General features: G+C 37.9%; 9 protein-coding genes, 1 non-coding gene and 3 pseudogenes across 14 annotated transcripts; 8 read left to right on the top strand and 5 right to left on the bottom strand.

Annotated features, from left to right (window-relative positions):
• Positions 1 to 56,818: 56,818 nt before the first annotated feature.
• Positions 56,819 to 58,055, top strand: SMIM30 (small integral membrane protein 30). The gene is made up of 2 exons (XM_069462183.1): positions 56,819 to 56,909; positions 57,381 to 58,055. The coding sequence occupies exon 2, from the start codon at positions 57,410 to 57,412 to the stop codon at positions 57,587 to 57,589; it is 180 nt and encodes a 59-aa protein (XP_069318284.1). The 5' UTR covers positions 56,819 to 56,909; positions 57,381 to 57,409; the 3' UTR covers positions 57,590 to 58,055.
• Positions 58,056 to 79,637: 21,582 nt separating this feature from the next.
• On the top strand, positions 79,638 to 84,966 carry GPR85 (G protein-coupled receptor 85). Of its 2 annotated transcripts, none has more exons than XM_069462193.1 (3): positions 79,638 to 79,906; positions 81,125 to 81,238; positions 82,347 to 84,966. In XM_069462193.1, the coding sequence occupies exon 3, from the start codon at positions 82,517 to 82,519 to the stop codon at positions 83,627 to 83,629; it is 1,113 nt and encodes a 370-aa protein (XP_069318294.1). In that variant the 5' UTR covers positions 79,638 to 79,906; positions 81,125 to 81,238; positions 82,347 to 82,516; the 3' UTR covers positions 83,630 to 84,966. The 2 variants fall into 2 exon arrangements, with proteins under 2 accessions (XP_069318294.1, XP_069318293.1); XM_069462192.1 differs by having other exon boundaries at positions 81,122 to 81,238.
• A 112,691-nt stretch (positions 84,967 to 197,657) lies between these two features.
• On the top strand, positions 197,658 to 287,960 carry SAMTOR (S-adenosylmethionine sensor upstream of mTORC1). The gene is made up of 5 exons (XM_069461918.1): positions 197,658 to 197,948; positions 217,659 to 217,800; positions 230,825 to 230,995; positions 277,474 to 277,588; positions 284,728 to 287,960. The coding sequence occupies exons 1-5, from the start codon at positions 197,789 to 197,791 to the stop codon at positions 285,355 to 285,357; spliced, it is 1,218 nt and encodes a 405-aa protein (XP_069318019.1). The 5' UTR covers positions 197,658 to 197,788; the 3' UTR covers positions 285,358 to 287,960.
• Positions 287,961 to 316,253: 28,293 nt separating this feature from the next.
• Positions 316,254 to 337,271, top strand: TMEM168 (transmembrane protein 168). Its single transcript, XM_069461884.1, has 4 exons — positions 316,254 to 317,381; positions 328,216 to 328,358; positions 330,204 to 330,478; positions 335,990 to 337,271. The coding sequence occupies exons 1-4, from the start codon at positions 316,254 to 316,256 to the stop codon at positions 336,535 to 336,537; spliced, it is 2,094 nt and encodes a 697-aa protein (XP_069317985.1). The 3' UTR covers positions 336,538 to 337,271.
• Positions 337,272 to 410,282: 73,011 nt separating this feature from the next.
• LOC138377707 (U7 small nuclear RNA) lies at positions 410,283 to 410,344 on the top strand. The gene has a single exon (XR_011231863.1). It is a non-coding gene; the product is annotated as a U7 small nuclear RNA (small nuclear RNA).
• Positions 410,345 to 508,713: 98,369 nt separating this feature from the next.
• LOC138376996 (heterogeneous nuclear ribonucleoprotein A1-like) lies at positions 508,714 to 509,765 on the top strand (annotated as a pseudogene).
• A 9,434-nt stretch (positions 509,766 to 519,199) lies between these two features.
• Positions 519,200 to 522,900, bottom strand: LSMEM1 (leucine rich single-pass membrane protein 1). Its single transcript, XM_069461459.1, has 3 exons — positions 522,774 to 522,900; positions 520,852 to 520,980; positions 519,200 to 519,330 (listed from the first exon to the last, which is right to left on the bottom strand). The coding sequence occupies exons 1-3, from the start codon at positions 522,898 to 522,900 to the stop codon at positions 519,200 to 519,202; spliced, it is 387 nt and encodes a 128-aa protein (XP_069317560.1).
• A 7,460-nt stretch (positions 522,901 to 530,360) lies between these two features.
• IFRD1 (interferon related developmental regulator 1) lies at positions 530,361 to 555,739 on the bottom strand. Of its 2 annotated transcripts, none has more exons than XM_069461623.1 (12): positions 555,592 to 555,739; positions 550,561 to 550,665; positions 550,327 to 550,411; positions 549,594 to 549,718; positions 548,296 to 548,453; positions 545,205 to 545,255; positions 544,942 to 545,120; positions 544,743 to 544,851; positions 538,404 to 538,538; positions 533,797 to 533,925; positions 533,280 to 533,375; positions 530,361 to 531,106 (listed from the first exon to the last, which is right to left on the bottom strand). In XM_069461623.1, exons 1-12 carry the CDS (start codon positions 555,683 to 555,685, stop codon positions 531,017 to 531,019), a joined length of 1,356 nt encoding a protein of 451 aa, XP_069317724.1. In that variant the 5' UTR covers positions 555,686 to 555,739; the 3' UTR covers positions 530,361 to 531,016. The 2 variants fall into 2 exon arrangements, with proteins under 2 accessions (XP_069317724.1, XP_069317725.1); XM_069461624.1 differs by lacking the exon at positions 555,592 to 555,739 and adding an exon at positions 554,046 to 554,064.
• LOC138377479 (large ribosomal subunit protein eL42-like) lies at positions 534,819 to 535,461 on the top strand (annotated as a pseudogene).
• LOC138376949 (uncharacterized) lies at positions 555,729 to 555,888 on the bottom strand. The gene has a single exon (XM_069461625.1). It carries the CDS (start codon positions 555,885 to 555,887, stop codon positions 555,729 to 555,731), a length of 159 nt encoding a protein of 52 aa, XP_069317726.1. The 5' UTR covers position 555,888.
• A 90,110-nt stretch (positions 555,889 to 645,998) lies between these two features.
• Positions 645,999 to 739,830, bottom strand: ZNF277 (zinc finger protein 277). The gene is made up of 12 exons (XM_069461861.1): positions 739,740 to 739,830; positions 690,897 to 691,098; positions 682,107 to 682,195; positions 681,758 to 681,840; positions 663,958 to 664,049; positions 661,577 to 661,687; positions 658,856 to 658,988; positions 652,262 to 652,329; positions 650,572 to 650,668; positions 648,781 to 648,823; positions 647,743 to 647,917; positions 645,999 to 646,305 (listed from the first exon to the last, which is right to left on the bottom strand). The coding sequence occupies exons 1-12, from the start codon at positions 739,828 to 739,830 to the stop codon at positions 646,119 to 646,121; spliced, it is 1,371 nt and encodes a 456-aa protein (XP_069317962.1). The 3' UTR covers positions 645,999 to 646,118.
• LOC138377477 (small ribosomal subunit protein uS2-like) lies at positions 687,225 to 690,304 on the bottom strand (annotated as a pseudogene).
• Positions 739,831 to 740,134: 304 nt separating the features above from the next.
• Positions 740,135 to 1,153,135, top strand: DOCK4 (dedicator of cytokinesis 4). 3 transcript variants are annotated; one of them, XM_069462528.1, is made up of 53 exons: positions 740,135 to 740,465; positions 920,914 to 920,997; positions 923,926 to 923,966; positions 925,999 to 926,054; positions 929,977 to 930,073; positions 934,922 to 935,070; positions 940,035 to 940,119; positions 946,955 to 947,106; positions 968,303 to 968,384; positions 969,197 to 969,257; positions 973,984 to 974,116; positions 978,017 to 978,105; positions 994,572 to 994,697; positions 1,006,076 to 1,006,200; positions 1,007,069 to 1,007,231; positions 1,014,782 to 1,014,888; positions 1,028,101 to 1,028,257; positions 1,032,859 to 1,032,956; positions 1,033,067 to 1,033,150; positions 1,033,321 to 1,033,421; positions 1,035,419 to 1,035,500; positions 1,036,558 to 1,036,728; positions 1,041,276 to 1,041,468; positions 1,053,674 to 1,053,801; positions 1,056,001 to 1,056,135; positions 1,062,831 to 1,062,929; positions 1,069,878 to 1,069,972; positions 1,079,788 to 1,079,863; positions 1,081,663 to 1,081,763; positions 1,082,179 to 1,082,237; positions 1,092,267 to 1,092,415; positions 1,094,105 to 1,094,190; positions 1,098,701 to 1,098,727; positions 1,098,872 to 1,098,967; positions 1,099,861 to 1,099,921; positions 1,103,839 to 1,103,932; positions 1,111,081 to 1,111,229; positions 1,113,397 to 1,113,483; positions 1,115,634 to 1,115,738; positions 1,120,068 to 1,120,209; positions 1,121,576 to 1,121,742; positions 1,124,491 to 1,124,577; positions 1,133,344 to 1,133,520; positions 1,134,235 to 1,134,318; positions 1,137,643 to 1,137,762; positions 1,138,092 to 1,138,213; positions 1,138,552 to 1,138,672; positions 1,139,688 to 1,139,769; positions 1,139,943 to 1,140,052; positions 1,141,948 to 1,142,020; positions 1,143,771 to 1,143,884; positions 1,146,954 to 1,147,015; positions 1,150,515 to 1,153,135. In XM_069462528.1, exons 1-53 carry the CDS (start codon positions 740,429 to 740,431, stop codon positions 1,150,944 to 1,150,946), a joined length of 5,913 nt encoding a protein of 1,970 aa, XP_069318629.1. In that variant the 5' UTR covers positions 740,135 to 740,428; the 3' UTR covers positions 1,150,947 to 1,153,135. The 3 variants fall into 3 exon arrangements, with proteins under 3 accessions (XP_069318629.1, XP_069318630.1, XP_069318627.1); XM_069462526.1 differs by having other exon boundaries at positions 740,420 to 740,465; positions 1,150,512 to 1,151,132; XM_069462529.1 differs by lacking the exon at positions 1,098,701 to 1,098,727.
• Positions 1,153,136 to 1,153,433: the final 298 nt, after the last annotated feature.

The raw sequence follows: 1,153,433 nt of genomic DNA, 5'->3' as shown, positions 1-1,153,433 counted from the left end.
TACTCTGACCCCTGAAGACTTGCTTTTTTAGAAAAGGCTGATTTTTAAAAAACAATAATTATATGAGGAAATCTATTTTTTTGTAAACCAGATATAAGGATTATAATAATTATGTTTATTCCATGCTCCTCATACAAAATTTCTTGTGATAAACTTTTCTCAGAATGCCCTAAAATAAAAGTTGTTTCTTCTAATTAAACGTATGCCTATTGCCACAACCCAATGAAAGCTATGAAATCCTGTTTACCTACTGGCCCAGGTGTGTACTCAGTTCTCAGCTGAATTAGTGTTTCTCACCAGTTGTGTTGGTGTTTGTGTCTCCTGCTCTCCCTTTAATTCACGGTTACTATTTTTAACTTCTTATTCATGGAATCAAAAATATTTACTGTAAATCTATGATAAGCCAAGCACTCTTTGAGGTGTTAGGTATAAATAGGGGAAAAAATAGACAAAAATTCCTGATATTGTGAAATTTGCATTCTAGTAAGGAGAATACTGAAGATAAATATGTAAGATATATGAGACATATATACATGTATGAGATGGTGGTAAGTGCTATGGGGAAAAATAAAAGCAGGAAAGGAGGACTGAACCAATCTTTATTGAACCAAGTTTAAGCATGGTAGTCAACTAGAAGGTAACAGTAGGAAAAGGTCCCTGTGGCAAGTGTGGAGGGACAAGGTGGGGAGAAGACAGAGATAAAGGAGGCCAGATCACATGAGGTCTTTTACTCTGAAATGAGAAGCCAATGGTGGGATGTGTTGAACAGAGAAGTCACGTGGTTAAGACGTGAGTTTTAAAAGAATCTTCCTGGCTACTGTGTTGAAAACAATCAGAGGCCGAAGGGGAGAAATCAGTCAGGTGGCTACTGAAAATCAAGATTGGTTTGGGTCACATAGAAGGATAAGATCAAGAGGAAAGCTGGGTAAAATAAAAAATAATTACTGAAAATGAATAGAAAATTTAAGGATGAGTAAGACTTGAGGGAAGAAAAAATATCAGAGAATCAAAAAGGCATTAGATTTCTCTACAACACTGGATGCTAGAAGAAAATGGAGGAATGCCTTCAGAATTCTGGAGGGTTTGTTTTTTCAAATGAATATCCTAAACCCAATCTGAAAGTAGAATAACAATAACAGATCTTTACTATGTCAGAACTACCATACAAGCTCTCCTGTACAGCAACTAGAAAATGTGCTCTAGCAAAACAAGAGAGCAAACCTAGAAAGTAGACGGCATGGGATCCAGGAAATGATGACTGGAACCGGAAGACAGATAAAGAAAACTCAGCTTGACAGTAGCATAGTACCCAGAAGCAACAAGTCCAAATTCAAGCAGGAGCTCTCCAAAGGCAAGTTTGCAGGAAAAACACAGACTTGATAGATATATGATAGATAATATGGTGGAGTATATGGAAAAATAAGGGCATCTATATAAAATAAATTAGGCAAATAAAAACAGGGCAGTTATGTACTGCAACTACACTCCTTAACTAACAGTATTTATGTTGTCGTAATGATGTAAACATAGATTATCTATTTAACTAAAAATAGTGCTAGAATTACATTAAGAGGTTGGGATGACAACACTTAAAATATACTCTCAGCAATTTTCAAGTATACAATAAATACTTGTATTTATTGTTATTAGCTATAGTCACCATGTTGTACAATAGATCTCTTGAACTTATTCCACAAAAAATAAGTATGTGAGGTAATATATAATTATTAATACCTTAATTTAGCCATCCCACAATGTAGACATATTTCAAAATATCATGTTGTACACCATAAATATATACAATTTTTATTTGACAATTAAAAAATCAAAATTTTAAAAAAGAGAATGGGGAAAGGGAGTGGAAATACAAAGGAACTAATATACGTACAGATCATAAAATATACTCAATATATGACAAATATTTAATAAAACTAATTAGTAAAAAAAGAAGTTAAAATATACTATATAGGATAACATGAAAATCATAGGAACAAAGAATTAAAATCTGTTGACCTTGGAGACTGAATTGAGTGGGAGTCAGTGAACACACTGTTTTTCGTTATAATCACTTTTTGTATTATTTTATTTTGTTAAAAACCATGTGCACACATTAATAAAACTTCTATCAATTAGTTCAGAAATCAAACCTCTCATATTTATTAAACCAGAATCCTATTTGGCATGAGAAGTATTCTGTACTAAAAATAAATACACTCTCACACACACACTCTTTAGGTGTGCTACTTACGTGTGTTCATAGGGGTGGCTATTAGTGTAATTGTTCGCATCTTATGGGGAGGGGTACAATTATTTCCCCTATATGCATAGTACAAACTGAACAAATATATTTGACTCAGATTATCCCCAGGCAACCATGTCTTCACAAGAAAATAATAGTATTTTCCTAAAAACCTGTAAGCTATTTTTAAATCTCCATATGAATTTCTATTACCCTAGTATGAAATATTTAGAGTGGGAGATTATTATAGGAATGCTATATGACTTTCTGCTATCCAGCAGTGATTAGATATTTCAGAATGATTTTTGAAAAAAAAAGATATTACACTTAGGTCAGCAAACTAAGTCATCCATTGAATGCAAATGCAACTAAAAGCCTTGTATTTTCTGTTTATTCTAGGAGAGCAAACATTCAGCAAGCCTCTGTAAAACATCTTAATATCATCAAAAGCAGACTTGAAAAATCTTTCCTTTCCTCTAGAAAATTAATCCCTTCCAAATAGATCCTTTGGGTTTTCACACTGTGGTTTCGTGACTGTTAGAACAGCACGTCTAAAAGCAATAAAAAATCTAAAAACGACAAGAATAGCAACATTAAACTGACTTAAACAGTAAGAAAATAGATTGGTTCACCTCACTGAAAGCCCAAAGATTAGCAAACTTCAGGGTCAAGTTAATATATGACTCTATTTTATTATCTTGCAATTTTCCTACGTCTACTCATTTCCTTGTCTCAGCTTCATCCTCAGGGTGGTAGCAAGTTTGTAGCATCAGTTCCAAGCCTCACATCTCCAAAGGGAAACAACAAGGGAACACTTCCACAGCTGTCCCAGAAGCTCAGATGCCTTGTCCTTGCATTAACCATGTCTTTCTGATGCACTGACATTTTAGGACTTTGCTGATTCTGGAGAGACTGCCCCTCTCAGAGATGCCAATTCCTAGAGATCTTAAAGGACTCTCCTTCGAGTGCTCCTTTAATATGCAAACCAACCAGTCCACAGTCCATACCCACAACTACCTCCTATATCAAGCTCTTAAACTCCAGGCCACTTTCCACCTGCCCTATAACCTCAGGGCCAGGTATCAGACAACTAGGAACCCTATGCCCCAGAGCCTGCTGAAATTATTCAAACCTAGGCAATCCTAACACTTTTTAGCCTGCCTTGTCTGGAGCTTCCTATGGAAACCCCAACAAAGGCTCTTGCCCACGTTTTCCCCTGGTTCCTTCTGTCTCTTGACCAAAAGCTGGTCCTTCCTTATATGGCCCTCATGGAGTGGCATACCCCTTCTCTTGGGATCTGTGAGAATAAACAACTATCCTTTCAATGGCACTTGTCTTCTGATCTGTTGATCTCACTATACCCAAAAAACAAAATCTACATTTTAAAACATTATTCCTGCCTTAATTGCCAAAATTAGAACACACATCTACTCCTGAATCAATCATTGGCAAAGAGGATAAAATTACACTTAGACATGAGTTTTCCAAAACTGTGTGAAAGGATGCTCTTGGGTGCCACAGTAAACTCACAAGGATGCTGTGGTATATTTTATTTTTGAGGAAAATACAATGAAAACATCTGTAGGACACGGTACAAACTGTTAGCTCAAGGTCATTCACAATTTCACATTAGATCCCACTACATTCCTTCCTTTCAATGATGCCATTCCTTTGAGAAGCTGGGTTTTCAATAGTTACTGTGATAAGAAGCAGGAATTGCACAAAAATCAATGAGGTTGACATGATGAGGGTTGTGATTTACAATCTGAGTCCAGGTTTGAGAAATCATGTTTGGAACTGCTAGATGTTTCTTTTGACCTAGAGATGTCATGAAGAAATTACTTACATACTAAGGGCATGAAGAACCAAGAAATTTGGGAATCTCTGACAGAAAAATCAGACTCAAATACTGCTAGGGATGAAATCAGATTCCTCTCAGGAACCTGGGCTTCACGGTGGATGTCTGAAGAAAAGTGTGGCTCTGTTAGGAAGGACGAAGAAGTCAATGCCTACAGCTGTGTTTCCTCTATGGGGTTGCTATTATTTTTCTTCAAATCATCGGGTCCATTTCTTCTACTTAATTGTTATTTTAAAAAACACATACTTTATCCCCATCTTTTAGATTGTCTCAAACCAGTCTAAAAACTTTTCGGTAGGTCAAAAATACATTGTTTATCTTTTATTGTATGCCAATTATACATAGATGTTTTACATTACTTCTAATTCCAACAATAATTACAAGAAGTAGATTTTATTATCACCATTTTACAGATAAGTAAACTGAGCCCAGTAAGCTAGTAAATGTTGGTGCAAGTCTGTCTGTTTATAAATATGACTTAATGCCTTCCCATCCTAATTTTTACATTTTTGAAGTAATAGTTCACTTTTTTGCTTCACGTTTTACCAAATCTTCTGTGAAATGCTCTCCTCCCTTATCCTATGTGACACCAAACTATTCTGATTGATTATCCCATTTAGCCCGTTTTATACTTTCAATTTTAATCTGTTAGATTAAAAATATCCCCTTTACCTATTTTATCTTCCTCCTTCCCAAATTAAGATTTTCCTTAAAACTCATCCCTCATCGTTTTGCTCTCAGCACTTTCTGTCATTTCTGTGCATGTGATTCTCTTATCTCTAACGTCCATCCTAGTATATCCCATACTTCCTATTGGACATTTCCACTTGGATATCTTGCTTTTGCATCAAAATCACCATGTCTGAACTTATCCCATTTACCCTCAGTCCCATACCAGCACTTGTCTCCAAACTCCCCCTTGATGGCAATGCTTGCCCTAGTTATCTAGACTTGAAACCTCAGAACTGGTTGCCTTTTCCTGGCCTTTCTCCCTCCCCTGGCTCATCCTCACTATGAGTTGACTCAGTCTCCCCTTAGAATCAACTGTTTTTTGCTTTATGTTCTTTGTTTATAGTTTTTGCTTATCTTAATTCTATTGTTAATTTCGCTGTAAATTATGGATTGTTTAATGTATAGTTGTTTAAGTCTTTCTTCTATTTTTCTCACTTATTAACAGAAAAAAGGTTAACACTTTCTACCTACTTGTAGGGTTCGTAACATTCAGGAATAATTGTGTCATAACTCCCCAAACAAGTAATAATCCCTATATTGGCATGTAAAGCAGTTTAATTTCCTTAAAAATTATAGTAAACTTTTTCATAGATATATATACATGATATAAATATAGATATAGATGATATAGATATAGATAGATGTAGACGGTACTCAATCGTATCTGTTAAAAGAGTAGCAGAATTCATTTACAATATTTCCTTTTTTCTTTCAAGTTCCTTCAACTCTCTGAACTACTATATTCTAGTATTCTTCTCTATTTCCTTTTCCAGCATTATTTTAATAAATATTAATGCAGTGTTCCAGCTGTGATTTTAAATTACATACAGAAAAAGTTTAGCGATAGTCTACCTCTGCCTAAATTGATAAGATTTTCTTTTATCAAAATAGTTTCTGCATCATATTCCTCTTTTTAAACTGTCAGCATTTTAACATTCTCCCCGTGATTAAATATCTATTAGATTACATCCCTACAGAAATAGAAATTTGGTTTTCCTACTTCACACTTACTGTTAACTAGGTGAACAGATGCTGGGCACTATACTAGGAAGCAGAGTTGATCATTTGGTTTTTACAAGTCTCCAACAATGCACCTCATTCTGGTTATGGCTTGGTAGAGTCTCCCCTCAGTGCTATCATTAACATGATAAATAAAATAATTAAATGTTATCAATTGTTTTTGCTGTACAAAAATAGGCAATACCCAACTTCAAAGGGCCCATGCCTCCTAACTTCCTAGTGAAGTAGGGCACTTTTTAATGCTAACAACATTTGTGGAAGGAAGGTGCTGGAGGAGGGCCCCATTTCAAGCTCTAACAACGCCTATTAAGCGAAATAAGATTTAATGTCATTTTATTAATTATACATAATTCATATTTTAAAATTCTAATATAAAGACAGATAATCTTTCAAAGAGGTCAAATATTATCAACTTGCCCTTTAACATTATCTGTGCCCTTTTTAATGAATTACATCTTTAAAATTTTGACTTCTAAAACTAACATGATTCTTTCAGAATTCTTCTGTACCAATCAGGGAATTATGTTTTGGATTTTCTGTAATGTAAAAAGAAATAAAATGGACTTTGAGGTCAAAAAGACCATATTTTTCTCCTATCCTTTTCATTTAACAAGGTGCTAATTAATTAACCTCTATGAACTACAATTTCTTCATACGTAAAAGCGTGGATAATACATACCTTCAAGTATTTGTGTAAGTATTAAATAAAACATTCATGACACAGAAAAGCACCTAGCATTTTCTGGCATTCAGTAGGCATACTATATGTATATCATGCTTGAATAGATTACTGGCACAAAATGTGAAATGAGGTTTTGACATAGAACTTTTGTAAAGACCACAAAAGAGTATAAAGCCTAAGTTAAACTTTTGTCTGTCTTTATCTATGCATTTAATTTAGTCAAAAATTACTTACTGAGTCCCTTCTGTATGTAAGTGTAGGTGTTAAGAACCCAAAGACACCTAATTTGCTGATCTCAAGGGGAATAAATGTAATTGTAGGAACAAATGCGTGAGAACAAAATCGTAAGAAAATTCAGTAAGAATCTTTTAATCTAGTGACTTCATCAAATTGATCAGATATTTTGGTATTATGTGGACATAGCCATGGTCATCTTTCTAATTCAAAAAATCACTTAATCTATGTGTAGATTAGGCAGACTGTTGGTTTTCAAACTGGGCTCCTAAATCAGTATCACTCTAGGGGATGAGGAAAAGGATGAGCAGATGGGAATCTGGTTCCTCCCTCCTCACCCCATTCCAATGCAAGCAAAGTAGTCCTGATTTTATTGTTTTTACATAAAGGAGTTAGAGTCAATATCTTATTGATAGGAAAAGTTGTCCAGAGAAAAGAAACAAAGCTTGAAAGTCACTGATAAGAATAATTATTTCACTAAAGCAAATTATCCAAGTCAAAATATCATATAATATACACATATAATCTCCAAATTTTAGTAAGGGTGTTGTGGCAAGTTCTCTCTGCACAGGGGACTTTTGAGCTAAGACCTGGAGAATGAAAAGAGTTCAGGGAATAGCATTCTAGACAAAAGGAATAATCCATGCAGAAGCTCAGAGTTGGTAAAGGGCAGAAGATAATTTCAAGGAAGAAAAAAGGCAGCCAGTGTGGCTGAAGTATTGTAGACAGAAAGTAAAGCATAACAAGATGATACTGGAGAGGTAGGTAGGTTTGAAATTATTCAGAGCCTAGTAGGCCATGATAAAGAGTTTGGATTTTGTTCTACGTGCAACGGAAAGTTACTAAAGGATACGATCAAAGGAGTCTTCTTGAAAAATTACTGTGGTTTCTGTATGATAATGGATTTGAAGGAAGTAAGAAGTGAGATGAAACAACTTTAAAGGTATTAGTACAGTGAAAGGGAGAGATCATGGTGTCTTTTTTATTTTTTTTTATTTCAGCCTATTATGAGGATACAAATGTTTAGTGTCTTGGATTAAGGTGATGGCAATGGAGTTGTGGAGACATCAATATATTTTGAAGGTAGAATCTTCACAGACTTGGCTGGTGGATTGGATGTGGTAGATTAGGAAAAGAGAGAAATTGAAGATTATCTCTCTAATTTCATGAGCAACAGGTAGTGTCCTTTACTGAGATGGTGTCCTTTACTGAGATGGTGAAGACTGGAGGGGAGACAAGTCCGGGGAAGAAAATCAAGGGTTCTGTTTGGACACATAAAGCTTGAGATGCCTGTTTGACAACCCAGTACGTCAAGTAGGTAGCTAGATATTGCAATAATAGCTAAGAATCATTGAGCAGTTTTACTGCACATGAGGTACTATTCAAAGTTCTTTACATGTATTAAATAATTTACCCCTCAAAACAAGTTATGAAGTAAGTACCATTAGTATTATCCTTATTTTATAAAAGGGGAAACTTAGGCACAGAGACAGTATGTAACTGGGTCAAACAACATGTAAATGGTGAAGCCAGGAACCACATCCAGCTGGTCAGGCCCCTGAGCCCATCATCTTAACTTCTACACCCCATGGCTTCTAGGACTCTGGGGCCCAGGAGAGCAGTCTCCATTGTAAATACATATTTATAAATATTCATTAATTTATAAACTTTTTTATTCAAAATATACTTATTGAGCACCTGCTATGTGCCCTCGGGAAGCTCACAATGCATCAATGCATCACATGATAATAAATGTTATGAAGAAAATGAAAATAGTATGAGGAAAGTAAGAGTGCCTAGAGTTGGATTGAGTATTATTTTATAGCAAAGGGGATGGTCTCTCTGAGAAGGTGACATTTGAGCAAAACAATAAAGGAAATGAAGGTGCAAGCTATGTATATATCTAATAGGTAGAAGTGTCACAGACATAGAACCGTAAGTTCAAAGGCCCTGTGGTAGAAGTATGCTTGGCACGCTTAAATATGAGCAAGGAAACCAGGGTGACCAGAGTAGAATAAGCTAGGGGAAATATTAGAGTGAGGCCAAAGAGATACTAAGTCATCAGAGTAGAATAGGTACTATTTATAAAGCCATCTGACTAGATGACATCATCTCTGGAGAGAGTTTAGAAAAAGAAAACCTAGCCCTGAAGCATTTATGATTTAGAAGTCAGATAAAGGAAGAGAAAGTTACAAAGAAGACTCAGAAGGAAAAGTCAGCAAGCAAGAGGCGAAACAGAAGAGTGTGATACCAGAAATGCTAACAGCAGGAAGTATTTTAAGGAAGTGGTAAACTGTTCAACACTGCTGACAAGCCATGGAAAATGTGGACAGAGTCAGGCCATTGGATTTGGCAACATAGGGGTTGGTGATCTTGACGAGAGTAGGTCCACTGGAATGGTAGAATCAAGATGGACTTTGCTACCAGTCACACTAAACCCTACATTCTTTCTTTACCACTCATAATTTCATGCACCTTTGACAGGTTCCCTAACTTGAGTCTATTTTTGTCATCTATAAAGTGGGACTAAAAGCATCCCTTTTATAGAATTATGATGATTAGTGACAATGTATATAAAACATCAAGCCCTACTCTGATCTTAGCCTTTTTACAGCAGCCTAAGTAACTGAGCTTCTGCTTGTTTTCAAGGTCCAATTCTCAACTTGGGTTCTGTTGAAATAGCAGGGGTGCTTTTAAGGAGTGAAAATATGATGGCATAGGATTAACGACTCAGAAATACCTGAAAATTGCCATTAGCCAGAATTCTCTCCTGGCCAGGTCATGGAGGAAGGCATGATAGAGTATCTCATGAGCTTCATCTCGTAAGATGCTCAGAGGCCACACAACTCAGATGGAGATGTATAGGAGCAAGAGCCAGACATTCCCCCTGTGCCTCCCCAGAGCTGAATGGGGCAGCAGTTCCCAAGAGAGAGTCAGGTCCAGGCCTGTGGGAGAAGAAAAGTATCTAAAGAAAGAAAAATGGAGATAGCTACTGTGAAGGAGCCCATGTCTTATCCTTCAGGAAGGAAGAAACAAGAGAATCCAGGCCCATCTGTGTTCTTTTTATAATCCTTTGGAAAGTTTCACCTGCTAGTACTGTGACATAAAGAGGGCCTTTGAATTTTATCTACCCCCAACAGCATTCCTTCCTAAGGCTGAAATATGCACGTATGGGAGCAGGAAGTGCAGGGGGTTATAGAAAGCACAAGAATAGAAAAGAGCTGTGGGCTCCCCTAGCGGTCTGAATGCTCTAGTTTGCTTAACCAGGTTTCTGCCTTGTTCTATGACTAAATAGATACTCTAATAATACTCTTAGAATTAGAAACCTGCCACATTCTTTCTATCCTTTTCTCTTTCCACCAACCTAGATTAAACTTTCCCCCACAATCCAGCTCTGAAACTATGCCTTGCTCACCTTAAGATTTACTAGCAAACTCCTTGGATGCCTGCCTGCGATTACTGATGCTGAATTATTTCTCATTGTATATTCTCACTGATTAACATTTTAGATGCTCCAGAAAGGACTGTCTGCTTACTTATTTACAGAGATTCTGGATATTAATTTTGCCTCTAAGGCTGAATTTCCTCCCAACATCTGCTCCAATCTAATTTCAGATTTCTAAAATTCAATCTAATTTCAGATATCTGTTCTTCTTAGCACTGTCCTACTGCAGTGGACAGGCAAAAATTGGCCATATCTGAATCTGTATCTGTGCCTATTCTTGAAATTTATATGACAATGTTATTTACTATTAACAAAAAGGTAAATCAATTATTACTTTAGACTGTGAGACTCTGGAGAGCAGTGTTATGTCTCAACTGCCTTTAATCTCTAGGACTAGTCTACCACCTGGCAAATAGTAGATGCTCAGTAAATGTTTTTGGAGAAACAAAATAAATGAATTACACTTTCAGACATTTACAAACTAAGCTCAGTGCCATAGGGATAATAGCACAGTTGTGCCCTGCTGACTTTACTTTAAGTGGTATATATTAGACCAACAATTTTTCTAAATTTTCAGCAATCAAGCTGACTTACTATAGGCTTTTGCTAGTGCCCTTTCTAAAAGAAAGGCAAGAGCAGCCAACATATAATTTAGAGGTTCAAGGACAGTCACTAACGCCCTCTGAGGATGTGTCATGAGTCATGAGGTGGAAGGAAATAAAAGTGGACCTTGGGATAACAAATTGTCTTCTTTCTAGGGAAAATGGAGGTTTTCTCTAGTGTGACAGTGCTTTAGTGACATTCCTCAGGCACTTAAATGATCATTTCTCTGTGCCAAGGGTTTCTCAAGAGGAATAAAATAGGTCAATAACAGAGCTCTGTCCATTTGATAATAATTTGCTTCTAATTCCATATGGATGTTTGCATTTAAAATGTAATGGTTTTAAAAATGACAATTTATGAGGACGAATGGGAGTTCCCAATAGAAAAGTAGTTGGATGTATTTAGATGATTTACAACTTAATATGACAAATTATGGGGAGAAATATCTGAAGGTATTTCTAAAACTAAAACTGGCAAAAAATAGCAAAAATGCATCTACCTAAGAATTACTGCAGGCCTAAAACATCATATTGCTTGTATGACATCAGCTACTGATGTTGAAAAGTCATTAAAAGAATGAGTTGCTATATTTTTTAACAAAAGACTACTGGTTTGCCTAGTTTTCTTTTTACTGCACTTATCCATCAATCATTATTGAGAGGCAGCTATTTAACAAATGCTTTGCTAATCACTAATATAATAATATAAAGGGGACACTGCCCCTAACCTCAAGAGTCCTCATTCCAGTTATGTAAAAAACATTATAAATTGTGATTATTACCTTGTGTTTAACTAAATTAGTCAAACTGACCAGCTAGTTTGATGTTAGATAGACACAATCAAATTGACTATTCAAAAATTTGTTGTACAACATATGGATTATCTATAGAGTATATTTCTCCATTTTAGTCTTGCTGCTCAACTTTGTTATTCTACTACTTAGTAATATAATCATGAGACAATGGAATGAGGAAACTATAAGAGGTTGGATAAATTATTCTTTAATTGACAGATTAGGAAGAAAGACTGGCATGTTTAATGGATAAATATAAATATATAAAATGCTTTTGTATACGCATAAGGGCAATAGTCCAAAAGAAATATGAAGAAAAGATATTATATAAACCAATAATTCACAAAAGATGTTCAGCCTCATTAATAGTTACATCTCTTTTAGTAATGCAAACAGTAACATGCCATGGGTCACCTGTTGCTCTGACAACATTTTTCAAGATTGGTAATGTCCAGAGAGTGAAAATGTGGCAAGAACAGGGTCTCATACACTATTGTAGGAACAAACAATTAGGATAATGTTTTAGGAAGAAATTTGGACAATATTCATTAAAATTTTAAATGGACCTATCTTTTACCCATTAATTCACCTTCTAGAAATCCACACTGTAGAAATATTTACACCCGCTCTCAGAGTAGGAGGGTGTTCATTTGTGCTTTGTTTCTAATAACAAAACTGGTAATAACCTGAATTGTGATTTTTAAAAAGGGGGGTGGGAGTGACAAAAAAAATTATTTCACATATCATATAATACTATGTAGCAATTAAAAGGAATGAGGTCTAGGGATGAGGAACCTGTGGCCTTGGAGCCATATGTGGCCTTCTGGATCCCTGAGTATGGCCTTTTGACTAAATCCAAACTTCACAGAACAAATCCTTTTAATAAAGGGGTTTGTTCTGTGAAGTTTGGATTCGGTAGAAGGGTCGCACTTGGGGATCCGGAGGGCCATATGTAGCCTTGAGGCTTCAGGTTAAGTCATATGTACTGATATGGAACGATACCCATTATGTAGCTTTAATTAAATGGAAAATAAGTTGCAAATGTGCAGCATGATTCCATTTTGGCTATAAAAAGAAACCAACAAGGCTATAGGAATGTGTTTGTTTATGTTTAGAAAAAGTCTAGAAAGAGATTCATGACAATTTAACATAGGCCTTCTGAAGAATGAGACCGTGGGGTGAGAGTAGAGGAACAGCACATGTTTGTATTGTTTGATTTTTTTACAAATACATATTTAATTTTTTAAAATGTTTTAAATACTCTTTTCCTCTCCTTCATTAGCAGCTCTGAAAAAAAATTTCAGAGTTTGGATTTGGAGTTCATATCCCAACTTGGCATCTTCTAGATATGAAGCTACAGCCACAGGCTAAAAAGTACTGGCCATAATCTTCAGAGTCCACACCTGCATTAACACATACTTATGAAGCCCCTGTCCTAAGAACCCATGCTTTGAGACCTGAAGCAGAAAGAGTCTACCCTACCAGTGAATGCTGTTTGTTGTTGTTATTGTTCCTTTCATTCTTTGGTGAGCTGCAAGGCATTTCTCAACCTGATAGAAACAAATGAACTAACAGTACTGCCACAAACTTCCTGTGGGTGCAGCATAGCAGACAGGCAGGTAGGAAACTAGAGAGAAGGAAAACTTCTGAAAACATCCTGAAATAGTGTCTCTCTGTATAAGTAAAAGCATTAACTTATTCACAAATGCTAGGCTACATTTAACCATGAGAATTAATAAATGAACAATCCATGGACTTATAATGTATGAGTAGAACTCATTTCCATATAGGAGCAAATATACACAAACAATAATAAAAAAACTGGCTTTAAATCTCCATTACTGTTCCTTTCTTCAGTTATATTAAGCTTTTTGACAGAAACTGAGCTACACACTTTCATCCAGATAAATCTCTGCTGAACAGAAATCTAAAGGAAAGGTAATTGTCCTTTGAACCTTAACATTTAGATTTACTTTAACCTAGTTAAGAATTTTTTTCTTAATTACATTGTAGATATCTTTTTTTTCAGTCCTAACCAATCTATATTATGGTGTTCATTGCTTCACCTACAATTCTCTTGTTTTTAGTGAGAAACAAAAGTGATTAAGCAAGAAAACTCTAGGAATCAAAAGATTAGAATTCAAATCCTGACTCAGTGTCTTCTAGTTGTTTGTATTGGACAACATACTTTTAAGTCTCAGCTTCCTCATCTGTTACTTAGTTAATAATGTGCCTCCTTTATCTAGTTGCTGTAAGGATTCCCTGAGATAATACAGGTAAAGGACCTGGGTACTAAAGGTTTACTAAAGTTATGTTATAACATCCTCCTTAACCAGATAATGAATTGACACAGAATGTTAGTTATTCTTTATCTTGCATAGGGAATGCAAAACATACTACACTAGTATGAGTTGTTTTTAAAAAGTTTAAATTAGATAATTATGTGAATGCTTTAAAATATCTGAAAAAAATAAACCTGAATACTTGCCTCTAAAACTTTTCATGGTGGCAAGAGACACAGAGATGAATGGCTGTCTCTGAAGAGGGTATAGAGCATCCCCTTTCATCCCGATGATTTACTATGAAACAGACTTTTGATATTTCCACCTCTCCCCACTGACCCCCAAACTTATTCTCAGTGAAACTAGATTATAGAGAAACAAATAAGACAGGCAAATGTAAACTAAATTAGTTAACAGGATTTATTTCCATCTCCCAAATCTAGAAATAGCTGGATACCTTGTTCATTTTCTTCTTCACAAGCAACTTTGCCCCACAGAAATTGGAGTTTCCCTCTAGCACTTGGCCCAGCTGCATTCCCCAAGATCTGCTATTTCATTCTTTGTGAGGTATGTGGTGAAATGTTATACCATAAGAAGGGGAGACTACAGCCGGAAAGCTCCATTGGCCAATTTAATGCTATCAGAGGCTCAGTAAGTAGAACAGCAAGGCTCTTGCAACCTAATCTTTCTGAAGCATATTTGAGGACTCTGTACATAAACGCATTATTGAACTTTGGGATTCTCCTTTTAAGGTTATAACAAAATTGCTTCTGTGGACTGGGCACAGTGGCACATGCCTATAGTTCCAACTACTCAGGAGGCTGAGGTGAGAAGATCGTTTGAGCCTAAGGTTATGTTGAGCTATGATCATACCACTGCACTCCAAGAGTGAGACCCTGTCTCGCAAAAACAAAAATAAAAATAAAAAAATGTGTCTGTGAAGTATTCTGTAGGCTGCTAGGTATTTTTGTCTGAAAAAAAGTTCCTTGTAAAATCTTAAGATAGGCAAATTCTACAAAAATTCTTCCATTAGCATATTTCAAAAAGTCACATTTCTCTTATCAAATTCATAAATTGACAGGCATTTTGTTAAGTTAAATGACATTAGCTTCAATAATTTTCTTCTTTGTCAGGCATGAGGGGATTATCATTCTACATTTACCTTCTTTCTGAGAGCAAAATAAAGGATCAGTACTGTTAGAGTAGAAGATTAGGGGACAGAGCTGAGGCCAGATGCAGGAGCTTCAAGACCAGGTGCAGGTGTTAAAATAAACAAATTTTAAGCAGAAGTTAACTAGAGAGGCTGACAACCACAGATAAGAACCAGCCCCAGCTTGTCAGCTATCTCTGCCACTTTACATGAACTTTGGCTAATTACAATGTCATTTACATTGTGGTTTTAAAATTTCTCTGCCTTTGAAATCACCATGACAGTTCCAAGACAACCATACAAAATATGAAAATGGAAGGGAACCCAATTCTAGGAATTACTATCCAAAATTTTAGTAAAAAGCCAAACCCTTGCCCTTGAATATTCCTCCTTTCAATTAGTAAGACTACAAAAGATCTAAGACCACTTCCTCTCAGTGCAACTGCTCTTTTTGAGCCTGCCCACACTCCTCCCTAAGAGTGTACTTTCGCTTCCAATAAAACTTTCACTTGCTTGGCTTACATGGTGTGTGTCCTGAAATTCTCTTTTGTGATGAACATCAAGAACTTGGAAAAACCAATATCTTTTAATTCTCTCTGTGCCCCTGTGTGTCCATCGATTAGTTGGAACTTACTAGAGAGTACACGTGGTGTTTGTTTTTCCATTCCTGAGATACTTCACTTAGGAAATCAAAAGGGGGGAGAGAGAAGGAGGAGGGGGTAAAAACCTACCTAACAGGTACGATGAACACTGTTTGGGTAATGGGCACACTAATAGCCCTGACTTTAGCATTATAAAATCTATCCATGTAACAGAAACATTTGTACCCCCTTAATATTAAAAAAAAAACTTGGAGAAACCTCCACTTGGAGGCTAGTTGTCACTAGTACCACATATCTCTTGTCCAGAAAAGTTTAATGTCTTCCAGGATTTTCTTGGATATTCTATAATAATTATAATGATAATACTTATAAATCTCACATTTATTGTGAGATTATTGAATACCAAACACTATTCTAGGTGCTTTACGTAAATTAACTTATTTAAGCCTCACAGCAAACCTATCAAGTAGTTAGTATTATAGTCCCATTTTACAGAGACAGGAAATAAAGCACAGAGAGGTTTAATAACTTCTCACAGTTATATAGCTGGTAACTGGAGGAGCCAGAATTCAAACCCCAGGAATTTGGCTTCACAGTCTGCACTCCTGATTTCTAGGCTATGTTGCCAAGCTATCCACAAACAAGAGGCACATGTGATCATGATTTGTGAAGCCAGGGTCTGATGAAATTAAGTACATAGTGTTGGTACTTGGTATATCACAAGCTATGCTCACCCCCACCTCCACACGCTTCACCCCCAGAAATTAACACAGAAAAATTAAAAGCTCATTGCACATATGCTCATTTAAAAACTCACTTTTCTGAATGGTACATGGTTTTATCATCTTGATGTACATTTCTACTTCCTAAAAATATACCAAATATACATTCCCTGAAAAACAAAATTACTCTGAATTATATAAAAGTCCAAAATATGATTACCTGATGTACTTTGAAACCATAAAATAACAGTAGTGTTTAAGATCAGTTATTCTAATTCACACTACAGCTTCTAGGACCTCAGCTCAGGCTCAGCATACATCCTTCCTAACATTACAGGAAACCTTTGACTCTATTCTCTAAACCACAGGTTGTTGGCTCACAAGCCTATAGAGTCCAGGAAGGTAAGTTTAACATACAAATCCTGTGAAGCATTATATAATCAGAGTGGGGAAACTTGGAGTTAACAGAATAGGACACACTCCACCTAAGAACGTGCAAATTCAATTTTTTAACACTCTGCCAGTCACATAAAACATGGCAAAGAATATCTGCTCTGACCAGAATAGCATAGCAATGTGCTTCTTGGCCAGTCCAGTCCAACCAGTTTATTTCATTTTCTGGAGCATTCTATCACTGTTCTGACTCTCCTTCTGGTCTCACCTTATTGCCCATCTCCCAACAAATCTTCCCTGACACCCAGCAAATTGGATTAGGTAACTATGATATGATGTACTTTCTATTATAATTTTGATTCTTTAACATAATTCTTCCATTATGTCTTGTTTATAAGCTTTTTTATTAACTATCAATCCCCAGAATATAAATTCCCTGAAGGCAGGAACAGAGTCTATGTCTTTCACCCTTATATTCATTCAGTCATTAAAAAAATAGTCATAACACTCCTACTAAATATTAAGTGCTTTTATTCTAGAAACTAGAAACACAGCAGCGAGAAGAAAAAAGGCCAATTCTCTGCACTTAGGCCTCATTAAACTTATTTTAGGGGTTAAATATGGAATGAGTAAAATAATTATTTAGTAAATAAAACTAGACTACTAGATGGTGATAAGCAATGTGGATTATAAAGTGGTTAGGGCAGACGGTGTGCAGGGTGAGACGGAAGGTTACTATTATATAAAGGGTAGCAGAGAAGATCTCTCCAAGGTGGTGATATTTGGGCAAAGACACAAAAATGGTGACTGATCTAGGTAGATACCTGGGAGAGAGCTTTTCAGATAAAAGGAATACTGGGCACACAGGTTCTTAAGCAGGGAAATGCTTTGCCTGACTGAGGAACAGCAAAGAGAATTAGCCTTTGGAATGTGCTTAATAAACGCTTGATAAATAAATGAAGTAATTAATGTGTTCTCAAAGGCAAAGCTATTGAAAGCAAAATAAAATAATTTTGCTTTTTCCTTCTCTTCCTTTCCTTATGGTAGAAATCTCAATGAAGAATAAAATGGCAGAAAAATAAGAGAAGGGGGCAGAAGGGAACTAGATACTATAATACACAATTAAGTAAGGACTGATTGCATGATTAATTCTTTCACATTTGCTCATTTACATAGAAGCCTAAAGCTTGGCATGGTCAAATGATGTGTGCAACAGAGTGCAGATTTATTTAGCACCAGTACATGCACCATTCACCCATGTCCAACCACAACTGTTGGACTGTTTTGTTCACTTTTGAAAAATTTTGCTTCACAATTTTCTAAATGTTTGAGGCATAACTTCAAATATTTATATATTAATTGGAGTTATATATTACTAATTGATCTTTTCTACTCTTCACATCTCTTATCATTTAAAATGCATTAGTTACTATGGAAACAATGTCATGAAGTAAGGGCAAATCTTGGTGACATCCACAAGTGAAATATGAAATCAATTACTATAATGGCTGTGCAATTTATGGTAGTTACTTAAAAAAGGTTTAGCTGATCTAATGTGAAATAAATATCATAGAATGAGGGGGAGGGTGTGGTCATCCATCAGCGTTTTTGTCCTCTCACAAACTCACGAGAGTTCTGTTCCCAGCCACTCTCGAAAAATTTATATCTTATTTTGGATACATTTTGCCACATAAATCATTTTGGAATGGTTCATAGATTCAGTATCCTGAGAAAAGAGGGGAAATGAAACAAAGCAATCCATAACCTGTTCACTGTTCTTCCGTTCCTGGGTCCTTGCCTCCTTCCAGCTGCCCCTACACTGAAGTGCTGATTTCTCCATCCAGTGACTCCTTTGCAGGGTATGAGTCTATCTCAGCTCAGGATAAGCCACAAAGTAGACAGTTATTCAGGTGGTGAGATTTTAGGGCACTAAGAAAATATCTATATAAAAACACTACCTCTCACCTATGACCTCTCGTGCATGAGTCTACCATTTATTTCTGTTTGTTGAGCATTATTTTCCCTAGAAGACCCCTTTTAAACTGCAAATGTGAAAAACAGAAATTTGAGACCAGAACACATCTCAGAGTTCCTCATACTTTATAGCTGAGGAAACTTGAACTCCTCAATGAGGAAGTGGCTTATTATTATTTTTTTTTAACCAAAACAGTGCTTATCTCAGTGAAATAGCAGAAACCACAGAATACAAACTATGTTGGTAGAATTCGTGAGTCTTTTAATTTTTTATTTTACTGTCTTATAGTAAGAGTGCAGAGTAAAGACAGGGATGGATGGGATAAGGGAAAGGAAGAAGAGAAAAGTATCTTTCAAGTTTCAAGTCAAACATCAAGTAAGGAACAGAGCTACATGAGGGAATTCCTGTCTCCAAACTCTCAGTAATAAACCTGGTAGACCAAGGGGCCTAGAAGAGGGATGTGGAGAAAGAAGGAGAAATGGGTACCCATGGTTTATTTGGGATGTGATCAAAGTGAAGAGGGACTGAGGAACCAGGGAGAGTAAAAGAGAGAAGGGAAAGCCAATTAAGAATCCTTAGTGAATAATTACATGTGGAATACTACACAATGGTGAAAAAGAACAGTGAAAAAGAAAAGAAGATAGGTGAACTCTCCAGCATAATACTGAGTACCAGAAATCAGGCCCCAAACAAGATATACAGTATGAATCTATTTACATGAAATTCAAAATCAAAGGGGGCACAAGGTAAACTTCCTTGGTGCTCAAAATATTCTGTATCTTTTTTTCCAGTTTTTCCTGTTTTTCCACATAACATTTTATTATAAATATTTTTCCATATCATTACAAGCTATTCAAAATTTTAGTGACTGTACAATGTCCCCATCTTTGTGTAAGTGGATACCCCAGGTATCTGCACCATGGACTCAAAGAAGCCCCAAAGCAGAAAGCAAGAGATGCATAATTCATGCTTATGAAGAGGCTCTGGCAACATAAAGATGGAATTCTGCTCAGAACTCGTCTCCATGACTGTGGCTGCAATCAGAGGTAAGGCTAAGAAGATGTGAAGCAATGATCAAGATATGTCTGACCCACGTGGACTTCCTCCACATGCCAGGGACATTATGCTCCAGGCAAAGTATTAATATAAATGTCAAGTCCTGATAAGTGTGAAAAGAGTGACCTTAGTGAAAACAATGAAAAAAAAAGGGATTAGGCAACATAACTATATCTCAAACAAAATATATCCTACTTGGTCTTGTGATGCTTTAAATTCAGTGATCCCCATAAGAAAAAGCATTGTTTGTGTACAGGGAACGGTTACAGATGGTTGGAAGGGGTTTTACTGCATTCCCCACAGGTTTCTCTTTCCACAAGGAGACACTGGTAGGTCCATAAATCAATGGAGCAAGATCATTATCAATGGAGATACATCGGCCAGTGAGGAGATGTTTTTAATGATAAAGTTAAAGAGCTGAGAAAGAGTTCTGGATTAAGGTGAAGATCTCCTAATAATCAAATACTCTGCAATGCAGACCCCGAAACTTCATTAACTACTTAGGAAAGTTCTCTTTGCAGTAAATAACTTTGAGTACTTTGTAACCTCCTTTAGAGAAGGGAGAATGACTGAGAAATGTGGTCCTTAGCAATAAAATCAAGTACATTTATACTCATATACATTAGTCTCTCTAAGTGATCCCAATTATATCACTGATTTGACTCTCTATCAGGATTGAGCTGGTAGAATATCTTAAATTCCCTACAGCAAAATTTACAATGGGGAGAGAAAGTAACCAAGGCTGTGTTAATCATACAGACCAATGATATAGGTTCTGTTGTTGCCAACCTTCATATACTCCTTCCTCCTTTCTTTCAGACGGCCCTTCCAAAACCAGTGTAAGTAACTCAGTCCTGGAGTGATTCTGAGTGACAACTGACTTTAAAGTAAAAGAGAATTTTTTCTGCCTTCTTCCTAAGAGCCTTTCACTCAAAAATTTTTTTAGTGTTGTTAAACTGAAGTGGAATAAAAACCAAAAAGCCTCTTATTGGTAAGTCATGTTATAACGTTTGTATTTAGAACTCTCTAGGCTTTTAAATGTGTGTGTGAGAGAGACAGAGAACTGCTGTAGTCCCTATGTACTGAAATTGTTTTCAAGTGGACACTAGTTATCTGTTTAAAATATTTAACAAAACCACTAGCTTTCATATATTTTTATCATGAATCAAAATCTGGTCTTTACCTTCTTCCTCTGACTCCTTAAATTCCTAACTATGCTTTGACATTTTGGGAGAAAAGCAATTCTTGATGTTTTCAGGAGCCCACAAGTCCATCCCTCACTTTGTATATCTTTCCATGTTATGATTTAATCTTTTTATTTTATGTAAAGTTATAAAGGAAATATTTTAAAGTAGGTTTTTAACAATAAATATTTCCTTTGTCAATAGCAAGCTTATCTTTTACTTTTTAAAAATTACTCAACACAACATGTCTATTCTGCACATTCCAAGAAAAGTATTTTGTACTGTTATGAGTCTTCATTGCTTTTATGTGGAAAAAAATTAAATTCCTAAAATAAATGAACATGTCAGTCATTTCTTCTGTTTTCAACCAATTGTGTAAAATTGCTGAGTGTGATTGAAAAGCTAGATTGACTTTAAAATAAATACTAATCTCACTTTAGAGTTTCATTTAGGAAGATTTCCATTCTGACTTCTCAGAGAAAACATAAGCCACAATTATAGTTAGGATAGACTAAGTTATGGTGCACTAACAAGCAATGCTAAAATCTCTGTGGCTCAAAAAAAATCAAGGTTCATTTTTCACTCATGCTGCATGTCCATTGTTGATCACCTGGGTCTGCTCTGTCCTGTTCTCACTCAAGATCCTGGCTAATCAAGCAGCCACTATTTGGCAAAAGAAAAAGGAGAGAGTGTGGCAAATCACATCTGTTCCCATAACTTCAATTATCATCTACATGCTGATGATTCCCAAATCAGACTACAAAGATATGATACAATTTCAATCATCCTGCCTAGAACACTACCCTTTCAATCTTTGCCTGTGTCCACGTAGTTCATTATCACCTAGTTTCTAGATACACCAGATTTCATTTATGAGAAAACAATTTTCTTTGAAGTCAAAATCAAAAAGAAAAAATTGAAATATAATCTATTATTAGCACTTACCTAAATTATAATAAAATAAACACTAATCTATGTGTTTATTTGCTTAATATCTCTCTCCCCCGGGTTATAGGGTAGGGTAGAGATACCGCCTTATTTGCCAGTGTATCTCCAGAGCCTGGCACAGTAGGTTCTCAATAAATAGTTGTTAAATATTGTTGCAATTGTGCTTGGTACCTCTCACATAAGAGTTACCATTTTTGAGCATCCTTTCTGGGGTCTGGTATACATGATTATATGTAGGTGCACAGGAATACAGGACCTTCTAAAAGATGCCCTGTCCCATCAAACAAGACAATATGTTGCTGCTCAACTCAGAGAAAAGGCAAGCCACTATTATTAATCTGAATAGACTGGGTTGTGCTGCATTAACAAGCAATCCTAAAATCTCAGTGTCTCAAAAATATCATGTTTATTTTTTTGCTCATGCTACATTTCTATTGATGTTTTCCACCAACAGAAGCTACATAAGAAGTGTTATGGCCTGAATTGTGTCCTCCAAAATTCATATGTTGAAGTCCTAACACCCAATGTGACTGAATTTAGAGATAGGGCCTTTAAAGATGTATTAATAATTAAGGATAAATGAGGTCATGAGGTGGGGCCTAATCCAAGAGGACTAGTGTCCTTATAAGAGGAGGAAGAGATAAGGTGCTCACACACAAAGAAAAGGCCATGTGAGGACACAGTGAGAAGCCAGCCATCAGCAGATGAAGGCGGCAGACTTCAGGAGAAACCAAACCTGCGGGCACCTTGATCTTGGATGACTTCCAGCCTCCAGAACTGTGAGAAAATAAATGTCTGTTGTTTAAGCTTTGTAGTCCCCAACCTCTGGGCCGCGCAGATTGGTACTGGTCCCATGGCCTGTTAGGAACCAGGCTGCACTGCAGGAGGTGAGTGGTGGGCAAGTAAGCAAAGCTTCATCTGTACTTATAGCCGCTCCCCATTGCTTACATCACCGCCTGAGTTCTACCTCCTGTCAGATTAGTCACTGTCTCCCATCACCCCAAGATGAGACTGTCAGGTTGAAGGAAAACAAGCTCAGGACTCCCACCGATTCTGCATTTATGGTGAGTTGTATAATGATTTCATTATATATTACAATGCCATAATAATAGAAATAAAGTGCACAATAAATGTAATGCACTTTAGTCATCCCAAAACAACCCCCTGTGCCCCTCTCTCCCTGGGTCCATGGAAAAATTGTCTTCCATGAAACCAGTCCCTGGTGCCAAAAAGGCTGGGGACCACTGGTTTAAGCCACCCAGTCATGATATTTTGTTATGGCAGTCCTAACAAACTAAAGATAAGAAGTAAAAAATGAGGAAGTTCCTGATACCAATAATCCTATTCTAGGATGCTGTCCTCTCCTGTGAAGTTTCAAGGATAAATCAGAGGAGAAATTTTCATCCACTGCCAATTAGCAAGAATGTGCTGAAGTGTGTAGTAGATGGTCTCACTTTCCAGATGAGTGACACCTTTCACTAAGACCAGTCTTCTCCTAGGGAGAGCATTGAACATAACTGAGCAATTCAACAGAATGCAAACAGGACCCAGAAGCACGATCAAGCAGATCTTTAGGGAGAAGGTAGCCATGGTGAATCCAGACATTCCTCTCCTTAGGAAGAGTCTTGAAATACTGCATTTCCACAGTAATAGGAATAACACAAGCGCTTGGCCCTTGGCAGCAGCCCGTCCACCCCTCTCCTGGTCTATCTCCTCCTTACTGGGCTCCCTCACGTTTCCCCTGACTCTACAGGCTCTGCACTGAGACACACTCCAAGAGTGTAAACTGGGGAAATTTCCTTATCTGTCTTACTGACCTCTTCCCACTCTGAATTAGTGAGTTAGTTTCTTTTTTAAATATGCTAGACCTAGCAAATCACAACTCCAACATAGGACCAAGAAAATGAATTCTGTCATTTAAAAACCAGTAAGTTTTCACAGGGTCCCATATATATTCTGTCACTGCATTTGTACCAAAAATATGACAATTTTGTACTTTTGTATATTTTTACACAAGGCAGAAATATGATTTTAATAATGCTACCACACAGAACACTATTGATACACTGTCTTTAATAAGGTAGGCTACATTGAGCAACAAGAAACAAATGCTCTGACAAATCTTTTTTTTAAATCCTGCTGTATAATGGCAATGAGTTTATCATTTATAATAACAAAAAAATGAAATATGCAATTATGATTTCCATTTCTCAGTATGATAGGAAAAGAATCCCAATCTAAATTCTGTCTAAATGGAGCCCAGACATAGAGTGTGAACAAGAGTAGTTACCATGGGGACTGTTTAGAGTCAGCTTCCACTTGGCCCTGGTGAAGTCTCCAGTCAACCTATTAATAAAAGGTATTATTGCCTTCCAAGACAGACTCAAGAAACTCCTGGACCAAAGAAGCTACAGTTTTTTATGTGATGGATGCTCTGGGGATGGGTTACCAGGAGAAGCTCCAAGCTGCCCTGATGAAAAAACAAAATTTATCTTCAGGCTATTGTTGGCACATCTCTACCCTTTGGGAAATTATCTTACAATTGCCTCCAATCCCAGTGGCTGCTGCCTCCCTCACCCCTCCTACTTCCTATTTGCCTTTCCATATGGATCCTGTGACTAGATCACTGAATGCCCCAATCTCCAGCCTATTTCTTTACGCTTTTCTGGACTTTCTGTTCCCAAAAAGTTGTCCGGTATGTCGTCTTTGTCTCGTAAATGGCTCAGGTAGTGTCCAACCACTTGCACTGAGTCTAGTTCGCTCCAAAGTCAGTGCAGCTGCCATCTTTCTACAGCATCCTCACCACAGTGTCTTAGGCAGCAGCCATCCATCTCCCACCGCCACCCCAGCCCTTCTGTGAGCCAGCAGAGAGAAAGAGAAAGAGTATGCTTTGTTATGATTGTGCTTAGTTTGGTTCTGTGGGTTTCTATCCCCAGCCCTCAGCTCAGTAAGGGAGTGGTTTCAGACATCTTTCCCTCATCCCAGTCAGAGCAACAATTCCTGGTTCACACCCTACCTCCACTGGCTCAGCAACAACCACAGAACACTGTCAGGCAGTGCCCTCCCTCCTCCTTCTGCCAAAAAGCTTAGCCACTCCTACTCCAACTCTTTCGGTAAAATTAGCATAAGACTCATTTTTCCTTTTGAACTTTGCTTATATCAGTGTCTTTCATTTAAGGGTTTCTAAACTCTCTTGCACTTAAACCCATGTTGTAATGTAAGTCATTAAAGGAAAGCAAAACAAACAAACAAACAAAACAGCTTCAGGGTACTGCTTTTTAAAATCCTAAAGGATGAAGGCAAAAACCAGAGTTTCTGGAGTGGCTCTTTGGTAAGGATCTGACATCTCAAAGCATATACACACAGTTACCCTACCTCAGAGAGAAGCATCCCATAATAGCTCCTCTCTCTGCAGCAGTTGCCTCCCCTGCAAGGCTGTCTTCTGCCTTGCTTCTGCACGACCTTAGAGGAGGTCTCTGCCCCTTCCCTTGAAGGCACCCACTTCAGGTTGCCATCTCACAGTGGCTGAGGTATTCGACTGTCAGTCATTCACTCCATGCATCCAGGAGTGTGATCATGTCTTTGCAGCTCTCTCTTTGAATAAATAATGTAGATCTGCCGGTTTCTGAATTTACCCCAAGGAGGTCAGTTCCAGAAACACCTTTTACTCTCCCTACAAAGTTTCTTTCCTCTGTTGTGTGCAAACAACCACTGCTTATTATCCCTCCTAGTGAAGGAAGGAAACAAAAAAAAAAAGAAGAAGAAATAATACATATATTTATCACAAATTTGAAGCCAAGCAGTGTGTTATGTGTTTGCAAAATCTGTGTCTCTGATTTGAGCACAGTGTGATTCCAAAATCCAGATCCTTCCCAATACATCCTGCTGCCATGCACCACACACAGCTGGTGTCCTTTTAAGAAGTAAGAGAAGAGAAAGTATGGGATGAGTGGCTGCTAAAGAATTGTGCTAAAAAGAATTGTCTGTGACTTCTGTATAGCTGTTCCAGTCCCTCACTGACCTTGTCTCACCAAGTCTCTTATTCATATTTACCTATATCATATGACACGAGGGACCAAAAATGTCCCTTTCACCTTTTGATGACAATGCCTGAAACTTTAGCCTTGCTCCCCTCCGCCCTTTTGAATAAAGGATTTGTACTCTTTTAAGAATTCTTTTTGTTGCTGCTGTTGTTTTTGCAGAGAGGAACTTTTTATTGGAGCTGTTAAGTAAGTAGACATTGTTTTGTACAGTGAAACAATTGCATATTAGTCAAATTGGGCTGCGATAACAAAATGCCATTAACTAGGTGGTTTAACAACAAAAATTTTTTACTCACAGTTCTGAAGGTTTGTGAGTCCAAGATCAAAGTGCTGGCAGATTCAGTGTCTGGTGAGGGCCCGTTTGGTTGTTCCTAGATGGCCATCTCCTCACTGAGTCCCCACATGGCCAAGGGGTAAGGGGGCTCTCTGCAGCCTTTTTTATATTGGCTCCTAATCACCTCCCAAAAGTCCCATTTCCTAATACCATCATTTTAGGAGTTGGGCTTTCAACATATGTATTTTGGGGGGAGACAAACATTCAGACCATAGCAAATTGGTAATACTGTTGTCTGCAGTAACTTGGAAGAGGAAAAATGTACCTCATTTAGGTACAACTTATAGCTGTGGCTAAGATATCTAGAAAGAATGCTGAAAATATCAATTGGCTTCCTTTAGCTGCATATAAGACACACAGTATACATGATAAGAGAGATGAACTAGAAGGAACTCTTCAGTTTGCAAGTAGAATTTAGAGGAAATCTGAGTGCCTAGCATGTACTGGGTTGTAAAATAAAATTATTTATCATCCTCAATCACTCTAGACAGCAAAAAATTCTCAAAGTAAGAAATGCTAAGGATGAAATCAAGGTGTGGCGCAGTAAACTCCTTTATCAAGACCTCAGAAAGATTTCAGGCACTACTTAGTAGACCCTATTAGCTAGACAAATGGGCTTCTAAGAATCCTAATGGTGGAGACCCACTATTTAAAACAAAATTACTATACGGATGCCTCAATATAGTTGCTGATAATAGATAGGAACACTTATTAGAAGAGTTAACTGAACAATTATTTGGTTTCCTAGTTGAAAGAGTGAATCTCAGTAATAGGGCATTGGATGGCTTCATTTTGGTGAGGAGGAAGAAAAGAAGTCTCCTTCTAAGGCCCCAGGCACTAACAAAGAGTGGTCAGCTTGGAGAGGGCAGTCAAAGAGAAGCACAACCCAACCCAACTAGTAAATCAAGAGCAGAGGTGACACCCTGCTCTTGAGGTGCCAGGAAGAAGAGGTAGGAAGAGAAAAGTACAAGGGTACCAAACCCAATGTTGGCCTAAGGGGCAACTCCACCTAAACTGACTGGAGAAGAAGAGCTAGAATGAATGATGAGAAACTAGTAAAAAGGAAGAGAAATTGTCCACAATGGCATCCTGAGCTTACTCTGTTATAGAACATGGACCATTCTCTGTTGAAATTGTCTGTTTACTTGCCTGCACCCTCCTTTATTTATTTATTTATTTATTTTTTGGAAATGGGGTCTCGCTATTTTGCCCAGGCTTGCCTAGAACTCCTGGGCTCAAGTGATCCTCCTGCCTCATCCTCTGGAGTAGCTGGAACTACAGGTGCACATCAACATCACCACCATGCACCCTCCTTTTAATCATGAGTTTTTAGAGGACAAGGATGTTGTGTCTATCTTATTTGTGTAGGAACAGAGACTAGTACACTGTCTGGCATATAGCAGAGGCTTAATTCATGTTTAATGGATTAATGAATGAAATCAGTTCCCTTTCTTTTCTACTTCCCATACATAAAATCTTTGCTATGAAGAAATGGATGTACTGCATATATGATGGCACTTCAGTGGTGTACCCAGGATTCTTAGAGGTTCTAGGGCCTTTGAGAAGTATAAACTGTGTCATTTACAGAAATGTAAATATTTTTACTCAGAACTGTGGCAAACATGTCCAACATCTAACAAATACTGTTTTGGTTAAAAAAAAGTTGTTATTTATAATAGGCATTGTATTTATTTTCAGGGGTCTTTATTTATGCTTAAGTATGCTTCTTTACATAATCTATTTTTATATAAATCATTGACATCAAACTCTATCCAGATTTCTATTACATTATACTTCAATATATGTAAGACAAATTTAGATGAAATATAGCTAATGATTCCAAAATAGTTTCTCTAGACATGCTATATATTTTAAACTTAATTTAATTTCCTTCTTATGTACCAGGGAAAAATGTATGAGGGGTTTTTTTCCAAGCATCTCTGTTTCCTCATTATCAAAGTATTCATACTGAATTATTTTTAAAAGGCAGCATTTAGTATTCAATCAAATAATAAGGAGAACGTGTTCCTTCCCAGTGGTTTAATAATAATTCTTGCATCACCAACCCTGAATATTCATGTTATGGAAATGTGCCCTACTTCTATAGATTTCATCACTGTCAGCTGGTGCCACAGCAGAACATGGGGACAGTTAGTCAGTCTTAATACATTCAAGATTTCAGCAATTACCAAAATGTCTTCCCTGACTTACCATCAATAATTCAACTTTTGAGGAATATAATACTGAGACACAAGAGGCTAACCAATAAATATTCTGCTATTCTTTGGAAAACAGGGACCTAACTACATAAAATTGTGATATCACTTGATTAAAGTCTTACTTCAGCAGTGCCTGCATGACATGGGACAACTGGCCTATTTAGTGGAAGAAGCACATCAATCAAGCTTGACATTTTTGTCTTTGGGTAAACCAATTTATAGAATATTTATTTTCCCCTCATTTTGCTGTTAGAACACAGCTTGTCAGTGGTCTGATATTCATTGTCCTCGTTCCTCAAAACATGTATTAATCATACTTTAACCTCAATTCTGTTCACAGTGTGGCCTTGGTCTAGTCACTTGATCTTTCTAGGATTCAGTTTCTTCATCTGCAAAATGAGGAAGCAGTATTAGGTTTGGGTCAACAAACTTTTCCTATAAAGGGACAGATAACAAGTATTTTAGGCTTTACAGATAGGATCTCTGTCCCAACTACTCAATTCTGACATTTTAATGCAAAAGCAGTCATAGATAACATATAAACAAATGAGCATTTCTGTGTTCCAATAAAACATTATTTACAAAAACAGATGGGCAGAAAGATTTGGCTGCATGCAGTAGCTTGCTATCCTCTCTAAAGTTTTTTTCAAATCTATGATTCCATATGTTAGATACATAAAAAGCACCTGAAGACCACAAGAAAAAATGAATGCATCAAGTTCTGCAATTGCCTAAAATTAAAGGGGCACAGAAACTTCCCACTACAGAATAATTCCTCTGAAAAAATTAACTAGGCCTAAGTAAACCCAGCTGGTAAACAGATTAACAAAGGTCATTCAATTCTGGTCAGTCAGTGCCCATTTTATTAGTGGCCCTACAGTACACAGATGCTATAACAATCGAGGCCAAATCTCCAAGCTGTATCTGAATGAGGGGAGAATATGTACTTCAGATTGTAAGAATGACAGAACTTCACACCAGGTTTTGTTGCTTTGAGAGCACTGAAGAAACTAATCTGCATTAAAAACAATATATTATTAAGTCACATTGCAGTTTCCAGCTTGGAGAAAAAAAAAATGAGAACCATTCTGCACCTCTATGTAAAGTACCTATTTCATTAAGTGGCTCAGATGATGAAAGCCCTGAAAGTGAAGGTCATATGTTAATCCTTTGTGAAGGTCTCTGAAGGTCTGCAGTTTCATTCTGTTCTGCTACTATGAACTACACACACACACACACACACACACACACACACACAAAGAGGGGCCACAGCTAGAAAATGTTAATCTGTGGCCACCTAATTGATAACTGGGTGCTGAAAGATGATTCTGCTACATTCAAAACATTAAAATGTTTATGGAGTATTACAACTGCCAAAGAAACATATCCACACACATCCACAGTGACAAAGAATTCCAGGGTTAAAAAAAAAAGAATGGCAGAGTACACTTGGTTTATAGCAGGGTTTCTCAAGCTCAACACTATTGATATTTGGGCTAGATAATTCTTTGATGTGGGGACCCCTATGCATTGCAGAGTATCTGGCAGCATCACTGGCCTCTGCCCACTATATGGAATAACAGTAACTCCCTCTCGCTCTCCCCCAGTCATGACAAATGAAAATGTCTCCTGACATTGCCAGATGTCCTGGGTTGGGGGAGAGGGAGGAAAAAATTAGAGTTAGTTGAGAACCTCTGAATTATAGAAACTTAAGATATTTAATTGGCCATAAATCATTATCGATGCCTCAGGAGTCAAATAAAATTCCAGTCCAAACCCAATACTCACAAATATTTTATTACAATGACTTCCCAAGCCCCTTCCAACTAATTCCAACTAATCACTAAACAACAAGAAGAAGAAAAGTAGAGGAGACATTATCTGGAGAAAGAATATTGCTGTTTTAGTCCTTTGTCCTAAGCAGTTTCTAACTTTTGCTTAATATCAATGTTACGATTTCTAAATTTCACACACAGGGAAATCAGACCCGAATCACTATGTATCCCACTAAACTCCTGAATTATTGTTCATTATTCCTCGTCTTAGTTACTGATGAAAAGATCTGGAGCCTTAGGCTGTAGCTCTATGTCCTAGCACTGAGTCAGCCTCCATGAACTTGAGCTCTTAAGTTCCTGATCTCAAAGTGTTCTTCCATGACCTGGGTCTCTTTTTATTCTTACCTTAGCTAGACTCCTGGCTGGCTTCCCCAGTTTTCTTAGAGAGTACTGTCTGTACTCCAGACTCACTGCTGGGCCCCTACTATCTGCTGCACACTTCCCAGCAGGCCATATTCTATTTGTTGAGACTTCATTGGGTCATTTCCTGCTGGTATCTTCCCCCCTGTGCCCACATCTCTGTGTTCCAATTATCCCTGTTCTGTGGGGCCTCATTGTTGAGTTCTGGTCATAAAATCTGTCACCTACTTATTCTTTTAAAGGAATAGTAATCATAGAGGAGAAAGGAGAGAAGCAACTGTGTAGCTACTTCAAAGGCATCACACCTTGAAAAGCTTCCTAGTATAGCCTGACAACGAGAACTCTGATTATTAAAAGAAAAATCATCACAGGATATGCTGGTATATTGTGTTACCATGATATAGGGCTTTCAACATTCTGAGTCATGCAGAAATTTCTACTGTTCTCCGATATTCTAGATAGAGAGAGCAAAACTGGAAAGATGTCAGTCAGGTGATACGACTCATGAATGGTTCTTCTCTACATGTAAAAAAAAAATTTTAGAGACAATAACAAGTTGAAACTAAACATAAGATTATTTGAAATATTGCATAAAATCATGTTTGACTTCAATTTGAGGGCAAATAATATTAAGTCATGTTTAATTACAAATATGGCTATATATATTAATATACCCCTCTTTTGATAGTCGTATACACAGAGAAAGTTTATTTATGCATAAACATGATCAGAAAAAGTTAACTTAAATCACAAAAGTGATTTGTATTTCACCTCTGAGGTAAGGTCAAAGAGAAAGTCCGTTTACTTGGCTTGTGCTGCATATAATGAGTACCAACGAAAAATGACTGAATTATAAACATCCCAAACTGTTCAGCCTTAACCATGAGACATATAGGAACTCCAAAGGCTGGCAGAGAGATGGGCCAGGATCCTGGGTGGGGTTGAGGGTTGGTGCAGAGACAGGGCCAGTTCACCCAGCTGAAAGAGCAAAGCAGGAGAGGTTGGCTGTCATGCAAATCCAGATGACAGACGCCCACCCCAATGCTAGGGTTGAGGTTGCTTCTACAGAGACATATAGGGTGGGGCCCAGCAACAGGCAGAGAACACAGTAACACCATGCTTCAAGGAGGGCCCATCTGGTTGGGAGCATATTCCAATCCCGAGCCAACAGCTCAAAGGGTATAGCCAGTGAATGAGACAAGAAGTGTGGGGTTGACAAGTTCTAGAATAGCTATAAGGCTTCAGGCAAACATACTGGGTTTCAGATCAAGGCTTGAATCCCAGATGGTAACATAAGTACAAATCAGGAATAAGGCCAGAAGTCCAGAAAGTCAGTTTCCAGAATCTATCCACTGGATTCCTGAACCTTGCTCATTCATTCATTTATTCATCTAATCCTTTGTTCAACAGACGCATACTAAACATCTACTAGGCACTGCTAGACACTGTTCCTGGCCCTGTAGATTCAATGGGGAAAAAATAAACATGTCCTTATAAAGAGCTTTGCTGCAATTACTTCGGGGCTTAATTAGTACTTAATATATAGGTTAAAAAACTTCATCGAAACAGAGCTTATAGACACTACCAATGTTAGCAAGATTGAGCTGCCTATGCTTCTGAAAAATTGTGCTCCAGCCCCCAGGTAGCCAGATTGGTATCAAGGAAGAACATAGCAGATGTGTTTTCCACCCACATCTACTATGAGAAATGTGGTTCTTCTACCTTATAAACATATACTAAATATTATAATAAAGGGAGGCCAGGATGATGATAATAATGATGACCAGTAGTAATAGTTTTATAATTATTTCAGGATCCAGCCAAGAGACATAAATCATGGAGGTTAAGAAATTTATATAAAAAAATTATTGAGGCCAGGCACAGTGGCACCTGCTTGTAATCCTAGCACTCTAGGAGACCGAGGCAGGAGGATTGCTTGAGCTCAGGAGTTCGAGACCAGAATGAACAAGAGTGAGACACCGTGTCTCCCAAAAATAGAAAATATTAGCTAGGTGTGGTTGCACATACCTGAAGTCCCAACTACTTAAGAGGCTGAGGCAGGAGGATCCTTTGAGCCCAGGAGTTTGAGGTTGCAGTGAGCTACAACGATGCCACTGTACTCTACCAGGCAACAGAGTGAGACTCTATTTAAAAAAAAAAAAGGAAGAATTGTTGATTCAGTGAAAGTTGTTAACTAGAGTCTGAAAAAGCAAAAAACAAACTCTAAGATATCACAGAAGTAGCAACTGTAAGACACAACTACCATCCCTAGAACTGGAGAAACAAAGGGAAGACATTAGAAGCCTGGAACACAGGCTGGGTGCAGTGGCTCACACCTGTAACCCTAGCACTCTGGGAGGCGGAGGTGAGCAGATGGTTTGAGCTCAGGAGTTCGAGACCAGCCTGAGCAAGACAGAGTCCCTGTCTCTACTAAAAAATTGAAAAGAAATTAGCTGGACAACTAAATATATATATATATACATGTATATAAAAATTAGCTGGGCATGGTGGCGCATGCCTGTAGTCTCAGCTACTCAGGAGGCTGAGGCAGTAGGATTGCTTGAGCCCAGGAGTTTGAGGTTGCTGTGAGCTAGGCTGAAGCCACGGCACTCTAGCCCGGGCAACAGAGCGAGACTCTGTCTCAAAAAAAAAAAAAAAAAAAAGAAGCCTGGAACACAGACTCCACAGAACTGAAGCTCAGACTTCTGAGGAGGAGCTGATAATCCGGTGGTGCCGGGTCCCTGAGCTCCAAGGGAGGAGGCCTCCCATGGGGCTGGGTCCCAGACCTCTGAAGAGGGGGAACTAGCAACTGGTGGCTGTCTCTGTGACTGTTGGGAAAAATGACAAATTGGACTGTACTGCTGCAATTGGAATAAACTGTTGCTTCAGGGAGAAAGAGGCATTGCTGGGGCAGTGCTTACACGAAAAGAAAGCCAGGAGAAACAACACCCAAAAGGAAGCAGCACGTTCCATGTATTTAATACATCCTCCTGCTCTCAGTCTGTTCTAGTGCCCCCCCACTGCCAGAGTTTAACCAACTGATACAATGTGGTTTGCAGATGCCCAGCCCTGGTATCAAAAAGCAATATGTAGTTGGGTGGGTTTGAAGCTGAGAGATGGTAGTTTAATAACCAACCCAATAACCTAGGGCAAATTTTTTACCTTTATGAGACACAATTTGTAAAATAAAGACAACAATGCCTTCAACAAAAAGATGTTTTGAGAATTAGACGACATGCATATAAAGCATCTTACATAGAGTTTGACAAATAAAATGCATTATTTCACAATTACTAATGGTTTCTGCTCCCAATTCATCCTGCCAAATACATCTGCCACTTCAGTGCCTTCCTGAAACAACTACTTTGTAGAACTCCTTGTGTGGCCTAATCTATTGCCAGAATATATCTCAGGAGGAAAAAAAAGCTATTTATAAGGCTTCAGCCAATGAGGAGCTCCTCTAGGTTAGGGACCCTATGTGTATCTTGTATTTTCACTTCCACTCATCCCTGTCATATTATAAATACAACACAAAGTTATTACCTAGGTCCTTCCTTGCACTTGCCACCATCAACCCAATAGACCAGCTTTCCTGGTCCATGAAGACACACTCACATTCCTTCTTTCCTTCCCATGAACAGTTCTAGCAAGATTTCAAACTTGATCCAACTTCCCTCATTCTAAAGAATAATCCTTGATATCATGTGGCCTGGGAGGGTTGTATACCCAAAAAGTGGATGTAGAAACCCACCAGCATTTTAACATTCTCAATCCAGCAGCCATTTTCCCTCAGCACCATTCCAGACATCAGAGACCTTAGTCATAGGAAAAAGAATTACTAAAAGTAGAGCAGTATCAGGCGCTATATGGCACGTTTTAGATAAAAGAACTACCGTGTCCATGAAGGCCCATAAAGCCAACTCCTGCAAAAAAGCAAAATGTAGCTCTTTGCTATCTTGCCTGAAATTATGGGCTCCTTAATAGTTTATTCCTTTTCTGATCCATGGCTCATTGGTTATATGTTTATTAATTATAAGACCTTGGAAAATTTTCTTAGCCTCTAAGCCTCATTTAATTCCTTATGAAATGGCATTCCTAGTACTATCCCACAGGTTTGTTATAGCGATTAGATGAAAGAACACATGTTTGGGGGTGGGGGACATGGGAGTTGTTGTTTGATGTATAGAATTTCAGTTTTACACAATGAAAAATTTCTGGAGCTTTGTTACACAACAATGTGAATATACTCAACACTCCTGAACTGTACTCTTAAAAGTGGTTAATATGATAAATTTTATTCTGTTTTTTAACAACAGTTTCAGGAAATATTTATTGAATGAATGAATGAATGAATGAGTAAAAAGTTCCCAGCATATGTATACAAACACAGACACACACACACACACACACACACACACGAGAACATGTTCATCACTCATCACAATGCCTGGCACATCATAAGCATTCAAATACTTATGAGGTTCTCTTTTTCCTTCGAGTCTCCCAACAATCTCCTGACTTTAGCCTCAACTGCATTAATTTCTCTTCCTCTGAACACTGTGGGGGCTTAATCACATTCCGTTCAGTACTGCTCTTAACAGTTCTGTATGGGTATGCTTCATCTTACCAAATAGATTGTCAGCTCTTGCTTAAATTTCCTTTATGTTCCCCTTGATGTCTAGTGCAATCTTTGCATTAACTGTTGACTGGGATTCTACTTCAAATGTCATGGACTCTTCCAGAGCCACAGCATTCCAGCTGCCACTGCCTGCTCTTGGGCCCCATCAATCATCATCAATCAACATTTATTTATTGATCTATTAATTCATACAGAGATCTCAATTAGGAAGAAGGGGCAATATATGGAGAATGCAGGAAGAGAATAAAGATATTTAAGACATGATTACTGTGCTCAAAATACTTACAGTCTATTTGCCCAAAGTAAACATAAAGAGTTTGATAAAACTACAAAAAAAAAAAATTCTAAGTGCTGAGTGTTACAGTCAATGTAGGAGTTCAGGAAGCCATGAATACTTCCTGAAGAGGGAATTCAACAAGAGTTTATCATTAGAAAAACACAAACACTAGACTATATTTTCTTTAGAGTTAAAATGGTTCTTCAGGGGAAAAAAATGCATCTGCTTACTATTACAAATTTTTTCAAGATAATAATAACAACATTTCAGGCACTACAGTAGACTTTACACAGTATCACTAATCCTAGAAAAAAGGGAATTATCCCTATTTAAGATAAAGAAATAGTCTCAAAGAAATTAAGTTACTTACTTCCAGATACAAAGCCAGTAAGTATTCAATTTGAACACAGATCTGACTCCAAAGCATGGATTCTTCCCACTATACCACTTATTCATTCATCAAACATTTATTGAGCATTTACTGTGAGCAAGTATTGTGCTGGAGATATAAAACTAAATAAGGCATGATTTCTTCATTCATATGGCTCACAGTCTGGTAAGGAGACAATTCCATAAAGAGAAAATTCCAACAAAATTTTGAATTTTGTTCCCCTTGGTGTCCAGTGCAATCTTTTGTCCAAGAATCAAGATCTGCAACAGAAATTATAGAGCACATAGAAGGGAAACCTAATCCACTCTTGGAAGTCCTGAAAGGTTTCTTGGGGGAGTAGAAGTCTGCAAAGTATTAAGGAATAAACAATAATAGCTTACATGTATGGTGGTTAATGTTGAGCATCAACTTGACTGGATTAAGGGATATCTATTGATAGCTGGTAAATTATCATTGCTGGGTGTGTTTATGAGGGTGTTCCTGAAGGAGATTGTTATGTGAGTCAGTGGACTGAGTGAGGAAGAGCCACCCTCAATGTGAGTGGGTACTAACCAATCAGCTGGGGGTGTACACAGAATAAAAACGCAGAGAAAGATTAATTCCCACTTTCCATCTCTCTCTCTCTCTCTCTCTCCTAGAACTTGGACATCCTTCTTGTCCTACCCTCGGACATCAGATCTCCAGGCCTTTGGACTCCAGGACTTGTATTGGCAGCCTTCTGGGTGCTCAGGCCTTTGGCCTCAGACCAAGAGTCACATCATCAGCTTCCCTGGTTTTGAGGCTTTTGGACTTGAATTGAGCCACACTACTTGTATTCCTGGGTCTCCAGCTTGCAGACAGCCTATAGTGGGACTTCTCAGCCTCCACAGTCACATGAGCCAATTCCCCTAATAAATCCCCTCTCATATATCTACATATCCACATCACTATCTATCTATCTTATTGGTTCTGTCTCTCTGGAGAACCCTGACTAACACAATGTATGTACTTACTATTATTAGCCCTGATTTACAGATGAGAAAATTGAGACAGAGAGAGGTGAACAACTTGCACAAGATTAAAAAGTAAGTGGTAAAGCCAGGATATGAGCGTGTTCTTCTCAATTTCTGCCCACACAGAGGAGTTTGCCAGAAAAAATATGGACTGAAGAGGGGCATTTTTTGCAACAGGAAAATTCAGAACAAGGCACAAGACAAAAAATTGCACTGTATGAGACCATATAAGAAGCCCAGTATGATTGAAGCAGGAAATAACAAGAGCTGAAATTGGACAATTCAGGGCCATATCATGAAAGATCTTGCACACCATGCTAAGGATCTTGGAATTTATCCCATAAGCTTTGGAGCGATATCTTCAGATTTGCACATTAATAAATGATTATGCCACCTCCCTAGAAGACGAATGTGAGGGTTAAGCCTAAAGGGAAAAGAGCCCAGTAGGAGGCAGTTCTAGTAGCACAACAGAGAGAAGATAAGCACCTGAATTCTGGTAGAGAGAGCAGGATGGAGAGCTTGGAAATAAGACATGTCTAGATAGCAAAATAGGAAGAACTTGGTGATGAACTGGATGTACTTACTTCCCTGCCTATCAGACTTTCCTGTTTTAAATTTGTTCAGGAAAAGAGAACATGCATTTGTCATTTTGGAAGTGGTTAGGCACGATGCTAGGCACAGAAGCATTAAGAATAAATGAGACACAATTCCCATCCTAGAAAGACCTACAATCTGGAGCAGTGGTGGAGAACAAGGACAAGTGCAACGAAGGGTTCCATGGTTATGAAAGAAACAGATCCAACAGGCACAGGGGCCCAAGGCAAGAGTGGTTGGCTGTAACAGGGGAAGATCAGAGAGAAGGGTTAGAGAAGAGATAACTCAAATTAAATCTGAAGAAATGAGCACGTACTTTCAAGTGGATCATGAATTATTTGAGCTGGATATTTCTCCAGTGGAGAGTGTCAGGAATACAGCAGAACAAATAGTTTCAATGAATTATGCAGAGGAGTGGGGGGAGGATGAGTGTGAGGACCCCTGAAGGCATCCAAAATAGAGCAGGAATTTGTTAGCTGCTAGTTCCTCTATTAAAAGACCTACGTGCAAGAGGGAAATTGAGGTCACAGAAGGATGAAGGTAGGAGACAAGATAGTGATCTGCAATAAAACTGCAAGAAGTGCTGGGGTTTGATAGCACTGCCTGTGGCCACACCGTAACACTCCATCTAGCCCCACCTTGAGACACAGAGTTGTGCTCAGTATGCTTGAGAAGTGTGTAAGACTATTAGTTCTACCCTAAACCCTAGCATTTCTTATAATTGTAGGATGTCATCTTGAGAGTCACAGTTAGGGGTCTGTGTATCAGGCAATCCCTACTGCTTTTCTAAAGGATTTTAAATTACCTCATAATAACTTATGTTCAAAAGCCTCACCACTTCAGTCACAAATATTGATCTTTATGAACAAAAGTTCCTTTTTTTGATAAATGTGTTTACACAGACATTATTTTTTTCTAAATGCAATGCAAAAAGAACAATCTTATTTATGAATATAAACTTTCAGACTTGAAAAAGAACACCTTTGTTTAACCTGTTTAATATACAACACCTATGCAAACAATTTCTAAATCTCAGGCATCGTCCTGGGAATGGTTATTTATTTACTACTAAATTCAAATTCCTACTGCTATCTCTAACAATCAAATAAGAAAAAGGGAAATTCAATTACTGAAACTGATCACAGACTTACTAGATGGTTTGGTCACTAAATGTACTGTCTTCAACACAGTAGCATAGGCGAAAACCCTAGGTGTTTTTTTTTTATTTATTTTGAATAATCTCAATATTCTTTGTGGGGAGGTTTAAAACTATTTTTCCTTAATAAAAATAAAATAATTTATTTAGTGGAAAAAATGTTTAATAAAGTCATTTTCATTAAATGTACACATTAATCATGAAATTGTGCAGAAAAATTATTGTCGCACTTCTCCACCAATCATAATGAAACTTGTAATAAGAATGGCTAGAATATAATAAACATAAGAGAAAATATGAAGGTCAGTGTTATTTGGGGTAATTACAGCAAGACTTAGTAAAGACTGAATCTCTCAGGATAAAACCTATTATTTTATTCTCTATAAAAATCCATTATTTTGTTCTCATTATATAAAGGTGGCAACCTAGAACTGGGAATCAAAAACTCTTTATCTCTCACTATCAGCCATGTCTAGTCCAATCCCCACGTCGAGAAATATCAAAATCTCTGATCACATTCCAAACTGAAGATACATGATCATAGAGTTTTCACATATTCAATATCTTCAATAAAATAAACTAGAATGGTGATATAGAATCTCTTATGTTCTCCTGGATAGAGTTGGAACCCATTCTACTTAAGTGAAGTATCCCATGAATGGAAAAGTGAGCACCACATGTACTCACCATTAAATTGGTTTCCCTGATCATCACCTAAGTTAACATTTGGGAATAACACTAATCGGGTGTTGGGCAGATGTGGGGAGGGGAGGGGATGGGTGCATACTTACATGATGAGTGCGATGTACACTGTCTGGGGAATGGACTCGCTTGAAGCTCTGACTCCGGGGGGAGGGGGCAAGGGCAATATACATAACCTAAACTTTTGTACCCTCATAATATGCTGAAATAAAAAAAAACAATAAAATAAAATAAACTAGAGTTGTTATGTCAGAAAATAGTAAGCTAAAGGCTAGGGTGAGTCCTGCCTTTTCACACACAATAACATGTTTATTCACCCAACTGTACTTCATAAGTTGTCCAGAAGGAAAATAAAGTGTTAAACTTTCAACTGGGAAAGATAACTTACCCTGAAACTTTTCCAGCAGTTTAGGAAGGTTTACAAGGCTTGTGGATTGCTACTTGTATCTGGTGTGCTGGGCAGTCAGGATGAAATGAAGCAAAAGTGGAAAATTTGATAAAGTGGAAAATAAGTGAGTCTACAGCAGTCATATATTAAAATGACAATGTGTGTATCATAAACCTTTACACAAACATTTTATCATATGGTCTACATGTTTCAAGTAATGAAAATGCAAAAGAAAAGGCTTTTTTAGTAGCAACCGACCAGCTTCAAACTCGGAAAAATACAAATTAACAGAAAAGAAATTTGAAGGGAAATTAATGGATCCCACAAATGTCTCAAGGGCAAAAATATTGCTTTCTACTCAACATAGAAAAGAAAACTTATTTCTAGCAATAAATTCTACCAGATAATATTTTAGTGACAGTGTACTTTTGACTGCTTTTAAGTGTATTTTTAATTGTCCTATATATTTCCTTAAGCATACAAAAAAAAAAATCAAAGATACCCCTTATCATAGAATATCTCCTAAAACAGGCAATACTATTTCCATTGCTAAAAGTATTTGAAATACATCCCAGCATATCCAACAAGTCAACTGTTCTCCACAATGTCCTCTTACCAAATTGAGGTGTTTTCACAAACAACATGATTCAAAATAAAGAGAAGTTAAGACTGCTTTCGCAGGTTCTCAGAGCATGATCTACAGAGGAACTTTCCCTCTCTGTACCATGCAAGCTGACTGCTGCTGGTAGCAATAATAGTGGGATAATATCGCCTACATTTACTTAACGTTATTTAAATACCTCCAACTAGTATCTAATAAAATTAAGACACCTTTTTTTTCCTGTTAATTTTAATCAAGTCCCTTTCCTTTCTTTCCTTTCTCCCTCACTCTCTCCCTTTCTCCATCTTCCCAGATTGTCTTTTGTCTAATCATAAAAAAAAAAAAAAAAGAGTGAGTGCTAGTAGGGTAGATGGCCTGTGTGTGCCTCAATCCCTAACTCTGTCTGCATTCAAAGGCCAATGGACTGTCGTACAGACTAAACCTGTCACCTCACCACACTGCCCACCCCCACAGGGGAAAAAAAAAAACTTCTCTATCTCTTATCAATCTTGGTGCCTATATAAAAAGCACAGGCAGTGATTTCTGCTACTGAAAGGTTAATTAGAACTGTGCTTACCACACCTGTTACCTCTGGACCATCAGGGTATGCCATCACCCTGCCATCACCCTGCCTCCAATGAGTTGCCAAGACCTAGTATTGACTTAACATTCTTGCTAAAGGCCTCCCAAATCTGTTCACTTTCTACCATCCTCACTGTCTCCACCTTAATCTGGGGCCCCACCACCTTTTCCTTGTCTGCTCCCTAGTCCTGAAGCCTCCCTTGTGGGCCCTCCTATTGCTGTCCACACTGGTCTCCAAATGCAAATCTGGTCAACAGATCACATATAACATACATGTTTATTCAATATGCATGCATTAGGACCACCTTCATAAATATTCATAGCTCTCCTTATAACCTATTAAATATATATATTAATACTTGGCCAACCCATTCAACATAAGTTTCTGTCTTACCCCTCTTTCCCACAAAGTGCCTGTTTCTGGGCTCCACTGGAGGCTATATTTCCCAGCTTGTTAAAATGGCCACCTTGTAGGCTATAACCCTTTATAAAAAATAAATCTCTCCTTTATAAATTGTGTATAAGTTAACACTATGAACTACAGACAAGCTTTCACTCTGAGGCTTTTGCACTCATTGTCCCTCTTACCAGAAAACCCTCCTTGCCATACTCTGCCTTTAATAGGGCTGATTCTTGCTCAACTTAAAGGATTCAGCTGAGATATTAACTCTTCCAGGATGCCTTCTACCCTACTGCCTTGATACTCCCATAGCAATTGACTATCATCACTTCTCTGTTCACCTTTAGTTTCCCCAACACATCAGTGGGTATTTGCTGAAGAAAATGAGAAAACCCAAATCATTTTATTTCATGACTGGTTTGGTTGTACCCCTTGTGGGTAAAGGTCCAAGATATTAATAGCAAATCAAGCCACTCTGCTTTGCATCCCACATTTAAATACTTGGACACACATACACCCAGGCCATTTTAATTCTATACTGTCAAGAGTTGATGGGGCCCTGATATCATCAAAGCCAAGTACTATTAATAGAAAAATTGGTTTGTATTTTCCAGAAAGCCAAGGCCTGATTTTGCCAAGGAGCTCTCTAGTTTTATTAATATAAAAATTGGCCTTATTTGTTTCAGGGTCGTCCCAGTGACATGACTTTGGCTGAAGCGTGACCAACTACTTCCTTCTCAGAGTGGTTAGTTAACTGCCTGCTGAACAGAGAGTGGAACATTACACAGCTCTAAGATACTTGGTGTTACCTAAATCTAAACAAGTATGATAACTGGAAGCAAATTCAGTCAAAATAAACATTATCACGTTCTCAAATGATTAATACAAAACCAGTGATCTAACAAAAAAATATTCTTAGAACTCATTTAAGGTGACTCAAAACTTACAATTTCATAATGTTAAAGCTTAATTAAAAGCCAGTTGACATCAAGATAAACTCTATATATGTTCAATTTAGAAGAATCTCTTCAGTAAGCAATCTAAAGTTCCACTCTCAAACATAACATCTAAGCTATAGTTTTGACTGTGACAGGAGGAACAAAAGGTAAGTGTGAATATTCTCTGCTTACCCTGATGGTCCAGAGGTAACAGGTATGATAGTAAGCATAATTATAATTAACCTTTCAGTAGCATAAACCATAATCCACAAGATGTCACCCTCTCTGCCAACCTGCTATGCTATGTCTTATGTGGTTGAGTGCAGAAAGCTGTCCTACCTTACCAAACATGTTTGGTACTGTGATGATCCCCTAAGATTCCCTCTTCAGGGATAAAGCATCCTTCCCCCAACTTTTGGGAATACCATTTGTTAACAGCTCACAGTTTTATACCTCACAGAGAAATGCTCTAGGCCACAAGCAACATCTTACTTAAGGTTAAGCTCCTTCCCAGGGTAAAACCACAGTCAATGACCAACTCATGCCGAGGAACAAAGGCCCCCTTGCTTCATTTTGGAATAACTCTAACAGGACATCTCAGTTCCAGAGCTTTCTATAGGCTCCACTGAGGCCTTGACTGCATTGTAAGTCAGCTTCTCCCCCTACCCAATCTTCCTTTTCTAATTTCCTTATAGGTGCATTTCTGGAGAGCATTTCTCAGAAAACCTTTACATGCAACTCTTTATCTCAGTCCTATTTTCAAGCAACCTAATCTAAAAACTCAAGCCAATAATAGTATAAGGCAAATATAGTAGCAAACAGTAGTTTTGTTGATTTTATCAGTAACTAGTCTTAGTATCAGTCTTGGTCTTTCATTAGAGATGTGAACCTATTCACTGAGGCAGAGACAAGATCTATGACATAATCCATCACTACTTGGCTCCAGTTCCATTTAATTGCAACAAAATTTAGGAACCAACATGAGATTAAAATTTATCTAATTTTATCATTACCCAATTATAAGAGAGATAATATTCCAGATGTAATTCTCACTGAAAAAGAAGAAAAAAGAAAATAAAGATGATTTGTCCGTAATAGATCACCATGTTCTCAAAGATTTGGGAAATGTATTTTGTTGGACTTATAAAGACCCAGTTAGGCCTTTTCTGATGAAAATAAAAAGAATGATTACAATAGCATCTATTTTTCATTTTCTCAATTAATCTCTTAAAATCTCTTTTGGAAATTAATGAAAGGTTGCCATGGAATCAATGAATTCTTTTATTCCATTCACAAGGTATGAAAGAATTCTAGGTTTGAAGGTTTTTTGGTTTTTTGTTTTTTGGTGTTTTGTTTTGTTTTGTTTTGTTTTAGTAGCACCACTTTGAAGAGTAGAAAGACCACCTGACTGTGGTCTCATTAGTCCAAGTTGATGGAAACCTAAGCTTCTTTTCTAGAACATATGGACACAAAACTCTTAAATAGATCAGGAAACAGCAATGAAAAAAATGGTGATGTGCCTCCCTTTAAAAATATATAATTTTTATATATAGGTAGAAGTTGCCACACAGGAAAAAAAAAAAAAAAAAAGGAGCCTTGCCCACAAAAATAAATCTTCTGTTTTAAGTAGAAAGTTCTGTCAAGTACAGATAAATCACTAACTTGACCGTGGTTTTCTATAACTGAATGGCAGAGCCCTACTCTTACTGGGGAAAGGGGCAGATGCAAATGGGGCCACAGATCCATTCTTTTATGTTTTCTGGGAGCCTGGTACTCTATTGCTGAATCACAAGTTAGCTTAAAAAGTAGCTCGATCTTGAACTCTAACTAGATCTGAGCTTGTCATGCTAAGTCTGCTTGGGACACACTCCCAGCAGAGGGAGAAGCCTATAGATCTTCTCTTCTTAGCTTCCTAAGCCCACTAGTAGCTCCAGGACCAGACATTGATAAGCAGGATTCACTGATCATGGAGCCACAGCACCCCACCTTCTTCCAAAGTTCTTGGGAGGCCCAACACAGCAAGGCAGAGGGGCATGGAGGGCTCCCCATTTCCCATTACAACTCATAGGGTTCCAGTAGCTGGCAGCCCCAAGGAAGAGACAGATGCTTTCTGGAAGGGTTCTGCTGGGAAAGTGCCTAGACCTCGTGCAGCACCTCCTTCCACTAGGTGCTGCTAGCCCTGGGTTTGAATTAGGCCTCAGGCATGGTGAGGCATCTGACATCTTAGAAAAGTAGAGCCAACTTTGAAAAGTGGGTTGGAAAGTTATCATTATTAATATTAAAGGTTTGATTCACCACAGCCTGGTCCAGGACTGGCTGCATGAGCATGTGAGCTTGCAGTCACGCAGGGCCCTGCTCTTAGAATAGTACCATGCCTGGCTTAATGCTCTACCATCCTATCTAGAAATTCTTTGTTTTGGTTTTTTTTTTTTTTCTTTTGATGCAGAGTCTCGCTCTGTTGCCCAGGCTAGAGTGCTGTGGTGTCAGCCTAGCTCACAGCAACCTCAAACTCCTGGGCTCAAGCAATCCTTCTGCCTCAGCCTCCAGGGTAGCTGGGACTACAGGCATGTGCCACTATGCCCGGCTAATTTTTTCTATATATTTTTAGCTTTCCAGATCATTTCTTTCTATTTTTAGTAGAGACGAGGTCTCGCTCTTGCTCAGGCTGGGAAATTCTTTGTTTTTGAACAAGAGACCCCACATATTCATTTTGTATTGGGCCTAGCAAAGTATGTACCCAGTTCTGGCCTGCCTTTTATTAAGAACTTGTCTGAACAAAGTAATTGCCAACTTAACAAAAGGACTAAATGGCTCTGTGCATTTGTGCACACACATGCATGTGTGCTTAGAGAGAGTAAAAGAATTTTAGGGGGTTTTGCTTTGTTTTTAAGCACAAAGTTCCTTTTAAAATTATGAACTACTGAATCAAGATTACAGGATAGGAAATTTTAACACTAACATTCCATGTCTAACACCCACTTAAAGATCAAAAAAAGCTATCTTTGAATATGTAGTGTAAATCAAGAGAAAGTATTACATGTTTTACAGGTAATCTATAAAACATAGAGTTTTATGGGGTCGCCTGTCTACCATAGACAATGTATCCCAACACTCTTTTCTCTGGGCAATAATTGCACTTTTACTTACTAACATAAGCACCCAAGCCACACAGCACTCCTCATTATCATAAGACAAATAATCCATGAATGTTCCATAATAGTGGGGGAAAGTGGCTAAAGCTGAAAACGTTCAGGATTTTGGAAGAACACTTACATGGTGAAATCTACAGCCTAATTCTGGTGATATGCAATTGTGTAACTGAGGGCCTGACAAGATCCTGTGGGTATAGCTTCATATGGGAGTACAAGATTGTGGCTAGAATATTCTACTTAATCTCAACTGAAAATAAAAAATGTTTGACACTTAGGGACAAACAGGATATGACTGAGAAGAGTAAAAGTAGCACTCCTCCCACTGCTTTGTTGCAAAGAGAAGGACACAACAATTGTCTGCTCTTTTCTGAACTTTCGTAGTCACTGCAATCTTTCCTGCCTACTGATAATTGAGCATTTCATTTACAAATGAAAAAAATTTCCTGCAATTCAACACTGATCACATATTTAATCTCTGACTTTGTCTTTTTTCAGGTTTTGCTTATCTGATTATCTGAGCACCCAGATAATGTGATAAGCAGTGTCAACGTGCTTCCAGATCTTTACACATATTTTGGTACTCACATGCTCAAAAAGCCAAATATACTTTGATGCTCAATGTTTAAGGGATTTACTCACTTAGAAATTAAATCAAAACAGCTCATATCCCAGAAAAATACAATTTGAAATTCAGAATAAGAAGAAATATGAAAACCTACTTTGGTCTAAGATTTAACCATCAGAAATGGTATAATAACTTGATAGCCACAAGTCTGTTAGGATCATTCTGACTCATGGCAGAAAGCATTTTGTAGGTATTCCATCAGAAATCCATTTTCAGGACACATCACATTTGAAAGCTTGATCAACCTTATCTCTTGATCCTCAGATTATAAACCTTTTTGGGTCTAAATAAAATACACAGAATCCATCTTTTTATCTGTTCACTTTAGCCTATGTGATACTTTATGAAATAATATCAGTTACACAGGCTGATGGTAAAATATGAACAATATTAACAACCTATCATATATTTACGCATATTTAACTATTGACAAAATATTAACCAAAGTTTTCTTTTTGGCAATAGGAAAAAAAGTCCATTTTTACTCCCAGTTTCAGATAAAGAAAGATGGAAATTCTTAAATACCAAGAATAAAGCCTTCGGAAAGATAAATAAGTGTCTCAGAGACTCTTGAAACAAGCCCTTATAATGAGCACCAGACAGCTAACATAGGACTTGGGAGGTGGGTGGGAGGAGGAGATAAGAGAATCAGAGAATTTCAGGTTCAGAAGGAAGCTTTAAGGACATATAATGCAAGCATCCTTTTGAAGTCTGAATCCTTTCTACAACATCTTGCCCTAGCGTTCATTAAGTCACCCTTCTGACTGATCAAGACTTCACTGCTCACCAAAGCGCCAATTCCCTCTTAGAATATTAGAAAGCTTTTCCTTATATTCAGCTAAAACATAACCTATTACTTTCACCTACCAGCTATCTAGACCAAGTTCAATTCCTCTCCTTTATGGGATGAGCCATTGAAAAATGTAGACGGTCTCACTGAGTCTTCTCACTTACATCCCACAGTCTTTCAACTATGTTTTTCAACTAATGATTTTAGTCTCATCACACTACTTATGAATATTTAATTTGTTAATGTTTCTCTTAAAATGGGGAACCCATAAAACAACACCATACTGCTGGGCATGGCCCACACTGGACAGAACAAGGCAAACCTTTCCCTCCCTGCTCTAGATACTGAACATCAATTCCTTCAGCCCAAGATAACACTCACTCAAAACACTCATTGTTTTAGTGGCTATGTCATACATGTTGATTCAAACTGAGTCTATCTTAAAGTCACAGTTTTTAATTTACTCAATAAGTATTTATGGAATGCCGCTACATGAGTATTATAATATTAAGAACAGTATGAGAAATTAGTGTGATATAACCAAAAAAGCAGGACCCTGGGCACAAGCCCCACTTTATCCAGCTATAGCTGTGTGGCTTGTTAGAGCTACTCAATTTTTATAATAGGATAACTATCTCGCTACTTGCTGGTCTCAGTTCCAAAGCATATGGACGGGCCTTCAGCCAGCAATTTAGAACACTGGCACTCCAGGTTATCCAGCTCCCTTCCAAAAACCTACTGAGAGAAGAAATGTTTAGGGAAGATAGGTCCAAGGCCTTATATATTCAATCTTTGGTTCATGTTGTCACCAGAAATGTACATGTTGAGAATCCACAACACAACACTTTTCTGATCACCTTCACTGAGTCTCATTTAATGCTTTGTTCTAATCTTTGACAAAAGGTTGTTATAAGACATAACCATATGAAATTCATGACTACATTGTTATTTTTTAAAACTGAGAACATTGTCCATTTTGTAACTCAGTCCTTTTCAGTGCTAGGAAAAGCTTTGTTTTCCCTGAGGAATTAGATGTTTCTACATTTCTAATGACAGAAATCATTATAATGGTTTTATACATTTAAAAAATTAAGTTTAAAGAGAAAAATGAAAGGCTATAAGAAATAATAAGAAAAAATGCCATTTGATATGTGTACAAATAGCAAGAAATATTTGGTTTTTTTTTTTTTATTATATGTATTTTTTTTTTTTACAATGAAGGGAAACAATTCATCATAGGCAATACTGTACCTTCGTCTCCAGGGTGACAAAAATCTGTTCCTTTACATTTTAAAATGGGTTGTTTAGAAACTGAACAGAAATGTCGAGCAAACCTAAAATGGTGAGCCTCCACAAAGATTAAAACATTCCAACAATTCTTTTTTTTTTTTATGGGAAATATTCATGATAAATTATTAAGTGAACAGTGCAAGTTAAAAACAATAGTTTCATATTTTTTCCCCACCCCCCCTTTCCCGAGTCAGCAGCAAGAAATATTTGTATTTTGCACCTCATCAATAACTGAAAAGCGATCTATGAGAGCAAAATGGATAATTCTAATTGGGTCTTATTAAATAATCATTGCTATTTAAGTTTAACATTATTGTGTTGTTAATCAATAATGTTGTACTCTTCCCACATAATCAGTTCAAATGAAATGGCAAAGCTTCTAAGATCAGATGAACCTAAAAACTACCAGAATTTGTTTTAAAGTTTTGCATTTTTAAACAAACTCCCCATGTAATTGGGATACAAATGAACTACAGAATTTGTGCACTGAGTAACAAAATGGAGACTATTCTCAGTTTTAAAAAATAACAATGCAGTCAAGAATTTCACATATGGTTATTTCCTGTAACAACCTTCTGTCAAAGATTACAACAAACCACACTGAGAATGCTATGCCAGGACCAGTTTTGGATAACATGAATAAATTTTGCCATTATTCCCTGGATCCTATACTGTCTCTATAGGTCCCTTTTAGAGCCTAGTGACCAAAGGTAGGTAGAGTATTCTACAAAGGGTTTTTATGGACGAAGAGCAGATGAAAGGATTATTTCCCTGCTCATATAGCACACCACATTCACTTTAATACATTCACTAGTGTTGATAGGCATGCACACAAAAGCAGTGCTTCATTCTGACTGTCAGATTGAGGTCAACTACTTATTTTGACTCTCCTGAGAAAAGAGTGCTTAAAATGCATTAAAATGGGTCCAAATCACAATCAGATGAAACTGTGCATAGTGTTATACAGTACGTTTTCCATCAATTGAACCAGTGCAATCATTTTTTAATATCACCTATTCTACCTTTAAAATAAAGAATTTTACTTTAAATGGAAAATCTGGTAACCTCCCCAAGTAAAATTATTCTTCCAGAAAGTGATATCTTTTGGCCATATTCTTTTAATTATTTATGAAGATTTTTTAAAATTCAAACAACACCACTTTTAGAATACCTACAGACAAGTAGTCTGTTGTCAAATGGGTCCAGGGAATAGATTTATAAACAATCAAAATATTACAGGCAAGAGTAAAGAAACTTTACTGTTGCTCTCCAGCTCACCACTTCATTGATAAATAAATCATTTCATGACACAGAAACTGAAGTTTACACCATAGAGTTCTCTACCCAGGCCATCTACGTGATTTAGCAAAGGAAATAAATTTAGAAAATAAAAGTGACTGATCACTTACAATATGTCAACTGAAAATTCACAATAAAAGTCTAAATAAAAGGTTCAGGTACTCATTCAAGTTTCCAAGATCAATTTAAAAGTCACCACTTGCCAGATATTGCTTACCAATCACAACTCTAGCCCTATCTATATACATTCCAACATGTCTAAATTAAATCTAGATAAAAGGTGCTATCATATGAACAAAGTGAGATATTTAAAGTGTTAATTCAGAGTCTCAAAAATGATTGATTTTACTCAGAGGATGGCCATATAGAAATTTGACAAGTCTTTAGATTCATGGGAATCAAGCTAAGACCAGTTGGGACATGATTCATTCTCCTATGCTATTTGCATTTTCTATGTGGTATGTCTTTAATTTTATAAATTTCATGCTGTCCATCTCCATGGTTACCAGCTCTTAATCATAATGAGCACCTGGTCTATACAGAGGAATTAATATTTCCTTGTGAAATGCACACACTAAATTGTTAATACATTTTTGCAGTGACTAGTTTAAGATCTTGACTTCTGATACAGATTTGCAAAGGATATTTTTTACTTTCTTTTTGAATTTTGTATATACATTAGATGAACTTCAGTGATTTCACGAAAGTTAAAATTTGCCAACATATTACAATCTATGTTCTCTAACACGTTTAACATCTGTGCCAATCACCAATCTGGCTGGATCAGAGATACCTAAATTTTTAAAAAACACTTTTTTGGTACATATTTATTAAATCTAAATCTAAATTAATTGATAAGTGAATACTGACATTCACTTATTTACCAAACTAAGGCCTAGAGGGAAGTACACAAACACCAACAATTCCTCAATGAGTCACCATGAGTAAGCTTCCTTAGTGACACTAGAGCACTTTATTTCAAAGAAAATTAAAATGGTGTGATTGAAAGTATAGATTTTTTTTTCAGATTTCCTAGATTCATATTCAGACTCTGCCACTCAGTAAGTAGTTATGTGACCTTGGATAAATTACTTAACTATGCCTCAATTTCCTGTTCTGTAAATAGTATTTACCTCACAGGATTATTTTAGGGAGTGAGGGGGTTTATATTTGTTAATATATAAAATAGATCCTGGTACATATGAGCCATTATTTTAGGTGTTTGTTAAATATGTCAATCACCCAATCTTACCCTATGTAGCATGAAAACATGTTTTTTAAGAGTATCTTTTATCCATAATACATATTTGTTCATCCTCCCATGAGGTAAGCTAATTCTGACTTCAAATTTCCTTGTGCAGTACTTAATAAATATTATTTAATCAGCTACTCCTATGTCTCTGAAAGTTCTGGCCTGTTGCTAATAATACCACTTACACTGAACTTACTAAGACATTTTACATGTCATCTATTTTATCTGCACTGGCAATCCTATGAAGATTGGTGATTTCCTCATTACAGATAAGAAAGCTCAAGTTTCAAGAAGTTAGATAATTTGCACAAGTTTGCAAAGTTAATAAGTGGCAGAAGTGAATTTTGGGTCCACCACTGATGATCTCCAATGACTGTTCTCGATTAGTCCATTACCATTATAATGAGATAATGTCACAACTTTTCAAAACTATGAATATGTCCCATCCAGGAATTCTTAACCTTCTCCTGGAAGTCCAGCAACATAAGTAAAATTTGAATCTGCTGCTTCTGTGGGTGAGGTTCCTCTACCTCCCTGGACACCACAGGCTTATGTGAATGATTGATTCTCACAGATAACTGAGGTTCATTGGTGGAAGTCAGGACAACATACCTAATGGGCTCTAGATGGTGCCTGAAACCATGCCAAAAATGACTTTTTGTACCTCTCCAACATACCTCTGTAAAATGCTGGCACAAGAGGTATTTAGTCTCAGTGGGTGTTTTTTTCTCCAGCAGTTGGATAGCTCTGAAAAGTATGGTTTAAGCCCATCCTTTTATCCTCATGATTATAGTTAGCTCTAACATAACGTTCTCAGTGATGAATGACGAATGTCGTATTTATGACAGGAAATAACTGACTAGCTCTAGGTTGGCCTTTATTAATCGTGAAGCTCCAATAAAATGTTTCCACTCACTTGGCTTAGTCGAGTTGCTAATGACACACACCAGTTACAGCAAAATCCTGATATTGGCCTATCCTGCCTCCTTTGATGGATCCTGGAGGTGCCTTCCTTTAGGGCCTACTAATGACTCACTTCTAACACTTATAAAATGAGCAGAATCTACTTCTCTATTTTTCTCTGAAACTATTTCTTGGTAATAACTAACTTGGGAAAATTTTTATTCCACTGCTCAGATAAGTGACTAAAGTAATGTTTTTTGTCTCTAAGTATCATTGGCTACCAGTGATCTCTATTTTAGTGAAGGATGGTGTAGCCTCAGATTTTCTTGAATTGAAAGACTAAATTCTGGATCCAACAGTCCTAGATACTTAATGCCGAAAGAACAACTGCATAGAAGCCCGCAGAAGCATTCACACAACTCGGGGAAAAAATGGAATGTGACATTACTTCAGAAGATTTGTGGTTTGCATTGCTACCAGAGACGTTCACAGGCATAACTTATAGCTGGCAGATGCTAGGCATAGAAGAAGCTGCTAGTCTATTATTGCTAAGGAAATACTTACCTTTTTAAAAAGAGAGATCACACATGTACAACATGGCAGTTATTGTCCTGGTCAATGATCTAGACAGATACCTAATCTTGGTTACAACTAAGAAATAATAGTTCATAAAGATGGAGTACAGGTATATTAAAAACAAAACATCAGGTTCAGGTCAAAGGAGTGAAGGAGATTATCATATTCATTTCATTCCAGAAATCAATCCCTGCATCTACATCAGTTATACTAGTAACCCCTGGGTGGACATTTTCAAATACAATATATATCACATCTAATGAAAACCATTTACATGACCCTTGACTTATAAGTCAAAGAAAAACTTTAAAAAGAAACAAATATGATTTTTTATGAAGCTATTTGGCAAAACAGATGAAGTTCCTTCATCTGTGGAACACAAGGAAATGAGTTCTAAGTAAGGCTTGTAAGAAGGACAATGTTTATCCTCTTCAGATAGTAGACATGACTGAAACCAAGAAGCCAAGGTAGAAATCTTCTTCAATATTGTGGGGAGTGTCATCTTTCAAGGGAAATACAAAAGTATATCCTTCTGTCCTTCAGGCTTTGCAATTAACTACCTTACAATAGTCTATCAAGAGTGATACATGCCTTTGAGTCCATAAGTCTCAATTATTATAATTCCCTTTTAGCAAAGCTTCTGACATTGCCTTTTCCTTTGCTGCAATTTATGGAAAGAGCACTACAGAGTCATAGATTATCTCCTGTAATTAGAGAATTCAAAAAGAATTAAGAGTATTTGTTTGTCAGGTTTTGTTTAGGTGGCTTTAGAGATCACTCCAGATGAATGATTTCTTGATGCTATTCACACATATCTAGCCCCATTCAACCATATGTTCAAAACTTCTCGGACCTAATATGGTAAACAAATAATATGACACTAGCTGAATGGAGAATATATTTTCAGTATAAATGTAACCTCCAGCAAGTATGAAAGGATGATTTTTCTACCACAGCAACCATAGGGTTTAGAGGAACAGAAAAGTGTTTTCCTGTCAGCCCTCAACCCAAAGTCTAGGACTCCTAAAATGCATCTTCATCCAAGGCTTCCACAGCATTTTCTGTTTACCACGTGTGGTGGCAGAAGAGCACATTCACAGTCAGGAGGAACCACACCCTGGAGACCCTACATTTCATGCATTTAAGTAAAAGGAGCAATAGTTAATATTTAATAAGGGCTTACTACAAAGCCAGCCACTACTCTCATGAATTAACTCATTTAATCCTCATGAAACACATATAAAGTAAGTGCTATTGTACCCCATTTCATAATAAAGATAAACCAAGGCTTAGAAAACTTTTGTAGTGTGTTTACTCTCACACAGCTAGTAAATAGCAAAGCCAAGATTTTAACCCTAAGTCTTAACCATTAACTAGGGGAACAGAAATATAATTCAAAGGGGAAATGAGCTCCAGTCACTTTTTCAGGCACTTTAGAAATACTTCATTTAACCCTCACATGACACATTTTGTAAAAGGAAATGAGACTCAGAGAGATTACGTTAGCAACCAAATCCACAAAGCCAGCAAGGGACAAAGATAATATGCTTTATACTATATCACACCACCTCCCTACAGCTTAAAGACCTGACTGAATGGCAGATACAGAAGCAGAAATCTATATTGGTACTGTTATAACAAAGTGACTGGTAGAACCTGTCTGGCAGGGACCCTGATAGGACATAGTAGAGAATCTGTATACAACATAAAACCAGCATAACCAAAGAGGAAGAGGGCCTTTGGGGTGAGGAACCTGTGGCCTTGGGGCCACATGTGGCCTTCTGGATTTGTTCTGTAAAATTTGGATTCAGTCAAAAGGCCACACTTGGGGATCTGGAGGGCCACATGTGGCCCCAAAGCTGCAAGCTCCCCACCCCTGGTAGGTGTGTGCATGTGTGTACCTGTGCACACACACGTGTGGAAGCTGGTTCATTCTAGTATTTTCAACTACTATTCTTATTTTCTTCATGAAATTTTGAGTTAAGCTTACAGTGGTTCTCAACTAGAAGTATCCTTCGCTAGAAGATATTAAGAAATGAATGAGAGCAGTTTATTATCCTCATGACTAGAGGATGCTATTGGCATTTAGTGGCCATGGGGTAGGGATGCTAGATGCCCTGCAGTGTTGTGTCTGCACAACAAAGCACTATCCCACCAAAAATGCCAGTGCTGCTCCTCCAATATTAGGAGACACTCAAAGGAAACCTTTTAGGCAGTGTTAAAAAAATAAAATACACCATCCCAGTGAACTCAATCAACATTTGTTATCAAGATCATGGTGCCCAAGTGGGCAGAGGAATTAAGTAGGGACCATTGTAGACAGGTTCTTGACCAAAGTGCATTCCTGTTTTAGATGCTACTGAATCTTATATATACATAGATGTAAAGTCTTGTTATTAACAATATTAAGAAAAAAATATGTGAGACTCAAATTTTGAATGAAAACTAATTTGAAAACTAGTACTGTAATGAGGCACACAAAAGGATATACAGCACTACCTTTGTTAAATTGCCTGATTAGTGTGGATGCCACTTAGGAAAATTTAACCAGTTTTACTTAAAAGTACTGGGGCCAAAAACATGCCTGCACAAACTTCTGCCACTCTTTTTCAGATGGGCCAAGTCATTAATTGATCTCTTAATAAAATAATTTAAAGAAAAAACATTTTCCATCTACAAACTCTCTAAACTTAAAACTAAACCATCATCTTTAACGGTAACATACCTAGAAACAAGTCTGTAATAACACTGATTTTAGCTAACTGAAATAAACATATAGGAAAAAATAAAATACCAATAATGTTCATCCTAGAATACAAGAAAATATTTTGGAAGGCATAAAAAAAAAAAAACTCCTATTCCAAACATAATTGATTAGAAAGGTACAAAACTAAAAGTAGCTCAGAAAAAATGAGGCAATTGGCAAAAACTTGTTAATCGAGTCTACAAAGCAATACTGACATTATTGTGCAATTATCCTCGGATTTCCAATTTGCCAGTCACCTTGGTTTAGTTTATTTGGCACCTCTTGACTCTCATAAAATCTTGTTGGCACATTTACATAATCAAATTATTATTATTATTATTAGCCAGCGTTACTGAGCACCTGCTGGGTGTGTGTGAGGAGCCAGGAATATAAATCTTTGCTATCAGTCTGCAGAGACTAGAGATGTGTAAGAAAAATAATAATAAACAATACAAGAATACATGCTAATTATGGACATTGAACTCAATGCCCTGTGGTATCTGATAGACTGAACCAGAGGGACTTTCAGACAGGGTAGGTGACTTTACCCCTAACCTTCATCATCAACAATTTATAAAGTGAGGGTACCAAATAAATTACCAAGTCAGTAAATATGAGAGTTCGGAAGACTAGATGTCTAAGAAAAGTTAGTAAGGATTTCAGTTATTAGACTTCAAGAAAGCCTTTCAGAAAAGGCTGGCTTACATATGCAAACAATTATTGCTTTATGGTTTAAAAGTAATAGTTTTACATAGTTTAATATTTGGGAACATTTTGGGAGGATCTCACAAAAACAAGACTGAGAAGGAATCACCTAAGTGCACTGCTAAAAAACTCAGAACTCTAGAACTTGAATCATACATAAGAGATCTTTTTCAGCAAGGCTTAAACCATTTTTCTTAAACTTTGATTTGCACTACGAATGGTTTTCAACATTTTCCAAAACGCCTTATTAAACGTGCTTTATCCCTCACTGGTTAAAAAAATTAACAAATGTCATAAGGCATATCTGGAAGATGGTGACAGGGATTTCCCAGCTTAGGAAATGTTGGAAGCCGCTGATTTAAAAGCATCCACAACAGATGGCTCCACTCGGGTTCTCTATCCCCGCTGTTATGTCTTCATCTCAAGTGAAAAAAAAGACATAATTACTTGCACGTCTTGACACCCTAGTCAGGGTAGAAAACACTGGCTGTCATTTCTTTATCTTATTTTTAAGTGAGTTTTATACAAATGCACTAACCCATCCACTTAACAGTAAAACACTGGGCCGTGTCAGAAAGCCCCGCGATTTCACTCCTCTTCCTCTCAGATCCAGCGTGACCGCCACTCCCTCAGCAGTCCGGGGGCGGAGGCCTCGCCGGTGCATCCTGGGAGTCGCCGGCAGCGAGAATTGTGGGAAATGTAGTTTGGCGGTTCCGCCCTCCTCGCCATTCCTGTAATGGCTGCTCCCTGGAAGGTAATGTACGAACTCGTCTCCAAAGGATACTTAGCCCCAGTATATTTGTAAAACAAGGGCAAATTTGTACCTTGCCGGACCAAAGTAGGGATTAGTTTTTAAATATTAATGTCAAGGACTGGAATGAACTTGTCTCAGTTCGGTTTGTTTTTGGCTTTTCTTGTGTGGGTGAACTGACCAACTTTAAGTCTAGTTCCCGCTTGGACAAACTGTTTTCTGTACTCATTACCTATTCTTCTCCCTTCCGTACAGTCTCTTCACTTTGTACTGACCCAAGCTACCTCTTTAAAATAATGATAATAATAATAGTAATAGTTAATTTTTAAATATTTCTCTCCCCCCTCTGATAATAGGCTGTGTCACGTGGAACCTCTTAATCTAATATCCGGAGCTCCAGGAAGGGAAAAATTTCAATTCAGATAGAATTACATATACACCATTTTTCTTGGTAAGTCTTCTTAATTCTCCACAACTTCACAGAGTTAAATGTTATGTGACTTTTGCTAGATTTATCTACATTTCCTGAATGGGAAAAACCCTAAGAAGATGTGATTTTTTACTAGCTAGGATATTTTAAGTTGACAAGCGAGTTTCTTGTGTGTTTTTCTTTTTCTGTGTGTTCTTCATTATGTATTTCTGTCAAATTTCAGTTTGGTTGATGCATATGGTGTTGGCATTACTGTGGAAAAAATTGCTGGGGTTAAGGTGTTATCATGAAATGATTAGCCTCAAATGACTGTCTTTAAGTACTTTTTACTTCCCTCAGTTTTTTCCTCTGTAAAATGAGGAGATAGATCTGAAATGATTCATAAAATCTCTAAAAGATTGAGTGAATTGTTATTTATCTTGCATTTATATTGTCATTTGAAAATGTAGAAATTTTTAATCGTTCCTTTTTGTTTCCATGTTTGATTTCTAGGAGCCTTCAGTCCTCCAGATCCCAACATCATGACTTCAGTTTCAACACAGTTGCTGTTAGTCCTCATTTCACTGCTTTTGGTGCTGCCTGTTGTTGAAGCAGTGGAAGCTGGAGATGCAATTGCTCTCTTGTTAGGTGTGGTTCTCAGCATTACAGGCATTTGTGCTTGCTTGGGGGTATATGCACGGAAGAGAAATGGACAGGTGTGACTTTGAAGAACATCCTGAATCAAACCTTGCCCTAAAAACCTTTGTGCTGTTAAGGCTAAACCTGAGCTTTGATGTCTGAAAGTTTCCAAGAAACAGTAAATAGGGGAGTTTCATATTCTTTGTTGTTTCCCTTATAATGGGAACAAGTTGATATATAAATGAGAAAATGTGTTTTCTTTACAAGTAATGCACTAAAAAATGCAACCAATAATTTGTATTTGCTGGTTAGAAAAGGGTCAAAGAAGTAAGATGGCTGAAATTTACATAAGTGCTATTTCAAAATTTTAGAATTTTTAAAGCACGTGAAATAGGAAGAAGGAAACTTTTACCCAGAATCCTAGGAAATCACTACTGTTAAGTTACAATCACCGCCTCCTGAATTGTTGAGGAGTCTTTTCTCCATATTTTAATTAGATTTTTGTTTTATCTCCCAAGTTAATATTGTATTTAGATATCACATAGCCAAAAATTGAAACATTTATCTCTGGGTAAAAAACATTTAGAAAAATGTATTCCGTATATCTAAGATTGAAATGTAAAAAAAGATTTAATGTAAAGAAAAAAACCTTTATATGAACACTGAAGTAGAAATCTAATGTAAAAAAAAAAATTTTATATTAACTAACATCCTCATTGTGAGAAGTACTGTATTAAATATAAACCCATTATGTTGTAAGTTAATGTGTGGTGTTCATTTCTGCGTATTTGGGATTATTTTTATGTGTAGACTTTTATGTAAGCAAAGTAGAGGTGCCTTACCTTAACTGATCATACTAGCTTGAAGAGACAATCAGTGAAAAATGAGAACTGGGCAGTTTTGAGATACCTTGGTAGAAAATCTGTAGATTCTGAAGAAAAATGTAATACTGCTTTGCACAACACAGCCAAATAAGACACACCCTTTCCAAAACGAGCTATCTAAAGTGTCCTCTAGCTAGCAACATCACCTGAGGGCTTATTAGATATGCAGGATCTCAGGCCTCACCCAAACTATTTGAATCAGAATCTGCATTTCTTTTCAAAGCCTAAGATGATTTCTGTGCACTTTATAAGTTTAAAAGGACTACTTTAACTTGCCTGTGCCTAAGAATCATTTCAGGCACTTGATAAAACTTTTAAATTCCCAGGTCCCTCTCCTGGTTGTTTAGTTGTTGGTTGGAGCCTGAAACTCTGCGTTTAACAAGGGTCCTCCATGATTCATTTGATTCTGAAATTTCAGACAGCATAAAGTAATCTGAGTAAATCAAACTACTTAAGAGTTTCACTGGAAGTAGGCAGTCAAATTTTTTCCTAAAATTCATTTTCTAATCTTTATCTCTTGAGATGACATTGAGAGCCTCAATTTCATCAGAAGACAGGCAGCAGCAATCTAAAATCCTGGTTACAGTGTATTTCTCCAAGTGTGAGCTGACCTGGCTTCCATGAAAGAGCTGGTAAAAAGTATAAGGAGTGAAGAAGGGGCACATTATAAAGACATGGAAACCGAATGGACTTGTTTTTGTCATGGCCATTTGTTTTTTTCGCTAGAGAAAGCACTAACATTCTTTATTCAAATAAATTGACAGTTGCACATTATGTAATTAATAGAGCTCGATTGTGCTCTATTTTTTTTTTTTTTTGAAAAGGAAAAAGTAATACAGATTGTAGGACAGTTGTCATCTCTTATAAACCAGCCCAATGATGCTAATGTAGAGAGACTGCTGTTTCTTCTTTGCTAGCCTGAACTTTTCCATTAGAATGGGAGAAATCAACCTAAAGTACATTTTAAAATCACAGTGCAGTAGTCATTTAGTCGGCTCCAGGTACTATTTTTAAAATATTCAAAATAAGACTACAGTCAAACATACTTTAGAGAACAAGTATTCCAGAAGTGCCTAGGAGGAATTAGAAAACTACTATTTTCTTATATTCTCCTTAAAAGCAGAGAATTCTCCCAAGGTGGCATGCGGGAATTTTGATAGATATAATGGGGAACACCTCCTCTAAAAATAGTCTCATTTCTCATCTATCTAGGTTGGATTATATGGTTTTGCCTGAAAAGAATAGAAACCTTCATAGTGGCTCTTAAGCACAGGTTCCTTTGAGAATCTGATGAAAGCTATTGTCCTTTTCCCTACCAAAATGCTGGCATTTTTAGATTAATTTCAGGGAGTTTTCAGAGCCGAAGCCCATCCAGGATCCTAATTATAGAATTCCTCAATTTGCTATGAGGGATAACACTTGCTGTGCAACAATTAGAGCAAGAATGAGATTGACAGATGTCCTCCAAGTGCCCAGTATAATTTGTAAGTGCCTGTGTATGTTAGCTCAGTTGAGTTCAGTTAAAAAGGTGGCAGACATAGTTGAAACCAACAAGTGAAGAATTTAAGGTCTTTGTCAACACTTATATTTCTATTTTCTATAATTTTATGGTTACCAGCCTGTTTCCCTAAGGCTAAAAAATCAGTACCTTTCCTGCATTATTTCTCTCTGACTGCTTTCATGACTTTTCTTTGTTTTTAGTTTTCAGAAGTTTGTGATGTATCTTGGCATGGATATCTTCCGGTTTATCCTGTTTGGGTTTCACTCAGTGTCTTGAATTTGCAGGTTTATGTCTTTTCTCAAATTTAGGAAATGTTCAGCCATTGTTACTTTAAAATTTTTTTCAGCCCCATCCACCTCTTTTCTTCTAGGACTCCAGTCACCCAGTGTTAGAACTTTTCTTGTAGTATCTTCTGCTTCTTTGCTAAGACTTTCTGTTTTTTCATTTGTTTGAAGCATGTTTGTGATTGTTCATTGAAACAACTTTCTGATGGCTGCTTCAACATCCTTGTCAGTTAATTCTGTGTAATTTTAGTGTTAAGTGTATGTTGATTGTCTCTTCTCATTCAAGTTGAGATCTTCCTGGTTCTTGTTATGAAGAGTGATTTGCAATTGACATCTGCACATTTGGGGTATTATATTAAAAAGGCTGTGAATCTTATTTAAATCTTGTATTTTAGCAGGCCTCCTCTGACACCACTCCCTCAGGGGAAGAGAGGATGCCTCCTCACTCTCAGGTGGACTTAGAAGTCTAGGGGGGCATTTCATTACTGTTCTCCATGTGTCCTCCACTGAAACTAGGGGATGGGGTATCTTGTTACCCTGGGTGGGAGTGGAAGTTCAGCTACCCAACCTGGTCTCCACTGGCACCAGGTTGGGGAGGGGACTTCTGACTACCAGCTGGTGAGTATGAAAGTGCCAGCTCCCCACCTGGCCATCTTTGACACCACCCCAGAGGGGAGCTTGGGACATCTCTTACAGCCTGGTGAAAGTGGAGGTCTTAATGCTCCATTCAGCTTTTGCTGATGGTGGGGGTGGGACCTAATTCTTTCTGTGGTGTTTGTTTGGAGTAGAGCAGTTATTGTCTGAAAGTTTTTTGTTTTGCTAATCTCCTTTTCTGGTCCTTCAACTAGAGAAAATAGTCTTTTCTTGGTGTGTTTTGTTGTTGTTCTTATCTAAGCCCAATGGTGTTTCTGAGCTACCAGCTTCTCTACTACACAGGAGGAAAAAGAAATCCAGCAAATTCACCACATGGTGTCCCTTTGAGGTACCTACCTGGTGTGCCTTCTTTCCACCTTTCAGAATCGTATATTTGTTTTATACATAATACAGGGTTTTTAGCTGTACTTAGTGGGAGGAATAGGAAAATGGATGTTTATTCCATCTTCCTGGAAGCATAAGTCTCGTCAGTACATATTTAAAAGAGTGAATTTTCTTAAGTACTCCTGGGTAGTAAAAAAAAACAGGGAAATGATCAAGGTACTTCGCTCACAGACTTCTGTTTTGTGATCTCCTACATCTACCCTCCCCTCTTAACCCATCCAACATCTTGTTTATTCCTATCTTTACCCAATAAGCTCAACTAGGGAGTATGACTTAATAATGAAGAATGCAGGGGTATAGAAGAAGTTCAAGAAAATGGGTTATCTCCATGTTGTGTCTCAGCGTTGAGAGTACAGGTGGCAGCTTCTTGAAAAATTGGTGTGATATCAAATGTACCAGCTAGCCAGGCCTAGGAAATCTCTGAAGCTACACATCACATGCACCATCATCCTGTTGGGCTTTCTAGGCTCTGTAGAAACTTATCAAAAACCTTACCAACCTTGAATATAGGAAAGGTGGTGTAGCTAAATAGCTTGCATCACATAATGAAGGGAGGAGAATTCTCTGCATATGACCCATTTCCAAACCAGAGGTTCACATATCAGTCTCTTTGGTGTTATTGTTATAGGGGTTAAGTGCCCAGGCTCAGGAATCCAACAGGCCTCTGACACTTAAAATGTGATCTTGCCCTAGTCACTTAATTTCCTTTGAATTTCTGTCTCCCTGTCTGTTAAGTGGGGATAATAATAGTATCTACCTCATAGGTAAATGAGGAATATATGAGGTAATGTATGTGAAGGGGTTGGCATGGTGGATGTTATTATTATTGGTATTTGGAGATATTTTCCAGATTGGGGAGGAGGGGACTTTACTAGCATCAATTTGGGCACCTTTAGAAAAGTCCTATACCAAAGTGTTCTTTATATTTTAACTTTGGCTTTTCCAAAGTTCTAAGAGACCCTCAAAGGCAATACTCAGTCTTTGTTTTCCTTATTATAGTCCCCCCTCCCAGAATTACAGTTTAGAAATTGATGAAACTCACAGACATATGTGAAGAACAGAAAATTTAACTACCCTAAAATTTTCCCAAGTCATCTTGTACCTCATGCTCTAAGGAAATAAGGAAAGAAAATAATTGTTTCTCTTTCAATAATCCTTGATGTATTCAACCATAGGTCTTTCCTATGTAGCATAACAAAAGCTTAGCAGCAACTACTCAAATCATTTAAGGAGATGCAAGAAATTTGGTTTTGCCTATTCAGGAAAATAGCAGATCTGATCCATATTCTAGCAAGAAAGACACTCTGCCACATTTGATCTTAGCCAAAAGGCAGAGAAGCGATTAAAAAAAAAAAAAAAGAAAAACTACTCTGACAAATCTCATCTCATTAGAAGTCACAAAAATATAAACAACATAAAACTTGTTTAATGTTTGTTTGCTATGGTGGAGAGTACAGAGGAAGCTCCTATCTCAATTTACTAATCCCAGACATGATTTTCACTCTAATGTGAAAATAGGGCCAAACAATAAATGTTTGCAGAATAGCATACTTAAATTTTTTTCTAATTTTTAGTAGCTTCATTTTTCTAAATATTTTCTGTGATTGAATAATACAGATCTAACATCTAAATCCAAAAGTCAGAACGTGATTGCTGCAAAAAAGAAAATGTTTAATTTCTCATTGATTTATAGTGTCAGAACTACAATACTCTTCTCACACATTTTCACTGAATCCATTTTATATGGATGATTAAAATTTTGAAAATATTAGTTGGCACTTCATAATATGAAATGAAATTATGAAATTTTATGTACAAGAGGGTTAATTATTTTTAAAGGACTAATCATGTAGCATTTTGTTAAACATAGGAATTATAAATACCATATTTCTCAATATTAATCAAGATAATTATGCTCTGGATAAACGTGCATAAATCACTTAACAAAGAATTTAGAAGCAGGCATGATCACCAAGAGCAGAAACTATACCGTTTTCTATTTCAGATGATTTATCACCACAATCCTTTCATTTTGCCACAAAAATTACCAGGGCATTTTGATACCAACATTTGTCCTGTGATGACATGTGCTAACTTTCACTTTTTTAATCAACAGTTTTCAAGACATTACTAGTACTCTTTAGAAAGAAAAAAAATTACCAACTATCAGGCACATGACCTTGAGCCTATAACTTAACCTCCACAATTTTTTCATCTGTAAAATGTACTGTCGGTAATCTCTAGGAGGTTTCCTAGTGATAGAATTTTGTGGCTTCATAAGAAGAGTTTTCTAATTTCAAAAATAATAAGGTCTAATGTGTTAAAAATATTGTAATTATTCATTTTCAGTTGGCAGCAATGAGGAGCTGATTTCCTCTTCGAACTCCTCAGTGAAAACTGTAGTCTAGTCATTTGGTACATTTTTGTATTTCAAATCAGTGAAGCGGGGGCAGCTCATTTTCTGTACTGAACAAGTATGATTAGGGATTGTCTCAAGAAGAAAGAATAAAAACAAACCGTAGCCCTGCCACTCCCACTCACAGCAAACAGCCCACACACTAATTGATGTTGCCCTGGCAGTATTTAGGAATAAGCAACCTTGCAGTATTATAGGCTGTCTTTTCTGGCACCGCCAGTGAGACTCAGCTCATAGACACTATGTTCCAGAGACCAAGAGAGACACTTGAGAAGATGTGTGGCACCTTTCTCACTCTACCTCCAATTCATCTCTATGTGCTATGGAATCCACCTCCAAATTATCCCTAGGATCTACCCACTTCTCTCCATCCCCACGACTTCTACCCAAGTAGACGTCATGAGGATGTGGAGGACATCCATAGCAGCTCCCAGCTGGTCTCTTGACCTCCCATCTTACCCCCTGCAGTCTTTTCTAAACACAACCACCACGGTGAACTTCCTAAAACATAAATCTGATCCTGTTGCATCCCAGCTCAAAACCCTTTAAAGGATTTCCTGTTTTTATGAATGCTTTAACAAACCCTAAGAAGAAAGCACTATTTGATCTGCCCTTATTTCCTTCCCTTATTTTTTCAGTCTCATTATGTCCTTGCATTAAACTTTAAAACTTTTTTAACTTCCTACAGAGTATCATGTGGCTTCTTTCTTTCTCTCTCCTTCACTCCTACCTTTCTTCCATCTCCTTTCTTTTCCCTTCCTTTCCTTCTTCCTCCCTCTCTCTCTCTCTTATTCTTCCCACTTTCCCTCTCCCTGGGTCTGCCTGGTTCTTCCTCTACCTGCACTAGTTTTCTATAACAAAATGACCCATACCTTACCTGCCCTCAGGAAAACTATTTTCACTATTGCATGCTACCTTCCACAGGCATAAATTTGATGAAACTTCATTAGAATGTATATACCATTTTGTCTTCCAGTTTTATTTATTTAACATGTAAGTGTTTCATGGATATTTTAACAACCAAATAATATTCCATCCTGTGCATTTACTATCACTTATTTAAAAACCATTCCTTTAATAATGCTGGATATGTTGTGGTTTCTAACATCTTTCATTACTGATAACACTATCCTATATTAAGCAAAACAGGTAATTTTTACCAAGTTTCAAAAAGATATTCATATCCTTTGAATCTGTGAGACCAGCCTAGAAATTGGCTTTTAGATATTAATTTTTAAATTATAATTCAGCAGATGCAAATATGTACATAAATATATTTCTAAAGTGTCTATTGTCCTGATCTTCTAAAGAAACACTTTCGAAAATAGAGGATAATTGTGTCTTGAGCCTGTAGTCCCAGCTATTTGAGAGGCTGAGGCAGGAAGATCGTTTGAGTCCAGGAGTCTGAGGTTGCCACTGCACTCTAGCATGAGCAACAGAGAGAAACCCTGTCTCAAAATCAAAACAAAACAAAACAAAACCAAATGGAGGACAGTTGAGGTGACTATATAGTACTGTATCAGAAATGCTAGAGGTCTGGCTTTACGAGAGACAGTCTAAATTCTAGGTGTGGAAAGAAAGGTTTTCATCTAGGGAGAGAAGGTAACAAATCTCTTATTAGAGAAAAGACCTGGACTCACTGTGCACTTTTATAATAGGCAGTTTCTGAGAGGAGCCAAAAAAAGACTCAGCACATTAAGTGAAAGAAGTATGATCATATGTTCTTGAATATTCATTTTCAAGATTGTTATGGTTTTCATAATTGAAATTCAGCATTATTTGTCCAGTGATTCCTATATTTTTTTGTTAGTGGTCAGTAGTAATGATAGCTATCAAGAAATATCATTAATCTGATTGCTATTACAATAATAAGCACCAGACCACACAGAGAAGTGTTTCTTTCTTCAGTGGTGTTGCTAAGTGACAGAAGTTTATGGCTAAGAAAGGCGGAGTGATATAATGAAAAGAGCCTAAACAAGGACTCAAGGAGATAAGGGTCCTAGCTATGGCAATACAGCAAATAGGCTCTAGGGCACTGGGCAAATCACTTAGAAGTTATTGCTGGCCTCATTTTCTTAAAGAAAAATATAAATGAGTAGAATTTGTCTACCCAAAACACTTATTCATGGCTGGGCACTTAAAACAAGAATTCGTCTTTGAAGGGGGATGTGCAGGGTGAAGGAAGGCTTTGGCAAATAGGTCGCCCAGAAGTGAGGCCAGCCTTGAAAAACTGCAGAAACAGTTATTTGACAGATGACATGATTTAAAGAAAGCTGACAGGAAATGCTCCAAACCCAAATGCCTATATTCTATATACTCTTCAGTACCTTTGTGACACCTGCAATTCCATCATTAATAGTGCCTCTTCTGGGCCTTGCAGGCCTACAAGTCTTGTGGCTCCCACTATCGAATGCTAAAATGACTTTGAGGTCTACACCTTAAATTAAAAACAAAAACTTCCAAATGGAGCTCCTAATTGGGATCACACTCCTGAGATTGGGGCCAGGGAGGAGCATGAAGGCTAAGATCACCAGAAGTCGGGAGAGAGGAACCTGGACATCAATTAATGCACTGAAAATACACAGACAGTTATATCATGTGACTGAAGGTTGGCCCTGCTTAAAAGAAGTTTTGCTTCCATAAAGTTTTGCTTTAAAGACCATTAAATTAATAGTATTGGCCAATATCAATAGTCTTAAAAACAGGAAACTTATCTTTTTTGTTTTGCATTGTTCCTGAACACCTAAGATAAAGCATTTAAAACACAGGCATTCAATAAACATTTGTAGTCTGACTCGGTCCACAGAAAAGCCCAAGTGGTTTAGATGACAAAACAAAGAATTTCACAGGGAAAAATACAATCTACTTTGGCAGTCTGACAAAAACCAAGTAGAATCAAAGTAAAGTTCAGCTTAGTAGCATTACCATAAAAATATAAAATGAGAGCAAGGAAAGAGCACTCATGATTTTGTATTAAGATGGCTGTCTCTGATTTGTTTATATGTTTTATTTTTCTATATAATGCTGGCACAGAATGGTTTCTATAGTTTGTGTTTGTTTGTTTGTTTTTAAGTAAATGGTAGCACTCCTACTCCTAAGAAGAGATTCCTCTCCCCCTTTGGACCTCAGTGTACTCAAGCGACATGACTAAAAAATAAAGGAAGGAAGAAAGGAAGATCTTTTACTGTTAATACAACAAAGAATTATATAGATAAAATTATTTTCACCTGTGTTCTTCTTTGTGGTTAGAGCAAGAAAAAAAAAAATACATACTTTGTCCAGTTTAAATTCATTCTACCTTTGATGCTTTTCAGCTGTTATGCAATCCCTTTTTATTTATCCGGCACATCCTCTCTGAGATTAAAACTTTTCCCTCTCTCTTCAATATCTGAACTCCCATTCCTAGTAAATCAATTCATTTAAATAAGTATTTGTTGAGCAAGATATGGCTTTACCAAAATTAACTTACCAGCTAAGGGGCTCTTGGGAAGAGAGGTAGAGGGTCAGAATGGGGAGAAAAAATGCACGGGTAAAGACGATCTCATACCCCTATCTGCTCAAAAAGGCAGAGGTGCTGCCTGACTTTGGTGCTGTCTACCTCTGCCCTTGTGCCTACCGCTCCTGTTGCCCTCCCCTCCTCAGCAGTCTATTCTCTCCCCTGTCTTTGACCCGGCTGTGGACTGAATGTTTGTGTTCCCCCAAAGTTCATATGTTGAAATCCTAATCCCCAATGTGATGGTATTAGAAGGTGGCCCTTATGACGTGTTTAGGGAGAGCTTCACCCTCCCATTGTTGTGAATGGGATTGATTAGTACCCTTATAAAAAGAGGAGAGAAAGGGATTTCTCTCTTTTCCCCTCTCTCTCCCCCTCACTCCTCTGGGATCTGCTGGCACCTTGATCTCGGACTTACCAGGCTACAGATCTGTGAGAAATGAAATTCTGTTGTTTAAGCCACCCAGGCTATGGTATTCTGTTATAGCAGCCCCAACCAATTAAGACAGCTTAATCTGTTATGTATCATTTAGGACTTTGTCCCATACAGCCCCCCTGAATTCACCACCCCAACATACACACACACACACACACACACACACATTCACACACACTTTTTCCTGGTTTTGTAACAATAATAATGGTACCTAACATTTATTGATCATTTATGTGTGCTGGATATTTTACATAATTGCCTTCTTCAATCCTTATGATAAACACATGAGTTAGATACTACTTTATCATGAATTAGATACTACTTTACCTGCATATTACCCATGAAAAACTCAGGCACAGAGAGGGTGTAATTTCCCCCAACTTCACACCTAGTAAGTGGCGGAGATAAAATTTTAAAGGAGCTGTCTCCAGAGCTTGTGGCTCTTTCTCTTTCTCATATGCATAAGCTTGAGTGAGGGAAGGGAATCTTTCCCTAATTCCACCATCCAGTTAAGATATTTTCCAATTTTCTTTCTTTTAACTAGTCTAGACTCACTATTTATACATTTACTATTTGTCTCTTCTCCCTCTTTTTAATTCATTCATCTTGTTATTCATTCATTAATCTGTGTTAATGTACCAGATGCTGGGCAGACAAAGACAGAAAAGCTACAATATAGGTTTTCAAGTTACTTACCACATAGAGGAATTTACAAATATTACCAAAGCATGATACATCACATGCCATAAAAGAGGTATATAAACATGCTTATGGAAAGACTGAGAAGCAAAAACCAACTAGTGCTTACAAATGATGCCATGTGAATGGCCAGCTGCTACCTCAGGTTCATTTGCTAAAATTGAACTCATCTTCCTGTCAAAACCGAATGCCTTGTCTGATTTCGTTGTGTGAGCGTGTGTATGTGTGTGTGGCCATCAATCTCCTAGCCAGTCAAGCTTGAACTTGTTCTACCCCCACACCCTGAGCAAATTTTTATAAGATCAAATACTTTAGAAGTGTAACTCTTTGGCTATCATCAGCCTGGCAAGGAGAAAAAAACAAATGGAGGGAGGAGAGTGGAATAAATCAGTGTTTTTCAACTGTGCTAATCAGACGCCTAGGTTCCACAGGGCTGCCTTGGCAGCTGCCAGAAACAAACAGCAAAAGACCAACAGACAGTGGCTTCCACTCCCAGCTCCAGCCCTGCTTCACTCAGAGCGGCTCAGTCATTACCTGTTTTATATATGAGTTCCAAGTATGATCACATCCAGAAAAAAAATTTGCACCACTAACCTAAGGGGAAAAAGTTCAAAAACCACTCTTAGGTGACTTTTTAAGGTCCTTCTTAGCTATAAGTTTCAAATCCTATAGACTCTAGAGATATCATTATGAAAACAATATTAGAGAAAAGAAATTCCTGATTTAGGCCTTCTTATTATATGCATTTTTAGATCAATTCTGGCCCGGTAACTTGAACAGTTGTGAATGCATCCAAGGTTAAAAAAAAAAAAAAAAAAATACAGGATTCATTGAGGGTTTCCCAGTCATCCCCAAGAAGACAGTGTAATAAACCTATAAAAGTCTAGAGTATTTGTCATGAAGTTGGAATCACCTCTAAGACAACACATCTTTCTGAAGTCCGTAGGTTCCCAGCCTTTTCCCCAAACTGAAGCACATTATGATGACTTGCTTTCTACAATCCATCTGCATTTAAATGAGGAGTGGGAGTTTGCAGGCTCCTATGTTCCAGAGCATTTGAACGTTTTTGGCTTTTTCTTTATGTTCATGCAACTTTGCAAAGGTAAATAAATAAATAGCATTTAACATGTATTCCACTAGAGAGTAAAACCAGCTGGTCTGGCCTTTGTGGTTTGGGAGATGGAATGCAGTTGAAAGGGTTCTGGTTAATTAGGCGTAGGTGTGACCCGCTGCCGAGAGAAACTATGGAGGAAGAGTGCCTTAGAGCCTCACCTCACTCACGCAGTAGGGAAGCTGAGACTCCACCAAGGTTCGGGTCTTGGCAAGTGATTTTTCTCTTCAAGTCTGATCATGAACTTGACTTGTTTGCACCTGATTAACTCTGTGACTATGGGACTCACTTCTCTAGGCCTTATTATTTTCACATATACAGAAAGATTTCAAGCCTGATGGCTTAGAGCTGCTTTGAGCATTGGAAATGTAGCTAGTCTGAATTAAAATGCCCTGTAAGTGTTGTAAAATACACATTGGATTTTGAAGACTTAGTGAGAAAAGAATATACAAAATATCTCTTGAATACTTTTGTATTGATTATATAGTGACATGAGGTAATATTTTGGATGTATTATTTTAAATAAAATATATTATTAAATTTAATTTTACATGTTTCTTTTTATTTTGGCTACTAGAAAATTTAAAATTACATATGTGGCTCATATTAAATATCTACAGATAGTACTGGTCTAGACTGTAGAGGCACTGCGGCATATTGAAAGCATATAACATTTAGTGTCAGAAAAACCTACATCAAGTTTCTGGTTTTACCACTTCTTTAGGTAAGTCACTTAGCACAAATGCCAACTTTTCCATTGACCTTGGCAAGTTATTATGTCTCTCTGTGCCTCAAGTAAAATAGATTTCTTCATCAGTAAAATGGAATCATGAAAGCTACCTTATAAGGTTTTGTGAAAATGAAGTAAGTTAATAAATGCAAAGAACAAAACCTGTCACAATGTAAGCACCGTATAAATATTAATTATTCACATCTCTTAATTTGGCTTTTATTATATTGAAAGGAGAATGATACTTGCCTCAAAGGATGAGTTAGAATCCCATGAAATAATGTATTTAAAATTAATTTATAAATCATAAAAACTAGGCAAATATCAGTAACTGTTCGGCTCTAAAAGTCAATAAATCTAGGCAATCCTGATGGTTGTTAAAAAGTTCAGGTCCTGCCAGAGTAACTTTAAGTTTGGTTTTCATACTCTTTCACCCTACTATATTAGTAGATTGGTCCACTGTATATATTTTTATCCTATTACAGACTATGTTCAAAGTGACATTTTAGTAAAAGTCAAAAAAGCTCAGGATTGAGGCTAACCTCACCCTCAAACTTGTATTTATACACATATACTGCGCATTTAACTTGCTCTCTCAGTAATTTTGATACTACATAGTTTTTAGGTTCACTTGGGGCTTTCTATAACACATTATACTTTATAGAAGTATTTGGACATATTGTGTGAAAAAGACTTCAGTCCTAATATATGGTACAGCTCCTGAGGACAGAGAAGAGAGTATTCTTTATTTTCAAAGTTCCATATATGCTTGAAGATTTATTAGAAGAAATAGATGCAAAGGAAGAGTCATTTAATTTTTAATTTGTGATAATTTTTTAAATGGAAACATTTATTAATTTATTCCACTAATAAATTCTAAGTACCTACAATATGCCAGGCACTATTCTAGGCATCAAGGACACAAAGACAATCAACATAGATAGAGATCTTGTCTTCATAGAGCTATGCAGTATCAAAATTACTCAGAGAGCAAGTTAAATATGGAGCATATGTGTATATACAAGTTTGAGGGTGATGTTGGCATGCATCAATCCAACTCCCTTGACGTTGTACTAAAACATTACTTTGAACATAGCCTGTGAGTGGGATCAAAAATTCAGTCCATCTCTTCACCAAATGTCAATTTATGTATGTTCTTGTAAGACTTATCATGAAACCCCAGCAAGAATCTCACCTATTTGATGCCAGATGGCACAAAAAACAAACCATTTATAGAGTGGATTACAAGTAGGCTATACACAAAAGTGCTGTCTCTGAACGATTCCTAGTCTTTCAACCAAGTGCCAAGGATTTATGTGCTTAACTCCCATTGGAATTTACAGAAATTAACAGTGCATGAACAGAAAAAAATAATCCTTAACTGGAAAGCGAAGTCTTAAAGAGCTCTAATGTAAAAGTGTGCATTTTACACATATTTTTGATAAGGGTCTCTTTTAAATTGACAAATAGTAATTGTGTATATTTATGGGGTACAATGTGATGTTTTGATCTATGTATACATTATAGAAAGATTCAATCAAGATAATTAACATAGGCATCATCTCATCAATTTATCTTTTTTTGTAATGAAATGTTAAAAATCTATTTTAGTAATTTTGAAATATACAATATATTGGTCACCATGGTGTGCAATAGATCATTAAAATTTATCACTCCAGTCTAACTGAAACTTTGTTCCCTTTCATCAACATCTTCCCTTGCCCCACACCTCTCCCTTCCCCTTCCAACCTCTTGTAACCACCGTTCTATTCTCTGTTTCTGTGAGATTGACTTTTTTTTTTTTTGAGAAAGAATCTCACTCTGTTACCCAGGCTGGAGTGCAGTGGTATGACCATAGCTCACTGCACTCTCAAGCTCCTGGGCTCAAACAATTCTGCCTCAGCCTCCAGAGTAGATGGGACTACAGGCACATATCACCATGCCCAGCTAATTTTCTATTTTTTTGTAGAGACGGTCTTGCTCTTGCTCAAGCTGGTCTTGAACTCCTGACCTCAAGTGATCCTCCGTTTTCAGCCTCCCAAAGTGCTAGGATTACAGGCATGAGCAACCATGCCGGGCCAAGATTGACTTTTTCAGATACCTCAAATGAGTGAGATCATCCAGTATTTGTCTTTCTGTGACTGGCTTATTTCACTTAGCATAATGTCCTCCAGTTGCATCCATGTTGTCATAAATGACAGAATCTCCTTTTTAAGGTTGTATATATACCACATTTTCTTTACCTATTCATCCATTGGTGGACACGTGGATTGCTTCCATACCTTGGCTATTGTGAATAATGTTGAAATAAGCATAAGAATGCAGATATCTCTTTGACATACTGATTTCAATTCCTTTGGATATATACCCAGAAGTGGTATTGCTGGATCATACGGTAATTCTATTCTTGGGTTTTTGAGAAACCTCCATACTATTTTCCAAAATGGCTGTACTAATTTACATTCCCACCAACAGTGTACAAGGGCTCCCTTTTCCCCTCCACATCCTTTCCAATATTTGTTATCATTCATCTTTTATGATAGCCATTCTAAGGGTCTTTTAAAATTAAATTTTAGAACTGTTAAGATTGTGAGGGGGGACCAGATCAGGCAATGTTCTGACCTTGCTTCATGGGGGCTGAATGTTAAAGAGACTGCATGGTATAGTGGAGAACACTCTCTGGGCTGGAGTCTACAGGTCAGTCAGCTGGGTTTGTTCCTTGACTCAAGCACTCATTAATATAAATTTTTTGCATGCAGATGAACAAATGTATGTGAAAGTGTTTTATGTAATGCTAAACAGTATATACACCTGTACCTATATACAGGGCATACCTGAACTAGTGAATACCTAATTGAGAGAGACTTATAAATTTTATATTATGGGTCAGGCATGGTGACTCACACTTGTAATCCTAGTACTTTGGGAAAATAAGGCAGTAAGATAGTTTGAGGGCAGGAGTTTGAGACCGGCCTGGGCAACATAGCAAGACACTGTCTCTACCAAAAAAGTTTTTTTTTTAATTTTTTTAAATAAAAAAATAATAATATTATATGATGGAGTTGTTTTTAATTAACTGACCACATCTACTATCACAGAAATTGCCACAGACCCATAGTTTCCTTAGAAGAAAGCTGCTTGAAAAGATTTGGAGCTTACAAAGACCTGTGGTTGTCAAAAAATTTAATACAAGTAAAACAAAATGATAGCAATCCTGGAGCTGCACATCACAACCCAATAGTGATCAGAGGAGACAACAGACTAACTGAAACTGCCAGAAATTCTCACATTCAGAATTCTAACTGGAAGACAAATCATCTACCTGGATATCTAACACTGGTCTGTAGCCCTCCAACTTACCTAGCCAATTGTGTGCCCAAATATCTAGCAACCTGTTCTGAAAATGTTAGAACTGTAGCTCTATTCTACAGTTGTAATTGCGATTAAGTGATGTGAAATTCCCCATCAAAAAATACTTCAAATATTGGAAGCCTAGGCATAGGACCATTCCTACCTCCACCTCTTAAGCCTGTTCATGTGCCCACCCCATGCAGTACAGTGACATCAGAGAGATGATGGCTAACAGCTGGAAGATTATAGAGTTTGCAGATGTAAGGCATTTGGTATTTTGAATTTCTATAAACAAGATACATTTTCATAATGCAGGCATGCAACAGTATTCCTTATACCCCATGGAAATGATTAATGGCCGATTAACTACAGCCATTCCAGAAAACAAGTTCTATAAATCACATATCAACTGCCAATACAGGATGCTGTGATTTTAGATCAGATAAAAGAGAAAGGCAATACCAACCAAACTCTGTGTGGTGAAATTGTATACACCCACCCCTAGTCATTACCGCCTTCTCAAGGTGAGCTGCCACCCTATTTTGAGTTGTTGGAAGTATTGTTGTATGCTTCCTTGTTCCAGAGATTATTAACTCTATTATCAGTTCTGGACAGTGTTCAAGCTAAGAGGACTCAAAGAGTGATTTGGCTGGTAGCTTTTTTATTATATTCAATTAGTAAGATGAATCAGCACTATTTTATATAAGAACTTCTTATATTCAGCTCTTATTTATGCCTGGTAAAAAAGAGAAAGTAATATGTTCTAAAAGGAAGACAAAGAAAATGCAAGAAAAGATAATCCTGATTTTTACTTAAGAGTAATATCATCCTTGTAAAGCTGTTTTCTGAGTAGCTACATGACCAGTTTGTTTCAATCCCTTTGCTTTCTGTCATATAGGTAATTATGAATAATCCACAGGCAAAATTAGAGCAGAAAGAATCTATCATTTAAAATTTTCTTTTTATATTATTGAGCTTTTTATTTCTGTACTGATAAATCAGGTTGGGTTTTTTTTCCCCAGGGTAAGCTACCCTTTGGGCAATTAAAAAATTAATGATCATAAGTCCAAAGCTAATAAAAGCTACAGGTATTTTGTCATGTATTTGAAAACCAGGTTAGGAGCTCAAAGCATAAAATATCTGCTCTTGGCTCATAATCTGCCTAAGAGACATTAAGTTATTAGAAAATGGTTAGAAATTACTGAGTAGTAAAGCAAATAAGAAATCATGTAAATGCTAATGTAATAAGACTTAAAAGGCAAATAAAATTCCCCCAAATCCAGAGTAAATTCTTGGCCAAAAAAACTTTCTGCCCATCATGTGAATAATTATCCGAAACTTATTAAATTAAGAAAAACACACAGTCCAATTGGAGCCTGTGTCACTGTCTTTTTTCTTCTTCTTCCTTTATAACCTCCCCACAGTGCCTAGTACAGCACCTTTTGTATAGTAGGCTCATAATCACCCATTCAACAAAAATGTGCTGTGTGCACTCTCTGTGCCAGGTTCTATTTGGGCATCAGGGAAGTATAATGACAAAATAATAGGGCTCATATTCTAGGGCATTTGTTGAATGAATGAAATACTGTTGCCCCCAGGACTTAATAAAGTTTTTTTAAATGTAAATTTAGGCAGATGATAGCACACTTCCATTTTAACCAAGTGTTAACCAAGTTAAAGTAGTAATCATATTTATGAGGGGTGGGAATTTTGGTTTTGTCTTTGTTTTTATGTTATAGGCTTATTACTCTGTAAAGAGAAAAATTTTTAAATTTAAAAAATTAAGAGAAATGAAAGTGGAAAGGCTAATCAGAATGCAGGTCTGGACAGTCAACATGGGAAACTCTTAAATTAGAGTCTAAGGTAACATTCTTTACTTTCAGCCATGTTTTAATTATGCCCATTTGTCAAAAAGCTAAATACCACAAAGGCTTACATAACCATAATCTGCTCATATGATCATATAACAGGTGCTCATAATAATGGCCTTAATGCACTGTATGATTGAGATAACCTCGGTCTGAATAATCAGAGGAAAAAATACCTTATATTCTGGAGTTTTAAAAATTATATTGCATTTTTATTCCTTGAAAATTTACAATGCATGTAAGATATGTGTGACTCTCCATTAACTGGAGTATTAAATTAATTTCCCATTTCTTAGTCATTTTGCCAACACTTGTTTCTTCTCCCCAGCTACCCTCCCAACATATACGTATGTACACACACACAAACTCACACCACACCCACGTTGGGGGTCACTCATTTTTCATAGTTGAGACTAACTGCATCTAAAAAAGAAAAAGGCAAAGGTGAATGAGACAACTTAGAATATTTTAACAGACCAAGAGCTGTTTCTCTAAGCTCTAAAGTTTTGCCAGGCATTAGTAGGGAAACTTGCATTTGCTCTCCCCATTCACAGGACCACGTTTAAATAATGTGTAATAGAATACTGTGTAATGTGTAATAGAAGAAGAGTTTTAAAGACTTCCAGAAGAAGAAGGAATGCTATATTTATTTAAATATAATAACTAGCACCTTGTTCATAAAACATCAAGAGAATTCATTAACAGCATAATAATTTCTTAGCCTGACCTTATAAGCCTTTAAGCCTATGTCCCTCTCTTGTTAATCCCTTGCAATTTGACTTGCTCTTCTGAAACTGCTTTCTCAAAGATTGCTAATGATTTTCCTCATTTTGAGATCCAATAATATCTTCTCATCTGTCATCCTCCTAAATCTTCTAGTCACAACTTACATTGATGACCACTCCCTTCTTAAAATTCTCTCCTCCCTTGGAGTCTATGACATTGATGTTCCTCTTTTTCCTTTCAGTTTGTTCTATCTCTTGTTCTTCGATGATCCTTCCTGTTTCTTAAACGTAGGCATTCCCTTAGTTTTTTGGTTTGTCCAGATGGAAGGGAATGGGCATGTTTGTACCTTTGTTTAACCTCAACCTTCTCTCTCAACAATATTGGCAATGCCACCCAACAGTTCCCCTTGCTCCAACTGCACCTGTAAGTACTTCCTGAATTTGGCCTCTCACTTTCAACTGCACATAACACATCAATATTTGACTATTCCACCAGCATTTCACATTCAGTATGTCTAAAATTAACTCATTATTTTCCTTACCAAACCAGCTCCTTCTTTTTAAACTTCTGTTACCCCTCAGATTAATAGTGACTTCTCCCTCCCATTTCCCCAAGCTCCAAAGCTGAGAGTTAATTCTTACTCCTCAATCTTCTGTGCTTCCCTTATCTAATCACTTGATAAGAAATATGGCTCCTCTCACCAAGCAGATCCATCCCCTTGTTTCTGTTCATTCCTCTCCCTCCACTTTCACCAGTTTAAACTTTCCCTGCACTGACGCAACCATCTGTAAATTGGTCCCAACTCTTTATTTTTTTATTTCTTGCAAAATCATACACAGTGGGAGTGGGAGCTCAACAAATGTTTGTTAAATAAATTAAATAAGGGAACAAGTCTTAAAATTCTCAGAGAGGAGGAAATTGTCAACATAAAGGTAAGAGAAGGTAAATCACTGAGCTTTCAAAAGCCTTGTTGTTAAATTGAGAAGGAAGGTCTTAGAGATGCTAGCTTTGAAATTAAGAATGAATTATATTAACACTTTGGAACCTGTTTTGTGGCAGAGAGGAGAGAAAAATCTTATAAATGAACCTTTTAGTATTTTGGAAAGAAACATGCCAGATTCTTAATCTTTTTAAAAGTCATTAAAATTCTGAAGAAATCTCACTGCTAGGGATGTTCACAATTATGGCTATTCCCAACTCCTGAGGCACTTTTTTTTTTCTTTAAATCTTGTGGTAGTTCTCTAGGTCTAGCGTATCCTCTCACTATTCTGCTCCTCAAGTAGATAAGTACAATGCCGAGAAACCTTCAGTTACTTAGCTATCACTATGAAAAAAGTCACTTTTTGCTGCAACTAGGATGTAAACCAAAGATACATGTTTTATGATTTACTTAACTTCATTGATAATAAAATGAGAATACCTATACCGTAGGGTCTTGGTGCCTAATATATGGTAAATACTTTATATGGTAGCTGTCAAAATTTTCTGAAGAACTCTGAAATCTCTTTCCAACAAATTTACAATCCACAGGGTACAATCTTGATAATTTTGATGACTTAGATGCAGTGCCTATATTTGAGCAGCTTTGTTTTGCTCAGTTTCAGAGTGCTTATCCTAGGATGAAATTCAGCCTATCCTGGATGTTCTAGTTATCTGTTGCTGCATAAAAAGCTGCCAAAAACTTAGTGGCATAAATAGCTATTTATCTATGTTTACAAATTCTATGGGTCAGGATTTTGACCAGGCACAGCAAAGATGGCTTATCACTGCTTCATGATGTCTAGAGCTTCCATCAAAGAAAGACTCCAGGGGCTGGAATTATCTGTAGGTTTCTTGACTTATGCCCAGAATTAGGGCTGGGTTGACTTGAAGACTTGCTTAGCTGAGGCTGCCAGCTAAGCACTTGTTGTGGCCCTCTCCGTGTATCTTGAACAATATGGTAGCTGGGAGCTACCAAGAGATTGAGATTTCCAAGAGTAGAAGAAATGGCATTTTTAACGAATTATTAAATATCTTTTCTTAGAATGTTTTATTCTAACCTATCATTCTCTGCATTTATCAAGGGTTATTTCCTGACACACATTTTCACATAAACAATGCATAGAACAAAAACACCGTGTTTGCCCATCATGAGATTGTGTGTTGCGGCAAAAATCTGAAATATTATAGATTAATTTTGAAAGGAAGGTAATTGCTTTTTTAAATAAAATTGTATATATTTATTATAAGAACCCAATTAAGCAAATTCTATCAGTCTTCCTAATATGATCAGGAGAGTAAATGTAATATACCAACAGCTTAAAAACCTTTAGACTCTTTTAACCTCAAGGATTAGGGTGTATAGTTGTGTTGGGTTTGCATTGTTCCTTTACTCTTAACCTGAAAATCAATTTTTCTAGTTTTGGTGATAAAAGGAATCAAAAAGGAAATTAGCCAAGATCAAATAAGCCTATGATCTCAATAATTTGAAGCACTAGCTTTACATTTGAGAACTTGTAGATGATATGAAACTTTTGTCAGCTATTAAACATATTTTCAAAATCCCTGTTGATGGAAGATTCAGATTCCAATGGTTCCTCCAGTAGAGTTAATGAGCCGGATGGAAAATAACTCATTAATTTCTTGAGCCCCCTTGTGAGGCAAGAAAATGACATTCTCATCTAACAGCTGGAAAAACTGAAGAACTAGTGAATGTGTCTGTGCTCATTTACAAAGGAAAAAAATAGCTCTAATATACCCTGAGATATGGACATGAAGGAATATTGCATACACACATACCCCCACCCTTATTTTAAAGGAATCAATATCTACTTCTTAAAGCATAAGGCAGTTAAACCTTTGGATCTTTGCCCTATACCTTTTGGCAGAGTAAATTATTGCCTCATGACCTGGCAGTGCAGTCACCCTTTTAATTTACTTTTAAATAGCTTTTCCCTAATCCATACAACCTAACATCTGCCTAATCATGAATCTGCAAAGCAAACTTATTTGTCTTTTATTCTATAGATTTTTTTTTTTTAGCTGTAAAAATTCAGGAAATAACTCTTCGAAAAGTACATAGAAACATTCATTGGGAAGTAAAAAAGAACAAATTGAATTGATTTGTATTTCTATAAAAATGAATTTGACATTTTACTTAGAAGTTGCATACTACCAAATAGTTTTGAGTTCTTCGGAATTAATTTGTTTTGCAAAAAGTGGAATGTTTTACTTGAATGGAAATGCCCTGGAGTTACTTCCAACATTGCTGTAGGATTGATTTTTCTAGGTTAAAGGAATGCCAAAGTTAAGTGCCTTGCATGTATTTGGGGAAAAAAAACCCAAATTATTATCCATTTTTTAATGGACTTAGGAATCCAAAAACAAATTAGGGAAATTTAACATCCTTTCAGTATTACCAACATAGGGCTTTGTGTAACCACTGTGACATCAAGCTTCAAACAGAGAAAGCTTTACCTCGGCGTGTCCAATAGAAATACAATATGTAAATTAACCCATATTATCTGTATGCTGATTGGCTTGAGTTCCCCCGAATGTCACAATCTCACCACCCAGCAATGAGGTATTTTACTGCTGTCTGGAGATCAGATTATTACTGTAGAGGAGATTTTTATTTTTTCTGTTTCATTAACAGATTATTATAAAACAATAAGCATGGAGGAAGAGAAGCAGACGTTTAACATTGGGAATTAATGAAAGTATGTCTGGTTGGTTTTTAGGGGGCTAAGGGGTTGTTTAAAACCTTATGCCACCCCCACAAACAAAACTCTTCGGAAATGGTAAAATAAGAAAATGCATGATTCTAGAGGCATCCCTAAACACCCACGTGTCAGCCTATGTGGTGTCGGACCTTTTGGACTGGTGTAAGTTTTATGTATTCGTTTCATTCCTAGTATTTTTCATCCGTAATAACAAAGGGGGAAAAGGAAACTCATACACACAACTGCTTTGACATCACCAATCTACTGGTCAGCCGAACTTGCAAGAAGGGAAAAGAAAGGCTGTTGCTCAGTGGGATGGAATAGCCATTTAAATTTTTTGTAAGCCTTCAGTCATATCCCTTAAGGTAGACTGGATGTAAATCATTTCGTAGTTGTCCTCTGAACTTAGCGTCCCCCTACTTATACGCATGTTTGCGTGCATTCGCGAATAGATGACTAACAAAGACAGGGCTGTCCTAACCTGCTTCCCTTCTTCCCCATGGACAATGTTTTTGACTGTGCATTTTAAAAATTTCTCTTCTTTCTTTCTCTTTTCCCCCATTCTTTCTCTGCCTCTCTCTCCTTTTTTTGTTTTTCTTTTCTTCCAGCTAATCTGCAAATTCAAAGGTCAGCTGGGGAAATCATTTAAGAAGAAATCTAAAAGAAGCTTCCAATGCTTTGGACCACCCTAAAAGAAAAAGGAAGAAAATGTTTGGGGAAGGCGAGGGTTCCGGGAAGCTGGGGAGGGGGCGGACGTCCCGGGCGCGGTGGCTTCCTCGTGCGCTGCCGTAGGGAAGAGGATGGGCCTGAGGTCCTGAACGAGCCTTTCCAAGCCCCCGTTTCAAATGCGGGGAGGGAAAAGTTCAGCAGCTGCCGTAAGGGACAAAGCTTAATTTTGTCAGCTGAAGTGGACGGGGCATTGTATAAACCCAGCCAGCTCTGGAGACGGGTAGGGGTTCCTGTTGGCTCCACAGAGGCTGAAGCAGCCCCTGCCGCCGCCCTCGCCGCCGCCGCCGCCGCCGCCGCCGCCGCGGCCCCTGCGTTACTGGGGGAGAGACGGTGCCGCTGCGACAGGGGAGGACGCGGCTGGAGCTCAAGGAGGCTCCAGCGCGCAGGCGCCGCCGAGCCCTGCCTGGATGCTCAGTCAAGGCACTAAGGAAAAAAAAAAAAATCAGCAATTTATAGAAAGAAGAAGCTATAGTCTGTCGGGATATCCAACACCAACAGGTAGGAGGATATACTCTCGGTTAAGTTTGGGGGTAGGGGGGTTGCACAGTGTTGATGAAACTGCAGGTTCACCGGGAAAGAGCCCTCCCTGAGGTTTTTTTTTGACAATAAACTGCATAATGGAAGTACATTCAGACAATGCATCTTCAGTAGGGCTTACTGAGAGCTCCATTTCTGTAAAGCGTTGCAAGACTGAGGAATATCAGACTGAGAATCACCGGAACGGTTCCCTTGCAGCACAGAAGCAATCTCTCTCCCCATCTTCGCGTATGTAATGCATGTCTCTCTCCCTCTCCCCCTCCTCCACTCCCCCCCCCCCCATTATAAATCCAGGGGTGGCGGATTTCAGGTTTCGTAATGTTGCATGATGCGATCTGTATTTACCCGGGGAGGTACCGGTGGGGAAATTAAAATCATCGAACGCAGTTTTGCCTGGGCTTCCATCAGCATATTTCGGGCAAGTGAGAAGTGGCAAAGGAAACACGCTTCGTGGGAATAACAGAGGAATCCGATTTCCCTGGTGTTGCTCCCAGACACCTAGGAGACAATGTGCATTTTGCTTTTAAAATGAAGCCACTTGTGAGCAACAAAGATTATCGGTGTAAATGGGAAAGGCTTAATTGCCCAAGAAATACAGGTTCATGTTATATTCATTTGAATACAGGCATCCAAGATTTACAAATGGAAGTGCATTATTCCTTTGGGTGTGTTTCCCTGGCCAATATTTACATTAACCATTTTTAATAATCATGTGGTTAAAGAGAAAAGATTTGCCAAAAATGGGGGGTGGGGTGGGAAAGGAAAGACAAAAGATTAAATCACATCAAATCTTGGGACAAGTTCCTATTAATTTTGAAATCTAATGTTGAAATTTTGCTTTAAGATGAATCAACAAATACTCTTATGCAGCATGAATAGTGGCACTTGAGTTAAAAGACATATATTTTGCACGGGTTCTTTGGATCCATATCAGCAGAGAAGCTGCCTGTGAAACACTGACAGATACTAACAGATCTTAAATAAATGTAGGTAGTCTCCTCTCTGTCTCTTATTAGCAATCTTGTAGATTGCATTGCAATTCTAGTGATTAATTCCTGGACTGGCATATTTTACAACTGTGGAACATTTTATTCCTTCTCTCCTAAAGGTACCCAATCAAATGTATGTTCACCAAAATAGGGACATTTTTTAATTCACCTAGCTGAGAAAACTAAGCAAGCCAATTCTCTGAAATCTCAAGCAAAAATACTTACCAAAGCAAATAATAGTATTCAAAATTAAAACTTTATTTGCTTCCCCATAAATGAACAGCTTTATGTTAGCACTGACATCATTGCTTGTTAACTTAAGAACTGATAGCTCATTTTTTTTCCAGATATTCTGATGGCAAATCAAACGGAAGAAAAGAGGAAGCATGACTGCAGATCGGATCAGTTCTCTTTGTGGATTACATTTTTAGTAAAATGTATGGATCTATCTTTTCCTTGTTCTTATATCTAGATCATGAGACTTGACTGAGGCTGTATCCTTATCCTCCATCCATCTATGGCGAACTATAGCCATGCAGCTGACAACATTTTGCAAAATCTCTCACCTCTAACAGCCTTTCTGAAACTGACTTCCTTGGGTTTCATAATAGGAGTCAGCGTGGTGGGCAACCTCCTGATCTCCATTTTGCTAGTGAAAGATAAGACCTTGCATAGAGCACCTTACTACTTCCTGTTGGATCTTTGCTGTTCAGATATCCTCAGATCTGCAATTTGTTTCCCATTTGTATTCAACTCGGTCAAAAATGGCTCATCCTGGACTTATGGGACTCTGACTTGCAAAGTGATTGCCTTTCTGGGGGTTTTGTCCTGTTTCCACACTGCTTTCATGCTCTTCTGCATCAGTGTCACCAGATACTTAGCTATCGCCCATCACCGCTTCTATACAAAGAGGCTGACCTTTTGGACGTGTCTGGCTGTGATCTGTATGGTGTGGACTCTGTCTGTGGCCATGGCATTCCCCCCAGTTTTAGATGTGGGCACTTACTCATTCATTAGGGAGGAAGATCAATGCACCTTCCAACACCGCTCCTTCAGGGCTAATGATTCCTTAGGATTTATGCTGCTCCTTGCTCTCATCCTCCTAGCCACACAGCTTGTCTACCTCAAGCTGATATTTTTTGTCCACGATCGAAGGAAAATGAAGCCAGTCCAGTTTGTAGCAGCAGTCAGCCAGAACTGGACTTTCCATGGTCCTGGAGCCAGTGGCCAGGCAGCTGCCAATTGGCTAGCAGGATTTGGAAGGGGTCCCACACCACCCACCTTGCTGGGCATCAGGCAAAATGCAAACACCACAGGCAGAAGAAGGCTATTGGTCTTAGATGAGTTCAAAATGGAGAAAAGAATCAGCAGAATGTTCTATATAATGACTTTTCTCTTTCTAACCTTGTGGGGCCCCTACCTGGTGGCTTGTTATTGGAGAGTTTTTGCAAGAGGGCCTGTAGTACCAGGGGGATTTTTAACAGCCGCTGTCTGGATGAGTTTTGCCCAAGCAGGAATCAATCCTTTTGTCTGCATTTTCTCCAACAGGGAGCTGAGGCGCTGTTTCAGCACAACCCTTCTTTACTGCAGAAAATCCAGGTTACCAAGGGAACCTTACTGTGTTATATGAGGGAGCATCTGTAAATCTTTAGCCTTGTGAAACACTAACCTTCTCTGCTGAGCAAGTGTGGCCCATAGCCATATCTTGAGAAGAAATTCAAGAATGGAATCAGCAGTTATAAGGATTTGGGCAACATTCTGCAATCTTTGCAATAGTTCACCTATAATCCTATTTTAAATCTCAGAGTGATCCTGCTGACTGCCGGCGAAGGTTTGTAATTAAGAAAGGACTGAACCACTGCCCTAAGTTTCTTTATGTGGTCAAAAACTAGAAAATGAAAGTAGCAGGTGCTAAGTATCAGTGCTAAATGCTGTGTATATCACTACTTATGAAAAAACATCAAAAAAAAAAGAACAATTAGCATTGGACATCTTAATAAATTAAGTCGACATGAGGTAAATGTGTTGATAAAAACTAATTTTAGAAGTTTGAGGACTTTAAAACATTTCATACTGTTATTGTTTTGCAAAGACTAAAATATTTGGGAACTTAAAGTACTGTAATCCACTAAAGACGTGCCATGATTTACTGGAATATCACACTTTAAAAACCGCCTTGTAAGTTTTGGGGAGCATTCCAAAGCAGTATATTGGTTCCAATTAGAGTTTCCTTTTTTTTTTTTTGTATTAATACATCACTATTTCTAAATACCACTTTCCTTATCTACTAGTGAAATTGCTAGCATTGAACTGTATTATGTGATTTTTGTTGATTTGGTATAAAGTTTTTCCAATTCATTTATATTTTACAAATGCTAGATATTGAACTGGGAGGCAACATTAATGGTACCAGCTGGTCATAATCGAACAGTTCTAATAATGCAGAATAAACACATGTTGCCTTAAAGGGTTATCTAGTATCCTTCATCTTATTTAGCATTGGAGCAAATAGTCAAGGGAAATTGGATCAGTAACTGGTCATGGTCATGCATCTGGAAGTGCATGGAAGATCATTTACTATTCCTTTTCCTTTTCCTCACATAGTTTGAAAATTAAGGTGCACATCATTGAAATAATGAGATTTTCTTCTGAGGTGTGCTACCCATTCTAGAGTGTTCGAGGAAGCAGACAGTTGATATATGTTTATATTTTAAGTCAGCTGTCAAGGGGAGACCACAGCCTTAGTATGACATCCTGCACAATTTGTGAAGCATTTATTCTACCGAAGGCACAGTCTTGTTTATACTTTCTGCACATTCAGTGTATTGGTCGTTTAAATTATTTCAGTTTAACTTGTGAAAGCTTATAATATGATTTCTGGTATTTTAGAAATACATTAGAGTCTGTGAGTCTCATTCTTTAAGATACAAATGTGTGAACTTCAATATAAAGTTGCATTTGCCAAAATTTACCCGTGTAGCCTGTTAATTTTCTTGGAATAAATTTTACATTTTTGGCATATAACAATTTTTCTTAAAATCTGGGAGGCAAGCACAAACTAAGAAAACTAGCTTTATTATAATTTCATTTTTGATTTTTGATTTTTGTAGCTACTATATTCTGGAACTGGAAATGTATGAATGATAGTGAACATAAAGCTGATAAACTGACATCATATCTGTATAAGCATTATTTGGTAGCTTATCATCATCATCCCTCTATTTATTCTTACATGCCAGTAGTATTTAGAAATGTATACCTCTTTGGTTGGTTCAGAATTTTAATATAAATATTACATTTTAATTTGGAGCATAGTACTATAGAAATTTGGGCCCTAAATATATAACTTGTAAGAAGAATGGTTTATAATATTATGACAAAACTAGAAAAAGTTGTTATTTTTGTTTGCTTTCTGTTGTTTCATTTGTTTGTTTTATTTTGTTTTGTGTGGGCTTTCTTTGGTATTTGAAAAGTAAGAATAGGAATCTAATCCAACAGAATTCCTTATTGCTATAGTACTTCTGTAAAGAGAATATCAATATAAATATAAATAAGGAAAAATAAATTAATGAAATGTTTCAATGATACATGCAACTATTCAGTTTTGCTCATATAATGACAGCTGAAGCCATGATTTAATGAGCACTCTGACCTCATTTTTACTCTATGCCAAAGCTGAGTGGCTCTAAGATAAAGTTTAATGCACAACAGTGAATTGGATCTAGCAATAAAAGTCTCCCTGTTGCTACTAAAATTATTATCTGAAGTACAATAAAAGAAATGTTATCAAAAGATGTTCTGATAACATTATGTTTCCAACTCAAAAAAACTTACAATAGAGACATAACTGCAGTGATTATACTTATGGAGAACTTTGCTTACAGGTTCAAATATCACCAGCAATCAGTAGAATATTCAGCAATAATTTTGAAGCCAGAGAGAAAAAGTTTTACCAACACTAGCCTCCACTGCATAGATGAGAAAACTCAGGCATGGATTAAGGAGTGAGGAATTGAGGAGTCAAGAGGAAGAGCCAATTAAAGCTGCCTGACTCCACTTAGCTACGTAGAATAACTTTTGTAAGTCAACTGCCCCAGTGATCTGTGAGTAAGGCTGGATTGTAGTGACTTTCATTTAAGCCTACTCCTGACTAATGTGGCATTTGCAGGTCAAGGAGGAAGCAGTGGACAAGACCCATCCCCAGTAAAACAGTGCCATTTGTACATCAATGAGTAATAGTAGTAATCATACAAAGAAAAGGATGCTTTTATGTCTTAATGACCAAATTACAATATCTATTTTGGCACCCATTCCAATATTTAATGTTACTAATCTTCAACCCCAAAAAATACATTTCCCCTGGGTGTGTGTGTCGGTGGGGGGGGGGGGGGAGTTCAACTTCCCTGTGGAGAAAACGTTTATCAATAATAATGTGTCCCTCTTGGACTAATTACACATCTGAGCTGAACAGTCTTTAAATTGTTTTCCATAACAATGGTGATTTGTTGGCATGGATGCATGTGTCTCTATCTCATTGGGTTCCTTTTGTGCACAGTGAATTTATTTGTGAGATGCCTGGCTGAAGCTAGGTATTCAGTCTGTGGCTGTGGAATCCTACGCAGATATTAACGAAGGCAGAAGGAGGTGAGAAACCTGCCAAGTTCACCACAGAGGCCCCATTTAAATAACACAAAATTACCCATAGTGATTAGATGAAAAAAATCATTTGTAGATAGGACAACCTATTGACTGAATTATCATTTTCAGATATTAGTTGGTTGGATTTCCACTCTGGCATTTTCCATAGAAGTCATTTTCCAATGACTGATTTGTCATTGTTCACACGTGGATATGGCCATTTCTCCATTGCTTCTACTTCCACAAATGCTACCTGAATTTTTCATTCATTTATTTATTTGTTCAACAAATATGTGTTGGGCACTGGGCTTGGTGCTGGGGGAATAGTGGAAAACAAGGTAGAAGAGTCTCTCATTGAGATTTCTTAATCTATTGAGAAAGAAACAATAAACTTATAGTATTAAAGAGTTATGAGTATTAATATAGTCAACATTCCTAAGACATACTTATGGCCCTAAAGTGACTGTTCTCTATTTTCACTTCAGTGCCTTATCTCCTGTCCTTGCCCATTGTTCCTTGGGATCTCTTATATATAACAATTTAAAGCTGTTCAATTTAGAATAACATCTCCTCTCCCCCATTCTACTCAAAAGGAGTATCAGGAACCTTTCACCCAAATTTAGAAGAATCACCATGTTGTATTTTGAAACCAGTTCCCATGTTGTTAATCCTGTCTACAAAATAACAATAAAACCTAAATGCTAAAGTTTCCTTCATGTCCTGACTGTACACTTCCACAAAAGACATATTTCAAATTTTTTTAAGAGGCGAGTCTTTTGCACCATACTCATACATACCTTCCTTCAAGTTAGCATGAGAATGCCTGGGTAAAATACAATCAAAGGAAGGACTTGTTTGTGTGCACCTTAGTGATGACTCCCAGGGGGCCTGTCATGGTGCCCAAGCAAAGATGAGATGGGAATAACTTGTGAAACAGGATGCATATCTTTTATTATTGGAGCATGCCAGCCCTTCAACGTTTTTATTGCTCCTTATTGGAAATAGAAGAAAACTCCCTAATCCCTATCAGCTGAAAAGTTGGTTTGGTCTCCAAAATTTACTTCTATTGTAAATACAATGAAACATATTTATAATTATGTATACATACATCTTTCAGCTAAGCCATGTGATAATGAGTTGTGTTGCAACCGGGATTACTATAGGACAATTGTAAACAGAAACAACTCTTCATTTGTGTGTATTCACCATTAGATAAATTTATTTGATTTCATTCTTTGTTTTATGCCATGTGTAGCATAGACTGTATTGTTATTAAAATGAAAAAAAAAAGCTTACATTAATTTCATATTAAAAAGGAAAGAAAGAAGCTAAGTCATGATAAATGGTGATGTCTCAAATACTGGCTAAAGACATTAATCAAGGAAGATGGTTACCAGAGTTGTGAGTTATGATTCCAAAATCTTGTGAGCTTGTTTCCCTATGCAAAAATATATCATTCTCATGATTGTTAATATTCTCTTATAAATGTTTTGAATGGAAATTGCAGGATCTACTAAGATAATTGGTTATTGCTGATTTTTGTTTTGTCATTGTCAACTGTGGGCATGTCAGTGTTCTGTGACTTTCCCAATCCTCTCAGAAACTTTTTTGACACTACATTAAAATTATAGAATAGCTCAATTTTTAGGCGCAAATTCATAAGTAGTCTGTATAGTAGTTAAAAGGAAAATATCATTTGCAAATTACTGGATTATTTTTTGCCATCAGTCAAAACAGTCAAATTAGTTAAAAGTGTATTGGAAACCAGAGCAATGTAGGAAAGGGAAGGGTTTTTTTTTTTTTTGTTTTGTATTTTTGAACTGTTTTTGCTTTATGCTTCAATGTAACAAACGGCTCTAAAAAATATATTGAAACCAAAAAGATTTAACTTTATCAAAAGATTATATAAATAAGTCCTGGTTTTTGAAAGGACGAAGGAGCTTTACATCATCTCCTTTTGCCAAAAGGATGATGTCCATTAGCTGTTCAAACCCTTTGGGTTAAAAGGCTTTTAAAGCTCAGTTTTCCTCTCAACATACCAGACAGTTAATATAAGGGCTGGCTCCCTGAAAGGCCCCCAGAGGAAAGCAAGGAGAATGTGTTTCCCTTTGAGTGTTTGGCAAAAAGGCCTCAAAGAAGCCACAGGTGATTTGGGTTTTGGAATTATTCACATTCATAGCCAGCTCCCTGGCTGCTTCTGAAATGACAACGACATTCTCAGGAAGACATAGGTCTCCAAGTTTGGCATGGAGGCAGAAAATAGTTCCTTTTTCTTCTCTCTCTGTTTGGAAAATAATAGATTCTTGACACAAATATTAAAAATAATACTGTAATGCATGTTCTAGTTGATGGGGCTTTGAATAGATGATAAAATAACATTTAACTTGTATGGGCATTCAAGATTATGAGATGAGGAAGCAAGTCATTTATTATACTACAGTATAGGGGAAAGTGATTATGATATAAAATTGTTTTAGGCTGAATTGATGATTGAGCTTGAACTAGCTAGAGTTAATTAGTTGTTTCTTTTCATAGCTTTAAGGATGACAAAAATCTGACTAAATACATGAAATAGGAGTTTGTTCTTTTCTCCTCCATCAAAAAAAAATTGTTCAATCAAAAGTTCATTTTCTTCAATGAAGAAAGGAATTTTTGATCATTTTTAGTAAGCATTTTTACTTAAACATAATTCAATAATCATTTGTTATGTGCCTACTGCATGTACGATCTTGGACAAATTACTTAAACTTTCTATGTCTCATCAATAAAAAGGTGACTAGAATAGTACATATAACCTAGGATTATTGAGAGGATTGGGTGAGTGCATTCCTGTGAGGCCCTTCACAGAGAGAGTCTGGCATCTTAAATAAATTTTACTTTTTACTGTGTGTGAGGGACTGGCTGTTTCATAGCTCACCATCTAGCAGCAGAGATATAAACAAATTATGAGACAATGTGATAAGTGCTGTAAGAGAGATATGTGAGATAAGTGTTAAAGGAACACAGACAAGCAATTAACTCTGTGAAAGTGGGAGAAAGAGGGTGAGACAGAAAAGGTGGCAATTGAACTAAGTCTTGAAGGATAATTTTAATTTTATCTGCTTGACAAAGTTAGGAAAACCATTTCAGATAGAGGCAATAACAAGATGAGCAAAAGGGGAAGAGATGTGAAATCTCATGATGTGTTTAACACAGGGATCCACTAATCAGAGACGTTTATGTGGTGTGGCTGGAGCTTAGATACTGAAATCGGAGGGCCAGCATGTTATTGTGATTAAAAAGCATGAGATTTGGAGGTTTAAGTCCTTATTCTGTCCCTTACTAGCTCTATGGTCTTGAACAAGTTAGCTAAACTCTTTGAGTCTCAATTTGCTTATTTGCAAATTGAGGAATAAATAGTACTAACTACTTCTAAAGATTGGCTGTGAAGATGAAATGAGATAATAAATAATAATAATTTTTACTAAGTACTTACTATGTTTGAAGCACTGTTCTAAATACTTTATGTGTATGTATACATATATATATATAAACTCATTTGATTGTCACAAGAAGATGCTATTATTATCTATACTTTACACATGAAGAAACTGAAGCACAGAGAATTTGGATAACTTGCAGAATTTAGCAGTAGGCAAAGCATGGATAGAAAGCCTCCAATATAGTAACCAGCCCAGAGTAAGCATTCAGTAAATGTTGGCCATTGTTGCTGGGCTGCTGCTGTTAATTTTAACAAAGTAGCTGAACAAGATTAGAGACCAGTAAGAGCGGAAGTGACTGAGCAAAGACAGAGCCCCAAGCCTTCAGAATTCAGCTCCATTCCTCAGAGTTCAGTGGGGCAAAAAAAAAGAAAAAAAGAATTCAGCTCCACCTTGCTGTTCTCCCTCCCTTTCCCACTGAGACTCTGAAGGAAGCAAAGAACAGTAGTAGTACTAATACCCCTCTCCACTTTCATATAGGATCCTATTACCGCAGACACAGGAGAATCCGTCTGATTTTTCAAATAACTTTTTAGAAGAACACTGCTCAGATTTTAAAAGTGGGTTACACAACTCACACCAGGTGGAGAGTTTTACCTAGATCTGGCTCATATGCTTCAGTACTAAATCGGATCTGTCACATTCTGTGTAAAGTGGAGATTTAAAATGGATGGTTATTGTAAGCCAGATAAAATCCTTTCATGGAGTGTGTCAAGTCTCCCTTTAAAGGTCCACCTTTCGGGACCGCTATTCCTAGTCCATGTCCCAAGTAATTACACTTCTTTCCCTATTCTGAAATCACTCCATAGCCTTGTGTAACGTGAGTGTTTGTAACTATATATCGTAAAGGGATTCATGGAGAATGTGACGGCAGAATTACCCCGTAAGTACTATTTGCTTGGTATTCGTGCATCCGCATGGTCCTCTGACTTTTCCAGCTATTGACTCATGGTCAGTTGTTTACACACCTGGCTATCCTTCACTGCATTTTTGTAAGCTGTTGTTTTGCCCATTTAAACCCCCTGCTTTCATCCCGGTTGGGCTTTATTCTTTTTATTTGATCTCACACTTTACCAGCAGTTGTATCAAGGTGATTTCATCTTCTAAAGTAATAGCTGCTGTCATCCCCTCATGCCAGCTTGGTGGTGTCTGTGGTCTCAGTAAACATAATTTCTATGTAATTTTCCTGTGCAGTTAGAAAAAGAGTGTCAGCTTAGATATTAGGAAGAGGGCTGCCAACCAGCAACCTGCTATAGGTCATGGTCAATTCACTTGACCTCTTAGTTCCTTCAACTGTATGATAAAGGGGTTGATCTCTAAAATTCCTCTGGCTTGGAAAAATCTATGGTTTGCCCATCTGGGTCACTGATGTTCCCAAGACATTGATGACATGACCAACCAACATAGCTTGCCACAACTGACACTGGACCACTGAAAGTCACTTCCCATGTACTTTCAATTATTAGGTTTCTACCTAAGCAGCTGTAGGCCCAAGATGATCCCAGCTTGTTGATATGAACACTGGAGAATATCTATAGCACATTAAATACTCTTTCACTGGGCCTCTGTTTTATTCATGTGCTAACTTCATAATAGCACTTTTAATTTTAATAAGACAGATTTGCTGCTCTGCTTCCATTTCAAATGATCAAATTATGGATATCTGTGCCCTGTTATTCCTTTTTTATTTTATTTTATTCCTTCTATTTCCTTTTTATGTTCTATCCTAAAGTATAAATAATTCATGGATTTCTTTTAGAAGTCACCAAACCTGTTTCAAGTTCCTGTTTCAAACTTATGAAACATAAAATTTAGGAAGATGTTTTAGTACCTCCACAGTTTGCAATTACATAATGATCCACCTTTGAATGGCTACTTAATAAGTACCTACTATGTACAAGGAGTTCTACAGGGAGCTTAATAAATCCTTTAATTGAATCTGGCATTGGCTTAGGTTTTAGTCTTAAAGGCTTGTAAAATGAACATAAAACCAGTTTTCTTTTTGTAGTTATTTTTGCTATGCCTTACATGAATGAAAACATTGGCTTTTAAATTTAACCCAGTGCAGAAGTGTTTTTCTATTACTTTTAATTACACCCAAGGCTTAGATTTAAATGTCTATAATTAATGGTACTTTTTTTATTTATAGCAACAAAATTATTTAATTATCATAAAACATCCTTTTGAGTATTTTGAGTCTGGTGGCTTGTTGACTTTTAGGAGAATGAACTAGAAAAGGTATTATTCTTATAATGGTAGTAACTTTTTACCTACTAATAAAGAATTTGGTAGGTAGCATGGGAAAATAGTCATGCATGCTGGAATCCATAATTTGAGGAAACAAATGTTTCTATTTTTAGATGGGTCCTTATATACCCACAGTGCACTGGAAATTCTGTAAAATTATTGCCATCAATGCTTCTAGCGATGATACCATTCAGTTCCTCAAGGCAGAAAGAACCTGTGTTCTTTTCTGTGATGTTTTTGTTTGTTATGCCTGGGAGGTCTTAAGCATTTTTTGCCATGCGTGAGCTCCAGGGCTCCATATTTCCATCCTGGGCATGAAAACTGTTATTTTCAGGAAGAAAAACTAAGGAAAGAGAAAGACATTTTCTACTGTATTGAGTATTGCTGAGGAAGATTTTGTCCCTGTTATAATTTTAAGACCAACTTAAATTGTATCTACATGACAAAATAGACTCTCATAAATATTCAACCAAGAACCATTCTATTTTCAACCAACTAAAATTATACTTACATTGATAACCATGATCAGTGATAGTGTGTTCATCATGAAGAACAGAGGAGAAACATAAAGGAAATGGAGACCCAGCTTCCTGCCTTAGATGATTTTCCATGGCAGAAGACAGAAAAACATAGTTAAATATATTTCACGATTAGCAGCAGAAACCAGGATGTAGCACGTACATAATCACCACAGAGAAGCTACATAAAAAATAAAAGAGAATGGTAGGGTTGTTCCAGTGATGGGAACCAGTGACACTTGAAAAAAAATGTTCATGAGTAGAAGAGTTTGAAAAGTTTAAAAGTAATTAGAGAGAACAAGAAAAAAAAGCTTGGGACCAATTTTTTAAGTGGTTTAAAATTTGACCCCACTGTTTAAGAACCTTCTATGTCTCTCTGTTTTATACCTGTGACCAAATTCAAAGCCCATTATTAAGAACTTTTATGACATAGCCCTGTTTTCATCTATCCAGTTTCCTCTCTCATTCTTTCCTATTTTCCATTCTTTATCACCACCCCATAAACACACACACCCACACAGACACACCCCCTGAATCCCCCAACAAACAGGCACACACTTCTCTTTCTCCCTTAAAGCTATCCAGCTCAATCCATAGGCCCATTTGAGTTTTATCTTTGATCACTTTGAGCTACATTAATTTCTCAGCCTTCTGTCTGCCTAGGTTACATGTCATCTGTGTGTGGTTTTGCATGATGTGGTGGTATTCTCTCATTGCTTCAGACTTCTCTAGCTCATGGGCCACCCTATCTTCTCCCTAGTTCTATCCCCACAAAGTACCCTAGCTCAGTAGTAGGCAATAAATACATGCTTTATAAGTAGAAATGTTATTTACATATAAGGACAGGAGAGCAAAAATGTTAATTTTAGAAATTTTGTTCACCTTTTACCTTTTTTACTAGCACTTTCTTTGCCCTTGTCCCAGTTGAGATGTTAGCTCAAATATTATTTCCAAAACAGGTGGGGGACGTTGGAGGGGAGAGAAAAAGAGAGAGAGAGAGTGAATCTGTCATCACAATCTGAACAATCCCAGCCTTTCCTTTTGTAAATGAATATTCTACTTGTAATGGGAAATGGGCTTTAAAGTTTTCTTTAATGGTGTTGGATTTTGAACTATTTACACTTTTTCACTTGGCTGCCTTGTTTCAGACAAATGGCTTATGTAATCAGAAAGGCTAGATGACATTTTATTTATAACTGCAATTTTCATATAAACACACTAAGCAATATTGAAGCAATATGTTCAAATTTTTAAAGTACATATATTTTTATTTTGGAACATTCTTCACATTGAACAATATTCACAGATGGGGCGCATCATATTAATCAAGGATATCTCTTAATCTATGCTTCAATAAGTACCTAAATTAGACTCTTTAATAGATTACTCATCACGACTTCAAAAATGCCATCACTTAGAAATCACTTAAGCTGTAGTAGAATTTTTTCTTAAAGGCAAACTAACACATTGAGATCACTGAGAACAAAATCAAGAACAAGAGTTAGGTTTATCAAGTATAAACAAATATTGTCTTGACATTGGCATATTTTCCCTAATAATTAAAATAAATTTATAAAATATATCCTAGAGTAATTTTTTATCAGATGGTTCAAATGTAGGAATTGAAAACTTCGTCTGAAACATCATTAAGAATATGACCCCATAATTTCATATTCCATTTTTATGTGTTAAGAATGTTAACCTAATAGCCACTGGATTTTTAAAGTATATTTAAGTATACTTTAGAATAATTTTGTTTCATTTCAAATAGATTATAGGCTATTAACAACAGAACTGCTGTTGAATTTGGTGTATAAGGGCACTTATTATTTTATTAAATTATTGTTCTCATGATCATAGTTATTTTAAATCAAAATAAATGGGGATAATTTGGGTGTCAGTTGAACATACAAGTAAGAAAGGCATATCATCTTAGTTTGTCAGAAAAATGAACACTTTGGGTATTTATTGGTGGTAAATAAAAGTGGATAGTTGAATTTCTTGATTTTACAACTTTTTTTTTTTTAAAGAAAATGTTGGGGGCTTTTGCGTAGACATAAGCCCATTTTTACAGCTAAAATTTTCTTTTCTTTTTACTAAAACCTTCAGTTTAAAGTTCTCCTGAGAATTAAATAATAGTACGAGTCAGGGACAAATAATTACAACCCTTTATTTTGTTAATTCAGGAAAACTCAAAAGTAACGTCTTTCTCTGTTCAGCTAACTGAGCTTTGGTTTGATTCTGAAGGAAGGATCATAAAGCAGATTGTTTAATTGTTATAAAGCACTTTTCATTCATTCATTTGTTCAACTAATATTTATGCACCACCTACATATGTACCTTACATCGTAACGTTTCATCACATTCAGCACAATGAGGCAGTAGTGAGTAAATACAGATACAGTATCTGATTCTTATAGACTATTTTTATAAATATGGAAGGACTATTATTCATATTTTATTAATCTGGATAGCTGATTATCTCAACCCCAAAGAAATTTTTACCACTTAAAAAGTGTTGCCATAACTAATGTTCTCACCCTCACTTTTAGATTTTAAACACTAAAGAAGATAAAAATCATCCCACAGAGTCATACCTGAAACAGTTTGTTGCCCAAATCAGGAAAGCAAATGCTCCATCCTATCAAAAATGATTGAATTCTGGACATCTTACCTTGAGTAAAAGACCAGCTGGATCATAAAAACTACATTTTACAGATGAGGCACTGCTGGAGGCACGAGACCATTAGCTTCTTCCCTCTGCCACCCCAACAGGGTGGGGATGTGGTTTTGTGCAGTGATTTAGTTAAGTCATTTTGCTGGCCAGCTCCTCCAGCTTCCCTGTAAAAGTCGTTTTAGCAACATAGCAAGAGTAATTTATCTAGCAGGACTGTGTTGTTTGGTACGTTCTATATTTGGTAAGAAGGAGATTAATTATTATTGATTTGATTGGCATTGGTTTTTAAATCACGAGGTGCCAAAAAATGAAGGACAGCATGGATTTCCTTTTTAGCGTAGAAATGTCTACCCTGAGGCCACCTTTTCCCTAAATACAGGCAGTGTTGGGCAAGCGTATGAGAGGAACAGACTTGTGGCTGGAACGGATTCTTGTGCTGGTCTCTGAGCACAGGACAACACTATGGATCCGGGAGGATGGAGAGTGACCCACTGGTAGCATGAATCCCATTCAAGAGTCAAGTAAGTTTTAATTTTTGAAACTTTAACAAGCCGACGCTGAAGTGGAGGTAAGATGAGGGACAAACTGGGCTCTTTGGAAAGCAGAAGAAATTTTAAAACACCTGCTATTTCTCTGGGGCTAACTCTGCCATTCCACTATGCAGTGCACCTGCCGTCCTTTTATAAAAGGGCTAAAGGCTAATACCAGCCTGGTGGCTCTATCATGTCAATGTTAAAGAGAGCAACAATAATAGGAACATTCTTTTTCGGGTCAAGAGATTCAAATGAATGTTTTGAGTGACCATTGCCAATACAAGCATTTCTCTACTGATTTTCCTTGTTTAAAGAAGCTGCTTCTATTTTGCACAAGTTTATATTGCTTTCACTTTGAATTTCTTTATTTTTCCAAACTTTCAGTGAACATTATTTTTAAGAAATTCAGATCCAATTGCACTCCATTCATTTTAAAAGAAGGCAAATGAAAAATGCAGTTTTTCTATTTCTCTTTTATCATCATGACCAACCAGACTTGAAATTGTTAGGTGCCTCTTCTTTGTAAGGGATGCACCATAAAATTAAGATTTTCAAGGATAGTGCGGTATTAGGGATTTAACTAAACCCATGTGTGAATGGATGCCCACAAAATGGCAAGCGAGGGGCCACAAAACCAAGGCTGCCCACCCTGCATTGTCCTTGGGAACTCGATGACTCAGTCTCACATACCCAACCAAAGCGACAGAAGAAAAAACACAGAACAAAGGTCATGATTCTGTTGATGAAATAAATGGCACCGTGGGATGAATAATACAAACAGCTGTTTTAAGTCTATGGAAATAAAAAGACATTTCTAAGGCGTAAATGCCACATCAGGGATGAGTTAATAGAAAAATGGAGTCTGAAAGGCTCTGAGGAGAATAGACCTAATCACACCTAAGCTTATGAGTCTGATGAATATTCCTATGCAATAATATCTTAACAGATTGAATTCTTATTATAGCACATCACATTGTTTCAGCGAAATAAAAGGAATTACAAAATCATTGGATAGAGTGAAATTTCAGGGGAGCAGGAAGTGTTTTATTGGACATCCTGAAAGCCTTCTCTGAAAGTATTTATGTCTCCCAGTATCTATATGTTACTAATTAACAACAAGTTACGTTCGTTTGTTTATTAACATAGAACAAAAAATTTCTATGGGAAAAAATGTTATTTAACCTGTTCATGGGTATCATGTGGCCAAAAATGTATGTGTTTTTTTTTTATATTTTTTTGCTTTTAAATGGATTATACCGGCAAATTTTAGAAATATATCTTTCTATTTTTCACAGTATGGCAAAGAATGCAGTTCTAGACAAGGGTCAGGAGACCTGAATTCTAATTCTGATCTGCTGCTAGCCTACTGAGTCACCCAGCCAATGTCTTCTCATTTTTCTTGGTCTCAGTTTGATTGTTCTTAAAACAATCTCTGAGAAAAACTTTCTGTTCTGATACTCATCCAGTTTTTTCCATTGTTTCAACTATGCTTTTTAAATCTATGACTGTCAATAATGAAATTTTCATTTATATTCACTGCACTGTTTCTTTTAACTAGAATTTTAAAAAAATAGACCTATACAATAACAATACACCCTACTTTCATAAATAGTACCCAAATGGTCTGAAAGAAATTATGAAGATTCCAAGTAATGGGGAAGGGGCCTAGCTTATGCACAGAAAGCCTTCAGTGTATGGAAAAGAATGTTAAACAAGTTTGGATACATATACATATATATATTTGTGTGTGTATGTGTGTATATTTATATATGTTTTTATGTCTTAAAAATTACATAAGCTATAAAATGAAAGAGGAGAAAATATTTTTGATGCTGGGAAGAAAGATAATGAATTATGTCATTTCGATGCTTGTCAGAAGATAGGTATAGAATGACTGAAATAACAAATGACATGGAGGGAACATGTGACACATTCAGATTCAGATCCTTGGGAAGAAGCCACTTATTATTTTATTTATGATTTTAGGAACCAAATACCTATAGTGGCAGGAACTAACAGCATACAATGAAAGCACAAGAAAACTTTGATAACATAGATATAATTACAGCTTTATAAGGGACTTGCAGCTTAAAATCAATCATCTGTAACAAAAAGATACGTTACTGATCTAGTCATAGAGGGTAGAACAATTGCAGATAAGGGGTCAGCTTGTAATATAAACAACTGCTAGTTAAGGTTAACCTTACAAAGAGTAGATGACCACCCACAGTGTATTACTTGAAGGGCCACATGATTCTTTTCCCCCAAATATTTTTTACCATTTACCTGGCTTGAAATTCCTGGCCTGCAAAAAGTGTCACCTCCAGAAGGACACTGTTGAATTGTACAAGTGTAACGTTGGAGATTCAAGGAGGTCCCACATTCCATCCCATCCTCTCCCAAACCGCAACAGAGGCTTTGTTCTATCAAGTACCCCTGCTCCACTCCTGAAACATTCTGCTGCTGGCTTTTGCTTTCTTATATTCAGCATTTAAATATGTTCATGAGGCTGGGCACAATGGCTCATGCCTGTAATCCCAGCACTTTGAGAGGACAAGGCAGGAGGATCGCTTGAGATCAGGAGTTCAAGACCAGCCTGGGAAACATAGTGAAACTCCCCATCTCTACAAAAAAATAAAAATAATTAGCAGGGCTGGGTGGCACATACCTGTAGTCCCAGCTACTGGGGAGGCTGAGGCAGGAGAATCATTTGAGCCCAGGAATTCCGGTTACAGTGAGCTATGATTGGGTCACTACACTCCAGTCTCAGGGAGAGTGACACCCTATCTCTAAAAAAAAAAAAAAAAAAAAAAAGTTCATAACTGTCTTGTCTCAAATAAAGGAGGAAAAATCCTCAATGCTGTGTTTCCCTCAGCTACCTTATCTTTTTTCCTCTTCACAGAAAAGCATCATTTTCTATTCATCTCTCTATCCGTGGCAGCCTGGTTTCCTCCACCACTTCTATTCTCAAGGGCACCAAGAACGTGCCCGCTGGTAAATCCAATGACATTTCTTAGTCCTTGGGTTGCCTGACTTCTCAGCACCATCTGGCACAGTTTACCACTCTGTCCCTCTTGTCATGCTCTCTTTCCTTGTCCTCCATGATACTAAGAGCGTCTGGTTTTCCTCCTATTTCTCTGGCCAGGTCCTTTCGGTCTCCTTTGCAGGTTCCACCTCTTCCTCAAACGTTGTTGTTGATCCTTAAGGTGCTATCCTAGGCCATTCACACCTCTCTTTTGTTGCTCTCTCCTTGGGAAATCTCATGCAATTTATATAGCACTGATAATCAATTGTATTAGGGCCCCTATTAACTATTTCAGCACCTTTTTAAAAACCAGGAAAAGATATCCCTTCCTTACTGAACATCTGCCAGATAGCTGTTATAACAAATCTACCACATCTATGATGTTAATGGTAACCTTAGTTGTGGCACTTTCATGTAGTGCCCAATTCACACCAATTTATGGGTATGATTACCAAATATGCACCTCTATAGCTTCAGCTATAACAGTAGCTAACACTTATCTAAGACTTACTATGTGTCAGGCACTATTCTAAGCACTTAACATATATACTATTAGGTCCTTTAATCTCATATCAACCTTGTAAAATAGGTACTATTATTATCCCCACTGTACAGATGAGAAAACTGAGGTACAAGAACTTTAAGTAATTTGTCCAAGATAATGGAGCTGATAAGTACAGGAGTCAGTATTTGAACCTAGGCAGTCTTCACACAGAGCCCAGGTCTCTAGCCATTATATTAATACATTCTGCCTACTGAGGAATTCTCATCTGACATCTCTTGGGAACTCAAACTCAACATGTACAAAACTGAGCTCATCATTCCCTACCAAGCCTGCTCCTTCTCCTGAATTCTCTGGACATTAGTGTTGCTTTCATCTTTCTCACTGTTGTCGATCTATCTCATAACTTCTCTCTATTACCATCTCCTATCCTGGCTTCCTACTGATACTCATGAATCAGAAGACCAGAAAGGAAGCTTGCCACTAGAATGCAAGCTCTATAACCTAAGGAATTTGTCTTTTTCACTGCTGTATCCTCCATGCCAAGAAGAGTTCTTGGCACACAATAGTGTTAATAAATATTTGTGGAATAACTGGATTCAGATATGAGCTTGCCTTTTATTTCTCTCACTTGCCTTTCAATTGACCTCTCCAAGTCCCAGATAGATGCCTGCCCTGTGGGACCTCAGCACATGGTCCAAGCATTTATTACAACCACTCAGAATCTTCTACTAGGCTGGGACCCTGTCTTTTCCATTCACCATTTTAGCCCTAAAACCCAGCACAGTGCCTGGCACAAAGTCAATATATATTTTTTGAGAGAATAGGTAAATGGATGCATGAATGATTGCAGATTTCTGCCTCGTCCCTGGCTCAAGCCATTTTGTCGCTCACCTGGATCGCTGCAAAGGCTTCCTAACTGGATGGACTGTGTCCAGTATTGTCCAGTGTTGCCCTCTTTCCAAACCATTTTCTGTACTTCCACCAAAATGAGCTTACTAAAACCAAACCTGATGATGTCTCTGCCTTATGTGAGACCTTGAATGGCTCCTTAAGGCTCTTAGGATAAAATCTAAACTCTTTGATGTTGTTTATAAAACCACTTGTAACTTGGGCCCTGTATATGTCTATCACCTAATCTATTTTAATCCCTGTTTATGTTCAGTTCTCCAGCCACACTGAATGTTTCACATTACCATGAACAAGTCATGCCCTCTCTTCACTCAGAGCTTTTGTACTTGCTTTGCCCTGGAACACTGATTTCCAACCACTCCTTTCTCTTGGTTAAGGCATTGCTCCTTCCAAGAAACCATCCCTGACCCCTCAATTCTTGATTAGCTGCACATCCTATGTTCTTCCTTTGCCACAGAAATTATCAGCACACAGTGTTTTAATAATTTCTTTATTTCCACATCTTCCCGTCTTGACTGTAAGATCTATGGAGACAAGTACTGCACCCATTTAATTCACCATTGATTTCCACAAAACCTACAGTGCCTGGCAACTGGTAAGTCCTCAGAATCTATTGGTTGGCTGAATAATATTCTCTAACATTTTCCCATCAGCTTCCAATAGTTTATCAGATTAGTTCATTGTCATATTGGATGGCACAAGAACCTGTACCTGAAAGATGAAAATAAGGGAGAAATAATTGGTGGGGGGGGGGGGGGGCGGGGAGTGAGCACTAGTTTAAAGGCAAAAACTCCTGAGTTAAAAATTAGTCAACTAACTACAGGTGGAGAGGACATGCCCAGGGGGTCAGTGGCCTTAGGATATGAGCCCAGTAACCATAGCAGGACAGGGAAGACTGAAAGTTGCAGGGAATTTTAAATTAAGCTTGCCCAGGGAGAGGTAGGAGACTCTGCAGACAGGTCCAGCTGTCCATTCTGAAAGTCCAACACATAGAGATCAAAGAAAGGATGGCAATAGTGAATAATATAGATTTGCTGCATAAATAAATGGATGGGTGACTGAGTGCAGATTTCTTCCAGTTCTTCAATTATACACTTAGCTTCTGAGAGACCCTCAAGAGAGTGGCCCAGGCTTCATGGCAATGCAGTCCATAATAGTGAAGAATCCAGAGGGAGGCAATATAGTGTAGCGTGAGCTCACTTTCTTGCATCCTTTCTTCAAATATACCATAAAGTGCCAAGTGATTTAAAGCTATTATCTCACTAAACCCTCTGTAAAAAAAAAGGCCCTATTGACTGCAAACTAGTGCAACCTCTGTGGAAAGCAATATGAAGATACCTTAAATGGATACAAGTAGACCTACCATTTGATCCAGCGATCCCATTATTGGGCATCTACCCAAAAGAACAAAAGACATTCTATCACAAAGACATCTGCACCCGAATGTTTATAGCAGCACAGTTCACAATCGCAAAGATGTGGAAACAACCCAAATGCCCATCAGTACACGAGTGGATTAGTAAAATGTGGTATATGTATACCATGGAGTATTACTCAGCTATAAGAAATAACGGTGATATAGAATCTCTTATGTTCTCCTGGAAAGAGTTGGAATCCATTCTACTAAGTGAAGTATCCCAAGAATGGAAAAATAAGCACCACATGTACTCACCAGCAAATTGGTTTCCCTGATCATCACCTAAGTGCCCATTTGGGAATAACACCAACTGGGTGTCGGGCAGATATGGGGGGTGGAGGGAGGGGATGGGTGCATACCTACATAATGAGTGCGATGCGCACTGTCTGGGGAATGGACATGCTTGAAGCTCTGACTTGGGGGGGTGGGGTGGCTTGGGCAATATACATAACCTAAACTTTTGTACCCCCATAATAAGCTGAAATAAAAATAAATAAATAAATAAAAACATAAAAATAAAAAAAGGCCCTATTATTAATCTCATTTTGCAGATGCGAAAACTGAGGCTCTGAGAAGAAAATAGCTTGTGATGGATGGTGTTGGGATTCAAACATACGTCTGCCCGCCTCCCAAGCCCAAGCTCCTATTGTACACACTCTCCTGCCTCACACCATAAACACCACATATTGATGCTTAATCTCTGCTGGATTAACTGCATTATTTATCTAATTTAGGCATCTTCTTACTCTAAGAGGTATACACTGAGATTTAGAAAGTATTTTGCCTGATGTCAAAGAGGTAGTAAGAATTGGAGTTGGATTTTAAAACTAGGTCTGCCTGTCTCCAAAGCCCAAATGCTTATCTTCTGTATTGTAATCCCTGTTCTGAAAAATTAATCTTTATTAGAAGAGGAGTCTTGGGTTAGGGCTACATAATTAACAAGGGTGAGCTGGGATAAGTTTTCCAGTACTGACTTAAAAGAGAAGGGCTTGAATTCTTCCTGTAGCCAGCTGTGGCCGTGACTGATCCCAGCAGGGCCCAGCTGGGCTAGGAGGAGAGATGTGGGGAAGAGAGAGAGACTTAGACAGAGAAGGGAAGGGAGGTACAAGCAGTCTGGATAGAGCCTGTCCAGAGGACTAAATGGTTCCAGAAATGCAGAACTGAGAACCAGTCAGGCCAGATATCAAGCCAAGAATAGGTGGCTGTTGATAGAAATAATACGAGGAATTGAATAATACGAGGAATTGAATAATACGAGGAATTGTTGATAGAAATAATACAATGTGAAGAAAGCAATACAAAATCATCTTAACCACTTAAAGTTTGTTTAGCAAAAGTTCTGGCTGTAGACCAAGACACATTTCCACACTTATCCATGTTTCCCTTTGCATTCATTTTACATCCTATAACTTGGTCTTTCTGCAATGTTCCAATGAGACTGAATTTTTACTGCTATAATAATTTGATACAGAGCATTTCTTTTAGGTTATGTGGACACAACCATATACCATACAACTTGGATGAGGAGACTGGGAGAATGATCTTTTTTTGTGATCCAGGAAAGTATCCACAATATGGAATGATCCAGAAGAGATCAGCAGTGGGCTGATTGTGGCAGGTTTTCCCTCTCTCAGCTTGCCTTAATTGTTTTCTCCAGTGTTTGTAATACAATCAGATTATATTAAAAGTAATTATAACTGTTAATTAGAAGATTTAAATAATGCTGCAAATATTTTTGCTTTCTAATATGCTAATTGTCAAAGAAGAAAGTCTACATAGAAACTCCAGCAGAGGATCTGCCAATTAGATAGAGCTGCTCAGATGCAAAAGTGCCAACAGGCAGCAAATTCCTTTGTTTGTTTGTTTGTTTGTTTGTTTGTTTCTCAAGTTCATACTTGGGGGTGGGAGATTAACAGATGATTTTCTTAGCTTTACCCTTGTTAAGAATTTGACAATATAATATGATGGCAATGGTGATAGATTCAATCAAGAATTGAGAGTCACTGATTAACCATGTGACTGTGGGCAAATCTCCTCCCTTCTCTAGGCTTCTTTTGTTTCATCTGTAAAAAATAAGGTGTTGGGATACGAGATTGTAAGATCCCTTTCAGTTAAACACTTAAAGTTTGTTTAGCAAAAGTTCTGGCTGTAGACCAAGACACATTTCCACACTTATCCATGTTTCCCTTTCCCTTCATTTTACATTCTAAAATGTAAAATTACTTACAATAATGCTAAATGAATTGACTCTAATAGCCTTAATACATTAGGTAGTTGAGTATCGAATCCTGATTGTGAGCCTAACTACACCACAGCAGCAGTTAATGGTAGTAATTCATATCACAAGAATTCCCAACTTGTAACCATTTACTCCTTTTCTTCAACCCTTAGTCCTTAGATGTTTCAAAACAAAGAATAATGCTAGAATGGAAATGGAAGCCAAATTCCCCCCAGCACTCTGTGAGTAGTCCTGTAGCACCTGCTTCTCTATTCTGTTGATTAAAATAAAAAATAAAATCTCCTATGTCCATCTGGCCTCATTCAAAGGTTGCCAACCTGGCATCATTCATGAGTACTAAATTCACTGACTCTTATCTAAAAGAAATTTTATCATTTCTGTTCACAGGCTCAGTGTGAATGGAATCAGCAGATTTTGCTCTAACTAGTTAGCGACATTTAATTCCAATAAGCAAACCACTAACTCCATGTAACTAATTTTTCTCTGTGCACTTTGAAACAGGTTACAGAAATAGCAATTTAAATTTTTGGAAAAAAATAAGACAATCCTACCAGTGCTTAGAGTTTATTTTAAAATGACTAATAATTTCAAATCTAAATTCATATTAAATGACTGTTAGAAAATAGATAAACCTTCAAAAACAAAAATTGAAATTATTGTTCACTTGGATACACATAAATATAAATTATAAACTATCAGATCTATAAAATAATGGCAATTAACTTTTTAAAATAAAAAGTAGCTGTGGCTATATATGCAACCTCAGAAAAGTTCATCATTAAAGAGGCAATAAGGAAATAGGAAAACACTGAATATTCATTTTAATAAAAATAGTACCATAAGTGTACATAATCAACTTAATGAGCTTATGAGATTTTTCTATAACTATTATAGCACAAAAATGAAAATTTCTGTTCATTATTAAAACATTATTAAATACCCATTTTGGCTCTTTTCTATAATATTTTTCTGAATAGTAAAAGTAAAAAAAAAATCACTAAATCTTTTGATGCTTAATGGTAAATTTATGAGGGTGAAAACTGTGAATAGTTAGCCAATTGGGCCCAAAATAAATTTTGGTCCTTTGCTGTTTCCCTTTCTAATTTATGTACATTATTATTCCAGGATCCATAAATATTCGAAGACCATAAAGGTATGTCATATTCCTTAGCCAAGGACAAGACACTTTAATAGCAATTTTTATATTGATCTTTCCTAATACTGTAAGAAATTTCAAAGCCAAAAAAGGTGTTATCATACTTCATTTGGACCAATTGCTTGAGCTTAATTTCCACTTTGTCACATAGGGATTCTTGAATCCTTAATTCTTTATACAATTAAGTGAGCGTAATAATCACAGCAAAATAGGAGAAAGGATGAACAGCTACTAAGTGTAAGAAGGTGACAGAAATTTGGAGAGACCTGAGACTGTTGACACTAAATGGTATGATGCACTGGCACAGAGAGCCTCAGGTAAAATGAGGGAAAACATGTGGTCTGGGTTCTAGTCTTAGCTTCAGTTCACCTCCAATGAGGCGCAAAGCCTGTTGAAGACATTTGGACTCTCTTAAGCCCAGCTTCAGTGATCCGTCTGGCTCCCTGCCCTTCACCTCCCCATCTACAGCTCTCTCTTCCCCACTACTGAGCCCCCTGCACACTCATCGGCAGCCTCGGCTTCTGAGGGCCCTCTTATTGGGTGATTTGGCATTAATACAACCCAGCACAGTGGTTCTCAATATCAGCTGCATTTTAGAAACTCCTGGGTAAGCCCATGCCCAGCTCACACCCCAGACCAATCAAATCCAAAGCTAGGGCAGGAATCTGGAATCACAGTTTCAAAGCTCCCCACATAATTCCAATTTGCATCCAAGGCTAGGAATGTAGTGCCTACCTCCTTATCATGACCACACTTTTTTTATCCTGATGATAAATTTGTGTCAGTAACAGAGTTTCTGACATTTCTAAAGACTAACTCTGGCCATCTGTACTCTGGTTGCAGCGACTGGTCGTATGCCTTACCCTTCAGGCTAGAGTTCCTGATTTAATATTCTGCCCAGTCACTCAGCTCTTCTAAGACAGCACCGCAAACCTGGATGCCAGCCCACCGTCACCTGTCACCACAGCTGCAACAAAACATCTGACGTTTCAGAAGCCTCTCCTTGTACCTCACTCTCCACAAAACTATTCATAACCTTTCTATTTAAAAAATATATTTTTATTATTATAGAAGTGGTACTTATCTATTGTTTAAGAAAATCCTTTCATAAGTTACTTAGAGAACATGAGGTTTGAGTCTAGGTCGATCCTACCTAAAAATTTTTTTAAAAAAGAGAGAGAGAGAGAGATAAACTGTTCTGCCTTAGGAGGGTAAAAAAAGGATTTTTAAATCAAAAGTGAGTAAACCTCAAAGGAGAAGAGTGAGAAAGAAACCAGAGTGACAGATGAAGCAAAAGTATTATATGGTTTGAAATATCCCACAGGTTGGGGTAATTAAAGACTTCAAAGAACAGGAAAGTATAGTGCAGATTATGTTTGCTTTGCATTTATTTACATTTTAGACCATATATATGAAATTTCCATAAACTAGTATGTACCTGAATGTGCATATATATAAGGACAAAGTAAAAATTCAAAAAGTGCAAGAGTTTAAAATAAAAAGTAAAATTCCCTTTCTCAACCAAACCCCAATGGAAACCATTCTTAACAGTTTCTTGGCTATACTTCCAAATATTTTCTATGCATATATAAGAATATATATGGATAGTATTTATTTTTAAAATTACTAATTCTACATAGGATCAAATACAGTGGTTTTTAAAAAGCACTATTTAAATTAAGATAACCCTATGATCTGATAAATTTGATACATTTTATGGTATTTATCCAGTGCCTGGTAAGGACGTGGAACCCAACCTTGCCTGTCACCTTCTTCTTATGATGTGATGAGGTTTGGTAGCCAGGTCGTCTTCCTATACAATGTGACAGGAAATTTTATCAAGAAGCTGTGTTTTTAAAATTCTGTCACAAAATCATCCCCATTTGAGATGTGTTTGGAACATGGCAGGTGCAGCCAGTGTGACCAGAAGGCCCAGAAGAGAATAAAGACGTTTTTTAATTTGATTTACCCCCATCCTGGGTAATTTGAAATTATACCCGTTATCCTCCCAATTTTTCAAATTGTTCTCAATTCCTCTGTATCTGTAGTCACAAAACATTTTGCAAGGTGAGATTTTAAGCCTTCAAATTCTGACTTTTAATCTGTGTAAAATTCTATAGTGTTCCCCTTATGTGAGCTGAAGTTTAGGTGTCCTGCACAAACTTTATTTCTTGCAAACGAAAAGGGAAATCTCTTCAAAATGATATCGCATCAATCACCTGGAAAAACAGGTTAGGGTGCCTAAAAAGATTTTTCTGGAGAGAGTCCTAAGTAGTTTCTCTCCTCTCCTAAGGCGGTAAATCCATGATGATGTCTAATCCTGGGTGGAACCAAGACCTTGGTGTGTAAGAAGTTACGTTGTTCTTTGTCTAAACTTCACAGCAGACGTTGTTCCTGTGTTTGGCCCTAAAGATGGTTTCTTTCTCCGCAGTCACCCTGGGGAGATAAAAGACAAAAAGACAATGGAATGTGGGCAAGTCATGTAAGAATTGCATAGAAGAGACAGCATTTTTGTCCCCTTCCTACTCTACTGGCACCGGTCTTGAAACTCAGGCGCACGTCTGCATCTTCCCAAGGAAAGCGCCTTCCAAAAGTAAGTTGGAGTTGGAGGGAATAGTGGTGCAAGTGACATGCGCTAAACTTGATTAGTAATGATGAATCCTTAGCATTACAAAAAGAGAACTGATGGTCAATGAAACGTGTGGCATTTAAATGAAAGTTATCATATGTTTCCCTAAGCAGAAACAGAATAATACCCACCATTTATTAAGCACCAACTATGTGTCAGACACTGTGCCATATGCTTTACATACATGATTTCATTGAAAACTCCCAACAACCCCGCAAAATAAATGCTATTATCTCCTCTTTGAATATAGGAAAATTGAGGCTGAGAGAGGTTAAGCAATTTGTTCAAAGTCACTGGGGACAAATGGTAGAACTGGAATTCAAACTTAGATTTATGCAATTCAAAAGCACATGCTTTATTTGTTTAACAACAAAAAGCCTATCAAGTCAATGATATATGATTCAAGACTACAAAAAAAAAAATAAAATGTTAAGTGTTACAACTCAAACAAACTCCTTTGTAGGCCCTCTGGTTCCATCTTTCAATTCAGGTAGCAAGAATAAGAGAGCATTAAACCATATTAATAAGCATGTAATAAGAACATATTAAAGCATGAATAAGAGAGATTTAAAAACATAAGGAGAGTTATGATTACGTGGGGAAAGGTACACCAGCAATTCCCAGGCATAGCTCAGAAAAGATGAGTAATGCACTAAAGCATAGATACAGCAACGGCACTGTGTTTAAAAAAAAAAAAAAAAGTAGAACAGAATGTTTGGCATGAATCTCTTTTTGTGTTCCCAAGTCACAGTGTTTTATGCACTGTTGCGTTTTTGAGGTTACAGAACAGAGAAGTCCAGAATTTATCCTCCTGGTTTTGTATTTGCATTTCTCAGAATTATGTTAGCGTATCTTGATGCAGACAGAATAAAGGGAAGGAATGCCTACACTGAAAATCCTCTGGGAAACAATAAACAGTGTTCAGAGTAAATCTATAAAATGTATCACAGACATGCATGTCAAAAGGGTCACACTTTTGACAGCTTCTTACATCTTTACTACCGAAAAAGAAACAGACCTGTTTTCTCATTTATCCTCAAAATTTCCCTTTGAATTAGGAAGTATTAATAATTTACAGTAAGGAAAACTAAAACACACTGGTTATAAAAAGTTGAACTTCATGTGTTAGATTCCTTAATTTTTTTTTTTTTTTTGTGCTTCCCTGGTTTGGTTTTGGTTTTGGTTTGTTTTGAAAGATTATTCTATCATCTCTAAAAAAATGAGATTTCAATGCTGAGATTACTATGCTTAAATATCTCTAGATATCTGGGTAAATAATTAAGCATGTGCCTAGTTATATGGTTATAATTATTCAATAGTTCATTTTAAACTATTTAACCCTAGTTATTTTATAACTATTATATGCAGGCAACATATGAGATAGAAAGATTAAGAAGATTGCATGCCTGCTATAAAAAAAGCTTAGAATCTATTAACATAGAAAAGGTGAATGCATACTTTATAATAATAAAATAATTGCCATAATAGTTTTAGAATCTATGTCATAAAAGGGAAAAAAATCACTACCAGCTTGATGAAGAGGTAGCATTTGAGATGGGTTTTGAAAGGTGAAAATTGTTTGATATAGAAGGGCTGTCCGGAAAGTATCCTGCTATGTAATCATTCTTTTTATAGTAACAATGGCTGGATTGCTTTCCTGACAGCCCTCATAGACAAGACAGGGAATGAAAAATAGAAGCATTCATAAGCATGAAATATTAACAGAGGCATGAAGTTGGGAGAATTTAAAACATATTTGGGGTATGGCACATATTGTACTTAAACTATAGTACAAGATATATATTGCAAATATTCCCAGAAAAGTAAATTTGTGTTCAAAGTTGAAGGCTTGCAATGGCTGACTGCATAGATACTTATGAGGAATACAAAGAATAGAGCTTTTTGTGGAAGGAATGCAATGAACTCCATCTTTACACACTAAGGACACTATGTTGTATATGCTCAACTTCTCCCAAGCGGAAGACAAGAGGAAGCAGAAGACCTGAACCATATTGGAGGGGAGAGGAGAACAGAACAGAATAAAAATGCCATAATGGCTAGACAATAGCAAGGGCCCAGCTGAGATTAGACAGCATGCGTGGATATAGGACCCAACAGTGCTATTAATATTTTGTCACTGTATGCAACAAAATTGGAACAGAAAAATAGGCAATGTGATTATCGTTAATTATAGACATGTCAGAAAGTCTAGACAGAGAATTTTAGGATGCCACTGAAGATACACACCAAAAAGTCTGGCCTGGGTAAGAAGGCAAGTGAATACACAGGGTCATGTGACACAGTCACATGAATCACATGAATGGCACATGAAAGGCCTGCAGAATATTGATGAGTCCATGACTTGAGGACTATGAAGGGGAGGAACAGAAACAGTAGGCACGAGGAGGAGAAAAGAATAGAGGAAGAATCAAAGACATGATATTGGCCATGGAACATTATTTCGTGCTGAAGGATTTCAATGTATGTTTGTGCCAATAGTTAGGATTAAAAACCATCAGTGTTTATTTAAAATGAAAAAGCAAAAGAAATACTCAGAGAAGATGAAAGGGCTTTTGCAAGGCATAATCCAAGAAACTAGTAGAGAATGAGGAAGGGAAGCAGTTAGATAGAGCAGGTGTGAAAAAAGCTGGAAGGGAATAAATATATATTCCATAAGAGGAAGAGCAAGAGGAGGAAGGAGGTACTGAGAGTAACAGAGGGAAGCCGGAAGTTCCCAGCAGGGAGCTGCGATGTAGGTGAAACTTGCTTAATTAGGGGGCTTGGAGACTTGACTAGCCCTGATGGACCAACTGAAATGAGGGCCACTAAAACATGGCCATAACAAAGGACCACAAACTGGGTGGCTGAAATGACAGAAATGTATTATCTCACTGTTCTAGAGGCTACAAGTCTGAGATCAAGGTGTCTGCCAGTTTGGTTCCTTCCGAAGACAGTGAGGAAGGAACTGTTTCATGCTTCTTGCCTAGCTTCTGGTGGTGTATTAACAATCTTTGGCATTCTTTGGCCTGTAAAAACATTGTCCTGTCTCTGCCTTCATCTTCACATGGCGTTCTCCGTGTGTGTGAGTGTGTGTGTGTGTGTGTCTGTGTCCAAATTTCCCCATTTTATATGGACACCAGTCAGATTAGGAGCCCAGTCTACATGCCAAGATCTAAAATCAACTGAAGACAAATGATCCTTCACTGAAGATGTTTCTCAAAGATAGAATAAGAGCCTACTCCAGCATGGCCTCATTTTAACTAATTATATCTGCAATGACCCTTTTTCCAAATAATGTCATATTCTGGAGTACTGGGGTTAGGACTTCAACATATGAATCTTGGGAGAATACAGTTCAACCCTGTAACAGGGGGCTTAGCAAACTGTTGGTGGAATAGAAGCTGTGAGATCTGGTCTCCCTAGGGACTAAGTTTGGTCTTGATGGCTTCTCACGGTTTCAAACACAGGGCAGTAAGCAGGTAAAGGTGAACTTCTGCATGTTTGGCCTCATGCAGACAAAGCCTTTGAATAATTGACTGCAGTTTTTGTATTTTGTCTGGATGCTTAGACATTCATATATTCATAAATACAACATGTGTGCATATAACTGCTAAAATGACTGTATACAAGTCATTCAAGTGCAAAATTTAGAAGTGGGAATAATGGAAAGGAAGACAAATTCGTAATATGATAATCCACAAGAGAAGCATTACCATTCTGTGCTGAATTCCTGTGATGTTTTCTTTGCAAGGTTGAAAGAGGAGTTCAGCTTCAGGCAATAAAACAATCAATAGAAGGTTGATGAACCACAATTAAAACATGTCAAGACCTAAAAGCTATTGAAGACAAATGATCCTGCATCGAAGATGTTTCTCAAAGATAGAATAAATGATAGTCCTAGGAGACCAAAAGTCAGTTCTAGAAAAATCTTAGCCTAATAATCCTTCAGGAAAAGCTGACAACATTCAAAATGCCAAGGTTTCTGGCAATCCAGGAAAATAGTCACCATTTATTTCACCTTTGGTTTTCCAAGGAATTCCTCAAAAGTAAGATCTAAGAATTTAATAAGATTTGCCCTTTAGCATTCCAAAAAAATAATAGTAAAAGGTTAAAGTGAAAACTATACACAAAATGTCATGACCTTTGAAACTACTGTTGCAAGTGTAATGGAGGATGACATGAAAGACTTTTACTTTAATTTTTTTATTTTCATTTTTTAAATGATTCCTCATTTTGTCATCTTTATGGTAATTTTAAAGGTGCCCATTACATTTGAAATTTAGCATTTAGAAAAAGATTAAGTCAAAGCACAATGAGCTTAAAATATTCTACCTCTCACTTCTCACCTGCTTACCTTCAGGTTTGAGCTGACTTCCCATAAGACCACATTTACCCCCAATTTAAGCAAAGTTACTTGAGCTTTTATAATATTAGAGTTTGACTTGCATATATATTTGTGAAAATTGTTTAATACCTACTTCTCTCCACTAGATTCTAAACTTCAGCAAAGTAGGGAAATGTCTTTTATGCTCACCACTGTATCCCCAGCCCAAACAGGTATTCCACAAATATTTGTTAAATGAAAGAATGAAGACTTACAGGCTGAAGGATTAAACAGTAAACTATATTTTCTCTAAGTTGCTTTACTATTTCTGATAAGGAAGGGAATGCACACCTTACTTTGTAATATTCTGTATAGGTCTACTTTTTCCTGTATCTCCCATCATTTCCAGGCCTTTGATTCTCCCCAAGGAATGGAGAAGTCCATACTAGAGTTTCAAAGGAGAACTTTGTGGCCCCCTAACCACTCCCTCAGTAGGATTCAAGGATCCCACTCAAGCAGCCAATTGCAGAGTTTCCACACAACCCCAAAATGTCACAATCCCCCATTAGAGGAACAAAGCAGGAAAATAAGTCTTTTTTCCCAGATCTTAGTACCTAACTGTATAAAAATAGGCTGCCTACTTATTCTAGAAAGAGCACAGACAGTGTTCACCAACAGGTAAAATAATGGAAAACAAGATTTTACACCACTATTTAGGAATATTAACTAGAAAAATGATCTCTTAACAGATTCCTGAAATTCTTGTCTGGATAGGTTTTTGATTAATAAAATACCTGTCTCTGTAATTGAAATGAATTTTTCATTTACTATGGAAACATCATACATTTCAGTTTGCATACACAGTGAATTTCAAAAATTAATTTCCCCTAGAGAGAGAGATTTCATATTTATATGCACACACTTTTTTCCCCCTGTGCAATGAAGTTTGGAAACCTGGGAAAATATTTTTCTGCATCATGGTTCTGCTCTAATCTCTCCCTGTGCACTAGGAAAACCACTTTCCCAGTGGTTTATTCCTGAGGAGAAAAGCAAATTCTTAAGGGAAGTATCTGGCCTAGAGTGAGCAGTCTTCATGCTATGGAGGCATATAGGATCTTTGTAATGCAAGTTCACTAATCTATGGTGATTGTGGAAGGGAGTGGGAAAATGGGAGAGAATGATCTAATATGTAAAATGAAACCATATTAACCAAATACTCATAGCAATATTTGTATTCAAACAATGAACAAGTTAGTTGAAATTATGAGTCATATTTGATAAAGTATTTGTAAGATTATGACATTTTAAAGTATCATTTATAATTTATACTCCATTTAATTGTCAAAAGATTTAAGATAGCTTACAATAAAAGTAGATCATAAGTATACAGGTCATTAAATATGAAAATAGAGATCACAAACCATGAAAAGGAAAGATATTTGCAGAATAGTGGTTGAAATATAAGATCCGTACTAAAAATTGAGCACTGAATTTGACTCTGAGTGTCCTCATAGACAATGCAAAAATGGAAACTTAATTGGTTATCTAGCTCTCCTTGATTAAAAATCTCAAGTCAATTGCACTAGGGAAAAAGAAAACCTTCTTTCTTATCCTAAGTTCTAGAAGAAATTTTCTACATGCCTTCTTACATAAAAGGGGTATTGAATAATAACATAATGGACCCTTCCAAAGTAATTCTGAAAAATGTAAAAATTTTTTTCATTAACAATTTTTTATTTCACACCTTATATAAACAAGATATTAAAACATAATTCATTAAAGGTATTTCTAAGACTAGCTAAGCTAACACAGTCCAAATACGTACTTTTGAGTGATCTAAATTACTGTAAGGGATAAAATTTATAGACCATAGAAAACTGTCATGCAAGCTGTTTTAAACAAGCAGAAACTGTTCCTGCTTACTGAGAAGCTAGACATGTAAAACATAAAAGTACAGCCACTCTGGCTGAAGAAAGGACAGAGGAAGCCTGAGATCACACCTTTCAGTTTCCCTCTATACTTCACTCCCCCACCCCTGTCTCTGGTCAGCTCCAAAGATCCAGTAGACCTTCTCAGAGCACTTTTCTAAAACCACTGCCCTAGAAAAAAAGGTTGGTTAACTGGTCCTTTGGCTACCTCTCTGAGTTCACATCAACTATCCTTTAGCAGATTCTGAATAGCAGTCAATTTAAGCTTAGGCTCCTTGGCAAAAGTCTGGAGTATAGATGCACTGTGTTGTTGCAAAAGAGAAATTCACGTGCATGATACATATGATAAGAGTGCAGAATGTTCCATTGGAAGTTATTACCAACAGGCTGTCAAAGAGAAGTGTGTTTCTGAAGAGTCCCTTACCTAGAACAAAATAAATCAGAATCAAAGTAATTTCCATACTAGTTCTCATGAGTTTGAGATAGAGTTTTGAAAAATTTACTTTTTATTTCTTTTTCTTTTTTTTTTTTAACAACATTTCATTTCAAAAGCTGTCCTGAGAGGAAAACTCATAGCCTTAAATGCCCACATTCAAAAGACAAAAAGATTACAAATCCATGAACTAATGAATTGTCTCAAAGAACTGGAAAAGGAAGAGCAAACCAATCCCAAACCTAGCAGAATAAAAGAAATAACTAAGATCAGAGCAAAACTAAATGAAATTGAGAATAAAAAAAACTATACAGAAGATTAATGAAAGAAAAAGTTGGGTCTTTGAAAAGATAAACAAAATTGACAGGCCTCTTGCTAGATTGACCAGAAGTAGAAAGGAGTTTAATAAGCTCAATTAGAAATGAAAAAGAAGTCACAACTGATATCATGGAAATACACAACATCATCTCTGAATACTATAGAAATCCCCATGCCCCAAAATTTGAAAATGTGGAGGACTTGGACAAATTCCTAGAAACACACAACCTCCCTAGGCTTAATCAGGAAGAAATAGAATTCCTGAACAGACCAATATCAAGCACCAAGATTGAAGCAGCAATAAAAATTTTCTAATAAAAAAAGCCCCAGACCAGATGGGTTCACACCTGAATTTTACCAAACCTACAAAGAAGAACTGGTACCTATACTGCATAAATTATTCCACAGCATTGAGAAGGATGGAATCCTTCCCAACTCATTCTGTGAAACCAATATCACCTTAATACCAATGCCAGGAAAGGACACAAGAAAAAAAGAAAACTACAGACTAATATCCCTTATGAATATACATGCAAAAATTCTCAATAAAATCTTAGCAAACTGAATTCAACTGCACATCAAAAAAATAATTCATCATGACCAGGTGGGCTTCATCCTAGAGATAAAATTTACTTTTTAAAAAATAAAATATACATGCTTTTTCCCTAAATTTATAAGATACTTCTGATTATTGCAGAAAACCTATAGACCACAAATAAAAATATTATATAAAACCACTTCTCAGAGAAAACCAATGTTTTCTTGTTTATATGCACTGATACGTACTTTGAAAAAAAAGAGATTATGTTGAATATACTTTTTAGAAACCTGTTATTTTTACATACTATATTTTTCTACTTTATTAAATATTCTGCCACAGTATCATTTTTCACAACCTCATGATAATTGCATGGTTGAAACAATTTTGCCAGTATCCACAGGTGGCCACTGTAGGTTGTCTATACAGTTTCTGTATCATCAATTATGCTGTAATAAACATCCTGAAGATATATCCTCGCTCACATTCATGACTAAGTTTTTAGAAATGGAATTTCTGAATCAAATGGCAAGCTATATTTAAGTCTTTTGATACTCATAACCAGTTTGCCCTCAAAACAAAACAAAACAAGTTATAGAAATTACAATTGTAGCAGGTTTGATTCCCTAGGCAACAAATTCTGAAATGGAGATTGGTGTACTGGATGTTTATTAATGAGAGCTCTCAAAATCAACTTCTGTGGAAGGGAAAGGGATTGGGCAGAGGCAGCAGTGGACCTGAAATGAAGGCCCAACAGTATTTCTCAGCTGATTCCACTGGGAGCTTTGGGGCTAGAACAGCTCTTCGGAATTGTCCTGAGTTGGGCTGAAATGACCAAGGATTTATACTTCTACAGTGATCAACCACTGGATGTGGGCCACCAAGGAAGGGATGTGTCTTTGTATGAAACTTTTCCACTGAGGCAATCCCTGAATCCCTGCAGATAAGAGGCCCCAGCAGCTAGATCAGTAGGTGCTCCATTAGAGGAGGACATGAGCCACAGAATGCAAAGTCCACCACGCGAACATCACCAGTGCTCTCACTGTATGAGAGTGTCTGGTTCCCTTCACTTTGACACCTTTTATTTCATCTCTGTCATTTGAAAGGTGAATAATGGTGTCTTATTTGTTGACAATCAGTATTTTTTATTAGTCACTTATTCATGACATTTGCTTATTTTCCTATTAGGGTAATTTGCCAGAGGGGAGATTGATTTTTTCTTTTTTAAAAAGCTATTTGTATACTAAGAATATTAACCCTCTTATAAACAATGCAATATTCTCTCTGCGTCTGTAATATTTATATTCAAAATTTTTATGATATTTGATAGCAGAAAATTTTAGTTTATATGGTCAAATCTTTTTTTATGATTCTTGACTTGGAAATCATGAGACTCCTGCTTAGGAAGGTCTTCTTTACCCCAAGGTTATGTCAATATTGATCTCTGTTTTTATTTTTATATGATATTTAATTTGTCAGGAAACTCTTGGCACATGTAAGATAAGGAAATAATCTTTTCCCAAATAGTCAATTATCCCAACACCATTTATTGAATTATCTATTTTTCCCTGATATTTTGAAATATCATTTTTTTCATGTCCTAAATTCTTATTATACTAACATCTAGTAGATGTTTTGTCCATTTTCAGGGTCCCTATTGGAAAATGATTCATGAATAATATACTCCAATGTGTCACACTGCCCAGGATGATGCTGTGTAGAAACATTTTAGCCAAATTTTCCTCTTATTTCTCAAAAAAGAATAATTTGATATAAAGGAATTAAGGTAAATATTAAATATGAACATAATTTCCAATTTTGAATGATGACTTTTAATTGTGTCCAGCAACTACTTTATCTATAGAATACCAATATTACTTAGAAACCTTCTAAACCACTTAGGTACCTTTTGTTTAAATAGCCAAAATGATTCTCTCTATTACTCTAAACCCAGGAGATTTAGTCCTATTAAAAGTAATACACATTAGCATCATTAAGAAGATAATCCTATTTGGCCTACATACAGTTCGCTTGCTTTCTTTTTTTCCCTTTTTTTCTAAACATTACAACTTAGCTGTGTGTTTCTTTTGGGCTAATCTAGGCAAGGTTGTCTCTATGGCTCTTCCTGTGTTTACACCAATCATTCCAAAGCATGATTCTCATCGCAGCCAATCGCTACACAATACATTGATAATAAAATAGCAGGTGGCCATCATTAGTAAAATCATTTAGTTGCTAAAATTCTACCTATGAGGAGCAACACACTATGTCTTTTACCTAAATAAAGACACTCAGTCTTCTTGTACATTGAAACGCTTCAGCTCAAAGGAAAAATTAGTCTAGTTTAACTTCAGGCCGTGGGTCACCTGGAGGAGCCCGAGGAGTGTCACCAATCTCTTAAATGTTTCATGGTTCATCAGTGAAAAGAAAAATTACTCTGACCTAATCTACTAAAATATTAACTCTTTAGTTGGTTCAATGTTAGTACTCTTTCCTCGAACAAAACTTAATTTCCAGTGCAATAAATTCTTCAAAATAAAATTAAAAAGATGTTTCAGGTATGCTGGCTTAATACATTTCCTTCCATGAAAATGTGCAGAATAATCATGTCCATATTTCCCTGTATATTACACCATCTTCCTGATTACATCATTGGACGCTAAGATTACGTAACAAAAATCATGGCAAAATCCCCACAAAAGATACTGTAGCGATCCAGTGGGGGGGATGAGGAGGAGAAAAATCTAATCACTTACTTTCCAATAAACTGAAATGTCTTGACTCCCATCATAGAAATATAGTGCTGGTAAAGACACAAGATAAAATTATTAAGCCTGAACAAAGGCATCTTTCTCTTCCCATTCATACTCCCTCAAAATGTACCTCCACCACACACATCCTTGTTTTCTTTGCTTCTATATCAAAATGAAGATGCCTTCTCCTACAAAAGCCTGTCCCTTCCCTGCATTCTCTGTGATGACCCAGCATGAAACCTTGCTCCAACCATTAGTCTCACTTTCCCTTTACCTTTCCCTCCCCTTGGGCTCCCTGCTTTTTGGAGCACCCACACCCCACTTTACAAAGCTATCTTGTTTCTTTCTTCCTGTTTATTTCTCTACCTCAAACTTCTAGAAAGAGTTGTCTGTATTCTGACTTCATTTTCTCACCTACTTTTCCTTCAATTTACAAAAATCTGTCTCGCTCTAGCACGCCACTGAAACTGTTCTTGTTAAAGATCTAAAACCAAGTCCTATAAATTACTTTCAGCCTTTGTATTATCTGATCTCTCTGTAACATTTCACACTGTTAACTACACACTTCCTGACACTTTCACCAATCTGTTAGCAATGGCTCTCATCCCTGATTCTTTGACTTCACTCCTCACTCAGCTGCTTCAGATAACTCCTCTTCTCCCACCTGCCAATCATACAGTGGTGTCTCTAAGATCTACACCAGGCACTATTTTTTTCCTACACTCTTTCCTGGGAGGTCCCATCTATCTATTCCATGACTTTGTGCAAGTATGTACTTATGGATTCCAAATCTCAATGTTTAATCTAAATCTGCCCCCTAAGCCTCAAACTACCAAATAGCTCCACTCAGATGTCTTATCATTTCCAAATATATCCATGAAAGAACTGATTACCTGATCCTTTAAAGCTACACAAAGATGTAGCAAACTTTCTCTCCTCATTAGCATCCATTTTTATCAACCTTCAACTGACAACTCCCAAATTTTCTTTGGGTTAATTCTATCCCTTCTAGAACTGCCTTCAGTGTAGTGAGACATCTCAGACCACATCCAAGAGGAACATTATGTGGTAAAGGAAGAGCATATAGAATCCCTAATGTAAATTCTTCATTAGCTCTTGACTTGCGCATAACTCCATCCTATTTTTCTTGCCCTTTATTCAGCTCGTAGTTTAAGGGGGTTGTTTGTTTGTTCATTTTCATATCAATGTGCATACAAGAATCACCTGGAAATCTAATACAAATGTGGATTCCTGGAATTCATCCCCAAGATGTTCTGATTCAGGTTTGATGGAAGGGGACGTCCAGGAATTTGCTCTTTAACAAGTACCTCAGGTAATTACATTGTAAGTATTAATAGTCCATGGTTCATTTTGATTCTTCAGATTTTTTTTTTGCCTTCTGCAGTCCTACTAGTTTGACATGACAACTAATTTATTTCTCTTATTCTTGACTGTCCCTTTATTGAGAGCTTGTGGTAGATATTTAAAAATGGTAGCGTATATAAAGAGATCAGTAAAACCTTCAAAAGTGTAATTTTTTCCAAAAACTGAAGCCAAATTACAGGGCTTTAATCAATGATGGGGGAGAGGGGATTGCAAACTCTAAGATATTGCTTCTTGTCATTCAATCTGTCTGGCAAAAATAAAGAAAATAATCACAATGACACTTTTTGGAGGCAGTGAGATTTTTAAGAAGAAGGATGGGGGGCTGGGCGCGGTGGCTCACGCCTGTAATCCTAGCACTCTGGGAGGCCGAGGCGGGTGGATCGCTCAAGGTCAGGAGTTCGAGACCAGCCTGAGCAAGAGCGAGACCCCGTCTCTACTAAAAATAGAAAAAAATTATATGGACAACTAAAAATATATATAGAAAAATTAGCCGGGCATGGTGGCGCATGCCTGTAGTCCCAGCTACTCGGGAGGCTGAGGCAGGAGGATCGCTTGAGCCCAGGAGTTTGAGGTTGCTGTGAGCTAGGCTGATGCCACGGCACTCACTCTAGCCTGGGCAACAAAGTGAGACTCTGTCTCAAAAAAAAAAAAAAAGAAGAAGGATGGGGACAAAGAAAGTGGGGCATGCCACATGGATAGCATAACTTGGAAATGCTAGAGAGAAGGAGGGATAATTGAGAGAACACAATCTTCAAGTGGGATGAAGCACAGGCAAAGAAGTTTTATGATACTCACCCCCTCCTCCTAAATGTCATCAGTTCCACAAACATTGGATTCCAATCAAAGGTTCTCAGTACATTTTTCCACACACATGGGTAAATGAGTGTAATAGTCATTAATGGCTTTGACTATCCAACATTTCTCTTCCATTATTCTGGAAATAGTGGCCCATGCCTCCCTCTGGGAGCTATCCTTCTTCCTGCAGTTCCTGCCCTAACATATGCTCCAAAAAGGAGCTGTGCTATTTTTACATAGCCCCCTTCTGTGCCCTATCACAGGTGGGTACCTTGCCAGAGATGAGCCATTCAGGATTCTTCTCCTAGGTTTTTCTAATCAGAATAAGGAGAAATTCTTTTCTGGGATAAAACATGTACGATATGAAGCCAAGAGAGGTAAACATCTATGGATCCTGCCTTCTGCAAGATGTCAAATTCTGACAAGAGAACATGAGATGGAAAGATAGAGAAACAACAGAAGCAACACATGACTCCCTTTGTGTCTCAGGTTCTATTCATTTATCCACAAAGCCTTTCACAGTTTGGTTTTCATAAATAATAAATTCTCTATTTGTGCTTACGCTACAACAATTCTGATTTTATTGCTTGAAATAAAAAATTTCTGACCAATGAAATTACCCCTGCCCTTGGTTCTGAACAAGGGACAAAGGAGGAAGTTAAAGAATGTTAGGTTTAGAGGAGATGGGGCAAAGTCATAGAGAACCCTGGAGGCCATGATAAGGAGTTTGAAATTAGTAATGGGAAGCAAATTTGGAGGATTTGACCAGGGATGATACGATATAATTTGCACTTTGAAAGATGAATCTTATTGCTGTGTGAAAAACAGATTATAGATGAGTGGGAAGGTGGGAGAAGTATGAAATACTTGAGACTCCTTAGCAAGCTCTTATAGTAGTGCTGGTGAGAGAGGCTGGCAGCTTACACTACCAATGTGAGAGGAGTGAAGATGGTGAGAAGTGGTTGGAATCTGGAGTTAGTTATTTTGGCAGTAAAGCAAACAGGACTGTTAAAAGAGGGAACTATTTCCTTAGGATACATTGCTAGGAGTGATGATATTGGGTCGGAAGATATGAATATCTTTCTTATGTCTTCTTAAAAGCGAGTATAACAGTTTGTGAATCCTGCATTAGAAAGGGCTCATTTCACCCCATCTTTAACAACAGTGGATATTTTCATGTTTTAAAAAATCTTTGCTAATTAGATAATCAAGCAAAAAATAATGTCTCATTATTGCCTTCATTACACCTGTAGTATTGAAAAAAGTATATATGGATTATTTCCTTTGTGGTAAAATTATCAGTTCTTATCTTTTGCCACCTACCTATTGAGGTCTTTGTGTATTTCTTGTTGGTTTATATGAGATCAGATAAATATCTTGTTAAAGATACATCAACTTTTTGTCATACTTGGTGTAATTTTTTTACTTATGTTATTATTTGCCTTGTGATTTTGGTTATATCCTTTTTTTCGTAACTTGTAGAGTTTCAATTACTAATGAACCCTCATCTATCCAAATTCTATTCATTGATTTCTTCTTGACTGATTACCTTTAAGCTTAGAAAATTCACATACCTAATCAGAAAATTTAATAAACATCCATGCTTTTGGTGGAAGTAGTGGTAATTTTCAGTTGAACTTTTTTCTTTTTTTTACATTTAACTTACTGAATTCTTCTGAATTTTATTTTGTTTATGCTGTGAGGTAAGGATCAAATTTCTCTGTTTCCCAATTGTCCCAAGCCATGTATTAGATAATCAGAGAAATAGTTTCAAAAGAATAACAAAAAGTATGCAGACATGCAAAATAATAAAATTGTAGTATTTGGTAACCACTTCAGGGTAGGGAAAGAAATAGTGTTGAGAGTTCATACTCTAAAGTGACATTTCCTAATTGGTGTGCCTCAGAACATCAGTTCTATCAGATAGTTCCTGAAATAGGGGTATTAATTAAATAAGTTTGAGGTGCCCTACATATTATGTCCCCCTCCCATATGGAGAAATCTCAGGTCACATTAGTATATCAAAAACTGAAAAAGTCTTGCTGCAATTTGTTTAACTCTGTCAAACCTAGTGTTCCCCAAACCATTTTGATCAAATCCTTACTTCAAAAAGCACTGCTATAGATTGAATGTTTGTGTCACCCCTGAAATTTATATGTTGAAAACCTAACCTCCAATGTGAGGGTATTTGAAGATGGGGCCTTCAGGAGGTAGGTAGGTCAACAAGGTGAAGCCTTCGTGAGTGAGATTAGTGCCCTTATAAAAAGGCACTGAAGAGATGGCTTCTCTGCTCTCTTCCACGTGAGGCTACAACGAGAAGACGGCCATTTGCAGACCAGGAAGAGGGCCCTCACTAGAATCCAACCATGCTGGCACCTTGATCTCAGATTTCCCAGCCTCCAGAATTATGAGAAATGTATGTCTGTTGTTTAAGCCACCCAGTGTATGGTACTTTGCTATAGCAGCCTGAACTGACAAAGACAAACACTATATGCAATCAAAGGCCTCAGTGCTCCCTGGAACACATGGGATAATAATTATAATAACTTCAAGATGCATTCAGACTAGTGCTCCACCTTCTGCAAATATTCATCATGGTTTATTGTGTTTGGATTCAATTTCTATTTGCATGTTATACCAAATATGTAGCTGTTTGCATACAAGATCATACCTAATCCTTGTAATGTGTGTTTTTAAAAACTCTTCGCAGTTTTAACTCCATAATGTACAGGATTCAAAATAAATGCATATAATTCATGTTCTTTAACTCATAATGCTAATGTATATATTGCTATAACTAGAAAAAATGCTTCACATACTCTGAAGCAGAGATTTTTATTTTTTAACTCCATCTAACATCATTTCAGTTAAGGAAAATGGAACATAAGAAACAACTGGTGAAGTGAGATAATACATAAAATTTAATAATTCAAGACAATTTTCTTCCAGATGCATTAGATAGGAACTTGCATTTGCATATTTTTCTATTGCTATTTTCACCTTTCTTAAATTGGTAGGGTCACCTACACTATCCTTGATAATAACACAATATATCTTTAATGTATGTGAGCATAAATGTTTGAACTGATAAAAATGTGACCAAAAGACCAGAATCTGTCTTATAGATAACATGGCTTGAGATGACTTCATTCTCTAAAAATAACCACACACAATAGAATTTGCTGCAACAAAAATTTACATACAACGTCCACAAATATATAATACAGGAGTCTAGGATGTTGACTGTGTTTTCTTGGTATAAATGAAAGCTGAGTGAGTAATTTCTAGGCAGCATTATTTAAGTCAAACAGAAAATGGTTCTAGCAGGAAGATACTGGAAGCAATCAAGTTAAAAAAAAATGCACATTTTGAATGGGGGCATTATTCTCAGGGAATCAATTCAAACGTGCTTACTTTGACTACATAATTATTATGATATTTTCTACTAGAACCTCACTGTAATATTATCTGCTGTCATATGTCAGCAAATATTAGTGGCCCTTCCTTCAAAATATATGCAGAATCCAACGCTTCCTCCACTACCACCTTAGAATAAGCCACAATAATTTTTCTCTGACCTAGCTTACTAGATGATTTTCCTGTTTGCATCCTTGCCACTCCTACAGTATGTTCTCCACACAGCTGCCAGAGTATCTTTGGAAAACATAAAGTCATGTCACTCTTCTGCTCAAAACTTTCACTTAGGAGAAAAAGATCTTACAACAAACTACCAGAGTCGACACAATCTGTTCCCCCCACACCCCTGCCCTGTGTCATCTCCTGGGCCTCATCTCCTCCTCTCCTGTAGTGACATCCCTGCATCCCAGCCTCATTCTTCTCTGCCATTCCTGCAACACACCAAGGACGTGTTCTCTTAAGAGTCTTGGCTTTGCCTAGAAGGCTCTTTCCCCAAATATAGCTAAATCATCTTTATATTTCCTACATCTCTCTGCAATCCAATGTTCAAATCCCAGCACCACCCACCACCACTGCCACAGTTATCTATTCCTTCTTCTTCCCCAGTCTCTTCTATAGAAATGGAAATATTACCACATACTCAGGCCTTTGTTCCTGGTGTTCTCTTTGCCCAATAACCACTACCCTGAGATTTCTGCTTGGGTCTATCTCATTTCCTTCAGGTCTTTGCTTATATTGTCTTCTTACCAGAAACCTTCTCTAACCACCCCACGTAAAATAGCACACACACCACCACTCTGTACTTCATCTCCCTTTACCCTGCTTTATTCTTCTACAGAATGGTTTTCACCACCTACTATAGTATATATTTACTCATTTGTTTATTGTCTGTCTTCCCTCACTAAAAGAAAAGTTCCCCAATCTCAGCCTCCCGGAGTGTTGGGATTACAGGCATGAGCCACCATGTCCCAGCCTCCATGGATTTCAATGTGATCCAAGTTTTGCCTGTATCACACGATATATATGTGGAGAATGGTAGCTGTTAGTTCAGCATGTTTTATACCGTGTATGCTCACAAGGTAAACCAGGGATGTGGCAAAATCAACACCAATCCAGATAATTCTGGCCGTCAGGGTAATTACAGAGTGGTTCAGAAATACACATTTTAATCATCTACAGTAACAACATTATCTAACAACCTTTCAAAACCTCTATTCCCCCTGTGGGCATGAACAGTTTGGGGTATTAAAGCCAAATTGAAGAATCTCTGATCTGATTATAAAAGTCAGTCAGGTGTGCATGGTTCTGCATTTGTTGACTCAAGGACTAAAATACCAGAGTTCCCATGCTAAGACCAGTTTAATTTCCTGTCAGTAGGACTACCTGTTGTTTTCCATAAAGAAGCCCTAAGAGGTTGCATATCTATAAGTAACAGATTCATTTTAATGAACTCTTTTCCATATTTAAAATGATTCTATGACATGTGTTTGCAACAAAGAGCCACATGAAATTTAATCATCTCCAAGATTATTTGCAAATTTTTATGTTGGAGATTCTATTTTATGTCAGAAATATATCCTTCTTTGAATTAGAAGACAAAACCTAAGACCTCTCTTTCTCTAGAGACTATTTCCTTGGCTAAAACGATATGTATTCCCTAGCTGCTTTCTCTAGCAGCCAATCTATAAAGCTCAGATTAAATAGCATAAAAAGGGCCAACTTTATTAGATTGTTAAAATAGATAACTTCAAAAATAGATTTTTCTGAGAAAATGCTAAACATCCTTTAATATTCAAAATAGACACCTTGGAGATTAGCCAAATCTATTAACTAATATACATTAAATTTTTGCCACCTTATTTTTTTCTATTCAGTGTAATAACTCACATTTACTGAGCACATACCATGTGCCAGGTCTAAGATGCTTGTCATGTCATAATTCAATTAATCATCATTATAATCCCTTGAGGCAGGAATTATTTTTATTTCCATTCTTCAGTTGGGGAAACTGAGGTATAGAGGGCCTATATAATTTTTCACCTAACTTAGCTAGTTCAGATCAGAGCTGCATTACAAATGCAGACAATCTGACTCCCAAGCCAACACTTTCAATCAGCCCACCTCATTCTTCAACACTATGTTACCTTCCACATGATTAATTTTTTAAATAAATAACTTTAATTGGTGATTTTCTTCTGATAACAAAAGTGAATCATGTTCATTGTAAGACATTTTTGCAATCAAAATAATAAAAGCATATTTAAAAAGAAGGAATATAGACCTCAACAGTACAAATTATAACAGTGAGGCAATAGAATTAACTCTTGAACTTTGAGACCCACAAAAAAAGAGTAGACCTCACTATCAATTTGTGAGTCACGTTCTATTCTATAGATGATACTCTTCTTGATGGAAAACAGCCACTACCTCTACCATCTGATATTTTACAGATAGGCCCAGCTCTAACATCAAAAAACAGAGCATCAGTGGTCAGAAATAGTTATTGCTCTCTGCTATGATTCACAAGACAATAAGTGCTTGACATAATGGAGGACATTTTTGTGCCAGCAAGGCATGTAATGACTTTTTCTGGTAGGTTTCTTAATTGCTTCATTTTGTTTAAGGAAAACATGGAAAAATTTTGAAGAAAGCTCAAAGTTTTTTCTGTATTTTTGGAGAAAATATACCTTTTTATACATATCTTGGATGGAATGAATAAAAAATCACTGATGTGATGACTGATGACTAAGAAAAAGGTATTGGATGTTCTAATTACATCTTTATCTTTTTTTATTAGCATATATTGTATATCAGAACCATGTAAGAATGTCTCAACTTTTGCTATGAGTTTTTCATGTATTGATCTTACATGAAATGTGGATCCACCCTAGAATGCTATTTCCATGAAGCACTAGAAAATTAAAAAAGCAAAGTATTAAAATCCTAAAATACTTCATATTCACCATGTAATTTACATTATAATTTCAACAGTGTGTTCATAGTGAACTCAATAAGTTAGGCAAGTATCTCTGAAAAAAATTATAGAAGATATATGTGTGTGTTATGTATGTTTTAAAATACTAAAATAGAAAAATATGTGCTTATATATTTATACATCTAACAATACACAGTTAGCCCTCTGTAGGCTCCACATTCGCATTCATGGATTTAACCAATAGCAGATGGAAAACATTTGGGAAAAAAATCTCACAAAGTTGTGAAAAGCAAAACTTGAGTTTGCCACACACTGAGTACTGTGTTGAATACATGCAAATGAAGTGATGCATAAGCACTGTATTCAGTACTATAAATAATCTAGATATGATTTAAAGTATACATGAGGATGTGCATAGGTTATATGCAAATATCACTCCATTTTATATCAGGGTCTTGAGCATTTGTGAATTTTGGTATTGGGGGACACGTGGATCCTGGAACCAGTCCCCCAGGGATACCACCGAGGGATGACTATAATGTTGAAGGCAATGACAACCAGCCTATTAACATTTAGCATGTTTTAGGAGCAAGTAAAATATACATTCAAAGTAGATTTTCTAAAAGCAACACTTTCATTATTATTTATAACAAAGGTTAAAATAAGACAACAGAAATTGGCATGTGTGATATTTTCAATAATCTGAAATAGATTAGAATTCATTGAATACATCTAAATGACGATTTAGTTTGGCTCTGTTTCCAAACTAAATTAGGATGAAATCTACATCTAAATCTATTTAACAAATCCTAAATTAGAAATGACACAGTGGACATGTGATAAATCTTGTTAGTATTTCTAGGTCCTATTTTTTTTTTTTTTTTTTTTTTTTTTGAGACAGAGTCTCACTCTGTTGCCCGGGCGAGAGTGAGTGCCGTGGCGTCAGTCTAGCTCACAGCAACCTCAAACTCCTGGGCTTAAGCGATCCTACTGCCTCAGCCTCCCGAGTAGCTGGGACTACAGGCATGCGCCACTATGCCCGGCTAATTTTTTGTATATATATATTTTTAGTTGTCCATATAATTTCTTTCTATTTTTAGTAGAGACGGGGTCTCACTCTTGCTCAGGCTGGTCTCGAACTCCTGACCTCGAGCGATCCACCCGCCTCGGCCTCCCAGAGTGCTAGGATTACAGGCGTGAGCCACCGCGCCCGGCCCTGGGTCCTATTTTTTAAAAAACAAAGTTTAAGTACACCCTTTTATAAGAATCAAAGTGGATTGGAAGTCATGTGTGATGGGTTTTGGCTATCAGTCATAATTAGAGCTATCAGAATATTTATCAAGGAAAAATTTTCATATACTAACACAATAATCCTATGTAAGTTTTGTTGGTATCTTTTGATTTATCTGAAATCAATGCAATAAGCTTTATCAATTATATTTCTGTGCCAAAGTAATTAATTGCAGAATATGTCTCATCTTCAGAGAGCCTGCCACTTAATTTTATCAACCTTACCACATCCATGATGGCAAATTTAATTCTAGTTGTATCCAAAAATAGTTTTTTTTTGTTTTTTTTTGTTTTTTTTTTTTTTTTGAGACAGAGTCTCACTTTGTTGCCCAGGCTAGAGTGAGTGCCGTGGCGTCAGCCTAGCTCACAGCAACCTCAAACTCCTGGGCTCAAGCGATTCTCCTGCCTCAGCCTCCCGAGTAGCTGGGACTACAGGCATGCGCCACTATGCCCGGCTAATTTTTCTATATATATATTTTTAGTTGTCCATATAATTTCTTTCTATTTTTAGTAGAGACGGGGTCTCGCTCTTGCTCAGGCTGGTCTCGAACTCCTGACCTTGAGCGATCCACCCGCCTCGGCCTCCCAGAGTGCTAGGATTACAGGCGTGAGCCACCGCGCCCGGCCCAAAAATAGTTATAAAGAAATATTTTATCATTTTCTATCTTCACCTTTGGATGTATTATAAACTGGTGCCAACATACACAAAACTATATGCTATTTCTGAGCTTTTCCTGCTTATGTTTTCTGGATTTCATGTAAAATGAGCTCTTAATCTTTTAGGAATCATTAATCCATTTAGAATCTGATGATTGTTATGACATTTTCCTTTAAAAAAGTATACATAATCACAATTTGTACCCAATTTCAGGGCATCTATGGATCCCAGGTTAAAAACTTGTGTTCTATAATGAATACTTTCTTTTTCCAGAAAGGAAAACACTGAAAATGTATGAAAATGTGTGAAAATGCATTGGACTTCTCAAAAGAAAAATAAATCAGTAAGTTTATTGATTGGCAGCTTAGAAGATTTCAGGGGGTGATTACATATGGCATTGGGAGAGAAGTTCATCTGTCTATTGAGAAACATATTTCATTTCCATAGGTGAATGCTTTTATAGCGACAACAGGGCCTCCACTGGCCTATGCATCTCTTGGATAGATGTCTTCTCCAGGTCTCCCATAATTGCCAATTCAAGTAGCTCAGTGTTGCCAGTGCAAGTAAAATGGTTCTCCCCCACATTCATTAATTCATTAAACAGGTATTTATTGAGCATCTGCCTTATGTTAGCATCCTTCCTAAAACAATAGGCTTTGACGATACAGGCACAAACAAGAGATATAAGGCCTCCATACTCATTGAGTTTGCATTCTAGTGAAAAGGGAGAGAAAGAGACAATAAGCAAATAAACAAATAACCAAGATACTTTCAGATAGTACTGGTGCCATGAAAACTATAAAAGAAAACCATCTGCTGAGTGATTCATGCAGGGGCAAAGACTCTATAGAATGTGATATTGATCTGAAATCTCAAAGGACGAGAAAGAGCCAGCCGTAGAAAGATTTGGGCAAGGAGTATGTAGGAGAGGTAACATCAAGTGAAAGGTTATGGGATGAAAGCATGCTTGGCATGTTCAAGGAACATAAACATGACTGGCATGGCTAGAGTATACAAGGGTAAGACGAAGTCTGATAGGTAAACTGGGTGCAGATTATGTAGGACCTTATGTGTCATGAAAAGGAGTTTGGATTTTATTCTAAATATGACAAGAAGCCATGAGAGAGTTTTAATCATGGAAGTCGGTGGTACAACCAAATGTATATTTTTAAAAGATTATTTTGTCTGCTGTGACCTTAGACCCAATGGTAGCCACGACAGAAGATGCAGCAACTTCCATTCACAGCAAATATATGGACATTTCTACTGCTGATACTCAACAAACCAAATTATAGTTTGTAAATAAGAAGTATATTATGACTAATAACATAGTTTTTAATAATTTGCTGTTAACAATTTTTATAATAATGTGAAATTTCAAAAATTTCTGATTCTATTTATATCTACGAAAGCTCTAAACTCTTCACTCAATAAACTCTTCATTCAATAAATAATTATTGAACAACATCCCACATTAAATGTCTATTCACACACTTTGAAAATAGCAATTTCTCATATTAAATGCCTATGCACACACTTTGAACAAACACCAATATATCAATATTTAATGTTTTTAGTGCAATAAATGAGCTTGCATCTTGCTCGTTAAACCATCTAATCAAGGTTGGATTGACAGCAATGTTACTTGCATGGGATAATGTATTTCTACACAGTTTCTGTTTTGTTTTAATAACACTCAAGTAGATACACCAGTTTCATGGAGCAATAGTGATGGAAATAAAGATATTTCAAAGCAGTTTTAGCAAGTTCATCTCAGGATATTAATTTTTAACTTTTCTACAAAGTGAGGCAAGTGATATATTTTCAAAATTCATCTTCAATCCTTTATCATAGCCATGTCTAACAAATCCTATAAAAGTATTGCAAAACCCAAACTGGGCTATTCCTGTTCAGTGATTATAGGCCACAGGTATAAACCAATCGTGACTTCACTGATCATGAGCATGGATGCCATAGCAATGTCAAATTGTTATGATAGCTTCTAAATCCTCGCTACAATTTCAGCACATTTATCATCACAGAACAGTTACAAACACTTCTTAGACTCACACCAATTTGTAAACTATAGTTTTAATAGCACTTTTCTAAACTACCCTTTCTATGAACAAAATAAAATTATATTTTTTCTATTCATCACCACTGTAGATAGCAAATATTAGAAAGAGCAGCAATTTATAAAACTCAGCGTTAATCTAGAAGGATTTCTGTCCAGATGAAAAAGGAGTTTGGGGTAAGTTATGTCTCTGACTACCTGGCACTATTTCTGTTATCTGAGATTTATTCTAACACAGAGTTTTCTACAATGGTTATCTTTTTATAAGTACTCAGATCATTTTCTTAGGTCATGCCTCTCAAAACAAAAAATTTAAAAAAATATTAAAGTAATTTAGTGTATAGCAAAATCTAATAGGATTGTTTTAAAAACTTCACTTAATCTTAAAATTTCATCTTTTATTAGGTCAAATAACTATTTATATAAATGTGATTATAACCAGTGATGGGCTGGAGCTGGCTTAATGTGGTCCAAGTGAACCAATTGTGTTCATCCCTTCCTTCTCAGCATTCAGTGATTTTAGGTTGATAGTTGAAATCATCCTAGAAAGAGGTATTTAAACCATGGAAATCAGCAAATACTAATAATCAAACCTTTCATTTTTTTCAGAGAGCTCATTATTAAACATTTACTACTATATCATTGATTGTAATTAATGTTACTTTCAAATTTCTTTAGAGTAAGAAGAATTGACAAAATGGCATTATAAAATTTGAAACATTTTAGGTACTATTTTCAAGACTGTCTCATTTACCATCTTTTAGCACTAGGCTAGGAACAAGAAAATCTCTTCCTGAATTACATGAGAAAATCTATCATTCAGTATAAATTTATATCATTTTTTCTATGTTTGTCCACATAGACACACTTGTACCAAATCACAAGTAGGAGTAGCCAGAGTGTAATAGGTATATAAGAAGAAGAATATATGTACATGTGTGCAAAATTTTTTTCAAATGTGATTTAATAATTATCTTTCTATTGGCCACAATATACTAGTAAAACTCCACTAATTTCTTCTGGGCAACAGCAAAACTAAAGCTGGTGAAAATTTGTTGGAAACAGTAAGAGAAACAAAAGATCACTGTCCCAGTGAAAAGATAACAATATTGGAAGTAGAGCCCATGGCTTTCATCTATAAACAAACAACAGAGCACACTAAAACAAATTAAATCCATCACTGAGAAATTATATTATTTAAAAAAATTATTTTTGAAGAAAATGGAAAGAGGATAAATGTAAGGATCTAGTAAATGATGGATGAATGGGTAGATAAATGGCTACCAAATGAACATTGAAAGAAATGAACAAGTTGCTTTGCTGGTGAGAGTGCAATTTCAAGGAATTTAAGAGTCATGTTAAATCACTCTAATCGGTGATCCTGGACTGAATACTTAGTCTTACAGTTGGTCTTAAAATATATGCCTATGGACACAGAAGAAAGCCAACAAATTCAATGACTTGACCATCACAGACATCCCAGCTTTTGATACCAGGGGTTTCATAAATCAGTAACATCTATTTCATCTATATTCATTTATTCTCCTAATCAAGTAAAAGTGCAGTAAAAACCAAATTGGAAATAAGAGTAATTCCAAACCTCAGGATAAACTGTTTTTCAAATATTGTGAAATATGTTTACAGCAGAAAATGTTTAGCACATTAGCTTCATCTCCACCTTGCAACATTACCTGTTCAAAAGAAATCTTCTTAAGGATTGCTATAGTTTTCTTTGAATAGTTATCTTTTTTATGCTATTTGAATCTGAGCTGATTTTCAGAGCACAGGAAAAAATAGGATCTTAGGGAGAGATAAATGCTACTTAAAATAATGAAATACAAAATTAAGGAGATATTTTTATCATAATATAGCCACCCTTCCCATTTTGCATGGATTTTCTTACACTGAAAGACATCTTTAGTAACTAGGAACCAAAAGTCCTCTGCTTTTTAAATTATGAAGGGATAATCTCTCTATTCTCTGTTTCTTGCTTTCTTTTTGTGTTAAAAGAGGAACAAAAGCCACAGCACAGCAGTGCTCACAAGCTACTTAATATTCTTCTTTTCTTAAGCTAACTGTTGATTCCCTGACAGCCCTTTAATCACTCTCAGTGATAGCTTAGGACCCTATGGTTTTACCAACTATATATATAAATACATATACACACAAATATATGTATACAGATAGATATAGACATATAGATACATTTCTTTCAAAGAAAAAATAAGGTTTATGTCAATATTAACTTCAACAATAGTTTAGCAGCTACAAAAATATCTTTCTTAAAATGTAAACAATGTGCCAAAATTCTAACCAATGTAAAAGTACAAGAAAAACAAGATACCCTTTCCATTTCCTGATCTTTCCCTTATTGATTCATAAATTTTAATAATTAACAATTATAATGACAAATACAATGTTTTGGGGATTTTCAAAAGGCTTCGTAATTGTAGTCAGTAAGACAATAACCTCTTTATTTGAGATGATTTTGTTGTCACAGGATTTGCACACACTTGTCACTAAATAATAGTGATAAATAAGATAAAAGATGAATTAAAATCCTTTGTGTTCAAGTTTTAAGAGGCATGCTCCCAGGCATAATTATATATTCACAAGTCATAAACTTAACTTCATCTATTTCTTTACATTTGAGGAGACAACAAAAGAAATCGCAGCACGTTTAATTTAAAAATAGTTGTATTTTTCCTGCATTGTCACATAAAATCCTGACATAAGGAATGAACTATTGTTGTTCCCACTTCGTGAATAAAGCAATGGGAGCAAAGGACAAAGGAAATTAAACTATCCTTGTCTGACACCACCTAGCTTACACATGGCAGAGATGCAAATCAAACCTGACTTAACACTCATGTTCTTCGTCACCAGGTTGTATTGCCTCTTTTAGATAACTGGCAAAAAGGTTTGAAACTTTCTCTTGGATGCTTGTAAAAAAAAAAAAAAAAGAATCAATTCAAACATACAAACACAATGTTTCTGAAATTCATAAAAAATTATCATAGCTCATATGAATAATGATAATTTATGCGAATATAATCATTTAAAAAACTTTCTTGCATGCTTTTTATTTTGAACATCATTGTATGAAATTCTGAGTTGCCAGCTTGTGTGTTTTTTTAAAAGTTCCTGAAAGATAACACACCCAGAACAATGTTCACGTTAAATTCTACAGAGCAAGTCAATGGTTTCTCACTGGGAAACTATGCTGCCCCAACAATATGCCCTTCACATAACTCCAACCAGTGACCATACACGATCATGAGCATAGTCTTAAAAGACTAATAAGGGCCGGGCGCGGTGGCTCACGCCTGTAATCCTAGCACTCTGGGAGGCCGAGGTGGGCGGATCGTTTGAGCTCAGGAGTTCGAGACCAGCCTGAGCAAGAGCGAGACCCCATCTCTACTAAAAATAGAAAGAAATTATATGGACAGCTAAAAATATATATAGAAAAAATTAGCCGGGCATGGTGGTGCATGCCTGTAGTCCCAGCTACTCGGGAGGCTGAGACAGGAGGATCCCTTGAGCTCAGGAGTTTGAGGTTGCTGTGAGCTGATGCCACGGCACTCACTCTAGCCTGGGCAACAGAGTGAGACTCTGTCTCCAAAAAAAAAAAAAAAAAAAAAAAAAAAAAAAAAAAAAAAGACTAATAAGCAGCTTCCAATTTTGAGCCCCGAAAAGATGAGATGAGTTGTAGAAAGTTTATTGTGACTTCATTCTTCACCTTCTAAGATTTCAGGAATTTGACTATAGACAGATAATTTCCAGTCCAATATTTTGCTTTCTGTTACAGGAATTTGGCCATTTTAAGAACAGGAAGAAAACCCAAAAACTCTAATTATTTCCTCCAGAAGAGTCAGGTAAGTTCAGACATTCATCCACCTATCCGATCTGCAACAGATGTGTATGTAACCTTACTTTTCCTGGCAAATGGGGAAAGAATCAGTCTTACCATTATCCTTTGTATCCAAGGAGAGGCAAATAATTAGAGGGTTTAGTTTGATGTGTTAATCTAAATGGAAGGACATCAACCAAATCTTTACTACTGTATTTTCTTTGTGTGCTTATTATTTTGTGCCCTATATGTAATAATACTGTAACAAAATTATCCAAGTCAATTTCTAAGGTCATTCTAAATGATCAGTTAAATCAATGGCATGCATGCAGGTCAATCGAAAGAATTAATTGGGCCAACTATTTATAATCTCATTGCATTGTGCTTGGCTAACTATATCTGAAATAATCAATGTGATACAAAATATTCGTATCAGCTGTTCAGTACTTATTGGGTAAACCAAAGTAAAAACCAGGTTTATTTTACATCACATTCAAGTTACTTGCTTGCAACTAGACTTTTAAACATAATTTTAAAATACTTTTTATTTACTAGAAGTATATTTTCTATTATAAAGTATGCATACATCTTATAAAAAAAATCAGACAATAAAAAAGTACATAGAGTATAAAGTTAAGGACATCTTATAATATTAACCTTGTTTCTCATTTTCTAGGCAAATCTTACTTTGCCCTTGTAAAGTTTGCTTTTTTAAAGCATCTTATTTAAAAGTTTTTGAACAACCATATAATCTCAAAATTATAAATGTAACAATCAGTGAATCTTGAGTATAAGCAATGCTTGTGGAAAGAGAAAAAAACTAGAAATTTCCCTCTCCTTTAACAGAAAGTGCATATTGTTTACTCTTGCTTCTTTAATACTGTTTATTATTTCTAAATTCAATTACTTTATGACTATTTGATATTACAAAGGTTGTGATTTTTAACCATTCCTTACCATGATCATCCATTCAATTTTTGTAAATTTTAAAAATTTACTCATAAGAAAATAACTACTGTAATAAAATACAGAAAGCACATGCTCTGATTTGCATAAGTTGCTGGACTTGTTAAAGTAAAGAACCCTCAAGCAGAAGCTAATTAGAAGGGCTGATATCACAGGCAAGAACTGGCTTCAACCAGCTTGTCAGCTATCTCTGCCACCTTATATGAACTTCAGCTAATTACAATATCATTTACATTGTGGTTTTAAAATTTCTCTGCTCTTGAAATCACCATGACAGTTCCGGGACAACCATATAAAGTATAAAAATAGAAAGGAACCCAATGTTAGGAATTACTACCCAAATTTTTGGTAAAAGCCAACCCCTTGGCCTTGAATATTCTTCCCCTCAATTAGTAAGACTACAAAAGATCTAAAATCACTTCCTTTCAGTGCAGCTGCTCCCTTTTGAGCCTGCCCACTCTTCTCCCTGAGAAAGTACTTTCACTTTCAAAGAAGCTGTTCTTTGCTTGGCTTACATGGTGCATCCTGAATTTTTTTCCCCTGATGAACACCAAGAACTTGGAAAAACCTCCACTTGGAGGCCAGTAATAGACTTAGTTTCAAGAGACTATCAGCGGTTTTCAAACTTTAAGTATGCATCAGAATCACACAGAGAGTTTGTCAAAACACAAATTGCTGGGCTCCACCCCTAGACTTTCTGAATCAGTAGGTCTGGACTGAGACTTACGAATTTATACTTTGAACAAGTTACCAGATAATCATGGTGGGACTGGTCTAGGGACCACATTTTGAGAACCACTATATAAAAAGTATAAATATCATTTCAGAACTCATCTTTCTAAGACTGTCACTGGATCTTGATTTTAATGGACAATTTAGTGCTGTGGCGGCCTGCCCCAAAATTCTAGCTGCAAGGCAGCCCACAGACCCTACAAGACAGCTTGCCTAGAACCTCTGAATGGGATGACTGGTGAAGGGCTTACCCTGCCAAAGCCAGTCTATAAGGACTATAAGAGGTGCCTACTTGTTCAAATTTTCAGACACTAACATATGGCCAAAAGGATCACCAATAATCTGGAAAACATGACACCACCAAAGCTTATTTATTTATTTTTGTTTTTTTAACATAGATAAAATTATATGTATTTGTTATGTACAACATGATGTTTTGAAGTATATATACATTCAATAAATGCTATTGAGTGATCAGTTCTAAAATTAGATATAAAATAGATTATAAACCTAGCAGTTACTAAACAATCCATCTTTTGCCCTTGTTTATCAATTGAGAAATTCTTGTCCTGGGTTTCAGAGAGCATAGTACAAAAAATTGCCTTTGGTAATGGAATCTTGCTACCTATTGTTTCTTTTCAGAGCACTTTTATTTTATTTGCTGATAATAGCAATCCCAGTCATCCTTGTACAGGCATTATAATGGTAAAATAAAATATGCTTAATGAAACAATGAAATTATTGATTCCAGAACTTATTTAAACAGTGTTTTGATAATAGTAGATAACTTTTGGAACTAAAAAGATCACAGCTTGATTTTTTAGTTTTATTATAACATTAAACTCATGTTGCTTTAGTTTGTTTTGACATTTATATTTCAGCCTGCATTACTAATTTAAGCAACATGTTTCTTCTGTTTTTAAACCTATGTTATGATTAATTTAATTAATTAATTAAAGTGAGATGTTTAAGTCCTTTCCTTTAGTTGCACCAGTTCTACCAAATTCTGAATTCTGGTTGAAACATCAATGGAACTGAAAGAAAATAGTTAATGATTATTTTTTTCCTTTGATAGTATGTTATGGTATTCATATGACTCCCTCTGGTGGCAAATGTAGCATGGAATGTTAATCTTTTTAAAGGAATATACATATATACATTTCTCTTCATACAAAACCAATGATTCTGTCCCTCCTGTTTGAAGTTGTCTTCTCTCTCTTACATAATGCAACCCTCAATCTGATGTGACCATTAGAAAGCATGAAAAATGCTGATTCATTCAATATGGAGATGGACCAAATCTCTTTTTCAAAAGTTAGCCTGGAAAATTATGTCAAATAGTTTATGTGGTCTTTTAACAATAAAACCAGGATAAAAGCAATACTAAAACAATTAATTTAAAAAATGACTCCCCAAAACCCAATAAAACCCCCTAACCATAGTCTATTCATAGTCACACATAAACTTAGTCTAAGAAAACCTAAGTGTCTGCATCAAAAAATATCCTCCAAGTTTCATACAAATAAAACACAGAGTCATTCAGAGATTAATTTGAATTTTACCTCTGCCAGCTGGTGGATGAGTAACCTAAGTCAAATTACCTAACCTCTGTGAGATATGATTTTCATACCCATAAAATGGGATAATCACTGCTTTGTGAGCTTATTATAAAGGTTAAGCAAGACAATGTATTTAAAAGCCTAACATTATGTTTGACATTTAGTGAAACACTCACTATTATAGTATTATAGTTATTCCTTTTAATTAACAAGTTGAGCAATGGGAACTAGGAAATTTAGACCTCCCAGCCTCCCCCAAGCACCAGGCCAGCCCCCATGAACCCAGGCTTCAGGCCAGCTCCCACAGAAATAGGCTCCACGCCCACCCTCACAGACCCACTCAGTAGAACCCCAATGGACCCCAGCACCAGGCCAGGTACCACAGACCCAGGATCCAGACTTGTCCCAGTAAACACAAGCTCCAGTCCCAACCCAGCAGACCCAGGCTCCAGGCCTGACTCCACAGACCCCTAGCATCAGGCTTGTTCCTATCAACCCAGGCTCCAGGTCTATCCACCCGCTGATCCAGGCACCAGATCAGCCTGCCTAAAAACTCCAGCTCCAAGTCTGCCCACAGACCTACAAGACAGTCTGCCTAGAACCTCTGGACAGGATGACTGGTGAAGGGCTTAACCTGCGAAAGCCAGTCTGTAAAGACTGGAAGAGGTGCCTACTTGTTCAAATGTGCAGACACCAAACATATGGCCAAAAGGATCATGAATAATCTGGGAAACATGATACCACTAAAGTAGAAAATTAAAGCATCAGCAACCTACCCTTAAGAAATACAGCTCTGTGAGCTGCCTAACACAAAATTCAAAATAATTACTTTAAAGAAGCTCAGTGAGCTATAAGAGAACACAGTTAAACAATTAAATGAAGTCGGAAAAATAATACATAAACAAAATAAGTTCAACAAAGAGATAGAAACCATAAAAAAGAACCAAACAGAAACTCTGAAGCTAAAGAACACAATGACTAAACTGATACATTCCATAGAGAGCTTCAACAGCAGACTCGGCCGGGCGCGGTGGCTCACGCCTGTAATCCCAGCACTCTGGGAGGCCGAGGTGGGCGGATCGTTTGAGCTCAGGAGTTCGAGACCAGCCTGAGCAAGAGCGAGACCCCATCTCTACTAAAAATAGAAAGAAATTATATGGACAGCTAAAAATATATATAGAAAAAAATTAGCCGGGCATGGTGGCACATGCCTGTAGTCCCAGCTACTCGGGAGGCTGAGACAGGAGGATTGCTTGAGCTCAGGAGTTTGAGGTTGCTGTGAGCTAGGCTGATGCCACGGCACTCACTCTAGCCTGGGCAACAGAGTGAGACTCTGTCTCAAAAAAAAAAAAAAAAAAAAAAAAAAAAATTCTAAAAAAACAGCAGACTCAATTAGGCAGAAAAATCAGTGATCTTGGAGACAGGTCACTTGAAATTGCCCAGAAAGGGGAAAAAAGAATGAAAAAAGAGTGAGAAAAGCCTTCAGAACTTATGGGATACCATCGAGAAAAACAATGTGTGTATTATGGATACCCTAAAAGGAGCAGGGAAAGAGGGGCAAAAGCTTATTTATTTATTTTTATTTTTTTAACATATAGATAAAGTTGTATGTATTTATTATGTACAACATGATGTTTTAAAGTATATATACATTGTGGAATGACTAAATCTAGCTAATTAACATTATGCATTACCTCACAGAGTTATCATTTGTGGTAAGAACACTTTTCAATCACTCTCAACATTTTTTAAGAATACAATATATTATCAACTATAGTCACCATGTCATACAATAGATCTCTTGAACTTATTTCTCCTATCTAATTGGAATTTTGTATCCTTTGACCAACATCTCCTAAACCTCATCTCCCAACCACCCAAGCCTCTGGTACCCACCATTCTACTCTCTACTTCAATGAGATCAACTGTTTTAGATTCCATATGTGAGTGAAATGATGTGGTATTTGTCTTCTGTCCATGGCTAATTTCACTTAACATAATGTCCTCCAGGTTTGTTCATGCTGTTGCAAATGATAGGATTTCTTTCTTTTGTAAGGCTGAATAGCATTCCATTGTGTATATATACCACACTTTCTTTATCCATTCATTTGCCAATGGACACTTACATTGATTCCACATCTTGTCTATTGAGAATAATGTTGCAATAAGCATAGGAGTCCAGGTATGTATTTGAGAGACTAATTTCATCTTCTTTGGATATATACCCAGAAGTGAGATTGCTAGATTATACAGTAGTTCTGTTTTTAATTTTTTGAGGAAACTTCCTATTGTTTCCACAATGGCTATACTAATTTACATCCCCACCAACAGTATACAAGGGTTCCCTTTTCTTCATATCTTCATCAACACTTTTTTTTTGTCTTTTTGATATAATCATTTTAACAGATGTGAGGTGATATCTCACTGTGGTTTTCATTTGCATGTCCCTGATGATTAATGATATTGAGTATTTTCTCATACATCTGTTGGCCATTTTTTATGTCTTCTTTTGAGAAATATCTATTCAGGTCTTTTGACCATTTTTAAATCAGGTTATCTGTGCTTTTGCTATTGCATTGAGTTCCTTATATATTTGGATATTAACCCCTATCAGATGTACACTTTGCCAATATCCTTCCATTCTGTAGATTGTCTCTTCACTCTGTTGATTCCTTTGCTGTGCAGAAGCTTTTTAGCTTGGTGTAATTATCTCATTTGTCTGTTTTGACTTTCATTGCCTGTGCTTTTGAGATCATAACCAAAAAGTCACTGACCATGCCAATGTCATGGGGGTTTTACCCTAGGTTTTCTTTTAGTAATTTTATAGTTTCAGGTCTTACATTTAAGTTTTTAATCAATCTTGAGTTGAATTTTGTATTTGGTGTGAGATGAGTGTCTAATTTTATTCTTTGGCATGTGGATATCCAGTTTTCCCAACACCGTTTACACTACAAATATATACAATTTTTATCAATGAATAAATAAAATTTTCAGCAAAAAGAAAGAAAGAAGAAAGAAAAGAAAATTCAAACCTCTGCCTGATTTTTATTTGAACTTTTCAGAGCAACTATTTCATAGGAGGTGAAAGGTGAAGTTCAGGTCAGACCAAACTCACAAAAGTGTGGAATGGCATTCTTGACTCAACTTTCCCAAGTGATAGTCAAGCAAAAAGCATAAACTTCAGAAATGAAGCTACTTTGCTATGTAAATTTGTGGTGTTTTTTATTAACAAAGCAAATCTAACTGTAGCAATGGAATATCAGAGATCTTCCCTTTCATTCAACTTGCCTATATTTCTATGGTTCAAGTCAATATGCCAGTGCTTGTTTCTGAGCCATGAGATAATGATTGATTGATTTTTGACTGACTTTTTACTGACCAATTATCATGTCTGTCTGCACATGTGTGTTAACATTTTTGATTGGTCAGTCAAAACAAGTTATTTGACCTCATTCTTCTGACTGTAGTTTTGTGGGTTGTGTTGTTAATGTTGTGAATGAATTAATTGTACATATACATAGCCACAGATGTGTATGTTTAAGAATTTTTTAGTTGTTACAAACTTCATTTGTGATTCACTATTGAAACAGTTACTTTCTTTAACTATGGTACAAGGCCACCCTTAGGTCTGCTTAGCTGAATAAATTAATCACAGTGTGGAGAGATTATCCACCTTGCCAAACTGCTAGGGAGAAAGTGCAGAGCAGGACCAAGAGCAAATGTTCCACTCACTAGGCTGCACTAACCTGGGAGATCTAGAAACCTGGGAGATCGCCCATCACCTCAGACAGCCAGCAGGAATCGGTGACAGCGCCCCAGCTGTCCAGGATAGAGACCCAATGGGGCATCTGCAGCTGAAAACTATAGAGGTCAGTGATGTGGCCTCTCAGGAAAGCTAGCACTCCATTTCAGTAGAATTATGAGGCTTAATTGATTAGTGCTGCTAGAGTGTGTACCATCTAGTCGCAGAGTATGTAGTCTGAGCTTCATAGAATTGAGTTAATTTCCTCCCAAGGGAAGCATTTGCAATCTTCTTAAGTGATAGATTTAACCTAATACCCTCAGTGGTTAAAATCTTGATAGTTAAAAATTAAAAGTTAATGGATTTCTAACAAGCTATTCCCAGCATCTGCATAATTTGTTTTCCTTACCATGAATAGTCTCAGGCTGAGGGTGAATTGGATGAAATACAAGAAATATAAACCTTTTCTTCAGATTTGGTTTGTTTAGACAATTATCAAGCACCAGAAAAGGGAAATTTCCATTTTCACTAAAAACAAGGCCATTTCCATTTTCATTGGAAAAATGCTGCATTTTCTAATTGTAAGGATTAACAGTACTTCATTAAAATTCTGTCACTTATTAGCTATGTAAACTTGAACAAGTTACTTAATTTCCCTAAGTATCAGTTTCCTCACCTGTAAAATAGGGATAATAATAATTGTTGTGACTATTAAATGAGATAATGGAGGAATGAAGTTTATCACTTTTTTGACAGACAAATATATTCTACCCATTTTTATTATTATTAAAGGTTTTAAGAATTGGTTTACCCTTCAATTAAATAAATATACATATGGATATTTAATTAGAAGCCCAAGCTTGAACTCCAAAGCTTGAGTAAAGACAACTATTTTAAAGGACTGGTAAAGTTATTTTTTGTTACCTCTCTGTGTCAAATCTGAGTCTAATTTACTTGACAGAAGACACCCTAAAATAAAGTGATTATTGTCCTGACAATTCCAATTATCCAATCTTTTAAAGATCCTAATATGCATATATTATTCATTGTAATCTTTTAATTTTTCAAGGTTATCAATTAGTTAAAGGATGGTTGTTTGGTAAGATACTTCTTTGCCTATATTTGCAGAAGGAAATTGCACATGCTATTGTGCTGTTTTATTGATCGAAATAACCTGTGTCAAATCCTTATGTTACTGCTAGGATAGTTTTAAAAGACAATTATATATTCAACTTCAGTGTGTAGCCAGTATGCATTCTCCTGCTATGTGCAGGGCACTGAGGATACAATAATTAGTCACTAAGAAACAAGAGAAGCAGCTGCATTTCCTGTACAGATTGTGCCAGAAGCTGATAGAGCTTGAGAGAAAGCACTTTTAACAATTAAGAGAGATTTCTCAATCTCTATTATAGAGGAAGGACAGTAAACGAGTGAATATATATTGAGAACGCACCACCAGATAAATCCAAATTTACATTTAAGGTTAACAATAAATATTTTAAGGATGTAAAATGTGAGTCTTATTTGTGTTTTTAACCTTAAAGTTGCATTAGGCTCTACCTTTGACTACACCTAACTAGGACTCAGCCATCCTCTGCTACAAACATCAGGAAATGCAGACCAACATGCTGCTCAGCAACAGGGTCAATTCAAAAGAGCTGATGGTAGAAGAGATGGTTGTGTTTGTCCTTTGGGCCACTGAGCAAATTTGGAATCACAGAACCTACTTTTTTCCTACAAATACTTAGGCCAGGGAAAACAAAAACAAAAAACAGCACTTAAAATGGTAGAAATGTATATATGAAACTTTGAGTATTATCATGAAAACAATATTTAAATAGCATAAAAATTGACATTCACAGTTAATCTCCAACCTCTCTTTACCAATTTTATCTTTTTTGCAAAAAACATCTTGTTACTTATGCTAAATGATTTAGTATACTTACCAGCAGACTTGCATCCATAAAGAAATAGGTGATATATTAATAACTTTTATTAATTAGGCTCTGATACATACATAGATCAGAATCATAATCAAAATGCACTGCTTCATTAAAAAGCAGTAAGTTAACTTGCAAGTTAACAAGTTAGCCTGACACACTTTCATGGGTACTTACAGAAAACAAGCTTTCTGAGTTAGAGACAAAGGACAATTTATTACTCGGAGCACTAGCAATAGCCAAAGCATCAGCACTTGTATTTATACCCAGAGCCCCAATTCCCATATGCTTGGGTTATAAGAGAGGAACCTTGAGCTCTGTTGACCCAAATCTTTTGTAAAGGGTAGTAAGAGTGCCTGCCCATTCCTTGGGAGAGAGATACCATCTCTATGTTCCAAGGCTATAAGCAACCCTACATTTTTCTCTGGAGGGGGACAACATCTTTATCTTCCACATCTTTTTTCTTTTCTTTTTTTTTTTTTCCTTTTCCGTTTTGGTGTTTATTGTTTTAAAGTTTGATTATTTGATAATTTTATTTTACAAAAGGGTATAAATCAGAAAGTAAAAGCAGTCATAATCAAGACCACCAAGCATAACAAAACAACACTTTTTTTCTTTTCTGTCTTTTTATTTTCTCTCTTTTCAGAGTTTTGTTGGTATATTAGGAGCATTTCCTGTCACTATTGTTCTAATAATATAGTTTTAAATAATCTTATTGTACAAATAGTAAGTGTTCGTTCCAGAAAAATTGCCAATAGTTATGATAACTATTTTTTAGCATTTATAAAATGTTATTCTGCCATACTTGTTATACTTATATATATTTAATGTGAGCTTATTTGTTTAAAATTATATTTAATATTTAATAGCACACTATTCAAATCATCATTCTAGAATTTTTAAAATTAGGCAAATATAGTAATTTAGAACTTAAACATAAAAATTGCTTGGTAAAAACTGGACAAAAGCCAAAGTCCAAAATTTCTTTTTTTTTTTTAATTTCATCTTGTTATGGGGGATACAGAATTGCAGGTTACATACGTTGCTCCTGTACCGCCTTTCTCCCCAAGTCAGAGCTCCAGGCGTGTCTGTTCCCCAGATAGTGCACGTTGCACCCATCATGTAGGTATATATCCCTCCCTTCCCCACCCCCCCCTTCCCGAGTCAGCACCTTCAAGCGTTACCATTCCCCAAAGGGTGCGCAATGCACTCATTGGTAGGCATACCCCCATCCCCTCCCCCCCACCTCAGTCTGATATGCAATTGGTGTTGTTCCCAGATTTGTATTTAGGTGATGATCAGGGAAACCAATTTTCTGGTGAGTACATGTGATGCTTGTTTTTCCATTCTTGGGATACTTCTCTTAATATAATGGGTTCCAACTCTCTCCAGGAGAACCATAGAGATGTCGATCTTCATCATTCCTTATAGCTGAGTAATATTCCATGGTATACATATACCACAGCTTACTAATCCAATCATGTATTGATGGGCATTTGGGTTGTTTCCACATCTTTGCTATTGTGAATTGTGCTGCTATAAACATTCGGGTACATGTGTCTTTGTTACAGAATGACCTTTGTTCCTTTGGGTATATGCCCAGTAATGGGATTGCTGGATCAAATGGCAGGTCTACTTGAATCTGTTTAAGATACCTCCATAATGCTTTCCACAGGGGTTGCACTAGTTTGCAGTCCCACCAGCAGTGTATGAGTGTTCCTGTCTCTCCACACCCACGCCAACATGTGTTGTTTTGGGTTTTTTTGATAAAGGCCATTCTCATTGGGGTTAAGTGATATCTCATTGTGGTTTTGATTTGCATTTCTCTGATGATTAGGGATGTTGAGCATTTTTTCATATGTTTGTTAGCCCACATCTTTTTTCTTTACAAACATCCTTGAAAAGATAGTGAGAGCAAAGAGCAGTCAGTGCCTTGCTTTGCAAGATATGCAGAAATGCAAGAGACCATAGAGAAGTGTCTCTCAACGATACTAAGCAATGATTTCTGGGAAAAGAGTTTGGAGGAAGAGAGAGAGAATCCTCACCAGGTGACTTTTCTGGCATGGAGGGAGAAGAGGCCTCTTCACAGAGTTTGGTCTGGGGTGGGTTTCCACTGTCACCTGTGGCCTGACAAGAAGAAACTTCCATCTCCTGTTCTTCCTTTTTCTCTGTCCCAATCTCCCAATTTCCTGGGACATGTTATAGTTGAGGTCTTAGCATCCTGAGCCCTGACTTGAAAATCAATTACCTTAAAAATAATTTATAATGGGAGTCAGATTCCCTGACTATACCTCTCTCTGCCTCCAAACTCAGTCTCCCCAAAGGCCCTATTAACCCGTAATGTCTCTGATTTATAGAACATTCAGTTTCAACTGCATTGTAAATTAAATAAACTTGGCAGGCTAGCTGGAGACCATACCACCACTTATGGAGTCTCTAGTGTGAGAAAATGTGTTTTACTAATTAATCTATTTAACAAATGGCTTTCTGGACTATGCCTCTTATTAGATTACATGTTTTTATTTAGTAATCAGGTTTTTAGAATGTTACTAGAGGAAGTTTACTTTTACAACTGTCGATGAAAGATGGCACTATTTTCTGTGGCAGCAAAAAAGTTATTCCAAGCCAAAAGCCTGGGGAAAAAGTAGACTTAGTCTCTAAAAGGGGATTAAAGTTAAGGGGGGGTGTGAGCCAACATGCTCTTTCCGATGATCATGTTCTCTCCCTAGAGAAGTATGATGGCCAGAAAACAGGTAGTATAATAAAAGAAAAAATATTAATGATATTTCACAAAACTCTGAAAAATAAGTTTGCTTAGTAATATGTCAGGGAATAAAAACACAAGGAATTATCTCCCTCTCACTGATAAAAGATTGTAGTTTTGGGAACCTCTCTGAGTATTCCCAGTTTACATTCAAATTCTCTTATGTAATGGGGCTTTTGTTATACAACAGGACATTACCATTTGTCATCAAAATGTTCTCTGATATTCCACTTTCAAGTTTGTTTTTGCTTAATTTCACCCCATTACACATAGCTGTAAAATATTTTACTCTGTCTTTTCTTATCTGTATTCCCATTTAGAACTCATCAAACATTTTTAGCATTTTTATATCAGTCTGTACATGATTATTTTCAGAATTTATGCTCTTCCTTTTTTTTTTTTTTTTTTTGCTCGTTGAAAATTATCCAGTTAGTTATATTTTTCCCATATGGAAAGACAGAAATCAGACTAGCAAAGCCATGTGTAATCTTTCCATGTTATAGTGAGAGGGGCAATCACTATTTCTATGCTCTAACAGATTGCTGGCATTTTTTGTTTACCAAAGTGAGATTTTTTGTAACTTTTCCACCTTTAACTGTCCTTTACTTTTGCTGTTTTCATAGGATCTTATTTCATGTTGGCTTGGGGAGAAAAATATCTCTTTGTTCTTTTGCAATTATGATTCTCTATCTCTTATTTATCTTTTTGTTGAATTTGTGACTTATTTTTCATATTTCTAGCACATATTCTTGAAATTTTATAAAATATTGTTACTACAAAATGTCAAGATACTAAACTACTCTATCAAGTGATTTTGAATGTTATAGAAAAGCTCATAGTAATTAACACCCCAAACTTAAAAATCAAAAATGAGTATTATTTCCTTCAACATAACTGCCTTAAGAATTTCTACTTTTATCCATCAATATTGCTATTGTTTAAAAACAATTTTGGAGACTCTTTGTAGATATGTAGTAGTAGTAAATCCTCATCCTTTAAGTACAGACTTTAATTTTGGGATAGAGATAATTGTCATCAACAGTCTGGTAAATAGGTTGGTGATCAAACTGGAAGACTATTTGGAAGAAAAAGTGTCTGTCTATAAGGAATCAGGATAGTGTTCTAGTCTGACTGAACTTTTTCTGAAGACAACTTCAGAAAGAACTTCCAGGGTATTTTGAGCTTTCTCAGGGGCAACTGGCTGCCCATATGCCTTTGGCTTCTTCATAGACCCCTGGTTCAGCCAGTGGCAGTGATGTATCACATAGGTCCTTGCTTGCCATTGTCCTGAACTCACGTACTAGGCCATTTTACCCTAAAGGAAATAGAAAATCATTAGAGAGTTGTGAGCAGATGAGTGACATAAAATGACATGTTTTGAAAGAATCACCGTGGAAGCCATCTTGGGAATACACTGAAAAAGGTAAGAGTAGAAGATGAGGTAGACAGCAGGAGTCTAATTAGGAACCTGTTGCAATAATCTAGGCAAGAGATGACGGCTTGAAAAAAAGAGAAAATGGGAGTGGTGAGAGGAGGGTGGATTCTGAACATAGTTCAAAGATGCAGCCAACAGGATTTCCCAATCTAGATCTAGACTGGATCTCAACTAGAGACAATTTTAACCCTCCAGGGGCATTCAGCAATGTCTGGAGATATTTTTGATTGTCAGAACTGGAGGCATGCTGTCGGCATCTGGTGGATAGAGACCAGACTCGCTGCTAAGAATCCTAAATTGCACATGACAATCTCCCAAAACAAAAAATATTTGGTACAAAATGTCAACTGCGCTGAGATTGAGAAACTGTGCTCAGATGCACTTTGAGCATCAATCACACGGTGACCTTCTTTACTATATGTTTATGAGAGCTCACAATAAGAGTTTTTCTCTGTACATTTCTGCTTTTTTTTCTGTTTTGTTTTTCTTTAACTGACAAAAATCATACATATTTATGGTTTACAACATGTTTTGAAATATGTACACATTGTGGAATGGCTAAATCAAGCTAATTACCATATGTGTCGACTCACATACTTATCATTTTTTTGTGGTGAGAACATTTAAGATCTACTCTTTCAGAAATTTTCAAGTATACAGTATATTATTATTAAGTATAATGTTCAACATGATCTACAGAACTTTTTGTTCTAACTAAAACTTTGGATCCTTTGGCCAATATATCCCCATTCCCACATCACCACCACCCCCTCCAGACCCTGGCATCCATCATTCTATTCTCTGCCTCTATGAGTTCAACATTTTAAGATTTTATATAAAAGTGAGATCATGCAGTACTTGTCTTTCTGTGCCTGGCTTACTTTACTTAACATAATGTCTTCCAGGTTCACCCATGTTATCACAAATATCAGGATTTCCTTCTTTTTAAGGCTGGATAGTATTATGTATATATATCACACTCTCTTTATCCATTTATCCATCAATGGACACACATGTTGATTCCATATCTTGGCTATTGTGAATAATACTATAATGGACATGAGAGTGCAGATATCGCTGCACCATACTGATTTCATTTTCCTTGGAGATATACCCGCAATTGGGATTTTTAGATTATACAGTAGTTCTATTTTTAATATTTTGAAGAACTACCATACTGATTTTCAAAATGGTGTACTAATTTACATTTCCACTAATAGTGTACAAGAGTTCCCTTTCCTCCACATTTTCTTTCTTTTTTTATTTTATAATAGACATTCTAACATGTGTGAGGTGATATTTCTTTGTGGATTCTATTTGAATTTCTCTGTTGATAGTAACATTGAGCATTTTGTATGTACCTGTTGGTCATTTGTATGTCTTCTTTTGAAAGATGTCTGTTCAGATCCTTTGCCCATTTTTTAATTGGATTATTTGTATTCTTGCTATTTAGTTATTTGAGTTCCTTATATAGTTTGGACATTAACCCTTTATAAGATGTATTGCTTGCAAATATTTTCTCCCATTCCATAAGTTGTTTCTTCACTCTGTTCATTGTTTTCTTTGCTATGCAGAAGGTTTTTAGTATGGTGAAATCCCATTTGTCTATTTTTGCTTTTGTTGCCTGTGCTTCTAGGGCCGTATCCAAAAAATCATTGCCTAGACCAATGTCATGTAGTTTTCCCTCTATGTTTTCTTCTAGTAGTTTTACAGTTTCAGGTCTTCCATTTAAGCCTTTAATTTATTTTGAATTTATTTTTGTATATGGTATCAGATAAGGGTCCAATTTTATTCTTCTGCATGTATTTATCTAGTTTTCCAACACTATCTATTGAAGAGATTATTCTTTCCCCATTGTGTATTCTTGGCACCTTTATCAAAAATCAGTTGATCATAAATGGATGTATTTATTTCTTAGCTCTCTATTCTATTAGTCTGTATGTCTGTTTTCTTGCTAGCACAAAGATGTTTTGATTACTATAGTTTTGTATTATATTTTGAAATCAGGCAGTATAATGCCTCTGCCTTTGTTCTTTCTGTTCAAGATTGCCTTGGCTATTCAGGATGTTTTATGATTTCATATGAACTTTAGGGTTTTTTTTCTGTTTCTATGAACAATGTCATTGGAATTTTGGTAGAGGTTTCATTAAATCTGTAGATTACTTTGGGTATTATGGACATTGTAACAATATTAATTCTTCCAATCCATAAACACAGGATATATTTTCATTTATTTGTGTCTTCCTCAATTTCACTCATTAATGTTTTATAGTTTTCAGTGTACAGATCTTTCCTTTCCTTGGTTAAATTTATTCCTAAGTATTTTATTTTTTATTTATGTTTATAGCTATTATAATTGAAATTGTTTTTTTTAATTTCTTTGTTGGATAGTTTTTTGTTAGTATATAGAAACACTAGTGGTTTTTGTATGTTGATTTTTCATCCTGCACCTTTACAGGATGAAAATGTTTCATTAGAACATTTATTACTTCTAACAGGTTTTTGGTGGCATCTTTAGGGTTTTCTGTATGTAAGATCATGCCAGCTGCAAACAGAAACAATTGAACTTCTTCCTTTCCAATTTGGATGCCTTTTTTTTTTCTTGCCTACTTGCTCTGGATAGGCTTTCCTACTATATGTTTTAGGAAAACTCAGTATAATAATTTTGATACTAAGCTAGAACTATTGTTCAAATGTCCACAGAAGAAGATAGACTCTAGCAAAATTCATTCTGCCACTGGTCTCAAAGCCTTAATTAGAAAGAAGCCTCCTCAATAGACCTGCTGTAGGAATAATGAGTAAGTCCGCCTAGAGGTGGCTTTATACAACAATGCATCCAGAATGAGGGCAACTGAAGTCAGGACTTTTGCTTAGATACCCAGTATCCAGCCTCCACATTAGCCACTGAAGTGTACATCCATGCAAGTTCCTCCTGATTTTCCAGACTCAGAAGGTGCAACCAATACAGATGAATCTTTACATTTTGAGCCCAGGTGGAGCATGCCCTACCAAGTGTTCCAGTCTCAGTATTCCAGAAGAGGAAATCTATTGTTCATCTTAGCAGGGCAACCTCTGGACAGATTTGCCATCTTAAGTATTCATCTACTTAGGGTTCCTGACACCCTGCAGATGTATCAAGCTGTACGATATTTGCCAAACTACGATATTGCTCCAAACTACAACTTGGAGCACTACTTGTGGATATAGGCATCCTTTAATCTTTTTAAAAACATTTGGTTTGAGAAAAGAATCATCCAGTCTCTAAATCCCAATTCTAAGAGACAGAGCTACTGGTGGGGGCCAATATCAAAGTATTGTGGGTGTTTCTATTGCCAATAACACATTACAAAGGGCAAAGCCTTAAGACTCTTAAGACTCTTGTCCTGTCTCAATAGACAATAAAATTACACAGGGTTTCCTTGTTGTCCATATATTTATTATTCAAGTTCTCAAACTTATAAGGTTTCACAGGCAAGCAAATATATTATAACATAAAAATATATGCTAAAGAACTGACCACACATAAAATTAGTGCATACTCAAAAATCTCTTCCTGCTTCATACTAGCTTTTATCCTATGCATCATTTTCATGTTTGCCATTTTCTTAGAAAAATTGTGGCATGTTATAATTATCAGTGAAATTGAAAATCTCGCAAAAGGTGCAGGCTTTCATGAAGTCCATAAAAGTGAAATTGGAAAACAGCTCAAGCCATTGAGAATTAAGGCCTGATGACAAAGTAAATCCTTCAAAAGATGCTTTGAAAAAGCCCTTGAATATTTTACAACGATAACCATCTTTATAAGCATGCTACAAAAAGCCAAGTGAAAAGTGAAGGATGCCCTATTGTACTATTGTATAATTTTGTTAGAAAAATCAACCCCTCTAAATGCCTTTGTTTTATTGTTTGTGTATACTAAGAATTAGCACAATTACGTGCAAACTCTAACCTAGATGTTATTAGGAAATAAAATAAGCTTCCTTTTATAATTTATAGACTAAACAAAAATTCTAGCTTTTTTCTTCAATATAAAAATATTAGCTGGCCATGGTGGTATGTGCCTGTAGGCCTAGCTACTTGGGAGGCTAAGGCAGGAGGATTGCTTGAGCTCAGGCGTTTGAGGCTGCAGTGAGCCATGATCATGCCATGCACTACAAAGCTAGTCTGCACTACAAAGCAAGACCCTGTCTTGAGAAAAATATATTTTAAAATAAATAAATAATTTACCCCAAATTCCCTTGTCATTCCCAACACTTACATTGTAAACTCTGTCTTCTCTTAAAACTACAGTTGGCCTCTGTCTGTTTATTAGAGTCTGACACGTATCCTTCACCCTAAGGCTAGGACAACTTCCTTTTCTGCTCAGTGATAAACACTGGCTGGATTACTTGTTTCCAGTAGTTGGTCTCTTAACTCCAATGAGCCACAGACACACCTGGCCCAACCTCAGAGTATCACAAGAAGCTCCAGAACCCATTGATATGTCCTACTAGGTTAGGTCTGTTTGATAAATTTGCTACCTAAACAAATGGATGGTCCTTTCAGAAGGCCAGAGGGCCCTGAGTCCAGAGAAGCTCCCAAAATGGCAAAACAGTTTGAGAGTGAACATTCCATCTAAATATGTCTAAGTTTTAGATAATTTTAGCTTGGACATTTCTTCTGTCATTTTCAGAGCCAAACAAAACGCCTGTTGTGCTCCAGAAGAGATTGTTCCTTTTTTGAACTTTACCAATTGGCCTGGCTCCAGAGTGACTTTATCTCAATATTCTGACTTGCTCATTGATTCAGACCAAGCTCCTGTGAATTCCCATTTTTCAGTGGGGGAACACAGGCTTAGAAGGATTAAGTGTTGCTCAAGGTCATGAACCTAATAAATGGCAGAGCTGATATTTGAACCATGGCAGCTTGACTCCAGAGCCTATCCATGGTATCATTCACACACAGTATTGACTCTATTGGTATAAGAGTATCAAGCAGGAAAGAAGGCTAGTACTCTAGCATGCCACTAAGAGAGAGATTTAATAATAATGACAGTTTTGTGGTGAAACTTGGATCATACCAGAAGCAATTGCCTATAGCTCCTATACATGAGGATGGGCTCACCTCTACAGGAATTAACAAACTTAAATCCCTGGAAGTTCCTTCCAAAACAAAGGCTGCTAGAAATCTTTTACTATAAAGAAAAGAATGTTGTCTGGTGTTTAAAGCTAGACTAATATGTAAAACAAATAAACCAACAAAACCTACTCTACTGATCCTAATTCTTGCACTAAGTATCAATCCTTGAGAGAGTCATAAAATCTCTTTGCCTCTGTGTGCTCATCTTAAACATACAGCAACACAAGTAATAATGCCTGGCTACTCCCCCTCAATGATATTGTTAGTGCAAATTAATGAGTTTTAAATGTCGATATTCTTTGAGACCATCAGAAGAAGGGTATCAGATAAATCCAAGATGACTCATCTTTTGCTTACTTTTAGCCACCACTGCTATTTCTACAGTCATTTGTATTACACTCTAATCTTTCTTGCTTGATCACTGCAAGTCATTGCTTGTACTTTGTACCATGCACGTGAAGAATTACATAAAGAAGCATATTGTGTCGTTACTCACTTACCATTAAATTGGTTTTATCATTAAACAACTGAAAAGATTCCATCAAGAATCAATCCACAGAAAACTAGATCATTTTTATTAAAATCAGATACAACTGCTGTTGTATGATATCAGAGACACGTCAATTATTTTGTCCTCTTATATAATATTTTTAATGTAACAAAATAACCATAAACTTTTTCCATCTTTTATTATTGCTGCAACATTTGTGCAGCCTCATTCATTTTTAGATTTTTTTTTTTTTGCACATAATTCAATTTGAAGTGTTTTCTTCACTGAATAGTTTTATTTGTGTCTCATTTTCCTTAGCAGGTGTTTCTTTTGCTGGAAGTACACTAAGTATCATTCATAATCTCCAAAATGGTTTCATCTAGTCCCATTTCTTTATTTTTATTTGTGTGGCAGGGGTGAAACATAATTATTCTATTCATTTGAATTTCTCTTTTAGGGACTACGTTAATTAGACAGCCTCAATTGACTGTCTAAAGCCTCAACATTTTTTTTACATTTAAGCAAGCAATGCTTTTTACACGTTAAGATTTCTAAGAATTAGGCTCTTCTTTTGTTGCTACAAAAGTTCCATTATAACAGTGGTTCTGAAAGTGTGGACCCCAGAGGACTGACAACCTCTGGGAACATTTTAGAAATTTGTACTCTCCTGCCCCATGCCCAATAAATCAGAAAGTATAGGGGTGGGGTCTAGCAACCTGTGCTTTAAAACTGCAGTCCCCAGCCCCTGAGCGTGGATTGGTACTGGTCCACTGGTCCGTGGCCTGTTAGGAACTGGGCTGCACAGCAGGAGGTGAGCAGCAAGCCAGTGAAGCTTCATCTGTATATACAGCCACTCCCCATGGCTCACATCACTGCACAAGCTCTGCCTTCTGTCAAATCAGCAGTGCATTAGATTCTCAGAGGAGCGTGAACCCTACCATAAACTGCACATGCAAGGGATGTAGGTTGCATGCTCCTTATGGGAATCTAACGCCTGATGATCTGAGGTGGAGCCGAAGCAGTGATGTTAGCGCTGGGGAGCAGCTGCAAATACAGATTATCATTAGCAGAGAGGTTTGACTGCACAATAAATGTAATGCATTGAATCATCCCTAAATTATCCCCCCACTCCCAGTCCATGGAAAAACTGTCTTCCATGAAACCAGTCCCTGGTGCCAAAAAGGTTGGGGACCACTGCTTTAAAAAGCCCTCCACATGATTCTGATGTATGCCAAAGTTTGAAAGCTATTGCATCATAGAGATTATTTTTTACATCCTTGAAAGCATGAATGATGTCTTTTTGTCTTTGTATTACTCCCATGAGTGTCCATGGGCACTGGCACATTAGAGGTGCTTATTAAATAGCCTTGGTGATCAGTTACTCATTTCTAGGATTAGTCTGGCATTGTTCTATCCTGATTGCTGTTTTCTTCGCATTTGTCACCCACAAAATTGAGGTAATTCTATGAAAAGGCATTATGTTTGAACAAACATGACCCTCAATAGGCTCTTTGCTGAATTCTCAGCACGATACTCTCACAGTGCCCAGTATTACTTTTAAGTTCTCCACGATCAGTGGTTTTTCAAGACACTTAGAAGTAACTTGCATACCAAGCAGCAAGAGCACAAAGAAACTGCAGGATATTGAACTCTGCAGAGCTCTACATTACGCTTATATCCTCACATCATCTTATTTCCCTCCACAATGTGAGAGAGGAAGCCTATCATCAGATAAGCATTTAGCTTAAACAGTTTCTACCACATTATTCCCAAAATATAAAACCAAGAAGATTAACCATGATATCTGAAACTGTAGGTATAATGCTATGCTCCAGAAGTAGTATTTGCCTGACCTGAGAATTATGTAAGAAACGTAGTTTTTTTTTTCTCTTCAGAGAAAAAAGTATCTTTTTAAAGCTTTATGAAAAAATGCTGTATGCATTTCTGTATTTCATGAAATATTTATGGATAATGACAGATTTGCCAAAATTATATAATCAGCCATTTCTAAATTGGTGCTGTTATAATTAATGTTTATTTGAAAATCCTCAGAGAGGAACAGAAGATACATCTCCAGTTTTGTAATGATCTGAGGTTATTCTCCCGGCTGCTCTTCCAAACACCTGGGCTAACACCTATGTAAATTAGGTAATGCTAATGTGTGCATATTAATGAAGGTCAAGCTTTACTGTTCCCATAGCTAATTTTTTTAAGAAACTAATTTCCTCCTTGGGACAGTATTATTATCACCAGATTTTTATCCTTGAAGATCCAAACAACACAAAAGAATAGAAACCTCCCCCGTCATGCTTCTAACGCCTCATCACCCTTATTTTAAGATCCTCTTGATTGCTGTTTCTGATAGTTTTGTCTGATGTGTTGTGAAAAACCTGCTGTAGTAGAAAGAGTCTTGTACTTGGATTTTGAAAACCTGGATTTCAATCCTTCAGCTACCGTTAAAAGCAATCATTTCTCCTTTGAACTCCAATTTCCACATTAGTAAAGGAAAGATGATAGCTTGCTGAAAGTGATCTTTAAAAAGTCAGTTACTATGGCTGCTATAAAGAATAAAAGCCCAGAAAATAACAAGTGCTGGTGAGGATGTAGAGAAATTGGAACTCTGGTACACTGTTAGTAGGAATGCAAAATGGTGCAGTCACTATGGAAAACAGTATGGCAGTTCCTTAAAAAAATAAAAGTAGAATTATCATATGATCCAGCAATTTCACTTCTGGGTATATACCCAAAAGAATTGAAAGCAGGGTTTTGAAAGATATTTGTACACCCATATTCACAGCAGCATTATTCACAATAGCCAAAAGGTGGAAGCAACCCAAGCGTCCATTGACGGATAAATGGATAAGCAAAAATGTGATTTATACGTACAATTGAATATTATTCAGCCTTTAAAAGGAAGGAAATCCTGACACAGGCAATATTATAGATAAACCTTGAGGACATTATGCTAATTAAAATACGCCAGTCACAAAAATACAAATACTGTCTGGTTTCATGTATATGGGGTATCAGAGTAATCTAACTCATAGAAATAGCAAGTGGCATGGTGGTTGCTAGGAGCTGGGGAAAGGGGGAATGGAGAGTTGTTGCTTAATGAGTACAGAGATTCAGTTTTGCAAGATTAAAAAGTTCTGGAGATTGGTTGCACAATAATGTGAATATACTTAGCATTGCTGAACTGTACATTTAAAAATGGTTACGACGGTAAATTTTATGTTTGTGTACTTTATCAAAATTAAAAATAAAATCAGTTGATATACAAAATTTAAGTTCTTAAAGGATTTTGTATTTTGTTTGGCTTTTAGTTTTATTATTTGTTATTACCCCTTAGTGTTATTACCCAAAAAAGTATAATTTCACAAAGTGTAATAAAAGTAGTCTATGTAGAGTTCATGTATACGGACAGTACAGTGCAGTGTTAGAAATCTTACAAATCTGCTTCCATTTAAATTGACTCCAATCCCGCACTGGAGACATGAAAGAATGGAGTATTTCTATGAAGGGCGAAAATTTCCACAATGGGAGAGGAGGGCTCTTTGTCTGCTCACTAACATAGCCATTTCTTTTTCAGTCTGCAGGAGAACACATCAGTCTGCCAAACACATCCGGCTATGAAAACCACTGAGGACAAGGTGGAGGGCAGTTGGAAGGGTTGTGATTATTTACCACAGCACTCTTCTCCTCCTCTTCCCTTTGCTTCTTATAATTCCCTTCTTTTTTTCTTAAAATTCTGGAGTGAAAGTCTCCTGAATGCAAAAAGCAAGACAAGGAAGGCTTATTCTTAAGTCCCCAAAGGCAACTGCTGTGGCAGCCAAGCCATTCTCTGGAGAATTCAGCAGAAAGCCAGTTGGAAGTAATGTTTTTTTATTTGTGTCTCCTTTTTCACTCTTCTGGCTATAGAGAGAAAACCAAGGTTGTAAGTCAAGGTAATTTCTCTTTCCTTCACAGGTCAGCTAAATTATAAAGGTGGTCAAACTTCTCCCCCTTTCAGCTCTACGCCACCATCTCTTGTTGGCCCCCATTTTCAGAGACAGTCTCCATCCCCTGGCCTAGGCCTGTCTTCACTGCCCCATACTTTGAATACAAACACTCCAGGTTCTGAACCTTCCCACCTCTATACCCCATCTCTCTTCTCTAAGAACCAAAGCTTTTTCTGTACTAAATCTCTCAGATTGGTGACAAATAAGCTAAACTGCTTCACTGGTTTACGTTAGGTTTTGATTGTTGATTATGGTCTACTCCCAGAATAATTTCTATTTTAGAAGACCATTCAATGCCCAAATCTAAAGTATTCATAAACCTAAGGTGAGAATCCCAGGCACTGTATTCTATCCGCTATGTTAAGGAACCAAGCAGTCTTTGTAGTGCCTTTCAAATCAGGCCAAGTAATCAGCTGCCTGCTCTGTTCTACAAAGAGCTATCCGTCCCCTTTAAACTTTGCTCATGCAGTTGTTCATTCAGTAACTACTTACTAAGCCAGTGCTATATACAGGGTAGTGAGTTTTCCTTCAGCACCCCTACGGGCAGCCTTTCCCTACCTCTCACTAAAATACCCATAAAAACACAGAAAGAAGAAAGGAACTCACTGCAACCGCAGTAGTCAAGATAGAAGCCAGACTACATCTAGAATGTGGGAAAGATTAACGCTAATTCTAAAGGAGAGAGGGATGTCTCCTCAAAGAAAAGCACACAGCATTTCCCACCTTCAATCTATGAAAAAGAGTCCTGAGAGAAAGGGGAGGAGGAGTAATAAATAGCATGTTGGCATGGATCCTAACGCAGTTTGGAGTACAGTCAAGAAAATTTTATACCAGTAGTCATGGCTCATGACAGAAAGTGTTTTTTCCCTTTTTAATGTTGCTTTTGTCTCCACATGGGCCTGGTTCTCCAGCCTTCTGCAGAGTTCACATATCTCTGGGTTTCAAATACAGTGCTATAATTTAACAAGCTTCAATTTCTCCACTTTAAAGTTATATTGCATATGTAACCTTTTAAAATAAAATGATAATAAATTCAATATATTGTTGCCAAATTTGCATAGGTAATTGCCTCATATACACATTTTCTTTTTTGATAACAGCATTTCATGCCTGACTTATGTTGAGTTGAAAGTATACTAACACTCCCAGAGCTTACACAGTTATTTTTCCAATATTACCATTGAATATTCTACTCCTGTTACTGATTTCAATTGGCTTCTTCCAGTCCTAGATTTTTTAAATAGTATCTGAAGTGTAGAGCAGTTGCATAATCAATATAATTCAAGTGAAATTATTTTTAAAAGGAGAGTATCTCAAGCACATGGTGTAAATAAAAAGCAAAAATTGACCTCTGTTTTCAAAAAAAAACTCCATACAAAAAAAAATTGCCTATATCTAATTGTATTTAAAACACATTAACAACTACTGGAGATGACAGTAAATTGGCATGAAAAAAATACTTGAATTATTCCATCTGGAGAAAAGAACACTGAAGAAAGACAAAAATAGTTTTAATATATAATGGATTATTCTAAAATGAATGCTGAGTAACAAATTTGTCCAAAAATTTATTCCTGTTTATAGATGAGGAAACTGAAGTGTTAATTAATATTAATAACTAATATAGGGAGAGGAATAGAAAACTTTCTGAATTTGAAGATGTGTTTGTTTTGATCTTATGCTCTAACCAGTTCCTGTCAATACTTTTCCATCTCTCAAGTGTATCTTCAAATAAACAGAATGCAGAGAAAAAGGACATGAAGAGAAACCTCAAGCTTAAAATGGCATACAAACAAAAGAGGAATATATAAATTAGTAACATAGGCAGAACTGTGTCTATAAGCAAACATTTTGTAGATTATAAATTATTACACGGGTACAAAGAGCTAAAATTGTAATAATGTTCAATAGCTGACTCTCTTTAAAATAACATTATGGGAAACTCTCATTTTTACAGCACCTATTTCCTTTATTGAATATTACATGCCATGGTGCCTATGTAAATCTGACCTACCTTTTTGCACAAGATAGCCCATGAGAATGCGAGAGAAGCTAAATGTGAGGATTATGCAAAGCCAGAATTAGCAGAGCATGGATAAAAGTCTGAAAAGATACGCTGCAAATTGTTATCAGTAGTTGCCTTTATAGAATGGAATTAGAGCTTGGGAAATAGGACAATTATTGCTTTTATGTCATGTGTTTTATTTACAATTTTTGTTTAAATTGGTTATAATGGTCACATATTACTTATATAATTAAAAAATCAGTCATTGAAATTCTGAGCACATGCCAAATAATGCTCAAGCAATTTCTGACTTAGAAAAACAGCATTTACTAACAATTTGTAAGTTTAATTCCCTGACTCCTGTTTGTACCTACTTTCCCTTCACCTGGACTCCTCTCCACAGCCACAGAACAGTGTGGGAACTATTGCTCGCTGAACTACGGTAAGATGAAGAGGGGGGATACAGGTAAATGGAATCGTTTCAGATACTCTGTGCATTCAAGAGTGAGTCGCGTAAGAAGTTGTGGAGAGGATGAACAGACTCTGAATCCAGATTCCCAAACAGGACTTCTGGCCTAAATAAAATGTTTCCTGAATTTTTTTTTTTCACTTCAGTTGTTACATCCCATAAAATTCTACCAAAAAAGATCATCCTTTTGGTTTACATCTCTCCTTAAAATGAAGATACCTCTGGAAACGGTGAAGTGCTATCCACTATACACAAATTAGTAAATGCTAGTTTAATGTTGTGTCCTCATAACAGCAGCTGAAGTTAGCCTTGCTGAGGGCAGAAAAGGCCAACCGTGTGCAACCTTAGAATTGGCGGCGGGGGCCTGGCTGCTGAACTGAAGAGGATTTGGGGCGGCAGAGAGCATGCCAGCCTGGGAACAACGGAAAAGGGTCCTGGAATTATAAAGGAAGGTGATCCAGAAAGGAAGGCGGCAGATACCGAAAGTTCTGGGCTACTTAAAGAAGGACCCAGTGAGAAAAAATAAACTCCTTTTGCTCCTTTTACTTTCTTTTCTTCTTTTCTCTCCTCCCTTTTCTTTTACTTCAAATGCTAAAGCAAGTATTAGTACTACAATTGAGTTATACCTGAAGGCCTAAATAAACTTTAGTTGAAGTGTTCCTCTCTCAGCCCACTGCCCACCCTGTAGGACTCCTCGCCACCCTCACAGCCTGAACGCGCAATCACCTGTCCACCGCCCAGGACAAGGTTTGAGGAACAGCTTATGGAAGCCTGTCAGCCAGAAATACATTTTGTCAGTGCTATGAAATCTACATTGCGGAGGATGAAATGACACCCCAGAGGGGCACATCTGGCAAATAATAGATAGCTGATTGTTTTGCCAAGATGGAAATGCAAGCCAAGGGGAGGAAGAGAATTGCTGGGGCTAGCTGAGGGGAATTGAAGGGGCTGGCTGGGTGGGTGGCCAGAAGAGACAAGAGACACTGGGCAGGAGAGAGGAACATTGAAGTAGGGGAGGGTGTGGAGAGGCCCAATGGGAAGTGTTCAGTTTCTGCTGTGTGCTGTGCAATCTGAGTCCTGTTCCCCTATTCCCTATTAAATCCTTAGGAAAATATCCATTTCTCCTTACTGTAGTTCTCTCTATTTTTGCAGGTAGATTAAAGAGTTGAGTGAGGTAAGTGTAGGGTGAAACAAAGACTTCCTCTTAGGGGCCAGTGACACTCCATTTACAGGCATAAAAGTATGCTGGTGACAAAATAGAAAGAATTTTGTGAGAGTGGTGACAATCCAAACTATTTTTTTCGTTCCCATTGTTATTAAAATGTTTTACAATACATAATTTTTTTTTCCAGGAAAGAACATGGAACTCAACTATGTCCACACTTGCCCAGGGAGGGGAGCTTCTATTTAATTGCAAGGTCTTCTCTGCAGCCTGGCCTGAGTCACATCTCCTCTGCCCTGGACGCACATTATGCTTCCCTACAAGATTACAGCTCTTTGTAACTCCCAAACAGGCTGGTGTGTTCCTAGACAAGCTTCTGTGCCTCTCAAAGACAAAGCAAGCCAGCCAGGAACAGAAATGGCTGTGCCTTGTAAAAACCACGGCTATGAAATTCAAGCAGGAAAGCCAGGGATAGAGAATTCACTATACGCACCATCAAAAATGGTCAATAAAGTGAGCGAAATAAAAAAGTGACAGTTACGAGAGGTGGTTTTTTGGGTTTCCCAGTGTTGTTTCTCAACAGAGGAGTGAGAGTCACTAATGCTTTCAATGAGGACTGTGAGGATAAGTGAGATGACATGTAAACTGTTTGCAGCACTCCACGTAACGCCGTGTCTGCTGGGGGGAGCTGGGAAATATTGAAAGCAGTGAGACATACATAAATACAACTTTTAAAAGTAGATTTCAAAAATAATTTAAACAATTTTTTGACCACCAACTTACATTTACCCCACTCATACTTATCCTTTCCCAGCTGTTCACCTCTTTATTCTTCTTAGTATCAAATCAGTAAAAGCACACACAGCCTGCTGGAGCAAAAGCAGTACGAGCATTGTCACAGGCAGTGGCTTCTGGGATAACCAAATTCAAACAACTTAGAGAGGAGAAGTAGAGTTTATATAGCTTCTTGGGGGAACACATTGGTTTCCCTTGCAGCCTATCTGATTCTAGCCTCAATCTTTTTCATTTAATTAATGCTATTATTTGGCAATTTTCCTGTCTATCTAGCCTATTCACATGATGGGAGGACTATAACTTGAGTCCCCCAATAGAAGAAGATGAAAATGTTTGAAGATCACAAGAATTGTAGAATAATGGTTAACCTAGAACCAGACTGTCCACATTCAAATCCCACCTCTTCCTCTGTGTGACTGTGGACAAGTTACTTAACCTCTCTGTGCCTCAGTCTCCTCATTTGTAAAGGGAGGATGATAAGTACCTGCTTCACAGGGTTGGATAAATTGAATAAATGCATATAAAGTGCTTAGGACATTGCCTAGTATACAGTAAACCCTCAACAAATTTGACAGTTAATATTGAAAGGATCAAACTAACTTTTGTGACACTTTTCAAACTCTTATAGTGTGGTTTATTTGTGGCTGTCACCACAAGGTAAGAAGGTAAGAAATGAGGCTACAGAAAAAAAGTCATCTTTACTCCCATGACCCTTTTGGGGACAGTTCAGCTTGTGAATGGAAGACTATCAAGATTTCCTAATAATAATAATAATTTCATAATAATGCACAAAAATTTTACTTTACTTACAAGTCAATGAGATTAAATCATTAGTGTGAAAACTAGAGGAAAAGAACAAAAAAAATTTATTTCCTGTTAATCAAATTAATTTTAGTGCTATACTGTATTAATTACTGAGATTATTTCCCACTTGTTTGCATAACTATAGCAAGGTCAGCATAAACTTTGAAAGATTTTGGTCCTGCATAACTTTAGGATCAACCATACCTAAAGGAGACTGAAATAGGAATAAATGTAGATACATGAAAACTGTGCAATGACAAAAGAACAATTTTTATCACTAGAAAATCACTCATTTTACCTGACAATTTAATACCTTATGTAAAAGTGAGATAGAACCTAACACTTGCAGGTAAGATGGAAGGAGGATGGGGAGAAACTGATATTGCATAATTGCTATGTAATGAAACTTGGCAAATAAAAAAACAAAGAATGAGTGTCAATGTTCCATAGGTGGTAAGTTGATATTGCAGTAGGAGGAAAACAAAATTGGATAGGAAAAATCAGGAGGCATGTGAGCAATTGCCGAAAGAAAGCTATGGGTAGGAATATGAAGTTGCTTTTAAGAAGCATCAGAAATTTTCCCAACAACCTGGATTCCCAAGCATTGCTTAACAACAATTTTGGATGGAATAGTATTGTTATTTTTAGTGTTACCTAGGGGATAGAAAAATAATCTGCCTGTGGCTGAACAATAAATCACAACAAATGGAATGTCTGAAGATAGCATTTAGAGTGAGTCAATCTCTTAATAAAACAGACTGTTTTCAATGGCTGAGTCTCACGGGATGTCATAAAGAGTTAATGATAAAGATTTAAATAGCACATAACATCATCCCAGTTGAATCCATCAGGGTGTCGTGATGTTGGGTATAATAAATATCCACTGTGCCTATAACCCAGGTTGGCTTCTGTGCTGGCCTTGTTTGTCGACATTGACCTCAGTACTGTGCATACTGCCTCTGCCCCTCTCTCATCCTCAGGAATCTTCTCCCCACCAATATGGCAGGAAAGAGGTATAGTCTCTGCAACTTCAAGCTTTCTTGCTGTCCCCAAAAACAAACATAAAGGACTTCTGGCTTTAAAAGGATGACAAAACCAAAATGCATAGGGAAATTACAAAATTTAGTAATTTTATGATGTTTTTATGTCTATGTTCCCTGATCTATGGTTGCTGACTTCTGAGTGGTCATGGAAAGAATCACTGAACTTCTGTTCTTTAAGATTTATTCTTGAATATGAATTCATCAGCTTTCCCTTGCCCACACCATCTCCAGCCCAGGTCTCTCGGGATAATGAAAAACAACCATTTAAGAAGAATCCTTATGCAGGCCTGAGGACCCGATTAGTAAAGACCAAGTGTCTGCCTTTCCTCACAATGACTAACAACCAATTCAATATTGGGATGGAGTCCCCACCACTCATAAGAATGTTTACTTTGGATCATTTCCTTAGCAGGAGTCCCATTTGCATTTCATCGCCACTTTAAAAGAGGACATCAGACTGAGGTGGGGGGTGGGGGAGGGGATGGGGGTATGCCTACACAATGAGTGCATTGCGCACCGTTTGGGGAGTGGTAACACTTGAAGGTGCTGACTCGGGAAAGGGGGGGGTGGGGAAAAAATATGAAACTATTGTTTTTAACTTGCACTGTTCACTTAATAATTTATCATGAATATTTCCCATATTATTTCATATCATTGTACAAGAAATAATGTATACATTATGAGGCCATACTGTATCTAACAAGATATACTGTTAGACTCTTTGATTCTGTAAAATTAAATTGAAAGAAAAAAAAACAACTCAAAAAAACAAAAAAAAAATAATAAAATAAAAATAAAAGAGACATATTACAGCATATGCAATTGCAAGTTTTGTTGGTAATTTTTTAAAAACACAAAATGATGAAGTCCAAATAGCCTAAACTATGCTTCAAACCCCAAATTAAACTGAATTAAATTTCATTTTTTATTAAATTAAATTAATTTAATTTAATTAAATTCTTATGCTGCTAGAGTTTGAAATAGGAATTACAAGTGCAGTATTACAATAGTGTGACTTTTAGGTAAAATATCTATGAGAAAGTCTAAAAGTTAAAATTAACCAAAATAACAAAAACATCTAACTACCAGAGTAGTCTTCTCTTTAGTTTAATCCAATATTTATGTTTTAAATGTACATAATGCATTTTTTCTGAACTACTCAACACTTCTTTTGTCTTTGTTTGATTTTTACTTTGTTTACTCTTTTTAACTTAAAATTTTTTAAAGGTAGTATTTTAGAACTTAAATCTTTTCACTTTCACATTTTTGCTATTCTTTTCACCTGTGCTTGGAGTTATGGCGCCCTCAAAAATGTTTTCACACCTTGAATGGGTAGCATTAACCTTATTCACAAGGGTTTTTACTCTGAGATAATTAATAGCAAAATTATATTTATGATGAGTCAAGACTCAAAGTGCCAGATGAGTAAATTTGCATTTTCTGTGGTTCATTATAGAGTTTAGGAAGACATATAAAAATTTTCTCTAAGAGAGTGGTTAAAATAAGTTGAATGAATGACTAATGATAGTATAGGTTCATTTTATCCTATGGTTCATAACTTTATTCTGAACCAACTGTTTCGAATTTGGGAACTTTTATAATTAATGTAATTTCATCTAAATGAAATTCATCAATCATCAAATTAAGATATCAATATGACAAGAAATTTTAATAATCAGTTTTTGGTTCATTGTTGCCATTGAATCATTTATCCATGAATAATTTAGAACAATTCCAAAGAACCATATCTTTCAGCTATACATTTCTCAAATATGTTTGTTCAGAAATATCTGTAATTATTCAATATTCTACTAATATTATTTTCTATTAATGTAGACTTTACATCAAATTGTCATTCATTTTTATTCTTTTACCCTTTTCATCAAAAAAAGGATCAATGTGTACTTTTAGTCGCCTGAACTCATAGCCAGATTTTTGTAATAGACCAGTTAATTGAAGGGTCTGTGTGTTACTTGAGATCATGATCAATTCCTTTTTGTTAAGCAGTTACCTCATCAATGTGTTTACAGCAGATGATAGTTTGCCAAAATAATCAGGCTTCTTGGGGGCAGATTTCATGGTTAATGCTTCCTTTTATCCCTAGGAAAAAAATAAATACTACATGCAGAGCAATCACTTAAATGGTAATTGCTTAAAGAACAAGAAAATCTAAAGATAAAGTGTTTAAAATCCTACTAAGAAGTAGCACAAAATTTTAAAACATATGAATAGCATGTGTCCTTTTATGAGAAAGTTCTGCTAGACATCTATCCCATCCCAAGACTTGGTATTTTAAAGGTTGGGCCCCTCCCAAAGCTATGAAGCCAATAAGCTTTCATCTCTGAATATATGAACAAATTATATCCATGGAACTTAGGTCAGAGAATATTAATGTGTATTAGATGGGGATGGACGACTCAAGGTACAATTTTTAAGGCAGTTATGATCAGTGCGGTCTGGTCCTGAGGGTATGGAAGGAAGAGGAGGTTGCCAGGGGCACAAAACTAACTGGGCACATATGGCTCTCGGATGCTTTATGATACCACTGAGTGCATGAGGGCACACACAGAGAAGCATACACAGAGGGTGCAGTGAGGTATGTGCAAGAGCTCATTGGCTGTTGCCATGGAGGCAGCCAGTAATGGAGTATAGGGAACAAACAGAAGGACATAAAAAGAGATGACTCTGCCACATATACTGAGAAAGAAACCTGTGAAATCCTGTCCTCTTATTGGCCATCACTATGGAGACAGCCTTTGAAAGCCCATAGGAGATGGAAATTAGATTCTAGTTTAAACCTACACTCACACACACACCCCTCATAGAGATGAGTATCAGCATGAAAAATATTTAAGGTCAATTTCATTAGCTGTTTGCAGGAGCCATTAATAACATATAGCAAGCATAATCCCCCTAGACACACAGAAAATATTGGCATTATTTAATAATGATGAAGAGTACCTTTATTCTTACCCTGGTATTCATTTTTAAAAATTACCCAGTTCATTCAATTTTATCTCTAGGTTGTATGTCAAACTCCAATAGCACTGGATCCTGTTAACAGGTCACCCTTTCAAATAGTGAATACAGCCCTCTGCTGCACAGAAAGTGCTCAAAGACCTTGAAGCCCTGTTGTTTGGCAGGTAGATACTTTTCAAGTTTTATCAGTTGTGTATACCTTGGATAAATGTTTTTCAGTGATGCATTATTAACAAGGTTCCCCAGTATCCCATTATGAAAAAAAAAAAAAAAAAATCAGTTGAGCTTTAACCTAACACTTATGAGGCATAACGGAAATGGTCATTTCCTAAATTTTCTTCTACTTCTTTTAACATTTTAGTAGTTTTCACCAACTCTCTTACTAGTATGACCATCATTTCTTGAATGCTTTTCTGTTTTGCATTTGCTCTAACATCCTGCTATCAGTAGTAGCTAAGCAATGTAAAGGTTAAGTTTATCCTGGTTCCAAAATAATTCATACAGATAAGCAACTTGATTTAAGGAAAATGTATATTGTAGGAAAACCATATAAAAACAATGCCTTCTGAGAATATGGAAATTAATTACCACTTTTTATTTACTAAGAAAAGACCCAGCAAATAAAAGAGTTGAATAGCTCATTATTATATGGAATAAAGTAAAGGATTTTTTTCTTTCTTTTGTGACATAAATTTGTTAGGTAATAAAACAGGAAACAGCATGTGTTTGAACTATCTTGATGCTACATATTGAGGTAAAATTTCCCCTGTGGCTGAACTCTTTAGGAGGTATGAAACAGGTACCATAAAGTGCACATTTGAAGTGACTTAAAGGTGGGAAGTGTGGGTCATTATTACTCTTTGCAAAGACCATTCTAGCCATGGAAAGGGGCTTGAGAGAGAGGGAAGAGACAGTCACAGATAGCAAAACTCCCTAACTTACTCCTGGAAATTTACTCTTAAAGAGTAAATAAGAAATTCTACAACCAAGGGAAGCACACACTTTTTTTACAAAAGACTAACCATCAGTTGGGAATATAAATTGCTGCAGAATCACTCCTCTGAATCACTCCTCGAGCTGGGGGGAAGGATTATGTCTTCTGCCTGAGAAAGAGAGAGCTAGAGACCAAAAGTAAAGGTAGACTGCCCACCACCCCAATGCAACCAAACATTTAACGTAACAGTCTGCCCTGCAAAGGTCAGAGCCAAGCAAGCTACAGTCTATTGGAACTTAACTGAGTTTTCATTGTTAGTTAGGATGCCCTAGAATTACATATTTTCTGGGCTGGGGATAGGCCTGTATTTGGAAACGGTAAAGTTCTATCTGTGAACTTCGTGTCAGAAGCAATGCTGAACCCAGTGTACCTTAACATTTACGGAATACATCTGCCACAAGCTGCCTACACAATAGTGTGACAGATAAAAGAAACACCAGAGCTATGAAGAGGATGGACTGGATCTTATCAGTTAGCCTCAAAGATGTGCTTTCAGGGACTCTAAAATGTTCTACAGCATCTAACTTTATTTCTTTGATACCTAAAAACTGGAGTTCAGCCTTCAAGCCTGACTGATTTGGTATTTTTAAGCAGAGGGGAAAATCTGGTAATGTACATATAAAGTATAATTGTTTACATAGGTCTTTTATATTAGGATTTGACCTGAAATCTTACTAAGTTGCAGAATGGGTTGTGAAGTGCAATATTTCATTCCTTTGATTTTAGACACTATCCCGAGAAATTTCATTTTAATAGTGAGTTTCATTTTCAAAGAACTTACTGTAAGTAATAATAATAATAATAACATTGACTTATTTCAATCCACCATAAAGGTATAAGAAAAATCTTAGAGAATTATTTAATTTTCCTGGGAGTCTAATGCTCTTATTTTAGGTTATTACACACAGAAATTATTAATATTTTTTCTTTTAAGTTAATTGTCTTTTCATGCTGTAAGTTTAGATGCCACTGTACAGATTTTCAATTGCAAGAAAAGCCCTCCGGAAGCTATTTCCTCTTCATTATAAACCTGAAATTTTTATAATTGCCAACCAGTGAGTGGAAATACTTGGGCTATCGCCTCTAGATCCAAGCAGTCTGACTTTCCCTTGGCACAGTTACTATGTGATAAATATATTACATATAAATAAATATAACGTTTATGTATACTCAATTGTTATTTATATAAAATATATACTCATTTAGGATATTTCAACAGTAAAAATAAAGTTTCAACATTCCTACAAATGTGATTATCAAATCAGTAAAATAGACGTAAAATCCACAATAGATAGTTGAGAATGAATTTGAATGAATCAACAGGTCACATAAGGTGATGACTAAAAAATGTGCAACATCACCAAAATTCAATACATAAAATAAAATGAAATAATATTTTAGCACATTATAGTTAAACTGCCCTAAATAAATATCTTTTAATGATTATAAAGTTTAGAGCAAATGATAAAGTGAAAATAATATATTTATATATTTTAATGGTGTTCAATCCTTTGAGTCAATGATATATTTTAAAGATTACATAACTTTGAGAACATTCAAAAGAGTACAAATACTTGGGTAACGTTTGAGAATATCTTCATTAACCTGTAACAATTATGAATCTTACTCCAATTCTTTTATTTCTTGCAGACTTAAACAGAGTGTTTTTTTCTTAAGTTTTGAAAGTCCAGAGTTCTTCAATTGTTAAGAGTTAAAATGTTACTGAACCGTTTCTCATTTTAATAGTTACCTATGATCTCAGCTTACCTTTAATTTAGCTAGTGAAGTAATTCCCCAGAGGGTTAACTCTCTTTTCTTCAGAGTTCTAAGTGTTCCTTTCTTATGAGATTTGACAGAAAGAGACCATGGTTGAATATGTCCTATATTTCCCAGTGTAACTTTCATGTGAGAGAATTTTTCAAATCAGCAGAAAAATTTCCTCTTCTGACCATCTTTCTTTATTATGCCCATTCTTCTCCCTTTTTGAAGCCAGGGCTATTTAAATCTAGATTTCCTGTACACTTGGGCTCACATTGCATTTTCTCTTGATAATGGGTATAGCAGGCTTTAGCTCACTTAGAAATCTACTTGTTTAAGAAGACATAGCATTTTCATTTTAAAACAAACATTGAAACAGATACATGAAACTGTTTCTTTCTCTATATCAACTACCCTGTCCTCACAGTTGCTTAAAAGCACAGATTTAATCTATTACAACATTTTCCTAATTCAGTGCTCCTAGAGAGCAAATTATAATATTCAGAAATTTCATCATTTCTTAATGATATTAATTTAAACTTTTGATAAGACAATGATGTTACATATTTAGAAACAGATAAAATAAAATATTTGTGATCCCATGCTAGCTTATAAGAAACTTTCAGGGATTAAAAATAAATTCTCTGTATTTTTAGTATTTTTTTAAAATTCCTATTATTTTAGATATCACCTAACAGTAAAATTAAAGATTCTAAAAATAATAAATAAACATGATATATATTCTTCTTTATTTTTTGGTTAAAGCATTTTTATTTCTATAGTTTCCTTATTAATCAGGAATAAAATTCTAATTTTGTGATAATAGAAAAAAAATTACTTCTCCAGCCTATTTTCCTATTGATCTTTTCCTGTCCACTACTATATCCATCTGCCTGAAATGCTCTTTTTGCAAAATTTGACATTGCCCAGCAAAGAGCTTAAAGTGTAGACACCCAGTCATCATTAATTGAGGAGTCTTCCAAGATTTTTTTTGTTCAGCTTGGATTTTCCAATCCTTGGAATTTTCTGATGTCTCATGAAGACACTATTTTCTGGAGCTCCAAATAAAATAACAGGCTTTTATAATATATTGGCCATAAGATCTACAGAAGATAAGTTATTTTTTATTATTATTAGTTTTTTATTTTCAAGACTGAGTGGGTCTGTGGAACAGAAGATAAGTTCTTTTTAAAAGCCCTAATTCATTTTCGTTGGAGTCGTCCTTGAGTCCTTGATCTTCTTTCTCTAACAGCCCATATTCAAATCTCTTAGAAAATCCTGATGACTCTGCCTTCAAAATCTATCCAGAATCAGACCACTCCTCCCTCCCCACCCACCCAGTGCTACCACGGGTCTAGGCTTGCATGACTTACAACATCCTGAATTACTACAATTACCTCCCAACTGGTCTGTTTCTATCCTTTCTCTCCTATAGTCAACACAGAAGCCAAAGAGATCATGTTAAAACATTAGTATCCTCTCCTCTGTTCTAAATCCTATAGTGGCTCCCTACTTCCGAGTGACAGCCAAGGCCCTTACAGTGGCCCACAAGGACCCACATGTCCTACTCCCCGACCCCACCCCCTGCATTACCTCTCTGGCCTCTTTCCCCGGCTCACTGCACATGATCCACACAGGCCTCCTTGTTCTTCCTCAAATTTATCAGGCACTTGGCCATTTAGGACGTACACATTTATTGTATCATCCATCTACAATTATCCTTTACCTCCTTCAAGTCTATTTTCAAAATCAGCTCTTCAGTGAAGCAACCACTCTCATTTAAAATGGCACACATGACCTACATACATACATACATACATGACCACACTATTTAAAATTACAACTTTATACTTTCCCTGGCACTATTGATCTCCTTTATCCTGCTGTATCTTCTCTTTCCCATAACACTTATCATCTTCTAATAAACTAAGGAATTAGTTTATTTATTACATTTATTATTTATAGTTTGTCTACCATCTGTAATATAAGCTCCTTAAGAGCAGGTATCTTTGTTTGTGTAATGATATATTCTAACCACCTAGAACAGTACCTGGCACATAGCAAGTATTTATTAAATATTTACTGAATGAAAGGATGAATGAATCGCTAATAGGAAAATATTCCCATTATCAGATGAACCAATTAGGGATTTTGAGTTCATTTACATGTAACAGAAACGTTGAGTACTGTGGTTTATTTAGGAGTTACTTCTCATGTAGACAGTCCCAGTTAGTTCTATATTTCTTGTGTCTTTCCACCCTATCACCCTTAGCATGGGGTTCCTTCCTTGGGTCCTCATGAAGGCAGCTTCGCTTTCAGACACTGTTCACTGCTCAGTCAGTGCCTCATCTGGATTCCTTGTTCAAGGATGTCTGATTACATACCATTGGCCAGAACTGGAGCAATGGCTATTCATAGCTGTAAAGAAAATTGTGAAGTCTTCATATTTTTTAGTGAACAGGTTGCAGCCCATACCCCAAAATTAGCGTTAACACATGTAAACACTTAGAACAATGCACAGCATAGAATAAACAGGGCACGTACATGATAGCCATTACTGTTGTCTTTGTCTCTTATTTTTTTAATTCTGAAAGTGTTCTGTGAATACTTAGCCAATGAGGAAATTAATATATTATAATAATGACTATATTGAATTAACATAATTAATATAGTAAAGCTTTTAAATTATAGATAAAAGAATGATTAAAGTAGTTTAAATTCATTTGCTTTAAAGAATGCAATTATCAATAAGATCTTGGAGCTTAAGTATACATAAAATCTACACATTAAATTACTTTGCTCTGAATCAGGTTAAGTTCATACAAAGTCATACTTATGTATGTTTTCTCAAATATTGCTGGTTCATTTATGTATAAATGCCTATGATGTGTCAAGCATTTTTCTAGGTACTATTCTATATCCTGTAGACAAAATAATAACTGAGCAAAAATGTCTTTCCACAGTTTACATTATAATCATGATTATGGCATGGAGTTTGTAGCATAAAAAATAAATCTATCTATAATCCCAACTGTCCAAATGTCTTTCTAAATTAATTTACTCAATACCTAAATATTAGAAAATATTCTAATTTAAATAAGGTAAAAATTTAAATAAGGTAAAAATACCTTATTTAAAAATATGTTTCTCTGTATCATAAATCTTAGGGAAGAATATCATGCAAAGTACATTTTCTTCTTCACTTTACAATATAAGCAGACTATTTTTTCCAAATTTTTTAAATAATTGGACTTTTTTGTATTTGCATAGTATATTTGCACCTTTATGCTCATTCTTCAGTAAGTTATAGTGTTTTATTTTTAGCTTTGGTGTGTTGTTCCTAACATAAATTTGTTTTATTTCATTTATATCTGTAAATATTTTCAGTGTAAAAGAACCTATTGATCTAGACCTAGAGAAAGCATTTATTTGTAAAATTATTTTGTGGAGTCACAAATACTAAGTAAAATTCCTTTAAGTTATTCACAGACACATAGGATGAGTTTATCAAATGGGGAGAAAATTGAAAAAGCTAATTATATTTTAAAAAGCCATCACTTGGAATTATCTATTATCTGAAACTGATCTGAAGCCATTTAATATCTTATGTTAGGTCAGGTCTCCAAAACAGAAAGCAAACATTTAGAAAGGAAGTACGACACAACTCAGAAATCCTATGAGAAAACTTTCAAAAAATATTTATTTCAAAATGTTGTATTTCTATATTTGGGTGGGAAATCATCTTTACCAAGGTCTACTCTCTTATTGTCAGGGACTCGGGCTCACTTCCCAGCCCCTACTCTACGCTTCCCGTGTACCACTCCCAACACAATAGCCTCCACCTTGGGCACAGTCACTTCAGGTCTGAAAATTGCTGCTCCCCATCATAGACCTATCTGGCAGAGATAGAAGGAGCTATCTTTGCCCTCTTTTCAGTTATTGACTAGGTTTGCAGTTTTTGCTATTATTTTTTTCCCCTTTGCTCATGGTAGAAGCAAAGAGGTCAAAAAAAAAAAAAAAAAGGCTCAATAAAAAACCTAGAATAAAGCTAGTGGCCCAATTAGGTTATGTTGTCAGACTTAAATCTTGAACTAATATGTCAGAAAGTCTGAAGAATTGGTTAACCTATTACCTTTTCCCCAAACTGTCCACAAAATTGCAGTGTTTCAATCACAGTTATAAATCCTGGGCCTTTCACACAAAGAGCTCAGTCGCAGTAACAGTGCTGTAAATAACCACAATTCTTTTTCTCTTTTATCCCAGACAGTCATTGCCTAAATAACATATATGTATCTAGTATGTTTGTTCTGCTTGAGGTGAAAATAAACTTTCCCAAGATACTTTACCCTTTCGGCACTGAATTTTGTGGAGATTCAGTAGGTAACACATATGTCCCTATCTCTACTGACCATTTCCAATCAGGACAATCCATTGCACCTTCTTGTGTGAAAGGCTTTTTAATAACCTTTTTGGTTTTTATTTCTGCTAAAATAAATTAGTGTGTGTGTGTATTTAAGGTTAACTGAATGCCATTAGAAATAATAAAAAAATTCATAAGTCCATGGGTTACACAATTAACATTAAAAATCAATAACTTTCTGGTAGTCCATCAATAACCAGATAGAAAACATAATGGAAGAATAATCTCATTTATGAAAAAAAAAGATAAAATATCTAGCTATAAACTTACAGGAGATATACAACACCGTTATGCCTAAAACTTTCAAACTATACTGAGGAATATTAAAAATAATTTAAAGAAATCGTAATACATACTATGTAGTTGTACATGATGGAGATAATATTGTAAAGATGTCATTTCTCCCCTAAATTACTCTGTAAGTTAAATGTAATCACAATTAAAATCCAAAAGGATTTCTTTTTCAACTAGACAAAATTATAGTAAGGATCACCTAGAAAAATAAACATTCAAGGATAGTCAAGAAAACTCTAAAAGTGAATAGTGAAAGGGGCTACCCTTACTAGCTCTTAAGACACCAGGTAGCTTCAATAAGCAGTTTGGTACTTGAGAGGAAACAGATTGATGGAACAGAATAAAGTCAAGAAACAGAGCAAAATACATACAGAGATCTCTTTTATGTCAAAGTTGTGTCTCAAATCAATGTGGAAAAACTTCTATATGATGAAAACTAAAATTATAACCATAAACAGAGCCAAACAACATACAAGGAAAAAAATATTTTTGACATGTAAAAAATGATTAATTTCCTTAATTTACAAAGAACTCATATAAATCAATACAAAAAGATTAAAAAATCAAAGCAGAAAAGGGAAAACACATACTTGAGTATTTTGGTAGAAAAGAAATACAAATTATTAATTATCAAATAAAAATTTCAACCTCAAAATAATTACTTATGAAATGCAAATCTAAACAATGTTTTACAAATAAGATTGACAAAAATATAGTAGTGCAATGATATCCAATGCTGATCAAGATGTGAGAAAACGGCTCTCTTACATATTAACTGTAAATGTACAAATTGATTCATGCTTTCAGGGTGGAATTTGACAGTATCTATTCAAATTTTAAAAAGCCCTGTACTCCTTAGCCCAGAAAATTCTCTGCTAGGAATTTACCCAATGAGGTGTTGACAAAAGTGCAACAAGATACATGTGCTAGAATCTCTGTGGGAGGTTGGTTTGAAATATTATGCTACAACCATATAATGAAACACGTAGTCACTTATAAAGAATGATGGGGATTTATTTATGCTTATAAGGATACAATTCTAAAATATAAAATTCTCAAGTGAATTTTTAGGTGAGGAATTATATATGTTTGTGTATATGATATATATTTATAAATATGTTGTGAGAGAGAAAGAAAGAGGGAGAAATCTGAATTTTTCTTTCTGAAAGAAAGCAAGAAAATGGTGTCTATGGTTACTTAGACCAAAAAAAAAAAACCACTGAGTTGTAAGTGAAGGTGTTTGGAAGGAGATGGGAAAGAGAGGCTTTTCTCTTTTAGTTTGCGTGTTTCTATACGGCATGGATTTTTCAAATCACATCAAAGTATTTATTTACTTAACATGTCAATGTATTACCTGGGTAATGAAATTTTAGGCCAATGTTTACTTTCATTATTTTATTTATCTACATTATTTTAAAAACAAAACCCAAATTATTGTTATTTTGACATTTTAAAGAAATTGCTCTATATTGTCTACAATTTACTCTAAAATACTTCAGGATAGACAATGCCATAGATGAGTTTCAGTTCAGTCTTTCCCTAGGGGCAGGCAATTATCATTTAAATACCCTAATCAGGAACATCTGCCTCCAGAGTGATTAGTTAGCATTGAATAGCTCTAACCAAAACCTACAATCCAGAGCCTGCTACACCAGCCTTTCAAGTACAGAATCTTTATCGCCAATCAACACCAGAGGCTTTGTTAGACCTTAGAAGTGATTTTTCACTAGTGAAATGAATGGTGTTCAAGAATCTTTTGACTGAATCCACATTTTACAGATTAAGGGATTTGTTCTGTGAAGTTGGATTAGGTCAAGCCGCTGCACTTGGGCATCTGGAGAGCCACATGTGGCCTTGGGGCCACAGGTTCCCCACCCCTGAATGATTTGGCTACCTGATGGAGGATTTTTGCCACCTGACTCCAACTAAAAGATTAGTTATATGTGACACTAAAATATGCATTCTCCTCTATCGAAGCTTGTATGCAAGTTTCTGTCAGAGTGCCTAAAATGATACAGTTTACAGAACAGATTTTATGAGTTTTTTCCAATAAATTTTGCTATGAAATCCTTGTATGTGCAGCAAATTCAGTCTGAGACTAGATTTTATTGAACATATCACCTTATGGTGAAGTTATGGCGGAGAAGAGCTACAGCCCTCACCTACCTTGAATACCCCAAGAAGACAAATTATTGTGAGTGACCAAATTGTTTTAGGTCAGTGTGCAACGAATTCATAATAGGAGCCTTAGGGGCGGGAGCTATGAGAAAAGAGCTTGGAAACAATCTCAGAATGGTATCCTCCCTCCCAATTATTATACCCAGTGTCTAGACATATATACAAAGAATTAAAAATTTAAGATTTAAGCATAGCATTGACGTGGGTCTTTACATTTCTTTATTAAGCACACAGGTTTGTCTATTCTCCTCTTTCCTCTACTGTCTGAGATCGCCATAATATTCCCAATTCTCCACACCAGTGAGCCTCTTTGCCTGGAATGTTATCAGCTTTTCCCTGCAGGTTTAAAGTATTCTCCTGGTTTCTCAATATGCAATATCCAAGAGCTTGTTTAGAGGCTTTGATCATCCTGTTAAAAACCCTGAGAAAATCTGCTGACTGCAAAAAATTTTGAATTAGCAGTCAAAAGAGTCCTTTATAATGTAAATTTCTCTGTTTTCATTCCAGTTGTCTTCATTTAGCTTCGCCAGAGTACCTGCATTACCGGCAATATTAGTTTCACTTTTAGACAAAGTTTATTTTTTCACCAGTTTTACTCTTTGGGCATGTGTCACTTTTTAATTCGCTGAACAAAAATTTAAATCATATCATCCTTTGTATCATTTATTAATTAACTCTTGGCATTTCATCACATTTAGTTCGTTTAAAAAGATGTTTATTCTTTACATCTAATATAGTTCTCAAGAATAGCTCTCATAAATTTGAATATCCTGCCTTTGCAAATCAGAATCTTCTGTGCATTTGATGGATAGTTTCAGTCTTGGTATACCACTCTGGCATTATAAATTTAAGTTATATTTAGAGTTTTTAAGTCTCATGTGACCCTTCCTTTTTTTGTCCCTTAACAAAACTCTCACTCAGAATATTAATCACAAATTCTTTAATCCTCAAACAAGATACCACCATTTACATTGTGAATTAACTCATTGGTTGGAAAAAATTATGTGAGACTATTTTATTCTTTGCATCTGGAAATAGTTTACTACACATCTTGCCGTGAATTGTACACTACACCCTTAGATTTCTTGATATCCGTGAAAACAGAGTTCTAAGTACCAGAAACACAAAATCTGCCAAGGATCTCAGAGATAATCCGATTCAGTGCCCTTATGTTATTTTAGAAGTAAATTGTGTTTTCAGAAAGGTTTAGCAGGTTTCTCATAGTCATCTAGCAAGTTAATGACAAAGTCGAAACCAGAATCTAAATTTCCTGACTCTACCCTGAGATCCCCACAAGTGGCCCCGGGCCTCGGACCACTTGTTAGGAGCCAGGCTGCATAGCTCTGCCACCATCCCCTGCCCGCACTCTTACCCCCAAACTCCCCACGCCCCACCCCACGCTCCCTGTCTGTGGAAAAATTGTCTTCCATGAAACCGGTCTCTGGTGCCAAAAAGGTTGGGGACCACTGCTCTAGACCATTTCCTCCAAGGATACCACACCACTTTCTTCTTCAATTATCTGATTCACTACGGTTTTTTCTCTCAACAGTCTGAAAAAGCTAACATTTCAGCAGTAGAGAGTATGGTGAAACTGAAATAAAATCTACATAGAAATTCCACACGCTGTTGCTTAGCTCTAAACAGATATCCCAAGGAATAGCAACCCTAGTTCTTTGTTGCTTTTTTTCCCCTAGAATATGACAGGGGTACAAACATTTTGGTTATATAAATTGCTTTTGTATGTTTTGAATCAAACTTACAAGTGTGACCATCACCCAGATAGTGTGCATTGTACCCGTTGGGTGTGAATTTACCCATCTCCTCCTCCCCTCTCCCACCCGCTCGATTTCTGATCAATGCTATTTCCATATGTGCACATAAGTGTTGATTGATTAGTTCCAATTTAATGGAAACAAACCAAGTGCCCATCAATACATGAGTGGATTAATAAAATGCGGTATGGGTATACCATGGAGTAGTATTCAGCCATAAAAAATGGTGAATTAATACCTCTTGTATTAACCTGGGTGGAACTGAAGACCATTTTTGTAAGTGAAGTATCACAAGAATGGAAAAACAAACATTGCATGTATTCACCATTAAATTTGTTGCTTTTTAATAACAAAAATCCTATCTCTTCTGTGCTTTCTCCTTTCTATTCCCAGATTATTAGAGCTGAGGAATTGGTGATTTTTTTCCTTTTTGATCTCTTTGGGGCCATCACATAAAATTAGGAACCCTTAAAATCTTGCTCTGATTAGAGCTACTCTTGAAGCATCCTTTTCACATTCCATTCTTTGTGTAATAATTTTGTTTCTAACCCTAAAACTGTCAACTTCCTTCCCTGTCCTTTCTTCAACCTTGAATTGAAGGATGAAAAAAGAGGTTCATAAACAGATGAAACTATAAAGTGGGTTCTTCCACCCTGAAGCCAAGATAATTTTTCAATTACATACATTTAATACTTTCTGGTTATTGGCAAAGGACCTGAATGGTACTGCATCCAAAGTAATAACTGACTCCATAGCATCAGAAAGTAGGGAAATAAGGGTATGCTACCCAGAAAAAGCAAGGATCTTGTATCTACCAAACTATATACAAAATCTAACATCTACTAGAGCCACTCAAGGTATGGTTTAAAAGTTTTTAAAAAATTAACTTAGTTAAGATGTACAGTACCTTAGAAATGCCTAAATATTGTTGAATGTTGCCAATTAGATTTTTAAAATTTAGTGTGTCACTTTCTTGTGTTCTTTGACCATATGTTTTATACTGAGTTTTTTAGTACTCTTCTTTAAAGAACTCAAGCTAACTTTTGTGCTATTATCAATGCAATCTCATTTCTCATTCTGTAGTTCTCCTTTCTCATTCTCATGATGAGAATTCTCATTCTCTCTTTTATTTTCAGATGCCAGAAATAAACATTTAACATTTGCAAACAGAAAGCTCTGTGATTCTACATGCATGTGACATGATACACTTGGAGAAGTGACTGTTGAAGAAGCATGTTTATAACAACAGAATTTTATTTTCTCACAGAAGTCCTTGATCAAGATGCCAATAAATTCAGTTTCTGGTGAGGGCTCTCTTCTTGGCTTGCGGATGGCCATGATCTCAATGTGTTTTTACACGGCCTTTCCTCTGAGCACATGCATAGAGAGAAAAAGAGTTCTAGTATCTCTTTGTCTTTTTATAAGGACATCAGTCCTATTGGATTAGCACTTCACCAGTATGAACTCATTTAACTTTAATTACCTCCTTAAAGGCTCTTCTCCAAATGGTTACATTGGGCATTAGGGTATCACCATATGAATTTGGAGGAGGGAAGGATACAATTAAATTCATAACACTTAGTATTTATTGGAATAACCCCCCAAATTGGCTTCTCTACTTTAGGTCAAACTAGCAATAATTGTTATAATATGTTTACTAATTGTGACAATCTCCAAAGAAAGTTTACTTTTTAATTAGCAAGAACATCTCAGCATTCTTATATTATTAAAATTTTACCCTTTACCCCCAGGAAAAATAACCCAGAAGTATTTTAACACAATCTAGTTGGCAAATTTATGTTGAAATAAGAATGCATGTACTCCCTTCTTTAAATAAGTCCAGTTTCCTCCATTGGGACTATGCCTTCCATAATTCTTGATGTGTTTAAAGAGAAATTACTAGAAGGGGGCATATATAGGGAAATTTCTCCTTATAATAATGATAACAGTACTGGAGTAGCAGAATAGCTAGTATCAGACTAAACCTCTTGTCAACATTAATTACAAACTTTGGGAAAAATACAAACACACAACTGTATGTAGGCACTATAGAGTGATCAAAAACGGGCAGGAACTGAAGAGGAATTCAATCCTTGAAAAAAGGAAACTTCACTCAATTAGATTCATATTTACACATCTTTTCCCCTTGCGCCATAGAGCAATTAAAACATAAGCAGAAAGCCATGGCCTTATTGGCTTAAGTATCAGAAGACAGAATTCAGGGATGCCAAAGTAACCAGAAATTAGCAAGTAAATCCAGAAAGGAGAAGGCCATAGAGAAGGAAGCCCCAAAATCTTGATATAGACTACTTTCAAATCCTTGGATAACTCCAAGCTGCACATGTCAAGGCAAGATTTCAAGGAGGCCAGGGAAAAACAACTGAAGAAATGTTTTAAAATCTGGGCAAGGAAGATTTTGCTACCTCAGAGATAATAGAGCTTGAAGTTTGACTCCTGTTCAGTTGAAGGCGGTTAGTAAATACCATGAGCTTTCCACTGAAATCCCAGAACAATCATGATTGTTGATAAAAGGAAAACAGACTACTTTCCAAGATTAAATCATATATCCTAAGACTAAGGGCAAAATTAAACCCTAAGATTGTAAGTAAAACCTTTCATAACAAAGTATAAAAACCAACCCTCAATGAGCCAGTAAATGAACTGCCTGGTCACACAAAAATCAACACTTCTCAGAGAAATATTTAAAAATCTAGAGTCTGTACAATGCGTCATCCATAATATCTAGTGTGCAATCAAAAAGTACTAGACATGTCAAAAAACAAAAGAGTATAACCCCTAGTCAAAAGAAAAAAGAAGCAATAGAAAGAGATCTCAAATTGACCTAGATGTTAAAATTAGTGTGAAAAGACTTTAAAAGAAATAATTATAAAGATGTTCATGACTTAAAGGAAAAGATGATCAAAATGAGCAAACTGACAGGCAAATCTCAGCCGAGAAATAAAATTACTACATATGAAAGAACCAAGTGAAAATTCTATGACTTCATTAGTCATCAGAGAAATGCAATTATAAACACAATGAAATTCCATTTCACAATCTTAGAATAGCTACAATGTAAAAGGTGGCAATGCAAAATGTTGACAAGCATGTAGAACAACTGGAACTTTCATACATTGCCAGGAGGAGTATAAGATGATAAAGCCACTTTGGAAAAAAGTTTGGGCACTTTCTTATAAAGTAAAGCACACACCTACCCTAGGAAATCCAACATTTACACTCCTAGGTATTTATTCAAGAGAAATGAAAATATGTGTCCACACAAATATTGTAAACAAATGTTAATAGCAGAAACAACTCAAATGTCTATCAGTAGGTGATCAGATCAACTAATTGTAATCTACTTAGACAATGGAATACTATTCATATACAGGAAAAGAATGTACTATTATGTAGAACAGAAATGAATATGAAAGACTGAAAGATATTATGTTGTTTGAAAGAAGCCAGACACAGAGGAGCACACACTGTATGATTCCTTTTATAAGACACTCAAGAACAGGCAAAATATTCCTATAAAGATACAATCAGAACATCGATTGCATATAGGGATTGGAGATTGACTGGAAGGGGCACGATGTGACTTCCTGAAGTGATAAAAATGTTCCAGATCATGTTGAAACTGATCTTTACATGGCTGTAGTCATCTCTGGAAACTCACCAAATTTTATGTGTATTTTACTTTAATAAAAGCAGTATCAGAAAACATCTATAGACTCTACATTCACTTATAAATTTTAAATTCTTCAAGACTATTAGAGAATATGAACTCATTGCATATAATTATTCTCCACAAAAAGTCATCACTGTATATAGTTCTCCATGCAATCAAATATAAATACTAAATATAGAAAGCAATGAGAATACAAAAAAAGAAAAAGGAACAAAAAATTTTCCAATCTTACAAAATAGTGCTTACTTGGGAAAGGGAAACTACAGAGATATTTTCTGTTCCTTGTTAAAATTCTTTTTTGCCTTCAGAATTTACATTATAAGTGGGAGAGAATTTAAATTGGTCCACTCTGTTGGAATGGATTTTGTATCTAGCTAAGTAGAGTAAATCATTATAACAGCATATTATATTGCATATTCATTTATCCTAAAATCTTATAACTTAAAAAGCAAATAATGACATGTAGAAAGTTAACTCACATTCTGAATTAAAAAAAATATTATCACTAGAGGTTTATGGTTTGACAAAAAAGGTAACAAGGAGTGTGTCATCCTAAAGCAACTAGTCTCCCTAGCTGTACATAAAAATCATCTAGTCAGATTTTGAATACTATATACCAAGGCTTGAGCCCCATTAATTAAAGCAGAATCTTTGTGGTGTTAATCTTATTAAATATAAACTTCATGAAGGAAGGTTTTTTTTTTTCCTATTTTGTTTATTGTTGGATCCCCAGGGCTTAGAACAGTGCCTGGCACATAGTAGGCTCAACGAATATTTGATAAATGAATGAATGAATTAATTAATAAGGGATAAGCAAGTTATTGAAAGCCTAGAAATCATTTTGGTCTTGCACACAATGGCATAATTCCTCTAGATGGTGCAGGATACAGCAGTGCCAAGCAGTTATTTTACAAAAATGTTTGATGATTTGAATTCAATGTAGTTGAAAGGCACTAAGCTTTTATTGATAATTTCCTATGGATCAGCTATTGTGCTCCAAGCAAGGTTTATAAATGTAAATAAGACATCGTTCTATATTTGAGAAGTTTCCAGTCTATTAGGTATTAGTGGTAAAGAGAAAGTATAGCACATAAACATTTATCTATTTATTGATTAATTTAGCACTTATTTATTAAACACGTACTATGTACCATGCACGTATATACCAGGATATACTGTGACAAGATAAATGATACTGTCCTCAAGGAGTTTACTGTCTAGTGAAGGAGAATGATAACAAACTAGGAAACAAATAACTATAATTTGCAATAAATTTGATAAAGGAAATGATTATAATGTTGTTATATAGAATTTTGATCAGGTGGAGGGAAGTATTTTATAATGGATGATCAGGAAATACATCTCTAGAAAGGAAACATTTGTGTTGAGACTTTAATGATGAAAAGAAGCCAGCAAAGCAAATTTATGGGCAGAGAAGGTTTCTAGCGGAGGGAATAACATGTTCAAAATACTTCAGGTGGAATAGAACTAGGCACGTTCAAGAACCTGAGAGACCCAATAGCTGGAGTATGAATGGGAAGTAGAACAAGTTGAAAGTGGAATGATAGGTAAGGTTATAAAATTCACAGCATGGGCCATGGTAAAGACTTTGGATTTTATTTTAAGTGCAAAATGAGTCTATTAAATGCTTTTAAGCAAAGAAATGGCATTGTGCAATTTGTGTATTTAAAATATTGTTCCTTTTATCCAAATGTACAATAGATTCAAAGGTGGACAAAAGTGGAAGCTTGGAGACTAGTTAGGAACCTCTTTCAGAAGTCCAGGTGAGAGATGATAGAAGCAGCACATTAGTGCAATTACAGTGGTGATGGGGAAAAGTGGGCAGCTATAAATATATTTGGGAAAAGTTGATAGGACTTGATGAGGGATTGAATGTGAATGAAGGAGAGGGAAGAATCAACAATGATCCCTACAGTTCTGGCTTACAAGAATGGAAGGATTGTGGAGATATCTACATAGGTGGTGGAAAATAGGTCAGCTCCAAATTTAAAGTTTGGATAGAAGAGGAACCAAGGAGGATGCGTAGGAGTAACCAGAGAGGGAGGAGAAAACTTTAGAGCACGAGGAATTTCAGAATCTAAAAATCTCCCTTAAAAAGGAAAGTATTTCAAGAAGGAAGAAGTGATCAAATTTGCTCAATGATGGTAAGTGGCAAATATAAAGGCAGAAAAGTATGCCATTGAAAATGGCAAAATGAAGGTTGTTGGTGATCTTATTTAAAACAATTTCAGCCGAGTGATTGAAATAACTCCAGATAGGAGTGGGCTGACGAGTGAATGGGAAATAAGGCAGTTGAAGAAGCAGAAGTATTAATAGAAAATTCTTTCAATTTTACTTTTGAAGGGAAGCAGAAAAATGGAATGAGAGCTGGAGGAAATTATTAGATTAAAAGGAGATATCAGAGCATATTTGTACATTGACGGGAATACTCTAGCATAGACAAAGAGATTGATGATTTGGGGAAAGAGAGAGTATTCATAAAGATGTCCGAGAAAGGTGCAAGGTAAATGAGGGTGTTCTCAAGAGAACGATCGCAAATGGAATCTAAGCTAGAGAAGCAAGGGAGAGGATATAGCAGGGAATTACAGCTTAATGAAAGCTAAACAGAATGATGAATAGAGAAAGCTAGAAAGAGCAATGACTAATTGAGCTTCTGAGGAGGAAGCATACTTGAGAAAGGAAGGGGATTATCCAAGGGAGACACAATGTCCAGAGAATACTGTGTTGGCTTTTTAGGCTATAACAGAGAGCGGAGGCAGTGAAGAAAAGTGAAACTTGAAGGCTGAAAGCTAGTTTTTGAGGGGTATTCCATACCCTGCCAAAGAGTTTGAACTTAATTTGTTGACAATAATAATTACTAAGACTTTTTGACTTGGAAATAACAGAAATCTACCTGGGCAAACTTAACAACAACTAAACAAATAATAAAATGAAGGGGGTTGTTTAATAAAAGGGTCATATAATTCAGGAGTGGCAATGCAGTGGCAGCCTGGGAAGGGGCTAGAATATTGTCAGTAGTTTGTCCCTCGTTTCTCCTTTTCTTTCCTAGTCTGCTTCCTTCTTCTCCATTCCACATATTAAAACATGGTGACTCCATAGTTCATAAGGGTATTTTTTATAGAAGAAAGAATGACTCAGTTTAGGTGGCCACGCCTGTTTCAATCCACTGTGGCTGAACAGTGGGGAGTCATTTATAATAAATATTGCTTCTGGAGGCCCATTTCTGTGTATTAGCAGCTGAATTCATAGACGATAATACTGTTAGAAGCTAGGCAGGCAGTTCTCAAACCATAAAGACATAGAAATGTTTTTTAAGCATGGCATGGAAGTAACATGCTCAAATCCATCATTTAAAAAAGATAACTCCAGCACCAATACTAAGAATGGATTGGAACAGAGATTAACCAGATTCAGAGAGGTAAGAAAACCACTAAGAAAAACTCCAAGCAAAAAATAACAAGAATTTATATTGGGATTGTAATAGTAGCAATGGAAAGGCATAGACAGATACTAGACACAGACACATTTCAGAGATTGAATGGACCACACTTCAATATAAGTAGTGAGGAAAGGTGTGCAAGAAAAGATTACTTCAAGATTCTTTTTTTGGCAATAAGATAAATAGGATTGCTGATAGGTGAGACAGGGAAAAGAAGAAAATAGAAGGTTTGAGGGGACAACCTTGAGCCTGAAGAATTACAGTACATCCAATGTCAGATCCAAAGCTCCACAGAGTTGAGAAATCAATATTTGAGAGATACATATAGGTAATAGTTGGAGCATTAGGATTGCATGAGATTATTCAGGAAGATTATGTAAAGAAAAGAGTGGAGCTGTCTTGGAAAATTCCAGTGGAAGAGATGGAACTAGAAGAAAGATGAAGAGCAGACAGAGACATACAGAAAGAATAAAAAAATAGCTGTGTCTTAGAAACCAAGAAAGAACTTTAAGAGGAAGGAAATGATCAACAATGTCAAATTCTGCTGGGAAGAAAAATAAGGATGAGAGCTGAAAAGAGGCTAATGTATTTGACAATCACATCATTACTGACCTTTCTCAGAGCAATTTCAGTAGAGTGGCGGGGGTGGAAGCCAGATTGCAGTGGGTTGAGAAGAGACTGAGAGAAAAGGAAGTGGAAGCAGTGCCTATGACCTGCTCTTTTTGAAATTTGTGTATAAACTAGAGTATGTATTTCTATAAAATGGTTTATTCTATTAAAACTTATTTTATCACTATATTGGTTGGACTAAAACTAAATCATTGACAAATTTCTAATTGAACTATGGACTTCTGACTCTGAAATTTCTATACGTCATTTTACCTTTAGGCAACTTAATTCCCTTTTGTAGAGGTAGTGCCAACGATATTATATCTCACTTTATTTTTACTGGGTTTCATGGCATGGTCTTTAATGATTTCTCCCACCATCATTCCTCTTTACTCCACCTCAGCTCTCAGACACATAACCTTTTTGCCAATTTCATTAAAGCTTGTGCTCATTTTCTCAAGTTTCCTATCAATCGGGGTAATTGCTTCCCACACAAAACCCAGTTTGCTATTAACTGGCTCATTACCTTGAGTTAAAAGTTCAGAAACTTCTTCAAACTGAAATCACTGCAGTGTCCTGAAAAGAAACTACTTTTGAAGATGCTGACACATGTGTAAGCCAAGACATTTTTTGGATTGGATTCAAAGATTTACAAACCCAACCTATTCCTTGTCATGTTCCTATTAGCACTAGTCTTCCTGCTTCACTGTAACGGTATTACTCTCCTGGTCATACTAGTGGACTTATAGTATAGTACAGGACAAAAATTGGTTAATATGTTGATCGCAGCTCTATCTATGTTGATATAGCTAATGTGGTTCAGAAAAGAAATACTATTAAAGTTCCTCTAGTTTTCTCTCCAGCTAAAGATAGTTAAGTTAATGAACATTTCTACTCAATCTTTCCATGCTAGCTAGTTTTATCTTTGCATTTTCTAGGCTTACCTCACTAATGCTGAACATCCTAAAAAGCTTTTGCTTCTTTGGATCAATGAAAAGGACCAAGAGATATGAAGTAAATTTTAAAAAAAGGATTTTAAAAATGTGATAAAATAAATGATCTGAACTCATTATAACTAATGAGCAATTTAAATTCTTCATTGGTAGTCCAGGTAAACATCTTCTCAACTAGATTTTTAAAAGCACCTATAGAAGTTCAAAACATATATCACTTCAAGTGGAATAACATCTCCTAAAATGAACTAAAATACCCCAGTGTACAACTAACTGCCCTTGCTATCACTTATTTAGCACATATTACATGGCGGGCACCATGACATAGATATGGACTTTGGTTTGCGTCCTCAAGGACCATACAGTGGGTTGGGGAGACGGGATACACTACCCATAGGAAAGTAAATAATAATGTGAGACAGAGTATTTTCAATGAGAAATGAGTAGTACAGAGAATAAGAACCACCCGATTTCAAAAGGAAAGAGCTATCACACCAATGCAGAATAATTAGAAAAGTTTCCATGAAGGAAGTGCTCCTTGTGCTGGATCTTAGAGACACTATAGAATGTAGCAAAAAGGCATGGGGCATGCACTACAGGTAGGGGAGACAACTTAAGCAATGATTCAGAGGAGGTGTAAAATTGCTCAAGGTATATTATACTAATTTTGCCTGAAAAGGTCTAGAAATGTCCTTTTTTGTGCTCCGTGGGAAGTTAGCCACCAAGTAAAAAGTCTAACTACCCTGAGTCTACCATGCTGTGAGAAGCCCAACCTATCCATGTGGAAAGGTCATTTAGAGAACTGAGGCCACTGGCCCTGAGCTCCCAGTTGAACCAGACAACATCATCATGTCAGCAGTGTGTGTGAGACCACCTTGGAAGTGGGTCCTCCAAGGGTCATCTAGAGTCATCCAACTGATCCCTGCCTAAATTTCAGCATTTTTAGCAAATAAATGATTTATACTATTTTAAATCACTGTATTTTGGGGCAAATCACTGACATTTTTATTGATTAAAAATAGGCTTAAATTGTGAGATAAGCTAAATTTATCTGTGAGGGCCTCTTATTGCACTATAATTCACTTTCTTAGCTTTAAGTCTTCTCTTCCACTTACCAAAAGTGTTTATCCCTAAAAGCCATGTCATATGATGACTGGTTAATTAATTAATTTTTTTAAGTCTAAAGTGTTCCTTCTAATATTATTTATCTTTTAACAAAGGAAGACAGAGATATCTTCAAGATTCAACTACTAAAAAGAGTGGGGGTGGGGTAAAGGTATGTAATAAAGTAGAAAGAAAAGGAAATGTGTAAAATCACCATGTAGGAGCCCAAAACATCCCATGTAAGCTATATGGCTTCAGGTTATCTAGCTTATATTTTTTGTTTGCTTAATCTCTCTACTTAGAAATACCATGTCACCGTGGTAGGTTTTTTTTAACTGGAAAAAGTTAATTACTATTTTTCATAAACCTCATATGCCAATGTTATATGTAGGCTAAAATCAACTTGACAGATAGTTATTTTTAAATGACTACAAACAAAAGGCATTCCCCACCTGACGCTTTTCCTAAAACATGCAACATGAATCAGAGATAAAATTTTAAAAAGTATTATGTTTCTCTTCAACTAGTTAACCACTACTTCTTTTTACCTGGTTTGATACTACCATGGGAAATTGCTCTTAAAAAACATATTCTTCTAAAACTAAGTAGCACATATTTTAATTCAACACAAACTCTTATTAATAATATGTTTAGTCCCTATCACTATCAACTATTTAGAATTAGATTAAGAATTAAAACTTTGCCTATCATTTTCTATAATATTTTAAAGTCATGGGCATTGGTAAGGGACTAATATCCACAAATTATTTGATGTCTCTCTCTTTCATTTTCACTTATCTTGTCAGTTAATAGATATGCCAAGCTCTTGCTATTTTCACATTAAACTTACTGATTATCAATCTAGGTAGCACAAAAGATAACTAATCTATATCAAGTTTCTACTTATATTATTTTATAAATAGTAAGTAAGAATTTCTCTGGTCTGCATCCTCTTACTAGGAACTACAAACTTTATGAAAATACAATTTTTGTTTTATTTTGTTTTGATTTGTTTTTTGTCACTAAAGTCACAATGCCTACCAGAATATTTGTCATATAATATGTGCTGAAATCATTATTTTTAACAGCTTTAATATTGAGATATGTAAATATGCAATAAAGCACACACATTTAAAGTCTATAATTTGATGAATTTTGACATATGTACTAGGCTTGTAAAACCCTCAGAAACTCAAGATAATAGACATATTCATTATCTGCAAAAGTTTCCTCATGACCCTTTGTAACCCCTCCCATCTAACTCCTCCCCACCCCATCCTCATATAACCGCTGGTATATTTTCTGTCCCTATAGATTAGTTTGTATTTTCTTGAATTTTGTATAAGTGAAATCAAACAGTATGCATTGTTTTATCTGGCTTCTTTTGAGATTCATTTGTGATGTGTGAAACAATAGTTTATTTATTTATTTTTTATTGATGACTAGTATTCTATTGTATGGCTATACCACAGTTCGTTTATCCATTCATCTGTTGATGAACATTTGAGCTGTTCCCCATTTGGGGCTTTTACTGATTCAGCTGCTATGAAGATTCATGTATAAGTCTTTGTATAGACATGTTTTCATTTTTCTTGGGTAATACTTTAGAGCATTAGGATGGCTGGATGATATGCCAGGTGTATGTGTTTGACTTTTTAAGAGACTGCCAAGCAGTTTTCCAAAGCAGTTGTATTATTTAACATTATCACCTACATTGTATAAACAGTACTCTTTCCTCTCCATTCTATTTAATACTTGGAATGGCCAGTCTTTTGAATTTTAGCCATTCTGATAGGAGTATCTCATTGTGGTTTTGCTTTTCCCTGATGTTTAATGATGCTGAACACTTTTTCATGTACTTTTTGCCATCTGTACATCATCTTTAGTAAAGTATCTTCTTATCTTTTCCCCATTTGGTATGGGAAGGAAATTGTTTGTTTTCATACTGAACTGTGAGAGTTCTTTGTATATTCTGGATACAAGTCCATTATGAGACACATGATTCAAATATTTTCTCCCACTCAGTGGCTTATCTTTTCACTCCCTTAACAATGTCTTTCAAAGAGCAGAAGTTTTTAATTTTGCTGAAGTCCAAGTTACCAATATTTTCTTTTATGGAGTGTATTCTGCATCACATCTAAAAAAATTTGCCTGACCCAGGGTCATAAAGATTTTCTCCCATGTTTTCTTCTAGCAGTGTTATACTTTTAAATTTTACATTTAGGTCTGTGTTCCATTTTGAGTTAATTTGTGTGTATGGCATGAGGCATGAATTAACATTTTTTTTTTTTTTTTTTTTTTTGCATGTGCATGTCCAATTGTTCCAGGATTATTTGTTGAAAAGACTATTCTTTCTCCACTGAATTGCCTTTGCACCTTTGTGGAAAAATCAGTTGTTTATACAAGTGTGGATCCATGTCTGAACTTCCTCTCCTGTTCCATTGATCTATTTGTTTATCTTAATGCCAGTATCACACTGTCTTGATTACTGTGGCTATATTCTAAATCTTGAAATTTCCAATCTTGCTCTGTTTTTTCAAAATTGTTTTGGATCTTCTAGTTTCTTTGTATTCCCATATGAATTTTAGAATCAGCTTGTCAATTTCCATAAAAAATCTTGCTAGAATTTTGACCAAGACTTTCTTGAATCTTTAGGTCAATTTGGGGAAAACTGATGACAATATTGAGTCTTCTGTCCCATGGCTCAATATATTTTTATTGAATGAAAGAATTATTGGAATTTTGGTTTTGGAATAAAGAGTTTTCAGAAGCTCTAAGCATACTGGAAATACTATGTTTATTAAAATATTGTGCTAGTAAATTTTGATCTGGCTTTTCAAAAAACATTTATTTTCATTATCTTACAAAAAATTTTGGGAGAGGTGACAGCCAACTTTAGGATATGTATGATTACTTCATACTTCAACATATAATATAAAACTGTGTAATTTCAGAGCTAATATGACATTTTTGGAGCATGTTTTAACAGCACGTGCGGAGGCTGGCGGTGTGCGGAGCCCAGGCAGTGGCCGTCTACTCAGGGCCACACCTCCCACGGGTGCCGCGGGGCCCAGAGGCCAGGCTAACTGTCTGCCCAGGGACTCGGGGCACCACAGGCCTTCATCATCAGCACTTGCACCTGGAGGCAGGGGCAGGTTTGCCCAGGGAAAACGCCAGCAGGCAGCTCGCCTTTCAGTCGTAGGGGGCGACAGGCAGGGCCTGGGGTAACAGTATCATCCAGGTGGCCGTGATCCTGCCAGAGGGACAGCATGACCTCCCCAGCCTGCCAGGCAGAGGTCATTGACACCCCATCTGTAGGGACCCACATGCCAGGCTGGTGGTGCCCCCTGCCCTGCAGCGCTGGTGTCCCCAGTAGGGAAGGAGACTTTGGAGATGCCCCGGAATCCTTGAGTCCTGTGTTTGTAACAGCAAAACTGAAAGCAACGAGTCTATTATGTTTTCCAGGAATGGGTTTGGGTTTGCCTAGTTGTTTCTTTAAAAAACGAATTTTTTAAAAAACATTTTCCTTCCTCAAAAAAAAAAAAAAAAGAAAAAAGAAAAAGAAAAAATGGTGAGCCAACGACAAACTATTAAAATCTAAAGGGAGACTGATGTACATTTGTTAATAATAAGAGAAATTGTAAATTTAGCTTCCTGCATCCAGGAGAATTTCACTTTTTCAGGCCCCTTAGAAACAAATAACACCTATCCCTTTCATTCACTTTTGTAATTTTTTTTAACTTTTCAAGGCACTTCCAGTCCATGATTTCTTCTTACTCATACAACAATTTTGTGAGGTAGGAATGGTAAGTCATCAGCATCTGACAGTTGAGGAAACCGAGGAACCCAGCAGCTAATAGATCATCTCAAGTCACAGTGAAAGCTAGTGAAACTGCTCCAGGTCACCTAATTCTCTTCCAAAATGTCTGGCCACTAGACAATTCTGTGCAGAAAACAGAACTCACTCTAGCTAGCTCAAATAGAAAAGGCATTTATTAATGAATGTTAGGTGGCCCCAAATCTCCAGAAGGACCAGAGAGGCAGACTTGGAGACTACCTACCCCAGATCACCACCTAAGTCAGACCCAGCAACTGCTCTGGGGAAGATATATGGCCCCTGTCATTCAGCTTACAGAGCAAATGTTGGACATTGGAAGATAGAACCTCAGTCACTGTAATCCTAAAAGATCTACACCTCCACGCTCTCTCTTAACAGACCAAAAGTTTCCCTAGAGCTTCTGCTTCATCATTTTGCTTTCTTCCAAATAAACACTTCACTCAGAGACTATGATTAGTGAAGCCTAAGTCACTTATCTGAGACTGCATTCAGGATGTAGGAAATCCCCCAAACATAAAAATGATGTCCAAAAGGCACTGAGTAGCCTCAACTTGGCAAGGTACATCTCACAAAGCTTTCTTAAAATCAGTGTGAGTCACAGAATTACTGTGGTTTGGAGACTGAATGGAATCTTTCAAGTTGCCAGTATTTTCTAAATTTTAGTTCATGGTTCATCAGAAGGCCATAAATCAATGTAGTGTGCTCTACAGTTTTAAAAACTAAAATAGAGTTAAAATACCACCATGCATTGCACTTAATGAAGGTAAGTAGTTTGGTGAAACTTTTGACCTCATCATATATGTGTGTATAGATTTATATGTATATGTATAATATATGTCTAAGAGTCCTGAGACCCAATGTAAAATGTACTTCTTACTTGACACATAGCGAAAAAAAAAATTGCAAAACAACAGTCAAATCCAACTTCTTCATTTTACATTTGACAGAGGAAAAAAATAAGGCTCAGAGAAATCAAATACCTTGCTGTGGTTGTTAATGCAAAGCTGGAATCCAGAAACTCACAAAAAAATCTGAGTCCTACACTTCATTATAAGGACATAATCTATTATCTAGAAGAATACTTCATTTTTTATGTAAATCAATTCCTACATTAGCTCTACATAATTCCTACATTATGATTATTAAATGTTCCATTAATTAGTATATCATGAAAACAGCAGAAATTTTGTAGTCATATTAGAAGTTAGGCATTAATTGATGGTTGTCACTTGCTGTAGTTAATTCTAGTTTTAACACTATTCTGTATATTAGCTCTGGAAAGACTGCTAATCATATGTTCTTTTAAAATATTTTTCACATTGGCAAATGTATTAAGAATTGCAAAGGAGACATTGGAATAGTGGTTAAAAACATAAGTCTTCAAAGAAAATAATCTTATTTATTTCATTTTTTTTTTTTTTTTTTTTTAGAGACAGGGTATCACTCTGCTGCCCAGGCTGGATGGAATACAGAGGCATGATCATGGCTCATTGTAACCTCAAACTCCTGGGCTCAAGAGAACCTTTCCCCCTCAGCCTCCCAAATAGCTGGGGCTAGAGGTGTGTACCACCATGCCCCGCTTATTCATTCATTCATGACAGAGTCAGAGTTTCACTATGTTATCCAGCCTGGTCTCAAACTCCTGGCCTCAACTGATCCTCCTGCCTCGGCCTCTCACAATGCTGAGATTACAGGCATGAACCACCACACCCAGCCAATAATCCTATTTTTAATAAATAGAAGGGTTTTAAAGTTGTAATCTGCCATAATATGTAAAAATATATAACTAAAAATTTCTTTTCTTGTTAGTTCTCCACTGTTTGTTTCTAACAAAACATTAAATGCATTTTCCAAAGAAAGCTTGTATGATTTGAAATAAAATATGAAAAATAAAAGGCTTTTTAACAGTTTCTGTATAATATTCCCAATTAATGATGTGTTTACATTTTAAAATTTTGAATTAATAGAACAAAGTAATTGAATTTGATGGGTATTTTTATATTCATGGGTAAGAACTATACAAATAATAGGTATTTTCAAAATAATATAGATTTTACTTTTCCAGAACTCATTTTAATTGAATTTCTAAAAAATTCTATTTCTAAATATTTGTCCAGCTTGGACTATAGCTCTATCTTCCATAATAAGGAGGTTGATCAAGTCTTTTTACACTATTGATGTATACCATTGTTTTATACATAAATTTAATATTTTTATGTTTTATAAACATAAGTTAAAAATTAATACTTCTATTAAACAATATTAAAACCTAATTGTTTTTAGCATATTGATGAGACGGCCAAAGTAAAATAATATCAAAAATGAATGAAGAATGAAAATAAATAAGTAATGCTTTAGGTAATTCAAAGAACCTCAATTTCTATTATATAGTCTTTTTTCTTCCACAGAAATATTCAATAAAGACAGAATGAACTGTACAACACTTTTGTAATGTGCATCCAGAACCTATTGGTTAACTCAGTGCTACAGCCCAGATTTTGATATGGATTTTAAAAGTTTACTTTTTACCAGCAATTAAAATATTTTAAACTCCCACTGAGAATAGAACATATTTTATTATTACAATATGTTGACGCTTTACATTGTCTGTGAGAATGTGTTTTCCTCTTAAAGAGTATAACTGTAAGCAAAGACAAGAAGATACTTTTCTCAACAAAAACCCTTTTCCCAAACTGAATGGTTCTTTGACACAGGAAGCTTGGTATGACACACCACATGTGAATGAGGGAGGCTGCAAAAGCTGGTCAGGTAAGGCAAAGAATAAGGATGAGAAATTTACTTATCAGGAGTTTAGAGCAGTCAGTAGAAATTGCCTCTTCTTCCCAGACTGGTTTGTCCTGCTCAGTGAATAGTGTTTTATTCCAACATCCTCTTTCCCTAATAGGCATTTAAAATAATAATGAGAGAATTAAAAAAAAACAATATATTTACAGTAAATAAAAACCTGTAACATGAGGGGCAAGGTTCTGATGTTTTCCTGGGCACAGGATATGCTCTTGAATCTGGTATCAAACCTACTGCCTTCAGTGAATCCATTTTACCAGCAATTAGGACAGTTATCTCCCTTAAATGGAAAATTTCATTACCATTCCTCTGCAACCTTGAAAGACAGAACACTTTTTCCAATATTATTAATCACAATGGAGGAAAGTTGTTAGAAACTTCCTTTTATGTTGTGGTCTATGGCCAGTTGGAAAAATCCTCTTAGGAAAACTTAGTATTGGTGTTTCTCAGGACATGTTGACCTATGTCCCATTTGAATTTATATAAATTTAGAATAAAATCTGGCTGTCTAATTTCTATTCCTTGAGTTGCTTCTCAAGAAAGTGAAAAGGCAAAAAAAAAAAAAAAAAAAATTAAAAATGTAGGCCTCTTTGATTTGCTTGAAAGATGACAACTAGTCTTAACTAAGTTCCTTTTATTTATCATTATATTAATATTTTAAGTTAAATATTATACCAACCAGAATAATTAAGAAACAGCAGTACATTCACACATATTTCTTAAAAATTGAAATCTTTTAAACAACCTTATTAATGATTTTGTAAATTATAATACCTATATTTGGTAAGGGTACAGTGAAATAAACATAGACTCTTTGATTCAGGAATTTAACTTTTAGGAATTTAGCCTGATGAAATGTATAATTAAATGGACTAACACATGTGTATAAATGTGTTTGTCACAGCATTATTTGTAATACAGAAAAGCTGGAGACAATGTAAATATAAAATTAACAGTTAACAGTTAACAGTTGTTATCTTTCAGTGGTGGGTTTCCAGGTGATTTATTTTCTTTACTCCTTTCTGTATTTTCCAAATTTCCTTCAGTGAATATCTTTACCTCAAAAGAGGATTTAATTCATTTCTAATAATGTGGAGGAAAGTCCTTTTAAAATGCTCATCAACACATGAGTGGATTAATAAAATGGGGTATATGTATACCATGAAGTATTTTGCAGCTATAAAAAATGGTGAACTGATACCCTTTGTAACAACCTGGATGGAACTAGAGATCATTATTCTAAGCAAAGTATTGCAAGAATGGAAAAACAAACACCACACGTACCCACTATTAAATTGGAACTAATCCATCAACACCCATGTGTACATATGGTAGTAAAACTCAGCAGAAACCAAGTAGGTGGGAGCGGGGAGGAGGGGCTGGGTAAATTTACACCTAATGGGTACAATGCATGCTACTTTGGTGAGGAGCACACTTATAACTTTGATTCAAACTGTACAAAAGCAAATCATGTAATCAAAATGTTTGTACCCCCGTAACATTCTGAAATTTAAAAGAAAAATAGCTACAGTTCAGCAAAAATGAAATTCAATGCTCTCTTTACTAACATTGCATCTTCCAATTACTTGCATCTTTATTTGCCTTCCATATAATATTAAAATATGGCAAGAGCCAAAAGAGGTATTTCAAGTTCCCCTTTCTTCCCAAATGAAATTCCCCCAAAATAAGACCACCATATCCTCAATTTATGCACTTCTGTGTAATTTCTCTTCCTAATTATAATTAGTTCTTTTGAAGTTTATATGTCCCTGTCACTGTGTTTGTCTTTTCAATGTGCTGATAGGGACACATTTTCTGCCTTCAAATTCCACCAATCTTCTCTCTTCACCGCCTCCCTCCTTCTCTTCCTGTGTTATGGAGTGTGTATAATTCCTTGCTCTTCAAGGACTTCATTATTCAGCAGGTAGCATATGAAGCAGTTACATAATGCAAGTTTTATTCCTATTTGTAAAATAATTGATCAAAAAAGTTCTCATTGCAACAATTTCCATACAATGTCATGTAACCAACTGCAATGTGGAGGTAGGCCACAATCCAACATAACTAAGGGCTCTCAGCCTGTTGAATCTGACACTCCAGCAGCCTCAGTACTACTCCAGGAGCTAATGCAGAGCCTACATCTCTATGGAGAGTAGTGTTCCAGCTTTCTGAGACAGAAGGCAACGATCACATTTCCCAAGAGCTTCTAAAGAGAAGGAAAAGGAGTAGAGGAGGGCGAACAGGTTACCAAATCCACTTGAGCACACTCTGCATAAACTAACCCACCAAATTAAAGGGCGAGAGGTCACCTGAGCAGGCTTTAGCTTTTAAAGCCCTCAGAGTTCTGATGCCCATTACATCAGGGCAGGCCACCTATAACACCGTGGTAACTACAAAAATTCTTGAGGGCATCTGTTGTGGGTTTTCCATCTTTCAATGTCTGTCCTTCTGAACCTTCTATTGCCTTTCTTGGCCCTCTCCTTTCCCCATTTTCTATGTCCTTTGTCCAGCAGCAGCAGCACTACAGGCATGAAACCTTGTTGGCCCAAGAATTAAATCACCATTTGGTGGCCAGGACACTCTTTGCACCACAATGAAAGCACGCACCTATACTTGGGTTCCTCGAAGTGTTAAAATTCCTGTGCTGTCAAGTCTATCTCAAGGCGCAAGTAGCTAAAGGGAACCTACATGTGACAAGATGCAGCGGACGCTCAGGGAGAAGGCCCTGGCTGCATCGCACGAGATTGTAAAGAGTACGGCGTAGAATCGCTAGACTTGAGAAAGCTGGGTGGTAAATGAAGCCCAAACTAAGCAAACTCACACGCGCAAGCGCGTCGCTCACAGCGGCGCTCCGAGGCCGCACCACGGCTCATGCGCATAGAATAGGGGCGGGCGGGGGAAAGGAGAGGAGCACTCGGGCCTACAGCTCCCAACGCCTCAGCCCCCTCGGCCCGCAAGCCCCGCCTCCTCCAGCTGCTCTCCTTCCCAAACAACCTGGTGCGCCGCCGGTGCTCTCAGTCCATTGGCTCTTAGCCTTTTCCGTTTCCGCCCAGCCCTCCAAAGTTCACCAATCAGCTTGTGCGTTTGGGTGAGGGGCCACCTCCGAGGCTGTCTCTCGCGCTCCTCTGCCTCCTCCGGCTGCTGCCTCCGCTGCTGCCTCCTCCTTCCCCACCTCCTCCGTCAGGGGAGCGTCTGCGGGGGCCTGAGGGGCGGCGGCGGCGGCGGCGGCGGCGGCTGCGATATGGAGCCGGGGGCCGGCGGCCGAAGCGCCGCTCGTGGTCAGGGGGCTGGGCATCCGAGCACTCCGCCGCCCCGGGAGCAGGAACGGAAGCTGGAGCAGGAGAAGCTCTCCGGAGTGGTGAAGAGCGTCCACCGGCGGCTCCGCAAGAAGTACCGAGAAGGTAAACAGCGAGCTCAGGCAGGGGGAGGGGAGGCCTCGTCGCCCCCAACCCCTTGTCACCTTTTCCCTCCCCCAAAGAGGCCACCATTAAAACCTAAAGGATCTGCACGTCACCCCCAGCAATTGCCGCTCTCCCAGGCCCGGTCCCAGTCCCCGGTCAGCGTCAGGAGCGCTCCTTCCGCCCCCTTTTCTTCGAGGGCCCTTCAGGAGAGTTCCGGGCCTGTGGGGGAACTGAGTCCCCACCCCCTCCAAGCCCCTGTCCCCTGCTGGGGTGCTGAGATTGTTGTCACCACACAAACACATACTAGCTCACGGGGGGGGGGGGCATTCGTTACGACAGACGCGAAGGTAAAACGCGGAGACAGGTAAAATCCGTTTGTAAAAGACGGAAGAAGCCTGAGTTGCCCCTGTCTCCCTTGCGCTTGACCAGCCTGTTGTTCCATTTGCTTCCGCGTCAGGCCCCCTTCCTACTACTTCATTCCTACGGCCATGCCGAAGCTTCCTCGCATTGGCTTCCAGGGCTGCGAAGTCAGCAGGCCTTTTAGCTGACTGGACTTCACCTTGTCAAAAGGGGGATGGACTACACCCAGGGCCTCCACCGCCCATTCTTCAAATACTTGATCTTAGTGTTCATTTAGGCGGATGAGGAAGAGATCTGGGGCACAATTTTCAAAATACTGTTTAGTTTTGAAGCCTCCTAGAGCCACAGATGCTGATGAAGCCGGCCATCGGTGGGAACCCTCTCCGTGGAGAACCATAAGCAAGGGAAGAAGAAGCCTTAGTAGCTTTTGCTTGTGCCTGAGGAGTGTTACAGTTGTAGGCAACAGTTACCCTTGGTATTTTTAAATATAAGCTTTTGTACAGAGCTGTTTTATAAGATTTCAACAGTGAAAATTCTCAAGTGTTTTCTTATCGTCAGGAGAGAGTTCTCCTAAGTATCTAAATGGGGGATAACTTTCAGCTGGCTTTCCTTTTAGCTTAATTGCGGACTGAAAAGTAAGCAGCCTTTTAATGTTAGTCTTATACTTAGTTAATAATTTAGGATTAGAAGCAAAATTATGGCAGTGAAGTAACAGACACATGTAAGATCATGTTACTTTTGATTTATACCCCTTTTCAGTTACTGTAGAAAGTTAAAACTAAATGTCCTTTGTTTTGAATTTAGTTGATGTGTTTCATTTTTCAAACTTCAAAGGTTTCTTTCCTTTGCAACTCAGGCTTAGCTTTTCATAGAGGCTACTTAAATAGTCATCCCCAAAGGTGATTTATAGTTATTGTTTAATAGGTAGCAATAGAGAGAGACTTATCAGACATAGTTAAAATGCTGAAATTTATTTTTTAAAAGAATAAACCCCAACCCACAATTTAGTCAATAAAATGAGTAGTTACCATAGCAACAGTTGCATCATTCCTGATATTCAAAGAATGCACTTACATAATGGCATTCACTGTAGATTTTATGTTGTTTGGAGAAATGAGGACATACTTCACTGCAATTTATTGTGCTATTTTGTACAAATTGAACTAAATGCATCTTTTTAAAGAGAAAAACGACTAGCAAATAATTCAGTTAATTTTTACCTTTTAATAATTTCGTTCTTCATTCTTTATTCATAAATGAATAGGTTCCACTTAAATTAGCACACTACTAATGTGTCATCATCTCTTGAAGTGCTGTTTATCCTTGCTTAGTTCCCACATGTTTAAACATGTCTTTAAGCCCACATATTAACCAGAAACACTTGTTTCTAACGAGAATTGGTAGTTGGAAGTTGCTAGGGATAGATACATGCAGTTCATAAGTGAATGATCTAGTATGCTTCTGGTTAAGTAAAGTCCTGGCAGTCTAAAACATTTGAATGAGACTGTTCTTTAGGCATTTTAATACCCTAAATTCCACCAATGATCTAGACTTCTCTAGGCTTTGCTCCAGTGATATACAAAGCCCTGTCAGTGAACTAGCAAAATAAATGATCCTAATGAGCATGCTCTTTCTACCTTTATTTCTGTTATATAGACCAAATATTAGTTGTAAAAAATCCATCTGTGAATAAATCTGTGCACATAGTAATCCCAAAGGAATAATTTTTAGTATTTTATTTTGAGACTTAGTATTGTAATACTGATAGTTTCCAGTCTGTAAATATATTTTATAAGTTCATTTTCAAATCAGCTGTTATAATAGAAATGGTGCTTAGGTGCTAGACCAGCCTGCAAAGCCCCATTTAATCAGTAACATACCTAAACAATAGTACTAATTACTATGGAAACTATACTCCTTGTATGACAGTTTTCCTGCCAGAAAATGCAGTGAAAATTCCAGCTTAGAATCTTGGAATATTAGACTAGAGGGAATCATTTAGCAAAGATTCCCAAACATGGCTGATCAGCAGACTCATCTGTGTGCCTTTTAGAAAATTCTTGCATTCCACCTCAGATCTACAGTTTTAGATCCCTATCATTAGGACCTGGAAATTTGTCAGCCAGATTTTGGAGTGGTGATCTAATAGCTCCTTCATTTTATAGGTGAGTGGGTCCCCCCAACATTAAACTAACTTGCTTGAAGTTTAAGCAGTTCATTGTTAACACTGTACATATTTGATGAGAATAATAGATTCCCCCCATTCCAAACCTAATATTGGTGACTCCAAATGTTAGAATAGAAGGGAAAATGAGAAGCAGGAAGTGGCCCTAGGACTTGCATTAGGGAAAAGGATATAAATTGATAGGAATGGATTATATATTGGATGGGAGTGATTAGCTGAGTTGGCGCTATGTGAGGTGTGGTTTTTTGGGAAGAGATGGCAGAGAAGGAAATAAAACAATGGTGATATAACACCTCTTGTATTCTCCTGTATAGAGCTGGAACCCATTCTACTAAGTGAAGTATCACAAGAATGGAAAAACAAGCACCACATGTACTCACCATCAAATTGGTTTTAACTGATCAACACTTAAGTGCACATATAGGAATAACATTCATCAGGTGTTGGGCAGATGCTGGGGCGGAGGAAGGGGATGGGTATATTCACACCTAATGGGTGCGGTGTGCACCCTCTGGGGGATGGATACGCTTGAAGCTCTGACTTGGGTGGGGCAAAGGCAATGTACGTAACCTAAACATTTGTGCCCCCATAATATGCTGAAATTAAAAAAAAAAAAAAAGGCAAAACAGGTCATTGACAATAAGGACCAGGCTGAGAACTAGATAATGAGTGCAGGGTTGGAGAATAGAGTTTTCCCTTCTCTTATCTTTGGTAGTGGAATTGGAAACAAGGATAATAATGAAAATAAGATTTTTCTGCATTGGTAGGGAAAAATTTGTCTTCACTGTTCCCCAATCTGTTTGTCCAACTGATGCTTGTTGATGGTGATGAGCAGGCTTAGATGTAGGGGGTGGTGGTTAGGGTTGCAAAGACTAGCAGTTAAGTTTAATGCACCCTTTTTGTTAACTACTACTTTTTGCCTCTCCATTTTACTGACTGTCCTGTGTTACCACTTAAGAGATTCTGTGCCAATTTATATAAGGGTAAAGAATTGGAGATAAAGGTCAGTGTTCCAGACAGTACTGGTATCTGAAGTAGTTACTGAAAGGAAATGGTGGGGAGGTGCCTAGTATTGATGATGAGAAGGGGTATTTCTGGCATCAGCCATTTATAGTTAAGAGAGTTTTAAATTGAGGTTATATAAATGGAAATATGCTAGCACATATAGGTGTTTTCTGTTTTTGCTATACAGAATTTTAAAAATTTGACCTCCACATAAACCAGAAATATTGTAAATATATCATAAGACTTGTAGACAGCTTTTTAATGAGAAACAGCTAGTTTTGCTTTTCAAACAAGGACTTCATTGTTTAATCAGATGTGCCTGATAAATACATATCAAATTGAGAATTGAAGTAGAGCCATGTGTATTTTCAGTTCTCTTTGTGTGATTTTCTTTCCATAATTCTATTCACATGAACCCATTCCTATAATGATTGCTTTTATGCCTGGCATTTCTTTTTCCAAACTTATTCATGTAAAATTCCAAGAAAATGTAAAAGGCTGCAGCTGTCAGGAGTAAAAGCACAATCTTCTTTCCATTTAGTAGTGATTTTTTAACCTATCTTATTAATATTTTTACTTTAGGAAACTCATCAGTTTATTCAATCTCTGAATTTACTTATTATACATGCCAAAACAGATTAGAACAGTTTGTCACATAAACCCATGCAATTTATAAACCAATCACAGAAAAATAAAAATACATACTAAACTGTTAACTGTATTCTCAAGCTCGTGGAATTATGGGTGATCTTTATTATAATTTTCTACATTAAAAAATCAATATTAGTAGCAGTAATAATATTTTTTTAGCCAGTCAAATTTAGCAGGGGGGGTTGAATACCAATTTTGGTGACACTAATAAGTTGTGATAACCCACTACCATCGGACCAGCTAATAATATTTTAAAAGTAGTTAAAATAAACAAGACAGATTACTGATACTGAAAATGAAGAGGAGAACACAGGATAGGATGGTTCTTTACACTATGTCCAGAAAAAAAATGGTGTTACAAAGGTTAACAGTTGTGAGTAGCCATTAGCATCCAGTTTGGAAATACATATTTGGGTAGGGGTGGGGGCAAGAACAGGGTGGACAAGCAGGTTGACTTGTTGTAGGGATGGTGATAATGCTTTAGTTTGGAATATATCCTATGGAAGATTAGGATTGGAAGCCCTCTATATGGAGGTTGAAGCTTTGAGGGCAGGTGAACTGCCAGTGGAGTTATGGTAATATATAACAGAGGACAGGTTCTTGGAAGACACCATTAGGCAGGGGTTCAAGGAGAAAGTGGAGCCATTACAGAGCATAAGGAATACTCCCAGGGCCTGAGCATCTGTGCTGGGTGCTAACATAGTAGTGGAACTACATCTGCTGCCATTTGTGCTTCATTTACAGTAGAGCGAAGGTGTTCATAGAGACAACCTAAAATCCTCAACAAAAGATAAAGTTATATTTATTGTAATATTTAAGAAAGTATTGATTTGCTTTGATTTTGAAGGATTCCCAGTCTCTGTTGGCTTAGGTGCAGTATTTTTGTTTTAATATATATATCATGTTTGCAGTTTTAAAGCATCCAAGGCAGTGGTTCTTAAACTTTAGTGTGCTCCATAATCTTCTGATGAACTTTTAAAAATGCGGATTCTTAGGCCACTAGCAAGCAGTTCAGTGGTTCTGAGATGGAGGCCCAGGAATCTGCATATTTAATCATCATCTATGTGATTCTAATGCAGGTGATTTTTGGACCACTTTTTGAAAAAACACTGAGCTCAAGCAGAGAAAAGCTGGGTACTTTGATGCTAAAGAGTGTACTTGTCTTGGGAGTTCTAATTGTTTTTCATACTCAGTCCTTACTCATATGTACCTATGAAATGCTGTATTTCTATAAAAATAAAGTACAGTATATAGAAGTGAAGCATCAGTTGAGATAACTAAGTTAATGGTTTTTCAATAGTAAGTATTCTTTCTACACCAGTGTGTAAAGTTACTTGTTTTAAGGCACAACATGAGTATGAGAAGTTTTCTTTAAATTTCTCCATTGATATTTTTGATCCATATTATTTTTTATGTTAGATTTATATTTATTTTGTTGCCATTTCTATAAAGGAAATAGTGTATCTAGATTACTATGTAAATCAGATTTGTCTTATAGTCCCTGCTATAATCACTTCTTGCAATATTTTGTTAATTTTGAAAAATCCAGTGCTTGGAAACACCTGTCATAGATCTAAAGATTATTTGCCATATATAATTAAAATAAATTAGGGTCATACAGCTCTATGTACAAGAGCGATCTACATTGCTTAAGTTTTAGTAATTGACAGTTGAGAATTTCCTATTTTATGATCAAATAGTACTTTTGGCGTTCCTGTTTTTATTAGTCCTTGCTAATTACCAAAGCAGCAGGATTCCTATCTTCTTTGAGTAACATAAATAACAGTAGTGGTGTTAGCTGTAGCTATTCTGTCTTTATGTCTTCAAGGAGCATTAAGGATTGGATGGCTCCTGGACACCATTCTACATTCACCCCTACTAATTCAAGCAAAATTTTCTAAATTGTTCATCTTTACTTTAGAAGTAGTGATATACAGGAAGTTCACTAGCATAATGATTTTGATAATTTAAAATTTAGATTATCAAGTATTATGGCTTAGAGTCAGAGATCTTTAGGCCTCCTTTGAAATAACCATTTAGGCCAGTTTATTAGAATGTAAATTCCTGAAACAAAGGTCCAGGTTTTATTCATCATCACAATCCCCACCCCACAAACACAGTTGCATACAAAACCTAGCACAGAATCTTGCATAAGTGCCACTTTTACCTTATGTTTCTATAGCACAAGTGTGCTGACCTTTATAGTATTTATCGCTTACTAGTTCACTTGCAGTCTTTCCTACTAAACTTAGTTCCTTAGGTAAAACTCTGTCTTTTATCTTTGTATCCTTTGTACCTACCACCATGCCTTGTAGATTTAAGGCACACACAAAAAAGAAGATAATATAAATAATTTCAGATAGTTGAGTTTAACCTTTTTATATTCTTTTCAATTTTAACTTTTAGTTACAAATCTTTTCTAATAAATTTATGCTGTCTTCTTAAATTGAGTATATTAGATTAATTTTACCCTTTTTAAAATGATCCAAGTTATTGTGAACATCATTCTGTTTTTCTATAAGTAAAACTGTAAATAGTGGAGAATATAAATACTGTACAATACCTTGTCCTTAACTAACATTGGATAAATGTTTATTGAATCAACTTGCCTTCTTTTACTGTATACAGTGCATTCTATTTCTCCTCCTCTTATCTGTTACTCTCCCCCTTACCAATGCATAGGTTCCTACATATTAGCCCAAGATTTTTTTTTAAAGTTTTGTCTACAGAAAAGTAAGAACTAATAAGAGAATTAAAATGAACTAAAAATGAGAACTAATATTTTAGAGGATGTAATGTGTGTCTCTGTGTGTGTTGGTATTAAAAGATGGTAATAGTTTTATGTATTTGTGTATATTTACTTATATACTCTAACTTCAAAGATAAAAATTGTGCAACCCCAATATCAGCCTCTTAAATTTGGGAGGTGAGATTTGTGTTGGTTGCAAAAATCTAACATCTGAGAACCACTGTTCTAAACTATACGGATTCATTGTGCCTTAAGGGCAGATATAATAATGCCCATTCTTAAGGTTATTTTATAATATATGGCTAATCCCTATACCTTTAGAGGGGCATCTGAGTGTTCCCTATTCCCATTTATATAGAAATTTCTCTACTTACGAAGTTGTAAGTTACGAACTTATGAAGTTCCAGAAGACTTTTCCTAAGTCCTTTTGTTTGAAAATTCAAAGTTACACTAATCAAGTGATCTACTATACATACATCTATAAAGTTAACTTTCACAACAGAATAACAGATGTTGACATTGGTTCTGACTTTTCTCGATTCTTTCCATCTTTATTACAGTATGTATTCAAAGACTTTTGCATTTTGGATTAAGTATTTTTTATCATAAACATGTTTATAATAAGAGGCTGCTCCAACAACAGAAGATACACCATGAGCCACGTTATTTTTAGATATTAAGTTTAATCCACACATTTTGTTTTTTGGTTAAGTTGTACTCTTCAGGTTGTCCCAAGCCTTACAATGTATTATTCACCAGGTATTGGCATTTACAACCTTGCCATAGACCACTGGTTTTGAGCCATAGCTGCACAGTGGATTCTTTTGGGAAGTGTTAAAATAAATGACCATTTGCCACTCCAGGCCAATTAAATGAAACTTCCGGGTGATTCCAATGTGCAGCCAGATTTGGCAGCCAGAGTTGGGAACCACTGCCAGAAATCTAACAAATAATGCAGTTGCAGAGACTAAATAACTGCATTTGACCAACAAAAGGCTATTTGTTTGTGGTTAGTAGAGTTGATGTACTTTCCTCTAGTGCAAAGTTTTTTATCATATCCATAAAAATGCATGAATTAACTCATGAAGAGAGGCAAGTTAGTGGTTAAGAGCATGACTTTGACATTTGACTGCCAGGTTTGTGGTGTAACCTTGGAAAAGTTACTTAATTTGTCTCCTTCAACTTCCTTCTCTACAAAGTAAAAGATGTGCCTCAATGGGTATTAGAATTAAATGAGTTAATATTTGTAAAGTACCTAAAACAACATGAGGTACATGGGAAGCACTAATTTTGTTAAATATATAAATTAAAAAATAATAGAGTTGTAGCTGTAGCTATTATACTGCCTTGATGCATTTAAGGACTATAACATTGGATGGCTCCTAGAACACACACTGTTTTATAGTCTTCTTTTTCTTCTCTAGTATTAGAATAACTGTTCCTTTGGGGGGGGGGCATTTTGCTGCTTATGTTTCTAAGTTTTTAATATGAAAAGTCCAACCTTTTTAGCACATTAGAATATTGGGGTTTCCTTCCTCATTAGAGAAGTGACTATTCACAAAATGTTGGGTGTAAGATCCAGGTTTTCAAATTTTTTGTTTTCAAAAGGTTACCTGTTTTGGTTCTCAGGAACTGCTTCATCACCAAACACCTTGGTTGTCTTTTATCCCACTTGTAGGTGTGTCAGGATCAGGTGCTCAAGAATGCTGAGTAGAGTAGTCTGTGGTTTAACTATGTGAGACAATCTGATCCTGAACATTTTGTTTTAACATCGTAGAAAGCCAGCTGAACTTGTTTCTACTTAGGAATTTCTCTACTTACTTCAAGTTAGAGGAAATGACTTTTAAATGTTCTTCAGACTTGAATTTGATAATCCGGTCATTTATAGATAATGCATCTAGCCCATGTTTGGCAATGTGCCTAACTCAAAATCAAATAAGTTGTTCCTAATTTCTAAAAGTTCAAGACTTGTTTGTAGTGCTCAAATCTTTTTTTTTTTTTAGAGCCTTTGATGGCCCTCAGATTTAATGAAATATAATCATTATCTTGTAACACATAGTATGCTCATTTTTAAAAATTAAATTTATTGAGGTATTATCCATTTAAAGTGTATAATTACATGTATTTTGACAGATGTATGTACCTATAATTACCATAATAAGGTACAGAATATTGCTATCACCCGCAAAATTTCCTCATACTCCTTTGCTGTCAGTCTCTCTCTCTACTCTCAGTCCCACTGATCTCTTGTCACTATAGATTCATCTCCGTTTTTACAGTTTTATATATATAGAACAATATGATATATTTTCTTTTACATTATACAGCGGAACCAAAATAGTGCTTTGTTAATCTTTGATATCGTAACTCACAGGCTAAACTGTCAAAAATTATGGACAAGATGGCTGAACCAGCTGCTAGATTGTCTCAGAAAGAAGGAAAAGTTTTAGATGAAAAAGAAAAAAAGAAACAATCATAGATCGGGTGTACTTCCAAGGGAAAAGTGCCAGAACCTGCAAGAGATTTCTGTGGGAAGAAGTTGAGGAGCAGAACAAGAAAAGGAGCAAGGTATCAGCAGAGGTCAACCCGTGAGAGGCTTGGAGTCCAGTGAAAAGGGTAGATGGAGTGGTTTGTTTCTCCCTCCCTTACATCTCTGGCAGTCAGCAGGCTCCCGAGCTGCTGGAGAGAGAGCCTTTCTACCCTCACGAGTCCAAAAGCTGCTGCCACCAGTGAACTGGGAGCTTCTTAAGGACAAAACACCAGGCTATCAGGCTGTCCCCTCACCACAGACCTGAGCTGAGACAGCAGGCACTATATCGCTTCTCCACCACTCTGCATCTTTGTCTTCCCTACAGGGATTCAGCCCCTCAGTTTTCGTCTTGCTCATTCCCACAGAAACATTTCCCAACTCTGGCCCAGAGTACAGGAGCCACAGAGTACCAGTGGGTCCTGGGCAATCTGCATGACCCCAGAGCCTGGACATTCTGGGCAGGCTGCCTTCTGGAGAGAGGGATAGAGATGACCAGAGTGCTAGCTTTCCTCTATTCAGACTCTTTTTTCTCCCATTTCCCTTCCCTGTGACGGCTGTCAAGATAGACAATTGAACCAGGGCTCTCAGAAGCTGCTGCTTCCCCTCTACTGGGACTCCACAGAGAGGGGGCTCAAACCTTTCCTCTTAAAGACCTGCAGAGGACTAAGGGGTATCTGGACTGTGAGCTCCCTGCTCACCAGCCCTCCCTGGTGCTGCTTGCCCAGTTGCTCCACCAGAGTATGGTATACCCCAGAGCAGAGGGACATCAAACCTGCTTGAGCACCCCAGGCTACTCGGGACCAGCATGCTTCTCCCTGCCACACACAAGGATTGATCTTCGGGGACCCAGGGACAGGCCTGGGTCTGCATACCCCCAGGACTTGATCGTATTGCTTGGGGACACAGAGGGGAGATTTGTGAAATAATCCCAGGAGGTGAGGCAGCCTGCGTAGACAAAACTCAAAAGAGAGCACAGTATGGGTCCAAACCACGGTGCACTCGGGGAGCACCCCTCTTCCCATAGGAAAACCGTGCTCTCAGCCCAAGTCAGGATCCTGGATGGGGAAGCTCTCAGCCTGCAGCACCATTGCTGGGGAGCTCAGCTAGTTTGAGCTCCTGCCTGCCGGCAAACACCAGAGGGTGGGAGAAGAGTGAAACCTGCTCCAGACAGCCAGATTATGGATCTCAGACATCCCGTACCTCCCCAAGCAGAGTTTCTGGCTAGGTGGGACCATCTTAGCCCCTCCCTGATGGCTTTCTTGAGAAGGCTGGATGCAGACCTTTGACCATTACTGAAACAGCTACCTTACCAGCTTTTGTGGAGCCTCAGGGCAGGGTCACCCAACCCAGACCCACCCAGCCTCGCTTCTCAACTCCACTCTGCTGTGGTGAATTCACCTGGAAGTTCCAGGGCTCCACCCACCAAAAACAACACTGCAACTTGTTTCTTCTGGCAAGCGTGACTTACTGACAGGGAAGTCAATTTACACAATCCTTTACTGACTCAATCATTCAAGGTATGGTTGATTCTTACCCAGAAGTACCACCTACTCTCTCAGTGATTAAACTGGGCATGCCAGTATACTTCTCTAACTAATAAGAAGACCACAAGGCTATGGAAAGAGAAAGGATCTCAAAGAGCTCCATCCTCCCTGATCAAAGAGAGACAGGGAATCTGTCCACACACATAGTTGACGACGGCTACAGCCTACAAGCAGCTAGAAACCTTGAAAACCACCACACTAACGGAATCTATGGCCAAGGCATCCTAGACCCCTATCAAAGCACCCACAAGCAAATCCAAAGGTTCTTTCCCAACATATGCTACAGACATTCTCTTATGATTGAGGAGAGAAGAGGGAAAAAAAAAGCCCCATCTAAGCAAAAGAAAATGCAAAAATAAGAAGTGACTGCTGCCCCAGATGAGAAAGAATCAGCAAAAGAATTCTGGAGTATAAAAAATCAGTGAATTGACACCCCCAAAAGGGGACACCAGTTCTCTAGCAATGGACACCAACCAAAATGAAAACATTGAATGACAGATAAAGAATTCCATGTACGGATTGTAAGGAGGCTCAGTGAAATCCAAGAGAAAATAGAAAACCAACTGAAAGGAACCAGAAAAACAACTCAGGAAATGAATGAAAAATTCACAAAAGAGATCAACATATTAACAAAAAACCAAATGGAATTTCTAGAAATGAAAAATTAATTAAGGAAATATAAAACACAGTGGAAAGTTTTAAGAATAAACTACCCCAGGGAGAAAAAAGAATCTCAGAGCTTGAAGACAACACTTTTGAATTAACTCAGTCAAAAATGAAGAACAGAATTAAGAGGAATGAACAAAGCCTACAAGAAAAATGGGATTATGTAAGGTGGCCAACACTGCAGCTTGGGAATAATTGAGGAGAACTTCCCTGATCTTGCTAGAGATTTAAAAATCCAGGTTCAAGAAGCTCAACAAAACACACGGGAGATTCATTGCAAAAAGGCAATCTCCAAGACACATAGTCATCAGAAGTCCTGGGAGCCATGAAGTGAAAACATCAAGTAACCTACAGAAGAAAACCCATCAGGTTAACTGCAGACTTCTCAACTGAGATTTTACAAGCCAGAAGGGATTGGAGCTTCACCTTCAGTCTTCTTAAACAGAACAACTGCCAGCCTAGAATTCTGTATCCTACAAAACTATGTTTCATATATGAAGGAGAAATAAAGACTTTTCCAGACAACCAAACATTGAGGAAATTTGTCCAGACCAGATGTGCTCAGCAGGCAATACTCAGAACTGCCTTATACGTGGATCAGCACAGTAGACACCTACCAGTGTGAAGCTACCCATTGGAGCCAAGAGCTCTTAAAAAACAGTAGCATAAGAGGTGAAACAGGGCAATAAGATTTTCCCCAACAGGATGAACAGAACAGCAGCTCACATATCAAGTCTGTCAATCAAGGTCAACAGTCTAAATGCTCCACTCAAGAGACACAGGCTGGCTGAATGGATGGAAAAAAACCCAAGTGTCTGCTGTCTCCAGGAAACACATCTAACCCACAAGGACTCGTACAAACTCAAGGTGAAGAGATAGAAAAAAATATTTCATGTGATTGGAAACCTAAATGAAGCAGATATAACCATTCTTATATCAGATAAAATTGACTTCAAATCAATAGTAGTAAAGAAAAACAAGGTCATTATATAATGATAAAGGGAACAATGCTGCAATGAGCATAGGATTCAACAAGAAGACATAACAATCCTTAATATTTATGCACCTAACACAGGAACTCCCAGATTGATAAGGCAAACTCTACTGCATCTAAGTGAAGAGATAAACAGCAGCATCTTAATTGCCAGAGACTTCAGCACGCTACTGACACAACTGGACAGATCATCCAAGGAGAAAATAAACAAGAATCTACAACAAATTGGTCTAACAGACATTTACAGAACATTTAACCCCAGAACTATCGAATATACATTCTTCTCATCAGCACATGGAACATTCTCCAAGATTGATCATATCTTAAGCCACAAAACATGTCTCAGCAAAATCAAAATAGAAATCATACCATGTATCTTCTCAGACCACAGTGGAATAGCTAGAAATCAACTCCAGGGTAAACACTCAATTCTACACAAAGTCATGAAAATTAAACAACTTGCTGCTGAATGATAATTGGGCCGATAATGAAATTAAGATGGAAATCAAAAGATTTCTCAAACTGAACAATTAAGAGGGACACAAGCTACCAAAATCTGTGGAATTCAGGAAAAGCAGTCCTAAGGTGAAAATGTGTAGCCTTAAATGTCTACATCAAAAAGATCACAAATTAACAATCTAATGACACATCTCAAGGAACCAGAAAAGGAAGAGCAAACCAAACCCAAAGCCAGTAGAAGAAAAGAGATACTAGGGTCAGAGCAGAGGTAAATGAGATGGAAAACAACAACAAAAAATATATACAAAGGATCAATGAAACAAAAAGTTGTTTCTTTGAAAAGATAAAATTGATAGGCCTCTTGCTAGATTAACCAGGAATAGAAGAGAAAGGACCCAAATAAGCTCAAACAGAAATGAAAAAGGAGATATTACAACTGATAACACATTTTAAATAATTTTTTTTCCTTTCATCCCTTGACAGCCACTTAGTTTGTTTCCATTTCTTAGCTATTGTGACTAATACTGCAATGAGCATGGGATTGCAGATTTCTCTCTGATACACTGTTCATTTCCTTTAGATACATACCCACAAGTGGGATTGCTGAATCATATGGTAGTTCTATTAATGGTTTAACTTTTTGAGGAACCTCATTCTCATTTCCATAATGGCTTTACTAATTTACATACCCAGCAACAGTGTACAAGGGTTCCCTTTTCTTCTCATCCTCTCCAGCACCTGTTATCTCTGATCTTTTTGATAATAGCCATCCTAACAGGTGTGAGGTGATATCTCACTGTATTTCCCTGATTAGTGATGTTGAATACCTTTTTATATAACTGTTGGCCATTTGTATGTCATCATTGGGAAAACATCTAATCAGATCATTGCCTATTTTTTAATCAGTATTTGTTTTCTTGCTATTGAGTTGTATCAATTCCTTTTTTGATATTAACCCCTTGTTAGATATATGGTATATAAATATAATTAAATTGGCATCAGATTTATACTTAATCTCTTCTGTGCTTTGTATCTTTCAAAAACGAAAATTAGGATAGAGTTATGACAAAAATATATGTGCTTCTAAACATCAAATGATCCTGGCATGTAAAAATGCATGAACTTTAGTGCCACCTATTTATTTTTTTCACATACAAATTATTCCTTATCTGTTTATTGTTGTTACCAATAATTTCTCCTTGAGCTTACAGATTTCCCAAAAAGATCTATGTACTGTTATCAAAAAAGTTAGTGGGAGTGATTGGACTTCCAGCTGTAAGATTTTCTTTTGAAAATAAGGAAAAGTGAAAAAAAAATTTTAATAAGTTTGAAAAGTGAATTTCTAGAAAAATGCCTTTGAATCTATTACTTTTCTAAACTTTGTAACTGTTTTAGCTGAGTATGGTTGCATATTCCTGTAGTCCTAGCTATTTGGAAGGCTGAGGTGGGAGGATCAGAAGTTCAAGGTTACAGTGGGCAATCATCAGGCCACTGCTCTACAGCTTGGGTGAAACAGGGAGACCCTATCTCTTAAAAAAAAGAAAAAAAAGAAAAACAACAGCAAAAAATACCTTGTTAACTCTTATTTTGAGAAGAGTAACAATTTGGAAGTATTCAAAATCTGCTTTTGAATCACTACTACCCATTGACAGGTATCAACTGTGGTTGATAGCTTTAGTTTAGCAACTAATTTGATTTGTTTACAATGTTGGTGTTTTCTGTATTTTTTGAGCATGGTTACAATTTAAATATTGTATCTGCCATTAGCTAGGCACCATGATTAACTTCTGTAATTCATACAAGTTATAAATCAAAAGTAGTCTTTACCTTTCAATTTATACTTTCTAATGGGAACATCACACCTGGTTACAATATGTATAAATAAGTGACAAAGTACCATAAAGATGGCAAATTCATATATAGGAGAGTTTTAAGATGATTGATGGGAGATTGATAAACCCTCTTGAAGAAAATATGTATTCATTTATGTTTTGAAGGAAAGAAAATTTGCTATTCTTTATAGCAAGAGAGAGGTTAATTCATAGAGAAAGAGTAGTATCAACTCTAAAGAGATAGTTTATGAGTTCCATTGGTTTACTTGAGTTTGGAACTGTTAACAATCCTGTTCTTGAGGATATTAAGTAACAGCAAAAATGGATGACTCATTAACTCATTTCGTTATACTTGTTTTTTATGAAGACAGTTGCAATCAAAGTAATAATATCTTTATCACGAAATTATTAAGAATGGAACTCTGTCTTTTTAAATTAATAAACCTAATAATTGTCATTGTCTTATAAGCAGCAGCTCTTATTACTTGTGATATATGTTTGTGAAGGTGAGTCTAGTCAATGCAGTAATTATGGTATTGATATGAGACCAAGATTCAGTATGAAACCAAGATTCAGAATAATTTGGTTCATTGATTTCCATATTGAACTTTAAGTTGGCAACATTCATGTTTAAAATTATGAATTAGTTTTTCTAAATGAGTGTTTTAAAAATTTGAATATAAAGAGAATACAATAAATAGAAATCATGTTAATGTGAGCTTTTGTAAGATAAATGACTTTATATTTTGGACTAGGCAGAGCTTTAAGTTGGTTTTATAATTGTGTATTTGAACAAATGATTACTAATTCTTTCTCACTTCTTTTAGGTTGACCATAAAATGTTTATTAACTATTAACTTCAAATTAGGCTACAAGACATATATTTCTTAATTGTGCTTTACAAAAATATTTGAATTCTCTGTAGTTGGGCAAAGTGAAATGTGTATACTTACTGGATATTTTCTTCTCTATTCTTCTCTTCCCCCCTTGCATGCATGTGCCTCCCTTGCCTCCTCTCCACTTTTACTTGAAGACATGTTCATTATTTTCTAGAATGTTTGTAAGAATTGGGTAGGAAAATGTGGTATTAATCACAATGATTTTGAGTCATTCACAAGTGCCATTATGTGAAAATAAATCATAAGGCTAATTATTTATTGACAGTTCTGATTGAACTTGTATACTTAAACATTACTTATACTGTATTAACTAGACCTTTGGTACAGACCTCAGGAAGTTCTAGTTCTTGGTTTGTTTGTTTTTTTTTAATTTCAAAATATGACAGGGATATGTATGTTTTTGGTTACATGGATTGCTTTTGTTATGCTTGAGTCAAAGTTTTATAAGTGTGCTCATCACCCAGGTAGTGTTCATTGTACCTGTTAGGTAGGTTTTCACCCACTGATTTGTCTTTTGATAATGATAAAGTATTGTCCTTTTAAATAAGACAATCTTTTAAATATTGATTGACCTAGTTACTAAGTGATAACAAAAAATCTTTAGAATCATGTTCTAACATATTTTTTGTGTATGTAGTTTGACCAAGTTAGCAAAGGAGTTTTGAATATGTTTACTGAGCACTGGTCAACCTTAACATTTTTTGACTTTTAGAACCCAAAATCATAGATTATTTTGAAAAGTTTTACTTAAAGTTTAAATAACGTTATTTTGAATATCATAAAAACAAATAATGGGCTACAGTGAAAATAATTTTTGTTATCCTCTTTGTTTAATAATTTTATTTTTTAAAACACTTTAAGTTTTCAAGAGTATTCCAAAAAGTGGAATATTTTCATAGCTAGGCTAGCTATGTTTTTTGTTCAATTTTATAAACACCAGCCGTTTAACATAAGGTATACCTAGTAGTCAGAGTGTGATACATTTTTATTGAATAAATACTGGAATTTTATAAGCTTTGGGTTCAGGTTGCCTTACAATAGAACATAGGGAACATAACAGTTTCATATCGCTATTATAGCATCTACCACATTTTATTTACATGTCTTCTCCCTTTTCTTTGATGCCAGTGCCTGATTATTAACTTTGTTATTCTTTGTAGTGTTTAATGTGGAATATTTTTTCAGCAAATCTGTTGAAAGAATGAAAAGTTTATATGATTGCATTATTTATTAATATTTAAGTGTGCTAAACTTTACCAGTCACACATCAATTTTCAGTGTCAACACACTTTGAGTCTGCAGACTCTTTAATGTTAATGAAAACATTAAATTGAAGTTGTCTGCAATTAGTTTGAGTTGAGTGAACCTACAGAGAAATTTGAATGCTTCCTCAAAACTTCAGTGGAGCACTTCATTAGAAAGTATTTAAAGAGAAAACTAGAGGTCTTCTAAAAAGCTGTAGGGCAATACGTTTCTGTATATTTACAGTTACTTACATCTTATAGCTAGTAGAGTAATTATAGAGTAAATTGAGTTTCAGAGTATACAATGACATAGTAAAGACTCTAAGAATTTATAATAGATGCCTTTGGTGTGCTACATAACATACCTTTTGTCCTCAGTTGTTGTAGTCAGACACTGAGCTCAGTCACCAGCCCTGACTTTAAATGTGTGCTATTTTCTTTCCTATGTTCCGCCTTTCTCCCCCACTGCTGGAGCCCAGTGGGATTATCCCATTATTCAGTGCCTAAATGCAGATTTAGAAGTGTGAATTGTTAACATTTCTCAATTAACTGGGGATAGGAACTTGTAGATAAATGCTCCAGGCTCCTATCCTTTATGTGCACAATCTGGAAGCATTCTGTATGCTTCCCAGTTGCCCACAGCAGCAACCTCAGTAATGCATCTTTGTATTAGCTTTTTCTCTTTCCTTGTTTTTCTCCTCACTTCTTTACTCCTGTTTCCTAGGATCCTCTCCCAAATAAACTACTTGTACCCAGGTCTTTGTCTTAAGTTGTGCCTTCTGTAGAATCTAAACTAAGAAGTCTTACAGAAAAGAAATCTGTTTGTATTAAACATAGCTTTTCCCAGATTTATCGTAGAACTTTTGTTTGAATGACTCCTATTAATAACATCTAATACATTTATGTATTTATAATATGTACATTATATAAAAGAGTGAAACTTACAAGTTCAAACAAAGGGCCTCCTAGAGTTGAAGATACCGATCTCAACAAAAGATAAAGCACCTTTAAAAGTACACTATACCTTAATGAACCATTTAGTATCAAATCTAATAGGTAAAGTCAGAAATAGTGTTATGAACCATCATAGCTTTATGAATAAAGTATCATTAATCAAAATACTGTTTCAAAGACTTTCTGTAGTTCTTTTTAGAGACCAGGTAAATAACTAGATCTGAAAGATGTTGCTAAAATGAGGAATTTTTATTTAATAATTTAGAAAAATTTTGTTTGCTTGCTGGTTTTTAGTGAACAGTTATTGCCAACCTGAGATATAACATATTGAGAGCCCTGTCACTACACAAATATTAGTGATTAATGGAAATATTGGTATATAAGGACATAACCACCTCAAAATTAAACTTTCCATTCCTTTCAGGTTTGAAATCAGTATTCAGTTTTAGACTGAGACTGATACATGGGAACCTTAACTACTGAACAATGTATATAATACTTGTGAGGGTGTTCGTGTATTTATTTCTCTTTCTTGGTCAAACTAGAGGCCTAATAGTTTGATTTTCAACTCAGTACTTACTACACTGTGACCTTACCAATAAATGGAATTATTTGGAAGTTTTCAAATTTGAATAGATGTGTTGGTGGTTACGTTTGAAAAAGAATTTTAGTTTAATTATTACTCCCAAATTTTGCTGCTCTGTTTATATTTTTAAGTTTATGCTGTCATCAAATAATTGCCTACATTTCAATATGGGCCAAAAGAACCTAATTCTTATGTCTAAGGACATTGAATGAAACTACTCTGATAATTTTTGTTTACTTTTTTACCATTACAATTGTGTTTCTGTTCTTTATTTGATCATAGCATTGTCTTACCTTTCTTTATTATTCATCACAGTGATGTTTCAGATTTCATATTAAATGTGATGACTTAATTTTTTTAAAAAGATAGTAGCTGGCCAGATAATGTAAGCTTATGATTTTTATTCAGAACATATAAAGGCTTAAAACTTTGAAGAGGCTTCCAAATTAATTTCTTTTAAGGGAACATTTTTGCCCTAGGATTACAATTTTTTAAAGTACAGCATGCCTAGAGGAAGTCCAAGTATGTAAATAAAAGTTTACTTTCTTGCTAATTTATATTATCATCTCACCTACCAACCCCTTTTTACTATAGGGACTGATAGGATAAATGTGTAGAAATGCAAGAAAATAATAGGCAAGAAGCAGGCTTACATGTTTTCACTCTGCTCCTACAAGGTTATATTGCCCAATGGTAGCAGGAAAATTAATGTTTGAATGCCCAGGCATAATTGTCCCATACCAGCATGTCTTTGGTTTATGAACTAATAACTTGTATGTACAGTATCTGCTTGTATTTTACCAATTTTTTTCAGCTTCATACATGTATCTTTTTTAAATGGTAAAATTTATTTGATTATTAAGTGATCACAATTAAAATGATGCATCCCTTTATAAAAAGGAGCTTTTGAATATATTTAAAACTTCATGAAGTTTATGTCATGATTTTGCTCATACTCATCTTTAAATAATTTTAGATTATGGCAAAACTTTCAAGAGCCTGACACGTTTTAAAGTAAAGTTAACTTAATTCATTTATTTACTTGTTTTTAGTGGGAGATTTTGATAAGATCTGGCGAGAACACTGCGAGGATGAGGAAACGCTTTGTGAATATGCTGTGGCAATGAAAAATTTGGCAGATAATCATTGGGCAAAAACTTGTGAGGGTGAAGGTCGTATCGAATGGTGTTGTAGGTGAGTGTTTTTATGAACTAACATTTTTGGTTTTTAATGTATTGTTGAAACTCTTAAATCTAAGTAATGCTGTGTATAATTCATTGTACCAACATAGAAAAGTAGAAATATTATAAAACAGATGATGTCTTTCAAACAACTTTTCTCCCTCTTACATCACTTTCCCCAGGTTTATTTCGTTCATCTTTTTTCATCAGAATGTTTTTCTTTGAAACAACTTTTAATTTTCTGTTTTAACTTTTTAAAACTATGGCTTTAAATGCATTTAAACACTAACACATTTAAAATATAAAAGATTTAACACTTGACTCATCATTAATAAGTTATAGAAATTTCTTTAGATAATTATCTATATTTGGATTCAAGTAAAAGTATTTTTCTATAATTTAAAATTTTAAAACATATTTAAAGTTTTAAAATCCTGATTTTTTGATGGGCAATTCAAGGTATTGCAGTATGTATATTGACTTTGGATAATATTCCAGTATTTATATTGATTTTGGATCATGTTTATTTTCTCGTAGTGTAGATTCTAATGTTAAAAACATCTGAAAATGAAACACTGCTGATAGCAGTTATCTCAGTTATCCCAAGGTGGTATACTATAAATTGTGAGAAAAGATATGTATATTGACTGAATTTAAACATGAATTCCCTAAAACAAAGCATTATCTTTCTGCATGAACAGTAAGTTTATAACTTCTAGTTTATATTTTCTTTCAATTACTTTTTATTGAAAATTTTTGTTTTAATCTCATTTTTAAAGTTTGTAATAATGGATGTTTCATTCATTCAAAATATAATCCAGAGAAAATAAGTATTTAGCATGATTCTTTTATTTATTCATTTAATAAACAATATTTAGTAATAATCTACTTTGTAACAGTTACATTATGGGTACTAGGAATCAAAATTAACCAAACTCACAAAATTCATGCTCTTGTGGAACTTACATGGGGATGAGAGGCAAGAAACAATATATTAATTAAATCTATACTAGGTCAGATAATGGTAAGTGAGTGTTAAGAGAAAAATAAAGTAAGGGAAAATAAAACAATTTTAAGTAAGGTAGGGAGAGAAGGTCTTACTCTAGTGATAGGTACAAAAGACATGAAGGAAGTGAGAGGGCAAGCCAGCCATAACAAGTCTATAGGACTTGAGGCAGAAGCATGTTGTCATATTTCAGAAACAGCAAGGAAACCAGTGTGGCTAAAGCAGAATGAGAAGGGGAGAGTGGTAGAAAATAAGACAATAAACAGCTAGCTAGATTTTGTAGGATCCTGTGGACCATTGTAAAGACAATGCTTTTTATTCTGAGTGTGATGGGAAGTCATTGGGTGTTTTGACATAAGGAGTGACAGGATTTTATTAACTTTATACAATGTGTCAAGAATTCATAAGAATTATTAATAATTGCTGTGTTAGCCAGGCTTTGTGGCTCATGCCTGTAGTCCCAGCTACTTAGGAAGCTGAGGTGGGAGGATCGCTTGAGCTCAGGAGTTGGAGGCCAGCCTGGACAATATAGTGAGATCCTGTCTCTAAAAAAGAAAAGAAAAAATTAATTGCTGTGTTAAGAATAAACTATAGGAAGGGCAAGAGTGTGAGTAAGGAGAACCCAGTTAGGAGACTACTGTAATAATCATAGCACAAAATTATAGTTACACAGTTTTCTTGGTGAGTAAGTTGGTAGACAGGACAGTCTACTAGGATTAATGTTTAACTAAGTATAATGATTCAAGAGAGAAGTCAGGGAGATGGCAGTGTGTTATGGTGATTTGATGATATATAAGAAGGGAGTTGAAAATACGTGGTAGGCAAGAGTAGTGAGAAGGTGGTAACATCAGTAGCTTGTGGAGTCAAAGAATTGTAGAGTTCGAGAACTAAATGAAGGTGCTAGAACAATAGGAAATGGATTGCGTGGAATTAAATGTTTGGTTTTAGTTGCTTGTTGCTAGAGGAAGATGGTTATAGATCTGACTGTTCTTCAGAATATACACTTTCTTCCTCAAGCTAAGAAACACAAAATGAAGTGCACTACTGAACCGAATATTTCCCTTGTAACAGAAAGTAATAATGTAATTCATTCAGGAAATCAGCACTATCACTGTTTAAGATCATCAGTCTTGGCTTTTTGCAGTACTGCTTTTAAATTAATATTCCAATACAGGCAAGCCCTAAAATTTTATTTCTTAAATGTACTTTGATATGTGGTATTCTCATAAGAGTTTTTGCTTGTTTCTACTTGAACAATGAATCTGCCTTGTACTTCACTTTTCTTTTTCCTTTGATTCGTGTTTTATCAATAGTTATTAATATTTTATCTGTGAGATTTTAAGTCAAACTGCTGGACAAAATTAATAAGAATTTAGGTCAAACTGCTAAAGAACAGTGGCAGAATATGGTAAAAAAAAAAAAAGAAGTTTTTTTTTTTTTGACTATGGGAAGTAATCCTAAGAGAAGTTGTATAATATCTTTACTTAAAATTAGGTTGGAGAAAAAGGCTTTGAAACAATATTAAATTTTGAAACTTGAGTCATATACAATTCTAATTTGGGTTATATATATAATTCCTTTCTCATTTGATAATTGTAAAAAAGCAATGTCACTTTGAAAGCTAAAGTGGGTTTAAAAAAGGGTTGGACAAAAGTTTATTTCCAATTAGTTATACTTAAAACTTTATGTGAATGTGGTATGTCAGTAAGGTAGAACTTACAGACATTACCCTGCTAAGATTGTATTGACTATTTATTTAGCTGGAAGAATTCAGTGTAGATTTTCCTTAAACAGAATGATAAAATTTTATATGTAATGTGTGAAGTATTAAAAATCAGGAAAAAATACATTATAACAGTATAGCTGTACTTTCACTAAAGGAATTTGCCTTTTTTAACTCTTTACACACAGAGAAATAGATAATAAACACAAATCCGCAACTATTGGAAAATAAATTGCAGTTAACATAACAGTTCATCCCTAAATCTATCAGCACACATCTCCTAAGAATAAGGAAATTCTTCTATATAACCACAACACCATCATCACATTAAGATAATTTTCTAATTTTCTAAAATATCTAGTTTGCAAATTCAGATTTTTCTGTCTCCAAATATATTTTGTAGTATATAATTTTTTTTTCTAAATCCAGTCATGGCTCCTACATTGCGTTTGTTGGTTACATCTCTCTAGGTTCTTGTTTTTGTTCTTTATAACATTGAGTTTTTGAACAAATGTCAGTTGATGTGTAGAATATCCCACATTCTGTATTTTGTGATTGTTGATTCAAATGTTCTATATATCTTTACTGATTTTTCCTTGTTGGCTTTTTAATTCTTTCAGTTACCAAAATAAATGTTTTTAAGATTTCCATTTCTTAATTTTTCTATAATAATTATTTGGCACTTTAGAGATTTAACTTTTCCGTTGAAGTTCTATTTTCATCTATTTGATTTGTCTTTTTCTCTATTTTCAGAAAACAGATTTATAATAGTTACTTTAAAGTCCTTGTTTGCTTATTCTAGTATGTTTTATCTGTGGATCTGTTTCTTTGGCTGTTTTTTATTTTGGTTATGGATCATTTTTTCCTGCTTTATTGTATGTGTGGTAAATCTTTTTTTTTTTTTTTCTTAAACTTGGCATTGCTTTTAGAAGAGATTGAGATAAATATTATTTTTACAAGGAGGGCATGTCTTTTTCTCTGGCAGGTAGCTTGGATGAAAGACTGCACACTTTGATCCCATCGGGAGTTGAGCTGGATTGGAGCTGGATTACCTTTTTAGTTTCAATTCACTTCCTGTTTTAAATGCTTTGAGAGTGGATGAATCCTGTTCTGTGTATAGCACAGGTGCAGCCCTCTTGCAGAACTTGGGACCTAAGCCTAATCTTTTCTCCTTTTTAGTCCCATTCCCAGCCTCCAAGACTGTTGCTTACCTTTACATACTTGTAAAATAGACCTGTGAGGGAATCAAGAAGAGAATGGGGAAAACTATCTCTGCATTTGGGTTTTGTAAAGATTCCAATCTGTCATACCAGCTAACAAGCTGTTAGAAACTCTGCTGCTTTCCTTTAATCCAGCAGAGTCCTTCTACCCTGGAAGACTTGATCTGCTGCTGCTCAATGCACCTGTGGCCATGATCCCTTCTTATTTCAGAAGCGCTTGTTCTTGCAATTTAGTTCCTTTAGACCACTTTGCATCCTCAGCTTTCATGATTTCTTTTTAATATATTACTTTTTAGATTGTACAGTATTTTTTTTTTCTATTTACAGCAAAACCAGGGAGCTGTTCTGATTGTCTATATCCTAATTCCAAACTAGCTTTGTGTCCTGCATTCAGGATTTATCTGATTGTTTTCTCATGGTGCCATTTATTTAACTATTTCCTCAATCTTATTTACTTCTTGTAAGCTGAAAGTTGGACTAAAGGTTTCATTCAGGTCAAATATTTTTGCAAAAATGTCTATTAGGTGAAGTTTTGTACTTCATATTGTATTATATTAGTAGGTTCTTATTGTGAAGTGTTCTACCATTCGAGGTGCTAAATATTGTCATTTGGTAAGGTGGTACCTACTGGACACTTCATTGGAAACTTATGTTATCCCTTAAAACTAACAAGTAATGTGTGGAGTGACATTTTGGCTTGTGAATCAGTTTATTAACTAATATTTCATTTGGAGTTACAAAATAATGATTTTTAAAATCGTATCGTTCCTTGGCATTTATTAGCTAGCATTCTTTTGTCAATAAGAGCTGTCCTTTATGAACAGGGGATGATTGCATACTTCAGAAAGGCGGAGTAAAAATATACATATATATGTCATTCTTTGTTTAGTTATGAATTTTCACAATAAGTAATTGGTATAATAGTTATGATTATGACAAGTGAGTTTATTTTTAGAATATCACTATAACCTCATGAATTTTTATTTATTCTATTTTTCTGTCAGTCATCGATTTTTGCTTGTGTGTGTTCAAATAATACTGTATCAGGCAGTGGGAGCCTGGTCAAAGATAGCTTTTGTGTTCTAACATCACCTTTGAGTATTTTCTTGTTATCTGGTACAAGATGAATCTTTACTTCCCTGCCCAAGACCTAGAATCAAACTGTTTCTTCAGAGAGTCCTAGTTTTTCTTAGTGGGAAATGGCATTTAGAAAGTAAAATCTGGGCACTAGATGTGCTGCTGGGTGTGCTTTCTGCTGTATCTTTTTGGGGAAAAGAATTAGAAAAAACAAATATATATATTATATATCTTAAATATATATTATATATAATAAATAGTCTTATGTGTCAATAGTTTTAAATTCATAATTAATATTTTCCATTCAAATTTAACATTAACAGATTTTTGCTTAACTTCTTTGTTTTATATTTGTATCTCTTCTGTTACACTGAAGGACTTAGTTCTGAACAACATTAACACATTTTCCTTTTCCCACTGTTTACATAAAATGGCTTCAGAATTTCAGTAATTTTACTTCTGCAAATAAAATAACTAAATGAAATTTAAGATTTCACCGCAGTTCTTTTGTCTTCAGAACATATCCCACCAAGGGTCAGAATATTGTGTTAAAAGTTGCCTGAAACAGTTATTTTCTGTGTGGTTGTATTACTAATTTACTATATAGTTGATTTCACTTTATTTTCAGTTTTATGGAGTTTTTCTCTTATTTTAATTTTGAGGAATATAAACATTTGCATGGTTCAAAAGTCAAAACTTTATAAAAAGTGTATCAAAAGGGGCTCCCTTTCATTTTCTTCATCCACCCCACCTCCTGTGGGTAACCATTTTCATTGGATTCTTGTTTATCATACTAGTGTTGCTTTTTGCAAAAATACTCAAATTCATACACACCCCTACATGCACATATGTACATATACTCCTTCTTATCTCTGTAGGTGGTATCATGTTATATACTCTGCTCTTTACCTTTCTTTTTTACTTAATATATCATGGAGATCACTCCATTTGTTGTTGTATTGGTTAGGAATCTCCAGAGAAACAGAAGAAATAGGGTAGGTATATGTATACGTGTGTATGTGTCTGTGTGCATAGTAAGAGATTTATTATAAAGAATTGTTGCATACAATTATGAAGTCTGGCAAGTCCCAAGAGCTTCAGGGTGAGTGGGCAAGGTGAAAACCCAGGAGAACCAATGGTATAGTTCTAAAGGCCAGCAGACTCTAGACTTGGGAATAGCTGATGTTTCAGTTTAAGTCTGAAGGCAGGAAAAAGCTGATGTCCCAGTTCAAAGACAGTTAGGCAGGCAGGAAGAATTCTGTTTAAATGTTCAGGGGAGGGTTAGCCTTTTTGTTCTATTCAGACCTTTAACTGATTAGATGAGGCCCACTCACATTAGGGAGGGCAGTCTGCTTTACTCAGTCTACCAATTTAAATGTTAATCTCATACAAAACACCCTCAAACACTCAAGATAATGTTTGATCAATTATCTAGAAACCCAGTGGCTTAGTCCAGATAATAAAATTAACCATCACAGGTATATATTAATAGATATCTTCCTCATTTTCATGAGTTGTTTACAAACTCTTGCTGTTACAAATAGTGCTGTAATGAATAACCTTGTGCATGTTCATTTTGTATTTCTGGCATTGTATCTTTGTAGATTCCTAGGTGTGGAATTGCAGGGTAAAAGAATAAATGCCTATATGATTTTGTTAGATATTGTCCAATTGCCCTCCATGGAGGTGGTATCATTTTATAATTCCACCAGCAAAAAAAGAGAGAGAGAAAAGGTATATCTGTTTCTCTATAACTTCAACGGAATATATGTCCCACCTGTTGAATTTTTGCCAGTCTGATGGGAACTGGTATCTCTGTGTGGGTTTATCTTACATTTCTCTTGTGAATGAGTTTGAACACCTTTTCACATATTTAGGAATCATTTGCTTTTGTTTTCTTCTGTGAATAATGTGATCATGCTTTTGATTCTTTTTTCTCTATTGATTTTTGATCCGTTTTTTTCTTGATTTTTTTCAGGGCTCTTATATAATTTAAAGATACATGCTCTTTGTCTTTAATTTTGTTTATATCTTTTGCCATGCAAATTTTTGTTTTGCCATGCAGAAAGAAAGTTTTTGTTTTTACATAGCCAGATATATCAGTCTTTTATTACTTTTAGATAATTGTCTTAGAAAAGCTTTCCTGAGTCTCAGACTATAGGAATTACTATTTGTTATTCATTCATATTTTCTCCTAGTATTTGTATGATTTCATTTATTACATTTAGATCTCTGACCTATTTGGAATTAAGATCTGGTGTTTGTTGTGAAATATTGATGTACCTTTTTCCCCCAAATAGCTATCCACTTGCCAACATCATTTATGAAAAAGCTCACCTTTTCTCTAGGGATTTGACTTGTCACTTACATGATATACCAAGTTTCCCCACATAGTTCTGTTTAGGCTTTCTGTTATGTTCCATTGTATATAGAATTTATCCATGCCTAATACCACTATGTTGATCATAAAGACTTAAAATTGTAATGCTGTTCTATAGCATCTGCCCCCCACCTCTGCCCCACACCATTCTTCTTTCTGAGTTTTCATGGTTTTTCTTGCCTTTTTTCCCCCCATATATATTAGAATCACCTGGTCCAACTAAATTTTAAAAATTACTTTTATTAGGATTACATTAATTTTTTATAAGTTGGAAAGAATTAACATCTTTATAATGTTAAATCATCCTATCCGTCAAAAAAAGGTATGTTTTACCATTTGTTCTAGTCTACTTTTGAGTCAGTAGTGTTTTAAGGTTTTTTAGTATAGTGGTTATGCCCATTTCTTGTGTTTATTCATAGGTATTTTATCATTTTTATTGCTGTTGTAAATGTGATTTTCCATTCCATTATGCATTTAGGTGCTGCATAATGACATTTTGTCAATGATAGAAATAATATAGACCATAGGATGGTGGTCCCATAAGACTATAGTACCATATTTTTACTGTACCTTTTCTATGTTTAGATATAGAAAGACTTACCATTGTGTTACAGTTGTCTATGGTATTCAGTATGTTAACATGCTGTCAAGGTTTGTAGCCTAGGAGCAATAGGCTATAGCCTACGTGTGTAGTAGGCTATACCATTTAGATTTGTGTAAGTACACTCTGTTATGTTCCCACAACAATGAAATTGCTTAATGACACATTTCTCAGAATGTAGCCCCATTGTTAAGCAATGCATGACTATATATTCTAACAGACTATTGTTTGTGTATATGTGTATACATATATATATATAGAGAGAGAGAGAGATGCTTTTGATTTTGTTTGTACATCCTACTATTTTACAGAATTTTCTTACTGTTTATATTAGTTAATGATTGATTTTCTTGGGTTATTTAGATATCCATTATATCACCTATGAATACAGAAAATATTATTTTTTCATCTCCCATCTATTTGACTAAATCTTTTTCTTTTTTCTGTTACATAGCTGTGCTTTATTCATTTCACAATAATGTATGTGGTATGTCCCCATTCAATAAGTTGCTGGCTGGCTGCTACATGAGGGCTGTCTGGAAAAGTCTCCAGCCATGTAGTATGTTCTCATTATATTCACAATGGCTGGATACTTTCTGGACAACCCTTTTGTGTGTGTGTGTGTGTGTGTGTGTGTGTGTGTAGTGTTAAGAAAGTATTCACCAATTTGTATTTTATTGAGTGTTTTATTAAGAGTGGGTGTTGAATATTGTTAAATGACCTTTCAGCATCTATGGAGATGAATAAATGAGTTTTTTCCTTAGATTTATGAATATAGTGAATTATATTAATGGATTTTCTTATGCTGAACAATCCTTGCATTCCTGAAATACACACCAATTGGTTGTGCTGGATTCTGTTTGCTAAAATTTTATTCCATATTTTTACATTGCTATTTAGAAGTGATATTGGTCTGTATTTCTTTGTGTAGTCTTTATCAGATTTAAGTATCATTGTTATTTTGCTCCCTGAAAATGAATTTGGAAAATTTTCCTTTGTTTCTATGATTTTGAACAATTTAAGTAGTTGGGGATTTTCTCATTTGTATCCATGGGATTTTAATTTATAGAGGTGACTACATGACAACACAAAGAGGTCAATGCCATTGAAAGAATTATTTATTACTTATATTTCCTGAGAAAAGGGGGCACACCACACCTTATAGGTCTACAGAGGAAGCACCAAATTTGGTCAGGAGGCAAAAGCAGGAGCTAAAAGAGAGCCTAAACCAGAGCCTTTATTGGAGTTTTCACAGGAAAGGAAAGGCAGGGTAGAGTAAGCAGTTTAGATTGACTAGGTTGAATAATTTTGGTGGGCTTTGTAGCATGGGAGCTATCCCTTGTTGTCTGATACATGGTCCTGGGTTGATTTAAAGTGGGGGAATTACTGACTTGATGTGCAAAAAAATCGTTTTATGATTGGCTTGCATACAAGAAGTGTGCTCCCAAGTAAGTTTACCACCTTTGGAAATCAGCTGGCCCTGGGAGAGGCAGTCTCTCTCTGGATCTGTAAGCGTGTCCTCCCAATTGCCTCCAAAGATAGCAAAACATCCTAAGATGCAGAAAATAAAAAACATGATTAATACAGGAGTTATCTGGTTTTTGAAGGTGTGGCAGAATTAATCATTGGACTGGTGCTTTTTGGTGAGATACCTATGATAACTTTCTCTATTTTGTCTGTAGATTTTGGGTTTTTTTAAGCTTTTTATTCCTACTAGAGTCAAATTTAATACATTTTCATATATTACTATAATTCTATGTTTAGTATATTTTCCTAGAAAAAAGTTATGAAAATTAAATAACTTGTTTTTGTATTTGTTGGTCCTCTTTTTTCCTAACTCATTAATACATCTCTTCCTTTCTTTTGTTTTACTTTCTTTTCCTAATCCTTTGAGTTGGTTGGTTGTTTAATTTTATTCTTTTTGTTTATATTGATATAAATACTAAAGGATCTGAATTTTCCAATTGCTATTTTAGCTGCATTCCTTAGATTCCGACTTGTTGTGCTTTCATTTTTTTAAAGAAATTCTGTGATTTTATTAGTATTTCCCCTGTGACCCAAGAGTTGTTTTCTTTTTTTTTTAAATTTATCGGTGAAATGGACTTTTTGTTTTAGTTAATTCTAGTTTTATTGCATTGTGATTGTATAATTTTATCTATTTTCCTTTATGGCTCTTTTCTTCATGACTTAATACATGTGTTACTGAACAATCAATAGTGTCACTGCCCAATGTGTATAGGAGCCAATATCATGCATGACCTTTGAGAAAAGAAAAGCTTTATTGCAAGTTGACTGGCCAGAAGATGGGAGGAAATGCTCAAATCTGTCTCCCCAAGTTGGGGGCTGGGTCAGGTTTTATAAGCATAGGGTAATGAGGTGTGATCTGATTGGATCTTATAGTGAGGTGATGCCAGGAGGCATGTTCAGACTGGATCATGCCAAGAGGTGATGCCATGGCTCGATCTGTTTGGATCCTGGATCCCACCATGTAGTGTCCACTTTTTAATTCAGTCCTTGCTCCTGGGTCCAAGCACTTAGGTACTACCAGTGGTTGCATGCGTGGTTCATCTGGGCATGCTCTGGTTACATGACCTTCATCCTGGGGTCCATGGCAACTGAAGAACAGCTCACCACTTTAGTCTGGTGCAGTTACATGTGTATGTGATAATTTTTATGAATATTTCATTTGCACTTGAAAAGCAGCTGTACTTTCTATTATGCAAAGTTCATCTTTAAGGTAAACCTTACGTTCTTTAGGGCATCCGTAACCTTACTTTTCATTCATTTAATTGAGAGTGGGGTGTTAAAGTTCCCTGTTGTTAGTTGTGTCTGTTTCTCCATACATCTTATGGAATTTCTACTTTGAAGATGGCTACTCTGTTAAATAGTACATAAATATTCATAACAGTTATGTCTTCATTGAGAATTGTGGCCTTTAGCATTTTAAGGTATCCCTTTTTATTGATTTAATTCTTTTTATTTACTCTCAGCCTCTTCACCAACATTTTCCAATCATCTCATATATGAAGTTCACCTTCCAATAGATTCTTTAAAAACAGCTTGCAATTATGATTCCCTGAGTTCTTGCGTATTAAAAACTGGCTTTCTATAGTTTTGTTATAAAGTACACAGCTTGATTAGATTTAAAATCCTTGACTCACACCTTCTTTCCTTCAGTTTCTGAAAAGATGTTACTCTACTTAGTCTTATATTGTATCCTGCTCCCCTCTCTCCTCCCCCACCCATTTCCCTTTGCTCTCTGCTAAACTGAGTCAGTTGTAAAAATCACAAGACTCTACCTCAATGTGTATCACCTAAGAACATTCTTCCACATAACCACAAAACAACTATCACACTCAAGAAATAAAACATCAATATAATGCTATTAATATGTAGTCCATAATCAAATTTCCCCAATTTTCACAGTAATGTCTTTTATAAGCTAGATTTCGGTTTTTGTCCAGCATTACATCGGGGATAACTCATTGCACTTAGTTGTTAAGCCTTTTTGGTTTCCTTTAATCTAGAAATACTCTACACCTTTTTCTTAGTTTCTTTTCGTATTTTATGACATGGCCACTTTTTTAAAGTCAAAGTTTTATAACTGTCTTTCAATTTGGATCAGTATAGTTTTCTTTTATGATTAGATTCATGTTAAGCATATCATTAGTAACGGTATTACATAGGTGATGTGTCCTCAGTGTAATACATCAGGAGATACTTAAGTATGTGGTCTTAAAATAATACATGTTGACAAATCTGCATTTAAATTGTGTAAGAATTAGGATAGGTAGGAATGATGTCCTGATGAATAGGAACAATTTCCAAGTGTTAAAAAAAACCACTGTAATGATCAAACTTTTCTTCTCTTTGAACTTATATCTTCATGGTGTGATACCATTTTTACCTGAACTAGATTTGTATGCCCTTCTTTCAGAGCAAATAAAAAGAAAACTGAACTCTTAATATGTTTACAACCTGACTTTGTTATTAAACTGAGAGGGACTACAAAAACAACTGTTGAGTTTTCTGTCTACTACCAGCAAAGCTGGCTCAAAGTTAACTATGACTACTCTTCTTTCTGGATGCTGTCACTGAATAGTGGAGTTATCGAAGCTTCACCGGAGGAACTTACATTTTATTATAGTTAAGAATGAAGTTCATTATAATATATATAAGCATGTCCATACTCCTGTCAGATTCGAGGTTGTATCGTGTTCCCTGGTTCTTGGTTCCCAGTACTGAAGAATGGTTACTGGTACAGAATGGACAGAATGAATGAGCGAGCCAAACGGGAATAAGCAAGCCAAATGGCAAGATTTATTAAAGCATAGTATGTTCCAGAGTAGGAATGTGTCTATCTCTGCAAGTAGGGAAGACCCTGGGTTTTTAACACATTTCTACTTTTATGTCTACATCTTATGGTATGCTAAATGGCAGGCAGAATATTCATTTTGATTCAGGCAAGAGGGGTGGAGATTTACTAGAACCGGGGACCCTCCCTTAACTTGTCCTTATAGGGTAACTTCCAGGAGCTGCCATGACATTTGTAAACTGTCATGGCATTTGTGGGTGTGATTTTTACTATGTTAATGAGGGTAGTTCACCTAACGTCGCTGCCAGCTCATCTGTGAGCATGCCACAAGGTGTTTTTTTCTGCAGTTGGGCCATTTCTTGGATTTGTGGTTTTCTTACCCTCTGCTAATTGGCCAGCAACAGTGTTTCTACCAAATTCCTGGGGCTTGCCTCCACACCTGTTTCCCCTTCCTCCTGGTCCCTAACTAACAACTCCTGAAAAACATGTTTTCTATCTGCTAAACATAAACTTATGATCATTCTTCATTGTATAGTAATTTTTAAAAATTTGAAAGTGCTACAGAGTATTCAAACTTCCCTCTATTTGACATTTTCACAATAAGAATTTTAATTTGAAAGTTCCCCATGTTGATTAATAAAAGCTAATGTTTTTCCATTTTATTTTATATTCATACACACAGTATTTTAAAATACAACTTTATTTTGACTTATAGTGTTTGCAGAGAATATTTCCAAAATGGTGGGAAGAGAAAAGCACTTGAGAAAGATGAAAAAAGAGCTGTACTCGCCACTAAGACCACTCCAGCCTTAAATATGCATGAGTCTTCTAAACTTGAAGGTCATTTAACCAACCTCAGCTTTACAAACCCTGAATTTATAACTGAGTAAGTATATTTCTTCTACTCTGATTATTAACATTATCTTGGCTACCTATGTTAATATTAAATAGTGTAATGGTTTCTACCAAGTAATGGGCAGTTTCCTTGTTCCTCCGGTAGTATGACAGGCTGAGAAATGCAGATTTGTAATATTATTAGGGAGAAAACTAACAAAATTTTAAGAGCTATGTGGAAAATGAGTGGTTCTGTAGCATGTGTTCTCTCACTAAAAATGAGAAAGAATAGTTTATTAAATGTTATAATTAGAGGCCGGGCATGGTGGCTCACGCCTGTAATCTTAGCACTCTGGGAGGCCGAGGCGGGTGGATAGCTCGAGGTCAGGAGTTCGAGACCAGCCTGAGCAAGAGCAAGACCCTGTCTCTACTAAAAATAGAAAGAAATTATATGGACAACTAAAATATATATAGAAAAAATTAGCCGGGCATGGTGGCACATGCCTGTAGTCCCAGCTACCCGGGAGGCTGAGGCAGGAGGATCGCTTAAGCCCAGGAGTTTGAGGTTGCCATGAGCTAGGCTGACGCCATGGCACTCACTCTAGCCCGGGCAACAGAGCGAGACTGTGTCTCAAAAAAAAAAAAAAAAAAAAGAAAAGAAAAATGTTATGATTATATAATAATTATATATTATGTTATATGATAGTTACCTGTCATATAACATAACATATAATTATGTAATAATTGTCAACAAAAAGAATCAAAATAATAAAATCTAATTAAACTGTTTAAAGTAGCTATCCACTAATAAATTACAAATAAGGAGAAAAACAGAAGATTATTAATAGAACCAATTGCCATTATTATGCAAATCTGCCTGCTAGTAAAAGATTGTGCATATAGGCACAAATTTTATAAGTATATGAGTATTTTAATCCAATTAATTTTTAGTGTAGGCATGCCTTGTTTTATTGTGCTTCATAGATACTGTGTTTTTTACACATTGAAGATTTGTGGTTAACCCTGCATCAAAAATGTCTCTCAGTGCCATTTTTCCAGCAGCATGTACTCACTTTGTGTCTGTCACATTTTGGTAGTTCCTGCAATATTTCAGACTTTCATTCTCTTTGTATCTGTTATGGTGATCTGTGATGAGTCATCTTTGATGTTACTATTATAATGGTTTGGGGGTGCCACAATCCCCATTCATATAAGGCAGTGAACTTAATAAATGAGTGTCTGACTGTTCCACTGACCTTCTGTTCCGCCATCTCTCTCCTTTTCCCCTTGGGCCTCCTTATTTTCTGAGACCATAATGTTGAAACTGGGCCAATTAATAACTCTGCAATGGCCTGTAAGTGTTCAAATAAAAAGAAGAATTGCACATGTCTCACTTTAAATCAAAAGGTAGGAGTGATTAAGCTTTGTGAGGAGACATGCTGAAAGCCAAGATAGGCCAAAAGCTAGGCCTCTAGCACCAAATGATTAGACACGTTGTACATGCAGAGGAAAAGTTCTTGAAGAAAATTAAAACTGCTACTCCAGTGAACATACAAGTGATAAGAAAGCAAAACAGCTTTATTGCTGATATGGAGAAAGTTATAGTGGGCTGGATAAAAGATCAGATAACTACATCATTCCCTTAAGCCAAAGCCCAATTCAGAGCAAGGCCCTACTTCTCTTCTACTCTATGAAGGCCAAAAGAGGTGAGGAAGCTGCAGAAGAAAAGTTTGAAACTAGCAGAGGTTAGTTCATGAGGTTTAAGGAAAGAAGTCATAACGTAAAAGCGCAAGGTAAAGCAGCAAGTACTGATGGAGAAGCTGTAAGTTATCCAGAAGAACTAGCTAACATCATTCATGAAGGTAGCTACAGTAAACAACAGATTTTCAGTATGGGCAAAACAGCCTTTTATTGGAAGAAGATGTCATGTAGGATTTTCATGGCTAGAAGGAGAAGTCCGTGCCTGGCTTCAAAGGTCAGGTTTCTTCTCTTGTTAGGGGCTAATGCAGCCGGTGACTTATAGTTGAAGCCAATGCTCATTTACCATTCTAAAAATCTTAGAGCCCTTAAGAGTTACGCTAAATCTGTGCCTGTGCTGTATGAATGAAACAACAAAACCTGGGTCAGCATATCCTGTTTCACAGCATAATTTGCTGAATATTTTAATCCCTCTATTGAGACCTACTGCTCAAAAAGAGATTTCTTTAGAAATATTACTGCTCATTGACAATGTGCCTGGTCACCCAAGAGCTCCGATGATGGAGATGTACAAGGAGATTAATTTTGTTTTTGTGCCTACTAACACAATATCCATTCTGCAGCCCATGGATTAAAAAGAAATACAATTCATAAGACTATAACTACCATAGATAGTGATGACTCTGATGGATCCAGGCAAAGTCAACTGAAAAGGATTCACCATTCTAGATGCCATGAAGAACATTCATGATTCATGGGAGGAGGTCACAATATCAACATGAGCAGGAGTTTGAGTGGAATTGATTCCAAGCCTCTTGGATGCCTTTGAGGAATTCAAGACTTCAGTGGAGAACTGCACATGTGGTAGAAATAGCAAGAGAACTATAATAGAATTAGAACTGGAGCCTGAAGTTGTGATTGAATTGCTGCAATCTCATGCTAAAATTGGAAAGGATGAGGAGTTGTTTCTTAGGGAGGAGTACAGACAGTGGTTCCCTGACATGGAATCTATTCCTGGTGAAGATGGCTGTGACCATTATTGAAATGACAACAAAGGATTTAGAATATTTCATAAACTTAGTCGATAAAGCAGTGGCAGGTTTGAGAGGATTGACTCCAATTTTGAAAGAAGTTCTGTGAGTTAAATGTTATCAAACAGCATCATATGCTGCAGAGAAATCTTTCATGATAGGTAGAGTCAACAGATGCAGGAAAACTTTATTGTTGTCTTATTTTAAGAAATTCCCACAGCCACCCCAGACTATACACCACCCTGATGAGTCAGCAGCCATCAGTGTTGAGGCAAGACTACCAGCAAAAAGATCATGATTTGCTGAAGGCTTACATGATTACTAGCATTTTTTAGCAATAAAGTATTTTTAAATTATGATATATTCCCTTTTTTAGACATAATGCTATTGCACATTTAATAGACTATAGTGTAAACATAACTTTCGTATGCACAGGGAAACCAAAAAAATTTATGTGACTCACTTTTTTGCGATACTCACTTTCTTGCAATACTCACTTTATTGTGGTGGCCTGGAACCAAACCTGTAATTCCGTAAGGTATGTCTGTAGTTTTAAAATTATTTCTACATCATTGTACCAGAATGGATTTGTGGTATCAAGTAATATTTTATTAAATACTTGAAAATGATAAACTTGGATTATTTTAGAAACATTTTTGATAAACACAGAAAGTAACCGTGAAAATAAAACTCTTAAGCAATTCCAAAACTGCATCAATGTAGCATTACCTTTGGTTATTCTGATTTTATACCATGTTCAAAATATTATCTAGTTACAAGCAATTACATTTAAAAATGAATTAACATATCTTTGATTAGTTCAATAGGAAAGGATAAAGCATCTTTACCTTTATTCAAGGATTACTGCAAAGCTTATAAAGCATAATGACTTACTAAACATCCTGTAACTCAGATATTATGGACATTCTTATTTTTTTAAATGTTAGCCAATTTAAGAAATTGCATAATTATACTTCTATCAAAAACAATTACATATGGAAAGTGTCAACTCTAGATTTCTATATGATTCTTTTTTTATAGTCTCTATTTCATTGTTGATATTCCCTTATTTATTGAATCATTTTTATTATTATATTTTCCTTTGATTCTTTTCCCATGGTTTCTTTAAATTCTTTGAACATTTTTATAATCACTGTCTTGAAGTTTTTGTCTGCTGAATCCAACATTTGGGGTCACCCAGGGTAGATTTCTATTTATTGCTTTTTTTTGCTCTGAGTATGGACTACACTTTTCTGTTTTTCTTTATATGCCTCATAATTTTTTGTTGAGAACTGGACAGTTTTGATAATAGATGATAGAAACTTTCATTATGGATTTTTCCCCCAAAAAAGGGTAAGTGGTGGTGGCAGTGATTTTTCAGTAATTTGCCTGGACTTAATCTGTGGAATGTGTCTCTTTTATAGTTTGTACATGTAGATGTCTATGCTCAGTTTTTTGTTGTTGTTGTTGTTTTTTAAATTGTTACTTTCATTTTTTAGGCTAATTTCCTAGGGTTTATACCTTTATCTGCCTAGCTTAATGGTCAAACAATGATAGATCAGAGGTTATACTCAGACACCTCAATTGACCCAGGAAGGCTTCCATCCTCTGCTGGTAGAGTGTGTCTTGGCTGAGAAGTTCCTTTAAAATTCAGTCAGTTTTCAAATGTGCCTCACCTTTTACTTTCTGCCAGGCCTTCTTGGGTCTCCTCTGCATGTGCACATAGCCTCCCCACCAGCCTGGTTATGTGGGATGCTTATCTAGCCTCTCTATACCTATCTCATTTCCAGGATCTTTCTGTTAAATTTCTGACTAGTCCTCCAATCTGCAGCTCAGCCCAACCAGGACTGCAGTCTGAGACTAGGATATCTACTGACTTTGCATGCTTGTTGCTACCAAGTTTGCTACTTTTACAATGCTCTGTTTAGGTTTTTCACCCTTTGTTCCAAATCAAGTTGGCCCCCTCCAGCAGTGAAGCTACTGTTTTTCACAGCCAGCTCTTCCTGGAAGAACTTTCATACCAACTCAGCAGGGGGTGAAGGTGATGAGAGCAGCTCCAGGCAAGGACACCATAGTTCCTTACTGTGTTTTTTAACCTAGGTGTAGCAGGTTTTCATGAATAAACACTTTTCAACTTATTTGCTCCTATTGGAGCACTAAAATGGTTGTTTTTGATGATTTTGTCCAGTTTTATAGTTGTTGTCTTGACAGTGGATTTGCCAACCTTTTTGTCTGCTGTAGTCAGAAATACCAGTCTCCCGTTTAGTTTCAAAGGAGAAAAATTAGTTTGGTTTTGGATATTTAAAGGGAAGTATCCAAATACGATTGTTATAGGTCAGGTTTAACTTAGTATTGAAATTTAGTATTGAATGACGTAGCCTAGGATGGCTGAGTTTAGATTTTCTTCCTTCTAAAAACTCTGAACTCCTTAATATAGCATCTGGCTTCAGCATGTGTATGTATCCTTATTCTTTCTGCTCTTCCCACCATTCTCGCAGCCTGTATTCTGGTTATATGGAACTGTTTTAAATTTCCCTAGCATGGTACATGTTTGTTCTCACTTTCTGGCAGTTGAAAATGGGATATATCCTCTTTCTGATAATAGTTGTTATATTATATTAGAAGCATCTTTGCTTCTAGAACTTTCGTTGAACTTTCCCAAAGAATTGATACTCTTTGATACCAATATTTAACCTTTTTTATACCTCTCTTGTAATACTTACATTGTATTAAAATTCACTCATACACGTTTTTTCTGACTGTAAATGAAATTGAGGTATGAAAAATTTGTGTACAGAGAAGATATTAAAGATATAGAAAGTAGATTACTCAATCCTGGTTACATTTAGGTACATTTCTTTCCAGTCTTTTTACTAGACATTGTTTTTTACACAGAGACCATGTCACATAAAGAATTTTGTAAACTCCCCATGTAATTAGAACATTTGTTTTGCATATAGTTCATCATAAAAATCTACCACTTTATGTGTCTAAATAAAGTGATCCTGAATACAAAATAATATGCAATTTTCCATAAATCTCTCTCTCGTGCATGTGCATACACACCTCTTCTAGAGATGTAGATGAAATAAAAGTCAGCTCTTGATTTAGTTACAAATATCCTATAGGATGATAGATAGCATATTTAAATATTAGCAAGGGTTATCTCTTTCCTACTCTTAAAATATCTGTTCAAGTTATTTTGACTTCTGGGTCCAGATTGCAAGGGTTCAAATAGTAAAGATATATTTTTTTTTGCACACACATTTCATGAAAACCAAATTAAAAATCAAATGTTTGTTACTACTGGAGTCATTTTTATGTCATCTATATCTCAAAATTGAGATATAGCACTTTTTGTATCTGTATATAATGTGATTGCTAGAAATTTTATCCCAAACCCCAATTACCCATTCCCCTAACATCAGAACAGCTGTGTCCACTCCTTCATCGTGTGTGTGTGTGTGTGTGTGTGTGTATTTGTAATTGTCACGAAATAACTATTTGCTTCCTTTTTAAAAGTATATTTTTTCAAAACAGTCACCAAATAAACTATCATATTTGGCCACAAAACACATCTTAACATATTTAAAAAGACAGATCATCATACAAAGTATGCTCTCATACTACAATGGAATTAAGCTAGAATTTAATACTAGCAACAGAGCTGGAAAATCCCAAAATATCTGTAGATTTAATAACACAAGAGTCAGAGAAGAAGTCTCAAAAGAATTTAAAAATATTTGTGAACTAAATGGAAATGAAAATACAACTCAGCGAATTTGTGGTATGTAGTGAAAGCAGTATTTAAAAGGAAATGTGTAGTATTAAATGCATATATTAGAAAACAAAAAAGATGTAATTAATATAAGTTTCTATCTTTGGAAATTAGAAAAATTAGAGCAAATTAAATTGAGCAGAATAAAAGAAAAATGGTATAAATTAAAACAGAAATCAATGAAATTGCAACAGAGAGCAAATGACCCACAAAGACTGAAATATTTACTGTCTAGCTCTTTATAGAAAAATTTACTGAACCCTGCTCTGGGGTATTCTAGAGAAATTTTTGCTCCTTCACAAATTCTTATTCTTTAAATTGATTCCTCTCATCTAATTTCATTAGCTAATTCCCTAGTACAGTGTTGAATAGTAGTAGAAATAGTGAGTCTTTTTGCCTTGTTCCTGATTTGAGTGGAAATGCCTCTAGTGTCTCCCTTAAAGTAAAATGATGGTTTTAGGTCTAAAGTATGTTTTATATTTTTTATTAAAAAGTATCTCCCAATTTCTTTTTTAAAAGTGTTTATCAGAAATAGTACTCAACTCTGCCACTGTAGCATAAATGCAGCCAAAGACAACATATAAAAGAATGAGTGTGACTATGTCCTATTAAAACTTTATTTACAAAAATAAGATATGGCCTATGGGGGCCATAGTTAGTCAAACATTGCCCTGGAAAATTAACAATAAAGTGAACTCAATGAGAGAATTACATAAGGTAGCAGGATATAGAATTGACATACAGAATTCAGTGGTGTTCATGAAAACAAATAAATCAGTTGAAGGACATAATGATAGGGGAAAAAATACACCATCAACAAAGATTAAAAACTTAGGAATAAAGTGAACAAAATGAACAAAATCCATATGAGGAAAACTTTAAAATACTCTTCAAAGTCAAAAAACCAGACTTGAACCATGGTAGGTTTTTGTAATTTTACTATGGTTATGTAAGCTGTTAGGATTATGGGAAGCTGGGTGAAGGGCATATGGGAACTCCATTCTCTGTACTCTCTGCTTTTACAACTTTTTGTAAGTCTAATGTTATTTCAAAGTAAAAGTTAAAAAAAAAAAATCTTAAAGAAAAAATAAAGATCCTGAGGTGTGGAAAATAAAAAAAAAAAAAAGAAATCAATGAAATTGAAAGCAGGAAAACATTAGAGAAAATCAGTGAAATCAAAAGGGGTTCTTTGAAAAGATCAGTGAAATTGATAAACTTCTAAACAAGCTAATCAAGTAAAAGAGAGAAGGCAGAAATTGCTAATATCAGAAATGGAAGCGGGCCCATCATTACTGATCTCATTGACAGTAAAAGGATAATAAAGGAAAATTATGAACAGTTCTGTGACCACAAATTTGATAACTTGAATCAGACCAATACAATTAGTCAGTGTGAGAGAAGAAACTCGCCTACCATTTATGTCCATTACCCTTGCTATAAATCGAAATATAATTTTGACTTTAAGCTTCTTAGCAGCTAAGGCAGAGCTGTGAAAAGAATCATTTCTTTCCTTTTTTTATTTTTAAGAATTGTCTGTTTATGTCATTTGCCATTGAAGTATTGGGATCTTAAGTGTTTATCAATTTGTATGATACTCAGGATATTACTTGATATCTATAGTTACTGGAGTAGGGGCTTCATGCGTGCTTTGCAGGTAGAAGAAAGGAAGGATAGATGGAAGGAAGGACACAGGATAGCAGAATCATGTTATTATAATTATCTACTTGAGATTGTTAATTGATGGAGAAAAGGAAGAGGGAAAGAGTGGTGGCAGTAAGCCAAAGGAAAGATTATGAAGAATATTAGTGCCAATCCAAGAGTCTTATCACCATTCTGCCTTAGAATATTAGACATATTCTTAAAGGATTGTGAGAGAAAGAGGTAAAATATCATGATAGGTAATGTGTCATAAGGAGGACTTAACAGTTGAAAAGTTATTTTGAATACCTTTTTTAAATTTTTTACTTGTACAAATTTATGGGGTACATGTGAAATTTTGTTACATGTATATAACCCTAGTGATCAAGTCAGTGTATTTAGGGTGTCCATCACCCGAGTGCAAAACATTTTTTTCCTCTTAGTCCACTATCAAACATTGAATTTATTCCTTCTATCTTACTGTATGTTTATACCCTTTAACCCTCTTCTCTTTATCCTCCCTCTGCCCCTCCAATCATCCTTCTCAGTCTCTGTTATCTTTCTACTCTACCTCCATGTGATCAAATTTTTTAAGCTCTCACATTTAAGTGAGAACATGCAATATTTGTCTTTTCGTGCCCAAATTTATTGCACTTAAGATAGTGCATTTATTGCTGCAAAAATGATTTGAATTTATTCTTTTTTATGGCCAAATAGTATTCTATTGTGTATATACAACATTTTCTTTGTGCACTTATCTGTTGATGGACATTTAGATTGATTCCATATCTTTGGTATTATGAATAGTGCTGTAATACACATGGCAAGTGTAAGTATTCCTTTGATATATTTATTTCTTTTCCTATGGGTAGATACTCAGTAGTGGGATTGCTGGATCAAATGGTAATTCTACTTTTGTTTTGAGAAACCTTCATACTATTTTTCCATAGTGGCTATACTAGTTTACATTCCCACCAACAATATTTGAGAGTTCCCTGTCAACGTCTGTTATTTTTTCTTTTTAATAACCATTCTGACTTGGGTAAGATGGTATGTCATTGTGATTTTGATTTGCATTTCCCTGATGATCAGTCATGTTGAGCATTTTTTCATATATCTGTTGATCATTTGTATGTCTTCTTTTGAGAAATATCTATTCATGTTTTTTTGCCCACTTTTTAATGGGATTATTTGTTTTTTTCTGAGAAGTTGTTTAACTTCCTTGTAGATTCTAGGTATTCTTTTGTCAGATGTATAGTTTACAAATGTTTTCTCCCATTCAACAGGTTGTCTCTTCACTATGTTATTTCTTTTGCTGTACAGAAACTTTCTAGTTTAATTAACTCCCACTTGTGTATTTTTTATTTTGTTGTCTTCGTATTTGAGGTCTTAGTCGTAAATTCTTTGCCTAGACCAATGTCCAGGAGAATTTTACCCCCTAAGTTTTCTTCTAGTATTTTTATAGTTTCGTGTCTTGTATTTAAGTCTTCAATTGATTTTGAGTTGAGTTTTATTTATGGTGAGAGATGGTCGTTCAGTTTCATTCTTCTGCATGTAGCTATACAGTTTTCCCAACACTGGTTATTAAAGAGGGTGTCATTTCCCCAATGTAAGTTCTTGTTGGCTTTGTTGAAGATCACTTGGCTGGAAATATGTGGCTTTATTTCTGGATTCTCTATTCTGTTCCATTGGTCTATGTACCTGGTAATATATTTTGAAGTGAGTTAATGTGATGCCTTCAGATTTGTTCTTTTTGCTCAGGACTGCTTTGGCTATTTGGGTTCTTTTTGTTTCCATACAAATTTTAGAATTAGTTTTACTAATTCTGTGAAGAATGATATTGGTATTTTGATAGGGATTGCATTGAATGTATAGATCGCTTTTGGCATTGTGGTTATTTTAATGATGTTAATTCTTTGGATCTATAAGCATAGGATGTTTTTCCATTTGATTGTGTCAGTTTCAGTTTCTTTCATAAATGTTTTGGAGTTTCCTTGTAGAGATCTTTTACCTGCTTGGTCAAATTTATTCCTAGGGTTCCCCCCCCCTCCCACACACACACACACAGCTTTTGTAAATGGGATTGCATCCTTCTTTTCTTTCTCAGCTACCTCATTATTGGTGTATGGAAACACTACTGTTTTTTCTACTTTGATTTTATATCCTGCAATTTTACTGAATTTATTATCTAAGAGTTTCTTGTTGAAGTGTTTTTTTGTTTGTTTGTTTGTTTGTTTTTTTAGGTATTTGATCATCTCAATACCAAAGAGGTTTTTGGTTTTTTTGTTTGTTTGTTTTTGTTTTTTTGAGACAGAGTCTCACTCTGTTGCCCGGGCTAGAGTGCCGTGGCATCAGCCTAGCTCACAGCAACCTCAAACTCCTGAGCTTAAGCGATCCTACTGCCTCAGCCTCCTGAGTAGCTGGGACTACAGGCATGTGCCACCATGCCCGGCTAATTTTTTCTATATATATTTTTAGTTGTCCAGCTAATTTCTTTCTCTTTTTAGTAGAGACGGGGTCTTGCTCTTGCTCAGGCTGGTCTCGAACTCCTGACCTCAAGCAATCCACCCACCTCGGCCTCCCAGAGTGCTAGGATTACAGGCGTGAGCCACCATGCCCGGCCTACCAAAGAGGTTTGACTTCCTCTTTTCCAACTTGGATGCCTTTCATTTCTTTCTCTTGCCTGATTGCTCTGGCTAGGACTTCCAGCACTATGTTGAATAGGAGTGGCAAAAGTGGGCATCCTTGTATTGTTCCAGTTCTTCCAGAAAAGGCTTTCATCTTTTCCCCATTCAGTCTGATGTTAGCTATGGGTTTGTCATATATGGCCTTTGTTATTTTGAAGTATATTCCTTCTACATCTAGTTTGTTTAGAGTTTTTATCCTGAAAACATGTTGAATTTTTATCAAATGCTTTTTCTGAGTCTATTGAGATGATCATATGGTTTTTGTCATTCTGTTGATGTAGGGTATCACATTTTTTGATTTGTGTTTGTTGAATCATTCTTGCATCGCTGGTATAAATTCTACCTGAATGTGGTTTATTATCTTTTTGGTGTGCTCTTGAATTTGGTTTGCTACTATTTTGTTGACAATTTTTGTATATTATGTTCATGAGGGATGTTGGCCTGAGTTTTTGTTGCTGTTGTTGTTATGTTCTTATCTAGTTTTGGTTTTGGAGTGATGCTGGCCTTATAGAATAAGTTTAGGGAAAATTCCCTTCTCTTCAGTTTTTGGAATAGTTTCAGGAGGATGGGTATTAGTTTTTTGTATGTTTGGTGGAATTCAGCTGTCAATCCATTCAGTCCTGAGCTTTTCTTTATTGGGAGACTTTTTATTACTGATTCAGTCTTGCTGCTCATTATTGGTCTGTTCAGGTTTTCTATTTCTTGCTGATTGGATCTTGGTAGGTTGTATGTTTTCAGAAATTTATCTGTTTCCTCTCAGTTTTCCAGTTTGCCAATGTATAGTTGTTCATAATAATCCCTGATGATCTTTGGTATTTCTGTAGTGTCAGTTGTCATGTCTCTTTTTTATTTCTGATTATGTTTATTTGGATCTTCTTTCTTCTTTTTTTGGTTAGACTAGCCAGCAGTTTTCAATTGTGTTTATTTTTTCAAAAAAATAACTTTTTGTTCCATTGAGAGAGAGTGCGTGTGTGTGTGTGTGTGTGTGTGTGTGTTGGGTGTCTCTGTTTCATTTAGTTCTACTCTGATCTTTATTATTTCTTCTGCTAATTTTGAGTTTGGTTTGTTCTTTTATAGTTCCTTACGGTACATTGTTAGATTATTAATCTGTAATCTTTCTAGATTTTTGACGTAAGCATGTATTGCTATAAACTTCCCTTTTAACACTGCTTCTGCTGTATCCCACAAGTTTTGCTATGTTGTTTCCATTTTCATTTGTTTCAAGAAAATTTTGTATTTCCATCTCAATTTTGTTGACCCAGTGGTCATTCAGGAGCATGTTGTTTAATTTCCATGTATTGTATAGTTTTCAAAGTTCCTCATAATATTGATTTCTAGTTTTATTCTATTGTGGTCTCAGAAGATACGTGATATGTTTTAAATTTTTTGAAATTTGTTGACACTTGTGGCCTAACATGTGATCTGTCCTCAAGAATGTTCCATGTGCTGATGAAAAGAATGTATGTTCTATAATTTTTGGATAGAATGTTCTGTAAATATCTATAATAATAGATTCATTTGATCCTAAAGCCTAGTTTAAGTCCATGTTTTTTTGGTGATTTTCTGTCTAGATGATTTGTCTAATGTTGAGAGTAGTGTGTTGAAGTCCCTCATTATTACTGTATTGCAGTCTATCTCATTCTTTCAATATTGGAATATTTGCTTTATGAATCTGGGTGCTGTAGTGTTGGATGCATTATATTTAGAATTGTTCTACCTCTTGTTGTATTGATCTCTATCATTATATAATAACCTTCTTTGTCTTTTTTTACTGTTTTGATTTAAAGTCTATTTTGTATACCTACTCCTGCTCACTTTCATTTTTGGTTTCTCTGTGTTTAGTATCTTTTTCTGTCCCTTTACTTTTAGTCTATACATTTCTTTATTAGTAAGGTCAGTTTCTTGTTAGCACCATGTAGTTGGATCATGTGTTCTGTTTTTTTGTTTTGTTTTTGTCTATTTAGCCATATCTTTTAAGTGGAGAATTTAATCTTCACTTAAAATATATGTGGCCTTGTTCCTATCATATTGTTGTTTTCTGGTTGTTTTATATATTCTTTATTTCTATTATTGTTTGTCATTGTGGTTTGGTGTATTTCTTCAGTGGTACTATTTGAGTCCTTTCTCTTTCTCCTTTGTGTGATTGCTTTACTATTGATTTTTATATTTTCATGTGTTTTCATGATAGTAAATATCCTTCTGTCTCCAGGTTTGGGACTCCCTTGAGCAATATTTTTAGGGCTGGTCTGATAATGAATTTCCTCAGTATTTGCTTGTCTGGAAAAGACTTTATTTCTCCTTTATATATGAAGAATAATTTTGTTGGATATAGTATTTATGACTGGCAGTTTTTTTCTTTCAGCACTTTGAATATGTCATCCCATTCTCTTCTAGCCTATAAGATTTCTGCTGAGAAATCCACTGTTAGTCTGATGGGGTTTCCTCTGTAGGTGTCCAGATGATTTTCTCTTGCTCCTTTTAGGATTTACTCTTTATCTTTGACTTTTAGATAGTCTGATTATAATGTGCCAAGGAGAAGACTTTTTTGCATTGTATCTGCATGGAGATTGTTTAGCTTCCTGTATCTGAATGTCTAAATCTCTTGCTAGGCTTGGGATGTTTTCACCTATTATTTAATTAAATAGGTTATGTAATTCTTCATTTTCTCTTCACTCTCTGATACCAGTGCTTTGTATATACAGTCACTTTCTGTTGTCCCAAATGTCACAAGGACTTTGCTCATTCTTTTTCTTCTTTTTTCTTTTTTTCTGACTGGGTTATTTCAAAAGACCTGTCTTCAAGTTCTGAGAGTGTTTCTTCTGCCTGATTTAGTCTATTGTTGAAGCTTTCAAATATATTTTGTATTTCCTTCAACGAATTCTTCAGTTCCAGAATTTCTATTTGATTCTTTTTAAAAATATACATCTGGTAAATTTCTTATTCATATCCTGAATTGTTTTTCTGATTTCATTGTGTTCTTTTTCAGAATTCTTTTATATCTCACTGAGCTTCTTTAAAATCAGTACTTTGAATTCTTTATCTGGAATTTCAAAGATTTATTTTTAAGACCTATTGCTGGAGAATTACTGTATTCCTTTAGAGGTGTCATATTTCCTTGTGTTTTCATGTTTACCATGTCCTTACATTGATATCTACACATCTGATATAACAGTTGCTTCTTTCTATTTGACTCTTGTAAGGGAGGACCCTTCCCTGAAGATGTATCTATGGTGTTGTTTGGGTAGGGTACTTTCACTTTGATTCTGGGTTCATGAAGGTAGTATAGTCTCCGATTTATTTGGCTGTAAACAACATTAGTCCTTTCTGTGATTTCCTCAGAGGTTTAGAATGTAGTCATTAGTGAAGGCTGTGGTGAAGTTGTGTTGGGGCCTGGGAAGCCAAGTGGGGCAGTCTTCAGGCCCCATTAGTGGCAACAGTGAGTTGAGTGTGCCTATCTTCATGCCCCAGGGCGGTGTATGCTGGCATCTGCTTTGGCAGTTACCAGTGGGCAGAATCTTGGGCCTCTAGGTGGTTTGTTCAGATGCCAGTAGTGGCAGTGGTAGGTTAGGCAGGAGATCAGGTTCTTGGCTCCCTAGACAGCTGGCATGGTGTGGGCGATGGCAATAGCCAGATGAGCCACTGAGTCCTGAGCAGTGCAGACTTTTGTTGGTGGTGGCTACCCCCGCCAGCACTAGACATGCTGTTCTCTGGCTCTCTGCAGCAGCAGTGCTGCAGTGGAGGGTGGGGAACCCTGCCTTTGTGTGCAGGCATGGAGGCTACACTGCCAGTAAGGTCATCGTCACCACTCCCTGCCACAGACAGGTAGCCTTTGGCTCGTCCACCTAAGCCTCCAGCAGCAGTAGGTCTGCCTACAGTGGTGTATGGAGGGGGAAGGAAGGGTCCTGTTATCTAAAGGAGAGCAAGAGCACAGAGGCAGCTCTGCCAGTGGGAGGGGATTTCACTCTTGGCTTGCAAAGCGGAGCACAGAATTTGTGCTCCTGCTGGGGGTGGGGTCACTTCTCACAGCCTCAGACAGGGAGCTCTCAAGCTCTGGAAAGTACAGTTTGGTTTCCTTTGTCCCAGGGGTTGCCTTTTTTTGTATTGCACCATCTTTTCCCCATGGAGTAGTACCCGCTGTGAGCTAGGGTACTGGGGACTCTGCAGCACCTTTGGGTCCAGCCAGCGCTGTGCCACTGCAGCCCTACATGTGAACACTAGATGATGTCAGCGGAAGCTCCCAGAATGTGAAGATACAGAGGCTGTGTCTGTTCCCAGGGCAGGACACAGTCCCATGACAGCTGTGCTCCCAAAATGGCCTCTGCTGCAGCCACTGAGGTCTCAGGGGGGTTGGTGAGTGACCTAGAGCAAGTTCCCTATCTGGTGCAGTGCCTTCACATGGTCTCCAAATCACCCCCCACACTAGTGTCAGGGTTCACGTGGCTAGAGAATCTCTCCTGCAGTTCAGATCTCAGCAGTTTGCAGCAGGGATGTGGACAGTGGAAGCTCTCACCCTTTTGAGGCAATACCAAGCCCCTCGGGACTCCCAGCTGGTCTCTGCTGAGCTGGCCACTCACTTCCTTCTCCTTCCATGCCTCAAGTATTTCCCATGAGTTGTGGGACTCTAGTGTTCTCTCCTAGATGTTCTATTCAAGGTATGATTGTCTGTTCATAATTTTTGTTCCTCTTTCTGGACAGGACTGGTATCTGATGTCCTCATTCAGCCATCTTGAACTAGAGTCTGCATATCTTTTTTAATGTTCTTTAGCTTTGGAGGATTTTTTTTTTTTTTTTTAAGCTTTAGTCAACAGTTTATTTCTGTTCAGTTTTAGCATTCTATTTATTTTCCTGGGCTTTTTAATATTGCAGGTTATCCTAGTGAGCAAAAGATACTACAGGGGTTAAGGAGGAAGTTAAATGTCTTTTAAACATAATATATAAATCAAAAATTTTAAGTGTTTCAATAATAGTTTTTAAGAGTGTTTTGCTTCTAGTTTGAAATGCATTACATATTAATCAAAATACATATACAAATAAATTTGAACCTGAAAGTAAAATTCATTTCTTTTGCTGAAGTGTTAATAGAATAAGTTTACAATTACACATACCATATCTAAATACTTAGTAATATTATCAAGATACAGCTTGGCATGGTGGCTCATGCCTGTAATCCTTGCATTTGGAGAGGCTGAGGAAGGCGGATCGCTTGAAGCTAGGAGTTTGAGGTTGGAGTGAGCTATGATGATGCCATTGCACTCTAGTTCAGGCAACAGAACAAGACCCTGTCTCAAAAAAAAAAAAAAAATTTCATGAAAAACAATGCATGATGTAGTTTTCTAAAGCTATTTCTGCAGAAACAATGCTTATTACCAATATCAAAATTGTGAAGTTTTCCTTCGTGGGTTTTCTTGGCTTAAAAAATTTATATTGATGTGTATGAAAAAGCTGAATGCACACAATCTATACTTCCAGTTGCTCCTTTCTTAAAAGTTAGGAAGACAATTTTTCCCCAATTTTAGCAGTGGCTCAGGGAATAACCTTGGGAAAGCATCTAACATTTTGATTCTCCTTTTCTTCTATAAAAAAAAAAAAAGACTGTATAAGCTATTTTAAAAAAATGGGAAGAACCATGTATAAAACCCTAAAACTCTGAGCTTTCTGTTAGTGAAAACTCTGAGCTTTCTGTTAGTGACTCAAAACTCTAGATGTTGAGAATGAAAGTAGTGATGATTATATGAGTTCAAATCATCATTTGGGTAACAGCTCAACTGGCAAATCTTCATGAGAAGAATACATGACTTAGACTCCTATAGTGTGACTGTATGTAAAGGAAAATGATGACTGCAGACTATTTTCTAACCGAGAGAAATCTTTATAAAGTAAATTTGTTTCTCTAGTAAGAATTAAAACATTCAAACAAAAAAATTCATTCCATTAACCTCAGTTAATAAGATTCTTAAATGTATTTCTGTGTATTATGCCCCTGGCTCATGAAGATTTACTATCTAAAACAATTTATAATGTTATTTTAGTAACTGGAATTGAATCTCATTTGATCTAATGCTCTAACTAAAAAAGTTAGATTTATATGCAAAATTATACAAAGATAATTTAGGAAATGGAGTCTTCAGTGTTTCATTTTAGCTAACAAACTACTATTTTCAAATAGGTTACATAAAATCTGAAACCCCTCCTGGAACAAATATCCAAGAACGTTATTCATTTTATGGGGGTTGCAGAGGCACATTCTACAGGTTGAGCATCCCAAATCCAAAACTTCAAAATCGAAATGCTCCAAAATCTGAAACTTTTTGAGCACTGTTGTGACATTCGAAGGACATGTTCACTGGAACATTACGGATAATTACAATGCAAATATTCCAAAATCCAAAACACTTCCAGTCCCAGGCATTTTGAGCAAGGGCTACTCAACCTGTATTACCTTATTTTATGGGGCTAATGGTAATTAATTGGTTATTGACAATCAACTTCTTCCATATTCTCCTTATCACTACACTGTTATCTTTCAAAAAAAAAATAAATCCTCATTTTAATTCCTGTACTGTAAAAGCCTTTTCCAAGTCCATTTACTTGTTCTTTCATAATAACCATATATACGCTTTCTCTGCTTCTCTTAATTGTTGGCCCCAGATTCTCTACTCTTCTTCACACTCAACATATGGCAACTGCACACGGCAGCTTAATTAACTCCCACAGCTTTGTTTCCACATATATGCTAATGATTCCAAATCTGTATCTCCAGTTCAGACCTCTGCCCCAACTGCCATATATCTAGATGCCTACAAGGCCTCTCTATTTACATTTGTGCCTGTGAGATATCCTCATATGAGTGACCTAATTTTTCCCATCTTCGTACCTCTTGAACCACCCAAATCTATTCCTCTTCCAGTATTCTCTCTTTCTTTAAATCTGTTTATATGCCCAAGCCAGAAACTCTGAGATTTACTTTTGACTCCTTCCTCTATCTCGCTTCCCACATCCAGTTAATCACTAAGTCCTGCTATAAATTCTAAGTTTTCAATATTGCTTCTATCTCATCTCTCACAAAGGCTATTACAGTAGTCTCTTTTTTTTTTTCAGTTTTACCCTAGTTCATGATCCACAGTTCAACTTGAGATTTTTTTTTTTGAAACACAAAACTGATAATGCCAACTCTTTCACTGAAACTTTTAGTGATGTCTTTGCTATTGAAATAAATTCCAAGTTCCTTAACATAAAAAGTCCTTCATGATAGACCTTTACCTCCCTCATTTCGCAGTACCTTTTTTTTTTTTTTTAAACTATATGCCTCAGTAATATTGATCTTTGTTTTATTTCCTGCAAAATTCCAGCTCAAGTCTGGTATTTATCTGTCTGCCCAGAACATTCTCTCATGACCCATTACTTACTCCTTTCCCTTCCTGTCCATCCTTAGATCTGGTCTTACACGTTAAACTTTCTCAGGAAGAACCTACCTTACTCCAATAGCTGGTATCATCAACAGGCTACATACTCCCCTAATGGAGCAAATCTCAAAGTGTGGTTTATGGATTTGTAAGAGTCTTTGAGGCCCTTTCATGGAGAGGGGGAAGAGGAGAATGGTTTGTGAATTCGAAGTATTTCCATGTTAATACTAAGAAGTTATTTGCCTTTTTTACTGTGGTGCCATTTGTACTGTTAATTCAAAAGTAATGGTGGATAAAACTGCTGGCACCTTGGCACAAATCAAGGCAGTGGCACCAGACTATATTAATAGTCTCATTCTTCACCGTACACTCTCAATTATTTTTAAAGAAAAGGCCAGTTACACTTAATGTCATGGATGAAGCAGTAAAAATTATTAATTTTATTAAACTAAACTCAAAGAGTAATTGTCTTTTTAACATACTATGTGGCGAAATGGGTAGAACATAAAAAGTCCTTCTGCTGCATGCTAAAACATGACGATTATCTGGCTATTTTCTATTTAGCCAGACAGAGATTTACGAAGATTGTAAATGCCATTCTTCTCACTAAATTATTTGTTTTGGAAAACATAGTTCTTTTGCAAAAAAAAGTTACTTATGTTAGCATATAATGATTTTATTATTGTTACTTTTGATGAGTTAATAAATTTTTTAAAAAATCTCTCTGATAATTATAATACAGTAAATATCAATAGATATAACCCATATCAAAAGCTCTAGCTCTTTAGGGTCTTTGGTAGTTTTTTTAAGAGTACAAAATGTGAGTCTGGAGCTAAGAAACAAGTTCAGGGGTTTTGAAAACCCCTGTTCTAACATACTGTATTTTCCTTATTCTAACTTTTATCATACTTTACTATAATTATTTGCTTATGATCTATCTCTCGTTTCAGAACACATTATAAACTCTATAAAGGTAAGGTCCACATCTGCCTTGTGCATAAATCAGCTCCTAGACCTTCACATACTAGACCCTCAATAAATAGTTGTTAAGTTTAATGAATTCAACAAACATGTGCTATTAGCATAGGTGAGTCATGAAGAATTACAAAGAAAAATAGAGCATGTTTTTTAACTCTTTTGCTTACTCTTACATTTGCAATCATCTTATAGTCCAGTGGCCCATGCTTTTTTGCAACTAGCAAGAAACTGTTAATAATAGGATTAAAAGGGATATTCTGTGAAAGAAGAGTTAATCATCACTTTTACAGGAAGATTTAACGAATTTTTTATAGAGCTAATATTTGAGTTGAGTCTTGGAAAGAAAAGAGGGTTTAATAGTGAGAAGGAAAAAATTAACAAAGATGCTTAAGTATATTGTGTTTTCAGAAAACAGTGACTAGTACAGTTGATTGAGTCTTAGATGATAAAGAGCCTTGAACATCATGCCAACCAATATATGCTGTGTTTTCTATAGAATATTTTAGGGGCAAGTCTCTATGTCCATACACCATATTGGTTGGAAGATACTCTAACAAAGAGACCAATTGCAAGAAGTGATAGATAAGACTGGTTTCAGAGTAGAGCCAGAAAGAAGATGAATACTCGAGACATTACAAAGTTGTAGTACCTGGTTGAGGGAGGGAGATAAAAAGCTTCTACTGAGCTTAGCATTATCTCACAGAGTAGATGTTTTATGGGGTACAACATGAGAAAAACAATGTTAAGGGGCAAAAAGGTAATTAGTACAGTTTTGGATAAATTGAATTTGAAAGCATTTCTAGAACTTCGGTACCAAAATATTTGCATATTGTTGAAAATGTGAGTCTGAAGCTGAGAAACAAGTTCAAAAATCAGAAAATAGATATAGAAGCCTCGGCTGTATTTGAGGTTATTTTGATTGGTGAAACTGCATGACATCATGGGGAATAGCACCTGAATTAGTCTGGAGAAAGAGGATAGAATAAAAAGAAAGAAACCTCGATTATGGAGCTTTAGGCAATGTTTGCATGTAACAGGGATAAAGAGGAAGCCACGGCGTACAAAGAGTTCAGAAGGATAATCATCAGTAGCTTACAGATTAAGAGCATGTTCTTGGATTTAATGATTAAGAAGTCATTGACCTTGAGAGGATTTATGCAGTGTTAAAGGTGACAGCCAAATTTCAGTGATTTGAAGTTCAAGTGGGAGGTTTATAAAGTAATGATACTCTAAAGAGTGTGATAGTGTGTGGAAAGGTTAAGAGAGGATAATGTCTTCAGTGATATTCAGATCAGGAATTCTACCTAACTGACTATAAGTACACATTTTATTTTATACAAATAAGTATATAAAGTAAATTTTTTATATCTTAAAACACTTAAATAAGATAAATTCATTTTTAATGCTAACACACAATATTAACAAAATTAGGGGATAGAGAGAGCTCAGAGGAGGAAGCAAATAGAAAAGGTAGAGACTAATAGAATTGAACAAGAGATAGATATTCACCCTGAAGAGCTGTAATTGAAAAGCAGAAAAACCCATGACCAGTGTGTAAAGTATCAAGTAGCCTCAACAGGATACATTTTCAGTCATTCAAAAAAAAATTGCTGAGTGCTACTATATTTCTAGCTTTCTGTGCTAGGTAACATGGAAATAGAAGGGTAAGATTTTATTTTTTTTTAACATAGCATAAGATTAAGAGATAACTGTGTAAAGTTATAGGTGGCTTAGTTTGTATTTACTTCTTCAGCTTCATTTCTGTATGAGGCAGCTCTTGGTTGCTTAATGGTTAACACAGTAGATTGCAAGTTTAAGTATTCTAGAGCAAAGTCATAATTTTCTGTTTTGTTTTTAAATATTAACTATATTTAGTAGACAAACTGATGCATTTGCATTTTAATTTTTATTTAAATGCAGTTCTTTTCTGCTCAGTGTAGAAAAAGATCTTGTGCTTTTCAGAATTATTATTCCATGTTTTATAATTTACCCATCCATGAATATTACTCAAAAAAATGATACATGCAAAATTCTATTCCTGTAGTAAGAAAAAAAGAACAGATTAATCTCAGTGTACTAAGTGTCACTGGACCTATAGACACCATAACCTCTTTGTGTATAGGTAGTTTCATTTCATAAAGAATTTCCTGGAAAATGTTTTTATAAGAGCTATATGAAATAATATGAAAGTTGGGCAGTTATAAGAGGGCTTTTTATACCATTCGCTAAAAAAATAGAAGAAAATTCTTAATTGTACCTCATGCTTTCAGCAGAATTAGTAACAATATATTTGCAGTATGTTGTACATATTCTTTAATATTTGTAAAATTGAATACACAGTTAAATTTTTAGCTTTTCAATTATACATCCAGTGATGAAATTGAGAGGTTGAAAATTCACTGCTTTAAGCAGACTTAATGAGTGTTATCTTTGTCTCAGTAACATTAAGACAACTAATCTCCTTATCACTGGCGTTATTTTAATTGTCTAGTTATTTGTATGAAATGATGGACAGTGCAAAAAAATGTAATTGACAATGGCATATGTGGGGGAAAACATAAACCCCAATTTTTATATTTTTGGTTAGAGATGGGGTCTTGCTATCTTTCTTGGACTGATCTCAAACTACTGGGCTCAAGCAATTGTCCCAATTAACTGGTATTACAGGCACATGCCCCTGTGCCAGGATCCCAGTTTTTAAATACCTTCAGTCTGGTATTTAATGTTTTCTCCACTTTGCTTACAATCTCATTCTTTTGAGAACGTATATTGATAACATTGTTTGAAAGCATGTTGAAAACAAGAAAAAAAAAAGTAAGAATAGCATAGATTGGCAGGTTGTGGTAGCTCATTCATGGAATCCCAGCACTTTGAGAGGCTGAGGCAAGAGAATCACTTGATGCCACGAGTTCAAGACCAGCCCGGCAACTTAATGAGACCTTGTCTCTACAAAAAAATATTTTAAAATTAGCTAGGCTTGCTGCTGTGCCCCTGTAGTCCTAGCTACTGGGGAGACTGAGGCAGGAGGATCTCTTGAGCCCGGGAGTTAGAGCTCACAGTGTGCTATGATCGCACCACTGCACTCCAGCCTGGGCAACAGATTGAGACCCTGTCTGAAAAACAGAAAATAAAGCATGGATTAATATGAAGACTGCTGCTAATTGTAAAACAAAGAAAGGAAATATAAAATACTTTCCCGATCTAGCACTCAGACCTGGACAGGATCTATGTTTGGGACCTATAGTGGAGAATGGAGTTTGAGTCTTTTGGTTTTCTAACCCTTCTACCATGAAGCTTGTGGGGCAGCTGCTATTTAAAGAGATAAAATAGGAGCTGAAACTGTATAATCTATAAATTGCCTCTTCTTGGGTTTCAGCCCACTCCCTTCGTTGACCTCTTTTGTTTCACCAAGCAGCAGCTGTTATAGCCTCAGGCAGTTGGCCACTGAAGCTTATTCCCTTCCTTCCCCGGCTCTCTCCTTTTCTCCATGCTTCACTTGGCTCAGGGAGACTACCTAGCTGTGGATCTGCCAAAGTTAGAGCTGGCTTCTTTAGTCACAGAGTTGCACATAATTCTGAGATGTTTCCCTGCGCCAAATTTTATAATACATTCTGTACTAAGTTTATTCATATTATGTTGATAATAGCCAAATTCCCAGTATTGAGTAACTGTATATGGAGGAATATAGAGATATTTAATCTCAAGTCATATTCTTAACAATTTTTTTGAAATTATACTCCTTGTAGTACTATACACTTGTTATATTGTTTCCTTTTCTCCCTCAGTTCACCTCTCTAGATAGAAAAGCATGTAAAAATGATTCAGAAAGCAATTTATTGGTAATAAATATAAATAATATTTAGGTATATAGCAGTTACCTAAATTATATTTTCTGCTGTGTAAATTTAAGAATATCTTTGTCTTGTTTATCACTGTATTGTACAAACCCTGTGGAATGCCTGGCACAGAAGTACTCAGTATGTCTTTGAATAAATGAAAGAAAAAAAATATGGACACAGTTGAATAATCTAATATGAAATGTTTGAGGGCAATTGCTTTATTTCTGGAGAATACACAGAATGCCATGTTTTAAAATTAACACTATGGCCTTAAGCATTTAGCCAAAGATGAAATGTGAGCCTCAGGTGGACGCTGTCTTTGAAATATATAGATTGTTGAAGAACCGTAGTTATCTGGAGTTTTTCCACCTCAGTTCTCCAAAGCAGTAGTTTTGGACTTCAAAGAAATATTGTTACCTGTGTTAATTTTTATCTAGGCCAGCAGTGATGTTGGTCACAGCTCAAAACTTTTAACCTGTAAATATGAGTGTTTGAATAATCAAGTACTTAGAATTAGGTTGTCTACCTCACTCAATCTCTATCAGTCTCTAAGCCTTTAAGCAATGTTACTTGTCTTAAGGACGATTTGAGAGGAAAAGCCTATTCCTCCGAAGATCTTTGTAGTGCTATGGATTAACTCTAGGTTGAATACATATTCAGAAAGGTAGAAGCAATTTTGAAAATCTGGGAATGTCTGTGTTTAACAGAATTTATAATATTCTAAGTAAGTTTATCCACTCTATCATAAAACCACAGGAGAATCTGCATGTAAGTGCCACATTTTCATTAGGCGCATTAAGTGGTTGAGAGCTTGAAGGGTTAGAGAATTCTAAAACTGTTAGTTCTTCACGTAGTAACTGGCCCAAGGGACATTATAATCTTCCTAACCATTACAATTTTTCATACCATTGTACTAGATTGTAAAATTCCATGAGGACAAATGTTAGAACCTTATTATTTTCTGCTATATTCCCAAGACCTAGCACTACTAGTAACCTTGCATATAAAGGAATACAGTAATTCAATGAATGAATGAATTCCTTGTGAGAAGGGACCTTAGAATTAATTTTAATCCAAATTCCCAATAGTGCCAATCTCATGGATTAAGTGAACTCTGATTTTATGACATGGACATGACAAGTTAGGTTAGAAACAGGAAAAAATTTATAGTACTGTTTCCTTTGTTTTCTTTTTACCCTTAGAATATCTTTTCAGTTCTAGATACCATTGAGTAAACTGTTGTGTAGGATAGAGCTACAAACATAACAGGTGAAAACATTATGGATGATTTCAAGGAGAAAAACAAAGGATTAATATGTTAGGGAACAGACTACTCAGGAAAAGGCTTTATTTAAAAAGGGGGGCTTTATAGCTTCAGAAAACATTGGTGAGCTAATATCTCTGTCTACTGTTTGTCTCCTTACCCTACTTAATATAAGACAGTAAATCCAGTTTCAGCTGACTTGTATTTTTAATCACCCTAAGCAAAAAGAGATCAGTTCAGGTGATTACCGTGGAACTGAGGCCTTCAAACACAAAAATGAAGAGGAGAAAAAAGGGAAGGGGAGGGAGAATTTTTCAAGCATAGCAGATTAGAAGCTCAAGTAAGAAGACAGAAGGATCATATTCATTAATAACAACAAAATGTTACAGTAAGAGAAGAGACTAACCATGTTAGAGAAAAGCAGTAAGTAATTCCAAAAACATAGGCATATTTACTGTAGGGACAGAGTCCTATACGTCTATAAAAATTACTAACGGTCATGATGAATACCGCCATTGTCAAGGAATTATGTTTGTTAGGTCAAGCACTAGATACCTGTTTTTTGTGGTAGGGTGTGATTCTTTAGCAAAATTGAATTGTTAAAAACTACTGCAATATAGGTTGCCCACAAGTTGGTCATGTCATAAATAATAATAGATGAGATAATTGAAATAAACAGTATTTTAAAATATTAATTATGATAGCTCCCAGTGTTGTTAACCAGTATCTCAAGACATAATCATAATCACTTAGGGCAAGATCATAAATGAATGTACATCTGCATTTCAGTCAGCCTTTTTTTATAATTTTGAATTTTTTCCAGCTTCTTGTCAGATCTGATTTAGTCATTTTTTGCCTCAGTGTAGCAAAAAGTGTTTTTACGAGGAAGCAAAATGTCAGATGGGTTGTGGCTTTTTTTTGCCGGTAGTTCCTTGGCATTTGCATTAGTTTCTTTGTGAGGAATCTTGATAAGCTACTTTTTTGTGAGGCTTATTTTAATTAAAACTAATGCTTCCCTATATTCATTTCTGGGAGCAAGGAAACTCAATAGAGTTGCAGGGAACAAATAGTCAAGATGCCCCTGACATTCCTCCTTATTTTGAAACTCCCTTTTCTCTCTCAAGTAACCCTATATAACAAATGGGAAGGTTAACCATCACACATAGGGACTCCATGTATTAGTTAGGGTTCTCCAGAAGGAACAGAATAAAATGTGTATACATACACAGTCATGCATTACTTAACAGTGGAGATATGTTCTGAGAAATGTGGTGTTAGTCAATTTCATCATCATGCAAATACCATAGAATATTTTTATACAAACTTAGATGATATAGCCTATTGCTTGTAGGCTACAAACCTTTAGTGTATTACTGTACTGAATACTGTAGGCAATTGTAACCCAGTAGTAAATATTTGTGTCTCTAAACATATCTAAATGTAAAAAGGGTACAAAAAAATATGGTATAAAATTTTTTTTTAAATGATACATCTATATAGTGCGCTTACCATGAATAGAGCTTGCAGGACTGGAAGTTGCTTTGGGTAAGTCAGTGAGTGAGTGGTGAATGAATGTGAAGTCCTAGGACATTACTGTAGACTACTGTAGACTTTATAAACACTACACTTAAGCTATACTAAAGTTTTTTTTTAATTTTTAATAAATTAACCTTAGCTCACTATAACTTTTTTACTTTATAAACTTTTTATTTTTTAAACTTTTTGCCTCCTTTGTAATAACACTTAGCTTAAAACGCAAATTGTACAGCTATACAAAAATATTTTCTTTTTTGATACCCTTATTCTATAAGCTTTTTTCTATTTTTAATTTTTTCTTTTACTTTTTAAACTGTTTTGTTAAAAACTAGTATACAAACACATGCATTAGCCTAGGCTTATACAGGGTCAGGATCATGAGTATCACTGTCTTCCACCTCCACATTTTGTCCCACTGGTTGGTCTTTAGGGGTAACAACACACATGGAGCTGTCATCTCTTATGATAACAGTGCTTCTTCTGGAATACCTCCTGAAGGACCTGCCTCAGCATGTTTTACAGTTAACTTTTTAAAAAATTAAGTAGAAGGAGTACACTCTATAACAATAAAAAGTGTAGTGTAGTAGATACATAACCAATAACAATAATTTATTCTCATTATCAAGTATTGTGCACTGTACATAATTGTATTTGCCATATTTATATGACTGGCAGCATAGTAGGTTTGTTTACATCAACATCATCGTAAACACATGAGTAATGCGTTCTACTACAATGTTAGGATGGCTATGACATCACTAGGCAATGGGAAATTTTCACCTCCATTATAATCTTATGTGACCACCATTATATATGCAGTCCATCATTGACTGAAAATGTCATTATAAATCTCATGACTATATAGATTTATTGTAAGGAATTGATTCACATGATTGTGGGGGCTGGCAGGTCCAAAATCTGCATGGAAGGCTAGCAGACCAGAGACCCAGGGAAGAGTTGATATTGCAGCTTGAGTTTGGAGGTAGAATTCCATCTTTCTGGAGCAACCTCAGTCTTTTTCTATTAAGGCCTTCAACTGATTGGATGAGGCCCACCCACATTGTAGATGGTAATGTGCATTACTCAAAGTCTACTGATTTAAATGTCAATCTCATCTAAAAGAAACATACCTTCACAGCAATATCTAGACTGGTGTTTGATCAAATATCTGGATACTGTGGCCTGGTCATATTGTCCTTAAGATAAAATTTGTAGTGGCATTGCAGGACAAAGAGTATGAATATTTTGGGGTTCTTCCTAAATATTTCCATTTTTCTTTAAAAAAGAGTTACTAAAGGTTGCCACAAATAGTATTCACATTGTGCACTATACAAGTTAGGTACATTCAAGAAGGAAGCTATTCACCTGGCAGATATATATACTAATTTAAATAAGAATGAGTGGTGATCTTGCCTCCTTGGCCTAGCCCCAGAGCAGCAAGAGAGACCACCTTCGTTCATAAATCACTACCCACATATTCAACATTGCCTCCTCTTTCCCAACCATACTAGGCTTCTCAGGTAACACCTCCCTCACCTATTTGCTGCTCTTGGAGGCCCAGTGTTTGCTTACCTCCCACCGTGACCCTGATGAACTCATCTCACTGGGGGTGTCAGGTTATTGGCAGTGTATGTATTTCAGGGTTTGGGATATGCGTGATCCACACATTTGAACATCCAGGTTGCTTCTCATGGGCTCTGGAAAGCCTCTTGGGGCAAAGTCAGGCAGGTCCACTGCAAGTACTTGTTTAGTTTGTGCAGTAATATACTAACCTAACATTTCTTTTATTTGAAGAAGGTGGGTGGGTACCTTTTCTTCTAAATCTCAAAGACACAATATAGACCAGCACAGCTCTGAAATTTTATCATTTTTTTCTTTGGTGGAATGGCTATGTATATAAATTTTACCTTGACCTCAGTAAGTACAAAATATTTTATAATTTTTGCAATTTCCAACTTTAGGTATATGTTTGTTTATATTTGTTTTTGTGATTGCTAATGTGGGTTGATATTAATGGTTTTTAGTTTGCTTTTCTAGCATTTCCCTCATTATCTCTTTATATCATTTTTCCACTGTTAAGATCTTGACTTTTTGCTCTTAAATTAATATTCCAATGTTGTAAAATGTTATGACATTTTCTTCAGACTGTTATTGACCTTTATTTTCTCATTGCATTTTTTTACATTTTTATTCAAATTATTGATATATTTGTGAATTTATTCTTGTGCTTTAAAGGTTAAAAAAAACAAAAAATAAGTTTATTGCTGACTTGATATTTTATTTTCAGGGTTTTTTTTTTTTTTAGGATAAACTCTGGATCTGACATACCTCGGGTTCAGGTTATATATGACTCAATACCAATTTCTCTGAGGTTTGTGGATGATTTAGGGAATGGAACTAGTGTCAGATAAGTTTATATATGTAGCTGAAGCTATTCTATATTCTGTCACTTTGTTCTTAGTTCAGTTTTTTTTGTTGTTGTTGTGTTTTGTTTTTTGAGAGACGGTCTCACTCTGTCACCCAGACTGGAGTGCAGTGGCCTCGTCATAGCACACTTCAACCTCAGACTTCTGAGCTCAGGCGATCCTCCTGCCTCAGCCTCTCAAGTAGCTGGCACTTAGTTCAGTTTTTATTTACATATATAGTTTTAATTGTTTAGTTGCTGTTTTCTCTTCATTATTCCTTTCATTGTTTCTTCTAGTTCAAAAGAATTGTTTTGGGGGATATTGATTGCAATTGAATTAAAATATGTAAATGAATTTGGACAATAAACATTTTTACATTGCTTAGATTTGTTTATGTACAGGAACATTATTTGCGATATTTATAATTAAGTTTTTTGCTTTCTTTTGTCAAGTTTTGTGTCCTTAGTAATGGGATATTTTATATTTTATATCAGTTATTTGCAAAAACTATTAAATACTTTGAAACTATAACAAAAAATGTATTATTGTTGGGTATGAAGAGGCCAGTACTGCTAGGCTGGTATTTGCTTCTTTATGTCCTTAAAGAAGTAAATAATAAAATAATAAAGAAGCAAATAACAAATAAGGTAAATAAAAATGATAAACTATTTTTTTAAAGTCTGTAATTCAGGTATTATCAGTTTCTGTTGCCATTGTGATTTTTCTTCATTTTTTTAACAGTGTAATCAAAATGGCATTCATTTTAACTGAATTTCCAAGTTAGTTGTATATTTGTTTATATTTATGGCTTCAGAGAAACAGTATAGGATTCAGAATTCTTTATTAGCAAATATGTGCACATATACACACGTGATGAAACACATGAGTCTCAGTCCTTTTTCTCACATCTAACCACACAAGTAAATATTTTTTGAATATATTTCTAAAATTATTAGTGGCTGCTGGAAGGTAAAGGGTTTTTCTTCAAGTATTGTATAAGGTAAGCAAAATTCAGAAGTTTCTTTCCTCTTCCAAAATTTTCACCCTTTGTTTGTTCAAACACTAATCTAGGTACTGCTCTAAAGGGATTTTGCAGATATAATTAAGGTTACTAATCAATTGACTTAAGATAGGGAGGATTATCTACGTAGGCCTAATCTAATCACACGAGCCCTTAAAAGCAGAGAACTTTGTTCAGATTTGTCAGAAGAGGAGAAGAGAGGATGCCAGGGAGATTTGAAGTATAAGAATTCGACATGCTATTGTTGGCTTTGAAAATGGAGGGGCAGTGATCCAAAGAATATGAATGGCCTAGTCTAGAAGCTGAGAGTTCCTTCCAGCCAGCAAGGAAACAGGGACCTCAGTACTACATCCACACAGATCTGAATTCTGCCAGCAACCTGAATGAGGCTCCATTCTCCTGATTCTCCTCCACATAGTCCCCAGAATAAGAGCGCACGCCAGCTGACATCTTGATTTCAGCTTTATTAAACCCTAGAGTACCAGCCAAACCTGCCCAGGCTTTCAACCTATACAGTTAGGTGTTGTTTTAAAGTTTATGGTAGCTTGTTATACAGCAACAGAAAACTAATACATATGGTGAACTTTTTTTCAAAATGAAGAACTACATTTATACTATGTATTTCCATAGTATGTTTATCTCATCCATGGACAACTGTTGATGTATCCAAACTGCCATTTCCTTCTGTATTAGATATAGGAAGTATAATTGTTAAAAGCTCAGTCTGCTAAATTAAGCTTTAATTTGATCCCGTCTGAAATCACATACTAGCTGTATAACTTTTCGTATATTAACTTTCCCAAGCCTCAGTCTCCTCATCTATAAAATGAGAGTAATAATACCTACTCATAAGAACTTTACATTGCTGCTGCAGTGGCCATTGTCATTGTTACATAGTAATGATAATCGTGATGATGACAACACAAAAAATGTTTTAAATAAGAGTAGGAATATGAAGCAAGCCATGGCCAAGATCTTTTCACTTAATTCTTTATACCTCTCATATCTGTATATGGAGTTTCTGGGTTATCCTTTTGGTTTTTTCAGATGTTTTGCTTATAGATATCCTTGCCTTTCTTAGGAAGTCTCTAGTCCCTTATCTCTGATCTTGGAGTTTCTCAGAGAAGTTTTGTGAGGTAGTGTAATATGTTCTCAAAAAGGAAGTTTGTCAGCACAATGTATCTGGGAAAACATTGAACTAAAAAAATAGTTTGTTAACTATACAGCTGTCATAGGGTTAAAACATTCTTTGTGTAGCTCTTCAAAAAGAGAATACATTTCAGACATTCATTGACCCATTCATTGACTAGAGTGCTTTTTGCAAGAGCATGAAATGCTCTTTGGGAAAAACTGTCTTTTCAAATATAAATCATTAATTCCATGAGCCAACACCTGTCTTCTCTTTTCGTTTTTAAAGCTTTTCAAGTATGGTAGTCAGAATTTTCTTCATCTACTTAGTGCAGATTATTTAGCCCATAAGTAACCTTTGATCATCACATTTAATCTCTTGCCAGTACATTTTTTGTTCTTTACTACTAAAATACAGAGAGGAAGTTATTGTCTGGCTGTTAACATTGCAATCAAAACCAATAATCTTTAACCTGTCAGAATTTCAGGGATTTTTGATACATACAGAAATGAAATAAATAATATAAAAAGTACTAAGAATGAGTCACTAAATAAATGAGAATAAGCCAAGTCTCATCCAGAGTCAGGAGTTTTTTTATTTGAACTATTTTTTTCTGCTGTTCCTTAAAGAAATAAGAGAGACAAAGGGACAGGTGAAACTAATGATTTTTATGTGATCCCAGGTATCTAGTAATAAATATTACCCACTTACTTGTCATCTATCAGCCCTAAAAGTTTATAGAAGAATTTCTCATGTATATGACTGTCATGAATCCAAGGGGTGACAGTACTGTTTACGTGCTGACTCTCAAAATCCATTTCCTTTTTATTTTTTTTTCCAAAAAAGATATGAAGTAGAAACCTATTATCCCCCTTCTCCTACTTCAAAGCAGCAGATATAGTAAATAAGGCCTACGTCATTGATTTAAAAGTATTTTAACCATAGAACCTTTTTCTTCAGAGGAAACATTTTATGGAAGCCCACCGTATGAAGCAAATACATTGCTATTCTAGTTGAAGGATTTGAAAGTTATAGCTTCCCACGATCTCCCATTATCTGCCCTTGCTGGTCCTTGAACAGACTCTAAAGAATACTTCCAGCTCTGTAGAGAGCACTTTGAAAAAAACACTACTGTAAACTACATATGTGGATAAATATTGCCAGGTTTTCTTATGTAATAAGCAAAAACATTTACAGCTCCCATTTAACATCTTGAGTAGTTTGAGATGCTGTTGTCGACATTGGCAACATGCCAGACAGAAAATTGTATAGGAAATAAAATCCTGCATTTCCTTATTAAACTACTTAACCAGCAGGGTAAGAATTGAGGGGGAGAGAGTAAAGAAATATGATCTTGTACTATAACTAGTTTGGAAAAGAGAACAAAAGATAATATAATGAGTTAAATACAGCATAGGAAATTTAAGTAGAAAGTTATAATTTGAACAATTCACATCCTTATGTATACTGAGATTTTGTTCCTTAACCCTTTTCCACTGTGTAAAGGAAAAGTTGTCAAATGAAATTAGAAGGACTATGAATTCTTAAGTTACATAAATATTTTTAAATAATGCAGTTTTAAGATTCTCTGCATAAACTTGTCTAAAACTAAAAGTGAAATTATACTGAGGAATATAAATGAACATTTTCAAGAGGCATTAAAATGTAGAGACAGCATAACAGAAATAAACTTTTTCACCAAGCTTTGTTTTCCAATCATCGTGTTTCATCGCTTTACAGAATGTAAATGAAGAAAGGTAGAGCAGATATGCTGAAAATAGAAACCATTTTAACAGGCTTTTTGTTGTCCTTCATAGAGTTTTTTGCTCCTAACTAATCAGCCTCTCAACCTGTTATATAGATTTTCCTTATTATAACTGATTTTTCCAAATATTTGCTTTACCAGCTTTCACGTAGGGTCAGACATGTTTAGTAAATTCAGCCATTCCTTTTTGTTAGTTTGTTTTTTTGCTGAAGTACAACACATTTTTTACTTTGATAGTTTTAGAGGGTACAAGTGTTCTTTGTTACATGGATGAATGTATAGTGGTGAAGTCTGGGCTTTTTAGTGTACCTGTCACCCAAATAGCATACACACATTGTACCCAATAGGTAATTTTTGATCCTTCATCCCTCTTACCACCCTCCCCTTTTTCCAGTTTCCATTATTCCACTTTGTACAACCATATGTGCCCACCAATTTGCTCCCACTTATAAGTGAGAACATGTGGTATTTGTTTTTGCATTCCTGAGGTACTTTACTAAGGATAATGGCCTCTGATTCCAACCAAATTGCTGCAAAAGATATTTTCATTATTTTTTATGGCTGAGTGGTACTCCATGGTGTTTGTGTGTGTGTGTGTGTGTGTGTGTATATATATATATATATATACATATGTACATATACACACACCACGTTTTCCTTATCCACTCATCAGTTGATGGGCACTTAGGTTGATTCCATATCCTTGCAATTGTGAATTGTGCTGCGATAAGTATTTTGGTACAGATATTTGTTTAATATAATGACTTCTTTTCCTTTGGGGAAGTAGTGGGATTGCTGGATGGAATGGTAGGTCTGCTTTCAGTTCTTTGAGAAATCTCCATAATGTTTTCCATAGAGGTACTAATCTGCATGCCACCAACAATGTATAAGCATTTCCTTTTCACTGTATCCATGCCAACATTCCTTATTTTTTGACTTTTTAATAATGGCCATTCTGACAGGTGCAAGGTGATATCTTACTGTGTTTTAATTTGCATTTCTCTGATGATTAGTGATATCGAGTATTTTTTCATGTTGATTGGCCATTTGTATATCTTTTGGAAAAGAACCTGTTCATGTCTTTTGCCCACTTTTTAATGGGGTTATTGTTTTTTTCTTGTTGATTTGTTTGTGTTCCTTGTAGATTCTGTATATTAGTCCTTTATCAGATGTATAGTTTGTGCATATTTTCTCCCATTCTGTATGTTGTCTATTTAATCTGTTGTGCAGAAACTTTTTAGTTTAATTAGGTACATTTATTTTAGTTGTTGCTGTATTTGCTTTTGAGGTGTTAGTTATACATTCTTTGCCTTGGCCAATGTCCAGAAGAGTTTCTCCTACATTTTCTTTTAGAATTTTTATGGTTTCAGGTCTTGCATTTGAGTCTTTAATCCATCTTGAGTTAATTTTTTAATATGGTGAGAGACAGGGATCCAGTTTCATTCTACGGCATATGTCCATCCAATTTTCCCAGCACCATTTATTGAATAGGGTATTCTTTATCCAGTGTATGTTTTTGTCTGCTTTGTCAAAAATCAATTGGTTACAGGTATATGGTTTTATTTCTGAGTTCTTTATTCTGTTCCATTGATCTATGTGTCTATTTTTATGCCAGTACCATGCTGTTTTGGTTACTATAGCCTTGTAGTATAATTTGAAGTCAGATAATGTGATGTCTCCAGCTTTGTTCTTTTTGCTTAGAATTGCTTTGACTATTTGGGCTCTTTTTTTATTCCATTTCTAATTTCTGGTTGTTTTTTCTAATTCTGTGAAAAATGATGTTGGTATTTTGATAGGAATTGCATTGTATCTGTAAATCACTTTAGGCAATATAGACATTTTAACAATATTGATGCTTCCAATCCATGAGCATGGGATATTTTTCCATTTATTTGTGTCATGTATGATTTCTTTCATCAGCGTTTTATGGTTCTTCTTGTAGAGATCTTTCACCTCCTTGGTTAAGTATATTCCTAGGTATTTTATTTTCCTTGCAGCTTTTATAAATGCTATGGAGTCCTTGATTTGATTCTCAGCCTGACTGTTGTTAATATATGGAAATGCTACAGATTTGGTACATTAATTTTGTAACCTAAAACTTTACTGCATTTGTTTATCAATTCTAGGAGTCTTGGAAAAGTCTTTGGGGTTTTCAGTATAAGATCATATCATTGGCAAACAGGGATAGTCTGACTTCCTCTTTTCTTATTTGGATGCCCCTATTTCTTTCTCTTGCCTGATTGCTCTGGCTAGGACTTCCAGTACTATATTAAATAGAAGTGGTAAAAGTGGGCATCCTTGTTTTTTCCCAGTTCTTAGGGGGAATGCTTTCAACTTTTCCCCATTTAATATGATGTTGGCTGTAGGTTTGTCATACATGGCTTTTATAATTTGAGGTATATTCCATCTATGCCTGGTTTGTTGGGGATTTTATCATGAAGGGGTGGTGGATTTTACCAGATGCTTTTTCTGCATCTATTAAGATGATCATATGGTTTTTGTTTTTAATTCTGTTTATGTGGTAAATCACATTTATTGATTTGCATATGTTGAACCATCTTGCATCCCTGGAGTAAAACCTACTTGATCGTGGTGAACTATCTTTTTGATGTGCTGTTGAATTCAGTTTGCTAGTATTTTGTTGAGGATTTTTGCATCAGTGTTCATGAGGGATATTGGTCTGTAGTTTTCTTTTTGTGTTTTGCCCTTTCCTGGCTTTGGTATCTAAGTGATACTGGCTTCATAGAATGAGTTATGGAGGGTTCTCAGTAGGGTAGGTGCCATTTCTTTATAGGTTTGGTAGAATTTGTGAATCCGTCTGGTCTTACACTTGCTACTTGTTCGTGGTCTGTCAGGAGTTCTGTTTCTTCCTGATTCAAGCTTGGGAAGTTGTGACTTTCCAAAAATTTATCCTTTTCATCTAGATTTTGTAGTTGTTTCCACAGTTGTCTTAGATGATATTTTGTATTTCTGTGGTATCAATTGTAATGTCTCCTTTTTCATTTCTAACTGAGCTTATTTGAATCCTTTCTCTTCTACAGATTTCTATGACTCAGTCTTTTCAGAATCACATTTTGCATCTCAAAAAGTGGCTTTCAAATATAGCACTTACATACATAACAGCCTAGTATACATTTAGAAAAACATGCTCAAATGCCCCATTGAGAGTAATCTCCAGAGAACACAAACACGTACTGCAATAGTGCTACCGTAGACAACAAAATTGTTTGAAACTGTTTAATGAAGTTACTTATAATGCCTGTAGCACTTTCCTTTTAAACATTCTTAATGGCAGTACTTGTTTATTGTGGTGGGTTTGATGTTACTTTTTGGAGAAATGTTTCAGTAGAAAATCATATGGCTATGATAAGGTCTAGGTTGCTGTGAGAAGAGGGACGAAGCATGAAAAGTGTAACCTGAGAGGGATATCTGAGGGTTATATCTGTCTAGGAAGGGAAGTTAAAGAGTACATGTGGTAGAAAACTTCATGCAAAAGCCCCTGCATCTGAGGTAACAGTCTCTTTCTACTTTGGTTCCATGATGAAGAAACTGAGACCCAAAAAGGATAAGTAAAATTTCTAAAGTCACATAGTAGTAATGTGTGGGTAAAGATAGAGTTCTGTTAATTATCTATTAGAGCCTTTTTTACTGTACCAAACTTTTGATAATTATTTCTTTACTCCTTGTCCCCATCTATGATGTGTAGTTAACTCATTTAATCTTTATACAAACTATGAGGGAGGTGCTATTATTATTCCCATTTTATAATAGTAACTATATCTATTTCTTTGTGAAGAAATTACCACCATATGTATATGTGTGTTTATTTGTGATTGTACAATTGGATTTACAAATCTTGGATAAATCATGAAAAGAGTCATTTAAGGTATTTTCTTTTCTCTTTTTAAAAATTTTTAAAAATTAATAAAGTTTTAAAGCAATATTAAGGGCAGAAAGAACAAAAATTGGGGAATTTAAAAAAGGAACTAAAATATAGTGAAACCAGACTACATAACATTTCAAAAGGAACTTTTAATGAGTTTCAGAGATTCTATGGAAAGTCTACACCTACTGAGAAACATATACTTTTGCACTTAACTATGCTTTTTGACTGGAATGATAGTCACCCACCCCTACAATCCTTTTTATTCCCTAGTCTCCCCTCCTCATTTCTCCTGGGAAAAGCCTACTTGTCCTGCAGGCCCCAGAATTCTGGGGTTCCCTTGTCTTCCACCAGTGTTCTACTCTCATAACATTTTATACACTCCTCTACTTAATGTAAGCATTGCGTTGTTTACATGTGTGTCTCCTTCAGTGGACTGAATTCCTTCAGTATCAAAATTCTTACTCAACTTTCTGTCTCAAGCTCTGAAAAAGGCTAACAGGTACAATAGGTATTCAGTAAATGTTGTCAAATTATAAGTATGTATACATTTAAAGCTTTTTTAAAAATGATACTAAAGGTACTTGAATTTTTTGTAGGAGATTTGAAATACTTTTTAAATTTCAAATGAAAATAATGATTTCTAAACTGGGATTAAAAAGTTTTAATAGCTGTATATTTATAATAGTTATTTAATATAAGCTTCCATTTTTTATTACTTTTCAAAATATATCCTTATTTCTGTTTTTAGCACTTGAGCTTCCAGGTTAATTGACAGCCCCAATAGTTGTAGTAATATTTTACACATCAAAAATTAGAATTTATGACCTGACAAAGGCCTTTTGGTTTTGTTTTGGGGATTTTGTATTCTGTGAATGAAAGATAATCTGAAATATTATTTGGATGCCAAGATACTGGCAATTGCAGGACGTTTAACTGCAATGAGAAAGAGTAATTCAATTGGTACTATTTAGAAAAATCAAGATCCTGTTGTATTGTTTGAGTATTTTTGTTAAGTGATTTATTCTTACTTTGCTAAGGCAAATTTTTTGAAATCCACGTATTTATTGACCACATTAATTACCATTTAACTCAAATAAAAGGGGTTTTTCTACTAAGTAAATTTGTATTACAAGAACTTACATGAGTACAAGTAATATTTTTTGTTGAATTTTGAAGTATTTGGTGCTTCCATTACAGAAGTATTGGTGCCAGAATTTAGTCTTTGTCAGTGATTGTTGATGCCATATATAAAATCATCCTGATGTGAAAGCAGGTACATAAAAATTATCCCCATGTGAAAGTAGTTCTTATAAGGTTGATTTTATTTTTGACTATGTGATTACAAATCCCATAAGACCTTACCCAGGGAAATAAATCTAAGAGACACCAGGATAGCTCTACAAAAAAAGAATTGTTTTTCTCTTGCAGAAAAAATTTAAGCAGTGATTAAAATGGGAAAATTGGATAATTCAGTTTTAGTCATATCTATATTAGATGTTGTAACCATTTTGTTTGCAGAAAATTTCTACAATGCTCATTTTCAAAAAAGGATAGAAATGGCTTATTAAAAAGATACAATTTCTAAAATGTGAAAAACTATTGTGACTAAGGAAAATAAAATGTATGAATAATAATATGGAACCAGAGGTGAGATTAATATAAACAATACCTACAGCGGATTCTGGTATACTTATTATAAGTGAGCCACAAATTTAGCTCATAATCACCATGAGTTCCCTAGAAAGGAAGTGCTCCATTCCTTCAAAATAATTTTCAATTTGACATCCTTTATTACGTGAAGTGAACCTGTCCAGGTTTAGTTCATCTGACATTAAAAACCCTTTTTGGGGTCCATGAACAAGAAGAAAAAAAACTTTGTTTTTGCCACTTCTAATTAAAATTTAGCATTTTCTTCTTTTATGAATTTAGGCAGCAAAACTAGTGTCGGTGACTTAGTCACTTACAGAAATTACAAGTATTTATGTATAATATTGTAGTTATTATGTATATATCCCAGAATATTATTCTCACCACTACTTTGAAATTATGGTAGTTATTCACTACTGGATCCACATTATTTAATGTGTTACTAAAGAAACACGTCATGATATTATAACTTTGTTTTCTCGTTTGATAATTGTATCTCAGGATAACTAGTTTCCTTTACAATTTGGTGTATTCATTTAAAAGCATTTTGAAAAGGGATCTGTTACTTCACCAGACTGCTAAAGGGGTTGATAGTCCAAATATATTTAAAAATCTTTGACTGAGAGGAAGAAAGTGCACATGGTTGTATGATGTAGTCTTCTTTCAGAATTCAAACATTCATTCAATAATTAGATCATTTGAATATTGTCTGCTGAAATTCAACAATTTTGATGAATAACTTTTTTGCAAGAAGTTTGTATTTGTTCAAAAACATTATTTAAGCAACAATGAACATGCATTTCTAGGTAGTTTTGCTTATCTTGTGTTATTTTACAATAAGCACTTCTGTGTAGTTTGTAGTTTTTTAATAATTTAATGAGGAATTGATTCTAAAGTTAGATTCCCATGTTATATAGAATATATTACACATAATTAATGTGGAAGTAAAGTCTATCAGTTAAAGATCACTTAAGATCAGCTCTCTAGCCTTTTTTGATGATGAAATTTCAAAGTCATTTGATAGATTATTCAGTCTATTTTTGCCCTTAGCATACCTTAATGTATGCACATAATACAGTACTTTCATATCAATAAACAATGACAAAACAGTACTAGTGTTTATGTAAGTATCCTTTTATAACTATGGCTGTGTTGGCACAAACTGCTTTTATGCTGACCACTTAGACTAAGTTAATTTTATCGATCTGTTTATTCTGCTTTAAAAGTTAAGCTGGAATATAACTAGCTGAATATTCTAACCAATCTCTCAAACTTAAAATGCTGGATAAAACTGAAAAACATCAAAGAACTGATAAGGCCAAAATCCTAATGATGGCAGGAAACCAAAAATGTAAGCAAAGCACAAAGCTTCTTTTGTCTTGAGAGCATTTGTCCAAACTGGCAAACTTGAGCTTTGGCTTTTGTACTCCCCTGATAGAGTTGAATCTCCAGAGAGCTACTTTCTCAATTTGGTGAATCAGAAGTAAATCTATGCCATTCACCCAAAGCAGACAGATCCTGATAGGTTGAAACCACAGCAGACATCCCAAGCACAAATTCATAGTCCAAATTCACATCACCAGAGTGGGTTCACAAAACTTCAAACCCTGAATTTATTTAGTTCAAAGTGGTCCGACATTGGTGGTACTCCAGGTTGCCTGACTCAAGCAAAATGAATTCTTTTGCTGAAAGAATTTTCATAAAAAAATTTTCAAGAAAAATAAATAGCTCACAGTAAAAAATCATTACTAAGCAGGTATAGAAACAAGGTAACCTGACCTAAAGTCAGCAGAAACAACAAGAACAGACTTAAAACAGCTTTAGATATTAGAATTATGAGTCACAGTTTATAAAATAGACCATTTTAAAGAAAGAAAAGAATTGCTTAAACATTTTCTGCAGGGAATCGAAACTTCAAAGGCTAATTAGCCATTTGGAAAGCCAAAATTAAAATGATTAAAATTTAAAACTCAGCATATGGAATAAGCTGAAGAGGAAATTATTGAACTAGGAGACGTTATTATCCAGAATGCTGCACACAGACAATAAAAAGTAATATACAAAAAATAAAATGGTTGAAGACAGAAGATAGAATGAGGTCTAAATGACATCTTATTGGAGTTATAGAATGAAGTCTAAATGACATCTTATTGGAGTTATAAAAGAAGAGAGAATAGGAGAGCAAAACCTTACTGAAAAAAAATTCTAAAGACATAGTTTAGGCAGAAGGAAAACGATCCCAGATGGAAAGTCTGAGATGAAAGAAAGAATAAAGAACCAAAAATAATGGTAAATATGTTGGTAAATTTAAACTGACCTACAACAGTAGTAATAATATCTTGAGAGGGCACAAAATAGAATTAAAATATACAAAAAGACTAAGTTGTGTGGTTAACAGAATTTTAAGTATTCTCAAGCTTTTATATGGTCTGGGTGAAGACTAAGATCATAAGTATTTTACATTTTCCCACTGTAACCACTAAAAGAATAGAAACAATGTAAAATGTTCAAATTAACAAAATGAAAAAAACATGAAATTATTAAAATTTAAAATGGAAAAATTAGAAACCACTGCTCAACTTCAGCTACACAATACATTCACCAAGGGAGCTTTTAAAAATTCTAATGCCCAGACTCCATCCTACCCCAATTAAATCAGAATCTCTGGGTGATTTTAAATCTCCCAGGATGATTCTAAAGGAAAGTATAGAGTGTGAGAAAATAAACATAGAACAGCTGGAGCAGATAGAAATTAAAATGTCAGTAAATTCCATTAAAAGTAAATGATCAAAATACTCCAATTAAAAGGCAGATTATCAGACTGGACTTAAAAATTCAATTTATGCTCTTGTGAGAGACATGTCCAAAACATAAGACTTTATAATAAATATCATTGCTAGACATAAAGGACACATTTTTCATAATGATGAAAGGTGTGATTTAATAGGAAAATAATAATTTTTAATTTGTGCCTAATATAGCATTCATATATATGAAGCAAATGTTGAATAAATGAAATTTATTATTTCTCATATATATAATGAAAATTGACAGACAAATCTACAGTTGTTTTGAGAGATCTGTTTTCCCAATGCTATAATTTGATAAATTTCAAATCTCTAGGAAAATTATAAGAGAAGTACAACTATTACCATTATATTCATTACCTAAGATTTACTGATAGTTAATATTTTGCAACATTTGCTTTCTATCCCCCAAATATATGTGTAGATATGTATTTTTCTTTTTTTTCCTGAACCATTTGAGAGTTAAAGATGTCATGAAACTTCACCCCTTCAATAGTATGTATCACCAAAGATTAAGGATGTTTGCCTACATAGCCACAATACAGTGTTAACACACTTAGAAAATTTAACACATTGATACACTGTAATTACGTAATATACTATTCATAATTGAATTTTCCAGATTGTCATAGAATGTTCTTTATAACTGTGGGCTGGTTGTTTGATCTAAGATCCATCAAAGATTACATCTGGTATTTAGTTGAATATCTCTTAGGCTGCATTAATCTAAAAAATTCCCTGTGTTTCATGTGAAACATTTCTGGTGAGCATACTATATAGGTGATACTGTTGTTCACGGTACATCATGGGGGCATTTGTCTCATTATCAGTGATGTTAAGTTTGATCTTTTGACTAAGGACGGTGTCCACCAGAGTTTGCCATTGTACAAGTAGTCTGTGGAACTATATACAAAGATCAAGTGAAGTTTCTGTTTTCACCAATGGCTTTAGCATCCATTAATGGTCTCACCTAAATCAAGTTGTTTTTATTACAATGGTTGCAAAATGGTGATTTTTCTGTTTCTATCTTAAATATATATTGGTTGGCATTCTTCTGTAAAGAAGAGCTTTCTCTTATCTCCCCTTCTAATTTTTTAAGCACCTGTGGACTCAGATTTTTTAAATTAAATATGTTATACTTCATTATAATAGTGAAATCATCCCAAATGAGGCCAATGGAAGCTACTGTAAATTAATTCCTATTACCTTTCTATATGTATGTCTCCATTAGTTGTAGAGTAATACCTTACTTTCTTATACAATAAGATCATCCAGGCTCACCTTATATTTTCTCTGCTTCAACCCTGGAATAAGCCATTCCTTGAAGTATAGATTCCTTTTAGTGAGAGAATAGTATTTGGAAACCAAATTCTGGGTAATTAAGTATGCTTCTACATCCTCTAATATGAAACCTCTAATTCCTATCCATCACTACAGGGTTCTTTCCCTCCTTTCCCCCATTCTGAATTTGTGTCTCCCAAGAACTGTAGTTCATTTGCCCAGCCCTTCAATATGCACAAAATACATAATTTCAAACTGTCTGAGCCAGTATAACAACAACAACAAATTCAGGATTTCTTTGCAGTTCTTATTTATCCTTAGAATACTACCGATTGAGATTATTATAGTCAGAATAACTTGCTTGGAAGTTATTGAATTCATGTTTTCCTTCTGTGTTGTCCATTAGTTACTCTTTTTATTGTGTTGTGCTTTTTCCCCATCCTAGTGATTTTATGTCTTGAATATGTAAAATATTAACAACTTTCAAAAGTCAAAGCTACAAGGAAAGGTGTGCTCAGACGGTCCCATTCCTTATTTAAAGGATTCACCTTGTTTTCAAATCTTCTGAGGTTTTATGAGTTTCTGGTTTATCTTTCCATGGTTTCTTTTTAAAAAGCTAAACATATATATGAAAATAACAAAATCTCTTCAAATCAGTTTACAGAGATCATTCTTACTCCGTTTTTTAAATATTGGAAGATTTTTAACAAAATTTTCTCAATGATTGAGAAAAGAGCATTCAAAAAGTAGGTAAGAGACCATTGTTTTAAGTGAAGTATTGCAAGAATGGAAAAACAAACACCACGTGTACTCAACACTAAACTGGAACTAAGTGATCAACACTTAGGTGCACATATGAAAGTAAAACTCAACAGAAATCAAGTAGGTGGGATGGGTAAATTCACACCTGACAGGTACAGTGCACACTATCTGGGTGAAGGGCACACTTATAACTTTGACTTAAACTGTACAAAAGCAAATTATATAACCAAAATGTGTATACCCCTCTAGTATTCTGAAATTAAAAAATCTGTATATAAAAAATGTAGGTGAGACTATGTACAGTATTTGAACAACGTGATTAACAAACCTGCCCACTCATGAACGTAGATGCAAAAAATCCCCACCTGATGGGTACGGAGGGCACACTTGTAACTTTGACTTAAACTGTACAAAAGCAAATTATATAATACTATATATAGAGAGTATTTGACCAACATGATGTAAACAAACCTGTCCACTCATGAACATAGATGCAAAAATCCTAAAAATATACATACACAGTCAATCTCACTCACAGATTCCGTATCTGTGAATTCACCTACTTACTAAAATGTATTTGCAACCCCAAAATCAGTACTTGTGGCATTTTCACAGTCATTCATAGACACGCACTGTGTGGCAAAAAATTTGAGTCACATACATTTCCAGCTGACATTGGACAAGATGAGCTCTGCCTTCTTGTCTCAGCTCTCATACATAAACATATGTCCTTTTCACAGTCTGTTTGGTGTCATATTTTTTGCATTTTTGTGCTTTTTGTCAGTGATTTTGCTTTTAAAATGGCCCCCAAGCATGGTGTCGAGTTTTAGTGTTCCCAAGCACAAGAAGGCTATGTTGTACATAGAAAAGACAGGTGTTATATAAGCTTCCTTCAGACATGAGTTACACTGCTATTAGCCATGAGTTCAGTGTTAATACACCAACAGTGTACATTAAATAAAGTGTCTTTGAACAGAAACACACATAAATCCAGAGTATGTATTGATGAAAATGTTGTGACCAGAGGCCTATAACTGTATTTTCCCTAGGGGCCATGGTTCAGTATTCACTAATTCAGCATTCATTATGGAACATAACTACCACAAGTAGCAAAAATTGACTATACATACATGTAAATTCTTCAAATTAGGAAAAGGATAATATATCAAAACCAAATTAAATTCTTCCAAGAATGCAAGGTTAATCTAACACTATAAAATTAATGTACTCTACCACGTAAACAGATTAAAGTCATATCTGCACAGATGCATAGAATGCATTTGATAAAATTCAGCATGGATTTGGGTTAAAACTAAAAAAAACCCAAGCTAAGCATAAAAGGAATTTCTTCAACTTTATCGAGGATAGTATGCAAAGCCCACAGCCATCATTATATTTAATGGTGAAACACTAGAATGTTCTCTCTAAGATTGGGTTAGTGGTGCCCACTTCTGCTTAGTACTGTATTAGAAGTCACAGTCAGAGCGATGAGGGGGGAAATGGATATGTAGGTAGGTGGATAGATAGATAGGAAAGGGAGAAATACAAATATCATTTTTCACAGATTACTTATGTACCTAGATTAGAATACCCAAAATAATATGCAGGTAAGCAATTAAGATCAAGGAATTCAGTAAAGTTACTAGATACAAAAAATGTAGGTAGTAGTCTCCCCATATTCTCAGGAGATATTTGCCAAGACCTCCAGTGGATGCCTGAAACTGCAGACATTATTGAACCTTACATGTACTGTTTTTTTTCTATACATGCATACTCATGATAAAGTTTAATTTATAAATTTGGCACCATAAAAAAATAATAAAATAGCACAATTATGTGAATGTAGTCTCTCCCTCAAAATATACTATACTCACCCTTCTTGTAATGATATGAAATGATAACATAACTATGTGAGGAGATGAAGTGAGGTGAATGATGTAGGCATTGTGACCTAATATTATTAGGCTACTATTGACCTTCTGACCATACATCAGGAGGAAGATCACCTGCTTTCAGTAATCCTGAATCATCAAGCCATGCTTGTGTTGGTGGTTGGATGTCAGGAGCAGAAAATGTTGATGACTAATGGGCGGTTACCTTATACAGTGTGGGTATGTTGGACAAAGGGATAATTCATGTCCTGGGCAGGACAGCATGCAATTTTATCACACTACTCAGAACGTTGCACAATTTAAAACTTAAGAATTGGTTATTTCTGGAATTTTCCATTGAATGTTTTCAGATCGTGGTTGACCAAAGGTAACTGAAACCATAGAATATGAAACTGGACATAAGGGGGGACTACTGTATCCAAAAATCAATTGAATTTCTGTAAATAATGATAAAAAATGAAATTTAAAAAGTAACAGTAAAGATTAGCCATGGGAAAAAAGGTAGCATTAGTAATAGCATCAAAAATTATGAGATACCAAGGAATATAAATCCAACAAATTATATGTGAGACCTTTTTAGACAAAATAATATTTGGAGACAAAAAACCTAAATAAATGGATAACTATTCTGTGTCCATGGATTTAAAGACTCAATATTATAAAGATGTTCATTCTCCCAAATAATCTTTACCCTTAATGCCACACTAATCAAAGTCCTAATGGGATGTATTGTTTAAGTGTAGTACTACACAGCAATGAAAGTGAGTTATAGAAAGCACAGACAACTCCCATAAACATAATATTAAGTGGAAGAAGTAAGTCACAAGAGCGTAAGTGTAGTGTGAAACATAATACTATATTATGTAAGTATTCAGTTATAGGTAAAGACTATAAAAGGAAATCAAGGGAATGGCTATCCTTAAAATAAAGGGTAGTGGCTGCCATTATGAAAAGCTGTGGGTGATATCAACAGGAATAGTCAATGCCCAGGTGCAGGCATTGTTTTATTGACCTGGGTGGTAATTACATGGATGTTCACTGTGTGACTATTCTTTAAACTGAACATCTATTCATGTTTTATGCAAATTAAAAAATTAAGCCGCTGAACCGAAGAATTTGAAATGGATTCAGTGCATTACTGAAAATTGATCAATTATTAAGCTAATCCATGATATGGTTAAGTTATTGGTGATCATAATAATGTTGAATTAACTTGAGTGATTTGGAATACTTCATCCAGATATAAAATTCAATTTGTAAGATACATATATTTTTTTTAAAGACTATCAGAAATTTGTTGCTACTCAGTTTACTAGAATCTATGCTATAGGATTTAGTATGAGGTAAATTTCTGCTTTTACCATACTCAAGAATATCACAAAAATGTCATGTGTAACATGACAATAGTGGACAACAGTATTTGCCACTTTTTTAAGTGCAGGTACCAGAATATTATACCCATATTACACATTCCGGGACAGAATCAGGTTTTGATCTTAGTCACTCTGACACTGGAACACTTGTTCTTAATCGTAGCCCAAGTAAGGATTAGAATGACTATCCAATAGTATATATAGTATTATATATCATTATAGATTCTCATTTTTTTACTCTCTTTTGTGAGTGTAGAGTGGAGTATTCTAGAGACTACATAACATGTAATATTGCAACAGCCTGAATGCAAAAGCGGGTATTAGAATTTGTTGTTCTATTAAGCTAGACATTAAAGAGATCTAAATATATATACAAAACAAAGCTTCCCTTTTTACCTTTTATGTTTGCTATTTTTTATCTAAAAGTTATTTCTGTTACATACTGTAGGTTTAGTGTTCTATAAATGAATAAATATTTTTTCTAACTTCAAATATGATAATTGTTAATGGATATAACCCACATAAATGAAAGCTCCTTTTACATGTAAACCATATAAATGAAAGCTCTTAGGGGCTTTTAATAATTTTTAAATGTTTAAAGGGATCACAAGACCAAAAAGTTAAAGAACCAATAATGTACATAATTTTTTATTCTCAAATATTTGAATTTTTTCAGTTTGCCTTTTATAATACAAAATACCTGTTTTTAGGTTGCTACAAGCCTCAGGAAAGATCAGATTACTTGATGTTGGCAGCTGCTTTAACCCCTTTCTGAAGTTTGAAGAATTTCTAACTGTTGGCATAGACATCGTACCTGCTGTAGAGGTATGCGTAGTTTTATTTGTTTTCAGACGTGAATATTTTAAATGTACATTTGCCAAGGAAAATCACTGTCTTTGCATTCCTAAAATAGCAAATTCCTAAAATATATTTCCTGTGCACCAGTTATTTCTATTCAAAACTAAATATATATCTTGTGAAAATTTGAGCATTTAGTTAACCAGTATTGATGTGACCAGTACCATATTTGTCTTTATTTTCTTTGTTTTGTTCCTTGTTTATCATCTAAAGAGCCATAATCTTTTAGAACTACACTATAGTGAAATCATTGCAATCAAGAAACTTTAGTAGATTACAAAGATTTCCACATAGCTGCAGTGTTTGGGCTTTGTGTTTTATTTGGTTTATTGGTTTTTAATGGATCTCTGTGTCTAAATGTACTGTGTAGTAGAGCCATTGTGGAATGGTAGAAAGAAGCAAGGACTTTGGAGTCAGCCAAAACTTTATTAAATCTAGCTTATTTGTACTTGAGAAGGTGAAACTACTTAACTTTACATAAACTATTTCCTTTACCTTTATAAAAGTTATGAGAATAAGCATCCAACTAACACTTGGCCTGGTACATTATAGGTCCATATCTATAAATGATAGATATTACCCTTCCATTTGAGAACATTCCAGTGAGTCAGTTATTGTGACAGTGTCACTTCAGTTCAATGAAACAGGATCACCTTTTACAAGCTTACATTTTCTTTTATCTTATATGATGCCAGAAGTTTATGTTAAAGGTATGTTTTGAAGGTAGATGACTGTAGGTGGGCACATTTCTTACTTGTATCAGAAAAAATTAGATATTTTTTTCTGAATAAGATAGCATATAATGTTTGCCGTTTACTCTTGATATAACTGAAGATACAAAAGAAATTTATAAATTGCATTTTTAATGTTATAAAGAGAATATGGATTAGAGTATAACCTAGAAGAGTACCTGGTATATTAAATACTATTTTAATAAAAGAGTGGAATCTTACTTTCAACTTGGGTTTAAATTTCTTCATCACCTTCTGCTAGTCTCTGATCCTCAGGTTTCTCATTTGTATAATGGAGTTTGTAATGGACCACATTTCATAGGATGTTGTAATGTTTTGTTGGAAAAAGTATTGAAAACACCTAGCATATAAGTGCTGTTATTACTGAAAAGCCCTGCATGAAGATTCACCATTCATACAAATCTTATTTAATTATGTATCATTTTGATGAACACGACTGTCTAGATTGAGTCTGTATGAGTAACATTGAGGAATAAGAAAATGCTAAAACCATTACTGTTACCTCTACTTCCTAAAGATGGGCAAATATTTGCCATTCTTACCTTATCACGGAAGAGAATGTCTGTGCCAGCAGGAGCTGTAGTTTTAAGTGCAAGGGGCTTCATGCCTGGATTCTCTCCCCTTCCTTCTTCAAGACATACATTAAAGATGTTCTTCAGGGACTGCTGAGACATGTCAGATACTTAAAAATACCAAATCTAATTTTCAGAGATGGATACTACAATGTGTGATATGAAACATATACTAGATGGGGTTAACGCATATTAGATCTTGCAGAAGAAAAGTTAAATTGAATGTGTGGCAGTAGAAACTACCCAAAGTGAAACAGAAAAGAAAATTTTTAAAGTAGAAGAGCATTAGTGATACAAATTTCAAGCAGCTAAATATAATTAGAGTCCCCCCAAAAGGGGAGCAATTTGAAGAAATAAGGTCCAAAAATTTTCCAAATTTGATGAAAGCTATAAACCCACAAATCTAAGAAGCTCAACAAACTCCACACACAAGAAACATGAAGAAAATTATACCAACGAACATCACAATCAAACTTCTAAAACCCCAGTGGTAAAGTCTTAAAATCAGCCAGAAATTTTAAAAAGACATGTTAAAATACTGAAAGAAAAGAATTTGTCACCTAGAATTCCATACCCAGCAAAAATATCTTTTAAAAAACAAAGATTTTTTTCAGATACACAAAAGCTGAAAGAATTCAGTATTAGCAAACTTGGATTTTAAGAAATGTTAAGGAAGAAGTGCTTTAGCCAGGTGGAAATATAGATCTACACAAAGAAATGAAGAGTAATGGACATGATAACTACACAGGTAAAAATATACATATATAAAAGATTTTCTCTTGTTCTTTAAACTATTTAAAAGAATTGACCATTGTTATGAGATGAATTGTGTCACCCCATAAAAGGATACATTGGAGTCCTAACCCCCAGTTTGTGACTTTATTGGAGGGTAGGAGCTTTACACAGAGGTATTCCAGTGAGATCATTAAGGTGGGCCATAATCCAATATGACTGTGGTGTCCTTATAAAAAGGAGAAATTTGGATTTAGAAACATACAGGGAGGATGTCATGTGAAGATAAAACCAAAGATTGGGGTGATGGATCTACAAGCCAAGGAATACCAAAGATTTTCCCTCAGAAGAAAGCAACCCTCACACCATCTTGATCTCAGACTTCTAGCCTCCAGAACTGGGAGGAAATAAGCCACCTAATTCATGATACTTTGTTACAGCAATCCTAGCAAACTAATACAACCATTTAAAACTAAAATATATGACAACAGTAGTATATAGGATGAGATGAGAGAATTGGAAATACAGTTGGCCCTCCATATCTGTGCGAATTCAATCAACCACAGGTCAAAAATAAATAAAAAATAATAGAAATAATACAATGTAAATGCTGTGCATAGTTATATTGTATTAGATATTATAAGTGATCTAGAAATGATTTAAAATATATGAAAGGATGTATGTAGGTTATATGCAAATACTATGCCATTTTACACAAGGGACTTGTGCATCTACAGATTTTGTTATCCGTGAGGGTTCCTGGAACCAATTCCCCATACTGTTTCAAGGTTCTTATACATTCATTAAGTGGTATAATATCACTTGAAGGTAGACTATGATAAATTAAAGATATGTGCTGTAAATCCTAAAGCAGCCACCAAAATAAAAGCATTATACCTAATAAGCCAACAAAGGAGATAAAATGTAATCATGAAAAACTAAATCCAAAAGATGGTAAGAAAGTGGTGAAAGAGAACAGTGATCAGGTGGGACAAGTAAAAAATAAATAGCAAGATTATAAATTTAAGACTTAAGGATATCCATAATCACATTAAATAGAAATGATCTAAAAACTCCAACTAAAAGGCAGAGATTGTCAGATGAGGCGGGACAGGAAGCAAGACCCAAATATATGTTGCCTATAAGAAGTGTACTTCAATTATAAAAATATAGTGTGAAAGCAAGAAGATGGAGAAAAGAAAATTTGTGTGGCTATATTAAAATCAGAAAAAGTATATTTCAGAGCAAAGAACATTACCAGGCATAAAGATGGTCATTCCATAATGATAAAAGGGTCAGTTCATAACAATCCTAAACATTTATGCACCTAATAACAGAGCTTCCAAATACATAAAACCATCTTAGTTTTGCCCTGCAAAGTAAAAAAAACTTTATGCCAATAAATTCCACAACTTAAGTGGACAAATTCCTTGAAAGACACATAGCACCAAAGCTCATTCATGAAGAAATAAAGAAGATGAATGAATGATTTCTATTTAAAGATATTTGAATTGGCAGTTCCACAAAGAAAATCCCAGGTACAGATTGCTTCACTGTTGAAACCTATAAATAGTTAAGGAAGAAATACCAATTTTATATATATATATATATATATATATATATATGTGCTGTTCTATAATAGTGGAATGGCTAGAGTACTGTTTCCCAACTCATTCTATAAAGGCCATTTCCCTGGTATAAAAACCAAAGACATTACAAAACAAGAAAATGACAGAGCAATATCCCTCATGAAAATAAGATGTTCTATACAAAATTTTAGCAAATTGAATCTAACAATGTCTTTTAAAATGATAATACATCATGGCCAAGTTGGGTTTATCCCAGATATGCAAGTTTGGTTTGATGTTCAAAAAAAAAAGCCACGTGATCATTTCAGTACACACAGAAAAAGCATTTGATAAAATCCAACATCCTTTCCTGATTAAAAAAAAACTCTCAGGAGAAATTAAAGGGAATTTCTTCAACCTAATAAAGGGTATATGAAAAACTTCCAGCTAACATGATACTTAATGGTGAAAGAAAAGTGCTTTCCATGAAAACCAGAATAAGGATGTCTTCACTTACCACTTCAATTCAGCATTGTACTAGATTTCTAGCCAATTCGGTAAAGCAAGAAAAAAACAATAAAAGGCATCCAGATTGGAAAGACAGAAGTAAAACTTTTATCCATAGGTAACATTGCTCTTCTGTTATTCCATGGACTCTACAAAGAAGCTACAAGAACTAACAAGTGAGTTTAGCAAGGTTGCAAGTACAAGATCAATATAAAAATCAATTGTTTAAATATATACTACAGCAATCAATCAGAAATTGAAATTAAAAACAGTACCATTTACAAAAGCATCAAAAACATACAATATTTCATGTATGAAATATATATCAAATCTGACAAAAGTAGAAAATCTGCTGAAACCACAAATTGAGAGAAATTAAAGGTGATTTAAATAAATGGAGACATATACCATGTTTATTGATAGGGAGACTCTATATTGTTAATATGTCAGTTTTCCCCCAAATTCTTATACCAAGTCAATGCAATCCTGATCAAAATCCTAGTGGGCTTTTTTGTAAAAATTGAAAAACTCAATTAATTTTTTTGAAAGGACCTAACTCAATTTTGGAAAAGGTCAGTGGTAGAGAAGTAACACTACCTGATTTTAACATTGACTATAAAGCTACAGTATTCAAGACAGTGTGATATTGATGTCAGGATTATTAATGAAATAATAGAAGATCCACAAATAGGCCCAAACTTACAGATGACTGATTTTCATCTTTCAAGTCCAAAGACTTGAACAAGAATATTCACGGCAGATTTAATTGTACTAGCCCAAAACTAGAAACAACCCAGATATCCACAGATGTATGGATAAACCAACTGTGGTATATCCGTTACAATAGGATATCATTCAGCGATTAAAGGAATAAACTATTAATACCTGCCCAAAAAAAGATGACTCTCAAAATGCTTATTCCAGGTGAAAGAAGCCAGGTAGAATAAGGGTACATTCTGTATTATTTCATTTATATAAAATTCTAGGAAATACAAACTAGTCTATAGTGATGGAAATCACATCAGTGGTTACCTGGTGGTAGGGGAAGAGCAAGGAGAGTAAGAGCAAGGGATTATAAAGGCGCATGGGGAAATTCTGGGATCGTTGGATCTATTCATTAACTTCATTGTGGCTGGTTTCATAAGTGTGCATGTTAAAACTTAGAGTATACACTTTAAATGTGCTTTTGTGTCAGTTATATTTCAATAAAACTGTCTTTAAAAAAAAAAAGCAAAAGGAAGAAGAAAAATAAGAATCTTTTTCCCGGTAATAGAACATTACCTGTCATTTTTTCTAAAAGACAGTCCAAATGATTATGTGACCAGCTTGTCTACTCACTAACAAGAATGAGGGGCTATTAGCTCATATCTTTGTTAATTAATAACTATTGCTTTATGATAAGGGTAGCTCATTTTTATCTAATTTTAAAACTACTTTCTTATTCTGGATCATTTCCATAGAATTTTAATATTTGCCAATTTATGTAATGTTTATACCTTTAGTTCTAGTGTTTCCCAGGGTCATTTGTCTAAATTAGTTTGTTTCAAACCAGGAATTAACTTTTTTTTTTTTTTTTTTTTTTTTTTTTTGAGACAGAGTCTCACTCTGTTGCCCAGGCTAGAGTGAGTGCCGTGGCGTCAGCCTAGCTCACAGCAACCTCAAACTCCTGGGCTCAAGCGATCCTCCTGTCTCAGCCTCCCGAGTAGCTGGGACTACAGGCATGCACCACCATGCCCGGCTAATTTTTTCTATATATATTTTTAGCTGTCCATATAATTTCTTTCTATTTTTAGAGGTGGGGTCTCGCTCTTGCTCAGGCTGGTCTCGAACTCCTGAGCTCAAACGATCCGCCCACCTCGGCCTCCCAGAGAGCTAGGATTACAGGCGTGAGCCACCGCGCCCGGCCAGGAATTAACTTTTTAATAGAATAAAAGTAATGTTAAGGCCCTCTTGTTACAACGGGGGGGGGGGGGGGGTGTCCATTCATTATCTGTGGCTAACGTATCTCGTTCTTGTTCTGTAAATCTATCTTGTCCTTCCTCAATAAACTTCATTTCACGCTTTAAAAAAGTAATATTAAAATTACTTTTTGGCCAGGCACGGTGGCTCACACCTGTAATCCTAGCACTCTGGGAGGCCGAGGCGGGAGGATCACTCGAGGTCAGGAGTTCGAGACCAGCTTGAGCAAGAGCGAGACCCCGTCTCTACTAAAAAATAGAAATTAACTGGACAACTAAAAATATATAGAAAAAAATTAGCCAGGCATGGTGGCGCATGCCTGTAGTCCCAGCTACTCGGGAGGCTGAGGCAGTAGGATCGCTTAAGCCCAGGAGTTTGAGGTTGCTGTGAGCTAGACTGACGCCACGGCACTCACTCTAGCCCGGGCAACAGAGTGAGACTCTGTCTCAAAAAAAAAAAAATTATTTTTAAAATGGTTAAAGTTAATGATTTTACTGACCTTTATCAAAGTTTTGGCATGATTCTGTTTATATAAATTTTATCATGCCTCTTTGTTACCCTCTTTGACTTTGATTCATCTTTATTTCATAGTATTTCTTAAAGTTTTTATATTAGCTTGCTTTTGGTAGCTGCAAATATTAAAATGAATGTAAATAAGAGTAAGCTTAGAAATAAGTCATTCCTATAAAGTCTTACCCGAATTAAAATTCATATAAACTCTTAATGATTTTTTAAAATATATACCTAAGAATTATTAATATTTCTAATTTCAAGTTGTTAGGCAGAAGTATATATTTTTTTAATTGATAACTAGAAATGCTCTGGTTTTAATTACTTAGATTTTTGTGAGAAGGTTTTGGTTGGATAAGTCTGTGCAAGCCTAATTTAGAAGGAAAAGATGCATAATCAGAGCTGGAATTATATAAAAATGCTGTGAAATAATTAGCTGTAAAATATATGTATTAAAGTAGAAGTAATCTTGAAATTTTTAATGTGCCTTGTTTTTCTTTCTGCAGAGTGTATATAAATGTGACTTCCTGAATTTACAGCTTCAGCAGCCACTCCAGCTTGCACAGGATGCTATCGATGCTTTTTTGAAGCAGCTGAAAAACCCTATTGATTCTCTTCCTGGAGAACTTTTCCATGTGGTTGTTTTCTCTCTCCTCCTTTCTTATTTTCCATCACCTTACCAGCGATGGATTTGCTGCAAGAAGGCCCATGAACTGTTAGTGTTAAATGGTTTATTACTTATCATCACACCTGATTCCTCCCATCAGAACCGTCATGCTATGATGATGAAAAGCTGGAAGATTGCTATAGAGTCCCTGGGCTTTAAACGCTTCAAGTATTCAAAATTCTCACATATGCATCTGATGGCATTTAGGAAAATTTCCCTAAAAACCACAAGTGACTTGGTTAGTAGGAACTACCCAGGGATGTTATATATTCCTCAAGATTTCAACAGTATAGAAGATGAGGAATATGCTAACCCTTCCTGCTATGTTCGATCAGATATGGAAGATGAACAACTAGCATACGGTTTCACAGAGCTCCCTGATGCTCCATATGACTCAGATTCTGGAGAAAGTCAAGCCAGCTCTATTCCTTTCTATGAGCTAGAGGATCCCATATTACTTTTAAGTTAATATAAAAGCAAAAGGCCCTTTTAGTCCAGGCTCCTCAACTGATTGCTTACACTAATCGGAAATACTAACATGAACTCAGTACTTAAAACCTGGTTTGCATAGAAGAAGGGCAAAGGTTTACAGAGTTTGCTATTTTTTTCTACTTCTCAATTTTAAAATTTATTCTTATATAGAAAGCTTAAAGTTTCATGCAGAGTGACTCCTGTCATAGCAGAAACCACTCTTACTTTAGCTTTTAGCACTAAGATATCATAGAAAGGTACCTTTTTCTCTTTAGTCCTATTGTGAAAAATGAAGCATAATTTGCGATACATTTTCCTTTTCAATGTTGACTTTAAACCATTGCAATGGAACTTTAAGGTATGTAGAGAGCTGTAGATTGCACTTTGATGACTCACAAGTTAAATGTGACACAGAAATAGATTGGTTTAGTTGTATGGTGATGCACTTATCTTTTTCTTATTTCTAACTAAATTGTTATGTTACAGAAAGCCATTTTCTGTTCAGTTTTGTCTGATGATCCAATATTTCCTGAACTTTTTGGAATTGGTGATAATTCTTTTTCCTTCTTTCTTGTATTAAAAGGTCATTTGACAGCATCAGACACTGGGGGAGAGATTTCCCCCAGAGTATGTATTCTAATTTCATTAGCCCTATCCAGTAAACACCATTGCCAAAGTAGTATTTTCATAACTTTCTTGTTGATTTGGCCTTGGTGTTAAGTATATTTATCTGTGAGAGTTCACTTTTACTTTTTTTTTTAATTTAGGTTTCATTAACAAAATTTTTTATTTAAGCAAGGAACAATATAATACTCAATACTAACCTAAAACACCTTTGTGAAAGGGTTTGCACTTGGAAGAGAGTTTATGTTCTATCAAAACCAACTTTGATAGGGTCCTCGCCTTTCCGTTAAGGAGGTGCTGCACTACAAGTTTGGGATTATATGGAAAAATCTAAAATTAACCCTCTGCTGGTAATCTCATAACATGGTTTTGACCTTTTGGTATCTTAATTTCTATCTAAGCCCTAGCAGAAAATTTTCTTTGAGTATATCAACCATTAGTTGGCTGTGGGAATTTTCCCTTTCCACATTAATAAATGCCTTTCTGTGTTTCTGAATCAGAAGCAAATGATTAAGGAGAAATACATGTCCAAACAAGACAAGATTAGTCTAAACAGCTAAGAACATTTAGTCCACATTGTCTTGTCAGCCAGCAATTGTCATGTAAACTATCATTTTTAAGAGTGCCACTGTGTGGATTTTTTTTCAAGTGGTTATTACATTAAAATTACCTCATACTGAGGTTTTTGCACTGAAATATCACAGTTTCAGATTTCATGGTTAATGTTGTGTGTATGTGCGTGTGTGTGTGTTTTTAAAGGAAACTTGCATTTTCAATAGTTGATCCTAAATTTCATAAACTGTACTTCTTTACTCTGGTAAAGCTGATGTTTTTGTGCTTATTGTGAATTGCTGTAGTTAACTTTGAATGTCAAACTTTATTTAGAATACAAACCTTATCCTTTACAATATAAATGGTTAAGTATATATACCCAGTATTTCAAATTAAATTTCACATGCTCAATTAATGAAAGTAACAAGATTGTAATTCACGTTTAAAAAAGTCAGTTGACTAAATGCAATAAATATTGGTTGCTCAAATATGCCAGAAGTAACTTGAAATTTTTCACTTACTTTCAATAGCATAAGATTCCTTAATAATTAGGATTGACTTTTCCTTCCACTTAAGCCCTACAGGATTATGTCTTGTAGCTCCCTCAAGAGAGAGAGAAAGAGAAGACTGTTGAGGATAATACAGAACTCTTTTGGTAGTCCCTCTTTTACCATACTGTTTGTTTTTTGATTTAGCTAAATATGATCTTAAGAGCAAAGAAAACAGTACACCAAATGAAAGTGCTTTGAAAGTAAATGAAAACAGTGCTTTTGAAAGGCTGGTGTAAGTATGACCTTGGAGTTAGCCTTTGTGTCACAGCTAAAATGTTGGTGCTATAAATTCTTCTGATTGTTTACAGATGTTGATTTTGCTTATGCTCCAAAGTGTGCATGATGTATTTTAAGTAGTACTTTAAAGAAAAGTCTCTCTATAAAACCTACTACCACTTAGTGTAAATTTGTTTGAATTTATATCATTTGTTACTGTAAATTCAGCTTATTCAAATTAGGTTGGCACCAGATTTAAACCAATACACATTCCACCAAAGCCAATTTCAGTGTATAAGTGTTGAAGTATAAGCAGTCATTGCAGCTTGGTGCCAGATCATATATGTAATGACAAGAGATGTTAATAAGACCTTCTAATACTGTATGGGTACTCTTAAGAATGATTTCATTTGGCTATAAAGAAGTGAAGGGGCCTCATGTCACACTCTCAGCAGGTTCTCCGAAATAATTTGATGTTTCAAAAACAAATGATAATCATTTGGTTGGAATCTTCAGGATCATGACTAGATCATGTGGTTTTACCATAGTTGCCAAGTGGTGGGAGGTAGCTTATCTGAAAATGTACGTTTGTGTTTGTTGTATTTTTTCACATTTTGTGAACAAAGCACATTTATTAAAAATTTTAAATTTTCTAATATTCTTTGTCTGTTACTTGTAAACCGAAAGTTTTGTGGTCTTTAATGTATCCCTCGCTAAGTGATTTCAGAATTGAGAAGCAACTTAGAACTTGGATGACTTAGAATTTTCTAACTGGGCTTCATCTGGTCATATCCCTTAATGTCCTGAATTCATTCATTGAGATCCAGGCAACTCAAGTCACTTCCCCATTGTCATGCTGTTTATGGCAGACCCTGAACATCAACATAAGTTTTAGTTTGTTGTATATCAACCATATGATACTCTACTTTCTTGGAAAGTAAATTATATAAGAGATAATTAAGTGTATCAGTTCTTTTAGGGCAGGAGATAGCTTTCTCATGATATGGAAGTTTAATTCATTGAACAAATGTTTGAGTTCTACCATCTGCAGTATGCTGGGGAAGCAGCAGGATTGGAGTGATCACAGTCCCTTGTTTTCATGGAGCTTAATTCTATATGTACTTAATCTGTATCTAGGAATGATTACCTACAGATCCTACAGCTTTGCCCCTGCTTAAAATCCCATAATTTGTTTCCCAAAAGTAGAATAGGAAATAAAAGCTTTAAACACAAAAACTATTTAGTAAATTACACATTGTGAATAAGAGAGATGTACTGTTCATCCTGCTAGAAAAGTGCAAGCTAAATATAAACTCTGAGACTGTAATAGGGAAAAAAATGAAATCAAGCTTTTGCTCCATTTTCCCACACCTTTCTGAGCACAGCTGCAAAAGTCCACACACTAGGTCAGCAGAAATGTATTTAAGATTTGGTTCCTTCTCAGTGTTGCAAATTGTTAGATGACAGCAAAGGTGGAAAATAAATTCTTATGTTACTACAAAAAAGTAATACAAATATTTACTGCAAGGAATGTGTTACACTAATTTTATTCTTCCAAAAAAAAAAAAAAAAAAAAAAAACTACAGTAACTTCCATGTAGTTCCTGATAAACAATTAATATCCACAAGCCACTTTGAACACAAAGCTCCCCAAGAGTATTAGTGGAAGTCTGTATATACTATACAATATGCAATGAACAATCATGTCACAATAGCTAAAAACTTCATTAATTTTAAAGATCTCTGTTATAAAAGGAGAGAAATACTGGTTTTTCTAAGCCCTATTTTTGGCTTATTAGAGAAATACAAACTTCAACACTTGGAAAACCTATCTTAGTTTACCTTAAACTTTAGTTTTAATGTATGCTTTATTCTACATTTGTTTCAGAATATCAGTTTTAGTACACATCTATTTTTTCAAATAAGAATCTTGTTACATATGGCACTACTGAGCAGTAACTTTTGGTAAATATAAGCAAACAGTGTTCAACTTATTTTGAATCTTGTTTTCAACCATAACACCTTTGCTAAGTTGTTAGAAAGCTATTCTGCTTTTGTGATAATATAAAGCACTTATTAATGTCAGTGAGTGCTTATTTTTAGTAATCAAAAATGATAGATAAAACTATTTTACAACATAACATTTTAATACCTATTCTGTTTTTTAAGTTAAAGGACAATACAAAAAATTAGGTCACAGGCACTAACTATAAAATTGATTCTTGAATTCGGCATTAGTAATTAGCTGTAAAACATAAACGTGTTAATATTAGTGGGTTGGAATGTTCATGTAAACCACAACAATGATAAGAAGCATTGCTCCAAAAACAAAACATTGCCTGACTCTATCTCCTAGATGCCAGCCTATTAGCAACTCTTTAGGGAGAAAAGCCAGGAAGATATAGTTGAATCATTGTATACATGTCATGTATCTATTGAAGTCAGTCACAACCAAGTAACTCATTCATTAGTATCCTGATGACAATTTTTTTTTTTTTTTTTTTTTTTTTTGAGACAGAGTCTCACTCTGTTGCCCGGACTAGAGTGAGTGCCATGGCGTCAGCCTAGCTCACAGTAACCTCAAACTCCTGGGCTCAAGCGATCCTACTGCCTCAGCCTCCCGAGTAGCTGGGACTACAGGCATGCACCACCATGCCCGGCTAATTTTTTCTATATATATATTTTAGTTGGCCAGATAATTTCTTTCTATTTTTAGTAGAGACGGGGTCTCTTGCTCAGGCTGGTCTCGAACTCCTGACCTCGAGTGATCCACCCGCCTGGGCCTCCCAGAGTGCTAGGATTACAGGCATGAGCCACAGCGCCCGCCCCTGATGACAATATTTTTTCTATACCCCTTCAAGCTAGTGTGGAGAAATCACCTATTGAGAATATGATTTGTGCTCACAGATATTCTATATGAAACTAGTATAGAATCTACATTTAATCATTTCTTTAACAGCTAACTCATGCCACGCTAGCTATGTCCATTGTCCTCTACCAAGGAAAAAAGAACACAAACATGACCATGGCCAGTATTAATTGAGTTCTCCCTCAAACTCCTGTTCTATAATACATCTCTGGATGAAAGTTTGCAGAGACAGTCTAAAATATGCATGAACAATAAAATCAGCAAAAACCAATCATGGTTTCCAAATTGCCACAGGCCTTATCACTAGGAATAGATAACATGTTTTCCAAAACCAGGTATGGATGAAATACTCCCTAGAAATACAGTAGATAGGTGACTACTAGAAAGAGAGAAAAAAAAATCCTTGGAGCCCATCTCTACAAAGGAAATGCTTAGGAAAGAGACCTGAGACAGAAAGAGGACCTAAATGGCTTCACTGTAAAAAGAGCTTTATATTCTCTGACCCCACTGAACAATTAGCACAGTTTAAAGTAGCAGAGTGCAGGTTGGTGTGGAAAGAGGATAGTGACCTGGGAATTTGAAAATAAGAACATACATTTTGATAAAGAGGAAAGGTGATGGTCTGGAACTTGTGTAACCAGAAGTATCAAAGTACAGGTTGGGGGTCCCTGTGGGCCCAGAGAATGGTGTCAGTTGGAATGAAGAGATACAGAATGGGAGTTAAAATGTCACAACTGTCTCTTTAGTCTTGCTTATGGTTAGATACACACTGAACTGCTAACATCAATTTAGACCTCAAATAGTTCAAACAAGTCTTTTATAATAAAACGAAGAACAAATGCTTTCCTCCCTAAAACTTTTCAAGTGTAAAAAAGCAACATTCCAACATCACTGGTATAGAACTAGTATTATAGGTAAATTTAGGTGGATAGTAATACTTCTGTGAATTAATGTCACTTCCCGTAAAATGTGAAACATGAAATTCAAAAGAAAGCAAGCACAAGTCTTGTGGCAGATCATTTTAGATGTAGCGGTCCTCAACCTTTTTGGCACGAGGGACCGGTTCATGGAAGACAACTTTTCCATGGACTGCGAGGGGTGGGGGTGGAGAGATGGAACATACACAGCGATGCAAGTGATGGGGAGCAACGTCTGCAAATACAGATGAAGTGCTACCATTCACCTCCTGCTGTGCAGCTGGGTTCCTAAGTTTCATGGAAGACAATTTTTACACAGAACGGGGGGGGGGGGGCAGGGAGGACGTTGAGGGTTGGCGGAGCTCCGGCGATGATACACAGCCCGGTTCCTAACAAGCCATGGACCAGTACCAGGCCTCGGCCTGGGGTTTGGCGACCACAGATACAGGACATCACATACATGGAGTTGTTTGTGAATAATGATGAATTTTCACCGATTCATCATTGTGCCTTGTGGTTCCCTTTTTATAACTTTGTGGGATAGCTAGCTCAAATTAGGGATATAGGCTGTGGCTATTAAATAAAACACAGTTAACTAGTCTACACCATTCAATCAATATTGATTCACTAACTGAGGCTTAATTACTGCAGTATTACACTGGATTAGATACAATAAGAAGCAGATGTTTGTTCCACTCTTTAGATACTAACAATGTAACTTAAAAAAGATAACATTAGCATTAATACAAGGCAATAAATAAAAACTAACATTACAGAAAACATTGTTGCACTGCAGTATTCGGGTAATACCTATCAATGAAATCTGTTCACTAGACCCTTTTGACACAATGGTTCATAACCCATCTAGATGCAATTCACTTTAATATGGATACCCTTCAGCATGAAAGGCCAAATGTAAATGATGTGGCCCCTCCCTACCTCTCCAGTCCAACTTCCCACTACTCTCTCCTTCATTTTCTATGTTAGAGTCCTAGGGAGAGACACACACACACGCGCGCACACACACACACAAAAGGTGCCCTTTGCACTAGCTGGTCCCTCTGCCTAGACTTTCTTATATTTGATTTGCATGGCTACTTCATTTTTGTTATTCATATCTCATTTTAAATGTCACATCCTCACAGAGACCTTCCTAGTCCACATAATCTGAAGTCTTCACATCACTATAAAGTTTCTGCATATCTCTAATTATCTATTTCTCTTTTTCCATGTTTGTCTATATATATATATATATATATATATATACACACATATATATAGGCAAGGCCCTCATCTACCTCCTATTCTGTATCTTCAACCCAGGAAAGTACCTTACACAAGAGGAAAAAAAAAGGGGGGGGCATCCAAATTGGAAAAGAGGAAGTAAAATTATCCGTGTTCACTGATTACATAATATTATACACAGAACACCCTAAAGAGGCCACAAAAGAGCTCTTAGATTTGATAAATGAATTCAGTAAAGTTTCAGAATCAAAATCAACATACAGAAATTAATAGTGTTTCCATACACCAATAATGATCTGGTCAAGAACCAATTCAATAGTGACAAAAGATGAAATATATTGAACCAAGGAGGCGAAAGATCTCTACAAGGAAAACTATAAAACACTGACGAAAGAAATTGTAGATGACACAAACAAATGGAAAAACATCCCATGATCATGGACCCAAAGAATTAACATTGTTAAAATGACCATAATGCCCAAAGCAATCTATTGGTTCAATACAATCTCTATCAAAATATCAACATCAGTTTTCACAGAATTAGAAAAAAATAATTCTAAAGTTCATATGAAACCAAAAAAGAGCCCAAATAGCCAAAGCAATCCTACAGAAAAAGAACAAAGCTGGAGGCAATCTTGCCTGACTTCAGATTATACTACAAGGATATAGTGAGCAAAACAGCATGGTACTGGTATAAAAATAGACACATCAATCAATGGAACAGAATAGAGAATCCAGAAATAAAGCCACAGACTTACAGCCAGCTGATCTTTGACAAAGTTGACAAGAACATATACTGGGGAAGGGACACCCTTTTCAATAAATGGTGCTGAGAAATCGGATAGCCATACACAGAAGAATGAAACTAGACCCATATCTCTCCCCATATTTAAAAATCAACTCAAGATGGATAAAAGACTTAAATGGCAGACCTAAAACTATTAAAATGCTAGAAGAAAACCTAGGGAAAACTATCCTGGACATTGGTCGAGGCAAAGAATTCATGACTAAGACCTCAAAAGCACAGACAGCAAAAACAAAAACACAAATGGGACTTAATTAAACTAAAAAGCTTCTGCACAACAAAAGAAATAATCAAGAGTGAACAATCTGCAGAATGGAAAAAAATGTTTTCAAAGTATTAGTCTCTATCTAACAAGGTACTAATATCGAGCATTTACAAGGAATTCAAACAACTCAACAACAGCAGCCAAAAACCCCAAATAACCCCATTAAAAAGTGGGCAAAGGACATGAATAGACATTTTTCAAAAGAAGACAAATGGCAACTGAGATAATGCAGGACCACTGCTATTTATGAATCTTTTCAGGTGGTCTGGTTCTGTTGTGTATTAATTAGTGTGTTACCTAATGCATTCTCAGAATTAGGATATAGCTCAATTTATACTTTAGAAATGTCTGAATTGGTTTGTATAAAATGAAGCTTAGATGACTACTAAGTGACTTGGAGCCATATAATTTCTGAACTCTGCTTACCCCTACCTGTTAAAATGAATTGTGGCTTAACCTAAGATCCTCCTTTCTTACAGGTCTGTCAATACTATCCAATCCTCAACTCTTTCTCTTTACCAATAAAAGAATGTAAGTTTGAAAACCATCATTAGCTTTTATATCCTCAAAACGAATATTTAGCTAATTAACCTGTTCCACTGTTCTAGCAGTTTCTTAACTCATGTAAGGAAAGCATTATTCTAACTACTTTCCACTGGCTTTGTATCCAGGCAGCTTTCCACCACTAAAACATTATGAAAAATTTGCTTGGGCAAATTTCTTCTCAGGACCTTTTTCTTAATCCACAAAACTCACATTGCAAAGTTACTGATAGGTTTAAAAAAAACCAATTTCTGTAAATTTAGTAACACCATCTTGTCACAAAGTAAGAATACAACAAATAACTATTTTTATTTCAGCAAAGCATCTTTAATAGCCCTATTCCTTTTCAGTCCTGCCTGTTCTGTGCCTCCCACACCTATTTGTGGTTTCATCTCCACCATCAGCACCCAATTCAAAATCTGATATCAACTCCTTAGAACCATACTGAGCAGCTTAATCAGTATTAAATTTTCTTATCTTTGATTTTTCTCCCCCATGAATTCCAAGAAAATGGTATAAATGATACCCAGTTTACTACAACCTACCCTGCAAGGTTTTGATGGAAATGGCAAAACAAATCTCACCACAAGATTGTCTTGTCTATTTCAAATATGAATTCATAAAGACAGGTGACCACTTCTTCAGTGTGTTTGATTCAACTATCTATTAAGCCTGAGGGAGATTCCATAAATACAAAGGATAGCAGTTAATATGAACTAGGAGAATCACTAGTTTTGTTTGAGTGGGATGGAATTAGGGACATTATGGCATTAAATAGGAAGAAAACATCTGAAACATAGTTCAATATCTATACTTCTCAAGCTCTATAAAACACCTCTAGTGTTGCTTCTATCATATTCCAAGTTACTCAGATGTACTGTTATCCATAGCGAATACTTGTCTGATGAAGCCACCAACTAAAGTTATTTATGACACTACTATGTACACAAGAACAGGTTGGAGACTTAGTATCCCCTTTTGACACAACAAGAGCCTGGAAAATTACAAAGTAGTAACAGAAAAAAACATTTCTGTAAAATACCATTCAGGTCTAAATAGAGTCCTTTTAATAGTCTTGATAACTTAATAGCAAGTGTCATTTACTAAGCAGCTATTATGTATCACATATCGTGCCAAGCACTCTACAAACATTGCCTCACGTTTATCCTCAAGATGTCTATAAAGTAAGCCCATTATTATCATCATTTTACTAGTAAGGAAAGTGAATCTTTGAGATGTTAATCAACTGCCAGAAGTTATGGAATTTAAAAAAAAAAAAAAAAAAAGGCTCATCCAGGATTTAACTCAGGCCTGACTTCAAAGCTCATGTTCATTCACCGCATTACCTGAGTTATGTAATCAATGGAGCTGTCAAAATGACTATATATTTTTGAAATTATTTTCATAAACACTAGACATTGTATACAGTGCTGTAAGGATGCAAAATTGAATAAGATTGCCATACGATAAATGTTTGTATTGCAGTGCGCAAGGGATTATTTTAGGTTACTGAGTTGGAATCCATGATAAATCAGATTATGCCCTCAAGGAGCTTCTAGTTTAGTAGGGGAGACAAAATGCATACATAAAAATTATAATAATACAAGCTAGAAAAAGGGATGTCACAGAAGAAATTGTAAAAAGCATCAAATATCTCCTTCTTTTAAAAGGCACGAGAACCAGACAGTTTTACAGGTGAATTTTATCAAACTTCTATGAATGATTTTTTTTCTAACATCTGTTTTAAAGCATTGGAAAAGAAGGAAACTTTTTCAGCTGTGGTTCTGTTTCCAAACTTGGAGAGCACATAGATAAAATTATAGGCGTGTTAATTTTCTATTGCTGCTATAACAAACTCAGTGGCTTAAAACAACACACAAATTTATTATCTTACAGTTCTGTATGTCAGAAGTCCGACATGAGTCTCACTGGGCTACAAACAAGCTATTAGCCAAGTTGCATTCTTTTCTGAATGCTCTAGGGAATAATCCATTTCCTTGTCTTTTCCTGCTAGAGACTGCCTGAATTTATTGGCTCAGGACCCACCTTCTGTATCTTCAAAACGAGCAATGTCACAAATGTCTCAAATCACATCTCTCTGAACCTTCCTCTGTCATTGCATCTCTCTCTCTCTCTCTCTCTCTCCACCTGGAAAAGGTTTTCCCTTTTTAAGTACTTATGTGATTAGATTGGGCCAATGTGAATACTCCAGAATAATCTCTTTATTGCAAACTTTTTAACCCAAATCACATGTGTAAAGTCTCTTTTGCCATGTAAAGTGGACTATTCACAGGTTCCATGAATTAGGATATCTCTGGGAGGCCATTAGGCTGCCTACCCACAAGTCAATTTCACTTATAACCATTAATGCAAAACACTAAATAAAATACTAGAAAAAAAAAAAAAAGTGGATGTAATGTGACACAATTCATTACCACCAGAAAGGATTCTTTTTCTTCTAAGAATAAATTCGGGTTAGCAATAATGTAAGTCACTATATACACAGATTAAAGATAAAAACCCCTATGATCATCTAGATGCTGGAAAAAGCATTTATTTAATCTAACAACTTTCATATATAAGCCCTTACTCAGATTAATAGAAAAAAAAATCCTCTTTAACATGACCAAAGGAATCTACAGAAACCTAAAGAAAACCTCATAATTTAATGAACAAACATTTGAGGCTTTGCATTAAAAGCAGGAGGAAGAACCATGATGCCCAATCTCACTACAACTATTCAGTGTTGAACCAGCAGACTCACCCCATTTAGTAAGATGAGATAAATAAATGAGGTATAATAACTGGAAAGGAATAGATAAAAATTCATTATCTATAGATGGTATCATTGATACCTTATTTTACTGCATTGCCTTTTGTCCCTTCTTGGTAGATAATAGCCTGAGTAGAATTTAGTACCTGTAAGATTACACTGAGGAATTCTTCCAAAAATCAGCACAAAGAAATAGAGGCAAAAAAAAAAAAAAGAAAGAAACAAAGTTTAGATAAATTTTCAGAAATATGTTAGAAATAGGAGTTCCAGATAACATAAGAGAGAAAATGGAACAAAGGAAATACTGGAAAAAATTATGGCCAGTATTTTTCCAGAATTTAAGAATGATTAAAATCCTTCAATACAAAAGAACTGCCAAATAAAACTGCTAAATAAAAATATAGAGTTTTCTTCAACATAATGAAATTTCAGAACTTTTATGATAAAGATAATTTTCTAAAAGCTAAGAGAGAGAAAGGACAGATTACTTGCAAAAGAATACAAATCAAATTGATAGCAGACTTTTCATCAACATCTTTAGATTGCAAGAAGACAGTAATGCATTACTTTCAAAATGTTGAAGAAAAATTAGCAAAAAATTTAAAAAGACAAAATTTCTGCTGCCAAAAATGTAATTCACTTACAGTAGAAGTACAAAATAATTCCTTTCTGGAAAGGAATCAGCAATATGAATTAAGAGTCGGCTAACAAACATATGAAAAAATGCTCAACATCCCTAATCATCAGAGAAATGCAAATCAAAACCACAATGAGATATCACTTAACTCCAATGAGAATGGCCTTTATCAAAAAAACCCAAAACAACACATGTTGGCGTGGGTGTGGAGAGACAGGAACACTAATACATTGCTGGTGGGACTGCAAACTAGTGCAACCCCTGTGGAAAGCATTATGGAGGTATCTTAAACAGATTCAAGTAGACCTGCCATTTGACCCAGCAATCCCATTACTGGGCATATACCCAAAGGAAAAAAGGTCATTCTTTAACAAAGACACATGTACCCGAATGTTTATAGCAGCACAATTCACAATAGCAAAGATGTGGAAACAACCCAAGTGCCCATCAATACATGATTGGATTAGTAAGCTGTGGTATATGTATACCATGGAATATTACTCAGCTATAAGGAATGATGAAGATACGACATCTCTGTGGTTCTCCTGGAGAGAGTTGGAACCCATTATATTAAGTGAAGTATCCCAAGAATGGAAAAACAAGCATCACATGTACTCACCAGAAAATTGGTTTCCCTGATCATCACCTAAATACAAATCTGGGAACGACACCAATTGGATATCAGACTGAGGTGGGGGGTGGGGGAGGGGATGGGGGTATGCCTACACAATGAGTGCATTGCGCACCGTTTGGGGAGTGGTAACACTTGAAGGTGCTGACTCGGGAAGGGGGGTGGGGAAGGGAGGGATATATACCTACACGATGGGTGCAACGCGCACCACCTGGGGAACAGACACGCCTGGAGCTCTGACTTGGGGGGAAAGGCGGTACAGGAGCAACATATGTAACCTGCAATTCTGTATCCCCCATAACAAGATGAAATAAAAAAAAATAAATAAAAATAAAAATAAAAATAAAAATAAAAATGGGATTAGAGCTCTTGCAAAAAGGGCTTGAGGGGAACCAGTTAGCTCCTTTTGCCTTCTACCATGTAAGGACACAGTAACGAGATGCCATCTTGGGAGCAGAGAGCAGCTCTCACTTGATGCTAAATTTTCCAGCACCTTGATGTTGGACTTTCTAGCCTCCAGAGCTATGGGAAATAAAGGTCTGTTGTTTATAAAAAAAAAAAAAAAAAAATGTTCTATTCTTTAACCTATCTAGGAATTTATATTCCAAAGTGATAATCAGATATGCAACACATCACAAATGTGCCTAAATACAGTATTTTTGATAGCAAAAATTGAAACATTCTAAATATTCAAAATTAGGGAAAGAATTAACTAAACATGCTTCAGCCATATGAAGAAATATTTGTCATCATTTATTCAGTGGAAAGGCTACTGAAATGAGATGCATCACTAAGAATAGTAGACCAAAAGTGTTCAAACAGTAATGATGCTTATTATCTCACTTAAGAATTTGGGAAGAGAGGAGGCAGAGAAAGATGGCCAAATAAAACCCTCCAGTGATTATCCCCCAACAGGAACACCAAAATGAACAATTATCCACACAAGAAGCACCTTTATAAGAACCAAAAATCAGCTGAGCAATCACAGTACATGGTTTTAACATTATATCAAGGAAAGAGGCACTGAAGAGGGTAGAAAGACAGTCTGGGAGGGATTGTGGGACTTTTCATTGGAACTCAGGACTGCCCTTTCACAGGGAAACATAAGATAGTGGAGATTTCTGCCAGGTCCACTAAGGGAGCATTTAGATCAGGCCAGGCCAGAGGAGCAGTACGAACCTGAGTTCTGGCTGGCTCCGCCACTGGCTGATGAAAGCAGCCTGGGATCTGGAATAAATTTGAAAGGCAGTCAGCTAAAAGGATTGCAGTCCTTGGGCAAGTCTTGCAGCTCTGCTGGGCTTGGAGCCAATGGATGTGGGGTGCATGTGACCCAGTAAGACATCAGCAGTAGTGGCCAAGGAAGTGTCTGCATCACTCCTCCCCCAACTCCAGGCAGTACACCTCGGGGAGAGACTCCTTCTGCTTGGGGAAAGGAAAGGGAAGAGTACAGAGGACTTAGTCTTGCAACTTTGGTACCAGCTCAGCTACAGTAAAATCAAGTACCAAGCAGATTCCTAAAGCCCCTGATTTCAGCCATTAGCTCCTAGAGGGCATTTTTAGACCCACTCTGGGCCAGAAGAACCCAGTCCTGGCAAGATTGCCTACCTGCTGACTAAAGCTCCCTTGGGCCTTGAATAAACATCAACAGTAACCAAGCAACAGTCATTACGGGCCTTGGGTGAGACTGTGTTGGCTTCTGGTGTGACCTGGCACAATCCCAGCTGTGGTATCCATGGAGGAGTGCTCTTGTCAGCACGTCCCAAACTCCAGGCAGCCCAGCCCAGACAGCAAGACTCCTTTTGGGGAAAAGTGAGAGTAAAGAGTGAGAGACTTTACCTGGCAATCCAGGGACTTTTCCTGTATTTTACACAAGTCCACCAAGGTGGTACCACCACGAGTCAGCAAGAGTCACAGCATTACTGGGCTTAGGGCACCCCTAGTGCTAACATGGCTGCAATGGCCAAAGACTTAGATCACAACACTCAATTCCCTTTTAATATCTGGAAAGCCTTCTCAAGAAAGATGGGTTCAAACAAGCCCAGAGGGTGAATATTAAAATAAACACCTACCTCTTCAATGCCAAGACATTTGATGAACATCCACAAACATCAAGAACATCCAGGAAAACATGAAATCCAATGAACTAAATAAGACACCAGTGACCAATCCTGAAGTGATGGTGATATGCAACCTTTCAGATAGAGAATTTGAAATAGCTGTTCTGAAGTAGCTCAATGAACTTCAAGACAACACAGAGAAGGAATTCAAAAGCCTATCAGAGAAATTTAATGAAGAGATTGAAATAATAAAAAAAAAATCAAACAGAAACCCTAGAGCTGAAAAATTCAATTGACAAACTGAAAAATGCTATCTCTCACCAGCATAATTGATCAAGCAGAAAAAAGTATTAGTGAGCTTAGAATTAATGAAGCATGCCTACAAGACCTACAAAATAACCTCAAATGGAAAAATCGAAGAGTTATAGGACTTAAAGAGAAGGTAGAGAGAGATTGGGGTAGAAAGCTTATTCAAGGAAATAATAACAGAGAAATTTCCAAACCTAGAGAAAGATATCAACATGCAAGTACAAGAAGGTCATAGAACACCAAGCAGATTTAAACCAAAAAAGACTACCTTGAGGCATTTAATAATCAAACTCCTAAAGGCATTTAATAATCAAACTCCTAAAGGTAGAGAGAGATTGGGGTAGAAAGCTTACTCAAGGAAATAATAACAGAGAAATTTCCAAACCTAGAGAAAGATATCAACATGCAAGTACAAGAAGGTCATAGAACACCAAGCAGATGTAAACCAAAAAAGACTACCTTGAGGCATTTAATAATCAAACTCCTAAAGGTCACAGATAAAAAAGGGTTCTAAGGGAAGCAAGAAAAAAAAAGCAGCATATAAAGGAGCTCTAATACTTAGTGAAACATTACAAAGGCCAGGAGAAAGTGGCATCACATATTCAAAGTGCTGAAGGAAAAAAATCTTAATTCTATAATATTATATCCTGCAAAAATATCCTTCAAACATGAAGAAGAAATAGACTTTCCCAGACAAACAAAAGCTGAGGGATTTCATCAACACCAGACATGCCCTACAAGACATGCTGGGGGGGGGGGGTTCCTCAATCTAAAATAAAAGAATGTTAATAAACAATAAGAAATCATCTGAAGGTATAAAACTCACTGGTAACAATAAGTAGAGAGACAAATAGAGAACACTATTGTTCTAATGGAGGTATGTAAATCATTTATATCTTGAGTAGGAAGACTAAAAGACAAACCTATCAAAAATAACTGCAAAAACTTTTTAAGAGATAGTATAAAAAGATATAAATAGAAACAACAAAAAGTCAAAAATTGGGGAGTGTAGGGAGTTAAATTACAGAATTTCTTTTAGCTTCCTTTTTGCTTGTTTGTTTTTTTGTAAGCAGAGTTGTCATTAGTTTAAAATAATTGGTTATAAGATGTTTTTTGCAAGCCTCATGGTAACCTCAAATCAAAAAACCTACAACAGATACACAAAAAATGAAAAGAAAGAAATTAAAGCACACCAGAAAAAATCACTTTTACAAAAAAGAAAACAGGAAAACAGGAAGGAAGGAAGGAAGGAAGAAAGGAAGGACCATAAAACAACCAAAAATCACATAACAACATGGCAGTAGTAAGTTCTTACCTATCAATAATAACATTGAATGTAAATGGACTAAACTCTCCAATCAAAAGACATAGAGTGGCTGAATGAATTAAAAAAATAAGAACTAACTATATGCTGCCTATAAGTAACTCACTTCACCTATAAAGACACATATAGACTGAAAATAAAGGGATGGAAAAAGATATTCCATGCAAATGGATACTAAAAAAGAGCAGGAATAGCCATACTTATATTAGACAAGATAGAATTCAAGACAAAAACTGTAAAAAGAGACAAAGAAGATCATTATATAACAATAAATGGGTCAGTTCACCAAGAAGATATAACAATTATAAATATATAAGTACCTAACACTGGAGCACCCAGATATACAAAGCAAGTATTATTAGAGCTAGAGAGAGAGATAAACCCCAAGACAATAATAGCTGGAGTCCTCAACACCCCATGGTCAGCATTGGACAGATCATCCAGACAGAAAATCAAGAGAAATGTTAGACTTAATCTGCACTGTAGAACAAATGGACCTGGCAGATAATTACAAAACATTTCATCCAACAGCTGAAGAATACACATTCTCCTCCTCAGCACATTGGTCATTCTCAACAATAGACCATATGTTAGAGCACAAAATACATCTCAAAAAATTCAAAAAACCTGAAGTCATATCAAGTATTTTCTCTGACTACAATGGAATAAAACTAAAAATCAATAACAAGAGGAACTTTGGAAATGATATAAGCACATGAAAATTAAACACTATGCTCCTGAATAACCAGTGGGTGAATGAGGAGATTAAGAAGGAAATTTAAAAAATTTTTGAAACAACGAAAATGAAAATATAACATACCAAAATCTTACGGGATACAGTTAAAGTGGTACTAAATTTATAGCAACAAGTGCCTACATCAAAATAGTTGAGAAACTTCAACTAAATAACCTAATGATACATCTTAAATAACTAGGAAAACAAGAGCAAACCAAACCCAAAATTAGTAGAAGAAATAATACAGATGGGAACATAAATAAATGAAATTGAAACATAAAAATACAAAGGATCAACAAAATGAAAAGTTGTTTTATGAAAAGATAAACAAAATTGACACACTTTTAGCCACCCTAAGAAAAAAAGAGAGAAGACCCAAATAAATAAAATCAGAGATGAAAAAGGAGACATTACAACAGATACAGCAGGAGTCCAAAGAACATTAGATTTCTATGTGCAACTATATGCCAATAAATTGGAAAACCTAGAAGAAATGGATAAATTCCTAGACACATACAACCTATAAAGATTGAACCAGGAAGATATCCAAAACCTGAATAAATCAATAAAAAGTAACAAGATAAAAGCAGTAATAAAAAGTCTCCCATCAAAGAAAAGCCCACGACATAATCCTTCACTGCTGAATTCTACCAAGCATTCAGAGAACTGATACCAATCCTACTTAAACTGTTCCAAAAAAATGAGGAGGGAATATCCCCAAACTCATTCTATAAGGCCTGTATCACTCTGATACCAAAACCAGACAAAGCACAACAAAAAAAGAAACTATAGACCAGTATCTCTCATGAGCATAGATACAAAAATTCTTAATAAAATACTAGCAAAGTTGAATTCAACAACACATTAAAAAGATTACTCATCATCATTAAGTGGGATTTATCCTATGGACACTAGTATGGTTCAACATACACAAATCAATCAATGCGATACATCGTATCAACAGAATGGAGGGTAAAAACTATTTGATCATTTCAATTGATCCTGGAGAAGCATTCGATAAAATTCAACACCCTTTCATGAGAAAAACTCTCAAGAAACTGGGTACAGAAGGAACATACCTCAACACAATAAAAACCATATGTGACAGAACCACAGCTAGTATCATACTGAATGGGGAAAAAATGTAAGCCTTTCCTGTAAGATCTGGAAAAATACAAGGATGCCCACCTTCACTACTGTTATTCAACCTAGTACTGGGAGTTCTAACTGAGCAATCAGACAAGAGAAAGAAATAAAGGGCATCCAAATTGAAAAGGAAGAAGTCAAATTATCCTTGTCTGCAGATGATATGATTTTATATTTAGGGAAACCTAAAGATTCCACCCAAAAACTACTAGAACTGATAAACAAATTAGTAAAGTTGCAGAATACAAAGTAAATGTACAAAAACCAGTAGCATTTCTATATGCTGATAGTGAAAAATCTGAAAAAGAAACCAAGAAGGTAATCCCATTTACAATAGCTACCAATAAAATAAAATACTTAGGAATAAGCTAAACCAAAGAAGTAAAAGATCTCTACAATGAAAACTATAAAACATTGATATGAGAAATTGAAAAGGACAAAAAAGTGGGAAAATATTCCATTGTCATGAATTGGAAGAATCAATATTGTTAAAATGTCCATGCTACCAAAAGCAATCTACAGATTTAATGCGATCCCCATCAAAATACTAATGAAATTCTTCACATAAATAGAAAAAATAACTCTAAAATTTATATAGAACCACAAAAGACCTAGAATAGCCATTCTGAGCAAAAAGAACAAAACTGAAGGAATCACATTATCTGATTTCACATTATACTACAGAGCTGTGGTAACCAAAACAGCATGGTACTAACATAAAAACAGACATACAGACCAATGGAAGAGAATAAAGACCCAGAAGTAAATCCACACATCTATAGTGAACTCGTTTTTAACAAAGTTGTCAAGAACATATAGTGAGGAAAGGACAGTCTTTTCAATAAATGGTGCTGGGAAAACTGGATATCCATATGCAGAAGAATGAAACTAGATCCCTATCTCTAGCCATACATTATACAAATATCAAATCAAAATGGATTAAGGACTTAAATCTATGACCTGAAACTATGAAACTACTAAAAGAAAACAATGAGGAAATGCTCCAGGACATTGGTCTGGGCAAAAAATTCTTGAGTTAGACCTCAAAAGCACAAACAACAAAAGCAAAAATGCACAAATGGGATCAAATCAAGGTAAAAGCCTTCTGCACAGCAAAGGGAACAACCAAAACAGTGAAGAGACAACCACCAAATAGCAGAAAATATTTGTAAACTATATATCTGACAAAGGGTTAATAACTGGAACATAGAAGGAACTCCAACAACTCGATAGGAAAAATAAAATAATCTGATTAAAAAATAGGTAAAGGACCTGAATAGACATTTCTCAAAAGAAGGCATACAAATCACCAACAGTTATATGAAAAAATGCTCAACATTATTAGTCATCAGAGAAATGCAAATCAAAACTATTTAGGTTATTGACTATGAAACATCCAATTTCCATAAGTACTAAGTTTGACAGTTGATATCTCTGACAGTTCACTTCGACATTTCTTGTTTTATTTTTATTGTGAAGGTACATCCTCAGTCTTTCAAACACACATTTTGGCTTGTGATTATCTTTCAAATTTTTTTAGAGCAATTTTTGTGAAACCATGGATGAGTCAAAAATTCAGGTATTTTCCAATATGAGTTCCATCGTGAAACCAACATGCAGCACAAACAGCTTGAAATATCAATGAAATGTTAGGGAAGGATGTGGCTAAATAATGCACAGTATATCAATGGTTTGAGAAGTTTCGTTCTGGTGGTTTTAATCTTGAAATGAGCTGCACTGGCAACCTGAGACCAAGGTGGATAATGATGAGCTGAAAGCTGTAGTGACAGCAAATCCATCTCAACCTATGCATGAATGAGCAGCAAGGTTTGACATTACTATTCCAACAATATTGGACCATTTGAAACAAATGGGCAAGGTAAAGAAGCTAGATAGATGGGTTCTGCATGAATTAAATGAGTGTCAGAAGAGAAATCATCTTGAAGTTTGCCTTTCTTTGCTGTCACGACATAAAGGTGAACCATTTTTATACCATATTGTTACATATGGTGAAAAATGGATTCTTTTTGACAACCACAAGCATTTGGCACAATGGTTGGATAGAGATGAACTGCTGAAACACAGTCTAAAACTGAATATTCATCAAAAAAAGCTAATGGTGTCTGTTTGGTGGTCCAGCACTGGTATTATGCACCACAGCTTCATGAAACCCAGTCATTCGATTACAGCGGATGTCTACTGCAACCCATGGGATGAAATGATGAGGATGCTTGTGATTAAGCAGCTGAGATGGTCAACAGACAGGCCAATCCTATTGCAAGATAACGCTTGACCACATGTTGCACAAACAACACTGTTCAAACTACAGAACCTGGACTTAGAAACTCTGTCATCCACCTTATTCACCAGACCTTTCATCAGCTGACTACCACTTCTTCCAGGCTTTGGACCACTTCTGGCAAGGAAAAATATTCAATTCTCAACAGGCTGTGGAAAATGCCTTTCGCAATTTCATGGCCGCTCGCTCTCCAGGCTTCTTCACTGCTAGCGTAAACAAGCTACTGGCAAGATAGCAAAAATTTGGCAATAGTTTAGGCACATATTTTGATTAATTGTACTGCTTCTTGTTTGATATATAATAAACTATACGCTTGATTCAAAATTGGAAATTTCATATTTAATAGCCTAATATAATGCAATATCATCTCAGCCCAGTTAAAATGGCTTTTATCAAAAAGACAGGCAATAATGAATACTGGCAAGGGTGTGGAAAAATGGGAACCCTCATATACTGTGGTTGGGAATGTAAATTATCGTAATTACCATGGAAAACAGTATGAAGGTTCCTCGAAAAACTAAAAATATGACCCAGCAATCCCACTGCTATGTATATATCCAAAGGATAGGAATTCAGCATATCCAAAAGATATCTGCCCTCCCATGTTTATTGCAGCACTATTGACAATAGCCAAGATATGGAATCAACCTAAGTGTCCATTAACGGATGAACGGAGAGAGAAACTGTGGAACATATTCACAATGGAATATTACATAGCCACAAAAAAGAATGAAATCCTGCCATCTGAAACAACATGGATGGAACTGGAGAACATTATGTTAAGTGAAATAAGCCAAGCACAGAAAGACAGATCTCACATGTTCTCACACATATGTTGGACCTAAATATTAAAAAACAATTGATCTCATGGAGACAGAGAATGATGGTTACCAGAGGCTGGGAAGGGTACTGCAGGGCAGCGGGGGAAGTGAGGAGGTTTAATGGGTACAAAAATATAGTTAGATGGCATGAAAAATATTTGATAGCACAACAAAGTGACTATAATCAACAATAAGTCAGGGTATACTTTAAAATAACTAGAAGAGTGGAACTGGCATGTCCCTATCACAAAGAAATGATAAATGCCTGAGGTGATGGATGCCCCAACTACCCTGGTTTGATGATTACACAGTGTATACCTGTATCAAAACATCACATGTACCCCATAAATATGTACAATTAGTATGTACCCATAATTAAAAATTACAAATAAAAAAGTAAAAAATAAAAATTTGGGATGTAGGGAAAAGGCAAAGTTAACTTTGACAAAGACTGCTTGTTGCCATCCAATATTTATTCTCCTCCTTTCTTTGAAAGAGAACTCTGATTTTTAGATGGGCCCATGGCCACCCCCCAAATTACCACCTTTCCCAGACTCTATAAATATTAAATACTGGTCAATGTGATATAAGCTGTTGTGTCACATTTCACTTCCAAGAAGTGTCATTAAAGAGTGTGTGTTGGGGAGAATGCATGCCCCTGTTCCTGAATGGAATTCAGAAATAACAGCTGGAGATTGGGCAGCCATCTTGGGCTATGAGGAAGAAGCCGCCCCGAGAATGGCAGGGTTACATGAAAGAAGTCAGGATCTCTGACAACAAAGAGGAACACATCTGCTCTAGAACATCTACTTCAAGATTGCTTTTACATGAGAAAGAAATAAACTTCTGTTAAGACACTTATTTTGAGTCTTCTGATATACACATCTGAACTTAATCCTAAAATCTAGGATCTACCCTTAGAGTTTCTGATTCAGCAGATCTGGAAGTAAGGTCTGATAATTTGCATTTCTAACTAGGTCCCAGGTGAGGTTGATGGAGCTGACCTGGGGGCCACACCTAGAGAACCACTGAACTAATGAAGGTAATAACTTAGTGGTTCTCAACACTTGCTTTACATTAGATTCACTTGAGGTGGGAGGGGGAGGAAAGGGAGGCTTTAAAGCACACACACACCACCACCACCACCACCACCACCACCACCACCACCAATCCCACCCCCCACCCGCCAGGCTCATTCCAGAGACTCTAATTTAATTGGGCTGGGCCGGGCCTGGTGTGGTAGATCATCCAGATAATTCTAAGAGATAGCCAAGACTGAACTCTGTAAACTTTTTCCTGCTTACTGTGAACAACAGTAATGAGAAGGAAATACTTCTTTTCCCACAGAGAGGAGATGGTATTTAGAAAGCTATGCTTGATGGCCCAGAACTTAAAGCAAGAAGACTGAGGTTTAAGTCCCTGCTTCTAGACAGTTATGAGGACCTGGAACAACGTAGTACGTCTCTCTGGACCTTAGTTACTTTATTTGTAAAATGGTGATGAAAATATTTGTATCATTGGGTTTTTGTGAAGATTAAATTATATGATAAAGGTGAAAGTGCTTTGTAAACTCAGTTGTTACATAGAAATAACGAGCGAGTAAGCACAGCAGATTGTCTATGTAGAAACTGTTAGTTTAGCTCTGGGACTGAATTGAAGAAATGAAAGGGGTAGGAGGAAAGCAAAAGAGAACATGTAGGACTCATCTGTGACTGCCACAAAGGACTCGAATAGGGTCAGCCATTATGCCTGTGATGGGTGCCGCTTCCTCTTCCTTTTACTGATTTTTTATTATCATGATATTTTCAACAGGTGTTTCTAGCCTGAAATAACTTCTCTGGGTGAGATTCCTGGCCTGGATCCACAGACTTTGCATGCATAGGAGCAGGTGTTGAAGAATGGATGTTCCAGTTAATAAGATAATTACACTGTCATCATAACCACAGCCTGGAATCTCCTGTCACTGAAATGGTTCCCAGGTGGCTGTATTATATCCAGGTGTTTGGCTGTGGACATCCCAGATGTCAGGAACTGACCCTGACACTTCTAATTTCAGGATAAATAGCACGAGACAATGGGGGATGTAGATCAGGTCCTGGAGGGCCTCGGGTATTACACTGAGTTTGCACTTTATTGTGTAGCCTGTAGAAGTGACTGGTTTTAATCTCAGTGACAAAGAGTGGTGCTCTGAGAATATCAGCCAAAGGCCAGTATGATGGATTAGACTGGGGCGAGGTCAAGATGACCAGCATCATAGAGGTTACTGAAGTAATTCAGGTGTTAAGACCTCAACTGGAGCAGAGGCAATAGAAGTTTATAGGAAATGATAAATGCAAGAAATATAGTGGATGAAAATGAACAACAGTTGATCTTAAATAATTGTCATATTCTTTTGGTAAATACTGGTAGCCTTCAATAACTACAGACTGATGAGTGCAAGCTGTCTCCTCCCTTGCTACCAGGCAGTGTCCTACAATGAAAGCAAGTCTCAGACTGAACACTGCTGCACATTTCATCATCAAGCAGGCACAAAAACACTACATTAACAGTACTTTTTGGCAAAGTATTATATAGCAGTCTAGACTCAGGGAGCCATGCTGAAAAGTGCTGGTCTGCTAGACTCAGCTGTTTTTTACACACTTATGCAAGGGAAGAGGTACCTGTACAATATTCTAGATAGCCATCTAAAAGTTTAAGTTTTTCTTTTTTTTTTTTTTTTAACATATATCATCTCATTTAGTCCATACAACCACCCTGTAAAGTTGGTGTCATCAGCATTCCACTTACAGAAGAGGAAACCGAGGCTCGGAGATTATTTGACCTGAGAGCTCCAAGCAGTAGAAAATGATAGTGGGGACAGAAAGCAAGCAGGGAGGACTTCTTGGAAGGGGAGGAGGAACTCACACTTTTCGAGGGCCTATGTATACCAGAAAAAATATTGTTTCATTGAATATTCACAACAACCTCACAAACGTTTATTCAGTGTGTTCGGAGTACAGTCTGAAGAGCCCTCAGGATGTGAGACGGGAGAGGTTTAAGGGCCAGGGATGAAGAGGGGAAATGAAACAGGCCAGGCCGGGGAGAGATAAGAGTGTCGGTGGACTAATGGCAGATTTAATTAGAAAAGCAGGCTGGGGCCTGACGAGAAGGGCTTTGAAGGCGGGCCTAAGGAGCTTAAGCTTTGGCAGGTCAGTGGACACAAAGCCGTATATTATGCCATATATATTAAAGAGCAGCGACACCTCCCACAGTATTTACAGTCCACGCATGGCCGTCCCGCCCCAGTTTCGGTCCAGCTTGAGGCGGTGGCCTAGATGCTTAATGGGCACAGTCAGCCTGATCCTTGGTGGTCCTCCCGCTCCCTGTTCTCCGCCGCCGGGGACTCTACATCCCGAGAGACGACGTTCGCTCCAGCTAGGGTGGCGCCTTAGGTGGGGCTGCTGGTGCTCGCGCAGAGGCGGGTGCACCTGCATTGGCGGCGGGTTTGGGCGGGGAGGGGGCCGGGCCTCGCGAAGGACGTGCGCCGCGCGGTTTGGCCTCGGCGGCGTTCCGTACCGTCGCGGATTCGGCGGCGGAAACATGGCGGCCGCGGCGGGGCCGGCAAAGGAGAAAGTTTCTACCGAGACTGGCCTGTACTAGTGCGCATGGCCTCGGGCCCTTGCTCCCTCTGGCGTGCCACCTTCCCGATCTGAATCACAGGCTCAGCCCTAACCTCACCAGCCCCCTTTTACCGTGTTAGCCTCGGAACAGACTCCGAGGATTGAGAGCGCGTTGGTGACGACGGCCGAGTCAGGTAGGGGGGCCATGGGTGGATGGCGGGGCGGCGAGATCTGGGCACAAACACCGCCCAGGGCTCCGCGTGGTCCGGACCCCAAGCTCCGCCCAGCCGGCTTCCCAGGGCTAGAGTAGGATACCTGCCCGTGCAGGAGATGAGGGTGGCGGGTGGAGAATGGAAGGTGTAGGGGCGCCCCTCGGTATCCTTCAACGGTTCCCCTTGGACTGGACTCCACATTGTGGTCGCGTTCTCCCGAAGTAGTGGGCTGGTGGAGAACAGCCAGTCTCCTCATCCGGCCTCCCACATCTCTCTAGGAGGCTGAATGGGAAAGAAGTTACTGTTGCTGCCCTATTGCTGAGGAGTTTAATATTCGAGGTGCCATTTTATAAGATGGGCCCAAAGAGTTATCTTGAACTCGTAGAACCTAGCCCTGGAATTACCCGGCCCTGGCTTCTCTGTGTGGTTCTTTCAGCTTTTGACACTCCTCAATGGGACAGAGATAGTTTCTGAGTGAAAGATGATGCAAGTGATACAAAGTGTCTTGAAGCCATTCCCTAGAGCTAGGACATGGAGAGACAATTTACCGGTTTGGAGGAATTTGGGTGAATCAAGTGAAGGTTGGCCTAAGGCCGAGAGAGAAACAAACATTTATGGAATCTTCCTGAGCTCGACTACTTATCAGCTGTAGGATATTAGACAAACTATTTATTCTCTTTGTGCATTAAGGCAGCTACTATTAAGTGTAGTTATGTCTATATTGGTCTTTAATTTTTCAACAAGTATTTGTCGAATACCTACTTGGTGTTAGGCTTTCTGCTAGACAGTGGACATAAAGTTTTGAAGACAAGCCCTCAGAGACGTTGTGATCTAGTGGGAAATGCAGACACTAAATAAGTGATGATGAATATTTTTCTAACATAGAGGAAGTACAGGGATCATATAATGGGGTCAGGCGAAATTGCTCTGAGAAAAGGATATAAGCTGAGACCTGAGAAGTAGGAGTAAACCAGGTGTGAAGGCTGTGGAGGGGCCAGGAGGAAGGAAAGGAGTGTGTGCTTGGAGAGGGAATAGCATTTGTACAGTTTAGAATTGAAAGATCAGTAGGGCTGGAATACAAAGTGTGCAAGGAGCAGTAGTAACAGATGAGGCAGAAGAGTTATTCAGGTCCAACGTGGAGCACTTTATGAGGCATTGTAAGAGTTTAGACTTTATTGCTAAGGGTGATGGGAAGCTATTGGAACGTCTTACATAGTAGAGTGACTTGATAAATTTTGGTTTTAAAAAGGACACTTCTTAGAGAAGGGCAAGAGCAGATACAGGGAAATATTCAACATAAGACGATGGTGGCCAAAATTAGGATGGTGATCTTGGGGATGATAAGAAGTAGAAACATTTAAAAGATGTTCAGGAAGGGGAGTAGATGGTTTGGTGAGGATTAATGTAGGTGATGAAGAGAGGAGAGCTAGAGTACTATATGGAGTTGTATAAAATAGTCAGACTCGCAGTGATTAGTTAACTTTTCCCATATGTTGATTGACTCTTCTGTGCTCCATCTTTATCTGTCTCTGGAGTAATTTTCCATTGAATCATTAATGATGGCAGTAGTTGCAAAGTATTGTAATGCTTTTTTTTGTGCTGCCCTCTGATTCAGGCTGTTTGTTGAATGAGGTGAGAATGGGGAAAGACTTTTATAAATTAGCTATTTAAAAACAATTATTTGCCATCCTGTTTTTTTTGCCCATAAGAAGGTAACTGCATATATTGCATGCTGTGTACTGTACTTTAAGTTTTTCACATGTTTACATTTTTGTTTCCAGGTTTTTACCTCTGTTGACAGTGTAAAACAGAGCTGGTGCTTCTATTTCTATAGATAAATATATTGTGCATTCAGATAGAGAGATAATAATTGAAGACATGGAAATAAATGAGATTGCTCAGAGACAGTGTATAGTGAAAGAAAAGCCTAGGCTTGGGATTAAACATCCAAAGGATGCGTTGAAAATGAAGAGCCTTCAAGGAGACTGAGGAAGAGAAACCAGTGAGTTACGAAGAAAATCTGGAAACTTAGTTTTGGGATGCCAAGGAAAGGAAAGCGTTCAGAAGATGAGTCCTTGCCAATGTGAAAATGAAAATTACCCGTTGGATTTAGGAATTTACAAGCCATTTTAGAACTTGGCAGAGCAGTTGTGTGGTGAGAACCACCATTTAGTGGTTTGAACAGTGAGTGGGTAAGAAGGGAAGCGACTAAGTATTAGCTGTCAAAAGGAGGACAGAAGATTTGAACTTGGTAGAGGAGATAGGAGATTGGAGATGAGCAAGGATAATTTGTTTTATTTGTTTCTTTATTCTTTTTGTATTTTAAAAAACAGATTTACAAAGGTTTAAGTGTTAATGGGTAAAAGTGGGAATTTAAAGAGAGAGGAAGGAATGTGATGTTCTGGAAGAGGCAGAAAGAGATACACAGTATGGCCAAAAGATTTAGCCTTAGGTAGGGAAGGGACACCTTTCTTTGCCTATGTCCAGACATATAGGTAGAGGTAGGTTGGTAGTGTTGGAAACTCAAGTGAGCTCCCTTCTGATGACTCTGTAAAAGACAGAGTCATCTGGTGAGAATGTAGTGGAAAGTGGGTATCAGAGATTTGAGGAGAGGAAAGAGAGATTTGAATAGTCACAGAGAATGGGAAAGAGTGTTGGTCAGGGAAACACAGAAGGATGTCTCATGAATTTATGGTGGCACCATTTAGCCTAGTGTGTGATTTTTTTTTTTTTCCTCTCCAGCAGTGTTCAGTAGTCTGAGCCTAGACTATATCATCAACCCTTTGAAGATACATATTCTAACATGTTTGTTGAATGATTGTATAACATATAACAGTGATGTTAAAAAAAAAAAACCCTCAAAGCATTGCAGATTTTATCGGTTTCTCACACTTAAACCAAAATATACCAAAGGAAGACATCTTCTTTAACATTGTGTGGTATATAAAATAAATGATTGAATAAAAATGTAATTGAGGAAAATTAGAATACTTAATTAGATTTAGTTGTAAAAAAAATATGCTTGTTGCACACATAGAAGTAGAATTATTCGTATTGGCTTGTGTGCAAAAAAGAAAAAAAATAATATAGAAATAGAGTTCGTACTAGTTGGAATCTCTAAGAGACCCTAAGGTTGCTTTATTGACGTTCTTCTCCATCCAAATGGGTACTAAGGCTTAATTTCAGGTTATCCCATGTTTTTGTTGGGTCTTTTAGTGTACTGCTATTAAGAAAGTATAAGTAAACTGATCACAGAGCAGTTACTTTTTGAATATTTGATTTGAGTTCTCCTTAAATATTGAGTGTAACGAAGAGCCATTGCAATAGATTAGTTCTTCTGAAACAGTATACTAGAAAATTTTGAAGAATTATCCAATAGATGGTTAAATCATTTTTTGACCACTGTCATGTTTTAGGTGCAACTTGTGGGGGCTTTAAGGTTGAAATAACAAATAATTTTAACTCTACCAAATAATTGTTCATAGAATTTAAAAGTCCTTAATTTACTTTACAATGACTGTTGGTTAGCATTCCAGTTTTTCAATTTTGACTAGGAAGTTCAAGAATTGGTTTGCTACAGAGAATGTGTTTAGATTTGGAAAGTTAGATAAAGTAATTTAGTAGAGGTGAAAGTACAGGGAGAATTATGGCTCAACTTTAGGGACTGAGTAACTTTAAAACAGTTAAACTTTACTTCTAGTAAGTTTATTAGTTAAACAATGTAAAGACTAAGATCTTATAACATTTTAGAGCTTCCTTATAAAAAAGACATGGGGCATTTTTGACAGATAGTAATGGTTGCTATTACTATATACTGGTGCTTTTCAAATTAGAGGTAATGGTGAAGTCCCTCCTTACTTTTAAGAGCTTAGTAGCTTTTCATTGTGGCAAAACCATCTGCTGCAATCTAAGCGAATCTAACATCTTATATTTTGCATGTTGAAAAACTAGATATTGGAATAAGAATGGATTAGGTGAATTTTTTACCATCTCTGGAAGAACAGTTCAGTTGATGGTGATTGAGTTATGTAGCCTTAGTTATGATGAGTAGAAAGCACAGCTAATATCTAAGGAGCTCCAACAACTCGATAGAATAAACAAAATAATCCGATTACAAAATGGGCAAAGGATCTGAATACGTATTTCTCAAAATAAGACATACAAATGGCCAACAGATATATGAAAAAATGTTCAACATTATAAGTCATCAGAGAAATGCAAATCAAAACTACAATGAGGTATCCTCTCTGCTCGGTTAAAACGACTTTTATCAAAAAGAGAGGCAATAATGAATACTGACAAGCATGTGGAAAAAGGGTATACTCATATACTGTGGGTAGGAATGTAAATTAGCATAACCACCATGGAAAACAGTATGAAGGTTCCTCAAAAACCTAAAAATATGACCCAGCAATCCCACTACTGTGTATATATCCAAAGGGTAGGAATTCAGTATATCCAAAAGATATCTGCCCTCCCATGTTTATTGCAGCACTATTGACGATAACCAAGATGTGGAATCAACCTAATTGTCCATTAACAGATGAATGGATAAAGAAATTGTGGTCCATATTCACAATGGAACGTTATATGGGCACAAAAAATGAAATCCTGACATTTGAAACAACATGGATAGAAATGGAGAACATTACGTTAACTGAAACAAGATAGGCACTGAAAGACAAATCTAGCATGTTTTCACTCATGTGGGAGCTAAATATTAAAAACAATTGATCTCATGGAGACAGAGAGTAGAATGATGGTCAACAGAGGATGCAAAGGGTAGTAGGGAGTGGGGATAAATTAGGGATGGTAAATGGGTGCAAAAATATAGTTAGTATGAACAATATTTGATAGCACAACAAAGTGATTATAATCAACAATAAGTTAGGGTATACTTTAACTAAAAGAGTGGAATTGGAATGTTCCTAACACAAAAAAAATGTTAAATGCCTGAGGTGATAGATAGCCCAATTATCCTGATTTCATTAATTCACAGTGTATGCCTGTATCAAAACATCACATGTAGGCCGGGCGCGGTGGCTCACGCCTGTAATCCTAGCACTCTGGGAGGCCGAGGCGGGTGGATTGCTCAAGGTCAGGAGTTCGAGACCAGCCTGAGCGAGACCCCGTCTCTACTAAAAATAGAAAGACATTATATGGACACCTAAAAATCTATATAGAAAAAATTAGCCGGGCATAGTGGCGCATGCCTGTAGTCCCAGCTACTCGGGAGGCTGAGGCAGTAGGATCGCTTGAGCCCAGGAGTTTGAGGTTGCTGTGAGCTAAGCTGACACCACGGCACTCACTCTAGCCTGGGCAACAAAGTGAGACTCTGTCTCAACAACAAAAAAAAAAAAAAAAAAAAAAAAAAAAAAATCACATGTACCCTATAAAGATATACAACTATTATGTACCCATAATAATTTAAAATAAAAAAAATTTTAAACAAAGCACAGCCATTTTCTTTTGGATAAACTGCCAAGTTTTTAATCTAGAAACGGTAACTATTAAGGTATGTGCAAATCAGTTTTTAAACTGGATTTGAGAAGAACCTTTGTTTTTCAGTTATTATTTTATATAAACAAGATGCACATAAATGACAAAAAGTTAACACTGAAATATTTTTTCTTCTTTTTAGATCACTATAAACAAAATTTCCACCTGAGAAGATGTTGAAATAGGAGTTACGGATACATTGGATTTGCTGAATGAATACCAGCAGTTTTTGTAACGTGGGGGGAAAGGCCTAAATTGCGATTACATGTGTAAATCACTGCGTTATTGCTTTAGTCATTGTCTCTATTTAGCAATGACAAGACTGGAAGAAGTAAATAGAGAAGTGAACATGCATTCTTCAGTGAGATATCTTGGCTATTTAGCCAGAATCAACTTACTGGTTGCTATATGCTTAGGTCTGTACATAAGATGGGAAAAAACCGCAAATTCCTTAATTTTGGTAATTTTTATTCTTGGCCTTTTTGTTCTTGGAATTGCCAGCATACTCTATTATTATTTTTCAATGGAAGCAGCAAGTTTAAGCCTCTCCAATCTTTGGTTTGGATTCTTGCTTGGCCTCTTATGTTTTCTTGATAATTCATCTTTTAAAAATGATGTGAAAGAAGAATCAACCAAGTATTTGCTTTTAACTTCCATAGTATTAAGGATATTGTGCTCTCTGGTGGAGAGAATTTCTGGTTATGTCCGTCATCGACCCACTTTACTAACTACAGTTGAATTTCTGGAACTTGTTGGATTTGCTATTGCCAGCACAACTATGTTGGTGGAAAAGTCTCTGAGTGTCATTTTACTTGTTGTAGCCTTGGCCATGCTGATTATTGACCTGAGAATGAAGTCTTTCCTAGCTATTCCAAACTTAGTTATTTTTGCAGTCTTGTTATTTTTTTCCTCATTGGAGACTCCCAAAAATCCAATTGCTTTTGCATGTTTTTTTATTTGCCTGATAACTGATCCTTTCCTTGACATTTATTTTAGTGGACTTTCAGTAACTGAAAGGTGGAAACCCTTTTTGTACCGTGGAAGAATTTGCAGAAGATTTTCAGTTGTTTTTACTGGAATGATTGAGCTTACGTTTTTTATTCTTTCAGCATTTAAACTTAGAGACACTCATCTCTGGTATTTTGTAATACCAGGCTTTTCCATTTTTGGAATTTTCTGGATGATTTGCCATATTATTTTTCTTTTAACTCTTTGGGGATTCCATACCAAATTAAATGACTGCCATAAAGTATATTTTACCCACAGGGCAGATAACAATAGCCTTGATAGAATAATGGCATCCAAAGGGATGCGTCATTTTTGTTTAATTTCAGAGCAGTTGGTTTTTTTCAGTCTTCTTGCAACAGCGATTTTGGGAGCAGTTTCCTGGCAGGTAAGCTTATGGTTTGTCTATTATGTCAATGCCTATATGTGATAAAATCCTACTTTAAGAATTGAAATTAGAATTGTAAGATCAAGTTCCTTATTTGCAAAAGAGATTCCTTTTTGGCTGTTATCTAATTTTGTTCATGGACTTGAAGCACTGACTGCATTTTGACATAATAATTTAGTTTGATATCTAGCAAAGAGGTACCAAAATGTTAGGAATACTCAGCATGCGACATGCTTCCCACTTCTTTATTATTCATTAGTGAAACACTTATAGATTAAAGATCCTTAGAATACTGGCCTTTGGAGAATATTTAGAGATTGTACTTTGATGCTTTCATTTTACCATGAGGAAACTGTGAGCCAGGGAAGACACATCCAGAGTCACTGGTACTAGTAAGAACAAGAGCACCTAACTTCTATCTAGTCCCTGGTCTCCTGGCTACGGCACCTTTCTTTTATGTAGTAATTTCCCTGAAGATTTTATATAAAAGGTGATTAGGTATATAACAACATTATCAGGTTCCTAATTATAGAGACTCTCCTAAGAAAGAAAAATGGATTTTACAGTATATTTGCTGTGTACAAATGTTTAAAAAAAGGTTCTTGTAGACAAAGAGTTTCAGATTGTACAGTGGGAGTTTGTATCTACAGTATTCACAAACCCAGTCTTCCATTTACTGGATACTTATTGACCATGTACTGTGTGCCAGGCACTGTGCTGGGTGCTGAAGATCTCAACATGTCTCTGTTCTTAAAGAAGGCACAGTCTCTCATGGGACAGGGAAGAGGCTGGATTGTAAACATGAAATTATGATTACAGTCTGACAAATGCTATGATCTGCATACATAAGGCTGGAATGTGGGACATAAAGGAAGGTCACCTCTGCTTGGTGTAGTTCTCTGCTTTGCACCAGTTTGTTGCTATGAAGTGATTTCTAGAAGCGTTTGAACTTGGAGTTGTGGAGACTTGCCTGGGCATGATGCTTTCTAGTCACTGTAGGCTGTGGCTGGCAGCCTTTGTGGGAGTCAAGCAGATGATGATAACATTTGGGGTGTTGCCTGAGGATATTGCCCTCACTTTGCTCTAGTTGCCAGTGCTAGGGACTATCAGAATGATGATGATAACATCACAAACTGTAACGAGAGTTCTCCCTCTTCCTTGCCTCTCCTCTTCCTGCTAGCTCCTTTCCCAGGCCTAACTACTTTTTTTTTTCCAAGTCATCCTCATTCATGTCGATTGCCATTCCAGGCCAAATTCTGTTAAACAAATATTTTCTTTGTCACCAAATTCTTTTTTTCTTATACCATTGGTCTTCAAGTACAGTATGTATACCACGGGAGGTACACAAAAGCTTTCCAAGGAGTATATCAGCAAAGACAATTTTAAAAGAATCAATTTCTAGATTCTCACCTTCTATTCTTTTTCCTAAAGTTGATCCCTCAATTTAGGTGTGGAGTAGTATCTCATTGTGTTTTTAATTTGCATGTCTCCAATGACTAATGGTGTTGAACATTTTTCATGTGTGAGCCATTTACTTTTTTGTTGTTGATCTATTAATATTTAAATCTTTTGGTCATTTTCAAATTTGGTCATTTGTCTTGAGTTTTAAAAGTTCTGTATATATTCTGGATACAAGCTCTTTATCACTTCATCAGATAAAGGATTTGGAGATGTTTTCTCCCAGTCTGTGGCTTATCTTTTTTATTTATTTATTTATTTATTTTATTTTTTTAAGACAGGGTCTCACTTTGTTGCCCAGTCTAGAGTGCAGTGGCATCATTATAGCTCACTACATCCTCCAACTTCTGTGCGCAAGCAATCCTGCCTTAGCCTCCCAAGTAGCTGGGACCATAGGTACGCACCACCACGCCCGGCTAATATTTTTATTTTTTGTAGAGACAGGGTCTCGCTATTACCCAGGCTGGTCTTGAACTCCTGGCCTCAAGCAATCCTCTTACCATTGGCTCCTTGAAGTGCTAGAATTACAGGCATGAGCCACCACACCTGCCTGTAATTCCACCGCAATGATGCTTTTTTGAAGAGTAAAAGTTTTTAATTTTACAAAGTCCAATTTATCAACTTTTTCTTTTATGGACTTTGCTTAGCTAAGAAATCTTTGTTCAACACTAGGTCACAATTCCTTCATAAGCTTTATCGTTTTTTACATGTAGGTATAGATGTATGATCCATTTTGAGTTAATGGTATGAGGAAAGGATTTTTTTTTTTTTTTTGTATATGGATATCTAATTGTTCCAGCACCATTTATAGAAAAGACTAATCTTTTCTCCCATTGAATTGCCTTGGCACCTTTGTAAATTATGCTTTATTTTTTAGCTATTTTGTTATATTGATCTGTATGTCTATCCTCATGTCAGTACTATGCCATTACACCAGATATTTTCTAATTTCCCTTGAAATTTCTTCTTTGACCCATGGGTTATAAATTTTTTGTGTGATAGCCTAATACTTGGGGATTTCCCACATGTTTTTCTGTTGTTGACTTCTAATTTAATTCTGTGGTTAGAGAAGTAGCTTGTATGATTTTAGCCTTTTAGTAAGACTTGTTTTGTGGCCTGATGTATGTTTTATTCCACATTCACTTGAAAAGAATGAGTGCTCTGTTGTTGGGTACAGTGTATATAAATATCAGTGAGGTCAAGTCAGTTGATAGTGTTGTTCATAAATCTATATCCTTGCTGATTTTCTGTCTAGGTCTATAATACAGAGGTTAAAATCTCCATTATAACTGCTGAATTGTCAATTTCCTCTTTCAATTCTGTCATTTTTTTTTTTTTTACCTTATGTGTTTTGCAACTCTGTTTGTAGTTGTATATGCATCTTTGCTATATCTTCTTACTATACTGACTCTTATCAGTATGGTAAACAGCATAATTGAATAGTTATAACAGAGACTGTGTGGCCCATAAAGCTTAAAATATTAACTATCTGGCCCTTTTAAGAAAAAGTTTACTCATCTTTGTTCTAGACCAGTGCTTCTTAAACTTTAATATGCCTATGAATCAGGTGGGGGATCTTGTTCAAATTCTGAAGATTGAAATTCAGTAATTTGGGGAAAAAGTGTGAGACTTTGCATATCTAAAAATCTTCTAGGTGATGTAGGAACTCCTGGTCAGCAGTGCACCCATTGAGTGGCAAGGTGTTCATTTGGCTCTTCAAGACCAGTGAATCATCCTGAGTTGTGTCTGCATTCCCCAATTTAGTTGCTATTTGGTAACTGCTGCTGGTGGTGTAGGTTTTGTGCCTAGGAGGCAATTAAACATTTCTAACTTAATTTTGATTTAACTATTCTTCTGTAGAAAGATTTCAAACTCTGCCCAGTGTTCTGTGAGATATTAGTGAGTATGCTCAGAGAAAAGATGTTCAAAATACAGAAAGAGAAACATTTCAAAAGTTACTTGACCATGAAATCCTTGCCTCTACCCCTCAACTACTCCCATTACCCACCCCTCCCCAAAAACCTTTTAACGTCTATGTCAAGTGCAATTTAGGAAGCATCTACAGGATTTATACATGTCCCAATCCTTTTGAATGATGAAAGAATCAGAAAATTTTATAGTGAAAGGCAAGCAATTAATAGCTTTGTTAGGACAAGACTGTTTTGGGGATAATAACATCATTAAGTAAAGTATAAGGGCCAGCTCAAATTCTTTAAATTGGTTTTTAGTTAACTATTACTCAAATCCTAAAATGATATTAATACTGTTTAACTTTTTAGTGTAATCTAATCCCATTCATCACATTTCTGTGAGAGTAATACTAAAATGCTAAACTGTTTTTTTTCACTATTCAATTAAAATATCCTTCAGTGGATTTCCACTGGAAAAACCGTGCCACTGGTTAGGTGTGGGCAGACCCAATGTGGCAAGATACAGAATTAAAGAAGCCTTTTGAGTAGATCAATTTGTCAGCCATGGACAGGATCGACAAAAGAGATAGATGGAAATCGAGAAGGCTACCTAGGAGCAAGAGATAAGGACCTGGACTAAGGTGATAGGAAAATGTTCTATGACAAGGATGAGACTAAGAGTACTGTCAAAGGAAAAACTAATAGATCTTGTTGAGAAGTAAAATTTAAGGGGAATTTGATGTTACTTGATGAAATGTAGCATTGAGTGTTCTGACATGGTGGATGGTCAAAGAGAAAATGTTGAAAAGATGTTGACAAGCTGAAGGGAGCCTATGGGAATGTAGGGTAAGAGAAAGTGTAATTTTGGATTTCATTGGGTTAGTGACCTAGCAGCTGGCATTGGCAAATTATAAAACATCTTACAATGGATTTACTTATCTTTTAAAGTATACTTTTAGGGGGTCAAATGTATTCTCCTTTTACTACTAGAAAAGTAAAACAAAACACATGAGATTAACATGCCTAATGGAGCACAATTGTAATTTAGACCTTAATTCCCCAAAATGGGCTTTGCCACTTTCTCCAAAGCTTTTACATATGAAAAGTTTGGGGTTTTGTTAGTTTTACTTAGCTTAACGTAAAAAAAAAAAAAAATTATTAAGGAAAAATTTGCATACAGGAACATACACCCTTTTTAGTAATTCTGCAATTTTGACAAACACATGTAGTTGTGTGACCACCACTACCACAGTCAACATGTAGAGTAGTTCCATCACCCCCAGAATTCCCCCCTACTCCTTTGTAGTCAGTCCTTCTCCCCACCTTTGGCATTTGGCAACCCCAAATTTGTTTTCTTTCTTCTAGACATTTTCTTTTTCCAGAATGTAATATACATAAAATCACATAATATGTAGCTTTTTGAGTCTGACTTCTTTGACTTAGCATAAATCATTTGAGATTCATCCATGTTGCTGTGCATATCAATAATTTATTCCTTTTCATTGCTGAGCAGTTTTCTATTGTATGGATATACTATAGTTTATCTATGCAGATTATTCAATTGAGAGACATTGAAATTATTTATAGTTTTTTGGTAATTATGAATAAAGCTACTATAAACATTTGTAGCTGGGAACAGTGGGTCACACCTGTAAACCCAGCACTTTGGGAGGCTGAAGCAGGAGGGATTGCTTGAGGCCAGGAGTTTGAGACCAGCCTGGGCAACACAGGGAGACCCTGCCTCTAAGAAAAAAAAAAAATTAGCCAGGCATGATGGTGCGCACCTGTAGTCCCAGCTACTGGGGAGGCTGAGGTGGAAGGATTACTTGAGCCCAAGAGCTTGAGGCTGCAGTGAGCTATGATGCCGCCACTGCCCTCTGTCTGGTCAACAGAGCAAGACCCTGTATCTAAAAAAATGAAAAATAAATAAAAATATTCAAGAGACCTGAACAGATACTTTACCAAAGAAGACATACAGATGGCAAGTAAGCACATGAAAAGATTCTTAATGTCAAGTTAAGACTTAATTTCAAGTTATGGTCAAAATACTCAACATTTTATATCCTAAAATTTTTCAGGTAACAAGAACAAAATCTCTATGCAACAAACATACAGATACCAATGTCACAATTTCATTTAAAAAATCTGGCATTTATATAAGAAACATATAATTCTTGTTTGCTTGTTTAGAAGTATTTTTGTATGAGTACCTGAGATAAGCCAGGTGAAAACTAAAGAAAATGAAGCCCAACTTAGAAATAGAAATACGAATGTATGTTAAAAAGCAATATATAAATGGAGATACTATGCTGTTCAGTGTGAGAAACCTAGATTTAAGAAACCACAGGCAACTTTCAAAACTTTGCTTAGTTCAGGAAATTTAAGAATATTATGAAAGCCACTTTATAGTTTTAAAGTCAAGTGATTTCTTTATGTGGAGGCAGTTGGGTATAGTGGAAAGCACCTAAGCTTTGTAGTTAGACTTTGGTTCAGTCCTAGCTCAGCCACTTATTTTCTGTGTGTATGTGAACAAGTTAATTAACCTTTTGAGTCTTGATTTCCTGAATCTGTAAAAAGGGGATAATATTTAGGTTATGAGCTTATTCTAAATATTAGAAATACACAAAATATGTCTAGCACAATAAATGGTAGCTGTAGTGTGCAATGAAGCATTTTTAAGTTGAAATGAGGTCATTATGAGCAAAATGAAATCTAAACAACTATTACTTTTTAATCAAAATGACTGTTGCTATTTGGGAGATCTTGGTATGTAGTTGTTAAGGCCCCAGTAGATGCATTAGGAATCTATTTTTTGGCTGAGTAGCCTCAAAAAACATAAAAATAGAAATTTTTTAAGAGTACAATCCTAATAAAGGTGAAACAACTCAGGTCTGGGAATCAAATTCAGGCAGTCTACTGAATCTTACTTTTCCCCATGGGCAAAATGAAAAGATTAAATAATCGCTGGGCTCATTTCCCACTCTAAAATTACACAAAACTAAGTAAAGTGGTTAAGTAAGAGTAAAGCCTATGAAGGCAGACTGCCTGGATTCATACCAGCTGTGTTGAGAAAGTTTTCTGATCTCTCTCTCTCAAGCACATTTCTCATCTACAAACTGGGAACAGTAATGGTACCTATCTATAGTGTCATGAGAATTAAACAAATTAATAAATAAAAAATAAGAGTGGTGGTGAAGTGGTTAGCACGTAGAAAATAGTTAAGGTAGATCCTGTTATTACTAAAATGGAAAAAAATTGATATCTATAGTCATTTAAAAAAAGGTTTTAATGTTTTAAGTTGGAAAACCAGTTAAAGAGAAGAAGAAATATCATGTTCCTTATCATGAAGAAAACAATATACAGAACACTGTTATTGGTATTTTAGGAGGGAAAAAAATCTGTTTCATAGTGTTCTGGCAGAAGTGATAAAACATGAAATTAAAAGAGGCTCTCTGTATCTTCCAGATAGAAATCAGTCTTCATTCTCATATAGAATAAAATAGCTCAAAACTTTAGGAGGAGAAATAAAATAAAACAAAAGTTATGAAAAATGAGCATTTCTAATTTTGGCAGCAGATTTGAAAACTCCCTGCTCCCCATGCCAAGTGAGGTACTATAGCTGTTCCTGCCATCTTGCTAGAAATGAAACAGCGCGTCATCTGTGGATCTCATCTCTCTCTCTTGGCTATGAGGCTGATCTTAAGACATCTGTCATACACAGTGACTGCCATCACTTCCCCTCCAGAGAAATCAACTGTGATTGGAGTTTTTTTGGTTTGGGTCAAAAGGGCTTCTACAAAAAGCTGTCTCAAACCCCCATGAAATTTGTAAATGACAGTGGTTGGCAAGAAAAGGCATATAAAATCTCCTGTGAACAATTTCAGAGAGAATCTCAATATAAGAATGCTTTAGGGTATGTTTCCTTAGGTATCTAGGCACTCTTCCCCCGTTTTATCCTTCTGTGGATTATAATTTATCATAGTTTTAGAAAAGTCTATAGATGAGCAATAAAACTAACACCAAATGCTATGGCACTGTGTCTGATTGACTTATTTAAGGAAAAAAGTATAAAAGGAAAGCAAATAGGGCATTCAGTGAACATAATACAAATTGCGGGAAACAACAGCTGCAGTGTTGCATTTTAAAGATGAAATGAGATTATGAACAAAACACAACAGAAGTTAATGGTAAAATTTTAGCTTCTTAATGTAAATGACTTGGAATGATCCTATTGACTCATTCTGAAAATATTAAGCTCAGTAAAACTAACAAAAAAACAAAACCAAAGCTATTTATAGAGGTTAGGCAAAGATTCTATTCAAGTGAGGTCAGGTAAAGATTCTCACATATGACATCAAAAGATTATTTATAAAAAATAAATAAATAAATTGGACTATACCAAAATTAAGAATATCTACTCTTCAGAAAACATAAAATGAGAAGACCAGCCTGGGCAATGTAGCAAGACCCCATCTCCACAAAAAATTTAAAAATTAGCAGGGCATGATGGAGGATGCCTACTCAGGAAGCTGAGGCAGGAGGATTTGCTTGAACCCAGCACTTCAAGGTTGCAATGAGCTATGATTAAGCCACTACACTCCAGCCCGGACAACAGAGTGAGACCCCATCTCTAAAAATAATATATACATAAATTGGAGGAGGAATAGTCAACTGTATTAGGCTACAAAGAAGTATTACATTAGGACTCAGATGAAGGTTCCTGGAGACCTATATGTGGAATGATAGATACAAAAGCATGAATAGAATTGATTATAAGAGAATGGGAGATCAACTTTTTAGAGACCCTGTCTCTAAAAAACAAAAAAAAAAGAAGAAAGAAAGAAATATCCTATAAAACAAAACTCCTGAAAGCTATAAAAGAAGACTTGAATGGAAAAACATACCATACTATCTGGGACAGGAAGATGGAGCTCTATGCCCTGCAGACATTTGTTATTAATAAATGTAAAGGGAATCATTTTCAAAGCTGAGCTGTACTTCTAGTCCCCTCAGGAGGAGCAAAAATCAAAGCCAGGGCCTCTAGAAGTGAAATCTCTGGTAAATGACTTCCATTTTAAGCTGACACACTGAAGGAAAAGGTGGAGCTATGTATATTACAGTTCTCTCATGAACTTGCATCCTGCCTGGCCTTGTGTCCTATTAGTGGTCCAACCTGGATTAAGTGGTCAAACCTAGATTAAGATATGTAGACTGGTAATGCCCCCACCTCTCTGGAAAAAAACAAAAATCCTCTCTTGGAGAAGATATTTTCCTAGGCTTAAAATAAATCACAATTTTTTTTACATACATATAAGTATCATAAATAAAACCAGGTATGTACACACACGGCACCAACAGCAAAAAGCAGCAGATCCAACAGACAGCAGAAAAAAGTACTGAGATATTGAAATTATCAAACAGAGCAAACCATCTTTCTTACTAAGTTGAAAAACTAAAAGCAAAGATCAGAACATAATGGTAGGAGACTGGAAACTATAAAAAATGTTAAGGTTTGAAAAGGACTAAATAGATATTTTAGACTCAGAAAATGAAACACCTGAAGTTATTTCAGTGTGCAAGCTTAAAAGTAGATTAGACAAAGCTGAAGTAAGCGTTAATGAACTGGAAGATAGCGCTCAGAAGTTATGCAAGAAGGAGCACAGAAGAGGAAAAATTACAGAAAATAATGTATTGAAGAAAAGGGTAAAACTCAAAGAGGATACTACAGTGAAAAAATTTCACCTGTGTTTGATTCGAGTCCCAGAAAGAAAAGGAGTAAACAAAGGCCAAAGGATATATGTGAAAAGTTAGTCAAATAAACCAGTAGAACAGAAAAGAGTCCCAAAACAGATCCATGAATACTGGATTTATGACAAACATGGCACTGTAGAATAATGTGGAATGGTTGATGTTTTGTGTAATTGGTACTTGGACAACTGGGTGTTCCTACGGAATAAAAAAATGAAATTGGGCCATTATCACAAACAATCAATTACATTTGGATTAAAGACCTAAATGTGAAGGGCGAAACAATAACACCTTTAAAGAATAATGTAAAATATCTTCTTAACATTTGAGTAGAGCAAGATTTCTTTAATGTGATACAAAATGACCAGATTACAATTAAGAACTTATGTTAAGCAAAAAACAGCATTAAGGGAGTCACAGAAGGGAAAAGGTATTTGCACTACAACCTACAAAAGACTTTTATCTAAAATGTTAACAATTCTGTCAGTCAATGAGAAAAAGACCAGCCCCATAGAAAGTGGGCAGAATATTTAACACTTCACCAAAGATGAAACCCAGATGATCAAAGGTATTTAACCTCATTAATAATCAGAGAACTTGTTATTTATTCCAGTTTTGTTGTAATGGCAAATTTTGTAAGCAATCTAAATACTAACAGTAGGGAATCAGCTAAAAGTTAGTAGTTGTGTATGGGTGATGGTACTTGGAATGATTTTAATCACCTATTTTTTTTACTTATTTGTGTTTTTCAGTGAGCATATACTTTGTCATATAATTGATAAAATAGGATGTACATAGGACATTATATCCATCGTCCATTATAGGAGTAAATTCTCTACTTTTTATTAAAATTTTTGATAGATGAACCACTCAGTGTTAAGAATGTGTGTTCATGCACACAGGTATGTAATATGTGCAGTAACAATTTATAAAGAATGTGGAATAGTATCAGTATTCTACAGATACAGTTCAGGACTAAGTGACTATCATCCTTCCATTTTCTTTTCATTTAAATGGTCCTTTAATTTTTTCTGCTTTTTTTATTTCAATTAATACCTAATTGCTGCCTCCTTTTAATATTTCTTCTGCCTCTCTACTTTCCGTTCTGCTTTTAGGATGCTTAAATATCCTTAATATTTTTTTTCTTTTTTGTTAACATTTTGAATTTAGATGTGTAGGGAGTTCAGTGCTTTTCAAAGATAAACTGTATTATAAGAATGAAATTCATTTTGATATCTTTAGGGTCTTACCTTAAGATTTTATTCCAATTTTTGGACCTTTTTCACAGAAAAAGATGAGCTCTTTCTAAAATACCCTAGTAAATGAACGTTTTATTTGAAAAATCACATAAGGCATGTGAGTTTTAATAAGAGTTTTGTTTTCTGGCTTTTTCTATGTCATATTAAACAGTGGGTATGTTTTTTTTATTTTGGATAGGATGTTTTTTGACAAATTTTTAAAAATGTGAGGTGCTGTGTTTTGCACCACAGCCTCCAAGAAGCTTAGAGATAAATTTAGGATTCTCTGTGCTAGTTAGCTCATCCATGTGTACTTGTCTGTTTTAACTTACAATTGTCTTTAGATCATTATTTTCCTTTTTATCCTTTTTGAAAGCAGAGATAAAAATGTGAATTGATATGCATGTATATCAATATATATGCACATACACATAAATATATCCACACATACTGTGTAAACATGTTTTGAATTTCTTGTAGCCAACAAATGGAATCTTCTTGAGCATGTTTCTAATTGTTTTGCCATTGGAATCCATGGCTCATGGGCTCTTCCATGAATTGGGTAACTGTTTAGGAGGAACGTCTGTTGGATATGCTATTGTGATTCCCACCAACTTCTGCAGGTACAGTAATCTAGTATAGTTAATAATTACTTGATTCATAACATTTTCTTAATATTTATATGAACATAGATGTAAAATAACTTTTCAAAACCTAACTGTTGTATTTCTTTATTCCAAATTTTTAGAAATCTACTCCAAGTGATAATATAATATTCAGGGTTCAATTTAAATATTTTAATAAATATGATTGAGTTATATGTTAGCTAGAAATCAGAAAATATGAGTAAGTTTTCTAAGGAAAGGTCCTACCCTAAAGGGAGAATCTTATTTAAGAAAATGTTCTGTGAAACAACATATTGAAATATAATAGAATGTGCACTGGGCCTGAGATGCCAGAATTCTGTGTTACCTTAGGCAAAAACTCTGAACCTCAGTGTCTTTATCTAAAATGTACATGGTAATACCTATTCTGCTCATCTCAGGAATTTTATGAAGAGCTAATAAAAATATGAGTGTAAAAACATTCTGCACACTGAACAATGCCATACAAATACCAGGAATTCGAAAAATTGGCAGAAGTTTAATAAATATTTGATTGTAGATTTATTCCAAAATAATTTTTACCCCCAAATGTGTGAGACATCTCTATAAATCTATAAATATTGCTACATATTTATTTTTCTTTTGTAGCTAAATACCTTTAAAATAGAAAAAAAAATAGGTCTTTGCTGTTAATGAATTTTGATAACTAAGTTTTCATCATACTTTCTTTTGGGGGTGGAACTTCAATATCAAAAATTTTTATCTGATTTCAAATATTTGACATAAAACCCCAAAATAGAATATTTGTAGGAAATATTTTCCTCCATGTTAAAGGTTTGATTAAGTCAAAAGTCCTCATGAGAAGTGAAAGAAACAGATTTGGAAGGGTTACATAAAGTCAGATGTGACAACTCTACAGAAAGAATGTGTGGAAATAGCAATATTCAGTTAGATTTTTACTCCATTATGGCTTTTTTATGTATTGCTTGTTCTTTTACTTTTTTGTGATTGTTAAATGTTACAAGTATAGAACAAAATATTTTAATGAAAACCACCAAAGTTTTATTAGAATAGTATTAATGATACATGAAGCAAAATCTAAAGTTTTCAAAATTCCTGATGGAAATCCCTTTTCTAGGTAGGAGTTATGATTTTTTCCCCCTCAATATTGATGGTATTTTGTTAATTATAAGACTTGGTTTATTGTCTTTACCATTTTACATTTGTCCCAGGATCAGATCTAGGTCTTCAATTAGTGTTGGATAGTGTAAGGCAATGGACCTAAATTTTAATAATTGTTTTTAAATGTCATTAATTTCTTCTATCATTTCTTCTATGAAACTTGAAGTATCATTTACCTCAAGTTAGTAAAACTTGAACCCAACTTTATAACAACCCTGTATTTTTCAATACATAAATTAAATATATAATTAAAATATTACTTTCATATTTTGTATGTTAAAATTTTTTCCTCAGGAATAAAAAGGTCTTTCTTTATAGTCCCACCCAGATGTTCTTTAAACTGTATAATCCTACTTCTACTTTTAGAAGTCTTGTCCATTATCTGTCATTTAGTACGAAAATATGTAAGAATAGAGCTGTCTCTACATTTGGATGTATTCTCCCAGATTTTAGTTTGGTTATTGTTTTAATGATAGGAAATACAATTTTAAGGAACCAGGTCTTGGTTTTCCAAGCTTAATTTTTAGCACTATAGGAATTTTAGAAAAGATGATTTTTAAAAATTCTGCCATTTAGTTAGCAACAACTGTTGTGATTCTTAATTATAAATGATAGATGAGAATGTGACATAGAATGAATACTTCTTGCACACCAAAATAATTGTTTTTTCTCCTACTTCAGTCCGGATGGTCAGCCAACATTGCTTCCACCAGAACATGTACAAGAGTTAAATTTGAGGTCTACTGGCATGCTCAACGCTATCCAAAGATTTTTTGCATATCATATGATTGAGACCTATGGATGTGACTATTCCACAAGTGGACTGTCTTTTGATACTCTACATTCCAAACTGAAAGCTTTCCTTGAACTTCGGACTGTGGATGGACCGAGACATGACACATATGTTTTGTATTACAGCGGACACACCCATGGTACAGGAGAGTGGGCTCTAGCAGGTAAATTCACCTTTGGCAGTTTCACTGTTGTGAAAATACACATATTCATGGAAATCTCTTATCCACACAGAGACATTAAATTTCTAGGATTCTTAATTTTTTCTATTTCACAGTTTACCAACTATACATGACTCTTAAGTTTTTCTTTTCTTTAGCATACCTGCTTAGCATAATTTTAGTAATCTCTAATAAGGTTTTGAGAATTATGTCTTGTAGATATAATTAGAAAAATAATTTTGATTTCAGACTTATCAGTTTCCCTTTAAAGTGTTTTCAGAATTATGAAATATATGTTTCAGAAGCTGATAAACTATTTTGACCAGTATTTTTTGTCTTTAAATGTTATGAATGCCGATTTCAGTAGTCCTTCACATGTGTAGTTTTATTTATGTTAGAAAGCTCAATATTTTTAACAGCAGGCAATGTGATAATGGAGTAGTACTTAGGTCAGGAGACCTTGGTTCTGGACCTAATTTGCTGCAACAGTGTTATTTTAGATAAGTGACTGAACTTCTATTGGCTTCAATTTTCTCATCTGTAAAATGAGGCAATAATATGAAATGGTCATTGAGTTTTATTCTAAGATATAAAAATCTGTAAGGGGTTTTTTTTTTTTTGCATTTTTTGGAAGCTTTTAGGCTGTTAAAAAAAACATAATTTTGGTTTACATGCATATGGGGAAAAATGCTTTCTTTCTCAAAAGTTACTGCCAACAGAGAAATGAGATCTCTCTATATAATATGTAAATTTGTCAGTCTTCTCAGCTATAATACAGACCCCATAAGTCTAGGGCTTTGTTTTATAAATTGTTATTTGCTTAGGACCTATAACACACGTAGTAGGGGATCCTTAGGTAACTGATAGGTGGATGAAGTCATTGAATGAATCATGAAAAAACAAAGTAATTTTTCTTATTTTAGATTGAAGTAGTTCTTTTAGATTTAACTATACCCTGCTTTTTTTCCAGGAAAGATATTAGATGTTTTAAACCAAGAACACATACAATAATGTCATAAAGTATAATTGGAAATATAGATTCAGGTCAAAGAAAAAGATAAACAGAAGTAGTATAGAAAAACAGAAGCAAAGCTGTTACTACAAGAACTCTAGGAGGAAACAAACTCAAGGTTAAAGTAGAGATGATTTGAAACCAGCGTGATCTCACAAATTTCATGCCAGATTTATAACTGAGGTTTTATCATAAAGAAAAATAATTTTTTGAAATATTTCACTTTTGCAAATAAATATTGACTATCTCAGTGACTGTCTAGAAAGGGTGAAGGTGAACTAACATTTATTGGGCATATTTTAAGCATTAAGCTATTGTGCTTAGTACTTTACACATGTTGTTATTGATAGATAGAATCTTCATGTGAAATCCTTTGAGATAGATACCGTCACTCTGTTACCTTCATTTTTCAAAGGATGAAATGGAAGCTGAAGGTGGTTATGTAACTTATCTGTGGTCATACACTAAGTGATAGAACCATGATTCAAGCCCCCCCTGTGCACAACTCCTAAAGTGTGTTTTTCCCCCATGTTGTCTCCAAGGGTGAAAGCCAGGATCGTAGAGAAATGGCCTGTTCTGGTTAAGTAGATATTTTTGTTAGCATGGATCACTCATTTTCTAAAAATTAGAATTACAGAAAGGTACTCAACACTAAAACTACTCAAACATAGTTTATAAAACTATTTACTTGACCTGTAACTTTTTAATCACAGTGTAGAAAATGACTTTTTAACCTTTATGCCTACTTTAATTCCATATAAAGTATAGCATTCTGTGTATACTAACTCTCAGAGCACAAGAGAAGAAGTTTTAGTCAATTCAAAAAGGTTCACAGAAATAGAATTTCAGACCTAAAAGCAGGAATTGATTATGGAAACTTACTACAGTGCTTAAAACAACAACTCTCCCTAGATCAAATGAGGAAAAAAGGATACTTTTGGTAGACATGAATATATCCCTTGTTATTTTTAACTATTATAAGGAATTAATTTTAAGAGGAAGCTTTTTGTGTTTTTACATGAAGGATTTATTACCTAATGTAAACATTTTTCAAGAAGTTTGCATTTTTCTTGTTAAATATTTTAAAATTTATTTTAAGTATTTTTTAAAGATGGCTTTGGAAATAAATTCTAGATGTTCAGTTTACTAATATATCACCTTTCTCTTTTTCTAGGAAAAGTAAGACACTAAGATAAACAGTATATAAATCAGTGTTCTTAAATTTTTATTCATCACGAGTTAGGAATAATTTTTGAAGACCTAACTCTGTTATATTTTAGGTAAATGTTTAACATATACATTCTGGAATGATATCTTTGTAATTTTTTTTAAGTATGCTACCAATAAATTGACCATATAGAATTTCTCTGTTAGCCAAGATTTATTCCTGTGTAACTTTCTTTGTCAGAGATTTTATTATAAAAAGTAAAAAAAAAAAAAAAAAAGGAATAATGGAGAAAGCATAGCTACACACTGCCCTCCCCTTCCTGAGAAGTAGTAGGTTTTATCTCGTAATTCAGCAATTGTGTACTGTCCTGGCCTGAGGCATCTGGCTCACTTGCAGGTAACCAAGTTGAACCAGGACCAGAAGGCTTCTTTTCAGTTAGTTCGAAGTCTGGCCTGCCTCAGACATAGCGCTTGAAGGCTGATTCTATCTCAGAAATAGTATTGAACACCCTGCTCTGAGGAAAATGCTTTAATCTATTCCAAATGAAGTGACTGAGAGCTTTAAGCTCTGCATATTTATTAATAGTCATCTTTCTACCAACCTTTGAAATAGGAAACGTCATGACTGGGTTTTACTTGGGTTAGCAAGTTAAAAACAGGTCCAGAACTAAGTATCACTGTGGGAAAGAGAATCTATATTTGCCCTCTATCCCATACCTTTACTCATAGTACTTCTTAGAATATGTAGTCTTCTTACATTTATTGGGTTTCATAATATGGAACCTGATATTTTTCCTCTTTGCTTGAGGGTAAAAAACAATTATGGTAATTACAAGAGAGACAGAAATAAATGAGAAAAATGTAGATAATCTGTAAAGCAGTTTATCACAGATAAAGCCTTTAAAAAGCAGTCTCAGTTACTTGAAATGCATCAGATGGCTGTTATCTGAGATAAATGTAAGCACTTTGCATCTGGGCCAAAAGCCAAATGCAGCATAGAACCTATTCATGGGAGAAGGCAGAGCAAAACAAGAGAAGAGAAATAGTTTAAAAGACTTTAATGCTGCTTTAAGTCTTGTTGATTTCTAAAGAGCATTTATATAAGAGAATTAGGGTAGAATGTGCTAAAGAATATTTATGGAAATAGTTATGGATGGCATGTTGGGTAATGATGTTTTGTGGCAGATGGAATTTGTATAATGGCTCTTATAATCTGTGTCATCCTCTGATCTGCAGAGAAATTTAATATAGCTGGTAATAATGAGACGCTGACATTTGGCCATTTTTGAAAAAGTAGTATCTTCTGGAGGTTAAGTGAAGCAATACATTAGTAGTATGTGGAGACCATATATTGAAATAGTGTCTCTGAAATGATATGCATGCATGTTAGAGCAATTCATAAAACAAGGTGTTCATTTTCAGGGTTTTAAGATATAGTAGGCTGATGAGTGAAAGAATATTAATTAAGTACACATAAAGAATGTGATATATCCTGGCTTTAGAGGTCATATTACTAATCAAATCCAATAGATTCTCTATCTGGTGATATCATTTTGCTGATTTAACAAAGAGGATAGTTGCTCCTGGTAGATATGTACATCCTCAAGTTAAGTTGTTGGATCTTGTGCTAGTAAATTGTAGCATATTAAAACTTTTTCTAATTATAAATATAATATGTCTAATGTAAAAATTTTAGAAAAATATAGAAAAGTATTTTAAAAACCACCTGAAAATCAGACACCCAACAATAGCTACTGCTATAATTTTTGTAGATAATACTTTTATGTCATGCTTTTTCTCTTAATATAGACATTTTCTTATCATTAAAATTTTCTTTTTGTTTTTTTCTTTGAGATAGGATCTCACTGTGTCATCCAGGCTGGAGTGCAGTAGTGTGATCATAGTTCACTGCAACCTCCAACTCCTAGGCTCAAGCAGTCCTCCCCACACCAATTTCCCCAGTAGCTAGGACTATAAGTGCCTGCCACCACACCTGTTTGGCTTATTTTTTAATTTTTTTGTAGAGTCAGGGTCTCGCTATGTTGCTCCGGCTGGTCTCGAACTCCTGGTCTCCGGCAATCCTCCCACTTCAGCCTCCCAAAATGCTGGGATTATAGACATGAGCCACCACGCCTGGCCTAAAATTTCTTTGTAAATATTGTATTATAAAATTCCCCCCTAAGGTTTTATGCCATGATTTATTTTTACTTCCCCTGTTTCAGATTTTACTCTACCTTAGATAGCAGTGGGAAGATCTTTATATGTAATTTTTTGTTCCTACTTCTATGTTTTCCTTAGGACAGATTCCTAGAATTGGAATGATTGCATCAACGTACCATTGATACAGGGAAGGGCTAGGGTGAGGTGAGGGTGGCAATTCCCTCAGGCATAAAACTTAAGGGAGTGCCAAAAAACTCAATAATCAAGATAAATAATATTTTAATGTAGCATACTTAAAAGTCAAAATTAATGCAAAAGAAATTCACAATGAACCAAATGTAAAACCTATTAACTAGTTGTAAGATAGATTTCTAGGTCAGAAATTTACTTAGACCTTTTGGGGTATATTTTTAAAACTTCTTTGGTGTTCTTCAGGTATAAAACTGATTTAAATATAAATCCATTCTTAAACTTATTCTTGTACAGGTAGGAAGAGTGCTTCATTTGGTAGGTACCTACATAGGAGGAGGTTAAGGAAACATTGATTTATCAAAGGTATAGGACAGGGGTCAACAAACTTTTTCTGTACCAGGCCAGATATTTTTGGCTTTTGGGCCATAAGATCCCTGTTGCAGTTATTCAGCTCTGCCATTGTAGAGTGAAAGCAGTCATAGACAGAATGTGAAGGAATGAGTGTGGTTGTGTTCCAATAAAATGTTATTTGTGGAAATAATTACATGATATTTAAACTTCGTGTGATTTCACACATCACAAAATATTACTCTTATGATTTTCTTTCAACCATTTGAAAATATAAAGTCAATTCTTAGCTTTTAGGTCATACATAAACAGGTGGCAGGCAGGGTTTGACCCAAGAGCCATGATTTGCTGCCCCTGCCGTAGAATGTTAGCTTTCCTGTGTAATAATTTTCACTAAATTTAAAATGTAAAGCCATTTAATTTATAATGGCATATCCCTTTAAGTAAGGAGGATTTTTTTTTTTTTTTTTTTACCTCAGGTTGAAAATCTGTTTTTTAAAATATCTTCTGAAAAGATACTTTGAAAGGATCTTTTAAACACTTTTTTTTTTTTTGGCTTATTCTAAGAATTTAAAGAAAATATACTTAAGAGAGGCTTCAGAAATTATTGCTCTTGAATTTTCTCTTGTTCACAGGTGGAGACATACTACGCCTTGACACACTTCTAGAATGGTGGAGAGAAAAGAATGGTTCCTTCTGTTCCCGGCTTATCATCGTACTAGACAGTGAGAATTCAACCCCTTGGGTGAAAGAAGTGAGAAAAATTAATGACCAGTATATTGCAGTGCAAGGAGCGGAGATGGTAAAGACAGTAGATGTTGAAGAAGCTGACCCACCGCAGCTGGGTGACTTTACAAAAGACTGGGTAGAATATAACTGCAATTCCAGTAATAACATCTGCTGGACTGAAAAGGGACGCACAGTGAAAGCAGTATATGGTGTTTCAAAACGCTGGAGTGACTACACTCTGCATTTGCCAACAGGAAGCGATGTGGCCAAGCACTGGATGTTACACTTTCCTCGTATTACATACCCTGTGGTGCATTTGGCAAATTGGTTATGTGGGTTGAACCTTTTTTGGATCTGCAAAACTTGTTTTAGGTGCCTGAAAAGATTAAAGATGAGTTGGTTTCTTCCTACCGTGCTGGACACAGGACAAGGCTTCAAACTTGTCAAATCTTAATTTGGACCCCAAAGCGGGACATTATTAAGAGTTCACACTACCAGTTATCACTAACTTGCCATTTTTTGTATGCTGTATTTTTATTTGTGGAATATATCTTGTTACTTCTGTAGCTACTCTCACTTTGTCTTTTGTCAAGTAATTACGGTATATGTAAGGTGTTGGGAATAACCATTATTTTATACTAAAAGTATATAAGGAGTCATAAATGCTGACTCTGTAAATACATAAGAGATGTTAAAAATAACAATGCACTTTCAGGAATGTTTGCATATGCCTGTGATTAGAAAGAAAACAGTTGTCTGTGCTCTACGGTGGCCAATGAAGAATGACTAATGCCTTATTTTCTAGGCAGAGATTACAGAATGTAGACCAGACAAATTTGTTTACTATTTTAAGAGAAGATTCTTTTTTCTGAACAGGTTTGATCCAAGACTCTTTGAAGAACTACAGACTCTTTCTCCTTAGAAAAGAAAGAGGCCTACCGAAAATGAATGCAAAATTTGCTTATACTCCATCACATTCAGATACCTTGGTTGTGACCGGTTAACCAATGTAGCAGAGAAGCCCCAATTACTTTTTAGATCCAAACATTATTTAGGTAATTATGAAAGGCTAGGACCTACACGTTGCTCCTTCGTGAATTGGAGGGGGCTCCTGAAAACACTGATAGTTTTAAAAGTCTTTCTCAGGGCAACTTAATGTTTTTGTAATGAACAATGTTTCCAGCTACAAATTCCTTCCAAGCAAATTGTCTTCCTCTTCAAAAAGTACTCTTATAAAAGAAATTTAGCAATTTCCCATGGACTGATTCAGTCTATTTTAAGTATTCAGAAAAGATTTTGGTCTCTAGAGCTAATATTCTGCCATGAAAATTATTTTTCAGATCCTCAGTGATAACATTTTTTTCTACTGAAAGTCAAAGAATAGGAAACAGGTCTTTTTTTTTCATGTACACATGTAATGTATTATGTAAAAAGGTATTCATGTTGGCAATTTTAGTTAAGCATAATGGTGTGGTTGTAATTTTTAAAACTGAAATTCAGTGCTTTGATTAAAGCAGGCACTGATCAGGTTCTCTCTTAAGAGGTAATTCACTTTTTATTCCCTTCTAATAATCATTACATTCTAAATTTTCATCTTTGAAAAATAACAAGAGGGGAATAGAATTAACTTTGGGAGTAATTTAATCTTTGTTGTTTAAATGCTTTGACTTTTCACCATTGAAGCCATTTTTCCAGCCTCAGAGAGAGAAAATAATGCCTCTACCATTTTCTACCAGGTGACTTGAAAATTGAAGTTTGAGGTTAGAAAGAAGTCACTTAGAGTCAGGGAACTCGTATACCACTATCTATGCAGCATTGTTATGGTGTGGTTATTTCTATGTTTTGAATATTATTCTCCTAATGCTTTGAATAAAATTTTGTTAAAAATTAATTTTTCCATTTAATGTGCAAACTATTATTGAATAGTTAGTATATTAAAAGTGGTAGTCATTAAACATGCCCACGTTTTAAGAGTTCGTTTGATGGCAGATTGATCTGAAAATTTCCAGTATTTTAAGTATTTATATTAGCATCCAAATGAAATAGTATAGTGTTTCATTACTGTTCTTCTCTTCAGAAACAGTATATTAGAAAAGACAATGTTAAAATTATGAGCTAATAGGTTCAAAAAACAGTTAATGTTAAATAAAATCACCTTTTAAATTTTTCAGCCACTAGTGAGCAAATTAGCTTTAACTAAAGCATATCTCTTCAGTCTGACAAAGCCAAATATAAAAGTATATTTTGCATTCTTTATAAAGTAATATTAAGATGGTACTAAAAATTACATTAAAAATGACAATCTTACAACTACAAACCTAACTTTTTGCTATATATATCTTGTGAAAGTACAAACAAAAAAGTCTTTGGACTAAAAATGTGATTTGAGCTAATTTGTTACCCAAAAAGTTATAGAATATTCACTTTGATGAATTCTCCTACCCAAACAAACAAAAAGCTATAAATGACCCTTTGGAATGGTATCCTAAATTAAAGCTACCTTTTTTGAAACATTAACTCACAGATAGTGTGGAAAAAGAACTATTACAAGAAAGGTAAGATGATTGGTCACTTTTACCTGAAGATTAAAAAATAAATCTGACAATTAATGAGACTAATTTACCTATGGCTTTTATTTCACATGTTATATGTAGGAAGGAGTTAGTTGGAATGAAAGAGATTATTTTAGGGCAAAATTTTACCATTCCACTAAAAACAAAGAGGTAACATGGAGATATTGTTCAATATAATTTGACTTAAAATTTGTTTCTTTATATGATACTTTGCTAAAACTACAAAATTGCTAGCCCCTAAAAACAGTTTTACAAAGTGTATACTGTTAGATTAAGGAGCCAAGTTCTTTCTCTCCCACATGAGTTTTCAGTTATGCTATAATTTCTTTCAAAAATTTTGTTTTAGTTTGCTCTGATCTAAACTCTTACTCCCTAGGAAACTTGGATATATCTTTCCATAGAATTCTATCTTGCACTTAATAAATTCAAAATTCTATATAAAAAACCTTTTTTACAAGATCATTTTTATGACTAGTATTTTCATGTTCCATGCTTTAAAAAATTACATTGTTAATTAAAATTAAAAATTAATACATTTATATTTAATGTATTACTAGGTAGATTTTTGTTTTGAGTAAAGTCTTTATTAGAATCTATTTGTAACTATGTTTTGTTTGGCTTAAATATATTTGCTGTTTTGGGTACTGCCTTTTTATATGTATTCTTTCACATTTAGAGCTTAGTCTCTTTAAATAATTGTTCTCCATTACCTTTCTGCAGGTGATGTTGTAGTTAATATTATGTATGCCAGAAGAAAATGGTTTAATTTTAAGAATGTGATTAGATATATTTGACAGTAAATGCCCAAAGGAGTAATATCTGTCAGTACTTTTGAATGTCTCCTCTATTGGAAATGACTGTCATCTTTTTTTAGGCAGAGGATTACACATCTTGGTATTTTTCATATGCAATTACCCAGAAGAGTGCCTTGCCCATAATAAGAGGCATTTAATAAATATTTTTGACCGAGTGAATGCATTTTGAATCCTAAGGAGAAATTGGAATAACTTGATTATAAGTTATATTTTCTTTATAATTTTACTTAATGAATATTATTTCAAGATCCTCACTAAGTAATTTAGTAAAAACTATTACAGAGTAATACGTGTTAAGATTAGGGAAGGAAGACTTGTTTCAGGACTGGTTTGAAAGAAAACATAGCTGATGTCGCCAAAAAATGGCCTTTTGTGGGCTGAGTCCATTTCTATCATGACTCCAATGTGATTAAGATTGAATCATTCATTCATTTCTCATTCTGTCTAGACATTGGAAATTTATCACAAATGGAAATTGTTAATAGTCTGCCTGATGAAGGAATTTGGCTTACGTATCAGTGAATAAGTTGTAAGTTCAGAAAAATAGGCCTATAAACATAAGCAGGTTAAGGACAAGCTAGGGAAACTACGTATCTCATTTTTAGAGTATCTTCCCTAGTTACTAGTTAACAGTACATAGAAATAAAATATAAAACAATGAAATTTAAGCAGTAATTGTTTTGAGTAATTGTATTCTGCTGATATTTATATTTGTTAGGAAATAGTCATTATTATTACAATTATTGCTTAGACCAAAGCTGATTCAAAATTGAAAACTGGGCTAATCAGTAAAGTGTTCTTTTTTTTAACATCCAATACATAAAAGTCATTTTGATTAACTAAAAAAATCAAATTGACTAGTCATCTTGTGTGATGGATGACCTCATGATATTTTTAATTTGAATTTAAAATAATTAGAAGAAGTAGGCAATTTTAGTAAACTTGTTGTTATTTGGTATAACCTAAAAGACATTGATTTTTTCCAAATCAAAGATTTTTATTAGTGTGCCAGAGATAAGTAAGGAACATGGCATATCTTCTTAGACAAGCAGTGTTTATTCAGTGCTAATAAAAATATTTTTTCTAAGTTCAAAAATGTTTTTATATTAAAACATACCAATGTATTGATGAGAAGACTTTTCATTAATTTTTAATCTTCATAGCAATTTTCATTTTGCAGTGTGTCATTTGATTTATCCTCGTCACCCCAGAACACTGATGATTCTTTGGACACAATATTGGATAAGGGCATTCTATATAGAATGTTTTTTAAAAAGAAATTCTTTGTCTTAGGACTTTGAATGCAAATAGCACAATGAATTTTCACTAAACCATTTATTTGTATGTATATGGAATTTCAGATGGATGCCATTTTAATGCAATTTTATAATAGATATTTCTAGGTTCTTCAGAATCTTTATAACGACTTCTTGTTCTATACAACTAGGTATTGGTAAGGAAAATACAAGGGTGGGGATTTTAATTTGTAATCCACATCTATGTGCATTGATTACCCATTCTCTCCTATTTCTCTCCTACCTAATTAGAAGAGGTGTTCTTCTTTCTAATACCTAACTTTGGATTCATTTCCACATAACATAGTCTATCAGTAACAATAAAAATGACAATGGCTATCACCTATTGAATGTTTACTATTAATATTTTTCTAGGCACTGTGGTAAACACTTCTATATACATGATTCCATTGAATCCTCCCAGCTACCTTTTTGGTAGATACACTTATGAATGTGGAAACTGAGACAATGAACTTAAGTAACTTTTCTAAAATGACAAAGCCATTCTAAGAAACTGGGTCTCAAACTCAGCTCTGATTTTAAACCCTTAACTACCTTCTAATCCTATAAATTTTGTATCTTTAATGTCTCTACTGGCACTTTTTCCCTCAGAATACAATATGAACATTCTCAAGGCTTTTTGGTGTAAAGAAATGCTCCCTCAATCCTACATCAGATTTTTTTGCTTATATTCAGGTTACTTGAAAGAGTGAGCATTCTATACTTAGCCTTCAATTTCTCAGCTTCCATTATATCTTGTATCCATGGCAATCTGAGTTGCACAGAGCACTTCACTGACAATGTTCTAACTAAATCACCAATGACTTCCATGTTGTCAAATAAAGAGACATTGTCTTACTTGATCTCTACAGCATTTATTAACTAATTCCTATATTTTGGGTTTTCCCATACTCCTCTGCTCATTCCATCACCTGCTTTTCAATAACCTCCTCCATATCTGGGATTTCAACTATAGTACCTTCCACTGTTTACCCTCAAATGTCTGTCTTCAACCTAGACATCTCTGGCACTCCAGGCACTTGTACTCAGTCATGCACTGAACATCTCATTTCACAGCTCCTCAAGCTCAACAAGTCCAAATCAGAGCCCCACCTTACCTTCCATATTGCTTACTCCCCTCATATACATGTGAATGGCACCACTGCTACTTTATTACTCAAACATTTGGACTTTCCCCTTGACTTTCCCTCTTCCTCATCACCCACATCCCATTGGTCTCCAAGTGCTACCAATTCTACTTCCTATTTATTGAGCCATCCCCTCATCTCTATTCCCACTCCCTTTGCCTTATAAAGGCCTTCACCATTTCCCCCCCCCCCCCTGTTGCTGTTATAACCTCTTTTTCCCTCCTTGTCTCAAGTCTCATTTTGTTCCAATATAACCTCCATATTTTTGTCAGAACAATCTGTATACTCCCTATAGCTTTCACCATAAAGGATAAATTCCTTGTGTTGGCATATCAGGCCTTCCTATGTGATTTGTCAGTTTCCAACATCTCTAGCCATTCCTCTTCCCAATCATCCTCTCTCATTATTTAGAACTATTTGTAAATCTCTGAAAATGACATTTTATATTTAAAAACAGTTCCACATGGGTTAAAAACATGCTGGTCTCAAAACACATTAGTCACAGGTGAAGCAGGGCTTGGCAGGGTGAATAGACAGTGCCGGTGGCATAAATCTGGCATGAAAAGGGTTTTCCTATATTATGTATGAATCACAGATTTGCATCCATGAGATGTGCTCAAGTAGAGCAGAAGCATGGGCAATGATTAATGGACATAACAGCTTGAATGAACTGTCATTGGTCCCCATGACATGTTGGGGACGGGAAGGCCTTAGGTCTGGTGGAGAACTGGGTCTAGAGGGCTAAGCGTGGTCCACAAAGCTATGCAACATCACTAAGTGGCACGTGCCACTCTGAGCTTTACTGGAACATAGAATAATGCTTATTACCCAGGAGGTGCAAAATAGATCAGGAGCTATTGAAGTCCAGAGGTGAAATAAGCAGTTCCCTTGCAAACCATTCACCACCTTGTTGGTGATATTTCTTTTCTTTGACCACTTGTAGGCAGTGATGTTTCAGCAGACTGGAAGGGAAGCAGCACACCCAACCTCTGTGAGGCACCAAGAGCATCCCCCATGTGGCCTGTCCTCAAAGCAAGCCTGATCAATTCAGAAAGACTAGGCATTCAGGAGCTGTGCTAGTTACCATGCAGGACTCCTCTCACGCTATGCTATTCAGTAACTATCCCAAAGACTAGATAGTTTTGATTCATTAAAAAATGATAGAATTTCACAGTGAGGGGACCATCCACTGCTCACACTTAAGAACTGTACCCACAGGTATGGGTGGTTTCCCTCAAAGTCTTGAAAAATGATCCAAACTCCACAATGAAGGGAACCATGCCCTACTCCTACCTTTCAGATGGAATCATGGGCCAGCTCTTTCCCAGCAGAACCACCAGACCTGAAGCTCAGTCCTGCCAGGAGGCTTAGGAAACTTTTTTTGAGACAGAAGACACCTTTTTCGCATCTTCTGCCAGACTTCAGACTGTAAATGCCTTGTATTCTGCTGCCACCGTGAATGTGATGCCTAATATATCTATAACTTCTGAATCAGAATGCTTTGCAGGGTCCCAAGCTTCCTGGTGTATTGTTCCTGAGAGGCAGGCTCAGTAGCTTTGGAAGAGTAAGAGCCGTTGTTTGCCCCAGACCAGAGCTCAGATCTCAGCTCTGAAAGATAGGAGCCAAAACACCTATCTTGGAAGTCACTTTTCAGTCCTGAGAAGCAGTCAGGGATGAGGTTCTGGCACTCAAAGGTCCATATTGAAGTTTAGAAGTGACTGCTGAAATTGGAGGTGCAGGCAAGCTCTAAGATGGGCTATGGGGTGAAGGCCCTGGCTGATCTGATCACAAAAGGAGAATAAAACTCAGCTGTGGAACCATGAAATATATCAGGTTGTCTGGTGCAGTCACAGTTTCACAATCAGAAAAAATCTAAAATCTCCAAAGAACTAGAGGGTTAGGTAATTATACCCTTCCCCTACTCCTAGACAGTGAGAAGGGTCTCACATTGGGATATGGTGTCCCAGGAGCTCAGCTGATCAGGTGTGTGGAACCTAAAGGAGCAAAGAGCCAAGACTCAGCCCCTTTGGAACGAAATAAGTGAAAACCAAGCAAACTTAAATTGGATACACTCAGGAGTCTGGTGGAGTGAAGGAATTCAGTTCTGAGTCAGCAGGACAAAAACCAGATGAGAGCAACTAGGGATTTAGAAATGATAGGAAAGGAAGAGCACAGAAGTTGCAAGAGCAGGGGAGAATATGTGCAGACATTTTTTATAAGTTTCCTGGAGTAGTATAACTGGTACAGTGAATAATCAGGACTTAAGAAGTAACTATTTCCCACTGTTCCTTTAAATTACTCTAGCTTGTAGCCAGGTGTTTAGGGGAGAAGGGCAATTGGTCAACCTAAAGACTTTTAATTATTAATTGCACAAATACGAGCCCCACTTCTTACCCCCTCTCCCTCAATTTACTAGCAATCTCTGAGGCTAGAGACTCACTCTGGGGCTGTGCTGAACTGGTCGATGCTCTTCCTTAGAAGGATCTTCAAGGCCACTAGGCCTCTCTGCCACACCAGTTTGTACTCTTCTGTTCTTTACTCTTTTCTGAATATGTATTGAAATCTTTGGCCTGATGATAGATCCTCCCATTCCCTACATCTTGATGGTCCGACTGGACCTCATTTATTCCTTCACTATTAATTTAATGGGAAGTGCAGAAGACATAGGGCATATATGTTCAGTCTCCTGAACTAAAAGCCAATGTAAATTTCATTAAAAAAAAAAACAAGATTAACTTCTACTTCTAGTTAGGATATAAAATGCAAAAGAACATTGCTCTAGTGGAAACACTAGAAAAATTCCAGATAAAATAAATATACTCTTTAATGGCACTACCTGCAGAGTAGTGTACACAAGCAAGTCCAGATAAAATAAATCTCAGAGAGGGATGAGTTCTTCATAGGTGAGCAGAGACTGCAGTAGCTTCCATACCTGGGGCTAGTGCCTGTTTGGGTGCTGGTGGGTGAGGAGTGGAGCTGCCATAGACCAGGAGATTTTGCAGGGAAGAAGAAACTGGCTGAGCTTTTGAAAACATTGTGGGCTGGTGAAATAGGTCTCCAAGGGCAATAAATGCTTGGCACAACAATTCTCCTGTCCCTTCTCTGTGGAAAATTGGCAAGAAAGTGGTAGCAGAGAAGGGCTTAGTAAGCAAAGAGAAATTCATGCAGCTTTGTACATCCTCATGGCGTTTGGATTCTAGTGCTTGAATTTCTGGAGTTGAAACTAAATTTGAGTCAAAACTGTCTAAACATGAGTAACAACTCTCTTCCAGGTCAACACTAAAAAGATCAAATTGTTCAGTCTCTTGGCAGTGAGGCATGGGAGGTTGGGGACTGGGCTAACTGTGGAGGTGAACTCATCCAATTAAAGCTGCAGCCCAGCTCCAGCTCAGCTGGACCTGCAGGAAGTTCTGAGAGATAAATACTTCGCCCAAACCACCGCAGAATGAAAGCCATGTGCTTCTGGACACACAGAGGTACACACATAAAATTACATTTTATTCTACATTGCTCTTTTATGCACAATAAAAAATACAATTTAAAAATTATGAGACATGTGATAAAGGAGAGGAACTGGACCCATCATCAAGAGTAAGGGGTCAATAGAGACTCATAGATTACTAGATAAGAATGTTTTTCAAAACTATATTGAGAAATTTATAGGAAAAGATGGATATAATGAGCAAAAAGACAAGAAATTTGGACCCAAATGAAAATTTTAGGACTGGTAAATTATCAGAAATTTTAAAAAATAAAATCACTGGATGGCACTCATTGGGTGTTGGGGGAGGAAGGGTGCCTGGCATGAAACGTCAGACTGCAACAGGGATCCACAGAGAAGATGGGTCTGGCATGGGCTGAGGAGGACATGCACACCAGAGATAGGGGTGGGATGATGATGGGAGATCGATTAAATAAAAGAGATTTATCAAATTAGACAAGATACTGGCAGCAGCTTCTTTTGTTGAAGAAAGAAACCACAAACATGGAAATGGAGAAAACTAGAATGATCCCTAAGGTGTTAGATCAAAAGATGAAGTATCAGATAGACAGAAATGAATATAGATGTAAATATGTGTAGTCATATGTGTGTGTGATTGTAGACATATATTCCCTAGCTCTGTCTAACTAAAAGGGTTTGAGATTACCAGTGTCTCGTACCAATGAACATACTTAGATCCCAGGTCTTGGCTTCTGAATATTATTCTCCACTGAAAGGAGCGAGAGCTCCTTGGAGAAATAACTGATAACTTCTGATTACTTTTGCTGAGGCAGCAGTAAAAGATGAGCTTGGAATATCTTAGTTCCGAAAAGCAAAAAGTGTTCAAAGAATGATAACAAGTCAAAATGATACAGAGGTCATCTTGACACAACTCTCAATGGCCAGAGCTGAGACAATTTGATATCAAAACAAATAATTATAGTAATGGAGTATAGCCCCTGGAGTAACATAGGAAACATGTCCCCATATTGATAAAAATGAATACATTAAAACTTTGATGAAGAACAGGATATTTACATTAGAACATAAAATGAGAATAAAAAAATCAATAGAAGAGCAAATAAAATACTAAAAAAATACTGGTTTGATAAAATAGAAGGCAAGAAAGGAAGTGTCAAGGAACAAAGAACCAATAGAACAAATAGAAAGCACATACAAAGATGCTAGATTTTTTTAAAAAAAAAAAATCAACCGTATTGATATTAAATGAAAGTAGACTAATGACTTCAATTCAAAGTCAGAGATTGTTAAACTAGATCAGAGTTTCTCAATCTCAGCACTGTTGACATTTTGGGCCAGATAATTCTTTGATGTGAGAAGCCATCCTGTGCGTGGCAGGATATTTAACAGCATCCCTGACCTCTACCCATCAAATACCAGTAGCAATACTCCGCCTCCCTCCAGTTGTGCTAACCCAAATTATTTCCAGATATTGCCAAATGTCGCATGGTGGGGGAATTCATCCCTGATTGAGAACCACTTGACTAGATAAAAACCAAGATCCAACAATATGTTGTTTATAAGAAATACAGGTTAAGTGTCAGTATACTGAAAGTTTTAAAGGAAAAGGATGAAAAAAGATATTCTGTACAAATATTAGTCATAAAAAGGTGATAGGGATATATTAATATCAGACAAAGCATATTTGAAGACAAGGAGCATTAACAGAGAAAGATAGATTCTAGTATCATGAAATATCTTTATCAAAAGGATTTAAGTATGCAAGCACAAAGTACATGAAGAATAAATTGGCAGAGGAAAGAAATACAGAAAACCATAGTCATATTTGAAGATTTAAACAGTGCTCCTTTAGTAATTGCTGGAAAAATTGAAAATCAGTAAGGCCATAGAATATTTGAACAATGTTATCAACCACTTGACCTAAACAATATATTCACAATATTATATTCAACAATTGCAGAGTTAATATTATTTTCAAAGTCATCCAGAATGTTCAACAAGATAGGCCATATATGCTAGGGCAAAAACCAAGTCTTACTCAATTTACAAATGACTGCAACCAAGCAAAATATTTTTTCTGACTACAACAGAAATAAATGTGGAATAAAGCCAATAGAATTTGAGGCTGCAGTAAGCTATGATCTAGGCTGGGTAACAGAGTGAGACTCCATCTCTAAAAAATCAATAATGAAAAGATATCTGGAAAAATCCACAAATATTTGAAAGTAACATACTTCTAAAGAAAGAATATTTTTCTAGGTCAAAGACTTTTTTTGGACCCCTAGGATTTTCTTTGGATCGAATAATCACAAGAAAAATTTTTAAATATTTTTTAATTAGATGTCAAAGTTCTTCAGAATAATTTATTTTTATACCTCTGCTTTGCTGGTACTTTAAGCAAGTGCTAGAGTAAAGCCAGAACTGATACAGGATTATTTTCCTGCCGGTACATAGGATATAGAAATTCATTTTTTACTATACATACAAGTTAAATAATATCTGGAAGGAGTTTGTCAATTAATATACATGTAAAGGCATATTTTAGATAATAAGCAAACCATAACATTTCATCAAGGATTGACATACAGTCATGCATTGCTTAATAACAGGGATATATCCGGAGAAATGCATGCTTAGGTGATTTCCTTGTTGTGTGATCATACAGTGTCCTTACATATACCAAGATGATATAGGCTACTAAATACCTAAGCTATGTGGTATAGCTACCAACATCTATGTGGTCTGTCCTTTACTGAAACATTGTCACATGATGTGTGACTGTATAAGAAACCTGAGGTCACTTTTCAAAACCAGGGGTCCTGAGGTCCCCTTTGTGAAAGATTATAGAGATATGGAGGATAAAACATCCTGTATGAACCCACACCTTCCTCACATGAAACCATTCTCTCTACTTATTGACAGAGTACAATGTTTCAACTAAATACTTAAGTCTGACTCTAGAAAGTGATTTTTCCCCTTGGATACAGTCACGGAAGTTCCTTGCCCAAGAAGACTATTTACCATGGAGATACAGCTTAGCTTATTCTGACACTTAAAAATTAGACATTCCTACCTAGGCTAGGAATGACAGTTTTGCACAGGCTAGACTAAAAGACTTCCAGATACAAAACATCACCAAAATCCATGACTGCCTCTGAGTATCCCTGAAGCAGCTAAAGTCCTCACTCAATTCTTTTTGTCTGGCCTATGCAAATCACTGCCTGGATTCCCAAACAGGGATCCTTCTGGATTTAATGCACTTATTCAATCATTTAACCCTGGGATCATACTTTCCTACTCTTTGCTTGGTCATACGTGCTGTAATAGATTGAAAAACCCTTTCTCAGGCTCAACTGGCTTGATATGATCAAAGAAAGTGTTCATTATAACCATTTAATTGATTTCCTTGTATCTTTGGGCAGTCACTTACCCGTCCTTCATTTTTAACTTCACACCTATAGGAATGGAAAGCCAAAGATTATAAATATCATATTCATATTTAGTTACTCAGAACTGAGGTAGAAATAAATAATTCAGTATGATAAGTCCAGAAATTATTGTTTTGTGAGCATAGTTTGTGTTGGGATTATAGAAAATCATAGTCATAACTCATTTTTTTTTTTTTGCAAATAAGACATTTCCAACTAGGAGTGAGCTTATAACTTCTAGCTATGAAATGAAAAGGAATAAATTTGGTGATGAATTCTGACCAGGATAAGATTTTTAGAAGTCTACATCTAGATATATCACAGTGAAACTGCAGAAAAGACAAAGAAAAATCTAAATCAAATAGATTTTTTAGATTGTCTTCACTGAAGCAATATTATATAGATAGCTCTGACTTATCAACAGCAACAAGAAAAATCAAGGGACAACAGAATTAAATAATCAATATACTGAAAGAAAATAATACGTAACGGAGAATTCTATACAGAGCAAAAATATCCTTCAGCAATGAAAATGAAATAAAGATATTGGCAGTCAAAAATTGAGAGAATTTGCTACCAGTAGACTTTCAGGAAGGAAAAAATGTGTTCTTTGGGCAGAAGAAAAATGATACCCTAAGGAAGGTTAGCAATGAAAGCAGAAAAGAATACCAAAGAGAGTCATAAATAAATGGGTAAATCTAAATGAACATTGACTATGTAGAATAATAAAGTTTTGTGGAGATTAAAAATATAGAGAATTAAAATAAAGAACCTATGTTAAATAACAGCATATTAGTTGTATTTTCGTTTTGGAGGATTAAAGTACTCATTAACTTGTTACTTCCCAGGTTAAAAAAATGTGCAGTTTTCAGACTAACAGGAAAAAAATGGAATTAAAAAATCACTTCATAAGAAAGCAAAAAAAAGAACAGAAAAACAGAACATAGAACTGGCAAGATAAGTAGAAATCATAGTAAGAAGGTAGAATTAAATCCACATTTACCATTTCAAGACTTTTGAGGAAAGTATATGGGAGTATGATAGAAAAAGTATACCTGATTTAGTCAATCCAATTTGTCATGTTCTAAATAGCCTTTTAATAAGTTCCCATGAAGGGAAGTTTAAAAATTGTTTCATCTTGGATATTTTAGAAATCAAGAGAAGACAGCAAGGATTCTGCTTCCTTCATATGTCTTAATCCTCACGATGAACCTTCAAATTTTGTTTTGTGTCTCCAATTTAAAGGTGAAGATTGCCTGAGGTCACTCAGTAACAAAAACAGAATTCAAATCAGATCTAACTAATAATCCTAACCCTAGCACGTATTCCACTATGACAATTATGCATTTAGTGACATAGTTTAGTCATGATGTTCAAATATATCCCAAGTTCTTAATTATCCAGAAGAAACAGATGGACAAACATTTGTAACAAACCCACCTTCTTTAAAATCATTCCTGAGATTTCTCAAGTTACAAAATAGATCTTCAAAACAAATGTACTAAACTTAGCCTATAATCCCGTATACAGCTACACATATTCTCAAACCAAGAATTTATGGAGGTGCTACGCATCCTGTATTTTTCCCATATTGTGGCCCACACTGCATATGCATTTTGGGTTCTGCTTAGATCTCCATTTAATTCTGCTAAGAACATGCATTCGGTTTCTTGTTAAAAGTAGAGTTTTCATTTCTGAAATGACTTATAATAGAAGACAATGTAATTACATTATAAGACATTTTAATTTGCAAATTCATTTCCAGGTAAGATTTGTGCAAAATTAAATCTAATTTATGCTAAAGAATATCAAACCTGCTAATCAATTCTCTTTTAATGATTTCCCAGGAAGAAACTGATGTTGGCTATAATTCTTCACACCGCACAGTTATCTTCCAACCATATTGCTTTCTAAAAGTAGCCAATCTGTTTTTATGTTCTTTCAGAAATCAGGATCATATTATCTATTTACTATAAAATGAGAACATTGCTGCCCAAACTATAATATAGGAGAGCTTTGATTGTTTTCCTTCAGGTTATTTATTTCTAGGTACATTCACTTTTACTTCCTTCACTTTCTTACTGCTTGAATCTTCATGCCTTCTATACTGATTTGTTACTTGTATTCTAATTTTTTTTCATGAAACAATTATTGGGTTTTTTTTTTATTTTCTTCATCATGCCCTTGTTCCTATACATGAAACAATTATTAATAGCTTGAATTTATTGAGTGTGTGCTAAATGTCAGGCACTTTATGTGTATTACCTCTTTCCCAGGTACCTTACACAAGTACATTAATTATACCCATTTTACAGATGAGGAATTAAGATTCAGGAAGATTTAGTCATTAGCCAAGGTTTAACAGGTAATAAATAAATCCAGGTTGTCTGGCTCTAAAAATCAAACTCCATTATGGCACTGCCTTTAGCTAGCCCCCAAAATTTTGCGGGTAAAATGAAAAAAAATTTTTTTGAAGCCCTATTGGTGATCCTAGGAGGACCCTATTTGAGAACGCTGCTATCTACTGCAGTGGTTAATAGCAATGCAATATAAGGCTGAAGTGACTGTAGCTTGTCCCAAGACTATAGTAAGAGAATAAGTTGGAGAAAGAAAAATTGTCACTAGAAAAGGTAAATGGATGACATATTGGCCCTTAAATCCTGTTTCTAATGGAAAACTCCCATGCAAAAGATGAAAATTACCAGAAAACATGAACCGCCTCATTAACTTTATGCCCAAGTTCTACCAGCAATTGATTTTTAATGCCTATGTTCATCATTTATGAGCTCTTAGAATTCTTTATATACATTTTAAATTAAGCTTTATAAAATGAACTAAATTGTGACGCATACTGCATATCTATAGAAAGAATCTCAAAGAGTAATTCACAATAGAGAAACAGAAAGCTGATGAGCCAGTGTTGTTTTGTGATGCAAATTATTATTAAATGTCAAATGTGGCAGCTATAATTGCCACTCTATTTGAAATTACCTTAAAAAACTGTCAACATATTATGAAGTATACTTTTGAAAAAAAATCAAGATTTTATTGCTTTCTTTTATTGTATTGCTGTGGTATCTTTCAGCCAAGTTTCCTAGCAATATCAGAGGGAGGCCATCTGCATCACAATATATTTATTGTTGACAGAAAGATATGAATTTGGAAATTGCGGCATGTCAAGGCAAAGCAAATTAAAGTGAGCCAAACACAATAGTTTTCAAAGTGGGTTCTAGAAATGACAATTCCAAAGACATAGGAAACAACCCATTGAGATTTGTAGAACTGTCTGGAATAACTAATTCTTTTTTTATAAGTCATTTAAAAAAATGCAGAAAATAAAGTTTTAAACAAGGTTTAATAAGCTACGTATACTCAGTGGTGGGGCAAAACTGTTAAAGCTAGCTTTGTATTAGAACTAAGTTAAGAATAAATGGCCAGAAGGTAGGTTGATTCGAGAGATGATTTTGAATTTACCTAGAGAATAGGTAACGTTGACTAACATAACCAACCTCTGTTGTAAGCCCTTGACATATGTTAACACATTTAATGCTTTTAATTTTTTGAAGAAGGTGCTATTATTATCCCTATATTAGGATGAGAAAATGAGACAGAGAAGTAAAATGAGGTAAAAATAACTTAGAGATCACTCACTAGGAAAGGAAGGAATCCAGCCTGGGTGGTCTGGCTCCGAAACCTGATTCTAACCACTATGGCAAGCTGTCTCTATTCAACTGGGTGTTTGAATTGATTGTCAGTGTTTTCTTTCATTAAAGGCACAGAAGAATATTTGGAGCAATTCTAGTATATGCAGGAGGCCTTGAAGAATCTTCAAAATTGAGCCAATCATTAATTGGATTATTGGACTTTCGTTAGATTCTTTCTAACAAAAACACTCACCCCGACCTGCAAACTTTCAGCCCTTGGCATTTAAATTCTTGCTCAGTGTTCTGTTTTCTCATTTAATCCTTGTAACAACCCTACTGACCAAAAGAGATTGCATTATCTCCATTTCAATTAGCACATGACATGGACTTTTGCAAAATGAGGGCAGAGGACACCATAAATATTAATTCTGAAAATACCAAGAGATTAATATATTTCTACATCCCTTTTATGTAAAGTTATGCCTTAGAAACCTGAGATCACAAATATCCATAGAGAGTTATTGTGGTACTTTGTTCTTCAATAGCAGAGTTTTTCTAACATAGATAAGTTAATATAAGAGATATATGAGGTAATGATGTTCAGATAATGTGGAAACTGGGTTGGTTTATAGACTATTTGTCTAAGTCAAGGGGATCTGAAATTGCAGAAACAGGATTACAAACCTCAGCAGAAAAGAAAAAGGCCTCAGCTGGGACTGGTAACCAGGCAGCATTGGCCTTTTTAGCGGTATTTTAGGGAAATTAGAAACGAGAGCCCATACTCAGGGCTCCCTCTCCAGAGAAGTATCCGGCCTGCAGCAGCTTGACGTGAAGCAGGTTCTACTACCTCCTGTGCCCATCTTGAGGGAAGCCACACAGGCTCTAATCTCCATGTCCTAATCTTCCGAGGGAGGATGTGACTGTCTTGTTTCAATAATTCCGTGGGCTGGCAGGGAACTGAAACCCACTACTCAGAAATAAGCAGGAACTGCACCTGGTCTGTTTTCTAAGGAGAGGTTTTTGGCTATGAAACCTCCCTCAGCCATGGGAACAGAGTGGAGAGGGAAATTTGTGGTTATGCCATTTCAAGACCTTCCAATTTTGCCAGATGTCAAGGCAGCATATAATTTCGAGCCTTGGCCGGGCGCGGTGGCTCACGCCTGTAATCCTAGCACTCTGGGAGGCCGAGGCGGGTGGATCGCTCGAGGTCAGGAGTTCAAGACCAGCCTGAACAAGAGTGAGACCCCGTCTCTACTAAAAATAGAAAGAAATTATATGGACAACTAAAATATATATATACAAAAAATTAGCCGGGCATGGTGGCGCATGCCTGTAGTCCCAGCTACTCGGGAGGCTGAGGCAGTAGGATCGCTTAAGCCCAGGAGTTTGAGGTTGCTGTGAGCTAGACTGACGCCACGGCACTCACTCTAGCCCGGGCAACAGAGTGAGACTCTGTCTCAAAAAAAAAAAAATTAAAAAAAAAATAATTTCGAGCCTTAATTTTAGGCTTTATACCACAAAAAAAGGCAAACAAAAATAACAACAATACACATACCACTAATACAGGTGAAAGAATGAATGCTTTCCCCCTCAGATCAGGAAAAAAGCAAAGATGTTCACCCTACCACTTCCATCAACATTCTACCAGAGGTTTATGCAGCACAATAAGGAAGGTTGAGAAATTAAAGTTATGCAGATTAGAAAGACATAGCCTGTTTAATTAGCAGATGACATGGTATTATTTTTAGAGAATCCTAAAGAATCTACAAAAAGCTACTAAAACTAATAAACCAGGTTAGCAAGCTTTAAAGATATAATATTAATACACAAAAATCAGTTATATTTCTATATACTAGCAATGAAAAATTTGAAAACAAAATTAAGAAAATGATTTCATTCACAACAGCATCAAAAAAATATTCAGGAGTTTCTAATAAAATAAATTTCTAGCAAAAGAGGCACAGACCTATACTCTCAAATATTGCTAAAAGAAACTAAAGAAGTCCTAAATAAATGGAGAAATATAACATGTTCATGGATTGGAAGATTCAATATTGTTAAGATAGCAATTCTTCCCAAATTGACCTAGAGAGCCAATATCATCCCTATCAAAGTCTTAGCAAGTTTTGTACAAATGGGCAAGTCAATCCTAAACTTTACATGAAAATACAAAGAATCTGAAATAGTTAAAAGAATTATATAATAAATTTATTATATATATTATATAAGAATAAATACATAGATCAATGTAGCAGAAGAGTGAGTCTAGAAATAAACCTTTACATTTATGGTTAACTGATTTTTGACAAAGTTTTGCTAAGCAATTCAATGGAGAGAAGAAAGTCTTTTCTGCAAATGATGCTAAGACAATTGGCTATCCATACACACACACACACAAAAAAAACTTAGACCCTTACTTCATACTAGACAGAAAAGTCAACTCAAAATGGACCATAGACCTCATTGTAAGAGCTGAAACTATAAAACTTCTAGAAGAAAACAAGAGAAAATCTGTGACATTGAGTTAGAAAAGATTTCTTAACATGAAACCAAAAGTATGATGCATTAAAAAAAAAAAAGCTGGTAAGTTGGACTTCTAAAATTAAAAACTTTTGTTCTTTAAAAAGCATCATTAGCAAAAAGATAAGCCATAGCCTAGAAGAAAACACTTGCAAATCATTTATTTGATAAAGGGATATTCTTATATCCAAAATACATAAAGAACTCTTAAAAATTATAAGAATACAAGTAATCCAAGTAATTTCAATACAAGTAATTGAAAAATGAGCAAAAGGTTTGAACAGACATTTCTCTATAAAAATATACGAATGGCTAATATGCATAAGATACTCAACATCATTAGTCATTAGAGATGCAAATTAAAAACACAGTGAGATACATATCCATCAAAATGGCTATGAAGAAAAAGACAACACCAAATGTTAGCAAGTATGTGAAGAATCTGAAACCCACATACATTGCTGATGAAAATGTAAAATAGTGCAGCCACTCACGAAAACATTTTGACAATAACTTCAAAAGTTAAACATTAACTTACTATTATATTACCATAGTTAACTTATTAACTAGTAATTTCACTCCTAGGGATCTACCAAAGAAAATGAAAACATATGTCCATATAAAGACTTGTACATGAATACTCACAATAGCATTATTCATACTGGTCATAAAACTGGAAACAATCCAAATGTTCATCAGCTAGTGAATGGATAAACAAAGGTATAGAATATTTTCATCACAAGGATCCTTATGTTGCCCTTTTACAACTACACACATCTCTCGTCCCCACTTCATCCTCCCAACCCTGGAAACCACTAATCTGCTCTCCACTTTTATAATCTTGTCATTTCAGGGATGTTATATAATGTTGTCATATACTGGCTTTTTTTACTCAGCATAACTAACTCCTTGGAGATTCATACAAATTGTGGCTTGTATCAATAATCCATTTTATTTTATTACTGAGTAGCGTTCCATGGTATGTACCTCACGTACCACAGTTTGTTGAACCCTGCACCCATTGAAGAACATATAGGTTGTTTGGCTATGACAAATAAAACTGCTATGGACATGTATGTACATCATGTAAGGATAAGTTGTCATTTCTCTGGGATAAATGCCCAAGAGTGCAACTGCTGGGTCGTATGGTAGTTGCATGTTTAGTTTAAGAAACTGCCAAATTATTTTCCAGAGTGGCTGGGGATTATCTTTTAAAAGGTAGTTCTGTTTATTGTTAACACTGACCAGACAAGAGAAAGAAAAAGAAAATATATTTTTATTTAAGATCCTTTATAGAAATAGGAAACTAGAAATATATTCAGACTCCTTTATCATAGTTTAATTAATGAGACATGACAGTGCATTATGATCAAGATATCTTTGAAAAAAGCAATTTACTAATAAAAGCAACTTAAAAGTTTGCTAATAATTTTAATGTTGACCTATAAGCTCAACAACAGTAGTACTGAGCAGGCTCTGAATGTTTTACTCAATGTTTTGGGATTAAAATACAAGAAACATATTCCACATATAGAAGCCTAGTTATCTTGGTTTATTTTTATTAAAGAACAAGCCCTCAGAAACATAGACACTCTCTTCTAAAACAAGACAAACCCTGTCCTTCAAGATTGAAAAATAAAAATTTCAAAAGATTTTTGAATAATTTAGAAGGTTCTACACCTTGAGTCATAATATTCCCATTATGAAATCATTACTGCACAGCAAGTAATTTTGGGCCAGCCTGTTTCCTTGAAATCTGAAATCAACAGGAGTTAAGTGCAAAAGACATTCATGTTCTGCCTGTATGGGGCCACACCCAACCATAAACTTCTCAGTTCGTTAAATATATATTCATCCTAAACCAGACTTAAAAGCCATCACAGGCATCGACCTGCATGCAAATTAGGCAGGGTTTTCTTTCTCTATTTACCAGCTGCCCGCGTTCCTGCCCATTCCAGTTTAGCATTTTATGCTATTCTCTATACAATTCTACTCAACCACATCTGCGTATCTGTCTGGAAGGAGATAATAGATCCAAAGACATCTGGTGCAGAACAAGTCACTAGAAATCCTACTTACAACCACCATGAGGTCTGCTGGTTCCTTTTTGTATAAGAGAACATTTGCATCATCACCCTTTCCAGGTTGGAGCTGCTACAGTATGTCTTTGTTGGTATTACTCTTGTTTATTGTCAACATTCATATCTCCCTACTACATATGTATTAATTCACTATTATCATCCAGACAATATTTATTTATTTTTTCTAATTAGTCAATGAGTACTCCTTCCTTTCCCATAACAACACCCTTAATGATTTTTTATTTATTACTAGTGTAATACTGGCTTCCTTGATGGAGTTATAACCTTTCCTAATATTCAACTATAACACATATTCATTTTCCACTGTCATATCACTGGAGATTCTGTGGTGCAAAAGATGGATATAGTTCCTGCCCTAATGGTGGAGACAGACATTAAGCAGAGATCACCACACAAGTAATTAATTACCATGTTATTTAATAGAAAGCGTAAGTATATATGTGTGTATATTAATATATATGGTGGGAATGTGTGAATAAAGGGAGTCAATATAATATGGCAAGAATTATAGGCTAAAGTGACGTTCATGCTGAGGTCTGACAATGATTTGGAGTTAACATTTCAACAGAAGATGCATCACTAGAGCGAGAATTCTGGTATAGTTAAGAACCCACTGAATGTCACTGTGGCTGGAACTTAGAGATAAGTGAGGGAGGTAGGGCTGGTAGGCAGGAGCTAGATCATGCCGGATGTAGTGGCTCTAAATTTTATTCAAGTTGTATTTGAAGACTTTTTAAGCAGGGTATTGTTATAATCCGATTAGCATTTAAAAAAAAAAAAACTCTTGGAAAATGAAATAAAGTAATCATTCTGGCTTAGATTAGAGAATATGAAGGGAGGGCAATTAAGAGTCTTTTATAGAAGTTCAGGAGAGAAATGATGGATTTCTTGGACTAAAGAACAAGAAAAATACTTTAGAGATAAATCTAAGTAGATGTCATTTCCAGCTAGAGCAACTGAATAGATAGGGCATATTTAGGGAATATGAACTCAGTTTGGGCCATACTGAGTGTGATCCTCCAATGTGAGTTCTACAAGGACAATTTTTGCCTGTTTTGTTCACTGCTGCAGCCCAGTACCTCAGGAGACATTCAAATAGAGATGTTGAATAAGCTGTGAGATTATACAGATTCATAACTGGGAAGAGAGGTTTGGGCTTGAATTAAAAACGGGGAAGTCAGCTGTTTACCGATGCCATCAAAAGCCGGAGAATGACAAGCTCATCAGGGGAGACTAAAGACTGGGAAAAGACAAGAGCCGGGACAGGTGCCCAGCTCACTTGCTAACAGCTCTCTGTAACACCAAGTGCGATGGGAAAGCACTTAGTTATCCTTCTCATAGTGCTCTGCGAGACCCGGTGCAGTTCGTGCCATGAAGGGGTCTTGAGTACTCAAGAGTGTTCATGTCCCAGTGTCTACTTACAGCATTCAATATGGATCTACCCTACTGAAATACGAAGCCCTTCATCCCTACCTTATTAGCTCTCTCTCCCTACTCCTTCATTCAAAAGAAATGAATAGAAGGAAATTAAGAAAACAGATTGCAGCCTAAAATGCAACATGGTACTGAAAGGTCAATGGAAGATATAGATTTAATGCTTTGTCCTGTCCAGCTATTATACCCAAGTCAGATGCGTAGGGATACATTTTTAGAAAGGAAGGCAGTTCCATGCTCTTTATGACTCAGCTGCTTTTTCTACCTCTTTCCAGAAGGACTGGAAGATGTTTTTTCCTCCTAGTTTTCACTCTTCCTTAATGCACCCAAAGCAGAAAGATCTGTCAATCTCCGGTATACACTTTACTTATCAGTGAACTAAATTTATTGTGAAAGAAAGAATTGCCTATATACATTATGTTATTCTTTTTACGTGAACCTGAGTGTCACCAGCATCCTTGATGTATTACTGATTTAATGAGCTTTGAATCTATACATTTCACACTTAATTTCTCCTTAATGAGATTTAATAAAATGAGATCTTTTCATAGTATGACAGTTGCTAAAGACATAAATGTGTGAATAAAACTGAATTATCTTTATAAGGACTCTAAAATGCAATTTATTTATTCTACCTGTCTTAATTTCACTTTCTAGGGAAATGTACTTACAAGAATATAAACTGTCCTAACTGACCAATACAAATTGCCACCAAAACAGAAATCAGGAGTCACTGAGAGTTATGTTTAAAACAAAGAACCACCCCCCAGAACACTGTTTTGTGCGTCTACAATATTATTTCTCTCATAATCAAGAAAAATGATTTATTTTCAGAAGATGGAAATTACAAATATATTCTGCTTAAGATCCTCTTGTTAGTACATGATCCCCCCAAAACTCCAGGTGATGAAGTTCACTGAATAAATATACTATCACAACTGATTTTATTTCATTAGTTGAAGTGATTTTAAATTTTTTCTAAATATTATTGACATACTTGCTACATGACTTTAAAAAAAAAAAAAAAACCCATTAACTCAATGAAAACATGGTTGGCCCAGTGAAATACAAACAGGTCATCCTATAAAATGGGACTAATGATGCCTGCCTCATAAGAGGCAGAATTAAATGAGTTACCGCTTGGAGAGCATTCAGAACAATCTGACACACAGCAAGCCAAATTTGCTTTGGCTGCTGCTGTTGCTACTAACAAACATAATTCCTGTTTATCTGCCTTAGAGATTCTCGTCAGGGTGGGGATCGCAGCTCTGCTGGAATTACAATCATTTTTTAAAATATATGATACGTTGGTTACTAAGCAGGAATTGTGTGTCTAAATCAAATAATTTCTAAGGCACTAGAAGAGCCACTATTCAAAAGACTTCCTTCAGTACATAATGGCTTTTGCAGGAATGCCAAAGATGCCCATAAGAAAATAAATGTCCCTTCTGCCACCACATTTTCTTAGCAGGTGTTCCAGTTTGCCTCTGCCATGGCCTGAGAACTGGTCCCAGCCTGGGCGGGACGGAGTATGTTACAAGAGCTGAGATGGGAATGGCCTTGGCTGATAAATCTTTCACAGTCTGAAAATCATTTATTTACTTTTCCCATTGTCAGTCATTCTTACCTTTCCTGATAAGGCCACGTGCCGGTTCTCCACCTCCTTCCCCACTCCTTATGATCCTCCGTGCCCGCTCAAGGCTGTCCCGCTGACCCTCAGCCATGTTTGTCCTGGCCCTGCCCAGTGGTTCCTGGATATCAGATGAGGCTGAGCCCTGGGCTCTGTCTAGGGACCACTCTGATCTGCTCTCTTAACTCCACACTCTACATTTAAACCCTGTGGCAGGGTCTTTGGTCCTGGTTTCCCTCCTTTCTGCAGGCCTGTCGCTGGCAGCACCCTAGCATGACGGATAGTTAAGGAAATTGCTGTGGACCTACAGGTTTCTGTATGTTTGGAAGAATTATGAGTGCTCCTGAACTCTTCTCTTGCCTCCTATTCTGTATCTCCATACTCTCTCACCCCTCCACCCCATAAGAAATCCAAAAAATGATGAGTACACTCGTGAGGAGATAGTGATACATCGCTGTTATCTATTTCAAGGCTGTTTTCTTCCCCTGCTCCGCACCCCACCCTGCCAACACACACACATACTACAGCCTTCAGCAAAGAGCTGGGTTAGTTTCCTTCTGGGCTCCTATGATGAGGTTGGGAGGGACTCAGGCCTGGCCACAGTGGACTGAGCACGCTTTTACACCTTGCTTTTTCAGAATAAATCAAGAAGAAAATCCAGCCTGTGAGGCATAGTTCCCCAACAAGGCCACCAATGGGAACACGCTGGAGCATAGCATATTGGCCAGATTCTCTGCTTCACTTTAGACACAAACCAGGACCAGTTAGAGCCACAGTTCCATTTCCAGTAAGACCTCTACTCACTCCAAGGCTCAACCCAGACTTGCCGGACTGAAGGATTACCTACACTTCTGAATTCAAACAGACCTGTGACCATCGAGGCCAATCTCAAGAAGCGAGTGGAGGTCTTTTCCACGCTTCCACTGCTCTCCAGCCTGCGAAGTTGCTGGAGCCCATTCAACGGGAGAGGACCTACCACTAACTTTCTAAAATATGACAATAGAACTACATCCCATAATAAAAAGGAATGAGTTACTTATACATGTAACAACATGGACGAATCTCAAAATAATTACCCTGAGCTAAAGAAACCAGACAAAATAAGAATACATACTGAGTGATTTTGCTAATATAAAATTCTAGAAAATTGCAACCTAATCTATAGTGACAGAAAGTTTATCAGTGGTTACATGAGGATGGAGAGGGACCCACAAGAAGAAAAAGGAGGGAGAGATTACAAAATAACACAAGGGAACTTTGGGAGGTGATGGATATATTCATTATCTTGACTTTGGTGCTGGCTTCATGGGTATTCACCTGTCAAAACTCACTAAATTGTCCACTTTAAATGTGTTTTTTATAGAGTATGTCTCAATAAAGCTATTTAAAAAGTATATACCCATCTCCAACTATTAATATAGTATATGCTACTAATAAATTTCCTAATGTTAAACCAATTCTGCATTCCATAATCTCACTTGGTCATGATTTATTATTTTCTCAATGTGGTATTGGATTCTACTTGCTAATATTTTATTACTTTTGCATTCTAGATCTTTTTTATTTTAACTTTCTTTAGTTATTTTCTATTCACTATTGGGAAATTCCATTATCTGAATTCCATATGGTCTAAATCTATTGTCTGTTGTATTTGCTGACTTTCAGTCATCATGGTTTTTTTTTTTTTTTTATGTTTGGTAATTTTTCATTGGAAATTTGTGTTTGTTTTAATCTGTGAGAATCGTGAAGGGCTTGGGTAGGAAACACTTTCTCCAGGATTTGTATCTGCTTATACCAGGTGGCAGGAAATATTACCAAGTTGGTACTATTTTATTTTCTCCAGTTTGGGATTTTCTTGGTTCAATGGACAGTATAAATTCAAACTCCAAAATCACAAGAAAGTAGATAAGATTAAAGATTCTTAGAGGGGACAAATATTGTTTTTTATTGTTAGTGTTTTTCACCCAGTGCTGCAGCCCAGACAGATTTCTTCTTAGCTGCCTTTTGCCGTTTTGTCAGATTTTTTTTAAACACATTATTTCATGGGGGTCAAAGCCTTCTCAACAGGTCCAGACTTTATATTTGCATCCCAGGCCCCATTTCCTTGTCTTTAATTTCCATAGCAAGTGTAAATCCCAACACTGTAGACTCCAGCTATGAGCACCTCCCCTAGCATAGGCCAGGCTTCTACATTTGCTTGCAGTCCTGATTTCAGCTCACAGTTTTGTCTCTTGGCTCTTGGGAATTTTCCTTACTTTCTTGCAAATGTAGCCATTTTAAAATATATATATTTGTTGCTCAGGATCTATGTGTATTTCAGCAGAATGGCTTTTCAGAATATCTGGTCCATAGTACTACTAAAAGTGGATCCCCACTCTGTCTTCAGTATGAAACCTTTCTCTTCATTAAACTGCACTGCCATGCAACATATAATCTGGTCAGAAAGCAATCAGTAGATAAGCAGAAAACTTATTCACATTTCTTAGGCTATGCCCTTGGGCTTTTTAAGACCCTAAGGACCTTTAGAAATTTATACATACTCTTTCCGTGATTTTCTAAGCAGGTAATTGTGGCCAGTGTAGATGGTAGACAAAAATTCCAAATGTTAATAATGCTCCAGCTTGGTACCAAGAATGAGAGATGTGAGTTTCTCACTTGTATGCTTCTCCCCAGTAGTCTCTGAATGGAGACCTCCTGCTCAGACAGCCGCTGGTCATTAGGATTTGCACACTCTATTAGCTACTCATTTGCTGCATCATTACCAGTGGCCATAATCACTACACCACTGCAACAAGGAACTCTATCTCAGAGGACCAATGAAGTCCAGCTGGCTTTCCCACAGCAAAACGTGACCTTTGTTTTAGCACCAGTACTACGCAATGAAACCTGAAATATCCCTGGGAGGCTGAGCCAGATCAATCAAACCAAGCTGAATAGTTCTAATCAACCTGCCACACAACAGGTGAAGATCACATGTGGGCAGCAATCTAACTGGTTCACACACCAATCCAGATATTCCACCAGTGATGGGAAATCTGAGCCAGAAAGATGGCCAAGACCAGCCCTGCTGCTTGGGATGGTGCTGTCACCAGGTACAATTATTGAGAGCCACACCTGTTCTTAGTTGCTAAGTCTTGATTTATTTTAATTTATTTTATTTTATTTTTTTTGCCATTTCCAATTACCTTGTGTGTTTCCAGACTAATCCAGCCAGAGATGGAACAATCCCACTTGGAAAAGAGAGGCATAAAAACAAGTAGAGAGTGCATGGTACTTAGTTGGTGACAATCACCTAACTGTGATGTTGCCAACCCTCTCTGGTTGTTTCTGACCTGTTCTCCCCTCCTTTTCAGCCCCGTCATCTAATGGTTCTCAAATTGTTGTATGCAGCGAAATTACAGGGGCATTTGTTAAAAATGTTAAAACAAAGGTGCTCATTCTTTTTTTTTTTTTTTTTAAGAGACATGGTCTTGCTCTGTTGCCCAGGCTAGAGTGCAGTGGTGTCATCATAGCTCACTGTAGCTTCAAGCTCCTGGGCTCAAGCAGTTCGCCCACCTAAGCCTCCCAAGTAGCTAGGACTACAGGTATGTGCCACTACACCTGGCTAATTTTTTATAGAGTTGGGATCTCACTATGTTGCCCAGGCAGTTCTCAAACTCCTGGCCTCAAGCGATCCTCCTGCCTTGCCCTCCCAAAGTGTGGGGATTACAAGCATGAGCCACCATAGGTGGTCCTATGGTTCCATTTAAAAACTAGCAAGTGAGAAACCTGAGCATGGGGCTGGGTGGTTCCTACACTTCACCCTGAGAAATACTGAAAGTACTTACACAAACCAGGGTAGTACAGCCTACTACACACCTAGGCTATTGCTCCTAGGCTACAAACCTGTATAGCATGTTACTATACTAAATATTGTGGGCAATTATAACAATGATAAGTATTTGCATCTCTAAACATAGCTAAACATAGAAAAGATGCAGTCGAAATACAGTATGAAAGATTAAAAAATGGTACATCTTTATAGGGCACTTGCCACGAATGGAGCTTGCAGAACTGGAAGTTGTTCTGGGTGAGTCAGTGTGTGAGTGGTGAGTGAATGTGAAGGCCTAGGACATTACTGTACACTACTGTAGACTTTATAAACACTGTACACTTAGGCTACACTAAATTTATAAAAAATATTTTTCTATCTTTGTTAATAAATTAACCTTAGCTTATTGTAACTTTTTACTTTATAAACTTAAATTTTTAAAAACTTTTTGACTCTTCTGTACTAACATAGCTTAAAACAACACACTGTACAGCTATCCAAAAATTTTCTTTATATTCTTATTCTATAAGATTTTTCTATTTAAAAAGGTTTTTAAACTTTTTTGTGAAAACTAAGACACAGACATACACATTATCCTAGGCCTACACAGGGTCAGGACATCAATATCACTGTCTTCCACCTCCACGTCTTGTCCCATTGGAAGATCGTCAGGGGCAATAACAGGCAGGGAGCTGTCTGTCATCTCCTGTGATAACTATGCATTCTTCTGTAACAGCTCTTGAAGGATCTGAGGCTGTTTTACAGCTAACTTTTTAAAAAAGGTAAGTACCAAGAATACACTCTAAAATAATGATGAAAAGTATACTAAATACAAAAACCAGTAACACAGTCATTTATTAACATTATCATCAAGCATTATGGACTGTACATGGTTGTATGCCCTAGAATTTTATATGACTGGCAGCACGGGTTTGTTTACACCAGCATCACCACAAACACGTGAGCAACGTATTGCACTATGATGTTATGACAGCTGCGATGTCATTAGGTGACAGGAATTTTCAGTTCCATTATAATCTTACGGGACCACTGCCATATATGTGGTCTGTTGTTGACCAAAACAACGTTATGTGATGCATGACTATATTATTTTACTCCAAGCAAACCTCCCTACTCTGGGTCCATAAAGCTCCAGGAGCCTTTTGTTCAGGGCTCCCTCAACACTGAGGCAATTCACCTGACCATCAACCAGCATAGCATCGCATTCCATGAGGGAAAAGTAGAGCAGGGTTAGTGGGAGCTTTCTCCCATCTTAGCTTCTTGCTTACACTATCACATTATGTGATTAAAGGCTTCACTGTCACTTGTTTGGGCTTGTTGCTTTAATCAGCTACTCTGACGCCTCTTGTTCTCCAGCTTAGCTGAGCTCCCGACAGTCGTGAGAGATGCTGAACTAAGACTGTTTATTTTCAGAAACTGTGTGAGAGAAATATTTGCTATTTGAAGCTGCTAAGTTTTGGGGTTATTTGTTACACAGCACTAGATAGCTAATATTGTATCTCACTTATTTTCTTATGTACATCTGGACTGCCAAGCATTTCAAAGTGTTCACATCTCTTATCCCGCTTCTTCCTAAAAACAGCTAACATTTATAGAAAACTTACTTTGTGCTAGGCACTATATGACATACTTAACCTACAATATAGGAGCAAATTCTCCAACAACTCTCTGAGGTGAGTCCTTTTATTACCTCTGCTTTACAGGTAAGGAGACTGAGACATTAGACGTTAATAACTTGTCAAAATTACATCAATAGCAGGAATTGGAGTGAGGATTAATCCTACCACAAGAAAACAGAGCTCAGAGCACTCAGGCTATTTGCTTAAGTCTGCACAGCTGACCAGCAGCGGCAGCAAAACCAGAATTCAGCTCTCCTGCCTCCCCAGCCAGCATTCTGAGATAACTTCTGGGATATACGAACAAACTTGAGAAACCATTCTTAGCTGCTGCTGCTGGCTGAGGGCCTCGCCCAAGGTTTGTTGGCAGGAAACCTACTCAGGTCAAAGTCCGATGCAGCCTGTACCTTTATCTGTACCCTGGGGAAAATAATCTGACCAAATGTAGAGTCCTTACATTCTGATGACCTGGATCAAGGCTTTTTCTCACATTTCAACTACAGTGGACAAAACTCACTCCAGCAGGACAGGAAAGATAGTGGAGAATAAGGTACACACGATAGGAATAGAGCAGGCATCATCACAAGGACACTGTTTCTGTGGAAAAAATGTGCCCCAAGGGCCTATGGTGGGATTGTAGTGGTATAGAATGAATTTAGGGAGAGGTTTTCTGGAATTAAAGATTCCTTAATTCAGACTTATTCAACTGGAATTCATGATAATTCTGGGAAGCACTGAGCTAAAGGTGCACATTATGGCTTAACAAGGAGCTGTATTTATTCATGTGTTTAAACCATGCTGTTGGAAGAGAGGGTGCTTAACCTATTTGAGAGAACAAAGACATCAAATTCTTAAATTCTTTGGAGCACTTAAAATGCTCTCTGTGGAATAAATCAGACAGGGCTGTAAAGTGGAGTGCAATCATCAATGTCGGTGGCCCCCTGGGGGAGCTTGCAGAAGATGCAGATTCCTTTGACCACCTGTGGCCCTAGAAGGCTAGATCTTAAAGCACCACCAGGTGATTCTGATGCAATTGATTCATGCCAATTCATGCACATCTGCTGATGCGCTAATCACACAATCACGCATCTTCTCTATTTATTACAACAGAGCCCCTGAGGACTTTCAGTCCCATAATAATTGGTATTTAGAAATGCTCTCAGAAACGCTTTATGAAATTCGCAATTACTAGTTGTTCACACTGGAACTTTTTGTCATTTATTGATTGATTTATCACCACTGCAATCATACTGAACTAGTAAAATTTCTTTTGCAACTTTCTTTTGCTCATTCCCCACAGACCTTATCACAGGAAAATGTACCTGAAACCAAAGACTCAGCCCTACTCCAGGCTCTCAAAGCAGAATTCAAGAAACAAATGACTTCACAACTTACCTCACATCTGGACGTCCTAAAAATGGTCCATGTACCAAGCTTTGGCCTGAGGTCCAGTTCCAGCAGCAGAATTTTGTACCTTAGTCCCAGCACGAGGGGCTTCCCTGGCTCCTTTTCAATTTCATCAGTGTCCTTGTGGATCTCAAGAGCTGAAACTCCACCCCCAAGCCAGCAATGTGCCTTTTGAGCTTCCTGGCTTGACCTCTGACCTTTGCCTGCTACAGGATTCCCCTGATGGTCCACCTGTCCACACTGATTACTTTCTATCACCCCTCGGGAGAACTTCCATCACCTGCCACGCTTTGCTGGATCTAGCTATTCTCTGTGGTCCGCCCCCAACCCAGGTCAACTTCTGATGGGATTGTGTTTCTTACAGCCTTGGAAATTTCCAAGCATACGGGTTTTCTGAGACAATCTTTCTGGCATATTTAAGATATGTTAAGTCTCTTTGGTTGTAATCACATAAAAGTCACTTATAAAAAAAAAAAACACTTCTGAAACAACTTAAAAAAATAACATGAGCTACTAAAATCAAAACCCTCCCATTTTTAAGAGAATTTTAATTTTCTGATTTCTCAGGAGAGCCCTTTGTATTTTATTCAAATGCATGAATAATGGATGTCATTTCTTTTAAGATGTCTCATTATGTTTGCAGCATACAAATATAAAGTTTCTTAAAATGGCCTCCTGTCAAATACATATGATTTCTATTTGTCTACTGTTAATGTAATTGACTAAACACTCGATTCTACTGATTATGCTTTCCCTTGTAAACCACTTACTTTATAGGCATAAGCAGCTGTGTTTATGCTTCTGTGATTTTTGGATTTCATTATGAAGTTTTCAGCATGAGATTTGAGAGCAATAGGCAGTCTAAGCACCCAGGCACCAGCTGGCAAGTTCTTTACCGATAAAGGCAATATTCCATCAACATTTGTATATGTCATATAGAAGGATACATGCATGCACATAGAAAACCTCTGCAACCACATGAACAAGAAGAAAACAACTTTAGGAAATAATTGATCAACAAAGACCTGAATTTAGCCAAGGGTACAAGTGCTTTCTCTTCCCCTCCTGCCCCTCCCTCAAACTGAGAACTAAAGGATTTTGTGTTTTCACTTGGGAGTTTGGTATAAATATTCAGAGAGGATGGAGTTAAGAGAGACAGGCACACAGAAGGGAAAGGGAGAAAGGCTGACAGAGATAGCAGCTATCAAGAGGATAAAGAGGAAATCCATGCAGAAAATAGCAGGAAAAGAAAAAGGGAAGCAAATTGAGGGGAACTGGGGTTCAGAAGAAATACAGAGTAGCAAAGAGGCTCAGTAGTCACCCAGGAGGTGTTTATCATCAAAGTCTCTGTAACACTGTATTAAACAACAATCCCTTATCCCCCTCCCCCACCCCCAACCACTGCTCTAAGGTCTACTTGGATATCTTTGACTAGTTCAATGGGTATAAAGTTACAGTTACACAAGATGAGTAAGTCCCAGAGATCTGCTGTACAACATAGTGTCCTATGGGTAACAATGGGATATTGTGTACTTGAAAATTTGTCAGGAGGGTAGATCTCATGTTAAGAGTTCTTACCACAAAACAACAACAACAACAACAAAACAAAACAAAAAAACCCACAAAGGGAACTTTTAGAGGTGATGGATATGTTTATTAACTAGATTGTGGTAATGGCAACATAAGTGTACATATATGTCCAAACTTACTAAATTGTGTGCATTAATTATGTACAATTTGCATATCTCCATAAAGTTGGAAGAAAATAATTAGGCATATACCCTAAAAAACCCACTTTATTGTACTTATTTATTTCCATAGCTTCATGAAAAAGAATGCTGGAGAAAGAGTTGGTTTAAAATCTCGTTCTGAGCCAGGCGTGGTGGCTCAAGTCTGTAATCCAAGCACTCTGGGAGGCCGAGGTGGGAGGATTACTTGAGCTCAGGAGTTCGAGACCAGCCTGAGCAAGAGCAAGACCCCGACTCTACTAAAAAATAGAAAAATTAGCTGGGCGTGATGGCATGTGTCGATAGTCTCAGCTACTCAGGCAGCTGAGGCAGGAGGATTGCTTGAGCCCAGGAGTTTGAGGTTGCTGTGAGCTATGATGACGTCACTGCACTCTACCCAGGGCGACAGAGTGAGACTCTGTTTCAAAAAAAATAAATAAATAAATAAAATGAAAAAAATAAAATAAAATCTGATTCTGTTGTCTACCATTGGCAAGACCATACACCACTTCCATGACCACTTGAGGTTTCAGTTTCCTCATATTTTAAATAATAATGGGTAGTACTCGACCAGGTTTTGGTAAGGATGAAATGAGATAAAGCACTACTGATAGCAAGGCACAGTGAGTTTGAATCTCGCCTTCTAGGAGGGCGACCATAAGCAACTTACTAACCATTCTGTGCTTTGTTTCTTATCTTCAGAACAGGGGTAATAAAAACAATGCCTGTGCTCATAGGGCTGCTGTGAGGATTCACTAGAATTACATACTGTAAAACATAAAGAACAGTGCCTGGCACTTGTTATTACTCAATAAACGTGGGCTCCTAGAAATGAAAGAAGGTGCTTGAAGTATTGATGATAGCATCTCCTTCACAGGAGCACAGACACCATTTTTGTTTTTGTTTTTTATCCTTGCTGTCTTGCTAGCACACTGTAAGCACTTAATAAAAGTGTATGATGATATCAGAAATGATAGAAAACTTGTATCTCATACCATTATTTATTTTGTGCACTCCTGTATTAACAACACTTATCTTTGCCTTGTGTAATGCTGCTTAGATGGTTATCCAGACTTTTGACTGTGCTTTTCCTTGAAAAAATGTTTTTTAATTGCCCAAGAAATATATGAATATCTTCTCTGAGTTAAAAAAAGTTTTTAAGGTTAAAATCTACTTCTAAGTTCAAACTCTACCCCAGATCCTTCCTCAAGGGCAACCATTATATTGATTTTGATAATTATTCTTTCATACCTTATATTTTACATATATGTATGAATTTACATGTATGTATCTATATCATTTAGGGGTGCACCAGAGAAACAGAATCTTTAAATGTCCATGTAATAATCAGTAGTGATGGCCCCTCTTTCATTTCTGATATTGGTAATTTGTGTTTTCTCTCTTTTTTTCTTAGTTTCTGGCTAGAGGTTTATCAATTTCATTGATCTTTTCAAAGAACCAGCTTTTGGTTTTGTTGATTTTCTCTTCTGATTTCCTCTTTTCAACTAATTGATTTCTGCTCTAATTTTTACATTTCTTTTCTTCTACTTACTTTAGGTTTATATTGTTCTTCTTTCTCTAGTTTCCTAAAGTAGAAGCTTAGATTATTGATTATAGATTGTTCTTATTGTCTAATACATGCATTCAATGCTAAAATTTTCCCTTAAAGCCCTGCTTTCACTATATCTCACAAATTTTGATGAGTGTATTTTCATTTTTATTCACTTCAAAGTTTTAAAAATTTTTCTTAAGCCTCCTTAAATTTATGTTATTTAGAAGTCTATTGTTTAATCTCCAAATATTTTGGGATTTTTAGCTGTTATCAACTTCTAGTTTATTCTATTGTGTTCTAAGACTATACTTTGAATTATTTCTATTCTTTGAAATTTGTTGAGGTGTGTTTTATAGCCCACAAATTGATCTACCTTGGTAAATGTTCTATGTAAATGTAAGAAGAATATGTGTCCTGCTGTTGTTGAATGAAATAGTCTATATATGTCAATTAGATCTAGTTGATTGATGGTGCTGTTCAATTCAACTATGTCCTTACTGCTTTTCTGCCTGCTGGATCTGTCCATTTCTGATAGAGGTGAGAGATCAACCTTAGTGTTGATCAATTAGTACCAGTTTGATGGCGAGTACATGTGGTGCATGTTTTTCCATCCTTGTGATACCTCCCTTCAAAGGATGGGCTCAATTCAGGATAATATAAGAGGTGCTGGATCACCATTGTTTTTTGTAGTTGAGTAGTATTCCACGGTATACATATACCACATTTTATGGATCCACTCACGTATTGATGGGCATTTGTGTTGTTTCCACATCTTTGCAATTGTAAATTGTGCTGCTATAAACATTCGAGTGCAAATTTCTTTATTACAGAATGTCTTTTTTTCCTTTAGATAGATGCCTAGTAGTGGGATTGCTGGATCAAATGGTATTTCTATTTTTAGTTCTTTGAGGTATCTCCAAATTAGTTTCCACAGGGGTTGTACTAATTCGCAGTCCCACCAGCAGTGTAAGAATGTTCCAACCTCTCCACATCCATGCCAGCATTTGTTATTTTGGGACTTTTTGATAGAAGCCATTCTCACTGGATTTTGGTGATATCTCATTGTAGTTTTGATTTGCATTTCCCTAATGATTAGAGATGTTGAGCACTTTTTTATATGTTTGCTGGCCATTATTCTGTCTTTTTTTGAAAAGTTTCTGCTCATGTCCTTTGCCCATTTATTGATAGGGTTGTTTGATTTTTTCTTGTTGATTTTCTTAAGTTCTTTATAGATTCTTGTTAGCAGCCCTTTATTGGATGTGTAGAAAACAAATATTTTCTCCCATTCTGTAGGTTGTTTATTCGCTCTAAGGACAGTTTCCTTGGCTGTACAGAAGCTTTTTAATTTGATCAGGTCCTATTTGTTTATTTTTGTTGATGCTTTTGTGATTGCTTTGGGGATCTTCTTCATAAATTCTTTACCTAGGCCAATGTCTAAAAGAGTCTTCCCCATATTTTCTTCCAGAATTCTTAAGGTTTCACACCCTAGGTTTAAGTCTGTTATCCAACGTGAGTTGATTTTTGTGAGAGGTGAGAGTTGGGAATCCAATTTCAATCTTCTACATCTGGATATACAAATTTCTGAACTATATAATTTTTCTTCTTTCTGAAGAACTTCTGTTAACATTTCTTGCCAGGTGGGTCTACTGGCAACAGATTTCCTCTATCTGAAATTTTCCATATAATTTCACTGGATACAGCATTTTATGTTGGTAGGAGCTTTGACCTCCCCACCCCCCACCTTTAAAATTTCACACCACTCTCTTCTTGTTTGCATGGTTTCTAAAGATAAGTCTGATATAATTCTGTCTTTTTTCCTCTATGGATAAGGTGTTTTTCCCTCTCTGGCTCCTTTCAAAATTTTCCCTTTGTCTTTGATATTCTGTAGTTTCAATACTGTATGCCTAGGTATAGTTTTGTTTTGGTTTAATTTTTGGTTTTTGTTTGGCATTTATCCTGCTTTGTATTCTTTAAGCTTCCTAGATCTATGGTTTGGTGTCTGCCATTAATTTTAGAAAATTCTCAGCCATGATTACCTCAAATATTTCTATTTTTTTCTCTTCTATTCTTTTGTACTTTCAAAGCATATTTTCACTGAATACAGAATTCTGTTTTGACAATTAATCTGGGGAAGGAAAAAAGAGGGGAAGTGGGAAGAGAGAATCTGAGAGTATTTTCAAGACAGTGACTAGATGACAGTGTGCTCAAGTAAATTAAAAGTTTTAGTGTGCTACCTGGCTCTTTAATAAAGTCAGAAGACTCAAGAGCTAGGCTTCATATGTTTTTTGAAAAAAAATTCAATAATGGCTTAGTTCTCTATTTGTCAATATAATACATATTGAAAAGTCTGAGCCAAGATTTCTGGTTTGAAATTCAACATACATCATGCAATAAATAACCTAGTTCCAAAGCAAATCAAAGAATATATAAATTTTATATATTCTGATTTATAGTAATTATTAGATTTCAATGTTTTATTGATGTATATTCTTGAATTGCTAACAACTGATAGGTTTATGACAGATTTTGAAATTTTTTAAGTTTTGAGGAAATCCATTTTTAAGAATTTTTAAAAACTTTTCTCCATACCTCAGAATATGTTTTGGGGCATTTAAATCAATCAACCAATTTAATTAATTTTATTAATATACATTTATTGTTACTGTGTGACAAAGTAATCAATTTGACTTTCAGAAACAAATTTTAGAAGAATTTAACCAATCTTGTAATTATATTTATCCATTTATACTGTAATGTATACTTAGCTGAGACTTGTATGCACAAATGAAGCTATGAATTTTCTATTAAAAACCATTTTTCATCAAGATAATTAATATTATATAAGGCAGTTATCTGTTTAACAGGTGGGGTTTCTAGAGGGTACAGTTAATTTAAATAAAAGCCATGTCATTCTATATGGATCTAATATTATTTCTGAATTAAGAAGCTCTCATTTGTTTTTTAATTTGAAAATATTACTGTCTTGATAATATTTTCTGAAAAGAAAATAAACATATATCTCACAGAAACATTTTAAATATGATATTGTTATAGAAGGGAATGGGCAGGATAACTTTTCTTAAATTCAAACATAATTTAGTAGACTGTATTTAAGGGTGACAAAAATATTTCTAATGTAGACAATACTTTATAATGGAGGAAATAAGATAAAGAAAACGAGAAAAGTAAAAAGAGAATTGCAGATAAGAAATCAGAACAGAAGGATAAGCACCTGACTTGACTTTAGCAGTCTCTAATTACTCCCCTATTATAAAGTTTTGTGGCCTGGGTAGTAGGAGAATTTAAGTCAAAAAATGTTTTTGTCTTGAAAAACATTCTATTTCCAAGTAAAGATTGAAGAAGATGAGGAAAGTAATCTTGAGGTGGTCCTGAAGGAAATAACCAAAATTACTAAATTATTAAAATTGAACTTTAAGGAAAGAGCACATGAAAGGAAATAATAATCTGAAGAGAAGGTTGAATAGAATGTTCCACATCCTTCAAAGGTACGTACTTGTGTTAGAAAGATCCAAAAGATCCTAAGTGCACAGAGACCGAGCAATAGGGTGGAAATGCCTGGCCTGGAGATCAGATGTTTCATAAATTTTTAAGTTTTGAGATTGAATATGTTTAAAAATTGTTATGATATTTTGATTGTGTTGATTGATTTTTATTTTTTGGTAGTGTTAGTATTTGTAGATTAAAAATAGGTAAAGAATAAGAATAATTAAAATTTTGACATTAGTTTTTATGTTATTAAGGAAAGATTTTAAAGGAGTTAAAGGATTAGTTTGTGACAGGTTATTTGTTAAATTTTGAAAGAAATTTTGTTTATTAAATTTTGGTAAATTTTTTTGGAATGTATTGGTTATTTTTTGTTTTAAATTTTGTAAATTAGTTGTCAGGTTATGTTTTTTAGTTAGTAGTTGGTGTAGAATTTGTTAATGTTTGTTATTGTTAAAAGGGATAGGTGTAATATAAAATTTGGAAGAATTTTAATTATAATGTAAAAATGACTGAGTGGTTAGGACTTGAATTTGATTTTTTAGTTATTGGACAGTATTTTGTAAGTGTAAAATTTTTTTTTAAATGACTATTAATTTTTTGTTGTTGTCATAGTTGGTGGGAGTTTTTATGTTATTTATGGATGAAGTTAGTGGTCTGAATAGATTGTTGTAATGTTATTTTTGTTGTAGTAGTTGTGGTAGTTATAGATATTAATTTTGTTATAATGGTAATTATAAGGCTGATAGTTTCTTTAATTTTGTGGTTTAAAGAAGTTATTTTGTTTAAAAAGGCATAAATCTCACAGCACTGGCAAACTTACTGAAACTGACACTTACTCTTTTGCTTGATAATATAACAAAAGCACAATAACAAGATGTTTATTTAAAGGAGCTGAAATGGTGGGTAGGCTGACACACAACAAAGAAAAACTAACTATGATACAAGCAAGGAGTCCATGTGTCAGAGATATTTAAACCTTCTCAGCTTAATTCTTTAACCAAAGATGTCAGACACCAATATCATAGAACACAGTATTTCTAATAGCATGGCTGTCATAATATAATTTGCCAAATGGAAATACCAGCTGAATTTAACTGTTTTTCAAGGAAAATATTGTTGTAGGAAAAAACACACGAATGGCTCTCTTTTGGCATGCTACACACATGGTGGCCTTTCGTTTCTCCTCATTCTGTTTCTTATTCTTTTCTCTTTTGCTTGGTACTGCTCGTTAGAGCCTCCAAAAGGAAGAAAATGAAAGAGAAAAATATTTATTTTTACAGCCTATGGAAGTCTGTGTAGTGTGTAGTCTGTTTATTATACAACAAAATTTAATAAGAATATTAACAGGTTATATATGGGAAGAAAAGTTATAGTGATTTCTATTCTCTTCTTTATTCTTTCTTAAATTTCCAAAATTTTCTCCAGTGATCATATAGTACCTCTATAATCATAAGCAAACAAATGAATTTAAAGGAACTCATGCATATATTTATTTCATTCCAGTTAGGCAATTTTATGGCTTTACTACACTTTGATAAAGGTTCCCTTGATCATCATACCCTTATAAAAATTTGCTATTAGTTTAACAATTGTTTAGGGGACTCTAAGTAAATTGCTTGGTTTAATGACTCATTATAATCTGAGCACTTTTGGCAAATTGAGGCTTAAACACAGGTTTTGGGGGAGGGAAGAATGAGGGCAAAGTTTCATGCCACAGAGGGATAGTTGGGAAGATTTTCAAAAAAAATTTAAGAATTCCAAAAACTTCTGGCAAAGAAGAGCAAGAAAACTGAGTTTAGAAAAATTCTGAGTGGAGTTGAAACAAACTCAGGTTACCCACTGGATTTGTAATTCCAATACAGAATACCTGTTGAGATTGCAAGACTGTACATAGGATGTTAGCTTCCAAGAAGTTAAGATCAATTCGATCTTGATAAATTAATACAAGATGGAGGACAAAGCTAAGTTGAAAATGAATTTTTCCAGTTTTACTACTATAAATAGCAAAGCAATAAAGTTAAATGTGTGTATATGTACATATACATACACATATTAACTTATATTTATATACTTTGTTATTTTTACCTGAAAGACTTGAGAATAATTTTGTCATTGGTGAGTCATGAAAGTCTCATTATTAGATAAAGAAGAAGAAAGTACTGGAGTTCTTTCTGTTGTCTTTGAAAGCTTGCTGTCTAAAAAATCAATAAAAATTTTCTATATCATATATTTTTCACACTTCAATGTTTAAAAATGTCCAATTTTAAATTGTGAGTGTTCTTCCTTTAGTAACTGAAATAGTTATTCAGTAAGTATTTTGTACTTATGTTAAACAACTATTTGGACAAAAGTTTTCTCAGAGGCTAATAATTTTTTTGAATAGTCTAAATTAACATCCCAATATGAGCATAATATTTTAACTAATTGGGTAGCAAATGTGAGTGTATATACACAAACATTTATTGTTGATGATATTGCTGCTATATCTCAGGTTAGCCCTGCTTATTAATTCAATGAGACATAGAGTTTCCCCTTTTAATAGAAATACTATATTTACATCAATGAACTATCACTAAATACAAAAATATAAATATTATAAAATACCTTTTCATCAGACCAGTACTTTCTTAACAAGAAGACTTTTTTTTACAAGTACTATTAACTATGCACTAATTTACTGATGCTTGACCTAATTGTGATACATACATAGGGATAATATTTTTGTTTACTCTTTCCCTGACACTTTGTCTACTGATGCCTAGAAAGCTTCACAAATCTAGGTTTTTCCAATTCAGATATCAGACTCAGGGAAGTTCCAAAGTGTTTAAGGAAAGCTCAGAACTAATGGACTAGGATTTTCTGTGGGTAAAGGCCTATATAAGTCCTATTTCACATACAAGTTACGTTAAATAGACTTTGAGATTTTAAAATTGAATATGAATATTCCACTTAAATGTTAGACAAATGACATTTGGGCATAAGAACTGTGATAGTCTTTAGGGCTCTTCACAAATATTCCTGTTCTCTCTACTTCTGGGCAAATGGTGATAATATACTTCTCCATCTTCTTGAACTCAGGTGTGATCCCGTGACTTGTTCTGGCTAATAAAATGAGATTTTCATATGTTGAACCATCCTTGCATCACTGGGATGAGACTCACTTGATCATAGTGAATAATTTTTTGATGTGCTATTGGATTCAGTTTGTTAGTATTTTGTTGAGGAGATTTACATCTATGTTCATGGGGGATATTGGTCTGTAGTTTTCTTTTTTCATTGTATCTTTTCTTGGATTTGGTATCAGGGTGATATTGGCTTCCTAGAATAAATTAGGGAGGATTCCTTCCTCCTGGATTTTATGGAACACTTTCAGTAGTATTGGTAACAGTTCTCCTTTGTATGTCTGGTAGAATCTGGCTGTGAATCCATCTGGTCTTATGCTTTGTTTTGTTGGAATATTTTTTCTTACAATTCAGTCTTACTATTCTTCCCAAGAGAAGACTGCTGGGGCTAGAGTGATAGTTTCAGAGACACTTCAAGTTCAGGGTCAAAGGATACAAGGAAGGAAAGGATATCATCATGGGGCACATTTTAGGGTGTTCAAGTGGGCAGTCAGAGCACTGCCCCCTCTCCTGCTTGCTCTTCTTGAGCAAATGTGTCTTTGAGCTGCGGGACTCTTTTTGTTTTCTGAGGGTGGTTGGAGGGGGAGCTAGCTGATGAGTGGTATCTTCTTACAGGCTAAACTAGAACTAGCCTCCAGTATCAGTAAGGAAAGTTTCCCAGTAAGTTTTATTGTTTTATTGCTAGTTTTACCACCCCTCCAAGAAATGAGTCCCACACCCAGAAGATAAATCATGGCACGCCCTTTTCAGCATTATGTCTTGTTTTTCCCCTACAATTACCAGATGCTGCCTAAATGGCCGGATTGTCAGATTGAAAGAAGTGAGGAAGCAGCGCTTATTCTGTGTGGAGTTACTTTGGCTAGACTAACACACCTGGCCTCCTCTATGCCACACACACTTTTTCCATGGCTTAGTCTATTCATTTCATGTTTGTCCGAGAATTAGGCATTCCTATTTGTTTCTTGTTAATAGTATCCCTGTGAAGCTTTTAAAACAGAAGAAAGGGATGTCAATGTAAATTGAAGTCAGACCCAGACAAGCACAGCATAAAGATGTTGAGAATAGCAGAGAGTTAAGCAATAGTTGATTTTTGTCTCCTTTTAAAATAAGTTTGCTCAGAGAACATACAAACCTAGATTGTTCCCAGTCTCTATAACCATATCCAAGGGCCATATCTGTCTGTCTATCTGTTATTCTTTACATATTCACCAAATCTGTATAATTTGCTTTGACCTAAGCTCCTGATCCACATTTCCAATTGCCTCCTGGGCAGTTTCACCTGAGTGTTCAAAGGGAACCTCCAACACACCATGAGCAACAGCAAATTAATCATTTCACCCCAATCCCTACACATTTTCAACAATTAAATTACAATTTTTAAAAAGTGGGAGAGAAATAGAAGGGAAACCTACAGATTGAAATAGATTGAAGAGACACATCAACCTTGAAAATTTTATGTTTGACCTGATCTAAATAAGTTGGAAAAAATTACAATGCAATCAGGGAAATTTGAACACTGACTGGGTATTTGACACTCATGGAATTATAGTTAAATTTATTTAGGTGCAATAATGGTATTATGGTTATATTTTTAAAAAGTCCTTTTTTGGAGATACATGTTAAAATATTTATGGATGAAATTATATTATATCTGAGTTTTTTCTTTAAATTAATCTGGCAGGAAAGTGAGTGGTATTATAGGTGAATTAAGACTAGACATGAGGCTGGTGGTGCTTATCTAGAGGTTCATGCAAATACTTATCTCTACTTCAGTATTTGTTTCAGGTTTTCCATGATAAAAAGTAATAAAAAGGTTTAAAAAAAATCAAGAAAAGGTCAAAATATACAATTAAATTTCAAAATCTACACCTCCTTCCCACTCCCCTAATTTTACCCACAGATCCTTCTTCCTTCACCCAGTCATTTCGCTATTCTTTGCCTTCTCCTCCCCAACCCCAAACACATGGGAAATGTGTTAAGCCCAGTTTGTTTTCCTTCAAAGGCACACTTGGTTTCCTTCCTCCCCTTTTTGTTTTTTCTAATCACCACCTGGGTGCACAGGCCCTCAGTTTCTTTCATCTGTGATAACTTCCTGTCTCCCCATCCCTGGTTGTTTTAAGAACATGGTTTATTCTAACTAGAATAAATATTATTGTAACCAGAATAAAATAATAGTCGTATTCTTAGACCATTCTCTACAACAGACTTATTCTGGAAAAACAGAACAACCTGTGGGAGGGCTCAATACCCAGAATGAATCATGAAAGGACTCTGGCCTTGAGGTGGTGAACAGGAAAGTGGAGAAGGGGGTTTGGGACTTGATTTGCCTTTTGCATTTCAAACTTGGGTTATATTTTTCTAATAATTGTTAACAAGGCAGAGACAACTGAGTGCACTGGTTAAGAGCCAAACAGCTTCCCAGCTCCACGCCTCAGATCTCTCCTAAGTAAAATGAGAAAATAATTGTATTTACCCCATAAGATCATTATGAGAATTAAATGAGATAATATTTATAAAGTGCTTAAAACAGTACCTGGCACATAGGAAATGCTATATGAAGTTGGCAAACTATAACTCTTTTGATGAGTTAACAAATCCTGTTAACAAAAACTGCCATGCGTCATTGGTTTTTAAAATATTCTGTTTTTAAAATAACCCCTGGGGCCGGGCGCGGTGGCTCACGCCTGTAATCCTAGCACTCTGGGAGGCCGAGGCGGGTGGATCGCTTGAGGTCAGGAGTTCAAGACCAGCCTGAGCAAGAGCGAGACCCCGTCTCTACTAAAAATAGAAATTATATGGCCAACTAAAAATATATATAGAAAAAATTAGCCGGGCATGGTGGCGCATGCCTGTAGTCCCAGCTACTCGGGAGGCTGAGGCAGTAGGATTGCTTAAGCCCAGGAGTTTGAGGTTGCTGTGAGCTAGGCTGACGCCACGGCACTCATTCTAGCCAGGACAACAAAGCGACACTCTGTCTCAAAAAAAAAAAAAAAAAAAAATAACCCCTGGATAGTGAGGTTTTTCCTAGGTCTCCAAAGATGGGTGCATCCTCAGGGGATGCATAAGACAATCTTTTGCGGGGGGCAAAAGAAAATTAGGACTTCTCTTCACATTTTTCTTTTAAAAAGTAATACGTTAGGCTGTAATTTTGTTGGCTATTCAGAGAGACACGGGAGCCCTCATTCTTTCCACATGTGAGTCTATCAATATGGTAGGAAGGTGTCTTAAAGGAAGAGTAAGTGTTCCAAAATGTGGTGGGAGTAATGGGGTGTGACGGTGGTATTCATCCTCATTCATTAACTTTCAATGTGTTACAACATATTACAGCTATGTGTGCTGGGAAAGGGAGTTTATAGATTGTATTCTCTAATTTTAATAAAACTAACCTTCACAAAATTAACAAACAGCTTTAAAAGATTTCTGCAAAGAAAGCAGGAAATAAAGATAGAACTATTATAATAATGCAAATACATGCAAACAGTAAGAAAATGTAAGATCTGATACTTCTATTTCTAGCATAAGCTCTTGGCAGCTACATTGCAAGGTAAAAATAATGATGATCAAATTAGATCTGACAAGAAGTACTATGGACTGAATTGTATTCCTCCAAAATTCTTCTCTTGAAGCCCTAAACCCCAATGTGATGGCACTGGAAATGGGGCCTTTGGGAAGTAATTAGGTTTAGATGATGTCATGAGGGTGAGGCTCTCATGTTGGGATTAGCACCCTTATAAGAAAAGACCCAGAGAGCCAGCTTCCTCTTCCTGTCTGCCATGCGAGGACACAGTGAGAAGGTGAACATCTGCACGTCAGGAAGAGAGCCTTCACACAACTGGCTGGCACCTCGATCTTGGATGTCCCAGACTGTGAAATTTTTCAGAACTGTGAAAAACAAATTCCTGCCATCCAGTCTATGATATTTTGTTATGTCAGCCCAAGTTGACTAGTACAAGAAACTAGAAGAAAAGAAAAGAAAAGAAAAGAAGAGAAGACAAGAGAGGAGAGGAGAGGAGAGGAGAAGAAAAAGAAAAGAAAGGAAAGAAAGAAAACCAAAAATACTGCTTACTTGAAGTATGGGTATATATATCAACAATTATTAAAGATGAAGCTCTAGATCCAGAAACACATAGAGTTTCTGTTTCATGTCAATGATAATAATAATAAGCTTTGTCAGGAAACTATGCTAGTTGGAGCTACTACTTTGGAATATTTTTGTTAGAAATGATTCTAGGTCAATATCACAAGCACGGTATTACAGCAAAGTATTGAAGCCAGAAGTGAACAAAATGCTGAACCATTTCAGCAATGTAATTAATTATATAAAAATAAGACAATGAAAATATAGTATAATCCCAGTACTTTGTAAAGAGATGAGCAGTTGATGGTGAATTTTTTTTTCAGTAAGAGGGTCACTGGTTATTTCACACTTACAGGAGCTATCAGATTTAAACATGGTGGGCATTTCTCTTTTACAGAGACAAATTTGCTGACTACCTCTGTGATAACAGGTGGCAGTAAGTAGCATGCCACCCAGAAAATGTTTTCAAGCACATAAACACACAGGGCTTCCTTTCCCGGCAGCTCCCAGTTACAGGCTATCATCACAGAAGGGTCAGGATAGTCAGCATTTCTCCCTCTGCCCCCAGCCACCTGTTGCTAAGGCTAAGGTCCAGGTGAGTGGAGCTGAGAGGTGGGGGCTCCCTTCTTTGGCTCAGAACCCACTGATGGGATGACGGCTTTACCTTGAGTGTATGATGCTCAAAACACTGGGCCCAGATCCCTCTTGCCTTGGCTCATTCATAGTTCATAAATTAAAGGTTTCAAGTGGATATGTAAGCCAAAAAATCCTGAAGTTACTCCCACCAGTATCATTCAGAAAGAAGAACAACGCTGTCCTTCCTACCTCCCCAGCTCAAGCTCTGGCTTGAAGATTTTGCTCAGAAGAAGCAGCCAGCCATGAAGTAGAGAGCTCCAAATCTCCTTCTAAAGTAACCAACTTAACTTGTAGTAGACTGTAGACGAGTTAAAATCTAAGGGTGCTCTCAAAAACAATGAAGGTTGTTGTGAAAGGCAACTGGGAGGAGATTGATAGATCCATTGGAGATAGAAGCTGGACTAGATAGGTCAGCTAGTTGTCACTGAGAACCACAATAAGAGACAGCAAGGAGGAGCTCTCCTGGGGTCAGAAAAAAAAAAATCTCAGAAACTGAAGACTTGAACTACTCCTTCAAAGGAATGTGAATTTGATTGTATCAGACTATGAAGCAATTTATGCCCTAGGGCATTGTTGAAAACAACAGAGCAATCATTTGGCAGTTAGTGGAGTTTAATGGATGGATATGGTCAGAGCAAAGACAGTCAAGACGACCCTGCCAAAAACCAAGGTGAATGTGAGTCTACCCAAGGCTGCACCTCCGGAGGAGCAACAGCAGAGGCTTCATACTGCAGAAAGGAAGTAGACTTCACTAAAACAAAAGCCAATCACTAAACAAGTAAACAAACAAATAACACTAACAAGCCCTGGGATGGGGTGGGGAGACAAGTACCCAGAGTTGCTACAATGTAAAATGTCCAGTTTCTAATAAAAAATGATAAGACATGCAAAGAATCAGGAAAGTATGACTAACACTGGAAGACAAGTGCATGCAACAAAACTGCCTGTGAGAATGACCAGATATTGGTCTTTGGATTTAACAAAGACTTCAAAGTAGCCATTATAAATATGTTCAAAAACTAAAGGAAATTATGATTAAAAAAGTAAAAAAAATGTATGCTGACAAGATTGCATCTGATAAAAAATATCAATAGAAAAATTATATATATCTCAACAGTATATTTGAACTGGCAGAAAAAAGAATTATCAACAGAAGATTGATTGATAGATATTATGCAATCTAAAAAACAGAGAGAAAAAATATTGGTCATTATATTAAGTGAAATAAGCCAAATACAGGAAGACAAATTTCACATGTTCTCACTCATATGTGTGAGCTAAAAAAGGTGATCTTATGGAGGTAGAGAGTAGAATGATAGATATCAGAGGCTGGGAAAGATGTGTGGGCACAGCGGGGAGATGAAGAGAAGTTGGCCAACTTTTATCATGTTGGTGGGAATGTAAATTGGTACAGCTATTATGGAAAACATTATGGAAGTGCCTCAAAAATTTAAAAATAGTATTACCATATGTTACAGCAATCCAAATACTGAGTATATAACTAAAGGAAATAAAATCAGTATCTCAAAGAGATATCTGCATCCCTATATTCATTGCAGCATTATTCACAACAGCCAAGATATGGAAACAACCTAGGTGTCCGCTGACAGAAGAATGGATAAAGAAATTGTGGTGTATACTATAGAATATTATTCAGCCTTTAAAAAGAAGGAAATCCTGCCATTTGTGACAATGTGACTGGACCTGGAGAGTATTATGTTAAGTGAAATAAGCCAGGCAGAGAAAGACAAATACTGTATGATCTCACTTCTATGTGAAATCTAAAACAGTCAAACTGTTTGAAGCAGAGAGTACAGTGGTATCTGCCAGGGGCTAGGAGGAGGGGGAAATGGGTGTGTGTGAAAAAAAATAGTGCTGCTATGAATGTGTAGAAAGTTTTATGTGGACATATGTTGTCATTTCTTTTGGGCATGTACCTAAGAGTAGAATTTCTGGGTCATATGGTAATTTTATGCACAACTGTTTGAGGATCTATCAAAATGTATTCCATAGTGGCTGCACCATTTTGCATTCCAATGAGCAGTGTACGAGGGTTCAATTTCTCTACATTCTCACCAATTGTTATTATCTGACTTTTTGATTATAGCCATCCTCGTGAGTGGGAAATGGAATCTTATTGTGGTTTGCCTGGCCATACTCTATGTCTCTGATTAGAGAATTTAATACATTTACATTTAAAGTAATTATTGATAGGTAAGCATTTATTATTGCTATTTTGTTAATTGTTTTTTGACATTTTATAGTGCTTTTGTTCTTTTCTTCCTCTCTTGATGTCTTCTTTTGTGATTTGATTTGTTCGTAGTGCTATGCTTTGATTCCTTTATTTTTGTCTTTTGTGTGTCTACTACTGCAGCACTATTTACAATAGCCGCAAGTTGGAGACAACACAAACGTCCCTCAATTGATGAAGGAATACAGAAAATGTGGCATATTTTTGTCATAAAATATTATTCAGCCATGAAAAGGAATGAAGTATTGATATATACTATACCATGTATGGATCTTTTTTCTTTTCTTTTCTTTTTTTTTTTTTTGAGACAGAGTCACACTCTGTTGCCTGGGCTAGAGTGCTGTGGCATCAGCCTTGCTCACAGCAACCTCAAACTCCTGGGCTCAAGCAATCCTTCTGCCTCAGCCTCCCAAGTAGCTGGGACTACAGGCATGCGCCACCATACCTGGCTAATTTTTTCTATATATATCTATTTTTTTTTTTAGTTGGCCAGATCATTTCTTTCTATTTTTAGTAGAGGAAGGGTCTCACTCTTGCTCAGGCTGGTCATGTATGGATCTTGAAGACATTATGCTAAGTGAAAGAAGCTAGTAACATAAATCCACATATTCTACAATGCCATTTATACACAATGTCCAGAATAGGCAAATGTATACACATAAAATGTATGTAAGTAGTTGCTTAGGACTGTGGAAATGGGAGAACAGGAGAATGATAATTAAATTACTAATTAAGGGGGTTTTATGTTAAGGTGATGAAAATGTTCTAAAATTGACTGTGATGGTGATTGCTAATTTCTGTGAATATAATAAAAGTAAAGAAAACTTTGGGTGAATTATATCTCAATGAAGCTAATTTTTAAAAAAAAAACTAGTGGGAATTATGTTTTGTAAATTTTGTTGTTGATGATGCACAATCAAAAAATTTTGAGACCACTTAGATGTTTTTGATGGACAGATATATTAAAAATATATCCTAATTCTTGACATTTGTATCATTCTTTACAAGTTATAAAGTCACCTCACCTATAACTTGTTTATGAATCAGCACAAGTTCTGGGAAAAAGAGTGAAACTCCGCAGATCAAACCAGTTCTAATCTTGTTACATACAAAAAATAAACTCTTCAGATATAGTCTAAACAATATAATGCCTATTCACTTTCACTCTTTAATTTTCTTCACTAAATTCCAATCTTCTTAGTCAAGTATTTGTAGCCCAATAAGGCAGACTTGTCAGCCATCCAATTTATTTATTTTATATCAATTAATAGTTGGTCTTTTTTTGTCTTTTCCTTGAATGACATGCATAGTTTGTGAACAAGACTATCTTAGAACAGGAGTCGGTAAACTTTTTCTGTAAAGAGCCAAATAGTAAGTATTTTAGGCTTTGCATCCATATCTCTCTGTCTCAACTACTCAACGCTGCTGGTATAGCACAAAAGCAGCCACCGACGATCTGTTACTGAGTAAGTATGACCAAGTTCCAATAAGCTTTAATATGAACCCTGAAATTTGAATTTCACATAATTTTCAAATTAAAATTACTCAGGATAACTTTATTCTTTTTTTTTGTTTTCAACCACTTAAAAACATAAAAGCATTCTTAGATTGTGACCTCATGAAAACAGGTAGCTGTCTGGATTCGACCCATGGCCCTTAATTTGCTGGTCCCATCTTTGACTATGACTGAATAGAGATATTACTAAGGAAAAATTCTAAATAATCATTATCCTTTAAAAGCATATTTCTGTTTGTCAAGTATAGGGCTCATGGTGGGAATGGGGAGGTGGTGAAAGCTCAGAAAGTTACCAAAAGCTTTGCACTTGTGGTTTTAACACTTAAAACCTCTCAAATCTAATTACGTACAATTAAAATTAATTCTATCATTGACTAAGAACATAAATACAAACAAACAAACAATCCCCTAAGCTGTTTAGTAATCTGCTTGGCAAGCTTATAAATTAAAAATTGATTTTCATTCTCTTCACCTGAGTAAATTTTAGAGTCACCGTAATCTTAAAAACTAGATAACGGGGGAGAAATCACCCAACCATTCCCAGGGGCCTAGATGAGAAACTTTCTTCCTTTCCTTCCTTCCTTCCTTTCTCTCTCTCTCTTTTATTGATCATTTATAACCTTACACTTGTAATCACTGTGTTAATTTCCAGTACACAGGCTGTGGCTAACATAAAAATAACCTGGTAGTTTTGCTTCTTTATTTAGTCATATGTTTTGATGGCTTAAAAATCAACACAGATTTTCTAATTAACATCTATCCCCAGCTTTAAGTGTACAAACCTAGATCAGATGCTGAAAGGTGAAATATGCCTTTCTGATAGTTTTACCACTGTGATCGTGTGAGGGATATCCAGAGACCATGAGAATCTAGAGGAAAAACTTTTTTAATAAACCAAATATAACTATTTCCTTCACTGTTTTGGTTATTTTAAGTAAGATACAAACTCCATATGCTTTTATTTAACACAAAAGGAGTAGATGCCACTCACAATAGGAAAAAATATTAAAACTAGAAGAAATTTGTACCTTTTCCAAACAGAATTCAATATAGCAACAAGAAGGCAAACCACACTGACACAACTGGGCAGAAATTGGGTTATGAAAAATACCCTATTTGCTTCTACTGAGGGACCCAAATACACTTGCATTCATTTCAGTGAGAATACCTATGCCTCTTCTCCATAGATTTACTGAAGCATATTTTCACTTTTCTGGTATCATTATCCTTTTCTATCTTTCCTAATTTTTTCTCTAGGCCGTTTGGACAAATTTAGAACAGAATGTGTTGTAACCATGGTGAGTCAGGGGTATAATCAACATAAAATGAGTTATCAGGATGATTTAAAAAATGTTTGTGATAATCCCTTCAGTGTATTGTGATATCTTTATGAGAATGGTTAACGAGATTTTAAAGCTAAATGACCCTGGTGGGGAAAAATGCAAAATAAACGTTTTATGGGTACAAGTATATGAATTAGACTCAAGCTTTTCTGGGCTTTAGAAAAGCTAACAGCAAATATTGAATTATGAATTTCTTCCCTAGGCAAGAAAAGCTCTAATTTTAGGAATTTCTATAAGAAAACCATAATTTTGCATTATTTTCAGTCTGAAGTCAAAATATTCTTCTGAATGTTGGCTTAAAAGCTTATATAATGTTCCCAAAGTCACCAGATACCAAGCTCAGGGATGTTGCATACATTTAACGTAGATACATCATAAGTTCTCCAACACTGGCAAAGATGCAAATAGGCATACATTTAAGAAGTTAATTGAAACAGGATCTCCAACTGTTTTCTAGAGAGCCAGAATATAAGAAGAAAAAAAAACAAAAACAAAAACACCAGTCTTTGAGTTATGGACATCTAATACAGAAATGCTTGGGTAATGATGTCCTATATGTGTTCTCTCTCAACCCATGTGTTTGAGTCTTTTAGAGTTGATAGCTCTGGTATGTACTTCAAAGTTCTATTAGTAACTCAAGGGAAATATAACCATTTCATGATGGTCTAAAATCATCATCGAGAGTTCTCAAACTTTTCTTAAAGCAGGAAACTCTACTTTCAAACAAAATTATGTGTGGAATTCCCAGAATAGAAAGTAGATTTTTAAAAATAAGAGTTTACTTAATCAAACACACAAGCAAGCAAGATAGATTCTCTAAATCAGAGGTCTCAGGAGTTCAAGGCTACAGTGAGCTCTGACGGAGCCATTGCACTCCAGGCCGGGGACCCTGTTTCTAAAAATAAATAAATCAGAGGTCACCCATTGAGGCCAAAGTACCAAAACTGTGTTCAGACAACCCATGAGTTAAGCACAGTTTTTATATTTTTAACTTGATAACTATCAAAAGAAGAATATTCTTTTTCACACGAAAAGAATGTAAAATTCAGAATGCAGTGTCCAGAAATAAAGTTTTATTGAAACACAGCCATGGTCATTTGTTTACCTATTGTCTATGGCTGTTTTGGCATAGGCCATCTGGCAAACCTGAGTAGTTGTAACAAGATAGTATGCTCCATGAAGCCAAAAATATTTACTATCTGGCCTTTGCAGAAAGAATTTGCCAACTTCTGCTGTAAATTATAATATATGTTTTACAACAATTTACTTTCCTCTTACATTTGGGTATTCTATCTATCTCTGCCAATTGTAAATATCCCTGAGTATTATTCATCATATCTACTTAAAGGCAAGTTTCATTAACGGTCAGTTGGGTACAAGCTTGTCCAGCTCTGTGGTTGGCCCTGTGGAAAACCAAATGAATGTAAGTTGTAACCTCTGCCCTCAAATAGCCTAAAAATCTATCTCAAGAGAAAACAACGTTCTGTTATGCATTGAATCAAATGTGGAACTCAATTAATTTCTGTGATTTCTAATAGGAAACATCCACACCAGACGTGTGTAGAGAGCAAATCAAAGTGAAGTTTGGGAAAAATGGAGGAGAGAGTTTCCATCACAGCAAAGAAAATCATCTCAAAGTGACTGCTGAACATTCCTGTTCTTAGACCATTCCACTTTGTGGCTTGGCCCTCCCTTTTACTCTCCTCTGCTCTCTCTCATTCCCAATTCTCTCCATCTCGGAAGCAGAGGACTTCACTATTTCTTTTCTGCCTTAGCTGCACGTCCCACCTCTCATTCCAAGTACATCTTATCAAAGTTTGGTTTTCACTTGTTCCCTAAACAAACATGATTCTCTCCCTAAAAGAAACTTGGATGCCACCTGTTAAGATAATACTTAAAAAACAAAAAAGCAAAAAAAAAAAAATGCATTTCAACTGAGTAGGGGACGGGAGAAGGAAAGCAACCACGGTGAGAGAAATAGAAGCAAAGTTTTGGAGACAGAAGCATGGAGCAGTGAGGGAACAAGCTAAACAAGAGTGGAGTTTCAATAATAGAAGTTAAAAGGAAATAAGGCCAGAGAAGCAAACAAGGTATGGCCAAAGGGCCAGGCAATGAAGATAAATAAAAGAAAAAATAGAAAATCATTGTAAGTTTTTGAACATAGGAATGGCATAATGAAAGTGTCACTTATTGACCGTGGATACTGGAGCTGGATTTAAGGGGACATAGTTAAGGCCAAGAGGTCAGATAGGAGAATGTCATGTAATCTAGGTGTCATATGGTGACATCTTGGACTACAGTGGGAGCAATGGGGATGGAGGGAAAAAATGACTATAGAAATATTCTAGAGAAAAAAAATAGATGTGACATAGTTTTCAGGAATGAATGGAAAGAAAAAGAGAGGATTATACAGTATGAGCCTGGATGACTTGAAAAATGGTAGAGACATTATCAAACGTATTACTATACTATCTTTTAAAAAATGTATAATCTATACCTTTCCTGTTTTCAAAAAAACTTGATCTTATAGAAAAGGCAGGCACATACTCATATAGAGAGGAAAATAAAATTAAGACAGAGCTCTAATTTAATATAGGAAAAGGAAACTGAAGGTGATGTAATCCACTGCCTAAGTATTAAGCTTAGATCTGAAGTTCTTTGCAGGTGAGGCAGGTGACTTCATAGCTATAACTATCTATGCTAATTTTTCCAGGGACCATCACCTGCCTAGCAGTAAATTCTGGAACAAATCACATTGATCTTTACTATGCTGGGTAATGTAATAGATATGGTCTTAGGGGTTCCTTAAAGATAGAGAAGATAATCATTATATGTCTGATCCATTGATCAACACTTGAGAAACCTGGGGGAATGGTGTGAAGTCATAGTCCTGTGAAGGTTTTCTAAAGTAAATGAGGCTGATATGGATCAACAGGGTGAGAACTGCGCCTGGGTGTTTAAATTCATAATAATTAATTCTCTAAGATTTTGTCCTACTAATTTTAAGTGGGGTTATATTAACACCAGAGAATATTTGATATTAACAATAATATCAAATATTTTTTTCTCTCCAATCCTCTTCTTCTTCTTCTACTCTGTAGCTCTTCCCAAAGCCACAAAAATTCCCATTTCATGGAAATACCTACTACTTCCTTGCCTTCATTATAAAGAAAATTAATGATAATGTGGCATTTATTGAATGTTACCATGTGCCAGCTTCTGTTCTAAACAACTCATAAATACAAAGTCATTTAAAATTCTCACCAACCCTATGAGGTAGGTAGTTATTATCTCCATTTACAAAAGAAGACAGAGAGATACAGAATGATTTAAAAAGGTGCCCAAGTTCCAGGGCTGTGCAGATTGTGCACTGCACAATGCCAGAGGGCACCATTCTCTTTTTGTTTCAAAATATTAAGAGGGTACAAATGTTTTTGTTACACGGATAGCTTGTATAATGCCTTGTACCTTGTATAAGTCAAGGCTTTTGATATGCCTGTCACCAAAATGGTGTTCACTGTACCCAGTAGGTACAGTTTTGTCCCTCACCCCCCATCTTCCTCCCTTGTTGGTTTCCAATGCCCATTATGTCTGTTTGTACTTATGTCTACCTATTGTTTAGCTCTCACTTATTAGTGAGAACACATGGTGTTTGTTTTTCCATTCCTGAAATACTTCACTTAGGATAATGGTCTCCAGTTCCATCCAAGTTGCTGCCAAAAACATTATTTCATTCCTATCTATGGCTGAGTAGTACTCCATGGTGGGTGTGTGTGTGTGTGTGTGTGTGTGTGTACATTTTCTTTATCCACTCATGAATTGATGGGCACTTAGGTTGATTCCACATCTTTGCGATTGTGAATTGTGCTGCAATAAACATTTGAGTGGTGTCTTTTTGATAAAATGACTTTTTTTCCTTTGCAATGATGCCCAGCAGTGGGATTGCTGGATTGAATAGTAGGTCTACATTTATTTCTTTGAGGAATCTTCATGCTGTTTTCCATACAGTTTGTACTAATTTGCAGTTCTACCAAAAGTGTATAAGCATTCATTTCTCTTTACATTTACACTACCATCTATTGTTTTTTGACTTTTCAGTAATAGCCATTCTGATATAGGTACAGTAATATCTCATTGTAGTTTTAATTTGCATTCCAGTGATAATTAGTGATATTAAGCATTTTTTCATGTTTCTTAGCCATGTGTCTCTCTTTTGAAAAACTTCTGTTCATGTCTTTTGCCCATTTTTTGATGGAGTTGTTTTCTTATTGCTGATTTGATTTCTTTGTAGATTCTGGATATTAGTCCTTTCTCAGATGTACAGCTTGCACATATTTTCTCCCATTCGGTAGGTTGACTATTCACTCTGTTGATTATTTCTTTTGCTGTGCAGAAGCCTTTTAATTTAATTAAGTCCCATTTATTTTTGTCATTGCTGGATTTGCCTTTGAAGTCTTGGTCATAAATTTTTTGCCTAGGCTTATGGCTAGAAGAGTTTTTCCTGTGTTTTCTTCTAGATTTTTTTATGGTTTCATGCCTTAAATTTAATTCTTTTATCCATCTTGAATTAATTTTTATATATGGCAAGAGAGAGGGGTCCTATTTCATTCTTCTGCTTGTGGCTATCCAATTTTCCCAACACCATTTATTTATTTATTTATTTATTTTTGAGACAGAGTCTCACTCTGTTGCCCAGGCTAGAGTGAGTGCCGTGGCGTCAGCCTAGCTCACAGCAACCTCAAACTCCTGAGCTCAAGGGATCCTCCTGTCTCAGCCTCCCGAGTAGCTGGGACTACAGGCATGCACCACCATGCCCGGCTAATTTTTTCTATATATATTTTTAGCTGTCCATATAATTTCTTTCTATTTTTTTTAGTAGAGATGGGGTCTCGCTCTTGCTCAGGCTGGTCTCGAACTGCTGAGCTCAAACGATCCGCCCACCTCGGCCTCCCAGAGTGCTAGGATTACAGGCGTGAGCCACCGCGCCCGGCCCAACACCATTTATTGAATAGTGCTTCTTTCCCCAGTACATGTTGATGTCTGGTTTGCCAAAGATCAGTTGGTCATAACTATATGGTTTTATTTCTGAGTTCTCCACTCTGTTCCATTGCTCTGTCATTACTTTTATACCAGTACCATGTTGTCTTGTTTATTACAGCTTTCAATATAATTTGAAATCAAGTAATGGGATGCCTTTAGATTTGTTCTTTTTGCTTGGGATGGCTTTGGCTATTCAGGCTCTTTTTTGGTTCCAAATGAAGCTTAGGATTACTTTTTTCTAGATCTCTGAAATATGATGTTGGTATTTTGATGGGGATTGCATTAAAGCTGTAAATCATTTTGGGCAAATGGACATTTTAACAACGTTAATTCTACCAATCCATGAGCAAGGGATGTTTTTCCATTTGTTTGTATCATTTCTAATTTCTTTCATTAGTATTTTGCAGTTCTTTTTGTAGAGAGCTTTCACCTCCTTGGTTAAGTATATTCCTAGGTATTTTATTTTCTTTGTAGCAATTGTGAATGGTGTTGAGTCCTTGATTTGACTCTCAGCCTGACTGTTATTAGTATATAGAAATGCTACTGACTTGTGTACATTGATTTTATTACCTGAGACTTTACCAAATTTATTTATCAATTCTAAGAGTCTTTTAATGAAGTCTTTATTTTTTTCCAAATACAAGATCATATCAGCAGCAAACAGTGGTGGTTTGACATCCTCTTTCCTGATTTGGATGCCCTTTGTTCTTTCTCTTGCCTGACTGTTCTGGCTAGGACTTCCAATACTATGTTGAATACAAGTGGTGACACTGGGCACCATTGTCTTGTTTCAATTCTTAGGGGGAATGCTTTCAACTTTTCCCTATTCAGTATGATGTTGGCTGTGGGTTTGTCATGTATGGCTTTTATAGTTTTAGGGTATGTTCTCTGCCTAGTTTGTTGAGGGTTTTTATCATGAAAGGGTGCTCAACTCATGTTGAGACTTAATATCCCGATTGTGACAGTATTAAGCGGGTAGAAAATCTGACTATGGTATGAGAGAGGTGGAACCATTGGGAGGTAATAGGATTAGATAAGTCATGAGGGTGGGGCATTAGTGGTTTTATAAGAGGAGGAAGAGAGACCTGAGCTAGCACACACAGCTCCCTTGCCATGTGATGCCCTGCGCCACTTCAGGACTCTGCAGAGAGTCCTCAATAGCAAGAAAGCCCTCACCATATGTACTCCCACAACCTTGGACCTCCCAGCCTCCAGAACTGTATGCAATAAATTCCTTTTCTTTATAAATTATCCAGTCTCAAGCTTTCAGTTATAGCAACAAAAAATGGATGGAGACACCCACTGAATCAGGATCTGTATTTGAACACGTTCTCCAGGTGATTCATACATGCGTTAAGTTTGAGAAGGGCTGCTCCAGTCTGTGTATTAAAAGCAAGGCAATTCTGAAACTATGTGTAGAGGGAAAGAACAGGATTCCAGAAAACTCAGAGAAGAAGAGACCGACAAGGAACTAGAGAAAGAGTGAGGGGAAGAAATTTTTTAAGGCAGGGTGGCTGAAGACCTCTGGAAAAATCATGCTTAATAGTCAATTAAATTGTGTACTATGCTGTGATGCAATCCCTACTATGTCTTCCACGTCCCCAAACCTACACTACTACACTGCTATACACAAGTGCCTTATGTTCCCATTACTTTGTGGGATTGAAGAAAAGCGGCTGTTCCATATTTGTGTTGGTGTGGAGCTGACACAAGAGACCGGCTGCAGGGTGCAAGACATAAATGAGATCAGGAGTTCAGTGGAAGCAGGAATTTAAAGTACGAGATGATAGGAGAAACATGGGCCCCCCCAATCTCTAATAATATGGGAAGGCGTGGGGTGAAGGCTGGAGAATGAAAGATGCTGGTTCTGTATGTGGAATGGGGACTACAGCTATTTTCATGTTAAAGGAAGAACTACTCTTCTCTCCTTCCTTGTTAAAGGAATAAAACCCCACACAGCAGGAGAGGGAGGCTGGGCACAGTCATCTGTCACTTTGCATCCAACTCTCTACGTGTCCTACAGTGTGTCAAACGTCATTACTTACGATTTCTAAGTAAATGTGCATATACTTACAGACATAAATCTTTTTCGTAGGTCCTTGGTTTCAATTAATCTGTATTTATAACTAAATAACCTGTATATATAACTAAATTCTCCATATAATGAAAAGCCTAACATGGATGTTTTAGTAATGATCTCTCCCTTAACCTCAGTCTAAACAAAGGAAGATGCAGGGTAATTGACAGACGTATTTGTACTACAGCCATGCAATGAAATGGATGCCTCAGATGAATAATGAGATTATATTTGGCACACTCACTCAAAATCATTTGAAAAAAAATCTACTAGGGCAAACTCTAGGATGTCAATCAAAAGTTCTAAAACATGTATTAACTCAATCAAGACTAATTTTCATTAATTAGTGTGAACAATATCCCTACTCCCCACAACCCTGCCCCCGAAATCAACTGTTTCAAACAGTGCAAGTTAAATTTCACTTTGAGGAAATGGTTGTTTTGTAATCAGCTTGATTTCCATTTTGGAAAAAAGTTTGAGATTTTTTTAAAAAGTTATATGATCCAACCATCTTACTCCTTAGGTATCCCGAGATAATTGAAAGCTAGAGCCATACAAAGTCTTGTACATAAATGTTCACAGCAGCTTTACTTGTAATGAGCTACAAATGAGAGAAAAACCAAATGTCTATCAGCAGGTGGATGGATAAATTGTAGGTTATCCATATAATGGACACTACTCAGCAATATAAAGAAAATAACTATACACATTAACAACATGGATGAATTTCAAATTAATTGTGCTGAATGAAGGAATCTAGACAAAGAGTATATACTGTATTATTCTATTTATATAAAATTCTAGAAAATGCAAAGCATTCTGTAGAAAGCAGATGGGGAGTGGGGGAATGGGAAGTATTAATAAATTGCACAGAGGCATTGAGAAAACTTTGGGGGGTGATGGCTATGTCATTATCTCGATTGTGGTGATGGTTTCATGAGTGTACATGTATATCAAACTCATCAAATTGGTACACTGTAAATATGTACCATTTATTAATTAGCCTTCAGTAAAGCTGTAAGAAAAGCATTAGACTAAATACTGTTTTTAAATGATTATTAGCCATAAATTAATCACAAAAAAGGAATAAATGTGCTAAATATATTTAACATTCTTACAGCAAAAATGACTTGCACTTTCCTACTTTATGAGACTCTTTCTAATTAATCTTAATCAGCAGTGGAGCTTGTTTTACTTTCCGGTAGCTCAGTGGGTAGAGCACTGTAATTTTGGATATTAGACTGCTTTCTTCGTGTTTCATGTTAATTAAATCTATTCATGTTGCAACTGATATTTGTCTACTTGAATTTTTCATTGAAATAGGCCTTGGAATAGAAGCCAGTTATCTATGGCTGTGAGAAAAGAGATACCTACCCTCACTTAAATATGGCATTGTGTTTGCCAAAAGAGCAGTTTGGATGCATGCTGCACTCATTTGCATGCCCATTTATCAAATGTGATAAATCTGTGAGAGCACTTTGCAAATTGTAAAATACCGGAGAGGTGGAAATTGTTACTGCTACTGCTCTGCTATTAATTAATTAGGGTGGTAATGGGTGATTGTTAATTCATTTGATCAATATAATTAGCTAATTTAAAAGGCCCTAATTCCAAAGTCAACCAATACCCTAATAATAAAGCTAACATGAAGCTCTATATGAGTAAATGAAGTATGTTCTCCACAGGAACACCCCCAAGATGGGTGCAAACAGCACTGCTTTTTTCTGCTCTCACAGAATTGTAATCTTTATATATACACACAGGTGTATGTATGTGCACATTTGGCAGCCCCAGGGATTATTAAGATTGTAAATAAATAATAAAATTTTAGGTGCATGCTAGGGATTTTGCATGTCAAATAAAACTCTGGTCAATGAGTATTATAAGCACTTAACATGAGGTCCAATAAATCTCTATGAAATAACCCCTCTCCCACTTTTCCACATGTTAGAATTATCTTGAAACAAAGATAGCTCACAATCTTCTCTTCTGCAGAATCCGCTGTTAGCTTCTTTTTTTACCACCTATATTTTACCTTCTTCTTTGTTTTGTTCCCTAACCTCCTTTCTTTAATTCCCTTTGGTCTGCTCTGTTCTTGTACTGCCAATAACAAAAGTTCAATTTTCTCTTCCTCATTCTCTTCCCAAGATTTTTCTTTCCTGTCAGTGATAATTGATGTCAATCAAATCCTTATAAAACTCCTTCTTTCCAATATTTTTTTTCAGAGCAATGCCACAGTGAAGGGCTTGCTAGGATTTGCAGTTTTTCTTGCTCAGCTTGAGCACATCACAGACACAAGCATCTTTGAGTGTTTGTATGATAGATTCTACTTCACACGTTCCAAAGGATTTGAAATGAAACAGTATTTTTCTATCTCTCAGCTGGGACCTTAAAAACCTGCAACATCATTGACTCAAGCCTGTCTTTCATTTCCGAGGCTGGAGAAGGTCTGGGATTATCTCTCTTGGGCCTGGATTTCTAATCTCAATGCACCATATAATGGATTTTTTAAAAAGATGGTCACTAGAATACAAATTTAACTAATAGAAGCCTATAGACCCAAATTTGTAAACAATGCATATATTAGAGTTCTCCAGGGAATCAGAACCAATAGAAGATACATGCTCCTGGCTCACGTGATTATGGAGACTGAGAAAGCCCACAATCTGCTTTCTACAAGCTGGAGACCCAGGAAAGCTGGCGTTGTAGCTCCAAGGTCTGAGAGCCACAGAGGCAATGGTACAGATTCCAGTCCGGGTCTAAAGGCTTGAGAACAAGGAGCACCAAAGGCAGGAGAAGATCAATGTCCCAGCTCAAGCAGTCAGGCAGAGTTAATGAAACCTTCCTCAGCCTTTTTGTTCTATCCAGGCCCTCAGTGGATTGGATGAGGCCCACCCACATGGGGAGGGCCATGTGCTTTACTTGGTCTGTCCATTCAAAGCTAATTTCTTTTAGAAACATCCTCATGGGCACACCAAGAAATAATGTTTAACCAGCAATCTGGGCATCTTATGACCCAGTCAAGCTGACAAATAAAATGAACCATCATGATGTCATATGGTGATATAAGTGCTGGTTTGGATTTTAAATAGCATGAATGTTGGGATGGAACAAAGAGTATAATAACTGGGTCACACAGTAGCAACTAGTAAGAACCACAATTCCCTGTTAGCCTCATAAAAAGGGGCACCTTCTGCCATAACCTATTTGGATCAGCAATAGGCTCTTTGGCCAGTGATGGATGCTAATCTGTCTGCTAACTAAAGGGGTCACTCTGACTGAAAAAAGTATAACCCAGGATCCTGGGGACCTCCAGGCTGCTTAACATAGACCAAATACCCCCAGCTAGAGATACTGCAGGATACCTCTCCTGCTGAGGAACTCTTCCACCCCGTCCTGCGGATGTAGGAGGAAATAACAAAACATGTTTGCAATTATGTATATGACTGCTCTTAGTTGTAAGATACAGTCAAAAGGCAAAACATCCAAAGGGATAGCCCACGGCCACCATCAATACTGTCCCTAAACCAATCCATATCCTTCTGATTTTCCTTCAAAATATTTATTTCATTAATTCTTATTAGTGGTATCCAGCTCAAGCCTTGGTTTTGTCTTGTGTAGATTCTACAGTTATCACATCTTGAAGGCCTGCCACATGACAGGCACATGTCACCTACATTATTATTAATGCTCACAGCAACATTGCAACTCAATAATAAAGCTATTTGCTGGGTGAGGAATGTAGTAGAAAGCTATTGGTTGTTTTTGGCTGGCACACCTTCCTTTCCCTCATCTTCTTTTGGGACATTCCTCTTTCCCCACCTCATTCCTATTATACCAACCATGATGTCCTTATTCCTCCTCCCAGATGTATTTAGGTCAACCTCCAGCCACAGTGATGTCCCAGCAGTGACATTACACCAACAATCACACAACAACAACAGCAGCAGCTTTGTGCTGGCAACAATTCCAAACACTTTAAATATTTTATGTCATTTAATCCTTACAACAAGTCTATGACTTAAGTCCTGTTATTTTTCCCATTTATCAGATGAGGAGACAGAGGCACAGAGAGGTTAAGGAACTTGCCTGACATTATAAGACACTCAGAACTTCAGCTGTGGAAAGAGCCCTTGTCTCTCTGATGACAAAGGTAGGAAGAGGTGAGCACAAAGTTACCAGTAGTCACGTCCCTTACTCCACCATGAAAACTGCCACCACCTTCCTCAAAGAAGAAAAGACAATTCTGGCAGGTTTTAAATCTCTTGTTCAATGTCTTGAGTTCCCCCAGCTGTCTGTGTTCATGTTTTCCCGAGGCTTGGTTGTTCAGCTTTTCTTCAGCTTTGTGAGCCAATGGAGTAATTAGAAAAGAAATTTCTTATTTTCTTTTAAAATCTAGACTGAGTTGAGAGATTCAATCACTTGATGGCAAAAGATTTCTGGCCAATACAAGGAAAAGGAGGCTCAGAGAGGCTAGATGGTAGAAGTGGGAGTTATTGCCGGGCTTTTCTGATTCCAAAGGGCCTCTGTGTTCCACTTAACCACACCCCTTCCTCAGCGGCCTCCTCTGTCACCATTAGAGAATCTTGCCCTTCAGTTCCTTCTGTTTGTCCCTGCGCAGTTAGATTCTCAGCACTCTCAGTTTCTCCGATGGTTTTCCACATTTCCTGAGGCAAACCCAAACTTCTCTGCCTACTTTTCAACACCCTCCAAACCAGGCCTCACTTAAATTTGAAAACTTCCCCACCAACCCCCACCCAACATGAACCTAGACCAATTCATGTCATTCATACCTCTGTGATGTCATTACTCAAGTCCTTTCAAATGACTAAAACCTGATCCATTCAAGACTCAGGTCAGCAGATTCTGACTACTCTAATCATCATTCATTTCTTTAAGAGTATTGGAACTACTTTGTTCGGAAACCAATTTACTAAGACTAGTGGAACTAGAATATTTATCTTCACATCTCCATATACTTTCATTTCATTTGTTACCTATTTCATAAAAGTATTGCTAATTGGGAAGTGTAAAATAGAGGTTGTAGGGGGGAAAAAAGGAACCAAATTGTCAAATAGATTCCATTTTAAGTAATTATGAAGCTGATTTCCTTTTATACTTTTGTCTGTTAGTTAAATGCCTCATGTTTGTTAGTGACAAGCACACCAGAATTCAGATAACAATCTGTCTGAATGGGAAAAAACAAGGACTATGATTAACTCCAAGCATATCTTTCCTAGCTGAGCTATAATCCCTTTCCTGCAAGGAGTTCAAAGCCCTTCCTCTGTGTGAAATCTGCAGCTCCCCAGTGGTGGTCGTCAGAGAGGCTGGGCTTGTATTCCTCCCTTGCAAAGCCATTCACCCTTTAGCACACTCTGGAATACTGTAATCCTATTAAGTGGAAAATCACAAAGCCCACTGACGCCCCTGTTGTTCCTGAAAATGCTGTTTGTATCTCATTTTTTCTGGAACCTTGGAAGATACGTTATAATTTTTGGTTTAAGTAAAAGCTGTTTGAGCCCTTGACTTGGAGATCTTTATATGGAACTTAAAGATCCTCCACTTTTACTAGTTAATACTCCTACAAGCCTTGTTTAGCTTGTTCTGTAATTACCATCATGTCTAAATGTGATTTATAAAAGGTAAACCAATAAAACATTTAGGAGACAATGCAGGAAATATTTTCATGCCTTCAGGATAAGAAACTGACTTTAACAGACACAAAAAGTGCTAACAATAAAGAAAAAAATTGACAACTTTGACTTTATTAATATTAAAAACTTATGTTTATCAAATGACACAGTTTAGACAATAAAGAAGTGAGCACAACTGGGAGGAGATATTTGTACATATATAACTACAAATAAGAAAAAAATAATTTTTAAAAAATGATGAGCAAAAACCTTGAACCAGCATTTCACAAAAGAGGAAATCCAAATGAACAGCAGAATTTGTGAAAAGTGATGAATTTCATTAGTAATCAAGGAAATGCAAATAAAAACACAATAAGATACCACTACTTTCCTACCAAAATAGTTAAAATTCAAGACTCAACATACTATGTTTGTAGAACTAGAACTCTCATACATCACTGATGAAAGCATAAATTGCTATCACTGTCAGGTTTTGGGGTCTGAAATGTCAGTTCTTTTTAAAAAAATATTGGCACTGGCAATTAGAAAATCATTAGATTTCTCAGAACATTTTCAATAGGGTAATTTGGCTAAAAGGCAGATTTAAAGTTTTTATGTAAGATGGAAGTGAAAAAGAAATGCAGGCAGTTGGTGTGTAAGTGTTGAAAACATTGCAGCAACTAGTAAGAGTTCACCCAGATATAAACTATAAAGCATATTTGTTTATGTGCACACTAGACTTGCTGATTCCTCAATCTTTAATTTAGCTTTAGTGCAAATCTTTACAAAGATGCTCTCGTTTCTATTTTTTAAATTAACCATAGTAACCCATAAATTCAATGAACATCCATACCCCACCCTATCTACAGAATTGAGAAGCATTTTCAGTTTTGAGATATAAATGGCCAATCATAGAGAAAAAATAGTTTTGACTTGAATTAATAGTATATTTGGCTTGAAAATTTGTTTTTAAAATAATAAACATTGAAAGGTGAGTTTTAATTATCAATGCACCATTTATCTCAAGTTCTAATAGCAATATATCTTCTGCATTCCTATTCTATTTTTCACATTCTGAATAAGATGATTCAGCAATACCTACTGTAATTAAAAACTTAATATAAATAGGAAGTATACTCCATTATAAAAATTAATGCAGAGGCAAATGGTATAAAATAAATTTTCATTCAAGAAAGTAATTAATAAGAACTTTACTGTCTATGTTCATAAGTCTGATTTTCTCATTAGAATAACTATCCGGTCTTCTTCCATTTTGGAACTTGCTTACTTTCTTTTTATATAACACAAAGCCATTATCATTTAATTAAAACCATTCCATTAAATAGCTGACCTTTCGCTTCATAAGACTTGGTACTAAGTTTGATTCAAATTCCAAGTCACAATCATTCTCCACTGAAGGCAAAAGAATATTCAGGGAGAGGCTCTAAACCACTCTCTGCATGAAGGTTCCCTGCCTAAATCAGTCCCTGGGACTTTGCATATCATTAGAAATGGTGCTCCCTGGGAGGGATTACTGCAACTCGAACTCACAAATTTGATGAAGACTGTTAAGTCCCATGGTCATAAAGCCATTAAAGAAATATTTTGAAATATTAAGTTTTGAATTCCACAGAATCATAATTTATGAAAGTATTCTCAAAATAAAAGTCAAAGTTAAATGTACAGAAAAGGTGAATTAAGATAAGACCCCAGACAGAGAAGGGTAAACAAGTACTATTTGACCATGAGATTCCATTTCCCTGATGGCCTGGCTAAGTATGGATGAAGGGACTTGCAGAGTATGTCCTCAAAGAAACCAGTATCTCTGATCTAGACATGTAAGAGAGGAGATAAAATAAAACCTTACAAAAAAACAAATCATTGAGAGTTTGGATTGTCTAAACATGAAAGAGATTGGGGCATTCCTTGAGAACCAAAAGTAGTTTAAAGATGAAAAAATAAATTAGTGTTTTATAGGGTAGGTACTAAAAGAGTGTAATTTGTCATCTCAAAAAGAATAAGATTTCAGACCAAGCAAAGCAAACAGTACAGCAGAAGTCTTTGTTAGAGAAATAATTAATAGATTTTTCTGTTTTCTCAGTTAAATTAACCTTTTCATCTTCCATTTGGGAATTTATTTATTTTTGTACACACACAGAATTGTCATCATTTATTTGAAAGTAAAAATAGTTTTGACTACATGGTTTTTTTGTTGGTTTTTTTGTTGTTGTTGTTTTTGTCACTGATTTAAAGCTCATAGGCTTGACTATGTTTGGACGATAGTAAAAAGTAAAAATAAGTTGGAATATTTATGGCCGTTAAGCCCATAAGGAATCTAGGGACTTTTGGGCGTGTCACCTCACCCTAACTTCCTTTCTCCATGCCAGCCCCTTCTTAGCACCCTTCAGTGGCCTCCCACTCCTCTTGTAATAAAATCCCAAATTCCACAAGACCCCGATGTATCTGCCTCTCTGAGATCACATCACACCATATTCTGCCTGACCCTTTGCTCTTCAGCCATGTGCCTTCTTTCAGTTCCTCAAATCATCCTGCTGAGCACAGCATCTTTGCACATACTCCCCCCGACTCCCCGCTGCAAACATCCTCCTTCCTACCCCACAATCTTCCTTCCTCAAATTAATTCAGCACAAACATTGCTCCTCTGGGAAGCCTTAACCACCCCAGAAAGCAGGTCGGGTTCCTTTGGTCCTCACCTTCATAGCACTGTGCTCACTCAGGCCATAAATGTGCATTTATTTGTGTATCTATTTGACTCATGGTCTCTTCTACTAGATTTTAAGCTACAAGAGAGCAGGAATTACATCTGGTTTGACTTACCAGTTTATCCCCTGCAACTAAGATAGTGCCTGGCAGATCCTAGGCACATAAAAATTACTTGATAAATTAAGAAAAGAACCAATTCCTTTGGTGTCAATGTCAAAGGCAGAATCCTAGGCTGGAGACCAGAAGTTTAAGCTTCTTGCACTTGCAAATTTTTCCTGATATCCAGATACAGGGCTGAAAGAAATCTGAGCAGGGCTACCTTCTGCAGGTTTGCATTTCTGCAAAGATCTACCAGTCCTGATAAATGCGTACGTAGCCTTCTATACAACTCCTTCTCCTCACGTTTGTAGGTGCACCCAGATTGTTTGCCTGGTAACATGTGGCTGACCTTGGATTACTGTTCCTCTCCTCTCAAAGATAACACAGAGAGATGCTGCCCACAAATGACACATGCTTTGAATCTTTCTCTAGTGGTACTGAAAGAAGGCAGGTAATGAGAAAGTAATGTTTTTGCGTGTTTCTGTTTTCTAATTTCATTATACCTCAGATTGTGCATCTAAAAACATGGGTACAGAGCTTGGTTCCAAGCAAGCAACAGAGAAGAAAGACCACCATCAATATAAAGATGAATCAGTACTTTGTTTTTCACAGGAAAAGGGATTAGCAGCCTGTTTGAATGAAAAATGGAATATAATGGAAGTGAAATGGAAATGTGCTTGTTTTAAAAACAATATGCAGAATTTTAATTTTCTATTGCAAAAATCTTGACAAGACATTAGGAATAGAGTCCTGAAAAGATATTAGGTTAAAATAAACATAGCATCTTTTCCTGGTTTAGTAAATAAAATATCATAGTTAACTTTCTTCCATGAAACAGCTTTTTGGGTAAAATGTGTTTTAACAATTCCAGCTTGTACCATTTATGCCTACATTTTAGCACATATACCTAGTAATTTGTAAATACAACATTCATTTTCAAAGAGCAAGGGGAAAATAAACTAGTTGCTAAAAAGCAGAAAAGACAACTATTGAATCTGGTGAGAATTTTCCACTTGAATAGTTGGTGTGACTCTATTACTTTAAGTGCATACTAAGGAGACATTAAAACTTTTCTAACCAAACAACAATAGAGACTTAGGTTGCCAAATACTTTTTTCTCTCTGGAGCCCAGAAATTTTATGCAAAATTTTCATTTGAATTTCAGGCAAAATTTCAAAACATTTTGTTTAAAAAAAAAAAAAACAATCACTAATCTGTCCCTTCATTCTGTAGGCAAATAAAATGTAAAGACTTCTCTGAGCTTCTGTCTCTATTATCAATAATCGCTGTATCCTTCAAAATGTATCTGCTATAGTTTGGATGTTCATCCCCCAAACCTGTTGTTGAAATTTTATCCCTAGTGTTGAAGGTGGAGCCTAATGGGAGGTGTTTGGGTCATGGGGGCAGATCCCTTATGAATAGCTTGGTGCCCTCCTCTGGGTAATGAGTTCTCATTCTATTAGTTCCTGGGAGAGCTGGTTGTTAAAATGAGCCTGGCACCTCCCTCCTCTCTCTCTTGCTTCCTGTCCATCTCCATGTTATCTTTAAACACGCTGACTTCCCTTCACGGTCCATCACGAATAGAAGGAAACTGAAGCCCTCACCAGAAGCAGATGCTGGTGCCATGCTTCTTGTACAGCCTGCAGAACCACGAGCCAAATAAACCTCTTTTCTTTATAAATTACCCAGTCTCAGGTATTCCTTTATAGCAACACTAAACAGACTAATAGAGTATCCAAAATTTTGTCACCCAGTTCATCAAATCAGGTTGTAGATATACATAATTTGTATTTACTGTCTTCTCTCACTAGACCATATGCCCTCTAAGAGCAGGGATTATTTTACTCATGATTGTATTACTATATTCAAGACCGGGCACATAGCACATAGCACACAGGCACTATACCTTTTTGTTTAGTCGATGCACACACAAGTTGTTCATAGAGAAAAAAATATTATGTGATATAGGAAAATTTTTTTCTATATCTTCTGGAGAGGAACCATATATAAGTATTTAATATTTAGTAGTATTCCTTTGGCATCAAACCAAGTGTATAAAATTCTTCCCTTGCAATTCTGGAGATTAAAAAATTAGCCCTCCTAAAATATGGGCATAGGAAGATGTGCTTCTGATCTCCCTGAGTCTTTGAGAAAACTGCTGAGACCTGACAGCTCCCAGAGAATCCACTTTCCATACAAAGATTGTTCTGCGTGCCCAAATTAACTCTATCACACATGCACAGTGACGCAGACCTAATGTCTCTCATATTACAACACACACTAATTTATTCTACCTGAGACATACCTCAATGCATGAAAAGTGATAGATAAGATTTAATCTAGTTTTTATTTCTCCCAACAAGGTTTGTAAACATTAACCACTCACCTCCCAAAATAAAATACTTCCAAATAGATGCTTTTCCAAGTTTTTTATGAACTGTTAAGACTCAATTAGCAAAATTATATAAATAATAAGCACATATGCTAATGTCAATACAACAGCTACATATATATATATATATATATATATATATATATATCAAGCAATTAATGGGCCTTCACTTCCAGGGGTGGAAAATGTGGCCAATACCTCTATCTGAAAAGGGAGGCAAGGGATGCTAGGATGAGTTTCAGGAGGAACTGGTGACCGCAGAAGGCAGTGAATTCAGACTCTACACAAAGGTTGTAATAGTGCACCAAATTCCTGGAAGGTCTCAGAGACGAGATTCTGGCAAGAAGAGCTAAAACCAAACCCCTCCTTCTAGCCTCTGAACAGAGACCTCAGTGTAAGATTGAGGCATGTTACAGGTTCTACCTTTACGTCTTGCCAGTGCTGAATGTCCTATTAAACTGGAATCAGAAAGGTGAGAAGTGGGATATCTGGAGCAGACCTTGTGTGAATGGCTTCAAATGCACAATTCCCCGTCGCTCTGTCAACTTCCACAGAGCGTGGCCTCCGGAAGCAACATTTATGCCTGTGTCATGATGGAGTAAGCCTCCTTTTGAAGACCTAGTTCCAGAAGTTTTCAAGGGCTAACTGGGGGTTTACTAACTAGGCCCTTTTTAATACCTCTTCTAAACTCTGGCTCTTCGCTGAAGGGAGAAGGGAAGTGTTTCACCTCTTCACAGAACAGAGGCTGGCATGACCCTATCTTCAGGAGGAGGTCATGGCACAGTTAGAAATACTGGGAAGCTTTATGGAATAGTCCAGATCCAGAGGGTTCAATTGGTTGACCAGCTCAAGCCCTTTGTGGGGACAAGGAAAGAGTAAGACATATCTATAAGGTTTCAGCTGGGAAATGTACTATAAGAACACTGCTGTCACCTCCTTCCTTTGTCCCATGGTGCTTGACTGAGATTTGACGGTACTCAGTGGCAGCCTTCAGTGGGGAGCTGGATGGGCAGGTGAGATCATGGCTCAGAAAAAGGGTCCATTCACCTGGATGAGGAGCTGTAGGTTGTAATGAAAACATCCATTCCCTGATACTTTTACTCTAGTATATCCACACGCTCAACTGAATATAGTTTCCAAAGACCAGAATGATTCAACACATCACATTCAATATACACCTAAAACCGTTGTTAAAGAGTCATTCATTATTCAAAAATAGTCTGGTACTGGGCAGAGAGCAGATTATAAAACAAAATTCCTGTCCTTGGGGAGCGTATGGCCTGGTAATTGGTAGTTTGGTACAGACTTGAAGGAGCCCGTCCCCCAAGCTGGATGAAAAAAAACAACAAAAATAGCAAAGAACTCAGCATTACCAATAGGAAAGGGTCCAAAACTCAAACATTATGCTTTGAGAAATATTTATCTGAAACCACAACAATTTGGAACAAAGTAAAGAAAAATGCCAAGAATACACATACTATAGCCTAGTGGAGTTGACAAAGGAAAACAGAATTCTTTTTTCCCCAGCTTTAATGGGGTGTAATTGACAAATACAACTGTATATACTTAAGGTACACAGTGTGATATACATATACACAAAGAAATGATTATCACAATTAATTTACACATCCGTCACCTCACATAGTTAACTCTGTGTGTGTGTGTGTGTGTGTGTGTGTGTGGTGAGAACTCTTAAGATTTGCTCTCAGAATAAATTTCAGTATACAATACAGTATTATTAACTTTAGTCACCATGCTGTGCCTTAGATTCCCAGAACTTATCCATCTTATAACTGAAAGTTTGTACCCTTTTACCAACATCTTCCATTTCCCCCACCCCACTGACCCAGGTGACTACCATTCTAATCTCTGTTTCTGTAAGTTGAACTATTTTAGATTCCACGTATAAGTGAAATCATGCAGTATTTGTCTTTCTCTGCCTGGCTTATTTCATTTAGCGTAATATCTTCCAGGTCCATCCATTTTGTTGCAAATGACAGAATTTCCCTTTTTATTAAGGCTGAGGAATATTTCACTTCACATATATACACCATATGTTCTTTACCCATTCATCCATCAATGGACACTTAGGGTGTTTCCAATGTCTTGGCTATTGTGAATAGTGCTACAATGAACATGGGAGTGCAGATATCTCTTCCAGATACTAATTTCATTTCCTTCAGATATATATATCCAGGAATGGGATTGCTGGATGAAATGGTAGTTCTATTTCTAATTTTTTAAGGAACCTTTATATTGTTTTCCATAATGGCTGTACCAACTTAACGTTCTCACCAAGAGTGTGCAAGAGTTCTTTTTTCTCCACATCCTTGCCAACTTTTTTTATTTCTTGCCATTTCAATAATAGCTATCCTAAGGGTATGAGGGGATATCTCATTGCGGTTTTGATTTGCATTTCCCTGATAATTAGTGATGCTGAACATCTTTTCATATAGCTATTGGCCATTTGTATGTCTTCTTTGGAGCAATGTCTACTCAGGTTCTCTGCCCATTTTTAAATCAGATTATTTTTTTGTTTTCTCTGTTGAGTTGCATGACATGTTCTTTATATATTTTGGATATTAACCCCTTGTCAGATATATGGTTTACAAATATTTTCTTCTATTCCCTAGGACTATTTCCTTTGCTGAACAGAGCTATTTAATTTGATGTAGACCAACTTGTTTATTTTTCCTTTTGTGTCCTGTGCTTTTGGTGTCATATCAAAAAAATCATTGCCAAGACCAATGACAAAGAGTTTTTCCCTGTATTTTCTTCTAGAGGTTTTTTGATTTCAGGTCTTACATTTAGGTCTTTAAATCCATTCAAGTTAATTTTTGTGTGTAGCAAAAGATAGGGTTTCAATTTCATTCTTTTGTATGTAGATATCCAGTTTTCACCATTTATTGGAGAGATTATTCTTTCCCCACTGTATATTCTTGGTACCCTTGTCAAATATCAGTTGATTGTATATTCATGGATTTATTTATGGGCTCTCTATTCTGTTCCATTGGACTATGTTTCTGATTTTATGCCAAAACCATACCATTTTGATTACTACAGCTTTGTGATATAATTTGAAATCAGAAAGTGTGATGCCTCCATTTGCTCTTCTTTTTCAAGATTTCTTTGGCTATTCAGGGTATTTTGTGGTTCTATAGGAGTTTTAGGATAGTTTTTTTCTATTTCTTTAAAAAATGGCATTGGAATTTTGATGAGGATTGCATTGAATCTATAGACTACTTTGTGTGATTGTTTTAGCAATATTAATTCTTCCAAAGCCTTGAACAAGGGATATCTTTCCATTTATTTGTGTCATCTTCAATTTATGTCATCAGTGTCATATAGTTTTCAATATATAGATCATTCATGCCCTTGGTTGAATTTATTCGTAAGCATTTGTTGTTTGTAATGTTATTGTAGATGAGATAGTTTTCTCTATCTCTTTTTCAGATAGTTAGGGTATAAAAATACAACTGATTTTTATATGTTGATTTTGTACCCTGCAACTTTATTGAATATGTTTACTGTTTCTACTGTTCTTTGGTGGAGTCATTAGGGTTTTCTATATATAAGATCATGTCATCCACAAACAGAGATGATTTTACTTTTTTCTTTCTCATTAGGATGCCTTTTATTCTTTTTCTTGCCTGTTGCAGTGGCTAGGACTTCCATGTTTAATAGAGTGGCAAGGGTGGGCACTCTTGTCTTCCTCCCAATCTTAGAGGAAAACTTTCAGCTTTTCACCACTGAGTATGATGTTATTTCTGGGTTTGTCATATACGGCCTTTATCATGTTGTTTTTTGTTATCACATTCTTCTATACTCAATTTTTAAAGATTTTTATAATTAAAGAATGTTGAATTTTATCAAATGCATTTTCCGCACCTATTAAAATTATCATATGATTTTTATCCACTATTTTTTAAAGTGGTATATTACATTTATTGATTTGGTATGTTGAACCATCCTTATATCCCTGGACTAAATCCCACTTGATCATCGTGTATGAACATTTTAATAGATTATTAAATTCAGTTTGCCACTATCTTGTCACGAATTTTTGCATCTATTCTCATCAGCGGTACTGGCCTGTAATTTCCTTTTCTTGCTCTGTCCATGTCTGGCTTTGGTATCAGGGTAATGCTGGCCTCATTAAATGAGTTTGGAAGTATTCCCTCCTCTTCAATTTTTTGGAAGAATCTGAGAATAATTTGCATTAATTCTTCATTAAATGTTTGGTAGAATTTACCAGGGAAGCCATCTGGTCCTGGGTTTTTCTTTGTTGGGTGGTTTTTGATTACTCATTCAATCTCCTTATTCATTATCGGTCTGTTCAGATTTTCTATTTCTTCATCATTCAGTCTTGATAGGTTGAATATTTCTAGGAATTTATCTATTTCTTCTAGGTTATCCAATTTGTTGGTGTATAATTGTTCATAGTAATCTCATCTGACCCTTTGTATATGGGTGGTATCAGTTGTAATGTCTCCTCTCTGATTTATAATTTGGTTCGTGTGAGTCTTTTCTGTTTTTACCTTGGTTAGTCTAGCTAAAGGTTTGTAAATTTTGTCTTTTCAAAAAATGAAGTCTTAGTTTTGTTGATCTTTTCTTTTGTTTTTCTAGTCTCAATTTCATTTATTTTTGCTCTAATCTTTATTATTTCCTTTCTTATGCTAAGTTTGAAATTATTGGTTTTTCTTTTTCTATTTCCTTGAGGTTTAAAGTTAGGTTGTTTATTTGAGATCTTCCTTTTTTATTAATAAAAGGCATTTATTGCTGTATTAAGAACTGCTTTTGCTGCATCCTGTAAGTTTTGATACATTGTGTTTCCATTTTCATTCGTCTCAAGATATTTTTTTAATTTCCCTTATGATTTCTTCATTTACCCATTGGTTCAGAAATGTGTTACTTAATTTACACATATTTGTGAGTTTTCCATTTTTCTTCTTGTCATTGATTTCTAATTTGATATCATTGTGGTCAGAAAAGATATTTGTTATAATTTCAATCTTCTCAAATTTTTTAAGACTTGTTTTATGACCTAATGTATGATCTTTATTCTGGAGAATGTGTATTCTGCTGCTATTGGATGGAAGGTTCTGTGTATGTCTGTTAGATCCACTTGGTCTATAGCATTGTTCAAGTCCTCTCTTTTCTTATTGATTTGCTCTCTGGATGATCTATCCATTGCTGAAAGTGAGGTATTGAAGTCTCCCACTAATATTGTATTACTGTTTATTTCTCACTTCAGTTCTATTAATATATGCTTTATATATTTAGGTGCTTCAGTATTGGGTACATATATATTTACAATTATTACATTGTCTGGATGAAATGAACCCCCTTGTCATTATATAATGACTTTTGGCTCTTGTAACAGATGTTGACTTAAAGTCTATTTGTGCCTGATATAAGTACAGCTATTCAAACTCTCTTTTGGTTACCATTTGCATGGAAAATCTTTTTCCACCCATTTACTTTCAGCCTATGTGTGCCTCAAAGCTAAAGTGAGTTTCCTATACACAACATATAGTTGGATCTTGCTTCATTATCCATTCAGCCACTTTGTCTCTTGATTGATGAACTTAATCCCAGTGTTACAGCTCTCTTAGAATTTGTCTAGCAGGTTTTCCAGTCCTCACTGGAAGATCCCACCCTAGAATTTATTTAAAAAAAGAAGAATTTAATCCATTTAATTATTGATAGGTAAGTACTTATTATTGCCATTTTGTTCATTGTTTTCTGACTGCTTTATAGTTCCTCTATTATTTTCTTCTTGTCTTTAGGAAGCTTCCTTGTATGTGATGAGTTTCTTTGCTCTTGCTGCATTCAAAATTCTCTCTTTATCTTTGAATTTTGACAATTATAATATGTTTTGGGATATATCTCTTTGAGATCAACCTATTTGGGAATGTTTGGACCTCATGAATTCAGATATCCATTTCTCTCCCCAAATTTGGGAAGTTTTTAGCCATTATTTCTTTAAATAGACTTTCTACCGCTTTCTCTCTCTCTTTCTAGGACTCTTATTATATATATATTGTTTTGCTTACGGTATCCCATAAATCCTGTAGGCTTTCTTCATCACTTTTTTATTTTTATTTTTTGCTTCTCTGACTGGATAATTTCAAATAATCTGTCTTTGAGTTCACTGATTCTTCCTTCTGCTTGATTGAGTTTGCTGTTGAAGCTCTGTTTTGAACTTTTCAGTTCAAGTATTGCATTCTTCAGCTCTGGGGGACTTCTGTTTTATTTTGTTTTTTAAATGGTTTCTATTTCTTTGTTTAACATCTCATTTTGTCCATGTATTATTTTCCTAATTTTGTTTAGTTGCCTATATGTGTTTCCTTGTAGTTCACTAAACTTCCTTACTAAGATTTTTCTGAATTCTTAGTCAGTCAGCTCATAGACATCCATTTCTTTAGTTACTTATTGGAGCTTTATTAGCTTCTTTTGGTGGTGTCATGTTCCTTTGATTCTTCATGTATCCTTGCATTGGTGTCTGTGCACTTGAGGAAGGGGTCTCCTCTTGCAGCCTTTACAGGCTTACTTTGCCAGGGTAAAACCTTCATGGGTCATTCAAACCTGGAATCCTGTATAGGCCAGCTGGTAGTGTGCATGGACAGGTAAGGTTTGCTGCCAGAGTCTCTGATCAGGCAGGGCCAATGCCTGTGTTCTAAGGTCAGATGGGGGCCATTGGCTGAGCTCTATGGTCAGGTGACTCTACTGGCTATGCTCTATGATCAGGCAGGGCCACTAGCTGGGCTATGCAATTGGGCATGACTACAGTATGTGCCTTACAGTTGGGCAGGGTCACTGGCTGTGTTCCTTGCCTAGGCAGGACTGTGTTCCATGGCAGAGTAGGATCGCCGGCCATGCTTCCTTGTCAGGGCTGCAGGTTGTATTGTGCTATTGGATGGGGTCATAGCCTGGGCTCTGCAGCCAGCCCAGACCACTAGCTGGTAACCCTGGCTGGGCAGAACTTCTGACCTTGCTGTTTGGCTAGTTTGGGCAGCTGGCTGAGTTCTGTAGGTGGGCAGAGCCAGTGGCTGGACTCTTTGGTCAGTCAAGGCTGCTAGTAGGGATGCAGTGCCAGCACCAAAATTTGTGTGCTGATAGCTGTGAGCCCTGTCCTCTTCTTTGTACCTAACTCACTCTTCATGGTCTAGCTCTGCCAATTCCTCCACACTGTTCTCTATGTGGTAAGACAGAAGTGGGCCTACCAGGAAGCACCCTGAAATGCTAGGGAAGCTGATGGCTGCAGGCTCTCTTTTCCCCACTGGAGAAACCAGAAGCCCTTGGAGTGGCACCATGCTAGCCCCGGGGAGGGGCAACATAGTCAAAATGAAACCACTTCTCTCTCCCTTGTAATGTAGCTTTTTCAGTTTTTTGTTTGTTTGTTTGTTTGTTTCAAGGGGGTGCTCAGCCTCCCTCCTCTCTCAGATTCTGGGATTTTCACAAAGGCATTCTTGTCTGTGGACAGTTGCTAATCAGTATTTCTGTGAGGAGAACTAAAGCCGGGGATCTCCTATTCTGCAATCATGTTGACACAGACAAAATTCTGAAAAAACCATTAACCTCAGTGTGGTAGGAATAGCCTGGGTATGTGGCAATCTGTGAGAAAAGCAAAGAACACTCTAACAGGAGCTCTTCTTCCCTAATTATCAGTGGACAAAGACTGCCTGAGCTGAAAGAATCACAGAGATCCTGCTCTTTAAAAGTTTCTACCAGCAGAAGGTAGGTAGAAAGGGTGAAAGGATAAGTACTTTGAGGATAGTGATCTTGACAATGCACACGAGCTTGACCAGATGGAGAGAGGAAAAACAGGAGCAAGCCAAAGCCTGAAGCCACAGAAGCCTGTGCATCAGATCAGAAACAAGAATCCTTCTAGGGACAATATAGGCTCTAATTCAAAGTAGCCCTTGTGTGGATTTGGAACATAATTTCAGGTTAAAAGAACACAGATGTGATATAGCTGTCCAGGCCTGAGTCCCCCAGGCTCTCAGGTAGACTCTCAGGCTTTGGTGCATGTTTATATTAACAGAATAAAACACATTAAGCCTATTTCACTGTTTCACTATAACAATGAATTTTTTTTTTTTTTTTTTTTTTTTTTTTGAGACAGAGTCTCACTCTGTTGCCCAGGCTAGAGTGAGTGCCGTGGCGTCGGCCTAGCTCACAGCAACCTCAAACTCCTGGGCTCAAGCGATCCTACTGCCTCAGCCTCCCAAGTAGCTGGGACTACAGGCATGCGCCACCATGCCCGGCTAATTTTTTCTATATATATTTTTAGCTGTCCATATAATTTCTTTCTATTTTTAGTAGAGGTGGGGTCTCGCTCTTGCTCAGGCTGGTCTCGAACTCCTGAGCTCAAACGATCCGCCCACCTCGGCCTCCCAGAGTGCTAGGATTACAGGCGTGAGCCACCGCGCCCGGCCAACAATGAATTTTTTAAAGTAGTTTAAAATCTTCTCATCTGTCTAGCACTTACTTGTCATAGAAATCAGCCATTTGAGAACTACTGAAGTGTGTAACATCCGCGGAATGCTTATTAATTGGACATATTTTACAAACCTATTAAAAAAAAGAGATGACATCTCAACTGAGTAATATGAGTTGCTAACACTTCATGCATGATGCTTAAATGCATTGATCACTAAATGAACAAAAGTATGAGAATTTTTTATCTCAAAAGTCATTGTTGTTTTATGACATGTGTTTGTTTATGGTGACTAATTATATGCTTATATTATTCAAAGTCTATTTGTGTGGTATCACAAGCAATCTAACAAATGAATCTGAATAGTTTAATGGTAATGTAGGCATCCAATCATTAGGCTTTTTACAAGGCTGATTGCTTCACTGCAGTAAGAAACATAATTGTTCAGACATATAGACATAGAGAAGAAATTGTTTAGATCTGTGATTACTAACTTGTTCAGAAAAGAGCAGGTGGAATTTTTCTACTTATAACTCAATTAAAACCAAAATAAGCTGTGTTATTTACTTAATTGGAGCAAGGATTCTAGCAGCCAGAGTTTATTATTGGATGGTTTTGATAACTCCACATTCCACTGTATTGTCAGAGGTCATTTATTTAACTCTATTACTTTTGAATGTATGAAAACTACATAAGAAAACTTTTTTCTTGTTTTTCTACATTTCTCTCTTCTTGAGATTGAAAAGAACATTGTTGCTGGTTTTCTATTAATATAATTCTCTGTTTTGGCAATTATTAAACCTCGAAGTGAGGGTCAAATCTGATGCTTTAAGTACTCATTAACTCAAACTGGAATATTTCATGTTTGAGTATCTTTAAAGAATATGAATCCCCTTGTATAAACTGCCTGCTTACACCTTCCCGAAGGATGTATCTCCCGGAAGGATACACCAGAAACTGCTACTACTAGAAATCCAGAGTAAGAAAAAGGATTGACCTTTCATTACATATACCCGACACCCAATCTCTATTTCTTCCTGCTTCCCTGTCTGCTCTTTCTCCTTTCACTATGTTCAAATCCTAAATATTGATATACCAGTTCAAAATGTCAGCAGTGCTGAGACTGAGCAACTCTGGGCAAAGGTCTTCAGCAAAGATCAGATTGAGTTTACCTTCCTACCTGGTAACACAAGTGAAAGAACTATGTCCAAAAAAGAGTTTTGAGTAAGATTCCTGACCATAGATGCAACTGAAACAAAAGGACCAGAAATATAAACTTTCTAAGGTTTTTTTTTTTTTTTTTTTCAAGCCCAAAAGCATTCCACAAGATTACTTCAGATTGCTCATGGGATTGTTTCTTCCATAATGCCAAAGGGTAGCTTCAGATTCTGCAAAGTGATTCTTTTGGCAAAAGTAAAAGAAGTGTTTGCAACTCATCTCATGCTTAATTGATGGACAGGTGCCATCAATGTGATACTGACATAACAGGTATAAAAATAGCTTCTTTCAAATATATTTAAAAGACACAAAGATCTAAATATCTTCTTTCAAAGATTATTTAAAATTCTAAAAGCATATGTTAGCATGTTATACTTTGAAAGCTTATGGGATAAACCTACACGTCACTCATATACACAAAGTCTCCTTATTCTATATTTTAATTTATTTTGGACCAGCTTAATGTTATCATAATGCAATGATTTCTAAATTTCTCCCTCCAAATTTATAATTGCTAATTTAGTGCTTTTCACACCACATTTCTCATTAGAGTTAAAACTTTAGGTAATAGAAGGAACACGTGTTAACTTAAAATTCTTTATGTTGAAAGCTATTTGAAAACTGCTGTACTTACCTTCTCATGATCTTGATTCTCCTCAAACTGCTCATTTTCATTTGTAATAGACTTGATGATTTCCCCTCTTAATATTAAGGTACAAATGTGAGCTGGATTTAGCCTGAGGCCATAGCTCAAATCATAAATGGCTCTTCTGGTTTCTTTGCATGAATTCCACACAAGACTTCTAACACAGTACACATCCTGGAAAACACAAAATCATCCAAAAAGGTGGTTAATCTTTAGGCTTTTAAAAAATGGAATCAAAATACACAAAAAGACACAAGGCAGGCTAGAGTAGCATAGTAAGAAGAGCCCCAGTTTAGGGAGATCTAGATTTTTTTGCCCCAGGAATTCCATTAACTGTCAGGGTTGCACTAATTGTCCAGCCATGCAGGTTACGCACGGGAAACCCACAGGAGCCATTCCCATGATCTCAGCTTAGACACAACTTTAACCTGTCAATTCCTCAGATCTCAGTTTCTTCATCCGCAAAATGAGACAGTTGGAACAGGCATCTTTCAGGCTTCTCCAGCTAGAGATGGACAATCATCTTCTCCACACATTTACATTCATTAACTCTACTTATCATTTCAGAAAACTGCACAAACCATTTGATGGCAAACTGTTAATAATATTAATGCCATATTTTATCAATCTATTGAAAGCAAAGTCTTTTTAAGGCACATTTTATGGAGATGATATGCAAAAGTGAATTGGCTATTAAAGTTATTGCTTACAAAAAATTTTTTAACTTAAGTCTTCCTAAATTGCATTCTTATATCCCAAGATACACAGCTTCTACTGACTTAAAAGCTAGTTAAGGAGATACACAGTGGCACAGACATACATAAAAATAGAGACAAGTGATCACAATATGTAAAAAATAGCAAGCCTAGATGATAAGGAAAAGAATCATAGGAATAGTACATTATTATTTGTCATTTATTATATTATTAAAATTTACCAAACCTACTGAGTTCAGATTGTCCAAAGAAATAGCTTTGCTAGCATGCTTTATTGCTTCTCTCATCTGTCCTAAATCAACGTAGAGAATGTTTAGAGTCAGTAGATTTTTCCATAATTTCTATTTTTATTTTTTTCAGGGTAAACTGGGTAATAGACACATATCATATTCTGATTAATATTCGCTTGTGTGGCTCAGAGGTAGCTGGAATTCACTGAAAAGGTATCACAGACTTACAAAGGGAGAAATGGGTTTTAAAAATGAAAATGAGCTACTGGGGTGGTCTAAAAGCAATGGATAGTAGTAGTGAGGGCCCGTGCACCTCAGACAAGACCAGGAGAGTTTGGACACAGCTTACATTTGCAGTAATCATCAGCAGATAAAAAAGGGCTAGAGAAAAAAGAAAGTAGACAATTAATCTGAGTGGAAAACTGGCCTTAATAATTCTTTACTTCTTTGAAGTAATAGAAAATTAATAAAATACTTGATAGGCCTTTGACAAAGCTTAATATGTAATTGTCTCCATCTTGAAACTTAATATTTTAACTATTTGCACAGACTGGCGATGATAGTGGAGATTATCAGGGGCTTTTGCTTCCTATGCTACTGTATTAGTCATCTATCTATTGCTGAGTAACAAATTACTAACAGTACAAAGACCCTGGCCAAGGTTAGGTTCTCATTTGGAGGCTTAACTAGCGGAAAGGATCCATTTCCCCACTCAAGTTGTTGCAAAGCAAGCATTCATTTTCACTTCCTTGTAGCTACAGGGAATTTGCTTGTTTAAAAACAACAAAAAGGAAGAGAGAAAGAGAAGGTGAGAAGGAGAGAGGAAAAGAGGGGGAGAAGCACAGAGAGAGAGTATGCCAGCAAGACAAATATAATATAATGTAATCACAGGAACGACATACCATCACCTTTGCCCTATTTTATTAGTTAGAATCAAGTCACAGACCCTGCCTGCACTCAAGGGGAGATGATTACACCAGGGAACAGGGATCAAGAGGGTTACTTCTTTCGTATGCAAAATACATTTTCCCCCTCCTAAGAGTCCCTAGAGTCTCACACCTTTATAGTATCAACTCAAAGTCCAGACTCTCATCAACTAAATCAGGTCCAGGTACAGATAAGCCTTCTGGGTGCAATCTGTTAACTACAGCTCCCTGGAAACAATTCTTCTCCATGTGTGGAGCTGTGAGACTGGAGAGACAAGTTTCCTGTCCCAATATACTCAACATACAATGGTGGGATGTGTGTAGGACAATTATAGACACCTCACTTCATAAAGAGGGGAAAATGGAAGGTGAAAAAAGTTATTGGTCCATAGCAGTTCAGCAATCAATCCAGCCAGGCAAAAGTTGGGAAGCCTTTATTCAGTTTCAAAGGCTGAAAATAATTCTTCATGGCTGCCAGCCCCACCTTCTGGGCTCTTGGTTCTGCCTCTGAGTCACCCTTCCTTTTTCATAAATGGTAGCACGTGTGTTCAGCCTAGTCATTTTACCACCTGCTTCCTTCCAGGAAAATGTTGGGAGTCCAACCACCTCCTTTCACTTGGTTCTCTGTTCTTTTCCATCCAAACTGGAATTGTTTCTGCTGAAATAATTTTCTCAACAACGTTGTGGGTCTCCCATGGATTGCAATTTTATTTTATTAGACAAAAGCCACATCCACAAATCTTTTCTAATTTTTTTTCTTTCTTTTTTGTCTTTGGCTCCTGTTGAAATGGTGAAGAACAATAAACGTAAGCTTCCTACATTCCCTGTGATTTGATTGAGAGGGTCTGTGAGGGACACCTTTAATCGCTTTAAAGGGCCCTTCTTTGAACTTTTGATATTCTGAAGTTTTAACAAAAGTTTGCACAGTCACATCACCAGCTTTTTCTCTAGATCACATTGTCTTAATTTTAGCATCCTTTGTCATCTGGAGACGCAGAGAATTTTCAAATTCATCAAGTCCTAATTCCTTTTTGTTTAACAGTTCTTTCCTCAACAGATCTCTTTCATCTCACATTTTTCTGTAAGCACCTTCAACATTTTGCTTGGAAATAGCTTTAGCTGTAGTTCCTGCCTTCCACATACCTTCTTGAAGCAATTTCTCTAACTTATTATTATATAACAAGAATCTCCCTTCCTCCATTTTCCAATAACATGCTCTCCACTTCTTCTTGAACTTTCTGACAGGGCCCTTAAAGTCCATCTTCCCATCAAATGAAAGTATTGAAAATCCCTCAAACATCCTATCTTCTCACCAAATGAAAGTATTGAAAATCCATCAAACATTGTACACACTTTCCTATCTCTGAGCCTTTGTAGGTTCTGTTTCTTCTAACTGGAATGTCATTTGATCTACTTCCAGCTGTCAATGCTTGTATATGTTGTTAAGTTTCTACTAACAGTCTGTCTGAAGCAATTTAGGGCTTCTCTATCAGGATCCCCATTTCTTTAGCTTCCACCCACTGCCTGGTTTCAAAGCCATTCTGGCATTTTTAGGTATTTGTTATAGCACCCTGCTTCCAGGTACTGAAATCTGTATTTATTTGCTTGCTATTGCTGCATACCAAGTCACCACAAATTTAGTGGCTTAAAACAAAACACATTTATTATCTCACTGTTTCTATGAGTCAGTAGTTTGGGCATGACTTAACTGGGTCCTCTTCTTAGAGTCTCATGAGGCTGTAATCAAGGTGTTGACCACAGCTGCTTTCTTATCGGGAAGCTCAGTTGTGAGATTTGGCAGCATTCAGTTTCTTGTGGCTATAGAATGCGTGGCAACTTACTTCCTCAAAACTCAAAACCAGCCAGGGCAAAGAGGGGGAGGGAAGTCTACTAGCAAAATAGAGTATTACAGAATGCAATGTAACCATGGGAGTAATATCTCATCACCTGCCCATATTCTATTGGTTAGAATCAAGTCACAGTTTCTGCCCACACTGAAGGGGAGAGGATTACATGTGAACACCAAGAGACAGGGACCATGGGGGTCACCTTGGATCTTTCTCCCTTTCCCAGAGGTTACTAATCCTCTTCTCTTCTCTTGCTGCCTCACATCTTATCTTCCCACCAATGAAAGTATTGAAAATCCCTCAGACATGGCTTGATATACTTTCATATCTCTGAGTCTTTGTGGGTTCTGCTTCTTCTAACTGGAATGTCATTTGGTGCACTTCCAGCTGTCAATGCATGTATATGTTGGTTAAGTTTGTTAATACTCAAGAGCAGAAGTTAGCCCTGTGCTCAACTCAACTGCCTATCAAAATACTTGGTTCTACTCCTATCAATACTATAGATTCTGTCTACTTCACATTCTTAGCAGAAAATATAACTTTGACTCATCTGCTGCAAGAAAAGCTATCTATGGGAAGCTCTAGGAAATATGATACAGGATCTATGTTCTTCCAATTATATTTAATTTAATTTTTGACTCAATCTATACCTTTGGTTCCTTGAATGCAGTTCCCACCACATTTCCTGTGTGGCTCCCTTCTCCCTAGCTTTAGAATTGCTTGTGAACATTCAGAGCCCTGGGCCAGCTCTGTGGACTCTCCCCTTTCCAGCATCTCCCCTCCCAAAGTCCCCACCTGTGAAAACCAAAGAGTCATCTCTTTGGAGGGTCATGTTAACTTCATCTGTACTCTACACCATGGGATTCATTAAATCGCTCATACACTCAACTAACGTATCCTGAGGTCTTACCCTCTGTTAGCTGCCTGGTATACGGTGATGAACAAGACATGGTCCCTGTGCTGAGTGACTGACAACCTAGTAAGGGAAGCAGATATGAGCAGATAATGGTCATGCGTTTGTAACGTACTACAGAAAAGATATGCAAGCGATTCTGGACTTGAGAAACTGAAAACAATTTGCTGTATCTAACTTAGGTATGAAGTGCATAAGGAAGAAGCGAAAAATAGAGCTACAAGAGTCAAAGGCAGGTGATCAGTTACCAGTTTTTAATTTTCAAATTAAATGCAATTTGGACTTTATCCTGCTGGCGGTGAAGAGCCAACCAAATATTGTTTAACATGACAGTAAAACAACTCTTTAAATATTGTTTAAGGAAGATAACTATGACAGAAGCCTATCAAACAGTGAATACAATATTCCAGGTGTAGAAATAAAGAGGAACTCAACTCAAGAGGCATTTTAGAGGTTCAGTTGAAAGAATCTGACAGTTTCTGAATGAAAGAGCGAGAAGAGCCTAAAATAACACCAAGGTGTTTCTCTTAGGAAAATGCCTGTAAGACAGAAACATGGATCAAGATGGGGGACAGAGAAAGAGATGTAGGCTTAAGAAGGAAGGCTCAGAAAGGTGGAAACCTGTATAAAATTGAATGCTGGGTCAATGTTTGAGCTCAAGCTATTTGCATCATTCTCTGCTTAATCCACAGACGTAGATGTTTCTCCAAGTTAGGTTTTAGAAAATCTAGAAGGTAAAGGATAGAAAGTGATTTTCATTTATCCTCTGAGATACGAAAGCCTTAAATTTAAGTACATCTCTCTTGGCACACATAGCCTGGCTTTCCTAAGGGGTGAAAAATTGGTGACTTTTCTCATAAACAGTAGTTCTGTGTTTGAATCTCCAGGTTCAAGGGTCTCCCAGGCATGTGAAGATGTTGTTGCAATGCATTTTTAAGATCCCAATGCTTTAATCAGGCAGATTGCCTATGAGTTTTGAATGTATAAAAATATCTGAGTATGGGAAACATTTGCCATTTCAATGGCTCTTTGTTAACTACTGCTTTTGTGCAGTAAGAATAAGGTGTCTGGTGGAAACTTACTTTCATGGAGGAAACAAGTTTGTTAGTTTGAAAATTAATATCAGCCCAATTCAAAGAGAACTGATGCATCTTTACTACATACTGCATGTGAAAATGCCATTCTTGGAAATATTGGCATGTGAAAGAAAGTTTCATATTTACTGCCAACATTATAGCCGTTCTGGAAATAAGGAAATGGCATTAATATACTATCAATTGCATTTTTATTCTTAAAGTGTTATTACCACATTGCAGAATATTTGGAAAGTAAAAAAGAAAATCTGTAATCTATTACTCTTGAATAACTTACAAACCATTTTAAATATTCCCTTTCAGTCTTCTCTACATAATTGTATATAGCTCTAATAGCCTGCATTCTATTTCATTTTTTTTTCTTTTCTTTTCTTTTCTTTTTTTTTTTTTTTTTGAGATGGTGTCTTGCTCTGTCACCTGGGCTAGAGTGCCGTGGTGTCAGCCTAGCTCACAGCAACCTCAAACTCCTGGGCTCAAGCGATTCGCCTGCCTCAGCCTCCCCAGTAGCTAAGATTACAGGCACATGCCACTACACCCGGCTACTTTTTTCTATTTTTAGTAGAGATGGGGTCTCACTCTTGTTCAGGCTGGTCTCAAACTCCTGACCTCAAGCAATCTTCCCGCCTCGGCCTCCCAGAGTGCTAGGATTACAGACACGAGCCACTGTGCCTGGCCCTGCATTCTATTTCATGTACTCATTTTTCACTTAAGATTCTAATTAAGGCATTTCTATGTTGGTATGTGATGTTCATTATTATCATTTCTATGAGTTGCACAATATTTTACCATGTAGATCCACTATAATTTACCTAACATGATTTTATTATTTTATTGTTAGATTTTTTTCTTCCAATATTTTTCCTGTTGTAGATAATATTGCAAAAAACATTTTCCCCACCAAGGTTTTCACCTTATTTTAGTTTACCTTTTTAGGGTACATTTTTATAAATTGACTTACTAATTAAAATACTATAAATCTTTTATTGGCTCTTGATTCATATTGCCAGATTACTTTTCAAGAGGATTGCATCAATTGGTCTTCCCACTTGGAGGATATAAAAGTACCATTTTCATGATATCCTCTCAATAAAATTCTTTAGCTAATTTAAGTGGAAAAATAACTTATTTTGTCTTAATTTGCATTCTATAATTACTGGTAACTACATTTTTGCCATTTCCATAATAGTTCTAATTCTTATTCGTTGAAGGAATTGCATTTATGTGTTTGCCAATTATATTGGAATACTACTTTTTGCCTTATAACTAAATGTACTCTTCATATATAATCCTTAGTTCTGATATACTAAAATATTTTTCAGTGTCATTTCCTTGCTGTTATATTTTTAAAGATAAATTTAATGATTAACTAGAATTGCTATATATAAAAATCCCTCACAAGAAATATAACAATATTTTTATATCATAATGGCATTTACACAATTGGTTCTTTATTCTAAATCACCACCTTTATTTGTCATGACAGGACTCTACAAGAGTACTCCAAGGACTTTTGTTGTTCGTTTAGGGCTGACTTATGCTATCATTCCAAATGTGTTTCCTGCAATTGCATTCGGTTCTTAAAAACAACATGAAGACCCAAGAGGCTATAAAAGGAGCTGTAACATTAACTATACATTAATATAAATGAATTCACATCCTTAGAGATTATAATTTTTTAAATACATTTGATAGACACACAATTACAGTTAACAGTAAATATACTCTCAAAACACACATGCATCACACAGAAAACTTTATAAAAATGAAAAATAAGCATTTATTTTAGGTTCATCCACAAGGGAATAGTATCTTCAATGTCCGTTCATTTGTACAGTACCCACGGGAAACAACACAACTGCAAGGCAAAATGGGAAGATCACAGATCCGAGAATCGGAAAACCTAAATTCAATTCCTGGCTCTGCTAATTAGCAGCAACGGAGTGAACTTAACCTCATTCGGCCGGATCTGTTTTCTCATCTATAAAATGTAATAACAGCTTCATCAGTGCTCAGCACAAAGAGCTTTGCATACTTTATCTCAGATTCTTACATCATCACTGTAAGACAGGAATTAGAGCTTCCATTTTACAGGGAGATCTCCTCTGACCTCTCTATTTAAACAATCACCTTCCCCTGTATTCTACACTTTCTTTCTCTCTTTACCCTCCTGCTTTATTCTCCATAGCAGGTCTTGCCATATGATACACTATTTATCAACTGGTTTGTATGTTTACGGCCTGTGTGCCCCCACTAGAAAGCGGACTTCTAGAAAGCAGGAATTTTCCTCTTGTGCCCTGCTTTATCTCCAGCACCTAGAAAAGTATATTCAGATATTTATTGGATGAATAAACTATAACACTGCTGTTAATGTAGGTTTCTCATAACATTTTTCTAAGCTGCTTAAAATTTCTTTAAAAATTATTTTTATGGACAAAAATCTCTAAGTGATATGAGAAACCTGTTTATTTTTTCATTTGTTATTTAACTGATAAATCAAAAGAACATTTTTGACTGGGAAAACTTTAGCAATATGCTTGAATTCCTCCTACACATTTTTAGAATGCTATCTCTTTTAAGCTGTAGTGTCAAATCTATTCTTTCTGATTTATTTTGAATTGAGACTAAACATTAAAATATCAAGACATGAGATGATGCATTCAATGTAGTGTTTATGCATCATGCTGAATCTCTGGTGGAATTCCCCAAGCTGGGCATTAAAGTTCAGGTCAGCATAAATCTACAGATTCATTTATTCACTGAAAAAGCCTTCAAATCTAAATTGTGCATTATCCCGTACGACTTTACAAAATGGACAACAAATTGTGATCTTATAAATCCACGTGGGGAAAGGAGATGTAAAAAAAATTTTCCCATGTGGTCAAGCAGAAAAGACAGCTTTGGAAATAGGGAAAGCCAAGTCTTCTTCCTAGTTTCACCACTTATCAGCTGTGCAACTTTTAATAAAATATTTAATCCCCCTAAACCTACATTTCCGCATTTGCAAGTGGCAATCATGTTATTCACCTTGTGAGGTTGTGAGGGTTGAATAAGATCAGCACAGGGAGTATCCAGCATGACTTCCGTATTGGAGAAGCTGATATGTTATCTCCTTCCCTCCATTCCTTCCACAGTTCAGGCTGTGTAATGATTTCAGAGGGCTGGGTTTGAATCCTAGTGCCCACATCCCCAGCTGCGTGACCTTTAGCACGTTATATGAGCACTCTGTGCTTCCACTAAATGATCTGTAATAAGTTACTGGACATAGTGCCAGTCTCCTAGGTTTCTTGTAAGGACTAATGAGGTAATTTATGTGCAGTACTTAGCATTCTGCTTGACACATGCTAAGTGCTCAGAGAGAAAGTTTATTATTAGCAGTAATAATAACATCAATGTAAGTAAAATGACATTGAAGAACAGTCAGAAGGGCTAATTTCTCCCTAAGCTCGCTGTTAGACACAAATTTAATGGAAAAGAAAAGAAAGAAAAAAATCTGTTTTTATCAAAAGTCTCTTTCATTTACATATTTGAGAGTGATATCATAGCTTTAGGAAATACAGAAAATAGTATGGGTGGTGGGATTTGTACTTTCTTTGTTTTCCGTATTTTCAATGAGAATTTATGATTTCTATAATTAAAAAAAAAGCACAAAGCAATAAAAAATATTTGGAAAAAATGGTTTATGGTATGCCTGATATGAACTAAGCAATGTGTTGTGTTTTCCGGGCTGGAATATTTCATGTATTTTACATGATGTATGTATGTCATATACTGCTCCTAGAACCATCCTACAACTTCTCCATTTTTTTCCTTTGGTTTACCTTTGGTACAGAGGCAGTCTTTACAGCATTTGTTAATTGCTGTATGGCTTTCTTGTGGAGATTTCAGATTTTGGCGAGCTACTCCCAAATGAAAATGACTCTCATAGAGCAGAAAGATAAAAATGATGTCAAAGTATTTAAGGTTTTTTATTTTTTTTTAAGTAGCAAGCTTTTAGCTAAGTTTAAACTATAAATAAAAGTTTTTCTGACACTTTAGTAATGTCACTAATGAAGCCAAGTATGTTGCCTCATCTCCCAATGCCATTGAGAACAGACCAGTCCAAAGACACAGACTCTATGATCTCTGTGTGCACAATTCTATGACCATACTCTCTACAGGTCCTATATGGGACAGCCCCAAACTCTCACTCGCCTAGGAGCTGAGTAGCTTGAAATGGCAGGCACATCATTGTGTACTACAAACTAGCTCACAGTTCTCCCTGGAAATGATGGTACACACTTCCTACAGGTTCTAGAATACCGTGAAATTTTTTGTGGGTCAGCTTACATTCCTAAACATGCAAGAGAAAATCTGGCTGCCAAATAAAAAGATGCATTAACAGCCAAAAGGACAGACAGCGTAGGTAGAAAAATCACAGATGTGACTCCAGCAGCCTGTCCTATGGGGATGTGCTAAACGGCACAAAATTATGCAGAAACTCGCTCTTAAAATCTCAACCGCTATTATTGTCAATAATGTTACAAGATATATGTCACACTTTTAAAGACTTTAAAGAGATATACAGTTCCAGAAATAGTACATATTTTATTCTGACACTACTGATCCTAAATATGCCTCATTACATTTAAAAAAGGCATCAAGGCGCCTAAAAGCATTGGGCCAAACAAACCCGACACAGCTCAATTTTCTGATGCAACAAAGAAGGATTTTTAAAAATCTCTTCACCAAGTCTAGGGTATCTCTCCATGATGCGGCGTTGGATCCTCGAGTTGAGATACATGGAAGAAGAGCATGTAAGGCTTTGAGCTGACTCTCCCTGTTGTTTCAAAGCAGCCTAGAGATACCTCAGAAAGAGCAGGGGCTTGTTCCGGTCAGACCTCCTGGCCCATCTCAAGAGCCTTCTGCAGTGGGAGTCACTTAACCACTCTGAGCCTCAGTTTCCCCATAAATAAAACAAAATGGACCAGACGAATTCTCGAGATCCTCCTCATTTCTAACATTCTGTGGTTCTCTGACTGTTGTTGCCTAAGTTTTCTAGAAAGATTTCTGGGGTTTGCCCCAGAAATACTTGAAGAAGCAATAATAATTTACTCCATCTATCTACCAAAAACAAATAAACAATAAGACACCAGAAATAAAATGAAATTAAATTATAAAACAAGACAAAATAGAATATAATATTATCTCCTGCTATTTATACTTTATAATAGTTTGGTAGAGGTCACCAATAACCACTGTTTGCCCAAATCTATTTGTTCTCACTCACTACCCTCCTCCATTTCTCTGAAAGATTTAACCCTCTTTATTCTGTGCTCATCATTTGAGAAAAAGTCTTTCCTAGTGGAGGGTTCTTTGTCCCTGGACTTGCATCACCGTTGTAGCCATTATGCTACACGTGAGACCATGTGATCAAAAAGGGTTATTTTTCACTAATTAAATCTATTTAGGTGGTGGGGAAAAAAAAATTAAGAGCATTTAAAGTCTCCTAATCCACACTGACAGCTTTTCAGAAAGCTTATATCAATTTTCCTCCCCCTTCACCAGCACTAAATATGATCTTTGTCATCCTGATTGACAAAAATGTTACCCTAGTATCTCAGGCAACTGTATGAAACGATTTGTACTGTGGAAGTATAAATGGTGTTGCCACATAAATGAAACCAAGGGACTCCCAAATGCAGAATTGTGTTTAAACTGAGACCGTGTAGAAAACATATAGTAAATACCCAATAAACTATCTGAATTAAGTTGAAATCAAAACATGGTCATTTGTTTTCAGGGAGTAGAAGTTTCTAAAGGGCAAAGGTAAGGTTCTCATATCTGCTTCCTCAGCTGTGGTGAGGTTCCCAATACTGCTCAGCTGATTAGCTCAGGCACAGCCCCTTCAGAAGTCTCTCTGCCAGCAGGGACTTCCAGGGTGCAGCTCAATAATGACTTTTGTTGTTGTTGTTGTTTGTTTTTATCTGGGAATTTCAAACTCATTTAATTAACATTTTTAACACTGCTTGGAAAATGGGCAAACAATGTCTAACACATTTTTTGGTCAACCAATTAGTATAAATTCATATATAAATTTATTGATATGCACTATTTGTGGTTAGTTACCTCAAGAATAAAGCATCGCACTACTGAATTATCATGATTAAGTTCAAAGTTCAAAGCCTTTGGACTTCACTGTCTTAATATGACTAGATCAGGGTTCATTGCAACTGCTCCTTCTGATATAAATGCCCATAATTAATTTTCCTAAAAGAGAACTGCAATATCTTGTAATGTATTTATATTTTTAACTGAGTCCATTTGACATATAAGCTGAAAGAACGTTTTTTACACACACTTTTAACATTGGTTCCTGTTCTGTTTATTACCTGCAAATCCTGTTATTTCCTGCTCCCCACCACTTCCCTCGAAAGGTAACAAGTATCTTCTACAGAAATTAAAGAACTCCCAATTTTTACTCAGTCAAGCCAGTTGATTTGGCCTGCTATGAACTTGTCTCAGTATTTGTCTTGAAATGTTGCTTTAAGTTTGTACCTTCAAGTTACACACTTGCTTCTACTTGCTTTCTTTGGAGAGTAGGTAAGGACTTGGCCTGCAGAGGTGAACTGCTAGGGCTTGAATCCCAGCATCACCCCTTACAGCTCACACCATCCCGAGGAGAAGTTTATTTAACCTCTCAGGTATCTCCGTGATACCAATAGTACCTAGCTGATACAGGCAATTTATGCACTGTGTCACGATCATTTTGCCTGGTTATTTTTGCTATTGCTGTCGTTAACTGATTTTTGTTTGGGTACACACATCAGTAAACACGTGAATCTGGGCACATAGAATTCTGTTCTCTTCCCTTCCCCCAACAGCACAAATAGCCAAGCCATAGAATCATAACCCTCTCCCCTTCCCCTCCTTCCCCCTCCCTCCCTTTCTCTCTCCTTATCTTTTTAGTGAAGAAGGGAGAATGAATTCGGGAGCCAGCCAGAGGCTGGGAGACCAGTTGGAAAACTTGGCGCAAACCAGCCCTGAGTATTTGTGAGCGGAGGGAGTATGGAGTATGGAAATGGGAAATGATGTATTCTCAGCAGCGAGAAGCATGAACAGTCCATTTTACATGTTTTTAATGCACCTTTTTAAAATCACACAGGACGTTGGGAGCGGGGACCGGGCTATGATTTCCAGATTCAAAGGGCAGGGGGGCTTTGGAGGCACTGGAATGGTCGGGCCTGCGACTCACACCGCCTGGGAGCTGGGTCTTCCAGCGCAGGTTACCTTTGTCCAGGACCGCGCTCGCTGACCAGGGCCCCCAGCGCAACGCCACCGAGGCCACAACCTGCAGCTGGCAGCGCCAGGATCGCCTCGTCCACCACCTGGAGCCCCAGGACCTCCTGGGCAAGGACATCTGACTCCCCCGGGTTGAGCTCCTGGGCTCCGAGGGTGGGCGAGTGGGGAGAGACTTAGCTTGGAGTGGAGAGGACCGGAGTTGGTGGTGAGAGGTCATTGTCATATCCCCCTCCTGGGCGCTTTCATCAGCATCACAAAGGGACCCGGCTCAGCTGGGGAGGCGCAGTGCCCTTCTAGCTGGTCACCTGGGCCCGAAAGGCAGGGCCTGCAGCTGCCGCCCTCGAGTCTTAAACAGGCAAACAAAACCTCTTCTCTGTAAGCACATCAGTACCAATATTTCCTCTGATAAGCCTCACCGCTGCCCCTCCCATCTATTAATAATAAAGATAAACCATTGTCTTTGACTTGCTGTTTTCCCTCACACTCTCTTGTGTTTCCCCCACTGGTGTCCCAGGGCAGTGCAGTGCACCCGCAGGGCAGGTCGCGGCATGTTAGTGAAAGCCTCCCTCCTCTTCATCGCTCCCGCCCGGTCTCGTCCGGATCCCTCCTTCGTTGCCAAGCCGCCCGGCTCACACCTTGTGAACCTGTTCCAAAGTCTCGCAGTTTCCAGCCAGAATCCTGACTGATCCACCCATATGTAGTCTGAACTTCACCTACTAGTAATAAGCCTCCTATTTAAAGTGCAGATACTGCTGCACGGATAGGCAGTCTTTCTACCCAAAGTAGAATTGTTCAATCATGCTGTGGTTTCTTAAAAACCTAGAACGGCGGTTTCAGAGGGAAGGGGGCATAGTGGATCTGGAACCGTGGACGGTAGGGTACTCGCTGCAGACAGCGCGGGCATCGCAGGCACCAGGGCAACGGGAAGGAGTCCCAGGCTCCCAGGATCCCTCTCCTACCTTACCAGGTCTGCTTTGGGCAGAGTGTGAGTATTTGGCTTGTAAAGTCGGGAATGGAATTACCTTAGCGATTCAAACACTAAAATGTTGCAATCAAAGATTTTGACCAAAAATACGAATTAGAAAGCTAATTAAGTCTTTACCAACATCTCCTGCAAGACACTGCGGGAAGAATGCCTTCATAATGTACAGTAAAATTTAATCTCTACTCCCATCGGCCCCTGTCTCTATCTCACACTCACACCCCCATGGAACAGTTGCCCTCCAGATCCTTCTTTCATCCACTTCACACTCCCCAAAACTTTCCCCCACAATCCAAACAGGACAGGTCTTCTTTTGGTTTCTCAAATCTGTATTCTCTGATCTGTTGGAACTAAAGAAAAAATATTGGTTCTCACTGTAATTTATCCTAGACGTCTAAAGTTCCTTGATAAACTTTTGTCTAAATTGTCAATAAATAAATGTGTCACTAGAGGAAACAGGGGAAAAAGAAAGCAGACTTTATTTTTTAATAAGACAAGGGAGTTGATCATCTTGTCTTCCTAATTGGTTATTTCTTTATGGTTAGCTGCTTTGCACTTTTTGTAAGACGCAAGACACATAATCCAACCTCCTTCATATGAGAGCAGTGTCCACTAGTATTTTGAGAATTACACAGTGTTTGATTTTTACATTCCATGACACTAGTGATTTCATAAGCATCTTCAGTTCCTAAAAACAAACAAAAACTGAATGTATTTATTTGTGAATATATTTACAAAGTTCTACTAAAACTTCGAATATAAAGCTTTATGGGAAAATATGGATGAGAATGGCCCAACCAGAATAGTTTTTAATCAGATTTTAAAACATATTTTAGAAGGGACCAACAGAACCTGCAGGTGCACCTGACTTAGCATAGAAGACTACATGACCTCCCTTTGTACTGCATAAAGCATTATTGGACAATCCTTGGAGGAAAGCCAATGCTGAACATCATGCCATGGTGGATGTCCTGCCAGCACAGCTTCTCAGGCGGTAACCACTAGCCACTCCATTCCTAATGGAACCCACATTAAGGACTTCCTCTACCCTCCACTCTCAGGTACCTTGCCTGAGGCCATTTTGGAATATAACATCATTACTCTTCCAAATTTTCTCTAAGCTGATTTGTCTCTGCTTGAATCTTCTTACTAATTATTTAGCTTTTTTAAAAAATCCCTCATTGTATGCAATTTGTAAGCACCCTTATATGTTCTGGAACAAGAGGGAAAAAAGAAAGAAAGGTGGAGGGAAAAAGAGGGGGGAGGAGGAGGAGGAGGAGGGGGAAGGGGAGGTAAAAGGAAGAAAAGAGAATGGTGGTGTTCCGTGTTGCCCTTGTCCTCCTCTAATACAGGCACTTCTCACTACCGTGTGCAGAACATGCTCAAGAGAAAGAGGAAGGACAGAGGGACAATTATCCTTGAGGTGGTAATCTAGTCAAGTAACTTCACTGCCATGCTTCTTTGGAAGTTCCCACAATGTTTGTCTTCAGCCACAAGCTTTCTCTTAGTCTCATATCTCCACTAGATTATTTCCACTTGGATTTCTCACTGTCACTTCAAAGTAACCATTTCTAAAATCACTTTCCCTGGCTTCATCCCCAAATCAGCTCCCTTTCCCTGCATTCGCATTTCTATTAATGGCACCGCAACGTTCTAAATCATTTACAAACCCCTCTGTGCCATCGTTGATGACTCCTCCCTCTTCTCTCCTTCATACCATCTGTGTTTCATCTTCCTGACATTGTCCCTCCTCCATCCCTTCACTTCCATTCTCCACCCTATCAGGCCTGTATTTATGAGCACCGGCAGTATTAAAGATAAACTCCAATAACTTTACAATTTTTTCCAGACCCATCCTGCTTGAGGATATTCTGAGCTGAAAAAAGAAGATACAGACAGGGATAAACTAAAAAAGAAGTATAAATAGTGATAATGATAATAACAAGAGCTAACATTTCTTGAGCACTTACTGTTTGTCAGGTACTTCTTAAAAGCCCTCAACATGAATTAACACATTTAAGGTTTACAACAAAACTCTACTCAAAATGGACTTAGATTGGCAGAGAAACATGAGAGTGGAAATAAAATTTACATGGTGTACTGGGAGTTAGAGGACTTGGACTAAAGTTCTCAAAATCATTATTTGTAAAATGAGGGGGCCAAGGATATAATCTCTAAATTCCCTTTCTTGGAAATAATCTAGAATTCTACCCTATAGTTGAGAAGAGAAATTAAGTATGAAATAGAAAGAGAATCCTGGAATTCTCCAAATTCTATTCTCATTCTCAAGGCATCACTTCTAAAGAAACAAATTCATCCAACAAGTGTTCACTGAGCACCTACTCAGTGACACAGTTGATAGATGGTTTAGATACAGGCTTCTCATTTGCTTCAACTCTTCCCTCACTCTGACTAAAGTCTCACCTGAGGTGGACGGCAGGCCCAGGAAAAGAATTAAGAAAAGGTAATGAATCTTCATGGTGAGATAGCTCTGCAACAACAAAGCATCTCAAAAGGATAAAACAATATAAACAGAGATGATGTTAGAATCCAAACTCCTGTATTTAGAGACTTCCGTGGACGAGCAGGACCTTACATGCCTTAGTGTCTCGCAGATTTGTGGGGAGCCAGCTCCCCCAACCCCTGTATACTTCCTATTTGTTTAGATCACATTATGACATGTGCAAGCGCTTATTACATCTTCACAACACTTCTTGCTCATCCATTTCCCTCCACACTGTCTCAGTGACCCACCAACAGGGCTTAACCCTGGGACCTCTTGTCACTTAAAAGATGTCTCACTCAATGGCCCCCATGAAGATGGCACCTCTTTACCTGACACCGATTCCTCTCCCTCCACATCGGAGCGGCACTTGTCCTTACTTGACACACCTCCTTTTTCTGACTGGTCGTGCTGTTCACCGAGATCAATGCTTCCCTGAATATTTCCACGAGCTTATTAGCAAACCTGAATCTTCACAGTCCCCCAAACCGACTTCGTGTGCTATTCTAAGTCCAACAAGCATCGTTGAAGGTCCACATGTGACTATGCTAATGTTTTGCTTTTATCTGCTTTCCACCTGCCCTGTGCTGTGCAGCTGCTCCCCGACTCAGTACGATTTCCAGGAGGAAAGAGACTGTATCTTCTCTGATCCTGGACCTTCACTGGTCCAGTGCCTTAACATGGTAAATTTTCAACAAAGTTTCGGGAGCTGTTGAACTGACCTTCTCCCTTCTCGCCACTTTGTTATTTTGTTGCTGTTGTTATACTTTTATTAACACCTGTCTCTCCAAGGTGGCTGTTTATATCAGAACTAACCGGTCCCTTTTTCACATGGTTCACTTAAAATCCTCTCCTTAACTTTTTTGTTTCTTGAGAATATTGGGCCATCCCTTGTAGATTCCTTCACCTCACCTTCTATTTCCATTAAAATGCCTCTGTCTTTACCTCCATCCTTTCTTATCTTTTGTTTCACAAGAGATATCCCTTCCTCCTTCAAAAACTGTCACCTTTCCTGGGCATGCTCTCTGATTCTTTCCTACCGTTTCCCTGCATCCCAGACTTCACAATCTCATTTCTCTTTCCAAGATAATATGTTTCATCATTAGTACTCACTGTTGTTGGGCAAAGAAAAACAAAAACAAATGAAACAGAAAACTTCCCTTGACCCTGCCTCCCCTCTAGGTTCAGTCCGATTTCATTCCCATCTTTTACTGACAAGCGATGAGCATCAATGGTCTCTACTGCATCGCATTGCCCACTACCTATTCTCTCCTAACCCCTGCTGTCTGGGATCCTGTTCTCTCATTCTATCAAATTACTCTCAGGATTCACCAGTGAGTAAACGAAACTGAGAAGTTTACAGTTTTCATGCCCATTGATCAAGAAGTCTGTTGTTACTTTTGACACTAGTGAGCATGCACCTTTAGAACTGCGGCTCTGCCCTAGTTTCCTCCTGCCCTTTATCTCAAGCTCCTTTTCCACCTCTTTCTCTTCCCAGGGAGGATGAAATTCACACTCAATGGGCACTCAACAGGCAGACCCCACTGCTTGCAGATTGATATCACTTTGGATCACAATTTCTGCAGATGATAGAGAAGTTATGTTTCATGTTGGACATAGATGGTTAAGGCAACACCTAACACAACATGAGAGTCCATCTTATACAGGAAATTAATGATGCATCCTTCAAATTGTGATTATATATTAATATTTTATCATAAATCCTTCTTTAAAAAAGGCAGCTTGTTTCATAGACACACAAGAGGTTAAAAATAAACAGCTTATAAAATTGGGGTGGGAAAAATAAGATGATCACAGGTAAGCTAGGAATAGGCCACAAATTTTGGTTGAGTTTCTTACAGTAAAAACAAGAAAGGAGAATTAATAGTTAACAGAAGTCACAGAGACATAGCATAAAAATATATCCATTACCAAGGACAAATATAGCATTTTATTTTCCTGGCACAGAGATCTAAGGGAAATTTCTCTCATGGGTACTCCTAAAAAGGTCAATGAGTGATGTGGGGACAATGTATTTGCTTATAACAAATATGATAGCATGTTTAATGCAGCTATTTATTATGATGTTCCTCAATGTAAACAGATGGTATAATGTCAAAAAGCAATTTTATAAAAGAAGGCTGCATGATATCAAATAATATGGTCCATGTTTGCAGCTCACTGAGTATTTGGCCTAATCAAGATCCAAAACATGGAAAACATTTGGCCTTTCATAGTTATGAAATCTCTTGGAGACTTTAATGAAATTGTAGGCTTTCCACTGAGAAAAAAAAGAAATGCACCCATGCATATGTCCACAAAAGTTGATGTACGACGTAACAAGGTTTTACAGACTCCCTCCATCTGAAACAAATGCCTCAAGGATACGTGGATCCCAGGTTGAGGATCTCTGCTGTAGCGGGAACCAGATACAGGAGCAAGTGAAAAATCTAAGGGATGAAAGGCCCAAGCTGGGGAGTCAGAGCCCAGGGTAGCAAGCTGGAGACTGAGGAGTCAGGATCCAGGAGATGAAGTAAAACTGAAGGATAAGGCATGGCCATCAGTTTTTCTTCAGGACATCAGTTCAGACATGCTATTGTCACAACAGAAATAAAACTCCAAAGGGAAAGGAGTCACAAAGTCCCCCTACCTCCCGACCCCCACTTTCTCCAAATAGACTATACAACAGTCACAGGACACCAATAACTAATCTCCCTTAATAATTCAAGAACCTTCCTATCCTATTCAAAATGCTCTTATACTTCTGGCTCAGGCATGAGCCAATTCCATAGCATGAGCACTGAGGCCCTGGACGCCGGTCAGTGGACTGTGCTGAGAGGTCTATGGGAAGTTCAGTCAGAAGGACCAGTGGTGGGGGGCGGGGTGGGGAAATGAGGGCAGATACATGGATAAGTACAGCCATCGGGATAGGGCTGGCGAGATTTAAGTTGTGTCTGTGTTTGTTAGGATTAGGGTTAGCAACAAGAAATAAAAATTTAAAATAACAGTGACTTAAACATGTTGGAATTTTATTTTCTCTCAGAAAGCCTGGAGGTACACGCTCTAGGGCTGCATGGTAGCTCCATGACACCATTCTCCTTTTGTCCTGTTGCTTCATCATGAGCACCACGTGGGTACCACCCCAGGGGTCAAGGTGGCTGCTCAAGCTCCAGCTATCTGTTTGCATTCCAGCCAACAGGAAGGAAGAAGTGTGAGGAAGGACATGTTCCTTCTTTTTAAGGAAGCTTCCTGAGGTTGCACATAATACTTCCACTTATGGTATATAATTTTGACTTGGAAACATTGCAGAATGCTTTTAATGAAAGATTCTGTGCCATGATGCAGGCAAACCATCTAGCTTAGGTCAACCCTGTAGAATGGGGCTTCTGTGAAACAATATGCAAAAGTGCCAATTTCAAGGCTTTATCATGGTTTCAAATGCCTTAAATCAGATGAGGAGACACCCCGTTTTTAAATTGATGTTTCTAACCTAAATAAAAATTCATTAAAAAGCAATTTTAATACTAAAGAGGAAATAAAAGTATTCTACATTAAAATTTACAACAGGGAACACCAAGCTATTCAAAATTTTAGTTCTTTACTGTGTTTACATAGAGTATAACAGATGAGAGAAAGAGAAAAAGAAAATCTAAGAAAAAAGGTAAATGAAAATTCAGTATTCATCGTATTTTGAAAGGACAAGAGTTAAGCGGATTTACCAGTATGACTTTAAGTCATTCCTAAATTCAGAAAATCCAACTGTTTTTGAAATGATTTTTAGTGTCCTAATTTTAAACTAGAAAAAGAAATAGGCTTTACAAAATTTATGGCTGTTGAATGAAAAGCAAAGGTTAATAACATTAATCACATTATCTAAATGGTTTCCACTTGGGTGCCATAAGAAAATTCTGAATACACTTAGCAAAGAAATTGCAAAGATAACAATTTCCAAACCGGATGGCAAATGCAGTCCTGCCTGCACTCGGTGGCAGTGTCTGAACCCTCATTATCACCTTTCTGCAGTTGCCCTTCTGCTCCTTTTAGGGTTATCCCAGGTAAAGCTTTTTTTCCTCAGACTCATCAACATGATATTGTTTAAATACGTTGTGACTCATTCAACAAAGGAAGCTATGAAGTAGCTAAAATTTACAAACTAGAACTTCATGTATTTTCACGGGGAGATCTTAAACACATAATGTGTTAAGCAAACAACAAAAGCAATTTGCAAAAGGATATGAAGAGTATGATCTAACTATATAAAGTTTTAAAACCTCATATAAACTCTATATTGCCTGTGGGCACATATAAATGTACTAAATATAAAAACATGATGAATACCTAACTTACGATAGTAGTTATCTCTAGTGAAAGATACTTCAGGGACTTAATATCTGAAATATTTTATTTCTTAAACAAATGAAGCAAATTTGGCAACTAGGACTTGTCCAAGTTATGTGGAGACTACAGATATATCCTTTTCTTTACTTCTCTGCTTTATATAATTTATAATTTTAAGTAAAAAAATGAATAAATAAATTGTTCTGACCAAGTAGCTAAAAAATCTAATCAAATAACTTCAGAGAAAGGAGAAAAGGGATTTATAAAGATTAAAAAGAATGAAATAGGAAATATAAAGGTGTAAAACTGGTTGATAAAATCAAAAGATGGCACTTCGAAAAATCACATAAAATAGATAATGATTTTGAACCTTTTATCTAGAATAAAAGAGAAAAACAACACCTGTAATGGGAAAAGAGATATGTCTACAGATACAGAGGGGATTGTTTAAACTATAAGAGACTGATAAACTTTCTAACACCAATTAATTTAAAAATATAGGTGAAATGATTTTTTTAAAAATATAGATTATCAAATTGAACCAGGTAAAGGAAAAAAGCAAGAATAAAACAAGAATTGTAAAAGTAATTGTAAGAGTTGTCAAAGCTCTACCCCAAAAATAGGCCCCAGTCACAGATGGTTTTATAAATAAGTTGCACTAAACCTAAAAAGGACAGGTAAATACAATATTAGGTAAACTCTTTCAGAGCATAGAAAACATGCAAATCTTCCCATATCATTCTGTAAGAATAGCATAAGTTTATATCAAAAGTAAATAAAGACAGCTTAAAAACAAGACAGTAGGCACCAGGGACTGGTTTCATGGAAGACAATTTTCCATGGATTTGGGGCGGGGGTGGAGGGGGAAAGCGGAGCTCAGGCAATCGTGCTAACTGAACAATGGCGGGGGGCGGGGGGGCGACTGTAAATACAGATGAAACTTCCCCCCCTCATCGCTTCTCACCTTCTGCTGTGCGCCCCCCTCTTCCTAAGTTTCATGGAAGACAATTTTTCTACCAAAGGAGGGGGAAGGCCAGAGCTCTGCAGCTGGTTCCCAACAGGCTGTAGACTGGTACTATAATGTAAAAAATGATGTGAAAAATCCTGAATAAAATATTATGAAACTGAATCCATCAGTTTATTTTTAAAATAACATCAGAACAATCAAGGACATCAGTCATTCATTTGGGCTATTTAGTATCTGACAATATTTCCTTTGTTTAGGGAATTCCCAAATTCCCATCAAAGAAGCTACCCATGCCCCATATTTTCTTTCTCCACTTCCCTTGGAGCTAAAACAAGAGATACGTGACCCAGGCTTTGCCCATCAGATACCACCATGCCAGACTTCGAATTAGAAGCAACTGACACGAAGGAGCTGGGAGTGCTCAGAATCTACTTTATTGGGTGGTGGAGGCTACACCCAAGTACAAAGGTGGTGGGGCCAAGGGGAATACCACTGTCCCGCTTAGGGGACAGAAGTTGTGGTGTCCGTGCTGGGCAGTTTCTGCAGGGAGTCTGCACCGTGCCAATTCTATGAAATAATGCCAGGCTTTGTTCTGGACTGCATAGCCTACAAGCCCGATTTTTGTGACCTCCCCTGAATTCCAAGAGTTCTCTGACGGTTTTTTATAATGCTTTTCTGCTTACCTTAGCATGAGTTGGTTTGTTGTTTGCAACTACAAACAGGGACTAGTATGCTGCCACATAAAGTTTATCCCAGTAATCAGGGATAATTTAATATTCGTATATCAATTTATGTGATTCACCCCATGAACAGATTTAAAAAGGAGGCCCATAGCTTATGCAGCCCAAGACCATTTGATGAAGTTCAATACATCTTACTGACTTAAAACAGTACAACACAAAAGCTTGAGAACAAGCTCAGAAGAGTAGGAAGTTTTCTTAATTCATACAGGATAGCTACCAGAGAGTAAACATCATACTCAACGTGAAAACATTGACACTGACACCATGAACAGGACAAAGATGCCCACTCCTGCCAGGACTATTCAGTTCATGGACCTGACATCCCGTCCAAAGCAATTGAGTAGTTGAATAAATGAGATAAATTTTGGAATAGTGATAAAATTGCCATTATTTGAAGAGAAATATGATAATTGTCCACATAGAAAACCAAAAAAAACAACTGAAAAACTCAGAATATTTATGGGGTTTAGCTTCATAAACAGATATAATGTCAGTGTATAAAAATATCCACAGCATTGTGATATATTAGTAATAATAAATTTTTTAGTATAGTAAAAAAAAACTACCATTTATAACAGCAAAAGAAACATAAAATATATAGGAATACACCTATCAAAAATGTTCAAAATGTATTTGAAGAAGATAACAAAACTTAACTGAAGGACATAAAATTAGATTTGAATAAATAGAGAGACCCACCCTGTTCTTTGATGGTTTTCTCCAAATTAACATAGTTATGTAATATAATCTCACTGGAAATCCCAATAAGATTTTTATTGCATATGTAATTTAACAAACTGATTCTAAACTTCATCTGAAAGAAAAAAATACTCAACAATATCCAAAAATGTTTGAAAAAGAAAAAAATAGAGGACTTACTCTAACATTTATTCAAAAATACTATAGACTTCAATAATAAAAACAAAGTTGAATTGGAACTGAGATAAATAAAAGCAGATCAATGAAATAGACTAGAGGGCCTAGAAATTGTTCTGCATATATATGCAAATATAATACTTGAAGTTGATGATTAATATCTGTATGAAAATGATGAACTTTTCTAAAAATAGTGTAACAACTGGGTATATCTTAGAGTGGGGAAGAATTAAACTTTGTCTTCCCACAAAACATAAAATTAAATATCTATACATAAAATAATCTGAAAAAAATGAAAAAAAGTTTTTAAATTTTGGGAATGGTTAAGCAAGACACAAAACCCAGAAACTATAAAGAAAAAGGTTGAGAAATTAGACTACACCAAAACTTAAAGCTTCTATATAGTAAAAGAATACCACAAAGAAAGAAGAAAGGGAGGACAGTATAGCAGAAAAAATTTAACAATATGTAGCAGACAAGGTCTGTATCCATGATACATAACTAGCATGTGCTCATAGAAGGAAACTTTCACTCTTTGACTTATTACTCCGTATACTTCTTTATTGTTTGACTATTTAACAGGAATTTCCTCATACATAGACATACCTTGGAGATATTGTGGACTTGGTTCCTGATCACTGCAATAAAATGAATATCATAATAAGGCTAGTCACACAAATTTTTTTGGTTTCCCGGTGCATATAAAAGTTATGCTATCACTATACTGTAGTATTAAGTGTGCAATAGCATTATGTTTTTTTTAAAAAAAGCACATACTTTAATTTAAAAATACTTCATTGCTAAAAAATGCTAACAATTATCTGAGTCTTCAGCAAGTTATAATCTTTTTGCTCGTGGAGGGTCTTGCCTTCATCTTCACGGTTGCTGACTGATTAGGGTGGTGGTTCCTGAACACTGGGGTGGCTGTTAAACTAAGACAACAAGGAAATTTGCCATATCAATTGACTCTTCCTTTCGTGAAAGATTTCTCTGTAGCATGTAGTGCTGTTCGATAGCATGTGACCCACAGTACAATTTCTATCAAAATTGGAGTCAATCCTCTCAAACCCTGCCACTGTTTTATCAACTAAGTTTGTGTAATATTCTAAATTCTTTGTTGTTATTTCAATAATATTTGCGGGGAGTTAGCTACTCTCCCAGCAAAGAATCGGGTCCCTCAGGCAGGAGTCGTCTCAAAGGATGAAAAAATAATAGAAAAGAGAAATAAAACCATACACAGAGGCAAAAATATAGTTTATAAAGAATAGATTTAAGAATACAGAAAAAGTGAGGTGCTTGGGGGACTCCCGTGAATTTTGAGGCCAAGACTGAAGTTTTACATCAGTATTTATAGCTACAGTGATTGGTTGCCAGGGGTAACAGATTCACATAGTAACAGGTAGTGCGTTTTAGATTCAAAGTCTCCCAAAACTCTTCTATAGTCCCTTAATTAACTCTATCTATGTGAACAAATGGTTACGAAATCTTTTTAGGACAAACTTCTAAGTTTTAAGATAAAACTATCACTTTTAATGCCTACACAATCAGTGCATTGCACACCGTTTGGGGAATAGTAACACTTGAAGGTGCTGACTCGGGAAGGGGGGGTGGGGGGGGAGGGACATATACCTACCTGATGGGTGCAATGCGCACTACCTGGGGAACGGACACACCTGGAGCTCTGACTTGGGGGGAAAGGCTGTACATGGGCAACGTATGTAACCTGCAATTCTGTATCCCCCATAACAATAAGATGAAATAAAAAAAAAAAAACTATCACTTTTAGCAGAAAAGTGAAACAGAGACATAGTGGCTCCATATTTTTATCTAGTTATTGTGTATTGATACAGATTCTTCAGAAGTCAAGCAAAAGCTGTCCCTTAGGCTAAATGCTCTTAGCCACAGATGTCTGTCTCAGGCAGCACTTCCCGTGGCTCCATGTCCCGTGGCTCCATGCAAAACTGCTTTGTCGTTCAAAGGCAGGCGAGAACCACAGGCTTGAGACTGCAGCCTCACCTTGGAAAGCAGCTGCTACTGACCATTGAGACGCCCTCCTGAGGCGAGGCAGCTTTTGATATGCAAACTAACACATTCACATATTCCTTCAGGGCAAAGCCTTGCAAAACCCCTGAAATCATTTCTGTCTCTAATATATTAATAATAATCTAGCTGCTGAGAAATATTCACAGCATCTTCACCAAAAATCAATTCCATCTCAAAAAAAGCACTATCTTCTGTTCAAGTTTTATCACGAGATTGCAGCAATTCAGTCATATCTTCAAGCTGTACTTCCAATTCTAGTTCTGTTGCTATTTCCACCCCATGTGAAGCTACTTCCTCCACTCAAAGTTACCAATGAGAGTTGGAATCAACTTCTTCCAAACTCCTGTTCATGTAAATAGTTTGACCTCCTCCTATGAATCACAAATGTTTTTAATGGCATCTAGAATGGTGAATCCTTCCCAGAAGGTTTTCAATTGACTTTTGCCCAGCTCCATCAGAGGTGTCACTGTCTGTGATAGCTACAGCCTTATGAAATGTATTTATTACATAAGACTTGAAAGTCAAAATTCATCCTTGATCCATGGGCTGCAGAATGGATGTTGTGTTAGTGGCTTGAAAACAACATTAATTTCCTTGTACATCTCTATCAGAGCTTTTGGGTGACCAGGTACATTGTCAATGAGTAATAATATTTGGAAAGGAATCCTTTTCTGAGCACCAGGTCTCAACAGTGGGCTTAAAATATTCAGTAAACCAGGCTGTAAATAGATGTGCTGTCATCCAGGCTTTGTCATTCCATTTACAGAGCACAGGCAGAGTAGATTTAGCAAAATTCTTAAGGGCCCTAGGATTTTTGAAATTGTAAATAAGCATTGCTTTGACTTAAAGTCACCAGCTACATTAGCTCCTAACAAGAGAGGAAGCCTGACTTTTGAAGCTTTGAAGCCAGGCATAGACTTCACCTCTCTAGCTATGGCAATCCTAGATGACATCTTCTTCCAATAGAAGGTTGCTTTGTCCATATGGAAAATCTGTTGTTTACCATAGCTTCCTTCATGAATATCTTAGCTAGATACTCTGGATAATTTGCTATTTCACCTTGTACTTTTATGTTACAGAGATGGCTTCTTTCCTTAAACTTCATGAACCAACCTCTGCTAGCTTCAAACTTTTCTTCTACAGCTCTTACCTCTCTCAGCCTTCATAGAATTGAAGAGAGTTAGTGCCTTGCTCTGGATTAGGCTTTGGCATAAGAGAATGTTGGGGTTGGTTTGATCTTTTATTCAGATCACTAAAGCTCTCTACATACCAACAATAAGGCTGTTTTGCTGTGTTATTCCTGTATTCACTGGAGTAGCACTTTTAATTTTCTTCAAGAATTTTTTGTTTGCATTTACAACTTGGTTAACTGTTTGGCAGGAGAGGCCTAGCTTTCAGCCTACCTCAGCTTTCAACATGCCTTCCTCACTAAGCTGAATCATTTCTAGCTTTTGATTTAAAGTGAGAGACAGGCAACACTTCCTTTCACTTGAACATTTACAGGCCATTATTGGATTATTAATTGGCCTAATTTCAATACTATTGTATCTCAGGAATAAAGAGGCCCAAGAAGAAGGAGAGAGATGGGGAATGGCCAGTCAGCACAGCACTCAGAACACACTTATTTATTGAATAAGTTCACTGTCTTACACGAGTGTGTTGTGTGGTACCCCAAAACAACTACAATGATAACACCAAAGATTACTGATCACAGATCATCGTAACAGATATAATAATGAGAAAGTTTTAAATATTGTGAGAATTACCAAAATGTGACCCTGAGACAGGAAGTAAGCGCATACTGTTAGAAAAAATGGCACCGGTAGGCTCGCTTGACACAAGGTAGCCACAAACCTTCAATTTGTTTTTTTTAAAAAAAAAGCATTATCTGTGACGTGCAATAAAGCAAAATAAAATGAAGTATACCTGTATTATTCTCGTAATTTAAAAGAATTTTCAATGTAGGAGATAACATCACTCTTCATCGAGATTGTCTACATCAGCTTTTCTATTTAAAAATATCTCACAAGACTTCAGTGTCTATAAAAAGTATTGCTCTATCTACTCAGTTACTGAAGTTTAAAATAATTTTAAAATGAGGAAATTCTGAATTACATGTCTGTTCCTTAGAATAGGAAACTGTGCATTATACATGTCTGTTCCCTGTTGTAGCATTAACAAAGGAAAATAGCATTGCTATTACTTCCTGTCAAGTTGAATTTGCAACTTGGGCTGCTTTAATATTCCTAAAATTCGAAAGTGCTAATAAACGGTTTGTAAAAACTGGTGCTATGAAAGGTATATCACCAAAATAACTTGGGAAATAAATTAGTGGCTGTTTCTTTATGACTGCTTACCTACCACAAAGATCATTTTGGCAAGAGGCATGACTTACATTTCTTCACTCTTGGAGCTGACAAGGTGAGTGGTAGTTACTAACTTTGGGTCACAGATCTGGATGTGAACTCGTGCTCTACTTAATCAGTCTTGGTGACTTAGTTTCCTCTGTAGAACTGGCTGTTCTGAGCATTGAAATTACTCTGTCAAATGTAAAGCACATACAGATGCAAAGGATAACCTACAGGTCACATTTGACAGCCTTCCAAATTAACCAGCTGGGGAAGGTCTTATGATTCATGGCTACATTCTGTCCCTGAGTAAATAATCTTACTGTGAGTCCCTCAAATCTTAGCATGAGTTCCTGAAACTATTGATGTACTGATTAATACGTAACCTGCTGACATTGAAAGGGACACTGATTTGTTTCTGAATTATGAAGTTTTACTGATTGTCTTGCATGTCAAACACTTTATAATCATCTGTAGCCAATGATTCTAACCTCGTATTGTACCCTCCAATGAAAAAAGACAACTGCAATACAAGGAGTTCCCCTCCCTTGTCTTAAACTTTTTTATAAAAGCATTCCCACTTGTAACAGACTTTGGAACATGCCCAACTTTGTTGGTGTCTTTTCCTGGGTTGATCCTCACATTTGACTTTCCACAAACCATTATCAAATTATTTCTGCCTCAACAGCCTTAATTTCAGTCAACACAACCTAACAATATTAACTGGTATATTGCTACATTTTAGCAGCTCAGCATTGACCACCTCTGGCCTACTTTCCCTAATTTTCATGGGATCAACATAGGTGCAGGAACCAAGAGTCATGCCCTACTCCAAGCAAACTTCTTGGTTACTTTGAAAAGTCTTTGTTCTCTGGGGCCTTTCTCTTCTAAGTAGAAAATTAGGCTGGGCATGGTGGCTCACGCCTGTAATCCTAGCACTTTGGGAGGCCGAGGCGGGTGGATCGCTCAAGGTCAGGAGTTCGAGACCAGCCTGAGCAAGAGCGAGACCTCGTCTCTACCAAAAATAGAAAGAAATTATCTGGCCAGCTAAAATATATATAGAAAAAATTAGCCGGGCATGGTGGCGCATGCCTGTAGTCCCAGCTACTCGGGAGGCTGAGGCGGTAGGATTGCTTAAGCCCAGGAGTCTGAGGTTGCTGTGAGCTAGAATGATGCCACGGCACTCACTCTAGCCCGGGCAACAAAGCAAGACTCTGTCTCAAAAAAAAAAAAAAAGAAAGAAAGGAAAGAAAATTAAGGATATTTCACATTTGTTTATTCAGACACACCCCTTAATGAATGCAGCAATTAGTTCACAGGACAATCTTCCCCAAACCTGTTGCCAGGATATGTGATTCAGATAAAAATCCAGCATCAAAATTGCAACTGTTTGAATCTGGCTGGCATGTTCTAACTACTATACCAAACAAGCGAAGATTGGTTTTAATTGTTTGTGACTAAAGTTAATAAAATTGTATTGTATTAGAAATTTCTGTTAAATAAGGACATTTTAGCCGCTCTTGTCACAAAAACTTAACTATGTGATCTGATAGGTATGCTAAAGTGTTTCACTGTAGTAACCACCGTACCATCTACATGCATCTGTGTATCTATATGTATTCCATAACATCATGTTGTAAACTTCAAATACAATTGTCCCTCAGTGCCTTTGGTTCTAGGACCCCTGAGGATACCAAAATCTGCAGATGCTCAAGTCTCTTTTATAAGATGGTGTAGTATTTGCATATAACCTTCATACGTTCTTCTGTATACTTTAAATCATCTCCAGATTGCTCATATTACCTAATAAAATGTAAATGGTATGCAATGAGTTGTTTTACTATTTTTTATTTATATTATTTATTATTGGTTTATTGCTATTTTATATTCTTATAATATTTTCAATCCATGGTTGGTTGAATCCACAGATGCGGAACCCACGGGTATGGAGGGCCAAATGTCTACACGAGAAAACTGACTTTTAAAAAAACAAGTTTAAGGACTGGTTTGGGGGTATGACAGAGTTGAGGAAACAAGAATGACCTATAGAATAACTGAGGCCCCAGAGCACTGCCCAGGGCCTGAGTCACAAATCAAGGATGTCATAGAGCTGAATAAGGTCTGGGTTTCTTATGGAAGTTAGAAGATAGAACTGGGATCAAAATCAAACAGAATCATGTACCAGATCAGCACCCAGAAACAACACAGGAGGTAGCTGACCAACCCCAAGTGCATCTGGTCTGCTGGCTCCCCCAGCGATGGAGCCAATAAAAGACTGGCCCTCTGAGAGGGTCAATCTCATAATACAGGGCTTGGCTTGCCCTGGAGGATTGGGAAGAAAGAAGGTATTTGCAGAAGATCACTTCTAAAAGATCAGAAAAATAAATTGCTTAAATTATTATTTAGAAGTTGATTATTTTGAGATTTTTTTCCTATGTCATTGGATATAAAAAATAATGAGTGTCAATGATAGCCAAAAGCCACTACTTTCAACACTTTGTAAGGTCATAAGCAAGTTTTCCAAATTAATAAGTCAGAAAAATATGCATGTTTCCATCAAGAGTTAAATGCGCAGCTTGGGGTGAGAATGAGGAGCCATGAGATGTATAATCACAAAAATATTTTTGTGAGTGTGAGGATTCACTTTTGGTTTTGAAATGCAAAATTTGGCATTTTTATTATTTTTAGTCTATTCTGTGTCCTTACATGACTAATGAGTTTACATGCACAAGCAGTTACCAGGGTGGCCCAGAGACCTCCCTTTCTAAGTAGATGAAACGTGAGTAGTAATGTTTTAGACCCATTGTTTTCAATTCAGTTCCTTCTGTATGTCTTGCCCATTAATATTACAGCATACCGATGATCCACAACACACTTAAACTCTTTCCTTTGAATATCAAGATGACTCAGCCACCCTGTCCTGTAAATAATAAGGTTTTAACATTTACAGATTACTCCTGTCAAATAAAAAGTGGTTAAAGTGAAAATTACCCAGTCCTGGCAGACATTCATGTGACCTAAGGTTTGGGTTTTTTCTTAGGATTTATAACCTTGACAGTTAATTTTGCAGGCCTCTTTTAAAGCCTGTCATTTAGCACAAAATGACATTTAAGCAGCTTTCTAAAGCTCTATTATAAAAATGTTAAAACAGCCTGGATTTTTTCCTATTAAAATCACCTATTATTTATTATTATAGTCAGGGAAGTGAATCATCAATTTTCTCCTTTCAACATTTTCTTAGGAATTGGAGGCAGTGGAGAAGACATCTTTAGTCAATTTTATTTTCTTCTTTAAAAGAAAAAATAAACTCCTTAGATTAACATTAAATTTTTTTGTACAACAACAAAAAACACTACAAAATGAAGACAAGCTATCTGCTAAGAGTTGTAATGCGTTTAACAACAAAGGGTCAGTGCCCAGCATATAGATATGTTAATATATAGAACCACAAATTATTAAGAAAAAGGTAAACACCCAATGGGAAAATGAGAAGGGATACGAACTAACAATTTGCAAAAGAGAAAGTTTGACTGGCCATATAAAAAGATGTTCAATCTTACTAGTAACTAAAAGAAGTCAAAATAACACAATGAAAAACCATTTCATCCTAAGACTGGCAAAAATGTAAACTGAGAGAGAAGTATGGTGGTTTGGAACTGGTCTCTGTGCACTCAATATTTGCTGGGCCCCACTTTCAATCCAACTGTGACACTACTCTCCAGCCATATGGTTCCTGAGCTTGAAGAATGTGAGCTCTGGCCAGTTCTGAAGGAAAGACGTGAACCCACAGAGCACCTGGGAACCCCAGGAAAGAGTCCTGGGAGGAAGAGCAGACCAATAGCTAAGAGTTCTAGAGAAAGCTTGGCCTGTCGTCCCTGGGTGATGACTGATGTTCTTTCTGTCCCCTGGGGAACTGCAAGGGAACCAGGCTGGTGCCCAAATCTTCCCTGTCCTAAAATATGGGAGAATGACACCCTTTGCTAGCAGTTTGGTTTTTGTTTTGTTTTGTTTACAGCTTATATTAATTCTGCTTTTAAACTCTAAGGGCATAGAGTTTAGTTAATCTGAAGGGATGCACATTTATTACAAAGGGCCCCAGAGGAACACCACAGAGGGACTGCGATCACATCAGCACAGAACCCCTACAAAGAAAACAAATAAGACTCAGGTTTGAAGGAGCTCAGGAAATTTCACCCCAAAATATGACTCCTTGGTGTGAAGAATATTTTGAATTGCTGGCCCCTGGAGATCAATAAAACATTGGAGGGGGCTTTCCCTCTATCTGCATACATTGGACAGACCTGATCAAAAGACCAAAGAGGGAAATGACTTCCCTTCCTCTCCATGTTATCTCAATATATGGCAGAATGCAACCAGACCTGGCCCAAGTGGTTTAAAACATAATACCTCTCAGGTTAATTTACAAGTCAATCTGTTTCCCCCATCCTTTCACCTTCCCTAGCAACCGTCGAGCGCCTAAACAGAATTACCTATACTCCTCATCTTCCCCTCACCCCTTGAAAAGGTGTGTGTAAAAATATCTGAACTTCATTAGCATATTGGGTAATCGTTCTGTGATTCTCCCCATGTGCATGGTAAATAAACCTTTCTCTTATTAATCTGCCTTAAAGGTGAGTTGATCTTTCAGCAAACTTTCACAGGAAAGGGCAAGTTTCCCCTGACCCTTACAGTTTGACAAATAGTGGGGAAGTAGAAAGGAACTCACTACCCATCGTTCAGCCTATCCATAGTCATAAACCAAATCATCATCAAAGCTGGGATACTGGTCTTCCCAACACTGTCGTCACTCAGGAGAATGGGTGTCTTGAAATACAGAATCGCTTGGGTAAAAAATACATTCACAAAGTTTGGATAAGGTCAGACCATGACTTGTTCAGTGTCTGAAGCCCAGAAAGATGAGTTAATTCTTGAAGGAAACAACTTTAAACTTGTACTGAATTCAGCTGCTTCAGTTCAATAAGCCTTGATAGTTAAAACAAGGATATCTATCAGAAAGGTTTGAAATGGCATCTGACTCTGATAAAAGAACAGTTCAGCAGGCAGATGAATAGCATCTGGGAGCTGCTCTCAGCTAAGGAAACAATGAGATGTTGAATGGTACTGAAGACCCATTTTTGATATTTAAGAACATAATTGAATTCATCTATTGAAAAACAGATGTGAGGGTAAAATAAAAGCATTTTGACATATTTAAAATCATTTTTCTAAGTAATTCTTGGGCTAAAGAGAAATCAGATCTGAAATTACTGATAAAACGAACATCAGTGAGAGGACTACACTTCCCATCTATGGCATGGGGCCAAAGCAATACTCAGCAGAAATGCACAGTCTTAAGTGCTTTAATTAGGAAAAAAAAAGACGGAACTGAATGCGTTAAGCTTTCAACTCATGAATAAAAAGAACAAAACAAAAATTATAAAGAAAGGAATTTTAAAAGACAAAAACAGAAACATGTGGCTGGCAATATACGTAACCTAAACTTTTGTACCCCCACAATATGCTGAAATAAGAATTAAAAAAAAAAAAAACAGAAACAGATTAAATAGAAAATAACTCCCAAAAGGCAGACTAGACTAATTAAGGTAAAGTGAGTTCTTTCTAGAGCCCAATAAAATACAGAAGCCTCTGGCAATTCTCTTCTCTGAAAGAGAAAGACAGAAACTCGAGAAATAAGAATGAAAACATAGCCAAAGATACAGATAATACTTGTGAAATCATAAAAGAATTTTAATACCCATACCAATATTAAAATTTTAGAGGAAAGAATTGTTAGGGATGCATAGATTATCAAAATAATATCAGAGAAAATATAAAACTGAATAGACAAATAGCAGAGAAAAAAACTGAAAATGTAATTTTAAAAATCTACCCTATAAAAAAGATATTAGTCCCAGACCATTGTATGAGTGAGTTATACAAAACATTTAAAGGACAGATTTTTTTTTATAAAATGTTTTATTTAAATTGTGCCAGGAGATAGAATAGATATAAAACACCCTTACTTGTTCTATAAGGCTAACATAATATCAAATTGAACCAAAACTACCCAAAATAAGTTTTTCTAAATCTCACATAACATTATAAAAGTAAAAATCTTTTTTAAAAATTACAAATCAAATCTAGCACCATATTACAAGAATAATATATAAAGACCAAGCAGTACTTTCTATTAGAAGGGTGATAAATGATTAAACAATGGGAAATGTATTCATTTAATTTCTTTTTTGATAGAAAAAGAGAAAATCTATATGATTCATGCAATCAATATATGCTGAAACAAGAATGGATAAAATCCCAAACCCACTCCTGAGATCAACTCAGTAATCTAGGAGTAGCATGAGAATAGGGTGCTCTATAAGAAATTAATGTGACTTTTGTTCCCACTCCTTCAGATTCACTAGTTAGAAATAAAAGAGGTTTCTCTTTTCCCAAGAGAATAGCCAAGCTATGGCTTCGGTCCTCCTTACTCTTAGCTGCCGTGGAGTTTTTGTGTTTCCAGGCTAATAAAGGAGAAGTTAGCACCACACACTGACTGCCCTGGAGATAATCAGGCTCTGTGATCAGAAGGTCTGGTTACCCGAAGGAATTTAAGCTGGACTGTCCAAGAGAAGCCAGAAAAGAGATTTGACTTGGTGGAATTTGAAAAGAATGAACACCCCAACTGAGAACTCAAATGAAGAACACACTACAGTTTTTATAGAAGGTCGTGACTTGAAGGGTTGGGGATGATCTGAGCTGACTGGGGCGATGCTCTGGCTCTGGGGTGGCAGGGATCCTATCCTCAGAGGGACAGCTTCTTTTACCCCAGTGAATGAAAAGGTTGATTAAATTACAGCCAAATATTAATGGCTGCTCCAAGCTTTGAATTTTTATGGAGAGTGAACCGGGGAGGAGGCAAGTGCCCTGTTCAGTAGCCTGCTCTCCCCTTATTTGCTTTCCTCATACGGTATATTCTGATAAGATGAGGAGAAGGAATTCCTTATATTTTATCATAGAACTGAGTTAAGTGGTTAATTAATAACCTGGACAGAGGCTTTAAACCACTTCCTTCACCTCCTAATGAAGAATAAGATGTCTCAAGAGTTCCTTTCTATTCCTGGCAGCAGAGTCCTGAAGAGATGAACAACCGGAGCTGGGAACATAGATCACTCCTGAGGGGATGAACTGCCTGACCTTATGGGGAACCGTTTACACTTGTATAACACAACACTGAAACTCGAGGAGCTCAAAACTCTTGGGGGGGGGGTTATTGTGCATATACAATCTTTAAGCATTTCATCTTGTCACTACTTAAGAGAGGAAATAGACACAAAGAGTTATAAATATACTTTCCTGGACCTACATACCCCAGCAGGGAGAGATCAAAGAAAGCCCCAGTCTTCTCACATCCTAGTTCTACCCATTCCTCTGTCTCATCTCTTCCCTTTATCACCTGGGCTTTCTTGGTGGCCAAAGTGCTCTGGGGCAACAATTGTTGCCTGTTCATCTCCGCCCACATACACATAAATCCTGTTTCTCAGAAAATGGCACGACCGTCCACCTATTGCTCAGGCCTAAATCCAAGGAATCATCCTGGATTTTTCTCTTTCCCTCCCCACCCTGCCCCCAAGTCCCACCTCCAATGCCTACATGTCAAACCCTACCATTGCCTGCCACCTCCACTGTCGCCCTCTCTTCCCCACCACTAGCATCTCTCATCGGGACCCCACAGGAGCTACCTACGGGGGCTCTGCTCCTTGCCTTGCCCCCTCCATTCCACTCCTTACAGAAGAGTCTGAATCATCTTCTAAAATATAAATCAGATTTTATGACGATTGTGCTTCAAACCCTCCAGCAACTTCTGACTATAATTAGAATAAATTTCAAGTTCCTACCATGGTCTGTAAGGCCCTGGCTATCTCTTCATCCTTTGTGTTCTACTTGTCCACCCCTTTCAGACTCTCCACCTTCACTGGTCCTCTGGTTCTTTTGGTCCTTCAAATACACTGGGCTTGTTATCTTCTTCGAGCCCTTTCCTGGAAACCTCGTCCTCCAGATCCTTGCGTGGCAGGCACTTCACATCATGCAGGTCTCAGCTTATGTGTCATCCCTCCAGAGAAGAATTGTCTGAAATCCCCCCCAACCCCCATCTACTCTTGCTACCCTGGCTCAACCACTTCATAATTTTATTCTTTTAATTTTTGTTTGGATTACTTATCATACCTGAAATTTTCTTCTTTATTAAATATCTGTCACAACAGCAAGGATATGGAATCAACCTAAGTGTCTATCAGTGAATGAATGTGTAAAGAAAATGTGGTATCTATACACAATGGAATACTATTCAGCTTTGAAAAAGGACGTCCTGTCATTTGTGACAACATGGATGAAGAACCTGAAGAACATTACATTAAGTGAAAGAAACCAGACACAGAAAGACAAATCCTGCATAACCTCACCTACATGTGGAATCTAAAAATGTCAAACTCACAGAAGCAGGGAGTGGAATGGTGGTTGCCGGGAGCTGGGGTGGCGGGGGAGGGGAGGATTGGGGAGATGCTGGTCGAAGGGTATGAAAGTTCAGTCAGACAGGAGGAATGAGTTCAGGAGATTATTGTACAACATGGTGACTATAGTTAATATAGTAACAATGTATTGTATACTTAAAAATCACTAAGAAAATAGATTTTAAGTGTTCTTACCACAAAAAGTTGATAAATTTGTATGGTAATATATATATTAATTTACTCATTTACTCTAAATTTACTCATTCCATAATGCACACATATTTCAAAACATCATGTTGTATACCATAAATATATACAATTTTCATGTAATTATATAAAATTTTCTTAATTTATATAAATAAATAAATAAATATATATCTGTCTCCCCATACTGAACTGTAAGCTCCATGAAAGCAGGAGCCTTAGTGTCACATCCCTTAATTCCTAGAACCTAGAGCAGGGACACGCATAGAATGGTGCTTGATAGCTATCTGTCGAATTATCGAATAAATGAAAAAAATTTTCTGATTAAACCTTCTCTATAGAAGTTTCCATCAATATATGTAATGCTAAGAAAAGTCAATTCAACAAGTATTTTTGTGTCTACCAAAAGCCAGGCATCATTCTAGGCATGTCACCGGCGTTGGCCTGTATTGTTTGACTTATGTTGACAAGGGTGTGGTTTTGATCACCAGAATATGCCTGTCAAACACTCCCTGAAGACAAGCCCCACTTCAGACGTACGGGCCATGCCACTCACTCTTAACCTGGCTGCTACTACATGGGCTCCCTAGACCACCACTGGAAAGCACCGTCTTATCATCGCTTCTGGAAAAACAAGTTACAGAGACCTTTCCGAAGACAGTGGAACAGAAGTGGCATCTTCAGATATGCAAGAGGAAGGGTCAAGTCCTGGGTCCACCCTTCACAATGTGCGTAACCTCGGACAAGTTACTTTATCCCTCTGGGCCTCAGGTGTACATCACTTAAAAATAAGAATATTAATATCTCTCCTGCATACCTCAGAGTTATAGCCGGTGAAGAAATACTGCAGCTGAGAACACTGCATCCTGAATACTTATGTCGTTTAATGTAAACATACACATGTGCACACACAGAATGGGCAACAGTAAATAATTTATGGATTATATTTACCATTTATAACCAATTATTTCATGTTCAATGCAAATGATTCCTCTCACTAGAAGAATAGTTAGATCTTTCTAAACCTATTTGTTGACATGGGATTTCGCAAACACAGTCTCCCACCCATTTCCATAGTCCCCTCCTTGGATCAGTCTGTGTACATGAGTCCCCTACCTAACGAGGAGTCCCAAATATTTGGGATGTCCATAGGTAGTAGCAATGTCTCCTTCCTAAGGAGAAACTAAACTGGAAACACGACCAACCTTCAGTTAGGGCTATGATGACATACTTAGTGGCCCCAAATTCCCCAAACTATTCCTTTCTGTATCCACAATGGTGACACCAGTCAGGGAAAATAACTGATACACACGTGGATCCCAAGTGTGAACATAACATGTGCACAGGCCAGGTTGGTTTGCTCTGATGGAACAGTCTGCGTGGATAATTCTCAGGACTCTCTGGAGGCAGCATAGATACTCATAACCAATGAATTTCTCAACCCACTTAGTTTTTCCAGCTGTAGATTTGACAAAGTGTAGAAGAGAAAGTGACATTTTAGAACTCTAGTAACTTTTTTTTTTTACAAATATTCATAGGCAAAACCCAAATGGTATTTTTAAAATGCTTTCTCTTGACTATCTTGCCTTGGAGGCTAAAGCTGCTGTTGCCCCAAGTTTCTGGCTCAAAGTCATTTGTATTTCATCAGTGATTATGCAGCTATTTTCATTTCATTATTTCTTGAGGCTCCTTCTTAGTCATTTCACTGTGTAGAAATATAAATGTATAAGCTTGTGTGAACGTCCAGCTTAAACAGTAAGCCTGTCAACAATTTTCTCAGATGGACAGGTTTAGGAATTGTACCATAAAGGTGCCAGAAGTATATAAGAAGAACAAAAATTTTTAAAGGACAAAAATACAAGGTAGTTCTATTTTAACCCACTAAATTTGCTTGAGAATACAATCTAGATATCAGAAATCAGCCTCCTTTCTGCCTTACATGCCTAAGTGCCTCCTCTTGAAACTCATTGCTTCTAGACCATGTACAATCACACCGTGAGACTGGCGTCTGAGTGGCCAGAATACATGGAGACATTCTTGGTGGAAGAAGAGGGTGACTCCACAGTCAAGGGTCTTGGTGCCCGCTGCTGACTGCTGTCCTGTTATGGTTCTGTAAGCTGTTTAGAGCTGGTGTCTGAATTCTAGAATTTGAGTGCTTGCTGATCCAAACATCTGCATGGAATTCCAATCCCTATATGGTCCAGAGTCAAATCCAAAACGTTAATTGTGGTTTTGTGTGCGGTGGAAGGAGGGCAATAGATTTTATTAGAAGAACCACTGATTTCCATTGCCTGTGCTCTCCTGGTTCCTGCATTCTTTCTAGTTTAACCTTGCTTCAACCCAGGCTTCAGGGTTCACTCAGATTTAGAAACACAACCTCACTCTGACCAGTTTGGACAGCTCATCTTGTTCCAGCTCTTAACTGACCTTAGCCATCAGCCCTGGGCCCGTTCCTCATCCCACTCCTCTCCTGTGTCTCCTTTCTTCTTTTTACACCTTGCTAAAGCTTTTATTTGTGGTCTTGATGTCAATATGCAAATTCCTACTTCAACCAGATGTGGTGATCTTTGACCCAGTTCTTATGATCCTACTTGTAAAAACTATTTTCTGTCACTGTTTTTAAGCACATTATCCTAAATGGATCCCATTCACTTACCACTCAATGCTACTGAAGAAAATATATGTGTGTACGTGTGTGTACGCGAGTGTTTAATAAGAACTTTAAGTACTTTAATACAATGTACTTATTGACCAGTGGAATTGTTCAGAAAAAGGACTTCTTTTCACTAAATGTTTATGGTTTTAAACATAACATAAACTAATCAGGAAGGAGATTTTGTAACTGCTGTCATGGTCTATAAATGAATTCTTGACACTGGGCAACAGATTTAGGAAAGAATGGCACCCACGTAACTACTGGGAAAGTCCTAGTGGATTTCAGTGTTTGAGTAAGCATTTAGACGATCTGAAGGTCCTATCTATAAAGAGGTTCAAAATTCAAGAGAAAGTAAATTCAGTAAAGGTCATATACACATAATGATTTCTAGCTTATGTATAATGCACAAATGATATTCTATGTTTCTACAACTATTATAGTGTTTTTCTCAAAGATAGCAGCCATATTATCAGCAGATTAAAATTAAATATACTACAGGTGGTTTATTTGTTCTGTTGATTATTTGCTTAGCTGTACAGAAGTGTTTTAATTTAGTCAAGTCCCATTTATTTATTTTTGTTGTTGCAGGATTTGCCTTGGGGTCTTAAGTCATAAATTCTTTGCCTAGACCAATATCTAGAAGGATTTTCCCTACATTTTCTTCTAAAATTCTTATGGTTTCATGCCTTACATTTAAGTCTTTTATCCATCTTGAATTAATTTTTGTGAGTGGTAAGAGATATGGATCCTGTTTCATTTCTTCTGCATGTGGGTATCCAATTTTTCCAATATCATTTATTGAATAGCGCTTCTTTTCTCTAGACATTCTTTTTCCCAACATTGTGGTCTAGGGACTTTTTTCACAGATCAGTGGGCTGTAGGTAGATGGTTTTGTATCTGGGTTCTCTATTCTGTTCCATTGGTCTATGTCTCTATTTTTGTACAAATACCATGCTGTTTTGTTTACTATAGCCCGGTAGTATAGTTTGAAATCTGGTAATATGATGCCTCCAGCTTTGTTCTTTTTGCTTAGGATTGGTTGGGTTATTCCAGCTCTTTTCTGGTTCCAAATTAAGTATAGAATTTTTTCTTCTAGATCTGTGAAATACGCCATTGGTATTTTGATGGGGATTGCATTGAATCTGTAAATCACTTTGGGTAGTGTGGACACTTTAATAATGTTGATTCTACCAATCCTTGAGCATGATATGCTTTTCTATTTGCTTTCATCATTTACAATTTCTTTCCTCAGTGTTTCATAGGTCTCCTTATAGAGATCTTTCATTTCCTTCATTAAGTATATTCCTAGGTATTTTCTTTTCTTTGTAGCTACTGTGAATGGTATTGAGTCTTTGATTTGACTCTCAGCTTGACTGTTACTGGCATATAGAAATTGCAAAGATCTGGAATCAACCCAAGTGCCCATCAATCATGAGTAGATTAACAAAATGTGATATATGTATACCATGGAGTACTACAGCCATAAAAGAAGATGAATTAATGCCTTTTACAGCAATTTGGAAGGAACTGGAGACCATTATCCTAAGCAAAGTATCTCAAGAATAGAAAAATAAATACCACATGTACTTCGTAATAAATTGGAACTAACTGATGGGCACACAAGTGCACGAAGGGAAGTAAAAGTCACGGGAAATCAAGCAAGGGGGAGGAAGGAGGAGGGGACGGGCAAAAACCCACCTAACAGGTACAGTGAACACTGTTCAGGTGATGGACACATTAATAGCCCTGACTCAAGCCATGTAACAAAAACATCTGTACCCCCTTAATATTTTGAAATAAGAAATAATAAATTACATTAAATTGAATATACTATAATTACATATATTCACAAATTATAATTGTCTTACCATTTTAAATAATGTCCCTATCTGTTTTAGACAGAATTCTAAGATGGACCCCCAAGATTTCTATCCCCTAGTTATTAAATCAAATACTATCTAGGTGCTACTGTAAGGGGGATTTTGAAGATCTAAAGTCCTAAATTGGTTGACCTTAAGATACAGAGAATCACATGAGCCCTTTAAAAGCAGCATTTTCTCTGGCTCGTAGCAGAGGATAAAGTTAGAGTGATTTGAAGTATGAAAAAAATCTGATGCATGATTGCTGCTTTGAAAATGGGGGGGGGGGGCATCACACAAAAGAACCAATGAACAACCTCTAAGAGCTAAGAGAGACTCCCAGTCAACAGCCAGCAAGGAAGTGGTGACCTCAGCCTCACAACCACAAGGAACTAAATTCCACTAACAACCAGAATGAGCCTCCCAAGGCCAATGCATTGATTTCCACCTTGTGAGACTCTAAGCAGAGAACTCAACCAAGCCGTGCCAAACTTCTGACCTACAGAACTGTGAGCTAATAAATAAGTATTGTTTAACCCACTAACTTTGTGGTAATTTATATACAGCAATAACTAATACACTACCCTGATGTGTTCTTGCTTCCTTTGTATCTAATATTTTCATGCAGTTTTGTACAAAGATTTTAAATCTGACTCACAAAGAGAAACCTGACTTGCTAGAAACAGTGAGGCCACCAGGTGACCATCAGATGAGCTCCGTTGACTATTCTAAAGATCGTTTGTTGAGTTACAATGATCTGTTATAGGAAAAGTGACTCATTCAGCTTTAATAGCAAGCCTAAATAGAAGACTCAGTAGAACCATCTAGACAAAATGACTAACAATTATTTTCTAGATTGGGATATATATTAGGAAGTTTTAGCAGAGGTCTCTGATGAAGTTAAATGCTTAATTTTATAGCAAGCATTTTCTCAGGAAAACAAGAGATCGTGAAAACAAAGAGGCAGAACTACATGGGATGATTCCATGGAAACACACAAGTGAATTCATACCTCCTGGCAAGCAAAAGTAGGCTTTTAGCACCCTGCCACCTCACACATCTCAATATTGCTCAGCTGTGTGTACTTTCCCCCAACTTTCTATCTCCCTCTCAACAGAATGTATGTAATTGGAGGATGAAGAAATTGGTGGTCCTAGGGGACTACAGAGAAAGTATATTAATGAGAATTCCACTGGGAAAGCAGTACAGAGCTGCCTCCACTCATAGTCTGGAAATAGCTCAGCATGATTCTCCAATTAAAAATTAATCAAGTGAATAAGACCCTGCAAAACAAAACAGCAAAAGAAAATTAAACATCTCCCCAGGGGAAAACCTACAAGTCATAAAAAATTAAAACATAAAATGGTGACTATTTACAAATATCATTTACAAACTTATGGTTGTTGATGACTCATCCCCACAGCAAGATCATAAGTCCCTAGGGAGCTGCAAGACCTTTTCAGAGTTGAGTAAATCTTATCCTGTTTGAGTGTGCACCAGAACCACCACCTAGGGGATGGAGGGGCAGACAATAAAACACAGACTCTCAGAACCTGTCCCCAGAGGTGCTGACTCAAAAGGCCTGAGACTCAGAAGGTCTGATTTTGGTAATTAGGACAAGTAACTTGAAGAGATTCTGATGGCCATCTAATATGGAAAGCTTCCTCACAATTGTCTAGCAAGTCAGGTGCTCTCAACATGCATCCCATTGTCTATTGTCCTGCTGAACTTGCATTTGTGAATTATTCAGATACTTTCCAGGTTTTTTTACCCAGTTACAAATGAGATCATCCTAAGCAGAACTAACTTTAGGAAAAACACTGGTGAATAAAACTTTTCCTGTTTCTATTTCCTTCATTCCTTAATAATTCAACAGACGATGAGAAGCTATTATGTACTAGGTACTGGACAAGGTCCTGAGGGTTCAATGACAAAGAAGTAAGAAATACCCAGCTCTTGTGGTATTCACAGCCTAGTGTCATAAACAAGCAAATATAACGCAATATGATGAATGGCAGGATGGGAAAAATACAAGGACATAGAGTATTCCTGGCAGGGGCAACATATGGAACCTAGAGTTAAGAAGGAAGCTTAGTATGGTGGAGGAGTGTGTCCATTTGTGGGTGTATGTATGTGTGTGTACAAGTGCACAAAGGTGGCAAGGAGAATAGTGGAAGATGAGATCAGAGAGGAAAGCAGAGGCCAAATTATGCCCTCTTAAAGGTAATCTCATCATGGCAAAGTGTGTAGGTAAACTTGCCAGAGCCGTTATCCAAAGAGCTCTGTTCACATCAAGACAAAGATAATAAAAACTGGAACTGTTACAAGGTGTGTTTTAAAGACATTGATGTCTTCTAACAGCTTAACACTTCCTGATAAAGCAATTCCTGTGTAAATTCAAAAAGATACATGATTTTTTTTCCTTTTCTCATATAACATGAAAGAACTCATTTGTCTGACAGTTTTCAGGAGAGATTGGTACAGCAGATTGTGATCCATAGAGACAACTACTGTATACCTTGGTACACTGTCAATGTTGTCAGACTTCCAGCTCACAAGATTCATATACTTCAGCAGTCATGGTTCAACTGTTCACCTAGTGCAACAATGTCTTGTAAGTTTTACATATTGTTTTGGGAGGCAGAATCAGATAGAACTTCAACTTCCTATTGACTGGCTTGCCCCAAATTTAGCAAACCAAGCTCATCTGGTTTAAGATAAAGCTTTTCTGGACTACATGTAAGATTTGAGCTATAGTTCTAGAAATAAATAATTTTCAATGAGGAAAAAGAGGTGGAAGAGATCATGCAATATATACAATAGAAAGAAGGGAAAATGTGAGGGTGAAAGAAACATTTGATTTGGCAATACGGAACTAATTGGTGGCATTCAAGAGAAGAAGTGATGCTAATATCTGGACCAATAAAAGTTAACTAACCCCTAGTGCATTGGAGGGTTATATATATACCAGGCTTAGCCTGTGTGCTGGATATATTTCCCTTGCTCCTCCACAACAACTTTACTCTCCCTGCTCTGTGCCCAGATATTGGCTTATGTGAATAGCACTGTGGGTTGTGTTGTCCTCTGGCTTCCAGTTGGGTTTAGCCAATGGGAAACACCAGTAGATTAGGATGAAGGAGAGGAGAGTGAGACTAGGACATGTTTTTCTTTGGCTGTGGTTTGACTCTTTCCCTCTTCCGAAGGCCACCACCTCCTGTCAGGACAACTCCACTGCATCCTGTCTGTCTCTCTCTCCTGCTTCCAAGTGAGGAGGGTAATGATGCCCTACTATCATAGCTCTACAGTGTTTCATCATTCCTTGCTCGTTTCCTTTAACCTTGCCTACCCTGGCTACACCTTTGTAAATGGCCATTTCATTAAACTCTCCTCTATTACTTGGTTTAAGTGAGCCATTTATTTCTTGTCTGGATCCAGACTGATACAGCCTGCCATGAACTGCATGCTTCTCACATTAGCGATGGAGAGTTAACCTGACCTTCAGAGGTAGTTAAAACAATAACTGTTGTTATTAACAGTTAGATAGAAATTACAGCTCACTAAATGTTTTCACATATATATATCATTTCTTATTCTTTATCCATGACTATTAAAACTCAGATCATGACCTACTCTATTAGAATAATAATTATACATAATGCATGTAAATGTGGATATTTACTATCATATCATATTCTTAAGAATTCAAGAGCACAAATTTAAAGCTGAATGAATTTGAACCACATTATATAAATTGGCTCTATTTCCTTCATCCAGATTCCAGATTCTTCAAATTAGCTGATAATCATTTTTAAAACTTCATTGCTATTAGCAAATTTCTAAAGGCAAACTGTCAGAAAAGGTGAGGTTATGAGTCAGAAATTAATTATGAGCAGGCAGATATCTAAGACCATATTTTATAATGATAATTGCATCAATTAAGAGTAGAAATCTGCCAAACCAATTTTTTAGCAGCATATAGATAGATCAACCACCATAGTGACTGTTTTCCCTTTTTTTAACCGCTCATTTCTTCTTTCTGTGGACATGACCCAAATCTCTTTATCGTGTCAGTAAGCAAAACATGGAATAATGTTTTAAAATGTAAACTTTTGTAATTCTAAACAGAAGGGCAAAGAAAAAATATTTCTATAACAAGCTTGATAACCAATTTCACAGGACATTCAATTCCCCAAAATAAGTAACTCCACGATGAGTGTACATAAAACAGAGTTGAGGAATATATGGAAATGTAACCAAATATCTGAGCAGACAATTTGTGCCTCTATAGCAAGGATGTTGTTGCTGAGGGCCCTGAAGAAAGAGTCCTGTGTTAAAATCCAGGGAGTTTAGCGGTTTTCCTTTTAAGGTAAAAGAAGGTAGATCTGAAAAATTTAGAATTCAACTTAGATTACTTCTGACAAAGTGGGTTTGTCCCCCTTATACTCTGAAAGCCAAAGGGCGTGAACCATTGAACATCAAAAAATAAGATAGTCAGTGATTAAGGGAGAAAATCCAGGTCTTCTTCTGATATGTGTATTAAACATAAAATAATTACCCCAAATAAATTACACACAATGAAGACTGTATATCCTTTCAGGAGAGGAACCATCATTATTGGATGTAAAAGAATGAAATCTATTACCTACAGATATAATAACATCAGATAGAACCTCAACTTCCCACTGAGTAGCTTGCCCCAAATTTAGCTACCTCATCCATTTCAAGATAAAGCTTTTCTAACCAAGATCATCCAGTTTCAGAAGAAGCTTTTCTTAACTAGAAGGAAGATTTGAGGTATGGTTCTAGAAAGAAATAATTTGAGAGTTGGAAAAAGAGGTGGAGAAGATCATCCAATATATACAGTACAACAGAAAAAAAGTGTGAGGGAAAAAGAAACATTTGATTCATCAATAAGGAAGAAACTGGTGACAGTCAAGGGTGTAGGCTTAGTAGGGGGAAGGTGTGTACCAAATTGTCACAATGAGAGGACAGAAAGGAAATGAAGATAGCAATCCCAGAAAACAGAAAGAAAAAAATAAGCGGTTGAAAAGAGGGAAAACAGTCATCATGGTCCGGCACATTGCTACTCTTAACTGACTCAATTATCATCATAAAATAGGGTCTTAGATATCTACCTGCTCATAATTAGTTTCCAATCATTCAGAAAGCATGCTTTTGAAAAGGAAAAAACAAAAAACAAAAAAAAAACCTATTTCATGCTCCTCTGTAATCCTAGGACCAGGCAGTTAAAGCCTGGCAAATGGGTGCTCAGACTTTGTCTGTCCAGTCACTAATTCAGCCAATGACAGAAAGTGCTTGAGACCAGGGGAAGGTTTTCATGTGAGGGAAGAGCTGTGTACGTTTGAAGGCAAAGAGGATGGAGCCAAGGGAAAGGAGGAATTGATCATATTAAAAGATAGACCTAGGCCAGGCGCGGTGGCTCACGCCTGTAATCCTAGCACTCTGGGAGGCCGAGGCAGGAGGATCGCTTGAGGCCAGGAGTTCGAGACCAGCTCTGAGCAAGAGCAAGACCCCGTCTTTACTAAAAATAGAAAGAAATGATCTGGACAGCTGGAATTATATATAGAGAAAAAAATTAGCCGGGCATAGTGGCGCATGCCTGTAGTCCCAGCTACTCAAGAGGCTGAGGCAGAAGGATCGCTTAAGCCCAGGAGTTTGAGGTTGCTGTGAGCTTGACGCCACGGCATTCTAGCCTGGTCAACAGAGTGAGACTCTGTCTCAAAAAAAAAAAAAAAAAAAAAAAAGAAAGAAAGAAAGAAAAGAAAGACCTTGATTGAAAGAGAGAAATGGGGAAAAGTTCCCAGAAACAGTGGTCAAAGATGGAGCAGGAACCCTCCAAGGTCCTCTGCCCACTGCTTCTAGGAGTCGTTTCCATGCCTCCCTTTCCTCATTCCCATCAATATGACTTTCCCCCGACTTTGCAGTCCTTTCTTTTCATTTCTCCTTTCCATTTCCTCTTTCTCTCACTTCACTTCTCTCCCTCCTACCAAGCCATAATGTAGACATGAAATATCCAATGTTAACTTTTGTAAAATTACATTAAGTTTTATGACTGTTCTTAAGCTAAAAGCAGGTGAACTGAATATATATACGTATCTCTAACTTTTTTTAATGTAGCTCTAGAGTAAATATTTTTCCTTTGGGTGAAAGGCAATATTTTTAAAATCTCACCCCAATTTAGACTATTGGGAAAAGAATTTGTGTTTTGGTATAAAAGGGAGTAATTTGTGGCAGGAAGCATTATGATATGCTCATAGTTTAAAAGTATGGGCTCCGGAGTCAAGACGACCCGAGCTGAAATCACAAATCTACCATTTACCGGGTGAGGGACTTTGGCAAGTTTCCTCATCTCTGAAATGGTGCTATTACCTTCCTCTAGAGAGTGGTTCTAAGTTTTAAATGAGGGAATGGTAGCGTTTTAAGCCTAGTACCCTGCACAAAGTAAACACTCAAGAAAAGGTAGTCATTGCCATTAATTAGCTGCTTTACACATCCTGAACTCCCTGAACAGATAAATTAAGCCAAGAAAATATTCTTTTAGGTATTTAGTTTTTAATGGCCTCAGTTTGCATTGGTAAATTTACCATTACTTCATTGTCCTCATCTAGTATGAAAAAAAGAGAAGAACGAAATGAAATCAAACCCACACACAGAGTTAACTACTGATTGCAGCCAACTGCCCCCAAGATGTAGCAGTGCTGAAAAACCAAAGGCGCATGTGTTGATTTGACAGTTCAAGAGATAAATAAGCATATCGATTTTAATTTAACTTCCCAAGCACTCGAGCTGTCACTCAAGATCATTGTTATGCCAATTATCTGGCATTAAATATTGTTATGATTTCTGACATCAAATTCATAGTAGAACATTGTTTTAGAGTGACAGTTCAGTGGAAAATTCCCAGTACGTTCCCCCTGGCAATCTGGGCTGGTAAGATTTAATTAAAACAGCCAAATTACAAGCTGCCTCAGAAGATTTTATAATGAAATTGCTGGCTGGCCTTTAGTGATAATGGTGCTACAGACCATTGCTTATTGTCACATGAGCTTACTTGGATATGGAAGGATTGGTCATTGATTCAGGAATAGAAGCCAAGACTTTTTATTGCTGTCATTTCTGCTGCTTTTACTGGCAAGGAAAGTAGGAGATTTAAAGTTTCGGTTGTCCTCATAAATATGCCCCATCGTGGAAAAGCAAGGGGAAAGACTGACACTTCAAAGGTCATCCATTTGAAAATCTACTGAAAGCTAAATAATGTAAAATCCTAAGGACTTCAGATTATATTCCAAACACTAACGGAAAAAGACAGTTTGATCTGGGCTCAGGCAAGTCATCTTGGAGCCCCCTGTCCCTGGCTGACAGCCAGCTCTGTCCCAACTGCTTATAGCAGAGGGCAAGAGGCCAGCCAGGGTTTCGTTTCTATTCGCGAGTGAGGATGTAAATAGGGCACAAGGCTTTTTGCTTCAGCAACCATTTGCTCCCCAGGGCGTGCTCTGAAATTTTAGAGCTGGAAAAGCCTATCTAAGGATCTGATTACGCCTCTCATCCTAGTGACATTAGCTCAAAACCTTACTAATGTAATATATGTTCTTCAGCACCTACCTATACTCTCTTTCACACACTGCTATTTAAGTCCTTGGAGGCTTCAAAATACTTTTTCAAAACAGTCTCAGTTCTCTCTTCTCTCCTAATCTGCTCCTATTGTTTACTTAGACATCAACCAAATAGTCCAACTCCGCCCTTCATTTCTCTAGTCATAACACTAATATCTTATTATAGCTTTGAAACTATATATCTTTATAGATTATATAAGTAAGAAATCTCAGATTCAGGTCAGAGTATGAAAAACAAGCAAATAATCAGATTTCCTTGTATTAATATTATAGTAAATGGATTTAATGTAACTCCTTTGAAAATATATCTGAAAACTACTTCTCCCATTAGATACAGTGTCTTAGATATAGTGTCTAAGATGGCACTATATCTTTAATTTATTCTTTATTGGGGTCTCCTCTTTTTTAAAACCTTAGAATTAAACTGTGAAAGAAAAATACATAGAATATATTATCATACTTCTTGTTTTTAAAAAGGTAATCATGACAGTGAGAATTGTCACAGTGGTCTATACAGAGAAAATTTAGTCTGAGAACCTTATCTACCATTGCAAACTTTTCCTAAACGTCTAGTGAGAGTCAATTCTTGAAAAGCAATACATTTCGTAAGCAATGTGAAAAGATCTTTGATTAGCAACGGACACTAAGTTACTATAAAACTTTTACCGATTAGTAAAACATTGTCCCATTTGGAATTCCATCATCTAAGCTTATTCCTATTTCCCTTTCTCCCTTGGTCACAGATACATCACAGAGACAGCTCTGGAGATGTATTTGCCTGGTTTTGAACCCATCAACTCTTGTTAACTGTGTGACTATGAATAAGAGGCTCTCTGACCATCAGATTATGCCAAATTAGGATGGGTAAAAATAGCACCTACTAGACTATGAAGATTAACCTTATGAAGATTAAACAAGTTAATATGTGTGTTGGACTAGAACTGTGCCTGGCACCAAGTAAGCACTGCATCATGGCTAGCTCACACTCTAGAATGTGAGTGCCACGAAAGCAGGAACTTGGTCTCCACTGTGTCTGTCATATCCACAGTCCTGGGACAGAACCTAGCACAGAATACATGCTCAGTAAATATTTGCTAAATGAATGAACCAGAACACTGAAGTAGAAAAAGGGGTCACAAAATCATTTTTCTTCATCATTTTTTATTTGTCTACGTAATATTTATTAATTGCATATTGTGAGCATTTTCCAAATACATTTCTGTTAATGGAATCTATCCAAACAAGGAAAAGAAGTTGTGAGACTATGAACTCTACCAACATTGGCAAATGGAATAAATTGAAATTCTGCCAGCATCTATTAATTCTGTAAGAAAATTTGGTCTTTAAATTGCCTATGGCTCCAAGTTGCAGACCTAGCTAACCCAAATAAAAAGAAAAAATGTTTTTAAGGTTTTCATTCCTAATAACTAATGCCTGAATGCATTTCCCTTTTATTTTTCCTTGAAATAAACTTGTAATAGATTATTTCTATCTTTCACAAGATTTTTTGGACATAAAATCCAGTCGGTGTGCCATGATTTGCTTCACCATTTGGTGTTTCTGTATCTATATGTAAATAAGTAAATGATTGTTATGGTATTTACTGATCACATACAGTTGGGTCAGAAAATGCACACCAATCTGAAAGCACTCTAATCCTATATACAAGTTAATTTAAATATGCATCTTTAACTGTGTAGTTTGAGCTACAAAAAAAATGACTTTTAACCATGTTTCTCCAAACTGTCAATGTTTCCCATTCATCAGAAACAGGTCAGTTATTTGTTATATTTTATTCATCCACTACAGGAAATATTAGTTGAGCACCCACAATAGCCAGGCTCCATGCTAGGTATTGGTATAGACAGATATGGCCCCTGCTGTCATGCAATTTACTATCTAGCTCACATTATAGAGGTAGTTTCATATTTGTATTATTTGGACTTACTATAAGTTTATTTACTTTCTATTGTTCTAGGAATGGAAAAAGTAAACCTTATCTTAAAAATTCAATTCATTCAACCACATTTAATCATTTACAGTCATCTGAAATTATCACAAACTGAAGGAAATTATTAGTTTCCATAACAACTCACAAGCCTCAATACCTGTGTGAAAATAGTCTCTTACAATAGAATTCCTGCCTATTGTGATATCTATGGACTTGAGAGGAAAGAAAAACCTATTGGATTCACTGTAATAATTTATGCTAACTGGAGGGAGGGCAAGTCTGGGGCTCCCAGCATGCTCACTTGTCACATCGCTGGCTGGCAGGAGAGCAAGGAAGGGCTGAAGTTCTTTGAAAATGTTCATGAGTGAATAAATAGGGGAAAAAAAGGAAATTTTCTTGAGTTCTTCAATAAGTAAATAATCATTTGTCCTTAAGATATTCACTGGTATTACTCAAATACTGTAAGTGTGGTTTTCCAAATGCTTGAAAATAATTTACTGGACTAAGGGACTTCATTCAAATAAGCTATCCACTTCCCTTATTTACATGATTAATATTTATATCGAACACATTTTTCTTAATGCAAACATAAACCCGTTTTGTAGTTCAGAATTATTACCAATTCCAATGAAGTCTGTTAATGAGGTGTGTGTTTGTTTGTTTTATAGAGTTCTATTCAAAGCAGTAATACACATCCCATGTAGTTCATAATGACTTTTTTTATTATGCAATCAAGAGTATTCACAGGGACAGCATACCCTTGTCTGTTTACCATGTCCCTTTGTTTATTACTCACCAATTTATGAAGGACAATACATGGCAAAGGCTCTCTTAGTAATTACAGAAAATTACTAAGGTCCCTGTGTATAGTATTTATCATACTATAAAGAGTTCACAGAGAACTCAATTATGTAAACTAAAGATTAAGTTTTGTGTCCAAGTGATAACAAAAAGCTCAGTAAATCCAGCACAAATTTCAATTAATTCACGAAAAAGAGAAACTCACCCAATGTTTGATTTATTAGGTAGACCAGTGATAAGTAATCTTTTAGGATCAAAGACCACTTTGAGAATTTGATGAAAATTATCCATTCTCTCTCTAGAAAACCAGAACCAGGTGAAGAACTTCTGGTGGAGAAAAAACAGTGAATTTTCACTTATCAACCAGTTGCCATGCATCATTAGATAGTCTCCAACTGCCAATGCCTTGTCTGCCTCTGACCTCAACTGTTTCTAGAAGTACATTAAACAAGGCCCACCTGAACTACAAGTTCATAGTTATACCTTAAATACAGGTTCAGACCCCAAAGACTAGCTTTATTCCTCTTACCAAAATCCTCCACAATTCTGATGTTCAGAAAAGTGAGACTGCTAAGATGCCTTATCACTGAGGAAAGTGTTCTGAGACCCTCTTGGCCCTCTCAGGTGGACACCTTATATTTGTGATTCTATCCCTCACCTTCTAAAAGTCTGAAGCTCTTCCATGGACATCAGTTTTCCCCACTCTATCTGGTACATCCCTAAATCTGACCCAGCATTCCACACCCCACCTTCCCTTCCAAATGTCCATCTTGCATTCTCTAAAATTCCTGCTCAGTAAATTCCACTGTCTCTTTAATAGTTTCTCCAAACATTCCCTTCTCTCCTTTACCTTAAAGGAAACTGGACTACCTATAAGGACAATTGCTTCCCCTGCAACCTCCTTGAGTAGAGGCTTTCCCTCCATGTTAGAAGTCAATTACCTCCATGCTTCCCATTGCAACCTCAAATCGCCCTGCCTTTCTACAGAGCTTCCCTCTATAGCTCTGAGACTCACACTTGCCAGCTATGCTAGCTGCTCTGCCTCCTCAATGCTATCATCTTCTTCTCTCCAAGTTACTCTCCTTCTTTCTTTAAGAAGATTAGATCCTAGGTCAGAGTCTTCCATATCACCCCCACTTCCATCATCATTTTTAGTCAGGACAACACCCACATGGGTGACCCATAATACATCCCAGTGTCTCAATTTCTTAACCACCTCAATTCCAGGGCCTGTTTCTTCCACACCATCTCAGCCAGCCATTCCCATAACCAGATTGTGGGTCCTGTCAGTAGCACTTCCATAATCTGGGTTTCAAACATCCCATTTCCAGCCACCACCTTCCATTTCTTTGAGCTCACCTGTTCTATTAACAACCTCCTCCACTGCTACAATTTTCCATCCAGACCTCCTATCTATTGCTAACACACCCAAGTCCTGTCCACACTTATCTCTTTTCCAACCTCCAATGCTGTGGTCCATCATTACTCTCACTCCCTTGATGCTCTCTGCTCCAAGTGTACTATCCTAACAAAACCCCGTTGAACTTGAACACCCACTTTTCTTGTGTCTTGAATAATGCTAAGGAAAATAATTTTAAACCCATGAATACAAATCTCAAATGGGCACACAATACTTCCTGGAATGCCTACTATGTTTCCCTAATAAACTTACTTTCCTACTGTCTATGACAATTATTTCATACCTCCCCCTCTCCAGAAACCTCCTATACTCGCCTCCCTTTTCACTCTCAATTGATGATCTTGACTCATACTTCCTAAGAAGAGAGACACCATTAGATGGGAATACCCTCACCCTCTCACTTCCACATATAAAACCTACTTGTGTCCATACATGTTTCATCTTTCCTCCTGTCACAGTGGAAGAAGTGTCCCTCCTCCCCTCAAAGGCTAATACTCCCATTAGACTCTAGATTCTATCACAACCTTCTTTTGATTGTGCAAGGTGGCCTCTCACAGAACTTAACACTGGGGAGGAAGCCAACAGGCTCATAATCCTAAATGCCAGAAGAGGCACTGCTCTGTCTAAACTCCAATGTAATCCAAGCCCACTCCACTTCCCTGAAGTATCACGTCTGGCTGTTAGTTTGGAGCTACCCAAAGACATGATCCACATGTACCGGCCATGTGGTAAGTCTGGAATCCTTGTGGTAGTTTCCTCACTTTCCCACCGCTGGCCAGTTATAGGACAAGATAAATGGCCCAATATCTCCTGTGACTTGGGGGCTGAAGGAGCAATTTTTCCTCTTTGAAAGTGCACAGAAAGATTTGGACTAACCTCTACAATATTCGATCCTTACTTTATGGAGTGCCATGGCCTGAATGTCTGTGTCCCCCCAAAATTCAAATGTTGAAACCTAATCCCCAATGTGACAGTATTAGGAGGTGGGGCCTTTCAGAGGTGACTAGGTCATAGGGTAGAGCCCTCATGAATGGGATTGGTGACCTTATAAAGGGGCCCAAGGCAGCTTGTTTGTCCTTTCTGCCATGTGAGGACATAATGAGAAGGTGCCATCTATGAAACAGGCCCTCGCCAGACACAGAACCTGCTGATACTTTGATCTTGGACTTCCCAGCCTCTAGAACTGTGAGGATAAATTACTGTTGCTTATGAGCCACCCAGTTTATGGTACTTTGTTGTAGCAGCCCAAAGAAACTAAGACAGGGAGAAAATTTGTCCATGTACTTTCTAAATTGTTCCAACATTTATTGGAATCAAGAATTTTAGAGTCAATGAGGACATTAGAGATTATGTATTCAACCTCCATTTTAAAGGCTCAGCAGCGTGACTAAACCAAAGTCACAGGTTAGATAGTGAACACAGTATGAATCACAATCTCTAAGATATTATTAGATGTTATTTCCACTGTGCTATTTGTAATTATGAGTTCCTTGGAGTAATATTTATAATACCCTAAAAGTATTATGAAGTGAGCATCTGACCAAAAGGCTATGGGTTCTCCTAGTAGGTTGCCTATGGATACTCAAAAGACATCCGCAATATCAGACTAGAAACCACTCACCAATGTGAAAAAGTAACAACATTCCAGGAGTACAGGAACTCATTAGCTATTTGGTATATTACTTCTCCTGAACAGTCCCCTCTATCATGGCCTTATTGTCAAAGGACACTGAATTCTGAAAGAGTCTGGCCTTAGACAGCTGGAGATTAGTCAGCCTCAGTCTCTTGTGTTTATGCAAACCCAGAGAATTTTAAAAATTAATTGTATTTTATAATTCATCAACCAGCCACCAATTAAACAAACACATACTGAGCACCTGCTATTGTCAGGAAGCGTGCTAGATGTGGGGTTTGCAGAGACAAATATGTTATAACTCCAGCTCTCAGGAACTCACGATCTGGCATAGAAGCCTTCACGACACATTGGTGTGGCGCAGCAACCATGGAGGACTAGTGCAACTAATTTGCTATTAATAAAAGTACTGAAGTTAGTGAAATATGCACTTTAAATTGTTATCCTCCTAATAAATTTGTACTCATTTCCTGGAATTGTGACATACACTGAGTAAGAATAAAAGGAGTGGAGTTATAAATCATAAACTACAAATAATCCACACCCTATCTTGTCTTTGCTGCAGCCCATCATCCAGGTAAATCCATGGGGGTGTGTCAGCAAGGAAAAATCATCTGACGTGTGTCAAAGTAGAAAAAGACACTGACAAGCTCTAGCCTAGGAGAGAGGGAGATACTCAGGTAGGCAATGATCACAGGATGGTCTGTTAAGTGCCATAATAAGCATCTAGTGTATGCACAGAAAGCTGTGAGCATGCAAAGAGTATCAAATAAAGTCTTAAATGGAAAAGGGTCAAAGGAAACTGTGCAAGAAGTAACTAACATAGGCTAAGGCTGATCAGGATGGGCAGAACCAGGACTTGAATTGGGAGAGCTTAAGCAGAGCACAGGTTAGGGATCCTGGTCCCAGGGATCTCAGAGCAAAGCAGAATTCAGAGTGTAGGCTCTCGAGTTAATGTAGAGAGACCTGGCGAGGTTCACAGTCCAGCACACAGGTTGCCATCAACTCCCAGAGGTGTAAGTCCAGCAGGGGCCAGGCAGGGTGCATAGCCCGGCCCAAAGCATGGTAGCAAGTTTTGGGTTCGGCATTTGGACAGATAATCTGGAAAGAGAGCCTCTGCTACCCTCAGAACACACAGGACCACAGAGCATCAGGGAAAGTATGTGAGTGTGAGACCCAGAATGGCCTGTCTGATCTCTGCTCCTGTCATTAGCTCTGATTTTGGTACGCAGCAGGTAAGGGCTAGCAGGTATGTGCAACTCCAGAGTTGAGCAAGAAGATATAGAAGAAAAAGACAATGATATCCCCGCCACTGAAAAGCTCAGTCTAACAAGGGAGAAAGAAACAGGTAAGCAAACAAGCTCCAGCAATGCTGTGGTAGAGCTTGCATAAGGTGAGAAGAGAGAGAAAAAGAGGGAGTTGTCAACTCAGCCTGGGGAGGTTGGCTAAAGGTTTTGCAGTGAAGGAGACCAGTGAACAGACCTGGGAGATGAGTAGGTGTTTGCCTGGCAGACCTAGGAAGGAGGGGGCTATTGGGAAAGACATTCTGAGCAAAGGAAGCCACAGCATGAGCAAAAGTCAATTGCACACATGGAACAGTCTGGAACGTCAAGGACAGCCTGTGGACAAAATATTAAGTCAGAACCGATTACATAATTGCAGAGTAGGGACGAGGTATTTCTGAACAGGGAGCCATGAAGCATCAGTCCTGCTCAGAGGGCAGAGGGGGGTGTGATGAGTTTAGACTGTATTGTGTAAGTCACTAAAGGTTTTTAAATTTTCATTTAACAGCTTTATCAAGATATAATTCACATACCATATAATTCATCCATTTCAAGTATACAATCATTGGTTTTTGGTATTAATATATTCACACGTATGTGCAATCATCACCACAGTCTATTTTAGAACATTTTCATCATATCAAAAAGAAACCCATACCCTATGCCTTCCACTAGCCCTAAGCAATCACTAATCTATATTCCGTATGGATTTCCCTATTCTAGACATTTCACAGGAATGGAATCATGTAACATGTGGTCTTCTGTGACTAGCTTCTTTTACTTAGCATAATGATTTCAAGGTTCACCATGTTGTAGCATGTATCAGTATTTCAGTTTTATTCCCAATATTATATTTTTTTGGATATGCCATATTTTGTTTATTCATTTGTCCATTGATGGACACTTAGTTTGCTTCCATGTTATGGCTATTATGACAGATGCTGCCATAAATGTTTCTGTACCAGTTTCTTTGTAAACATATGTTTTCACTTCTCTCAGGCATATACCTAGGAGTGGAATTGCTAGGTCATGTGGTAACTACATTTATCATTTCAGGATCTGCTACCAGACTATTTTCTAAAATGAATGCTCCATTTTACATTCCTACTAGCAGTGTATAAGAGTTCCAATTTTTCACAACCTCACTAACTCTTGTTATTATCAGACTTTTTGATTCTAGCCATTCTAGTGGGTATCAAGTGATATCACTAAAGATTTTTAAGCAGGTAATAAATACAAACTTTAGTTTCAGAAGGATGACTCTGACATCAAGAGGGGGAAATCATTTAAATAATTCCATAAGATTCTAATTTAAATAAAGCCATAAGATTCTAACAAAGAGATTCCAATAAAGTTGATAATATATCGTATAATTGAAATTTGCTAAGATAGTAGATCTTAAATATTCTCATCATCAAAAACAAGGTAACTATGTGAGACTGCGGAGCAGGGAGAGAATGAATTTATGGCATGATCTATATCTGTGTCAGTGGCTACTTAGGAAAGATAACAAGTAAAAAAGGCTCATCATTCTAACTGCTTCCTCTATAATATCAGGGTCTTGACTTCACATTGTTTCCTCTAAGAATTTTTTATCATAATCTTAACAACTAGTAATAAAAATGGGGATCACATTTTGAGACCGTGCCAAAGGGAACCACCCCTTCCCTTGCTACCGAGTTTTTCATCTGTTCTTCCCACCTCCATCTACCCCAGGGATGTTTCTGGGGACAAACTAGAGGGAATCCAGTTTAAAATGCATTACCAAGCGTCAGGCTCTAGAAGGCAGGAAACAAGAGTAACTCCTTGTTTCTGGCTGGGGTGATGGTAAAATAGAAGTTCCTGTACTAAGATACATAAAGAGGATCCAGTGAGTGTAGTTAAAGAAAAAGGAAGCATTTGAATTTAAGCACATTGACCTTGGGGTGTCTGGAGGTCATCCAGGGGAAGAGGCTGGGCAGGTAGCTGGACAGAAGTCCCCGGTTAGCACTTCAAATTGTCTGCTTCAAATGCTTAAATGACATACATGCAGAGGAGCTTAGTATTTGCTAATTTAAATGTCTAGAATGTGCCATCCACCCTGCCCTTTGCCATGGTAAATAAAGTTTGAAATTAGGAAATTGGCCTGGGTACTCAGTTAAAAGAAATTTGGGGCAAGCGTCTCAGCAAAAGGTAAATAACAGCTATGCATTTCCCCAGTTCTCTTCTGTTCCTTGCTGGTGATATGTGCCACATTTCAAAATCTAAAACCAGTCACAAACCTCCCGTTACCAGAATTTATTCGTTCAGCCAGTCATTCAACAGAGATGTACCAAGTGTCAGGTACTGTTTGGGTGCTCAAGATGCACTTTGTTAAACAAAACAGGCATGGCCTCTGCCTACCTCCTTCCCCCATGAAGCTGCCTTTATGGTTTTTCTCACTCAGAGCTGTTTATTTGTCTGGGAACAACAATCATCTAGCATTTGGGAGTTGAATGAGATAGGAAGATTATATTTTATTCACCAAATAGTTTTTAATAATTGTTTAAACCACCTTAGAAAAACACTTCTAAATGGTTGGCAGTTCTCCTAGGATATTAAGCTTCATGAACAGCATTGAAAAAAGGGCTACAAAAGTGTTTAAATCTCCAAAGAATACATTTTTAATTTTCTAAAGCAAGATAAGAGTTGAAAAACCTAGTTTAAAAATGGAAACTCAGAATAAATGTTAAACATAAGACTGTAAACACGGCAGCACTGCTTGCCTCTGGCACAAAAAGCAAAAATAAAAAAAAAAGAGGAGTGCATTGATATTTGCAAGATTTCTCTTTTATTTAATGGTGCAATTTCAATGCTAAAACTTGCTAAAACCCTAGACTAACCTGTTTAATCAAACAAAAGAGCAATAATACTTTGCTAAATTTTTATTGAAGTGTAATTTACACATAACAAAATTCACTAATTCTGAATGTACAATTTGATGAGTTTTGGCAAATGTGTACAGAGATATACCCATCAATACAATAAAGATTCAGAGCAGTGTTGTCCAATAGAACTTCTGGTGATGATGGAAATGTTCCATGTATCTGCTAGCCAGGGACCACATATAGGCTATTGAGCACCTGAAATACAGCATGGGGACTGAGGAAACTGAATTAACTTTTTAAATGTTTAATTTAAATAGTAATTTAAATAGCTACGTGTGGTGAGTAGCTTCTGTATCAGTGCGTAGTATTTACTTCACTCCAAAAAGTCCTGTTGCCATCATTTTGCAGTGTTACTCCACTGCCCTCTACTGACGAAGCTTAGCATTCCACTAGCTGACAAAGAAATGTTTACACGATGCAGCTCCACTAATACAAAGCAGGGACTAGAAGGGTAGATTTGGAGCTGAGAGGAAATAGACGACTGCTAGATGTATGATTAATCTTGATGAATTTCAATTGGTCAGTTTTTTTCTCCATTCTTTTTTTCTTGCCTTAGAAATACTTGACTAATGGAAGATCACAAATATTCTCTTATGTTTTCTTTTAGAAGTTTTATAGTTTTAACTCTTACATTCAACTTGTGTTAAAATTTTATATGATGTAAGGTAAGGATATTTTTCATATGGATATTTAATAGTGCCAGCATTTGTTGAATAAAACGCCTTTTCTTTCCCCATTGGATTACATGAGCACCTTTGTCAAAAATCACATGACCATATACAGATAGGTCTATTTCTGGACTCTGGTTTGTATGTCTATTCTTGTACTAACTAAAGTGCCTTGATTATGGTAGCTTTATTAGTAAATCTTGAAATTGGTTAATGTGAGTCTTCTAACTTTGTTCTTTATCAAAATTGTTTTGGCTTGTCTAGGTAATTTACACTTCAATATACATTTTAGAATCAGTTTGTCAATTTCTATTTAAGAGAATACCTACTGGGATATTTGGTTAGGATGTTATTAAATTTATAAATCAATTTGAGGTTAATTGACATTTTAATTATACTACGTCTTCCAATCCATGAATGCAGTATATTTCCCCATTTATTTAAATTTTATAAAATTTCTCTCAGCTGTATTTTGTAATTTTCCTCAGTTGTTATTCTGGGGATTGGAAAAACTCACAACTGTTACCCCTTCTGGTTCAGAAATTAAACATTAATCTGCCTTTCATCTGCTTTTAAATATTTTCCAGTATCTATAAAGAATTTTTAAAAATTACTTAACAAGTACTTATAATTACGTTCTTAGAATCTGTGGGACTGCTTTACTTCTCCATTATTACCAAAAGCAACTCCTTAAAAATGTTAGCAATTTGAAAGCGAGAGCTCTACTTTGCTAAGTTCCAAGTACGGATCAACATTTTCAGGGTTTTCGCTGTTGAATTTTACATAGTCAGGTCATAGTGTTTGCGCTTTGATAACCTCTTAATTTCAGTAAGCAATAGCCTGAAATGGGAAGAACAAAATAGACAAAGCAAACCCAGTTTCTATCAAGGTTCTTATCTTTGTGAATTACCCAGATCAGAACAGATTCACTGATCAGGAACCCCAAAGTGCAGTCATTCTCTTGAGATACTAGGTTATAAAGCATGGAAACGTGCTCAGTGGGAGGTGAGGTAGTAAGAAGAGTACCAGCAACTATTTCAAAGCACTATCCGATGTGTTTTATTTCTCCCTCCCAGGAATTCCTCGAGCCCTGCAACTCCTCTCCCCGCTTCCTCCATTCTCACTGCTTCGGGTTTGTGTCGTGACAGCAGAAATGAGGCTGGAAAGAAATTAGTTAATACTCAGCACCCGAGGTACAAATTAAACTTGAATATTCTGGCAGAAAAAAAATACTTATTTAATTGTTTCGTTGTGTTGAAAAAATATTTGACTAGGTGATACATGTACATAGTCCAACATTCATAAGGTAGAAAAAGAATCTCCAGTGAAAAAGTTTCCTTCACTCACTTTCCCCCATCAAGTCCCTTTCCATGTTTTTATCTATAACTTTTAATTTTATTTTTACCTTAAAATACTTAATTCGGGCAAAAGAGATTTTTGTGTAAAATGTGAAATATGGGTCCAACTTTGTTTTATTTTTTCCATATGTCTACTCAGTTATACCAATACCATTTGCTAAATAATCCTATTTCCCCTTGCTGATATGAAATGTTACTTTCATCATCCAGATACTGAGAGTTTTAAAGCTTTAATAAAGCTATTCCATTCCAGACTACATATACCTCTCTTTCCCTTTTTTATATCTATTGCTTAACTTCATGTTGTTTTTGGCTTTGTGTGATGAGCAAAGGGAAATTTTAACTTAGAAAAAATTATTTTCATAAAATATTCTAAACTATTCTTCAGTTTCCTTAATCAGCATTTATGGAATACCTACTATATAACAAGGAACACATTCATTGAGTGTTAGGGAAATGGAGGTGCTTATTTTGATAAAACCTTTGCTCAAAACATATTCTGCGATAGATTATATGAAAATATAATAAACCATTAACAGGTTTGCCTCTTAAACAACTTAATTTTTATTGCATACTCATTTTTCACTTTTTGAATTTTACATCCTATGTTTGTATATTACTTATTCAAAAAGTTTGGTTTCTAAAATCCTATGTATTCCATAAGTCCTCTAGAAAATTTGTAACATGTAATTGGTTTTTATATCTCATTAATAGTCATTCCATATTGTAGCCAGTTAACAAATTCTAACAAACTTTACTGTTTATTCATCTTAATTTTTTTTTAAAAGAACAGAGCCTGTTGTTTAACTCAATTTGCCAACCAGCATAGATTATTGTTGGTTATGGAGGATCGGATGACCCTTCACCTGTTCTTAATTAACTACCAGAGCTCCACAGGCAAGATTCTAGTGTGTTGCATTCATCTCTACTCGAAAATCAGTCTATTTGCGCTTGGCACCAGCTTCACCAACGCTCTCCTGTGACTCCTCGCTGAGTCCTACTTCCCGTGTAAATGTAGCATCTCAATCCCTGTGTCGATAGAGATTAGGAGACCATTTTTCATCTAATTCCCTTGCCCCACAGCACTCCTGCCAATGAGTGTGTATCTGGGAGGAACTTAGCAAGGGGCAGAGGAAAGCTGAAATGCAACCTCTGTGAATACTAAATATATTGATGCTAAGCACCGAAAGACACCTGATTAGCTGTCATTTCAGTTGCTTAAGGTGAATTAAAGTTTTTATCACGTTCAGGTTCTAGGGGAAAAGAGAAGATGGGTAAAATATTACACAAGACATTTGCTTTGAGGTTGTCCAAAGAAATAGTGTGACACAGAGGGACAAATGCCAAAGGCTGGCTTGGTTTGTGGTCAGTCTCCAAGAAGCATTTCTATCATGCTGCAGCGTGCGGAGGATTGAAAGAGGCCAAGATTGGAGCAGAGAGACCCTTTAGGAGACTGGATGAAGGCAGTAAGGGTGGGATAGAAAGGACAGGACACATTAAGGCAGAACATCTAAAATATGACAACCAGGTGAAATCGGTAGGACCTGAGGACTGACTGGCAGTTAAAGTAGGGACATTTAGAGCAGAACTCTGGAGCCAGTGACTCCTGGTTCTGTATTATCAATAATTCTGGCTTTAGTAACACTAACAGAAATAACAGCTATTTGAATTGTTAGTAATACTGGATGGAAACAGTGAGAGAGAGAGATGGCTCCCAGGTTTCTGGATTGCATAACTAGTAAATAGAGGTACCTTTCTTTGGTAAATATAGGAAAAAACGGGTTTGGGTGGGAGGAAAAAAAGAAAAAGATGCTGAGTTAGAGGAACTTAGGGAGCACCCAGTTAGAAGCACGCCACAGGCAGGTGCATATGTGAAAACCGCAGTCAGGAGAGGAGTTGAAACCTAGAAATCCAGAGCTGTGAGTGGCCCCACATGTTGGTAGTTGACACCACCACAGTAAATGAGAAGAGAGAGAACCAGAAGAAACATGTAGAACACAGGAAAGGGAGAGCAAGGTGAGAACGAAGACCAGACAACTAGCAGGGAAACAAGGATGGCACCATGACACAGAAGCAAAAGACCTCATCAAACACTCCTTCCTCACCAGATCAACCCAAGCAAAGTTGTGTCCAGGAAGGCCTAAGGTTTGAGGTCTTCTCTAGGACTTCAGGCCCAAGTCTCCAGGAGTGTCCCCTGGGGTGCACCTAGAACCACCCTCCAGGCTTCCTGGAAGCCTCCCCGGCAGCCATGGCCAGGACAGAGCAGGCCTCCCCTCCACACTCATGTGACTCCTACGAAGCAGAGAGAAGAGTTTACTTGGGTCACTGTTTGGCAGCTGACCCATGTCACCTTCACATCAGCTGGAAAAGTTTTAAAACTCATGGAATCATGGAAGGGTGACTAAATGACCTGCCTGGCAATAAGTAAGTTAGAGATTATAGTTCTATGTCAGAAATATAAAGTTGGCACTCTCAGATTCCTCTATACTGTAGTGGTAGAGTAATGCCCTCTTTGGGTAAGTAAATTTCTAGACAAAGTTTACAACTTTAGAAACTAAATCTTTAATTTTAGCCATATTTTTACATAAATCTCAACAAAATTTCCCTGCATTCCCAATACATGATACACTGGATATAATATTGTCTTGCTTGCAAACTCAAGCGATCATTATTTATTATGGTAAAGGTAAAGGAAGGAAAGGATGAGAAGAAGTAACATTTATTGCTCACCTACTATGTGCCTGATGTATAACACTTAACTCTCTCAATGGCCCTATAATTAGGCACCATTATCTCCATTCTACAGATAAAGACACTAAGGTTTGGAAAGATTAATTTGTTCAAAGTCAAACATATTTAGGCTGGGCGAGGTGGCTCACGCTTGTAATCCTAGCACCCTGGGAGGCTGAGGCGGGTGGATCGCTCAAGGTCAGGAGTTCGACACCAGCCTAAGCAAGAGCGAGACCCCATCTCTACTAAAAATAGAAAGAAATTAGCTGGACAACTAAAATATATATAGAGAAAAAATTAGCCGGGCATGGTGGCACATGCCTGTAGTCCCAGCTACTCAGGAGGCTGAGGCATGAGGATCGCTTGAGCCCAGGAGTTTGAGGTTGCTGTGAGCTAGGCTGACGCCACAGCACTCACTCTAGCCCGGGCAACAGACCAAGACTTTGTCTCAAAAAAAAAAAAAAAGTCAAGCATATTTAGCCAGAATTTGTATCTAGTTATGTCTTTCTATTCTTCTTCCCACAACTTCTTTAACTTTACCCAACAACCTTTTAAAGTTGTTTTTTATATATCATTTCTTGCTGGGAGGGCCCTCAAGAACCATTTACCCCCAACACCAAATTTCCCAGGTTGCTGAGTTTTTATTAGATGTTTTATCTCCCTCCTCTCTTGCTGCCCATAATCACTTTCACTATATCAGCTTCAGCAGTAACCCCTCCCTGTTCCTAATATCTTTTTTTCTAAAATCTAGGCAATTTGCCAGGGAAAACCAAATTACTTGTTTTATTAAATGAATAACATAACTTAACCCAATTTTTGAAAGAGAAATTAATATCTCTTCTGTAAATACTTTTTTGGTCCTTTCTTAGAGATCTTTTCTTGCTGTCAGATTTATGGCTGGGTTCAAGAACGTTAAAGCTCCTCAAAGTCTAAGTGTTAGATAAATTGTTCTCTGAGTTTGCCGCGCAAGTCTTCCCCCAATCACAGGACCATATGTGGACTATAGCGATTGGTCCAGAGGTGGGCAGGCAGCCAATCAAGCAATCAGAGGCTTTCCTGAGCATTTTTCTGGCTGGAGCTAGCAGGAAAGAGGTGGAGACAGCCCACTGTTGTTGTAGAGAATGACTCCCACTCACAGACAGAAACAAGACAGAAAGAAGATCCAGATAGACTTGGTCTCCGGATCCTGTTATTCCTAGCTTTGTAACCACCATGATGTTGTAAGCCTGTAAATCCCTTCTCCTGTATATTTTTCTTAAGCTAGTTATACTTGTGTTTCTGTCACCTGTCATTGATATACTCTTCACCAATAAATGTGAACATTAATCAAGAAAAGTAGTTTTCCATTTTGCCTGCACATTAGTGTCATTTGGGGAGTTTTTAAAAGTCCCAGTGCCCAGGCTGCATCCCAAACCAATTAACTCAGAATTTCTGGAGGAGGGAACCAGGCATCAGTATTTTTATAAAGCTCCCCAGGGGAGTCCAATGTGCATACAGGATAAAAATAACTGCTCTGGAACAGCTTTTACAGTTCCAGTGGAAACTCTGGAAACATTCTTATTGGGAAGTAAAAACCAAAAGAACAATTGCCACTATTCCCTGCACTACTCAAGGGATACTGAGAGTCACAGCTGATGCAATAACATTAAAAATGTTGTATAAAGTTTAAATATGGAAATTCTCTCCAAATAAATATGTGCAATCTATACAGACTTAACAGGACTTCTTACAGAACTTGACCAGTTCATCCCAATATTCGCTTAGAAAAACAAGGGATCAATAATAGCCAAAACAATTTTAGAATGAAACAAGTAGAGGACTTGTCATGCCGGATATAAAGTTTCACTCTCTCTTCTAAATTATATGTTACACACACACATACTTATACCGTGTATATATACTCATATCCCAGAGATTAAAACAGTATGTTACCAATGTAGTGAAAAATAAACAGATCAATAGAAAAGAATAGAAAGCTCATAAACAAACTGAGACATGTCTAAAAAGTTGTACAACAGAGATAGAATTACAAATCAGTGAGGGGAAAAAATGAATTATTCAATAAATGGCACTTTATATGAGGAAAAAAGATTCCTACTATTACAAAAGATAAATTCCAGATGAATTGTAGACCTAAATTTAGAAGTAAAAATTTAAAAATTTTTAGAACAAATGAAGAGTGTTTTTATGACCTTAGGATAGGGAAGCATTTCTTAAACAAGATTAAAAAGTACAAACTACAAAGAAACCCAGTGATAAATATGACAACATTTAAGTTTAAAACTTCTACAATAAAACATAACAGCATAAAGAGAGGTTAGTCACAAACTGGGAGGAAATATGTGTATTATAGAAAGCCAACAAAAAATTAGTGTCCAGGCTATATAAAGAACTCCTGTAAATAAAGAAACCTAATAGAAAAACAGGCTAAGATTGGTGGGAATGGGCAAATCACAGATGAAACCCCATCAATAAAATATGAAAAATATAAATTTAAAGTGAGATATATTTTATGCTCAAATTAACAAAAATTAATAACATGCAAATCACAAATTTGGGGAAAGGTATGGGAAAAAGAAACTCTCATAAGCAAGCGGGAGCATAAGTGTCCACAACATTTCAGAACCATTTGAACTTATCCTAAGATCCAGTAATTCTACGTGGAATACGTGCTAGAGATACTATAGTCCATACAGAATAGGAGTCATGTGCAAGTGTATTCACTGCACCATCATTGGTAACAGCAAAAAAAAAAAAAAAAAAAATGAAAGAGAGAAAAAAATTTAACTTCAATAAATTATGGTACATTTATATTGGACCTATACAACTGTTCAAATGAATGACTAGAACTGCATGCACCAATATAGATAAAACTCAAAAGCATAGTATTCACTCATAATAACAACACTCAACAAACTAGGAAGAGGAGGGAACTACCTCAACCTGATAAAGGGCATTTATGAAAAACCGACAACTAACCTTGTACTTAGCGGTGATCAACTTGACGCCTTCCCCCTAAGTTCAGGAACAAGACAAGGATGTCCACTCTACCATTTCTCTTCAATATTGTACTATAGGTTCTAGCCAGAGAAATTAGGCAAGCAAAAGAAATGAAAGGCATCTGCACTGGAATGAAGAAGTAAAACTCTAATTGCAGATAGCATGAACTTGTATGCAGAAAATCCTAAGGAATTTACTAAAAACCAATTAAACAAGTTCAGAAAAAATCACAGAATATACCAAAAAAATAGTTTTTCCATGTACTTTCCCTGAACAATCCAAAAATTAAATTAATAATTCCATCTACAGTAGCACTGAAAATAATAAAACACTAAGAAGTAAACTTCAAGAAACAAGTACAAGGCTTATAATCTGAAAACTATAAAACACTGTTGAAAGAAATTAAAGAAGATCTAAATAATTGGGAAAATGTTCATGGACTCAAAGACTTAACATTTTTAAGATGGCAATACTCCAAAATTGATCTGCAGATTCAATACTTATCAGAATCCCAGATGACTTCTACATAGAAATTGGCAAGCTGATTCTCAAATTCATACAGAATTGCAAAGGATCCAGGCTAGCCAAAACACTCTTGAAAAAGAAGAAAGTAGGAAGACTCATATTTCCCAATTTGAAAACTTAGTACAAAGCAATGATAATCAAGATGGCATGGACTGGCACAAGGATAAACCTACAGATCAATGGATTAGAACCCAGAGTCCAGAAATAAACCGATATATCTATGACTAACTGATTTTTAGCAAGGGTGACAAGATTATTCAATGGGAAAAAAATAGTCTTTCCAAAAAATACTGGAATAACTGGATGGCAACATGCACAAGAATGAAGTTGGACCCTTATACCTCACTCCATACACAAAAATTAACTCAAAATGGATCAAAGATGTAAATATAAGAGCTAAACCACAAAACTTAGAACACAGAAGTAAATTTTCATAACCTTGGATTATGAAATGGATTCTTAAATATGACATCAAAAGCATGAGAAATGAGAAAAATAGATAAATTGGACTTCATCAAAATTAAAAATGTTGTGCTTCAAAGGATATCAAGAAAGTGAAAAGACAATCTATAGAATGGAAGAAAATCTTTGCAAATCATATATCTAATAACAGACTTGCATCAAGAATAATAAAAAAACACTTACAATTTAATAAAAAGTCAAATAACCCAATTTAAAAGTAGACAAAGGATCTGAATAGACATTTCTCCAAGGAAGATATAAAAACAGCCAACATGCACATGAAAAGATGCTCAACACTATCAGTCATCAGGAAAATGCAAATCAAAACCACAATAAAATACCACTTCACAGCCACTAGGATTAAAAATTGAAAAGTCAGATAATTGCAAGCGTAGACAGGGATGTGGAGAAATCGGTACCTTCATACACAATTGATGGGACTGTAAAATGGCACAGCTGCTTTGGAAATAGTCCAGCAGTTCCTGCAATGATGTTGGTATATACCCAAGGGAATGGAAACATATGTCCACACACAAACTTGTTCATGAATGTTTATAACATTATTCATATTAGCCAATGGTAGAAACAACCCAAATGTCTACCAACAAAAAAATGGATAAACAAAATGTGGTATATACACACAATGAAATGTTTGGCCATAAAAAGGAATGAAATACTGATATATGCTACAACATGTATGAACTTTGAAAACATTATGCTAAACATATGCTAAGTGAAAGAGTCAGTCACGAAAGACCGCATATTATATTATTTCATTCCTATGAAAAACCCATAACAGGGAACTCTAAAAGACATAAAGGAGATTAGTGGTTACTTAGGACTGGGCAGGGCAGAGGTGGAGAAATAAGACGACAATAGCTAAGGAGCATGGGTTTTCTTTTTTAGACAATGAAAATATTCATGTTCTAAAAATTGTGGTGATAGTTGCACATATCTATGAATATATAAAAAAAACTAAATTGTACACTTTCATTGAGCAAATAGTGTGGTGCATGAATTGTATCTCAATAAAGCCACTAATAAAAGCTGCCATTGAGTTAAATAATTTATAGTATGATATTTATGCCATAATCCCATTTATTTAAAGTTTATAAACACAGAATATTTTTAATGTTTATGAATGCAAATACAGTATATGTCTTAAATTGGGCAGGAAGCAACCATTTCGAAACAATGCTTGAGAAAGATAAAAAAGAGGTGAATAAGATTGGAGACGGTACAAAGGGAGCTTCAACCACATCTGTAATATTGTATCAAAATATTAAATCAAAAGAATCATGTAAAGGCATGGTGGTTTTCTTTAAAATGTTTAATTAATCTTTCTTGTTGGCTTTTGCAAGGGCCAATTGACACAAGCAGCAATTATCCTAATTGCTAAGTCAATATCACCGAAGTTTATCTTAAGAGAAACATAAAGTCTTTGAGATCCCTCTACTTGGTACATGTTGAACAGAAATAAGGACCTGGGTCTACAGTTAATGAGGACTTGCTGTACTTTGCATCTTTTAATCTTTTTAGTCTCTTTTCCAAACTCTTTTCAGTTTCTACCCTATTTTACTAAAGTGCTTTGACTGAAAATAGATGTAATATAATTTAACAAGTGTCTGACCAATGGAGGAATTTTGAACATTATTTTCTTTAAATACCATCTAGATTCCAACATTTTCCCCCCACAAATGACCTGGTTATAGGCTTGGTCTCAATCTGTGTTGTTGTTGAGCCACAGGTAACAACCATGAGTAACCAGCATGCAAAGCATCCTGACCTAGCAACTGCATGATCAAGGATTTGCTTTGCTAGGTATCTTGGTCCCTCAATATGGGAGTAACAAACTCTTCCAGAGTGTTTGAAATGACTCTTGCAAACATAGAGTTAAAATCCACTCTAGATTTCCTGTCCCCTCTCCCTCTCCCCACCAACCGTTGTTCTCATGGTTGATTTATCAGCTTTTGATCATGTGTGTCTGTCACCTTCCTGCCACAATCAGTAAGGATTTAGCACACACCATTACCCACCTTTCCCTCCTCTTGCCTTCTCATTTTTGATATTAAGGTGACTATCTCTAATTCATCTATTGATTATTCCTTGTAACTTTGAATAAACTGTACTAATTAATTCAACTCTACCTCTTCACTCCAGTTTGTAAAATGAGACTATTACCACCCCTCCCTACCCTCCATCTCACCACCCCTTTCCACCTCCCATCTAATGACAGCTACCTCTTTGCTTTCCCCTTTTCAAAACTGATACCATTTATAGTCTGCTCTGTGTTCATAATTGTGTGTTCCATAACTTTTAAATGTAGGTTTCTCAACTCAAGTGGTTTCCAAAGCAGGACATTATGACAGGGTCCATTTGCAATTGTTTTGGCTTAGAGGAACATTTTGATGTCACCCTTTTTAAACAGCTTCATCAAAATGTAAAATTTCTCTATTGTTTAGAACCATAGAAATGTACGCAGTAGACTTCCTTATGCCTCACCCCACACCTGAGCATGGGAGAGGTTGGGAATGGGATGAGGTATTTATGACACACATTGCCTGATCTTAAAAAAAAATGCTTAAAGATTTGCACATTAGGCCTCCTCAAAATGTCATGTACCTTCTCTCTCCTACTTGTTTTTTCAAGGCATATATCTGGAGGAAAATATTGGAAAATTCAATCATCTCCTGAATGTGGGGCAGGCTAGAGAGCCAATCTAAATGAGCATAATAGCAAAACCTTACAAGAGAATATGTCTACCAATGTAAATAGCCCTACAGGGAAATGTAGTAAAATTACAAAGAGAAATGCTTTATAAAATGAAATCTTGTCTGAAAATGCCAGTGCTAAATCTCTTCAATAAAATATAAACTTAAAACACCATAATCCCTAGTTCATATCTGGTCTTCTGAGAAGGCTGTAAAAGAGCCATTGTTCTTTTTACACGCAGCAGCCCACTCACAAGTGAAGCGACTTCCCTGAAGCCATAATAAGGGTGCTGGTGGGTTGCTACTACAGCCCAGTCCCATAAAGCTTGAGAATTGCTACAAGGCAAAAATCAGTCTTGGATCCTGTACCACAGATTTTAATTCTCAAAAACATCACTTCATGATACTTTAATGAATCCATAAGCCTGTAACACAACTCCTAAAGTCTGTTTTATGCTGAGGCTTTGGAGTCTTTGACAATTCATTCAACTGTCCTCCCACAATGTTCAGCACTCTGTTAGATAAGAGTTTAGCTTCCCTTCAGTCATGAAGGAGTGTGGGTACTCCCTTGTGAAGATATCCATCTGCATATGTGTTGCCAGGGTGTTTTTGAAAGAAAGAAGAAAAAGACTTGGGGAAAAAAAGTGCAATATTTGTAAAAAAAAAAAAAAAAAAAAAAAATTGTTTCAATTGGGATTGACTTTCAGGTTAACATTTGAGGCTATAAATTTGCCTAAGACCTCTCAAATAGAGCTCACTGTTGCTTCTGCTTAATCTTAAAAACAAAAATTCCCGCCCAAATCTCAAGCAAATTAAGAATACTCTTGGCCAGCCAAGTCAGCATGGCAGCAAAATCAACTGGGCTTTAGCTATTATGTCAAGCAAGAATTGCTTAGCAAGCAACCTTCATGACACATCTAGATCTGACATTTAATACAGAACTCCAGTGGGAGACTGGAGGAGGAGGATGATATGGGAAACTCCAGAAATTTCTGCTCTGTTCCAGTAGACCAGAAATTCACACATGCAACAAATGGTATGTTTCCAGATCAGAAAGGCAGAAATGAAAATAAAGAGGAAATTGCTTTGGAGAAACTAAGATTTCAGAGTGAGTTGATGCACTGACACTGGTTGCCATCTAGATGCTGAGTTGAGAACAGAAACATTGCAAACGTGAGGATGTCGTTCCTTTTTGCTGGGCCGTGCAGGGGACTGGCCAATGCCAGTGAGCTGCTTAGCCACAGACTGAGAGGCTGAAGAAGAATCGTGTGGGTGGAGCCTGCAAGTGCACAGCTCTCTCTCTCAATCCCAGCGAGGACGGCCTCTGGGTCACCTCAGGTGGCCCAAAGAGTTAAGACCAATTCATCTGGGAGTTAAAGTAAAAATAATCCTCTAGGTGATCTCATTAAACTGTGATACACTAAAATGAAGGACAAGGTACACAGCAGGCCTTGGTGCATGCACACCTAATGCATATAAACCTTTCACTTATGAATGGGGACAATCCCGGTGGGTGCCCACGGGATCCAGAAATTCCTGATCCTATCCCTGAGGCCACAGCTCAGCGTTTCCTTTCCCTCCCAAAGGCTGCTGTGGGAATGCACCTTTCTTCCACTCTCAGAGGAAGTACTTAGGGTTAATTGAAGACATTCTCTGAGCTATGAAAGTCTTGCTCATCTAGGTCCCAACTAGATCAGCCAACCCCCTGGCAAGCACAGTTGCATGAGCATAAATAAATGCTGATGGTGATATAATTTGTGGTTGTTTTGCAGCATTATTATTTTCAGAGTTAACTGGTACAAGTTGAAGTGGATTCAGCTTGGATCAAATGTCAAACCCTATGGCTGGAGGAGGTAGTCAAGGCTATACATGTAAACATGGCTACTGGTGGCCCATCCCCATGGATCAAGAGACAGTCCCCAGATGAAGGTGGGGAGAGGGGATTATTGTGAGCTGAGCAGGTACCCAAAAGGAATCTATTTCTACTTCATATGCAAATGCTCCTAGAGGAAGACCTCCCTTCAGGTAAAAATTGTTCTCTGTGACAAAAACTGTCTCCTACAAGAAAATTTTGATACCATAGGCAACCAAACTTTGAAGGAAAAAATGAATAATGACCATATTCTTTAAAAAGGGAAGATAGCACGGAGAAATGTTCAACTGATATAAATCACAAGCTTTGGGTAGAATTTGATCAATGGTTTGCAAGGAAATCAAGTGTGAGAGAGAATTTCCATTCCAGGGCACTCCCTCCTCTGTGAATCCATAAGCACTGGGTGGTCCCAGCCACCCATGCAATCAACCATCCAGGCACAGAGCTGAGCCTGGTAGAGGATAGAAAGTAGTCTCTTTGTGAATAAAAAGTATCAGGGCAGAAAGCAGAAGTTGAGACATAATCACAACCATTTCAAATTTAATGAATACACAGGTGATGTTAGTCCTCTACTTGAATGGTAAATTTAAAATCAAAGAGCTATTGCACTGCAAAAAAAAAATAAATGGATTATTCAAATTAGCTTCATGGTGACAAGAAAACAACTTGATAAGATTCCAAGTTGGTTTTAACTTCAACACAGGTAATTCTGTCACCCCTAATCACTCTTGGAGGAGATACAGTGAGAATGTGTACATTTTGAACATTCAAGTAGAAAAATGTTTATAATAATGTACATGGTTTTGTCTGTACTATTTATATAACATAAATTATCAAGCCATTTCTCAAAATGCTAATGTGAGGATGGAGATTATATTTTTCCATTACATGTCACTTGCAGAGAGGAAATGGCTGAATATGTTTTTACCCACTTATATAAATACGAGCATCCACATATACACATATTTCAAATGCTAAAATTTAAATTGAACAAACACCATATCATAAATCACAGCCAAATGGACTATGACTACTTCTTTGAATAACTGATTTAATTCTGAAAGCAACATGTGATACTTGCCAAAAAGCAATGCTTAGTGAAGGATTCCATTTAGAAGCAATTAATAACAGTCAGTAATGATAACGAGTGCCTTGAGAGGGGTACGTGGTGTCCTACCCAATATTTGCCAGGCAAGCAATAAAATTTTGAAAAAAGAAATCTAATTTAAAGAGAGAGATAAAAGAAAATTGAGGCAAAATAGAAAGCTGTTCCAAATACTTTATAAGAAACCACTCTGGGGCCAGAGTCGCCCAGCAGTAGCAGCTACACAGTGAGTTTAGGTTTTCATGAAAAACTAAAAAAGCTGATCTTCAGCTTGTGTTTTCTTCTTTTTTTTGGGGGGGGGGTGGATGGAGGAGGTACAGGGTCTTGCTCCATTGCCGGGGCTAGGGTACAGTGGTGTCATCATAGCTCACAGCAACCTCAAACTCCTGGGCTCAAGCGATCCTCCTGCCTCAGTCTCCCGAGTAGCTGGGACTACAGGTACACATCACCATGCCAGGCTGATTTTTCTTTTCTTTTCTTTTCTTTTCCTTTCTTTTTTTTTTTTTTTTTTTTTTTTTTTGTAGAGACGGGGTCTCACTCTTGCTCAGGCTGGTTTCAAACTCCTGGCCTCAAGCGATCCTCCCACCTCAGCCTCCCAAAGTGCTAGGATTATAGGCATGAGCCACCACACTTGGCCTTGTGTTTTCTTCTAGGCAAAAATCCCCAAGGAAAGTAAATTCAAATGACTGCTATCTACTGTGAAGATGAGTTAGGTCCTTACCTCTACCCTAGACCTACTAAGTCTGATATCCTCAAATGGATTAAGAATCTATATTTTTAAGAGGCACCCCAGGTGATTCTGTTGTGCAACCAAATTTGGAAACCATTGCTCCAGAGGGAAAACTCAAATGCTAATACTGCCACATTTGGTACCTCTGTGATGGCACTAAAGCAGGCATTTGGAATTCTCAGAAAACACCAAGGGAATGGCCTTTGGAGCTTGATACTCCTCACAGATCCTTCATTCTTTGTGCCTGATCTTTTAGATTATATAGCCATAACTGCACCATGTTGCCTAAGTGGGATTATGATACACAACAAACTACTACTAAGTGAAAACCTAAAAAGAGCCTCCATCTGCCCATCAGCTTTCTGATGAGCAGTCAAGGCAACATTGGTGCTAGCCTGTGCTATGGCACCATGACTCCTGGCATCCCCCGTGTGCGCTGTGAGCACCGAAGGGAACAGTGTCATTGAGGGGCAGACACGTGGAAAGTCCTGCCCTTCAATGACATTCTCTCTGAAGCTCAGATTATAATTTGGATCTTTTCCTTAATGTGAATAACATCAATGGAATCTAAAGAGCCTATATCCAAGGACCTGATGACCTTTCAATTTCCAACATGGTTGGAAAGACAAAATCTACATCTCTTGCCTTTGCACGCTGTTTTTGCAGGTAGCCAAGAACAACTCAGGACACTCCAAATGGAAGAGGGCAAAAAGATGAGCCTACAGAATAGCCACTCCCAGATTTTATGATGCAATGCAAATAAAATGGAAAATAGACTATCATTTATCTATACGTGCACACACACAGAGACAACATTTATGTCAATGTTTACATTTGAGAATATACACACCACACTTAATTCTCAGATCCTTCATTCTTTGTGTGTTGATCCTTCAGATTGCATAGCCATAACTGCACCCCATATCCTATGTGGGATGCCTAGGGAGCAAGAGATTGTATTTGCCGACAAGCAATACTTGGTTATATGCTAGTCTATATTTTAAAATAGATTTTTAAATTTTAGAAGTATAATGATCCTTTTTGCCTTCCTAAACAAGTCATTTTATCTAAACCTGTGCTATCCAATAAGTTAGCCCTACAGTCTCCAACTGGTCCGTGGCCTGTGAGGAACCGGCCTGCACAGCAGGAGGTGAGTGGAGGGCAAGCAAGTGAAGCTTCGTCTGTATTTACAGCCACTCCCCATCACTCATCAGCCCCCAGCCTCCCCCTGCCCACCCCCCCCCAGTCCCAGGAAAAATTGTCTTCCATGAAATCAGTCCCTGGTGTCAAAAAGGTTGGGGACCCGGACCCCTGATAGCCACTGACCACATGTGGCTATTTACATTTAAAATGCTTAAAATTCAAAATTGAGTTTCTCAGTCACACTAGCCACACCTCAAGCACTCAATAACCACGTGTGGCTTGTGGTTACCACATGGGACAGTGCGGATCAAGAACATCTGGTGAGCAGATAATGAATAGTTCCTCCCTCGTCTTTGTTGTCAATGAGTCTCTCCCAGCCAACACTTTTGGGAAGACAGCAGTTGTGATGTATGAGTGTGGTCCTCATTTCTCCAGACAACAGTCTTGATGAGACTCCCCCAAGACTGGGGAGGGGCAACAAAGAACATAGGTAAGGAAATCAGTGGTCTAGAACATTGAAGCTCTAATGTCTCCCTCAGTTTTCTCCACAGAACCTTTAAGAGTCACACACTTCCAGTCTATTGTAAAGTTCTCCTCCTGCTGCCCAGAAGACCCTCTCCTCTCTACGATGTAACGACCTTGTCCAACCATCACTCCTTCACCACCACCGCTGCCATTGGTGTCAATTCTTGCTGCCATTGCCATTCTTGCCACTCAGCACCTTTGAAACGCATTTCTGCACTTGGGCACCCCTGCTTTAGAATCCATGCTTTCTTGAAGTACATGCCCTCCCCTTGCCAGCCTCCCCTGTAGCCTCCGTATTGGCCTTTGATCTAGGCTCCACCCATCAGGTGCATCCATGGGAGATTTCAATTTGCAAGGAAGCAACACAATTAGAAAGCACCACTCAGGCACTACATGGTAGCATGCTGGGGAGGATGGGGGAGGGTGGCCAGACAGATGTTCAGCTTTTGGAGGGAACAGCAGCACATCTGGAGGTAGTGCCCCATGTTCGATGTCAGCAGGCCAAACCCCCATCCTGGCTCAGTGTGGCAGGAAGGCCTCCACGAGAACCACCCACTGATGTAAGCTGTATCTTGTTCCTGGCTGCAAAACATCCAAAGCCCCATTCTCTGGCTTCTTGGAAATTCTGTGAGCTGTCTTTTAATAAATTCCTTGTCAGCTCAAATTAGCAAGAGTGGGTTCTGTTGCTTGTAAATAGCATCCGTGGCAGAAATTCCTACCCAAATTTGGAAAGAGTTCTCTCCATAGCATTTGCCCACACGTACTGATTATGTGACTGTGTCACAGTGCCAAGGACTAGGGATACAAACATACATGGGACTTGTTCTCAAGGGGCTTAAAATTCAGGGAAAGAGATGAGCAAACCAGTAAGGACTTTAAAACACCGTGGGTGGCCATGACAGAAATACAAATGTGACATCATGGAGGCCCAAAGGCCAGCAAAGAGGAGGGAAAATTGGTAGAGTCTTTAAGGAGAAGATGACCCTTGAACTGAACTGTAGAAGATAAATAGGTGTTTGACAGGCAGGCAATAGGGCGAAGGACAGGCAAAAGCATGCGCGAGCAGACTGCCATGTGCTGGCTTCCATGATCTGGGAGGAACAGCGAAAGCTTGGGGTTGGATGGGGAGAAAATGGAGCTGGGGCAGCAGGCAACAGGGCTAGAGAACCCGTGATAACAACAGCTAGCATTACAGAGTACTCACTGTGTCCTTGTTCTATCTTATGTTGCATTAACTCATTCAAGCCTCACTACAACCCCAGGAGGTAGGTGACTATCACACTTACTTTACAGATAAAAAACTGAGGCAAAGAGGCGACTCACCAAGGTCACACACACTCCCAGAGGGCAGCAGAGAGGGGCTTTTAACCCCCACGATCCGGCTCCAGAGTCCACACTCTCAACTACCCCACACTACTGCAGTCAGGTGGGAGCCAGTGCAGAGAGGTCTTTATAGCCCATTCTAAAGAGCTTGGACTTGACCCTCTAGCAGCACTAAAAGGTTTTAAGAAGGTGAGTGGACGGACCAGATTGCGTAGGACTAACACAAAGTGTTTATAGAGCAGAGGGTGGCATGAGCATGGGTAGCTGCAGGAGCTCCTGACTCCACTTTCCACAACACACGCACACCCCTCTCCTCCTGGGCCTGCCACACAAACCAGGATAACAAAAAGGGAAGCTTTCAGGAAAGGGATTCAAGACCAAGGAGGAAGTGGCAATTCTTAGCAAACTATCTCACAATAGACCCAGGTTACAACCACAGCTCCCAATTAAGCAGCTTTGTAACCCTAAGCAAATTACTTAATTTCTATAAACTTCCGTTCTTCCATAAAAGTAGAGAAGCAGAATGATAATCCCACCAGGCCCAGGATGCGCAGTGATAACAGGCCACCCGTCAGCAAAGACAAGGAGAGATGCTGAGTGTTGACATTTCCACCTTCGTTACCCAAGAGCAGCGGTTCCCCCACCCTGACTGAGCGTCAGACTTACCCTGGGAGATTTTGTAAAATACACATTTCCAGGCCCCATCCCTGGGGATGCTAAGAGTGTTGATCTGAGGTGAAGGCTGGGATGTGTTCTTTGTTATGCACCCCAGATGCTGCTACTACAAAGGCAGTCTTGGGAACCACTGACCTAGGAAAATCAGGAAACACAAATTACAGACAAATCACTTTAACACAGTGACTGCCACAATAGAAAAAAAAAAAAAAAATTCCTTGGGGCCATGGTGTTTTATCATGAAAATAGAATAAAAAACAAAATGATACTTTCTTATTTAATGAAAGAGTTGTTATTTTCTATTGTTTTCTGTGCACGAGTTATAAATGCAACTTGAAAAATAGTTCAGCCAGGCGTGGTGGTTCACACCTGTAATCCTAGCATTCTGGGAGGCCGAGGTCAGGAGTTCGAGACCTCATCTCTAAAAAGAAAAAAAAAAAACAGAAAGAAAGAATAGTTTTTATGGCTCCCAAAGGTGAAGAGAGGTGTGAGTGCTTCACAAGACCCTGGGCTCAAAACTAGCGTGAGTTAAATACAACTCACATGGCAGTTAAAGTGTTAGACATACCAAATTCTAATTTCTGGCAATTTAAAATTTTGTGGCCACACTGGGGACAGAAAGAAAATGACCTTGGAATATTCATGTGAAGAGCTATAATAAATATTCACTTTGCATAAGCTTTGTACAAATGAGACTTAGTGAGGGAAGCGTAAAATTATAAAATGTGAAGCCTAAAATTAGGTGGAATGACAAATGAACACTGGGCATCCTGAAGATGCTCTCAGGCAGCATTGTGTGAAGGCTTGTTGCTCATTCTTCACCTCACTCTCATTTCCCCACTGCCCGCCCCAAGTAGAAGCTTCTTTCAGTTGCAGGAAGACACTTCAGAAATCAAATGCAAACCAAAAAATTACTTCTCCGGTTAGCATCTGTTTGGCAATATGGTTACTGCCTCATTCAGCCCTGAGCAGCCGCCAGGAAAGCCGAAAAGAGGGCAAGAGCTCTATTCATCTAATTACATCAGCAGAAGAAAAATGTGTTAATTAACTGACCTTAATAATTCATATATATCTGAACCGAGGGATCATTAGACTTGCACACAAGGCCTGGCATCCGAAAACAGGATCATCGCAATGATCTCACGGACAGCCTCATTTTGGAGAGCTGATCTATTTTTGTTTTCTCTAGAACAAATCTCCCACCTCCGAAATGATTGAAGAACCTGTCTGCAAATTACAGGTTTGCTATAATACCTTGATTCCTCCAATTTCCTCAGCCCCTCCGGGGGATGTGAAATATTTTTAGAATCACAACAGCCTAACACATTAATTGGATTTCATTATGCCGGCTGCTGATTGGAACATTATACAGTAGAGGGGAATGTGACTGTGTGTGTCCTCTACAGACTTCCAAATCAGAAAGGGGAGGGACAACAATGAAGCCTGAGTTAACAGCATCATTCAAGTCAGTTTCTTATCAAATATGCTACTGCATAGAAACCAGCAAGGAAGTGGCTCAACAGCTTTTGAAGTCAGTCTAAGGGAGGGAAAGAATGCTGATAATGTTATGCTCAAAGATAGTGGGACCCTAAGCAGGTGTACCACTTACATTTGCCTTCCTGGGGTCTTGGCAGGGGGCGGTGGACACCAATTTTAAGTCCGCAGATAGGAAGGGGGAAATTAATCACGATGCATTTGCAATAAGGACAAAGTCATTCTCCAAAAGCATTTATGAAACAATTACACAGGCATTGTAGAGGGAGGCCATGAGTCTGTTTCACAGAGGACAAACAAAACTGACAACGAGCGGCAGGAGGTTCTCCAGCGGGTCAGCAAGACATGGCAGTGATGACAAAGATGCAGCTGTGGTGGCCGTCGGGCCAGAACACCTGCCCCCTGGCAACGACTGCAGCCCGGCGGGCCAAGGCTGTCACTGCAGTATGTGCGCCACAGCTGAGCCCAGAGCCAGAGCAGAGCCAGGGCAGTGTCTGCCCCTCAGCAGAGCGGCCCTTGCCAGAGGCCCAGTCGGAGGGGGGAGTAGGCTGGGAGCAGCTGCCAACACTGCCAACACGGGTCCCCTGTCCGTGGGTTCCTGGGTGTTACAGGTTGAATTGTGCACACACGCACCCCCAATTCATGTACTGAAATTGTGGTACACATTTTTTATCATGACAGTTAAAATTATTTATTTGCATGTCTGATTCACAAACATCACAGTGCTCCTCAAATCCTTCTTTCCACATTGCCACTTCACTAAATCACTGCTGGCTTTCCAATCCTTCCCTAGCCCCTCTCCCTGCGCCTTCCTCTGTCCCTGCGTCTCCATCCGTCTCCACCCGCATCCTTCACTCCCGGGCAGATCCCTTTTCCTCCTTGCCCTTTCTGTTTGCTGTGCCCACCTCCAGCTCTAAATCCTCCCTGCTCTCCAGCTGCTCTGCCTGGAGCAGCCTCCCAGGGGGGCCCTCCCCTCCTTTTCTCAAGCCCCCTCTCATCCTACCTTCTCCTCAAAAAATCCCATCCACATCCAATTATAGTGAATGGAAATCGGAGGCAGGTTCCCACTCATACCGAAACCTCAGCTACCTTCTAACCCCAACCCACCCACAGCTGATAAAAATAAGTCTTTAAAAAAGAATGAGTCATATTCATCCAACCTCCCCTCATGGCACCACAGGGAGCTCTGTCTCCACACCCTGCACAGAAACACCGCACATGCGTGACAGGGGGCGGCCTGCTTGAGTGACAGTCCAGGAGCTGCTGGGGAGGTGGCCCAGGCTTTCCCTGCCCCGCACCAGTGTTTGCTAGTCACCCCCGGCGAAAGGCAGAGGCAAACCACCCAATAAGTCACTTGCAAACCCACGAAGGGGAAGCCAAGCTGCTCGGGCAGCCCCTTCCTCCCTGCACCACTGCAGTCACCAGCAACGAGCCTTTGGGGATTCTCCTCCCATCTATTTTGGAAACGGCATGCAAGATACGGTTGAGTCAAGTGCAGCGGTGCACAAGTTTGTGATGAGAAGCTCTTCTACTCTCTACCAACATCTCGTTATCAATCAACGAGTATACAGTACACAGTTCTTAAATTTTTGCCTGCCAGCAAATTTTGAGGAACTGTTCCTTCTTTGTTGCATATGACTGTCATGATGCAATTTAGCAAAACCACACACAGGAACAAAAATTGACCCAGATGGGGCTAATCTTAGTACCTCCCCCTGGCAACAGCGACTGGGAAGAGACAGATGACCTGAGGTGGCCCAACTGACACAGACATGTTGACATATAGCCATAAAGTGAGACAAGCGCCTTTTCCCACTGGGGTTGCTAAATGGGAAGGATGATTCTGTGGGACTTTAACTGTTTTCCTCACCACATTGAAAGGCTGCCTGCAGGAAGAGGACAACCCACAGAGGGAAAATGCAGGTGAGAGCCTGACAGAGGCCCACACAAAGCCACAGCAGCATCCGAGCCCCCGGATCCAGCCAAGCTGAAAGCCATACCCACCCCACCCGCCAGCTTCCCAGTTGCAGGAGTCCTTTTATATTTAACCCATTTGGAGTTGGACTCTTAGCACTTACAACCAGAATGGATATTTAGCTCAATTTGCACCTATTTGGCAGTATCTATGGTTTTATGGTCAGCATCAGTTCTGACGGTTACTGGTTAATGATTCGATTATCACCACAGCTTTCAGCAAGAGTCCTGACCCATCGGAGTGGGTGGCTGGCAGTGCCACCCAGGCTGTGGGGTGGCAGCCCCCGTTCCCTGTGGGCTGTGGCTGCCTCATTAAAATCTCTTCCTCCCCCACTCCCACCTCACCAGGGAATGAGACAAGACCTGAAAACTCTCTTCCCATCCCTGATGTGTGAGGAGGAGAGCCGCAGGGGCCGAATTCAGCTCTTTATTCCTTATAGCTTGACATAGCTTCCTGGCTAGAGGCTCTCGGCAAGAAAGGACATAAGACCACACAGATATGTGCCATAAGGAGGAGATTGGAGGACTGACCTGGAAGAACCAAGTTAAGGAAGATGAAAAATATTCAGAGAGCTAATGTTCAGAGAAAGAGCAGGCACTTTCCCTGGGAAGACGGCATGGCCCACGACAGAACAAGTGCACTCTTCCCTTTCTAGGAGGGCTGAGATAAGAATGGGAGAATTCTGAGCAACCCACATGCTATGGACTGAATCGTATCCCCCCAAAATTCTGTATGTTGAAGCCTTCTCCCCTCAGTGAGATGGGATTTGAAAATGGGGCATTTGGGAGGTAATTAGGTTGAGACGAAGTCATGAGTGTGGGGCCTCCTGATGGGATTAGTGTCCTTATTAGAATGGACACCAGAGAGCACCCCTTCTCCCCTCTTCCATCTCCCTCTGTGAGGATGCAGTGAGAAGGTGGCCATCTGTGTGCCAGGAAGAGGGCCCTCACCATAAACCCACCATGCTGCCACCTTGGGCTTGGACTTCTAGCCTCCATAACTGTGAGAAAATAAGTCCCCATTATTTACGCCACTCAGTCTATGGTATTTTTGTCCTGCTATCCCAAGCTGACTAAGGCATCATGAAACCAAGAACCTGGCTGAGTATCCAGAGATTCTGAAAGCAATGAAGCAACCCAAAATATTGAGAAGACGAGCCAAGAAGATGGCTCAGCCCTGCAGGGGAGACCGGGGGTACCCTCAGAGAATTTTGTTGAGTGACCTCAGGTGGTGCCAGCTTTTGTCTACAAATGATGTCCTTAAACACTCAAGCCCATTGTTTGCTGACTCTATGGCATCTTCCTAATCAGGCAGGAATTTCAGCCCCACAAAGATCCTCTACAACCCCGCAGAGGAGTCCCCAAGACACCATCTCACACGGTCTCACAGATCTGTCAGAGCTGTCCCTAGACCTCGCCTCTTCTGCTCCTTCCCTGTGGCCTCCATGTGACTCTATGTCTACATCCTGCTGACTTTACTCCCCCAGGGGCCTTGGCGGCTCAGAGGCTGTTTGTATAAAGGATACGGGACAAGTGTCCTCTCTCTGGAGCATGCTCAGTTGCTGACCCTCACCAGTCCCAGTGTTACAGGCCTTGGGCCTTGATTAGGGCCACTTAGCTCACAAAAAACCCTGAATTTTTCCTACGAAAAACTCTGAATCTAAAGAAGAAGGGGTGGGTGTCCATCCCGCCATTCTTTTTTTTTTTTTTTTTTTTTTTTGTTGAGACAGAGTCTCACTTTGTTGCCCAGGCTAGAGTGAGTGCCCTGGCGTCAGCTTAGCTCACAGCAACCTCAGACTCCTGGGCTTAAGCGATCCTACTGCCTCAGCCTCCCGAGTAGCTGGGACTACAGGCATGCGCCACTATGCCCGGCTAATTTTTTCTATATAGATTTTTAGTTGTCCATATAATGTCTTTCTATTTTTAGTAGAGACGGGGTCTCGCTCAGGCTGGTCTCGAACTCCTGACCTTGAGCGATCCACCCGCCTCGGCCTCCCAGAGTGCTAGGATTACAGGCGTGAGCCACCGCGCCCGGCCCATCCCGCCATTCTTATGCAGATTGGTCCATCTCCTTCCCAGATGTTAAACACCAAGGGAGAGGTGACTTGGTGTCCTCCAAGTCACACAAAAAGGCCCCTCAACACCTTGCCTGGAGCAAGGACTTGCTCGCCTTGTAGTAACACACCAAGAGGAGCCACTCCACTAACTCTTCAATCAAAGATCTGTTCCCATTGACTCTACTCACTAAGAACACAGCTGTCAGGTTCTCTCAAAATTAAATAGGCACCTTGTTATACAAGGAGAGGGAAATAGATGCAGGAGGGGGAGGTTCTTCCCCACAGGCCACAGCTGTTCTAGTCCAGGCCTTGTGACACAGATGCACAGTTACCAACTTTATTCTGTTACGCTGAGACCTATTTACGAAATTTCCATTCAGGTACTTCTGGGAGAGGAGCTGAGGGGAGAAGGTGACACTTGGCCCAGCACAGAGCGTAGGTGTCAACAGTGGCCGGTTCCTAAGGAGAGCATGTGAGGCAGAGACTGAGTAGTGTAACATGGGGGAAAACAGCCAGTTCTGGGGAGGGGATGTGGCCAAGGTGCTGGCCAAGATTAGTGGAAAGTTCCTTATCACTTGCTTGCTTGTTGGGAACCCTCCTGCATAAGGTCCTTCCCTGCTCTTCAGGCTCTGCCAAGCCTATGAGAAGCTCCAAGAAACAGAACACTTAGGGGGCTCATCTCCTTGGCACTTAGCCAGCCCTGCCTATAAGGAAGGTAAACACTCAACAATGGGAGTGATTTGCCATCATTCAGGAGAATGAAAGACTCAATGCATTGTTTCCGCCAGAGCCCAGCAAGGAGAGGGGAACAGAAGGTCCCTTGTCTCATGCTTCAGCCCATCATGCCACCTCCCTGGGAGCTCTTGCATGTTTATCTTTCTGGCTCCGGGAACATCTGCTCAGGGCTTCGCAGAGTCCCATTTATATCCCTGTCTTTGGCTCTTACTTAATTTACAGTTTTGCTGCCATCATCAGGAAGGCTATGGGAGCAAGCAACAGACAAGAGGGCCCAGGGTCTTAGAAATTTCACTTGGTCGGGAGAAACACAGAACACAGAATCATACCCAGGAGAGGCATCATAGCTCTGTTAATTCCAAAAGCATCTTTACAAAAATAAATTAAAGACAAATTTAGGCTAGAGTTAAGTAAGGGATATTACAAACAGAACATTTTATGGGTCTGCTAGGAAAATGAACATTTGGAAGTTACTGAGAGAAGCCAGTCTGAGATCTCTATTCTGCAGGTGCAGGTAAAGACTGAATTGTCTGGCAGATACCACTGAGATGGAAGAGATTATAAACTGAAATGAAGGCAAAAATACCCTGAGTGAAATAAACCTCAACAATGTTATTGATTTTATTGATTAGAAAATAATTCACATTGATGTGGTTAAGTAAAAGTTTCTTACAGGGTAATGAAATGGCCCTAACAGGGTCACAGGTTTGTCACCTATGAAGAGTGGTTCCCCAGAAGTGCCCGTTGGTGGGAAGTGGACTGTTCAGAGGTCGTTTTCCTGCTCCAACACTCACCAGGCAGCGTAAGGAGTGGCTCCTGGGGCCCTAGAAACTCCACCCGCCCTCTCTCTTCAGGGCCTTGCTTGGCACGGGCTGCCCTTCCCACTGCTGCCATTCTGAGGTCAGCTAGCATTCCTGGCTGGGGGAGCATCACCTCAAACTCAATAACTGAATTAATGAACATCCTCCTTTCTTCCTGTCCTTCTCATCTTCCAACTCTGGTCTAGTTCTTGGTTTTGTTGCTGGCAATAGCACCTCTATTCTCTCAATCACCCAGACTTGAAACCACCAAATTTACTTTTTACTTTTTCTTCATTAACCCTAGCCCTAAACCTAAACCTACTGCGTAGTGAAGAATTAACCTTATCCAAGGGTTTCAAAATGGCTGAGTAGGGGCATTCAGCACTCACCTCCTCCACAAAGAAGAGCCAAAATAGCAAGTACATAGTCGCTCTGCAAATAGAGCATCTAAGAGAGAACACTGGAATCCAACAGAGAAGTGACAGGAAATACTCAAGGCACAAAAGGAGAGGGAAGCTAGGTGGCCAGCTTGGCTGGGATCTGCTGGGAGCCCGGAGAGGCTCCTCAGTGCAAGAAAAGAGTAAATGAGATCCCCAGTGGTCCACGTTCCCACTGTGCTCTCCAGCAATCCTAGCCATGGGAGAACCCTCGCAGGCTTCAAGAATAGCAAAGGGAGCTATCTAGAGACCACGTGACAGTGTTGCTCCAGAGAGAGAGCCCACATGGGGTCCTGCACACACCCTGAGTCTTACGCAGCTGCAGCACAGCACCACCTTGAGAGCCCAGCTCCCACCCACACTGCATCCTGCCCTGGGGCTCAACAGCCCTTGCATCTCCACATCCCTAGAGCCCCACTGACATCCCTCTGGCTCCACCCAAGAGCTGCAGTGGCTTTCCCCAGGTTGGACCCAGTGGAGTGGCAGGGTTCCCAACACTCTAGCACACACCATGTCCTGTACCCTGGGGAACAGGTGATGCAGTGCACCGGGAGGCTGCCCCTAGAACAAAGGGAGCCAAAGCACTCCCTAACCTGAAACCTGCCTTCTCAGAGCCACTGCCCCTGACCAACCCCACCCCCACCAGCAACAGATGCCTATGAAAATAGGCTCTCCCTACCTGCAGCCACCACTGCTGCTGCCACTGGGGACCAAAGTGTGCACCCCTGGCAGTGACTCCCTCTAGCAGTAGGGCCACCGAACCCTTGCACAAACCCTTAGGACTGGCTCTCCCCACTGCTACTGCTGCTTCCAGGAGCCAAAACATGCTCTCCCCACAGCCTGAGATCCATCTGCCTGCAGGTGCAACACCCACCCCCAGCAGCAGGACTGCAGCACACTTGCATGCACCCTCAGGGTGGGCTCTCCCCCACACTCACCACTGTTGCTACTAGTGACACCTAAGCACTCCATTGAGGGGCCTGGGGATCACTCCACCCTGTCCACCACAGCCTGCACCTATGTACACCACCAGGGAGCCTAAGAACAGGCCCACCCAGCCCGGCTCCCCTCCCCCTAGTGCCTAAACACACTACTCATGGGCCTGGGTATTGCCATACCTCATTCTCCACCACTGGCATCTATGCATTCCTCTTGGGGGCCTGAGGATGGGCCCACCAATCCCCTTGCAGCACCACTAACACAAGCATGTGCTGCCCGGGAGCCTGAAGGTTGTCCCACCACCACAATGGCCATCACCCATACCACACACACTGCTGAGGGGCCTGAGGACTCCACAATCTGCCCTGCTCACCACTGCCACTGCTGACACCACCCAAGAAAACTGCCTAGAGGCCCAAGAATTAGACTGGTTGGGCCCACTAACACCAGTGCCTGTGAATGCTGCCCAAGGGCTCAAAGACAGGCATGCTCAGCCTGCTGCTGCCATCACTTGGGCCCAAGGATTGACCAACCTGGTGTCCTATCCCTAGCAAAACCTCACCACAGCCTCCACTAACAACCACAGCCTAAGACACTGAGGAAATCACAGACACTGCTGACATCATTTACAGCTGAAAAAATCATACAGAGGCTACACTACTATATGTACCCATAATCAAAGCTAAAGTGCCCTACCTAACCAACACTATAGATGCACAAAGAAAAGGTTTCCCCTATGAAAGCCAATCCAAAAAATTGGAAGAAGCAATTGTTATACCAGAGGTGTGGATATCAACATAAGGACATAAGAAACATGAAAAAGCAAGAAAATATGACACCAAAGGAGCACAATAATTCTCCAGTAGCAGATTCTAATGAAAAAGAAATTTATGAAACGCCAGAAAAAATTCAAAAAATATTAAAGAAGCTCAGTGAGAGACAAGAGAACATAGATAAACAATACAAAGAGATCAGAAAAATAATTCAGGATATGAATGAGAAATTTACCAGAGAGATAGATAGTGTAAAAAAGAGTCAAATAGAAATCCTAGAACTGAAGAATTCAATGAATGAAATAAAAAAATTCATTTGAGAGCTTCACAATCAACTAGATCAAGTAGAAGGAAGAATTTCAGAACTTGAAGGCAGGTCTTTTAAAATAACCCAGTCAGACAAAAGAAAAAGAAAAAAGAATAAAAAATCATGAACAAAGCCTATATGGCAAATGAGACACCGTTATATGACCAATATACAAATTTGGGGTGCTCCAGAAGGTGAAGAAATAAAGGCATAGAAAGCCTATTTAACAAAATAATAGATTAATATTTCCCACATCTACCAAGAGATTTACATATTCAGGTACAGGTAACTCAGATCCCCAAATAGATACGACCCACAAAGGTCTTCTCCACAGCACATTATGGTCAAACTGTCAAAAATAAAAGACAAACAGAGAATTCTAAAAACACCAAGAGAAAAGCATCGAGTCACATATAATCAAACCTCCATCAAAGTAACAGATTTTTCAGCAGAAATCAGACAGGCTAGGAGAGAATGGGATGCTATATTCAAAGTGCTGAAAGGAAAAAAAGAAAACCTTGAAGCCAAGAATACTATACCCAGCAAAGTTATTTTTCATAACTGAATGAGAAATAAAGTCCCAGAGAAACAAAAACCAAGAGAATTAATCAACATTAGACAAGCCCTACAAGACCTGCTTAAGGGAGTCCTACACCTGGAAGCAAAAGGACAGTATCTACCATCATGAAAACACACAAAAGCATAAAACTCGCTGGTAGAGCAAACATACAATTAAGGAAGAGAAGAGATTTAGTTTACCACTACAGAAAACCACCAAACACAATAAGAGATAAATAAACGAATAATGAATAGAAAGCAATAAGAAAACAATTTTTTAAATGACAAGAATAAGTCATCACATATCAATAACAACCTTAAGTGTAAATAGATTCAATTTTCCACTTAAAACTTTTTAAATTAATAAAATAGCCATGTATCCAGCCAAGACCAAGTGGCAAGTGAAACATGTGATTCAAATTTGCTATTTGAGCCTAAAACTTATGGAAATATACAAGTTTACACTATGACATAAGAAAATCAAGAGGCCAGGCACGGTGGCTCACGTCTGTAATCCTAGAACTCTGGGAGGCCAAGGCAGGTGGATTGTTTGAACTCAGGAGTTTGAGACCAGCCTGAGCAAGAGTGAGGTTCCATGTCTACTAAAAAAATAGAAAGAAATTAGCTGGACAACTAAAAATATATAGAAAAAATTAGCCGGGCATGGTGACACATGCCTGTAGTCCCAGCTCTTCAGGAGGCTTAGGAGCTCTTCAGGAGGATTGCTTGAGCCCAGGAGTTTGAGGTTGCTATGAGCTATGCTGACATCACGGCATTCTAGCCTGGGCAACAGAGTGAGACTGTGCCTCAAAAAAAAAGAAAATCAAAAAAAGAAAACCTACCACAGTGAAATTTAACCAAGACAAAGCTTGACTGGGTTGGCGCTGGCTGGCCAAGGCTATACTTCATCATATTACGGGTTTCATGTATGTGTTATGCTATGGATTCAAATAAACAGATTGGAAACTTCAGACCCATGTATTCACCTGCCCACTGGACATTTGCTGTTAGTCTCAGAATTTGTTCAGCATCATTAACTTGGAGTTCATCACTTCCCCACCCACAAAGCCTGCCTCTTTCCAGTCTTGCCCCACCCCAGGGAGCAACTCTCATCTACTCAGTGGCCTATGCCAGGAAACTGGGAACCATCTTTGACTCTTCCCTTTCCCTCACTTCCTCATCCAATCATCACCAAGCCCAGTTGATTCTTTTTCTAAGTATCTTCTCTCTTCTGAGTCCTACCTCTCCAAGAGGTCATCACTGTCTCTCAACTGGCTTATGACTTTCTGCAGTTGATCTTGTGGCTTTCAGCTTCCTTCCTGATCATCTTACAGTCTCACCTCTTGACCCCCTCCAATACATTCTCCACATTTTTTAAATAAAGCACAAATCATGTTACTCTCTTTTAAAGTGTTTTAGTAATTCCCTACTGCCCTACAAGACCTACCTCCACCACACCATCCACACCTTCCTGTGTAGCCTTGTCATGCACCATTTCCTCCGACTTGGTGCCCCAGCTATTTGGAACTTCATCCAGTTCCTCAAATTCACTTTTATCTCTTGACTCCAGGCTTTTGCCCATCCTATTCCTTCTGCCTAAAACACTATTCCCTCCATTTTGCTTAGCTAATTTCTACACATCCATTACGTCTGCTTAGAGATCAATTCTTCTGGAAAATACTCTGTAGCATATTAGGTTTTCCAAAGAAGGCCATAGCAAAATCTCCCATCCCTTGTGCTCTTTGGGAGTTTCCCATTTAAGGGATCCTACTATTCCAAGGCTGTTGTGTTCTGAGGAAGTCCAGGTCATGTGGAGAGGCCATGTGTAGGTGCTCCAGTTGACAGCCTCTGCCCAGGTGCCAGATATGTGCGTGAAGACACCTCCCCATGATTCCGGCCCCAGCCACCAGAGTCTTCTTGGATGAGGTCCCAGACAATGTGGAACAGAAGAACTGAACCCACTGTACTCTTTGCAAATTCTTGACCCACAACTTCTAGTAGTATAATAAACTGTGGTGTTATGCCACTAAGTTTTGGGGAACTTCGTTGCCTAGCACTAGTAACTGATGTGCCTTCCCTGACCACCTGGCCCTGGATTAGGCTCCCATTCTCTGGATTCCTATAGTTTCTCATCCTAACTGTCCACACGGAATCAGCATTGCCGGCTCATTCATCTCTACCCTACACTAGATATTAAGTCTATAAAGGCAGAGACCATATTTACCTTATGTATCTCTATATCCTTGGCACTCTGCACAATGCCTGAGACAAAATAGGCAATAAATAATCATTGTCTAACAAATCTTCAGCAGGAGAGTGCCACGAGAGCGCTAGAAGACTTGCCAACATGCACCCAGTGAATCGGATGTGTCATCTTCCTGTAGGAAAGCACCTCATGTTAGCGTGAGGGTTAACAAGAGTCCAAGCCCAATTCCACTACAAAACCGGGTTTCAATTTGTGAATTTTTTATGAAAAGAAGACAAGCTCTGTACTGGAAGAAAGACCCAGATAGCAGAAAGGTTAAAAGGCCAGGGCTATGGCTCTAGATGCCAAATTACACTGTGAGTTTAGACTACAAAGGAATTCAGAAAGAGAAAGAGACAATGTCTGGCCAACCTTTATCTAAGATCTGAAATTAATTATTAATCATAGAGCCTGACCCAAATCTATTGAGGCTAAAGCTAAATCCTCTTTTCAACAGAGGCCTTTGTGGAGCTCAAAAGATGTAGGGAAAAGGGCCAGGGTGTCACATAGGGAAATGATGAAAGGATCAGGAAGAGTATTTATGGGATAAGGAAAAATTAAAGAAATTTAGCTAAGGAGTCCAGGTTGTATTCACAGAAACTAGATGGAAATGTAAACAATTCCTTGGTTAAAGTGAAAATGTAAAAAAAAAAAAAACAAAAAACAAGGAATATTATTTAATCTTATTTCCTGATTAGAACTAGACATAATGGATTACAAGTGTGTTTCGTGATATGTAAAATAATTATTACTAGTAACATAATAACATTTAAATATCAGCAAGGAAGATTGAGTGTTGGAATAAAAATTTCCTTAGAAGGAAACTCAAAATTCAACAAAACAACTATTTTGACAGTAATGAATGATACCTTTTGGGATTTTTCTCTCTTCAGTTCCATAGGTGTTTTTCCCCTCAAAAATGCTAATATAAAAAGGAAATTGTTAATAGAATAACCAATTCGGACAAATGTAGGAAAGACCTACTTGCTAGAAGACATTCTATAATCAGAGAGGACTGGGGTCTCTTGGATGTTCAAGACTATTCTTTAAGAAGAAAAGAGTAAAAATTTTACTAATTTTTTGAATATGCAAAACATGTACATAATACAAAATTCAACAGGTATAAAGGGTATAAAATGCAAACTAAGTCTCTAAGAGTGTTCTTTTAATACCCAGTTTTTTCCTGAACATTGAAAATCCTTGAATTGTTTTATTTTGGGTCTACTTCAAGAATATATTAGGAGTAATTTTCTGTGTTTGTACTAAGAAAAAAATCTAGTCGATTGATGTGTGGTATTATTATTACAATCACTTTCTATCTTGATTCACCTCTTAACTAAGTTACTTTCCCTCCTCCCAACATTTTGAGACTTATGACCATGGCAAAATCCTACCACCTAGTGGAAAAACTCTCTACTCTGAATCCATTTTAGAATTGAGAATATCTTAGCTGTTAGCCATTAGCTGTATATGTAGATCATTTTTTAAACTAAGTTTTAAGAGAATGAGCTATTGAAACACCTTTAATCAATGAAAATATGTAAATTTTAGCACCAAAGACTTCAGCAATGTCACCATTTCTAGACAGACAGTAGTTACTGTGAATTGTAGAGATCTACTTCCATTGTTAGGACTTTTTTCCATTTTTGTGTTTATTTAATGTCAATAATATGAAGATCTAGACACAAGTGGGTGACGTCAGGCACGGTTTTTTTTTTTTTTTTTTTTTTGTTGAGACAGAGTCTCACTTTGTTGCCCAGGCTAGCGTGAGTGCCGTGGCGTCAGCTTAGCTCACAGCAACCTCAAACTCCTGGGCTTAAGCGATCCTACTGCCTCAGCCTCCCGAGTAGCTGGGACTACAGGCATGCGCCACTATGCCCGGCTAATTTTTTCTATATAGATTTTTAGGTGTCCATATAATGTCTTTCTATTTTTAGTAGAGACGGGGTCTCGCTCAGGCTGGTCTCGAACTCCTGACCTTGAGCAATCCACCCGCCTCGGCCTCCCAGAGTGCTAGGATTACAGGCGTGAGCCACCGCGCCCGGCCAGGCACGGTTTTAATCTCCCGCACATGATACATGATAAATTCACATCCACATCTGTCTATGGCAGTCATTCAAACTGAGAAAGGACGTCTTTTCCTTTGTGTGTGAAGCAAGATCCCATTCTTTTAGATTTTAAGGTTGCATTTTTTTTCAATGAATAGACAAGTGTTCTATGTTTATTAATAGATATGGATTTTCCAAGGCTTTGTTTAGTTTGACTACCCCCACTGGAAGCAATAGTCTTCAAGGCACAAAACCTGCTTTAGAAGTTACAGACAGAAGATCTGACTAAGGCAAAGAAGACAAGATGGGGAGGGCAATAAGAGAAGTCAGAAAGTCAGAAGTCATTAAAAAAATACGTAAATAAGTAACTATCCAGAAGACTTGGCCGGGCGTGGTGGCTCACGCCTCGCCTGTAATCGCCGGCACTCTGGGAAGCCGAGGTGGGAGGATCCTTTGCGCTCAGGAATTCGAGACCAGCCTGAGCAAGAGTGAGACTCCATCTCTACTAAAAATAGAAAGAAATTAGCTGGACGACTAAAAATATATAGAAAAAATTATCCAGGCATGGTGGCGCATGCCTGTAGTCCCAGCTACTTGGGAGGCTGAGGCAGGAGGATTGCTTGACCCCAGGAGTTTGAGGTTGCTGTGAGCTAGGCTGACGCCATGGCACTCTAGCCTGGGCAACAGAGTGAGACTGTCTCAGAAAAAAAAAAAAAGAAGAAGAAACATGATGGGCTATAGCTCCATTTTTTTTTATTTTAAAATGTTTTTATTATAAAAGTAATACAAACAAAAACTGAAATACTGAGGCAAGACAAAATCATTCATTTACTGCCCTGCCATCCCGCTATAACCACAGCTAGTAGTTTACTTTGATTTGCTTTGTCGTCTTTTTATTACATGCATGGTGTGTTATTTGCAGCCATGATTACACCCATTCATATACTTTTGTATCTTGCAATTTTTGTGTAATATAACATTTTCTCATGTATTTAATATTATTCATTACTAATTTTTCAGGAATACATATTGTGCCATTCATAGATATCTGTTTATTGACTATTTCCTAGATCAGGGGATGGCAAATTATGGCCCCACATTTGTAAATAAAGTTTTATTGGAACACAGCCATGGCTATTTGTTTATATATTGTCTACAGCTGCTCTTGTGCTACAAACAGCAGTGTGGACAAGTTATGACACAGACAGTAAGGCCTGCAAAGCCTAACACATTTACTTCCTTACCCTTTATAGAAAAAGTTTGCTGAGCCCTGTCCTAAACTTTTATGTGGTTTATAATTTGAACTATTAAAAGTAATGCCACTTGAAACATCGTTAGACATAAAAATTTTTACTTTGGACAGCTTAATTGGGAGATATTAACAAAAGTGGAATAACTGGGTCTAATTAATAAAGCCATTTTTAAGGCTGATAGTGTCCTTCACTATCTTTCTTGTAATATTCTAGCTATAATAAAGGTGGCAATAAGAATGGAAAGGAATACCTAATACTCTTGTAGATAGCACTTCTCTGGTCCCTATTAATCTAGACACATAAGTTTACACTCTGAATGAACATATTTTTAGTTTTGATTTAAAGTCAACCAAAGAAGGAAGTAACAGTAATTGAAACAGGAAGACCAAATGAAAGAAATCTTTTACTTTCTATTGGGGACATAAAAGCAGTTGGAGATAATGTTTCTAATTTCTAATCCCTCACATGAGCCATGGGAAAGCACCACATTCATCCATAAAATATCCTTGAGTGCCAAAGGCAGAATCCTGGGCCAGATAACTCTCTGCTCTGACCCAATATGGGTGGACTTCCTTATCTTAGGACAAAAGTTAAGACCAAAGGATAAGTTGATATGGAGCCCAAGAATATCCAGCTTTCTGCCCATGGACGCTGCCGAGGAAGCATCGTCAAAGCCTGTCTTCCCACTGCCATCGTGTCTAAGTCAGAGTCTCCTAAAGAGCCAGAACAGCTGCGGAAGCTCTTCATTGGAGGGTTGAGCTTTGAAACAACTGATGCGAGCCTGAGGAGCCATTTTGAGCAAGGCGGAACACTCACAGACCGTGTGGTCACCAGATCCAAACACCAAGTGCTCCAGGGGCTTCGAGTTTGTCACGTTTGCCACTGTGGAGGAGGTGGATACAGCAACGAATGCAAGGACGCAAGGAGGAGGGAAGAGTTGTGGAACCAAAGAGAGCTGTCTCCAGAGAAGCTTCTCAAAGACCACGTGCCCACTTAACTGTGAAGAGGATTTTCACTGGTGGCATTAAAGAAGATGCTGAAGAACATCACCTAAGAGACTATTTTGAACAGTCTGGGAAAATCGAAGTGATCGAAATCATGACTGACGGAGGCAGTGGCAAGAAGAGGAGCTTTGCTTTTGTAACCTTTGATGACCATGGTTCTGTGGATAAGATTGTCATTCTGTGGCCGTATGGTGAATGGCCACAACTGGGAAGTAAGGAAAACCCTGTCAGGAAAGCCCTCTTGAAGCAAGCCATGGCCAGTGCTTCATCCAGCCAAAGAGGTCCAAGTGGTTCTGGAAACTTTAGTGCTGGTCAGAGTGATGGTTTTGGTGGAAACAACAACTTTGGCTGTGGAGGAAACTTCAGTGGTCATGATGGCTTTGGTGGCAGCCGTGGTGGTGGCAGATATGGTGGCAGTGGAGATGGCTACAATGGATTTGCTAATGATGGAAGCAGTTTTGGAGGTGGTGGAAGCTACAGTGATTTTGGCAATTACAACAATCAGTCTTCAAATTTTGGACCCATGAAGGGAGGAAATTTTGGAGGCAGAAGCTCTGGCCTCTGTGGTGGTAGAGGCCAATACTTTGCCAAACTATGAAACCAAGATGGCTGTGGTGGTTCCAGTAGCAGCAGCAGCTATGGCAGTGGCAGGAGGTTTTAATTACTCCCAGGAAACAAAGTTTAGCAGGAGAGGAGAGCCAGAGAAGTGACAGGGAAGCCACAGGTTACAACAGATTTGTGAACTCAGCCAAGCACAGTGGTGACAGGGCCTAGATGCCACAAAGAAGACATGTTTTAGACAATTCTCATGTGTATGGGCAAAAAACTTAAGGACCATATTTGTGACTAATGGTATAACAGGTTATTTTAGTTTCTGTTCTGTGGAAAGTATAAATAAAGCATTCCAACAAAGCATTTTAATGTAGATTTCTTTTTTGTACCCATCCTGTTGATTGCTAAATGTAATAGTCTGATCATGATGCTGAATAAATGACTTTTACAAGAAAAAAAAGAAATAGACACAAAATCTATCAAGATTCAGCTACAGGTGAGTGCTAAAATAATTGGAAGTAAAATCACACCTAGGAAACTGCTGCTGAATGGATGTAGGAAAAGCTTGAAAGAGGAAATGCCAAGTATGTTGTGTGAGGGGAGCTAATTATGAGAAAAGAGTGGCTATAATTTAGGCTGTAACGATTGTCAAGGGGTTAGCGAGCTGACCACTGATAACGGTTGTCCCAAGTCGAGGCCGCCTCGTGCTGCTTCCACATGCGTGGCTCCTGGTCACCACACTCCACTGCAAGCACTTTATTTGCCGAGGAATGAAAATTGGAAAGTGTCCAAAGAAAACTAAAATGACTATAGCACAGATTTTTTTTAAGACAATCTAAATGAGTTAAAGATGGAAAGTCTGCTTAAGGAACAACAAAGGTAAAGAAGGACGCACGGATGAAAGAATGCAGTGCACATTCAAATTTCTCACAGAAAGGATGAGAGCAGGACGACACAAGAAACTATAATGCAAGGACTTTCGGGGTCTTAGGCAAAACATTAAAAAACCAAGGCAGTGTAAATTACAGAGAACACAGCTCAGTTATATGAAGGAGAGAGGACTTACTGGCTGGGTATTTCTTTCTATAAACTGTACGAGTCAGGAATTGAGCTGGACACTGCGGAAAATGCCAGGAACACACAGACTTTCTCATCTGCCGATATTATAATAGTCTCAGAACCAGGGCAGTTTCGGCGATGGTCAACCTGTGCAGTTGCACAGGATACTGCTTGGTTTAATGTCTTGCTATTTCCATCTTGAAATTCTTAATGATTTATAAACAAGGGGGCTGCATTTTCATTTTGCTCTGGGCCTCACCAATCATGTAGCTGATCCCGCACTAAACTCAGACTGTAAAGAATTTCACCACTACCAGCAAAAATGTCTTTCCCCCACATCTAAACAGACAAATCCGAAGAGAGTAAGTCAAGAACAAAGATAAGCCACTCACCTCCTTTTCCTGCAAGACCTCCTTTCTGTCTCCCAGGAGCTATGATGAGTGTTTCAGAAACATGTTATCTCCTTTCAAACCACTGTGAGGTCAACGTTATCATCCTCATTTTTAGAGAGGAGAGAGATTAAGTTTCCTTCTCAAAGCAATACGGCTATTAAGAAGCAAAGATTCTAATCCAGTTCACCTGACACCAAAGCCTGACTGGTGCCTGAAAATATTAGGACTCCTTGAAGAAAGAAAACCAAAAATACTTTACAGGACATGTTTGCAAAGCCTGGATACATGAAGAAGAGATGTTGACACGGAGGGACTAGAAAGAATCCCCCGAACAGAAGCGACACTATGAACAAAGGCGTTGCAGTGGAAATAGCACACTCTAAGGACCTACAACACAGGATTTGGGAACTATTAAAGATTTTTGACTAGTGAGGGCATAGATTTACATTTTTAGGAAGATTATTGTAATGACCTTGTGGAATGAGTCACAGGGGTGGGGAACCTGCGGCCTTCTAGGTCCTTAAGTGCCAGGATTTGTTGTGTACAATTTGGATTCAGTCAAAGGGACACACTCAAGGAAGTGTCAGGATTTGTTCTGTACGATGTAGACTTAGTTAGAAGTCTGCATTTAAGGACCTAGAAAGCCAGTCTCCCCACCCCTGGTCTAGAGTCTAGGAGACCCATTGGAAGGCTATTGTGATCATTTAGGCAAAAAGCAATCATGGCCTCAAATTGGGCACAGATGGCACAGATAGGCAGGGATGGATTTGAGAAATGTCTCAGAAGGTTGACAGGGACAAACTGACTGGATAGACCATGGTCCCAAGTTAGGAACAAGAGATTGAATCAAGGGTAGAGCTCAGGTCCTAAATAAGCAATTCACCTACCTGAGTCTTGAGGAAAAGCTTAAAGTTGGGGTGAAGTTATAGGTAAGTCTGTAGAGACATCCAGAGAAACTCTCTGAAGATCAGGTGACCAACCACCCCAGTTTGCCTGGGCCGGAGGGCTCTCCTGGGGCAGTGGTGAGCTTATTATCTGCTGGAGATGTCCTCCCTCCTCTGAACCTTTCCAGCTCATTTTCTGGTCCACCTTACTTTTTGTTTTGCCACTGTGTGATAATCTTGTCTCCCACTTAAGGGTAAGCTTCATGAGGGAAGCACGTCTACATGGTGAAAAGACCCTGGAGCTTAATAAATTCCTATTGCTTCACCGGAAGATTCTTCCCAGAAGAGGCCTGAAAATAGGTTACCTTGTGCAGACCTTCCTAAAAGTGGGATCAAAGAACTCCCTTCCAGGGAAACTGCCCAAATCCAAAAGAACCATCAGCCCCTCACTAGAGCCAGCAGAAAACCTCTCCTTGGCCTCAGATTCTGCTCTCCCCCTTCTTTCTGCAAATAATACAAAGAGCGGCCACTTTGATAAGTCTAGTGCTTACCAAGCGCTAGGCATCATTTTGTCCAATCTTCGCAGCAATGCCGTGAGGTAGGCATTATTTCCATGTTATTGATGAGGTGGCCAAGGCTCAGAAAAGGTAAGTAACGTAGCCTAGGTCGCACAGCTTATGAGCCGCAGAGCCAGATTCAAAGGCAGGTTCTTCAACTTTAAAGTCCACAGTCTTCACCCCAGTCTATGTGGCCTGGTGACCACTCTGCCCAGATACGGCTCCCAGCTGTCCTGTGTATGCGGCAGCCACTTGCTCTCCACGCGGTATCCCGCCCATAGCACATCTCTCTCTTGCCTTCCTTCCTTCACACTGACCTCCTTCCCCTGGAATAACCGCCTGCCACCAGGTGTCCCTCCTCGCCTATTAGTGAACACCACTGTGCTCTAATTGCAAATCAGAGGCAAGGCAGGCAGTCTGGAAACTCTTCCTAACTTAATTCAATTAAACAAATTTGCATTATCGAGCAACGTACCCTGCGGATGCCCAGATGAGGACGTCAAACAAAGGGTACAACACAAGTATACAATTACAGGGCAAAAGCTGAGAATTCAGATGAAGTACTCAGCTCAGAAGAAGAGTGAATTGCATCAAGTTGATGGGGGAAACAATTATGAAAGATTTCTTTGTGATTTCTACAAGCAATATACAAAAAAACCTGGGTTTTCGATAACCTGTATTGAAGGAATGTTTTTTAAAAAGGTCCTAGATTGTACATCAAAGGCTGCCTAATGTCTTTTCCATCACTGTGGGTTTTCTGAGTCTGTAAGAAACTGTATTTGAGCCCCTACATGAATTCACAGTAATTCAGAAGTTGACCCCAAATCATCAATATTAAAGAAGCTTGCTAAGTTTGGGAGGGGATGCAGAGTAGAATTCTATTTTAGTCTGTTTCTGGCAATATTTAAAATCATTTTAGGGCATGAAAAATTAGACATTATTAGCATTGGAGAAGCTACAATTAAATTACTAAGTGGGTTTTTTTTTTTTTTCACTTGTTTGGTCTGCTCCATTTGTTCATCAGACAATAAATGCTCTGTGGCAGCGACACTCCACATTCAGAAAGAATATTCCTGATGGAATAAGCTTGTCACAACCCATTTCTTTGAGGATTCATGCATGAATAATGAATCATGTTTCAAAATTTAAAAAGGGACGGGAGAGGCCAAGAAATAAAGAAAAATTAGTATGATGACTTCCTTCCTTTCTCTAAATTCAGTTGTGTTTCTCACAACCCATTTATTCTTCATCTACCTGGGAAGACATGCACTATCTCATGTCATCCTCCATTTGGGAAGACTTCAAACGCTGCAGCCTCACAGGTGTGCTCTGTATTTCACGCCACGGCTGCTTTCCCTGCCCTTGCCCCCCTTTGCATCTTACTCCCACATCGCAGGCCCAAAAGCAAAGGGCCACAGAAAAACCCCTAGCTGATTTATTGGGAATACCAACTTCTAAGGGGAAAAAAAAAGAGAAAGAGAAAAAGAAGAAATGAGACAAAAGTAAAAGCTCCCTTGAATTTTTTTCTGACCTATTATGTGACTTTTTATAGATCTAGTTTGATTTCTCTTAGGTGGTGAGGGAAATTCAGGGATAACACAAGTTTTGTCCAAATGGACTCTTTTGCAAAGACAGAAAACTCAGCTAAATTTAAGACTAATTTTATTCTCTTTGCCGTTTTGAGAGTTGTTCTACACCCTGCATAATAGCCAAGTCACTGCTCACCTCCGTGGTTGGGTTTGTTCCTCAGGTGCTGAGGATTGAATTAATCACTTGCTTCAGTTCATAGTGCATGACTGTGGTTGGTTTTGACTGAGTATTTTGATATTGATTGATTACATTTTTTAATCCCACTAGCTCTGAAGAGTTGTTTCTAAGTCACTTATAACTGTTAGATCAAAGAAGAGACATCTGATCATCTCCAGACATTATTCTCAATCCCCAGGTAACATCAATCTTCTCTTGTCAAAGAACCTATAAACTGTCTTCAGATGAAGACACGAGACAGGAGGTTCCCGCTAAGAACGAAGACTTGATGAATCCAGACGTGCTGGTGTGGGTGGGGTCAGGCAGGGGTCATTCTAACGTGCAGCTGCTCCGTAGGCAGGGCCCGGGCAGCTCTGCTTTTCCCAGCCAGACCTTCCCAGGCTGTCCTGGGCCAGCACGTAGAGCAATCGTCCTGTCCGGCCTCGCCTAAGTCCCTCGCCCTTTGGCGTTCCCAGGTGCTCGCTCACTCCTTCTGCTATCAGAATAGCCCCCAGTGGCCCTTCGGAAAAGTTGAGTAGCCCCTTAAACTGGAGCTTCAGCCAAGCGCAGTGGAGGAGGTTGGGACAAGGAGGAGCGGAGGCACAGGGATGAGATGCAAAGGAAGAGAAAAGTAAAACAGGTGAGGAAGGACGTGGTGTGGGTGTGTTCATCTGAAGACATTTGGGGCTTCTTTGACAGGAGATTATTAGTGTTGCCTGGGGATTCAAAATAATACCTACAAATGGTAGCGTGGCTCCCTTCTACAATTCAAATTGTAAATATACAATTTAAATTCATTTAATTTTTTAGTGACTTGTTAACAACCCAGAGACTGAAGGGCTTTCCATCAACTCCCGTGTTCTCGCCGGCAGCAATATCCTCCTCGTGCCACAGAGGAAAATCTCAAAAGTCAGGGAAGGTGAGGAACATGCTCAAGGCTCACGAAGAGAACCAGCATCCCAACCCAAGTGTACTCCAAATCCATTGTCTCTCCAGATACCCAAACTGAGCACCAGAATCCTCACAGCAGCTTTTAAAAACATGAATTCCCGGTCCCACCCCACGCCTGCTAAGTCAGAGTCTCTGAGGCCAGTGCTCCAGAGCCAGGGCTTTTCCAGCCCCCCAGGTGATACTTTGATGGGCACATTGGGGAACTGTTGTCTCGGATTCATGGTTACAGGTCATTCCTGGTTTCTTATTCAGGTCTTATCTGCATGACAGCTTGGGAGCCCCTTTGGAGAAGGGACCACACCCTCGCCTGATGTTGGATCTTCTGTAGTGTCCAGAACAGGGCAGCACAGCACAGCCCACACTGCTGGCCACAGTGCATATACTTACTGCCCATTTGTTAAATGGAACTGTTTGTTCTGTATTATTTCTTCATCACTTTTTAAAAAATCATTTGTCCAGGCACAGTGGCTCACAACTGTAAAACTTTGAGAGGCCGAGGCAGGAGGATTGCTTAAGGCCAGGAGTTCAAGACCAGACTGAGCAACATAGCAACATAGCAAGATCCTGTCTTTAAAAACTTGAAAAAAATTAGCTGGTCATGGTGATGTGTGCCTGTAGTCCCAGCTACTCAGGAGGCTGAGTCTGAAGGATTGCTTGAGCTCAGGAGTTCGAGGCTGCAGTGAACTATGATTGCACCACTGTACTCCAGCCTGGGCAACAGGCTGTCTCTAATAGAAATTTAAAAATAAAAATTATTTCCATCTTCATGAGAAGTTGAATTATCTTTCAGTAGTATTTTCCCTATGGAAAAAAAATTTACTGAGAAGGCTTTATCTTCACCAAATAAGGGGTCACACAGGTTCCAAAAAGAACATTTTCATTTTTCCTTTTTTTTTTAGAATACACTTCCCAGCTCTGTGGAAAGATGGCTCACAGTCCTAAGGCTCTTTCTCCTTTTCACAGCTTCTCTTGGGCAAACTCATTCACAGAGGGGATAGATTACCAGTCTTTTCTGATAATCTATTTCTTTTGCTCATCCTTTTCTACTGAATATAAATAGGGTCATTATTTTAAGCTAGAATAAAATTATTTTTACACCCTGACTCAAGGAGAGATTGTTTCCATCAAAATTTTCTTTCTAAGAAAATTTCTTTCTTGCCTTTTCCACAGGCAAATTGGAACAAAGCAATTGTTTTGTGTTATTTTTATACCTCCTGGTTTGCTTTGTTCTTACTTTGAAGATTGCTGCCCACTGACAGAGTCCTGGCCAGATGACCCTCAGGAATAAGGTACTGAGAGACAAGTACCCTGTACCCCCTAGGTTGCAGCTCAGTGGCCACCCTGGGAGACTGGGCTGCCTACTTCCAGGTAGCTTCATGGCCCAATGGTCTCCAGGCATCACAGCAGAGTGTGGTGTGCAGGGCTGGTCCAGGCTTGCTTACAGGTGGTTACCAAGGTGAAACAATTTGAGAGGCTGTGAAAAGGCCCTTCCGGGGTCCCCATGGCCAAATAGAAAATGCATAGCATTGGACGTGGGGTCAGAAGATGTATATGATCCTCCCATCATGGCTAGCAACATCAGGAGGAGCATGCAGGTAAAGTCCAGAAAAATCTCTCTCTTCGCCTCTTGGGATACATACAAAATCCAAAGAACAGTGGAAAACTGTCTCTTTTCTTCCTAACAGGACACGTCTCGGTTCAGCTGCCCCTTCCATTCCTTGGGCCCCTCCTTTGCCTTCCCAGATCCTTCCTGCCCCTGTACCTGTGGTCAAGTCATTAGTCCAGGGCAGACAGGGTCCCTTGCAGGGAGGCAAATGTATATCCTTACATTCTTCAGGCTAGGTCATTTGGAAAACAACGAACCCACCAGCTCATACTGATCACCTCTTGTACCATAACACAATGAGTTATTTTGCTAGAAGATTCACCCCACTATCCTTGGTCAGGTGAGATCAGAGTGCTATGATCTTAAATAGTGCAAAAGAAAGAAATTTGGACCCTTAGTCCCCTCCAGTAGAGGTTTAAATGTAGAGGATTATTTCCACTATGACACACCTACTACTTCTAACAATAATAATTACAACAACAACTAGCATTTATGGAGTACTTTGTTTCTGACACTGTTTTGTCCTTTATACTCATCACCTCTTCTAAGCTTCACAATAATGTTAATACTATGAAATAGATTTTATAGTAATCCAATTTTACTGGTAAAAAATTAAAGAGGTTAATTTCCCCAAAGTCTGGGTAAGTGGTGGCACCAGGATTCGTTCTTAACCGCCATGTTTGACTGCCATCAGGTCACGTGTAGCCAGCAAGTGCATTTTAAATGCCTTCAATGGAAGTTGTTAATTTGTGAATCCAAATTCCAGGAGCTGTGGTGACTGGAGTTTTCTAGACCGGAAAGGCCAGAGGCGTCACCATGCCTTTGTGCAATACAGGCAGGACGGAGCAGATCAAAAAAGATGGATCCAAAAGATGGATAAAATGATTTATCAGACACTACTTCATGTTGTAAAAGTCAAAATTTCTTGGAATAAAGATCATGTATTACTGAGCATGAAATATATCCACCGTGTGGGTAGAAAGGGGGAAAAAGTGTAATAAGAGCAAACAGAAAGGAAAGAAATGGGTATTTAAAACGAGTTGTTGCATCAGACCCTCAGTAATTTCTAAAATGATTTTACAACAAATCCTGACAACAGATTATTTTTGCCACACCCTATTAACAGGTCAGAAAGAATTTTTCAGTAAATACAAAATGTTTTGCCTATCTATCAATTTAAAGGGAAAAAGTATGTAGTACATTTAATGGTTTTTGAGTTCAAAATGGATAAGTAAAATGTCTTGTGTTTATTTCATTAACTATTAAGTGTTATAAATGTGTGTTTGTGTGTGTGTTTCATTTTCAAGTTAAACCCAGATGCTTTTAATCAACCCAAATGACAGAACCACATTACATTCTTCAATTGACTGGTACAATATGTTAAATGAAAGATTTTCTAAGACTCATATGCTTTTTGAACTCATTTATTTAGCACCATGTCTTATGTCATATAGTGTGTGCCTTGCTTTTTGTGCTAAAACAAGGCAGGTTCCAAATATTCCAAAGTCACAGTTTCCTACTGTAGTTTAACAAAGGCCATATCTCTATCAGATTTCATCCAAGTTAATGAGCAGGGTATTGATGGATTTTTTTCCATGAGAAACAAAATAAACGAAACTTATATAATTATGTAGAACTATACAACTCCTTTGTTCCACACTTGAATGTAAGCTCCTCTAGAGTAAGGTTATTTGCACAGAGTAGGATTTCAATAAACATTAGTTGAATTGATTAAGTAGGCTTTCTCTTCTGACCCCACAGCCCCACCATACACATATAGCTACTACTCATGTTTCCACCAGCAAACGCCAGATAGCAGAAGCCCACCCATTGCTGTCCCCGGGGAAACAGAGTCAAAGTCTAATCACCTGCACAGAATCTCTTTTATCGAAAAGAGTGATCACCTGGTTCCCCTCGACACATAAAATTCGATGAATTCCTCAGGCTTTCACAGGAATTTGTAAAGGTGCATGAGGCATCATGAACCTCACTTGCACAGTGAATTTGTTCTAGTGACAAAACTGCTTTTGTAAGAGATGTTGCAAGTACGTAGCCAAATTCTCTTGCTTTCTGTGGATTCTCCACCATGCTAGCCACCCACCCTTATCCCCATTAAAGTTGAAGCACTCTACCATAAAATGGAGCTGAGAGAAGCTCTCCCCTTTCTAGCTGCTATCTCAAATCCCCTGGCCTCCCAGGGGCACAGAAAGTAGGCCCCAGGGCTGGGTTCCCTGATCAGATAATCTGTTGCCTAGAGAAGTGCACTTTCTCAATTCTTCACCCTGTACAATCCAAGTAAAGTGATAAAAGCTCAAGGTATTAGCAGTGACTCTTGGCAAATCATTTCTTTAGTTTTGTTCAGAGTCCAGTTGGTTGAGCCGCATTACGATCATGTTGTTGATTTTCTTAAGATCATCTATGTCCTTTCCCTCAGCTGTTAGTCTTCTTGACACATCATCCATCTTGTTTCCAGTTTGAACTTCAAAATGGAAAACAGACTGTGTTACACTGGTTCCCAGTGTGTTCTGCTGGGACTCTTTGGAGCCCTGTGTTGGTGTTCAGCCAAGTGCTGAAAGGCACTCTTGGCAACCCTCCTGTTCCAATACCCATGCATCCCAGAAACCCCGGGGAGAAGTTGGTGAAGTTTGAAGTTGCCTATCAAGTGAATTAACTTCACAACCTCTGGTGCCAGCCCAGACTACCTGTGGCAGCTCCACAGAGATTTTGGCTGAGAAAGACATGGTTGTGAGCATCCAAAAGAAACTGCCGGCATGTCTGATTATCTCCCCAAAAGCGATTGTTATGTGTCTCATTTTGAGACCCATTCTCAGAAGAGGTTTTTAGCTCCTCATTTGGGAGCTAAAGTTTGGGAGGGTTTGAGCTTCCCATTCTTTGGGTTGTAGCCTATTTCAACATTTCTGCTGATTCTGAATTACCAGCCCATAATGAATGTGTAGTAATTCCCCTCAGACCATTCCTAAGAATAGAGGTGCAATATTTTCCAAATAAACAGAACTCCTAGCAATACAGTAAACTAGAGAAGGGAACAACACTTTGGGGTCTGTTTATCAGAGTTAAAATTTTCAAGAAATGCAGCACAAAATCAGTACTTTATATGTGAACTCCTTATTATTTCCATTTCAGGCAAGTTTTTTTCAAAGGTCTCCTTCAGGAGCTAAGGTGTTTGCATCATGCTGATGGCCTTAGCTAATAAACAGGAGAAGGTGTACCACATGTTAGAGGTTCAACTCCCAGCTGGTGGCCCAGCAGTTACTTCTAAAATAATTCCAGACAAGAGAGGAAACTGGTGGGCTCTGCAGGAGGAGGCAACACGCAGAAGGAGGGGACAGAGGTGGACAGTGCCCCTCGCCACGTCAGCAGCAGAGAGGAGGGTGGCACTGGAAATCAGAGGATTTCTCGGCTGAGGAGCTGGCAGGCAGAAGCCGGAGTAATTGCTCAAAGGCCCAGCATGCATGGCCCAGGCCAGGAGCAGGCCGCCAGCCCGGACAGGGTCAAACGGGAAAGAGGCCACCCTTAGAACACCCCCAACACTATCACTAAGGCCATGCTCAAGCCTCACGTGCTTCTAATTGATTTCTGTGATAAAACCTAGGAAAGAGTTTGAAACCTCAATGTGACTGTATGTTGTAGACCTAATTTAATGGGGAAATCTACGCACTGGATAAAGAAAACCTAGAACTAACTAGAGTAAGTTGCCTACTAGTTGGTAGTTGGGGGCTCCAAGTGAGAAATCAAAATGCTATGAAAATATTTAACATAATGTTCATGGACTTTTGGTACCGTGGGCTTCTATAGTGGGCTTGTGCCCCAGGGACCCTGTCCCAGGCCAGAGGGGTTCACTCAAGGCCTTCCTTCCCGCTCTGTCTTTCAGTGTAAGCATTGGTCACCAGAAAGCATTGACTCATTCCAGGAGCAAAGTTAAATAACCAGCTACAAAGTAAGTACATACAAGTAATGAAAACCCGCCAGTGGTACTTACTTATTAGAAATATCACGAAGGAAACCAGGACCAGGCTGACAATCAGCATAATCAGCAGCCCCACAAAAAACAGACTCCGGCTTCCATTTCCCGAGTTTGTGCCCAGGACTGGGATTTTCTCCTCTAGAGCTGATACAAAACAAACAAAAACAACAATGACACAAACTCCTCAGCACACACTTGTCCTCAGAACTGAGCAGTACCCTGCTGTCAGAGACGTACGTAACATATACACCCACATGCCCTCTGATAACACTGGAAAGTGACTTATGTTTTAGAAATGTCTTTGGACCAAGAGAAATTTGTGAATAATTTACTTTCTTCTATATTGGTATTCAGGAAATAAACAGAGTTAAGCTAGCTCCTTAGACCTGTTTGGAAAGTTCTTTGAAGAGCGTGTTAGCACTGAGGTAGCAGGACGTGATTTTTCTTCGGGGTGAGAATGAAGAAGGTAAAGGGCAAAGCTAACGGAGGCGCTCGTGCCCTTTTCCCAGAGTAACCCAGGAGTAAAACAGCTGCGTGTGGGATGCCTGCCCGGGTGGAAGATTGAACTGAACACTCTGGAATGTCTCCCCAGAAACTCCTTTTATCGTAGGAATCAGTTATGCCTACATCCTTTTAAACAAAAGTGGCCCTGATATATTTTGGTTTCTTAAATCTGTCTTCAGGGTGCATATGCTCTGGAAACAAGGTTCTTTTAAATATTTTGCAGTGGAACTGAGAATGCAACTATGTTTTATACAACAGCTTGGTTCACCCAAACCATGAATTGTTTGCATTTAGTCACCATTTTGTAAGGTCTAGTTGCCTAATAACCCCCAGGTGAAATTGAATAAGAAGGAATGAAATGCTGGGGTAATGGAGACCCTGGAATCACTTTTCTTGTATGCTCTCCTACTTTGAATTGGTCCACTCACTGTGCTCCTTGATTCTGCATGGATGGGTGGCTCATGTCCCATTCCTTGGAAATACATCCTATGTCACCCCTCAACAGCCGTTTCTTCCTAATCAAAGCAACAGCACAGGCTGACACCCAAATACCTACTTTTCTTGAGACTGAGTGCAATAAAAACAGGTGAAAATCTGAACCTATTAAAATGTGGAAAAAAACAAGAACTCAGAAAGGATTTACAAGGGCAAAAATAGATAAAAAATTGGGCCAGTAAGTTTAGAGTGCATAGGAAACAAATGGCAAGTGGGCCATTAGCACCTGTGTTTGAAGGAAGGTCAGCATTTCAGTTAGAAATGATGGGGCTCCAAATGGTCTGATAGAACTCATTTGTAACATTTAGGGGGCAAGATATATATACATTTAATATTTAGCAGATTTTTGTTTTGCTTCCTCCACCATTTTTCTAGCCCTTTAATTGGGCAATTATAATTTGTAAGTAGAAAATGAAGTTGACTTTCTCACCCAACAGAATTTTAATGATTTTTTTAAGAACTAGGTGAATGTGTTGAACATTTTCTCAGCATATGCTCTAAAACAAGGTCCCTTTAGGAAAGTGGGAGCCATTGGTGACCTAACTGTGGTCACCAGGAGGCCCCGCAACAGCAAGAAGGGTGAGCAGCCTCCACAGTCCAGCTCTGCAAGGCACCACCCCTTCCAGGGCAGGAACTCCACAGGATCTTTGCAGCAATTTCTATCTTTAATTTTTACCTTTCCTCCCTGGCCAGACTACTTGAGATTCTCAAAATTTTTAAAGACAAGAGTTCAAAGCTTGTTTAGGAGCTGAGAAAGCCCAAAATCCTATCAAGTATTCAGAGGACAAAAGCATAAAATGCCTAACAATAAACAGCATTTCCAGTGGCAAGCTGTGCCCACTCCAATCCCACCACCCCACACCCTCACGCTAGCATTTGCTATTTCTAGGTCGCCTGGGAGCTAGGCAGGGCCACCACACCTTCCCAGACACACATACGGAACAGATGCTGTGATCCGGCGGGACAGAGGTTTAGTTTGTTTAAGTCATTTATGGAATCCACAACATAAAGCTTTCGGTCTTCATGAATGCCACCAGAGCCAGTGTCCTGGGAAGAATGATTCATTGTCCCTGGAAGAAAACACTGACATGAGAAACAAGGGGCTGGGCTAGAGAGCTCAACCTTGCAAGAACCACACAGCCAGCAGGAAGCCCCGCGGGCCTACAAAGAACCACTCACAAATACCATTTTCAACTAAGGGTCTAGAGAAGCTTTGCTTATCTGGAAGAAAATATTTCCTTTTGTGGACAACTTCATAATTATTCTTTTTGCTTTGCTTGCCAGGAAGCTCAGATCAAATGTGTGGCTGAATTTTAAGAACTATGTTGCTGTTTATACCCTGTTTATCTGGAAAAGCTCCTTTCTCCTGCTCATTTTTCCCAATTCTGCCTATATTTTCCCTGGACCTCTTTTTTATTTTGTAATTGATTGTTAAATTTTTCTCTTTTATTACATTGTTCATATTCTGGCAAGATACCTCAAATCCTTTGTGCAAGAAGACTAGGCATAAATATATAGAAAGACAAAATTGAGCTAGTTAGCCTGTGGCCATAAAGATTCTGAAAGAAGAGGAGGATATTACTGTGAACCATTCTAATTGCATGAGACTTTAATACAAAACTAATTTTTATATTCTCCCTCAATATGGTATATGAGTCCTTACCCTCAAATATTTCCTTTAGCTATTAGATGCTGGCTGTGAGTCCCTAGGAAAAGATCTTAGTAAACATAGATGCTATAAAGAGGAATTCTGCTAGACTTTAGGACCTCTGAGGTCTCTTCCATCTGCCCGTAGAGTGTGGTCACTTAGGTAATACATATTTTTTAAATTGAGGTTTATATTAAAGATAATATTTTCTAATGACAGCACAACTTCAAGCAGCACTGAAAAGCCTGAAGAGATTAAAGAGGTCTGTATGAAGATGTCCCTCTAGCATAACAGAAAACCCGTGGCCATTTAGTTATGTGAAAAGAAGAATCTGGGAAGACTAATTCCAATTACTATAAACGCTTTCTTTCACGGTTATCTTTCTTTTCATAAAATGAGTCTAATTATGATAGAGGATTTTTTTTTTTTATCTGGAAAGGATGTTAGATGGCTCTGGTCTTGCCCCCAATCTTTCTACAAATGAGGAAATGAAAGCTCAGCAAGGTAAATGCCCAAGATCACACATTTGACTGGTGGCAGCGCTGGACCTGGGCCTCTTGTCCAGCGTTCACTGGGTCTTCCCTTTCTTTTATACCTTTCTTTTCCATACCCCTTCCTGATCCTCTCTCAAGACTCAGCTCAGACATGACCTCCCTTAAGAAGAGAAACCAACCTGTTTTTCTGCCTTTGCTGGATCCTGCATATTCCTCTAACAGAACATCTATAGTATTTTATTGCATTGATTTGCTTACATCTTTGACTTCCCCAATAGACAACTCAGTGTCTATTCTTCAAATGCCCAGTGCCAGGTTTAGAAGCCAGTGACATATGTTAGTTTGGAACACCTATAATATTTATTTAGGATTTAAATCTATTGAATTGGAGGTAGTTTAGTATGTACACTAATGGAAATAAGATTGAGGGTAAAAATCTTCACGTGATGTCTATCTGGACTCTAATGAAGTCAATGCAATAAATATTGTGCCTGCCTATATGGGGCAACACACTGTTTACTTCCTGTTACCATTTCTTAAATTTCCTTTCATACCTAGCAACAGAATGAAGAAGCTATAATTAGAGTTTGGAGAAACCAAATTCAGAAAAAAAAAAAGTACACACCTATAGAAGATCTGAAAAAATGTATCAGCCATCTACTAAACAGCTTAAACAGCACTATAAAATATTAAAAACCAGCAATTTCTCAGTAATACTTAAAACCTACTGGTACTTGTGAAAAATGTGCTCCCAGAACCCTAGCTAAGAAAAACAGTGAGCTTCAAATGTCATGAACTAAAATTTTTTTTCAGAGTTAAAGCTAAAAAGTATGTTTTAGTTATCCTGCAAATTTAGTTAACAAAAATACACAATTCCCTGAGTATTTTTGATAAGATATTACTGTAGCACTTTAAATATTGATAGTAAATATAAATATTGATAGTAAATATTGAGTTTTAAATATACTTCATGGAGCATTTCTAAGGAAATGACTTGATAAAACAATAAAAAAAAAAAAAAAAGCAGCAGCAGATAGAGTGAAAGGCCCTAGAGATCAATCATATCTAATCCTTTTGCAGATAAAACCAAGGCCCCAAAGCATTGACTGTTGCACGGCCACAGATTTCAGAACAATTCCTCTAGAAGTGTTTTATATGTTATCATCTCTTTATGCTCATATTTGACCAAACACTAATATTTGACCAGGAATAAGGGTTGTACGTGTCACATCACAGGCGCATTGTTCCAAACAGAGCTGCTATTTTAGGCCTGGCGACGGACGCGTGGTTCATTTTTGGATCTCTGACTTAACATCCTTGAGCCTTAGCTTCCCCTTCAGGAATGTAACTGCTATTGCTGAAATCTCATAGAGAGGCTTACTCGGTGTTTACAAAGTGGCGAACTAGCTAGAAAATCACAGCCACAAAAACTGACTTTAAGAGCTTTAAGAGTACAGCTGGTAAAATCTCCAAATTAGTGGCCTTGCTACCTATTATTCAAAAGGTCACTCCAAAAGAACCAAGGCAACAACCTAGAGTGGGCTATGAAGTGCTCTGAAAGAAAATTCCTTTTAGAGTTAAGTCACGATGTAAACATATGCTGTTTCAATATATTTTTTAAATGAATTGCAACATGTGAATGTAAAATAAAGAACTAATAGAGAAAACTGAGTTGGGTGTTTGTTGTTCAGGCCTGCCAAGAGCCTACAAATGACTTGCAAATGACTCATGAGTCTGCTAGTAAATGGATGCGAGATCACATGGCCCTAACACCAGGACCCACAGCTGTTTTGACACCCAGTCCCTGCTATATTTGGCATGTCCAAATGAGGGCATCTAGGAACAACCAGCAAGGCTGGAGAAGCCAGTGTTGCTGGCAATTCCGCATCACACTGACTTAACCCTCCTTCCCAACTCGTGTGCAAACTTGCTTATTCACCAAGATTGGCTAAAGAAGCATCCTTTTAACAGAAACTTATCCAAACACCTTGAGCTGAAACATGTAAGTAATTTCATTTTCCTCTAACAGCTGATTCTTTTTGTCATTTTGAGAATTCTTTGACTACCTACAAAGAAATATTCTGACAAATAAAGATTAATTGTCCGTGAAAAATTGCTTTGTGCTCTATTTTTTCCCACAGGTGCTTGGTATCAAACCATAGAAATAACTCCCACCAGTGTTGCTTGCCACAAAACCAGAATTGTTATAAAAAGGGCTTAATTCAAAGCTAATAAGAAGCTTTATTAAGTCATGGTAATCTGTTCTTTAATTCCATTTCAGAATCAATACCTCTTCACATTTAAGAAGTAATTTTTAAAATCAAGTCTAAATCATTTCTATCAGAAGTTAAAAGCACAGAGCACATGCAACAAAATCAAGAATCATAACTCACTCTCAGCAGAGTAATAGCATGCAAATTACTTACAAAAATGTGAGCTTTGACTGGTAGGTTACCAGAAGAAAAAAAAAACCTAATTATCCAAAAGCAACTACAACAAAACTTTCTACAAATGCTGCAGTTCTTTCTTTGCCTTCCTTCAGGGTATGGGTGTTCCTATGAAGCCCATAAACTCCAGCATGAAACTGTTGGTCTATATTTAGTGTTAATTTAGCCAAGCATTGTAAGATTCCAAATACTGAGTTCTCTTATAATGTCTAAGGTTGAAAATACATTACTGAAACTATGCTTTAAAAAGAAAACAATAACAACAGACACTATGCCCTGATTTAGTCGGTAACTTATGAGGTCCTTGTTGGACTGAAGTTAATGTCCTTATTTGGCTGAAGCAGTTATGTAAGTTGACACCACATTCCCAGCACTTCTGCCTCGGTATGCTCCCATATATATAAACATCCTTCAGCAGGCAGGAGCTGCCACCGTGACAACTAACTCGCAAGGACTCCGGAACAACCAGAGACCTGCAATAAACAGGGACAGAATATGGTTGTGACATCATAGCTAGGATGATGGCAGATCAGAATCCTGAGGCTTCCAGTAGCTACAAAAAGCCATTGTGAACGGAAGATGGCCTGGCTACAGACCCACTGCAGGTGAAGGAGGCACTTCATCTCATCCACCTCCTTTCCTTTCCAAGAGCTTTTCCAAGGCTGTGACTTTTTGCACCTCCTCCTTTCCCTGCCATTCGCTTATGTGGGCCCCTCACGTACACTCCAAGGAGCTTCTGCCCTCTGGTGTACATATAAGATGTTACAGTGTCGAGATCATCTGAGACCCCACAAGCCCAGGGTTCCAGATCACAGGAATTAACTATCACAGCAGGACACTAAGGGTTAGATTGTAAATAGATATGATTCTTCTGTAATCCTACCTCCATTGCCATGAGTAGATGGACATTATTCATCCTTGAAATATTTGTCACATCAGTTAGAAAACCCGTGCTTCACAAAATTATCTCGACACCTATTTTGGGGGAAAGGAATGTCGTTTTCTTAAGCCTCATCGAGACCCAAGGACCAATTCTTGCAGGAAGACAATATAACTAATATAACTAATAACTGTTTTCTCAGAAACATTATACATTAAAAAGCTGTGCCAAATTTCTCTGAAAAATGAAAATGTTCATATTGGTTATATCATGCCTAGTTAAAAAAAAAAAAAATCTCCCAACTGCTATACCTGTCTTTAACCATCTATCCTTTGAAGAAATAATAGAAGTAATGTCTCTTTTTTGAGCATTTACTGTGTTTTTCCTCTCTTATAACCCTGTGGAATATTAATGTTAATCTCCCCTCAGGGATGAGGAAAACGAAGACTAAGGAATTTAATTGTTGAAGGATACACAGATTTTAAGTAGCAGAGATGACAATTAAACCCAAACATCACATCAAAGTCTGAATTCAACTATACACCAGTTGGGGACAAGACTGGCTTTAAACCAGACTCGAGAACCACTTATAAGCGCAAAGCAAGATAAACTACTTCACTTTCACTATGATGTAACTGAAAGGCTACATTAAGAAGAGTTTCGGATCAGAAGAAAACAGATATTCTTACATGAATTGTTTAATCTGGGGACATTTTCAAGCATTTCTTGCTTTTTCTTTCAAATACATCTCAGGGTATCACTCCCAGGAAACTGCCCTCGGAGACTTGAGTCACAGATATAGAATGCCTCAAACTTAATGCTTGAGAAAAATAAAGAAATGGCAGGGACCATATCAAATTCCTTCGAACCAGCAAGATTAACCAAGAATCAAGCAATGAACTGGTTTGTCACACAGCGTTTTACTACTTTCAAGAAAACTCAGAAATTCTTATACACTCAGTCCCCAGTAAGCCTTGTCCAGCAATTACCCATGAATTTCACGAAAACTCATCCCTGTATAAATTCAATAGGCAGGTTAACACTCTTATCTTCTTTCCCCCCCAAAAACCCCAGTAAAAAGTCAGAATAGGAATAAAAATCACAAAATCACAAGAATGAAAATGGGAAGAAACAATATTGTAGAGTTGAACAAATGTACTGAACATGGGAAGGAGACAAGCACGTATCTGCCTTAGCGGGGCTGTCATCCACGGCCAACCCTGCAGCACTCAGGCAGGCCTAGGATTGGGCGGCAAAAGTGACACATGGAGCTAAATACAGGCAGGTAATCTAATGTTAACCAGAAATAAAATAGAATAGAAAGATTGGAAAATCACGTTCAGGAAATCTCCCAGGAAAAAAAAAAAAAATGATTAATAAGGCCCAAGTCTCAGTTGGGAGCTCCACTATCTCATGGACTTCCAAAACAAAGAAAATCGGGTGGAGGCGTGTGTTGGGGGAGAGATTTAAGAACTCAAAAATATCTTCCAAGCCCACCAAAGCACAGTACCACACTAAAGATGATATTCTGAGAAAACAAAGAAATAAAACAAAAATTGCATCAGATATCTCAAGATTTTGCTAATTAGAAGATAATAGAGCAATGCTTGCAAAATTTTGATTGAGTACATTTTTCAATCAAAATTTTCGAATTTGATTTTCTACCTAGAATTTCCTATACCAAGCAAACTATCTTTCAGAAACATAAAGTATCAATATAATTGACCTCTCATCTCAAGTACCCATTCCCAAGAAACTCCTGAAGGAAGTGCTCCACTTTAACTAGGAAGTAGGCTAATAATGAACACAAGGAGATCCAACTCAAGAGAAAGGAAAATAAATCCCCAGGGTGATAGTGATGTAACCTTGGGTAAGAGAGAAACTAGTTTAGACCAAAACAAGTATAGAATCAAGAAAACTTTTACAAATTTATTTGGGAATGTTTGGGGAGAAATAGTGATGCACATATAAATCTAAAAAATAAGACAACTCAAAGACAAAATTTATGAGAATGAAAATGTAAGCACAGTGAACATACACATATGATCAAAGTAATGCAAACAATGATGCTGATTTAACCAAAAAAATATCGGAAGGATGGGAAAGGAAAAAAGAAGTCTTCATCTGTCTGAATAGGAAGTTGACAAATGTCTAAAAATAATAAACTAAGAAATAGCTGCATTAGCATATTATTTAGAAACCTGAAACCAAGGAGCTAGGAAAAAACTGGGATGGGACCGGAGAATGGAAAAGGATGGAGCAGGGGGCTTTTTCCCTCACACGCCTTGAAGTACCATTAAACTATGTACATAACACTTTAATAAAAATTGGTTATTTAAAATTATGTATACATATATGAAGTTGAAGATGTAGGGGGAAAAAATCCCTATTTGCAATCTCTTTTCCATGGTTCTAATCCATTTGGAGTATGACAAAGTGACCACAGCACACAAATCCAAGTTCTAGATTCTAAATCTGTTTTCCATTGTACTGTAGGAGGGATGGAACTCAGCAAGTGACTCCACCGACTAGCCAATGATTTTTACCCGGGGGAATATCAGACCTTCCAGGAGTTGTCAGGGATGTAGGAGAGGAGGAACACTCCTTTGGAAAAAATACCTTAAATGATTTGGGTACTTCTCTCTACTGTGTATATGCTTCCCCAGCCCTCACTGTTTTCTATAGCAAGGATATCAAAGAAGTCAGTCTATAGCCTCTAAACTGCACGTGTTGCTTGCACTATATAATTGTAATCTGGGTTTAATAATTAAAGTTTAATGCATTGTCAAAATGCTTACAACTTTTTCATAAAATAAAAATACCTCATAGGGGCAACTGAGCAGCAATATTCTTAAAAGTCAGTAACTTGAATCTCAATTATATATTGCTACATTTCTTCCACCTATTTTAATGTTTTCAAATTATACAAATAAGGCTTTGTCTCCCTTCCAACCTGGCTTGGTCACTTTGAACTTTGTACCTCAAAGCTATAAATAATGTTTCTTCTATTGGAAAAGAAGCATTTTTAGTGTGAAAAGATCTTTATTTCAAAATAAAATGCACAAAGTCTCATACAGCAGATAAAATCAGTGTTGCTGCTCTCAGAGGTTAAAGGTTAGCAACCTTTCTGGCATATGCTAATTCATCATGAACTCCCAATAGCTGAACTGAATGGCCTTTAAGTGCAGCTGTGAGGTCTCATGGTAAAACTCCTTTTGTTGATCCCTGTGACAAGATTTAAAAAGCTACATTCCATTTAAAATTTAAAACACAGCAGCTTTTCCCGAGGAACTAGATCCCAAAAATTGTATCTAGAACTCTTGTCTAAGATATTAAGTTAAATATCTTGTATGTACATATTATAATCAATCATATTTTTGACAACCACAGTCTTAACAAATTAAAACTTGGCCAATAATTTTTCTCATCATGAAATCAAAGTGAAATATTGTATTTTTACTCTCTTCATAAATAGAATGTAATCAAACATTACAAACACTTTATTCATGTTTACTGATTATATTTACAGAGAACATTCAATAATCAGAACTCGCCATTTGCAATACTGTACATTAAATTATAAGCAATATAACCTGTACTACAAAAGTTATCTAAGTTAATCCAAGATAAAAACTGTCTCTAGAGTTTAAATACATTAGAAATAGAAAAAAAAAAAATAGAAATTAGAAAATAGTCTTCAAGTTCTGAGAATCTAGAAGAATTCTCCAACATCTGCTCTCTTATCTCGACATTTGCTTCGAGCTTTGGTTCGAGCTTTGAAGGCTGCAGAGTTATATAAATGCTGAAATGAAAAGAAAAATATATGTGATCAGTAAGACTTAAGATATTCTTATAAAATAGGGAAAAAAGATAAAAAATCACAAAGGAAAGAAATGAAATATTTTGACCCTATAAATATTTTAAATGTTTATAAAACACACAAAGGATGAAGGAGAAAATTAACACATAAAGTAGTTAATGGCTATTCTATATTAAGAAAATTAACCCACTATGTAAAATACCAAGAAAAATTCAACAAAAAAAAGTGAAAAGGGGCCGGGCGCGGTGGCTCACGCCTGTAATCCTAGCACTCTGGGAGGCCGAGGTGGGCGGATCATTTGAGCTCAGGAGTTCGAGACCAGCCTGAGCAAGAGCGAGACCCCATCTCTACTAAAAATAGAAAGAAATTATATGGACAGCTAAAAATATATATAGAAAAAATTATCTGGGCATGGTGGTGCATGCCTGTAGTCCCAGCTACTCGGGAGGCTGAGACAGGAGGATTGCTTGAGCTCAGGAGTTTGAGGTTGCTGTGAGCTAGGCTAACGCCACGGCACTCACTCTAGCCTGGGCAACAGAGTGAGACTCTGTCTCAAAAAAAAAAAAAAGTGAAAAGGGCATCAACATTTAATCTGATCTAAGAAAAATGATGACTAATGTGCAAAAGTCCTACCTGGCTATCAATTAAAATAACAAGGAGAAAAGTGATGGGATGCCATTCTAATACCAATTTAATAAATTTTTAAAATTATGAAATCCAGTGCTGTCAAATCTATAATAGCTACATGCCTTCATTCATTGCTGGAGACAATTAAATACAATAGAATAACTTTGGGAGGTAATTTGGTAATACGTATCAAAAGTCGTTAATTTGACCCTGTATTTTCATGCAGGGGATTTCTTCAAAGAAATAATTCAAAAGAGAAATGTATGTGAAAATATTAGTATTTATTAAAAAGTTTTAAAATACCCCACAATTATGTGGCCATAAAACAAATAAAATATAAAGGTTCAATAAAAATCTAATTAAACACTTCACACCCACCAGGACAGCTACAATTAAAAATAAAAAACAAACCATAAATAAGTGTTGGTAAGGATGTGGAGAAATTGGAACCCTGCTGATGGGAACGAAAAATGGTACAGCAGCTACGGAAAACAGTTTGGCAGTTCCTTAGGAAGTTAAACAGAATTACTGTATGACCTAACAATTCCACTCCTAGAGGTAATACCTCCCAAAACTGAAGAGATGTTCAAACAAAAACATGTACGTGAATGTGTTTGCAGCAGTATTCACAAGAGCTAAAAGGGGGAAACAGCTCAAATGTCCATCAGCTGATGAATGGCTGGACAAACATGGTATATCCATACAACAGATTTACTCTGCCACAGAAAAGAATGAAGCTCTGGTATGTGCTACAACATGGATGAACCTAGACAACATTATGCTAACTGAAAAAAGCCAGACACAAAAGGTCATATGTTGTATGATTCCATTTATAGGAAACATCCAGAATAGGTAAATCCACAGTGACAGAGAGCAGATTAGTGGTTGCCAGTGGCTGGGGGAAGGGACAGATGGGAAGTGATTGCTAATGTGTACGGGGTTTTCTTTTGAGGTGATGAAAATACTTGGAAGTAGACAGAGGTGACAGCTGCATGACACCATGAATGTAATAAAATGGCCAGTGAATTGTACTCAAAATAATCCACATTGTGTGAATTTCACCTCAATAAAAACCCAAAAATATAATTAAGGCATTTTTGAAATATAAGTGAATATGATATTACTATTTAATGTTACAAACTCTCTCTGAACAGTTTCCTCATTGTAAAATGAGTCTGGCACTTCACTAAGTGGGCTATCATTAAATGGTACAAAAGCAGCACGGTGTAAATAGTTATTCTTAAGTATAAAAACTCCATAGAATAAAAAGAAACAAAAAATAAAAATAATTTCTATGTTAAGATAGTAGGATTATAGCTAAAAAAAAAAATTGTTAAAGCCCTCTACACTCTAAATACAGTAAAAGCTCTACACCTTTAATACAGCTATTCTGTGTGTAACATAATGAAAATCTAAAACTCCATGTACAGGCAGATACAGCTAAGCTCCTGTCACCAAACAGAATCAAGCTTTGGCTCCACTAATCTTTGGAGCATTTAGTTCTATTAGAAACAAAAACAAAACCTACCCTTTCAAAACGAGAAATCTTCATTGTTTTAAGTGTTGCAGCATCAAGCATCACTGGGGGTCCAAGTTCGAACACATTGCGAAGGAATTCATTTGACTTATGTGAAAGAAAAAGGTGACAAGGATCAATATTAAGTGTTGTAACTCTTTTTCACTGCATAAAGTGACTCTGATTAACAGAAGTTATGTGTAAACTATAAATACGAACTTAGATCACTTATTTTTTTTCCTTAGTATAAAAAAGCAAATTGCCTTCCAATGCCTTGAATCCACGAAAGCTATGTCAAGCTATATGCTTTCATACAAAAGATACCAATGATGTTCCACCAAATTGATACAATACAAAGAAAAAAAGAACAGTTTCAGATTTATTCAATTATACCTTCAATAATAAACTTACAGTTTTCTCACAAGTAGAAGCATTCTGGATAATCAATTAACTTCAAAAGTCAATCAAGTGAGCTACATTCAAGATTGTTCCCTAATTTAAGCAAACTTATAGCAAGGATGTCACTCACCTGCAAGTGGTACTGCATCCCCGATCCAAGAATCTCCTTAAAGGTGTCATAGGTGTGTTTTTTGACCCAGCAATCAATATACATGCGTTCAGGACCAAATTTAACAGTTTCTGTTGGAAAATCCCGTTCCTAGTCAATGGAAGAACCAAAATTATCACAGGCACTAAAATGGCCCAAAGGGACCTTATTTACGTAAACACAATTGCTAAACAGACATAAATGTTGAGCTAAATGAACAATATGGTTTAAACTGATACTTCCATACTGAGATATGGACAGACTAAAAATTCCTATCCTTTATGTAAGGGTGTAGAATTTGTCTAGTTGTGTTGGACCTGAAGGCACAACTGAGTCTGAACAAATATTAATGGCAAAAACACGTGAAAATTTTAAAATTTCAATAGCATGCAACAAACTTGAAAAAAAGGTCAGGTATTTGTATTGGTCTCAGATGGGAATGGGAAGAAGGTTGTAGAACAGTCAGAAAGACAAACTGGCACCACAGACAGTGGGGGAACTGATGGGCAGCAGGGATCTAGGAAAGAAAGTGACGATAAATGGGGTTAACAGAACAAGCAAAAAGAAGACCAGCACTACTAGCAACTAGAGGGCTCCAAGAGGTCTCAGGATAGGTTTATTAAAAAAACAAATAAGAAGTAACACCTGAGTGTAAGATTTCAGTGTTGGAACAGCTCTGCCAGAAGACCATGGTAAAGTATAACCATAGGAGTAGGAGAGGGGTGCAGCCCAGTGAAATGGAAATAAAAGTCAGTGGAACAAATACAGGATTAGGTTTTCCAAATAGATAAAGAATGGTGGCAAAATCCGGTAAAGAAAAAAAAAAAAAACTGGCTGGTTAATTCTTTGATGAATCATGAATACATAAGAGTGACCAGGGAGGGAGGAGCTGACTGCCACAGGGACAAGAGGGAGGAGGAGATGGAACATGAAGGAGCAAGACCACTCCAACCACCCTCCCCTCATCTACCCAGGCCCTTCCCACTCAGCAGACACAGTACGTAATGTGGTAGAGAAGAACTTCAAATCTAGACTTGCATGGACGTGTTACTCACTCGCTGGCTTGTGATTTCAGCAAGTAACTTAACCTCTTTGAGTCTCCCTTGCATGTAAAATGGGGCTCTCTCCCTATGCCATATGAGGGCTATTAGAGGTATAAGGAAGAGCATTTCTGTGAGGTACACACAGTGACTGCCTGGTTTATAACAGCAACTCAAAAAAACGGAGTTGTGCTTTCATTGCTGATGGCGCGCACGTAAACACGGTGAATGTTCCTAAAACCCGCCGGACTTTCTGTAAGAAATGTGGCAAACACCAACCCCACAAAGTGACACAGTACAAAAAGGGCAAGGATTCTCTGTATGCCCAGGGAAAGCGGCGTTATGATAGGAAGCAGAGTGGTTATGGTGGGCAGACTAAGCCGGATTTTCCGGAAAAAGGCTGAAACTACAAAGAAGATTGTGCTGAGGCTTGAGTGTGTCGAGCCCAATTGCACATCTAAGAGAATGCTGGCTATTAAGAGATGCAAGCATTTCAAACTGGGAGGAGATAAGAAGAGAAAGGGCCAAGTGATCCAGTTTTAAGCGTCTTTTGTTTTATTATGAAGACAATAAAATCTTGAGGTTATGTTAATTACTTCATTTGGTTACCGTTCGTCTTTTGGGAGAGAATAAACTAGAGCCATCAATAAAATTACCCTTGGTGGGGGGAGGGGGACGGAGTTCTATTATTCAACCTTCTTATTTCAGAAAACCCTAAGACACCAGGAAAGAACTCTATTTCCCACCCACCTTCTATAAGTCATCAGTATCCTCACCTATTCCTCCCTCCTGTAGGTAACAGACCTCCTTACCTCCAATTCAAGGTTAATCCCAATCTTTCACTTATACAGTCTGCCCTCCATACTGTGGGTTCTGTCCAACTGGGGATTGAAAATATTCCCAAAAAAAAAAATTCTGTCTGCACTGAACATGTACAGCCTTTTTTCAGGAGATACAGGAACCAACCCTCCACAGGTACTGAGGAACAGACTACAGTCTCAAACGCTCCTTTCTCTATTGGTTCCTTCTCCCATAAACTGTCTCTAGCAAATAAAACAAAACAACCCCTCCCACAATCCAGGACTATATTCCAGCTATCAACTCTCTTTCTCTTCCCACCACAGCCATGCTTTTTAGAATAGTCAAGACACACCATCTTCACCACTTCACTTCCCATTCGCTTTTCAGTCCACTTCAGTCTGGCTTTTCTCCCGTCACACCACTGAAGCTGCTCTTACGAAGGTGACAATGCCCTGATAGATCTCACTGAAACCCTTCACTCTCTCACTTGACCCATCCGCAGCAGCTGGCCACGCCCAAACAGCACAGTACAGTGGGTTCAAATTTCATCTTGGCTATTTTCTGTTCTTTATCTACCCCTTTGGTCCCCATTTTTTCATTTAAAAGAAGATAATTCTATTGTTTAAGAGCTATAATGAAAGTGAAATAAGAAAACCATCATGAGGCAAAGCACCTAACATATTAAATGCTTGCTGAGTTAAAGAATATATGAGCTTCAAGAAAGGTTTTAGATGAAAAAACAAGACACATCAAGGAAGCAGGGCCTCCAAGAGAAAGGGAGGTTCCAGAAAAAAAAGAAAGAAAGAACTCTCAGCAAGGTCTGAGGGCAGGCCTTTCTCAGGCAGATGCACCAAAGCAGAGGCTGGAGGAAGAGGGGCCCCAGTGGGAGGGGAGGAGAGGTACTTTAATACCGAGAAGAGAAGCGGGTGGGGAAGGGCTGGGAGAGTAGATCACTACAGGAGAGTAGATCACTACAGGAAAGTAGTGGCTTCCATTTCTGGCAGTGCCTGAGGAGTAGAGGGACAAAGGGCCTGTTAATGCTGGTGTACGCTGAGATTTCACTCCTATCTTCCTCAGGATAATCAGTGCTGAGTGCCTGGCTGGCCTTAGCTGAGGGGTTTGTCAATAGGGTCTGTCAGGTCCTGGTGACCCTTACAATCTCCTACTCAGAGGAGATGCATCAAGATAGAAAATCTGAAATCAGGTCTATCAGAAAATGTAGGACTCATCTTTGGAGGGTCAGTTCAGTATCCAAAAAAATCTAAATATAGAAATAGTTTATAGTTACTCAAAAGAAATGGCTTGCTCTATTTATGGATACTTGCCACACTAATAAGACCAATTTCAATTCTTAAGATTGATGTCTGTTCAAAGTTAGGAGGTATTTTTTAAGATTATATTATTATTTATTTTATAATCTAGAGTAAATATTAAAATATTAATGTAATGCAGTTAGAGTCAGCATTAACTAAAACACTTAGATCCCAGAGGATCTCTAATTTATACCTTAGGTTTTGCTCTATCAAAAGTAGATTTTTTTTTGAAATTTTATTTTATTCTTATTTTTTTAAGAGACAGGGCCTCGCTCTGTCACCCAGGCTAGAGTGAAGTGACAGATCACAGCTCACTGTAACCATGAACACCTGGGCTCAAGCGATCCTTCCACCTCAGCCACTGCTTCAGTGTCCCTTGTAGCTGGGGCCACAGGAACACACCACCACATCCGGCTAATTTAATTTTTTATAGAGATGAAGTCTTACTATGTTGCCCAGGCTGGTCTCTAACTCCTGGCCTCAAGCAATCCACCTGCCTTGGCCTCCCAAGTGCTGGGATTACAGGCATGAGCCACCAAGCCCAGCCTAAAAGTAGATCATAAAATGAAGAAAGTAAAGTACATATGAGAATTCACTGGAACATATTAAAACTGGACCTGAGGTGGGGCCTTAGAATCTCTAGTTTAAATTCTCATTATTCCATATACACATCAAGTTGAATCACTCCGATGATATACTTAAAAGAGCTGCCCGATTAGACAGAAATAAACTGAGATACTCATACTTTAAATGCAAGAAATATTTCTTACCTGGCCAACCAAAAACAATTGTTAAAGACTTCAGTATACTCCACAGTTGAAACTACCCTTACCCCACAGCTCAATTTTAACCATCAACCCTGCAGTCTAATCCCTGAAGGTGTCTAAATCAATTTATTTGCCATATATATAGATTTGAAGCAGGTTAGAGGATTACAGAAGAAATTCAAGCATCAGATAATGACTTTCAGTGGTCTTATTAAGATGCTGGGTTTTGTTATTTTGGTTTTTAGCACCTAGTCTTCCTAGAATGATCATAAAGGTCTTTCATTAAAGGTAAAGTTAAGTTGGAGACTGAGGAGTGGGCAATAATTTATTATATTCACAAAGACACTGTACTAAGTATGTATGTGCTAAGCACCTTTGCTTAAATGATGTCAAGTACACCAAAATGAAATACACTTCTATCATTATGTATTTTTTATATTTTTTTAAACCTAAAAAAAAGTACCTTTACATATCAGCATTAAATTTTCCTTTGTGTAAAACAAGTCTTTACTTATGTTGTTAAAAACCTGCTAGGTCTTAAAATGAGGAAATCCCTTTCATCAAAGGTGAAATTTAATCAACAAAATGACTCAAATTTCAAGTTTAGTCTTTCAAATTTGAAATGCAATTTCAAAATGAGAGGCTATTACAGCATTTAAGAGGCCTACCTCCACCGCCCTCAGGATATCTCTGAAAACCGACCGCTGCTTTCTCTTGTCCACTTTGGCCCGGTGTTTATTTCCATCTGTCGCCAAAGCCCTAAGCATCTGAGTCAAAGACTCCATATCTTCGTAAAAAAAGTCCTAGTCAAGAAAAGCAATTTTGTTTCATTAGTTATTGGTCTTCTTCTAGAGCTAACAAAAAATGGCCTGCCTTTGGAAAATATCCAGTTGTATAGAACACAAATCTTCAAGCTATTTAGAGATTTAGACACACCTAAACACACTTACGTTATCATAACAAAAATTTAATCCAGAAATGCTGCCTACAAGATGATACACTACAGCAAAACAGTTAACATTCCCCTTGCAAGTATATCCAGATGCATTCAACAAATACTTTTTGTGTTCCCACTGTATACAAGACATTACTGGGATTTCAAATAAGCTCAGTGAGAGACAGATACATACATACCAATATAGCTTCTACCCTTGGGCTCCCCAGTCCCCAAGCTACATACTCTGAGAATTCCAATTATTCCTATTCCAAAGTTGCAAGCTATCAGTAAGGCTTTTTAAAGACTCTAATTTCTAATTTATTGCCATATTTCAAATAAGCAACAAAATATTTACATCAGGCACACAACTCAGGTGATTAAATTATTTAAGGCTGGGAGATCCTCTAATCCTTTTTAGGGGGAAGCTACAGAACATATTACAATCTGCTATGAGCTTAAAGGAAGGGCTTCCTTCCTACAGTTAACATAGCTATACATTTAATGTGTCTCTTTATTTGGGGTGCTTGTATTCCCTAACTACATTTTACAACCACATTAAAAACTAAAAAGATAAACTCAAACTTATTTAGCTGACCAAAATTAGAGCAGATACTTCTTAATAAAAAGCCAGAAGATGAGTAATCTCCAGCTCTAGTTATTCATACCTGTTTAACATTTTTTACATTGGAGGTCATAATCATTTAATTTATTCCATTAAAATATGCAGCTCTTATTCTGGACATTCTTCAAACTACATATATATATATATATATATATATATATATATAATTATTTAATTTCAAGAAGTATAAATGTGATTTAATGTCTAAAATGAAAGAGATCACTATACTGGTAGAACATAAGCTTGAAATTAATGTGACAGATATTATAGCTTTTAAGTATACAAATATTTTCTTACTGTCAATATTTTAGAATACATATTCTTAACTGTTTCTCAGATATCTTCTTCAAATGTTCCAATTCAACCTCCTATGTCTGAATTAGAGACAACATCCATTAATAAGATGCAAAGTAGGTATTAAAGCAGACCAAAGTTATGTTGAACTCCGTATTTAAATTCTAACAAATTTAATTTCACCATAACAAGATGATAGTCTTATAAGAAATAAGTATATTTCAGAGACTGCCAGTTTCATACCCATTTTATTAGTTACTTGTTCTTTTATAGTATTCTCCAAAAAAAATTATAAAAGATTAAAAAACCTATATAGAATAAACCAAAATTTAAGAAAATTCTATACATTATCTTAATTTGTTCTAAGAACTGGCACTGCCAGGGATTCTCAGCTAGGGATGATCTTACCACCCAGGGGACATATGGCTATATCTGGAGACATTTTTGGTTGTCACAACTGGGGGGGGAGGGGGAAGGGTGTCACTAGCATCTAGCAGGTGGAGGCCAGGGATGCTGCTAAATATCCTACAATGCACTAGACAGTCACCATACCCCCAACAACAAAAAATTATGCAGACCAAAATATCAATAGTGCTAAGGTTAAGAAACTCTATTATACTATGATCTTAGCAATGGATAAAACTCCATCTAGTTTATAGTTTGTGAATCACTGAGTTCAATATACTAAAACTTGGGAAAATGTTAGATATTTCAGGAAAAAGTCTCCATCAAGTGCTTGGGCATAAAAAAAAAAAAAAAAAAGAAACTGTAACACATAACAAAAATAGTCCACAAATAGCATCCAAAAGCCTATTTATTGGAGTTCAAAATAATTATACATTAACTATATAAATGTATACTCTGAGACAAATAAATAATGGGCTCCCAGGCCGGGCGCGGTGGCTCACGCCTGTAATCCTAGCACTCTGGGAGGCCGAGGCAGGTGGATTGCTCAAGGTCAGGAGTTCGAGACCAGCCTGAGCGAGACCCCGTCTCTACTAAAAATAGAAAGACATTATATGGACAACTAAAAATCTATATAGAAAAAATTAGCCGGGCATAGTGGCGCATGCCTGTAGTCCCAGCTACTCGGGAGGCTGAGGCAGTAGGATCGCTTAAGCCGAGGAGTCTGAGGTTGCTGTGAGCTAAGCTGACGCCAGGGCACTCACTCTAGCCTGGGCAACAAAGTGAGACTCTGTCTCAACAACAAAAAAAAAAAATAATGGGCTCCCAGAGATACAAATAAATATCTTAACTCTCATCAATAATGAAAAGAAAGCAACACGGTTATTATTACACAACAGGGATCAAACGTCCTGGATTAGAATTCAGATCTATTACTTACTGCACTAAGTTTTTAAAATTATGTACCTGTTTTATCATCTGTAAAAAAAGAATATCCACCCTCCCATATGATGGCTTTAAGGATTAAATAACATAGTAAATGTAAATTGCCAATAAATTCTGAAGCATTCTAGATTTCTAGATTCTAAATATTCTAGATTCAGAGGTACATAGAACTTACATTTTTAAAAATCTGTGTAGCAATTACACCTATACAGGCATTTTAGAGTCATATATAAAACATGGGTTTCGTAGTCAAGACATCCAAGTTTGAATCACAAGCATCCGCACTTAGATCTATACAACCTTAGGCATAATTACATTAGCAATCCATGTCACAGGTTCATCTTATGTAAAATAACAGTTAATACCACCCACATCTCATAGGTTTATTAATACAAGGATTAAATAAAATATTTAAAATATATAAAACACAGTACATAAATATCCATTAAGTTATAGCTTTGTTATGATATAGCCTGTTTCAACCTAATACAATATAATTACAACAAACTCATCAGCTGAAGATAATTATTTCATACCCAAAAAACCGGCTACAATAAATTAAATGGTTTCAAAAGTTGAATGGAATTAGCATGAAATGAAACCACCTAAAACTTACGGAAGGGTTTAGGCAGACAGAGTGAGATACTTAAGAGCATAAAAAAATCATTCCCCAAACTAGTATTTCTATATGGAAGTCACAGGAGCACTAAGGAAAACAAGCTGGGCCTTGGATAGCTATCCTAAGTGTTAAAGAAATAAAAATCACAAGGAAGTCTAACAAAATAAAATTTGATCCCTCCCCAATTCACTGCAAAGTGCTGAACGTTATCTCTAGAATGGCTTTATCTGACTCTACTCAAGCATAAAGACTTCTTTCTTTCCTTCAATCCCTGATAATCAAGGCAGGATACCTTTGTCAAGGCATGGAGACATTTTTACACAGGGTCAGTTATCCTATAAACAAAGGCAAGAAATAAGAATGTAGAGTTGCCCCTTCTGAAGTATAAAAGTGATTTATATAAGTGATTTATAAAAGTGAAGTATATAAGTGATTTCAGATTTAGCCCCAAAGAGTGTGTTGCTTGTTAGTCTTTAGATTCTTTTTTCTCTCTCTCTATACTATAGCACTTCCCCTGTCAGCTCAGGTGGGGAATGGAACAGGAAGAATTGGGGAAGATCTAAGTATATCACATTTTGGTATATTTTACTGAGTCAGACTTGGACCAGCATATCACGTGGCCCCCAAGATCTGTAATTCTGCGCACCAAATAGTGTCTGTCTTATGTTAAGTTACTCTACAGTTCCTAAAAGGCCACTAGTAGATTATGGCCAAACTGGGGGAAGGCAATGCTCAATTCAATCAACACGTGAAGAGTAATAGCCAGCTAACACACTGTATCTATCGTGTGTTTCCAGCAACTCCATGAGGTAGTTACTATTACTTTCTCCATTTTAAAGATAAGTACACTGAAGGTCTAAAGAAGTTGCCTAACATTATGCAACTAGCAACGGTGGAAGAGAGATGTGAGCCTAGGAGGCATAGCTCCAGTGTCCACTCTTACCTACCTGGCTACGTGGCAGACACACAGTAAACTGGGAGAACTCTCACAAAGGATTAATAAATCTGAATTTTAATTTTGAACAAATAGTTATTATTAATAGTTAACTGACTCATTCTTTAAAATCCAACCTAAAAGTTAGCTCTTTAGAAGTTTTTCTCTAAGTCTCCAAAGCAAAATTCAACGTATCACTAGATTTCAAGGTTAATAACATTACACATTAATTTTGTTAGCAAAAGGCTCTGAATAATTCAATGCTACTCATTTGCTATTTTAAATCTGCCTGTGTATTTCATCAACATCCTGATTTTGTTCATTTTTGAACACCCTAAAACTAACCGCCCCCCCCCCAAATAAAAAGCTTACATACTTTAAAAAACAAACAAACAAAAACACTAGCTTCTGTTTTGTAACCCAGTTCATTTCTTGACTTTGGACAAGGATGTAAATCAAATTAAACATGTTTTGGATGAGTTCTCGTGGCTATCCTGCATGATTTATTAAATCAAAGAATAAAAAATAGGTGGGTGGTAATGCATTTATATTTATACAAACAAATCCAATACGTATAATTTAAATTGCATTATTACTTCACTTTTAAAATGCATTTCAAAGGGAAAAAAAGAAAATAAATTACTATTTCTAGCCAGTAGAGGAACATAAGATTAAAAATTGGGACATCTGGTTTCTGTGCCTTGAGGTTAAGGAGCCATTAACTAGCTCAATAAGATTAAACTGATTGCTAAATTTGAATCCAATTTCTCACATAAGGAGAATCATTAGCTATTGACAGCATTAACTTACTTTCCATTCCTACCTGCTATACTTCAAAAAAAACTGGGGGAGGACGGGTTGGGGACAGACATACATTTTCACACACATAAATCTTAAAAGACTAACATTTTTAAACACAGGCCTAGAATGAAATGTGAAGGACTAAATATGGCAGGCAACCCAGATCACTGTATTAATCTTACTTGGAATTACACTTTTAAATAACTTCTTTAGTTGCAGAAAAAGTTTCATTCTAGTAATATAGTTTTTTTCCTTAGATTAAAAAGCATCTAGAGGCTGGGCAAGGTGGCTCACACCTGTAATTTCAGCACTTTGGGAGGCCGGGACAGGAGGACTGCTTGAGGTCCGGAGATCGAGACCAGCCTGAGAAAGAGTGAGAATGCCGTCTCTACAAAAAATTAAAAAATTAGCCGGGCATGGTGGTGTGCACCTGTAGTCCCAGCTACTCAGGAGGCTGAGGCAGGAAGCTCGCTTAAGCCCAGGAGGTTGAGGTTGCAATGGGCTAGATTGTGCCACTGCACTCCAGCCAGGGCAACAGAGTAAGACTCAAGGTTAGCAGTAACATCTCCTATTTAGTTAGTTATCGCCTGTTTAGTTATCCATTTCCCATATATTTGGGTTTCCATACTGGATCCTTCTTGTATTTATTGTCATTGTGACAAAAAATGTCTATGGATTCAGTGAGGGCAGTAAAAGCTGCTGCTTAATCCTAAATATCAGCACCTTATCACTTATCTAAGAACAAATTCTCCCTTCCAATGGTAAGATTTGAGGCATTCCTTTCTTTTAGCAACCCTTAGAATAGACACCACAAACTAGGGTTACCAAATGTCCCAGTTTGCCTGAGATAAAGAGTTTCCTGGAACACAAGACTTTCAGTGCTAAAACGGAAACAGTACCAAGCAAACTGGGTCAGCTCGTCAAACTACCACAAACTCAAATACCTTCAAGAACCAAGCTATGGTAACACATCGTGAGTGGGCGCTGGAACTGCAAAGCAGATTAAAGGGCAATGTTTGTTTCTACCAACAACAGTGACCGAATTCATCTCATCCCAAACCCATGCTCACTTATTTTATTCATTTTATTCATTTGCCTGATAATTACCATGAAGCACCACATGCCTAAATTTCCTAAATCCAAGCATTTCCATACAGATTATACTAGACAAAACTCTCTTGATTGAGTAGTAAAGCATCCCTAAACTTCATTTGTATAGATAGCAAAAATTAAGTCTAATTAAGTAAACTCAAATATTGCTCCACCAACCCCTACTGGTTTATGCTCTCGAAAGTATTATATTGCCACTGCCAAGAAGCTGGAAAATCAATCACTAGATTCTCAAGCTGGCCATGCTCCAAAGTTATTATCCAATTCTTAATTGCAAAGGTAACGATGGAATAATGGGACTTGGAACACAAGCTTTTTCCTCTGCCAATTAGATACTTACGCTCTCCATTCCCCTGGCCAATTCAAAAAGAAGTGCCAAAGATTCGCCAGCAGCTATTCTCATGTTTACATCATCACAAGAGAGGAGGCTTGGAAGTTTATGGAAATGCCTAGAAAACAGTTAGTCATTACTACGTGAATGCAACCAATTATGTCAACTAAATGGTGCTTTTGTAAAATATGAAACCAAAAATACATACATCTCAAGCTTTTTCTTCACTTCATTGATTGGGCATATGGTCAGTAACAGTGTCCATGCAAGAAGCGAGCTGATATGAAGCACAGTCTGAGGCGTGCTGCAAATAACATTAGTGTCTTTCTCTTTGAGATAGGACTTGGTGAAGATATTTTCCAAACATTCCAGAGTTGAATACAGCTCCTAATGCATAAGAATATGAGGTAAGATAACCATCTTAAACTAGAAATAACCGCAGATAACTGTAGTCAAAGGTTCTCTACTTACAGTAATGTCGTCTGTGGCAATAAAACAGCAAACGCCAAAGCAAGTTGCACACTAAAAAAACCCCAGAAAATATACAGACATTAATGACTGTAATTTCTCATTAATTCTACATCTTCCTGCTTTTATAATACAATGAGAAAATTTTCTCAACAACATGACTGTATTAGGTCCCAAGCATAGTATATTAAGAGAAAGAATATTAGACTATGAGTCAAAGGAAGTAGGTTACAGCCCAAGCTCTGCTACCAAATTCACAGCACGACTTTAAGAAAGTAATTCCATTCCTCTTGGGTCTTTTTTTATTAATCCATAAAACTAAAGAGGATAGTGTGTGCAAATGAGGTACATAATTTCTTAAACCATTCCAGCTCCATTAGTCTATAATTTAAATTATTTTTTTTCTTGCTCCATGTGAGTAAAGCATTTTGAAAGGGTGAACTATCTCTTGTTTCCTTTTTGTATGCAGTACAGGTGCCTAGTACATCATTTCAAACTTCAACTGCACTTCAAAGATAGAGATGAAGCTTAGACATTTGATATAAAGCCCACCCTACTAAAAACCTTTAAAACACATTAAGATTGCTACTAGCCTTTAAGCTTTTTTTTTTTTTTTTTTTTTTTTTTGAGACAGAGTCTCACTCTGTTGCCCAGGCTAGAGTGAGTGCCGTGGCGTTAGCCTAGCTCACAGCAACCTCAAACTCCTGAGCTCAAGCGATCCTCCTGTCTCAGCCTCCCGAGTAGCTGGGACTACAGGCATGCACCACCATGCCCGGCTAATTTTTTTTTATATATATATATTTTTAGCTGTTCATATAATTTCTTTCTATTTTTAGTAGAGATGGGGTCTCGCTCTTGCTCAGGCTGGTCTCGAACTCCTGAGCTCAAACGATCCGCCCACCTCGGCCTCCCAGAGTGCTAGGATTACAGGCATGAGCCACCGCGCCCGGCCGCCTTTAAGCTTTTAAACCATTTATATATTCCCTTTTGTTTTTATGAAGACTCTACTACAAAAATTTCTACAAGAAATTTGCTTCCAAGAAATCAGCACAGAAGCAGAAACCTCATAAAATTTAAATAATTGTACTCAAACTTCCCACCTAATGAAGTATGTCATTAATTCAAATTTCACTCATTTTGAAGTATGTTGTAAAGAGGTTGGGAATCCTTCAGTTGCCTTTTGTTGGGGGGAAAAAGGGCTAAACAAGTGAGTACAATATAAGATTACAAAGGTAAAGCTTACCTAATAAAACACACTCAGAACACACTTATATATAATCTGCTTGCAATATAAACAGGAGCCATTAATTCTCAGAATATTTGCTTTAACAAATTAATCTGTGTGAAAACAGGATATGTAATCTGAGATTTTATTATTCTCCATTTCCCTCTTCTCCATATTCTGTTATTCCCTCATGTTGTTCCAAGTACCACTAAAGCTTTAAGCCTTTAAAGTCACCATAGGCATCAGGCCCAGGTTTCAGCTAGTTCTGTTCTAGGGACCATTACACTTGTAGTATTAATCTGCTTGGTGTCACTATTTTATTTTCAATATTTAATACTAGTAAAAATTAGACATTGTTAAAATTAAAAAGTAGCCTAAGCATTAAAAGAAATTTTCAATCTGTAATTCCTTCTCCTAAGTAAGCAGCAGAAGCAAAGCCACATCTCTCCTTTTGATGACTCTAAGAGAAATGGCAGATTAAAAATTAGGACTGCCTACATTTAATACGGATTCCATCTGCTAATGTGATTCTCCCAAGTTTAAAGAGCAAGTCAGAAGTGTGAAGAAAATGCCTTTAAACGACCGTAACAACCTTACATGCAACCAAAATTAAGTGATCTCTCTAAATATCTACCCAGAAGATTATTTTCTAAGTTATCAAAAATATACCCATAGTCCTGCATGATTTAAAACTTGCACAAATTCACCCCAAAGAGGGGAAACAAAAAGGAAAGTAACAAAAGCTAATTAAGTATTTCAGGATCAATAACTACAGGAGCACACAGACATTACTATGAAGTTACCAAACTCCTATTTCTTTCCCTCCAGGGCAAACAGACTATTTCCAGCCTCCATACAGTTGGTAAGCCAAGGAACTGGCTGCAGAAATGATATGCTTTGGCCTGACCCTGTCACCTAGCTGCTATCTTAGCTGCCATATGAAAAGGACTGAGAGGTGGGCAGAACCACCTTGCATTAGGTGGTGATATAAGCAAGAAATAAACTTCCACTAAGCCACTAAGATTTTAGAGTTTACCTGATATAAAGATTAATAATGTCAGTTACCTTAAGTAATACTAAAGAGGAAACTAATTTGAATAATCAATATTAAAAGTATTAAAATGTTTCGAACTTTAAACTGGTTCACTGGTTAAAAAAAACCAGCTTAAGAGACACATATTATTTCCCAAATCCACTAAGACCACCTCCGATGTTTCTGTGATATAGCAAAACATGGTTCATGTGATCATTTAAATTACTTACTAGCACATCAAAAACAAAAAACCCCAAAAAACCCAAAATCTGAAGTCAAGTGTTAAAAGTGCTAAGTATCAAACAATTAATAAATGAAATCTTTCTCAAAACCCAAAACTAGATGAATATTTCACAAGTCAGAGTTTTAGGGTTTTCTACATCTACCCAAATCTACCCAATGTGAATACAGCATTCATCTCTTCTGGCTACACTACTGGCTACAGCAGCACCCCCTCCCCCTGCCCAAGACCATTACATTTCTCAGAATAAAAAATAACCACCCAATAAATATTAAGTGTCTAGATCATTTAAGTTCCAATCAAAATTATTCTACAATCACCCTAAATAACTCAATACAATATGTATATCAGTATATAATTTTCAATTTCAAAGATAATAGAAATTTGCTCTATACAGGATGCTCTTTGAAATCTCAGAAAAATTTAAGAAAACAACTGTTATATTAAGTCTACTTACTAAAACTAAAAGACACATGAGAATAAAATATTAATAAAAACCTACTATTTAAGAAAATGCTATATCCCTAGATTATTCATCAGAATGTCTGGGTGTCATGCCTAGATAAATCTATAAATTTAAAAATCTTATACTTACAGTCTGCCTAGCCTGGATATTAGCTGTCCCATCACAAATGATTTTCTTTAAGACTGGTCCAAGAGTTTTTAAAATCTCTTCACTTTCAATTCCAGGGCCCAACTGGATACAAAGAACAGATGCTAATGCTGCAGCTGCACGTTGTTCATCACTCTTACCTACAGCAGAAGATAAGATGCAACTATGATAAAAGTCTTTTCAGGATACTACTTTATTAACATAACAATTTCCCAAATTTGTTCAATTACAAAATAGCATCTACCATTTACGAAGCCCTTATGCTCCAGGCTTAAGCTATAAACTTAGTGAGGTTAAAGAGCTCGGAGTTTAGAAATGGACACCTCACTCAAATCCTAGATCCCACTTACTAGCCGAACGGCCATCAATTTCTTTTATTCCCTAAACAGCGTTCCTCATCTGTAAAATGGAGATTAATATTTATCTTAAGGGAGTACCATAATGATTCAATGAAATAATGTTTCAAGCCAATTTCTGCCTTCCAACTCCTTAATGTAGTTGTATAAATAGAGCTCAAGGAGCCTTTGAATTAACCTCCTAACCATTTCAGATGTACATGGCCCATGAGGTAAACCTTCAGGAAACATGTATCTCTTACATTTTTGGTGCTGGAAATATTTTGTTATGCTCTTGTCTGACAAAGTAAGTACTCTGGCAGACCCAAATCTTTTTAATGTTGATGGTTCCTGAAACTGAAAAGTCTAGTAACACTAGACTTTAAGATATGGTAACACTATCTTTAAAATCTCTCTTCATTCTTACAAGTTCTATCATTATAACAATATGAATTCTAGAATTTCTATTATAAAGTTCTAGAATTCAAATATTCCAAGGGATAGATCCTAAAAATAATGTCATCTACAAGTACTACCAATGTTTTAAATAAATGCAAGGGAAAATGATCTAGATGATTGGGATACTTTCTCAATTTTTGAAAAATGAAGTAGGATGGCTGTTTTAATAATAGTTTTTGTTGATGTCTGACACATGCTTTCAAGCCTTTCTGATGTAACAAGAGGATGGCAATCACCTCTTCTGATACAACAAAGGATAACAATCCATCCCAATCCTTCCTAGATTCAAGCTATTTATCATATAAACAAAGTTTCTACCAAGTTTCATTTTGAGTTACAACAAGCATGGGGCATTCCCTGACTATTAGAAAGCTGGTAGAGTGGGCCAGTGCTCTAGTGCCATTAACAAATGTTACTGCAAAAAAGGTATTAAATAGCAAATTCCTTATTTGTTTTATGCCTGTGACTCAAAAATAAGGGCATTACCTTTTTTCAAGCAGCGTTCAATGCTATCAGTTAAAGTCATTCTTCTTTCCAGAATAAATTCATAAAGCATTTTTGAGGCCAGTGCATTTTTAATACCTTCAAGAGCTGCCTGCCTTGTTTTGGCACTATTGGAAACACAATGTAAGAGAGAAAAGACGCAGTTGAAGTGTACAATCAATGACTTTTTAAAATATAACAATTTCCTTCTAGGCCTTTTCTGCCTGTAGTTTTAAATTTAATTGTCATCAAGCTGTAACCATTTTTTAAAAATATAATTTTCACCTACAACTCACCTTATTACGCAAAACACTTTAAGCTGCTTTATATCGTAGCCTTTTTCTGTTTATTAGCTTGATAGCCACAACTTTAAATAACTATATAATATTGTATAGTTTCAATGTATAAGACATTTTTTCACGTCTGTAACAAAACTAATGAACACGCAGCTTAAAGCAAAATTTAGTTGTCATTTCTAGTTGAAGATTTTTTAATTCAACAAATCCATTTCTATTATAATCAAATACAGATAAGTATATGCAATTATGCAACAATGACTAATCTGAATCAACCTAAAGTCTACTGTCATGCTACCACCCACATTAAAAGTTCAAAGAAACAAGAAATACTAAATCATCCAAAGTAAACAAATCAATCTTTAGGAAAAACATATTATTATATCAGAGAATCTAGCCAATCAGACTCACCCAGAATGGAGGTTTCCACTATTTCCTACCTCTTATCCAGGGTTAGGTCAATTAATCCCTTCAACTTGTACTCTAAATCTTCTTGAGTTCCTTCCTCATCAAGGACTTCTGGTCCTAAAAAAATAATATAAACCAACCACTATAATTTGAGTAAAAAAAAAAAAAAAAATACACAGAACAAAGTAATAATATCTTAGCTATAAAAATTCCTCCAACTACAATAATTTTTTGTCTAAAGTTGCAAATTTAAATTTAACTCATACCATCTTCCGCAAAACTGGAAGGATCGCTGTAACCACTGCAATGGCTCATTGTTTCAATTGATGCATCTTCATCACTAAAAGGTTGAACATTTCGATGCTGGCCACCTATTAGGTAAAAAAGGAAAGAGGTAGGTGAGTTTATTACCATATATATAAATTATTTAACTTGGGAATTTTTAAATTTACTTAAGAGAAATCCAGCAATAAAAACACAAACTTATTTTTTTAAAAGAGATATTATCACAAAAGAAAATACTTAAATATTCCTAAAATAAGTCAATTCACCTAACATATATTTCAGCACATCGACTTACAAAATACATCAACTTCAGAAATAGACCAATCATCTAACAGCTTTGATGATACAAAAACTGTTATGAAAGATGAAAAAATTACTTGTGAGTCATGATTTCAAATAATGAAGACAATGAAAACAGATGCAGAAATAGAGAATTATGTCATCATCATATGGGTAAGACAAATATATTTTCCAATGACAATGACTGTGCTTAGTAAACATGAACTGGTGAATGGGTTGTTAGGCTATGCATATCTTATGTTAAGGGAAATTAAGGAGTTAAGGGAGGATAGTTTTACCATAAGTTTTGGTATTAGATATAGTATAAAAGCCTGTCAGATAAATTATCTTTAAAGGAAACATTACTACATATCCAAGACTTTAAAAATGCCAATGCTGTTACTTAAAAAAAAAAAAAATCTTTTCTTAAACCAGAATCTTTCTCTCAACTTCATTAAGGAATAAATGCATAGTCACTTAGAGATCTTGTATTAATGAAAGGATTGACCAGTCATAAATTACATTGAGCATTGAGTTAAACTAAGTCCCAAATTCTGCCCCAAAAGTGACCTTGAGTTACCTGATTTAATTTGAGCCCAATTTCCCTTATCAACAAAATCAATGATTGCACCAAATATCACTAGGTCCCTATGTTCAAAAAAGTCATTTACCCTTTTTTAAACCCTCTAAGGTTAAGGCTGTTACTCTTAGTATTTTCTTTTAATGGGGCTTGTCCTTTTTCTTTTTTTTTTAAATCAGAACAGAATTTAGCAGATTTTTAAATTAACAGAGCAAGCAAGTGGCCTTCAATTTGCTTGCTTAGTGTTCAAGTAGTGCCAATCAAACCAGTAAGCCATAAAGATTAAGTAATAAAGCCAAGATCCCAAAATTTCTTAGAGTGCTTAGGACAAGAATAAACAAAGACCTACAACATCATACTTTATTTCAGCATTTATCTTCACCGTCTTGATGATATGAAGTCATGGCAGTAGCTGAGTGTCATCTGATTAATCTTTTTTTTGAAAATGCCATTTTTTTAAATTTTTTTGATACATAATAATTGTACATATACATGGAGTACAAGTTACATCTTGATACAAGCACACAACATACAATGATCAAATCAGGGTAACTGGGACACGATTCACCTGAAACATTCATCATTGTTTTATGTTGGGAGCATTTGAAAACTTCTAGCTATTCTGAAATACAATAATCTGATTAATCTTAATCAACATTTTTTCACAATTCACATTTTTTATTTTTCATATTCAGCCTATTTCTAAGAGTATTCCTATGTAGCTCTTACTCTGCTCCCTTCTCTTAATCAGTTTTATTGATTTCTTTCCAAGACTCAAGGAAAAGAGGTTTAAAAAAAAAGAGAGAGAAAGAACCCTGTAGGAATACCTGTTATCTAGGTCAAACTCACCCACCTAGTGATCTAAGTACCATTAAAGAGGTGACACTCTAAGACAGGCATGGTAGCTCACGCCTATAATCCTAGCACTCTGGGAGGCTGAGGTGGGAGGATTGCTTGAGCTCAAGAGTGAGCTCAGCCTGAGCAAGAGCAAGATCCATCTCTACTAAAAATAGAAAAATTAGCCAGGCGTGGTGGCGGTGTGACAGTAGTCCCAGCTACTCTGGAGGCTGAGGTAGGAGGATTACTTGAGCCCAGGAGTTTGAAGTTGCTGTGAGCTAAGCTGACACCACGGCACTCTACCCAGGGCAATAGAGTGAGACTCTGTCTCAAAAAAAAAAAAAAAAAAAAAAGGTGGCACTCTAGACACATATAGTCCTTATTTCTAGAGGGCTTACTAACAAGGTTTTGTTCTTAAAAATGCTCTCTTAAAATTAAGTGCTATGACAGAGGCATGCATACCTCTATATTTTATTAGCTTTCCAGAACTCTCCTGTAACTTAAAAAATAAACAGTTTTAATGGAAAACCCATTAAAGTGATGAAGAGAATTTGGTTATATAGTGGAGATCTCATTTGACTCTCATTTCTTCTAGATGTCATTTAAGAACACCAAAAATGGGCCAGGCACGGTGGCTCACGCCAGTAAATCCTAGCACTCTGGAAGGCAGAGGCAGGCGGACCGTTTGAGCTCAGGAGTTAGACACCAGCCTAAGCAAGAGTGAGACCCCCGTCTCTACTAAAAACATAGAAAGAAATTATCTGGACTACTAAAAATATATAGAAAAAATTAGCCGGGCATGGTGGTGCATGCCTGTAGTCCCAGCTACTCGGGAGGCTGAGGCAGAAGGATTGCTTGAGCCCAGGAGTTTGAGGTTGCTGTGAGGTAGGCTGACGCCATGGCACTCTAGCCGGGGCAACAAAGTGAGACTCTGTCTCAAAAAAAAAAAAACAAAAAAAAAAACACCACCAAAAATGGGCCAGGCGTGGTGGCTCATGCCTGTAATCCTAACACTCTGGGAGGCCAAGGCAGGAGGATGGCTCTAGGTCAGGAGTTCGAGATCAGCCTGAGCAAGAGCAAGACCCCATCTCTACTAAAAAATAGAAAGAAATTAACCAGACAACTAAAAATATATAGAAAAAATTAGCCGAGCATGGTGGCGCATGCCTGTAGTCCCAGCTACTTGGGAGGCAGTAGGATTGCTTAAGCCCAAGAATTTGAGGTTGCTGTGAGCTAGGCTGACGCCACGGCACTCTAACCTGGGCAACAGAGTGAGACTGTCTCAAAATAAATAAATAAATAAATAATAAAAATTCCAAAAATGTAAGTTCTTATAAGTAAGCAAAAGTTTGTGCCAATTTTCCATCTCTTCTACTCAACTACTATTTATTCATTATTTATTGAATAAGTAAAACATTCACATGACAAGACCAAGTTAAAGTTACAAAAAAGTAAATCTTACCCCCATAATGTTCCCCAGTTCCACGTTAGAGAGAGGCAACTGCAGTTAATGAGTTCTAGCATAAACTTCCAAAGCTATCAAAGCATGCATAGTTTTATAAACTAATCAAAGAATTCTTTTCCCATTTGCTTATATATGCTGAAAATCAGTATTTAAATGCTTGTATATGCTAAAATTCAGTATTGAAATACCCTCACAGCCACCAGAGTTCTGCTCAAGTAAAGTACAGGGAAGGAGGCTTGCCCAGACACTCCAGAGGGAATAAAGGCTTGTGTGTGATTCAACGAGGCCATTACTAGTATCATTACCATCTTCAAAATGACTGTAGCTTGCTGCTTCTCCATTATTTCCACTTCACCAACAAAAGGTAGTTTAAGAATAAAATTAATAAGGGTCTTCTCTAGAAAGAATGCAAAAGTTGACTTCAGATGAGGAAAAGCCAAAATAGAGGTAAGAAATATCCTCAGTCCACACAGAACCAACTGGATGTCACAACTACATATTTTACATCTTGATAAAGAATGAATTTCAGGAACAGAGAGAGCTTTCAAAATAAAAAGCCATCTAAAGAAAAGAGAAAAGTTGCTTTTATAACAATCCTTTCCTATTGTTAATTAGTAAATGTTTAATACACGATCACAAGTTTTCGTGCTGCCTGAAGTCTTACAGGAAAGCTTTTTAAATGCCAGTTTCCAATAATCTTTAACAAGATAAGTGGCACAGTTACTTTTCTAATGAACAAAGGCATATCATTCGGAGGGTCAAAGAATGGCAACTGTATCAACAAAAATCTAATGGCTAACAGCTCCTTATGTGGTAAATGTCTGAGAATATTCCAATATTTAACTCATATTCTCGACAAAAAAAAAACCTACTAAACGAGATGACTACCCAATTTATTTAATACTCGTTCGAGTTCAGCATGGTGTCTCGCAGAAGGACGTTCGGATTGGAGTCCTTTTTTTCTTAATCATATGGTCAGTAAGTAGAGAACCATAAATTGAGTTAAGCACCTATCCATCCAGGAAAAGCTTCAACTTTGTAGCAAGGACACAAAACCCCTAACTTTTAGCCAATTGCAACCTGAGCGCCTCATCACCCTGCCTACCCGGGACTCACTGCAGAGAACCTATAGAATGTAGCACAAAGGAAAACGCATTTTCTTCCCCGGGGAGTGCGAGGTCGCCTCCGCTGGTCGCACTGGGCCTGGGGTTTGGGAGCTTCTGCAGGTGCCAGTTAGAAGGAACAGAGCTTAGGGTGGGGCAGTGGCCTCCAAGCCTCCGACACCCCCGCCTGGCCCGGTGGACACGCGCGACGCAATAGAAAGCAGCGGGGTGGGAAGCCACGCGGGCGCCTCCGCGTCACCCCGGGCCCATCGTGCGATGCCCAAGCCGCGTGACGCAAGGGCCGGTCCAAACCCGCCGGACGTTTGGCATTCCCCAGAACTCCATGTTGGAGCCCGGGATCAGACGCGGCCAGTGACAGCACGGACACAACTCCGAGCTCTACTCCACTCTTCGCCAGGGAGAGCTCAGGAAAGGTCGCAGCAGCCTCTGAGGATAGCTCCTCTTCCGTCCAGCTCCCGGTCACCCCCTATCCCGGCACACTCATGCCCAAGGACCCTCTCCTCCCTGCCCCCATGGCCGGTGCTCCAGAAACCGATTCGCATGCCAGACCCAAATCGCGCGAGCACGGCGCCCAGGGCACGCTGGGAATTGTAGTTCAATCCCAAACCGCGCGCCCCAGGGACACGAGCGTGTGCCAGCGAGAAGAACTACAACTCCCACCACGAGTCTCTGGAGACTCGCCAGCCCGCCGGCAACCGGGACGCCGGCGCTGGGAATACCCCCTTACCTGCTGTTGCCGCCGCCGCTGCAGCTGTCCCTGAGCCGCCGCCGCCACCACTGCCACCGCGGTGGGGAGTGTTCCGCTTCTTATTCTTCGGCATCGTGGGACGCCCAGTGCCGCCTAAACTCGGAGCTTAGCGAGGATCAGCCGATTGAGCTGCACTTTTTACTCGTGCGTCTGTGCGGTGGCCGGCTGAGAGGCGAGTCTTCGGCTAACAACAGAGGCGAGAAGCGGCGGGGGTAAGAGTGGGCGGTGGCGGCAGCAGAAATCCCCGTGAAGAGCTGTGATCGGAAACGACACATGTTTCTCTTTAGCGCGGGAGCTAAGGCGGGGCGGTCGAAGCCACGGCGCCTTAAGTAGCAAGACCGCCGCCTGTCGTCACGATGAGGGGGCGGGACTTGAACGCTCACCAGCCAATCCCTGCTGATCTCCCCACCAGAGTCCTCTTCGGAGCGGTGCGGGGACCCGGACTACAAATCCCAGGACGCAATCTTCCATCCGCGCCCCGGGAGCGAGTCTCCGTTGCCGCACTGACTACTGGGGAGCGTAGTAGGCCCGGGGCGGTGGCGCCTCCAGGCGCCCCTCCTCTCTTCTCCCCGATCCTCCCCGCTCCCCCCGGCTCCTCCCCGCTCCCCCCGGCTCCTCCCGGCTCCGCCCCGCTTCTCCCAACGGGCTTTTCTACCCACTCGCTTCCCTTCTCGTGACCCCTCCCCTGCCTCGGCGCGGCCCCCGCCTTCGAATTGAGTGAGGTAACCGCGGGTGATGAGCAATGGGTCGGGTATGCCGGATGACGGGAGCCAGCTTCCATCTGGCAGCTACGCAATCACCTTTGCTCCTCTTTTTCCCGGCTCGCGTTCTTCTCTTTAACCTCTCCCCTACTTCCCTGCGGCCCCTGCCAAGCACTGCCGTAACCCCTTCTTGGGAACACTGACATGGTTTTAGTTGTTGTATTAGTTTAGCGATCATCAATACTGGACCTATAATTGAACTGTGGCTCGGGGCCCTGTGCCCCCGACTCCCAATAAAAAGGTGTGCTTTCATCTACTTTGTTGTGTAGTTCATGAATATCTCATATTCTAGACTAGAAATATATGGCGATTCAGTGTCATGGGTTTCTATACAAGAACGTGCACTTCAACAATGTTATCTGCCAGTTAGGAGGTCAATTCGGGATAAGAGTTTCTGGGAACTTAACAGCTGGTAAAACAACATGAGTTATAGATACCAATAATCGCAGTGGTTTTGTTTTGGGGTTTTTTGTTTGTTTGTTCCCTTCAAGTTTCTCCTAGATCGCTGTCTTCCTTGTTACAACATTTGTCATGTATATAGGGCCTATTATTAGTTTCATATATTATGCTTATGACAGACCAAACCCCCTGACTCACCTCAATGTAGGTGACTCATCCACCACTCCACCCTTTGCAGGAGCTCCATTCTCTCATTTTCAATTGTCTGTAGCACATTTCCATCACAATGTCCCACTTGTACCTCAACCCAACATCTCTAAAATAAATAATTTCCCTCTTCCTTGTCTTCCCTTTGTGTGTTCACTGTCCGATTATCCCCTTATATGTTCAAATTCCAAAGCTCAAATTTATACATGGTTCCTCTCTTTAGTCACTCCTGCTCCCCACCCAAGCAATTCATTTTAAAATAAAACTCTTAAATTCATGTCCTATTCTCCAATCACACATGACCTCAGTTCATGTCTGGACATTTTATGGAATCTCCCAGTCTTTTCACCCATGTTTCCTGCACAGTAATGCTGCCAGATTTATCTGTGTGTCCCGTTTTACTAATCCACCTGCTTTAATAGTTGCTCAGAAACATTCCATGGTTCCCATTAGTGACATATGAAATGCCAACCCTCTTAGCCTGGTCCTGACTCCCTTCCCAGCCTCATCTTTCACTGCTTCCCCATCACGCCTTGTTCTTCAGGCAAACTGGACTGCTCTTCATTTCCAAGACACAGCTGTGTTCTCCTACCGCCGCTTCATCATTCATATTGCTTCGTGTTCTTATAGTGCCCTTCCTTTCACCTTCACGTGACTTAAGAAATTTTATCCAGGGCCGGGCGCGGTGGCTCACGCCTGTAATCCTAGCACTCTGGGAGGCCGAGGCGGGCGAATTGTTTGAGCTCAGGGGTTCGAGACCAGCCTGAGAAAGAGCGAGACCCCATCTCTACTAAAAATAGAAAGAAATTATATGGACAGCTAAATATATATATATATATATATAGAAAAATTAGCCGGACATGCTAGCGCATGCGTGTAGTCCCAGCTACTGGGGAGGCTGAGGCAGGAGGATTGCTTGAGCCCAGGAGTTTGAGGTTGCTGTGAGCTAGGCTGACGCCACAGCACTCTAGCCCGGGCATCAGAGTGAGACCCTGTCTCAAAAAAAAAAAAAAGAAAGAAAGAAATTTTATCCAGCTTTCTTTTTTTTTTAATTTTTTTCTTTCACCACATAGACTACACGGATATCCATCTTTCAAGAGCTAGTTCAAATGCTGCCACCTTCCTGAAGCCTCCAGCTGGAATTGTTTCTTCCTGGTCAGAACTCTTTAACACTCATGGTAATGCCCTTAGGGGGCACTTAGGACCTCCGTATACAGCCTATTCAAAGATGCCATTTAAAGGACAACAGCTGAGGATTGTTTTTACTTTAACCCTGAAGCAGCAAGTACAGAAAACCATATAAGGATGCAGCTTAGTGGAAGCAGCTCCCATTGCTCCCTTGGATCTGATAGAGACACATCTGCAGTTCAGTGGCCTCGGCCCACAAGGAGAGAGATGTCTCCAGGTTGCAGGAGCACAGAGTTGTAGACTCAATGCCTTTTATAGCCCCAGGCTCTTCATCATCCAGAAACAATTTACACAATACATAGGGTAATAATTTTGCTACCCTGTGAGCCTCAGCACTTAGGCCTAACGTCTGGGTTCCAGGCCTTAAAACATGCACTTTGCCTGCATTTGGAGCATTTTGGCATCCATTCACGTCCACTTGGAAGCTTTTCTGAGGCTGCCCTCTCCATGGCCCACCGTATCATATACATACTTCTTTACACTTATTTGTGAACACGTCATCTCATGAAACGTCAGCTTCCCAAGAACAAAAACCTTGTTTCGTCATTTCCGTATCATACATGGCACATAAAGAAGTGTTACATTTGTAATGATAGATAGTATATGTTAAGTGAACACTTAAGAAATAATTGTTAACTAGATTTTTCTGGATCAAGGGAGAAACTACATATTAATACATACATGGAGTATAGCTTTCAGTATAATGAATTCTGAAGGGTACCATAGTTTTATGCCTACAGTTTAGCTCCAGAGTAATACAAATATCAGAAGGGTTTAGCCATACTTTTCATGGGACTGTGGTTTTCATCTCCACATATTGTTTTGAAACATATTTAAAGAAATTAGAAGACTCCAAACATTGTGTCACTAAATAATTACAAATGCCAGGAAGGAAGGGGAAGTACAAGGGGAAACAGAAAAAGGGGCTTTCAGTAGCCAGACTTTGCCTTTTTATTCAGAACTAAAAATAAAAGTCCCTCCCCAGGGATTTCTGCCTACATCTCATTGATCAGACTGTGTCACATGATGATCCCTAGCTTTAAGGAAGTTTAGAAGACAATTTTTAGTTGGACTCACTGGTGAATAAATTTGAGGTTTTGTTGATGAGAATGAAGGGGAAATCATGGACGTAAGGTAGGCCACTAGCAAAGTCTGCCTCCTGTACCATGAGGCAAATCTTCCGTGCTCTAATAAATAAATATCACACATATTTGTTACCGACTTGACATTATGTGCTGCCTCTTACCTTTTAGTCATAGGAAGATGTATTCTTCTCTTATAAAACACAACTTAGTTTAATGTTCCATCTACAGAAATCGCCACCATGGTACGTTTACTCAAATGTTACAAAAATAAATTTCACATTAATCAGAATTTGGAGGCACACCTGAGAAGAGTTCTAAGTTCTCATGGGGTCTGTGTGTTGATGACTTTGAAGAACAAATAATACATAAGACTCAGTTTTCAAAACTTCCTTGAAAGTATAAACATGAAAGGTTTTCTTTGAATGACTTCCATCATGGCCTCCTTGGGATTCTTTGCATAGCATTAAGCAGAAGTAATGTCTCCCAGATCCTCCATATAGTAGTTGGCAGAATCTGGTTTTTGCCTGTATCTCCCAAATCACTTCTCATCCCCTAACACAGTCCCTTCCCTTCTGCCAGATCAAACTCCTGGCAGGCATCTGAGTTCACCAGGCTCAAGCTTCTGGGCCTCACCTAGGTTTGGCACCTGCCTACCTCCCCGTCTCATCTCCTGCCTCTCTTCTCACCCATTAAACTTCAGACACTCCAGTCTTCTCTGCCAACTCAAAAATACAAAGTTCATTCCCCCCTTAAGACTTCTGCAACAACTCCTCCCTCTGCCTGATATAATCATCCCCAGCTTCTTACACTTGCCATTCAGATCTCAGCTTACAGGACACTACCCTGAAGAGGCCTTCCTACTCTCCATTCTAGTGTAGCATCCTCACCCCGCCCACCACCACCGTCACCACCACCCTGCCTATGTTATTCTCCCAAAGTACAGCTCACTACTTAATATTTTTCTAGTTCAATTATTTTTGTCTTTCTTACCTACTAGAATGTTACAATTACAAGAAAAGAGATCCTGTCTGTTTTATTCACTGTTGTATCTTCAATACTGGAACAGTACATGGCCCTTAGTAGATATTTGGTTAGTACATACTGAATAAACAAATGGGTAAATGAACGTCACTCCTCTGTCTAGCACATCCTTCCCCACAATCTCCCCCTCATCCTTGAAGTAACAGATCCTGGGTCCTCAATTTGTCTGACTTAAATTAAATGTCTCTTTTCTGTGTTCCTACAGTGTCTTCTGTAGAATAGCGTTAATTATATGTATTGTAATTCTTGATTACTTATCTGTTTCCCCATCAGACACAAGCTCTATACGGGCAAAGTCCAACTTTGTCACTTCTAATACACACACCAGGTCTTAACGAACACAATTAGCACCTTTGTGCAAATCTGAAAAAGCAGACAGCTAGCTTGATGAGTGCTAATGGGCTGAAATTCAGCCACCAATTTCCCTTTAGCAGGAAACAACCTATACATCTGTTCATAGTGGCCCAAGCCCAGGCCTATTTTCAGAAAAGCCTCATATTCCTTCACCAAACATTCATCAAGTGTTTACTATGTACCAAGCATGTGCTTGGACCTGAGAACAAGGAGATGAATGAAAACAGAGTATCTGGCCTCATGAAGCCCCCAGTCTAGCAAGAGAGCTCAGCACCAGATGGCCTGTGGCTGTCCTTCTCTTCCAGCCCATTTGGAAATGACTCTTGTATTTCTCCTAACAGTAACTGTGTGTGTTTAATTGATTGAGAGAGTGAATTTCCTCTGTATCTGAACAGTTATTTTAAAAGCAGAGGAACTAAGTTGGGGGGAAAGGAAGAGACTAACTTTATCAGAAGTCTACACTGTCACTGTTCTAGACTCTATTCACATATCTCATGTCATTCTTACAGCAACCATATGTAGGAAAGATTAGTCTTACCATTTTGTGGATGAAGAAATGAGCTCAGAGAAGTTTTGCAACTTCCCCAAGGTCGTACTTTTGGTTAACAGTGAGTCTGTGATTAAAACCCAGACCTCTGCTCACTTTTTGATAGGGTTGTTTGATTTTTTTCTTGCTGATTTTCCCGAGTTCTAAATAGATTCTAGTTATCAGCCCTTTATCGGATATGTAGCACCTGCACTGGAATGTTTATAGCAGCACAATTCACAAGTGCAAAGATGTGGAAACAACCCAAGTGCCCATCAATACATGAGTGGATTAATAAAATATGGTATATGTATGCCATGGAGTTCTACTCAGCTATAAGAAACAATGGTGATATAGCACCTTTTGTATTTTCCTGGATAGAGCTGGAACCCATTCTACTAAGTGAAGTATCCCAAGAATGGAAAAATAAGCACCAAATGTACTCACCATCAAATTGGTTTCACTGATCAACACCTAAGTGCACATATAGGAATAACATTAATCGGGTGTTGGGCAGATGTGGGGGGAGGGGATGGGTGCATACATACATAATGAGTGCAATGCGCACCGTGTAGGGGATGGACACGCTTGAAGCTCTGACTTGGGGTGTGGGGGCAAGGGCAATATACGTAACCTAAACTTTTGTGCCCCCATAATACGCTGAAATGAAATAAAATAAAATAAAAACCAGGCCCATCTGATTCCAGGGTTGCCCCTGGCTGTCCTTGGCCACATGGTAACCTGACTGTTTGTTCCCAGGAGTCATGAGTTTTGTGAGCAGTCCTGCTAGAAAAGGCCCATCTGAGCAAAATCTTGCCTTATTCCCCGCTTTTCAGCATCCCTTGACCCCTAGTATCAACACACAGGAGACATTCAGTTGTTGACTGCCTGATTATTGTTCGCAGATTTAGATTTTTCTGATATTTCTAAGGCTGTAGCAGAATCGTATTATCAAATAGTAATGTTATTCAGCCAGATAATTTTTTAAAAGTGGACCATCACTTGCTATGTTTTAGCTTGCACTGTTTTCCTAACATGTTTGCAATTTTTGTTTTATTGCCGGAATGGTGTAATGCAATGTGCTAAATTTGAGATCCCTGTTTGTTTAAGAAGGGATACAATGGCAAATTTAGGTAGAACTCTTTAAGCCTTAAAATACATTTTGTTAACCTTTTTTTCTTTTTGTTACGTAGGAGACATTTCCTTGTGGTTTTCAGTTTTGAAGCTGCATACACTTTCTCTAATGAAATGTCTGACTAAAGACAAGAGTTACGTTCTATTGCCTTGTAAAAAAGAAATATTGCTTATCTCACAACATTGTGGGATAATCAATAATACAATATGGGGCTGACTTAGAAAAGTACTGTGAGCCATAAGTACCATAATAAGCACAGCCAATGTTTATGAAATATTGTGTTGGAAGAGCTTTTCATGGTAACAGCACATTTGAGAAGATAAAGAGTATCATTGGACTTTTGGATATCCTCTGACATTTCACACCAAACATAATCAAAATCAACTTGTTCTTTACCAACTTCTCTACCTTACACCCTACAACCAGTTCTCCTTCCCAGTTTTCTCTGTGTGGTAGTGACAATCTTATGGCCTAACAATCAGAGAATCTCAAGTATTAAAAAATATTTGAGAAGTGATCTACTTGGAACTCCTGTCTCATTTAGGAAACACTTTGACAACAGGATTAAGATCCAGGTCTCTAACTCAGTATTCCGGGGTTGAAATCCTGGCCATACGACTTGCAATGGATTCTTGAGCAAGTCACTTCACCTCTCTGTGCCTCGGTTTCAATGAGGATAATAATAGAACCTATTTCATGTGGTTGGAATGAGGAATACGTGAAATGATACATGTAAAGCACTTAGCCTAGTACTCAGCACATAGTTATTGCTCAATAAATATTAGCCATTAATATTTGCAAGCAGATATTTACCCATCTTTTCTTAAACTCTGCCAGTGCTAGGAATCATACAACTCTTCAAGGCAGTTCATTCCAACATTGGATAGTTGTCATTTTTAGAAAAGTCTCATATTCCTTCAATATCCATCAAGTGTCCACTGTATACCAAGCATGTGCTATAAATCTGAGAGCAAAGAGATGAATGAAAACGGAGTATCTGGCCTCATGAAGTCCCCAGTCTGGCAAGAGAGCCCAGTGTCAGGTGGTCTGTAGCTGTCTTTCCCTCACAGCCCACTTGGAGGTGACTCCTGCTTCTCTTCTGACTTCTCACCCCTCCCACCCCACTCCCCATCCCTGGCTCCAGGAAGGTCCTTCTTCTACCCCTAATTAACTCGTCCTCAGGAAGTTCGGTCTTCACTTCTGGAGCAAGTTACCTTAACCCTGTGAACCTCCATTTCCTTATCTGAAAAATAGGAGTCAATAATCCCTGCCCTATTAATGTCATTGGATTGTCGTAAAAATAAAATGAGATAATTATGTGAAGGTCTTTGTAACATGCCAAGTACTCTATAATGATGAGATACTCCTTGTATTAAACCAAAGAAAGAAATGCCTGTCCTAAAAATGGAATTTTAGAAATCGGTAAGCAAGGGAAGCTCTTTAGGCTGGGAGTTGATAACGGAGGTGGAAGGAGAAACTTAACAAGCCCCAGATCAGACTTACAAGGACAAGAGTAGATTGAGTCAACCAGGCATCCAGTATTGCTCCTGAGCAGCTGATGGGTAGTCATAGATTTTGCTTTGCTGGAAAGTGACCAGGTTTTAGATCCAGATAGAACTAGAGTCAAAATGCCAGTTCAACCACTTACTAGTTCGGTGACCTTATGCAAATTCCTTAATCTAAGCTATTGTTTCCTCATTTGTAAATCAGATTCTCTCTTCTTGGAATTCAGAATTAGAACTAACAGACATTCAGAGTCTAGTCTTTTGATCAGAGGATAAAAAGTAGCTATCATCTGCCCACCACAAACATGGAAAACCAAGAAAGCCAGTTTGCAGAGAGAAAAGAATGAAGCGGGACTATAGAGAGAAACAGAGTCAAGAAATGGAACTGCCCAGCTCTTCATGGGCTTCTACTTCCACACTTCTAGGTAGCAGAACTACTGGAGACTCAACTGAATTCCTGCCTTAAGGATCCAGGAGACAGCTCTGAACCCCTGAACTATTTTTTCTTAACAGAGATAGGGTCTTGCTATCACTCAGACTAGAGTGCAGTGGCATCATCATAGCTCACTGCAGCCCTGAACTCCTGGGCTCTAGCAATCCTTCTGCCTCAGCCCCCTGAGTAGCTGGGACTACAGGTGCGTACCACCATGCCTGGCTACTTTTTCTATTTTTTGTAGAGATGGGGTCTTGCTTTGTTCCTCAGGCTGGTCTCAAACTCCTAGGCTCAAGGGGTCCTCCTGTCTGGGCCCCCCAAAGTGTGCTGGGATCACAGGCATGAGACACTGCGCCTGGCCACTCCTGAACTTTTGAAATAAACTCTTTATGCTTAAGTTAGGTCAAGTCAATTTCTATTTCCTGCAAGCCAGAGTAGTTGATCGTTTCTTCTTAGCACTCCCCTGTTTTCTTGATCTAGTATCTCTTGGAGTTCCAGAAAACTATCCAGACATTTGCAAGTGAGACTGAAAAAGCCTATCTTTTACTCTCAGAGAAAAGGTGGTAGGAACAGATTCTCTAACACTTTGGAGGCATATTAGCATTTTTCCAAATTATGGAGAATGAGTGAACTACCAAATTTCATTCATCATTAGTGATAGTTTTTGTGAACCAATCCAGCCCCCAAAATTATGAAAAGATACTTTAAAAACCTAAGCCCAACTAAACTGACCATAGCAGGTGTATCACATTGAAATATTTATATTAAATGGTTCTAAAATTACAATTATTGTAATTGTTTTGTAAACAAGAGAGAAAACTAGCTATTGAACAAATTGCCAATACTGCTAAGAGATTTATCTTTTAATACTTAATTAGTAAAATTAGAAATATTTAGTAAATATTTTCGTTCTGTTCAAGAAAGGCTTTGTAATTAATTTGCTGCAGACACCATTGATTACCTACCCCAGATCCATCTTACCCTTCTTCCTCATTCTCAAAACCCCAATTTTGTTCAGATTTCCTACCTCCTTTGAGGGGCCATGGGCTTCAGGGAAGGCTGGACCTAACCTCAGCTCCAAGAGTCGGGTCATGATTGATCCCATGATTGATTCCTCTTATAAATGGTTGCTTTAGTCTTGGGCATGCAACACAATTCTATGAATGAGGTGTAAGAGTTGAAGGTTTAGGGGAAAGATTCCTCCGTCCCAAAAGAATTACAAATGAAGAGATGGTCTAGTCTTTCTCTATTATGTTATTTGTGAACATAAGGGCACACAAAACTAACACTAGGAATGGCAAAAGAGAAGGGTTCAAAAACATGGATGAGGTTTTTGAGTCACTGAATTAAACAACAGGCACCACCCACCACCTCCAGACCACTTAGGTGATATAATAAATGCTCTTAATATTTAAATCAATTTTAACTGGGAATTTCTGTGACTTGGGCCTGAAAGCATCTCAACTGATACTGTTATATCTAAAAATCTCTTGAAAATGATGCTACCATTTGGCAATTTCTGACATTCTTATATGTATTCAGAAACGAGTTGAATAAAAATAATCCCCCAACTATTCCCCTACCACCCTTAAAAGTCCCATATGTTTCAAGAAAGAAAATGTCTTTGAAATACTCTTATCATCTGCTGTTTTGTACATAGAATGTAGCAACATAGGGCCACTGCCCACTTCATTCCGCCTCCACGGAATTCTATCCAAGGACACCCTGTTAAAACTCTTTATTTGGAGAATTTCCTTCCCTCCATGCCAACGATTATTGTGGATGACTGTTTTGAGGGCTTTTTTCACTCTCTTCTTTCTCCATCTTTGATATTCCTGACTAGGCGTTTTCATTTCCCTTAATGGTCCTTAATGGGGCTGTTTGTTGTTTTTATTGTTTTTGTTGTTGTTGTTATTAATTGGCATCAGAATTTTTTTTAACTGAAACATCTGACAGTGGGAGGAATCAATTTTTCTCTCAATGGTATTCCAGGTTGCTAACTTTCATCATTCATGATTCATGAATGGTAGTTTTCTTTCCAAACAAGTGTTGTCATGATGGTGAGCAATGGTAACTTCTCTATATTCCAAAGGCTGAGGAAATAAAATATACTCCACCTACATGATAATAAGGTTAATTTGACTTTACATATATAGGTCATGACGGTTATTTTTTTGAAGATTGTTTATTTGCTGGTCTGATTGCCATAGCCTAGTCTTTTTATACCTCTCCCCACCACCTGTATTTTTTCCCACAAAGGTATACACACAGTGCTTCAACACCATTGTCAATGCCCTGTAAGCTAGAATACCTGCCTACATGTTTGTTTTTAAATGAGGTAGTACACTTTGCCAGCTTCACTATTTTCTTTCTTATGATATTATTCATGTTTTACATTTGGCCCCATTTTGGGGGGCATGGGATCTATAGTTATGATTTGACTCTTAGATATAAGCAATTAACTAATATATTAGTTTGAAACTCTTCAAAGATGACATTCAATACAATCTCTAGCTTTTATATTTATCCTAAACTCCAGAACCCTAAATCCAATCACTGACTTTATTTACTATCCCACAGACTCCTCAAATTCAATAAAGGAAAAATTTATCCACTCTACCCCTACCCACTCCTACCTGTTTCTACTTTGGCCTTATGAGTCATGGTTAATGGCTCTACTATCCTTTCAACCTCCAAACCAGAAACCTAACCTCGTTCAGCACACTAAACCATTTCATATGTGAAATACCTCCAGACTGTCCTCTCCTCTCATTCCCACTGCTACTGCCAAGTATTACTTCGCCTCCTAGCTCACTTTCCCTCTTCTAGCCATGGCTAGCTCCAAGCTGTCAGAATGACCTTCCTTAAGGCACATCCCATTACCATCTCCATGAAGACTTCCCAACCACCACCTCCATCCCCACAGAATGGACTGTCCAATGCTCTAGAGAGATTTCTGTCATGGTGAAGTAGCATAGCCCTTAGTGGTAAAAAGGTGAATTTTCTAGTGTCAGACCATTAGGATTTGACACTGGCCGTACCACTTACAGAGGCAATTTACCAGATCTCTATGCTTCGGTTTCCTCTTCTATAAAACTGCACTAGCCAACAGTCCTTCGGGTTCATGGGAGAATTAAGATAATACATGTTAGCACTTAGCACCCACCTGGCACATGGTAAATAATAAACGTAAGCTATTATTTTTATTATTGAAAATCTATGACTTTCACTGCACTAACTTGTTTTTATTTTTCTTCACTAGGCTTTGAATTCCTTGTATCTAATTCATCTTTGTAACCCAGCCCCTAGCACTGGCCTGAAAAGCAGTAGATAATCCATAAACATTTTTTGATTGAATGATCACATTTACTGCTTGGCTCTTAACCCTTTATTGGCTCCTGAATGCCTATAGAATAAAATCCATACTCTGGCACAATTTACAAAACCTGTAAAACCTGGCTCCTAAGTACCCATTCAGCTTCATCTTCTGCCTTCCAACTAAGCAAGATTGCTTACAGTTCCCCAGACATTTCCTTCAACCAGGAAAGTCTTTTCAGGCCCTTTCCCCAAATCTGATGAACATCTTTTGATATTAAAGACCCAAATCAAGTATCTTTTCCTTTAGAGTCTTTCCTGACCCTTTAACAGATTATCGCCAAGTCTAAAAACACAGCAAATACATAAGTGGCTTGTTGTTACTATACTACAGTACAGGATGAAACAATATCTCTGCATTTCCAGGCTTTATGGTCACCATGTAGCTAGAACTGATTATTCCCTCCTTCATGCCTTTTGCCTCTTTTATGAGAGACTGACTGCCTGGGACAGAATATAGCACACAGAGGTTCTGCCTTATTCATCCTTGTATCTCAAACATCCAACCCCATGACTGGCACAGACCAGGCACTCAACAAATATTTGCTGAATGAATAAAATGTCAACCAATATTTACAGATCATCATTATGTAAGACAAGAAAAACTGCCACCCATTTATAATAAGTATCCCTAACATACAACCCCCCCTATAATCACATTCATTCCTGCTGCTCTGGGTGGTAGAACAAAATGTTTGGCATGTGCTTTGGTGATCCCATCCTGCATTTGTTGCATTCAGCTTTCATTCATGGTCAAGGCATGTCTCCTCTGAACAAATATTCCCTTTTCTTAAAAACGGAAAAATTTAAAGAAAAATTATCTATTTTAATCAGTCAATAATATTTGGTACCTTTAAGAAGAAAAATACTGATAGAGAGTAAAATGTATAAAACACTTCAGAATTAATGATACATTGAAGTATGAATGCTCATATTAATAAGAGCCAATTAAAACTTTATACAAAGCTTTTATTTAAACTGAACAGATTAATATATTGCTGTTAAGGTCAACTTTAATTTATACTGGCTTATGGAGTCCACGTATGTGGCTGCAGTCAGATCATGTGGCATTTCCTGCAAGTGAACTAGCGCGTACAAACACATACCCATACAACACACATACCCCTGTAGCAAATTTCCTCTGGCTCAGTTTTGGACTGGTAAATTCCAAGTCAGTCTCCTCTCAGCAAACTCTCCAATGAAATAGTATTCCTTAAAGATGGCATTCGATCAGACAAAGAAATACTTAACATGACAGTTTCATGACATAGCCTGTGAAACTGAAGACAGCCTCTGGCTAGTGACGATAACCACATTGTCAGATCCATGTTTTACAGTCAAACACTTGCTGATCTAATGAGGGAACCACGTAGAGGTTCTCTCTGCTTTAATAATGACTCATTGTCCTGGGAAACTTCACTTTCTACGAGAATAAGCCCCAGGGTGTCTCATAATTTGCTGGTCACTATGACAACTTTGACACTTTCAGAGATGCTCTGGATCTGCAGGAGGTTATGTGTTGGATCTGGTTTTGAGGGAGTATTGAGGTAGGGAGGTAATGCCACTATCACTTGTTGAAATCTGAAATTATTGCCATCCAATAGAGTATTAATCTGTTCATTAATCTAATCTATAACTACAACATGAACCTAATAAATACTTAGTTGTGGCACAATAGCATCCAAGACTAGGAGTGCTGAGTTGGCATTTGAAACCTTTCAGAAGTTGTTAAATAATACAGGGTGATTTGAAAATAATTGAACATTTCCAAAATGTGTTACTCAGTAACCGGGTAATACACAATCATGCATAAGCCAAACTGTGAGTGACCTTTTCAATGTCTATGGGAAGGGTTAGGTTTTGACCATATGTTTATATTTCTTAAAATAGCGTCCAATTCTTTTTGAACAGTATGGGTGTGCTAACCTGAGGTCCAAAAATCCTCATAAATGGGATTTAGATGGTCTTTGAAACCCCTGAAGTTATATACAAAAAATATTGCATAGTTGAAAATTCAAGTCATTTAATTTTATCCCTTGTGTCTCTTTGTGTAATAACATGGAATCAATAAAAATTTTTCATTAACAGATTTTGCATTGATGCTGTAACACTTATTTACTGAGTTGTAATTTAGAATTTAATAACTTCTACAGTTTTTTAAGAGCTACAGTGGACATATAAAAAGTATGTTACCCTATTAAGTACACTACACCCTGGCTGGCACAGCAACGCTGTCATCACTCTTGCTCTGGGACCCAGGGCCACTGCTAGCCCATAGAAAACCTCATCTAATTCACACAGATTTTTAAAAGGCTCCTTCCTAAATGCCCTTCCTCTTGGCGGGAGTGAGGCAGTCTTACAATAGGGAGCGTTGTTTGGCATGAGGAATGCAGGCTAGATTTCAAGCCCTTCTTACCCCCTCAGCTGGGTAGCTTTGTTCAGTTCACAAAATATACAACTGTACACAGCAGCCCCACTAGGACCCCAGTGAAAGAGAGATTTGACTATGATGCTTCAATACTTTCACTAATTAAAATGCCTTGAACAGAGCAAGACATACTCTTATCAACTAAAAAAAATAAGAACTATATTTAGTTGATTCTAAGATCCACACGTTTTAACAGTTTAACATCTCTGCAACTGAAATGTCTTATAGTGCTATATCCATTCAGGACTCAATAAATTTTATATAATGAATATATGATATATATTCATTCAATAAACATATAATATTCATTGAGGAAAAAAGATTAGGGAAATGAAATAATCCTAACTTCTATTTATATTGTGGTTTCTATTTTTTTTTTTTTTTTGAGACAGAGTCTCGCTTTGTTGCCCGGGCTAGAGTGAGTGCCGTGGCGTCAGTCTAGCTCACAGCAACCTCAAACTCCTGGGCTTAAGCGATCCTACTGCCTCAGCCTCCCAAGTAGCTGGGACTACAGGCATGCACCACTATGCCCGGCTAATTTTTTCTATATATATTTTAGTTGGCCAGATAATTTCTTTCTATTTTTAGTAGAGACGAGGTCTCGCTCTTGCTCAGGCTGGTCTTGAACTCCTGACCTTGAGCGATCCACCCGCCTCGGCCTCCCAGAGTGCTAGGATTACAGGCGTGAGCCACCACGCCCGGCCATATTGTGGTTTCATTCTGAATAATAGGTCACTTCCTACTTGAAAGATGATACCCTGTAGGTTTATCACACAGAGCACTCTCCCTTGTCCTGTTTTCAAAGACTCCTTAGACTAAAATAATCCCTCCTCAACCCACGAGCAGTTTGTTTATATTCTTTTTGTGGCCTTATTTTATATTCTGCTTTGCACTGCAATTGTATTTTACTTCTCTTACCTGCTGACCTGGAAGCTCTGACAGCGCAGGGCCTGTGGACCTTTCTCCTTTCCGCTGTGCCACCAGCCAGCAGTGTCACCAAGTGGAAGCAGCATGGGCTCTGGAGCCAGGCTGACATATGTCCAGATCTGGGCCCTGCCGTCTACTAGTTTGTGATCTTGGGCAAGTTATTTAACCTCTCAGAGTCCCATTTCCTCATTTGTAAATAGGAGGTCAAGGCGGGAGGATCACTGGAGGTCAGGAGTTCGAGACCAGCCTGAGCAAGAGCGAGACCCCCGTCTCTACTAAAAATAGAAAGAAATGATTTGGACAGCTAAAAATATATATAGAAAAAAAATTAGCTGGGCATGGTGGCGCATGCCTGTAGTCTCAGCTACTCAGGAGGCTGAGGCAGGAGGATCGCTTAAGCCCAGGAGTTTGAGGTTGCTGTGAGCTAGGCTGACGCCACGGCACTCTAGCCCGGGCAACAGAGCGAGACTCTGTCTCAAACAAAACAAAACAAACAAACAAAAAAAACAAACATATATATAAGGCCACACAAAACTTCTGGGCGGCATGACTTCTCGGGCCCCTCTCTTGGGGGACCCGTTATCCTTGCCCGGGAGTACTCAAATAAAGCCTCATTGCTTACCCCTTTCAACTCTGCTTGTCTTTCTTTCTCTGGCGCTGACCATCCAAAAACCTTACACCTTTCTTACCTAATTTCAAATACTACTTTGATAACTTTGACCTTTCTGCTTCCACCCATTTAGGCAGAGGGAGGTAACCCCTAGTATAGAAAGAGATTATGGAGGTTGGGACAAGGGAGTTTCCTACTTCCCTGGATTCTTCCCTCCCACTATTATAACGCAATGGATGGAGGCCGGCAGGGACGTGAGGAATGGCTGGTGGGAGGGTGAACCGCAGCTGTGAGTCTAAAGATAAATGATCACACATCATCCATGACCCGGCTTCTAGGTGATTTCACCTAAAACAGTCCAAACTGATGCATGTCATTTTGTTCTCCAACATAGATAGGAGAGTGGACTCCATAAGTAATGCTGGAATCCTATTTCACAAAGAGGAGGAAAAAGTCCTGGGATGAATTATCAACTTGAATTTTGTTGCCACACATTTATATGTTGAGATCAATCCATCATAATTCAAAATACATAATATGACATATAGTTAAAACAATGTAATATATCTCATATGATAATTTCTAGGCCAAAAGTTCTAAGCAGTAACCTCCTGGCTTAGCCTTAAGCTTGCTTAACTCCCTTTGTGCCCTCCAAGGCACTAATGATGGAAGCAGATTTCTGGCCACAACAGGGAACACAGGACACTGGTAGAAGCAGCAACACAGCTTGAAAAATAATGAGCAGAAAATGTTCTAGGATCAAGGACACAGGAGGAAAGAGGGTGGAAGGAAAGGAAGGATGAGAGAAGAAAGAGGGAGAAAGAAAAGAGAGAAGTCAACAAGTTCCATCCACCTCAAGGACTAATTATAAAAAACATGGAGCTGAAGGAGCTCTGAGGAGTGGTCCTTCCCCCCGCACTGGGCTTGGGGTAGCATCTGTATCTGTCACCATGAGGCTGACTTATGTGAAACAGGATGCTGGGAGAATCTTCTATTCCTGGCATTAGGCTACCTGAGTACCCAGAGCCGCTTCTTAGAGGAGGCAGATGGTGGCAGGGCGTATGTATAAAACTGCAAACAGGTGATCCTCCTGGCTCCCTTTTGCCCAGCCTGTCCCCTCCCAAGTAGTCAACCCCAAATGGAACAGAGACAGGAGCAGATGAAAGGTAGCGCGGCACGAACGTGCACATGGAAGGGAGGCAGGGAATTAGCCCCGTTCCTCGACATGGGCTCATCAGCGTTTATCGTGGGTAGGCCCCGATGTAAAAGGCTTCTCTACTCTCCAGTGTCCCAAAGGACAACAAGGATCAGAGCTCATGACTCATGTGACACAAAAAGGAAGTTTCATCTTTTACCAGGTTCTCCTTCCTAGGTACTTCTGAAAATCATCAAGGAATGCTCGGCTGCCCATCACATCCGCCCTGGCTGCTGCTTGTCCCTCGGGTAGCAGCGTGGACCAGGCTGCGGCTCCAGCCTTCAGCACAGCCGCCGCGGGCCAGCTCGTGACCACTCCCCCAGGTGGCTGCCAGGCTGCCCTGTCTGCTTTACCCTAAGCCCGGACACATGCTCAGCCCTGAATTCCCCAAAGCCCTGCAAAGATCAGAGGTCTGGGATAACAGAAAGGAATTACAATATAGGAAACAGTATTTTCCAAAAAAAGAATTGGGCTCCCGAATTCCCCACCTGCCCCAGGTTGCATCTGTTCAGCGTTGCTTAGGACTATACTTTTTTCCTTTCTTTGGCTCATAATTCCCTCTGTGGGATGATGGTGGAAAGGGGCAAGTCCCTTTACCCAAGAGAAGTCCTTGGGGCTCTGCAGGTGCCATCAACTCCCCGCACCTCTGATTTGTACCTGCCAGCATGAAACAGACGTGGAGGGGCTGGAGAAGTGCGAAGAAGCTGGGGAAACGGGAAATGAGAAAGATCTGGTTGCAATATCAGCACTGTGCTCTCTGGCTCACAAGTGTCTTCTAATAGTCACATCCTATTTTATTTCATTTATATACCAACTTTTCTCATCATAAGCCATCCTCTACTAAAGGACTATCAATGAAAATTTAACCAAATTGCATTTTTTGTAACATGATGTCACAGAGAATGTTCTTTTTTAGAAAGCGTCTAGGCCTGCCTTCTCCCTAAAGAAAAACACACACGATGAGACAGCCTTGTTCATTGAGATTGCTAAACTGTAATAATAAATTGATATTATGAGTCCCATTTTAGTGTGTCTGAGTGAGAATCTGTTGAGGCAGATGAGACATTATAGGAAAAAGGCTTAGAAAGTAAAATTAGATTTTTCATACATGGAATAGCAGCTGCTCAGATAGTGGGAAAATCCTCAGAAGTCATTTATCAGGCATCAACAATGTGGCGAACAACAATAAAGACAAACTGTTTCTTCAGACGAAAGAACGGTCCAGAACATCTCTGTGACTGCAGACGACAGCACGCTCTATTCCAGATATTGGAACTATTGAGTGGTCAAAGGTTTGTAGTCCAGAATGTATGTTCTAGAATGCAAGTTGCATTTGAACTGAGCATGATCAAAAACAGATTTCTAAAGTTTGATCACATGCTGAATGTGTCCATGGCCATGATAAAGAGTGATGTTCGCATATGCCACACGGTTTCTGCAGGTACCAAGCATCCCAAATGGTACTCACCACTGAATGGCCAAGTCGGAGATCAGACAAGTGTTTTGAAGTAGAAAAGCAACAAGTGGCATAGAAATAAAGCAAGAAAGTGGGTGATAAACGAGAAAGTTCAACAGAGTCATCGCAACTGCAGCAGCTGTATTGGTAGGTAGATCTCAGAACCACAGACTTTAAATGTTGGTGAGTGACTTCCCTGTTCTTTGACAGTCAGGTCAAACCCACTTTTCTGCAACTATAAATATTTATTGGGAAATGAATTTGAGAGAGAGGAAGTAAAAGGCAACCCTGAGGTAAAACTGTCAGGTTGATAAAGCCCCATTGTCATGATGACAGTAGCTTTTGAGGAGAGGACTGACATGTCAACATTTTATTTTTAGGAAGATTAGTCTACAGGAATGAGAAGGATAAATTGAAAGGGAATGGGCAGGATTCAGGCTTTGCGTGTCTGAAGCTAACATCAGCTTAAAGAGGGTGTGGGCCCTCTAACAAAAAGAATACAGATTTAAGTACACAAAATTGCTCAGACCCCGCCCAGAGCCTTTGAATGGGTTCATGCAAGGAGGGGGCCTGAAAGTTAAGCCTCTTACTTTTGAAAAAATCCACCTTATGAGCAGGTAATAGCGAAGCCAATAACACTGTCACCGTCACCACCACAGCCACCCAATCCAGAACCCCAGGAGTCATCTCTGAGCCCTGCTCTTATTTCCTCTTCAGTCACCAAGTCATGCCCACTTTATTTCCTAAATATTTCTGCAGTTCATTTCTTTCTTTATTCTCACTGCCAACACCTTGGATCTAGCTGTCACCACCTCTTAACTACTCCATTGCAAGCAGCCTCCAAACTGGTTCCCTGTTCTCACCCTTGCTACCTCCCAGAAATCTATCCTCCCAGCCACCCAGAATACTCTATGCGTAGGTAGATCTGACGCTCTCCCACTTCTGGTCATTTCTCTTCATTAAAGCCTCAATCAGGAGAGGGCCCGAGCCTCCTTGGCATGACAAGCAAAGCCTGTACGACCTCACCCACCCCTTTTCCCCTCTCCAGATGCGCTCTCGACACCCCTGCTTTGCACTTCTAGTGTCAATACAATACCGCCTGCAGTTCCTTGCAAATATCCTGAAAGTTCTCACATTCGGGGTTTGGGTTCCTGGCTGACTTCTTGGCTTGGAATTCCCCCCTTTCCTCCTCATCAAACCTCTTTTCTACCTCCCGCCCTCCCAGCTCACCTTTCCTGGGGTCCTTCATAGATACTCACCCCCATCAAGCCAGTTAGGTGCCCCCCACTGTACTCCCACGTGCAGTGCTCCGTCAAAGCACTCAGCACCCTTGGACTTGTTCGTATCTACCTTCCCCTCTCCAGTCTGTGAGCTCCTTGGGGGTCGAAGCCACATCTGATTCATTTTTATATCCTCAGCACTTAGCAGAAGGTAGGTTCTCACTGGATATTTTTGAATGAGTGAACAAATTGATGAGATCAATCACTATATAAATCAATTCCTGTGATAGAATGTAGAGAGACAAAAGTGCAGATAACCTAGTTCTGGGTTATGCCCAAGCTTGGTAGGGGAAAGAAAAGGAGACAATTAAACACAGGCTACTGAGAGTAGTTAATGAGCAAAGTAAGAGATCAGCAGGAATTGTTTGTGTTGTCATCTTTCTACTTATCAAGTTAAGTTTCTACCATAAGTGCATATGGCTTTTTAAGTAAGAAATAAAGGAGTTTATTAGGATACTTTCTAAGCTGCTGTAACAAAGGGACCCCAAAATAGAATGATGAAAATACAGTGTAAGCTTATTTCCCTCTCACGTAAAAATCCAGAGGTGATCAGTCCAGGGCTGGCAGAGCACACTGCTGTACCATCCTCATGCCACTTTCCGAGACTGATTCTGCTATGGTTTGAGTACATCCCCCAAAGTTCACGTGTGGGAAACTTCACCCACAATGCGGTGGTGTTGGGAGGTGGGGACTGATGGGAGGTGTTTGGGTCATGAGAGTTCTGCCCTTGTGAATGGATCAATGTTGTTATCTCAAGAGTGGGTTTGTTATAAATGTGAGCTCAGCCCCCTCTTGCCCTCTCATGCACTCTCTCTCATGTGATGCCTTCCAGCACGTTAGGACACAGCAAGAAGGCCCTTGTGAGATATGGCCCCTCAATCTTGGACTTACCAGTCTCCAAAACCATAAGCTGAAAAAACATCTAATTGTTTATAAATTACACGGTCTGGGGTATTCTATTATAGCAAAACAAAATGGACTAAGACCACCTCCAACAAGCAGTGAGAAAAGAGGAAGCACAGGACAAGCAGTTAGCTTTAGGGAAGCCAAAACTTTGCCCCCAACTCCTGGCCAAATGCCCACACCCAGCCGAAGGGGAGGCTGGAAAATATTGTCCCAAGTTGAGACTCCATACACTCAGCTGAAACTTGGGAGAAGTTTCATAAAAAGAAGAAGGAGAGAGGAATTCCAGGGACAACTAGTGGTCTGATATAAAGTGTTTTCTTTCTACAAAAAAGAGAATGTTTTAGTAAAGTAGTAGAAGCAAAAGTCAGATTTCATAGGATTAAGAGTAATTGAGCAGCAAACAAATGAAGATAAAAAGTACAGACCATTTATTCAATTTTAACAATAAATGGAAGAAAAGAAATAGGATGATGATAAGAAAGAACTACAGAGTCACACGAGGTGTTGTTTTTGTTTGTTTTGTTTTCCCTAAAGGAGGGATACATGAGGGTATTAGTCAGGGCCCTCCAGAGAGACAGACCAATAGGATATAGGAAAGGGGATCTGTCTCACATGATCACAGGGGCAGAGAAGTCCCATTACAGGCTGTCTGCAAGCTGAAGAACCAGAGAAGCTGGTAGTCTGGCTCAGTCCAAGTCTTTGTAACCAGCCTACTGTGAAGACCACAATCTGAGGGCAAGGCCCAAGAACCCCCAAGAGGCTACTGGTACAAGTCCCAGAGCCCAAAAGCCAAAGAACCTAGAGTCTGATGTCCAAGGGCAAGAGAAGAAAAGGTGTCCTGTTCCAGAAGAGAGAAAAGAGGGGGGTGGGGAATGTCCCTTCTTCCTCATGTTTTTTTCAGCCAGGCCCCCAGCCCACCATTAGATGGTGCCCACCCACATTGAGGGCAGGTCTTCCTTGCTCAGTATACTATCTCATATGTAAATCTCCTCTGGAAACACTCTCACAGACACACCCAGAAACAATGCTTCACCAGCCATAAAACAAGACTCAACAAATTCAAAAAAGTATAAATCATATCAAGTATCTTTTCTGACCACAGTGAAATAAAACTAGAAATCAATAACAAGAGGAACCTCAGAAAATACACAAACACATGGAAATTAAGCAGCATGCTCCGGAATGACAAATGGGTCAATAAATAAATTAAGACAGAAACTTTAAAATTTCTTGAAACATAAGAAAATGGAAACACAACATACCAGAACCCATGGATACTGCAAAAGCAGTACTAAGAGGAAACTTTACAGCAATAAACACCTACATCAAAAAAATAGTAAAACTTCAAATAAACAACCTAACGATACACCTCAAGGAACTAGAGAAGCAAAAACAAAGCAACCTCAAAATTTGTAGAAGGAAAGAAATAATAAAGATCAGAGAAGAAATAAATGAGACATTTTAAAAAATACAGAATGTCAGTGAAACAAAAGATTGTTTTTCTGAAAAGACAAAATTGGCAAACTTCTAGCTAGACTAAGAAAAAAAGAGAGATGACCCAAATAAATAAAATAAGAAAATAAAAAGAAGACATAACAACTGAGATCACAAAGAATCTTATGAAACTACTAGAAAAAAACATTGGTGAAATGCTCTAGGACATTGATCTGAGCAAAGATTTTTTGTGTGAGACCTCAAAAGCACAAGTAACCAAAGCAAAAATAGACAACTGGGATCACATCAAGCCAAAAAGCTTCTGCACAGCAAAGGAAACAATCAACAAAGTGAAGAGACAACCCACAGAATGGGAGAATATATTTGCAAACTACTCATCTGACAAAGAATTAATTACCAGAATATAGAGAGAGTTCAAACAACTCAATAACAAAAAGACAAATAATCCAATTAAAAAATGGGCAAAAGATCTGAACAGACATTTCTCAAAAGAAGACATATAAATGACCAACAGGTATATGAAAAAATGCTCAACATCACTAATCACTAGAGAAATGAATATCAAAACCACAATGTAATATCATCTCACCCCAGTTAAAATGGCTTATATCAAAAAGACAGGCAATAACAGATGCTGGCAAGAATGTGGAGAAAGGAGAACTCTCTTACACTGTTGGTGGAAATGTGAATTAGTACAGTCACTATGGAAAACAGTAGGGTGGGTTCCTCAAAAATCTAAAAATAGAACTACCATATGATCCAGCAAACCCACTACTGGGTATATATCCAAAAGAAAGGAAATCAATATATCAAAAAGATATCTGCACTCCCATATTATTGCAGCAATATTCACAATAGCCAAAGCATGGAATCAACCTAAGTGCTCATAAAAAGGAATGAAATCCTGTCATTTGCAGCAACACAAATGGAACTAGAGGTCATTATGTTAAATGAAACATGTCAAGTACAGAAAGACAAATATTACATGTTCTTACTCATATATAGGAGCTACAGAAGTAGGTCTCATAAAGAAAGAGAGTAGATTGGTGGTTACTAGAGGCTAGAAAGTGTAGGGGGAAGGGAAGGAAAGAGAAGTTGATTAATGGGTACAAATACATAGATTGATAAAAGAAATAAACCTTAGTGTTTGATAGATAAGTAGGGTGACTATAGTTTGCAATAATCTATTATATATTTCAAAATAGCTAGAAGAAAATAATTCAAATGTTTCTAGCATGAGGAAGAGACAAATATTTAAGGTGATGGATATCCCAATTACACTGATTTGATCTTTACAAATTATACGAATGTATTAAATTATCACATGTACCTCAAAAATATGTATATCTATTATGTATCAATAAAAAAAGAGAGAAGAAAAAAATGTTGGAGGCTGAAAATTTGTTTGAAGATGTCAGTGGAGAGAAAGATCAAAAATGTTGGTGGCCTAGCACTGGAGATTGTAGTAGCTTTGTTTGGTCAAAGTGACAGCTCTCCTTCGGAAGTTGGAGGGAAGGAAGGGAAGACAGTGTAGAGACACTGATGGATGTGGAGAGGAAGTTAGAATTCGAAGTTTATACTAGCCACCAGCCTTCCAGATTCTCCCACATTGGCGCCCCAGGCTCCAAACTTTCCATCCCTAATCCTACTCAACCACATCCCCCCAAAATATTATTGCTACATATGACCCATTCCTCCCTGTTCTCTAATTTGAAAAGCCAATGAACCAGCTAGAAAAGAGTATCAAAAAAGTCTTCAAGGGAGAGAGACACCTGCCTCCTCCTCACCTCTTTAATTCATTTACTTACACATTCTTAATTGAGTATGTAAAGATCACTCCTAGATCCCCACAGCTAGGGATATGGAGGCAAACAAGACAAAGCCATTGCCTTCATGGAGTCTGATTCTGAGGACAATGTGTACATTTCATTGTTAACCTTCTGAAGACAGTGCCCCTGCCTCTGCTGCCTTACCCAGTTGCTGAAACAGTGAAAATTCCAGGGAGAGGAGATGGAGCACACAGTATGACAGATGCCTCTTTCACCTTGAAGAGATGTTAGGAAGGTGAACAATCCGCTGGGATAGGACCTTACATGGCCACAAAGATCCGGTGGTTTTAGCTACTTGGATTTTCTACCGATAGCATATGCTTCCATCCCTCTGTCCTTCCCTCCTCATCCCTTTCTGGGTCCACTGTTTGCTTTTAATCTTCTCCATGTTCTCTTGCATAAGATCACCTTCTGGTTTTGTTTTAGCTCAATAAACCATTGATAATTCTGCCAGGCAGTAGTGGGTACAGGGTAAGAGCATGGACTCTTAAGTCAAAAAGCTTGAGAAGAGTCTTAGTCTTCGAGCAATTTAACATCTCCAAGCCTTAGTTTGCTCATCTTTAAACAGAGCTGGTAATACCTACCTTGCAGTCGTCTTCTGAGAATTAAACGGGATGTTCGTATAAAGTTCTTCACACAATGTTGACACCTAGCAGTCACCAATAAATGTTGTTTATTATGTGACAGTGCTACCAGATAAAGCAGCTGGCATCAGTCTGAAGCCTGACCAGTTCAGACTGTTGGCTCAAGTTAAAAATAAATAAATAAATAAGTAACAAAGGAACGCCAAGTACTGGGATGAATTACCCACATCCCTCTGGAACAAACTTTTACTATAACGTATAGACCTAGAATGAACCAGGAGCCAGAACAGCAGTCAGCCTTGGTAGGGCCTCCTGGGGTTGGCCTTCACAATAATAGGAAGTGCTGAGTCATCCTGTCCCGGGCGTAGGGTGGGGGCGGAACAGAAATCCTCCGTGGCAGGCCTCCCAGCAAGCATTCCAGGGCCTACTCTCTCCACCACTCTGGTCTCCTGACCCACTTACAGCTGACCTTCTCTTTGTCTCAACCCTATTTATGCTTCCATCTCTCGCCCACTGATCCAACTGGTTATTTTTCTTCTCTGGGCACGAGCCTCCTGATCTCAGTTCTTGAGGCGCCGCCAAATGGGCAGGTTCTCTTACAGACACCTGGGAATTTCCACCATCCAACCAGGGCATGCCCTGAGCAGAAAAAAAGTGCAAAGTTCCTTCCCGGGAACATTGCTCAGGTTCTTCTTTTAAAAGAGTTAAATGAGAGGGAGGAGGAGGAAGCAAATAAAAGACCCACACAAAGTGGAAATGGATGAAAGTGAAGCTAAGGGGGAATTAGATGTATTTTATATAAGATAGATGGAGCACAACTATGTTATTAATTTCCTCATCTTATCTGTGCAATCGAAGGGCGTTGCCAGAGTTCTAAGGATGGCTTGCCACCTATTCTCTGTTATAAATTCTCCCCATAATAAATATCAATTTTGGTAACTAATTGACCCTTGCTCTCCACCGTAGGGCTGTGAGATGAATGGTCTGTTCTGATTTTCAGGATGCAGAGCTCTGCAGCAGACTGCAGGTGTCATGAGTTACAGAGCAGGTCAACACTGAGAAAAGCAGCAACACTGGAAATACATTTCAGCATCTTCACTTACTGGGGAACCTGGATTGGCAAAAACACTTGCCCCTTGAAGTGTTGCCTTCTAACCCCCCACTTCCTATTTCCTCACATGTGATATGTAGAGTGGTTACAAGCCTCATGGGTGAGTGGTCACAAATGCCTCCTCTGTACCCTCTGCTCCTCTTGCAACACTGACCACAGCCCCTGCAAGCGACAGGAGGTGGAAGGGACTGGGTGGCCCAGAGAGCAGCAACCACCATCTCTGCCACTTCCTTCCCTCTTGGCTACCAATCTCTGAGATGCACTCTCCCAGTCACGGGTCACTCTCCACCTCTCAGGTGATGCAAACGATGGCCATCCCATGTGGAGGCACCTACAACCTGGCTGTGACATTCTTCTCCACACTGATCCCTGAAGGTGGCCATAGCATGGCTGAATGTCCCTCCAGAAGCCCCTCGGAAGAGGTTTCTTTCCCAGCAGAGCAAGGCTGCTCTCTGGTTCACAGAGGACACACCCTTGGCCCATTTTCTGATCTTGAGATTGGTCTCCTTGGCCAATACTTTAAAAAGGCCTGCCATCTGCTCACCAGGTCCTAAGAGTTCTGACATCAACATTTGAGCTAAAGATCAGGTCCTCAGTTTAAATTCTTATTCATATTTGTTTGCAGACTGATATTTCTTAGGCCCTGGATCTGTATGCTCATGTTAATTCTCCTGGTTGTTAATGAAATGAACCAACACAATTGCTTTTATTTAGTTAGATTTTTGTTGTGAGTTATTATTGAGAAACAGGATAGAATCACACAGCCAAGGAAACAAATCGTTAGAGTGAATAGACAACATACAGAATGGTAGAAAATATTTGCATGCCTATGCATCCGATAAAGTGCTGATAACCAAAATCTCTAAAGAACTCAAGCAAATCAGCAAGAAAAAGTCAAACAATCCCTTTAAAAAGTGGGCAAAAGAAATAAACAGAAACTTTTCAAAAGAAGATAGACTAATGGCCAAAAAACATATGAAAAAATGCTCAACATCTCTAATCATCAGGGAAATGCAAATCAAAACCACAATGAGATGTCACTTAATATCAGTGAAAATGGCTTTTATCAAAAAGTCCCAAAACAACAAATGCTGGCATAGATGTGGAGAGATAAGAACACGCATACACTGTTGATGGGATTGCAAACTAGTACAACCTCTTGGAAAGTAGTATGGAGATACCTCAAAGAGCTAAATGTAGAACTATCATTTGATCCAGCAATCCCACTACTGGGTATTTACCCAAAGGAAAAAAAGACATTCTATAAAAAAGACACCTGTACTCGACTGTTTATAGCAGCACAATTCACAATTGCAAAGATGTAGAAACAACCCAAGTGCCCATCAATACATGAGTAGATTATTAAAATGTGGTATGTGTATATCATGGAGTACTATTCAGCCATAAAAAATGGTGAACTAATACCTCTTGTATTAACCTAGATGGAACTGGAGACCATTCTTCTAAGTGAAATGTCACAAGAATGGAAAAACAAACACCACATGTACTCACAATAAATTGGAATTAATCGATCAACACTATGTGCACATATGGAAATAACATTCATCAGGGATCGGGCAGGTGAGAGGGTGGAGGAGGGGATGGGTAAATTCACACCTAATGGGTACAATGCACACTATTTGGGTGATGGACACACTTATAACTTTGGCTCAAATGGTACAAAAGCAATTTATATAACCAAAACGTTTGTAACCCCATAATATTCTGAAATTAAAACAAACAAAATATATATGTATGTGTGTGTGTGTGTGTATATATATATGTATGTGTGTGTGTATATATATATATATATGAATAGGATAGAATCATGAAAGGAGAATTGCTAATTTTTAATTATTAAGGGTTATATAAATTATCTTATTGACATTTTTGATGATAAAACTACTATAGAGTCAGTTTACAAGATATAAAAACCTGGGGAAAGTTTAAATCAACAAGACAAAAGTACTATAATCTCACCACCAAAGGGGAATGGACTGTCCACATTTTGATATATTTCCTTCCAATCTTTTTCCCCTAAACCATACTGGGGTATAACATACATATTTGCTAGCATTCTCAACAACTCGGAAAGATAAGTGTTGCTGAAACTGTGGAAACTGAGTCCCAGGAAGCTGAATTAGGAAATTGTCCAAGGTAGGATTCAAATCCACACTGTTCTCGCTCTCAGGGCAACAGCTTTCAAGAAGTAGACTTTAAACTGAAGCCTTTTGGTGGATTTTATGGAGACAAGGAAATGCTGAGAGAGAGGTGTGGGGAGGTTGATATTATTCTTAGTGATACATCTCTCTAGTTTATCATTAAACCAGATCTACTGAAAGAAATTTCCTCATCTATATATAGCCATTTTAAAAGACAGATTTATTGCTCCATGAATCCAAAAGATCACTGCCTGTCATTGTAAGCTGACTAGAAGGGAATGGAGAGATACCTCTGAAACATCCACAAAGCAGCTCAGCAGGAAGTACACTAAAGGAGAGAGCAGAGTAAATCCACGGCAGTTTGGACCACTTTCAACACAGCACGAGGCTGGGCGATGCCCCTGCTGCTAGAGACTGCCGGCTGCAGATAAAATCACGGCAGCAGGAGCCAGGGCTATTGGCCAGACATGAATAGAAGTCAGTGAGGATAGAAATGCAGTTGTAGTTCTGCCAAAAACATCTGGTCTCAGATAAAAATATATGTCACGCAATTCCTATGCTAGTCCTGTGCTAGGTTTGGGGCATTAAAATAAGTACATACAAAGAATAGCTTCCTTGCCCACACAGATTTTCATTCATTCAACAAATATTTAGTGAGCACCTACTATGTGTCGGATATTGTGCAGGCTGTATGTAAACATTAGTGAACAAAACAAAGATCCCTGCCATTCGTGACTGTTTAGTGGGAAAAGATAGACAAGAGACAGTAAACACAACTGAAGCAAGTTGTGCAAATCCACAGCCTGACATGGCTGGGGTATGAAGAACAAGCGTTACTGACAGAGCTCGCCAGTAAGTGCAGGGTCAACAAGAGGAGGTATGCGGTCCCTTGATCTGGTATTCATTTGATTTGTTTCCGTTTATTTCTAGTGTCAGTGTTTGCTTTCACTTCCCTTTTTCATTTTATTATTTTTTTAATGTGTAAAATGTTTACATTGCTCAATCTATTTAGAGCGATGTCACCTCCATCTCCATCTCCTCAGCCCCTTTTTCCTGTCCTCTAAGAAATCACTTTTACTAATTTTTTATTTATTCTTCTAGGGCTTTTGCTTTTGGCAAAAATAAGTAAACGTTTTCATTTCCCTGCCTTTCTTACACAAAAGATAGCATTCTATACGTATCTTTTATCTATTCATCCGATCTTGCGTTCTGGATCTTGGTTTTTTGAGAGCTTTCTCTTTGCCTTTTTAATCGTTGCTCCATTTTCTATTTTGTGAATGTACCACAGTTCATTTAACAAGTCTCCAGGTAATGGATATTTGGATTGTTTATAACAATTTGCTATTGTCAGGTTGCAGTCTGAAATGTCAGTTCTTGGTGCACTCATGCCTGAAGAATGACCAGATGCACCAAAGTGAGGCAAGCACAAAAATGAGGTTTATTAAGGACAAAAAAGTAGGATTATAGAGCAAGAGCAAGATATAGGTTTGCAGAGTATGATACATACGCCACAGATGACGACCAGACCCACTGTTGTAGCAAAAGGGAGAGAGCAAAAAGGGCTTGGTTGTGGTCTGGGTCTTATTTTATAGTGCACGGATTGGCACCTCCCTTGTGGCTGAGACGTCACCATAGAACCACTTTGATTGGACAGTTGGGAGTTATATGACCTCAGTCTTACTGTGTATGCAGCTCTCCCATCAGCCTTTCTGAAAGCCCATTGGGGGGTGTTGGTGAACCACAGAGGCACCCACTTTCATCCCTAGGAGACCCAGAATCCTTTGCTATCTACCTAACACTATCATAAATAATGCCGTGAAATAAATAACTTCCTGCGCATATTGTTTTGAATTTGTAGAGATTCTTAAAAGCAGAATTGTGCCAGGTGTGGTGGCTCACGCCTGTAATCCTAGCACTCTGGGAGGCCAAGGTGGGAGGATAGCTTGCGGTCAGGAGTTTAAGACCACCCTCAGCAAGGGCAAGGCGCCATCTCTATTAAAATAATAAAAAGAAATTAGCCAGGCAACTAAAAATAGAAAAAATTAGCTGGTGGAGTGGCACATGCCTATAGTCCCAGCTTCTTGGGAGGCTGAGGCAGGAGGATCCCTTGAGCCCAGGAGTTTGAGGTTGCTGTGAGCTAGGCTGACCCCTAGAGGACACCACACTCTAGCCCAGGCAACAGAGCGAGACTCTGTTTCAAAAAAAAAAAAAAAAAAGGAGACTTGCTCAATCAACAACAGTTAAATGCAAATGTAGTTTTATCAGGTAATTCCAAATTATTCCCCGGGGAGGCTGCACCATTTTCCTTCACTCCAACCAGGTGATGACAGCACCTATTCTGCAGCCTCATCAACAGAGCGCGTTGGCAAACTTTTTGAGTTTTGCCAATCAGATAGGTGAGCAGTAATGTTTTTAAATGTCTACAATTCACTCTTCTCCTAATATAAGTGAGATTGAGAAGCTTTTTTTGTTTTGAGCCAGAGTGCTGCTCTGTCACCCTGGCTAGAGTGCCGTGCCATCAGCCTAGCTCACAGCAACCTCAAACTCCTGGGCTCAAGCGATCCTTCTGCCTCAGCCTCCTGAGTAGCAGGGACTACAGGCATGCGTCACCATGCCTGGCTAATTTTTTCTATATATTTTTAGTTGTCCAGATAATTTCTTTCTATTTTTTAGCAGAGATGGGGTCTTGCTCTTGCTCAGGCTGGTCTCAAACTCCTGAACCCAAAAGATCTGCCCGCCTCGGCCTCCCAGAGTGCTAGGATTACAGGCGTGAGCCAGTGTGCCCAGCCAAGAAGCTTTTCATTTATTTAAGAGTCGAGTTTTTTTTGAGACACGGCCTCACTCTGTCACATTGGCTACAGTGCAGTGGCACTACAGCCTCAAACTCCTGGGCTCAAGCAGTCCTCCCACTTCAGCCCCCGGGTAGCTGGGCCTACAGACGTATGCCACCACGCCTGGCTAATTTCTTTTCTTTTCTATTTTTTTTTTTTTTGTAGGGACTGGGTCTCGCTGTGTTGTCCAGGCTGGTCTTGAACTTCTGGGCTCAAGCGATCCTTCTGCGTCAGCCTCCCAAAGCACTGAGATTACAAGCATAAGCCACTGCATTCGGCCCATTTTCTTTTTAAAAATTTTTTTCTGCTTTAAATAGCCAGTTCATATCTTGTCCATTTCCTGAACATTCTTGTTAATTTTTCTTGTGTACTTTAGAATCAACTTCTCTCACTCCAGAAAAAAATAAATGGCTACTTTTAATGTGATCACAATAAATGTAGACATTAACATGAGGAGAATTGGCATCTCCGTGATACTGCATTGTCTAATCCAAGAACGTGACGTGACTTTCTACTTTTGTGTTTCACAGGAGTGCTTTAAAATTTTCCTCCTATCTGTTTAGCACATTTCTTTGTGCTTGTTTGGCAAAACCACAACGGATGCAGCTGAACGTGGCTGGAGAAAAGCCCACGATCATGCTGACTGGTCTTACTTTAAATTTATTACCACAAACCTCAAGCAGCACTGCAGTGCTCCACGACAGTCACACGACTTGGTCCTTCCACCTCCAGCTCCCCCAGACAGCTATTCACACCGCCTCCTCTCTCCTCTCCCATCCACGCGGCTGATCGTCTTGTTTCTACCTCACTGAGGAAACAAAACAAAAAATCAGAAGAGAACTTCCACCATTTCCCCATAGGGTAATGATGCCAGCCACCCAAATTCAAATTTCTCTGGAGGGGGGAAAAAAAGTACAGCTCAACAAAGAGCAAAAAAAAAAAAAAAAAAAAAGCATACACCTTCAGAACAACTAAAAGACACTATAATAGATTTCAATTTAGATGTAAATGGGCAAGTAAGTATCAGTTGCTCGGAACCGACCCCAGAACCCCAGACTTGTGAGGATCACATGGGCGGGAGGAGAGAGCAGTGGCAGAGCCTCAGGGATGTCGCCTGGGACTGGCCGCCAGCAGGAGAGGGAGAATACAGGTCTCAAACTGGGTGCTGCTTCCCTCTCCCCTCAGCCCACCAGGGAAGGGCTGACCTTACCCAAGCATGTGTGCTCCATCTTGGCCACTGAAGGTGGACTGGAGGATGCCTGGGAATGCCAGGGTTCCAGCCAGCATGAGGGGCCCCTCATCACCCCAGGCAGGGCTAGGAGAGGTGTGCTAGCTTGGTTTCTGTGGCCAAGGCCTCTTTTGAATCCAGTTGATGAGGTTGAATGAAAGCCTAGAGAGATGACAGTCCCACTGGGGAAACAAGACAAACACCAGGCAATTAGTAACCAAGGCACAATGACACACCTTATGTTTACTCACCGATGTGATAATTTACTTAATTATGTGGTAGAGACAACTCAGGAATACTATAGGATATAATAAGTTGCTAATCATAGGATGGAGGGGATAAATACAATAGAAGCTTGAGAAGGGGCAGGTCTCGTGAACTGGAGCCATCAGGTTGTGGATATCTTGATGAGAAGCAGGGGATCTAAAGCTAGGTGTTTATCTCTGGCATAAAAGTTGTTGAGAGGGCGTTGCCAAATAGGCCCAAAGATGAGCAGGATGGAGAATGTACATCTGTGACCTACAGGGTATCTGATTGGCAAGTTCTTAGGAAGGTCTCAATTTAGCCAGCAGAGGGCAAGAGAACACAGAAACCATTCCAAGATTTACGGTCTTAGGAACATTTGAAATAGGATCGTGTGTCTTTGCAAAAACAAACCACAAAAACAATTATGCCTGTGGCTTCTTTTGAAAGAACGTATTTAGAAACTACGTGTCTAAAGCAGAGACTGATTACTGTTGGCCTTGCAAGACATTCTTGCTTTTTTAGAAAAAGTCAGAATTCCTTTAAATGGAACAAGCATTACTTTCTAGATCCTTAAATGCTTGACAAAAACATGGGAGGGTGTCTGAAAAATTTAACCTATTTAAACCCATTTTGAGAAACATTTTTATTTGAAGGTCCCACAGACATAAAGATAGAGTCTCTGAAACTTTAATAAACATATATAGCAGTGATTTATTTTATAAATCTCAGCTTCTTTAATGAAGGTGAAGCTGTTATAAATGGGGCATGTCATGACACTGAATGGGCTGATTATTTAAAACAAACATGTATTTAGTCTACCAAGTAAGAAAGAATGGAAGTGGGAAGAGTGAGAGAAGGAACTGCCCTTTCCAGTGGATAGAGGGCAGGGTTAGACTTCAGCAAAATCTGGAGGGCTGTGTCCATGCCTCTGCCCCCTTCGAGGTCCGTCAGCTCCTCCTTTCATTCCACACCCCCCCCCCAAAAGTATACTTACTATTCAAATGAAGTCAAGTCCACAGACTCCAGACTCAGGTAGAGAAATGCAGCAAGGTTCCTCCTCCAGGTGTTCAAAATGTGCTGTTCACACACTTAATTTTGGGTGGCACCAGAGGGGAAAATCCCCTGGGCTGGAAGTCTGGAAACCGGGGTTCTGGCTTGAATGTGGATATTATCTGGGTAAATACTTGAACCTCCTTGGTCCACATTTTTTTTTAAACCTACAAAACAAAGGTGTGAGGCTACGTGATCTCGAAGATTCCTGCCAACCTGTGGATCCTAAGATTTGATTCATTTTCTCTCCATCTTGCAGTTCTCCATCTCAGTTCACAGGGGAGCCGGTAAGAGCAGGATGTCGATCTCTGCTCAAGATAATATGTAATTTAAGGAAGACTCTAAGAAATTAATCTCTACAGATAGAATTTTAGACTTGAAAGCAAGTAATAAAGAAATTTATTTTATATTGTTTCATTTATTTTGTATTGGATGGAGGATTTTGGTGTCCTTCAACCCACAGCTTTAGTGGCCAGCTTCAGGTTATAAATATAGGCTACTTTTATACAATTCCAGAGATTACTGAACTATATATACTCCTTAGGGCTCTTAGAACACTGTATAATCAAAGTAGCAACTAGGAAGGTAGTAATTAGTAGAAGGTCGGGTGGCCAAATTCTGATACTCCTCCAGGCAGCAGTGTGAAGAAGCATCACCTCCCACCCAGACTTTCGACCATCTGTAGCAGCCGAAATGCATTCAGCTCTAAGTAACAGAATATTCAACCACCGATGCTTAAACCATAAAGAGCAAGAAGTTCAGAGCTAGGATCTCCCAGGTGTGGTCAACTCTCAGCAGTATCATCCACAGAAGTAACACCTTGTGGTTATAAGACATCTGCCAGGACTAGGCAGCCCAGGCTCACTTAACAGCTCCATAGCAGGAAGGGATGAGAATGGGCAAATATACCTTTCTTCTCATACAGCTCTGCTCTTATCAGGAGGAAAGTCTTTTCCCCAGCACACTTGCTCTTGGATGTCATGGTCAGAGCTAGGTTACATGCCTTCTCCAAGACAGAGAAACAAGACTCCTTCTGGCTTAGATCAGTCCTGGTTCATACCCTAGGGCTGCAAAAGTATACTCTCTATGGCTACTGTCGGGCGCACTGCTGCCCAGCGAAGAGTCCAGTTTCCAAAAATGAAAGGGGAGTGCTTATTTGGTGCAATAAATCTTTTCTACAAAATGATCTCACAAAAAGACTGGGGACAGTGTTTCTCTGCTAGATCAAATTAATGGCCAGATGTAAACCTAACTGTGGCATTGAGAGATTGGAAATAAGAAAAACAGCTGTTGGTAGAGTAGATGATCAATACTATTTTTATCTCATTGAATTGAAGTCACCTAACCAGAGGTAGCCTGAGTTCTTTGCACACCAGGTTTCATAGATTTCTCTGGTGCTTTTTCTGACATTTTGTGACATAGGAATTCATGGACTGATAATTGATTCACTACCAACTCACTGCCATTATTACAGGAGGGAAGAGCCTAATGAGTTTCAATGAATAAGAACCATAAAACAAGGCTCAATGTGAAAAGAGTCGGGGTTGGAGGCAGCGTAGATTCTGATCCAGGACACAGGATTTTCATTACTAAAATTAGGGACTCAAACAAGCACATCTTTAAGATCTATTCATCTAGGAATCTCTGGATCTGAGAGAAAGTTAACATTTAAGAATAATTTATAATGATTTGAATAGAGAATAGTGGTAATAAGGCCAAGATCAAGGACATGAGCCTCATTTAGGCCAAATTTTGCTACACTGTTCCAAAGCCAGACAACGTCACAGTCCCATCTAACCAGCAGTGGCAGGTCTCTGATCACATGGAATCTGAGAAAAAAAGTAAGACTATATCAGCAAAACGTCCCCCAAATGGAAGAAAAAAAAGCCCATTAAAAATGTATATACCAATGATAATATCAGAATATCACATTGTCAGTATATATTTAAATAAATTAAACAAATTGATTTTTTTTTAAGTTTATGTGTTTTCTTTCCCATTTTGCACATTTCCCTGATTTGATGAAGTCCTAGAAGGTTAAAGTGTATGTTAATGCCAGGTCCCAAAAGGAGCTGTGGCTTCCAAGCCTCCAAGGGCAGGCATTCTAGTCCAATTTCAAACAAAACCATTGTTCGTCTCATTTTAAATGTGTTGTAATGAAAAGCAAACACTAGCTTGTAAAACCTTTTCGTTTGTGGGAAACCAGATAAGCCAATGGGAGAAACATGCCAAGCGTGTTTTCCTTTTAATATCCATGCTATTGCACCTAAACTCCAGATTAGGACATTTGCCTATGACTGCATGGATTTTTCTACTTGAACAAATCCGGGTTGGTTTTTGAATGTGTGAGCAACACCAAACTTGCTTTTCCTATTGTTTTGCTTTTCTCACTTCGTCTTCACTTTGGTCAAACCCCATTGTCTTAGTCAGTTGGGGCTACTGTAACAACATAGACTATAATACCACACACTGGGTGGCTTAAACAACAAACATTTACTTCTCACAGTTCTGGAAGCTGGTAAGTCCAAGGTCAAGGTGTCTGCTGATTGGGTTCTGGTGAGGACCCTCTTTTGGGTTTGCAGACGGTCACCTTCTTGCTGCATTTACCCAGAGAGAGAAGGTCCTGATCTCTTCTTCCTCTTGGCACTAATCCCATCCATGAGGCTCCACCCTCATGACCTAATCACCTCCCATAGGCCCCACCTCCGAATACCATCACACTGGAGGTTAGGGCTTCAAGATATAAATTTTGGAGAGACACAAACATTAAGTCTAAAACATCCACCAAAGGAGTCTTAACATGTTTAATTTCCACCTTTTCCCCTCTGTTGCTTAGCTTATTGTGTTTCTCTTGCCCTTCTGTCAAAAGAAGTGTTTTGGTGTTGATTAGGCTGCCAGATTATTCCCAGAGACGTGATAGGAGATATTTCCTCGGGGAGACTTTCTTGGCAGACAAACAAAATGCATTCTGTACGTTTCCCCAGCAGCCCGTAGAGTGCAGCACCGCACTGCTCACTCTCTCCCCGGATGGAACTACGAGTTGTCAAGTTAATTTCTTCTTTCTGAAATGCATAATACGGTTCATTCTGGGCTTCTATCTGTTCAAGAATTTAGAGCCAGAACTTTAGACAAAGGGATTTTAATTGCATGCTGATAAAATGTCAAAACTATTGTGCGTAAAGTAAGTGTGCTTTTTTTTTTTTTTTTTTTTTTTGTACAATGCCTCCAAGATTAGAGAGGGATTTGCCCCTGTAAGTGAAATCCATTTTGTAACTCATCAGAAAATCTTCAGCCTATGAGCAAATTCTTATAATCTCCCTATAAGCCACTAGACTGTGTCTTTCTACCTTTTGGATTGTGCAGTCTTATAATAAGATAACATGAGTGGCCTGCAAATTTGATTCACCCATTTTTAACTTTAAGTGGTGATTTTTACCTTCTGAGAAAAATCTTAATGACGAATAAGGATCATTGTTTGGGGAGGTTGCTCATTTCAGAAAACACAGCTGTTACGCCTCATGTTACACTGTGAAAAGCTGCATCAGAAGGTCACCTTCCCTAACAGTCTTTCCCACTTTAAAAAGAAACACCCAGAGAAGACCCCAAGGATGCGACTTGACTTTCAAGGCCATTCAATGAGATGAAATGGGTTGCTCCAGGTGGGGGTGAGGGTTTCCAACCAAGGCCTGGGTATCACCATTGGTACCCAGAATAGTCAGGGGGCTCCAGGGTTTATAGAGCACTTGCTAAGGCACCAGCAGGATGCTCAGAAATACATAATTATCTCCCCAAAGGGAAGTTTCCATTTCTATCAAGGTAAGACACATTCTCTGAGACAGTGATTAGTGAGAGGTTAAGATACAAAAAGTCTAGGGCATTTGCCACTACACTGAATATAGTATGTAAGAAAGAAAGTCCCCCCAAAATATTTCCATTTGAGGTAATAAAGTGTTCTTCAGTCGCTTAGCTTATTCTTCAGTTCAGCTGACTCTGATTTCAAGAAAAGAGTTCAGGTATGCTCTCAGTTTTTGAAAACAGGTCCAACAAGTCTGAAGTTACAAAACAGAAATAAATACTCAACTATTCTCATTATCAAATTACAAGGCTCCTAACTGCTGGGGTTGTTTCACATGCAGTTTGGCGCCCTTGAAAATCTTAAATTCCTGTTAGACTCTCTAGAGCACACAGAAGTTGTCTCTTTGTTTTGGTTAATGGTGACTGCAATACCACTGGTTTAAAGGAGCCCTGGGTTAGGTCCTCATGTAGGTAAAGAAGTTCCCTTCACACATGTGTGTATTTCTAAACCTGTCAGAGGTTGCAGCAAAGCAATTTAAAGCTAAGATAAGGTGTAACTCTCAATACAAGATGAATCTGAAAATGTTTAAATAAGCTTCTTTGTTGAAGTTTAGCGTGCATGCAGACAAGTACAAAAATACTGAGTATAGTTCAGTGAAGAAATACTATCAAGGACATGGATGAAAAAAAGACTTTACGGAAGAAGCCGTCAGCCTGCAATAAAATCTTTTATTGGGAGGAGAGGCCAGTGAAGAGATTGCCATGAGACCAAAGTAAGAAAGCTTGACACATGTCCCCCAGGGTTTGAAGAGCACAGAAATTGGTACCTGATTCTCACCTGAAAGGTGTGAGGTGAGAGACCGGCAGCTCGCAGTTCGAAGCAAGAGCGGAGAACTGCAGTGGAGCAAGCAACTCTTCTACCACCTGTGGGCAAGGATGCTTGTTTCCCAAGTGCCAGATGGACCTCACAGAGGGTCCTCGGGCTGGAGGATGCCTGTGGGGATGAGGAGACCCCAGCTGAGGATTCTACACTAGGAACTGAGGGGGAGTCATAGGAAATCAGACAGAGAGTGCAGTACCTGGGTCAGAAAATAGTGCCATGAGAAGGCCCTTGATGGGTGGCGGTGGGGGAGGGGACATCCTCAGAAGTGCCTCGGGAGAGAAAGCCCAGCCCTGGGACGTTCCCCCTCACAAAGGGCATTTGATATCTGAGAGACAACTACAAACAGCACCAGCGGTTAAAAGGCAGGATGTTCTTTTCCTGCCATCCTCTTCTGCAACCAAAGCGTAGAGGACGCAGAGGCAGGGTGTGAGGAAGGGCAAATACAGACCCCCATAGCTGTCCCCACTGCTGGTCTAGGGGACTGCAGGTCAGACCCGGGCTGGGCACAAATGGTGGGAATGGGGGTAAGAGGTAAAGTTTTCATCTGAACTAGAGTTTTTAATACCTGAAAGCAAGACAATTCTAATAACTGAGAGAGTCCAGAAACAGCACGCACCCAAGATACCCTCGGGGCAAGAAAAGAAAATCCAACACGGTGTGTTTGAGGGCTCATTCCATAAACTGGTAGGCAAGTTTGAACATCCACAGCCAATCGATGAAACAAATCTATTGGCTCTCACAAAGTCCATCTGCAGCCTGGGGATGTTTGGATTCTTAGAGCAGGATTTGGGGTAAGATGAAGAAGCTTTTTTAAATTAAAGTCAGAGGATAAGAGCAGGGTGACAGCAAGTTCTCTCTGGAACTTCAAAGCAGGCAAGGTTAAAACGACAGCTTGGACTTCTTAACCATCCTAGGCGTCGCTGAAAGTATTTATTGAGTATAGTCTAGGTTCTGTCCAGAAGCTTCCGAAGCAGGAATTATCTGTTTCAAAGGTTATCACGTACCCACCTAGACCTGTCACACCACATCTGGAGCCAAATATTTCACTCCAGGAACCTCACTTTCAGAAGCATGTGGCCAAAAAGTAATGTAAGAATGGTGAACCGGAGAAGGAGGAAATTCGAAGCCATAAGAAACAAGCAAATGGAAGAAGCCTGGGATGCTGAGGTCCATTTTGAGAGCTGTGTTCTGTCTCACGGAAGCAGTCAGTGTGTGTGCCTTCAGGCAGCACACTCAGGTCCTGTTCGAATGTTAGAAGGGGGTGAGTTTTGTCTTAGGAGCCTTTGTATTAAAATGACTCCTAGGTATCTGTTAGGGGAAATGTTTACCCTAAGGCTAAATGGGCTAAATCATTCATGCCTGGAGAACTCCCTCTCCTTGAAATGTCCAGTGTCAACAGGTGAATGGTTCCTCAGACATGAAACTGGAACTCAAAGGGGGGCTGCAAAACAAGGCAATGAATGGAATTGCAAGTCTTACGGCCTTGTTCTCCGACATCTGCCTTTCAAGGGAGAAAATGTTCAGAACTGGCATATGGGAGTGAATGGAAGGGATTATGGCTTCCCATGCAAAGCGAGGTTGGCCAGAGCAGGAGGAATACATCTTAATAAATCTAAACAGGTCAAATAGAATTCGATTTAACCATTTCAAGTATTTTTCAAGGCTCCCGAATTCCCAGATTCTCTGTTGATACCACCAATTTGGAATTCCAAGGTGATATGGAAGTTTCTGGTCCCAGGGCTTCTTGGCCTTCGGGGGTGAATGGTCAGCAGTAGCAAAGCAGGGGCCTTGGAGTGCCAGATGGAACCATTTGCTTTTCTCGTCAGCCATTCAGCCATCTTCAGGATGTCACTGTTGAGACATCTGGGACACAATTTTGAAATATAAGAAAACAAGACCAAAACTCTTCGGTGATGTCTCTGTGAAGTGATATCTTAAATCTCACATTCATCTAAGAACTTTGCCTCCCACTTCTTGTTCCTATTTTTCATAGCATCTGTAGCATATTTCAAGAGTAGGCATGACAAATAAACTCCTTTTATGCCCTTTAGAAAAATCACTTCAAAACCTGCATGGTAGATTTACAGCAGCGATTTAAAATGGACTATCTACCCTAACTCGTATTCTGTCTTTTGGTACAAGGATGACCCACCACCATTATTATAGGATGTTTGAGCTGATTTATTTTTCACTGGCAGTGATGATGAGTTTAAACTGATCCACACGACATTCTCAAAATGAGCACATTTTGCAAGGCAGCCAGCTAAGCTTAGACGTGTAATCAATCCCTGAAGGAGACCAAATCCACATGAATAAAGAAACAATAATTATTAATAATATTTACTGAATTCTTGGTATGTGCCAAGCCCTGTTCTAGTGTTTTATTCACATGCATAATTGCATTTAATCATCACAGTAATTTAATGAGATAAGAACTACATAGTCCTCTTTGCTATGGATGAGGAACAGAAGCCACAGAGAGGTTAAGTGTCTATTTCAAAGCCAAACATCTTATAAATTCTGCCATCTGGATGCTGCCCAGTGGGGAGGAGTTGTTATTTTGCATCCACTAGCATTGTGTTCCCAATAACAGTACTTTCTGGACATAACTCATTTGCTCTGATATGTGCAATTCTAAAATTTCCCCAAATGCCTTACCGCTACTACCAAGCATTTAACCTGTTTTTTCCTAATTATTTTAATTATTGCTAATCGTCTCTGTATCGTTCCAATTTTAGTATATGTGCTGCCAAAGCAAGCACCATTTAAGTTTTTGAAAATAGTGTAACTCAGCCAGGTGGGTCTGAGTTAATGAACATCTTGAGAGTATGTTCAAGGTTTTCAGTTAGTATTTCTGCATGTGCAATGTCCTGTTTGACATCATCTTTAGGTGACAGCTAAAATTGTGTCTGAAGAGTGGGTCAGTTACGTGATTTTCCTCTTTAAGACAAATGAAGAGTTCAGATGTGTCCGTTATTGGCTGTAATTAAGTTCACTGTGCAATTTCCTCTGAGAACAATGTACATTTCCTACCTTATTAGACCACTCTTCCTTCACGGATGGTTCCAGTCTTGGCAACATTCCCACCAAGTACTATCCCAGTGTCCTCACCCTGCCCACCTGAGGCCTCGTCCCCTCCCCTCAGCAGCCGCCTCTGTCCATTTCACCCAGCTTGGCCTAGGGGAGGGGGTCCTGGCACTGTTTAAATCAATTGGGATACAAGTTATAGTTATGAACCAGACCTGTAAATTCAGACTTCTGGAACAACGTGAGCATAAAAAGCAAGCCATTGGGTGTGATGGTTCATAGCTGTCATCTTGGCACTTTGGGAGGCCAAGGCAGGAGGATTGCTTGAGGACAGGAGTTCAAGACCAGCCTGAGCAAGATAGTAAGACCCAGCCTCTATAAAAAATTAAAAACAAATTTACCAAAAAAAAAAAAAAGGGGCTGATAGGCTCAGGTTGCTATACTTAGGGCAGGAAGGTCAGGTCTGAGAGAAACTGAAACTTAAGGTCTTAATGTTTGTAGTGCCTGGGGCCAGAGTAAAAATCAAAATTATTTTTGATTCTTGTTCTAAGATGTTCTATTAAAATTGAAAGGAAAATACTAATTATAATAAATGATTCTCAAAATTTTTTTTATTGTGGTAAAAACATATATATAATTTACCATCTTTTGAAGTGTACTGTATAGCAGTGTTAATTATATGCACCTTGTCATGCAATAGATTTCCAGAACTTCTTCATCTTGCAAAACTGACACTCTGTATCCATTGAACAACAACTACCCTCTTCCCTCTAACCCCGGCCCCTGGCAACCACCATTCTACTTTCTGTGTTGGAGAGTTTGACTACTTCGGATATGTCACATGAGTGGAATCATGTAGCATTTGTCTATTTGTGACTGGCTTATTTCACTTAGCATAATGTCCTCCAGGTTCATTTATGTTGTAGCATGATTAGCAAAATTTTAAATCGAATTTATGTAAACAAATTTGATGTTTTAAGTGTTTGAAACTATTGTTAAACATCATTCATTATTTTTATAAGAATAAAATTACTCACAATTTTTACCAGCCATGCAAGTGGGCCCCTCAGATCTCCCCTCACAGAGAAAAGTGGCCACAAAGTGTGTAGTTACCTACAGCTTCCAGCTATGGTGCAGTGATTTTAGGATTTGCCTGAGTGGTCAAGCTGAGGCCACACTCTTCCCAGGAAGCTCTCTGTTAGAGGGTACAAGGCAGGGGCACGAGGACCTAGCCATTTCTGCTCACTACAGAACTTCTCTACTACCAATCTTTGCACAGGAGATCCCTGCCAGGCTGGCCAACACGTTCTCAGAGCTGTGTTGCAATATGAGGCTCCTCGTACCCAAATTCCCTTCCTTCCCCCTCTCCACTCACACGGGTCAGACCTGCATTGTGATCTGAAGGCTTCTCCTGCCCACTCATCCTCCCTCTTCCCTTCATCTTTCACAGGCATTTCCCAAATACATTTTTTGCACTTCTGACTCTGTCTTGTCATCTACATTCTGGAAAACCCCAACTGGCACAGTATGCTAGCATTCTGTATCCATTTAGTTGACAGTGTAAAGAATTGGTATTGCACATTACTCATGTCACATCTAGGCCTACTTATATACAGATTTTAAAGTATAATAATATGAATTAATATTACAAAATATTCCTTGGCCACCATAAGCAATTGTTGTCAATGCGCTGGAACCACCGATTGGGACATGAGGAGAAGCAAGAACATGGACAGTTGGCACTACTGAAAAATATTTCATTCTGCAAGAATCTATTGCATTCAGGTTATCTGAGAGGAGGAATTCAACAAGTTAATTGATGTTTCCTTCTCTTCCCTAAGCATTTCTGCTACTTACATCCACACACCAAAGCAGTGTCTATCTGCAATGTCTGCAGTAGTAAGACACACAGACCTTCAGGGCATTGAGATGTCATCACCTGTGGTTTAAAAACACTTAGGGAAAAAGATGTAGATAGTCATTTCCCTGGGTTCTGAATAGTATCAGCCATAAGAATCCATCTATGGCATTACAGGTTGAGCTCTGGGTCCCAATGACAGAGGACTTTGTGTTTTTCTTAAAAAAATAAATAAATAAATTTATGTTTTCTGTGTTTGTGAAAAATGAGTGTCCAAAGCACAGGACTCAGGACAGAAAACCACTTGCCAGGATCTAAGGATGGTGCTGACACTGTATAATGGGCATCCAAAGGACTAAAAGAGGAAGGCAGCCACAGCAGCTCATGAGCACAGGGGGAGTGCTTGGTAGCCAAATGTTTGCAGCTGCACTTGGCTGCACTTGCTCCTTAGCTGGCTCCAGACTGCAGGAAAGCCAGGAAAGCAAGAACTTGGCAAAAATGTTTGTTGAAGTAATGTTTGCTGAATCAATGATCCCAGCCAAATCCAACAATTCCCCTGACGTAGTATCTTCCTCCATGCTCTCTCTTTATGTTTGTTTCCCCTTCTCTTTCAAAAACCTCCTATAAACCCTCTTCCTATGTGAACTCCTTTCTATTTAAGAAGTGAAAAGCAACTGTCTCCCAATGCTTAGCACTTGCTTCTAAATTATAGAGGTTGACTAATCACAGTTCAAATAGACCTAAAATTAAGATTATTCTCTATTCTAAAAGGTTCTTAAAAGTACTATTCTATATTTATTTTAGTTTCATTATAAAAATTCCACTACCAATCAAAATGAAGTAACAGAAATCATATTTACCCTCTCACCATAAACAACTAGAAAAAATGGACAAAGTAAGTGAAATAACTATTTTTGCATATTGAAGAACAGCCAGGACAGGTCCATGCTCTCTGAGAGAAAGGAAACAAACAAGGTGAGTTCTACAATTGCACCATTTTACTCCCTTGAGGCAGTTTCCAGGCTGCAGTACAAGGAGATGCAACCCAAACAGACCACAGAAGTCTTGCTGGGTTGAAAAGCACATATTGGCCAAGACAAATAGAATATTTAAGACAAATTACCAGAAAAGAGGGAGCTGATAACTGATAACAGAGAGAGTAAGCTCCAGGGATCTATGCAGGAGTGCCCTCAAGTATTTGGCTGAGAACTACTCTTCACATGTGTGAAGGGAAACTACCAGCAAAGGATCGACTGGAAATGAGAAGATATAACAATTCCAAGAGCTCACACAGGGCTGAGAATTGTTTGTTTCACACAAGCCTGAGTGGAAAGGTTTTATAATACATGGGCATTGGATAGAATCCTAAAACATATGCCACCTTAGGAGTAGCATACTAGGCTAAATTATACCTAGACTGAAGATGGATCTGGGCCTGCCCTCACAAGGATTAAAGGAAAGATCTGAAAGAATCCAACTGATTCCAAGTACCTGTGTGCCAGAACAAAATGCAACACTATTTAAAGGAATACAACAAAAGCTAATATTCAAAAATGTAAAATTCACACTGTCAAACATTCAATCAAAAATTACTAGGCATACAAAGAAGCAGGAAAACATTATCTTCTATAATCAGGAGAAAAAACTATCCATGAAACACAGACAAAAAAAGACTAAGCAATACACAGAGCATCAGTGACTGTGCAATTATCAAGGATTACCAAGGAGCCCCAATTATACATATGTTAGAAAAAGGGGAGTATTTGAAGATATAATGGTCAAAAATTTTCCAAATTTGATGGAAACTATAAACTTATGGACCCTAGAATCTCAACAAGCCCCAAGCAAAATATACATTCAGAAAATCATGCTGGGACAAATTATGAAACATTATGTACAGAGAACAAAGATCAGAATGACAGAAAACTTCCCATCAGAAACCACGCAGGCCAGAAGAATCTTTAAAGTACTGAGGAAAAAAAACTATCAAGCTAGAATGTTTTACCCAAAGAAAATATCAGATGAACAAAAGCTGAGAGAATTCATTGCCAGTAGACCTACACTAAAAGAAATATTGGCCGGGCGTGGTGGCTCACGCCTGTAATCCTAGCACTCTGGGAGGCCGAGGCGGGTGGATCGCTCGAGGTCAGGAGTTCGAGACCAGCCTGAGCAAGAGCGAGACCCCGTCTCTACTAAAAATAGAAAGAAATTATATGGACAACTAAAAACATATATAGAAAAAATTAGCCGGGCATGGTGGCGCATGCCTGTAGTCCCAGCTACTCGGGAGGCTGAGCCAGTAGGATCGCTTAAGCCCAGGAGTTTGAGGTTGCTGTGAGCTAGGCTGATGCCACGGCACTCACTCTGGCCCGGGCAACAGAGCGAGACTCTGACTCAAAAAAAAAAAAAAAAAGAAAAAGAAATATTAAGTGAAGTTCTTCAGGCAAAAAGAAAATGATACTGGTTGGTTTTATCATACAATATCTTCTATGAATTGATATAAACTCCTAGAGATTAAAGTCACACACATCTTACATTTTAGAAAGTATGTATAACAGCCCAGTCTTGCCAATAAACCAGATTCTCACCATGTAAAACTTATTTTCTGTTCATTAGTAAAAACAAAAAACACAAAACAAAAACAAACAAATTGGGAGAAACAGATATTAGTATACTGTTTAATTCACTGCAAGAGAATTTACAAGATGAAATGTATCAAACCTATAAAAACTAGCATAAAGATTTTATAGGCTCAGTATCTTCAAGTAGATTATGAAACCTGACCTGATATTAAGCATTTTCTAGGAGATTATCAGCAGATTTCTAAATTCACAGGGTCTCACTTTGTTAACAAATATGCAATTCGGCTACTATGTATTAATAAAAACAAAATAATTTATTAAAATCAAGACCATCTGCCAAATGATTATTTCAAATATACCTCGTATAAAACTCCAATGCCATTGCTGCAGGAAGCCTCTATAATAACCCTTAATGATCTCCACTGCCTGATGTTCATGCCCTGTGTAATCCCTCCCCTTAAGTAGTGGCTGGACTTACCAACTCACTTCTAACAAATTGAAGATGGCAGAAGCAGTAACACATCATTTTTGAGATTAACTTATAAAAAAGGCTGGCTTCTGTTTTGTGCTCTCTCTCTCTCTCTCCACTCCCCAACTCCTCTCTCATCACTGACCCTATGGAAAGCCAACTGCCATGTCCTGAGTCAGCCCTGTGGAAAAGCCCAATGGCAAGGAATTGAAGCCTACAAAGAACCACGTGAGTGACCTTCAGAGCAGACCCCAGCACCACCAGCAGCTGAGCTGTTCGATGAGACTACAACTCCAGTCAATAGCTCCACTGTAATCTCAAGAGAGACCTTGAGCCACAGGCACCCAACTAAGTTATGCCTGACCCATAGGAATTGTTTTAAGCCTCTAGCATTTGGGATAATTTGTTACACAGCAATAGATAACTAATACAGCCATTATTCAACAGTTTAAATATCCTATTAATGAAGAAATTCTGATGACCCTTTCTATATAACATAGGGGGAAATAATTCTACTTGCCACTTTATGTACCATGGCATTTCATGGATTGGCCAACAGGCCACCATGTGGCAAGCTATCACCTGGATATTCAAAATCTGGCACCCTGAAATAGTTAGCCATTGTCTCTAATAAGCAGTGCAGTAAAGAGGCTGGATTTACCAGGAACCAAAGTAGCATCTCCATTATCCAACTCTTGGTATCATTTTGTAATCTTAGAGAATTATTTGGTTCTTTTAAAAGTCTTCCAGAGTGGTATCTTTAATTGCTGCTGCTAGGTTCAAGTTAAACAACTTGCTGCCCACATGAGTGGTAGAATTACATGATGATTCACTAATTCTCCCACTGAACAGAGCTTCACACAACCCTTTGACCATATGGCTAAGATAGCACTTTGGGGACTAATAATCTAGGGTTCCCTGGGACCTAATAATTATATCAGACTAATCTATATAACTCCTGCCTGCTAAATAATAACATCTGTGCTAGAGCCATGAGACAAAGAAGATAATGACTAAAATAACATTGGTAGACAGTTTAAAGCTTATAATATTATTTGTCATTCACAGTTTCATTTTGTTTCTCACCAAAACTTTTGTGTGCTAGATGTGATTTTTATTAAAAGCCTCTTTCTCCATGCTGCATGCTTTCCTAGGGATCCAGCGCTGGGTTTGACAACTCTAGAACTCAAGAACAATTTACCACAAGCAGAGTAGTTGTCAATCCCTTGAGCCATGAAATGCCTGCATGTAAAGTAAATAGTTCTATCACCAAGAGAAAAATTTTACTACCCCACTGCCTTCCCAACCTACCCTTGGCTAGACTTTAAGATTGTTTCTATTCCACATTGTTTAAGAATTTTTTTTTTTTTTTTTTTTTTTTGGTTACTTTGGCTTAATGAACCAAATTCTCTGAGCCAACAGCTACCTTTCCTACCAGCCCCACGAACAAAACTGACCATTTTTGTTCTGGGAAAAGGCAGTCCAATGAGATGGTAATGAGTGCCGACTGTGGAATCTTCATCTCCTGCAGAAATTTATGGCTCCATTCACCATAGCATCATAAGCCTCCTAGAAAAAGAAGCTGTAGGTAGTTTATTCCCGTCTGGAAATTGATGTGTAGCCAGGAGTAGCATGTACGCATTCACATCTGCCTAAATCAGGGTGCAAAATGTGCCCATAAATCAAATGTACCCTAGTATTTTTAAATCACAGAAAGCTAGAACTATCTGCAAGAAGCAGGCTTTTGTAGCTAGATTGCGCTTTGTTGAAATATGTGCCTTGATCTGATGCTGCTCTGGTTTGGGGACTGGACGCTCTGTGTAGGTCCTTTTGGTGCTAATGTTGTAAGATTTGTGGACCAGCTAAGTTGGCTTAAGGACTCCTCCTAAACTGTGTTAGCCATGTGTTGGATCCTGATGTCATCTGATATTTTTCATGGGTGCTTTAGGTTGGGAGACACAGTGTACATGAAAGGATATTATAGTACAACTATGACCAGCAAGGAATCATCAAAACTAGTTGGGGAAGAAAAAGGAAGTGTTTGAATGAATAAGAAAACAGGTTATAAAATAATATGTTCTGTCAGAGAACACTAGTGGTGTTCCAATTCTCATTCTCCCTTATTTCCTTCATATTAGAACTCCTGATTTTAAGCTGGGTACACAGCCATCTGAAACAAATATATTTCTCAGTAATTCGCCAGGAGCCATGCTCGTATGTCTAAGTTCTGGCCAGTGAGATGTAAGCAGAAGTGTAATGTGCAACATCTGGAAAGTGTCCTGCTGGCTGGAACTCAGACAAGATAGCTGGAACACGAGTAGCCATCGTGAACCATGAGGTAGAATTGTATACTGAGGCTGGCAGAGCAACAAGACAGAGGAGCCTTGATCCTTGACACCATGGTGTGCTATTGCATCCTGAACTATCTCCAAACTTCATTTACATGACACAAATAAACTGCTCTCTTGTTTAAGTCATAGCAGAATTAATCTCATTGACAAGGAATATTTGCAATACACTTTAATTACATAGGTGTGTATGCTACATCTGTGTGCATATGTGTATGTGTGTGTGTGTGTGTGTTGGGTCCAGGCACCCAGCATCCATTCTCCCATTTTAATATCATTCTGATTTCCTTTGGGGAATTGCCTCTCTCCATTGTGTGATGTTATTATGGGATGGTCAATACAGGTGCCTGTCCTCTCTCCAGGGAATTCAAGAGGGTCCCTGGAGGGGCCTTTCATCAGATCATTCTTCTCACTGTTTCAGTGGGAGTCAAGTGAGATTTTCTTAAACCTCTGTCCTAAATTCTCTCCATCTCTTAACTATGCTCCTTCACAAAGGAATTTATCATCTGTACCAGTGTCTGCTACATCTATGAACAGATGGTTCACAAAATACCTTTGTAGCCTCAGTTTCTCTGAATTCTGTACCCATGTCTTAATTAGGGCCCTGGCAGAAATAGGCAATACACCCGGATTGGGACCATTTGAGTGAGTAGACAGGAACGAGGGAGATTACAAGAAGTCGTGCAGTATTCTGGAATAAGCAAGAGTGCACCGAGAACCTAGAGAGAAAGAGACGTGGAGAGGACTGCCTGACAAGGGCTACGACCTTTGGTTCAGGGATGCAGCCAGCCCACAGCAGCCCTGCAGGGAGGAAGCCAGGGAGATGAATGCCTACTGCGTTTTCTTGCCTCCTCTGACCTCGTGCTGCTGCTCCCCACTGAACTAACACGCTCTGAAGCCAGAAGGCAACAGGAGTTTGTTGATGCGGGTCAGCCTTGCAGGGCCCAGAGCAGTGGGGAGGAGCGGGGAGCGAGGGTCCGGAGAGGCAGAGAATGCGCAGCACAACCCATTATATCCGATTGTCAACTGGACATCCTTTGCTGTCTCAAGGCACTGCAACTTCAACATGCCCCAAATCCTTTTTCATTGTTCCCAATTGTAGGAAATGGCCATTATCAATTTATTTATGCAAGCCAGAAGCCTGGAAATTATTCCTGAACCCCCTCTTTCTCTGGCTACCCACAGTCAGGCTACAGCCAAGTTCAGCTATTCTTATGTAAACTAGGTTCAGCAAAACAAAACAAAACCAAGCCCACTCTCTCCTGGTACTCTGATTCTTTGATTCCTGAGCCGCCAGACCCCTGTCTCTTACAAACCCCGTTCTTCAGCTCTCTTCAATCCCATGAACATCTCCGTATTCTTCCAGGAAAGCCTCTTTTTGCCCAATTGAGTTTCTACTGCTTGAAAAAGAGCCTTAATGAATAAAGTGAATTTTTTAATTAGGAACCTAACTGGAAAAGCACTTTGCTCCTCAAACATGTCATCCCTCTTCAGAACCTATAGGACATCTGAAACTCTTCTTTATTTTTAAAATATCTCTTCCAAAAAGAAGCAATTAAAGATAATTTTGTCAATTAAAAAATGTGAAGTACTGCTATGTATAATTCAGTCATAGCATGTGCCCATATGTTAAGAACAGGCATCTCTCTGAGGAGAGATTAGAGGTGATTTGTACTTTCCTCTTTGGGTCTTTGGTTTCTGTGTTTTCAACACTGAGTACACATTACTTTTGTAATTGGGTTTTGTAAAGTAAGTAAACATTAGCTTAAAAAATAAATTAAATAAATTACAACGGATTGATGCTGAAACAGTAATAAGGAAGCTTTGATACTGTATACCAAGGTAAACAGCAAGAGAGCAGCCATTACAGAATTGTATTGAGAACAAAACAAAGGTTTTGCTTTGGCATGGGTGTTCCCACTACACACACACACACACACACACACACGCACACACACACACACACACAGCAGCTGAGGCCATTGGTTCAATAAACATTTATTCATTTATTGGATGACTACTATGCATAGGCACTTTGCAGCTCTTGGAGGTACAGAGGAGTGAAGCATGGCTTTCATTCTTGAAATGCTTACAGTCTTGTGTGGGGTTACTCAAAGTGTGGCCTGTGGACCACCCACTCAGAGACACCTGTTATGATAATTAATTTCAGGTGTCAACTTGACTGGCTTAAGGAATACCAAGAAACCGGTTAAGCATTATTATGGGGTTTGTCTGTGAAGGTGTTTCCAGAGGAGGTTAGCATGTGAGTCTGAGTGGACTGCGTGGGGAGGAGCTGCCCCCCCTCCATGTGGGCAGGCAGCATCTAGTCTGCTGAGAACCGGTATATATGTCTGCTGGAGCTGGCATCTACCCTTCCTCTCTTGTCCCTGGACAACAACTCCAGGCCTTTGGACTCCAGGACTTACACCAGCATCCCCCTGGCTTCTCAGGCCTTTGGTCTCAGACTCCAAGTTATACCATCAGCTTCCCTGGCTCAGAGGCCTTCGGACTTGGACTGAGCCACACTACCAGCCTCCCAGGGTCTCCAGCTTGGGGACAGCCTGCTGTGGGGCTTCTCAGTCTCCATAATTACATGAGCCAACCTTCCTAATAAATCACCTCTCACCTATTGCTCTCTATATCCTACTGGTTCTGTCTCTCTGGAGATCCCTGATTGATATAACGGTGATGACTGTTAAATGAAGATTTCCAGGTTATTCCCCAAGAACGAGGAAAGAGAATACATTAGAGATGAAAAACTTGATTTTTTCAATTAATTAGGCAAAGACACAAGAAACTGGCAATCCAGTTAGTGTAAGACAAGAGCATTCAAGGACGTCTTCCTAGAGCTTCCCAACTTGCTGGTTTGTGAATAATGTGCCATAATAACGATATTGCAGACATATACTTTTACCACCATAACAATGTATATGCTAGAGTTAAAAGCTGGACGCTGGCAGTGTCCATAGCCTAAAAGAACAATTAACATATTTATTAATTATCTTCCTGCTTATCCTTCAAACAGGCTAATTATTTGACTAACAGATTGTACCTTCATTATAAGTCTTCTGTGGCCAATAATAAGTGAAGCTGAATTTTTATAGTCGTCTCTGAATGAGGAATGGCTTATACTTCATACCTGGAGCCAAGATCAACTGATTCTGTCCTAATACTGCCTTTGAGTCATACACCATCAAGAAAACTTATTTATGTTTTGTAAAAAATTGCAATGGAAATATTAGCAAAAGGATCTTTTTAAAATTATAACTCCCCATGCTGCTTTTATCCTGCCTTAATTATAGATAATTGATTCATCCATTCATCCATTGATTTATTCATTCATCCAAGCATTCATACACAGAGCATGGTGGATATGTGTGAGAGACTGTAGAGGTTCATTAAATCCCTTCTCCTAAAAAAAAATTACAGATAAAACGTGAAAGAACAGATAAGAGGACAGTATGTATAATAAACACCATAAAGTTAAAACATACAAAGCACTACGGGAGCTTAGAGGTGAGAGAGATGGCTGCCATCTGGGTTCAGCGGGGCCACCTTGCCGCTGACAGCTCAGATAACGAGAGAGTGAGGCAGACAGGCTCAGCAAGTTGGATGTGGCAGTGAAAGAATCAGAGATGCCTGGAGTCTGGGTCGATAATAGGAATGATAGGAAGGTGGATGCTGCCAGGGATCTAGGAAGTGAGAGCAAGTACAGTCATTGGGAAAGCTAGTCCCAGGGCTGCAGGTGAGGCGGTGTGCAAATCAGAGTCAGAGCATGACTGCTGCCTGCAAACGTGGCCTCGATTGTGTCCTTTAGCCTCTTGGCTTCTCAGCTTCCTCCTCTGCAAAGTGAGGACACTGTGCTAAATCCAAAGCTTCCAAGATAGAGTCCACAATACAATTTTAGGTGGTGGATGCGGAAACCTTTTTTTTTTTTTTTATTTATGTTGATATGTTTTAGAAAAAAATATTGCCCAAAAAACTCTTGATCTTGTTAATTTATTTCCTTGGCTAAGTAAAGTGGGAAAACATACTGATTTTTAAAAACATGAAGTCAATAATACAGGCAGTAGTAAACTGATAGGGTGGAAATCGTGAAGATAGTTTGCCGATGATAAGTTTGGAAAAGCAAATTTTAGGTTGTTGAGAAGGTACTTCATACTCAATATTCCCAAAATCATAGGTTTGATGGCATTTTCACAGGTAGAACTGGAGGAGATAAGACCCTCAAAGGAAGAACACATGAGAAGGAAATGAGATTTGGGGAAGAGCCTTGGGGATCCTACATTAAGAAAGAAAGAAGAGGCCGGTGCAGTGGCTCGCTCCTGTAATCCTAGCACTCTGGGAGGTTGAGGTGAGAGAATCGTTTGAGGTCAGGAGTTGAAGACCAGCCTGAGCAACAGTTAGACCCCATCTCTACAACAAATAGAAAAATCAGCCAGGCATGGTGGTGCATGCCTGTAGTCACAGCTATTCGGGAGACTGAGGCAGGAGAATCTCTTGAGCCAGGAGTTGGAGGTTGCAGTAAGCTATGATGATGCCACTGCACTCTAGGCTGGGCAACAGAGCTAGACCCTCTCTTAGGCAGAAAAAAAGAAAAGAAAAGAAAAGAAAGAAAGATGGGAAGCAGGTATGGGACCGGCCAGTCCTGTCAGCAGCCTTGGATGGAGGGGGCTGCTTGGGGGAAACGAGGGGCAAGGAGCTACTACCCTTGGTTCTTCACCCTTGGAACATTCAAGGACTTAATTCTAGAGCTTCCCAGAATTACGTGGAAGCCTGTCCAGTGTAAGGGGGACTAGAAGGTGGAGGAGATGGGCAAACAGTTACTCGTTCTTCCTGAGGACTTCCACATGCCAAGGAGAAGTTCTCTGATGCTACAATTCAGTAAGCAGAAAGGGACGGGGACATAAACCACAGACAGCAGAAAACAAATCAGCCACCCCTATATCCCATACTCTGCACCTGCACCTACTCTGTTAAGTATGAGCGATTCATTCCAGCTGAACACCGCTGGTGTCTAGCAAGTTCTGGATGCTGCTCCAATGACAATTTAGAAATAGATTAGATACAGTACTGACCTGAGGAGACTACAGCATGGGAAGGAAAGCAGACATGTTTACAAATAAATTAGAATTAAATGTGATGAGTCCAACTATAAAAACTTGTGCAAGGAACAGGAGTAGTGAAGAGGAAAGAGTGAAAAACTCTGCTTGGATGAGAACAGAAGAAAGAGATGGTCAGGAAAGCCTCCCCAGATAGAGATGACCCTAAGTCATAAAGGAAATGTTACATTTTATATCACATACTCTGTTTAAGATTTATTCATTCAAACAAGATTTATTGAAGGCCTATTGTGTGCCAGGCACTGTTCTAGACACTGGGGCTAAAGCAACCAATAAAACTGACAAAAATCGCTGTTCTCATGGAGCTTACAAGCTAGTGAGGGGAGACATGTAATAAACAAATAAATACATAGTATGTAGATGGCGGTAAGAGCTATGGAGAAAAATAAGGTAGGAAGAGAGGATCAGGAAGGGAGAATGGGGTGTTATTTTTTTAAGAGGTAGCCAGGGGAAGCCTCATTAAAAACAGAATATTTGCACATAACCCTGAAGTAGGTGAGAAGAGAGGCATATGGATGTAGAATAGTATTCCAGAAAGAGAGAACAGCACACGCAAAGGCTCCGAGGTAGAAGCATGCCTGGCATATTTGGGAAATGGCTCAGAGCAGAGTGAGTGGGAGCAAGGGGAGAGTAGAGAATAAGGTAGAGGGTTAAATCAGTTAAGTTAGAAAAGCAATAAGTTAAGTAAGTTAAATAAGTTAGAGCCAATTCAGGTTTGAACCTAGTAAGAGTGAGATGCCTTTGAAACATCACTGGAGTATGTCCAGTGGGCAGTGGGCTCTTTGATCCTTGAGTTCATTAAACAGATGTCTGTTGAGCGTGTACTATGTGTTAGACATTGTGCTAAGTGCTAAGGACATAAATGTGAGCCAAACAGACACAGTTATCTTTATCTTCAAGGATCCCCCAACCAGACAAGTGAGCAAATATTGACAAGACATACGCAAATGCAATGATAAGGGGAGGTACGGTTTGTTAGGGAGGGTGTAGAAGGGGCACCTAACACAAATATTGGGAGCGAGGAGGTCAGGGAGGTTTTCCTACAGAAGTGACATGTAAGCTGAGACTTGAACTAGAAGGAATTCGCCAGACAAAGGAAGACATAAGCTTCTGCTCCCTCAACAAGTATGAGAACCACTGTGCACCCAAGCCATTGGCGTACTCCTGAATAAGAAAAAAGCCAGATATTTACATAGGGTTGCTGCTTTTTGAGGCATTATCGACACATTATTTTATGAGACCTTCACAACTATCCTGAGAAGTAAGAAGTACAGAGTTATTATTACATTTTACACATGACCAAGGTGAGGTCCAAGAGATAAAAAGACTCCTCAAGGTCATAAGACTAGTACTTGTTGGAACCAGGGCCTGAATATGGTCGATATATATGGAGCACTTAACATGTGTCTGGCAATATTTTAAGTACTTTACATGCACTAATGTATTTAATTCTGACAAACATCCTATGACAGCCCCATTTTACAGATCAGGAGACTGAGACACAGAGAAGTCACACCTTGCCCAAGGCCACAAAGCCAGTAAGTGGTGGAGTCAGGATTCAAACCCAAGTGGTCTGGCACAGAGCACACAGTCATACCCTCCATACCATATTGCCCATGGTTAGAAGAATCTCAGTCATTGCAGAGCCAAAGAGAGGTACATTGTATGAGAGAGAGAGAGAACATGCATGTGTGGAAAAAGGTGTTCTTTCCTGATAGTCCTGAATTACTCCATTATCTATATCAGGATGGTCAAATAGGCTCTATAAATGAAGTCTGTGTTCATTTTGCCTGATCTTGTTTAATTAGGAGAAACTTCCATTATGAAAGGGAGAGATGTCTTGATTTCTTTGACTTGAGAATCGTCTGAGTTTCTTCTAGTCTTATTGCCTGCCTCTATTAGTAAGTTTTCCAGAGGCTGCAAAGTGTATACAGACAAGAGTCACATGCCAGCTATGACAATGCAGGGGTCCTACTGCTTCAGAAGTACATTGGCACTGAGACACCCAAATGAGGGCTGTTCTCTTTAAACCAGTTTCTCGAGGAGGGCTCTGAGGCTGCCATTGCTTAAAACATTTTTGTAGCTTCTCTTCCACTCAGACCCTATGGCATGTAGAGAATGTTCATCCTACAGCAAGGAATTTTGGGACTGTCCAAGGGACATTCATAGCCAAGTCTGTTCATAAGGAATTTATTTTTAACAGATAATTATAGACCACAAAATTCACCCATTATAAATGTACAAGCCAAAGATTTTTGATGAATTTATAGAGTTAGTACAATCATCACTAAAACCAAGTTTTAGGATGTTTCTATCTCCTTATAAAGTTCCCCAGTGCCCATTTACAGTTAATCCCCACCCTTGCCCCCACCTCTATGCAACCACTGATCTTATTCCATCCCTATAAACTTGCCTTTTCTGAATGTATCGTATGAATGGGATCATACTATACATGGCTTCTTCCACTTAGTATTGTGTTTTTGAGCTCAACCTGGGTTGTACGTATTAGTACTTTGTTTCATTTTATTGCGGAATAGTAAGTATTTCATTGTAGGTATATTTTGTTTATCCATTCACCTGTTGACGGACATTTGGGTTATTTCTAGTTGGAGGCCATTATGAGCAATGATGTTATAAACACTCATGTGCATGTCTCTGTGTGGATATTATGTCTTCATTTCTGTTGAATAAGGATTTTAAGTGTTTAATTCAGTGGCTTCTAGAATAGTCACTGAGTTGTGCAACCATTATTATCTAATTTTGGAACATTTCATCATCTCAAAAAGAAACCTAACTCCATTAGCAACTACTCTCTATGTTGCCTTCCCTCTTTCCCCTGGCAACTGCTAGTCTACTTTCTGTTTCAGTGGATTTGCCTATTCTGGACATTTTATACAAAAGGAATTATAACATGTGTGGCTTTTTGTGACAGGCTTCTTTCACTTAGCTTAATGTTTTCAAGATTCATCCGTGTTGCAGCATGTCGGTACTTAGTTCTTTTTTAGTACCAAGTAATATTCCATTTTATGGCTATACCATCCTTTTAAAATCAGTTCATCAGTTGATAAGACATTGGGTTGTTTTTACCTTTTGGCTGTTATGAATAATGCTATTATGAACATTTGTGCACATGTTTTTGTGTGAACATACGATTTCAATTCTCTATTCTCTTGAGCATATATCTATGGACCTGCTGGGTCATATGCAAACTCTATGTTTAGCTTTTGGTGCATGAGGGTTCCAATTTCTTTACATTCTCACTTGTTATTATTTGTATTTTTTCTTTCTTTATTTTTTGTTTTTTTTGAGACAAAGACTTGCTCTGTTGTCTGGGCTAGAGCACCATGGCGTCAGCCTAGCTCACAGCAGCCTCCAACTCCTGGGGTCAAGCAATTCTCCTCCTCAGCCTCCCAGAGCACTAGAATTACAGGTGTGAGCCACCATGCAGGCTGTACTTTTCCTTAATAGCTATCCTGGTGGGTGTTGAATAAGGTTTTGATCAAGGTTTTGATCAAATTAAGTAAAACGTACACCACCAACAAGGACAAAAAGAAGAATCCCAGGGATTGATAGCAAGGTAAAGAAGGAATTCTTGTGTGGTACATGATTTGACTGCAAAAACATTCCCAAACCACTGCTCCATGAGACTCTGGAGAAACAATAGCATTGTTTACCTGAACATGGCTTTCAGGTAAACAAAGGGCAACACTACTGTCCCCCCACTTGTGTTTGATGGTACAGGGGCTTTGAGGATTCATACATGGCACATAGAAAGACAAATTAGTATGACCCCTTTGGAGGGCAATTTAATTATTAAGTTTCAGAAGCCTTAGACACAACCATTTCCAGTGCTCAGAATTTATCCTAAGAATTTTAGAATTTATCTCTGATTCTGAAAAATCAAAATTTATCTCTGATTAGAGACACACTCAAAATTTATGCACAAGGATTTTCATCACAGTATTATTTATAAGGACAATTACTAAAGACTTTCTATCTTTCAATCTTCTTCGTTCTTGTCTATACTTGCCAAATATTCTATGGTTCCTTTATATAATTAAAATAATTCAGTATGAATGTTATGTCTTAAAAACTCCACTCAGTCTTGAAGGTTGAGTTCAAGGCTGAATCTTTCTTGATGCCGCCCTTAATGATTCAGTGGTTCCTCCCTCCTTGACATTTCAGGTGCATCTAGGCCTGGGTCTGAGGGAAAAGACAATGAGAGAGGGATTGTTTGTAATTGACAGAGATCTGTCACCAAGAATGATTTTCTATCTAGGTTTCTAACTATGCAAGAAACTGATAATGCTTTTTCTGCACATTCAAGAGTTGTTTCTGAGATCATCAACAAGTAGGAAAATGTTTTCTTTTCTCAAATTAGACTGTGGAAATTCATAAAGGGTTAATTACACCTGGGAGGCTTCCTAAGGGCATAAGATGGCAACATTTCTGGGTTGAGCTTTCAGGGTTTACTGCTGCTTTCCTCCTATAATCAGGGAGAGAAACTATTAAATGCAGACAGTGATCCACGGTAGAATCTCTGAAGACTCCTCTGTAGTGAGCTAATCAAATAATAACAACCTTGTAGTAATAGTTATACTACAACAGCCGTGCAACTTTCCAGAAACTGCTTATTAAACCTCAGAGTATTACATGTACTTCATGATTTCCCTACCCAAATGAGCAGTTTCACTAACAGGTTTTAATTGATAAGGTGGAACATTTGCCTCATACAGGGAGAAAATCTGTCAAAAGAAATTAAATGTCTGTGTATACATATATATAATATATTACTGTAGGATTTGGCATCGTTTTATCATCCACACTAAAATGCCTAGGCAGACAGCCAAAAGCCTCATAGTATGCTTTCTTTGGGTCCAAATAAATAATAATGGATAATTTTAAAAGAGTTAATTATATTGAATTATAATTAGTAATATCTAAGTATGAGGTTGTTATGTTATATATTCCATGCATTGTTTAATCAATTGCCTTAATTATAATTTTGGTTATGTTTTCTACTCCAATAAAAGAAAAATATCACATGTGCTACTGGATTATATCAACAGGCACAATAATGTTAAAAAGCAATGAATCTTTGAGTGTAAATCCATGCAGGAAATTTGCATATACCAGATTCTAAGACTATTTTAGAAAATATTGACCAGGCAGGCACGTTGATTCACACCTGTAATCCTAGCACTCTGGGAAGTTGAGGCAGGAGGATCGCTTGAGGTCAGGAGTTCTAGACCAGCCTGAGCAAGAGTGAGACCCCATCTCCACCAAAAAGAGAAAAAATTAGCCAGGTATGGTGGTGTAGGCCTGCAGTCCCAGCTACTTGGGAGGCTGAGGGAGTAGGATCGCTTAAGCCCAGGAGTTTGAGGTTGCTGTGAGCTAGGCTGACGCCACAGCACTCTAGCCCGGGCAACAGAGCAAGACTCTGTCTCAAAAAAAAAAAAAAAAGAAAAAAAAAAGAAAGAAATATTTTAAAAGTGAAAAAAGAAAAAACTATTGTATCAATATATATTTGAATGAACTCATAATAGCTAATCAAATACTAGCAAACAAACCAAACATTTCCCTGCTTTGTAAAACTAACAGTACAATGTCAATTAGCAAAATCATCACAAAAAACTTGATGAGAGAGAGAGAGAGAGACTCAGAAAAATCTGAGAGAGAAGGAATAAGAGAGAAAGGAGAAATCAGAAAGACAAAATTCCAGGTATCAAGTCTTGATGTTAAAAATGTTCTCCTACCCAGATATGTCTCACAACTCCTATTTATATTAATGTACAGTAACCAATATTGGTACCCTTTTATCCATTTTCATTAATAATTAACATTACTAAACCTTTTTTTCTCTTAGCTACAAGCACAAATTGAGCAGTATTAGTGAAATTAGTAAACCCTATCTTGGAATCTTATTGTCAGGGAAACGACCCATTTTTGGCAAACGTAAATCATATGGGGCTTGAGTCAGGTGATTCTAGTTAGGAAGGACAAAAGCATTCCCAAGGTCTTCCTTGGACCAGCAGTAGAAATCTCATGTGTTGTGTACCGAAGGCTCTGGACCAGTAAAGATGGAGAAGAACTTTGCTAAGCGCTCGCGCACACACGCGCACAGAGGGGAGAGAGAGAGAGAGGGGGAGGGAGAGAGAGAGAACAAAGATTTTTCAGAGGAGAGGATTTAAAAAAAAATAAACAGGAAAAGGGGCCATCCATGCTGGGTTCCTTAGAGTTACCTGGATACAGGGTTTACGGTGTTTAACCAATTTCAGAATATGTTCTTTTTTGAAGTCAATAAATAAAACCTCAGAGTAACAATGCCAGATGCAGCAGCGCGTCGTCTCCCTCCGAGGGCTGTGGACGACCTGAGAGAGCCCTGACTCAGCTCTTCATGCTTCTCGCAACTGTGCCCAGGGACTGCTCTGCAGAGCCATGCGGAATGCGGGGGGGAAGGGCACCCGCCATGCCACCTGCCGTGTCTGCTCAGATGACCCAACCTCCACCCCAGGCTGTAGAAGAGTCATCCAGGGAAAATATCCTCCCCTCAGGTCTGGGCATAAGGAAGGGAGTAGGCAGCTCGTTTAGGTCTTTGAGTTTTACCCCTCACTAATCACAGGCTTCTCTTTTAAGGTACAGGCGCTAAGAGGGCTCCATTCTGATGGCTGTCCAAATTAAGGCCTCTTATAATTAGGGAAGTTGGGTGAGCTGCTCCCGCTGGGGAAGGTGTGGGGCTCTTCTATCGGAGATGCCAGTATTAGCGTATGGGCCTTGGTGCCTAGCCTGGAGGTAGATTTGGGGCAGGTGGGACAGACTTCTAGAAGTTCTCATGTAGAATGACCAAAGACTCTTGGCCTGCTATGTTCCAACTTGCCCCTGACCTAGCGCTACTGACTCTCATGGTCCTTCACGCTACAGACTTTTCCACGTCACACCTTCAGCTTCCTGGCACAGAAGTAATCCTTGGGCAATCAGATCTCTCAACCAGCTGTATAACCAGCATAATATACCTGCTTAATACCTGTATAATAACCAGCAACATAGAGACAATAAAAAGACCTCAGAGACCAAGTCCCGGTAAAAATAGGAGATACGATAAATTTACTCCTGAGCTATTTAATGTGCACCTACAGTTTGCTCAACACTTATCAAGGTGCTGGGCATTCATCTGTGCTTGAAAGAGATGAAAATCCTGCTAGGAAAAAAATAAAGTAGGGAAGGGGAGAGAAGAGGGCCAGAGTGGGTCCCAATAGAAAGTAGGCTGGTCGGGAAGGTTTGGCTGCGGAAGGCCTTCATTTGAGCAGATGCGGAAGCAGTGAGAGTGTGAGTCCGCGGCACCCAGGGGGAGAGAGTTCCAGGCAGAAGGACGGCAAATGCAGAGGCCCCACTCTGGGAGCATGCCTGGTTTGCACAAGGGGCAGCAGGGAGGCCAGGATCAGAGTGATCAAGAGAGACAGAGCTGCAGAGCACGAGTTAATGGGGGCCAGGTTGTGTGGGCCTCATAGGACCTGGGAAGGGTTTTGGCTTTTGCTCTGGGTGAAATAGGGACTCACTGGAGCATTTTGAGCTGAGAAGGGAAACGGCCTGACTTGCATCCTGCCAGGAGACCTCTACCTGTGACAGGTCAGCTCACAGCACTCACCTGGTTGGCCTGACGGGGCCCACACAGAGGAGAAGTGCAAGTGAAGCCTGGGGGGAGAGAGGAGGGAGAAAGAAGGTACAGCCAAGCAGGAAGAGTAACAGTGGGCACAGGCGCTGGGGAAGTCACGCTTAGGAGGTAGAGGAGACAAGTGGTACCGACAGTTGCTAACAGTGGCATGACAACCAGCACAGAGAGGGAGGTGACATGAACACAGGTGTAGGATGGCATCAGTCTAGAGCCAAACAGCTAACCCACCTTCATGACCCCGGAGGGCTCCATAGCCCAGAAAAATTATGATTTTGACCCATGAAGAAAAAGTTAAAATGTGACCAAAGGAGGGAGTGGTTTTCATTTTCTTATATCATGAGCTTACACCATCTTTGGGAACAGTCTGCAAGGCAGGCCTCACCACTTGCATTGTTTGTGTTCCATGCTGGTGTCTGCTTTTAATGACAATTATAAGCTGCTTTACATATGAGCATATACCAATATTGGTGAGATATTAAACATCTATTTTATAATTATCCTTTGGAATATCCCAAGGGACGTAAGGGAAGAGGACAAAGACATCTCAAAGGTCCAGTGCTCAGCAAACACAGAGAGTGCAAGGAGCTTTCTGATATGTGACGTGGGACGACTGACCGGTTAGACACTGGCCCCGGCACCCGGTGGACAGCAGGGGCTCGAAGATGTAAAGGCCCTGGGAGAGGCAGATGGGTGGGGACGTTGTGATGAGTGACTTTTGGGGACCCCCTTACATCTTCTCTGTGTATTTAATTCCCAAAGTAATGCTCATTCCTTGCAATTTTTCTCCCCCAAATTACAGGAGGTTATGAAGTTAAAAAATCCTTCCTCTCTTTTCCCTCTAACCACACACAACTGGATGTTTCTCTCCTAGAGTTTTTTCTGCATGTATATAATTCCTTACACATAAATATTTCACATATGTTTATATCACACATACACGCACATACACACAGCAGAATTATCTAAACCATGAAACGGGAGTCCTGCTTTACTTATTTTTCTCCATCACCACTCGCCTCCAACCCCTTTCTTCTTCATGGCCTTCTCTCCAGATTAGGGTGTATAGATCTGCCTCATGCTTTCTTTTTGTTCATTTTTTAAAATAGGTTTTTAAGAAAGTTGTGGTAAAATGTACATAACACAAAATTTACCATCTTAACCATTCTGAGTGTACAGTTCAGTGGTGTTAACTGCATTCACACTGTTGTTTTGCCTCCCTTTTCTTAAGAGGTAGGACAGCAGGGTGTCAGAAATGTGGGCTTTGGAGTTAAGCTACCTACGTTCAAATCTCAGCTCCTGTGCCTACCGGCTGGGTGGCCATGGGTGAGTTATTTAACCTCTGGATGCCTCAGTTTCGTCATCTGCAGTGTTATTATCCTGATTTCTAAAATTGGGGTAATAACAGCATCTATCTCATAGACGAGTTGTAAAGATCAAACACATATCAACGGTTAAATTACTCAGAGCAGGGCCTAGCATGCAAGGAGTATTAACTACAGGACGAATTATACTTAATTATAAGGATATATCATAATTTATCTAACCAATGCCCTACAAATGGCCAGGTAGTATATTTTGGTAGGTAGCTATTGGCCATCCTGGAGACACCAATTCAAATTTGAACCTGTTCTTCTATGCTTCCGTTTGGACAGGTGACAGTGACAACCAGTCTGAGAAGAGCACTTCCAAAGTATTTATGTCATATATCTGAGAAGCCCGAGTCACAGGAAACATCCTGCACTGGCATAAATTTAGTTGGATCTATATCTAACTAAAGGATATGGATAAGCTCTAAAGTGATCAAAGACTTCAAGGTAAAACTAGAAAAAATAAAACCATAAAAGTTCTAAAAGTAAGGATGAGAGAACTCCTTTATAACCTTGGAGAGGGAAATACTTTCTAACTAAAAGGAAAAAAGAAACCATAATAGATTGTTAAGTTCAAATACATAAAGAAAAAAAAAACTACTTCAACTACATTTATCTTCATGATATAAACACCACAAAATGAAAAAGATCAAGAAAAAATTTTGTAACTCCAATTAAAGACAAAGGGTTGATCTCCTTGATTATAAGATGTGTTTACAAATAAGTTAAAAAAAAGAAACAACAACAACAACCTGGAAGAAAAAAATGAACAAAGGACAAGAGCAGACAAGTCACAGAAAAAGAAATATACAAGGCCCCTAAATATATAGAAATGTTCAAACTCACACACAGTAAGAAAGATGCAATTGGAACTATACTAAGATATCATTTTCTCGACAGCAGATTGGTAAAACCCACAAGTTTGACAACACATTCCATTGGTAAGACTCTGAGGCACAGGCACTCATATATCAATAAAGGAAGCATAAATTTGGCCCAAACTTTTTGGAGGGCAATTTGGCAACATCTGTTGTAATGAGCTGAATGGCGGCCTCAAAGATAAGTCTGTGCCATAAGCACTAGAACCAGGAAATCGGACTTTATGTGGCAAAAGATGTGATTAAGTTAAGGATCTTGAGAGGAGGCCTTTATCCTGGACTGTTTGGGCCCTGAGTACAACCGCACGTATAACAAGATCACGTGTGTACTAGTCACACTGTGATAAGATCACATCTGTAGTAAGAGACAGGCAGAGGGAGTTTTGAGGTGACGCACATCTAAGACGCAGAGAGGAGGGGAAGGCGATGTGAGGACGGAGGCAGAGAGGGGAGTGGCGTGGCCACACGCCAAGGAATGCTCACAGCCACCAGAAGCTGGAAGAGGCAAGGAACAGATTCTCCTCTAGAGTCCCTGAAGCCAATGTGGCTCTGCTGACACCTTGAGTCCAGATTTCTGGCATCCAGAATTGTGAGAGAATACATTGCTGTTGTTTTAAGCCACCAAGATTGTGCGAATTTGTTACAGCAGCCACGAAAAACTAATATTAATACATGATCAAACTTACAAATAGAAATACAGTTAACACAAACAAATTACAAATATAAGTAAAATGACAGACATAAATGTTGGTGACACTACCTTACTTCCTCTCGCTCAGAGGCAGTTGGAACGGTGAGAGAGCACACATTAGCTGCCACCTTCTGTGACAGAAGGTGCTGTTGACATTTCATGAGTAGCAGCAATAAATAGAGAACAGGCCAGTCCTACACACAGCGACGACTTGCCCACACTACCACTAGGAGAAGCACTGCCATACCTTTCAAGGCTGCAGGTCCATTTCTTGTGATTTTTTTGCCACAGATTTCTTTGCACACAAACAAAATGATGAATGTAGAAGTTTATCTAATGCAGTTTTATGCATAATAGCAACACATTGGAAATAATCCAAATGACCTTTTCAACATGGGACTAGTTAAAATAACAATTTATAGTACACCATACAGTGGAATACTATGCAGTCGTTTTAAAAGATTGAGAAATTTCTCTATGGACAAATATGGAAAGATTTCCAAAATATGTTAAGTGGAAAAAGCAAAGTATAAGACAACACATACAGAATGTTAACATTTCTGTAAAAAGTAGGAGGAAGGAGAAAAGAAGTTCTATTTATATTAATATATGATTTGATAAATGTGACTATCTGGGAAATGCTTTGCCAGCAGGAATGAGAATGTAATGGATGGAGTCAGGGTGGCAATTAGGCTTTCCACTCTTTGGCTTTTTCGATATAATTTTTAAGATTTAGAATCATGTGAATATGGTATTATTAGAAAAAAAAAAAAAAAACTAAGGATTTTCTCAAACATTTGTGGAGCCTGGGACCAGAGTACAGATGGAGAGACACATAGTATAAGTCTAACCTTTTAAAAGTTATAAATCAGGCCAGACTCATGGCTGTAATCCCAGCACTTCAGGAGGCTGGGGCAGGAGGGCTGCTTGAGGCCAGGAGTTTGAGACCAGCCTGGGTAACACAGTGAGACCCCATCTTTACAAAAATTTTTAAAAAATTAGCCAGGCATGGTGGCACATACCTGTAGTCCCAGCTACTTGGGAGGCTGAGGTGGGAGAATTGCTTGAACTCAGGAGTTCAAGGTTACAGTGAGCTATGAAAGCCACTGCACTTCAGCCTGGGTGACAGAATGAGATCCTGTCTCTTAAAAAAAAGTTATAAATCAAGCTACTTTGACAAACTTTATTAATGGCAAAATAGAAAAAGATAAGTATAAAATATGGAATTTGGCAAAATATCAAACACGATAGAATTAAACTATTATTGTGCATGTCTGGATGGTCCACTGACAGTCTGGTATGTTGAGAAGAATAAGAAAATAAAGATATATAATTCATAATGTATTTTATATTTATTCCATACATTCCTTTTCTTGTCTTCATTTTAATAAAATCAGTAATTACATAGTTATAATCAAGATTTCCACATAATTTGAGTCCTATTGACAGTAATACTAAATTAGACAATATTTCTTGAGTAATTCAAGTTTTTAGGTTTTTCTTAGTTTCAATTTGAGGAAACTGCTCTGCTGAGGCAGAAACAACTGGAATTGTCAATAACTTTCAAAGCAACACTTAAGTTGAAAACAAACCATAAAATTTACATATCACATTCAAACATTACAATTGGGTCTTCATTGAAGAAATTATTACAAAATATTTTAATTTCATTCTATAAACCACTAGCACTCAATTGCCCTGTCCCCATCTCTCAAAGAAATATTTAGATTTATACAGTATTTCTTAGATTCTTCTTATTTCAAAAATTTCAGTGCTGAGATTATAAAGAAAACTAGAATTAGCATACCTCCTTCAGTGTTCTACTTCAAAGGACTCCAATTCTCAAAACCTGACCAGTTCTTCCTGAAGTATGAATGCCACTGGCTTCTTTTAAATTGAGAGACTGTTTAAATCAAAATAAAATAAATTATGAAAAAGGATCTATGATATTTAAGAACTTATTACAGAGATTGATAATGTGGTTTAAAAAAACGAACTCTGAAATACATTGACACAGGTGAGGTCATTGTCAACATAATGCAGATAGCAATAAACCACTTTTCTTTCAAAATATCTCAAATCATAACAGCACTGAAGAAGCAATAGCAAACAATTTCACAGAACTGCCAGAAGCACACAGGAAAACCCAAACCAGCCATCCAAGACAGATGGAGACAGATGTGTAGGGCTAGGCAATAAAACTTTCTCTAAAGGGAGTGACTAGGGGGAGAAAAACCTTAAGTCTCAGAAGAGAAGGTAATTAATCCAATTATTTCAATGAACTTGAGTTTCTCCTTGCTACAATGTTTCTGGAATACGTATGTGGCGGTGACCTTGACAGTGTGGTCATCTATTTACAATATAGCAGCAGCAAGGGTCTCAGACAAAGTTATAATACCTCACGAGCACTTTATTAAAATACATTATATAGAGTAAGAATTTGATATTCTTATTGCTCACTAAAGGGATATATTTTAAAGTTAACCGGCTAAGAGAAAGTGGTTATTACAGAGCAAGAGGAAGACAGAAAACTGACTGTGGTCGACTACATCGAAAGAGCATTGGGTGAGGAGAGCACTGAGTGGGTGGACTTCTGACGGTAGACCTATATTCATTCATAACCCCTATGCTCACTTCTCTTAGCATATAAACCACATTATATTGCCATAGCCTTTTTATTTGGCTGCCTCACCCCTATACTATAAGCTTGAAGATAACAAGGTGACTGTTGTATTCTCCATTATGTCTTCAGCAACTACACAGGGTCTAACACACATTAGCTGGTTACTGGTAGATGTTAACTGGATGGATAGATGGGTGGGGGGATGGAGGGATGGGTAGATCGGTGTGTGGATGGGTAGTTGGATAGATGGATGGGTGGGTGGCTGGGTGAGTAGGTGGACAGTTGAATGTGTGGATTAGCTCACGCATCTGTGGTGTTAGGGAGCTGCACATTCCTTGGCTATAGTAAATAGGACAGTTTCCTCGTATCCATGGGAAGCTCAACAGCCAATGCCACAGCCATAGCCACAAACATCTGTCAGACACCACTAACCTCCCTGCAACAGTTTGCTCAAATTCCTGGTGTTCACCTAAAAGAAATTCTAAATATTGGAAGAGAAATCTTAGAAATCCAAATGTAAAAAGTGATATAAAATGTACCATCTTCTGATAACTGACAATACCTTTTAGGAATAGCCCTGGTCAGGGTCAATGTAAAGCAATCTTTTTTCTTGGTTGAAACCCTTTATTATTTTAACAGTTATTGAGAAATAATTCACCTATCATGTGATTTACCCATTTAAAATATGAAATTCAATGGTTTTTAGTATATTCACAGAATTGTGCAACTATCACCACGGTGAATTCTAGAACATTTTCATCTCCCCAGAAAGAAACCCCATACCTGTTAGCAGTACATTCCAGTTTCTCCTTTCCCCACATCCTAGAAACCATTAAACTGCTTTCTGTTTCTATATTTTCTCTATTCTGGACATTTCATATAAATGGAATCATGCAATATGTGGTCTTTTGTGACAGGCTTCTTTCAGTTGGCATGATGTTTTCAAGGTTCATCCATGTTGTGGTATGTCTCAATACTTCATTTCCTTTAATTGTTGCATAATACTCATTGGATGAATATATCACATACTCTTTATCAATCATTGATGGACATTTGGATTGTTTCCACTTTTTATCTATTATGAATAATACTGCTATAAACATTCATGTATAAGTTTTTGTGTGAATGTCTGTTTTCATTTCTCTTGGGTATATACATAGGAGTGTAATTGCCAGGCCATACGATAACTTCATGTTTAACCTTTTGAAGAACTGCTAGACTATTTTCTAAAATGACTTTGCCACTTTATATTTCCACAAGCAATACATGAACTTCCCATCAGCAATGTAGGAGGGTTCCAATTGCTCTACATTCTCATTCACACTTGTTTTTACCTGTTTTTTTTTGAGCACAACCTTGTAATACAGGCCAAGTATGACTGCTGGGCCCTCCTGTCTCCCCTTCTTCCCTCTTATTCCTAACTAGCTCTTCTCCCAAGTACTCCCTGCCCTCCCCAGGCAGTGTCTATTCCCACTGCCACGTGCTGCTGTGCCCCAACCTTTAAAGCACTGATCCCTCCTTAATTCCTCAGCCATGTGCTTTTTTTTTTTTTTTTTTTTGAGACAGAGTCTCACTTTGTTGCCCGGGCTAGAGTGAGTGCCGTGGCGTCAGCCTAGCTCACAGCAACCTCAAACTCCTGGGCTTAAGCGATCCTACTGCCTCAGCCTCCCGAGTGGCTGGGACTACAGACATGCACCACCATGCCCGGCTAATTTTTTCTCTATATATTTTTAGTTGGCCATATAATTTCTTTCTATTTTTAGTAGAGACGGGGTCTCGCTCTTGCTCAGGCTGGTCTCGAACTCTTGACCTCGAGCGATCCACCCGCCTCGGCCTCCCAGAGTGCTAGGATTACAGGCGTGAGCCACCGCGCCCGGCCAGCCATGTGCTTTTTACTTGAAGATTCAGGACTGTCACATTCAAGAAGCACAGGTTAACAAGCCAAAACCATTTCAAAATAACTCAAGTTCTTTAGATGACTTCTCAACACCAAGAAAGGGATTGGGATAGACACAGAGATGCATGGCCCAAACTCCTCTTTCAGAAGGACTTGCATCCCAGCTGGGGGTGAGGAAGATGAGGCGTGAAGTGTGCTGTTTCTGAGACCTCTTCCTTTTGGGGGCAGCCCACTTTCTGTGACTGAGCAAGTTGGGGTGCAAAGGCACATTCATTCTCGCTTGGCACAGAATGTCAGTGCAGAGCTCCCTGACAAATTGGCCAAGGATAGCTTAAGCCTGCATTGCAGTTCAGTGTCTTCCTCTGCCCAGTCCTATTGCCTTCTTCCCTTCACAGGTGTAGATTCTTAATGAATACCTTGCACTCCAAACTCCGTCTCAGCATTTGCTTCCAGAGAACTCAAGCTATGGGAGTTGGTTACCAGGAGAGGCCCAAGAAAGCATGCAATAAAGTGAGGTTGCACAGCAGCTATCAGCCACTTCTGGCTGGCAGTGGGGACCTGTCACTGGTGATAGGAGGAACACAGACAGTAAGGTGACAGTCCAGTTAAAACTTTCATCTGTGGTGAATTTGAAGGGTGTACTCATGGAAGGGAATGAGCTAGCTGGAATGGTTTCAGGCATTTGAGGTGTACGGAGCAAAGGGCAACTGCAAGGATAAGGGTATTGAATGATGACTGCTAAGTGCCAATGATGCTCTACAGAAAGATAATGAACACTTGAGGGCTGGAGTGATAGGCTATTGAAAGCCAGATGTGAAAATCAGAGTGTCTCTATAAATGCATACAAAGAAGCTCTCATCTTCTCTAGGAGAGTGGAGAAAGCCAAAGGCCAAGTTCAGGAGGGTTGATTCCCCAGACTCCTCTGAACTTAACTGAGCCCACAGACTACAGATGTTGCTCACCTACACTATTTTGAGCAAGTACCCTCCATCCCCTCAAACTCCAGAAGACAATTCAGAAACTTCTCCCTTTTCAAGGCATCATGTGGCATTTATTCCAATAACTATGCGATGAAGAAAGGGGAATACCTACGTATTTCAAGGACTGTTGGAAACAAGACCTAAGTAGACATCCATACTGAGAGGCCTGAAGCATGACAACAGCACCACTGTTACAGTTAGGTATATGGAGAGTGTGTTATAAATAAAACTTTAATCAAGTTTTGGCTTAGTGGTCTACTGTGTCCATGAAGAAGGTCCTCACCAGATGAGAGTGCCATGTTCTTGGACTTTCCAACCTTCAGAACTATAAGAAATAAATTTTTTAAAATAAATTACCTAGTGTCAAGTATTCAGCTATAGCAACAGAAAGTGCACTAAAACATATAGTTTCTTTCTAGAGAAATTATATGGCCTTGGTTTATGGTATGTGGTCATTGATTTGATAAATATATTCCTTTCTATCACCGTCAAGAAAGGGGATTAGAAGTGGTTCACATTCACATCAAATGGGCAACAATATATATTTTCAGTTTTTCCCTAGATCTGTGTAAACTTCTTCCCTCTGTCATGATGTACTACAAAGAGATTTGGATTATCTTGACATTCCACAGAGCATGATATTGAACTATTATATAAGGGGCATTATGTTGAGGGGACTAGATGAGCAAGAGGTGACTAGCATGTGGGAGGCCTTGGTAAGACACAGGTGCTCCAATAGGTGAAAGACAAACTCTTTGAATATACAGGGGCTGCTGCATCCATTAAAATGTTACAGTCCTGTGGTCAGGGGCATGCTGAACACCCCTTCCTTAGGAAAAGACAAATTACTGCATCTTTCACCTCTAGCCACACAGAAGAACATGCAGTGCATGGTGGGCCTCTTTGGGCTTTGGAGGCATCATATTCTACAGCTAGAAATACTTCCATAGCTCATATACTGAGTGAGGTGAAAGACTGATGCATTGAGAGCTGCAAACAGGACAGGGCTCTGCAGCAGGTTCAGGCTGCAATGCAGCAGCCCTCCTGCATGCGTCACATGAGTCAGCAGATCCCATGGTGTTGCAAGTATAAGTGGTGGGGAAAGGTGCTGTGTGGAGTTTGTGTGTGTGCAATCTGAAAATGGACAGCAGCTGCCCCGCAGCTTCACTCAGGGTGGCCTGGAAAGACAGTGGCAAAGGAAAATTCTCCCCAGGGATAGAACCTTGGGTACATCTGGCTATGTACTTTGTATGGTAAGAGAAATGACTCAAGAATATTTCTGAATTCACAAGTGGTATCATATGGGCCAGCCAGCTGGTCAGGGGCCTGGATGAAAACAATTAGAAGATCTGGGACAAGGAGGTCTCGGGGGAGCATGTGGCTGGACAAATGGGCACAAAGTGTGAAGGCTTTTGCATCACATGTTAGCCATCCAGCAGACAGTGTCCATCACAGAAGAGGCAATAAATACCCAACTAGACAAAATGACCAGCCTAGACTGTGTCATCAGCCAGCACATGAATGAAGGGGTCATGGTGGCAAAGGTAGAGGTGACCCACGGTGATACAGTAGCCCGGACTCTCACCCACTGAGACCAATCTGCTACTGGTCATCCACTTTGAGGGAAAGAGAAATGGCCTAAGGTCAACTATTGCCATTGCTGAATGTCCAGCAACAGAGACCAGCATGGAGGCCCTGACATGGTACCATTCTTCAGAGAGACCAACTGGCCAACTTGGCAGCAAGGTGACCACACTGGGCCCCTTCAATGCTGGAAAAGCAGCAGTTCAGGAACACACATGTACTCTGTGTACAGAGCTGCCTTTCCCACCTGCTGGCCTCAGCCAACACTGGTGTCCAAGGACTTAGTGAGTGTTTGCTCCACTGGTGTAAGATCTCACAAAGCATCGCATCAGACCGTTGGACCCACTTCACAGCAAAGGAGGGACAGGAGTGGGCCCATGACCATAGGATCCACTGGTTGTGGCACATACTGCATCTCCCAGAAGCCGCTGGCCTGAGGAAGAGTTGAAACAGCCTGCGGAGGGCACAGCTAAAGCACTAGGCCAAAGGCGTTCCTCTGAAGGGATGGGGTACCAACCTTTAGGATGCAGGGTATTCCTTGAATGAAAGACCTTTATATGCTGTCTCTAAGAGAAAGGAGAGATGGGACCAGGAAGCAAGGGTAGAAGTAAGGCTGGATCTACTCACCAGCACTCTCAGCAACCGAGCCATGTAGAGGCCTTGTGTTTGTTCAGTTCTGGGCTCTGCAGGGTTAGAAGACCTGGCTTTCACAGGAGGCACACTTTTTGCCAGGGGGCACAGCAAGAGTCCCTTGAATTGTAAGCCGACTTCCACCCAGGTCGTCCGTGCTCCTTGTGTCCAGGGATCCTCAGGAAGAAGAGAACACGCCATCATGGCAGGTGTGATTGCCTCCCATGGTCAGGATGGGGCAGGTCTGTTGCTACACGACGGAGACAGGGAGGACCAGGGGTGGAGCCCACCTGGCATTCCTAGCCGAGTTGTGTTCTGTGAACAGGAGGTGTAGCAATGCTGGTCCATGGAGGACATGGTGACCAGAACCTTGGGCCTCTTGGGGATAAAGGTCTGGACACAGGTAGGCTACCGAGGCTGGCAGAGGCAGTGGCTGAGGGTGAGCGGAACTTAGAATGGACCGTAGAGGGAGACGATGAATATTGGTTACAGCCTAAGACAAACTGCAGCCTGAGACCAATCTCCCTTCCAAGTTTCTTCTCAGGAGGAGAGGCCCACGACACAATGGAGGAACTGTGCTGCAAATGGGCTTGGAAGTGTGGATCTGAGCCCTGTGTGTGGAGAATGTGGCAGTTACAGAGATGAGCCACCTTACCCCTGTGTCAGCCACGGGAGTGAGTCAGCATCTAGCTGCCCCTGCCTGAACTCTGCAGAGAGCCCCTTGGCCAAGGTCACGCTCTTCGTGGGGTGCCCACATCCGGGGACTTTCCAGCCTGCTGGGGCCACGCCGGATTGCCTTCTCCTGCTTCCTCCCACCTCCCTCCCGAGTGTACCTTCGCGAATCAATCTATGGCAACCCAAACTCTGTCTTAGCGTCTGCTTCTGGGGAACCCAACCCGAAACAAGAAGTATGTGAACCACAGCAATACTTTAGAGTCCTTCCTTCCCCCTCTCCCCTCAACTTCCTTCCTAAACTTTAACTGCTCCAATCTTCTCTTTCAGGGCCTCCTCAAAGTACTCTTCCTTTTTCTCAGACCACATTGTTGAAACTGAGGCCCCGGACTTCACACTCCACACTCACCTGGCAGGGACCCACCAGGCTCTGGGTTAGAGCCCTGCTCCCATCCTCTCCCTGTCTCTCTCCCATTTCTTCTTCCACATTCACTGCAGCTGTGGACACACGTTACATGGTTGTTCCAATCACTTGTATCCTACCAGTGTAAATTAGTGCTAATGGTTTCATGAAGTACACCCCCAGACGTATTTGCATTTTATAAAGTTACAGAAGTATTTGCATTTAATACAGTTATTAATCCGAAGAATGCCTCTCTAACATAATTTCACGCACAATAAAGTAATAAAAAGGTTAGGCTTTCCCTGTATTATTCCAAATACTCCCATTGCTTTGCCTGCCTGCAGCCCCTTGGCTTACTCAAATATCAAAGAGCATTAAAAAGAACAAAAATAACAAATGACTGAGTCCTTGTTAAATGTTATTCATTGGGCTGGGCCTTTTACATTCCACCAAACCTCACACCAGCTTCACTTAGGATGAATAGCTGAGGCTTGGAGAGCCTAAGTGGCTTCCCAGGGCACACGGCTCGGAAGTGGTGGAGGCAGAAAATCCACTCAGCTGTTTTGCCTCCAAGCCGCCAGCTCACTGATGGAGAAGGAAAGCCACTACCAGCTGGAGCCCAAACGCAGGCTGCTATTAGCAACAGCTCAAGAGCATGCTGCCTGCGGAAACCATCCAACACTTCATTGTTGAATAATGATCACAGGCATTGTTCACCAGTTGGGGTCTGAAATCATATGTCAGATTGCAAAGAAAATGTTTGGGTGGGATGTTCTTGGATCAATAGGGAAAATTCCAAATTTTTACCTTAATTTTCTTACCCAAGCGTTAAAGCAATGATGAAGCCATCTACATGGGTGAGTGCTGTGAGCTAGAAAAAAGGCCTCCCATTTGGGGATGGGGTGTCCTATGCGGTGGTAGAGAGCTGCTATTTTCTAGACCTTAGTGACTGTTGTTTTAGACATGTGCTCAGAGGCAATGACAAGGATGCCATGGATGGCCTTAGCCCTCCACGGACCACAATGCTTGTGCCCCAGTGAAGGAGTTTGGTTCAGGGAATGGCAGCTGATGGGGGCGGAGTACCTATGACCCACTACCCCTCTAATGCAACATTGCCCTTATTTGTGAATTTCAGTTCATCTGGTGGTAGCATTTTAGGAAAATGTGGAGAAGTGATACTGTGGTCCTTCACACAACCACCTCAGCAAGTACAAACCCCTGGTACCTCCCTGTGAAAGTGGCAGAGATTTAGGGACAGGGTAGGGTGGTTGTGACCATGGGGATATTAAAAATATTTCAACCGTCATGGTCCACTGTGGATTCTGCAGTTCCCCAAAGAGGCCATGCAGAAGTGACTTCTGGAGGTAGGCAGTGGGATGCTGCAGCCTTGCGGTGGCCAGGTGGGCATGGGGCGTATTTCCCTATAGGACGACAGCCTCCACCCTCCAGGAGTGCTTGCATCTGAGACTACTCTTGCAGCAGTGGTGAGGGTGGGAGGTGCACCAAGGAGGGGGGAACACACACGACAGCCTCAGGTAGGCAGGAGACTTGCCAGTTCCAGGGCTGCCTCCCCTGAGTTCCTACCAGGGCTCCCTGGGGCAGGGGTGGCTGGAATGGAGGTAGGGTGTTCGGGGAGCTGGGACCAGTGGCTACTTACCAACTGCGAAGGAGCACTTAATATTTTAATAATGTCCATGGCTGTACTGGTAGCAGTCCTGGTTGTGACACATTGACACACGGTGGCTTCCTGAAGAACACTGGAAGGTCTTTGCACAGTGGTTGTCACCAGAAAAATCTGTGAGCTCCTGTTCATGTCTTACTGGGGCCAGTCTTCTGCAGGAGCTTCCTGGACCCCTGGGGACTTGCCACAAAAGTTCAAAAGCCGTCCCCATGTGCAGAGGCATTTCAGGGCAGATGTGATCCAGGACTATGTCTTAATCTCCAAGTGGACATGAAGCTTGTGGGGATGAGGAGGTGGCCTGTCATTGTGTCAGTTTTTTTCAGAATCAGCTGGGGATGGCAAATAGGCATCGTCTCAGAAGCCAACTTCAGTTGACTACTGGCTGCCTGATGCATCGTGTTGAGTAGGATTCTGAAGTTATATCCAGGCTCTGAGAGGAGTTCCATGATTAGAGCAATGGTGGCATCCTCCCTCTAGACCAGGGTTTTTTTTTTTTTTTTTTTAGCTTTTTGTGTGTCATGGGTCCCTTTGCCTTCTGGTGAGGACTATGGACACCTTTCACTTTTTCAGAATAAATCTTTATTAAAAAAATAAAATTAAATACAAAGGAAACCAAATATGTTAAAATGAAGTAACAAAAATACTAAAGAAAAATGTTTTTTTTAATATATATATATTTTTTATTTCATCTTGTTATGGGGGATACAGAATTGCAGGTTACATACGTTGCTCCTGTACCGCCTTTCCCCCCAAGTCAGAGCTCCAGGCGTGTCTGTTCCCCAGGTCGTGCACATTGCACCCATCATGAGGTATATATCCCTCCCTTCCCCACGACCCCTTCCCGAGTCAGCACCTTCAAGTGTTACCACTCCCCAAACGGTGCGCAATGCACTCATTGTGTAGGCATACCCCCATCCCCTCCCCCCCCACCTCAGTCTGATATGCAATTGGTGTCGTTCCCAGATTTGTATTTAGGTGATGATCAGGGAAACCAATTTTCTGGTGAGTACATGTGATGCTTGTTAAGAAAAATGTTAAATATGGTAATATATGTGCATCTTTATAATGCATTCCCAGATCCAGTGGTGGGTCTAGTAACTGTTGAATTTTGAAGTAGTAACAAGTGTAAGTGATATTTTGAGAGATCTGCAACAGCTGAATGTGATATGAATATATCTGCGGTTTCTATCGTCACAGGCACTGCTAATTCTACCGTGGTTTGTTGCCTCCATTCATAGTGAAAGGAAATGCTAAATTTCAGTTCATTACTGAAAATAAAGATGTCATGTTTCTCCCTTTCACATTCATGGACCCCTTGAGTTCTAGCCATGGACCCCTTGGGGAGGGTCCAGGGACCCCAGGCTAGGAGCCCCTAATGAGACTGTAGCATAGACCCAGCCTCTTGTCTGTCACGCTTGCTGTTCTCTAAGACTGCAGTCCTCAACTTCAGGTAGATGGCCTGTTAGGAAACGGGCCATGCATCACTGCCTGAGCTCTGCACCATCTCCCCCCAAACCCATGACACCCCCCGACCCCTGGTCCATGGAAAAATTGTCTTTCATGAAACCAGTCCCTGCTGCCAAAAAGGTTGGGGACCGCTGCTCTAAGACATCCAGGACTGGCGTTCAGTGAAGTCCACAGTTGTGCACACAAGCAACTGAGACCCGTATCTATTTATGTAAATGTATACCATCCCATAACTCCCTTGCAGGGTGATCAGGAGGCTCACAAGTGTCCTGGTTTTCATCATGGCCCAAAGCATGGCCCAGTTCCTGAGGAAATGGAAAACTCTCCCTGTTGTGTAAATTCCCTGGGATGCCCAAGTTTGCCCTAGGGTGCACGGAATGGAACCGCGGACACCAGTCCAGGCCCTCAGTGACATGGCAGCCCCTTGTGACAGTGTGTAAGTCTGGGGGCAGTCGCCAACTCGCTGGGACATGGCAGAGCTGGAGGGGAAGGGTGAGTAATAGAATTTGTCTGCTGTGGCACTGATGGCACATGTCATGGGGAAGAATGGCTGGTGGCACCTGCTCCTTGACTATGTTTGTAAGAGCTACGCATTCTTGTCGTTGATTAATTCCTAATTATCTCCTTGTAGAGAGGAGGACTGAAAAGAGACCATTTTTCATAGGTGGATTGTTAAATAGAAATAGACAGTAGACTTTGATGATGGGGTGAGTGGAGGGCACTGGGACTAACACTTTGGGAATATGGAACGAAACTCAAATTTGGTCATTACGGTTTACTAGATTTAAATTGTAGCTATTGTTTCATGGAAGGAAAAAATAAACAGCTTCCCCCTGGGACACCAAATAATGTTGCTTTGAGAGACTGTCGACCCAGCTTTCTGGCATAGTTTTCTTGGCTCTTGCTAAATCCCTCTGAAACTCCAGAAGCAGTTGTAGCGTAAGACAGTGGAAAACACATGTCCAGGCCTCGACCCCTGTGCTGTCTGCCCAACATTTTATTCCTTGACTTCAGGCCTGCTCTGAAATTACCTGCACAATAAAATTCCCCTTTAGACTGTTGATTTGCCTGTTTCGTTCCCTGTGCAGTGAGACATTGCAAATGCACCTAGCAATGTGGCATCCAAGAGTACAAATCCCAGTGGGACTCCCACTCTCTGAGACTCTGCATAAACCACAGTACACCCTGCAGTTAAACGTGGCTGTGTAAGTTCTGTCCAACAGGGTATGAGCGGAAGTGTTTTGTGCCCTTCTGTGCTGTGCACCTATAAAGAAACACTCAGGCACTCCGGTGGCTCTTTCTCCTCTTCCTCCTGACTGGGTTGGAAGTCCTACGCAGGATGGCCCACCAGCCCTTCTGCCATGGACCACCAAGACTGTGATGAGAAAGGCAAATAGACTCTTGGTTAAGCCAGGTGTCCTTGGGTCTTTCTGATACAGCAGCTTAACTTGAACCTTAATTAATAGAATTAGCTTTGGGGGGAAGGTTCACTTGGAATTTTTGTGTTGGGAGTTCAGCATAATGAAGTTTTCAAACACTTATCCAAAAATAGAGTATCACTATGTGTGATAACATTCAATGCTGGCTGGTATTTGTTTTTTTTTTTTTTTTTTTTAACTTCCATGGTGATTTTTAAGATATACTTCTCAATTTAATACCTTTTCATAAAGCTGTTGACACTGAGCTGTGGAAATTAGGGCGTGTGCTTTAAATTTCTTTCCCAGTAGTACTAATGAATGTTCATCTGTCTACGTTCTTTTTTACCTGTTCCTATGATCTCCTGCTTCTGGCGGTGGTTGTGCCTGAGCTGGGGAACTGGCCTCCAAACTAGGGACAGGGCCTGGCCAACTTGATTATCCCAGCGCCGGGATTGCAGTCAGCCTGGAAACACCAGCTCCAACAGCTCTGACAGCTGGGATCGCATGTACTGGCGGGGGTGACGTGCTTCGCACAGAATTCCCTGCTAGGGCCATGAATAAGCCTCATACCTTACTCATATTGGCGTCACCAGCAGCTCTCCCAGGGACTCACAGGTGGTAGCAGTTGAAGAGATGGTGCCTGAAATTCATTGCCCAGATGTAAATTTCATGTGATATTAGACTTGGAGCAATTCATGTGCATATAGGCTTTTTAGAACTTTTCTATTAAGGAAATTTTCAAACATATTCCTAAGTAGAGAGATTAGGGTGATGAGCATTTCATGTCCATGAATATTTTTATACAGATGAAATAGAGTTAAAAAGAACATCAAGCGCAGCTTTGAAGGGGAAAAGAATTTGAGACAGAACAGACAAAGGAGGATGTGATAAAAGGCAGAGGTCATGCCCAGACGAAGGATGACAAGGGTGACAGCTTACCTTGCCTGGAATATCCCTGACATTGCCCACAAGATCTAAGAACAAATTAATCATAATAAAACAGTTAATATTTATTGAACCTTTTCTATGTGCTAAACACTGGTTTACAAACTAATGAGGTAGCCATTATTATTTTCCCCATTTTACAGATTGGAACATTGGGGCTTTGAAAGGTCTAAGCTAACTTTCTCAGAGTCCCATGGCTGATGACTGACAAGTGTCAGAGCCAACACTTGAACCAAGGAGCTTCTGACTCAAGAGCCTACACTCTTAACAACATGTTTGTGTTTATTAAGTCGAGCCCACAGACTTTTGAATTCAAAATTAATTGGGGTACTTGTTAAAAAGGCAAATTTCTTATCCCCCCCTAAACCACATGCATCAAAATACCATGGTGTGAAGTCTAGGAATATGCATTTGAAGTGAGTTTTTTAAGTCCATTAGAGTTTGAGAACTGTTGCTCCATAATATACTGAGGAGGTGTAATCTCCATTAGAGGTTCTCTGGACTTTCTCGATTCTGTCTTTATTGCTACAATGTTTTCAAATACATTTTTTTCAGTACATTCTCATTCTCTCTCCAAATGATATCTATTCCTTAAAAATTGCTCTTTACAATGTATAGATACCATTATTTTAATGTATTATGTATATTCTGTGAACAAATGGAAATTTTAAAGTATCCCTTGGGTATGTGCATTCCACCCTACTTTTGAGAATATGGGTCTATTGTCAATGCAGTATGAATTTGTTATTCTATTTTATCATGTCAGAAATATCAGTAGTCATAAACTGAAATTAGCCCTCAGACAAGAGTTAAAAATCAGGACATTTCAAATAAAAATCTAGATTTCTGACTTCTTTTGAAAAACAGCAGATTTGGCCACCTGGGCCCAAGTTTCTGCTATAACAACGGGCAGGGGCTATTTGGGAAAATGGGCTAGAGCTGAGCAGAAAGCCCCACGGGGAGGGGGACACAGGTGTGCCTCTGGGTCATGGCAGTCCCTGCCTAGCCCACCTCCCTCACTCATGTTGATCAACCAGCCAGTGGGCACTTCAGGCTTTGATGCCAGATCTACTGCCTAGACACAAGGATTTCTATTTCTAGCCTAATATGAAGATAATCTTCATCTTGGCATGTTGTGTGCTGCCAGATAATTTTTTACTCCCTTAACTTTTAAAATTAATCATCTTAGTTTGATTCATGTGAGTTTGCCATTTTTTGTAGGCTTCAAATGCTAAAAATAAAGGAATTTCACAAAGGTCAATCAAATCATAAGCCCATGATTATTGTGTATACCATCATGACAGCTTTTGTTTTAATTACTGATGTCATTGCTTATGTCACTGGCTGGGGATAATAACATGTTATTGAAAGAAGGAATTTTACTAACCAAGGCATTTTAAGAACATGATTAACATTGTCCTTGGTTTCAAGGGAGATTTAAAATAACTACGTTGTCACTTTCCCAGGAAAAGAGTGTGCAAAGGTGAAAGCTAGCCTATAAATTAATGGGACAGATTCTCTCCAGAGCTGAAACTGTTCGTTGATGGTAAGGTAAGGACTTAGAGAGGCAAAAAGAACTACTCCATTAGTGCCTCAGAGTTTCACTGGTAAGAGGAGACACTAAGTTTCACCCTGAAGTTTGTGTTTATCCATTTGTAACTGGACTACAATGAGGCTGTTTTGTGGTCTCCCTCTTCACGGCACATCTTACCTTCTGTGGTAAGAACATAGACTTACCTGCAGAAGCCCCACTGACAAACTTTTATCAAGATTTTTTTTTCCCCTAGTCATAATGGATTTTATTACAAGGAATAATCTCCTAAAAATAGAAGTGATAATGATTAAAATTTCACACTGAACAATTTGTTATACTTTGAAAAAAAAATAAAGATCAAATTGTTTTGATAAAATTTAGGTCTTCTGAATATTTATATATTCAGAAAAATTGCATTTCATAGAAACAATGGTCACAAAAGAAAGTTCACAATGGCAGAAGTTATTATGGGTAGAATTTGACAGACATATTAAATCCTTCCTGTACAATTTATACAAAACAGAATTCAATTTTTTGAAAGTAATGTTAGTAAAATAAAAATAAAAGTATTAGAAACAAGTTTCCGGATGGTATAGAAAACTGATCAAGGAGTTAAACTGGCTTACTGGAACTTGCTTCAGGAAATTTACGACGTCTGCATTCAAAAACATGGAGTCCAAGGAGACCACAGCTGAAACCCATTGAAGGGAATGGTCGAGTCCACACTCTGGGGACGGAATGAATGCTCGGTTCCCACTAGAGAGCAGTATCCTGAGCCCAGTGGAATGCAGGCACAGGGGTGGGGATGGGCTGGCTGAATCTGCTCAGGCTCCACAGCCTGGGATTTAAGACAGCCATGCCTGGACCACCACTTCTCTAGGCAGCCCTGCAGTTCCGTCAAACTGGGTGACTGCTCAGACCTGGCTCCTTTGTTCACACATATTCCCTGCCTAGCAGGTTATCTCATGTCCCGATTCCTTCTCTTCCTTCAGAACTCTGGTTCCGTGACTCCTCACTGTCTCCCATGTGGCTTCCATCTGCCTGAGACTCAGACCTTGCCCCCCCTCTACCCTCCCTCTGCCAAAGTCACCCATGACCTCCATGTTGCCAAACCCAACCCAAATTCTCAGATTGCTTTCTCTGCCATCACTTCTTCCTTTTGGCAACCAGCTCTTCCAAAGTTTCCATGAGCCCTTGCAGCTCCTTTTAGCCAAAGGCAATGCCCACGAAGGAACGCAGTGGTGGGCCATTGTCAGCCTCCACCCAGGCCAGCTGGGGCATGAGTGCCCAGTCTTGGGGGAGGGAGCTGGGCAGCATCCCCCACGTGCCTCAGACGCAGCAGGTGCAAACCCAGACTCACGAGGTCCTGAACATTCTACTTCCACATTCTTTCCCATCACTGCCCTAGTTCAAGTTTTCATCACCTCCTGACCAGATGAATATGTCAACCTTCTTGGTCAGCACGTCCTACTCCATCCAGTTCATCCTTCACACAATTACCAGTTAGCTGGTTTTAAAAAAAAATTATTATTATTTTTAAGTTGTGGTAAAGTTAAAATATCTAAAACATGAAATTTACCATTTTGACTGGCTTTAAATGTATAATTCAGTGGTATTAATTATATACCCAATGTTGTACAACTGTCACCACTATCTATTTCCAGACTTTTTTCATTACTCCAAATAGAAACACTGGAAGCCTCAAGCAGTAACTTCGCATCCCCGCCCCCAGCCCCTGGTAATCCTCTATTCTCCCAGTGCACCTGCGCTGACCGGTCTGCCCTCTCTGACCCCTGCAGTGTCTGTCCCGTCTCCACTTTTCTTTGGGGTTGCTGGGTTTGAAACTGTCCTGGCAGCAAGCATGTTAGCAGGGATATTTCGTCAGTAAGAGGAGAGAGCTAAGCTGAGGCCTGGAAGATAAGGAGACATTCATGTAAAGAGCAGGGAAAAGAATATACAGAGAGAAAAACGTGCAAAACATTGAGGCAGAAAAAAGTGTAATTTTCCGTCCAAGGAGCAGGAGGAGGCCTGGTTGCCTAGGGAAGAGTGGACACTCGGGAAAATGGCACGGGACAAGTTGGAGATGTGGGGTGTGTAAGAAGTTTAAACTCGATTCCATGTTAACTGGGAGGCCATTTGTATTAGCTGGGAAGTTTTACTGCATGTAATAGAAACCCCACTTACAAGGCTTAAATAATAAAGGGCTTTTTTTTTTTTTGGCTTGAGTAAATGAAAAGTCCAGAAAACGATGGCCTGCAGGTGAGGGCTCTAGCTTCTTTCTCAGAAATTCTCTTGACTTTGCTCTTCTTTAAAAGTTATTGGGCTGGTTTCTCTCAAGGTCACAAGATGCTTTTATCAACAAAACCAGGGTTTCTTTTTTCATAAGAAAAATGAGAGTCTAGCTTCTCTAAGTTATTTAACAGAAATGAGATTTAACAAAAATCCTCAACTTCTCCCTGATTGGATCAACCTGGACTGGCCACAGTGACCAGGGGCTTGCTATGCACCTTGGGCTTAAGTTTAGTGACAGCCCATCCCTAATCCCATCTCTGCAGGGAAGGGGACATTATTATTCCAGTCAAGACTCCCCTAACCCCTTGGAACTGGGGCCTGGGTCATTCCCAAATGGCATGGCTGCTACTTAATGGAGGTGCAGGGGCTCCTCAAAGAATTTGGAAACTCTAAGAAAGAAAGGGAGAGTGAATGCTGGGTAAGTAACCAAGAAAGTCCTATGTATGTTTTTTATTGGTGCTCACTCAGCATTTATCGATCCTCATAATATTTGTACACATTTATGGGGTATCTGCAATATTTTGTAACATGCATAGGATGCATAATGATCAACTCAGGGTATTTAGGATATCCATTAGCTCATGTATTCATCATTTCTATACGTTGGGAACATTTTAAGTCCTTTTCTAGCTATTTTGAAATATACAATACATTGTAGTTAACTATTAATACATTCACCCTACTCTGCTATCAAATATTAGGTCTTGTCCTTCTATCTAACTGCATGTTTGTACCCATTAACCAACCTCTCTTTGTCCCACTGCACCCTTCCCAGCCTCTGGAAACTATTATTCTACTCTCTACCTCCATGGGATCAACTTTTTTAGCTCCCACATATGAATGAGAACATGCGATGTTTGTCTTTCTGTGCCCGGCTTATCTCACTTAACATAATGACCTCCAGTTCCATCCATGTTGTTGCAAATGGCAAGATTTCATTCTTTCTATGGCTGAGTAGTGTTCCATTGTGTACCACATTTTCTTTATCCATCCGTCCATTGATAGACACTGAGGTTGATTCCATATCTTGGCTATTGTGAATAGTGCTGTAGGAAACATGGTGGTGCAGGTAGCCCTTTGATTTACTGGTTTCCTTTCCTTTGGGACTGCTGTACGGTATGGTAGTTCTATTTTTAATTTTTTTTTGAGAATTCTCCGTACTGTTTTCCATAATGGCTATGCTAATTTACATTCTCACCAAAAGTATATAAGAGTCATGGAAAGATTTTTTTTTTTTTTTTTTTTTGAGACAGAGTCTCATTCTGTTGCCCAGGCTAGAGTGAGTGCCGTGGCGTCAGCCTAGCTCACAGCAACCTCAAACTCCTGAGCTCAAGCGATCCTCCTGTCTCAGCCTCCCGAGTAGCTGGGACTACAGGCATGCACCACCATGCCCGGCTAATTTTTTCTATATATATTTTTAGCTGTCCATATAATTTCTTTCTATTTTTAGTAGAGGTGGGGTCTCGCTCTTGCTCAGGCTGGTCTCGAACTCCTGAGCTCAAAGGATCCGCCCACCTCGGCCTCCCAGAGTGCTAGGATTACAGGCGTGAGCCACCGCGCCCGGCCAGATTTTTTTTTTTATATCACTCTAGGTGCTATGAGGAGAACACATTGGAGGGGTCATAAAGGAAGGAGGGAGGCCAGTTAGGAAACTGTTGCAGTGGATCAGGCCAGAGACATGGTGGTAGAGACTGAGATGTATTTTGGAGACACAATTGACAGGACTTAGTGATGGGCTGGGTGATAGAGGAGGCAGCGTGGGCCAGATTGTGAGGGGTCTCAAATGCAATCTTTGCACTTTATCTTTGTAGGCAATGATAATGTTGTTGGAGTGGGTTGTTTGTAGTGACAGTAAAAGATTGATAGTTTTTGTTTGTCTTTTACTTTCACTTTCTCCTCCTCCTTTAGAATTTTTTTTTAAACAATTTACTACAGCATATTCTTTTGCTCTTTGTTCTTCTAATGTTTTCCAAATGGAGAAAACACCCAAATTAAAATATATGGTCTTATTAGAGTTTTATTTACTGCTTACTCTGTATCCAAGTCAACTGACTGAGAATATCCTCTAAAAATCATTTTTTGTAGTCTAATTTTATAAGCCAAAAAGGACAGTTTCACTTGAATCTTAGACATTGTGAAGTTAATACTAACTTTGATGAATGTTTTCAGTTTGAATTAATATGCTTACAATGCCATTCAATCTTGCAAATTGCTACGAACTGAACTGAACTGAAGGAACTGAACATGCTTTAGCTTTTCAATATGTCAATTATAAGGCATGAGAGTTCAACTGCAGTCCCTGGTTTAATCCACTAGCTATCCATCATCTTAAGCTTATTGAAGGAGTTGAGTTAAACTTCAAGGATGTAGGACGGCTCTTTTGCAAACTATGCAAGCAATAGCTGCAATTTGATGCCCTTGATGGAAGTGGACATGGTGTATTAATTCTGCATATAAATTCAGCAAAGTACTTGTAGTAAAAAATTCACTCGTGTTCTGATTGCAGGTTCTGCTGTCCTCTCAAAAAGAATTGTTTTTCCTCCATTCATTAAAAAAGTTTAGGACTTGGCTTTGTCTGTTTTTACGTTCCCATATATTATATTGTTGGATATTACTTTGTCATGCTTTTTTCTTTCGGGCAAGTCCTCATCTTTTGGATTCTCAGTTTCTCATTCTCTCTTTACTGTTGATGAGGGTAAAATTCCTGGCTAGATACCTTGTAACACTGTGTTTTGAATATCAACATGGTACATGGAAAGGTGTGAGGACTGCTAAGCTCCTCCTCAAATGTTTTCTTTTGTGGTAATGCAACATCTATAGTTGCAGCAGCCACTGAGAGGGCCCTGCCCACAACTTTTTTGCATTACAGCTTCCTCAATCTTTGTGCGAGGCCCTTCCCAGCCTTCAGAGGGTGCTAAACTGATGTGTGAGGCAGGCTGAAAGTGCCAGGGAATTAATGCCCCTGGGGGCAGCCCTCAACCCATGACCAATGGCAATGAGTAGATAAATACCCCAGCTTTTTTGCCCCTTGGTGGTGGTGGGCACTGGGGGCAATTGTAAGAAGTGTTCTATGCAGTCTCGCAGAGGTCCTCAGTGAGGCTGAGCTCCAGTTCCCATAGCAGTAACTTCTTCATTAACGTACACTGTTTTGTGTTCCATTTCATTTTTTCATTTCCTCACTTCCTTAAACAGTGTTTCCTGGGGTTTACCTCATAAATAAACAACCTGCACTAAAATTCTTTTCTCAGGATCTGCTTCTGGTGGGATTCAACCTATGACCCTAGTTTCAGTGGTTTCTCAAAAAGTCTATGTCCAGCTGGCTCACCAATGATATCCTAGCCAGCAGTTCTCTGGCTCTATTGCCCAGCCTTAGTGCCATTGTGGAACTATGTCTATATTTTGCCCCCTGACTGATTGGATTTAGTATATTTAGTGTAACTTTCCAAGAGGTGTTTTCGTGGCAATCTTGGCCACATCCACCATTCCGTGGGAGGCTGTGTACCTTCTAGAAGAGCCAGCTGATAAATGGCAAAGCAGATGGAGAAGAACTATTCCATTTATTGCTAATTAAGATACTGGAGAACATGGCTTACTGCTGTGGGCAAGTGAGCTTCCTGATACTGAACCCCCAAATTAGTCAGACTTATAGTCACAGTGTTGGGCAATTTTAGGCTTCCAACTGCATGGGTAGAGCCTGCCACTCTAACGTTTGCAGAATGGAGGAGTAGAACAGGATGTGTTCTCTCTGCAGACCGGCAGACCTCAAAGAGAAAAAGGAGGAGGAAGGGGCTGAGGCACAGATGTCTATTTTCCGTTCTCCAAATTTCCAGTCAGAAGTTTGGAGTGAGAGATGGGGCAGAGAAAAATCAAGAATGTTATTTAATGGATTCCTTTGCTTATGGAAACAAGATATTAGGGAAAAGGAGGTTCCCTTTTTCCAATATTCCTCAGGTTTTTGTTCTCTTTGCTCATTGTGCTTAACCATTAAGGTCAAGGCCAATCAAGAGTGGGACCATCTTCTTTGCAGGAGATCAGCAATCAGGACAGTGCTGTTCCACCTTCAGGAGTGCACACACCACCCCATTGTTTCTTTGTGTATTTTCCTGGGACTGGGGGTGATGAGCGTAGCTATGGCCCTCAGAAGGCAATGCATTGACTGAAGTAAGTCCAGGGCTATGCTGAACCCCAGGTGAAAGTTCCCAATTTCATTTTCCATTCCTAATTATGTCTAAGCATGTTTTTGAGAACAGGCTTTCAGAGGTTCTGCAGAGAGATAACAATGTAAAGATGCTTCAGCAAAAAACACTCTAGTAAAACACTGATGTCCCAAATTTAAATATCATCTTTACCATTGTGAATTTCCTGCGGGGGATGGGGACGTTGCTGAATTAAAGTTCAAAGACTGGACTCTCTTGTTTGCTTGAGTTAAAGTTAAAAGACATTAAAGTCTAAATTCATCCTTTCCAGGTTGTGATTCTGCTTATCCTGAACTAGAGGGGTCTTGATACCTCCATAGCACAGTGGTTCCTCTAGCAGCCTGGACAGTGTCTCACTAGAATCACCGGTGTGGCTTTTTTCAGAGTCTTGGAACTTGAAATTAAACATCAAGTTTCCGGTATACCTCACTTTTTAAAGTGTATCATTAAAGCACTTAATCAATACCAACAAAATTAAACAAATTCCAAGAACTTCTAGTAGCTATCAAGACACAATGATGCTCCCAGAACCCTGCACTTTCCAGAACAGAGGCACAGTGGTATCTTGATTTCAGATTCTCCAGGATGCTAGTCCATCTGTGTAAGTTATCTGAAATCCTTGATTTTGGAAAATCTTTGATCCTGTAAACTTAAACTTGATGAAGTTAACATGTTTTAGCATTCCTTTGGGAAGAATCCACAGATATTTTCTTCTGGGTGACTTACGAGACATTTGCATTCCTGCAAAGTTTAGAAATAGGCAATGATGACAAGCCTGGTCACAAGCTCTGTTTTGACAGGTCTTTCTTCCCCTCTTCATCTTAAAAACCTCTTAACTTTCATTTTCCCCTTCGAGCCCTCTGTCTTCAACATCCCCTGATCCATGGGGTCTAGGCTCTAAATAATGACACGGTTTCCACCTTCTCCTGAGTGCTCGCTTCTCAGTTCTTTGCCACAGCGGCTCCTGCTGTTGCCTTCTGCTGTGGAATTGCCTAGGCTTGTGAAGCCTGTCTTCTAAGAATAGTTTTCCTTTCATCCCCTCATTTGTTTCAGCTGGAAAACAACCTCAGCAGATTTCTGAACTAAAGCAGCTGTTGATGTTTCTGCAGCTTGAATCCCTACGTGTGTTAGTTGGGATAAGGTTTGCTGTGAATGATAGAAAACCCCAAATAATGGTGAGAGGGTAGAAATTTCTTTCTTTCACAAAACGTCTGCAGCATTCCAGGGCTGGTACAGTCCTCCCTAGTGTCAAGGATCCAGATTTCTTTGACATGGATGCCCCATCATGCCTGGTTTTGACCTCGCTGTCCCATATGCAGACATGTACATCTTAGGCAGCAGGAGGTAGGAAGGGACGAAAAGCAAAGCAGAGGGTGCTTGTGTCCAGCATCTTAAGGAAGATTCTTGGAAGCTGTCACAGGAAACCTCCTGCTTATATCTCGTTAGTCACAAGGTAGACACATGAATACCCTGAATTGCAAGAAAGGCTGGGAAATGCAGTCTTCGTTCGAGGCAGCTTTATATTCAACTAGGTTTTTGTTATTGGAGAAAGGGGCAATGAATACTGGGGGCAACTGGACTACAGGCTGCTTGCACTGGGACCTGGAGAGGAAGATGCCTCTGCCGAGCCCTCCTCAGCACACCGTGGCCTTCCCTTGCTTCTGGTTGGTCCAGGCTTCCGGCAATGCTCCTCTCTGGTCTGCCTTTCTAAGCAATGGTGGATATGGTTTGCCTCCACACCTTTTAGGGAGGAATGGCTGGTTTTGTTACAGTATAACATACTTTTTAAAGTTGATCACTTTCCTTCCCTAACACATATAGGCCTAATGCTATTTGTAATATCTGACGGCTCCTCGCCCCCTTTTTCCCCCCAACTTTCTCTCTTTTCTAGCGCAGACATGTGCTTATCTAACATTCTGCTCTAGATTTTGTCTAATGGAGCCTTCAGGTGTGAAAGATAAGCCACTAGGTTCTGGTCTGCCAAAAGCAACTACTGTCCAAAAAAATCTTGGCCACTCTCACCTTTCTGAGTTACATAATCCTAACTGACATGAATTTTCTCATTGGATTAACCACTAATCTAAGCCTGGATTCCATTTATCGCTGTCCTGCCTGGCTCTCTTCTGTTATGTTTCATCTTTCTTGCTCCCTTCATTTCCAGTCTTAATTCTAAAAATTTCTGAGGCACACTTATGCTTCCATCTGTAGTTAAAGTGACATCTGAAAACTCACTTGGTAATTCCTTGAATAGTTTACTTTCATCTAATTTACCTTTCCCTCTCAAATTGTCCAGACTTTCAGGGTACACTTGGTACCACTGTCCCAGTGGTCCTTACCAAGGAATCTCTGAGCAGCTTGGTCCTTTGCCAGCAGTGGCCTGTATTTTTGCTCCCTCTGGGAGTCAATACAGTTTGCTGAGATTTTGCTAGGCCCTTTTGCCCCTCCATCCTTTCTGCCGTGTGAGACACAGCATTTGTCCCCTCTGCAGGATGCAGCATTCAAGCCAACATCTTGGAAGCAGAGACTGGGCCTTCACCAGATCCGGAACCTGCTGGCACCTTGATTTTGAACTTCTCGGTCTCCAGAACTGTGAGAAAAAATTTCTGTTGTTCATAAATTGCCCAGTCTCAGATATTTTGTTATAGCAGCAGGAATGGATTGAGACAATGGGTGGGAGAGAAATATGTTAAATAATATAAAGAGGATACAATCATTCAAATCCAGAAAGTGAGACAAATGATCTAGTTTCTTTACCAAACAAGTGGCATTTTGAAAATAAGAAGGGTGAGCTGTTATAGTAATAGATTATAAGATCCTTAAGAACTACAGCAACCAAATGCAATATATGAATCTCATCTGGAACCTGATTAAACAAACCCATTGTAAAAAGACATTTCTAAAAACTTTTAATTTTGAAATAATTTCAGACTTATAGAACAGTTGCCATAGTATAAAGAATTCCCACATATTCTTTACCTAGATTTCCCCCAATGTTAACATCTTACCATGTTTTACTTTATCATTCTCTGTATATTCGTGTTAGTTTTTTGGGAGTAAGATGTAAACAAAATAAATACTTTAATGTATTTTTCCTAAAAACAAAGACATTCTTATATAAACACAGTACAATGAACAGAATGTGGAAATTAACACCAATACCATTACATTTATTATGGACCTTATTTAAATTTTGCCAATTGTCCCACTAATGTCTCTTATAGCAAAAGAAAAACATTTTTTTTCTTGGTCAGGCATCCAATCCAGAATTACATTGTGCTATCTTTAGCCCTGTTTAATCTGATAGTTTTTCAGTTTTTGTTTTTTATGATCTTGACATTTTTCACAAGCAAAGGCCAATTATTTCATAGACTGTCCCTCAACTTGGGTTTGACTGTTTCTTCATTATATGCAGGTTGTACATTTTTGTTTTGTCCTCTTTAGTGCATCTTATCAGGAGGCACAATCAGTTATGGAACTGATAATATAAAAAGACATTTTGAGACTCCTGGGGAAAATGGAAAACAGATGATATTAAGAAGTTATTGTTAATTTTGTTATGTGTCATAATGGTATTGTGCTTACGTTTTTTAAAAAATTGTACTGATCTGTGAGTGATATACACACTGCTTGATGTCCATTTCTAGGGAGTTTGGCAACTCTAGGTAGAAAGCAATAATGATAATAGAGCTGGCTCTTGATTATTCTAAAATAATGTCCAATTTACACATTACCCAGGTATTTCACCATTTTTTCTTTCTTCTCTGGCTCCTCCTCTTTTGGTCATTACATTTATAGTTCACCCTGTATAGTACAGAAAAAAGCACACTGTCAAATTTTGTGATTTGTAGGATGAAAAAGGCCTGTGGAGGAGACTGAAAGTACTGGTTGAAAATCAGGTTTATAAATAATTTGAACATTTCATTTCTTGGTGATTGGCATGTCTTCTCTATAGATATGAGTTTACTGAAATGAGATAATTTAAGATGATCACACAATAAAACTTTATAGCCAAAATACAAAGAGTCTTCATTTTATTTTCTATTTTATTTTTTAAAAAGACATTCATTTTTGGAAAGTTTATTTCACCAAGGACTGATCCTTTGCTGATGTTCAAATTTAAACTGTTCTTTCATGTCTGTCTCATAAGAGAAAAACATGAAAAATTGCTTCTGTGGTAGTTTCTTCTAGTTTTTCAAACACTCTTGTAGTAGCAACTGGTTCAAAATACTGCTTTGTTTCAAAGCGTGCAGTTTAGATGTATCTTCACTGATGATAGGAACATTTTCATTTTGTGCCTGAGCTGTTAGGTCACTTTCACTGTCAGATAGTGTACACAGGAGAGTGTCATTTTCATAGGTTGGAAAATAATACCTGAAAACAACCAAAGATATACAGTATTAAATAACCAAACTAATAAATTATCTAAAAAATTTCCAGGCAGCTGAATGTACACGTTACTATAATTTTGCTAGTTTCCCTTGCCAACAGTTTCATAGCATTTTGCAAAGGCTGTATCGGAGGCAACTTCTGAGTTGCTTTCCCTTTGACCTTTACTGGCTGAGATCAGCCTTACTGAATCTAATATCCTTGCTAGCTGGCCATTCAGCCTCTGCTTGACAATCTATCATGATAAGAAACACACTATCTTCAAAAGGCAGCCTACTCTAGTCCCGGGAAGCTCTAGTTGTTAGAAGCTAAAAACGACAACCCTCTCATTTCTACTCAAAGGTCCTAGTTCTTCCCTGTAAGTTAACAAAGTCCAAATATAGTTACTTTTCCAGATACAAATCCTTCAAATACGAATACTTGATGAAAACAATTATATTTTCCCTTGTGTTTGTTTTCTAACGTAATCATTACTGATTCCTTCATTCTAGGTGATTACAAAAGAAAACATTTATTAATTTTAAGTTTGTTATTTTGGTTCCTTCTCTGGATATACTTTGGAGTTACTTCTGGGGTACCTCTAAGAATTTTAATCCCTATAAGAAGATTTATAGGAACAGGCTACCACTTCAATCCACGGCTGACTCTGGCTCTCACAAATTTGAGATTTTCTGAAGGGGAAAAACTAGGGCTTTTTGGTTAGGGTTCTTGGGGACTGGACTTCACATTCTCTAAGAATAGAGGAGCCTCTGGGCAGCTAGAATCCCACAGCCACTCGGAGGTTCCCTCAACTGAGATTATCCAGAAAGAATGGACTGGCAAAGAATACTTGGGAGTCTGACAATACCTCAGTAGGTACATACCAGATGCCCAACTGCTTAATGTTTTTAAAGTGCCATTATGTAAAATATATACCAAAAGCCCTAGCAGCATGCGAACCCCCAGTGATTTTATTTCTAGGCATTTATCTAAAATGAAGTAATTAGATAGTGTGCAGAAATGTAGGTGTATGGATATTCACTGTATCACTATTTATAATAGCAAAAAGAAACAACCTAAATATATAATAAATTAGGGCATATTCATACAATGGGATATCTGGCAACCATTAAAAATGATGCAACTGATATGTATTAGATATGGAAACATATTTAAAATATTTTGTTAACAAAATATAATTTAAAAATCTTTGTATACTTCTATATCTATCTACATACTTACCTATCTCCACACCACAAATTCTGAAATAGCTGGTTTCATTTGTAAGAGAAGGATCATTTTAAAAATAAAAGCTTTTGAAGATTTTTATTTTTTACAATAAATATATATATTTTTTTATCTTTCAGTTTAAAGAAATTAAATAAAGGGACAAAATAAGGGCGACCAAACAAAGAAGTATACATCTGGTTGAGCAGTACTTACTCAAGTTGATCCCATGCCTTTCTTTCAGGAAGTAGTGAAGTGTGTTTAGCTTCTTCCATGTGAGTCCTTAAGTCTGCTTTGGATTTGAACTTCATGTGGCAACCGTAACATTTACACTGGTGAACTTGCCTCCGAATAAAATTGACTAGCTTCACTTGCTGATAGAAATTTAATCCTGAAAATGACAGGATAGGGTTTATGTGCTAGGCATTATTCTAATTATTTTCCATGTATTAATACGTTTCATCCTCACAAAACCCTATCAGGTAGTTTTATCACATCTACATTAAATATTAGGAAACTGCCCAATGTTGCATAGCTAGTAAGTGGGAAAGCTAGGATTTGACATGAGATTGTTGATTGCTGAGCCCATGTTCTTGACGACAATGCTGATTATATATACAATGTATATACATGTCTATAAAGGTTGCAAAGCAAAGTAACACATTCAAGAATCTAGGAAAGTAGTGGCTGAGCTGAAATGTGAAAAGTGAGTTTTTTTACTGTCTTAGATCTATTAGCAAGTCTGTACTTCATGTCTTAATGCCCCAAATCCTTCAATTCTATTGTAGCAATACTGAGAATGACTGACTAGCTACACTGCCAGGCAGTGCAGTAGGTGTTTTACATACATTATTCACTCCTCATAACATTTTCCTGACCTGAGGCCCAATGTCATATAGCCAGTGAGTGCTGGAGCTGGAGCATGAACTCTACTACTACTTCAAAATCCATGCTTTTTCTACTAGCCCCCTTCACTTTATGAGAAACATTAATCATTAACTTATATTTTATTTGAAGTACTCATATACATAGGGAAGAGGATGAAGGCCTGTATGAAACAAAAAAATATATTTGACTATTATAGTTCAAAATGGTTGAGAATCACCGCTTCAGAGAGTTCTGTTAAGACCATCTGTACAGAGACACAGTTTGGTTGTGCACTCTCCAATCATGGCTACAAAACATACGCATCGTTTATAGGACGGTTTATAAAAAATGCAGCATCATGGAAAACAACTTCTGAATCAAACTTACCAAGTTCTGACTTTATTTTGAGAAGATCAAATTCATGTGCATCCTAAAAAAGGAATGAATACATCTGTAAGCATATGAATTATTTAATCTTTCAGGCTGAAGTTATAAGCAGATAGCTTATTCATAGGAGTTTGAGTACTCAGAAACTCAGTCTGGATTCGTCACTGTCTGCTTTTGAAGTCTGAAGTCTTCTAAGTCTAACTACTTCCCTCCACATTCAACTTTTTACAGTACAGTCCAAACAAGTCATGTTGATCAGTTAAAACATTTTAATTACGCACAGTTTATATCTATAGTTTTTAAAACTTACAATGTATGCATTCTGCAGTCTGATAAAAGTATAGGTAAGATGAGGCTATTCTGCACTGTGCATCTGGACTAGAATTATGGATACAGGTCCTTTGCTCCACAAGCAGATAGGTTATTTTGCAAATACTCTTTTCATTTTATGCTGTTAAATACACTGTTTGAACCTGAAAGTTTCTCTTCACTTATCTCTTCCCGTAAATTACACTTCCTTTCGATTTTCACAATGCAGAGACTTATTTTATTATGTTTGTTCCATTCCTGCAATTGCCTGTCTGTATGAATGTTTTAACTTACAAGCTCACAGAGGATAAAGATCATCTAACTGACTGTGATGGCATTTAGTGTAATGCCATATGCAAGATGATTAGGACTTCATGACACATTATCACTGAAAGTGACTGAACAGAGGTTAAGGACACCTGTCACGGATGCTGAAAAGGGAATCCCTGCACAGGATAGGGGTATTAAGGCTCCCTTTAATACAAAGTCATTAGGATATTATGAATTAAATTTAAACACAGGAAATTACACACACATAATAATGGTAACCTGTTTCAGAGAAACTGGATTCTCTGCTTTCATAAGGATAAATGCTCATGGTCTTTCCAACATCTTCTAGGTCCTTATTTTACTGAACCAAAAACAGTGTTTACGAATGAGGGTGGAGTGAAAGTGGGTAAAAGAGGAGGGTATGATCCACTATTGGCAGAGGTGGCTGCAGAAAGGGGAGGGAGAGAATATGAGAATCAACCAGTAATATTTTTATATTATAATCACCCTTCTATCCCCAAGCTGTGATATGGTCATGAATCATTAGGATGTTTCCCTTCCATACCCCTGGGGTCCACCTAAGGATCATAGGTGTGGGGAGTGTGCTTTCTCTCAGGTATACTGAGGTGAAAAAAAGTTTAGAACTACTAGCTTCAAGCTTCACTATAGCATAAAAATGGCATCCAGAAGGGAAAGCACAGAATGGGAATATTCCCAAATTTCTTCTCTCCAAATCCTGGTACCTGAAGCATCTGTAAGACCATACCCTGGACTCTCTCTCTACCCAGCCCATCTCCCCAATTCCCCCACGGCCTTTGTAAATGGCAACATCCTTCCTTCTTGTTCTATTCACCACCACAGGAAGCACTGGAAAAAGACTTAGAACCTGTCCATATCCTGGGTACTGTTAATCATGGCTGCAGATCCCACCTTCTGCTACAATTGTCTTGTAAGCTTCTCAAAGAGGGATGGCATCAGTGGTCTGTGAAGTCCCACACCAACAGCTCACCCAGGTCCAGTCAATTATACTAAGTTGCTCTGAGCTCTGGTTCTCCTCAAGGGACCCCACGTGTCTCTTCTGTTTTGCTTAAAGCACTTGTAGGAATGGGATAATAATTGAGCAACTAAAGTATAAGCAGATGAGGGGTGCAATAATTATTAGCTTTCTCCTGTTGAAACAAAACAAAATTCTAATGAATAAAAGTATCTTACCTCCATGTGGACATATAATTTCTCGATTGTTTCTGCTTGCTTTTCACAAAATAAGCAGACAGCAGATGCAGGGTGTTCTTCCCAATCAGACCAGTCACTGGATTAAAAAGGAAAACAAAAAAAGGGAGATTCCCTTCATTAAGAGGGGACTTCACTACAGAGTGACTTGGTATTACCTTCTTCCTAGGAAACGCTGCCAATCTGTTTCAACTCTGACATTTTGGTAAAGATTGTCACGTCATATTATGACGTTCTGATACAGCTTTTGAAATTCAAAGCAGTACCATGAAATTAATATCAATAGCGAACAGGCGCTGCTCAATTTTCTCATATTTGCCGCTCTTCTGAGCAGCTATTTCACTACAGAATCAGAGCAGTGTCTTCTTGAGACAACAAGGTTTAATTTGCAAAGAAGACACATCAAGAGATGTGATGCTCTCTCTCATTAACCACAACCACTAAGTGCACATACTGTGAGGTGTGCTGCTGGGAATGTGTTTCTGCATGACAAACAGTATATTATAAAAAGGCAAAAATGATTAGTATTTCTTGAGGGAAATACTGATCATTTTAAATGGGGCAAGTGTTAAATCTGGTGGGAGATGGAGGACTCAAAGGTTTACAGGATCTGTTTTACCACTGCCGCCCCCCCCCCCGCCCCCCCGCCGACCCTCGCATTTATTTTTTTTTAAATACTGTCAATGTCTTATCATTTCTAAGCCAGGAAAACTGCCAGTTGGGAAGAGCTGTGGAGATGAGGAACTACCATTCACACTCAGAGAAGGGAGGATCTCTCATGGCAAGTTCAGAAATGACCACTGATATAACTTTGAAGATCAACTTAACCCAATTCACACGGAAGCTTCCCTATTATTTTCCCTAGCCCTATCCATACAGGAGGGAGTCATCACCAGGCCATCTGTTCCAGGTCAAAACTATTACTCTTTATAACCTTTTATGTCATTAAAACTTCAATATTCACTCATTAATTATATTCTAACTAGTATGTCCTAATGGGAAAGAAATGTTTTTATTCTAGTCTGGAAGACTCCCTGCCTGAATCTCTACCCATCAAGGAAATTCAGCAAATGGTAACTCTCCAACTTTGGGCTCCACTTCACTATTGAAATAATATTACTTCAAAATCCTGGGAGAGAAAAAAGGCTGAACAGCTTTGACCGAAAAGCGGATGAAAAATAGAGAATCCTTTTAGGTTGAAAAGAACACTTCTCAAGCTTATCATTTCAAACAAAGAAGCTGTGAATGTTTTAAGTTAGTCATCAATGGGATGAACACAGAACAGGATTAACTTCAATTCAGTTATATTCTCTATTCCAATGACAACAACATGGAGAGTTCAAAGAGCACATCACTTCAAGGTCTGGGCACCAACTGAGTATGCAAATTAGCACTTTGGATATGCATTTTTCTCTGAATTATGTACTATTATTTGTGTGTTCAATTAACAGTTTTAATTTAGCTGCAATAACAGTATCTTTAGTAATTTTTACATCAAAGTTATTTTGAATTCAAGTTTTTGCTATATTACACGAAAGGATGCATGGCTCAGACAGGAGGTTTTCTTTCTTTTTATGCTACCTCTTCATAATGATAATTTTAAAGCAAAGTAAAGAATTGTCTTCCTACTCTTGAAACACCGTAATTAATTAGCAGCAATAAGAAGCCTTACTCTTCCTGATGGTCTAGCAACTCCCGATCATCTTCCAGCTGAACTTCTTCCCATGATTTTCCGAGTTCCTTTGTACAAAGAACAGAAGGATTAGAGAGATTGGGGGTAAGAAGAGATAGGAGAGAGAAAACAGACACACAGAAAAGCAAACAAAAAGTCTCCTTCTCGAGTGGCTTGGAAACAATACAAGTAGGATATACAGACAGTTCCCAACTTACGATGGTTTGACTTAACAATTTTTTTACTTTAGGATGGTGCAAACGTTATATGCATTCAGTATGCTCTTTGACTTACGACAGGGTCACCTCCCATAAAACCCATCCTACATTGAAAACATCTTAAGTCAAAACTTTATGATATTTGCAATTTAGGAAAGCTTTAGCGGGACGTAGCCCCATCATAAGTTGAGAAGCATCTGATATTAAAAATTTTATTTTAGTAATAAGAAAGGATATATCCTAACATGTTTTTAATGTTTTTCTTTTTGGAGAAGCAGCAATATCCTTTCAATAAAGTTTGTTTTATCTATCTATGTATCTATCTATCTGTGTAATGAGCTCCATTTATTCCACTGGACACTGAGGTGGTTGATTTTCAAAAGCCTTTTTTTTTAAGTAAATTATATATTTTATTTTTTCATCATATATAAGTAATTATTGTACTGGTCAGACATACAGACAGAATCTATCTTTTCTCTTTATATCAATGTTTCTCAACCCTGGATGCACTTTAGAATCTCTTCTTTTTAAAAAAAAAAAACAAAAAAACCACCACCAGTATTTCCTGGTGGAGTCCCTGAAACAGCCTCCTAGATGGACTCTGTTTCTACTTACAGTACTCTATAATAAATAGTCTATTTCCCAGACAGTAGCCATAGCGATTTTTCTAAATGACACTTAGCTGTTTGTATAAACATGGCTTGGCATCACACTTAGACCCATGGCTTACAACACTTCTATGCCCTCCCCTGGCTCCCTCTCCACTCTTATTTCCCACCTCTTTCTCTCTTTCTGAATTTGCTCCAGCTAGACTGGTCTTTTTATTGTACCCTGAACACAGCACATTTGCTTCCACCTACATCCTTTAACACTTGTCCTCTCAACCTGAAACCCTGCTCCCATACATATCTGCATGGCTCAGTCATTCTGTTCTCTGCTTAAAGGTTATTGTCTCAAGCTTTCTCTAACTACCCCATCTAAAACAACACCACTCCTTGAAGTTACCTTTTATTCCTAACTCCTGTTTTACTTTTCTTCAAAGCATTGATCACTACCTGAAATAATTTTGTATATCTATTTCATTTCTTATTTATTACTATCCATCCCCTCTCCCCTCCTAGAATGTCTGTGATGACATGGCCTTTGTTCACTCCTATATTTCCAGAGCCTGGTAGACAGTAGAAAGTATTTTCTGAGTTGAATTGTAATTGAAAAAACCTATAAATTTAAGGCCAACTTAGATTCTGTCTGAAAAGGTTTCTGTAAGGTTAAGAAATGAATTAGTTACTGTCTGTAAAGCACACAGTACTGGGCATGAATAGGTACTCCAGTACCTACTCAAGTCCCTTTTATCCCTTACAATTAGTGGAAAAGTTCCACATTTTTGGGTCTATGTCTGGCAAACCTAGTCACTATGTTAGCAAAGCTTTACAGAGTGATGAGCAGGAATGACTTCTTTTGCCCCAACCATTTCTCTTTTCTGCCTTGAGCCATTTCTTCTCTTCTTGTCTTGTCTTCTGTCCCTACCCAATCTTTCCACTGTCTCATGCAAAAGCAGACAGTGTACCAAAGAAGGATGCAGGAACATTAATGGACACCCTTTCATGCAGCTAAACTATGGTTAGGATCAAGCCCACCTGAGCTGCTATAAGCACAGATATCTTTGTTGTTCAATATCCTTCTTTGGAAAAACACAACCCCAAATCAATCAATTATGGACATTTTTTTCCCTCAAAGGTATTCATTTAGCTAAAAACAAAGAACTACGAATGCTATTATGATTTAGGGAGAGAAAAAAATCTATCATTCATCAACTTAATGAGAGGTTTTGAAGCTGTCATTATTTATCAGCTAAATGATGCATAAACTTAGACATACAGAGATCTGCCATAACGTCATTAGAGACAGTTAATTTGGACTCTATAATGTACTTCCCAGAGTTGTCACGAAGTGTCTGAACCTCATTACAGGACACCAGAATGGCCTCAACACTGTGAACAGGATTGTTAGAATTTTTGGCAATGAATTAAATCGTTCATGCCTTACTTGGTTTCTCTGGACTAGGATTTAAGGTCATGCTTTTGTTGCTGCAAGAAGGATGGACCTTCTGTGGTATTGTCAGAAGAATATGGGCAAATGTTGCTTATTAATAAATGTTTTGTGACAAAAATAACAAAAAATATCTTTCACTGCCAAAATTCCAAATTCAGTGCTTTATTTTGTAACTTCCTCAGTGTTCAGTACAACATGGAAGGTATTTATCTAGGCAATACAGCATTGATTAACCATTTACCACACTTGAGAGAAAAATGGATATCTATGTTTATTAACATATTAGGAAATAAGCAATTTGCATGTGACAGTGGCCCAGACTTCTGCTTTGGTACAGTTACATATATGATTTATTATAGGAACACGACCCCAAGAGAAAAAAAAAACCCCTGGAAAACAAAGCACATAACCTCTCTAATTAAGATACTGTGTCTGCTAATGAATCATGTCAGGAAAGCAAAGAATGCAAGAAAAACAAAATTTGGAAGGCATGTCAGCAAAGATGTTCAGAACACCCCCTCAAACCCCTACATCAGATGGTTTATGAGCAATGAGAGGGTGGAAAAAAACATGGGGAAAAAAAGATTGCCTTCACATAGCACCACTCTACCCAATACATACACACTTATAATACATGGGCTTAAACAAAAAACCCATCAGAAACAGATAAAATGCTTCAAATGTAAATAAATTATTTCATTAGAGAGAATTATAACAAAACTATGAAAAATACATTAAGAGTCTACTTTTGTTATAAGTAGCTTTGTATACTTTAAGAATAAAACAAATTAAATCAAAGAATGATAAAACCATGGCAAAAATAGCTCCCTTTAGAAAAACTCATGGTTTGAAGCATGAACACCTTAGGAATATATGGCTGAGGCCTTGATGATGTTAAGCAGTCTGTTGCCCTCTGAGCAAGGGGTATCTGAATGTGAAACTACCTTGTCCCCTAACCACCCCTACTATTTGCTAAACCCTTTTGTTTGTGAGAAAACAAAGCAAGAACTTGAAGTAGATAATCCAGACTATGCAAAAGATCTTTAATATATTTGCAAGTCTGTTATTATTCAGAAACTGATATGAATTACAATTTCCAATTATTTGGAAATTATCTCACCAAAGAAGGAAAAAGGAACTTGCAATTCACTGAGCTCAGAGGAGAGCCAAAAACAGCCTCTTGGTCCCTTGGCTCTCCCACCTTTGCTGACTATTAGAACGTATCTTGCCAGGGACATACTGGATGCTCCCATCACTGATTCACTGGAGACTGTACAGATGTCTGTTGGAGTTGGTGATACAGGAGAGGTCAGGCATAACTGTGTACACACCATTACAAGGTGTTCAAACAAACGCGCTTACATGTCTGCCCCCCATACCAACTTCTGTGCTCTTTGAGAGTAGTGACTCAAATCAGCCTCCCTGTCTATAATATTTTTCTTTCTCTTCCAGCATCTGGCACCCTGGCACTCAAACGTATGTAGAATGTATGAAGTCAATGAAATGGATGTACAGACACTATTAATATAACAATTCTTCTATATTTTGCCCATACTCTTGCACTCATGTCAGCCTTTTCCCTCAGAGGAATAAGCAGCGAATTTCTCTCATTCTTTTTTTTTTTTTTTTTTTTTAATAATAAAGCACTATTCATTGCTTAAGTAAAATTTTAGAAGAATTTATTTTTCATATTGATTTATTCTTCATGTTCATTGTAGTAAATATTATTGATTAATGAGGTCTCAAATAAAACTAAAATGATGTGGAGAAAATATTGGCCCTCATTTTTCTCTAACTAGAGACTATTAGTATTTGGAACAGTCTTTTATATACTCATTCTATATACTATTATACTTTTAATTGACAATAATATTCCTTAACATATTCCTAGAATATTATTAAGGTTGATATCTCTGGAAAGCATTCCTCTAGTTTAGGGCACTTGTACATCTTTAGAGACTTTATTGAATTCTTCAATCTTTTTCAAGGGTGTTTACATCATTTCTATAATGCTAAGGCACCAAACACATTTCAAATTTTCTTTCTTTCTTTTTTTTGTAATCATTCTCACTGATGTTGGCTATTTCCCTCAGTGGGAAAGCACACAGGACTAGGAAGACTAAGGTTGTGGGGTCGGGCCTTAAAGAGCTGATTAAAGTCAGCTTTACTTTGACCCTGGCTCAATTTCTAAAATAGTCTGTTACAAAAGAGAATAGGCAAAGGAGGGTGAATAGGTCATTATAAATTCATCACCATTACCTGACCAAAAACCCAACCCAAACCATAAGACGTAGGTACTAGTATTATCTCAATTGTACAAATGAAGGAAATTGATGCAGAGGATAAGCAACTTGCCCCAGTTACATGATATTGGGAAAATTATGCAAACTTTCTGAGCCCCAGTCGTCTAATTTATAAGATAGGCTTAATGATAATACCTGTGTCATAGAGAAATGATTAAAATTAATTGATTTAATATAAATACCTAGGATAGTGCTTGGTCCATAGTAAGTACTCAAATAACTGCTACTTAAAAAAATTGACTTCTATCAATATTGCCCTAAAGTTGTAATTTAATTTTCATTTTATATGTTATTAAAGCCTTTATATTCTCCTGAAGCACCTCTCTCATGCCATGATTCATGCTACATGAAACTGGGAACTGTGTGGGCAGTATAACCTAGTATGCTTATGTAGAGATAGCTGGCCCTGGCAGATAAATTCAGTTTTGACAGTTACACTATTTGAAGTCCAGGGAATGAAGAATCATACTTTTGTAAAAGTGCCAGCAGAATAAGAGTGAGCAGACCCTTTGAAGTCTCCTCTAAAAGGTTAACACCTCTAGCTATATAATGTTCTGCTAGGCCCAAGCTTTTGAATATTAGTTTAAAAGAGCCCCAGAAGGAAGAATTATTAAATTGCTTCCATAGCTTGCTGTAGTAGCCGAATATTTCTTAGAGCTAACACTGAAGTCCACTCCCTATTGGATTGGGCTGGCCCCTGAAGCAGCATTTCCTCTAGGAAGTAAAGACTGAGTGACTTCAAGAGAAGACTGAAGGACTCAAAGGGTACTTTTGCCTTTAGCTGGTTGTAAAACATTTGTGGAAAACCATGGCAACCTCTTAGAGTCAATCTTCAAATACATGCTAAACTTGCTTCTCAAGGGGGAATTTTAGTTTAATATTATACGGATTAGTTAGAACAGAAAAAAATTCTGCCCTAGAGCACAGATTTCCAACATAATTCAGGATATGCTTGTTTCTATCCAATAGATAAAATGGCTGATTATATTTAATTAGCCGTCTATAGCCAATGGGCTTGGATTTTAATTCATTCATATTGAGAGGAAAAAAACAATTTCCATTTGCTTAAGGAAAGCACTACTAGTTAGAAACTGAACTCTCCATCATTCTTCCAAGCCCTCTGGAGAATTACTTGACCACTTCCTTTACATGAGTAATTTCCCTCCTTTATTATATACAATTAAAAAATCAGTGGATTGGGGACAGGGCCAGTAGCATTCCCTAGTCCAGTTTTGACTGTGTCAATCAAAATCCCCCTCCCATATTTCTAACCCCTCCCCCTCTTCCTCACCTCTCCTCCTCCCCTCCCCTGCCCCCCTTCCACCATCTGTCTCCATCCAAATGCCTCTTCTTACCCAAAAGGGCCTGTAATCCACCAAGGCCAGCAAATGCTATGGTGGTTTCTGGGCAGGGAGAGCTTTCAATGCATTTAAAATCCTTGACATGGTAAGCTAATTAGTCTACTCTACCAGCCAAGCAAATAAAAGTCCCCTTGCATATTAAATAGCTTGGTCTCCCTGACACTTCCCTTAAAAACAAGCTGACCCAAGAGAATGATAAAGATATACATTTTTGTGGGAAAGGGGATGATTTTTTAGTGGGAAGAAAGGGGAAGAGTAGAGATTGTTTTTAAAGAATTATTAATATCTTGAATATCACCTAGCATATCTAGTGCTCAACAAATGTCTTTTGAATAGAATATAGAAGTCTCTGGCCTCATGTTAACAGATAATACATAAATGGGGAAGGTGGATATTCAAGTGCTGGATTTTTTTTTTGGTCAAGATCACCGAGTTCTAGAGACATAACACTTTTACTACATAAATGCCTGCCAAATAAAAGACAAATCAAATCAAATGGTTTGTAAACTATTTTAAAGCTAATCACTACTTAAATGTGCCCCTCAATTACATTTTGACCTCTGTATAATACTAATTGCTTATTCAAATATTAGTTGACCTTTAGAAAGATTTTGTTTGCAGTATGTAGTCAAATTTTAAATTATGAAAAGAAAGCCTTACCAAGTAATTGATGACATAAAATCGGTCATATTCTCTGTTCTTAGGATTGATCCTACGATGCTGTTTTTTCCTCATGTGATCTTTAAGTGTATTTTTGTCCCTAAAGGTCTTCTCACAGTACAAGCACTGCAAACTAAAAGAAATATACAAACACTGATAAATTAAACAAGTCTCCTGGATAATTGCTACAGTAGCCCTTTATTGAGTTTTATATTTATTCATTTTAGGTCACAGAGAATCTTCAAATTGGATACACCACCCTTATCAGAATCACCCCCCCCCCCACCACTTTATTCATTTGGCTTTGTAGAATGCACGATATGGTTTATTTTGTAGTTGGCTAAGTTGGCTAACCTGGCTATTTAGTTAAAACTGTGACAAAGACAACTAATGTCCAAAAATTATTTTAGTGCTTTACTAATCAAATTACCTATTCTAAAATGAAGATGTAGGTATGTTCTTCAACTAATTACAATGATGATTAGCACTGATTTGCTCCTATTGTATATAAAATTAGCACCTGGTTTGGTATATCCTGTGAGCTGATTTGCAGAGTTTGATTTCTAGCTTCAGTGCTGACTAGCTGTGGGGCATAGTAAAGTTATTTACCCTCTCTGTTGACATTTTCTGATTTCTAAACTGAAGATAATGCCTACATTTTAGAGAGTTTTTATGATAACTTCATATATATGTATGTTTATTTTTTATTTATTTATTTTTTTTTGAGACAGAGTCTCACTCTGTTGCCCAGGCTAGAGTGAGTGCCGTGGCGTCAGCCTAGCTCACAGCAACCTCAAACTCCTGAGCTCAAGCGATCCTCCTGTCTCAGCCTCCCGAGTAGCTGGGACTACAGGCATGCGCCACCATGCCCGGCTAATTTTTTCTATATATATTTTTAGCTGTCCATATAATTTCTTTCTATTTTTAGTAGAGGTGGGGTCTCGCTCTTGCTCAGGCTGGTCTCGAACTCCTGAGCTCAAACGATCCGCCCACCTCGGCCTCCCAGAGTGCTAGGATTACAGGCGTGAGCCACCGCGCCCGGCCATGTATGTTTATTGAACCTTTATGTGTGGTAGGTGTTTTATTTGTATATATGAATAAAATAATGCAATAACAGCTACCACTTAGTGGTATCATTTTTACAATGCATCATTTTTACATACCTTCTATTCAAATATTTCCACTGACTGTGAATTCATTACCCAATGAAGTAGTGATTACCAGTTGTGAACAGATTACTGACAAAGTGTCTTCATGAAACTAACCTTAACAGTAGACATTTCTACCTAGTAAAAAGTAGAGAGTGGCCGGGCGCGGTGGCTCACGCCTGTAATCCTAACACTCTGGGAGGCCGAGGTGGGCGGATCGTTTGAGCTCAGGAGTTCGAGACCAGCCTGAGCAAGAGCGAGACCCCACCTCTACTAAAAATAGAAAGAAATTATATAGACAGCTAAAAAAAAATATATAGAAAAAATTAGCCGGGCATGGTGGCACATGCCTGTAGTCTCAGCTACTCGGGAGGCTGAGACAGGAGGATCCCTTGAGCTCAGGAGTTTGAGGTTGCTGTGAGCTAGGCTGACACCACAGCACTCACTCTAGCCTGGGCAACAGAGAGAGACTCTGTCTCAAAAAAAAAAAAAAGTAGAGAATTCTACTTTCTCACTTACAGAGTAAATATAATCTCTTTTACATGAAAACTTTCCAATGATTGCAGTCTGTTATTGTCTCAATTTTGAATTCTTTTTAATCTCTACTAAATATCCTTTCATCTATTTCTTATGACATAGAATATACTCTTTGGCATAAGAATATTCTTTTATAGTATATTCTTTCATAGTAAACAATTTATAGGTGATAAGCTGTTTACAGATATTCATTACTGCTAATCTTGCTAGAAAGCACATCTGGTCTTATTTTATAAACAAAGGGTCATTTAACAAAAGGGTGAAGGGACTCATTTTACCATAGTGCTGATATCAGAATTTGAGTTAAGAACTTTTCATAATTGATCAATGTCATTTGACACTTATTTTTTTAAATGGTATTGCTCTGATTGTTGTGGGTTGAGATACCACACTTGTTAATATTCTATTAAAACTGGGTTCTGAGAGAAAAAGTCTTGGGCCTTTTCCTGGAAAGAAAAGTGGATACACTTTTAAAAGCCATTTTGGTGACCTAGAGAATTTTCTTCTTTGTTTCAACAGGCTAAGATCCAGATACCCAAGATTGCCAAAATATGACCTTGGGAAAATGGAGTGTTATTATAGATAAATGTGAATGAAAACTAAAAGGCAGAAGAATGCATATAGCACACTAGGTCTCACATAAAATTAAATACATACAACAATTTGACAATATAATTACTAAATATACAGAAAAAGTAAAGTGAAAAGTAAAGGTATTATAATTCCAAAATTAAGAAACACTAAAGGAGAAAGGCACATGGGGAAATCCAAAGGAATTTTAATAATGTTTTATTTCTTAGGCTGGATGGTATGTATATTGTTTTGTTTACATACACATATTCTATTTTTAAAATTTAAAAAACACTAACGGGCAATATGATCTAGATAAAATAAGGATTGTCATACAAAATGTAAATTCCTCCAACAAGAGAAATTTCCATTACTTTAATCACTTCTGACTATTAATTTTAAAAAAATCACAACAGAGTCCAAGATTAAAATAGCTTTAGGCAGTGTTTCATAAAACAATACCTACTTGTCAAGCTTTTTCTGTAACGTACACAGAAATTCATTGCAGTTTACAATGTTGTCTGGCAATCCAATGTTGAAAGCATGTTCTCTGGCCATGTGGTTCAACAGAACAGATCTAGAAGAAATTTGAACAATCTGTATTATTTAAATCATTTAAGAACAAATCAGGCTAGGAATAGCATTTGTATAATAAAAACACTAAGCAGAGGTATAAGCAAGTGTTAAACCACGGCACAAACATTTGAGCTATGAAAGACTGACATGGTATAAAGTATGTAAACTCACCCACAGTCTTATCAGTCCTGTAAAAGAAGGCCAGGGTTTGTTCTACCACCTGTTACTGGACAGGGTTATACTCTACAGGAGAATCAGGTTCTATCCCTTAAACAACTAAATAAACTGTACTTCTCCTTTTCCAGTTCATCATGGTGAAGACTAAGAGGCAACTGTACCAGAAATATGAGCTGCTATGACCTAGGATCATAGACATTTAGCCAGTTTATCATTGGACAAAAACCTGGAACCCATAGTTAACAGGTCCAATTACATGCAAGGGTTATGATAACCGGGAAACTTGATGACCAACGTGTTGATTATGCGGAAAGTGAAAATTTAATTTTATCTAACTTTTACATAGGAAAAGAGTATGTGTAAGCCTTTATTATAATTTTAGCTCATAAAATAAAGATGACAGTTTTTACAAACTCATTAGTATACATACCATTGATAGACTGTGCATAGTGTTGATACATTATACAGTTTATTTTATCTAGCTTATTTAGACACTTACTTGCCCCAATTGGTTTTAGTGTTTTTCTTTTCCTTGAGAAAGTGAAATAAAGCAACGTTCTTTCAAAAACTTTCAAAAAACGTTTGTTGACTTTTTTTTTTTTTACTATGTAGGAGATACATTTATTAATCTTGCGGTCAATACAATATGCCCATTTGTCTAACTGCTTAACTACTACTGATAACTTGCTAACGTTGCTTGTTGGGGTAGTTCACAGTGCCTTTTGGGCCCACAAAGCTTCTCCCACAGGTAGCCCAGTCAGAGCTAGACCTTCCCAGGGGCTCTAGGCCTAAGGCTTAGGCTGTGGAATAGTTCAGGTGAAAGCAGAACTTGGAGCCTCTTGCAGGAAGTGGGGTGGGTAGGTGGATGAGTGGCAAGGCGGTGTGAGGCAGGTTAGAAAGCTTCTCCTTCGCCCAAGGCCATGTTGTGGTAGCATACAGTGCCTCTGGATCCAGAGAGGTTCTCCCTAAAGTGGCCAAGCCATAGTTACTTCTGCTTAGGACTTTCAGGATAAAGATCCAGACCCTAGATTGTACCTGGATGCTGTCAGAAATAGCAGCTGGCTCAAGGAGTATAGGTGGGTTGGGAGGTTTCCCTCATACCCAGGCTATGTGGGATCAAAAGCTCTTGCCATTAACAGCCACACTGGATATACTCATGGGAACCTAGTCCTGCTTTCAAACTCTGTGAGGTCTAAAAACCTGGCATCTAGGGTCTGTAAGTTAGGAGATGGGAGTTAAGCCAGTGGTTGGCTCAAAGTGTACATGAGTTAGGAAGGTTCCCCAGTCTCTCAGACACTGTTTGGGCAAACCCCAGTAGTTTCTGGGATCCAAGAGGGTTGACTCAGAAAGACTCTCAGTCTCAGCCAGCTTGCCACTGTCTGTCTCTTCATTTGACTGTTCCTGATCTGTATCCTTTATAAGAAAATTGTAATTGTAAGTACAGTGGTTTCCCATGTTCTGCGAGTCTTTCTAGCAAATTATCAAATGCATGAAATTATCAGTGGGAACCTCTGACTTTGTAGCCAGTCGGTTAAAAGTTTAGGGAGTCTTGGGACTGCCTGAACTTATGGCTGGTGTCTTGTTGTGGGCCAGAGTCCTTAAACGTGTAGAGTCTGATGCTAATTCCACGTAATTAGTGCCAGAATTGAATTGTAGTGTATCAGTTGATTTTGAACCAGTTGGAGCTGGTGATACAATTACCAATCCCCTAACTTCTTTTTTAGGTCTTTATCATTTTTAATATCCAAAAGTGAAAAATCAAAAACTGTCAAAGATTTAGAGTAAACAAGTTAGTATAGAGAGGTCTATCTGTAGTAGTTTATTGCCATGGTCTTGCCTGTCGGCCAATTTTAAAAGCCCTGCAACATTAAACGTAAATCTACTTTTGGCATCTTAAGCATTTATCCCCTTACTCTGTTTAGAGCAACCACAATCCATCTTTAACGTTAGGCATATTTTTTAAAAAAGTACTGCTGACATATGAAAGGGTCCTGAGCCAACCTACTAAACTGAATTTATATAACCAATAGTTATGGATGTTTTGATGAATTTTTAGATTAAAAACAGTAACATTTAAGACACATAATGGCAAACCTGTTTCCGAGGAATTCTTCATTGCAAAACATACAAATGCCACGAAAACTAGTGTCATTTCGTTCTTGCTGCTGTTGCTCCAGAATTTCTTTCTGTAAAGTAGAAACAGGTTTATGTATAATCTTTAATAAATGCACAGTTAGCTAATAAAAAAATGTCATAGTTTGAATAAGAGGAAGCTGGGGTGGAAACACAAAGGGAGTACATGAAAGTTGTCAATATTTCAAATTTCTCCATTTCTGTCCTTGCATCAAAGCTCTAAGTCTGTACCATTCAATGACTACAAAACATTCCACTTAGACAGCTACGTAGGACACTTAAAGTTAACAGTGTAACCATCCTTCCTACCTTGTCCTTTCTTCTGTTTTTGTCAGTCATCTCCTAACCTCACTCACTCTCTTCCAAAAACAAAAATGTGGTGGGATCTCTGACTTGCTCATTTCCCTAATTCTTAGTTTGTAATCAAGTTATGATCAATTTTTCACTCGAACTATCTTTCATGTTACTTTTCTCCACCAACACCAATGTCATCACCGAGTCCAATTTTCATTCAGTCATTATGACACTACCATAAATAAGTCTCCTAAAGGGTCTCCCTGATTTCAATCCCTCTTCCATCACATCTATGCTGGTTTTTTTTTTTTTGCTGTTAGAAGAACTTTCTTAAACATTGTTTTCATGCAAAATTATTTTGTTACACTTCAACTCAAATAATTTTAAATATGCTGTGGTAATGTCCTGTTCTAATCAGGCTGGGTCTATACATTCTCTTTCCTTGAGGTCATTATACATTATCTTTCCTTGAGGTCATTTTATTTCCCTTTGCTTTTTCACTCTTATCTGTGTATCAAGATTCAACTTGATTCCCATTTCTATCATGCAGCCATTTCTGATTATAGTACCACAATTAAGAGCTTAGGCTTTGAAATATTGAGTAGATCTGGATTTGAAATTTGGCTCTCACCTGTAATTGATATTTTATTTAACCTCTTTAATCCTCAGTTTTCTCATTTTTAGATGAAAATAAAAGTATTATCTAACAGCATTGTTTACAGGATTAAATCAGATAATGTATGTAGAGTTTAAACTGTATATAAATCATTAAATGTTTGATATTATTATTACCCAGCCCACATCAATTCCCATTATCCATTACATACCATCTCTTTGGTAATTGTTGTCTGTTTTGTTTTCTGAAGGGAAATGAAAAGTCTTTGAAGTTAAAAGGAAGTCTCTATGCTGTCATTATATCTGTATACTATTCTCCACTTCTCTTATAACTTGGTGCTCAAAATAGGAACTTCATCAAGTTTATTGTTGATTCTATAAATATTTATAGAACAGCATAAAAATGAGTTTGTTTCTAGAATCTTAAATTCCATGTGGCATTTCTAGAAATGCATCACCAAACATTTAGAAATATTAATCTATTCAAGGAAAAAAATTAAGAAGCTACCATGATGAAAATCAATTTAGTGAACTTCTAGTTTCAATCTTGATGGAATAACAGAGATCAGACTTACCCTTCCACAACAAACTACCATAAAACAAACTGATTCATATATTTTACATATTTTCAGGCATTAGATAATAGCACAGGGCTGTGATCCTCGACAGAAAAAAAGTAATACCAGTTTTCTGCTGGTAGGGTATTTTCTAAACTGAAACATAGGGAAGTTGAAACCAAATGAAGAGTACACACTAGATAAATAGATTTTCTAGATCATAGAAATTTTAATTTGGTATTTAAAGGGATAAGTTTTACACAAGATGGTTTCTAAGACACCTCTCATGTTTTCTCTTCATTCCAAATTCAAGACATAATCTAGCCTGTCCTATATGACACAGGGTGCTTGTTATGAACAATTACTACCAATTTGTACTGCAATGCAAATATGTTTTGCTTTCAGAATCTCTTTGCCACTGCAAATGACTAAACTGTTGTGCTCTCCTGGTTTGATTTTATTCTGTCTGTTTTATGGCCATCTATGTTGATCTCCTTTTATTTTACTGAAACTTTTAATCACTGTTAGTGGGTCTCCTTCTCAATCCACTAACTGGCTCCGCCATCTATAACTCCTTTCCGTTTCCTGTCCTTTGTTTGGACCTTTGTTCTTTCCCTTAATCTAGAATAAAACCACAGGGACTCCTAGAAAAGGATAGAAAGAAAGAAAAAACAGATAATCAAATTCTAAGAATAAGATTAAGTAAAATAGTAATATGTTTGGTACCAGAGAAAAAGTAGCTTCCAGTACCTTTCTCGAATGGACTTTATGAAAGTTATTTTCATCTGGTAGGGATGCCTTGTTTCTTATTTCTGGGTTCTCTGCAATTTGGATCTACTGAGGTTACCAGATACCAGATGGATGGACTTAGAGGGAAGACTTTCCCTGTACACACATTTTAAAAATATGTTCATCTGATACATGCCCAGAGGGATGCAAGACAAAAATCTGTAAGTGGACCTTTAAAAAATTAGTCTATAAATATGTAATGACTATATTTGGAAGGGAAACAACTAGAATTGGTACTCAATAAAAGCTTAAGGAACACACTAATGGCTCCTTGTTTTCTACTGAATAAAAACCATAATCTTTAGCATGGCATTCAGAATGTTCTGTACCTGATTCTAACCTAGGTTTTTAAAAGGCTTCACATTGCTTCCCCATATAACTATATGTTATAGGGAAAAGCAAGAACACACACTATAATTTATTTGTGTATTGTTCTCAACAGCAGTTCTCAACTACCTAGCATGATTTCTTAAGCCACTCAATGCCCAGGCGTTAATTGTTTCCTCTTTTGCCCATCTTTGCTATTAGAGTTCTTTACCCTTATTCTCTGAGAGTCAGTTCAAATGCTACATCTGTGTGGTAAGTGGAAAGAACAAACGACAGAGACTTAGGAGCTCTTGTCCTATTTTTTGACTAGTTCTCAATCTGGTCTTGGAAATATCACTTCTCAAGGACTCAGTTTTTGGTGATCTCTAAATTGCCTCTGAAACATTCTACAAGTGACTGTAGAAGTGACTGCCCTAGACCAATTCTGCAGTACAAGTGATAATACTTCCTTTTTGTTTTTAACCACAGTTTATAGCATTCAGTTGGCATCCACATTGCTTGGTCTTCAGGAAAACTGTGTCCTAACCATCTCTACTCATAGAAAATGAGCTCCTTTATGCCATATTCACACAATATCTTAGAGTAGAGTCTCAATAAATACATGACAACCAAATTAATACCCCACAGGCAACCATGTACACATTACAAATCTGAATGTTCCCTTGAAAATCAAAATGGCCTTCTCTAAGGAGAGGATTTATAACACACTTGATTATCCCTTACTGACACAGGATTGGAACTTGTATGAGTTATATTTCATACATAATGTAAAATGTAGAGCTTCCCACAGCAGTAGTAAACGGATAAGATTTTTGTTAAAGGTAATAGCCTACTGTATATATAAATTATTCTAGGAAAACAAATTTATGTTATGATTTTAAAAGTCCCAAAGTTGTTTGTTTTTTTAAAAACTCACAACTGACAATTTTTAGAAATATACAGACATACAGAGAATTATACACTGCCATGGGTAGAGATTTGGGGGATAGGTTTTTACTTTAAAAGATAATTTTTACTTTTAATATTATATACATATTTTTAATAAGTATATATTTTAAAAGCATAAACAGATGTTCGTTACTAAGATGACTTTTTGAGCAAAGTAGAAGATGCAAGTCAAGATGAGGAAATGAACTAGAGTGACAATTACTGAATCCAACAATTAGGGAAACTAAGTGTATTGGTGTGGAACACAATTATTTTTATTTTTTAAAAAATATTAAGAATTGAAATAATGTTATCAAGGTTTCCCTCCTATCCACTCTACTAAAGTTTACTCTATGAAGTAAACTTTATTATTTTAATTCTACAACCATTACCTCTGAAACAGCTTTCCTTATCCTTTTATAATCAATTCAATAAATTAAGGAGAAGGTCTCTTTTATTCACTGAAATTGGCTTTGATGATATAATTATGTCATGACATGCTAAATAAATTAGTGAAATAGGAAGCTAAATAAGACTGGTAGCTTTTCTCTTATTTTTTTATTATATAAATTTTCACCAACAAAGTTAAAGAATTGTACAGTGAACATTCTTATACTCAATACTTACATTCAGTAATGGTTAATATTTTGCCAGTTTCTTTTCTCTCCCTCTCTCTTTCCACACAAACATACACACACACACACACACACACAGTGTGCATTATACACTTTTTTCTGGCTAAACCCTTTGAAAATAAGTTGTAGACATCTTGACACTTCACTCCTAAATACTTAAGCATGCCTCTCCTAATAATGACATTCTTCTACATATAACCACTGTTATTACACCTAAGAAAATTAATAATAATTTCAAAATCACATGTAGCATCCAGGCGATACTTTGCTTTGTCACCCTGGCTGGAATGTAGTGGTGTGATCACAGCTCATTGCAACCTTGAATGCCTGGGCTCAAGTGATCCTCCTGCCTTACCTTCCTGAGTAACTGAGACTACAGGCATGTGCCAATACCCCTGGCTAAGTTTTTTATTTTTTGTAGAGATGGGGGTCTCACTATGTTGCCCGGGCTGGTCTTTAACTCCTGGCCTCAAGTGATCCTCCCGCCTTAGTCTCCCAAAGTGCTGGGATTACAGGCGTGAGCCACTGAGCCCAGCATTGCCTCTAAATCTTAAATCACAAAATAACTCACCAGCCTGGGACACAGGCTGTAGTACATAGAAAAGAAAAGAAAAATTTTTCCAAACTCAATGATGGTCTTCCAAAATATATGCACGACTGCTAATAAAATTTTGTCAGTGGTATTTTCTTTATGTAATCAATTCAAAATGTATTTTACTAGATCATAAGCTCACCAAAGGCAGAACTGTTTTATTCATCTTTGTAGTCCTCACTGTGCATTATAGACAGGGGTACACAGTAACTGTTGAATGGAGTCGCTGTGTTTCCTATGGCTCTGTTTCCTCAAATCCTTCGAGTTGTTAGAAGGAGTCTAAGTAGAAGACAGCCACATCCTCAGTAGGCCCTAAAACCTTTAATCCCATTGCTGTTAACTGCTATGATGTGAGGAAACAAAACTAAGCATTAAATTATGTGCTTCCTTCTTCTGTAGCAAACATCCTGACAGCTGCTGATCAGGCATCAAAGAGGAAGAAACTGAGTAGAAGCGGTAGTCAAGAAAAATATTTTTTCTTTTCTGTTCATTTCCTTTTCTCCTCTCCTTCTTCCCCCTCCTTTTCTATCCCCTTTCCCTCACCCCCCACCCTGCATTTCCCTCTTTCTTTCCTCTGTAAAACTTGGTATCTGATAGAATTAGTTGTGGCATTTGTTTGAAGTCACTTAGGAACAAAAAGTTCCCATCAGCTTTGTGATTTTATTTTTTCTAAAAAAATTTTATGCTAGGCTATATACTTTAGGTTTATTCTGGGCTATAGACTAGGTTTTATATACTAGGAATAGGGGTCTGAAGAGAATGTTGAGATGTTATATGTTTGAGCTTCTCAAAGCAGCTGATGAAATTAGATAAACTTTTCATTACAAAATAGGCTTGGATAAAAACCATAGTTGTTAGAATACAAGATCAGCCTATGTGCTAGGCCAAGAGTCCTAATGGCAAGCTGTATGTTTTTCTAATTGGTATAAAATGTCAAGTATGCTAGCAGAGGGGTCAGTGCATAGTCTTTCATCTTTATTCATAAGCTAGAAGCAGAAGGAACATTAATAAACAGCAGGTACAGCAGATGGCACTCAAAATAGTCATAGGGGATTGACATATAGGTAGAAAAAAATGTGAGTCAGGTTGAAAATTATAAAAATCAGCCTATTTAGGAAAGAGCAATTTAGAAAATGTTTATTTAGGTAAGAATTTATACATAGGGAAGCAACAAACTGATGCTTAAAATGACAAATCCAATGGAAATAGCTTGCATTAACACAAGGAAGTAAAACTAAGGCTGATGCTATTAACTATAGATATCAAAAACATTTTATGGATACTAACAAGTAATAGATTTACAATTGAGTTGCCGGGTGAATGGATATACGAATGGCTATGACAGAAAATAGCATACTCTTTGGGTTCTTTCCCAACCTAGCCCAAAGGCAGCAGCACAGCAGAACCTGCTAGGAATTCTCAGACTGGGAGCCCAGTGGCATTCTGCCAGTACAGAAGACAACAAATCTCTCCACTGCAGTTACAGCAGTGGCCCAAAGGCTCCATAGGAAAGCAGCAGAATCTCTTATTTCTCCTCGTCTCTATTTCCAGAGCTATGGGTTATCTCTGAGGTATTTGAGATTACTTTATTTACCTCCGCCTTGTTCTAGTAAGTGTTTCAGGCTGCTATAAAACAATGTAGCATAGAAATGGAGTAAAAGAAAGAAAAAAAATAGGATAGGCACATAAATCGAAAATAAAAAATAAAAGAACACATATGTACACATACACACACACACACACACACACACACACACACACAAATTCACACCTGAAGGTGGGCCCCAAATTTGGCTCTCAGCTTTGGTAGAAAAGGATAACAGATCACATAAGGGTTCGATGTGGAGAATTTGGCTGACCTTTGTTATCTGTTCCTGGGAGGTAACTAACTTATAAATCCTCGGAATTTCCTGAGAGATTGGAGTGTCTATGCTATTTATGGTGGGCCCTTAGACCACACCTGATAGTTTACACTAATGAGATGACTCAGGATGGGAAGTGCCTATGCCATAAAGACCAACCTTGTGATTAGTGAGCCACATATCGGCCTGACCTCCTGGGAAACGAGGGGAGCCAGAGATCGAGTTTAACCATGTGACCAATGATTTAATCAATCATCCCTATTCAGTGAAGCCTCAGTAAAACTCTACACACTAAAGCTCCAGTAAACTTTCCTGGTTGGCATTACTCTGGGTATTGTTTACACACTGAGTGCCAGGAAGGCAATGCATCCTAGGGACGATGGAAGTCTTGCATTTGGGAATCTCCCAGATCTCACCCTATGTGTCTCTCTGTTTGACTTGTTCTGATTTTTTTTTTTTTTTGAAAAATTTATTTTATTTTTTATTTTTTTGTTTTTCAGCTCATTATGGGGGTACAAAAGTTCAGGCTATATATATTGCCCATACCTCCCCATCCCCCCAAGTCTGAGCTTCAATTGTGTCCATTCCCTAGATAGTGCACATCGTGCTCATCATGTAGGTGATTTGTATCCTATTGGTATGATAACATTGTAATTATAAGTATAGTGCTTTCCTGAGTTCTGAGTCATTACAGCAAATTACTGAACCTGAGGGAGTAGTGGGAACCTCTGAATTTGTAAACAGATGGTCAGAAGTAAAGGTAGCCTGGGGAACCCCCAGCTTGTGGCTGGTGTTTGAAGGGAGGACAGTCTTGTGGAGGACTATGCCTATAAACCGTGAAGTTTGGCCTAACTCTGGATAGTTGGTGTCAGAGTCACTGTGGGTACATAAGTACGCTATGTGATATAATGGACACTATACTTAGATAAACCAAACAACATAGGGATGTTTCTCATATAGATCCTCAGAACAAGCTCTCATCCCAAAGCACATCTTCCAACTCAGTGGAAACCGTACAGAGGGTGGGTAAGGGTTGTCATGATGCAGTACAGACGTTTGTTCTCTACTGACTGGAGGCTGACAGTTTAAGATTATTTAGAAAAATTGTGATCTTCCTCAAACAATCTTCCCTGAACACAGTTTTTTAAAGTATTGGTTGGTTTTAACCTTAAATTTGCCCTTCTTCCATGTCTAAGCTCTCACATGGATATAGAGTCATGGGACTCAGAAGACAGGAGACACTCAGGGTTGATACTCTCCTATAAAAACTGCATAGTTCTCGATGGGGTCCAGGACATGCTACCCGCAAATATGGCACTTTGGCCAAAACAGCAGAAATAGGAAATTCACTCTTATGTCCCCCCTGGCCTTGTCCTCTGAAGCAGATCATAAAACCTTCATTCAAGAGGTGCCCTCTCTATACCCAGAGGAAACAAACACCCTTATCTCTGAAGACATAGGGATACAGTTTTTAACATGGATTAAATTTTAAGTAAGGTGTTACCAGGTGCCTGGCCCCGATTGGGTGAGAGGGTGTCAGAAAATAGTCCAAAGAACACCTGGCAATGACTGACATAATTTGCTGGCATGTACTCCAAAGACAAATTTTTGGCAAAATGTCTATGAACATAACTAAATGTAGCAATTTATTGATACAATTGTCATTGGTGAGTCACTTAAAAGATGAAGAATGAATACCAAACAATAATAACAGGTTTTAGAATTTATTTATGACAACTAGTTGAAAGGATCAATTGTCTGTTTAAGCTACACTTAATTTAGTAGACAAATACATATGTATGTATGTATGTGTATCTTTTTGAAGTCCATGAAAGAAGGAGGAAAGGCATCTACCTTAACCAAAAGTAGCACTTAATCACTAAGATACTAATTAAAATAAAGCAGGGGGAGGACAAATTCCATTTCTGCTTAGGATAAAGATAGGCACAGGAGAACATCTTTACAATGAGGAAAAGCTGAATAATCCAAAAAAAAAAAAAAAAATCGTAACTTATTTTGAGTCTAAGGAGCTGAAGTCACAAGGCAACCAGAAAAGCTGAATTCCAAAAGGTGTTAAGGCTCTCTGAGGAGAGACAGGGACACATGAACTATTTCTTTCACCTTTGGCAGAGCATGGGAGGAAAAGGCAAAAGTAGGAAGAAAATAACTGAAATTTAAAAGAATTCTTAAAGGCTAAATCCCTGGGAGTCCTAGACACAAAGAATCTAACTCTTCCACAAGTTTCTTCCAAGTTCTTAGAAGAAAGACTGGGGCTAGGGCAAAGAGATACCAACAAGAGCCCTTTGATGGTGAACAGGCACAAAACCCAGCTTGTTTCTTGGGACCATTCTTTAGCATACAAAGCAAAAGGTATAAGGTGCTGAGGGGAAGGACTCAAATCCTGCACTGATAAAAAGGTGAGGTCAGCTACTGCTGGGGTAGGGGGCAGGAATGCTGAGAACTAATATAACATTATGCCTGAGTTCTTCCTCCAGAAGGTACCTGAGTGTGCGCTAGTGTTGTGGTGCATAATATAAAGGCTGATGTAAAGACAGGCTCGAGAGGGCCTAACTTGTAGGTTGTCAAGCAAGTTCTGCAACGTACTTTTCTTAAAACATTCAAAAAAGTTATAGGCATGTAGTTGGTGTTAAAATATTTAAATATAAAATTAAATTAAATATTTAAGATACTTGAAAGGTATGAAAATGAAGTCTGTTCCTTTATAAGATGGGGTAGGTGTGGCTACAACCTAATGGACAGATGGCTGGAAAAGGAGGCAGATGGGACTTATAGCACCACCCCTTGGTTACTGTGCTCCCCTTGTATGTCTAGGGACTAGTAAGAATCCAGAGTGCATTTACTTTTTGCTTAAGTGCTGAGATTATAAAAGAGCTTCCCAAGATAAGGGATAAAAACATGAGCATTCAGGAATCTCAGAGGAGGAAAGTTCTTCAGGAGTAATCAGTTCTGAAACATTAGGATTTAGGATTTTCTTAAGTTTTCAACCATCAGTAAAAATTTAGGGTAGAAAATGAAATAGTGGATGGTCAACAAAATTGGAACTTATAAGGAAAGTAATAAAAATTAAAATTTTCATTATTCAGATGCAGAAAAAGGTCTGTCCTGTTGATACAAATGAATCACAAAGTACTAGCTTTCTTTTGAAGTGACTTATTTACAATATCAGAACCCAGAATGAGTGCCAAATGGCAAAGGCCCTAATACATCTGGAATGCTGGTGAGCTTTTTCTCTTTAAGAGTGTGAACATTTGGAGCTTGTTAATACAAGCACCGGAGACACTGGACTGGCATTCCTTTGAGGAACTGACATGAAGGCACGGAGAGTGGTACACATCATCTATCACTGGTGATAAAAAGAAGGACCAAAGATGTTTCTTTGCTATCCATTCCCCGTTTTCCAACCCCCCCACCACAAAAATGAGTGAATGAATTTAAAATAACATAGGAGAGAAAGCCTTTTGTTTGTTTTTTGGTGAAAACAGTTGACTTGGATACTCCAATGGGCTAAAACAAATGCCATATATTCAGCAAAACTTTCATAAAGGTTAACTAAGAGTTTACTGGGCACTGCAATCTATGACTTCTTTTTGGTCATAACCTTGAATTCAGAATAGGTTTAAATCTTCCTACCCACTGAGAAAGGAGTTTCCAATAAATTAACCAATCAATATAACTTTTGAGTGTCTACTTTCCAAAACATTGTAACTGATACCTAAAGTTAATCCTCTACAAAAGGCAATTTTTCCTAAATCATTTCAGTCAACCATTTGAATTACTCTAAATATCTTTGTCTTCCAAAAGCATTTTCAAAGCTTTCTTTGCACCATTCTAGAGACTCACCTCAGATATCACCTTCTCCAAAAACTACCATCTATCACACCCTTTATTCTATCTGATGTAACATTTGATATAACGAAATTAAAGTATAAAAAGCTCAGCAAATTTCTACTAATTTAAGGATCAAGGGACAAGTTTGGTTAACAAAGTAAAATGAAGACATGAATAAATTTTATATACAGATATTGATGTACAGCTTTGATCACTTTCAAAATGGAATCTGTCTGCAACTTACTTAAATATTTTAGAAGTCCTCTGACCAGGAGTCAGGTAAAAAGCTACTCCCCTCCAACTAAAGAATTCTCTGTTAAGTGTCAAAAAGTGCTGGATAGCACTGGGAAAGACTGTTCTTTTTGCCAGAATCTGATTACTTGAGGATTTGAATTTATGCTAGCAATGTACTCATACAAAATACTTAAACAAAAATACACTTCTGCATGTAGAAGACAGGAATAACTGTGCTAAAGCAAAGATTATCAACGGTACCTCATGGTGTCTTTAAAAAAATCAGTAAAATCCACTTTTCTCAGCATTTTATGAGAGGTTATGGAAATTAACTTTGTGATAATATTAAGGGTCTTAATAAATAAATGAGGAAAGACCACCCATGTCAATGACTGAAAAAGAAGTAAAACAAAAAAGTCAGAGAGAAATTTCTTAACAGGATGATGATACCCTCCCCCAAATCCATGAGATTTGATCTGACTAATATCTCACCTTCTTGAGAGACATCAGTACCTCCCACCATTTCTGAAACTGCAATGATAAAGGCAACAACCATCTGCTTGCTACACAGGATAGAAAGAGTATTTTTCTGCTACTCTGAGTTTCACTGAGATAGTTTTTGAAGAGTATGGAAGAGACAGAACAGAACATCTAAAAAAAATGAACCAGGAGAGAAAAAAAAATGACATGAATTTAACCCTTTACATGGACAAGGAGAAAAATGGTAGAAGTACAGAATTAAAAAAAAAAAAAAAAAAAAAAGAGTTAAACACAGGAGAAACTAGAAAAGCCAAATTCCTATTTGTGTTAAATTAAAGATATAAGGGAATTTAGCTTAGGCAAGAAGAGAAGGACTTTAGAAAATTCAGTAGGTTGGGTATGGGAGATTGCAAAATACCCATTTTTTGACTAAAAAAGAAAGAAGGCTGTCAGCATGGCATGGTTCAGCACAGTATTATCTGCCTTAGGACATATTTTCTGTAAACTCAAGGTCAAGTATAGTCCTATGTTTCTCTAAAGATTAAGGAAACTCTGGAAACACACTACCTTAAGTTTAAAAAATATATATAAGCAGCTTAGACCCAAGGGAATAAGAAATTCCCATCAACTACTGACCTAAGATAATAAGAAATCAGATTTTCTTAAAAATATTCTTAACAATGAAAACAGAATATTATTTATTTACATGTGTATTTAGATACTGTTCATCCATTTTTATTAATTTTAACAAATGTCAATTTAGAAAAAGTCACATTTGCTTAGGAAGGAAAATCAAACTTGATAAAGGATCCTGGTACAATCAGAAAGAGAATGCTTGGGGTTGGAAAACAGGAGTTTGAGTTGCTTCCCGTCCTATTTAATACAGTATATAACCATGGTTGTGTGCATGTTTCCTAATATCTTTGACCTTGTTTTTCCATCTAAAGAGTGGTAATAATATTTTCTTCCTGATTTCTTCCTTATATCCAGTGTATATTAAAAAACGTCATGTAAATTTTAATTTCTTGTTGAAGATGCTCAAAGTGGTAAACCTTAGGATTCAGGTTAGTATTGTTTCAGACTATGATTACATTTGTTTCCCAAATGAAAACATTAACCAATCTGAAGATGAAAATCACTCAACGGTCATTCTCGCTAACTTGACCTTTGTTGCACTGTTAATAACAATATTACATTCAATGGGAAAGATAATCTTATATTTGGAAAATAGTTACTTTAGATGTAGCAATAGAATGTGTAATACAAAAGATACGAATTATGCAGGAAAGGCATAAGTGTAAGTTGACTTTTTTACTTTGAGGTGATTGATATATAATTATTTGATCCTTTACTAAAAGTCTCGAAAGTGGCACAAGGAAGAAAAATAACCTCAGTGGGAGATATGTAATTTCATTTTGTTGTTGCTTTATTGTGGGGGGAGGTGAGATATATGAAGTATCATTAAAAACAGAAAATACTGTTTCTCTCCAGAGGATCAAATTGCTATATAGGTTAAAATTTTCATAAAATATTTATAGTTGTCATGAATGATGTCTCAAGCTGACATTTATAATAGTGATTAAAAAATACCTTCCATACGGTTACATATTTCCCCTTTCCCCAATTTAGTTAAGTTACATCTTGCTCCTGTAGGAGAAATACTCACATGAGTATTTTTTAAGCTGAAGTGCAAAGTGTAATACAGTGATTAAAGATATATACCTCAGCTATTTTATATCTTTTTTTACATCAGAGAAATCTGACTATATGGCTGTATAGAAATACCAAGCCAATACTTCAGGATTAAACTTAAGTTAATATTAATAATATTAATACTAATATTAATATGAATACTAATATTAATATTAATATTTATGAGCAAGGTTCAGAGAAGATACAAAAGTGAATACAGCAGTTCTAACGCTTAAGAGGCATCTAATCCAGGAAGGAAGACAGACTTTTAAAAAAACTAACTATAATTGAAAAGCCAAATAAAATAGTATGTTAATGTTAATAGAAGAGGTTATTGATTTTGACAGTTGGCATCTGGGAAACATTTTGGGAAACTGTGGCATTTGAGCAATGCCTTAAGGGATATATATTTATATAGGTGGGGGTTGGCATTCCTGGTTGATGAAGTAGAGTCCCGAAAGTACCTAACATAACTGAGTACATGTGATGTTTACACTACAGTGTAAACTCCACAAGGGTGGGGACGATTGCCTGCCTCATTCACCGCTATAACAATAACATTTAGAATGATGTCTGGTGCAAGATAAATGTATGTTGAATAAATGACTGAATTGGGCTCTAGGCAATTGAAAGAAAGAGGGGGAAAATCACTGGAAATATGGTTTGAGCCTAGAAAAGCTTAAGAATATGAAGATGATAAAGAACACAGCAGGTTTTTGGAGAATAAAGCATGATATGCTATTTATTTTTTAATATAAAATTCTAGAGGCAATGTCAATTGACTGAGGTGAGTCTATACTAGGATTGCAAAGAAGAGTATGGATGTGGGACTAGTGGAACTGACAGAACTTGACAAATGACTTAGGTATGAGAGTAAGAAAAAGGAATGGATTTAAGATGAATTTAGAAATTTTCAAATTGAGTGACCAGGAGAATGGTGGTATCATTACATGATATAAGGAGAATAGGCAAATATCATAGCAAGTTTTGGTAGAAGAAAAAATAAGTTCAGTTTTTAGGCATATTAAACTTAAGATGCTTATTGGAAATCCACATGGAAAAGTTTAATATGAGGAAATTTAGATTTGGAGTTCATAAGTGAGCCAGGATGAAAGCTGTGAATGAACTCAATGAATGAATATTTACTCTGACAGCCTTCCCTGCAGCAGCACCAGAATTTAAGCCATCAGCACAGTAGTGGTAGTTATGGAAGTGCATGCCCTGGATGGGGGACAAGATCTTGGGAAACATACATATACATATTTAAGAGAAAAGAGGGAAAAGAACCACCGGAAATGATTAAGGTAGACTGATGAAAAGTAAGAGAAAAATGAACAAAGGTCAAGGGAAAATTTTTAAAGAAGGAGGCTAAAAGGAAGAAGGTATACAAGCTATTCAAAACCTCAAGAACCTTTCCTAATTCTGTACTTCTTTTCAGAATATGGATGAAAAAATTCATATAAGTGTCATACAGGAATTAAGCTCTTCAAAAAGAAAACTGAGAACACACACAATCTCACAAATGTCAAGAAACCAGTGAGGTTGTGAAGAAAGTGGAAAATTTTTTTTCTTTAAATGAAGTTTGGGGGAAAATAGGAACATGAATTTAGGAGTATAGTGAGGGCTATAAAAGGATGTTTTAATATAAGATATAGCTCCTGCCCTCAAGTTACAAAGTCATTTTGAACTAAGAGCAAACCATATAAAAGTACTTAAACTAAATGCCATACTTAGAGTTCCACATGAGAGAATAAATATTAAGGAATGAAGCAAGTCATCATTAATGCAGATCACGTGAGCAAATGCCACACTAATACTCTAGTGTGAGAGTAATACTCTAGTGTAATACTTGAGTTGAGATCCTACTGAGCTGAACTCACTCAAAAATAGACTAGATTATAAGCCAATTACCATAAAGTTTGATTGGTTTAAATTACATATTCCAGAAGCTAGACTGAAATTCTGATTTATAAAGAAGCATTGTTTGATAAAATATAATTAATAGAAAAAAATAAGCAAGCTGTGGTAGAGCGAGTGACTTCCTAGCCCTCTGAGTGTATGATTCTTTGAGGATGAGTTCTTAGAGGGAGAGTATGGGCCAAGGGCATAAACATCCTCAAGAGTTCCAACACATAATGACAAAGCATCTTTCAGAAATGGTATTCCAGTTTACATTCTTAAAAGCGGCTGAAAAAGCACTTGTCTCTTAATATTCTTGCTGCCATTCAGTATTATTTTTTTCACATCTTCTTAACTTGACCCAAGAAAAAAAGTGTATTTACTTTTGCTTCATTTGACGATTTAGACATCTTTCTGGAAATGCCTGTTACTGATTTCTAGAGCTCTTTCTACATAAAAAAAGGTAGAGCCTATAATTATTGCCAACCCCAAAGAAGAATCACCCATATCAACCTCATGCTTCCATACTACACAGCATAAATTGTGATAAACTGGCTGATGGCAAATTCAACCTGTCTTCCTGCTGCTTGGTAAATCTTTTTTTGCTTTTTCTTCATCCTCTAGCCATAATTCCCAACAGCTGGCTCTTGTAAACCACCTCTGCTTTCCCTAAACTTTAATCCAAGCCTGAATCCCCTCCCTACACAGACCTGTCAGACTATAAACATCCAGGACAGAATGATTCCCAGAGCCTAGAATAATAGTACAAAGCCCATGGCAGGCCAAATAAAATTATTTATTTATCACTAGACTGGCATGGCATGGCATGGCTTAAAAAGGCATATATCAGGCACATTTGGTTTGAAATCTCAGCTCTGCTTCTCATTCACTATGTGGTCTTGGGCAAATCAATCTTTTTATGCCACAGTTTCCTCATCAACAGAATGGCCTTTAATAGCTACATCAAAGGATGCTATGAAACAAGGGCCTACTGCAAGGCATGACATATGTCTGGGAGTCAGTAATTTTGTTAGCTTCTTTCCACATCTCCAAGTTGGTCTGTTCTTCCCCAGGATTTGGCAGCTTTAAATGGATTTTCACATAGCTGCATTTACTATCTTGTCTTCATGTCACTTGGATGGGCAACAAAGACACATTAAAGACACATTAATGGGTTTTTATCACCACAAACTCAAGTTCCTGGCACTGATGATTTCCACAATTTAGCTCTGCCTTGCCTCTTCAAATCTATCTCATACTTTTCCCCATAAACAAATTTTCTACCTTAGTCAGAAGTACACTTACTCAACTTTCCTGAATACATCTTGACTGTTTAGATTCATATGCATTTTTCTTCCCTTCTTGACAACTATCTAACTACCCAAATCCTTCTCATTGTTAAGACACAATGTTATTTTTATCAACTAATATTTATTGAGTGCTTTCTATTTGCCAGGTACTATTCTAAGTGTATTATGTGCATTATCTCACTTAATCTTCATAAGCCCTACAAGACATTCTATGATTATCTCTAAATTACTGAGATAAGAATACATAATTGTCTTTCTTTTCTAACTGAACTGTACACTCTTCTATGATATGAGCTTTGCTTTTACTTCTTTGTATAATCATCTAGTTAAGCAGGAATTCAATGAGCATGCATGGATTAATTGTATTTTCATTCCTGTTTTGTTTCTTTAAGCCTCCACAATCTCACTTTCATTTAATCTGTCACTTTGTCAGACTGCAAAATAAAAAAGGTCATCTAAATTTTATAGATGTAGATTGTTTTAGGGACCTGAGCCTAACTGCAGACATACAGTAAAGATTTTGCATGCTGAGGAATAGCAATGGCTGAAGTAATAGGGTTTGAGTTCTTATAAAGAAGTCCTTAGGGCTACTAGGATCATGACACCTTGATTATTCTTGATTGAGGCCACTCTGAGAAAGATAAGAAAACTCATGGAAATAAAAAATTATGAAATATAAGCAAACAAAATTCATAACATATGACACAAAATTCACCCTTGTTTTGCAGATTTCAAAAGACACTGCTATATGGAGAGAAGAGAAACAGGAAGTCCTGTTTCTTCACTGGAATTGTTATACAGAAAGAGCATAATTTTTTTAACATATAAATCAACATCCAGCATTATCATCTTCCCTTACTGGGAGAAATAACCATTTGGGATGTCTACAAAATCAAATATGCTTCAGGGGTTTTTCTTAAATTATATGATGATGGTACATAGAATTTAGTTTCCTCCTAGATCTCTTGAGGATGTAGCACAAATATTTAAATCATCTCTCTCATGATATATCTAGCCAAATCCAAAGATACAAAGAAAACTTATAAGAAACCATTAAAGGAAGAAAAAGTCAATCTCAAGTAATATCACAAATAATGAGAAACTGTATACTTTTAAACAATATTAACTTAAAATTAATTTCTGATTAATGACAATGAAAATTTTCATATTTGTATGTGCTGTTATCTTTTTTTAAAGACTAAAGATGCTGAGGTTTTCAAATTAGCCTGCTTATTAAGGCTAAAAATGAGAAAGACTACTATGTTGATCAAACCATATGCTTAATTCATAAAGGAGAATAAAAGAAATGCTAGAGCATAGCACATTCCAGAGAAGAGGAGAAAAAAAGGTTAATCAATTCAACTCAATTTTAGCTGAGGGCATTTTTCCACGACTACTGAACCCTAGCATGTGTCAGGCAGCTAAAATTATACTAAAATGTGTAAGCTCTGTTGTTATTTTAGAGATAATCCAGGAAGCAAAACAAAGCCAAAAATTATCTCTGCATTTTTAACATGAAATGCTAACTTTTCAGCCAAGGGTATACTTTTTTCTGTTTTAAGATTTTCATGTATTGTCTACTCTTTGGTGCATGTTTGAAAGTTTCTATAAGTATAAAAAAAACAAAAAAAAAGCCATAACAAAAACGATTTTTGTATGTATTTCCAACACCCCGTTTGCCCTTGAAAACAATTCTTACCAGTCTCTGTTTCTGAAGCTCTTCTCTAAGAATTCTGTCTTCTGGTAAAACATCACATAACAAAAAATAATTTTCTTGTTCTTCTGTTGAGAGATTAGAAAAATAAATGAGAAAAAACATGCTTATCATTTTTAAAGATTTTTTCCTTTAAAAGTGTGTGTGTGTGTGTGTATCTATTAGGGTCCCTTCTGGTATAGAATAGTTTTAGCTTTATTCAAGTTAGACAAAATAAACACAGCAATTTAATTTTATCTATCATGAAAGTGAGAAGCAAGATTTAAGACAGTAAGATTATTCCTGTGAATTTCTGGATTGTAAGGAAAAGATAGTAGCCAAGATGTACACTTACCAAATGGAGCTGTGGAATTGATTCTTATCACACTACAAAAATCTGTGATGGGTTGTTCAGTGAACCTTTTCTTCCAACATAAAATGTACCTTAGAACAATAAAGAAAAAAAAAAAAAGAAAGAAAGAAAAGAGGATGGTGAGAAGACACAACTTTCTTTCAAATGACAGAATTTTATAAGAACATTCAACTATTCCAAAGCAACAAATCTAATGTTAACTGAAAACTGCTAGAAAATTTGTGACTATAAAGGCAGTAGAGCATTGCAGAAATATGAAATAAATATTTAATAAAAGAAATTACCATGTAAAGGCATGAAAATGATTAAACTTTACCATCTCCAAGTTCAATAAAGATATTTAGAAAAGTTAAAGCAAATATTTTTATCTGATAATGAAGTTTTCTGAAATAACATCTAAGTTTATGTGTCTTTTAAATGCAACAATGATTAAAAAGGCTATGACACATTCTCCAATAAAGAGATAGTAGTGATTATCTTACACACCAAAAGAACAGAGGTCAGAAGAATAATGCAATGAAAAATCAGTTTAAATTCAATATCTATACAGCAAGGTAGAAAAATTTCATGTGTCCACACTCTGTCTGAAACGAGGCAAATTCAGACTTTGGAAAAATAGTTGAACATATAATTCCTGTATCTAATGAGCAGAGTTAGAAGCAGCACACTGGCTAAATTTTTTAAAAAAGCATAACACCCTGACCTGCATATCTGATGAAAGAGGGAGTAAGATAACAGAATTCAACGAGCTGTTCACCTTTCTATTTATCTAACAAGCTTTATATTGGCCATTGCAATCTCGTTTATTAAATGGTACCAAGAAAAGAATGTGTTCTTCATGAGGAGAAAGGAAATGGAAAGTTTGACTCTATAGCTGACAATTTATCAGGCTACACAACTGATGGATAAAATAAGTAACTTACACTAAAAAAATCACAAAGCCCTGTGAAAAATACGGGACTTGAAATAGATGACGTGTATGGAAAGAATAGGAATTTAGACATTTTAAATGGCTTGATATAGCACCTGACAGTGTTTTGGACATAGCAGGACCACAGTAAATGTTTTAAATATGGTAGAAGAACATTTGAAGATTCCTGTAAAGCTCTCTAAGTAGCCCTCAACTCTTAATACTTTGTTTTCTTTTTATTTTTACCTCCTTTTTCCTTAACATTAATTCCCCAATCCCATGGTGCTCTATAGAAAGAACATTCTTGTATTAGAAAAAATAATCTGTGCTGGGAGAGGTCTGAGAGAAAGAGAGAACCATGACAGAAGCTAACATAAAATATAAAAATAAAGGGATGACAATACTGAGTGAATATAGAGTAGTAAGGAAAAGAAGTCAGTAAATAATGTATAAAAAAAAACCCACATATTTTAGCTCTTTCTTCTCATGTATAACCATATTGTCAACCTTGGTGGGTAAGTAAAAGAAGAACCCTTTCCTTATAAAACAGTGCTTGATTTTATCCTAAGAGATCTGAAAATGACAATCTTAAGCTCCTATCCAGCCTCTAACCACAAATATGTAAATATGCACTATTACTCTATAGCTAACATACAGGTTTTCATATTAGAAGTCTTAGAAGCAGAAGGCAAGTGCATACTGGATCCATCACAGCAGACAAAAAGAGAAAAAGTACCTACAAAAGGCTGAAACATTATTTCCTTGGCCATCCTGGGCCAGTTTCAGCACCTTGCACTCCTCAGTATCCTACACAGCTACTCTAATTGTCCACTTCTCCATTCTCTACTTGTTGCTTTTTTCTCTCCTGGGGAGAGAAGAAAAAGGGGGAAAGAGAAGGTTTAAGAAAATAAAAAATGACATTTCCAGTCCTTTTCTTGTTCTCCCATCAGCACATCTTCTATTACAAAGGGGTGACAGGGATGAAAAAACATAAAACCTTTATTAGAGATGTCAAGAATAGAGGCAGATTGTTCTTCTAAATAGAAATATACAAACATCTGTTTTCATGACTAATCAAACTCATATATGGCAGAATCAGATAACTATTAATATTTGAGGAGGGCAACTGAGGTTCTGCTAGACAGAATCACCCCCATGATTTTAATTCAACTGATTTAGCAATTGCTTCTCTTGTGCTCATCACCTTGAAACTCTGATACAAAATAAGTATATGATGTGATTCTTCTCTTCAAAGATCAAGGAGATGGTACCCAAATGTGGAAGGCCTTGGAGACTGAGACTCATTAATTATTGGAATCAGATGATTGTTACTTCTGAAGTGGAACTTCTTTGCATCTCTTGCTTATCCAGTTAAGCAAATCAACAACCCCAAATAGCTGATGTCAACTTTCAGTCCTTAGATGGGAAGTTAGGAGCAGTTTAGATTGAGGACTACTGACTTTAAAAGACAAGAGGGCCAAATTCTCTGTAGGGAATACACCAAGGAGGAGTTTGTCAGTCCCAAAGTGCCTACCTTGGTGATATCCTCTAAACAAAACTGAGAATAGTAGTTAGCCCTCTATAGCATTAGTTCCATTTTGAGTCTGCAGTCCATTAAAAGGCAGTGATAACTCCTTGAAGGCAGTGATAACTCCTTGAATACACAGGCTGCTTACCTTTGGAAAATGTTCACAGACTTAGAAGAGTATCTGTGTGAAATTATGTGAAGTAGATGACCAAGTAAGAGCTTGGATCCTAGTAACAAGACTGCCCTTTGAATTATCAATGACTTAATTTTTAATCAAGAGTCAATACTGTCCCTCTCTTATCCACGCATATCTTATGCTAGAGGCAGTTTTGCTTGTTAAATTAAGACAGTGGTCAAACCATCATAGTTGATGTATTAAAAGACTCTATCACCCAAGACAATAGTGAATAGAGGAGCGGGGACTTTGCATCCAAAGATATGAACTTGAATTTAAAGTTATTTAACCTTTCTGAAACTCAGTTTACTCATTTGTAAAATGAATTATTGATCATTAAATAGGACAATGCACATACATACAGAACAGTGTCCAAAATCCTTGGTATTTAATAAATGATAGTTATTACTATGAAAAAGTAACATATTTAGATAAGACTAAAGTAGTAAAGCATTTATATCGATCCCAGAGAAATAATGGTCCCTAACACAGTAACTAAAATAACATTTCATCAAACATTTAATGAGAAAGTCAAAACAACTATATTAATAATGTCAGAGAGTACCTACAGGTGGCTAACATGGTGGAAGAGTAGAATGATAATAATGACAACTATTAACAGCTACCACTTAATGAGCCCTTACTTGCCACAAGGTCACACAATTAGAATATTAGAATTGGTATCTGAACTCTCTGGCTTCAAAGCCAAACTCAGTCTTCTACAACAGTGTCTCTAGTGTCACGTGGGACCAATCTGTACAAGAAATGCAGAAAAGGGAAGGCAGGGACAGGAAAAAGGCCCCTAGAATTATAGTTGTAATGAATGCTTGAAGCGTTTTTTTCCCTCAGAGACCAAGGAGGTCACATAGAATGCCTTTTGACAAGGCAGAAACAGAACTACAGAAATGAAGTCTGAAGGGAATCTTTCCCTTCTTAAAAGCATACTATCTAACAGTAACCCTCAGTCTGAACTGCTCCTAACTTCCTACTTAAGGACTGAAAGTTGGTATCATCTGTTTAGGGTTGTTGATTTGGAACTCCTTAACTAGGCAAGCAAGAGGTGCAAAGAAGTTCCACTAGAGGTAACAATCACATGATTCCAATAGTCAACGGGTCTTAGTCTCCAAGGCCTTCCATTTTTTGAGTTCTGTCTCCTTGATCTTTGAAGAATCACATCACATACTTATTTTGTATCAGAAAGGTGACAGGCACAAGGGAAGCAAATACTAACATCAACTGACTTAAAATCATAGGGACAGACATTCTGTCTAACAGAACCCCAGTTACCCACCTCAAATAGGAAGAGCTTCTCATGAAATAGAGAAAGAGAAGACACTGCTGTAAGTTCATAGTCTGGTAGTCTTTGCATAGGTTAAAAGTTATTTTATTGCTCTATTAACAAGCAGTCATGCATTTTGGAAATGATGTTTTTCAAATACCATCTCTGAAAACATCTCTGAGATGGTGTTAGGTGGCTTCTAAGGGAAGGGGGATAAAGCAGATAATAAATTGGTCCAGTAGGAACAAAGTTGTCATTTGAGTGTTCTTCCTGATCAAAGGTTGTGTGACAACAACATAAAAGAAAAAAATCATCTGTTACCAAAGCAAAATATAACCATAAACCATCATACAACTTAAAAATATAAAATTATGCATATCTTACAGTGGTTGACTATATGAACAGACTTCAGCTGGAACATAACATTTGACCTAAGTCTACATTTGAGTTAAGAAACATCCTAGTTATTAAACACACACAAGTGCTTTCTTTAGTTTATAATTAGAATTAAGAGATATCAATATATATTAATACATTTTCTTGTGGTTGATAAAGGCATTCAGATAAATTGTATTCAATTGAGAGACAGCTTAAAGATAGCAGATCTTTAATACATCCTTCTTGTAGCATTTTTCCCCACCCACTAGAACATATTTTTTCGAAGTGAAGGGATCATTTAGTACTTCTTTTCTGCATTTTTTCCTACTTCTCTAGTTTATTCAAACCTACAATTGCAGCTACTCAATATATAAAGGCCGCCAAGAAATAACATGTGGTATGAACTCTATTTGGATGACAGTTTTCAAAGCATTTCATACTTTATTAAAAAGCCATAAAAGTAATTACTAGGTCATTAGTAAATATTTTTTTCTTCCAAAGGAGCTTCAAATCAAGTCTCACAGAATTCTCTCAGAAAAAATACTTGTAGCAATAGCTTGCCTGCTCAGCCCCATACTGTAACTGGTGTGCTTACTGACATAGGCATAAGGGTTTGAGATATGGTTGTTAATTAAGTGGCACGGAATGAGTGGAATTTAATATAGAAAGGGGCAAGAATTAGGAGTTAACATTTATTTTCTGGACCAATTTTATCTACTGAATACAGCTAGCAAATAGCTAAAGTTTTTTTTTTTTTTTTGTAAAGAAACTGATGTTTATTTTCTGTCAACCTTACTTCCATCTTGCTTAAGAACCTATGAAAGAATAGTTTAAGGCCACTCAGTGGTTGTTCCTACCCATTCAGTGACGTGAGCAGTGGGAGCTGCACACCAGTCTTCTGTGGCAGGCTGAGTGTTCTAGCCTTCAGCGGGGAACTGTTGAACAGGCACAGAGGGCACCTGCACGCCTTCAGACTAGTCTGCAACCTCATGTTGAGTAGCAGTGAACTCAGGAGCTGGAGCAGTCCATTCACCCTGAAATTCCTCCTTGGTCATAGCCTCTTCAGCAGCACCCTGCTCTTCCTTTTCAATCTCTTCAGGATCTCTGCAGGATCTCTGCAGAAGTAGAGATCAAGCATGACCTCCCATGGATGGATGCTCACGGGAGATGGTGCCATACATACACAGAACTTCCCAGGTCAGCATCCACTACATCCAACCCACTGAGTGAGCTCCGTTGTTGTTGCATGGATTGGCAATGTCCACAGAATGCAGAGGAGAATCTGTGTTACACAGAGCAATGGTAGGCAGGATAACATCAGATGCCTCTATGAGAGTCTGGTGGTTGGCCCTAGGATCAGTAACCACTAAAAGATGTGGCTCCCAGAAGGCTGCCTGGATCTGGTTAGTGAAGGTTCTGGGAGTGAAGCAACCAGCAGTAGGAGTGGCTCCAGTGGCTGCAACAAACTTTAGCACAGCTTGCTGGCCAGTATTCCTGGAGGATAGGACACTGATATCAGCAGGGTTTTCAATGGCAACAATGGCACAAGTTGCCAGCAAAAGCTTTTCCCAGGTCCTCTTCAGATTTATGATGTAGATGCCATCACTTTTCCTTTTGTAGATGTACTGTTCCATTTGGAAGTCAAGCTTGGTGCTACCTAGTGGGTTCCTGCTGCAAGTAATTTAAGGACATCCTCCTCTTTCATTGGCAGGACTTCAAGGGCTCTGGACACTGTGAAAATTTCCCTTTAAGTTATGACAGGAATCCAGAACAACGCAGTGTGGACCCCTCTCTGGGTAGTGCAGAAAGGCATAGCTCAGTATTAAAAACTATGTTAAATGGGCTCAAAGGAAAGATTTTTATTGTTTTTACTTCCTCTGCCCCAGGAAGTTTTACTGTTATTTTGTTTCAATTAAAAAAAATCAAATATATTTAATATGAAAACTCACAGCTTCTTGGAAACTACAAAGTAAGTCCATCTCTTATTTATTTATCATCCATATCACTTACTGTACTCAGAACCAACAATTTCTCTCTAAGAAGTTCTCAGTGAATCCACTTATGCCATTGAAACTCTCACTGTTCCCTCCTCCCCATCCCTAATAACTTCCTTTCTGAAGTTAGGAACAAGTCACATAATGCTGAGAAGAGTTCAACTTAACTCTGATCACAAACACTCAATACTTGGACGACAGCTGACAATAGGTTTCCAAATTTAAAATACATGCCAACATATGTATTTTACATTTGTAAATGTACACTTGTGTATATTTTACACAGGTATACATACTTTAGAAAGCACTTCCATCAAGTATGTATCTTTTCCTTTTTAATTAAAGCATCCATGTTATTGCCTATCTGCATTTAGAGCATGATTGATCCCAACATTTAATTATTGATTCCTAAGCCCTGAGACCTAGTAAATAATTTGATTTTCCTGCTCACATATGGATGAGATTAATGTCAATGATAAAAACAGAAAGACTGACTAGTACAAATGTAAGTACTTAACTATCATACATAAACACAAAGGAGAATATAACTCTGATTCAGAAATTTCTCAAAGATTTTAGGGGGAGAAAGAAAAATCTTAACACTATCAATCAATTTTACTCTCAAAAGAGAGTAAAAGATCTGACCACATGTAACTAGGTTTCATATATAAGAAAGTTCCCAGAATATTCCAAGAATGAACATACACACATTTAAATGAAAATAAAGAATAGAGAATAAGAATAAAGCACAGAATGCCTCCTCTGAAAGCATACAAGGAATTAGTTTATTTTACTAGTTGCTAATGTATGTCATTCCTATAACTCTCCCCCCCCACTATGTCTTATGTCTGCTCCCAGATCAAGCAACACCAAAATCTACCCCAAATTAGCAATACTGAGTGGATATAGGGGCCATGTACAGAAGGCACACAGTGGATATTCAGTACAGGTGCTAGGCAGTTGGGAGGGCAGGTATCAGGGCTAGGGAATAGCTAATACTACCCCCGTGGGTATGCTGGCTATTCCAAATTAAAAACAAATTTTCTTTCTAGAAGTTTAGATTATTTAGAACCCTGAATAAAATTCTCTCAAAAGTTAAATTTTACAAATGATAATTAGGTTTTTAGGCCAGCATAAATGTCTACTGAAAATTCAAGCTACAGTTGAAGAAACTAAGATTTCAAATATATCTTTGGTAATAAAAATATAAATAAAATTTTGGCTACCATTTATCACGTACACATTACGTCTCAGGCACTAGCAGGTACTATACATACCCTGTTTTATATAATATTCGACAATCTTATGAGGGCTGGCATTACCCTATTTTTTTGATGAGGAAATAGATGTTTAGAACAGTAAGATAGCTTTCTGGAAGTCACAAGGTTAGGAAGTCTTGAAGCCTGCATTCAACCCTAGGCCTGTCTGGTTTCACAGTCAACTCTTAGTAATGTAGCTTGTGGCTTTGCAAGACCCATCATAAGAAAGAAGTTGCTTGCTAGGAATGATTTATGTGGTCAGGGAGGTACAGAGGTTAGATGCGGGGATATTACAATGTCTGGGCACCAGATACATCGAATTGTATACTTTCAGTAACTATACAGGCCAGTAACCAACAAGATGCTGCCTTCTATGGAAAATGCCTCCAAGTCTCAAATAATCATGACATGAACATAATTACTTCACTACAGCTGCTTAAGGGAAGGCATTTTTCTTGGACCACTACTTCTACAAATTAAAAATTGGGAAAAAAGGAATAATTGCCTATATTACTAGCCTACTGGTATGGATCATTCCAAGTCACATGCTCCTAAGTTAGAGTCTAGTTCACTTTGGGTCCTGGCTGTGTAGGTTACATCCCATATAGAAAGAACATTTCATACTTGCCCAGTGTTGATAGCTCCTTAAGTACCCATCTCTATCTGCTTTTTCATCTTCCTTGTCCTCTTTCTCTCAGTACCTCAGTGACCTCAATAGCGTCTATTCTTATACTCCTTTGGCTTTTTGAATGATGCAACTTTTTTCTGGTTTTCAACTTCATCACAGTACTTAAATTGAGATTTGTTTGGGAAATATCCTTTTGGCTTGAAAGGCTCCAAGGGTCCCTGTTCCCAAACATTGCCTTTTGGGTGGCCTGCTACCAAGTCTATTCCAGGCTTTCTAGAAGGACTCACTCAGTTAGAGAATTGCCTATGGCCTAAAACATGAAAAGAACATTAATCTGATAGACATCAACAATCTCATGGATATTGCAAAGGGAATAATATCTACTCTTTGGAAAGTGGGTCTGTTTTGAGAATTTGTAGTAAAGGAATTAGTATGTGAAATTCTCAAATACAACTTATACACTAAAGAAAAAAAATACAAAGATTTTTTTTAAAAAGTCTAAGGAGAAACCTCAAAAAGAATATGAATTTTCATATTTGTAAAGGAATTTTACATATAGGTTATGCTAGTCCTCTACTAATAAATAAATTTAATTCTTTCACAGAGAAAAATAAAGCTTACCTTTGGAAATCAGCAACCAACTTGACATCAGCTATGACAAACTTATGCTCAATAATCATGTGCTTCAGAAGTTTGTCTTGTTCAGCCACAGGAAAATGTTCTTCACAGAAAATACAAGGCACAGATGGAGAACCTTCTAAAGTGGTGGTGCCACCTGGACTTTCTGGCAGGGAAAGCGGCTCTAGGATACAATCCTTACTGTCTGGGAAAGACAAAAAAAAAAAAAAAAAAAAAAAGCTGAAACCAACTCTTCAGATGGATGATTTCTTCTCACCTCCTGCATTAAAAGGATCCTAAAGATATTTACATATCTCCCAAAAAAAAAAATACATAGTGCCAGAGAGTAGGATACTTTATTATCATTTTAAACATCTTTTGCAACCCAGAGGCAGGGAATATTGCAAAGCAGCTCAAACTCCCCATTTGCTTGGTTGAATGGGGGAAACCCATTCGTCAGGGCAGCTGTTCAAGCCGCCTTCTTGGACACTGGCCAATGGCAGCAATTCCCGGGGTATTTGCAAGGGGAAAGGCTGCAACACGCTGGGTAAGGTTCTAAGGCCCAATTGTGACCTCTGGTGAGAGTCATCACACTAAGTGAAGTGAACGGTATATACTGAAGCTACAGATGACGCCAGGCCTGTCTTTTAAGCTGCTTCCTGTCACACCTGCAAACTCTTTCCTGTTTCTGATTATTTGTCACATACAGAGAAGATGGCTCTCACATTGGGTTGACACAGCATGTGCTGGGTGGCCCAAATGGCAATTTTCTATGTTGATTTATATTCATCTTTTGCTTATTACACAATTATGTATCACAAGTCAGGCTTCTGTGAACAAAGAGATGAATGCTCATTTATTAGACTTATGGGGCAAACATTTTCCTGTCTGTACTATTCCTTTTTCTAACATCACCTACAGTACCTTCAGAGTTGAAGTGTGTAAGGTCCATGTCTCTGATTTTAGGGCCTGAATCTGCAGCCAGTTGTGTCAAGAGCCTCCTTTAGTCGCCAGAGTAGAATTTTGGACCTGTCACTTACACAGGCTGTTAGTAACCAGAAAACAAGAGTAAAGAAACTAGGGTAAGGCCTTTGGCATTCTGGGGAGCGAGTGGAGGATGGAGGTAGAAGGAGAGAAAGAGAGAGAGAGGGAGAGAGGGAGAGAAGGAGAGAAGGAGAGAAGGAAGGAGGGAAAGAGGGAGTGAGGGCGGGAGGAAGAAGGAAGGAAGATAGCTATTCCACAGTCTTTGAAATTAGATTAATATCAGTTCTCCTATTCAAGTTTATTTGTTATTTTTATGTAATTTTTAAGGCATTCTTAATTTATTAATTAATTGAATCAATCACCAGTACAGTGCTGACCACGGCTTAAGAATTAGGAAAGTGATATAAGAGGGCAGCATTCATTCACTCAATAAAAATCAACTGAGTATCTAATGGGTGCTGGTCTTTTCCTGTTCAATGTTGCATGACATGGTTCTGACCATCAAAGTTAAAGTGCTCACAATTTGTTTTAAGGTATAAATAAATTAAAAAGATAAAGAGATAGAGAATGTATAGTGTTGATGGGAGAAGTGGGAGGGGAGAGTCACCTAACTGAGCTGAAGAGGGAAGGTGTCCTGTAGGAGAGGACCCTCTAATGCATCACTCACATATACTCTATTCATATTAAAGTGTGCTCAATCAAAGTGTTTATATTTGTTCATTAAATTATTTACTAATACTGGGCAAGAGTGCCCAAAATACAAAAAACTGGGCTGGCTGATATAACTCAGTAAGATTTTTCTAACAGATTGTTTATTTCCAGCTGTCACCACAAGTATGATATTTACATCTTACCCCATGGTAAAAAGATAATAGATGTACAAATATATAATCCTTCGGTATAGGGACCTTGAAGCCTAAATGGCAAAAGGAAGTAAATCATATCTCCTTTCAGCAAAGAGGCAAAGCATCTTGGAAATTCTGCTTTTGATCCAAATTCACTTCAAATAAATAACAAATTATCTGTGTTAGTTCTCAAATTGAATAGCAACTTTGTTCAAATGAACTGTAAAAACTACCATCCCAAGGAAGCTGAGGTTTTAAGGAGATCCTACGATGATTATTAACAATTTTATTGGCTTTGTGTATGATCCTAAAAGTGTCAAATTATTATTTTAGGGCAGTGCTTCTCAAAGTTTAATGTGCACATAAATCTCCTGGAGATTTTGAAAAAATGCAGATCCTGATCCAGCAGATGTAATGGCCATGGAAACTCGCCATTCAAATCTCCTGCTGCTATGAGCACAATCTACAAGAAGACCTCAGGTGCTATGTTCAGAAATTCCATTTGCACTGAAGCTAAGCCTCCCACAGGCTGCTCTAAGTCAATGAAAAGGGATTAATAATCAACATATATAAAAAACTCCTACAATTTAATAGTGAAAAAACAAAATAACCAGATTAAAAAATGGGCCAAGCACTTGAATAGAGAGATCTCCAAAGACACACAAATGGGCAATAGTATATGAAAAGGTGTTCAACATCATTAATCATCAGGGAAATAGAAATCAAAACCACAGTGACACATCATCTTACATCTGTTAAGATGGCCACTATCAAAAAAACAGAAAATTATAAGTATTGGCGAAGGTATCGAGAAACTGGAATCCTTGTGTACTGCTGAGAATATAAAATAGTGCAGCTGCTGCTACTGAAGACAGTATAAAGGTTCCCCCCAAAATTAAAAATAGAACTATTATGATCCAGCCACCCTACTTCTGGTTATTTGTCCAAAAGAATTGAAAACAGGATCTCAAAGAAATATTTGTACTCCTATATGTTCATGGAAGCATTACTGACAATAGCTAAGAGGTGGAAACAACAGATGCATAGCTAATGAAAATATACTATCTAAATACAATGAATACTATTCAGCTTTTTAAAAGAAGAAAATTCTATTATATGCTACAACATGGATGAACCTTGAGGATATTATGATAAGTGAAATAAGCCAGTCACAGAAGGACAAATACTGCCACATGATTCTAATATCTAAAGTAGTCAAAATCATTGAAGCAGAAAGTTGTATGGTGGTTGCCAGGGGCTGAGAAGAGGGGAAAAAGAGGAGTTGCTGTTCAATGAGTATAAAGTTTGTTATGCAGGATGAAACTCTCAATGAGCTCAGGAACTACTACAAAATGGACTCAGGAGCAAACTGTTTAGTAGACTACAGGTGGACCTATGTAGAAATGGCTTGATTACCCATCCATATTATGCATAGCTAATGAGACAAGACTGATCATGCTCCTTCCCCTCATTATACCAGCGAAGCACTGCAGAATCCACAATTTTGGCTGCTGCCCCCCTTCAAAGCAGCATTTCTTAGTTTTGAAACTACCTAATGGTAAAAATGTTGTGATTAAGTTTCCTTTCCCAGGCCAACTTCGGTAAAAAAACTGGGAAACTAAATGGTACATTAGTTTCATTTCTTGGCTATAGATTACATATGTTTCTGGTTTATGTATGATACCTTCTTACCTTAATCAACTCCATAAAAATGAATTAGTGGTGTCTTCTTTAATAATGCAATAATTACAATAATGCGGAAGCTGCAGTTGTTTGAAATATTATAAATTCATGACATTTTAGAGAGAAATAAATCCTAGGAAAAGAAAGTAAATGGATAAACATGAATCTTTCCTTATTAATATGACAAATGAAGGACCTTTATGCTATATTATTACCTCAAATATTCTTTTGCATCAAGATATTTCATTTCCTTTACTGCTTTTACTCTATACTATCAAAGATACTTCAGAGCATTTAAATTAATACTGAGGGCCAGGACTAGGGATGCTGAGGCTCTAAGTGAAATTCAAGACTGGATATTGGCACAAAGTCCTCAACTTTATCTCCTTTCTACCAGTAGGGGGCAGGAGTCAGGGGCAGACATTAGGGATTTGGGAATATAAATGCAGAAGGATTTTTCATTGGTAAAGCTGGAAATAAACAAAGGCATTAAAATCCCAACTGTAGTCAATGGTAAATTTAATTAACCAGAATAATCTAATGCAAACAATACTGGCGATCCTAATAGAAGGGCCAATGTAACAAAAAACACTGACAAAATGCTTTCTGGCAAGAATGGGGAAACAAAGAGATTGGTGAGTGCTCTTATTTATTCAGTTCTATGGAGGAAAAGATGAAAAGAAAGGGAGAGTAAATTATGATTCAGAAGATTTCATTGGTTATTGACATGCATTATGCTTTCTAAATAAGTAGTGCCCAGTGGAAATATCATAGTGCATTCACAGAGGTTGGGTTTAACCTAATTTGATTGGATTTGACAGGAAATTACTTTGACATTAATAGTCTAGTCAATATTTTAATGAAATGGGTTGGCAACTGGAAAATTGTAAATTACCTATCTGATGCTCCCTATTAAGCATAATTAGTATTTTTGATAGAATCATAAATTTCTGAGTTGTAGGAGTAAAATATCTCTATTTATAAGATTGAATAGCTATGCCATGTTTTTATTTTAGTGTCTGATGTCTTAATTCATTAATATGAATTTTTTTAGTGAATAGTTTTGTTTTTATGGAACAGGAAAAAATAATTTTTTAGGCATAGAAAAATACATTAATAAATAAGGGACTTTTAAAAGTAAGTACCACATAACCACTGATTTAAATTCTTGCTTTAGAACATTTGAATTTCTCAAACTACATATGTATATCTCTCTTGTATCAATTAGTTCCTTGAAAAAAACTGGTTTTTATTTTTCTATGGAATGGAAAGTATTCTGTTTTGTTGACAATTCTACAAATGCATTTCTCTCTTTGGTTTATGTCTTAAACATAGCAATACTTTAGAATAAAGTCAAGTGGTACTTTCAAATTAATAACTATTTCGGATAGGTTTTTCATTTAGAGAATAATGAAATTATTAACTAGAATAATTTATTCCAAAAAAGTCCAGATATGTAAATATCTTATGAGATAAAAACATTACATGGGGTAAAAGAGTATCACTCAAGATTCCCAGTCTTAAGATCTGGGGTATTGACTCATGGAAAAAAAACACTGATATTAAAGAGATTCAGAGCCTTAAAAGTAAAGAAGCTCCTCAAGAAATCTAGATTAAAACAAAATACCTAAGTGACTGTTTATTTGAAGTTATTAAGTGGCAATTAATGAAACTGAACCAGATGTTTATACAAACCACATGAAACAGATATCCAATAATTATCTTTAAAAAATTGAAAGTAAATCAAAATAAGCAAGCCAGGGAAAAATTATATGTCCTGAAAAAAACACAGCAACTCACCTATGGTTTTGGTATGTTTTTCACTTTGATCAAAAGGTAGTCATCATGATTCTACAAAAATCTTTCTACTTTGGACTTTAATTTCGGATATGCAAAAAAAATTTCCAGAACAATAGTCTATAAACTATTATTCTTTGTACATCTTGTATTCTAAGATCACTCCATATTTCTAGTGTTTGCCAAATGATCCTATGTGAGATGAGGTCCTATATGAGAACACTGAAAGACAAAAAACCAACACATTGTAAATCCTTAAGAAATATACAAATAATACTAATTAGGTATTTCAAGCTCCTGAGAAAAACTGCTCTTTACCTGGTAAGTCTTATTCAAACTAAATAAGTTTTTAAAAAATATCAATTAAACCCTATGGTTTTCAAGTTTGAAAGCAAATTCCAAAATACTCAGCCACTAAGCTTTGTGTGAGTGTGAGCACAGGCATGTGGTATATTTTCCCTCTAAATCTAAAACGAGTTTTTCTTCCTAATGGTCAACTTTCCTTCCTTTCCATTTCTGTGCTTACATACAAGGTCACTTTCTCTGGTCACTAGGTGAAACAAAGGCTGTGCCTCAATGAGAGTTTATTTTCCCTGATGGACTTGAATTATAGGAAAATTAAATTAAACTTCATGGCAAACTGCCATGAAATACCCTTGACTTTCTAGAAAAGGCACCCAAAATCATTCAGATTCATTTGAACTGGTCTTACATACTGGGCCAGCGTTAACAAAAGTGCTTAGTTGTCCCTAAGAAAGGAAAGGTTGAGTTCTTGTTGTTGAAGAATTTCAATCATCTGTGGGTGTATCCAAGGAAATCTTGGATAAGGTCTTGGCTGGGGTAAGCTGCCACCACTGCTATTTTGAAAGTGCAGTGGGCTCACAAATTCATTGTGGAACCATTGTGGAATGAGGAAGTGGCAATAGATTAAATCTTGTTCTCTCTTTGCCTCTCAGATTTGAAGCCTCAAATCTCCTAATACTCTCCCCACAGGCAGATATTCCCTAGCAGTGAGATGCACATTAATAAAAAAAAAAATGGAAAAATGGGGAAGGTGAAAAAAATTAAGGGGATTTTTAGAAGCAAGCAAGAGAGAAACAGCCAGCAAAAGCTAATCAAATGTTAGCAATTATTAAAAGCATTGTTCATTGTCCTCCTTTTCTCTTTCTTCCCCAACCTCTTCTCATTCTTAACTCTAATTCTATAAAACTTAAAGCATTTAAGAAATAAGACTTTTCAAATAGAACTATTTTCAATAAGATTCTAAAGTTAAAACATATTAGGGAAATGTTTGATTGCTGAAACTGATAAAAATGAGATCAGCACCCAAAGACATCAGGTTTCCAAAATCCCAGCACTCCCCTAAACACTGATTATGCATGACTGCATGATAGTCATTAAATAAAATACAAAAATGTAAAATAAGTTATTGGATTGTATAAAATAAGCTAAGGGAAAAATAATGCTATTCAATATATCCAATATACTTAAAAATATATTAAGAGGTTATAGTAGTGATCAATCTTTCAGAACACAAAAGTGCTTTGCTCTGAATCTTACCACTAGCTGTCATTTCTGCTGTATTTTAAACCAGTGATTCGCAATTAGGGAAAAGACACAGTTATGATAATTTAGGAAGCTTTTTCACCTATCAGCCCCTAGGTGAAAACCATTGGGATGAACAAATGCTTACACAAAAAAAAAAAAAAAAAAAACCCCAAAAAAACAAAAGAATAAAGAGTACAAAGTTTAATATCAAAGAGTTGACTCCTACATTTATGAAAACATAGGTATATATATATATTTTGGTAAAGTTAGAGATTATTTAAAAACTTCAAGAACAATTTCTTTAAAATTCAACATTTGTGTGACATCAATAACTCCACAAGAGAAGATCTAGAACTATAAATAGCCAAGGGATATTTTGAAAACAAGGAAAACACAGCATTATCGGCACTGCTAGTTTTTGGTGAAGCAATTGTTTTCAGGAGTACAATAAAACTTTAGAGCTTGAAAAATAGGGTTTTCAATATTCCACACACCTATATTTTATAATTATTTTCAAAAGTTAGTCTGTTGTTATGGTATGCTGGTGTTCAAATATTTCACCTGAAATTTCAGAAGCTGTTGCAGCTGTTAATCTGTTGTCAAAAAAGTCTTCATTTTTTAGTTTGTGATTTTTCTATCTGTTGATAACCCTGGACCATTGTCAGTGACCCAATGGCTAGACAGTAACTATACAGCAATCTTAAGAATTAAAAAGTAAATGTAAAAATGTTAATCATAGGAAGTAGAGTTGCCTCTGTCTGTAGTAAGATGACAATACTACTCACAGCTTCTGTCTGTCCTTATCATTTAAAGGTTAACAGAGCAGAGCCAGCAAATACCTGCCTCCAATAGCTTCTTTCTGCACCCTTCCCTCTCCAAATGATGACTCTTCCTTTCTATAGAGAAGCACCGCTAACTGTTCTAGGACTTCCACATTTTCCTCTTATTCAAAATGAAAGAACATCTCTGAATGGTCTTCTGTACTTTTTGGTTGACCGATGTAATTACTTTGATTAAAATTCTCACTGAACTATTTTGATTAAGCCTTATAGCATTTTAAAACAAAATGTTCTAAATGCAAAAATGAATGCATAGTTCACTATAGAACTTGTAAGCAAAATGAAGGGAAAAAAAAACCCATAATCTCACCATTCAGAAATAACCATTATTAATATTAAGATGTTTTTTCTTTAAGTATTGTCATACCTCATTTTATTGTGCTTCACAGATGTTGTGTTCTTTTACAAATTGAAGGTTTGTGGTAACTGTGTAGAGCAAGTCTATCAGTGCCATTTTTCCAACAGCATGTGCTCCTGCTTCGTATCTGTGCTACCTTTTGGTAATTCTTGTAATATTTCAAACTTCATCATTATTATTATACCTGTTATGTTGATCTGTGATCAGTTATCTTTGTTGTTACTACTGCAATTGTCTTACAGTACCAAGAACCACGCACCTGTAAGACAGCAAACTTAATTGATAAATGTTGTATATATTCTGACTGCTCCACTGGCCATTCTCCTATTTCTTTCCTTCTCTTCGGGCTTCCCTATCCTCTGAGACATGACAATATTGAAATTAGACCAATTAATTCTACAATGGTCTCTAAGTGTTCAAGGGAAGAGACATCCATCTCTCATTATAAATCAAAAGCTAGATATGATTAAACTTAGTGAGGAGGCATGTCGAAAGCCGAGATAGGCTGAAAGCTAAGCCTGCCATGCCAAACAGCCAAGTTGTGAATGCAAAAGAAAAGTTCTTGAAGGAAACAAAAGTGCTACTCCCGTAAACACATGAACGATAAGAAGGTGAAACAGCCTTATCACAGATATAAAGAAAATTATGAGTGAGGGTCTGGATAGAAGACCAAACCAGCCCCAAGATTCTTTGAAGCCAAAGCCTAATTCAGAACAAGATCCTAATTCTCTTCAATTCTATGAAAGCTGAGAGAGGTGAAGAAGCTGCAGAAGAAAAGCTGGAAGTTGGCAAAGGTTGGTTCACGAGGCTTAGGAAAAGAAGCCATCTCTGTAAAAGTGTAAGGTGAAGCAGCAAGTTATCCAGAAGATCTACTTAACATAACAGATGAAAGTGGCTACATTAAACAACAGATTTTCAAAGTGGACAGAACAGCCTACTATTTCAAGAAGATGCCATATAGGACTTTCATAGCTAGAGAGAAGTCAATGTCTGGCTTCAAAGCTTCAAAGGACAGGCTGACTCTCTTGTTAGGGCCTAAAGCCGCTGGTACCTTTAAGTTGAAAGCCAATGCTCATTTACCATTCCGAATGTCCTCAGGGCCCTTAAGAGTTATGCTAATTCTACTCTGCCTGTGCTCTAAAAATGGAACAACAAAGCCCAATGACAGTACATGTTTTACTTAATATTTTAAGCCCACTGTTGAGACTTCTACTCAAAAAAGATTCCTTTCCAAATATTATTGCTCATTGACAATGCACATAGTCACCTAAGAGCTCTGATGGAGATGTAGAAGAGATTAATGTTGTTTTCATACCATTAACACAACATCCATCTGCAGCCCATGGATCAAGGAGTCATTTTGACTTTCAAGTCTTATTATGCAAGAAATACATTTTATAAGCCTATAGCTGCCATAGCGATTCCTCTGATGAATCTGGGCAAAGTCAACTGAACACTCTGGAAAGGATTCACCATTCTACATACCATTAAGAACATCTGTGATTCAGGGGAGGAGGTCAAAATGTCAACATTATCAGGAGTTTGGAAGAAAGTCGATTCCAACTCTAATGGCTGACTTTGAGGGGTTCAAGACTTCAGCAGAGGAAGTAACTGCACATGTGGTGGAAATAGCAACAGAATTAGAAGTGGGGCCTGAAGATGTGACTGAATTTCTGCAATCTCATGATAAAACTTGAACAGAGGAGGGATGAGGAATTGGTTCTCATGGATGGGCCAAGAAAGTGGTTTCCTGAGATTGAATCTACTTCTGGTGAAGAGGTTATGAACACTTGAAATGACAACAAAGGATTTAGAATATTCTACAAACTTAGTTGATAAAGCAGTGGCAGGTTTTGAGAGGACTGACTCCAATTTTGATATAAATTCTATTGTGGGTAAAATGCTATCAAATAGCATCAAATGCTACAGAGAAATCTTTCATGAAAGGAGGAGTCAATCTATGTGGCAACTTCATTGTCTTATTGTAAGAAACTGGCACAGCCACCCCAACCTTCAGTGACCACCATCCTGATCAGTAAGACGCCATCAACATCGAGACACCACCCTGTGCCAGCAAAAAGATTACAACTTGAAAGCTCAGATGATCATTAGTATTTTTTAGCAATAAAGTATCTTTCAATTAAGGTATGTATATTTTCTTAGACATAATGCTACTATATATTTAACAGACTACAGTATAAACATTACATTTATATGCACTGAGTAACCAAAATATTCACATGACTGGCTTTATTGCAGTATTTGCTTTATTGTAGTGGTCTGAAACTGAACCTGCATTATCTCTGAGGTGTGCCTGTATATTTCAAGATAAAAAAAATTAATCCTAGGCCGGGCGCGGTGGCTCACGCCTGTAATCCTAGCACTCTGGGAGGCCGAGGCGGGTGGATCGCTCGAGGTCAGGAGTTCGAGACCAGCCTGAGCAAGAGCGAGACCCCGTCTCTACTAAAAAAAAAATAGAAAGAAATTATATGGACAACTAAAATATATATATATGCAAAAAATTAGCCGGGCATGGTGGCGCATGCCTGTAGTCCCAGCTACTCGGGAGGCTGAGGCAGTAGGATCGCTTAAGCCCAGGAGTCTGAGGTTGCTGTGAGCTAGGCTGATGCCACGGCACTCACTCTAGCCCGGGCAACAGAGTGAGACTCTGTCTCAAAAAAAAAAAAAAAAAAAAATTAATCCAAAAAAACTTGCTTGATACTGGCTTTTTTCCCCACTTACTATGCAACAAGTAACTTTCCACACCACTGAATATCCTATAAAATTACTTACAATAACCATAATATTCTAACATTTGAACATAATTTATTTAACTAATTCTCCATTTCAGATATTTAGGTTGTACGTATTTCTTGTTTTTATAAATAAAATTTCAGTAAAAACACCTGTCCCTATTTTTTACCCCTTTTTAATGATAATTTTCTTGGAGTTAGTTATTAGAAACAGAATTTCTGGATCAAAGAGTATGGATATTTTAATGTGGATCACTTATATCTTTAGTTATGTGGTGGCTAAAGAAAGTTTGGGCATTAACAGTTAGGAGGTGAGGTTAGTAGAAGAAACCAGATATCATAATGATTGACTTTGAATATAAAGCTGTTTTCTTTCTTTCCTTTTCTTTCCTTCCCTTCCCTTCCCTTCCCTTCCTCCCTCCCTCCCTCTCTTTCTCCTTCCTTCCTTCCCTCCCTCCCCCTCTCTCTTTCTTTCTCTTCTCTCTCTCTCTCTCTTTCTCTCTTTCATTCTTTCTTATATGAAGAGAGTCAGAAAGGATGGTCAACAATCTCTCCAGCCTCAGAGCTCCTCATTTACTTTCTAGAGCAGAAGAGCCTGAGCAGGACTACAAGTGAGACCTATTCTTGGGTAGGGATGCAGCCATGTCTCAAAAGCTTTCAGCAAAAGGCAGGCTAGGGCTAAGGAGGAAACAATTAGTATTTTACTGAGGTTGTTTTTTTTTTTTTTTTAATTTATGGAATAATTTGTTTAAAGCTTTCTTTCTACCCTGTCCTATTCTCTCAAGCTTAAAGACATTTTGCAATACTTTTATTGGTTGTTAGACACTAACCAAGATCAATTCCCCTTTTCAACTGACCAGTCACGGAGTGATTATAAATAATTAATTAACACAAGTTAAATTACTGAGTTTGAGTAGTTGGTATAAGTAAACAATGTATTGTTTCTGAGCATTGGTAAGTGGTAATAATGTATCAAGGCCTCCAGTGGTAGTTCTCAAAGTGTGGGCCAAACCAGCAGCATCAACATCATCTGGGAACTCCTTAGAAATACAAATTATTGGGCCCTAGCCCAGGATCTAATGAATCAGAAATTCTGTGGGTGGGGCCCAGAAAAGAAATCTGCATTTTAACAGTTGGGCCAGGTGAATCTGACGCAATTTAAGAATCACTGGCCTACAAACCTGACATCACAAGATCTTCTTGAGAAGTTGTTTCATAGGATTTGTAAAGTGCAGGAGGACAGATGCCAAAAATAAGACTGGAGAGGAAGGCAGGTAACTGGTTAGGGAGAACTTGCCGTGTCATAACAATGTTTAGATTTTATAAAGTAATTCAGCTTTTCTCAAAGAGTGGTTAGGACCAGAATTACCTCAGACCTAATTAATCGAATTCTTGGGGTAGGGCCCAGAGCAGGATCCCCAGGTGTAGGTACACTAATCTTCAAAACCCATTGCACTGGCCTACACTGTTGCCTAGAAAAGGTCACGTAGCTTCTAGAACCTGGTACCATCCTGTCCAGTGCATTTCAGCCTTTGCCCTTAAACCACAATAGACATTGTGTGTTTTCTGTCATAAATGGCTATTTATTGGTATTGCCCAGTGCCCTGCAACTGAAACCTCTATTTCCAGAGTTGAAGATTCTGATAGAGAACCTTTTTGAGCAAAGGTAGTTCTGAAGAGCAGGACATGAACTTTCATGGCCTCTGAGAACCCACGAAATTGTCTACAAAAATGTGTACATACACATATATATTTCTCAGGGGAAAGGGTTCACAGTTTTCAAAAGGTTTTCAAAGAGATCTTTGATGCTCATAAAGCTTAAAAACAGAATCAAACCCACAAAAAGCCCACTGGTCTAGAAAGCAAATGATAACTATTTAAAACTGACATAAACACTGCACAAAAAGCTGACATTGCAGAGCTGTGTATTAACTACACACACAAATGCAAATGAACGGTATATACCGTGTAACACTGGGCAGTGAGAAAAATCTGAGGGCCCACCCTGCCCAGAGTGATGATCTAGAACTCTAAAAGCTGGAGCTTTCATAGTTAAGGGGCTTTACTCTCTTCAAGGTCAGACTGATGAAGTGGATGGCTTATTTTTATTAGGCATTATGCTACGAAGTTTACATATAATCTTTCATTTAATTTTCAGATCCTATGAGGAAGGCAGTTTTGTTACTGTTAAGTAGTAAGACTCATAAACAGTTTAAAACTTGTCTCAATGGGTCTGTGACAACTCAATTCCATTATCACATTTCTGAAAATCAGTCAATTGGCAACAGCCTCATTCAGTGACTATACTGCCATAGCCAAAGGTCCACCAATCCCCCCACGTTCCTGCTTCTGAGTCTGCTAGTCCCTGATCTCTACAATTCCCCAAACCCTAAGTAAGATCAATAGTCTGCCTATTGAGAAAGGCTGTGCCTTACAAGTACAGGTCTCCACTCTCCAGCAACAATAAATCCAGCTATTTTAGATATTGAGTAATGGCCTTTTCCTTGACTAAAAGATTATACAGGGTTACACAGGCAGTAAGAAGTAGAGAGGAATGAAATCCACAAAGTCAGAATCCAGAGCCCAGCTAGAGTCACTGTACCTCCCTGAGCAAATACCTTAACGTTTGGATTATGACAGAGAAACCTTGGTTTCCCCCTCCCTTTCTTGACAGTAGGAATGTTGTTATTTTAAATACAATACAGGGAAATTTATTATTGCTCTGTTCTATTTTTATTATTATTATTATTATTTTTTTTTTTTTTTTGAGACAGAGTCTCACTCTGTTGCCCAGGCTAGAGTGAGTGCCGTGGCGTCAGCCTAGCTCACAGCAACCTCAAACTCCTGAGCTCAAGCGATCCTCCTGTCTCAGCCTCCCGAGTAGCTGGGACTACAGGCATGCGCCACCATGCCCGGCTAATTTTTTTTTTTTTTTTCCTATATATATTTTTAGCTGTCCATATAATTTCTTTCTATTTTTAGTAGAGGTGGGGTCTCGCTCTTGCTCAGGCTGGTCTCGAACTCCTGAGCTCAAACGATCCGCCCACCTCGGCCTCCCAGAGTGCTAGGATTACAGGCGTGAGCCACCGCGCCCGGCCTCTATTTTTATTATTTTTTATGGACACTGTGAATGGCTAAGTCCATATGAAGTTAGGCAGCATTATTCATCCACTTCTACAACCAAAAGTATCTATATTTTTAATTGAAACAAATTTAAAATATAACTTCTTAAATGGTAAGCTTTGAAGAGTTTCTAGGTATGAATAGCATATTTTATACTAAGAAAAAATATTTTTCTTAAAAATATAAAACCTTAGATTGTTTACAGAACACTCTAACAGGCAATCCCACAGAACAAAACTTCTGTCATTAAATTATCTTTATTGATATATTAATAATTAACTTACCCTTTAATATATCAATGCAGAAAACAAATAATGTAAAATACTTTTTTTCACAAAAAAGTAATTAAGGCAAATAGACAACTCCTAAAAAAATTGAAACTAAAAATATTGTTTGCCATGGGAATTTAAAGTCCAAAGTTCTCTTTGTAATGACAATATTCTGTACAGTGCTCTCTCTTTGGATTTCACTGAGCTTTAATATAAAGCTGAAAATTCCTGGCCAGCAGCTTGGCCATTTTAAGATCAATAAATCTGGGCAAGCAGTCCATATACATGGCTTGATAATCTTTTTTTTATTGCTTTTTAAAATGTCTCAGTAATTTGGAAGACAGAACGTGAAGAGAGATGAAATCTATTGAGGCTGCAAAACTAGCAGGGCAGACTGTAGGAAGGAGGAGAGCTATTAAATGCAAGCTGTCTGAGAGCAGTGTAAAGAACTCATTGTAGAGAAATAGAAAGTAATGGGTTAGGGAACACCAATTTCTAAAGAAAATGAGTACACCCTTGGTACTCATATGCTACAAGACACTGAATAGAATAAATATTTAGTAGAGGATAATACTCTAAGCCTTTAGCACAGTGCTTTAAAAACTAAATAGAATTCTAAGATGTCTACTGCCTTCGCATAGGTCAAAAAACGTTATTTAAAAACCAAATAACTGATTTTGTTTGGGACAAATGGTAGTTCAGGTCACCTTGCTTTAAAAAAGTTTTCTATTATAGAATGACACAAGAGCTTTGACTAAAGGCTTTGTTATTCATTAGGATTAAACAAATGAGCAGTAGTGTTTTTTAATGGAAAGAAGATTATGAATAAACTCATAAAAACAGGTACAATTCTAAAGCGATCATGAAGGTTAAAGAATTTAAGGATTTGGGGTGAAATGTTACACATGTGGTAATATTTAGACAAGAAGTATGAAAATAAACAAGGAAAGAGTTTAACATTAGAAAAATGAGATTTTTTTCATCATCAATTTGAGAGTTATAATTCTTTCCTCTCAGAAAAAGCAAGAAGTGACGATTATCAGTAAAAATGAAGTTTATCTGAAAAACAAAAACACAACCAGAAAGTAGATATAGCTAGGCATATGAAATGCCATCTATTAGCTCTTTATAGAACGCAGCAAATTTATTTTGCATTCTCCCATTTTTTTATAGGCTAAAAACCAAATCTTTGGCTGTTAGGTGAAACAAGCTTTACAAAGGATAAAAGGAGGCATGGTTAGTCTCCTAGGATATACATTATTACTAGTTTTGACGGAAAACATCAAAGCTGAAACTTCATTCCCACCACTCAAGCACCTGGTTGAAACCGATGACACCAGATAACCTAGAGTACACAGGAAGCCTTACTATAAAATTTGTGAAATTACCATTGGCAGGGATCTTCCCAAGCTACCTGGGCAGACCCATAAACAGAACCCCGAGGCAAGATCTACTAGAAACTAATTAAGGGTTATGTGACCTATTATCACAAATTCTAACCTTTCTCACACACATTTCTGTGACTAGCTTTGAATGATATTAACAATTCTACCAAATCCTGAAAAAACTGTTAAGACTAAAAGAAAAATATTGTAAATTTGTAAGAGGTGAACCTCAGATGAAACATGCAATCACTCTGTGCTGTAACTATCCATTCATCTTGGAAGTCAGAAAAGATAGCACAGACACCTGAGTAGGCTCAACTCTGTTTCCATCACCTGTGCTCTCTGCCTAGTCTCCCTTCCTGATTTCACTCCCATCTTGCACTAGTTTTAGGAAACTAATACATTCCTTATACTCTGAAATATAATTAGAAAATTAAAGTAGTAAGGCTGATCCCTTCCTAGAAATAATGCCCTATGGAAGCAAGACTGAGGGGTTTATTCAAGAATATACATTGGTGTTAATTTGATGATAGGAAAAAAATAGAAATGACCCAATATCCACTAATAAGAGAACAAATGAATTACAGAAATCAAGTGCGTCATTAAAATGCATTTTGAGAGATTTAGTGGTATGGGAAAATACTCAGGACACACTGTCAAATGAAAAAAATGATAGAAAACCATATTTATAGTATAATACCTATTTTTAAAATATAGGTGACATATTTTTAAACAAAAGGAACTACCAAACAAAGAAACTAAGCTGGAGAGGAGAAAAGACTTACTTTTGTCTTCTTCCTCCTTTTAATCTTGTTGGTGTTCTAGAAGTTATTATAGCCATATCTCAGGAAGTTTGTGTGATAGGTGAACTTACCCACTTGGTAAAACGTTTTAAGATACTTTTTCTCCCTCAATGTAGCTGTAAGTCCGAGATTGCTTAATTCACATTATCTATTGATTTGGTACCTGGGACATTACACAAAATCCTTTTATTCCTTTTCTAGAAAGGGCAAACTAGAGGCTGAAAGTCCAAAATGAGTACGGTCCATTAGTTCGTGTGAGCTATTACTTTTGTGCATGGACTAACACATTTACAACTTTCCCTCTCAATTTCTCTAATAAAGACTTGAACATTAAAAATATTTCCTAAAACTGCCTTTTTCTTTCTTTCTTTTTCTTAAAATAAAAGGCCCTTTGGACTCTGTAAACAAAACCATGAAAAGCAAACAATTAAAAAGCAAAATCACTGGAGAGTGTCTCCTGAATTAACAGTTCTTAAGTAATCTTTTTAGTGGTTAATTATCTAGAAAATGCATTCCCTGTTGAAGTACTAAAAAAAAAAAAAAATTTTTGGGCTGTATCTGTGGCTTAATTTCCTTTGTACAGGTTTGCAGGCCATGCCATTCCTCATTCCTAGATACTCTTTATTCCTGGATTTTACTCTTGTGCCAATTAGCGTTAGGTGTTTTAAAGAGAAAACTGATTTTCCTTCTAATATTTGGAAAACAGTGGGTAACAAAAACTCCATCAGTTAGCCTTTTATAATATACAATAGAGTAACAAATTTCGATTTAGTGTAACTTATGCAAAAATATAAAAATTTATTGTATTTTATTTTATTTGGGGATAACAAAACAAAATCAGAACATCTGCTGGCATGTCAAATGTCTAATTAAATCCAGCATTGAATGAATCAATTCATTAGCAACAAGCCTGGTTTATTATCTCATTAATACAGATGGTTAATATCAGGAAGGAAAGAATAAAAGAACCTCAAAAAGTACAAAAATAATTGCAAAGTGACATGGGCATCAGGGAGAATATTATTTGAGGCAAAGCACTAAGAACTTAGCTTTCCAAAGATTAAAACAAAAATCAATTTGCTAATATGCAGAGGGGGACATTTATAAAGATACGTTTTTTTAAAAATGCCATAAAGGCAAGTTGGTAGCATGGGGGTAAATACGTAGACAAAAATGTTCATTGGAACCACAGCAAGAATATTTTTTGTGCCCAAATAATAAAATATGGTAATAACAATTTAGAAGTTTATATATAAAAGTTAAATAAGGTTTCCCCATAGATAGCCAGATTTGTTTTTTCACTTCCCATTTGAAAGTTTGCTCATTTTGGCAAACAGCAATCACTCACTAAAAAAGGAAACTTTAAATGAATTATTAATATTAATAGATACGAAAAATGATGACACAGTTCATTTACCCATAGGCTACTTATTTGGTGAACTTAACTTCAAAATAGTAGCACAGTACTAGGAATAGGGTTGCCAGATAAAATACAGGATGTCCAGTTAAATTTGAATTTTAAATAACAATGAATACATTTTTTTTAGTATGTCACAAATACCACATGGCTGTGGTCCCCAACCCCGAGGACCGGTCCATGGCCTGTTAGGAACCCTGTTAGGAACAGGGCCACACAGCAGGAGGTGAGTCACACAGCAGGAGGTGAGCCATTGGCCCAGTGAAGAAGCTTCACCTGTATTTACAGCCACTCCTCATCAATGATATCACTGCATAAACTCCGCTTCCCATCAGATCAGTGGCAGCATTAGATTCTCATAGGAATGTGAACCCTAGTGTAAACTGTGTATGCAAGCTATCTACGCTGGGAGCTCCTTATGAGAATCTAATGTCTGATGATCTGAGGTGGAGCTGAGGAGGTGATGCTAGCACTGGGGAGCAGTTGCAAATACAGATTATCATTAGCAGAGAGGTTTGACTGCACAATAATTGTAATTGCTTGAATCATCCAGAAAGCCCCCTCATCCCCGCCGCCCCCTGGGGTCCGTGGAAATGTTGTCTTCCATGAAACTGGTCCCTGGTGCCAAAAAGGATGGGGACCACTGCTGTATGGTATTGCCTAGTACAAGTATATCCTATGCAGTACTTGAGACATACATAGTGTATATTAAAAAAAAGTACTTGTTTATCTGAAATTCAAAATAACTTGGCATCATCCTTTATTATCATTTGCTTAATCTGGTAATCCTAACTAGGAATGGAGCAAGAAAGGCTTCTGTGTATTCAAATTAGATGCTAAAACTCATGCCCTTACCTCAGAGAGGGCTCAGACTCTCTCAGAGGCTATGAACTGGCAGCCCTCATGCCAAATTTACCTAGCTGATATATTTTATTTGCTATGCAAAGTAGTTTAATTTCAGTTAGTTACCATAAGGAAAATGGAAAGAGTAGACGTGAAAAAACAAATCCAGATTCTGGCTTTTTATTAAAAAACTGGATATTCTGATAATATTGGGAGCACACACCACCCACTCATCAACAATCTGGATCTGAATGGCTGCTTCCTTAAAGAGGATAAGTATGTTCCCATTTGCCATGATCCTCAATGCTCCCTATTATTCTAACATCAGGTTGAAGGTGGTATTAAATCAAAGTGGTCATGATTAGACGAATTCTAATAATACATGTTGTTATTAGACTTCATCTAATTCTATTTTGCATCTCACATCCCTCATTTCTGCCACCTGGCCAGTCCCTTTGAAGGCTCTGAGTTCATGGCATGACTTCTGCTATATACATTCATTTTCTATCCAGTTCTCTCCACCATATATTACAATATGGAGAGTTGATAAAATGCTGCTAAAATCCATTTCTCCTACCAGTTTTTACGTTTGATGAGGGCAGAAAGCTTGTCCATTTTGTTCATTTTTCTGATTCTAGCACCTAGCACAGTGCCCTGAACACAGGAGAAGCTGGGTAAATATCTGTTTGATTAATAAATGAATTGTCACCAGGCAAGCAGAAGCAGAATAACTAAGGAAACAAAACCCCCCAAAATAGAGCAATTTAGGAATATTTGGGGTGGAGTTGTTAAGTAAAAATGTGTTGATTATGTTGATAGTCATTAAGACATGATGTTTGCAGTCAGTGAAGTATGTAATCCCTTTGAAAAATAACTACTCAACATAATAATCTTCAGAAATCTGGTAAGCTTTTTATACAAAAAAACATATTGTTTTCTGAAATGTTGACAGATAAATTAAAGGTCATTATAATCCATTACTCCATGGAATGAACCTAGAATTGTTTTGTATTTCTCAATTCTAACCATATTTCCCCAGTATTTTGAATTTTGGGTGGATGTAGAAATGCAAGAGAAGAAACACAGATTTTCTATATGGTCTGAACCATTCAGTCCAAAAATTATGGTACTAAACCTCTCAAGCACAAAAGCACCGTATCTCATCTTCTAGCTTTAAACTTCACTAATAGACTTCCCTGGAGATTTTCTTAAATGGCTAACATACCCTTCCTCAAGGGAGATAGAGTCTTCTTCTTTCTAGGTCTCTGCTATGTGGTAAGTTTAAAGAATTTTTGTTATTTCTGTGTGTGAGACATTTAAGAGATAAATTTGGGGCACAGCAACAGCTGAATTTCAAAGTGACTGACAGCTGAAAGAAAAGGACTAAATATTTCAAATCAAAATTATTTCAGAAAATCCATGATTTATGGTTGCTATGCTTATGATATGTAAAAACCTCTTATCCATTCATTCAAAAAATATTTATTGAAAACTTATGGTATGCCAGGCACTAAGCTAGGAGAAAGGACTAGAGAGATGAAGACATGAATTCTGATCTCAAAGCATGGATGGAGACGCAATTAAAACACATGGCATTTATTATAAATAAAGGTATGTGCAATATCTAGGGTAAATCCAGAGTGAGGAGAGCACCTAAGTCTGCCAATCAAAGTGTAAGAAGTCAATTATCTGAACCAAGACCTTAGGGGAAAATACAAGTACATGAAAGGAGCCAGCCTAGTTGGGGCGAGCAGGGCAGCTGTGAGCACTTCTAGGATCAACACAGCAGGAAGGTAAAGAAAGTATAATCAGGAACTATGAACATTATTAGCATTCAGTGACTGGATCCCAATAAGGAGGCAATTGCAACAGTCCAGGTGAGATATAGTGAGAGCCTGAATTAGGGCAGTGATGATCAAGAGGAAGAAGCAACGCTGGGTTCTTATGGTATCAGGCTTAGGCTGGTGACTGGAATTACTATGCTGCTACTGTTTCCTTGGACTAACAGACATCGGGATTCCCGACCAGATGAATCTTATTTATCTTGATTTCTAGACCCTGTTTAGCTCTTTATTACAGCCTAACAGCCCGGCCTTCAGATTCTGCCAGACCACAAACAATGCAACTTACTTAGGCTCTGTTCCAACATCCTAATATGTAGATGGTTCAGTTTTTGTGGCAAACCAGCAATTTTAAATACCTTAACTTTCAGACTGTCCCTCTCCAGCTCAAATTTCTGCCTGGATTTCCAACTTCTGGGGCTTACCCCGCCTGTTTAAACTTTACATGATAAGGTTAACTAACTTATCCTTTGTTGCAATTTTCTATTATATCTGCTTCCTATTTTTTTATACTCTAAATCGTGGCCTCCAAACTATCCTTTTTTTTTTTTTTAACTATATGCTTCTGATGTGTTTAAGGATAAAAGGAATGAATTACTAACTACTGACAGAAAAAATACTATTTAAAAGACTTCTTTAAAAAACATGGATACTTGTTAGCATCCACATAGCAAAATATATTAGTTTTCATTTAAGAAACAAAAACAGGAAAAAAAATGCACACTTTTATAGTTCAAGTCATTACCTATTACCATAAACTTAATGACAATAACGTAGTTTTTTCTTATGCATGTTAATAGCAGATAAGGATTAGGAAAGATTTCAACGGCCAATCAGACACCCTCTAACACCATATTTTATCTTAACACAAATTGGTATTCAACCAACATTTCATGGAATAAAAAAATTTAGGGGCTATAAAAAAACACTAAAATAATTTCTAATCATGTTAGCACAACCCAAGGACACACACACACAAACTGGATGTGATGTTGTGGCCTACTACAGCACTGTCTATCCTGTACACCAGTGGTTCTTGAATTTTGGCATGCATCGAATCACCTGGAGGACCTGTTAAAACACTGAGTTTGGGCTCCATCCCCAGAGATGCTGAATCAGCAGGCATAGGGCGTGGCATGTGAATTAACAGCTCTAACAAGTTCCCAGGTGATGCTGATGCTGCTGAGGAACCATATTTTGAGAACCACTGCTGTACAACAACATGGGGTGTGAATGTGGGGGAGGAGGTGATGTCCCAATTGTGGTTTATTACCTTCTAAAAAGCTTCCCTAAATTAGAGACTCCAATTCCAGGCAGACAGTTTAGGAAGTTAAGTCTTGATAATGGGAGAGATTCCAAAATACTGGTTTCTTTTAAGGAAAGAAAATAAGGAATGCAACTGTGTTTCATGGCTATTTTAACAGAGATGCTCTGTGGGAGAGCTTAAGATGTTGCAGTTTCATTAGCATTATCCAGTGTTGCTATGGGGACCAACTGGAGAGGAATCATCAGTACACAAGTGAATGAAAAGAGGGGAATTGATGAATAATAATAATAGCAAAAGAACTTTAACATTTCTGAGAAAATAAAGCAAAGTGATATTGCACATTTTCTGGTATTTATATAAATTAAGGTATAAATTCTCCTTTAACTATGAGATATAGTCATATATCTCTGCATCTTTAGAAGATGCATAATCCGTTTTCAATTCAGGGAGGAAAACAAAAAATCTTTTTAAAAGGATGAGAAGAAAAAGTGGCAGAAACCATGTTGTGGGATTTTATTAAGTACAGTTAGGCATAATGGCTCTGAGACTGGGGGCTACATGGAAAGGATGAGGTATCTGCCCAGCTGGATTCAGTTTGGCCTAGTAAGGGGGATAGAGGGCACCAAGAGGTAAGAAATACAATTCTGGAGATGAGGAAGGGAGACTACGTGGATGGCCTGCACGCAGTTTCTCAAATAACATATCTAAGAAGAGCCAGAGAGAAAGAAATAACTTGAGAGGTAGACTAAAAAGGGATGCGGAGCCAGTATCACTAGAAATTGCTTTTAACGGCACATGACTGTACGATTCATAGTTTGCTTATGGTTTAGAAAGACACTTATATTAGCATTTTAGACTCAATTTTACCAAACAAAAATGCTACTCTCCATGGAAGTCTCTCCACATTTTCCATTTGAAATTTCAGTTCTTTAATTTTACAAGAAAATCTAACAGCAAAATCCTAAGGTATTACATTATACAACAAAGGACAAAGATTTATCATACTTGAAATCTGGTACTGAATACCTAGCAATACAGCCTTCAAAACAACCCCCTTTTGAAGCCTTCTCTGTTATAGTTTCCTCTTTGAAGACTTCAAAATCATATTCACCTTTTCCCTGAGCATTCCTTGTTAAACATACGTGCCTATCAACTCCACTCACAAGACACCACTTATCAAACCGTATTTCCACTTGCCTGTTTACAGGCCTGCTTCCTCTCTGTAACTTCCTCAAGGACAAAAACCATGTTTTATTCATTGTTCTATCCCTAGTAGGTAGCTAGTTCCTGAAACACTAGGTGCTTAGGAAGTACTTTCCTTTATTTGTTTCTGTTTACTCACTGACTTTACAAAGCCTGAAATGGTGAGTATCTTTAGTGTCTTTTACAGGATCTCATGCTCAGGACTTTAGCCACATTATGTCACTGCACTTTAATACAAAGGTCTACTCACTCTTTCATTTGAGGAGTGCACTTCATTAGTACTTTTCAGATAAGGAAACAGAAGCAGGGAGGTATCAAATGTTTTGTCTCAGGTTCAAGGATATCACTGGTAAAGAACATTGCAGGTTCACAAATTCTCAGTTTGTTGATTCTACCCTGACAGATTTCACGAACTAGACAAAGCTGTTTTTATCCTAGAAACACTATGAGCATATATGCATAATGTACCTCTTCATTAGAAAAGAGATTTTAAAAGTTCTTCTTTCTTTCTCAGTGACTCAAGAAAACCACAGTTCTACCCTTGTACTGGACACAGGAATAATATCACCATGCTATCCTGCTCTATTCATTCACTCTTTTAAGGAAATGCTTAAAGAACAGCAGGGCTCTGTGGTGACAAAGGCACCTTATTCTCAGCTCAGTATTCCACTGGGTGGCCTTGTCTTTCTACTCCTTAATTGCAATAAGCTAACCTCTTGCATCTCAAATGTAATTGTAACTCAAAGGAAATAACCAAACCAAGAAACCTCTCATTTAATTTTGTATTTCTTAAACAATGGGATAAGAAAAATTTGCTATGTAACGTAGTTCAGCAAAATGTACCAGTTCATATATCTGTGCATCAATGTACAAAAAGTTATGTAAACCCAAGAGGCATGAATGGGATTGAGAAGCTAGCTATATGTCCCAAACCTGGGCTAATCTTACAAATTAACTGATTTAAGTGGCATTCTTCAAAAATCTATCCTTCTGGCTTGCTGCTGATGCATAAAATTTTATCTTTATCAATCTATTCCTTTGTGTTATGCACCAATGCCTGTTATGAGCTGTCTAAAAACAAGAGATATTAAACTGGGTGCAGTGGCACATGCCTATAATCCCAGCTACTCAGGAGGCCGAGAGAGGAGGATTGTTTGAGACTAGGAGTTTGAGACCACCCTGGGTAATATAACAAGACCCTGTCTCAAAAAAAAAAAAAAAAAAAAAAGAGAGAGAGAGAGAGAGAAATTACTGACAGAGGCTGTGTCACTTAAAACCTCAGTATGAATTTTACAGATCATCTGCAAAATGAATTGAGAATCACCAGAATATAGCCCTTTGCTCAGCACTGAGCTGAGCACAATGGGGAAAAGAAAGATAATCAAATTTCAAAGAGCTTCCTGTGCAATTTGACACAAAACATATATAGGTAAAATAAAAATACAAGTAACAATAGTTTATTGAGTGACAAATGATTTGGCATATTATTAGAGAGCAACATTTCTCAAACTGTGTTAAAGTGATGGACCTCTTTTCTAAATCATCTTACACAAAATCTCATTATATAAAACCTATATAAGCAGAGACTCTTTGGTTAAAGAGGGTAGGGAGTGGCTAAGCATGCCATCTGTTCTGATTGTTCCTGTCCCTCAATGGCACTCCTTGGGATCTGAGGCATCTGAAATTACAGTTAAAAATCATCAAATTTAACATATTAACATGGGGCAGACTGAGAGAAGGAAAAATTCACTGTGGGTCTGACAAATATAGGAAAGCTCCAAATACAGATTTTCCTCAAGTTGGCTTTTGAAGGCTGGGCAGGATTTATATGGATGAAAGAGAGGAGGAAACAAGAAATGCAAAGAAAGAGACACAGGCAATATGAGGGACAGTGAGAAAGGTGGGTAGAAATTAAGTATAAACTAGAAATGTAGGCAGAAAAGTAGAAAAAAAATAGAAGGGCACTAGATTTTTAAAACTTAGGAACTGATCTGATGACAGCAGACTTGAAGAACAGAGGCTAGAGCAGATGCAAGACGGTTTGGATAGAGAATGATGTTTTTTGAGAAGAGAGGAACTTTCCTCCTTGCAATTCACACCAACATTTCCTGCAATACTTCTACCATTTAGGAGAGTTGAGGAGGAAGATTTTTTCCTTCTCTCTATATATCCCTTTGCTCACCTCTCCCTGTAAGAGGAGTAGAAGTTAAAAAACAAAACTAAACACTATCAGTGCAGGGTCCCTGAAAAACACTATGCCCTATATCCGATTTTTTTTTTTTTGGACCACTTGTGCTTAAACACATCATCCAGGTCCCTCTTTCCACTACCAACCAGGTTTTCAGAGCTATTCTTACACTGCTACCTGGTTTAAGTAGCTAAGCAGACCCTTCTCTTCCTATCCCTTAGACATGCAAGGGATAGAATGGCTTATTTAACACAGTACAAAGTCATATCTACCAACACAGTTAAAGAGGGAACACTATATTTTGAGTATGAAAGCCAATATTTTGTTACTCATTTACTTTATTGGATCTATGTATTTACTGGTTAAAACTCAAAGGGTAAAGAATTACTATTAGGTGTCCCCCTCTCAAGAGGGCTTCAGCCCATCCTCTCAAGATAAAATTACTTCAGACAGAAAACTGTGGAGACTCCAAGGCTTTAGCTGGAAGGACTCAAAGCAGCTTAGAACAGTTGAACCTTTGGCGTGTGAATGTTATGATGACAGTTTTGGGACCATAACTAGTATTACCTAAGAGTGAGAAAAGAATGTGAAGTCCAGTCTAGCTATGTAGAATTTGGGGTTAACAGTCCAGAACAGACAAGTGAATCAATAGGATGGAAGTGACAGGCAGAACCAAAAGCACAGGTAACTTTGTAAGAAAAGACTTGTCAGTCCATATTGTGTTTTATAAGGCAAATTTCTTCTGTGATGTGAGAAGTCCCTGGACAGAAAAAGGAAGAAGGTGATCCATGTACAAAATGGAAAAGAAGAGCTAAGAATCTAGGGAATGTTAAATACTCACCAAAAATGACAACTATAATTTTTTAATGTATATCATGATTAACAAAGATACGTGAAATTAAGCTTAAAACAATCAGACTGGGAAACACAATTTATGGAAAGGTCCCATTAAAAATAAATGCATATATCACATATAAGTTTATATATGCATAGAAAAGTCTGGAAGCATAGACATTAAAACATTAATAGTGGTTATCTCTGGGTTATAGATTTATAGGGTGATTTTCTTCCCTTTTCCTTTACACTTTTTGGTGCAATATAATTTTATTTGATTTGTTATTAGAAATGCAATATTATAATTTGAAAAAATAAGACTATTTTGATTTTTAAAATCTCTTCTAGTTTGGTTATTTTGTTATTCTAACTGCTTTTCCCCCTTTTATTTTAGCACTTATTCCTTGTTCTGACCCTTAAGTGAGTTTCCTACGACTTTAGTGTTTCTGTTTTTCTCCTTATGAGAAAACCATAAAACCAACCAAACAAGTGTAAAACCCCACTCACCCCTTTAGAATCCCATCAATTATCCTGTCTTTAACAATAGCAGATGAGCCAATTTATATCTGCAGTCATGACCAAAAAGCATATGTTCTAGTCACCTCAGAAATGTAGCTAAATTTTCTCATTTCCTTTACAACCGGCAGCATAGATTCTTGACCTCATGCTTTTCATAAAAGATAAATTGTTACTCTACTCTCCAAGCTAGAAATTGAACTGCGACATCATTTACCTTTTTTATTTGTCCACTGACATCTATTGAGCACCCAAAAAGTATAAGGCACAATTTGAGGCTCTTTTATCCAAGGTTTCACAAAGTCTTATTGTGTTATAATCTCAAAAAACCTTTAATTAAAAAAGAAAATATATTCAAAACCATTCAAAGAATCATGTAACATGATAGGTGCTCAATGATTCAACATATGCCTACGGGATTTATCACTCTCTGTTTCCAACTTCACATCTTCATTGGCTCACACCAAGATTGTTTCCAAAACTTTTTAGTTTATTTATTTCCTAGACTCTGGCATTCCCTGCTTGAATTCACCCCATCTTTATGTTACTCTCAGACTAATCTTCCTAACACAATTTGCTCATGTCAGTCTCCTAGCTCAAAATTGTATATAGTTGCATCCTACTTCATTACATTCAAACTTTCTGCACCTATTTTAATCTGACTCTACTTTGGCTAACCAACCTAGTTTGTTATGCCTTTCTAATTGTCATTCATTAAATTGGCATTTGCTCAGTGCTCACTGTGTGCCAAGCATTTGGATGGACATTGAAGATACCAAGGGGAACAAGACAGACAAATCCCTGTTTCCACATAAATCTGCTCCTGTCAGTGTCTTCACTACCTGTTTCTTCCATACAAACTGATGCTCTACACAGACTCCAGACTCTGCTTTTGCCAGGTAGCTGTCCTTATTTGTAATGCCTTTCCTTTCCTACACACCATCTAATCTCAAATGAGACCCAAGTCCTACCTCCTCCGGATCTGACTCTCTTAGCTCCTCAAAGATCTTTTTTCTCATCTTCTATTTTACTTTTGGCTTCTTCCCCTTAATACTCTCAATTATAATATCAAATTTCCTATTAAGCTCTTTGAGGACAGATATAGCCATATACTTACCTTGTGAAATCAATGTAGTCCATGGATCATTACATATTTGAGAATCATACCGAAGTTCTTCAGTGGGAGCAGAGAGGACAAAGAGGGATGAGAGAAAGCTTTCCCCTCATTCAGCTCTGGGAACAAGCTTATCAAAGAAAGAAGGTAGTGTCTCAGCTTTGGATGCTCTGACCCTGGCTGTTATAAGATGTCCAATGTTATGGGTTGAATTGTGTCCCACCTCCAAAAGATAGGTTGAAGTCCCAACCTATTATATCTCAGAATGTGACCTTATTTAGAAACAGAGTCTTTACAGAAGTAATCAAGTTATAAAAAAGTCATTAGAAGTCATAATCCAATCTGACTAGTGTTCTTATAAAAACGGAAAATTAAGACACAGAGAAACACACACAGGGAGAAAACATGTCAAGGTAACAGCAGAGATTGGGATGATGCACTACATCATTGCCAGCAAATCACCAGAAGCTAGGAGAGAGGCATTGAACAGATTCTCCACAGCTCACAGAAGGAACCAACCCTGCCTGACATCTTAATCTCAGACTACCAGAATTCTGAGACAATAAATTTTTGTTGTTTGAGCCACCCAGTTTATGCTACTTTGCTATGGCAGCCCTACAAAACTAACGTACCCACCACAACAACCATGGAATTGAGCTTCTCCCTTACAATGGTCTGGAAAGGACATCAGATTAGGATCTTAAGAGGCCACAACATAGAGCCCAGGTTCTTCCTTACTTCCTTCTCTCTGCCTACGCTTCTTTCTTTTCTCTTCCTTCCTCCCCTGCCCTCACACCCTGTGTGAGAGCCCCAGTAAGGGAGAATAATGACTGCAGCTCAGCTAGCACTATCTGTTACCTTCACCCAGCTGCACCAGCCCTCAGAGCCTATGGATCAATCCCACAACAATGCATGTGCTGACCACTGTCACTGTCTTGGGGTAGGGATGAAGGGATAACTGAAAAGGAAGAAATGATGACTTGAAGGACCATGAGCCAAAATGAGCAAAAGAGTAGTCACTAACAAATCAGAAAGCCGAGAGGAGTAAGTTTCTGGAGGGAAGGCTAGAAAAGAATAGACATGAGAAAAAAATAGTTTTGGACACTATAAATAAACATTTATTCAAAAGATATATAATTAGTTCTTCTGTGTCAATAAACTAGGTACTCAAAGTAGAAATAATAATAAAAAAAAATAACCCCAGAATTTATGTTACTTTTCCTGGTAACAGAGGACAGAACATATTACATTTCATTTATGAAAATTATTCATAATTGCCTTGTGAAGTTTTTGTTAATATTATAAATAATTGTATATTATGAGGCTGTAAACTACCAAATTATAAAAAATGTTTAATGCATATAACAGGGTTATAAATAGAAAGTGTAGATTAGTGCATATCAACTAATCACATGATCATAAATTCTAATCTAAGTACTTTAATAAAATTAGGCAGTAAGTGATATCATAAAGAAAGATCTTCAGGTATTATAACAGAAAGAGGTAGTTTAAAAAACCATATACATATATGATATTTAAAAGAAAAACTGGTTAGGAAAAATATATTCTTTTCTTACTCTATGTCTGTGTATATTTAAATTCATGTCTACTATTATAATTTCTCTGTTTTAATTTTAAATAAGTAAAAGTTATTGGTGTCCAAAATGTCAATGGTGGTGATGGTTGTGCAACTCTGAATATACCCAATCCACTGAATTATACACATTGATTTATGAATTTTATGGCATGTGAATTATATCTCAAAGTCTACAAAAAAATTTTAAAAAGTAAAAGAATAGAGGCATTAAAAAGAGAACTGAATGTGTATGAGAATTTCCTATGTGACAAAAGTAGCATTTTAAATTAGTAAGAAAAAAATGTATTATTCAATAAATGGTATTAAGGGAAATATGTAGGATCTGTGAAAATTAAAATTGGATCCTTATTCCTCCATTTACTTCAAAATAAATTTCAGGCAGAATAAAGACCTAAGCAAAATATGAAAACATAAAAGTACACTGAAAGAAAATATTGAGGAATTTTAAAATAATATTAGAGTAAAATTATTTTTTTCCTAATTATGACACAAAATAGAGTAGCACACAAAAAAACAATAATTTTTGCAAAGAAAAAAAGAAAAATAAATTTCTGCATGGCAAAAAATACATGGCTATTAATAACAATGTCAAATGATAAATAACAAACTGGATAAACTATTTGCAACAGATGAAGAAAGGACAAATTTGCCTAATATATAAAGCACTTCTACAAGTCAATGTTTAAAACTTAATAGAATAGGTATGTAACCTAAAGAGAGGAAGTCAATACATCAAAGAGATATCTGCATTCCTGTATTTATTGTAACACTATTCACAACAGTCAAGACATGGAATCAACCTAAGTGTCCATGAATGAACGAATGGATAAATAAAATGTGGTACATATACATAATGGAATACTATTGAGCCACAAAAAAGAATGAAATCTTGTCATTTGCAACAACATAGATAGAGCTCAAGGACATTATGCTAAGTGACATAAGCCAGGCAAAGAAAGACAAATTTCGCATGTTCTCATATGTGGGAGCTAAAAATTAAGACAATTGATCTTACGGAGATAGAATGATGGTGACAAGAGGCTGAGAAGGGTAGTGGAGAAGACGGCATAAAATGGGAATGGTTAATGGGTGCAAAAATACAGTCAGATAGAATGAGTAAGATCTAATATTTGATATCAGGGTGACTACAGTCAAGAATACTTTATTGTATATTTTAAAATAACTAAAAGAATGGAATTGAAATATTCCTAACACAAAGAAATGATAAATGCTTAGATATATCCCAATTACCCTGAATTTGATCATTACACACTGTATGCCTGTATCAAAACATCATATGGACTCCATAAATATACATAACTATTATGTACCCATAATCATTAAAAATAAAAAAAAAATTTTTTAAAAATCCTTTACTGTTGCAAAAAATAAGGAAGAAATGAAAACACAATAGAAAATAGGCAAAGGACATGGACAGAGAGAATATATGAATTAGAGTCACATTGGCCAGAAGATAATAAACATAAACTTTTAAAAAATATGCAGAGATAATGGGAGTATGGGAGTAGATCATTCAGATAACCTTAGGCTTTTAGAACTACCAACTATCGTTCTGAAAAGTACTCCCCAGACCACAGACAAAACTTCAGCATAGTGATGACCTGTGGCACTAGATTCTTGACTTAAGACAGAGCACAGAACATTTGAGACACAACTGCTCTAATAACAAAACTATTAAACTGCTATCTAGATTCAAGACTCAAGGGGATCTTGAGGAAATGGCATCCTAGAGAACAGTTTCAACACTTGCCCATCCCTTTCAATAACTAGATTATCACAACTACTAATGTGTGTTATTGTTTGTGTATATATACATGTGCATGCTTCCAGTAACCTCAGAGAAATGGCCTCAATTCTTAGTACTTCATTTGTAATCTGGCCTTCAAATTAATTCGAAGTAGATATATCAACTCAGAACGTGTACTGGAGAGGACACTTTAAAATTTAGAACATTATCCTACATGAAGTATCAATCTGTAAACAATCTCAGACAGACTACTTTATTATAATTCTCCAAATGGACACATCTTACTCCATTTCACAAGGTTTCTTCTGTTGTCTAGTTGATACTGTATTCCTTTTTCTTGCAATTCACCTTCTGTTTGTCTTCTTTTGAGACGTTAATCCCAATTAAATTGATTCCCAATTCCTACTTAACTCCCTAGATCTCATTATCTACTGTTAAAATCATCTATCCAGTCTTTAATATATCACCCTCATGGGATAAAGGCTTTGAGATCGCCTTTAGTTATGAGGGAATCTTTTTTTTTTTTTTCTTTTGGTTGCAGTCCCTGATACTGCTGCCATTTTCACCAAGGGGGCTAATTGGAGAAAACAGAATACTTTAAATCGATACCAATCTTCTTTCGTAATGAAGTGGAAACTACTATTTTGTCTGTTTTTTGAAATAATATAATAGATTTTCCTCCTCAAAATGACTTATTTGAAGTAAATACACTTGCTATTAGGAAGGAATATATAAATTACATACCAATCAATTGAAAATTTCTTTGAATTAGCAAAGTCCTATGGTTATCTTGACACCAGTACTTGAGGTAAAATAGTATTATACAGCTATGCTTCCTTAGTTTCAGAAATGAAAGGAGATATTTATGTTAAAGAAAATTTAAAGAAAATCAATAGATATTCATAGGCAATGAAGAAATCCATTACAACAAGTTATCAAAATGAATAAGAAATAGGGGACATGGAAGGAGCCAAAAACAATCTGAAAAATTGCAATCCAGCACTAGGACCAGATGGCATTCATGGGAGACTTCAGAGATAACGGAGCTATTCACAAAACATGTAGTTTATCATTAAAAAGAAGTATACAGTGAAAGATTAAACACCTCTGAAATTTGGATAAGGGTGACCTTGGACTTTTCAGTTGAGCTAAACCAGAATAAAAGATTTGCAATACATATATATGTACATTTTCAACAGGAGAAAAATTATAGTAACAAGCCAGCATTTCCCTTTCTGGTTTATCATACTAAATTTCACTCCAATTAATACATCAACATTTTAAGAGTTTTTCTAAAAGAATTTATACATACACACACACACACACACACACACAGGCACACAACATTTTAAAGACACAGTCACTCCCCCACCCCAAATCCCAAATAATGTGAAGTCTTGTTTGAAAATTCTTAGAAGTTTTGTACAAAATATGGATCTTAATTAGGAGTATCTGGTAAAACTTGTCATGGATCAAAACAAAAATTGTAGGGGTATATGAGCATTTTCAATTATGGAAAAAACAGCAGCTGTGAAATTCCTTAGAAATAAGAAAAGCATGACTTAGAAAATTTTACTCTCTAAAGAATAAAGGAAATTTAAAAGTACAGATTTCCACACAACAAAGTGTGTACTCAAAAACAGACTTAACTCCTCGATATGTGCCTCTTAGATTATTCTTCTAACAGGGGACTTATGCCTGAGGAGTGCTCATAAAAGAGAAAAAGAAAACCCTCAGCTATCTCTGTGGTTGAGAAGCAAAAGGAGATTAAATTAGTGGAGCCAATTCAAGGAGTTCTGAATGAGATACGCTTTAATTTTGGGCTTTTCCCTTTAACATACAGAAAATCATAGCTAGTTTTTGAGTTAAGATGCTTATATGATGGTTTACACATTTTGGAAAGACCTATTTAGTTTGGCAACCAGTTTGGACTGCATAAGGAACATGTTCTATCAACAAGGTCCTCCTTAACTACCTGCGCCGCCTCTGTATCCATTCATTCTCACATTAATACGGTCACATGGCTGTTTCTATCCAGCAAATCTGACTCATATTACTCATCCACCTAAAACACTCCCCATGATGTAGGGGAATATCCAGGTTCTTTCGCATGGATACCAGGTCCTTTCTAATGTAGTCCTTGCCTCCTCTAGCCTTGTCTTCTACTCCACTACTTCATTTTAGGCTTTGGTATAAGGCAGGTGTAGGGCATCCCAGGTCATTCATCATGCAGCTTCCTCTAACTCACCCTTGGCCACCTGGAAGATTTCTGCCTAGGAATCATGTCTTTGTGAAGCCCACCCTAACTTCCAGACAGGTTAATAACATAGAAGTCTGAGATACGTTACCTCTCTGCTCAGGTGTGACTCTTTTACTGCACTTCTGCATTATTTTCCTCTATCAGACAAGTGCCTCTTTCAAGACAGGAACTTTGTCTTGCTCTTTTTGGTGCCTTCAGGGCCTAGCACATATTAGTGCTTAATAAACACTTGCTGAGAGTCTAAGCCTGAGAAGATCAAAAGTGTCATGTTTTCTAGGGAGAACTGTCTGTGCCTTTTCTTATTTTTTACTGGAGAGAGTCTACTAACTGCTTTTGGAGACCACTTAGCCTGAGGGAAAACAAAAACCTAAATTGGTGAAACATCCACAGCCACATACATAAGGGCTTAGAACATTGGATAGTTTCTTGTAAGTTGGTTATCAGATGTAGTATTTTGTCCCATTCTATCTCCCACTTCTCTTTGGAGACTGCAGCTTTAAGGAGAGTTTCTGAAATGTCCCTGGATAGCATCTGGCTCGTTTTTTACATTGTTGTATGCAAGCTGTTATTCTAGGCTACAGTACTCTGTATCCAGCTACATGGCCATTAGAGTCTTTCCTGGTATTCTGGTCTCTCTCACTACTTCCTTGAAGCCAACCATAATAACTCATTTCAAGAAAATATTTTCACTGTCCCTTTATTTATTCTATCCATCTCTCTATCCATTTACTCAAAGCTTAGTTACTGCTATGTGTCCTTCTTCTCCAGTTAGACTATTAGCTCAAAGATGACATAAACTATGTCTTGTCCTTCTGAAACATTTCCCAAAGTGACTTCTTTCCATGTCAATAGAGCAAACACTCTATAAACATTTGACTAAATTATGTAAATACAAAGAGAGTTCCTTCATGCAAGACATTCACATACCACTGCTTAATTTATGTAACCTTTTAAATTTTATAAAGTCATCTTCTAAACACTTCATACCTCACCATAACCCTGTGAGGTAAGATTATTATTTCTGTTTTAATTATGAGAAAACAGAAGTTTAGAGAGTGTGATTTATCTAAGGTCACACAACTAATATATGAACCTGATATTTTTTGGCTACAAGTTCAGTGTTTTTTGCACTACACTATGCCGTCAATCTCAGGATGAGACCAAATTTCAGGGGCTGTAAGCATAAAAGACAAATTTATAGTTATCTATCAATAAGTGAAAGTATTTAGCTTATATTATGTACAATCTGAGTACATAAAACAATAAAAGATAAGGATAGTAAAAAATAGTAGTTACGGAAAAGCCCCAGTATAAAAAGACCATACATATTTAATAAACTCTCTTCAAATCCTCAGGGGTGACTTTCTAGGAAAAGTTTAATGTTAATATTAATAGGAACAATAAGGTCAATGCATAAGAGTCTCAATGTCCATAAAGTCGAGCAGAGGGCTCCGTCTGCTAGAGAGCTTAAGAAAAAAAAAACAAAAAAACCAAAAAAAAAAAAAAAAAACCACAGGCCCTCCCCATCCCCCCCTTCAACAAGAACAAACAATCACCTACACACGCACACCTTGCTCATATGAAAAAGATGACTATCTGGAAATATGGGTGATATATTCATCGATACATGTAGTTGGTTGAATGATGACTTACAAAAGATGTTCGTCGAGAACCTCAGTAAGTGATCATATTTGGAAATAAGGTCTTTGCAGATGTAACTAAAGTAAGGATTTTGAGATGAGATAATCCTGAATTAGGGTGGGCCCTCAATCTATTGACGAATGTCCTTGTAAGAGAAAAGAAGATGACAAAGAGATATAGGGGAAGAGGCCATGTGAAGAAGGGGACAGAGATTGGAGTCATGCTGCGAGAAGCTAAGGCGCCACCAGAAGCTGGAATAGGCAAGGAAGGACTCTCCTCTAGAGCCTATGAAGACAGTGCAGCCCTGCTGACATCTTGATTTCAGACTTCTGGCCTTCAAAACCATGAAAGAATAAATTTCTTTGGTTTTAAGACATGCAGTTTGTGGTAATTTATTACAGGCAGCCTCAGGAAACCAATACAGTATACAAGAGCTGAACTATAAGAATTAAAACTTACCTCTCTACAAGCAGATAATGGGATTCCCCTAGATAACTATACAGTATAAAATGATTAAGGCTACAAAGAAGAGTGTAGCTAATTCAGCCTAGGGTTCAGGAATGGCTTCACATAACAATGACACTTTTGTTAAGATTTTAAGTATGAAAAATGTCAGATATATATTTATAATGAGGGTTACAATATTTGTGAAGTATAACTTATGAGAAATATAACTTAAAAAACCACACACATATTGCCCATAAGCATATGAAAATGTGTTTGAATTTCACAAGTATGAGTGAATTTCATAGCAGGGGCCACAGATCAACTAATATTGATAAAGTTATAATTATTTTTTATAACTATCCATACATAAGATGCATTCAGAATCTGATTTATTCATGTATTGCTACAAGAGATATCAGCAAACAAAATTTCAGGAAAAGGTAGCAAGACAAAGAAGGCAATCCAGTTGTTTTATTTATGTAATACCTGTTTGCCTAAATTAGTCTACTCTGAAACCACATTTAACATAAGTGAGAATCCTGAAGAAATGGAGATTTGCCAGTTGGCTTTGAATACTGCTACCTAGAAGTGAATAACAGTGGGTCCCATGAATCATTTTGAAGCTGTTCTAAAAAGCTTTCACTAAAAAATTCCTCTACATCATACTAGTTGTAGATTTTACATCAGAGAAATCCCTGGATTCATCATTTAATTAATAAACAGTAATTCAGAAACTGACATTTCTGACAATGATGCCACACAGAGACAACTGAAAAAAAAATTGCAACTAACCTACATTCCTGAAGTCAAAGAAGGCTGATAGATGAATGTGAATTAAATTTTTATAACCTTAAATAATGCATTAAATAGCTATGGTTACCTGACCTAATAAGAAGCACAGGCTTGAGTACTCTGAACAGTGGGTCAGAAACTGGTTACTTAGAACGCTGTCCTTTTTTTTTCTTTTCATTCAATAATCAAATCCTAGTTTAAATGTACTGAAAAAGGGACAGTAAAATAAAGAAACAAAAGACACTGATTCGAAGAGTAAATGTTCTCATATTGTACTAAAGTGGTAGGTTTTGTTTATACAAATATTAATTTCAATGATAACTTGGATATTTTCAAAAGAACTCTGGATTCCTAGATATAATGGGGAAAAAAGTGCTCCTAAAGATGCCACATTTCCCTGAGGCAGAAAAGATACTTTTATTTCTTGTGCTTAGCATCCTACTTACTTTCTTTCCACTAAGGGCATGAAGTAAATAGGAAAGCTATAAAGATGAATGACAATGGTTATTATTATAGACACAGGGTGAATGATCTCTTCTTGGAGATATTCACAGATGGAACTGCTTGGGATGGCTAAACCCTTAATAAACAAGGGGGAGATAACCCTGATCAGCATTTCCCAAATTAAATTCCATGGAACACTAGCATACATGAAATGTTAATAAGTGCTATTTGAGAAAAAGATAGTGATAGTCACTTATTTGTGAAATAGCATACAATATATATCTCTTGAACAGTCATAAAAATTAGCACACTAAAGTCCTGAAGTAAAAACAGCTAAGTAACTTTAACTTAGTATTTGCGAATTATTTGATCATGAAATTCTTTTCCTATTAAAAGGTATTATAATACTTTTCTGCCTTATAATTCTGTGGGGTCCTGGAATACGACACCTAAAAACATAAATAGCATGCTCAATTTACATTGGCTTTAGCTACTTCAATAGCATAATGAACAAAAACAATTAGAACATAAATTTCCATAAAAATATCTGAAAAGTATGATAGCAAAGAAATGAATTCTTTTCAGTCCATTACCTAAAGGTTTAGTTCATTTTTCATTTATTTTGGCTCCAAGAACATGTAAATTTGCATGGCTGGATGTACTCTGGGTTTCATGTAAAGAAAGAAAAACAGAACTGTGCTCTAATTATAGAAACAAGTGCAACTACTGATATCTAAAAATACTATATGAACAGGGGAAAAATTATCAGCATTATAATTTAATCTGTTCTGTCAATAAACTCTATGACATTTCACAAAGAAAAAAAATCAGGATGTGAATTTTTCTCTGTGGCAAATTCCTTGTACTCTAGGGGTCATGAAAAAGAAAGGGTGTTATCACCTTATGTTTGAGAATTACATTACAACTGGCTGATTATTCCGGATTAATGAGCTCAGGGTCAGAAGTTCAGTGGCCATATGGGCAACTGTAATGACTTGCCTGGTGCTAAGCCCCTGCCAATACCACTGATCAGCTTGGCAGGGGTCCCTAAGCCTACCACTGGTTTGGCTCTGTTCCAGCAGGGGACCACCTCAAGCCAGTGGCTCTGCATCAATCCAGTCTTCTTGGCCTCATCTCCAACTGGTTTGGGGATGCTAGTCACTGGGCACATGACTAATTTCTTGAAACCCAACCTTAACTTGAATTCCTTTTCTAATAATTGAGTCCTCAATCTGTTGCCCTGATACTTGTCTGACTTGATGTCTCATCCAGAATCTGTGTTCCTCTAAATTTCCTTCTTTAATGCCTTTTAAGGACTTAAGTCCTGTCCCTAAAGTCCAGTTTGCTTGTGGCTGTGTCCTTGCCACTGGCCAAATTTTAGTCAGGCTCCTCCGAACTCTTTTCCCAACTAGGCGCTGTCCTTGCCAGACCTGTATAGCTCAGTTTTAGCAAGAATCCTGTTAAATCAGTTTAGAGAGAATCCCCCACCCTCAGTATCTCACCACTCTCAATATCTGATCAAATTCCTCTTCTCCCACCATCCCTCAGGTGACATCTGATTACCCTGGTCTGTCTTCAGCAAGAATCCCTCCTTACCCCGGATGTTTCTTCTTAGTAATATGCCATCTCCCAAACCCCCTCAATCTACTTCTTGGCTATAAATCCCCCCTTTCCTTGTATTCGGGATTGAGCCTGGTTCTATACTGAGATCTTTTCCCCTCTATTGCAATAGTTCCTGAATAAGATCTTTTTTTCCATCAGTTTACTGCCCAGTTCTAGTTTACTTTAACATTATCTGCTACCAGATCTCTCTACCTGTCTGGACTCTAACTGATGCCTGTCTTATCTTTACAGTGTTCTCTGCCTGTAGTTGGCTGGGCGTGCCTCATGACATAGCCCAAGCAGAACCCAACTTATCAAAGATAGATAGAATCCACATATACAACCTGCTCTGCCCCAGCATATTTTTCTAATATCAGAAATTTCCATACAGGACTGAGCTGTCACCTGACTTTATTAACAAGGGCATTGTTCTTTCCTTTTTGGATGTGACAAGGAAGACTGAAACCCCAATTGCTTCTGAAAGCCGTCCTGTGACAAGGTTGTCCATGATTCCTAGTTAAAAAATGTTTAACCAGAGAGTTCTGGGTCAGCAAAATGGTGGAATAGTATTTTCCCAAAACAAAATAATTCTGCACCCATCCATGGACAAAAGTACCTTTGTGGGGAGCCTTGGGATTCAAGTAGGAATTTGTGAAACCCCAGTGAATGCCAAGACCTAGGAGGTTTGTTCTGAGAGTGCAGACCTGTAACCAGACTCATGGGCTGTGGTCTCAGCTCCAGACCTGGACATTGCCCTGTCTCCTATGGGCTTGGCTATAGCCCCATAAGGCTTTGGGCCTATACCAAAACCACCTGCCAAAAATGCCAAGAATACCTAAGTGGGGAAAGGACAGTTTCTTCAATAAACGGTGTTGGGAAAATTGGATATCCACAAGCAGAAGGATGAAACTGGACCCTTATCTAACCCTGTATGTAATAATCAACCCAAAATGGATTAAAGACTTAAATGTAAGACCTGAAACTATAAAATTCCTAGAAGAAAACATAGGGGAAATGCTTCTTGACGTTGGTCTCAGCAAAGAATTTTTGGACATGACTCCAAAACTACAGGCAACAAAAGCAAAAAGATAACAGGCATATGAAAAAATGCTCAACATCACTAATCATCAGAGAAATGTAAATTAAAACTACAAAGGGATAGATATCCTCTCACACCAGTTATAACGGCTATTATCAAAAAGACATGAGATAAGCATTGGTGAGAGTGTGGAGAAAAGGGAAACTTTACACATTCTTGGCAGAAATGTAAATTAGTACAGCCATTATGGAAAGCAGTATGCAGGTTACTAAAAAAATTGAAAATAGAACTACCATATGAGCCAACAAATCTACTTCTGTGTATATATATCCAAAGGAAATGGAATTAGTATGTGTACGAGATATCTGCACTCCCATGTTCATTGCAGCAATATTCATAATGGCTAAGATATGGAATCAACCTAAGTGTACATTGACAGATGAATGGATAAAGAAAATGTGGTGTACGTACACACACACACACACACACACACACACACCGGAATACTATTCAGCCTTGACAGAGAAGAATATTCTGCCATTTGCAACAGCATGAATCAACCTAGAATACATTATGCTAAGTGAAATAAGGCAGACACAAAAAGATAAATACTTCATGAGCTCATTTATATGTGAAATAAAAAAAAAGTCAAACTTATAGAAGCATAGAGTAGAATGAATGGTGGTTACCAGGGCTGGGTTGAGTGGGGTAGAGGGGTTGTGGAGGGAGCACTGAAGAGATGTTAACCAAAGGATACAAAATTTTAGTCAGAAATAAGTTCATGAGATCTACTGTACAACATGGTGACTATAGTTAATAATGCACTGCATACTTGAAAATTGCTATGAGTAGATTTTAAATGTTCTCATCGCACACAGAAAAAATAAGTACCTAAGGTAAAAGACATGTTAATTAGCTTAATTTAGCCATTTCACAATGTTTGCATATATCAAAACATCATGTAAATATATACAAGACAAATATATACAATTTTTTGTGGTCAATTAAAAAAATCTAAAAAACAAAAACAAGGGCATATTATTAAAATCTAGTGTGGGTCTTTATTATCTCCTGCTTTGCCTAGTACTCCTGACCTCACTTTACCTCTGCAGTACATTGTTACCTAATTAAACTTCCATCTTGTCATTCCTTTCCTTCAAACTTTGAAGTCCCACAGTTTGCAGAATCAAGTTCTAATATCTGAGATAAATGGATCTAGTTTCAATTTATGTTTCCAAACTGCTTTTCCATTGCTCCCAGTTACCTATTATTTTCTCTAGGCAAAATGAATTGACTGGACACTTGCTGCCAATACCCTTTGTTTTTCTATTGTTCCCTCCCTCTGCATAGGCCTATAATGCTTTTTCTTTGTTTCTGCATGTCCAAATCTTATTAAACTTCAAGGTCCAGGACCACTTGCTGGGAATAATCTCTTCCTTACTTAATTCTATATCTCTCTGATGTTCCTTAGCAATTTCTATCTGATAATATAGTTATTTATGCACTTCTTATATCTTCACTACTAGGCCATAAGATCCTTGATGACAAGACCAATGTTATTTTCATCTTTGTATACGATAGCATCTAGAAGAAGCTTGTACATAGCCAGATACTTACTAAAATTTTTAGAATTAATGAAGCCTCAGTTCTACCAATAGTTCTTTCAGATCTGCGCTGTTTATTACAAACGGAAAGGATAGTGGATACAGTGAGATGGGATGCATCCTATTGATTTATATATACTCTCTTGGAGTAAGGGGCTCCAGAAGTCATCTATTGCAGTGGTTCTCTGCTAATTTCCTAATTTGATACACCTGATCAATGACACTCACATGTGCAACTAATTCTTAAGGATAGACTTGGATATTTCTTTTTCTTCTTACAGTACCTAGTATGTGAATAATGTGAGCACCCTACTTATAAACCTACCTCCTCATTCTTTTACTGGTATTTGGAAGATGCAATTGAAAGTAGGCTAATATAACCTAACTCCCTCTTTACAAACCAGGAAATCTTGGCCAGGAGTGCAAGTGAGTGCTTTTCTAAATCAGACAGAAGCAGAAGTGGGATTAAAATCTAGGTCCAGTGAGTTTTTCTCAAAGCTGTACTGTCCATGATCATTGCTGCTAGAAAAATTACTCAATGTCCCAATAGGTTATTAGCATTACTTTCCTTTAAGAGTGGGTGCATATTTAAAAAGCTTTCAAAAGATATTCACAAACTGGTTTGAAAGAAATTATAATGAGTGCACAGACTCTCTCACCTTCGTTGCCTTCCCCTCCCCTCCCAGTAGTATGGTGCCTTAGCAAAGATAGCTGACTGATGTTATGTTACAGTTCAGCAACAGTTCCTGCTATTAATTGCTTTATAATGGTAATTACCATTAATGGGTACAAGATACTTTCTTTTCTAATTGGCTGTTACTAATGAATAACAGCTTGTTACATAATAGAAGACTGTGTTAAATAAATAACCACAATTACAATTCTGAGATCTTTACTGGTAAAAAAACAAAAAACAAAAAACCCAAATCTAAGTATTTGGATAAAACACTAAAAAAGTTTTTTAAAGGCAGAGCCTCTGTGCTTACTTGGGGGCCAGGGGAAGGTTCATCTTTCAGTTAAGAAAAAACAGGAAATGAGGACAGTGTTAGAGAAGCCAGGAGACAAAACATGAATTTCCTTTCTTTAAAAAATAAACACACGTAAAAGCTTTAGTATGCTCAGCTTCTCAGTCAATGCGTACAGATCGCATTCAAATACATTCACTTCTTCTCACAGTGCGTTATAGAACTAGAAGGGACTCTCCTACTAGCTCAGGTAAGACAGGAACACAGAACCTGACCAACTATTATATACTGAAATGTCCCTAGGGATACGGTTAGGGGTTCTTCATTTGTATCCCATACAGCACCCTGCATGGAGCTGATCCACAGTCATCACTCAAACAATATCAAATGCCACCACAACACGGCACTGTCCCAGAGGATGAGGTCAAAGATATTTGTAATAGTCCCTGTCCTTAAGGGGCTTACATATTATATAATCGAGGATTTGTCTTGATTCCAGCTTTAATGTTCTTGGATTAGCCTGTAATAATTTTAAAGTTATAGCCAGACTTTTGCGGTAGCAGCAGCAGCAGTTGTCATAATAATAATAATGAGGTCATACGACTTGCTCAAGGTCACACAGCTTTTAACTAACAGTTCTGGTTCGATTCCAGTTTGTCCGATTCTAAAGCTTGTGCTGGTACCCACTACTCCGTCTTGAAGACAGACCTTCACTGCTAGCATCATTCACCTCTGTATCTTCATAGTGCCTCAAGGTTTAAAGAGTGTTTGTAAATACACTGCTTCACCCAACCTCCCAATAATATTAGCATCATTTTTCTGATGAAATGGAAACTCAGAGAAGTTAAATGATTTTTCCCAAGTTCACACTGCTATAGAGCAGCAAATACAGAATCAGAATCTGAGTCTTCAAGACTTCCCTTCCAGTTTTTCTTCCCATACATTTCACTTATTCAGCACTGTATATTGATTGTTTTAAATATGCTACACATGCAGAAAGCCTAATAGAATATCTTAAGTAGTATAAGATAATGTGGTATACCATTATTCATCAATTGTTGATTCCCTCCTCCCTGCTCTGCAATGAAGCAAAGGTTTAAGTCCTGTTTAGCTCTAGAAAACTTTATTTGGTTCCTACAGCTAAAGAGAATATTGAACCCCAGTTGGCTATCTTACAAATAAATGCCACTGGTCACAAAGAAAATTGCCTGATATGTAAAGAGAAGCAGAAGACTGATCAGTCAAATCCATCATCACTTCTGAAAAAAGCTGCCCTACTCACCTTTGGGTCAAGTAGGTCAGAGAAACACACTTGTTTCAGCATGAGATAGCAAGTCTTTAGGTACTGTCAGTAAAATGCCAAGTCATTCAGAGTCTGACAAGTTTATCAAATAAATCACAGCAGAACTAAACTCTAATTCAGTGGCAAAGTTCTCCAAGAACAGCTAATAGAAGCATTTAAAGATTTTAATCACTGGAGATGGCAGTTTATGTACACTGCTTATTTCTCTACACCCGTGATTTATGTTTAGAAGAAAGTATGATATTATATGAATCTGATCAACAAGATCTTCAGTTTTTCAAGATGGAATCATATGAGTGTGTGTTGTGAAGGGGTAGCACTATTCTTTTGCATGAATGGAGGGTCGATGTCAACAAAATAGGAAGTGCATGTAACTTCGGTGTCTGACCCATCAAATATCTAAACAGAAACCTGGTCTTGAAGTGGAAAAGATATGTCAAAATCACTTGTACCATTTCTGGCACACATGCCAAAGATGTGCCTATACCTATGACTGAAATAACACTCACCATTTATTGAAGACCAGACTACTGTATCTATCATCTCACTCAATCATTTCAGCATCCCATCCAGACAGATATATTACCCATTTTACGTTCAGAGGTTAACTGGTCTGCGGCTGGTTAGTAACCAGAATCTAATCCTAAATTAGTTTGACTTCAAAATCTTTCCATTATTCCATATTGCCTTTTTGTAGTAATGTTAGCTTTAGAGCATAATGTCTAAGAAAATCTGTTTTAGATCTCATCCAATGGAATTTTGTTACCATGAGACATCATTATAATAGTGCATAGGATAGAAGTCCTCTTTCTGCTACTGTGTGACTTTGTACAAGCTATTCTTTGCATCAGTTTACTCATTTGTAAATGAAAAGGGGATAATATGAGTATTTACCTCAGGGGTGGTATGAAGATGAAATGAAACAAGACTTTTAAAAGAATCTGAAACAGCACCTGGCACAGTTAGTGCTCAAAAAAATGCTTGCTAATAGTATCACCATTATTATAATATCCCTTTTTATAATAGCTCCTCCCTTATCCTCCTGTAAAGCTGGGTCCTGTTTATTTGTCATAGGAAAATAAAACAATGTTCTGAAGAAGGCCCCTTCAGAACCTTATACCAAACAAGACCTATAAGACTAGATTTCTATAATTCTTTATTTTCCATGACATACTGTGGCTTATACCTTGCAAGGCCATCATCCCAGTATGCAAAGTTACCCGAGTTCCTGGAGGACTCTGAGTGTGGGGGTAGAGAGCTGGGTATGAGGGGAGCAGCCATGTGTAGGGGTGAAAAAGGATATAGAAGACAATATAAAAAGCTTTCAGAGCACATAGTTGCAATCCTAGTACCGACAGGCACTCTGACAACCCCCAAATTCCAGGAAAGCACTGACAGCATAAGCAGTTATCACCAACACATTCCTAAGCTTCTCCTAGGTTACACCATGATTTAGATTGTTTCCTAAGTGAATACAGTATCAGAAAGCTGCCAGTTTTATGGTTCAGTTAGGTGGGCTTTCATAAATATATAATCCAATGAAATAATCACAGTAAACTACAAGATAGGTATTATATGTATATTTTCATAATTGTGGCAGCACATACAATAAATGTTACACAGCTATTAAATGTCAGAATTGAAATTCAAACAGTTTTTCCAAAATAGGATCTAGACTTCTTTCCACTGTCATGTCAAATATATAAGACTGGACTTAATGCTCATCTATGGAAATAGGATGACAGCCTGTGGAAATGGGATAACAGCCATACGATGGTGGAAGATAGATTTTTAAGGTCCACGCCGTACGTCATTCAGTTATGGATTAAAAATAATAAAGGACAGATATAAAGTATTCTTTAAAAAATTAATCATTATCTAATCATTAAAATTTCACTAAAAAAAAAAGCTGGAAAAACTATCCCAAAATGTTAATTATGATTACCTCTGACAGAATATCATCTTCCTGATATTCTGCATTTTCAGTTGCTATGTACCTTTCACAAGCACAAAACATCTACTCAATTTTTTACTCTGTTTCAATTCTTCTGCTTATAATAGCTGCCATTCTAAATGCTTTGAATACATTTCAAACAGATTCTAGCACTAAACTGTTATTAAGAAGTTCACAGTCTACTCGGGTAGATGAAGTTGCCAGCAAATAACTACAGTCTGATATGGCAAGTAGATAATTGAGATATGGGCAGGGAAGCAGGGTGACTGAAGATGAAGCTGGAAAAGTAGACTAGAACCTTAAGTGCCCCACAGAGTATTTGGACCTAAATATCCATTCAGTAGAGTTACACTGAAGATTTCAAGTGGAGACCCATAAATATATTTGTTTTAGAATGTGGATTAAAGGAGGTAAAATCAAGAGTGGGGGGATCAACAGAAAGGTTTTGCAATTGTCCAGGCTAGAATTCCGTGCTGGTCAAACATTTATTAAACATTGACAATGTGCCAAGAACAGAATCAGGCAACCAAATATAACAAGCTTTTTGTCTTCAAGAGCACAGCCTTGGGACTGGGGCAACAGATAGGTAACTTATCAGTAATGCTAAGGATTAGAAATGGAATTAGAATGGATGCTGTAGAGATGAATAGAAGGAACAGATTCAAAAGATATTTCAGGCATAGAAAAATAAGACTTGGTAACTGATCAAATTCAGTACCTGAAAGCAAGATAGGAATCAAGGATGCTTTCTAGGATTCTATCTTAGACTTTATGCCATTTATGGAAGTAGAAAATACAAGAATGAGGAGTTGACATCACCTGCTACCCTTCCCCATTTCTTCCACAGACATCACACATGAGATAATAAGGTTTCCAGAAGACAAACATTATAAATCCAAACATTATCATTATCATCATCTACTGGGCATGCTTTTGGAGGAAAAAAGTTGACTTTGTCAGAATATTGCAATATGGAGGTACAGGCTAACATTGTCAGAAGAAATCACCTCAGTCACAAAATCCTCCTAAAGGTATTGTCAATGAACAAACTATAGATGTGTTATCTTACTGACTTCTAACTAAAAACAGCAAAAGAACAAATACCAATAATCCATCCCAAGTGTGAGAGATGCTCAATCTACTTATTATCTGTTCTTAATTTTAGGGGGCAATTTTAAATCCTAGTTACTGTTCAAATGTAAGTAAGCAGTGTCCTGCAAGGCTTGACCTGGTCAAATCAGAAACCTTCCTGGAGAGGGATGGGGCCACAGGAAGTCTGGCAACACAGTGGTCTCAGGGAAGGTGCTATACTAGCTGGCACATCACTCAGTGACTCATTCTAGCAAAGATTTTGAGGAATTGCAAGGATTTCTATAAAAAGTCTCCCCAGTCCCTGCTGTCCCAGGATATTAAACACACAGATTGACATGTTAATTAGAGCTAAAGGAAAACCTCTTAAAAGAGGCAGTTTTCAAAAAATTAAAAAGGTGTATGATTTTATAGAGAAAGATGTACTTGATAACATAAGTGGATGCCTAGCAAAAGATATGAATACATTTTTAATATAATTATTTTCACCTAATATTTTATCACATTTTGCTGGTTGTGAAAAAAATTTGGATAAAGTCATGATACATATTTTATTAAGGGGAATTTTTAATGACAACTTTAACTTATAAGAATGATACATAGTTTACTAAGGGGAATTTTTAATGACAACTTTAACTTGTAAAATGACATAAAAATCAACCATTAAGCTCTTCCATTGACTGCCACAAGTCAGTGAGAATACTGCGTAGTTCTGAGCAAGGGTGAGGAATTTTTTTATTCCTCAGGAATTTACAGATACTGCAAATTCATCGTTGCTCAAGACTTTACTGAAAACAAGTTGGAACCAAAAATTAAGCTCAGTTACTTAATTCAATCCAATAGTCATTGAAACATTCATCCTGGATTAATGATTTCTCCAAAGTTGGTGAACATATGAAGAAAAGGATACTCATATATTATTGGTGGGAATGTATGGTGAATACTTTTTAAGAGGAAAATCTAGCATCTGTCAAAATTTTAAATTTGCATAACATTTGACCTAGCAATTCCCCAAGAAATACACACCCAGTGGGCAAGGATATATGTATAAAGCTATTCACTACAACATTATTGAAAAATGAAAGCCACACCATATTATCATTTATAGTGGAATGTTTAAAGTATGGCACATTCATATTATGGAATATCATGGGCACAGTCCTTAAAAAAAAGAAACAACAAATGTACTGATATGGAAGAGTGTCTATGATAGACCATTGAAAGAAAAAAGAAGGTTGCATATCCTTTAGTTTACACAGAATCATCCCTTTTTATTAAAAAAAAAATTGAAACCATATGGAAGTGTGTCATGCAGGAAGATGTAAGAAAGAATACGCACCAAACTCTTACCACTTATTTACTCTAACAGTGGGACTCTGTGGTGGAGGAACTTTCATTTTTTACTTTACATATCTCTGAATGGTTTCAATTGTTTATAATAAAAACTTTTATAATTTTAAAATAACTAATAATTTTTAAATGTTTTACATTTTTGAAAAGCATAAGCTATGAGATAAATTCACCAAAGATTCCAGTTTTAGATCTTAAACTGGTAGCCTTCTGAACTTTGAGAATCTAGAAAACCTTAATAGTCTGTTACCATCAGAGAAGAGGCCACCAACACAATCATAAACTGTTTAGGGTGTGGGTACAACCCAGGAGCCGACTAAAGATTTCTTTGGTACAGGTATTGAAATAATTTCAGAGCTAGGGAGTTCCACTGATGGGAAGTGGGAATAAGTTGCACTTCCTCTCTGTGCTGCTGAAATAAAAATTAAGACTAAATATCAGTTTAACTGTGAAAGCAAAAACAAAGAAACTAAAAGTAAAAAACCTAAACAAGGACTGAGAACCATATTTAAGCCCCAAACCATGTTCATCAGAAAAAGACAACTTGCTGGGCTAAATTAGACAGAAAAGCAAAAACAAGGGGCAGGGGCGATAGACTAAAGGTAAATTAAAGACAATCCACCTGCAGCTTCCAAAGTTTGCTTTTTGATCCCTACAGTGGATCAGAGGACAACTTGAAAGTCAGGTAGCGCCAAAGCAGCTGTGATGATCTTCATAACCCCCTTCAAACGTACTCTGAAGCCAGGAGTGCAAATTGCCACTTTCTTTTTCTCTAAGTACCCAGGGCCTATGAAGATCTCCCGGGCTTCACGTTCAATTCTGGAGAACGTCCAGGCAGTCAAACATAGACGGGGAGGTTGTGAGATGCACACACTTTCCCTTCAGAGGCCACTTCAGCCAGTAACTGGGCAAATCTGCAGAGTGCAGAGTAGTGACCAGTCTGTGACTGGAAATCCGCCCGAAGCCAAATAAAACACGTCTTCGAGGTCAAACCAAGCAAACCGAGGCAGGGTACTGGCGAGAAAAAAGGGCAGCTAATCCCAGAGTTATAATCACACACGCGGGGACCTGACCTGACCCACACCTACTCAGCCGTGAGCGCAAAGCGGGGGGGTCCAAAACGGGAAGATAGACGCCCAAGGAGCTTCCTCTGGCAGCGGAGAACGCCCTTCCATCCCATTTTCCCCGCCCTCCCCAGTCAGCCCTTGCCAAGTAGCCACCCCCGGCTCCACCCCATCCCGCTGGGCCCCGCCTGTGGCCCCCGGGCACCCAGGTGGCCTCACTGCTGAAGGGCTCCTAAGGTCTGACCGGAGTTCCGCTGCACTCCTGGTCGTGGAGAAATGAAGACCAGTCACCCGCACCTCAGGGGCACTGTACTCACCCTCATAACCTACACCTCCGACTTTGCTGCGGCTTCTACCACGGTCTTCCTCCAGTTGGGCAACAGCCCCCTGGGTCTTGGGAGCAGCCATTACTCTGCTGGGGAGAAAAGGGAGGGCTGCGGGGCGGGGGCGGGGCTTCGCCAACACCAACCAGACTAGAGGCGAACTTTCCATTGACGCGGTGTTTTCTCCACGCCTACGCCGTGCCGTCACGCTCTGGGCCAATAGGATGTGGCAAGAGCAACTTAATCCCCGCCCCTAACCGTTACCACCACTCCCCCTTCCGGGATGGAGAGGCCAAGAACTACAATTCCCAGCGTGCCGCGGGGGCCCTGGGAGGGGAGGGCTGGACCAGGCGCTGACGGGCGGGGGTGAGCCCGAGAGTGCCCCGGCGTGTTCGCTTAGTTCAGTGAATCAGAACAATGACTGCGCCGCCGGGTCCCCGGGAGCGCTTCGGAGGACAGTGAGCAGCCGCCGCCGGGAGAGCGGCGGGCGGCGCAGCCTCGGCGGCGCGGTGTCAACGCTGGGCTCGGGAGCCCCCAGCGCAGACCCTGCCCAGCGCCCGCTGTCCGCGGGAAGCCGCCGGGCTCCAGCGCTGCAGCCGCTACTCGGGAGCTGTGCATTGTTGTGAGCCGGAGAAGGGGCGTGGGGATTACAAAGCCTGAAGACCCCAGAGCCCCCTTTCGCCATGTGGATACCTACGGAGCACGAGAAATACGGCGTGGGTGAGTCTCCGCGGGGCGAACTTTTATTCCGCTCTGGCCCGAGCGGGTGCGCATTTCTCGTCCTTGTCCCCGCGCCCCTCTCGCTCCGCCTGGCTGGAAATGCCTAATCCTGGCATCGCGCAGCGGGTCCGGGCTTTGCTGAGACAGTCCCGGGCAGAGGGGTGCGCACCAGGGTCTCGCCCCCCACCGCCCGCTCGGCGCTCCCCGCACCCGCTCCCCGAGCGCAGGGAATGCTGAGGGGAGCGCGCAGCCGGCCCGCCAGCTCCCGGCTCTGCCTGCGGAGTTTGGAGTGGCGACTGACTGGGGGTGTGTGTGTGTGTGTGTGTGTGTGTGTGTGTCAAGTTGGAAGAGGAGACGAATGGGGTTCCGCTCGCTCCTTCCCCTTCTTCCCCAAAGCTGCAGGGAGACGGCAGTGAGCTGCACCGATTTCCCAGGGTGGAGAGGGAGACAACAACAGTCGGGCTGAGAGAACACCCCCAAAACAGTAGGGAGGCGCAAAACCTCCCCTCTGGCTCCGGCCAACATTCCCGGAGTGCAGAATGTGGCTCGGTCCTCCAGAGAGCTGCTCTGACGGGCTGAGCCCGCTCCCAGCCTCCTTCCTCCCTCCTATCCCGGGTTTATGGGGTGTGTGTGTTGGGGGGCGGGGGTATTGGTAAATTTCAACATCTGCGCCGCTCCGCTATTTGGTCTTTTGAGGGGAACGGGTATTTCAGCAGTGTTTTTATTTCTGGCCACCCTCTCCACCCGGGGCGAGCACAGTGGGGTGGTGGTGGAGGACGGCTGTGGAGTGATAATGGGGAGGTGGATCGGAAAGCCTGGGTCTTCGAGGCTCGGAGCCAGCTTTTAGGAAAGGACTACTCTGACGCTGGCGTTCGGCGAAAAAGGAACAGGATAGCGCTCGCTGTTCTGTGTAAAGGTGAACAACAAAGGACATTAATGTTGACTGATGTATACAGGAGTCTCCCTTCCTTTTCCTCCTCCCATTTCAGGCGGGTTACAGTTCCCGTTTTTGTTGTTTGATTTCAGCTGGGTCGCCCCTTGACAGTTACTCCTTTTAGGGTTGAGACTATTAAGAAGCCAGGCTCTCTGACAAGCCTGCAGCGGCCAAATGCAATTATAACCTCCCAGAAGGTCTAACAGAGAGAAAGCATTATGGATCTTACTAACAATCTTTATTTCCTATAATGCCCTGTCCTGCCGACTGGTGTACTTTTTTTTTTTTAAATTGAGGACAGATCTAGTGATTTAGATGCTGTGTACCTATCTGCTTATGTTCTAAATTCATTTTCGTGCAATTTAAAAAATCTGGAAAGCCTTTCCAGGGAGACATAGCCACAGGGCGTTTTTTTTTTCTTTCTTTTTCTTTTTTTTTTTTTTTTACTTTGCCAGGGGGTAGGACTTTGGAATCCACTGAGAGGACTGTATGATTAAACAAAGTAATTCTCATTTTTTACACTAGCTTCCATTCTGGATTGTGACTGGTTAGCAAGACAATAGTTTGTCCTGGACCCACCTTTGGGAAGGCTTTCCAGCTTTCCCTCTCTTCAAAGTGAGAGGGGAGCCTTTGCCAAGGGCTCTACTGGCAAGGAATTGATGGTAGTGGTTTTTATTTTCCTTCTCACTCTCCTCCTTTTTTGGGGATAGATTAACCCTTGCTAGGAAAAAGACATTGCCTTTGCTGAACTGGTGAGGAAACGGAGGGCATCGCCTCCTCACCGGCTTTAGCACTCAGTGCAGGAAGCGCTAACCCATCCAGGCAACACTGTCCCGCTTGGAGTTGATCCCAGATGTTGCTTTCTTCCAAGTGTTAAATTATACAGATTATGGATGGGATTTATTTTCTTGATTTCTCTATATGCCAGGTCACAGCTGGGGTGCTGGTATTGATTAGTTCTTCTCTCGCTATTCCTCACAAGCTGTGGGCAGAGGCTTAAAAACCACCCTGGGATTTCCTGGAATGGCAAACCGGATATATCAGTCAAATGTTTTGGGCTGCAGCAGACACCTCAGTTTGGGGTGGTTGTGATTTGGTTGCAGAGTAGAGGGAGGTAGAAGGGTGTTCACACATTTGAGAAAAGGAGGTTGAGTGAGTTGAGAGGTGAGAGCAGAGAGAGATCTTCTGCCCAAAATTATTGCTGTTGGTCTCATTTATACGGGATCACATATAGGAATGTTAATCATCTTTTATTATTAATTTTTGAGCATTTGGATTGTGGAATGCTTAGCTGTTTTTTAGAATCCATCTGTTAGGCGTGCGTGTATGTGGTGAAATTTTTGCTAGGATACTTATGTGTGGACTTTATTTTTCACCATGGAGAGCACTATTTGTAGGCTGCATATACTGCAAGTTATTTTTTTTTTTTAAACCTTGGTTAGTGGATGTGTTTTTCTCATTTAGTTCTTACAAATATTAAATAAAAGGTATGGGCACAGATGTTTGATATCAGGTGTAGTACAATAGTAATTCAATTTCCTCATTCTTTGAAAATCAGTCTTTGTAATTTAGAATACCTGAAGTTTCAGTGTAAATTGTATATTTCTGCAATGATACTTCTTATGACCATCATTTGTGTTTGGGATAGTTATGTCTTTGTATATTTATGATTAAATTTCAAGCAACATACTGTAAACATAGATAAAATCCTTAAATTTTATACTTGTAGTAAGATGTATCAGAGATAGAAATTCCTTTTCAAATATGATGTGTGGGCATTATCTCTTCCATTTAATTAATGAATGATCTTAAAACAATGTATACTAAGTCATATACCTAAGTATTCTGATTTTAGGAAAGGCTATAGTGATAAATGTATAGTTCTGAGGGATAGGGGACCTTGTCTTTTTAAAAACATGTTAGCAGGTACAATGATAGACATATTTCATCTTAGGAGATTCTAGTTAGCTCCTGGTCCTCCTATTCTAGATACTGCTGCCAGCTGTGTGATCTTAGGTTAGTCAGTCAACCTTTCTGGGTCCCAGCCTCTGGGTCAAGTGCTACCTAAGGTAACCTCCTGGTACTAATTCTGCAGAGCTCTTCGAACCAAATGTTTCCTTTGGTTAGAAAAACATCTCCATTGTGTAGAGATTGCCATAAGAGAGACACTTTTGTTGTAATACATCCCACTTAGGTTTTAACTAAGATCAGAGGTAAGCAAAAGCTACCTGGCAAGCTGCCAGAACCAAGATGGTGGTTGCTCATTTTCTCAATCTGATATTCTCTCTCTCTCTCCCTCTCTGTCTCCAGCGGGAGCTCCATGGGCAGTGACTAAGGCATTCTTTTTATTTATTTATTTATTTTTAATTGACAAATAATAATTGTGTGTGTCTGTGTATTTTAAAGTTTTAGAGATAGGATCTTTTTATGTTGCCCAGGCTGGAGTGCAGTGGCTATTCATAGGCATTATCATAGTATACTGCAGCCTCAAACTGCTGGCCTCAAGCAATCCTCCTGCCTCAGTCTCCCAAGTAGCAGGGATTACAGACACATGCCACCTCACCTGGCTGTATATATTTATGGTGTACAATGTGATGTTTTTATATATGTTTATGATGTTGAATGATTATATCAGGCCAATTAACAAATCCATAACCTCACATATTTGCCATGTTTTTTGTGGTGAAAACATTTAAAATCCATTCTAGCAATTTTGAAATACACAATGCATTATTATTTATTATAATCACCGTTCTGTAGATATCAACTAATAAAATGACTTTCTTAAAAAAGATGAAAGATAACAAGTGTTGGCTAGGATGTGGAGTAAAGGGAACCTTTGTGTACTATTGGTAGGAATGTAAATTAATATAGCCATTATGGAAAACAGTATGGCAGTTCCTCATAAAACTAAAAATAGAATTACCGTATGATCCAGCAATCCCACTACTGGGTAGATATCCAAAGAAATTGAAATCAATATGCTGAAGAGATACGTGCATTCCTATGTTCATTGCAGCAGTATTCACAATAGCCAAGATATGGAAGCAGCCTAGGTGTCTACCATAAGGTGAATAGGTAAGGAAAATGTGGTATATGTACACAGTGGAATACTATTCAGCCTTAAGAAAGGTGAAAATCCTGTAATTTGCAATGTGGATGAACCTGGAGAACATTATGCTAAGTGAAATAAGCCAGGCACAGAAAAATAAATATTGCATGATCTTACTCATATGTAGAATCTAGAGAAGTTGAACTCCTAGACATAGAGATTAGAATGATGGTTGCAAGAGGCTGGAAGAAGAGAGTGGTGAGGGAAAGGGAAGATATTGATCAAATGGTACAAAGTTTCAGTTAGACAGGAGGAATAAGCTTTAGTGATGTTGCACAGAATGGTGACTAAAGCATTCTTGATCGCCTACTCACAAATTTCCTCAAATCACTCTCTGCCTCCTGAATGCCCTCATATGTCATCTTCTGCCACCGCCCACCTTAAAGTGGTGGAAATTATTCACAGAGAAAGCCAAGACCATTGCAAATATATTTGTTCATTTGTCCAACAGACATTTTTGCAAGTATTCCCAGGTGAGCTATGGAGTCTTCCTGAGCTGCAGGCTATACCTCTGAAACCTAGCCAGGTATTTTACATGTATGAACCTGATTAAGCTTAGTGGGAGAACATGGGCTGATGAGTGCAAGAAATTCATGAGCTTTATAAGAAACAAAACTCAGAACAAGCTGATCTGAAGGTCATATGTGTCATTTTTTAAAAAATAAAGTGTTACAGTACTGGTATCATTGAGTCCTCAAAACATTCCTGTCCTCTGTTTGTCTTGAAGTGGTTTTTGAACTCATCTGGGTAGGAATCATGTTCCTTTTTGAAGCCCCTTCTATATTAGGGGAAGATGTACCTTCTCTTATTCATGCAGGATCCTTAGAGTGTCTTTACCTTCAGAAGGGTGCTTTAATGGTAGCTTGTGTGAGAAAGACTTATGATGATGTGTTACCTTTCGTCTTACTTTTTTCAATTTCTTAAGATGTTTCCTATTAGTTGTACCATGATGTATCTAGATAACATGTAGAGCTAAATATTGATATGTTGCTTGGGATTGTTTGTGAATTTTAGAGCCTGATCCAGGATGCTAAACTTTTAAGTGTGAAGAAAAGAAGAAAGATTTGTACCTCCAAGTAAAATATCACTGAAGAGCTGTGCAGACAATGGGATGGTAGCTGGTGTTCTTGATCTGGCCTCCTGTGAAAAGTAGCCACTGTCTAGGGGATGGACATGTTTGAAGCTCTGACTTGGGGTGGGGGGTGGCGCAAGGGCAATATACGTAACCTAAACTTTTGTACCCCCACAATATGCTGAAATAAGAATAAAAAAAAAGAAAGAAAGTAGCCTATAAAAATGTTTCCCTCTTTTGGTCATTCTCCTAAGTGATGATTGTTTCACTAGGCCCCCAAAGCCACAGAGAGATGTTGCCCTTCTCTGGTCTTGTTCTTTTCAGAGGCTGTTTATCAGAGGTACCATGAGAGAGATTATAAAAATTTCAAGAAATTTAGGTTTTCCTGTTTATACCTCTACTCTTGACCAAAAGGAGACAACATTTTCAGAATTATCTTTGATACAGCATGTCTAAGTTTCTAGCATAGTGACTTTATGCTGTGAGTATATATGTTAGAGAAGCATTAAACTCTAAGGAAACACACCTAGGATTCTGTAACATATTAATCCAATGTTTTACAGTTGAAAGAATGTTGTGAAATTATTTTGTGTCTACCCTCTTAAGAGGAATGATAATTTCCATTTAAGAGACGAGAAAACAATTTCTTAGAGGTTAAATGATTTACTCTAGATAGTAGCTTTTAATCATGTTTGACTACCATCCATAATAAGAAATACACTTAATTTCCTGACCCAAAAAACACAAACACCCTCCAGCACTAACTCACATATGTATGATTGAAACAATATTTGTCCATACTCATTATGTTCTATTCTTTTTCATAAAAAAAATGCTGATCGATAAATTGACTTATTAATGGGTCCCGACCCACAGTTTGAAAAATGCTGCTCTAATTTGTGATACAGGAAGGGCTGGAAGTCAGACCTTGTTGGGTTTCTGTCAAGTTCCTTTCACAACATTGACAAGGAGTTGATTTTTTTTTTTTTTATTTTAGGAGTTAGCTATTTGTGTTTATTTTGACTAAAAATTTAATTATCATACTTTTTTTTTTCCTTCAATGTAAGCCAAAGTCTGTCTTTTTAATGTAATATTTCTCATTACAGATGGAACAAATATTCAAAGCCATCACATACATTGTATAAGTTGTCTCTTAAAGTTACATGTAGCTTCCTTCTAGGATCTTTTTGACAAGGAGTGGGATCCACTGCATAATGACCTCTATTGGACTCTCCTATATCATTTCCTTTGACAAAGCTCTCTGATTGTTGTAACAGAAGAATAAATATAATGTGTCTACTGAAGTGTTTTGCCAACTGTAGGATTATCACTCACCATCCTTTTGTACCTTTTTTATGTTGCTGATCTTTATTAGAAGGATGAGGCAACTAGTATATCTTGTTTTCTTACAAAAACTGAACTGGTAAACTTATTTGACCAGAGTATATGAAGAAAGAATAGAGAAGTAAAGTTCCCCAAGCCTAGTTTTATTTAAGCAATTTAAATTTACTTAAGGAACAATTGTTGTACTTTCTGGCATTTGAAATAATGTATGATAAGATGTCATTGGATATCTACTAGGTAAATAAAAATCATCAGAAGTTTAAGCTTTTGATGATATAATTGCAGTAAAACTGACATGCAGTACCCTGCTGATTGCATTGGAAATTAACATGATCCTTTTTGAAACTTTTATGGAAAAGCAATATAAATTAGCATTTATGGCACTTGCTAAGTGCCAAACACAGTTCTAAGAGCTTGTCTTGTATTGTCATTTAATCCTCATGACACTCCATGAGGGAAGATTCAATTATCACTCATATTTCACAGGAAACTGAGTCTTAGAGGGGTTAAATAACTTGTCTAAGGTCACACAAGAAATGGAGCTAGCATTGGAACCTAAGACGTCTTGCATAGAATCTGCTCTTGGCCATTCTGCCACATTGTCTAATATGATAGTTGTTAGCAGAAGTTGGAATCAGTAATCCTACTCCTCAGAGTTTACATGAGAAAAAAAAAATCAATGCAACAAAACTCTTTAATCACAGAGTTGTCCCTTGCCATGTTGTCTGCGAAACAACATAAATGACTGTATAGTAGTTAAATCAATTTTGGTTTTGAGCACAGTATCATAAAGTCACAAAATAGGGTAATTTCATAAACAACATTATTTCAAAAATATATTTCTGGTATCTAGTATTAAGTGACAAATCAAAGTAAAGATAGACTATGAAATTATGTAAAATGTGTAGTATATAGAGAAGATGTAGTTAATGCACAGATGAGAATAATTCTTTTGTTAGAGTGTGGAGATTATCAGCAAATTTTTTAAATATTTTTATTTTTTTGAGACAAGGTCTTGCTCTGTCACCCAGGGCTAGAGTGCAGTGGTGTGATCATAGCTCACTGCAACCTCAAACTCCTGGGGTCAAATGACCTTCCTGCCTCAGCCTCCCAAGTAGCTGGGACTACAGGTGCACATCACCAATACCTGGCTAATTTTTCTATTTTTTGTAGAGATGGGGTCTCACTCAGGCTGTTCTCAAACTCCTTGGCTCAAGTGATCCTTCTGCTTTGGCCTCCAGTAAATTCTATTTTTAAAAGTTCTTTTCGTTTGGAAATATGAGCAGTATTGAACTTTAAACATATGTATTGTTCCATATGAAGGAGAGGGGGTGACATAAAAATGAGTAAAGAGAGGCTATTTCAGTAACCCAGGTGAGAGATAAGTACCTGAACCAGGTTAGCAATCCTTGGCAAAGTGAAATGCGGTCGGATCTGAGAGATAGTTAGGAAATGGAAGCAACATGGTGTGGTAATCGGATATGAGGAGTTAGAGAAAGGAAAGTTAGTCTTAGTCAATTTGGGCTCCTATAACAATAGTATCATAGACTGGGTTGCTTAAACAACAGAAATTTATTTCTCACAGTTGTAGAGGCCGGGAAGTCCAAGATCAAGGTGCTGACTGATTCAGTTGCTGGTGAGGGCTCTCTTCCTGGTTTAGAGATGGGCACCTTGTTGTAGCCTCACATAGCCGGTGAGGATTGTGGTCGGGGAGAGAGGAAACAAACTCTCATCTCTTCTTATAGGGGCTATAATCGCATGGTGAAGGCTTTACCCTCATGATCTAATTACCTTCCAAAGGCCCCATATGTAAATGCTATCACATTGAGGATTAGAGTTTCAATATGTGAATTTTGGGGGGACACAAGCATGCAGTCCACAGCAGATGTTTTCCTGGTTTCTGGCTCAGGCAACTAGGTGAATATAGGTGCCATTCAACAAAAGAGACCTTTTTTTCTAGGTAGGTCAGGTTTATGGTATAAGATTAAGAGTTTTGTTAGGCTACCTTGAATTTGAGGTACCTGCAAAATATTCAGGTGGCGCTATCTAGTAGAAAGTGGGTCTGAAACATAAAGGAGAGGTTCTGGGCTGAAGAGCATGATTACATTATGTTTGATGACTGAAGTAATGGATCCAGATGAGACTTTGCTAATTGTTTTGACTTTGATCATATAATCTGCCTGTCCATTCTAAGTTTTAAAGAGACCCCAAACTTTCAAAGAGCAGTCATCCTGAAGCATTTAATTAATATGGCTACAGAGGACTCTAAACTAAGAAATACTAGCTGTCCATTTAGAGTTGATGCTAAACTAAATTTTATGGTCTTTTCTTGCTTCCCACTAGTGCTTTGCCTGGCTAAGGCGTTAGTTATTTCTATGTCTGTGACAGTTTTCTCCCAAACAAATATTTCATGCCAGACCATGCATGTTTGTGAGATTTTTCCAAAAGGATATTGAAAAAGAGAATGTATGAATAATATTTCAATAAACAAGATTTATATATCCCTCAAACAGCATATAAATATATATGCATATCCAAAATGGGAAAATGCTTAAATATCCAAAGCAATAGATTTGTATACACCGGCATTTTTTTTTTTTTTTGGTGGTAAATTTATAAAACCTGTTAGGAACACAAGATCAAATTTAGAATTCTTAAAATTATACTATTGCACTCCTGAAAAAATATGTGATTTGAAATAAGGAATTCCAGCTTACCGTGGCATTAGGTACCCTTCCCCTAATGCTGCCTCTCGTGGCTAACTACTGAAATACCAAAAAATGCTCAGAAAGGGGCAAACAGTAGTAATATCCAAAATTAAGTCCAACAGAAAGTCTATTGCCAAAATTCAGTAGGCCTTTCCCCAAGGCAGGTGGAACTGGATTAAGAAAACCAATTGGGTTAAAGCATGATGATTACAGTTAATCATATTCGAAATTTGCTAAGAGTAGATTGTAAGTGTTCTCACCAGAGGAGAAAAAGAAAGGTAACTGTGTGAGGTGATGGGTATGTTAGTTTGATTGTGGTTATCATTTTACAATGTGTGTTTGTATATTTAAGATGATATAAACATCCACTTGTATACCTTATTTATTTATTTATTTGTCAACTATACTTCAGTAAAGCTGGGAAAAAAAGAGAAAACCAATTGGTGGCTTCTCTCTGCTTCCTCTGATTGAGTAGAGTGGCCACAAAGACTAGAAAGATGGCAGGACGACCCATTGCCCCTTGCCCACTATCTGTTACCAGCTTAGAAGCAGGGTCAATACATCTGACTTGGAGCATTTCCTTTATTGCCTGTGACATTTGTGGTCCTTATCTTTTTACCTCATAATCTTACTTCTATTGAGAGATGACCTCTCAGTGGAACTAAGAAACACCTAGGACTAGAAGGTGGAGAGTGGAAGGGAGTCTACAGAGGATGCCATTTGATCTTTGAGAAGTCTGCTGTGGCCTTCATAAGAAAAGTGATTTTGTGGGTACCCCTGAAGCACTGAAGTAACAAAGCTTACCGGATATTATAGTTTTTCTTGCATTCTGTTAGCGAAAGAGAAAGCAGCAGTGGGGTAAGAGATGATCTCATTTGATTTGCCCAAAAACCATGGTATACGGGACATGATGACTTATAACTGGGAATTTGGCTTGGAGCTGTGCACATCAACTAGCCTTGGAATGAAGACCTGGAAGTGGAACTGAACCCATACCTTTATTTTTAGTTCTGTCCTTAGCACTGCAGAGAGGTTCGAGACCTAGGTTGCATTAGTCAGTGATCATATTTGCATCTCTGTGAAAGAGAGAAAGCAACTAAATCCAGAAACAGGGATCTGCCACTTAGTAGTGAACTAAAATGTGGCTGTTTGTCAAGGAAGCAGGGGCTGGGAGCAGAGAGCATGACATTTACATGGGAGGCTTTTAGAAACTACGAACATGTGTATTTGTTCTCTACTGCTATTCAAGTCCCCTCTGAGTGTGCCAGGGGGAGAAGGTTGGTGGGAAGGTGGTGGCAGGAACTCTTGTGCATATGAAATTTGAAAGTCTTTCTGGGTAAATTTGATAACTACTTCTCTCCCAAGTTGTGAACCATTTTTGTAAACCAAGAAATTTATTGTCCAGTTTTATTAGGGTATCAATTGGGCATTAACTGAAAAATATCTCCCTGAAATCTTTAACCAGAAACGTAGAGATTTGGTTCTATGTCCTTTTTTTCCCCTCCAAAATGGAAGAATCCGGTCTGTCATTGATGACTAGAGGTACAGAGGTTTGGGAACATGGACGTGCATATTTGTAAGGCAACTGAAAATAGCCTCAGCCAAGGTTCTGGATGAAACATTATTCATGATCTTAGAGAGAGGAGACAGCCTGTTCTCCATTCTCCTGAGGTCGGCAAAGTTGGCTGAAGAGGTAACAGGCTCAGGGTTTTGCCAGGCTCTGGAAGAAACAGGAAAACCCCAAACGTGAATAGACAACTCTATAAAGAAGGAAGAGAGGAGAAACCTCTCAAGTTTTCTCCAGAAGTCTGGATGAAAATCATTAAGAATAAGATCTGAGGATTTCTACAAAGTTGCACATATAGTAAATGTTTGCCCCTTCCTAAGTTTGTTTTTTTAAGAGAACTATATTTATATTAATTGTATGCAAAATTTCCTTTAATACTTCTATCTATAGTTATAGAAATTGATTCAGAAGACTAAATATTTATGTGCTTGGCTCCAAGTTAGAAGAGGAAATATTATATATAATTGTGTAAAAATTATTATAATGAGTTTTAAAATGGGAAATACTTATGAGAAGTGAAGTATTATATACAAATTATATAGTGCAATGTTGTTACAACCAATTGTTATAATTGAGGAGATGGCATTATTTTTCTTTTATTTTCTACTTTTTACTAATTTCCAAAATGAGCATGAGTTTCTTTTATAGTCAGAAAAAAATGATGTAAACTTTTATAAACTGAGCACTATTTCCTATATAGCATTTCCTTTCAGGATTAGAGATTAGACTAGTGGAAGTTTATCCTGAACAGCCTGAATTTAGCTTGTCATTTATGTTCAGAAAGTACTCTGTTCTGAAATTTTAAAGTGGCTTTCATTGTCATACCAGTTTAATTACTTGTGATGTCACTGCCTTGTTCATTCTCCAGTAGCCATGGTGAAAATGTACTTTCAGATGGCCTTAGGGGTATAAGTCTTTGAAAAGGAATCCTAATCCCTCTTTTAATTTGTTCAAACAGCTTCAAATGAATTCACCTAAGATAAAAATGCTATTCTTTCCATGAAGTGTTTGCTCAGAGGATGTTGCTATCACTGGTCATTTTCCATTGTTCTGTAAACTATGCCAAGAGACTGTGGGCCCAGGGATAACTTATGTAGGAGAAACCTTTAAGCATAGAGAGTCAACAACTTGAAGAGGTTTTATTTAGCAATTGTGGGAATAATTGCTTATTCATGGATACTACATACTGAACGTTTGTGTTTCCCCCAAACTCATATGTTGAAGCCCTAATCCCCAGTGTGGCTATATTTGAAGTAAGGACATAATTAAGATTAAAGAGGTCATAAGGATGGGGTCTTTATCTGACAGGATTAGTGTCCTTACAAGAAGAGCCACTAGAGAGCTCTTATGCTCTCTCCACGAGCAGTACTGAGGAAAGGCCATGTGAAGATACAGCAAGAAGGTGGCAGTGTGCAAGGCAGGAAAAGAGTCCTCACCAGGAACCAACCCTGCCAGACCTTGATCTGGGACTTGCATCCTTCAGAATTGTGAGAAAATAAATTTCTGTTGTTTATCCACCCAGCCCTGTGGTATTTTCTTATGGCAGCCTGAGCAGGCTAATACAATGGGTCAGAGCAATTGTAGGCACTGTAGAAAGAAGGACAAATAAAATAGAAGCAGAATCCTTGACCTCAGTGTAATCCTCGTAATTAGTGTATTTGGTCTGAGATCTGAGTCCCCTGGCCCACCTCTGGAAGTGCAGACTTAATTGAGTTGGACTCTTTGATGACTATCTACTAATAACTCCAGGCATATGTTTATTTGAATAATAGTATTTTTACAAAGTTGCTCACGTTGTCTCGAATCATCAGGTGACTCTGGGTGCCTTCAAAGCAGCTAACAGAAGTAGGGTCTTCAGATGCTTCATTTCTCCCTGCAACAATCGCTTATAAAAACCTAAGATGGCAGGTTTAACAATGTAAGTTAGCATTTAAAATAGGTAGATGAAGTTTAATTATATGTAACTTTGATTTGGGGCATCATATCAGATGTACTTTGTTTTCAACAGGCCTGGCTGCTGAATGCCAGGTCCCACAAGAGAGTAAAGCAATAGTTGGGGGAAAATTTTTTTCCATTTCCTGCTGTCCCTAAATACGTGTTTCCTGAGAGTAGCTAGTACATTCCTGTAAGGGTTCACTTGCTGCATATTTTTATTTCCTAGTGACAAGTATAAATTTAGGCATATTTTATAACACAGTAGAAAAACTGCTTTTGGATGATAATTTATGGGATATGCCTACGACCTGTAAGGCATTGTGCTAACTTGATGGGCATCCAAAGAGATGTAGAACTAGATCCTTGGACAAGTGAAGGACCTAGAAATGTTTCATAGTTTTAGCTCATTTAATTTACATAACATTTCTTCAAGGTAGGTGTTACCCTGATTCTTTTATTTTTATTTTTATTTTTTTTTTTGATCCCCCACCCCTTGATATATTTTTTAAGACTCAGTAAGGCAGTGCATAAACGTATCACAGAGAAATCAGCATGAAGGTTAAGACAGGTATTTCCTCCTCAAGCTTTAAAATGCAGATAAGGACTTGGGATGGTGATATTCACTTGTGTGCCTGAGGAAACAGCCCTGAGCAGGGAGTGTCTCATATCCTGGAAAACTCAGAACTTGTACAAAAGAATAGAAGTTTCATATTGAGATACTCCCCGTAGGAGTGAGTCACCAGCTGCTGAGATTATCCAATATAAACAGCTAAGTGGAGTCATACTTAAATAGCTGGAAAACTTTCTTCCTCTTCCTTCTGGGTAATTTCCCCCTCCCCTTCCTCCTTGCCTCCACTTGTTCCTGTCACCTGACCGATGTTAAGTATCTTGGACAATGGTTTATCTTTTTTTGTGGTTTTCTTCTAGGACTGGACAGAGGAAGACAGATGGATTCTGTATTGATTTTTCTCCTCCAAGAGATTTTTGGAATGACAAATTAAAAACCATACTCTATGTTTCAATTACAGAAAACTTAAGAGTGGGCAAGCAGAAGAAAAACTAACTTTAAGGTGAATGCTTACCAGGGGCCAGGCCTGCATGATTGGGCTCATGCATGTACACTCAAGCCTTACAGCAGACTTGGAGAGGGTGATTGATTTGTTGTAGGGGACCCATCTGGGAAGAGCTGAGATTCAAATACTTGTCTGTCTCAGTCTGAAGCCCGTGTGGTCCCTTCATGGTACCACAGTCTTGCACATAAGACCTAGGGCCAGAATCTGGAGGCACAGCCCCAGGCTTTGGGGTTCTGTGGACAGAGGTGAAGAAATTGCTCACCATAGTTTCCTTTTTAAATAAGATGCTGGTGTTAATACCAGTATTGTGTGAAATAATTCCCCACATTGTCTTTTTGCTTCAGCATTAGTCTCTGCTAGTTGCAGTCATTACATCAGATGTACTTTGTTTTTGAAGGGCCTGGCTGCTGAATGCCAGGTCCCTGAAGAGAATAAAGCAATATTTAGGGGAAAATTTTTTTCCATTTCCTACTATCCTTAAATATGTGTTTCCTGGGAGTAGCTAGTACATTCCTTAGAGGGTTTGCTTGCTGCATATGCTGCATGTGCTGCAGTGTGCTGACTGCCGGCAGGTGGGGTATGGAGCACAGGGGGGCGGAGGGTCCACTGGGTGGCTCAGGAGATGGGGATGGGTGCCACAGGGGTGGGGGGAACAGGGGAATGAGAGCCAGGGACCCAGTAGAAGGGAATAAGTGAGTGTATCCTCGAGTAGGGTGGAACCCTGGAGCTGAATCAAGTCTGAGCCCAGCGTGGTGGCGCATGCCTGTAGTCCCAGCTACTCAGAAGGCTGAGGCGGAAGGATCACTTGAGGCCAGGAGTCTGAGGTTTCAGTGAGCTATAATCACATCTGTGTATAGCCATTGCACTCCAGCCTGGGCAACATGGCGAGACCCTGTCTCGAACAAACAAAACAAATAACCCAAGTCCACAGTGACGGAGGTGACAGGAAGGAGGGGAGCTAGAAGGAGGGAGGATCTGCATTGATTGGAGGAGTCTTGGAAACCCTGAGCTCCGAGGCTTGTGGTTCTGATACCGGAAGCCCTTGCTCTGCTGGGACCTGGGGCTTGTCACTCCGCCCTATCCATGCTCAGGGAAGCCTCCTCCTGCCTGGCCGAGGAGCTGGTGTGCTCCTTGATGAGCTGATGTACCCCTTTGGTCTGAATTCCTGCTGTAGTCTCCTGATTTGTCTCCTTCCTGCACTTTCCTCTCCCTAGTAGGTGCTTTGTGCGTAAGCCAGTAGTGACCTTTTTCATAAAGCAAATTTGTTCATGTGGTTTACCTTGAAAAAACAAAACCAAAACATTTAATGTTTCCTTTGCAGTCAAGATAGAGTCCAAAGTCATTTTATGGCACCCAAGGCCCTTCTTAAATTGGCCCCTGTCTGCAATCCTGACCTGTCTTGGGCTGTTCTTTCCCTTGCACCCTGTCTTCCATCCTAGGGAACCACTTGGGCTCCTCAGAGGTGCCAGGCTGCACCAGTCCTGAAGCGGACTGTCGGCCTCTCTGCCTTGCTGGAGTTCTTGCTGGGCTGCCCATCCACCTGCCCCATCTTTACTTGGGAAACCTTACTGCAATATCTCCTCTTTAAGAGTTTGTTTCTGACTCCTCCCAATAGAAATGAAAGCCACTGTCCTGCAGTTCGTGTCTGTGCCCTGCATCTGCCTCTCTCAGGGCCTTTGTTACTGCTGTTCTGAAACTGTCTACCTTTGCCACAGGCTAGCAAAGCTCTGGAGGCTGGAAATGGTGTGGTGTGCAGCTTTGATTTCCCCGGAGAGTAATGCAGAGCTAACCTGGAGTAGGTGCAGTAAATGTTGAATCAACGAATGAACAGGTTCCTTGGATAAAGAAGAAAGCCCTAAGCTCATTGTGGTGTAGTTATCTGTGATGTTATATACCAGGTTGTCCAGAATGTAAACCCAGGCTTTGTTTGAGTAAATGAGGGTAGCCTGACTGGACAGGACATGCCCCTCGCATCCCAAAGTCTTGACCCAGAGGAAGACAAATATTTGTGAGAGAAGTGATAGATTTTGTCAAAAGTATATGAAATTAACCACACCAAATCTGAAACATATATCATGGTTCTGTTTGTTCTGTGACCATGTAAAATTGCCATTAAAAAAATCCAGATAAAGAATAGTAACAAGAAGTCTAGGAGTGCTATCAGGAAGAGACCCACTGCTGACTACTGAGCTTAATGAAGACAGGATTGTTTTTTTTTCCCTCTACTGCATCCTCTGCTTGTAGCATAATATTTGCTATGTAAGTTGTAATTTATAATAAAAATATAAAATAAATTTTGAGTCCGTGAATGCAGTGTAAATTTTTTATAGAGTATTTACAAGTGAAGTCTCTACAGCCGCATGTGACTGCTGGACTCCGTTTAAATGTCAGAAGATGCTTAGGCACATCTGTTTGTCATATACTGTGGCCCCTCTGTAATGGTCAAGCCTAGAAAATCTTCCGGCTAATACCATATTTTATGCATTTTTAGTGCTTCCTGCAAGTTTGGGGTGCTTTTCCAACCTTTTAGTGATTCAACTTCATAACAAAAATTTCCTACCACTGTTTTTTCAGAATAAGAGTATCCTGAGATAGCAAGGCAAGCTGTTATCAAAAGACAGAAACAAAACTCCTACCAAATATGCAATTAGCTATTGGTGAGAAACAGCGTTTTCACTCTACTGCGTAACAAACAAAATATAGAAATATATGGCATGCGAAAGTAGACTGCAATTGTTATTTGTAGCTTCCCATTTTTTATTTTTGTTTTCATTACAACAGCCTTACTCACCAGAGCATCTTATTAGAAGTGATCTGTCACACGTGTATGGCATTGCAGGTTGTACTCTGCACAGGGTGTCTGGATTTGGGGATATCTCAGGAAGAAGGGGACACTCTCATTTACACAGTGATGTGACATGGATTCACAGTAGCCCCAATCGTTGATCTCGCTGATTTGATACTGAGTAAATATAAATTTGAAAAGATAAATTAATTAGGATAAAATGCTGTTTTTATTGGTTTTATAGGTTTAGGTTCTATACAAGAATTTATTCAAAAAACAAAAAAGCCTTACTGTGAAAAGCAAAGTTTGAAAACCATGGACTTGCAGAATGCTTTACAATGAAACTGGAGTATTACAGGTAAAGGCTGTTACGACAAGCTTTGAAATTACCGTCTGGATTCTTCTGATGAGCTGACATCTTTGTGTTTCCAGTGGTGGTGGGGAAATCTTCTGGTTTGGGGGGTTCATTTTTGCAGAACACATTTGCCATGTGGCACAGTTTGCAGCATTGATGTAATAAAGCTATTCATGTCTGAAAAACATTTGTTTGTTGCCATCATTCTATAAAGTATCTATTTGAAAGAGTTAACGTGAGTTTTTCTTATAAAAGTTAAGAGGCTTGGGTTCTAATTTTGGTTCTCTCACAACTCAGCAAAGCATTTATCTCCTTAGGGCCTCAGCTGTATGAGATGATTTCCAAGTTTCTTTGAAATTCTAAAATTCATTGTAAGTTAGAGATTCCCTTGGACACTATAACAAGATGTAATTGGAACTCTCTGGAATATTCTCTACCTGAAATGTCTTGGTTTGTGTTCAGGTAACTGAAGGTGAAGTATGTGAGATGTTTACTGTTTGTGTTAGTCTCTTCTACCAGACAATTTACTGTATTTGCAGCTTTGTGTGTTATCTTGATGCTCTTGGGCAATTCTCTATAGAGTTTGCTTCTGTGAATGTTGGTAAGCATTTGATAAATGTTATTTAAAACCACTCTAATTCCCTAAGTCTTTCTATATTTACCAAGGCATTGCCAGGGTTATTAACTTATTCAAATAAATTAACTAAACCTATACTCTATTTTTGAGTCACGTTGTATCAATTCAAAGAAAACATATTGGTTAAAGGGGTCAGATTTGGAAATAACTTATTTTTTCTGAAAAGCTTCTTTTTTTTTTTTTTTTTAGTTGTTAAAAAAAAAAGCTCCAGAATATTACACTTAGCTGTCAAAAGGAAAAGAATTATCTTAGATTTCATTTTGTATCCAAATCATAGCACTCACTGACCATACTGTGCAAGATTGGTCAGATTCCTCCGACTGCTTGCGTTTACTCCCCTAATTGGAAAAAATTAGGACTATTAATCATTGTGGCGCAAGGCAAAATGTCATCATGGCATGACATTCCTATTTTCCACCTGAGAAATGGTGGCTTCTCAGAGCAAAATCAAGTTCTTTTTCCCCCATTTTCTCTTGTCGTTTCTGTTCTGGTTGTAGTTCTCTGGAGATCAAACAAAGACTTGCAAAAAGTGGTGGTGGGGACACAGAGACATCAAGAAAGCATTCCTTTGTTTTTGTTCCACAGAAAGAGCCATGAAAATGGAAAGGGATTGTGGGTAGAGGAAAGACCTCATAAGCCAGGGAAATGTGGCTATTGCAGAGACAAAGTCATTGAAAATTATTCATGTAGGTAATTGATGGGAGATAAAGTCTTTTTAGGCATGGGGACTTCAAAACGACTGAACTCTGAATTTTCATTTTTTCCCTCCTAGATTAACTCAGAAAGGAAATGTTTTAAGCAATTTGCTAGGATTTTCTCAGGAGGATAACAATTTTCTAGTTATAGAAGTAATTATGGCCGCAACACATGAATTATTTTGGTATTGAGTTTTGTAATTTCTTAGCGTTTTGGTATATTTACAATTTATTTGGGTGATTGCACGTTTTAAGCAGGATTAAAAAGAAAAAGGTAACTGTCAAACACTAGTCTATCTTGGCTTTTGAAATATTTGTAATAAGGGAAGGAGCAGGTTGTGAAAATAGAAGGCATGAAGGTAGTGACCTGCCTGTCCTTTAGGGATGGATCTGTGGCAATACAAGGGAGAGCTAACGGTAACACCATTGTGCGGTTTAAGTGTTGTAGTCAGATTGAGTGTGTCTTTTATTCAGGTGACTTTTGCCCTAGATACTGGTGGTGACCCATGTTCCAACTCTCTTGTGAAGTCATCAGGCCTGATAGAATATGATTTGACTGCTTAAGTCATCACTTTCTTGTGTGTAGAGTGATAATACCCTATTCCATTTACATGGGGCTTTTTACTATTTGGAATGCTTTCTCGCTTGTCCTATTTGATCCTTTTAACATCTTATGAGAGAGATGGAAAGGGTCGTTCCTGTTTTAGTGATGAGACAGTTAAGGCGCAGCAAATGCAGCGATGGTGGCGCTCAGTCCTGCTGTTTTTTGAAGAACTTGGTTTGTTCTTCTGCATACTTACTTTCCACAGCCACAGAACTGTGGCCATATACCATATACGATTTGTACATATACGTGTCCATAGCAAGTAGTGGATCAAACCAGATCCTGCCGTCTTCACCATCTTCAGATGGGAACAGCAGATGCAGCCTGCACTTCGATACTGCATTCCCCAGACCAACAGCGGCCTCCACGCTGCCAGTGCTGTGTGTGCTGGGTGCTCTGTGGTTCAGAATTGCTGGTTTCCTATTCTTCCTATCCGATTCTCCATCATTTGCTAGCCCCTGTCAGTTTTTATTTTTTAATAAGTGTGGGAAGGGTCCTCAGCTTTAGTTTCCTGCTCTGTGAACAGGAATAATAGTACTTGCCTTGTTTATCCACAATACAATTGTTATGATGAAGTGAGATCATTTTCGTGAAGCCACATAAATTATAAAGTGCTTTACAAACATAAGGAATTATTACAATGACCTTGAGTTCGAGCTGGAAGTCAGCACCAGTTAAAATAATTGGTCATGATACTCTCAATAACTGCTTGGGGTCACACAGGTGTTGCTAGAGACCGTAAAGGAGCACAGAGGCTTCTCAAGCCTCTTGGGAAGGGCCTGGTTTACACTTCTGGGAGCCAGTGTCCAAGGCATGTGACCATCGGAACAGAGACCCACTGTCAGGAAATTGTCACCAGCTGACCTTGAGGGGACTGAGTATTTATGAGGAGAGTCAGTGCTAGCCTGCCTGGAACTGGCCAAAAGGAGGATAGTAGCTTGTACCTTTTGCTGCAAAAGGAAAAAGAAGAAAAATGAGCAAGTTAGAGAATATATGCTATTAAACCTCACATCAGTTAGAGTTAGCCAAAGGCCTATACTTTAACACTCCTGCATGAGGGTGAGGTGGAGGCTACAGTGCCACACTGTGAAGAAGTTGCCCAAAGCAATGCCCAGAGGAGGTGTCCGTGGATCATACGGAGGGGAGCATTTGGGAAAACCTGCCCCTGCCCCATTGTATTAGCAAGTGGTGGTCACTGTGTAGTTACGTCCCTGTCCATGCAGTGTTCTGTGTATAATTTCCTCCTTTGTGCCATGCGTTATGCCAGGTGCTGGGTCTACATTGGAGAGTTTAGGGTTCTTAGACCTCACAAAGCTTAGAAACGCACTTACCTGTTAAATGTGTGTTAGATCTGTGCACTAGGCACTTGCAATATGCTGTGGACACAGCGATGACGAGGGACTTTCAAAGAGCTCAAACCTGTATGGAGAAGACAATGAAGACAGGGAGACCCCACTGACTGTGGTCCTAGGAGAGGCAGGTTGGTTGTGTTAAAAGAGCCCCTTAGACCTGGGCAGGCACGCCCTGGAGAAGGTGATAAAGAAACAGTATAAGCAAAGACAGGGAAGCCTAAAGGCACGCATGGAATGGCCAGGGAGCTGCACATTGGTTATTCTCATGAACATTGTCATTGTCATAATACTGCTTCATGTAGCTGGCACATTATTCCAATTTAGATCAGTGGTTCTTAATCTGATTGAACTACGAACCTCGACCCCTACTCCCAGGGGTGTTTGGAAGTGTGTTGTTTTTGATACATAGAGTAACTGGGAAGCACTACTGGCATTTATGGACGAGACTGGGTATACTGCATGGCCTTCAGAAGAACTGCTCTATCCCACATGCCCATGGCACCCTCTTTGAGAAACCCAGGTTTAAATCCTGGTAGGCATAATCCCATGAAGTGACAAGGCAGTGAGCATGCCTGCTGTTTTCTGCTAAGGCCTGAAAGCCAAGGTCACACAGCCTTTAGGCCACCAGTAGAGGCTGGAGTGCTTTTCCCATCAATAGCTTTTGTCTGAAACATCTTTTGCCCTTCCCGGTTTACATGGTTTATTGATGTGATGCTTTACAAAATTCTAGGTAATGCCTTATGTTGATAGTATCTTTGTTAAGAGCTCACACTTAGTTCCCCTCTTCCTGTTCCCAAATGGAGGCCCTTCCATTAAAGAAGCAGTTATGGCCTTTCTCCACTCCTTCTCTCCCTCCCTTCGTCTTTCGATTGGCAATTGGCTGTTGAGTTTGAAAGATCAAACTGGCCTGGCCTGGCTCAGTCCCTCCTTTCTGTGTCAATCTGCCTTCTCCAGAGGAGCTGGCTTCTAATTTGTAAGGTTAGTGGTGGTGCAGAAGGCCTGCATGTTTATGACCTAAACTTAGTATAGGGTTGTGTTAGCTAGGCTCTGTGTACAGTGATGTGGTTTGTGTATTGCACCAAGGGAGCAAGTGGCTGCTGGAAGCCAGCCAGAGCTCCACTGGGCCCAGCCAGCTGTGCTGGGGCCCAGGCAGTTCCTTTTGCTCATTTGAACAACGGCATTTTATAGTCCTGTGGCCACCCTGTTGCACAACTCCAGAGGGCGCCATTGTGTTCTCATTGTATTCTGTATCTAGGGTTCTATGTCTTGTATGTTCTGCCTTGATAGTGAGCCAAACATCTACGCAAGTAGCTATGTCTTTCCTTGCGGAGTTTATTGATTATAAAGCTGACATTTCAGTTTGACCTGCCTCCTCTCTCTCTTGCCAGTTAGTGAAAGGGGTGGTATTTATTACGTTCTCTGTATCTGTGGTTTTCATAGTGAAAAGAATCTTTGGTTCTTTATAAGCTCTAAATTTTCTCTCTTTCACACAGTTTATACATGCTTGTGATTGAAAGTTTGAACAGTATAGAAAAATGAAGGGTATGAAACTGAAGTCTTCCTTCACCTCCATCTCACACTCTCGTTCTTATAAATTATCACTGCTAATGCTTTGGGATGGAGCCTCTCAGATCCTTTCCAATTCTGTTGGTGTGTGTATTTTAAAAAAATGTGGTCATGTTATTTATGTTCTGTCACTTGCCTTTTTGCAAAATGTTACATCGTAGATCTTTTCATGTAAGTACATTATAAATCTAGCTATCTTTTAAAAATTAATTTATTTTAAAATTTATTTGAAAAATTATATATAAAATTAATTAGTAAGCATAATACTTAAATTTGAGGCCTACTGTGTGTCAGGCACTGTTCTGAATCCTTTGCATGTATCACAACGACTCTGTGGGATAGGTAGTGTTAATATCATTTTTTAGCTCGAGAAACTGAGGAATGGAGATCAAGTGACTTGTCTAAGATCATCCTGAGCAAGTATGTAAAACTGGTATTTGAGGGCAGGTGGCGTGACTCTAGAATGCATTGGTATAAAATTCAAAAGGTGAAAAAGGTTAGTGATAGGGTAACAATTGAGGTTCCTGGCTCTGTGCCTCAGTGCCTCAAGTTCTTGTCCCAGAGGCAGCCTCTGTTAAGTTCATTGTCAGCCCTTTGGGTGCAGGTGCCCAGGTGCTCGTGTAGACCGACTAGCAGAGGATGCACAGGAGGTTGTATGTGCACATTAAAACATGTTTTTCTTTAATGCATGGGATACAAATACATCTACTGTTCTATCCATTTCAACCCTGTCATCCTGCTTCCTGTTACCCTTTCTTTTTAAGAGTTGTATTCTACGGTAGATATGTATCATAATTTATTTAAACAGTTCCCCGTCTGGTTTCCAATTTCATGCTCTTCTAACCAATGCTATCTGAAAGATTTTTACATTAATATTATATGTAAATGTATGCAATCATGTAATTACACGTGGGGGCATATCCCTGTAGGATACAGTCTTCAGTAGTCTTCAGTGTGGAATTGCTGGGTCAAATGGGATGCGCATTTAAGAATATTATAGATCTTGACAAATTATCTTCCCAAAAGGTTGTACCATTTTATACTCTTACCAATGTACTTGTTTACTCTCTTCCTTGGCAATATTGGATATTATCTCTAATATTTTACTAGTCTGTAAAGTGATGTTAGTATACCAAATGTGTGAAATCAGTAACATTTGAGATTAGTTATATATTAGCTTATCCAGTCTTGCTAGTTAGTATTCACTTGCTCAAGAAGAAAAATTATGTGCAAGCTATTATGCAGATACACCCTTTCTTCACTAAGAAATGTCTTCCATACCTTTGCCTTAAACGGCAGCTATTGTGAGCCATTTTTATCAATTTCAGGGAAATGACTACCATATCACCAACATAGGGATGCTTCCTAGAAGGCAAGCAGTTATGAATTGGGAGTCTGTTTATTGCCCTTTAATGCAAAAACCAAAAACCAGTCTGTTTTACTGACCCCCCTCCCCCCACACTAAGGTGGTGGAGCAGTGCACAGCCACAGAGTGGGACGGTGCCTCACACAGACATGCATGCGTACGTACAGGAAGCTCATGCTGTCATGGTGGCATTGACAAAGCTCCGTACGCGACTGTTGGGCTTGTGCTTTTGTCTTGGGCACTGTTCTCTGAGACAGTTTTCTAAGGAAAAGCCAACACCTTTTAACCGCATGCCCACAGATTCAGTCTCAGAGTGGCTCCACAGGATCAACTCGCACTTACTTTCAAGCCTGGAAGAGCAGAATTTCAGTCTAATCTGCCTGGCAGATGGCAGATTGTGTTGTGTGGGCCTGTTGGGTAAAGGTTGTCTGCGGAAGGAGGAGAGTATTTTCATGTATAGGGAGTGCTGTGCCTCTCTGTTTTCCTGAGGTCATTGGCCCTCTGATGCTTGTTACGTGATTTGGGAGGGCAGGGTTCTCCAGAATCGTTTTTTGCAGCCATGGGGTGGTTCTGGGTTGCTGGGGGCTGGGCTCCCTCCTTATCTGGGTTCTGCTTCTGTCCAACCTGTGCTTAGTGGAAGCCAATTCTCTTTTATGGGCAGTTTTCTGAATAATGAACCATGGACACATGGCAGTGACAACTGCTCCGTGCTTGACTTTGAAGCTATCAAATTTTAGGTTTTACTTTGGAGTTTTGTTCTCTAGTCACATTCTATTTTAGACTTTTGGACTTACTGTACCATAGAACAAGACACTGATGTTATGTGTGCCCCCCACCCCCAAATCTGCTCCCTTTTAGAACTGGATTGACAACTTGTCAGTTTATTAAAAACATGTCAGAAGTTCGTATAATATGAAGAGTCAAAATTGAAAAGTGCTTATGCTAAAGTGATATGAGCCTCAGTTTGATATTCATCACACCTCTGAGATGTCTGTTTCACTGGTATATTCCTGATTTTGAGGGGTTTTAAATAAAGCTATCTTAATCTCCTAAAACCTGCCAGTAGAGCTGCCATTTTTTATTTCCATATTTCTAATTAAGCTGGGTTTTTGTACGGTGTGAAAGAAAGGGTTTCGAGGTGACCTTATGTGTCAAAAAATCACATAATGATTCTAGGAAAACTTCCTTTTGAAGCAGCTGTGTTCTCCTTGAAGGGATTCTTTGAGAGCCAAGCGTGTTTAATTTGCTTTTGAGTTTTTGTGTGCATATATCTAGGTTTAAAAAAAACTCTTTGTGCCGGATGCTTTGCTGAAACTCCCTAACAAATAATGATGCATCAACACTGTATTAATGTATTACTCTATAATGCGATGCTTCTAGAGAGTTCAATTAGAAGGTTTTTCCCTGTGGTTACTTCCATCTCTATTTCCATTAAATAAGCATCCTAAATAGGCTAACTTTTTGAGTACTCTATCATAACTTTTGGGAAGATGGCTAAACTCAAACATAATTTTTAAAAATTTTCATTCTTTTTACCATCATAGATTCATTTTCTGTCTGAAGTTGCTACCTCTTTCAGGTAACCTTTATAATGGATATTGTTTTGATTTCTTACGGTTTCATTAACATAATGGGATCTATATGCAAAAGCTTCTGACTTGCCAGCCTGCTTCATGTGCACATTTATTCTGTATCTGAGCTCTTCTTCTTGGATTCTGAATGGAGAATGAACGAGAGGTACGATTGGAAGTGTGATGGCTGGGGGATAGAAAAAACATTTTTATTTTTTGGATTACTTTTTTTTAAAGTATGCAAAACCAGTCACTTCCAAGTGTGTGGCTGCTACCAAATAATGTCCTTGTCACGTAGTTGAGGCAGCTTCTTTGTCAGACTGGAACTTAGGGGGTATGTCAGTATGTGTCTGGTGTTGAGGAGAGACAGGAGGAAACAGTTTATTTTCAGCTCAGCTGTTTTCTGTGCTGCTCCGTGCCCTTTTCTGGTGGATATTACTGTGATTTCTTTCTGTCTCTCAGCCTCCCACCACCTACTAAAGTCTCCACTTCTCATCTCCTTGTTCTCTTCTGGTAAAACTCTTTATGCATTTAAATTATGAAAGACTTGAGACCATTAAAAATTAAGTAAGAAGAAAGGCATACTGAAAGCCTCCCTAAGAAGTACAAAATGAGTGATATGGCCAAACTCCTTACATCCTAGAGCAGGAACACTCACAACTCTTTACTGTGCACTGCTACAACAGCAAATCTCATTTCATCTACAACTGTGATGAAAGAAAATGAGAGTAGAAGCAGCCTTCAGAAAGGTCCTGGGGAATGAGAGAGTGATAACTGATGGTGTCAGTAAGCATTTCGTATTCTTTTTTTTTGGCCCTGGCGAGAGGCTATTGTAGCTCACTGCAACCTCCAACTCCTGGGCTCAAGTGATTCTCCTGCCTCAGTCTCCTGAGTAGCTGGGACTACATGTGTGTGCCACTATACTCAGCTAATTTCGGTATTTTTTGTAGAGATGCGGTCTTGCTCTTGCTCAGGTTGGTCTCGAACTCCTGAGCTCCTGACATCAAGGGATCCTTTGGTTTTGGTCTTCCAGAGTGCTAGGATTACAGGCATGAGCCACCCCACCTGACCCTGGGATTCTTCTATATCCTGATAGTAGGTAGTTAATAGAATTTGTTTGTTGGATTGATCGTGGTCCCACCGCCTCTGTACTATCACCATGAAAGTCCCAGGGGATGGGTGTGTGTACGCATTCATGCACATACGTGTAGCTTGTGCTGAGCAGATGCGGGCTAGTGGCCAGTCATGCCTAAAAGACTGCCGGTGGTTATTACATAGCATGAAGGAGAACAGCATTTCTGCAAAGCAGGTGTCTTTTCCTGTAAGCAGACCTAATGCTGTGTTGATAAACATCTGGATTTCCTCTAAAGGGTGATTTTTTTTAAACCCCGTAAAGAGATTTTTTTCAAATGTCTATGGAAAGAAAGTCAGTATTCTATTGACATATTATCTATGCATCCAAAGAAATTGGTTTACAAATGTGTAAGGATATTTTAACAACAGGTATTAGTAAATGAACAGTTCTATTTGTCATGCACCAGGCTAAGTGCTTTTAAATGCATTATTAGCTGGTGTACTCACTGTAGCCTTCTGTGGGTCATGCTGTTACTATCATCTCTGTATTTAAGAAGATCTATTTTAAGACTCAGGTTACCTGCCTAAAGTCACACAGATATAGAAAGGTATCATACTATACTTTGAGTCCGGGTCTGTCTGATTCCTGAGCATTAACTCCTAACGATTTGTTCAGTCTAGACTGCCGTCTATAATAGCAGGATAGGCAACACTCTGGAAGGATCACAGATTTCCCGCATCTCCCCCTACCTATTTCTTCTGGCTGTGATTGTGTGCTCTGGAGCTTGAGTGTTGAACAGTGATGACTAGAATTAGAAGTTGGTTGACAGGAGAATTGTTCTCCCACCTGCCCTCACCCCACCTCACTATCACTATAACCTAGGGAACTTATGTCAGAAAAGGACACCATGGCCAAGATCTTGAAAACCGTGTATAAGGCTGCTCACACCTAGATGATCAACACCTGTGCAATGAGTTTATTAAAAAGCAAACACAGACAGTAACCACCACCAAACTTGTTTTTATCTTCTGGGTAATCTCAATACTGAATACAGTACTCTCAGAGCAAATGAATTTGGTTGAAAGTAGGTACTCAGGAGACAGCTTACTATAATGAGTCAGTTCCCATATTGTTACTGAGCAGGACTTGGTGATTAGAAGACTCTAGGGGGTAAAAATTGCTGTAATTAAAATAGAGTAATTGGGAGGTTTGTGCGAAATACAGGTTTTTCTGTTTTGATTCTGAAGAAGCCACATAGGGGCACTGTCTATATGAGATTTTATTTTTCCAATACAATTTTCCATGCCAAGAAATTGGGCTATTAAAAATTTTATATTGTTATTAATAATGGGAACGTATAATGAGAGGTCAACAGACAGAGCTGCATTACTGTAGGAGGGTGGAACAAAGCTCCTAGCCATGTGTTGTCTTTGGGGTCAGGACCAAATAGAACATTGTGGAGTCAAGTGGAGATTTTCAGGTGGGTTCATGGACCCAGAGACTTTCTGATGGGCATGTGCTATTGGTGAGGGTGGGGTGGGAGTGGGCAGGGGGGCAGTAGGGGAGATGTGTGGATTTAAGGGATTTTATTTCCAGGTCTTAACTTCCCTATTTACTCTTTCTTTAGTACCATTACTTTCCTTTCCCAGTAGACCTTCCCCTAGCCAACAAGAAGACAGACCAGTGCCCCTCACATCCCTATTCTTACTAGGGTGTTCTTTGGACCTTGGGGAATCAAACACCTGGGCTGCAAACAAAGTAATTATTGAAATAGTGGTGTTGGTGTTGATGAAAATTAATGACTCTAATGACAGGATAACAAATACTTTTGCAATTCAGGTGGCATCTAATTCTTTATTTTCCACAAAATTGAAAGAGGACTTAATTGAGTTGTCAGTTTATCATTAAAAATAATTTTGATGATAGATCACTCTGAGATTTTTTTGGCATATGTCCCAGAAGGAAATCAAGCTATTGAGTACAATTATTATAACACACTTAAATTTCCATGTAGTTACTTGTGTGAACAAGTTTTCTCAGTTTATAGATTAAAAAAGGGGAGGGGAGCAGATAGGAATAAAATGAATACACATTTTAGCAATATTCATCTACAAGTGCGCAATTTAATTAGAAAAAGTACCTCATCTGTCTTAAGAGATGCATTTTTAAAACAACTTATTTTTATTTTTAATAATCATTTATAAGATACATATTTATATTTTTATCAATTATATACAAAAAATAAATATAAATCAGTCCAGATGAAAAAAATGAGTTTTATGGTCACAAGAAACTTTAAAACATTCACATTTACATATATACAACAATTTTTAGTAAGTTATTTTTATATATTATATATGCTTAATTTATAGAGATATATGATAGAATGACTAATAAGACTTTCAAACAAAAATATTTTACATTAAGATAATGGAATGGAAATACAAATGCAAGGGAGAATAAGATAAAAATTTATTATATAAGAACTTTTTCAAGTTTTTCCTTTATATGAATAATGTAAATAGTAAATAGCTTGGTGTTTTTATTATCAGTTGAATACATTTTAGAGAATCATATAGTTAAATTTACAAATGTCATTATATGATACCTTGGACATCTGGATCCTTTTTCACTGTGTAAATGAGATGAAAAAAATTATTAAGATGTCAAGGTAAAAATGTGTCAGGGAAAACATGGTTGTTATAATTCTTTTAGTAGGCATGCAAACAAAATCGCTTTGGAAAACATTGAGATAAAGCATGATCTAGTGAGGATGAGTGGACCAGTCATCTGGGAATCCAATATGGAAGTGAGACAGAGCCCTAAAATTAGGTGTTATTACAAGTCTCTGGAGCCACCTTGGGTCACAATGAAGGAGGGTGTTGGGAAGAGCCTGTTCCACTAAGGTGGTGGTGAGAACTTTTAATTATAATAGTAATAATAATTATTTAAAATCATGTCTTTGTTTTCTTTAATCATTATTTCTTTTATATATGTTTATAGTGATGGTGGTGGTGGTGGAGTGTGTGTATATGTGTGCATGTGTAGTTATGGTGTGATGATAAAGGGAAGGTTTATGGTCCTTTTATTAGATAAAGGTAAAAATCTGTGAGCTTGTGATTTGTGCAAGTTGGCACCCAAATATCTTTCCATGATAGAATGTTAGCAGCTGACTCTTACATTAAGCAGTGAGTTGGATGAGCCTAATGATCATTAAAGCCCTTGGGAGAGAAAAGCTCAAAGCAGAAAAGGCAGAATGTGTTTGGAGGATCATGGCAGTCTTTTCCAGATCGCGTGTGTGTGTGTGTGTGTGTGTATACACGCGCACACACGCATAGAAGTGTGTGAGGACAATTTCTGCTTTTAGATGGTAGGAGCCATCTCAGCTTGCGTACTAATGTCTGATGGGATAACCACAGGGTCTCACAGCCAGCTGAGAAGTTGAAGGTCTTCAGCTGGTCCAGGGTGGGAGTCAGCAGATGCCATGGGTCCTGGCCATGGTCCAAACCATACCTGGTGGCCAAGCAGAGCAGGATGCATGTGGAGAATTAAGAGGGAACTGGTGCAGAGGAGGGGAGGTGGATAAAGGTGGACAGGAAGGAAAACCTGCACAGGAAGGCTGGAGTGGTCTTCTCTGATGCATTCTTGTGGGTCACCTGCTGGGGGCTGCTGCAAGAGGCCTGGCCCTGCTACCCCTGGCCCTGTCAGCACTTCACAGTTGTCAGGCTGCACGGATACCCTTCTTGCTTTCTTGACTTCTCTCTTGTGGTCACTGCATTGTTGGACATAATGCTGCTTAGGTAGCCTTTCTTAGGGGCTGTTTTCCACTTGGAATTGTCAATGAAAATGTCTGGCTGTGGGGTTTTGCTAGGCTAGCGCCTGCCTGTGAACATTTCCAGGTTTTCACTCAGCTGGCATAGTCATGACCACCATCCCCTGCAGGTCTTCATGGTGTGATCAGGGTGTGCACTTGCCTTTGGGAGCAGGTGATTCCTAAATATTGCCCAACTAATAACTATTTGGAAAGCCACACTAGATCCCAGTGGAACGCTTTTGCACTAGCTGCTGACGGCCTTTAAAAGAGCAGTGCAGGCCTCAAAGCCACTTCTGTTTGGCTCTGTTATTAATCTCTTTAGGAAATGATTCCTTAGGGAACCAGGATAAGAGGGCCTGCTGCCTACAAAACAGCTGCCTCGCCAGTAAGTCTTTAGAAGGTGACAATGGAAAATAATCTAGTACAACAAGGGCTATTGTCCGGAAGTGACATTTCCCTCCTTCCCTTGAGTTGAAACAGTTGTGTTGAAACATGGAAAAGTAATTATAAATTGGGGAGGGGGTGGGGAGTCATCCCTTTTGTTGTTTCTTTCTCACACAATGCACGAGGGAAATCATTCTTTTCAGCAGTTTGTTTCCTCTTTGGTGTTTGGACAGAATGTCTGTAAAATCTGACAGTAAAGTAATCAGGCAAATGTATAGAGTGTCAGAGGGATTACATTGGCTTCTGGGTGATCATTGGTTGGTCTTTGAGTTGTTGATATACTGAATGTCTTTGGTACCAGTGAAATGATAAATGTCCATTTGATTAGACTGGTTGCCATGAAGGGCTCACATGAGGTGATTAAGCTTGCTTCTGTTGTGTTCAGATCTGAGACTGTGTCCTCTGGGTTCTGGTCTACCCCTGGAGGTCTTTCATTACAACAGCCTGTCATTTTCCCTCTGTGTCTATATAGCAGAAAATAAGATTTAACACTTCATGGTTGAAAATTTGGAAATATCAAAAAGTGTAAAGAAAAAGTATCACCATCTATGTATAATCCCATTACCAGAAATAAGCTGTTATTCTTTAAAGTATTTCCTTCCTGTCTTTACATTTTTTTATTTATATATTTGCTATATTCTTGCAGTAACAGGATCATGTAATAGTTACCATTTGGAACTATGCTTTTTCCACTTAATGATATATTGCTCATGAATTTATCTCCTTTGGAGAAGATAAATACTTGAAAATGTGAATTACTGTAATTTTAAGTAATTAGCGTTGTCTGGTTTTGGAAGGAACAATTGCCCTGATTTTCACCTGTTTCTAACACTGGTGGTGAGTATGTAAGTCATTGGTTCTCTTTCTGTATGGGAAATGGGGATTACCTGGCCTTTATCTGATGTCAGGTGTTTTTAATGGTTCATTTTCAACTAGAAGTAGAGGAGAAGCCCTGTGAAAGATTTGGCCATAACTCTCTTTTTAAAGGAAAATGACTTAGGGCCCTAAGAGAGAGACTGGAGCATTAAAGTGAGCCCTTCAAGAAGGATAAAGCTGCTGGCTTTTCTTATTCTAGAAGTGTTCTTGTTTTTGCAGGCATTCCCTCTGGCCAAATGGGTGTTAGCCTTCTAGGTAGAGGAGATTTCCTTAAATTGCTATGAAGAATCCCAAAACGCACAGCACGGGGGTTTTACTGGAATATTTGCTTTAAATTTCACTTGGGCAATGTTATGGGCTGAATTGAATACCCCCCCCCCCCAAATGCATACAAGTTCTAACTCAGTACCTCAGCATGTGACTGTATTTGCAGGCAGAGCTTTTAAACAGGTGATTAAGTTAAAATGAAGCCTTTAGGGTGGGGCCATAATCCAAACTGGCTGGTGTCCTTATGAGAAGAGGAAAATTGGACTCACAAAGAGACACCAAGGGTGCATGTACACGGAGGGAGGACCATGTGAGGACACAGCAAGAGGGTGGCCATCTGCAAACTGAGCAGAGAAGCCCCAGAGAAACCCAGCCCTGCCAGCACCTTGATCTTGAACTTCTAGCCCCCAGAACTGTGAGAAAATAAATTTCTGTTAAGTTCCAAGCCTATGGTAATTTGTTATGGCAGCCCTAGCAAACTAGTAAGGCAGTTAGAAGAATCATTTGAAATAACTGGGAATATATTTTCCAACTAAAATAATACAGAGAAGATTTCGATGTGGATATGAAGAGAATACTTTAGGGGCATGGGGGTTGGAATAGGGGTTCAGGGTACCTAGGTAGATGCAGGTTTTGGTAAAGTTCTAGCTCTTGTGTCATGTAATTGGTTTGTTGTGTTCCATTACATTTTTTTTTTGCACAACTGCAGTGGTGTATGGAACCATTACATCATTATGCTTTATAACTTACATCTATATGACAGTATATAACAGTGTGTGATTTTTTCCATGGATGAAATGTTATATTAAAGATAAAGGAAAAAAAGTTAAATATAAGAAAGGAAAAAAATACTTGTTTATATAGATTATATTTAGTGAAATAAAATATGACAGATTATTCATTTATATAGTTTTTCTTTTCAATAGCTAGTCCATTCCGTGAAGCAGATTATAATTGTATTCATTAGGTATTTCTTTATGGGAAATAGGTTAATTATTTTTCCATTTAAAAGGAAAATTAATATCAGAAGTGAGCCATTCATCCCTGCCAATGAGATATGAAAATGCAGAAGCTTAAGCCATCGAAGCGTGATCCTGAAATATCTGTGCTTTGAAGAAGGGTCAGGACTGTTTGTAAAAGGTTTTCTAACGTTTAGAATTGAAAATATTTACTGTGTCCTGGAAAGTAAGCTGTGGGTGGTTAGTGGAAGTGGGTTTGATCCACCTTCATATCAGTTTAGCCTTTTTTTTTTTTTTTTGGTACTATGACTGTAGAGATTTTTCACATTGCTAAATCACGTTTTGAATGCATGGCAGTGCTTGTAAGGTAGAATGTCTGAGTGGATCATTGTGGTAAAAGAACAATTTTTTTTTTTTTTTTTTAGCACATATGGTACTGCTTCTGAGTGTATGCTATCCTCTGAGGCAGTAGCTGACAATATTTCTGTGTATAGTATCTCAATATCTTCATAATTATTCATGGGCAGTCATTCTGGCTTTAAAATTTCTTAAATTACTTTAGTATTTTATCAAGTTTTCTGGTTACCTAAGAGTCTCCTTTTGGCACTCTAATTAAAAATATTTCTTAAAATTTTTGTAAAATATGTTAAATATCATTTCCCTCTTCTAGTATTCTGAATGTAGCTTGACCTTTTGTGTAATTAATGAAGGTGATCATTATGAAGGCAATTCTTGTTCTGCAGTGTAATGATGTCTTTGGAGCTACTGAGATAAGCATAGTCTGCTCCCATAATAAATAAATACATATGCTTTTTGAATGTTTTCCTTCCCTGTTTTCCCTCTCTCCTGTTATCAGAGCATGACTTATAATTTTTCTGCCTTTTGTAGCCTCTTTCTTCCCTCCTTGTAATTGCTGCCTGCTCTGCTCGTGGGAATGGAGATAACAATTGAATTTATAGAGATTGTGTATAAATCAGGGGCCTGAGGGACCTAAGAAGCTGTTTCAGGAAAAAGTGTTGATGGAGTTTGTTGTGTCTACTTGAGTTGCTCAGTGGTTCAAATTAATATAACTTCTATTGGGTGCCCAGTGCTAGCACTGGTCAGCTCCCGGATTCAGACTGGTGAAGCACAGAGGTGACTTACTTCCCTCCTCCCTTACCAGCTCTGACATTTAGTTTTTGCAGCTGAGAAAGAAAAGTTTCTGCTTCTCTCAGTCTTGATTTGTGCTTTGGAATCGCAACGGAAATTCTCATTAAAGGCTACAAGAGAAAGGTGGAGGGGAGCAAGAGGCCTTGGATGGTCCACAAATGTAAGATTGAGATTCTCCTGCACCCCTTAACTATTGGCATGATGTTTTTCAGAAATTTCTTCATGAGGCAACCACAAAATAATTTATCATCCCTCTCTCCCCCGTTAGAAAATGCTTCCTTTGAAAGATCAAATATTTGGGGCATAAAATTCTCAATCTTATCCTTCAAAGACTTAAATGATTCTGTTCTAAATGGTGTTTTAATTTTGGTGTTTAAAATTTCATCTTTCAAGCTGTGTTGCTACCAGTTTTGCTTGGAAAATTATAGCTTTGGAGCAATAGTGATAATACAAATATGTATGTATTTAGTTCTTTTCCTGAAAAGGACCACCCAAGGTGCTGATGTTCGACTTCTTTTTTTTAAGTTTGCCATGCTTAAATTGCAATTTTTCATGGACTTATAACCCAAACTGGGACAACAGATGCACCTGATTTTCCCCTTCAGTGACTTACAAATAGAGCTGTAAGTAGAATTCAAAATTGTTCTCTTCATCAGCCATGGTCAGTATTTACCTTGCCTAATTCCTTATATTGCTTAACTGTGTTTTTAAAGGAACTTTTTGTATGTGTGCTGGTAGGCCACCCAAAAGGAGTGACTTTGAGACTTTGATTTACATAGCTCCAAAGAATATATCCAGGTGAAAACACAGATACCAAAATAGGGGCATTTAATTCTCATTCAGTGTAGTCCAAATGACAATTTGAATTATGCAAAATTTTGAAGAATTTTAACAACACACTTTTAGATTGTTTTACAACAAAATTAATGATGTAAAGGCAGTTTAAAACTTGATTAACATTTGATTTTTCTTTTTTATTAGTTAAGTACCAGATAGCTTTTATTCCAAAGTGAGAGAATATTTCAAATACTTATGAGTAGCAGTATTTTTCTGCCAGCAAATGTGATGTGGTACATTCAGTAATTCAAAAAAGTGATATGGTTTTCAAATTTTAGTTTAGATGTATTTATGATCATTACTGAATTTGTACATCAGGTCAATATGTTTTAAATTGTAGGACAATTATTATTTAGAGTTATGAAGAGTGAGAGGGGGCTAGTGGGAAGTTTGCTGGTGTAGGAGAAAGTTAAGAAGCTTTAATTTTATAATGATGAAATTAAAAGGATTAAAAATTAAAAGATTTAGAGATTATTTAGTATTATACTTCATTTTTTTTTCTGAAGAAACAATCAAGGCAAGAGTTGTTAATTGAGTTACTTAAATTTACTCAGGTTGGACTTTGAACCAGCAATTAAGGAAAACAGTACAAAGGCCCAGACCTATTGACAATAAACTTTAAAGATGACCACTAAGAGTGAGGAATGGGGCAGTTTTGATTACTGAGATCTTAAAATAAGTTCCTTGAATATATATGACCCCATCCCCACCAAATGATGAGTATGTTTTCATATGTGTCTCTGTTGCTGTTCCTTTTGCCATGAGCATTTTGAAGTAATGGGCTGATTTTTAATCATGTGGGTATTTTCTTGGCCAAGCCTTTCTTGTCTTTCACGAGCATTTTCTTGTAAAGGTGGGACTGACTACTATACAGCTGTGCACTGGGGACTTGCTGGTGACCTCAGCCAAGACTGAATTCAGGCCATCCGGCTCCTGGCCAGAAGCTTTGCCAGCTTAGCTACTTGACCACCTGCTTGTGTTTTTCTGTTCCACTTGCAAATGGAGAGTTTTTGTTCTTCTTCTGGCGTCAATATCAATTTCAAAAAATTCCTTGGAAGAACTTGGAAAGGGAAGGTAAAAAAAAGGTTGATCAGTGTTATTAGTTTTGTTTCCTGAATAATAACCTCTCTTAATTGAGATGCTGGGACATTGGTCCAGCTATATATAGGCCATTGGCTGAAGGGAATTTGTTCCACTAATGAATTCTTCTGTAGTTAAGAACTGTTGTAGATGTGTCTTATAGGAACCTTGAAAATTACATACCATTTCACTTACTTTTCCTTCACTACTCACCCCCAACAAATATGCAGTGGGCTTTACTAAAGTAATGAGAATTTAAACTGGGCGTGGTTGCACACACCTGTAGTCCCAGCTACTCAGGAGGCTGAGGCAGGAGGATCACTTGAGTCCAGAGTTCTAGTCTGACTTGGGCAAGATAACAAGACTCTATCTCTAAAAAAAAAAAAAAAAAAAAGTTATAAGAATTAAAAGCATACAGTTATCAGAATTTCTTCTGCCAAGCAACTATTATCACCTAAGAGAAGTTACTTTAAACATTTAACCTGTTTTTCAGTGATACTGCCATTATCGAAAACATGTTAGGGATTTTTTACAACCCAGTAAGATCATGTGGTTGTTTTTTTTTGTTTCCAACTTTAAGATTTCTAGCCGGATTGTTATACCCTACTCTCTTGAGAACTGAGATTTGAATTTCAAATCAAATCCTCTCTGAAAGGATTTGATTTTAAATACATTGTAGGCTCTGAAGCCACTTCCACTGACAAGATATGGCCAAAGTAAATGTGTAAGTCTTCCAGAGTGATTGTCTAAAACAAAACACACACATACACACACACACACACACAAATACACATAAGAGGACAGGAGGAAACTTTGGAGGTGATGGCTATGCTTATGGCATAGATTGTAGTGCAAGTTTCACAGCTGTGTGCTGATCTCTAAACTTGTCAGGTTCTTATATAGACATTAACTAGGCACAGCTTTTCGTATATCAATCATATATCAATAATATGTTTTAAGAAAGAACAAAACACTTATTGCTGACAGAGTTTTTTCTTTTTTCCTTAATGGCATGGTTTCTATTAGCTACACTATTTTATACTTTCAACATGCCTTTCACTTTCCTACGAAACCTAGTTCAGATTGGATAGTGGACAGTGGTGTTTAAAGGCTCCTCACTTTCTTTGCCTCTTGTAGATATGACAGTAAAAAGAAGAAGAAGCCAGTGTGTGATTTTCCTCTTGAAAGAGGAGAAAAGATGTGACCAAAATGGTTAGGGAGAATGAAGGAGTGGTACTCAGAGGATTGTATAGTGCTGTAGATACCAGGAGGTGGCAGTTATTTGAAGGGGGAGAGGTGGTGTCAAAAGGGGCTCCAAGGCCTGGGACAGGATGAGGAACATAGAGGATGCAGAAACAGCAGGGTTCTTTGACCAACTTTGTGTTATTGAATGAGTCCTAAATGTTCTCATTTACCTTGGTGTACGTCTAACAGAATTTACCCTTATGCTTAACTCAGTTTCTCAGCGAAAGATACATGCTTCTTGATTTTTTTCTCCCCTATATTACTTTAAGAAATGTACTTGATATTTAAATATCAAGTGAAGAAAATGGAATAATAGTCCTCATCTTGGAGTTTATAACCCAGGGAAAGAAGTTAACTTTGTAGACACGTAGTGGACAATTTTGTCCTTTTAGTCATAGATTGAAGCCCAAGTTGATATTCTGCTTACTATTAATATTAACTAGACAGTTTTTTACTGATGTTAGTTCTTAGAAAGGTAAAGAATTTTTACTCCTTAACATATAGTTCTGTGTCCATGAGGATGTAATAATAACATGTACCACCCGTAAGTGACATTTTTCTAATAGTCTATAGTAGAGCTCAGACAGACCATGGTTTGCTTGCATTCAGGCTTTGCTACTTACGAGGTGTTTGAACCTTAGCTTCCTCATCTGTATAATAGAATAACAGTATCCACTTCAAGACGACCATAAAGATGAAATGAAGTAAAGCATGTCATGCACTTAGCACAATATCTGGCACATTTAATGCTCCAGAAAGGTTTTTGAAAATAATTGTAAATATTGAACATGAGACGGGCTTCTGGTCAATTCTAAGACTGATTAGGTGAGATGGAGATCCATTTGTTGAATTTTAGGTAGATCATGTAGTCTTAGAGTGTGTATGTGTGTGTGTGTGCATGTGTGTGCATATATACAATATATATATATGTGTACACATGAAGGAGTACACACTTAGTATAGTCCCTGGCACAGAATAAGTATTTCAGACAAAGTAGAGAATAACAGCTATAATTTTTCTTATTTATTCAGTTTTCAGAAGTCTACAAAATGTATAATTTATTAATACGGCTATATATGGACTTTAAAACAATAATGAAGATGTAGATAATATGGCTATCCATAGACTTTAAAATAATAATAAAGATATATACACACATATACACACACATGCACACTGAAAGAACATCAAATGTGCTATATAACCAATAAAGATGTGTAGGATAATCTTAATATGGTTAGAATATAAATGCCTTCAAAGCAGGGTCCTTGTGTGTTTTGTTCACTGCTTGTCTCCTCAGGGACTAAAAAATGTCTGGCACATAATAGATGCTCAAAATATTTTAATGAATAGATAGATGATATGTACTGGACACATATCAGTGTGTGCTTGCCCAGCCCCTTGTAGTCCTAACTGATTATGAATTTTCCTATGGTGTAGTAGTTAAGAATATAAATTCTGGCACCAGACAGTCCACATCCACTTACTGACTGTAGACGCTGGGGCAATATGTGTACCCTGTTATGCCTCAGTTTCCTCATCTGTAAAATGGGGTAATAATTATGCCTACTTCATTGGTTTATTATGCGTATTAAATTAAGGAATATTTGTAAAGCACTTAGAAGACTATCTGCCTTGCCTTACTAAGATCTATGTAAATATTCAATAAATGATTAAATAAAGAATGAATAAGTCAAGAAATGGGACATCTTTTTGGCTACCACTAATTGTGCCAGGAGTGGGCACACAATTCAAAGACAGCCATCCATTGGCTGACCTTGGCTGACATTGGCATGATTTTGGTTTAGCTCAAAAAGAGCTAGGTCAAATTCCTCTTATAGGAAGTTACACTTGAGAAGTTGAGGAATTCGGTCAGCTATGAGAATGGTGATTCACAGTCCAGGGAAGTGGGTGGCCATTAAAGGACACAGGCAACGAGGGTTGCCATTAGCCAGGGCAGTGATGCGAGGGGAACACCTTGTGCAAAGAGGAAGGGAGAAGACGGGTAGGGTGGGGAGGAGGGCAGGATGCCGGGATGTTGGGGGCTAGGCCATGTTAGGGAGGCTCCTCTCAACCCCATTCTTTTTGTTTGTTTTGTAACTTGAGTGAAGCTCTGTGCCTTGTGAGACAAAGGACATGGTGTGATTTGTCATTCACAATAACTGGCTTGCCACGTCTTAATTTATTCCTTTTTGGTAAATGGTTATTTGTTCAGGGAAAAAACCAACCTGTTGTTGTAGGCTGTGGCAGTAGAGGCAGTAGCAGCTACAAGGGAGGACAAATTGACATCTGGCCCCTCACACTCAGGCAGTGTCATGTTACTTGCAATATAATGAACAAAGAAATCTGTTACAAAGCAGTAGTTGCCTGTTTAGCAGAGAGTCAAGTATCCTTGGATAATTCAGTAGTGCTTGAGAACATCATGTGTTATGATATAAGTGACTAGATCAATAAGAAAAGGTTAAATTGTGTTTACTGAGGCTTTTTTTTTTTTCTTCCTAGACTAAGGTAGAGAAGCATGCAGTTCATTTTGAGAAGCTTTCCTTTAATATCAGGTAAAATTTAATCAGATGAACTTTGGATATTGTAGGAATCGGTATTCTTTTAGTTGTAAGTGATAAAAACCTCCTCGAAAATGTTGGCTCCTATAACTAGTAGTCCAGGACAGAGCTGGCTTTGGGCAAAGCAGAACCGAGGAGGTTAAATTGAATTTCTTGGGCCTCTGTTGCTTTTTCTCCAAGTCCACAGGGTTGGAGCTTTTGTATAAAAAAGAAAAGAGACTGTCTTCTTCCCAACATCCACACACAAAATTAAGTGAAAGGATGCAGGTCCTGCTTGGATGATATACCTACTTCTAGATGTACCACTATGTCTAGGGGGATGTTGCCTGAGATTGGTCCAGTCTGGGTCACATGTGTTTCCTCTGAGGCAAGGGGGCTGGAATACCATGAGTGACAGCCCAGCCCAGGCCCTGCAGAGTGGAGGAGGGGCGGCCCATAGGGGAGGCATGCTGGCAGGCAGAGACAACACTTCCACTCCAGGCAAATGAATGGCAGAGTGTTTGTTATTCAGGAAACCACTCCTCCAGAGCTCTACTCTCTTGATGCCAGATAAATGAGGTTTCACACTATTTGGAATTACTTACTCTCTTTGGGAACATGCAAGATAAAAATTGTGACGCATTTAAAAACATTACTTACACTATAATTTTTAAATCAACTTTTTGGTACACATACTGAAATGAAAACGGAACCTTTGTTCACTAGCTTTTTTATCAACCACAATAGTGATAATGTACCCCCATTTCTACCCTCCAAATCTTAAGATCTTGGAAAGTTGAAACCAATCTGGATAAATAGCAACCGTGAATTCAGAATACTCTTTAGTTAGGATGCTTAGGATGAAGGCTTTTTGTCTCCTTTACTTACAGTCACTGTGCAAAAAAACTAATTTGGCATAAAGGTTTTCCAGTTTTGTTATGCTGCATTAACCAAGATGTGTAAATGGCATAAGTGAACTATTGATATTGCTTAAGCAGTCCAGAGAGCCTGTTACAGAGCTCAAGTTATCCCCATGAGAGCATAACCTACCTTCCTTTCATAAATAAAGCATCCCTTACATCATGTAAATTAGCCCAACTTCTCTAGACAGTCAGTAAAGACTGCATTTTTTTTTTACCCTAAAAGACTTTGCTGCTTAAAATTGGAATGCAGAACTAATAGGCTGCTTTTTTGTTTCAAAGGTTGATACTATGACAAAGACAGATCCCAGGATCAAAGCAAAATCCTCTTATTATCCTTTCTAGTCTAATTAGAATTTATAGGAAATGTAGCCTTCTATTAGGTTTTCCATGTCAGACATGAACTATCTGTTATCTTTCCTTCCTGTTACTGTGTGCCTAGGCAGATTATTTCATGCTGCTAGAAACTGGGTTACCTGGTACAATATATGAAATTTTCATACTTGGATTTTGCAATAGGCATATGTCCTATTCAGTTTTTAGAACAAGTATGGCAGGTTTTAAAACAAGTCCACAGAATTATTTTCTCAACCTCTTCTTTTATATTGGACTTATATAGGTAGTAACAAAATATATTCAATGTTTTAGAAATATTTATATGTGAGGTATATTGTAGACTAGCTATCACCAGGTTGACATCATAATAGGAAAGAAAACAATAGGAAATTTGCCACTTATAGACCTTTTCTGTCCATGTCTGCTTACAAGGCTCACTTTTAATTATTAAAATACTATGATTCACTTGAATTCTTAATTCTTTCTGTTTCCTTGAAAATTTTAGTTAAATATCTACGCCATAGTGCAAGAGGTGCAGGGCCACAGGGGTGATCCCAATGGTGGGCTTCGGGTCCTGCCTCACAGAGCTGAGTCCGTGTTAGTCTGTGAAAAATTTGCTCAGCATGCATTCTCAGGAAAAAGTGGTGGAATGTAAACTGTTGCATGCAGTGATAGGATCTTTAATGGAGGTTATAGCCAAGTACAAGTAAGTCCTTTACAAAGTTAAGTGTATAGAAAGCTAAAGTTTAGCAAATTAATTGTTGTTCCCTGCTGAAGGAACATTCTGTTTTCTTTCCTGCAGAGGTCACTGACCTCTGGCTGGGAAATGGTGGTGCCTGTTTAAGGAGACCACCCAGTGCTGTTCCGATTTCCATGTAAACTCTGCCTGCCTTGTGTAGAGTCTTGCTGATTTACGAAAGAGATTAAGGTGCTTTCCAGAGTGACTGGGCAGGCTTGGTAGACTTACCTTGTCAGAGTTGCTCCTCCTCTCCAGGGAAAACTTTCCTGGAGAATCCCACACAATCTGGAATGGTCTTTGCTGTCTTTGAATTCCTGTGGCGTTCTAGTACTGTTAGAGCTTGTTATCATACTGTTCTCTTGTGTGGTTCCCTGGTATTCTTTGATTGCACATTTCCCTCTCCAATTGTATTATCCCCCCAATTCAATTTGTAAAGTGTTTTCAAAAGATATATTTTAGTATCTTACTTGATATCCACAGAAGCCCTTTGAGAGAGCTACGTAGGAGCCTGTGTTTGCAGATGAGCTGACTCACAGACTTGGATATTTATGGGGCATTTGCCCCGACTGCGGTGCACTGAGGTGGCCAGATGGGTACTGCGGGTTGAATATTCCATATCTGAAATTCTTGGAACCAGAATTGTTTCAGATTTCAGATTTGTTTTCAGATTTGGTAATATTTGCATTATATTTTCTGGTTAAGCATCTCAAATCTGAAAATCTGAAATTCTCCAATGAGCGTTTCCTTTGAGCATCATGTCAGCATTCAAAAAGCTTTGATTTTGGAGCATTTCAGATTTCAGATTTTTGAATTTGAGTTGCTCAACCTGTAATAAGTGTAATATACAATTCTTGTGTAGAAGCTTGCAATCTGACCACAGAGGGCAGTTGTACACAATTACCCCAACTGTCACAATTTATTTTTTGGAAAGTGGGAAGAGAGAATTACTACTGTGGTAGGGAAAGCTTCTTGAGTAGGAGGATCATATATATAAGTGCTGGATCTCAGCAAATGGGTAAGACTTTGACAGATGCAGGGTATCATTGTCAGGGAGACAACAGTTGGAGTGAAAGAAATATGAAAGCACAGCCATGTTTTGATAGGAGGAAGTAGGACCGTTTGTCTGGAGTTGAGCAGAGTGTTTAGAGAAGCAGAAAAGAAATAGGTTGGAAACTCAGGGTGGGATCAAAGGATGGAGGACTTGGTTGGGGCCTCTCCAGAGGCTACCTGACGGGGACTTGGACTGGGATCCTGGGGGATTTTGAAGGAAGAAAGGGAAGCCCCAGTCAAGTAATGGGACAGTATTGGGGGTGGGGCTGTAGAGTGGTGTAAACTTGAAAAGATACTGGAGTGTCTTTTTAAGAGAAGGTAACATATTTCTAGAAGGGCATATTTGCAGTGATAGGTAGAACACTGAAGGGATTTGGTTACATTCACAGGGATAAATTATGGCTGACTTTCTCTTTGTCTTTTGTTACATCCTCCATAGCAACCAACACAGAGCAGGCCACTTCACAAATACTATTGACTTCAGTAATGGGATTCTTTTAGTTGGCTTGTGTAACTTAGGTGAAGCCAGGCTGAAGCTTACCTTAAGCATAAACCTTACACTGTGGTAATAGTAAATAAGAATGGGCAAGGAATATTTAAAATACTTATGGAAACAAATGATTGTTAAGCACAGTCAGGAGTTTGAGAAACATCCATTTATAACTACACAATTGCAAAGATCATTAAAAATGGTTTTCAGCCATTTATTACAAAAGGTTCTCTTAAGATGTTTATTGAAATACTCTTGAACTTTGTTGCATATATTACAGGTGATAGTTTCTTTGAAATTTTTAGTCTTTGACACTGTTAGTCTTAGTAACAGAGAGATTTCTAGTATATGCATAAAGACGATTCAGGCATTTTAACTGATTGTCCAGGAATTATTTTGAACATCAAATGCATGCTGTAAGTATTTACCCATATAGGGGAATATAACTGGTAACTTGAGGATCATTTTCTGAATCTTAACACGTTTTGTAAATTAGATCAAAATAGCATCATCTATTGTCTTTAGAAGCCCCAAGAACTATTAAAAAAAGCACAACAAAAAACAAACAAAGGTGTATAACTTATCTAGACATATTAAATACTAAATTTACTGTTGTCTCTATATTCCTACTTCATTTGTTAAAAAAAAATTTACTGAATTCATGCTATGTACAAGCAATAGGTGCTGAGGGTATAAAGGTAATTTAGACTGTGGGTGGTACCAAGTCCACCTAGGCTTCTAGCTAGAAACCTGGGCATCATCCTAGAACAATGGTTCCCAAGGGCATTCCCCAGACCAGCAGCATCAGCATCATCCAGAAGCTTGGGGGTGGTGCCCAGCAATCTGTTTCCACAAGTTCTCCTGATGTTTCTGACATAGGCCGTAGGCTCTTAACCTGGGCTTCCATGGAGAGAACTGTGTTTCAGTATTATTAGTTTCCTTTTAATTCTGTGTATTTTATTTTATGCATATTTAATAACATTTTGAGGAGCATTTATAGGCCTTGCCAGAGGCATCCTCCCCATTGCAGCCAAAGGGACCATCCTTAGGTGTTAATCATTTAACTACTTAAAATCATTAAGTCATTGGTCACGTGGGATCAAGTCGACATTCTTTAGCATGGCTTGCAAGGTGTTTTCATGGTCTGGACCTTGTCTGGTTTTCCAGGATCCCCTCCTGTGCTTTTCAACACATGCCTTATTCTTTAGCCTTACCAGAAATTATTCCATACTTCCATGATTGTACCATGACATGTAAGCCTTTGCACTGGCAGCTCCCTCCATCTGAAATATCCCTGCCTTTCTTCCTTGCTTTTGGTCTGTAACCAGGTGTTCCGCAGCATCCCAGGCAGAGTTAGGGGCTCAATTCTCTGATTATCCTTTGCATACTTTATAAATAATCATTCCAAAAATTATTTGATAACAGATTTCATTTTTAAATATCTTGTACCAAATGAAGATCTTTCAAATGAGTAACATAGGTGTGTAGTTGCTACAGAAGGGTGCAACTTCACCCTTCTTCACCCTTAAAGTGTTCGTACCTTTGGTGAGCAAGCCAACAGGTGATGCAGATCCTGGCCAACAATATGCCATTGCTAAGATCAAGGACAAGATGATGATGTTGCTTGTGGTTGCCACGAGGTAGGTATCAGATGAGCACTCTGTAATTACTCTTATTGCTTGGTTGCCAAGCTGCTAGGGGCCAGAACACATGTGAGGTATTGTGGTTTGAGCTCTTGTCCTCCCATAATACTGTGAATTACTCTCAAATGACGGGAAACAAAGATGACTGGGACAAAACTACAGTGAATAACTCTAAAAATGTTTGATCCCCACCTCTCAATATAAAAGTCATACATATTCATTGAAATCTAGGAAAATAGGAAACAGTGTGAAGGAAAAGAAATTATGTGTTGCTCTATCTGCTAATGAAAATAACTTTTGAAGAAACTTTTTCTTGTATATTTTTAATTTTTAAAATCAAGCTGTATAATCTGATTTCTTTATTGTACTATAAGCTGTTCTCATTATAAACTCTTACTATACCTTTTAATGGCTATAAGATATTCCATTGAATTAGTGTGTCTATGCTTACTTATATAATTCTAATATTATGGAGTATTGACGTGGTTATCCATTTTCTTCTTTGTAAGTAAGACTACATTGAATATATTGAATAGTGTGTGTGTGTGTGTTGTGTGTGTAGTCTTTTAATAGTCTCTATAGTAGGAATATAATTATGTCAGTGATTGCTCTTGAACTTCATCTATTTTACATTAATCAAATATTTATCAAGCACCTAGAATAATGCTCTCAATAGCTCATCCTTTACAAAAGAATGTAGAGTCTCCAAATTTGCTACTTGTGAAGACTACACCATGCATTTAAACAATTTTATGTAGTTTTTATAGTCTCTATTACAGAATGTCATGTTTTGTGAGATAAGAGAAGAACATGCTTTAGCTTTCTGGCTCATAAATAAAGCATAGTTGTAATTAGCCCAATATTAAAAAATGAATACAGTTTATAATTCTTTGATGCCATAAATTTTTTTTACCAAATTAAAATATAAGCCCAGATATAAATTTATTTTCATTATTTCTAAGAAACTCAAACATTTTTATGGATTGATCATGAATTTATATCTCATAATTGCCTAGTAAGTTCCAAGGATACAGTTCTTTTGGAGTGAAGAAGGGTGGGGGAGGACCAAAGGGAGAACTAATATTTCACAGAGTGTCTATGTGCTGGATGCAGGGATAGGGAGGGAGGCCCTTTCCCCCTAGCCATCCGGAAAGATTGGTATTGAGATTCCCATTACAGAAATTAAGAAGCTGAGGCCTAATAAAGTAGTATTTCATGGTTGTACAGTGAGGATAAAAGACCCTAGTCAGCCAGGCCCCAAAGTCCATGCTCTTCTTGTTACATCTGGGTGCCTTGGGGTCTGTGAGCCCTGGGAAAACAAACTGCCCTATGATTCCCATATGTAAGGATGTCTTAATTTTAGAGCATTGCTCTCCACATGTGGCCCTTTGTATTTAAACTTAATAAATAAAATTAAAAGTTGAGTTTCTCTGTTTACTATACACATTTTTGAGTGCTCAGTCATCCTGTGTGGCCAGTGGTTACCACATTGGGCAGTGCAGGTATAGAGCATTGCCATTATCACAGGAAGTTCTCTTGGATGATGACTGTTTGGAAGCTGCCTCTGGAAAAGCCCTTATAGGCTACTGCCTATTATTGTCATTAACAGAATCACTGCTCAGGCACTCATACATCTTTTTGAACTCTGAAATCCACACTGTCCACAGTCTGGGGACTCCTGACTGAAGGAGGGGAAAAGAGCTTGCATAACCCACTGGCAATGGCAGGATAACCACAATGCTAGCTTATTTATGGAAAATATAAATGTTCCCCCAAAACATTTTTGAATAGGACTGGCCTTGAGAAGAGTAGTGATTTCTATTTCTTTGCATGATAAATACTAAACTGTGTATCTCCCAGGCACAGTTATTTTTTTTTACATTTTCTTAATGTTTTACTCTTAATTCAGTTGGGGAAGGATAGACCAAAAATGGGGAGGAATTAGAATCAAAATTTAGGGTATACTCTGGTGAATTTTGAATTAATTAAATTAATCTTTAATATTTTCCTCAGGAAACTGTTATGTTCTAGGGAATAAACTTTTTTAAAGGACTTTTTTTGGTGTAATGTAAAAGGAGTTTTAACTTACTATGTCTATGTTTTATTTTTATGGCATTTAAAAGTAGTTGGGTAAAAGAGGTCATTTTGATAGGTGGGACTGCGCCATATAAAAGAAAAAGCACTTTACTCCTGATTCTTAAGAAGTCATTTAACCTCTCTGAACTTTATCAGTTTCCTTGTCAGTTTCTTCATCAATAAATTGAAATAATAACATTTGCCTTTGTTGTCAGTGTCGATAGAGACTCAATGAAATCATGTACATGGAAGTGGCTGGGAAACTACCAGTGCTGAACAAACGTCAATATGGTATTGTTTCATTGATCCTCTCTTTTCTGTACCTGTTTTAAATCTGAAAATCAGCAGGGTATTATGTCAGGCCTAATTCTCCTTAAGTATGCTCCCTGCCTTTGTGTGTCTCTGGCCTGGCACCAAGTGGTATGAAAGATCTTGTTTTCAGTCAAGGGGCAGTAGTGATGAGACTGACATTATGAAAAATACCTTGGGTAGGAAGAGTCGTGATGCCATGGGCTGCATGAGCTGTCTCTCCTTCATGAACTTGTTCACCCTGAGCCAGTGTTCCTGGGAGACGAGAAAGTCTTTATCTCATGGAGGAATAAATATCAGTTTCTGTCTTAGTAGATCTATAGCAGAGAACAGTGTCTTGATATGTTGTTGACAGTACTCTATGTATCAGCTGCCATCTTTATTCTGAAGGAGGGAAGGAAGTTGTCTAATACTTTCACTAGTTAAGCCTAGAAGGACACTGTGACAAAAATAGAACATCAGTATTTCAGAAAACAAGTGCAAAGCAGAAGGAGTCATTCAAACAATATCTAAACAGTGTGAAGATATGCTCTTAGTTGTGAAAGCAGCAGTCTCTTGTTTAGTGATTATTGTAATACTTAGACCTGCACTTTCAAGTATGGTGTTATTTAAAGGTTACTTATTCTTTTCACTTAAAAAGTGTTAAATATTTGCAGCATCATTAAACTGTTTCTACAGGAAGTTTATGATAGGATCACTCTATCATAATGATCCATTTTTATTAAACATTATTGCTACCTTTTAACTTAGAGGCTGATGGTGCTGAAATAGTGCTATTTTTGATCCTCCAAAGTACTTGGTTATGATGCCTTGCACACATTACTTGCTTATTCAATAACTGGGGTCAGTAGAAATTGGAGGGTGATCCTTTTGTTTTGCTAGGACAATGTGTCCTTCACACACATTCCACATTCTATATTGGAACTGGCAATTAATTTTCTAGTTGGAATCATGTTGTAAATAATGGTTGGTTCCCGGAATGGTCCACCAAATTAACCCATAATACGGCTTAGCTGATGGAGAGACACACATGTTAGAATCTGAAGATGCTCTCAAAAACTGACTCAGAACTAAATTTATACAGCTAATAAGTTAAATTGATAAGTTGGGAACTGCCTATTTATTTTCATAATATAAATGCAAATAGCTTTTATATTTGTTAAATTTTGAGAATATGAACCTCCTCCCTTCATAGGAACTTTAACCTTAAATCTGAAACCAATAAAAATATAGCAGCTAGTGAAAGCTGATCTAAATTTAATTTTGTCTGGTTATTTGCCAAAGCTGTGCTAACTTTTAAAAATTAACACTTTGGTTTTAGATTTTTTCTTTTAATTAAATGTAATTTTTAAGTTATCTTTTAAATTTTAAGTGTACATTTTAAATTACCATTTACAGTGGTCTTGTTTGATTAAATTACACTGTTTTTTTTTCTTCATTGTAGAGACAGTTACTTAAAAACTTAGCAAGTCAGTACATAGTGGTGGTAATAAAGGCATAAGTCTAAGAATTTATTGTGCTACATTCTATAAAAGTAAATACAATTGACTGTAAAATAATATTGAGGTATAAAGACTGCAATATAATATTTTGCATTTGACATTCCAAGCTCTGCAGTCTTTAAATAACTTTTGAAAGTGACATTGTATCCTATGTGATTACTGATCCATTTGTTACATGTTTTTGAAATGGTTAAACATGAAACTATGTTTAAATTTTTCTTACATAATAGAGTATACATTTACTTGCATAGGAGCTTAGGTTGAAGTAGTATTTATTTTTGAAATAGTTTGCTGCTTAAGGTGTATTCTTTAGCTTAGTGTATATAAATTATAAATATAATCTGAAGAACCAAGATTTCAGTCTGTTTTGAATGGTGGATAAGTTTGTTTTTGTGATTTAAAATCTGTGACAGGGACATTGGGACTGCATATACCCTGCTTGTTCCTTTTCAGTTGAACCGAGGAAATAGAAACCTTTTCAGTACTGCAAGCTAAGAATTGCTGTACACATTGCCTTCTTCTTGGACTCTGTGACTTGTACCTCATCACACCACAGAGCTGTATCTTTAGGAGGCGTGCTGTGTGGCATGTGGGCCTAATTATCGTCACCATGACTATTTCATTTGATGGAAAATCTGTAGTAAATCAAGAATATTAAGTCTGTTTGTTAATATTGAAGTCCTTAGCAGCCAGCTGTGCTGAAACTGTTTGCTGCTGATATTTATAGAAGCATTACATGCTAATACTTTCTGTCATGGAATGGTCTTATTGTCCATTTTCTGAGCTTGTTACATAGTAAATGGAAGAGTTATTTTGTCTTTAGCTTCTCTAAAATTAAAGTTGAGCATGTGCCTTTATGTATTCTTGTATAAATAGAGCATTTGAGAAAACACTCATTATTCATTTGTATATCTTTGACTGGATTTTAGTTTTTTTAGGTTTTCCTTCTGTCTCAAATGCAACAAAGCATCAAGTTATTGCACATGAACTTCAATCAGCTGGAGTTTTATTTTTTAAAATCAGCATTTTGGTGCTCTAGTTAAAAATACATGGTTCTGTATTCTGCATTTTTGTGTGAATGCTCTTCTTTCCTTCAGGCTAAATCTAAAGCCACACACAGGTTCTTTTTGTGATAATCAGATTTCTGTAGGTGGTTGGATCATAGAAATCTTATATTAAAACATACCTTATTCCCCCCCCCCCCCCACATCTCTACTTCTTGTTGAACTTATTGTTGAAAAGAGACATTTCGTTTGAATGAAACAGTAACAGTGGAGCTCTCTGGGCAAAAAAGCATTCAGAGACCCACAATAACAGAATTTTGTGTTTGCTAGATTTAACCTCAGTATCAAAATGGAATTTGGGAAAGGAGGCTCCATACAGTGTGTGACTCAGAGATGCATATTGGTGATGAACTCCAGACCAGGTCATATTTCTCTGAATTTCCAGTGTGCCTGCCTTCACATTGAACGAAAATTTAAATGGGTCCCTCTGCAACTGTCTTTTCTTACCCTAGCTGTGTGACAATGGTGGTATGATGACATCAAGTCAATCTCCTTTTTACTACTGTTACTAAGTAATATCTACTATATTTTGAGTATTCATCTTTTTGTTAGGTGCTGTATTTATTAAGTACCTAACATGCATTATTTTATTTGCCTCCTACAGTCCTATAAGGTAGGTGTTATTGTTGCCATTCTACTCTGAGGAAACTGAGGCTGCAAGAGACTAATGTAGCTACCAGGGATGGGCTACTAACCTGGGTTCAGATGCTAAAGCCCAAGGCTTTAGCCACTAAATTGCCCTAGCTGCAGGTACAAGTCTTTCCAGTTATAAAATTGCTTTAGAGACGTGTATTGCATCATATCTCCTAGGAACTGGCTCCAGGGTGTGATAAAAGTACACAGAATTAAGTTACTCCCTCCATCATTTAAAGTCACTTATTTTATGTGTGTTTTGCTTGGTGGAGATAAGGAAACGCTTCTCCCACTTAATAACTGGAGAGCCCATCCTTCCGGGACACTTGTGGCTTAAACAAACATCTCCAAGTCTTTCAGCATCCCCAGTCTGGCTGGGGCCAAGCAGTGCCTTGTAATTAAGTTGTGGGGATTATTTTGGTCTCACTGTTTCCAAGAACATGGGTAGGAAGTGGTGTCTGAATGTGTAGAAGCCCTGAGAAGGGACTGTGGTCACATATTGGGACTTTGAAATTCCTGGGGAAGTTGAGGTCGGTGGTTATTAAATCACCCTGGCGCTTAGCTGTGGGGAGTACTGGAGTGGAGGACTTGGAGCTGTCATAAAAACTAGGAGGAAGGGACAGCAATAGGTGAGCTCTGAGAGATGTTTGAAAAGCTACCTTCGGGCGGATCTGTAAATGGGAGCTGGGATGCCGAATAGTCACATCTCAGGAGCTTTGCAAGAGGGAACGGGATTGACTTGCTGTTGAGTAGTGGGTTTTGTTTCTGTTTTGGAAGGAAATACCTTGGCATAGGACTATATGTGGGTGTTAATCAAGATGGGACAAAGTTATCTCCCAAATGACTCCAAGAGCCTAGAATGGGGTGTTGACAGAGAAGGACTCATTCTCGAAGGAAAGACCATTGAGTACCTTGACACTATTTACCCATAAATTACCTAATTGTTGGGTAATATCTACCCTTGATATTTCTGCCAACTATAATAAAAAAATATGCATTTACTACTATAATTGCAGTAGGTATTTGGGCATATGATTTTGTTGGAAAGGTAGTGTCAGGGTCTTACGAGGAGAAATTCCTCAGGCAGAAAAGCATTTCAGAGCATGAGCTTTGGAGTCAGACCCAAGTAGGCTCTCACTAGTTTTGCTATTTTTAGGCAAGTTACTTAACCTCTCTAAGTCTACATTTTCCTTTCTAAAATGGTGGACAATAGTAATACTTTCCGCAAAGTGTTTCTGGAGGGATCAGATGAGACAGTGCATTCAAAGCAGCTGGTACCTTGCCTGGCCCACAATAAATGTTCAGTGAATGTCAGCAGCTGTTGTCTCTTCCACATCCTCCCTATCCTCTGAGCATGTGGAAATTAAACCTAGCCCGTAAACCTTTCTTGGGGGCTGCCCTTGTGGTATATTTCTAAGCCTTTGGGTGTCTTCTTCAGAAACTTGTTGATTGGGACAAGCAAATCAGGTGGCTTGGCCTGGAAGCTCATTCCTGTTTCCTCTACCAATATTTTTCATCCTTTTTCCAGATGTACTGAGTATAGGAAGCAGAAATACTAGAAATAATATCTCCTGATTAGGAATGAATTTTCTCTTCACAGTATATGTGAGCTTGTGCTCTCTTGTCTGTAATAGGATGGTTGGCCTTCCCTTCCTTGATAGTTTTTTTTAATTTTTGCAAAATAAGTATACATTGTACATTTTTATAATGTTGTTCTCTCCTGCTTTTCTTTTAAATCTCTTTATAAGTTGTTTCTTTCTTTCCTACAGAGATGTTACGAAGACCCTGTATTCTCATACACAGAGGAGTTATCAGACCCCTGTTGGCGTGGTAACAGAAAAGTTATCACGTGTGCTCAGAATCTGTATTCTGAAAGGCCCAGTTGCTGAAAATGCGATTGTCTCGTATTTTTTCCCCTAGTGCTGGCTTATATCAGCCTACAGCCTCTTTGCTTGAGCATAGAAACAGTGATATATTCAAGTGGGAAGCTCAGAAACCACAATGACAAAGGGATGGCAGTGACATCCTCTCCTAGAACTGGGGAATGGTCTTGCAGCTGCACCATGTTTTACTCCATAGACTTTAATGAATCATAATCCCTGTTGAGTGGAATGGAGAATTTATGTGGAGAGTTTCTATGATCCATATGCCAAAGAGAGATGTGTTAGCAAAGTACTTCTTAAAACTATATTTTTTTAAAGGTTCAAATAATCAGGAATAGAGCAAGACAAAGCAAAAAAAGAGCATAGTTGAGAACATAGACCCTGCAGCCACACTGCCTGAATTGAAGCAAGCTCTGCAACTTTGTGGTTATATGACCTTGAACTAGCCATTCAACTTTTGTGTGCCTCAGTTTCCTCATCTGTAAAATGGGGACATTAGCTACTATCTCATTAGGCTTATTTGGAAGATTACCTGAGTTAACACTTACAAAGCATTTAGAATGATGACTGGCACTATATAAGTGTTTGTTAAATAAGAAAATACTGAAAATTGATAATCTTGGGGAGTTTGCTGAGCTAACTGGTTGGCATGTTTCTGCATGAAACTAAAATACAGTGAAGCAGCGGTTAAACAAATTATCTGATGGATTCCATGAATGCATAAGATCTAGGGGCTAATATTTGGTAACTTTATATAACATTCTGCTTATCAAATATCTTCAATGTAAACACAATATTTTTCATACTGATAATAACATGAAGTCACTTATGTTTTTTATTCAATTCTAAGTCTGAAGCATTCTGCGTCTCCCCACGGATCTCAATATCTAAAAATTGTAAGCATTTAAAAATCAATGGATATATGTACTAATAATATCATGTTCCCCCCAAAAACTTTTATTAATATTCAATCAGTGTTGCATTTTTTTTTTTTTTAAACAATGCTGTTTTTGAACAGGGAAACATAGTAATTCATTTGTCCACACAAATGTGCTTATGTATCTTCAGTGTAAGGAGTACGAAATCAATGTCTGGGAATGAGGTGATTCTATACCTATTCATTATGGGAAGGAGCAGGATGCTTAGTCACCAGAGACTTCACCTGAGTTCCAAAGAACTGAATTTTAGAGCTGCAGGCACTTCGTTATATCCATAAAACCCTGGAGTTAATGCTCTGTTATCAATGAATTGGATTTGGCATCGGATTTGGATTGACAGTGAACTTCGAGGTAATTCCTTAAGAAACCTGAATCATTTTTGGATCTGGGAAGAATCCAACTCTGTGGCAGTGATTCTTAACCATGAAGCCCCTCGATAGAATTCTGGGGTCTCTGAACTCGGTGGGGGAAAAAACCCTTCATTTTTACTAATCTGTAACTGAAAATTAGCATTTCCTTTAACTATGAGTGTAGACAACAAATCACGGTAGTATTTAGCATTTGAAATCATAGTACTTGTGAAATACGCTACTAGTCGTGTTATTCAGTGTGTTAATAAAGAAGCACAACTACAACCATATCAGAAATTCCTTTCTTAATAGTTTGATAACTCTGTTTCAGCCTAATTGTTTTTCTTTGTAATCCTGTGATTTTTATGCTTTTAAAACATTCTAAGAAGATGTCCATAGGCTTCATAGATTGCCAAAAAGGGTTCAGTATCGGTCCTGGCTCCTAGGCATTCTTTGGGCTTCTCCACTAGGTTCTGTCCCTCTGCCTGCACCCTGGAGAGCTGAGATGTGGCGTTGAAAGGTCCAGCATCAATTGCTGGAATCTGTTCCATATTCTTGACTCCAGCAATGAAAATTCTGTGGTGGTTTTTTTTGTCTATGGTTTACATGTCTGAAAGGGGGAGACTTTCTTTAGCTTTTCTATCTCTCCAGGACCATATTGTCTACACAAACTTTCAGGGAAAGATGTTGATTCAGTGATGGTTTACTAGAAAGCTGGCTGCTGTGAAAGCAAGACACAGAAAGCAGAGAACATCAAACCAGGGGAGTGTGGAGCAGAGGGAGAGAGCGTGCATGTGCAGAGGGATAATGTGAGGCCCGAGGGGAGAGCTACAGAGGCTGTGAAATGAGATGGGGAAATAGTGAGTCAGGTGGAATAATAAGGAGATGGAGAAGTAATTAAATTGAGGCTTTCAGGCTACTCCTGATGGAGGCTTCTCTTTATCAAAATCTACTTTTGCTCCTGGGAATTGTCCCTGTGTAGTTAAGGATGGATTCTTCACTCGTGTCTTCAATTACTTGAATTCAGTATGGAGGTTTTGTGACTCAGGGCTTACCTCCCAGATAACCTGCTTGTTTTTGTTAAGGTTGTTGCCAGATCTTTTGATGTGGTATTATAACCAGATTTCATACTCAATGGAGGAAAGCAGGCAAACTGTTCACTTGTAGGAAATACCTTTGAGGGTATTTGGAGGTATTGGGCAAAGGGTAAAAAACATCTCAAAAGAAAATATTTTTAGGCAAATTGATAACTGTAAGAATGTTGATTATTTGTTAAGCCAAAAGGGAAATGTTACAGGACAGAACTTAAAGTGAATCAAGGACAGGACTTAAGATGCCAGGTTTGCACTGATATAAATGTTTGTGCTTAAAATTTAATTCTAAGAGATTAAGAAAATTGTTTATTCTGGTACTAGTAGAACCCAGCTTTGAACCTCCTTGAAAACCCCTAAAACATGTTTTACTTACCATTTGTAAAAGATAGTTTTAATGAATAACTGGACTTATATGGTTATAGTCTCTAAAAAATCAATAATTTACTGTTTATCTGTGTTGTTTCTAATGACAGCACTGAATTCCAATTGAAGATAATCTACACAAGCTTCAAAACAGCATATATAAACGTTATTATACCAGAACTGTATTGCCTTTAAACATTTTAATATCTGGATGTAATATAACAAAGTGTTGCCTAGTGTATATTACTAGGAGTCCTGATTTAATATAGTATCATAGTTACATGTCATTTATAGGTAGATGGGTTTATAAGGTGCTTTGGGGCTTTCACGAAAGTCTCTTCTCTTTTCTTCAATGTTTAAAACATTATTTTTGTTTGCATGACTAGTTTCCCTATCATATCCTTTCTTTAGAGAAAATAGAATTAAATTTTGGATACTTTTAAACTTATCTAAATTATCACAAATTCTTAACCTCAAGTTAATGAAGAAATTAGATGGGATTAAGGGATATCCAAGCCTTCTAGAACTCTGGTTGTCAAATGCTCTTCCTGCACCAAAGTTCTTTCAGTTATACTGGGGCTCTGAAATTCCTGCCTTTTATTTGACACTCCTGAAATCAGAGTGACCAGGAAGGAGGGGTTCAAGCTTTGCCAGCTTATTAAGGAAAGTCTTGGTAAAACTCTTCTAGGATGACCATGCTGTGGGGACTTCTGTAGCCTTGGGTTGGAGACTTTGAAACTCCCCCCATGCCAACCTTAGAAAAAGGCTGATTTAACAAAGTCTTTCTGGTGAAGCATTTAAGATCCAGCCATTTTCCAAAGCTGGTTGCTCTGTAAAGTCACCTTGGGTTCCTGCTACAAAAACTGACCCTTGTTGCAAGTGTGTGATGAATACTTCCATGTTGTGATTTAGATGTCAGCCCCTTGCCTTTGTTGTATGGAATTCTGGCTTTGGGAGGCATTTTATCCTGTTAGAATGTTATTTCTTCCAGTCTACTTCTCTCACTTGTCAATATTACAAATAAATATTCAAGCACATTCTAAAGTATACGGCTTAACAGAAGTTAGATGACATTGAGTAATAGTTTATCCTAAATATATTTATGCATACTTGTTCTCACACTCTCCCCGCCCACCTACTGTCCCCGTTTTTTTTTTTTTTTTCCCCTTCTAGGTAACTAAGGTCTGTTTCTTTTTTCTTTTTTTTTTTATTTTGTAGAAGCTAAATATATTTGTCACAATTAGGTCTATTTTCTTTTTTTTTTTTCCATAGAATATTTTTTTTTTTAATTTTTATTTTTTGTTTGTTTTTCAGCTCCTTATGGGGTACAAAAGATCAGGCTATATACATTGCCCATGCCTCCCCATCCCCCCGAGTCTGAGCTTCAATTGTGTCCATTCCCTAGACAGTGCACATCGCACTCATCATGTAGGTGTGCACCCCTCCCCTCCCCCCACCCCATCCCCCCCAGTCAGAACTTCAAGCGTGTCCATTCCCCAGGCAGTGCGCATCGCACTCATCAAGTAGGTATACACCCATCCCTTCCACCCAGCCCTGACCTCTGTCCAATACCCTATTGGTGTTATTCCCAAATGTGCACTCAGGGAAACCAGTTTGCTGGTGAGTACATGTGGTGCTTATTTTTCCATTCTTGGGATACTTCACTGAATAGAATGGGTTCCAGCTCTCTCCAGGAGAACCAAAGAGATGCCATATCGCCATTATTTCTAATAGCTAAGTAATATTCCATGGTATACATATACCACATTTTGCTAATCCATTCATGAATTGATGGGCATTTGGGTTGTTTCCACATCTTTGCGATTGTGAATTGTGCTGCTATAAACATTCGGGTGCAGGTGTCTTTTTTATAGAATGACTTTTGTTCTTCTGGGTAGATGCTCAATAATGGGATTGCTGGATCGAATGGTAGGTCTACTTGAATCTGTTTAAGGTATCTCCACATTGCTTTCCACAGGGGCTGCACTAGTTTACAGTCCCACCAGCAGTGTATGAGTGTACCTATCTCTCCACACCCACGCCAACATGTATAGTTTTGGGACTTTTTGATAAAGGCCATTCTCACTGGAGTTAAATGATATCTCATTGTGGTTTTGATTTGCATTTCCCTGATGATTAGAGATGTTGAATACTTTTTCATATGTTTGTTAGCCATTTTTATATCTTCTTTTGAAAAATTTCTATTCATGTCCTTTGCCCACTTTTTGATAGGGTTGTTCGATTTTTTCTTACTGATTTTCCTGAGTTCTAAATAGATTCTTGTTATCAGTCCTTTATCTGATGTGTGGTATGCGAAAATTTTTTCCCATTCTGTAGGTTGTCTGTTTACTCTCGTGACTGTTTCTTTGGCTGTGCAGAAGCTTTTTAATTTGATCAGGTCCCATTTATTTATTTTTGTTGTTGCTGTGATTGCCTTAGGGGTCTTCTTCATAAATTCTTTGCCTAGGCCAATGTCTGTAAGAGTCTTTCCTACGTTTTCTTCTAGAATTCTAATAGTTTCTGACCTAAGGTTTAAGTCTGTTAACCATAAGGTCTGTTTCTTGAATGATGAAACCTGGACTTTAGAGGAGAAATCAGATGAAAAAAACATTCCCATGCAAATCATGTTTCCAGAATCATCCCTAGAGTGTATGTATATCTAGTGGAATGCCAGGCTTACTGGCGAGAGGATGAAATTTGGTGAGCCTGAAGGGAATATAAAAATCCTGCTTAATGATCCTGTTAGGTTTTCATACTGTTATTACACAAGGAATGGTATGTCCGTCTGGAATTTCTCATCCTCTGACTAGCCAGCTTCAACACCATAAACTGGGGAAATTTCTGTTGTATCTCTGAACATATAACATTGCAGTATTGTGAGCCCTGAGGCCCTTTTCCTGAACAACATATGCTTGCATGTGGCTCAGTTTTATGTGGGCCTAACTGATCTTAGGTGTAGTATATGAGAGTTCATTAATACGTGTATGTTTGTGTGCTATTTAAGAGAGATTTTAGGATCTGGAGTAATGAGACATGACCAGTTAAAGCAAAGCATTGCTTAGGGATATGGTTCAGTGATCTCAGCCTAAGTCTGAACACGTATGCTTATAAAATATCCTCATTCCAGATCTCGAGGCAGATTATCTTTGATTCACACTTGCCTTTCCTTTCTGCGGAGCTCGTCTGATGCTTGCTACCTCTCCTCTCTGGCACGTAGTGCTTTTATATTAATACCTCCCCAAGGTGTCCAGTCCCTGCCTTGGAACCTCTTAGACTTTCTTCCTTTTCACAACATAGATACTGTTTCATCACATAGGGAGCTGTTGTTACAGAAGCACCAGAAAATGTCTCAGTTTATAGCTTGTAAGTGGAGCACTTTAAAAATTTTTAACAAACAAGGGGTGTTTCATAACCCAGTAGGAAATAAATCTCTAGTGATAAAATCCAGGCATACTCTTGGGATGGGATCTCTCTTATCACACCTCTCTGATTGCTTTGTGCCAGTAGTCCTGGTAGTTTTCTTAATGTTCTCAAGCATCCCAAGGTGAGTGAGCATACCACAGTGTGCTTTAGAGGTATGGCATTTTGGTCTAGAGCATGGTTACGGGATACCTCTGATGGAAAGACAGTTGGTTGCGAAATTATCATTGTATTTTCTCAGCTGTGCCAGAAATCTGTGTGAATGAGGATTCGATTATTAGTTTTGGCATTGAGGTGCTGACCTGCAAAGCTTTGATGCTGCTGCTCTGGCTCCTTGCTGACCTGGCATCCTAGAAAGACCTTGGTCTTCCTAGACCTGACTCAGGCTGCAGCTGTGAGCTGGGTGCCTGGGGCCATCCTCTTGGGCAAATGTGGGAAATGCCAAATGGCCTGGCAGTTTTTAGTGTGGCCTTTGGATCCTCGCTCAGCCATATGGTGCTAAAATGTCAAACTGTTCCTGAGTGTGGACCATGATCTGGGAGGCTAGATAGAGAAAGCACACTTCAGACGGAGGATCTGCTGAGTCCATTTTTCCCAGCCCACAAGCTTATCACTTTGTTACTTCAACCAGCATTTATTGAGTAGTGTTTAGTTGATAGTGGACTACTTGTATCGTGCAAGGTACCAAAAAAAAAAAAAAAAGAAAAGAAAATAGACAGTTCTTATTGGAAGGATTATATCTCTTTGGGTCCATGTATCTTGTATGTAATAAACTTAGTAGAGGAAGGTGAAAAGAACAGATGATTTACAAATAGCATTTAATGAAAGGAAATCATCTTAGAAATGAAAGAATGATGAGGAAACTGAGTCCTCAAAAGACTGTAACATCCTTAGGTTTTGGTTGCAGAGATACTATTAAAAACCACCCCTGTAATATTCTGAAATTAAAAAAAATATATAAATAAATGAATAAATTAAAAAAAAAAAAACCCAAGCCCCATCCTCCTTTGCAGTTTAATTTCTTTCTGCTACGTTCTGGCAGTTGCAGTTGTACTTGTTGATAGATTGACATAATGCCACGAGAAGTTTACAATCTGTGTAGGAAGAGAAAACATAACAGGGACTTATGGATGATCCTAACCAAAACATCCACGAGTGCTAAGTGATTGAGGCCAAAGGGAATGTGAAAAGTCCAAAGGGAGAGAGGAGGAGATGAGTGATGTGATTCAGATGAGGCTAGTTCTGGCAGGCTTCCTAGAGGAGGTGGCTGCGGTTGGGTTTGGCCCATGTAACTCTTCTTAGTCCCACTCTCAGGGGACTGTACATAGACATAGTTTTCTCCTGGCACAGGGCATCTGACTGGTTGGAAATAACAGGAGGACAAAGAAGAGATGTTTAAATTCAAAGTGGCCCCTCTGCCCCATAGCTTAGGGAATCTCAAACTTTTATTTATTTATTCTTTTTTCTATTGTGCATATTTAGGGAATCTCAAACTTTTAGATGTGCCCTAAATGCATAAAATTAAAAAATATATCAGATTCTATTTAAACCTATGAAAAAGACAAGTCATTTCATATATTAGAGAAGTGATACAGCTTGAGAGATCTTTTGACTCTAATAGATCTTTGTTCTTTCAGTTTAAATAACTTCTCCTTGTCTTGGTTTATCAATATTCAAAAAATTGCTTTGATTCTACTAGCCATTCTTGACCATATGTAAGCTCAGCTATTTGAGGCATGACAAGCAGCCAGGTTCATATGGCAGTGTTGTGACATCCTGGGATGGGGGCCCTGGAGCCAGCCTTTCCATGTTTCCACTGCTGTGGAAGCCCAGCCTGTGCCTGGGATTCAGCCCAATTCTTTGCAATCTGATGGGGAATTGCTTGGAGTGGCCTGAGGGAGATGTTCTTTTCCTTTTTTAAAAACCTGTGTATTTTGAACTAATTTTAGAACTATACAAAAGTTGCAAAAATCATAGGAAGAATCTCTCTACATCCCTAAACTCATCTGCTTCCCCTAATGTTAGCATTTTATATAGTTATAGTAAAATCATTTTAGTCACTCCTGCTTATCCACCCTTAGAGAAGGCCTTATACTTATCCATTAGGAGGCACGTATAAGAATGCACTTTGCTTCATTGTGCATTGTAGAACTTAAATATCTAATAATAAGCAAATGGGTAAATATCCTGTGTCATTTTCATACAATGGAATGCTGTGCAACAATAGAAATAAATGTCAAATGCATAATATGAAGGAAACAAGCAAATTGCAGAAGGATATGTTCCTTATGGCAGTGGTCCCCAACCTTTTTGGCACCAGGGACTGGTTTCATGGAAGACAATTTTTCTGGGGCATGGTTTTGGGATGATTCAAGTGCATTACATTTATTGTGCAGTCAAAGCTCTCTGCTAATGATAACTGTATTTGCAGCCACTGCCCAGTGCTAGCATCACCGCCTCAGCTCCACCTCAGATTATCAGGCACTAGATTCTCATAAGGAGCATGAAACCTAGATCCCTCCCATGTGCAGTTTACAGTAGGGTTTGCATTCCTATGAGAATCTAATGCCCCACTGATCTGACAGGAGGTGGAGCTTATGTGGTGATGCGAGCAATGGGGAGCAGCTGTAAATACAGGTGAAGCTTCACTGGCGTGGTAACCGCTCACCTCCTGCTGTGCCGTTCCTAACAGGCCACGGACTGGTACTGGTCCATGGCCCAGAGGTTGTGACCTGCAGCCTTATGATACCATTTGCTTCAGGTTTAAAAGCATGCAAAACAGTACTAGATGCTATATATGCATATGAAGTCAACAGTGTGAACACTCGCGTGTGCATGTGAATGATACAAAATTCAGGATGCTGGTTACTTCTGTAGTAATGAAGAATGTGTATGAGCTTTCTTTTGTGTTTCTAACATTAATTTTTAAAACTGAATGAATGGGAGGCACTCTGGGATTTATTATATTATTTTCTAAATCATTTCAATGACTAAAATGCTTAATTTAAAAATAGTACATAATAATAACATAAAAGCCCAGCAAGGACATTCAATAGAAATGTGTAAGTGGTTTGCTTTCCTGAGAGGGTAGTATACCTTCTGAGTTGAAAGGCAAAGGAGAGAGGCTTTGGTTAAATTATAGGCTCTTCTATTAATACATGGATGAGACCTTCGTCATGTCTTTAGTTTCCTGTCTCACATTTTCTCCATCTTTAATGTTTCCATGACACCTTTACAAGCCTATTATATAATAATGAAAATTAAGAGCTTCAAACTCCTTAATAACATTATACTGGGTAAAGGTATACAGTGTTGTCTGTGGCCCTGTACTCTGCCAGAGTTGGTGTCTTGGCAGCCCCACTTCCTGGCTCTGTGACCTTGCCTGAGTTATTTATCCTTTCTATGCCACGGTTTCTTCATCTGCAAAAGGGGCATAACGAGAGTATCTACCTCATAGGGACATTGTAAGGACTAAATGAGTTAATGCATTTCCCTTTCTCCCATCTGGCTCCCAGAGTCATTATATATGACCTTCATAGAGTTAAATTACTAGATGCTTTAAGTTTGGATTAGTTGCCAGTAGTTAAGAATGGGGTGGGGGGAGGGGTGTTACATTTTAAAAGAATGGATTTCTGGCTTCTCTTGAACAAATGGCGCATCTAGTGGCACTGGTCCCCCATTGCAACCTAACAACTCTGTTGCCCCCTGTAAGTGGAAGTGTCCCCAATTCAGTGTAGTTCCCAGCACTCCCTCATGTTTCTTGGACACTGAGACAACCTGTTCATTGCCTCCAGTGACATTACCTGCCTAGCGTCCATTGGCATTTGGATTTGCAACCCTAATTTAAAGAGGTCTGTAGTGATGCAAAAAGGGAATTGGATTGTGTATGAGTCTGTTTTCTCCAGAGAAATAGAACCTATAGCAGATTTCACCTATGTATATATTATATCCTTTATATATATATAAGGAAACTCTTGGGCAGGAGTTGATGCTTCAGTCTTGTGTCAGAATTTCTTCTTCAGGGAAACCTCAGGGTTTGCTTTAAAGGCCTTTCAACTGATTGAGTGAGGCTCACCCACATTATCAAGAATAATTTTGCCTTTACTTAAAGGCAGCTGCTTGTAGATGTTAACCACATCTAGAGAAAACCTTCACAGCAACACCTAGAGTAGTGTTTGAATAATTGGGTATGATAGCAGAGCCCAGTTGACACATGAAACTAACCATCATAAATTGCAACTGTTTAAGCAGTCTTGTGATAAGTATGTGGCATCTACAGGCTTTTTTCTGTCTCTTATGGTAGAGGATTATGGTGAGATTGAGGATTTTTCAAAGAAGTTGAATATAAAAAGCTCAGATAACCTCTGAGCTTTGCCAATAAAGATGCTGTATCTGTGTGTCTGGTGTGAGATCTGAGAGGCAGGATGTTGGTGATTGGTGAGTCATCTAAAAGGATGCTTCTGCTGAGTAAAAGGTGACAGAGATGCTGGGTTTGGTAGTTCTGGCTGCTCCATTCAGGGTTGGGAACTGTCATGCATAGACTCTCAGAGTTTTTGAATAAGTTAGGGCATTTAGAAAGAAATAGATTTTTTTTTTTTTCCAGCTCTAGAGCCTTGTACTGACTGGGTGTACAGATGTGTGCTTTGCCTGCTCAAGATCAGCTATTAATGCAGGTTTTGAAAATATATCTCTGCTGTTGGCCTGTGGCTTTTGCATTAAAAGGTTGCCAACAAGGCTTAAAGGGAAATCTCCCAAAGCCTTCTTTGTTTCTTAGAGATTTGTGCAGAGCTGCTATAGAGAGGCTAAAAGGCAAGGCCCCCCCCCAAAATCTTTCCATGTATGTGTTTTTCTGCATTATTTTTAATGCATCAGGAAGATGATTTTTTTTCTTAGTGTTTTTTTTTTTTTTTTTAATTTTATTTGGATGGGGGTGGGAACAGGGCATTTGCTTAAGTACTCAAGTCTTGGTGCAGTGGCTCATGCCAGTAATCCTAGCACTTTGGGAGGCTGAGGTGGGAGGATCACTTGAGGCTAAGAGTTTAAGACCAGGCTGAGCAACATAGCAAGACCCTGTCTCTACAAAGCATAGAAAAATTAGCCAGGCACTATGGCTCATGCCTGTAGTCCCAGCTACTTGAGAGGTAGCCAGACTTCCGTATCACTAGCAGTTATTTGCTAGATCTCAGAGACCCTAAATTGCAGGAGCTGCTGCTACTGTTGGTGCTACCAGCTTCTTGCTTCTTATCCAACTTTTGGTACCAGTACTATTTTAGTCTGCTTAAGCACCTATCACAAAATACCATAGACTGGGTGGCTTAAACAACAGACATTTATTTCTCATAGTTCTGGAGGTAGGAATTCCAAGATCAAGGCAGCTACAGATTTGATTACTGGTGAGGACCTGCTTCTTAGCTTGTGGACAGCAGTTCTCCTACTCTGTGTGCACATGGCTTTTTCTTGGTGCATGTATATGGAGAGAAATCTCTGTCTGTCTCCCTTGTCTTACAAGGGCATTAATCTCATCACAGGGGCACCACCTTCATGACCTTCTCCAAATACTATCACATTGGGGGTTATAGCTTCAACATATGGATTTTTGAGAGACAGACGTTTAGCACATAGCATAGGAACAGGCAGGGGTGGTGGAGTTGGGTATGAGCAGGTGTGTTACACATGGCTCCTCTCGGAATCTATATGTGTGATAAGCTCTGCTAATCTATTTGGAGTCAGGAACCACTCTTCTTTCTATATGGTAGTTTGCTATTTTGGTATTCATACGTGGTCTCTGCAAGTGTTACCTGAATATATAAATTATAAAATTTCTTCTACAAATACTTGCTTGGTCATTCTACTTTATAGTTATCCAAGAGACTATAACCCATGTTCTATATTTAGCATCAAGGTTAAGGGTAGTAATTATCCTTCTGTACCATATACAAGCCAAACCTCTGAGAACATAGTATGTTCGTTTCTGGACAAAATATTTTTTAGGAGAATGTTGACATATCGGAGTGGGCCCAGAAGTGGGCAAAAGCTTTAGCAACCACGTCACGTGGGGGATGATTGTAGAGAAGGAATTATTTAATCTAGACATAGATGGTGATGATGATGGTGAAGGTGGTGGTGGCTACCACTTTTTTGAAACACTGTGCAAAGGACTTTATGTGTATTATCCCATGTAATGTATACACCGAAAGCCTATGAGGCAGGTATTATTGTTGGCCTCACTTTACAGATGAGGAAACTGAAATCCAAGAGAATGTGACCCACGTCAAGGTCAAAGTCACCCAGCTAGTAAAGGAGAGACTGGCTGGACTGAGGAGTGTCTGGCTGCAGGACCTGGGCTTGGTACCTCTACTGTTGAGGACATTTGTCAAACATGGAAGAGAGATTAGCCATGGGCCAAGTTTATGTAAAATCGTATCGTACTGTGTTTTATTGCATCTGAGATACCACTGGTTATAAAATGCATCATTATATTATTTGCCTCTAAGAAAAATTGCTGCCTATTAAAATTATAATACACAATTGATTGTAAGGCTTCCTCTGATTTTATAGTGGTTAAAATATGAAGAAAGCATATCTTAGAATAGATGGGAAAATGTTGTTTGGTGTGTGATCTGGGACCAAAGGACCAAGCCGTAAGGGAGATTTTAGCTCAAAGAAATGCTTTCCAGCCTCTCAAGCTGTGGAGAAATATAACCTCCTCTCACCGAGGGCTTGACACATGGCAGGGGCTCAGCGTGAAGTTCCCTGTTGTGTGAGTGTTGAGAGTGGCCAGAGGATCTTTCCGTGATGATACAGACGGATTGATTCAATTCAGTAGAAGGCGAAATAAATGGCCTTTTAGGATTCTTCCAAATCTTAACACTTTTAATGAAATATAGCATACAGGCAGTACATAAGCAATCACAAAAAATTTTAAATGTGTTTGGCAATTATTTATACCAGTTTTCCATAGCAGTATGTATGACCCAATACCTTTTCTTTCTGGTTTTTTTTTTTTTTTTGGCGTTCAGAAACATGGTGGTAGTTTCCCATTCTTCCCTGTGGTAAAGTCCAACTTTTGGCTCAGTATTGGAAGCTGTCTGTGTTCTCACCCAAGCATCTTCCTTGCCTTTTTGCTTCTCTCTGGAATTCTGTAGCTGAATCCCATTGTGCTTCTCCATTGAAAAGAAATGATGAGATATCACAAATAAAAGCTCATCGCATAGGGCTGCCATACATACTAGTCTGAAAAATGTCAGCACTCACTCTCTCCCAGTTTTCAAATTATTCATCAGGCTCTGCTTTTCAAAATCCTGTTCACCCTTCAATTTAAATGTGGTCTCTTCCAAACCCCCCTGCCTGATCACATAAACTGGTGGTGATTTCTGACTTTTCTACAGTATTTTGTTGATATCATTCTGATGGTATTTACAACATTTGACTTTGAACTCTAGTTACTTGTATCCAGTGTTTCGTCTTCCACCTGATAGTAAGTTCTGAGTGTAGAGCTAATTCTTATTTGCCACATCATCCCCCCAGCTATGGGCTTGATGCTAAATGCTTGTGAGTCAGTGCTAAATACTCGTGCTAAATACTTATGAGTCAGTGAATGAATTATGGCATTTTGTAGTAGACCTGTCTTTTCATAAATGTCTAGATTAAGCTAATAAAAATTATTTTGTGTCTGTGGGAGTGGGAATTGTGTCATGATTTCAGGATGAGTGATTTACAAGCCAGCCTAGGATTGCAGATGTCAAATAAACCATAGAGAGAAAAATCTACCAGCAGATAATGGCTTTTTGTATGTTACAAGCCGTTCGTAGTTTCTACATTTCTTTTTACATTCACACTTATACATAAAATGAAATAAGTTTCATTCTTGTTGTTCTGAATTTCTTCAGCTTTGAAATTTTGCAAGCTATTGATTTGGGCTATAAACCACAGTGAGGTTAAAAACTTCTGAGAGTGTATGTAATTTACACCAACATCTTTGGAAATTGGCCCAAAGAATTCCCCTTTCAATGTGTGGCAGTAGTATATGACACAAGAGAAAAATCTGATGAGTTCTTGATTGTTGCCAAATACTTTGTTTTCTCCTTTTGACTAAAGATTTAGATTATTATTTTGAGGAAAGTGGTCTGGAATTAGGAAGAATGTGGAAAGAAATCAACAAAGGTTGATTTTTCTTACTATTTTCTATACTCATTGGCCTTTCAGATATTCCACTGGGAAAACAACAAAATTCAGTTTTTAATTAATAAATTTTGGGGTAATTTGGAGTGGTTTAATATTTAGGTTAGGGGAATGATTAGAATTTTATGTAACCCTTGGAAAAGAAATAGTTAGAAAAAGCTATTGAGTCTGTTTTTATTGTTTTGATTTTAAGTTTCTGATATTGAATTTCTGTTCTAGATGCTCTTTAATTCCTTTCATCATAGTCTACGGGCATATAATCAAGGCAGCAGGTGGATGTAATACTCAATGCCCAGATTGATGACTTTCTGTTGATTAGAGGAGATAGGTTATTTAGCTAATAAAAATTTGCTTTAGGGAATAAAATTTAATAAGTAAATTAGACTATAATTGGGTATTGGAATAAATTTAACATGTCTTATGCTATATTTCTATTCAGAAAGTAATTTTTTCTCAAATACCCATGTGTATGTGGTACTGTGTAAGGGAAATATAAAGAGAGAGATAGGTAGATGGATAGATAAATAGATGTCCTAGTTTTGGTAAAAGCATAAAGATGACTAAAAAGGTAAAGCTTAAATATATTAAGAAAAAGCTATTTACTCCCATCTGTGGTTTTTATTTTTTTTAAGAGATAGGGTCTCACCCTGTCTCCCAGGCTGGAGTGCAGTGGCGTAATCACAGCTCACTGAAACCTCAATGCCTGGACACAAGTAATTCTTCCACTGCAGCCTCCCAAGTAGCTGGGACTATAGGTGTGTGCCACCATGCCCTGCTAGTTTTTAAATTTTTTTGTAGAGATGGGGTCTTACTATGTTGCCCAGACTGATCTCAAACTCCTGGCCTCAGGTGAAGCTCCTGCATCTGCCTCCCAAAGTGCTGGAGTTACAGGTTGAATTTTAGGTCATTTAAAGATAGCAAAAGTCTATTTTTAAATGACCTAAAATTCAATTCATCTTTATCAATAAGCTTGACTCATATTTACTTGAAAAATACATTGCCTTTCAATTTAGTAATGTAAAAGGATTAATTTAAAGAGCCCCAATCAGAATAATTATGTCTTAGTTAAGGCAAAATTGAATTGCCCAAAGATTTAGAAATTATAAATTATACAGAAAGGACTTTATTGATTAAACAAAGATTGTGCTTTTATTTATTTGTTTGTATTAATTTATTTATTTGTTTTAAGGCTGAAATAAATTTTACAGCAATCGAGGGTGAATACTAATTAAGAAAATTACTGAAGTAAATTTGCGTTTATCATGACATATTTCTACTCTGAGAAATGGAATATATCTCATTAAGGCATAACATTTTCTTATTAAATAGTTTAACTCACGCGAGCCTTTTTGAAACCCACCTTGATATATTTATCTGTAATCTACTTCCTTATTTTTCTTTTCTTAGATATTTTATTTTGTTATAATTTTTTAAGTTATTTAAAAATATTAGTAAAATCACTCAAAACACTTTATGCAGTTTGTTAGGTCAACCTGTCATATTGAAATCTGATGTCTGTGGAACAGATTACTTTAAGAGACGTGGGGTCTTGATGGTTTTGGATAATGGCTTAACCCCTCTGTCAAGCTACTGGTGTTACTGCTGTTTTCTATGCCTCAGCAAGAACAACGTTGTGATTGCAGTAAAGGCTCAACCCGGTTTATTAATCTTCTTTATCTTGAGTCTAAATTACAAAGACTCAGTTGAAATGATTCTGAAGCATTGTAATGGAGTGGAGAATTAAAAGTAATGTGAACAATGCATTTACATTTTTCAGAATGTCAAGTTGACATCACCTGGCCTCCTACCATGCCATAAGTTTCACCAAATAATAGTTACCCTGACAACATGATACACTCCAGTATTTTCTTTTCCATTCTGTTTTGTTGCATTCCACTCCATTCCATTCCATTAAAAAAGATGATGTCACGAATCATTTCAAGAACCATTAATGAGACAGAACTCACAGTGTGAGAAGCACTGGTCTGCTTCATATCCACCTGCCTGTATACAGTGCTCTTCCAAAGAAGCAATCTCTGTCCTTCATAAGCATGCATCCACCCAAGCAGCCTTTTTATACCATATTCTTTTTCACTCAGATAAAGAAATGTAAAACAACAGTGCCTAAATGTAAGATTAAACAGGAAAGCATGGCTTATGTATTTGAAGAGGTTTAAGAAGGCTCATGACAAGAACATTTGTGGAGTGGGAAGGTAAATTCTGTCTTGATGTGTCCTTGACTCTGTTTTGGTTTCTGTCTGGCTAGAAAGAACTATACCTGAGAATGCTTCTGCATTTGGGAGACTCAATGACTGCCATAGGCACTCACATGGCACCTTCATTGTAGCCCATCTCCTTTCCTCAAAACACCAGGGAGAAGTGGTGTGACCTGGGTCCCTATTCTGGGATCAGGTTGAAATGAAGACCTAGAAGTCCTAGAGGGACTTCAATATTATAGAAGTAGATAATTCTTTTGGAATTTGGAGGTAGGTGGTAATCCTAGAATTTGAGATTCTAAATTCTAAGGAACCTCAATACTAAATCTCTTGATTCTTCGCTTTCACTTCCATCCATTGTCAGTTGAAATTCAGGAGTGAAACTTCAAACTCCTGACAAAAAGTCAGGACTGGTTTATGGGGGCCTCCTTGCTTAGTGAATCCTGCAGAGAAGGTTCTTTTGTCAAGCTGTAGGCCAAGTGCCCAAGGTGAAGTATAAACTAGGAGTAAATTTCCTTACGGCCAGAGAATATTCCGTTCATCCTTTAGTAACCTTTCTCCGTGTGTCCTTCCTACTTGTAACCAAGAATATTGAATGCAGGTGAAATAGGGAGACTGAAGGCCTTTTTTTCCTCCCTCCTTAAAGCACTTGTCCAGCCACCTTGCTGTGTGTATGCATGCCTCTGCTCTATAGTTTCCTCCTTTAAGGTCCTTTCAGGGCAGGGATGCCATCAATCTTTGTGTTGTTTCTAGATACCATCTCTGTGTGAATGTTTGTTGATTCTATTTTTAACATTGCATCCTTTGTGTGAGCTGCCACAAGGCTGGAATGACCAAATGTCCTGTTTTTCTCCTGGGTTTTTCCTGGTTAAGTTCCATTCTTTTGTTTGTGATACCTAGAAATCCTTTTGGGATGGCAATCTGCGTCTTTAGCTGTGATGAACCTAAATTCAAGCAGAACTATGCCTTTGAAACTGTGTGACTTAAACCTCTTCAGGAATCCCTATTGTTAAGACTAAACAACCACAGAGAAAATGACCTCCGGCTCCAGAGTAGGGGGCCGGTTTACATGGGTTTAAGAGATTCTGTCACAGTGAGAGGTAACCTTTGTGGCAGTCCACTGTTTTCGTAATGGTCTAAGGACCTGCCACCCTCTTGTCCCCAAGCCCCTTTCATCTTAGCCCTCAATGCAGATATTAATAGATCTGCCTGAAGTGAGATTTTGAAGGGTTTTCAGGCTCACAGTGATAATGATCATATATGAAGGGTCCCCCTTTTTTGTCTGACTTAGTCTTCTGCCTCCAGAGCCTGCATGTTCTCCCCCTGGGACACTGGTCTCTTTGCAGGGATAGAATTTAAAAGCATCTCCTCCTCCCCGCTATACCAGAAGATCAGTTTGAAACCGTGAAGGTTGTTGCAACCCTACTTTGTGCTTTTCCCTTCCCCCTTCCTTGTGTCACTGGGGTTCATGTCTGTCTCTCCTATTATATCTTTAAGAGCAGGGACTATGCTTTATGATTTTTTTTCTCCTTCTCATTAGCTGGCATGGTTCTTGGCTTATTATAGGCATTTGATAAATGTTGTTATAAAAATATAAGTAAATAAATAATGTATGTACCACATTTTAGCAATTTCTTGCATTGTACCGTACATGCATACATTCATTCTATCATTCATTCATTTAGGCAAAAAATGTTTATTGGGAGGTCTCGTATTAGGGCCTGAGGATACCAGGAGGAATGAAACATGAGCGCCCTCAAGGAGCCCATGGTTTATTATACGTGAAGGTTGCTGGTTTCTTGCTTGTCTTATAAAGCCATGGGCAATTAAGTTCCTCGTATAGGTGGATGACCCACCCTGATGTTTATTGAGTTGCCGTCCCCGTATCCTGCCTGAACTGCTTGCCTCCTTTTGCCCTCCCCAGGTAGACAGGGATCACGTGGCCACATATGCTTGGTGCTGTAGTCATTGTAGAATGATTTATCAGTCATGGGCCACGGCACGTCTAAAACAATTTCAAGTGCTGAAAGGAGAGCTGATCTCATTTAGCACGCAGCATATATCTCAGGCTTTCAGTTTTAGATTATTGCAAAGAGCAGAAGACCCCTCAACAACTACAAGAAGCAGAATCACATTTGTTAGTTTTAAGATGTATTTATGGCATATGGCAGGCCATTTCCTTGATATCATGTAGGTTTTCACTTTTATCAGCCTGTGTATTTCCAAGCTAACTTGACGTTGGGAGAAATGGCTCTATTTATTGTCTAAAATACTGGAAGTCAAATGGATTTATTTTTGGTAACTTTTACTGATGTAATGACTTGACATAAAATAAAGACTGTTCCAGAGATTGTGAATTACTGCCTGTGTGAATTCAGCTTTGCAATGCCATTAATATTTTACTGCCACAGTGAACAAGGCTGTTAAATGTAAATCAAGAATTATTGGTTCCTTTTGGTAAGACGCCTCTGTATTTTTACTCAACCTCTGTACATTTTGTTTTTTCCCACCTTTACTAACTTAAAATGTGACTTAAGTTTATTTTGAGAGTGCAGAGCAGCTTTGAGAAAGAAAGTGCATACTCAGAGCATATCTGTTTCCATTCAAGCTGCTCTTGAGATGCCTTTAGCATTTGTATATTATTCAGGAGAGTGATTTTGATATCCTTCATCAATGGCTTAATTTTACTTCCCCAAAGAATCTCTTGCTTTGCCTAGGCAGAAAACACACACACACAAACACAAAGCATCATGTTGTTATACTTATTGGGAGAATTGTTAGAACCATGATGTCTTATTTATATTAACTAGCAAAAAACATTTATGTGAGGAAGAGAAATGTAATGTAGATATCTTAAAGATGTGCTGAGAGACTCCTGTCATTGATGGTGCATGGAGGGTGTCTGTGCTACAGCTTTAATGCTTACTGCCCATTGGATGGCACCACGGACCTTTCTGACCTGGTGCCCCTCCTTTCCCAGCCTCATCTCTGCCCTTCCCCACAGGTACCTTGCACTGTCACATAGCCCCCGCCCCCATCCTGTCATGCTCTAAACCTGGGATGGTGTCCCAGGCCTGTGGCTTCCTGGACTGCTCTTTCCTTCCAGCCCTGCCAGGTCACCTCTTACTCAACCTTCAAACTTGGGCTCAAATTTCCCTTCGTGGGGGAAGCCTCCCCTGACCTTTTCAGGCAGAGTTAAGTGCTTCCATGGCCTTGTTCATTTGGATAAGGATTCCCAAGGACTTGACATTGGGGAAATGGCTTTACTGAAAGCCCAAAATTATAGCTATGGTAATACATTTGCTTTTTTATTTTCTTGCATTATAAAAGGCATGACAGAGACTTGGATTGTGCGTTAGGTGACATGGGTTCTGGTTTCCAGTCTGCTGCTACTTTGAGTAACCTGGGGGAAATCACAACCTCATAAAAGGAGGAGCATTGTCCTCCTTTGCTGTTTATAGGTTTCTAAATATAGAAGAGCTAAAAAGCTGATTGGGATCTTTTGGTTTTTGTTTTATGTACCTTTGAAATAATTATAATTATAGACTTACAGGAGGTTACTTGCACATGAAGAGTTCTGGGTACCCTTCACTTAGCTCCCCTAACGGTGGCATCTTATATAGTTACAATATCAAAACCAGTTCATTGGCAGTGATACATTACTGTTGAACTAGACCATATGCCTTGTTTAGTTTTAGTCAGTTTGTACGTGTACTAGTGTTTGTTGTGTGTATAGTTCTATGCAATTTAGTCCCATGTACGGTATGTGTAACCACTGCAGTAATCAGGCTACAGAACTGTTCCTTCACCACAAAGGACCCTCCCCTATGCTTCCCCTTTAAAGGTACACCCATCCCTCCATTGGTCCCTGGCCCCTGATAAATACTTGTCCATTCTTCATCTCTATAATTTTGTCATTTCAAGAATGTTACATAAATGGAATCATACTGTATGTAACCTTGTGAGATTGGCTTTTTTCACTAAGCATAATGCCTTGGGATCCATTCAAGTTGTTATAAATAGTTTATTCCTTTTTATTGCTGAATGGTATTCCATGGTATGATTGCACCAGAGTTTGTTTAACCATTCATCCACTGAAGGACATTTGGGTTTTTTACTGTTTGGGGCTATAACCAAGAAAGCTGCTAAAAACATCCAGATACGGATTTTTGTGTGCACATAAGTTTTTACTTCTCTGGAGTAAATGCTCAAGAGAACAGCTATTAGGTTGTACTATAAGTACATATTTAGTTTTATAAGAAACTGCCAAACTGCTTTCAAGAGTGACCACTTATTTTACATTTTCATCAGCAATATATAAAAGGGATACGTTTTTAAGGGGATAGTAATTTAATGCTGAGAATGTCATGTGGTTACAGGATTCAGAACCTTCTAGGATTGCAGAAGGGCAGTCCTGGAATCTTCCCTTGCCAAGAGATATTAAGAGACTGTCTAAATTATGTGTTTATGGTGCTGTTTGTCGAACTGAATGTTGTTTTACATCAACGAGGCATAAGCTCAGGGTTTCTTTACAAAGACACATGCATACATACTTATTGGTGATTTAATAGTGGTTTATTTTATTGTTTTTCAGTGTTTTCGTTGGCAGACATTTAGTGTGAGACTGCTAATATCAGACACTAAGGGGGCAACATGATCTAATGCGGGGAATTAAAAGTGAGGGCAATAATGTTTAATTCCCAACTCTTACCCGTCTTAGCTGTGATATTTAAGCTTTAGCTTCATCTCGAATGTGGAGGTAATAACACCTAATTCTCTGGGCTGTTGTGAGGTCTAAGTAGTATAATAGCACGGTTCCCGGATTGTGGCAGGTACCGAGGTCTGTCCTTGAAGATCTCGATATTAGGCCTTCTTGATGAATTTTTAGGTCAGTTCAAAATGCCTAATATTTTCATTAGTTTTGCAGAAGAGAGAAAATTCCATTGATAATTCTTCTTTAATAATAAGAATACTAATGATGAACCTACCATTTATTGAGAACATGTTGAGTGCAATGCCTTGCTTGGTAAGTATGAATTATCTCATCTAACCTTTACAGCAGATTTCTGACTAGATATTCTTATACCCATTTTTCAGATAAGGGAAACCAAGACTTAGAGAGTTAGTTAACTTGACAGTCCCATATCTTGAGAAGCTGCAATTCTAACCTGGATGATCTGTCTGCAGTGTCCCAGTTTTAATCAAGAAGCTATACCTATTCCTCGGTGTTGATTGCTTTTTTAAAGGCAATTCTCTGCATAGCGTAAATTATAATGGAAGTGATGCATACTAAGCCCCACCAGATACACTTGCTGCTTTCCCTGGAAGCAGCCTAGTAAGAACTACAATCGAGCTTTGTCTGGAAGTCAACAGAAGCTACCACACAAACAAAGTGACCTTGCCTTTCAGAATGAAAGGCTCTGACTAACTTTGGTATTTTTTTAAATAGCTGGTTTGGATTTTTGAGAGGCAAGACAATTACTCTAAATAACATGATAGAGGAGGGTTTGGATCATCCTGATGAGGAGGGAGAAAAAGCATTATCTCTAAAAACATATGATTTTCCCCACACACTGTAATTTAATTCATAAAGGTATTATAGACAGTAGTTGATAATACAATTACCTGACAGCGATCTGACCCATTCCTTCCTTCATTCATTTATAATTTCAAATTTGGTGAAGCTGTGGGATTTTGGGATTGTTTGACATTGAGGCCTCAGTTAACTCAGTGCTTTAGGGCCATGCTTGATACTTTCCAATTCATGAAGCTTCCTGATGAAAAAATCTTTTTGATAGATAGGAAACTAAATTCATGTTTGGTATGAGTGTCTCATCTAAGTCTGTTATTTATTTTGATCCCTTCTCAAAATACTAATAGATTTAACACAGCCGATGTTTTAAAAGCTTAAGCAGGTTGCAGTTAGGAAAGTGGTGGAAAAAACCCAATTATACATGAAAAGTCTCAGTGAATGTAATTGCTTTAATAAATGTGGATTTGTTCTTTCAATTAAAAACAAGCAATTAACTAAGGTTTTTTAAAAACATTATTTAATGACTACCTACTATGGGCAGGCACTGTACTGGACAGTTGATAACACATGATTTCATTTTATCCTTAAAACAGCCCTATGAAGCAGTTGATGATATTATCCCCATTTCATAAGTGAGGAAATTAGATTTTGTATCACATGGCTGGTGAGTGGCTAGGCCTCTCTTCACTTACTGCTCTTCGGTTTCTAGGCCACGTTCTTCCCTCTGTTGCACTGGAGGAAGAAGAAATAGAGCTAGGATTTGCTGCTTGGCTGGGAGGAGTGTCCTTTAGTGTGGCTTTAGAGGTCGTGAGTGGAATACTCTAGTTAATTCATTTCTTATTTAAATGTAAGTGACAAAGGTGTGTTCATGTTAGCCATTTCTCACTTATTTTACATTTTACACATAAGAATAAGTTTCAGAGACTGTTGGTTTATGAGGCCACTTGAAATGTTTTCTCCAAGATCTGGAAAACTACTACCCTATTCTCATGATAAACTTCTGATTACAGTTAGTGCCAGGGCAGAGTAGTAGGCAGGCCATTTCACTGTAGTTTGCCCTTCTGTTACTTCTAGTTAGATTCCCTTCTGTCTAGATAGATTCCTTCTATTAGGATTTAGGACATATTCTGTCATTTTTTAAAGCTGGTTTTCATTGCTTATTATTGCTGATTTTGGGGAGAATGGAAATGAATTTGCCTGTTCTGAGTTCTATCAGGAGGACATGGTAGAAGATAGTTCAAGGCTGTACTGAATGCAGAATTTAAAATTTCCGATGGGTATTCCACAGGTAGGTAGTGGAAAATTTATTGAGTAAATGGTTGATACATTAGATTAGATACATTTAGAAAATTATTTCTTTTATGCAAAGGGCAAGAGGTTTTGTAACTTGATGGCTACAGTAGACCAGATACTGTTCTTTGCTTGAATTATAGAAAAGACTGATGGAAACTGGGATTAGTTAACTAGACCTTTATTTTGACTTTGCATCAAAGGTTTTTCTCATGGTCTTTGTTATAAAGGTAACCATCCCCCTTCATGTTATTCTTTTTTTCCGCTTATCCTTGCATATGAGAAGATTGGAAGTGATCTTGTTCTTAACTTCACAATTAGAGAAATATAGGCTTTAGTGTATATTTAATAACTTAAAGATAGCTAAATAAAAGCAATATTTCAAGTCCTAAAATACTAAAATAAATAAAAGCAAACAAAAACCTAGTCTTTATATTGAATTGAAAGATAAAGTACATAGCACAGAAACACAAAAAGGATGAAATAAAAATAACTGCAAACATTGTTATCTCAGTAAATGTACTGGGGCTAAATATTAGAGGGTTAAAACTCAGATTGAACTTTTAAAAATTCAGCTGAATAATGTTTATAAAAGACAGTCTTTATAAAAGACCCACCTTTAAAGTAGTCCAATTCATAGAAACAGGAAGTAGAATGCTGATAACTAGAGGCTGGGAGGAGGCGAGAAAGAGGTGTATAGAGTTTTAGTTTTGCAAGATGAAAATGTTCTGGAAAATGTAATGTACTTTACTAAACTATACACTTAAACATGGCTAAGATGGTAAATTTTATGTTAAGCATTTACTGCAATTAAAAACAACAACAACGACCAAAATTAAAAATAAAAAAAACAGGGCAAAATTTGTTAGCAATGGCAAGTGAGAACCAAGTAAAATAATGTTAATATCAGACAAAGCAGAATTCAAAGGAAAAATTAAATGTGGAAAATATAATTTAATATTTTTGCAGCATTTTTTTATAGTCAGGAGTAAATGTAAATCAAATACTAATATAAGTGGTTGGAAAAATTGATCTTAGTAATGTTTCAGAACTTTTATACTTTATATTCAAATAGGAGGGAACATCATCTTATAAAGTAAGAGATCAAATCCAATTTGCACCAGGAAGATCATCAATGACTTTGATGCAATCTAGTTTTTTAAACGTAAAACACATTCAGTTTGTTTCTATTCTTTCTCACATTAGAGTGGGGTGAAGAGTTCCTGGACAAGGATGATGAAATAATAGAGGTAGGAAGCCTAAGGGAAGGTTTCTGAAAGTTCAAGGGAATTGAACCTAATGCCAAGAGGTCATTAACTGCAAGAACATAGTGGACACAATAAAGAAGAACTTTTGCCCTTGTAGATTTGTCTGAAGCTTTGCTAAACATTTTGTCTAAGGAGATGAACCTTCTTAAGAAGGAATCATGCACAACAGAACACATAAAGAAATTTACAGAATCTAGTAACAGGATAGAACCCTGCTACTGTTCTCAGCAGGAAGAAGAATGTGTGGAGATCAGAGATTTTTTATCTAGGTATACAGAAGATATCACATGTGATGGAGAAATGCTATTTGAGTTGGGAAAGGGGCATGAGATTTGAAGTCAGACTGACCTAGATTCAGATCCTAGCTCTTTCACTTTCTACATATGTGATGTTGGAGAGTTATTTAATCTTGCAGTTTTATTATTAAAAAAAAATCCAGCACTGTGTCTGGCATATAGTAGTACTTAATAAATGAGAGCTGCTAGTTAATAAATGTCTCCTTTATGCTAAGATGACTGAGATCATAGGGTGACTTCCCTTGATGCCGGGCTGCTAGGCTGAATTCTAGAGAGTGAAAAAATATAAAGGTACTTCCCAGTCTCCCTATAGTCAACTTGGCTGGAATCATCTAACTTTAACAACTTCATATTTCCAGGCTTTGAATGTCTAAATGTCTCTGCAAATGTTGAAATACTATAAAATTAGCAAAGAAATTTTGAAGAAGCCCTCATGATTATAAAATCAGGTTTTTGAGATCTTATCATTTGGTAGATGTGTTGCATTTGAGCATCTGCAATTTTATATAGTATAATAAATTATATTATCCACTCTTGGTATCAACGTAAATTCATAGGCAGATATGCATTATCTGTATAAATGTGTATATTTGCAGTATAAAACCAGATTTGAATGATTTTTGAACTGTCTACATCATGAGAGTGAATAATTACAAGTTGACTTTCTATCAAGGCAGGTTTATACAATTTGGATGTGTCTGCTAAGTTTGTCCTTCTCTAGATGTGTCTGTTTAGTTCTAGTATGACTAGCAGGAACATAGGGGTTTTAGTGTCTGCTTTTGAGTATATAAATATGAAAACGTATTTTTTTCTCTTTTGTCTAGATTACTAATCTAGACAGGCTGCAAACCTCACTAACGATTTGTGAAATTTGGGACTAGGTTTCCTTTTCATGGCATTACAACATAATTTAAAAATAGTCCTATTAAACAATTTTATCCAAAATTTCAACAAATGACATGTGATCCACTGGACACAAAAAAATTCTGCAATTAAATGTTTTTATTGTGCAGAACTTCAGATGTTATTTGTTTAGTAATGGTGATATTTGTGTATAGGCTTTGAAGCAAGGGGACCAATGAGGAATTCACTGTAATAATCTAGATAAAGCTCATAAAAAGAGCAACCTAAAAGCAGCATAACTATTTATTGAGCACTTAATATATGCCAGGCACTGTATTATGTGCCTTCATATACAGTAATCCTTATAGCAGCTCTTTGAGATGGGTACCATTTTTAGCCCAATTTTATAGATAAGGGAACTGAAACTCAGGAGGATGAATGACTTCCTCAAGGCCACAGAGGGGTGGCACTGGGATGGGAAACAGGTTATCTAACTTCAGAGCTCAGACTTCATCACTACCTAGCACTACTTCCTCACGAGAGGACTGTGTTTCTAAAGTTTGTTTAGGATGTGGTTGCTTGGTTTTGGCCCACATGGTGCTATAGAACCTCTATTTGAATAAGTATTAGGTTCTCATGGGCCTGTCTTAATGTGTCTGGGGTGTCTGGATACCAACAGCAGTGTACATTCTAAGACCATTCTGAGATCATTAGTGTTGGTTTTTGATTTGCAGGGCCAGGAACTACTCTCTCCTCAGTGTTGTCTTATCTTTGAACATTTCTGTTCTTTCTTGTACCCCTCCACCTGCTGCCTGGACTGGTGGTGGTTTACTGCTGTGGAGGGGTGGGGACAGAGCTCTAGCTTGGGTGGGGTGGGTGGAGGCTTTTAGCGAAGCCTCTGGGTTTCTGCAGTTCATCCAATTCCCTATCTTCCTCTGCATTTTTTTTTTTCTCCGTCTCCTTTTTCTGCTCTGTTTTCTACTTTTTGTCATGGAGCATGATTCCTTCTGGATATCTCTGCTGCTGCTCTGGATGGAATGACATAACTACTTGGCTGCTGTCTAAGGATGTAAGGGTGTTTTTACTGCCAACAATGGTTGGAATCAGGGAGCTAAAGCGACTAGCTCTGGTCCCATCCCTGTCTCTTTTTTCACATGCACAATTTCATTAGGAAAAGGTATAGATAAAGGCTACTTGAGGGCAACTGGATATTCAGATTTCTAGGGAAAGACACGTCTACATTTAAGGCAAAATGAAGATTTGTTGAGCCTTCTTGGGTGGTCGCTGAAGAAACTGGGCTACAACTCTGTGCACAACAGATGTAGTTTGGGAGTGTAGCAGGGCTGAGCTGGAGAGCTGACAGTTTCTCGTGCTTTCTTCTCTCCTGGCCATAGCGTTATTTGCCAAACAGACTTGGATTGAGGACAGGCTCTGGACTGGGGGTGCAAGGGTCAGAAGAGAAGATGGTCTTAGCATCTTGGTCTGTATTACCAAGGGGAGTTCAAATTCAGGAAAGAAGTTCTAGTGGCCACTAGGGGAAGGCTTTTTTTGGCAATAATTTCTATATGTAATATAGAGCCATTGAGTATTTGTTAGTCTATTTTTATATGAAGTGTGGATTTTATTTTGGTGGTATATTTGGGTAGATTGAGGGGCCAAAATATTTCCTTTCTTTCCAAATTAATCTGAAATCACTTCCTTACTCTCGTCATAATATTGCCTGTCTCTCGTTGAATAATTTTCATCTGAAGCAATCCAATTAAGTCTTATGTGTGACAATAAATTACTTAATGACTCCTATAAACTCTCTAAAATATAAGGAGAAAATTGAATATAGCCTAAGTAAGCTCCAGGGATTTTTAGAGACATGATTCCTTCTATCTTTTTTCTGTGGTTCCGTTGTTAGTCTTTTATGAATAAGAGATCTGCAAGCAGATCAGAGATTTTATGGAAAATGAGGATGGTTCAATAACACAATGAGTTTCCTTACACAATAGCTCTGTATTTGGGGTAGAAAATCTTACGTGGACTTTTCCAACTGTGGAGGAGGAGGCCATTCTTACTCATAGTGATGTGAAAGGAGAAGTTTTAAAGGGAGTTGAATGGAGAGAGGCCTTTTAGCAAGTGCAGTGATATCTTTGTTTGGATGTCCAGGGTTGACTCAATGTAAAGGAAGAGGCAGATCACGAAGCCTTGTGTTGGACCTAAGCTTCTATTTTGAAATAAAAGCCATAAGTTAGTTCTATCATAACACAACTTCTGCTTTCCTAAAAAAAATCACCATGCTGTACAAAATTGCACAATGAAAACCACAGTCCTTCCTGGGGCAAATGGACTCAACATTCAAAAACCTTATCAGGCTGTACTCCTAGCACTTTAGGAGGCTGAAGCAGGAGGATTGCTTGAGCCCAGGAGTTTGAGGTTGCAGTGAACTGTGATGACACCACTGCACTCCAGCCTGGGTGGCAGAGTGAGACCCTGTCATTGAAAACAAAAAACCTTATCAGCAACATATTAAAAAAAAAAAAAAAGAAAGAAAAGGTAGGAACCTAATAAAAATGATAGTATGTTTGTGCATATGTTAAATGGTTAAGAAAAATACATCAATACTACAATAAATATTGCATTTAACTTGAAAAGAACCTGAAGTTTGCTTGTGAAGGTGGGCTGCAGAGGGCTGCGCCTTGTTATTGGGAAGCCGCAGAAGGAGAGCTGTGGGACTCCCAGGAAGGCTGTTAACACGATGTGTCAATGTGTGTGGCTTACAACACAGCCAGTCAACTGAGATAGTTGGTCAGTGTTTTAAAGTGTGTGCATGTGTGTGTTTTGTGTATTCTCACATGCCTGGGCTCAGCTGGGTGTGTTCACCTTGTGTTTCTTTCAGAGGAAACATGCTAAACACACAAGAAATTTGTGCTATGCTCAAATTATTCCCTTTTATAATCAATCTCAGAATAAGTTCATGTTTTCAAAACCGGCATTTATAGAAAACTGTCAATAAATGATTTTGATTTTGTTCTGTTTGACATTTAAAACATATAACTGCCAAGTCCTTTAATTGACCTAAAGAACAGACTCTTCGTTGTCTTAGTTGTGGATATGCTATAGACAGGGTTGTGGCCAGGGCTCATCCTCACTGCAGGTACAGATGTGATATTTGCAGTCACTTACTGATAATAGCTTTTCTCTTCTGGTTTTCCTACTTGTGACACATTTTCTTTGTGGGAGGAGGTAGAGCAGGTAAGTGCTTTCCTTTGATGATTGATTACAATGTGAGCATTTTAAGTAAAACTAAGGATGTATTCAAACGTCCATCAAGGGGTGAATGGATGGACAAAGTGTTTCCATACGATAGAATATTATTTAGCCGTAAAAAGGAATGAAGCGCTGATACATGCTACAACTTGGAAGAACCTTGAAAACATTACACAAAGTGAAATAAGCCAGACACAAAAGGTCAGATATTATATGATTCCATATATATGAAATATCCAGAATAGGTAAATCTGTAGAGACAGAATGCAGATTAATAGTTGCCAAGAGGTGGGGTGGTGGATATGAGGAGTGACTGCTAATGGGTATCGGGTTTCCATTTGGGGTGATGCAAAAGTTCTGAAGCTAGATAGCAGTAATGATTGGGCAACATTGTTAATGTACTTAATGCCACTCAATTGTACACTTTTAAATGGTTGAAAATGATAAATTATATGTAATGTATATTTTATCACAATTAAAAAATAGAAACCAGATGTTGAATCTGTGTCCTGGGCCGGGCACTGTGTGCTCAGCACTGCAAGGGATGCAGTGAGGAGTGGGGCCAAGTGCTGTCTCCAAGGAGTCTGCAGCTTAATGATGAGATAAACAGAACAATAGCTCAACTGCAAGGCAGCAATGGAATGTACCACAGAGGAGGTGAGAACAGTAGGCTGCAGGTGTCCAAAGAAGGAGGACATCTGGTTTTCTGGAGGAATCGAAAAGGCTTTCCTTCAAGAAGTCACACATAAGATGGATTCTTTGGGTCTCAACTGAGTGTCACATAGGGAGCTCTGAAAAATATCTATTCCTGGGCCAGGCCCTATTCGATTTAAATAAAAAAATCTCTGGAAGGAGGAGCTTAGGAATAATTTCTTTCTTTTTAAACGTCTCCAGTTCATTCTCATTTGCAGCCAGGGGAAGAACCACAGGTTTGAGCAACAGTGGGATATGGATGGATGTGCTCTGGATAGAGGGAATTGTAGGGGCAAATGCCCAGCTGGGAGGACCCAAGCTGTGCTTGACTAGATAGTGGGGAAGCCAGAGATGGGAGTGCAGGGGAAGGCAGATAGTCAATTTCACGAGGCAACTTTAATGTCAGTGTATGAATCTGCAGCTACTAATAATTTTGTTTTCAGTGGGGAAGACTGGAAGGATTTTGATGGTGGGGCAGGGTCTGAAATCCGCTCTTGTGCTTTTAGATAGGTGAATCTGGCAGCATTTTCAGGAAGAGAAATTGTCTGCAGTGTAGATAGACTGGAAACAGGGAGTCCTGTTAGGAATGGGCTTCTATGGTCTAGCATAGATGCTATCAAAGTGGAGTCTAAGAGCCCTGAGGTCCTTTTGGAGGGCCTCTAAGGACAAAATTGTTTTCAGGATAATTTTGGCATATTATTTGCCTTTTTCTCTGGTTGTAACATTTGCGTTGATGGTGCAAAAGCAATGCTGGGAAAACTTCGGGTGCCTTAGTGTAAATTAAGGCTGTGGCACCAAACTGTAGTTGTTGTATTTTTCACTTCCATGTACTTTCAGGAAAAAAAAAATACTAGTTTCACCTAAGAACATCTCTGAAGAAGTGGTAAAATCTCAATCTCTTGGGTTCACATCTTTTTAATATTCTGTGTGACAAAATGGGAAGTGCACGTAAAGCACTTCTGTGTACTAAATAATGTTGATTGTCTTGAGAAAAAACACTTTCAAAAGTGTTTGCATGAAAACAAGTGAATTAGCCTCTGTTTTTATGGAACACCATTGTACTTGGAAGACTGACTGACATGCTATAGTTATTCAGACTTGGGTATTTGGCAGACATTTTCTTGGAAATGAACGAGCCTGTCACTCCAAGGTATATAATTGACAACATTTATTGCCCATGATAAAATTTGGACTTTTAAGCAAAAATGCACATTTTGGAAAATTTGTATCTGCCACTGTGACCATAACAGCATACAAATACTTAAGACTTTTCTGATGAGATTTTGGGACACTTGTATAATGAAATTCATCAATATTTGGATGATCTACATTACCAAGTGAACCGACATGCCAATACTAGTAGTTGGGGGTGACTATGTCATGAGGGCTTTACTGGGATGGGGGAGCCCAGAGGTGCAGGATGGCTCCCTGGTTCATGTCTCCATTCAGGGAGCAGAGTGAAATAGCTTGAAGTTTTCAGGATTTGGCCCCTGCATGGGGATGGTTGGATAAAAAGCCAAAAAAATAGATTTTCCAAGCCTGGTGGACTTAGAATATTTTTTAAGAAAAAAGGAAGTCCAGTGAGGAGCTGGTTGTGGGGGTAGGGGTAAAGCAAAATGATGTTTTCCTTTTGGCTGAGTCCTGATAGGAATTTTTAAAACTCCTTTGTAAAATCTTTTGCAAAGAAGCTAAACATATAAAAACTTGTCTGTTTGGGGGAGACTTCTATAGAGTAAGATACAGAGAAACCAATTTTCCAAGATGATTTTTTTTTCTTTTTCTTACCTACCTTAATAAAAATTTCATTTTTTTCCCTTTTTCTTATCTCTTATGGTGCTAAAAAATAGCCTTTCTGGTCTACTGACCTTACTGTCAGAACCCCTGACCTTGTGCATAGCTGCCCTCCCTAGCTCATCCCAGCTGTTTTTCCAGCGTCCCAGTTGTATTGTTCCTACTCACTAGAGATTTTCTTTCTTGGTCTTAGATACTGGTCTTTGTATTTGAGAACTCAGGAACAGATCTCTTTGGCTTTTAAACTGCTAGAACTTGGCCAACGCCCCACTTTGCCTCAGGAATTTCCTAATAATGGCTCCTTTCACCATAGCCTCTGACCTAATTTGTTGTTGTTTTTATTTGCATGCTCGTTTTTATTGAATATGCAGTGGTATAATTTTTCCCCTCTATTAGTAATCCATCCCTGCCTTCTAAAGATCCTAGTTGGAGAAAGTTCGTGGTTTGCTGAGTACAAAGTCGGCTCTCTTGCTGTGATATCCCATCGTGTCCTTAAAGAGGTGCTAGGTGCCAGGTGAGGGGTATAACACTTGATGTAGAAACTGATTTAGAACTAAATTTTTCTGTTTGGGAAAGTGAAGGAGATTGAGAGGTTCCTGAAAGTTTCCTGAGAGAGAGAGAGACAAGATCCAGTGAGATTCAGAGGCCTCTCCTGGGAAGGCCAGGAGAGGGTAGGCTGGTGTCTGGAGAATGAAAGATTAGAAAGGAGAGAGATGTCCGCAGGGCTTGGTGCAGTTCTGTGGGTGCGAGCACACTGGCCCTAGTTCCCCTGAAGTCTTCAGTAAAATCCACCTTGCTCGTTCCCAGCATACTGTGAGCAGAATCTTTTGGATGGATGCGGAAAAGTCTTTGTCCAAGTTGGAGCTGAGTAGAATTATGGAGGTCCTTGGAAATGGTCTGTATAGGCATTATGTAGACTGTTCAACTCTTTTTTTTTTTTTTTTTTACATAAATGAAGAAGCCTGTACTTATTTAAAATATTCAAGGATTCCAGGTTAGGCAGGCAGGTCATACTCTATCCAGAACTGGAACACACCCCTGGCCATAAGTGTGAGGAACCACACCCTATTCATCCTTTGCAAAAGCAAAGGATGGCAACTGAAGGTCATGGAGTGATACATTTTCTGAATTAAAGCCCATAAACATTAAAAGTATTCAAGGAAAAATCGCAAAAGATGGTTAAATATGAAAAATGTTACTAGAAATTACTGACTAGAATTAAAATGAAAATAACAAGATTATTGTGAAATATATGTTTAGAAAGTCTTGCAATCTCCAAAGTAATGTCTTTTTGAATGCTAATGAGCTGACTGATGGCTGGCTGCCCCTAGATAGTTTCAGGATGAGGGCTGGCCACCAAAAGACCTAGATAGGATTAGAAGATTGGAACTTTCAGCTCCGACACCTAAGCTTCCAGGGGTGGGGCAGGGGTGGGGGGATGGGGTGCTGAAAATTAAGTCAATCACCAAAAGTCAGTGGTTTAATCAATTATGCCTATGTAATGAAGTCCCCATAAAAGGCCCAAAGCATAGAGTTCCCAGAGTTCAGGGAGCTTTGGGATGGCTGACTGTGCCAAAGTTCCTGGAGGGTGGACTGCCCAGGGAGGGCATAGAAGCACCTTCCCCCATACCTCACCCTACATACCTCTTCATCTGTATCCTTTGTAATATCTTTTATAATAAGCCAGTATATGCAAGTAGGTGTTTCTCTGAGTTCTGTGAGCCACTCTAGCAAATCAGTCGAACCCAAATTGGGGGTCATGGGCAGCCCAACTTGAAGCCAGAGGCTTCGACATTCGACTGGTGGTCAGGAGAAGGTGGTCTAGTGGGACTGAGCTCTCAACCTGTGGGACCTGACACTGTTTCCAGGTAGATAGCATCAAGATTGAATTGAATTAGAGGACACCCAGCTGATGTCCACTGCTCAGTGTATGGAGGAAAATCCCTATACATTTGGTCACAGAAGTCTTCTATGTTCATTGTTGTTACTAAGTGTGGTATGAGAGCATAGGGAAATCACAATTTGAGTTTTTCCAAACAATAACAAAGGGCTTGTGAAAATGCCTAAAACAGGTATAAGTTCAGTATATGGTAAATGATGTCACTGTGAATTGGTGATTTTCAGCCAATTTGTGAAATTAAAATGTGTGATGTAGACACTGCTGAGACCAGAACTCCCACCTACATCCTAAGGTGAAGCAAGCAGACAGAGCCTGAACGAAGGTGCTTCCTTATCCCTTCCACACATAGGTGGGCCATACCCCAGGCAGAGTCCTCCCATCTACTGCTCACGCCTCAAGGCATCCCCGCCCAGACTGGGACCCTCGAGATGGCTCCATTTTTCCCCATTGTCCTTGCCACCCCTCCTTGGTGCCATCTGGTCTGCTTGAATGTTGACAAGACCAGCTACTGAGCTCGTGGCAGGACCAAATGCCCAGATGTGGTGAGCTGAAAGGGTCGATGTCATCTCTCGATGACATCACCTGCTGTGGGTGCTTTTCAGAAATGACCACACCCATTTTCTGTCACTTGCACACTTTGCACTCTGCCCCAGGGTGGCCATCAAAGGTTGGGGAGATTGAGGGAGGCCGAGCAGTTGGGATATGGGTGGGCACCGGCACCTCCTTGCTGAGGTACAGGTGCGATCAGCGTGGGGAAGATGCAAGCAGAGAGTGGGGGTTGGCACATTTCACAGTGGGGGCGGTGAGTTGCACTTGTGGGCCAGGTGCCTCCTGTAGCGTGTGAGTCTCCTCTGCAGCTGACCACCAGTCTGATTTTCCTAAACAGTGGACACTGGGTCTGTGGTGGAATGTCTGAAAGAGGGTCCCCGGAGCAGTCCCTGTGGGATGGGGAGCACCTGATTTGAAAGGCTACAGTCAGGAAGTCACTCCAAGCAGAGACGAGGTCTCCCCTGAAAATAAGGCCACCATCTCCTTGGCTCAGAGATTCCTGGATGACATGACCCCCACTGTGCATGACGCTTGCCGGATTTAGCCTTCACCCTGCCTCAGCCCCCTAATGGATGTGACCTGAAGATCATGTTCAGCATGTGGCTCCTCCCTGGACAGGCTCAGCGTTGGGCACTGACACAGGGGTAATCGCACTTAAATGTGTTTTCTCCTATTTAGTTTTTTGGCAAATCCAGTCATGTCATTGAAGACTGAGGCTCTAAGATGGATGGGCAAGTAGTAGACCTATAAATATTCACCCTGGACCCAATCCACAGAGTAGGGAATGTGAAGGGCTACATGCATGCCATGGCACGTAGCTACATGAGATACTCATTTCGTTGGATTTTTATTTTAATTATAATTGAATTCTCCCAAGTTTTAACCAGTGTTTAAAGAACAGATATTTTTGGTATTTAAGTTTTTTTACCTTTATTGGAAAGTTCTCTGTTAATATAGTACAATTTAATAAAAGAAAACAATGTCAGGAGACTTGGAGGCTCCCAGTCATATTTGGCAGTCCTTCGACTTCTCCGGGAGGGCATCCACAAATGACTTTGCTTTTGGATGTGATGCTCGGTTCAAAGATGATTTTACTGCAGCTTAACCAAAGGAAAAAAAAAAAAAAACTCCCATGTATAGAAATGCACCCTAGTTACTCACAAATATGTAGCATTTGTCCGATAATCAGCCTTCCTCCAAACTTTTCTTAAAACCTGAGGACCTTCCTTTTCTGCTGAGGCACAAAATCCCCTAAAAATCAATAGGTTCTTATTTTTAGTTCAATAGTTTTGCCTTGAGAGAGCAGGTGGCCCAGGAGTTTCTATCAGGAAAGCTAGTTGCCTTCATGTGAGAGGTAGATTGCCTGACTTTTTATAGTATTTTCTTCAAAAGAACAGTCTTGCTTTTTATACCTTAAGCTTCTCGTGTATTTTTTTTCCTTCTCTGTGACTTATTTGGGGCTTGTAGAGGAAAGGAGTCGGCCAGTGTGCTGCCTCCTCTGGGGTCCTGACTGGAGAGAAGCAGCCTCGTTAGCAGAGGCCTTGCACTTGTCCTGGATGGACTTGGGGAAGGATCCTCTGGTTTTTGCCCCGGGAGCTGCAACAGGAAGAGGGCAGTGGGAGCCACTGCTGCAGTGCTCATGGCTCCCAGCCTGCCGCTCCTGCTGCACCAGAGAGAGCCCGGCCTCTGGGCCATGCCACTGGGGTGGCACTGTGTGGCCACGGAGTTTTAGTCTCCTTCTCCCAAGGGAAGAGAACTTCTCCCGTTTGGAGAAATCCTTCAAGAGAGGCAAAGGCACTTTCCTCTTCCATCTATCTTTTGAAGTGGGGTTAGCAGAGAGGCATTTTTTTATCTTCTTTTTTCCATGGCTGCTTCCCTCCGTCCCCCCCAATAGGTAAAACTGGACCAGAGAAAGAGATTGGTCACCTTTATACCCCTGGGTCCCCTCAGCACTCAGAAATAAGGGGTCTGGCTAAAATCCCCCACATTCTACTAAATTATGCCAAGAGGCAGGATCACAACATCCATTTTCAGTGTCCATTTTCATCGTTTCTTTAGCAATTGTTGGGTTTCCACTGGCATTGAAGTGCAATCACATGGGTATTTTGACATTTGTCTTTGATAAATAGAAAGGATGTAATTAAAGGTCAGATCCTGAAATGAGTTTTTAGTTTGTTTTGGTATCTGTGGAAACTTATTGTGTTTGGTCAATGTTCTTTTAATGATCCAAGTTTTAAATACCTTTTTAATTATCTAAGTTTCACTGGTGTCTGCGGATTAAGAGGGTATAAATAAATGTCTTTTTGCCAGGAGGGTGATCTAACAGTATCCTCAGTGGTCTAATAATAAATGGTGTAATTACTGGTGTAAAATATTACACTGTCTTATTTATTAATTGAGGTAGAAATTTTAATTCAGAGAGAGAGTGTCTCCTCGCCTTGTCCTATAAAGGCAGAGCAGGCTAAAATGAGGAATTATTTAGATCACTTTTTATTCGGTTCCTAGAAGGATATGTATCACTCCAGTGTTGTATGTGACACCTAACAGATTATGTAAAGAATATAAATTTAAAATTCTGGTTACTATCTTTTTTTAGAGAGTGGTATTTATTTTTGCAAGCTCTTCAGAATCCAGGCTAGCTTGCAGCGAAGTAATATCTTTCAACATATATCTAAGCATGTAATCTCAGAAATGTTTGTATTATAATCTTAGAATATTATAATAAATTTATAATTAGAACTTTTGTGTGAAGAAACTAGAGTAACTTCATTGCCCTATGTAAGACTCTTCTCTTTATTCTGAACTAGGTATTGTTGTTGCACCCGAAGTCTGGGTAATGGGTAATTTCTCCTTTATGTGTGTTCCCGCCTCTACCAAATTCAGGATAAATTCCTCAATGCTGACATTCAAAGCCCTTGGCTGTGTAGCTTTAATAGGGCATCCCTTCTTTGGTCACAGGAAATCAAAATATCATCAAACTGGACAACTGACTGCTTCCCAAATGCTTTACTGCTTGCTACCCTGGGATCTTGGTTCATTCCTGGAACGATTTTTTTCCTGCTCTTCCTTCAGCTTCATTTTTTAAAATTCCACCCATCTTCCACTTCATTCATGTGGTCTCTCCTGATTCTGCCAATTAAATAAAAGATCACTCTCCTCTTATGGTATGTATCATTAGCTCCCCTGTAGAGTGGCTGTGTTAGTCTGCTAGGTGGCCATAAGAAAATATCACAAACTGGGTGGCTTAAACAACAGAAATTTATTTTCTCATAGTTTTGGAGGCTGGAATTTCAAGATCAAGGTGTCAACAGGTTTGGTTTCTTCTGAGATCTCTCACTTTTATTTGCAGACACAGCTGTCCTCTCTCTGTGTCCTCATGTGGCCTTTTTTCTGTGTACATGCCTCCCTGGTGGTGTCTCTTCCTCTTCTTAGAAGGCCACCAGTCAGATTGGATTAGGGCATGTCACACATGTGACCTCACTTAACCTTAGTTATCTCTTTAAAGATTCTGTCTCCAAATATAGTCACATGCTAAGGTCCTGGAGGTTAGGACTTCAGCATAGGAATTTTAGGGGATCACAGTTCAGTCCATAACGGTGGCTATTTGTGTACATTACAGGTCTTCTCCTCTTTCCTTCCCTTCCTTAGATTGTGAGGTATTTGAAGACAAGGCCTTATATAATATAAATGGGCTTATTAGATCTTAGTATAAAGCCCATACATAATAAATAGTCACTAAATATCTGAGGTTAATTTTAATTAAATCAACCCTTCAAAAATTTAGTGCGGTGGTTAGACTTTTATGGAAATGATCTATGGCCAAACATGGTACTTAAAGTTACTTTATGGATTTGGCCAAATGCTGCCAAGTAATTTATAAAACAAAACATTGCCAGGATAAGAAGTTACTCTTCTTTCTTTTCCCTTCAGACTTAAGTAATACTCATTGTTCTTTTGCATACATATCTTCTCTCATTCTTATGAACTCAAGGTGAAAAAAAAGTCAAGACAAAACTTAACAAGTCTACATTCTAACGGGAATCTTCACTGCCTTGGGCAGTGATTCTCTGCATTCAGTTGGCAAGTGTTAAATAAAGCTTGGGTATAACAAGCCAATTAATTCATTCAGCTCTCTGGGGGAGTGACATCAAAGGCTTCATCAGGAAACCATGCTACTCAGAATTGCGTGCTCCTTGGGAATATTTATGAAGTTAACATTGGCTAGGTTAGGAAAGTGGTAACTGCCATTTTGAAAAATTATGAGGTTCAAAGCATTTCTGCCATCTACCATGGTGTAGATTCCTCATGCTCTATCAAATACATGTCTCAATGTCAGAGCAGAATCTTTGCTGCATGCTAAAAAGAATGCCTTGTTTAGCTTACAGCCTCCTTGGTCCCCCACCTCTGTGTGTATGCATTGTTCAGAAAGATCTGGTTAAATTTCTCAACTTTACTAACCACGAAGTATTGCCCAGCTATCTGGTGGTTTGATTTTTCTTGTGTTTAGAGTTGTCCTACGAGCAGTTTAGAATACCAGTTGCTAGAGGCAGATTAGAGTATAAGCTCAACCTTTCTGACAAACAGCTCTTCTAAAGCTGCGTAAGGAACGCCAGACGGAATCTGCTGTGGCGTCCACCATTCCTTACGTGCCTCCCCATCCCTGCATGTAAGAATAAAGCCTTTCTTTTAGACTTCGGTGGTTTTAGGCCTTTGTTTGAAGGAAGCTTAGAACCAAATTTGAAACTTTGTCGTGGTTATTCAGCATTGTAACTCATATAGTTACAATGTTTGCATTTTGATTTTATTCTCCTGATGACATAAAAACATTTTAAAATAATTATAGACTATTAAGAAGTTATAAAATTGTACAGAGAGGTTCCATTACCCAGGTTCCCTCCTGTTGGCTACTGTTTTCTTAAATGTAGTTTTTATTTTAAAAGAATTTCAGATTTTCACATTGACTTTTAAAATTATTTCCCTAAATGTATTCCTATGTTCTTTATTGTAATGTTCCATAATTTATTTACAGAAAGATTGAAAATAAATAAACGCTGATAAATAGGAGAAAGTAACTTAGGGTTCCGTCATCTGTGAGTTAACCTAAACATGTTTCAGCTCACCTTCCAAGGTGACGGTGACTAGAAGTTTTTCTACTTGGACGTGAGAGCAGAATAACGTGCTCAGTGTGATCCCTGACGTGTCTCTGATCATGGGCAGTATTTTCCTGGTTTTTATCATCCTAGCAGCATATTAAGCTAACAGTCTTTAGGGATAATATAAAATGATGCATTAATCCCTTTCTTGAGTCATAAAATTAATAATTATTCTTGGTCCTACCGTTCATCCCCCAACATTACTGATCTCACCCTCATTTAAACTCATTTACTGCTGATTATCTATGTCATATCATTCAGCATTGGGTTAATTATATACTACCTTATATTTTTCCACCTATTTTTTTAGCCTATTCTTCCATCTAGATTATACGCATTTTGAAATTTCTGCCTTATACTTTTTATATTCTTTCTGTATTCCTTAGCACAAATTTAAAATACAGTAGGTCATTTGGATATTTTTCTGCTAAAAAGTAGTATTTTATATGTGTCCATGCTAATTATGCTGTCCAATACTGGATATGAAGTGAAGTGGAAAGCAGGTTCCTTCTGACAACTGATTCTCAGGGCTTGGTAGTAGCCAAGGTTAATTTTGAGTTTTGGCGCTACTCTTGCAATCAGAGAGCCAAGTTTCGCAAGCCACAGCCTGCAATTATGCTTAAAGAGGCTGTAAAGGTTCCCAGTTGGGAGGTTCCTTCCCCCAGACCCCCCACCTTTGAGTTGAGGGCCCTACTGTAGTGATTAGTTTGCTAATGGAGAGAGCATGGCTGGTTAATGAGGCATTCTATTTCAGTGGTGTACTTAAAAGTAATTCAGTAATAATTGCCACGTGTTATGATTCATATTCCAGATCACACAGTAGCAATAACACATCTGTTGTGAAAGTACCATTATAAGACTGAGAAAGCATTAACCTACCTAACCCCTGTTCAGTAATGACTGCTATTCTAGGAAAAAAATTCAGAATGGATTTCTCTGCAGAAAGAGATCTTTCTGTGTGACTGGGCAAACACTGGCCCTTAGTAGGGAGAAGATGGTTGAGAATGAGATATAGGAGCTTGGATTTACTGTCCCTGTTGGAATGAAGCTCTGGCTGGTAGATGGTCCCCCAGAAGGTGGCCCTGTGTCTTGTTCTGAAAGGACAGGCAGAACTGGGTTCCAGGTCTCAGAGAAGGGGAAAGATTCTTGAGGACTGCTCTTAAAGCAAGCTCATTGGTTTGTAATTTTTAAATTCTATATAGATCATCTTTCACCAGTCTATTCTAGCCCAAGACTGAACCTTTGGTTTTTAGGGCCAGGATCAAATGTACTGCAGCTCTGATTCCTCTAGTAAATAAGGTCTCTTGCTCAGGCCCAGGAGACCACACTTTGGGGTTCCCCCCCGGCTCTCAGGAACCAGGGGCTGGGAGTAGAAAGGGAAGGAGGAGGTGCTCTGGATTTGTGGTTATAATTTTTCTGGGCTCAAATTCCCATTCATTTTTTAGTACCTCTGCACCTACAGTCTTGTTAGAAAAAATCCACCTTGCTCTTACTTTCCATTTGCTCTCCAAGTTTGGGGATTTTCACCTAGGAATTAAAAGAAAGCAAACAAACTGTAACAACTAATCATATGCTATTTTCTTATAATTTAAGAGGAAAATGGATATATAGTAATTCACAAATACAAAAAATAAAACAGTTTCATGTAACTTCAGTTAATTTGTAGGTATTTTAAGTGAATTCTGTGTAGTAACAGGTAAACTCCAGACATGTATACAAGTCAACATGACCAGGGACATCTGTGGGTTCATTTCCCTTCAGTAAGAAAACTTTAAGAAAGTTTTTAAATTTCTTATTTTATTAATAACTTTGAAAGTTTTATTAGTGTAAACAGAATTTTTAAAGGGCTAATCTATTGTGTAAATGTTAATTTTTGACACTTAAAGTGTTTAGAATGTTTAAAGGCACCTTTTAAAGTGCTTGGCATATAATTCAGTTATTCCTCATGACACTCAACAAGGTAAGTGCCTGTCATAGTCTGTTTGGGCTGCTATGACAGAAATACCACAAACTGGGTGGCTTAAACCAGCAGTTCCCAACCTTTTTAGCACCAGGAACCAGTTTCATGGAAGGCAGTTTTTCCATGGGCTGGGGGGTGGGGAAGGTGGAGGGTGCAGAACTCGGGTGGTGTGATGCACGGCCGCATCCTAACAGGCCACGGACTGGTACCAGGCTGCGGCCCAGGGGTTGGAGACTGCAGGCTTAAACAACAAATATTTATCTCACAGTTCTGGGGGCTGGGAAGTTGAAGATTAAGGTGCCAGCAGATTCAGTGTCTAATGAGGGACTGTTTCCTGGTTCATAGAGGCACTTTCTAGCTGTGTCCTCACATGGTGGAAGGGGCGAGGGAGCTCTCTGGGGTCTCTTTTATAACAGCACTAATCCCATTCATGAGTCTCCACTATCATGGCCTAATTGCCTCCCAAAGCCCCTCATACATAATACTATTACACTGGGGCTTAGGATTTCAACATATGAATTTTGAGGGGACACAAATGTTCAATCATCACAGAATCTCTCCCAAGGCCACACAACTGAAAAATGGCAGGGCTGGGATTTGAACCCTGGCAAGTTGGCTTTGGAATCTTTCCTCTTAATGACTGTTCTACACCTATTTTCAGCATTCATGGTATTCCTAATACTGTTCTGTCTTTGCCCAGTTATCGGTTTCTCAGTCACTTGCTCTTTAATCTTACATTTACTGAAATCTGCTGTTAATTAAGTGTTGTGATTGGGTGTGTTTCCTGTTCTTAGAAGCCTCAGCCTGGCAGTGGGAGACAGGTGCATAAACAATGGCAGAGTGAGGCGCATGCTGCAGGAGTGTATACCAAGAGCTGTGCAGAGGTTGGGCGGGGAGAGACCCATTCTGCTGGGGAAAGCGGACCTGTGAATCTTGGGAAAGGCCTCAGAGCCTCAGCATTTAAAGGATGAGTGGAGTTACCCTCCATTTAAAGGCTGGGTGAAAAAAGATCATGCGAAAAGCTGTTCAGCAGGTACAAAAAGCAGAATGTTCGAGAATAAACTTCAGATCTGTTTGAGGACAAAAGGAAAAATGAGTGTATTTGCCAGTGTGAGACAGGTTAAACAGTCAGGGTTGGCAAGTGAGGTAATGGAGTTTAAAAATACCAAGGGGGAGGGTTTGGTGGGATTTCATTGTGTGAAAAATCATAACAACAATAAATATAAAATTCAACAGAGAGAATTGCTTTGGGATGTTGGCACTAGGTCATGACTTTTCTAGGTCTGATTGGTAGCCTTTGTAATAAGCTTTTTTATTGGTCCCATTTGTCTTTTGACATAAAAGTACTTGATGCTAAGCAACCGTGTGTACAAATCAAGCCTTTCTTCTTTATAGCATGTATTTCACCCCTCTGGGGACCAGAGCTATGGTGCAGGCAGAGTGACCATCGTCTTGATTCGAAAGACATTTCGAGTAATATACATGAGTTTCTTAACTAGCATGTGAAATATATAGTAAATCAGCATGACCTTACACTGAGATAATGGAGCAGAATTTATACCAAGGATCTGTCTGCCTGTGATAAAATGGCTTGTTAATTCTGAGTAGATGACATTTTTTGGGTGGGTTGTTGACCATAATAATTCTCATCTTTAGAAGTGGTGCCCAAAGTGGAAATCTTCTCACAGTATGTGTGCCCCTGCACCCCATCCTTCCCTGACACACTCTCCGATTCAGTTTGTAGGAGACTTTCACAATAGATAAGTGGCTATTCCCCAGACACTTCTTAGCATTGGCTGTTCACTTGGTTGAGTCTGAAAACAAAGCTCAGAGTTTGGAATGTAAACCATTCTTTAAGGGTGGAATTTATTTTAAATGCTTCCCTTAGTGGATGGATAATGATGATGATGGTGTGTATGTGTATGCACATAGATATATTTATATCTGTATCTTTCTATAGATAGAGCTATAGAGAGAAATATATAGCTTTCATTATCCACAATTTCTGACCTCATCTTTGCCTTTGGTAAACATATAAATATCTAGTATGTGCTGAGCCTGGCGCATATGTAAGTAAATATGGTATGATTCTTGAATTCTCTGAGCTCTGAGTCTAACGGGGGAGACAGAAGTAAACACCACCTCTAATCCACTTGGATATGTGCACTTCTGGATGTGGAGTGGGAGCCAGCAGAAGTGCATGACCATCTCTTCTGTGGAACATTGGGAAAGGCTTTCCCATACTGGTAGGGGTAGGGGTGGGGCCCTTGGGCTGAATCTCAAGAAAGGAACTGTTCTTTAGGCAGGCTCGGTAGGGAAGATGGGAGTCTTTTCAGGCTTAGGTGAAAAACTGGAGCATCCATGCTCACTTGCCTCTGCTGGATAATGACTTGGCTTTTGGTAGCTGTTTTGTCTTCTTCCCAAAAGGAATGGATAGGCTGGTAAACTGTATTAACTCAGCATCCAAAAACATCTCTATTCCTCAGTGAATCTCATGGGAATGCCAGAGATCTCAAATAATAGTAATCTTAACTAACTTATCTTTGGGTAGAATTATGTGTAGTTGTTCATTGGAGTTATCTAATTTCAGCAATGGCTTTTATAGTTTCTCATACCTGAGTTGCAACCATATCAAAATGTTATATGAAATGCTTCATGCATAATATAATATCCTTATGCATAGTTGGAAGGAGGTATGATAGTTGGCATATGTAGATTTGAAACACAGCTCATTTTTATTGCCAGAATTTATTTTTGTTAAAATATTTCATGGAGTCTAAAAATAAAGATATGATTGTAAAATTATAATAACCTAGAACATTAAGAGGATAAAATACTATCTGTGAGTCCTTGTTTTGCAAATATTTATCACTGTTTAATTTGTGCCATAAATAACACAAAAACACAACCTGTTCATTACTTTAATTGATTTTTAATTTATTATAGCCTACCTACAGGTATGTCATTAGTAATGTGTTATAATGAGTTATAACTCATTCAAGTGCCACCAAATATATTTATAAATATGAGGGAGAGAGTAGTCTTGTCTTCTATTGTGTCTATCTAGCTAGCTATCTAATTGCATCTATTATTTTTCATTCCTTATAAGCATATATTATGGGGTTTCTGGACCAACTTTATACATGGTTGACTTAAAGACAAGTTTTTCTGAATGTTGTGTGTATAAGATCTGTGAACCTAAAAGAAAACAATGTTTATTCATGAATTCAGTCAGTCAACTTATCAATTTTAGTGAATGCCTACTGTGTGGTATGGTAGTTGCTGTGTGGTCACCAGAACTGTTGCCTTTCCTGAGTTCATGGGACTTTCGGTGAAGTACTGTGGACAGGCATTGGATGAATAAACGAACAAGTAAATACGTAATTATCAATTGTGTTAAAGAACACAGTAAACTATTTTTTTCTGTTAAAGAGAATAAGGAGCTACTATTATAGAGGGGCATGTGTGTGATAGGTCCCACCGTGGGTGTGATTATCAGGGTCGGCACCTGCCGATACTGTAGTTCTGTAGACTGTTAATGACGCACCTTGCTGGGCTGTAAATGGGGATAGTAAGTTTTTCGAATTTAAATTTTTTCTGTATTTTTTCTTTTTAGGTGTTGCAAAAGTGTTTCTTGGATTGTTTAAAATTCAGTGTATCTTAATTTGGGTGTACTGTTTATTTTATTTTAAATTGTGCTCCTAAAATATATATATAAATAAAACTATTCAATGCTAAAGGAAATTATATATATAAATTTAATTATAAAGTATATATAATTGATAAAAATGTATATAATTTCCTTTAGCAATGAGTAGTTTCTTTTTAGAGAAATTGAGCAGAGGGCAATGTATTATCTTGGTATTTCTTTAATGCTTACGACTTTTCATTTTGTTGTTTACTCACATTTTTGCTGTTTCTAATAATTGTGCAGCATGGAAACATTTGAGACTCAGGGTAGAAGAGAAGGAAGGTGTTTTCTGAAAGAGTTGCTATTCGCATGTCCCATCTTAAAGCCCTTGTTATGTAACAAACTTTCAATGCTGAGATACACAGGAGAATCTCTTGAATTCTACCGAGGAATTTAGCTTTCCATGGACAAACCTCTGATGTCCTAAACTCTGTTAGGATTGGGAATTACTCTGCCATTCTGGCATTCAGCATTAATGACATCTTTGCCTAGTGACAGGAAATTCATTAATGAACCTGTTCTCATAGTTCCAGGAATGACTTTTTGAAAAGTCTGTTCATACATACACCTGCGTCATCATAACAAGCAATACTGTGAGAATAGCAACAGTATACATGACTAAGCACATTGCCATAAAAATATTGATCAAAACATGATGTTTAATCTACAGAAGGCCAGTATCAGAGGCCGATGGAACAATCTAAATCCTTCTCATTCTTCTCATCCTTCTCCTAGAGCTTTTTAAACTTTTCAGTATGTTCAGACCTTCCCTGGGATCTGGAACCAATCTTTTTCTTAGCCGTGAAAGTGTAAAAATCCTTAATTTGATGGCTTGAGGCTTAGTACCAGTACTCTTCTTCTGATTGGGAACTCGGGTTCTGTTGACTCAGCTTCTTCTCTTTTCCTGTGGGCTGAGAGCTGGCTCTCTTGTGGTCACCAGGTCCCATGTCCATTCCTGTGCCCTGTCTCAGTGTTCTCCATCTGATATGCATTCTACGTATTGCGAATCAGGGCCCTGCCGCTAGACTTGAAATTCTGCCCCTGAGCCCTGCTGCTCAGCCTCGCTCATGCAGACTCCTACCTCTCCACCACCTTTCTGTTCCTCCTTTCCCTGACGCTAAGTCCTGTAGTTCATTGCTGGAATGTCCAGTTGCCCTTCTCTGTACTAGCTTGGCATGTGACAGTCCTTATCTTCTCACTAAGACCTTTACTAATCAGCTATATTTTGGTGTTTGGTTCGGGACGGCAAACCAAGTCTCACTCATTTTGGAGTACCTCATTGGTATTTAACACTGTCCTGGCTACTGGGTAGAATTCAAAGGCATTACAATCCTTTTTGGCTGAGTAAACGTTTGAGTACCAGCTGCGAATAGGCAATATTTTGTATTGTGACAAAGAGATGTGTTGATCCTGACTTCTAGAGCTACATTTAAGAGAACAAAATAAAATTAGTATGTGTTTACATGATGAGTTAGAGAATGCTCTAAAAATATTCTTCCCTTCCTCCCTCTCTCTCTCTCTTTCTCACTCTCTGTCTCACACACAATTTTATATAATTGAAGAACTTGCTTCAACGAGACTTACTGAACCCATATTTTTCACTACTGGGCACACCTAAATTCATGGATTAGAAAAAACTTGAAGCCATTTGTTGATGGAGTTATTACTGCAACAATTAGGAGGAAAAAAGACTTCTGTGAAATGTTTGCTGAATTCTCTATCCTTAGGATGCATAGAGCCAAACAACTTCAAGAACTTGTGTCCTGTTTACCATTTCTCCTTTGATTTTAGAGCAATTCTAAACTAAATATTTCTTATAGCAATTGAAATCCCTTGCCCTCCCCAACTTCTTCCCTCTTGAGCCTTTTATTTTTCTTTAAGTAACTGCATGTCTTTATCTGCAGCTCAGTGGTTCAACATTACCTTCTCAACTCAATTGCATTGTCTTTCTTTGACTCCATCTTGTTCATATTCCATATAACATAAAGAAGGCTAATGTCAGCCCTATACCATTAGAAGACTAACCAATCGTAAATAAAGTAGAAGAATTTTCTTCAGGTTTGCACGTTATTCTTTTGCTCTACAAAAGTGCACAATAAAAGTCCCTGCTATGGTAACTGAAATATCCTGTTAAGTTTTGGTAGTTTTTAGTTTCAGAACTTTCTTTGTTGCTGGTTCTGTCATTTTCTATCATGATAAAAACTTTTATTCCTAGGCATACATCCTATTTTAAGAGCCAGTTGTCATGTTTTTGACTTTCAAGTTAGCTACAACCAAGCTGGTGTAATTTAAGTGTCCTTTTCCAATTTATAGTACTGATAACAACTAGAGAATCCCCAGGTATAAACTCAAAATTTTTGGAAGATGTTTTGACCTAAGACTATCTCCATTTGATAAAACCATAAATTGGGAAGGAATGGGCTTGCTGAAATGCAGTTCTGTTTCTGAAAGTACCCTTTCATCTATATAGCTTGTCACTGTGTCACAAAGGAAAATTCACTGAAGCTTATCCCCGAGTCCCTACCTGATATCACTACAATTTTGTTTTCCTCGTGATGACTCTTAATCTATGACAGACCAATACTATTGAAGTATTTTATTTTAGTGGAATTAAATGAATAATAAATATGTTTTTGAGAGAAATACCATGATTTGCTTTTGAAAAAGCCTGCTGATATATATTTTAATACAAATATTTGCCAGTCAGTTGCTGTTATTTTGGTACATTTTTCTACTTAATATAGTTAAGTCAAATGATCCTACAATATCTAGGCTTAATATGTTTTTCTAAGATGAGAACTAAATTTTCTGTTTTTAAATTTCAAAAATAATCATTTTAGACAGTTTTTTTTGTTTTTTTGTTTTCTGTTTTTCCTTATGTGTCGGAAAGCCACTAATTTTTTATAAGGTCCTAAAGTCATGGTGAATAAATTTTTTTTATCTCAAAATTCCAATAGATTTTTTTTTTAAGGCAACCTTTATAAAGCTAACTTTATATTAGGTGGGTATAGGACATTCTGTTCCTTAAAAATTAGAATCAGAATTGCTAGATTTTTTTTTGCACTGGTTTTGGAGGTGATATATTACAGTAATAAGAGTTTCCTTACAGAAAGGTAGTTTTGCTTATACAGCATTTCTCATTTAAAAGAAACAATGTCTTTGCTGACTACCAGCTCTACTTCAGGAATGTTTTAAAACAGAGAAAATAAACTTGCTGCTTAGAACTGTTGGTCCACATGAAGCAACCAGTGGGGTGTTCATCACTGGACTCCAATGTGGTGAGATTAACATAATCGTTTTCCCCCCTTTAGATGTGTGATGACTTTAAATTTAATCTGCAATGTTAGGTAGTAGATTATGTTCATAAAGAGTATATTAATAATGATTTGTAGATGAATTTACATGATACTTTAAAACAGTTAATTGCCCAGAGAGAATTAATTGCAGTGTTAACAGGAACAGAGATTTATGGGAAATGGAGGTGGAGGGGGCATTGAGAGGGCACATGTGATAGCAGCCACTTAATGTTTATTTGTGATCAGGTGATCATGAAGCAATTGCTGGGTAATATTATGCCCACTTGTATCCTTTTAAGCAACAGTGTGACTATCTGCCTACTTAAGGAGGCAGCAACTCAACTTAACCAAGTTTGGGTTACTTTCTTTTCTGCTTTCTGATATAATTATCTCAGCACGCCTGCAAATCTTCCATAATGATGCCCATATGTGGGGGACAAACAAGGTAAATCGTTTGTTGACAAACTGAAGTTTGATTCCTCATGACACTGGCAGTTGCTAGGTGGGTAGAGATTTCAGCATTCTGTTCCCACTGCTCCCAAATGCCCACTGAGAGAGCAAAACCTCTCTGACATCCTGAGGTGTGTGGGGGTGTAATTTACTGGTGCCCGGAGCCTGCTGTCTGTGCTGTTCATTCCATCTTCTGCAGGAAGGAGGACAGTGCAATTTCAGAACTGGAATGGTGATTATGGCTTTCTGATCTACTGCTGCCTGTCAGGCATGTTAAAAAAGAGAAGGAAGAGAGGTTTAATGCAAATCACAGTCTCTTTGAGACAGGGTCATCGGTAGCTGTTTCACACTGTAATAGCTTTGGAGAAACTGTTTTTCACTTGAGTTCTTTTAGGTGTTGCTTTGAAGAGACTTGATGCTTCAGGCCCAAAGTCGTCCTGTGGGTCCAAGGACAAGCAGGAGCCTGGATTCTTTCTGTTTAGGTACAGAGAGCTTGTCACTTCGTTAGCTAGAGTTCTCTAATACTTGACATCAAAAGTGTGCACTCATCAGCTTTGCAGGGAGCTGTTTTGTGGACATATATATAATTGAATTCTAATGTCTTCGTCTATTAGGAAATGTTGGTAAAAATACCTCACAGGGTTGTTAAGGAGATTAAAAAATAAAATTATAAAACTTCTAAAATAGTGCTCAGTACTTGGTGGGAACTTGATAAGTGTCCATTTATTAATGTTTCCTGGCAGATAACAGACCAGTGTGGCAAACGTACTTTGTGGTGGATGAAGAGGCGGGATGTGAGTATTTGCAGTTTGGTAGTCAGGCAGGGAATGGTTCATGGCAATCTCTTGCATCTTCATTTATTAAACAGAGTTATTACACAACCAGCCTTGGTAAAGGCGTGGGATATTGAGAACAGGGCTGAAAGTGATCCTGATTCTATTAACTCTGACACACAAAAGCCTCTGTTAGTTTGCTTGTGAAGTGCTCACCTGCACGTGTTTGGTTATCTGGTTGAGATAGTGAGAGTATCACCTGGTTGAGATAGTGAGAGTATCACCCGTGGTACAGGACTAACATCAAATGGAATAAAGAGAAGTCTGATTAGGTTGTTTTCTGATACTCAGAAACAGCTAGCTTATGAAATAGACTTTATGCATTTGATGCTTTTCCATTATTGATGCCTTCAGAAGGTACAGGAAAGATTATGGGTGTGAGTTATGGACTGCCATTCATTTCCAGTCTCAGGAGCACACTTACTGAACTGGGGGCTTCAATGGGTAGAGCCTCCTTCTCTGTGTGAAGAAAAGTCTGAGAAATGTCCTTGTGAATCGCTTCTGCTCTTTTCAGGGCTGTGGATTTTCTGGGTGTCTTGAATTCTTTTCAGATTGAACCTTGCATGCTGTTTGTGCGTTGAGGTACAGTGTCGAGTCTGTGGGAAGTTGCAACCATTGATCAGGGATTATTCAGTCTATCTTGGTAATGCCCAGGCAGTGAAAGTACCTATTCTAGGAAGTACCTTGAATATTCTAAAGCCTGTTTTCAGTTCAAGAGTATAGGTGTATTGTACCTCTTTCTAGAATTCAGATAGGCCTTAGGCATTCAGGTAGGGTGGGGCTGACAGTCTCCTAGAGTGCAGAAGGCCTGTGAATGAGCAGACATCTCTCCACCTGTCTGCCTGACCCATCTCCAATCGAAGCTAATCCTTCCTGGACCTAGTGTTCATATATCAAATATATCCTTTATTCCCACTTTACTTCTTCAATGTGAGCAGCAAGCTGGGGCCCCAGTGCAGAACCCCTGGTGGGTCTTTCCCTCGTGGTATAACAAAGAAGAGATACCTTCCTTCACCTTGGAGGGCTGTAGTTGAGTTGTGGCTCTCAAGTCCAATATCTTTGCCATCACTGATTATTCGTAAGCAGAACTTTGTGAATGTGAGCCGGATGGAGCTGGGGGAGCCCTGGCTAGGAGTATGGAGACTGAAGTTCTTGTACTCTCCCTGTCACCCACAGCTTTTTGGGGCCAAATAACATTATTGCCCTGGGCTGCAATTGCTGTATCTGTAAAATGAGGAGTTATGATAAATTAAAAGATCTCTAATTTTGAAATTCTGTCTCAATTGTCACAATTCACACTTCCATTCAATGCATGTTTATTGTGATTCTTAGCTCTAGGCACTACGTTTATAGCTTACCCAGAATATAGTTTAGGAATCAAAATACTGTTTTTTTGCCATGAAAAATAATCTGTCCAATCTTTCAGAATGAGCTTATGTATTTAACCTTCCTTTCAAAACCTAACCAATTTATCCTGAATGCAATTTAAACAACTGTCCTCAACTTTAAAGATATCATAGTCTCTTATTTTGCTAGATTATAAGATATGGTTACTTATACAGATAACTAGATTATTTCAGAAATAGATAAGAATTGTTTGTCTAAACAGGTATTTTGGGGTATTAGAGGTGGATTGACTTTTTCTATTTAGCTGTCATATAGTTTTTACCTTTTGAAAATAAGTTTATATCACAATTATCAGACCAAAATAATCTACAATTTCATGTTATATAGAATGTCTAAAACACATAATTCCTGTCCCCAAAAAATCTCAAAATATGATTAGGATCAATGAAGCTGGCAGAGTTTAGATTTTTATATTTTAGTGTTTTATCTTTTTGGACCATCTAATAATGCCATGTAGTTTTTCTTCATAGCACTTATCATTTATGATAATGATGCATTTATTTGTGTGATGGATTCATGCTGTATCTGCCTTGAGACTAGAAGCTAAAATATAAGTTCCAGGGCTCATCCTTGAAAGACCAAATCAGAATCTCCAAGAGAGGGGTGTTAAGAATCTTGCTTGGTTTTTCAATTGACTCCATATATCCTGATTTAGAAATCTTTGGTAGCACAAACTGATGCCAGTTTTCAAGATTTAAATTAGTGCAATGTCTTTTTTAACACTGAGCCATAATTTAGTCTTTGATTCATATATCGCTTGGAAGGACTGATAGGTATAAGTTACAGCCATTGCTTGTAAGCTTTATGTACTTGAAAGGCCATTCAGCAAAAAACTGTAACTAAAATATTTATAAAAATTGAAAAACTGGTGGGTGGCAGAGCTGGGCTAGTCTCAGGCAGTCCAGCTCCAGAATGTCTGATGTTAACCAGCAGACTATCCTGCCTCGGTTAACACAATCCGGTGAGATAGAAAACTTGCCAGAGGACTCAAAGCTAGTAAGTGACTCAGTGCTTACTTATTTTGGGTCTCGCTTTGCTGCCTGGACATGAGGGCAGTGGCATGATCTTAGTTCACTGCCCCCTCAAACTCCTGGGCTCAGGCCATCCTCCTGCCTCAGCCTCCCAAGTGGCTGAGACTACAGGTGTGACCACCATGCCCGGCTAACTTTTCTATTAATATTTTTTTGTAGAGGTGGGATCTTGTTATGTTGCTCAGGCAGTCCTCCTGCCTCAGCCTTCCAAAGTGCTAGGATTACAGGCATGAGCCATCATACCCAGCCTGACCATATATTTAAACCTGTGCTCTTTCACATAGTATCGATAGAAAAAATTAGAGCAAATACTGGCTGCTTTAATCATGATATTGTCATTATTGAATGTGAAGATTATTATAGATGTATAGGAATTTTCAATTAGGAGTTTGGGTTTTTCTATGTGTATGTATATGTGTGTGCAAATAAGCATTTTTGACATTTTACCCTTGGAGGGCATGTTCCAAAGCTGCAGTAGGTTTTGCTTTGCCGTTATTGAATCTAAAGACTATTAATGTTATGTATAGGGGTTTTCAATGGGTTTGGGTATGTCTACTTGTGTGCAAATAAGCATTTCCCTATATGTCTTTCAACAGAGAGTAAATCTAAATCTAAAGATAATTTTCAAGTTTAGCCAGGGCATCCTTATGTTATACTGAGTCCATAAAAACAGAGGAATGTATTGCCTATAAATGGAAGAAGAATTGCCCTGTGTTAGGTACCTGAGTCTCAGAAGGGATTGTCAAGAAAGCATACAACAATTAATATGTAAGTCTGTCCTGACTGAATTAATTGGAAACTACAGATACAAGGTGTTAAAAATAGAGATGGGTACCTGAAGATGGATATCATCTAAACTGGCATCTTTGAAAGTTAAAAAATGATGGCCGGGTATGGTGGCTCACGCCTATAATCCTAGCACTTTGGAAGATCAAGTTGGGAGGATCACTTGAGACCGGGAGTTTGAGACCAGCCTGAGCAACATAACCCCAGATCCCATCTCTACAAAAAATATGAAAATCAGCTTGGTGTGGTGCTGTACACCTGTAGTCACAGCTACTCGGGAGGCTGAGACAGGAGGATCACTTGAGTCCAGGATTAGAGGTTGCAGTGCGCTATGATGCCACTGCACTGTAGCCCCGGGGAACAAAGGGAGACCCTGTCACAAAAAAAAAGGAAAAAAGGAAAAAGGAATACTTTACCACAGCCCTGGTGTGGTGAGCTTCCCTGTCTGCACCACAAAACATAGAACGGAGAACTTGAGGGTTTTCTTTATTTTTGGGAGTTTTCTTCCTCCTTGCCCAGGGTTCAGCATGCAGTGTTAAACATTAAAATCAATCTTTTTCTGATTTTTTTTTTTTTTTTTGGGTAGGCAGTGGTAGAATGTTCCAGTTCTCCTGAGTGCTTTTGCTTTCCTATCCCTGGTGCTACTGAGCATGTAAATTGTGACAAAACCCCCTTCTAATCTTTGGTTACTATTCAATTCCCCTGCATGTGCCTCAGAGCTAACATTTAGTGGGCTTAGGCAGGATGGCCTTGGCTCAGCGTAAACCCTTTTGGAGTTGGATTTTATTGACATTCTATACGCCAAATTTGATTTGGGAAATTGCCTCTGTTACCACATCTCTACTTCTGACCGTAATGGGAAGCTAACATTTGCTAGAGTTTTAGCAACCACTGTTTTAACAAGAGGAATCTGTGTCGTACTCACTGATGGAACCCTACAGCCTTGGGTTTTGATGGTAAGGAGACAGTAGATACTGAAATATTTGTTGACATAATGAATTTTGGTGCTCTCAGTTATGGTTTTTAAAAAATGTTCTGTTTCATTGACTCTCATAGGAAGCAAAACTTCTCCCAAACTTAGTTATTTAACACAAAAAATGTAATTCTAAAAAATAAAGGAGAGAAGGAGACAGACACAGATGTTAACTGACACACTATTAATGGTCCCCATGTGTAAAAGAGTATTACCTACGGTGGGTTAGTTTTTCTGGATTTCCCTTTCTGCCTTATTTTACTGTGGAAATTTGTACAAAAATATATTTAAAAGTATATACGAAAGTAGTATAGTATATCTATGTATTTTCTGAACTTCAAGAATTATCCACATTTTGCCAATCTTATTTATTCAATCCCATCCGTGGCTTACCCTTTTTCTTTTTCTGGAGAACTCTTAGGCAAATTCCAGATAGTGTATACTTTTACCTCAAAATACTTCAGTATGCGTTTCTGAGGATTATTTTTTTTAACTGAATTATTATCCTGTCATCATATCTAACACAATGAATAGTCATTTCAAGAATTAATATCATAAAAAACAGCCAGTCCCTATTAAAATGTTTCTGGTGGTTTCAAGGATGTGTTTTTACAGTTGGCTCCTCCCCCTCAATGCAGGAGCTAAACAAAGTGCACACTTTGCGCTGGTTATTTGGTCTCTGAAGTCTTTTATTCTATTACTGTCCTTCCCTTCCCTGCTCCTCTGGTACCTCCCCCTCTACCAGTACCATTGACTTATTGATGAAATGAGCTCATTTGTAGGTTCAAATGGGCCATATTGTGGATTTGGCTGGTTGCTTTCTCATGATGTGTCCTTTAACTTGTTCCTCTATACCTATATTTTTTATAAATTGTATATTAGATCTAATGACTTGATTAAATTCCAGGTTGGTTGTTTATTTACTTCTTTTGGCAAAACTATCTCATAGGTGGTGCTGTGTTCTTTTACCTCCTTCCAGGGAGGACGTGATGTCTGGCTGTCCCTCTTCTGGGATGCTGCCTAGTTCAGGAGGTTCAAATGTTGTCAACCTGATTCCATTTTAAAGTCCCCCATCAACCTTTCACCTGACGGAGTTAACATCCATTAATGATCACTGTCCAGATCCATTATTTCTCTTAGGAATTAAAAAATCACAATTTTCTAATTGTGATTCAGTCATTTCTTCAACATTTATTTACTGGAATTCTTCTATAAAGAAGAACTTTTTAGCTGTTATTTGATTATCTTGAAATATATTTCGTACAGGGAAGGTAAGATAAATACTTGATACTTTCTCCTTATTTGTAAGTTTTTGGAGTAATAAATTTGTGTCCTAGCAACCTGCAGGAAGGAGTAATTAAAATTTTCCCATAAGTATCATTATGAACTCATGAATTTTTGTATATTGGAAGTCTTTCCAGTTGCACTCATTATTCTTTTTTGCTCAAATTGCCCTGTCTTAGGTCACTTTGACCCCTGTGTCTTTTTGACACAGCCTCATCAATTTTTGATCAGCTGTGGATCTTTAAATCTCTAGTCTGGTTTACTGATTTCTGAAGGGTATTTGAAATTACTCTCTGAGCATCCCGACCATTTGACTCAAGTAAGCATTTTGGGGCTGAGGGGAAGCAGTTGTTTTTCTCCAAATGTTACCATGTTAGATTTCTTCTTCATTTTGAGAAGAAAAGATTAGAAGATAGCTCTATGATGAGATCTACCTGGCAGTTTCTGATGTTAAAATGAATAGCCTACAACTATTTTCTTACAGAATAGGACTTGGGTAACTGCTGCTCTCAGGTCAGAGAGTCCTGGCACCAAATCCCTGTTTGACCACTTTCAAGCTATGCAGTTTGGCCAGGTAACTTTCACTCTTTGCATTTTAGCTTTTTCATTCTCTAAAGTGCAGATGGTAGGAATACTGACCTCTTAAGGTGGTTGTGTGGTTTACTTGAAGTGATAATGATAAAACACCCAGCACGAAGCCTACCACACAGGAAATGTTTAGTAAATGGTAGCATAATAATGGTGGCAAGTAATGTCCCAATGATTTGGCTTTAAATATGAATGTCTGTTACTTCACTCTGTGCAAACACGCAGGGGGATTTTCTAAGAAAACAAGGATTTTCTTTCATTTTCATTACGCAGGTCTTGAAATTTCCTGTGTTGGTTTATTTGTGGGAACTGAAGTAAACATTTTCTCAGCCCACAGCCTCATGTGACGATTTCTTTATTGCTAGTCAGCATTGTGAAACCTCGGATGAAAGTATATTAACTCAGGGTCTGGTACAACTGTTCAGCAAAGCTAAGCAGACTTTATTTAAAGAAAGTGCTCGTTCTCTTTTTCTAGACGCACAACTCATAAGAGCCATGGTTCACATTGTTAAGTAGTGGCTTTGAGATATTTTCCATATATATGCATTTTCCAGTCAGTTGAAATTTACTCTCTTCAAATGCTAAACTTTAAAGTATTTTAATATCTCCTGGTAGAAATTTTAGCAAAACTGTAACTATTTTAAACAGAAGCAATTTAAATATTTCTTTACATTTTCTTCATGACCTCATCAGTCAGCTATTACTGTGTAACAAGGAGTCTCACAACTCAGGGGCTGAAAATAATTTTCATTCATCCGTATTCTCTAGGATACAGATTGGCTGGGCGTGTTCTAAGCCAGGCATGACTGCATGACTGTGCTTCATGTTGCAGGCTTGTCTGGGTTTGGAGTCCTTACTGTGGATTAGGCTTAGGTCTGTTCCACAAATGTTTATTCTGGGGCCCAATCTTAAGGGACAGCAAACCAGGGAAGCTTTCCCTATGTTAAATGGCAGAAGTACAAGAGGGCCAGCCCAAATGTACAAGCATGTTTCATGTATCAACTTGAAGCCCATCTGATTCCATTCCATTGGTCAAAGTAAGTCAATTACTGAGCCTAACATTACCCAAGGAAGTATACTTCTTTCACGAGTAATTTCATTTGCCATACTGCCCAGGGTCATTGCTATGATCATATAATGAGGTTCTATATTATGTACAGTTGTTATTCGTGCCTTTTGTATCTCTACCACCAATCCTACTTTTCACCTTACTCATTCTGTACTACAGATAACCATGTCTTTTCAGAATTGTGTTTAGGTAAGGATAAATATGTTCTACACGAGGATTTAAGGCCTTCTCCTGGGAAGGGAAGCATTTTTTTTTTTCTTTTTGTGGCTTTTTTGGATGCTTAGTACCTGTTCCCTTTAATTTTCTCTACTCATTTTGTTCCAAAAGGAATTGGCGATGTTGCTAGAAATTTCACTTCTGGGAGTAAGGGGTTAAACTCAATATGCAAAGGTAAACTTCTAGGAAACAGATGTTAATTCATTTTGTTGGAATAACTGGTTCATACTTTATACTAGTAATTCTGGATTTCAGATTCTGATCTTATATCTATAACCAACTCACAGAACGACCGGGGGAAATTACCTAATCTCTATGTACGTCAGTGTAAAACAAATGAAGGTGGTAGATGTAAGAGCCTGAGGCAGTTGTGGTACTCACATATCAAATGAAATTATTTTCAACTATGTTTAGATCATATTAATATAAAAATCTGATTCCTCATTTGTAATTATTCTGCCTAACCTGCCTTGAAATTTACTCTACCTTAGTGCAATTGATGGAGAAAAAGATTATTAATAATATTAGTGTTATGAACCCACTAAAAAAAACACATGATAAAAATTGGAACATTTATTTGGAGGTATAATTAATGCTAATTATAATTAGTGCTCATTTCAAGTATGCTTAATCTGTTCACAAAGCAGACCCAGTAGAGTTTAAATTGACCATCTTCATAATAAATTAAAAGTAATAAAGTGTTTTTTATTTAAATATATTCTACAATAAATGATATTTTCTTAATTCAAAATCTCTTTCTAACTAAATCACATGGGTAGGATTTTATCATGTTTACGAAATTACTTATTTTTCAGATGCATGAAAAACACTACCCATCTCAACTAGTTACTTCTGATATGAAATGTCTCAGCAAGTGCTGTAGTGGTTAGTATTTTTCTCTCCCTTCTCTTTTTTCACGTGGTAAACTATTACATAAGCCTTAAGTACAGTAAATGTAATTTAGTCTGAGAAGGAGAGTGAGGTCGCCATAATCCATAAATGCCTCCCCATCTCCATTAGTCAGGGGTTTAATTTAGCAATACAGTCTCTGTAGGCTTTTCCAGTTTCTCACAGGAAGAAAAAAGACTTTTGTAATGAACAACAATGAGGATTTTTGATTCGATGGGAAATCTCAGCCTGTCTGGGGGTTTCCAAACCCATTATTTCCTGGTAGAGGGAAAAAAGGTAGATTTTTGTACCACAGAAACTCCCACTCCTATTTCTAGCCATTCTTCCTTTTCCCCTGGCATTCCTATGGAATTAACAACTTGCTACCTGGCTTGTTCTCGAATGTTCCAACCCACAGATGGGGGTGTGGTGGTAGCTGTTTTTTTCCTCTATCGACATTACTACAATGTATTAGAATTTCAGGGTAAAATATTATGTATTTGAGATCTCACTAAGCCTGGTCCCATTAGTGTAGATTTCCTTTTACCCCAGTCATGACACAACTTTTTAAAGGAAGTTTTTCGTGTTTCCATATTTCATTACTGCTATTCCCTTGATTACTACCCTTGCTACTGTTGATTGAGTGCTTACTGCATGCCAGGAGCTGTGCTAGGGGCTCTACGTGTATGATCTCAAGTAATTCCCACGTCTCTCTGGTGGGTGCTCTTACGATGACTTGTATTTGTCACAGGAGGATTCTCAGGCCTGGAGAGCATCAGTATGTTGCCCAGTTTTTCACAGCTCGGATAAGAGGCAGAGCAAGTTCAGTTACCGTCTTTCTTTTTGTTCCCTTAAAGAGAAAGGCCAAAATAAAAAAAAAAAAAAAAAAAAGAGAGAGAAAGGCCATGAATTAAGTATTTTATGTAATCAACATTTATTAAATGTCAGCTGTGTGTGGAATATTGCATTAGGCACTGAGAACTACAGAGATTTGTTTATTTCTCTTACTGTCTACAAAACATTTGAGGGAGCTGATAAAATACATAAAAATAAGAAAGGGATAAAAATAAATCGCAGAGACCTTCAAGGCATAATGACTTCCCTCAAGGGGCTTTTCAGAGGAGTCCCACTCAAGGGCAGTGCGTCCTTGTTCTTGATTTGTCTACCTGGTCTGTTCTGTGGGGCACAGTGAATGCTGCCATCTGCACTTCCCTAGGGGACTGGCTCACTCTGAGCCCGCACACAAGCCACCCTGGTTCATGACCGTGATGTCCGGCATCTCCTAAAGATTTGGTAGTGTCTAGAATGTCTTCACACGGATCGTCTTGTTTCCCTGTGAAATATGGTCACAGAGCCCTGAGAAGGAGCTGTTGTGTGGAAACTGAGTCATGTAATGCAGCTTGCTCACATTCTGTCTCCTCCAAACCTCACTACTTCCTCGAATTGTCCACAGGACTTGCCTTCCTCTTCGACTTGGGGTTCCTTCTTCCTGTTTCGGTTCTTCTTTCGTGGGCTTTTTGCACCACTACCCCCCTTCTTGTCTCAGCGTTTTCATTAACTGGCTTTACCCTTCTTGTCTCCTCAGATGCCAGCCTCCCATCCATGGCCTGTGGGCTCCTTGGCCGACCCTCTAGAGCACACATGCCTCAGCAGTCCTTCACGCTCTTTGAAAATTTCTTTTATGTTGTTGAGCAGCTTGAACAATTACTTAAATCTGTTCTTACTCCTCACACTCCACCAATCATGCAACACAAGCTTTTAGTGGCATACATACAAATATTATTGAAACATCACAGTATCTTTACTCTCTCCACCCAGTTGCTTGTTCACAGCATTCGGGTGATGGCTGTCTTTGTAGAGCCCCAGGAAAATGACGTAACGCATGTTCTTTCACAATGGTCGTCTCACATATTGGGATATGTCAGTTGTGTAAATATTCACTGAACAGAGGAACTGTGTTGTTTGTGCCTAACGGAGGTGAAAACAAAAGTCCACCATAAGGTCTGTCTTCCCTTAGCCAAATGGGAAGTGGTGTTCCAACGTATCGCCACAAGTACAGAGCTGATCATAACCTCTTCTTGAGCAACTCGAACTGGCACAGGAAATCTTAGACATGACTAAATGATATGTCAGGGAAGAAAAATTTCTGAAATGTTGTTTAAACAAAAAGTGGCAGATATGTAACGTTTCTCTATCGATGCAAGAAAACATGCTAAAAGGAAAAGGAAGCTCAAAAAATTTGTTTATATAAAAACATTTTTGGCTACTTTGAGTTTTGTTAACATTTACCCTTTTACATAGGGTCGTTAGAGTCAGAGAATAAAAATACAGGATACCCAGTTAAATTTTAATTTCAGGCAAACAGCAATTATTAGTATAAGTATGTCCTTTGCAATATTTATGATGTACTAAAAACTTATTTGTTGTTTATCTGAAATTCATATTTAGCTGGGCATCCTGTATTTTATCTGGAAGCCCTACTTTAAAAAAAAACCTAATAATTGATATCTACCTAATAAGTATTGATTCTTTTTTAAATAAAAATAATGTTTAAAAAAAACAATTGCTCTATCTTTAGTTTCTCTGATAGAAACTAATTTAAATAACCAAGGAAGGATAGGAATTTAAAAACTGACATATCAGAAATCACTATGGCTATATTAGGTCAGAAATGAATATAAGGAATCTCTGAAATAGGAAAGTCGAATTTATAACTAATGTTCAGCCTAAATCTGTTTTCCTTTAACTTCTACCCATTGCTCCTAAGTCTGCCCTCTGGAGGTTATAGAAAATAATGATGATGTTATTAATGATGGCTGGCATTTGCTGAGATCAATTATGTACATGTTCTACTGGCTGTTGTAATTTATTTAATCTTATCAACAGCCGTATGAGGTAGGTGTTTTTATAATTTTTTTACCAATTAGGAAACTGAAAGCACACAGATCTCTCTGTCAACTCTTGAAGTATTTCATCTTTTTAAGTTTTTTTCTTTTTTGAGACAAGAGTCTTACTCTGTCACCCTGGTTAGAGTGCAGTGGCGTCAGCCTAGCTCACAGCAACCTCAAACTCCTGGGCTCAAGCGATCCACCTGCCTCAGCCTCCCAAGTAGCTGGGACCACAGGTGGATGCCACCACGCCTGGCTGATTTTTCTATTTTTAGTAGAGACTGGGTCTTGCTCTTGCTCAGGTTGGTCTCAAATTCCTGAGCTTAAGATATTTTCCTGCCTTGGCCTCCCAGAGTGTTAGGATTACTGTCATGAGCCACTGCACCCAGCCTGTTTTTTACTCTTAAAGTTCCCAGTTCCTTCTACTGTTTCTTACAGAGTGGGGTCTCTATATATTTTCCTGTCATCGTTCAACTCCTGGCTTGCTATGGCTTGCCAGTGCCCTGGAATATGTTATGGCCAAAATTTAAAAGTACACTTCACAGGTAATATAATTTATAATATAAGCAGGGTACAGCAGGATTTTTAACAGCCTTGGTCCTAGATATTACATTTCCAAGGATTACATTTTGTTTTGTTTTATTTTGTGGGTGGAGAATGTACTTTTACATAACACAGTTGACTCAGAGTGGACTTTTAGTCAGGTAAAACTTCTAGGTTCTTATCGACACAAAATGCAAGTAAGCAAAGTCTCCCTCGGTTGATACATGTGCAGTTTGTGTTTTTAAATGGATGTGCAGGAATTCACTTGTATAATTTTTAGAAATTGTTTTGTTTTACCTTGTTCTTCCTGCCTGCTATCATATTATGTGATTCTCTATAATATATCAGAATGGTAGTAGTAATATGTGTTTGGAACAGTGACCCAGATTCAGCAGAAGGGTATATGTGTAGGTGCATGAGCTCCTTCCTGCTCCTTATCCCTGGATACTCGCTGTGCCTCTGCTTTCTTCCAAGCTGGCATCAGCAGACATTTCAATGGGGGGATATCAGTATATGTGTACTGTTTGACCATCTCGTCTTTGGGGAGGAAAGTTGGAGCTATGTTACAACATTTTTCTCCCTTAAACCTGATAAACTCTTAAATCACCTTCCTTTGATAATCCACAGTGATCCTCCCTAGTTGAATTTATCCCTAAATTGCCATCTCTTTATGGGCCCTGCTTAGAGCTGTAGCTTTGGTAAGGTTTTTCCCAAAATAATGAGACTGTTACTTCTAAGACCTTATTTTTAGTAATCAAAGTAGGAGAGAGTTGTAATAATAGGAAAAAGTATTTAAATGGGGAATTGTAGACTGTTTGTATTTCATGTAAGAAAATACAACAGCTCTCATGGTCTTGGATATAGTTAGGGGCAGAATGTTGTGAGATGAAGGACCTTTTTTTTGGTCTGTTTTTAAAGAAAGCTCAGATGTAGATCTAAACTAATCAAGCATTTTCTAACATCTCTTAAAAATATGAGAGATAAAATCATATTTATATACCTGCTAGTTCTAAAATTTTACGGAAAATTTGTTAAATTTATGTTGCTTCAGATGATTCCTGTATCAATATATCCTTTAGTAGAAAACAGTTTCCTATACTTTTCATTATTATCCGTAATTTGTATAATACCTATAGAGATGTGTTCCATAAATACAATAGAATTTTACTCCCTTAGGCTTATATTTTTAATAAATATCAACCACGAAGTGATCAATGCTTATTGTTATTCTTTCTGTGACTGCTTTGACGTTCTGTAGCTACCTTTTACATGTTAAATTTACTGTTTATGATTTTTATTTCCCAAAAGTATTAAAATTAATAACACTTGGTAGAAATTTGAGAGCATTAAGAGGGAAATTGTAAGTATTATTCAAGGCTCCCCAGTATCAACATCCAGCCTAGAATGTTGCCATGATACCGTAGATAAATAACTGGCATGTTAAAAAATACACACATACATACATAAATAAATTATAGGTGCTCTTTGAAGGTAATCTGTAACACACTATGGTTTAAAACATGATTTTATAATGCATGATGCAACAACTCATTTTGGAATGCTTATGAATGATTTATTAGTGAAAGCCTTTTTCTAAATACATATTCCATCACTCTTAAGCGCACAGTAGAGCCAATTCATAATTTTCTGTTTTATAAATAATATATCTTTAAAAGACATTAGCTTGTATAAATATTTAAAATATTTTTGTAGTATAAGAAGTATAAAATGAAAAATGTTCTAATTTGGTTTCCTATTATATGATTTGTCTTTCCCATAGCGGTAGATGTAAGTACTGTTCTATTTTTGTCCTTAATGCTCAGGAGCCCAGATATGTTACATTTTTTGCTGGTATGATATTTAGCTAACTTTTATAGCATTTTTCTTTTATAGATAACTTAATTTGCTATGTAATCATTCATATTGGGGTAGGAGAAAGATTTATCCCAAAGATTACTTATATCAGAAAAGTGTGTTGCTTTAGGGTTTCAAACTTCTGACTACTGGCAGACATCAACCTTATTTGTTGGATATCAGTTGGTATTCAGTTGCTCTTTCCCTGTCCCATTGACTTTTCTCTCCCTCTTTCCCATTTTGGCTTCACATTGAATAAAATCAAACATGTCTAACTACTCTGCTTACCATGTACACCTTGCCATTTATGTTTAACAGATCTCTTGGAGGAAAGAATCTCCAATCTATATTATCCTTGTTTTGCACTATTGGAAATAATACTTGTACTTGTCAACCTTGAAGAAATAATATAGTCAGTCATCTCTTGATTAAATGTAGTGTTCTTTCCTGAAAAATAAAACCCTGTGCAATGTTTACTTCTTTCCTATATTATATTCAGAAAATAACATTTATGACAAATTGACAAATTGAGTGGTTCTGAGCTTAATATCAATGTTAAATGAAAAATGATTTTTTTTAAAAACTCTTATTTTGTTTCATAAAACCTTGAACATACTTTATGTAGAATTTAGGACTCATTTGTAACCATACAGGAGTAATAATAAAAATTCCCAATAAGATGAGTGTTTGGGGAAATGTGAATTACACGAGCCACCTGGAGAATGTCCAAATATTGCAAAACATATTTTGAAAATATCAAATGGGCCTTAGGGTGGAATTCCATAAATAATCAAAAAAGCCAGATGTCTTTGATCATGAAATAATCTGTGGAAGTATGCCAAGGTGTCCTAAGCTTTCCTCATCTGTTTTTTAAGTAACTCATTTAATGTGAAAATTTAGTTCCAAAGAATTTAACCATTTTTGTCAAATACAGTTTGTCCTTATTACTTCTGATTTTCCAGACCCTAAATGAATGAAGAATCTATTTCAAATATTTTAAAGACCCCAAATTCTCTTCCTTAGTCAACTCAAATAAGCAAATATTTATTGTGTGTTTACTATAAACAAGGTGTTATACTTGTTTCCAAAAGTAAATAAAAGTAAATAAGTCATGGTGTTCACCCTCCAATTACTGGGCGCTGTTCTAACAAAATAGTTCCATGTAGTATTTATTATAGAGTTCTTTAAGTGGATAGCTGAAAATATTTTTAGCATAGGAAGTGAACAAATATTTTAGGAGTTTTTACTCACTGTAACAGATTCTAGGAGATTATATTAATAGAAAAAGTGTCAAATATAGTACTTCCACTTGTCAAAGAAATTTTTTATGATCTAGCTTAGGAGAGACGATAAAATATCAGCTAGTGCAAGGACGTGTGTAAATGATAATTGTATTAAAATTTTAAGTGCTGCAAAAGTCTACAGAAAATGGAGATGAGAAATCAGTAGTCACTACATTATTTCGGCACTTACTTGGGGCTGTAAGAGTTTATTCCCATTATACTATTTCTCTAGGGATTTTTTTTTTAAATAAGGACAAAGTTTAGTCCCATGTATGTTTGCACTGTTTAAAGTTTCATCCTGAGTGTATGTCTGTTTGGGGGAGGGTGGTTGTATCAGGTGGAAGTACTTTTTGATGAAAATCTTTGCTTCAGAAATTAATGTTGTCAAATCACTTATTGGAGTAGGCTGAAATTTCATTGTTTACTGCCAATGAGTATGGCCCCAAATTTGGAAGCTAGTTGTGTTTAATTATATAGTATTTTGTGAGTTGTATCTAAATTTCCTGCATATTACATAGATCTTCAGAGGAAAGACTTTATCTTAGTATTAAGCTTTCTGTTAGTAACTGATCTCCAAGTCCTCCCTCTGTACTATAATTCCCCTACAAATATTTCTCTTCACTATCATCAATGCTGTGCCATCCAAAGCAGAAAATTGCATGTGAGTCTCTCAATAGTTCTCTATTGTCTATAGAAAACTTCTCTGAGCACCAGCAAAAAGTCCCTCCTCAGGCCTTGCCTCCCCTTCCCTGCAAAAATTCTTTTCATAAGTGGGCTCTGCATTTCCTATGTTGTTGGTATTTTCTACTGGACAAATTCCTTCTGGCTTTGTAAATTTCTGGCTCAACTATTTAGCTCTTCAGTCTCTTTCCCTGACCCTACTGTTATCTGTGTTCCCGAATTTATTCTAGCATATTTTTTTTTTTTTTTTTTTTTTTTTTGAGACAGAGTCTCACTCTGTTGCCCAGGCTAGAGTGAGTGCCGTGGCGTTAGCCTAGCTCACAGCAACCTCAAACTCCTGAGCTCAAGCGATCCTCCTGTCTCAGCCTCCCGAGTAGCTGGGACTACAGGCATGCGCCACCATGCCCAGCTAATTTTTTCTATATATATTTTTAGCTGTCCATATAATTTCTTATAGTAGAGGTGGGGTCTCGCTCTTGCTCAGGCTGGTCTCGAACTCCTGAGCTCAAACAATCCGCCCACCTCGGCCTCCCAGAGTGCTAGGATTACAGGCGTGAGCCACCGCGCCCGGCCATATTCTAGCATATTATAGATAGTATATCAGACAGAGTCCAATTAGGGCCAGAAACCTCACCAGTTATTTAAACAGAGATACATTAATATAAATAATTGTTAACTAGGTAGAAAGATGATACTAGGAAACTGACAAGGCACGAAGAGAACCCTAAAGGATCAAGCATGTTGCAAATGCAGGGAAGAGACTGGGTCATTAAAACTTAAAAGGTTAGAGGAGGAGCCCTATAGAACTGAAACAGACCTCTGAGGAGGGGATACTGCTCCACTGGTGCTGCTGTAGCTGATTTCGGAAAATGGTCTCTATGGACCTGGGATCCAGGTCTTTAAGGAGGGGTGGGCAGACAGCTGAGTGGAGGCTTGGGGCACAGTGAGGCTGGTTTTGCCAACTGGATTCACATGCTGCTAGAGAGAACTGCCACTGCCCAGGTGAAGAAGCGTTGCCTAGGTAACACAGAAACCACAGAGAGACAGGAGGCAAAATAGGAACATTCATAGACAGGAAGGAGCATGTTCTTTTTCCCTCCTTAGTCTTGCAGTCTCCCACTAGTATCCCTAAGGCATATCCAGGAGCCAGCAGTTGGAAAGCAGAAATGGAGTTTGCAAACTGCCATCCCAGCAATGCAGAACTGGGTAAATTTGGAGCTAATAGACAATGGCATAAATAACTGACACAGAGCGATAAATAAATATCTTCTTCCTGTTTGGCTATGAGCTCCATGTTATAATAGTTGTATCTTATTTATTTGCCATCCCCAAATATCTAAAATCTAAACCTTTTTATAACTCATTGGACAGTAAAACTGAGTCTAACCTGTGGATGTACTATTTATACATGTTGCTGCAAAAATATTAACCCTGCCTGGATAGTGATCCACATCTCCTGTGAAGGTTAGTAATACATGATATTTAACCCAAATAACTTCTTAAAACCAAGAAAAATTCTTTTGCTTTTTATGTGAAAGTCAGTTATGTAAAAATAGCACAAAAGACTTATTTTACATAGTAGCTAAAAGGCAAGCTAAAACCTATTTTGGATACAATCTTTTTTCCCCCTTTTATTTTTAGTTGACACGTAATAACTGCATATATTTATGGGATAGAGTGATATTTGTATCCATATATAAAAAATACACTGATCAAAGGGTAATTAGCATATCCATCACCTCAAACATTTATCATTTCTTTGTGTTGAGAACATTCCAAATCCTCTCTTCTAGCTTTTTGAAAATATGTGATAAATTATAGTTAACTGTATTCACCCTACAGTGCTACAGGACACCAGAACTCGTTCCTTCTATCTACCTCTAATTTTGTGTCTCGTTAACCAGCCTGTTCCAATACTCACCTCTCCCCTACCCTTCCCAGCCTCTAATACCCACAATTCTACTCTCTACTTCCATGAGTTAAAAAATTTTTTATCTCTCACATATGAGTGAGAATATGCAGTATTTATCTTTCTGTGCCTGAGATATTTCGCTTAACATAATGTCCTCCAGGCTTATCCATGCTGTTGTGAATGACAGGATTTCATTCTTTTTATGACTGAATAGTATTCCATTGTATATATATGCCACATTTTCTTTGTCCATTCATCTGTTGATGGACATTTAGGTTGATTCCATACCTTAGCTATTGTGAATAGTGCTACAATAAACATAGGGGTGCTGGTGTCCCTTTGACATTCTTACTTCATTTCATTTGGATAAATACTCAGTAGTGGGATTGCTGGATCATATGATAATTCTATTTTCAGTTTTTGAGAAACCTTCATACTGTTTTCCATAATGGCTATACTAATTCATGTTCCCACCAATAGCATATAGGAGTTCCTTCTTCTCTGCAGCCTCAAAACCTGGAGAAATTCAGAATTATGCAACACATCCAACCCCCAGGTTATCAGATAAAGGATTACAGATCACAAGGGCCTAGCATAATGTCTAGTATAGTTGTTTAGTAAAGATTCCATGAGTTGGAAATAAATTGTTTACTAACTTGCTATTGTCATGTTATTTTGCACATTGACAGTCTAGTTATGGATAAATTTTTTGACATGTGAGAATTTTCAAAGAAGTGATGCCAAGTCTATGAGCTCTTTGTAGATACTGAGTACATGGAAATATGGTTTATTAGAGCTTTGGAAAAGGAAATGGAAGCTCTTTTGTTAGAGCCTCTGAGAAAGAAAACAAGATGTTTTGAATTCCCAGTAGCTATGGTGTTGGAGCAAGTTATGATTCAGGACTTAATTTTCACATTGGTTTGCCGTAAAATGAGTTCAGCAAGGTGAAGGGTTATGTATTTTACTTCAATCTAGAATAGTTGAGAAATTCCATTAAAATTATATACACATAGAGGAGTAATCTGGGGTTTCATCAGTCTAATCTTTTAAACTAGAAATATGAGATAAATCTCTACCCTTCCTTTGACAAAGTTCAGATGGTAACTTCCTATTAGTTTTATTTCTGTCAGTATTACATATTGTACTTGGTACATTTTTCTAAAGCTACTGTACTTTTAGTTTTTCTCTGCTAAGGCAAGAACATGCAAGTAAGAAGATAAGAATTCGGCAGGTAATTTTGAATAAAAATAAATTGAAAGTATAGAAAATATTTAAGAGGATTATACTTGCATTCCTTTGAGAAGATTGAAGACTACTCTGAGTATGTAGCACTTTTACAATTTTTGTGACATTCCTGTTGAAATAGAGTCATTCCATTTAGAGAAATAATAGAACTTTATAACTTTTACTTTTTTATGTTTTTGCATTTAGGTGGTAGAATGATAAAGATTTATAATTGAAATCAGTTAGAGTCCATTAAATTTCAAACTATTAACCTTAATAATGCTGCTAAGGAATTCTTTTTGTTTCTCTTCATCAACACTGAGTCTTGACATGTTTAGTACACTCTGCCTGGTGCTTTGGAACAAGCAAGAGGGAGAAGTCCCTGACCTGAAAGTGTTTAAACCTGCTAGTAAGGAGGATGATAAAAATGAAGGAGTACTTAAATAATAGTCTGTAAGAATAGTAGAATAAAACTGTGTTAGAGTTGTCACATTCATTGCCAGCATCAGGTATCAACAGAAGTGCCAGGTATCCTAAGAAAGGAGCTCCACTGTGGGCTGTGGTCAAGTTAAATCATATTATAACCGATGCTACGATTTTAAAAGCAAAATGGTTTTGTAGAACAAATTGTTTTTTCCGTTTGTCATGTAACCCAAAGGTTGAAAGATAGCTAGTTTACTTTGAGCATTTGCATGTAGGTTTTTTTTTTTTTTTTTTTTTTCTTTTAAGGTAGGAAGAGGTTGTAGCTGGATGGTCCATACCTCTTTGGACTCTTCATTGGGCAGCAGTTACTGTTTACCTCAGCCCCTCCCACCCAGCCATCTATATGACACCTGCTGATTCTTCTGTTGTCACCTGAACAAACTCATAAAGCTCCAGGGAATAGCAGGGGGTTTGGACAGGTGGGGCTAATATGCCTCAGACTTTCCCTTTCCTCCTAGGTTTAGGAGATCTTTTTTATGTTTACTTTCTATAAGCCATGTCTCATGGTCTTGATTTATTTTTATTTTTATAATTATTAATTTTAGTTCATTTTAATAAAACTCTGCTACTAAAACAATCCATGGCTTCAAATATGGTTTTCAAATCTCTGTGTCTGGGCAGGCCTTTTTCCTGGGCTTCAGGAATCCATATATTCAAGTATTGCTTGAATACTGTCAACTTATTCCACTGGTTCTAAAATTCAGCATGACTAAAACTTAACTCTGTATCTTTTCCCCCATAAGTACATCACTTCTTGTAGTTACTCTCAGTTAATGACATCATCATTCATGTGCTTGCTTGAGCCCGAAATGGTGAAATCATGCCATCCCTTCCTTCTTCCTCTCGCCCTGTATCTAAAGGGTTCCCATCTACTTCTAAGTCCACATATTAAATATCTTTTTCAATAGTCTTCTTCTCTTTAATCTTTTTGTCATTACGTTAGTTTGGCTTCAAGATTTCCTACCTGCTACTGCAGCTGCTTCCTATCTAATCTTACTGTTTTTCACCTCATCTTATCTGTCTTCCACACTGCCATTCATTTATTTTATTTTTTAAATTTATTTTTATTTTGTTTAATTTTATTTATCTATTTATTTATTTTTATTTTTTTTGAGGCAGAGTCTTACTCTGTTGCCTGGGCGAGTGCCGTGGTGTCAGCCTAGTTCACAGCAACCTCCAACTCCTGGGCTCAGCAATCCTACTGTCTCAGCCTCCCCAGTAGCTGGGACTACAGGCATGTGCCACCATGCCCGGCTAATTTTTTCTATTTTTAATAGAAACAGGGTCTCACTGTTGCTCAGGCTGGTCTCGAACTCCTGATCTCCAGCTATCCTATCCTTCCGCCTCAGCTTCCCAGAGTGCTAGGATTACAGGCGTGAGCCACTGTGCCTGGCCCCACACTGCCATTCAAATGCACTTGTTAAGTTGTGATTCTTGACTGTTTCAAATTCTTCAATGGATCCCATCACCTTCCAGCTAAGATCAAAACTTCTGTCAAAAAATTGTTTAACTTTCCTTTTCACTCTTATGTTCCTTCATTCCTCAGTTTGTATACTGTGTAACTGTTTGCCCATGGCTAAACATACCCTTGCCATCTTTTATTTCCATCCTTTGCTGTTCCCTCTTCCTTGCCTGTTTGACAATTTCTAGGCAGGTATCTTCTTTTTCAGCAGGCATTTTTCTATTTTCTACCACTGAATTGGGTGCTTTTAATCTGTGCTCTGATATGAGCCCACACATGCTTTCTGTCATGGTGTGTCCTCCACCACCACCGCTAATTAGAACAACAACAGCAAGGGCAGACAACTTAAAAGACAACTCTTTTGTGTAAGATACTCTGTGCTATATGTGTGTTACCTCATTCAGTCCTCACAAGACCCTATGAGACAGGTAGATACTGTCCCCATCTTGCAAATAAGGAAACTGAGAATTGGAGAGGTTAAGCCAATTTTCCCTGAGTCTTCAGCAAGAGGTAGATTGAGATTCAAATAAGTTACTCTTACTGTAGAGCCCTTCCTTTAACAACGACACCATGCTGCTTACCTCATTAGGCTGAGAGCCCCTGGAAGGCACGAGGTATTCTTTCATTAATAGTTGGTTGAATGAGTGCTTGAATGAGAAGATGAGCGAAGGTGTGAATGTTATAAATGTATTTAGCCTCCATATCCAATGATAACTCATTCTTCTCAGAGGAAAAGTATTGAGCCGACGTCCACCTAATGACAACAGTTTGCTTGGTGTATTCATTGTCTAGCAGTACTAATGTCAGGTGACAGATAATCATCTGGACCCTCAGAATAGCCAGTCTATTATTCAAGATATTCAAGAGTGTGTTTTAAATGTCAGGCATATTCATTGCTCTGAGGGAGGCACATTTTGTGGAGGAGTGAAGAATTAGAGAGAGAAGCTGGGAAGTCTTCCTAATGATGTCATTCATTAATATTTCTCTTTTTTCTTGTTTTTAAATGTTTTAGCTGGGTACTTTCATTTTAACTCATTAAAAAAGTGGCTCCCTGGTGAATCACTTGTGGACAATCAAAGGAGACAGAGATCCTGCTTATATCCGAGCATGCTCTGAATCCACAAGAACAATGTTGGGACCATTATTTCGGTCAGAGTGTGAGCACCGCTAAGTGTGGGGCCCTGCGAGGGGTGCTCAGGGATGCAGGGATGCGTGAGACACCCTCTCTCTCTCTAGAAAGGTGAGTCTCCCTCCCGCTGACGGGGAGATCAGAGAAGGCATGTTGCACTTCAGGTTGCCTTATAGGCAGCACATTGCCTAGGGCGGAAGTAATAATTATAATAATTTGTGTGCATTTTCAATGTGTCAGGAGCTGTGCTAAGCACTCTATGTGGATTCTTTTGTTTAATTTTCACAATATACTTAGGAAGCAGATATTATCTCTGTCTTAAAGATGAAGAAACTGAGGCTTAGAGAGGTTAAATAACTTGCCCGCATCCACAGACTTAGAAGGGATGGAGCTAGAATTCACACCCATGCCCAGTGTGCTCCTAATCACTGTGCTACCTCCCTGTCTGACCCGCAGCGATCTGAGGAAATGCAACTGTCAAAGTCACTTCAAGGTGCTTTAACATTGGTTTATCTTTCCAAGGAACCAACAAGGGATGCAGGCACTCTGATCATTTTACCATTTCACCAAAGTCATCCTCCTGTCGTACTAGGTTGTGGACACAACAGTTCAGTCCTCTTTGCACAACTCCCCAGTAGCAAGTAAACAACCACGAACAGCAGATTATGTAGGAACAAAGAGATCTGGAACTCAGTATATTTTTCTTCAATTTATTTTTCCTTTCCCTTATTGTGTGGGACATGCATAATTTTCTTGGTTCTGTATATAATTACATACCTGCTTTGAGATGAAGACGTTGAATATAGTGATTAATGGGCTGAGATTGGATGTAGTTGCACTGCAGTCTAAGTCATTCAATATCTTTCACCAAAAATGCTAAATAATTAAACTGCCAGTGGCAACAAACAGCCAGAGTTCCTGCTGATAGGTGTCTGCTGTGGCTGTCCATGGCAGTAATGTGGAAAGCATTTAAGAGTTCCCTGGGGATTTCAAGTGGTACCTTTGAAGCATGTGTTGTATCTCTCCTGCTCTGGGGAGTTTTCCTGTTCCCCCCGGGTACTGGAAGCAAGTCAAAGCCATCAGTTCTGGAAGAGCTGGCAGGAAACTCATCCTTGCCCTTGCTGCTTGGAAGCAGGCAGCAGTCTCAGTACTTTACTGTGTCATTTACACTATTCTTTTTTTCTCTTTAGCCCTCCGGTTATCACCCGGTGAGAATGTAAAAGACTATTTTCTCTCTCAGTATATGTTCCACCCCTTCCAGACTTAGCTGAAGTTGTACCTCTTCAGGGAACAGCTCCCTGGCTGATTATCTTTCCATCTCAGGATGCCTTTGATTGCTCTGGCCGGACATTCAGGAAGAGGCGCTGCCTCCGTGGCCTTCCTGACCAGCTCCCCAACATGAGGACATTGAAGGGTTTTGTTTATGTGGTATCATGGCAGTATCCAGTTCGAATCTAGGAGCAGGAATCTTTTTTTTTTTCCCTAAGTGAATGTGATTATCTTTCCTGATTATAAATGTAATAACGTTCATTGTATAACAGTTTTAAAAGAGATAGGAAATCAACAATGCACTTAACACCTGGATATAACCAATGTAGTATTTAGTCAGGGTCCTCCAGAGAGACAGAACCATTGGGATATATGTAGATATACAGGTACAGATATAAGAAGGCGTTTATTAGGTGGTGATGGAGGCTAAGAAGTCTAAGGCTATGCCATCTGCAAACTGGAGAACTAGAGAGGCTGGCAGTGTGGCTCAATTCACATCTAACAGCCTCAGAACCAGGGAGACCAATGATATAACTCTCAGTCTTGAGGCCAAAGGCCTGAGAACCTGGACTTGTGATGTCCAAGGGCAAGAGAAGAAAAGTGACCCAGCTCCAGGAGAGAGAGAGAGAGAGAGAACGAGGTCACCTTTCCTCTGCCTTTTTGTCCTATCCAGGATGGTGCCCGCCCACATTGGGTGCGGGTGGATTTTCCTTAATCCACTGATTCAAACGCCAGGCTCTTCCCGAAACACACTTACAGACATGCCCAGCAATAATGCTTTGCCAGGTACATGGGTCCGTTAATCCAGTCAAGTTGACACCTAAAATTAACCACAGTAGCCAGAGTTAATGTTTTGGAGCATTTGCTTTTAGTCACAGTTGTGAAAGTCAGCGTGTATTTATTGTGTTCCTGGACAGAAGCTCCATTCTGGACACTTGATGTTCTATCCCTTGGTAATACCATTGCTCTCCCTTACTTTTTGTGATCTTTGGACAGAAGCTCCATCTTGACATTATATCACGTGGTGATTGATGCCAGTGACTATTCCTTAAGTAATTCTACCGACAGCGTTTTGTCTTAGAATAGCTCGTATAATAACTTGAGGAAAAGAAACTCTCAAGACACATAGATATGAACTAGTGTTGAAAAGGAACTTGAAAGTCATCTAGTCCAGTGGCTCCCAATCCGGCTGTATATAAGAACATCTGAGGCACTTGTTCGTCTGCTACCATCCTAGGCTAATCGAATCAAAATCTCAGTCCTAGAGCCTTGGAATAATACACTCCTTAGGCGATTTCCACACGCAGCTGAGCACCATTCAGTGGACCAGAAATCAGAGCCAGTGTACTGATTTATTCATCAATTATTCGCTGAGAGCTTATTGGGAGCCAGACACTCTGTCAGGCTTTGGGAATACAGCGATTGATGACCAAGGTAGATGTGGTGTCTTCCTCTCATGGAATGTATGCTTTACTAGGTACGATAGTGAAATACCAAGTAAGCAAAAATAATAATTAAAATTGTGGTGAGCGGTTTGAGGGAATGGCAGTGAAGGAGAATAACTTTAGCTATGGTGGTCAGGGAAAGCCTTGCAGAGAGAGACACAGTGTCAGGACTTGCAGGCTGAGGAAGAGCCAACTGAATGAAGACTGCAGAAAAGAGGCTTCAGGCTGAGGAGTGGCACACGAAGACACCCTGGTATGAGAAAAAGCTTGGCACGTGTCAGGAATTGAGGTATAGTGTGTCTGCGGTATGGCTAGAGAGGGGAGAATGCATGGATGAGTTCAAAGTTATTACTCAATAACTGCTGCTGGCAACTGGCAGAATAAAGGCTAGAACCCATTCTGTTGAGCAGATTTCTAACGAACGTCCCCTGTGCTGCTGTATTAGTCTGCCCTAGCTGCCGTAACAATATACTACCAACTGTGTAGCTTAAACAACAGAAATTTATTTTCTAGAAGTTCTAGAAGCTAGAAGTCCATGGTCAAGGTGTCAGCAAGTTTGCTTTTACCCAAGGCCTCCCTGATTGGCTTACAGATGGTTCCCTCCCCTCTGTGTCCTCACGTGGTCCTCCCTCTGTGCACGTGTGCCCCTGGTATTTCTTTGTGTGTCCAAATTTCCTCTTACAAGGATGCCAGGCAGGTTGGATGAGGGCCCACCCTAATGGCCTGATTTTAACTTAATCACCTATTTAAAAGTCCTGTCCAAATACAGTCACATTCTGAAGTACTGGGGGTTAGGACTTCAACATAAGAATTTTTAGAGGGCATAATTTGGCCCATAACAGCTGCCTTCTTGTAGCTGGCAAAATCCCCCATTTGTCATAGGATCTAGTCTAACGAGGCAAAGCCCCTGTTTTCCACTTGCTGTTGGGACCAAGAGAGAAATCTCTGCTACTTTTTTGGATTGAAATAACCCTAAACAAAACAGAGACCAGCTTAGTGTCTCTGCAAACACTAATATAGATGGAGGGGTGGTAAGCAGTGTGGAATTGGCCTATGGAATTTTTGCTACACTGGCTGGGAACTTCAGCAGTTTCAAAACCTTTCCTTTCCCAAGAGTCCTATATCTGCCAGCTTTCTTTGATGCAGACAATAGAATCCACCCTAGCTGGTTAAGTGGGATTTATTACGGGATATTAGCTGGTTTATAGACTCTTTGAAAGGATGCAGAAACACGCTCTAGGCTAAATTTCCACGAACATTTCCTAGAACCACCCCCACAGGATTCGTCCGACAGGAGAGCTGCTGTTGGTGCCAAGCCCCAATCCACGTTGCCTTTGCTGTGATCCACAGAGCCGCTGCCGCATCTGACTCCAGAATCCCACACCTGGGCCATCACCTGTGCCAGCAAAATAGAGGGCTCGGGCCCAGTTTGTTTTCTTACCTAATTTAATTCCAAATCAAAACTGCATCTGATTGATAGAAACTGATCTCACAAGGCTGCAAGGAAGACCCCTGGAAGGAAGGATTTAAAATAAACAGAACTGTCAAAGATAGCCCTTTCCTCTTAAAAAAAAAAAAGGAATAGAAAGAAAAAGATTTGTGATATCTACAAATGTCATGTGACAGATGTTCTCTGCCATCCCCCTTTTCAAGATATGCTTATATTTTACATCTCGCAATCTTACCTTGGCAAAATTATAAGACATGAGCAGGGTGTGTATTCATTGTCTTTTACATCTTTGAGAGGATGCAAATAAGCACATGAAGTAGAAGATAAAGCATGGAAAAATCCTGGGAGTGCCAGCAGTAAATGCCCTTCATTTTATGATTATACAGATGGTCCCCAACTTACCAGGGTTCAACTTACGATTTTTCAATTTTATGATGGCGTGAAAGCAATACACATTCAGTTGAAACCATACTTGTAATTTTGAATTTTGATCTTTTCCCGGGCTAGCAATATGTGGCATGATACTCTCACATGAGATATTCAACACATTATTGTAAAATAGGCTTTGTGTTAGATCATTTTGCCCAACTCTAGGCAAATGTAAGTGTTCTGACCATGTTTAAGGTAGGCTAGGCTAAGCTATGATGTCCTATAAGTTAGGTGTATTAAATGTATTTTTTACTTACAGTATTTTCAACTTATGATGGGTTTATTCGGATATAACCCCATCACAAAATGAAGAGCATCTGTGCTATATTAGATGAAAGGATGGTAAAAGGCCACCAGTGAAAGGCTGGTGTGTAGCAAGTGCAGACTCAGTATTTTTGATCCCCTGGGTTTCTGTCTGTTGAACCATAGCTTTGATCTTCCGGACAGTCTTTTACAGTTTGGTCAGAGTGGAAGATACTGTAGATGTCTTTACTTAGTGTGGTTTATTTTAACCTGGGGAATTCTGTGTGTTTTTTATGAGACCTCTACCTTAATTAGTTTTCTGCTTATAACTTCTCTATCTTTTTGGGGGGCAACTGTGTGCATTTACACAGCCACAGCTGAGTATTCACATAATGTAGAAGCAATGAAAGCTATTGTATTAATACTGTCATGAAGGACACGGGAAAAATCATAGAATGTACACTTCTATTTGTGTATGCATTTGCAAATAGGATTGTTTAAAGTTGATCCTCAGCTATCACTCATCATATCACTGTTTTTAGCACGGGAAATACAGCAGAGATAAAGATATATTAACACATCTTGGTCATTACTATATATTCATCAAGAAATACTATATAAAGCAGCAGCTAAATATACAAACATTGACAGCTGCCTTCACTTTGGAATATAAGATTTAAGAAGTTAGCATTTTTTTTTTTCACTTGAAAACGAACTGTCCCTTTGAATTGTCTTATGGTTGTGTAGAGTGATTTTTCCCACCTCCATGACTTATATTCTCCCTTATATTCTTTGTTTGAAACCTATTTTGCTTTATACAAAGTGAATTTCATAGGGAAGAGGAATAGATATTCATTGTGTTTTTCTTTCAACTGGTGTAGGTCTAAAATTTTTAAAGATATGAAATTGGTGGGAGGAAAACTAGTGGTCATAATTATCAGTGTTACTGTTAGGACAAAATACATATTAGTGTTCTACACACAGTAAATATTTACTAGTTCACTGAATGAATGAATAAAAAAACACATTTTGGAGTGAGACTTGGCTTTAAGTTCCTGCTGTGCTACTTAACTGTATTGTCATGATCTGTCTAAGCCTCAGTTTCCTTATCTGTACACTATATAATTGTACTTACTGCATAGATATCTGCTATGAGGAGTAAGTAAGATAACGTCTGTAAAAAATGAGATAATGGTGGTCTGGCTTCAGTTCAAGCACTGGGAAAACATTTCCATCACCACCACCATCATCATTTTATTCCCCTCCGAAGATTTCCAGTGAAGATTCCCACAACAAAGATACTGGAAACTTCTCCAGCAAAGGAACCTGTTGACATTTTAAAAATCATGTATACCTTTTTTTTTTTTTTTTTTTTAACGTGGAACATTTTTAACATCTTCCGAGAATATTTTTCTACAAAACAGAATTTGGCAAGTGCTGCTATGAATCAGTTGCATCTATAATTCTTTATAAAGGAAAAAATTGGTGCATTTTTTTGAAAAGACTTTTTTTAAGTGGCCAGAGAGAGCTTAGGAAGCATTTTCTGGATGTTCTGGCCCTTGTTCTGTATTAGATGGAAGGGTAGGGGGAAGGAAGGCAGGAGACAAGTGTGTAGCAGGCCTGGGGTCAGCTCCCGTGAAGGAACACCTGGTTTGCTTCTTCCTCCTGGGCATCTTTCTTGAGCTACCTCATGAACCAAAGCCTGGGACTCTGGGACAGTCTTTTCCAGTGTGGTTGTTCTTCTCTTATTGACTGTGAATGCTGTGTGGGTTAATTCGGAGATGGCCTGGTCGTGTGACCCAACTCTGCAGCCCTGAGGGCACTGGGCAGGCCAGCCAGGGCAGGATGCAGCTGTTCCCAAAGTGTGTCCAGCAGTCACTTCTCCATGTGGGACTGTAGCCTCGAATTCATCCAAAGTGATAATTATTAGAGATGCTCATTTGCACATGTGTGGTCATTGTCACTTTGTGGGAAAGACATCTGCAGATGGGGAGAAGAGGAGTAGTTTTTAACTCTGTCTTTTCCCTTTTATATTGATAGGTATGCCTTTGTGTGAAATAAAGGAAGGTAAAAGTGAAAAAGTGGTAAAGCAGGACATGAGAGATTAATAGTTGTGTCAAATACATCTTTTTTTTTTCTAATTTTTTTTATTGTGGTAAAATATACATAACATAAAATTTACTCTCTGAACCACTTTTAAATATACATTTTGTTGGTATTAAATATATCCATAATGTTGTGCAAACATCACCACCGTCCATCTCCAGAACTCTTTTCATCTTGCAAAACTGAAACTCTGTACCCATTAATAACAGCTCCCCATTCCTCCTCCCCTCAGCCCCTGGCAACCTTCGTTCTACTTTCTGTCTCTATAATTTTGTCTATTCTAAGTACTGCCATGTAAGTGGAATCATAAGTATTTGTGTTCTTATGACTGGCTTATTTCACTCACCAGAATGTTCTCGAGGTTAATCCATGTTGGAGCATATATCAGAATTTCCTTTTTTCCATTGTGTATATATACCACATTGTTGTGATCCATTCATCTGTCAATGGATGCCTGGATTGCTTCCATGTTTTATCTATTGGGAATAATGCTACTATGAACAAGAGTGTACAAGTATTTCTTTGAGACCCTGTTTTCAATTCTTTTGGGTATATAGGCAGAAGTAGAATTGCTGGATCATATGGTAATTCTATTTTTAATTTTTTGAGTAACTGCCATAGTCTTTTCCACAATGGTTTGTACCATTTTACATTCTCACCAACAGTGCACGAGGGTTCCCATTTCTCCATATCCTTGCCAACATTTGTTATTTAAAAAAATTTTTTTATTGATAGTAGCCATCCTAATGAACATGAGGTGGTGTCTCACTGTACTTTGGTTTTGCATTTCTCTAAACTGAAGAACTCAAGCCATTCTTTTCTTGTCAGATTTTGCTTTTGACCTTTAAATGGTAAAAATCAAGATGAAAGCACATCCATTCTTATTCTCTTCAAGGTGCTGGAAATGAAATCAGCTCGCCTAAGACGCTGGTGCCCTTTGTGGAGTGTGCTTTCTCTCTCAGATGGACTTGGGGTCAAGCTTGTGCATGGTCTGAATTCTAGCTACCACTTTGGATATGAGCTGAATTCTTTCCATTTTACCGAAGTTTTCCAGTTTTTCTCATAAAAATTAAGACTTTTTTTTGTGGCTCTTAATATATTGTCTTTCTTCTTGTTCTGAGTTGGTATCGAGTTTGAGAGCAGTAGTTGTGAGTAGTTATATTTGTACAGTGAGAATGGTTAGTACATGTGATCTGAAAAGGAAGCCGTCTCAAAGTTTTCGATACAGCTATTGGAAAACATCTCTACAATTGCTTATCAGTCTCAACATTCCATGACTTGACATGTCATGTCTTTGTTTATCTAAAATATTAAATCGGTTTTTATGTTAATTAAAACATTGCATTGTCAACTATCCCTGTTAAATTTACTTTTTTGAGGAGGCAGTGTCGGATAGTCAGGGCTATGTATCTAGGATTCTCTTTGATTATATCATATCATGAGTTGGTGAAATAATTTTATATCACTTTTGCTGTTAAAGAAAATGAAGAGATATAGGATGATTATTTTCATCACACCTTGATTTGACAGGTGAAAGAGAGTAGGTAGTAGGTTTCTAAATTCTGCCATGATTTTATATTCATTACATTTAAAAAATTCTAGAATGCTGCAGTGTAATTTTATGAATGTGAAATTGTTACATGTTCTTAAAAGCCTTATTATGGCTTCCTTTGCCTCTGAATGTCCTAAGTGGTTGAAACAAGGTTGTCTTTTCGACATTTCCAAAATTTAGGCTAGATCAGACTAGGAAGCCCCAGATGCCCTGGAAAGGGGGGTTTCATCTTTCACTCAAATCAGCTTCTCCTCTAGAGCTTTGACCTATAACCTGGCAAGAGTTTTTCCCTCTTCTCTGAACTTAACCTCCCTGCCTTCACTTCCCAGTTCCCAGAAGACAAGTTTCCAGGATAGTGTGATCCTCCAAGATGTGGGAAGAGGAAGAGGCTTTGATCTTTGTCAGTATGTACCCACAGAACTCACTCCCAGATTTGATTTTTTTCCCTTTTCTTCTCTCTCCCTTTCTTTGTTTGGCTTACTTCACTGTCTTCTTGTTCATATTCTATCCACAACCCTTATAAGACAGCAAACAAACCCATAATCAAAGCTCTTCCTTGATTGAAGCTCTGAGAATTGGCTACATGAGGCCTTTGCTCAAGGGACTCAATATTTAATGTGTTCATGATTGGGTTAATAAAACAGGGAGCAGGTGACAAATTTGGTCTAGGGAAGCCCCATTCCGGAGAGTAAGCATTTGAGAAGGCTGAAAAGACATACCAGAGATTCTCATCAAGCAGAGTGGTTTAGACGAAAGGTCACAAATTAAATTTAATGTGAATTTTGCTAAGGTAATTTATATTAATAATTTAGGTATATTACACTTTATGTCATCACTTCATGTTGTTATTGGAACCCTCTTGGAGTAGAAGAGGCAATGTTTGCTATTCGTTATAACAGAGGTTTTAATGATTTATTAAAAACAAATAGTTGCCTAGACTATGTATGTTATAAAAGTACATTTACCGTAGTAGGGATCAAGACAGAGGAATAAAAAAGGGAGGGGTCTGGGGGAGAAGCCAGGATAAGGTGCTTGTCACTGCTGCTGATATTCCCTCTCTCCAGGGATCTATCCAAATAGATTCCAAGCTTTTCTACTTTATACAATTCATGGTTTCTTCTTAGTGAAGCAACACTGGTAAAAAATTTGAGCCCTGTATGCTCAGTACTCCCTGTATATATATTTTTATTTACAATTTATATCCACATGCTCCATACTCTTATCAAGCATAATATAAAGCACTTACAAAAACAGACATTTTAATAGGATGAGATAAAGCTAAAATAAATTTGTTAATTTTTTTATTGTATAAAACTCTTTTAATCATATGATATAATCATATTTTAAGTGAGAGCAGTGTGATTAAATATGCTTCATTATTGTTAACATTAACCTTATTATTTGGTTGGGATGGGAAGTGCAGGTTGGTTTCCAAGTAGCTTATTATCTTTTGCTTTGCTGTTATTATAATTTATATACAATAAATTGCAACCATTTTAAAGCATGCAATTTGATGAGTTTTAGCCTAAGTAGTTTATTTTTATATTTGATTTTAATACCCGATATTTAATACACAAGATATAAAGTTAGGATTCAATTCATTATTACTAATAATAGACATTCTATTAATAGTTTTCTTGATTATTTCAACCTTGTATGTATGATTTATTTTTGTCACTTTTTAGATCTGATTAGATCTTCAGTTTATACCTATAACATATGGCTGATTAAGTAAAACCATAGAAGTGTCAGTTTTACCATTTATTGTTTGTTTGCATGTGCTTCCATTATTAGTGCTATTCTTAATCCATGTTTTCTTTGCAGGGATCTTTTTAAGCCATTTGCCCGTTTTGTAAGTGAATTCAGTTAAACCGCTATAATCTTGTTTGTAAATCCACTTAGCCAGGCCCAGGTGCACTGAAGTCTTGCACAATATGATGAAAGTGAAGAACTGAGTGCAAACACTTCCCGGGGGTGGAATTCCCTCCTCTTCTCCCTGAATGCCTCACAGTTCTGCTGCCCTGTGATGTGGAGAATGCCCGTGAGAGTTCATATAATAAACATTAGGAGAGCTTAATTCATTTTTAATGTGTCTAATATATTCTTAATATTTTTAATATCTACTATATGATATATTTAATATCTCTTCAATTATAGATTTAATATAGTATATTTAACATATTTAAATATATACTTATTTATTTATGCAGAGAAATTCTAATGTTTCTCTGTGCCTCAGTAGCTCATCTTGTGGACCTAACTCTGTCAACAGTTGTCAGTTGTTTAAAGAAAAAGCCCCAAAACCCTTTTTTTCCAAATAACATCTTACAGAGAGTCCACTTACGTAAGAATAAGCAGAGCTGCTCTTCTTGCAGGAGGGTTGAGGAGCTGAACTCTCTCCTGATCCCACCTGCCTTCTCCCTGTCTCACCTGCCACCTCCTGCCTGGCCATCCAAAGCCTGCAGAGCACAGTTTGGTTCAAGATAGGAGAGAAAACTTTCCTCTGCTCTCAGTATTGGGTATCACTGTGCTTCTCCTTTGCTAGTGCTCTGTTTTTGTCTTACGGACACTGAGATTCTTGTCAGAGATCACATTTTCCTTTTACCTTCCTATAGTGAAAAATTTGAAGCCAATTATCTGTTTCATTTTTTGCCTTACAGCAGATCCTCAAATATAGCATTGTTTCATTCTAATGTTAATGAGAAAAAAAAATGGATTCTGGGCTGGGGCCACTATCTGTGTGGAGTTTGCACGTTCTCCCTGTGTCTGTGTGGGTTTTCTCTGGGTACTCTGCTTTCCTCCCACGTCCCAAAGCTGTGCCTGTTAGGAGAGTTGGCGTGTCTGCACGGTGCCAGTGTGAATGAGTGTGGGGGTGTGTGTCAGCGCGCCCTGTGAAGTGATAACTTCCCGTCCAGGGCTGCCTCCCACATTGTGCCCTGAGCTGCTGGGACAGGCCACAGCCACCTGAGACCCTGAACTAGAAGAAGCGGGTAGATAATGATCTTATTTTTATTAATCTTTCCTAAATGCATGTATAGCTCACATTTATTTCAATGCTTAATATTAGAAGTGTTTTGGTCTTTATTTAGAAGTTTGGTAATTTTTCTTTTTGTGACCAGAAATGGGCCATAGGAAGGAATTTAACTCTTGTTTGTATCAATTAGCCTATGGAAAAATTGGTTTCCTTATACGTCTTTCGCTTAAAGTGGCAGTTTCCAAGAACCTATTGACCACTGTGAGGACTTACTGTATGTAGAAATGCTTGGAATAAATTTGGAATGCCAGGACTACTCCTAGTTTCATACTTTCATTTTCCTTTCCTTTATATTTCTTTAATTTATATTTTATTTTTGAATTAAATAAGTTAAATTCATTTTAATTTCCTGTATTAAGTAACATCTTAAATTTAATCCTTTTTGGAATAAATCTGAGTGCTTTGAAAATATAGCCTATTTTAATGTTCATATCATTTTTAGAAATGAACATTCTTATCATTTTTAGAAGAGAAGTTCTAAGTATATGTAAAATAAACTAATTCAAAATTTAGTGAATGACTTTTGCTGACTTGAAGAATTTGAGGGCAGAGGTTAATAAATTCAACATTGATGAAAAATATTTTTTTCTCTCTACAAGAACTGGAAAATACATAGTTGTAGTTCATTATTTTGTAGACTTTTTTTGGTCAGTAATTCCCAGTTCAGAGCCTAGGTTAGAGAAGAGAACCATCCGGGCTGTCTAAGTTGGAAGCCAGTTGATACAGTCATGGTTTTTGTGTTGTTTTTGACCACAAGGTCAGGATTTTAATGGTGGGATTACTTGGAGAATGAAGGTTTTTTTTTCCTCTGGAAACTGGGGTCAGTTGTGGTAGGAACACTTGGAAACTTAGAAAGGTATATAATGATAGGTCTCGCCATTTTGAAATTGGAAAGCAGTGTTAAATAACTTTTATCCAGGGAATATAAGGTTTTGCAGTCTCAAACCCAATCCTGAGCAAGTTATTATTTTATGACCCAGTTCTGGAGTAGGGGTACTCATTTTCTGTACTTCACGGTTCCAAATGCATTAATTTGCTCTGTAGTCCCTGCTTGCCTCAGAGGAGTGTTTCATAAAAAATGCCCTCAGTCGTCACCTAAGGGGAGTTGGAGATGCTCGGAAGGTGACCTCCTGGACATTTGATTGTGTCTTCAGCAACTGTTGCCCCCTTTTCCAGGAACAGTCCCATCTTCATTTGGCAATTTGTACTTCTCCTATCCGTGTGCTGGGGTCAGGTCCCAGCCCAAAGGACTAGCTCATGGTGTGATGATGAGATTGCTGACAATGCCTTTCCCCTGTGCTTTTCTCCAACAGATTCTGATAGACATAACTGGTTTTGCAAGATCTGGTAATCCCATGCATACCATTGAGTGGGAAAGCAAGCAAAATTTAAAATAAACTATAGCAATAAGGCCTCAGGTTTTATTTTATAAGTTGAATATTGTCAAATGTTTGTTTTGTACCACTTTGTAATTAAGCTGGACAATGCCTTGCTGGGGTTGTATGAGTTAGTGGCACTTTCCTTTATGAGAGGGAACAGGGTTACTTCTTGGACTTTTGAGAAATAGGGATCAGAGTAGGGAGGAAATGAGTGGAATGATTTTTTTTTCTTACAGAAAAATCCTTTTAAAGTTATGCATATGCACTAAGTTATACAAATAAGATGGGCAAGGGTGTGTGTGTTTACTTGTGTTTAGCCTCATGACATGGTTTGCAGCAGTGGAGTCGATTGTGTGGCACCTTTCTTGTCGTTCCTTTGAACTTTACTTCAAATCCTTGAAACTGATCTGAGGAGTTGGATATAAACAGCACCCCAGGGTCTTTCATGGGGCCAAATATTGTGCTATAATTAGTAAGGTTTACAGCCTGCCATTGCCTTTCCTGAAAGATGGCTAGGCAGTAAGAATTAGTGCTTTTATTAGCTGCAGGCTTTGAACGGTTAAGAGAACTGAGTCACATTATATATGTGTTCTTTGAAATAGTAGTTGAAATGAAAAAACCCTGGGTAGGGGAAAATGAACGATTTAACTGGCTTTTCACTTGGCTTTTTTAACTTCTTTGAGTTTGGTGAATTAGAAAGCAGAACTGGAAACTAGAATCACATGGATATGTTCTGTCAATTGATTTCAAAACAGACTGACTTTATTTTTCATATAAATTATGCAAATTTCCTTGGGCCTTAGTTTGTAAAGCTGTAAAATGAGAATGTTGAGAGGAAGAATTAAGAGCTTAATGATATTGGAGAGGAGTGTGAAATAAATGCAGGGACATATCAAAGGGGGGTGGTAGACGGGGGTGGATGTACAAGCCCAGCTGCTTTTATATGAGGAAACAGCATTATTGCGGGTGGGTGAGTGGGAAGCAGCAAAGCTTTTTGTATAATAGTTCAGGGCTGGGTCTAGGGCACCACAACAGAGTGTAAAGACACAGATGGTAAATTGGTATGTTGGAAACAGGTCTGACCCAACATAGGCCTGGGGAGCCTTCACTGAAATAGCATAACTTTAAAATGAACTTCAGAGAAACCCAGCACTGGGAATCTGTAATACGTTATATGTCCAAAAAGGGAGAAAGAAGGGAAACAGGAAAGGATGTTGAATGAAAGTACAAAATTCTACCAAATGCAGCATCACTTGTATTTATAGAGCTTTCTGGAAGAGTATTGGGATTTCAATTTTAAAAGGTAGATTAAATATATATATTTCTAGTTTTATATATATATGTGTATATATGTATGTATATCTGTATAGTCAGCCTTCTATATCCATGGGTTCTGCATTCGTGGATCTAACCAAATGTAGATCAAAAAAAATTTTTTAAAAACTGCATGTGTACTGAAAATATGCACTTTTTTCCCTGTCATTAATCTCTAAACAATACAGTATAACAACTATTTACATAGCATTCATGTTGTATTAAGTATTATAAGTAATCTAGAGATGAATTAAAGTACATGAGAGGATGTACTAGGTTATATGCAAATACTGTACTATTTTATATCAGGAACTTAAGCATCTGTGGATTTTAGTATCCACAGGAGGTCCTGGAACCAATCTCCTGTGGATACTGAGGGTTGATTGTGTATAAATATGTAGCGATATAAATCTATAAATATAAATAGATATCTGTCTAGCTATTTAAGTAGATCTTTTCTAGGTTTTAATTAAAAGTAACTCTTCTGAGAAATAAAGTGCAATAGTTTGGGGAAGATTTAAGAGTATTTTTTTGCCTTTTAAAAAAATGCCTGAATATTTTTCATAGCAATATAAAATCATCTCATATGATAATATAGTATCATTTGAGCAGCTCCAAAGGTTCTTTGTGCTCCCAAGTTTTTATTGAAAAAATATTTGCAGCCAAGAGCAAATTAAATTTTTTTATTATTATAAAATGTCATTCTTTTCTCTGATCTTTCTGACCTATTAATGGCTTCTCCAAAAATGATTACAATAATTTTTAGATATCTTATTTCAGAAATTAGCATCAAAAGGTGTTGAGCCCACATATTCTCTCCTAACCCCCTCACTCTTCCTGGCTTTTCTTCTCTTTAATAAAAGAAGTCATTTAAAAAGAATCTGTAATTTAGTGTCATTGATAATTCTCCATCTAAAAAATATAGTTAATGTGTCTGCAGAAACTGTAAGGCCTATTGTAATCTGGTGCCACTACACCTACTACTCTCCATGCTATTAATAAATCCTGCTGCTAAATGTCCTACCTTATCCTAAGAGTTTTTAACTTTCCACCCCAAAGCCTTGATGAATTCCTAACTCATTCATGAAACCTTGCTTGACAACTCCCACCCACACTGATTTTGCCATTCCACACGCCCATACTTCCTAAATCTTAACCATAAAACGTTATTTTTAGGTGTTCCACTCATTGTTCTAAGTGTAAGCATAGTACCATATAGTACAGTAGTATTACATAGCATTAATATATGTATGTACCTAATACTGTCTTATTTTTTTTTAAGTGTGGGCAGTGGCCACATTTTCCTCTCAGAACTATGTACTCAGTAGGCCATTTTGCCAGGTCACAAGGGATTTTCTCAATTAATTGATTTATTTGTATAATGCCATAATCAGAAATTATTAACTTTGAAATATTAAGCTAAACAAAAACAGTCCATAGATGTTCTAGCTTAGAATTTGGATTTTAGTAATACTCGGCAATTTCAATTTGTCCTGACAACATGAAAACCTATGTAGACTTTTAAGTCAGTAAAAAATCAAAATCGAAATCAGCAATTTTCTTAATGTGAAAGTTAATGGTAAAAGAGTAAGTACACATTGGAAGCCAGAGCTTGCTCTCTCTTTTTCTTTTTTAAAAGACTCCCCAATGAATTCCAACATTTGCTTTTTGTTTAAAACAGTATTACTGGGACTACTGTTTTTAGTCATTCATATCAATGACTACCTTTAATCTTTCCACCTAAATAATTGTTTCACAATGTGGAAGACCAATTGAAATTCAATACTCAAAAGTATTTCTGGACTGGTACCATGTTATGTAACCTATGTGGATCAGACAGAATACTAAAAAGGTTGTAGGACAAGTAAATATCATATTTAGGATTGTTCTGATTTGCATATAGTTGATTTAAAGCTAGGTAATCAACCCTGTGACCCTAACATCCGATGGCAACTGAGTATCCACCACAGCCCAGGGGAACATTTCTTTTATCTCAGTTGGAGGCTTTTGTTAAAATTTAAACACAAGCAAGGCTAGTCCAAAGATGACCAGTATTTTAAAATGTTTTAGGAGAGGCCTCCTTAAATTCTGGGAGAAAATGCCAGATTGTATTTGTGATGCTGAATCCCTCCTTTTGGAAGGAAAGCTAAAACAGACACAGTGACAAGTAGTGGGAGAGGAAAATAACTGGTGTTGAGTGTCTGCTCTGTATCAGACATCATGCTAGGTGTTGAGACAGAGCCTCTTAAATCCTTAAAATAGCCACCATGTTTGAGTACACCTATCATATTGACGAAGAAATGAAGCACTGGGGAGTTATAGCACTTGGTCTGGGTCACAAAATTAGTAATGGTGAAGCTAATACTCAGATTTAAGTTCTGAGCCTCCAAATACCATGCTCTTTCTAGCACATCTGACTTGATAGAGCTGTAATTAGATGTATTTTGAAGCTCTATTATTGGTTATATAAATGTTTAGGATTGTTAGGTCCTCTTGATGAATTGATTCTTTTGTCATTATGCAGTGATCTTGTTTATGCTAATATTCTGTGCTCTGAAATCTACTTTCTGGTATTAATATTGCCACTCCAGGTTTCTTTTTGGTATGTTAGCATGTTAAAGTTAACTTGTGCCTTTATATGTGAAGTGCTCTTTTTGTTGACATGTATGGTTAGGTCTTGCCTTTTTAACTCTTTAATTTTTTTCTTTCAGTGCTTAAAGATGGCATTCTGTTGTCTTGTAGAGATTAATTCTTGATTGCATTGATTCTTCACTGTATTGTTTCTGAGAAAAAAAAACCTTTGCTCATTCTTACCTTTTCTCCTCTGTACTTAATACGCATTTTTCTGTTTTCAGGATTTTTTTCTTTATTGTGGGTTTTAAGTAATTTCATTGTTAAATTATGAAAAAACATGGTGTCATTTTCTTCATATTTCTTGTGTTTCGGCTTTACTAAGCTTCTTGTATCTGTGGATTTATGCTCTTAACAAATTTGGAAAAATTATGGCCGCTATATATTCAAATACCTTCTTTGCCCTTGCTCCTCATTCGGAGACTCCAGGTACACACATAAGATATTGTGTTTATTTTTAAATTTTTTTCTCAATGTTTCATTTTGGATAGTTTGTATTTTTATGTCTTCAAATTCATTAATCTTTTGTTTTCCAATGTCTAATGTTAATCTAATTAATGGTTTTGTTTGTTTTTTCCATCTCACTTGATAGCTTTTAACTCTAAAAATTTGATTTAGGTCTTTCTAATATTTTATTTTTAATGTCTCTACTTAATTTTTTGAACATATGAAACATAATTATACTATTCTTGTGTCTTTGCTAATTCTAACATCCATATTAGTTCTGAGTCATTTTAGATTGGTTGATTTTTCTTCACGTGAATGACCATATTTTCCTGTTTATTTGCATTTCTGGAAATTTTTTATTACATATCAGTGGATTTTACCTTTTTTAGGTGATGAACATTTTAAATTTCTAAACCTTTCTTCTGAGATGCAGTTAAATTAAGTTGATCTCTTGGATCTTGCTTTTAAGATTTGTTAGTCCAGACAAAGCAACATTTAATCTAGGGCTACTTTGCCTCATAACTGAGGCAAAACCTTTCTCTTCCCAATGCCCCATGAATTAGGAGGTTTTCCAGTCTGCCTAGTGGGAACAGGCCCTGTGTGAATTCCAGTTACTGTTCCTTCTAATCCTTTAGGGTGGTTCTTTCCCCAAAGTCATGTGGTTTCCTGACATGTGTGCACTAATGAGTATTTTCCTGAATACTCAAGGTAGAACCTTTGCATATTTCTGTGGTTTTTTTCTCTGTGTAGCTTTTTCCTCTCTGCCACTATTTACTATAAACTCTAAGCTGCCTTAGTCTCTCCAGACCCCCAACTCTTTTTCTTCAACTCAGGGAGTCTCCTGGGCTGTCTTTTGTTTCCTCCAGTGCTCTATGGCCTGAGCACCCTCTCAAGACAGTAAGCCGGGACAATCATAGGGCTCACCTCTTGCATACCTCCTCTCTCAAGGTTCTCCCTTCTTTGATGCCTCAAGTCTGCTGTCTTGTAAAACCATTGTTTCATGTATTTTATCCAGCGTTTTTTTTTTTGTTTGTTTGTTTGTTTTGTTTCAGGCTGTGGGTTAAATCCAATTCTTTTTACTCCATCTTGGTTGGAAGCAGATGCATTAGTATAAATGTCCATTGAAGGATTTTCTCTTTTTTTCCAAATTGGCAGCTTTTAAAGAAAATAGTTCCTTTAGTCTTGGTTTTTACTCATTTATTACTGAAATTTATCTTTCATCATAAGAATACAATTTTCCTAAATATAGTTTTAACTGTCTGAGTTTTCTTAAATGATTCAAGGTGGAACAAATGAGACAGACTGTCAGATCTTGATACTAGCCCCTGACTTGGACAAAGGCTACTCAGTACCCAAAGCTCCCAAATGGATGCTATCTTTTTGTTAATTCAAAAGTTATATAGACGGTAGTTTTACTTTCATGGATCTGGTGATTATTGCCTTTTGCATTGTCTTCTATAGATTGCAAGGTAGAATGGACTAGGGTTACTTTTTTCCCCACCAATACTGATAAAAGTTCCCAGAATCCAGTAAATGCCAAGTATAAAGAAACAAGCACGAATAAGTAGGTTTTGAGTTAATAAGTTCTTCCATTTAATTACAGTGGTTATTCAAGGGATAGGGTTTTAAACAATGATTTCTCTAAGCAGTAGTTCCATACACTATAACTGTAAATTTTGACTAAGGGGAAACTTGCTTTCTTTCCACATCATGCACAAAGTACTGTTATTTTCTTAACTTTATATTATGAGGCATGAATTTTAACATTTTTTTTGGTTTTTGGCAAATGGCAATTGACGTATATAGCTTCATCTTTTTTTTTTTTTTATTCCAGCTCATTATGGGGGTACAAAAGTTCAGTTTATATATATTGCCCATGCCCCCCCATCCCCCCAAGTCTGAGCTTCAAGTGTGTCCATTCCCTAGACAACGCACATCGCACTCATCATGTAGGTATGCACCCATCCCCTCCCCCCACTCCCATCCCCCCCAGTCAGAACTTCAAGCGTGTCCATTCACCAGGCAGTGCGCATCGCATTCATCAAGTAGGTATACACCCATCCCTTCCCCCCAGCCCCCAGCTTCATCTTTTAAATGGTAGCGTTTACTATGGATTTGCTTTTGATGTCCGTTAGGGTTTTTGTAGTCAACTGTCTTCTTGAACACAATGGTGACCTTTCACCAGCCCATCACACATCATATTTAGAGACATGACATTTGAATTTACTGGTTTTTAACCAATTGTAGAAAGGACTTAGTATGCTTGGGAGGGAGGAATGCCCTTCTTTGTTTGATAAATATTATTGAGCAATTATTATCTTTCAGGCAAGTGCTAAGTTTCAAGGGTATATAGATGGAGACTTGATCCTTGTCCTCAGCCGAGGAGCATTTACTAGCAAATGATCAATAACACATTGTAATAAAAATATGCTGGTTTGTTCATGTGTTTAACAAGTATTTACTGAGAATGTACTATGTGCTAGATACTATTACAGGTTACAGCAGTGAACAGTTCCCTAGTCTCATGGAGCTAACATTTTAATGAGGGATGATGGTGTGGGGAGTGAGGGAGTGTAACTAATACTATGAAGAAAAACTAGGGTAAGAGGATGGAGCTTGTCAGTGGGAAGCTATTATTTTCATACAAAGGTTAAGCTTTTGTTGTAAGGTGACATTTGAGCTGAGACCTTGAAGAAGCTGAGAGAACAAGTCACCCAGATGTCTGAGCAAACAGTATACTAAACAGAGGCAAATATAACAGAAAGGAGAGTGTGCTTGCTGTGACTGAAAAACCACAAAGAGGCCAGAATGGCCAGTGGAATGAGCATGTGGAGAATGACTGGAGGTGAGCTCAGCAAGGTAGGGGAGGGGAAGAGCTGGGGCTGGACTGGGAAATCAGATCTCCTGGGCCTTTATTAGCTGTGGAAAGCATGTGATTTTCATCCTAAGTGAGATTCTGAGTAGAGAAGAGACACGAAGCACTTCAATAGCAGGAGTATCCCTCTAACTGTTGACCTTGTGAAGCAAAGGAGGGAGCCCTGGGTTGAGGGTTGGGAGTAGTTAGAAGCTGTTGTGGTAGTCCAAGTGGGAGACAATGGAAAGCTTGTGCTGGGGTAGTTATAGTCGTTAGAAAGGGTAGCTATTGATGGTGTGAGGTGGTTCGATTCAGGATATATGTTGAAGAACCTATCCAATGGGTTTGCTGAAGGATTAGATATAGGGTGTGATAAAAGAAAGAAATCAAGGTTTTGAGCCTGAACAACTAGTAGAAGAGAATTCTATTTAGTGAGGCATTCTATTTAGTGACTGTGGTGGGATCAGAGGATTTGGTGGGGGAAGGAAGAATTTGATTTCAATCCTGGTATGTTTGAGGTACAGGTTAAACACCAAATGGAGATGTCAAGTAGACACTTGGATTTATGAGTTTAGAGTAAGGGGAGAAGTTTGGGCTAGAGACACATATTTAATATGACATAATTTAAGTAGTAAAACAAACTCATGTACCTTGATGAATACTAGATAAAAAAAATATTTAAGATCATCCAATAAGACGATCTTTATGGAAAGAAATGAAGAAACTAAACTCCAGGGAAGTAGAATGAGGTGTCCAAGGACACACAGCTTTTTTGTGAAATCCAAGTCAATTGACTCGTTGTTTATTGCTATTTCTGGCCTCGCACATGACCTTTTGTCCATGCTGCTATAATAGAGGAATTGAAGGAACCTCACTAGCACAAAGCCAGGTATGGTAAGCAATGATATGGGGCAATGTTTTAGAGCACAAACCCTGGAGCAAACTTTCTAGGTTCTAATCATTGTTCTCCTGCTTACCTACTGTATTACCTTAGTTAAATGATCTGGCTTCTCTGTGCTTAAATTTCCTTATCTGCAAAATGAGATTGGTAATAGTATTTATCTCACAGAGTACTTGGGAAGATTGACAAGACATATCTAAAGCATTTAAGATAATACTTGTAAATGCTGCAGCTATGATTTATTTTCATTATTATTCTAATTAGCTGGTTGGGAGATCTTCAGAAAGTCCTTTTTTTTTTTTTTTAATTAGCATCGTGGTTCAAATGCAAAATAATGTAGTCTGCTAAATGTTTCCTCTCTAAGATTCTTAGCTCAGAATAGAAGCTATGAGCTTTCATTACAATTTCTGGGAACTCAGAAGTAGCTTGATATGTGAGGGTTCAAAAACTATAGGTAACCTGTATTTTGGTCATATTCTCAAATCTCCTCTCTCCAGGTTGCCTGTATTTTCTGTCACATTTGCATTTACTGGTGCTTGTAATTGGCTTTGAACATGCTATGCTCTTTTGATTTTGTTCTTTAAATTGACTGTGTTCTGTGAGAATGGCTTATCTGCTTTCTCATTAAACATTCATGATTCTGTGACACCTCATTCTCTCTATTGATAGCTTATGGATGTCTTTTTAATAGAGATCTTAATCTTGCCTTTAACATTTTAGGCAATGTCTTGGTTACTTATGCTGTAATGTTTCATTGTTGTATTTGTATGTTATCAATGCATTATTGTGTATTAATCAACACAAGTAAGCTCCTGTTTTTCAGACCCCTTCCTTTATGGATAAGAGTTGATTTGTGGCAGTGTCTTGAGGGTAGGTGAATTGAATATTATAATTTATGAGTGAGGTTGGTAAATTTTCCAGAGGGAATAATGAGATTATTGATTAGGTTCTTTTTGATTATAAAGGAGATTTAATGACATAGTTTCAGTCAGGACATGTGAAAGTCTCTATTTTATTGGTCAGGTGATAATGTGTGCTTATTTTCCTATTCTTACCCATCTTAGTCCATTTTCTGTTGCTATAACAGAATACCTCAGACTAGGGATTTGTAAAGGAAAGAGGTTTATGTAGCTTAAGGTTCTGGAGGCTGGGAAGTCCAAGATCAGGTGGCTGCATCTGGGAGGGCCTCATGTTGTGTCATGATATGGGGGAAGGCATCACATGATGGAAACACTTGTGAGAGCCTGAGTAGACAGGTGCAAAAGAGAAAAGCACAAGATGCTTGGCTTGCTTTGTAAGAACCAGTTTTTGTGATAAATAACCTACTCCCATGAGAATTAACCTACTCCTATGAGAAAGGCATTAATCCCTCTTAATGACCTAATCACCTCTTCAAGGCCCCACCTTCCAACACTACCACAATGGCAATCAAATTTCACGATGAATTTTAGAGGAGACAAACCGTATTCAAACCATAGCACTGCCTGACATGCTAAGTGTCAAAGAGAGTTAACAGAGGCATTATTATCCAAAGGTGATTGGTCATGCAGAGAGTAAGCACTTGGACAGCAAAGATTTAATTTTAATTTTGTATAGATCATGCATTATCAACTAAATACCATTTTCCCCCTGATATATTTGCTCTAATTTTTGTCATGTGGCATTTATGGAATTTTTACTCAGTATATATTGGTTTTCTTGCCTTTCTTCATATTTTAATTTACCTTTATTGTCTTGGATGTGAGTTTTGTCCAATATTATTTGGTAACTTCTTGATCCTTTCTCAATGTCTGTGGTTTTCTTTCAAACTTTTAACATGATCTTCCTGTCCTATGGCAAATAAGACATGAGCTTGGAGCATAATGTCTTCATATCCTGATCACTGATTCCTCTGAACTACAGTGATACCTGTTCCAGGAAGTAGAGTAGGATTCACTAAAATGATGGGTAAACATCCTCAGAGATTATAACTCTTTGTCACCTTGCATCTGGTGTTATTTTCATTCTATCAAAGGACTGGAGAGTTTTTACATTGGCATATATGATCCCCTATAAGCCTGTAGGCTGGCACTCTTAATCCCATGGAGGACACCTTAGCTCTCTAGAAGTAGATTATATGGTGCAAAAAGGGGCAGCCTGGGCCTAAGCAAATGTCTTTTCTTTCCCATGGAATCATAGAATTTGGGGGCTGGGAGAGTCATGTAAATCATGTAGGTGTTCTTCGTTTTACTGATGAGGAAAGGAAACTCACAAATGGGAAATATCTTTTCCAAAGTGAAAGTTAATTGCAAATCCTAGCACTCTGGGAGGCTGAGGCAGGTGGATCATTTGAGCTCAGGAGTTCAAGACCAGCCTGAGCAAGAGCAAGACCCTGTCTCTACTAAAAAAATATAAAGAAATTAGCTGGACAACTAAAAATATATAGAAAAAATTAGCTGGGCGTTGTAGCACATGCCTGTAGTCCCAGCTACACGGAAGGCTGAGGCAGAAGGATTGCTTGAGCCCAGGTTGCTTGAACTAGGCTTATGCCATGGCACTCTAGACCGGGCAACAGAGTGAGACTCTGTCTCAAAACAAAAAAAAAAAAAAAGAAAGAAAGTTAATTGTAAAACAGGAACCATCAGTAAAAAGTCTTTTTTTGTCTTCTGTTACCCCCTTGGTGAAATGGAATGAGAACCAGATTTATAGAGTAGAAATAGGCTTTGCAATCTGAAAATGTGGATTTTTATGCCCAGGTTTGTTGTTACATAATAGTTTTATGATGTGACATAATTAACTTTCATCATTTTTGAAAGTGTTCTTTATCCATGGAATGTTGAGTTTGTCAAAGACACCACCACCTTCATCTAAAATTTGTCATGTATTCATATACATTGAATTACAGCATATTTTGATACTTAGAATCTGCTCAAGGTTGTGAGTTGATGGAAAATATTGACTAATATGGAAATATACTATGATCTCATTTTCTTCTCTCCCCCATTTCCTTGGGGTCAGAGGAAATACATTTTTTAACTCCTATAATTGTATATTCTTATCTACTCTGACAGCTACACCTCAGGGTCTCACCTCTCCTGAAAAGAATTATAATAATTGGGCATTCTATGACCCTCCTGTCACAATAGATGGGTACTTGAGACTACAGAAGGATTTTTATTAGCAGTATCTAAACAGTCTTGCCCTGTTAAATCCAAGGAAAATAGTTCATAAGATGTCTCAACTAATGGTTTCAACTCAGGGCTGCATCTGAGCCTGGCCTAGTATGTTATCATTGTCTTATCAAAAAATTATATTTGACATTGTTAAAAATATAAAAGAAGAAAAATAATTACTTCTAAATCTACCACTCAGAGATAACTACTTTAGATGTTGTATATACTTTCTTTTTTAATGCATGTTTATAGACTCTAATATATATGTTTGTACAAATTTAATGCATAAATGTATAATTACATACATATTTTTAAAGGAATAATACTACATGTACTATTATAGAATCTGCTCCTTTCACTTAATGTTACTCTTTGATCAGTTTTTCATGTGGTTAAATTTTCTTCTATAACATCCTTCTTAATGCTGCCTCGTATTTCTTCTGTATGAAGCACAATGATTAATTAAACTCTTATTGGACATTTTTAAACAAAAGTGCAGAGTCTACCTGTGGCATAATTTCTCCTATTTGTATCACTTAAATATGAAGATGTTTCTATTTAGAATTCTAATCAGTTAGAAGATAAGATTCGATAGTACAGAAACTGGAAATTTAGTCTCTATTGCTTAGGAATCCTGTCGGAGAATTTCCATGTAATCACTTTTTGTTATTTAATATTGGTTTCATTAAATTTTCGCTGTAAAACATTTTGACCTCAGTTAAAATTGGGTCAGCATACATATATAATGAGTGTTTGTTTTTCCAGGTAGTGGGCTACATGGAAGATAAATCATAAGTCTGTGCCCCAAATCACTCACATTTTATTAATGAAAACAGCAGTATTAATAAGGTAATTACAACAGAATATACATTATTTATGGTAGGAGCTGAAAATTCCATTGCTAACTAGGGCCAAGCATGAGTAGAGAGGTCTGGGTGAAAATAATAGGGATAACTGGAGACTATATTCTCATCTAAAGGGATCAATTGTTATTTAATTCAAACTAGGTTATTAACAAGGGGAATAAGGACCTGGAGTAACTGGATTTTCTGATTCTTCAGGAAAAGCTGGAAATCAAATTTATTTGTGAACAACTCCTAACTCGTAAATATTGGCAATAATTATAATTGTTTTTAAACAAAGTGCAGTCCAAACAGTAGATGTCTGTGGATCTAATGTAGCCCATAGGCCTAGATAGAGTCAGCTCCGGGGCAAGTGGTCTGCAATTTAAGAGTCAGGAAATCCTTCAGAAAGAGAAGGCTTTTCCTACATCCATCTTTCCAGGGTTTCTTTAAGGACAGGTATAATTTATAAAAACCAGGAAAGTTTCCAGTAGGTAATTACTTAAGGAGAAAAAAGGAAAAATAACCATCTGTAACTAGATTTATACATTTCTAAGGCCCCTCAAATGAAATTCTCTTAAAACCTTCGATTTTCTACGTAGCACAGTAAGTGCTTGGTAATTCAGCGTTATCACCAGGAATTGTGGCAGGGTTTCTTCCACTGTAGGTAAACATCTTTCCATTGAAATAATAATGTAAGAGCTGGAGACAATTCCAGCATCACTTATACTTAAGTGTGGAATGTGTTTGAAGTGTATATTTAAATATGGGGGATTGTGGAAATTCACTGAGCCTAAAACAATATAATATGGTATAAGAATGTTAACACTCACAGCTTCTCTGTTCTACCTCCTTCATCTAAGTCCCTTTCCTGTCATTCACTTTGTACTGTGAAGAGACTAGACCACTTCTTAGAAGCAAAGGAGTAGCCTAAAGTGTACATGACCACCTCTGTGTGGGCGAACTTGCTGGTATGCACCATTTCCTAGGCCCGGAAGGTAGTGACATTGGTCTAATATGATGTTTTGTTTTGTTTTGTTTTGTTTTTTAAGAAAAGTTCCTACTGAGTTGGAATAGACATGATCTTGTTTATAGCCACAAAACATTAGAGTTGGTGACTAAGGAGCAGGGATTTAAATCAGCTCTAGCTGCCTCCAAAGGTTATGTTATGTCCATAGACCTATATGGAGTTTGACTTCTTTGATCTCATGAGGATTACCTAGCTTCTACTCAGATTTTACATTTTTGTCACTTTGGTCACTGGAGGAGAAATGTGATCCACTGCTATTGGCTTTCAGGACACACACTTAATGACAGTTGAGGGTGTAGGGTGTCCTGAGTGCAACTGAAGCTCCACAGCCACTGGTGGCACTGGAGTGACAATACTACCACCTCCAAACTATCTGTTCTTGACCTCACTTGGCATATTAATCTTCAGTCCTGATCAAATTATGTGAGTGACATTGGTATTTGTCACCACCTAGCCTCGTCCATTGGTTCTCCCTACAATGATTTTTGAGAATTCAGAAGTCTGTAAAATAAAGATGACCTGTTGATATGTCTGCTAATTAATTTTTCAAATGCAGTGATCTTCCGTATTCTTTCTCTATGTGCATTTGTATGGCTTCATGGCTTCCCAGCCCCACTAAACAACAAATAATGGCTGTACAATTTTTTAAAAATATGAGATGTGTTCATTTTATAAAATCCAAGGAATATGGAAAAATATATAAAGAAGACAGTTACAAATCACCTGCAAATCTTACCTGTCAGAAATAAAATATTATTATTTGGGGAATATCAATCTCTTCATATATACAGATAGAAGGATGAATGAATGGATAGGTAGACAGCCATGAATAATTTTATAACAATGGGAACATGCTGTACATGCTATTTTAAAATTTAAAGCATTAAAGTTAATAAAATGAAACTGGGGGAACTTTTGAGCTTCTGATTAAGTTTCATCATAAAAACATTAATTTCTAAAATAACATCTCCAAGGAAGGAAAAAAATTTAGGAGAACTATTAGGAGGTTGAAGCCATTATGATATTACTACCACTTGCCCATTAGAATGGCTGAAATTAAATGCTGAAAATATAAAGTTTATATGAGGATATGGAGCAAATGGAACTCTCATACACCCCTGGTGGAAATGGAATGATATAGACTCTATGGAAGAATGTTTCTTCTAAAATTAAATGTACTCCTATCTTATGATCCAGTAATTCCTCTGGTTTACCTGACAGAAATGAAAACCCATGTCCATAAAAAAGTACAGGAATGTTCATTTCAGATTTATTCCTAAACATTTAGAAACTATTTACATAAACAAACTGTAGTATAGTTATGTAATGGAATAATTGATATATACAATGACATGGATGCATTTCACATCATTATACTTAGCAAAACAAGGCAGGCATGAAAGAGTATCTATTGTATGAGTCCATTTGTATGATGTTCAAGAACAGAACTTGTCTGTGGTCATAAAAATCAGAATAGTGGTTTTCAGTGAGATGAATGGGATGAGGATTAACCGCAAAGGGGCAAAAGGGAAATTTCTGGTATGGCAGCAATTTTATTTACCCTAATTGGGGCATTAGTTAAAGGAGTACAATATACAGATGCTTCTCAACTTACATTGGGATTACATACTGATAAAGCCATCGTAAATTAAAAATGGCATGAGTTGAAAATGCATTTAATACACCTAAACTGCTCAATAACATAGTTTAGCCTAGCCTACTTTAACAGTGCTCTGACATTTAACATTAGCCTACAGTTGGGCAAAATCATTGAACACAAAGCCTATTTTACAACAAAGTGTTGAATATCTCATTGAATACTGTACCTGAAAGTGAAAAACAGAGTGGCTCTCTGCTGCTGTCTAGCATCGCAAGAGAGTATAGTACTGTACATATCACTAGCCTAGAAAAAGATCAAAATTCAAAGTACAGTTCCTACTGAGTGCGTATTGCTTTTGCACCATCATAAAGTCTAAAAATCGTAAATCAGAACATTGTAAGTTGGCGACTGTATATATGTTTGTCAAAATCCATCAAACTGTATGCTTACAATCTGTGTACTTTGAGATACATAATTATGTCTCAATATAAAAAAATCAAAGCAAGCTAAATTTAGACATTTTAGATATTATATATTGTCTCCCTGTTATGGAACAAGAGATTAACACACTTGTGCTTCCCCCCACCTCCCCTTATGTTGCTTGTATTATTTTTTCTTTTTTCAGGTTTCACAACACTCATTCTCTGATCTGCAATCATAATCCCCCAGTTGTTTAGTCTTAGTTCTATATTTGAATGGATTCTGGGCTCACCATGGATGCTTTTGCCATAGTTTTTCCATGTCTGAGTTATTTATTTTGATTCGTCTCTTGTTTATCCAGATTTCATTGTCATGTACTTTTTTTTTTTGGTTTGTTTATTCTAAGGAAAGACTCATGGATACTCTATTTCCTGAGTGTTTAAATGTTTACAAATGCTTGCCTTTTGCTTTTATGCTTGAATTGCAAATTAGCTGGATTTAATATTCTTGGGTCATACCTATTTCTTTTTAAAAGACATGGCCCTGCTTTCTTTTGACATTGAATATTATTGTGAAGATGTCTGTAGTCAGCCTACTTTTTTTTTTTTTGTCTTTCTTCCTCTAGTAGATGACTTGCTTTTTATACTCAATGCCTGAAATTTTTTATTCTTATGTTCTGTAACTTAAGCTATAGCTTGATTTTTTTTTATTGTGTATAAATTTTCCCTGGCATAGGAACGCCCTTTTGATCTTCACATTCAGTTCTTCCTTTATTTTGAAGAGCTCTTTTTTCATATATATATATATATATATATATGGGGGGGTGTGTGTGTGTGTGTGTGTTACAATTCTCTGTAGTGACTTTATTTTTCGAATATGAATACTTTTCATCTTTTCTCCTTTTCTCTTTCCTCTGTGTGTTGCTTGAAGAACAATAATCATCTTTATATCTGATTATCTTGATTCTTCTTGTATTGCCTTCTTTCTACTTCTTTTTATTTCTTTGTCTATCCCACACTCTATGTAGTTATCTCTTTACCCCATGCCAATGATTAGATTTGCACCTCCTCTGGCCCTTGCCATTTCTAATTTGTTTATTAGCTGCATAATACTGTTGTTTTATTTTCTATGCATTTCCTGATTTCTACAATCTGCCTTTCATTTTGATCTTTTGTTCTATCATCTAGTCTTTGGGTCCTTGTATTATAGAATCCATAGTTTTATGAAGTTGTTATAGAATGTGACACATTCATTGAAAGTCTTGTTATGTTTCTAGGGTTATGTTTTTTACAGACTTAATTCTACATCTGCCTTTTGCATGTTGGATATTTTTTTCTTTTTTGTTTTAGTGTATTTTTATAATCATCCTTATTTCACCTCACTCATACATAACGGAGGCCATTCTCCTCATCATCTATTTGCTCTGATCAAGTAGAAGTGAATTCACTTGACCCTGTTTCTACTTTATCTGAGACTTATTTGTCTTCCAAATCGCCACCTACAATTTGAGGGCAGGGTGTCAGCGTCAATGTGGTACCCTTAATCCAAGGGCACGAGAGTGGGGAGAACCCAGCTGGGACCCAGTACAGTCTTTGCTAGGGGTCCTGGGTCTAGGGTGACTAACCATCCCAGTGTGTCCAGGACTTTCCCAGATTTAGCATTCCAAGTTGCACATCATGGAAAACTTCCTCAGTCCAGGGCATGCAAGGATGGTTGATTACCTGATGTAGGTCTGCTTTCTCTTCTAAAATTTTTTTGAATACTCTGTGCTCCTGCCTATTCCATGTTGCCACAGGCGGTTCAGCTTAACCCCAACCCTGTTTAGTATCTTGGAATGTGGCCAGGGAACCTTGGTAAATATAGGATTCTAGTCGCAAAGATTTTTTTTTTCTTTATAACTTTCAATTCCAATTCACCTTCTCCAAATTAGAGAATTTAGGTGAGGATATTCAGGGTTTAGTCAATTCATCCTTTTTCCTCATTACCACATATTGGGCAAAGGACTTGGGCAGGATTTAGTGCCTTGCTGGAGGTTTATTCCTTTCCCCACCTGCCACTTTTCAAAAGATGGCACAGTTTCCTTTTCTTTTGAGTTCCTTTAAAAAGGTATTTAAAAATTTTTATTAGCCATTTGAGAAAGTAGATTCTATAATCATGTTTGATTCCACTATTATTACTCAGGCCATTATAAAACTTTGGTTATCTCAGTTTATCAAATGATTTAAACTTGTGTATCCTTTCTTTCTCCTTCTCCCATCCTGCCCCCAAAATACACATATGAACATCTCTCTTTCTTTCCTATGCGTGCATGCAAATGAAAATATGAGGCCCTTTAAATAAAAATAAAGAATCCAGAGAGAGCTGAGAGCCAGAACCCAATCAAAAGCACAATAGATTAGCCCATGAATTGAAAATGTGCTCCTTTATTGAGGGATTTGTAAGCTTAGATGCTATCATTTGAGACTTCTATTTCTAGGAATTGCTTCAAACCGAGCACTGTATTTAACACTGAAACATTCATGGGGATGTAGGTTTTATATTGAGCTTACTAGTTCTCTTAAGTCTTAATTTTTTTTTTTTTTTTTTTTTTTTTTTAGAATAAAGAAGATTATGGTTCCTCAACAGGGAAGTAGTGACTCAAATTTCCAAGGACTGTGTTACTTGGGGCAAGTGTGAACATTGCAAAAGTAGTGCTGCCTGTCTCCATGTCCTTAGCAAAACTGTTTTAATAATTTTTTTGTGATCATGAGAGCTGATCAAGCAGTCATAACCCATAAAATCAAGAAAGATAAGTCCGGTCTTAACTGATAGCGTCAGGAAAACAGTGATGCAACCTAAAAGAAGGTAGGATTTACAATTTGAATGAAGATGAGAAATCATGGCGGATAAATTTCGTTAAAAAATTTAAGGCACAACTTGAAAAGTATTGCTGAATTCATCAGTAGGATATAGCATATACCATCAGAATAAAAGGTATTTATTGTTACCCTCCCTGAAGAGCGTTTTTGTCTGGTTTTATTTTGTTTATGGGGGTGTTGTTGAGAGTATCCAAAAATCCACATAAATTTGAGGTTTTATATTAATAGTTTTTCACCTTTCTCTTCAGACCTCAAGCAATAGATAATAACAGGAGAAATGATCATTTTTATATTTGTTTTTGTTAGCCTATTTTTTTCTAGTCTGGAATGATGAAGAGGTTTGGCCTATTTTTAAATTATATTGTATTTGTCTGTCTGCAATTTGTATTTTGTTTGGAATCATTTGCTTTATATTGAACTTCCCAGAAATATGTACAATATAAAAATTGGGAAAAATATTCCTTATCTTATTGGATTGTTTACTTGCTCAGATTTATTACTGCTCAAATAAGCAGAATGAAGTCAGAAGTGATTACAGTGTTTTATTTACATTTGTTAGCTAAATAAATGAGTGCTTTAATGCCTTCCTCCCCCTTTCCTTTGGGAATGTTGTTAAAAAGGATTTTTTTTCTTTCCTCAGAGATTAGAATGTTTTTCCTTCATAGAAAGTAAAATATATTAGAGAAAATTATGTAATTGATACTTAAATGTTAAATTAAAGCTATGAATGAGAGGTGATACATTTATTTTCACCTCTTCTCTCCTCTCCCTATATTTTAGGCCAGTGTGGGGCCTTGGGGGAAAGTGAGACAAGGCAGAATCACAATGATATGGCTGGAAATAAAATCTAGTCTACCTTGTAGCACCTTCCTTCCTCGCTGTTTTATATGGTGCTCACATAATGCACAGGACTCTGACTGCAACACAATATCGTATAGGGAGGAATTCAGAATAAGATAGATCCTTCTTGGGTTCCTTACAATGAATACCAAAATGCCAAAAGGATCTTTTTAAAAATAAAGCAAGCAGCCTCAGAAATGGAAGCCAAAGACAGCATTCATGTGAGACATCACTGTAGTGATATGGGAAAGATTTTTCCAAAAATTGAAGCCATTTATTTGTGTGAATAACTTCTTAGTTGTATCTGGAGTTGATAGCCACGTACTTAGGATTTATAGTTTAAAGTAAGCAGCACCTTATACTTAATTAGTTATCAAACATTTTAGTTGAAGATGGTACAGAACTTCTTTTCATTGCTGTGTTTGAGTAGATATTTTTGTGCACGCTCTTCCTAAATATTTCATAATCTTAATGTAGCTGAGGTTGGGTCAGAATAACAAAATACTGACTTTTTCTCCAAGATGATGTACACATTGTCACCCATCACATTTTTCTTGCTGTCAAAATTTTCTAGGCTTGCTATGACCTACTTAAAGGTCTTATGACAAGATTAAAAATTCTAGTGAATTTTTTTGCCATCGTCTGCAGTAGATTCAGCATTTGTACTTGTGTTTTCCAGTCTTGTTCCTATGGAGATAATGGCCAGTCCTGTCATGCAAACCTACTGCCTTCTTTTTATGGTAGACATGCTTTTTGTTTTGACTCTCAGGAAGCAGTACCTTTGATTTGGTTGATTCGGCTTTGTCATGTACCATGCATGTACCTTTGGCTATTTTGTCAGGAGACATTTTAATGACATGTTCACCTCATTTTAATTCTGATTTGTTAGCATTTCCCTCTTAAGTCTGTATTTTTCAGGACTTACTCTAATAGTGTCAAGAATGTTCTGGAGTGAAGCAAGCGCTCATCCTGTAGCCATAAGATTAATTAGAAGAGGCCTGAAGTGATGGAATACACATAGCAAATTCTCTTTGAAAAGAAGTCAATTCATGAATTACAGCTCAAGAGAAAGGAGAGGAGGAGTGTGGTGGGGAAGGAGGGGAGAGGATTAAAGGGTAGGAAGCAGTGCACACAGTGAAAGCTTATAGAAACTGGGCCTGGGTTTCTTTATGAGAAGTTTGTAGGAATATGTGATCAATCTTTAACAACATAAAGCTTATATGAGGAAGAAGAACAGATGAAAGGGAGGAAGCATGGAAGGGAGGAAGGAAGGAGAGAACTGTGAGCAGAAGAGAGTGGAATTAAAGTTTCCTAAAAAACTAAAAAGCAAAAAACAGATACAAAACTGTTTGGTGTCTTGACTAGGTGAGAGAGTGATGGTCAGCTCCACTGAAGCCCGGCAGACAAGAAACGTAGTCGAATAACCATGTGAAGGATGTCTTAGTTGGATAGGCAATGAATTGGGGTGAAGGCCACCCTTATTTGCCAGACATCTGAACCAACCCCTCTTTCAGCATCCTTGGGTCCAGGGATGCCCCTTCTTGCTTTTCTGTGTTGCTGGTGTCTCTGATTCTTTGGCCTAGTTGTTCGCAGGTAATGGTAGTGTAATGCTCCTGATGTTTACATAATCCTCCTGCTTCTTTTTCCCTCTGCCCTCTTCTGGGTTGGTGGCACTGAATGAAGAGGATAGACAGGCGTGGATTCACCATGATAAACTGTGATTCTCACAAGAGAAGATGGGCCAGTGACTTCTGCCTTAAAAGGCTCCATCCTTGTCCTTCATTGCATCTCTTCCTGAGTACTTAACATAGAATGCGGCCAGCGCTTTCAGTTACAAGTGACAATCCCTCAAAATTCAACCAGCTTTAAAAAAAGTTCGTTAACTGAGAAATCCAAGGAGCTGACTGTTGCTGCAGCAGCTGTTGGATCCAGGAGTTCATTGTATCATCAGAGCTCTCTTCATCCCTCTGCGAAGATGACTTCTTCTAGCAAGTTCTGTCCATGTGGCTCTAGCCTTTCAATCTAGCCTTTCTAGTTTTCGAGCCCAAAGTCCCAAAAGATGAAAGATCATCTTTCCCGTCAGCTCTGGCTAAGGTTTGAGGGAAGAATCTGTTAAGACTTTACTCATTGCTCAGCCCAGGGAGGGCGTAGGATGGGTGGGGCCTGTTCCACCAGTAACTACAGGGAATAAGTATAATGATTAGAAAAGGTGAAAGACAAGGGCACCAACAGTGTGTGTTCACTCCAGCTACCTTGCTCCTAGTTCATGATTTTTGTAGTTTCCTTGTGATTTAGAAACACTTTGAAAATGTTATTCCCTTATTTAGCTGCATTAATTGAGGTAGCATTAACACAGCCAACTGGATTCTTTATGGTTGACTTTGGACAGGAATTTTGTTTGTACATTTTGAATGTATGTTTCAGATTTGAGCACTCTTCAAACCTAACATGAACTCCCATCTGTGTTCTTTATAGAAAACATATTTCTGTAAAGCTTGCTATTACACACCAAAATGCTGATGTACGCTTGAAAGGTCATCTTTTCTGCTTTCTGCAAAACCAAGAACCTGGTCCTTTGTATTGGTCAGTATGAATCCGAAGCCAGCGTTTGAATTAGAGATGTGACACGCCAGTAGCAGAGTTCTTGACACCAGTGAAGTTTCTCTTGCAGATGTAATGGTTCTCTTACTGAGCTGCTTTGCTGTTATGGTAAGAAAGTGAATTCTTCAAGTTGTTCTGAACCAGTTAGTTACATTTGCAATGATTTAGACATTCAGTTCTTATTCAAATATTATAGCTATTTCATTGTCATGAATATTGAGAAAAACAGTGAATCATGATACTGTTTCATTTCAGCCATATTTTGCACAAATAATTTCTTTCTGTGGAGCATCAATGGTTTAAGCTTCTACTTCCCAGGATTAAGTGGGATCAGACTGGTTCAAATTAGTACCTCCTTCTGTCAGCACAAGCAAACAAACCACCCAGTGAGTGCAATTACCGTCTCCATTAACACTGCTGTCTGTTGGAACTAATGAATTTCCCTGTAAGTTCAAGAGTGACTGCCGGCTGACATTTCTGATTATCCAACCAAAGTGACAAGTTCCGTCCTTCAAATTAGCATGGAAGTTCAAGGATTAATAACAATTCTCACTCAGCATAAATTTGACTTTGCAAAAGATGTTGCAAATTCCAGTTGGTCCTGTGCAGAAAATGAATGATAATGTTCTATGAATTATTTTCCCCGTTTATTTTCATCCCTTGAGGCTGCTTGGGATTTTCATTTTTATAAAACAGCTTCATATTCAGGACCTATCTATGAAAGAAGCACTATTCCTCCTCCTGTGGTCACCAGGAGAATCAGATGTGCTGGGGTGGGAGGGGGGACGTGCGTCCTTCACACAGAAGGTGTAGCTAGAATGATTATGTTTTCTGGGAGTGGCCGTTCAGCCTTTCTGTACTTGCATATCACAATGATTAGCTTATCAGCTATACTTTTGATCCAGTGGACCCCAGTGATGGGGCACAGAATCAAAGAATGAGCAGGCACATTTCAGAGCTGGGTGCCACCAACTCAGTGACAGGTCCTTCAAGGGCAGCTAGAAGGAGCCGGGTGCCAAGAAACAGAAGAGGGAAAACTCAGATTTTTCCTTCCTTGCAACATAATGTTGTGGGAGCAGCACTGCTGGGTATCTGATTTACATTTCAGGTAGTTAGTAGGAAAATACTAGTCCCAGCATTATTATATTTAAACAATTATAGAGAAGTCTAAAAGATACTCAGAACCACGTGATCAGAATTGAGCTGTAGCATGTGAAATGCGTGTGGTCTAATGCTGAGGGAGAAAAGATGAAGGGAACCCAGGAGGCAAATTAAGAGCCTTTTTGTAGTTAGACTGAGACTTCAGCAACCTGTGCCTGGGTTTCCGTGCAGCTAATTGTGTACAGAGAACGGAGAGCTGCTCTGTTGCTGTATAGACAGTGATCAGAGGTGTTCATCCTCCAAGTTTCCGCTTCACTTGATCCAAATTCGTTCAGAAAGCTTTCCTTTAGGGTTGAAGTTTCTCCCACTTGATGATTCTTTAAGAGAGGAGACTAGACCTTTTTAAGGCATTATCAGGCAAATACAATTCAGACAATTGTTGTTGGGCTGATAAACCTTTAGTGCCGATATTATACTAGGGAGATGATGTAGTTCTGTGTTTGGGAAAGCTCGGTAGCAGTTTTCAAACAAACACTGATTACTGATTGGTCTTTTGCATGCAAACTCTGGCCGGTACTCTGCCAACGAAATGCTCTTACTCTGGAAATAGAAATATGTGTTCATGGAGTTCTAGGAAGATGTTGGAACTCATTTCTTATCTTTGCTCTTACCTATTAGGTTCTCTGCCCCCAGAGGGCTCAGACTTTGAACATAGTCCTTTGTTGGAGCTTTCTTCAGGTTAATCTTTTAAAAAGTCAGTTTACCACTTCTGCTGCTTTTTCATCCCCCTGGGATCTGTACTTCATGCTCTAGTGACACATGGCTATCTGCGCCCCCCTTCATGGCTTGCTGTTTCTTTCCCTTCTCTCTTGCAATCCTTTTCCTCATTTATAGCTCAGGTCAGCTGTTGTCTTTGTCGTGGAGGCTTTATTGAACCTCTCCCAGATCCATCATTAATCATCTTTTATCTACTGCTCCATACCCAGTTTTAGTTCTGTCCTCCTCAAACGAAATTGTTAACTATTGAGTTTCACATCCCTCTCCTTCACTAGACTATTAGTTTGGAGAAAGGTCTATGACTTACTCACCTTTTCTCAGCATCTCTGCCTGGTACTCAGATTGGTGCTTAAGAAATGATTGTTGAAAGGAATTGGGTTTGGAGAAGGAAGTCAAATTAACATTTGAAAAATAAGCGAAGTCCTTTTTTGTCCCTTCCTGAGCCTTGTGAATTAATGGCTCTCTACAATCAAAGCTCTGTGGCCTGGTCCAGGTTTTCAGCACAGGAGTGTTCTGCTTGTTTTCAGTATGTTCAATCTTCTTCTTTGGCCAAAATAACAGAAGCCAAACGAGCTAACTTGTATTATTTGCCTATCAATTTGGTGCAAGCTATTTTTTAAGTAGTTAATTGAAATTAGAATCTATAATGACATGAGTAGAGGAAGGTAGCCCGCCTGTACACAAAGTTCCTTTTGCTGGCTTTAGAGGTTTGAGATTTTAGATTTCTTTGAGAACCCCCGATTTTTTCAATTTATTTGTAGGGTTGAATTATCTTATTTCTTATCCTTTTTAACAGTTGCCCCAAATTAGGAAGTGCCAGTGAGTACCAAATGAATTCATCCAAGCTCATGATGTCCTCAGCTATCCCAGTGGAGCTGCTTCTGGGAGAGAACTTTATCACGAGTAACATTTCTGTTTACAGCTGAAGGCTGACCTTCTGTCCCCAGTCACTTTCCATCATTTTGATTCTATTTAATTTGAACTTTTGTTGCATTTCCCATATAAGTTCAAAGTGTTCTTGAATTGAGATGACTAGGAAAATAGTAGGCAAGGAAATTGAAGTTCTAGAGCAGGGTGGGAAACTTTTTCTGTAAATAGTTGGGTAGTAAGTATTTTAGGCTTTGGGGGGTCATATAATCTCTTTTGCAACTACTTAACTCTGCCAATATAGCGCAAAAGCAGGCATAGACAGTGCATAAGTGAATGAACATAATTGTATTTCAATAAAACTTTATTTGTGATACTGAAATTTGAATTTTGTATAATTTTTACTTGCCACAAAATACTACCCTTTTTTGGATTTTTGTCTAAGTGTTTACAGATATAAAAACCATTCTTGGCTCACTGGCCTTACAAAAATAGGTGGCAGGTTGCATGTAGCCAGTGGGCTATCATTTATTGACCCTGTTCTAGGGGACAGGTGTAGAGGTGTTAACGGGGCCCTTATTAATCTCCTCCTGTGTGTTAGATAATGTACTATGTGTTAAGAGTTCTGGGAACTTAAATTTTAGTAAGGAAGTCTGATGCTTGTGCAAATGCAGAGGTGAGTGCAGTAGGAGGGGGTTTGCTTTGGGTGTCATGGGAGTACCAAGGTGGGGCACCTGACACCCTGAGTCTGAGGGGACAGCAGTATGCCTGTATAGCAGTAGGCAGGGAAGGCTTCCTGGTGGAGGTAACACCCTCTTAGTTGAATCTAAAATGAACCAGGCAGTGAGTGGGGCTGAAGGCTGTTCCCTGCAAAGGGTACCATCTGGACAAGTAGGAGTTAAGAAACAGCTTCATGAGTGAGAGGTGTTGAGGATGAAAAATACAGGATGATGAGAGAGGAGGCCCCAAAGTGTGGCAGGCAGCTGGGCCAGGACCCAGGGGATTAGAACTTCCTCTTATTAGTCATGAGGAGTCATTGAAGGGTTTTATATGGGAGAACCATGTCCGGTTCAATTTGGGATAGATCCTGTGGCACCTGAATGGAGGAAGATTAAGAGGGGCTGAAGCAGGAGCCTCGCCAGGGTGACTGAGAAAGGAGTTTCTGATACAGCCAGAGTAGGCTGTCTTCTTTTTGGCCAATCTGATAACTAAGGAATTTGGGCTAAGACTAAAAGACCAAGAAATCTCGTAGGTCTCGCTGCCAAAATAGCACAGATGCACAGTGTGTAGCTACTCCAATCTACAGTGTAGATTAAAAGCTGGATCTGTTTTATTCCTTGTCCTCATCCAGGGCATCTCTGAGCTTGTGGTGATTTTACATGCGTAGCGCTTAATTGGAAGCTCAGTGAGAGCTTAGAGAATTCAATGAGGATAAGGTAGAAGCTGCAGCTTTTTCAAAAATCCATCACTGGATCCCTAGCACCCGGCACGGGGCCGGCATGTGGTAGATGCTGGGGGAGTGTTGAGGATTTGTCTTACGTCAGCATTTGGAAGACATCTGTCACTAAATGCTTTAGGTTGGTCTTCAACATTTCTGTTGATTAGTGCTTTCTCCATGACCAGCTGTGTTATACAAGCTAAGTTTCTCAACTTGGAAATTTGGTTATTTTGTGAGTGTGTTTAGTAGCATGAAATAAATAATGAGCACAAAGTCCTTTCCTGAGAAGTTCTGTAACTTATAAAAGGTAAGGCATTTGGTTCAGAAAGGTTTTGTATCCATATGCTAAATACTCATTATACATAACTAAGAACTGCCCCAGTCTTGGTAGTAGCTTCATTCATGAGCACTCAAAATAGAAAAATAACCAATGTCTGTCAATGTAAGATGGAGGAAGAAATTGTGGTATTTTGAGCAGAGAGATGATAATGATCTAAGTTTGAGAAGAATCACTCTGGGTGTTATGTGGAGAATTGACTGTTTGAAAGCCAGGTTTCTGAAGCAGGAAGACCTTTAGGAGGCGTTGATAATCCAGGTTAGTGACAATGATGGTTTGTCCAGGTTGGCCTTGGTGTAGAGGGTAAGAAGTGGCTGGATGTACTGTACAAGTAGAGGACAAGATTTGTTGATGGGTTGGTTAAAGGATATAAGAGAAAGGAGGTGAGGATGACTAGGTTGTCGGCCTAAGCAGCTGGAAGGATGCAGTGGCTAATTATTGTAGAGGACAGCTGACAGTGGAACAGATTGTGGATTGAGAATTGGGTGGTATGGGAAATGGAGCTTAGGAGTTCCGTTTAATGGAAGTATTAAGTAAGAAGTTGAATGTATTAAATACACCAATCTGAAATACAAGGGAAAAGTCCCAACTAGAAATACCGATTCCGGAATCTCAGCACTTAGATGATATTTAAAGCCAGGAGGCTGTGAAAGGTTCCTTGTGACACTTAAATTACACAGTATAATCATTAAGTTTTCAAGACAAATTGATTATTTTTATAAAGTCATTTAATGAGAAAATTGAAAGTGTTGCATCCTTGATCATGTCTTTTCAAAGATGCATACATAGTCTTTCTTGAGAATCGAGATGAAAAGCAGAAATCACAGGTATGTGATAAACGTTTTCTTGCCACTGAAAGCCATAAACAAAGCAGTTTTGGAAGGACACCCATTGACCAGCATTTTTGACTAATACATCAAGGGATAGATACTTTTCTGTACTGGTATCACTTAGTCTCCTGGATGACAGTTAACAACATTAAATATCACAGTTTTTTTTAATCATATGAAAAAAGCTAGGGTATTGATTAAAGAGTAAGTCTGTCTGTGAGAATTATTTTTGTTAATTCCTCAAAGGCATATAATGAGTTGATTAGTTGGGGATTTTCTTTGCAGATTCTCAAGGTGTAGAAATAATGCTGTCCGAGTTACGTATTACCGCCCTTCAGCGGGTGGAGCACAAAATGCCTGTCACTCTCTCATTAGTATTCTAGTGGTTGGATTCCAAGAACAGAGTTTAAGAAAACAAATAAACAAAAACCCTTCATTATTACTGACTTCAAAAGTAGTAGAAAGCACAATAACCTAAAACCTCGTCTCTGATGGGGAAGACGTGATGCCATCTAGTATCGTCCTTTGTTCCTGAGGTTTTGCTGTGTGAGGAGAGGATGTGTCTCTATGAGGGAGGGTGCCACTGTGCCCCATCCCGTTGGCCTGTCTGGCTTCCCTGGATGCTCTTTACAACTCGAATGGGAGTAAACACCGAATCTTAAGGGGGAACACAGAGGCCTTTGCCAAAGCTCTCCGCATTGACTTGGCACCAAGCACATTTCACAGCTTTGGTGCTTCTGCCTACACATGCCTCCCTCAGCTTCATGGAGCAACTCTGGAAATCCTGTCGTGAAGGCTCCTTAGAAAATGCTTCTCTTTGATAGAAGTGGTGCTTGAATTTTGAGGGCAATTTGCAGACCTTTGCCTTTGAGTACTTAGTAGGAAATTACAGTCAATAAATCAGAGTTTACAAATTGAGAAATAAGCATTGCAGGGTAACATTTCCTGATGATAATGACTTATCCGGTGATTAGAGGAGCAGTGGCAGAAGTGGTCAGTGATGGCAGCTCACCTGTCCTTGCTGCCCAGGTGTGCCAATCACTGTGCTGAACAACCCCCATATTTCCCTGGGACTCATTCTATTTCCACATAACCCTCTGAGGCAGATACTGTTAGGACCCCACCTTTACAGTTTGGGGAAACTGAGGCACAGCAAGGTTAATAGCTTGCTTGGGGCACATGGTTACTAAGTAGCAGGAATGGGATTGAACCCACCTGTGCAGAAGTCTGAGCCATGCGCCTCACCACTGCTCTGGTGCCTCAAGGAACAGTAATGACATTCATGAACTGACTGGAGTTTGACCCCTCCCGTGTGCCACTGTCAGGCTTTGTGACCTCAGGCAAATTACCTTTCTTGCCTGGGGCCAGCTTTCCTCATCTACAAAATACAGATACTAATACCTACTGCAGAGAGTGCCGTGAGGAATAATTGTACTATATTGGTGGCTACTCCTGGCTCAGTACGCAGAGTGGTGCCCTCTCTGGAGCACCTCTGTGATAGATGTTTCATAAGCATTTATTGAGTTAGCGACTGTACTATGTGCTAAGCACATACCATAGCGTCTCCTGGGGGAACTGGACTGGAACAGAGGAGATGCAGGTGAAGAGGAGAAGGCAAACCTTTCCATTTTAAGTGTTTCTCACATCATGATGACACAGAAAGGTGGCAAGTCAAGTGTGTCCCTGCTCGTGGCTGGTGATCTTCCTCAACTTACAATTTTGACATGAATTAGAAGCATAAATAGTCAAATACATATTTTATAAATGTAGCATTTAGTGTGCCCTTAGCATGATGTTGGGCTTTCCGGGGCTTGTGCCAGGGCTGCCCTGCAGTCTGTTTGTGGTGGGGATCAACTGGCTTACTTAACTGGGGAAGCAGGAGAAGGGGCTCTGGAGGACTCCGGAGACAGGGCCTTGGTCCTTTTTGTATGTAGTGTTTGAGAGATGGAAATGGCTTGTGAATCTTCTGAGGCAGCATTAGACTACAACACCCCATATAGTAAATAAATTAAAAGACATAGACTTTAAGGAAGCTGTTGAAAGATGGGAAAAATTAGCTTACAGAGTAGACATGGGAGAATTCATAGAAATGATGAGATCCTTTGCGGATGACATGAAATGCTTCCGCTGGCACATAGAGTGGATTAGTCTAACTTGCCCGTTGGAAGTTGTTAGACTTCCTCTTGCACTACAGGTAGCCTAGGGAACCTTTATCCTGCTTCTGTGTGAGAGCTATGTATGGAATTCATGCACTACTGTTAAAGTGTGAGTTTCACGCCAAAAAATCATTAATCTGCCATTCTGCTTCTGTCAACCTACTTACTCCTGCTTACTCAAAATAATATCCCCAACACAAAAATTGCTAAGTGACTACAACACCCATGTTCTACGTAAAACAATTACAACACCCATGTTCTACGTAAAACAATTACAACACCCATGTTTTACGTAAAATAATTACAACACTCATGTTTTATGTAAACAAAATATAACCCAGAGCCCAAACTACCCAGATCCTGTTACACCAAAGATTCTCAGACCATAACACTACTGCTTTCTTTTCTAGGCTAGTCAAACGAGTGGCAGGTTTTTACTTATTTTTCATTTGTATCTGCTCTTTTTCTCCACCTAGGAATAGATCCTTTGAGAACAGGTACCTAGTCTCATTTATGTATCTGGGATCCACTTCACCTGTATAGAACATGGTTGAGGACTAACAAGTAAGTTTCTGAACTAACGAAAGAGATTTGCTGAAGTCTGTGTGCTAAAAGCTCATGATACTCATGGGTAGCAGTTCGTTCTTTTTTATGACTCCATCTAAAGAATTGATTTCTGAGCAAAATAATGTAAGAGAGGAAAACTACAGTGGCTCTGGGCGCCAGCTTGTGCCTCTGCGTACCCTCTGGCGTTCACCTCCCAGCGTGGCAGGACGTGGTCGTGAGCCACCCCCAGCCTCACTTGGCCTCCAGAGCCTGGCTGCGGTCTCCATCCAGCCCAACCATGGGCTGCTGCCTCCGCAGCCTCTGCTACCTGGCAGGAGTGTGATTCTGAGTTCTCAGCTACCTTTCACCACCCTCTCAAGAGGGAGAGACAGTCTTGTGGGGGAGGGAGGCAGGTTAGCTAACTCAGACCCCACTTACCAACTACACCAGGCTGCCATTTCTTCTCCACTTTGGCTACACTTACTGTTCCAGTCGCTCCTAGAATACCACAGAGCAGTGAGCACAGACCCATTTGCTTTGAAACTTCCAAACCCATCTGGAAATCTCTATTGAACCTCTCTCCCCATTCCTGGGTCTTAAGCCCAGCAGGACACGAAGCAGGCCCTGTGTTTGTGTACAGCTCTCTGGCTCACTGTTTTCTTCCTTTTCTCCTCTTCTCCCTCCGGCCCCTTCTTTCCCTTTTTAGACTGAAAAGCTTTTCTCCTTCCCATGGTGGGAAAACCTTGTGTCTCTCATGGTCAATGCTTTACAGTAAAATTATGAATTCACCAGCTTCCAATTCTCGATATTTGGAAGACAGCTTTGGGAATTTAGAAAACATGTCTCCCCAGCAAAGCCAGGCTCTTGCTAATGAAAAGCCTTGGCAAATGGAAGCCTTGACTTTCACAGCTACTGATTAGGAAATGAGCAAGCCTGTTGGGGAAGTAAAAAACTAAGTATTGTCTCCTTTGTTCTGGCATCCACCTGAAACCATGCTGCTGCCTCAGTGGGAGCATAAGAAGGTACTAGGAATGAAAAATACAAATGATAATGTATAAACATAATTGTCTAGCTACAGAATCAAACGTGGACCTGTTAATCCAAGACCCCTTCCCCAATTTCCTGATGCTGAACTTTATTAATGACAATATCCTGTTGAGTAGTGGGAGTATAGAATTAAGAGAGAGAGGGATTTTTTTTTTTATTACATAAGACAATTATAACTTGTCTCATATATAACTTTTCTCTTGTTTTTGTGGACTCTAAAGTCTTAAGGACCTATTCTCTAGAGATAATGTTGTTCTTGCAACTTTTCCATTTCCCAGGGGAGAAATGGACAGGGAAATGAAGTGCAAATACTTGGATAATTATGGAGGAAATTTAAGGAGTTATGTTGAGAAATCCCAGATGAAATGTAGAATTATATCATGTTTTACCAGAATTAGGTGGTAACAGGATCTCAAAGGAACATCTAAAGCCAGGCCACTGTGATTAGCGGTGACCACACCTTCTCATTATATTCTAGTTCCCTGACTCTACTGCCCAGCTTTTGTTTGCTTATTAAATTTCTTTAATTTTTTTTATTTGAGGGGTACCTGTGACACTGGCATAGAAAGCAAAATCATTTTCAGCCTATTTTCTGTGCCATATCAGCTTACGATGCCCTCAGGTTTGGGTTACTGAAGGTATGATCATTTAAGCCAAGGACTAGTCTTCAACACATGATTGCCGTTTACCTATTTTCCAAAAACAAATGTAAACTCAGAAATTTATTTTTCACGAGGCCAGTGGGTGCAAGCTGCAGACTAAATGAAAGGCATTAGGGTTCAAACTGACATTGTTTTGGTTTTGTTTTGTTTTAACAAACAAAAGGACCTGCCACAGCTAGGGATTAATGTGAAGCTGATTTTTTTTTTTTTTTTTTTTTTTTTACCTTGGGGGTTCCAGATTGATGCATATTGAATAGCTTGACATATGTTACTTCTAGCAGGACCCAACTAGTCTTTGGGAAACTGACAGAATGATCTATTATTTGTACACATGTATCAGGACCAAAAAAAAGGTTCAATCTTACGGCAAAGAAAGGAAACTGTTAACTTTCAACTCATCTGTTCTGATGAGATCTTCATTAACCTGTCCTACTGTGTCAGAGCTGAGGTCAGGACCGGTCAAGAGATGATTGAGAAACACTTAATACTTTTATACATCTGTCACACAGCTCCAAACACAATGTAGGAAAGTTTTTCCATATAATGTTTGGTATTTTTAACTCTGAATTTAACTCCAACTTAAATTGGAATTTTCTGGCATAATATGATTTAGTTTTATATTTATCTCCTAGGTCAATGGTCCTCAACAGTTTTGGCACCAGGGACCAGTTTCCTGGAAGATAAGTTTTCCACAGATGGTAGGGGGGACAAGGGGGGCAGGCAGCGGAGCTCAGACAGTGATGCCAGCGATGGGGAGCAGCTGTGGCCTAGTTACTAGCAGGCCACGGACCGGTATCAGTCCACGGCCCAGGGGTTGGGGACCATGGTCCTAGGTAAACAAATAAACAAAATGACCTTCCTGGTTGTTCATTTTTTTAGGAAGAAATCACTACAAAATGCAGAAATTTTTTTAACTGCATTCTCTAGTAGGCAAATGGGAAAAGGTCAAAAAATGAATAAATATTCAATATACTTAAAAGACCTTAAAACTCAGTGATTAAAAAATTTTCAAGGCCAGGCACAGTGGCTCACACCTGTAATCCCAGCATTCTGGGAGGCTGAGCCAGGAGGATCGCCTGAGCCCAGGACTTCAAGACCAGCCTGGACAACATAGAAAGACCCTGTCTCAAAAATATATTTTTTCAAGAAGTATCTTACTCTTCTAATATTTCACTCAGCTATAAGAGGTAGAGATAGGAAAGATAGCAGGGGTATTTATTTATATTTTATAAGAAGGTGATAAACTCAGAATTTTTAAGCATATTATTTTGGTGTCTTGATAGCCTTCGGTCAGAGTTTTGATCCATTCACTTAGATTTAGAAATAGCTAAATTATTCATATAGATCGCTTTTTGACTTTAAGAATTCATTAAACCTATAATCACATTAACCTATATTTATTATTAATAGTGAAACATTTCATAAATTGGCAATGCCTTATAAGGTATAACTAACACATGGCTGTTACCAGAGGCTATAAAACAAGATACTTTTAATTACAGTCATTAATAAAAGGATAAAAAGTCATCCCTTATATGTACTTTTCATGCATGATTAGGAATTTGAGCTCCTAATTCATCCTTTTATTAACGGAATTTATCTGTAAATTCCCACACACCTGGGCAACAATATATTCCATCCTCAATTTAAGTTTTTAATGTTAAGGATATTTTTGGAAGTTTAAGATTGTCTTCCAAAAAATTAAATATGTGAGTTGTTTAAAGCTTTTCTGAAATCTTACCATCTTGGGGCACTTATTTCACTTTGCATTGGCTGGGAAGTTAAAGGTACTCACATTACATGTAAGCACCCAGGGCATTCACATTGTCAGATTTAGTTCATGGACAGACTGAGTCACCTCCATTGACGGTCCGAAAAATAAAAACAAATGCAAGATTATCATTTGAACCAAAGAACTGCAATAGATGGATTGTTCCTAATTAGCATTGTGAAATAAGTAACTGTTTTTGGCCCTGACACCAGACCCTGTTGTCTGTTTTTGAAAATATTTTGGAAAATTTATCTAATTTGTTTGGGAATTTCATAGTAGAGAGGAAAGGATAAATATTTATAAAGATTTTAACCCTAGCCAAGCATAGGGATTTTAATTCTCATGAAAAATAGAAGAGGGAGTGTGTGGGGGTTGGGTAATTTTGAAAAAGTTTCTTCTAAAATAGTGTAGTCCTCTGCAAGCAGAGACAACCCAGATTTCAATTAGTGTAGACATCTGGGATCGATAGTTAGCTGGAGTTTACAGTGAGGAGAAAGGCTTGGGAAGCAACTGCTTTGTTAGTTTGTGAAAGTTGAAGAGGAGAAGAACAGAGGGCATGGTCCCCAGGGGAACTTGGTGCCCTCTAGAAACTCCGAGGAAGGATTTAAAAGTTCATTTATAATTGATAAGTGCTGAGTCGGTAATGTTCATTTTTATCCTCATTCCCTGATTTGGCTATTACAGTTTCATAAGTTTTGCCTTAACTTGTCATTAAAATTTTTAAGATAAACTAGCAGCATTTTCCCCCTTACTATCTTTTCATTTTAAAAATAGTCATTGAGGGGAAGCAGAAAGGCTTCATTGAGAATTTAGAAAGTAGAAATGACAAGGTTCTATTAATTTCCTGGATAATATAAGCCACATGAATACCAGAAGTACCACATGGAAAATGATGCGAATGTTGCAGTCAGGCCCTTCTAGTCCCAGGACTGGGCAAGTCCAAAGAATGGCTGGCCTGGGAGCCCCCCAGATCCCAGGAGACATGGGTGTTCATTCCCTCAGCTCCTGTTGGGCAGGTGACTACTGCATCTGCCCCGGAGATTGGGGTAGGGTGTGGTTGAAAGAGATCTGTGTTCCTGATGCAACTATGTTCCCTTTAGGGAAAAAGGAAATGATGGAAGAAGAGCAAGACATATTCATCATTGTATAATCTGTATTGGGTGCTCTGAGCTGTGTGGACAGATCACTACGTTGTGGCAAAGTTGAGGTGTGGTGGCCTTTGCTGAGATCAGGGTTGTCTAGGAGACCAGGATGAGAAACATCATATTGGGGCGGAGTTCACTTTTGTCCTTTCTCTGTCCACATTTGCCAAGAACCTCTCCCAGACTGTACCTCCTCTACTATAAATTGCTTTTATCCCCAATTTCCATTGCATGTGGAATTATTTCAGCTGCTTAATCAATTAAATAGGCTATTATGAGATACCTTGAGAATCTAGTCATTGATTCCAAACAGCCACCTTTATAAAATTTCCAAAATGTTAAATCCTTTGTAAGATATTCACTATAGTTTGTAGTCAATGTCTTTAAGATTTTAATACTCAGTTCTAATAAAGCATACAACAGGATTAATAACTTATGATAGCTGCTGTGAACAGTAAAGTGAAGACCTTAGTTAAAAATAAATGTTATTGTACAAAATTATTAGGAAGGCTAGCTTCCTGCCATGAAGTAAAACAAATATATAATTTTACCAAGATACCCTTTTAAGTCATTGAGAATCGCAGTGAGTATAGAAGGGTTTAATTCAAGGCTGCAGTTATAGTTAATCACAGGTCCCATCTAATTTTTGTTGAAAATGTTGTCCAAAACAGTTCAAAAGCTATCTTTAACCAAACACACACATATATATAAATTCTTTGGTTAATGAAGTAATATCTACAGAGGTCATGCTGTGTCATGAAACTTGGGCAAAAATGTTAATTCTTTTTTCATTTTCTGAAATAAAGTAAAATGTTTTTCATTTTCTGAAACAAATAAGTTGTACATAATATGTTGAATAGGTCATCTGAAGGATGCCTATGGTAGAGGTATTAATTTTGTGCTTTATACTAAAGAAATCAAGACGAAACACAGTATGTTGTGTCCACTTCAGAAAGAACCTACTTTGATTTTTGATTGCAATTAAAAAAATCCAGCTGTGTCTGAATAAACCTGCGAGAAAAGAATCATACTTAGAAATGGTTGCAGGCAAGAACTATCAGTGGATGCTATGGTATGAAGACAACAGTATATTTGTATAGTCTCAAAGTATCACCCCACAAGGTACTTGTTAATTACAAAAGAAAAAGTAGTTACTGTGCCCTGGAGAAACCTGTCAGACACCACTTAACCAAGTGATCAAGGTTACTGTCACCAGTCATGAAACTTATCATCATCATATATGTACCTCCTGACGAGATGCACAGAGCAGGACACATCATCACGTGTGTGGTGCTCTTGCCAAAAATGCATATTCTACATTTAATCATGAGGAAACAGGCAAACCTAAATTTAGAGATAGTCTGCAAAGTAAGTGGCCAATACCCTTGAAAGCAGCCAAGGTCATGAAAGACAAAGAAAGAGTGAGAAACTGCCTAATATGGGAGGGGACCAAGAAAACATAACAACTGGATGTAATGCGGAATCCTGGATTGGATCCTTAACCAGGAAAAGGACGACGTTAGTTGCACAGTAGGTGAAATTTGCATATGATCTGTGGAATAGTTAATAGCATATGCTATAGTTTGAATAGTTTTGTCCCCTCCAAAATTCATGTGGAAACTTAATCCCCTTCAAAATTCAGGTGTTGCCAATGTGATAGTATTAAGTGGTGAGGGCTGCTCCCTTGTGGATGGGATTAAGGCCCTGTTGAAAGAGGCTTCACTGGTGTGTTTGGGGAGTTTGCTCTCTCTGGCCCTTCCTCCTTCCACCTTGTGAAGATGAAGCAGGAAGGCCCTCTCCAGATGCCGGTGCCTTGATCTTGGACTTCCTTGCCCCCATAACTATGAGAAATAAATTTTTGTTATTTACAAATTACCCGGCCTGTGGATATTCTGTTATAGCAGCACAAAAATAGACTTAGTGTATTTGTATCAACATTAATTTCCTGGTTTTGGTAATTGTACTATATTTATGTAAAATCTTAACATTTACTGGAGCTCACTTAAGAGTATATTGGCTCTTTATGCTAATTTCGTAACTTTCTTTTAACTCTGAAATTATTTCAAAATTAAAAGTTAAAAGGACAATGGGCTTAATTTTTTTCCACACAAGAATGATAGAAACGTGTGTGTCTGTTTTGTGATTTAAAATCACTATGGGGACAAAACACAGAAGAATAGAAGGGAGAGCTAGACTGGAAGTAGACCTGGGCATATGTCTGAGTCATGGTTTGGGAATAGTTTCTGGAGAGGACATTAGCACCCCAAGGTGGGTGTGTGTGTAGCTGGGTCTCTGTTTTCCTGTTTACTTTCATGGTATTTGCTGAACAACTAGTAGATCCTCATTTCTAGGTGCTCTGCTGGGTAGAGTAGTGGTCCTTGCCCTGAAGATGTGTTTAGTCTTGTTGGGGTAACAAGATTCCTACGGATGGTAGACATTGATAAAATTAATAAATTAATAAAATGGAGTAAGTGCACATAAAAGAAGTGCTAAATTGAATGCTTAAGTGACAAAAATCTGAGCAGCCAAAGAGTGACCTATCTACACACTCTGAACTGTTTTATAGGAACCAAAAGATAGGAAACGTGTTCTTTTCCATGGCTTATGAACTCGATGAAGCAAGTGGAAAGTGTTGTCTTCACTATCATATTTCCAGTGCCAAACACCATGCTGGCATGTGGAAAGTGACCATTAAATGGTTGAATAAATGAATAAAGTGCACACCTTGGTGATTTCATTCCATTATATATTCCGCTGACATTTATTCCGTAACCTCTAGGCATCATGCTTTGTGCTAGTTGTTGGGAACATAAAGAAGCCCCAAACCTAGAGGTGGTGGGTATAGAAAGTGTTGAAGGTACAGAAATGAGAGTGGAGTGGTGGAGTGGAGGATGGAGTTAAGCCTTCCTCAAGGAGAATGCTTGGGTTGTTTTGAAGAATACCTGGCTGGGAGAAGCAGCTGGAGGCCCAAATTCCTAATGGAGGGAAAAGCGTTTGCTTGGATAAGAGTTTAGTGAGACTCTTGAATGGGGTTCGTGAATGATAAGTCTGAGTGGAAGAGTGTGCGGGTGCTAGAGTTTGAAAGAACTTTGTACTTTGTCCCTCTATTTCTGCATTGAATGGTTCACTGGCTCCCTATTTCCTTGAGTAATTGTTTTTGACTAATTGTCAATGGCCAAAGCCAGTAAAAATTAGTGTTCATTCAAAATTGGGGATTGGCTTAGTCGTCAGAGCAGAAGGTGGAGCAATAGTAGGAAGTCAAAGTTTGATCTCTTCAGATGGGAGTGCTAGCACATTTATTTGTAGGTAACATTTTTATATTCTAGCAGACCTCTTGAGAGGTCAACATTGGCAATGAGAGTCAAAATTAAAGTTGGGGAAAAGAAACGCCTGTGAAGGAAAAATCAGAAAAATGAATGCTTGGTTGTGTGAGGAAGATGAATGACCAGAGACGAGACAGGACTGAATATTATGCTGGAGAGAATGCTGGAAGAGGCTGCAAAAATAAGCTGGGTACCCTCCATGTGGGGCTGACCTGCGGAGTCACTCTGGTGCGGGGGTAGGGGAGTGTTGGGGAAGAGGGGTAGAGACTGCAGAGCTGTTTTGGCCTAGCCCTAGACATACCACTTCAGTTCTACCATGCTGTATGTTTTGTGACTTTGAATACTTAGTAGTTAGAAAGAGAAATCAGAAAAAAAGGAACAGAAGGATATAACAGGTTTTTGTTTTTCTCTTCCCTTGTAGCAAAAAACTAAAACAAAAAAGTCAGGAAACTTAATCTGGTATCTCAAAGAATTATCTTACACAATATTATTTGAATATTAACCATCACAAATTGGAAAAAGGCAGTTTTTGTTCATTTGTTTTTACCAAATACTGGTGATAGATTTAATTCATTTGATTAGAAAATGGCATTTTGCTTATTAATAAAAAATGTTCACTCAGATTGTAGGGAAAGCAATTACTGTTTTCTGTAACTTCATTCTACTTTGTGACGTGAAGGCCACATTGTAATTTTTTCCTGCCTGGGGCTATTATCCCCTGGACAAATAGTATTATTGGGGCAGAGTGAATATTTAAAGCTGAATCTCCTTCCATTCCTATCTCTGCTTTAAGATTTTGGGGAAATCCCTCTTAAACTCCATTACTTTCCTTATCAGTCTCACTGCCAAAGATTTTTTTTTTGCTGTTTTATCAGAAAAAGCAGTAGTATCAACCTTTTTTCCTCTTGAGTCGCTTAAGCCTGAATCTTTCTAAATTTAACTTGATAATGATGATTTCCAAGAAGCTATAATAAGAAAATAGAGAAAAGATTTTTGATTTACTATTATCCATGGAAGCCTTATTTTGGCTTTTGAATATTTAGCAGATTAAGATGTAGCTTGCAAATTTCTAGTTAACAATTATGATGAAGAAATAATATCCCATATTTACTTACCTCTATAGGCTTACAAGTCAAGTTCTCATACGTCTGTTTGATCCTCCTGATGTCTCTGTGAGGTAGGCTAGCCAGGTGGTACCATCGCCAGCTGACAAATGGAGGACCACGGACCGCATGGTTCATAAGTAGCAGAGCTAAATCCCAGGCCTCCATCTCTCTGTGTGACATTGTCTCTCTTTCCTAAGTGCTAGGCGGCTTTTGAGATAATTGTTCAAACTTTCTCTCTTCCAAGATGCTCCTCTTGGCTGGCAGTTGGCCAAAGCCATAACCTTTTCTGTCATATTAAGTTGTTTTTAAAAGTACTGATAGGTGGATGCAATAATTAGTTTAAAGTTTTATTTTTTTGACCTTCAGTTCTTCTTGTAGACACTAAGGAAAGTGCCTTGGCATTTGTGCCAAGGTGAAGGCTAGGAGTGGTTTCTCATGCCTGTAACCCCAGCACTTTGGGAGACCCAGGCCAGAGGATTGCTTGAGGGTCAGGAGTACAAGACCAGCCTGGGCAACATAGCAAGACCCCCATTTCTACAAAAAATAAAAATAAATTAGCCAGGCATGTTGGTGAGCACTTACAGTTCTAGCTACTTGGGAGGGTCAGCCAGGAGGATCACTTAAGCCCAGGAGTTCAAGACTGTAGCGAGCTATGATTGCTCCACTGCACTCTAGCCTGGGTGACAGGGTGACCTGGTCTCTTTAAAAAAAAAAACAAACAGGGTGAAGAATATATTTATGGTTCTTTGGGGGAATAAACTGGTTCATTTGCTGCCACAGTGAGAATGTTCAAATAAATCTTAACGTGGAATGATTCCCTCCTGGTATTATGAATTCTTTTCCTTGTCTACCTCTTTCCTCTTCTTTTTCTCTGTCTCTAAAATGGATATTGAAATGTCTGCCTCATGGAAGGTTAGAACTAAGACATAAAGAACTTAGCAAAGCCCTTAAGACAAAATATTAATGCAATAATGCTTTCTCCTTCTCCCTGAAAAGGAGGACTTGCCAGCAAGAAATAAATTCTGAATGGGGAGCACTTGAAAGCTTGCAAGAGGCTGAGCCCCCCAGGAAGCAGATCCTGAGATCGAGATTCGCTGGCAGGGTGTTTATCAGGAAGTACTCTTGGGGTTCACCCCTGTGGAAGGAAGAGGAAGGAAATGGGCCTTGGCAGAGGAAGTAGTTGACCTGTGATGTAGGCACGGTGACAGCCTGAGTCATTTAAGCTGGAATGGCCCTTCAGGGTTGTACCAAGTTGTCTTGCCAGGGGCCACCCTGGGAAGGGGCCCTGACCTTGAGCAGAGCAGCTCTCTGCAGCTGAGGCCATCCAGAAGGGGGCTGGCCTCTGAGGACGGTCTGCCTCAGCGCTCCCAACAACGTGGAGAATAGGTCATGCATTTCTGAACAGGGATCTGAGTGGTGCCTCACGGCAGCCACCACCTTTGCTCTGCTTGGAGTCCAAATGGTGGTGGTTCGAGCAGCAGGAAGTTCTGTAATCCCTGGTGGAGCTATTCTCCGAATGGTTGAAGGTAGCAATATATTTCCAGGTGGTACTTGTAACATGCCAGAAACAAATATGTTCATTTTATCCAGCGTGCTTCTGATTTTTTTCAAAGTCACTTAGGCCAGAAGGGAGTTGTGTGACCTATCTCAAAGGCTGACCATCGTAACTGTGGCGTAAGGATGCAGTCCTGCTTGTAAGTGTGCACGCATCCGTGCCTCTGCGTATGCCTGCGAGCTGTGGGAGGCTGTGGGCACACTGCGTTACCGGAGGGAAGACAGACCCCAAGCACGTGGCAAGTCTGAGGACCAGAAGACGGAGCACAGCATTTCTTCGTTGCTCCTTGTGGGTTCATTTTAACCATCAGAGCAGTGCCCAGAAGTTACCACCTCATCTCCTCCTCCCATATTTCCTTCGATTTTCTTTTTTTCGGGGTCTCTAGACTGCATGCCACCATAGGTCCGCTGTCACACTGATAGCCACTCGTGAGTTCTTTGAAATTGGGAATAATCACTTTGCTCCTAAACTCATCTTGTGGAGGGAAAGGACAGAAGGGATAAAAGAGAAAAACAATCATATCCTACACTCCAAAGTGACAGCACCAACGGAAATCTCCAAATGATTTCTGTTCTCTCTTCCCTCAAGCCCTGTCCCAGACAGCTATAAAAAGGAAGTGCCTTGAATAGACTATCAGTTTGATATTTTATCTTTCCCTACAGGGGGGTTTATACACGTGCAGAAGAGGTGACCCCTTTTCCTCTTCTTCCACAGTTCGTCATTTCCTGAAATAAAATACCTGAAAAGAATTTAGTTCTCTTTAAACCCCTTTCCCTTTTCTCTATTTCCTCCCAATTTTATCCAGATTCTTCAGAAATTCTACCTCTTTCTCCCTTTTCCCTTTGTGAGCCCCCAAAATGATCCTCATAAAAGCCGATAAACCTCAGTGTAGATACTTCCATGACCAACCAGAGCCAAATGTGAAAAGAACATGGGCGTAGGAAAGAACCCGTTTTAAATGTCCTCAGAGGTGCGTAAAACTCCTTTATAATGGCCACACATCCGTGCCGCCTCATCGCTGCTTTCTGATTGTCACTGCTGAGCTTTTGAGCACCAGTGGTCAGGATTTTACAACTATCTCGTAGAAAATTTTATTTTTAATTTCTGGTGCAGTCATAGCTCGTTTTTGCTGTGAAAAAAAGCAGTTTCCTTTTGATATGAAATAGAATTGTGTGGGATAACCCCAGAACCTGAGAAGAGCAGCTTCATGTTCTATGTTGTAAGCAGTCAACTCTTAAGCGACCTTTTAGACCACAACCCGTTCATGAGTTGGAGATCCTTTTACCAGAAAGATGAAGCCAAAATTCTCACTTGGAGAGATGAGTTTTCCTTCCTTAGTGTCACAAGGGACAAAGCCTTTTCATTATTTTTTTCCTGCATTATGTTCCATTCATCTTAGACTGTCAGCTTGCAAAGGGCAAGAGCAGTGTTTGCTGGGTTTGAATCGAATTGTGGCAAGCAGAATCGGGGTAAATATTATTTTGATGATTGTGAAGAATATGTCATTGTCTGCGATTCAGAGCTATATGGTTGTCTTATAATAATTTTTCATAATTTGTTTTGATTTTAAATCTTAAAAATCATGGAACCCTGTGATTGAATTTCTCTGTACTAAGTTTACAAGTTATAAAATACACATTGGTTCTTTGCATGAGCAAGTAGCATCACTGAAACTACGAAATGAGTCCCTATTTCACAGCACCATTTTGCTTTCTTTTTACCTTTCTCATAGAAAATTAGGAGTTGTATTTGAGCGTATTGCTCACAGCTATTCAATTTTTAATAAGCTGTTGGTAGATACTGAACTGATACCATTATATAAAGGAATGACACTTTCAGTGATAAAAGGCAGCTGGTAAGGGCATCCCTTTCAAAATGATTGTGCTATAAATTTAGTGCTTTTAGCTTACATATATTTAAGGACTTGAATATAAACTAGGTTTGCATACATGTTTATTAATCTAAATAAGTTTTTACATAGTAGCAAATGGGCAGAGATACACACACCACTATACAGTAGTTTCTATGTGCTCTTTAAAACTGTACTCTCAGGGCCCTTATAACTAAAACAATAGAACTGAACATCTATGTTCCTACCAAGGATTCATTCCCTGTGATATTTTCTGTAGCTACTAAAGTTCAATTTATCAAAAATTGTTTTTTTTTTTTTTTTTTTTTTTTTTTTTGAGACAGAGTCTCACTCTGTTGCCCAGGCTAGAGTGAGTGCCGTGGCGTCAGCCTAGCTCACAGCAACCTCAAACTCCTGAGCTCAAGCGATCCCACTGTCTCAGCCTCCCGAGTAGCTGGGACTACAGGCATGCACCACCATGCCCGGCTAATTTTTTCTATATATATATATTTTTTAGCTGTCCATATAATTTCTTTCTATTTTTAGTAGAGATGGGGTCTCGCTCTTGCTCAGGCTGGTCTCGAACTCCTGAGCTCAAACGATCCGCCCACCTCGGCCTCCCAGAGTGCTAGGATTACAGGCGTGAGCCACCGCGCCCGGCCTAAAAATTGTTGAATTTATAAGAAAACAAACAAGAAAAGGAAACCAAGAGATCAAGACAATGTGTATTCATGTTGAGTAAACCCGAATATTATTTGGGGAAAAAAATGCCCCTAGGAGGTACACAATGAGTAGACTTTTGTTTGAAGAGATAACTACTTTACAATAACTGGTGACAAAATGAATTTCAACTAGAGACTTGTTTCATGGAAAAACACTTGGAGAAACTTAAAGGGATTTAGTTGAAAAGTTGTTTCCAAAAGTAATCTAAAAATAGCAAATGCTTTAAAGTGCATTTGATGGAAATGCAAATTGAGGCTTCATTAATGCACATGTTTTCTTTGCATCTTTATTTTGGTAAACTAGTTTTCCTTAGTTTATGTTACATTTCATGCTACCATTGACAAACATTAGCCAGTCATGTTTTCAAATCCTTTGCTCTTTTGCCTAGAACTGCCTTTCCCTTTTAACTTTCTCTTTCATAATCTGAAGCCAAAATATCTTCCCTGAGTATAGAATTAATTCATGTATTCATTAGTACACAGGAAGGTGGAGTTACTTGTCTAACTCAAAGATTGAGATCTCCAGTATGATCTGCCGTTTAATACTTACTGCTTAGATATTTTTAGTTATGAGGAGTGTCCCTGAGGTTATCTGAAACCATTAAAACCTGGGTACCATTTCTCAGTGGCTTCATTCTTTCATTCCATGTGTTTGTTCATTCATTTACTCAGACACTTGTTCTGGGTGTTGAAAGATGAATGAGAAATAGTTTATCTTCTCAAATAGAAAGACACAGGTAAATAAAGTGCTATACCTTACTCTATTTAAGGTATGGTCAAAGTGCCCTGTGAGCACAGACAAGGGAATAATTGATTCCATATGGACCCAAGGATGAAGAAAGGGATGGAGTAGCATTAGGGAATCTTCTAACCTTGGAGTTAAACCTTAAATTAAGGCTGCTTTGCAATTCCCAGCGTAAAAAGGGTAGGGAAGGCACTGAGGGCTGCAAGAAAGAGCTTGATGAGACTTGGGTATGGCTGAGCACAGGGAGTGTGTGCAGAGGTAGGTGGGGTGTGAGCCTGGAAAGGTAGAAGGAGAGCAGTTGGTGAAAACCTTATATGAGATGCTGAGAGCAGGTGATCTCTTCTGCTTTATCAGATGGCTGTTGCAGGTGGGGACACATGTTCATTTGATGACAGGCAGTGGCTAAACAGAGTAGGCTGGTTTGACTGTGTCACTGCTGAGCTAAAAGGCCTCTCCCAGACTCAGAATTTCCGGCTGACGGGGACCTTTCAGTTCACCTCGTTTAGTTCCTTTGTTTTATAGAGGAGCCATCTGAAGGCCAGGGAGATTGGAGAATTTATTAGCTTGCCTTTAATAGTTATTAACTGTTACATAGCTGAAGAGTAAAATCAGAATTCACCCACATAGACTGATTGGATAAGACATGAGATAATACGTGGTTATGACCCAGGTAAACTCAGTTTTAAACAGCTCCCATGAAACAGTGGAGTATTCACTGGTAAGATAGTTTGGTTCTTAGAATTTGGAGCATGCTCTTAAGATAATATTCCCAATAACAAAGGAAACTGACCGTTTAAGACCAGAACATTTGACAGTAATAGCCATGCCCTGCCCTCGTTCATTCAGTCAGTAACTATTTACTGAGCTGAGAAAGGTAAACCAAGCTTAATAACGAGTAAGATATGTACTCATCATTTATTATTGAACAAATGTTTATAAACTCCCGTGGGCCAGGCATCTGGATTGGGCCAGTGAATAGAGCAGTGAACAAGAGAGACCCAATTCTTTAGGGAGCTCCCAGACAATACCTTTGTTTACGTATGTTACTGGGTGATAGTCTTGATATTTTTATATTATTTAAATAAATTTCATATCTTTAAAATGCATATTTTTTATTTTTTATATTTTTAAATTTTTAATTATTATGGGTACATAATAGTTGTATATCTTTAGGGTAGTGAAATGCATATTTATAATACTTACTTGACTAAGAAATTGGCAAAGTATATAAATTTAATGATTTTCTTAAAAAATATATAAAATTAAAATGTGACCGAAGATTCTAGCTGTCAAAGTGTACTTACTATTCACATTCGTTTTTCCTAGTCATTAACATTTAGTAGTAAGCAGTATAACTGGCTGTCATGGACATGGTTGTCTTTATATGCCTATATCATTTCTTACAGTTATTGCCAGTTTTCGAGGAACCGTCCCATATGGCCTGTCACTGGAAATTGGAGATACAGTTCAGATCCTGGAGAAGTGTGATGGTGAGTGGCCCAGGGGCAGGGGGGTGGGGGTTGCTTGAGGTTATATGAACAACCTCCTCAACATAGGACTGTTCATAAAGTTTACAGATTCTGTCCATACCTCTTTCAGTCCTTGGAACTTTTCCAGTAGTCACAGCAAATCATTTTGACAAAACTTGTTTCTTGAATATTCAATGTTGGGCTAGTGGGAAAGCATTATTTGGTATTCTTAAGCTGATTGTATTTTTTTCCAATATTACTTCCTTAGAGTTGCTAGATACCAATAGATTGCTGATAGAAAGCAATTGAAGCCTCTATATTTGTGGGAATTTATGACTCAGTTACACACTAGAAGGCTTTTCTTCAAATCCTAAGGGTCCCATAAGAACTGGAGGTCCAGAGCAGAAATGCCTTCCCAAGGTTGGGTAACCAGATTCCCGCCTGGGCCAACTCTGCTCTAGTCCTGCAATCTTTCTTCCTCCAAATTTGAAATAAAATTATTCAATACATTTTAATTATTATTAGTGGAATACATTATATGACAGTATATGATTGTTAATTTTTATAGCAGGTAACTCATTAAAGTTACCTAATATGTTTCCAAATGTTTCCATTCCTGTTCCATGAAACATTCTTAAACTCTAGTCTTTGAAAAGATTTCATATGAAATGAGTACTTTTTTTCTTATTAATAAAATGACTACATTTTAAAGCCCCATCAGTATGTCTAAAAATATCCATTTTCCTCTTAAAAGGTTTTCCTTACTGGGAATTTATATAATAAAATTATAACATTCTATTATATCAAGGTTTATTATAGGTTAAATTGTGTCCCCCCAAATAGAACTACTATGTTTAGTTAGAGCCTGCATTAAATTGTGGTGATACATGGATGTTTATTCTGCCAATTGTAATTTATATCTTTAAAAATATAATAAAGTATCCTGTATTGTTACCAGATGCATTTGGTCTGTTTCTACTTTGTATACAGATAAATATAAAATTAAAATTTATTTTGAATTGGTACATGAAAATGGGTTCTCATGGGAGCTGTTTTGTAATCTAAAAGCTTTTCTATATAGTATAACTGGACAGAGACCTCTCTATGACATTTTGGAATTCTCAGAAAATTTTGGTTTCTGTTATAATAATTATTTATGAATGGATATATTTCTAGAATCTGTCTTCCTGGGATCTAATAAACCCTGAGATACAGAGATTCGGATTTTTCAATTCATTTACTCTCTTCAGATTGCTTTTAAAACTCTTAGGGATGGTATTTTACAATATATCCTTTTAATATAATATAAGGAACAAAAAGGTTTAAATATAAATCTCAGATATTTACTTTTAAAAATCCAATTAGTCGAAAAATTCGATTAGAACATTTATACAATAAAATAAGTTTTTTCTCACTAAACAAAATGGTTTCTACACTTGAAAAAAACAAAAGCTGAAAATAATACTTTTAAGCAGGACTTAATGTTAATTATGAATATTCATACACACACACACACACACACACACACCCCACCCTGTATTTATTTTAAACTATAAAAAGACATGCTCCTCCTTAAGGATAGTGCTGTAAAATTGATTCAGAGTGGCTTGGAGCTTAAGTATAGTATATGATCCAAGATCCCCAGGGGATGCCTGAAACCACAGATAGTACTGAAACCTATATATGCTATGTTTTTTCCTATACATGTATATCTATGATAAAGTTTATTTTATAAATTAGGTACAATAAGAGATAAACAACAATAATAAAATAGGACAATTATAACAATATTCTATTCACAATTTCATGGGTAGAAGATTCATTCTTACCAAGATCTTAGCAACCTCAGCATATGGATTTTTTTCTTTCCTTAAGTCAATTATTTTTACCTTTTCACCTGAAGCATTTTATAGCTTCTCTTCAGCAAATCCAAATTGCCAGCATCACTACTCTTGCACTCTGGGGCCATGATGCAGTACAATAAGGGTGACTTGAACACAAGCACAGCAGTGTTGTGACAGTCGATCTCATAACTGAGAGGGCCACCAAGTGACTCGCAGGCGAGTACCGCAGATGGTGTGAATCTGCTACACAAACGAATGATCATGTCCCAGGTGGAAAGGGGGGGATAGTGTGAGATTTCATCTCACCACTCAGAACGGCTTGCAATTTAAAACTTATAAATTGTTTCTTTCTGGAATTTTCCATTTAATGTTTTTTGCACTCAGGTTGACCATAGGCAACTGAAACCATGGGAAGTGAAACCGAGGATGGGGGGACTATTGTAAGACTTTCTACAGAAGAAAAATTATGGACAGCTCTTGGTCAGACATTGTGCTGATGAAAATGTGCCAGTTCTGGTAGTGAATGATGGCTTTACTCTTCATATGATAGGAGACGGATTATTCTAACCCAAGACAGTGGGCTTAAGGATATGCAAATTCACCACATGACTGTTGGCCAGGCACTGTCATTTGGTGGTAGAGTCTGGGCTTTGTAGTCAGGCAGGCACAATTTGGAAATGCATTAAATCATGTGCATTTTCTTGAATTTCCCTGAGACACAGGGTGGCCTTTTATAAAATCGGCAGAAACAGTGCTCAGAGGGTTGAGGTAATTTGCCCAAGACTAAATAGCTGATAAGTAGCAAAGCCAGAATTTAAACCCAGTGCTCTGATTACAAAGCCTGTACTTCCATTATGTATGTTTCTATTTTTTATATAAATTTTTGAAATAACTTTTCAAAATGGTTTTATTAATAAAACACTTAAATTCGTGGTAACTTGAGCTGTTGTCTAGGCTAATGCCAAGACCCTCCATGTTCATACATAGAATGTTTGTATGTCGGGTAAAATTCCATCAGCAAAGAACGGATTGATTTGTTATTGTTTTTTATCTTTAAAATATTACAGTGGTTTATTAAAACATGACCATGATTATTTCCCCACAGGCTGGTACAGAGGATTTGCCTTAAAAAACCCAAATATCAAGGTAAAAATTCTTATTTATAATCATAATTATAGAATTTTTTTGAAAGATAATTATTTAAATTATTTCACTATACAATTGAAATTACAGTTGGGACTCAGTTGAAATGCCAAATGGTAACACAGATTTTCATAATTTTGGAAATTCCTTTGAACTTGGATTATAGTAAAGATATGCTACTGAAATGATAATCCTATTTAGCCCTTGAAAATTGTACTGAGAAGACCTTAATAAGCTCATTATATATAAACAAAATCTTTTTGAAGTGGTAGTTTCTCAGAGAGCTAAGTTAAAATTCATGCAGGGGAAATACAAATTCCAAAAGAAATGTTAAATAGAGGTATTTAATCTTTAAGTTTTCTGTAGTATCATTTGTAAAGTATTGGTATGGAGGAACAAGTTTATTTTAGTGGCATGTTAAGAGTTGCTTTGGGTTTGGGGAGCTGAAACCATGAAAACCATATTATTAAAAAGACCATTTTACTTACCATATCAGACATAAATTAAGATTATTCTTTATATATTCATGTAAAACCTCAAGAATTATAGCAAGAAGTAATGTGACTTTTGTTTTATTTGTATAGTTTGTTATTTTTGCCACTAATTCTTACCAATACCTGTGTTTTTCTACTTTATCTAATCTCCCCAGCTTTCACCCATACCTCTCGTATTATCTAATATTTTCTTATATGTCTCACTCAATTTTGGATTTAATTCTAGCTTTATTAAGGTTGTAGATAAGAAATTACATCATTTCTCATTATCAAAATACAATGTAAGAAATCTAAACTCTTTTGCCTTTTTGCTTAAATACACTGTTTTCTGGATCATTTAACTGTTTAATTACTTCATTTGTTTTAAGTCGTTCTACAGAGGAGCATAAGGGACAAAAGCGTGTATAAGTTTAATTTTTAAATACTTTAGCCCTCATTTAATGTTGTTTTTAGACATCTGTCAGGTACACGCAAATATAGCTTCAGTGTTTAATTACAAATTTAGATTATGTTTGAGAAAAATGTTTATTGTGATTTCTTTGTTATTTCTGCCACTTCTAACAAACCTCAAGTCTGACTTTTCTTGTTAATTATAATTACTCTATTTTTTGACTTTACAATATTGAGGTAAATTTAAATTTTGAAGGAAAAAAGTGATTTTCAAAAACTATATACATATTGACTACTATCAAGTGTACAGAATTTGCTTATTAAATTGTATTTTATACTTGGACCCATAATGGTGATATGTATTCAAATGACATTTGTTTTCTTAAATATTTAATTGAGTTTGTCATTTAATTATACATCAGCAAATTCTTCAGAGGATATTATCATTTAATGGACAGTAAAATTGATGCTTGTTTTTGTTTCTTTCAATTTCCAATTCAGAACAAAGGAACAATTTCCTTGCTCTGTCATTTCCCTACAATAAAAGGCTTCAAGCTGGCATGGTTTCTTTTGTTTAATTCTTGTTTCATCAGAATGGCCACATGGTGATTAATTGTTGCTGTGTTGTCATCAAAGATCTTCTATAACACATAATACACATACTGTCTCCAAATTCACAGTGATTTTTTTTTTTAGTGTATATTTTTAAGTAGACACATGAGTGTTTGGGGGAGAAGAAAAAGAACAACCACCAAAACAAAAAACAAAACAACTGTGTTCTAAAACAATAAAATATGTATTTTAAAAACTCTTATTCAATATGACATGGTTTTTGTACAGAATTCCTGAAAATTTTTAAGTTTTCTCTTTCTGAAGTGAAGAAGGAATATATTTTCTGAGTGAGATTTAAATTTTTTGATTATATTTATTTTAGAAAATCTCTAAATTTATAAACTAGTCAGTAGTATAAAATGAAAGGAATGAACCTAAGCGGCAATAGATTTCAGCCTATAGAATGTGGTATAGATGTTGTTTTTCCCTATCCCTGATGTTGTCATGGTTGTGTGGCTGTGTTTGACACATACGACTTGTGAAACTAACCCTGCCTTAACAGACAGCTAGCACCATAACCTTCTTGTTTTCTCTTCCAGGGTATATTTCCTTCCAGCTACGTTCACTTGAAAAATGCCTGTGTAAAGAACAAAGGGTAAGAAATGAGTTGTGTTAATGGTTGGAGGATTTTTACAGAACCATTGCTTGTTTTGGAATTTGAAAGGCTTGGTAATTGTCTTGAAAAGTGAATGGAAGAAGATCATACATTGTCTGTGTTGTTTGATAAAAGTATATTGTACTAAGGCCATTGGAGAAAATTAAAGAACCTTGTCTGCGTGTGCTGGCCAACGGCAGGATCTGGGTCACTGGAGGTTTCTCGTTGTCCACAAATCATGGAATCTGCCTAATCTTAAGCAGGAATTGGTTCTTTTTGGTTTTCTGCTACATAGGGAAGCATGGCGGTCAGACCCATTAAATGATGAGTCATATTGTTTCAAAACTCAGGAATTTCCTCGATTCACCACTGATTATAAGAGGCAAAGTCTGCCTTTCTCTAAATGGGCATAATACTATATTCTTATATGACCACTTTGCAAAGCCATTATTCACCTTCAGAGGATATCATTTATGTGAGAGTTTGAGCTCATTGATCACTTAGCATTTCTCATATATTTAAAAATTTTTTTTCAGTCTGTTTCCAGAAGGATTTGAGGCAGCTATCAGGGCAACATCATTCAAATAATTGCAGGAAAAAACAATAGAATATGCCTATTTAAATAGTTAAGCAGATCATTCATTTTAAGGGGGCCATGGATTTAGACATAAACATTTGGTATCAGTGTCATAAGGACTATTCAGTGTCATGGCATGATTTTCATTTTATGACAGAAGAATACAGGTTCAGCCATAGAAATTGTATTTTTCTCAAATAGCAATAAATAATTTATTATTTGAATTCTTAAGACATAATAAATGGGATCTTCAAACTTAAGTTTTGCCAAAAAAAAAGTCTAAGAATGTTATTCAAACAGATGATTCTTATATCCACCGTCTATAAAGGTACAATATTAAATTTCAGTTTAGTGAAAGAACTTCTGCCAGTGGCTGAGGGTCTATGGTATAAATAAGTGGTCCCTATATGGTTAAACCTTAAAAAAATCTAGGAAGCCATTACTCTATGTCTTATACATGTCAGCTATTTTAAGCAATATTAGTAGTAGTCTGTAATAGTAATTACTTAAAATGATAGATTAAAAGCGTAATTCTAATACTAATAATTACCACTACTACTCATCTTTTAAGAAATAAATGTCCTTCAGAAATGTTGCGCAGCTGTAATGCACCAGAAATGTCAAGTAGAGTTGTCCAAAGTTGTTTGGAACTTTCCTACCAGGCTAGGTTTGACACTCTTCTGCCCCCCTCACATAAACCAGAGGATACTTTAGAAAACACTTCAGCCACATGCTTATCTTTGTTCTGATTCTTCTGCCTTAGTGATCTTGGCTTGGCAATGTGGAAACTCCATGGTCTACCCTGTCTTAAAGTGTCCACTTGGACAAGCCCATGCCACCAGTTCTCCTTCCTGCCTTTGCCCCAAGCCCAACCCTGACACCCCTCAACTCTGCAGGCCAAAGGGCTGCCCAGCCCCCATCACATGCTCTGACCAAGGGAGAGAAAAGAGAGAATGCTTTGCTAGCCGAGAAGATGCCAAGCATCCCTCCACATAGTCAAAGTCCACCCCTCAAAGTGAGTTGCGATGGGTCATAGTTTTAAAATAAGTACTTTCTTTTTTCTTTTTCTTTTCTTTTCCTTACCCCCCCTCCTTTTTTTTTTAAATCCTAGCCAGTAACTGGTGTATAATCTGGACTCCTTCCATGAGCCCCAAGGAAGTTTAAATGTGGGTAAAGGTGTGTCAAAATTTGGTGATGCGAGGTTAAGACTTGTTTGTAGGCTCTCCCCCTGACACCAGGCATGATGGGCATTGTACAGCAGAACTCTGGAGTAGAACCCAACTTTATTTTCTAAAAAAAAAATTATTGGAATTGATTCAGACCCTAGGTTCCAGGATGGTTACTGGAATAAAACTGTGGCCTGCAAATATTTGAGGGCACATATTGCTAGATGATTGGTTTCCGAGAGAGGAACCTCTTGGGATTTTGGTGTTACCTGTCTTATTTTAAGTAGATTTGCAGCTTGATGGCCCACCAGGATAAGACAGCTGAACAGTAGATCCCAGAATAACCAAACAAAATACAATTTCAGGAGCAGACACTTAGGACAGACTATTTGAATAGCAATTTTGGTTTTGATATAATGAATAAGAAACAGCTGCCTTGCCTAAAATGGTAATTTTGTGCTTAAAAATTTACATTTTTGTTGCACAGCGCCCAAATCAATGCCCTACTGACTGCATTGCCTTTATGTTCTTCCCTGGGTCTTCAGAGCAATGTAGGACTGATAGGGGTCCTTAAATTAAATTATAGTTTGCGAACAGTGAGGCCACTTCTGTATTGTTTAATTCCTGCTGAGGTCATGTCACTTTTTAAATGTTAAGTAGGATGTCAAGTTTTCCTGGAAATTCAATGTTCCCTCCTTGACCTTGTATAGGATCATCATTATAATCTTCCTCTCCAAATATTCATCATTTAAATTGCAACAGCTGCTTCAAAAACAAAATAAATGTCCTACCATTTGAAAATGTCATATGTAGACTTAATAAAAGGTTCTGTATCTATCATAGTTCATATGTTACTATTTACTTTTACTTCTAGCTTTAAATCCCTACTTTACATTTTCAGCTGTGGTTAGGCTCTAGAAAGAAGGAAAATATTCACAGGGCAGGTATTTTATTTATGAAATGAGAAGATAAAGCTCTGTTGGTGAAGGAATCAAGGCAAGATTTTAGTTCCCATGTTGCTGCTGTCAAGAAGATTTTTACAAGAGACAATTGTACACACTTTGGACATAATATCAAAAAGGAAATGCAGAGCACTTATTAGCCTCACACTAAGAAGTAATTGTCCCTTGATCATTTAGACAACCTGGTTCTTTGTCTAATATGCTGTTACCTTCTCCATATTAGATGTTGTCCTTGAGAAAAATGTGGTGAAATAAAGAAAATAGTCCCCATCACTATAGCCAGTAGCATTCTTTTGAGAAGCGTTGGTAGTAGTAGCCACTTAACCACTTTAACCTTAACAAAAACTGAACGAATTTGAAAAAAGAAACTGGAGATGAAGATTATTGTATGCCGAAGGTAGGGTGCAGAGGACAAATTAAATCTTTTTTTTTTTTTTTCCTGTCTCCCTATGTATATTCTCAACGTTAGGACCACAATACATACTGTACTAGATACTGGTATGAATGTTTTCCAAGTACAGTTTCTGTCTTTTAGAAAAGAAGTGGGAAGACTATATTATCTTAATCGGAGAGAGAAATATTTTGGAATGGATATTCACATATCTGTGATGTCTTAAGCCCTTAAGTTCTTTGCTGCATGGTAGCATTACTAATAGTACTAATCATTTTTCATGGCCCTGTTTGCCAGTAATAAAACTGAAGTGTTACTGAGATCAAGTGAACGCTCCAGCTCCTTATAAAACCGAGTTCGTTTGGATGTTCACAGCCATCATACACCTCCTGATGGTTAAACAGTGTTTCTTTTACTTCCTTTGAATCCTATGGGCATGGCACTTGGAAGGCGAAAGTCATCTCAGAATTTATGTAGCCCAGTGACCTCATGTTACAGATGAAGGCTTTTGGACTCAGAGAGGTTAAATGAGTTGCTGTCTAGTGCTCAAAGTGTCCCTGGAGTAGAACTCTTCTGATACTGTTCCTTCTCCACCATGCTGCTCAAACTTGAACTGTATGAACTGGCCGGTTGTGTTTGGTGTAGTACTGCCGTAACCCACTTAGCATTCCTCATACAAGCTTTTAACCAGATCCTGGGTACTGCCTGCAGAACCAACAATAACAAGGCGGCTTTCTTCCCTAATTTATCTTTTAGAATATTTAAAACAAAATTGTTGCCTATGGTATTTACATACATACTTTGTTTTTCTTTTTTAATTTCACAGACAATTTGAAATGGTTATTCCCACAGAAGACTCCGTTATCACAGAAATGACATCAACATTAAGAGACTGGGGAACCATGTGGAAACAACTCTATGTGGTAAGTAACTTTCTAATGGCATGATTTGTCAGGTAGAGAATAGTTGTGAGAAATATCTAAACATGAGAAAGCATCAACTAATATAACCCCTGCTATAAGTCACTAGGGCTCCTTGGGGAATTGGAGATATAGATCTTAATAAGCCACAGTCTTGTTGTAATCTCTGTGTCCACTGAGCATGAGTTTTATGTTGTTTTTCAAAATTGTGGGAATATAAAAGATGATTTTTCTGTCATCTAAACAAATAGGATGGTTTACATGGGCCTAGTGTTAGACTCCCTGAATATTTTTAATATTCAGGGAGAAATAAGCTTATATTCAATAAAATTTTGGTGGTGGCAGTATTTTATCATATTCTAATTCTGTAAATAATTCAAGTACACTGTAAATGACAGACTTCTTAGCCAGAGTCAATAAGAATATTCTAAATATACTAGAGAAAAGGAATGTTTCTTGGGGGGAAAAAAAAAAACTCTATGTTTTAGGGGTATTTTGTGTATGAATAAATTTATTTACTTATAAGTAATTACATTATGGAGCACTTGATACATGGCAAACCCCATGGGAAGTACTCTGTATTAAGAATTTCCTTTAATCCTCATAACCACTCATGGAAATAATAACTGTGACCATCTCCAGCTTACAAATGAGAGGAGTGAGGCGCAGAGAGTGAAGTACTTGCTCTAGACCAAGTAATGGGAGAGCGATGAGCTGGGGTTCTCATGCGGATCTGCCACTCTCACTCTGAGCCCCACTAGACGTGTGGAAATCTGGGGGTGCTGAAGTGTTCAGAAAGATAAATTCTATTTCTTCTTTCATTTTCAAAGAAATTTATAAAACAGCTTAATCATTTGAAGGGATGCGTTCAAAATACAAAGGTATACTTATCCTGCCAAAATGATTTGAAACAGGCTGTCAAAGAGAAAATCCAAATGAGTGAGGGACATTGGCACAGAATGACAGTTTTTGTCTGTTACATCTAAAATGCAATAGGATAGTTCATTGAGGAAAGAAAATCTTACAAAGTCCCTAATAAAAACCCTTTGATGTTGGACTTCTCTGATTATACCCTCTTGGAGCTTGGTGACTCACTATGAAAATCCACAAGGCAATCTTAGATGAGTTGCCAGAGTGTAGGTTTTGTAAATACAAAGTCAAGACAACTGACTTCCAGGGCTCTGTGCTGGCAAGGTGCAAAGGAAATGCAGATCTGCTTTGTAGATTCTTGTTTTTTAATTTGTGTTAGAAGGACTATAAAATCCCAGTATTATTTCACTTCAGGTAACATCGTGCATGACACTAATGTGGAAAAAGAAAAAGAAACTATTTGAAATGTTCCAACTACCACATCCTAAATATCCAACATAAGAGAGTAACAAAAATAATGACAGTGTAAATGTTGTCCGTTAGCTGAGCTAAAGCACCAGCACTTTTCCTTTTATGTAGCTAATAGTGAGGAACAAAGTTGAATTTCCTCTGGATTTTCTGCCTTATCTAGCTATTTTTACCTGCTTTTGAGCTCATGAGCATCTCTTTTGGGAACAGACTTGTTTGGTTTGAAAATCTGTGTGTTGTAAATTCTAGAAGTAAGTTCCTTTCCTTCAAGTGTTCTAAGTAATGGAAAAGAGATAGAATTATCCAAATGTTTCCCTGCATACTGGCACGGTAGTCAGTTATGTTAGGATCAAATATAAATTTTAACCTGGAGAAATTAGATTTTTGACATTGGGAATGAGGCTACCTTGGTCATGTCAGACCTTTTGGTTTCTCTTTTCCTCGTGTAAATGTTTTGTGCCACATGTTTTGGTTCAAGGTCATCATGTTTGGGTATATTTAGGGTATTGTCTATCTTCTTTTCCAACGGTGTTAAGGCATTTAGCTTCTCCACTCAAAGAAGTTTGATGAGGGTAATAATATTTTGTAAATTGTAAGCAATGTATGAGATAGTATATGTTAAACACTTAGCGTAAAAGCACATGGGGGGTGCTTGAGAAATGCTAATTGCCCTTTTAAATAACATTGGTTTAAGGGCCTAAATAATACTCTTTAAATGATCACTTAATCATATATCAGTAATATAGCCACAAAAACTTTAAGAGAAATACAGAGCAGCCGTTTTTTACTGAGTACTTTTGTACAGGTCCTGGGCTGGATATTTTACATCTTTCTTCCCTGAGGCTATGCCAGGTAGTTTTTATTCTCAAATCTTATCAAACATAATTTATCCAGGGTCTCCTGCTAAGTGTTAAAGCCTAAATCTAAATCTAGGTCTGCTGCTGCTAAAACTTGTGCTGTTTTCATTTTAAGGCAAATAAAAACTTACCCATTCTCTAAAAACTAAAATACTCACAATTAGCTCTTTGCTACATTTCTGTTATATTGCCAGAATTTCTAAATACTGTTTTATTCCAAAGGTTTAATATCGTACCCTACCTTTTTCATTTAATACTAACTCAAAAGCATTTTTTTGTATTTCTGCATAGCCTTTATAACTATCTGATTTTTAAGCCCGATTTTTAAAGAATCACAATGTTATGACTACTAGATGTCCAACCAGATATATATACCTTTTTCTACGCTAGCAGGGCAAATGTGCTGGCCAGGCCTGCAGTATGTCAGTGTTCCTGCCGCCTCTGGGTTTTCTTCCCTAAAGGGAAAGGTCACCAGCTGGTTTTCAGTTTTATAAAGGATCCTACTTTCTTCTCATCTTAGTGTTCTCTTAAACTTAAGTACTAGAGGCGACATCATAGAATATCAAGTCCATCCTACTAAACGACTGCAGAATGCTTTCCCCAAGAGCAGGCAGATGATTAGTGTCACTGTGACCACTCAGTTCAAGAGGGTGCTGGCTCTTTCCTTTGCAGTGTTAGATTTTACTTGTTTTATAACTTCCTTATGTAATGCAATGTTTTTGACTTGAGCAGACTTTTCCTTCCCATCACTGACTTCCTCAAGTGTTTCTTAATCTTCTTTGCTTATTCTTTTGCATGACCTGAACAGAATCCACCTCTCAAGGTCCACAAAAATTAACATCTTTCAATCAAGCTATTCATTCATTCATTCTCCAGCTGCCAGGGCTACACCAGGCAGACCCAACCATCATGGCTGGGTACTTGCAGCCAAGTGGAGAACACAGATACCGAGCAGTTAATTGTAAGAGCACTGTGCTACAGGGCTCTTGTAACGACTTGTATGGGAGTGTCTGATGTGAGGAAAGAGTGAGAAATCATAGAATAATAGGCTCAGTACGGTGTTTTGGTAGTAACCTTAGAAGTAAGATTATTTCTGAGAGGATCACAGATAGCATCCTGGAGAATGCTTTTTGTTTCCTCTGGCACTCTGACCTGCACAGTACCTGAAAACTCTTCCAGACACCAAGTATTGAAAAAGCAGAGAACATGTCACTATTTTTTAAAATAAAAGATATGGTATGACTGATTGTCTTTACCCATCACACAGCTCTTGATATTTCCGGCAGCATCTAACTGTGTAGAGGACGGTAGATGGATGATAACCTCAATACTTTTATATCGCTATTCCTGTGGTCTACTAATAACTTGTAGAAAGTAAAAGTGTAGATTCTGGTTAAGAAAGATGAAGGGTAAATATTTACATAAGGTCTACACTAATGTCTCTGGGGTAAGAGATATATATTTTGCTTTTGGCAAGGAGAGAGTATTTGTAGAGGGCTCATTCTGGACCAAGCCCAAAACAACAGTACTAGTGACAACTAATACTTACATGATATTTATTCTGGGCCAGCCATTTCTCAGAGTTTTAATAACTCATTAATACTCACAACAGTCCTCTGCGGTAGTTACTGTGGTACCCATTTTACAGATAAGAAAACAATCACAAAGAGGTTAATAAATTACCAAAGCTTTTTCAGCCAGTAAATGGCAAAACTGGAATTCAGGTTGAAGTCCTTTGGCTCTAAGTCTGTGCGCTTTGCCCCTTTGCTATAGGGCTCTCTTCACAGTTGTTATCACTAATCTGTAAAACAGCCTTGCAGAAGATAGTACTTCCAGTTTTATGGGTGACAAAACTCACACTCAAAGTCTATAGAACTCCTAAGTGGCAAAACCAGGACTTGAAGCCAGGAGATAAACCTGTCTTCTTTCCGCTAAACTACATAGCTTAATGAATTTCACAGGAGATGATCTAGAATCTACATGACTGTTTTGAAAGTAAGAAGAAAGCATCATTTTTTAATAGGTCTAACTACTGGACAAATAACAGCAGTACACAACCATCAATGAATGAGTTTGTGTACTCACCTTCTGATGGGAGATCCAATAAAGCATTAAGACCAACGTGCAAGAAATCATGGGAAAGCAGAGTTTTCCATTTCCTCGGCTTTAGTTGCTTGCAGCCATGGCTCAGGGAAGGGGGAAGGAGTGTGAGCAAGAGTTGACAGGGAGGCTTTCCTGATGGACGTGGAAGTCAGGCCGAGCTCTGTGGGACAGTAGAATGTGGGCAGAGCTAAAGAAAGGAGCACTTGAGGAGGAAGGGGAGGCAGCGTATGCAATGAGAAGCGTGGAAACTGGGCCAAGCTCCAGGCATGGAGGCGTAGTGAGAAGCAGGAACACGAGTGTGTGTCGGGGAGTCTGAGAGGTAAAGTTGCATTCTTGGGCAGGAGAGAAGAATTGTGAATGGAAGCATACAGAGCAGAGAGAGGAGGGAGTGCGTTTGAGGACGACATCGTCTGTCTGTGAACGGAGGATCTGTCCACAGAGCGGCAAGCACATCAGGGGTGACCAGGACCCGCCCTTTCCCTTTGCTCTGTGGTTATCCCACAACTCAGTGCGGGGACTGGTGATCAAATCTCCACGTTTGCGTGTCTCTTAGAGAAACGAAGGTGATCTCTTCCACCGGCTGTGGCACATCATGAATGAGATCCTGGACCTGCGGCGGCAGGTGCTGGTGGGCCATCTCACCCATGACCGGATGAAGGACGTGAAGCGCCACATCACTGCCAGGCTGGACTGGGGCAATGAGTGAGTACCGACTGTCACAGCCTCTGGCGGGTGATCACGACAGAAGTGACATGGCCTGAGCCAAGACATGGTAATATTGCCAGAACTGATTCTATGTGTCTTTCTGGTTTTCCTCTTTTGGAGGAAAACTGTCATTGATGGAGCGGAGAACCACTTCCTCTCCTGCTGGTGTTCTCTAGTACCTTGTGTGATCTGACGGTGTGCACGTGCTCATGGAAAATGACATGTTCCCAGGGATTAATTAGATACAGCTTCTGGCTAAAATGGATCTTATTTTTATATACACTTTGGGTTTGGCATGTGCATGTGCTCTTAATATATATCTCTTCCATATCAGGGTGGTAGGTCGCCAGTGTAATCTGGAGGGAGACACTACTGTTAACAGCTTCTGTTAGAAGTCTCAGGACGAGTGCACGGGCGGGCCTTCTATCATTGCTCTGATGAGTCCTGTGTGTGCAGAGTAGCCATTTTGAGGAGTTGCTTGGGAGAACTCAGTAAAAACTGTTCCTGACCAAGATTTACTTTTAAATAAAACTGTAAGTGAGTGACTAATTTAAAATATCAGCCGAACACTTAAGTAGTAAATCTAATCACTGAAAGCTCTGACCGATGCTGGTACTATACTAAGTATGAATATTAATATGGGAGTGAGAAATTAGAATAAGCCAACTTTGACCGTGATCCTAGGGTTGCACAAGACTTAGGTTTAAGGCAGTGAATGGTTCCTTAATATACTGCATGGCTGCATCCTCCCTTCTTTCCTCTCCCCAAATCCCCGTTAACTATTTTGACCTTCAGAGGATCTTAGGGCAGCAGATAAAAAGAAAAGCAGACAGAGAGGAGAAGACACCTGTAAGCGAGCCATGGGTAAATTAGCTTCAAATCCGGAAAAACCGATTTGAAACCAGAATGCTGCTTCCCCTAACCATAGGAAGTCGCTTTGTCAGAAGCCGGGTTTGATTCCCACCAAGACGTTACATGTTACAGATACAAATACACGGACCTGCTGACAGATTTTAATCTCCATCTCACCCAGAGTACTTCTGGTATTTTGTTGAACACGATGTGCCATTTATCTTTTTACAGACAGTGAATAGAATAGCCTAATTTATTTACTTCTAGAAGGTTCATTCCTGTGAGAAATAAAACAAGTGCAGGTATGGAGGGGCAACAAAAGCATTGGACTAGGGACTCTACTTTCTTAAGACCTGAAGCAAATTCCTGAGCCCTTCTTGATGTCGGTGCTTTATCTGTCAAAAGAAGAAGTTGAACTGGAGAAGATCCAAAGGCCCTTTCAGCTCTAGGATGATACAGTTTAAAACATGCAGCGCCTCGTGACCCGTCAGACTTGCCAGCCACTTGCGCGGAGCTCCCCATCCTGCTGCGTGAGCTGGACTGGGACCTGGGAGCAGCTCTAAAGCCCCTGGGAGCATGCCCTGTGCTGCTTTATTATTTTGAAAAACCTCTGAGTTTTCTCTGATTTGTATTGCTCTTAGTCATTGTGCTGGTCCTCATTTAAAAGGACTAGTTTGTAAATAGGAGGAAAGTTGGATGAAGTTCGCTTATCAAAAATAACTTAGGGCCGGGCGCGGTGGCTCACGCCTGTAATCCTAGCACTCTGGGAGGCCGAGGTGGGCGGATCCTTTGAGCTCAGGAGTTCGAGACCAGCCTGAGCAAGAGCGAGACCCCACCTCTACTAAAAATAGAAAGAAATTATATGGACAGCTAAAAATATATATAGAAAAAAATTAGCCGGGCATGGTGGTGCATGCCTGTAGTCCCAGCTACTCGGGAGGCTGAGACAGGGGATCGCTTGAGCTCAGGAGTTTGAGGTTGCTGTGAGCTAGGCTGACGCCACGGCACTCACTCTAGCCTGGGCAACAGAGTGAGACTCTGTCTCAAAAAAAAAAAAAAAAAAAAAATAGGAATGTACAGCAGGCAAGAAAATGATACTTCTTCAGTTTTGCGAAGGGAAATGATGGCAGAATGAAAAGGAGAAGGAAGGAAAAGCATTAATTATGGCTGAATCATGACTCAGTTTTTGACTTACGTAAGTTCTAGCTCGTACTTTGAGCAGTTCTCTGGCTAATTTATGATAAGTTGGTAAAACATTGATGCATGAAAATGAGCAGTATAATTTATTTAGATCATCCTCAACTTCATGAATTTTCTGAGCTCTCATTCTGTTTTCTTTGAATTTCTTTGGTCACTTATTTAAAAATAACTTACAGCATAGAGATTATGCATTTACCTTACTCCTTTAAGTATAAACTTGTTTTCTTATTGAATAGCGCTAAAGGGACAGCAAATTAAGATAATTCTCTTGTCTATTAAAACAGATCAAATTGTCCTACAAAATTACAGCACATAAATCTCTGGATGAACATCAATTAAGAATGTGTTCTATCTCAGGTTGTATATCAGACTGTTGAAGAGTAGCCCTCTGGACGTGGGAAGCTTGGGAGGAGGAGGGTATAATCCATCTTATTCTCTAACGGGGACAGCAAAAGAATTGTTCTCACCTGGGAGCCTCCGACAGCACTGAAATAATGGCACATGTTTCTGTTGCCCATAGAGTCCTATGGTGTCCTTGGACTTTCTGGCTAAGATTACACGGGAGGGAAGATCAGTTCATCCTTTCTTCCTGATGTCACCGAGTAGTTTAATGACTGAGCTGATGTAAAGTGACACCCCCACACCACTACTGGCTTCCCAGATCCTGTGTGATCTCCCTCTGTCTTGTCTGTCCCCTACTGGCCTCATTTCTCCTTATCCTTTGTCAAGCACTGCCCTGATTCTATTCTGTGAGCTAAGGAAGCTCAAACAATGGGAGGTTTATCCTAAGGATATACCTCGGAATTAACAAAACCAAATAGAAACAAAGAAGACGCTCTTCACGTACCCAGGACTTCAGGAAACCAGCGAAAGTTGAACATTCAAGCCCGTGGAAGGAAGGGACTTGCAGATCACTGGTTTCTGGCTCTGCAGAACCTCTGCAGCTTGTGTCATTCGTTCTGCAGTGATGTAGGTCACCTGCCCTTCAGGTAGCTTGTCTTCCTCATGCCTTATGGCTGATGTCTGAATTTCCAAGTTCAATCTCTCAAAGAAGGAATCTTGTTGACAGCCAATATCTATTATTCTTGTTTGGATTGAGTGTTTTATACCAGCCTCTCATAAGTTTCTGTCCAGTCCACGGGGTTTTTTGTCTTTAGGTTACATTCTTACCTTAGTCAGGTGTGGCTCAGGAGAGGGAGATGGTCAGACCCCCTCAGACCACCCCCCTACCTTGCTGACCCCCTCTTCCCAGCAGAGAATGTGAGTAGAGCAGCTTCTCATAGAAGGAGCCATGGTTAGGCAGGCGCCATGGTTCATATGTGGTTATATGTCCTCTTTCCTTTGCTAAATAATCTTTCATCAGCAATACTGACTTGTGTCAAATGATGTCTTACACTGTAGTGCAGTGATTCTCTCTCGGAAGGGAGGGAGGATGGGGAACAGACACTACCAGAATCCCTGGTGAGGTGGAGCAAGGAGGGATGGGGACATTTTGGAAAAAAAAAAAAAATCACAGTGCTCTTTGTGATTTGAAAGTTCAACTATAAATTAAAGAATGGACATGTGATTTTTTTTTAAAGTTTCTCAGAGAGAAACATCATTTAGGAAAATTGAGAAACTGTTTTAGTATCTGAAAAATTGCTCCTGCTGTCTAGGAGGTGACAGTTTTCTAATCTTCTTAAGAACAAATATCCCTCAGGGTGGCTGGGGCAGTGCTTGGCTTGAAGTAGGTGCTGAACTAATACATTTTACTTATGAAACCTTAATGAGATTTTGGGGAGGGCATAGAATTTCAAGACTTTTTTTTTTTAATACAAAAGTAAGAAAGCTATGGTTCTATAATTGGAAGTGCAACCCTGGAAGGCTTCCATGTTAGAGAGTGATGACACGAAAGGGATGTAAGACAAATGATCCTCAGAGAACAGAGCTTGAGACCTGGAGTGTGGTGGTAATTGCAAGGCGTCTGTGAGAGGGAAGATGCATTGGCTTTGATATATGGGGCATTACAGAGGCATTGGGAAGCCTTTGGGATGGCTGGGGACGGGTAAGGAGATGAGGAGAATTATGTGGCATTGGTATGAGTGTTGTACAGTGGGCGTCCTGGAGAGGAGTATGTTCCCAAGGTCACTGGAGGGAAACTGGCCAGAACAAGGTTAGCCTTGCTTTCCTCTGTAGATGGCAGACATCACAAATCAATTACCATACTTGGTCCCTCTGAGCCTGGCTATCACCTTAGAATACTTTTCCACCCAGCAAGCCACATATCCGCTGTAATGAAACCTGACACAAGGTTAAACCATTTTGCCACCCAGGCCTAGAACTATGCTGCTCCAATTTCTGTTCCACACGTTCACTGAGTTTCTCCTAATGAGTGACCCCAGAACTTGCTATGAATGAGGACCATGCACAACTTGACAAAGGTTCGTGCTAGAAGCATGTTAACTCTGGGCATAGCTAGGTATTTTAGTGCTAGATCAAATCCTAAAGGCTGAACTTGCCTCTTTTCAACTCCAATGTCCAGGACCAAAGTATGTCTAGCTCTGGTTTCTACTCCACCCCACTAGAGAAGGCCTTCTCGGGGATAGTGCATCAGGTGTGGAAGGCTCTGCACCACACAGAGGGCCAAGGCCCCAGTGGAAGGAGCACCCCACTGAGAGTATCCGCGCACCCCTTCTTGATTTGCCCAACTTTGTCACCTTCTGTGACTTTGTCATAACTTCTCGAGTTAAGCCTGGTGTCCAGCCTACTTACGTTGTCTACCCCAGTTGTGGTAATGAGTCATACAAGGTAAAAAGTACAGATGGGGGAAACATGGTGGGTAATTTCAAGGCGATGTAGTAAAAATGATTATTTCTAATATATTTCATGGAGGTGACTTTTTCCCCAAACTTTTTCAATTTGTTTTCTAGACAACTGGGGCTGGACCTGGTCCCTAGGAAAGAGTATGCAATGGTGGATCCGGAGGACATCAGCATCACTGAGCTCTACCGACTGGTAGGTACAGGAAGCCTCCGCTCACAGCCTCACTGCTAATTTTGTGGTTTCCATGGCACTTTTCATGCTTGCTTGATTTTGTAAGAACAGGATGTTCCAGATTTAATTTGGAGAGAGTGTGGAGAATTGAGAACTGAGGTGACCATGCCCTGAGTACAGTACCGAGACACTTTACCTATCTCAGAATGTAATGCTCTCCAGCAGGCCCTCAATGCCCAGGCACTAGGAAGTAAATTCTCAGAAGTGTTCACTCGGTTCTTTTGCAAACATGCATACTTTTTTTTTTGCCTAGTCTGATGAAATGTCTGTCTGTCACATAAATCCATCTGTTGTGTTTCAGGACCATACTGTGACAATGATACCTGGGCATTGCTCACCTCCTGTCCGTGGTCCTCAACTGCTGGTCTTGCACCCATCCCTCCTAGACCCCAGTCCATTCCTAAGTGCTGAAGCTAGTTAATAATTCTAAAATATTTGATCATATTGTCCATCAGAGCATCACCTATGGCTTTATTTATTTCTAGTTGTGTGGTAGGTTAAAGTCCAGTTTTGGCATCTAGGTTCCCCAGATCTGGTCCAATCTGCCAGATTGTGTTTAGCCGTATATTCTTAAATACTTGTGTGAAATTTACCAATCTCTTCATAGTAACTAAAGTCTCTTAAAACCCAAAATCAGTGAAAAAGGTGGTTGAGAAGGGCTTTCAAAGGCCGTTACCCTAAGTGTAATTTTACTTTGATCTCGTTACTGCTTCTTACTGTAATGTTCCTATCCTGTTGGAAACAGTAGACTCATTTTTGGAAGATCTTACCTCTTGTGGGGTAGCTTCCCAAGCTTATAGTAATTTTCTGAGAAGAGTGCAATATCCTTAACCTGTAAATTGTCCATATCTTAAAAATTGGGGGAAAAATTATTAATAAGTCCATAGGGGCTTGTGTCTGATTGGAGAAGGCAGTTCTTAATATTGCTTTCAGTTTTTTGCTTAATCATCAGATTGAAGTTCAGATTATCTACATTTCATTGTGCCAATTGGAATAAATTCTATTTTTTGTAGAGGGTTTCCTTTACTGTATGTTGCACTTCCTGGGAGTGGTGTGTGCTGCATGCCTTTGTGACATCAGTGCTAAGCCGAGTGTCTGGCACGTAGCAAGAATATAGTTCAAGGTCAGTTGGGGAGGGGGCCAAGAAGGAACGAATGAGAGTATTTCAAGTTAAAGTCATCATGACTTCTTAGCTTATATAACACACATAATCTGTATAGTTCATTTGTCAGTCACACCTCTAATGTGACATCTTTATTGTTGCTCATTTATTTAACTCATTGAGCATCATATTTTTTCTCTCACTTTTTAAATAATCACTCATTTTTAAGTTTCTTCAGGGTGCACACTGAGTCTTCTGCTACCTCTATCGTGCTCAAAGGTAATCCTGTACCTAGTCATTAGGTGGTTTGCACTTAATAAGCACCTAGTCATTGTTTTCGAGGTCATTCGGGGTTATTAAGGTATTATGAAAAGACCGTGGACTGTAGCTCCAAACAACTAGGTTTGCAATTCAACTCTTCCTTTTACCAGCTCTGTGGTCTTGAAATTACCTACTCTCTTAGAGCCTCAGTTTCTTCCTGTACTAAATGGTGAAATAATTCTTTTCGTATTTATTATGAAAGTTAAAGAAGAAACATATAAAATGCCTTTCCTTGACAAATATGTGCAAAACACCTAAGCATTCAGTCAGCTTTCATTTCTTTCTCATCTTGATTTCATCGGCATCCGAGAGGCATCATGGAAAGAATAACTGGAATCTCATATGCTAAATCTCAGGATTAGATTTGGCTATTTTTAATGAAATGAATAATAGAACCTTAGAGGTGATGGAAACTTATTTCTCAAAATATGCAAGTCTAGAAGCAGGAAGTTCTGAGTTTGTGGTTTCATGGTGTAAAAAGGGACACAGGCACTTACCTTTCTGCTGTGCAGTCATAGTTGCTATCATCAAGCATACCTCAAAGTACAGTATAGCTGCAAGAGTTCTAGTCATTGCATGCATCTGCACTCCAGGCAGTAGGAAGGAGAAAGGTTCCTCTTAGTTGATACAGCTACTTTAACAACACTCACATTTCCTGGAAGTTCCATACAACACTCACATTTATATCTCTTTGGTAGATCATAGTCATACCCCTACATTTAGCTGGCGATGTCAAATATTTGATAATATTGTCCTATACAAATGCATTTTATTTTCTCTAGTTCAATTTTGTATATATGCAATTTTGTCTCTGTTCTTTTCAGTTAACATTATATACAGGGGGGCAAATTGATTTCACCTTTTTCAACATTCCCATTTATTGGTGGGGGCTGCCTGGAATGCAGTGTTGATAAGACTCTGGGATCTCATCTAGGCTCTGATTGATTAGTAATGTCTGTCATTGGTAGGAAAGACAGCAGTGGATATTTCATTATTCTACTCTCAGATCCTAACCCAGAGTCATTTTATAGATGAGGAAAATAAAACAATGTGATTTTTCCTGAAAACTTAATTTCTCCTCAATAGTGGTTACATTTTACTGTTTCTAAAACAAGGGTCATAGCCCAAGGAAAAACCAAATAATTACAAGTTTCAGAAGGACATGTTTTGTTCTTGAAGTCAGCCTCTTATTAAGTTCCCGTTTGTATACTGGGCCTAGCAATAATCAGGTTGTCTGTAGCCCTGGTCTTTTTCTCCATGCAACATGAAAGTGACTGACTATGGTGATTTCGTCAGGGAGTTAGGAGGCACCATCACCAATCCCTTGTTGTTATTGTTGTTGTTTGGCAATGCATTGCCACTTGGGATCACGGACCATGGCATAGATGTAAAATGACCTGAGAGGATGTTTGATTAATCGTTGCTGCTTCTCTTGTTTTACTTCTTTCTTGACAGTGTCATATTTGAAACACAGGTGTTTTCATCTTACTAATTTCATATTGCATCAACAGGAAAAAAAAAAAGTCTTACTTTAGGTTTTTGATAGCACAGTTAGCACATCTTTCTCACCTGCTTGTGTTCATCTAAACAGTAAAAGTGCTAAACCTCACAGTGTTAACATATGTCCACTTAGAAAGCTTGGTGTAGTGCCAAAGGCAAGATCTCAATTCTTCTATAAATAAAGAGAACCTTATTAGCCAGATTCCCTGGTTATTTGTGCCTATAGAATATCTTTTTAGGAACCTTTGTGGTTTTATAAGATCATGCTACTTGCTTGCTTTGCGATCCTTAGTAGGTTACACCAGTGGTTCTCAAATGGAAAATGGCAATTTCACCCCCCACCCCAGGGGACATTTGGCATTGTCTGAAGACATTTTTGATTGTCACAACAGGAGGTGGGAGAGAGAGCTGCTACTGGCATCTGTTAGGTAGAGGCCAAGGAAAGCTGCTGAACATCCTACAAAGCCCAGGACAGCCCCCACAACAAAGAAATATACAGCCCAATTGTCAGTAGCACTGAGGTTGAAAAACCCTGGTGTAGACTTGTGTTCCCCAACCCCTGGGGCCACGGACAGGTAATGGTCTGTGGCCTGTTAGGAACTGGGCTGCACAGCAGGAGGTGAGCAGTGGCAAGCCCGCAAACCTTCATCTGTATTTACAGCTGTTCCCTGTTGCTCAAATCACCATCTGAGCTCTGCCTCCTGTCAGATCTGCAGTGGCATTGAGATTCTCATAGGAGCAGAAACGCTATTGTAAAGTGCTCAAGCGAGGGATCTAGGTTGCACGCTCCTTATGAGAATGTAATGCCTGACGATCTGAGGTGGAGCTGAGGCAGTGATGCTGGTGCTGGAGAGTGGCTGCAAGTACAGAGTATCATTAGTAGAGAGGTTTGACTGCACAATAAATGTAATGCATTTGAATCATCCCAAAACCCACCCCACCCCAGGTCTGTGGAAAAATTGTCTTCTGTGAAAGCAGTCCCTGGTGCCAAGAAGGTTGGGGACTGCTGGTGTAGACAGTGCATCCAATAATTAATACATTATATGAGGATTAAAACCCTAAGTCAGTTAAATAAATTTTGGGGATGAATCTGTTTCTCCTAATCAAAGATCTTGTTAAACCGTAAACACATTTAGAGTAACTGGTAGATCCATTTGTAACCATAAATTATTTCAAGATGGATTTTTGTCTTTGTGTTATAAATACCCAATCATAGCTCTTGAAGTGTGAGTTTGCTTTTTAAATTTTGTTATTACAATAATTTTTTCACAGATACTTTTAACAGTTCCCCAAAGTAGTGAATTACCAAGAGACAGGCAAGTCATCATAACCTACTTAAGTTCAAAGCTATCCAGACCTTGAAGAATGGCAGGGGAGAGGGAGTGCCAGACGTGAGGGCCCATGTCACATGTGCCAAGGGTGTCTACCTAACAAGCAGGCTTATTATTAGCATGCAGGCAAAGACCAAAGGCTCCCAGGCAATAACTATTCAAAAGATGCAACAATACATTTTTTAATGTGCTGCGATTAATGTCTCTCTGCACATGATCATGATGAGACATTCTCAACCCTCATTGCCCATTAGAATCAACTGGGGAGCTTTTAAAACTACCAGTTTCTGGACCCCCATCCCCTTGAAATTCTAATTTAATTGTTCTGGGATAGGACCTGGGCATAAGTATTTTCTAAAAGCTCTCTTGGGAACTCTAAAGTGCAGCCAAGGTTGAGAACCACTGATCTAGATATATTGGATTCTTTGTATGAGTAAGGGAGCTAATCTTTTCCCTCAGTTCTTAGTGCATGTCATGATTAATGCTGGGAACTCCGCACTGTTTGAAGTCAAGAGCAGATACCTCCTAAGGTCTGTTCTTTTCGTAAGGCTTTTACATCTGTTTCTCCAGCTCTGGCTTTTAGGAGTCATTCATCTCTTCACAGTAGCTTATGTTGAATTTTTAAGTAAATAAGTTAGCAATTCCGGGGGGGAAAAAAAAAGCTTCTTTGTAAAAGAGATGTAGTTATAGTAAAAAGAATTTTAAAGACATAAAAATAGAGCAACCTTCATAGAAAACAAAGAAGAATTATACTGGTTTCCCACAGTTAGAATATTTTTCTCTAGGAACTTTTCTCTGGTAATTACGGCCAATACATACCACAGTGCTGAGTCCTATTTTTAAAAACAATGTATTTACCCTCTAGTTTTACAGAGAGATGCTCAATGTACCTATTGCGTATACAGTGATTATAGATGCATTTAGTTAACTACATATTTTTCACCCTTTACTTTTCCAGTAGTAAAAAACAAAAGTCAAAAGCATGAAAAAATTCTGGTGATTTTATGCTGTTGCATTTACATCTATAAATTTAGATGGCATTTGGCTTCAAAAATTAGTCATTCAGTAGTTACTGAACTCTACTTAGAAGCTTAAAAAAATAACTAATGTAAAAATGGGGTTATGTACCTTAATTCCCAACAAAGGCTATGTTTCCATTTATGATGGAGTTAAAATCCCTGAACTATTTCTTTTAATTGTCAAGTGATGCAAAGGAGGTGGCTCCCTTAGTAGTCTGTGTTATGAAAGTGATAATCCTCCACATTCTTAGCACCTGTTCTGCTAATACACTGGCCTTTCTATGTGTTTTTCTTGTACTCTTATCCTGAATCAGTGCTACTCAAAGTGTGTTCCAAGAACTGGCTGGACCGTGAACTGTTGGTAACTGGTCCAAACATAAAATTGGCAAGTAAATGATTAGAAACCTTTATAACATTTTGACATTGCCATGGTATTTTTCTTGCACTTTATGAAAGAATCAGTCTGTGGTGGATTAGGGGGAGACACAAGCTGGTCCCTCACTGCAAGCAGTTTGAGGAACCCTGTCCTACATAGGTAACTCCTGTACCTTCTCTAGCTCTCAGCTAAGGTGTCACTTTCCCAGGAAGCCTTCTCTGACTGCCCAGACTCAAGTCAAATCCTCCCTTCTCTCATCAGAATCTGGGTCTTCTGCTCCATTCGTCACAGTTGCAGTTTTATGTGAGGAAGGTTTTGTCCATGTCTGCACCCCCCATAGTAGATATAAGCTCCATGAAGGCGTGGACTCTTTCCATTTTTACTCGTAGTTGCATTCCCAGGGCTTGGCACATAGTAGATACTTAACAAATGTCTGTTGGGTGAAAGATCGTCCCCATGTTCTCTTCCCCTTTGGATTCATGGGAGACTCCTTTCCTCCTTCAACCTATAGGAACTCTCATTTCTGGTCTTGCTTCCCATGTGTAGCCTTGACTGGCTATATTGAGGACAGGATGAGAGGTAGATATAGATGCTATTCCTACCTTTAGACACCTTGTTGGCTTTCCTAGGTCTGTCTCCCTACAGCACCACAGCAAGTTAGGAAAATTTTCTTGCTCTTGTGATAGAATATTATTTGCCACAGCCTGTCTCAGACAACTACCACGACTTTGTAATTTAGTGTAATCAAAAACATTTAATTATAAGAAATGAGAAGTTATAATTTAAATATAATTTAGTGTGCTTTTTTAAAAAGATGACTAATAATGTGTTGTCTTGGGGGTTGATAAAGGAGCAAAAGTCCTTTGAACTTCCTGTTTCCTGAATCTACTCAGTGAGTTGTTACTATTTTTAACATTAATGATTTTAAAAATTCTTAAAGCAAGATTCCTTGATGATCTGTAAATTTCATAGTTTCTTGTTTTGGAAGTTGGAGAAAATTTGGAATCGAACATCCAATTAGATACCAAATCCACAGGAGAAAAAAAATCATAGGACATCACAGTCATACCCTAGCTAACTAGTTTGTTGGGTTTTATTATTGTCTTCAATCCATGCTGATTGTGTTTCTTTGGGGGGTGTCATTCAGATGGAACATCGCCATCGGAAGAAAGACACCCCAGTGCAGGCCAGCTGTCACCACCTCTTTGTCCAGATGAAGAGCCTCATGTGTTCCAACCTGGGTGAGGAGCTGGAGGTCATCTTCTCGCTCTTTGACAGTAAAGAGAATCGACCCATCAGGTAACTGCACATGGAGCTAGGACTTACGTTCAGTTAATGTTAGAATGGTGGATATTTTTGATTGGCAAGCTATAAGGTGTATGATCTTGTACGCTTTTACTCTGTTAGCCTGCATTTTCTCACCTGGATGCTCTGAGTTTCCAAGCTGCATGTCCTCTGGATATTTCCGTGAGGCTAGGTGGGATGATGCGTGCATATGCAAAGTTCTCTGAAAAATTCAGAAGCGCTATGGGATCATAATAATTGATATTAAATGGAAGTATGGCATTGATTTCAAGTCTTTTATTTGCTTTAGTTCTTTTGTATTGATAATGCAAGGAAGATACCGTTTCTCTAAAGTCTGAAGTTGGTTTGCTTATCAAGGTCAACACACTGTATCTTTCAAATTTTCGGTAAACAATTATGTTATTCTTACCAAATCTGGATCAAATGATACCAAGAGACAGCTAAATACTTATAATCCTTCCCATTGAAGTTTCAGAGCTTTGAAGTGGTAAATATTTTTCACTTTTGTTCTTTTCTGGCTCAGTTCTCTGCGTCTTACCCGTTGCAGTTCTCTTATGGCAAGCTTTCAGTATTTAAAGAAAGATTTATAGTGGATATTTTTGGTGGTTATCCAAAAGTCTCAACTCTTGTTGAGATTTTATGTTTTCAAATTTTTGATATTTGTTTTAAAGTTAAGTACAAAGCATGACAACTTTTAAATTAAAAATTTTATATTTAAATTGAGAATTAAAATTGAATCACACAAATCACACATAATGACCCAACTGTACCTTGGTTTAAAAAGAATGCTTATGAAAATAAATGCTAACAACTCTAAGCAATACTGAGTCACATCTATTATTTTATAAACACAGAATAATCTTAGAGTATTTCTTTTCTGGTAAAATAGATTTCTTTTTCTAGGAAATATATGTGAAGCTTATTTTTAATGCATTTATAGCCATAAAATCCTTGGTGAATTAATTTATATTATAGTCATTATCTGCTAGTAAGTGTACTTGTTATCTCTTGACAGTGGACTGTGTCCATAGAACTTAGAAGGTAGTGTTTTTGTGCAACAGGGACAGAATTTATGAGGTGTGGAAATAACAGTGGTAATACAGTTTCAAAATCTACTTTCCGCACTGTTGGAGGAAATGAATCAGTGTGTGAGAAGACCTTTCCCCCTTCACAAATCAGCACTACTGAAAAGGGAAGTGAAAAGCATGAAAAACTGATCAGCAGTTACTTTAGAAATGTGAAAGATTATTTAGAGATAATACCTACTTATATATTAAAGTGTATCTGATTTATGGATAGTTTAGTTAACAAAATCTTTAGAACATTGTATAACATGTGGTCTTTTTAACATATTTAACAAATTATATGGAATCGAAAAGGGAGAAATGTGATCACTCTTTTGCTCATTCCTATTAAGCTCAAGTTTTTGAGGACTACACATTGCCACTAATGTTCAAATTGTATTAATGTAGGATTGTATTAATTTAGAATTCACATTAGCTTGTCTGAGTTTTGTCTTATTATAAACATTTTCAAATTTTCTAAAACATTCTAGATTGATCTCCAGAGTTCCCCTTATTTTATTCCTATTTATTTGGCAAAAGTAGGAAAATAACCAAAATACTGTGTTTGTGGTACCCAAGTTCAGGCCAGGAGCTGGGTTATTTTCCCGGTCTGTAATGTGGCTGGGCCACTACCATGGCTGCCCGCCTCTCTCTCATCTCCCGCCTTCCCCTCATCCCTCCCTGTCTTTCTCTTCTCCCCCCTCCCCTGTTGCTGTTCTCTCCCCTCTCCCTCTCTCTGTGTGTCTCCTCCAGTATCCCACCTGATCTGTAATGACCCTAGGAGAAATCAAGTCTGAATTCTTCTCCCCTGCTTCTACTCCCTGTAGAACGGCCATCTGTGGCTCTCACCTCTCGAACTCGTAATCACCGTGAAGGTGATTGGCAAAAGAATGATTGAGAATCGCAATATCTGCTTACTAGATGTTTGGAACAATCTCAGATTTATTTTCTTGACTCTTCTGAGGCTTCAGGCAGCACAGCGATTGTTTTCTTTTAGGGAGTGTACAAAACCTCGTAATGAGTAGGTTTGGTTCAAACTGCCAGTAACATAGGGCAGTGTCACCGTCCCAGTGTGAAGAGGCCATAGCAGGCACAGATCTAAAGACTGGGTTTGACTCTTGTCTCTGTAGATGACAGTGACACAGAAGCCCCGCTTCTAGTTTCCCTTCATCTTAGAACCAGTAAAAATTCTTGCTTCCGTCATTCCGCCTGGCATAGCTAATGAGTATGAAGTGTTTGCATCTTTTCGTTAAAAAAGTATTACGAATATAAGCTATGATTTTAAGGCATTGTTATGTTTTTACTTATGTGTTGGTGTTTTAAAATCATGATGTATTCCTATTGTCAACTTTTTATTTTAGAGCATTTGAGACATGTTAAAAAAGTAGAATATTGCAAGGGACTCTCATACACTCACCATCGGCTTCCGCAACTGTCTACTGAGGACTGGGGTCGTCTTGTTTTAACCACATCCTTTTCCAGTCCTCCTCTTTGCCCCCAGATTATTTTGAGGCACATAAATTCCTGACCTCACACCATTTTCAAATGTAGAAAAGGTGAAGAAATTATCACCTAAAAAATTAATATTTCTTTAATATCATCAAATATCTATTTCCCATAGTATTCACACTTTCTGCCATTGACTTATATTTTTTTTTAAAAAAACATTGTTCAAATCAAGATCCAAATAAGATTCCATATATTGTGGCTGGTTGATATGTCTTAGAAGTAATATTTCAGCTATAGCTTCCCTCTTTCTCTTAATTCCTTATAATTTCTTTGTCATTAGATTTATTTCTTTTTGAGAGTTCAAAGTCTAATTGCAAACAATGAAAGTCAGTGGACAAAAGATGATACAGTAAAGTGAATGCTTCTATTGTTTTTTTTTTTTTTTTTTTTGAGACAGAGTCTCACTCTGTTGCCCAGGCTAGAGTGAGTGCCGTGGCGTCAGCCTAGCTCACAGCAACCTCAAACTCCTGAGCTCAAGCCATCCTCCTGTCTCAGCCTCCCGAGTAGCTGGGACAACAGGCATGCGCCACCATGCCCGGCTAATTTTTTCTATATATATATTTTTAGCTGTCCATATAATTTCTTTCTATTTGTTTAGTAGAGGTGGGGTCTCGCTCTTGCTCAGGCTGGTCTCGAACTCCTGAGCTCAAAGGATCCGCCCACCTCGGCCTCCCAGAGAGCTAGGATTACAGGCGTGAGCCACCGCGCCCGGCCATGCTTCTATTGTTAAACAGAACCATTAGTGCTGTAATTTACAGAAAATAAAGTACAATCCAAGTATAATCTTTATGGCATTGCCCTGACCATTGATCACATTGATCATGGGATGGTACCTGCTCCAGGTACAGTGGAAGGGCTGACATGTGAAACACCTGTAGAGGAGTGATTAGGAAAGGAGTATGTTTATTCCTCTCACAAGACAACCTGTCAAGACTTTTTTTGTTTTTTAATATTCCTTTTTTAAGAAACAAACAGCCAGCATTTATTGAGCACTGACCATCTGCCAGACTTTGTTCTGAGTGCTTTAAAGATATTGTGATTAGCATGAACTTTGTAGGTGAGGAAGCCGAGACACAGAGAGGTCAGGCGAGGGGCCTCGGCTCACGGCAGCGGTGCAAGGCCAAGCAGAGCTGCAAAGCCAGCCATGCGGCCAAAGCCAGGGTCTGTGCCCTCTCGACCACGACACCAGCACCCTGACCACAGTCGCTCCTTCAGGGCTTCAGTATTTGAACATTTCTGTCTCTGAACAGGATTTTATTGGCCAGAATTAGAGCTTTTGAGACTGATAGTCTTTTTTTTTTTTTTTTTTTTTTTTTTGAGACAGAGTCTCACTCTGTTGCCCGGGCTAGAGTGAGTGCCGTGGCGTCAGTCTAGCTCACAGCAACCTCAAACTCCTGGGCTTAAGCGATCCTACTGCCTCAGCCTCCCGAGTAGCTGGGACTACAGGCATGTGCCACCATGCCCGGCTCATTTTTTGTATATATATATTTTAGTTGTCCATATAATTTCTTTCTATTTTTAGTAGAGACGGGGTCTCACTCTTGCTCAGGCTGGTCTCAAACTCCTGACCTCGAGCGATCCACCCGCCTCGGCCTCCCAGAGTGCTAGGATTACAGGCGTGAGCCACCACGCCCGGCCGAGACTGATAGTCTTAATAATAAATTGTTATGAATTGTTGATAATGATAATCCTGGAACTAATATAGGGCCTCAGAAATATGCCGTGCTCTAGAAATTGGTTTTCAAAATTGAGTCCTTTTCAACATACTTTAAGAATAGCAAAGTAGTATCAGTTCTTACTATATGCTCGTGATCACAATCTTCGATTCAGTACATAGAGGTGTCAAAACTAAAAGAGCCAACATGTGCAAATACTCCCTTTCTAATCACTCAGTAAAATTGTGAAGCACATAATGTCTCCTCAGTTCCTCAGTACCAGGAAGGGTGCATTTCCTGATAAAAACTTAAATTGTCATTGAAGCTTTGCCATATTTAGAAAGCCCATTAATTTTATCTCAAAACAATTACCAAATCTGCCTGAAGGTGGGCCAAAACGTTAGGCCTCTGATGTGCGAGACTGTCGGTAAAGATTCGGGCACATTCTGACAGCGTCCTGTTCACGGACCCCCACCCCAGGCTGCTTTTCCAGTTTACCTTCCTCTGTTGTTTACGTGACAGCACCAGCCTGTGTCCCCTGAAGGCACAGCTACATTGGATCAGCAAAAATAGCACACTTTTTATTTATTTGAGGTTTGTACAGTCTTGACACAATTTCTATGAGAGATAATTATTAGTAAAAGAAAAAAATGAGTTTGCCATATTAACTTTTACACAAGTAAAATGTTTTTAGAGAGTATTTATCTGGTAGAAAGTTTATGATTCCCTCATTCCACAGGGGTGTAGCTGGGAAAAGCAGGGAATAAATTCTCTGCCTATCATTTGTAATATTATTTCATTGCATTCATTTAACAAACACTTACGTAATGCTTACTACGTGCCAGTTAGTATTCTAAGCTCTTTCAAAAATATAAACTTACTCATTCCTTCTAACACTCTATGAAGTAGGTACTACTAATATTCCCATTTTTATAGACAGGGAAACTGAGGCACAGAGTGATTTTTTTTTTTTTTAATAACTTACCCAAGGTCGTACAGCTGATATGTAGTGGAGCTGGTATTTGAACATGGCAGTCTATGCAGGAATTGCTATTTCTAATCCCTAGTCTACACCCATTCTCATTAACTATGCTTTTATTCTTTCTCAATCAATTTTTACTCGCCAGTGTGTAGTAAGGGGTCCGTGGAGGCTTTGTTTTCTTAAGAAACTAGAGTGTATTGTGTATCTCTTTTTTTCTTTTCTTTTTTTTTTTTTTTTTTTTGAGCCAGTCAAATTTAGCAGTGGGGGGTTGTATACCAACTTTAGTGACAATGATGTTAATAAGTTCTGATAACCCACTACCATCAGACCAGCCCAATGTATTCTATTTTGAAATAGCTAGAAGAGAGGACTTGAAATGTTCCCAGCACGTTAGAAAGATAATTACTAGAAGTCATGGACACTCCAAATACCCTGACTTGATCAATATTCCGTGCGTGTAAAAAAAATCACATGTACCACATAAACATGTACAAATATTATGTATCAATAAAAAATTTTTTTAATTAAAAAAAAAAAAGAAACTAGAGTGGGAGAGACTTGACCTTGTTAGGAATTGACAGGAAGGATCCAGTAATGAGGGAGAAGGGAAACCATTGATGGATCAAGGCCCTTTAGGAGACATCAGGAAACAGACTTGAATTTGCTGCTGGGGAGATTAGCTATGAGCCGGAGCAAGGAAGAAAGGGAAGGGAGTGGATGTACATAAACTAAGGTATAGGTTTGGGAATTGAGTTTGTGTTAAATAAAGAAACCAAACTGCTTAGCATTATATGCTACCATGTCTCCTTTAGCTTGCATTTAAAATTGTCTGGTGCATTATATGGTGGTAGAAATAGTCATAGTGTTTATTCTTTCCATAGGCTGTGCAGAAATAGATGTGTATATTGATTCTTTTCTGTGTTCATGTATGTCAATTAATCTACAACAGACTGTAAATTATATGGACCAGTGCAAATGACACAGTTCGGTGGTTGACTGCCTCCCTTATAACTTTCGTTACTTTGTTTACCAATGTATTTTAAGGCTTCGTTAATTAAAGTTGTGAATTTGTCTTGGGACTGATCTATTACTGTATTTCATTCTCATCAGAGAGTATATTTAATGGGACCTTAGTGCCTCCAACTGGTACTCAGTTTAGTATAGGGCTGCCCGTGCATGCAAGCTGCTGGCACGGGCTTTTATTTGAGGAAACAGCAAAAGGATAGCACTTCTGGAAAAAGTCTCATCCTAATGATTACATACAAAAAGTCTCATCCTAGGCCAGGCGCAGCAGCTCATGCCTGTAATCCCAGCACTCTGGGAGGTCGAGGCGGGCAGACAGCTTGAGGTCAGGAGTTTGAGACCAGTCTGAGAAGAGCAAGACCCCATCTCTACTAAAAAAATAGAAAAAAAAAAATTAGCCAGGCAACTAAAAAGGCAAAAAATTAGCCGGCATGGTTGCAAGCGCCTGTAGTCCCAGCTACTTGGGAGCCTGAGGCAGGAGGATCACTTGAGCCTAGGAATTTGAGGTTGCTGTGAGCTAGGCTGACGCCTCAGCACTTTAGCCCGGGCAACGCAGCGAGACTCTGCCTCAAAAAAAAAAAAAAAGTCTCATCCTAGCAGTTAAATACAGATGACATTTACTTTCTGCTGGTAACTTATTCACATACTTTTCTGATGTTAGGTATTTTTTCTGCCATCATACAGTGAACGCTCCATTTTCTTTGAAATGCCTATTTCCATATAAATTTTATGTTGCCTACAATTACCTTCTATTCAGTGTATCATTCTGTCATTTAAAGAAAAATGGGTAGCGAATACGATTGGTGAGGCACAGATTTTTTTTAGATGGATTCATACTGAACTCTGAAATATATATGAATATCTGTCCAACCTCAAGACACATACCTTCCTGTATCTTGTGCCTCATTACATATAGCATCTATGTGGCCAGACCCTGGAGTCAGATGGCTGGGGCTCAAATTCTGGCTTTGTCATAGCTACATCAGCTTTGGCAAGTCACTTCAAGTCTCTTAGGGCTGTTAACTTGTCTGCTAAGTGAGGATAATAACAGTACTTTCCCCACGGGATGACTTGAGGATTAAATTCTTAGTGTAATGATTGCCACCTGGTAATTGGTCAGTAAATCTTAGTTATAGTGATGATGACTTAAAAAGAAAAACCCAATACAGGAAATATACTTTAACATAACCAGAAGTAATATGTGGTGGTTGCTCCTGAATTCTTAAAGAAATCATACATTCCAAGAGATTGTTGATTTTATTTTAAATTTTAAGTATATGGTAGTATAGTTATGTAAGATTTAGAGAGACCTGTTAGTAAACACATAAAATGGAATCAGAGGTATGATTTGCTTTAAAGTGCTTCAGCCATGGGGGGAAAAAAAGAGAAAGAGAAAGCAAGAAGGAATAGGTAGAGAAAGTATGACAAATTTAATGGTTATGGATGCCCTGTGACAGGTTTATGAGCTCTTGGTTTAACTTCTAACATATGGAGTGTACCAGTAATGAATTACCTGCTTAAAATTTATTAATGTTTTCTGCATACAGGTCATAAAGCAGTGAGGGCAGACGTCTTTTTCAATCTCTTTAAAGAACACTAGTTTGGTTTAATCACTAGCCACTTGATGGTCTGAATTCTGTTCTGCCTAGAACAATATACTTGGGCTTATATGAACTGCCGGTTATATTTTTGTTAAAATATTTGACAGAACTTAAGAGGAATGTTTTCCTAATGGTCTAGGACATTTGGTATCACATAACACATGCATTATAATAATATTGCCTTTAAAGCATGAGGCTTGACTCACATATAAAGCAAAGTAGGCAGCTTTTAGAAGATTAATAAAGATTCTGTGAGAGAAGATACCTTATATACTTAAGCAGAATTCTGTGTCTATATAAGGACCACCTTCCTAGGAACTCTAAATATGTATAGGTTTATCCTCCCAAAAGTGAGGACATCCCAGTTACAAGAAGGCGTATTAGCTCTAACCATTTGCTTGTTCATTCTTCATTCACTCGTTATGCCAGTGCATAGGAGTGGGCATTGTGTGCCAGCAGTACAAAGCCCAGCTGATACCCAAAGGTGAATCCTGGGCAAATGGCAGAAGCGATTCAGGACACAAGTGGAGGCCTCTGCTTTGGAAAAGAAGGAGGACACTTCTTTTATTAATGTGGGAGGTAAGGGCAGTAAAGTGGGCATAAAATGCTGAGATAGAACACAGAGATTTTGGGTTTGTGGCCTTGATGTTTTTTAAGTAAAGTGGGAAATAAGGTCAGCTGCCATTGGAGAGCAAAAGAGAACAGAGGGGAGTTTAGGACTGAAAATGAGTTGCGGGAGGAGGGTAGGCGGACTTTGAGCAAGAGCGTGATCGAGATCCAGCAGCCCCACTACTGGGTATGTATCCAAAGGAAATGCAATTGGCATTTCTACTGCACACTCATTTCTACTGCAGCACTATTCACAGTAGCCAAGATGTGGAATCAACCTAAGTGTCCATCAATGGATGAAAGGATAAAGAAAATGTGTACACACACACACACACACACACACACACGCTGAAATACTATTCAGCCTTAAAGAAGGAAATCCTGTCATTTGTGACAACATGGATGAACCTGGAGGACATTCTGTTAAATGACATAATCCATGTACTGAAAGATAAATACTGCATGATCTCACTTACATGTGGAGTGTAAAAAAGTTGAACTCACAGAAATAGAGAGTAGAAAAGTGATCATCAGAGGCTGGGGGAGGGGATTAAGGATGTGGTCAAAGGATACAAAATTTCAGTTAGACAGGAGGAATACATCCAAGAGATCTATTGTGAAACATGGTGACTGTAGTTAATAACAATGGATTATATACTTGAAAATTGCTAAGCATAGATTTAATTGTTTTCACCACAAAAAAAATTAGCATATGAGGTAAAGCAAATGTTAATTAGCTTGATTTAGCCATTCCACAATGTATACATATTTCAAAACAACACGTTCTACATGAATATATACAATTTCCATCTGTCAATTTAAAATAAATAAATAAAATGTTAAATAAATACTGGGTGTAAAAAAAAAAAAAGAGTATGCTAGGAAGTGAGTTAGTGATGGATAATAGAATTGCTGAGCACAGGGTGGGGGGTGCCAATAGGAGACATCTGAAATTGGTAGCGAATCCTGACTCCCAAGTTAGCTTTTGTGGGGTGGGGGAGCTCAGGAAATAGGAATCAGATGCAGGTGGTGTAGTGTTAGAGACTGAAATATCACAGGTGGAAAAGAATGAGAAGATTGGGAATTCTGTGTTACGATGAGGATCCAAGAAATTACAACCGTAGCTTCCAGCAGCTCTCTTCAGAGACTGATATGATCTAATAGCCTTTTCATTTTTAAAAGGAAATGAAAGAACTGTGCTTCTTTTAAAAAGACTCAGTTACTGGTAAAATTTTTCTAGAGCTTGCAGAAGGGAGCTATCAGGGAGAATCGTTATTTGTCCCAGACTAGGAAAAGAATGCCAATTTTTTTTGTATATGTGGTAGTACATGACACAGTTAAGAGCGCAGATAGGGTTTTTTAGTTCCATGCACTGTGCTAGCATTTCTTGTTTCATACATCATTTACAACTTACTATGGCCTGATCACACAAGTTCAACATCTATATTTTTACATAAATTAGGAGCATTTATTGTTTTGAATATCGAAGGATAGTGGGCATAGGTCTGTTTTTATAGTTTTTTAGGATAAAGCAAATTCAACATTGTAACCTCTCCAAAGCAAAAGGACAATATAGGGGAAAAGTCTGACAGGCCAGATGTGCAGGGAACACAACTCTGTTTGAGAACAAAAATAGATGGAGAAGGCATTCGGAGACCCTCCTTGGATTGTATTAATAGCAATATCAACTATTCCATACAGCCCAGAGCATTTCCTGCTGTGTCTAGACATGCTGGCACAGATTTCTCTGTGGGTGTCTGCCTGTCAGTGACCCGCGGCGACCTTCCCTTGGGCCTCCTGCTGAAAGGCACTCCTGCTTTCTACCCTCCCTTTTCTCCATCATTTGATTGTTCCAGCAGGTGCATGAAAATTGGGATTGTTGTCACTGTGGAGTTAATCAGATCTGCGGTTTACTCCCCTTTTGGTCACACTTCTGTGTCCCATAAAAAAACAAATAATTGCTTTAGAGATGTGATGATGTCCTTAATGGGAGAGATTTGAAATAAGAAATCAGCCAAGAGGATGATCTAAATTAAAACAAAACAAGCAAAGAAATGCTTTATTCATACATAGAACACTGAGGGTAGAACTGACCCATGCAATTCCAAATATTAATATTTTTGAAATTGTAAATGGCTACAGTATTATAATCATAAGTGGCTACAAATTCAAAGTTGCAAAAAACCAAAAACTCTTTAGAGTTAATGAACTCAGAATTGACTCTTTTCCTTTAGCTCTAAGTACTTATTTAGGCTACTTCTCTCTTCTTGCTTAAATAGTACAGGATTTTAGAAGGTGATCAGAATGCTCTTTTAGCCCCATTCCTGGTTTTAAAAGATGGCCAGTTTGATGTTCCTTTCACTAGAATTCTGGTCATCTCTGTCTTTCTTCCCCTACCCTGTGTCAGCTGCCTATAGGGAATTCAGAACAATTTAGTTTTCTTAAGTTCCCTACAGAATAAGCTAAAGTCACACATAGCAACCCACCCCGAAAGGACTTCTTTGGTATTCAACACCATTTATGTTGTAAGATGATTCAGCGTTGACAAAGGAATTATTAATGATATGGCCTTTGTTAGTTCCTTTTCCAAAGATAGACTTTACCCTCTCATCATCTTTATGTTCCCAGCGCTTTGCAGAGTGCTTGACACAGGGTAGGGATTGATGCAGTTAAAGGAAGCTTACAAGTCTTCTATTGTTGTTGAGGGAAAGCATTTAGAGATCATGTCATTATTGTCTTAGTCTCTGCACTCATCCTTCTACTCCAGTGGGGATGTGCTTATTAATAAGACAGAGAACTCAAAGTGTTGAGTGCATCAGAAATGGTTCAGGTTACACTGTGTTAATCAGAACTGTGTTTCAGACCTGTCTCTAGGGAAGCATCATTTGCAAACACTGTCATGCTAAAAGTACATAAAAATGGTCAGATAAATGTATGACATCTTCCCCTAAGTATTTCCACTTAGAGATTTTGGACTACAAGTTAAAGAGACTGCATCTTCTTTTCATTTCAATAAAGCATCATAAATTTTACACTATTCCTATGGAATTGCCAATGTTCGTCATTTATTCATTCAGCAAACAACTGTTGCTGACACTCATCTGGGCATTGTTGGGGACACATCAGTGAATAAATGGGGGAAAACACCTGCCTTCATGGATCTTATATTCTGCTGATGTTCAAAATATTAATAAACTTTAAGTCAAGAAACATTTTTAAGGTCAGAGTTTCTATACCATCCCTTTGTATGGTATCCAATATTGCAATTTTAATTTTACAGAAGTACTTTTGGTGTCTAAAGCAATGGTTCATAACCTTTTCAGTGCCTAAGGATTCTTTAAACTTACGTAAACTATAGACTGCAGCAGAAAATAAGTATAGCTAGTCTTATACACATTAACATTTGCCTATCAGTTCAGAGACTTTGTAGCTCCCTGGTTAAAAAAGCACCTGTGATTTCAAAAGTATAATTGAATGTGTCATCTAATTAATAAGTAGTATTTAATGATGATTTAGATAGTTTTCACTTTTTAGAGTTGTAATGAATACAAAGAATCTATCAGTAAAATGTTGAAAGGGAAATTTGATTTTGACTTAATTTCATTTTTTAAAAAAGAACATCTTCTTGAGGTAATAAATGCATGAAAGATTTATTATACTTATTATTTTTTGCAGAGCTTGAATTACATGAATTTTTATTATTCTGTTTTCATTTAAGGCTTTTTTGCCTTTTCAAGAAACTGCATGCTTCAACCCAGAGTACTTATAAAGAGCTCAGGTTCACTTTACTTTCAACATTCCTTATTACACATACTTTCTTAACAAAGAGGCATTGTTAGAAAGGTCAAAATAATTACCTTATATAGATCAGAGTGATTCTTTTCTCATGAAATGTCAAAGTTACAGTGTTTACAATGATCAAATTATGTGAATTCCCAGAAGAGTAAGCATAAGACATTCTGCCTATGTAGAAGCCTCAACACTCAAATATTTGTAAAGTAAATCTGGGTTTGGACATTAATATTAAAAAGAGAAAATTCAACATCTGTCTCCTCTTTAGTTAAACTCCTGTAGAAACAATGGTGTCAGGGTCTTCCTCTTTCCATTTCCTTTTAATCAAGAAAACTCATGACCCTAATGTTGCTTTAGGTTTAAAATTAGAAAGCACATAAATAGTCTTATCTAGGGAGACTTGCTTAAGGAGTTGCTTTCATTTATTGCCAAGGAAAAATTCTGTCATTCATGTCAGTCCACGTGGTCGGGAGAAAAAGGGGAAGAAGTCTTCGACCCTAAGATCCCGGGCATACACTGTTCGCTGGTGTATATGACTGTTGTAAAAGACAGTCAGTAATTCTGGCTAGGTAGGACCTGGACTTTGAGGTCAAAACAGTGGTCCTTTAACATGGCTGGGCTTTTAAACATGCAGGGAAGCTTCTAGGTCCATTGTGACCCAATAAGTCAGGATCTCCAGGGTGGAACCTGGGCTTTATACAACTCGCAGGAGAAGGTTGTACACAGACAGGTTAGGAGCCGCTGGCTGAGCGGGCCGGGGTTATCTTGTCTTTACCACTGATCATTCCCCTCACATATGGCATCACTTCATCCTTCATTTCTACTGTAGCAGGCACCAACGCCTTTGGTCCAGTGGCCACTCCAGGGCTGCCAGCACACCTTCCACCTACTTCCCAGAGACTCCTGCCTGGACTGAGTTGGCACCAGGAGCAATTTATACTGCTGCTGGAGCTTTTCCATTTTGAGTTGTCCTTTGCCACTCATTCCAGGAAAAGCGCACAGTAACAGCTCTCTTCATAGTGTTGGGGAAGAAAAGTAATTTTTTCTTCAACCTTTATAAATTCTTAGTTGGAATGGACCCCTATAACAAAAGACAAATTAAAAAGAGAAAAATAAAACAGAAGTTTATCAATGTGTATATTTCATATATACATGGTATATATTTAGAGAATAAGTAATTCTCAAAGAGGTGGCTTTGAATTCCAGGTTATATAGCATCTGCAAGAAAGAACAGTAAATTTTTTGTTAAGTGACAAGACAAAGGAAGAGGAATTTGAGTCTCCAGGGCAGCAACTTGTGGGAAGGCAAATAAGTGGCAGACAAAGGCTGGTTGGTAAAGGATGTTAATGTAGATACCTCTGGTGCCATCTCCAGGCCCAGAAGGGTTTAAAGTTATCTTCAGTGGTTGACTTTTTTCTCCCTAGTAAAAGAGGGAGCAGGATATCTTTTGTTTTTGTAAAGCTATGTCTTGTATTTAGGCAGTTAAGAGAGGGTAGAGAGATTTCCTACATATACTTCTTAATTGCCTTTAGCTCAGCAATCCTTATGCCAAAGAGGCATATTTTGTGGTGGTATATTCTGGTCTCCCATAACAGATTGTTGGAAGCATCTTGCACTGTTAGTCAATCCTAAAACCTTTGAGAAAATGCAGGAGAAGCAGTGAAATAGAAGCAATTCAGATGACTTTACCTTTGTGTTCTATTGCCTGGTAGAGGCTCTAGAGTGAGCACTGTTGAACCATCCCCTTACCGCTTCTCATTGTTCCCTCCTCCATCCCACTGCTCCCACTGTTTATTCCATGGCTTCTGGTGTGTCTCCCTTTATACTTACTCATGGTAACAGGGATATTGTTATCCTCACACACAGCATGGTTAAATTTAAAACAAGTGGCTTTGCTTTTTCACTTGGAATTTTGTTTTGTTCATAAAATTGCTTTGTATGGTGTATTAATACATTCTTCTTGTTATAAAGAAAATACCTGAGGCTGGGTAATTTATAAAGAAGAAAGATTTATTTGGCTCACAGTTCTGCAGGTTATACAAAAAACATGGCGCCAGCATTTGCTTCTGGTGAGAGCTTCAGGGAGCATCCAGTCAAGGTGGAAGGTGAAGGGAGAGCAGACGTGTCACATGGTGAGAGAACGTGCAAGAGAGGGAGGAGGTGGTGCCAGCCGCTTTTAAACAACCAGCTCTCACATCAACTATTAATAATAAAACAAGAACCCACTCACTATTGCAGGGAGGGCACAAAGCCATCCATGAGGGATCCATCCCCCTGAGCTAAACACCTCCCACCAGGCCCCGCATTCAACACTGGGGATCAAATTTCAACAAGAGATTTGGAGGGACCAAATATCAAACCATATCACATGGGTATTAAAGAACATGACAGTTAAGTTGTTTTTCCAATTAGTTTACCAGAACACGACCATCTAAATGTTTTCTCTCTTGTTACTGTTACTGTTATAGACCATAAATCTATTTCAATGATAATTAACTGTTAAAAATGATTTTAGAAGTATATTTTATATTTTACTATAGATTGTTCAGCTTCCTAATCTCTCATATAATATATTTCAACCCAACATATTACTGAGTCATATGTTTTTGGATAAAGTACACATTGTGTAACTTTACGTGTATTGAATCACTGTCTGGTGACTCAGTACACACAATGTGAGGTGAGCCAAAAAGTGATAAACAGGAATTCATACAGAGAAACATAAAAATCTCTATATGAAATATAAAAATCTTTGAAATATAAAAATATATTTCATATAAAATATCAAAATCTTTGACACTGGCGTTTCCGGTAGAAGGGTGGCCTGTTCTGAGTGGCTTAGGTGGAGGGACAGAACCCAGGAGCATTCTGATGAGAAAAAGAGAAGCCATCAGGATCTTCAAATCCCCACTGTGCCTCCCGTATTATTAATACTTCCGTCATCAGTAAGGACATTTCCTCCAGATTCTGCTGTTGAAACACACCCTTCATTATTAGCAGTCTTTTTTAGTACATCAGAATGTCATAGTTTGGATGAGCAGGTGGTCATAGATAGAAACTCTATCATCATCATGTCTATGATATGTTACGGTTTTATTTTTTACGTTTGGCTTCATGTAGGTTTTTTGTTTGTTTTTGTTATTTATTGTTTTTTTGGAGATACAGTCTTGTTATGTTGCCCAGGCTGGACTTGAACTTTTGAGCTCAAATGATCCTTCTGCCTCAGCCTCCCGAGTAGCTGGGAATACAGGCCACTACACCTAGACATTTTTTAATTATTTTTTAAAATATTTTTTTTATTTTATTTCAGCATATTACAGGGGTACAAATGTTCAGGTTATGTATGTCTCCCCTGCCCCACCTGAGTCAGAGCTTCAAGCGTGTCCATCCCCCGAATGGTGCACACCGCACCCATTACATGTGTGTATACCCATCCCCTCCTCCCCTCTCCCATCTGCCTGACACCCGATGAATGTTATTACTATATATACACTCAAGTGTTGATCAGTTAATACCAATGTGATGGTGAGTACATGTGGTGCTGGTTTTTCCATTCTTGGGATACTTCGCTTAGTAGAATGGGTTCCAGCTCTATCCAGGATAACACAAGGGGTACTGGATCACCATTGTTTTTTGTGGATGAGTAGAACTCCATGGTATACATGTACCACATTTCATTAATCTACTCATGTATTGATGGGCACTTGGGTTGTTTTCACATCTTTGCAATTGTGAATTGTGCTGCTATAAACATTCAAGTGCAAACTAGTACAACCTCTGTGGAAAGCAATATGGAGATACTTCAAAGAGATACAAGTATAACTACCATTTGATCTAGCAATCCTATTACTGGGCATCTACCCAAAAGAACAAAAGACATTCTATTTTTTAAAATTTTATTGAGCATATTCACACTAAAAAAACCCTTGGTTCATGTGACATAGTCTTGCTCTCCTTAGTCCATTTCTGAGGTGCTCTGTTCTTTCAAAGACAGGGTAGCCTTGTGGTTAAGAGCCAAGACTCTCAAGTTGAACTCTGGATTTTAAAATCCAGACTCCATCCTTGACTGACCATGCAACTTTGGCCAACTTGCCTGCTATCTCCAAGTCCCAGCTTTCTCATGTGTCAGATGGGGATGACAGTGGTTTTTACCTCGTAGGGTGGTTGTAAGAATTAAATGAGAAGATCTACGAAAAGCGTAAGTCGTACAGTCTGGCACAGGTTACATATTTGCCTCTATTATTTTTCCCCAAGGGCCATGCTAGGGATGCTTATTTACATTCTTATTTATTATCTTGATTTTCTCAAATCCTTGTTGGAAGAAGGTAGGTTATAAATAATACATAATTGTGGTTTGTTATTCTTCATTTCCAAAGAATTAGTCATTGTTGATTTATGGTATCATGATTTATAATGAGTCCCACACAGATGCAGGTTGACAGTACATTTCTCCTGCAGTGAAATTTCCTTTAGCAGAACATGACGGTCAAATGATTTTTCTCTGCTGGTAGTAATATCAACACTCATATCTCAGTATTCATTCTTTAAGAAGAGGAAGGCAGTATCCTCTTTGGAAAACCTATTAGATCACTATAGATTTTTTATTATTATATGTTGAATATAATAAAGACATAAAATGTGCATGGGGACAGCATTAAATGTCATGACCTAGAATCTGGAGGTGCCATGAAGTTAATTAGGTGAATGTCATGTCTGGTGGTGAGGCACTGTTGATGGAAGTATCTCTTTGGTGAGTTTCATACATTTCCCTACCATAAAGTTAAGGAATGAGGGAAGTTGGGAGAGAATTAAACCTTCCTAGTTCTTTGGACGTTGCTATATTTTGTCTTAAAAGATTGTTTAGTCTTATAAAACAACAAGGAATGCCAAATATTGACTAGAAGCTGAGGATGTAAAGGTTAATAGTCATGGGCCTGAATTCTAGTTGCTTACAATGTGATAGGAAAGAAACATACAAACCTCTTATGATTAGGAAAAAAAGTGTAAATGATGTAATGGAGGTATGCACATCTTACAATAGGGAAATTTTTTAAGTTTACAAAAACTAGTTTTGCCATCTGATTAGAATTGCAATAGAACAGACTAAGGGCCAAGCATGGTGGCTCATGTTTGTAATCCGAGCACTTTGGGAGACCAAGGCGGGAGGATCACTTGAGGCCAGGGGTTCAAGACAAGCCTGGACAACATAGCAAGACCCCCCTCTCTATAAAAGCAATTTTAAAAATTAGCCAGGTGTGGTGGTATGTGCCTGTAGTCCTAGCTACTCCAGGAGGCTAAGCTAGGAGGATTGCTTGAGCCCAGGAGTTCAAGGTTACAGTGAATGAGCTCTGTCACTTTAGCCTAGGTGACAGAGCAAGACCCTGTCTCTGAAAAAATAAATAAATAAATAAAATAGTTAAAATAATCAAAATTTTTAAAATAAAAAAGAATGGACTTAGAACAGAATGTCAAAAATACATTTCTATGGGGTTACAAAAGTTTACATGAGATAGTTTGGAGAATTTTAGGCAGTACCAGAATGAAATATCATTGACTTGTTCAGTTTTTCTCCTGGCCCGGAAGGCATATATTCTGGTATCCTCCAAACTTGTTAGAGTGTGGGTGAGTAATAATTAATATAATCCAAAGATTCTGAAATGCATTGCCATAGGTCATTTTTTTTTTTTGGCCCAAATCTATATGCTGATTAAATAGTTGCTGTAATACCAAAGCTGCAGAGAAATTGGTTGAGTTTGTATAACAACTACATGTCACTAAATGAATAAAAAGGATTCCTAAAAAATTGGCCACAGAGGTTTTCCTTTTTTTCCTCTCTCTTTTTCCTTTTAAAATAAGTCTTTAAAAAAAAAAATTGCACATGACTTATTTCTTCATAGTACCCGTCTTCAGTCTATTTTTATCTTCCCCTTAAGGAATGCTGAGAGATATGTCATTGGCTTCCTGCATATTGATACTCTTTCTGAAATGGGACATGATATAGTATAATACTTGCATAATCAGGATTCTGTCTAGACTAGTGAAATTAAAATAGTGATACAGCAAAAGGGATCTTTCTGAAATAAAATGCTTTAGGAAACACTGTTTTGCCAGAATATTGATGAAACATGCAGATATGGAATAGGATTTTATAATAGTATTAAAATTAAGATTTTAATATTGAAAATACCCCATAGACTTTTGTATATTAATCTTATTGGTATTTGTCATTTTAGACTGACCTGCCAAAAGATAATGTGATATTTGCTTCAAATGTTTCAATAGAGACAATGAGGAGCTTCAAACATATGTGTATCTCAAAAAATACTAACTAGAGAGAGCATACTATTTATGATACAGGAAAGGGGAGAATACTCACATTGCTTGTGTTTTGTGCTAAAATATAATCAATAATTATTGTATGTTAGTAGGTGACTGATTAATTACTAAGAAGCAAACCAAATACCCACTCTTAAACCTTAGCAGTTTTGACTAAGTAAAACCAAGGTCTTGCATCTTTTTGGAGTTTTGCATTTCTTTAGTAAGATAATTTATTTCTTAAGTCATTTTCATTCTCAAGCATGTTTCATTGAAAAAGCTAAAGCAGAACAATTTCAAACCAAAGACCACTTTGAAACCTGCTAAATCAAGATTCTTGCTTCTTTCCTTCCTGTTAGCACAGGAAGGGTATGGAGAACATTACCTTGAACTCTTGGGACCAGGCTTGACTATGCTATGTGGGTGATCCAAGCAGGTGATGACTTCTTTATTTCAATGTTCTGGAAATAGTTGCTTTGTGTTTCTATAGAGCAGGGGAGGGGTAAATCTTATAGCTAGGGTTTTTAATTAATACATTGGATAGAATCACTACTCAACCACACGCTAGCTCTGTGACCTTGGGCAAAACTATTTACTATTTCTCTGTTTCCCCATCTATAAAATGTGTGTCATAGTAGTACCTACTTCCTAAGGGCATGGTAAGGGTAAAATGAATTGATTCATGTAAAGTCTTTTATAGAGCACCTATCAAATGATGAATTCTCAAAAAAAGTATTACCTAATAATATGATTATTTATAGTGCAAATTCCTTTATCCCAAGATGAATTTTTACACTTTTTCTTTTTTTTTTATATCATAAATTTGAAATAATAGTAAATTTTCTTTCACTGTGATGAGAGCTTACAGACCTTTTCCTTGAATTCTAGTAAATGCCGCTTGGATAAGATTAATTTATCTCTGCATCTTCAGTTGTAGCTGTCATCCCCAGCTTCTGATTCAGAATAGTATCACATGGGAACTTTAGCTTCAGCTGAGGATCCTTGCAGCAATTTATATTCTCTTCATGCATGCCTTACCAGCCATCTGCTCTGTAGAAAAAAACATAGGTAATAAGAGTAGAAATGGCCCTATAAAAATGTGTATTGGTTGCTCTTTCTCATACGTGAGATCAGAAAAGGGCATAATATAAGAAAAAGAAGAGGTAAGCCAGGAAGTTGAATCTGTTAAACATATCTATCTAGATTTAGATCACAAAAGAGAATAAAAGTATTCCAAGACAGCCATAAATTCAAATCCATATGCTTCCTCAGAGATCCTGTCTATGATTCTCATTTCTCCCTTTGTATGTATTTGGATGACAGAGCCATTATTTAAGGCAAGGATCTAGTGATAAATCACGTAGAGACTTGGTAGATTCTGAGCCTTTTACGAATGTCTGTTTTCCTGCTTGGTCCCTAGGCTGAAGCTATACTGACCAAGACCATATCATGTGATAATTTCACATTCTGTAGATGGTGGTTGTGTGTTCTCTGCCTGAAGCAGCCAGACAGTTGATTCTATCATAGGCACCAGGATATTGAAATTCAGTTAGGATTTGAACCTCATGGTAGCTGATAGATTAATTTGTCCTGGGTCAATATTCATTTTATTTTATTTTTTGAGCGCAAATGGTGTCACACATTACCTTGGATCTATTGGATGTATTGCCTTGAATTAGTGGCTGAGCAGCATCATCTTTTGTGTTTGTATTGAATCTGGGTGGCACTGTATTTTCAAATGCAAATTTGGTGGGGAGTTAGAGATCTCTGTTCCTTTGGAGACCAAAGAAAATTCAAGTTTCATTTCTTGGAGCCTCTGTTTGTGTTTTGGATAATAGACTTGCCTTCTAATGGATAACACTCAGAATAATGTCCTTAATGTTAAATAATATGACATAAAACATGAAAAAAATCTACTTAGATACAAACACAGGAAGCATGTTAAGTTGTATTTTCTCATTTAGTACATTTGTTTCTACTTTTTGGATTAATAACAATGATATTACTGATATGGAAACCTATTCTTTCTAAAGTTAATTTTTGTTTGTGTGTGTATATATGTTTTCTGCTTTTACAGTTGCTGCTTTGCCAGTTTTATCATAAGTGAAGCAAATGTTTGTTGTCATCAGAGCTCTCCTAATTAATATATGCAATTTTACTGTTAAATGAATGACCTAATAAATGTTGAGCTTACCTGTTAGGATGAAGAGTAGTAAGAAAAGTGATAAATCTCGGCCGGGCGCGGTGGCTCACGCCTGTAATCCTAGCACTCTGGGAGGCCGAGGCGGGTGGATTGCTCAAGGTCAGGAGTTCGAGACCAGCCTGAGCGAGACCCCGTCTGTACTAAAAATAGAAAGACATTATATGGACAACTAAAAATCTATATAGAAAAAATTAGCCGGGCATAGTGGCGCATGCCTGTAGTCCCAGCTACTCGGGAGGCTGAGGCAGTAGGATCGCTTAAGCCGAGGAGTCTGAGGTTGCTGTGAGCTAAGCTGACGCCACGGCACTCACTCTAGCCTGGGCAACAAAGTGAGACTCTGTCTCAACAAAAAAAAAAAAAAAAAAAAAAAAAGAAAAGTGATAAATCTCTAAATATTAAATAGTTTTCAAATTGATAAACTTTTTTTTTTCTTGTAGTGAGAGATTTTTCTTGAGGCTGAATAGAAACGGTCTTCCTAAAGCCCCAGATAAACCGGAACGTCATTGTTCTCTCTTCGTGGTGAGTAGATCTTGCTTCATCTGTGAGGCAGATTTATCTCATTGTGGTTTATATTATTTAGGAGAAATAAATTATTGTGAGAGAATATAGTGGATTTACTTAAACTTCATATAAATAACACAAAATTACATTAGTGCCCAGAATTCTGAATACGACCATTCATGGTTACTTTAATTCCTTTAGAGCAGCGGTCCCCAACCTTTTTGGCACCAGGGACCAGTTTCATGGAAGACAACTTTTCCTCAGATGGTGGTGGGGAGGAGGAGCTCAGGCGGTGAGATGAGCAATGGGTAGCAGAGAAGCCCCCACCACTCACCTCCTGCTGCTCCCCTCCCCCCATTCCTAAGTTTCATGGAAGACAATTTTTCCACAGATGGGGTGGGGGTGGGGGTGGGAGTGGTGTGGAGCTCTGCAACCCGGTCCCTAACAGGTACGGGGTGGGGGTGGGGGGGTTAGGGGGCCACAGCTTTAGAGTGTTATTAATCCTGTTATACTATTACCAAAGTACTACAAAGTAGTGATAGGGTTTAGTGTGTGATATATGCTTAATAAATGTTTAAAGAATGAATGAGTAAGAAATTGAATCAATAGTGATCTTTTTTTAAAAGTATTTCTTGACATAAATAGACCTAAAGTTGATTTTAGTGGTGTCTTTACAACAGGATTTAAATCGTTGGCTTCTGCAATAAACATTTCATTAAGAATGTCTATATTCATCTCCATCTTTCTTCTTTTATTTGTGAAAATAATGTTCTGTGCCTTTTAAGTGCTGTTTATGAATTCTAAAATAACCAGACTTTGTTTTTTGGTAGGATTTGGGTAGCAGCGAGCTCAGAAAGGACATTTACATCACTGTGCACATCATCCGAATCGGTAGGTACAGCACTTGTCAGCGTGATAGGGCAAGCAACAGGGAGAAGAAATGCTGAGAGGTCTCTGTGTGGTTTTGGTTTACTTGCTGTCTGGATCAGAAAGAAGTCAAAGCCAGATTTAAATCCAAGACTCACAGAAGTTGTGAATTGTTCCCTGCCCTCCCCAACTTCACATATGACCTCCTCACCCACCATAAATAGATTTTTGTCTCTTGTGATATAAGTCATTGATAAGTTTGTTGTGCTTCATTTTGTTCTATTGGTCTTCCTAAACATACTTGATTCAAAAATTTTGTGTTTGTCTTTTAAAATTCTAATTATTTTATTTTATTTTTTTTTTTTGGGACAGAGTCTCTCTCTGTTGCCTGGGCTAGAGTGCCGTGGTGTCACCTAGTTAACAGCAACCTCACACTCCTGGGCTCAAGCAATCCTCCTGCCTCAGCCTCCTGAGTAGCTGGGACTACAGGCATGCGCCACCATGCCCGGCTAATTTTTCTTTATATATTTTTAGCTGTCCATGTAATTTCTTTCTATTTTTAGTAGAGACGGAGTCTCACTCTTGCTCAGGCTGGTCTCGAACTCCTGAGCTCAAACAATCTGCCCGCCTTGGCCTCCCAGAGTGCTAGGATTACAGGCGTGAGCCACGGCACCTGGCCTAAAATTCTAATTTCTGTTAGCATAAAGTAAACTTTCAGGAGCTGAGTTTTCTACAGGTTTATGAAAGCTTTATACCAATTGACTTTTTCCAAAGTGCAGAATGCTTTAGACCATTCTTACAGAAGGTGCCACAAGGAAAGGGTTATAAAACTGAATACTGTGTATTTTTTTAAAACTTGTCTAATGTTATCAGCTTACTAAAGGGTCTGACAACTCCTACAGGGAAAATAAATATGCCTCTCTAACTTTGTTGACCTCAGTTTTCCCCAAATTTGATTCAATCGTGAAAACATTTATATAATGTAGCATTTATTAACATCTTGCAGAACACACTTTAATGTTCTATGATGAACTTGCTCAGTGGAGCCAGAATATGTTCACTCATTTTTACACATAAAATGCCTCAGGCATTTTATGGCACAGGGAATAGGTAAAATGAGGAGTGATGTAGCCTGTACAATTTTTCTATCAAGGCTAACCAGTTGATACTAGGAATTTGTTCCCACTTCTTCGCTGCCAATGCTACATTACTTGCACAGGAATACTTCTGCAGGAGAATAATATTTCGCTATGCAATCCTGCAAAGAGATCCTTTTTTTTAGGCTTTTATTTTATGGACATAACTACATTGTGCATTGAGAGAGACTGTAAAACATGCTTTCATTCCAACATAGGTTTTCTATGTATTTTTTTGTCATAAAAAACTGTTCTGAAGACCCAATTTCATTTTATACTACTTTTGTATTTGAGGGACAGTATAAATTTAAAAAATAAACTGTGTTTGGTTTTGTTTAATTTTCCTTTTTATAAATGAATATATGAGAAAAAATTTAAAACGTTGGAAAAATTGGAACCCATGCTGCTGTTCCCTTACAAGATAAAGCCGTTATCCATTCTCAGGCTGGCAGGGGTGCAGTTTGTTGTTTGTTTTTTTGAGACAGAGTCTCACTCTGTTGCCCAGGCTAGAGTGAGTGCCATGGCGTCAGCCTAGCTCACAGCAACCTCAAACTCCTGAGCTCAAGGGATCCTCCTGTCTCAGCCTCCCGAGTAGCTGGGACTACAGGCATGCACCACCATGCCGGGCTAATTTTTTCGATATATATTTTTAGCTGTCCATATAATTTCTTTCTATTTTTTTTTAGTAGAGATGGGGTCTCGCTCTTGCTCAGGCTGGTCTCGAACTCCTGAGCTCAAACGATCCGCCCACCTCGGCCTCCCAGAGTGCTAGGATTACAGGCGTGAGCCACCACGCCCGGCCAGGGGTGCAGTTTGTAATGTAATTCTCTCTGTGTTTGTACTTTTAATTCAAATCTGTAATATCAATTGTTAAAGTAAAATGTGGTTTTAGATATCTTCATGTAAACATTGCCAAAATTTTAATATAATCTCCTATAGCATGGAGAGAAAAACTAAACCACTTTTGCTTTCAGAACTTTCTCAAAGATATCTGTGGGTTTGGGGTGGTAGAAAAACATGCAGCAGAGTGAGTATGTGCCTGTTTGGCCCGTGGCCTTCACTCATAGCGTTACTGCCAGGGAAGCCACTGTAGTAGTATTACCCACCACAGAGTGGCCATTCGGATATATAGTGTTTGATTCACGATTGTATTTTTTTATTAAGGCTTTTGTAGTCATTAAGTCATCAGAATGAATGTTGAATCAGAAATTATCGCCCCACCCTTGTCCCCAGTTTTGGTCAAATCAATACCTCTCTGGAATTACTGCAACAAATACTTAAAAAAAATTTGCTGGTTCAACATTTTGAGATTGAGGAGAAATGAGATTAAGGTAAGACACTTGAAGAAAGGTTAAGACTTAGTCTGCCAGCTCCACAGATGCAAAAAATCAAAGAGTGGAGGATCATTGTCTATTAGAGACGGATACTTCTCCTACTTTTTATAGACTGTCCCTTGTACCTGTTTTAATAGGAAAAGGGCACACTGACCTTCGCTGGCTGCAGAAAGCAAGAACAATAATAGCATCTCGCTTCTGGGAATTCAAGCCCAGATCTTTGGAAAGATAAAGGGGGGAAAAAAAGAGATATTAATAGTTTTATATCTTTCTTCCCACCCCAGTTATTAAGTTCTTTCAACTTTTGTGCCTCCCTTTTGTCTTTTGGATGGTTGCTCAATATTTTTACCTTTCCACATTCCTCTTGCCTTCGTTCCTGCTAAGAGAATCTTCCTAGAATTCTGACCAAACTGTGAATTCTTATTAATCCTAGAGTTGGGAACACCAGGGCTAATTGTTTTTTCAATATTGTAATTAGACCAAAGCCATGGTACCCACAGAGCCAGGAAAGAAACTTAAACTTGCGTGTTTGAGGATGTGAATTGTGTGGAGGTTTGGGAGTTAAGCTTCCCAGTGCTCAGAGAGAGGTACAGAGTCCTCACTGGAGAGTCTTCTCAAGCGGTTGAGAAAACACGTCACCCATCACCCTGGTTTTGCTAATTCTTCCTTCACAATTTTTTTTTAGTGCAGTTCTAGCTGAAGGGGATGTTTAAAAAGAAAAAAAAAAAGGACGGATATATGTGCCATGCTTTTGTATAAATTGTAGGAACTTAGAGCTAGCAAAGTCCTTAGGACTTTGTTCACAGTTTCTTAAGTTTCCTTTTTTTTTACTAATGAACTTCTTTTACCATGTTAAATAACTTGAAGTGTTCCACTCAGAAATCTTCTAATCACTTTGTCTTTGTGGTCTTGCATTTATAAGGAAATGATTAAGAGGGAAAAATTATATTTTAAAATCATGATATTGATAAGTACTGAAGTATGTATTTCATTCTAGTACATTCGTAATAATATTCAAAAATGGAGATAAACTGGACCTTTTTTTTCCATTTAACAAGTGACCAAGGTTTTAAATTTGTTTAAATCAATTCTATAAGTAAAAAGAGGATTGATTGTTAATTAAATTCTAATATGACATAAAGTGTTCACTTTGTAGGCAGAATATATATTAAAATTATGTAGATTGAAATTTAGCCACATATATAGAATCAGGTCATGAAAACTTGATATTTTGAATTTTTACCATCTTGTACATCTAAAAGCAACTGACTTATTTTGGCCATTTTAAAAAAGTGTGATAACTGATAAAATAAGTTTAACTGATAAAATAAGAGGCTTTCAGGCTGCTATTTGTAAGCATTTTCCTGAAACTGACATATTGCAGAAGTAGTTTTCCTTTATTACTGAGGAGTAAAACCCAAATTGGATATTGCCATCCTTTTTTTTCTATTTAACATTGAATTTTATAACTGCTGGAAACATCTTGATGTGCCATAGGAGAATTTTGCTCGGATGGAAACAGTTTATCGATTTGTTGATAAGCATCTGGAGATAAATTTGCAAATGTTTTTTCACCATTTTTCCCCACATTAACTTGTTATATTTCAACTTTGGTGTACTTCCTGCTTTTTGTCTTCAAAATAATCCATTGATAATTAAATACCAATAATAAATTAATAATAAATTTAATAATAAATTAAAACAGTATATCAATATCATATTTTAAAATATGTGACAATTTAAACAAGTTAAAACTTTATGATAGTTGAAACCATCCCGGGCGATTTCAGTGAGTTATAAACAGCCTGAGTGCTAAGGCAGGAGCACACTCCTTGGATCACCTGTGCTTACTTGCTATACTTCAGACAATCTCAAACCGTTTCCGTTCAAAGGTGAAAAATTTTAAATGGTTCTTTGAACATGGAAATTTTTTTAAACAGAGAAAATGAAATAGGCACCATTACTGCTTCCTGGGATGTCTAGGAGAACTTTCCAGGGTCAGGGGAGATGGTTCCTAAACATGGGATCAGTCCCAATCTTTGTGTTCTCCAGATGGCAACTGATGTCCAGAGTTTAAGTTGCTGACCCAAGGTCACACGGTGAGGAAGTTGGAGAGAAGAGTCCAGCACTAAAGCAACATCTTCTGCTGCCCGCCAACCTGTGTCCTTTTCATCATCCAATTATGTTTCCTATGGCCTATCCTGTAGCTGTCTGTGTTTCTATTTAAGAAGCATCTAATCAAATGGCTCCATGGGTCGTGTTTGCTCTTTAACTGGGCAGGTCGAATGGGAGCAGGAGAGAAAAAGAACGCCTGCAGCGTTCAGTACCGGCGACCCTTTGGCTGTGCGGTCCTTAGCATCGCTGACCTGCTAGCAGGAGAGACGAAGGACGACCTCATCTTGAAAGTGTACATGTAAGAAACGTGCATATTGAAGGGGCTGGGGCGGGCACAGGGATGCACGTGGGTCCTACTTGAGTGAATGCTACTTTCCCTGGGTAATAGCAGAGCAGTGGATGGGTTAGGCTTATGAGCCATTCCTCACAACCCCAGGAATCTGCAGGTTTGCTGCGGGTGAGCCCACACATCATGATTTGCCAGTCAGAGGAATTATGAAATTGAGAACCAATCAATACAGACACCTCATCAATTAAACAGACTGGTATGGAGAGTGCCACCTTTGAATTCATAAGCCTAGAATGTTTTACCTGCAGAAAGTTAATTTGTTCTTAGGAAGTGAAAATACTTTTTAATGTAAATTAATTAGAATCGGGAAAGGTGAAGCTCAGATGATTTCCCTCCAGCTCTGTGTGTAAGTTTGCTGGCCCTGCCATGACAAAGTACTGAAAACTGTGTGGCCTAAACTACAGAAATGTATTGCTTCCCAGTTCCGGGGGCTAGAAGTTCAAGATCAAGGTGTTAGCAGGGTTGGCCCTTCTGAAGGTTTTGAGGGATAATCTGCTCCATGCCTGTCTCCTAGCTCCTGGTGGCTTGCTGGCAGTCTTGAGTGTTCCACAGCTCATAGATACATCATGCTGATCTCTGCCTTCGTCTTCACATGGCATTCTGTCTGTGTTCCTGGCTGTCTCTGGGCCCAAATCCACCCCCCCTTTTCTTGGATACAATCATATTAGATTGGGGCTCACCCTAATACCTCACTGTAAATTGAATACCTCTTTAAAGGCCCTTTTTCCAAATAAAGTCACATTCTGAGGGTATTGGGCGTTAGAACTTCAACATTACCTTGGTTGGAGGACACAGTTTAATCCAAAATACTAAGAAAGTCACTTGATATATTCCAAATCCTAAGTTAAATGATTTTTAAAATGTACATGGGTTTGTGTCACCCTACCAACACTACCTCCTTGTAGGTCTGTCATTGAGAGCCGACACACAGCAACAACCTCAGAGCCCTGAGGTTTCCATGTTCCCAGTTTGAGGACCACGCTGCTGGCCACCTCCATCAATGAGCTTACTCTACTCCATTCCAGAGGCTATGTCGATGTATCCAACATATGCCAATAGTTTTTTCATAGGTGGCGGTAACACAACTGGCCTACTCCCTATGGGACATATACTCAAATTGCTTTTTGACCACTGCTGCAGGGTTTCATGGATTTATCTACCCTCTACCCGGTGGAACCTATGCAACACATTCAGTAATTAGTTGACAAAGATTTATCTATGGTCTATGGTTTAGGACCAGAAGCTCTCTTTATCCCTTTTAAGAGGGATGAAACCTGTGACCTTGATTTTAAACTTGAAAAGTTCTGGTGAAACTAATAGTAGTAGAACTTGTTACTCTTTTTGTCACATGGCAACCCTCGATTTCAATGGTTGGGCTTAAATCCATGATGATCTTCTTTCGAAACTCTACTGCTGGTCATAAAACGTAATTTATTTGAAGTACTAATGACTGATAATAGCCACCCTTTAATGTGTGCTTACTGTGTATAAGGAGTTGTGTTAAGCACTCTGTGAGCGTCATGTCACTTTATCTTCACAACAAAGCCATCCATCAGATGCTCTTAGCTCAGTTTTACACCTAAGCGAACTGAGAGTTAAATAACTAGCCTAAATTCACCCAGCTAATAAGAAAGGGAACCAGATTTGAAGTCCAGACTCCAGAACCTTAGCTCTGAGGTTGTATCTTCCTGGGTGTATTTTTACAACACTGTCTAGTGATGTGTGATGCTGCCACTGTTCTGTGGCATTGCTTCTTAAGAAAACTAAAATTCTTCGCAATCTCATCATTTCTTAGAGTGGTCTTGCCAGTTCCAGCCGTGGGTCGCAAGTGCTGGATTTATCCCACCGCGGGGAAAACGGGGGACCGGCAGTCACATGCATCACCCTCGATTATGCAGTCAGCTGAGCAAGACCCATCAATTCCGGCTCTGCCGATGGGAGACACACACGCTCATAAAAATAAATTGTTCTGCTCTTTGTGGGGTTTTTATTATTTGTTTTTTCTTAAGTATCAAATAAGGGTTTGGATAATTCTTGTTGGAAGAGAAATCTCTTAAAAACGCCAGTTCAGCAAATTGTGACGCCGTTTCAAGAGGAACACTAACCAGTCAAAACAGTCACTGTAGATTAGGAAGGAACTGTGGATTTAGGAAAACATTTTAAGAAAGTGCCTGTTAGAAACAATTTGGAAGAAATTTCTTTTTGTTAAGGGGACTGAATCCCTAGCCCATCTGGGACTCAAATAAGAACAGTAAAAAATAACATGTGTGAGCCTGGAAGATATTTCAGTCACATGCTTTAGGAGGTTTAGGGGGTTTTTGTTTTATTGTTTTTTTTGTTTGTTTTGTTTTTTTGAGGTTTGAAGGCTAAAAGCATGAATTCTGGAGTCACTTAACTATCTAATAGGAAGCAAGCCATCTCTCTTCCTTCCCCACTGGGCTGAAATAAGAAAACCAGAGGCAGAATGCACTAAATGACAGTTTGGTGTCTTACAGCTGGACAGGTGGGATGGTTTCATTCCATCTTAATTTTCCAGCCTTCTAAGAGTCAGTGCTCAGTTTGGTATCCCACTGTTACCTGGCTTGAAAATAATCTCCATCATGTTCATCCTGGAAAAACCTGTGGTGATAAAATAAATAAATATGTAAGCAAATCATTGTGAATTACCGCCTTGGACTTGATCCCTAGGAAAAGGAATCCATTCTATGGCAGATTTGAATGATAGTGAGTAGAATCTTGATAGTCAGGACTCCTGGGAGGGAACATTCATGGCTAATAAAAGATAATAGTGAATTTACAAACACGTCTAGATGAGGGATGTTCTTCCCAGCCTAACTGGGGGAGTAGGGGAAGTAAAGATGAAGATCAGACCCACATATTTATGAATCATCAGGGGTTACCAGGCAGAGGGACATCTATCTATCTATCTATCCATTTATTCATGCAACTGAAGTTTTTTAAGCATCTACAACATTCAAAGTACTGAAGGGGACTCAGATATCAGCCAGTCCTAGGTCCAGTCCTGGAGAACCTTAAGAGCCTAGTTAGGTGAACTACACCACATAAACAGAGATGAGCTAGTGAGTGATAAGAGCTAAGAGAAGAAGTACCGATGGCTGTGAGAAGATAGACAGATGCATTGCTCCCAGATGTATAAGATCTGAGACAGTACCTTTGTTATTCTTTGGTAAATCCTGCCAGCCTTTGTCAGTGCAAACTGTGTTAACATTGATTTCATTTTGCTTAATTTATTGCATCTTGATGCTGGCCAAACCTGGTCATGTTATGCTAAGCGGAGACTCAATAATGAGAGTAACATTTGTTGAGCATTTACTATATGCCAGGCATTATCCCAAGCCCATGCTTATTTAATGTTCTGGTACATTACCCCTGTTTCACAGATGGAGAAATCAGGACAAGTATAAATAACTCACCTAAAGAACATAGCTCAGTTAGTAATGAGAATTTGAATCTGGGGAGCCGAACTCTTAGTCTGCACTGCCTTCCACTGTAGGCATTGTTCTCCGAGATTTATTTATTTTTTTGTTTTGTTTTGGGGGCACTTTTAATCTGTGAGTTGTTCATCCCAGCTGCTTCAGCCATGAGGCAGGTGGCCAGGCATTCCCAGATATGGGCATTCCTACTTGTCTTGGGACAGCCACACTAGAACTGATTGATTGCAGCAGGTTCTTGGTGACTCCAGGGAGGTTTAGGGAAGTGCATTTTAGTGGTCACAGCAAAACAGGCAGGTGTACTATCAATGCGTCATTATTAATGCATATTTAATGCATCAATATTAATGCATATTTAATGTATCATTAAAGCTTAACAGTGTTAATGTCTTCATAGGTGTAACACAGAGAGTGAGTGGTACCAAATCCATGAAAACATCATCAAAAAGCTGAATGCACGTTATAATTTGACTGGCTCCAATGCAGGTGAGTATATGGGCTGGCTGACTTTTCCTGTCCTATTCATTTGAAGCCCTTTCTTTTGTCTGTCTGAGAAGGAAATGATCAGCCCTTTGTTTTTCTCTCTATTGACTAACTTTAAAAAATGCTCAGTTAACATGCTGGTACATCTTCCTGTGCTATGATAGGCTTGTAGCTATAACTCAGTATAAAAAATATATTCTGTTCTGGCTTGAAACAAAGCAAAGGATCTGAATTTGTTTGATGGTACCAAGTCTTCATACCTGTAAGTTGGTGCCAAAAGATAAAAACTAAATGGCAAGTACGCTTGGGTTCACGGCTGTTGTGTGGAAATAGGTTTGATAAGCAGCAGTCTGTCAGTAAGGTCCAGCAGAAACATGCTTCACTGCCTGTGGCTGGCTGCTAGCAGCAGCGTTATTGACAAATAGACAGGTTCACACACTGAAGTTGGCTAAGAATGAGAGTGATGCTGACTGCAGTGTCATGTAGAGAAAAATGTGTGCGTGCTTGTTCAGAGGGGAGCTGAAATACTATATGCCACAGTAAGTTATATGTAATATATGGTACATAGTATTATATTATAATAGTAATATAGAATATAGTACATTATATAGCATATTTAGATTACATAGCATATACATCTTTAAGTTTGGTCAACAGACAAAAACTTGGTGAATATTGTTTCTATCTGCCATTCAAACCCACAGTGAAGCAAAATAAACTATGCAGTTGTATACTTTAATGACATAAAGAAATTTCAAATTAAGCTTTCTTTTGAGCTCAGCATGTTGTTTTTTAAGACTGATTTTTAATAACAATAAGATAAAAAAAAAACTTTTAGTGACGGAGGAAAAAAAAAAAAAGACTGATTTTTAGAGCACTGTCAATACAGATATTTGTGTTATAGTCCAACTTGCCTGGCAATTAGAAGAACTGGAATTTATACCCAGGCTACCTTTTTTTCAGACTTGTGCACATCTTGCTAGGCTGAACTGACCCACAAAGAGAAAGTAACTGCAGACAGAAGCTTTGTGGGCCAGTTCAATGAGAGCCATCAGTACCTACAACTCACACACATGTGGCAACACTTCAGGCTGTTATGAGTGATGAGATCAGTTTTCTCCTCCCTCTCCCAAGAGTTGGGGAGGTAACTTGGGTTTTATGTGATGCGAATGGTCATTTGCTTTGGACACAGTACTGCATCTACCACTAAATTAACAAGATACTTGGAGCACTTAACTGTTGAGGGTAGAGTCTCTCAGGGACCCAGAGGAGACAGTAGAGCTGGAATACAACATGGAACTGCTATGTATGCTTGTTTTCTCCTTTTCTGTAAAAGAGTTGTAATTCTTTTGATGGTATATGGACCAAATGGTTTAATTTCAATGTTCCCTCAGTAAGATAGTGGAGCTGCTGCTTTTCTAAAAGTTATCTTGCCAAATTCATTGGTAGATTTCCAGGCAAATGCAGTAGTTCTGTTCTAAACCTTTTGGTCTTTCTTAATACCAGTGACCACTATTTTATCATTAAATGCACTCTAGACTTGTGCTTTCCAGTTGAGTAGGCACTAGTGACTTGTGGCTACTGAGCACTAGACATGTGGCTGTTGAGCACTAGACATGAGCCTGGGACAGCACTAGAATTGAGACGTGCTGTAATTGAAAAGTTAAAGTACATGCGGATTTTGAAGACTTGGTAGAATAAAAAGAAGGTAAAGTGTCCCATTAATAATTTTTATATTGATTACATTTTGAAATGATAACATTTTGGATATAGTGGGCTAAAGAAAATGTATCATTAAAAATAATTTTGTTACTTTTTATTTTTTTTGAGACAGAGTCTCACTCTGTTGCCCAGGCTAGAGTGCCGTGGCATCAGCCTAGCTCACAGCAACCTCAAACTCCTGGGCTCAAGCAATCCTCCTGCCTCAGCCTCCTGAGTAGCTGGGACTACAGGCATGCGCCACCATGCTCGGCTAATTTTTTCTATATATTTTTAGTTGTCCATATAATTTCTTTCTATTTTTAGTGAAGTCGTGGTCTTGCTCTTGCTCAGGCTGGTCTCGAACTCCTGAGCTCAAATGATCTACTCGCCTTGGCCTCCCGGAGTGCTAGGTCTTTTTACTTTTTTAATGTTGCCACTAGGAAGGCTTCGATTTCATTCATGACTCACATTGTATTTCTGATTCAGCCTGCTCCAGACTCAGTTTAAAGGATAACTTTTTTTAAAGTTCTTCTTATGCCTCATAAACAAATTCTTTATGCCTTACATTGCTTTTTCCTTTCTGCCTGTTAACTGTGGATGGAGGAGTTGGTAACCATTGCGTATCTTGTTCTTTCTCCCCAAGAGTCCTATAATATTAATTTGCTTGCATTTGCTGTCTATGTGAATAAACAAGTGTAAATCTAACCCTGACCTTCTGACTTTGCCCACGTGGTCCCTGGCCCTCCCACCAGCATGGACGCACCTTGACTAACCAGGGTGTGTTGGACTGCTGGGTACACTTCTCTCCCCACTCCTTGTCATCTCCCAAGCCTTTCATGCTTCTAACATGTCTTATGCAAAACAATGTTCATATGTTGTTGGATTGTTTGAATACATCATTGTGCAAACTCTGAGGTGATACCTGGTTGCCTCTTGGATCATGGTAAAGTTCTTGGTGATAGGCTTTGCTTTATATCTCCAGATAGATTCCTGACATAACAGATCCTGTGTCCTATAAGGCCTCTGTCATGGGTCAGGGTTCTGATTACAGCAAACCACAAATTTCTTTCTGCTTACGGACAGAAGTCATCTCTTTGAGAGTACAACATGTATCTAGGAGCTTTTCCTCTGCAAACAGGAGGTCCCAGGCTTGAATCACAGTTTCACTGGGATAATAGGAGTATCATCCTCTAAGGGTTATTGGAAGGATTAAGAGGGAAAAATGTATGCAAAGCACTTACCACAGGACTTGATACCTAATAAGTATGTGCATTTATTGTTACCGATTATTATTGTTTATCCACTTTAAAGCCATCGTCTGAAATATTCTACCTCTTCCTCTTAAGTCAGGTCGCCGCGTTTCATTTTTTTCAAAATAGATCCTGATTTAATCTCCTTAATGAAGACTTTTAGAATAATACAATTGGATTATTGATAGGTTGGATCATTGAACCAACCTTTCCTACGCTTTGTTTTTTCCATCTCCTCTCTGCTGATTTGATTGCTAATATCTCTTTCCGGGTCCTTTTAATTTAATTGTTGTCCTTCTTATTATGTGTATTAACTCCAGGAAGGAAGAGCAGCACATTCTGTTTCCTCAAACAGTTCCTCAGATGCTTAGATGTGCTCACATGTTCCATGTGCTTTGTCAATTTTATTGACTGATACGTATTCTTACTGGAATCCTGAATGAGACTCCCAGAAAGTGAGGGCCAAGCTTCCCTATTCCCGTAGTGTTAACTTTTCTGTTCACAGCCAGTGCACTGAAATGAAAAAAACTGCCTGCTGCAACCTTGCAAAGAATGAAAGAAATCATTGTACTGTAGAGCCTCCTATAAAGGGTTTCCTCTTCCTTTGGCGGGATCCTTTCCATTTTGCTGCCCAGTGTGAAACTTACATTCCTAGGCAGCCAAATGTATGCATTTACACCTGGCTTCTGCTACAAAGTCCTGTCCACTCTCCTGCCCTTATGACCTGGCTCTTCTTCATCCTTCTGCCTCCAAGCCTGAGTCCCAGGCAGGCCCACGCAGCCAGCATCTGTCTGCCTTCTACTCCTCTGGTCTCTGTCTGATCCTTTCTAGCTGTCACGCTGATGCAGGCCCAGCCCTGAGCCTTATCACTCCAAAATGCTGCTCCAGAGAGAGAGAGAGAGAGAGAGAGAGCGCGCGCGCAAGCCTAGGGAGAAGCTTTTTTTTTTTTAATTAATTTATTTTTTTATTTCAGGATATTACAGGGGTACAAACGTTTTGATTACAAAAATTGCTTTTGTACCTCTTGAGTCAAAGTTATAAGTGTGCCCATCCCCCAGATAGTATGCATTGTACCTATTATGTGTGAATTTACCCATCCCCTCCTCCCCGCTCCTACCTGCTTGATTTCCGATGAATGTTATTTCCATATGTGCCGTAAGTGTTGATCGATTCGTTCCAATTTAATGGTGAGTACATGTGGTGTTTGTTTTTCCATTCTTGTGATAATTCTTTTAGAAGAATGGTCTCCAGTTCCATCCAGGTTAATACAAGAGGTTCACCATTTTTTTAATGGCTTAATAGTACTCTATGATATATATATATCACATATATATATACACACACATACACACACATATATACACACACATATATGTGTATATACACACCCCCCCCCCCACATTTTATTAATCCACTCATGTATTGATGGGTACTTGGGTTGTTTCCACGTCTTTGCAATTGTGAATTGTGCTGCTATAAACATTCGAGTACAGGTGTCTTTTTTATAGAATGTCTTTTTCTCCTTTGGGTAAATACCCAGTAGTGGGATTGCTGGATCAAATAGTAGTTTTACTTTTAGTTCTTTGAGGTGTCTCCATACTATTATACTTTCCATAGAGGTTGTACTAGTTTGCAGTCCCACCAGCAGAAGATTTAAGAAAATTTAAAAAAAAAAAATGCTTATAGTCTTACCACCAAGATTTTTACCCTTCAGTCTTGGTGGATCATCATTCTGTGTCACCTTGATCTATTTCCCTTCTAAAAGAAAGGGAGTTGTGTGGCCAGCACATAGGCATTCAGGAGCCATTTGACTTCATTATTGAAAGGGAAGCACATTAATGACTTACTTAAAAGTAGTGGGGGAAGCAAGTGTACAAGAACTGAAGTAGGAAATTGGGGTGCCTAATGTTTAAACTATCACAGTGGTTAGATATGTTGGCTTCCCCTGTTTTCTCCTTGGACCACAGAATTGTTGATTAAATGGAAGGAATTCAGTCAAACGTTTTCAAGAGAATTGAGTTCACTCTAAAAAGTACTGTTTTTCCCTGCTTTTCCTTGGTCATTGGTACTAAAAAAAGAATAACTTTGAAATTAGTTTTGGAAACAAATTCTACCAGCTAATTTCCAGGCCCTTTATGCTTCATTGATATCCTTCTAGCTCTTGGAGTTGTAATCTTGTCTATTTAATAGATAAAAGAATTCATCTAGTTAACTGGGTTTTTTCCTCTAACCTAAGACTTACATTGCAAAGGTACATTTACCACTATCTTTGTTGAGTTTAGAAACTGGGGAAAAAATGCACATGATCCATGTAACTTTTAAAGATTAAAAAAAAATGAACTAATACATCTCACCAGTTAGATCTAGTTAGGTTGAATAATTCAAAATCTCCAAAGTTGCGCTGTGTGAGAATTTTAAAATCCAAAGGCAATGTTGTGAGAATTTGCAATTCCAAAAATATTCATTAAAATGAGCCTGGTTTAGGATTGTTGAGCAAATGGTTATTATAAATGTCACCTCTGATAGACAGCAGTTGAATTCCAGGAATGTGAAATTAGACTGAGCCAATATAATTTACTAAGGCAAATTAAATTCTGAGACTTGAAAAAAAGTGTGTAAGAATTATTGGCTATGGTTCAGTATGTCCTAAAAGAAATTTCAAAATCTTTTCATATTACCTATGTATTTATGAAATATTATTTCCTGTAGTTTTGCATATGTAGCTTACAACTAGAAGAAATCCTATTTGTTAATCAGGTAAATTTCTAGAATCTTCTTTTTGCCGTAGTAAAATGAGTGTACATGGTTGTATTCCTGCAAACTGTACTTTCTAACCCCACTGGAGGTTAAAAGGAATTGCCTATAAGGAGCCCACAACATATAGAGAGGGCAGCTGAGGTCTGTTCAGAAAGTATACTGTGCTCTTTCTTTGGCTGGGGTGACAGGAGGCTCCTGAGAGTGTTAGTTTGCATTTTTGTGTTTGAGAGTCCTATCCACACATACCAATGTAATCATTTAATTCGATATTACCAAATTGGTATAGTTCTTAAGGATTTTATCAGAACCCCTGATTTTTGAACATTGTATTTACTTTCTTATATCATTAAAATAAAAGTGGTACTTTTTGGCACCACCTATTGGCTAGAAATGTAGTATGTGACCTTTTGGCTTACTTTTAGAATTTCCCAATCATTAAATCATGATCTCTTTTTAATTCTTTTAAGGTTTTTTTTTTTTTATTATTTTCAACTAATTTTACTTACAGAAAAATTGCAAGAATAGTACAAAGAATTCCTAATTTCCCAATGGTTAACACTTTACTACATTTGCTTTAGACTCTCCCTCCATGTGTGTACATATAATTCAATATTATTGAATTGGTATAATTCTTAAGGATTGCATCAGTGATTGTGACTTTATATGTGTGTGTATATATACACAAATATACACAGGTATTCATATATACATACTTACGTATATACATATACACATCCATACATATCATGGATACATATATACATTTCTTTTCCTGGACTGCTTGAGAACAAATTATAGACAAGATGCCTCTCTATCCTTACTTCCTTCAGAACATGGCAACATTACTACAGTACAGTTATTGAAATCAGGAAGCTAGCATTGATATGTTACTATTATCTAACCTATAAACCTTATTCAGATTTTGATAATTTTTTCAATTTCCTTTATAACAAAAGAAAATCCAGGCTGTATTGCATGCAGTTGTCATATCTTTTTAGTTTCCTTTAATCTAAATTATTCTCTTCTAATGACACCAAAGAAAAAATATAGTTCAAAATATGATACTAAATATTTTTTGAAGCATCATGCAGTATTTACAAAAAAATCTAAACCCAAATTATAAGTTAATGGAAATAGTGCTTAGAGCTTAATTTTATTTTTTAAATTAGTTAATTTTGCTGATTTAGATGTAATCATTAGATGTAATACTGTTTGGAAGATTTTCTGTATAAAAAAATATGCAAGTGTTTCAATAAATTAAAATAATTGTATATTAAAATACAATCCTAGATGCTATTGTAGAGAAGGAAAAATATATTTTCTTTACCCGTCCCAGATTCATAGCTGAGACCCCTATAACAAAAGACAGATTAATAAGAGAAAAGCATACAAATGTATTTAAGTTTTATGTGACATGGGACCCTTGATTAGGAAATAAAGACCTAATGAGACAGAGAATGTTTTTTATAGTAGGTTTGATGAAGAATGGGGAGTCGTGGAGAAATGTGGTAGGGTAAAACAGGTATGATGTAATGGTAATAAACTGGGGGAACTCAGCAGGACTTGTAGTTCACATTCTTCTCTGCAACCCTTCGTTTTCAGAGATAAGGATATTCTTTTCCTCCAGACATAGGGAGGGCATCTCTTACATGAGGGTTTTATTAATATGACCTGCTTCAGGGGAGAAGGGCAGGGAAGGTCAGAGAAACCTTCCTGCACATGGTGTCTCTCAAAATATTCAATATGCCAAGGTGCTGTATTTTAGGGTAACATGTCCTGAACCCCATCACTATGCTCTATATACCTTTTTTTTAAAATGGTTTTCAGCCAGTGGATTCCTGTGTGCTAGGTGCCGTGATAAAAAAAAAAAAAAAAAAGAATACAAATAGATAATAATAGTTACAGTAAATATGAACAAACAAAAAATCCTTTTTGTTCTTGACATAATCCTCAGTGTATTCCATTGAAATATTGGTATCCTAAATCAGAATAAGGATGGAAACTTAAAGGTAAAAATTCCCTTTGAATGGTCTCATGCACTCCTATAATCATAACTTTTACCAAATGTGGATGGGCCCCTCTCCAGCTCTCATTTCTGGTCAGCAAATTTCTTTTATGGTTAAGACTCAACACAAGTAAATAATTTTAGAAGTCTTGAATGTTGCTTTGTTTGACATTCTGTGACATTATGTATTGCTTCAGTCTTATTTTCTCTTAGCCATGAGCTAACCACTTCTTTAGAGAAAACATAAAAGCCCTTCCAAAACTTTGAAATCTGGAAGTAGCAGATCTGTGGGCTAGCAGTGATAATCACAAGATTATTTGTTCATGCTTATCATGCCTTTTGCATGTTAGAAGGTAGGCGTCCCAATGGATTGGGTTACCTACTTCAGAGATCTCAGGGAGATGATCTTCAGAAGGTGATCCTATTGTCATACCCTTTGAATTATCCTCAGTGATGTTAGAAGTGCATTCTTTAAGAGTTAATTTAAGGGAAAAGTGAGCAATAGGCATATTCACAAATTGAATAAGATTGGCTGAAAGTCAGCAATCAAGATGTGACTACTAAAAAGGAAAGTTATATTCTTTTTTTCTTTCTTTCTTCTCATTTTAAATTGGCTTTCAAAGTACATCTGAAAGAAGATATATATCCCCAAATTTGAGCAGGGGTAACGTTAATGCTGTGTCTAGCTCTCCAAGATGACAGTGTTAAAGGACGGTTGTGATTGAGTAACCTGGTCCTGCTAGGTAGGGGCTTTAAGTATTAATAACTGGGCTCCCTCCAGCAGGTAATTAACACGTCATTAGCTAGGCCTCTAGGACTGCTCATGGCTCCCATCTTGCCATCTCTGTCTTGCTTTCTTCATCTAACCTGGTTCATTTCTACACTCCGGTCTTCCTAATGCTCTGAGTTTTGCTCCATTGACTCATTTTCCACAAGTCTCACTTGACACCATACTTTCTAGACATTTGCCTTTCTTTCTTTCCTGTGCTCCAGAGACTCTGAGAACCTGTCTCTGACCTCCCAGTGTAAACACCTTACCTCATCCAGCCAGGATTTTACTGCTTGGTGTAGCCAGGATATATCTTCCTGAAAGTTCTCCCTGTCTTTGAGTTGGACTCAAATAGGATATATAGCTTCTAGTGTATTTATTGAAAAAGTCAATTATCTTACCTTATAGATAGAACACATTAACGTTTAATGCCTGAAGCAAAACTTAGGTGATTAATTTTGTAAATCAAGCACATAGGGAATAGAAGTAAAAAAATCTTGCTCTAATCATATTGAGGTCCTAGGTATTTCAGAAATGAACAGATTTTACTGAAGGTGATTTTCTGAAAGAACCTAATAATATCTATAGGAAGTTTTGCTAACACCTCAAGATGTAGGTAATTTTGCTGTACAAGTTTAGAATCCTGCCAATTGTGTTTTGCCCTTAGCTCCCAAACACATACAAAGTATGCAAGTACTGTCAGGAAATGGTGTTTTTAGAGTTCACTGTACTAACTTGCTCCAAACTGGAACAACCATAACTTGTGAAAATCATATTTTAAAACAGCACTAAAGTCTGGAAATTTTCCTGAGTATAGAACAAATGGAGAAACACCTATTCAAGAATAACTGCTAAATCCTGATAAGAGTTGAGAGAGTCCGTGACACTTATGCCACATCTCATTTTCTCCCCGTCACCTGCGCCAGCTCAGCGTGATGAAAGTTTCACTCCAGGCAGATGTGGCCAAGAAAATGGGGGCTCCCTCTCTCCTCAGCTCCCAGTCAGGGGATATAGTATCTTGCCAGGAGGGGGCAGGCTGCCAGCATTTTTCATCTCCCCCCCACCCCCCAACCCAAGCTCTGAGTTACAGGGGCTAAACTGGTGGTGAGCCTGGCTGAGAGGTTGGGGGCTAGTGACTGATCACGACCTCCATGACTGTTGCCTGTCTTTCCTGCCTCACCTCTGTGCACACTTTAAAATGTCATTGAAATAAAAAAAAAAAAATCAGTGGATTGCTTACATATCAAATGAGCACAGTTGAAAAAAGAATCAGTAAACTAAAATTGTAGCTGCAAAGATTAGCCAGAATACTACCCGAAGGAAAAATAAAATGGAAAAACCTGAATAAACACTTAAGAGCTATAAAGGATTTAATGAAAAAGACCAGCATGCATCTAGTAGGAATTCCAGAAGGAACAAATAAAAAGTACATGTAAAAGCTGTGATACTTGAAAAGGTTGAGAATTTCTAGAACTTATGCAGAGGATAAGAATGCCCAGGTAAAAGAAGCAAAAGTTGTAAGCAAGGTGAATAAAAGTATAGTCTTATGTAGATAAATTGCAGTGTAATTACAGAACACCAAAGACAAAACTAGAAACTAGAGAGAAAATACTGATAACCTAAAAAGAAATAATAGTCTTAGCAGCAGTTATAGAGATTGGAACATCATGAAATAATAGCTTAAAATTACCAGCGGTAAATGGCCAATTTTGAATTCTGTACTTGCAAAACTATTACATTCATCCCTTGATATCCATGGGATATTGGTTCCAAGAGTTCCTTACTTGTAAAACATTACATTTATCCTTTGATATCCCTGGGATATTGGTTCCAGGACCCCCCTACAGATCCCCAAATACACATATGCTCAAGTTTCTTATATAAAATATTGTAGTATTTGCATATAACCTACCCACATCTTTTCATATACTTTAAATCACCTCTAGATTATGTATAATACCTAATTCAATTTAAATGTTATATAAATAGTTGTTAGACCTTATTTTTTAATTTGCATTATTTTTGTTGTGTTATTTTATTGGCTTTTATTTTTTTCAATTTTTTCATAAAATATATGACTCAGCCAAATATTTTTGATCCACAGTTGATTAAATCCACAGACACAGAACCCACAGATGTAGAGGGTGTACTGTATTTAAGAGTGGGAAATAAATAAAGAAAATTTCAGGTAAAGACTTAGAGAATTTACCGCTAACATTCACTGAAACAAATAGTCAGAGATGATTATTAGGAATAAAGAACTGAACCCAAGAAGGAAAGAAATGTAAGAAGCCAGAGTGTGCAAAGAGAACGGGAAATGTGAAGATAAATCTACATAAGCATTGACTGTAAACAGCAACAGTTTAAAAGTATATCATCATCAGAGTTAGAAAGATTCAACTTCCAGGAATTGTTTAGGGAGAGAATAGAGCTATTGATTAAATTTTGTCTTTAAGACAATTATTTATGGTAAACATTTAAAGTGTAGAAATAGGATATATAATTTCCAGAAATGTAGAGAGAGAAATAGGGGAAATAAGAAAACCCAATCCATTAGAGGATAGAAAAGAAGAAGGAAAAAACAAAACAAGAAACAAAGAAAAATCATGATAATTGGAAAACACAAAATAAGAGAATGACCTCTTCTGTTCAAATTATATGCTAAATATCTTCTCAAGGGTGTTTCAGAATTTGTCACTTGTTCAGAGCTTTGGCTTATTAGTATCTGGGGCCAGCACTAGAATTCCTACATCATTAGGAGTTTCACTATCTTCACATGTCTAGTTGTACACATTGCCTGCTCGTGTCCATCACTTGCATCTTTGTCAAATCTCCCATATTAGAGTATTGTTCTTAATATGCAGACAGATTTTCCTTTAGAACCCCCATGGAACTTAATCTAAAGGCTTGGCTTAATCTAGTAATAAGTGGGCATTCCTATCAAAAGGAATATTTTCTTTGTGTATAACACTTAGAGGACTTTGGCCATTTTTTGATGAAGGCTAATTTGCTGATATCCACAGTAGGGAGGAATAAGACACAAACAATGGTATGGTAGAATAATAGAGGCAGTGGTAGTTGTTGCACCAGCAGTGCTTGAATTTTTGAGCACTTCCTTCGTGCAAAGCATCTCCCAAAGTATTTTATGGAACTGGTATCATTTTTATTTTACAAACGTAGAAACCAAAGCACAGAGAAGTTAATATTGAGACAGGATCATGCAGTCGTATGATTTATTTCTTAAACAGTACACTCACTAACATCATGTATTTATCAAATATATTTGTCAAGATTTCCCATTTTTGCATTGCTATACGTTCACAGCTACATGTTATTTGGTTCATTAGGGAAAAATGGCTGATGTAGTCTAAAATTAATTTTGGCTGCTACTTATAAATCATGCTGTGCTTGCCATTTTTAATATAAAATTGCAGAATTTCATGAATTTAAAAGGAGCCATCGTATAGAGCGAGTTAGCTTCAATTCCTATAAAATTAGAGTTACCAAGTAATCAACCACATTTGGTTTAACAGATACCAAGCTTTTACTTCCTGTACGACTGCTCTGTAAGCCAAGCTTAATCATGAACAATATGTTGTTCTGTGACAGACTCTAGATTAATTAATGACTATGCCTTTGTTTAAAATACATGTCAAGTCTTTGCAATTGGGGCTTAAACATCTAGGCTGAATGTGAAAATTCAGTTTAATGATTATGGTTCTTCTATTATAATAAGGGGACTATTTCTCCCATAGCAATTTTATTTTTGGCACTTAATATTAAGGGCCAAAAAAGTGGTTGTAGAATATTATTTATATATTTTGTGAAATTAAAAATTTAACCTAATTCTTCAGATTATTTTACAGGTTGTCATAATTCTGTTAAAAAAATCTTCCCTAAACTTTCAAATTCTTTCAGTAATAATTTTTCCTTATTTTAATATTTCTATCATACACCTAACCCATTCTGTTTTACATTCTATTTAGACATGTGTGTCTTTCTTTCATCATTAGATTATCAGTTCCTTAGGAGCAGGAACCCCACTGTATGGATCCTTATATCCCATCTACCTTCCTCTCAAGCCATAAGTTACTGCTTCCTGAGTGCACATTTTGAATTTTGTGGCAGGAATAAGGTAATGTATGCAGATACAATCTTAGAAGTTGTACCATTCCCAAAGATAGCAGGTAAGGCCAGGACAGTGAATTAGGATGACCTGGAAGAAAATGGAAAGAAAAATACCATTCTGTGCACATACCCTATGTCATAAATGACTAGCCCTCAAAGGATAGGGCTAATCCTCAGGTATTGGGAATGTCTAAATATTTGTCTTTTTCTTCCCAGCTTTCTTAAGGTGTAATTGCCAAATAAAGCTTATATATGTTTATGGTGTACAGCATGATGCTTTGATATATGTATACATTGCAAAATGATTAAATTAAGCTAATTAACATATCCATCATCTCACATATCACTTTTTTTGTTGTGAGAATATTTACAATCTACTCTGTCAGCAATTTTAAAGTATACATTATTATTAACTATAGTCACCAAGTTATACAATAGATCTCCAGAACTTATTCATCCTAACTGAAACTTTGTACCCTTTGACCAACGTCTCCCTGTCCACCCAGCCCTCCCACCCCCATTAACCTCTGGCAACCGTCATCCTACTGTCTGCTTCTATGTGGTCAATGTTATTAGAAGGAATGGGTAAATATTTTCTAAGTTTCTCCTTTGTAGTGATGAGTAGTTACTTGATCTTAATATGTTATTTCTTACTGTTCTAGTGGCTCATTTATCCAACCTCTTGATTGTGGTTATGATAATTAAGGACTGCTGTAAAAATAGGATCAGGAGTTTCCCTGATTGAAAAATAAATAGAATTGCAGTGGCTCTTTGTGGGCTGGTCCCTGTGGACTCACCACCAGTAGCATGTTTTTTCTTTGTCCCATTGAAAGTACACCCATTCTTTGACGTTGCTTAGTTAAGTGTTGTGGTTTCTTTATGGAAAGAATTGATGATTTGGGCAAAACCACATACATGCATGTGGTCAAGTCCTCCATCCAGTTGACCTTTCCAATTCTTGACTGTGGCTTCTTCATTCTAGAGAAACTGAGTCTCCCCCCCCCCCAAATTATTACCACATAGCTAGACAAATGTAATAATTACACTTAGGGCTCTAATCCAAATTTCTGTAAACCTTCAGGTTGAAAACTACCATATCTATCAAAATTTTACTATGCATCCAACTCCCAAATGTCTACTTTTCCTTTCCCCTACACTGTTTTGTCTGTTTTTCCTATCGCTTCTCCATTCCCTTCACTGTCCGCAGCCAGCCCCTCTCGGCTGTCTCCTAAATGGGTCCTCTCTGTCCTTTGCCCTCTTTTCATTTCTGTGGCTCTTGTTGTCTACAGAATACTGATGTATTTCTCTGTTCAATATTACTCTCACTCCATCTGTGTCTTTCCCTAAAGCATATTTTTTCTTTCTTTTCTATCTTCTTTAATTCTCCTTGGGATTCATGTTGTCTCTGACCAACTGTTTTTTTTTTTTTTTTTTCCTTTTTTCCTTTTCTCATTATCCTATCCTCTGTAAAGTATAGTTTTCAGCTTATGTTAAAAAAAAAAAAAGTCACTGCTGGTTAAATGAATGTTGGCTCCTAGGACAAAACAAGAATCCTGGCCAATGTTCCTAGCTCCAGCCCCCTACCCTGAATAGCATGGTCTCTTTGGTTTTTTCATTACTGTTGAGTTCTTTTCTCTTTTTCCTTTGTACATACCACATAATGTAGCTGGTTTTTCTGATCAGATCCTTCAAGGAGAAGTCCCAGTAAAATGATCTTCACTGGCAAAAATCACAGGATCCCAAGAATTTTGTTAAACTCATCTTACTCTCTCTTGGAAAGCATTGCTTATATGGTATACACCAGGATTTGCTTATATGGTATACACCAGCAGGAAGATACTGTTACGCACTGTGTCTGGCACACGCTGGTATTCTACAAATACCAGCTGCTTAATTTTGCTAATGATGATGGTGATGGTGTGGGTGAGTATTTTGAAGGCAAAAGGACAGAAGTGGGAGGAGAACAGAGACATCAGTGATGAGATGGGCATAGTGGGAAAGCATGAGTCAGGGAGAAATAGCTGCTGGGACAGATGCATTAGAACACATGTTAATCTGTCTTAATTCTTCTGCCTCTGGGTATTAAAAGAAACCAATAGTACTGCGTAAGGAGTCTGAAAACTACACCAATAATTGTCTCCGTCAGATCATCCAGACGGCTTATTCTCCTCTGTTTCATTTCATGTGGCCATGGAAAGACAGACACCTCTCCTTTCTATTGCCATCAGTCACCAACCCAAAGTGGAGGGGGTGGGGATGGTGAGGGAGACTGGGGTAGTTAGGTAGAAATGGGATGCAGATTTCAAGTTCTAAAAACCTGCCAGACTTCATGTCATTCTCAGAATAACTCTCTGAGACATTCTGTTAGATGCACATGCTGGAAGGTGTGGGGACACAATCGTGTACCCTGTCCTCCTTTTCTGTGTTTTTTCTGTGTTTACTGTCCCACAGCATGCCTCATCTAGCCAGACTTGAACCTCAGCAGAGGCTCTCTGAGCCTACAGCTTTTTTTTTTTTTTTTTTTTTTACAAATTGTCCTGATGTTTTAACCACTCTATTGAAAAGCAAGCAAAACACTGCTTTTGTTGTTATTGTTTGTTTGCTCTGATATTGAAGGAGAGTAAAAAGGAAGCTCCTCATCTAGATGTGTGGCAAGTAAATTTTGCATTTCTCTTTCATTGCAGTGTGGTTGCTGTCATTCTTATGCCTTTGTTTTTGGACGGCATTGTAATGCTGTAAATCATGAATGGGAGTGACAACTCGCACATGATCTGTGCAGTATTGAGGGAAAGGGGGTGGTTAAGCGATGATATAGATCGAGGATCTCTGAGAAACAGACTTGTCTTCTTCTGGACTCTGCCATCCAAATTCATCTTTAAATTGAGTTTGGGTTAATGATGACTGAAAGTGTTTTAGAATAAGTCGCATTTTCTTCCACTGATATAGGTCAGGGACTTTATTGTCTTTCTTCTTTTAAAACAATAGAAGAAGAAAGGAAGAAGGAATGAAAATGCTGAAAGAGAAGTAGCATCTTTGAAATATACATATGAACATATTCATAAAGATATGGCATTAATTTCCTTTTTGTAGTTCTTGCCTGAATATTGGGAAAATAATGTGTGAAAAAAAGTGTCACACATCTTCTGTGTATTCCACTATGGTAATGTCACTATAATTGGGATAAAAAAAAACAGATAATTTTCCTGCTTTACTGAATAAATTCCCTTTTGTTTGTAAGAATGTCCTTCAACCTGCTAAAGTCTCCTCAGTAGAAAATAATGCCATCATGAGCTTCTACTGTACATATTATGAATATAATGTTGGCTTCATTAGAATTACCTTTGTTAAATATGTTTCAAGAAAATCTCTATTGATATTCTCAAAGTTTAAATTATTATGTGTCTTCAAATTTCTGTTTATGCTTTTGATATTTGATAAGTAATTATTCATAGGCCTTACGGAGCTGGAAAAAACTCCAGTTTTGATATCAATATCTTTTAGGGCCTGGGAGCCTTCGCCTATTGATGGAATAAATGTTGGTGCTGGGCTGTGCTCTACTTGCTGGGGGCCGTAGGGGAGGATTTGGGGTCTGGAAGCCAGGCTCCGTCTTCCTAGTGTTCTGCTCAAGTTTTCTCTAGTTTCTGTGAACCTCCTTATAAATGGGAACATTCAGGTGTTAAGTTGAAAAGTGTTATCCAGATAATTATTCCTATAGATTCTATTGATTTTTTTTGTCTGAATATTAACCCTTAGTTTAGAACAATAATACTATAAATTTGGGCTTGTTGAAGCACTTTAGTTTCATTTATGCTATTTCTATTCTTCTGTTTTTAACTTGAGTATCTCTCTTTTGTTTTAGGCTTAGCAGTTTCCCTACAGCTGTTGCATGGAGACATTGAACAAATCAGAAGAGAATACTCATCAGTATTTTCTCATGGAGTATCCATAACAAGGAAGTTGGGATTTTCTAATATTATTATGCCTGGTAGGTGACTTAGGATGCACCAGAATGATGAGATATGGATATATTGTCTGACACTTGAGAAATTTTTTTAAATTGTTAGCTTTGAAGAAGAGTTCACATGGGCCATGCTGCAGAACAAAATGAGGTATATGATAATAAATAAGCAAATTTTTTCCCAAAATATCTTTACATTCTAATGATATTAAAATGGGTAACTTGTAGGGGTCATACAGATTTAGAGGACATCCTTATAGATTTTGATTAAAAACAGTTATTGAACAATAGCCTTTCTTTTTTTTTTTTTTTTTTTTTTTGAGACAGAGTCTCACTCTGTTGCCCAGGCTAGAGTGAGTGCCGTGGCGTCAGCCTAGCTCACAGCAACCTCAAACTCCTGAGCTCAAGCGATCCTCCTGTCTCAGCCTCCCGAGTAGCTGGGACTACAGGCATGCGCCACCATGCCCGGCTAATTTTTTCTATATATATATTTTAGCTGTCCATATAATTTCTTTCTATTTTTAGTAGAGGTGGGGTCTCGCTCATTGCTCAGGCTGGTCTTGAACTCCTGAGCTCAAACGATCCGCCCACCTCGGCCTCCCAGAGTGCTAGGATTACAGGCGTGAGCCATCGCGCCCGGCCTACAATAGCCTTTCTTGAAGGATTTTTCCTTCGTGGATACATATATGTATATGTAAATAAGCAGCCATATGTAAATACTATATGTATTTCTATACCTTTTGGTTTTTTTTAATTACTTCCTTTGATAATGGATCTGTACCTTCTAGATGTAGTGTTTATGATTCACATCTATATTGGCAAAAGGACTCCCGCAAAAGTAGAAAAGATGGGGGTTAAGGAGCTTCACACTGTAAAATAAATGCCAAGGTCATTGAAACTGATGCATTTTAGAGTGAGTCAGTCCAAATCACTCAACCAAAATAAGTTTTAAAAAGCACACCCCTTTATACTCTTACGGCTTTTCTGAATGTTTTCATATACAACCTGGTGAGTTAGACAGGAATAGTATACTTGCTGATGAGGAATACTGTATATTTAGCAAAACTTGGTTAGTTCAGGTCAACAGGCATTGACTGAGCATCAGCTTTGTACCAGGGGCCAGAAATTAAAGGATTAGTTCGTTCATTCTACAAATATTTGTTGAGCACTTTCTACATGTGAAGGCATTCTTCTATGTACTAGGGATACAATACTGAACATGACAGAAGAAAGTCCTTTCCCTCATAAAGCTTACTTTCTAATATGGAAAATTATAGTAAACGTGTAAGTAAATATACATGTTCAAAGATGATAAATCCTAAGGCGAAAACCAAGGTAGGTAGAGGGCCAGGGAATGGCTAGGTGGTAGTGGGTTGAGGCATTGAAATTTTAGGTGGGTAAGAAATTTGGGTGAGAAAATGATGTGAAAATAGAGACCTCAAGGAAGCGAGGAAGCCACATAAATAAGAGCATTCCAGAAAGAAGAATGACAAGTGCAAAGGTCCTGGGGCAGTCGAATGGCTGGCGTGTTTGAGGAACTGCATGAAGGCCAGCTTGGCCAGAATAGAGTCATGGGGATGGGAGTGGAGGGTTGGGGGAAGAGAAAATCACATGGGGCCTTGTAGGTCACACTAAGCACTTTGGCTTTTATTCAGAATGAGGGAGGAAGCAACTAGAAGGGTCTGAGCAGAGGGGCAGCCAACTGGTTCGCATTGCTGCAGGCTCACTGGTTGCTGTGTGGAGATTATACTTGGAGGGAATGTGAGAGGAGGGATGGAATGAGGGAGACCGGTTTGGAGGTTTTTTGAGATAATGCAGATGGGCAGTGATCACAGCTTAGAGCAAGGTGTTAGCAGTGGAGATGGTGAGAGTAAGACGTGCTCATGCCCTTGAGAAGGTTGCAGTCTCCAGGAAAAGACACACTGTAATCTAGAAGGAGTTAGAGGCACACAGAGAGCACAGAGGAGGTGAGGACTCCCCCTCCTTTTGGAGGGATCTTACTAAGATTGACACCTGAGCAGGGTCTTCAGCACTACGGATTCTAGACCCACATCTCCCAAGTCATCGTGCACCATTGAGCTAACAGCAAGCGCTCTTTCACGTTGAAAAACTGTGCAGACCTAGCTAACAAAGCTCCACCTCCAATGGGAAGAAGAAATTTCTAAGTTCTAAAAATTTTTAACTTTTAAAATTCTGTGAAACTCAGAATTTTATGAGAGAATAGCCTTTTTAAAACTTTTGACATTTAAAAGCAAAAAACAAACCAAAAGCAGTCTAATTGCCATTTAGTAATGAATTGAAGGTGCTAGAGTTCTAGAAATTTCACACTGTCCCTGGGAACAGAGGGCTGTGACCAGGTGCGACTGTCTTCACCAGGCTTTGGTTCTATCTATGCCTGTCTATCCCTTTGTGTGTGTCCAGACTTCTCATTTTCCCTCTTTTTTCCTTTCTGTCTTGATCTTAATCTTTCTTCTTCTTATTTTCTCTTTTTTTTTTCTCTTTAGACCTCCTAAAGATAAAAAAAAAAAAAAAAAAAAAAAAATTACCTCAGTATAGGCCTCCTAAGCTACACAGGTTATTGTGGTATACATTTTTAAAAATTTTTGACCTGTCCTGTCCTTGTTTTACAAAGCAAGGAATGAATTTTTATTAGTCACTGAATTTTATTATAAAAAGACCTCACTTGTGTTTGATCTTCCATAGGAACAAAGAGCTTCCAACCTTTTGTCACATGTTAGAAGATGACAAATAGCATATTAAGTAGTAGTATTTCTCAGTGCTGCACGCCTCACCCTCCAGAACCAAGAAAAGGGATAAAAAATAGAAAGACCGAATAAAATAGCCTTAAATTGTTGATAGTGTTTTTAAAATGAGATCCCCTAAACCACTGTTTAAATCCTATGTGTAAATGCAAGCACAGGGAGTTGTGTCTGACAAGGCTCCTGGCACAGCTGAGACCGGACGATAGGATTGCTCTGAATAAAGACCTAAAATGACCGGCAGCGCCCGTCGCACCATTTTGTGGTCTCTTGATTGAAATTCCTTCGTGCAGGCAAGGCTGAGAGAATCGCCTGTAAGTTTTCCTGAGATGACCCGACCTAGCTTAGGGTCCCGGCCTGCCTGAGCGTCTCACGCTACTGTTGTCGAAAATGACTGTTTATAGAAATGTTTACTCGGTGGCATGCAACCGTTCATTATTTACTTCAGTTGCTATAAATAACTGGTATTTCCTCTTCAACAAAAAAGAAAAAAAAAATTCATCCCACTGGGAAGCAAATTGATGGGCAAATCTAATATAGGAAACATATTTTAGAGCAGAATGCGGCCAGCTGTTAGAAGAATTCCTCAGCTTGGTCTCTGGGTAGTATCGTTGGGAAATGGAAAAATATAAAGCACGATGACACTTCACTGGCTGAATAATTGTCCGGGAGGCAGTGTGCTCCTGCAGCTTTTGTCTGGCTTTCATGATGGAAATGAACTTTCTGCGGAATGAGGCTCGCTGCTGTGCCTCTCTGACACCACGTTGCAATGCACAGTTCGTGCTGTCCGGGGAAATCGGCCTCCCAGACACGGGTCTGCAGTGTCGGGGACTACAAGAGAGATTTTTTAAAAGCACTTCTCCTTCTTTTCTCTTTTTCTTCTTTGGCTTTTTAATCTTCCAAATCAGAAGGAGAAGGGAGAATGTATATATTTCCTTAAACAGCTGAAAGCAACTTTAAAACTCACTAGAGTTTTTTTTACCTCGGGAAACATGCAGTCATTGTTTTGTTTTCCTTTGTTATTTTCGGACTTGTCAATTAATTCTCCCCAGTGGCTATAATGAAAACTTGAGCTGAATTCTTCTATGAGAAAATGTATGTGAGCAACATTTCTAATCCCAATGTTACACTGGCAGTCTGCAAGGATGGCTTTTTTTTCATTGTCTAGACCTGTCCTTCAGAGTTCATTTGCATCTTTAGTGTTCTGACAGGGGTCAGAACAGGTGAGGCGCGTGCTTATACCAACAGGACCGAGTTCATCAACACAGTTACTGCCTCTCTGCAGAATGTATTATCTGTGGTCCTGACAAGGACATACACAGAGCTCTTTTTGAGGATCACAGAATGTAATCAATGCCAACCTCATTTTTGAAATGGGAAAAACGTAGAAACAGATATTCTCTGCTCATCTTGCTATTGTGCAGACAGATCTCTAAGTTGTCACCTAGTGTGAGGAAGAGACCTGCCCGTGTGCTTTCAAGCCATCAGGAGGTCCTCTGGACTCTTCCCTGGGGTGGGGGTTTGTCATTTAGCCATTATTTCTTAGAGTATCTGATTTCCGCCTAAGAAAAGTCATTCTCTGGGAAGCTCCACCACTGTGATCTACAAGCCAAGTAACTTTGAGGGGTGTTTCATGGTCTGGTCTCTGAGCCTGTGAGAGGGAGGAGAGCACCAAAAATGCTTACATCAGTGCTCTCCAATAGAAATATAATGCAGGCCACAAATGTCATTTTGAATTTTCTGATAGCCTCTTTTAAAAAAATAGGAAAAAGTGGTAAAATTAAGTTGAACAATATACGCTATTTAAGCCAATGCATCCAAAAAATTATCATTTCAATAGGTAATCCATAGTTAAAAACTCCTGCTGAGTTATTCTACACTCTGTTTTTTAACTTCTTTGAAAACGGGTGAGTCTTGTACATTTACAGCACATCTCTTTTCAGCCAAGTCATATTTCAAGTGCTCAATTGCCACAGGTGGCAGCAGTTACCCTGTTGGACAGCCCAGCTTTAAACATCTTAACAGACTGTGTGTGCAGCGGGGCCTGGGCCGTTGCTGGGTTTCAGAGGGTCTGAGTTTCCATCCATCAGACGTTCAGGAGCAAAGCTGGCTGATGTGTCAGGAACGTCATGGAAGGTCTGCCTGCCCTCCCCCCGCCCCAAACGTCCATTCTTACTCTAAGTTTGTGATTCTTTCTGGGCAAAAGTTTCTTTGCCTCCATCTCGACCTCCCTACTTTCTTCGACACCTGTACCCTATTCCCCTGGGATCTTGTTTCTATACAGCAATTGGTTAAACTGGCACTCTTTGTTAGGGAACCCATCATTGATACCTTCCGGTGCATTCACTTTGAGTAGATCTTTGAAGCTTCTAATTCTAAAAAGAAGTAAGCAAAAATAGTGCAGTGTCAGAAACAGAAAGTCAAATACTTCATGTTCTCACTTGTAAGTGGGAGCTAAATAATGGGTATGCATAGATGCGCAGAGTGGAATGGTAGACATTAGAGACTCCAAAAGGTGGAAGGATAGAGGGGGGTGAGGGATGAAAAATCACCTGTTGGGTACAAGATACACTATACAGGTGATGCATACACTGAAAGCCCAGATTTCACCACTATGCAATAAATCAGTGTAATAAAACTATACTGGTACCTCCTAAATTTATTAAGATTTTTTTTACAATGGTGGAGTGATGGGGGAGGAAACGATTGAGTTTTGACAGTAACTTCAAGATTTATTTATTCTACAAGTATTACTCAGATCAAGCCTCTCTTTTCTTTGGCCTTCAGGCCATAATTCAGTTAAGTCACATTTCTATTTGGTCAGAGTTGACTGGATAATGATTTATAGGCCTGGGGTAAGGAGAGTGTTATAGACATGTTTGCCTTATGTTTAAGAAGGTGAGCAATTTTGTTCTTTCAAATATAAATATTATTCTTTACTACTTACTGATGGAGAAATATACATCAACAGATGTAATTGAGCTAGCAATAATCCTACTTTGGGAGAAAGTAGATGGGAACTAGTAAGATATGATTTGATCTTCTTTAAAAATATATCCTCAATCTAACCAAAACTCACCGCCCTCCAATCCAAGTCACTAGGCCTCCATACGGTATAGGTACAACCTCTTAGCTTATACCTGAATCCTTGGTCATGCAAGGAGGTGTCGGTCTTTCAACCAATGAATGGCACAGTAACTGGAGAGAGCTGGAGGTTAAGGTTTTATCGTTCACTCCAAGGTTGCATCCCAACCCCAGATAAGACGGAGGGAGGGGGTGGTACCCCAAATTATGAAGTCTACAGCCCCTACCACCCAAGGGTGTAGGAGTTTCCCCAACTGGCTCTGCCAGATCTCCACATGGCGTCCCTTAGTGGGACGGGCAACAGGGACCCACAGCCCATCCCTGCTCCTGCATCAGTGCAAAACTGTTCTGGAAAGCCTGTCATGGGTGCTTTTGTATCATTTGCCCTTGCTTGATTGTCATAAGCAAAACATAAGCAGCTGCCCCTCAAAAGAGTTCAGTATTTCATAGAACTCTTCCAAGAACAGAGCAAAACAAAAATGAAAACAACAAAAAATAAAGAAAGCACTGATGGATTTTACTGAAATGTGTTAAAAATTTTTCAACCCATGCATGCATTTCCCCTGTTGTGGTCTGCTTCGGTCTCCAGGTAGCTGTGAATCTTCTCCCCATCCCTTACCCCTCCTTGAGGATGTGATGAGGTAACAGAAGCTTGGATGTGGAGGGCACCTTATATTAGTTTCCTGTGGGTGCTATAACAAATCAACACAGACAAGGTGACTTAAAACAACACATTTATTATATCACAGTTCTGGAGGTCGGACGTTGCCTAGGTCTCACTGGGTTAAAATCGATGTGTCAGCTGGGCTGCATTTCTTCTGGCTCTAGGGGAGAATCTATTTCCTTGCCTTTTCCAGCTGCCCATGCTCCCTGGCTCATGGTCACAAATCGCTCCAACCTCTTTTTCCCTCATCACATCCCTTTCTCTAATTCTGACCCTTCTACCTCCCTTTGTTAAGGACCCTGTGGTTATATTGGACTCACTTTGATGACCCAAGAAAATCTCTCTATCTCAAGATCCTTAATTTAATCCAAAGTCCCTTTTGCCATGTAAAGTAACATATTTGTAAATTCCAGGGATTGGGGTCTGGATGTCTTTGGGATGGGGTATCATTGTTCTGCCTCCTGCAGGCATACAGGGCTATCCCTGCGTGAATTTCCTCCTAGGTTCCCTGGTGGTGGTTTTCTGACTCATACTTGAATATTTATAATGACCTAGAATACATCATCACATCATCTCTTAAAAGGACTTCTTTCATTTTGGACTAGTCTCCCTCTACCTCCTGTCCATTGGTTTGAGTTTTTCTGCTTGGGACATCAACATTTTTAAATTCAATCAACTCTCTTGTCTTCCTTCCTGTGATGGGTTCTGAGTCCTTTTTCCATACTGATTTTGGTCTGGATGATACCATTTGTGTCGGGCTGTGTCCTGAAAATATGGTCCCTGGAATTGAAATCAGTATTTCAAGACTGGTCTGACCAGTGCAGAATGGTGAAGGAACTTCTTGGCTCAAGTCACTTTTGGTGATGAAGGCTCAATTGCACTAGCTTTTCTGATGGCCATTCTCACCCTATTGAATTGTTTTTTCATGGGTAAAGTAGAGCTACTGATAATACCTTGGAAACCTTTCTTAATCTCTATACTTTCATTTCCTTATCTGTAAAATGGAAATGATAGTACCTTCTTATAAAGTGGATATGAGAATTTAATGAGACATTCTACTTCTAGCACTTTGCAAAGTACCTGACATATAGCAGGTACTCAATAAAGTGTCCTGCTGCTGCTGTTACTGCTAAGACTACTGTTGCCATCATCATCATCATCAATAGTCTAAGTTCACAAGAACCCTATGTCACTTACACATTTTCTTTTGTTTTTAACTACAGGACAGGAAATGCTCTTTTTCAGTTTCATAAATCTTAACAAATATGCAGTACATATGAAGTACTAGACTAGCCCTGTGGCTGTGTACAGTGGTTTATAGGATGTGGGGATCATGCGCTTGATGTCTTTATCCAAGGCATTCATACGACAGACTCAAGGATCAAGGTTTTAAGCTACTGATGGAAACCTTTTGCCTGTTTAGGTCAAGCCTTTAATCAGCTCATCTGACTGTAGTCACTGAACTCTTCTGAGTTTGTTCCCACTGTTGTGGCCTTTATCTTGTCTGCAATGATATTTTGAAAAGCCTTCACATGTGTAAAGGCTTCCCAACCAGTGGGCCTGCTAAAGAGAAGGAAGCTTTGTGCACATCAAATTTACAGAGTAATAAATTTGGGAGGTGTGAGGTGTCAATAAACATTGTCAAGAAAATAGCTTTTCACACCGGTGCTATGACTCCATTTCATACTCTCTTCATGGTTTCTCTCTTAATTACCCAAGGTGTTTGTTTAACACCATTTGGGCTTATTAGTTTTCTCCAGAGTCAACCTCAAGTGTATTGATTTTAATTAGCACTTGTTTCAACTTTATCCTTTGCATATTTTGGCAAACTGTGGCACTTGCAGCATTGGAACATAGCAAGCTGCAAAATTCCTGGCGAGAGGCATATGTAGAATGCCATCGAGGAGAAATGTTCTTATCATGTGTTCTCTTGTCAAAGAAGTCTTGTTTTAGTCTCAAAGAGTTGCAAATGATATAAAGGGTTAGGGGGATAGTGACAGTTAAAGAACAGAAAATTAAAACATATTTTTAAAGTGTTTTAATATATGCCTGTGTTATATTCCAGAAGTTCTTTTATAAGGCACAGGACAGCAGAACATAACAGAGTGGTCTTGTCCCTCCTGCCGCCTCTTCTGTCCCTCCATCTGCCTTTTCAAAAACACAGAAACCTGAGACTCAGAGGTTTCTCTTGCCCTGTCTAGACTGATGTCACACAGAGTAGCAGAAACAGAGAAAAACTAAAACCTAGATCTCCTTATTCTGATTATCCTGTGACCCTACAGCACGTAGGTGTATTTGAATTCAGAATCTCTTTTGTAAGGAAGAAATGAAGAATCTAGCTAAGTTATGAGCTAAACAGGCTTTGAGGATTGGCTTGAGAAACTAACACCCTTTTTAACCTTGCTCCTTTGTCAAACAACCATAGCTTACTCAGATCTCTCATCTTCTCACAGGGCTTTCTCTTATTACCTTGCTGAAAATTTTAACTCACCCTCCATTCCCAGTAAATGCTCCCTACCCTGCTTCTCTGTCTTACTTTTATCCACAGCACTTACTAACATGCTATACTTTTGCTTATTGACTAAAGACCTACCACTACTAGAATCTAGACTCTGTGGGGAAAGGATTTTTTTTTTTTTTTTTTTTGCTTTTTTCACTGCTGAATCTACCTGGCCTATCATAATAGTATCTGACACATAGTAGGTGTTCAAGAAATGTTTGTTGAATGAATACAGGTGCATGGAAAAAGAATGTTGTAGTACTGGCAATACATCACCCCACCTTTCCTCCTTCCAAGCACTTTCCAAACCTGCCTCATCCCCCCTTATCTTTATTGGAGTCTGAGTGGCTGTGTCCTTCCAGTAGATGAGAGTGGAAACCACCCTCCCAAGAAACACTCTTCATTTTGCAGGACAGTAAATCCCTGTGTGGCTTAGACAAGGTAATTACTCATTATAAGAAATTCCTAAAGTAAAATCCCCTGTAGCTATGCTTCCCATTAATCAGTGCATACTTGATAGTTTATTTGTAAACAGAGCTACTTATCATGTGTCACCTGCTCCAAGAAGCAAAGGAATTTTGCTGTTGTTAGCTAGCACCTTTTGCTCTAAAGTACCTTGATTTGAGTGTCTATTTTTCCCCTGCCAAATCTGCTCGTGGGCAAAGCATTGTCAAGAATTTCCTTCCAAACCTCTCGTTGAGCTAGCATGTGTGCAGTCCATTAGCGTACCAGTTCCATTTGTTGTTTGTTGCAGTTGGTTGAATTAGAAGACAAAGTTTGTGAGTTTGCTGTTCATTCTGTAATGGAATTGTTAAATAAATAACATTAAGGGAGTGTGCGTACTAAAAAATATATATAGTAATAAAGTGAAATGGGCTATAAAAATCTAGCCAACTTATAAAAAGTGACTGTGCCATTCCATAAAAATTTTTCAAAAAGTGAAAATAGTTGAAATAAACTTTCAAAAATGTAAATATAATTATAAATGTGCTGAAATATGTTGCTTTTCTCCTGGACTTCTCGGTTCATTGCCTTCCCAAGTTGGTTTGTATGAGCTGTATAAGAGTACTAGAAATTCATAAGCCAGAGACCTCTGTAGCAATTGTTTCCTCTAATGTGTGTTTTATATATTCTTTGTAAAGGGTGATTAAGATTTAATTTTTTTCAGTACTTACTCAATTTCTCTGTTTTAGGGCCCATCTGCTTCCTCGTAGCCCGGGTCATTCACAAATGATCCCATCGTGAAAAAGTTGGTCTTTATGGAGGAAGATGGTTAGGCACTCTGCTATTCCCCCATGCTGTTAAAGAGCTGGGATACTTTTTTGTACACACTTTGGTCAGGAAGTTTTATAAATCTCTCAATTGTAGACGTAATTGTATAGTTATTTTTCCTTCTAGTGATTTGCTTTCTTATGGGGAAGTTTTTTATTACAAAACGAAGAGTATTACTTTTGATTTTTCAAATGTTTGAAATCTATGTTAAGTAAAAGAAAATTCAACCTTGCCATCTCACCAACATTTATCTTCAAAAACTTTCTAGTAGCACTTTGTTGACTTCTCACTTACCTACTACTCACTACTTCTCCCAAATTAATTCTTAGAGGAAAGGTAAAAGCATGGTGTTAGCACATTTGCCTAAGTTTGCTATTATAGTTGGCATCAAATTTCTCTTTTTTCCTTCTTGCAGAATAAGAAAGGAATAAGAATAAAAAGCATTCAAGTTGTAGAAATCACCAGTAGAGAAAAAAATAGGTGATATATTTATGTACACAATGTATCCGTTTGAATCTAGGGCCTTTCTCGTTTGTTTTATTGCTCAGTGGTATGAAATAGTAAGCTGAGTTTGTATGACTGAATTATTCTACATCTGTGTTCGTAAAATGCTAATCTGGATTCTTCCAGCAGTGAGATCATTTTGTCCATGAATTTTGGAAAAGATTTAAATTGTAATTGTACCCTTTGCAGTCCTATTATTTTATTCCATTTAGGCATTTCTTCTATTCTAAATTGCTGTAAAGTAATGAGACTGGTTTCTACGAGCCACCCCTGCTAGGCTGTCATTTTGTATCACACCTCATAAATGAAATGAGGGAAATATTGAAAAATGGTAAGACTTGACAACACCTTCTACTCAGTCCCAGTATTCCCCTCTTAGATGTACATTTGCGGTATTGCTAATTCAGACTGGCAGAGGCTGGCTTTGATTCTTCCAGATATCGGCAGTGAGGGCGAAGACCCTTTTATAAAAGTACAAATAGACTATTTAAAAAAAACTGTTACACATATGAAAATACAATTACATATAAAAGTATAAATATAAAAGTACATAATTTTTTCTCGATAGAACACTTTATTACATTTCTTAATATATATATAACATAGTTTTCTTTCCTAATAGGTGAAATGAGGAATGATTTATATATCACTATAGAAAAGGGAGAATTTGAGAAAGGAGGAAAGAGCGTGGCCAGAAATGTGGAAGTTACAATGTTTATTGTAGACAGTAGTGGCCTGTCCTTAAAGGTACGTTAATCATGGATATTTTTTGGTAAAACAAGTCTAAATAGTTGCTTTGGCTTCATCTTTAATGTGATCAGTTAATTTCTGATTTGCAGTTTTTTCCTATCTTATTTTTCTTCTCCACTCCTGTGTAGTTTTCTTTTTTTATTAATTCATTAAAATGCCTCTCAGAAAAGAAAGAAGAAAAACAAAAAGGCTTTCACATTTTGTTTAATTAATTACATCAACAGTTTTCTTATAGCAGCCATTCTTTAAATGCAGTATTTTTTCATTTCTTTCCCTTTCATCTGTCACAGTTTTGGAGATGAATGCTTTTTCGTTGGCAACTGGTTTAAAAAAAAAAAAAAAAATTATCACGTTTATTCCTATGTATTTTCATTCTGACCAAAACCGGGCATGAAGACAGGAGTACTACTTAGTAATTGGGGTGATAATAGCAGGTTCCTTCATGGAGGAAGTATTTTTTGTGAGCCCCTTCTTTGTAGAGAAGTAACCATTGCCTGCTCCAGTAAGAGGGTTGGCCCTGGGGCTTAGTAAGTCACCACTGAGGCACAGAACAGGCTTTTGACTGCGGCAGGTTGGCAACTTTGCCACGTAGCTGAGCTCCAAACGGAACGTGCGGAGTTGCCCATCTCCCACACGGTGCCCCGGCTCACCCTTGGCACGGCAGACCCTGGGAGACCGGCGTCAGAATTAGACAGACGCCCCGCTGGGCAAGAGCAAGTAGAGAAACGCGTGGCAAAGGAGCGGGAGGTCATTTCACATGCCGTGCTGTGTGGGGCGCAGGCGGATGGAGCACAGTGGCTGCTCTGCCTCTTTCAAAAGAACGTTTCAATGAAGCTGTCTTTAACCAGCGTGTTCCCTTTGTTAGGACTTTATCTCCTTCGGCGCTGGAGAGCCACCAGCTAGCGAGTACCACTCCTTTGTGCTCTACCACAACAACAGTCCCAGGTGGTCTGAACTGCTGAAACTTCCCATTCCCGTGGATAAGTTCCGGGGCGCACACATCCGCTTCGAGTTTCGGCATTGTTCCAGTAAGTGCCTGCTGGCGTCCGCTACGTGTCTTTGTTGTGTCAGGGTAATCTGCTTACTAAGGTGTGAAGAGGATATGGCCTGATCTGCAGGAAGTGTGTGACAAATGAGAGCCGTCCAGGTGAGAGAAATGAAGGTAAGGGGGTCCCAAGAGGTAAGTGGACTCATTTAAGAGCCAATAACCTCTATGGAAACATAGAGGAAGGAGAAAAATAAATATACAGGAAATTTAGGTTTTCCTTAAATTGATTACTTTCATAAAAATCAGTTTGTCATTTACAGAAAGGGGAGACACAGCATTAAAAACTGGACTGGTTCTGGTGGTCTTAGGCAACACTAACCAGTATGATATCTCTAGGAGCTGATCAGACAGATCAGGGCTTTTCTGGGCATGTGAAGCCATTAGAAAAGCCTTTGGTAGGCTCAGATTTATACGTATCTACATCACTATACAGACTCAGACAGTATTCGAGTGAGGATTAAATAGTGTCAACCAGAAAAGGACTTAGAGATATGAAGTAATTGCCTCATTTTACAGATTTAAACAACCCAAAGTATAGAAATGATACAGGATTTGTCCGTGTGGACATTGCTATCCATAAAGTTGTGATTTCTTGATGTCTCTCTTTTAATTCTTTTGTACTCATTATCACCTCCTGAAGCCCCCACTCCCTTCCCCTACCAACCGCCAGCCCAGGGGTCTTCTGCTATTCCCTGTGTCGCTGTGTCTGAGACACTGCCTCGGAGTGCACCTTGTGTCTCGTGAATCTTGCTTTGGGAACAGTACAGCAAGTGAGAGCTCCAAGAGAATCACATTATAGGAGAAGCAGCAGGCTCCTCTCTGGTCTGGAAGGAATAATGCTTTGCCAAGAGATATATGGCGACTTCACCTGAGTGATGTAATTCACCCAAGGTTCAGGCAGAGGAGGACTTTGTTCATTACTGGAACTATGGCATATTTCAGATTTGGCTCAGGGAGCTCCGTAAATTATGCTTTTGTGGATGTTTCAGAGTGCAGGAAGATGGCTTAGCAGAGCCTTATGATTCTTCCACATTCCCAGAAGAGTTTCATGTAAAGGACTTGAAGTAGGAAAACATAAAGGACTTGGAATGGGGCCATACTATTCCTTCCACCAATTCTTGTTATAAATTCTCACTTGGGCCTAGTATGAGCCTTTAGCTTTAAGGTAAGAAAAAGATGGAGGAAAATAAAGGTGAAACAGTAGAAAAAGGGAGACTGCATTTGGAGAAAATTATTATAATTCAGAGCTTGGAAAGCAGGATAAAGGCTATTTTCAGTAAAATCTGTTAGAACTCTGCCTCTCATCCTTGTACTTCAAACACTATTCACAGGTTTGGAGTTTTTCTTAATGTTCATTACTAAAATTTAGAAGAAACAACAAAGTGTAAAGAAGAAAAATATCCCCATAATACCACAGACTGCAAATAACCACTGTAATCATTTTATCACATGGGCTTCCTAATATTTTTCTGTGTTCATATATTAATTCAAAAATATAATTCATGAAGCAAATATTTATTGAATACTCACTATGTGCCAAGCACTTTTGGGGTACTAGAGATAGGTTTGCAAACACAACTAGCTTTCATTCTAGAGAGGGAAGTCAGACAGCAAATGAGCAAATAAATACATAATATATCAGGTGGTGAGTGTAAGTGTGGTGAAGAAGACTTAAATTGGGGGTAGGGGATAGAAAGTGATGTTAATGTGTTGCTATTCTACACAGGGCAGTCAGGAAAGACCTCTCTGATAAGGAGACTAAAGAAGTGAAGGCCTGAGCCATTGAGATATCTGGGGAGAGAATATTTCAGGCAGAGAGAACAGTACAAAGGACATGAGGTTGAAACATGCTTGGCATTTTCAAGGAATAACAAGCAGGCCAGAAAGGTAGCAGGGGAGGCAGATCTCATATTGTCTTTGGCATCACCGTGAGGACTATGGATTTTATTTGGCGTGAGGAGAGCCTTTAGAGGATTTGAGCTGAAGATAAATCTGGCTGCTGTATGGATAATAGATTGCAGGTAGGCCAGTTGGAAACAGTAAGACCATTGGGAGGTTTTTTTAGTCCTCCAAATGAGAGATTAAAGTGGTCTGCTTTAGAATGGTAGAGGCTCAATTCTTTTTTTTTTTTTTTTTTTTTTACAGAATATTGACAGATTAGAAGTGAATGAAGGAGAAAAGTAAAGGATGACCCAAAGATTTAGGCCTGAGAATGAAGTGGTCATCTAATGAATCAAGAAAGACAATAGGAAGAATCTGTTTGGGGAGCAAAAATCAAACATTCCATTTTAGAGGCATTAAATCTGAGATGTTTATTAGGCAAGATATCAAATAGGCAGCTGAATGAGGTACAGGTTCAACACTTAAACTTGAGAATGAGAAGGTATAGTTCAGTAGTTGGTCTGCTGTAAATATTTAGTAACCAGCATTTGGATAGGAATAGCCCTGAACTATAGCATTTGCTGATTTCCATAGTGTAAATACTCCCACCATGGGCAATGTCAAGCTACCACCACGACATCACTGAATGTGGAGTTGGGGAAAGATGTGCCCTTTAAGCACTATGAGCCCATATGATCCAGCCTCAGTACATCACTGATTTTAATGGTTTTTAAAGCCTGAGACTGGATGAGATTCCTAGATAGTAAGTTTTGACAGCAAAGGGAAGTCCAAGGTTGGATTTCTAGGGCATCACCACATTTAGAGCTGGGATAAGGAGAAGGAGCCATTAAGGGATAATAAGAAGGAAGAGCCAGTAGACTGAAGGACAGTCAAGGAAGAACAGAATCCAAGAGGCTAAAAGAAGGCAGTTTTTTAAGAGAGGATTGATCAGATGTATCAGGTGCCAGAGATAAATCAAATAGATGAAGACAGAGAAATTGTCATTTGATTTGTCATCATGGAAGCCACTGGATCTGACAAGTGGTTTTAGTGAATTTGTGGCGATGAACAGTAGTTCAAGAGTGAGATGGAGGAAAGGAAGGTGAAGCAGTGAGCAGAGACAAATCTTTGGGGAAGTTTTTCTATAGAGAATACAAGAGCTGCGTTGATGTATAGGAAGACTCAATATTGTCAAGATGTCAGTTCCTAACTGGATGTATAGATTCAATGTGATCCTAATCAAAATCCCAACAAGGGATTTTGGGGAATATTAAAAATCTGATCTTAAAATTCATATGGAAAAGCAGAAGACCCAGAATAGACAACAAAATATTGAAAGAGAAGAACAAAGTTGGAGATCTAACATTACTCAACTTCAAGACTTACTATAAAGCTATAGTAATTGAGATAGCATGGTCTTGGGAAACAACAGATAAGTAGATCCATGGAACAGAATAGAGAGACCAGAAATAGACCCACTTAAATATAGTCAGTCAACTGATCTTTGACAAAGGATCAAAGACAATACAATGGAGGAAGATAGTCTTTTAAACAAATGGTGCTGGAATAACTGGACATTCGTTTGCAAAAAAAAATGAAGCTAGAAATAGACCTTACATTCTTCCCCAAAATTAACTCAAATGGATCATGGAACTAAATGTAAAATGGAAAACTATAAAACCCCTAGAAGATAACATAGGAGAAAATTTTGATCACTCTGGATTTGGCAATACAACACCAAAGGCATGATCTATGAAAGGAAGAACTGATAAGCTGAACTACATTAAAATTAAAAATTTTCTGATCTGTGAAAAGCACTGTCAAAAGAATGAAAAGATAAGCCACAGATTGGGAGAAAATATTTACAAAAGGCATATCTGATAAAGGACTGTTATGCAAAATATACAAACAACTCTTAAAATTCAATAACAAGAAACTGAACAACTTGGTTAAAATATGGGCCAAAGACCTTAACAGATACTGCACCAAAGAAGATATACAGATGTAAAAAAAGCTTATGAAGAGATGCCTCCTATCACTTACCACATGTTTTCAGGGAAAAAAGAACAGGATACTACCACACACCTATTAGAATGGCCAAAATCCAAAACACTGACAGCACCAAATGCTGGCGAGCATGTGCAACAACAGGAACTCTCATTCATTGCTGATGGGACTGCAAAATGGTACAGCCACTTTGGAAGGCAGTGTGGTGATTTCTTATGAAAGTAAACATGCTCTTACCATATGATTCAGTAATCATGCTCCTTGGTATTTACCCAGAGCAGTTGAAAACTTATGTCTACACAAAAACCTGCACATGGATGTTTATAGCAGCTTTATAATAATTGCCAAAACTCGGAAACAACCAAGATGCCCTTCAGTAGATGAATGGAAAATTAAACTGTAGTATATCCAGACAAGGGGATATTACTCAGCATTAAAAAGAAATGAGTAATCAAACCATGAAAAGACATGGAGGAACCTTAAATGCATATCACAAAGTGAAAGAAGCCAATGTGAAAAGGCTACATACTCTGTGATTCCAACTATATGACATTCTGGAAAAGGCAAAGCTATAGAGACAGTAAAAAGATCAGTGGTTGACGTAGTACACAGAGGATTTTTAGGGTAGTGAGACTATTCTGTGTGAAACTATAATGGTAGATACTTGTTATTATACATTGATCCAAACCCATAGAATGTGCAACACCAAGAGTGAACCTTAATGTAAACTATGGACTTTGGGTGATCATGATGTGTCAAGGTAGTTTCATCAGTTGTAACAAATGGACCACTCTAGTGGGGGATGTTGATTGTGGGGGAAGTTGTGCAGGGGGGGCAGGTAGGGGTTATATGGAAGATCTCTATACTTTCCTCTCAATTTTGCTGTGAACCTAAAACTGCTCTAAAAAAATAAAGGCTATTTAAAAATAGAAGAAGCGTATAGAAGATCTGAGAAATGAGATAGTAGCCACAGTGGAACATTGGGTGATGTGAGATTTTTTTTTTATTCAGTGGAGCTTTTGAAGCATGTTTATTTGGTGGAAGTGACTCAGAGGAGAGGAAAGACCATGATGTAGAAGAAAGAGAGAAGGGACAACTCTAGGAACAATGTCCTTAGGGGAGAGGAGCATGGACTGCAGTGCACAGGGGAGGAGGTGGCCTCAGGTGGGAGCGTGGACAGTTCAGGGCAGCTCTGGGTACTGCAGGAGGACACTGATGCAGGTGCGTTAATAGGTGGGTGCGGGAGCATGTGGGATCTCTCTACACATCTGAGAGTAAGGAGGGTGCCAAGGTGTTGGAGGCTTGAGAAGGGAGGAGAATCAATGAAAGAATCATCTAGAAAAGTGGGAGAGTGAGTTGATTAGGTAAATGTAGAAAGATTGCCCAGCTCAGGACCCCTTTGCAGTTAATGTGCATTAGTTAAAGTGAAATCAGTCTAGTTTGGCATGGAATAAACTGCAAGTTGGATTTAACCAGGTTGGAGTGTTACAATGGAAGTGTGGAAGAGTGAGGGGGTTGAAGGTATTTGCAAGGAAGTGACTAGAATGAAGTATCCATAGAAATGGGAAGCAAGGGAGAAGAGGGAAGAAAGTTGATGAATTGTAGGTTCCAGAAGGCAGAATTGTTGGAGTAGGGTACTAGAATGAATTGGAAAGTTAGGATGTAGAATCCATAAATTTAGGGCTTTTTGTTAGTAAAAGGGGATGATACTGTGCATACTGTATATAATAGTCCATCAGGTTATTAATCCTGATCTAATAGCTCAGGGCAAATGATCATGTACTTTAAACTTTGCTATTTATCTTTATTTTATAACAGAAGGCAAATTTGGGGAAACTATTGCTTTGTTTCTTATCTTAGCTAATTTTATTCATTCTGGAATTTTTATTCTTTTTGTCTTTCTGAATTGAACACCTCAAACCACATCAAAAAGATAAATAGTCAAAGAAACTTAGGAAATTATTTCTAAATAAGTCTTCTCTAAATCATAAGATCCAGCACTGTCACCAATGTGAAAATCTCTTCCCAGACATCTTTTCTGGGATTTTTGCTTAACTTTAACAAACATTAGTATTTTCCCAGTTTCTCTGTGGTTTGAAATTAGTGATTTTAAAAGAAAGTCCTTTGCTATAATCACATTTTCAGGGATGTCCTCATGCTAGGGGACATCCCTGAAACACCAGCCACCCAGAATTACTGGGTGAGGTTCCACGTCCGTGTGGTTAAATGCCAGGACCATTCATGAGGGAATGATGTGTTGCTAAACCTCTTGTCTGGTCTTCAGGGTCACCATATCTAACTCCTGCAGCCCAGCTCTTACTGCATCCCAAAGCTGAGCTTTTCTGTTCAAGTGTAACACTCCACTGCCACACTCGTGTGGGAAAGAATAGCTGTCCAGTTTAACAGGCTACCGGCCCTGCTGTGCTGCTCCCTGCCCATCTAAGTACAAGCAGAGAGTCAAACAAACAAGGTTCTGTTAATGCTTTCTCCATTTTTGGAGAAAAGAAGCTTGGTGGAAAGAACTGGAATGGTACTTAAGAGATCTACAGCAAATTACCTAACATCCATGATCTCAATTTCCTTATCTAGAAATAATTGCTAATGATCCTTGGCATCTCTAGCCATTGTAATGCTTAATTAGCCACCTGAAAACCTCATTGCCTCTTTCCGGCTTCCAGTGCTAGTACAGTGAGCTCTTATTAAACTACAGTTTGCGATTCCTATCGTCTTTCAGTGGGCAGAACTGATTCCAAGGAGGGAGCTTCCATGGGGCTCTCTGTCCTCACATGTGTGGAATAGGGAAAGTTCTGTCAGGGATCAAGGCAGAGCTTAGAGATTTCCTTCCATGGGTTGTTAGCAAAACATTGCATTTCTCACTCATTCATTCATTCACTTCACATATATTTCTTGAAAACCTACTATGTTCTTGGCACTCTTTGAGACAATAAAATAAAGCAGAGAAGAACCCTGCCCTCAGTGGTGCTTGGGGTGAAAAGAAGAAATAAACAATCAACAAATTTAAAAAAAAAAAAAAAAATTTCAAGGCCGGGCGTGGTGGCTCACGCCTGTAATCCTAGCACTCTGGGAGGCCGAGGCGGGTGGATCGCTCGAGGTCAGGAGTTCGAGACCAGCCTGAGCAAGAGCGAGACCCCGTCTCTACTAAAAATAGAAAGACATTATATGGACAACTAAAAATCTATACAGAAAAAATTAGCCGGGCATAGTGGCGCATGCCTGTAGTCCCAGCTACTCGGGAGGCTGAGGCAGTAGGATCGCTTAAGCCCAAGAGTTTGAGGTTGCTGTGAGCTAAGCTGATGCCACGGCACTCACTCTAGCCTGGGCAACAAAGTGAGACTCTGTCTCAAAAAAAAAAAAAATTTCAGATAGTGAGTCCCATGAAGAAAATTAGGCAAGAAATGTTAGTTTCAGATTAGGGGACAGGAATATGGGTTTAGAGACTGGCTACTTTCGGTGGATGACCTATCATAAAAGCTGCCTTCCATTGTGTGGAGGGAGCTGGGGTGAGGAGGTGACATTTCTTGATGCTCATGATTCTTGACACACTATGTATCCGAACACAGATGTGCAAGCATGCACTTGAACAAGTGAGTGATTCTTTTTTTTTTTTTTTTCCTTTCACAGCGAAGGAGAAAGGAGAGAAGAAGTTGTTTGGTTTTTCTTTTGTGCCCCTGATGCAGGAAGATGGCAGGACTCTTCCAGATGGCACTCATGAGCTCATCGTGCATAAGGTAACGTCAGTCGGATGTCGGTGATGGGCAGGAAAAACAGGGCTGAATTATTAACTCATCATTTTTTCACTTTGGAAAAGAGAAAAAAAAATGACTGAAAAGAATACTCTGTATGGTTGTTTGCAGGGCGAGTATCTTTTTGAAAATATTGTTTCTACATTCTATGTCATATTCTAAAACATTTTAGAGATGATTTATTTTTTCATCTTAATTTAGGGGTAGATATTTGGGTAATACTGTATGTTGCTCTTAAATCCTTTCTGTTGCTGTGATAGGATTAAATAAACCTTACAAATAACTTTTTAAGTACTGCATGCAATGCACGCTTTCTTATTTAGATCTCTATATCCGCAGAGGTAAATTTAGCAAGGTCAGCATTACATTTTTTTTTTTTTTTTTTTTTGGTCTGCTGCTTTTCTTACTAAGCAAGCAGAGAAGTGGCTGCACTTTGTCATGACGACTTTAGCAGTTGTTCTTTTAATCAGGAATCATCATAAAAACATTTGGAACAAAGTATACTGTAGTAGGCAACAAAAAGAAAATTTACAAAGCAAGAATCCCATAGAAATTCTCTGAGAATACTAGTACTAATGAATTATAGAATAAAAATATATTTTCAAATTACATAGGAAATTTGCTCCAAAATATTCCTTCTTTGCATTTCTCCATTTCTGTAGCCTTGTGATGGCCAGGCCTTTATTAACTCTCACCTATGCTAACTGGTCCTGCCAGCCTGGATCCAGGTTCCACCCAGACTTTAGGGTCACCCAGCTAAGGTGCAGATCCAACCAGGTCATTTCCCAGTTTAAGACCTATTCAAAAGCTCCCACTGTTGAGAGAATAAATCCCAGGCTTCTCAGAGTGTGCCAGGCTTGCACCTCCCTACTGTTTGACTTCTCACCACTGCCTGCCTCTTACTCAGTGGTGCCACCACATCCAGCCCTTTTCCAGTTCCTTACCCCCGCCCGATGGTTCAGTCTGCTCTGCCCTGCCCTTGGGACTCTTGGAGTCATGCCTTCCCCTGCCTTTCCCTCAACTACCTTCTGCTCATCCCCTGAGGCTCACCTTGGCCACAACTTCAAGAGCTATTCTGTTCCCGGCCCAACTTCCCACATTCCCAACTGGCCAAGTGCTCTCTCCTGAGCTCCCTGGGCATCTGCACACGTCTCTTACCATTGTTCTCATCACACTGTGCCAGAATTGTCTGATGATCCCTCGCCTTGGCTTACCCCTATAAATTTATGAGCCCATCAAGAACAGCAGCTGTGTCAGAGGGATTCTGGCAGGAGGCAGATGTGCAGTGAAGGTTTATTGAATGAATGAATGAGATTACAAACAAAAACTTTCTTTACCTTTGGATTACTGCTAATAAAATAAGTGGCAATACACAACACACCCAGTATTTTCTATTTTGATGCGATGTGTATTTATGTGTCCATTTCTTCAATCATTCATTTTCTCATTATTTGTTCAACACATGTATTGATGACAACTACAGCCAGGCACTGCTCTGGTGCTAGGAAAATAGTGGCAAACAAAACAGTCAATCTCTCCATTTCTGGCACTTACATCCTCTCTACTTCAGAAAATGACCTAAAGGAGCTAACAATGTTGAAATACAAAGAAAAAACTATTTGAAAGAATAGTAACCAGTAAAGCAAACAGAGGAACTAAAAGTACTAGAAACTGGGGATGATCTATTTATCATACCATTAGGTCTGAGTCTCCCTTATAAGAGATATATAATATGACAGGCACTGTCTTCAGCTGCGGTTTTCCAAAAAAGCATAAATGGTACTTCGTGTAGATGTCTACATGACATTAAATCTTGGCTCAGAAAAGTCCGGGCTGAGATAATCAAAACTGGGCTCCCAGTTTCCTAACAATATATAGAAGAATGATTCACTTCTATACAATATGTTACATGTGGACTCTCACCTACCGGTCAGAGGATGCGTCTTTGGCAAGTGCTAGGTTTCCAGTCAACTACTGGAAGACGCCTCTAAATGAGTGAATAACAGCAAGATTCTCAGTTGCTGATTAGCCAGATCCATATGCTTAAAATGCCAGAGGCCAGATAGCAGCGCTCCCTTCTCCGTGTGAGCATTTAGAAGTCCAGCTGGTGTTGATTCCCTGACAGAGGCTTGTCCTTGTGCCCTGGCCAAAACTTTTCTCAAAAACAGGGCTTTGAATCAGCTGAAGCCCTTACACAAAGTTTGACTTAGTACCCAGAATTCTAATCCATGAAGGAAAATTTATTGGAGCTTGAAAAATTTGTTCTCAACCACAAGGGAGACTCAGTCCGGTGTGTGTAGGTTGTCTAATTTGGGGCAGACCTACATGGTATAGACTCATCAGGAAGCATTAGCTCTACAGAAAACCCCCAAGTATCTGTGTTTTCTTACGCATAGAGTTATTTAGTGTTGCTTATTTAAAGAGTTGTGAACTACTTGCCAAGGATAACAACTTTTATTTTTAGTCTGGTTGATGCTGTGGTTTTCTTTCTCATAGTACTGGGCCAACAAGTTCAGTTTCAGCTTAAAGCCACTTGTAGTTTATGATTATAAAACCATATTTCCAGCATAATGTGTATCCTTCTTCTGCCATGGCAGGAAGGCACACAGCCTGCTGACAATTGCATACTTGAACTTATTATTTAAAAAGAAATAAAGAAAGATGGGGAGAGAAGTGGATTTCAAATCACTGGCTAAAAATTCAGTCCATTTAATAAGTGGTGTTGAGAGGCCTGGGATGAGTGCTGGAGTGTGGGGAGAATGGGATTCCCACCTGCCTCCTTACACTGAAACACACTCCAGCCTGAATGTAAGAAAGAAAACTGCTGTCAGAGCCTTAAAAATGTGGGTGAACATTTTTATAATCTGTAGGTAAGGAGGGATTTTCTAAGGAACTCTTAAATGTTAGAAATCAAGTATAAAAATTTACAAATTAGGCTACATAAAATTTAAAACTTTTTTATTAATAAAATCATCATAATCTAGGCTAAAAACATATGCCAAACTGAAATGTGTTTGCGACAGAACTTATAAAGGGTTACTATTCTCCATTTATAAAGAGTTATCACAAATCAGTAGGAAAAAGAGAAATTGATAAATGCTACAAATAGGCTATTTAAAAATAGTAAATGCAAATGTGTGAAATAAATACATGAATAAGTAAAGATATGTAAGTTAAAGAATGGAAAACCCTTTGGGGGAGGATAAGGTGGGAGAATTGCTCGAAGCCAGAAATTTGAGACCAGCCTGAGTAAGAGCCATACCCTGCCTCTACAAAAAATGGAAAAAATAGCCAAGCATGGTGGCGCCTGCCTGTGGTCCCAGCTACTCAGGAGGCTAAGGCGGGAGGATCACCTGGGCTCAGGAATTTGAGGTTGCTGTGAGCTATAATGAGGCCATTGTACTCTAGGCCAGGTGACACAGCGAGACCCTGTCTCAAAAACAAAAAAAAAGAAAAAAGAAAGAAAAAGAAAAGAAAGAATGGGAAAGCTTTTTTGCCTATCAGATTGGAAAAGATTTATAAAGCCCAAGATGGGAGAGTAAGGTTAAGGGAAAAATGAACAATCTCTTGCATTTGTAGAAGAAATGTGAATGGTAGTGTGTTCTGAAGAGCAGTTCAGCAATATATAGATAAGTTTTAAGTGAGTACATCCTTTGATTCAGCCAGCCCACACATCTTGGTGTTTATTGGGAGAAGATAATCAGGTAAGATGAGCAAAGATGATTCAAGGATGATCATTGCAGATTCCTTAAAATATGGAAAACATGGAAGTGGTTATTGCCAGTAACACAGGTCTCATTAAATAAATGAGTTATACCCATACAGTGAATGAAATACTATGTATTTATTTATATTTATTGAAATGATGTTTAAAGTATAATTTTATGTACATAGAAAATGCATATATATTGATAATGCTTTATAGAAGTATATATTTAGTATAATACCATTTTTATAAAATTGTTTAGCTACATGTCCATATGTATATATGTGCATAGAGAGATGCTTGGAAAGTGATCCTAAAATATTAGCAATGACTATTTGTATTTTCACATTGCTTAACTTTTTTGTTAGTGGACAAGTATTATAACATTAATAATCTTTTTTCATTTTGAAGAAATAAAAGTGAGAAGAGACAAAAGTTAAGATTAGCCTTAAATAATTTTATATTATTTAATTCTGAACTTTTATCTAACTAAGGACCTTTTTTCTGTCATATAATCCTGACAGTCATGTTTATGGTAAGCTTTTGAAGAAACATTAATTGTCTGAGATCTTTGTAAACCATATTCCATGTCATTCATTGACAAGTGCTATCTGTGATATAAAAAGTTGATGAGAGATGAAAAAAATGCTCTAAAAATGTGTCTTCAATTCTGTCTTGAGGATATACAGAGAAGAGCTATGGTTTGTAGTATTTAGGGTTAAAACCTACTTGCTCCTCATGTAAGTTATTACTTTAAAAGACTCGATCCTGCAGTGAGCTAAGAAGAAATCTACCATGTTGAAGTCTATTCATTAACCTAATTTGGGCCTAAAATTTGAGAAAGAGACAGAGTTTGCCTTTGTAGTGATGGGTGGACTCCACTTCTGGACATGTTCTAAGGAAACTGTTCTTATAGAGGTGTTACAGTAAATACTCTGTGAAAGACCAGGACTCATCCTTTAGGGAAGGGTCTAATGAATCCTAAGGGAAAAGACTTCTTTTAAGGACATTTCAACTTTACTTGATTGATTACCTGTTTTGAGTGGTTTCCAATGGAAATAAACTCAGAAATCTGCAAAAATATGGATGTCACAGCTCTAGAAGGGTAAGTGAAATAGCTTGATTAGTCATCATTAGAGATTTTGTCCTTCCAGAGCCCCTTTGACAGCTCTCAGAACATCATTAATATCCCCAAATGGCTGATGGGTAGGTTTAAAACTTCCCTTTGGAATTGCTCATTTGCTAATAATAATATTTGATCTTCTGGGTACCTGCTGGGGTAGAGACTTGTCTCCTGAAGCCTCATGTCCAGTGTCTGGAAGTCAGTGGTCTCCAAATGCCCCAGTGCCTTTCAAAGATACTGGTTCTCCACATTTTGTGAAGAGCTCCCCTACCCTCCATAAGGCTCATTCCATATGATGTTGCAACTTTCTTCCTAATTACTGTCTTCTACCAACTTATATTTTGAGGGCCAGTGAGGGAGAGGGAAGGATGGGGGTGTGGGTGTCTGTTTACTTTCCCACAATCAGCCCAGCCTCTATGCAGACTACTGCAGAGTCTTCTCCTGGTTGACCCATCCAGTTTCCTGTCCTCTTGGTCTTTCAGCCACTTCAACTCCAGCCAGCTTCATTTCTGTTCTGCTTCTCCCTGGCCACAACCTGGGCCTTGTTACATCCCCGCCCAGTGGGATCTCCCATTGACTAGCTAGATGGTGAGTGGGTGGCTGGCTGGCTGGATGAAATCATCCGGAACCACTTCATATCAAAAATCTTAAAGTCCCAATATCCTCACCACAACCTTCCAATTTTCTAACTATGCCTATTTTTCATTCTTTCTCTCCTCTAATAGACCCCTCCTGACTATTTTCTTCTCCTTCTTATTCAACGTATCTCTTAATACTTAGTTCTGTGCCTGCATGGGAAGTAAAAACCAGTCCTGGATCCATCCATCAACATTGCTGCCACCTATCTCTGGGCAGTTGGGTGTTGCTAGAGGAAGTCATACAGTTGTTAGGGGTTAGCATCAGCATGAGTATGGGTGCAGAGCCATCAACAATGCAGGCAAACTAATCAGCTCCCTCCTTCCCTCGGTCCCCATGAGAGCTCTTTATAAGATCTTACCATTATCCCTACTCCACCACTTCCCAGCTACTTAACAGAGAAAACAGATGACAGGAACTTCCTTAGCTTCCTGTGCTCTCTCCCTGCCACCTGCAAACTTATCTGCATCCTTCCTTTCCTTCTGGCTTCCTGTCTCAGGGGATAGGGCAAGACTCCCTTCTCTCCAAGGCTAATTCTTCCAACTACTTCCCTCAAGATCTTTCTGCCTCTTGACGCCTCTCTGGGACCCTGGTCCTCCCAATATCCTCTCCCTTCCTCCTGCATCTACAATTATTTCCTGTCTTCTGGTAGTATTCACTCAGATTATAAACATGCTCAAGCCTTTTTCTTTAAAAAAAATTTTTTTTTAAATAGCTACCATCCTTCCTCTTCCCCTCCTATCATGACAGCCAGCCTACATGGAAAGCCAGTTTTCACTCACTTCCTCTCCTTCCTCACATCCCATTTGTTCCCTAGGCTGTCTCTGTCCCCGCCACTCAAGTGAAGTTTCTCCCCTTCGGGTCACTAGGCCCATCCAGGAACTAAAGCTACTAGACACTTTAAAAATCTTTCCTTACTTGACTTCCCTGTAGCACGTAGCACTGTCACATTACGCTGCATCTTGAAAAGTCCCACATGCCTTTCTTCATCTGACAATGTTCTCCTGGGTTTCATCCTTTTTCCTTTTGGAGGACTCATCTCTCTTTATCTATACCTTAAATATTGGTGTTATCATGAATTTAACCCTGGGCTACCATCTATGTCTCATGCTTTCTAGGTCCGTCTCATCCACTCCAATAGGTTAACTCATTGCATCTTTGTGCCGTTAACTGCCACATCTGTTTTTCTAGTCTGAAATTTTTACCAGCCTACTGAACATCTTCAGTTGGTTTTCCCAGCGACACCTTACACTCAGCGTGTCCCAAACTGAGTTTTTTTTTTTTTTTTAATCTCACCTCCATCCATTCCGGCCATGAGCAGAAACCTGCAAGTTTTTCTTGACTTGTCACACTCACCCTCCACATCTAAATAGTTGGTTGCACAACTGGTGAGTTCCACCTCCTTGATAATAGTTTAATCCAAGGAATTTCAACCAGAGGCTAATATTAGAATCACCTGGAATTCTTCTTATTTAAGCCATCTGGGATAGTCCCAAAACTTTTTGTGTTGAAAAATCTCATGTTCCAGCCATACTAAATTACACAGAGTTGTCTGAATATGTCTGCATTTTTTCCAACAGTTATTCTAAAGATATTTTAGACTTATAGAAGAGTTACAAAAATAGTACAGGAAATTCCCATATACCCTTCATCCAACTTCTCCTTATGTTAACCTCTTACATAAGCTATAGCACATTTATCAAAACTAAATTAATCTTGGTGTGATACTGTTAACACAAAATTTATTTGGATCTCACAATAAGTTTTCCATGAATGTCATTTTTCTGTTCCAGGATCCATTCCAGGATCCCACATTCCATTTAATTGTCATGTCCCCGCTGTCTTAGACATGTGCTTTTATTCCCCCATTGCCTGTAAGTGTAGTGTGCCTTCCCTCTCTTAACTTTTCCTGTCTTGCCTGCTTGGTGACCTTCTTATTCTTTGTAACTGAGGTCACACAGCCCTTTCCCATACATCTTCCTTCCCTTCCCCACCAGAGCTGGTATCCAGTGGTCTTTATCACAGCTTTGTAGTCAGTATTAACAGGCTTACTAACAGAGTGCAGAGGTCAGACATGTAATGCCCTCAAGGACAGGGATGGTGTTCATTTCCTTGTTATATTCTTAGCACTGAATCGAAGGACTGGCAAATAGTAGGAATTTAATAAATGTTAATTATGACATTAAGAATGAATAGTCGTATTGAAAAAGTTCCTAAAAGAAAGGTATTTTGCCTCCAAAAACTATTGAAATCTGGTTTTCATTAACTGGTAATAATAGAGTTCTAAGTGGATTGTCTAACTTACTGCATTTTTAAAAATTTAATTCTCAACTTCCCACAAATTATAGATGCCCTAATTTGATTAATAATACCAGGAATTTCTGTGCCAGTTTTTTTCTTAATAAACTGTAGATGTGGATCTCTCAATCACATGTAATTGCAAATATCACATTTCTGGAACATGGCTCATGACCGACCACTGTAGTTCTTTCACATGTCTAAGACAGTGGTCAAAAAGTAGTCTAGGACATAATGCACCATTCATTGCTGTACCAACTGATTTTTATTCTGGGGGAAATAATAGACCATGAGCCAAGCTATATAATCTCAAAGAAGATGGAGACTACTGCCGCTATGGCAGAGCCTGCATTTTTAGTACTTCTGTGCGAGTCTGAGGGAGCACATCTCTCAGAACTGGTCAGAACTGATTTCACACCCCCGTATAGTAAAGCAGGGGGCTGGTTCTCATCTTTGTCTCTCTAATTTGTAGTCATTTAACTCCATGCCATTTTAAGATGACTTTCACAGATCCCAACCTATCAAAGCAAACACAGAGAACTGTCCTTTACTACGACAGTGATACAGTTTGGTTCCCCCAATCCAGAAGCAGCTTCAAGAGGCTGTGGTCATGTTGCCTTGTTCCTGCTAGAAAGAACAGCTCCATGAATCCTTCCTTCATTGATCTGCCATCATGCATGTACCGTAACACTTCAGCTGTGTCTGTGTCTCCCACAAGAGATGAGTTCTCTAGTGGGGAGGGCAGTGCCTTCTTATTCTCGTATCCATAACGCCTTGGTCCATGCCTACATTGGGTTTGATGGAAAAATACTTTCTATGCCAAAGCCAAAAGAGTTGTTTAACAGGTGTTCCTCAAAATGCAAGTGATCCGTATTTAACCACCTCATCAAGGTTAGGGGTATAACTGGATTTTACCATGATGACAAAGCCATCTCTCAACTACATGCAGTGAAAGAATCTTACAGCTACAGTTGGTGCTACTAAGCCTATACCGCTCAGATTCGCAGGCATTCAAACACCCAACCACTATTCTGTCACACTTGATATTTCCAGTTAAAGCACAAGCAGTGCCAAACCACACTTTCCCAGCCTCATTTCTGTGGCTTCATTGACTCTTAGCCCTTCACCTAGCAGGGAGACTGTTCATTGCCGTTTGTTTTCTGTGGTCCACACTCTGGTTCAGAATCTCACTCCCATTACAGACCCTTCTCCCACCTGGCTGAAGAATGCCGGGCGAATTTACCACTGATTCTCCCTCATTCCCTGCCTTCTGCTAGTATTAGGAGGCTGCTTGACTTTCTTGGCTTAAACTCTAGCTGATACCTGCTCCTGCCTTGTCGGGCTGCCTTCTGGAGCTCCACTTCTATTCCTCACTGCTCTTGAATCCCAAGTCTCCCATATAGATTCTCTCTCATCAAACGGAAGAACAAATGCTCTCTAGCTCATGCGTGTGTTTCTCAGCTCCTAGGTCGTGCCTCAGCTGCTCCTACCTGCCCTCCTCCCTGCTGCATCCAGGTCTCATGGTATCTTTTGCTCTGAGACATAAACTCAGAACATAAACTAGCCGTTTTGCTATGAGACTCATGAGCTTATTTCATGTGAAATTCTTTTACTTTCACACACCACTCCGAACCTCTCCCAGGGTGTCTCCTGCAAACATACCTTTGTTTGGAAAAGTGAACTTTTTTTGGCCTTTCTTAGCCATACCTACTAGTCAATATTCTATCTACAAATCAATAAATTTTAAATTCATTACAGCAAAATTCAAAACTTGGTTAAAACGACAGTAGAGGGAGGCAATGCTCCATAGTAGTTGTGAATACAAACTTTAGTTCAAACCCTGGCTCTGACACTTACTAATATTGTGACATTAGGCAAATCACATAAGCTCCTTAGGTTACAATATCCCGCCCCCACCTCGTAGGGTTGTTACGAGAAGAAAATGCATGCAAAGTGCTTAGCAGTGCCTAACATATAGTAAGTCTTCATAAATGGTAGTTGCTTGGATTGCTTTTAAAATCTCCAGTGTTCCTGTGATATGCTAAGGCTACATGCTGAAAACCTCAAAGAACAATAAAAGACATGCTATAAGATTTTCTGTGCAATTTCTTAATTTTTTCAAGAATAGATTAAAACTTCTAACTCTAACTTCACACCTAGCATAATCCTACTGGACAAAAAATCAGTTTTGAACCCCTGATAAATATTATATTAAAGTATTCATAGAGACAAAGAGTGGTAACATGCTTCTCTTTACTGAATTGCTGGACAGAATTCTCTCTTTCTCCCCTCCTCAAACCTTCTCTCTCTCTCTATCTCTCTCTCTTTCTCTCTCTCTCTCTCTCTCTCTCTCTCACACACACACACACACACACACACACCAGTGTTCTTGGTGGAAGGTCTTGAAATAACTCTTGTGTCCAGAGTATTGTTGTATTAATTATTATATTTTATACTTGAGTAAGGGTGGTAGAGTTTAGCTGTGAGCAGCTATCAAGTTGTCATGCCTCAGACAGACTGAGATGCTGAGGCTGGGGAAGAAATGAGAGCGAGTGTTGGTGGAACTGACTGGGCCCAGGAGAAAGCAGCCAACTCGTCTATTCACAGAGCCCCTAAGGACACAACACTGCTATCACATCCTCACTCACAGAGGTAGACAGTCCCATGGCAACCAGTAGAGCTAGATGAGGGTATCAAGCAGGAATCGAAGAGGCTGCCACAAGTGCTCAAGAGCCAGGTGGTTAGTTGGTTGGGAGAAGAGGTGATAAGAGATATATTTGTAGGGGCAGAATTTCTGTGAACAGATGGATCATACCAGACCAAGGCAGGCTCTGGCTTCTGGGGAGGAGGCCCGGGAATAGCTGGACAGAGAGTCTGGGCTGGGTTTGGCATGAGACTTAGTCACGATAGGAGGTGGTGGTTAGATGTATGGAGCACAAGTCAGGACAGGATGGAAGACTGAGCATGTTCCTAACCCAATACACCAGATCCAGGCAGGGATACAGTGAATCTCGGGTGCTGTGACTCATGCTTTGACGTGCCAAGGGGAGGGGGCTGTGATCCAGGGTTCCAGAACACTACTTTGCCTAAGCACTTTCTCTGAAGAAAGCATTTGAGAGGTTCACTTTATAATTATTCTTTAAACTGTGTATGTGTGTTTTATGCACTCTTCCTATCTATACAAAATATTTCACAGTAATAAAAGAAAGCATTTGGAGTTGTAATGTTAAAAGAGAATTATGAAGGCTGTTTATGATGTTTATTTTGGTATTTCTGTTATGGGGCAGACATGGTAGTAAGAACATCTAGTAATATTCTGATTCTACTTCTCTAAACTTGTTAGAGAGGTCTTTCTTAAAGATTTATAATTTGTCATTACAAAAGCAGTATACAGATAAACCAAAATAAAATAAAAACATCATATTCCCATTACCCAGATGATGGTAACTATTAGCTCCTTAGTGTATATCCTTCCAGATGTTCTGTATGGATTTTTTTTTTTTTACCCAAATGATACCATGTAATATGTATTTATTTTTAGTCTATCTTTTTTCAGGTAATGATTTTCCCATCGCTAAATTTTTGTCTCGTCTAGAACTTAGTCAATGTACAAATTAAAAAAAAAAATTGGGCAGGGCGCGGTGGCTCATGCCTGTAATCCTAGCACTCTGGGAGGCTGAGGCGAGAGGATCGTATGAGCTCAGGAGTTCGAAACCAGCCTGAGCAAGAGCGAGACCCTGTCTCTACTAAAAATAGAAAGAAATTAGCTGGACAACTAAAAATATATAGAAAAAATTAGCCGGGCATGGTGGTGCATGCCTGTAGTCCCAGCTACTTGGGAGGCTGAGGCAGGAGGATCACTTGAGCCCAGGAGTCTGGGGTTGCTGTGAGCTAGGCTGATGCCATGGCACTCTAGCCTGGGCAACAGAGCAAGACTCTGTCTCAAAAAAAAAAATAAATAAAAAAAAATAAAAAAAAATAAAATTGGACCAATCATCAGGACCATGTGTTACATTTGGCTATCTATATATATATATATTTTTTTGTTGTTGTTGTTGAGACAGAGTCTCACTTTGTTGCCCAGGCTAGAGTGAGTGCCGTGGCGTCAGCTTAGCTCACAGCAACCTCAGACTCCTCGGCTTAAGCGATCCTCCTGTCTCAGCCTCCCGAGTAGCTGGGACTACAGGCACGCGCCACTATGCCCGGCTAATTTTTTCTATATAGATTTTTAGTTGTCCATATAATGTCTTTCTATTTTTAGTAGAGACGGGGTCTCGCTCTTGCTCAGGCTGGTCTCGAACTCCTGACCTCGAGCGATCCACCCGCCTCGGCCTCCCAGAGTGCTAAGATTACAGGCGTGAGCCACCGCGCCCGGCCTATATTTTAAATGTTGTATAATCTAGAACAGTTCCTTTTTTGACAACACTGACTTGATGAGACAAGACCAGGCATCGTGCAGAAAGCCCCATCTTTGGGATTTGTCTGGTTGCTTCCCTGGGGTGTTGTTCAACGTGTTGCTCTATGTCTTGTGTCTCCTACAATGTGGAAGTTGAAATATAGATGTGACAGAGTCAGGGTCCACATCTTTTGTAACTGATGATGTCTTTGCGTCACCCTGCATTGGTGTATGACAACCTCATCCCCCCTCACTTGCAGTTGTTTTTGTCTTCTTACCATTGGGAAGTAATCTGTGTGTTGCTACGTTGGCATCATGTGAACATCCAATTCCGCATCAACAATCCTGCTGGTTTTAGCACTCAGTGACAATCTTGACTAAAATAATCACAGGGATATGAAATTGTGTTTTCTAAATCTGTAATTCATTTTACATTTATTATTTGGCATTTTCTGTGAACCCGAGATTTCCTTCATATAGTGGGACTCTTAGATTACCTGAAATACCATTTCCTTTAATTGCCAGTTTTCAAAGTAAAAAACTGTTTAACAGCTGCTTCAGATGAAATGTTGGAAGAATTTATGTTTTTCAAAAAATGCTTTATATGAATTTTCAAATTTATGCTTAAAATAATCTAAGCTATACCAGCTGTGTATGTTATAGTTGTATAATTTCTTGAGCATTTCCAATGTATCAGGGATTGTGTTAAAGGTTTTATGTAATCTAATTCTTATGACAACACAGTGAGGTTTTGGAGAATGACAACAGGAACCCCAAGTGGTTAAGTAACTTGACACAGTCACTCACGTGGGAAGTGGCAGAGCTGGGATTCAAACTCAAATTGCTCTGAGTTGAAAAATCCATGCTTAATTCTTTCTATAAATTTTTGCTGCATTTTACTTAAAAGCCAAATTCTACTTGTAATGCTTACTGTTTGGAATATTTCCCAGTTCATAAACACTAGAAATGGAAATTATGCTTAATAATTCTTATGAGGCCTCTTCCCTCTTCCCTTTTTTCTTTAAATATTTTTAACAGTGTGAAGAAAACACAAACCTTCAGGATACTACCCGCTACCTCAAACTTCCCTTTTCCAAGGGCATTTTCCTTGGGAATAATAATCAAGCCATGAAGGCCACAAAGGAGTCTTTTTGGATAACATCTTTTCTCTGTTCCACAAAACTCACACAAAACGGTAATGTATAAATACTGTTTTATTTGAAAGCCCTTATACCTGAGTACTTGTGTGAATTTTGGTAAGCATGTTTAGTAAACACCAAAGTTATATTTAAGAACTTCACACTAAAAAATTATTGATCCTTCTGTTTGTGATTGCTAATAAAATGGAAACAAATCTGACCCAATGCTCTGTTGAATGCATATAATTTAAGAAAGATTTCAAAATTATCCCAGTGTTGGAAACCAAGTACACAACTCTCCAAATAAACCATCGAAACCCAGCTGCTTTAAAAAAAAAGAGAGAGAGAGGGAGAGAGAAAAATACCACCACCTTAATCTCTTGTTTTATAGCTCCATAAACAGCGCTAATTACAGGCTTCAGAATAAAGGCTGTTTTTTGTTTAATTAGATGCATATTGCTTTTCTGTTCTAGCATTACTTTTTATGTCAGTGATTGTTAGCAAGTTATGATTAATAAAGTAAGCTCTTCTCCTTGGCAAATTGCTATGAAAACATCATCTGTAATGAAGGAAGTAAATTAAACATTTTTGAGCTCTTCATGGTTGCGGTATAAGGCTTTTGGCTAGCATCCTGAATGCTGTATTAATAAGTTACATTCAGTATATTGAAGAGAATCACTTCATAATAAGTTATTCTGACTCATAAAAACCTTCTGTGCCCAAACATGTATAGTTATTAGTTATTAGTTCTTTCTTAGTTCCTTCTTTTGTGTCAGAGAACAGCATCTGTAGAGGGAAACATATTTCTTCTCCACTGTAGTATCAGAAAAGTAGCAAAATGTAGCATTTACAATACTGACCACTTTTAAAATACCTCTCAATTTCAACATGAAATGCTGCTCTATTTATATAGAACACCAAGTTAAGATATGTCAAGTTATACCAGGCTTTATCTGTATTGAGTGGTTAATAATTTTACTTAAATAAAACCTCCATTGACATAAGTCTAAATGATTATAAAGCATTTACTAAACCTCAGGTATTTTTATGGGGCCAGTCTACCCCCATGGAAGTTATGAAGATAATAAAATCAACCTGTTATTGACTCCCTTAGAAGTTTCATTCATCCTGTGTGGATTAGTTGTATGTCTGTTATATAGCTTAAAATCACATTTAACTGAATGTCCTCTGTAGAATATTTGGGGATTGTATTAGTTATCTATTACTGCCGTAACAATTACCACAAACTTACTGGCTTAAAACAACATGGATTTATTGTCGTACAGTTCTGGGGTCAGAAGTCCAAAATGGGTTTCACTGGGCTAAAATCAAGGCATTAGCAGGGTTTCATTCCTTCTGGATGCTCTGGGAAGAATCTTTTCTCTTACCTTTTCTATGACCCCTTCCTCCGCCTTCAGAGCCAGCAGCATAGCATCTTCAAATCTCCCTGACTCTGATCTCTTTACGTCTTTTAAGGATCCTTGTGATTAGATTGAGCTAGATAATCCCGCATAATCTCCCTATTTTAAGATCGTTAATTTAATCAGATCTGTAAAATCTCTTTGGCCATGTAAGGTAAATGTATTCATGGGTTGCAGAGATATGTGGACATCTTTGAGGACATTACTCTGCCTACCACACTTGTAAACCTCACAGTAGATTCGTTCCCATCAAAATATTTGGCTCTGCATCCTGAATTTGTTTAGTTCTAGGGTTTAAGGTGTTAGAATTACGCGCACAAGATGGAGAAAACCAAATCCTGAAAACTAGAAGTTGCTATCTTTTAAAGGCAGAGAACATTTTTAGGTAAATATGGGTATGTAAACTATTCTTGAAATCATTATACTACACATCTCACTATATGGAAGGTGGGATCAGAATTCCATGTGATGCCTGGCTCATTTCTGTAGACTGATGAGTGCTTAATTATCATTTTGTCTTTGATTAACCTTGTCATTGTAAGACTACTCAAAATGAGCCAGGAAATGAATAGCATGTTTCAAGAGATGGGAAGGAGGAAGTTAGTTGGTCTTTCTGAAATTTACATGCTAGACACATCTCTGTATAGAAGTAATCCAGTTCCAAATTGGAATTAAATTGCTATGTGTTCGTTTTACTTGACTTGGAAAATATACAAATCCTATTTCCACTACAACTGAGCATTTAGTAAGTGATATGGTCTCTAGGAAGTTTCCTAGAGCAGATTTGCATGTCAGGATTCCTGAAGTGTGTCTGTCTGCACGCTCTGTTACTCATCATTGTTCATGGATAGCGTACCAAGGCCAGAGCACTGTGCTAGACATCTCTGACTGCTGAATCAAGTAGAGATTTTAAGCTGCTTAGTGGTAGAGGTCGTGTCATCCTTCTATTTTATAGCTCTTGGTAGATTGGGCACATAAAATACACTTCATAAATGCTTGTTAAATGGAATATAGAAAATCCATATTTTCATTGGTATGTCATAGCTTCTAATTTGCAACTAAAATATCTTCCAATGGCTGAAACAGAGACTTAGGAGATGGCAGTTTTGTCTTAACTCTGAGTACTTTGCGTACATGACTAATTACATCCAGACACACATAACTGCTTTACTCTTCCATGTGCTCCGTCATGAGCAGCCTAGAGATTCGTCAGCCTTCTTGCAGGAAAGACGGATAGGCTCATCCTGGTCTGATTGTCTGGGCCACTATGCTCGTTTTCCAGCTGTGCTCATGTGGGCCCTGGTCCCGGTTCCCCACTGCTGCCTCTGGTGCTGCCACTTTGGGACCAGCAGAGCCCCTCCCTGCCCCACCCCACTTCTTATATTGAGCAGGTCCCTGAACGCCCCTGCAACTGCTTCACTTTAAAGGCAGAGGAAGAGAGCAAGGAGAAGTGAGAGCTGGGATGGGGGCGGAGTAGGAGGTGAGAGTGAATGGCAGGGTTGAAAATGCACTGGGGGATTATAAAAGAGAAGATGCCAGGGAGGGGAGGCCTCCAGAAGTTAGATGCGGGAAGCAGGAAGTAGGTGGGAGGGAGGCAGCAAAGGGAGAGAGAACAATAGAGCCCTGACTTGGTCCCACAGGGCCCACTCTGTGAAAATATCCGATATGCCAAATATAACCAATCAGTTTTTAAAAGGTTTCAATCACACCCCCAGGACGTCTGAGTTACATATGAATATTAAACACTTTCAGGGATTTTTGGTTATGAAAACATCATGAATCTCTCTTTCAAAGTCAGTATTTGAAAAATTCCTTTGTATTTCTCATTCTAAGTCCTCCTCCTTTTATCTCTGTTTGTTGTAGATAAACATTCCTATTTAGCATTTAATTTCTTACTATTAAGTCCTTTGTGAAGTTTGTCTCTTGAATCTGGCTTTGGTGGAGCTCACTTTCTTTCTTCTTGGATTCTTCTGCTTTTTTTCATTTCTGTTTCCTGTGTCCTATTTTCTTTCTCATCTTAACTACTTCCTTGATTTCTCAGGTTTTTTGTTTCCTTGTTGGTTTGTCTGTTCCTCAACAAGTCTCCTTCTGATTTCTCCTGAAACAAGTGCTTTGAAGTACATTTCTCACTATTCCACCTGGAAAATGCATACTGGCTTCTCAATTGGCCAGTCTGGTCTGTCAGCCACATGACCCTGAGGCCAGTGCTACCAGGTCCCACGGCCCTGTGTGTGTCCTGCTTGCATGAACCTTGTCGGTGCTCACTCCCCTCCCTGGCCTCCAGATGCCAAGTCTCCCTGCTAGCTTTGGAGACTAATGAAGCTTGGACACCATCTTCCAGAGCCTTTCCAACTTCTGCCCAAGAAAGATAAAGGAAGAATCTATTCCTTCCCCATGTGAGGAGGTTCTCAGAGGACCCTGTTGGACTCAAGAGTCTGCATGTCAGTTTAGGAAAGGGAGGAAAATGAAGAGCTTGCCCAGAATCTGGGAAGCAAGACAGCCCATGGAGTCCAGGAACTGTCACTCTTGGTCCCAGAGCTCCCTAGGTGATCTGACAAATCGCTGGGCTTGTCATCATTGTGCAGGGACCTTTTAGTCCACCAAGTTTGGGTCTCTTTGTCAAGAAGACCTTTGTGAAGACCTTTGTTGTTGGGTGGGATTGGCTGCTAGGCAGAGTACTGTGTGCTGGGAGTCCAAACATGAATAAAGCAGGTTCCCAGCCCTTCGGAAAATCTCATCGTACCAGGCAGAGGCAGAAAATTATTCAACAAATATTTGTCAACTGCCTACTCTGTTCTTGGTGCTAGAAATTCAATAGTGCCAAGCTCAGCATGGTTTTTTTTCTCTTGGAGTTTACAGAATAGTTGGGGCATAGACAAATACACAAACAGCTGTGATAGTAAGATAAGTGCTGCTGTGATGAATGAGCACATGGAAAGCACAGTTAGCTCAGGACTTCGGGAAAGGCTTCTCGGATAAAGCAACATCTAACCTGAGAACTAAAGAATGACTAGGAGTTTATATGAGTCAAGAGCAAAGGGAGGGAGGAAATCATTAGAAGGTACTGGAATACATGCCATCCCAGAGAGGACTGGGCATACTCTGTGGGAGCCTGTAACCAGAGTGTCCAGGAGGGGTGAGCCATGTGGTTAAGAATTCAGCTTTTTCCAGTAGAAAACTTTCATGTTGGGACTGTTCTCTATTAAGGCAATTAATCTTCCTTTCTGTTTGGAAAGGTGATATGCTTGATCTTTTGAAATGGAGAACCCACCCAGACAAGATCACTGGCTGTCTCTCTAAATTAAAAGAAATCGATGGCTCAGAGATAGTAAAGGTATATACTATTTTGTTACTGTTTTCCTACCAGAAATTTATAGGGTAAAGAGCATTTGGAGGGGAAGGACAAATAGTATGTTATTCATTCATCTACCACTTCTTTAACAGTTTCTGCAGGATACCCTGGATACCTTATTTGGAATTTTAGACGAAAATTCACAAAAATATGGGTCTAAAGTGTTTGATTCTTTGGTAAGTTCAAATTCACTTAATTGTGTTTTAATAATTTGTCTCTCAATCTTGACTTTCATGAGGCTATTTCAGAAATAGGCACTTAATAATGTAAGAGTTCATTTTTAAAAGAATACACCAGAAATTCTTGGTTTGCATTTGGTTTTATAAAGCTCAATTTTCCTTTTTAGGTTCACATAATAAATTTGCTGCAAGATAGCAAATTTCATCATTTTAAACCTGTAATGGACACTTATATTGAGAGTCATTTTGCTGGGGCACTTGCATACAGGTAAGGCCCTTTATCTTGTAATTGCTTTAGAAGCGGTTCCTTTTGAGCTTTTTCTCAGCAGAGCAGCTATATGGGAAAATTTAAAAGGAAGTGTAGGAAGAAATGAAGCACAACAACTGAAGTGTCTATTGAGACAGTCTCTTCTTTCCTCACACATCCTTTTATAGTGCCTAGAACTTATTTTGATTAAAAAGAGGAAAGAAGAACTTGCTGAATTCTATTCCTGAGACCTAAAATATAAAGTTTTTTCTTCTTGTTTCTGTTTCACTTGGTCTAAAATGTCTGGTTACTTCACTTTGGCTATCGATATCCCCATTTAATCACTGCACTCCTTGACAATTTTAGATGTCTTTAAGAAAGAAATACGAATGGAAAACAACCTTTACCTTCATGCCTGTTGAAAGTCATTCATTCATTCATCTGTTAAGATTTACTGAGGGCCTGCTGCATGCCAGGTGCTATACTTTGTGCTGATAATGTGAAGACCTGGTCCCTGGCCTCAAGCAATTCCGTCATTAGACCCTTTGATAGGAGCTTCTATTTTAACTGCCCCTCCTTTCCGACCAGCTCAGATGGTGCAAGTGAGGCTGAGAGGGAGTGAATAAATGTCATCCTCTAGCTAGCACCTGCCTCCACACAGCCCAGCTGATAATTGCCAGAAGACAATACTTCTCATCTTCCCAGTCTTTGGCCCTGCTTAGATAGCCCTAGAATGTCCCCCAGTGTTCTGTGTCTCCGGTCCGATGCTGTCATTGCTATTCTCCTTCATTTCTACCTTATATCTTAAGCACCTGTGCATGTGCAAGATCATCTGTTCCCAGAGGTGAGTTGAAAGAGTGGGAATCAGGGTCACCCCTTTGCCCCCCATCTATGTGATATATAAAGGATAACAGGTAATCCGATAAACATTTGATCGTGTTAACTTGGGTATTCCTGACCATGGCATGTTAAGAATAAATGAAGGTATTTTTGTAAGCCTAGACACTCCATCAACACGATTTTTTGCCAAGGGAAATGCAACAGCAGGAATAGTTTTGGAATGTTGGCCCACTTGGCTTCACAATTTGAGCCCTCGCATGAAGTGGTCACTGCTTGCAACTGAAATTGTCACTGAAGGCTAGAGAACAAGAGTGTAATTTCTAACACTTCAGATTGGCCAGGAAAGCAGGATCATCACTCCTAAAGATAAATAAAGGCCTGTGGAATCCTCTCAGACTGTGGGTGGTCAGAAACTAACTGACATATTATCTTAAAAATAGTGCTCCCAAAAGCATCTATCTACTGGCACATCCAAGGCTCATTCCCTGACCAAGAGAAGAATTGCTGTGTGAACTGTTCCCTAGAAACTAAGAACTGACCAGAGTTTAAGGTGGCAAAACTGTAATTCTGAGAGTTGTGGGTTGTTACTGTTGGTTTTAATTTTGTTTCTTTAAACAAACAAACAAAAAACCTTAGGTTTTCTAGAAATTGTCTTTCTAAGGCACACTTTGACAGTAAGCCTTGCTCTTCTCGCAGGTCAGAGAATTGGCTTGATAAATCCATGGGGTGACTTGGAGTGGGGAGGTGTTGCCTTCATCCCTCCCCATGCCCCTTTTTTCCCTCCAGCTGAATATTTCACTCAGCTGTTTACCTGGTCACTGAGGAAGAAATCCCCATTAGCAGTTGCCAACGACTGACCGTGACAGTCGTACTTCCAGGTGCTGGCTTGGCCAGAGGCCTCTTCTCTCATACTGGTGTTTGCCCATGTGGGAGCATTGCCAGGAATAGCAGGGCAATGGAATGTGGCCAGATTGACTGTTGTTTCTCTCTTGGGCTTCTAAAGGGGCAGTGATGTTGATCAGATTTAGTAAAACTATATGTGGCAGTTTGACAGGAAAACGCGAGAACTGATGGGACAAGAAGCCTCCTTACGATACAAATAAGTGTTGGATTTGTTGGCGTTTAATTGAGATTTAGACCAATTCTACACTCTGCACATTTCTCCCTGTTTTTTTTAGAGATCTCATCAAAGTGCTGAAGTGGTATGTGGACAGGATCACAGAAGCAGAGCGGCAAGAGCATATCCAGGAGGTGCTGAAGGTGATGACGTGCTGTTGATAGCAGACAGCGTGGTCTAACGAAGCTGTTGCATGCCGATGCTTAGGCTAATTGGTTTCCTCTACATAGACAGTAATTGGTGATGATGCATTACTGACATTCCAATTCAAAGATTTTAATCCGTTTATGGCTGCTCCAGAGCTGATGAAATTTGAAAGGGACTTTGCCAGGCTGGTCCACTGGAACCTGGTTGGGATCGAATCCTTGCTCCTCTGGACTCCAGAACACTTGAAGTGGAATCTAGGATTAGCAGGAAAGAGGGAAGGCTTATGAGAGGAGACTGCAGATGGGCAGTGAAGCTTAAGTTCCTGGCTATTACCTCTACCAACCTAACAGAGACCATCTGAGAACCACTGATGTTAAATTTTAAGAGCAAATAGGGTGGCTTAACAGGGATCATAACAAGGAAACCTGAGGTTTTACTGGGTCTCTTGGTTTAACACTGCCCACACCTCTGGTCCCTGTATGCTCAGTTGTCTATGGAAATGCTAATGCCTTACTTGCAAACTTCTTGAAAAATAATACAAATTGTCAAAGGGATTTTCCGGAAGCAGCCCTGGTAGTCTTCTGATTCCTATTGTTAAGTGCCGTCCCATTTGGTGTCAGTAGATAGAAATAGGTAATATATGTATTTTATAAAACAGCATTTTGTTAATTATGAGTTTATCATTTTTGTCTGATTGAAGGTAAAATGCTAAGTGGCAAGACTATCAACAAAGCAAAATTATTTTTGGAAAAACAGTTATCTCTTTCTTGACTAAATTAAAAAAAAAAATCTGAAAATCAAAAACATTGAGTGTTCATAACGCTCCAGAACTAGGAAGTATTTTTCAATTTTCTATACATCTCTCTCATGAGGGATAAGAGAAAAATGGCTCTTACCCCTACAAGTAAATACTGTTCAAAAATCTCACAGGGCCTTAATGTTTAAATCAATAATTTAAAAGTCTAATGCTATACAGTGGTTTTTATGTTGCATTGTTGTTAAATAAATATTCTTGGTCTTCTTTGAAAGTAACTTTCAAATTTCCCTTTTAAGGCACAAGAATACATTTTTAAGTATATAGTTCAGTCTCGAAGGCTGTTTTCCCTTGCCACGGGTGGGCAAAACGAAGAGGAATTCCGCTGCTGCATTCAGGAGCTCCTTATGTCGGTCCGTTTCTTCCTCTCACAAGAGAGCAAAGGGTCTAGAGCGCTATCTCAGTCACAGGTAATTTTTTTTTTTTTTTTTCATCTCTGCTGAATAGAAGAGAAATATGAGTGCCGTTTATTTATTTTTACACAGCAGCATAATTGAATGTTTCCTACATCAGAAATCCCTAGCTCCAGTTTGTATTTGTAACTTAACCAACTTTATGAGTAGAATTCTAAAAATCCCCCAGCTTCTGAGTGCCAGCCGGGCACGCTCCCCTCTCTGCCTGGAGAGTTGGTTGGTTTGGATCAGCCGCGTTCCCAGTTACCAGAATGCGTACTGCTGATCCATGTGCTGTCACCATCGGGCTCAGGGAAGGAATTTCTAGGATGCAGGGATGTCATCATAGCTCACAGCAACCTCAAACTCCTGGGCACAAGTGATCCTCCTGCCTCAGCTTCCCGAGTAGCTGGGACTGCAGGTGTGCACCACCATGCCTGGCTAATTTTTCTATTTTTAGTAGAGATGGGGGTCTCTCAAGCCATTTTCCCACCTCGGCCTCCCAGAGTGCTAGGATTATAGGTGTGAGCCACCGCGCCTAGCCATCTGTCAACTTCAGAATCATTGTATTGGACTCAGCTAAACTGCATGTTGTTTTGTTTTATTTAACTTGACCCTAACTATCCAGGGACTGATCTTACAAGATCAGTGCTGAGCTGCTGCCGCCAAATTCTATTACCGGGAGTAGCCCCACATGATTTTTAAGAACAAGATCCATCTACTTTCCAAATAGCATGGCCTTGAATATGTTCCATGAGATAATTCTGAATGTCATTCTCTATACTTTCTTAATTCTTTTTTGTATACTTTTAATTCTAATGACTTGATTAAAAAATCTGTTAGAAGGAGAAGCAGCCTCTTACCATACGTTGGAGACTAGAGATTTATACTCATTGAAGACTAGGACATAGAATGGGAGATTAGAAGACAAAACTAGATCTTTAGCCTTGTTGTTATAATTCGGTGCCATGCGACATTCGGAAAGCATAATATACAATGGCAAAACACCAGAAATGCACCAATACTCCAACAATAGTGCTGTACTTTTTTTGCTTGTTTAGGGGGCTGTTCTTGTGACTCTCTTCATTGCAGAGGTAGATTCATCTTCCTTCTGGACAAGGATACAATTCAGGCTTTTTAAATGTCATCTTGACCTTTGTAGTCAGCAATACGATCACTGCACTTCAGGAATTTGCCAGAGACCTCAATATCAAATTGCCCACTAGCCCAAACCCTACTCATAGCAGTTGATATTTGAAAAGGATAGTCCAACAGCCTAACCATGTATTGCATTACACCCGAGTTCACAGAAGTTTACTATTTTTATAAAAGGGATTTTTATAAAAGGGATTCAAAATTTGAGTTTCATCCTGAGATTTTTCTTTTTAACTTTTCTCAGTTACAGGGACAGAACTTTCCTAATTCATACCTGAAAATTATTTTCTTACTCACCAGAGTAACCTTAAGTCATGGTTTCTCACTTCCTAGGGATTCAAGAGATATTTCCCCCCTTTAAAGTTAGAGAACTATTTCTTTACCTTAGTTGTATTTCCAGTGAGTCCTAGCAGTTCCCCCAACTGGACTTGGCCACCCCCGTGGTACAGCAGGGTGGGGCACCTCAACTTCTCTCTCTTCACCGTGTTGACTTTCACTGCTCTCGGTCTCTAGATTCCATTCTGCAGTCAAGTTTGAGAAACAACTTAGCACCTTCAAAGACTCATACTTGATTTTTTTTGCCCCTAGCTTTTAATCAAGAGATAATGTATAAAATGTGTACATAAAGTTTTCAAATATCTTTGCAAACTGTACTGAGGTCATTCTCTATTATTTTGTACAGTATCCCTTATAAATTTTGATGTAGTATTTTTAATTTGATGCTAAGAAAAATTTATATAAAATGATGAAGTGTTTGATTTTCTTTATTAAGCAAGGAGAGCTTTGCCCCTCTATTTTTGGGAGAAAGGAGAATGCTACTCACCTCTTCCCATCCCAGGTTCCCTTTTGATCCTTTATCTCTCTTCAGAGAAGCTGAGAGTCACTAATTTGATTGATCCAGTGTTTTAGTTTTCTGTTGCTGCAAAACAAATGACCTTAAGCTTAATGGCTTTAAACAACACTCATTTGTTAGCTAGCAGTTCTATAGATCAGAGGCCCAGGTAGGCTTGGTTGGGTTCTTTGCTTGGGATCTCCTAAAGTCGAAATCAAAGTATCAGCTTTGATGTCTTATCTGGAAGGAGGCTCTGGAGAAAAATTTGCTTTCAAGATCTTTTATGCTATTGGAAGAAATACATTTCTTTGCATTTATAAGATTAAGGTTCCCTTTCCTTGGTGACTGTCAGCCAGGGTGGGGTTGGGGGGAGGGGGTGGGGGTGATGTACTCTCATCTTCTGTAGGCCACATGCATTTCTTGATATTTGGCTGTTCCATCTTCAAAGCCAGCACAGTAGGTCAAATCCTTCTCATCCGTTGAACCTCTGTGACTTCTCCTCCTGCTACCAGCCAGAGAAAATTGTGTTTTAAGGGCTCATGTGTTTAGGTGAGGCCCACTTGGATAATCTCCATATTTTAAGGTAATCACCGAAACAACACCAGGAGACAGAAGTCGTGGATGTCATCTTAGAATTCTGCCTACCACATCCAAAGCCAGGGATATCCATTGGTCTGAGTTTTATTATTAGGCTGCCTTGCGGATAGAAACCCAGTTTCCTTGCTCCATTTTGCTTTGTTTCCATGTGGGCTACAACTCAGGGCAAATCCTGTCTCCTGGAGGCAGAGCAGCCATCCCAGCAGTCCTTCAGTTTGAATCAATGGCCGGCTATCCATGCTGGTTGCTAATGACGCTGTCCTTGGTAGCCCTGTCCTAGGAGGACTGAGGGCTAACTCAGCTAGGGTAGCAGTAGCTCTTGGTTTTCCATTCCATGGACAGACCCACACCCCAGGATCCCCAGGTGAAGAGGAAATGACAGGAGTAGAGGCTCAAGACCCTGCTGCAAAATCCTAATAATTACCTTTCCTTATTTGTCTTGGCTATCAGGAAGGTCAAAACTAAATTGTATCTTTATTTTTACTTGCAGTAAAAACACTTAGCTTGCCCTGGTACAACTGTCTTTCTGCCCTCATCACAAGGTCCTTGTGCTTTTATCCTTTTTAGTAGTCCTGTTCAATATGTATCTTACACTGAAGGCACATTCACATAGATTTTTAAAGTCAAGAGGTATAGATAAAGAAATAATGGATAAATTAAGGGGTACCTGGGGAAAATCAATTTAGTTGACTTCAGTAATCAAAAAGTTGGGTTCATTTTATTTTATTTTTTTTTAGTTTAACTTAGATCTGTATGACTCAGCTCTTTGCAGAGTGAAATAAAGGTTACATAAATAGTCTTTAACAGAGAATATCAAGTTATTAATTTTAAATACATTCCAGTAAATCAGTAATTTTTAAGAATCAAAGAGCATAATTGTTGATTACAGTACCTTAAGCATTTCGATGGCCCTGGCATCAAATGCAAATCTTGACTCTTCTCGATAATTTTGCTGCTGCTATTTAAATAAATACTAAAATCCTTGAATTTGAATTTGATTCTGTGTTTGAATCATCAGCACGTGTAGATGCAACCTACTTTCCAATGGTGTCAGATCTCATCAGTAAGCCAGCCAGCACTTGGATCTTAGCATATTAAAAACAAGTGCCTCCTCGGGTATAGTTGAGGCTAAGTCAATACTTCCTTCCATTGCCCTCCTTCTATGAAATTTCAAAAGGCTGAGTTTATTTGTTTTGATGTACAATCCTAGCCCAATTTTTTAAAGTATGGTCCTTGGGATTTGATGTTAGCATCTTTTTTCCCCATAAAAAATGATTCTCAGGTCTTTTTCTTTACATAAAAAGTATTATTCTTAGTCTGTACACACCATCTTTGGTTTAAAATAAATCTTGAAGCAACCCAGGGGGTTGTTCTAATGATCTTTTCATTTTACACGTGATGAAACTAAAGCCTAAATGATGAAACTAAAGGGTGCTAAAATAACTCTCCAAGGTCATAGAGTTGATTAGAAGCAAAGCTAGTACTATATATAACCTAGATCTTCCGATGCTCTGTCCTGTGTTTTTTCTTAAATCATAAATTGAGTGCTTTAGGGAATTAATGAGTTTGGTTTTTTAGAGATAAATAAGATTTAAATGAGCATTTCAGAAAGCCCCTTCAAAAGGTAATGAAATATAAATGACAACTATCCAGGTCTGGGTTGAGTATTCTTGCTGTTGAATCATGGTGCATTTTGCTGATTCTGTGGGTTTTTTGCCAATCCTCTTGCTAATGTCAGTGATTTTCCAGAATTTCCCAGTTTTTATTATGTTGTTCCTTTGTACCTTTCAAAAACTTGTCCTATTCTTCTGCACTTTTTTTTTTAAATTTTGTCCTTTTAGCTTTAGGTAACAGAAACATTTTACATTCATTTTCATACCATTCAAAAATACTTGTCACAGTCCTTAAACTCACTGACATTGTACAGCTTATTGGTCATGGCATATCTGGAAGTTGATTTAAATTTCTCCTTCTTTTTAAGGCTGTGTTTCTGAGTTCTTTCCCAGCCGTGTACTCAGAACTGTTGAAGCTCTTTGATGTCCGGGAAGTGGCCAACCTGGTACAGGACACTCTGGGCAGTCTGCCGACCATCATGCACGTGGACGACTCCCTGCAGGCCATTAAACTGCAGTGCATCGGCAAAACTGTGGAAAGCCAGCTTTATACCAACCCAGGTAGGGCAGCGAGTCTCTTGGGTGAAAGAGTGTCTCTAGAAAGCCATCATTTACCTCTCGTAGTCATTAGTCAGCAGAAGCAATGGAAAACAAAAAATTAAAAAGGACATTCTCAAAAGCATTGTTTATTTGGATGGTAAATTTACTTAGTAGTCAAATATAAAAATATGGCTATTAAAACTTTATTTCTAGAAAGAGTGAAAACTAATGATTAGATTTTTGATTCTAATCACAGCTAGTTGTAGTGTGGAATGTGCTTTTTTCCTTATTCTAGATCTCTTTCTTTTTAATGTTCGATAAAACGTAACATTTCCCTTCAGAGATTCTTACTTAAATGATCCTTTTTTGTTTGTCTCTTTTGTGTTTAAAAGTTTTCCATCGATTTGTGTTCTGAAAGTGTATGGAAGTTTTAGTGTACTGTCATTTTTTATTTCATCCCAACAGCAAGTGATCAGTTACTTAAATTGAGTTGGTCATCGATTCTGTTATTAAATTCCATTGCCTCTTGTTATCTTCTGTTTTTTTCCTGAAGAAAATAATAGACTCAGTACCAACTTCATTTTAAAGTTCATTTTGATAAGTTTCCATAAGCCTCTCCAAGTAAAAAACTTGTTAAAATAAGACTCTATTAAGAATTATTTTTCCATATGAATACTTATGTGTGTATATAATTTCCTTTGCAATTAGGTTTTAAATACAGTAAACAATTTTTTTTTACATTATTTTATTATAAAGCATTTTAAACATACAGATGCGAACAGAGCATAGTGTGGGTAAATGATTAACAAATTTTAACGTTATCATATATTTACTTTAGATATTTTATTAAGAAATTCATCGTAGGTACACTCAGGGTCCTCCTGTGCATATTCTCATGTCCTTCATGGAAATTTCCACTGTCAGAGATTATGGATTATTTCCTATCCCTTTGTTTTATAGTTATGAAAATATATGATTTTCATCTTTCAAATTTTTTTCATCTTTTTGTCCTTAAGTGATATCATTACATTGTATGTCATTCTCTAGAGTGCTTTTTTGATTAATATTACACTTTTATATTTTTTCATGCTACTAGATATAGCTGTAGTTCATTCTTTTTTTACTTTTGTATAATATTCCACTGAACAAACATATCATAGTTAATTCATTTTTTCTCCTATTGACAGACTTATGGTATGTTTCTGGGTTTTTTTTTTTTTCTTTTTTAAATAAATAATGCTTCAATCAGTGTCAAGGAAAATTCAACCTTCTGATTTCTCCCAGTAGAAGCATGACTTCATCCTGGAGAAAAGATATTTCTTGTGGTGGTTTTCACACTGTGCTGCTCAGAGCCCTGGGGGTTCTGTTGCTGTGACGGGGGACTCCCTCCAGGTTTGGGAACAGGCAGAGTAGAAGGGAGGGAAGTCCTGACCAGGGACCTCAGTTTAACTCAAGCACCAGCTCTGCTTGCACCAAACTAAGAAAAGTTCATTCCTGCCTCAAAGGAATTGGTGATTTCTGCCGTATTTCTCCCACACTCTCCAGATAATTCTTTGTTAGGTTAAAGTCTTACCAAAGAGCAACACAGGTAATCAAAGCTGTTTTCAAATGGAAGAAAATTGTTTTGGGGAATGGTGTTCATTGCATGCCTCTCAGAGATGTGCCGTCTGTGGCCCTAGTTCCGTGTTGGTCCGTGACGCTCCACAGGCAGCAGAAATCAGGACTAGAGAGATACAGAAAGAGAAGCTGCTGCAATCCAGGCGCAAGAATATTGGGTCCTTGTGGTAGCTGATGAAAATGGTTATTAAGGTAACAGGTGGAACGACTCATGAGACCCAGGAAATGTAGACCCTGCAGGGTCTGCGCCAGTGCCCTGGAAGAGCGGCTTGGGGCCAATATTGGGAAGCTGGTGAATGTGACACGATGGCATGGAGGAGAAAGAGGAGGAGAAACCCTGCCTGCCCATGTTGTGTGGGATGCTACCGTGGAGGAGTCATGGAGAGGCAGGATCAGCTCACGATCGACAGGACACTGAGAAGCACATGCAGATGTTCGTAAGAGGAAAGGCTTCTGTCACTGCCCCAGCAGGATGCGGCTTGGCCTGGTGTTTACTGACTCATCATGGAAGAAAACAGAGCCTGTCATGAATAAACGGCCTATCTTCATGGAAAAAAACAGGAAGTGTCCCTGTGAGCCTTCCAAGGCTCAAAGTACCCTCTGTTTTAATCATACGGGACTACACGATAGTGTTAGGGAACCTGTAAAGTGTTTCTAGTGACTTTGAAGTTTTAAGTCAGAAACTGGGAATTTAGGGGATTGACGAGCACATCTGTGCTGTCCAGCTGGAAGAGGAGATGTTGGAAGGAAAATAAGAGGCGCAGTACAAATGGCAGGTCCCAAACAGTGTCAAAGGAGAGGATGTGATACCTTGGGTTGTGGTTAAGAGGGAGTGGGACCCCTGCATGGGCGTGGTACTTCTCGCAAAAATAGGCAGATTCTAACTGGAGGGGGAAGAGGTGGAGGGATAATATGAAACTGTGTAATTAAAGAACCACAGTAAGAGGTCTCAGCAGTCGTCCACTTAGAATAACAGGTAAAGGGTTCAGTCAGACACTTTTCACCTCTCCTTAGGAAACAAAACAAAACCAAACCCATATTTCTTACAGTGGGCAAAGATTTTTTTTAAGGGAGTTTGCAATTGGATGCCCCAGTTTCTATCACATTTCCCCAGAAGTAACTATATCCAGATGACAAGGAATGGGGAAAAAAAATTACTATAAACATAAATAAATAGCATCACTAAAATATGGTGAAATAAGACTCATGTTTTAGATATAGTTATAATGTAGTCATTTCCCATTGTTGCTGTAACAGCACCTACAAACTTGTGCCTTAAAACAACGTAAACTTATCGTACAGTTCTGTAGAGCAGAAGTCCACAATGGTTCTCACTGGGCCAAAATAAAGATGTTAGCAGAGCTGCATTCCTTTTTGGAGGGTCAAGGCAACAGTTCCTTTTCTAGCCTTTGACAGCTTTCAGAGGCCACCCACATCCCTTGTCTTCTGGCCCCCTCCTCCTCCTTCAAAACCAGCATTGCAGCATCTTCAAGTCTGTCTCTGACTCTCATTCTTTTGTCTCTTTCACTTATAAGGACCCCTGTGTTTACATTGTGCCCACCTGGATAATCCAGGAAAACCTCCCCATCTTAAGATCCTTAACTTAATCACATCTGCAGAATCTTTTCTGCCATGACATGGTCACAGGTTCCGGGAATCAGGGCATGGATATGCTTGTCGGGGACCATTATTCCAACTATCACATGTGCAAAAGAAACAGATTCAAAAGCAGTGTGATGGCTTAGCACCATATCAGAAGGTGAAAAACACTCAGAAATCTAAGATTTTTATTTATTTATTGGAAATAACTGAAACACAGAAGTGCTACAGTTGTGTGAATGTACGTACCCTGACCAGTTGGAGGTTACAAATGACACTTTGCTAATTGAAGTTGTAGATTTGAAATGGAAATAAAATGAAGTAGGGGTCAGGGCATTATGATGCATCAGTGAGATACGTATTCAGCTAAAGACAAAGCACTTAATTCTTAACCTGCCTTTATGACAGTTCTTTTTCTCTGAACATAGAATGTGACAAAGACAATAGCTATGCTGAGTTTATTTCTGATCAGCAAAGAATCTGAGTAGATTAATATTCAATGTTTAAATCATCTGGGGTCCAGGCAGACCTAGTTAAAGCTTTAAAAATTGACAGCTCATTTTTTCCTTCCTTCCCCAAATTTTATTCTTATTTCCTGAAGGCCAGGCATAGAAGGGTCTAGATAATTTTGGAGAAAATAGCTTTGGTGATGGCAAAGAAAAAAGAAGTGGATTTGATGCATAGAGGTTGGGGAGGAAGGAGAAGTGTAGAGGTTGGCAGCAGAGAGGGGTGGTTTAGGGGATGGTGATGAGAGGTCAGAGAGGGAGTCTCCCAGACTGAAAGGTCAGATCCTACTAGAGCTGTGGGTTTTGCAATTGCTTTACATTTTCCTCTATTGCTTAGCAATTGGTGATTTGTTTGGCAGAGGTCTGCAGTCATTGCTGAGCTATTTTGTTACTAAGAAAAAGTCATATATGTTTCTACTTAGGAATAATTGAGCAGCTTATCAGGCAAAACCCAGCTCAGATAATAGAGGTAAGTGCAAAGCCCTAAATGTGCTCAGCATGCACGGTTGGTGAGAACTTACTTTTGCCTACAAACTAAAAAATCCATTATTTTAGGGTAGAGATTTCTTAAGAAAGCAATCAAATGTAACTTTTTTTCTTTTGGGCACAAACTATCCAGTCCCCATTAACAATTTTGTGGATTTCATACAAGGCTACAATAAAAAATAAAGTGAAAGAGGGAATAAGGTAGACTATTACACTATTTTCAAAGTATATTCTAGGAATTAATGCTCCCCTCACCCATATTTTAGGTCATAATATAAAGAAAAGGTATTTAATAGGTTTATCTTTTCATTTGACAACTTCAAAAATAAAATCTTACTAATCTTACTACAGTTGATAGGTGCCTAGTAGCTTCTATTTCTTAGAACTGTAGTTAAAGTACAGTTTAATATTGACTTTTATTGCATTGGAAGTGATTAAGTTTCTTTCACAGTCACGGTGGCTTATACCTGTAATCCCAATCACTTTGAGAGGCTGAGGCAGGAGGATCACTTGAGGTCAGGAGTTTGAGACCAGCCTGGGCAACATAGCAAGATCCTGTCTGTACAAAAAAAAAAAATTATAAATAGGATAAATCAATTTCACACTTTAAACCCATTTGTTTAGAACTTTCTGCTAAGCCAGGGCTTGCAAAGTGGTCGAGACGCCTTATAAGGACTAGAGTTGCATGAAAAAGGGCTTCTCTTTTCTCTAGAAGCAGAGCAATAATGCAGGACCATTGGAAAAAGTATGCAGAACTTAGATTATCTTAAAGTAGATTTTGTGTTCATTATCCAATATAAAATATTATTTTTAAAAACTACCTGGAACCTCAAGAAAGTCTTTGGTTAAAAATCATTAGTGTTCTGCCCTCTTCGGTGTAGATCTCCCCCCCCCGCCCCGGTCTTCCTCCCCCTTACCTGTGTCCTCCTCCCTTCCCCAGGCTTTTCCAAAGGGAAACAGCTCAGGGCTGAACCCCGTTGTAGGTGTTCTCCACCATCAGGAGCTTCACAGTAGTTTAGTTTCTGTTCTCAGATTTTACAAAAGATTTGGCTACATGCTGATTTGGGGTTTTGGTTTTTTAAAGGTATATATCAGCTATAACCATGTTTAAATGCAAATTTTTAATGAAGTCCTTAGCTGTTTCTTTGGAAAATCATTTCTACATCTTTCCGTAGATGGGACAAAAATTAAAAATTAAGAGTTTTACGTAACACCTCACCCTGAACATAGAAATGGAGATGAAAAATATGTCTCCCTGAAATCATAGTTGACCTAGATTTGAACTGTGTTTTTTTTTTTTTTTTTTTTGAAAATAGCTGTAAACTCACACATTGTGGGCTACTCAGGACTCAATTTCAACTTTGATCTCTTACCGCACTTCTCAACTTTTCCATGCTGATTGGCAGCAGCAAGCACATTGGGGGGAAAGGGTGAAACCTGTGTCTTTCATTTCTCACACATCACTCATCCACATTTGCACAGATCTGCAGGGGGTGGGGAGGAAGGAGGAGGCAGGATGGGTGCCACAGGCAACTTCTGTGGTTTGCACGGTGGTGGGAATCGCTGCCTTCTAGTGCGCAGGGCAAGCGCCAGCAGGTGGAGTCGTTGTAAACTGAACTGTGATCATGTGTGCCTCCTGCTCTCTTCCCGCTTAAGCTCTGTTAAAATCTGAAGCCAGAAATGCCAGGCTTTCTTCCAGTTGCCTCTGCTGTCCAGCAGAACTCATGATGAAGCTCATTCATTCATTCAACAAATATTTATTATAGGCAGACCCCCATGTATTATATTAGAAATATGTTAGAAATATTATAGCAAATTAAACAGATGCAGGCTCTGCCTTCTGTCTGCTTACAGTCTAGCTCAAAGGCAGACGTTGAACGAGTAATCATGATAAAATGTGGCAGCATTTGTGATAGGGGAAGTTTATGGGGTGTCACGTAGCAGGGAGATCTGAACAAATATTGGGGTGCACTCCGCCTCCTTAACCTCGGCCAGCACTGTCCTTGTGCTGACACAACTCTCACGTCTGTATTTCTAGGCCGGGTCTCTCCTAGCTCCACACCTGAGTATCCAGCTGTCCTCTCAGCATCTCTACGTGGATGTCTCACAGGCTCCTTCCACTCAGCATGTCAAGTTTTGTCTCTCTCAGCATACTCCTCCCCGTCTTAGTACATGGCAGCCCCATCCACCTGGAAACCGCGGGCTGGTTCCTTCTCCCTTTCGCCCTCTCCACCCATCACCAGGACTCCTCGTGTGCCTCCATAGCATCCCTCACACCTGGCCCTTCTCCCCGCAGCCCCACCACCTCGCCAGGCTGCTGCACCTGTCTGAGCTGCCTCAGTCCTTTCTACACTTGTTTCTCACATCTCCTTTGCCTTGTCCATCCATCCGTGTAGCCAAAGTTACCTTTAGAAACACACCAGATGACGTCACTCCCAGCTTCTCACAATCGCTTCTATTCTGTTTGGGGACTTGCTCCAGAAAAGATCTTCCAGGGCCTGTGATGTGGCCCTGCCCACCTGCTTCATCCTGTCTCCACTTCTCTCTCTCTGGAACCACTTTTCCAGCTGCTCCTGAACCCAGTGAATCCATCTGTCATGGTTCAGGCTCTCTCATTTTGTCAAGAAATCTCCTTTCTGCCCCACCCACCCGCCCCATTATCACTCTCAGAGTACACTGTGTTTTGCTCTTTGGATCACCCACTGCAACCACAGCTAGATAAAGAATTGGGTATTTATTTGTTTAATGTCTGTCTACCTCCCTCACCCGAGAAAGGAAAGCCCACAGGGCAGGGACTTCATTTACCTTGATCACGATCATATCTCCAGCTTCCATAGCAGTGCCTGGTGCATAGCAGGTGCTTGATAGATGTTCTGTGAAGACTATGTACTGAATCATGGGCTAGGGATCAGGGCATAGCAGCAGGAATGAATAAATAATATGTATTTTAAAAAATGAAAATCATATTGGAAAAGCAACTTTTAAGCTAAAGATGAACATGAGTGTGACAACAGAACAGGGCAGGGAGTGGGAGTAGGAGTCCCAATCCAGGAGAGGGCACAGCTGACCAAAGTAAGAATTGCACAGAACATCCATCCAACTTTAGGAAGGATGCCTGAGGCGGAGGAGTCCAGGGTAGGATTGAAGCCAGGGGGTGAGATCAGTAAGCCACACGCCCAGATCATCCTTAGCCTTCCACTGTCGTCGTCCTTTGTGATCTTGATGTGTGCATGAGAATGCAGCCCCCTGAATCTTCAGTCCTTTCCTCTCCCAGTGCTTGTCGTCTGTATTCCAGTGTCTGAAAGGCTTGTTCGCAGGTTTTGTGGCTGTCTGTGACCGTGGCAGTCCAATCCCTGGTGGCTCTGATCACAGCAGCCCGACCCAGCTCTGGTGTCAGGCTGTCTGCATTCAGCAGCTCTGCTACGTGCGAAGCTGTGCCGCAGCACGTCCCCCTGCCCCGCTGTCAACAGTCTCCCCTCCAGAGGCTGCCGTGCCGCAGCTGCTTTGGTCCCACTCATGTCCAGCCCATGCTGGAGCCCAGTGTGTGGAAGGTGACTGGCGACCCTTGTGTGCCACCATGGGACTCACAGACTTCCCTCCTTTGTGGACAGATGTTGGCTTCAAGGATTCTCGTCCAAGGCTTGTGATAGAGGAGGCAAAGGTGTGCCTTTCCTCAAAATTAACCTAAAGGAGGACATCTACCAGCTTTTCTTAGCTGCCTTCCCCCTTCCTAGTCCCATGCCCATTGGGAATTAATAACGGGAGCTGGCTATATCCACTCGTGTGCACAGACAAAGGAAAAAGTCATGGAGAGTCATTCCTTTATACACTCAAGGAGACATACGACACGGTGAGCCTTATCTGAGATATGTGATATGAATGTATGGACATGTTCAAGGCCAGAATCTATAGGGCAGACTCTATCATTAAGTATATGGAAAGTTAGTGTGTGTTCAACCCAGGTGGGGATATTGTTTTTTTTTTTGCGTTTTTAGGAGGGCTTGCTTGATGGGTCCAGGTGTTTTCTTTTAAAGGTAATAATTTGCATTTCAACCAGTCAGCTTGTTTGGCATTTACGCGCCAATTCCATCATTTGCACTGGCTGACATTGCCCTGGTAATGGAGAAAAGGCAAATCTGCAGGCTAGACCGTCACATATTTCTTTTTATACATGCCACACACGAAGTATTTGTCTACCTTACTTACTTTTTTTGCACTAGATATTTTCCTAACAGTTGGCTGCAAATTGAATTTTTAGAAATCAAATCTCACTAGCTGCAGGAGCATATCAGATAAGCTTTATCTTCCTGTCTAATTAAACATTACTAGGCAGTGACTCCTGGCACTTAAGTTTTCAGGGTTTTTTTCCTGGTTCTTTTTGTCAAGTAATTGATTTGTAAATAAGTATTTAAGTTCCCTGGTGAGGCTTACTGTTTAAAGAAGGCCTGCAATGGATTATTTCACAAGTTGGGATTTTAATATTCTGTATTTGTTTTCTTAAAGCATAGAATGCCTTATTTGCCTTATTTCGTTTGTTTTGATGGTAAACCTAAGGTCAGACCTCCTTGTGTTGGTAGCCCAGTGGCAGGCATCAAAAGAAACATTAGACTCCAAACCTAACTCCTAAAAGAAATCAAGAAGACAATAAAAAAAAAAAATCAGGAATACAGTGATAAGGGCACTTTCCCAGTTGTGGATGCTTTGTTTGCATTCCTTATGATTTTTATTAGGATACAGAATCACTCTTACTGATGGATATAGGAAGAAGTTGAAAGAGGAAGAGAAGAGAATAATCAACACTTAAAGAGCACTCACTGTGTTCCAGGTGGCTTTTAAGAATCATATGATTCTTAAACTAGTCCCAGGAGGAGGTGCTGTTGCTGTCCCCATTTTACAGATGAAAAGACAAAGTCTAGAATTTGATCAAACTGGAATTCTAATTTATGCAGTCTGATCCTTGGGTCCATGTATAGAAAGAAGGCCATCAAATAGGGACCTCGAACAGAGTCAGTGGTGCAAGTCAAGTAGAATTCTTAATTTTGATGAAGTATAATTTATCACTTATCTTCTTTGATAGTTTGTGCTTTTTGTTTAAGAAATCTCTATGTAATGTGGGGTCACTAGAATTTTCTCCTATGTTTTCTTCCAGAACTTTTATACTTTTAGCCTTTGCATTTAGGTCTATGAGCCATCCCAAGTTAATTTTTGCAGTTGGTGTGAAGTAAGGGGAGGGGTTCATTTTTTTTTTTTAATATGTGAGTATCCAATTGTCCTAGCAACATTGGTTGAAAAAATAATCATTTCTCCATTGAACTGCCTTGGAACCTGTTAAAAATTATTCAGTGACGATGTTGAAGATGGGGAAGGCAGACTTTACTCAAGGTGAGGGTTGTGGTGATAGCTGTAGGGACCACTGCAATGGGATTTTGCAGTGGGGGAGAAAGATTGGGTTAAACTCCAAATACAGCATGGACAAGTGGGAATTTATAGCCAAGAAACAGGGTGGGGCTAGGTGGATAGGAAATCACTAAGAGGAAACATCAGGGGTAAGGGAGATTCAGGTTACACTGACCTACCAGGATTCTTGCTGAAGGCAGGCCAAGGTGATCAGACATCACCTGGGGGATGGTGGAGGCTGAGGAACCCAATCAGATGTCAACGGTGATCAAACATCGGCTTTATATATTGCTAGAATAGATTTGCTAAAGTTTTGAAAAGGGTCTGTGTATCTGTGGCTAGTAAAGGAATTTTTTAAAAAGGTATAACCTCACAGGTTTAAGAAAATGGAAGAAAAGGTGCGACAAAAGATAGCAATTTTTACAACGACGAGTGGCAGTTGACTCGGTGGACAAGAGAAGGCTGAGACATGGGAATGGTGGGTGTGGTATTAGAGTTCAGCCAAGGGGCAGGCTAATTTATACCACAGAACCTCAGGCAGGTGCCAGAAAGGACCTGGAATTGAAAATATGAGGCATCTCTGAAGATTAAGGGTGCTATGCTTATGAAAATTGGTTTGGAATTATATTAAATTATAAGGAATAGTTAGCACCCTGCCCTGTGCCAATCCCCTCCTTTATTTTGTCAAAAAATTGCACGTTTACTCTCTAGGGAAAGTGAATGAGATATGGTGCAGATTCACGCATGTCAGACACAGCTAAATTTGGGGATGAGGCTTCATTCTATAAACCAGACCTTACAATTAAACAAAGAGAACCTTGGTGGCCACTTTCTTTCTTTTTTTCAAATCACTTAAATATGGGTTCATGACCCCCAGAGAGGAGAGTGGCAGATTCCTCACTAGAGAAACTGACCAGCCCAAGAGAAAACATCTCAGATACTTAACCATGAGAGGGTCCCTTGATGGAATATCTGGGTGCCTCCGTCCTGCAGTGATGCCCATCTGAGATACTGAACTATGGGGGTTCTCCGATAGAATAGCTGGGTATCTCCCATCCTGCAGCGATACTTCCCCAGTCAACGAGCTTGCCGAGGCACACAGAGGTTTTGTTATTTTTTTTCCCAGTTAGTATCTTAGTGCTTCACTTGTAAACATGAATGGACAATGAAAGGTCACCGGATACTGGAGGGAAAAACTCTAATGTGAAAGGAAGAAGATAAAATGAAGAAACAGCAAAAAGTAACTTGAAAGAAAAAGATAATTCAGGGCACAAAAAAATTGTCTCTTATTTCCCCAGAAAGAGAAGAATATCCGTGTGAAACAAGAATGTTAAGCTTTGAAAAGAGAACATTCAGGCTGGATATGGTGGCTCACACCTGTAATCCCAGCACTTTGGGAGGCTGAGAGTGGAGGATCACTTGAGGCCAGGAGTTCGAGAACAGCCTGAGCAACATAGTGAGATCACATCTCTCAAAGAAAAAAAAAAAATTAGCCAGGCATTGTGGCATGCGCCTGTAGTCTCACCTAGTCAGGAAGCTGAGGTGAGAGGATTGCTTGAGCCCAGGACTTCAAGTCTGCAGTGAACTATGATGATGCCATTGCACTCTAGCCCAGGCAACAGAGTGTGACACTGTCTCAAAAAATAAATAAATAAATAAAAAGTAAAAAAATGACATTCAGAAAAATAAACAGGAATGTCTACGTTATAAAAATGCAAGACCTGTTGTTTGAAATTAAAAATTTCAAGGTGGCAGCCACAGAACATTACACCAAGCCTGGGGCCCGTCTGAGCACAGGGACCTGTGTAACTGCACAGGTTGCATAGATAATACAATTGAATAGAAGGATTGGAAGATTAAGTACAGAAATCACCCAGAAAGTTGGACACAAAGGTGGAAAAAAATTCGAGATTTGTGATGTAAATGCAACTGAAGTTCCGGACAGAGGACAGAAAAAATAGAAGGAAGGAAATAATCCTAGAAATAATTCAAGGCAGGTTCCCAGAACTGAAGGGCGTGCGTTCATAGGTTGAAAGGGTCAAGGCAAGGCACATAATTATAAAATGTAGAATTACCAAGGATAAAGATAATTTCCCAAAATCTTTCAGAGAGAGAAAAAATAAAAAACAAAGCAAAAATCCATTTATATACAAAGGGTTGGAAATCAGAGTGGCAGCAAAACCATAATGTTGATTTAGCCAGAAATTGTGATATAACTGTTTTGAAAGGCTTGGGGAGGAAAGAAGGGGGTAAAAAAAACAAAAACAAAACTAAGTCTTCATCTATCATAGTAGGAAGTCAGTAGATGGTCTGTCTCAATGAAAACTCAGGAAATTACAAAGGAAGCCTGCAATTTAGAAACTGATGCTCAATTACAGTTTTAGAAAGCAGTTGAAAAGAAAAAGATACCTATTTCAACTAAAGGAGTCAGAGGCCACTTGAAATCATGGGTCAGGGAAAGGAATTACTGTTTTTCAATATAAACCTCGTAGAATCAGTACTTTTGTAACTACATGTGTTAATAATTTAATGATTAAAACTGGATTAAAAAGTAGATAACGATTTGCCCGATGTGTGCGTGGGACTCCGGCAGATGTGACACTAATGACTCTCCTCTCCAGATTCCCGGTACATCCTCCTGCCTGTCGTGTTACATCACCTCCACATCCACTTGCAAGAGCAGAAGGACCTGATCATGTGCGCACGTATCCTTAGCAACGTATTTTGTCTCATCAAGAAAAACAGCTCGGTAAGTAAATACAGGTCATAGTATATAGTTCCCATCAAATGGCTTCTGGAAATAAAATTGTAAATGTCTACAAAGAAACCATCCTAAAGAGGAACCCTCTGAGCCTCTCACTTTTATTTCCAGCTGGGCTGGACTTTTTACTTCTCCTTGGAAGGAATTTCTTTGACCTTGTGGGGTTACTGTAACCCTGAATAACCTAGGTTCCCTAAACTTGCATTTCAAGGAAGAACTGAATACCGAGTGAGAAAAATTAGAAATCTCAAAGCCTCCCACATGTGTCTTTAATCTTGATATGATGAATGCTCTGTGGCAAGAATAAATTACTGCTTGCAAAGTGAAGTCGTTTTTGGCCCATTCTGTGAAAGGCTGCATCATGATGCTCAGAACTTGGCCATGGCCCTTGGGCTGGGTCCCGTGGAAATCCCAGAAGCACAGGATAGCACCAGGAAATCAGGGGTATCTTGCAGTACAACCATTACTCAGCCCCAACAGTGATCTCCAAATTGTTATGGCTTTGGGGATTCCTGTCCGTGTGCCTGACTCTTGATGCAATGCAATAGCACTGGAGAGTGGAATGCAAAATGAGAAAAATCGCATGCTTACTTATAAACGGGACAACTCAAAGTCTATTCGTGTTCATGGCTCCAGGGTCTGATGTGAAATCCAAAATCCACATATGGAGAATGTCCTGTTGCAATTGGGTCAATCTGTGACTATCAATTAAGCATTATGCTCATAGGTAACAGGCTTTACCAAGCAGTTTGGCAATGACTGCTGAGACTCCCATTTCTCTGCTTCGCTGTTGCCCCTGTGCTACGGTTTCCATTTTGTCACTCTTAGCTATGGTCAGCTTCTGAAGGTCAGTGAACTGGGATGAGACCCCAGTGGAGATGTTGGAGAAAAGGCCCCAGAAGCATGGAATCGAGTTGGCACTGAGAGGAAAAGGCTGGAAGCTCTGCATCTAACAGTGGAGTGAGAGGAACTTGCACAGAAAGGGACAGTTGACTTTTACCCACTCTGTGATCCAGGCCAGGGCTGATCTGGAGCTGGATAGAACAGTGGTAAGAGAGCGAAGGTACTAGTTCAACTTTAAAATTGCCTCTATACAATTCATTAAAGAATAGTCGTGCCATGCCTAGGATATTTTTCCAAATTATAATTGCTGAGAGTAAAAAATAAGATAGATAGTCCACTACACAAAACTGAAAACATATCAGCAATAGTGGAGGAAATTTCTTTTTATTTCTTCTTGTCTGTTTCAATTTGGAAGTTGCAATCAATTTTTGGACTTAGCTAATAAGGAATTCAGAGCAGAAGCCAATTCACTAGGGGAGAAACATTGGTAGTTTTCTCACAAGCATAAGAAAATTTATCATAAAATTCTAGCCAAAGGCTCTTTCAAACTCATACTTCCTTAAAAGGATTCTTTGCAAAGAGCAATCTCCTTGGTTTGAAGCATTTGTATGTAGTTTTGTTTTGGGCAGGCATAATAAGAACCCAAATTCACTGCATACATACAGTCAGTGCAGAACAATGTGGGTTTCTCTCTCCAGTCCTGGGGCTTGGATAGTATAAGCTTTGCTTCAGGAAAGCAGTCCCTACATGGATACTGACCTTAGGTCCACTCTAGCTAAGGGTATTTGCCTAGGCTGAACTCCATTTCCTAATATTTATGTGCAGGGATCTTTAAAAAACCATTTTTATAGGAATAGCCATTTGCAGTTAAAATAGAGTTTTGGAAAATGATCAATGCAACTCTAGTGATGAGAAGAGTAATGTAAGCACAATCTGGAACCCAGGATTTATGGACTTTAAGAACCAGGACAAATTTTTAGTGAGGAATCAGGCCCAGAGAGGCAAACTGACTTGCCCAACGTCCCATGCCCCGTTAGGCTCATAGCTGGTGTCCTGAATGAGTCTGTGGTGCCTTCCATGACATCACCCACCTTTTTATTTCTATCTCAGGTATCCATTGCACAGCCAAGTTGTATACTTTTGGGTTAGCCATTAACTTCTTCATTCCTTTGTTTTCTGTAAAAGGTCATTCACTTAGGTGAGGTCCAGGTCTCTCAGGTTCTCGAGTCCTGTGACTCTTTGATTCTATATTTGGAAATGAGCTTTTTCCCCTTTTCCGTTAAAGAGAGATTAATATGCATATTAAGCCCCAATTTCCTGAACACATTATTTTTTTCCCTTAAGGAAAAATCTGTGTTGGAGGAAATAGACGTGATAGTGGCCAGCCTGCTGGACATCCTGCTGAGGACCATATTGGAGATCACCAGCCGCCCTCAGCCGTCCAGCTCAGCAATGCGGCTCCAATTCCAGGATGTCACGGTAAGATCATGGAACAGATGGCACACGGAGCAAAGCGTCAGTCACTTTGCGGGTGGCCGGCCGTAATACCCTGGGCAGTCTGGCCGTGGGAGAGTAACCTAAGAACATTTCAAATTCACGTGTGGTTACCTTCATTTTACAAGGAAACTAGAATATGAAGAATGTTTGTTAAAGGATCGTGGAATAAGCAGTTTTTAATTTCAAAAAGCCAACTATGATATTAGTTCTTACTTTGCCCAGTTTAAATTAATCCATGAATTTATATCTCCAGTCAAGTTGGTAACTTTTCATTCTCTTTTCATCTGTTGAATTGCTTGAGGAAGTGAGAAGAGTGAAACAGAGCTGTGGGGGCCAGGGGCCCTGAGTTTTAATTCTGAATTTTTCACTATGATGAGTCAGGATCTTAACTTTCCTAGGCTGTTTCCTTGGCTATGAAATGAGAAGGTTTGGCTTGGTAAATTCTAAGGTGCCTTCAAGGAGCCACTATTTTATGAGTCTAATATAATATAATTGATTTAAAATATTAAGAAATAATATATCTGGTAGTTTAGATATATATATGTATCTATACGTTTATATATATATATATAAGAATATAAAATGATATAGCCACTATGGAAAATAGTGGCTTTCCTACATATACCATATGTACAATGTATGAATAGTCCAATTTCTTTACACCCTCATCAGCACTTGATGATGTCACTTTTCTTGGAGTAGGGCACATTCTGTTAGGTTAAGTAGTGATATCTTATTGTGACTTTAACTTGCATTTTCCTAATGGCTTATGATGCTGAACATCTTTTCACGTACTTATTTACCATCTATCTAGCCTCTTCAGTAAAATGTCTTTTCATGTCTTTTCTCCCATTTTTAATTGGATTGCTTTTTTACTATTGAGTTTTGAGAATTCTTTATATATTCTAGATACCAGTTCTTCTTTCAATATGTGGTTTGCCAATATTCCCTCCCACTCTATAGCTTGTTTTTTCATCCTCCTAAGAGGATTTGCAGAGCAAACATTTTTAATTTGGTGAAGTCCAATTTATTAATTTTTCCTTTTACAGATTGTGCTTTTGGCGTCAAGTCTAAGAACTCTTTTTGCCTAGCCCAGTATCTTAAAGTTTATCTTCTAGATTTTTTTTTCCAAAAAGTGTTATAGTTTTGTATTTTACGTTTAAATCCATTAGCCATTTTGTGTTAATTTGTGTGTGTGTCAGACAATTCTAACGTCTCTGCCATCTCAGTGTTGCTATTTATTGATTGTCTTTTTTCATTCAATTTGAGATGTTCCTGGTTCTTGAAATAGGAAGAGTGATTTTCCACTGAAACCTAGGCATTTTTGTATTGTAAGAGTCTGGATCTTATTTAAACTTCCTGTTTTAGCTGGCTTTTTGTGACACCACTCAGGGGACAGGGGTGCCTATTCATTATATGAGATGGAGATAGAATTCTAGGTGTCCCACTTGGCCTCCATTGACATCTGAGGGAAGACGGCTCCTTGCTTCTGCTGGGTGAGGACACCATGGAGGGAGTGGCTTTGTTACTGCTGGCAGTGGTGAGCACTGTGACTCTCTACTAGGCCTCCTTTGACACCGCCCCACTGGGGAAGGGAAAGTGTGACTTGTTACTGCCCAGTGGTGATGGAGGTCCAGGTTCCTGCAATTGTCTTTACTAACACTGACCATTGGGGGTAAAAGCACCTGCTCCCTACTTGGCCTTCTCTGGGAGAGATATTGGGGTACCTCGTTACATCCTCAGGAGGGTGGACCTCTAGGCTCCCCACTTGGCCTTTGTAGGCCTGGGTGTGGGGGAGGCCAAAGCTTTTTGTGGTGTTCAGCTAGAATAGAGCAGTTATTGCTAAAAAGTATTGCCTTGCTAGGCTGCCCTTTCCTGGTCCTTTGGCTAGAGACATAAGGATTTTGTTGGGGCTTTTTCTTTTGTCTACAACTATTGGTGTCTCATGGTTGCCAGCTTCTTCAGCTACAGATATGGGATACATGAGGCAGAAAGTCCTGAGAACTCAACACCATGCCCTTCCTTAGGTCCCAAGCTTCCTGGCCATTCTGGTTTTTTCTCGCCACCTTTCAAAGTCTTTTTCTGTTTGTTTTATATTTAATGTTTAGGTTTCTAGTTGTACTTAGCAAAAAGAATAGGGAGAAGTACATCTACCCTTTCACCCTGGAAGAAGAGGGAAGTTTCCTTTATTATGGTTTTGATGGTAACATTTTAACTGCTTCCTGGCAATATAACTCTTACATAACTCTAAAATTATAGTGACATAGCAAACAAAATCATAGCAAATGCTGGACACGTTTAAAGACTGCCTGAGGCCAAGAGCTACAACAATTTTTCAAACTGCTTTGTATCTGGATGTAGACTATATAGTGTTGTCATGCACCAAATCTCTATGGGATATAATGTAATAATCAATGCAAATTAAGAGACTTGAAAAAATAAGAAGGCAGCGAGTCAGGTTTGTGGGTGGAATTGGGGGTAGGGCAGGCTGGGTGATTGTCCTGTGTACTAAATTTTAGGAAAATCACATGAAGAGAATCTTTCCCATGTAGCTTTGTGCCACCCCTTGCTGTATGAAAAACCAAACTCTCAAGGTATGTGGGATGAAATTTTCTAGGAAACACACACCTAAATTATTTGGCATCGTTGGTTTTATGCATTAAGACATTGTTTTCAGAGTACCAGGGAGACCTGGCGTGATTTCTCCTTTGCCACGTTATTGACTACATGATGTTGGTCAAGTTACCAGTCTGTAAGCCTCTGTTTGTTTGCTTTAAAACAGAGAAAATGATTGTACTTACAGTGTGAGGATTTCATCAAATCTGGAAGAGTGTTTAAACAGTAGCTGGTCTAATACTCAATAAATTTTAGCCATCAGTAATTGTGATAGCAGCTGGAGTCACAGTAATAGCCTTATTGTTGCAGAAGTGATAATTGTATTGTTATTTGTTATAACTAATTCCACGGTGAGAAATATACTCTGGTCATTCACAAAATCAGTTCTCTCTGGGCACTGAAGATCTGTCTAATTTCTTCACCATTTTCTCACAGAGAAGAGGCTCTCTGAACAGGGAGTCTTTATATGGTGATCCTACATTGAGCAGCTTTTCAGTCTTTGCAGACACGTATATGAAAAGGTGCCGTAATAAATGGACACACTGTGAATAAAAGCAGATCCACAAGTGGGTCGTGATGAATTTTTAGTGTTCTGTAAGTACCATGGTTGTTACCCTGCCTCTCAGCAATACCAGCATGAGGACTGGCTTCCACTGTATCACAATTCCAGATATCAGAGGCCTTATTTTTAAAATTTAAAAGGATTGTACTTTTTGTTCTTCCACCAACTGTTATTTAGACTTTAAAGTGCTCTCTCTAACTAGCAATTTAAAAAGGCACCATTGTGATCAGTTCCTTTCAAAATCTAATTGTACATAGAAGCACATTTTATAAAGCAGCATAAATGGCCATTTGCTGCACACTCTCAACTAACAGGGCTCCAGAATTCCTTCCAGTTTGTAAATGCTTCCTTGTACATAATTCTGTTAAGCACCATTTGTAGTGCAGGTGACTCAGCTGGGCACAGGCCATGTCTAAAGACTCTGGCATGCTTGTCTAAGTTTTCATCCTGTCAGCTTGTGCTTGGGGAGGGAAATAGGTCCTGGAGAATTCTGTAAGAAAGATCTGGAAAAAATAATGCATACATATAATAGAAGATGTCTTGAAGACTGTTGTTGCAGCCATCCAATACTCTTATTATACAAGGTTATTGGTTGAAGTTCCCATTATACTCAATCTGTACATAAAAAGGCCACTGAAGACTACAGAGTTTTAAAGGCGATTTATATGTAGGAAATTCTCACACTACAGCTAAGTAAATCTTGGCCAGTGTTGTTTTTTTATTTATTCTTATTAACAAATTGTGAGTATAGCATTTCCATCTAGATATGCTCTTAAAATATCTTAAGAAAAAAGAAAATTACATTATAGGTAAAAAAAAAAAAAAAAATACCTCAGTAAAATATTGGCCTCCAAACGGGGTTGAATATTCTTGGAGTTCCTAAGTAGATTAAGTGGATAAATAAAATTGCATTGTAGAATAGGTTTTGGAATTGACAATACATCATAAACGTGCAAGAGGTTATATGTCACGATGGTACATTATTGCCATGGGCCTAAGTCAGAGGTGACAGATGCAAGTAGTTAACTTGGATTCATAGAGGTGTTCGCCTACGTATTAATACATTGAAGGTAAAGACTTAATAAGAAAGTTTTCATTATCAAATAATTTTTCTTAGTACTAAATTTTTTACAAATAATATGTCATTTTACCAACTTCAAGTTATTTCACTATTCATAGGATTATGTGTTGAAGTGAATATCTTAGGAAAATTAGTCTAGTAGCTATATTGAAGACAATGTGGATAGGATGTAGAAAAACTAAGAGATGAAAAGGAGATGATTGGGTTTCTGCCAACTAGATTTTTATTTTTTAAGTCAAGTCATAATTAATAGAGAGGTTAAAAAGTATGGACATTGGGCCAAGTGCAGTGGCTCACGCCTGTAATCCTAGCAGACTAGAAGGCCAAGGTGGGAGGATTGCTTGAGGTCAAGAGTTCGAGACCAGCCTGAGCAAAAGCAAGACCTCGTCTCTACAAAAAATACAAAAATTAGCCAGTCTTGGTGGTGTGTACCTGTAGTCCCAGCTCCTGGGGAGGCTGAGGCAGGAGGATTGCTTGAGCCCAGGAGTTTGAAGTTACAGTGAGCTATGTTTGATGCCGCCACAGCACTCTAGCCAGGGTGACAGTGAGACTCTGTCTCAAATAAAAGTATGGACATTTGTTATTAACTGACAGATTCTAATATACTTATTTATATTTGGATTATGACCCAAAATCTCAGATATATTTTCTCTATAAAATCAAACCATTCTGAGCAGAAGGAAGAAGAGCCACTGAGTATAGACTTCTAGAGCTAGAGACACCTGGGTTCACATCCCAGCTTCACCATTTACTAGCTGTGGAATTTGGGATAAATTTCTGAACCTTAACAGATAATTATCTTTTCTTTAAGGTGAAGTTGATAGTGTCTACCCAGCAAGGCTCTAATAATTAATGAACTCAATAATGTAATCAAAGTATGGAAACTTACACATAGTACCATTCCATAAATCATAGTGTTGTAATAATGTCTTATTTTTTAAAATTTTACTGAGTTATAATTGAAATTGTACTTATTTAAAATTATACTTGTTTAAAATGTACAATCTTTTCCTAGCCTTGGGTTATTTCCTTCCACACATGCACACTAAATAAAATATTAATAATTTTGCCTTTAAATTTTTTATTTTCTTGTGTTAAGTATCCAGGGTCCCCTTGTTCATTAACAAAGTAATATATTGAGTTTGGAGGCTGTTTCCACTGGCCCATATTGGTTAGTTTCTTGAATATTTGCCCCTAATAAGTGTACAGGGACAATTATTTGTCATACCTGTGTGTTGTAAATGATTATCCACATGCAAGGAGCCAGCGTGAATCTCTGGTTACTCTGACATGACCGTTAAGTAGCATGCTCAGGCCTCCCACGGCAGCTGGTGAGGACATGTCACACTGTCCTGACCCAGCTGCCTCTATTGGAAAATCCCACTGCTCAGGGCTTTTGGTCTCCAATTTTAGAGCCTATTGTCTCTTTCCATGTAAAGTCTAAGAAACCAATTCCCAATTAAACTGCACTTCTGTAAATAGACAGTCAGTTACTACTGACTGCCTCTCCTGTTGTGTTTGTTTTGTTTTAAATGTTATTACTCTATTTAAAAGTAGATAAATTCTTTGCTAAGCAAAAAAGGTTACACTGCAAGCACATGTATTTTAAATTATAAGTGCATTGGAAAATGCAAGTGATGGCAATTTTATATAGGTCTTCAAATCTATGGATGCTATATATGCTTTTCTTTTTTATTGTTCATTTTTAAGACTTGGAATTTGTAGGAGTAAATCACATAGAGCCCAAACACAAAAGAATGGCTATTAATTTAAAACTATTTTTTAAAAGAAGATTAAAACCAACATTATGCAATACATGGCTCTCTCCACACCCTGTGAGTCCACAGATCGGCACTCCGCTGAGTTGGAGGTCACAGGAATTCAAAACTGGAGCACAAAGCTGCAGGAAGGACTCTGGAGTCAGAAAGATCTGGGGATAACTCCAGCCCTTTCTAGCTGTCTGACTTTGGGCAAGTCTGTTAGCCCATCTGAATCTACATTTTGCTTTCTTTAAATGAGTATTATAACTATCCCCTTCCTCATAGTGTTGATATGAAGCTTAATTGGTATAATGAATGCAGGTATTTTAAATGCTTCGTAAATGATCAAGAGCCTCATCACCTTGCCTCCTTTAAGTGTTGGGAGTTAGCTCCCAGTTGAAAAGCTTCCAACCAAGTTAAAAAAAAAAAATCCTCTCTAAAATTAAAAATGCATATATACCTAGTAAATGGTAATCATCAAAGGGAGAAATTTTAGCTGTTATATTTTGGGTAATTTAGATTGAGAAGACTTCATATGGTGAGTTTGTGTCATAGTGATTTTCTTTTCAAGTATTCTCTTTGAGGATAGTTCAGAGTAAGTTACTGATGTTCTTTTATGTCCTTACCAAAAATATGCTTTTTTTTTTTTTTATATTAGGGGGAGTTTGTTGCTTGTCTCTTGTCCCTATTACGACAAATGACAGATAGACATTATCAACAGCTTCTTGATAGTTTCAATACAAAGGAAGATCTAAGGGTAAGTGACTTTTTAAATAATTTTCTCTAATATATCTTTTTTATTTCTTTTGTTCTTATTGATCACTGTTCAGACAGTTCCTGGACAATGGCTTTACCTGTTTCCATTCAGTTCTAAACTGTTTTTTTCTCAGCTTTGTCCACAGATCTGCTCATCTATATTGACTCTCTAAGGTTTCTATTACTCAAGCAAAGCGATTAGCTCTCACTTGGGATAAGGACATAGGGTTTGAAACACCTGTCATCGAAATTAAATAAACTAGAAACGGAATAACAGAACTAAGGAGACAAAAGCAAATAGACTCACTCTAGTTAAGTGAGCCTAGAAATATTGCCTAAATAAAAGATAAGGGAGAATATGTAAATGTATTAGCTAGTTTCATCTCTTTAAAACCACAGTGAGAAGTTCTGGCTGCAACTTTATGACTAGGAAAGCAGAGTTGTGTTTGATATTCTCTATCATCCATAGTCTAATCAATATGCTATGCTAGTCTGACAGGCTGACATTAAACAGAAAATATTGGTGCTGAAAGGTTTCTAAAAGTCCAATATTTGCTGAGATTTGGGGAACTATAATGCTTCCTTCATGGTGTCACTAAAAGCCTAGATGTAATTGTTCTCAGTTGGAGGAATGATCTGTCATCTGTTCTTATTTCTCTTCCATCTCTGGTTTCCCAGACAACTTTCATTTGTAAACCATCATATTGGGAGGGTTGCTTAAATGCTGGGTGATGGAGAATTATATTATAGAACAATAAATACAGTTTCACTGCAATGTTTGCTTGATTGGAAGCTTTCAAAGTGCCTTAGGGGAAGATTTGTAGATTTTTTTAGTATAGATAGTGCATAGGGGTCAACTTGTCTTTGACTTTAACTGCCTGGAAAATATTATATGATCTCAGAGTAGTCTTTCTGCTACCGTGGAGCAATTGACAAGCTGAGACACATGAAACAAAGAATTGTTTGGGGGCAGATGTAGTCTATCTAGCAGTTATTCGATTGGCATAGGGTATCATGTTTTTCATTCTTACATTCAATCTTGAGTTTAGAATTAAAAGTGAATAAAAGGCCTTAGGACTTATCCACTCTGAGTACAGAAATCCAAAATGTCAAAAGGAAGATAATTGTGGAGTTATTAGCTTTAGTCAAAAATTGTATTTTAGCACAGTTTTACTTAAGTCTGTGACTTCATATTGAAATTTTGAAATCTATCCTAACCACCAGAGGTAACTTCTCTTAACATGTAGAGGAGTGTCCTCGTAGACTATTTTTTATGCTGTACGTACATACATACATACACATACTTTTTAAGTGGACCCGTACTATTCATATTGGTCTGCACTTTTTCCACACGATAATCTCATGGATATTATATAACCCAAACCTCATTCTTCTGAATCTCATTATATGGATGCTACATAATTTAATCATTCCCCTTCTGATGGGCGTTCAGAATGTTTCTGATTTTTTGCCATTAGAAAGGATCTTGCCGTAAGCATCGTGATATTATATCTCTATGGACTTGTGCCCTTATTGCTGTAGAATAAATTTCTGGAAGTAGCGTTGTTAGGTCATAGAATATATACATTTTAAATTTGAATTGATATTGACAAACTGACCTTGAGATCTTTAAATGAATATTGTTATTTATTTCTAGCATCACTGCTTTGTCCTTTCTTTTTATCAGTTTAAAGAAAGACTTTAGTATTTCCCAGTGTCTCTCTAAATCAAAATGAATTTTGAAAGCATGTAGTTCTCAAGTATCTACCATGACTAATGGTGTTTTAACTCCATGGTGCTTGAAGAGCCTGGATACCTCTAGGGTTACGTTGAAGTGGCTTCTGGCTTTCTGAAGTGTGGCGTTTCTTTTCCTTGGTCCTCAGGCACTCAGGTGTGAATGGCGTGAGCCACAGTGTCAGAACACAAGTGTGTGGGAGCAGAGGCCTGAGGGCTGGTACTCTGTATTGTTTAATCTTTTCTTCTCTGGAACATGTAACTATTCTAAAATGAACAAAAGCAAATACTAGGTAGTGATTGCTTTTTTTTTTTTTTTGCCTCCTCTAGTCAGTAATGTTTTATTATCCGCCCACCTTATACTGGGGGCTAAAGTTTTGTCCACGTCCTTGGTATTTCACGTATATAAAGCTGTGAGACTGCTGTTCTTCGTTGATTATGACTTTTTGTAAAATTATGGAAATCTTGCTGTAAGCATAAGATTGTCCATGTTCTGGAAGTTAAGTACAGCACTTTTTATAACTCTTCATTGTCTCCCATATACTGGCCCACTAGCTTTCAGAAATCCTATTTGATCAAGCCTCAGTTCAACTTTAAAACTCTGAGTATGTCCCATTATCTACAGGGACAAAGTCCAATCTGTCATGTGCCTGTCCTCAGTTTACCTTCCAACCTCATTATCCTCTACCCCCTTGCAAATACCTTTCACTCCAGCCACTTGAAACCACTTGTGTATTCCTAAAAAACCCTGTACATAAATTTTAATTCCTCTGAATCATCTTTTTGTTTCTATCTGAAATGCCTATTCCACTACAACCTCATTTCCATTGCCTAATGTGTACTTCTCTGATTTCATTCAGCTCATGCTACAAAATCCAACGCAGGTATCACTTTCTTGATGAAGCCTTCACAGTTATGGTTTACAGTCCCCCTCTCTGATAGTGTGCAATAATGCACTGTAATTACTTGCTGTTTCCTTGTGTTTTTGAAGACTATGGGCTCCTTGTCAATAGGGACCATGTCTTTGGGTCCAGCCACAGAGCCTGGAACGTTAAACCTTTGTTGAATGAATTAATGCTCCTAATATTTTTGTTTGCCTCAATAAACCATCTTTTTCCATATAATTATTGTGAATTATCATCTTTATTTGAATATATTAATTACAACAGAAAAATAGTTCTATAGCTCTAAAAGATTGAAGATCACTTGGGAGTTATTTTGTATAATATACTTAAAGATTCTGTTTTAACGACATAAATTTCAATGTGATAATGATTATTAACAACCTTTAATTGAATTCAAACCCCATATCAAAGGTATTGCACTTTTGAAATTTGTGGCAAATTTTAAAAATAACATCTGTCTATAGCCTAAATCATAAATAAAAGAAATGTGTTTCTGGAAGGCTCTGTCCTACTCATTGTTCTTGACATAAGGAGACAGTGTCCCGGTCTGTCTACCTCCTTCTTGTTGCTTTATTTTCTAGATGTCTTAACTCATGTTTCATGGTCTAAGAGTTCCTCTTTCTGTGTCTCACCAATTCTGTTTCATAAACCTAATTTCTGTTTGTGCCATTCTTCATATCATAGTATCATGGATAATCAAGAACAATTTTATATATGGTACAGCTAGGAAATCTTTCTAAAACGCAAATCTGATCCTCTGAAACATCTGCATAAAACCTCTCCGTGTCTCCACATTGCACCCAGGATAAAATGTCCAAACTCCTTCCTATGGAAAAGTCACGATGTTTACCTTTTATCTCTCCCTATTTGTTTATTTTCTATTTATCTCCATTTATCTTTCGGCACCATTTCCGGCCACTACCCTTGCAGTCTGGCAACCCTGTGCTCTCTCTTGCCTCTGGGCCCGCAGGTGTTGTTCCGTCTGCGTAGAATCCCTGACCCTCAGACTTCTCCTAGTTTATGAAGCAGGCGTGCATCTGTGTGGTTATTAGATTAACATCCTCGTCTGTTACCATACTGTGAGCTCCATGGAAGCACAGAACACATTCAGCTTCCTCACTGTGTGTGGCGTGTCACAGACACCCCATACATACTTGCTGCATGAATAAATAAAAGAACGTATCTTACCTGGTAAGCCGGGTGTCCCCATCATCTAATGTCACCCACAGTGCCTGGCACATGGTAAAGTATCCAATATTTATAAATGGATAAATATTAGTCATAATTTCTAAAATCATAACAACTTCCTGCTTTGCTTTTTCTTTGAATATAGGACTTTTTATTGTTTTGGAAGATTTTCACAAGGACTTTCTTACTTGAACCTTTTTGCACTGCAGGAAAAGTACTTCTATAAAGTAGCACCTCCCTGTTTCTTTTTTATTTTGAACCCTGATTGGAAGAATACAGTTAAGTTACTATGCTGAGCTATATGAAGTAAACAAACAGAAAAAGAAACGGCTCCCAGGCTGCCAGGTTTAAAATGGTGGCATGTGAAACATTTTTTTCTGTGTGCTATCCAAGCACAAATATTATAGGCATGGCAGTGTTCTTTTTTAAATTATAAAAGGAATCTGTTACTTATTTAAATGTGCAAAATAATTGTATCTATCTATGCAAAAGCACATATTTAGTGAAATGGCCAGAGCTGAAAAGTACTTAGGACAGACAAGAAAATACCACTGTACTTGGGGTAGGAAGGAAGGGGATGTTAAAGAATGTAGCTTTCAGATCTTAATGCTTTAAAATATTAGAACTGAGTTTGAAATAAACTCTGTTGCATGGCAGTTGACAAATACTTGTTAAACTAAATTACATGTAAGTACCAAAATGGAAGATATCTGTGTTTTCACAGTGTGATGTGATGAAACATTAACCTACACCTTAGAAATAAGAAAAATTTGGGGATGACTTTTGAATAGGTAAATGATCATATTGATTTTTTTAAACTTCTCTAACTACAAGAGACCTTAAAGCCCCCACATTTCCCAAGTATAAGAGCTCCATTCCAGAAAGGTTAAGTAAATTGTGAAGGTCATTGAGCTAGTTAATTGCAGAGCCAGAATTAAAATCTAAGTTTTCTGATTCTCAGTATATTGTTCTTTCATTTTTCTTATAAGGTTTCCACAAATGAATGTGTTTGGTTTCATGAATATAAATGAAACTTGAATGGACACTGTAGAAAGCTACTCAAGACACTGAAAAGGTTTCTTGAGGGAAATAAAGATTTATGTCAATATATAGCATTGCCACGTGCTGCCACAGCCTTTTATTTTGTGAAATAAATGGGAATAGGAAAATGAGACAGCACAGAAACAGGTTATCTAGCCCCAGCTCCCACACTTGGAATAATCTTTCCCTTGTCCTCAGCACTACGAAAGAACAACCGAAGTTGCTAGCCCTTAAGACAGACGTCTTGCCTCCTGTAGCTAATTCTTTCGGACAGTTTTTTCTCCATGCAACTGACATCACAGGGCCCCCCACAAAACCCCCACCACACACACATACACATACACACCTCCACTCAGGGTGCTGCCTCCAGTTTCTAATTGTTACAAATTCTGAGGCGAGAAAATGGAACTTCAGTATTTTAGAATTTATTTAAACTATTCCTAATTGTAGACTATGAAAAACAAATGAATCTCCACTTTCATGATTGTTCTTTGATATCTCTCGGAGCAAATGCAACAAGATAGGAAACTGGACTGGGGTACAACTCTTTGAAAGATAAATGCAAAAATCATTTTTTTGCAGGGATTATTTGTATTCATGTCTGAGAAACCCAAAAGAATCAACTGAAAATAGGTTTTAGAAATGCATCAAAAAGGGCTTCTGACAGTGTTAGTATGCTAATGACCTGCTGTCCCAAGAGAGAGCTAGAAGGTGAAGTGTTTCCCCAAATTACCTGACCTGTAGTGGAGTACGTTTGGGAAACTGCTTCTGGTGATTCTGGAGACATGGGCGCAATCTGTCCAGCCATGGAGAGACAGACGACCTGGTGGGCATGTTTCCACATGGTGTATATACTGCATGTCAACGTATGTGTGTTGATGCCAAATATGCTAAAATAAAAGCTTGTCAAAATATTTATGGGCTTGATTGAAGCTGTTAGAATATATAAAAAAAAACAATGAAGCTGCCACATGGTTCTCAGTTTTGAGATTCTATCTATCTTCTGTTGATATGAATGACAACCATAATCTTATATTCAAGCAGCTTACATGTTTAACATAATGTGTTATCGGGTCTGATAAATAAAACCCTTGTGTTTTGAATTGCACTTTATTTTTAAGTTTTCTAGTTAATAAATCTAAAACAAAGCTAGACTGAGCAAATCCATTTTTGAGTTGGGAAAGCTCTATTTCATTCAATACATGTGGTATGTTATCTCCTTAACTCCCCATTAAGTATCATGTGCTCTAGCATTTTTGGTCTGGTCTCTTGTAATGTTTAAAGAAGAGAGATTTCCATGTCTGAGAATAGCTTCTGGTCAAGAGTGTTTTCAGGTGATCAGTTTAAAGAGAACATCTCAGTAAATACTACTGTGCTGCCCGGTGGCTCAGCATCCCTGTGCGGGACATCTTGCCATTCTTGTAGCTACTGAGCACTCGACACTGGGCTCGAGTTAGCACATCTTCATTTCAGTTGATTCTGTATCACACACTCAGGAAAATTCACTCAGATTCTACCCACCTGCGCACATCCCATTAATACCACATCTCAGGAACCCCCTCTAAGAAACATAGGTTTTTATAAAAGATGCTTTGTTATGAACATAACTCTCTAAAGTTCGACACCCACTTGAAGGAAAGTAGAACTGAACCGGGATGTTCGTTGTTCTCTTGAGTTAAAAAGTTCTACTGTTTAGGATACTATAATAGAAGAAAGGAAATATATTTGCCTGCTAATCTCCTGTTGCAAGTTTTCCATTTTTATTTTAAGAATCTAAATTGTTAGCATTTGAGAAGAGAAATGAAAAGTCATTTCCACTGTACCTGACAAAGAAAAAGAAGAGAAAACATTGGGGAAGGGTAGCAAGCCAGCAGGTTTGGGTGCTGGGAATGGGAAGCGTAATGATCCCTTCCCTGCTGTAAATTATTAAAGTGTGGTTCCTTCTCTATGATTGCTTTGGAAATGGTTACAACAGTACTCTGAGTGTGTGTGTGTGTGTGTGTGTGTGTGCGCGCGCGTGTGTGTGTGTTTATTGACAGTTACAATAAATCAGTAAAATGATCTGTTTCTCCTTATCCAAGGATTTCCTGCTGCAGATATTTACTGTGTTCCGAATATTGATACGCCCAGAGATGTTTCCAAAGGACTGGACTGTTATGCGCTTGGTTGCCAACAAGTAAGACATTTATATTGATGATAATTCCAGCTCATGGTATAGAGGAAGAACGGGATACAAAATGATCTTTTTAATCTGATCTCAAGTTTGAAATTCTTTTTTTTTTTTTTTTTGCTTATGAATTAACTTCTCTGTCTTTTGTAAAAAAATTATTTCTGTTTGTTTTGAATTATGATTTGTTTAGAATATGTAAACATCATTCAAAAATCAAACAATATAGCAGAGTATGCATTGAGAACTTCCATTCCCATCTACCTCCTATCCCCAGACTATAGTAACCACTTTGGTCTCTTGCATATCCTTCCAGTGTTCCTTTATGAAGAGCCTAGCAGGTAACATAATGTATTCACTGTTCTGTACATTGCTCTTACACTCAGAAATACTGGCAGTCTTTCCAAATTAATAAATAGAAAGTCCCTCATTCTTTAATGCTTTTTTCTTTTACAGCTGAATAACATTTCATCGAATGGGTATACCATAGTTTATTTAACCAATTCCTAGTTGCTAGACATTTGACTCATTTCTGATCTTTCTTAATTCTTTTTATTTCAACAAAATACATCAAGCATCTACCCTGTGCTGAGCACAGGGAATAAGACATAGGCCTTAGGTTGGATACGTAAAGACTGAAGTTCCTTTGATTCATCCAAGTGGTGTGGCCAGGAAAAAACTGAAAATAGTGCTCTGAGGAAAGTTCAGAACTAGAAACAGACATTTGGGAAACTATTGAGGTAAAGGTGATATTTGAATCTCTGGAAGTTGATAAAATTAGCCTATAAGAAGTATATCCAGCAAAAAATAAATAAATAAATTGATCTGAGGGCAATACTTGAAGGAATAGAAGCCAGGAAAGAATATTAAGGACAGTCAGAATGTCAAGGGCCATTCTGGGGAGTGCAGTGTCAGGGACGTATCTGTTCTCTCTGCTTCCTGTCCCCATGGTCTCAGGACACAGAATGAAGTTGTTCTTTAGGAAACTGGCCTGATGTTCACTTCCAAACTTATTTACCGTATTTCATTAGCATTCTCACTTTCCAAGCCCACACTCGCCTGCTTCTCCTTCCTCCTCTTCTCCAAACACCAACACCCTCCTGCTCAGGGTGAAAGTTGAATTCTCTAGGCACCTATCCATAGGCCAAGGTCACCCCATGTCTTCCCCAGATGCCCAGGTGTGATAGTGGTGAGAGCCACAGGAAAATAGGATTTGAGTTTGATTAGATATGCTCAGTACGGCTTCTGCTGCAGTATACATTTATAGACTCGGAGGTGTTAAAATGATGTGTTAAAAACTTTGTGAAGTAACAAATAGTATAATATGGCATATTTTACATAAGTACAGAGCAGCTTTTCCATTTTGAAGACTAATTGAGACTGCTGAAATAGCTCTCTTTAGAACTTAGCATATTTACTTTGATATCTGTGAGTAGAATCAAATATCTATTCATTTGGATATTGGCATGCTACAGATTTAAGTGGGAGCTTTTGCTCGTGTATCTGGCCTTATTACCAAACAGCAAACATTCTGGGTACCTGGAGAGGGCTATGAAGTGATCCAGGGAGCCAGATGGGAAGGGATCCAGGCTGTGGACATCATCATCACATAGCATCAACATTTGTTCATTCTGCCTGCCCCACGTGCAGGGGATATTTTGGATTGAATTGGACTTTTCAGTGGCAGAAATTCAAACTGAAAGTGACTTTGACATTTTGTTCCTTACATACACAGTCTCTGCTTGAGCTTGCTGAAAACCATGACAACAAGGTGGCTTTTTGATATTCAGTACCGTCTCTCTCTGCCCCATCTTTATTCCATTTATAAAGACTTTTGTGGTCACAAGAGTGGATAACAGACTGAGAAGTATAGGTTCTGGTTTGAAGTAAACACATAATGTTCCAGATTTTCATCTACAATGTTTAACCAAATGAGAACATGATTTTGTTGGAGTTGAGCTCTGTGTAATATATTTAAACAGAAGGTAACTCCCATAGCAAACCCAAGAAAAGTGCCATCAGCCTTTGCTAAATGCAGTGATTTCATTCCATTACCACCCAAGCGAGTGCTGATAGGAGTCTGGCGCTGCCTCTCCGTTGGCAATGGCTGGCGGCTGTGAGTCCAACCTAATTCGTGGACAGGACTCCAGGGTCTAGTGAGACATCTGTCCAGTTGGAAAAAGCTGGCTGCTATGTGCTTGCCTACTTACCTCTCCTTCCCTCTCCTCTCCTCATTTAGTAGTCCCTAGCTATTTCCCATTCATATTACGAAAACATGAGATTTGTCTTGCTTTGTAAATGTAGTATATAGTCGAGAAAATAGCCTTCAACTATTTGTGTTTTATCTGTGAAAAATATTAACCTGTATAATATTGGTAGAAAAGTAGATTTCTGAGAGATGATGTTAAAGATGTTTTAAATACATTAAAGAACATGCACTGGAAAGAAAAAGTTCCCACTTTGCTAAGCTGTGTAGAATTAAGTTGCAGGAATTAGATCTGTGTTACTTAAGTTGACCAGCTCCTCTTCCATAGTATTAACTTTCTTAGATAAACATTTGATCAGGGCCTCTCAGAGGCGTGTGAACCCAAACTCCCACATTTATTAGCCCACTCGGCTGCTTAGTACATGTCAAATTGATAGCAGCTAGCTGAGAAGTCATCATTGGCCTGCTCTTGAATGCAACTGAATTGCTCATCCCTCAAAATGAATGTTCTTTTATGTGTTGGTCCTGTCTTCCTATGTTTTTGAGTAAATTAAATGCCTTTAACTTTCATCCATAAGCTGTGTTGTCCCACATCTTGTAGCTTTCCTGCTTTATGTGAAGTCCTGCCAAAATCTGTGACCAGACACCTGGTGGTTTATATGGTTCTTTATTTATTTCCACCTGCATGCCTGATATTGTGTAACACGGCAAGTGTGTCCACTCCAAATTCTGCAAGGGCAAGAGATGTTCCTTCTCGTTCTTGCTTGCTGCAAAGCTAGCTCATGCCCACTGTAAGTTCCTGGTAGATGTGTCTAATGAGGACAACTGCTCAATCTAAGAAAGAAGAAACATAAGGAAGATGAAAAGTAAGTACCAAAAATATAGGACACTTTGAGATAAGCTTCTCTCCACCCCCTTCCCATACACATTGTGAAATGAAGTACAAAAATAAAGTCACAGCTTTATATACATATTTTCAGGGAGATAAATCTTTTAACACACTTGCCTACTGAAGAAAGTAAAACTCCCAGGCCCCTCAGTTGAAATTTCAAGTCTTTATTTTGTTTATCTTGTGTGCATGTGGGACTCAAACATCTCATACACTAACTTATGTAAGTTTCATATGAGATCTATTTAGCAAATAAATGATTTGTTAAATCATTTAAAGGAGATCATCCATTCACTTACTGACCTATCTATTTGGCAAATATTTTCCAGTGCCTGATGTATAAAATAAGAACTGTAAAGATAAAGAGCACAAGTCTATGAGGGTGTTTATCAAAGGAACTTTGTTCAAGACTGGAGTAGGAAGGGTCTTTCATGAAAGAGCAAAACTTGAGCTGAAGGCTAAAGCAGGAGGTACAGGGACAGCAAAGGAAGAATGTTACTGTCAGTAGGAACAGCGTAGACAAAGGCCCTTTGGTCAGGATAAATACAGCACACTAGAGGAAGTGAACGACTATTGGTGTGGCTGAAATGTGGGGAAGGGAGGAACTAGTAAGATACTAAGATACCCAGATACTGATGGGTAAAGAGACAAAAGAGAAACCAGAGAGAAGCAGTTAGGAGCTTACTGCAGCCATCCAGCTGAGAGATGCTGATGCTTGGGCAGATGGATAGCAGTGAAGGTCGTGAGAAGATTGATTGTGAAGAGAAGGATAACAAGACCTGCAGGTAACTGAATGTGGGTGGGAGAGAAAAAAAGTAATTAAAGATGATTCTTAGATTTTTGGCCTGTGCAAAATGATGAATCGTGGTGTCATTCACTTAGCTGAAAAATATGGAGAGAAGAGTAGCATTGGGGGTGAGAGAGGCGAACTTATGTCCACTTGTATAAGTTCAAGATGCTATTAGATATCCAAGTAGAGACGCAGACGAGAAAGCTGGACTTGCTTGTATGGAGCTCAGAGAATTCTGGAGACATTTAGGGTCGTTATCATATTGATAGGATTTGAAGCCACAGAACTGAATGAGAGCACCTGGGAAGAAAGTGCAGACTGAAAAGAGAAAAGGACTTAGGACTGAGCCCTGGGGCACGCCAACATTTTAAAGGTGAGCAAGTGGAGAAGCATCCAGGAAAGAAGACTGAGAAGGAGGAGCCTGTGATGTAAGATGAGAACTAGCAGAGTATAATATCCTGTGAAGAAAGTATTTCAAGAAGGAAGGAATATCTAGAGCCCCAGGGAGGCTGGCAGTGATGTAGACCAACAATTGGTCCTACGACTTGGCAACGTGGTAGATATTCATGACCTTGACAAGTACTCTCAGTGGAGTGGTGGAGAGGTAAGCCCGAATTTGAGAGTGGGTAGAAGTTGAGAAACTGCAAACAGTAATTATAGGCAGCCCTTCAGAAGAGTTTTGCTATAAAAAGGAGCAGAGAAATAGGGCTACATCTGGAAGGGTTCTTTTTAAAATATGGGATATTATAGCATATTGATTTACTAATAGGAATGGCCCTATTAGTAAAAGATAGAAATACTGGTGTAAGAAAAGAGGGATAATTGAAGGAACAATGTCCTTGGGTAGGCCAGCAGGGATGAGATTGAGTGCAAGATTGCCATGTGTGCCAGTCCAAGAACTGTCTATTACCTGTCCATGGTGAGCTTGCACCTGAAAACAAATCAACCATGTAGGAATGTGGTTTAGTTCAGCTGACGTTGTTTTTTGTGGTAAGACCTTCTCCATGAAGGAAGCTTGTCACATTTAGAATAGTACTGATCTAGTGCACACAAAAAAAGCTTTACCTTACCTAGGAGCATTGACAGTTTAGCCATAATGACAGGAAGGGGGGCAGAGTATGCCTTTTCAAACCCTGAAAGGTTGAGTGGTAGAGTAGCTAATCTTTTGAGTGTCCACTGACACAGCTACTTTTGTTTTTGTTTTTATTAAGGGTAGTTATCCTTAAAAGATTTTACTGTCCAGGGAAAGATAAGATACTGATTTTTATCAAAACTGAATATTACTATGATGAGTATGCCAAACTTAATTATAGCAAATATTTACACAAGAATATCTTGCACACAGCATCTCCTCCTTGTGAGTTAGGAGGAGTTGGTAGTGAGAACGGGTACATGAAGGAAAGGCTGCCTTAGGATTTGAACCTAATAGATCAAAACAGAGGATATTGCTACATGAGTGATTTTCTCCCAGGACTGCCCAATGGAGTACTGGTTAAGAGGGTCTTCAAAATCACTTCATTTAAATCCCTTTTCATTCTTTTTGTCTCTCCACACTGCATGCTCCATTGTCCAAAAGCAAAATCACTCCTTTTCCTGTTTCCCTGCTTTAGCTGACGCTGTGCCCTCCACCTGGATTAGCTTTGCCTGATTTCAGTCTGTTCTTCAAAATATCTAAAAAACCTATTGAAAGCTTTATAAGCTTCACCTTTTAGAATTGTCTAATATGGCAAATAAGTATAAGCATAGATGTCAATATAGTTAGGAGGCAACAGGCATGTAACAAACACTTATTAGGCTATGCCCTTGGTGATACAATGGTAAAAGAGGCTAAAATCCCCAGATGTCATTATTCTCTAAGTTCCAACCTTTATCTGTCTTTTCTATCTGTAACACCAGTCCTCAAAGAGAGAAAGGGTGACCCTGGGCTTCAAAATCACTTGGCAGGGCCCCATGCTAACCCTCCAAGCCACAGGTGCGGGGGAGGCCCTGGAGTCTTATGCATCCTTCAGGCGATTCTCCCACAGGGTGAAGTTTAAAATTCCCTTGATAGTTGTCCAGGATTTTCATCTGCCCTAAATGTCTTTGTGATGATTTTTGCTGACCCCAGTGAACCCACCAGGTTGTAGGGAAGTTGCTCTCCTCCAGGTTGAGATTTCCTTAGTTTTTCAATATGTAAACATTAACGTTACCGATACCCAGTTTATCTACAGAGGTCTTTCTCTCAGTCGTGTATGATTTTGGAGATGGCCTTGAGCAGATTATCAGGTTGGAATAGTTTCCCAAATAACAAATTATAGGTGATGAGGTTTCCTAGCCAGGGGTGAGAGGGAGCAATAGGGTTGCTTGCAAATAATTCCAAGAATAAATCCAAGAATGAGGTGGCAACTGGAAAGCCATGAGGCAATAACTACAATTTCCTGTGCACTGGTTACTCTTTTATGTATAAATTTTATCATGCTGTGCCCATAGATTATGAAAAATGATCCTGTGCCCGCATTTCTGTGGCAGAAATCAGTAATTTGGCCCTTTGTGGCAGCAGATTGCAAACCTTTCTTGGCTGTTGAGCCCTGAGATTTGAAATATCTGCATATTCAGACACTGCGTCATAAGTAAAAGAATGAAATCAGAGAAGCCACATCACTTTGGATAAATTGGAACAAGTGAAGAAAGGTCCCTAAATGCCACAGGTATCTGCTACAATGAAGGACAGTAATGTATAAATGCCTTTAGTTGGCTTGGGGACCCGGGTGCAAGGAAACTGTCTCAGTGTTGAGTTACCATAGAAAGCTCTGGGATCTGCCTCTGTGATTTGGACTGAATGTTGTAGGCATAAATGAAAACCCTTTGAAATAGGGTCATATTAAGGGCTTTCTAGCCCTGAGTAGTCTTATTTTTTGGAGACCCTACTCCTCTTCATATCAAACGTTGCATTGACCCACGTGCCACATTCCATATAATTTTGTTGAAGAAAAAACAAGCATTTTTACATTTGCTTCTTAAATTACTGGCCTATGAGTAAATCATTTAATTTTGATTGGCTGTGATTTCTCAGCATTTATATATACTGTATTTAGAAATTTTGGTGAAAATATAAAAAGTAACCTATAATATTTTTAACATAAAAAATTGCATTAAAAATTGGACAGTTAATGAAATCCATCATGTTACTTTCTGTGGACATGTAACTAATCATTATTTTTAGTTTTTATTTTATTGTTTTAATTGGGTTCCATAACAATTTTTCAGGTCTCAATATTTTCCAAAGTCCCTGAAAGGATCATAAGCCTTATGCCCAGTGCTTCGTTGTGCCTGCTGGTATAGCAGCTCTGATAAGGGTGTGCAATCTAGAAATAGGAACTGCATGCACCATTAAAGAAACATAAGAATCTGCCTAAAATTCCAGAAGTCACGAGAATGCTTAGCAGAATTTGCAGGAATTTTTTTTTTTTGACTGAGGCCACTCTAGTGCCTTGCCTTCAAAGGGTGGGTTGCAAACCAACAGCATTAGCTTCACCTGAAGCTTGTTAGAAATGCAGAATCTCAACTCACTCCCACTCCAGGCTTGCTGAATCATATGCTGCATTTTAACTAGATCACCAGGTACCCATTAAAGTTTGAGCAGCACTGCTCTAGTGTAGAGTAGTGGTTCTCAGCGCTGGGTTTATGTAAGAATCAGCTGGGAGCTTTGACAACCTGATGTTCAGGTTGCACCCAAGACCAATAATTAGAATCTCTGAGGGTGTGATTGAGACATTTGTATTCTAAAAGGTTCCAAGTGATTCCAGTGCACAGGCCAGGTTGAGACCCACCGTTCCATAGTAAGGCCACAGAGTTTGCATGTTGTTCATGCAAACACAGTTCAAGAAGCCATGAATATTGTTTGGGTGTTTGGGACCCAGCATATAAACAACCATTCGGTAATCCTAGCCATGGAGTAACCTCCTCTCCCTTGGAAGACTGAGTTTGTTAGCTCCTTTCTATGACATGCAGCCCAGTAAATAGTCTAAATCCCACATATGCCGTGTTTCACTAAGACTAGAGCTATTGTGTCTGAACAGCAATCCAAGCTAGAGTTTGGGTCAGAGGTGGTTTTTTATGTAAAACTCAGGTGTAGTAGGACCGTGTGTATTTTTCCACTGAATGTCAAAGCAGAAGGTTTGTGGTTATAACCATATGCTAAGGAAACAAATTTTTCTTCAGTACACTTAGAAGTCTGATGATCTTAACACTAGATCCTAGGCAAAGAACCACTTCCTTGCCTGATAGCATTTCACTTTCTGATGATTAAGCTTTTGTTTCATATCATAAAACTTGAGTAAAATACTTTGGGAGCCTCAGTGATTTCTTCAGTTATCGTCATTGATTTTGCCATTGTCTATAAAATATTGCCACATTATACTGTTATTTGTGGCGATTTATCTCTTTGATATGAAATTCACTGATGATATCTTCCATTTTGGGGGCTAAAGAAACCACAGGATTTCTCAAACTCATAGGTTTTTCTTACACTTAACTTCCATAGTAAGATTTGTTGAAAGGTATACGTGACATATATAAAATGTAACATAGTGCCTGTTCAGGATAGAGCAGATACCCATGAAATGGTGCTTTCATTCTCTTTCCCTTTCTTTCCCTTGAACTTCCACACTGAGCCATCCAGCTTGGCTGTGTTAATGTTTCTCTCCCCCTCAAGAAGGCTGTAACAATCCTAGCACTCTGGGAGGCCGAGGCGGGAGGATTGCTTGAGGTCAGGAGTTCAAGAAGGCTGTAACAGTGAGTTTTCTAGCAGATAACAACAGTAATGAACATTTAGGTCCTTCAAAGACTATAAATGTACTTCCAATTAGTAAATATTATTCTAATATATATTTTACAGTAGGAAAACCAAGGTGCGAAGTTGGTGGGGTGTTTTGTTTTGTTTTGTTTTGCACAGGGTCATCCAACCACATCCTTTAGTAACAAATCCTGTGGTGAGAACTGGGGCCTTAGCACATCATAACTGCATTACCCGTGCATCTCGGGAAAGGCCGAGAGGTTTTAAACATCAACCATTTACGTGTTGGTGCTTAGTTTCTAGTAGCTCAGGGGGTGGCTTATCTTGCTACAATACAATGCTTTATCTAACATTAAGTGAACCTATTGGAAATACATTCAATTTAAAAATATATTCTTCTGCTTGTAAAAATGATCAGATTTTGAACAAATTACAGAACTCTAGAGCTAAGCAGGCGTGGTCACCAGCAAGCTACATATGGCGACATGTGTCCCCTCTCTCAGGCTTTCTCCCATTTCTCCTGCCCTGAAGATGCCCCTTTCCCTGAATGGCTGTAACACTCCGTCGGTTTCACACAGCTTAGTACTGGGTTATAGTTTCTGTAGTGGCAGTAATTGTTTCTTTAGTGGCAGTCTTGTCCCCTTGAGAAAGGGAAGCTGCCTTCTGTAGCTCTTACATGCCCACTAACACCTTAAACAGGGGAGAACAGAGAGAAGGCTAATAAATATTCAGTATATTCTATCATTTTATCCTATCCATTTCATTTTTGGACTCTGTTTCTTTCCCTGTGCTTTTAAAAAGCATGGCTTTCTTTTGCGATAATCAAATATGGAATGTTATCTTTGTATTACATCATTTTGCTTTGTTTGGAAATGAATAAAAAACATCAGGATAATAATGTATTGTTGTCTGAGTCATGTGAATTCATAGATTTTTCAATGTATCATTTTATAAAGAAATTCAACTGCAGTGATAGATTTCTTTCATACTTTCTTTTTTTTCCTGGCCTGGTGTCTCTTTTTTTATTTCAAACATGAATTATCTAATATTGCTCCACTTGCTTACTTAAGGTGGTTTTCTTTTAGTTGCTTTTTATTCTTATATACTAAATGATTTTCACTACTATGAAGTTTTAAACTTAAACTGTATTCTCTTTTATCACTAGTGTTATTATTACAACAGTTCTGTACCTCTCAGATGCACTTCGTAAGAACTTCTTAAATGAAAACTTTGATTATAAGGTAAGTATCTATTTAGATGACTATCCTGCTTAAGCTGAAAGATTCACATGTGTTTTAGGAAATTACCTAATGTATTTTCTTGGGCCAGATAAGTTTTAACTATGAATAATATTAGAACCATTTTCATTATATTTGTAAACAGGTTAGGGCTATAAGAATGCTTATGAACCTCGCGCTTAAAAAGAGTTAGTTCTTTATTATTACTGTAAATTTTAATTCTTGGTTTTTTTCTATATGATCCCTATATATGACAGAGGAACTTAGGACATATTTTTAAGTCTTTTTCAAAAGAGTTTATATGAAGAAAACATTTACAAAGTCAACCCTTTAGTTCTTTATTCCTCCATTTTTTAGAATGAATTAATGAAAAGAAAAAAATGAAAGATTAGTAAGATTAAGACAGAACTCTCTGTATATCTATAATGTGATATGGTTGGGTGCCTATGAATTCTTGATGTATTATTTTTCAAATGGCAAAGATGAACAGTACCTCTTTTGACTTTCCTTCTTAAAGATGGTTCTGTGTTTTCAGTATCTTTGTTTCTTATTTTTTGAATAACATTTTTTATATCAAACATTTTATAAAATTTCCTTATTGGATAATGAGAAAATTAAAACACAAAATATAATAAAAACCAAAGGAATTTTAATGTTTATATAATCTTTCTCTATCATAACCTATAATAATCAGTATATCAAAATTTTATAATCTGAGCTCTACTTTTTGATATTTGTTTCTTCTGTTCTTATACATTACTCTTTTTATGTGCATTCTTATAAAATAAAACTTGACATATATCCCTAATTAGTTATTTGGATAAATATTTATTTTAGTGGAATTGTTGAGTTAAAGGTTGTACCAATTATATTTGATTGGTTATTTTCCTATATCTACACCAACATGGAAGAGACTGCTTTCTTTTGACAATTAGATAAAAGGGGAATACTTATTTTGCTGCAATTTGTATTTCTTACTAATTATTAGTTATTCACTAGTTACTCACTATTGACTAAAATTCAAATTTTGTGAATTGTCTGTTTTTGAGTTTTGTTCATTATTTTGTTTGGGGTTTTATCATACTTATTTTTATTTGTAAGAGCTCTTTGTGGATAACAGATATTAATTCTCTGTCATAGTTCTTCTAGTTTGTCTTTAACTTAACATGGTGTCAGTAGAGAAGTACTTTCCTTCCTTTTTGTCCTACATGTTTTTTGCAAAGTTTTATTTCAGGGACTTTTACTCTGATCTCTTTCTGATTCTGCTTTTTGGTATAAGAAAACTTAGACTCAAGAGATTTGTCTGGGCAGGAAATTGTTATGTAATGTCTGAATTTAAAGCAATTAGCATATTTGAAAAAGTGTATGCATTTTTGAAGTTCTACGTTAAAAGGAGTTTCAAAAATGAATTCACACAGGAATAAATTAATCCATCTTATACCTCCACCTCCTTGAAGATACTCGGACACGTTGTAAGAGAAACCAAACATCTACCATTTAGCTTATACCAAGAAAACTTAAGAAACCTCGGATATAGCTTTGAAGCGATATATAAATGGATAATATTTATTTAGTTTACTTTTTTTGTATAGAAAATTTCAAGTATACATAGAAATAGAGTAGTTAAATGAACCCCCATATACCCAAATGCAGCTTCAACTGTTCTCAACTCACGGCCAGTCTTACTTCAACTATACCCTCATCTACTTACCATTTTTGAAGCAAATTCAAGATACCATGTCACTTTACCTGTAACTATTTGTGTAACACCATAGTATTAAGATATCTTGTTCTTGTTTTAGATCTGGGATTCCTACTTTTATCTGGCAGTCATTTTTATAAACCAGTTGTGTCTGCAGTTGGAGATGTTCACACCTTCCAAAAAGAAAAAGGTGTTAGAAAAGTAAGTACCAATGTATAATCGGGTAGGAAATGTTGCCTTTTAAAAGATGTTTTATTCAAATGTTTCATAAATCAGAATGTCCATAACTGGAAATCACACAGTGGAGAAGCAATAACCAAGAGGACAAGAAACAATCTTTTTTAGAAATGTCAATATTTTGAACTTTTTGGCACTTTTTTTATCCCTTTCAGGATTCAAAATTATTATATAACTGAAAAATTATGAGACAAATCTGTTTCACTGAAAGATTTGTATGAGGGTTTGATTTAGAGGCATCATGACATGTACATTAAACATCTTTAATTAAAATACATATTGCCTTATAATTCAGAATGATAGATTATATCCTAAAGATGCAGAAATATTTCTTTGCTCTGGAGGCTTGTGTCAGGTTTGATTTCTTGTTCTATTTCAGGTATGGTGACATGCGGGTAACAATGGGTTGTGAAATTTTCAGCATGTGGCAAAACCTAGGTAAGTGATGAAAAGAGAAACCACCTCCACTGTACAGCTCCTTACTGCACTTTGAAGCGTACAGATGAAGAAGGGCAATTTACCAATGACAGCATTTGAAACCAAATGTCTAAATCAATACAGATAGCTATAGAAAGTAACTGACATGTTGGCACTGAATATGGTTACAACTAATTCTTTAAATTGGTGTCTCTCTGAAAAGTCACCTTACTTTGGTGTGTGTCCTTATTAACGATAAATTTTATAATCTAGCATTGCTACCACATTATACATATTATTTCTCACGATGAGCTAACCTTTCAGAATCTGGGACTGTAACAACTGAAAATTTCTAGAACTCTGAATTTGAGGCTATGAATCATAATAAATTTAGATTAAACTTCATACATCGTTGACTTGAGCATCACTACTCTGAAAAACTTGAGACCATTGACCTATATTATGAAGAGTATAGCCAAAGGATTTTAAAAGCATCTGCAGTTGCTAAGAGACTGCTAGGTCGAATTTTGTTAATCTGCCACAGCAGAGAGAGCATATTATTCCAGCAAATTGATAGCACAGATTTGGTTGCACAGAAAAGAATAATAATATTTGGAAAACAAATTGTTTTAAAAGTCATTGGTATAGAGTCTCTTTCTCAAGATTCATAACTCATTTAATTTGGTATATTAACTATGCAAGTTTTTAGTATTCATTTATTATTAGTGTATTTTATTTATTTATTTATTTATTATTTTATTTTTGAGACAGGGACTCGCTCTGTCTCCTAGGCTAGAGTGCAGTGGCATCATCATAGCTCACTGCAACCTCAAACTCCTGGGCTCAAGCAATCCTCCTGCCTCAGCCTCCCAAGCAGCTGGGACTCCAGGCACACACCACCGCCATGCCCAGCTAATTTTTTAATTTTTTGTAGAGATGGGGGTCTCACTCTATTGCCCAGGTTGTTTTCCACCTCCTGGCCTCTAGCCATCCTCCCACCTTGGCCTCCCTATGTGCTAGGATTATAAGTGTGAGCCACCACAGCCAGCCATTATTATATTTTAATTTCCCCTTTTGATTAAAGTGGTTGACCTGTTTGAGTTGACTATGTAATGATCTGAAAGTATCTTTTCTCTTGGCTCATCCAAGCACAACTTAGAGATGGCAGAATTTGTTTACTGTGAGTGAAAATAGAACCATTATTGTTTTACTTCAATTCATGTTACAGACTGATTTTTGACCAGGATCTGCATATCCCTCAAATATATGCAGCAATTTGAGGGAGCCTTGTTATATATGATTGAGCCCAGTGCTCAATGCTTTCTGGGATTTCAGGAGACAAAATGAGTTAGCATCTTGAAAACAACCTCCAACTGTATAAGTGCAGCCAGAAGAAGTCATGATCTGTCTTTAGATTCAGCTCAAAAATAGCATCAACTTCAGCATCATAGAGTTGTATCCATGTAACAAAAACTTTTGTGCCCCCTTCATATTTTGAAATTTAAACAAAGCAAAAGCATTAGATGAATAAGAGAATAGATAGGAAAAAAATCATGAAGGGGATGCAGGAAAGACTGAAGTGTGGAAAACTCTGCTGGAGCCTTTACAGCCCTCATTACCCCGTCACCCGGTGCAGGGTGTCAGTGTTTATGGCTGTGTCATTCTCCCCTGTGCTAGAGTCATTGCAGGGCAGGGAGGAGGCCCAGTTATGCTTGCTCTTCTCGCTGTGCCAAGCACTGTGCCTTACACAGGAATTTTGAATAAAAACAACCATTTTCTTTTAAAAAAAGAAAGCACTAAACATTTTTATTACTTGGAGAGTCTCCTTTCTACATTCAGTTTTTGTGGATTCTTTGTGTCCTCCTTGTTTTTTTCAAAAGCAGATCAAGGCCTTTGTAGTGTCCATATTGCATTTGGCATTAATTTAGCAAGATGTTTTCCAGAGAATGCTGTATTGATTCTGTTCAACAGCAGTCAAGGTTGTGTAGGCTCTTTTCCAAGCTCAAATTATGAAACCAGGACAGATTTGGCTGGGTGGGTTACTGGAATGTTAGAAAACCTGGCAGGTTCCTCTTCTAGCCATGTATGGTTATTTCCACATAAATCTTTGTCCAGCTGAGTATAGCTATGCATATTAGGCCCAGGCCCCTTGGCCTGCTAAACCAAGCTGGCACATTTAGTCTCCCTAAAGATGTCATTGCATACTTCAAAAAATTTTCTTCTTTTTGTCTTCATTCTAAAACAAAAATATTTCTACCTCTCTGATTTTTATGTTAAATTACTTCTCTGTTTTTCTCAGAAATCTAGAGAATGTGAAAAATCTTGGGTCATATTAATCCCAATAACACGTTGTTTTGTCTATACTCTTTAGCATCACTTGGAAGCTTGTAAGAAATGCAAAATCTCTGGCTACACCCTAGACCTACTGAAACAGTATCTCTGGGAGTGGGGCACGGCTATCTGAGTTTTAGCAAGTTCTCCAGTGATTCTTATGCACTTGGCTAAAGACCGAAAAGCACTACTTTAGACAACACTATCCTCTTTCTTTGTTGGTCAGCCCTAAAGACTAGCTCTAGCACAGTCTTAGGAGTCTGTTAGAAAAGGCTCATTATACTCTACTTACGAATTCCCAGCATGACATAGTTCAAATGTAGGGTGAGTATAAATTTTCACTTCATTCCTTGGTTTCTGCATTATTTCCCTAGAGTTGTGTCCTGACTTTACTGAGACTTCCAAAACATTGGAGTGAATTTTAAAGGTCGTTGCTGTTGTACAACAGCTAGAATTGGAATGTTCAGAAATGTTAAAGCCTCTCTTCCAACATACGGTTTTTACAAAATCATAAGAAGAATTAAGTATTCAGGGTACTATTTTGGTACCCCTTATAGGCCTTAAATCAGTATGTTAGGAATATCAAAATGTATTAGTTATAATTTGATGAACCTGCAAATATGTCATATTGAGGACTGGAATGCTGAGGGAGAATTTATTCAGGTAATTATAAATGTACATGTTTTAATGTGACAGGCCAATAAATTCAAAATCTGACAAAGTTCATGAAGCACTGCCTATGTGCAAGTTATTTAGGAGAATAAGAAAATATGGTCCACACCTGTTAAGAGCTTAGTTTTAAAATCTTACATTTTAGACTTTTTGTCCAATTTATATGGAACCAACAGAAAGCTTGATACGAAGTCACCATGTCTTAGTAAAGCTAGTAAGCTTTTATGATTTCACAAATCAAGGTCCTCAACACTAAAGGTACAAAAAGCACTAACTTTTAGAAAATAAGATAAAAGGAGGAAATGCCCAGGGTCGCTAAATATACTTCTAGCCACTTAAAACTGTCCAGCTGGTCTAATTTAGAAATAAAATTGTACTGAACATTATTTTTAAATCAGTTTTTGGTCATTGGTGTTTATCTCAGAAGTGTTGAAATTCTTCCATAGGCTACAAATGAGTTGGTTTTTTCCATTCTGCTGATAACAGGGGCAAAAAAGCACATGTGATTCAGTGACTAGTCTGCTTTTAAACATAAAGCTGTAGGATCTTTAAATCTGATCATTATATCCCCTGCACTTAACCTGTGGGCAGCTTTTCAGCTCTGTGAGACCTAGAACTGATTAGGTTTCCGGTGTTATTGTTAACCATAAGTCATCAGACTAGTAGGCACTTTTACAACTCTAAAGTGCATAACAACTTATCTGTAGTATTACATGTGCTTTTATCATGATTTATTTACATACCAAAAGTTTTAAACTTTTTTTCTGAACAAGTAAGTAAATATTTGGACCCTTTAGTATCTATTAAGCTCATAGAACTGGGGTTGGGGAGGGAGCGAGTTCTGACTTCTCTTCTTCCCTCCCCTCAGTCTTGGAGCTTTTGAGCAGACAGCCCCGTGAGCACCATTTTCGTCTCCATGGGAATGAGTCAGTGGCTCTGCTGGGTTATGCGTCAGCCCTCGTGCTGTGAGGTCTGGTTGGCAACACGGGAACAAAACCAAAAGGTTTTGTTGTCTAAAGGCAGCAAATGGTCACTTCAGGTCAACAAAGCAGGGCTTCTCTTCTTCCCCTGTGAGACAGTGGTGGTCTGGGGACAGAAAGGCTTTGGGGTCTTCACTAGAACTTTGAGTTATGCTTCCACATATAATTAAAATGATTTATGTTTTTCAAGTATTTTTAAGTGTGGTGAAATACACAATAAAACTTGCCGTCTTAGCCATTTTCAGTGTACAGTTCAGTAGTAGTATTTATTTTTAATGCAACTGTCACCACCAACCATCTCCAGAACTCTTTCCTCTTGCAACACTGAAACTCTGTACCCTTTAAACAATAACTTCCCATTTCCCCTTCTTTTGAGCCCCTGGTACCACCATTCTACTTTCCATCTCTATGAGTTTAACTGTTCTAGGTCCCTCACATAAAAAGGATCATATAGAATTTGTCTTTTTGTAACTGGCTTATTTTGCTTAGCAGAATGTCTTCAAGATTCATTTGTGTTGTAACAGGTGTCAGAATTGTCTTCCTTTTTAAGGCTGAATGATGTTTCTTTATATGGATATACCACATTTTCTTTACTCATTCATCCATCATTGGACACTGGGGTTGCTTTCTTTCACCTTTTAGCTATTGTGAATAATGCTGCTATGAACATGGGCATATGAATACCTCTTTGCGACCCTGCTTTCAATTTGTTTGAGTGTATAACCAGAAGTGGAATTGCTGGATCATATGGTAATTCCATTTTTAGTTTTTTGAGAAACTCTCCTACTGCTTTTCCACAGCTGCTGTAACATTTTATGTTCTCACCAGCAAAGTACAAGTGTGTTCCAATTTCTCCACACTCCTGCCAAAACTTCTTACTTTCTGTTGTTTCTTTTGATAGTAGCCATCCTGATGGTTGTGAGATGGTATATCATTGTGGTTTTGAAAAAATAATTTACTTTTGAAACACAAAAACCAATTTGTGATAACTGAACACCTTTTCTTAAATGTGCTTTTCCTCAGTATTTTCACTATCTGAGTTGAAGGATTAAAAATGTTCTATCAAGAGCCATGGGGAGGCATTTATTTTCCCCTGAAATTTTAGCCATTTATACCTACACTTGCAAGAATAGTCTGCAAAGAAAAAGGTTAGTTTTTACTACTGTGTCCCACCTTTGGCATTCATCTTGTTGCAAGGTTAAGTTTTCTTTCTATTTTTAGATGAACTAACATTCTTACTAAATATAAAGCGGACTCTTTGTTCCACATTTGCAAACACAGCGTCTTGTAACTGCTGTAGGAAAAAAAAAAAAAAAAATCAATACTTCCCTAGCAGGCTGTTCTGTGTGCATAAATGTAAAATTCCAACAGCCCAAGTAGCAGGTGCCCTAAATACTTCAAAACAAGACCATGTGGCTGACAATTAGAGATGGAGAAAGTATACTAAATCTATGGTTTAAAAAGAAAGCATTTAAATGAAGTTTATTTTGCTGTTGCCATACATACCTCCAAATTGCTTTGCTGGTTTGGTGGGAATTAAATTTTCTCTGGTTGGAGAGCCTGCACAGGTTTGCACAGATTCTGTGTTCCCAAAGTGTGTTTTCAGCAAATAAGACTATTCTCATGCATTCCTGCACAATGGTTTAAATGTAGGTGTGGCTTCTCTGTGACCTTGCTGTCAATAGAAAATAAGGCTACAAAATGTAGCGTATGGGCCTCATTTGGATTATGATTGAAAGAAAGCAATTATGAAAGACATGTTTTAAGACCATCAAAGAAATTTTAATATAGGCGCTGGGTTTTCAATTAATTTAAGGAGTTATTGTTTGTCTTTGTAAGGTGTGATAAAATCATTCTGATTCTATATTTATAAAATGTCCTATCTGTTAAAGATCCTTACTAATGTGTGTACAAGTAGAATGATATGATGTCTCAGACTTGCTATAAAAAATAGAAAAATAGATAATTGGGTGTTAGGTGAAACAGGATTGGCAAAAATCTTGATAATTATTGAAGCTATAGGTGGGGATTTGTTTTTTCTGTAATTTTGTGTACATTTGAAATTTTTCATAGTAAAAAGCATTTTTAAAAAGAAAATTGGATTGTAAAATGTCTATAAATGGAAGAGTTTTTTTTTTTTTAATATTTACAAATACTGAAGCAAACAGTGTTAAATAAAGCAAATACATACTAATGATGGTCTTCTCTAGGGAGGCCAAAGGATGCCAGGCTCCGTAAAGATTAAAGACTAAGATAGTAATGAGGCAGCTCTAAACCTCATTCCACCATCTCAGACATGGGAGAGCTATCGAGACTGGCAGGAAATTCAACTTTATTTTGTATTCCCTCTCTTTTGTTCCCCTATCCCCACATACACCCAAAAGCTATGCAGAAGTTTGGTGTCTTGCACGGATCAAGGAAGCAGAGAAGCCCTCCTGGTTACCAGTCCAATGCCAAGATGACCTTTGTCCTGGTGTACATGGTCCCTTCAGTCCAGTGGCTCTACTGGGGCACAGCGTCTTTTGCTAGACTCTGAGCCTCTGGGGTAGGGTCATGGAATAGTTGAGCTCTGAGACCTGCTAATCTCAGGACTTGCCAACCTTTGCCCCAACAGAAATTTCCTTCTTCCTTTTCTCTTTTTTCCCCTCACTTCCCAGGACATCTTGATAAGCTTTTCAGTGTGTTTAGGCTTGTAAAAATGACAGTAAGAGTGATTGAGTTCAGGTGGCATCTGCTCTCTGCCCTGACAAAAATAACAGAGGAAAGGATTTGCAGATGCTAGCTGCTAGTTACCTGCTTGAATTGTTTGTGTCGAGAGGATGGGGGAAATATAGGGAGAACCGTGAGTTGGTATTTCAGTGAGTTTATCAGTCTGGAAAGTATGCATTCTTTTGGAGGAAAATTTGCAGTTAGATTAATAAAGAAGTTCCTTTTGAGGTGCTCTTGCTCTGATGAGGAAAACTAAGCAGTCTTTTGGGAAAGATAAAGGATTACCTAGGAGAAAAATAAAGTTAGGAACACAGAAGGAATTATGAGCCAAGTTTCTCTCTCACACATAATGGGTATGGATAAGTAATTTAGAGACGGTAAAGAAGAATTAATTTACCTTTGATGAAACCTCGGAGAGGAAAGGACTGTGTGTGTGACTTCCATGATGTAAAGTAAAAGGACTTGCAGATGGGCAGGGGCCTGCGGGTTGTGTCCAAGGCTATATTCTTGGTGAGATGCTCAAAGCACTTTGTCTAAGTGCTTTAACTCATACTGAAGCTAAACCCAAGGTAAAATCAGCCTGGCTCCCAGCTGTGGTAGAGAGGAGCTCCCTGATGATGCAAGGTACCTGGGCAGCACCCAATGTCAAGAACAAGGAACCTCACCGGCGCCCCGGGGTGCTGTGTCTGTACCAGCTAATGGAGGGGATTGGCTTGTTGCCAGTGTAGATCATGGGATCTTGGTCCCACAGGGATCTCAGGATGCAGGGCAAGGGCAAGGACAACTAGTTCCTATTTGAGGCAGATGTCTGAGACAGCCCTGGGACAGCGTCACAGACTGTGGCTGGGAAGTTAACATAAATCTCTCCAGGTATCTTCAGCATAGAAAGTAGTTCAGACCAGTGGCTTCTGCCAAGGGTACCTCTTCCAGTTGGGTGGAAATCCAGAAGGAATGCAAGCTCTTAAAAGCACAGAGCCTCCTTGTTGCCATGCTGATCTTCAGGGAACTGGTGCTTACATTCTCACTGGTGTATCAGAGCTCCACGGGTTGCATTTGACAAAGTCAAAAACCAAACCACCCAAATCAAAGAAAGGAATGCACATGCTGTTTCCTCTCCAGTAATACCCTCTACCCACGTGTTAAGCCAACTTCTTATCTCCCAGATGTGGGCAAAATTGCACCTCCAAGCAGCTTTCTTCAGTTCCCTAGGTAGAATGAGTTGAACCGTCTTCATTGTTTTGTGATTCTAGATTTATATCTCAGCAATTGCTCAGATGTTCATTGTGATCTGCCTATTTGCAAGTACCTCTCCTAATACGGTGGACAAAATACACTAGGAGTTCCTATTTCTTGAGTCACTGAATGACCGCATAGGTTAATGACTGACTGACTTAATGAAATGGAAATACAGAAAACACACACATAATATAAAATACATTTTTATGATCTTGACATTCCCCAAACTTTCCAAACTCTCTATTAAACTAATAATTAGTCCCTAATCAAAACATGTACAGAAAAGAAGTATCCACCACTGCTTTTTCTCTATGTATTTATAATAATATAAATACTTAAAAATCCAGATCATGGCTTTGACCTGCAGTGCTTTATTGAGGAAAGTTGGCATGGAGAGACACAGAGGATTCCATGGCCTCTCTGAGTCATGGAGAAGTTTTTCTAAATACTTTTCTCTCACGTCCATAGCACACGCAGCATTGTAATGTGGCCCCTCAAATTTCCTGAAATACTCAACTACACGCAGGAACATCCTTCAGTGTCATTGAAATAGGGAGAATTTTATCATGATAGAAATGCTCATAATCTGTGGATATAATAGAGGATGAATACCATGGGGTAGAATTACAGAGGAAAAAATACACAAGTTTGGCTTTGAGATGTTTAAGCAGCTTCGATTATCCAGAAGTCATTGTGTGCCCACTTTGCTCAAGCACTAACTGCTGCCGGTGTTACAGTTTGGAAAGGTTGTTCTTGACTCTATCCCATGCCTGCTCGTGTCCTATAGCACTGAGAATAAGGCAGTTATCCAGGGGTGGGGCCGCATTCGGAAGGCAGCTGATGTATCCCAAGGCACTTTCAGTCACAAAAAGTAGTGAATTCACAAACACCCACATGGGATTTCCCACCTCTGACCTCATCCATCCTTTTGCTCCCTCCCCAAATTATTTCTCTCATATTCTTTTTTCGTAAAAAATCCTCTACAGTAAATATAAGCGTGAGCTATACATTTGCACTGTGGATCTACATAGTGTCACTTGCACACCCCTGTCTGAGCTCCAGGGCCATGTTAGTGCCTTCTAGTACAAAAAGCAAAACAGAGAAAACTGTCATTGAGGTAAAGGCATTTAACTCTGAAATTGGCAGGTAACTGTAAACGGTATGATTTTGTTTGTATTCAACCCTCACTGCAAAAGATCAAAAGTAGAAAAGAATAAACAGAAATTACCCTCTTTCATGAAGCCAGCTATATTCTGCTCAGCCTCCCAACTTGTAGGTTCTAAGTAGATGCTCTTAGCATCGTGCTCAGTCAGCCATGATGCTGAAGGTTAGCTCTTTAGTGTATTTTTCGTAGCATCAATATTCTTAATACAGTAATAGAAACCCCTCTGTGAGATTTAACATATATTAGAGTATTGGACTTAACACCCACCTGCTACATAATATCACCTGTGTCCATCCCATCTGCCACTTGCCTGTCCTCTGAACTATCAATACCATACCTTTTAGCACTTGGTAGTATACCATTTTGAGTTCACTATTGTTACATTTTAGTCTTTTCAGAAAATAGTTATAGTCTTTTACTAGGCCACTGTTTAGGTTTTTATTTAAGCTGTATAATTATTGTGTAAAAACACACACAATAAAAATTGTATAATGCAGACAAGAGCTATCTTTTTTCATAAACAAAAATCACTTGTAATCTTACCACATAGAGATAATCACTGTGGTTAACATTAGGGGATATAACCCTGTAGGCTAATATATATATATATATATATATATATATATGTTTTTAAATGAAAGATGTTCCTGTGCATACTGGATTACTGTATTATACCTTGCTTTTTCATTTCAGTATATTGAAAAACTTCACCTATGTTATGCTTCTTCTGCCTCATTTTAAATGACTACATAAAAATTGTAATGCATGAATGTACAATAATATACATAACCAATTCCTGATGATTTAATTTTTAATTATATCTTATGGGTTATTTTCTTAAGGAGGCAATTGTCATTGAATATCTTGGTGACAATAGTTTTAAACAAATTTTATAATATCTTCTGAAATCTTATTAAGATTAAATATATTGAAACTCAAATATTTTGCTCAATTTAGGAGAGCACAAGCTTCATTTCATCCCTGCCCTGATTGGCCCCTTCCTAGAAGTGACCTTGATACCGCAGCCAGATCTTCGGAATGTCATGATTCCTATTTTTCATGATATGATGGACTGGGAGCAGAGGCGGAGTGGCAACTTTAAACAGGTAGGCAGAAGTGCTCCTCAGCACAGTCGGAAGAATTTCAGTTCTACAGTATCTCTGAACTTCCGGATTCAACTCTGAGCTGGGAAATGAACACTGGGCCAACAGATCTGGATTCTAGCCTGGCCTGTCCACTGCCAAGCCACACAGCCTCGGATACTTTCTCTCTAGTCCTATGTTCTCCTGAGCCTCCAGGGAAGCCCTAAAAAGCCATTTAATTTCCTTTCAGCTAAAAAATTCTGTGATTTCCCAGGTCTATATTTAAGAACTTGTAGAGACTTTATTTACTCCCAGTTGGACACAGCACAGAGGAATCAGAGGGTTAATGATGCTGAAACTCGTTAAGCTCTCCACAGCCTGCACGTTGTATTTGGTGAATGGCTTAGCTTTGACCATTTGATTGGCAGTATGTTTTATTGCTCTTTGCTTGAAGCATTGAGAATTAATTTAAAGGAGACAGCAATGGAAATTCTTGCAAAGGAAATTCCAAGGGAATGAGTTACCATTTCTCACTGACATAGGTTCTAATAGTTCTCCAGTTTGGGGAAGGCACACGTTCTTATTACAAAAGCAGATCTCATAAGGAATCAGCTGCTTTTGCCATGCCAAGTCCCTCAAGTGGATAGAGTAGCCTTCACACAGTCACTGCATGAACCTGTATGCCCACGGGATGGGCCATCCTTCATGCTTACCAAATGAAGCCTCCCTCAAATCTTAGAAGTGGTTGTTAAGCATACAAGCAATCTGATGACATACATAGAATGCTTCTATTACCAAAGGCATAGGCCTTTCGCTTGTACTGGTGTATACATTTATTTTCAAAAAAGCTAATAGGTGAATGAAAGGTTTTTAAAAAATTGTGTTTAGAGGAGATAACTCACTTTCCTACTCCATTTATCTCTTGATTGAAATTTGGTTTAAAGGAACAATTGGGCTTAGTCCTTTGACAAAGTCAGACATCCCTCCTAGTTCCTGGTTGTTTTAACTCTCTCTGGCCATGGAGACGTTATTCATTTTCTGTGTCTTCTACCTCAGATATATGAAGGGATGGATATTTTTCCCTTCCTGATACTCAAGTTCCAAAGGATTTACATACTGGAAAATATAAATGTTTTGACTACGGTTTTCAGGAAATACGTCCTTTCTCTCTCCTGCTGCTTATTGCTGACTTAGACTATTTCTATGGATCTACCATCTGTACATGGATAGGACCAGTTCTCAACTTCAGCAAAGATTTAGTAGTGCAACCTCAAACTGTTTTGAGAAAGAAAATAGATATAAAACACATCAAAGATTTAAATTAATGTATGTGGATATGTTGGTTTCCTGATGTCCTTATATATATAGTGATGTTTAAAAAAATAAAAAGAAATAGGACTTGCCAGTTTTTATAACTCCTAAAAAAGAATTGAAACGTTTAAACTGGGCTGCAAGCATTTGTGTTTGAATCAACAAATAGATGTCTTTGGCAGCAGTAAACGCTACCCAGCTGGGAGTGTGAAGTCATATAACTCCTTCTAGACTAGTCCCCACGAATTCCAAAGGGATATCTGCTATTAACCACAGCTGATAATGTCACTTTCACAAAATTTACTGTGGCCTTTTCCCAGGCATAAATAAATGTTTCAATTTGCCTAGAAGTCCTAGTTGGGAAAGGGAGGAAAGAGAGAGTAATATTCAGGTATGTTTCAGGTGGAAGCCAAGCTAATTGACAAACTGGACAGCCTGATGTCAGAAGGCAAAGGGGACGAAACATACCGTGAGCTCTTCAACAGTATGTGAGTAATATGTTTATCTCAAGTTGATTCTATTCAGGGGATTTGGTGTCAGTACTGAGCCGTTCTGTACGGGTAGCTGAGAGCTGCAAAGAGGGCTTGGGTCTCACAGGAGCGCTTTGTCTTTGTGGAGTGTGAAATAAGGGATAATTGCCTTAACTCTGGCGAATGGATCCTATTACGTTGATGATTAGATGTGTCTCTTTATTTTAATCTCTGATTAGGACAGGCCGCATGTGTTACATAACAGATCTCTCTCTTTTCATGCCTAATAATTTTAAAACCATTGCTGACAGATAATGATTTTAAGTAGTAGGGTTATGAGTGGGAGAGGATGAAAGGGGTGTGATTGTAATGTTTGTGAGCACTGCTTCCCAAAGCAAGATATCCTTGGCTGATTTGCTGTTGGGAAAATTAACCTAATTTGCATCTGTTCTTCAAAATCTGATTTAATTCATCGATACTGATTGTTCACTCAGCATTATTGCTTCCTAAATGCTTCTTATTAGAATATCACAGAAACAAATCACTTTTAGCAAATTCTGTGTTTTGGATTTGCATGGAAGATGGAAAAATAATGCAGTGCTGTAAAGGGACTTTGAGGTTGTCCCTTCCAAGAGAATCTGATCACAGTTACAGGATGAGTTGCTTGTACCAAGTGTTCATGCACTGTGTTTAAATGGCCAGAGAAGACACAGGAGAATGTTTCAGGGCTTTAGGATTTCACTTCTGACACTTGTGTTTTCTATGGCTTTCTATGGGTCTTAGTCATTTTCAAATCTAGTATAAGTACAAAGTGTTTCTTTTGAAGGAAGGATTAGCTCTTTGTGTTAAGAAAATATTTACAATTCTTTTGAAAGGGCAAAATAATTCAGCAATACATTTTTCTATGACAAAATATATTTTTATTTGTATTGATGCCCAAGTCTCACCTAAAACGAAACATCAGTGCTTTAGTATCGATGGCCAAATGCAAAATCCTATAATTCATTTTATGATCGTTAATTTAAAGCAGTAGAAATATCAATGTATAGGTTTAAAGAATATTACTAGTGACTAGTAGGTTAGACAGATTTCAGCTTACCTGATTCAAAATCATATTGAAGCTCTCAAGAACATTATATTGAAAGGAAAAGCCAAGAAGGGCTATACAGATTGTAGGTGATGATGGTGGATGATAAAATTCATTCTCTGTACTGAACCCTGAGCAACATCATTTTGTCCTGATACTGTAATTAAACTGGAACTTTTAATAATTATTCACCAAGCCTTTGTTCATTCCAATGTATAAAGCGTCTGTCTTTCATGACAGCCAGAGTTGAGCAAGAATTCTGATTAAAACCTCATCCAATGTAATAAATTGCTTTTGAACACTGCTCTCATTTCAGTTACTAGTCCTTGGTTTGAACAAAGAACTAAAATGAGAAAGCACTCAGTGAAATGAACCTCTTGAGATTTGTGATTAATTATTTATAACAAATTCACAAGATTAATAAATACTCACATAGTTCTATAGTACCTCTTATCTACTTTAATAAAGGCCCGATAGCATGCAATTTGGATTGCTTATGTATAAATATGACTTTGAAATGGAAGATGTACCTTGACATTAGAACCAAACCAATAATTAAAATATTAAGCCTCTATAATTAGGACTATTTTAAGGTGCCTGATTCATTCAATGGAGATTTTTATTCTTTTGTTGATTTTTAGCATATCACCAGAAATGCTACTATAAATATTTTTCTTTTATGCTTTTATGATCAGCATATTGGGAATAAATCAAAGCTAGAGTGATAATTAAATATCATAACTACCTGGGATCAGGAAAGAAAGTAAAAACCTAACTTTATTTCAGGAAACAATAAAATGGTTTTTTGGCAATAGAAATCACAATGAATTAGGATAATCACAATGAGTCACTGCACACATTATGAATTAGGAACAAACACATGCCATTATGGTACAGATTCTCATTTGTTCTCTGTAATTCATGTCTAAAACTTCCTAAAATTTGTTCTGAAGCTGAAAAGCTGAAAGTAGCTCACTGCTTCCTAAATTGTAGTATTTGCCAAAATAGCCCCCTTGGAGTCATTCTTCATGTTTGTGTAGTACCTTCCTTCCCAAGAAGTCAACTCAGCTTTCCCTAACCCCCAACATTATCTTCAGTGGCCCACACTACATCTGTTTGAAATGAGTGAGATTTATTATTTTTGATAACACTAAATTGCAGATCCTAGACACCAACATGGCACATACAGAGTAAAATATCAGAACTAGATTCTGCTTCCCCTGGCTCCATTCGATTCACTCATTCAACTTTATTTATTATATTTGGCACTCCCCTTTGCCAGGTACTCCTGCAGCACACAGTAGGGCTACCTCTGACAGGGCTTTCCAGAAGAAGTAACATCCATCTCAGTTCTTTCTCAGTCCTTTACTCTGCTTTCTCCTATGTAACTCTAAATAATTCAATACTCCAAATTATTTCAAAGATCTTTATTTAATGATCATACATTTATTGCCATTTGGAGACAGAGGATTAGCTCTGTAACATCATACCTTAGATATCTAACTCTTCTCTTTAGATTAAGAAGAGCATGCACAGACACAGGTGCTATATATCAGAGTGGTGGCCTCAGCACAATCCTGTTACGACACAGAGAGAGGTAGATTGAGGGACAAATCCCCCCCCACCACCACACACACACATGCTCATCCCTTTCATAGAGGAGAAGCCTGGTGGGCAATGTCATCCTGCAGGACCACAGCTTATCCTGGTCCTCAGTGTCCCCGTTGCATATAATGGGGCAGCAATAAGAAACTACCGCTCATAGTTATTGGATGGACTTGTTGTGTACTCAATGCGGGCACATGGACATTATTATTGAGCAAATGAAACTATCCAGTCTCACCCAGGTTACCTAGAAAGACTCTTCTTGCTGATAGCCTCTCTTTCCCAGTGTGTATCAGGTTAGCTAGGAAACAGCAAGCTCCCTGACAGAAGGAACAAGGCTAGCTGAGAATGCAGATGAATTGGGTTCTAGACTCGGCCCTAACATTTGGTCTTGAGTTAGTCAAGGAAACAGGCTGTGCAGAGCTTTGCCTCTTCTTAGAAGAGGGTTATGTAGTGCTGACTCCTTACTGCATCAGAAGGCTGTGCAAATTAATGAAACTCATCTCCATAAAAGAAGTCTCCATGTATTTTTAGAATTATTACTTAACTTGAGTTCTTTGTTTTTCTGCCTCTAAAGTATATGAGGTGTGGGCTGTCACTTGGGGAAATTTCAACATCATCCTGTATTGCTTTGGCAGGCAGATTTTCATTTGAGTTCAATACCAATTTGCCATTTAAGCTTAAAACAGTTGCTGTTCAGAGGTTTTTAAAAGAAAACTAGGGGGCCTTCTCCTGGAGGATTAGTCAGGGCAAATTCCATCCCTCCCATGTGCAATCTCCACCCTTAACCGAGGAAACAATTTAGAATAAACCAGAAGAACAAATGACCAGGAAGCATAGGCAGCAGATGAGGAGACAAGACAGCAGGCTGGGTGCCGGAATGGCGATGGCAAGAAAAAGAGGTGGGGGTTGGGGGAGAGAGGAAAATTGGGAGAGAACATAGCTACAGACAAAAGAAAGCTTTGACAAAATAGCTTTTTTCTTTAATGTTTATTTTTCAACTAAGTACATATATGATACGCTTAGATTGCACTTGTAGGAAATGTTTTCTTTCTAATCTCATTCCTGAAGCCAAGATGAAAGGGATACAAGATTTTAGACAGAAATGATGATCATTAAATCCAGAGGGGTAGGGAAGTATCCACATATTGCCATGCTTCTGTTCTTTTATCTTTTGGGGAAAGTTCAGTCCTAAAGCCTTTGCTAAGCACGTTGTTAATTTGCCAAGAGGCAGGAGTGAAAGCAAAGCAGATCCTAATTATTATGATTGTTGTTATTTTGTTTACATGGAGCCTGTGCTCCAAGGTGCTCAGGATTAGGGGAAATGTAGGAGGAGAGATGTGGTTCGATACTTGTCATCAATCTGCTGGAACAACCACATAGAAAATCCTCTGTGATTAATGACAAAATGAATGAAACTGTTGAGTGAGTGCACAGATAGTACAATATGTATTGAGTGGGCAAATGTTAAGTGAAAGGAAAAAACGCAAAACGTCATACCGTCTGTACAAGGATTTTCCTGTAGCAGTTGCATTGCAGTAAAATTGCTTGGATGAAGATGCATTCCACTGAGAGGTAGGAAAACATTTTTATGTGAATAAAGCAAGCTCTTACTTAAAAGTAAACTTGGAGGTACTCCTGTTTTCGCTTTTCGCAGTGTTATTTGATGTGGTAAGGCACAAGCCTCTGGTAGCATAAGAGAGCAGCAAGGAAAAAAATGTCTTTGAGCTGTGAGATGCTTGTATATTTTCAAAATATGATTATATGCATGTGTTCATATTTTATGACTTGGATAATCTGAAAATCAATTTGCTTTGTCAATGCTTCCTGGATTAGAATTCCACTATTTGGTCCCTATCCTAGGTAAGACATTGTTTGCAAATTGTGCTACTTGTGAGATGTTGCAGTGGTTGCTAAGGCATTTAAGGTACTGATGAAAGTAAAATGGTTGTCATGGTGACTGATAAAAATAAATGTTGAAAATGCCCTGGGTTCTTTCTTTTCCAGTCTACTAAAGAAAATTGAGCGGGAAACATGGAGGGAGAGTGGCGTTTCATTAATTGCTACTGTAACTCGTCTAATGGAGAGGTTGTTAGATTACAGGTAAGCCGAGGCACCCGGTTTTCAGATGTGCTGCGCTCCAGTTAGAAAATCAAATAGGTGGAATACAATCAACGTTCCACTTGCGTGAATCACTCAGAATTGATAATGAGACCACGGAACCTGGTGCAGTAAGATAATGGACTTCTAACCAGCTGGTTCAGAGTTTTTAATTTGGATGTTTTATTTTCTTTTCAGTTTGGTTTGGTTTTTTGGTAGTTATTTCAAAGTCTTGGTGAATTGAGAGGATTGTCCGAGTCCCTGAAAGTCCTCAAAAAAAAAAAAAAATATATATATATATATGTTTATTTATTTGGTATTTACACTCACCCACTAGAACCAGTAGACTCTATCCATTTTAGGGTAAAGACAATGTAACAGAATTGTACAACCATGCTATTCTCTTAAAAAAGAGCCAAGTGGGGGGGGGGGGAAATTTACACCATCACCTTTCATAGACCTCTTTTTTTTTTTATTTTTATATACTATTAAAGCAGTCCGTCCCACTTAGATGCATGGTGGTTTTGTTTTATTTTAGGAACAAAACCTCGTTGTCAATGATGATGAGGCTTACCAGCTACTTCTCACTCCGCTTTAGGAGGCATACAATAGCACACCTTCACTCCTCTTTCCTCCTGAGCCCCGTATCCATTGAGAGGGAGCAGAATCTTGACATGGAAGTGAAATTCTGGACAGAAACTGGTGCTCAGGAGTCTCTCACCTCCCAACCTCACCAGAGATCTTGGTCTCTGGAGCCTTTATCTGAACAGACACTTGCAAATTGTTTCTGGTCTCTGACTACTTTTTTTTTTCTTTTTTTTTTTGCCTAAAAGAACAAATTATGTTTGCCTCTAAGAAGGAAGTTCTGAGTTCTGACTATTGCCTTTTGTTTTTAGGGACTGCATGAAAATGGGAGAGGTAGATGGCAAAAAGATTGGCTGCACAGTTAGCCTTCTGGTTAGTAAACTGTTACCTTTTCTCTCCTTCTATCCTAACTTTTTTCACAGAAATATTGTGTTTTGTTTGTTTTTAATCTGCAATGTGGTGTTTCACAGAAGGGTTTAGAAGTGTTTTTAAAAGAACATAGCAAGCTTCAGGTTGAATTAAAGCCCAGAAAATCCTCAGCCCCAACATTGCAAAATGCACCCTCTGCATTCCTGACGGCTCTCATAGTAGACCCCGGGGATCCCAGGGCACTGGCATTGGCTTCTCTGGTTGCGCTACTTTCCCCTCCTACCGTCTTTTGTTGCTCTCTGAGGAAAAAGCACTGTGTCCCCAGTCAGAGGTCTTTTTACTTCTGTAAAGCAGTTTCTTTCTGTTCTTTTCCTTCCTCACAGAGTTATGTGCATTCTGTGTTTTAATAAATATTACTGATCTCGTCTTTTGTGAACATAAAATGAGTTTTATGTTTAACACACACTTTTCACTTTCTAGCTTCTTTGCAAGTTGAATTCATAATAGCACTGTTGTTAAGGTGTGTATTATAACTAGGATGACCATGTAATGTATCACTCAAGCAGGACATTTTTGAGAGTAAAATTAAACATTATGTAAAGATAACAGGCTACCAAAGGTGTCCTGGGCAAACCAAAATTTATATAAAATGTCACCTAACTATTAAATAGAAATGGTAGTCTTACCACCAAGCAAAGGGGTAACCATACATTTAGACATTTATTTTTCATATCTTAATATAGGGCAAATTAATGCTTTCGATAATTTCCTTGAATCAGATGTGAAGGGCAGGAAGAAATGAAATACAGGAAGATGTTTCCTTTAATTGGATTTGAAATACAGGAATAGTCTAGTTCTAACTTTGTGAATATCATGGTTTCCTTTGTAGAATAGACAAATCGTCCCCAGGTCCTCTAGATACTTGACTGTCATCCTCATCCTTACTCTGATCATTTGACTCCCTCACATGCCGTGGTCTTCTCCGTTTGCCTGCACCTTGAATTTTCTTTTCCACAACATTGATCGTTGATTCTGTCTTTTCTTAGCTCATTGGTTTCAGTCTTTTTGTTTTGCTTTGTTTACTCCTCTCACAGTCCCTTTTCAAAACTCAGGACTTCTGCTTTCTTGTGACTTTTTATCTGTTTTCCTGATTTCTTGCTGCACTGCTCCTCGTCTATGACTGTATCCATCTTTACCACACCTGCCTTTCCTCCTCACTTTTAATTTAATTGTTAAAGCTCCACCTCTAATATCAGTCCCTAAGCAGAGTGAGACCTGAGCATACTCCATCAGGCCACATTTAGTTCACATATTATGTATGCACTTTCTTCTGTAATTTGTGTCATTAGACCCAACGGTAACCTCCAGGCCATCCGCCCAAACTCACTGGGTCAGCCCATTTCACCCTCCTCTTAAGCATCATTTCTAACCTTGAACCTAGTCATTCCTTCTTTTAAATCTCTCAGCTGTGTTTCCCCACTTTCTTGCCTGCTTTTGCCAGCCTTCATCACAGTCGGGACCCTCAGCCTCAGTTTCCCCCATGTCCCTGCTTGTATGTCAGTGTTAGGAGAGATGAGCCAAGTGTACTATAAGCTTTAGGTCTTCTCAGTTTATCTCCTTAACCCTAGTTCTATCTCAGCTCCAGGTATAAGGTCTCATCAATAACTTCAAAGCAAAGCCTTTACCTTTTCCCAAAAGAGTCCTCTCCCACTGTTTCATCTCCTTTCACAATTCTCTTCCACTTGGAGGTGGACAAATAAGTGCAAACCCTAGGTTCACTTCCTCAGCTGATATAAAAGAAGAGATCATTTCCTTGAATCAAAGAATTAATACTCTGCCCTAAATGTGTTTACCCCAACCTCCCAGTAGGAATAAGCCAGAGACTTAACATAATCAGTGGTGCCCTAACTAATCGCTTGAGACAAAGAATTTATCATGGTAGCTTTGCACTGACCAAGAATAGTCCTTCTAGAAAAGTTAACATGTTGAAAGCTGTACTCATTATAAACTAGCACAAGAATACTTATTAAAGCACCAGATATATCACTTTGAAGCTAATCTTTTTAGCTTCTACTCCATATGGAAAGTTCTTGATGTTTTCTGGTAGCAATATGGTTCTCTTCAACTACTCACTTCCTCTTAGAGACTTTTCTTTCTGGAAAGGTTAATTCCAGATTGTCTTCTGGAGAGTTCTGACATCCCTTATAAGATCAGAGTCAAACTCTAGAGTTAAGTTGGTAAAAATACGTAATGTTTGACATGACTAATACTAGGAAATGTAATTATTGTTTTGTTCTTTGTGTCACAAGTTTTGCCAGACATATGTCTGGAGAGATTTTTTTAAAGAAGTATTCATTTGTGGAAGGATTATATATTTTGTTCTCAAAGAAAGCTGCTTCTTACCAGAAAGCTATTAGAGCCAACTATCCTTTAATAATGTAAAACCTGCTGTGGGGTTGATAGACTTGTATTTATGGTACAACTCTTGCTAATTAAAATGATTTTGGTTATAATAAGAGAGACGTGAATAGCATTATTTACTTAGCTTTTTAAAGAATGCCAAGATCTACAGGAGACAAGAGGAAAGGGAGGAGGATAATATTATAAACTGAAAAAAAATTGTTTATGATGCATTCAACTAATATCACTGTCTCAAGGTTGCAAGAGTCCTCATCTTGATGAATGGACACCTATTAGGTAGTGGACAGAGAGTACATTTGATAGGTGATCCTTGGGCTTCATGCCCACTTACAATTTAAGCACAATTTAACCACATTGGCTAGTTTGGTCCATCACCAAAGCCCTGTCTAGCTAATCAGCATCAAAAATGTTGAGAATTTTTGGCTTTTCCATCTTAGAAAAACCTGTCACTCCTTTAAGTCAACAGATTTATCCTCCCATCGCTAATTTTCCCTTCTTCCATACACCAAATAGCATCCATGAAAATAGCAATGATAAGTAATAATAATAGTTCACATGTCTTAAGCAAGGATTTCATAATGTACAATGATCTGTTCACTGAAAGTGTCAAATTCAGAGACTCAGCATTATGCTTTTATTGGAATCTAATTTAATGTACATTTGCTCCTATATTTACTAAGTTCAGAGAGGACTAATATACTTTCTAATGTGGAGAAGGGGTATATTTGGATGCTTAAAAGTATGCCTTTAAAATGCCAACATAATGTGTCCGGGTAAGAAAACACTGAGTTTTTGTCAACTAATATTAAAACATTTTAGAGAAGTTAGTAAGATCTAGATACTTTTTCTAATAAACAAATATTTTCAATAAGCATGTTCCTATAATAATAATTTGAAATAAAATCTCATATTAGTCACTCGATGTTTTGGACGTAAACTAAAAACATTTAAACTCCAACACAAGGAAGAAATGCAGAATAACATCTTAATAAAGAATATTTTCATTTACCCTCTTTCACATAATTCTTCAGGGAAAAAAATGCATTTACATTTTTTTTACTCATCTTTGTCTATATGTCTTAGAGATTTTTCTTTAGAGCAAAATGTCTTTAAAATTAAAGAAACAATCCTTTGCATATCAGTCAGCAAACTTAATAAATGTGTTAATCTGTTACATATTTTTAACATTTTTTAGTTGAACAGACTGATTGTCCATTGACAGTTAAACTAACAAAAAGTAATAGAAAGTAACAAAAGAAATGTGATTCAGGGGTAATAATCCAAGATTATCCAGTAATTGCTAGGTCATGTTTAACACATGCACTGTCGAATTAAAAATATGTCACTGGGCCTCCTTACTTCATTTTTAAAGAGACATTTACATGGAAAAATGCATTAGTTCTTTTGCTTCAAGACACAGAACTTTAGCAGAGTAAAAGGCAGATATTCGTAGGTTTGACTACTGAAGAACTACCCATATATACACTCTTTTTTTACAGAATTTCTATAAGACTGAACTGAACAAGGAAGAGATGTATATACGCTACATCCACAAACTCTATGATCTACATCTCAAAGCACAGAACTTTACAGGTAATTCTGTCTTTTGGCTCAGATTGGGGGGAGTGGGCTGAACACCGGTATATTAAACATGATAACTCCTGTACTTCTTATAATTTAAGCTGAAGACTCAAGCATTTGTACTTTAAAATTAAAATTCATTTTGAATTGGATATATGTTTCTAAGTATTCCATATGTCATATCATGTATATTTATATTTATCATATTTACATGTATAATATATATCATATATATGATATAATACATATATATCAGTTTTTTGACTATATCTCTTGGCATAATTTTTTAGAGGTTGCTCTTGAGATTGCAAAATACATGCCTAACTTTTCACTGTCTATGTATAGTTAGGGTTTTGCCAATTTAAGTTAAATATGGGAACTTTACAACAAATATAGATCCCATTATCCTTTCTACTTTGTGTTGTGGTTGTCATATGTATTACATCTGCATACCTTGAAAGCCCCATCAGATAATGTCATAATTATTGCTTTCAATAGTCATACCTCTTTTAAAGAATTTAAGAGAATAAAAATAGTCTATTATTTTTATTCGAGTATTTACCATTTCTGCTATTCTTTCTTCATTTTTGAAATTCTCAGTTTCCTTCTATTATCATTTTTATTCAACCTGAAGAACTTGTTTTAGTACTTCTTTTAAAGTAGGTCTAGTAGTGAAGAATTCTCTTAGTTTTCCTTCATATGAGAATATCTCTATTTTACCTTCATCCCTAAAGAATATGTTGGCTGGATACAGAATTGTAGGTGGACAATGCTTTTGTTTCAGTTCTTTAAAAATATTACTCCACTGTCTTCTGGCCTCCATGGTTTCTGATAAGAAGTATGCAGTCATTTAAATTACTCACCTGTATGAAATACATAAGTTTCCTTTGGCTGTTTTCAGAATTTTACCTTTGGTTTTCAGTGGTTTGATTATTATATGTATGGGCATGGTTTTCTTTAAGTTTAACCTGTTTGGGTTTGCTAAGCTTCTTGGATTCATAAATGTATTTCCTTCACCAAATTTGGGGATTTTTCAGGCATTATTTTCTTAAATATATTTCCTGTACCAATCCTTCTCGTCTTTTGGGGGACTGCAATGGCATGAATTTTAGGCCTTTTGGTATTATCCCATAGGTTTCTGGGGCTCTATTTTTTTTTCGACTTTTCTTCTTTCTGTCGTTCAGATTGGATAATTTCTATCAATTCATGTTCAAGTTCACTAATTCTCTTCTGTCATTTTCATTCAGCTATTGAGCCTTTCTAGTGAAATTTTTATTATTGTTATTATTCATTTCTAAAATTTCCATTTAGTTATTTTCACTTGATAGCTCCAGTTTCTTTACAAAGAACTTCTATCTTTTCATTCATTCAAGAGCATTTACTTTTACTCCATGGGGTATAGTTATAATAACTGCTTCATTGTCTTTGTCTGTGATTCTAACATCTTTGTCATCTTGGGGTTGGTATCTGTTAATTGCCTTTGTCTTTTGAGAGTTGTTTAGTTTTCCTGGTTCTTTGAATATCAAATAATTTTGGATTGTATCCTGGACCTTTTGAATATCATATTATGAGACTTTAGATTCTGTTAAAATCTTCTGTAGAGCGTTAACTTTTTTCATTTTAACAGACAGTCAACCCAGTTAGGTTCAAACTTCAAGTCCTGAACCACCTTCTGAAGGTTGTGATTCTAATGCCAGTTTAGTTTTCAAAGCCCTTGCACTACTGTTCTGGTCTTTTCTGCATGTGTGTCACCCAAGGGGAGGTCTGGCACCTGGGTAGTGATCTACAGCATAGTTCATTTCTCAAGGTCTTGGTTACATTTATCATGGTCCATTCTACACATGTGCACCTTGGACATGAGCCTAAGACTCCATACACAGAATTAAAATATCCCTTTCTTGAGCGTCCACCTCTCTGTGATCCTCCCCATTTTTCCCATCTCCTGGGGACTCCTTTTCCTAGTACTCTGACTATAAAGCCAAGGCTTGATCCTCTTCACGTCATGATGCACTCCCTACAATTGGTCTCCCTGTGGACAAAGCAACAAAAGAAAAGAGCCTGTGGGAGCCACTACTGACACTGCCATTGCCCCCTCTGCCACCGCTACAGTTTGCAGCTTTGTTCCTGGGACTCCCTTAATGAGGCCAGAGGAGTCTAAAGAACTACATCCCACAGGGGGTCCTCTTCCCTGAACTCTGGCTAAAGAAGCTTTTCTTGGAGCTTTTCTGTCTGTTCCCATTTACAGCTCCAGAAAATAGGGAAATCTAAGCCAGGAGATATGGGAGGCAAAAAATAAAAACAGAGAACTCGACGCTGTACAGTCATTCTTTGAGAACTGGTTTTCCTCCTCAGTCCACCTGCTCTTATTTAACTTTCAGAATTCTCCAATAGTCACGTTATATATTTCTGCCCAGGGTATTCAGTTGTAATCAGTGGGAAAGATAGAGAAAGAACATGCTTATACCATCTTAACTAGAAGCAGAACCCTTTAATTAGATTTAAGAACTACAAATCTTGGTCTTTTGCCACACTATTCTTCCAAGGACTTCCTGAATCGTGGCCCCTCCCTGAGCTTTAAAAGCATAAAAGAACCCTCTCTGAAATGGTGCCGTGTTCCCAGAGTTTAAACATGCCTCTCTAGTCATGGTCCCACTGTCTCAATAGCATCATTGTTTACTCAGTCCAGAGACCTCAATGTTATCCTTGACTCTTCTTAACCTCCCTCAAGTAATCATTCATGAAGTTTTATTGATTCTATTTCCTAAAAAATCCCTCAAAACTGTTTCCTTTTCATTGTTTCTACTTTCACTGCCTCAATTAGGCCTTCATCATCTCTCACCTGGACTGCCTCTTAACTATCACCAGAGTTATTCTCTAGAACAGGAGTCAGCAAACTCAACCTTCAGGCTAGCTGCCAATTTTGTAAAGAAAGTTTCAGAAGTCAGCCACACCCACTTATTTACATATGTCTATAGCTGCCTTTGCACCACAGTGGCAGAATTGAGTAGTCAAGACAAAGCCCACAGCCCAAATTATTTACTATCTGGACCTTTAAGAGAAAGTTGGCCAACTCTTTCTCTAACTATAACTCTGTTGTAAGTTTATGTGTTCTGCAAAATAAACTTTTAATTCTTTATTCAAGGTCTGTCATAACTGAACCAACACCTGTCTATTCAGCTTCATCTTACCACTCGTACCACATACCTTTTCATTTTTCAGGATCAACTCCTCCTTCACCTTTTCCGTGAAGTCTTCCCTCTCCTGAAGTTCTCTTTCTTTCACCAATTCCATGGCCCACCACCCTTCTCCCATAGGCTGAGTTGATTTTTTCAACTTTTCTTCCCATTGCATTTTTTTCCAGATTTCCATTAAAGCACTTATCACATTGTTTTTATTAATAGTTGCGTATTATATAAGATTATATATTTTTTATATATATATATGCATGTATGTATGTGTGCAGGTAGGCAGATTGATAGATTAATATCTTCAGTTAAAGCGTGCATTCCTTAAGGATAGAGATGATGTTTGCTTATCTTTAATCTTCTCAGTTTTCAGAATAGTGCCTAGCAATGTGAGATTTAAATAAATGCATCACTAATGAATGCACGCATTAGTTACATTTTAACACCTAGTGAGCAGATTTTCTCTTTCAGTATTGGTCATTCTTGAATCACTAAGAAAACAACCTAGTAGACTTTTTTTTTTAGTTTTAAAGACCATAAAAAAGGAAATAAGAGAGGGAACTGTGGACAAGCTATTCCAAATACGGTTCTCTGAAACAAAGTTCAAATGTGTCTGGTTATATTTCAGAAATGGGTAAAACTCTTTCCTTTACTATGTTTACTCAACTTGCAGTTTTTATATTCCCCAAAGTCATAAGAAATAAGTTCTTTTCCCATGTAACATTTTATTCTTCTCTCTTTTGTCCTCATTTTTGTGTGTCCTTGGAGAAGGTGAAATTGATGGAAAAAACTTTTCTATCTTTATAGGATTCTGTTTAAATGACTTACCCTTTCCCAGCCTTTTGTGAGTGTCCTCCATTCCTAATTCTTCTCCACTCTTCTCCTGTGTTATTTCTTTTCGCATATCGGTGTCCTTACTGTATATGTCTCAAAATGTTAAAAGATTGTTGGAAATTTTGGGTGTGATTCATTCTTCCCTCTTCAATATGTATTGTCTTTGAAAGATGCAGAATAATAAACCTACAACATATTGCACAAAAACATTTACAGTTCGTGAATTTGTTCAAAATCAACTTCATTGATGTGTTGTGTTATTCATGTCTCAAAGGTATTTATGTTTTATTATTAGAAATTTTCTACAGCTTCCTCTGTACACACTGTCAGATATATATTGTCATTTTCCCAAATGAAATTCTGAAACAGGTGAAATTTGTCTCCACACTTTTCCTGTGCCATCATTCAGTCATTTGTCAGCTTCATCTGATAACCTGCCAATGCCTCCTTGTTTTCCCAGACTTTCCCGGGGCAGCTCACCCACACCTGACATTCCACCCATCCCTGGATCTTCCAAGGGCAAGCTTGATTGGGAAAGTAGTTGAGGGCTGGAAACCTTCATTGCTCTTTCTTTTCTTTTTTTTTAAATTGCAGTAAAATATGCATAACATAAAATTTCCTATCCTAATCGTTTTTAAGTGTACAGTTAACGGCATTAAGTGCATTCACCTCGTTGTACAACCATCACCACCATCCGTCCTCAGAACTTTTTTCATCTTTCCAAACTAAAACTCTGTACCTATTAAGCAGTAATGTCCCATTCCCCCTGCCCCTGGCAGCCACCGGTCTACTTTCTGTCTCTGTGACTTTCATTGCCCTTTAAGTCACTCTCTGAGGGCAGCTGTGGGAAGGGCATCCCTCAGTCCTCCTAATCCTGGAAATGGTCGTTAGTCTCTAGGGTATTTTCCAAGTTCTCATGTGCTAGGGGAGACTCAAAAGAAATCTGAGAGAGAAAGAAGATAAGTCCTGAACTAGGTCATTAAGAGAAAGGAGGAGTCACTGGGCAGCTAAGGGGGAGAGGCTTGAAGGAACTCGCTGTGAGGGCCATTAGGTGGGAATTGGTGTGATACAGCTCGCTGAGATGACAGGAGCTGAGGGAACAAAGATACACATGGGGTTTTCTTAATGCTTAGCATTTGTCATAAAGATATGTGGGGAATTAAACATCAGGAAATCATCTCAGGGGATCTCAGAGGAAATTCGATGGCTATTCAAAATGCAGCACAGATCTGCGGATCTGGTTATGACAATTATTGTATAGTCAGAGCAGTCGTCCATGGCTGCCTGTGTCACAGTGACTCAGCTCTGTTTCTGCATCCACCAGTTAACTGACAGCCTTTGGTGCGAGTTTCCAGCTCATAATCAACCCCCACGAGGAAGCGGTCAGCAAGTGCCGGTGCAGCAGAGGGCATTCCTCTCCCTGTTGGGAAGCTTTCTCTGGGCCAGGATGCATCTTGCTCATTACTCTACGGTGGCTGATGGAGTCCAGGGGCTCCAACTACGGGGGCTGGAGACTCAGCAGCTACTGAGGCTTCTTAAAAGAGACAGGGGTGGGCTCCTCCTTACCTGTGCTATGTGGAAGGACAATGGGAAAATGTGGGCAGAGAGGTTGGTAAGGACCAGATCGTGACCGGCCTTCTCTGTCACTCTAGGAGGCCTAAATTTATTGATTTAGTTACTGAAAGTTATTGACTGGTTTTAATCAGGGGAGCAACATGGTCATTTGCATTGCAGGAAGATCACATTGGTAACATTGTGCAAAGTGAATGGGAGGGGGGATAACAGACTGCTGGTGCGTTAAGGAAGCTTTTGCAACAATAATTGAACCAGGAGATTGGATGAGCTCACTAAGGTATTTGAAGAGAAAAGGGGACAGAGCCCATGCCTCATGGGACTTCTGCACTGAAAAGGCAAGAGAAAGTGACAGGGACCCTGGCCTTTCTTATGACAACTATCTTTTATACATGGGAATGGCCAAATCATAGTGTTAGAACTTAACACGTTACTTTAGGGCTTTATATGTAATTACCCTTAAGGAAAATGAATGAAGAAAAAGAATTACCATTTATTAATACCATCTTAAAAGCTACTATTATGTCTTTTGAGAGACATATGGGGTGGTGGTTAAATGGTATTAATAACATAAGTGTTTGTCCATTTTATTCAATTTAGTAAATGAGTTGCCTATTATAATGTTGGGAGGAAAAAATTATAATCCTTCATCAATGACAATGAATTCTGGTTTCTATTCATGACCTATTTGGCTATATTTATGGTTCAGGAAAAGAAGAGACCTATAGACTGGCAAGTATTCTGTTAAATACACCACCTGTCTGTCAGCTATGCTTAAAATGACAGGTCACCTTTCCCACTTGTGTGTATGTGGAAAATCACCCCTTGTTTCTATAGGAAATCCAACCATACCACGCACATAATGATTTCAGTCATCTTTACTGAAGGTTTATGGGTCCTATCACACAGCCCACAGCAATTCTTCCTCTCTCACACTGACACACACAACACACATGCACACTCCTCATCCAACACGGCTACGCTCTCTGATTCCTACTTCTGTAGCTAGATTTTTTTTCTTTTTTATTGTCTTCACTCAGCTCCTTCCTGGCTTCTTTGCCTCTTTTAAATTCTGCCTATCCTTTGACCCCTCCTGCTCCAATACCAGTTTCCATTTTTCAGCCCTTTAGTATCCAGGAGAATTTACTTGCCATTTTTTGTTTCCTAAGCACACCCTTTTGAAGGCATTCATAGTCCCCAGGGGATTTACTAGTGAACTTCCCTGGCAAACAAAGGCATGTCTCCCCTATGCTTTTGAACCAGCCAAAACAAGATATCCTTGAATATTTTTATCATGCCATAACATACAGACATCGTAGGGAAAACTTAAACAAAAAGCAAAAAAAAACAGAAAATACAGGAAACCCAAAGATTAAACACAGATCTCTGATAATGTCATCATCCAGGGGAAGTCACTATTCATTAACCTACTGCTGTATATATTGTGGACATTTTTCTACCATACCATAAAATTCAGAAAATAGTATTTTCTCCAGTTTGTCCCAAACTGGCCCCATTTGAAGGGGTTGGGGTCCTGTCTCAATCATGGCCTTCCCACTTGACTCGCAGAGGCTGCATACACCCTGCTCTTGTATGACGAGCTGCTGGAATGGTCTGACCGGCCCCTCCGGGAGTTCCTGACCTACCCCATGCAAACAGAGTGGCAGCGCAAGGAGCACCTGCACCTCACCATCATCCAGAACTTTGACAGAGGCAAAGTAAGTCGGGCCCTGCCCTCCCGAGGGGGCCGTACCGTGTTGGTGTCCTTTTCCCTTTTATTTCTAGTGTATGGATGTCCACCTTCTCAAGCAGGGATCCTCACATTTTAATGTGCATTAGAAACACTCAAAGTCTTGTTGAAGTGCAGATTCCCAGGCCCTGGCCCTAGACATTCTGATTCAGACATTCTGGGGAACCTGTGATTTTATAACAAGAACTCCAAGAGATTCCAATGTGCATGAGCTTTGCATTATCCTTTGATAAACACTGATCTAGAGGCTTTGACACCTAGTGACTTAGTCTGTTTGGGCTGCTATAACAAAATACCATAGACTGGGTGGCTTATGAACAGCAGAAATTTATTTCTCAGAGTTCTGGAGGCTGAGAAGTCCAAGATTAAGGCCCCAGCAGACTTTTTGTCTGGTCGGGGCACATTTCCTCATGGATGGTGCCTTTTTGCTGTGTGGAAGGGGCCAGCTCGCTGTCTGGGGCCTCTTTATAAGGGCACTGATGCCAATCATGAGGGCTCTGCCTTTAAGATCTATTCACCTTCAAAGACCCCACCTCCTAATACCATCACCTCGGAGGTTATGATTTCAACCTATGAATTTGGAAGAGATACAAACATTCAGACTGTAGCACCCAGGTGTTTTATTCTCTGAAAAACCCTTATTGCCTCCCCAGATTGTCATGCATTCTGCCCCATCCCAATTTTTTCAAGGTAAGATAAATGAAACTGAAGTCATTTAAAGAATTATATGGCATCCCATCATATACTTGGAGTGTTGAAAAATATACTGGCCTAATAATGCAATTCAGTACATTGCCTGACTCTTTCTTTTCCCTCTTTAATGGCTTGCATTTCTCATTTTAAAAATTTGTGAATCTGACAACCATTGTTTATCTGATTTGAACACTTGGATGCTTTGGTGATACGTGGCTTAGATTTAAATATGTCCTACAAATTGTGAAGGTTAAACAGAAAATGAATATACACCCAGTGGCTGTCATTCTCTTATAAAATGTAATTGGGTATACCTAAAAATTTGATGCAAGGAAATTGCTTCTTTCATATCCTCCTTTATTATTTATTTAACTACACTGACATATCATTACCTTAATAGCACAAGAAATGTCTTTGTACCCTCCTGCTCTAAAGTTTTCACCTGTAGGATAAGCTGTTATGAAATCTCTGGCTTCGTATATTAGCCCATTCCCGGGAGTTTGCGCTAGATCTGGAGTTGCGAACTAGGATCCACAGGTCAAATGTCTCACCACCTGTTTCTGTACAGTCCACAAGCTACAGATCTCTCTTACATTTTTAAATGGTTGAAAGAAATCAAAAGAATAATAATATTTTTGTGACGTGAAAATTACATAAAACTCACATTTCAGTGTCCCTAGATAAATTCTTATTGGAGAAAAGCCATGTTCATTTGTGTCTATGGCTGCTTTGGTGCTATAACAGTAGAATTGAGTAGTTCTGACAAAGACTGTATGGCCCCCAAAGCCTAAAATAATAACTGTCTGCCAATTTATTAAAAGGATCTATTCTGTAAAATTTGGATTCAGTCAAAAGGCCACACTCAAGGATCCAGACGGCCACATGTGACCCCAAGGCAACAGGTCTCCCTGGTCCCCCTGCTGGCCCTTTGCAGGAAAAGTTTACTGACAACTATGCTAGATAAAGAATTTTTGCGTTTCTGCTGAAAGTAACCAGCTGGGTTAGACCACGCACAGTTTGCAAGTGCAACTTAGCCAAGCAAGGAATCCAGGGTACCAGTCACGGATAATTGGGCCTTAGGGGTCAGCGGTAATTCCCTCCTCAGCACTGAGGGCCTGTTTGTAGCCATCTACTTGGCCATTGTGGAACTGTACTAATTTCAGGATGTTGATGCTGGAACAACACCAGAAAATATTTTTTTTGTACTACATATTAATGATTGTTGTGGTGGGTTATCGTTTCTAACTTTCTAAAGATTTTTAATAATTTACATTTTAATTACATGGTGTTTCCAAACTTAAAATTGCAGTGATAGCGATTAAAGGTATGTTATAAAGACAAAGGAATAAGACTTGATAATCTGAAAGCACTCCCGTCCTACTTGGGTAGAAGTAAAGAAATGTTGTGGGGTGGTTACATTTGTATTATTCATCTGTCCACAGTGCTGGGAAAATGGCATTATCCTGTGCCGGAAGATTGCAGAGCAGTATGAGAGCTATTATGACTACAGGAACCTGAGCAAGATGAGGGTAAGGTGTCTGGATGCATTTTAATCAGGTGATGGCCTCCCTTTTTGATTAGCTTTCCAGTCTGGTTCTATGAAATTAACTTTGTGATCATCCTGATGTGTCTTGCAGAAACCTTTTTTAAAATAAGTGTTTCCTCTGAAGCATAATCAGCTATTTATACAGAGAAATAGCAAATTGATTTGTCATGCTTTTGATTAATTTACAAAAAGTGAGCCTGTAGTCTCTTCTAAAAGACCACATCTGAAATACTCAAACCAATCCAGGATTAATACTTTTAGTTTAAGACCAGGCATGGTGGCTCATGCCTATAATCCTAGCATTTTGAGTGGCCAAGGCGGGATGATCATTTGAACTCAGAAGTTCAAGACCAGCCTGAATAGTGAGACCCTGTCTCTACAAAAAAATTTTTTAATAAATTACCCAGGCATGGCAGTGCACAATTGTAGTCCCAGCTACCCAGGAGGCTGAGGAAGGAGGATCACCTGAGCCCAGGAGTTTGAGGTTGCTGTGAGCTATGATGATGCCACTGCATTCTAGCTAGGGGCAACAGAGCGATATCCTCTCTCAAAAACATACACACATATACACAGAAGCAAAAATACTTTTAGTTTATCATGGAAAATCTCTACACCATTTGAAGAGCTCCCACTTACACGCAAATCTCTGTAACAACATACCATTCTTAGTCCCATAGTCTGCAGATCTGTAGAAATGCATCTTTAAATAACTTAGGGCCAAAGTCTGTTGCTATTGACTCTCTTTAGCTTCAGAAATACGTTTTATTTGCTAGACCTAAACTCAGGTTTTAGTACCTAAAAGCTCAAAGAGTTTAATATTCTGTGTCCCTGAACCAAATGTTTTGTACCTTCTCTGCTTTTACATTCAAACACATCCTCCTTACCCCGCAAGTCCTTACTCTTTAGCATCATGAACATTTTGTGTCATCTTGTAACGCACAAGATCCTGCTGAGTCCTTAGGCTCTTCAGGGTTTCTAAAATAGGATCATCAGATTTTATACATTAAAAAAAAAAGATTACATTGTCGCCTTTTAATTTCGAGATAGCCGTTTAAGAGATGATACCATAAAGCTTTAACAACTCATAAAAATCCCTTACCCCCCAACAAGAAATGTATTCAACTGGCAGGTACTGGCTCTGTAATTCTGGCATAGTATGTCATGTTAGCAGTTCATCGACATTTCTCCTAAGTTGAAAACCAAAGAGATAAACTTGTTTTAACTTTTGTCCATCAAGCTGACTCTGGCGGATGCTACAGTTTTATATAAAAATGTTTCCGTTCATCTCTTGGCATCCTGTCCATGTAACAGAAGCAAGGTGACAATATGTACCCATGAGAGCCCTTAGATGCCATAGTCACTAAGATTTTTATAAACCCAAAGCATTACATTTCATGCCAACTGCTCTTTGGGGTGCCGTTACTGGGGGTGGGAGGGTAGGGGGGGAGTCTTCAAGTGCAATATTAGTCTTTCTCTGGAAACCCTGGGGATTATAATACCACAAATGGGAAGCTATAAGCTTTATTTGCTTCATAGTTTCAGCATCGTCAGACACACTTAAGAGCTTGCAGCCCAGACAGCACTTTGCACTATGGGTCTCCTTTGGTTTGTTTTGTTGGTTTATCCCTGCCCAACCTCCACAAAGTTGTACCTTACAAATGTCCTGAATTACCGTGTGCCAGGCGGGAGCAAATGCCCAGATGAGTACATCCAGCAGGAGGATTCTACAGAAAGGTTTTGCCTCTAATAGTTCATGTTAATTTCTGTTTAATTGTGAAGAAGATAATTTCCTTGATAGACTAAGTGCATGGAAATAATTTTTCTCTGGTGGTAACATGTAATAATACATTCGATCTCTTAGAGCAGAGGTCAGCGAACTACAGCATGTGGGCCTAGTGGAGTTGAGTTTGTGACAGAGACTATAGGACCTGCAAAACCTAAAGTATTTACTCTCTGGACATTTATAAAGTTTGCCAATCCCTGCCCTAAAGCATCACAAAAGGAGTCAGACCTCCTTTTCAGCAAACTTGATTAAAATGACATTCTCTTTTATGTGGAAGAAAAATCCTCTTCTATGAATTGGTAGAGGAAAGACGAGATAAGATGTTTACAATGTTTCCTGTGCATTTCCAGATGATGGAAGCCTCTTTGTATGACAAGATTATGGACCAGCAGCGTCTTGAGCCAGAGTTCTTCAGAGTTGGATTTTATGGGAAAAAATTTCCATTTTTCCTAAGAGTAAGTAATATACTATTAATATTTACTTTGCTCTCATACTTCTAATACAGATATCCCAATCAAGAAAACTAAAATGTTAATGACATTTTATAACACAGGTAACAGGCAGGTAATAACATGATGAATTTTTTTTTTTTTTTGCCTTTTAATTTATGAACGTTATATTAATCCAGAATGCCTTATTTTCAATAATTTCTCAAGATATCAAACAACCTACTCCTTTCTAAGTTTACTAAATGTTATGAGGAATCCTTGGTACTTACAGTTTCCCTTGTGTGACATTCACTACTGCATTCAGTCCGCAGGGTCCACAGAGTCAGCATCAGAGAAAAACGGTGGGGCATTGCAGGAGGGGGGAGTTGCAGACTATACAGAACAACACAGTTTCGCATCGTGTGGACACCCTACCTCCAGAATCATATGAAGAGGGTCGTTTGGCCTTTTTGATGACTTTGTGAAAATGTAAATGTCACCCACCAAAGAGATCCAATTTATTGCTAGTATAAATTCTATTTCTATAAGGGAAAATTTGTGGACATGCTAATACTCAACTCCATTCTTTCCATTTTTCACATTCTGCCAAGTAGAATCTTACATGCTTGACTATTTATTGAACACTTCGGTGTATAACATCTTCTTTTTATAAAAAACATAGATGGAAAAAGGAAATGTACTTCCCCAGGCAACTAAGGAAAAAGTATCTGGGATTATTTGTAAATTGAGTCAATTAATTATGACTTTAAATCTCAATATACAGATATTTTAATATTTGTGTTTACCTAAATCTTGCTTTAACTCTCAACACATATGAATAGATTTAAGCTGAGGGGAGTACTTGGAGGTAAAGGGAAGGAGAAAAATTTTACTTTATTGTTTGGTTCCTAATCATTAACTTGCCTGCCTTCCAGAATCAAAAAGAAAGGTAGGTAGGCAGGTAGATTGATAGATCCCAAAATATCCAATCACCACAGGTAAAGATTCATTTTAGTATCAAATGGAATGCTCAAATCATCGGTTGACTTTTTAAAATTCATTGAAATTGCCATGTATTTGGGTACTACACACACATAATATGAAATTTCCTTGTTGCATTACAAGAGGACCCACACGAAATTGTGCGTGATCACAAAGCTGGCTCTGCAGGTAGACCTGCCTAAAGACGGAGGAAATCTTGATTCCAGATCAAAATCAGTGGCAAATTCAGAACACTTGCTGACTTTTGCTGGTTGTCATCAGCAACCCCCTTGAGGAGTGCATGTGGCCAGCTCCAAGGTTCCAAGTGGAGTGACAGGAATTCTAGAGCTCTGGGAGGCACAGAGGTCTGGAGATCGCAGAGTGAGGTCTAGATGTGACTCTGACACAGCAGATCCCCTTCCTCTGTTGGCACAAAATTTTGCAAAGTGAAAGATTATGTTTTCTTTCATATCATACCCAAAGTTAGCTAATCCATCATGCACAGTAGGTACAGTGTTTAGGGACCATAATATTTTTAGGGGCCCATAAAACTTTTAATTTCTTTTAAAAATCAGAAGGAAAAAAAGAACTTTTAGGTGAAAAAAAAAGTTATACTATTATTATATGTTATACATTAGATAATGTTAATATTGATATATTGATCTATGTACCAAACCAAATTTTTAATGTTTTCTTTATGGTGGAAGAGGCTCATGAAAGCAAAAGTTCCTAGGGCCCACAAAAGTCATGATGCAGCTCTGATAAAACTCTGAGTTTAGCCAGCAAGTGTACAATGAGGCACCCTAGACATCTATTATGTGCAATTACTGTTAATTAGAAGTGTAGAGTTATAAGAAAATTAGAAGTAGTTTAAAAGTCATAATTTTAAAGAGTTTAGAAAATTAGAAAACTGCATTAGCTAATAGAATAAATTTTGTTAAAAAGCCAATTTGTATAAATCACTCTTCTGTATCATCCTTCTTTTAAAAACAGCTTTTCTGTATATAAATGGTATTTCCTTCAAAATAAAAGAGAAGGGTCACCCTCTATTGGTTTCTAAGGGGCACTGCACTCTTTAGAATCTTGGGGCCTGACCTTTTTTTAGGAAATCACATTCTAGTCTGTTCTTCAATTTAAAAATAAACAAAAACCAACATTAAACACTTTCTTTCATTGTTTGATAAATTTCAGGATTATTTTTAAAGCTCAAATAAATTAATATATCTATACAATTGTCTAATCTAAGTGGTTCATTTCTCCTCATAGAAAATGGGTTCTTTAAAAAGTATTGACAAATATGACCCAGCAGGTCCACTCCTAGGTATATACTAAAAAAAATTGAAAACGTATGTTCATGCCAAAACCTATACCTGAATGTTCATAACAGCATTATTCATAATAGCCAAAAAGTAGAAACAGCTCAAATGTCTACTAACTGATGAAGGGCTAAACAAAATGTAGTATAGCCATACAATGGAATATTATTTAGCAATAAAAAGTAATGAAATACTGATATATGCTACAAAATGGATGATCTTTCAAAATTTGATGTTAAGTGAAAGAAGCCAGTCACAAAAGACCAGTTGTATAGTTCCCTAACAGGCAAATCCACAGAAACAGAAAATAGTTTTGTGCCAGTTTTGTGGTTGCCAGAAGGGGGAAATAGGAAGTGATTGCTAATGGATACAGGGTTTCTTTTTGAGATGATGAAAATGTTCTGAAATTAGATTGTGCTTAGGGTTGCACAACTCTGTGAATATATTAAAAACCACTGAATTGCACATTTTAAAAGGGTGAATTTGTAATGCGTGAATTATGTCTCATGAATTATTATCTATGATTTTTTAAAAGGGTACTGATGGGGGAAAATACTTAATTCCTTTTTATTTCTTGGAAACCCAAGTATCAGACCCAAAACTCCATTTTATCCCAAAACGACTTCTTAATACCACTGAATGCCTTTGTGCTTAGAGTAACTTTCCTGATTTTTACAAGCTGTTGTTATATGTATAAGCGTTGTCTTTAAAAATATTTGCGCTGTTAGGATATGTGGATATCTCTGTAATATTCAAGGAAAGATGTATTGTCTTTTATCAAGCAAATTTATTACCTTTTGAGTAGAATTTTAAAAATACAGCATCAGAAGGTATAACTTTTATCTAGAAAGTTTTAAACATATGATTGTTTGGTGTCCTGATTTCTTGGTAAAGCCTGCCTTACCTTGTGTTTTTCAAAGAACCATGATTTATTTAGGGGTTTGTGGGGAATCGAGGTGGGTTCTCAGAGCCCAGTCCCTACTGTATTTCCTTTGCATACCTACAGCTGCCCTTTCCCCATGGCAAACCTGAGCCCCCTGCCCGGCGGTTGTTTCTAACTCCCTCACTATGCCCTGGAGTTTTTCCTTAGGGAATATTACCTAATAACAGGAACCTCATAGAGCTGAAAAACACCAAAAACTTTGGCTCTTATCTCCCCCAGAGCACAAACTGTTCTCTTCTTTTCATGAAGATCTCCAGGATTTGAGATCCCATAACTTTTCTTGGTCTTGGTAGCTCCCAGGGTTTTTTTCTGGACATACCAAGCCATGCTCAGAGTAGACAGACCTGAGGTCTTGGACCCAGACCTGAGTTTGAAACTAGTGCACATGGCCAAAATACTTAAAGACTTTGAGCCTTGGCTCCCCAATTATAAAATAGGGTAGAAGGTGGGAGTGACATCCTCTCAAGCTTGTATGGCTTGAATAAGAGGTATGCAGAGTGCTTCATCGGTGACTGTGCTCAGCAATTATAGTTTCAGTATCATTAAACTGTCAGAAAGAGTTTCCTTGTATCTGACTGGATCAGAAAGGTACTTTTTAGAAACCTGCCCATCTTTCCAGCTCTCTTTGCCTGCCTCAAGAATAACCTCCATCATTCCTATGTGAATGAGAGAGTCCTGACCCACAGAATATTTATATATATTGTACTTTGGTGCTCTGAGAATTCGACACCTCTTTGCATCTTAGGCCAGTGAATTGGGAAGACTGAGCCGCTCTATTGGGTCTTATCTTATTGAGTGGAGTTATGCTCATGACCTTTGCCCTGCATTTTGAATATTTGGGCAAAATTTTCAGATCATTCCAGTGTGGGTTTTTTTTAATTTTTTATTGATACATAATAATTGTACCTATTCTTGGATTACATGTTATATTTTGATACAAGCACATAACACATAATGATCAAATCAGGGTACAGTGTGGGTTTTTTTGTTGTTGTTTTAGTGTATTGATGTATGGCATGTGGTTATTTAATGCCAGCGTCATATTTTGGGGGCTGCTCTCTGTAATTAATGCACTCAATTATATAGCCCTAATTTCTTTTTTGGTTTCACCTCCAGAATAAGGAGTTTGTGTGCCGAGGGCATGACTATGAGCGGCTGGAAGCCTTCCAACAGAGGATGCTGAACGAGTTCCCCCACGCCATCGCCATGCAGCACGCCAACCAGCCCGACGAGACCATCTTCCAGGCAGAAGCGCAGTGTATCCACACCTACAAGGGCTGATCCCAGTGAGAGCATTTTCATGCAAGGTTGTTCAGCCACTGGTCCCTTTTCAACAGCCAGGCTCTTACTCTTCCTCTTTCTCGTTATCGTAATGTTAGCTTAGCTCCTTCTGAACAGAACTTAATTGTTCTATTTATTATGATGATGTCAGGTGAAAAGAAGTCCCTTAAAAATTCTGCTAAAGAACTTTTTTCCTTTTAATTAAAATTTCCTGTATGTCAACCCTGCTTTTAAAGCTCTTTTTTTAGTGATTTCCTTAAGAATAATTTTCCTCTGATATATCCCGTGGAAACCACTTCAGTTCAAGAACATGATAGCATTCTGTTTATTGGCAAACATTTATTTACCCCTTCCCTGACCCTGCCTCCAATATTTTTATTCTGGAGAAATGAATAGAAGAGATAGAGGTACTCCAATATCTTTTGGGGGCTCTTAGCTATGATATGCTGGACAGCCTTTAGTAATTGCTGTATAATTCACACTCTCACTTTATCTAAACACAAGCAACTCACCTGAAATTTCACAGGCATTAGAGACAAAGGCAATTCATCCTAGCACTCCTTTCTGAATCCCCTACCTCTTCTTGAAACTGACAGTCTTAAAGAACACCTGAAAGTTCCTCTGACAGTTATGAATACCATTTCAAAGCAGAAACGAAAATGCAAGAGAAGCAAGAAATTACATAAGGAAAAATATTTTTCTTCTTTCTTTAAATGAGAAGAGAAGTAGGTAGATATACAAGTAACTATTATACCCCTCTAATGTAATTTTTTAAAACATCAACTATTACTAAACACTCTGCTTATTGATATAGATTCAGGAGAACAGTTACCACAAATGTGGTAAGGCTGGGGACACAGAATCACACAGATAACATAAGTCATCATCAGTGGTCTGGTTTCTGTCTTTGGTCATGGTTGCATTAGTATTTACACATTATTATAAGCAGTCAATAAATTTAAAAGGGTCATGCACAGACTCGAGAGTATCTCATGAAGAAGGGTTAGGATTATCCTACTTCTCAGTACCTAACACTCAAACCCTTCCCACCCACCCCCACCAAAAAAAAACAAAAGAGGTATATAAATTCACAGGTTATGGAAATTTCAAACTGATACTTTGTCAGAATCACCTACCTAGAACTAGTTCAAGGCCTGTGGTTTGACACATGATTTGCTATAAACTGAGTTCTTGGCATCATCTTGGCAATTTTTTAAATGAGTTCAACTGAAATGGAAACACCAGATTGTTACCCATCCTCTTCTCTCTGCCACAGCTCAGATCGTGCCAGACATCCATGGAGTTTGCCAAGTCGAGTTCTCTCCTTGACTCTTTAATCCTAGATTTGCAGATATATGCTGTGACTCCCATTCCGGAGAGCCAGGAGGTCCTACAGAGAGAGGGTGTTCCAGACAACATCAAAAGTTTCTATAAAGTGAATCATATCTGGAAATTCCGCTACGACAGACCATTTCACAAAGGCACTAAAGATAAAGAGAATGAATTCAAGGTACCATGCTATTTTTATTACATGCTACCCCCTCAGATAGACTGTGAGCTCTTCGGGGCATGACCCTTGCCAAATATTTACTCAGAACAGTGTCAAATGGTAGAACCAGAAGGAACTATAGAATTCAGTCTAGTGGTTCTGCAACTCTGCTATATATCAGAGAGACAAGAGATGCTTTGTAACCAAGCAAATTTCTGGTCCCCAGTCCAGGGATTCTGATTCAGAGGGTCTGGGAGGAGTTCCTGAAATCAGCTTTGTGTGGCAGTTCTAATGCTGGTAGGCCTGAGACCCGTCTTTGAGAACTCATGGTTGAGCTCAGCTCAGCCCTCTTATTCATTCATGTTGAACCAATTGTGAGAACCTGAGGATATTTATTCTCAGATATAGTAGAGAGTGGTGAGTAAAGAATATTCAATGAACAGGGAGAAGGAGGATCCTGAGACAGAGAACAGTTGGGTAGACTGCAGTTATGGTACATAAGTTCTGTGCCATGTTTTGCTGCTTTTCTAGTTGGAACAGTATGCAATTAGGACTTCTGAGAGGACCCAGAATAAAAACAAATCTTGGACTTTTTGCATATGTTGTTCTCTGCTCTCAGTAGTTCCAACATGCCTTGCTCGTTCAGCGCTCTCTCAGCCAGAAAGGGGTAAGATTTCTCACAGTCCCACTGCGGGACAAGAACAAGACTGTTCAGCAGATAAATTATAATCTGCCCTTTTCTTTGCCAACAGTGACACAGTGAGACCAGATAGATCCCCCAGTTAGTCAATATTTCATGTCTAAACAAAGAATGCAAAATGAACTCATCACTGTGGGGTAACTGGCTTAGTATATTTCATCACAGATATTCTCTACGTAAGCTAGGAGACATTCTCCTAAAACTGTTAGTAACGACTGCCTAATGTTAACCCACATGGTCGGCTCTGCCTAAGTGTTAGTTTCCAGTGCTCCCAGAAGTAACTCTGGAAGTTACAGCTGAGAGATCAGAAAGGGAAGCCGTGATTTCTATGCAGAATTATGATGGGGCTGAATAAAGAGCAATTCTTTGTGCAAGGGGATTTGGGAGCTAAATATCAAGGGAAGGAGACTATCAAAAAACATCACTGGGATATTATTGCAAAGATCTGTGATCATTTTGTCGTCCTTTCAGGATACTTACATTTTTCCTTTTGCCTTCTAAAATCAGTTAAAGATATAGATTGTTTATGATATAGTTCGTTTATGATATAGTTCTTGCAATTGCTTCTAGTGAAAAAATAAAGATCCACTAGAATCAGACAACTGGCTTCCTCGAAGTCACATCCTAATTACCGGTAGACCCAGTACTAGAGCCCACATTTTCTGACTCTTCCTCCATTGCTTTTTCCACTGCAGCACATATCCTTGTGGCCATCCCTTTAAATGTTCATCAGTGATACAGAGATCCCCCTAAAAAATAATAATAATAAATCTGGCTCCTTATTTCTGTGCTTGTAGCCTTCAGAGTCTGGCTCCAAACTGTGCGTCCAGAAGCTTCATCTCCGCCACAACCCACTCATTCTCCTTCCCTCCCAGCTCCAGCAACGCTCAACTTCTCTCTTCCTCTCTTGCTGTGCCCTTTCACAAGCCGCTCCGTCTCTGTGCAGGCTGCTTCCTCCTGCCCGCACGCCACCCCCACTCTCCTCCTGGCAAACTCCCACTTAACTCTTCAAAATGCAGCTCACGTGCCACCCCCTGGGAGAACTTCTGTCCTCCCCCCCAGGCTGGCGTGCATGCCTGCATCCCCCTCCGAGTCCCCTCTGCATCCCTTTCTCCTCACTCTGCCTCTTACCTGCTTACCTGCCTGTCACCCCAGGACACCGTGAGCTCATGTCATAGGCGCTCTGCCGTATTCATCTCCGTACATCTTGCCTGACCCAAAGAAACTCTTCCTTTTTATTTATTTATTTATTTATTTGCTGTTGTTTAAATAAATGGCACTATTTCAGAAATGTTGTAAGGCTTATTATCCTCTCAGGAATACACATGGTTTAAATAAGAAAGATGAGACATAGATACCAGAACCTGATTGGCAACAGAGAAACCTGGCATCGACAGCAGCCCGTACGAAAGGCAGCATGGTTTCTCGTGTCCTGGCCAGAGGGAGCCCTGGCTCTAGAATACAGATCCAGCTCAATTACAGCAGTTCAGAGGGGCACAAGAACATGTGGCACAGTGGATTTAGCAATGGAGAGGAGGAGTCACAGGTCCTAATAGGTGGGTTCTGGTGCTGGCTCTGCAGGTCATTAGAATGGAGCTTTTGAGCTTGTACCTTCATTTTAAAATAGAAAGATCAAGCTATGTGATTCCTAAAGCCCTTTCTTCCTGTAGGATTCTGTTATTCTAATCATGTATTGACTGGCTGGTACTGTTACCGTCTCCGGATAAAAACGGCTTGACCTTGAGGAGTGAAGAGAATTTAAATTAGAATTTTAGAGAAATAGCAAAGAAGACAATGTTGATGTCCTACTTTTGTATTTTTAGCTTGCCGTCTGAAGCAGGAGTTCATTTATTTTATGAAGAAAAAAGTTTGGCCATATACAATGGAATTTCTAACATAAGCTTCAGCAATATTTTATTGTGATAGTTTCGTGAGTTTTCAAATGAAGACTGAAGAAGAGCTGACAGAAATAAGCAAAACCTGATAACATTGGATGACAAACATTAGTCACAGTGCAGTAGCTAGAAAGAAGAGCAACTTGAGGACTTAATTTGTGTTGTGTTTTGTAGAGTCTCTGGGTGGAGAGGACGTCATTGTACTTGGTGCAGAGTCTGCCTGGCATTTCCCGCTGGTTTGAAGTGGAGAAGCGTGAAGTGGTAAGGACCAGAGCTTGTTCCCAAGCACTTTCTCATCATGGTTTCTCACCTGGAGTCGTGCCATATATTAATTACTTCTACTTATGACTCAAAGTCCCTGGAAGCGTCATAGTAAGAGAATGAATGTTTATGATATTGAGCTATTACACGGCTGAGAATTTGAGCATTACTATTGTCCTAGGGCATCCAATCAGAGAGATTCCTTGAAAACAACTATAATTGCCACATATAAAATAACTGCTCAGGCCCTTGAGCTAGAAGAATTGGAATTCCAGCTCTCCTAGTTACCATAGCTATGTGACTTTCAATGCTTGCTGTCTCAGGCCAGTGCCAGTGTTACCATCTTTATCTTATTGAATCATCATATCAAAGCTATGAGGTATATATTCTTAGCTCTATTTTTACAATTTTTAGCAAGAGGTTAAAAATCTTTGCCAGAGGTCACAGAGCAAGATGTCGAAAAAAGACTCAAACCCAGATTTTTCTGATTCCAGAGCCAGTTATGTTAATGTCTTCTAGCCTTGGTTTCCATATAGGCAAAATGAGGCTGATGTAAAGCCTCACACAGAACCTGATGGACAGGAAGTCCACACTGTTACAGTGCCAGTAGAAGGGATGGTGATGTGTTATCTCACCAAGCAGTCCTGGATGGAGGCCCTGCGGGAGAGCAGTGGGTGCCACCACAGAACCTGGTAACCACAGCACTCAAGAACCCTGTGGTCATAAAATGTGACCCCAGCTCCAGTCCCCACTGGTGGAGAGCAGGGACAGCAGTGACTGAAGGCAGCCACATCCAGGATGTGACCCCATGAGCTGTCTATGCTGCTCTTCCAGCTGACAGCACTTTGATGTTTGATGTCAGCCACAGCCCTAAAATCTCACAATGTCCCTTCCTCCTCCTTTGGTACGTCCAAAGGCCAGCCCTTTGATTAGCACAGTTCTCTGTCTGATAGAATATGTATAAAATGGGCCAGTTGTGAAAATACCATTTAACCCATACCTTATTTAGGTGACAAGCCCACTCTGTCAATGCAAAAGTGAGAACAGCTTTTGCCCCAATTGTCTTTGAAGAATGGCTTGTCCTACCTGAAACCTCTCAGCATTGAAACTACCCTCAGTTTACCATGTTCAGTTAAGCTAAAGATTTAATAGGGTTTTCATTTTGCAGTGCCAAAAAATTAATGTGGCTCACTAAACAAAGTGAACTCAATTCAGCAGACATCAGAGCAGTTGTATTCTTACACTGAGTTGTATTCTTACAGTTGTATTCTTACAGTCTGAGTCCAGTGTCCTCCAAAACTGGTTGTTTACATGGTGTACCCCGGTACCTTCCATGGAAGAGGGGAGACTGCTGAACTCCATGCTTTGAAAGTCTTCTTACTACACTTCCTGCTGAATGGCATGGACCCAACCCACAGAAACATCCTTAGTCATCCATGCTGCATTAATGGTTCAGAGAGCCTTTGAGCTGCTTACTACCCAGTGTTAAATTCTGTGAATCTCACCAAGGGCCCTAGCCCCTGAAATGTTAGACACACATACACATACACAATGCTAATAAAATATAGCATGCTGATAATGATAAAAGGAACACAACTTTCAAACATCAGCTGCCTACTTTATTAGAATATATAATCTTTTGTTCTGTCAAATGGAACAAATCAAACTCAGCTATTTTGTTCCGTGAACACAGCCCACTCTTAACAGTGTTTGTGCTTCTTTCTTTTGTTCTTGCTGCTTGGAATGTCCCCACCTTCTATTCATGTTAAAGTTATTGGTTTACTGGTTTAATTCCTATAAAGGTCTTCAAGAATAGGAACACACAGTAGGTATTCAATAAAGCTATGCCAAATTGAATTGAAATTCTTTATCTGCAATGCCCAAATCTGAAAAACAAAAGATGTTTTCTTATATTTGGCTCCAAAACTCATTTGCTTATATACTTGGGCTCTTCAAAAATAAGGGCATTTATTAACTTTATTTCATTTAGTGGGAATGTTCATATGTTTCACTGCAGAAATATTAATGCATTTGATTAAAGGAACCTGCCCGAGATCCCGCTGAGGGGTACACAGTACACCATATATGGCCTCTACTATCTTTCCAAAATCTGGAAAGTTCTAAATTCTGAAGCATGTAGCACCAAAGGTTTCAGATGAAATTGTGTACCTTTATTTTCTAAATCATAGACCCAGAATAGCGTATTAAATTTTGTTAATATATCAATGCCTCAGAACTATGGTTTCGGCAGTATTTTCTTTATTCTGTTTTCAAAACTTGCCAAAAAATCTTTCTATTCTGATCATGAAAATCTCATTTTTAAATTTTTAAAGAAGGTAAACATTTTATGGTTTAGAATCTATAAATAAGGCCGGGCGCGGTGGCTCACGCCTGTAATCCTAGCACTCTGGGAGGCCGAGGCGGGTGAATCGCTCAAGGTCAGGAGTTCGAGACCAGCCTGAGCAAGAGCGAGACCCCGTCTCTACTAAAATAGAAAAGAAATTATATGGACAACTAAAATATATAGAAAAAATTAGCCGGGCATGGTGGCGCGTGCCTGTAGTCCCAGCTACTCGGGAGGCTGAGGCAGTAGGATTGCTTGAGCCCAGGAGTTTGAGGTTGCTGTGAGCTAGGCTGACGCCATGGCACTCACTCTAGCCCGGGCAACAAAGTGAGACTCTGTCTCAAAAAAAAAAAAAAAAAAAAAAATAGAATCTATAAATAATGATTTTTTTAATACTCTAGTTTCTCTTCAGATAGTATAAATCTTTCACCTTTTAATAATGTTTTTTTAAAATCCAACTAAAGGCGGGGCGTGGTGGCTCACGCCTGTAATCCTAGCATTCTGGGAGGCCGAGGTGGGCGGATCGTTTGAGCTCAGGAGTTCGAGACCAGGCTGAGCAAGAGCGAGACCCCATCTCTGCTAAAAATAGAAAGAAATTATATGGACAGCTAAAAATGTATATAGAAAAAACTAGCCAGGCATGGTGGTGCATGCCTGTAGTCCCAACTACTCGGGAGGCTGAGACAGGAGGATCCCTTGAGCTCAGGAGTTTGAGGTTGCTGTGAGCTAGGCTGACGCCATGACACTCACTCTAGCCTGGGCAACAAAGTGAGACTCTGTCTCAAAAAAAAAAAAAATTAAAAAAAATAAAAATAAAAAAATCCAACTAAAAATCATGAGAATTTCACACCACATCATATCTATCAGAAAATTGTGTGGCTCTACTTTCTAAACACTGTGTATCCAGAATGCAGGCCCTTCTCACCATCCCCGCCGACAACGTCAGCTAGTGCCTGGGGACTGCAGTAAGCTCCGAGGGACCTCCTACTTCTACTCGTTCTCCGGGTCCCTCGTGTACACAGCCACCAGTGACCTTTTTAAACTTAAGTTATATCAAACATAGGTGGCAAAAATATATAATGAACCTTATTTACATGATTATCATCTTACTTCAACAGCAATCAAAGAGGCCAATCAAAAAGGCCAATTTTAAAACCCAGTAAAGTAGGTGAGGTTTAGTATTGAAATTTAGCAATGACTACAAGTGAATAAGCATGGTAATGTTCCAAACTCTGTGTCATTTTAAAGCAATTATTTAAAAATCATGAAAAGTAAAAGTTTCTATTTTATTAATCAAAAAAAGAAAAAGGCCAATTGTGTTTCATGTACATTTCTACCTGCTCCCTCTCACACAGGACTATTTTGAAGTAAATCTCAGGCATCATATCATCTACAAATATTTTAGTACATATATTTATTAAAAAATAACTATAATAATATTATAACATTAAAAATGAACAATAATTTCTTGATCCTGAAATATCCAGTGTTCACTCATACTTCATCAAGTTATATATTTGTTTGTTTGTTTGTTTCACTCTTTGTCCTTTGAATCCAGATCCAAATAAGGGCTACACATTGCGATCGATTGAAATGTCTCCTAAGTCTTTTTCAATCTATAGGTTTCCCTCTGAATCATTTTTTTCTTCCTTGAATTTCTTTGTTGTTGAAGAAACTAGGTTGTTTATCCTGATGTATTTCCTTAAGTCTGTATTTTGCAGACTGCATCCCAGTGGGGTCTTTGAACATGTTTCTTTGTCACCTATATTTCTTATAAATTGGCAGTTAGTTAGATCTAGAGGCTAGATAAGACGTTTTGGTTTTGTTTCTGCGAGATTATTTCGTAGATGGTGTTATGTGCTTCTGGTTGTCTTTTTGTGTGTGTGACGTTGGCAGCTATTGGCAATCGTTGCCCAGATCCTTAATCTTTTAGTGGTTACAAAACGGTGATATTTTACCATTCCATCTTTATTTATTCATTGGAATACTTCCATAAAGAGAAATGTCACCTCACTAACTATTTGATTACCGTGCAGCATAGGAAAGGAAAGGTAATTCTCTATTCCTTCTCTTAATTGACAAGTTTGCAAAGTAATAATTTGGCTCCCTAGCACCCTACGAAATTGACCAGAGAGGTTTTTGTTTGGTTGGTTTTGTTTTTAGTATCATTAGTCACTCATGGATTTAAGCATATTTGTTTTGTTTTAATTTATGGCAGTTATTCTTATTAAATTTCAAATTTCATTCTTATTAAATTTATTCTTATTAAACTCAAAAGTTATTCTTATTAAATTTCAAATCAGTCTTTGCCTGATGGGAGCCTTTTCAAATTGGCTCCTGAGGCTTTTTGAGAGTATCCAAGCAGTCTTTGCTACTGAGCTAACACACAGGATCGGATTGTCGAATCAGACATACGACCCATGATCTTTCCCAGCATCAAGCTTTACAAGTAACTTCAGGACAGTCAGGATGCTCAGAGGAAGAAGGAGACTCCTGAGACACCAGACTTCGTCTGCCAGGTCCATCTTCCCCACATCAATAATAATAGTTTGGAGTAATAGATGGAGTCTCTAAGTGAGGTTCACAGGGTTCCTCATATGGGGGCACAGTTAAATTATGAAACATTCCATTTTATACTCCAGAGAGTTCACTGTAAAGCTTCTCAAGGACATTCTCTAATCATTCCTCATGGATTCTGGGTTTTTATTTATTTTAAGAAATCCTTTGCTTGGGGATTTTCTGCTAAGGACATTCAATAAATAACATCTCTTCCTCCTAACAATTATTCTTAGTCTATTTACTTGAAGGTTCAATTGACAAGGAGATAAAGCCTGATCACCTGTCTTTCCTGTTCCCCACAGCCATTCCCCAGTGAAGAGAATGAATGACTTGCAGACCAGATGCTTTCATGTCTTCCTCCCAGATACCTCCCTGGCTTCCTGGTCCAGGCTCACTTGTACATCTCATGCCCCAGACCTGAGAGAGCCATTTCTCCAATGACTTCTGATTCTTTTTAGCAATAAACAGTGTTTAAAGATTGCCTTCTAGGGGCTAAAAGAAAGTAATTCTTTGATGAGCATTCTTTATACACACATATCTGCACAGTTCTTTGACTGTATACTAAGAATTATTTCCCTAGAAGTGAATTAACCTATCAAAGGCTATCCCCAGTTTAACCTTTGATTCATGGATCAGTGATGGGATATATCAGCTTTCTCCTGTTTGGAGCAGGTAACTGTTCTTAAGAGCACTGATTTTTCCAGCACCCTCTCCAACACTGAGTGTTGTATATTATTTTAATCTTTCCAAACAATAGACCAAAAATGATTACACTAGGGTTTACTATTTTGTTTCAGCATTTATTGAATGCTAGCAGAGATGATATGTTTGAATATATTTATTTACTTTTTCTTTTGTGAATGCATTGATCAGCCCCCTTGTCTATTCTTTTCTTTAGTATTTGGGAAATATTAACACTTTTTCTGAACTACATGTTGGAAATATTTACCCAACTTGTTTTTTGTCTTTTGCCTGTGTTTATTGTATTTGTTTTACTTTTTAGGAAAAAAGTTCTATTAATAGCACTGGAATTTATAAAAATGAAGATAGATTTCTTTTTTTATTTTATTATGATCCAAAAACACATAGAATCTACTACTGTAACATTTTTAAGTGTACAGTACAGTAGTGTTAACTATCTGTACACTGTTGTACAGTAGACTCTAGAAGTTTTTCATCTTGTGAAACTGAAACTCATATTCATTGAATAGCAATGTCCCTGTTATCCCTTTCCCCACTTCCTGGCACCCACCATTCTATGTTCTGTTTCTGAGATATTTTGCTTGCTTTTTAAATTTCAATTAATCACAGCCCTCAGACTTTTCCTTTATGGTTTAGCATTTGTGTACATAAAATAAAGGCTTCATGTCACAAATAATTGACAGTAAATACCTATTTACTACCACTCAGATAATGAAACAGAACATTGCCAACAGCATCTAGAGGTCTCCCATGCACTCCTCTCTTTCACTGTAGAGGTAACCACTATCCTGACTTTTACAGTTTTCATTCCCTTGCTTAGTTTATCACCTATTTGCTTCTAAACAAGTCAATTTAGTTTTGCCTGGTTTTGAACATCACGTAATGGTATCATACTGTTTATGTTCTACTGAGACATGTTTCTTTCGATGATGATGATGATGATGATGATGTTGTTTTGAGACAGGATCTCACTCTGTTTCCCGGGCTAGAGTGCAGTGGCTTCATCATAGCTCACTGTATCCTCAAACTCCTAGGCTCAAGTGATTCTCCTGCCTCAGCCTCCTGAGTAGTGGGACCACAGGCATGTGTCACCATGCCCGGCTAATTTTTGTATTTTGTGTAAAACTGGGGTCTCGCTCTTGCTCAGGCTGGTCTCAAATTCCTGGCCTCAAATGATTCGTCCACCTTAACCTCCCAAAGTGCTAGGATTACAGGCATGAGCCACCATACCCAGCCTCAGTATTATTATTTGTAATATTTTTCCATGTTATTGCATGTGACTGAAGTTTGTTTTAATTGTATGAACATACCACAATGTGTTTATGTATCCTCTTGTCAATGGCTGTATGGATTTTGGAGACAATTATGAACATTTTTGTACATTTCCTGGTATTCATGTGCACATATCTCCTATTCCACTTTCCCTCAGGTATATGCCTAGGGATAGAATTTCTGGATCATAAGCTATATGGAAATAGAGATACATGTATAGATGGATATATACACACACAGCCTCCAACTGTTTTCCAAAGTGAATGAACCAATTTGAACTTCTAACAGTAGTAATTGAGATTTTGTTGTACATATTCTTACTCTTTTTTTTTTTTTTTTTTTGAGACAGAGTCTCACTCTGTTGCCCAGGCTAGAGTGAGTGCCGTGGCGTCAGCCTAGCTCACAGCAACCTCAAACTCCTGAGCTCAAGCGATCCTCCTGTCTCAGCCTCCCGAGTAGCTGGGACTACAGGCATGCGCCACCATGCCCGGCTAATTTTTTCTATATATATTTTTAGCTGTCCATATAATTTCTTTCTATTTTTAGTAGAGGTGGGGTCTCGCTCTTGCTCAGGCTGGTCTCGAACTCCTGAGCTCAAACGATCCGCCCACCTCGGCCTCCCAGAGTGCTAGGATTACAGGCGTGAGCCACCGCGCCCGGCCTCATATTCTTACTCTTATTCGCTATTATATTTATTTTTGCTATTCCAGTGGGTATTTAGTGGTATGTGATTGTGGTATTATTTTTCACATCTTTGATCACAAATGAGGCTCAATGTGTTTTAATATGTTTACTGGCCATTTGCATTGCTTCCTTTGTAAAGTGGCAGTTCAAACTTTTGCCCATTTTTTATTGGATTGTCTGCTTTTTTCTTACTGGTTTTTGATAGTCTTTATGTATCCTGAACATGAGTTGTTTGATGGTTATACATGTTACAAATATCTTCTCATATATTCTAGCTTATCTTACCTTCTTGTGATGGCTTTGATGAATGTTCATTCTTAATTTTGATATAGTCAAATTATTGTAGGATTTTTCAGTGTTGGTTTAAGATCATCGAAGTGACCTTTAAAAACTCTAATTTGTTTCCTTAACTGAAAGAGCCAACATTTAAATGTGCTTATCGTAAGCCTGAATTACTTTATTGCTGAGAGCTTGGCAGACCTTCTCTTCAAAGAGAATGTCAATGACAGTAACAGTCCCAATGCCATACATTTGAAGAGCACTTTTATCATTTTCACAATTAGGTCCCCCATACAACTCAGAATTTTTAAGTCATTATGATTCTACTTGGCTCTCCTTCACCAAATAGATCCTGCAGTATATATGATTATCTTGTTTTCTATAATTCCCAACTGTATACCATCCTGTGCCACCTTATGGTGCTGTTATATACACATATGGGGTTCGCATGGGCATATGTCTAATCTTCCCAACTGGGCTGAAAGCTCCTTGACATCAGAGGATCTATAAATGCATCTTTGTATCTCCCATGGTGCTTTGTCTCCAATAAGCATCTAGAAAGGTGATAATAATATTCAAGGTCTCTGAATATTTAGCCCTTCAAAAGAAAAGAAAAACTAGTTTCAAAAGACATGAGATGCTTGGATATTATTTTACGGATTACATTGATTGTTGTGATGCTAATATCGAATTGATGATTGCTGATTATCCAAACCACTTTTCAACCAATGAATATTTAACCTGGCCTTTCCACACCTAACAGCTAACTCGACTTGCGCATTCTCATCTATTCTACTGGATGGCCCCTGGTAGAGATGCTGATGGGAGCCCACGGGGAGCACAGATAATTGAGAATGTGCATAATCTACTTTGTCTTCTTAAATGTCACAAAATTCACTATATATTTATGCTCATTTTGTTCTCAGGTAGAAATGAGTCCTCTGGAAAATGCAATTGAAGTGTTAGAAAATAAGAATCAGCAGCTGAAGACTCTGATCAGTCAGTGTCAGACAAGACAGATGCAGAATATTAATCCCCTGACCATGTGCCTGAATGGAGTCATAGATGCTGCAGTTAATGGTGGTGTTTCCAGGTACCAAGAGGTAAGGATTAGGTATTGTTTGCTAGAAAGTTTTGTGATTTCATAGGGTTTCATGAATCTTCAAAATATATACCCATATCAGTATGCAAACATAGGGTTGCAATTGACATAGAGTACTTTGTCAAATAGAGCAAACATACAATTATTTATGATGCCCACTTACTCTATTTTTCCAACATGTGATAGTCTGGGAAAATGGGTTTGTATGTGTGTGTGCATTTTGCATGAATAAAAGGGAGATCAGGATCGTTTAATAAATGTCCATCTCAAATAATTTACCTGAGCAAACAGGTTCATGGACATAGAAAAGTCTAATCTTGTATAGAAATACTTTAAGTGAACCTTTCATCTGCACTCTTAGTTTTAAACAGAAAGACATAATAGCCTGGAAGGTGAAGCCACCAGTTAGATCACACTGAATCTTCAGGCAATTTATTTAAGGATAGAATGCCAGATAGTTTATAGGTTGAGTTTGTCCTTTGTTTATTTTATCAAAGGGTACTTATTGTACAATTGCTGATCTTCCTTTAATAACCCTTTCCTTCTGTTCCCATTCTGACCAACCACCTACACTAGGAATCACAACATCTGTCCCTAAATGTGGTTTAGAATGGTGTCATTTCTCTAAAGATGCCAGGTCTTTAAAAGCAACAAGTAGGCTTTCACTTCCCTTATAACTCCCCTGAAGTAGACTGAATATCTCTTTTCTTACTAGGCATTCTTTGTCAAAGAATATATCTTAACTCACCCTGAAGATGGGGAGAAAATTGCACGGTTAAGAGAGCTGATGCTTGAGCAGGTAAGGGAGGCAGAAGCCAATCACCTTCTCTCTGTCATGCCTGGATATGTGCTCGCTTACCCAGAGACCCGTCTGCATGGTTTTCTACATCAGTGGCTTACTGAAGCTGTTGGTCAAGGGTTATGGATTCCTGTAATATATCCCAACTTGATAATTTCTGCTTTTTCTTCCCACTTGGATACAAAAATTAACTTAGCAATGATTAGACTATGGCAGCCCATTGAGGTTGAATATCCCTTATCCAAAATTTTTGGGACCAGCAGTGTTTTGGATTTCAGGTTTTTCTGGATTTTGGAATATTTTCATATACATAATGAGATATCTTGGGGATAGGATCCAAGTCTAATAACAGAATTCATTTATGTTTCATGCACATTTTATATACGTAGCATGAGGATAATTTTATACAACAGTTTTAATGATTTCATGCATAATGTTTTGACTGTAATTTGACCACAGCCCATCACACGTGGTCAGGTGTAGAATTTTTCACTTGTGGTGTCATGTTAGTGCTCAAAAAGTTTTGGATTATAGAGCATTTGGGATTTTTGGATTAGGGATACTTAACCTGTGTAACAAATAACTGTATGTAGTTTCCTAAATAGTCATTGAACATTTTCTCCCTAATATTTACTGTAATCTTGATAGTGACTTTTCACTCAAAATTTTGTGTGCAGGTAAGTTCAGGCCAACTCAAAATGTGAGCGCATGGATGAACAATATTTTTACTAACATGTTATAAGAAGGAAGTGGGCACTCAGTAGACTTCGTTTCAAAACAGTATCATGTTTTACGGACTAAGCCCATAGATTATATCATATGGACAGAACAAGACACAACTCATCACTTTCTACTCCAAGGAAGCATAGTTTATTTGTATTTATTTGGTACCAACAAGTATGAAGAACTAGAGTGAGTAATCTGTTGCCTGCTGTGTCCATACTGATAGCTCTTGGCCTGAAAATGGTCTGAAAACCTCCGAGGTAGGAGACATGGTTGAAAGGCTGAGTTAAATAGGAAATAAAGACATTTTATTCGCATGGACAGTGGAATATGTATGATAAAATGTGACAAAAGCATCTCTTCCCACTTGATCATACCAAATTAATAAATAAAACATGCTCTCTTGGATTAGAAAATGATGAGGTTGTGTCTGGTTTTGGTCTATATTTTATAATCTGTTGGCTGAGTCCACAAAACCTAATACTGGGTGGGGAGAGATGGCCATGGGTGAAGGCCGTGGCTGGAGTAGGTTCAGGTATAGCTTCTGGAAAAGAGAGAGGAATTACTTGAAGTTGACCTGCAAGGAAACAGGGAATAAGCCAAGTTCCCAGTGTGGCCCTGGGTGTGACATAGGTGCTAGAAGGGAGCAGTTTAGGTAATCCAGTACTTGGGGTTATAGAATGACGTTAACATTTATTGATTTTTAAAAATCTGTGTTTTACCTGAGCACTGTCTCTTTGCTTCATCCCAGGACTGTGTGTGGTGTATTCTGACTGAATTCTTTAAAATGTAGCTCAGAGCCAAAAAGCCTTTCAGGAAATATAAAATCAGGGAACCTTTATGTCCTCCATGTGCCACCTGATTATGTTCCTGGGACCTTGTGGGAAGAGTCATGGCTTAGCAAGCATGAGATCTCTGTCATAGGACATGCCATACAGGTGACTTCTCCTGTGACCTTGGGCAAGTCACACCATCTTTGTGAGACTGACAAGGGGGGACTGGACTAGAGAGGGCCCCATCCTTCCCTGGACCTCTGCAAAGTAGCAGATGAACTGTCCAGTGGACACGGAGGCGCAGTGCCCCGATGGCCCTGCCAGGAAGGACCTGCTGCCTCAGCAGCTGCAAGTGTGGCCTTCAGTAGACACCTGCAGCTGTCAGGCCCTTCAGGAATCGCCTCAGCTCTAGGTCACTACCTTCTCCAGGGCTCACATCCAAGACTGAGGAGACTATAGAAAGCCTAGCCCAACACAGGGGGCTAGGCTTTCTATATTGTTGTGGGCCCAACACAGGACAATTATGACAGACCAGTGACACTCCAGAGGTCCCCAGGGTTTGGCAGAGGCTGACAGGACTGCTGTGCAGCTCAATTGCTTTTTTGTCAAGTCCTGCTTCTGCCCCTCCCTCCCACAGGCAGCGATCCCAACATAATCCCTAGTAAACATCCTAATCTCCATGCCAGGGTCTACTTTCCAGAGAACCCAACTTGTAACATTCTCTCAACAAAAGGGAGGTCACCTAAGAGCTAGTGTTTAAAATGGAGAAGACTGGTGGTCCCTACATTTAGGCTCAAGTCCTGTGTCCCTTCCACCTCCCCATCGCAGATGCCAGCCTCTCCCTTGATGCCTCGGACATCCACTTTCAAAGTGTCCTTGATACGTACTTCAGGGTATTTTTCTCTTTATGCAAACGTTCTGGCAGTGGCTGGACATCCACAGTGGGGGTTACCACGGCCCTGTCCCTTAGGGAAGGTGCTGGAGGCTCCAGCCCACCAGGGTCGGTCCCGTTTAACCTGAGCTTTCAACCAAGAATATTCACAAGCTGCAAAGATAAAAGACCTCGTGGTGATGTGGGATTTGTTTCCTTCTCAGCCTATGGAATTTATTCTTTTGACCACTTTAGCATGGGGGCGTTTTTACAATGTGAAAGACAGCCGCTACTCAAATCAAAGTAGCATTTGATGGTTGAACAAAGGAAAGCGGAATGTTTATGTTCATCTCTTTCTGGGTCCTCACAGCAGGAAAACTTTCTGTGAGAGTAGGACCTGCTCCATTGTAGCATTATAATACATGAGCAAAAATATTATTTTTAAACAAAAGCAAGAAGCATAGCAACTGTGATAGAGTTCCTGTTCATTTTCTCCTTCCTGCCTGACAGATTTTGAAAATCTGTGGGAGGGAGGGATGAGCACAGAAGAGCCCAATGGAGGAGAGGAGGGTGACGTGGGGGAGAGGGCGCCACCCAGAGACGAGATGCCGAGGGGAGGATGCCCAGCCCTCCTGACAGGGAGCAGCCCCTGCCCACAGACGTAACTGTTAAGAAGGGCTGTAATGACAGATCTGAAATACACGGGAAAGATGCCTGGGGTAGCAGGAAAATTAAGTCTTTGAAATCAGATCCAAGTTCAAATCCCCGTTCATCTTTACACAAGACAATTCTGATCCTCAGTTTCCTCACCTGTAACGTGACACTTGATCCTATCCTGTCAGATCCGGAGGATTAGCAATAATGCAAACAAAACGCATAGCCCAGTGCTTGGTCTACAGCAGGCGCTTCGTGAGAGGTCGTCATTGACGTGGGTTTTCTCCTCGCGTTGTGATCCAGGCACAGATTCTGGAATTTGGCTTGGCCGTGCACGAGAAGTTCGTACCTCAAGATATGAGACCCCTTCACAAAAAGCTGGTCGACCAGTTCTTTGTAATGAAGTCAAGCTTAGGCATTCAGGTACGTACACCAAGTGTCCACGGTGGGGCAGTCTGACCATTACCATTTGCTGCTGCTTAGAGGGACGATGAGGTAGCCAACAGTGACATCTTTTGGTTTTTCTACCAAACTGCACCATTTTAACAGGGAACCCGCAAATATTAAAATTGCTTTTTCTGCTATTTGCCACGCTTACCTTTTATGAAAACAAAAATGCAAAGTGAGGGAAGGCTTAATAATACAAAGATTTCATGACAATGAGGATGTATATCTAGGATGCTAACATATCTCATGCGTTATTTTGCTGATATCATTACCATATGGAAATGTTTGCTTTACCACGTCTTTAGGAGTTCTCTGCGTGTATACAAGCCAGTCCCGTCCATTTTCCTAATGGCAGCCCTCGAGTATGCAGAAACTCAGCACCTGCTTCCATGAGCCCAGATGGTACCAGGGTAATTCCTAGACGCAGGTAAGTCATATTCCAAATTATCTCACAATTTGGCATTCCCACAAGATGATCTGGAATGATTCCCTCATTCTTTATGGCACAATTTGTCAAATACGCTATTTCTTAATGAAATAATTTACCCGCGAGGCAGCTGCAGACATCTGCCACTGCTAAAACAGCAACAGCATGAGAAATAAATAAACTCAAACATTTGATTATATGGAGGCAAACAGGAAACAACAAAATGGGATGTACTTTTTTCCCCTTTAGTGTTGTACCATTCCAGCATATGATGAAGTGCAATTTGGAGACTGAGCTAATGACCATTTTTTCTCTCCCCCCTCCCACTCCCTGAACAGCCCATTAAGTTACCCAGCTGTCAACCGATACTCTTCCTCCTCACTGTCCTCACAAGCTTCTGCTGAAGTAAGCAATATTACAGGGCAATCAGAAAGCTCTGATGAAGTCTTTAACATGCAGGTACTTAATGAGCTTTTTGTCTGGTTGTGTTTATTCCTTTTCTGTCTCAATCGTGAGCGTTTCTGTTCATTCTGCTGTGCTAATGGACAGACCTAAGGACAAGGACTTGACATAAGGACAGACCTTGAAGCGCTCTTATTGCTTTACTGTTCTCTGGAGTCTACGAAGATGTTTCTCTCAAAATTGCCCCATCGTTCTAAGAAGACACGAGCAAGCGATGGAAACGCTCGGGCCGTGCTGGGTCAGCTCCGAGACCTGTTGTTGCCGGTTGCTTCTTTAGTCCAGGACTCTCGGAGCACGTCACCACCTATTAGCTGCCTCTGAGCATTCTAAGTGGCTTTTTTAATTTAAGAAGACATAGTTTGAGCGTCCTTTATCACATTCTCTCTCCTTATGTACATGTTGGAAAATTTCTGCAATGAAAGGGTTTTTTTTTTTTTACGTAAAAAAAAAATGTAGTTTTTAGGGATTATCGAGCCAGTATAACTCTTGCAACAAAGCATTCTATTTAGACCTGCTAATACAGCATTTATGATAGTTTAGTAAGACTAAGCTCAAATTTTCCTCACCACTATCTTTGGAAAGGGGACATAACACATACCTCCAAATTTGTGCTTTGAACACATTTTTGAAGATATTTAGAGAGCGCATTCTATGCCTTTTAGAAGCACTCACCTATTTATGTGCCTGAGGCTGGAAGTCTTTCTGCTTATACTATAGTCAGGGAACACACTGCTAACCGGTATGAAGTCACAGTACGTAGCTGGAACTAATAGAAATGCATTCCTTTGGCAGTAATCAAAATCTCAGATTCTTGACTAATTCAGACAGGCCTCTTTATGTGAGTTAGTAAGTCTTTTCCATATTTCTAAATGGCTTTTTTTCCCCTTTTCTTTCTTTCTTGTTTTTTTTTCTTTTTGCTAATGTGAAAAAAATGTTGATGTTCTTTCGAATATGTCAATGTTGTGTGGAGCCTCTAACTGGGGTGTGATAACAGCTCCGTGTGTATTTGCAGCCAAGCCCATCTACCTCAAGCTTGAGTTCTACTCACTCTGCTTCGCCTAATGTGACAAGTTCTGCTCCATCAAGTGCCAGAGGTCAGTGCCAGAGTGCGGGGGAGACTAATGGTACCCAGAGAACCTTCCAGCCCCCAGGAACTGGGGCTTCGGTTTCCTAAACTATGGCAGCTGCCGCAGGCTCAGGTTCTCTCCTCCAGACAGGTCCAGCGCCGCCACCACGCTGATGATTCCTCCTCTCCTTCCCTTCCCAGCTTCTCCTTTGTTGTCTGACAAACACAAACATTCCAGAGAAAACTCCTGCCTGTCCCCGAGAGAGAGACCGTGCAGTGCCATCTACCCAACACCGGTGGAGCCTTCCCAGGTACTCATGGCGGGATGGGGATACTGGAAAACGAGGAGAAGTCTAATGGCTCACCTGTCTCTGCAGAACACACTGGAGCTGCCAAAAGCAGCCAGCTGGGCAGTGTCAGAGCAGTCCAGCCCGGGGAAGAGTGCACCTCTCTTCTCGGTCCTTTGTTAGGGATTTCCGTATGAGTCGTGTTCCTGACAGGGACACATGGGTTGTCACCTGAGCAGCAAAGCTGAGAGGGAAATAGGAAATTTTACCCTCCTTGATCTGACTCCGTGTTTCATTGCTGCTGCTTAAACGTGTCAAGGGATGCTTGGGTGAGTGAAATGTCTGCATGTGTGTGTTTGTATAGGTGTGGAGCAGGAATCCAGGGGAGCTTCTTGCATTAGCAAAAGAGCCTTGAGGAGAAGCATGCTGCTGCCCCGTAGCCTTTCCTTTTGCCTGTACCTGTTGCAGAGAGCTGCCACCGATTCCTTTCTGAGGACACGAGCGCAGGAGCCATTCCTGTCTGCCTTTGCTATTCTTGAATTCATTGAGGGAAGAGCGGCTGAGTCCTCGGGCTTTCCCTGTCGCCTCACAGGAGTGAGGGAACGTGGCCCTCACCCTCCGCCTGAACTTGGTTTTGAAGTGAGCCCTGTTAGTAGGAGTGAGAGCGGGGCTTGAGCTTGGCCCTCGGGCAATTCAAGGGCTTTGAAGGGTGGTTTCAAAGTTGAAGATCTATGTGTAGCCTTGAGTGTGACAGATTACTTGGGAATAATTTAGGAGCAGAGAAAAATAGTTATTTCTACTTCAGCTAATTTCTCTGACTTTCGACACCATCCTGACAGATGGCTGTAGCTGGATCTGGAAGTGGATGAGAGCGAGTGGGATTTGGCTTGAATGGTTTCTCTTTGCTGATTGTGTGATCTTCCTGAGCGTCCCGGGACGCCTCCTCTGTGCAACACTGGTGTCTTGCAGAAATTATATCCACGTGTGTTTGACAGGACCAGCTAACCAGTGTTATTTCCCTTTGTCACTTGAAGTTGTGAGGGAACTTCCCTGTTTCTCCATCTGCTCCAGGAGAGCATGTTGCCAGCATGGTGAACTCTGAAAGCCTTCCATGGTTAGCCTCCCGAGTTTTCTGCTTCTGGTAAAATCGGAAGCAGTGTGTATGCGTTGCCAGAATTTCAATAATACACATTGCTATAGCACACCTACTTTTAAGGACTTGGCACTTTTTCTTTTAATATGTGCAGTAGAACCATGTAAAACTGGCATTTTTGTAGGTTAAAAATTGTAGAATATTGACCATGTCATATGTTTTTTGCCTAATATAGGATTTGAAAAATATTTTATTTTTTAAAATTGACATAAAATAATTGTACATATTTATGGGGTACATAGTGACATTTTGATACATATAATGTATAGCGATCAGATCAGTGTAATTAACGTATCCGTCATCTCAAACATTTATCATTTCACTGTGTTGGGAACATTCGATAATAGAGGATTTTAAATGTGCAGGGGTTAAAGTCCATTCAGTCATGATTTTTTGACCTTTCTCCTTTAATGCTTACTTGTGTGTCATATTGCCAGTCTAGCACTTATATTTATAAAGAACACCATAGTTCAGCTACTATTTACTATTAATATTTTTTATCCCATGTTTTATTATGAACATTTATTTATCATTGATATTTAAAATTAATACAAACTTTTCAAACACTGTGTTCTCTTTCTTAAAACCTAAAACTCTTCTCCCCTTCTTCCTTAAATATAACTGAATTCTTTGTTCCTAGGGTCATCATACCATATAAAATTATTTTGAACAAAATGTTTCACTAAGAAGATCATCATCTCATATTCTGAAAGGTCTCATGTGTCAGTATATTGCATCCTAAAAATAGACTCTTGTACCTTTCCAGAGGATGCTGTTTAATCATATTGGAGATGGGGCCTTGCCACGCAGTGACCCAAATCTTTCTGCACCTGAGAAAGGTGGGTAAAAAGCCAGCCCCTTTGTCAGCCCTGGGATGTGTAAGGGTTTGTTTTGTCCTCATTTTCTCAGTCTTCCATGTGTCTGTGTGGAAGGCAGGGCTCCCGAACTTTGATGATCAGGACTAGGGGATTAATGAAAGATAGTCATTTATGATCCATTCTTCAAAAATTTTTCTCTTATAAGATCTAACAGCAGAATCTGAGCAAGTTAGGAACGCCTCCGTTTAATGGCTTTTTGTTGTCATTCGAGTCACCAAGGCAATGTCTGCTCTTCTTGAACGAAGTTGCCAATTAGGCTCCTCATTCAGCATGATGACAATAACATCTTCCCAGATTGATTCTGTGGTCCCATCCTTTGTCTCCCTCACAGAGCTCATTCAGCCAGTTCATCTGTTGTGTGTGGTGACTCAGATACAGCTCTCGTACAATTAAATACCATTTAAGAATTGCAATCCAGTGCATAATGGAGTGTGCCCTGCCTCAAGGTCACACAAAAAAGAGAACCAAACCTATGCATAGCAGTAAGTAGACAATTAGTATCAGCCTGTGCAGCACGGCAGAGGATGAAGAGCAGATTAGATGCGACTTCCTCAGCTACAGGGGTGGGGGCAGGGGCTTGCAGCAAGTCACCCGCTTGCCTCTCCCAGGGTCGAGCCTCAAAAGTAGGAGTGGTTCCCAGGCCAGTCAATCAAGAGTCACCAATGACAAATGCTGGGAAAGTGTACTTTAATTGCCCTCGTTAAGAACCAGACTGTATTGTCATTTGGGTTACACTGATACATTAACATTAAAACCTTCCTTGGGAGATGGAAATGAGTGAGGCCTTAGCCAAAAATTATTTTAAAACACGAATTCAGCTTTAATGTTACAAGTCAAATGTTAATCTTTATCAGTGAATTTAGAAATGATGTATTTTGCTCATCCCGGATTTTAAAAGTGGTGACACTATCCCATTAAATGAAAGTGGAAGTGGTAAAATGTTGCAATCCCTGACGTGTCCATCAGATGGCAGTGTCTGCACAGGGAGTCAGCCGCTGGAAATCCAAGACTTGTAAACCTATTTGCATTGCGGCTATTTACAAACCGTGTGTGCTGCCCTGGTTCCGAACAGGGTTGCTGCATATGTCTGCATCTTGCTGAAGCATAGAGCAGACAGATTACAAATAAGAACGATACTTTCGGTATTCCAACTTAGTTTTTTAGGATATACTTCAGTGTAATCCATTGGTTTCAGAAACAGGAGTTCTTTCTTCAAAGACTTGGTCAACGAGATGATGTGGCATGACTGTTCTTCCCTAAGAATTCTGCCAAATAATTGAAATATAAGTATACCATTGCCTTCTGTCTTTTTTAGGTACCACTTGTCCAGAAATTTCCACTAAAAACCAAGTTTTAAAATAGTCTAGTGACCATGTCTTCTATCTGTTACCCACATTCTAAACACACTTGTAATTCTCAACAAGTTCCTACACTCCATTATAGAGATTTGTAGTTCTGTCTGACAACTTGAGGGAAATAAAGAGATGTGCTGTCACCCAATTAAATGTCAACTATCACTGGAAGGTAGCCATTTACATAAAGGTTTAATATTCAAGAGGTTTTCTGTTTGGGATTTTTTGTTTTGTTTTTTTTTTTCTTTTTAATCCAGCTGATTTTTTCATTCTGGATAATTCTGACTTTCTTCTAAGATCTCAAGCATTCTAAGGGCAAAGCTGGACTGTGTGTGTTTAGCTGTGTTATTCCCTTCCAGCTGTGAATCCCACTCCCAGCAGCTGGAGCCTGGACAGTGGGAAGGAAGCCAAGAACATGTCGGATAGTGGGAAACTTATCTCTCCCCCTGTCCCTCCAAGACCCACACAGACTGGTGGGTATTTGAAGCATTTGAATAATCACTTTTATAAAATAACTTTTACTGACTACTCCAACTTGTCCTGAACTCCTCAGAGAAAGGTAGGCATTTGGTTTCTGAGGTAAAAAGCTTAGTAGCTTTGTAATTCCTTTACAGTGTCCTTGCTCTTTCCTGAACTTCTGTTTCCTGGGGTCAAACGATGGTCCGTTTCTAATAAACCCCTCAGACAGATTTTGTGGGGCATTCTCCTCCAAGGTACCATTCTCAGAATTTGGGGAGGTACCCTGACCTTGCCAGGCCCCTGGCATTTTCTCTGCCCTTTGCTTTGAACCACCTCCTTCTTGTCAACCCCTGCTAACTCTGCCACTTCCTTCAATCTTATTCGGGACTGACACCAAGGTTTCAGGTTGCCCCTAAATGGGAATTGACTAAGAGTGACTTTGATAGGCTTGTGGGGAAGACTAAGCTCACACCCATTTATCTGTTGCTTTGCGAGGACTGTATGCAAGGGCAGTATTTCTCCAAGAGTGGATTCAGGGGACTGTTTCCCTAGGGTGGTGGTGGAAGAAGCAAATTCTCAGGCCTAACCTCGGACCTACTGAAACAGAATTTTAGTATTTCTGGGGTAAGGCCCTAGAATCTGTATTTTTACCAAACATTTCAGGAGATCCTTCTCACTAAATTTTGAGAACCACTAGAAATGGATCTTAAGAACTTCCTTTACAAATTTGTAGCAATAACAGGCCCATTTCATCCTGAGCAAGCCATCGCTTAGTGACCTACACTAAGTTTTCAAGAGGGGCCTGCCCTACTTTACTCTTTGCTTATTCCAGTGATGAAAGAGAATCTTTTCAGCGCTTACATATGTCTAGAGTAGATGTGAAGCTTTCAAATACAACTAGCCTAAAAACAAGAGAAAATAGCCAGGCACAATGGTTCATGCCTGTAATCCCAGCATTTTGGGAAGCCAAGGTGGGAGAATCACTTGACGCCAGGAGTTCAAGACCAGCCTGGACAATATAGCAAGACCCCCTCTCTACAAAAAAAAAAAATTTTTTTTTAAATTATCCAGGCATGGTGGCATGCACCTGTAGTCCTAGCTACTTGGGAAGCTAAGGCAGGAGGATCACTTGAGCCCAAGAGTTCGAGGCTGCAGTTAGCTATGATCATACCACTATACTCTAGCCTGGGCAATAGAGTGAGACCTTGTCTCTTTAAAAAAAAAAAAAAAAAGTACAACAGAAAATATGACACTATTTCTTTCATGGACTTTTCTGCATTGATTAGTCATGTTTCATTTGCCATATTGTAGCATCTCACCCTTCTTCACCTCTTTTTAAAATAAATTAAATGCTACCCAATTTGTTCTATACTTGTCAAAGCTAAAAGTCAAGTCAACAATGATTTTTGAAAGACATGTGAGATCTTTAAACAGAACAAGAAATAACTTTAAGCTACATTAGTATATCAGTGTGACCATGGAAGACTAACACATATCAGCCAAATTGTTTATATTTCATTCACGACGTATTCTACGTATATATATTCAGGCAGTCTCCAACTTAAACCTGGTTGTGTCCCTAAAGTTGGAAGCCTGAAAGCATTTTTTAAGTAATAAAATTGATGGTAGTTAGGTTCTTAGGCCAGTTCAAACCTCAAGACAATGATACTGAAGAGACTATTTTGGGTCTCTGGGAAAATGCCTTTCCAGAGGAATCTCTGCGAGTGTGCTCTGAGCGCTGGGGCCACAATGGTGGTTGATGTCAGTGACTACCTGAGTCAAGAGGAAAAAAGTCTCAAGAAACAGAAAACTCTGACTTTTGCCACAGTTATGGCAGAAATACGGTTCCTGATCAGGATCAGTTTCTCTCTACACACATGATTTTCATCCATAATCAGCACCCACAATTGGCAGGATAGGAGAACTAATGCCGGAGTTAGAATGTGACACACGCTGACATCATGCCCCAGCATGTGTGCGACAGGGAGGCTGCACAGCCCGCGGTGTGACAGCGGGCCACTCTCCCTGCTCACTTAGGACCCAGAGTACGCAGGTGACCTTACCTGTCCCATGTTAACTGGCAGGGCTGCCATCCCTTCTGCACTGATTGCTCTCATGGTCTGTCCTGATGTCACCATCTGTGGTTATTGTTGTGGGGCTCTGTAACTGTCTGTCTTTCTTCCTTTCAGCCTTTCTGTAGTTTTCTTATGAATTACAAACCTCACTCTGACAGCTGGGAGAGTGGCAGCTAATCACAGAGCAAGATAGCCTGGATGCACTGAAACCTGCCTGTGTGGAGTTGGGAAATGTGCCTTCCCTGTTGGCTGTGGCATGGCCAGCTCCTGCTGTACACTGACCCACACACGCACACAGGGAGCAGTGCCGTGACACATGCTGCGTCCCCGATGTAGGACTTGGAAATCTAGTGGGGGAAGAAAGCGATGGCTCTTCTTTGCCATGATGATGAAATCCATAGAGTATCACCACCAGGGGACAAAGGGAAGACCTGAGTAGAGGCATTAGGGGGAGAAATGGAAAACCGCACACCTCTTGTATGGCCATGGTCAAGGGTTTTCTATCTGTTTTGGTAGTATTAAAAGTGTGGAAGGCGGGGGCTGATTAAATATATTCCCATGGACCTATTCTAAGCTGCCCAGGTGGCCTTGGTCTTTCCATTGCTGCTCAGGCCAACAGCAGCAGCTGTTCCCCAAGGACTACTCCCTAGCACCTCGCACCTTATCATATAGAGAGATCAAGCAGTGGAGAAGCATCTGGACTTTGGGGAAATGGAAAGACATTGGACCAGTTGAGGGCCCTGTCATTTTGGTCAAATCATTGTGTATGCCCTGATAGCTTTTTACTAATCATCCCACGACTTGGTAATGCCATCTTTGTGAGGAACCTGTTTTGGACAGGCATCCTTCAGTTTCTCCCCTGCCCCTACCCATTCCCCCACCCCCCCCTGCTTAGGAGATCTTTGTGCACTGGATCATCTGTCTGAGTTTGTAACACAGAGGGCATTTGCACATAGTCAACAATCTGGTTTTTCTTAGTTGAAATCTTCTCTCTCTCTCCATTTACAGCTTCACCAGCAAGACACACGACATCAGTATCCCCCTCACCTGCTGGGCGATCTCCAATGAAGGTACAGCCCCTTCTCTGGACTGAGGCCAGAGACTGGCCCAGGTTCCTTTTTTTGTCTAAGACCCATCCCAAGTACATCAAGAGGTGTTTTCATTTGTACAAAGTAAAGAACATATAAAGAAGGGATGGGGGAAGATGGGTAAGAAAGCAACACTGGCCTATACCCTTGGGGAGCCTCCACCAGGAATGCAGCATTTGTTTTCAGATTATTAGCCTCATTCTCCAAATGGTAGCGATGAGACCTTACAAACTAGAGTCGGTGCATATACTGAATGAGGAAGGATATGTGGTCCCAATGTACCTCTTAGGACATTTCAGCCTAGTCTTTTAGTTTAAGGCACATGAAATAACACACACACATACATACACACATATGCACTTAGATTGAAAAACATCAAAAATCAAGATCTACAAAATATTCTCCCATGTCTTTTTGCCTGTATCATCAGCCTCACCCATTATGACAAAGCTAATCCTAACTTTCTACCTTTTAATATTTTATACCAAGGATCTCATTTACATTAGAAATACATCCTTGATCATGAAAAACAAGGCAGTGAAATGGATAAAAAAAAAAATTCTGGGGAACAAACTAGAAAGCTTTACAGGTCAGACATTTGAATTGGTATGTAGACATAGTCTGTTTAATACCTCTAAACACACAAAATCCCTCATGAAGATAAAGAATAATATTTAGTCTCTACCCAAATTGAATCAGACTGGCTGCAGGGATTGTCAGTACATGTGAGTGGTTGGTGTTCAGAGCTGCTGCCCCAGAGGAAAATATGAGGTTGAAGTGAATGTCGAAAGCATGATTTTGTGCCTGAGTGAGTTCGGATTTCCACGCACTATGTCCTTTTTGTTGATGAGATAGTTCTAGCTAATGTGAAAAAGATAAATTAGCCTCTACAAACACACAGGGGCAGGTTGTGATCCGTTGCATCAGTGATGCTAACGATATTTGCTGATAGAAATTGAGAAATTGGAAAACAAAAGCAAAAATAATGGAGAAGAATCTCAAAGAAATGCAGCTTCATTTGCGTTGCCTAAATTTCTGATGCAGAAATTTGCTGGTAAGTACAAATTATTTGCTAGTTTTGTTGTCATCTGCAATGCAGCTGTTACCAGAAACTGCATGTGACAGCATTCGCTCTAGAAGCCATCGCCTGTCATCTTGATGTGATGGGAAGGAAAGCAGCGTGGCTTTTGCACACCTTGACATTTACACTTACAAAGAGCTCCCACATGTTGCTATGGAATTATCATCTGTGTTTTTAGACTTGATCTTACAGAGTAGTAATAGACAATCATAAGTCTTAGAGATTAATTCTTTAACCATAAAAAAAAAACCCAGAGGCGGAAAATGTTTGAGTCGCTACCAAATAGCCCTCGTTTGCAAGCTGGTGTATGCTATCTCTCTGCAGACCTGCTTATATTTTCACTGGCCATATGCAACCTGAAGCCATGTCTTTACAAATGGAGTTCTAAGGAAGAGAAAATAGATCGAACATTTGTGTTATAACTTCTGAGTTACGTTAGGGGGCATACTGCTACTGGGTTTTTATACTAGCTTTGCAGTGTGCTACTTTAACTGAGAATTTAGTGGGGTTTTTTTTCAGCAAGTAAATGATAGGTTTAACTCTACAGAGAAGACTAAGCTGAACTGCCATATTTTGAATTTCAAGTCTAATTTTTAATGAAGACAGCAGTGAATTGGGGTCTCTTAATTGGCCTTGCTTAATTTTAGGCTCCTATTAAATGAAAGGATTTGTGTCTACTAGCATTATTTTATTTAAAAAGAGAGACCACAGCAAAGGTAGAGTAGGCCAGCATTTCTCAAAGTGTGTTCTGTAGAACATTAGTTTTCTAGTGATAAGTGAAAAAATGGTCTGTGGTCAAATAATTTAGAAAACACTGGGCTGAACAAAGTTATTTAGGTTTCTTTATTGCAAGACTTCAACATGCCAGTATGCTTTGAATGTACACTAGGTAGTATGCAGCATTTCCCAGCGGAACCCTGTTTTCACAGAGCATCTCTTTAGGACTCATTTTCTTCAGGATCCCAGTGGGGAAAACAACAATTCAGATGCCAGATGGTCAGAGAGCTGACATGAATGAGTGAAGGAGGTTGGGTGGAAACATGTGGACAGGCAGGAACTGTGGTCCGCTGAAGAATTCATGCCCCGTCCAAAGGAGACAGCCCCCACTCGGCTTCAAAAGATTATCTCTGTTAAGAGAATGTGTGCCATTGTTGTCAGAACTTCTGGTTCTGAAATTGTGAGATATCTGGAGTTTTATGTGAAATTTTCCTGTTCTTACAAATTAGGAACTGAATCAGGTTTTCACTGCAGATGAAACAGCTCACATCTCAGGCCATTGCCCAAGGGCTGCCAGCTTGCAGCTTCAGCTCAGGGGTCTGCAGCAGCGGCGGGGGGAGTGTCCCACCCAGATGTCCACAGCTGCCCTGCATCCTGCCCTGCAGCTCTGAGCTCATGCCCTGCTGAGCTAGGAAAGTGAAATAGCACCCCCAAAGCTCCTCTCACCAGTTCCCTCTCTTTCAAACTGCAGGACTAGTTGCATGCCTCCGAATTCTCTTGTTGATTACTTTTATCCTCTATCTGACAATGATAAGGCATAAAGGGGGCAGCGAGCTGAATGCAGTTACCGGTGGGCCTGGCAGATACAGGTCTGTTGTGTATTTTAGTGCTACCAATGACAACGCTCAAATTTGAGTCTGGGTGTTTGTATTAGTCTGCTCGGGCTGCCCTCACAAAACACCACACATTGGGTGGCTTTAACAACAAAAATTAATTTTCTCCCAGTTCTGGAAGCTAGATGTTCAAAATCAAGGTGTCGCGGGCTTGGTTTCTCACCGGGTCTTTTTCTCTGTGTGCCCACATTCCTGGTATCCCCTGTGTCCAAATTCCTTTTTTTTTTTTTTTTTTTTTTGAGACAGAGTCTCACTCTGTTGCCCAGGCTAGAGTGAGTGCCGTGGCGTTAGCCTAGCTCACAGCAACCTCAAACTCCTGAGCTCAAGCGATCCTCCTGTCTCAGCCTCCCGAGTAGCTGGGACTACAGGCATGCACCACCATGCCCGGCTAATTTTTTTTCTATATATATATTTTTACCTGTCTATATAATTTCTTTCTATTTTTAGTAGAGATGGGGTCTCGCTCTTGCTCAGGCTGGTCTCGAACTCCTGAGCTCAAACGATCCGCCCACCTCGGCCTCCCAGAGTGCTAGGATTACAGGCGTGAGCCACCGCGCCCGGCCCAAATTCCTTTTCTTATAAGGACACTAGTCATATTGGATTAGGGCCCACCCCAAGGGCCTCATTTGAACTTACTCAGCCCTGTAAAGGGTCTGTCTCCAAACACAGCCATGTTCTGGGGTGCTGGGGCTAGGGCTTCCCCGTGTGGATTTGTGGGGAGGGGCACCGTGCGGCCCATCTCGCCGTTGCTGACGCTGCCGTCTGTCCCTTCCCTGTTCCGTGGCAGCAGGGCTCCGTGCAGTCCTTCACCCCGTCCCCGGTGGAGTACCACTCGCCAGGACTGATCTCCAACTCCCCCGTCTTGTCGGGCAGCTACAGCAGTGGCATTTCTTCTCTCAGCCGGTGTAGCACGTCGGAAACCTCAGGCTTCGAAAATCAGGTGAACGAACAGTCGGCGCCGGGGTCGGGGCCCAGCTGCGGCGGGCCGGAGGAGCCGGTGCGCAAGGAGAGCAAGACGCCACCCCCCTACAGCGTGTACGAGCGGACTCTGCGGCGCCCCGTCCCGCTACCTCACAGCCTCTCCATTCCCGTGGCCGCCGAGCCACCCGCCTTGCCCCCCAAGCCCCTGGCGGCGCGACCCGGCCACCTGGAGAACGGGACCCGGAGGACTGACCCCGGCCCGCGGCCGAGGCCCCTGCCCAGGAAGGTGTCTCAGTTATAAGTCACTTTTCTATGTACCTGTGACGACTTCTTTGCCCGTTTACAAAATATGATGAGAAGACATTTAGTGTAGGCACTTTAATAACTTACTCAGATCTTTCTTTCAATGAATGGAATTAAAACTTGCTTATTAATATAATGTTGCACAATATTAAAAAGTTACTGATCTAGAAGGCCAGCTGTTAAATGAAGTATGGCTGAATTTCATTAAAACGTTTCTCACTTGAAAGTGGTAAATAGTGATAAAGACTCCTTTTGTACCTTTTTATGTTCACTTTTTTTTACATAGTTTAATCTTAAAACCAATACAATGTTGTCAAACAATGCAATGCGTGGTAATGTTGTATACTTTTTACTGAATACTTGATACTCCGAGAAAGCTTATTAAGTCAATGCACATCCTAACACAATGGTCCTTACTTTAGAAGACTTAATGTAAATAAGGCGAGGTTTCTGGCCCTGAGCAGCATGATCAATGAAGATCATCAGAATTAAAGGTTAAAGCAGGCTAGTAAGACAATATATATACTTACGGGGTTGCAAGGGATTGGGACTGAAGTTGTTTTGTTCTTGAAGCAAAGTACTTATATAAGGTTGCTTTTGCTGTTTGACAGCTGTCTACATTCTTAAAATTCTGCTTTGTGAATTGGTTGCTAAATCCTTTACTACCCTGGCACCATGGTATCTACTGTATTTCTTTTCAAGGTGCAATTTGCTTTCAGAGTTCCAATCAGCTAGATTAAGCAAGAGACTCCAGGAGAAATGTTTACTTGAATTTTGTGCTTCCTTACTTGATAGCTTCCTATATAAAATTTGTCATTGAAGAAGAGCAGATGTTCCAGTGTTAAACAGGCACAAATTACTGTGTCCCATTAGCAAGAATTCAGGAATCGATACAGGACAGTATTAAATCAATAGTGTAAATGAAGTAAAAACCTTGGTGAAAATATATTAGCATGATTAAATGGCAGAAAGACTTACAAAAGGCAAGGGCATTAGCTTTCAATTCTGCACAAAATAAAAAATTCCTCACAATTCTCCATTCTTACCAGTGGAGCTTGTCTTCTTAGCTGACCTGTTGTCCTTTGGTTGAAGGAGGATGGCCGTAGACTGCTCTAGCTTGAGTACTGCAACTTAGCATCTTAGATCTAGATAGGGATGCTAATGCCACAGTTGTAGGAGTGTGAAAAGAGCACCTTGTATGTAGTAATGTATTTTGTATCTTTGTTTTTTCTTTTACTGACTGTTTATAACACTCAATTGACAATAGATGTGAACTGTATTTTAAATCATACTGTTAAATATTTTCCCTCTTTTGTTGGGAAGTTCATTTTAGTTTAACCGTATTTGTTTTGTTGATAGCTTACCTGGAAGGCAGTGACCACTTTTTTATATTCTCTTAATGAAACCATTCAGCAGGTATACGCTGTTGAGGCTGGTTATAGAGGTTTTCTATAATAAATGTTCAAGTATTTTTGTATATAACTGGTTAATTTTAATAAGAGATACCATTATGTGTAAAAAAAAGTAAAAATTAAAGCAAACAGTTGTGGATGCAGTATGATTGTTATAATTATGCCAAATACTTTATGTATGGAAAAAGAATATTTGTACATATGTGCTTTTAACAATAATTCTGCCATATTGACTTTACAATTTTGAATGTTGGAAAAATTAATATATGTTAAATATTTATGTTTAGTGAAAGTGTTCATAATTGAGAAAAGGAACATATGCATTTTAGCTTTGTATCTTGCAAGTTTTGCAGTCAGAAATTTTTTGAACTAGCTTTTGCTTTTGATGATAACACTTTATGTTTGTAATCACATTCACATATATATACACACACACATATATAAAGCTCCATTTTCTGTTGCTTTAAAGAAGTAAAACCTTCCATTTAAATAAGATGACATGCATAAGATAACAAAGTTTCTTTGATTTCCTTTTCCTGTGTAATTTAATAGATTTGTTGACTAGTGCTTGGGCACAGTATAAATCAGTGTTATTTGCTCTGGAAGCCATTTTTTTAAAAAAAATTTTTGGCAGTGAGCAGTTGAATTTATCATGTGCGTGTATTTCTGAAGCAGCTACATAGCAGATCATTTCAAGAGATTCTGTTAGCTCAGATGTTCATGTTGGTTGCTGCTGAATGGTAAATATTAAATAAAATTACCAGATTAATCTTAATATTTCTGTCTTTATTCTGGTCATCAGCATATCTTTACCTAGAACAGAAGCTGTATAAATCCCTTGGTCTTATCATAGTGAGATTTTCAGACTTCTTTGTGGATAGATCCTGTTTTTGTTGTTGTGCCTATATTGATGCACTTCATTCTCACTATAGCTCATTTATGCCTTAGAGAACAAAAATGGAAAAGGTAACAAACAGTATGGATTAATATCCCATGGAGAAGGTAACATTTACCTGGTTGGCTGACCATTCATTCATTGGCCTAACCAGAGCCAATTTAACAAGTCAAGCCAT

The sequence above is a fragment of the Eulemur rufifrons genome, chromosome 29 (assembly GCF_041146395.1).
Source record: "Eulemur rufifrons isolate Redbay chromosome 29, OSU_ERuf_1, whole genome shotgun sequence".
In the NCBI taxonomy this organism is placed as follows: Eukaryota; Metazoa; Chordata; class Mammalia; order Primates; family Lemuridae; genus Eulemur; species Eulemur rufifrons.
This window is presented reverse-complemented; position numbering and strand designations above follow the sequence as displayed.

Bases quoted from the DNA above. Each gene is read 5' to 3' on its own strand.
- LSMEM1 (XM_069461459.1), bottom strand. From the start codon at position 522,900: ATGAATCATTCTTCCCAGGACACTGGCTCTGGTGGCATTCATGAAGAC. The intron at 520,981-522,773 runs GTATGTGTGTCT...GTTTTGTATCAG, and splicing joins CGGATCACAGCATCTGTTCC to CTCTAGAGGAGAAAATCCCA. The intron at 519,331-520,851 runs GTAAGTACCACT...TCCATTTTGAAG, and splicing joins CTTCGTGATATTTCTAATAA to TTCAAACTGGAAACAAGATG.
- TMEM168 (XM_069461884.1), top strand. From the start codon at position 316,254: ATGTGTAAATCACTGCGTTATTGCTTTAGTCATTGTCTCTATTTAGCA. The intron at 317,382-328,215 runs GTAAGCTTATGG...AATTTCTTGTAG, and splicing joins TGGGAGCAGTTTCCTGGCAG to CCAACAAATGGAATCTTCTT. The intron at 328,359-330,203 runs GTACAGTAATCT...CTCCTACTTCAG, and splicing joins ATTCCCACCAACTTCTGCAG to TCCGGATGGTCAGCCAACAT.
- DOCK4 (XM_069462526.1), top strand. From the start codon at position 740,429: ATGTGGATACCTACGGAGCACGAGAAATACGGCGTGG. The intron at 1,069,973-1,079,787 runs GTAAGACATTTA...TTTTATCACTAG, and splicing joins ATGCGCTTGGTTGCCAACAA to TGTTATTATTACAACAGTTC. The intron at 1,082,238-1,092,266 runs GTAAGTGATGAA...TGCTCAATTTAG, and splicing joins CAGCATGTGGCAAAACCTAG to GAGAGCACAAGCTTCATTTC.
- SMIM30 (XM_069462183.1), top strand. From the start codon at position 57,410: ATGACTTCAGTTTCAACACAGTTGCTGTTAGTCCTCATTTCACTGCTT.
- ZNF277 (XM_069461861.1), bottom strand. From the start codon at position 739,830: ATGGCTGCTCCCAAGACCCAGGGGGCTGTTGCCCAACTGGAGGAAGAC. The intron at 650,669-652,261 runs GTAAGGCTTCTT...TTTTTAATCCAG, and splicing joins TTGCTAGACCATCAGGAAGA to TGACTGGTCTGATTGGGAAG. The intron at 647,918-648,780 runs GTAAGTTTGATT...TGTCATTTTCAG, and splicing joins CAAAATAAAGTCAGAACTTG to GATTAAATTTCTATCAGCAA.
- LOC138376949 (XM_069461625.1), bottom strand. From the start codon at position 555,887: ATGTGTCGTTTCCGATCACAGCTCTTCACGGGGATTTCTGCTGCCGCC.
- IFRD1 (XM_069461623.1), bottom strand. From the start codon at position 555,685: ATGCCGAAGAATAAGAAGCGGAACACTCCCCACCGCGGTGGCAGTGGT. The intron at 533,926-538,403 runs GTAGGCCTCTTA...TCCATTGACTAG, and splicing joins ATATCCTGAGGGCGGTGGAG to GAACGGGATTTTCCAACAGA. The intron at 533,376-533,796 runs GTGAGTGACATC...CTTTCACATAAG, and splicing joins GGATGCAGTACCACTTGCAG to TCAAATGAATTCCTTCGCAA.
- SAMTOR (XM_069461918.1), top strand. From the start codon at position 197,789: ATGGAGCCGGGGGCCGGCGGCCGAAGCGCCGCTCGTGGTCAGGGGGCT. The intron at 197,949-217,658 runs GTAAACAGCGAG...ACTTGTTTTTAG, and splicing joins CCGCAAGAAGTACCGAGAAG to TGGGAGATTTTGATAAGATC. The intron at 277,589-284,727 runs GTATGCGTAGTT...TTCTTTCTGCAG, and splicing joins ACATCGTACCTGCTGTAGAG to AGTGTATATAAATGTGACTT.
- GPR85 (XM_069462193.1), top strand. From the start codon at position 82,517: ATGGCGAACTATAGCCATGCAGCTGACAACATTTTGCAAAATCTCTCA.